At 41.9% G+C, this 1,018,648-nt stretch overlaps 18 protein-coding genes and 8 long non-coding RNA genes across 60 annotated transcripts in view; 15 read left to right on the top strand and 11 right to left on the bottom strand.

The window, feature by feature from the left end:
• LOC309353894 overlaps positions 1 to 38,337 on the bottom strand; it is a 53,607-nt gene extending 15,270 nt beyond the window's left edge. Inside the window, exons 1-2 of the long non-coding RNA XR_014162124.1 lie at positions 38,239 to 38,337; positions 30,163 to 30,309 (exon numbers count right to left, since the gene is read on the bottom strand). This is a non-coding gene — a long non-coding RNA (uncharacterized lncRNA). The remainder of the gene's footprint in view (positions 1 to 30,162; positions 30,310 to 38,238) is intronic.
• A 22,258-nt stretch (positions 38,338 to 60,595) lies between these two features.
• On the top strand, positions 60,596 to 81,004 carry SP4 (Sp4 transcription factor). The gene is made up of 6 exons (XM_081883242.1): positions 60,596 to 61,129; positions 61,734 to 61,825; positions 62,125 to 63,658; positions 74,834 to 75,065; positions 75,550 to 75,749; positions 77,193 to 81,004. Exons 1-6 carry the CDS (start codon positions 61,123 to 61,125, stop codon positions 77,438 to 77,440), a joined length of 2,313 nt encoding a protein of 770 aa, XP_081739368.1. The 5' UTR covers positions 60,596 to 61,122; the 3' UTR covers positions 77,441 to 81,004.
• Positions 81,005 to 84,533: 3,529 nt separating this feature from the next.
• Positions 84,534 to 233,134, top strand: DNAH11 (dynein axonemal heavy chain 11). Its single transcript, XM_081883500.1, has 82 exons — positions 84,534 to 84,853; positions 88,467 to 88,607; positions 91,052 to 91,248; positions 92,007 to 92,196; positions 94,375 to 94,474; positions 96,676 to 96,887; positions 99,604 to 99,837; positions 101,300 to 101,467; positions 104,593 to 104,709; positions 108,739 to 108,876; positions 108,973 to 109,097; positions 110,036 to 110,231; positions 111,137 to 111,241; positions 111,581 to 111,976; positions 112,556 to 112,888; positions 113,023 to 113,277; positions 113,389 to 113,558; positions 114,054 to 114,276; positions 115,671 to 115,787; positions 115,900 to 115,986; positions 116,830 to 116,988; positions 119,175 to 119,258; positions 120,453 to 120,611; positions 121,622 to 121,744; positions 123,348 to 123,470; positions 123,908 to 124,132; positions 125,845 to 125,936; positions 127,426 to 127,552; positions 127,691 to 127,840; positions 129,241 to 129,474; positions 130,574 to 130,705; positions 134,038 to 134,198; positions 136,483 to 136,639; positions 138,129 to 138,274; positions 139,877 to 139,993; positions 141,463 to 141,601; positions 143,535 to 143,627; positions 144,287 to 144,481; positions 146,167 to 146,244; positions 147,214 to 147,346; positions 148,082 to 148,209; positions 149,466 to 149,614; positions 150,440 to 150,590; positions 151,350 to 151,481; positions 152,700 to 152,873; positions 154,037 to 154,241; positions 156,650 to 156,815; positions 157,134 to 157,236; positions 158,373 to 158,612; positions 159,695 to 159,856; positions 161,101 to 161,294; positions 162,179 to 162,341; positions 163,321 to 163,444; positions 164,508 to 164,650; positions 166,226 to 166,387; positions 173,271 to 173,504; positions 174,763 to 174,909; positions 177,976 to 178,089; positions 179,217 to 179,360; positions 179,755 to 179,937; positions 181,347 to 181,448; positions 185,961 to 186,095; positions 189,815 to 189,988; positions 190,225 to 190,460; positions 191,330 to 191,452; positions 205,622 to 205,826; positions 207,001 to 207,165; positions 208,269 to 208,409; positions 209,537 to 209,707; positions 212,278 to 212,400; positions 213,576 to 213,769; positions 215,031 to 215,179; positions 216,490 to 216,617; positions 217,998 to 218,225; positions 219,261 to 219,452; positions 225,149 to 225,268; positions 228,125 to 228,367; positions 230,134 to 230,316; positions 230,393 to 230,508; positions 230,934 to 231,046; positions 231,785 to 231,925; positions 232,630 to 233,134. The coding sequence occupies exons 1-82, from the start codon at positions 84,620 to 84,622 to the stop codon at positions 232,875 to 232,877; spliced, it is 13,413 nt and encodes a 4,470-aa protein (XP_081739626.1). The 5' UTR covers positions 84,534 to 84,619; the 3' UTR covers positions 232,878 to 233,134.
• A 284-nt stretch (positions 233,135 to 233,418) lies between these two features.
• On the bottom strand, positions 233,419 to 295,531 carry CDCA7L (cell division cycle associated 7 like). Of its 7 annotated transcripts, XM_081883302.1 has the most exons (11): positions 278,790 to 278,891; positions 253,641 to 254,100; positions 247,294 to 247,431; positions 244,264 to 244,383; positions 242,835 to 243,218; positions 241,623 to 241,697; positions 239,934 to 240,119; positions 239,085 to 239,216; positions 236,430 to 236,579; positions 236,095 to 236,231; positions 233,423 to 234,070 (listed from the first exon to the last, which is right to left on the bottom strand). In XM_081883302.1, exons 3-11 carry the CDS (start codon positions 247,429 to 247,431, stop codon positions 234,040 to 234,042), a joined length of 1,353 nt encoding a protein of 450 aa, XP_081739428.1. In that variant the 5' UTR covers positions 253,641 to 254,100; positions 278,790 to 278,891; the 3' UTR covers positions 233,423 to 234,039. The 7 variants fall into 7 exon arrangements, with proteins under 7 accessions (XP_081739425.1, XP_081739426.1, XP_081739427.1 ...); XM_081883299.1 differs by lacking the exons at positions 253,641 to 254,100; positions 278,790 to 278,891 and adding an exon at positions 295,319 to 295,531 and having other exon boundaries at positions 233,419 to 234,070; XM_081883300.1 differs by lacking the exons at positions 253,641 to 254,100; positions 278,790 to 278,891 and adding an exon at positions 264,991 to 265,155 and having other exon boundaries at positions 233,420 to 234,070.
• Positions 295,532 to 305,565: 10,034 nt separating this feature from the next.
• RAPGEF5 (Rap guanine nucleotide exchange factor 5) lies at positions 305,566 to 440,525 on the bottom strand. Of its 5 annotated transcripts, none has more exons than XM_081883194.1 (26): positions 440,397 to 440,525; positions 422,524 to 422,574; positions 422,103 to 422,209; positions 419,237 to 419,358; positions 417,650 to 417,818; positions 415,712 to 415,778; positions 410,724 to 410,772; positions 399,765 to 399,841; positions 394,847 to 394,966; positions 370,347 to 370,465; positions 369,894 to 369,982; positions 335,271 to 335,362; positions 334,986 to 335,117; positions 333,312 to 333,409; positions 331,697 to 331,727; positions 330,845 to 330,923; positions 328,107 to 328,256; positions 326,386 to 326,483; positions 323,985 to 324,107; positions 323,218 to 323,396; positions 320,309 to 320,399; positions 318,697 to 318,747; positions 318,145 to 318,232; positions 313,696 to 313,760; positions 311,139 to 311,193; positions 305,566 to 310,463 (listed from the first exon to the last, which is right to left on the bottom strand). In XM_081883194.1, exons 1-26 carry the CDS (start codon positions 440,505 to 440,507, stop codon positions 310,345 to 310,347), a joined length of 2,532 nt encoding a protein of 843 aa, XP_081739320.1. In that variant the 5' UTR covers positions 440,508 to 440,525; the 3' UTR covers positions 305,566 to 310,344. The 5 variants fall into 5 exon arrangements, with proteins under 5 accessions (XP_081739320.1, XP_081739319.1, XP_081739321.1 ...); XM_081883193.1 differs by lacking the exon at positions 440,397 to 440,525 and adding an exon at positions 439,559 to 439,852; XM_081883195.1 differs by lacking the exon at positions 440,397 to 440,525 and adding an exon at positions 436,539 to 436,848.
• LOC309353830 lies at positions 310,216 to 316,072 on the top strand. Its single transcript, XR_014162037.1, has 3 exons — positions 310,216 to 310,324; positions 311,769 to 311,911; positions 315,339 to 316,072. It is a non-coding gene; the product is annotated as an uncharacterized lncRNA (long non-coding RNA).
• LOC309353868 lies at positions 386,300 to 395,018 on the top strand. 2 transcript variants are annotated; one of them, XR_014162095.1, is made up of 3 exons: positions 386,300 to 386,358; positions 387,403 to 387,540; positions 394,886 to 395,018. It is a non-coding gene; the product is annotated as an uncharacterized lncRNA (long non-coding RNA). The 2 variants fall into 2 exon arrangements; XR_014162096.1 differs by having other exon boundaries at positions 386,304 to 386,387.
• On the top strand, positions 439,892 to 514,252 carry IL6 (interleukin 6). Of its 2 annotated transcripts, XM_081883478.1 has the most exons (6): positions 439,892 to 440,187; positions 442,262 to 442,335; positions 508,668 to 508,861; positions 511,469 to 511,579; positions 512,088 to 512,225; positions 513,262 to 514,252. In XM_081883478.1, exons 3-6 carry the CDS (start codon positions 508,718 to 508,720, stop codon positions 513,427 to 513,429), a joined length of 561 nt encoding a protein of 186 aa, XP_081739604.1. In that variant the 5' UTR covers positions 439,892 to 440,187; positions 442,262 to 442,335; positions 508,668 to 508,717; the 3' UTR covers positions 513,430 to 514,252. The 2 variants fall into 2 exon arrangements, with proteins under 2 accessions (XP_081739604.1, XP_081739605.1); XM_081883479.1 differs by lacking the exon at positions 439,892 to 440,187 and having other exon boundaries at positions 442,052 to 442,335.
• A 1,715-nt stretch (positions 514,253 to 515,967) lies between these two features.
• On the bottom strand, positions 515,968 to 516,916 carry LOC309353854. Its single transcript, XR_014162079.1, has 2 exons — positions 516,103 to 516,916; positions 515,968 to 516,031 (listed from the first exon to the last, which is right to left on the bottom strand). It is a non-coding gene; the product is annotated as an uncharacterized lncRNA (long non-coding RNA).
• Positions 516,917 to 517,602: 686 nt separating this feature from the next.
• On the bottom strand, positions 517,603 to 523,400 carry TOMM7 (translocase of outer mitochondrial membrane 7). The gene is given in 4 exon segments (XM_081883488.1): positions 517,603 to 517,827; positions 521,117 to 521,165; positions 522,804 to 522,989; positions 522,992 to 523,400. Coding segments are annotated over 4 exon segments (429 nt in total). The 5' UTR covers positions 523,170 to 523,400; the 3' UTR covers positions 517,603 to 517,811.
• Positions 523,174 to 545,147, top strand: LOC309353812 (uncharacterized protein). Of its 4 annotated transcripts, XM_081883493.1 has the most exons (5): positions 523,180 to 523,299; positions 526,735 to 526,791; positions 527,918 to 528,031; positions 538,907 to 538,995; positions 540,237 to 545,147. In XM_081883493.1, the coding sequence occupies exons 1-5, from the start codon at positions 523,214 to 523,216 to the stop codon at positions 540,239 to 540,241; spliced, it is 351 nt and encodes a 116-aa protein (XP_081739619.1). In that variant the 5' UTR covers positions 523,180 to 523,213; the 3' UTR covers positions 540,242 to 545,147. The 4 variants fall into 4 exon arrangements, 1 of the variants encoding a protein (XP_081739619.1); XR_014162016.1 differs by lacking the exons at positions 538,907 to 538,995; positions 540,237 to 545,147 and adding an exon at positions 528,465 to 528,963 and having other exon boundaries at positions 523,174 to 523,299; positions 527,924 to 528,031; XR_014162017.1 differs by lacking the exons at positions 538,907 to 538,995; positions 540,237 to 545,147 and adding an exon at positions 528,581 to 528,963 and having other exon boundaries at positions 523,174 to 523,299.
• Positions 533,930 to 534,430, bottom strand: LOC309353897. Its single transcript, XR_014162127.1, has 2 exons — positions 534,028 to 534,430; positions 533,930 to 533,989 (listed from the first exon to the last, which is right to left on the bottom strand). It is a non-coding gene; the product is annotated as an uncharacterized lncRNA (long non-coding RNA).
• HYCC1 (hyccin PI4KA lipid kinase complex subunit 1) lies at positions 541,394 to 574,842 on the bottom strand. Of its 7 annotated transcripts, none has more exons than XM_081883342.1 (12): positions 573,942 to 574,080; positions 561,499 to 561,578; positions 560,060 to 560,161; positions 559,291 to 559,470; positions 557,492 to 557,572; positions 556,045 to 556,160; positions 555,732 to 555,827; positions 554,835 to 554,951; positions 554,060 to 554,147; positions 552,612 to 552,771; positions 546,713 to 546,927; positions 545,614 to 545,763 (listed from the first exon to the last, which is right to left on the bottom strand). In XM_081883342.1, exons 2-12 carry the CDS (start codon positions 561,547 to 561,549, stop codon positions 545,752 to 545,754), a joined length of 1,218 nt encoding a protein of 405 aa, XP_081739468.1. In that variant the 5' UTR covers positions 561,550 to 561,578; positions 573,942 to 574,080; the 3' UTR covers positions 545,614 to 545,751. The 7 variants fall into 7 exon arrangements, with proteins under 7 accessions (XP_081739464.1, XP_081739465.1, XP_081739462.1 ...); XM_081883341.1 differs by having other exon boundaries at positions 545,625 to 545,763; positions 546,631 to 546,927; XM_081883338.1 differs by lacking the exon at positions 546,713 to 546,927 and having other exon boundaries at positions 541,394 to 545,763; positions 573,981 to 574,842.
• Positions 574,843 to 580,655: 5,813 nt separating this feature from the next.
• On the top strand, positions 580,656 to 585,396 carry LOC309353880. Its single transcript, XR_014162109.1, has 3 exons — positions 580,656 to 581,473; positions 582,609 to 582,676; positions 584,561 to 585,396. It is a non-coding gene; the product is annotated as an uncharacterized lncRNA (long non-coding RNA).
• A 7,802-nt stretch (positions 585,397 to 593,198) lies between these two features.
• KLHL7 (kelch like family member 7) lies at positions 593,199 to 611,849 on the top strand. Its single transcript, XM_081883271.1, has 11 exons — positions 593,199 to 593,918; positions 596,371 to 596,473; positions 598,318 to 598,411; positions 598,657 to 598,781; positions 599,470 to 599,645; positions 600,832 to 601,006; positions 603,837 to 603,979; positions 606,466 to 606,706; positions 608,215 to 608,416; positions 608,890 to 608,987; positions 609,833 to 611,849. Exons 1-11 carry the CDS (start codon positions 593,799 to 593,801, stop codon positions 610,114 to 610,116), a joined length of 1,761 nt encoding a protein of 586 aa, XP_081739397.1. The 5' UTR covers positions 593,199 to 593,798; the 3' UTR covers positions 610,117 to 611,849.
• Positions 596,480 to 613,889, bottom strand: LOC309353821. Of its 3 annotated transcripts, XR_014162021.1 has the most exons (6): positions 613,750 to 613,889; positions 608,044 to 608,112; positions 603,825 to 605,775; positions 603,343 to 603,390; positions 602,768 to 602,937; positions 596,480 to 596,897 (listed from the first exon to the last, which is right to left on the bottom strand). It is a non-coding gene; the product is annotated as an uncharacterized lncRNA (long non-coding RNA). The 3 variants fall into 3 exon arrangements; XR_014162022.1 differs by lacking the exon at positions 602,768 to 602,937; XR_014162023.1 differs by lacking the exon at positions 596,480 to 596,897 and having other exon boundaries at positions 600,906 to 602,937.
• Positions 613,890 to 614,115: 226 nt separating this feature from the next.
• On the top strand, positions 614,116 to 630,129 carry NUP42 (nucleoporin 42). Its single transcript, XM_081883393.1, has 7 exons — positions 614,116 to 614,251; positions 616,182 to 616,371; positions 617,475 to 617,569; positions 618,650 to 618,726; positions 619,905 to 619,991; positions 628,415 to 628,499; positions 628,629 to 630,129. The coding sequence occupies exons 1-7, from the start codon at positions 614,140 to 614,142 to the stop codon at positions 629,258 to 629,260; spliced, it is 1,278 nt and encodes a 425-aa protein (XP_081739519.1). The 5' UTR covers positions 614,116 to 614,139; the 3' UTR covers positions 629,261 to 630,129.
• A 10,348-nt stretch (positions 630,130 to 640,477) lies between these two features.
• Positions 640,478 to 661,221, top strand: GPNMB (glycoprotein nmb). The gene is made up of 11 exons (XM_081883278.1): positions 640,478 to 640,676; positions 646,335 to 646,487; positions 648,168 to 648,311; positions 649,033 to 649,215; positions 650,466 to 650,624; positions 650,880 to 651,188; positions 652,448 to 652,579; positions 654,501 to 654,603; positions 655,312 to 655,514; positions 656,639 to 656,732; positions 658,021 to 661,221. The coding sequence occupies exons 1-11, from the start codon at positions 640,598 to 640,600 to the stop codon at positions 658,172 to 658,174; spliced, it is 1,713 nt and encodes a 570-aa protein (XP_081739404.1). The 5' UTR covers positions 640,478 to 640,597; the 3' UTR covers positions 658,175 to 661,221.
• A 2,084-nt stretch (positions 661,222 to 663,305) lies between these two features.
• Positions 663,306 to 669,074, top strand: MALSU1 (mitochondrial assembly of ribosomal large subunit 1). Its single transcript, XM_081883462.1, has 4 exons — positions 663,306 to 663,681; positions 666,243 to 666,421; positions 667,603 to 667,684; positions 668,828 to 669,074. The coding sequence occupies exons 1-4, from the start codon at positions 663,408 to 663,410 to the stop codon at positions 668,983 to 668,985; spliced, it is 693 nt and encodes a 230-aa protein (XP_081739588.1). The 5' UTR covers positions 663,306 to 663,407; the 3' UTR covers positions 668,986 to 669,074.
• Positions 669,075 to 671,831: 2,757 nt separating this feature from the next.
• Positions 671,832 to 738,669, bottom strand: IGF2BP3 (insulin like growth factor 2 mRNA binding protein 3). 3 transcript variants are annotated; one of them, XM_081883268.1, is made up of 15 exons: positions 737,258 to 738,666; positions 735,344 to 735,404; positions 710,930 to 710,978; positions 695,243 to 695,294; positions 695,077 to 695,140; positions 689,635 to 689,919; positions 687,259 to 687,393; positions 686,021 to 686,143; positions 682,495 to 682,630; positions 681,749 to 681,832; positions 677,735 to 677,854; positions 676,817 to 676,891; positions 675,285 to 675,416; positions 675,051 to 675,164; positions 671,832 to 674,480 (listed from the first exon to the last, which is right to left on the bottom strand). In XM_081883268.1, the coding sequence occupies exons 1-15, from the start codon at positions 737,430 to 737,432 to the stop codon at positions 674,379 to 674,381; spliced, it is 1,707 nt and encodes a 568-aa protein (XP_081739394.1). In that variant the 5' UTR covers positions 737,433 to 738,666; the 3' UTR covers positions 671,832 to 674,378. The 3 variants fall into 3 exon arrangements, with proteins under 3 accessions (XP_081739394.1, XP_081739393.1, XP_081739392.1); XM_081883267.1 differs by having other exon boundaries at positions 681,701 to 681,832; positions 737,258 to 738,660; XM_081883266.1 differs by having other exon boundaries at positions 681,701 to 681,832; positions 695,077 to 695,294; positions 737,258 to 738,669.
• A 25,812-nt stretch (positions 738,670 to 764,481) lies between these two features.
• On the bottom strand, positions 764,482 to 783,457 carry TRA2A (transformer 2 alpha homolog). 2 transcript variants are annotated; one of them, XM_081883440.1, is made up of 8 exons: positions 783,230 to 783,457; positions 774,618 to 774,751; positions 773,044 to 773,212; positions 770,879 to 771,067; positions 768,294 to 768,409; positions 767,690 to 767,809; positions 765,727 to 765,794; positions 764,482 to 765,313 (listed from the first exon to the last, which is right to left on the bottom strand). In XM_081883440.1, exons 1-8 carry the CDS (start codon positions 783,263 to 783,265, stop codon positions 765,303 to 765,305), a joined length of 843 nt encoding a protein of 280 aa, XP_081739566.1. In that variant the 5' UTR covers positions 783,266 to 783,457; the 3' UTR covers positions 764,482 to 765,302. The 2 variants fall into 2 exon arrangements, with proteins under 2 accessions (XP_081739566.1, XP_081739567.1); XM_081883441.1 differs by having other exon boundaries at positions 773,053 to 773,212.
• A 2,973-nt stretch (positions 783,458 to 786,430) lies between these two features.
• CCDC126 (coiled-coil domain containing 126) lies at positions 786,431 to 792,411 on the top strand. Of its 2 annotated transcripts, XM_081883489.1 has the most exons (4): positions 786,431 to 786,705; positions 787,959 to 788,032; positions 788,975 to 789,364; positions 790,821 to 792,411. In XM_081883489.1, the coding sequence occupies exons 3-4, from the start codon at positions 789,127 to 789,129 to the stop codon at positions 790,997 to 790,999; spliced, it is 417 nt and encodes a 138-aa protein (XP_081739615.1). In that variant the 5' UTR covers positions 786,431 to 786,705; positions 787,959 to 788,032; positions 788,975 to 789,126; the 3' UTR covers positions 791,000 to 792,411. The 2 variants fall into 2 exon arrangements, with proteins under 2 accessions (XP_081739615.1, XP_081739616.1); XM_081883490.1 differs by lacking the exon at positions 787,959 to 788,032.
• A 2,089-nt stretch (positions 792,412 to 794,500) lies between these two features.
• Positions 794,501 to 919,002, bottom strand: LOC309353902. Its single transcript, XR_014162131.1, has 2 exons — positions 918,817 to 919,002; positions 794,501 to 795,367 (listed from the first exon to the last, which is right to left on the bottom strand). It is a non-coding gene; the product is annotated as an uncharacterized lncRNA (long non-coding RNA).
• Positions 795,755 to 804,725, top strand: FAM221A (family with sequence similarity 221 member A). Of its 2 annotated transcripts, none has more exons than XM_081883449.1 (7): positions 795,755 to 795,957; positions 796,860 to 797,033; positions 798,358 to 798,548; positions 799,134 to 799,340; positions 801,106 to 801,219; positions 803,127 to 803,215; positions 804,390 to 804,725. In XM_081883449.1, exons 1-7 carry the CDS (start codon positions 795,893 to 795,895, stop codon positions 804,450 to 804,452), a joined length of 903 nt encoding a protein of 300 aa, XP_081739575.1. In that variant the 5' UTR covers positions 795,755 to 795,892; the 3' UTR covers positions 804,453 to 804,725. The 2 variants fall into 2 exon arrangements, with proteins under 2 accessions (XP_081739575.1, XP_081739574.1); XM_081883448.1 differs by lacking the exon at positions 795,755 to 795,957 and adding an exon at positions 796,050 to 796,397.
• On the top strand, positions 806,849 to 839,504 carry STK31 (serine/threonine kinase 31). Of its 7 annotated transcripts, none has more exons than XM_081883180.1 (24): positions 806,849 to 806,962; positions 809,799 to 809,837; positions 809,912 to 809,955; positions 810,159 to 810,257; positions 810,794 to 810,868; positions 811,467 to 811,625; positions 813,897 to 814,252; positions 815,593 to 815,788; positions 816,945 to 817,057; positions 819,198 to 819,357; positions 821,519 to 821,641; positions 823,319 to 823,498; positions 825,276 to 825,392; positions 827,343 to 827,462; positions 827,801 to 827,932; positions 829,548 to 829,649; positions 830,983 to 831,063; positions 832,719 to 832,844; positions 833,731 to 833,856; positions 834,064 to 834,150; positions 835,269 to 835,418; positions 836,342 to 836,467; positions 837,500 to 837,568; positions 838,546 to 839,504. In XM_081883180.1, exons 2-24 carry the CDS (start codon positions 809,810 to 809,812, stop codon positions 838,792 to 838,794), a joined length of 3,018 nt encoding a protein of 1,005 aa, XP_081739306.1. In that variant the 5' UTR covers positions 806,849 to 806,962; positions 809,799 to 809,809; the 3' UTR covers positions 838,795 to 839,504. The 7 variants fall into 7 exon arrangements, with proteins under 7 accessions (XP_081739306.1, XP_081739305.1, XP_081739303.1 ...); XM_081883179.1 differs by lacking the exon at positions 806,849 to 806,962 and adding an exon at positions 807,460 to 807,587; XM_081883177.1 differs by lacking the exon at positions 806,849 to 806,962 and adding an exon at positions 807,598 to 807,684.
• A 30,566-nt stretch (positions 919,003 to 949,568) lies between the features above and the next one.
• NPY (neuropeptide Y) lies at positions 949,569 to 964,646 on the top strand. The gene is made up of 4 exons (XM_081883499.1): positions 949,569 to 949,688; positions 951,354 to 951,541; positions 962,013 to 962,093; positions 964,347 to 964,646. The coding sequence occupies exons 2-4, from the start codon at positions 951,354 to 951,356 to the stop codon at positions 964,369 to 964,371; spliced, it is 294 nt and encodes a 97-aa protein (XP_081739625.1). The 5' UTR covers positions 949,569 to 949,688; the 3' UTR covers positions 964,372 to 964,646.
• Positions 964,647 to 1,018,648: the final 54,002 nt, after the last annotated feature.

The following is a 1,018,648-nucleotide window of genomic DNA, read 5'->3' as shown; positions in this document are numbered from 1 at the left end:
TTTTATTTGAATAGGCAAAGCTGCCTGTAACACTGACTTTGCATATGCTGTCAGAGGAAGTCAGGAGAATATCCAGCATTTGTTTAACATTTCTTACCGTTTTAATACCTGTCATTTGACTTTTTACATAAATCACTGCGATTAGGGTTCTGTTCTTCAAATATTAAATAATTCCTTGTTCCAAACTTCCATTGCCAAAAATGCTCGTTTCACAGCATAATTATTCACAAAAGGACATTTCAGGATAAATGTAGGAAATTAGCTTTAGGGGGATTTGATGGAACTATGAGATGGCTGTGGCTGAGATCCAAAGGAAAGCTTCAGCGTGTGCAGTGCTTTTTATTTCTTTTTTTCTTTTTCCAAATAGCAAATCCATACACACTGCTTTTAAAAGTCTTCTTAATTTCAAATGTTTGTCGGGTAGCATGAAAGGATAAAATGTTTAGGAAATCTAAGACCAAAGCCCCTATACTAGTTTATACAATTCTTTGATCTCACCTCATAGTAAGGGTGCAACCTTCGTATTTGTTTTTTAATGTACATTTTAGCATCCAAAAAGCTATATTTTACAGCACACAGTGTACAGCTGCTGTAGAGGCATTCACACTGTAAAAGTTTATCATGAAGAATCCCTTTACAACACTGCATATTGAGAAACTGCAAAGCCTTTCATAATATCCATACAATAGTACCTGGCTACATTAAATGGAAATGAAGGGCTGCACTCAACAAACTTTTACTCAGAAGAGGCGCATTGAAATGAAACGCCATGACTAACTAAAGTCCATTAATTTCCGTGGGTCTACTCTGATGAAAGGTTAGCTGAATGCAACTTAAGATGTACTGCCTATTCTAAGCATACCAGTCACTAACTTTTTTAATTAGTTCCAAATACAATGAGTCTTAAATACAATAATGTGTTATTTCCTGTACTTATATGTCTGTTTGTTGTGTTGTTGAAAAAAAAAGGGTAATAATGCAAAAGTGCAGAAGTGAGATATTAGATTGTGCCTAAAATAATTTGTTTGTTCAGCTATATGCACTTATGGAAGACAGAAGCATTTTAACGTTTGGATTTTATTAAAAGAGATACAGGCATTTTCATTAAAATAAACAATTACCAACACTGTTAGAGTGTTCAATGCACTATCATTTATTATTCAAAATGCTAGGAGAGTCCAGACAATTCTCTGCATGCACTCAAAAGACATCATGAGGGGAAACCAGACAGGCTAGCATTGCCTCCTGCCACTGATACACCATGTGACACACCATGTGATACACTCTTCATGAGAAGAGGCTCTATGTGTGCAGTTCTCCTTTACACAAGGGGGTTGGGGCAATGATTGGGTGATTCACTCTTGCATGGAGGCACTGTACATATGAGTTTGTGGCAAATATGAATGGCAAGAGGCATGACTCCTGAGTGCAAGCAGGGGAGAGGAGGGTTAGGAAGCCCCTCTCACACATTCTTGGAATCTGTTAGGGTCATTTGAATCATTCCCTCACCCAACTGTGTTTAACTCAGCTTGCCATATCTGGTTCTCCCTCAAGCCTTGAATGCGCTGTTGTGAGTCACAGGATATTCAAGAATATTCTAATTTCTGGTGATGAGGCATCTGTCCGTCACAGAATACTGTGGTACCTCGGGTTAAGTACTTAATTCATTCTGGAGGTCTGTTCTTAACCTGAAACTTTTCTTAACCTGCAGCACCACTTTAGCTAATGGGGTCTCCTGCTGCTGCCAGGCCACCGGAACACGATTTCTGTTCTCATCCTGAAGCAAAGTTCTTAACCTGAAGAACTTTTTACTATTTTTGGCTTAGCGGAGTCTGTAACCTGAAGCGTATGTAACCCAAGGTACCACTGTACTGAAAACCAAGTCACCTTCTCTGAGGGGAACAAAAGGGTTTTTGACTGGGACAAATGCTTACATGAGGGTCTACATACAAGAGGGTTGCTTAATGCTGGAGAGCTGCAAAAATGGAGAAGTTAAAAAGGCTGGAATAGCCAGAGGAAGAGATAAACTGCACACATATTTATATGGGATGTCAAGATTATAATAATAATAATTTATTATTTATACCCCGCCCATCTGGCTGAGTTTCCCCAATCTGGCGGCTCCCAATCAGTGTTAAAAACAGTACAGCATTACATATTAAAAACTTCCCTGAACAGGGCTGCCTTAAGATGTCTTCTGAATGTCAGGTAATTCTTTATCTCTTTGACATCTGATGGGAGGGCGTTCCACAGGGCGGGTGCCACTATTGAGAAGGCCCTCTGTCTGGTTCCCTGTAGCCTCACTTCTCGCAATGAGGGAACCACCAGAAGGCCCTCGGCGCTGGATCTCAGTGTCCGGGCTGAACGATGGGGGTGGAGACGCTCCTTCAGGTATACAGGACCGAGGCCGTTTAGGGCTTTAAAGGTCAGCACCAACACTTTGAATCGTGCTCGGAAACGTACTGGGAGCCAATGCAGATCTCTCAGAACCGGTGTTATGTGGTCCCGGCGACCACTCCCAGTCACCAGTCTAGCTGCCGCATTCTGGATTAATTGCAGTTTCCGGGTCACCTTCAAAGGTAGCCCCACGTAGAGCGCGTTGCAGTAGTCCAAGCGTGAGATAACTAGAGCATGCACCACTCTGGCGAGACAGTCCGTGGGGAGGTAGGGTCTTAGCCTGCGTACCAGGTGGAGCTGGTAGACAGCTGCCCTGGACACAGAGTTAACCTGCGCCTCCATGGACAGCTGTGAGTCCAAAATGACTCCCAGGCTGCGCACCTGGTCCTTCAGGGGCACAGTTACCCCATTCAGGACCAGGGAATCCTCCACACCAGCCTGCCTCCTGTCCCCCAAAAACAGTACTTCTGTCTTGTCAGGATTCAACCTCAATCTGTTAGCCACCATCCAACCTCCGAAGATTGAGAGGCAACTGCTATGTTTGGATGTCATAAAAAACCATGGTTTACTTTGATGGAAACGAACTACAACAGTTCTCAAATCCACGCACTCCCTCTCGTCCTTCAGAGCAACTATGAGATCAGAAGCTTTCACATGGTTTAGATTAACTACATCTGAACCCTAAACTGCATTTAATCTTAACGATGGTTTGATCAAACAAGCCAGCTTTCCCACTTGTTTCAAACAAACCATAGTTAATATTAACCACAGTTTGTGTGTTCAAAAGAAATGACAAGCTCTGTTTGATATTAAAAAAATAAAAATGCAGAGGCTCCTTTGACATCTAAATGCAGCCACTTTATTTCATTTCACTTTCTAAATATCATGTCATATAAATTCTGAAGAGTGCAATTGTTCCATCATTTATGCCCATGCAACGATGCTTTCAGCATGATTAAGCAAAAGAAATGCATATCAGGACACTTTTGTCAGCATAATGCCACATCTATATTATACACCTTGGGCTGCATTTCAATTCTCCCACAGCAAGGATACAAACTTGGCTGGAACATGAAAGAGTGCTCACAAAGGGGCAGCAATTCTGTTATATTTTGCTCTTTTACAGTAATCCAATTTATTCACAGATGTCCCTATTATTCTCTGGCATCCTAAAGGCAGGGATGGTAATGTTATAACCTTATTAAGGGACTCTAAACATAGCACTGGGGGACGTGGGTGGAGCTGTGGTCTAAACCACTGAGCCTAGGGCTTGCTAATCGGAAGGTCGCGGTTCAAATCCCTGCAACGGGGTGAGCTCCCATTGCTCTGTCCCAGCTCCTGCCAACCTAGCTGTTTGAAAGCACGTCAAAGTGCAAGTAGATAAATAGGTACCACTCCGGCGGGAAGATAAACAGCGTTTCCGTGAGCTGCTCTGGTTCGCCAGAAGCGGCTTAGTCATGCTGGCCACATGACCTGGAAGCTGTACGCCGGCTCCCTCGGCCAGTAAAGTGAGATGAGCACGGCAACCCCAGAGCCTTCCAAGACTGGACTTAACTGTCAGGGGTCCTTTACTTTTATCTTTTTAAACACAGCACCAGATTTAGGTAGTGCAAGCAGTTCACCTGCAAAGGGCACTGAGCTGAGGGGGTGCAAAATTGAGAAGATCCATAACTGAGAAGATCTAATTGGCAGCACCAAATTTTGGGCTCGTTCAGGGCACCATATTACCAAACATTATCAAAATCCACCCCTGTTAGACACCTCAGATGATGAGGCATTGCAGGGACAACCATGCTAGCTCTGATCTCCCACATCACCTTAATGAGTTGGGAAACATAACTTTGGAAGCAAAGAGCCTGGTGTACTTTTGTAGGCTCTCTGTGCAGCGTACAGCTCTTATTTGAATTCTCCACCATGATCTGCAGCTCAGTTCTTAGCAAACCTTTGAGATATGTGTTGAACCAGAAGGGAGAAAACTGCAATCTCAAGTCATCAGAAACCAAAATATTTTTGAGGCCCATAGACTGCAGCGGGGGAGATGAGTACTGCATTGCATCTGATCTCATTGATCTACAAGGGACTTACTCCTAAATAAATTTGTGTTGGGTGACTTTAGGTCCCATGGAAATCATTGGGAAGTGCTAAACTGTCATCATAGATGGGAGTTATTAATGACACACATTTAAGGACAAACCGTTAATAAACAATGACGAAGAAAAAAACCTTGTATTTGAATCTAAGGCAAGTTCAACAATCCAAATTATACAACTGACATATGAGAATATCTACTCTGGATATTCATCCCTTTGGTGCTTAGGCACTAATCTAAGCAATCACTCATTTTTACTATTGTGTAGTTTGTATTTAATAAGCTATTTAATTAACTCAGGTCCTGCATTCTGCTAGAAGGATCTAGAGAGCTGTTCTAAGTGACCTTTTTGTTTGACATGCTAGAATTCTACCAGCTAATCTATTTCACTATTATCAGTGTCAGGCCTTTTGTCTTACCTTGATGGCAAATGACCACTTTTTAGAACTTAGTGTTAAGATGTGTTTGAATACTTTTCAATCTGCTGAAGTGTTTTAAGACTACTAATATTACTCTGAGAATTGACTTGCTTGAGAAGGAGGGTTAGTGCTCTGCATAAAACCTGCTTTTTAAACTCCTTCAGAAAGGGTCAAAGACCAGGAAATGCTCTCTCTATAATTCTCATTTTCAAGTGAATTGGCCATGGCAACTGCATGAAGAATGTAAGTGTGAATTTCATTATGTTCCAGAAACCTTTAACTTAGCATCATAATGACTCACAGTACAACAGAATTCAACTGCAACCATTTTCAATGCAGCATACTTTAATTTATAATTTAATAAAGCAGCATTTTAACTGTAGTTACTTTCAAACACAGAGAAAGAAATGGTTGATTTGATAGCTACTAAATGCATCCTTTTGCATGTTACCTGAAAAAAATATCCTGTGCTTGCTGACAGGTTAAATGTATACTCTACCCAGATAACCAGCCTTTGTCTTTGTAAGACCGCAGCAGCCTTCACAGCTTTCTTATTATTTTAAACCTCTCCATTGTCTTCTAAACACCATAATTAGAAGCTGAAACTCTTATGGCAAACCAAACTCAATAAATTCCCATAATAAACAAAATATTTTAGTGTTGCTCAACAAGTGACCTATGTAGTCCAACATGCTACAGCTTTCCTTTCTGTGTTTTAGGTCTACTGTTTTCCCTTTACCGACCCTTCCATGAATCAGTGCAATCAGCTGCTACAATGTTATCTGCCAAAATATACAATCATATTCTCGCTATCCCGCATAATTACTGAATCTCTTTCCTCCTCTTTCCCACATGCAGATCCAGCACCACCAGCACATAACATCCTTAGACAGCTGCCGGAGTTCTATCAGGGACCGCTGCTATAGGACAAAGGACCCCAATGATGTCACTTAGGGGCACTTTGCACAGAACCCCCTCAAATCTGCAGCCAGTCCTGCCCAGTCCCTACAAGCTGGTTTTTCTGCTTAGCTGTTGGGTTTGCACAACCTTCTTTTTCTAGCAGGGCTCTTGAAAGCTTCATGGCAGATGTAAGAGGCAGATTTCACAATCACTGCATCCCAAAGCTACTGTATGTATGGCAGTACCGTATGTATAACTATTGGGCTTTCAGTGGTACAGGAGCCCTGATAGAACAAAAACGTAGCACACACACCTCTCAGAACAGCTCAGTTCACTCTGGTAAGTCACTCCTGCTGCTTTTAAGTCTTGCCTGTGGTCTGCTGACAGAGATCCTCAACTTCACTATAATAATCTCTTCTTCACAGTGTTAAATGCTTGTTGCAACTGTGGTAATCACAGTCAGCCAGACAGATAACAGGACCTTATGCAGATGGGTGCAATGGGAAAAGTCACCATTAAAAATAATCCCTTAGTGTGGCTCCATAGCCCAGATACAAGCTGTGGTAGCAACAGGGAAGATTTTTTATATGCCAGGAAGTGATCTCAATAGTTTACTCTTCTAGCAATTAAGGGGTATAAGTTAAGGAAAACTTGCAGAGTTAGGATCTGCAAGTCTCAGCAGGATTAGCCATGTGTATGCCTGTCTTTATGTATATAATATATACTCCTGTCTGCTATTAGTGATAGAAGTTGGTCCACCCTCTTCTATAAACACAGTTATAGAATTTAATGGGGAAATATCTGATTTCAGGAAGCCATTGCTGCTGTGCATTCTATTTTACCCCAACATATACCTCATCTCCAGATCTTTAAATGGTGAGGAAAGTTAGCCAAAGGGGAAATGAGAGTTGCATGAACAACGTTTAAGAGCTTGATGATGTTGTAACTGTATCAAGCTCGTAACTGCCTTGGTCCTCAATCATCGTATGTGCAGTACTAGTTATCTCATTTGCAATCTACCTGTTCGCATAACATCCACGCTCTTCCTATGCATTTGAAGGTAAAGATAATTACACAGTATTGTTTTCTTCACCCCTAGCCCAAAGGGAAACATCCTGTTTGTTTGTTTGTTTGTTTGTTTGTTTGATTGATTGACTGATTGATTGGTGGTGGGTTTTGTTTTTGATCATTTATTTTATGCCAATGGGTACAGGGACATAAGCCAATAAGTTACTGAAACAACTGAGCACTGCATTTAGAATTACCATATTTTTTGCTCTATAAGACGCACCAGACCACAAGATGCACCTAGTTTTTGGAGGAGGAAAACAAGAAAAAAAATATTCTGAATCTCAGAAGCAAGAACAGCAAGAGGGATCGCTGCGCAGGGAAAGCAGTGCTCCCTCTTGCTGTTCGGGCTTCTGGGATAGCTGCGCAGCCTGCATTCGCTCCATAAGACGCACATATATTTCCCCTTACTTTTTAGGAGGGAAAAAGTAAGTCTTATAGAGCAAAAAATACGGAAAGTATGGTGGAGCTTCCTAGTCTCTCAGCTTGGGACTTTAATGTCTGTACCCAAGAAACTAGGGGTGCGGGTGACGGGGTGAGCTCCTGTTGCTCGGTCCCTGCTCCTGCCAACCTAGCAGTTCGGAAGCACGTCAAAGTGCAAGTAGATAGATAGGTACCGCTCCGGCTGGAAGGTAAACGGCATTTCCGTGTGCTGCTCTTGTTTCGCCAGAAGCGGCTTAGTCATGCTGGCCACATGACCTGGAAGCTGTACGCCAGCTCCCTTGGCCAATAAAGCGAGATGAGCACCACAACCCCAGAGTCAGCCACGACTGGACCTAATGGTCAGGGTCCCTTTACCTTTACCCAAGAAACGGTTGGCGGCTTTATGGCTTCACCTTTCTAATGGAATGTTGTTAGCAGGTCTAGGGTAGTTGTAGATACACCCAAATAATATGGCAGCCTTTCCTATATAAACTTTCCTATATAAACTTTCCTATATAAACTTTCATCTTGGGGAAAACAGGAGAATGTTCCATATTCAGCATTTATTAGCATGCCTATGCTTCGATCCTGTGAACACTTACTAAGTAGATTTACTATGCACAGTTGAACATAGTAAGAAATGACTACAAGGAAGCATACAATGGATCAGGCATACAATGGATCATCATTGTGGATCTGGCACCGGAGACTCTGGGTTTCACATTTTTTTGATCAAGTTATGAACTTTCCAGGTAGACCTAGACAGGGAAGTGTCCTGGCACTGATTCTCCCTTTATAAAATGTTCACAAAATGACATCACATTGTTATGGACTGTGTTGTACCAAATGTAGCTCATAAACTCAACTGAACTAACAGTGAACTCCCCTTCGCAGTAACTGAGAGACAATAACTACAACATTTTGCATACATTAAGAGCAGAAATTAATGTTATATGCTTATTTTTATTACAGAAGAGCTACTTTGGGAGGGGCAATTTTGGAGGAGATAAATTATGGGAGCAGCGCTTAAGCTTTTTCTGTTGCAGCTTCTCCCAATCTGCTCTCTCTTGCACACACACAGATGCACGTCAGGTTAAGCAAGCATGTGCACTGGAAAACCTGTGGAGAAAGGAAGTGGTAGAAAAGTGGCAAAAGAAAGGATTCCACATCCTCCCCTCTCCCCCCCCCTTGTATTTCTTTGCTCCAAATTGCCAATCCAAAAGTCAAAAGTGGTTTTCTCTAGGAAACATGGCCATCCCTATTTTTGTAGACATGTTTGCATGTAATATTCCATAAAGCACTCAGAATACAATATAAAAAGCTAGATGTGGCAACTTCCTGTTATCTGAGAGAAAGGGCCGAGCCTTCGGGTCTTACAAAAATAGCACTGAGAATAAATGTGCAAAGATTTAGTGATGACAGAGCTGCAATATCAGGCCCTTAAACTTTACAAGTGATATTCAGTATAAACGTACAAAGGCAGAGGAAAAGCATACATTGACTTTCAGGACTCCCGGAGGTGGGAGAGAAGTACAAAACACGCTTTTCTTTAACCACAACAGCAATCTTCTAACAGCATACCCACTCACTCAAAAGCTCAGAACTCAAGGGCTGATAATCATCTTTCGGCTCAGGTTATTGCATGCAATTTTTTCACATTCATTCAGCTTTTCTTCATACAGCTCTTAGTAAAGTAACTCTCTTAACAATAAAAGCTTTTATTGTGGCCCATTACAGTGGAGAACTAACCACTCCTAGTTTTTTATTTTTTTTTTATTGGCTTTTTGGAATATTTATAGCAGTCTTTGTTCTCTTTGCAAGCTTATGCAGTTGGGTGTGTATGGCCATTTGGGGGTGAGGGTGCCAGAGAGAGCTGCAATTCAGTATATTTTACATTTGTGAGGTTTAAAGTTTTATCCCTGTTTTTCTACCATATATTCTTTATGATTGCCACTCACACGAGCATTTCTCCCCCGTCTTCGCTGTTTAATGTTCAAATATATGCAGGTGGCCAATTTTCATTCCACGTTGCTTGGCATAAAACTTTATATGCCACAGTGCTTCTTCCTGACAAACTGGTTGTATTGTACACAGAGGTGGAGTTGCAGTCGGCTATTAGGAACAACACAAAATCCCTTCGCTTCAAAAAAGCGGATTAAATTTCACGTGTATGGACTTCACTTTTTTAAAACAAAACCCCAAAAGGGGGCATGGGGGTGGGAATCCACATAGTACGGTGAATGGGCACTTTGGCATTGATTGGCTGACTAATCACAATAGCTCTCAGGAAAGTGAGTTATTCAAACACATATGTTCACCTTACTTGTCATACTTGTAATTGTCTAAATACAAAAGAGGTGGTCTTATTGCAGAGAGCTGGACCTCCTGTCATGGTTTTATATTTCCCTTTTAGTTTTCATTCTTTTGTTTCCTTATTCATATCATGCCATATTATTTTATTCTGGTGCAGCAGCCATGTTGGACGGTTGTAGAAAAACAACAAAGAGTTCTGTGTCAATTTAAACTCCAATTTATTTTTGATGATAATTTATAAATAATAATTTTTTATTTATACGCCGCCCATCTGGCTGGGTTTCCCCACAGCTTCCAACAAGAGATTAAAAATACATTAAAACATCAGTCATTAAAAACTTCCCTAAACAGGGCTGCCTTCAGATGTCTTCTAAACGTCACATAGTTGTTTATTTCTTTGACATCAGGTGGGAGGGCATTCCACAAGGTGGGCACCACTACCGAGAAGGCCTTCTGCCTGGTTCCCTGTAACCTCACATCTTGCATGGAGGGAACCACCAAAAGGCCCTTGGAGCTGGACCTCAGCACTGGGCCTAATAATTCCATTTATAGCCTGCTTTCCCTTCCAAATGAGGAATATGCCTCCATGTAAATATAGCAGTATTTAAGATGCCTAAGGAAACCTTGATAATATTGTTCTTAGTAACCTAGATACAAAAAAACTGGATTCAGACCCTGCAGTTTAACCTCTATATTTCAGAACTAGGCTCACATAATATTTTCTAAGTACTCTAGAGTACCTTCTATCTTCTCCATACCCCAGTAGCACTGTTCAGGCATGCTGAGAATTATGGCGCAGTAACCCTTCCCTAACTGTGAAGTCAACGCACTGATGCCAGCCTGTGATAATAGATAACTATAATCACCAGAACAAACTGGGGAAGAGAGTAGGAGAAATGATTGCCTTCATGAAGTGCCACTATACATCAATGAAGCATCTTCACTGATAAGCCACTCACTTGTCACTCACAGCAGCCTTCAAAAAATTAAGCTTAAATAGCTCTCAAACCAACTGGCCTCCCCATGCATCATTATAATCCATTTGTGCCAGCACATACATTGGGAATTGGGGGTATACCTGCATTGGCTAATGCCATTATATCACTACTTGCAGTACATCTCACGCAGGGTTTCTGCAGACACGTATTCACTGGAGGGGCCCTGCAATGGACCTTGCTCATACACCCAGATTATGTCCCAGCAGGCTTGTTTGTTGCTAATCAATCACTGACACCCTAAATTCCGGGCTTATTCAAGTACTGCCAGAGCAGTAGGGGAACAACCTCTGGGTGGCGGCATCCCACATCCCCATGTAATGTATAGAGGGGAAAACATGGAACAAACAATATAACTTCAGTCCGATCCCTGCACTATCTCTCCTTAGCTTAGCACTTACCTCCTTAGCTTAGCGTTCCCCATAGTTATACAAGGCCAAGTAGAATTTAGCATGGGCTTTCTTCCAAACAAGTGATTAATCTATACCACCTAAGGTGACATGTAAATAAATAAATAATGATAATGATAATTCTGGTGGTTCCCTCCCCGCGAGAAGTGAAGCTCCAGGGAACCAGGCACAGGGCCTTCTCAGTGATGGCACCCGCCCTGTGGAATGCCCTCCCATCAAGGGTCAAGGATGTTTAAAAGATGTTTTTAATATTCTGTTGGGAGCCGCCCAGAGCAGCTGGGGAAACCCAGCCAGATGGGCAGGGTATAAATAATAAATTTAATATTTATTTATTTATTTATTCATTCATTCATTCATTCATTCTTCACAGCTACAATATTCTGGTATAAGGCAATCTCAGTTCATAAACTAAGATAGGGCCAGGTCTTATGGCTGGTTCAAAGTGACTGCATAGAATAAACTGGGAAATTGATTGGGAAATCGAGACACTGACAGAGAAGAGAGAAGGTTGCATCTAGAGAGCATTGTGATAAAATCATTGTCTTCTCCATTACATTTCAGATATAGCACCCTGCAGTTCTTTTTCCAGTTAAGCATCTTTACATCCTGTGGATTTAAACTGGAGAATGAAGCACAAGGCTGTATTTTCCTCTTAAAATGAATTGGGCTTAAAATGCTTAACTATGGCAAGATTGTGCTTCGGTTATTTTCTTAGTTTAGGGAACAAGAAAAGAGGTATCGTCAATTGAGATTATGGGTCATGAAAGTCTGAAGTGCTTTAATGTTTCATGATAACTATTATTTTTATATATTTGCAGGCTTTGCTTTATTCACCTGTAACAATAGTAATAAAATACGTGTTTTCAACTTTTCTTGCGTGGAAGTTTTAGGGGCTAAGCAAGAGCATGTCACTGTGATATATTAAAGGTCTACTTTGAATTTCTTTCACTGAGAAATAAATTTATTAAAAGTAAAGTTAGGAAGCTCTCCTATTCTTTGATTATTTATGGAGACAGAAATCCTATGTATGGGGGGGGGGGAGGAACAACCAGTAAGAAAAATAAACAAGATGGATGATTTAACTCGGGCGAATGCCAGTTACTTACAATTTGCAATCTTTATTCCAGTAGAAAGTTAAAACCACGCCCACTTACCTGGGAGTAAGACCCACTGGACTCAGTAGGATTTACTTCTGGGAAGACATGTATAGAATATTGTGCCATTATAAGCTTTTTGAAACCCGCAAGAAGCTATTATGTCAATTATCTGCTCGAAGGACTGTCACTCAATTGCAGTGCCATAGGTCTTAGAGATATTAAAATCTCTGATGGTGGTGATTTTGCATAGTGTTGCATGGAAAGGCAGAGTGGCTGTGATCAGGAGTTTGTTTTGATGACATAAAATACTCTGGGTACCAAATGATGCCAGTAGCAGAAATATAAAAGCAAACAAAAAATAAAACATAGCTAACTAATAATTTGAGATCAGCTGGCTCCCTCGGCCAATAAAGCGAGATGAGTGCTGCAACCCCAAGTTGGTCACGACTGGACCTAATGGTCAGGGGTCCCTTTACCTTTACTAGCTTCTTAGTCTCAAACTTTAGGGCTTACCTTTCTAACTGCCTTCAGGCTCAAGCACTCATAGAATTTAGTTTAACGCCATCTTTGTCAGGTTTGCCATGCTTCTGCCAAACACGGATTTCCTAGTTTTTGGGAAGCACTGTGGGTTAAACCACAGAGCTTAGGACTTGCCAATCAGAAGGTCAGCGGTTCGAATCCCCACGACGGGGTGAGCTCCCATTGCTCGGTCCCTGCTCCTGCCAACCTAGCAGTTCGAAAGCACGTCAAAGTGCAAGTAGATAAAGAGGTACCGCTATGGCGGGAAGGTAAACGGCGTTTCCGTGCGCTGCTCTGGTTCACCAGAAGTGGCTTAGTCATGCTGGCCACATGACCTGGAAGCTGTACGCCGGCTCCCTCAGCCAATAAAGCAAGATGAGCAGATGAGCACCGCAACCCCAGAGTCGGCCATGACTGGACCTAATGGTCAGAGGTCCCTTTACCTTTACCTTTACGGTTGTGGTTCCAGCAACAGAACTTCTCCCATCAACACCATCTACATAGCCATTCGTTCCCTGCAAAACTGATGAAAACACCTCATGTCGCCACCTCGTATGCCCTTATATCCTGGAACATCTTATTCACAGCCATGCCTGGTGGTGTCATTTATTCTCACATGGATGAACAACATATGATAGGTCTGGGCAAGTTGGGCTTCACAACCTGGATCTGCAGACTGGGGAGACAGCAAACTTAACACAGCACACTTGGGAATAACCAGTCACCACCATGGTTCTCCACCTGCTCCTCTGGCAGTGGTTGAGCCACTTCTTTCCCTGAAAGGCCAAGAGTCTTCCTTTGTACTTAGTTGAACTTTCTGTAGCTGTTCTCCGTCAGGATCCTCAAAGCCACCCTCACTGGAAAGATATTAAAGCATAGTTCTGTTTCTGACCAACCACTCACTTCCATGCAGTTTCTTCCCCCTTGTGGTTCTCAATAACTTCTCTTCACTTTCCTTTCAAGAAGTCCTCATCTGATGAGGCCATGTGTGGAAACTTGCTTCTTACTTGGCCTCATCAGAGAAAATGAGGATACAGTTTCACTTGGAAGTCATGGAGGTGGTTCCTGTATAGAATGTGCATGACACTGCAGGCTTTCTTGTCTCATATATCACATAGGCAGAAGCATGGAAGTTCTACTAGGGATCCATGGAACTACCTGTCTGTATGGCCTTGGCCATTTATTTAAATGGAGGACGCAAATCATCAAGTGCATTCCTTCATGCATAAAGATGTTCCATTGAATGGAATGGAAACAGTACTCCTGCATATCCTTCCTGTGTGTACTGGAGTGCAGATGAGGCTCTGAAAGAGGTGTGTGGCTAACAATTTTAATTTATTTTATTAAATGTAATTTTTAGGGTCAAGGGGAGTGAAAAGGATAAAATTTTCACTTTAATTGGGCAGGGATTCTAAATCATTTCCCCTGGTTTTCTGTTTTGTATATCTGAACAAAGATTTTACTCAACATTTTACTATATTAAACACGTCCATGATGTTAGCAAGTATTGTGGTAATCAATTGAGGAAGGGGGGGTGCTGTATAAGAGTAATTATGCTTTTACTCTCCCGTGAAAGCTCACAAAGCATCGTTCTGTACAAGATCATTAGCAGAAAGGATGGGAAATAAAATAGTCTTCCTGTTACATGATGCAGTTTATGAAAATATCCCTAGACAATTCATTAGTTTTAAGCTGACATGAAAATCAATTAATTTTAATAGGGAATAACAGATTATGTGTTTAATAATTCATCTAATTTCATGAGGCAAAGCAAATTAGACAATGCAGTGTAAATCTAATAACAGTTCTCACCACATAATTCGACTGTTTGTCAAGAGTAAAGCTTAGTAACTCATCAAGAATTAAGCACGTAGCCATGCAAAAAATTAATTGTGTGTAAACTGAGTGACAATCTTTTATAAACTCCAAAGGCTGCAGGTACAGAGTAGCCATATATTTTAAACTCTTTGAAATTTGTTGTTTTAAACACAAAAAGATGTATTTTAATTTAAAAAAAAACAAATTAATAAACAGGGTGGGGAAACATTTCTTACATTTTCAGCTTACGAGTTAAGACTTCCTGCTAAGCAAACAGCTGTGTGAAAATTAGGCTGAAATACTACCCCTACTTATGTGGAAGTAAGCACTACTAAATTCAACAGGATTCACTTCTGAGTAAATTTAGGATCATACTAATAGTCTATGTTCTATATACAGGTGTGCGGGGAACCTTAAGTCCTCCAGATGATGCTGAAGTACAACTCCCATCAGCCCCAGCAAGCATGGTCAATGGCCAGGGATGATGCAAGCCACATCTGGAGGGCCAAAACTTCTCCACACTTGTTCTATAGTCATGAAACAATAGTACCTGGGTGTCAGGGACTGGCTGGACACTAAGGAGTGAGTGGTGGCCGGATACTGATGAGAGGGCACCGTGAGAAGGGGGGTTGGAGACCGACTTGGAATAAGGGATCAGTGAATTGGGGGAACCTGTAACAGTCAGGAGATGAGAGTCAGAGGGAAGAGAAGCTGCAGGATTGGGGAGTGAAGCACAGGTGCAGGAGGAGGGAGAGATAGCTCAGACTGGTGTGAAGTCAAGGGCTTTCACACCTCCTTCTCCTGCTCCATTGTCCCAGACAGTACAGTCTTTAGCATATGCGCCGCTGGGGTGCAAATATCTGCCCAGCACCCCAAATTAACTTTTATTATGCTTATGTCAGACACCACGCTTACGTCGTATCTCTTGATTACGAAGGGAGGGAGGGAAAAGAAACAAACTTATTTATTTGCTCATTTATTTACAATACACTTATACTTAAGTATACAACACCACCACACTTAAATTAATTAGTATTGTTTAGGCACCTACTTAGGAGAAATATCAGTTGTGTCAAAGGTGCCATCTTTGGTAAATGAGCACACAAAGTTGAAAGTCCTTTAGTGAAACAGTAGGTATACATTTCGGTAATACCTGGGAATATATGTATTTTGTTTTTATAGCTTGATCAAAATTATTTATTATTTCATAACAGGTAGATAGTTAAGAGCTTAGGTGGCTTCAGTGGTGGGCACCTTGCGCTCCCCCCCCAAATTCGGCGCCCGATTGCTCTGCACCCCTTGCACCCCCAGATACAGACGGCCCTGGTCCCAGGACCAGGCAAGGACTGAAGCAGAAGAAGCAGAAATAGGTTACACGCAAATGTAGTCTTTGCCTGTTTGTGCGTAGCTCAGGTGGGGGAGATGCATAAGAAGAATTGGGGGGGGGAGCTCTCTGTTGTGGCAACTGCCTCATCAGGTGCACACCTAGAAGTAGCTGAGAACTTAGGACCGATGGACCTTTTTATAACTTGTAAGTGTGCTTTTGATAATAAAGAGTTAATTCCTCACTCTGGACATTCCAGCGCAGTGATGGTGAATTTGGGTGGGTGGGTGAAACACCATGCAATCTGGAGCAGAGCAAAGTGCTGTTTACCATATTAAAATATTTTATTTAGAGGGAAAGTTCAACTCATGATTCATCACTGAATCACCATTTATTCTTGTTTTAGAGAATGCCTGAATGGACAGAAGACAAAATCATAGTGGGCCAGTCACTATCTACACACATCAGAAAAGAATAGATGAAGTGTTTGGTTACGTGTATGTTATGCACCAATTCTGAAACCCGAACAAACCTGACTATATCTGGGGAAATGCAAGTGTCACTAAATAAAGATGAGAATGTTGCTGCCATGTCTGAAATATTAGATGGCTGGGCACTGCTCATTGCCCCAGCCCATACAGATATTATGTCCAGCCATGCACTGGAGTGTGGGCATTTTCTAGATTCTCATTTTTACGCATCAAGAAATGTACACATTTCCGAGTTTCTTACCCCCAAATATCCATGTATACATGTTTTTATTTGTTTGTTTAAATTTTATACTCCTAAATATAATAAAAATGTCTCTAAGCAGTCAACACAAAGACAATAAAAATTCAACACCCAATAAAATGTCCTAAAAATTAGATTAAAACCAAAATGCAACTATATGTCACAAATAAAACTGAGGACTGTACAAACAAAATAAAAATAAAAGTTGGGAGTCCAAGAAAACAGAGATGTTTTAAGAGTCTCCACCTCACAAATTACCCAAGGGAAGGCATTTCGGAAGATGGGGCTAGCACTGAGGAGGCTCACTTCTGTGTTATCAAGTGACAATCCCCTCACTGGTTGTGGAACTCCTCAGAAAATCTTAAAGATTGGCCTAGTTATGTACCTGGGGAATGTAGTCTGCTAGGTAAGAAATAATAATAATAATTGCTTATGGAAGGGGGGTTATTGCTTTATTTTTGTTTTATTATGTATTTTGTATTCTCACTTTGTATTTTTCTGTTGTGAACTGCCTTCGGATCTTTGGATGAAGGGCAGTATACAGACAGATAGTATTGGCGGGAGGGGGGCATTTGATAGAGAAGCTGAGGTTTCAGCCCAGTCCTGGCAGAAAATGATAATTACCATTGGGGGGGGTGGAATTGAATATTTTAGGGGAAGTGGCTGTTGGGAAGAGTAGGAAGGCATTATAATTTCCCTTTTTGGGCCCCAGCTTTTCCACAGACATGGCGGCAACCACATCTCTCCCTCTCTCTGGTCACATCTAACGGGGTAATAAGGATTAAAGCAGAAGGAGGGAAAGGGGGGAAACAGGAGAAATCAGGCTGTTTGGCACTTACATTTAATGTGTCCTGTTAATCAGGAAGCAATAAGGGATGCTTGTGTGGTTGCCTGGCAACTGTATACAAGGTCTCTCCGCCTCCCACAATTCCTCTACCCTTCCCTTTCCAGTTTAACTTTTGTGAGTCCAGCCAGCATTACCTCACTTTAATTAAAAATGTCAATTGGGGAGAGAAAGGAGCAATACCCCTCCCCCAATCCTTCCATGCACAGTATCAGGGTCACCCCAAGTTATTTTGTTGCCTGAGGCAGAATATAGTGATCCTCCCCAAGTTAAGCGACACAGTATCAAAAGTAAGTCAGGAAATCCCACAAGTATCTCTTCTTGGGAGTAAAAACAAAATAAAAATATAATAAGCAAGTATCAATTTGCTGCCATTTCATTACACTCTAAATCAGCTGCCTGAAGCAGTCACCTTATTTTGACTTATGACAGAGCCCAGCCTGCTCAGTGTTGCCCTGAGAGCTAACTCTGCAGCCTTTCCTGGGCCATATTCTGCCTGTGAGCTGATAGTTGCTATAATATAGCCTATAAATTAAAGTATAGCAACTGGAAATGCAAAACAGAAAAATTAATTCTAATATATTCAGTTGCTTACACTCATTTGTGAAAAAACACTGGCAAAGAGAAAGACACTTGATGGAAGTAGATATTAGGTTCATTATTCTTTTTGATCAAACTTTTGTTTGGTACAGAATATTGTTGGTTGGTTGGTTGGTTGGTTGGTTGGTTGGTTGGTTGTTAAAGGATAAAAGGAGCATTCCATGGATGCCTAGATCCAGGTTTGGGGCAAGTACATTTTGGTGAGAGATATTTAAAATCTCAAAGCATGCAGCAAAGTAAAGCGTGGAAATATAGATTGCTAGACCTTTAAAATATCCTCTTCTTAATCGTTTTGAAAGCTACTCATTTCCCTTAGCATGTTTGATAAGTTAAAAATGGTTTGCTTACAAACTCTTCAAAGGTCAGATTCATGTGCTTTTCCATACAGCAGCAAGAAAAAACAGGCACTACAACTTAGTTTCAAAAATGGCAAAGGTTTCTAAACTATTTGTATAGAAACACAAAGATTGCTTGCTTAAGCCATGTGGTCAGGACTTGGAGCAACCAGCCCAGACATCCTTATTGGTCAGTTCACATGGTGGAAAAGAGAGAGAATGAAGAATTTGGTAACCCTTCCTCCCCATGTGAGAGGGTATGACCTAGCTAAGCCTGACAGGACAGCTTACTCTATGATCTTAACCTCTTCATGCACAAATTAGAGTTAAGCATGTTGGGTATAAGAAGCTGATTTACACCACAAATGTCACCTTTGAGTGTGAAATATGAAAGAGGGGGCTGGAACCGAGGAGAGGGGCTTCTTAACATTTCTTCTCAGCAAAGAATTTTGGAAATTGAGGTTTGTTAAGGGTGATGGGACATGTAGTTCTGTGAGGGGTGAACTACAGTTCCTAAGATTCTTTGGTGGAAGCCAGGGTGGCGCTGTGGATAAAAGCCTCAGCGCCTAGGGCTTGCCGATCGAAAGGTCGGCAGTTCGAATCCCCGCGGCGGGGTGCGCTCCCGTTGCTCGGTCCCAGCGCCTGCCAACCTAGCAGTTCGAAAGCACCCTCGGGTGCAAGTAGATAAATAGGGACCGCTTTCTAGCGGGAAGGTAAACGGCGTTTCCGTGTGCAACTCTGGCTCGCCAGAGCAGCGATGTCACGCTGGCCACGTGACCCGGAAGTGTCTTCGGACAGCGCTGGCCCCTGGCCTCTTGAGTGAGATGGGCGCACAACCCAAGAGTCTGGCAAGACTGGCCCGTACGGGCAGGGGTACCTTTACCTTTACCTTTTTATGTGCTTTAAACGTACCATGTATACGCATCCTAAACATCACAAACACACACAGAGAGTGCTTTTTACATCCATTGGGGGGAATATATGAATCCCCATACCATCTCCTGAGCTGAGGTAAAAGCAGTTGGTGTGTATTTTTGGCAGGAAAATAGCCCAAGGGGGAAAGGTTAATAAGCCCTTATCCCCATCCCCCATAGTTTCTCCCTTCAAATTGCAGCCTCAGTGGCTGCATTCCATTAAAAACAAACCTGTCCCTAAAAACAATAATGGCACTACATGCAGTGTGTCATTCTGCCATCAGTAAAATATCAAGTAATTCTTAGGTAACATAGCATGCGTTGCTTTTAATTCCACCATTTAAACAAATCTATTATTACAGGCTTGAGAGAAATGAGAAGATGTACGCGGAGCTTTCTGTTCAATTAAATTTTAAAAGAATTATAGGTCAGTTTGAACAGAATTCTATTGATCCTCCTAGTTAATAAAGAGTTAAAAAAATAAGCTGAGGGTGTTTTTTTTTAAGTAAGTGCTCTAAAGGTGCTGGAAAGTGAAAGCAGAGTCTTAAGTGGTCATGTGGCTACTGCCATTCATCTTGGTAGTGACTATCTGTCAGAAGTGGCAAGAGCCCCTTGTTAACAGCCCTGACCTGTACAGTAATGAAGGGAGAGTGCACCGCAAAGTGTCCATTATCATGCAGTTGGGAGCAGTAAATTGGTGCCGTTTGCCTCAATCTTGCAGCAAGTTGAGATGTAAGATAGTGGGGATCAGCAAGAGGCAATTTTTTCCTATGATCATTTATGTCAGATCACATCATAGCAGGAACTTAGTCACATTTGTGATTTCAATTAAACAGGTCTCCATGCTAAATAACCACTTCTGGAGAAGTGTGTTCTGGTTATCTATGAATGAGCAAGCAAACTCACCTGTTAATATTTAGACAAGAAGCAATGATGGGCGAAATAGGAAGCGCTAAGATGACAATCACATAGACAAGTGCCACATTCCTTGGCCATATTCTTAGTTATCTCAGACCCTCTAAGTGTCCCTATTTTCCAGGTGCAGTCTTGGATTTAGAGAAGCCATCCCAGGTTCTGATTTGATCCTGGATTGTCCCACTTTCCCTTAAAGGTACAGGGACCCCTGACCGTTAGGTCCAGTTGTGGCCAACTCTGGGGTTTTGGCGCTCATCTCACTTTACTGGCCGGGGGAGCCGACATACAGCTTACGGGTCATGTGGCCAGCATGACTAAGCTGCTTCTGGCAAAACCAGAGCAGCACATGGAAACGCCGTTTACCTTCCCGCCAGAGCAGTACCTATTTATCTACTTGCACTTTGACGTGCTTTCGAACTGCTAGGTTGGCAGGAGCAGGGACCAAGCAACGGGAGCTCATCCCGTCGCGGGGATTCAAACCGCCGACCTTCTGATCAGCAAGCCCTAGGCTCTGGACGCCCCTATTTTCATCAGAGAAATGTTGGAGGGTATGGAGTTATGTAACCCCCAAGCCAAGGAGATAAGTAACAATACAACCTTGAGAAGACATCTGAAGGCAGCCCTGTATGGGGAAGTGGTTTTTTTGTTAATGTTTAATGTTGTATTATGTTTTTATATATGTTGGAAGCTGCCCAGAGTGGCTGGGGCTACCCAGTCAGTTGGGTGGGGTATTATTATTATTAAGGAAATATTTTCATCAGATAAATGTTGGAGGTTATGTTATCTCTGTGCTTTACCCAACCTCTCCATGTTTTCCTACAAAGCATGGCACGATGTCCATTGTATTACATGGGAACATAGGAAGTGGTCTTATACCGTCAGACTGCTATTCCATCTAACTCAATGTTATTGACCTTAACTGGCAGCGGCATGCCAGTGAATCATAGAATCATAGAATCATAGAACTGTAGAGTTGGAAGGGACCCTGAGGATCATCTAGTCCAACCCCCTGCAATGCAGGAATATGCAGCTGGTCCATACAGGGATCGAACCTGCAACCTTGGTGTTATCAGCACCATGGTCTAAACAACTGAGCTACCCAGGCTCAGTGTTTCAGATACAATTTTTTCCCCTAAACCAACCAGGAGATCCTGGGAGATGCAAAGCAGATGTTCTACCACTGAGCTGCGGCCCTAGGTTTGCCAGTGACTGCAGCCTTAAAATATATTTCTCTTTAAATGGGACAACTCAGGAATATCTATGGAGTGCTAAGTTTTGAGCAAAGGGGTATAATGATTTGAACTTAATAAAAAAAAGGGCATCAAACCTGCAACCTTGGCATTATCAGCACATTGCTTTAACCATCTGAACTATGTCCAAGTCAGACAGTCAGGCTAGGATATAATGGCTCCCAGTATCAAAGGACATTTAGGGGAATTTTATTCAAGAGACTTCCTAAATTGCTTGGATTTGCACACTTTCTGGGAAACGGTTTCAAGCCTTGATAAACAGGGAAAACCCGTAACATTGGCTGGGACAAGAAGAGCAATCCCAGGCCTTAAAATAGACCTTTCCTACCTATTGTGTTTATTCTGGGTCCCCTTAGTCTCAACAGTCTGTTGATGGTGTAAATTGAGTGTTTTAAACCAATGCAAAGTGGCCAGGAATTTAGGAGAGGTTAAAAATAATTGCTGGTGTTATACACATGGTGATTTTCTCTTGCATATTAGCCTGGCTGTTTTAAAAGCCCATCATTATTTGGGGGTGGGGGGGCAGGTTAGAACTTTGCAGCAGTACTCCCAAATAGAGTTTGTCACTACATAGGTAAATCTATCCATCCATCGCATGTCTGAATTTACATACACAAACTGACGTGCACACCCCACCGGCATTGCTCATTTCTTACTCCTCAAACCATCCATATTTCACAGAATGAATATTAATTAAAGAAGGAGAGAAGCAAATCTATTTTGGCACTGCACCACCAGTGCATCATTATGTATACAAAAATTTGTTTTCAACGCATAACAGCGGAGGTGTCTTCTGAACAGTTCCACCCCACCTTTCCCCTTGTCTGCTAGTTTCTCTTTTACTTCTTAAATTTTGCACATTGACAGAGTCAAAAACCATTATGTTAATAGAATACAAGCAAAATTGGGATTCCAGTATACTTGCTAGCAAAGGTCTCAAGGTCTGTTTTAGTAAGGAGCATATTTCTTCATAAAATAGGTTTCATTTGATAACCTATTATTTGGCTTTATAAAGCCTTTCCATCATATTAGCAATTATTGATGAGGTTAAGTACACATTTCTTGAGAATTAAAGCTAAAATATCACACGCTATTAAATGCCCTCGATTTATGCAGCCAACAAAATTCTTATTAGACAAGGGTGGATACCATCTGTCAATCTCAGCCTAACTGTATAGCTCCACAGGTGAGATATTAAAGACATTGCTGAAGATGAGCCTCTCTCTTTTTTTTGCACAAAGTCTCTTCAGATATAAACAAAACGGAATTGTTATTTGTGCTCACTTGGCTGATAAGTACAACTTTAATTGTGGGGGGTTCTTCAGTTTGCTTCGCCACATTCAGATCCATTCCAGACTGAATTAAACAGGTGGCATACCACCTGTACATAATGATTAACTTTGCTTATGCAATAATTTATGCAAAACTGCTTATCGAACCCTGATAGCTCCACATCTGCTACTAAAGTAGGATCTACTCTGGTGCGATACTTTCTTTTTTAAAAAACAAAACAAAACAGGATAGAATTGGGAGATGTTTATAGTGTTGCCAAGAGAAACGTTTAAAAACTGAAGAATCTGAAGTATCTGAAGAAGTGAGCATGCACACGAAAGCTCACACTTATTTGGTCTCTAAGGTGCTGCTGGAAGGATTTTTTTTAATTTTGTTTAAAAACAAAGTTCCTCTTCATGACAAGTCAATAGGACTTCCTATAAGGCACGCATTTCACACCAAACTTCTCAGTGGCGTCACCCTGACTGTGGAAAGATCTTGCCAGGGAGGTTTGCCTGTGGGTGAGAACTCTGAGGTCTTTTCATTACGTAGAATTTTTTTAAAAAGGCATTTAAAATGTTTAATATTATTTTCTGTTACTCTTATATACTGTTCTTTCGCTTTCACAATTGTTTGTATTTCATTACAGTTGTACCTTGGAAGTTGAAAGGAATCTGTTCCGGAAATCGGTTCGACTTATAAAACCAAACCGCGGCTTCTGATTGGCTGCAGGAAGCTTCCAAAAATAGACATTCGGCTTCCAAAAATAGTTTGAAAACGAGAATAGTCACTTCCAGGTTTGTGACGTTCGGGAGCTAAAACGTTCAGGAACTAAGCTGTTTGACTTCCAAGGTACGACTGTATTATAATTTGCAAACTGCCCTATCAATATTGAAGGGCAACCCAATTATTTAAAATACAATAATGGCAAACGATTAAGAGCAGAATTCATTAGTAAGTTCTACTGGCTGGGGCAATGCAGCCAGATGGGTAAGCTATAAATAACAAACTTATTATTTATTATTATTACTACTACTACTACTACTATTGCTACTACTACTATTCATCCTCCTCTCTTGTTCTTGTATATCATGGGTAGGCAAACTAAGGACCGCGGGCCAGATTAGGCCCAATTATCTTTTAGATCCAGCCCACGGACAGTCCAGGAATCGCCGCATGGATTGCCAGCGGGCACGTTCTTTCCCTCCCCCTCTCTCTCCCTCCCTCGGCGGCACCAGCGCCTCCTCCCTCCCTCCTTCCGCCATTTTAAGCAGCTCCTCTCTGGAGCCCTTTTGTACGCTGCTCATCGTCCCTCCGCCACCACCGCCAGCCCCTGCCGCTCGCAAGGCACAGGTAAGCAGCCACCATGGCTCATGGTGCACTTGCATCATTCCTCCCCCGCCTCCCCCCAAAAATATAGTCCAGCTCCCTACAAGGTCTGAGGAAAGTGGACCAGCCCCCTGTTGAAAAAGTTTGCTGACCCCTGTTGTATATAGTACTCATTCATTTCAATAAGTCTTCCTCTGGCTTATTGAATATTTACAAATTATTTAAGAATTATTGTAATAACCTGCAGTTTTATAAGAGTATATATTTAAAGTAGATGTATAAATGAGTAAATTAAGTTAATTTGGAATATGCAGAAAATATAAAAATAAATTTGAGGAACCGCAGAAAGAGGGGGAAGGAAGTTGAGTTCTGAAATACTAAAATGGTGGTAAAATTATTGAAATGTATAAAATTGAAAATAATAATAATAATAATAATAATAATAATAATAATAATAATAATAACAACAACAACAGACACAACAGGTCTTGCTGTGGATAATTTCCCAATGTGCCCTATAACGTTAACTTCCCTAAGCGGGGTTGAAATGCTAAGTCCCATTGGTTTAAAGACAATTCAACTACCTGGATGTGTTGAGTAGTAACCTATGCCTCCACTTCTTTTTGGGAAAAATCAAACTTGCCCCTCCCAGCTCTCTTCACCAATCCCCCTCATTATTCTTTTGTGGAAGGCTTTAGCATCTTTTAGGCTCAGGGCTTTTTTTCCAACTGGAACTTACAAAAACTGCTCTCGCACCCCTCAGGTGGGTGCCATTGCCATTATAAGAGAACAAGTTCATGGTGAGTTCCATCATCTTTTTTTCTGGGGGGGGGGGGAAGCCCCGCTTACACTCCTAGATTCTTCAGAGCATGCTCAGAAGTTTTAATTGCCACTGGAGAGAATGAAAAATGCTCAGGCCTTTTAGCAGAACGGAACTGGGATCCACATTTTCCCAGGCTCCCTGATGTAAATAGACAAGGAGACTTTCTAGAAAGTTCCAGGCCTTGAAAGTCACTTCTACCACATCTAAAACGTTCAACTCCAGTCTTCTTGGCCATTGGTTCCCCAGGTTACTACAGGAAAGGGTATCACTGCAAGCTAGGCCCAATTTTCTGCAAGGTCTGAGCTTGGCTCAGTTCATAATGACTCATGGCTCTCTGCACTTAAAAAGGTAAAGGTACCCCTGCCCGTACGGGCCAGCCTTGACAGACTCTGGGGTTGTGCGCCCATCTCACTTAAGAGACCGGGGGCCAGCGCTGTCCGGAGACACTTCCGGGTCACGTGGCCAGCGTGACGAAGCTGCTCTGTCGAGCCAGCACCAGCGCAGCACACGGAAACGCCGTTTACCTTCCCGCTATAAAGCAGTACCTATTTATCTACTTGTACTTAGGGGTGCTTTCTAACTGCTAGGTGGACCAGGAGCTGGGACCGAAAGACGGGAGCTCACCCCGCCGCGGGGATTCGAACCGCCGACCATGCGATCGGCAAGCCCTAGGCACTGAGGTTTTACCCACAGCACCACCCGCGTCCCATTCTCTGCACTAAATAAAATATTGCATTTTGGCACCATTATTTTTTGTATATTAGCTTTACTGAATTGTAAAGGAGTTTTACAATGTGGAAGAGAATGAAAAATGAAACCCAAAAGCCTTTGAATAAAATAGCAAAAATAAAACAATGCTCTAGGGGGGGAAACTTGCTTGAAATTCTTGTTGGAGTTGGATATTTCCAGTCTTCAAGTGCAAATGGTCATAGATGCACTAAAGTATGTTAGGTACAATGCAGTGAATCTGAAGCAAATATGTATGTAGCCTGATATCTTACTTGATATTTTTTAATTAAATGTAAAGTGAAGGATGGAAAGAAAAATTAATTCACATTTGACTAAACCCCTAACACAAATGTAAAAATGCAAAATACCAGATATTTTGCATGCAGACCTATTACTGAATGCTAACATTTCAGATGAAACACAAAGCTTTTTCTTTGGATATGGCGAGAGTTAAAATGCTTTCTACTAGATGGCTAAAAACATGCCACCTACAATTCACGATGGGTTTTTTTAATGTCTTTGGGTAAAACTGATAGCTGGAGGTCAAATTACAGACAGCACTGGGAATCTACCTCATACAGAGGTACAGAGTGTTTTTGTGCTGCAGTCCATAAGGAATCCTCCTGGTTAACCGTGGAGCCATAAGTAATTGTCTTAATTTGTGAACTACACATTAAGCATATCGTCAGCTGTTGTAAATGCGTAACCAACAACAAACCATTATGTATCTTTCATCTAATTATACATGCTTATTATCCACCTGCACAAGTGTATACCCAGCTAGTATCTGTAACAGTTGTGGTTTGTAACATCAAAACAGCTTTAGGATTGTAAAGTTGCTTTAGAGTTCATAGTCTGCCCAACTTGTGGAATAATTTTGGTTCCGTGCAGCACACAAAATAGTCGCAGCTATTCATTTTCGTATTATATTAGCTTGCATGCATATTTTGCTGCAACGTCCCTTTTCTCTAATTGTGAATTGGCCACAGATGTAACTACTGAAATGCGAAGTACAGTTTAAGGAGGGTTAAGAGCAGGGGTCAGCAACCTTTTTCAGCCGTGGGCCGGTCCACCATATCTCAGACCATGTGGTGGGCTGGACTATATTTTGGAGAGAGAGAAAAGAACGAATTCCTGTGTCCTACAAATAACCCAGAGATGCATTTTAAATAAAAGCACACATTCTACTCATGTAAAAACACCAGGCAGGCCCCACAAATAACCCACAGATGCATTTTAAATAAAAGGACACATTCTACTCATGTAAAAACACTCTGATTCCCGGACCGTCCGTGGGCCGGATTTAGAAGGCAATTGAGCTGGATCCAACCCCTGGGGCTTAGGTTGCCTACCCCTGGTTAAAAGCAACATTAAATTTGGAGTGAATGGGCTTCAGCCCAAAAGAAATGCAATTCACACAGAGTGCACCAGCAAGAAAGACATATTCATCACATAATGCTACTTGCCACTGCAAATATCCTTCGGGATAGTGAGTGACAACAGGCCATAACTGTAGATGGTTCCACATTGAATGGCTTTTTGCTATGCCCTTCATCTCTTCCCACACTTACACATTATCCCCCCATTTCTGAGCTATGTACAAACCATTCAATCACACACACTGCTATGTTCCAAAGCAACACACAAGTCACTCCAGCTGTACCATAAAGTGCAAGTTCTGCTTGTGGCACCAGAGCCACATGGAAAATCGCTCTCTATCTTGATTGAATGATTCTTAGATAAACACACACATAAATGACACTGTTTTTCTATTAAGGTGTTGCTCAGGTCGGTGGAGCAAGGGAAGATCTAGGAGATCTTTCATTACTTACCTAGTGGATTTCCTGCATAGCCCAAAATCCAGTTAATATTGAAATTCTCCCAGTTTAGCCAATATCATCCAATGAAACCTATAGTTGTAATAACTAATCTTAAGGTCTGCTACACTAAGAAAACATGTTGAGATATACCAGCTGCTGCATCAGTTCAGTTTCAGAAAATGATGCTAATATCAGAATCACAGTGTTTTCCTCTGAGAGGTACTGTCCACAATATTATGATTTACATGGCATTGTACCTAGCAGAACAGCTTCAATGTAATGCAATTAATACATTGTACTTAGTTGGAGTAAAATATTAACTGAATGAGTGGCTTTTTCTTAAATCATATACTGCATGTATTCAAATGCAGTTTACAACATTTTTAATTACCATTATATACTGTTTAAATGCCATATACCAACTTGCACGAAACATACATTAAAACTTTATGACCACAGGACTGTATTTTACTCGAAACCTGTTAAGCTTTTCACATTCTCTCTTTTCCTGGGGGAAAAGGTGAGGTTACGCTATGGAAGACAACACATGTTATGATGAACATAATCCTATTATCATAATGGAAATAATACTATTACAAAGGAATAAACAACAAATGGTGCATGAAGCCCTTGGAAAATTCAAATTCATTTGGGACTCCCTAAGGGAATAACACCAGTCTCAGAGCTGAATTTGATAGTTTCTTAGGAAGTCAAAAACATATTGAAATAAGCAGCACGTTCTACAGAAATATCTGCAAATTAAGTCACTACAGAATAACCTTGGTGTTGCAGCTGACAGAAAAAATGTGCAAATGATTATTTGGATGGGGAATATGGAATTATGGGGTGCTGTTCCTACACAAAAATTAAATGAGATGCTCTCTGTGGTCGTAAAGATATTATAAAATGTTTTAAATCTTTTTAGACATAAAAAAATCATCAGATCAAATAAAACATACAAATAGATATGACTAGTCTATTATAGTAAGTAATCTAAAGTAGCTTAATGCTCTTGGTTCAGTGATTACTAAACTTATACTGTGTTTTGTTTAGTTTTTAGTCAACATAGGCTTCATATGTCTTGTAAATGCATATCTTGGGAAATTTCCAAACAGGAACAGGAAAGCAAGAAAGAATACATGATAAGAATGGTTAAAGAAAACCATTTACCTTTCTAGTATTCTAGCATGCTCTGTAAATTATTCTTTCTTCCTTAGTCATTTTTTCCTTTCATCTAATATCACCTTCAGCCCCACTGTTAACAACCATGCCCAGTGGGATTTTTGAATGTTTTTCTTTGAGCAGCACATCCCTATGCCTTATCACAATCTATTTCTGAAATCCCCTTCTCCACTTTTCAAAAGCAGCTCGGCACAGGGCACTGCTGGTTAAGAAAATAATGCTCAAAGCTCCATTAGGCACATAATATATGCTTTATGGTCCCATCCTAAGTATATATGTAGCATTTTCCTTACATTTTCATCTATGTATCTCAGCAATCTTTATGATATCTGCATAAGGTAGCCCTGTATTGCCACTGGGGTGAGAAACTACAAAAGAGGAGCTTTCCAAAGAACAACCTATAGTTCATGACTGGCTTGAAATTTTAACTTGGGGTTTTCAGTTCAGAGTTTTGTGTACAACCACTATTCTGTACTAGCTTCACAATCACAGGTGTCTCATTCGGATGTAACTGAGGCTGAGCCTCGAAGGAAACTCAGGCTCATTCCTTCCTTCCCACGCACACTTAAGATAATTAGTTACTTTCTAATTTTCAGTAAACCCTGGTTTGCAATCCTGGTTTGTAGAGGAAGCACAAGCCATGGTTTGCTGGTTTAGAAGTAATGGTAACCTGTGGTTTGCCGAAAAACAGGAAGTTACTATTATTCTGGGGATATGAGGAACACTCTCCCATCAGATGTCAAGGAAATAAACAACTATCTGACTTTTAGAAGACATCTGAAGGCAGCCATGTTTAGGGAAGTTTTTAATGTTTGATGTTTTATTGTGTTTTTAATATTCTGTTGGGAGCCGCCCAGAGTGGCTGGGGAAACCCAGCCAGATGGCAAGAGATAGATATAGATATAGATATAGAATTATTATTATTATTATTATTATTATTATTATTATTATTATTATTATTATTATTGGAGCTGGGGAAGAAAGAGATGGAGTACAGAAGTCCAAAGCTCCTTCCATGATTATTCTTGTAGAGAAAAGTCACAATTTGGCATTATATGTGAAATGTCACACTATGTATTTTTACCTATGGCTGCTGTAATCACTGATGTGTGTAAGCATATTTCAAAAAAGCCACTGAATAAGAGGCTGCAAAATTAAGCCAATCTGGAGTTCAGTTCTAAATGAAAGCATAAGAATCCATGCTTACAAAGGTGTATATCAGAATTAGTCCCCAAACCTAAACATATTACATGAAAAGAGGTTCCAGTGATTTAAATTTGCCCGATAGTATATTAAAACTGGGTGCCAGTCAAAGGAAATGTTACCATTCCAGCAAACTATTTTGTGGGTTGAGATGTTATGCCTTTCTATAAACAGCTGAACACCTTCTCCGACTGCAAGTTAGGATTTTTAAATGGTTCAGTTGCTGCAGCTGGGTCAACTCTGATGCACTTAGAAAATATTCCGTTCCCCTTCACAGGAAAAATGAAAGAAGAAACCATATAGAAAGAACGTGTTGCCTGTTTTCTGCCCCCAGGCTAAGTCTATGCCTTCAGTTCGACTCTTGTGTTATTTAATTGGACTTTATAACTATTCTGTTACTTTCCAAGCTATAGAAGTGAAGATCAAGTAAAGTGTTACTTACCATTCTCCATCGGTTCTACTTGCTTCCATAGTACAAGGGCTCCATGATGCTATTTCTCTGCATATGTAGAATACCTTTGGTGAAATACCTTTTTATTACGGGTCACGGTCTTTTAAGATTAAATTCTCTCAAAGCAGAATGTGTCACCTGCAGGGGGAAAAACAACTAAGTGGGGATTGTTGTTTGCTTATTTGTTGGTGTGCATTTTATGCAGAGAGCAGGTAATATTACCTTTTCACTTGCTAGCAAGTCTAGACTACCTTTTCAAAAAACAAAAAACCTTTCATTACAATCTTCAATAGATGACTCATTTTGTTTGTTTTTAAACAAAACAAGCACAGCCACAGCTACTTTTACTTAGCATCCTCATTTCCAAACGATATTGATCCTTTTTTCTGTTTTGTGGTTATGTTCTTGTGGCTGGAATAGATGCCAATATGCATCATAGCTGATGCTGCTTTTATGCAAAACTGAGTGTTTGTACTTCCAATTTCCTGTAAGATCTCCAAGGTCAGAGAATAGCAGGGTTGTCTTTAAAATATCTGTTGCAACAAGTGGCGTTAGATTGCAACACAGTGCCCCAGGCTATGCACATCTGAAACGGGGAAAACAGACTTTACACTTGGCCTTCCCGATGTCTTGAACTGTGAGCACAAATTCACATGATTGTTGGTAAAGGATGACAGGCAAGCTGGAAATTTTAATACCTTACCCCAGCCCATATTGTAAAACAGGTTTGGGATTTCTAGTGCTCTATGAATATTCTAAAACACATCAAGGATTTTACGCTCTTTACGTATTTCTCATATCTCCTTTTTACGGATCTGTTGAAAGGTAAAGGTGTAAAGGACCCCTGGATGGATAAGCCCAGTTAAATTCGACTATGGGGTGTGGTGCTCATCTCACTTTTCAGGCCGAGGGAGCCGGTGTTTGTCCACAGACAGCTTCCAGGTCATGTGGCTAGCATGACTAAAATGCTTCTGGTGCAATAGGACACTGTGATGAGTGCCAGAGTGAATGGAAATGCCATTTACCTTCCCGCTGCAGCAGTACCTATTTATCTACTTGCACTGGTGTGCTTTCGACACACCACTTAAGGAACATGGGTGGCATTGTGGTCTAAACTACTGAGGCTCTTGGGCTTGCTGATCGTAAGGTCAGCGGTTCGAATCCATGTGACGGTGATGAGCTCCCATTGCTCTGTACCCAGCTCTTGCCAACCTGTTGATATTCTGACCATGGCTAGAAGAGAAGTTTGAATTAGTGAATCCATCACTAATTAAGATAATTTGGCAAGTTACTTGCTGTCAGCTTAACCTACTTTACTAGTCTGTGTGACGTTTAAATCCTGCTGGAATCTGGTTGGAGGAAAGGACAGCAAGCACATGCTTCCTATCTGGGGTGGGAACACTTGTAACACTTCAGGTGTCACTGGACCACATTGCCAATCAGCTCTGATCGTTGGCCATGCTGGTTGGGGCTGATGAAGTCCAACAATATTTGGCAGGCCTCAGGTTCCTGACACCTAATTTAAATTGTGTTTGACTTTACACCACCCATCATCTTGACATCTTTCCGCAGGGCCTGTAAGACGGAGCTGTTCTGCCAGGCCCAGTCTGACCCCTCTCCTCCTACAAGACCCTATATATAAGAGGCCTCTCTAACTCCTCTCACTGGCTCATATAAATAGCTGAGCCTGGTGAGTACCTAAGGTTCCCAACCCCTGTAGTCATAATTTGCCGGTTGCCTTCTGAACTTATTTGATTTTAATCCGATGTTAAGCTGTATTTCAGTCGATTGCTGGATTTTATGTTTTAATGTATTTATATTTTGATGTTAGCCACCCTGAGCCTGGTTATGGCTGGGGAGGGCGGGATATAAATAAAATTATCATCATCATCATCATATGAGCCAACTCCTAGGAGGCCAAGGTCCCTTCAGCCCTGCCAATAAAATATTTAAGGGGGCTGCCCCCACAAAGTCAATAGGCACTGCCATTCAGATGGTGTGCCTGTGCTGAATCTTCTGATTGATTATGTAGGTTCGGGCTTACCTGGGCCCTCCCAATATTTTATTCAAGTTGGCACCCCTGCCATCCATATAAGGAAGGCTATTATTAACCACGTTTTAGCAATGGACAGTTGCACAATACAGGCAGATAAGCTATTTTGGATTGGGATTCAAGGCAGATAAATGTATACTTTTCACTGTTGGTGCTCTATTATTTGTTTTACATTTTATTTTAGTTTTTTAAAAAAACTTGGCTCTACATGTCTCTACATGGAGTGCTACAGCTTTAAGCAGCAGCTCTTTGATATGTCCTGTGATAATGCCTGCAATTAGCAAACCATTAAGCAGGTTTTAAAATATTCTTTAGAGTTTTGCCCCAGTCTGATCTCTTTCTCTCCAAGGCTACATCAAGCACTAAGGCTTTGGGCCACCATATTGTGTCTCACTTGTAATAAGCAGCATTTCTGGTTATCAGACACCTTGGATTCACGGCTCTGTGGCCTTTAGTCACCCACAAAAGGTATTTATTGCCTCATATACGCCTCCACTATGAACACTAGCTTCTAATTAATACCACTTAAATCTACAAGTATTGCCACAAAGAGACACTTAGGAGCATGCTTGATGCTCAGTATTACTCACAACTGGAAACATGCTTGAAAACCTTCCAGCTGTCTGACACAGAAATTTGAGAGGACACTCAGTAAAGGACCAATTTTACTAAATCATCGGCTAATGTGCTGTATTATATACAGGCAGCACTGGACAGACGGTAGCCTATCTACTAGCAGAATAGTGCTGGGGGTTGCAGTGGAAAATGATTCCCACCCCACCCCAAAGTCATTTGTGTTCCAGAAGGGCTTAATCCCTGAACACAAAGACATAGTTTGTAGGTGTGTGTAGAGACACATGTTCCAAGCAAGTGGGATAACAAGTGCATACACTGATTAGTATGATAAGAGGATAGTATATTTTTCAACCTTTTTTTTTTTACAATGTCAGAATTAGGCCTTTTCTGGAAAATTAGTACATGGTGTAACAAGCATGTATTTATTGCTTAGGTTCCAGACAACTTCCCTTGATTAAAGGCTGTTTGGGGGCAGGGAGGGAGCAGGGTCTACAGTTAAAACTGCAAAAACTGCGCAAAGCATTGTTGAACACCCTGCACGTTGGCTGATATTGATGTCAAGTGACTGGCAAGTGGATGGGAGAACCAGTCAAAGTTGGCCTGCCGGGGCAGCAGAGATAAAAGTTATGGCTTTAGAGCAAAAAGGTTTCCCACCCCAGAGATAGAAGCTAACAAGGAAGGCCTTCTGCTTGAGACTCTGGAAAGCAACGGCCAATCAGATTAGAGAATACTGGTGAACAAATAGTCTGATCTGGTATAGGGCAGCTTCTGAGTAAATAAGTAAAAATTCAATTAGCTTCATAAATTAGCTGAATTTAAAATCCACAGTTACTTTAAATGAGGAAATATATCCAACCCCCTACAATTTAGCTTGTTCTTCCCACCTGCACCCCACATTTTGCTTTCCAAAAAATCATACTTCTAACAAAATACCATTCCTATGTAATAATAAAGTTTAAAATATGCTATCGTGTCTCAGGATACTAAGAGTTAATCTGGTGTAATTTTCTTAATAAAACTCAGAGCTATATATTATTTTTGTAACCTATGTCACACGGTTTGACACCATGTAATTTTTGAGGTATTTTATAATTTGCAAGGCAAACAACAACAATGCCTACTGTCTTCTTAAAACTCTTTTGCTGCCAAAGAAACAGCCATTTGCTTTGTCACGATTACCACAGTAAATCTTAGAGTGAATGTATTTAATGATGGCTACAAAGCTTCCCTTTATTTTGCCATGGAAAAGAAAGCTTCAGAACCACACTGACCAATTCTGCTCTCTATCTCAAGGAAATGAAAGATCACTCACTGGAGCCTACTTACCCAAATTTACCTGCTTAGAGAAATAAGGGCTAATAAAAGACCAGGAGTTTGAAGCAAACTTCTCTTGTGCACTAGCAGATTAAATTGACTTTGGACCATTCTTTGAAATAATTATGGACTGAAGTATGTTGGCATATACATACAGGACTCATTTTAGCCTTTAAATTGAGCATTCCAAGGAGAGTGGATGCATTGAGACCTTGTGTACAACCCACTAAGAACTGTTCCACCGCATGTGCACCCCTTAAAAACATATGGAATTTGAACAAGAGCACATGTGCACATCTTGCTATAATTCAATGGGCCTGCACAGTTACTGTAAGGCCTCTGGTTTGTGACCCTCAACCCTCTTCCCCCATGGACAAACGAAGAATTGTTTCTTTCCCAAACCTGCTCAAATGCCCAATTCTGATGCGGTGACTTGCTTATTACACCAACACCCATGACAAATACCTCAAAAGTTAAGTCACCTGGTTGCAGGTTACGCTTTCAAACCCCATTATGCTCCAAATCACATATCAGATCTAACAATTCATTTCATTCATCATGCTTGAGTTTTCACCGTGCAGATATAGGAAATCAATTAAACCTATCCGTCCCTTTGAATATTCATCTCTTTTACATTTACAGCAACCAGTCTATCTTTGTGGGAACTCTTCAGAGAAGGTTTTTGTTTGCTGATCCAGCCCTGGTGCAGAGGGATTTAGGGTTGTGGGTCTGGCTGACCACATTGTCCTTGTCCACGCTGATGCAATCACTCCCTTACACACATTCTGCAGAGAACAAAACCAATATATGTCTAGCACACAGAGAGAAGTCAATTTCTAGTTTATTTCATAACCTCACAAACATCACCAAAATCAGTCAGCAACCCGTGGTCTGAGGGACACATGCCCCTCAGCCTAATTTCATGTGTATTTTGGCCTAATTTCATGCACATGGGGGTTGCCTGGAGGGAGAGGTGTAGTGATGCTGAAACCTAAGCTTCATATAAAGAATTAAAATCTCTAAAATGGGCAGCCCTTCTCTCCTGTTTTTCTTCAAGACCTGTGCATCTTGAGGTCTACTCACAACCAATCGGCTGCCTGAATTCTAGAACCGAAGCTGTGATTTCCCCTCGCCTTTAGCTGAAAACTGAAACCATGACTCCAGAGAGGACATAAAATGCATAGTACCATGCAACTCGTTTATTGTGCTCACCTGTTGATGAAAGCACTTTTAAAGGTTAAAGCAAATTGTTTTATATTGTTACACACACACACTCCTTATGGTAATTCTGCACCATATCATATATTCTAACATTGATTTGGCATTACCATAAAAGAATAATGTCCAATATATTAATTAGGTATCTCAGTCTCATCATTATTACCACTATAAAATGTTAAAAGAGTGTATTTCATGAGCAGAGCACAATTTTTTCCTTTGTAGGGGAAATTAGGTAGTATATCAATTAATACTAAATTGCAGTATCACTCGGAATACTTACGACATTCAGATGAATACCAAATGAATTCATTATGATAAGTGCTAACACAATGAATACCAAATGAATTAATAGTAGTCAAACCATTACCAAGCATTGCGGTGATATTTGCCTGATTCAATATTAGGGATAGATTTGAACACATCATTAAATAGTATGGGTCAGATTCTGCTTCTGCTGAAGGAAGCAGGATCACTTCAAGGGAACCAGGATTGTACTGTGCTGTGATTTAGAATAACATTGATGTAGGGACAAGGAAAATATACAATGGATGCCTTCATACCATAAAAAGTCCTTTACTCACTGAAGTGTGCTATGTGTCTTCTCTTTGTTAATATATGTGCTGCTTTGTGAGAGAATAACTTTACTTTTTGATAAGGAATGGTCTTCCTCAGTGATTGACCTGGAGCATCACACTATCATGAGGGCAAATATTGAGGCCCCAGTTTGAAAGAAATGATGTGAATATAACAATTTCCATTCATTGTTTGTGCTTCAGACCATAGTAAAGATAAACTAGGCTGCACCCGTAATATTTATGTGTTCCGATGCAATGCATTTCAACAATTTATATCTATTAGAGATTTAGTAAGACATGAAGGCATAAGTGGATTTAATCAGACATGTAATTATTTTTACGCCTGCAATACAAAAATATGCATAAATGAATTTATGGTTATTTGGCAATCAGGAGGAATAGTGTTTATAAATGTTGAAACAGCTGCTGGCAAATCTATGTGCAAAAGCAAGGAAAACAGCTTTTAGCATCTACTAGGCAGGTGAGCAATAAAGGGCTTAGTGAGGCTTGTTTAGTATCTTATGGATGTTTGGGTAAATTTGGGGCCATTTCACGCAAGTCTGCTAAATGTTAGTGGTTGTGTGCATATCTGTTTTGACAGTGCAAGCCTGTCCTCAGTTAGCTGACTGGACAATGATAGGATTGTCATTGTAAGGGGAGAAAATGAAGATGGGTGTGCTGGGGAAGTAAGGAAATAGCCAGGTTAGTTGGTTACCAAGCCTTCAGCAGGGCTAGATCGCATTTCATAGAATCATAGAATTGCAGTTGGAAGGAACCGCAAGGGTAATCTAGTCCGACCCCCTGCAGTGCAGCTAAAGCAGGGGTCAGCAATCTTTTTCAGCCGTGGGCCGGTCCACCGTCCCTCAGACCATGTGGTGGGCCGGACTATATTTTTGGGGAAAAATGAACGAATTCCTATGCCCCACAAATAACCCAGAGATGCATTTTAAATAAAAGGACACATTCTACTCATGTAAAAACATGCTGATTCCTGGACTGTCCGTGGGCCGATTGAGGAGGCGATTGAACCTCATCTGGCCCACGGGCCTTAGGTTGCCTACCCCTGAGCTAAAGCATCCATCGCAGATGGTCATCCAACCTCTGCTTCCTTTGTCAGAAGAACACCAGCAAAATAGATGTTATAATTAATACACACCCATTGGAGTCAATAAAGAGTCCAAGATGAATGCTCCACCCACTCCAACCTTGTATGCATCCCAGTTAACGGTGTCTAATCCATGACTCAGCTCCAAGATGACATAAGCCTCAGCAAGGAAAGATAATTAGATTATCAAAGAGAGCAGCATGGGGCTACATCACTCTGTCTTCTGACCAAAGTTGGGGAACTTGCAGCGCATGGGCCAAATGAGGTTGGCCCCCCAGGCCTCTGCCTGGCCCATGGAACTCTCCCTAGGCAATGTCCATCACTGATCCTGGGGGGGAGGGCAATGACAAGCGCATTCAAGCAGAAATGAGGCATGACTCTGACCCTCTGCTTTCCCAGCCTACTGTCTTGCTTTCAGCTTCTTCCTTCCTGCTCACATGACTCAACTTTCAACCCTGGTCTTTGTCTTTCTAACTACCAGCAAGCAGTTTTTTTGTCTGGCACAGAACCACTTCCATTGTTTGATTAATGGCTCATAGGCTACCACCACACCAGGAAGTTAGCCTGAATGTTCCAGGAATTTTAATCCTTGTTTTAGATTTTAACACTTGCTCAATCCAGCATACTGCCTACTCCCCGCCGCCCCCAAACTCATAACATTATAGTACTGTAAATGAACAAAATTAAATCAAGCAAGTTTACATCCTTGCTTAACAACCTGGGTCACAGAGAGGGAATTCCTTCAAAATCCAATGGAATAAGATGTAACAAATGGTGAAGTAAAGAATTTTAATTAGCGGAAGCTACTGACATTCCAAATTTTTATTTAAATCCAATTAAAAGTGGCACTTCCTAATGCCCTGGTAATGTCAAAAGTGGCCAGATTTACAATGAACAAATTAACATTATTTGCTGTCACAGATTCATGAACAAATGCAATCAGTGACCCACCCCATGGTTGAATGGGCAGCTCTGACTCCAGCCTGCTCTTCAGCAAAAACCAAAAAGATAACCAGGATCTGCTCAGCTCTCAGGTTTGAGAAGTAAATAGTTGGAGCATAAATTAGGCACAATGTTGGTTAAGTTTATAGGTCTATAATTTGAAAGAAATGTCTTATCCCACTTCTTCAGAGATTGGAACTGCATTGCTCATATTCCAGCCAGTGGGGATAGCTGTCATTGAAATGATTACATCGAAAGACTTGCTAATAACTTTGACCTACCACTCTTAAGTTGTATGTGTATGTTTTCAAACTTGCTAGGAATGCCATTTCTTCTGAGGGCTTTGAAAAATACACTGTGAGTTCCTCTACTTCCTTGCTGTAGAAGGCCAACAGAATAAGGAAGATAAACTGTCAACAATGCCCTGTGTTTCAGGGTCTTGAAATACTTTATTAAACACAGAAAAGATACTATTCCTATGCATTATCATCAAACTAAACTTGTTAAGTTTATGGTGTTTCCCTAAAAAAAATAGAAGGGGGTGGGATCCATATCAGAACTGTGGAAGTGGTTAACCCTTTGACTCCTGCCATGTTCCCAATGAAAATTAAGTCAGCCTCCTAAAGCTGCTATTAAAAAGCCCCAACTAAGCATTATGTAATCTTTCCTCATAGGGAATCTTGCCTGCTGCTTGCAGGAGCTGTGTCTGTAACATCCAATATGAGCTTGCTAAATGTATGTTAGGATACTTTCCATTCCATTTGAATTATAGTGCAATCTGAACTTCCAAATATGTCAACTAGGAGAGGTTAAGCTATGTAGAATATCTCTCCACTGCGCTTTCCCCTATCTGTTTACACCAGGTGATAGAGAGCCCTGGTCGTGTTAGCTACACCCACAGTGGCACAAGGGTGGGGAATTGTTGTGTTGCGGGTGAGGCATAAACAAAATTGCACTGCACCCTAATTTCCATTATTCACTGGGTCCACCCACAGAACTTGATGGAACTTACATCACCAAAAATACAGCTATAAGTCAACCCGCCCCTTAGGAGTCAATGGAAGGGTAGAACACTGACCCCCAACTCCAGCCACAGACCCTCTGGACACAAGCAGTTAAGGTGATACACCAGCATATCTGCCTTGTTAGGATTGCTCTGCCCTCTGTTATTTTATATAACTTTAACAAGAATCATTAATGGAAAAACAATGGCATTCTGTTAATGTCAAACCCTACACTGACTTCATTTTTTCATCGAACCAGTTGCCATTATCGTGTTTGCTAAACGCTACTGTGCAAGAAATAATCCCACGTGATTACTTTGTTAAAAGCAGTTGCACCCACATCGCTACCACTGTCCTCGTATCATTCTAATTGGTGGCAAAATTTCCTCTGAGATAACAGGTTAGGAGTATTTATACTTCAGCATTTGCTGAACAAGTATCCTAACATTTAGTTTTGCTCCTTTTTTTAAAAAAAGCTATTTTCCCACTTTGATCTGCCACAACTAATATGATTGAAAAGATGATATTAGTAATGAAGGGAAGAGACAATGGCTTTCTCTGTTGCAATTATTATGGTATTTTTGTCACTAATGTAGTAGCTCCAGAATAGTCAACATATTATCAAGCAATGTATGCAAGTAAGTTACTTAGTATCATTTGTGTCACATTAAAAAGTCCGAAGATAAACATTCAGATATATGTTAATACAACACAGAATAAATAAGGGCATTTTTTGAACACGGTTTCATTAAGTGTCCATCAGCTGAATGCTGATAATTTCAAAGCAAGCAAATATCTGGCTGAAAAATAATGATGTGTATTTTACAGACATAACTGTCTCTGGTATCTGGTGGTTTTGTTTTTTTTCTTCAAATGATGGGGTTCTCTTTCATTCATGTATTAGATGTTATTGCAAAGATCAGTAATGTTTCCAATAAATTATAGATTGACCAGTCTGCATGCTTCTGTTTGTTGTTGAATCTTGCTCTTCTACAACCTCAGCCTGTCAGAGCTGCATTCGGCCCTCTAAGACAGCTGCTGAATCTTTTAAAACCGCAGACTGCCCTCTGTTGCTCAAAAAGAGGCTGCATCCTATGCAGTCTCATTGCGTTCTCAACAAGAAATGTGAGTTTCATAATTCAGCGGCCGCAAAACGCCAACATTGCAAAAACCGAACGCATTAGTTTAAAATATTAAATGAATGTCGCGCTGATGCTGTGAAAACACAGCGAAATAAGCATGCAAACATGAAGTTACAAGAATGCACATAAATACTGATTGAATTAGCTAGCTGATTTCTTTCTCCCCTTCTGTTTCAATAGCAAAATATGTTGGCCAGGATATAAAACCGCGCACGCCCCCCCTCATCAAACACAAATGGTTCTGTAAGCCCAAGTGGCTTTTAGGCTTGTTTTTCTCAAATGGCGTCCCGCCAAACTGCTTTGAAAGTGAGGGGAGGATCAGAAGCAGGTTGTAATATTGTAAAGGTATCAGCTGTTTAAAGAAGTAAAAAAATATATACTGTATCTACAGAACTGGCTCCCTGTGTGGGCCTCATCAGCTCCTTCAGTCCCCGCCATTAATCTGAGGAGGGCAGGTTTATATTGGAGGGAGGACACCAATAGTTAACAGAATTTGGAGAAAAATGCAAAGTGTGGTATACTTGGCAGGAAAGGAAACTCAACAGCTAGGTAACTCAGCAGAAAAACAAAACCGTCTAGTAGATTATTATTGCCCAGCCCTGATTAGGCTTCAAAGAGCAAAACAGCTGATGTCTATGGAGGGGGGGAATGGTGCTGTGGAGATTCTGGTGGCACTTTCAAGCTTATCTTCTTCAGTGCCTTAATAAAACAGTACAGTGCACATGTTTGTACAACGATACACTTAAGGCACTTATTTGCTTCTAGTTGATTAATAATTTGCTTCTAGTTGATTAATAATTAGGAGAGGAAAACATTTGCAAAGCTTGAATGTGCTGCATCATGTGGCAACAGCAACGTGACTTGTTTTCGTTTGTTTGTATGACAGGCTTTTTATTGACTTTAGCCAAAATAAAAAAAAGTGCATAAGAGATATATGTAGAGGTCCAGCATCATGACATATGTACATCCATAAGCTCCTAACAAAATATCCTCCCCTTGGACTTTAAAAAAATGCTTTTATAAGAATTGTCTTTATGATAGGTAACATACCCATTCACACTACACAGTAAAAGGGGGGAAAAACATATTGGGAACAAGCAGGCATTAATGGATTTCATTTTTTAAAAAAAACTTTTTTGTAGCTGAAACAAAATAATAGACACTATGCACGCTCCCAGTTCATATGTTTTGACTTAAATAGCATGGCAAACATTTACTGAAGAAGCTGGGAATGTTTATTCATTCAGAAATACAATCCGAAAAATAAAAGCACCCGTGCTACAAATATTTCAAGTTGCCATTTTGATGCTGGCAAGGGCGAACAATGGAATTGCATAGTTGTAGCTATAATTTTTCAAATGCAAATGTTGACATGAAAACAGTAAGAAGGAATTTAAAGATGAAGAGAGAGAAAAGGAAAACTCAGTTATTGAAGGTTCATACACTCTCGCCTGCTTAGCATTTTTCTGCAAATCAGATTTTCTTCCTAATGTTATGATTAAAACATGTATTCATGAAACTGATGTTTTAGTATATTGAGAATATGGTAATGCCAAATCTTCTAATGTGCATTCATCATACCATTTTGCATATGATCACATTTTTTGTCAAGGCCGTAGATTAAAGCTTTCTTATCTCTGAATTTTAAAAATATCATGCATGATTCCTTATTTAAAAACAAAAAGCAAACACACAATAGAGAACAAGAAAGCCCAACATATGTTTAAGGTTAACAAATGACACTAATATTTATTTTCACTACATCTATTTGCAACATGTTATTTAAAATTCTATTTTTGCTATAAATGTTTAGAATAAAGTATCATATTGTTGATATTTTACATACATAAACTATATTTATCTGGACCTCTTTCACCTACACTCTCTTGTAAAATCCATGGCATGCTTTATATTCAACAGTGCCATATATTAACCCACCTATATTTCACATGATGGGAAAATCCAATGTGTACCACACAAAGGTCTTCGGAAAAGAGACAGGTTACAAATGTGATCTGATGGTGATAACAATTTTATTTTACAAGTAACTCACTACTGATGGCTTTTTAAGTTTCAGAAGGGTAGCCATTTTGGACTATTGCAACTAAAGGAACAAATGGCACAGTCCTATTTATGTCTACTCTAAAGTAAGTGTCACTGAATTCAGTGGGGCTTACTCTCAGGTAAGTGTCTCTAGATTGCAGCCAGAGTCTTGTGGCACTTTCTAGAATGACAGTTTATATTTATGCCATAACTAAGGGGACACAGAATTGTTTTTTAGAAGGCTTGCACAGTGGTGGTGGTTCTGAGCTCTATTTTCTAAAATCCTTTTAAAGTATGTTGGCCACAAACACTGCATTAGCTATGAAGTTGTATTTTGGTTCTAGTCTCTATGGTCATTCTTGAATGTGACCTTCCCCCCCCCCCCGATCTTTTACGAGCCACATTACCTGTGATCATATCTGAATCTTCTCCAGCCTCGAAGGCCACCACACTCTCCCACCTGTCTGGTCCAGAAAGCATGCAGCACAGACAATACAAGGAGCCAATGAACTTTGATCCACAAATCTAAATCCACCTCACTGCACAGTTCTCAATTCTTTTTTTAAAAATATGTAATTTAAAGGTGCATACTGCCCCTCACTTATGCATACAATACAAGAAAGGCCAAGGATTATTTTTCTAGGCTTCTATCCTATAGCCACTTACCTTGGCATAAGCCCTGTTGAACTCAATGACACTGATTTCAGTTGTGGGTACAAATGCAGAGGATTGTGTATGTAGTGTTACTGTAGAAATATGGCCAAAAAGAAACTAGCCAGTTCTGATGGTTAGAGTACTGGATCAGAAATGGGTTAGACCCACATTCAAATCCCCATTCAGACACAAAGTTCCCTAGCTAACCATGGGGCGCTCACTTTATCTCAGACGTTGCCTACCTCACAGGGTTGCTGTTGGAATATTCTCACAAGCTTCCTGTGAAGATAAAAGGTTCGGATTGGTTCCAAAGTGCTTGTGCCAAAGAGCAGGACAAAAAGAGGATAAATAGCTAAGGGGTAAGTCCTTGATAAACTCATTTAACCATATATTCAGGACTGATTGAATTTACTGCTGGTTAATTTCTTAACTTAAATACAATTTAGATATATTTTCTTGAACTCTTGTTTGGTGAGTAACTCCTGCTCTGCTCTCCCTGCAGATTTCTTTAACTGCAGCATATTCCCATGACAACACCGGATACCTTATCCGTGTAATTTTGACATCCCTTTATTTTAATTCTAGCAGACACTGACCACAAGAGGGCACAAAAGGGTTTTTGTTGTGATTTGTGTGAATTCGTAGCTAAGTTTTCTGGGCCTGGATCTATGTAGTTTTAAACATTGATTTTAAAACATACTTTTGATTTTAAAAGGATTGAGGTATCATTACAGAATAAGTAGTACCACACTAAATAAATCACCAAGCATCATGGCTAGGTGGTCCCATTGATTTCAATGGCATCCAAGTTCTGATAACTTCTTCTCAATCCAGCCCATCACCTGTACATTTTTTTAAAAAACGTGCTCTCTCTTCTAGGCTGACAGAGATTGCTAATGTGATGCACATGTGCGCTTAGAGGCCTTCCCTGCCACACACACTTGGAAAAAGCATTCTGTTGTAGCCAATAGAAGTGTGGGGGTAGGTGGGGGTGCAGGAACCACCAAGTGGGTTGTAAATAGGGTTGCCATACATCCGGGATTTCCGGAATACTGCAGTTGGCAGCAGTGCCCAGGTGGAAATCATGAAAAAATGTATGGGAAAATCCAGACATGTGGCAGTGCCATTTTTCCATAGCTTTAAAATGGCATTTTGCAATGCAGAACTTAAAAACCCTAGTTGTGAAGGAACAATGCTTGCAATGGATTTAGGAGGCATATTTGGAAGCCAAACTACAAGCCTGAAATGTGTCTTTGTGTGGAAAAACAGTTTCTGTAACCAGGAAGTCTGTTTTTCTTTAAACTGCAATAATTAATGCTAGGGAAAGGTTTTTAAGGGAGTTTGCCAGGGAGTTTACTTATACTATAAAGAATATTCATTTTATTTATTTTAAGATTCCCCATGGTCACCATGCTAACATTGGATGAGACATCTGAACTTCATCATGAACTTTCATTTCAACTCATATTTCGTATTTTTCATGTGAAACTGGATGCTTTTAATATCGGTATCTCTTGGTGGTTTTTATTGGAGCAGGCTTGAAATTATTATTGTTATTTATTAAATTTGTATTCTGCTCTTCATCAGGAGATCACAGGGCAGTTCACAACATAAAAAAACAAAATGAGAGCATAAATTATGTAATAAAACAAACAAACCAATACACCACTCTCACGAATACATTATAAGGCCATAGAATTTTAATCAGCCAAAGGCCGGGTTATAGAGAAACATTTTTGCCTGCCACCTAAAGATAAGCAGTGAAGGTGCTAGGCGAGCATTCCACAAATGGGAAGCCACCGCAGAAAAGGCCGCCCATTTTGGCTTTGCTGCCCTCTAGACCTCTCCTGGAGGGGGCCCATGAAGAAGGGCCTCAAATGATGATCACAGGGTCCAGGTTGGTTCATACAGGGAGAGGCAGTCTTTGTGGTCCCAAGGCATTTAAGGCTTTATAGGTCAAAACCAGCACTTTGAATTGGGCTTGGAAACTGATTGGCAGACAGTGCAGTCGGGGTACGATCGGTGTAATATGCTCCAACTGTCTTGCTCCGGAGTGAGTGACCTGGCCATGGAATTTTGCAACGACTGAAGTTTCTAAACCATCTTCAGAGGCAGCCCTACGTGTAACACATTGCAGTAATCTAACCTAGAGGTTACGAGAGCACAGTCAACAGAAGTGAGGGGTGCAGCTGGGCCGCCAGCCGAAGCTGATGGAAGGCATTCTGTGCTGCTGAGGCCACAGCAAAGGATCCAGAGGTTCCCACAAGCTACGTACCTGCTGCCTGCCCTTGCTTCCCCCCCCCCAAGCAGCTCCCCACAAAGGGGCACTCCTCTGGTCAGCCCAGATCTTGATATATCCCTCATTCCCAGATGGATTCTCAATCAGTCATTCAGTGGGGCAGGCTTTCCTCTGCCAGCCAAAGGTGCAAAAAGGCTGGCTTCCTCAAGAGGAGGAGGAATTCCAGCAACTGTGGAGGGTGAACAGCTCACTTCCCCCTCCAATGATCTCTGGCTGCTGCTACCTCAGAGAGCAAAATGTCAGTTCTCAGCAGAAGCTGCCAAGCCTCAAATTCCATATAATGCCACATGTTAACTATCAAAAAACCATTGCATGTCAATTATCAAATACTGTTAAATATCAGATATCAAACACTGAATTAAAATATAATCGGATGTCAAACACAAAGCATTTGACGTTTTCCCCACAACTTACATCCATGTCAGAAAAAGTGTCATCAGCTTAATTGTTGTCTTTCTGGTTTGTCAGTCATATTGATTTATACGCCACTAGCCAAGTTGCAAAGCCTAAACAAATTAAAAATTAATATAGTATGGGTGCCACGTGCTAAAAACTAAATAGTGGATTTCTCTGAAAAAGAAAAAAAAAGCAACATTTTCATTTTGTTCCAGCTTTCTAAAGTAAGTGTATATACTGTTTTTAATATTGTTCTAGTCAGCATAACTGGCAGGGCCTGGAGGAGTGTGTGGCAGAGGCCACAGGGCCAGAGTCTGATACAGGGGAAAGGGGCAGAAATTTATGGGGTTTTGTGCCTCCTGCGAGGCAGGAGCCAGGGCTAGAAGAACAGGATGAGCCAGGGGTGGAGGAACAGAGGGTGCCTGAAGCAGCGTGGTAAAATCCCCTCTATCCCTTTCCCAGATGTTCCCCAGGGCCAGGAGGAGCTTGAAGAGACAGGCATAGTGGCAACTTCCATGTAAGAGAAGTCACAGGTTGCTTGTGGAAGCTTCATCGGGTGAGGGTACTTAAGTTCAGGTGGGGGCATGGTTGCACTGTTGCTCCAACAAAATGGCTCCGCTTTTCGGGGGGGCTGCGTTGCAGGCAGCGACTTGGGACCTACCAGTGACCCGGCTGTGGGCGGAGGGATGCTGCCCACGTCATTAGGACTCCCAAGCCATCGTGTCACGCCCCCTGGCTGACCAATCGAGTTAGCCAGGGTGTGTGGCCATATGGCATTTAAATTGCAGCATGGCTGGGGAAGGCAGCCTCCATTTGTCTCCTCCATCGGATCTCCCAGCCCACCCACCCTCTTTTCTTGTGTTACTTGACCATGACCTTGCTATGACTATGGTCACCTGGTTGTTGGGGCCGGGTAGGAATTTTTCCACTTGGCAAATTGGCACCAGCCATTTGGCTTTCACCTGCCTAGTAGCAATTGTTGCCTCTGGCCTGCCCCTCCACGTTTTGGGTATCCCATTAAAGGGATCTAGGGGTATGGTTCCTGTCCAAAGCTTGGGCGTGGGCTATGGCCATGCCACGACCCCATCAGTGACCCTGGGGGTACTCAACTGATGTATATCATGGGGCTCCTGCAGACAGGCAGGAGTCAGGATATAGTATTGCTTCACGCAATTGCCTAAGTGAAACCGCTCACATCTGTAACCAATACAGTGGTTCCTTGGGTTATATACACTTCAGGTTACATATGCTTCAGGTTACAGACTCCGCTAACCCAGAAATAGTGCTTCAGGTTAAGAACTTTGCTTCAGGATGAGAACAGAAATTGTGCTCCGGTGGGGCGGCAGCAGCAGGAAGCCCCATTAGCTAAAGTAGTGCTTCAGGTTAAGAACAGTTTCAGGTTAAGTACGGACCTCCGGAATGAATTAAGTACTTAACCCGAGGTACCACTGTACAGTTGTGGCCAAATTTATCCCATTAACCCAACATGTTCATGTCTGTGAGTTTGTTTCTGAAGGAATTGCGGGGCCTGGGGCCTCGTCACGCAATCAAGCTCAGAGCACAGGCCTGAGGAGGGGATGCCAGCTGCTTCATCCCCAGAAGCTTGTGTGCGTGTGTGATTTGTCAAAAAATAATTAAACTATTTCCTCCTTGAACTGGGTGTCCTCAGTTTAACCACATGGCCTGATCAATTCAGGGAAACACCATTGTGAAAACTAGATTCTACAAATGCACTGACACAACCAGATGTAAAACAGCAACATCAACAACCAAGATCTTCTACTGTGTGGCAGAATGGGAAACTCCAACTCCCAACAGCCTTAGTCAGCATGGCCAAAAGTCAGGTATGATGGGAATTGTAGTCTAACAACTCAGGGTGGGGAGTACATTGGCTACTCCGGGCTTACAGTTCAAAATGTTCCTAACAGAAGCTACAGGACATGGGGTGGAGGTGTACCCCAAAATTATATCACAAAATCCATCCAGAGATTTAAACTCATAAAAGAAATATCTGAGGATGTGGACATTATTTTTGTTCATTCTGAGCAAAAACACTTGTATCATTGCTGGCAGCAAAGAAATGGTATACTACTACCTAAGCGAATCAAGTCTTTTCTGCTCAAAGACTGTCTCGGAGGACAAGATGTAACTAAAAGACTAGATGGAATCAGACTGAGACCAGAAGTTAATCCTTAACAGGATTTCCTGTTAATAGAAAATTCTATTTAATATTATTGATGTGGGCGTTACGGCGCTCCAGAGCATGTCACCTTCTTGGAGAGCCCTGTAATTCCTTTAGTAAGACAACTGTAAAGAACTCTGCCTCTCCTTTGATAACTGACCCAGAGGGTATTTTACGGAGTTCAAAGAGATGGAAAAGATATGAATTTCCCCCCTTAAAGGAAGACTCCCTGTGGAACAAGATACAGAAAATATATATACTGTTTTCTTTTTCTTTTTTTTTAAGGCTCAGCGATCAATTCCATGCTGCTTCCAAAAACCTATTTGAAAAGAATTTCAAGTTTATGATATAAAGCATTAAAAAAGGGGGAAGCGAATTCATTGCATTGTCAGTCCTACTTACTTACTTGCTCACACTTATTTCCCCCAGAAGATGCCTGATTATTATTTTTCAAAGCTTAGACTTGCACATATTGAACATCTTTCAGAGCAATCCTAAACTCAAATAATGCTGGCTGGGAGTGCTATGGCATTTGGTGGAAGCCACACTACGCTGGCATGGCATGACAGATGGGCTGACAGAATTGTCCAGATGTGCCCATGGAACATTCTGCCAGTCATAGGAGCCATCTCCTAGGGGCCAAGGTCCCTTCGGGCCCCCCAGTAAAATATTTGGGGCGGGCTGTCCCAAAGTTGATGGGCATTGCACCATCAACACATCATGTGATTGATTATGCAGGGGAGGATTTAACCCTCCCTCTATTTTATTCAACTTGGCACCCCTGCCAATGGGTGAAATAGGACAAAACCATGTGTTCCATTTCCTGTATTCACCCATATCCTATATTCACCGGGACAAACAGTGCCAGGAGCATGGCAAAGCTGCTCCTGCCCCATACATAGTCCCCCGTCCTCTCCCCCAAGGCCAGGAAGAGAGTGAGGAAGGAAGGGGAAAGGCCAGCAATGCAGCACAGCTCCCCCCCCCCCGGCCCCAGTATGCAGACAGGAGCAGCGAGGAATGGAGCAGCTTGTATTCAAGTATTTTTTTTTTGCCCCCCCCCCAATTATAAAGTTGCGGCTTATATTCAGGCCAATACAGTAACTATCTTAGACCTTATCCTCACCAACAGGGAAGAACTAGTCAATGAGATGGAAGTAGTGGGAACCCTGGGAGGAAGTGACCACATCTTCTTGGGATTCACTATACAGAAGCAAGGGGAAAAGTGAGTTCCATCTGGACTTTAAAAAAGTTGATTTCAAACAGCTTAAGGAACTACAGAGTGAGATCCCATGGAGTTCGTGGTGGATGGTTCTTAAATTGTAAACAATTCCAACTAGAAAGAAAAGTAAGAGGCATCTGCTTTTGAGTGACTGCTCAACACCTACTTTAAATCTGTCTTCATCCAAAAGGAAAGCAGTGCCCAACCTGGTGATAATTGGATAAATGATGCAGAGAAGGAGTTGTAGCCCAAGAGGTATTTCTAGGCTCCCTTGCACCCTGGCTGCCCTACAGGGTGCTCTGCCACTCAGAGCCAAAGTGAAGAGGCATGATTTTGGTGGGTATCAACCTGGCTAACCCCTAGGTATGTCCCTGTGCCCAAGATAGATGGTAAAGGAATGCCTGGCTACTTTGAATGAATTCAGATCTCCAGGGCCTAATGAACTGCATCCAAGGGTACTAAAGGAGCTTGCAGATGTAATCTCAGAGCCTCTTTCTATAACCTTTGACAATTCTTGGAGAGCAGGTGAAGGCTATCGCCAGCACTTACACCTTGAAAACATTATTTCCCCCTTACTCTTGAAATTATTAGCAAACCTTTCCCAAGAGGCCAGGTAGAAATGCTTTGACCACCTAAATAACCATGCAAATCAGGCTTAAATATGCTGGCCTTTTATGTAGCATATTATGAGCATAATAGTAAATAGATTTACTGGATCTATCCTTTTGAGTGGAGAGACTGCACACTTGTTCCACTTTAAATGACAGGAAATAGTTTGGTCTAACGTTGCCTCCCAATGACAAAAGGAAACCTCATTTCTTTACTTTTGTTTTCACCCACTTCATGCTATTTCCTACAGTGAGCATTGGAAACTGTGATGTAAGAGGTGCCAAGGGGTTGTCATTAATAGGAAGATCATGAACAGAGATTCAATATTTGCCCTTTCTAAAAGGTTTCAGAGCCACTGTACTAATGGCATCCCCACAGAGTGGAAATGTGAACATATATGTCCATGCCAGCTTTAAATGCAGGCTATGCCAGTGGCACAATAAATCAGCTGCTTTGGTAGCTCTTTTGTGCTGCTCTGGAACACAGATGATCACCATTTTTATTTTGTAGCTGCAGATAAAACATCTCACCACCGAGTCTGTGCTCGCAGCTTTTACTCCTATGTGAAGCTAATACAATTATGTAGTCCATGCTCACCCCATACAAACAATATAAACAAGTTAAAGGGACTCCTGACAGTTAAGTCCAGTCGCGAACGACTCTGGGGTTGCAGCGCTCATCTTGCTTTACAGGCCGAGGGAGCCGGCGTTTGTCCGCTCCACAGACAGTTTTTCCGGGTCATGTGGCCAGCATGACTAAGCCGCTTCTGGCACAACGGAACACCGACACCAGAGCAGTGCACGGAAATGCCGTTTACCTTCTCGCCAGAACTGTACCTATTAATCTACTTGTACCTTTTGGGGTGCTTTCCAACTGCTAGGTTGGCAGGAGCAGGGACCGAGCAATGGAAGCTCACCCCATTGCAGGGATTCGAACCACCGACCTTTTGATCGGCAAGCCCAAAGCTCAGTTGTTTAGACCACAGTGCCACCCTCATCCCATACATGCAATATAAATACATACAAAAAGCAGGCATTATACCCAGCATGGGCTTTCTTCTGTTAAAATTGTTAAAATACAGTGGTACCTTGGGTTAAGTACTTAATTTGTTCCAGAGGTCCGTCCTTAACCTGAAAGTGTTCTTAACCTGAAGCACCACTTTACCTAATGGGGCCTCCTGCTGCTGCTGCGCCGCTAGTGCACGATTTCTGTTCTCATCCTGAAGCAAAGTTCTTAACCTGAAGCACTATTTCTGGCTTAGTGGAGTGTGTAACCTGAAGCGTATGTAACCTGAAGCGTATGTAACCCGAGGTACCACTGTATGAGGGAGTTGGCAAAAAGTTAGTTAGAACATTAAGAGGGTCATAGAATCATAGAACTGTAGCATTGGAAGGGATTGCAAGGGTCCTCTAGTTCAACCTTTGCAATGTAGAAATCACAGTTAAAGAATCACTGACAGATGGCCATCCAAACTATGTTTGAAAGCCTCAATGAAGGAGAGTCCACCACTTTCTGAGGTGGCCCATCCCACCGTCGAACAGCTATTACTGCCGGAAAGTTCTTCCTAATGTTTAGTCGAAAACTCCTTCCTTTTAATTTGAGGAGGGGGCGGCTATTGGCAAACAGTGTGTGCACATGCCAGAGACACAGCCTTGGTGACCGGCAAGTGGACTGAGGGGTCGTGCCAAAAGCAACTGTTTAGGTCCATAGACTAAAAAACGCCTTGTCTGTGCTGGGCCACAAGGGTTCACCTGACAACTTCATTCAAATTTATGCACTATTTGATCGTACAAAATTTATGCACTATTTGATCGTAAAAACAAACAAAACAGTGAAATCAAGAAAAAGTCACAACCTTATGTTAAAACATACAAAAGTAAAAATACTCAAAATTAGTTTACTATTACCTCAACTTCCTAAGCATCTGGGTAGGCTTGTCTAAATGAGAATGTTTTCAGCAGGTACCAAAAAGAGTACAGGTTTTGACCTATAAAGACTTAAACAGCTCAGGACCACAATACCTCAAGAACTGCCTCTTTCTGTGTAAACCTTCCCAGACCCTGTGATCACCTTCTGAGGCCCTTCTTCGTGTGCCTCCTCCTCGAGAGGTCTGGAGGGTGGCAACACGAGAATGGGCCTTCTCTGCAGTGGCTCCCCGTCTGTGGAATGCTCTCCTCAGGGAATTTCGCCTGGCACCTTCATTATACACCTTTAGGTGCCAGGCAAAAACGTTCCTTTTTAACCAGGCCTTTGGTTGATCCGATTTACATCCGATGCCCTTTGTGTGCGTGTTTTTTGGGGGGCAGCCCTTGGCTTTTGGGTTGTTGTTTTTATGATATATTTTGTGGTTTTATATCTTGATTTTATTCTGTGAACTGCCCTGAGACCCCTGGGTATAGGGCAGTATATACATTCTAATGATGATGATGATGATGATGATGAAAAGCTGCCTACTTGATCTCAATAGGCAGGCATTTCCAAAGTGTAGGCACTGCCACGCTAAAAAATCGAGTTCTTACAAATATGGAACCGATATCATGTGGTACCTGTAGTAGTGTCAGTTCCACAGGTCGAAGTGATTGAGTGGGCTGGTGTGAGGTAAGGTGATCACTTTGTGTTATGCTAGCCTATGGGAACTTTTTTTTTCCCTATGGGAACATTATTGTACATAATAGTGCATCCACCACTCTGTGGAAACCTTCTAGGGGTATAAGTCACAGGGATTCCACATGGAATGCATCTTCAGAATCCTAAAAGCCTGCTTATCACCATCATGGTGGCCCAGTATAGTCTATTGTACTGTGTCATGGGCCTTGAACATCTGTGGGTAATGAAGTTAAAATGGTTTCAGTGGGTATCCATAGTCATGTGTTTTTTCCCCTAACAGAAGGAGGGGAATCCTTGCTCTGTGAGGCGGTATGTGTCTCAAAAGTGGATGTTGCAACAGGTGGGCATCTCAGGTGGGAAAGGTCTGGATGCTTGAAGGAGCATTCTAAACCTCTCTCCACAGGGCCAGTCCTCTATAAGGGGGTGTTATGTACTGAGCTTGGGTCCTAGAACAATAGGCAGGTAGGATCCTAGAATGCATCAACCTGATTGGCCTGCAGGAGCAGCCCAATCAGGCTCTAGGAAGGGAGCAGAATCAGCCAATCATGTGGGACACATTGTGTATATAATATATATATTCATTTACTGTTTTCTACAAGCTGCAATAAAGAGCATGAAATCACTACTCGACTCTTGAGTATATTTCAGGGTGAATTTTACCATGTAATATGGAGTACAGTTCTTCCTGCCCAACAAGGAAGGAGAGATAGGAACATTCTAGCACTCATGCTTCAGCTAAGGGTGTATAGGCTCTCTTGGACTCAAGTCTACTTTGTTGGATATATGAAGTAAAATCTTAGCTGGCAGCAATGTAAAAAGAGGAGTTGAAATGGCAATGACATGCAAAAATTACAGGCAATGATAATTAGAGGTGAAATTTATGTTAAATAGGGATAACTTCACAGTAGCAGATGGGTGATCATTTGTGTAACATTTTTGAAATTGCAGCAATACACATAGTGGAGCAGAGAATCACACACAAGAAACAGCCATAAATAGAGGGATAAATAGAGCAGGCATCTGTCCATTGGTCAGCTAGTAAACATGTGTATTGTGATAAATTTGTCTCAAAAGTGAATGTCTCATTTAACTGGGTTTTTTCTTACTTCTTCTTTGGCGATCATTCATAGCCAAGTAAGATTGTCTTCCTTAAACACGGTTTTAACAATGAGTCCGTAAGTGACTGTGGAGGCCAATTCTGGATCCACACGTCCTTCCACAGTGGCGACATTGGTTTCTGGGCAGGAGTTGATAATGGTGTGGATTTGTCAAGTGTGCCTCTTAGCACGTTTCTCCCTTGTGCCCTGAGTTTGAGTGTCTTCAAAGCCCATGACACCCTTGGTAAAGGCTGTTCTCCAACTGGAGCACTCGCAGGCCAGTGTTTCCCAGTTGTCAGTGTTTATACATTTTTTTAGATTTGCCCTGAGACAGTCTTTAAACCTCTTTTGTTGACCACCAGCATTACAGTACACTTTCCATTCTTAAGTTTGGAATATAGTTGCTTTGGAAGACGATCATCAGGCATCCGTACATGACCAGTCCAACAAAGCTGATGTTGAAGAATCATTGTTTTTACACTGGTGATCTTTGCTTCTTCTATCACTTGGGAAGACAAGTGATAGAACTAATATCAGTGTTTCTTTTCTTTATTTATAGCTCATCTAAATATGCTTTAATGTGACCATTGGTGTTTTTGAGTGGTTTGATCTGTTCTTTCCAATCGTACTATTACTGATGCTTAAAAAAATGTTGTGATTTTCTTTTTCTTTTTGCATTATTATCACAGTTGCTACCTGTCTTGGGTGCTATATATAGAAAGGTGGATTATAAATTGACTTTATAACAATATAGATTAAATAGCAGATTAAGCTTCCCATGTAGTCCCTTGGTTTGGGCAAATGTACAGCAATGTTTGTTTTTTCTCATCGCTCTTCACCCCCATCTTCCAAGAGTTCAGACCACACCCTGTTAAACTGATCAAACCTCCATTTATTTTAATGAAGATAGAGTGCGCTGTTAATGTTCATATTTCAGCATACACAGATTCACAGTTCACTTTTATGCCCACTTTTCTGAACATTTAAATAATGCAACAAGTTTTTTGTATACCAAGTTAGACTGGGTGTTAAGACCCATCTTTTTAGCTTAATGGTGTCTTCGCTGCAACTAGCTTAATGGCTTTGGCACGGCGTTCCTTCATTTGTCATGACAAACATGCATTTCAGCAGGAAACCACATCAGTTGAATTAGGATTTCCTGTTGAGCTTTCAGAGCAGTCAAAAGCTGTTGAAGCGTCTGGGTAGTTTACAGTTGTTATCTACCATTATAGGAGATACAACTTTGACATAAAAACACTTTAGTAGTTCTTCACTGGTAGACTAAAGTGTCTGGGTTACATGGTGTCAAATTAGTTCTGTCCACCTTTGTGGATTGCTTGCAGAAACATGCAGCTACTGGTGCTAGCAAAGTACAATAAATTGCAGCCTAAGAAAGCTGCCTTTGATGTCAGACAACTCTGCTTGTGCTCCAAGATAAAAAATACGTACACACAACCATAAATCAAGGTGCACTTCTTAGGCAGATGGAGATCTGTTCATGGCCATGCTCTTTACCCACCTCCAAGGAAAAGAGGTTGAACTCTTTTATTTCTTAGCAACGACGTTTTCAAGCATCACATAATTCCAAGGAGTATCAGAAAGCAATTTTCTTTTCTCTCGCACATAATAACTAAACCTTGAAGAAAAAGCAAGAATTTTGATATGATTTATAATTTGATTTTTTTTTAAAAAAAGAAACTCTGCTTTTCTGTCACACAAAAAGCACTTCTCATGTGTCTGTCATAATTCAATCAAAGAAAAAACAAGCATGACCACTATGAAAGAACAGGGACATTTTCTTAAGATACTGCTCTCAATTTCCCCTTACAACAGAAGAAAAACGTTAAGTCACCACTGTACCCTGGACTGGAAGTCAATGGCACTTGCAATTTAAATGTGTTCAAAACTGAGGTGTTGGTTGAAATGGGTTAGTGGGAATTAACTCCATGTCCACAGTCACTGCTAATCATTATTACCTCTGGACTTTGAAACATTTGGCTATGACATTCATGGAAGCACACCATGGTTAACACTACTTACAGCCCTAGAGATCCATGTTCCAAAACATTGTAATCAATGTAAAAAAAACCCCGCACCACTGTCCACTGGGCAGTATCTAACTAAACAGATCCTCAGGAAATGCTTTTGGCTATGCAAGGGAAAAGCTCTTCCTTTTCTCTCCCCACGCATTCCTGTATCTCCTTAAATCTGTTTTGAGTTTTCCCCCATTCCTCCAGAGCAGATCTGGGATCTGTGTGGAGGGCACAGGGAGAGGAGAGCGAGGGGAAGTTATGTTGCACAAGGGCATGTCGTTATGGTAGTTAGTGGATCGATTTAGTTAGATAATGCCCATATCTAGCACCGTGCGAATACTGCAAGGTATAGGTCAGCCTTGTAAATAAGCCCATTAAAGTTACTAGCCTGCAAAAATTGGGTGGCTTGCAGAAGTAGAACAGAGTTCCTGCAGCAGCACTTCTATGATTGTGTGTATTTCTACAATTGGGTGCAGTTACCCAATTACAATTCCTTGGGGCCTATGCCCACTAGACTAGTGCTTTCATGTGGCAATTAAAGCTTTACTAAGCTTTAATTATATGAACAGAATCTTGGTTTTAAAAGGTTGTACTGCACCCCAATCCTAGGTACTTTTTCAGGCAGGCTAGTCCTATGCAGTTAAGCACTCCTATGCCCACTGAAACAAATGCATTAAACATGCCTGCACTCTGCATAGGATTGTAGCTTCAATGTGTATTTCTTTATTATTCGGACAGCTCATTTCAGTACCACACTGCAGCTCTTTAAGCATGTGGGGAAACCTGTGTGGTGTTGGCATACGACGATAATTATGGAACTGTCCCCACAAAGGAAAATTAGCAAGTAGAGCCTGATTTTATGCAGGGTTACTCAGAAGTATCAGGGATGCAGGTGGCGCTGTGGGTTAAACCACAGAGCCTAGGACTTGCCGATCAGAAGGTCGGCGGTTCGAATCCCAGCAACAGGGTGAGCTCCCGTTGCTCGGTCCCTCTCCTGCCAACCTAGCAGTTCAAAAGCATGCCAAAGTGCAAGTAGATATATAGGTACTGCTCCAGCGGGAAGGTAAATGGCATTTCCGTGCGCTGCTCTGGTTCGCCAGAAGTGGCTTAGTCATGCTAGCCACATGACCCGGAAGCTGTACGCTGGCTCCCTCAGCCAATAAAGTGAGATGAGTGCCTCAACCCCAGAGTCGGTCAAGACTGGACCTAATGGTCAGGGGTCCCTTTACCTTTTTACTCAGAAGTATCACCATGTCTTCAACTGAACTTATTCCCAAATAAATGTGTACAGTCATACCTCCGGTTAAGTATACTTCGAGTTGAGCGTTTTCGAGTTGCGCTCCTTGGCAACCCGGAAGTAACGGAGCGTGTTACTTCTGGGTTTCGCAGCTTGCGCATGTGCAGACGCTCAAAATGACGTCACACGCATGTGCAGAAGCGGCGAAAAGCGACGCACGCGTGCGCAGATGCGCCGTCGCTACTTTCGTTTACCTCTAGTTGCGAACGGGGCTCCCGTTCGTATTTAGAGGTACCACTGTATAGGATTTCAGCATAAGTTCCAATTACGCATGAAACTGAATCACAAAAATCTCTTTTGCTACAAAATACTTTATCTGAGAGTTTGCAGTACCCCACTATAAAGTGCCCACATTCCCCCAGTTAAGGACAAAGAAAGAGCTCTATCTCAGCCCTACCACATCCAACATTGTTCTCACAATGGACATGCAGATGAACATAATAGTGCTGTTCTGCCTATAAGACAGCATACTGGCTCAGAAGAAATATAGCCATTATGACTAGTAGCCATGGATCTTATCCTCCATGGGTTTGTCTCGGCAAAATGCTTGTGCCTTTAACAGCTGCTTGGCAGGAGAAAATCCTGCAAACTGCACCTCCATGCTGAGAAAAGTATCACCTGTTGAAGTCTGCCTATTTCCTAATTGTTGATGGGAAAGAACACCTGCCAGGAAAAAGTGGCAACTGCAGCAATCATTCTTCAGAAAAGGTTTTACGTTAAGGAATGTTGGAACATTCAGCAGTAGCTGCCTATGCTCCTGGCCTACTTTGCTGTATAGAGTAACAGGAAGCAACTTCCTCTCCTAGTGTGATTTAAATCAAAGGAATTTTGGTCAGATGTCAAAGCGATAAACAACTACCTGACATTCGGAAGACATCTGAAGGCAGCCCTGTTCAGGAAAGTTTTTAATATGTGACATTTTAGTGTATTTTTCATTTTTGTTGGAAGCCGCCCAGAGTGGCTGGGGAAACCCAGCCAGATGGGCGGGGTACAAATAATAAATTTATTATTATTATTATTAAGGTCATGATTTAAGTTGTCATGAAGGCAATTGCTGAGTGGAGTGTGTTGTCACCAGTATGCTGATAGGTAAAGGTAAAAGACCCCTGGACAGTTAAGTCCAGTCAAAGGCAACTAAGGGGTGCGGCGCTCATCTCGCTTTCAGGCTGAGGGAGCTGGTGTTTGCCCACAGACAACTTTCCGGGTCATGTTGCCAGCAAGATTAAACCGCTTCTGACACAATGGAACACCGTGACGAGTGCCAGAGCGCATGGAAACGCCGTTTACCTTCCCACCGTAGCGGTACCTATTTATCTACTTGCACTGGTGTGCTTTCGAACTGCTAGGTTGGCAGGAGCTGGGACAGAGCAAAGGGTGCTCACGGATTTGACCTGCCAACTTCTCAAACAGCAAGCCCAAGAGGCTCAGTGGTTTAGACCACAGTGCCACCCGCGCTGATAACACACAGCTGTTATTTCTTCTTTTCTGTAGGTGAAGCAGTCGGTGCCTGGTTGCAATAATGGACTGGGTAAAGGGTGAAAAATTTAAGCTTAATTTGAACAAAACTGAGATACTGTTAGTGGGTGGTTCCTCTGACCAGCTGAGTGGTGTGAGGCCTGTCTCAGAAGGAACAGGCTCATAGTTTATGGGTTTGCCTGGATCCATTGATCTTACTTGAAGCCCAGTGCCTTCCAACAGCTTATGCTGGTGGCCGAAATATGACCATATCTGGATAGGAATAATTTGGTTGCAGCAAACTATGCTCTGGCAACCTCAAGATAGCCCTATTGCAATGAGCTTTATATGGGAAAATGGTCCAGAAGCTTCAATTAGTGCATAATGAAGCTGCCCAGTTATTAAGAGGTTTGAGGCGAACACCAATATCATAACACCAATTCTGTTACAGCTAGAATCATATGGTTGTATGATTCTGGGCCCAACTCAAAATTATGATTTTGACCTTTACAGCTCTTTATGGCTCAGGATCTTCTGAAACACCTCTTTCAATATAAATCTAACCATATCCTGAGACCCTCATCTGATGGCATTCTCCCAATCTCATCTCTGAGGAAACCTCGGAAGAATATAAGAAGGGAGAGAGTATTTTTAGTTGTTGCTCCCTATCTTTCCCCAGTGAGGTGTGCCTGGTGCCTTCGCTAACTTATTTTCAGCACCAGGTTTAGGATGGTTTGTGCTGTTAGTATGCTGCCAAAGCTTCATGGGGTTGTTATGGGGGGAGGGTGGCGTTGTTTTGTATATCTTTATGTTTTGTATGCCTTTTTTAATGTGTTAATTTTATAATGTACTTACGGTTATGTTTTTAAATATGTTTTTAAGTTGCTTGGAGACATCTGTGAAACAAGTGACTAATATCTAATAGTAACAGATGCCTTGGCTGTGATTCCTGCATTGCAGGGGGGTTGGACTTCTCGTGTCCCTTTCAACTCTACAGTTCTATGATTCTATGACTAATTGAGCACACTGCAGAGCTCAGAAAGATGGTGGGCATAAAACAGTGCTAACCAGATCATCTAGATGAGATCAGTGGATAGTGCTGGGTTGGCATTTTCCAACAGCTCTCAAAGCGGTAAATGTGGCAATGAAAGCAGGACAGTAACCGAGCTTGCAGCCACAAGTTCTCCAGATCTCACCTCAGAGGCTTGAATCTCCTGGAAGCCCAAAGATAGTGAAGGTTGTAACATAGGCTACTGCCTAAAAAGACCCCCAAGATGCAAGGAAATTACAGACTATCATTCTCATAAACCTGCAGATAGGGGACCTGAAATTTGTTGTTCGATTCCTTCTCCCTGCTACTATGCTGTGTTTGTGTATGTGGCAAAACCCCTCCTACAAACAGCTGCATGCTTGAAAAAGCACCAGGAGATCCAGTCATGGAACTACCATATAATGGGTACTTTCCTTCTGAACCATGGCATCTCCTGAACTAAAACAGTTCCAGAGTCTGTATATGAACCTGAAGAAATGTAAACCAGAGTGCCTGCTACACCCTTGTTGGAATTGTTATTTGAATTTCTTTATATTTCTGTCTTCTGGGTCTGGACCTTGCCACACCTGCTATAAACAAACTGAAAGAATATTCTAGATTTTGGTTGTTCAGAAATTCAACCTGTAGAGCAGGGATGAGGAACTTGCAGCTCTCCAGATGGTGTTAAGACTCCAACTTTTTATTAGCCTCAGCAGAAAGGATGACGGGAGCTGTATTACAACTTCTGGAGGGCCACAGGTATCCCACTTCTGCTGCAGATGCTTCCGACTGCTTCGAAGAAAAAAAACTGCCAAAATAACCATCATTCCGCACTCTTCTTTCCTTCTAAAGTTCAGAAAACAACAGCAAGGTTAACTCCCACGCTCGCAACCTGTAGCAGAGAAATGACAGCTCACAGCAAGAGATTAAGGAGCCTCAATCCAATCTAGGTTCAATTTGCAGCAAAGCATCTGTCTAGCATTGCGCACGCGCGGGCTCTCTCGAGCACTACACTTCCCCATATGCAGCGCGCTTGCACTACAACCAATCACAAGCCAGGGTTCAAGCCCCGCCTATCCCCCGCCAAAAATACTCCTCTGAATTCGTATCCTGCGAGGGGGGGGGAGCTGTCTCCCCGCGCCCCAGCAAAGGCAATAAATAAATAAACGGTCGAGGTTAGCTAAAAGAAGGTCTAATAAGGCTGCCAGTTTAAGGAGCGAGGCCTTCCTTCTGAAGGATGGGCGCCGGCAGCGGGCGGGCGGGCGCGTCTGCGGCAGCGCATCCTTCCCGCGCTGTCAGTTACAGGCGCGCGAGTTGGCTCTCGCCTCCCCTTTTCATTCGTCGCCTGGCTCTCCTGGACTTGTCAATCAACGGCTTCGGCGGCCGGGAGCGCCGGCAGCGGCTAGCAGAGGGGCGGATGGAGAACAGAAGCCTTTCGGCTTCGCCCCGCCCTTGATCCCGCCTCCCTTTCCCCTTTCGCGCGCGCAAATCTCCCCCCCCCACACCAAGAAATCCCCCCGCCACCTCACAACGGCGGTTAATAGCCCCGCTTCTTCCCCTCACCCAATACGCCCTCTAGCCACGCCCACCCGCCCCCTCCTCGCGCCGCCGCGAGCTCTTCTGTATAGGCCGGCCGGCCTGTTTCAAGGCGAGGGCCTGGCTCGTGCGGCTCTCGCGCCGCCCTGGCTCCTCCCCTTTCCCCGCCTCCCTTTCCGCCAGGCCGGCCGCCCTGCTCTCTCAGAGGCTTAAGCCTGCTTTGGGTTCCTTCCTCAGTGGGTGTCAGCCTAGGCCTCGCCGGGCCCCGCCCCTCCTCCTCCTCCTCCTCCTCCGGCGCCCTCGCTCTCCTCTCGCCCCCTCCCTCTTCCAGCTCCCAGTTGTCAATCAGGCGCTGGCGCTGAGGCCAGGCGGCGACGGCGGGAGGAGAGACGGGCACCTACGCCACAGCCCAGCGGCGGCCATTCGTGGAAAAATAGGCCGGCCTGCTCCTCCCAGCTCCGGCAGCGACCGGCCTTCTCGCCGCCGCTACACCCCCAGCACCCCGCCCTCCGTCCCTCCCCTCCTCCTCCTCGAGCCGCGCCTCAGCGGGCGTTAATGCGGGATGAGCGGTACGTAGCCCCCCTCCGCCCCTTCCCTCCCCCTGCCGCCGCCTCCGCGCGCCTTCCCGCTTCCCCGTCCCCTCTGGGTCCCTCTGTCTCCCCCGGTCTATCCCTCCCTCTGCCCCTCCTTCTTCCATCCCCCCTTTCCTTCCCGGCCCTCCCTCCCCGTGCACATCCATCCCTCCTTCGTTTCTGTTTCCTCCCATTTTCCCCTCCCTTGCGCCTCCCTCCTCCTGCCCCTAAAGCATCCTGGGCCACTCAGTAGCCGTAGATGCTTTAGGGGCAGGAGGAGGAGGAGGGCTGTGGGTGGTTTTCCGCCACCACCCCCACCTCCCCACCCGGCCCGCCTTACAGTCTCCGAGAGCAAGAAACCAATCAAGCCTCCCCTTTTTTTCTGGGTGTTCGCACGCCAGCCCCCCGTGGGCCGGGTTTCCCAAACCACGTTTTATTTTATTTTTATTTTTTAGGACTCCCTTTTCTGCAATAATAATAATATGGACTGAGTTAAGAATGGAGGGCTGGCGAGAATGTCCTGACAGATTTGCTCCTGGTTGCAGATTCAAAGTGAACAGCTATGTCTAATAGGTTGTGTGTTTGTTTTGTCTTTTGGTAGACCAAAAGAAGGAGGAAGCTATGCCCTCGGAGGGAGAGAAATCTCCTGAGGCTGAAAACAACAATAAGAAAAGCAAAACTGGAGCCTCTCAGGTAAAACATAGAGGGAAGCAAAGCAAGGCTTAATTACCTTCAGTTCATTTCAAGGGATACTGCCTTGTGGCTTATAGGATGGGTACAAGTCTTTATGGCCTAGACATGTTTGGGGAAGGGGCAAGTTTTCTTGGATTTACTCCAGATGTTTGTGGGGTGGGGTATGAAACCTTTGGCTGGATAAGCTATTCGTCACCATTTGTTCAGTTGTCATGTTTTCTAGCATTCTTTAATACTCAGGATAATGCTTTTTAGTTTGCAAGTACTATTTATCTCCTAATACACTATGTCTCTGTTAGGATTCTCAGCCTTCTCCTCTGGCTCTGCTGGCAGCAACTTGCAGCAAAATAGGGACTCCTGGTGAGAATCAAGCAACTGGACAGCAGCTTATTATAGATCCAAGCCAAGGTTTGGTGCAACTTCAAAATCAGCCACAACAGTTAGAATTAGTAACGACTCAGCTTGCTGGAAATGCTTGGCAGCTTGTTGCGGCTGCTGCTGCTCCTCCTACTTCAAAAGAGAACAACATCCAACAGGCACCTTCTGTTGCTTCTAGTGCAGCAAGTCCCTCCAGTAGTAACAACGGAAATGCATCCCCTTCAAAGACGAAGACGAGCAATTCTTCTGCGGCAACTCCAGGACAGTTTCAAGTCATACAAGTACAGAATCCAGGAGGTACTGTTCAGTACCAAGTGATTCCACAGATTCAAACGACAGAAGGTCAACAAATTCAGATCAATCCTGCTACTACTACAACTCTGCAAGATTTACAGGGTCAAATCCAGCTCATCCCTGCAGGAAATAATCAAGCTATTCTTACAGCTACAAATAGGACAGCTTCTGGGAATATTATTGCTCAGAACTTGGCAAATCAAACAGTGCCAGTCCAGATTAGGCCTGGTGTTTCTATTCCATTGCAGCTGCCTATTGCCGGCACTCAGGCACAAGTTGTAACTTCATTGCCTATAAACATTGGGGGAGTGACTCTAGCATTACCTGTAATAAATGTTGCTGCGAGTGGTAGTACTGGACAGGTTACACAGTCCAGTGATAGTGGAGTTTCCAATGGAAATCAGCTACTGTCCACACCTGTCACAACCACTGCTGTTAGTACTATGCCAGATTCTCCTTCTTCCACTTGCACAACTACTGCCTCCACTTCACTTACAAGCAGTGAAACTTTAGTAAGTACAGCAGAAACAGGCCGGTATGCAAACACAGCAACAAGTTCTGAGTCTAGTGCTGAAGAACCTCAAACAGCCACATCAGAAACAGAGACTCAGAACTCTAGTCAGTCTAATGGATTGCAAAATGTGCAGGATCAAACAAACTCACTGCAGCAGGTGCAAATAGTAGGTCAGCCTATTCTGCAGCAGATACAGATCCAGCAGCCACAGCAGCAGATCATTCAGGCTATTTCTCCACAGTCTTTTCAGCTTCAGTCGGGACAAACTATTCAGACAATTCAGCAGCAGCCTTTGCAAAATGTTCAGTTACAAGCAGTGAGTCCAACTCAAGTTCTCATAAGAGCACCAACTTTAACCCCATCAGGACAGATCAGCTGGCACACAGTACAGGTCCAAAATCTTCAAAGCCTTTCAAATCTTCAAGTACAAAATGCTGGATTGCCCCAGCAACTAACCATTACCCCTGTATCTTCAAGTGGTGGTACTATAGCTCAAATTGCACCAGTAGCTGTTGCTGGTACACCAATAACGCTAAATGCTGCCCAGATTGCTTCAGTGCCTAATCTTCAAACAGTAAGTGTAGCCAACTTGGGTGCTGCAGGTGTTCAAGTGCAAGGAGTTCCAGTCACCATTACAAGTGTTGCTGGTAAGTGCTGTTAAGAATATCCTTTAGTGATGGTATTGGTGTAATGATAATATTTAACTATGATATGGGCATTTCTGCTTTTAAGTCTCAATAGCAAAATAGTAGATTATATATGCTCAACATTAACAATGCCTACAAAATACCGATTCCTTTTTGCTTGCACTAAATTGACTGCTGGAACAGAGGGTCCCTGGACCATCAAGAATGTGTTTTTGGGTGATGCAAGAGCCTGGGTTGGAAATGGGGAAGCCCCAGTGTCCCAGCGTAAAAAGTCCTAGTATGTGTGTGGATAACACAAGTGGCAACTTGAGTTTCAGCTATAGAGTGTAAGAAACAGCTTACAGATTGCAGTACTAAAAGTTACATTGGCTTCTGCTCAACTTTTGTCTTTCACCAACAGTTGTGGTTGGCAGCTCTAATTATTCTCATTATTTTAGCTGTCTCTTGTGAATGGGTGAATAAATGTGTACATGGTTTAAGTCATAAATCACTACTTAAAAGTCTTGATTACAATGCCCACGTTGGAATGTGGCTATATCCTGCAACTAAAGAATAATTGAATGTATTATTAACTGAATTAATACGTACAATGTGTATGTTCATCTAATGTTGTTCTGATTCTGTTCAGGAGCCTGGAATTCACTATGCAAACTGACTGCTTATTTGATTCTCCGAGGAAAAGTTGCAGATCTTTTTTTAAACCACCAAAACAGAAATATAAATTATGTTGTAAGATGTAGAAACACGTGTGCAAGTTAATGCCCTGTCAAAATCAGTTGGAATTGCATACGATACAACTTGTATGTAGGATTGTAGTGTCTGAAACTTCGTAAAATTAGTTAATTGTTCCTAGTGCAAGAAAATTGCTATGGCAAATAATAACTCTGCTAGTGAATGAAATGAATTACAGTGGTACCTCGGGTTACATACGCTTCAGGTTACATATGCTTCAGGTTACACATGCCGCTAACCCAGAAATAGTGCTTCAGGTTAAGAACTTTGCTTCAGGATAAGAACAGAAATCGGGCTCCGGTGGCGCAGCGGCAGCAGGAGGCCCCATTAGCTAAAGTGGTGCTTCAGGTTAAGAACAGTTTCAGATTAAGAACGGATCTCCGGAACGAATTAAGTACTTAACCCGAGGCACCACTGTAAAGTAAGGTATTGTTCGTAGAAATGGAACACTTAACGTATTGAATAATGGTTTGGCCCCATTTCCAACTTTAAAAACAAGTAGGTATAACATGTATGGAGGGTTGGCATTTACATGCCATGTAAATCACAAAAGGTATTTCTCAAAACCAGTTATCCCCACCCCCCTTGAATAAAGGAATGCTTAAAGAATTGCTTAAAAGTAGCATTTCTCTTCAAGTGTGTGATACCTGAAATAAACCTCAAAACTTGTTTCACTTTAAGGATATTCAGAGATAAAGCTTGTTCCATCCTTGCCTTTCCCTTCCCTTGCATGCAGCAAAAACAAAAACAAAAAAACATTTGTGGTTTATTGGCAAATATAGCTGGTCATGTTGGCATAATTAGTCAGGTTACAATTTGGAAGTTTCTAAGTGCCATGAGGGAGAGGCAAGGGAAGGAGGTAGTGCGTAAGCCCAAAGCTCATGCCATGGCTTATCATTGTGTTTCAGTCATCCCAGTCTGTATATAACTTGAGTTTTCATCTGGAGGTTGGGCTCAATTCTGATATATGTCCTGGAGACTTAAGTATATGTTGCGTTCTGACAGGATGTAGTTGTCATGTCCTGAATTTTATAAAGGGAAGACGAATAAGTGGTAGTGGACACTGAATTGTTTACTTTTATTTCTCACTGAACCTCCTCCCGAGATGTTTGTCTTCTGATGGGCAGGAATGTAATTGGGAGGAAAAGTTTTGGGGATACATTTCTTTTAAAGGATCCCCTTTCCCTTTCCTATGCTTTTCAACAGCATCATTGAATAACCTCATCCCTGTTTTATAGGAATGTGGCAACAACCCATATCCTGCTTCTGTCATGTCTAGTTTGCCCCACAAGCTGGAGAATCTTTGAAAACTGATCTCTTTCTCTCACCTTAATTTATTGGTTGTATGGATTTGACGCCTTGCTGAATACGTATGGTGTGCATTATATAATACTTAATATTTTATTTACAATCACAAACCTGGCTCTGCTGTTTCCAGGGCTTTTTTGCTGTGCACCATAACAGTAAGTGAAAAGTAACTGTCTTGATGTATGAAGTGAGAATTGTAGACAAGTTGTACAGAGACTGTATAAACAGCTGTTTCCTCCCCACAGAACTTCAATAAAACATTACAAACTTGGTTCCATATAAGTTCATTTGTAGACATAAGCTGTAAATTGCATCCTGGTGTGCCATGTTGGGACTCCTGGTGTGTAGCTTCAGCGTACCAGGCTTCTTTCAGTGCACATATTGGTGATGGCTGCCAGTTCCTTTAGTGTCAGCAATAACTTTCCACTACTTCTCCCCCCCCCCCTTTACTCCCTTGCTAAAACCATGTAGATTTAGTCAGAAGTAACAACCTTGGTCTCTCACATACTTCATTTTTAAACCATGGTGGGACCAGTGTTATTGGTTTAGTAGGAGATGCCCATCTGTAGAATAAACATAAGAAGAGCCTGCAGGATGAGTTCAGCGGCCCATTTAGTCCAGCATCCTGTTTTTAGAGTCGGTTTGAAAGTGTCTCTTGAACATAGAAGACCTCTGGTAAGCGGCCTCTTTTTTGGACATAATGACCATTATTGTGTTACAGCATTTCCATCTTGCCTAGATAACATAGGAAGTAGCAAGGTGGTAGTAGATACTAATCTCTTAAGGACTCCATTTATCACTCTTCAGTAGTGTACATTATATTAATTAATGGTGAGGAGTGAGCAACTTTATGAATTCCTTATATATTATGGCCACCAGCCAACACACATGGCTGGTGGCCATAATACATAGTCCCATCTTTCAAATTCATTCCTACAGGACAAGCACTAGATAGTTTCAAGTCCTGGCTACACATTGACAGAATGAGGTGTTAGGAAGGATTGTGCAAGTGGATAACTTTTGTTAAAATTACCACACTAGCTTTACCAAAAAAAACCCCAAAAAACAAAAAACCCCAACCTCTATACAAATAGAAAACTAGCACAACAGCAAGCAGGCTGGATAAAAACCTGGTATCATCCAACAGAATCCGAAGCGACAGTCAACCTTTACTCCTTGTAATTCTGCTACCTCATTATTCGTATGTGTAGATGACACTCAAGACAAGGGCTTTCCCACTTTCTACTCACTTAAACTTTTCTTTATTTTGTGTTTAAGTCCTCTGTTCAAATTGCAATGTGATATTACATATTCTAATAGGAGGACTAATTATGGTTAATTCAATGGTGAGTCAAACCACCTAAATTAGTTGGTGAAAGTGATCCAGAATCATCTCCTTATGAAGTGCAAATCTTCAACTGGAAATTATTTGAAACTAAGAGAATTAGCTGAAAGATGTAGTTAATTCCCATGTTTAGCACAGGCATTCTGTTTCAGAAAATGACCTTTGTTTAGCTATTATCTGTTTACCCAATTTTAATTCCCCTTTCCCCATATACATTTCCTGTGCTTTAAGTGTGGAACTTCAGAAAATTTAAGCAATCACTGATGCAGGCAAATATCAAAGTTTTAATCACCACCTTTTATTACAAATATCACTAGGTCTATATGTGTATGTTTAACAAGGTTTTCTACTTTGTGCTTAATATCTCAGCCCTGAAAAGTTCATTTTCACTGATTGATATAACAGGGCATCAGCTTACTTATGATTATTCATAAACAGAGTACATAGTAGCTCTACTACTATTGTTGATCAAATTTAAACTTTAAGACAGGACTGTTTCACTGTTATGTGTTAATGTTTGTATAGATACTTTCTTTTTGTATGGTTGCTTTCCTTCTATAACCTATACTGTTGTCTGAGTTGGATTATCTTGCTGCCTAGGTACTGAGAAGAAGAGTTACCATATAGCTATTCTTCTGTAAGAAACATGGAAAACAAGGGGCCTTGGAATAGTGAAAAGCACTAAAAATATAACTTTTAAAAAATAAGCCATTAAAAATCTTATCTGTCTCAATTTAGAGCCCCAGACTACAGAACCTAATTATTTCATGTGAGCTGGTTCGCATTATATTGTAAGCCAAACTATGGTTTACCAAGACTGTATGGGGTCCTGGAGAGGAGCATGTTGCCACTTAGCTCCTCCCTGGTCTTTTTTTACTGCTGCAGTAAACCAAGGTTTAGCTTAGCATGTCATCCATACTGGAATGAGTGGTTTTGCTCTCTCCTCACCACGAGTTGTCACCACACCTTGGTTACAGCTCATGGTTAGCTTAACCATGAGTTCCAGTTCAGATGACATGCTGTCAAACCTTGGCTTAGCCCAGTGTGGTGTTACAGTGAAAAACAAAGTTGGAAATTATTCTATGTGTGCAAGACTGCTTTTTTATGTGGTGTCAGTAAGCCATAGTTTATTTGCCATGCCATTATCCTCACTAAAATTTCATTAGCTTTGTACGGCACAAATGCTTGACTTCAAATTTCTCCCCTTCTTTTTTTCCCTTCCAAAAATAGTAGCTGTGGCAGACCATAGCAGAAGTTTGCCCTCCTGAGTCAAAGATACAGCTAGCACTAAAGTTCAGCTACTAAAGGTTAAACTTAAAATCTTTGGGAAACATTGAGCTCATAAATAAAGCTCATATCACTGAGGCACTTCTAAAACAGACTGTCTACTGTGTTTAATAACACAGGGTTTAAAGGCAATCCCTTGCTACTATTTATTATCCAAGCAGTTACCTAGCTCATTGGAAAAACCCTGTTGCTTTCACTGAAGATATGTGCACAGTTGGGTTGTATGCTAGAACTGGACTTGCTACTGCTGGTTTTCAATATTGTATTTATACTTCGGGTCACAGCTCAAATTCTTTAAATCAGACATTTTAGCTTGCAGCTGGAAAAACGTTATGGCTCCAAGTACTCCTTGGCCAATTAGATTTTATTCTTTTCCCAATGTTTCATCAAAAAGGCTTTTCATTTCAGAGCTTTGAGCCTCTGTAAAAGAATTCCAAATAGTTTGTATCCACCCAGGCTGAGTCAAGGGATGGGTAGACTTGGTATTGTCAGGTTATAAATCTTCAACTGTAGCATGGGAGCAGCTTTTACAGATGAGACATGGTCTCTTGAGTCTCAGCAGTAGGATAATAAATTGTCTCAACAGTACTGGTGCTGTGTTAGAACACTGAAATGCCAGATGAGCTGAACAGTTCAATTACCAGTTTAATTACACTTTACTTAGAGAAAGGTGCTTACCTTGGTGCTATATCTGGTATACATTTTGACTTTAGGGGATACACTTTTCACCAAGTCTTGTAATGTATCACAGTCCCTTAATATTGACAGAGTAAAGGGCTATACTAACACACAATGCTAACCAAAAAATGTATGAGTGACATGCATTAGAAGGTTGGAACTGTGGCCTGGCCCCACTTTCACACATTTCCTCATGTGTTCCAGGTTGTCTGTACAGAAGGCAACTTACATAGGGTTCTGATCACATCTTTACCTGGAGATAATTACAGTTAATTTATACCACTTTTTGACCCAAAGGCTGCAAAGTGGTGAACAACATATTAATACAAAATAAACACTAAAAGTATAATAAATCTATCATCAAAACAATATAAAAAAGCAAAATCAAAATACACCATACATCACACTGTATATGCGTTAGGAATGCCAGTTAACCCTGTGGCAAAGAAACAGAAAAATCAGCAATCAAGGCACCTCTTATCTCATACCAAGTGTGTATAACCCTCCTGTCTCACTCAGGGTGTGGGGCTGCAGACAAGTTACACCAACAGGCTTTCACCCTGGGCCAGAAACCACTTCTCTCTCCCACTGTAGTTAACTAGTCAGTAGACAAAATACTTATCCGCTCAGTGTTATAATAACCAGAGCCTGGAGGGGGGAAAAACTTGCCATATAATACTTGTTCCCCTCCTGTCTCCTATGGGGGGCGGGCAAGATCCCCCAACAGCAGGTGCTCACTGTGAAGCATCACAACTTCCTTCTCTCTCTGCTACTGTCCCCAGAAACAGGTAATAAACACTCCACTGTTACATAAGACCCTAGCTTTGAAAAAGCACCAGACCAACAAACTCAAAAAGGAGGTGCTGCCATCACCTTTAGTATCATCTTTTCAGGGTTGTCTGGAAAGGGGTGGCCTGCCACACTGAATACTGAGGAGCCCAGTCTTTGGAAAGAGCCACAGCTGCCCAAATCTTCCTTGTCTCCGTCCTAGCAAGCTGGGCTTTGTTGCAGCGTGTTTTCAGCTAGGCAAGGAAGGTTGCCAGGAGTGGGCAGGGGGTAGAGTAATTTTATAAATAGAGGCCACACCCATAAGGGTGAATGTGCCTAGGCACCTGTGCAGATGAGATTTCAAAAGTAGGCTGGTAGTGGGGCCAGTCAGTGCCACTTTCTTCTGTACAGAATGAATGTCTTCACAGAATCGGTTGCTCTTACAGTTTATGCCTATCTTAGGGGAATCTCAAGATCTGCCTTGTGGAACAGATGGCACTAGCTCTAGGTGGTTTCTGGTTTCAGTATGAATTATCAGTGCAGGCACTGAATTCACTTGGAAATGAAAACAGAAACATCCTCAAGAGTATCGAATGCAAGAGCAAAAATTGACCTGGCTTCTCTTTACTCTCCAAGTATTGTATTTCATGTGCAAAATGTCAGCATCAATATGAACATTACCTGTCATTTCCCATGAAAATGGAACACTGGAAAGTTTTTAGTCAATCCTGTTCTGAACAGATGGAACCAATCAGAGATTTGGTGGCAGAGTGTGCATCTGTGGGCAGCACCCATCCCCCATATTCTTTCATGTTAGCTTAATGTAATGTAAGCTTGGTGCTAATGTACCTTAATAATGATAATAACAATAATAACAATATTTACTATGACTTTTATTTTATTTGTACCCTGCCCATCTGACAGGGCTGAAGGATCATCTTACATTATATGTAAGTGGGTGTGTAAAAATTGGGTTTTCTGCTTTTCTGTTCACCTTTTTGTAAATAATGCTATTTGTATGGTAAATGTATATGTATATATGTCATTCTGCTGGCGTGTTGTAATGTGCTATTTGATTGCTGATCATCTTGAAAGTGGTGTGGGTTTCAATTTCAAAAGGAAGGGCCAGATATACTATGGTGTTGTGTTTGGTTTTTTTTTAAAAAAAGGAGACCAAAATAGATAGACAACTGAGTTAGGGAAGTATCTTATATATTGGGTAATAAATTTTCAAAGTAAAGTGAATAGAAGATTTAGTACTACTGTATTTAAACTTGTGTTTTTATAAGAACTCAGGGTAGGCAACATCAGTTTACAAATAAATCAGTTGTTTGAATTAAAAATATATGCTTCAAAACACGTGCTTAGTGACATAGCTCTAGCCATCTAAATCCAGTGCAATAGAAAAGCCTTCTACCATGTCCAACATCCGTTGACCATGATTTTTGAATAGACAATGCTGTGTATTCAATCTGATACTGAGTGTGTTTAGCTTTCAAAGCTTCTTAGTTAGGTCTGTCAGCCCTGTGTGACTCATTCACAGTAGAAGTTAGCATTCATCTATATGGTTTGTTTTGAGGAAAGGATTGACCCAGGTACAAGAGTAATCTTGTTCTCTTAAACATTTTTCCTTCAACATAAATTCCACTAAAATAGTAATTAATTTCAAGTGATCAGGGATCAGGCAGATTGAGAAAACAGGTTTTTCACAACTTTTTAAAATGAGGGTGAAAGGATTCTCTCTTGTCGGTTCAGCCCAAATTGAAGCCTTCTGATTCCAGCCTGGCTTGCAGTTGCAAAATTTGCTCCAGCTTTCTAAATTGATCTTCACCATCAAACCATATATCTTTCATGTAATCCCATACAGTAGTAAGCTTTGTGCCCAGGACATATTTCTTTGAGCATGCCATGGTCTTAAAGGATCATAAATACTCACCTGAGAGTGAAGTAATCTCTAGATGATCCATTTTAAACCAAGGACTGTTTCATAAATTATTTGAGGTCTCCCCTGCCTTGTCTTCCAAGAAAAATACTTCTCAGTCAGTCTTGCTCACTAGAAATATAAAAAAAGAAACTAGAATGATGAGTCCTCCTTTCTTCAAACAGAGCACTGGTGATGACAAAAAATGAGCCTTTTTTCAGAATAAGAATAATTGTACCTTTCCTTTCACAGCAAGAGGTAATACAGGCTTTTGGAACAGTGCCCTCACTTTAGGTCTATTCTGTTTTGCTGTCTTTTCAACATAATTCTCTACCAAACCTACGTGTGATTGACTAAACTGAACCAGCCCACCAGTAGTGCCGATAAAAGTCCCCCCTCCCCATATGTTGCCAGTCTTGAGTCTGAAAAATTAGGGGGAGCTGACAAGCACCTGTTAATTCACAATACGTGGCTCATGGGCCATATTCAGTGAAGCATGTTGTGCAGGCATATTCTGTATTGACTACAACCAACCTTAGTGACCCTTTTCTTCAACGTATCCATTAATGTTGATTTTCCCGTGTCAGTCACCAAGTTTGGAGAGATTCTTCTGGAGTTCTGTTGCAGCCTGCTCTGGATTTAATCATCTTGAATGCTTTAGTTTTACCTGAGACCTTCGGGTATAGGGTGGTACAGTGGTACCTTGAGTTACAAACACCTCAGGTTACAAATGGTTCAGGTTACAAACTCGGCTAACCTTGAAGAGTTACCTCGAGTTGAGAACTTTGCCCCAGGATGAGAATGGAAATTGTGTGCTGGCGGCATAGCGGCAGCAAGACGCCCCATTAGCGAAAGCACGCCTCTAGTTAAGAACAGTTTCAGGTTAAGAACAGACCTCCGGAACGAATTAAGTTCGTAACTAGAGGTACCACTGTATATGAATTCAATAAATAACAATAATGATGATACCTGCATAGTTGGCTGTACTATTTCCCACCTGTTTATCCAGATCATTTATGAATACATTTTAATACAGTGGTGCCTCAGGTTACATACGCTTCAGGTTACATACGCTTCAGGTTACAGACTCCGCTAACCCAGAAATAGTGCTTCAGGTTAAGAACTTTGCTTCAGGATGAGAACAGAAATTGTGCTCCGGCAGCGCGGCAGCAGCAGGAGGCCCCATTAGCTAAAGTGGTGCTTCAGGTTAAGAACAGTTTCCGGTTACATACGGACCTCCAGAATGAATTAAGTACTTATCCCGAGGTACCACTGTAATGGGTTTTACTTGTGTCTTGCTTGTGAAATTAAAACACAGTTCCATTAGGAAGATCAAAGGAAAATGAGTTATTTTGGAGAGCAGTGACTTTAGCAGTAGTCGTACCTTGGTTTTTGAACAGAATGCGTTACAGGAGTGCATTCAAAAACCAATATGTGGCTTCCAATTGGCTGCAGGAGCATCTTGCAGTAAATTGTAAACTGCACTGGATGTTTGGCTTCCGAAAATCGTTAGAAAACCGGAACACTATTTTCTGGGTTTTGATCGTTCGGGAGCCGATTTGTTTAGGAGCCCTGAGCTCCTTTGGGAGAAAGAGTGGGATATAAATTCAACCAATCAGTGTTGGAGAGGATAGTCCTTCATATGATCCTATCCTCAAGCCATGCGAGGCTTTGGTAGTCATAACCAGCACTTTTAATTGTGCCCAGAAATGAACTTTTAGATGTTCACAAGCCAATCAAATGACTTCCTTTATTGGAAGTGTTCACTAAACTCTAAAACTGCTGCAGCCTTGTATTCAACATTGAAATTTGAAGCTGATCCCACTCGTTTCCATACTGCAGATTGTATTTCTGTTCATAAATGTCCTGGAGGGATGAGCAGTGAGCTAGCCAAGTTTGCTAATGACACCAAATTGTTCAGGATGGTAAGAACAAAAGGGATTGTGAAACACTCCCAAATGAACTATGTAAAGGAGGGGAACAGGCATAAAAATGGCAAATGCAATTCAATGTAAGCAATTGTAAAGTGGCACACATTGTTTGCTTATGTGGTCTGAACTAGTGGTGCCTTGATGAAAATGTCAGCCCAAAAAAGCTTTTCTAGAAGGGAGAAAATTTGGTGCACTCCAAGAGATCTTGAATCTTCCAGAAAGTTCTGATGGCTGGCCTTGGAAATGAGGAATCCCATATTATTATTAAATTACTATGTTATTAAAACTGTGTATCTTGTATTATCTACAACTTTTAAGGTGACTTAACATTATTAAATTTACAGAGAGCAGTTGAAGAGCAGCAGGTATAGACAAATGCAACAGGTTTTATGCCCACAATTTCATTTATTTTTACACTGTACTACAGTGTTCGAAACTACCATTGTTCTAGGCACATTTTGCGACAGGGAATTTAATTAGCGTGAGCAGTTTCTGAGCTCTGGGCGCAGTACTGCGCTTAAAGATTTCAGATTAAAACTGCAGAGTGGAAGGAAAGGAGGACTTTTTTCTGCCTCCCCACTTCCAGCTACTGTCTGAAGACTGGAGAAGAGACCCTCTTAATAATATTGGAGGTGGGGGTGGGCAGGGGAAGGACTAGAAGACCACGTGAAAAATGAACATAATATTTTAGCTGCAGTTCATTCATTTTCAGCTTTGTATTCTTGTTATAAAAAAGCATGCCTAGACATTCCGTTGTTGTGCCCATAACCTAGGTTTAAGGTGCCATTTCGCTCCTAGCTTTCATATCTCAGTTTCTAACACTGCTGTACTGTACTCGTACCAACTTTTACAGTAGTGACTTCCAACAATGGATTCACTGCCCAAATTGGTAACTAGCTGCAGCCATTCTGGCAAAGTGCCACCCTGGACAAGGAATTCAGCAATTTTGTAATCATGAGTTCTCCCTTAGCGTTTGCAATTAGTATGACATAATTTGCAAGCCCAACTGTTTCCTTTTATATTAAAAAGGTGCTGGGTTTATTACCTTTTGGGAGAGACAGTTCTTCCAGCCCTAAAGTATTATGCATATAAATAAATTTAAGTGACTTTTTCTCCATCTTACATTGGAATGAATATGATATTGAAACCATGTTGTGATTTTACTGTGATTAATTAAAGAAGTCACGTGTATTCTTATTTTGCAGGTCAACAACAAGGACAGGATGGAGGCGTAAAAGTACAGCAAGCTACACCAACTCCTGTCACTGTAGCAGTAGGAGGCATCACAAATGCAGCCATTGGTGCTGTTAGTCCCGATCAGATAATTCAGGTGCAGTTGCATGAAGCCCAGCAAGCTTCTGATCAAGATGTGCAACCTGGCAAAAGGTTAAGAAGAGTTGCTTGTTCATGCCCTAACTGCAGAGAAGGAGAAGGAAGGTAAATCCCATAATAGCTGTAAAGTGCCAAGCATCTCAGGGCCAACGGTGATCCTTTTGCTCTTGCATTTCTGTTCCTGCTTTGAACACTGAGTAGGCTGTTGTTTTAAACATTTTTTTTCCATCTCATTAAAAAATCATTTCCCAATGATCTTTAACCTTTTTACATGCCCACAACATATGAAAAAAAGTTCCCTCCATTTCCAACACAAATGTGATTCTGCTTTATACATCTTAGCCAGTCTACTCGACTGTTCCTGTTGAAACGGGCCAGGATAATTTGTTTCATTCAATAATGTTTGCAACTGACCTGCCATGACCGTCTCAAGTCACCTTCCCCTGAAAGCAGGTGTTTGTGACTGGGCTGTTGCAATCTGATAGGGTTCAGGGTGGGGGTTTTCAGGAGTAGTTAGATCAAATTGTTTTTCTTAATGTGTTTTACAAAATTGTACTTTGGTTAACCATTAGTGTTTTGTGCTTGGTAGAAGCAGTAACGAACCAGGAAAAAAGAAGCAACATATCTGCCATATTGAAGGTTGCGGAAAGGTTTATGGGAAAACATCTCATCTCCGGGCACACCTTCGCTGGCATACTGGAGAAAGGCCATTTGTATGCAATTGGATCTTCTGTGGGAAAAGATTTACAAGGAGTGATGAACTGCAGAGACATAGGCGAACCCATACAGGTCAGTGAATAGTTTGTACAAATGCTTTAAAGTGTATTTTATACTTTATAATATAATTGTGCTACAGGTATATGCATTCTCATTTTAAAATGACTATAGAACTTAAAAGTGTTTCTCCTAATCAGAACCTTGCATAGGTAAGAATGCTTTCTTTTATCTTTCCTGAATCTTCTAACATTCAGAGGTAGAAAAATTTTTCTCTATCCACTTTTTGTGCCACATGGAATTTTATAAACTTCTACCTAGTCAATTCTTACACACCTGTCTTCTAAACTAAAAAGTCTCAAAGGCTGCCAAAGTCCCAAACTCTGAAACACTTCATCCCCTTGATCATTTTGGCTGCCATTTTTTGAACCTCAATGCCACTTACTAGGACGAACAGGAAGGGCAAGGCATCAGCAAGATTGAGGCAGCATGGTCATACTGCTGAGAGAGGCAGATTGATTCTGCAGATGAATTAATATGGCTCCAGCCTCACTGCCGTCTCATCCTCCCTGGTAAGCGACAGTGACACTGTTGCCTGGAGGCTGTTAACAGTTCTCTCCCACCAGCTTATGTCCAGTGAGATTACACCTACAGGAGACTTTCTTCTACAGAGCACAGTGATCAGTTGGTTAGATAATGGGTGAGATAATATCTGCCGTTTACTACTCCCTGAGACAGCTGGGACCACTGTCTCCTGCAAGGATGTGTCGACCATATCCTGGACCCAGGAAGCTCAATTGACAGTACAGTGGTACCTCCTGTTATGAAAGGGATCTGGAGGCCCAGCTGTATCCCGAAAATTCTGTAACTGGAGGAATTTTTCTGCGCACGCACGCGGCGCTGCAGAGCACTTCTGCGCAAGCAGCAAACCCACTTCTGGGTTTCCTGCGTTCGTTAATGCAAGTTACTTTACCCAAAGGTAAGGTAACCTGAGGGTCCTCTGTAGTTGATATGGACAACATTTACCATGTTAGGCACTCTGGTGGTCTCTTGAAGTTTTCATAAGTGCTTATTTTCACATTCATGTCTTTGTAGACCAATGGAAACATCATGTAAAAAAGGGTTACTTGAATCTGTTCACAATGCTTGCATATATCAGTACACATTTTTAGTGTGAGAAAAGTCACGTGTAAAGGTTTTTAATTGATTTCCACATGATGAAAGAAAAACATCCTAAATCTTCCAGGAAACTCATAAAAGTAGCAATTGCTGCAGATAGTACTAGCACGTTAAACTAAATTCATGTATGGGTACACATGCATGTACACCAGTTGTTTCGCTGTGTGGCCCCATAAATTCATGCTTCTGGTCTTCAAAATAATACTTTTAGGAAGACAAAATTAAGACAACATAACAAGTTGAAATTACTGTAGCTATCCTGCTGATTGTAGCCAGATAATTGTCCCATAATAGAAAAATTAATTACTGAACAACTCGTTTTGTTTTTATCCCCAATAGGTGAGAAGAGATTTGAGTGCCCAGAGTGTTCTAAAAGATTTATGCGAAGTGACCATCTCTCCAAGCATGTCAAAACACACCAGAACAAGAAAGGTGGGGGAACAGCCCTCGCTATTGTTACCTCAGGTGAATTGGACCCTTCAGTTACTGAGGTACTCGGATCTCCAAGGATTGTCACAGTTGCAGCCATTTCTCAAGATTCAAACCCAGCAACCCCTACTGTTTCAACAAACATGGAAGAATTCTGAAGGAACATTATTCAAATGCCTAGAGTTGCACTTAAGTTTACATACCTTTCAAGATACGAAAGTGGGCTGGTAAAAGTGTATTACAGAACAGGAAATCATGTAGTCAGTCTTGATTTCTGTAAGTATTCCAAGTTGGAGGACTAGCACAGGAAGTGTACTTTCTATAACAAGATTAAAAAAAAATCAAAAATAAATACAGGGCCAATTGTCATAGATAAATTATGGATACAGCAGATGAAGAAAAGGTTGCTTCCACACTGGACTAATTTATGTAGCTATATCACGAAAATGATTTTAATTGGATTTTCCTTCTCTTTTCACATTATATGTAAATGTTTGTTGTAACAACAAACAGTACAAATATACAACAGGGTGTCTGTTGGTTAGGGTTGTTTTCACATGAATGTCTCTGGAATTTTCACAGGAACTTTCTTTGTTCAAACGGCACAACAAAAACGCATAATAATCTAGTAAAGATGAAAACTTTTTGTTTCTTTTTGGTTTGTGAAACATATAGTAAACCTGGCCATCTTTGGTCGTTTTTAAAAAATAATTCAGATGGCAGCATGTTACATGGTTCTGAGGTGCACCTCAGATAATTTTGGCCACTACATTATAGTAGTGTGTATAATGACAATCAGTAAACACAAATTATTCTCTAGGAGAGATAAAGAGATCTATAGAGCCAGTGTATACTGTAGCAAATATTAAATCTTAGAAATATATTGACATAAGTTTTAATTAATTTCTATGTAAAAGTTAAATATAGGAACCTATGTGATAAGTCCTATATTTTTAACACATCCCATTTCAAGACATGGGTGATCCATTGCTAAGCCTTGGTTAACTTCATTTATAAAAAGTGTAATTTAAATATTTAAATTTTATTAGAATACTTGGAAATGGTGGGATATAGGATATTGTAGTAGACCTCATGCACCAATATCAACCTTTCGTCAGTAGCAAATACTGTGGTTATTATACTGAGTTTTTTAGACTTTGACATAACAGCCAAAGAAATGGATGAATACTTTCAACCAAAAATATGAATCTAAATTAACCTGTTCTGTTTCTTTCATTTCAAAAACTACTGTCCAGGATCCAAAAAGCTACTTTTGGCTTGTCCAAAGGCACACTCAGTAAGGTTATTTGAACTGCAGGCCCTTGTGCCTTATCAGAAATTCCTTTTGAAAATCCCCTTGGTATCAAAAGCAGCTTGCTATATAGCATTGGGGGTTGCTATTTGAGAGGCTCAAGCCATAAGTCCCTTTGGAAGTATAGAGGTGGTTGCAAGTGTTGTTTTGCTTTGGTTTTGTTGTTGTTTCTTTTTCTTTCTTTTTTTTTAATCCCATCAAAATCTTACATTCTCCCCCCAGTAGATAGGCTAGCAAACAAAATTATTTAAATATTTTTGTTGGATCAATAAGTTTAATTATTCAGAAAGAAAACATATTTTAAAAATATGACTTCTGTATATTGGTAGAGGTAAGCTATTACTTCCTCAGTATGCATTTTAAGCCATTACAGTTCAAAAAGCACCAGTTTGTTTTTTGTCACGGATTCAGCTGTAGTCACTGACTACTAGTTAACAACTTGTCACCCTGGACAAAGATGCATATTCCAGATGAGGCTCACAATGCAGGGATAGGGATGCACTTCCAGATAAACAGCTGCATCCATATCGGCTACACATGCAAAAAAAATTTTTGTGTGTAGCTCTGCTTTTCTAGATTGGGGCATCTGTGCAAATTTGAGTATACAACAGAAATATGGCCAAACATATTTTGGAATTTAAAACATTTCCCATAGACATATATATTATATTTTGCAAATCCAACGTTTGGTAAAGATCACATGACTTTCTGGTTTTTATGTTTTTACACCAAAATATTTTGATGATGGAACTTGCAAGTACAGTGCAAGAAATTAATGTGTATCCTTTAAAAATTATGATTTATGTTTTTAACCTTATATAAACTATCAGTTTTGTGGCATTGCATGCATTTTTAAAGACAAAGATCTACCGTTTTGTACTATGTACACAGGGATGCCCAGTGTAGTGAAATAGAAGCTGAAAGTCTTTTATACTTTCCACTTACATACATAGTAAAGAAAACAATTTTACACATTTCTACACTGTGGTTATAAGTGAAAGTTTCTTAAACCTTTTGTAGGCATTTAACAAGTATTTCCATTTTAGTTGGGTTTTTATATATTATTTTGTATATTTTATTTAAAATATTTTCAGCTGATTTTATCTGGCTTTAAAACCTCAGACTCAATTTGATGATACATTTAATACAGATGACCATTAAGTAATGCTAATTATTATTATTTTAGCAGATCAGCTGCAGCATCAAACACATATTTTATCGTTAGGCTTCACAATCAGTGCTATAAAAGTAAAGCAAATAAAATGTTCTTAAAGAATCATGTTTAACTTAGTATTTTATTTTGTAAACAGAAGGTATGAGTGCTCTGCACAGCTGGTAAATATTCTTTTTTGCATATTTTATGTATGCAGATAGGAAATGGAAATTATTTTTTAATCTGCAGCAAATCCCTATTACAAGTGTATCAAAATTTGGTTGGCATCACAGAATCTTAATATAGATTAATCTGTGTTAGCAGGTGCACTTACTATTCCTGGAATTGGAAAGGTTTTAATAATCTGTTCTGCATACCATTCTGAGTCCACTTTTCAGTCTTAGAAGGATCGTAAATTTCAATGTCCTTTATTTGACTCAGTGGGATGTAACTTGTATGTAATAGGGCACAGATGTGCAGTAGTAGCTTATTTAATGCCACTTCACTGTTCATTCCCTTTGCCACCATTACAAGGTTTTGTTTTATCGTACTTATCAGTGCAAAGTGTAACTATCATGGTAGAACTCCAGTGTTGGAATAGGTTTTTTCTTTTCTTTTCAAAATGCTTTCTTGGGATAGGGTTGTGTATGTGTTTCCTGATTACATTAGAAATTGGTGTTAAGTCATTATTTATCACACTGTTTCATGAGAGAAGTAATAAAAGTGTGTTATTTAGAAGAAAAGGTTTATTTGTTAAACTTAGGTAAGCATGATGTTTGGGTCCTATTTTTCAATTTTATAACTGTTTTATTGCAACAATATTTGTATTTAAGTCTCCCATTTCTAATGCCTTGTGATTTTTTTATGCATGTCACTAAAATGTCATCCCGCAAAAATTGATGTGCAGCATAGGGTGTTAAATCTACATAAAGATTTTGAAACAGAAAAAAAATAGTTGGTGGTAAAATTGTAAATGTTTTGCAGAAAACCTTATAAAAAATTTTGTAGTAATATTTCACTTGTAAATTTTTTTGTAAGAAAAAGAGGGGGAAAGGGGGTGGGGAAGACAAGAAACACCCATTCTAGAATCTGCAAATTAATTCTGCCAGCAAAGCCTCTAAGGCATTAATTTTTACTATGCTAATTTGTATACATTTTGTGTGTTTTTGTGGATTTGAAACTAAAATTGTGTAGACGTTGTTGCCTGCAATAATACTTTGCAAGTAACCTATTAAAATTCTCTTGAGTTTGAATGTATGTTTATTTAAAAAAACTTGTATTTATTTATAATATTTGTATTGTGTGTACTAATTTAAAATATTTGAGTCCTATTTCCACTCAGAGACTCAGTATTCAAGGTGGTGTATACATAAACAACCTTTAAAACATCAAGATTGTAATAAGATAGTGTGTAACCAGCATTGAACAAAGGGGGACACATATCCTAATAAACGTGCATAGGATTGTGCTATAAAAGTAATATGTAGTTCAGCAGCAGGGAGACACATTCCTAATCAAGCACCATCAAAGTGTGAGAGCAGGTGTGCCCCCCATATATTTTTGAACTACAACTCCCATTAGCCCCAGCCTACTTGGCCAATAACCAGGGGTGATGAGAGTTGTAGTTTAGCAACATCAGGAGAGCAAAGTTTGCTCACACTTCGGTTAGAACTTCAGCAATGTGGCAAATGTTTTATGTCTAGGCTGGGTCTTAGACAAAAAGGGTATTTGCATCTGTAAGGAATGAGCCTCCCAAATGGATCTCCCATCTGCAGCTGTGGCAGAGGATGTGCTAGATTGATGTCTTGCCTCAGTAAGAGCCAGAATGAGAGCCAAAACAAGCTTAATCCAGACAAGACTGAGGTACTGTTAGGGAGTGGATGTGATGTGACGTGCTCTGGATGGAATTAAACTCCCCTCTAAAGGAGCAGGTATGTCATAGTTTTAGGGTACTTCTAGATCCATTACTGTTGACTTGAGGTGCCTTCCAGCAGCTTTGACTGTGGTTCCAACTGTGTCCCTTTCTGGACAGAGGCAACTAACTTGTCTTTGCCCTGATAACCTCTAGGTTGGACTACTGAAGTGTGGCCCTTTAAGACAATTCAGAAACTGCAGCTGGTGCAGAATGTGGCACAACTGCACCGGTTACCAATTAGTTTCCAGGCTTAATTCAAAGTGCCGGTTTGGACCTATAAAGCCATATGCGGCTGAGGCTCTTCTTCATGTGACCCATCCACAGGCAACAAAGAGGGTGGCCGTATGAGAATAGGTGCTTCTGTGGAATTCTCTCCCTAGGAAGACATTCCCACTGCCACCTTTATTTTTAGGTGCCTGGCAAATACTGTCCTGTTTATGCAGGCTTTTGGCTTTTAATTTAAAGGGTTTCAGGAACCTGTGGCCTCTTTTGGTATTGTAAAATCTGTTAACACCCGTCTCTTATTTTATAGAACTATTTTCAGGCTTTTATTAGTTGCATTTGTTCTAATGTGTTTTAATGTAAGTCACTTTGGGTCACTTTTGAACCAGTGAATCAAAACAGCAACATATGTAGGATCCAGGCTGTTAAGACAGCCCCCATTTTCTTTTTCAAAGAAAACCAGCAACAATAAATACTGGGATTCAAAAATCTATGAAGGCTGCTTCCAATAACTCAATTAAATGACTGTCTTTAAACAGCAGACAATCCACTTCACTCCTATTCCACATCACAAGCTGCTTTTGAAGCTTCACTCAGTTTCAGAAGCCGTTTATCACTGAGAATCTGCTTAGTGGACAAATATGGGCAAGCCTTCCTAGAGGGAGATGAAGTTACGAATAACTTGCTAGTGTGTCAGGCGCGAGCCAGCAGTAAATCACACTGTGTGAGTTAGAGTTAACAATTAGCAAACACACAATCTGCAAAGGAGTGTCAGGCCTAATGAGCGCAGCAACCTATCTCCAATAGGTCTTGCCCCCCATGAAGCAGTTGCTGAGACTGAAGATCCCTGCCTCCCCACAACTTGCCTAAGTTCATTCCTCTCCAGGTTTTCCCCCCAAGCAATCGAAGACTGTGTTTGCATGCTGCCACCTCTCCTCTGCCTTTTTCATGCCTCTTCCCATTCTGGGAGACAAGTGGAGTGAAGATTTTGTTACAATAGGAGGAGACACTCATGACTCTTCACTAGCCTCTTGGCCACCCTCTTCTGCTTCCATCTCTGCTTCTGGACTTCTCTCTGCCACAGACTCTCCTTCCTCACTTAGCCCTGTTACCTCCTCAGCATCTGACACAAGCATAGGCAAACTCAGCCCTCCAGATGTTTTGGGACTACAACTCCCATCACCCCTAGCTAACAGGACCAGTGGTCAGGGATGATGGGAAATGTAGTCTCAAAACATCTGGAGGGACGAGTTTGCCTATGCCTGATCTGACACCTCCTTCCAATCTTCCTGTGGCCACTGATCATGGTCCCAACATCACTCCCTAGGCTCTGAGCCTTCTTCCCTTGGTGTTTCCCCAGCTATTCCTCTGTGCCCAACCAGTCCATGACACAATGTCACACAAGAATCACAGCACATCTAGCTCCTGAAGATTTTTTGTAATAATATTACTGATAAAGGTAAAAAGGCAAAGGACCCCTGGATGGTTAAGTCCAGTCAAAGGAGGGGCTGTGGTGCTCATCTCGCTTTCAGGACAAGGGGGCCAGCATTTGTCCACAGGCAGCTTTCTGGGTCAGCATGACCAGCATGACTAAACCGCTTCTGACGCAACGGGACACCATGATGGGAGCCAGAGCGCACAGACATGCAGTTTACCTTCCCGCCACAGCGGTACCTATTTATCTACTTGCACTGGTGTGCTTTGAACTGCTAGGTTGGCAGGAGCTGGGATAGAGCAAGGGGAGCTCACTCAGTCAAGCCGATTTGAACCACCGACCTTCTGATCGGCAAGCCCAAGAGGTTTGCACATTTTTCTTCAGCTCTTGAAAACAAAAGTTCTGGTTTAATATTCTTCCTAGTCACTAGTGGTCTGAAAAAACGGTAACAGGGAAGGAAACAAACCAACTACTGGCCAGTTTTTGGCGCACTTCCCTAATATTCTCCGTGAATCTGCAGCTTGCCTACTTCGCCATTTCAAAACTATGAGAAACTGAAGCCATTGGCTGCAAGTTGGGCTTCTCCGAACACCTGCCCAGAAGCACGTTGATAGCGGCACCCGCCCTTGCCCAAATGAAGACACCGTTTGGAAACCCTATAAAATGCATGCATTTTATCGAGTGGCTAGTTCTGCTGCCTTGGAGCGAGCCAGTCCATTTGCTCGTGGGGAGGACCTGCCAGGCTTCCGCGAGGGGGGGGCAGAGACCCCCAGGAGGTGTGTCGCTAAACATCCGTGTGACGCATTTAAAAACCTTCGCCAGCCCTTAGCTTCTCCGTTGCCCCCCCTCCACCCTTCCCACCCCCGGCGTCGCAGCGGCTGATGGTTCCTTCCTGGCAAGCCGTGGCCCTAATTGGCCAGGGCCGTGATTTGTTTCCCTTGAGGAGCGGCTTGTGGGTGGCCGGGCCGTGACTTTTTTCGCTCGTCCCCAGGGCAACGGGACGCCGCCGCTGATTGGAGCAGACGGAGCAGCGAGTTGAACCGGACGCTGGCGGGGGCGTGGGGAGCAACTCCGGGGCCGGCAATGAGCGCGAGGAGCAGCGGCAGCAGCAGCAGCAGCAGGTGAGCTGCCCGCGCGCTAATTAGCGGGCGCTCCAGAACTGCGCGGGGAAGGCGAGGAAAGGGCGTCCAGCTTCGCGTCGAGAAGTTGGGAAGGGCGCGCCTTGCCAACGAAGTGCCCCAGCTGCTGCAGCTGCAGCGCCGCCGCCGCCGCCGCCTCCTCTGTGGACGCCGGACTGGAGATGGAAGAGGACGAGGACGAGACGGCGCAGGAGAAAAGTTTCGCGGAGGACGCGAGGGCCCAGTTCGTGGGGCGCCGCGTGGCGCACTTGCTGAAGCTGAAAGGCGACAAATGGAGCCAGTTCCTGGCGGAGGAAGACAACCAGAAGCTCCTGGAGGACTTTCTGGAGAACAGCCGCCTCACTTTGCTGGCTTTCCGCCTCCCTCTAGCCGGAGGGCTGGCAGCTGGGACGAAGGTAAATAATGGCCGGGGAGGTGTTTGGGTGGGGTTTCCAGAACAGGGGCGCCCTTCGCCTCCTGTGGGCTCCGTCAACACCCAGCCATGTGGATGTGTTTGGTATGGGTGACTTCCAAATCTCGAAGCCACCCTGGGGTGCCAACTTGAATGAAATATTGGGGGGTCGACAGGTAAGCCCCACCCCACATAATAGATCACATGTCGTGGGGCACACACACATCTGAAGGTCAATGCCCATCAACTTTAAGGAGTGTGGACCCCTCCAATATTTTATTGGGGGAGCTGAAGGGGCCTTGGCTCCCATGGAGCCATTCTAGGAGATGTTAACTCCAAAACTCATCAGGTGTTGGGAATAGGTGGTCAGTCAGGTATGTTTGTACACAGACCTGATGTTCTACTGTGTACACATCTCATATGATTTTTTTTATATATTGATATGCTTGCACTGTAGGACTATAACTTCAGATTGCTTATACACAAGTTCTCTATGTGATTGTACGCATGTATACAGTCACTTTCTTGTGAATTGGGTTGAACTGACCATAGTCCACAGTGGACTGTTGTCATTTTCATAACGGGGTGTGTGTGCTCAGCTCAGTCAGTAGAGCATGAGACTCTTAATCTCAGGGCTGTGGGTTTGAGCCCTATGTTGGGCAAAAAAGATTCCTGCATTGCAGAAGGTTGGACTAGTATGAATCTGTATGAATCTGTGATTTTATGATTCTATCCCACCCAACCTCCAATGGCAAAAAATATTGCTGGCTATTGTGGGCCCACCTGTGGGCTGTACCCACCTGCAACCTGTTTGCATTCTTTACAGCATGCATACATAATGAAGAAAATTGCTTGGTTTAGTTGTGGCGACTGTTCCTGAGAAGTTTCTAATTCGTAGTTCTTACTTCCGAATGAGTTTGCATTATTTAACACTAATCCCTAGACTAGAGCCATGTACCACTGGTCTGTCAATATATTTCCATTTGGTTACAAAAGCTGCACAGTTAATTCATTGATAGAACCTCATCTCAAATATCCTGTTTGAAACAAGTTCAGTGCTATAATCTTGTCTGGTTGCCCCAAAATATAGAACACCTTTCCTTTGAGACCTGCTAAAGCCCAAGTCTAAGCTCTTTTTGGAAAATGTTGTAAGACCTTTGTGCCTGAGCTGGTTTTTTATTTATTAATATGCAAGTCTTATTTATCTGTTGCGAACTATAGTTTGATTGTGTTGTTTCTGTATTGTAACTCACCAAAAGCCTGAGCAATGTTACAAGTTACAAACTAAACAAATGCCAGTAAGTGTGGCCGTTGTTTCTGAATCTGTAATGTAAACAATGTAGGTGCATTTTCTGCCTGTTTGCTGAAGAGCATGTTTACTTATTTGAGAGACATTCTCTGCTGTAGTAAAAATGCTATTGTGTATTGTATGTAACACTTGTTAATTTGCTTAGAAACTGAATTTCAGAAAGATTTGTATTGGTAATTGCTTCCATGTGATTCACAGCTTTCAAAAGCTTCTTTTCACAACTTGTTTATCACAAGCTGTTAACTTGGGGTGGTTATGCTAAATTATCTCACCTTGATTTTACATGAGGTAAGATTGCAACTTGGATTGTGATGTAACTGCTGAGTTATGATACCAGTTCATAAGGGAGGGGAAGTGAAGTCTAATACAGTGGTACCTCAGGTTACATATGCTTCAGGTTCCTAGGCTTCAGGTTACAGACTCCGCTAACCCAGAAATAGTACCTCGGGTTAAGTACTTTGCTTCAGGAGGACAACAGAAATCGTGCTCCGGCGGTGCAGCATCAGCGGGAGGCCCCATTAGCTAAAGTTGTGCTTCAGGTTAAGAACAGTTTCAGGTTAAGAACGGACCTCCGGAACGAATTAAGTACTTAACGCGAAGTACCACTGTACTTCTTTCCTACTGCAGTGTCTGTGATGGGAAGGTTCATGGTCTGATTATCTGGAATTCTCTTTTGTTCTTGGTTTACTTTTTACTTCAGATTTGATCTTCATAACAACACACTTACTTTATACATTTAGGTGGGGAAGGCCAAACAAAACGAGATACAACTTGTATCAATATGCTGCAACTAGAATTAAAAGTTCTAAATTTCATTATAAGACAATTATTTTAAAGCCATTTCATTGCACAAAGTAATAGAACAAAAATGAAAGCAACCCACTACAGTAGCTAATAATTTTGAAGTATGCTTTATACTCAGCAATATGTAATAAATCTGGATCAACCCTAATTAAATAAGGTATGCAGATTAAAAATGAGTTTACTAATTAGGGTTGACATATGTCCTCTTTTTCATAGAGATCCATAGTTAAAAGTAAAAGTCAGCAAATGTTTTCTTTTTTGCTCTTCAAAATATGGCAATCCTAAAAGTTTACTTTATTTTTCAAATTTATTAATCTAACATCAAGGTTATTAGTGTTGGTATACTTCGGTATAAATTGCCTCCATAATGCTGCATTGTAGGGAAATAAATGACAAGGAATAAGTTTCCATACATAGATTCTCCTTCAGTAGAGCAGCAAAGCTGTGACTAGGGAGACAGGGAATCCAGCACCCTATATACACACACACAAATAAAACACACATACACACACAGAGTGGAAGCTCCAATTTAGAAGCATATAAGCACCACAGCAGGATATACAACCATTAATTCACTTGTTGAATCTTCTGTACATCGTGCAAGTGTGCACATCATTCCAGTCATCAAAGGGCTTTTTTTTTGTTTGGGATACATCGCAGCTGTCCTGGAAAACTTGTGCCCCATAGTTTCCAAAATTGTTTATGGAATGTTGCAACATGCGAGCATGAATCTTGGCAGTCCTGGTACTGTGTTATGGTAATCCTATGTAGTTGCAATATTATGGACCAAACCTATTGTGTTGAAGAGCTCTTCCACTCTGGTCTGGTTTGCATGGAGCATGGTTGTTTATCTTAATCATGGTTCCTAATCTTAATTCACAGATTGGCACAGTTATAGTGTTGCATGCCACCCTACAATCTCCAAGCAGTGCAAGATTCTAGCAGTTCCAGGAGCTTGCCCAGAGTTCAGTTTCCTCAGAAAGAAGGACAGTGGTCAGTGAAGACTGTGGTGTCTTCATATGACGTATGGTTTATTTGCACATATATGCAACGCGAGCCTATGATGGAGGGGTTCATGGCATTAACATCCCAATAAGGTCTTGCTTCTCCCATAGCCACAGCCTTGGATTCCAGCAAAAATCATGCATGGTTCTGTCTCTCAGCTGCCCAGCCTGCTTCCTACTTCTGGTTCTAGCTCACACACCTCAGTTCAGGCTTTTGTCTTTCTAACTACCAGTGAGTTGAGGGAGGGGGCCCCCCACTCATTTGTAGTCTGGCACAGAAGCACTTTCTTTGTTACTTTAATGACCCATTACCAAGAAACCTGTCTGGCTATTCCAGCAATTGGATTCTTGTTGCATCCAGGAATGAGAAGGAACTCTGGCATACAGCCTACCCTCCCCCCCAAAAAAAACCCCTCACAACATTATATAAATTATCAAATGAATGAGTACATATGGTCACAATTCATTCACTTCAGAATTGTAACATTTTTCTGCTTTAGATACCCAGTGGCGTGAAACTCAAAACCGTTTGTATTATGAAGAACACAGACTGCGTTGGAGCAGAAAACTGCAATGAAGCCCTCAAATTTGCAGAATTGTCTGGAGCACCTATGGAGCATGTAATGATTTTCTTAGAAGAGGTACTTCTAGCTCATGTATTTCTTCGTAATTTAAACTTATCAGTCTTTAACCACACTACACCAAATAGATGGATTTCAAGCCTCCCCCAAACTTGCAAAAGGGTGGAAAATCCTTTGTAACTTCTGATTTAGATCAAATCGATTTGACCAGGATGTTGGTTAATCGGGTTTATAAAGAAGGGGTAGCATGGGCCCGTAGCTATACAGAGCTGGGGGGCTGGTCCCTCAGGTAAAAAAACAAAACAAGGTATCTTTTACCTGAATATTCAACCCTCCTTTTTTTCCTTGTAAAGTAAAATATAAGGAAGAGAATGCAGACAGTAAGACCCGGTAGCTCACAAAAGCAAACAGAATTTCACACATCACACTGACCATTGTTTAAAACGAACTATGGTTTAATGTGAAAGACCATGTTGGTAGCATGGTGTATAAAATATCTTGCAGTTCTTCCCCCACCCTGCTGTGCTTCTGTACAATGTTATCATCTGAACTTGGTTTCATTGTTTGTTTTCCCCAAACAATCCTAGAGCAGTAACCAAGGTTTGTTCTTGGCTTACTGCTAGTAGTTTGCTTAAAGAAAATCATGAATGAGCCCATGCCGGGAAGATACAACAAGCCAGCCTCTGGTTTGTTTTGTCCGCAGCAGAAGGGGGAAGGAGTGATGTGATGACTTTTCAGCACTCTGCCCCAATGTGCTGCGCATTCACATTAAACCATAGTTTAAAACCATGCCTTGTTGACGACACAGGAACCAGGTCATTGATTAGGATTTCTGCTTCAGGGTTTATTCTGGGGGAAATCAAAATGTCATTAACGAAGACTTGGTTTTCTCATAATATGTTGTAGAGAGCATTGTCCCTGCATGCTTTCCACTTAAAATGGCAGGCCGGGGTAGATGTTAATGAGAACGGCTATTTGAGAGCAAATTTACTTGTTAAATAAGTGATCAGTCTGCTTTTGCACTATTGATTACTCTTAAAAGTTCCCTCTATCATATACAAAATTGGTGATAGCAAATGAAAAGGGATCCTTTAACCCCAGTTATGGAAACTTACACCTGGTGTCTCCTCTGTAGTTTTATATGTGGCAGGCAAGAACTTTTCTAATCCCCTAGGCTTTTCAACTAATTCTTAAATACTTTTTAGAAGCTGTGAGTTTTACTGTGCAGCTCAGCCTGTAGGCTTTAAGCGCTCTAGGTGTTTTGTTTTGTTTTATTATATTTTGTTTTATTATATTTTATTGTTTATAATTTTAATGTTCTGAACTGCCCTGGGATATACATTATGAAGAGTGGTATATAAAAGCTCTAAATAAATAAATAGTCTCCATGTTATTCCTTTATTGCAAGCAGATTGGACTACAGACTGGAATTAAAAGGGTGAAATGGGATTTAGCAAGCATTAAGTTTAACCAGCAAGTTTGCATTTAGCAAACATTATCACTATGGGAGATGTATAGCAACAAGCAAGTGTATGTGAATGTAGTGATTACAAATCATATGTATTGTGCCACTGTGGCTGTTTACTTAACTAATTTATTGCACAGAGATCAGCTGAGAATTTCACAACAGCAAAAATGCCTAGTCAAATATTTAATGTAAAGATCTTGCATTGCTCAACATGCTTTTGATTATTTCTTACTAGATACCTGACCAAAGTATTCATGCCATGCTGGGGTTTTTTATTTAAAAAAAATTCTTTATTTTAAAAAGACTCAAAAGTGTGAAGATAAGAGACAGAAATGCTAGCCATTTCACAATCAATCAAGGATCTTGGTTTTCCTCATTATCCTCATGCAAAAACCTGACACTTCCTAGAACATACTACAAAAAGTAAAACTTGGAGCAATTTGTATCTCTATCCCTAATTCCTTTTTAAAATATAATAAATTACTTGAGTCCATCTATTAGTTTCCAGCTATTCAACACTTGTGCATATTCCCCCTTACCATCATAGATAATGTTTCTACTAATTAGGTTTGATTTACTTGACATTCAAGTGTTCTTCCATGACCTAAAGTACAATTTTTTTGCCATTGTTTATATAAAGCCATGCCCAGTATAATCCAAAATGCAGCAGGATGGGCCTGAAAAAGAAAACATGTTGAGGCATGTCACTAAGAAACTGAAAGTGTTGCTAGTTTTGAAGCCTCTCTCCTCCTCCCCCCCCCCCGCCCCTATCTGCAATGCATTTATATTAGGCTTGGCATATTTCAAAAAGTAAAAACCAGGACAACTCCAAAGTTGTCAAGCTTTTTAAAGATAAAAACGCCAAAAGAAACATGATTGACTTGCCTAATACCCAGGACAAAGCGCCACATTTCAGAAATTCGCCCCGGACGTCAATTCCGCCTTTGAAACCCAGGGAACATACAGATGTATGGCAGCCATAGTTTATATGTTGTGTTTTTCCTCTATCCCACCACTGTTTTCTCACTTCTTTCAGGTTGTACTGCCCATTCTTTCCAATAAGAAAAATAATGAAACGTGGCCACATGTTGTTTCCCTGGACATGGAACGGCATGTAGAAATCATGAAAAATAAGGCATATGTTATGACTGGAGCTATGTCAGGAAGAACTCTCCTTCCCATTCCAACAGTTGCAAGAGAGACTGAGTTGCATGAGATATGTACTGAAAATAAGTAAGGAGACTCTCTCTCTCTCTCTCTCTCTCTCTCTCTGTGTGTGTGTGTGTGTGTGTGTTTACATCAAAAAAGAAATACATTTTGCTTCATGTTTGTTCAAGCAGAAGGTAAAACATTTTGGTTGAATCCTTAAAAATGCCAATAATATGTGAGGGGTGGGAGTCACCTGTCAATGTGAAATGTACAATACCAAACGGATGTATTGATTACTGCATTATATTTATTTAATTTTTTTAGAAAAGCACAAATTACTAAAGCCTATTTTACGCCAAAATTAATATGGTATAGCGATAATCAACATTAGATTTTATTTCACAGGAAAATAAGTTGTTGTTTTTTTAAAGGCAGATTTTATTAAACCATTAACAGCGATACCTTTTTAAAATGGCAAAATAAGAGTTTGAAACTGGATGGTCACAAAAACAATTTGGCTTACAATTTGGTTTGCCAAATCTGAACAAATTTGCCTGGTTGGACACTATTCATTTAGCATAGGGGTGAAATATGCTGGAAATGGGGTAGAACAGTTTTTAGTGTAAAACGGCACTTCCCAATGTAAAAGAGAGACTGTTCCAAGATGAAAAACAGGCAGAAAATGACACAAACCAAAAAATGTGATGGAAGGGTTTACAAAGCTAAGCAATATAAACTGATCTAAGCACAAAGTCAGGCAGGAATATAGAGTGGTTAACATGCACTGTAAAATGTCACTGAATTTAAGAATGTGGGAATCCTGCCATTTTCCTAACTTGCAGGCAAGACTCTTTCACAAGATCAGTACTGCATGCAATAGAATCAATGGTTATCAAGTGGTCGCATCAAATACAAGACACTGTGGGAAGGAATTCAGCTGAAACTCTTCTTCATGGCTTTCACTCAGATCCTCAGGTTGAGCTAAAGTTTTGGGAAGAAAGAAAGGATAATCTCTTGTGCATATATGACCAGGTAAGCAATTAGCAATTCATGATCATTGTTGTACTTTTATCTTTGTATATAACGTGAGTTAGAGCTAGTAGTTACAGTTACAGATAGGTAGCCGTGTTGGTCTGCCATAGTCAAAACAAAAAAATTCCTTCCAGTAGCACCTTAAAGACCAACTAAGTTAGTTCTTGGTATGAGCTTTCATGTGCATGCACACTTCTTCAGATACCAAATACAAGACACTGTGGTATCTGAAGAAGTGTGCATGCACACGAAAGCTCATACCAAGAACTAACTTAGTGGGTCTTTAAGGTGCTACTGGAAGGATTTTTTTTTTGTTTTAGCTAGTAGTTAGTAGTTTTTAACTTGTAGATACTGCCAAGCAAGCTGAAGTTTGTTGTCTGTGCTCTGGTAATCTCTAGGTTAGATTACTGCAACATGTTATATGTAGGGCTGCCTCTGAAGATGGAAATGTCAGCTGGTGCAGAATTCAGTGGCCAGGTTGCTCACAGGGGCAAGACGGTTTGAGCATATAATGACAATCTTGGCCTCACTGCACTTAGTTTCTGGACCCAATTCAAAGTGCTGGTTTTGACTTATAAAGTCTTATACAGTTCAGGCTGCAATACCTCAAGGACTGCCTCTCCCCATATGAACCGACCCAGACCCTGCAGTCATCATCTGAGAGCCTTCTTCAATGTGACCCCTCCACAAGAGGTCTGGAGGGTGACAGCATGAGAATGGGCCTTTTCTGTGGTGGCTCCCTGTTGTGGAATGCTCTCCTCAGGGTGGCTTGCCTGACAGTCATCTTCAGGCGCCAGGCCAAAGGCCTCTATAAGGAGGCCTTTGGCCTTTAAATATCTGTAGCCTTTAGAAGTGGGTGGGATTTTTTTAAAAAATGCATTTCTCTTTCTTCTTGGTTTTAATGTACCCATGTGGGGTTCATTGTCTGTTGGTTTGGTTGTAAGTCGCTTTGGGTTGCCCTGGGCAAGATAAAAGTGACTTACAAAGTGAATAACGGATAAATAAATTGTGACTACAACTTCCATTATCTTTGAGCGTTGTTCAGGCTGGGGCTGATGGGAGTTGGATTCTAGCAACATCTGCAGGGCTTCATATTCCATAAAAAAGGTAAAGGGACCCCTGACCATTAGGTCCAGTTGTTGCCGACTCTGGGGTTGCAGTGCTCATCTTGCTTTATTGGCCGAGGGAGCTGGTATACAGCTTCCAGGTCATGTGGCCAGCATGACTAAGCCGCTCCTGGCAAACCAGAGCAGCGCACGGAAATGCCATTTACCTTCCCGCCGGAGCGGTACCGATTTATCTACTTGCACTTTGACATGCTTTTGAACTGCTAGGTTGGCAGGAGCAGGGACCGAACAACAAGAGCTCACCCCGTTGCGGGGATTCGAACTGCCAACCTTCTGATCGGCAAGTCCTAGGCTCTGTGGTTTAATCCACAGCGCCACCCATGTCCCTTCATATTCCATACCCCTGCACTAAACTACAAGAGAATATTATATTAACCAAATACCTACAACTAGTCAGGTTTCCCAGGGATAATATTCCACACTTGGGGGGGGGGTGCACCACTGAGAAAGGGGAGGCCCCTAGAGGAAGACTGCTGATGGGCTTTAAAGAATGGCCGGGTTCATAAAGATGCAGATGGTCTGTCAGATACCTTGGTGTTAACTAAGCCATAGCAAAGTTTAAAAAAATGAATAAATACTAGTGACCCATGTTCTAAGGGACCAGTTCCACTTGAAACATATTTTGAACCAACTGAAGATGTTTCCAAGACTGCTCCACATGCAGTATATAGCAGAAATTAGTTTTGATTCTTACCTGGGAGTGGATACCTGTGGTAAAGATAACTCTGTCCAGGAGGGGATATAGCAAGTAGACCCATGTACTTGATCCTTATGTTAAAAAGGGGCTGTGGTAGTTGAGATTTGGTGCAATAAACTTTCAGCCCCAAGACTCAACATTTTAAATAATTTTCTGGCCATCACCTTCAAGGGTATGATTTGTTAGGATTGGAAATTAATTTTCAAATATATATCCAACGATTTGTGAAACCCTGCTGCTTGGTCTGTCCAAAGCTTGTTTATTTGAACACTGCCCACTGCATTTTGTGATAAAACGGATTCTTAAAACATACTGGATAGTTGCTGGAGATTCATTGTTCTGTTCTAATTCCAGCTTAAGAGTCCCATCGTTCAGAAAATGATTAGGATCTTAAAAGTGAAGATGAGCAGCTATTATCCCACTTTTCAAGACATTTACAAGGAAGTAGAAAATGGTAAATTTCTCTGAATGAAATGTGTATATATTCTGTATACATTTATGTGTGCATGTTATGGAATAATCCATAATACTTCCTGATGTATTGCTGCAAGCATTAATTAACTGCCTGCACTTTGGGACAGCCTTAGATGTCCTCATAATTTATATGTATAAAGTTTGGATATTTTTACTTCCATATAAAGCAAGATAAAATGTTTAAGCAATTAGATTAACACAGAGTGTTTTGTAAACATTATTTAGAGACTGTTCCATGCGGTAAAACTGTTACTAGGTAGTTTTACTTCTAACATAAAACAGTTAAAGTTTGTGTATTACCCAGTTGGTCATGTTTTACTATTTTGTTTGCATATTGATCAAATGAAATGTCAATGAAATCTCATAATGCTTGTTATTTTTATAGGGCACTTTATCTCAAATGTACAAAGAGTTTAGCAAGTGATTAAGCTTGCATGGTCCTTGCTAGGCGGGCGAATATTCTTTCTTTTACACTTTGGAGGAAAGTATCAAATTTTGTATTTGAAAGTTAATCTTGTTGTGTAAACAGCCACCAGGAGAAAGCATTCTCTTGCATGTTGGCCAAAATTCATTAAAGCAGCTAGAATTTCTTCACAGATTTTGGAAAGTGTTGGCCGTTAAAGGTGACACAGGAAAGCCGTGCTTCACTTTCATTTTTTGATGGGGCGTTTTTTTTTTAATCCCCTAGATCGGAATAGATTATCCCTTCCTTCCTAAACTGAGAGTAGCTGAAAGGAAACTTGGTAGTCTGTGATAACTAGTTTGGCATTCTAGTATTCTGTGATTGGTTGGTTCATGTGTTCAATAATTAGGTACACAGCCTGTTCTGGGAGAGGTTGCTCTCCCCCTAGCTCCCCCCTAGAGCCAGTGTGGTGTAGTGGTTAAGAGCAGGGGACTCGAAATCTGGTGAACTGGGTTTGATTCCCCGCTCCTCCGCATGCAGCTGCTGGGTGACCTTGGGCTAGTCACACTTCTTTGAAGTCTCTCAGCCCCACTCACCTCACAGAGTGTTTGTTGTGGGGGAGTGGAATATACTCAGAGTTGCAAAGTGATTTCATGCTCTTTATTCAGCTCATAGTGGTGAGGAGGAATGAATGAATGTCCCCTCAAAGTATCTGCTTTATATACATTATTTACACAATGGGCTGCACATGATGGGCTAATTCTGGAATTCTACTGTAAGCCAGTCAGGTTGTGGATTCACTTCTATCTGGAGCATGATTGGGTGGTTCCTGCCAACCAATCATACTGCTGCATTGTTCTAAGACCAATCAGACTGCTGCCTTTTGGATCCTATTGTTCTAGGACCAATCAAACTGCTGCAGTTTGGATCCTATTCAACTCAGTACATAACAGGGAAGGAAGGGAAAGGAGAATGTTAGCCACTTTGAGACTCCTTTGGGTAATGATAAAGGGGGATAATCAAATCCAAACTACTACTACTACTACTACTACTATTCTTCTTCTTCTTCTTCTTCTTCTTCTTCTTCTTCTTCTTCTTCTTCTTCTTCTTCTAAATAAACTTGTCACTGGAGTCTCTAGTGATTAGGAGTGCTTATGCCTAGCTTAGGCACTTTGTGGTTGAGCGGTGAGTGTATCCCCTTTTTTCCCACCATAAAAATGACTTCATATATGAAATAGGTGTTCCATTCTGATGCCCTATTAGGAATCTCAGCTAAAGCCACCATGACAAATGGCCGCTCAACCTCTCCTTAAAAACCTCCAGTGAAGAAGAGCCCACCACATTCCAAGGGAGTCTGTAATACTGTTGAACAGCTCTTACTGCCAGAAAGGTTCTTCCTGAGGTTGAGTTGGAATCTCTTTTCTTGAAATTTGAACCCATTGGTTCAGGCCCTGGCCTCTGGAGCAGGAGAAATTGTTCAAGAGTTCATGTGGAATGCTGCTGCCTCGTATGTGAGGTCAAGCTGAATGGTGGATGGGATGGTGAGGCTTGCTTTTCTACTTTGCAAAGAGGAATGTCACAGAAACAAAATGCGTGAATTGGAGTAAAGCATTCAAATTTATCCTAAACACCATGCTGCCACACTGTTGGGAGATTCAGCAGGCTTTATTGTAGGCACAGGGAGTGTTTTTTATGTCCTTTTTGTAGAAACTCTCAAAGTGTTTTTATCTCCGACTCACCGCCATTTACTATACTTGATTCTTTTTTCTTCTTCTCAGCACTCATTGAAGCCCAGGATATTGAGCTTTACCTGAGACCTCTGCAAAGACATATTCAGCATCTTCAAGATACAGAATTTCCAAAGATACATATTTTAATTCCCCCTTTGTTCCACACCATCTGTCTGATCTGGAGTCACTCCAAGTTTTACAATACTCCAGCAAGAATCATATCTCTGCTGCAGGAATTCTGCAATCTTCTCATTAGCCAGGTAGTTCAAGGTGTGAATAGAAAACTACATAAGCATGAAAAGCATAATCCTATAAATGCCTACTCAGGAGTAGTTTTATAGATTTCAGTGTGTCTTTCTCCCAGAGAAATGTGCATAGCATTTCAGCCTTAGTCAATAAGAGTCAATCAATACAGGAGAATTGTTTAGACAAGAGAGTATAAATTTATCTGGTGTTAGTTATTTTTTAGCTCCCATCTCCCAAAGTATTTATCGTGAATTTTCCAAAGTCCCAAGATAGTTTTTACAACTAAAGCTATATAACACACAAATAATTATAGTCATAAATTCTGCTATTTTATGTGATCTCTATTAAAAATACAATACACTGTTTGCCTGACAAAGAGGCGGCATTCTTTAAAGATCACATAGCTTTTTACAAACTGTTTTTCATGTTGTCAGCTGTTTACAACGTCCATTTTTAATATATTGTTAATGGAAATTGCTTATCAGATAGCAAAACTGTAATGGCAATATCTGCTAAGTTCAAGACCACAGGGGATTTATTACTGAACCGGTTTACTGCTAGGTTACTTCATAGTCTGACATCGATAAACTGCCCTAATTGTAAAAGAGGCAATTCCAATAACTTAACAGAACTCTTAACTCTGATCTGTAAACAAAATCTCTTGGTGCATCGACTGTTTCAGTGGATGCAGTTTTTCTGCATTTTCCGTGCCAGTACCCTAGCTTCTACCTCTCTTGGGTAAAGCAGCAAGCATAGGGACTATATAGATAGGGTGGTTGCAGAACTTAAACTCCAGATTGTGGGCAGCCTGGCCTCTGCTGGCAGAGACGCCATCAGAACAGAAAAGAGAATGTCTGTCTGTCAAGAAAGCCCATTGAGATGCATTGCACATGTGCAATATACAGTGAGGGGGGGGAAGTATTTGATCCCCTGCTAAATTTGCCTGTTTGCCCTCTGACAAAGAAATGACCAGTCCATAATTTTAATGGAAGGTTTATTGTAGCTGTGAGAGACAGAATAACAACAGGAAAAACCCCTCGCTGTGTTTGGAGGAGGAGGAATGCTGCCTATGACCCCAAGAACACCATCCCCACTGTCAAACATGGAGGGGAACATATTATGCTTTGGGGGTGTTTTTCTGCTAAGGGGACAGGACACCTTCACCGCATCAAAGGGACAATGGACAGGACCATTTATGGTCAAAACTTGGGTGAGCACCTCCTTCCCTCAGCCCAGGGCATTAAAAATGGGTCAAGGATGGGTATTCCAGCATGACAGTGTCCCAAAACACACAGCCAAGGCAACAAAAGAATGGTTCAAGAAGAAGCACAATAAGGTCCTGGAGTGGCCTAGCCAGTCTCCAGACCTTAAACCCATCAAAAATATGTGGAGGGAACTGAAGGTTCAAGTAGCTACACATCAGCCTCGAAATCTTACTGACTTGGGGAGGACCTGCAAAGAGGAGTGGGACAAAATACCTCCTGAGATGTGTGCAAACCTGGTGGCCACCTACAAGAAGCGTCTGACCTCTGTAATTGCCAACAAGGGTTTTGCCACCAAGTACTAAGTCATCTTTTGCAAAGGGATAAAATACCATATTTTTCGCCCTATAGGACGCACTTTTTCCCCTCCAAAAATGAAGGGGAAATGTGTGTGCGTCCTATGGGGCGAATGCAGGCTTTCGCTGAAGCCTGGAGAGCGAGGCTTGCTCTCCAGGCTTCAGGAAGCTCTGCGCAGCCCTCGGGAGCCCAGCGCGAAGTTGCGCTGGGCTCCCTACGGCTGCGCGGAGGTGCCTGCAGCCCTGGGCTTCGCGCAGCTCCGCGAAGTCGCGCCGGGCTCCCGACGGCTGCGCGGAGCTGCCTGCATTCCGAAGCCTGGGACCCGCTGAAGAGCGCACCCGGGCTTCGCACACCTCTCCGCAAGCCTGGGGAGACCGGAGCGACTTCGCCTCGGGCTTCCCCCGTGCCAGCCCCGCGGCTGTGGGGGAAAAATATTTTTTCCCCTTTATTTCCCCCCCCAAAAAACCTAGGTGCGTCCTATGGGGCGAAAAATACGGTACTTATTTCACTCATTATAATGCACATCGATCTCTGACTTTTGTCTTCTGGGTTTCTGGGGTTTTTCCTGTTGTTGTTCTGTCTCTCACAGCTGCAATAAACCTACCATTAAAATTATGGACTGGTCATTTCTTCATCAGAGGGCAAACGGGCAAATTTAGCAGGGGATCAAATACTTTTCCGCCCTCTCTGTACTTGACTGTCTTCATAGACCCCACTCTATCTGTCACAATCGTGGGTAGTTCACTAGTTAGAGCAGTCCCCCCTCCCAAAAAAAGCTGGTTGTTGGTTATGCTGTAAGCTAGTCATGGCACACACTGTGAAAAACTGTAGCAAGCCAATTATAATATGGTTGCGTGATTAACCTCCAATGAAATTCTGCTTGCCATGCAATACACTCGCAGTGAAAAGATGTTCACAGTTGAACTTATGTATGTAAGAAGCATATATCTACTACTTGGAGTAGACATGAAGGTTTTGAAAAAATGCAGAATTTGTTTGACTTTTTTTGCTAAGTGATGTCAACAGACTTCACCTTCATTTATATAGCTGTGTGTTGCTGCAAACATACTGTCTTTTAAAATACTGCAATGGCACTGCCTTCCTGCCAGTGGCTCTTAGTTTTCATTTATTGGTGGTACATTTAAAAAATGTTATTACTTCCTCTCTGTAGGCTATATCATACCTTTCACCAGAAGATATTATGAAAAGAGAAACGGAAGAAACTTTGGAACAAGTGCAAGAGGCTCTTCATACTTTAAGAAGTTTTAAGGATAACTTTTTTAGCCAAAGGGAAAAAATCGCAACCTATTTCGCTAATAACGAAGAGGTTAAACCATGGGATTTTCAGCCAAATATGGTCTTCCTTAGGTTCAATATGTTTCTAAACCGCTTGGAAAAAATAGAGGTATTTCTTACCAACTACTATCATATCTACCAATATTACAGTTAAGAGTAAACTACATAGGAAAACCTACTGCTTCTTCTTTTAAGTGTAGATGTTCCTTTACACACATTGGTAGTGCCATATTCGGAGAAATTAATGATTAGCTTTTAGTTTAGGATAGAATCAGTCTTCCCTGAAAGCTTTTTCAATTGGAACTTCACATTAAACTAATGGCAGAAAAGCAGTGTGCTCTTTGCAGTAATACTGTTCTGTTGTTTGCCCTGTTTATGTATACTTAGAAATGTATCTCACTGAATTAAATAGGGCTTGCTCTGGTTAGGTGTATATAAGACCTAGGCTTATTGAACTGAGGTTGCAGCCCTGCACACAAGGGGTGAAGGACCTCAGGCCTGGGGACCTAGGTCTGTCTGGCACTCAGGATTCTTCCCATGACACACTTCTTACCAGTCCTACTCTTGGACCCTTCTGAACTGCTTTCAGCTGGCTGGAATGTATCCTTGAACTTTTATGCTGTCATTTGCTTGCCCAGGTGGAGGATTTAAAGGTGTGTACCTGTAGAAAACTGACCTTTGCGTGCCTGGAATGTAAGATGTTGTACAATCACATCTGCTGCTCCACCCAATTTTGCCCCAGCCACTTTGGTTCCCCCTTGCCTGCCTCCCCCCACCAGCATACAACCCCTGGAATCTTGAGAATATGACCGTCTGGGCGAAGAAGGCTCTTGCCCCATGTTTACCAGAGAGTAAGTCCAACTAAAGTCAATGAGACTTACTTCTGATTAGACAGGGATAGAATTGCAGTGTGAACATAGATATGATGAATGTTCATAATTTATGTGGCCTAGGGAGATGCACTCAGCCAATGGCAAAGAAAGACACAAAATGGGTACCAAAGGTGATGTAGAAGGTCACTTTTGTTCTTAAAACCCCCCAACCCTGATGCATTTAGAGTTACAAAGCTCTTCCTCAATGTTTTTCTTCCCTCCCTTCAGTGCATGTTTTCTTTCTCTCTCTGCAAACCTATTGATGCTTCATATTTAAACTTGTTCACAGAGCAATCCTATGCACCATTTACATGGGGAAGGGAGTAGGGATGCCACTGCTGTATTGGTAGAAAGACCCCCATATTCTAGCGCAGAAGGGGAGGAGGAAAACACACAACCAGGAAGTCCAACCCCTCCCCCCCCAATAAATCACCTCTGCCGAACATTCTCCAAGAGTTTCTTTGTGGATAAACATCTTTGTGAAAGAAACCTCTGGTTTCTAGCTGTGGGGTTCTTTTCTTTCCCCACTTCACTTGGTAATAGCAAACGTACGTGTGTGTGTGTGTGTGTGTGTATGCAACATGCTTTTCATTCTAAGTTAAATGTGGAATGCAAGGTTGTAGAGCAACACACAAACACACAAAATCAATTTTTCATTGTGGCAGGAATTGTGGTTAATTATAACGTTTATTGTTCTAGGATATTTTTGTTACTACGCTTGAGTTCGAGAAGCTGGAGAAACTGGAGTTTGGTGGAATGAAGGGGAAAATTTTGAATGACCAAATCTGCAAGTTGAATGAAGAATTCATGAAGTCTTGCAACATTTTTAAAGAGCAGACATATGATCCCTTAGATTACAACAATGTGGTAATATAGCATTTTTCATATTTGCACTTGGGTGTTGTTGTTTTTAATCCTAAAGAAATTGCAAGACTATACAGTGGCAACGCATGTGCATCATGGTAAGCCCATAAGCCATTTCTTATCTTGCACAAGTGAATCGTACCTGGTTTGCTCCTCCCTACTAGCATTTAGAGGTGACATCCCATGATCCCTGACTTAGAGTTACATCCAGTTGTTGTAATCATTGTTTCTTTCACCGAAACAAGCCATGATAGGTCCAGGTTTGTTTCTGTCTCACCAATCATTGAGGTTTGGAGCAAAACTGACCACAATCCCACCAAAATGCTAAGCCAAGGATCGCGTTTTGTTTGCTCCTAGCTCTGTTGAGCAAACTTGGTGCAATTTGCACATGTATTATAATCCATGCTATATAGCTTGCCACAAGGATGGGGAACCTCAGTGCTGTGAGCCAAATGTAGCCCCTCATGGCTCTCTGGCCCTTGAGACTCTCCTCAGGCCCTGAGCCATGGTGCTCCCCTTAACAGCCTTTTATTTGCACTATCTGTCTTGGCCTGGCTGGAATGTGTCCTTGAATTCTGATGCTTCTTGCTTGCCTGGATGGAGAGGTAAATTTTGCATTTGTTTCTCCGACCACTTTTGCCTCTGGAACTATCTGTCATGGGTATATGACCTGCAGAAAGAAATACGACTCTTGGGAGAAAGGTCACCCACCTCTTTCTTACTGTGACGTGCAAACTTAGTGTCTGGAAAGGGAAGCACAACGCAGAGAAGAAATTAACAAATTTAAAGCCTGATCTAACAATGTTCTCAGTGAGAATAAATTGTTCAGACTTGAGGCATGTATTCAATTAAGCTTGAGGCTCTTAATCTCGGGGTTTTATGTTCGAGCCCCAGATTGGGCAAAAGATTCCTTTATTGCAAGTTTTGGACTAAATGACCCTCGTGGTCCTTTCTAACTCTACAACTCTATGACTCCATAAAAGTTTTCAGTAACTTTATGCTGCTGCTTCTTCCTCAAATGTGTGTCCTTGGTCATTTGAATGTCAGTTTTGATGGTAGGGTACCAAGTTTAAGCTCCTCATCCATATTTCATACTTTGAAATTTTTACTCTGTCTTCTATTAATGAATGTTTGAAATAGGTTTTGTATTGTACTTGAGCAATACCTGTTGATCTTATTTCACTGAATTCTGTTTAAAATTAATATATGGTTCCTTGGAAAACATCAAACACATTCACATGTTTTATGCCGCTCAGGACTGGTGTGCAATACAGAAAGTTTTCAAACAATTCTGGTTTGGAGCTGATTTACTTTTTAGCTGAATAGTTGCTCAAGCATATTATACAAGTGTGAAGGTGGCTGCAGATAAAAGAAACCTTCTTTATCTGTGCAGCTTCGATATTGACGAAATGAAAAAGTAAAGCTAAGAACTAACCAGTTATTCTTTTCTTGTCATCACTATACATTTGTTTTCATTCACATTATCAAGAACTGTTTGTCTTTGGGTTTTGGAATGAATAAACTAGGAAAAAGTGAAATAAGAATATTTATTTCCTTGTCAAGGGAACTGTTGTTGTTTCAAGTTGGGTTTGGGGCAGGAGAAAAGCATTCAGATTTATCACACCTGCATTTTGAAGCAATGCTGTTTGAGGAGGGAGCCGTATGAATTTTTTTTGAAGATGATTGCTTAGGTCATCTGATATTGTGGTGGTTCTCTCAGCAATTAAATCCATGGCAAATTAGCTACAGGTTTCAGGCAGAGAATCAAACCTAAATAGCTTGATCCTATATACATAGTGTTACGAGTTTGGCACGGTGGGGATGGGAAGTGGAGTAGGCTGCATGCCAGTAACCTTCTAATCTAAGTAAGGATTCAAATTCCTGGAATAGCCAGGCTAGCTTCCTGACAACACAACAAACCAGACCATGGCTTATTCCCAGCAGTGTCATGGGAGTTGCCCCCAATTTCAGCAGCATGCACTATGGTTTGATGGGATCTATGAACCAGGATATGTTTAAGGAAATAGCAATTCCAACCTACATTTTTGATTTGGTCTATTTTCCTAGATAACTCAGTTTTCAACAAAGAGTTGTGATCTGTGCTCCATGCCCTTCTTGCATGTGTGGAGTGTTTCAGGTGCAGCTATTTGAGTGCACTTGTGCATAGAGTTAGGCAACTAGCTCTAACTGAAGTAAAGGAGACTTGAACAGCCTTTGAGCCGGATTGCAGGCTCAGTCACTTGGAGACCAAACTAAACAATAGTTAACAATATTGCAGTGAAATATTTCATTGCGTTACATTCTATAATCACACAGAAATTACTGTTGTGATCAAAAGCACTTGGTTGCTGCTGCTGCTTTACAAAAAGCATATAGAATACTGAGGTTTTTCTAAAGTTACTGTTTATGTAGCAAAGTCTATATACAATAAATAAAACTGTGCTAAATGGCATCTAAGAGTTTGAGTCATTGCTTACTCTGTTGACGTAAACGGTAGTGTATTTGAACAGCAGGTATTGTTGGTTGGTACAGCACGATAAAGTAACAAAAAAAGAGAACTGCAAGGCTTGTTAAAACTTGCTAGAATACTAACTTGAGATAAGACAGGTGGGGACCGTTGTTAGTTGGCACCAATCCAGATTAATCTGCTTGGACACCGTCTAGCAAATGTTAAATCCCATAAAGTCCCATTGGGCATGGTCCTGGCCTTATTAATTATGAAGTATTTAAGATTTTGAGCTTTTCATTTGTGCTCTCTGGAGTGTTGATTGTGCTATCACTTCTGCAAATGGACCTAGTAAACAACTTTATCTGGCCTTTATCTGGAATTCACTACAGCTGTCATCCTATCCATGTTTGTTGGGGGATAATAAGACTAGCTGGTGGGGCTAGGATTTGGCTGGATGATAGGATAATTTACTTCAAGGAACTTCAGACAATGATTTTAAATCAGTTCCGTGGTAAAACAAATATACTTCACTGTACATTTCATAGTTATTCACTTCATCTTTGGCTTGAGTGGTCTCCATAAGTAGGCCCGGTTTTGTTGCTTATGTCCTACATCTCACAATACATTTTTAAAAAGATTGTCTTAAAAATCGAACTGGTTGTAAATTTGTATTCCACAGGAATTTGAAGAAGACTATGTGGATTTTAAACACAAGACTCTGGAGTTTGAAAGACGCCTTGGATCAATTTTTTGTGTGGGATTCCTTGATTGTTCAGGTTTGGAATCAGCACTTAAGGTCAGTTATGAAGGGCTTAACAATGAAAATGTTGCTTCAGTCTGTTGCCACTATTTAGAGCCATTACAGTAATTGCAATATCAGTTTGTGGGTGGAATGTGCAAGTTACTATGAAGGGTATAAAAATTCAGTGGGAAACTACCAGTATTTTAATACAGGGTGGGCAGTGCAATCTTTTATAGGTCTACTAAGAAGTAAGCCCTGCTGAATTCACTGGGACTAACTCACAGGTAAATGGGATTAGGATTAGAACCTCAATGTGTGATAACTTTGCATGCATTTTGGCCCATGAATTGTCATAAAGCCTATTTGTGAATATGTCAGTAGATATGCTTAATACTGACTAGGACCGAAAGAGTTGCTTTAGGAGAATCTTGTGTAATGTACATTGGGACTTTTTTACCTTTCGCTTTTGAACCTTATGAAACAGCTTTTTAATTTCAATTGACTATGCTGAGGTTTACCATTGCAGGGGTGTAGGAGGCAGCTGTTTGAGGAACCCAAATTTAAGTATTCACACCTGCTCTTGAGATTCAGGCAATACATCAACAATAATAAATTCAACTCACACGAGTTGAACTGAGAACTGAGATAATTTAGTAGCTCCCGTTTGATGCTTGGCATCTTGCATAATTTGGTCATCAGGCACTGCCAGACACTTTGTACTCTTCAAAAGAAAAGTAACCTTTTCTGGTATTGATTTTATATGTCAGAATTTTTTAAAGGCAAGCATGCACTATGTTTAGCTTATTTAGTCTATGGCTATAAGAAGAATAGTATTTGCAAACAGCATATTTAATGTTAACGTTAAGGCAGAAATTTGGTGTGGAGTGGTCAAAATATAGAGCTACTGCCTGTATTTAAATGCAACATAAGAAGGCAATTCTTGGAATATATATATATATATATATATATATATATATATATATATATATATATATATTTGCTTTCGTAGATTTTCACGGGTACAGGAATGCAGGTTTTGGTGTCCTCGGGTGTCTTCCCGTGTAAAAGTTGGGGTGTCTAGGCGACGTTTCGACGAGGTCTCACTCGTCATCTTCAGGCTGGTGCTTTCGGCTTCTTGTTACTGGAACAGAGCAGGATCTCAGTGTTTGAGTTCCTATAAATACTGTTGAGGGGGTGTGGTGTATAGCCTCCAATGTTCTGGGCAGAGAGGAAGTTCCCAGGCTAGTGTGCCTTTTCTTCTTTTGTTCCTTAATTACTTGAGGGATATCTTGAGTGATTTCTTGAGTGATATCCTGAGTACCACTTAGGTGGGTCATTAGGTGTGGATTAGTTGCTAAAGTCTTTGTGTCTTGACCTCTTGAACTTTTTGAAGAGTTTTTCTGAGAAGATGGCTGTACTGCACTTAGTTGTGCTCTGGCTTGGCTTCGTGTATAGGGGCGAGCTGTGGTTTTGTGGCCTGTGTCAGCCAGATCTGTGTAGGGATTGCAGGGGGGTGCAGCATCCGGAGGTGCCACCATGGTTTGGCTACTGGATGGTGTCTGTAATTTATCTGTGGAGAGGGTCTGGGTTTGGGTCTGGTGTGGTTGATTGGTGATGGCGTTCTGTGTGCCTCTGGATCTGGTGTCAGTTTTTGTGGGGAGGGCTAATTTCCAGATGTCTGGCAAGCGGGATGTGTCGTCACGCTTGTTCATGTTGTGAGGGTGTTTCTCTATCTCGATGGCTTCCATGATTATTCTCTTGTGGTGATGTTCCATGTTAAAGAGCAATTTGGAATCTGCAAAATTAAAAATACCCTGCAAAGTCTGCCCAGCCACGTACATTGGACAAACAAACAGACGAATAAATGCACGTATCGCAGAACACAAGAATGCCGTCAAAAAAGAAGAAAAAACTTCCTCTCTTCCAACACATGAAAGAAACAGGACACGAAATTAATTTTGCAGATTCCAAATTGCTCTTTAACATGGAACATCACCACAAGAGAATAATCATGGAAGCCATCGAGATAGAGAAACACCCTCACAACATGAACAAGCGTGACGACACATCCCGCTTGCCAGACATCTGGAAATTAGCCCTCCCCACAAAAACTGACACCAGATCCAGAGGCACACAGAACGCCATCACCAATCAACCACACCAGACCCAAACCCAGACCCTCTCCACAGATAAATTACAGACACCATCCAGTAGCCAAACCATGGTGGCACCTCCGGATGCTGCACCCCCCTGCAATCCCTACACAGATCTGGCTGACACAGGCCACAAAACCACAGCTCGCCCCTATACACGAAGCCAAGCCAGAGCACAACTAAGTGCAGTACAGCCATCTTCTCAGAAAAACTCTTCAAAAAGTTCAAGAGGTCAAGACACAAAGACTTTAGCAACTAATCCACACCTAATGACCCACCTAAGTGGTACTCAGGATATCACTCAAGAAATCACTCAAGATATCCCTCAAGTAATTAAGGAACAAAAGAAGAAAAGGCACACTAGCCTGGGAACTTCCTCTCTGCCCAGAACATTGGAGGCTATACACCACACCCCCTCAACAGTATTTATAGGAACTCAAACACTGAGATCCTGCTCTGTTCCAGTAACAAGAAGCCGAAAGCACCAGCCTGAAGATGACGAGTGAGACCTCGTCGAAACGTCGCCTAGACACCCCAACTTTTACACGGGAAGACACCCGAGGACACCAAAACCTGCATATATATATATATATATATATATATATCTGCTTCCCTTTCTCACTAAAACATGCTTTCACTTGAAATAACTATTATGTATAATTGTAATTACCAAACTTTTCTGTGTATATGACAAGTTTATTTTCTTTTAAAATTTTGCTTAAAAGTGGGGGTCGTCTTATACATGGGTAGTGCATAGGGTGAACGTTTGATTGGCAGCTGCCACGGCTATCAGTGGCTATTGGGCATGTTATTTGTTGCTGCGTCAATGGCTGGTGTTGATTGGTTGTTGCTGCAGCAATTGGGCAGGCGATTGGCAGCTTCTCCCTGTGAGGGGACAGACAGGAGGCGGATTTTGCGATGCGTGTGGGTGGGCGATTTTCAGCAATTCCCCCTAAAAAAGGTAAACAACCCTGGTTAACCCCCCCCCCCAAAAGCTTGACAACTCTGTACCATCTCCCCCCATTATCTTAAATCCGAGTCCCAAAAAATAGGGGGCATCTTATACATGGAGGCATCTAATACACGGGAAACTAAGGTATTTTGTACAGTACTTTTTAGTAGCAGCTGCAGTCAGTTAATATTCACATTGGGCCAGCTGGAGTAGAACTTTCTAGATAATAAACTATAGTTTGTTATGCCAGGAACATGCGTCGGACCAAAATAGCTCTCCCTCTCCTCTCCCTCTTGCATGCTACCTTGGTGCTTTCATCAACCACAGTATCACATTACATCCTAAATGAAGAACTGTTGTTTGAATGTTACTTTGTTAATGAGTTCCTGATTAGTAAACCACAGTTCCCTATTTTGGACATACTGAGAAACTGTCTTAAGGGGACCAGAATAAAAGTGAAAAAGCTGATGTGCACGGGGGGGGGGGGGGACAAGGTGGGAGCTTGAAGGTCCGGTGCTTGCTTAAGCAAGGAATGTGACCTCTCAAGCTGCCCGTTGTGTGTAGTTTCAATTCTGCCACTTCTAAATTTCTGTGCTTGGTTATCTGGAAATAGAATTAAATTCTGTATAAAGTCTCCATTTATTTATTTTTAAGTACCAAACTAACCCATATTTCCAGAAACATCAACACAATTCTGAATCTGTACAAATTAACCAAATTGCATATATTCCCTTTTCTTCCATTGCTGATAATAGGTATGTATGCTTATTGTTTTTTTCTGACCAACTTATTATCTCTGGTTAAATAGGAAAAGGCAATTAAAGCAATAACCAGATCTTTAGCACTTTTGTGACATGCAGATTTTGCTCCAAATTTTCTTTAATTCTTGTAGTTTGGTTTATTATAATGCCTCTTTCTGCATTGAGAAAATTGGATTTGTGTAACTGGGAAATCTGACACTGTCTTTTATTTATATAGCTTCTAGTGATTTTGGGATATTTTCTGGATAAGCCTGTTATTGCAGACATTTTTAGCAAAAATTACAAAATTTTACTACAGATGTTTGATGAAGAGTTGGATAATTGCAAACACTTCTATGATGAGCACATTAAGCAGGTACATGACACCCTAAGTGCAAAATGTTCCATGTTCAATTTCCTCAATCGCTTTATTCAGAATAACTTATCTGGGGCTTTTTTTTTACCACCACAGGTGGAAGCGGGGAATGAAATAATAAATAAAAACATGCCATTTACATCAGGTAACCTTAAATGGTCCCAAGAAATTAAAGCTCGCATACAGTCATTCTGGTCAAAATTATCATTTGTTTCATATCCGTAAGTATATCTCTTTGGGATTGGAAATTGTTCATGAAAAATAGTCAGACTATCGCTTGATTGCTTTCAAGTTTTCTGCTTCCATATCAAATAGTTTCCTAGAATGAATACATGATCGCATAAATTTACAGCACAATCCTGTATGTGTCTCACTCCATATATGCTGGCAACCTTAGTCCATATTTGTACACTTTATAACAAAAAAGGAAAAGCAGGGGGAAGAGACTATTTTCTATATGGGGCAGCCATTCCCAGCTTGTTTCTGGCCTTGGCCGTCTGTCTCACTAGTTGCCTTTTCCCAACACATCATAGACAGAACTGTTGAGAGAAGCCCTTGACCTAGCAAAGAGGCCGAGGGAGGCTGTCCCCACCAGCTATCACTTGTGTACGTGTGTTGCTTTGTTCACAAGATGCACGTTGTTGGTGCATATTGATGCATTGTTTGGACAGCAAGCAGGCACTAGGAAAAGAAATGAGGGAGAAGTGATGAGATGTTTGAAGGTACACACCTTTGTGTGTGCCACAAAGCGTAATCCACTAAGCTCACAAGCTGGAGGGTGCTGTCCTATTGCCAGTTTTCAACTGCAGGTTTGCTTTGTTTCAGTCAGCAAAATGTCCTAGCATACCTCAGGGTGCTTCCAGATGACCTGCTTTATTGAGCAGTTATCCTAACTTGTTTTAGGGAGATTAGGTGATGTTGGCTAGTCATTCTGAGTTGTTTGCGGGGGAGGTTTGATGATGTGTCAAAGCAAGTGTTATCCCACATTGTACATCGTCTCATCATTTCCCTCATATTAGAGGTCTGATATTTTGAGGGAATATGATTGTTGCACAAGACCCTCACACGGCCTCATTCCATGGATGTGGCCACACATCCATTCATATTTCCACCGCTTGTGGGCATCTTTCTAGTATAAAACAATGTCTTCTTTTTTTAGAATCTTAGAAAGCACAGAGGGTGCTTTAATCTATCAGAAATACATAGAGATGCTGACCTTGCTTGACCAGAATGAAGATCAGATCTATTGTAACTGGAAATCCAAGGTGGATGAAGTTTGCCAGTTCAATTTAGATCAACCCCTCATTAAGCGCAGTGATAAAGATGGTCTCCTTAGTGTGAATTTTGATCCTAAGGTACAGTGCAAGCACTTTTGTTGTCTCTGTAAATGAATCTACTAAGTATCTTAACACAATAAACAATGGGAAAATCTCAGTAAGAATGCATGTGAATAACCGGGCACATTGACTCAAGAAGTAAGTTCTATTGAACTCCCAGGTAAGTGTGCCTGTGATTGCAGCCTGAGTCCTTAATAATTGAATTTGTTGTTATTAAGAAAAAAGTACATGGATCCTACATATAATGTTGAGTTGATTGTTTTTGATTTAATTGATGAGCCTTGGGGTCCCTCTGCAATTCTGATTCATCCCTGCATGGGCTTGAACCGCTAACCTCCTAGATAACAGGCAGATGCACTGACCCATTGCTCCATGGGGCTTCCACACATGACTTAACAGCAGGATTTACTTCAAGTATGGGAAACTCTGGTCCTCCAGATGTTACTGAACTACCACTCTCTTCATCCATGGTGACTGGCAATGCCTACAAGTTCCAATGGAATTGTACTTCAGCAGCATTTGGTGGGCTTGAAGTTCCCCATTCATCATCTACAGTGGTACCTTGGTTCTCAAACTCAATCCGTTCTGGAAGTCCGTTCAATTTCCAAAACGTTCGAAAACCAAGACGCGGCTTCTGATTGGCTGATTGGCCCTGGAAACAATGCCAACAGCCAAAACGGACGTTTGTCTTCCGAAAAACGTTCAAAAACCAGAACCCTTACTTCCAGGTTTGCGGTGTTTGGGAGCCGATTTGTTCGTCAACTAACCCGTTTGGGAACCAAGGTACCACTGTACTTGGTTACATTGTAATCAAGGATTCCCCCCCCCCCTCAGAAGTGCTTCCTTCTGTGAAACTAGAATCTTAGAAAGTGTCGATCCTTAACTACCTTGTGAAAGATTATATTGTGTATTGTTCTTTGCAGCTGGTGGCTATTTTAAGAGATGTGAAATATTTCTTGTTTTTGGATCGATTCGATATTCCACATTCAGCACTGGAGTTATACAAGAAAAGGGGGACATTTGCTAAGGTATGTGTTTTTAAGAACCTTCAGTTTGGCCTGAGTGTGTATTCTGCAGATTCTCCTTAGTACAGATGACATTTTCTTCCTCACAATCAAATGTAAACTGAAAAGCCTGGACAATTCAACTTTAAACACTCCAGAGGGCCTTCTCAGCAAAGGCATTCTGGTTATGGAAGTCTAGCTGGAGCCTCCATTCTATGAATCTAGTTAGTCAGGTGGTTGACCCACATGTCTAAGTGACCCATGATTTGGGGACATTTGGATTTGAGCTAATTGTTAGGTTGGGGTCATAGTGTTTTCATGGTAGAGATCTGAACATTCTGTTGTTGTTTTCTACACAAACAGTATATAGGGAACCTTGAACTCGTGGTCCAGTGGTATAACAAGGTTAAACAGACTGTTTTGGAAGTAGAATACCCTCTCATCGAAAGTGAACTGAGGACCATTGATGATCAGCTAATGGAAGCAGAAGAAATATTCACATGGCAGGAAGAGAACTGCTGGGAGTACATTGAGTTTGTGAAAGCTATGGTTCATGATTTAGAGCAGAGACTTCAAAGGTCAAAGGACAATATTAAGGCCATTCAGGAAATTATGAAGCATTGGATGGAGCATCCCCTCTTTTCTAGAAAGGACAATAGAAAAGATGCTTTGTTGAACTTGGAAGACAAAGAAGATAGACTTACTAAGAGATTCATGCTATTCCAAGAAGATGGCTGCAAGATTCACAGGCTTACAGAGGTAATATCTGGAACAAGTCACCATGATAATGAGACGAGTATGAAATTTGATACAGTGGTACCTCGGGTTACTTACACTTCAGGTTACATACGCTTCAGGTTACAGACACTGCTAACCCAGAAATAGTACCTCGGGTTAAGTACTTTGCTTCAGGATGAGAACAGAAATCGTGCTCCGGTGGTGCAGCAGCGGCAGGAGGCTCCATTAGCTAAAGTGGTGCTTCAGGTTAAGAACAGTTTCAGGTTAAGAACAGACCTCCGGAACAAATTAAGTACTTAACCTGAGGTACCACTGTATATGCAACATGCACACACATCTCTGCAAAATATATATTCAAGTACAGATGTTAACTGATAGTAATAAAATGGTGTTTTAATATTTCAGATCCTTTAACATGCACACTATTATCAAATTCATTTATAAACACATTTTGGTGCTGATTTTCTACACATATAAGTAGCTTTAATTCCCCACGTGGATCTGATAGTTACCTAGTTATTTTTTTAAAAAAATTAATAAATTGAAATTTGTCTCAACAGTAGAATTGAAAGTGCCTGTTTTGGGATGTGTGTTTTTTAGGAAAACTCCATGCTCTTTAAAGCAGACCTGGATTCAGATTACTGGAAAATTTACCTGGAGTTCATTGACGACATCATAATTGATGGCCTTTTTAATGCCATAATGCACAATTTAAATTTCTTCTTGGAAAACACAGAGAAAACATTGAAGCCAGCTCCGTTATTCCAGCTTCAAATGATCCTAAGTGTCCCAGAAATTGAATTCAAACCTTCACTGGACAAGGAAGCTGCTGATGGCTTTTATGATTTAATAGATGAACTTTTAAGCAACGTTTTCAAAATATCTGCCCAAGTGAAGAGAGTGGCAAAACATTTGGGAATACAACATTACCAGGTAATTCTTTTTTCCCCAAAGTAGAAGAAAGATACAATGCACTGATTAAAACAATATATGTGTTGTTCACATATAGAGGAACAGTAGTACAGTCATTGAAATAACTCCCCTCCCCTTTGTTTTTTTGGCTTTAGAATGACATGGACAGCATCCCAGAGCTGTCTGAGACCAGGCAAAGAGTTATGGAGAGAGTGGCAGATGTTATAACCAAAACTGTGGACTTCAAAAACTCTCTTGAAACTTACGCGTATCTATGGGTGGATGACCGATCAGAATTTATGAAACAATTTCTGTTCTACAGTCGCGTGCTGAATCCCGAAGAAACAGAAACCCGTGCTGACACTGGCATCCCTGATCAATGTCCAATAACTGAGCAATTCAAAGAGCAGGCAAGCAAGTGGAATACCTGCATGTATTTATATATTCAGAGTCCCTTTCAGCTTTTTTTTTTTTTAAAAAATCAATCTTTTATCCTTTTAATACGTACTTATCTGTTGTAGATTGACATCTATGAGAATCTTTACATTCAAATGATAAAATTTGAAGACTTCAGGATATTTGAAGGCTGGCTTAAATTGGACATGAAACCTTTCAAAATTAGTTTGCTAAATATTATTAAGAAGTGGAGCTGGATGTTCAAGGAATACCTTTTAAGATTTGTCATTGACAGGTACGAATTGTATTTTTTTGGGTAAAATAATAGTTCTGATTTATTGATCTGTTCTTCTCTTTTATTCAAAAGTGACAAGTTGAGACCTTTGAAAATTCCCAGGGGAGCAGTAGAAATGAGGTCAGAGGAACAGCACTCACCCCAAACCCACTTTTCCCGTGACAGGAACAGAGGAAGCTGCCTTATGTTGAGTTAGAACAGTAGTCCATTTAACTCAGTACCGTGTACACTGGCTGGCAGTAATTCTGCAGGAATTTTTCCTAGCCCAGCCTAGGAGCAGATACTGAGAAGGATAAAAGAAGCAAAAGAGACCTATTCCTCTGTCACTCTCCATTGCTTTCCAGTAAGGACAGCGTAAACCTAGCTGTTTCCAAGTAAATTTGAAATCATAGTCTAAACAGCAGCAGTCCAATGGTTATCGTTCTCAGTGCTCATTCACTGTGTACATATATCAGAAAAAGCTTCTAGTATTGAAAATCCTCTTTTCCCCCACAGCCTTGCTGACCTAGAAGAATTCATTAAAATGACTGATGTTGGGCTCCAAAAAGAGCTAAAGGAAGGAGATTATGATGGACTCATAGATGTTATGGTTCACCTCCTGGCTGTGAGAAACAGACAGGCAGCTACTGATGAACTTTTTGAGCCTTTAAAAGATACAATTATGCTTTTGGAAAGCTATGGACAGAAGATGCCAGATCACATTTATGTTCAAGTAGAGGTACTGTACATTCAGGAATGTAATATTCCATAATTCTATCTGTCTGCGAAGATCATCACTGAACAACCATCTCTTTTCCAGAAAAGAAATAATTATAATGAAACTTTCTCTTCACTCCACATTGCTCCCTCCAGTATTAAGAGGTCAAGGGTGTGTTATACATGTGTGTACACACACATACACATGATTTTTTTCCTGTACACTAAAGGTTACTAAAATGAATGGAAACTGCACAACAGCTCTTTTGTTTCTCGTTCATTTCGGTAGGGCTTGGTATGGAGAACATCACGGCAGACACTGTCTATTCTTCCTCCCAAGTTTTTGCATTTTTTTGCATTGTGTAAATAAGTGTGGTGACAAGAATGAAAAACAAAACTGAAGGCGTTGAACTTAAATTAGGCTACTGTGTACTAATTTATGCAGGGTGAGTCTTTTAAAAGAGGCACCGTGGAACATGTGTACTCTGTATCCACAGGGCCTCTTTTAAAGGACTCACCCTGTATCTGATTCCAACTACAAGGGTAGGAGCTTTTGGGTTTTTTTGTAGCTAAATTCTGGTTCAGACAACTTGGCGACCTAAGAGAGCTGGTTCAGATGCAGAAACAGGTGACATGTATCTGGAAGAAAGTTGGAATTGATCACTGAAATATATGAAAAGAATAAAATATACTGGTCAAGAGTTAAAGAGCTATATAACTAGTTATTTTGGGAACACAAATCCACAAATCCAGTGACTCTGGATTTCTGTTTTCTCAGTCAACAGCTCCAGGATTTTACATCAGTGACTTACGAGACTTCTAAAGAATATAGTGTTTGGGTCTTTCCCTTTTCCTACGGCTACAGAGATAAGTTGACATTTTTGGCAAAAACCACCCATCTTTGCCAGTTATGCATTGAGAAGTGTCATGAACTGGTTTTCACTTGTGTTGAAAAGTTGAGAGTGGCATTAATTGCAGTTGAATTTGAGCCAGGCAGTTTTATATATATATACCCACCATCCTAAATAGAGAGCCAGTGTGGTGTAGTAGTTAAGAGCGGTGGACTCATAATCTGGTGAACCGGGTTTGCTTCCTCCACATGCATCTGCTGGGTGACCTTGGGCTAGTCACACTTCTTTGAAGTCTCTCAGCCTCACTCACCTCACAGAGTGTTTGTTGTGGGGGAGGAAGGGAAAGGAGAATGTTAGCCGCTTTGAGACTCCTTAGGGTAGTGATAAAGTGGGATATCAAATCCAAACTACTACTACTAAATAGTTGTGGGGAAGTATCCTAGCTCTTCCAAAGTGACTCATGAAAGAACAGCTCTTACAGTTTGCAGAATGTGCCTGACAAAACTGTCCTGCAGTATGAAGTATCCAGAAACTCTCACAACATCAATTTGTCTTTGTTCTTCAGGAACTGCCTGAAAGATGGAATGCCACCAAAAAACTCGCAGTATCTATAAAGCATGAAGTGGCCCCTCTCCTGACTTCTGAGGTTACCCTTTTCAGAAAGAAATGTGCTGCTTTTGATGTAAGCTAAAAGGATGTGTGTGTGTTTTAGAATTTGTGTGTGTGTGTACACATGGTGTTTTTATGAGGACAAGATTGTTCACAAAATTTATTGCCTGCGTTTCTTTCATCAGGGGAAGCAGATAGGATTCAGAGAGAGATTTAGAGTGTATGCTCCCTTTCGCTTTGATGCCCAAAGCCCATATGCTCTTCTTGATAAGGTAATGGAGAAATCTCAGAGGCACATGCTATGCTGGTAATCGTTCATTATAAAACGGAGGTCTCTATTTACATATTGTACAATTTGTATTTGACATGTTTTTGTGTGAGCGAAGCTTGACATTTAAGTGCTGTATTTAACGTGCGCACTTGTTTTCTTTTAGAGCAGCCTTAACATTTTAGAAAACAGCACATGCACATTTTAAAAATGCTCACAGATTTTGAAAAATAGCTCAGTAACATTTGTGTCGAATGAAATGTTGTTTTCCTCCACTTGATATTTGTATGCAGTTCACAGACGATAGCTGCAGTCTTGAACTATTAAAAAGAACAAAAGTTTTCTATGTCTAGGTGGATGAAGAGAGCATGCTATCAATTGATGCCTGAGAAGGGCTTGGGCAAAGCTGTGTTGGGTGGGTTTGTGCTTCCTGTCTGTGGAACAAAGAGTTTGTAACCAATTTATATTTAAGTGATCAACATAATAAAATAAAAATAGGCATTTTAAAAAAACTAGTACTGCTACAAGCCTACCTGCTATTGAATATAGTGCATGTATGCTCAAATCTTTGGTGTTTGTACGTGCCATTGTATGGATGCAAATGTACAAATCATGAGAAGGAGAGGTTCATGTGATAGAAATCAGTGCTACTGAAGTGAGTGTGATTTATGCTAGCTGAAGAATTGGTCCATAAATGAACCTTGTCTGTCTTTTGGAATATCGAAAATGAAAATGAAACATGCGCTATTCCTACAAGAAGTCCTGTAAAACCCACATGTGTAGGTCCTTTTGTCTGTTATCCTGATTGGATTTTAACCAAACTTAACTTGTGTGTTATGTCTCTAAGGCAAATCAGGAACTGGAAGCACTGGAAGAAGAAATGTTACACATCCAGGAATCTGCCAGTCTTTTTGAAGTGGTCATTCCCGATTACAAACAAGTGAAACAATGTCGGAAGGAAATAAAGTTGCTGAAGGGAGTGTGGGATATTAACATTTATGTCACAGTAAGCGTTTTTTGTTTGTTTCAAAAGAGCATTGCGCCACTGGCGGTTGCGTGGAACTGAAAACATTTGAAAGAGTGGCAGTGTTGTCATGGCTCTTGAAGATTAAAAAAGTGTTCTTCCCTCAAAGTAATTCTAAGACCTTAAAAAAAGAATCAGCACTATTTATTTTTATTTGACTTTTAGAAGGCAGCCCTGTTTAGGGAAGTTTCTAATGTTTGATTCTATTTTTAATATTCTGTTGGGAGCCGCCCAGAGTGGCTGGGGAAACCCAGCCAGATGGGAGTGGTATAAATAATGTATTACTACTACTACTACTAGAACAACTACTACTACTATTTATTTTATTATATTATATTGCAAGGCTACAAGAGTTCAGCTGTGGACTCAAACCTATGGAATCAAAATGAAAGAGATGAGGGAATGAGAGAGAAAATCCCCCGCAACAAATCAGAAAGAGAATGAGGGCGCACCGGCCTGACATTTTGGTGGCTAGTACATGAATTGCTATGCCTTGCCACATACTTAGCAGAATTTATATACCACCTCATTGCACTAAAACTACTAAGAAATATTAACGTTATAAACAAAAGTAGTTAAAAACAAATGCTTAAAGAAAATTAAAATTAACAGTTATTGACATCTGTGTCTGGATAGGCTTCTGTAAACAAAAATGTTTTAAGCTGGGACTAAAAAGAGCACAATGAAGGTACCTGCTTGGTGTCAATAGTTAGGGAGGTTCCACACATCTTAACAATTTGTGACATATTTCCCTAATGCCGCATACGTTTAATTTTGCTCAGTTTTGGATTTTAATATATTTTAGTGCATACTTGCAATTCTATATTACGTAATTGGTCACTGTTTTCTGCAGCAGAACAATGCACGTATTTTTGTAAACTAAAAAATCTTTAATATTTTTTAAAAAAATAATATTGGAGGGAGAAATAACATTTAATTCAATTTTTAAAAAAATCCAAAGAAGAAGATTTTTAGACTAACCCTTTCCTTGATGGGTTTTTGTGTTTATTTCTTAGTTAGAAGTCATTCAAACATGCAATGCCTTAAAATAGTCCAGCAAATGTAAACTCGGCGCAAAACTTGTACCAGTGTGAATGAATCTCAAAGGATAATAGGGAAGTTGGTGCACTTTTTATACCTCAGATTGCACATGAGTGAACACCTTTCTGAAAAAAATCCCATTCTATTGATTTTGGGGGTTGTTTTAAACAAACCTTTAGTCGCTTTGTACATTACTATGATATGTATATGAGGAAGACAATAAATAAATAATAGCTGCCACATTGAAGGTTTATTATTTATAAAAAAATACTTATATACCACTTGCCATGAAAAAAAATCAGTGGTTTACAACTGCTGTACATACAATCATACAATATAAGCCATATGGAAATGTTGAAATCAGCAAACTATTGTGGAAAGATGCAGAGAGAAGTTTTCAGCAAGCATTTAAAAGTAGAAACAGAAGGTGCCTGCTGAAGCTCACATTGACTGTGTTTTCCACAAGACTGGGCCAGTAACACTAAAGGCTCAATTTCTTGTAGCAGTCCTATGAGCCTTTCCAACTCAGGGAATGGGCAGCGAAGCACCTACTTTGCCTCTGCCTATTCACAAAACAGATTCAAGTAGCATTAAGCAAGGATAGGCAGTACGGTCTGGGAAAACAGGCCAGAATTTGCAGCTGCATCTTTTATCTGCCCCACAACCGACATCATATAGGGCAAGTGTGGCTTGGGGTATGGGAGCAGCGTTGTGGGCCAAATTAGGCTGGCAGGCTAGCGGTTCTCTAGTGCTGTTGTAGGGCTAAGTTAGGTAATTTGTGTACCTGAATTCCTCCTGGATTGGTGGTTGCATCAACTCCTGATCATCTACAGTGATGGTGCTGCAATGCTGGAGGGATCAAACCAGCAGTTCCTTCTACCTGCAAGCTCTCTTGGTGACAACAGGGGTAAAGCACTTGAGCAGTGCCACTAGTTACCCTAATTCAAGACCCTGCTCCCATTCCTCTGGCTTGTTTTGCTAGTTTCTGTGTTTATGGCGGTATACACCTTAAAAGTAACACACTTAACAAAAACAGCAACCTGTAATCTGCCCTACCTCAACTATCATTTTGTTTCCTTGCAGAAAACTTGTCTCTACCAAATGTCATTGACATTTCTCTGTTTCAGAGCAGCATTAATGATTGGACAAAAAGCCATTGGAAAGAAATCAGCATGGAGCAGATGGACACAGAACTCAGAAGATTTGCCAAAGCAAGTCCCATAGCTTCTCATATTTCCCCCATTTCTTTGGCTTCTTTAGCTTTCTTTCCCCCTTGCCCATGCAGTGTTTGTTGTTTTCCCAAAGTATCAATTCTTTCAACCTTCACACTCTTTTTCAACTCAAGCTTAGGTCTCTGATGCATGGAAAGTATAAAACGATGCTGTCGCTTTTATTTTTCCTGATACAGCATATCAGGTTAGATCAAGATGGGTGACACCTGGCTTGAGAGCAGTACATGTGAAAAGGATCTAGGAGTCTTGGTTGACCACAAATTTGACATGTGCCAACAGTGTGACGCAGCAGCTAAAAAAGCCAATGCAATTCTGGGCTGCATCAATAGGAGTATAGCATCTAGATCAAGGGAAGTAATAGTGCCACTGTATTCTGCTCTGGTCAGACCTCACCTGGAGTACTGTGTCCAGTTCTGGGCACCACAGTTCAAGAAGGACACTGACAAACTGGAACGTGTCCAGAGGAGGGCAACCAAAATGGTCAAAGGCCTGGAAACGACGTCTTATGAGGAACGGCTAAGGGAGCTGGGCATGTTTAGCCTGGAGAAGAGGAGGTTAAGGGGTGATATGATAGCCATGTTCAAATATATAAAAGGATGTCACATAGTGGAAGGAGAAAGGTGGTTTTCTGCTGCTCCAGAGAAGCGGACACGGAGCAGTGGCTCCAAACTACAAGAAAGAAGATTCCACCTAAACATTAGGAAGAACTTCCTGACAGTAAGAGCTGTTCGACAGTGGAATTTGCTGCCAAGGAGTGTGGTGGAGTCTCCTTTGGAGGTCTTTAAGAAGAGTCTTGACAATCATATGTCAGGAGTGCTCTGATGGTGTTTCCTGCTTGGCAGGGGGTTGGACTCGATGGCCCTTGTGGTCTCTTCCAACTCTATGATTCTACATAGAGAACTAGCATAAAGCAAGATGCTAGAAGCAGATAGAATTTGCATCATTTCTCTCTAGGTGGTGTTTAAAAGTAAAAACCCAATTCTGGCAACATGATTACAACAATAGCAATAAAAGCATATGTCATAAATAAATCTGCTAAGTCTTTATGGTGCCACAACACTTTTTTGCTGCTTTTAATGTTTTACCAGTGATACTAAATAATGATTCCAAGTGCTGTGTACCCAGAGTTGTGATGCAACATTGTCATAACAATGTTGCGATGCTTTTCCTTAGGAGATGTGGTCGTTGGATAAAGAAGTCCGCTCCTGGAATGTGTATATGAATCTGGAGTTAACCATAAAGAACCTGTTGACATCACTGAGGATTGTAAGTGAGTTGCAGAATCCAGCAATGAGAGACAGACACTGGTATCAGCTGATGGATGCAATAGGTGTAAGTATCGTTTTTTAAAATTCCTTTGTAAAGATCTCTTGGCTCTTGTGTCATAACTATTGCTTCATTCATCCTCCCACCACTCAGTTGTGGCATGGGAGGTGGCATGCTTTTCATTGCCTTACAGACTGGTGGCACAACTGCCCACTGGGATGGGGCCAGGGCAGCACAGGGTTGGGGTAGCAGTGGGTTGCCAGTAGTGACAGGCACAGTTCCGCATGCACTTAGACACTGACAACCTGGTGCTTCACCTGCCCTTGACCCGCATTGCACTCTCTTGCCCCAACCTGGTGCACGCAGCATCACTTCAGCCAGGTAGGCAGCCCAGTGGTGATTCCCATGATTTCTATTTCTGCGCTTATGATTCTCAGAAACAGTTCATAAAACTCCAGTGCAACCAGCTCACGGACTTTGTATAGCAGCTTCAAGACTTTAGTCAGGAGACTCCCTTTTCTTTTTGAATGTTAGTAATTCATACTCCAAAATAGAACACAATCCACCAGGTCTTTCTCCTTCACAAGCTCTGTGAGCGATAAGAACAGAACAGGAGACGGCTGAAGGTCAAAAAATAAGCGCTTTCCATGTTTTACCTCCATGGGTACATATTGCATGAATGTATTCTTTCCAAATTCTGTCTCAATATTGATCTCACAAACTAAGGGTGATTCCCAACCCTTAATAAGAGTTGATTTCAGTAGGTCTACTCTTGAGTATGACTGATAGTTATGTAGGTCATCCACCACTGTAGTCATAGCCTGACTTCTCCTTTCTCAAATCAAAAAGCTTGTTCTTTATCTGTCTCCCCCATAACATAATAATTGTATTTTATTTATTACATAAAATTTATATACCATTTGACTGGAAAAAAATGATACATCTGGACTCTCACACCTTGCCCATGTAGAGATGTGAGCTTCCTAAGTTGTTTGGGTAATTCACTTATTAAAAGATAAACAGGCAAAACTGAAGCATGTGTTGAAAGCCTGTTGCTACTTTGCTGTATTTTGCAGCTTCATTTTTCAATAACCGAAGATACAACATTAGCAGACCTGCTGTCATTGAAGCTGCATAAGGTGGAGGATGATGTCCGGAACATTGTTGACAAAGCAGTGAAAGAACTTGGGACTGAAAAGGTTAGTCTGCTTTTCTCCTCCAAATTTCTCCTTGGATTTTGGAATTTTGAATTACCTATTCTTGTTTTCAAAGTAGAACTGATCCACCATTGTTGGCTTTCCTTCTTTGCCTACTTGTTGTACAAAGTAAGGTACAGCCAGAGTTTATTTACTTTTTCAGTAAATAAACTGAATAAACAGTAAACAGTAAATTTACTTTAAATTTATTTTTGTCTTTTCCCTCCAAATAATGTACATGTAGGCAATGATAAAACACTGTAAAACACAACAGATGACTCTGTGGTTTAAACCACTGAGCCTCTTAAGCTTGCTGATTGTAAGGTTGGCAGTTCGAATCCATGTGACAGGGTGAGCTCCCATTACTCTGTCCCAGCTTCTGCAAACCTAGCAGTTTGAAAGCATACCAGTGTGAGTAGATAAATAGGTACCGCTGTGGTGGGAAGGTAAATAGCGTTTCTATGTGCTCTAGCTTCTGTCCCAGTGTCCAATTGCATCAGAAGCATCATGATGGCCATATGACCCAGAAATCTTGCTGTGCTTGTATATTTATGATTGCATCATTATTTTTGCATGCTCATTTTTACTGATAAAACATTGCAGAAAAGCAATCTTAATCAGATAACATCAAGTCTTGAACAATATGTAGGAGCACAACTAAATAAAATAGCATTCACAAAGAGTCTAGATGTGATTGGATGGAGATTGCACATTACAGTTTTTTATCAGTGTGCACAAGTACACACTGAATCCCAATAAAACTGAATCCCCGGAAGAGTCACAGTGCAGTAATGCTGACAATCATATTGAGACTGCTCGTTTCAATGTTTGTCGGCATTTCTATCAGTGCACATTTGCCTTGATAATGTACAAAGCAAGAATTTTGAAATTAATGAAAGCTTAGCCACACTGTACATTTTCCAAATCCAGAATTAATTTTAGATGGTGTCCTAGTTCAAGTGAATTCAGGAGGAGGGGAATGCAGGCAGGGTGAACCAAATGTGCAGAATGTTGAAAAATTTGCCATTCCCTACTTTTCTCTTTTGACCAAAAATGTGTGGATTTCTGTAAGGATTTAAAGTACTGTGGTACCTCGGGTTACATACGCTTCATGTTACATACACTTCAGGTTACAGACTCTGTTAACCCAGAGATAGTACCTAGGGTTAAGAACTTTGCTTCAGGATGAGAACAGAAATTGTGCTCCGGTGGCAGCGGGAGGCCCCATTAGCTAAAGTGGTGTTTCAGGTTAAGAACGGACCTCCAGAATGAATTAAGTACTTAACCCGAGGTACCACTGTAATATGTCCATGACCTGAGGCAAGGTGGGAAATCTGTGACCTTCCTGATGTTGTTAGACTACAAGCTCCATGAGTGACAGCCAACATGACCATTGCTTGAGGATGATGAGAGTTGTCGTCCATCTGGAGGCCACAGGTTTCCCCACCCCAACCTAAGGAGTACATGAAATCTCACCACAGCCAATAAAAAAATGGTACCACCTTAGATGGATTTGGGCAGCACAGGAGAACTATGTAGACTATTGCTTGGGTAATAACACTTGATTTAAATATATTTCAAACCCATGTTCTAATGTGTTAACCAGATTCTCATAGAAATCAGTCAAATATGGGCTGCCATGGAGTTTTCGTATGAAGAGCATTACAGGACCAGTATTCCGTTGTTGAAAACTGATGAACAGCTTTTTGAGACTTTAGACAATAACCAAGTAAGATGTTATTTGCTAATGTAAATAGTAAATGTGCTTGTTGCTGAATTACTACTGTGTTTTTATAATTGGACTAAACCTAAGGCACTGTTTCCAGAATCTGTATTTACAGTGAATCTTAGCTGTCCCAGATGTTAAGTCTGTGAAATTATACGTGTCCTTGACTGTATACGGTTTTAACAAAAATTCCTGTCTGTGTAGGAGTTAGCAAAATTACAGGTCCTTGGTCTCTCTCTTTTTTCCCTAGATAGTATGGAATCATTTAATAATATGCTGTCCATTTGCAAGGTTTGAAAATGTCGTTTGCTGTGATTTACTGTAATAATAGCTTGCACAAGATTTTTTTTGTAAAACTTTTGTAGCTATGACTCCTATGCCTGTTAAGTAATTTTATTTATCCTTTAATTTTATTCCCACTCTTCTTCTTTTTTTCCAAGGTTCAGCTGCAAATAATTCTACAAAGTAAATATGTTGAGTATTTCATTGAACAAGTCTTAGGCTGGCAAAAAAAGCTGAATGTGGCAGACTCTGTCATTTTCATATGGATGGAAGTTCAACGTACATGGTCTCATCTTGAAAGCATTTTCATTGGCTCAGATGATATCAGAGACCAGCTTCCTGAAGATTCGAAGCGATTTGATGGCATTGATGCAGATTTCAAGGTTAATGAGGAATATCATGATTAAAATCAACCATTCCAATGTCTCCTTTTCTTTTTAGCAAAAACATTCTTATAATCTTATATGTCAATGAAATCTCAATATCCAGCTCCCAGGATTGGATGTGTAATATATATTAAATCTTTCTATACCGCTCTCCAAATATGCGGTACTCCTGTAATGTTTATGCATTCTTGGATCAGAATTACCCAGTTACTGGTGTTCGTGTGTGGAAGGAGGTGGAATGTTTGGAGGCAGCGATCTCTCACACTGTCACTTGACTGTTCCAAATAATATATTACAAGCTAAGATAGAATTATAAATGAATGCTGGCTGGATCCCCCCACTCTCAGCTGGTGCCTCTGCCCAGTTTCCTGCAATCACCCTGCTCCTTCTCAGTCAACCATGCCACAGACCAACCCTTCCAGTAGGTCTTCACCATCCACCACAGTTTAGGGGGGAGCCTTTTGGGTGACCTAAACTATAAGAGTTTGAATCCCTGTGGGGGGTGACCTCCCGTTGCTCAGTCCCTGCTCCTGCCAACCTAGCATTTTGAAAGCACCTCAAAGTGCAAGTAGATAAATAGGTACCGCTCCGGCGGGAAGGTCAACGGCGTTTTGTGCACTGCTCTGGTTCGCCAGAAGCGGCTTAGTCATGCTGGCCGCATGACCCGGAAGCTGTACGCCAGCTTCCTTGGCCAATAAAGCGAGATGAGCGCCGCAACCCCAGAGTCGGTCACAACTGGACCTAATGGTCAGGGGTCCCTTTACCTTTAAACTATAAGAAGAAACAGCTTTCTTGAGCATGACTTTCATCTGCAGATTTAGGGTTGCCATACGTCCTCTTTTTCCAAGACACGACCTCTTTTTCAGAGGTATAATTTCTGTCTGGGAATTTTTTTAAAAAATTTGCCAAAATGTTCAGGTTTTCTTTTTTGTTTTTCCCTTCCTGCCAGGCTGCCCCCTTCCCCTAGCGGTGCCTCCTCCACTTGAGCCTCCTTTGCCAGTATGGCTCAGCCCTGCCTGGGGACCATTACATGCCGCCTGCCACTTCCTCTCACCTGCTGCCTCTTTCTCTCCCGGTCCCTGTTTGTATAATAATCATATATATCTCAGCTTCTATTGCCTACATATTGTAAAGTAAGGGTAAAGGGACCCCTGACCATTAGGTCCAGTCGTGACCGACTCTGGGGTTGCGGCGCTCATCTCGCTCTATTGGCTGAGGGAGCTGGTGTAGAGCTTCTGGGTAATGTGGCCAGCATGACTAAGCCGCTTCTGGCGAACCAGAGCAGCACACGGAAATGCTGTTTACCTTCCTGCCAGAGCGGTACCTATTTATCTACTTGCACTTTGACGTGCTTTCGAACTGCTAGGTTGGCAGGAGCAGGGACCAAGCAACAGGAGCTCACCCTGTCGCGGGAATTCGAACCGCCAACCTTCTGACCAGCAAATCCTAGGCTCTGTGGTTTAACCCACAGTGCCACCCACGTCCCTTCCTACATATAGTAGGGGTATTTAAAATGAGAGTCATAGCGATCCATTGTTAAAAGTAGAAGTCGGCAAATGTGTCCTCTTTTTTTGCCCTTCAAAATATGGCAGACCTAGGATAACTGCTAGTGAAAATGTGAATGAATCATTTTTTGTCTTAACAAAAATTGTAAGGAAAGGCTTGTGAGCATTAAATATTGAAATGATTATTTCTGCACCTATACCCAGGAATTAATGAATGACTCAGCAAATACAAAAAATGTATTGGAAGCAACAACCAAGCCCAATTTATATGAAAAGCTTGAGGATTTGCAACGCAGGTAAAACTGAGCTAATTGTTTTCTTTAATATATTCCAGTATACAATAATCAGCAACAAAGGATTGCTGAAGAGATGGTCTGTATAGTTTGCTTTGGGATTCATCCTGTTTTAGATTATTTTTAAAAAATTAAACATGCATTTATAATGCTTAACAATATTAAGAAGTGTGCTATAAACAGTGATGGAATGATAATTTGAAAGAAAAATAATACTGGCTAACTGCTGACCTTTAATTGGGAATGGAAAACTACAATGGTACTCATTCCCCAGCAGATACTTTTTTGGTTTTAAGGTTTTGAAAATTGAGGTGTGCATTAGATTCGATGGTGCATTAGATTTGTGTAAATACAGTATTTATATGCTGGTGTTTGATAAGACCAGTTTTTCAAACATGTTTAAATGTCTGTGCATTTTAATGACCCTAATTATGTTATTTGGGCATTTGAATTCGGCGTTCCTAATTAGGAACACCACAAAGGCTGAACAAACACCATTCCATTAATTAACAGTAAGAGCAATTCTAGACTCTAGTTGGATGTGGCAGGTTTGTTCATGTTAACAGATGTATACAGAACTGCCCAATCTACTGAAGTAAATGGAGAAGCCAGCAGGAGCTATGTTTACTCATCAAAGCAAGTGATAGGGGAGAAAATTCCATTTAGCTTGCATTTAAAGGTGAACCTATCTAATTAGCACTTTCTGAAATAATATATGAAGCTAAACAACTGTCTTTCAAAACTTCACACTTTTCTGATTTTTGCAATGCAGTTTTCCAGCCAAGAAATTAGTACAAAAAGCATATACCAGTGTAAAGTGTGTGTGTGTGTGTGTGTGTGTGTAAGTGCTGCCTGGTCCAAAACGCTCCTTTTTCGGTAAGGTGGTAGCCAAGAAGTTACAGGTATTCCTGAAAGATACAAATTACCTGGATCTATTTCAGTGTGTGTTCAGGTGCAGTTTGGGGACTGCATTGGTCTCTTCTTGTCAAGTGGTGTATAAATTGTTTAATAAAAAGTATGGGCTGTTTTCAGTTGCAGTTGTATTGTTTATGTATTTTTTCTTGTGGCACAGTTGAACACTGACAAACATTCATATTGCTATGCTGAAGGCAAGCGATTTAAGGTTGCAATAAGTAGTAGTGCTGGGAGATGAAGGGCATGGGGCGCATGCACTAGCAGAGACTGTTGGGTGCTCCTGCCAGCATATTTAAATCTTGTTGCCACCCAGCCCCTCCCAGTATGCAGAACTGACTCCGCCACAGGGAGGCAAGGCTACACTACCCCACCTGCCACTGGCTGCAGTGCTGTACATACTTAACTGAAAAATAAGCCCCATTGAACTCAGTGGAACTTCTGAGTAGATAAGCATAAAAATGAATGCTACTGTCCTTGAAAACCAGCTTCCATACATACATATGTACATGTTTTGGTGCAAAAACTGCCATAGATAATTAAATGTGAATATCCAAAGTGTTCCCCTTTTCATTTTCAGGCTTTCTCTTTGTGAAAAAGCTCTCGCTGAATACTTGGAAACCAAACGCTTAGCTTTTCCTCGGTTCTATTTCATTTCATCTGCTGATCTGCTTGACATTCTCTCAAAAGGAGCACAGCCAAAACAGGTAAAGTTTCTTGTAATCGTGTTTAAAGCATTATCTGCAAAGAAATGCGATAGCAGAAAGTGAAAGAGAAGGTGATTAAAATCTGAGCAAACCTGGGGTGACTGAGTTCCTTAATTGTATGCTGCTATTTGAATGCAGGTGACTTGTCATCTTATTAAACTTTTTGACAACACTGCTGATCTTAAATTTCAAGATGACAAAGAGCAGTCCAGCAATATTGCCCTAGGAATGTACAGCAAAGAAAAGGAATATGTCCCATTCACTGCTGAATTCAAGTGTGGTGGCCAGGTATGTTGGGTTTTTTTGATGGCAAAACTATACCTATCTGCTAAAATTGGAGGAAATGTGAAAGTAAATTGGGGTGGAAACATTCATACTGCTTTGCCAGAGAAGGGTGATTGGAAGCTGCAATATTGTACAGATGTACCCACTGAATTCAATAGGACTTACTTTTGAGTAGACTTGCATAAGGTGGTGCTATAAGAGTACCTGAAACATATTTCTGATGAGGCATGAATATATATACATAATGAAATTTTGCCTCCATAAATTCTTTTACTTTTTTTAAAACAACAACAACTCTCTTATCTACCACCTGGTTTTAAAAAACATGAAGTTACAAGGGAAAACAATAAGTCTGTTGGGTATTGAAATGTTTAACAATGTAATTATGCATCTTTGCAACAAACTTTTCAAAACAACTCTCCCCCTCCCAAATCATACACACATGTGGGTAGATCACTTCTTCGTTTTTAAGACAGGTAGGAAGCTTTTAAATAATAATAATAAGCCAACTAATCCAAAGGAGGAATTCGCTATTGTGATTGTTCTATTTGTGCAAGTATGTCTGCTTAATAAACCCAGGACTACCCTGGAGAGGGCCACTGGACTGGTATTTGAGAATGTAGTGCTGGTAACAACACCAGTCTTTTTCACTGTCGGCACTGCAACATAACAAGCATGATTATGAACTGTAACATGTGCAGCTGGCTTCACAATAGGTCTTGGCTTGTCCATCCATTGTCTGCCTTGCTTCAACATCTGCATCTCTCTGGAATACCGAGGAGTTTAACAGGCACCACAGTGCTGGAAAGAGCACCCATAAGCAATTTCTTCACTGGCCTCTTGCATCTCTTCATAGTGAGACTTAATGTCTCAGCAGAATTATAAGCAATGTCCAACAGAAATATTGCTAAGCTCAGGTGGCTGTGAGGATGGAAAAACTGTGCGGAAGTCGTTTATTTTGTAATGTTCATCTAGGATACCATATACCATGGTTTGCTTTAAATGCAGGGGCAAACCATGGTTTGCTGCTTTGCGAGTGAGACCTGTACTCACATTCTCTCCCATTACCCTCCACATGGGTATTCCAGTTCCTTTCCTTTCCTTCTGATTTAGTGACAAACTTCAACTGGTTGTTACTTGCTTGGTTTACATACATTTGGAAGTGGCAGAGAGAATTTGAGCGCATGAGGGAAGGAGGGGTGGGCAGAGGGAATATATGGACACTGGACATTCCCACAATTCAAACTCTGTTACTTCTGAATTGGCACTGTAGGTTGACTACAAGCTAATTTGGGTCTCATTGTAATCAGTGGGGCAAGTTTGGCACGACTTCCAAGGGACGAGTCCACCTAAATTATTCTGCACCCAAACCTAACGTCTGCAATGGTTTGTTTTTCCAAAAGGTGGAAACCTGGCTAAAACGCCTTGAAGAAGTCATGTGTGAAACAGTGCGTCATCACATCACAGAAGCTGTAGCTGTCTATGAGGAAAAGCCCAGAGACCAGTGGATCTTTGACTATCCTGCACAAGTAGCACTCACTGGCTCTCAAATCTGGTGGACCACTGATGTGGGAATAGCATTTGACAGGCTGGAAGAAGGGTTTGAAACAGCCTTGAAGGATTATCATAAGAAACAAGTATTGATAGATTCCTTATTTATGTAACAGTCAAGCCATATGTAAAACAGAGCTAGTTTACAAAGCTTCCAACTAGGGGCGAAGGAAGGCTCTCCGGCACCCGGTGTGGTGTGTCGAGGGGCAGGGCAAACCGCCTGGCGGCGCATGCGCGGCACCACTCCGTACTGTGCACGTGCAGCGCCACTACATACCGGCGGCAGGGCAAGCTGCAGGGAGGGCGATTCTCCATGCGCTGTGGCATCAGGGGTGGGGCAGGTTTGTCGTCCCCCCCCCCAGGGATAGCACCCGGGGTAGACCTCTGCCCCCTTCCTCTGCCACTGCTTGCAACATCAAGTTGGTAAACCTGAACTTTACTGCTTTAGGTTGCAGGTGTAGGATGTTGCTTGCTTGAATGCTTCCACAAAGCACAGAGTCTTCCTTCATATAGGAAAGTGACATGTCAAGGAAAGGCCAGTTTTTGCTGTTTTCCTTGGCTTGGTAGTGCACAAAGCTTTCTTCATGGAGTAATATTGCAAAATTCAGTTCCCCTTTCCATGCAAGCTGGAAGTGGCACAGTCCTGCAAAAACCTTATGACTCAGTTCTTGCCTATTGTGTTAACGGGTGTTAAGACAAATGAAATATGTCTGTAGGAGTGATTTAGCTAGAGCGTTAAACAATGCCCTGTCATCCTGTATTTATTGGCTACTCACTTTTATCTGTGATAAAAGAAGCATTTCCTTTGCCTGTTCATAGATAAGATGGTTTCTGTGTCTTTGCAAACACACCACAAAAAGTTTTGGGCACCTTACAGACTAACAAATTTTATTATGCTTAATAGCCAATGTGTAGTTTTCACAGGCTTGTATTACAGCAAGAACGAATATAAACGAAGGGAATAAAAGCATTTGTTTGATTGCAGTACCAGTTACTAGCATTGTCTAAGCTAGTGCATGTACTGCATATACATGTTTTGCATATGAGGGGCTCATACCTCTTTGCTATACAGCAAAATTGCTCCAGCAGTTGAATTAACTAATTGCACACAATAAACCAACAAGTGGTGCTTAAGGCTAGTGGAGTTCCATTCAATAACATTTCTTTCCTTGTGCCTTTTTCAAGATCACTCAGCTAAATGCTCTTATCTCTCTATTGTTGGGAGAGCTGACATCAAGTGACAGACAGAAGATCATGACTATTTGCACAATAGATGTTCATGCAAGAGATGTGGTAGCAAAGCTTGTTGCTCAGAAGGTAAAGTTAAATCTCCATCTTGTCTTCCATACCAGGGTCCAAGGACTGGTTCATACTACTTTATTTTACATGTTTGTTTGTTTGTTTGTTTGTTTGTTTGTTTGTTTCATTTTTCATTTTCTCTGCTGCAGTCCTAAATGTGTCCCAAATATACTTTTTTTGAAGTAAAACTCATCCTAGTGGTGCAGCGATAAAACTGCTAGCACATTTGCAAAGCTAAACTGGGTCCAGTTTTGGATGAGGGACTGCATGTTAAGATTACTGCATTATGGGGGATTGGACTAGATGACTCTTGGGGTCCCTTCCAGCTCTGCGATTTTATGAAATAAATGAGTAAATGCTTCCCAGAGGATCAGGTTATTAACTGTCATGCATGCAGGGTAATCCGAAATATGTTTACTGACGTTAACCTCACTTAGTCTTCTGTGACTAAGGCTGCAACACAAACTATAGCTTAATGCTATGTGCATTAGCCTATAATTACTATGAGCAATGCCAAGTCATGAGCTTTGAGCTCATCTGCTCATCTCCTCTAGCTGCAATATAGCTGGAAGGAGGAGGTTGGCAGCATCCACTTATTTTGAACCAGAGTTCCTTTTTACATTTGAATGACAAGAATACTATGGTTTGTTATCAAGGCAAGTTCATGAATCATGGTTTGATCGTAGCCTTTTTTTGAATAAGCCAATATTTAACTATTTATTCATTGGATAAATTTATGTACCACTCATATTGCATAGTTATCTGGATGGTTTACAAACCAAATTAAAACTAGAATAGCAAACTGTAATGGGAATTGGGGTTGCTTGTGCGTAAATTCCAAACTGCTCCGAGCAGGCTACGTAGCTGGATCTTTTTCCCGGTTTGACAGCCCTAAAACGTGACTGTCTCAATCACTGGCAGAATCCGTCAGTGGGCGTTTCCTAAACTTCCTCCAACATAAGAATTCCTTAACAGCCAATCTCCTCCTCCCTTCCCTGCGCGGAAGCCTTCTGCGCAGAGTGGGTGTGCCAAGGGGTGGTCCTGCACTCTCCTCACTGACCTCACTGGAAGAGTCTCAGAGCCTCCCCTCCGACGTACTCTCAGTCTCTCCTTTCTTCCTGGTGTCACCTCGGTTTCCTTCCCCAGCAGAAGCTCTCCCTCTCTCCTTGCTGGTTCCCTCTCCGGCATCATTAGGGAGCCTTACCACTCCACTCGGCTCCGATGTCAGTTCCCTGACACAAACAAAAAAGTAGAAGCAATAAAACAATTATAAATAATACAAACAGAAAAAATGGTATATATTATAAAAAAAAAAAATTGGGAGAGCAGCTAAATATTGAGTAAGAAGAATGTGAGTGTGTGGAACATTTTGGGCACTTTTGGGGGGGCACTTTTAAAAATTGAATGCTCACTGCACTGCACCAGGTTAGCCAAACTTTGGCAATCATTCTCATATGGGCCATGTTCCCTGCATATCCCATAACTCAACAACAAATAATGGGTTGTGCAGGTTAATTTGCAGAGATTCTCATGTGCATTTGTTGCTGAAGGTGAGGGTATGTAGACAAGGGCATTAACTCAACACTGAATTTAGAAGAGGAATACAGGGCATAGCTGTCCCCCTGTTAAAACACATCCAGGAAATTGCTACTAGGACAAAACAACAAACACCTCTTCCTGAGTTCTTTTTTCTTATAAAATCAGATTGGGATGATGGGAACGGTGGTTATGTAGTTACTCCCACAAATAAGATGTGTATCAGTGAGGTTCTCTGATATAGGACATTCAGTCTACTCAGGCCTTGTCTGGTGTGAGGAGAAAGCCTCAGGATCATTTATTTCCCTGAAATGTCACTTCTTCAGGTGTCATACATCTCCCCCGGGGAGGAGGGCTCAGAACCACTTGTTTATCATCTCTGAAGCAACGGGGGCCTTGGAGCAGGCAGCTGAGAACAATGTAGGAACAGGAACCAGTAAAACTGGAGTTTTGAGCTCCTGCTTTGTCACAGCTCCTTGGCACCAGTTTGTTGGTGCAGAACAGCTGGGTGTCTTTGAAGCTATTTGATCAAGAAAGGAACTGCTTTCAGAAGTTTTGCTCATGGGTTGTGATCCATACATGAGTAGGGAATGAGACTGTGGCAGCTAGGTAAAGGTAAAGGTACCCCTGCCCATACGGGCCAGTCTTGACAGACTCTAGGGTCGTGCGCCCATCTCACTCAAGAGGCTGGGGGCCAGCGCTGTCCGGAGACACTTCCGGGTCACGTGGCCAGCGTGACAAAGCTGCATCTGGCGAGCCAGCGCAGCACACGGAAACGCCGTTTACCTTCCTGCCAGTAAGCGGTCCCTATTTATCTACTTGCACCCGGGGGTGCTTTCAAACTTGCTAGGTTGGCAGGCGCTGGGACCAAGCAACGGGAGCGCACCCCGCTGCGCCAACCTTTCGATCGGCAAGCCTAGGCGCTGAGGCTTTTACCCACAGCGCCACCCGCGCAGCTAGCACCACCCTAGTAACCCTATGTTGAACATGGATGTCTCAAGTGGGGAAGCCTAAGTGCATAGGTTGGCACAATGTATATATGCGTGCATAGAGCTCTTATGTGCTTGACACATGGATGTCAGGGGATGGGCCATGAGCAAAACTTTTAAAAGGTCTGTTCAGACAAACCACTGATGCTTCTGTTTTGTGGTAAGTCTATGGGTAAGCACTTGCATAGCTTGTGGGCTCCACCTGGTTAGATGGTTTCAGCTTCCCTCCACTAGAGAATGAGAGAAAGGGGATAGTGGAACCATAAGTAGACTTTACTATCTGCAATTGAGAGAGAAAATATTTGTGTGCCAAAGGCAGGCACCAGCCCCACATCACCTGCCTGTGACACAAAGGGCTCTGTTTCCACTGATATTTTAGAGACAGTACTGTACAGTAGGAGATTAAAAGGGCAGAGAGAAACAAATGAGACATCAAATATATAATTGTTTCATGGAGCCCAGGGGATATTATTAAGGAAATATGAAATACAAAATTGAGTCATATCAAATCCCCAGAGTTGGTTTCTTGTAAAAGGTGAAAGAGATCTTGGCAGAAGAAGTTGTAATGTCTGCTGCAACAAAAGCCTCCATTAAACAGATCTTACATTACGCTTGCCTCTGTATGGTGTGGAAATGCCCAAGAGTGCATATAATCCCTTATAATTGCCAGTGTGAGGGATGTTGCTTGGGAAAGGCTGGGGATGAGGTGTGAAATGAGTGATGACAGTTTTGACATTTTGGCATGTCTGGTTTCTTTCATCTCTTAACACCCTCGGCATAGTATTTGTGCAATGGAGATGTGGTTATTTGTTTTTGTTTTTTTAGGTCACCAGTTCCCAAGCTTTTGCTTGGCTGTCACAACTGCGCCATAGATGGGATTGGGCCCAAAAACACTGCTTTGCCAACATATGTGATGCTCAGTTCCAGTACTACTATGAGTATTTGGGAAATACCCCTCGGCTGGTTATTACACCTTTAACTGACAGGTAAAATCTGCTTTGGCTAATAGTGGGCTACCTCGACTTGATCCGTCTTGTAGAATGCGAAGGCTAAACATGAAATGAGCTGTCATTCTCCCCTGTGAGGAATCCTTAACATTGCAAATGTGACATTTTGACAAAAACAGTCACATTGTAAAGTAAAATAATTGCGTTGGGAATAAAAGGTATCCCCCATATAATCTGAACAGTTATGTGTTGTGTTGCATGACAAGGACCTAAGAATGGTTCTTACACCTAAGAATGGTTGGACAAGACCTCCTAGAGTTTTCTTTTTACCCCAGTGGGATTTTCCCCTATTGGCAGGAAATCACAGCTTTCTTGTATTATAGCTCCATAGTCACAAGGTTGCCACCCTTTCTGAGTGCATGGGCATGTTTGGAATTTTGAGAGAGTGCCATGGGCACTGGCCTCTCTGGTTGCTTCTCACGCGTACCCTCCCCACACCAGACAGAAAGAGGCAGAGAACACGCAGGCAAAGACGTGTGTTCTTGCGCACCCACATTCTTTAGAGTCTAGGTAAAAGTTGTATCCCTTGGAGTGAAAAAGGATTTTATTGAATTTGCATGACTTTAAGGCTTACATTGGGAGTAGACTGCGCAAATAAAAATCAAATACCTGGTGTTTGCCAGCAACATAGTGCTCTGATTCTGAGCTGGAGTGGGAAGTAGCCGAGGATGAGGAACTACCTGTTGTAGCTGGCCTTGTCATCTCAGCATCTGTAGAGGTGTGGCTGTTCCTTGCAATTGGGACTTCTGCATGATTGGGGGTCCAGATCACATGGCACACCTAAATGTGAGCAGTTGTTCACATGCAATTGCTCTTTTGCAGATGTGGGGGTCTGCTTCCTATCTGCTCTTTGAACCCCTTCATACAAATGATGTGTAAAGGAAGATTACCCAATATATAGATGTGAAATGGAGGGTTTTGGGGGCACAGGGGGGCGCTGTGGGTTAAACCACAGAGCCTAGGACTTGCCGATCTGAAGTTCGGCGGTTCGAATCCCCACGACAGGGTGAGCTTCCGGTTGCTCAGTCCCTGCTCCTGCCAACCTAGCAGTTCGAAACAACGTCAAAGTGCAAGTAGATAAATAGGTACCGCTCCGGCGGGAAGGTAAATGGCGTTTCTGTGTGCTGCTCTGGTTCGCCAGAAGTGGCTTAGTCATGCTGGCCACATGACCCGGAAGCTGTACACCGGCTCCCTCAGCCAGTAAAGTGAGATGAGCGCCGCAACCCCAGACTCGGTCATGACTGGACCTAATGGTCAGGGGTCCCTTTACCTTTACCTTTTAATGGAGGGTTTTGAAATATATTGGCATTGTCTTTGGCCCTCTTTCAACACTAATTAAACACATTTTTATTTTCCCAGGCTTTTAGTAGGGACTGATGAGATATATTTTGTCAGATTCTGTGTACCTACTATGGTGCTATTGCCGAATAAGTATTTGCTGTATCTTGATGCAATTTTTTTGCAGGCTACTTTCTGTTGTGTTTTACTGTAGATTGCTTTAATTGCATTTTAGCTTTTAACATTGTTACCTGCTCTAGGATCATGAAAATGATGGGCAAAATGTAACGAATAAAATGAAATGTTTTATCATCTGGCATCTGCTTATTTGTAAGCCACTTTTCCACAAGAAGTAGCTCACAACATAGCAAATGAACAGTAAGCATAACCATTCAAAACATATTAGACGCCGTCATACATAATCATAATATCAGGAAGCTCAAAAAATCAATCCATACAACATTGTGTAAAACAATAAAAGCAAGCTAACCTAATATAAAAGCTTAAATTAAGCAACATTGTATAAAGCAGTATGAAGAAGGAAACATAATTAAATAATTGAAGCTAAACAGATGAGGGGAGGGGAAATTCTTGGTTTGTTTTTGTTCTTATTTTTATTATATATTTTGTGTTTTTTATATTGTATTTTTATTTTGTAAACTGCCCTGAAATCTACAAATGAAGGGTGGTATATAAATTTGATGATGATGATGATGATAAAAAATAAATAAATAAAATAAATAAAATTGTGTTATTGTTAAATAACAAACCTCTTAAACAAGAGGCAGCCCCTCTAGGTACTTGATGATAGAATAGGAGGATATAAATATTCAACAACAACAACAACAACAGTTTATAATAATGATACCCTTACTGCAAGTTTATCAACTATAATGTCCCTGCATTTTTGTGGATTTGGAATGTCAGCCACTAAAGTAATAGGCTGTTGGCATGTTAATAGTAGCTGTGCTTTTGCTTGTTAAAGGTGTTACATCACTCTCACGCAGTCCCTTAATCTAACAATGAGTGGAGCTCCTGCAGGTCCAGCTGGGACAGGCAAAACGGAGACAACTAAGGATTTGGGCCATGCGCTTGGGATGATGGTCTATGTCTTCAACTGTTCTGAACAGATGGATTACAAGGTACTGAGCCCATATTGAGGGGATACTGTATGAGGGAAGACTGTCATGATAAGTGTGTTGTTATGCGCACAGAGACTTTTGCATCCCTTTTTGTAGCCACTGTTGATGGAATGACCGCTCACCACATCAAATGGGGGGCACCTTTTACATGGTCGCACGCAGCTCCCCGGATCCCAATGTGGCTTCCGGTAGTATGGGCTGGCTTCGCTCTCCCCAGGCTGGATACCTGGAGGTCTTTGCCTACCTCAGCCAATTGCCCAATCCCGCTTGGGGAGGCATTGCCAGGGGATCAGTCAGGTTAGGGGAGGGACTGGCCTGCCCACACAACTGAAGGTGAATCTTACCTACGAAGACTCCACTTGTCCACGCAAAGCTGGGACACCAAATATCAAAATGTGCAGAGCAGATTTTGTTCCCATGTCCTGAGAGCACGCAGTCCTATGAGAATTGTTTGGAAGTTTATTTCTCTGTTGGCAAAGCCCTTAGTTACCGTACATCAGCTCCTAAGGGGCAAGGGTTATACAGGCCGCCCCTGCTAACTAGCTGGCTAGGCAATCTACCCCTACGGTCCTAGGCTCCGACCCGGATAGTTGGAGTAACAGCATTACCACACCCTTTTCAGCTTATTTAAACTCACTTATCTGACGCAGTATGGACAAGTGCCCTATGATTCCTTCTGAGTTTTAAGCCCTTCCTTGTGCATGGAGACACGAATATGGGAGATTCCAAAGGCATGGCTCTCTCTCAGACTGACACAGTCTCTTCCACCTCTGAGATGCCCTACAATTCTCTTTCCACCTCCTTTCCCCCATCTTTTGCTGCCTGGTCTCTTCCCCTTGATTCTACCACCATCTCCGGCACCTGCCTCATTGGTGGCACAGAACCCCACAAACCTCTGACCCTTGATCCTCTGAATCAACCTCCTGCCCTCTGCCTGCACATCACCCCTCTCCTCAAACTTCTTCTTGCCCCTGACATCCCATTGCAGCATTGTCCCCAACTGCAGCTTATCTCCATAGGAATGAAACCCACAAATTGGGGGCAGTGAGAGAATAGGTGCATCAAGGTTGCCTTTTATTCTCCTCTCTTTTACATGGATATTGCTGTGATTCCTTTTAACAACTCAGTAAAAAGGGGGTGAATTCATTTGTGTTCAGGAAAATCAAGGCGCACCATTGGAACGTGTGTCCCCTGAATTACGTCCCAAATTGCAAACTATTTGCTTCTTCCTGTTGAACAAAGCCAGTTCCTATATGCACAGTTCAATGCCATCTTCTGCATAATGCTGTGATTTCTTGAACGCACTAGACAGAATAACCAGGCAACCAGTATAGATAAATTAGATGGAAGTGCAATAATACAGGATTTTGTGATTAATTAGTTGTATATCACTCATTTACATGGGCAGCTTGTAAATGCTTTACATATAAGAAAAAAAACTTTACATTTTCATAAATAAATCTGAATTTTATACATTTATTTATTATAGTCCATTGGAAACATCTATAAAGGTTTGGCCCAGACAGGTGCTTGGGGCTGCTTTGACGAATTCAACCGAATTTCAGTAGAAGTTCTTTCCGTTGTGGCTGTGCAAGTAAAGACTATCCATGATGCCATAAGAAATAAGAAAAAGCAGTGAGTATATTAATAGATACATCCTTCAAAATTGTTTAATGTATTCAATGTAATTTGAAGATGGTGCAGCATATGAAGAAACCACCCACTGGTGCGAACTTTCACATCCTCTTTGAAAAGGCATTTGCATTTGTGTCTGTCAGTCTATCTTTCTATCTGTCTAGCATGAGGATAATTTGCTGCTGTTTTATTGGTGTGTGTTTTTAATCCTGTGTATCAATTGTGACAGCCTGCTAAGCCTAATTCTTCTGATTTATTTATTATATTTGGTAATAAAAAATGGATTCGGAGAAATTGAACTTGCACCTGGGAAGTTTAGTCTGAAGTCTCGCATGTGCCATATATAGAATAGGTGGCCTGGGAGAAGACACTATTTCTTGGCCTTGGCTTCCACTATGTAAAATAGAAATATTTTATACCTCCGTAACAACAATTGTAAAGCATTTTTTCACAGTTGAAATGCAATTAAAGTCATGGAGCAATAAGTGCAATGATTGCACATCATGTGATATTAGTTGGAAATCGGATCCAAAAATCTGGCTGGCATATGATGCGGTGTATTACCCCCGTGTTAGTTATGAATTTCATTTTTATGAATTTTGGGTTGTTTATTAATTGAATCTGTTTTGCTTAGCTATTCACTGGGAAATATATAGACCTATTTAGCATTTTTAACCGTTAGCACTTCATGTTGGGATAGATCCAAAGTGAGCTAGTCGCACAAGCTAGGCTGCAGATCTACTCATGATCTGTGCTGATGGAAGGGGTTATGATTCAGCAGACATCCTTGTCCGTTAACCTATGCCAGCCTCCATCGCAGAGACCTCTTCTGCAGAAAAGACCATTGGCAAATACTGTAACTCAAATCAGGAAGCCTGGGTGTGTGTGAGAGAAGTGGAGCAGGGTCAATTATGGATCTGCCAGATCCTATACAGGTCTAGCTCCTGGAGAGGAGTCTGATCTGAACCTTTCTGCTACGCCAGCATGGAGCTGGCACCAGAAAGGAATGGGGGTATGAATTTACTTCCCTACCTTCTGCCCTGGCAGGTCTATGCGACATCTCTGTCGCTCTGTTTCACCTACCTGCTCCCCAGCTAGGCATAGGTTTGCTCTGCTTGTTACAACTAACTTAAATTTCATGGATTTCACTTGGGTGAACATGTGACCTAAAGGTCTGGACTCAACCCATTGTTTAGTTATTGTTTGATACTGTTGTATGGAATGCTGAAAAGAAGTGAAACCAAACTACTTTAGGCATTCTGAAAGGTTTAGGCATACCCTGTCCAGTATGAAACAGCGTTCCTCCCATAGCATAGCATTAGCACATTTTATTTTCATTTGGAATGTTTTGAAAGTCACCTCAGTTTCAAAATAAGTTCTGCTATGCAATACCAGAGTGGGGTAAGTGAGCAGTGAAGCACAAGGCCCAAATCATCTTGGGTATTCAGAGCCAGCTATGTGAATTTGGGTCCCTGCCACACTGTGTTTGTGTGTGTGTGTGTGTGTGTGTGTGTGTTTGAGAGGGAAATGGAGTCAAAGAGAATTGCTTAAATCCCAACCAATTTCAGCCACTTCTTTCCTTATATTGTGCAATTGATGCAGATTTTTATTCCTTGGAGAAAACATTTCACTGAAAGCATCGGTTGGAATATTTATTACTATGAACCCAGGTTATGCAGGCCGAACAGAATTACCTGAAAATCTCAAAGCTCTTTTCAGGCAAGTATGCTGCAGATTCACATTCTGAGCACTTATGCCACCTAATGTCAGTTGTTTGATTTGCACTTGACTTGTTGCACGATGATTGTGTGAAAGAGTTTCCCAAAGTTGCAGTATTGCTAGCTTAACCAAGGGAGAGAAATTCTTTCTGTATCTTTGCTAAGTGTGCAGTAGAAGAAGTTGTTCTGTGAAAAATCTAGTTGCAATACAAAAATAAATGAGTTATGATGAAAACCTAATACTAACTGAATTCTCTTAAAGCACTGAACAGTATCTCCCTATTACTAAAAAAAAAAAAAAGGCCCACAACTCATTTATTATGATGCAGGACAAAGAGCTAGTCACAAGTTCCTTGCCTTCCTGGGCAGCAGGAGGACTTAGCACATTCCTTCCTGAATGTCTCTTTTACCCCAAACAAGAAAAAAAACTTTTAAGTTCCCAGCTTTCCATTCCGTGGACAGACTTTTGGTTTCTTGTTTCAGATCTTTAAAAAATGGCCTATGAGATCCACAGTTCAGACAGTCCTGTACATTGTAACTGCCTTAATATGTCTCTTCCATGCCTGATACTGACTTATTTTCAATGACCTTTCACTGGATCAAGGTGGGGAACCACTTTTAGCTTGAGGGACACATTTCCTTGTAGGCAGGAAGCCCTCCAGGGGCTTGCATGCCATTGGTGGGCTGGGCTAGAAGCAAAAATGGTCAAAGCAACAGATGTGGCCAACTTTACAAAGGAAGTCACATTCCAGCCATGCAAAATTCGGAGGTTTCTATAAGCACGCTACAAGCAAGAGGTATTGCCCCAGTTCAAAGACACATCTCAGCCAAGCAAAAATACTCAAGAGCATGGCTTGGGAAGAGCCCCAAGGTCCAGGTAGGCTTGGCGGGTCACATTTGGCCCCCAGATCCGAGGTGTCCCCCCCACCACTGGATAACCTACTGTTCCAAAACCATCTGTGTTATGTGCTTAATGCAGTATTTTAATTAGCTATTTGGTCTCACATCACGAAACTAATAAACTATTATTTTACACACACTCTAATTAGAACTATTGGGAACGGTATCATTTTGCCAGAATTCCATTCTGGAAAAAATCAAGTTGAAACTGGCGGTTTGTCTAGTCTTGCTTTTTACCAACATAAAGGGCCATCTTGCAGATTCCCTGTAACAGCATCTTAGATTTTTGTGATTTGTCTATAGAGGACTTGCAAAGCCTACCCCGTCAGCTGATTCCTTTGAAATAGCACTGGTAGGGAATGCTAATAATTGCCAACGAGTAATTAGCCGTATTTTTTTTTGCTTTGAAAGTGCTTGTTAGCAATGAGTGACACACATAATTGTGACTCTCTTGAGCTCTGCTAAAATGTTTGTAGACATCACTGTCTTGAATTTAGGTGAGATGGCCATTTGTTATTCTCACAATGTTTAAATACTAATCCCTGTGTTTGGTTCTTACACTTTTTTTAGACCCTGTGCAATGGTTGTCCCTGACATTGAACTAATTTGTGAAATTATGCTGGTTGCTGAGGGGTTTGTTGATGCACGCTTGTTAGCCAGGAAGTTTATTACCTTGTATACTCTCTGTAGAGAACTTCTCTCTAAACAGGTAAGGGAGCTCTTTTGGACCTTGAGATTTCTCCCATGCTAATCAAATGGTATTGTGCTACAATATAAACTTGCAAAATAAAATGTAGGATGCTTTTGAAAGCAAAAATATTCCTTAAGCTATTCACAGTATCTGAGAAAGCACACATTATCTGCAATATATAATATCTACATGCATTGGGGGCCCCATAAAATTATTTATGTTCTCCCAGTAAAGCCCTGTAGCCTACAACAGATGAAGCAGAACAGATGGAATTAAATGAAAAGGGAATTGCTTACCTTTTCATATGTACAACTTTGTCATGTCTGTTGAATATTGATTTAGTTTGGCTTTATTCATTTATTTCAGCATTATTGGAAACAATTGAAATGGTTTCTGTGTTGGTGTTTTGTTTTGGACAATGTAATGTTTGCTTGGTTCTGATTACTGTAATCAATCTTCTAGTCTGTAAGCATTCTTCTAGTCTGTAAGCATTCTAATGTTACAAAGGAAAGACTTGCCTATGTAATCCTATTAAATATTTTTTTACATTCTAATCTCTTAAATTGTTTATTTCGAAGTAATCTTCATTGATTTTCAGTGAAACTTGATTCCAAGTATATTACAAGTAATCTTTTTTTCATTTGCTGGATTGCTACAAAAACATGAGTCTCTTTGAGATTGGCACATGTTGCGAGCCAGGTTACGTATGGCCTCTGCACATTGCTTACCACAGTGAATCCTCAAAGCATTGAGGACAATGGTCTATGAGAGGCCCATGAGCCCAAGGGGTCTGCTCCAAGAACACATTGTTGCTGGTGTGATTTGAGATTAGTAGCCATGAGTTCTCTGGGAACCTGAAAGCACAACATCAGGGGTAAAAGGTGAGGTTGGTAACACTAGAATATTCTGGGAAGAATATTCACTGTGAAGAGTGAAAAGCAGGATATAGACACAGGTGAAAGAAAAAACAAGATGGGTTCTGAAAGCAAGGAGCAACTCAAAAGAGAAGGAGCTAATAAAAAGGTTCAGGCAAAGAAACAGCAATTATTTGAGGAGCCCTAATCCTAACCTGTAACAATCTTACTAATGAATTAATATTATGGTCACAGATCAATAAAATTGATACAAACAGGATGAAATACATAATACAGTTGTACCTTGGATCCTGACATCTTGCGAGTCAGACACTTTGGCTCCCAAACGCCACAAACTCGGAAGTGACTGTTCCGGTTTGCAAACTATTTTTGGAAGCCAAACTTCTGACGGGGCTTCCATGGCTTCTGATTGGCTGCAGGAGCTTCCTGCAGCCAATCAGAAGCCACGCCTTGGTTTCTGAACATTTTGGAAGTCGAACAGACTTCCGGAATGGATTCCGTTTGACTTCCAAGGTACGGCTGTAATAATGCGTACAGATTTACCCTACCAAGACAACAATTCCCTAGTCAAGCACAACTGTGCCCAACAAAGCAGTCCTATAGTGGGAGTGGCAGTGGTGAGGAACAGAATCCATGGCAGAGCAAGAATAGGATCCACTTTAGATGGATTGTGGTGGCATTCTGTGACACCCCCCAGCCATCTTCCCAGGGAGCGTTGGATTGCTTCCAAAGAGTAATGCTCCAGGGGAGGGTCTCCTCATGAACCAGAGGCACAGTGCGACTTTGTTGAGGCTCTTCAGGTCTCTTCCCCCCACTTCTGGGTTTCTGATGCTGCACGCATGCACAGTTGCACGTGACATGAACGCATGTAAATGGGTGGGATGCCTGTATATGGATTTGGAGACTTTGATTAAATATTCTCATTTTTAGAATTTTTTCTCACCCCACCATAGGCAACACTCATAATATCATCAAAAAGCAGAGCAACTTTGGTTCCCAGATTTTGAGAATTTATTTATTTAACCACGTTTCACAGGTGAGCATTTAACCTTTCCCCCCTTGTATCTTCACCACAGGATCATTATGACTGGGGCCTTCGTGCTGTTAAGTCTGTTTTGGTAGTTGCCGGCTCACTGAAGCGAGGAGACAAAGCTAGACCTGAAGATCAGGTATGCATAGTAGCACAGATTGGTGCTTCATAAACATAATGTTGGAATAGCTTTTCCCACAGTTTGATTCTAATTACAAAATTACCTCTTTAGAGCAGGAGTAAGAAACATTATTTTCTGCTAAAGGCCACATTTCCTTAGGGGTAATTTGTCATGCTAGCTGTGGGCAGAAATGGAGCCCAAAGTGGGTTGCAATGTTGCATAGCACGCTTCCTCTGTCTGTCTTTCTGTCTCTGCTATCCCATCTCCCTCAATCTCTGTGATTCCTCCGTCTATTTTGTCTCTTTCCTTTCACCACCCACATTAACGTAGTTTCCTTTCTCCTTCTTCCATTGCTCCTCTTGTTCCCATTCCCACCCTCCTCCCACCTTCATTTCCACCCCTTCTGGATTGCCTCTATCCTGGAGCACACACAAAACTGAAAATGAAAAGTGATGCGCAGAGGGGTGGTGTGCAGAGCAAGACTGTCCCAGTAATGGTCCAGAGGGCATTAGGCTGTGGGCTGAGGGTTCCTCACTGCTGCTTTTAATGGATGTCCATATTTGTTCTTTACTCAGAGGAACGAATGCTTCTTCAACTCTGTTACTACAAAAACGTATTTTCTGTTGATTGAAAGCTCTTGCAGGTGTGATAGCGTGTGGTTGACTGTCCTTTTCCAGGTACTTATGCGAGCCTTAAGGGACTTCAACTTGCCCAAGATAGTGACAGATGATATCCCCATTTTCATGGGCTTAATCAGTGACCTGTTTCCGGCTCTGGATGTTCCAAGGAAAAGGGACTTGCAATTTGAACAGATGGTTAAACAGTCTACCCTGGAGCTTCGCTTGCAGCCTGAGGAGAGCTTTATTCTCAAAGTAAAATAATCCATTGCCTCTAATTACACCCCTTAAGAATTTCAATCAAAAAATAATTGCAGACAGGTTGTGTTGAATGTGAAGGTTATGCTTGTGTACAATGATAGCATTCCTATTGTGTCCTGAAAGTGGTGGTATTTCAGTAATACTCCTGTACACTTGCAGGCCAATGTTATAAGTAAAGATTTGGGTTTCTGAAATAATATGTAGGAACTACTGCTCCTGTCTAGTCATGAAAATGCTTCCTTCCCTCACTGCCAAATGTCCTTAACTTGCTCAAATTTTTGTCAGTGACCAGTGGTTATTAATAGTAGGTTTTCATTCTTCACATAGTACTGAATTTGAGGCGCTGGCGTTGTCATTTGTTTTGCTATGTTCCTTTATTCAATCAAAATAGAAGAGAAAGCTAGATTAATCTTTGTAGTGCAGGAGAGTTCTGTGTGGAACTTTTTTTTTCATATCTGCATTCAAATTGTGCCTCCCAAGATTTTAAACACAGCAGCTGCACTTGCTTGCCTTTAGAGAAGATGGGTGACTGTTAGTGTGAGGCTCACTGTGAATCACAGAAGCAGAAAAAGCCATCGCAGCCCATCTCATGTGGCTCCAACTCTCGTGTTCACAGATGGGCCATTAGAAACAGCAGTCATGATATGATTTAGAAGTCAAACTTGGAGATCTAAGGCCACTGTTGTTTCTCATTTGTGAATGAGGGAATTCAGACTAAGATTGAAGCTGTCCACACTGGGATGTTTGGTGAGAAGAAGCAGAGACCTGTGCTGCCAGCCTTATGCTCCAATGAAAGAGTCTGCTTGGATCAGCCCAACTCACAGTTTTACATGTGCGGGTGGTGCTGTGGGTTAAACCACAGAGCCTAGGGCTTGCCGATCAGAAGGTCGGCAGTTCGAATCCCCGTGACAGGCTGAGCTCCCGTTGCTCGGTCCCTGCTCCTGCCAACCTAGCAGTTCGAAAGCACATCAAAGTGCAAGTAGATAAATAGGTACTGCTCCGGCAGGAAGGTAAACGGCGTTTCAGTGCGCTGCTCTGGTTCACAAGAAGCGGATTAGTCATGCTGGCCACATGACCCGGAAGCTGTACGCCAGCTCCCTTGGCCAATAAAGTGAGATGAGCGCCGCAACCCCAGAGTCGGTCACGACTGGACCTAATGGTCAGGGGTCCCTTTACCTTTACCTTTACCTCTCTTATATTTTTTTGGCCAGCTAATTTGAATTCATTTTGTGAGTCTTGCTGCCCCTTTAGTTGTTTTTTTTCTTCTCTTCAGTCCCTGAAAAGGGACTTGTGCACTTTAAAAAGATGCCTAGAAAGGGGAGTTTCGCCTCCATTTGCCACCCGTCCTGTAGTTACTTGACATCAAGCAGTCAGTGACATTTGACATTAGTGTTTTCTTCATTTTACCAGGATATGGTTGTGTGGCTTAGCAAACAAAAAAGGATGGGGAGATTTGTTTTCATTTCTTGAGGCTCATTCATTAATTCAAGTCTGGGTGTAGGGCCTTGAGAGACTAATGTGCCATCTTCAGGTTATCCTGTTTGAAGTTATTTGGAGGAAAAAAATTTCCTGACTACAGGAGAGGGTGGGAAGCTGCTTTTTGGGAGGTAATTGGTGTCGGTGGTAATGGGAGGACAAGGAAACAAAACCACTGGCTGTGTATTAATTCTGTTTGACAGATTGTTCAGCTTGAGGAGCTTCTGGCAGTGCGTCACTCTGTCTTTGTAGTCGGAAATGCAGGCACTGGAAAAAGCAAGGTACAGCATGGTGCTTTAACAGTCATTTTTTATGGCAGATTTTACAAATGGGGGGAAAAAGCAGCTCTACGCCAGCTGGCATAACACTGCATGCTTCTCTTCAGCCATCCCCCTCAACTCTGATTTTAAAGTGAAAAGTTGAGCATTGTTATGGTCAGGCTAATCATGACAGAGATGTAACTTCGCCCCCGCCCTCCCTGAGTCTCAAACTACCCAGGGATTAGTTCACATACATCAACCACTTAATTAGGAAAGGATTCCTCCCTTCCTCTTTCAGCTGGTCACCCAGATGGGAAAGACAAAATCCAGTGGAAAAATAAAAGTTCAAGCATGGGTGTGTTTAGGGGGCGGTAATGATTTGGAGTGGCTTCCTTTTATGGTGGAAGCAGAGGCTCAGCAGGAGCAGTCTGGAATACTATGATTCTGGGACCTCCCCCCACAAATATTCTCTCTCAGAAACAATACTTCCTCTGTTTGTTAGTTTCCTATTATTCCTGCTCAGTCTCAAAGCCTTAAGAAAGTGCAGTAGTATTTAGGTAAGTTTAATGTAGGTTTCTAGAGCCATTGCTCCCACATCTTTTTCATCCCATTGTCATTTCTCATCAAAAGGTCTTACAGTTTTTAAAATTTAATTTACTGCTGAATTTTTATACCCTACCTTTCCTGCAAGGAGCTCAAGGTGGTTGTCCCCAGACTCAGAAAACAGGGCTCCATAAATCCAAACGTTGTAAACTGAGGGTTGAGTTCAGACTAAGGCAGTGGAATTTAGGATGCATTAAAATTAGGGGGGGGGGTTTAATCATGACTCAGCTTGTCTCTTTGATTTAAGTGGGAACTAGTTTAATCTGGATCTGCCCCCCAAGACGTTATGGAAAACTGGAAAAGCAGTGTCAATATTTATATAAGAACACTTTCCCCCAAAATTGAGACCTGGATCCTAACAAGAGTCTTCTCCTTGATGTTCATCAGGTTCTGAAAACGCTGAACAGGACTTATATGAACATGAAGCGGAAGCCTGTTTGGAATGACTTGAACCCCAAAGCTATGACTACTGATGAACTCTTTGGTTTCATACATCATGCTACTCGAGAATGGAAAGATGGCAAGTAGAGGATATATTTTAATTACTGTAACATTCACTGCACATTCTTCATGTTTTCCTGCAAAATATCCCTCAACTGATGTTTATTTTGCTAGGATATTCATACAGAGAATTCACATGGTGTAGGCTTCCTGGGGCCACACTGTTTTATACTGCAGGCGATGGGTAGGAAAGATCATGCTTGAATAATCCCAACTTTTTTGTTCTTAAACCCTTTCTTTGCATACAAAATGTAGCATGTTAAAAAGATTCTGCTTACCCTCCTCACTACTTTTCTACATGCAGGCAGTTAAAGAGAAGTATTTAAACTAGAGTTCTTCCCCACTTACAGTCTGAGGTGGTACTGCCCTAAGGCAGACTTCACATGCAGATCATTACTTAGTTATCAAGCTATTTGCCTGCACAATCTTACCTTTGTCATCATCATATACTCCATGTCCTCTCTCAGCTGCCAAAGTATTCCAGGACTTTGTCACACAGTTCTGCTGTCAGGATGTATAATCTTTTTCCCTGCCGTATAGATTACGTTGCCTGGACCCAGAGGGTTCCTGCTTTTGAATCCTGTCCTCCAATATAGGCTTTCTGTAGCCAGAACAAAAAATTGGGGAAACTCCAGGACGTACTTGGAAGACTTTGTGCCCAGGGTTCTTTGGACCCCAGTTGGATTTTTATTTTTTTATTTTTCATCATTTCAAAGTTCCTTTGTCCAAAACATATTTGCCTCCTGTTTTTCAGGACTCTTCTCATCTCTTTTGAGAGAGCAAGCTAATATGACCCATAATTGGCCCAAGTGGATTGTCTTAGATGGGGACATCGATCCTATGTGGATTGAGTCGCTCAATACTGTCATGGATGATAATAAGGTGAGCAAAAAGCAAACACGTTTTCTTTTCCCATTGGACAACTCTGCATTTTGCATCTTTCTTCTTTGTTTCCTCATTTGTTTTCCTTTGCCATACCTCCTCCATGTTTCTGATAGGTAGAATGTTCACCCCATGTTTTACGTGGCATCTTGCCCCATAGTCAGGGTTCATCCACAACCCTGTTTGGCCTGCCACTTTCCCCTGGGAAAACCTGTGGTTTCCCGCTGAATCAGACCAACTGGCAATCAAGTTTCCCAGGACAAAACCATTCAGACCTATGCCTGGAAAGCACAGGGCAAGCCTTTCTAAGCACAGGGCAAGTGGAAGTGTGGGTGAACCCTGTGTCTTCAAAACCAGGCTGCATTACTTTCTTGCATTCTAGTACCATTCATTAAAATTAAGGCCCATTCATACATTTCCCACCATGTTTAACACAGCATGGCAAACACCAGTCTCAAAAGAGTCTGTTCTCATGCGTGCTAGGGCAGAGGCTGAAAATATGTGTTTCTTGTTGAAAACAAAACAGTTCCTAAGTAAATCCAACCCTTGGTGATTGCAGTTGCTTATACTCTAGTTAATCCAACATGCCAAGTTCAAACCTGGGTTTCTGATCCTCTTTTGTTGACTTAGGAATTGGTGATTTGTTTGAACTCACAAAACTGAGTTCAGATGTAATAGGAAATTGCCTATTGTATGTTTAAAAGTTGAAGTGAGTGCTTCTAAACTTCTCCTGGCATATGGCGAAGGACAGGAAAGAGAGAGTATGTAAATCAACAGGTTGCTATAATTTGTTCCATGAAGTGGGAAACCATGGCCTTCTATAACTTCTTATCGAGTCCTTTGTGTAGCTCAACTTGTATGGAGAGATGAGTTGTTACTTTACATCTAAGAATATTTTTCACAGCAGTAAACCACAGCTCTCTTTCTACACACAAGTGCATCTCTCCTAAGTAAACCAATTGTAAGTTATGTGCAAGTAGTTTTTGAAATACATTTGCCTTGAAATTAATTTGAACTGTTATCTTGTGTTTTCCTCACCCCCTGAGAATTGGTGGCCTTCCTTATATATAAATTGTGGCCATGCGTATTTCAGAATACAGAATTACCCTTATGAAGGCCAAAGTATATTTTAATTTTAACATAGCCTTCAAATATTAACAGATCTTTTTACGATAGCAATTCTCTGATTTATTATCAGAATGCAAGCCGTGGATACAGCTGTCAGAATAACTTGATTCTGTGCTGCTAATGTCTAGGTGCTGACTCTTGCTAGCAATGAACGGGTTTCTTTGACACCATCCATGAGACTGCTGTTTGAGATACACCATTTGAAAACAGCCACTCCTGCCACAGTATCTAGGGCAGGTATTTTGTACATAAACCCGCAGGACCTTGGCTGGAATCCGTAAGTACCTCCTATGGTTCAGTTGGTAAAGCATGAGACTCTTACTCTCAGGGTTGTGGGTTCAAGCCCTATGTTTGGCAGAAGATTCCTGCATTGCAGAGGGATGGACTAGATGACCCTCTTGCTCCCTTCCAACTCTACAATTCAATGAGTATGATTCTATGACATTCTGCTGTCAACTTTAACTGAATTTTATGGAAAAACAGCTGGCATATGATGGCTCAGTCTTGATTTATATTTCCCTTTTTATATTTCTCAGTTGTTGAAAGCGACTTCAAGGTTTCCATGAGGCTAACAAAGTCTCCCAAAACTCTAAAATAGAAATTGTTGTAAACACGAATGTTGGAGTACAGCTAAGAAATAAGTTTGGGGTTTTTTGGCTCTGCAACTTTTTGGTCCGATGGCACAAATTTCTGATTTAGTTCAGTTTTTAGTAGTTTGTAGGTTATAAATATTGTAATAAATAAGAAAATAAAGCCTGGGATTTTCCTCTAGTCACTTTCCAGTATTACTGCACACTAGCAATTTGTTGTTTTTATTAGTTTTCACAGTAATAATACTCTAATGTAGGAATAGCCAACTGGTGTCCCAGAGGGCAACTCGCTTTCACTTGGCTCCCAGCACTTCAGAGCCCAGATCCTAGTGCCTTTTGTGCTGCTGTCATCCCAGACAGTATTGCTTGGCAAAAAGTTGTGCCAATTGTGGCTCTCTTAAGCCAGTTAGGCAACTATTCCTGAATTTTCTCAGCACTAACGGGAAAGTAATTGTAAGTCCCTGCACTGATCCAGCAAATCTATGCAGAAACCATTGTGTTTTCTTTTTCAGATACGTTGCAAGCTGGATAGAGACAAGGAGTCACCAATCTGAAAAAGCCAATTTGACAATCCTCTTTGATAAATATGTTCCTCTATGCTTAGATCAGCTCAAAACTAACTTTAAGACGATCACACCCATCCCTGAGAATAGCATGGTTCAGGTATGCTTTTACTTGTGCAGATACTATTATTATCATCGTTGTCTTCATTTATGTAACCAACCCATCTTTCTGCAACAAGGTGTACTATAAAAACATATAAAAAGGCAACGAATAACACAAATATGCTACAAGCCAGCTTCAAGCTCCATGTGTGGCAAAGGATTCCTGCATAGGAGTAGTATTAGATGATCCTTGTGGCCCCTTCAGCTTTACAATTCTGCAATTGATTGGAGTTGATACAGACAGAAATACAATAAATGAGCACTCTGTATGTACAGTTGTATGGAAGCAGATTGCCACAGACAGCTTCACCCACATGATGCTGTGTTTTCCAGATGTCTAAAAAAAGTCTTCAGTATGATCTTCATTAGAGTTACATTCAGGTTTATTTATATAATTGGGGAGTGGGTAGCTCAGTGCTACAAAACAGCAGCAGTTAGCTCAGTTGGTTAGAGTGTGGTGCTGATAATGCCGAGGTCATGGGTTTGACCCCCATAAGGGGCCACCTGCATATTCCTGCATTACAGGAGGTTGGTTGGGGTCTCTATTGACACTGCAATTCTACGATTTTATGTTTTGTATGGAAACTGTCTTGGGAATGTCCAGGAAACACCCATGCTTGAAACATTGGAGAGACACTACCAATCCCTGTACAACTAGATAGCCCAATATTCTGACTTGATATAAGTCAAATTCCTAAGTACTTGTAACCTGCAAAATATTTTTAATGTTTTGTTTTTGCTCTCTTTCGTTATATAGACACTTTGTTCTCTCCTTGACTGCTTACTGACTCCAGAAAATGTGCCCCTTGATGGTCCGAGAGAACTGTATGAGACATATTTTGCCTTTGCCTGTGTGTGGGCATTTGGTGGTGCCGTCTTCCAAGATCAGGTAGGCAGGAAGCAGTTTGCTTTGAGCTGTACTTGGATAAGCAAACTCTTCTCTTCCTCTATGACAGGCATGTCCAACTACCTAGAAGCTGCGATCTACTCCCACTATTAAAAAACTGCCAGTGATCTACCCCGTGAATTGACCAAAGTTGTTGAGCTTTTTTGGGGGGGGGGAGAATTCACCAAAGTTGAGCACTTGGGGGGGCATACAATTGATCAGGGACTCCCCACGATCGACCGGTAGATCGCAATCAACCTGTTGGACATGACTGTTCTGTGACATGTGCAATGAAACCATAGTGAAAATCAGATAGAGAGAATCGGATGGCAGTCTCAAGTGTTGGAGATGGTATCTGTGTTGGGGCTCAAAGCCCAAGAACTAAGGTCATGAATCACTAACCTCCCATAATTGCTGAAAGGAAGAATTGGGGTTCTAAATCCTAAAATGCAAGGAGAAAACGGCAATGGTAAATTTTTGGAGGCGAACTGATTAAGAGTGCCACTGAAGAAGGAATTTCTTGCGTCCAACACACTTTGAGCAGTATCAACATATTGTTGCACACCAACCCAAACTCAAAGTGGTGCAAGATTCCAGGGGTTCTAGGCACTTACCCAGGGTTCCAAAAGGAAACATGACACAGCACAGACTGTGGTGTCTTTATGAAATGTGGTTTAGTGGGACGCGGGTGGTGATGTGGTCTAAACCACTGAGCCTCTTGGGCTTGCCGATCAGAAGGTCGGCTGTTCGAATTCCTGCAACGGAGTGAGCTCCCGTTGCTCTGTCCCAGCTTCTGCCAACCTAGTAATTCAAAAGCACGCCAGTGCAAGTAAATAAATAGGTACCACTGTGGCGGGAAGGTAGCAGCATTTCTGTGCACTCTAGTTTCTGTCACGGTGTTCAGTTTGGGATGTTTAGCACATCTTCTTTAATCTGTAAGGGAAATGTTCATGGCCACTAAAACGATGTGCAGAAGCAATTAATTTATTTGACATAGAATTTTCAGTATCTGGTTTGGTCTTTCACAAGAAGATGCCAGCTAAGTTTTTCATTCTCCCCAGTGGAAATGGTTACCATCATTGGGGCAATAAAGAAGCTCATAGTTGCATGTAATTTGAATAATTTTATAAGCCTGTATTTAACCATCAAACTTGCTATGTACATTGAACAATTTACACACACACACACCCCAAAACTAAGAACCTATTTAAAATTTTCCAGCTTTCTAATTATCAAGCTGAGTTTAGCCGCTGGTGGCTGAAAGAGATGAAAGCTGTGAAGTTTCCATCACATGGAACCATCTTTGATTATTACATTGACCCCAAAACCAAGAAATTCCTGCCTTGGAGTGATAAAATTATCAGTTTTGACATGGATCCGGATACACCATTGCAGGTAAGCACATGTTTAATATAAAATGAGTGCATGCAGCTTTTCATTTTCTCCTCTGGTGTTTTCATTGTTTCCCACTCATTGGAAAATGAAGCTGTTGGGGAGTCTGTTTTTGCATGTACAGTGTTACCTCGGGTTAAATACTTAATTCGTTCCAGAGGTCTGTTCTTAACCTGAAACTGTTATTAACCTGAAGCACCACTTTAGCTAATTGGGCCTCCTGCTGCCGCCGCCCCGCTGAAGCCCGAGTTCTGTTTGCATCCTGAAGCAAAGTTCTTAACTTGAGGTACTATTTCTGGGTTAGCGGAGTCTGTAACCTGAAGCATATGTAACCCAAGGTACCACTGTAATGTTAGTTTTAGTGTGTGTGTCTGTATCTGATAATGAGAAGAAACGTAATGGTCTGTGGTGGGGGCTCTTTTACAAAGATTAACTTTATTTCTTTACTTACTATACAATGAAATAAGTTAACATTTTATAAAGAGGGAATTTAAGGCATAATGGTTACCCAGTTAGGGGTGGGCAGTGATTGTGGCCCATTGCATCCTGTGGGGCACGGTGAGAGTTGCCTCCAGCCACCAATTTGAAATCAGGCCATGCATGTGAAAATGCTCTATGTTCACATCTAAGCATACATAAGGGACGCAGGTGGTGCTGTGGGTTAAGCCACAGAGCCTAGGACTTGCTGATCAGTAGGTCAGCGGCTCAAATCCCCACGACGGGGTGAGCTCCCGTTGTTCGGTCCCTGCTCCTGCCAACCTAGCAGTTCGAAAGCACATCTAAGTACAAGTAGATAAATAGGTACCACTCCGGCGGGAGGGTAAACAGCGTTTCCGTGCACTGCTCTGGTTCGCCAGAAGCGGCTTAGTCATTCTGGCCACATGATCCGGAAGCTGTACGTCGGCTTCCTCGGCCAATAAAGCGACATGAGCGCCGCAATCCCAGAGTCGGTCACGACTGGACCTAATGGTCAGGGGTCCTTTTACCTTTACCTTTAAGCATACATGTTCCTGGCAGTCACTTAGATTTTCACCCTTCCGTTGCAGAGAAATGAAAATTGAAGCACCTAAAACGAATGAAACTATTTATTTTTATTTTTAAGAAAATACTGTTTCAGTGGCATGTTAATACAAAGCATATTAACGTAAGTCCTTTTGATGCCTCAGGCAGTCCTTGTTCACACATCTGAGACCACGTGTCTCAGATACTTTACAGATTTGCTCTTGGAGAAAGGCAAGCCTGTTATGCTTGTTGGAAATGCCGGAGTGGGGAAAACAGTATTTATTGAGCAATGCCTTGCTGGCCTCTCTGAAGATTTCCTGGTGTCCAAAGTCCCCTTCAACTATTACACCACATCAGCAGCCCTACAAAGTAAGTTCCCAAGCAGACAATGTTGCATGTGCAAGTCTGGTTACAATGAGGGAGTTGACTGTTTATAAATAATCAAAATTAAAAGAAAGGGTGTATTATAACATGAATTAATAAAAACGGGTTACTCAGAACAATCAAATTATGCTCATTTTGGTCCCTGATTTAGCCCCCAAACAGTGGGGAGACACAGCAGTGGGCATATGCTGGCTTCCTGTGTCTCCTGCATTTGCCACCAGCAAGTGTCTGTTCTGGTTGTTGTCATTATTATTGTTACTATTTATTAATTTTGTATACTGCCCTTCACGCTAATATCACAGAGAGGTTCACAACTTGAAAATACAATGTGAGCACAAAATACACAATGAAACGAAAACAGAAACAAACCAGTAATTCCCCTCCCCACAAACACATTTGAAAGGCCATAGATACTTAAAGAGGCCATAGATACAGAGGCCTGGTACCTAAAGGCACCGTATTTTTCGCTCTATAAGATGCACCAGACCGCAAGACGCACCTAGTTTTTGGAGGAGGAAAACAAGAAAAAAATTATTCTGAATCTCAGAAGCCATAACAGCAAGAGGGATCGCTGCACAGTGAAAGCAGCAATCCCTCTTGCTGTTCTGGCCTCTGGGATAGCTGCGCAACCTGCATTCGCTCCATAAGACGCACACACATTTCCCCTTACTTTTTAGGAGGGAAAAAGTGAGTCTTATAGAGCAAAAAATGCGGTATTTAATTGTTAAATGTATGGTTGCCAGGGACACTGGGAGTAGGGAATGGCACTACTACCCCCGATTCCTTTCCAACACTGGACGCTGTACAGCTAAATTATACCCACCCTTTCTTTGGACAGGTTAGATTCTTTTGGATATATTCAACTTGTTCACGACTGTTAATGAAGGGTTCCTGAAACTGAAAACATATATGCAATTGCATGCCTTCCCCCTCCCCCCGGAACAGATCTTCTTAGTGATGAATGCAAAGTTTTTATTTCAGAGACAGAAAGTGAAGATTGCATATTATTGACATGGGTATGGTGTATTTTACACTCCCACACATTTCATGGATAAATTTAGAGTGCTTCTCAAATATCTTATACCTCATATCACAGGTAAAAAGCAGCAAGCATCACCAACTAGTTAATGCCATTTTTGAGAACTATAATTCAAGCCTTAAGGCATTAAAACACGCCAGAAAGTTCAGTATTACTCTGTTGGTTTGCCTGCTGTTTTAATAAGATTATTGCAGCGCAATATGTATTAAAACATTGTGTACCCAGTCTTAGTATTGGAACAATGATAACTGTTAACAGAGCTTATGAAATGCTCCACACAAAGGTTGCATTTCCCCCCCTAACTTGCTTTTGTGTTTGCATTCAAATATCATTTTCTGCTATATTTTTGGCATTTGTGTAAGAGAGAGAAAAAGGGGGAAGGAGAAAGGCATTAAAGTTTAACAGTCTTTAAGAGAAATAGTTAATAAAGTACTTGCTGCGGTTTTCTCAGGAAATAGTTAACAAATATATTTCACAGTTCTTTCATTAGCGTCTGCTTGTATTTCAAAGCTAACAGGATTAAATGTTAATATGCAGAAGATTATTTTTTTCTTAAAATCATTCCAAGATAGAAACCACCCAATACCTGCTACTCTGGAAGGGGCTGCCTAGGACCCTTAAAAATATGAGTGCAGATTGGACTACACCAAAGCTTCCCATGTTAGTGCTGGGAAGTTAGTGAATCATGCTTTAAAGTGATTAATAACCAGTTACTGTATAAGTAACTTTAATAATGAATGCTGCTTCACAGCAAGAAAACAACAAAGGCTAGTAATTACATTTGTTACTGTAGAATGCCTTGTTTAGGAGGGCATTTAACCCAGGTTGCCAGTGGGCACATACGACCCTATAACAAAGGCAGGCAGGGGATGGGAGGGCAATAGTCATAAAAGTGCATATGCACGATCGTGCAGCCTGCTTCCATTCATTAAACTCTTATCAGTATTGAGCCTGAACTTAGCCAGTGTGGTTTGAAGAATCACTTGTGCCTAACACCATAGGTTAATACCGTTCCCAACAAATGGTCCAGATTTGGTGAGCTCTGTCTTTTCCAGAAACGCCAGCATAACGAGTAGCATAATTTATGGCCACTTCATATTTGTAACTGCATTTGGAGTCCCCTTATGGGCTTACTATGCCCATGATACTATGCCCATGATACTCACATCACCAACAGAGTGGGAAAAGTTAAATGCACTGTTGTAACAAACGTGGCTTCTGCTTTGATTTGGAGCTGAATTTGAGTCCCTGCACTGTATACCTTTTATACATTTCTGTCTCTTATTTGTATGTTGTCTAGTTACTAGCCTCTGCAGTATTTCACCCATTAGTCATGTAGCATAATCCATTTCAGAGATTCTTGAAAAACCATTGGAGAAAAAAGCAGGTCGTAAATTTGGTCCGGTAGGAAACAAGAAACTGGTTTACTTTATTGATGATATGAACATGCCGGAAGTGGATGCTTATGGAACAGTTCAGCCTCACACACTGATTCGACAACATATAGATTATGGACATTGGTAAGTGACTCCATTTTGATGTTAAGTCAAACTTGTGTAATTTTTGAACGAAGAATTAATTCTGCTGATAAAAACTGTTAGTGCAAGTTTGAATCAACTGATAAGATAAATTTTAGATTTTCCATATCTGGATAATTGTTAATTATCCTACTGCTTGCTCAGATTTGTCCTTTATATCTTTGTTTACATTTTAACGCAAGCTGAATGGTCAACCTATCTGATACCTGTGTAAATGAGTTCTGTGGCATCATCATTGTGGCGTCATCTATAATAATTGATAAATTAATTCTAGATGTTTAAATATTTTTTCTGCCTCAGGTATGATAGACAGGCATTAACTGTAAAAGAAATTCATAATTGTCAGTATGTTGCCTGCATGAATCCAACGGTTGGCAGCTTCACCATCAACCCGCGACTTCAGGTAAGGTTGCAAATTGCTTCATAGAAAACGCAATAAAGTGTATGCTTAGAGATTCTCGTTACTGAAGCCTTGACAGATTATTTAGACAAGATCTTTGTACTGCATTCACAAAATACAGATTGTGGTTTGGAGTAGAGTTGACTTATCATGCAACACAATGTTTTTCTGAGATCTGTGACAGAGGACATGCTATTCATGTGAACCTGCCACATTTCCTTGGGCTGGAGTATATTTGAAGCACATATCAGGAACAAATCTGCTTCATCACCACTTAATTGTGACATAAACAATGCCTAGAAACTGTAGCCAAGTTCTTTGGGATGCTATTAAAAGTTGTGTTGCAGACATCAAATTGATTTTCTTTCAGTGCATCCCAAACTCTCTGTTAATAACTACTGTCTGCTCCCAATCTGCATATCAGGCATATTGAATCCTAGAAAGAGCATGGGTCCTGGTTGTATCACATAGCTATTCTATAGCATTTTTGTGATGGCTTTCTCCTATTTACAGAGAGCTTTCTAGGGTAGCTGTAAAAATTAGTTGCATTGTGCCTTTTTTGTTTCAATCTGGTTGGATTCCTATAGTACCAGACTCGTAAACTAGGGAGCTCTAATGGAGGAGTGGTTCCAGGTTGTGTACCTGTGTGCACAAAATTCCCATTCCAGGAAGAAGTGGAGGACTTGAAACACTGTTTGGGGAAGTCATGGAGAGTCCAGTGTGAGCTGTTCCTGTTGAAAGATAAGCTATTTCTAGTTCCTTGCATTACTTACAGAGATTTAGGGACTAGAGCAATATTTTTTAGGGAGTGATTGGACAAACAAGCTTTGCAACCAGAGACAAAAAGTCTTTTGTGGTCTTTCAAGGATTCTCATTTAGTGAAGGCTAGGCTGTAAATTCTTTCCTCCCACATACCTGGATGCTTGTGTGGAGAAAAACAGCACTTAAAACTTACTCCTTGACAAAAGCTTTTGATCTGAAAAATAAATAGCATGGGGATACTTGTGCCAAATTAATGGTTATACCCTTTGCTAACCGAAATTCTGCCCTACGTTTATTCACATCATCAGTTATTCACAAATACGTACATAACTTATCATTGATAAGTACCTAAAGCAAGCATTTTCTTCATGTTTTAGAGACACTTTGCAGTGTTTGCAATGAACTTCCCATCTACTGATGCTCTAAGCACCATCTATAGCAAGATCCTTGATTTCCACTTCCAGCATTATGGCTTTAATCCATCAGTGTTGAAACATGCAGCTGCCACCATCCAAGCAGCGATATGGCTCCACCAGACAATGGTTCAGAACTTTCTCCCCACAGCTGTTAAATTTCATTATATTTTCAACCTTCGAGACCTCTCCAACATCTTCCAGGTTTGTTGTGTCTAATTCTGTGTGTGTTTTAGATACAGATGCTGATATTGATACAGACATAAATGTGATGTGTGCTTCTCTCTCAAGTTTGGACTTTCTGGGCCTAACATATGCATATGCCCATGCATGTGTATGTTGTTAAATTGTCATTTGCATGCAATAAAGTTACAATTCCAGTTTTTGGAGTTTTGGTGTTTCAGCGTTGTTGGTTGTTTTTTTTTAAAAAAAGATTCTATCTGCACAGGCAGTCTATTTGCATGAAAACTCTTTTTTACTTCTCAGAATTACAGGTTAGAATTTATCCATTTTGGAATGTGTATCAAATGCTGAAGTGCACAAGGGAGTCTGTAATTAAGTTTGCCTTGCTGTTGAGGCTCAAACTATACATGACAGTGCCAGGTCTGTGTTTTGTTTGTTAAAATACCTAGAGATAGCCTGATTGTGTATGCAGGGATGTGCACAGGGGAGGAACTCATTTTGAAGAGCAAAAAGGGTGCTCAGGTGAAAGGAACTGAACCCTCCTTGCTTTTATGACTCACCCCACGAAAGCCGTCTCTTAAGCTGTGTTCCTTCCCTCATCTCTGCTAGAGTCTGATAGCAGAAGTAAGCTTGGTTATTTGAAAAGTGCATAGGTGGGCGGAGGGCAGTGAGATGAGAAAAGATATCTTTACCTCCATACCGCCTGCCTCTTTTTATGTGATTGGGCATTTTAAGCGAATATAGGGTTGCCATATTTTTCCCCCCAATTTTTTTTTGGGGGGGGGCAAGTGGATGAGCTTTTTATGTTTTTTGCCCAAAGTGGATGAGCTTTTTGGGCAAAATCACAAAAAATGGATGGCAAAAATGGCACTACCAACACGCATTGCTGTGCATCCAGATTTTCCCTGACATTTTGCTGATTTCCAAAAGCAGTGTTTTGGGTATGTCTGTGAAATTCCGGACGTATGGCAACCCTGAACAAAAAGAGTTTCCATCATCTCAGACAAAAGTAATGTAGGAATATGCAGCTATCAGGATTGGTGTCTTGCAGTAATTGTCTTTTACCAGTATTATAAACATATTCTTTCTGGGGGGGTTTGTAGGGAATTTTATTTGCTAAACAGGAGTGTCTAAAGCATCCAAATGATCTTGTACGTTTGTGGCTTCATGAATCTTCACGTGTTTATGGAGATAAACTGGTGGAAGCAAAAGACTGCAGTTCATTCCATAAAAAGCTGCTAGACACTGCACACAGATTCTTTGAGGTAAAGCTCTGGACTGGTAATGGTTGCCTAATACTGTAGCACTGATGACAAGTTTGCCAATATGAAAACTATTTAGGGTCAAAGTCAATCTCCCAAGAAAACTAGTATGGCCCAAATAATAAGCTGTTTTGCTTTTCTTTCTAATAACAAAGCATAGGAAGAAAAAATATATATGTCAGATTGATGAAGAGAATTTAGTAATGGGGGAAGTAGATGTTTGTTTGATAGGGCAAACTGTGCGGCTGCAGCTAAACTTCACTGGCACTCTCTTTAATTAGAAAAAAATAGAAATGCAATAAATTATTATTATTTTTATAAATAATAGCTTTAGTAACTAAAAAGTAACTTATTTAAAACATGTCTAATTTTGCTTTTTTGCCACTAATGTTTCTAGCTTTATAGCAACCCATATTTTCAACTTTTTTTATATCTTGCCCTTAAAACAATAACACAAAACAGCATATTCTTAGTAGCAGTTCTGAATGGGGGAAAATAACTTAATTGCATATAGCCTGCATTTAACTCTCTGGATGAGAGAGAGTACATGGTGATAGAAACAAATGATGAACACTAGCAAGCTGAGGAAGATTTAGTAAAAGAAACTTGATGAGCACTGAGCAAAGAAGACTTAGAATGGAAAATAAAGTGGTACTATTACTTCCCTTGATCTGGACACAATACTTTTGTTGATGCAGCTTAGAACTGTGTTACCTGTTTGCTGCTGCATCCCACTCTTGATTCATGTTAAGCTTGTGGTCTACTAAGGTCCCCAGATCCTTTTCACATGTACTTTTGTCACGCCAGACACACACACACACACCCCATCCTATATATGTGCATCTGATTCTTCCTGCCTAAGTGCAGAACCTTACATTTGTTTCTGTGGAAATTCATTTTGTTCGTTTTGGCCCAGTTCTCCAATCTTGTTTAGGTTATCTTGAATCCTGATTCTATGTTAATGGGCATTGAATCTATTTATCAGAAATGATTGAATTTATCTCATGACTTTTGTTCAACCCCTTGGCCATTGGCTTTTCAGGCCCTACAGGGTTCCATTTTGTTTCCAATACTTCTTCACAGCTTCTTAACATTTATTTATAATGCTGAGTAACAACCTCTGATCTTGGCAGTATGTAGGGCATTCTCTGCACATTTAAGGTAGGATGCATAGCAAAGCATTTCCAAGTTGTGTGTATCCCTGTGTTTCAGTCTCTCCTTTTGATGTTATGTTGCCAACTTAATAGGATCTGGACGATCACATTCTTCTCCAGCAACCACTTATTTACTGTCATTTTGCAAATGGTGTAGCAGAGCCTAACTATATGCCTGTCAAGGATTGGGAAGGGCTAAGAAATATCCTTGTGGAGGCTCTAGAGAACTACAATGAACTGAATGCATCTATGAACTTAGTCTTATTTGAGGATGCTATACAACATGTGTAAGTAAATGTCTTGTCTATGGCCTGAATTCAGCATAGTTCGTTTATTTTTATTACTGCTACATATTATAAAAAAAAAATGTACATGGTTTACATAAAAACATTAACACTACAAACTATAATTTTAAATAAATTTGCTAGAAAGTAGGTTAAAACAGAACAAAATTATCACATACAACTTGTAAATTCTAGCTTGGAATTATCCATTTTTGTATGTAGAATATCAAGGAGAAAGCCACAAAATGCTGCTACTGCACCACTTTCATGTAGGACGGTTGGTGTAGTATGCAGTTAATAGAATTATTTTCTGCAGTGGTGCCATAACTTCAAAATTCCTTCTCCATAAAGGTACAGCTGGTTCCACAATTACAATCTCCTTGGCAGCAGGTTCTCTCTCTCTCTGTACAATAGTACCTCTGGTTAAGAATTTATTCGTTCCGGAGGTCCGTTCTTAACCTGAGGTACCACTTTAGCTAATGGGGCCTCCCACTGCCGCCGCACGATTTCTGTTCTCATCCTGAGGTAAAGTTCTTAACCCGAGGTACTACTACTGGGTTAGCGGAGTCTGTAACCTGAAGCGTATGTAACCTGAAGTGTTTGTAACCTGAGGTACCACTCTGTGTGTGTGTGTGTGTGTGTGGCATTCTAAGGGTTATATTGCCTCAACCTGCTTTTAGTTTTATAGTCTTTTGTTGCTTCTGAGTCTATAAATTGTTTGAATGTATGTTTTGAGGTGTGTCAATGTATTTTAAATTAATTTCTACATTTATTATACACTCCCCCCAAATGCATCAGAAGAAGCGTGCTTTAGAAATATTTTAAAAATTAAAGATAAAATAACTCTTCTGTGGCCATTAGTCATGTTGCTCCTTTTCCATAATCAGATGTCGCATTAGCCGAATCTTGCAGTCCTCTCGTGGGTATGCACTTTTGATTGGAGTGGGTGGCAGTGGAAAACAAAGCTTATCAAGACTGGCTGCCTATATTGGATCTCTTGAAGTGTTTCAGATTACACTGAAGAAAGACTACACAATTCAAGACCTCAGGGTAAAAACAACAATTATTACATAATTGCCCTCAGAATTGCTAGGCTTGAAAGCAGGCTATTTAGAATCTGAGGGGTTGAAGTAAAGCATTCTTAATGTGTGGTTTGTGGTGCTAGTGAGAAGGTATCATCCAGGGGCTAGGAAAAGTTACTACTTAGTTTGTCCGCACCACAAATTTTGTAGGCGGTGGGAAGGCAGGGATCTTTATTTGGGCAAGACCTCCTGGGAAGAGTTGCTATGATATCTTGGCCTGAGCTGTTTTGTTTCTTTAAATAAAGAGTTAACTTCATTGGCACTTTGTGAGTTATTGCTGGCCGACTCCCGCCTTGACAGGGATACAAATTCCATGAGAGAGACCCATGTGATGAACCCCACCTATGTGGCTGGGTAACTTGCTGAACTGCATGGGATCTGATTATGTTAATAAGGTCTGCCTGATAACCTGGAGAATATTTAATAGGCACCGTTGCAAAGATGTCTTGTGACCCTAAGCAGTTGCTCAAATAACCTGAATAGTGTACCTAGCTCTGCATTTTCCCCTCTGAATTTGTGAATTCATTTTGATATTTCTCCTGAAAATAAAATGAGTATGCAGTGAATTACTTCCAACCCATGAAACAGGCATTATTAATACGATTGAAGTGTTCTTGATGCTGATTTGTTTGGCAGAACATTAATAACAATTTTCTGAATACCAGGGGAAAGATTTTCTTTCATTGATTACTACTTGTTTCCTTTTTTCCTTGCAAACTTATCAAGCCACAGTTCTCTTCACCTGGTATCTTAAAACACATCTGGGTTTGTTTGTGTGTCTTTTTAAAAAATCCTCTGGAAAAGGATATGCCACGAAAATGAAGCAAAGATGCTAAACAACAGCGAATAGCTCTCAAGTGGCATGTATTTTCACACTGGTTACCGTGCCACCCAGTTTTGTTTCAACATTTTATTGTAACATGAATGATTGCCTACTTTCCTTACAGGTAGATCTTGCCAATCTGTATATAAAGACGGGAGCCAAGAACATTCCCACTGTGTTTTTGCTGACAGATGCTCAAGTTCCAGATGAACGCTTTCTTGTGCTGATTAATGACTTGTTGGCATCAGGTGATTAGACCTACACATTTCTTGAAAGATCCTCCCAATGACAAATTATCTGCCGTTTCAATGAACTTTAAAAAGGAGATTATTTGTCTTTGAGATGCTTTCTGGTATGGCTAGGATGTCCTTTGGGAAAAAGTGTATTAACCCAGCTAAGTTGGGTATTGTGCCTACTTTGCTTAAAAACAATGTTGCTCTTCAGAAGCTAATATCAAGGTCATGGAATGTAGGTGTTTCTTTTATACTGATTCACTTACACTGATTGAATGGATTGACTCGCATCATGCCAGAAAGTGGGACAGGGTAGTTTTTACATGTGCTTTGATCAATAGTGGTAAAATCGTAGTGATTTAAATGAGAGCATTTTAGTTAGGTTAAGCATTTTCTGTGAACCACCCTGAGACCTTCAGGTATAAGGTGGTATATTATTAATAATAATAAATAATACCATCAACATATTCTTCTGGTTTAGAGAGGCATTTTTTATAGTAATATTAGAGACATTACAGAAACCATATTTGGGAGGCATGATGATATCCTAACCCAGGCATCCCAAACCTTCGGCCCTCTAGATGTTTTGGACTACAATTCCCATCATCCCTGACCACTGGTCCTGTTAGCTAGGGATCATGGGAGTTGTAGGCCAAAACATCTGGAGGGCCACAGGTTGGGGATGCCTGTCCTAACCTGTAGTTTTGCAAGGCACATTTTCCAAAACAAAATGGTCTAGAATAGAGCTGTTTATGTTTGTAGCAAGGGAATTGTTATTAAATATACAAGATTTGTGATTGCATTTTTTAATTTTTGAACTGTCTTATCTTAAAGATTACAAGGTGGACAAATTAGTAGAAAACTCAATACAGATATAACAGTAGTTTAAAGCAAAACTGGGTTAACCCGTATCTAATGCCATTTCTCAGACACTTACTTGTTACCAGAGTCAGCCGAACTATAAAAGTGTTTCTAGGTTCCGAGCCAAAAGAGCAAAACATATTGAAACTTGTAATTTGGTTGTGTTCATTTTGTAATTATGGGTACTTCCTCACCCCCCGTTTTTATTTCATTGTAGGAGAAGTTCCAGATCTATTCAGTGATGAAGATATGGATGATATAATTGCAGGAATTAGGAGTGAGATACGGGGACTTGGTGTTATTGACAGTAGAGAAAACTGCTGGAGATTCTTTTTAGATAGAGTACGACTGCAGCTAAAAGTAAGAAACAATTGATCTGGGGTTATAAATAAGAATACTGAACTTATTTTTAACTAGTGATGAACAGCTAAATACTAGGTATATGAACGCCATAGATATTACAACACCATACAAAATCATCTTCCTTTCATCTATGTTGAGTGTCTAGCAAATTCAGAACCCGTGTTTTCAAGATTTAAGTTTTCTGTGTCACATTTTGCCTGTGCCCATCTATTCCCAATGTCTTTGATATCTTCCATAAGCTATGATTTCTAGATATACGTTGCCATATTGTTCTCTAGTTTGTCCACCACTTTCTTGAACTCTGGTGGCCAGAAATTATTGATGTGTGCACAGTACTCTATGATAGTAAAGACAGCATTCTCCAGCTGCTATATATTATAGAACTGTTTTCTGGCTGCATTTTTAAGAGCCCTTGGGGTGAGGATAATGTCGGCAGTATGGAGCAAAATAAAGACACTAACATGACAGTAAAACTTTTTTTCCAATTGAAAGTGGTCTGTGCCTTATTTTGGACAACTGTTCCATATCACACATTGCTTCAAGAAGACTGTTTGGTTTTTATGTTTTATATGGAGGAAATTTTGGCTCTCAAAATGTTTGGCTCTAGCTACTGCTTTTTGGAGGAGGGGTGTAGATAGTAGCATATATCTCTTCTAAACTCCTTCCTTCCATTGTCTTCGATCCTCTAATTTCACTCATGACTTCATTATTTTTAACAGCTTTTTAGAAACTGCTTTCAGAATGTGCATTGCCTTGCTACTGCTTTGCAGGTGTCCCACTGTGCAAAATTAGTACTTCCAGAGTCAGCTATAGGAAGTATCTATTCAGACTTTAAAGTAGAGACTGTGTGTTGCAGAAGATATTAGTTAAAACATCTGGAAGACAACATGTACTGATGGAAGGGGAGAACGTCTGTTGTGACTTAGGACTTCAGTTACTGGGTGCTAAATTCTATTTAAATCTGTTGGACTTTCTTCAAAGTGTCTAGGATATGAGGCACAGCAAAGCATAATTTTACCGGATTATTTGGAAATATATGGGCATTTATCTAGTTCTTATTATAAAAATTTATTAGAAAAAAGCGGTTCCTATTAGGAAAATCTCGAGGATGGCAGTGATATATTGCATCAAAACCAAAAACTCACCCAAATAGGAATATATTTGTTTATTTAAATATCTCAGATCGCACTGACCCTGCACAGGATCAGAAACCCAAGAAGTGGTGTTATGTCAAATTGATTGCTCTGTTGACTGAATATGATGGTTAGGATTTTGCTTTGTTGATTAATACATATGAAGTTCATTAACTGATACTGGACCTAGGTGGGGAGGTAACCCACAAGTGGGAAGATTTTTGGTGAAGCATGAAGCACAGTGCAAGTGAATAAAACATTGTTTGTTGGGTGTAAAATCCTAATTTTCCTAAATTTATTAGCTGCTAGGTAGATTGCATTTTCATTTGTGAGCCTGATTGCAGTGGCTGGCAGCCACCACAGTTGACTGAGTTCCTCTCTCTTTGATCGCCATGTAATATACTTCATTCTTTCTTTCTTTCCCTCCTCATCTGCACAGATCATTCTGTGTTTCTCTCCTGTCGGTTCCACACTGAGAGTTAGAGCTCGGAAGTTCCCAGCCATAGTTAACTGCACAGCTATTGACTGGTTTCATGAGTGGCCGCAGGAGGCCCTGCAGTCGGTCAGCAGGAGGTTCATTGAGGAGGCGCCTGGGATTAAGGTACAGAGTTTCAAACTTGCCAGTCATATGCAAAAGCAGCAGCACAGCTCTCTGGAAGATCAATCATGGACAAGCTGGGGGGGTGGAGGGAATCCTTTTTGTTTCTTCACGTATTTGTCTTCATTTAAGGTTGCAGAGTTCATGGCGGTTACCTAATACTGTGCAGCCAATTTCTTCAGTGCAATTTTGACAGTTTGAAATAGGAAGAATTTATTATTATTTTTTAAGGCAAAGTGTACAATGATCCCAACATCTGTATATGAACTATTAGAGCTCTCCCTGAAATGGAACTCTACCAATTCAGGGGCTTTGCTTAAGGTTTTTTTTGGGGGGGGTGTTTGGGGTTTTTTTTTTGTGCAATTAAACAAATGCACTTGAATACCTGAAAATAGAAGGAATTGAACATTGCAACCCTGCAGTGATTTAATTCTGACCTTCCCCCCCCCCCCCACTTTCTAAGGTTCTCCAAAGGTAGAACGCTGTGCATAAAAATATGAGAACTCAGGTCTCTCTTTAAAAGGGCATCTAAGTTGACAACATTTTGTCTTCTCTTTTCTTGCAGATTTTTGCAAGATGTAAGTACGGAATAAATAACACTGGGATTATTCTTAAATAACTACAATCTAAAAAAAAAATCAAAGTCAGAACTGAATACTGTATGTTATAATGAAAGCTTATCAATTATTCAGCTTCATTTTCCTCTTTAGTCACCCCCCCCAAGCTTTCTCTTGAGGGTGATAAAGAGCCAGATGGAGAAATGCTCATAAAACATTGTCCTCCAGCTCTACAAGGTGTTTTGTTATGTTCATCATTTGACTTCCCCCTGGATCAACTTTGACCAGGAATGGGGAGTTCAGGAAAGGTTAAGATTTGCATCAAGGTGATTAACCATTGAGGAAAGCCAAATATTAATGACCTGACATCAATACTGGTGCTGATGACAGAGATTGATGTAAAAGAAGATTCGGTTCCTGCTATAGAAGGCATTTCTACTGTATAGTTCAAAAACTTGAAAAAGCAGCACTCTAGAAATGAATCAGAATTTTCTTCCATAAACATTTTTAAGGAAAGAAAACTAGACCTTTGTTTTGGCTATTATTCCAGTGTTTTAGTCTGAGATAGCAGTGAGTGTTCAGTAGTATTGGTATCTGTTTGCTGTGATGCTAACAAGTTATGTAAGGAATTTGTAACGATGGGAAGTAGAGAATTTCAAGAGGGCTGCATGCATCAGTTTTCAGTAGTGCATTGCTTTACTGTCCTAGAAAAGAGAATTTTGTGGCAGGAAAACACTGTTGCAATGTTACAAAGGCAGCCATTAAAGGTCTGGGCTTAACAGCAATTATAAATCCATGCTATGCTTCTGGAAATGCGTAAACTGACCGGTGCTTGGTAAATGTATTTACTTAACATCAGCAAGAAACCCATTTCAGTGGTCAGGGTAATGCCCCTTCTTGTGAGAAATGATACTTTTTGAAAAAACAACAACTTCCATGTAATAATACCAAATGATTGGAAAACAGTCAAAAAGAGGGCTGGGATATGAAATTTAGTTTTAATTCCTTTACCTCTTCTGCTGCCAGTATTGAGCTATGAAACAGCTTTTCTGATATTACGAAGAGTGACCAATGACATCTACTGGCCATGGAGAGACTTGTCTTGATTTTCTGTTCAGGACAATGTAGAGTATTAGTGCAGTTTTTCAGAAATTTAGTGCTGTCATTTCTTGTGATGCATTCAGTTTCTGAGTACATTTAGTTTCTGGGCTTCCCAAAGCTTTACTTTTACTCTATGTGGGGTTATTTCCCCCAGTATGTGAAACTCTGGATGCTTATCAGCATATATATGTTTACATATTCATTTAAAAAAGAAAATATGCCAGACTTACCTCTCCCTCTTAGCAATGCTTCAAAATAAAACGAATTTTAGGAAAGAAACTGAATATGTTAAGAGCTTCCTACAATGAATACTGGTCAATGTCGTCGCTGAAAATTGCCTTGATAAACCTAGCAGAAGTTATTTACTGCAATTATTAATGCTAGAAATCAAAGGTAAATACTGTACACAGTAAGCGCTGCACATGCAATGGTGTACACTAGCAAACTTATAATATTGGATGAGGGCTAGTGCAACCGTAGCAGTTAAGAGGAAAGTAATGGCACTTCCTACAGATGTTACTCTGCACGTGCCATTTTACATCCACTGAAGTTAATGATCCAGCAACATACTTACTGGTGGTGCAGCCTAGTTGGGTTCCTAACTCAAGAGAGATGTTCAGGTACCCTTACTGAACAAAACACTATTGTGTTGATGTATTGGATAAATTTGTTGTGTAAGAATGAGAATAAAATTATGAACCACTCCTCACTGATTTACATACTTTAAAAACAGTGGATATTATACCAATACTTTAGCCAATGTGGAGTGTCACTTCAGTTTAGATTTTAATTAGGAATTGCTCTTAAATTATTAAGCTTTATGATGCAATTGGCTATGGACATCTAGATGGAAATTAAAATTAATCTATGTTCCATCATTTTTATTAACCTTCCCATCAGAGTTTAAATCCCACACCAAGTCCCCCCCCCACAAAATTCACACCCTCCCTATATTTTGCAGACGCATCTCCATACCTTATTGCAAATCCTGCCCGCTCCACAAGTACATATTGGCAGCCAGCATCATTTTTATATCTTATTGTCACTACATAATTCTGTTTGTTTCAGTGCTGACAGAACAAATTACCTGTTTTGTAGTTCAGGGCAAGGGATGTGCTAGGGCTTGAGTGGCTAGGTGGAACTAGACTGATGTTTCAAGTACAATCACTTTTGTGAGAAACTGCCTGCATGGCATGAACTGAATGAGAGAGGTCCTGGAAGAATATGGCAGCAGCAACAACAAAAATGTTAATTGGGCGCCTACAAAGATAATTCCTGTACAAGGAATTGAGATGTACAGCAAAACCCCAAGATACGGTTTTGCTGAAGGGAAGCCACGTTTTTCCAATTCTTAAATTGTTCTTGCCTTAAGTATTTTAGGGTAGACCAAGAGAGAGAGAGAAGCTGTCTCCTCAGAGCTTGCACAAAACTGATTTTGCAGTTCTAAGGGTTTTGTGAAATGTAGCAGCTCTTCAATTAACCTGCAGGCAATGTTGCATCCTGTTTTAATAATGTACCTATTATATATATAAAATATAGTAAATAAAATAATAATAATGAGGCCACTCTATGGCACACTTCTTTGGGCATTTCACAAATAAAATGGTAACATACAGCTTAATATTTAGTAGCATAAAATTCAGCAAAGGAAACTAGAAATATATGGCACATAAACTGATTCAGAACACTAAAAACACAGATTTTTAAAAGGCCTGGAAGAAGAAGAAAAGTCTTCACCTGCTCCCGAAAATATAATAAAGAAGGTGCCTTTGGGAAGGGGGTATTCCACAGCCGAGGGTAGAAGAGTAAGCAATGGATTCATGCTTGGCTCAGCACAGCACCGCTAACCCAAGTGCACACGGAGTCTGGGTTTTGCCCATTTGTTTTTAGCCTCCAATCAACAGCAGCGCTCAAAGGCTAAAAGAAGGAACAGGAGCATTATGCTCAACGTAGTGACAGGCGTAACAGGTAGTGGGAGAAATAATTGGGAGGTGTAAAGCTGTACTCGGTGCCTTGATTTGAGGAAGTAAATTTCCTTTAAAAAGAGGGATGAGATGAAAGAGTGGTATAATCAGAATCAAAAGATACTATGCACGAGGGTTATTAGATAGCACATTAAAAAATGATACATAACCTCCTTGGGGGAAAAATAAAATTCCTGCTCCCTTTCTCTAGTGTATTCAGTCAGCTGAAGATTGATGGATGTAGAGTGGCTTTCTCTCTTATTTTACAATTTACTCCACACTGATTTTAGATATCTAGGGGAAACCTTTTATTTCCATTTGTTTAAAGGACAGTTGACCACATATAATGGTCATTAGTGTGCATGAGCTACATTATCCAGTAAACTTGCGACAACAAATTCAAGATCTATAATTAAATTCATTAGTAGAACCTAGAGTCAACTTCTAATTGACCCAACCCCATGATTTACAAAGCTATAGTAATTGCATTGAATGAGACACTGTTAAGAAAAAATAAAAAATCAAGGCAGGCTGGAAGTTTGGGAGGATGAAATAATCAAAATGAGACGTCGCAGCCAAGTTTGCATTCCACATGGACTTCTTGGACAGTGTTGCTGCCTACATGAAAAATGTACACATGGAGCTCCCATGTGAGTCGGCATGCAAATTTACATCAGAACTGGGATGAACTCCACATGTAGAGTGGTGATACTTGCCTGCGTGGAACTCCTCCCTGTGATAAAAGTCCAAAGGAAAACCATTTGGCCTCAGTTCATAACAATGAGCTGCATTCATACTACTACTGCCCCTGGTGATCTTCTCTGCCAGGTGATTGCTGCTGTTTTTGACTATGTAACTTCTATTTCAAACACAATTCAACATATAATATATCACAAAGTGTAATTACATAGACCAACACATCATGCAAAGAGAGCATATCAAGAGAAATTAAAGTCCAATGAATGGTCAGGAGATAAAGTCCATTCAGTTCCTAAATTGGCATATTGGCAATAACCACAATATGGTATGCTTATCTTATGATGTTCCACGTATCACTGCTTTGAGGATTCTAATGTTCCTTGTATGTAGATATCAGATTACAGTAGATGGAAAACTTGAAGGTATGGCACATGTAGATATTGGATCAGATTAGATACTTAAAGGTATGGCATGGCAAGGATTCCAGGATAATACCTTGTTTCGCCCAACTGGGCTTCGTCAGCCGTGCATACTCTAAATTAAACAAACATGATGTGACATTATCCATATACAAACTGAGTAACATAACATACAAATTAAACAAGTTTACATACCATATTCTTGTATGACGGAAACATGGAACAAAATAAATTCAGTTAATCCAATCACTGGCCAGGGAAGAAGAAGGGCACCTGGAATCAGTACCTCAAAACAAACCTAAACAGCTAATTATCAGACGGCAGCAACCACCTGTGTAGCAATGCATCCTGGTTCTAAAGCATACTGCAGGCATGGCAACAGGTCTGGCTACAGGGCTTTCCTGCTCCATACTTCATCCTTTTATGTGTATGGTAAAATGTTTTAAAGGGATATCAATGCATGGAAATTTATTTCTAATTGCTTGCTAGATCAGGGCTTGCCTGTGTGTATGTGAGCATGTACATGTCTATATGTTTGAAAAACAGACCTTAAAGGATTTCCTAGTTGTCCCTGGGAACATTTTAAAACATTTTATTTAGAGGAAATTTGTGTTGGTTATTGGTTTACTGCTGTTTAATCCTTCAGAGTTAAATAAAAAGGGGCAATTTGCATAATTCTTTTTTTTAAGGGTCAAATTAGCATTAATCATATTGTTTGCCTTGCTGCCTGATGGAGCTGATACAGCGGGGGGGGGGGCAGGAATAAGGTGTAGTATTGAACAAAACACCACCAAAACCTTGGAGATAAATGAACGGCAGAATAAATAATTTATGCTAATGAAATTACTGCAATTAGTAGTTCCACAATGACCCTTTTAGAAGCCACAGCTGTTAATGTCAGGAAGTGCTGTCACTGCTGACCTTATCATAAGAGAAAGTGACAAATTGAAAATGCAGGGAAGACCAATCATCAAAGAGGTCTGCTCAGAACAATTAGGGTTTTCTGAAAAACAGTGTGAATTACAACCAGCTGCTCTCTGGCCCAGCATGCCTCCCATGCTGTGCCATTTTGTTAAGCTTGACAACAATAGTTATTTTGCCCCACTGGGACAAGTTGTCTCAAGCCACTTCCAGCTCTACCGGAACCACCAGCTACTACCCAGGCTGGTTTTAAAATGAAACTGTTGTTACCAAAGGCTTTTCAGAACTGCTGCCTAAAGGTCTCTCATAAGGATCATGGCTGGGAAGTAGCCAGTCGTTCTGTAAGAAAGTCCCTGTGGCAGAGAGAGAGTGAGAGGGCGCTTGCAGAAGGGCGAAAACGATGGGCTGAGTAATTTAGCCTCTTAAGCTCTGAGGCGGATTCTGGTCTCATCAAAAAGTTATTTGAACATAGACAAAACATTTCTTTGGGGAAATGGGAGTTTGGTCACTTTGCACCCAACTTGTATACTGATTCTGTGTATTTAAATTGCACTCTCATTACTGTAGTTTAAAAGCAGCTCTTTTTAAACGAAGCTGCGTTTAAAAATAAGTTTTGTTTCGGAGATAAATTACAAGTTGTCTAAATGAACCTGTTTGTAATATTAATTATGCTGGCTCGAAACGTTTAGCTGTATCAACAACCGCTCATGAGTAATTTTCCTAAAGCTCTCCTAAGTATTATTGACAATTCTTTGGTAAATTATGTGTGACTTTTCTAAGAGTTGCAGTAGCTCATTTAATTCATATTAATTGATTTTTAAGTTTCCCCTGATTAATTGAACTGGGTACATCTTGTATTGAATGCAATAAATAATCATTAAAATGAGGGAGATGTGATTCCACAAATTAGAAAGTTAAGTATGGTAGAAGTCACTGAGGACGAAATGGAAATTGTTTACATTGATAGTGCAGCATTTTAAGTGGGGTGTGTGGGTGTGGGTGTCTCACACATGTAGAGACAATACTGTACAGAAATACACAATATACATATAATGAAAAATAATGTTTTATAAATGTCTATGTACTTTTAAATGTTAAAATTCATATGTTTGTGCATACTTGTCTTAGAATCAGTAGTTTCTGCTACAGTTGGTTATATATTTCGTTAGCTGAATTTTTAACACTTGAAATTTAAATGCCCTTTCATGCCCTTTTATGTTTTCAGCCACAGTTTCATGACTCTATTTGTCATTTCATGGCCTATGCCCACACCAGTGTAAATGAGATGAGTGCAAAGTTTCGACTGAATGAGAGGAGATACAACTATACAACTCCCAAAAGCTTTCTGGAACAAATCATGCTTTATAAGAACCTCTTGGAGAAGAAAATCCAGAAAATGTCCCAGCACAAGGAACACCTTGTGAATGGCATTCAGAAGCTGAAAACAACAGCTTCTCAGGTAGTAATAGTAGTAATAAACAGTAGCAGTAATTAATCACAATTCATAGCAGCTGCTAGCTTATATAATTGCAAATTGCTTTATATAGTAAATTGCTCCAGGGTGCCTCATGGACAGTAAATGAAATTAAGAGGAACAACAACAACATTATGTAAGTCCAAGAGCCTGGTGTAGATCTATATAATTATTCATATACAGTGGTGCCTTGGTTCTCAAACTTGATCCATTCCAGAGGTCCGTTTGACTCCTGAAATCGTTAGAAAACCAAGGCGCAGCTTCCGATTGGCTGCAGGAGCTTTCTGCACTCAATCACAAGCTGCAGAAGCCGTGTCAGACATTTGGCTTCCAAAAAAGTTTGCAAACTGGAACACTTAGTTCCAGGTTTGTGGCATTCAGGAGTCAGTTTATTCAGGAGCCAAGTTGTTTGAGTACCAAAGTACCACTGTACAGCTAAAGTAGCCCCAGGCAGCATGACTGACCACCCTTCACTTCAGAGATCCAGGTTTGTCCCAGAGGCAGCTAATACATCCATGGTTTATCATGAAAGTAGGTCTCATTCCAAGTATCACTCCAGTTGGATATCTGAGCAAGGGCCCATTTAATATTCTACTCCATCATCTTCTCCGCTTCCTGAAGGCTGATGCTTCTGGGAAACCCATAAACCAGGTCTTGAGGGCAAGAGCTTTCTCCTATAGTTTGTTCCCTAAGAAACTGATATCCAGTGATACATCGCCTCTGAACATGGGGTTTTTATTTAGTTATCATAAACTCACGTTCTTTATTAGACCTGTTCTCCATGGAAAATGGTAAATTACTCAGCTTTGTACAGGTAACTTTCCCTTTTTATTAGAGTGTAATACTAGCAATCAATACTTCAATTAATACACAGTCTCAGTCGGGTGATTATGAGTGTATGAAACATACCAATAATATAATAGTAAACCTGGTTTAGATGTTCATTCTGTCTTTTAAAACTGGGAGCTCTGTGTGCTTTCTTTTAACTGCTTGAAGATAGGCAAGTATGCATTTCTTTAACGGATAAAGGGAAGGGAAGAAAAAAAGTGTGCCCCACAGTGTTCACTTATTAAGCAATTAAGGCAGATCAAATCATTACTTGGGGTCTTGTTGCAGTTAATAGTCACAAAAAAGCTCTCATTGATATCCAGCTGTTGAGAACCCACCTTTTCAGAAAGCTGTCTCTACTAAACACAGTTTCCAGAAACACCTGTTCCAAACTAATACCTTTGCTGTTCCTTAGGTAGAGGACTTAAAACACCGACTTGCCTCTCAAGAGGCAGAGCTGCAACTGAGAAATCAAGATGCTGAAGCTTTGATTACCAAGATAGGGCTTCAGACTGAGAAAGTGAGCAAGGAAAAGGCCATCGCTGATGCAGAGGAGCAAAAGGTCAGTGCAATTCCACAATTTAGTGTTGTTGAGCTATATTTAGTACATAATAAACCTTTGTAGGTGAACAATTTTGAACACCTACCTCTCCAGGGAGCATAAAATCTAAAGAATTATTATACTTACACATGTTTCAACATTTCACACCATGATTACCACTTGACCTTTCTTTACATTATGCATTTTTCCAACCTTTTAGCTCTTTTAATGATATGAAAGAACAATAAGCACTGAACTCATTCAAGCATATAATGGATGGGGATCTTGGGAATCAGGCCTGTATGTAATACAGTAAAGGTCAGAGAGTCATCTCTGAGCACTTCAGGTTTTTAAAGGCTTTTTTTTTTTAGTTCAATTGAACAGCTCAATTGTTCTTGAAGTCCATTTCACTGACCTGTACTTTCACTTCCAAATTTTCATTCTGTGATGTACTTTCTAGGGTTCAGCATTAGCTGTCCAGATTCCGTGTCCTTCTGCATACTGAACTCATGTTTCATATTAACATTACTTACATTTGGCTTCATTAACCAATATACAGTGGTACCTTGGGTTAAGTACTTAATTTGTTCCGGAGGTCCGTTCTTAACCTGAAACTGCTCTTAACCTGAAGCACCACTTTAGCTAATGGGTGCTGCTGCTGCGCCGCCGGAGCACAATTTCTGTTCTTATCCTGAAGCAAAGTACTTAACCTGAAGCACTATTTCTGGGTTAGCAGGGTCTGTAACCTGAACCGTATGTAACCCGAGGTACCACTGTACTTTTTTAGTTCTGTTACATAAGACTAGATACATACAGAAAGTATGATTAAAAAAAGAAAGTTTCACATCTTGCTATTTCCCAACCTAATGACTTGTAAACCAGAACGACTTAGGAAATATGAGCCAAAAGGCATTTCCACTCATTCCCCGTATTTCCTTTGAACTCTCCTGCTACAGGCCCTGTACCACATCCCACACCCTGCTGATGTATCCCCCAGCCATCAGGAATAGCTTGGCAGCGGCTGGGATGGGAGCTGCCGTGAAGCCTACTGCATGAGTAGGATCTCATGATACTAGCACATGGGGTTATCCAATGAAGCTGAGTGTTGAAAGATTCAAGTTAGTGTTTAACCCAGTGATGGCCAAACTTGGCCCTCCAGCTGTTTTGGGACTACAATTCCCATCATCCCTGACTGCTGGTCCTGTTCGCTAGGGATGATGGGAGTTGTAGTCCCCAAGCAGCTGGAGGGCCAAGTTTGGCCATCACTGGGTTTAGACTAAAGGAAATGCTTCTTCACATGGTACATAGTTAAATTCCCACAAGATGTAGAGATGAACACCATCAGTGACCACAGTATGCCTCTGGACACCCTTTTAGGTCTTTGGACTGACCCTGTTCTTATGATGTTCAGAGCCCAACTCACACATACTCTCCCAAGCACACCTGCAGCTCCTGCACCCACAAATCCAGCATTTAAAGCCCTCCACACCCCAGCTCTAGCATCTGCAAAATGTAAAAGGCAGAGTTTCCACCCATTCCAGGGATGGGATGTGGGGAAAATGCTGCCTATTCCTCTCAAAAGAGCAGGCAGGGGGCTTTATCTTTTATCACAGTGCTGTGGAATTTAGCACTAAGATCAAATATCCTCTCTGGCTACTCTTTAGAGAGCATATCTGCTATCTAGGGATCACTGTACAGACCAAGCAGGTGGTCCACAATTTGAGACTTGGCAGGTCAGAATTGACCCACCAGTTGTAGATTAGCTACTCCTGCTTTAAAGGTCAACACTGGCGCCTTGAATTGACCTCGGAATACAAACTTGCAGTCAGTGCAGGTTGTGTAAAACTGACAGGATAGAACCAAAGTGCCTGGCACTCACCAACAACCTGAGCGCAGTATTTTGTACAGTGGTACCTCGGGTTAAGTACTTCATTCTGGAGGTCCGTAATTAACCTGAAACTGTTCTTAACCTGAAGCACCACTTTAGATAATGGGGCCTCCTGCTGCCGCACCGCCGGAGCACGATTTCTGTTCTCATCCTGAAGCAAAGTTTTTAACCTGAGGTACTATTTCTGGGTTAGCGGAGTCTGTAACCTGAAGTGTATGTAACCTGAAGCGTATGTAACCCGAGGTACCACTGTACTAGGGATCCTTCACTTACTGAGCCTCTGATTGCTGTTATTTGGTAATGTTCTGATGGTGTTAGGATTGCGGGATGCTGTTGACGTGTTTCAACTTTTTGTAGCAATAAGCTTCAGCACATAGTGTGATTATCAGGAGATAACTTCCTGTCAACAATTTAAAGAATAAGACTTACTTTTTGTGACCCTCAAAATAATCTCATCATATATTTCCTTAACTGCTTGCCAAAAACTCTTTCAAAATCAATGATCAACATATCACTGATTATAATAAATTTAAAACCTTGTCGGTAGTGGCACCCACCCTGTAGAACACCCTCCCATCAGATGTCAAGGAAATAAACAACTATCTGACTTTTAGAAGACATCAGAAGGCAGTCCTGTTTGGGGAAGTTTTTAATGTCTTATGTTTTTACAAATTTTTATATGCTGTAAGCCACCCAGAGTGGCTTGGGAAACCAGCCAGATGGACAGGGTATAAATGATAACATTATTATTATTATTATTATTATTATTATTATTATTATTATTATTATTATTATTATTATTTAAAACTGCCTCAAAAGGCTTAAATTGGTCTACAAAGATTAAACAATATAATTTATTCAAATTAAGAGGGCATTGGGCAATAGATATATCTTTCAACTACAGAGATCCAGAAACATTTTAATGCTACATATTGCAATAATTAACACTGGTCATCCCTTTTTTAAAAACCTGTTGAAATAATAGTGGTTCATCATGTACAGAACATGATAAATACATAAGTTTTGATAATGGCTTTAGCAATAGTGCAATGTCAGGTACTCATTGCCTTCCCTACATTCTATTCCTAACTGTGTTTGCTCAGAATTAAGTCTCAATTGATTTAATTGAAGCCTACTTTGAAGTAATTAATTCCATGATTGCTGCCTTAATCAAAACTTAAGAGTGTGTGTTTAAATAGGTTGTTGCCATCCAAGCAGAAGTATCTCGGAAACAGAAAGAGTGTGAGGATGACCTGGTAAAAGCAGAACCTGCCCTGGTGGCTGCTACTGCAGCTTTAAATACGCTTAATAAGGTAAATAGCAAACTATGGTGTGGTTGTCTGCCATGTGACATGTTGAGTGCAAATTCCCACCTCCCGCCACCCCAAATACAGCCTGCTCACTTTTCAAAGAATGTAGTTTAAGATGATTACTAGCGTAGTTTTCATGCTCTCATGGAGCAGACTTAAGTCTTTTTCTCTTTATCGGTCTTTCCAGATTATTCCATTTTTCATGTAATGAATGCCAAGCTATATTAAATTATTTCATGGCATCCAAACAGCGTTCCTTCAGTTTGAATATGTTGCATTTTACCAGAGCTCCAAGCACATTAATTTGCCCTGGGTAATCTTTTCAACACTTCTGCGTTTTGGAATGTGCCTTTTGTGACAATGACGTGTATCAATTTGATAGTTTTAATGAAAGTTGAAAGACTTCATGAACCCATTCTAGCGATCAGTTTTTGCATCAGATTCCATTTGGAATTGCATCTACTTGCGTGAAACAAACAACCTTCTAGCTCCACTATGTGATAAAATGTGATACGCTTATCGTAGTTAAAACACAGAACAGTATAATTAATAACACAAAAATATCCAAACCAATTAATATTTTCCCCATTAGAACTTAGACAGTATCTCTTATGCAACCATGGAAACAGTGACATCCCAGTTGTGACTATATATTGGGTGCAGAGTGTTGTACTGTATGATCTTTTGCTCTGATACAATAACACCTGTTATATTCTTACAGTTGTCATTTGTTCTCTACTTATAGACATCTTCAGCTCTAGTAGAGGTAGGGGATCACAGATAGCCAAGTTACGGAACAATCATAAGTGGGATTGGGACAGGAGTTAACTGGTGGGCAATCTGCCATCTCCAAAACTCTGCCAGCTAGGGTGCAAGGTGAAGGTGGAGCTTGTGTCTTTTATCCCCTCTGTAGCTTTCCTCAGTAGTTACATTGACTGTCAACCGATCCAAGGACACCCCTGGCTGATCCCTGGAATGCCTCAGGTTGAGCCTTGCCACCCACACACCTATGTCCATGCAGCTTTCCACAAGCATACTTAGGCAGAGCAATCCTAACCCTTGCCAATCTCTTCAAGTTGTCACAATGCTTTTGGCTTTCTTTCAACACCATCTTTGTTGCTGTTCTTCAGGTGAACCTTTCTGAACTGAAAGCCTTCCCTAACCCACCAATTGCAGTGACCAACGTTACAGCTGCTGTAATGGTCCTACTGGCGAATAAAGGGAAAGTACCAAAAGACCGAACCTGGAATGCAGCTAGACTCTTCATGGGAAAGGTTCTTGCAACGTTATCACCATCTGTAAATTGCATTGCAACCTGATGATATGACTCTGAATTTAAATAATAATGTTCATGTATATATTGAGACACAGGAGTAAACGTCCTCAGGGTTGTGGATTTGAGCCCCACGTTGGGGGAAATATTCCTGTGTAATGAGTTGATCCTTGTGGTCCCTTCAGACTACAATTCTATGCTTCTAGGATTCTACTTATCATTTGCAAGTGCATATGCATGAAATGACTTACTTTTTAAATCAATACTTATTTGCTATTTTAAAAATAGGGGTCACTATGCTTGTTTGGGTTTTAACCTTTTGTATTTTGAAATCAACTTGCAGGCTTGAAGTGTTATTCAACAATAATAAGCTAAGTGCATTAACTGCCTTCCAGGTTGATGAATTCTTGCAAGCTTTAATTAACTATGACAAGGAGCACATCCCAGGGAATTGTCTAAAAGTGGTCAAAGAACATTACTTGAAAGACACGGAATTCAACCCAAACCTGGTTCGCACTAAGTCATTTGCAGCAGCTGGCCTCTGTGCTTGGGTTATCAACATAGTGAAATTCTATGAGGTACTGAATGTGTTTGTTGCAATTGGAGAAATAAATTGGGGGGAATAGCTTAGGTATCTGGTGGCCGCTCATTGGAGCAGCAATATTTTCAGCAGAGAATAGCAAGATGAAGGTTGCACAGGGTACAAACTTTATGCAACTTATTTTTATTAGAACATATCAAATGGATGTCCCTCTTAAGTTACGATCTAGCTGCTAAGATATGTGAGCAAGTTCAGTTCAAGCTTTCTCTTCACCATGAACTTACCAGGCGGTCTTACGCAAGTCCCCATCTCTCAGCCTCAAAAGCGCTGGAAAATGCCTTATCGGGGTGTTACCATCATTAGTGAAATAATGCATGTGAAACACTTTGAACACTCTAAATGCACAATGGAAATGCTTAATAGTATTTTGCACTCTATTAGAATGTTAAGAACAGCATGGCAAAGCCAAGTTTTCAGACTATGGCACAACATAGAGAATCAAACCTTGTGATATGTGTGTGGGTACAGTGAAAGCAATGGGACTTAAATGAGGCATGATTAGCATGTCCTTAACTTGGTTTTAGTGAGGCTAAAGAATGGCTGATACAGCCTGGATACAACCCAGTATTTAAAAAACACAAAACATCATGTCACCATCCTTTCATGTACACCATCAAGTACTGCTTATTAAATCTCACAAGGATAGGGTGTTGGGTTCATAAAGCACCTTGCAATGTAACGAGAGAAAACCAATGGTGAGTGGATGGGATGGGTAGGGTAGAAGGAGATCAACAGTAGGTGGAGCTAGAGCTAATGATGTGAAGAACTGCAGCCAATGACAGGCAAAACCAACTCATTTTGCCCCCTCCTCCCTAATTAGTTTCACAAAGGCAAAACAGAGATTGAGGAGGAGGAAATGAACAGGCAGTGCCATTTTCCTGGGCAGGGTGTAAATAAGAAGTCAGGCAAGTGGCGGAGGGGCAGGTTGAAGTTGGTGGGCCAATGCTCTGTTTGTCCTAATAAACCATTCTCCCATGGAGACATCAGACTTCTCAGCAAAGGGAGGAAAAGACTTCCATTCATATTGGAGGCTAAGATTGTGATGCACCAAATAACAAATGCAGAGCAATCTGATAGCAAATGGTTACTGAAATACAAGTGTTAGATTATCTATCATATTCCAGGACGTTACTTTTAATTAAATGTATATCTAATGCATCCAATTTATCTGTTCTGTGATGTTTCTTCCTATGACTTGCAAGTGCGTCTTGAAAACTTGAAAAGAAGGGAGGGTGCGATCAATTCCGGCTGAAATATTGCCTAATAAACTGTGGAAACAACTGAAGGTGGATCACATTGCGATAAAAACATGACCGTTTCATCACTTCTTGTTAAAACTTTATGTGTTATCATAGTTTTAAGAATTTCTAATATTGGAATTCCCAGGTATACTGTGATGTGGAGCCAAAACGCCAAGCATTGGCCCAAGCAAATGCTGAACTTGCAGCAGCTACTGAAAAGCTGGAAGCCATCAGGAAAAAACTTGGGGTAGGCCTTACTCCAATCCTAATCTTGCACTACTTCGTAGCAAATCTAACAAGCTAGCATTCTTTGTGGCAATGCACAGAGGCTGTCTGTAAAGATAAGGTGTTTTATTGCTTTCTAGCCCTGCCAGGTTATGAAGCTATTGTTTTGGTGTCTAATATATGATTTAGTTATATTGGGCGTCATTGCATTTCCCCCCATAAACCTATTGAATATATCTTCTTTTTTTTGTTTGGGGTGGGCGCTGAATCTTTTAACATGAAATTAGAGAATTTCCCCCAAACCCATTCAGCCACATTATTAACATAATAGACATTTATTTAAATAAATATAATTGTCATTGATCACTTTTTGCAAATGTGCAAGATACAAAACTAGTCCTCTTCTAGATTAATTCAAAGCAAATTCTAGCCATGGGGGATATGACCTCCTATTACTTGCAAGATAAATTGTGTGCTACTTTGATTACCCACCCTTTCAAAATATAATTAAAGATCTCAGCTACTTTCAAATTCAACTATGTAGCCTATTTCTCACTCCTTAATTTGAGTTCTCTGCCAGTGCTTATAATGAGATTAGATGCTGTGCCTTGTACATTTGTATGGGGGTAACTTTTCTATCAAGTAGCATCCTTTATCAATACTTGATCCATTTGCTCATTGGCCTTCAGTTCTCAATGCATCCCTCAGCATTATGTCTGTTTGCCATTTATTGGCCAACTATTCTTTCTATCGTTCAGCAAACCTAACGCCTTTGAAAAATAGAGTCACAGGTAGTCGTCCCCATCTTATGGATTTCCAATGGAATCCTGTCCCATAAACCAGTGCTTTTCTATTGGGAAAGCATGGTTCTAATTTTTCATACAGAAGTATTCTTTTTACCTAGTAATTTTCTGTAATGATTAATAAATGTTGCAGCTATTACTTGGTAATCAATAACACATCATCAATTTGGATGGCACTGTGCTAACAACCCTTCATTTTTAATGCCTGCTAAAATATATTTCAAAATGACAAATTAAATCCTTGTCAGCTGTATGCAACAGCAAAATTAATGTTGTTGAAACGGATATTATTATTTTTAAATCTTTCCATGAAAATATTTTACATGATTCAAAAGGTTTATTTCAATCTACACAACTCTTTCTACGTCTCTGATATGTAAACTTTGCTTCTGTCTATGTGGTGCAGAAATGTTTAAGCTGTGGCCTGTGTAACCTCGCAATGACTGAGGAGAGCCCCTGCATTTAATACCACATTGCACACTGGTATCCAAAGACTGTCTATTCACATTTAGAGCCAATAAATGTTCTTAAAACATATTTTAGAGTGCAATTCACCTATGGATGTAAGAGGTCTCTGAGCAGACTGTAGGGTGGGCAACACAACCCCCTCGGAATGCTCTTACATCCACCTTTTATGCAGAAGTAAGCCTCACTGTGTTCGTTGGGGCTTAATCCCCTTTTAATGGTGTTCAGGGTTGTAGCCTCAATTTTCCCAAACATATTTCTCAAACTCAAAAGCCAATGAAATGACACCAAACAAAATTAAGTTTTAACCAAAGCTTTCAGTTGCTTTGAAATTCACTCTTCAGTCTGGTCTGTAATAATCTAGAAAGGTTTGTGTGGATTTCCCAAACTGGCTTCATTTTGAAGCTGACTGTAAAACTGCTATATACCTTCTCACAAATCTTAAGTTTTGGTTTTTAGTTTTGGTTTTACCATATATATAACATTAATCACTGGATTAGCAACCAGTGATTCAGAAGTGTGTGCCTAAGTGTGCCAGCATTCTAACCCAGACTCCCATGCTGGAATGCTCCTAAAGAAAAGTCCTCCACAATTTTAGAGCTACTGTGCCTTTAATTAGTTTCTGTATTTAAAATGAAAAGTCCCGCCCCCCTCCGAGGGTGTAAATCTTTTATTAAAGCTTCCCAGGAACAAAAATGACAATTAAATGAGAGTTTTCAAAGGGCAGTTAAGGCATAATTAATTCCTAATCTCCAGCCATACTTAGAAGAGAGAATGAAGGTTAAATCTGGTAGGAAGGTTTTCACTAACACTGGAAAGTACCTTTTGTTGAATGGTACCTGTAAGTAAATCTTAGAGGACACTTGACTATGGATAACAACATACTACTAGATATTAGTACCGTACACTACTATGTGGAACCTTGGTGAACTGATGGGACCGGACCAGTTTCACAGAAAAGTGTTTTCTGATAAATTATGTGAGAATCTTCTGCTTCACAGACACCCCAGACTGCTGGAGAATCTCAAGCCCTACCATATAATATACATTTTTTGTGGTGAAGAATTTTGGACTCAGTTGTGGATTCGGTTTTAATATTGTTGAAGAAAGCAATAGGTTCTGGCTCTGCTACTTCCAGTCCTCCTTTCCTTCTTGGTGGTGTTGGTTCAATTAATACTGAGCAAAATATTTCTCAGGAGATACTTTTTTTTCTTCCTGTTAGAGCATTCCATCACCTTGTGGAGAACTGTTGGTGAAATGGCTCCACCAGTTTCACCTCCCAGGCACATAAAATTTTGGCAGTCCATTTGGACTCAGCCCTTTCCCACTGTCAATTGACTGTAGGAAAGGAAAAGCTCAGAAGCGTTAAATGGCCCCAGCATGTAATCATTTACATTTTCATCTTCCTGAATTGCATTCTGGCATACCCAGGTACAGGCTACATGCTTTAAAAAAAACAAAACCCTATCCCTTCATCATCCAACCTGGCACTTGAATCATAAAGAACAGTTCCAAGACTCACAACTTGCAACCCACAGAGCCATGCATTGCCCATCACCTATTAGGACCTGCTTAATACAAGACAATCCCACCTTACTTTGAAGACAGAGGCAGGCACAAAAGAACAAGAAGTTTATTAAGCTCTTGGTGAATTGCCCTACACAGCTGATGAGCTGAATTTGGCATGATGATTCACATGTTTTGCGGGCCCGGAAGGCAGGGAAAAAACAATCAAAGGCAACTAGAAAAATATGGGGAGGAGTTAGCCTGTGACCCCCATCTAATGAACAGCAAACAAACTTTGCTGATTATTCCCTTCCATGAGAAATATAAGATCCATCTTAATAGAAACAGACTCACTCCCCACCCTCTTGAAAAAGAGCCTGTTGGTCTTTTATTCAGTTCTTGGCACTAGAAGTATGCTGGGGGGGGGCAGATGTCCGCATTAGCCTTCTTGCTACTTGCTACATTCAAGACTTGTTCATAGTCCATTAAACATCATAGGATCACAGTTAATGTTCCACATTGCTCAAGTCTCCATTTAAAAGCTCTCGGAAGAGCTGGTGGCATTTTGCCATGCAGAATGGGTCAACCTTCAAATCATTACCATAAATGCCTCCATAAACAAAATTGGATCAGCTACCTCATTACCCACATGAATTCTAGTCACACTTGTGTATTTGGTTAACCAGGCATTGCGGCTATTTCACTTCTCTACAATTTTATCATTCCCAATTTTATAACTCTTGGGTTTCCCCCACCCCTGTGGTTCCTGAATTAGTTTGGGTGGTCTCCCTGTCCATGGCTATAAAATACAATGGCTCTGAGATTATAACTAGATTTTATACGATTGCAAAATGCAACATATTCTTGAGGTTATAGTGGCACGCAGAATACCAAGATAAAATACTGGCATTGAAGACTTTACATCAGCCTTCGGCTGTCTGGTGCCCTCCAGCTGTTCTGGACTGAACTTTCTGTTAGGCCTTAATAGACATGTTGGCAAAAGCCACTTAACATCATTGACAGTTTCAGATGGATTTTATCTGATAAGCAGCTCAGGAGTTCTGTCCATTTCAGCTGATCTGCACGAGCAAGATGTCTTTTGAAAGTCCTCATATATTTCCATAAATTGCTCAAAGAGTTTGGAATGTGGATCCAGCTGTTTCTCTATTGCCAAAGCGACTATGTCGACTGAAGCTTTCTTAACATCAAAGGTTGTGGCATCAGCAGCTGAGACGATGGCAGCTAGGGGACATGATATGGGCAACTGAGATTCTTGCATGAATTATAAATGCAACATGAGATGTCCAAGGGAAATGAGTGAGAGAAGATGAAGGAAATAGTAGTGAGGCAAATAGCATAAAACATTTGACCCTTGTGGCCTGCCATTTTGGTGAGGCTTCAGATGGTTACTGTATGAAAGTATTACCATTACAGTGGTACCTCGGGTTACATACACTTCAGGTTACATACACTTCAGGTTACAGACTCCGCTAACCCAGAAATATTACCTCAGGTTAAGAAATTTGCTTCAGGATGAGAACAGAAATCGTGCAGCGGTCGTGCAGCAGCAGGAGGAGGCCCCATTAGCTAAAATGGTGCTTCAGGTTAAGAACAGTTTCACGTTAAGAACAGACCTCCAGAATGAATTAAGTTCTTAACCCGAGGTACCACTGTATTTTTATTATTCACCAACAGGAGTATGTGAAGAATGAATGATGAATGAATGAATGAAAACTAACTCTCTCTCTCTCTCTCTTTAGGAACTGGATCTCAATCTGTGCAAACTCACAGCATCCTTTGAAAAAGCAACAGCAGAAAAAGTCAGATGTCAAGAAGACGTCAGCCGAACCAATAAGACCATAGAGCTGGCTAACAGGCTTGTTAAAGGACTTGAGGCAAGTAGGATATTCATTAATATCATTCTCAGGAGTTCTGATCAAAGCAGGCAAACCTGTATTCAAGAGAAGGGTCTTGGGGAAATGAAATATTTCTGGAGTGTCAGGTTTTAGATGCCTCTGAGTTGCTGAAATGAGAGCCGCTTTAAACTATCAGGAAGAGGAAAAACACTAACCAATATGGCGACATGGATATTGTGCAAGCTGCCCCAGCAGGGAGCACCTTGCTTGCTCTCCTTCTCTACCTATTGGAGTGGTGTAGGTTAATGTGTGCACACGAAAGGATTAATTTGAGGCAGAGTTTATTGGAGCTTAGCTCCAGAACCAGTTTTCATTACCAGGACTGAACTCTGTGAAATAATAACACATTTCCATTGAGCATAAGAAGAATCTATCTTACTACTTAAGTAATCGTCCTCATTGTTCCTTATTATCCATGACTAAAGTGTGCACCAAAGATTTCACCTTCCAGTTACATGCAGCAGTGAGACTCCTTGATCTGCACTCTAGGAGAAAGTTTCCTACTTATTGGGAAATTATTGGGGAAAGCAGCTTATATAGGATTCCTTCTCTCTCGTTGAATAGAAGATGTAGAGAATTATTTTAATTTTTATTGAACAAAAGATGGAACTTCATAGATGATGGCTCCTGGGCGGTTCCTGAAAAGTCTAGGTCTGTTCAGGCTCCAATAGCTAGGTTGGTTAGATTAGAGATTGCCTGGGCTAGAAATTAACATCATTTTTTAAAACTAGGAATTCATCGTAATCACCATGTGCTCCACCACCAGACATACTTAAGAAGTTCATTTCCATATGTCCCAGTGAGATGCTAAGACAATTGTTTATTTATTCCTTTAAGGAGCTCTATGAGTATGCACACTTCAGAACTCTGGAATAATTATACTGTAGAAATTTATTTTTTGGTGGGTGGGAAGATATTGTTGCAGGTGCCTTCCCCTGCAGTGTATTTAGCCTAATTGGCTATCCAGCCCTAGACATTATGCTGCTGTTTTTGCATCATATGCGATATGTTTGCTCTGTGGGTTGTATATCCCCAGAGAAAGATCTCTGTAACTAAGTCGCTAGATCTGTGCAGAAAAGTGAACACTTTCTGACAGCATGGTCAGCCTTTGGTTAATGAGCACTGAGACTGAATAATCTTCAGGTCAAGACGGAGTCATTTTGTATCCACCCACAATGCACTTAACCTTTGGATAAGTGGGCTACAGTCAGTGCATTGTTTCTTATGTTCATAAAAGGCATTAATCTTATTCTAATCAGTACAGAATATACACTTAATTAACAAAAAAAGCACACCCCCTATAAGGAATTTAGTTTTCTAATTATTTCCATCTGCAGAAAAGCATCTTCATATCAAAACAGATAATGATTTAATGGTTAGTTTGCACATAGTTGTTTTAATTATTTAATTATTTATTTAATAATTTTAACGTGATGGCACTAAGCCAGTGAAATCAGTGGGATCCAGGGAACCCATTTGTGTGCATGGGAAAACAGACAGGCATACACAAAGAACGCGCACAAGGAATTTCAAAGTGGTTTGTGGGTCGTTCCTGCAACCAATCGGAAGCCGTGCCTTGGTTTTTGAACGGTTCTGGGAGTTGATTGGACTCCCAGAACGCATTGTGTTCGGCAACCAAGGTAAGACTTTATACCAAGAGTGGGAAGTGTTTGGACGTCCAGATCTTGATGAACTACAACTTGCCTTACTCCTAACAAGCATGGCCAGAGGCCAGGGATGACGGGGGTTGTGGTTCATCAATACCAGGTAGGCCAAAGGTCCCCATATCTAATGTATAGGGTTGAGCTGTTGGAAACCAGTAGAATGCACAGGAGTAAGTCTCACTGGAATCTGTGGTCTTACTTATGATTAAACCTGCATAGGGTTGCACTGCTAAAAATAATAGTATTTATCGCTGAAGTGCCCTGCAGCTTGCATTCCATTTACTCTAGAGTAGTTTTGAAGGGGAAATTGCATTGCATCAACATTATAAGTAGGTAAAATATTTTTTTAAAAAGAATTGCATATCCTTGGGTCCTGCAATGCCTTGCTTATATCTTTAGTTGCTACTGTGTTAGAATTCTCCAAGTTTCTGTTACTACCAAACAGTGACAATCCTCTCCACTTTAAAAGTACTTGTGTAAGCTAAGAAAGAAAAAGAAAATATAACAATTAATTGAGAGCATCAACACTTTTCCTCAGAGAATAAATTCTTTTTGACTTAAACAGGAGACAGTTAACTTCTGAAAAGCATCAAGACTGATGATTTTGTCTATATGCCATTGACCTGGAAGCTCAACCATTCAGACTAATAAATCAGGCAATTTATATTTAATCATTAACTAACTCCCGAGCTGAACAGCTGTTCAAAATTAGAAATGGGTCACCCCGGCCAGGATGATATTACAGGCAATCTATAATGCATTAGAATAAAATTATAGTGATTTTTAACTGTCTGGAAATTTATTACACTACATGTTCCAACTCTTAAACCCTTGTTAGCCAATGTCACTTGTGATTTATGATGCTGGGGTGGTACAGTAAAATTACTGAAGATTTAAATAGACAATCATTCTATGTTTAGTAAATCTTCAGATTTCAAAGCTAGTTTGTAGAATGAGGTAGGTGCACTTTATTGTTTATGACTTACCAGCCAGTGACAATGAGGGAAAGAGAATGAATAAATCAAAATTCCCTCCTGCAAGTTAATGGGTTTGTTTGGTTCACTTCAGCTAGTGATTTAAGAAAGGAACTAATAGGTTCTATAAAAAAATACCAGATAGCAAGAATGTTTTATACTGAAATAATATAGAATTGTGGATTGTAATAGCTGCTAGTTTAAACAGCAGAAACTGTTGTAATCTCCTTTGCTGGGCATACTTTCTGCATATTGAAGTTCAGTTTAATAGCTGTGTTTTGAAATTTCTGCTTCATTCTCTGAGAGCCTGTGAATGTGTAGCTGTTTGTTTATTGATTATAGGATTTGTATCTGTCCCTCATCACAAGTGGTGTCAGGGCAGAACACAAAAAGGGAATAATATAGAATTTTTAAACCATGATCACCACTGCATATATTAAATGTTACATAATGGCCATGTTACCATGTGCATGACATCTACATTGCAAGCACTCGCACAACCAATTGGTGGAAGAGGAGACCTTCAGTTGGTGCCACAAGATACCCAAAGTAGGCACCAGCCAAAGCTTGGAGGTAGGCACCAGCCGAAGGCCCTCTGCCAAATCACAGATGTTGTTATAACTCGAGGGTTTCTTCCCAGCAAGAGGTTTGATGGGCACCTAAGTTTTGCCATGGGTACGGAATGATTAGGCAGATCTAGTTTTTGCACATATCTCTGCTTAATATATGCTAAAAGCTGTTAATGGGTTGGCCGCCCATGATGGCCCCATTTGGTCTGGCTTGGAACCTCCTTGAGAACCATGGGGCTGACTCAGTATATCATTGATTCATCACATGTTGCTGGGCATACCTTTGTCCTGGTCTTTGCCATAGAGCATATTACAAATGCCCTGTTGATTGGTGGACTGTTTATGTGTTTGTCTCAAATGCACTCAACCTGCCTAAATCTACTGTATTGATCTTCATATTTTGGCAGAAACTCTAATCTGAGACCAAAAAAACAAACAAAAAACCCCACTTGTGTGATTTCCCCATGCTATTTTATAATTTTGTCTTTCAGTCTGAAAACGTTCGCTGGACCCAATCTATTAAAACCTTTGAAGCGCAAGAAATAACAGTGTGTGGGGATGTTTTGTTAACGGCAGCTTTTGTTTCTTACATTGGATCCTTTACCAAACCCTATCGCCACGAGCTGATGGAAGGCATGTGGCTTCCATTTCTGAAATCTCAAGAAGTGAGTGTTTGCAATGCAAAACTTGGTATGGAACTCTTGTGTCTCTGGGTTCTGTTTCAGCATGGTGTGTGTGTTTTTTTAAATGAAAATGCAATTCTGCTTTTCTCCAACTGAATGCAATTTATTTACCCAATGTGCCATTGCCAAATAGATTATATCTGCCCTTATTCACAATACCATCTTGTTGGCTCTTTTGTTAACTTTATTATAAAGTTATATTTCTCTTTGCTTCAAAGATTCGCATTCCAGTCAGTGAAGACTTAGACGTGATTGCCATGTTGACAGATGATGCAACAATTGCAGCATGGAATAATGAAGGTCTGCCCAGCGACAGAATGTCAACTGAAAACGCCTCTATTCTTACAAACTGCGAGCGCTGGCCACTTCTCATAGACCCTCAACTTCAAGGAATAAAATGGATAAAGAATAAATATGGAGCTGACCTTAAAATCATACATCTAGGACAGAAGGGGTATGTGCGCATTGAAAAAGTACTCCTATGCATAAATGACAACATGATACATTTCTTTTCCAGGGAAGGTGGGTTTTAACCTATATAGTCTAAAGTTAGCATTGCTGTTTCAGAATTGATCTCCTCTCACTTCTGTTTAACTCTGTGCTTATCAAATCTGCCACTGCGGGGAGCCCTCCTAGTTCACTGAATGTATCTCAGATGCTTCACTGTAATGTATCAAGCTGTTAAACTTGAACGCAGGCATCGGGCAATGCTCTCTGGTAGCTGTTTTCCAGTGCTACGGAACAGGAGGTCTCTGATTTGGCCATTGGGATCCTCCCTCCATCAAGCATACAATTGTTCAAGCTTCCTCAGGTGTATCTAGGGCAAAACAAAAACAGGTAGCCTGGACACTTTCACTTTTGTATGAATCCAAAGATTGAGCAGGGAGTGAAAGCAAGGAGCCGGATCATCGCTAGCCTACTGTAAGGTTGTTGTAGGATGGGAAGCTTTGGGGAAAGTTTGCTGACCTCTCTTGTGCTGTAGAGTAGAACACTCTTATATTGTGTGTGGGGGGGGGAGTCTCTCAGTGCTCGCTCCCCCCCCCCCTTGATCCATTCAAGATGCCTGCTGGGAAGGGGAATAGAGAGGTATGTGCCACCACTGACAACTTAACAGTTCCATACAGAGAGAGAAATTCAGAAAGCAGTAGTGTCATATAATCCAAATTTACTTACATGGGTACTTCTGCTGCACTACCATTGACCCTGCCCTACCACATCAGATTTCTTCACTTCCCAGCTTCCCAAATTTCTTCACTTTCTACAGACATTAGTAATCCACCCGTAGTATCATCTTCTAATCCTATTTTATGTTGTTACATAAAGGTTCCTGAAAACTATTGAAAGAGCTTTGGCTTGTGGGGATGTTGTCTTGATTGAAAATTTGGATGAAGCAGTAGACCCTGTACTTGATCCCCTGCTTGGAAGGAACACGGTTAAAAAAGGGAAGTAAGTACCTTCTGGAAGAGGTAGATGATGCTCCTGTGCCTTTTTATGTATTGTTCCTTTAGGCAGTGCATTGTGAAACAGGTGTATTGATACTGGAAATTTGGATGTGGCTCTTGGAGAATCTAAATCTTTATGCAAACATCAGAATCCTAATAGAAACAACATAATTTATTGATGCACTTATTGTCCCTAGTTAGGAACAACAGAGTCTGACCACTGGTCCACCTAACTCAATGTTATCTAACTCTGTCTAGCAGTGTCTCTCCAGAGTTTTAGACGTGGGTCATTCCTACCTGTATAGAGAAGTTTTAAAGATTTGTTGCTTCTTTGTGTTTTTAGATTTTGTTGGAAGCTGTCCAGAGTGGCAACCCCAGTCAGATGGGCGGGGTACAAATAATAAAGTTGTTGTTGCTGCTGCTGTTGTTACCAGCTATACCTGGCATTGATTATTACCTGTACCTGGCATTGACTAGGAGAAACACCTGTCTGAAACCCTGGAGAGGTACTGCCAGTCATTATAGACAATACTGAACTTGGTGGACCAGTGGTCTGACTCTGTCATTCCTAATTGTGCCCATTCAAGTAGTCTCCCATTTAGTTGAGAAAAGTTGTCTTAAAGAAAGGGAAATATGCCACCAGGAAATTAAAAGTTTTAGGTTCTCACAATATATTCTTGACAATAGGCTTACATATACAACACGTGTGGGTGTATATCTTGGGGGACGTGTCGCTGCTTGCCCAGCTTGCAACCTCCTCTCACTCTTCCCTCCACCTCCATCCTGTCTCCCCTTCCCCCTGCCATGGCAACCCTTTAGACTTTTTCTTTTCCACTTCAGCAGTTGCTATGGATCCCTGCCTGAGGGAGGGAGTGGTAAACCCTCCAAACCAGGTGCCACTTACCTGTGGGGAAAGACGTTAAAGGTACTAAGGAGGGACAGCTAAATCTCTCCCCACACTTCTTAAACCTCACCAAGCTGCCTCCTTCCCTTAGACTTTCTCCTGTGAGGAAGAGGGAGGTACTCCAGGTGAGCCATGAAGGAACACTCCACTTTCTTTAGACCTTCTCCCGCAAGGAGAGGAAGGAAGGGTCAGGTGGCCCAGGCAAACCACAGACAAACACACCACTCTCTTGAGAGCTTCTTGTGTAAGAAGGCAAAAGGTTGTAGCAGCTGAGGGAAGCCATGAAGGAAGCCCCTGTTAGGATATAGTTCCTTTCCACCTTTAGAACAGGCATGTGGAGTTATTGTATGTCACCTGTCTGTTTACTTCCAGCACAGTCTGCTGGGAACGTCTGTTGTATATAGCTATTGCTATACTGCTGTTTTGCTTGGACACGAAGGGAAGCAGACATGTTTTTCCTTTGTTCCTGATGCTGAATAAACGCCTGTAAATATGCTGACATATACCTCTGTCCGCCACTTCCGTTGTGAAGATTTATTCACTCTGCTGATTAGAGCGTGCTCAGTCTCTGGAGGCTTCTGAGGCTTGAGTCGCTGATAGATGCTGTTCCGAGAAACGTATTTCGCCCAGCTGCTGGCCGGTGGCTGGAGCCAGCTGGAGGCCTGCCAAATGCCCCCGTCTCCCCGGACGCATCCCAACACCCCCCCCACCCCCTTTAGACCAGTGTTTCCCAAACTTGGGTCTCCAGCTGCTTTTGGTCTACAATTCCTATCATCCCTGACTGGTCTTGCTAGCTAGGGATGATGGGAATTGTAGTTGAACAACAGTTGGGGAGCCATGTTTGGGAAACACTGCTTTAGACCTTCTCTCATGAGGAGGAGGGAGGTGACAGGCTGCGGAAGACAGCTCTACAGCAGCCATCCTGCTGGGAGGAGAAGGCGGAAATGGCATAATTTGTGCAGGGGCAGCAGAGCCCCGATCTATTGTGACAGTTCCTTTGCAGCTCACCTGGACCATTTGTTGGGCCACCTGCTGCTGCTTCTCTGTAATGGCCTGGCAGCTCTCAGAAGATGGTCATATTGCTGTAGTTCACAGAGCCACCTGTCTGTGACTTAAGGAAACTGCAGCATGACAACACTTAAAATTGCATGTATGGAGATGGGGACATTCTTTGAGTTTATGTAAACTACATCATTTGAACTTTTGTGAACTTAATTGTCATCAGACACTTAGGTGTATTGTTAATTGTAAATGATAAATTAATACAAGGGTATAGAGATTTTTTTTTTACATTTTGGTTTTTTTGTTGAAGGAGTTGGACAGACCTGTGCGCAACCACAGCTACAGAGTATAATTTCCCCCCATTTGATTTCAAATACCATATTTTCCCATTTATAAGATGATATTTTTTTCCTTAGAAATAATTGGCCAAAATTGCGGGTTGTCTTATACACGGATAGCAGAGGGTGGATGGGCAATTGGTGGCAGAAGCCAGCAGGAGATTGGCAGCAGGGATTGGGCATGTGATTGGTTGCTGCGGCAACTGGGCAGTCGATTTACGGCAGTTGGCGGTGAGTGTGCAGACGACTGTTGGCTGTGGCGATGCATGCAATTTGCAGTGGTGGGCAAGCAGGCTGTGCTCCCCCCCAAAAAAGAAGCTCAATGACTCTGGGCAATCTCCCCCCCCAAAAAAAATTTGGGGCAATTCCCCCCTTTTTTTGTTGTTGTCCCAAAAAATAGGGGTTGTCTTATACATGGGGGGCGTGTTATACACAAAAAATACAGTACTTTTTTTACTTAGACAAATCTTGGGCTTACCCCTAGGTCTCCTGATGCCTCACTGTTGGTGGTTGCGTGAATTGTGGGGCTTTGGCTACCTCTGTAGATGAATTAAATTGGTGTGCGTGTGTGTGTATGAATGAGAGACGAGAGGATCTTCCAAATGAGGATACACTTCACTAACAAAAGTGAATGCTGCAATAAATATATTCATTTCTGGAGGTGCCACAAGACTCTCTGTTGGTGTAATGCATGGTTCTCCCCATAGAACTGAATAAGCAGTGATTGATTTAATTGGTCTGTGCATACGACTGAGTCCTTCCTTTCATTTTAAAAACATCTTCCATTAAAATAGTTGATCACATGTTGTACAGGTCTCAAGCACCAGTTTTTGCAGCAAAGTTTAGCAAAGTTTTCAACATTTTATGCTTTCTTAATTTTAGGAATTGTGTCAGTGTTTGTCCCTCCCCCTCCCCCCCTAATAAAGAAAGACTGGAAAGAGGCAGATGATAGATATGGTGCAGACCAACAGTTGAAGTTCATTAATAATTGGAATGTTGTAGAGTATGAAGTAATGAATACTAATTACTCCTTTCATGTCTGACAGCACCCTGTGGACCAATACATCAGTTCAGACTTTAATTTGGTTCTAGTAATGGTTTTATCAATAGTACATTAATTCTGTGTTTGAAAAGATATACAGTTGAACCTGACCCACACACTTGCTACTGCTGTCATAAAATGACCACATACTGACAACAACTGGGTAATTACAAATAATTAGATCCACTGAGCTTCAGACAATCCTAATTTTAAGTAAAATATACCTTACAATAGCAATCGACAGAAAGCATCGCTGGGAAGATTTATCAACTTGTGCTCCTTCCAAAGCAAATTTACTAGCTTTGCATATTAGCAAACCTTCTGCTCTATGAAGCCACTTCATAAAATTTTATCCTGGCTCCGTTTTATTGAGATTCTTCTTGAGCAGAAAACTTGCTACATTATTGAAGATGCAGCCCTGCAATGTGGTGTCTTAGAGATGGCACAGCTCTTGTTCTGTGTACTATTAGTACCTTTAAGCACTGGTCTAGAGAGAGATATACGCATAAGATGTGGCTCACAAATATTGTGCATGGATAATAGCCATCCATAGTGTAAGGAGATATCAATACAGTTGTTGTAATCCCTCCAGCGAAGCCCACCACTCACCTGAGCAAAAAATCCTTTTTTCACCACCACTAGGTAAGCCTACCAGGGCTAAGAAGAGGGCAGTTAATATTTGTTGGATTCTATGTTTTGTTATATATAGGTATCCAATATTTGTCTGTCTATCTGTCTGTCTATCTATCTATATCATCTATCTATCTATCTATCTATCTATCTATCTATCTATCTATCTATCTATCTATCTCCTGCTAAGGGATTCTCCCATGAAGCAGCCAGGTGTTCCCACCTTTTAGGTGGGAAAATCCAGTTTATGGGCAGAGTGTAGTTGGTAAAGTATTTAGAGAAGATTATCTCTCTAAGTTAGCCCCTTGAATAGAGCATCTACCTGTAAATGATTTTTTTTGTGTGCATCTCGTTCCCCAGATTGTTTAGGATACCTGAAAGGAGCTTCTACTGCTTTTCTCATATTTTTGATTGACAGCAAAGTTATATATATGTTTTGTGTACTAGTATCTGTAGATCAGAAAGGCAGTCTCTCTGCATTCAACGGTCTTTTAACAACCAAATAGTTTTATTATTACCATAATTATAATCGAGTTTTCACAGTGATTCCTGTCACCAGAGGTAATTCCCTCTAATGCAACTCTCTAGTTATGCCAACACAGTTATGAGCCAAAGAGAAGGCCTGAAAAACAGATCTGTGTTCTGTGCTAAATCAGGCCTTCTGAAACATCAACTGTACTTCAAGACCTTACGCTACTGATAGCATCAATGACTTGGTTCAAACATTATGCTAAATCATTTTTTAAAAAATGAGCCTCAACTGCACATGCCAAGGAAAAGGGGGGAGGCTATGAACCTCAGGGACAATGCAGCTTAGCCTCATAGCATTATATACATCCCCTCATGGTATGCATTTGATAATATTTAACAGATAATATTAAACAGTTTCCTTCTATCTTAAATTAGACAGTTCTGTGTGTCTTCGTGCAGCAGCAAGATTATTAACTCACTTTTTTGATACATAGGAAAGGCTCCTTTTTTTTTGCCTCGAACTTCAGGCTAGCTGTGCAACTTTCGAAATTTTTTCTCTTCTCCAGTAGTTTGACCAACTTGAACAGTTGGCCTGCTGTGATTGCTAAGTAACAACTCCACACCTGGTATGTTCAGATTCACTCTCTGCATTAGCTGCTAGAGTTTGCTGGTTGGATGTGGAAGCTTTTAACTTCAAACAGCAGGTTTTGAAGCAGGGCTTTTTAGATGTTTTTTGAAAAAACACTTTCCCCCCTTAAAGCATGAAGATGCTGCTCACATTTTCTTTCTTTCCCAGGAATCTGCCTGCCACTTTTTTTCACCTTAAAAGTTCACCTAAGCTGTTCTCAAATGCAGTAGTTTGTTTCCTTGTGGGTTTTTGTTCTCCTTCCCCCTCCCCATCAGTATTTTAGGCCCACTAAGCATGTTCATTTGAGCTATTTTTTGTTGGAATTCTAGCCCGTCTTGAGGTATATGCCTATCTGTTCAGGCACCGGCTGAATTCCTTAGACCTCCCTCCGGCGACTCCCGGCAGGAATAAACATACTCGAGGTCCGTTCCGGCGATTTTCCTCAGGCTGTGAGGAAAACACACCAACTGCTTCTCCTCCTTCTCCGCCTCCCTGCATATCCCCAGGGAGGGGAATCAGACACAGACAGAAAACGTATCTACATGTCTTTATTTGTGTCTTTTAGCAGTCATACAGTAAAGATGTCTGCTCTCTTCAACAGACAGAGAGAAACTCCAAAACACTCCACCCATGTACATCCTGTACAGGTCATGTGACAAACCCACTGAGCTAACATCCGGTGCTCAGTACAGATTGGACTGCCCCTTTGTTCCCATGGCAACAGTCACAAACTTCCTGTTTGGCTTTCCAGCCACAAGCAGCAGACTTGGCTGCTATAGCCTTTGCTTGCTGCCGCATTGCTGCCTTAGAATAACATACCCCCCCTAAAGTATCAATGCGTGCTGCGAGCAAAGCGTCATCCAGAGAAGAAAACAAACAGTTGTTATACTTATAACATTCCCCTGTTGTTTCAGTTCCACCCTTGGAACTACCCGCCACTGGTTTTACCAATGTACCTCTCTGGTTGTGTGACTTCCAAGGAATGAGTGCTTCTGCATTACCTTGGTTAGCAACTCTCTGTTGTGCCTTTGTCTCTGACTCAGACACAGCTTCAATTTGACCTTGGTCGTTTACAACAGCAACACATAAGTTAGCAAACTCTTGTGAATACCTCTTGGGTGGTACACCCTTCGTTGCTCTCTCAGACCTACGTAAGAGGTGCTGCTCTTCTTTGATTTCTGGTTCAGCCTCTGAACTCTCTGGAGAACCAGTACTAAGCTTAATCAGTGGTTCATCCTCCTCTTCTGAGGGTCTAGTCATTATCTGAGATTTCCTCTCAATGACCGTGACAACTGAGCTGTCTGAGCTATCGCTGTCATCATCAGTACTACTGAACTCAATAAGATCAAACTCATCATCATCATCATCAGAATCATCATCACCTGTGGGAAATGTTGGAACAATCACTCTCTCCTGTTCAGGAGCACTCTCTAGAAATTTTGTGAGAATCACCTGACCAGATTCAGACAAAATTACTCTGTAGAGACCCTTTTCATAACCCACAAAAATGCCTCTGGCATTCTTTACCCCACCTGGAGCTTCTGTTCTCACATGAGACCCAAAAACCTTGAAATGGGCAACAGAAGGTTTTCTGTGGAACAGTTTCTCAAAAGGAGAACTTCCCAACTCTTTTGAAAACTTTCTCAACCACGTGTAACAGAATGACATTAGCGACTCAGCCCAGTACTCATGTGGCAGATGTGAACTAAGCAATTGCGCATGCATTCCCTTTTGCAATTCTTTGTTCACCCTACTACAGACACATTTGTTCCAAGCTTCTTCGGAACTAGCAGCTTTGTGTCTTATCCCTTTCTTCTTCAGGAACCTCTGGAACTCCTGTAAAAAGAAAATTGGCTTCTCATCTGTGCAAAGACAATCTATGTCAGCATCATGCATATTTTTAACCTTGTCACAAAACTCTTTAAACCTTTCTAAGGCTTCTTTCGGTCTCTCCAAAAGATAAAGCCAGACAAAACCTGTAAAAGAATCAACACATATTAGGTAATACTTTGCATTGCCTCTAGAGGGTGCTAGAGGACCAATCACATCAGCATACACCCGCTAAAATGCCTTGTCGACCCTCGAGGTGACCTGCTTGGTGTTCTTCTTGGCTACACCTGTAAAAGAGACCATGTTAGAATCACAAGAATTACATTTCATGTAATCACTTTGATCAAAAGTCAACAAATACAGTCCATCTTTCTCTTTGGCAGAAAGATACAACTCTCCATCTTTGTAGATCTTGCAGTTCTGATCATCATAGGACAGTTTTAGTCCCTTCTTGGCAATCTGCGAAACACTGAGCAGATTGAACTTCAACTCTGGAACCAAATAAACATTGCTTATAGTCAAGTTCAGACTTTCAAGATACACAGTTCCAATTCCGGTGGCTTCCAGCTTTTGACCGTTGGCTAGTTGCACTGCGAAGCTTTGCTTCTCAAACGTAGAAAATAGTCCTCTGTGTCCTGTCATGTGAACCGTCGCGCCCGTGTCTAGGACAAAGAAGTTTACCACCTCTGGTGTGGCTTTTAGCGACATCAAAGCCTTTGCAGTCTTTGCCTTTGGGATGGTATGACCTTTGTCTGACGCCTCAGACTTTGTGGAGCTCGCCTTAGCTCCTCTGTTCCGACGTGGCTTCTTACAGTACCGCTGAAGATGCCCAATCTGGTCACAATTGTAGCATCGGACAAGGTTCAAAGCTACGGCGTCTCCTCCAGTAGCAACAGCAGTAGGGGCGTTAGAACTCCGTTCTTTGCTCCCCCTGTCCTTGACTTCCAGGGCGGCAAGCCTGTCATGTTCACAAAGAACCACGGCAAAGACCCTCTCCGACGTGAGATCAGCTGCTGGGAGAGACCCCAGCTGACTGGCAACCGTTTTGTAAGTCCGATTCAGGCTGTTGATCACCATGAAGCAAAACACTTCCTCCTGCAAACGGAAATTGCGTTCCACCATCTGTTGACGCAGAAATTTCATTTCCGTCAGGTGCGCTTGAACATCTCCATCAGGCGCAAGCCTCAGGTTGGTCAGCTTCTCAAAATACAGCAACGCTGAAGAACCTGCATCTCTCTGATGTGTCCTTCTCAGCGTGTTCCAAACATCTTTCGCGTGGTCTAAATCTTGTATGTGGATCAACTGCGAATCTGACACGCACAGAATTATAGCAGTTCTGGCCTTCACATCCTGTGACTCCCAAGCACGCGTTGGTGCTGCTGGAATGGGGTTTTCAATCACCCCAAACAGTCTCTGATTCTGCAGCAGGGCCTTCATCTTAATAGACCAAGATGCATAATTGTCACTGGTCAGAAGGGGCGGAGAAGGCAAAGCCCCCTTCTTTGCATCCATCTTGAGTCCTTGCATTGACTCTCAAACACAAGCCTCTAAAATCCAATAGCTGGCTTGTTTACACTCTGTGCACCAGGCAGCTCTCAACGCTGGCTGCGTTGGAATATTCCAAGAGCTCTTCAGACTGTGTAGTCAAAACATTCCATTTTAACTTTCACTTCTCCTCTCTGAGGCATGGCCTTCACTGAAGGGCGTCGCTTAGCAACAGTGCATTCCATCCCTTGGACAGGATTAACCACAGGAATGTTTGGAATGCGGTTTCTCTTTTGACTGGAGCTGTTTTTCCCATCTACTGCTCCCCGTGAAGCAGAGAATAACTCAATCTGCATTCACACTTCTAAGCCCGAAAATCTCATACCTGGGCTCCGTTGCTTTGCATTCAGATTCTTCAGGTCAGCGTCTGGCTGCAGAGAATCAGCCTTCTCACCTCAGGCTTCCATGGAGGCCACTTCTTGATGCAGAGGTCGATGAAAACAGCAACCGGCGTCTGCTACCACTGTTGGAATTCTAGCCCGTCTTGAGGTATATGCCTATCTGTTCAGGCACCGGCTGAATTCCTTAGACCTCCCTCCGGCGACTCCCGGCAGGAATAAACATACTCGAGGTCCGTTCCGGCGATTTTCCTCAGGCTGTGAGGAAAACACACCAACTGCTTCTCCTCCTTCTCCTCCTCCCTGCATATCCCCAGGGAGGGGAATCAGACACAGACAGAAAACGTATCTACATGTCTTTATTTGTGTCTTTTAGCAGTCATACAGTAAAGATGTCTGCTCTCTTCAACAGACAGAGAGAAACTCCAAAACACTCCACCCATGTACATCCTGTACAGGTCATGTGACAAACCCACTGAGCTAACATCCGGTGCTCAGTACAGATTGGACTGCCCCTTTGTTCCCATGGCAACAGTCACAAACTTCCTGTTTGGCTTTCCAGCCACAAGCAGCAGACTTGGCTGCTATAGCCTTTGCTTGCTGCCGCATTGCTGCTTTAGAATAACCAAACTCCTGGCCTAATTTCTCTCTAAAGTGTTCTGTACTACAGCTGATTTTGGGGTTCCCTTGAGGCTACTGATACCTCCACGTTTTGCAAAAATGGGGCCAGTTTGGCTATTTTAAAAACCCAGATTCATAGAACAAGTTTGCTATTGGTACATATGACTAGACATTATTATGTTTGCACATTGTTCTAAATGTTGTGGTAGTCAACCTGAAATTGACCAATGTGTGGACTGGGGATTTAGTTGAGGAATTTGACAAAGATGGAATTTCATAGCATTACATATGGAGAAGCAACATGCTTTCATTGAAAATGTGATAGAAGAGTAAACAGTAAGGTTTGTACATTTATTTTAGTTTTGCATTTCCCTTTCCCGCAGGAGAACATTTGTGTACATAAATGACTTGACCCAAGGTCACAATATAAATCTGGGTCTATATCTCTCTGAGTAAGAGTGAACTCAGCTGCTTTTTCATTTTCCTCTAGAGGTCTCTACATAAACTTTAGATTCTCCTCTGCAACATGGAGGTGAAGTCCTACCATATTTGTCTAAGAATTTTACTCACATCACCTATTCAGGGTTTTAAAACTTGAGCCCATGCTTGCTACACCATCATCTCCTATACCATGGGTAGGCAAACTAAAGCCCAGGGGCTGGATCCGGCCCAATCACCCTCTAAATCCGGTCCGCAGATGGTCCGGGATTCAGCGTGTTTTTACATTAGTAGAATGTGTGCTTTTATTTAAAATGCATCTCTGGGTTATTTGTGGGGCATAGGAACTCATTCATTCCCCCCCCCAAAAAACTATAGTCTGGGCCCCCACAAGGTCTGAGGGACAGTGGACCGACACCCTGCTGAAAAAGTTTGCTGACCCCTGTCCTATACTATCCTAGACATCAATGTCTTGCTGAATCTGACATACCGATTCTGTGATCTCTTCTCCTACTTTTTGCTAATGTCATAGCTGACCCATAAGAGCAATAGCACAAACATTTATTTTCCCCACACCTGCAATTAACAAAAAACCCAACGTAGCTACAGTGATAAAACTCACTGAGTCATTGTGCAGTGCTTGCCTTTCATAGCTAATAACCACAGAAATTGGGGATGATTTATTACTTCTGTGCAATGAGCACCTATAAAGTAGAATCTCAGTGCAAGACTCCAGAACTCATTTTACAACAAGCCATTTTAGCGTTGCGGTAGCAGAGTATTGTTCCCCAGGTAAGATTCTTGATAAACAAACAAGAACAGTGAGTTACAAAATTGCCCTCTTTGTTCTGTTGCTAATTTCTGAGCTCAGTCTTCCGTTGTCCCCCTGCATTATGAACCTGTAGTCAGCTTAGTCAAATGTTCAGCATATATGGTGCACCCAACCTTTTCCTACACATTGAAATGGCAGTGGAACCTTGTTCTTTTATTTAGCTTGATAAAATAGTATCATACCAAAAAGAGATCTGTCTGGGCATGTGGATAGTTGTTTTGGGCTGTCTATAGTTGGGGCATACATCCTTCAGAATGGAAGTTGGCAGTAGCAATCAACAGGGTGCCGCAGGTAGAGCATCGTTGCTCACCAGGCATCCCAAAGGTGAGTGTCGCTGCCAGTTACGAAGAGGCGAGGCTGTCGTTCCCTCTGCTGCCTGCATTTCTTACTTCCTCTTGATCGAGGGGATGGGGGTGGCATCTCAGAATTGCCCTGCCTTCTGCCTGGTGCTCTACACCTCTCCCCTTCCCCCCTCTGAGTGCAGAGATTGTCTCACTCTCATGCACCTCTTCTTCCCCGGAAGGAGCTGGGAAGATGAGGTGAAGGAATGGCTGAGAATCAATGGATACTTGCCTCTCCCCCTCCCTGTCACTAGTCTCTGGTTCTCTGCCCCTTAGCAGTGGGCCCCATACCCCACTGGGCCCCTCGTCAGGTTCATCCTCTCCCCATTCTGTGCTACCCCTGGGCTCAGCCTCCTCCTGGTTCTGTCAGCCCTTGGCAATGTTGTCAGTGTCCCCAATGGCCATACTCCTGTTTTTAGCTCATTTGATATTTTTAGTTCTCCTACTCCCCATGTAGGTTAGAGAACAGGACATGATCCATCAGGAAAAGGGGGACAATAAAGGGGGATAAGAGAAGTGAAATTACACTGGAAACCATTTTTTACTTTTTGAATGTTGTATAGATTTCTGCAACTGATTTAGAGTATTTTTGCACTGCTGAATCAGGAAATGGCATCCGTTTCTCTCCATCAGGTCAGGTTTACTGTAAGCTGAATGGTGGGCATTGATAAAGGTAAGCACACGTAAATTGCATGTTGCTTCACCATTTTTCAAACTTCAGGGCTTGAACTTCCATTTCTGGGAACTCCTGGAATGCTCAGCGGCAGGGAGGTCTCTCTTCAGTGTCCAACAGTAGTCAGCCATCATGACTGCGTCCCAGCGACCCTGATACCTGGTCTCCATCTCTTTCATGTCCTGATGGAATCTCTCTCCCTGCTCGTCACTCATTGAACCCAGGTTCTCAGGAAACCGGTCCATATTTGAAAATAGGTAGTGCATCTTGATGCTCATGTTGCAGCCCAGGTTTCTGAAAGCAGTCAGCATGTTGTTGACAAGTTCTGCGTAGTTTCTGGCCTTATTGTTGCCAAGAAATTTCTTCACTACCAGAACAAATGCCTTCCACGCTTCAAGTTCCACTTTGTTCATTGAGTTTCCGAACTCTGGATCTCTGGTGAGCTGATGGATCTGAGGACCGTCAAAGATGCCAGCTTTCAACTTCTCCATGGTCAATCCTGGAAAAGCCTGGCACAAGTAAGTGAAGCAGTCACCATCCTTGTCCAGAGCCTTGGTGAACTGCTTGATTAAGCCGAGCTTGATGTGCAGCGGTGGGAAGAGTATTCTGTCTCTGTCCACCAGAGGGTCGTTGATGACGTTCCTTTTTTTGCAAGGCACCAATTCCTCCCGCACAGGCCAGTCCTTCTTTGGGTAATGCTGAGCATGGTCTCTACTATCCCACATGCACAGAAAACATGGGTACTTGGTGAAGCCAGACTGTTGTCCCAACAAAAAGTTCACCATCTTCAGGTCAACACAAATAAACCACTTATGCTGATCATAACCAATTTTCTCCAGCACATACTTCACCGCTTCATAGTTCTCCTTCAGTGTACTCGAGTGAGCCAGGGGTATAGAGGCAAACTGGTTGCCGTTGTGTAGCAGAACACATTTCAGTGATCACTTGCTGCTGTCAATGAACAGTCTCCAATCTTTGGGTTCGTACTGTGGCACTCCAAGCTTGAGCAGAAGCTGCGCAATATCTGCACAGTGCACCAAGTCCTTCTCTTCCGAGAAAAAATGGAGGTACTCTTGATGCCTGTTGCGGAAGAAGCTGATGCGAGCACTGTCAGAGAGGAGGTTTTTTTCCTTCAATCTGGATGCCAACAGTTCGGCAGAGTCCTTTGACAAGCTGAGGTCGCGAACTAGATCATTCAACTCCTTTTGGGAAAATGGATGTGAAGCATCATCTTCAAGAACCACTTCTTCTTCTTCATGTCCTTCAACACTGGAGGCATCTTCGTCACTAATGTCAGGAAGTTCTCTGAAGATAGGCACTGGAATTTCATCACAATGAGCTACAGGACGACGTGCTGATTGATCAGGATACTTGAGGCTGCTCCGGTTCTTTCTGTTGATCCCAGCCGCACCAATTTATGGAAGATTTTGAGGTTTTATGACTTCAAACTGATCCCTTTTCGACATAATCACCCAGAACTATCGGACCTGAATACTTCTTGTCATTAAAATAATCATTTCCAATCAAAACAATTATTTGACATGGCATTTTACCCCCACCAACTTCTAAAATGCTCCACACAAGTGTACATGTGAACAAAAACGTAAAAAAACGACATGTGGCCATAGCTCAAAAACTTGACCTGATTGAGCAAAACCAATGTGATTTTTGGATTCAGCACATCAGATTCGTCCTAAATCAACTGAAAAAATGCAGACAACAAATTTGTTGTTGACCAGTGTTATTCACGTGTGTTAGAAAACTGAACAACTTCACTTTAAGGGGTCAAGTTTGAAATAGGGATTGCTATATAAGGGGGGGGGGCAGTAAGAAGTACATTACTGGCAAACATGGATGGCAGCACATTCCTTGCTACAAGCATGTTCCTCAGGAGGGGAAGAATACACAGAATACATCCTGCATTTCATATGATTACTTTTGAAATACAGATGTCCAAAACTGCTCATAAGTATCCTCTTGCAGAATTGCTCAGTCTGTATTTATTGCATCCTTACAAATCGTTTGTAACCCAAACAAAAAATTAGACAGATGTTTATTACAACTTAGAAAATTGTAAAGATGAATGGAGAAACTGGAAGCAACTGCTTCATAATTTCTGTGTTCATATAAATAAGCAAATATAATACTTTTCAGCCTTTCTCAGACTAATTCAGAAAACCAGGAAGTGGGACATGAGCAAGTGAAACCATTGATACCAATAGGAGTAACTGATGGACCTGGCCTTCAGTCTATAAATTTTGGGTTAATCTGGCATCCTTATTTAATATCCTCAACACGCTGCTCATATCAGGTGCATTCTTACTAACATCAGAAGCGAAAAGTATTAGTGTTGGTGTCAATAATGGGAAATGGATAATCCCTTTCTCAAGTAGGTATAGTAGTCAGAGGCATATAAGTGGAATGTGCCATCATACAACTCTGTCTCATGTGAAATAGTTTCTGTGTTTATCGTAAGATGCTGATAAGCTGCATTAATCAATGCTGTGCCTTGTAACAGTTTTCATTTTAATTGATATCAGGTATATTAAGATTGAAGATCGAGAATGTGAATTCAACAAGGATTTCCGTCTCATCCTTCACACTAAGCTGGCTAATCCTCACTACAAGCCAGAGCTGCAGGCTCAGACCACTCTAATTAATTTCACAGTTACAAAGGATGGCTTGGAGGACCAGCTGTTGGCTGAGGCTGTTAGTATTGAAAGACCTGATTTGGAGACTGTGAAGGTAAACCCACGTGTGAATTAGTCAGCTCTCTAGCACTTTCAGCGCCCTCTACAAAATCTGTATATTTCTTGTCATTTGTACTGCTTACTAGTGAATATGATGGTATTATGGCATCCCACAGTAAATCAGAGTTAGCTTTGTGACGGCATCACTAAGTGGAAAACAACGCTTTCCAGTTGTCTTTAGATTAGACTAAATGTGTACATTCAGGGCAGAGAATGTATTTCCATCACTTGGCCAACTAATCTTATACCCTATCTTGTAGGGATTTGGTAGAAATTCAGTTCATTTCTCATTTAAAGTTAAGCCTGTCTAACACTTCTTGAAACAATGTGTGATCCAAAACAGAGCCATCCTGCCAGATTCACATTTTACCAAATTTTGCAATGCTATTCTCAAGCAGGTAATGTGTACAAAAATGCCTATACTGGGGTAAACTGTGCATATATTGGTGAAAATCACATACAGGAATTCATTATATTAAGGAAAATTGCTTTGCAAAAATGGATGCATTGGAAGAAATTTCATTCAAAACTGTACAGTACTTTGGAAGTCAAACGGAATCTGTTCCGGAAGTCCGTTCGACTTCCAAAATGTTTGGGAACCAAGGCACGACTTCCGATTGGCTGCAGAAATCACGTCAGACGTTCAGGTTCCAAAGAACGTTTGAAAACCAGAACAATCACTTCAGATTTTCAATCATTCGGGAGCCAAAACGTTCTGACTCCTAAGGCGTTTGAAAACCAAGGTACGACTGTATATTGATTCATCTTCATGAAGACTTTCAAAAAAATATCTTAAACTGATGCTGCCACATGCCGTTAGGAGTGTAGGTCAGTGCTATAGATGAATGTTAGCAAGATAAGCCATCATACCAAAATTTTAAGTGGCTCTTGCATGCAAAAAATAATAGCCCATGCTTAAATTCCATTAAACTTTAATAAGCAAGGGATAACAACATACCTTGCCTGTTCCACATAAGTCTGCCTGGGTATGCATTCAGGTGAACAAATATATAAAAAAGGTATTACACTTACACTGTGATAGCCTGTTTGACACCCAAAGAAGCACTCATAGGCACATACAATGCACTGTAAGAATAGGTTCTTAAAAGTTCTTCTTGCTATCAGTTATCCACATTTACAACTAAAACTTTCTCCATTGTGTTTGCCAGTCTCTTTTGACAAAACAACAGAATGATTTCAAGATTCAGCTGAAGCGCTTGGAGGACGATCTGCTGTTCCGCCTTTCCGCTGCTGAGGGCAGTTTCTTGGGAGACACTGAACTCGTGGAGAAACTTGAGACCACAAAGTCGACTGCTGCAGAGATAGAGATTAAGGCACTTGCAGCTTTACTGTTTGATACTTCTCTATTTCAAAGCATCATGTTATGTCCATACAATGCCTCATGGAGAGAGCATTGTGCAAATCACAAGTGAAGACAGAAGGGGCGAGACTTACTCCTCTCCAGGCATTTTAGCATCTGTTGAGGCAGCTCAGAATAGTTTGGAGTTGGTGGGGTGGGGATAGATAGATAGAGAGATGATAGAACTCCTTTCTCCATGTTTCAAGGTTCACTCATTTTGATGATGGAGCATTGAGTAAATGCAAAATAACTGAAGGCAATTTGTCCCACTTGAAATGGAGAGGGGCTTACCATGGTGGTTGGATGAGAGTTACTTACCTTTTCCCACTTTTCTTTCCTTTTAAAAAAAGGGTGGCTAAACTCTAGCCCTTCCCTTGTTGTTGGACTACAATTCACGTCATTCCTAACCATTGACCATGCTGTCTGGGGGTGATGGGAATAGCAATGACATCTGGAGAACTTCCTGACGTGTTACTTAAGCCACTGATAGGGCCTACAGCATATGAACACTAAATGAAAGGATAAAAACGTAAGAAAGGGTAAAAACTGCCACCATGGAAACCATATCAGGGATTGAATTTCAGTGGTACCTCTGTTTACGAATGCTTCTGATTATGAACACTTCAGATTACAAGCTCCACTAACCTGGAAGTAGCTGCTCCTGGTTGCAAACTTTGCCCCAGGATGCAAACGGAAATTATGCGCTGGAGGCTCGCGCGCAGCGGGAGCCCCATTAATGAAAGTGTGCCTCAGGATAAGAATGGTTTCAGCTTAAGAATGGACCTCTGGAACGAATTAAGTTCATAACCAGAGGTACCACCGTACAACTCATGAAGCTCCAATTCACCATAAGTGGCTCACCACACATGTTAATTATTTTGGATATGATTTCTTCAGATGTTTGAAGATTCTTCTAGGATTGAGGCCCATATCTTTCCATCTTATATTCGGTGTAGCTAATCCTCAATTTAAACTTAGATTAAAATCTGTTGAAGTAGATGCTAGATTAACAGCACAGCCCTATTCATATAACAATGATGGTTTTCTTGATTTACTTTCAAACATGTTGTTCTACAGGTAGCCGAAGCCAAAGAAAATGAAGTTAACATTAACGAAGCCAGAGAACATTACAGGCCAGCAGCTGCAAGAGCATCCCTTCTTTATTTCGCCATTCATGATCTCAGCAAAATCAATCCCATCTATCAGTTTTCATTGAAGGTTCGTTCTCATCCTTACTCTGATACGAAAAAATAAACATAGTGTAGTAAACCTCATGAGATTTGCACTATTTTTCAGAAATGTGGAAGTGGAGCCACTAATACTCATGTTTAGGTACATTCATTTATATTTGTACCCCAATTTATGTGACCAAGCAGACTTTCTGAGTTTTGCAGTACATTAAAAGCTTGCAGTAACTGTTTGATCATAAGAGTCATGGGAAGGAAAAAAGAAAGAGGCATGTACGCTGTGCAAAAATGGCTCTGCCATACCACCTTCTTAAAAACTGTTGTTGATGTCCAGCTTCAAAGGGTGATATATCAGCAGGATGCAGTTTAGAAGAGGTTATCACAATATCAGTCAGAGCTGCTGACAGCACGTGTGTGTGTGTGTGTGTGTGTGTGTGTGTGTGTGTGTGTGTGTGTAGGTCTCCTGAGGCTTCCTGAGGGCATTTAACAACTCCAGAGTGACATGTCCCTCTGGATCAGATAGGCAGGGTTCAGGTTTCTTGATTAAGCTGATCAACAGTGGCTGCAAATCCCCACTTGGGCAAGTAGGAAAGGAAAGAACGTTGAAGTGGGCCAGATCCTATTCCTCATCCCGGTCTACAGCAACAGAAAATATAATGAATAATCTCTGTACACCTGAGGTTTACATTCTTATGGTGGCTTCCAATGGCCCCTTCTGTCTTGCACTGTGTAAATCTGCTTGTAGAATGTGGCCCCTGGTTTCTCTGCTCCCCAAACTCGTGTGTCCCAAAAATTTGCTCCAGAGGGTCCTCCACTCCTCCAGAGCAGATTTGAGGCATTCAAGGTGATGTGGAAGGAAGGAGAAGCCCTCTTGCACAAGCAGATGTATACATGTGCTACAGTGGATCTACCCTTACTAGTTTTAAGAGTAAATACCACTTCATTTCAACAACAGCAGACCAATCCAGAGATTAGGTCAGCTAATTTGAAGCAATTAGCATCTTCTTTCCTTAAGAGATGATATTATGTTGTTGACCTTGTTTTTAAAGCATTCTGAATTACTGTGCTTTTGAATTGTAGAAGCCAAATCCAGGTTTCAAAAATGTTCCTCAAGAAAAAGAAATTCTGATGTGAGAAATTAATTCTGTGTTCCTTTAGGCTTTCAACACTGTCTTTCGTAAAGCAATTGAGCGAGCAGAAGCATCGGATGATATCCAAGGACGCATCTCCAACCTAACAGAAGCTATTACGTATTTCACCTTTCTTTACGTAGGCCAGGGACTTTTTGAAAGGGACAAGCTAATTTTTCTGGGCCAGACAACATTTCAGGTGAGAAAAAGCCAACTTTAATTTCTTGCATCAATTCAGACTAGAGATACACATGTTGGTACAACATAACAGGGGAGAATTAGCATGAAAGACTCAGGGGATATGGCACAATTGGACATGCTCAGTTTTGTAGAAACTAACTTCCAAAGTCTTGATCACCAATCCCTCAAAGTCCCTGCTTTAAATGTAGTTGAAAAGAATTTTGTTACTTCAGTCAGTTTAATTATAAGTCAAAGCTAGACGAGGCAAATATTTAAGGCTTTAGAAATGATTTGTATGGGAGAGAATGTCTACCAGGAATTTCTCCTTTGGGAAGAGAAATTTTGTTCAGCAACAGATATTTAAGGTCATTATTTGTTACTCCAACTCATTATGCCCCTAGAGGGGAATAGCAAACCTTTTCAGTATTTAAAGGAACAAATGTTTGTTGGCGATTTACCAAATAAAGTATTGAGCATGTCTGAGGAGTGTTTACATAGTTTCCTGTAGTCTGCTCTGCCAAAGGACTTTCAAAATATTAAAAACCTCCTTCTTTTCTTCTTCAGAAAGTAGGTTATCTTATTCAGGTGTGCACATTTTTTGTATACTATTCCAAAGCAGATTGCATACTTTCACTTTACAAGCTGTAAAATGATTAGCTGCTATGGTTGAGGGGGGATGAGGAACACCAGCAGATCTCTGCCATGGCCATGTTAGGCCCCATCTATACTCCTTGGCAGGAGTGCCAACTTGGCCCTGCTACCATGAGTGCCCGTTGCCGTGGGTGCTATACAGCGTGCATGGCCCTGGCACTGAAATGTGTGGGTGCCTGGCCCCTTCATGGAATTTTTTAGGTGCTCAGGCACCAAGGGCCCCAGGGAATTGGCACCTATGACTCCTGGCATGAAAAGCAGCAAGCTGAGCTATGAGTGAATGGCTGTCTAGACTCCGTAGTGTGCCCTTCCCAGTCCCACTATTCACCTCACTAGACTCTTTCACACAAACCCTGCTCTGCACTTGCCTGAAGTGCTTATGCCTCACTGGAATGTGTCCTTGTTGTTATGGTAATATAATATAATAATAATAATTTATTATTTATACCCCGCCCATCTGGCTGGGTTTCCCCAGCCACTCTGGGCGGCTTCCAACAGAACACTAAAATACAATAACTTATTAAACATTAAAAGCTTCCCTAAACAGGGCTGCCTTCAGATGTCTTCTAAAAGTTCGGTTATTTTTCTCTTTGACATCTGGTGGGAGGGCATTCCACAGGGCGGGTGCCACTACCAAGAAGGCCCTCTGCCTAGTTCCCTGTAACTTGGCTTCTCGCAGTGAGGGAACCACCAGAAGGCCCTCGGCGCTGGACCTCAGTGTCCGGGCAGAACGATGGAGGTGGAGACGCTCCTTCAGGTATACAGGACCGAGGCCGTTTAGGGCTTTAAAGGTCAGCACCAACACTTTGAATTGTGCTCGGAAACATACTGGGAGCCAGTGTAGGACTTTCAAGACCAGTCTTATATGGTCTTGGCGGCCGCTCCCAGTCACCAGTCTAGCTGCCGGATTCTGGATTAGTTGATAATGCCTCTTTCCTTACTGAATTGTGTATTGAGAGATGTAACTGGTTGTGTGTGTCGAAACTTCATTTTACAGATAGGTAGCCGTATTGGTCTGCCATAGTCAAAACAAAAAAATTCCTTCCAGTATCTGAAGAAGTGTGCATGCACACGAAAGTTCATACCAGAAACTTCATTTTGCATGTGTAGTAGAAAGTAGCCTAAAGTCATGTCTATAGCCCTGCCCACTTTGGACTGTGGCCCCCATTCGGCCTCTGGCATGCACCCCCAAGAAGGATGCCCATAATGTAACGTAGCCTTTGGGCAGGGAAAAAATATATATTCGCTGCTGCTCTAGAAGCAGGGAAACCATTTTTTAGCCCAAAGGTTTTGTTCAATCCCAGGGACAACATCCACTCCAGTGGTTGGCAGGGCCCATGTTCAAGGACACATTCCAGCCAGGCCAAAATGCTCAAGGAAGGTGTGAACCAGGGCCAGTCAGGAGTGTGGCCTAAGGAGATGGGGACATGGGTAGGAAGAATCATGAGGGCCAGATAAGGAGCCCTGAGGTGCTGCATTTTTGCCCCCAGGCCTAAAGTTCCACACATCCATATTTGAAAGGATGATTGCCTAAGAACTGTTCATTTGAGAAATGTCTGTGTCCAATTTCTTCTTCGTTTTTAGTAGTGCTGATTTCACATTTTGGAGTGTCGCTTCTCCTTTTCCTGTAATTTTGTTGGGAGCAGCCCAGAGTAGCTGAGTACAGATGAGTGGGCTGGAAAATTACTATTATTATTATTATTATTATTATTATTATTATTATTATTATTATTATCAACATCATTATCAACATCATAATCATCATCAGACCAAGTGCAAAAAATGTATGTCTAACCAGAGCGGTCATGAAGGCAGAAATACTCAATACTTTGTGTTACTTCTGTATAAAATAGAATTATGGTAGTGCAGAACATTATAGAGTAACACCTTTCTTTGTAATGACTCTCACGGTATTTCCCAATTTTGTTCACTTCCTAGATTTTGTTGAGAAGTAAAGAAATAGAACTCACCGAACTGAATTTCCTGCTACGATTTACAATTGAACACACCTACAAAAGTCCTGTGGACTTTTTAACTACTCAGTCATGGAGTGCCATTAGGGTAAGTTTCATGACCAACCAGCTGCCTATAAGGAACCAAGCAGATGCCTGCATATACCCAAACAGCTTTATGCTTGGTTGTGAGCACCTTTTATACTTTTTAATGCGCTTACTTCTCTACATTGCACAAAATACTCTGTTTTATATAGGAATGGCTTCTGTTTCTCTCCTGCTCCCCCATGAAGAAGCAGGCTTGAGGGCCTTGCCATCTGCAACCCACTCCAGCATGCAGGATGTGAGCAAGGAATTACACTCCCCCCTCTACACACACACACACACACACACACACACCACACCACACTTTTCTGCTTCCATCTCAGTACCGAGAAAGACCTGGAAGCAGAGGACTGCATGGCTACCTGCCTGACTGCATTGCCACTTTTCTTTAGCGGCTTCTCTACCTTTCTCAGTATAATTAATTAATATTTGTATGCCACCCTTCATCAGTAGATCTCAGGGTTATTCATAATATGAAGCACCCCCACCTGCTTGCTCACTCCCAGATCTCTTCTTCACAGGCTGTCATGTGTAAGAGCATGAGAACAGCCTGTTGGGTCAAGCCAGTGGCCAATCAGATGCTTGATTCTGTTCTCACAGTGGCCAATCAGATCATTGAGAGAAGCCTGCAAGCAGGACATGAGCACAACAACACTCTGTCCATCTGTGATTCCCAGCGACTGGTATGCAGAGACAGATGTCTCTGGCTGTGGATATAGAACATGCCCCTCATGGCTAGTAGCCATTCATAGTTTTGTCCTCCATGAATTTTCAGAAGTAAGGGTGTCTACTCAGATGGGAAGGGAGGGCATGGTCAAACAAGGGAGACCATATATGAGAGAGTGGTTGAGCTGCTCTGAGTGGGGAAGGAAAAAACCTTTATGGTGCAGGTTTTGGACTAAAGTAGCTCAGGACTGCTTGTGGCCACCAAAGAAAACTTTGCTGGCTGTTTGTGTGCCTATAGATGTGCCACACTGGCAATGCCCACACTAAGGTTTAGTGGTCCATGGTGAAATTGCTAAGGTTTGGCGAAATCCTACACACTTTGGTATATTGCAAGAGAGTGTAATATGTGTGGTGGGAGAGGGTAAACAGCATCTCAATAATTGCCACTTATTTCTCTCTTAGTGCGAATAGTTGATGTGTCAATAAATCAGGCTTGCCATTGTTCTGTTTCAGGCCATTGCCTTAATGGATGAATTTCGAGGATTAGATAGAGACATAGAAGGTTCTGCCAAGAGATGGAAAAAATGGGTAGATTCAGAATGCCCAGAAAAGGAAAAGTTCCCTCAGGAATGGAAAAGCAAAACTTCTTTTCAGAAGATTATCATGCTACGAGCATTACGCCCGGATCGGATGACATATGCTCTGAGGTACTGCATGTTTGACTTTGTGAACTCCTTTTATATTTATCACATTTATTTATGCACTCCATTTATTTATGTGTACAGGTTGCATGATCTGTCAAATAGCACTTACAGAAATAACTAAAAAATAGCATCAAACACATCAGCAGATGGCTGTACAGTAGCCATTCTAAATCTGTGCACGTCATGAGGTAATCCATTCATATCATTCTCCTCCCTCCCAAACACTTTTCCTTTTGTGTCATACATTGTAAGCCTGTGGGTGGGGACTGTCTTATTTTGTTGTTGTTATTTATTGTTTGATTTGTAAGCTCTTCTGGGAGCCTTTTTGGCTGAAGAGCAGGATTTTAAAATTAATTAAATAAGTATCTAGCCACTTGTCTCACAGAAGTGTCAATTCTACCACACCATTGCAGTCTCTCTTTCTTGTTGTTTACGGTGATGTAGTGAAATACACACACTGAGTTGAACAAGGCAAGTGATACATATGAAGTGACTGTTACATGGAGAGCCTTCAGTGCACTCTGGATTTAAAATACCAATAGGAAACATCACTCATATATGTGAAGTAGACCTTAGGATTGTGGCTCCTGGTTAATTTAGAAGCAACAGTTCGTCAGCTGGGATGTTTTCCTTTCAAGCCATACAACAGAACTTAGCTCAGCTTCTTGGGTTTTCTACACGTTGGTGGAATAGAATATATTTGAAAGGATATTTAGGAAAATAGATCCAGTTACAGATAGGTAGCCGTGTTTGTCTGCCATAGTCAAAACAAAAAAAATTTCCTTCCAGTAGCACCTTAAAGACCAACTAAGTTAGTTCTTGGTATGAGCTTTCGTGTGCATGCACACTTCTTCAGATTCTGTGTATCTGAAGACTTCTTCATGCACACGAAAGCTCATACCAAGAACTAACTTAGTTGGTCTTTAAGGTGCTACTGGAAGGAATTTTTTTTTTTTTAGGAAAATAGAGAATGTGAGACTTGGGGCCTAGAAAAACAGCTGAGACGCTAAGGATGCATGCCTCAGCCACCTCTTTCCCATCAACATGTGCAGACTGTATGCTAGACTCTTAATGCTCTGAATCAGGCTTCCCCAACCTGGTGAACTCCAGATATTTGGGACTACAAATCTGTTCAGCCCCATCCAGGGTGGCCAGTGACCAGAATGATGGGAAATGTCCGAAACATCTGTATGGCACCAGGATAAGGAAGCTTTTTCTATATGTTAACATATGTTCATTATATATACATTCTATATTTTTGTAGAAACTTTGTAGAGGAAAAGCTTGGCTCAAAGTATGTGGATGGTACAAGAATAGACTTGGCAAAATCTTATGAAGAAAGCAGTCCAGCCACTCCAATATTTTTCATTCTTTCTCCTGGAGTCGATCCTCTTAAAGATGTGGAGGCACTTGGTAAGTATGTTTTGTTGAATAGGTATTGTTGGGCTGGTTTTTAAAACATGGGCAGGTGAATTGGCAACATTCCAAATCTTGCAAAAGACAAAATGCAAACAGAATTTGTCGTGTTCATGTGGAATGCTATGGACCGTGGTTTAATGCTACATGGACAAACCTCACTGAGCCCTAGCAAAGTGTGTTATTAGGGAGTGTTGGAAAAGAGAATGCAGGTTTGATGATGGCAAGGGCCCTCATTTTGACATGCGACATTCAGAGGCATTCTGGTAGGAATTCTGACATGGCTGTGGGTAACAGGAACTCTCTCCAGTAGTTGTTAATGTTGCTGATTTGCAAAGTCCGCAGAGCTTTTCTTAATGCATAGTTTATGATTGGTAACAACAGGGGTTTGTGCTTTGAGTTAGACAGAGCGGGAGTCGGTCTTTAATTAATGCATGTTAAGCTAACACAAAAAAAAGCCCACAAATAGTCATTATCAAGGAATAAAGCAGATTTAAATTTGGAATTGTTTTCCTCAACAAGAGTTAAGTTTTAAAGATTTCCCCCTCTCTTGCCCTAGCCCTCCATTCACTCTGGAAGGGTGGATGAAAAGTGTGAGGCTATTAACGCTGCAGCGTGAAGAAATTTTTAGATTGAACATTCCTCTGCTTGGCATAATGCAGGCTCTTTTGTGCTGTTTCTTACCTTTTGAGTAGATGAGGGCCAGAGGGCAATTTTCTCCATGCTCATGTAATCTTGTGCCCCCTGTGACTAAATAATGGTCATTATACAAACTATATTCAATTGTGTAAGAAACTGTCGCTTTGTACTTAGGATTACTATTCCCCACTGACTCTGCTGAGAATACCAGGTTAATACAGCTGTGACCTGACTGTGCTCAATTTAAACTCAGGCCTCACAAGGTGAGAGGCTTGCACATTTACCCACTGAACCAATCAGTTAAAAAACTGATGTGATAGCTACCACATGTTGCTCCCTTTTTTTATAAAGGAAATGGCTTGCACCCCCTGTACGAGTTTATAAAGCTCTGTAACAATACCTAGCATCTATCAAAATGTCAAAAGGTTCGTTATCTTAAAACCAAGGGAGCAGATTTCTGCAGGGTTTTTCCCCTAATACCAGCCATAAGGCTGCTGTTGAGAGCTCGCAATTTTGCTTGTTGAAATTGTGTTGAGTGACGAACTAATGTGTATTGTCCCAGTGATTGGTGAAATTAATGGGGCATTATCTCCCCCCCCCCTTTCACTCCATCCCCTTCCTCCTTTCCGCTTTTGCTCGCCTCCCCACCTCCGTTGCTCCACTTGCAGGCAAAAAACTTGACTTCACAATTGATTCTGGGAAATTTCATAATATCTCTTTGGGGCAAGGGCAAGAGGTTGTTGCGGAGGAGGCGTTAAAGAAAGCTGCCAGGCATGGGCACTGGGTTATTCTGCAAGTAAGTGTGAAATGGTATGATTTGACGTTCTGTCGTGGGGCTTACTCTGCACATACTTAACCTGTGAAATGTCTTCCTGTTAAAAAATCATCAACAAGAAACAACCTTCTGAGGAATTCTGAGAGAAGACAACTTCACCTAGCATTATTTCTTTTCACCGATCATGATAGCGGATCAAAGAGTTTGTAGAGTGGTTTGTGGGATTTGTTACTTAACTTTCTGAAGTTAAGCACACAAATGGCGCCACCTGCTTTATTACTGCTTGGTTCTTTTGGCTCTTCCAAAATTGCTGCCACAGGAATGGGAGATCATCTTTCATCAAAAATATCTGTGAGGATAGTTCTGCAAGATGGAGAATTTTCCTCTGTCCCTCAGTATCCGTTATGCAGTGACAAATAAACTTGCAAGAGGAAAGTTAACAAAAAAATAAGGATTGGCCAACATGTCAATTTCATTATTCCCCTTTTATCCAATCTTAATTTCAGTCCTACACATTTCTACATCTGACTTTGCAAAACAGCATTTTTGTGCAAATTCCCCCTTCTACACGCATTTTTTATGTGCCACTCTGTCTCATATACACATTTATGTGAAGCGATTTTCCCTATGTAATCCATTTTTAATATTACTTTCATTAATGTATGCATTTATATGCACACTTTACCATTGTATATGCATTTTTGTACACATTGTTTGGCTCAAGAATTGCATTGCAAAGTTCAGATAACTGCAAAGTTGAAATGATGGCTGCGTTTTGGTTCACATACTGTTGTGAAAAATGTGAATTTTGTAAGTTCACCTTTACATATAAACAGAATTGTATTTGTCCCCTACCCCTACTAAAGGTAGGTGGCATGCATTTTCTTCCATGCATAAGATCCACACATGTCCACACAATTTTGGGGAAGAACTCCAAAGAAAAATATCCAGCTATGGAGAAGCTCTGTGCCTCTATGTCCAGATCATTGCTAGACTTTCGGGCCGTGATACTTAGCAGTCAGACATTAGTACTTTTTCCAGCTTCTGATTTGTCGCTTTTGTTAATCATCCCAGCGTTCCTAAATCCTACTGAACATTATCTGAGCTCTGGAGAGAGTTAGCAGGCTTAAGTGCATGGGTGGTTATAGATGACATGATTTATATATGCTAGTGCTTAGCAAATCAAGGCCTAATAGCACCTAGAGATAATGAAGTCCTTCCTAATGTAACATATTAAAATAAAGTCTCTATCTTTTACTCCTCTCTGCTCTTGAAACATAGAATTAAATCATATTTGGAGTATTGGCTGTTTTGTTCTTGTTATGCAACTGAGATAATTAAAGCTACATTTGAAATAATAAACTTGCTCTTATAATTGAAGTGTTGCTTGCTCTCAAACAGAACATACACCTCGTAGTCAAATGGCTGGGGACATTAGAGAAGCTACTGGAGGAACACAGCAGAGAAAGTCACCCCGACTACCGTGTCTTTATAAGTGCAGAACCAGCTCCAAGTCCTGAAGAACATGTCATACCTCAAGGAATATTAGAGAACAGTATTAAAATTATTAACGAGCCCCCTACTGGTATGCTGGCAAATCTTCATGCTGCTCTCTATAATTTTGACCAGGTGAGGAGAAAATCGGTAGTTTTGCTTTATTTCTTCTTCAGAATGAGGCATTCTGGGTGAGGCGGGAGCACTTGCACTGCCTACCATATTGGGTTGTAGGGTTTAGAAATTTATTTATTTGACATAATTTATATACTGCTTGTCGGGGACGCGGGTGGCGCTGTGGGTAAAACCTCAGCGCCTAGGACTTGCCGATCTCATGGTCGGCGGTTCGAATCCCCGCGGCGGGGTGAGCTCCCGTCGTTCGGTCCCAGCTCCTGCCCACCTAGCAGTTCAAAAGCACCCTTAAGTGCAAGTAGATAAATAGGTACCGCTTTATAGCGGGAAGGTAAACGGCGTTACCATGTGCTGCTCTGGTGCCGGTTCACCAGAGCAGCTTCGTCACGCTGGCCACGTGACTCGGAAGTGTCTCCGGACAGCGCTGGCTCCCGGCCTCTAGAGTGAGATGAGCGCACAACCCTAGAGTCTGTCAAGACTGGTCCGTACGGGCAGGGGTACCTTTACCTTTTATATACTGCTTGGTTGTAAAAGTGTAAGAAACACTGTTTGAATGTTAAACAAGGTTTCTGTCTGTGGCGTTGCGGGCGCCCTTGTCAGCCATCTTGTCACAAATGCCTTGCTCTGGGAAAGGACCCCGTTTGCCCTTTCTCGTGACAAGGTAGGGAGGAAGTGGCAACAGAGAAGTGACCAGTGCTGTTGCTACAAACCAGAAATCAGGAAGAAAAAAAACAACCAATGAGGGTTGAGAGGAGGAGAAGGAGGAGGAATGGGGACAACAGCTGGGAGGAGGAACAGGCAGCAGTAAAAGGGATGGAGCAAGAATGGTGTGCCCATCGTAGGAGGTGTAATCCTTTTTTTGCTGGTCCTGCAAACTTACTTTCAGTTTTACCTTTTGCTAAGATGAAAATATAGATTCTTATTGCTGCTGTTTAGCTGTCATTAATTCTAGTAAGAAAACTACAGTTGTCGTCTCTAAAGCTTGTTGGTGATCTGATAGAAATACTGTTGTTTTTCCATAATCCTTTGTTTTAACAGGATACACTTGAATTGTGTACCCGAGAACAAGAGTTCAAAAGTATCTTCTTTTCCCTTTGCTACTTTCACACCTGTGTTGCTGGGAGACTCAAGTTTGGACCTCAAGGATGGAATCGAAGATACCCTTTTAACGTAGGAGACCTTACCATTTGTGTCAATGTCCTCTACAACTACCTGGAAGCAAACTCTAAGGTAACAACTTGGAGACCAAGTGTCTTCTGGCCAAGATGGTGGTGATATTTTTTGGTTTTTGTTCCCTAGTTTTAGAAGTGAACAAGGGAAGGTGAAATATATTTCTTTAGTGAAATAGTTGAAATGTGTATCTGCTGTTGGGTATACAAATTGGGCAGATCAGAGGTTGTCCACAGAGGATGCTTAAATTTCATAACATAGGTTGAACCAGTTGCACACTTGATGGGTTTACTAAAGTAAGTAAGTGAGTGAATGAGTGAGTGAGTAAATAAATAAATAAATAAATAAATAAATAAGCCCTTCATTATGTTAACGAAAACAGTGCTTTACATGTGCATATATGCCAAATTCATTAGGCAGGTAATGAAGCATTTTGCACAACTGTAATTACATACAGCAGTCCTGACAGTTCATAACATTGCATTAATAATCACTACAATTAATTCTGATGATGGAAGCAATTTACAGCACGTCACATATATAAATAATGGTGTATTTCCTTCATGTGTCGTTATTATGTATTAAGGAGGCCACCTTGTTGTGACTTTCTCAGGAATGTTCCCCTTGAGTTCAAGTTTAAAGCTAGATGAATGATTTACTCTGTTTTGAGATTGGTTGCCAATCGGAAGATGCAAAACCATTCAGGTGTTACCATTCATTAAACCAATTATTCACATGTGTAGCAAAGGTAGGTTAGTACGTTCTAAGTCTAGCAAAGACTTAGTAGGTTGGTACTTGCACTTAGGCACATGCAATTTGGTTAGTAATTAAGCTATCCAGTATTCTCACTCTAGCCTGAGAATTAGTTTTGTGTAACTTGCTTATTTGCAATTGCAGTATGATTCGGAATACTGCAATTTCTAGCTTTTCCAGATTAGATAAATAAAAAAACTGGATATCTACTGTGAATCGGTTATTTCGTGAAAATGATATTTGGTGTCACCATTTCAATAAGCGTTTTATTCTATAGTGATGCACATGGGACTTGATGCAAAACATTGCAATTTTTCCGACCTTCCCTATGAACCAGGAGGCAAGTGGGAGAATATCCTTAATTGGTTCCTAAGCTGTTGTGGTCATGAAGGTTCTCTCTCACTCTGACCAAGGCAGCCAGGCCTGGTCAGGGGTCTCACTCATCCAAACTGTTCTACCTTTAGTCTCAAATCCCATGAGCCAGCAGCCATATTTGGGCCTGGCCTGCCCTCTGAAGGAAAGCTAAACAAAATTATCCACCCAAAGCCCTTCCACAAGTCCAACATGGGGAGAAAACAAAGCATAATGGATAATTTTTTCAGTCCTTATTTACCTTTACCCTTCCCCTTACATATTCTTACTTAATTAGACATATAGTTAGTAACTGAAAATGTGATGAGGCATTGTTGTTCCTGTTTAGGGAAGCTTTTAATGTTTGATGCATTACTGTATTTTAATATTTTGTTGGAAGCTGCCCAGAGTAGCTGGGGAAGCCCAGCCAGATGGGTGGGGTATAAATAAATTTATTATTATTATTATTATTATTATTATTATTATTACTACTACTACTACTACTACTACTACTACTACTTGACCTCTGATTAGTCATGTAGCTGCTGCTTACTAGAAGGCAGAGGACAAGGAAGTTGATGCAGTGCACGTTCACCAAGAGGCATGTCGGATTGTCTCCATCAGCGCCTTTGCACTGCGCTGACCTCCCTGCTGCTTCACCCCCCTTCTCTGTCTGCTAGTAAGTAGCAGCAAGGCAACTGATTGGAGGTCAAGTGAGCAGCAGCATCTCCCCATGCCGTCTACTGCTTCGTATCTCTGGGTTCCCTCTAGGGTAGCCACATGTAAACAGGGATCCTGCTCCTTTAATAACTCTATAGAAGAGGGAGTTTCAGCAGGTGTACCTTGTTATGACAAGCATCATGCACTTCCCTCTTCTCCATAACTATTAAAGGTGCAGAAGGCCCGCCCCCCCTTTTTTTTTGCATCTGGCTCCCTTAGATCCCTTCTATATTTGGAAAACTTCAGTTTGTTTGTCTGTGGTTGTATTTTGCTTCCAAATCATTGGAATGAGCCCACCAACATTACAGTTAATGACTGCAAAACTGGTTTTACCATCACAGTCCTATCTATGCAGAAATTCACTGGGACTTATTCCCAGGTAAATTGCTAGAGGATTACTGCCTTAGCTTGCAATGTTGTTTAAGCAATATATACTAGACTAGGTTTCATTTCTCATTACGATCTTTGTTCCAAACCACTGCCCCTTAGTACTTTTCTCTTTACTGCATTGTACTTCTCATGTGCCACTTTACTGCCTGTTACTTTTTTCTAATGTATGCATTTTAGGCAGTTACTGTATTGCAGAGTAGGGTTACCAAACATGCTACTGGAGCCTACTAAATATAGTGCAGCCTACTTCTAATGCATAACTTTGTGCAGCCCTAATGTGGCTGGTACAAATCTTCTCTAGTAAACTTGTTTCTCTAATTACATGATCAGTTTCACTTTACACATTTCCTTCTGTGTAGTTTTGCCCCCTTGGGGCATTTGCTGATTACTTTTACAAAGGCCTTGAGACCTTTGGGATGGCTGACTGCACTTTCTTCAGTCTTTTATTATTGATTTCTGAAAAGCTGGAGAACTTTGCTCTGTACTAAAGCAATCTACCTAATCCAGTAGTCTTCTCCTGGTCCAGAACAAACTCCAGCACCAGAACCTTTCCAACTAAAGCAAGCAACTGCATGAGTAGGGACTATTTGGGGTGGGGTAGATTGTCTGGATTAGGTGGTAATGGTATAGTAGGATTTAGTGTGCAAGATCTAGTATAAAATGGCATAAAGTGTTATGGAAAAGCTTGGACAAAAGAAGAAATAGGATGAGTGGCCAACTGTTCATGACCTTCAAGTCTCCAGCCATTTAAAATGATAGAGAGCATCAGCAATACATTTTAATGTTTAAAATAAAATTGAAGTGGCTACTATTAGCCCCTTTGAATTACTTTGCTAACCTGAGTTCATTTCCATATGCGACATAGCAGCAATGAATAATTGTTTGTTCTTGAATAATGTGTCCTTGATAGATAGAGGCAAGCTTATTTTGATAATGTAGGCTAAATGTATCAGCCCTCCAATACCACATGAATATATTGTTTTAAACAAAACACACAAATTCCTGATGCATTTCACCTTTAAAAACGTATAGCTTGAGATAAAGGTTTTGAAGTAATTTGTTAGAGACTTCTATAGAAACTGATTTTTGTTTGTTCACTGAGGAACTTTTAAAATCCAGAATCCATACAGTTTTGAAATTATCTCAACACAGAATATGAATTTAATTATTTTAGAAATGTAACTTTTTAGGCACTGAGCAGTGATGCTTTGACATTTTTGTCACTGTTTGGGGCCTTTTTCATCTTCCCCTGCAAGATTTCTAATAACGTGTTGAATAATAACGCATTGTCTTTTTGGTCTCTGGATTGCAGAGATCTGTATGATTTGCAAAACCCTTTCCCTCCAAAACAGAAAACTCATGTGTCTCTGAGAATAGTCATACCACCCACAATTTGTCAGGGCCTGCATAGCTTATAAATAATACCACTGAGAACATAGGCAAAACAAAAATGAATCAGTTTTACTGAATCACAATTATTAAATAGCTGGAAAGCATCCATGTTAACTTCTGAAATTTATTTTACAAAGCATAGTAAGAAAAACAAATTCTCATGTTAGTCTTGAAATTTAATAATAAAAAGATATCTGAAGAAGTGTGCATGCACACTAAAGCTCATACCAATAACAAACTTAGTTGGTCTCTAAGGTGCTACTGGAAGGATTTTTTTTATTTGTTTCGACTGAGGCAGACCAGCATGGCTACCTACCTGTAACTTGAAATTTAATATGCATTTTGTATTTTATGTCCAAAGAGAATTCTATATTTTGAACTCATTTCTTTTGATAGTCTAATACTGTCTGTTAATGCATTTTGATACTCATTTATTGAGACAAATTTGCATCAAGCACTCTGCAGTAGCTGAAGCTATTTTCCTTACTCTGCTTTGCCACATAATGTAAGACCTAAAATTAAGTTTTTCCTTGAACTCTTGGAAGGCATAATACTGCCCCAGAGTATGTAAAAGTTCCTGTCCAGAAAGGCTTCATCATAAACTGTAAATATTTTGTAAACCAAGGCTAGGGAGGAAACTTGCTCTTTTTTAAAACGTAGCATTGACTTTTTGAGTAACACACATCCTTGTCATTAATCGCAAACTAGTGGACTTGCATTATGATCCCTACAAAGAACTCTCAAGTGAGTATCTGGTGACAGAAGGAATATTCTATTCTTGCTGAAATCTGACACTGCATCTTGAATCAAAGTAAGGCGTTTGTCACTCTATTTCCCCCTGAGAGGATGTTCATTACATGAAGGGTCACATAAAAAAATATTTTTGTTTTGCTGAGTTGTGCTGTCACATCTCACATAGTGGCCATGCCCACACATCATGCCAAACCAACCTTCCCCAATCGTGTGCCTTCCGGTAGTTTTGGATTTCTGCTTCCATCAATCCAGGCAAAATGGCTAATGGTTATCCGTTGTGTTTAGCAAGTTGAGGTGTGCATGGACATGGTTTAGCAAGAAGGACTTGTAGCAAACATCTAGCTTCTCCACTGCCATGCCTCCTCCCTTAAGGAGAACTTCAGAATCTCCAGCCACCCAACCTAGGCTCCCTTAAATTAGACTTGTTATGTTGTCCATACGAGGAATCTTGGTTGATCACTAACTGGTCAATTTCAAAACAAGCCGGTGGAAGGTGGCTTGTTGAACTAAACCAGTTGGGAATAAACTGCAATCCATGGTGCTGACAATGCAACAAACCAGCTCACTTGAAGGGAAACAATTAAAAATCTCCCAAAATCTGCCTCCTGGCTGTGAGGGAGGAAGGAGAGCACAAGCCCAAGACTCACAGCTGTTTGTGCACATATTGCTATACCATGGTTTAGCATACTACTCAAGCATGGTCACTGTTCTCAAAGGAACCCGCTGCTGCCACACAGCTTTCTTCTGAAACAGAAAAACAATGAAGTCTTGTAGCACCTTAAAGACTTGACAGAATTTATTGTTGTATAAGCTTCTGAGGATTAGAGTCCACTTTCTCAGCTGAATTGTGTTACATATGGGAAGAGTGAAGAGCTAAATTCTAAGCAATGGCTGCAAAATGGGGGGGGGGGGAGTACAGCCAGTGACAATTCTGTGCACTTTTATGATGAGCAAGTTATAATTCCCTGCAGCAGTAGTTGATGCGACACAATCATTGTAGCTTTGCTGTCTTAATTAGCACTGGAAAAGGAAGCAATTTTCTTAACTGAAAGCAAAGAGGATAGAATCAGGTGCCTTGAAAAGTTTTAATTTTTATTGAGTTTCGCAGCCACTGGACTCCATTCTTTACCATTTTTGTTTTTGTTCTACCTGTGTTTATTTCATTTATGCACATACACCAACCAATGGCAGCAGAATGTGTCAGTGGTCCCATTATGATTATGTGCTTGTAACCACACACACACACACACACACACCCCACTCTTGGGATAATACGATGCACTTTGTGCTGATGAAATCCATGTTTTATTATGCCAGAGCTATGCCAAGTGACTTTGCTGTGTCCTCCTTAGAAAGCTAACTGGTTCTTTAAATACACATTCCATTGTATTCCGTAGGTTCCCTGGGAAGATTTGCGTTATCTCTTTGGTGAAATTATGTACGGTGGACACATCACTGATGACTGGGACCGCAGACTCTGCCGCACGTATTTGGAAGAATTTATGAACCCTTCTCTGGTAATGTATAGATTGGAGGAGACGAGGAAAAGTTTGTAGACTAAATGTTAGGAAGAACTTCCTTACAGCATGACCAGTTCAACAATGGAACAGACTGCCTCAGGAGGTGGTGGGCACTTTTGTTAAGAGAGTTTTTAAGCAGAGACACCTTCCAGGGATTCTGTAGCAGTAGATTTCCCGCATTGGCAGCTTGTCGGACCATTTGAGGTCCCTTCCAACGAAGATTCTCTTCCACTTGCATTAGCGACATTGGCAAGCAATACATCCTGGTCTTAAAAGGCACATCACAATCTTAAGTGTGTTTAGAAGTAAATACAGATGGTTTTGATGGAATTTATTTCTAGGTAAGTGTACTCAGGGTTGCAGCACAAAAGTGTAATGTAGGCCAGAATCATTTCTACATAACGCAATCAGTTTCACTGGGGTTTAAGAATGCCCAGATGGAATAGCAACCTAGCTGTTCTGTCTTTTCCAAAAGTTAACCATTTATCTAGAGGCAGTAGGGGATGACAAGTAGAGCATCAAAAGATCATTTCTGCTATGCAACACAGATAGCCCTAAGGACATTCCATTTCCCCCCATTGATTCCGCAGTTGGAAGTGTGTGCAGTGGTTTGAAGTGAAGTGAGTTTGCTTGCATCTATTCACTCTGTAATGACTAGGTTTTCATGTGTCACAAAGCCACATTCAGTTTAGCACAATTGGAAGTCAATTGGAAGACCCAGGAGTGAGTTACCATGGAGATGGGAAGGATAAACACTACTGTACTTCTGACCTCCATGGAAGCTGATTTCTCTAAATGACAGTTAAGGTCAAGGGAGCATGTGAGAAGCTTATTCCGCTGGTACCTCCTCTGCATCTAGCCCATGGATAAGAATTACTATTTCTAGGCCAGGCAGTCCATTAACCTTCAAAAGCCTGAACTTTCATTCAAATATGTGTCAAATACAGGTACAGAACCTGAAAGAAATGGTGGGAATTAGGTGCTCTTAGTTAACTAACCCTAGGTGCAGGTCTACTTACATATTCAGAAACAAGATAATTCATTTCGGTTCAATTGGACAATGGTCTCCTGCAAAGCACACCAAAAGAAACAAAAATTCCTTCGTTGACAGGCAAGGTAAACGTAAGCAATGGCCAATGGATATACCACATTTGTCTTAGTTTTATGCCTAACTGGGATCTGGCATGTGTCTGTATTTATTTGCATTTGTTAACAGGTTAAAGTTGCATTTAATCATTAAGGTAGTCAATAGATCATGCACTTTGTGAAGCACTTAAATGGGACTAGGCATATATTTAACCAAATAAAACACTGCTGATTGATGGCTAGATAGAAAGTCAGGATTGCAGCCTTAAATATTTAAACCCAAAGCCGCTGGGTGGTGGAAGTGATTGAACTGCCTTATCCTAAGCTGTCTATGTCCAAAGTGAGGGTGGTTGCCTTCTCAGAATCCATAGTATTGTACCCTTCAGTAATAAAATAGCCCTAATTATAGCAGATATAAAATGTTTACACAAAGTGTGAATAGGCGATAAAGAAAACATTCTTCTTTCAAAATATTCAAAAAATGCAGGTTCAAAACTGAAGGAATTCCCACTGTAAGTTTTTTAAAAAAACAACACCCCCCCCAAAAAAAAACAACAACCCAGAAATGTTGGGTTGACTTTTTTGTTTTTCCCTTTATATGCCCGCACCCTACAGTTCTGCTGCAGATTGGTAATTACTACACTCCTGTTAAGGATAAGACTGTGGAAGCGCTACATGCACAAGGCCATGCAGATAGGTGCATTTTGATTACAGTGGGGAAATATTGGGGTTTCTCATCAGCAAGCACGTAACGTGAGGATGTCTTTGAGAAACCTGACACAGCCAGGTTTCCTGAAAGCATCTACCATACACAGCTGTGTAAAAAATGCACGTATAAGACATCAAATATACACATTTTTTCACAGCCATAAGAGGTGGAGTTGCCATGCATCTATGGCAGAATAGGGGTTGTAAACTTCTAGGTTTTGCTTAGAACGTTTGTTTTCAACAGCTTGAGCCCAATCTCTCCCTCAGCAAACTTGGGATCCTCTGTGCCAACAGAATTAGAGCCTGGTCAGGGGCACCATCTGGGAGGGGCTGAGGGGCCCCCAAAAGAAGGTGCAGAGGGGTACAGGCTGCAGCTTGCCCACCGGACATTCCCGTGGCTGGGCCTACCTGTGGCTGTGACAGGCCCCGCTGGGCATACCTGCCTTCATGCAGGCACTTCTTTCAAGCCAATCTATTCATCTCCCCCCACATAAACATTCCATGGATATTGAGTCATCTTTGGGCTATTTGAGTTGGTCTCTCCCCCCCTTTAGGTTTTTTCCCTGGGCCAATTTAAAATTGACCCCAAGTTTTCTTATTCTTTCCTCTTTTGCATAGGTGGTAGTTTTGCATAAGCACTGAAAAACTTAGACCTGAAATTCCTGTGGCGTGGAGAAGGGGGTGGCGAAATTAGGGGTGGAATTCAGAATCATGCTAGTAATGTCATTCCATCAGAACAAGCATATCTCTTCCCCTCTTCTCCACCGCCACCCCTGCTGTTCGGGGGATTTTCGCAATCCCTCAGAGCCAATTGTGGGGGACACAGGGGGAGGACAAGGGAAAGCTCCATTGTGCGAGCAGCATTCATTGCAGTAACTCCCACTAGCACAACTATTGAGTTGAATCCAGCCCTGTGTTTAATGTTTCTTAGTCTGCTGCTGTCATCAAAGGTGTGTCCCATGAATTGACACTGCTTAAAGACATCGAGTTTTTAAAGACCAGATTGTCTGAAATGAATACTCAACATCATTTATTTCCCCTCCCTCCCATCAACTACAGCTTGAAGGCGACTTTGCATTGGCTCCAGGTTTCCTTGCTCCTCCCAATTTGGATTACTCAGGATATCACAAGTATATAGATGAAATGCTTCCACTCGAAAACCCTGTACTGTATGGTCTTCACCCGAATGCTGAGATAGATTTCTTGGCAGTTCTGTCAGAAAACCTTTTCAAAACACTCTTGGAAATGCAACCCAGAAATCTACTTGCTGGAGAGGTATCAGGACAGTCAGTAGAAGAAAAGGTGAGATTATGGTGTGCTCTGCAAAATCTTAGTTCCATAAGCTTGTTTCGACCTCAATACATGGCTTGCTATGTAGGAGGAAGCTTGAATGAAACTTACTGTAATGATTCTAGGGGTTGCTCGTGCGTAAGTTGCCGCTACTCCTGGCTAAGTTACCTGGTTGAACCCTTTCTGTCTGGACAGCCTTTCACTTCGTGGCTGTCTCAGTCGCTGGCAGAATCCATCAGTGGGCGTTTCTTGAACTTCTTCCAGCAAAGAAGTTCTTTGACGCCAAGTCTCCTCCTACTCTCCCTGTGCAGAAGTCTTCTGCGCAGGGTGTGGGCAGCGGAGGACCCGTGCTCTCCCCGCTGGTCTCCGGTGAAGAGTCCTGGAGCCTTCTCTCTGATTCCCCCACCTGCCCCCCTTCTCCACTGGTGTTAGATGGGCTGCCTCTCTCCCTACTGGGACCCTCTCCGGCATCCCTCTGGAGCCTTCCCTCTGCTTCTGGCTCCGATGGCAGTTCCCTGACACTTACCTTTGGGCAAAAACCTTTTGCCATTATGGTCATAAAGAACATACAACAATCTTCTATTCCCCTTCCCCAGGTTCTATCCAGACTTAATTAAAAACCAAAACAGGTTTCAACACAGGAAAATTCAGCACTGTCAGTACATTGGCCATTAGTTTTTAGATCATTTTTCCCCCAGTTGGGAGTGCTTCTCCTGTGAGAAGTGCTAGTCCTTTGTTGGTGGTGTGGCCTTGTCCCCTCCAGTGAAGGAAATGCAAGCGAACAACCCATGTGTTCTTAGTCCCAGTTCACAAAGAACCTAGGATTATTACCATCCTTATACAGTAAAATGTTTCTGTTATGCTGTCAGTTACCTGTGTGAAAAGGGTGCTGCCCATCAATACCCAGTTGTGTGGAATGGGAGGGGAGGATAATGTGTACAGGCCTTCTGAGGCCCTGGTTATGATTCTACAGTAGTGCAGAATAATGCATAGCTAAACAGAAAGCTACTAGGAAACACAGCTCTTAGTAAGGAAAAATAGCATAATTGCAATGATGGAGGAGCTTATACATTTGCAGACTCCATTTTGGCTAGTAGAGAGGCCTGCTTCTTTAGTGTGGCATCTATCAATACCACTGCAGAATTAGAGGGCATGAGTGATGAGTGAATTGTAAATTAAATTGAAGACAATTTAATTTGAAATTGGGACACTCTAATCCAAGTTTCTCTTTTTTAGCTTGTTCTCCCCCTTCTAAATGCTGAACTGGCACTTTTAGCATGCCACATAATGTTCATTCTGTACTTGCCACAAATCAATCTCTCAGTGCAACCGCCTCTACTCTTTTGAAAGTCCCTCGTAATATCAGGCCGCCTTTGCTGTGCTGTTTTTGGTGCCTGCTAAAAGCTTACTAGTTTAGGCAACCCTACCCAGGCACGGTAATGCATATATTTGTTTTAAAGCAGATAAGATTTATTTATGTTGGTTTATGTAAACCATTTTAAATTTTTTTTGTTATATATAAATTTTGCAAATAAATAGCCTTTAACTTCGGCCTCTAGCCATCTAGCATCAACAACCTGTTTTACAGAGTTGCTTATATCTGGTGTTGTGCAAGAATTCTGCCAATGTAGCAAAGATTCAGAGGTAGCTGGGTCAGGGCATTTAGCAGCAGCAAAATATTAAACATACACACCAAGTGGCTTGCAGGGCACATCCTGGAGGGACTTTCATGTGGCCAGGCAACTGATGATGATTTTGCTTTGCATTTATGTTTCAAGGTGAAGAATGTCCTGGATGAAATTCTGGAGAAGTTGCCAGAGGAGTTTAACATGGCTGAAATAATGCAAAAGTCTACTATACGGAGCCCTTACATTCTTGTTTGTTTTCAAGAATGTGAGAGGATGAACATTCTCATTCAAGAGATACGGAAGTCGCTTAAACAACTAGACCTCGGTCTCAAAGTAAGAGAAATATATTTATTATGAAAACGTATTTAAAAGAACTTGGGATTTAATTTTTCTGTCTCCAAATGTCTAGGGCGAGCTGACGTTTTCTGTTACCATGGAAGCTGTGCAGTCATCACTGTTTTATGACCTGGTGCCAGATGCATGGACCAAACTGGCTTATCCCTCCACTTACAGCCTTGCCCAATGGTATGTTCAATGATAGTCATTCACTTTACCTGTCTTACACATAACAAGGATTCCAGTTCTATTAAACACTGAGCATGTTTGACCAATAACTGCATAGCAGTGTCATTTTGATGTTAATCATGAATGTTTCAGGATTTAAGAGGGGGGAGACCTCTTTTTCCAGGATACATCTAAAGGCAGGGGACGTGGGTACCTCCAATTAATATTGAAAGACTGCATTCTTACATCTCGGGTAAAGATACAAAAGGAGGGCACAGTTGCCCCATTCATTAGTTTCATGTCTGCCAAGAAAGCACGGTCCCTTAAGAGAAGTAATAATAAACCACCAATAAAAGGCTATAGATTATAGGCTAGCAAATCACAATTTTATTTTTTAAATTATCACTTCTCGTGACACGTTGATCGCTTTGCTGCTTTTCCTTCAGGTTTAACGACCTTCTCATGCGATGCCGAGAACTTGATATCTGGACACAAGACCTAGTACTTCCTGCAGTGGTCTGGCTTTCTGGCTTTTTTAACCCTCAGTCTTTTTTGACTGGTATGTACTATTGACTTATAAAGGTCAAGTAAATTAGATCGCACAGTAGGGCTACAATTTTTATATAATGGCTTACTGAGGGTTACCTTTGTGGAATTTCCAATGTAACTAGCTCTTAAGAAATATGAATATGAAGTGCTAGTGTATTACAGATGGAACAAATGAGAGCACTTCATTGTAAAACTTCCTCATCAGGGCTAAAATGCTGTAAGTCAAGGCACTGAGAATTGAGTGACATACTGAATCTGCAATGCTTTAAGTAATACTTGAGATAGCACAATCTAGAAGTATCAAAAGCTGTAACGCAGCTGAATATAATAAGCAGGCATGGGGCCTTATCAGTACTTGGGTGAGAGCCAGGATGGAAGCATAATTTGAGATATTATCTTAGAAATGCACTAAAATTATATTAAATTAGGTTCTATTAATTACGATACTATTTCCACGATCGAGAAAAGTTTAGCAGTTCACTTCTGTAGAAAGCATGTAACTAGACTGCAAAATGACTGTGCGTCTAGGATCATTTTATTTCAGTGGGAATACATTGCTTCTGCAAAAATCTGTGACACACAAAAAAAATAGGCCCAAATTTTTAAGAAAATGTAGATTTATTCTTGCAGCAGAGTTAGGTTAATTATATGTTCTTTGCTATGTTTAAGATTACCCCACACCACCCACAGTCATAGTTTTTAGCCATGAAATGATACATCCAGCTAACCCATTTTTTCCCCTTGAAAGCCATTATGCAAAGCATGGCACGGAAGAACAACTGGTCTCTGGATAAGATGTGTCTGACTACGGATGTTACCAAAAAAAGTAGAGAGGACTATGGTCATCCACCAAGGGAAGGGGCATATATATTTGGTCTTTTTATGGAAGGTAAGTTTACTAGAGTCGGTAAACATTATTGACTCAAAAATGAAATGTAGATTTAGGCACCCACTCATGAAATGTGTCAGACACAGAAAATGAAAGTATACAACAAGTACCAGTGTTGCAATCCAGAAGCTGTTGGAGGTCTAAACACTTGTCCTTCAAGAGTGCTGTACAGCAAGTTTATATTCTTTTCTGCTGTTCCAATTTTGAAAGCTTACATGAAATGAGGTGCTAGCAATCTTCTCTGAAAAAGTCACACTCAGTAGCTTGACCCACTGTCTCAACAGAATACCAGATGTCTTATACCAGAGGTAGCCACTATTGTGCCCTCTGGCAATTAATGACCCAGAATGGTCATGAATGATAGAAACTGTAGTCCACTAACATCTGGAGGCACCACACTGGCTACCCCTACAGAACAAAATTACATACTACTGTTTTATTGTTAAATTCACTACTATTATGCAGCATTTTTTATTAGCTGAGATACCTTCCATGCAACTCTATAGGTCCTTATTGAAGATATAAACACTCCCAATATTCTCTACAGTATTCCAAAAATCTGTGAGTCAGCACATGCCTAGCATTATGCTATGTCTGTGTTTACTATACTAGTGATATAACCCCCAGAGATACATTCAATGGTATTCTCTTAAACTACTCTTTTTAAAATTTAAGTAAAAAAACCTGTGTTTCTCTGGTTACAGGAGCTAGATGGGACATTCAAGCTGGAGTCATAGCTGAAGCCCGACTAAAGGAATTGACTCCAGCGATGCCAGTCATCTTTGTAAGAGCCATCCCAGCAGACAGGCAAGAAACAAAAAACATTTATAAATGCCCAGTGTATAAAACGAAAATTAGAGGGCCTACATATGTCTGGACTTTTAACCTCAAAAGCAAAGAAAAGCCAGCTAAGTGGGTGCTTGCTGGAGTAGCCTTGCTTCTGGCAGTTTAGCAGGTACAAAATTCTAGCCCAGCCTTTGCTACGGTATAAGAGCCTGAGCAGGAGAGCTTTGTTCACGCTGAAATATCATGTATAGTGCTCTGTTATTGCTTGGCGTTATCACACGCAGACCTAGGGATAGTGACACACTGCTTGATATCAAAGCTCTCTAATATGCAGAACATAAAAATGCACCTACAACTAGATAGCTCAAAAGCAGATGAGTAATTTAACGGTGTGTGCAACTTACACCTGAAACATCGTTTGTAGGCAGAGGTACCAAAAAAAAAAAAAATTTAAAGGATGTGTATCTCAAGAAATGTGCTGTCCTGATCATTTTAACATCAATATAAAAATATATTAAAATAAACCTTAGGTTAAATACTCCAGTGTATAAAGTAGTCATCTTATTGCCACAATTAGTTTGCTGCAACAGCCAATGTACTGTCTGTCTGCACCACGTTCGATCTCCTTTTGCAGTTCTCACAACCTGCACGCACGTGACTGTGTAGGATATACATATCCTGGCCAGGGCATATGGGTGCAGACTAAATGGTGGCCCCCAGGAGTTCAAAAGCTTTTTAAGTTACACCTACTTATATGGGAATTAATGTTTAATATTTTGGGGTAGGTTTAGTTTAACTAATATGCCAAAGAGATTTGCTGCAGTTGAAATAATAAACAGTAGGATGCTAGGAATTTTAATATTCTCCCTCTGGCAAATAATATGTTGTTCTAGCACTGTTTCTAAAATACTTGTGGCCCTACTGTGTTGCTGGACTCCTGACTCAATTGTCAGCGATAATGGCAGTTGTAGTCCAACAACTGAAGGAATACAGGTGCTTCATCCCTTTTTTAAAAGTAATGGACTGCAGCTATGTAGAATATTAAACCATTGGCAGCTGGAGTCTATTTCTAAGCAGCAAAAAAAATCTCCATAGAAATGAATGGAAGCTGTTTTAGTCTCCAAAGTTTTTTGCAGCATACTGTGACAAATAATGCACAACACAGATTCCTTTAGCAGGTATTTTCCTGAGAAATCTTTGTCATATGTACAATATCTATTTTTAAAAGTAATGACTTCTGTCCTATATTTTATAAACATCATTGTAGTAAAACTCTGATTAAGTACAAAAAGAAAAGAAAAGTTGAGAAGGTTTGCAATCTGGTATTTTCAATCATCTTCAGCAAGTTGCTTTTGCAGGCTGAAAAAGAAAAAACAGAATGAGACTGTTTTATGAGAGGCAGAGCGTGATGGTGATATATCGTAGATTAAGCAGCCACCGCTCCCAAGTCCCTCTGCCACCATACCACTGAAGGGCATGCAGCTCAGTGGAACAGTTTAACAAAGCCCCCACTCGGACTTGATGAGCTGAGAAGCAGCCTTCCTTCAACAGTCCGCTTCTCAGCTGATCAAGTTCCCCCACTTTCAGCTAGTGGGGGCTTTGTGAAACGGCTCTGCTGACGTGCATGCCCCTCAGTGGAGCAGTTTAATGAAGCCACTCACCTGTGCCTCAACTACCTTGGGGCAGCTGGGCAGGCTCCCCCTTTCTCCCAGGAGGAAGAGGCCGCCTGCCCACCCGTGCCAAAGCGGCAGCTGCATGAGCAGCATTCATGGGGCTCTCTCAGCACAGGCAGGCACGGGAGGAGGTGACGGCTTTCTCCTGTGCCTCGCAGGGCTGGGTTCCTTTCTCCACCCCAAAAATGTAAAGGCTGCCCTTGCAGGAAAAGCACTTCAGCCATCCTTCTAAAATTTGGAAGGATTGATTCCCTCAGAAGGGCAACTTGTCTGCAGATTTCATCCAATTCTGCCCCAAAATAACAAGTTATATAGTCAGTGCCTTTAAAAAGCACAAACACCATTTTTAAGGTGCTCAGCGCAAAAGCCCCTAGACTTATTTGTCTCTAATTGGGCAGGAGCTTTCTCCATCTTGGAAAGGCTACTTTGACAGAAATGAATGAAAATTTCAGACAAAGTTATAGCCATTTCTTGATTTCCTAATACAGTGGTGCCTCGCAAGACGAAATTAATTCGTTCCGCAAGTCTTTTCGTCTTGCGAGTTTTTCGTCTTGCGAAGCACGGTTTCCCATAGGAATGCATTGAAAATCAATCAATGCGTTCCTATGGAAACCGCCTTCAGACCAGGTCCGGGGACAGTCTGTCCCCCGACCTCTTCTGAAGGCCGGCGGGGGGGGGGAGTCTTTGCTTCCCCCCGCCTGCCTTCCCGGGACAGCAGAGACTTCTCCGCTGTCCCGGGGCGATTTAAAAGCCCCCGGGAAGTCAGGCAGGGGGGACAAAGACTTTTGCCCCCCGCCTGTCTTCAGAAGAGGTCCTGGACCTCTCGCGGGGCAGACATTCGCAGCTTGGGGAGCCCTGCAGGACTTCCCCTGCAGGGCTCCCCAAGCGGCGAATGTCTGCCCCGCGCGAGGGGCGCTCTGCTTAAGAGCGCCCCTCGCGCGGGGCAGCAGGCTGCTATCTGCAGCCTAGACGGGAACTCTTCTGAAGGCTGGCGGGGGAGAAGGGCTTTTCTTCCCACCGCCAGCCTTCAGAACAGCCTTCTGAATGTTGGTGGTGGGAAGGAAAACCTTCCTCCCACCACAAGTCTTCAAGACAGGTCCGGGAACAAAGGAGAAGGCGCGCTGCGCTTCCCCGCTGTCCCCGGAGATTTCCCTATGGGCTTTCGTCTTGCGAAGCAAGCCCATAGGGAAATTCGTCTTGCGAGGCCGCTAAAAAATCGGAAAACCCCTTTCGTCTTGCGGGGCACCACTGTACTGAATCAGGAAAGTGGAGGACTTGAGCAAACCACAAGCCAAGTTGGACAGCTATAAAGTACCTCTACTCAACATGAGTTATCTAATATCAGGTACAAACACAAATAAACATTCAGATAAGTAGGCTAATTTCAGAATTTATGGAAAATCCACAAGCAACTCATGCTTATGTGTACTTCCAAAGCAGAACTCATGCTTTGAGATGAGTGTCTCTACACATCAAGTGATCACATCTCAGCATGTGGGGTGGCTAAGTTTTGTTTGGGATGTAATGAACAGACTGAGTTCAGTTACTGACTGGTATTTTGGGAATATAGCAGGTAACAAAAAACTTCCCAAAATTCAGTGGTTCCTCGTCTACTTCTGTGTTTCAGTTTCTTACAGCTTTTATCACCTGTGTAAATCCAAACAAAATCTGGATGCATACCACTGATATAAAATTCCAATAGCTTCCTACCTTTCAAGATATTCTTTTACATTATCATAACCGTAAAACTTTGCCAAGTGAATGAGCATTCCTGTGGCACAACGACCATCACGTTTGCGACAGTAGCTGCAGTTACAGATCCCACGGCACGGAGGGCAGAACCAGTCCTTAGAGAGAAAGGGGCATTAATTATTTTAGTCAGCAAATATAGGTGCTCTGGCTTAGCACAGGAAGGGAGGTAGAGACACGAGGATATCATGTTTTTTAAGACTCATATGCTAGCAATGCATCTACGAGAGCTCCCATAATTTAAGTAGCTTGACAATACATTGATATCCCTCAACCTGAACAGTTTAGATACCTACTGGGTCTAGAAGTGCTGCTTTCACATCTTCTCCATAGCGATTACGTAGGCATGGTCCGCAGAACTGTCCCCTCACACCCCCACAGCCTTCGTTATGACAAACTGTCTTAGTATCGATAGTCTTCTGTCGACACTGATGGCACGTGCTTCCCTAGCATGAGCACAGTAAAAAAGAGAATTATATAAAGGAACAGTGTTTGGAAATCAACACAGTAGACTTCTTGATGCTTCCACAGAATTTCACAATATTACTGCTAGTGCAACCAGGCTCCCCACCCCCCTGCCCACACATCAAGAGAATGCACAGGAGCACTCCATCCCAAACAAAAAAATGCTAAGCCCCCAAGAAACATCACTGTTCGCTTTAGCTCCTTCATAAGTTAAAGTTTGACTTATATCAAAAGCTCAGAACACCGCAAAAAAAATCACAATAGAAAATTCAATGGTAGACCTCTCTGCCCAGGAATGCTGCAATGCAGATGTGAACTTAAAATTTACACCACAGCTCTCTTGTACTGGTGGAGTTACCCATTCAAACTCCTAAAAACTTACGAAGGAGTAACTAAAACTGTCTCCACACAACCGGAAGCTACAAAATTATTAAATCAACTGGGACTGCAATCAAACAACTGAGAGAAGGGGATGAGACAGAATTCAGAAAAGGACAGTCAACAAATGGGGAAAAGGGAATAAACCACCAGCACAAAGATGACTTCTCTGTCTGCGGTCCCACTGAAATTACTGACTAAGTCTTACCAAGAGCTGTGAGCTCTATAACCAAAACAGATACGAACTGGGCTATTATTCTCTTATTTTGTTACCGACATAAGGTAAAACATTTTCTGCTTCTGTGGGGAGGGGGTTAATGTTTACATCCTCCAATTGTACCCTAGCTCATGAGCCTTTGGCTCTTGAAAGAAAAGACAGACTATTATACTCTCAGCCACCATATGCAGGAATTATTCGGTTGGGAAGGAGTTTGAATGTTGAAGTTATTCCCTTTTGGGAATTCAAAGCATACAGTGTAACCTCAGGTAACGTAAACTTCGGGTTGCAAAAGCGGCAAACCCAGAAGTGTTTTGCGGCATGCGCAGAAGTGGTCTCTCCAGTTGTGAAAACTTTGGGATATAGCCAGACCTCCAGAACGGATCCAGTTCACAACCGGCGGTACCACTGTATTTATTTTGTGCTGATGGAATATGATAACACTAAAATTACTATGATGCATGATAGATTGATTGTCTGGTACAGGCTGCATAATTTTAAATTAACCTTACAGTGCCCGGAGGTGTAGGAAGGGGGGTGCGGGCCGCCCCAGGTGTCATCGCTGAGGGGGGTGACATTCGGTGCGCCACGCACCCACGACTCCCAAGCCTAGCCCGAGCACCCCAATGTGAGGGGTGTGACAAAAAAAAAATCTGCACTGACCTTGCTACACCTCTGACAGTGCCATAATTAATTGCAGTAATGTAAGTTAAAAGGGTATGGTCTGCTTTAGAGCAAGCTAACCCGACCTTATTTTTTTACAAGACACACAATAACAAAAACACTGATACAAAATTCTTTCTCCAAAGCGGAGTTGGAATGGCACACCTCACAAGGTGATTCCAAAATGCAGGGAGATCAACAAGCTGGGTTTCTCTCAAACTTGATTTTCAGTTAAAAGACCCTGATCTAAGATTTGTCTTCCTCAAAGGTCTGTTTGATTATTCCTGTTCAACATAATGCTCTATTTATGTTCGCAATACCTGACAAGAACAATTTCTGGATGAAACTTTTACATTACTGCATTCATTTAAACAAGGTAAAGCGGGAATAGGTGGTAGCTTACATCTTGTACTTAATGATTATTTTTGGTAAAGCAGAATGTCTCAAAACCCACACAAACTGCCTTCTTTGAAAACATCCCTCTACAACATACTACATAAACACAATTCCTTTGATGTTTGGTGCATAACCAATCTTCTTGGAACGCCTAAAACGACACAATCAGCTACTATTTTTCTTTCTTTTCTGTAAAACAACTAATTTGTTTCCCTGTATGGGCATGTTTTGTTACTTGAAATTAAAAATAAAATTTTTAAAAGGCTAATACAAAGACAATTGTTTTTCTATTAATAACCTGACCGGGTTGGCAAGTCCATTGGTGGATATCATAAGCATGTTCTGCCACACTTTGTCATAGTGTCCACACACAAAAACATGATGAGAGCGCAGCTAACATTTAGGGGACTAATGGGAGGGAAGATACCTTGCAGCTCCAGCCATTTATGCAATAAGCTCTCTCATAATCATTCCTAGAACATCCTTCCACACGACAACCTCCACCCCAAGCCTGGAGGCTAAGAAATTATTTTTCCAACAGCAAAAAATGAATGAGGGTAGAGGCTCAGGAGATGCCTGGTGCCATTGGTCTGATGCTACATGACCCTCCTAAAAGTGGGTTTACAGTCTCCCACTGTTTACTGGGTGTCTTCTATATGCAGTCAGCAGGAAAGGACACATCTAAATCAATACAAACAGTGCTGTGGCAATTTAATTACTACATAAATTTAAAATGTAAAGAAACTAAAGAAGTCAAAATAGCTTAATCTCAAGCATTACATGTGTTCAAAAAAATTGTTTCATCAAACCCAAGAAGAAGAGATGCACCTACCAGGACTTTATCGTAGATTTTATCTTTAACTGTTATTGCAATGTTTTCTAGCTCTTCGTCTGTAATATCTTCAACTGTTCGGTTTGAACAGTATTTTGATGATCTTCGTCTTTTAGGTGTCCCCAAGTTGTTCTATGAAAGAAACTCACATCAGTGTCTCTAAACCAATGACTTTATGCTCCATTGTTTTAAGAACAATTAAAACCATATATATATTTTAACAGAGAGCAACCCCCCTCATTATTCATGCAAGTGTTTCCCCTGCAACTCAATGTGCTTCTTTTTCCTTTCCTCCTCAAATTGTCTGCTTAGAACTCAACTTAATTTAAAAAAACCAACCTCCTTATACTCTTTGTGTTCAGCTCAGCCTCATTTCCTAACCTTATCACTCTAGAAAGAAGGAGTCTCGTTTATTTCCTATCTTGTGCACATTACATATAGATATAGATATTCCATTCCAAACTGTGCTACGAAAATGTAGAATATCCCCCCTCCCCTCATGAGCAGTATTTTAGGATTCATATTGGATTTTCATTTACAGCATCCATTATTTTCTATAGCTTATAATAAAAACGAATGAACTAATCCCCTCCCCTGAAAAGAACTAATCCAATTACCAACCTTTTAAGACCCATTTACAAACCAGAGATACTTTCATAGGCACCAAACACTAGTTGCTACCAAGCACACACCACAGCCTATTCTATTTGGCTGCAATAAAATACTAGCTTGTTTTCCGATCACTTTGCCCTTAGTTTTCCAGTCCTTGTTACCAAAAATACTCTGGGGTTAGGTGAGGTGGCTTCTAAAAGCAACACAAACTAAAAATTGAACTAGTCCGGTATGTACCCCTTTTAGTCTTTTCTTTAAGAGATTTTGTTGTCTGATACTGTTAAGCTGCTCTGCAAATCTGACTGCAGAAGCAGTGAAGTTTTCCAAAGCAAATTTCTCTGGGGGACGAGCATTTCTGGTTGGGTTTGTTCGACGCTCTATCTGGCCTTCTGAAAACATTCTCCTTGGCGTTTTCTTCTGTTTCTAGAAAAAACCAGAGCGTTTTAATGAGTCACCATAGGTCTGTTTTAATTTTGTAGAATGTAGCTGCAGTAGTGCCTTTACCTGTTTGTGTTAATGAACAGATGCAACTTCTTTAACCTTTCCAAATTCACCCTTTTGAGGGTCTTGTTTTATACCACAGTGCCAATCTCCACATATAAAATGAACTTATTTGGGCCAAACTACAATTGATAGTGCTAGTGCATTTTACACTTCTACAAATAGCAGCTGCACTCCTCCATCCTGATCTGGGATCCTGGGGGAAGGGATTAACCCCTTTCTCCACGGAACGTTTTAGCCATGCTCTCCTTTTTCAAAGCTGCTATTTGCCCCAACTGGAAACACATGCAATTCCTAACAGCATCTGCATGTTTCCCCCCCCCCCCTCCAATTGATAAATGGATATATTCAACAGGATAATGTCCTAGGAGGGGGAGGGCTAATCCCACTGCTCCATGGTTGCTTTTTATAAAAGTCTGAGATGGAGATCCATTCACAGTGTTCATCATTATGTCTAACTTGGCCCTTTTCTTATGGCTGTTAATGCTACAGTAGCAATTCTTGTAGTGTAAAAAGGAGGTGCACAAAACTGTTTGAAGTTGCTCTTCGTACCCTTCAGTTAATTTGCAGGGGGTTTTTAAACACATTTATTCTTTCTGAATCTCCTAAACAGAATAAATGCATATAACGTAAAGCTGGTTATGAAAGAATGCAATTGTATAGTAACTGGAAGGGAGAAGTCACAAAATACACTAGTGAGAGCCTAATAAATTCCTAGTCATATGCATATGAAGGGCAGGGGAAAGCTGGTATTTCTTTATGCACACACTGTTACCATAAAGCACCAAAGCTGCAGCTCAGTCAGCTGCTTGTGGCTGGAAAGCCAAACAGGATGTTTGTGACTGTTGCCATGGGAACAAAGGGACAGTCCATTCTGTACTGAGCACCGGATGTTAGCTCAGTGTGTGTGTCATATGACCCGTACTGGAAGTACATGGGTGGAGTTTATTCTTACTGCTGTGGAGTGCTGACATGTTTCTCTGTACTGATGTAAGAGACAGAAATAAAAGATGTAAATAGATTTCTGTCTGCTTCTTTCCCCTCCCTTGGGGACACCAAAGGGGAGAGAGGAAGAACGGTGTGTTCCTCTCACACATCTGAGAAGAATTGCCGAGACCTCGCCTGCTTATCAGCAGAGTGGCGCAGCGGGGAGGTCGACAAGGAATATCTGCCGGTGCCTACGCTGTGGCACATTCCTCTGACCCAGGCAGAATTCCAACACACACTTCATAACAGACATGATATTTGTTTTTAATGTTGGCCTGAAAATCTAAGTCAAGAATGTCTCCTAAGAAGCAGTTCTTAAACAGCACTGTATCACTGGGGAGGGGGGGCTAGCACCTATTGGAAAATACAGAAAGAAATCCACACAGCCAATCTTAGCAGTGCATTGCAGGTTTCCCAAAAGTATTTACTGATACTTACCGAAGGAGTTGAGGTAGGGGTTTTCACTGGAAATAAGTCAGGTATAGAATTCAGTTCCGCTAATAACTGAGCAAGCTGAAATGAGAAAAATGACCCTGAATTTCTTCTGTATAGATAAATATTTAATATATGCACTGTCCTTTGCAATTTTCATTCCCCCCCCCCCGTTTCTCCATTTCTCTGTGTAAATTATTATGGTTTCCTTTGATGTGAAATTGTAAGTCCTGTAATGCTACATCTTAAGAAAGTAAATCTGTTTATAGCTGTTCAGTTTCAAAGTGTGTTTTCAAAATACCAAAATTAAAGTGCACATTTTCAAAATTGCAATGACTCCACATATTAATCCAGTGTGGATGGGTTTTGTCATTAACTTGAAAGGAGAAGATACTGTAATGTGGTGCTTCCTTTGAATAAAGCTGTATGCCACAGAATATGCACCCCACCTGCACTGTAAGAAAGCATTCAAAAGTACTTCTTCTGTTTTAGATTAACTTAGCTTGTTGACATCCAAACACGGACTAACTGTGCTTAGCAGAAACAAGCAACTTCAAATCATAGTTTATGAAGCCAGCTTGTTTTCACTCACCTCTGGCTTAGAGTAGCCAGAGTTTAGAATGTGGCTGACATTGCAAACTGTGCTTAATCTAAAACAAATAGAAAATGCTGATCTTCTGATGTTAGTACCTGCAAAGAGTTGGAGAGCCCAGAAACTTAAGGCCCATTCTCATAATGCTCAGCCATGCTCTAGCAGAGGGATGGAAAATCTGTGACCCTTTATTCATCAAATTTTGAAGGTGTGCCAGTTCCCTATCCCTGGTTCAGTGGCATGACCAAATGTTGCTATTAACAGTTGCTTTCAGATTCAATTCAAGGTACTTTGTGCCTTCTTTTAGAGAGGCCTGACCTGAGCATGCATAGGGCTAGGTATTCATAGTGTTGGTGCTTATATTGTGAGCAGGCTGCCCACATTTTTGTTCCAGAAAGCTTTTTCAGTTTGACTATAACAGGCGATGTGTTTTGTGTTGCGCACTGATATAGTAAGGTAAGGCAAATTAATTTTTTAAACATACATATACTTTGGGTCTAGAATTGTCATGTCCGTAGCAGCCTGCAATTTCCTTCCGTCTTCTTCGTTATTAGTGCAAACTAAGACTGTTGAAATATATTTTTACAGTTTGTGTACGACAATGTCACCTGCACCCCAGTTCTTACCATGGCTTTATTTTCTTTTATATTCATGGCTCTTTTAAGCAGTGCACTAGAGCTTTCATTTGATGCCTCTTTAGAATCTTCCTCTTTAGAATCTTCCTCCGACCCTGAAGATGCTTCCTGATCTGCCACTTTCCAAGTTTTATTATTTTTTATTTGTGTAAGAGAGCAAGGGTGTTTACTGTCCATCAAGCAGAACTTAGAAGAACGTCTTTTAGGTGCCCTCTTCTCAGCAGATTTCTTGGTAGGAAACTGCAATGCCACACGAAGGCCAAAGCTACTTCTCCTGGAGGAAGGGTTTGCTCTGCCTTCCTCCACTTCCACTTCTTCTTCTGGTTCTGCCGCCATCAAGGATAATGGATCATTTTCTGGATCTGATTCCACTGCCTAAAAACAATGCATGAAACAACCTGTAAGAAAATTGCATCTATCATGCAATGATTTCCAGTTCCACTAAGGAATGAAAAACACCATTTTCATTATTTCTACACAGGCCTTACTGAAAATGCATGATTTTAAAAGTAATCTGACTTTTAATTTAAATGGACTAATTTCATGTAAATCAAGACAGCCTTGAGCATAGGGACGCATCACTCCTTGTATGTGCTGCAACAAAACAAGGCCAAGAATGTTATAAATCACGACAATGCTCAATTATAGACCAAAAATGAGGCTCTAGAATAGCCAATGAATTAATTGCAGAAACACTACTGACTTCACAGGCACCATACTTTATCTAAAGCCCTCCAACAAATAATGCATAACACTTAATGTACAAAAATTAGTTGGGTGTGCAGAACTAAGCTTGCAATTAATTTAGGCTGCAATCCTATACACATTTGCCTGGAAGTAAGTCTCACTGAACGCAAAGGACATTACTTCTGAGTAGATATGTGCAACACTGTTTTGCAATAAATAATTCCAGGTTGAGGATCACAGCTCAGTGGCAGAATATATGGTATATATAGGATCAGGTAGCAAGTAGAAGTTGTATGCCTAAGATCTTGGAGAGTTCAAGCTGGGATTTAAATCTTACTGTCCCTTCACTGCACAATAACAACTCAGTTTCACATGATAAAAGGAATATCAGAAGACCCAGACCGTGCTACTTGGGAGAAATCTCCTCTGGACAGTAGACCAACAGTGACATTGGAAGGAGCTGCAGCATTAGTTACCATTTCTGATGTTACCTTTATGGTATAGAAAGATAAATTGCAGCAGTACCCACACTGCAAAGCTCAATGTGAGAAGGGGTATGAGAAAATCTTGTTTAGTAGGCTGTAAGTTTCAATCAATTTTTTGCAGCCTTCTCAGTCCTGAACCTCAGTGCAAGTCACAGTCCTAAACCACCATATTTATTAAAACAAGAGGCAAATCCACAGGAGAGACCAAGGTATATGAAGATAAATATTATGAAAAATGTGGCCTGTACCTCCATATCATCCTCTCCATTTACTTCAAATCCTTCAAACGCTTCATTTTCTGACTCGGTGTCTTCTCTGAAAATCTCTCTCAGTTTCTCAGTCAGGTATTTGGGCTGACAATGAATGTCCTGCAACACCAAGCACAAAACACATTGTTCACTGAACAATGAAGCAAAAAGGAAAACAGCCAAAAGATCCTCTCTATCAAAAACAGAGTAGACTGCTTAACAGTTTACTGCATAGATGATGTGAACCAGGAAAGAACAAAACCTAGATGAAGGAGATGGGAGGGTAAATGCAACCAAGATAATTCAGGTGAGCAACTCCTTCCTGCTCCCCTCCCTTTGGAAAATGCAACTTTCTCCTTCCACTGATGTGTCTTTAAAATGTCTACTCATTGGCTTGAGTACTAAGATAACTTTAGAAAGCTGAAGGAAGAAAAACTTCCCATCCCTTCCCCAGCTCTGTAGCCATTATAAAGATGCCTTCCTGAACAACGCCCCCCCCATGTGTGTGTGTGGGGGGGGGGCAATAGGCTTACCTTCCATTAATTTCTTAATAATTTTTTTTAAATCATCTGAGATATGAAAACGGTTAATGCAGCATAAGGTTATCAAACTGGCATGTGGGGAAGGTGTGGGAGAAGGGAGAAAGGGGTAAGAAAGGGACCCAAGACTTACTTGGGGCAATTGCGCCTACCCCTTCAGCGCCTCATGTATCATCCCACATTGTGCCCATCCAGAGCTTTCTCAGAACGGCAGGAAAGGATGAGGAAGTTTCCTTCCATGACTTTCTTAAGGTACCTTAGGAGTCAAGCCAGTATGTTAACACAGTCTGAATGTCTGTCTCTCTCTGGCCAGATCCACACAACATTTAAAACATAGACAGCACATCTTAAAGCTCGTGACTCCCCCTGAAGAATCCTGAGAACTGTAGTTTGTTAAGGGTGCTAAGAACCAGCTTTGTAAGGGTGGAAACTACAGATCCCAGGTTTCTTTGGGGGAAGTCATGTGCTTTATATGTTTGTTGGAAGTGTTTTAAATGTATGGTGTGGATCTGTCCCTCCCTCCCTGTCCCCACCATCCCATACTCACGCAGTGTAAGTAAATAACTTCCCATGATTGCTCAGGTATCAGAAAGTTATAGAGGTGCTTTTCTTCTTGCAAGTTGTTTTAACTTTAATTTTGTTTTATTATGCACATAGAAGAGTCACAATGAACTTTATGAAATCAGGTGGAGAGGTTTGTAAAAGAAAATATTTCAAAGCATCTGTCAATCTTTCTACCTTTTTAAGGCTTTCATTCTAAGGCTAGTGTAGGGCGGGGGATGGGGGATTCACATGCCTATGCAGAAAACATCAATCTTTGGAGAGTCACAACTGTGCATTATGAGAGCAGTTCCCTTGTTTTTCTTTGCCGCTTCCTCCTGCCATGCAAGACTAAATGACCTTTCATACAACTGCACTTCACTAAGCATCTTTATTCCCTTTTACAATGCTGCCCTCACTTCCCTGTATTTAATTATACACTTCTTTATATTGAGATAATGTAAGTGAAAAACAGTTACAATAGATTAAGAGAAAAACTTTGAGGGGAACACAAGAGAAAGAATCATTTATATACTGTTCCTTTAAACTCGAAAATCATCTCCTATGATAATTGGAGGGGTTCTCTTTGTAAAATTACTTCTTCTGCTGATAGCTGCAGTGCAGCTGCTTCAGAGTGGGGGGGGGAGCGTACACACAAAAGGAAAGTTACTTTAAATGAGAAAGTGTATTTATAGTTGAGACAGATTGAAACAGGAATGTTGACATGGTTCTTGGAGCAGGATGTACATATCTCCTGGAAGGGACCTCACAGATAATTCAGTTCAACCCCGTGTCAATGCAGAAAATCTGCAGCTGCAGAAATATTTCTAGTGAAGCAGAGTCCTCCAGTATGGTGTCATCTGCAAGTGTCATTAGCTTTGTCTTTATTCCTTGATCCAAGTCATTTATATCAAAAATGTTGAAGAACCCTGCAGTATCCTACTTTTCACTTCTCTTAGAAATAAGAGGACCCATTGATGAGCACTCTTTTGACATAGGCTACAATTCCACCTATCGGCAACACTGTCAAGTACACATTTTACCAGCTTTTCAATGAGAATATTGTGGGGGACCTTGACAACAGTCTTGCTGAAATCAAGATATATTACATCTACAGCAGCTCACTGATCTACCAAATTGTTGTTGTTGTTTAGTCGTGTCCAACTCTTCATGACCCCATGGACCAGAGCACGTCAGGCACTCCTGTCTTCCACTGCCTCCCGCAGTTTGGTCAAACTCATGTTGGTAGCTTCAAGAACACTGTCCAACCATCTTGTCCTCTGTCATCCCCTTCTCCTTGTGCCCTCAATCTTTCCCAACATCATTTTCCATGGAGTCTTCTCTTCTCATGAGGTGGCCAAAGACTACCTCTTAATAAATCTACACATTAAACCTAATGTTAGTCAAGGCATTCTTTGCTTTTATCATTCCTACTGCAGTTTGTGACCTCAGAGATCAAAGCAGCAACTATTACTAAATCACATTCAAGCAAATATCTGGGTGGATTATCTTCTCCACCAAGTTGAAAATTAATCATAAACTGCTAAAGGTCAGTGGTATGCATACATTTAGGCTATAGTCATGTCCTAAGCTTTGCTGTAATCAGAATCAAGCAGGTTTAACATGGGAGACATAATCAAGTCCTTACTATCTGAAACACGGTGAAGTCAATGTATTAAAGAGATTTAGATTTAGGACAATTGAATTTAAGTCCTACCTCTGCAACAAACAGCAGTGCTTTTCTGCCTCATTTATTTCAACAGGAGAGTGCTAAATAATGCACTTAAGGGTGTTTAATCTTCAATAGATAGTCTATGCAAAAAGTAAAAAGCACTACATTCCAAAAGCATTTTTAGAAAACAATTTCAGAAGAAGGATAAATCTATTTTAGTTTTCACCATGGTTAAATATAATGTTTCAGATTTATAGGAGATTTACAAGATTTCCCTACCTTTTTTCTTGACTCTAGTGAATCAAAACTCTCACAGCTGTCTTCCAGTGACAGTGTTTCCATGGGAACATCTGCTCCAAACCCAAGAAAATCTTCATCATCACTCGGGGTATTAAATATATCAGCCAATTTGAGCATCTGTTTTCAGTTCGTAAAGAGAAATGGAAGATAAAGTTAGCTATAGTAGTTATTAGTAGCATCTTTCACAAGAATGGCATGTTATTAACTCACCACTCAGTTCAATTAAACATACATAGTACACATGAAACTACACAGGTCAAAACACAGAGGATGCTAGGAAGGCTGATTTAGGTTGCAAATCACTCCACACTTGCTCAGGAGTAAGGACCAGGTGCTCACTGACCCTTGTCACAGCACGATGGAACCCTGGCTCTGTCAAGAGATAGGAACCCAAACCTGGCCCTACAGGCAAAGAGAGGCAATCCAACTCCCCACTGCAGCTCAAAGCCAGAGCTATGCAGCTTCCCTCTGTGTCCGAGAGACCTTCTGAGCTCAGAGCAAACGGATGTCCCTCCACTTCTCCTTTTCAACCCTGAGCTTTCTTCTGCACCCGAGGAACACCACAACTCTGAGCATCTGCCAGGTAGTGAACCAAAGCAAGTCTCTGCCCCCTTCCAGCACTGTGCTGGATGGACGGTTGGGGTCCCAGCTCCAATTTTAAGAGCTGGAAAGAGAAGCGCTTTCTTCCTGGCCTCCTACAGTGGAGGGATAGTAAGGGATTGCAGATTCCCATGTCGTTTAATTGTTTTTAAATTATATATTAGTTTTCACCGTTGATATACAGTACCAGTCTTATAAACTATTACAAATTATCTCAGATTCATCATCAATCTTTTAGTCAGAAAAAAGTACGTTTGTCAATACACAGTTTAACATCCAGGAAGATTTTTAGAGCTTAGCCAACACTAAAATGGGCTAAACAGATATCTCAGATTTTGCCTAACAGGACAGTTCAAGACACAGGAGTTTGTAATACCTCAAGGACACTGGGTTGTGTCCAATGCTAATCTTACTCCAAGCAAAGCCAGTGAAACCAATGGTCAGGATTCACTTATGCTTATTATTTTCAGTGTCTCTATTCTGAGTAGAACTTAGGTGGCTACAACAACCAGCCTTTTAACTTTGTGATGTTTCAAGTGCAGCTCTAAAACAGCAAGCCAGTTCACCACCCAGAAAGGAGGATATTTAAAGGAGGTGTTTAAAAGAGCACCCTAAGGGTTGGAGGGTGGGGGGACCTATGAACTGAACTAAAGAAATCAACGTTACAATGCTAAAACTTTAGAAATGTATTTGGTATACACTGCCACAATACAGTGGTACCTCGGGTTAAGAACTTAATTCGTTCTGGAGGTCCATTCTTAACCTGAAACTATGGCCACTCCATGGCCACACTTTAAGTCGGATTTCAGACAATGAGTCTTTCCCATCCCTACCTGGAGGTGCCAGGGAATGAACCTGGGACCAGCAACAGCTTTCCCCAAAACAAAACAAGTCAACGAAGTTCTCAGTGCAACTGGGAAAGAGGAGTTAAAAATGAAGCACTATAATACTGAACATTTTAGTGCCGTATTGCAAAATGCATATGAGGAGCTGTGGAGTCTAGTTGCTATGAATAACTGGCTTCCAGGAACAAGTGCATTAGTTCCTGAACTATTGTACAGCTGAGCTAGCCGCTGCTGCGATTATCGTATGCCTAACTAATTTCTTCTTCTGCATCTGTACCAGAGGAGTCATTACGGGGGTGTAATTACAGATTATTAACGAAGAGGGGGGGAACCCTTTTCGAGTAAAGTCCCTTTTTTGATCTCTGTGTGTTGGTATGGAGGGACTCTGAATAAAGTAACACTGCAGAGGCTTCAAAAGAGCCTTTTGCATTCCAAGCCCTCTTCCCTCCATATTGATTTTCAATAGTCTTATTAAAATCATTCAGGAGCACCAATGCCTTGATTTAAATGAGAGCTGTATAACATACAAGATTGATACAAGATAGACCTTGTCAATCAATGAGTTTTGCACAGAATAACTGTGGCAGTACATCAAAGAAGCTGGTTTCTTGCCACCAAGAACTCACAACTTTTTACTTTAAAATGTTTATAAGTAATTTTGCATGTAACCACTATGCAGCCTTGACGCAATAACTAACTGATTCATTTTAAAAGCTTCTACTCTGTTAAAAAAGAAACATCAACCTTGAAGGAAAGTGAATGGATCTACTGACATGGTGAGAATTTTGTGAAATTAGCAGTTTGTCTACACCACAGGCCTGCAACTGGTAGGCTGAGACCCACAAGCTACCTGCATTCCTAGCTAGGGTGGACTGAACCTGTGGTTCCTTCTGCCAGCTGGGGAACACCCAAAGGTGCTCAAAGCATCTCCAATGCACAGCACCAAAACACATCCCAACCCCCCCCTCCCCAGCTAGTCAAGAGAAAACTAGGGATTGTCAAAGCAGATTAGGCTGATTGAACCTTGCCTCAAACACCCAATCAACTGCTTCCAACAGACTGCAAATCTTTCAGTGGAAGTCAAGCTTCTCATTAAATATCACTGGGGATAAAACAGTGTCCTACTGAATAACTCCCAGGATAGTGAAAAGCACTCTTCTCATGCTACTTTCTGGACTTGGTAGTTGGGACCAGAACCATTGTAACACAGTTGCCCCAATTCTCAATGCATGGAGTTGGTCCAGAAGAATACCATGGTCAATATAAGAAAGCAGTATTCAAAACTCCCAGGAATTTCAGGAGCAGCTTTGAGCTCTGGAAGCGGTACTGCGCCCAAGATTTCAGATTAAAACTGCAGAATGGATGGAAAGCAGAGGACCTTTTTCTGCCTCCCCACTTCCAGCTACTCTCTTAAGACTGGAGAAGAGACCCTCTTAAGAATATTAGGGGGGTGGGCAGGGGAAGGACTAGACCATGGGGAAAATGAACATAATATTTAAGCTGCAATTCATTCATTTTCAGCTTTGTATTCTTGCTATAAAAAGTGTGCCTAGACATTCCGTTGTTGCGTCCATAACCTAGGTTTATGGTGCCATTTAGCTCCTAGCTTTCATATCTCTGTTTCTAACACTGCAAAAAAAGGTAAAGATGCAGGAGCAAAGTTGAAATTCCCTTGTCCTGCTCCCAGTAGAGGGTATCAGGGTAACCAAGACCAGCTCAGTCTCATAGTGAAGTCTGAACCCAAATTAGAGTGGAACTAGATAATCCGTATCATCCAAGAACGTAATGAACCATTAACAACTCTAGACCTAATTAATCACTCCCTAGACCTACTGATTAAATCTGTGAGATTTAGTAAATCAAGAGGGCATGTGGTTGGGTGTGTTACCACAAGCACCTTGTCTACATCACAAGGTTTCATATATTGAAACACATCCCACAACACATCAGACTGTGGCACTGAATACTTCCGTTGGAACTGCAACAACTGTTAAGTGAAGGTGACTCCAGAGTAAAGTGACTTTATCCTCAAAATGTGCAGCTAGTTGGACAAAGCAAGTCACTAAATGACCCAAGGGGCCTTTCCCCACAATATCAACCTTGAGACTGCTCAGAATAGCTCCACCAGTCAGTTACTAGCAAGCTCTTAACTTACATGCCAAAATTATACAGAACTTCATGGCCAGAAGAGATCTCAAAAGCCCTGTACAGTATAATAAAACAAAGATAAAAACCAATTCAAATAAAAAAACCAAAGTCAACAAGGACAAAGCAATCAACAAAATGCAGCAGCAACCAAACCAAGCTTGTTGAATATGCAACAGGAGCTCATGGAAGGCCTTTCCACAGCTCTGGGACTTTCATGAGAAGGCTGTGTTTTTCATGAAGGACATTCTGGCCTTCACCTGAAGCTTCTCAGCTGACTTTGAACTGCAAGGAGGTTCACATGGGAGTAGCCACAATGGCCAATAGTCAGGGATGATGTGAGCTGCAGTCCAACAAATCTCTTGAGTTTCACCACCCCTAACTTAGGGCTTCACAGTCAAATGGAGAAGCGGGAATGCTATGAACCAAAAAAGATGAGATGACCCTGATGTATCATTAAACCAGCTCAGAGCATAGGATGCAGCATTATGCTGACTCAGACCACTGATCCACCAACACAGGTACCTGTTACACTAACTGGTGGCAGCTCTTGCAGATCTCACGGGTTTCAGACTACCATTTACTGAGGGCAATGCTTTCAAAGTAGGTCAAACATAAAACATTGTTATAACCAATAATATTGAAAATAATGTTTCCATTGGTATAAATTAGCACACTAGGCACAAACAAACCCTACTAGTATATAGCAAACCAAGAGGGGGCAGCGGCAAATAAAATCTAAAGCAATGGCTGTAGAAAGACTGACCAATGCTTAACAGTAGGATCTTCTGCATTTAAAATTCCAGAGTAATTTATACCAAATACTTCTTGAAAACCAAGTCACTGAAGGTAGACTTGGATTGCAGGGTAGTTCATGAACGCATTACAGTATGGCAATCAGTGCAGATAAATTTTATCTATCCACTACATTAAAAGTGAATGCTCTCCACTAGGGGTGGGGATGCTCTGGTACTCCAAATGCTGTTTATTGTTTATTTAGAGTATTTGTGCCCTGCTGTTCAGTCAGTGAAAGGCTCCCAAGGCAGCTTACATACAATGAAAACAAGAGAGTTCCTACTCATAGGCTTACAATCTAGAACACACACACAAGGAAAAAGGGACAGGAAGGGAAAGGAAAAACCATAGGTTGTAGGACTCCCAACTTCTATCAGTCCCAGGAAACATGGCTAACTGTCAGGGCTGATGGGAGCTGCGGTCTGTTTTTAACCTTCCAACATCATTGAAAGCCAAGATGTTGTAGTCTGGCAAGTCTCTAGAAGGCCACAGGTTCCCCACTTGTCAAAACACTTCTCTAAGAGCTTGCGATCCAAAACCATGCATGTCTACTTGGATATAGGGCCATCAACAAATTAAATAAATTTTGGTTTCCAAAAATAGCACATACTCAGTGCTATTTTTCAGGGGGAAAGGTTCCAGAACTCACCATGAACACCTCCCTTCACACATGTGGTGTGCATGTGTCACCGCAGGTACTATTAGAGGAGTTTCCTCCTGAGTAGGTGGACTGGCTCCTCTGAGAAAGTGCTTGCCACCTGTGTGGTTTCTTTTCTTTTTTTTTAGAAAGAAACACTCTTATTTTAAAAAGCTTCGACGTTTTAAATAAATCTAGGGAGCTTTTGTATTTACTTAAAAACAGAAATAGTATCTTTGTAAATAAGAGAAATACTTTTCAGGAGTAACGCTGAAACATTTAAGGAAAACTTTGTAAGGTTTCTTTATCAACTGGAAAGTTTTATGAGTCAGCTTACATCTGAGTTCGCCACAATGGAAGAGAGTTTATTTGCCAAACGCCCCCTTCTTTCGCTCCTTTTTCAGATTCCTTCACTTCCATGACTATCTTTACTGTAAAAAAGAAGTGACCAGGCAACCCTGTACGGGGCGGGGGGCAACTTTCGCGGCAAGGCCAGTCTCATCAGCGACTTCCTCATTTCCCGGACTCCTCGAATCCGGGCAACTACAGAGAAGCACACAAACTAGGGAAGGATGCAAACAAAGGCAGCGAGGTATTTCACTCGACTGTCCCCAACCCTGCCGGGTTAAACAGCAAGAGATAACGCAAAAGGAGGAGAAAAGCAGCAGCTAAGCAATGAATCCAAAGGCCGTAGAGCGAGTTGGGCAGGTTATCTTTCTCCTCGCCCCCCGCCCAATTTCCACATTTGCAGAAAAGTCCGTCCTGCTGGTCGCACGTGGCTGCTCTGTGGAGAAAGGCCAGGCACTTCCATTGGGAGACGTCCATGACTGAAAGGCCTGGGCACTGCAAGCTAGGCGTCGGGGCCATGCTTGGCGAGAGGGGGCTCAAAAGGAGACCACCACACCCCCTGGGCAACCCCATATATTCTGCTCGCCAGCGAGGAGCGCGCGCGAGAGTCTGAGAAACTGGCGCCAAACTCCCTGCGCCCAGCGCGCGCCGCGAAAACCCGAAGCTCTGCGAACGCCCGCGGGGCGCTTCCGCCTCACCTTGCTCCTCGGGGTCTCCGGGGCCATCCGCCGCGCGCCCGCGCCACAAGCCCGCGCTCACTCACGCGCCCCTTTCTTGCGAGAAGCTGCTAGAGCTCGAACAAGCCGCCTGCAGACGTCGGGAGCGGGACTGTACGACCCTTGGTCGTTCAAGGGGGAGACGAGCAGGGCTTTTTGCCGTCTTCCCCTCTCCCTTTCTTTTCCGTCTTACGCTTTGGAAGAAATTATGCCCTCGGCGCTGTTTTAACAGCTCCTTACCAGGTCTGCTGGGCAGAGGAGCTTGTGGTTGGGGTCTCCGTGCGCACTGGGCACCAAGGACTCTCCCCGAGATCGGAATGGAACAGTCCGGTGGCGGGAGATGCGGTGGGGCTGAGCGGCGCGGGTTCTTTCGAAACTTTCCCCGCAGAAAAGAGTCGCGCGGGTCTAGATACAGGGGCAGTTGTTCCAGTGCCCTACAAATCTTCACGGGGGGTGAACCGAGGCCAATATTGGCGCCTACCGGAATACAGTACATCTTTCCCCGCCTTTTGGGGGCGTGGAAGCCGTTCAAACTGAGAGTCGCCGCCTTTTCCCCTAGGCCAAACATTACTAGCTGCAGTCGTAGGCGGTCATTCGCCAGGTGAAACTTTTCTCCTGCTTAAAGATGCAGGACTCAACGGGAAGTATGTGCATCTTGGATTAACCGGGCTATTACGCAGCTGTGAGCGATGCAGACGACCTGTTGGGAACCACAGTTAGATCTTACCGGTATATACACGAAGTTGTAAAAGGAATCAAAAACTTTCACTGCCCTCAATTGCGTAGGGAAAAGCCCAGAATTGAATCTCAAGGAGGGATTGCAACGAGCAAGGACAATTCACCCACCCTCAACGTGAGCGGAAAACAGAGATGTACCAATCTTTAATTCTTTACATAATGACTCAAAGCTGCAAATGCAGCCTGGATCTGTAAATTCTAGAATAACCTTAGGCTATCCCAAAACATTTGTTAAAGTCATTGGGAAACTACTTCCTATGAATTAGTGAGTGATTACAAAAACACATTTGTCTGTAAATGTACTCTCAAGCAGGGTGTTCATATTGAATACAAAAATAAGAGTAAAGCAAAGTATTTAAAAGACATTGCTCTCTTGAGAATGGGCATGGATGTGACACTGAGATACTGCTTACAATATTTACAATTTTGTCCTACGTATGGATACCTAAGTTCTATTCAAATCTCTTAAGCTATATAACTTAAATTTATTTTACATCCGCTGGTCCCCTTTGAAAAGAGATCAGAAAGTCAAGCAGATTTCTTCAAACTTGTAACTGTACATTTCTAGTTTTGCTGAGATCTCAGCCTTCAAGTCAATTACATATGCTGTGTATTTAGATTTCTTTTAGACCCCTTCAAAACAAGTACAGTGATCAAAGTGAGCTTTTAATTTGAAATGGGTATTTTTTAAAAAGCACACCAACTTCTCACTATTTCATTATTCAAAGGCTATATTACAGTCTTTCTGGTCCTTTTGAAAATAAATGTAGGGTTGAGTTTGTGTTTCATGCTTAAAATGCAGGATGCTGTTCTGCGCAGAACTTTTATTCTAGTATCCAACTATTCCCTGGTCTCATTTAGTTATCACATTACAATCAACCTTACACAGAAAATGCCAAAGGGTCAAACTGAACCAAATACATTTCTGCTTTCACCTACTGAATGAATATTGAGATTTAATAACCTCTTCAGCTGAAAAACACTCTTCACACTGCTCAGCAAGATAGAATGCCCACCTAAACTTTACAAAATTGTGTCCTTCCATGAGAACATACACACCAACATCTAATTATGACAGCTCATTCTCTGGCACTTTCCCTATAAAGAGCAGTGTGAAACAATATACCAATACAGTGGTACCTCGGGTTACATGTGCTTCAGGTTACATGTGCTTCAGGTTACAGACTCCGCTAACCCATAAATATTACCTCGGGTTAAGAACTTTGCTTCAGGATAAGAACAGAAATCGTGCAGCAGCGGCAGCAGGAGGCCCCATTAGCTAAAGTGGTGCTTCAAGTTAAGAACAGTTTCAGGTTAAGAACAGACCTCCAGAACAAATTAAGTTCTTAACCTGAGGTACCACTGTATACCAATTCTCTTTTGTATATACTTTCCTCTGTTGCTTTCCTATGCCTTCAGCTCAACTTTCATTTCAGCTATACTTTCATTCAAGCAGAGATGGGGGTCTGTTCAACCTGGCATGTCTCTGTGCCAAGACAAGTGCAGCTTCTTCCACATTTTCCTGTCTCTGTCCTTGCCAGAACCTATAAAAACAATTCTGCAACTTTAAAGCTAAAGTTTGCTTTCTCTTCACTCACCATCCCATTTTCCTTTTGCATCATGTCTATATGTGGGCCTTGGGGTGGGGGAAGAAGACACGTTCCATGATGGATCTGATTCCTGCCCACTGCTGTAGCTGAGTGTTTAGGAAACTATGGTACTCTGTTTCTAGTGTAGATTTGAGTCCTGGGAGCCCCCTCTCCTTTGCCTCTGACATGACTGTTTCTGGCTAGATGCTCAGAAGTAAATAGGGCCACATTCACTCCTTCCATCTCTTGCTTCCCAACCATACACAGTGATCTGCTGGGGAGTTCACGATCCATGTTTATTACTTCTTTATTTATAAACCACTTCTCAGCCCAAAGCTATCAAAGCTGCTTACAACAGAATTAAAATAGGATAAAATAAGCATTCTAAAAACAAAACCATTCCTACAGATGTAAAAGTAATATTTCATAAGTGACTGGGTCACATCTCAGTCAAATACGTCTTCAGCAAGCAACTAAACATGATGACTCTGGGCGTCTGTCTAATTTTAGCTGGTAATTGATTCCCTGTGCATCTGTGGCTGCCCTTGTTTGCATGTCATGGCTGCTACCTTAGACTACTTTTCTCCCTGTGTCCCAGGGGACCGAGTGTACTCTCTGAAGGCCTCTTCTGCAGATAGCAATGTGCGAGTTGTCTTGTGTGGCCCCTTCTTCCTCCCTGTGGTTGTTGTGCACCAAAACAGATGTGAGGAGCGTAAGGTGAACTGAATCCCTGACTGTACAGATATTAGGCACCAGCACTGGTGATGCAAGGGATGAGCTTGGGACATGTGCCCCTGCCTTTGACACTATTGGCTCCCTTTGTATGTGGACACTTTTGCCAGTGTAGTCCCCACATGTTAGGTTCTGGCAGTGTTTCTTGGGATGCTGGTGATGTGTCTATGGTTTTGATACCATATAGGGATTTTCTGAATTTTGAGTTTTCTCTTCCTCACAGGCTGAAAATAAGGGAAGTAGCAGAACAGCTGCATATTTCCTGTCCCAGTGTCATTAGTATATACAGTGGTACTTCTATTTACCAACTTAATTTGTTCCAGAGATCTGTTCTTAACCTGAAACCATTCTTAACCTGAGGTAACACTTTAGCTAATGGGGCCTCCCGTTGCCACTGCACCACTGCCACACAATTTCTGTTCTCATCCTGGGGCAAAGTTCTTAACCCGAGGTACTACTTCCAGGAGTCTGTAACCTGAAGTGTTTGTAACCCAAGGAGTTTGTAACCCAAGATACCACTGTATAGGAATGGTCGGCACAGGTTATCCAGCCCACCGTTCTCATTTTTCAGTTAGAATCAGTGCTTTTTTCTTTAAAAAATGTTTAGGAGTACTCTCATTTTCCACATTTCAAACCATGCTCAAGTTACCTTATAACATGAAAAAAATACTTAATACAACACAACAAAAGTAGCCATAAACAAGAAATAAAACATTTAAAAATATGCAACCAAACTTAACAATTTCCACATAAATGACAACAAAATCTAAAAAATATATACAAAAAACCTAACAGCAACCGCCCTTCCAACAAAAAAGCGTCAAACACCCAAACTCAAGAGATTGACACAAACTAACCAGTCAAACATACAGACCCTCAAACATATACACCCTATAGCTTTAATCACCTTGGGCTATCATTGCTGCTACCAAACCAGCTTCTATGCTAACCTTCTTAGCCTAAATTCCAAATGTGCAGATACTAGTAGTGGTTAATCAGGGACAAGGAAAATGGTGTCTGCACAAGTTCAAATGTACTCTCTTCTTTTGGATATTACAGGGTTGAGTGCTAGCTTTAGAACAAAGACCAGCTCCAGACCTCCTTTTTATTGCAAATCCATGATGACTTGTGCTCACAATGCTATCAGGGCAGTCATATATTATCTCACTTTCAGTACTGTTCGTACTGTACTTGAAAAAGTTTTGGGATGCTCACATCGCTTGATTTCCGATCGGTGCATATACCATAACTCCCTTCTCTGGAACATTTCAGACCACAAATGTTTGGGTTTATTCCCCACTCCACTATTTTCTTGTGCTATAGCCCTTCCAGACAACCATAATGTGGTCAATAACATCTTGCAGAATACACTTGTAATAAAACACCAGTCTGGAGGGACCCAAAGTTTCAGCTTCAGAAAAGATAAACTCTGGCTTACAAGAATACTTTATGTTACTGCTTCATCACAGTACTGTACATCAAATCACAGCCTATTTAAATGTTAGTTTGCATTGCATCTCCACAACAGAGAAAAATACAGTTGCCACTTATGGGTGTGAATGAGGAGCTTTATTGAAACGGGGGAAATAAAGTGGGGGAAATGAACACAACCAAAGTTTCTTGTGAAAGTGGAGACTTCTGTGTTCTCAAGATGCTTTTTATGGTTTCTGTTTTTGTCCTGGCATTCAACATTATGAAGCATTTCCATTTAGGAAAACTGTCCAGGAGTTCATGCAAACCATGAAGGACTGATCTGAAATGACTGCAGTAGAATGTCCTGTACATTTCATTGAATTAAAATTGCACTGCATTATAATACAAATGTGCAGCTACCTTCAGAACTGTCAAATATTCTTTGGAACTGTATAATATCCAGGGCTATTTTATCCAGCTTGCTGCTTTCTTCCCTTTTTTTTTTAAACTTTACACTTTTATACAGTTATCCTTTTTATATGCAGTCATTCTTTTCACCAGTATTTCATTTTAAAATGTTTGGCGATTAAGCTGTTCTTTCTGCTTTTAACTTAACAATAGAATCCACTTCTTCATTTTACTGGAATTAATTTGGCTGTAACCTCCCCAACTGTATCTCAAATACCTCTCACTTTACCACTGTGGATTTCCCATGCATTACTGAATTTCTGCCACTTTTCAAAAACCTCTTTTCACCTTTACTTCAAAGTCTTCTCCTCTAAGCTCTGATCGTCTTTGTGTTATTACCTTTTCTATAGACTCTCATCAGTGTCTTCAGACTTGATGTTATAGCTAGATCCTAGGTGCTCTTCAGCTGCAACCCGATATATCACATTTGGTGTATTTTATAACTATTGGGTCTGGACTAGCCTTTGACTTTTCTCATCATCTTATGAGAGTATTTCTGATGATTGCCCAGCCCTTTGAATAGAAACCATGCAGTGAAATTCATAACCATAATTCTGCTTGAGACTTATGATACACCCTATAATTGGGCTGAAGCACTTTTGAACTGCTGCTTTCTGAGCAGAATAAATGTGTACATGAAGACATTATTAGCTGCTATGAAAACGTACCACATCTGTCCACTTATACAAGTCCCCTTCATTGTAGTCTTATAGTGGCATAAAATATAATTATACAATAAGGGCATCATCTGTTAAATGACCTTGCAAAAGGGGGCAAGTATGTTTTAATTGAATAAATACTGTATCTTGATGTTTTGTTTGTTGATTCTCAAAATATAAGCAGTAAACTAAAATCAATTTCATAAGCTCCATTTTTCATTCGTGCTTCTAACAGTTTCTAATTTGGGGGTCGTGGGGTCCATTGTAATAAGCACTCTGAAGATTTCTGATCCCAAGTTCCTGCCACCACATTTCTCCTAGACCTGTCAAGCATTTTAAGTAGCCTGCACTTTCCCACACTTCTCAATGAATACTGACATACCTAACTTAAAAGGATTACTTGCTGCTGAGAGGAATTGTAATCCTCTTTTTCCTGCTCTGTAAATCCTCCCGTAAGTAAAAAAGAACGGCTGAGACCTGTTTGGCAATGCAGGGTAATCACCATCTCATAAGATATAGCTCCATACCAAAAAAAAACACAAAAAAAAACCCTTAAAATTTACTTATGGTCACACTTGTCCAGGCACAGAGTCTAGGTGTTTTAATCGATGACTCTCTTATTTCCTCAGCCTTTCAATACTTGTACTACTTTTTTTAAAAAAACCCCACATTTTTTATATCCACAGTTTTAATGTCAGCTATTTGCATAAGAGCCTGAATCTTATAGACAACACAAGAAAATGTTACTCCACATGATACAGGCAAGAAAGCTTGTGAGCTTCTTGTGCTTTTTAGATTTCCTTTTTAGCTAACAACATTCACAGATCTTATTTGTGGTCATGAGCAGCTTATGGATTTCACTACAGAAGAATTGCAGAAGTTCCATTCAAACAATAAAGGAGGAGGATTCATTCTTATTCTTTCCTTGCTTATATGCAATATATTAACTTGCTGTTGGTGGTTCAATGTAGGGTTAAATCTAGACTTTGATCTAGGCTTGTCCTTCTGTAAATGAAGGGACTCCTTCGATCTAGAGGCTTCCTCTGGTGGATGTGAGGAGGTGATTTTCACCAATTCCCACCCACCCAGTCCCCATACCAACTTACATACTACTTTGAAGGATCCATTAACTCTCGAGTAGTTCTGCAGAGCACAGGAGGCTGCAGGAGGAAAGGGAATCAGTGAAAACTGCCCTTCCTTTGCAGTAGCAGGAGCATCCCATTCCCATAAATGTGATGGATCCAAGTCAAAGGCTGCATACCTTATACAGCCAAACGATCTGTATTTGGGCTGCCAAACTGATCAATGGTGCTAATGTTCCATCACCAGGTAGCCACAAAGCATAACACAATCCTTTGTGACCTGGTAGATGTGGCAACACTTCCTAAGTACATATGCGCTGGGATTGGTTTCTGATGACTGCATCTTGGAGCAACTTACTATTTCCTAAACTAGCCAGCAACAATACCTAAAATGTGCTGAGTTTTTAAGTGGGTCTACAGTGGTACCCTCAAGTTAAGTACTTAATTCATTCCGGAGGTCCATACTTAACCTGAAACTGTTCTTAACCTGAAGCACCACTTTAGCTAATGGGGCCTCCTGCTGCTGCCACACCGCCGGAGCACGATTTCTGTTCTCATCCTGAAGCAAAGTTCTTAACCTGAGGTAATATTTCTGGGTTAGCGGAGTCTGTAACCTGAAGCGTATGTAACCTGAAGCGTATGTAACCCGAGGTACCACTGTATTTCCAATTAACAGAGATTAAGGAATCATCTTTCAGCAACACTTGAACCGCCATGATCTTGCTCTTGGTTTGCAGAGGTTCGGTCACTAGCTTAGCCTAGAACCAAGAGTTCTTCTCAATGCCCTTTTTTCAGCCGGAGCACAGTTCCGGCACCTCTCAGGTGGGTGCCAATGTGGGCCAGGGCTCCCTCCATCGGCTTCTTGCCTTTACATGCTTCTGAGAAGCCCAAAATGAACATTTCAAGTCAAAATGGAAGCTGGCCAGTGTGTGAGAATCTACACTTCACCCATCTGGGCAAGCACCTTCTACTCGCAACAGCAGCAGCATCCCCAGAGTCTCACCAGAGTCTTCTTTCTCATTTCTGCTGCCCAATATAACTTTTCCTGGAGATGCCATGGACTACCCTTAGAACCTTCTGCATACAAATTATGTACTCTTATCACTGAGGTGTGGACTCTTGGCAGATTAGGGCTGTTCTTCTCTGCTAGGCCTTGCATGGAAATCTTTACAGGGTTCTTTAAAGCACAGATTCCCCATCAGCCACCTTACGCACTAAAAAAAAGAGGAAAACGTCATACATAAAGCATGCTTTCCTTCTGGCTTATACTCTATCAGTGGTGGTTTCTTCATAAGAGTTGGTATTTCTTATCTACTATCAATGCTATTCACTTATGAATCTTGCTTAGTTTGGTAAATAGCAGGCATTAATAAAAAAAGGAGTACTTTAAGGGTATTTGCTATGTAAGCCTGCAGGTGAAGAAGATCAGGTTCTGTCCAAAGAAGAGGGCATTTTATAGGGTTTCGGCAGTCTCTTTTAAGTATGAAAAGTGGGCACACTGTAGCCTTATATAATTTGAATACAGTCCCTGTCATTGCCTGTCATTTAAGTGCTTATTAAACATGCACCCAAAGCTTGTATTTTTTCAACTTTCAGTTTCCAACTCTACATTTTGTGTCCAACTGCATCCTAAAAAAACCTTGAATGTTATAGCTTTGTTTTTATTCTGTCTGTGCTTGTTTTTTAAAATAATAATAATAATTTCAGGCCTTAATGTCTAATATTATTGACCACCGCTTTGTGGGTTTGTTTGTTTTTTCAATCAAGCAGAACATCAATATTATGAAACAAATTGATTTCAGTGGGACTTAATCATGACCAACTTTTCACATTGGTTTCTATGGGAGTTAAGTGCAATTAATTTAGTCTGGATCCAATCCATTGTATAGTAGGGTGCCATTTTATGTTACAGAATGCAGGGAAGAAATTTGAAAAGGCTATTTTTGTTCTTTTGTTCAACACATACATAGATGCATGTTTGAATCCTACTATAAAGTCAACTCGGTTACTGTTATTTCTTAACTGGGCAGTTTATAACCATGTATGTATATGTACAGTGGTACCTCGGGTAAAGTACTTAATTCGTTCTGGAGGTCCGCTCTTAACCTGAAACTGCTTAACCTGAAGCACCACTTTAGCTAATGGGGCCTCCTCCTGCTGCTGTGCCGCCGAACCCTGATTTCTGTTCTTAACCTGAAGCACTATTTCTGGGTTAGTGGAGTGTGTAACCTGAAGCGTTTGTAACCCGAGGTACCACTGTATATAGAAATATATGTGCCAGCTGAACAGAACGCTTTAGGCACCTGATAAAGAAAGCCTTGATCCATGAAAGTTTATGTCAACAATAAATCTATTTGTCCTTAATGGTGATGGGGAACAGGGAGGATCTGCCAGATATTGTCACAGCAGAACTCCCATCATTCCTGGCAATTAGCCATGCTGGCTGTAGCTGATGGGAGCAGCAAACCAACATCTGGAGGGTCAAAGGTTTCCCACTTCAGATCTAGGGTTTCCTGAGTCCTAGATACCCAGATTTTCCAGGAGGTATCCACGTTAGTCTATGGCAGCAAAAGCAAAAAAAGAACCCTGTGGTATCTTAAAAGATCAAGATATTTATTATAGCATAAGCTTTCATGGGCTTTCAGCTGAAAGAGAACTCAAAGCCATGAAACTTGATGCCATAATAAATTTGTTAGTCTTTAAGGTGCTGCAAGGTTCTTTGTTGTTCTACATGCCTAGTGTAAGCCGCATAACCCGCTTACCGGTTCTTTGAATACGCCATAGTGCTAAAGTACTATCATTGGGTCTTTTTATTACAATTTAATGCACAGATAAGGAAATGAATCAATCAGAAGACCCTGAAAAGTCATTGCATTTTCTTCTTTCAGTTGGAGCACCTCAAAAGAAATAGATTCCGGGGGGAGGGTTATATCTTCTAAATTTAGGATATGATTAACTCCTCTTCTAATGCCTTGGAGTGCTTATCCTCTTCTGCAAATTGTCAATATTATCCCCCTTAATTATGTAAACTGAGAATGAACATCTAAAAATGCAGGCAGTTTAAGCAGTAGATATTTATATTTTCACAGCATCTTTCTCACTCTATTTTGATTATTTAAATTTGCAGCTGTCCTCTCGTTGCTGAGATTCTTTCTCCACCCACTAGATTCAAACATTTCTCATCTCTTGTAGATTCTTCCCCCCCCCCCCGTTTTTACACTCGTTTGGGTGTCATTTAATTTTATAAGGAACAAAGCTTGCCTTTATTCTCGTTTTTTTTCCTCTCCTAGCAAAACTAAACAGCAGCCAAAACAACAGCTTTTCTCAGATTTCTATAGAATTTGGAACAAATGAAATCTTGTAGAATTTGGAACAAACAGAAACAAATGAGGAACAAAACAGCGCCAAAAACAGATATACTGACTGTAGAAACATGTTTTTTAAAAAAATTCATAAAGCAATGATTATACCTTAGGCCCACTTCATACAATATGCCATTTCTGAGTAGGAAATTGCTTGAATCCTACCAGTTGCGGTAAGATCCACCAATTGTGTCTCCCTGTTCTCTATGCACACTGAAATTGTGAAATATGTGAGTATGAACTAAGGAAAAATGAAGGAAAAGATCGTACTGGGGAGGAAAGGTCTCTTATTACTAAACAATATATTACTCAGTAGTCTGTCTACAGATTAATACTCAAAATAAAAGGCCCAAATAAAGGTGGAAGAGGAACTTGCACCATTGCTGAAATCAAACGTACATTTGGGTGCCATTGCTAACAATAAGAAACCTCATAGAAAATTTAGTTCCTAGTTTATGAGGTAGCAATTTTACAGCAAAGCTCCCTGGAGAGGGAATATATCTGTGGAGAGCACACAGAATAGACTGCAAATGCTACTAGGGCTATTTATGAGAATAAATCAACCAAAAATCAATTGGGGCAGATATATTTTCCCAAAGCCAAATAAATATTTGTCAGCCTTTGTTACTAGGTTTGTAATTAATATTCTTTCTTGAAAACAACTACATTTATAAAGTTTTTGCAGAAAATTCTGGTTTGGTTATTGTTTACTGGGCAGGAATAGGCTTATCTCACTTTCCCAGAAAGAAGCACTGGTATAGAACAGCTATGGAAACTTGCCACGCTGCCCCAGGAATAACATAATGGTTAAAAAACCAATGCCAGGAAATTATCTGAATCCTCAACCCTAAAATTCAGTTCACGAGACATTTCGAAAAGCTGTTGTCTTTGAGTGCTCTGCTCTTGTTTTAGGTTTTGATAAGCTCCTTTTCCAAAATCAAACTACAACTACATTCTTCTCCCCCCACCCTACAACCACAATCTTCTTGAAATGTTAGCTGTAAAGCAGCTAGCCATCTCATACTGAAACTATCCTTGTTTTTATTATGTTGATTTGTAATGAAAACTGGTGTTCAGAGATGGGCAAAGCATAGATGTGACCTAATTTGCATCTTTGTTTAACGCCCTGCAGAAAAACATTGCCTGCTTCTTGTACAGAGCCTTTTATCGTTAACAGTGTATGTTATCACCTAATAATGCGAATCATATTTAAGGATGCAGAAGAAATTCAATTCAGTACACATTTAGATAATAGAATCAGGGTTGGAAGGGACCCTGAGGATCATCTAGTTCAACGCCTTGCAATGCAGGAATGTGCAGCTGTCCCATATGGGGATCAAACCTGCAACCTTAGTGTTATCAGCAGCACACTCTAACGGTCTAACCAACTGAGCTAACCAGGCTGATAAAAGGAAGGTCATTAATAGACACTGAAAAGATCACAGAATCCTGAATCCATCGAGGTTGCACTTTCTAAAACAATATATGAACCAAAACACAACTATCCTTCAAAACTACCTTTTAGCTACACTTTAAAGGTCACTTACCCCAAATAATCTGTTCACTGAATGTTCACCCCAGTTTGATTGCAAGGAAATTAGACGATGATGGCTATTTATTGAGGATTCATTCTGATCAGTTTGAGGAAAATTAGACGAGCCTTGCATCAAGTAAATGTTATGCCACACTTCCTAGTGCATTTTCCTGACCTTTACCTTATTACAGGAAGTCTAATATTGGGGGAAGCACGTTTGCTGTGCAAGGGTGCAAAGTCAACTTGAATTGTGCAACTTGAATTTGCTGGTATGCAACTGATCCTACCAGAAAATAGAGACAGACTGGAAGCATTCTAAAAGGCCACAAAGTGGTGCCCAAGTCTATAGTGCTGCTGGCTGATGGGGGAGAACCTAAGAAACAACGGGGGCGGGGGGATTGGAAGGCAAAACAATTGATGCATTAATCAGACAGCCTCAGCTGGCTACCTAATGAGGCACAGGGTTAAGAATGTTGGTTTCTGACCTGGGTTCAAATCAGTGATGAGCAATGAGCTTACTGAACAGCACTCAGCTTGTTAAGTTTCTTAAGCATGAATTCCCTTGCCGGTGGCACAGAAATATAAATGACCTGATTCACATGCTGCACTGAACAAGATAAGGTTCATAAACCTTACATGCCAAGTGTGTTATTGAAATGCATGTTTGTAACTTTTGCTTAACTATCTAAAATTAAATATTTTAAGTGATAGGAACACAGCAGTATGACATTTCTGCACCTTAGCAGGCGTGCACCCTGCCACTGGCAGTGCTCAAAGTAGGGGGGGTGTCATCCCAATGTATTTGGGTCTGGCCTAATCTGAAATGAAATCACCACACTTACTTTTCTCCCCAACTTTCAGTACAGGTCACTATAGAACACCAGTGATGGTGGTTCAGTGAAGGCATTTTTAGGAGAAGGATCATGGAGTCTAAGCTCTGGGTCTTTTGTGCCAGCCCTCCCTTTTCTTTCATTTTTTTTAAAAAAATGTACTTACAAGACAAATTGGTGCACTGCAAAGTGCAATGCTGGTGAGACATCAGTCACCCACCATTTTAATTTGCCCAGAGGCATATGTACTTATAAATTAGTATGTGCAAGTTTCATGTACATTCGTATGGCATGTGCTAGAGCCCAGAAAATCCTTAATGTTCCTAGCAATGCCCTGGGTTCAACTAGTCTGATATTTTTTAAGAGACAGTGAGAAAAACTCCTCTCTCGAAACACACTATCAGACCATTTTAGGACATGTTATAGTAGACATCCTGAAACTGTATCATTTCAGAATGCTGGTGGGAGATCAAAAGTCTGAAAGACTAAAAGATATTAGGTTAAATATTCTCATCACCAATCTAAGACGTTAAGCTTCGGTTTTTATTTCCAACTAAAGTTACTGCTTTTCCTTTTTGTGTGCTTTAGTTTCCAGACTCTGTTTAAAATAAAAAAGGAATAAAATATGTTTCTAATATTATTACAACTAATTATTTCATATGAGAGACTTTTTTAAAACTTTGAAAGGACATTTAAACATATTCTCTAGCATCCATGCATGCATGTACAAATCACATCAGTCTTTCTCAATCAAAAGAAAGCACACATATAATATTTGGCACATTCCCTTTTGGCTGTTTTTGTTCGTATTTGGTAGGTGAGGTGGCCAGTCACCAGTTTTACTGGGTCCTGTACAGCAGCCTGAGGTAACGTTTTCTGGCATGGAGATAAAACAGGAGACTTCCCTTTCATTTCTTCATGTGCCAGACAGAGAGGAGCAAGGTCAGAAGATAAAATGGAAGGGGGGCTTTTATTTTAGGGAAGGACAAGGGCTCATTTCTAGAACATGTGTCTTCCATGCAAAAGTTCCCTGGTTCAGTGCCCTAGCATGTCCAAGGTAGGATTGGGAAGGCTCCAGGCTGATACTTTGGTGAGTCATTGCCTATCTCCAAACACTGAGCTAGATGGATCAATGCTCTGACTAAATATACAGCAGCTCCTTTGCTCTTAGCAACCTTATATGAACAGCAAGTAAAATTAATAAGAATAAAATTCTAAGGAAAAGGGTCAGGCCTCTCATCAAATATAGTTGAGATATTGTTCTTTGAAGGAAAGTGATCCTGGATAGCCATGTGTCTTGCAAGAGCAGGTAAAACTTATTCTTATTGGCTATTTTCATGAATATTTACTTCTTTATGCATCGTTTGAGAAATGCTAGACCAATAGGATACAATGCAATTCAAGAGATCAAGGAGCGAGTTGTTTTTTAAGCTAACAAACATGCTCTCTCTCTCTCTTTTTTACAGTGCACCCACTTGTAAAGTTTTGGTACAGTTTCTCAGTCATAAATCTGTGATGGTTTTTGTGTAGCAACATTGCCATCTGCTGGGCAACAAAATCTACCTTCAATGTTACCCTGTGAATTCACAGGCAGAAAGACAAGGAAATTCTATTTTAAAAGCTCTTTTTCTTTTAAGGAACAAAGTAAGTTTGACTTCTCTTATTTGCTTTGTTCCCTTCCAAGTATTATTTACATATTTCATTTCTTGATATACAGCCATTTGAAATACAGAGCAGAAATTAGTACTGTAGTGTGCGGTGTGGGACAAGATGAAAATCCTACACACAGTGAAGTCAACTTAAATATAGTTTCATTTCAATTGCCTTCCTCCCAGCTAACAGGGACTAGACAATTACAAAATGTGGGTTATCTTTTGCCTGGCAATTACTGATAGATGGCAGAACCACATATAGAAAGCAACCTTTCACATATATCAATCTCAGACTTTCCCCTACATACCAGAATTTGCTAGAAGTCATCTCAAAAAACTTAAGTCATCTCAAAAAACTTAAATTTACACTCTGCATCTTTTATGTAAACCATATTGATTCCCATGCCAATTTTGTAGGTTTTGGTAAGTAGGGAAAAATCAGCAAATTTATTCAATATATATAGCACCAAGTGTTTCAAGTCATTTGTCCCTATGTACGAGAGTCGAGGCATAGCAAACCACTCTCTCCTGGAGGCCATGTGCAAGCTCCAGTCCTTTCCTTATGACTGCAAATACTTTGTCTACTTTTCTCTCTTTCATTCACCCACTCACATATGCATGTATGCACGCGCATACACACACACACACACACAGAGAGAGAGAGAGAGAGAAACAGGTCTACATCAACCCAGACCAGCGAACGCTGTGGGTCAAATGGTATTAGAATATAAGCCATATCCAATCTGCAAGCCAGAGGTTAAAATACAAATGCAATACAAATATTAAAACATCTTAATCCAATGAAAAACAAAGACCATCATTATGAAAAATCTGCAACAAAACAACCTAGGATTGGAAGACAGAACAGCCATAAGAACCAAGTGGAATTCACTAAAGCCATTTAAAATCAGTAGGCATTCAACACCCCTTGACTTAGTTAACTAATTTTGGGGCACACAGAAGAGTCTGTTAATTACCATAATGCTCTGATAAGATTCATACTCCAGGATGCAATCCTTCAGGTACCCTGATTCCAAAATATATAGAAATAGTAGCAGTAATTTTGGAAGTGGCACAGCTTTATTACACCCACCAAAATGTCACAAAATGGTGCACAAGATTTTGAGGCCCCCACAACTCTCCACCAGGCTAAATAGTAACTCCTACCAGGAACTTCCATAGTAATGCTTACATGATATTTGGGTTTGCCAATTATCAGAAGTGATCCTCAAAGATGAAAACAAACGGAAGCTGTTCTCCCTTCTCATCTGTTGTAGATTAACATAGAAATGCTTAAACCTTTGGAAATGCATAAAAAGGATTAACAGCGAGAAATGGTTCTGTGGGGTGCAGCAAGAGAAAAAAAAGTTTTTGCTTTTTTAACATTTGGGTAGGGAAATGACTGTACTGAACTTACGCAATTCCGATTCTACTTCAAGTGGTGTTAGTAAGTAACAACTCCATTGAAACAAAAAGAAAGGTAATGGAATGAAACAACAGTCGTTGAAAAATGTGTATTTATATGCTATTGAATGCTGCTGGCATTTGCTTGCTAGAAATGACTGTTATAAATGCACATGAATTTATCCATAGTACATCGTATCATGGGAAGCTTTGTTTTATTGCTGTTGATCATTCTCTCTTATTATTTCTTCAAAGAAATGCAGGGTTATTATCCCAAGCATTAGCCAGCTGGCCTGCTGAAGTTTCCCTTCTGGATTTTCTTTCTAAAAAAAATTCCCCATAGGCTAATCCAAAATAGTTTTTGGCTGCAGAATGTGTTTTGTCATTACTACCTGTCGATTAGAAATTTTATTTAGCGTAGGTGGTACTAATTGTTTACTATTAGAATCAAAACTGATTGGAATAAATGTGAGTCATTGCTATGAATAAAGCTGGATTCTTTTCATCAGATGATTTAGAATTTGTCCTTTTAATGTTTAACTATTTAATGTCAGTTTTGCTTATAATTGCCTAATCAGCAATTGTATGATGTTCAAGTGATATATGAAATTGCTCTTAAATCAGTGTGACCCTTAAAGGACATTATGTTAAACCAGGGATGTCAAACCCCAGGAGCCTTCTAGCTATTGCATTACTAGTTCCATTATTTCTGGCCATTGACCATGCTGGCTGGGCTGATGGGGGATGGAGTCCACTAACATTTGAGGGTCACTTATTTCCCCATACCTACGCCAAGTAATTGGAATTAACCAGATGTGAAAAATAGGGGGATTTAAGATGACCAAGTACAGTGTATTGGTCACTTCTAACATGTTGGCATAATATGATGCATCGACTTAGGGAACAGATTGTAGCAATAAAAATAGCACAGCCAGTGTTACCTTGCCCTGGCTTTCTTTCAGTTTGTTGTGTTTGCAGAGTACAATAAGACTGGCTTCATTGCAATGCTGTTCACTACAAGATGACTGGCTTCCCACATGAACAGAACCACTCTGTCTAGCGGACAAGCTTACTTGTTGCACCAGCTTAGGTCATCATACAGGGCGGCCAAAACTGGGCCAAAACCCTGATTGAAATGGATCCAGAAAATCAGTTTCTTCCAAAAGTGTCTGGATTTGGTCGTTTCAGAACCTTGCTCATGAAAGGGAGATTAGCAACTGGCCAGTAGATAGTTAGTTTTCCAAATCCAGGGAAGGTTTCTTAAGGAGTGGTTTTACCATTGCCTCCTTCAAACAGTCCCATTGCAGCATGGTATCTTGCTGTGAAAATGATTTCCTTTGGTTCTCTACAACAGGCACCCTCAACCTCGCCCCTCCAGATGTTTTTGGCCTACAATTCCCATGATCCCTAGCTAGCAGGACCAGTGGGTCAGGGATGATGGGAATTGTAGTCTCAAAACATCTGGAGGGCCAAGGTTGAGGAAGCCTGCTCTACAACATACACTGTTGTTTTTAACATACATACCGTACATTATTGTATACATACATAGATTGCTTTGCCATATAAATTGCTTTGCAATATATGTTATTTATATATTCATTTATGGATGCCACTTCCCATCTATATTTTCTGATGTTTTTTGCTGTCAAAGGCATCTTATGTGCACTAAGACTGCAAGCCTAACCACATCTATATCCATAGAAGTAAACCCCACTGAATTCAGTGGTGCTTACTCAAAGAGGTGTTGATTAGAATTTAACCTTAATCTGCATCTTATTGTGAATTTTAAAAACTAATGGACTACATCTCTCACTTTTCAAAAAGTTATTTAAAGTCCTCTTAAAGTGCTCTTCTTTGTCAATGTGGGGAGAACCACCTGGATTTGACGCCGCATTTTGACCACATAAGGGTGTTTTTTTTAATCTTGAGTTATAATCAGACCATCCTTCCCCAATTCCTGACTGGGGTAAATGGGATAGGATGACAATTCTATAATGAATTGTGAAATCAAGTAGTGAAAGCAGCTGCAGTCCTAGCCCCTTGACTGGTAGCATGACAAACTGAATTCAGTGGAACTTACTTCTGAGTAGATATAGTATGGTTTGCAGCCATGGATGGCTTTGTGATGAGTCATTCACTTTCATTAACTTTGAAAGAAACACGCAAGGGAGGTAATTGATTTGCGGATATCTGTTGATAGCTAATATATGTGTGTCTATTATGTGTTATACATAAAAAAAGAAGTATATTTGCACATCAGTGAATTAAGAAACAGAACAAAGATTTGGGCAAAATAAACCAACTGCAGCAGAATCTAAATTACTAGATGAAATTGCAAATGAATATCCAAATGGATTGAGGTATATTTGTACAGCACTAACTATGACTCAGCATACATTTTGAAAAGACTTTCTTGGATATCGTGAGTTCAGTTTGGAGCATTTGCAAAAGCCAGTCAGTATGCCAAAATCACTGAAAAAGCTAACTACTGGTCAGATCAAAATGCACTCAAAATGGTTGGATTAATTTTGTTTATTTGAAAGTCTTGTGGAGCCTTGAGCATAGCTATTATTAAACTCATCTGCCTGTACTTGATGCTCATGGGCTACTCCAATCTGAGAAGGTAAGCAACTTTGGATAAATGAAAGGGGTTAGTTGGTAGTGCTGAATCCATTCACAAGATCCAGTTTATTTTCTGCAGTGGAACCAAGGCAATGGAACATTCTGCCAAAGGATGTTTGCCAGACCCCACTACCACTTGCCCTTTGACAAGTAGCTAAGGCACACCTTTTCCATTAGGCTTCCCTTTTAAAAAATGCCCTCGCATTTTTTATCAACATTGTATTTGTAATGCAGATTTAGTTTAATTTACAAATGTATTAAGTTTGCTATATTATTTTAATTTTTGATTATGCTGTTTGTACTGAGAGCAGGATGGAAATATTGAAAGTAAGCAAATGGACAAAAGAAGTCTTAAAGCAGTAACAGAACTGGTTTAAAAGCAAAATGAATATGACCACTTTCTGCCTAGACCTGATTATCCAAAGGTGTAATTCAGGACAATTTGCAGCAGAGTGACTACTTAATTGAGGAAGCCCCTCTTAAAAACACTGATCAAATGAACTGGATAAAGCTACTTCTGAATTATGATTTCTGACACTGTGGTTATAAATTATGGTTTGGGGACAGAAATAAGTAGAAGGTAGTGATGTAGAAAACACAATCTGGCTAATTTTAGAATATTTAATCACATATCTGCTGTTCATACATTAAAGCATCTGAACAGAAGATTTCCATTTTGTGAAACAGTAATTTTTTTGCTATTAAACCCTCTTTTCTCCCCTCTGTACTTCTGGCTTAAATGAATGTTGTGGGGACACATGTCTGGCTTGGTGAATTTGAGCACTTAGCAATACTAAGACCAGATGCCTACTAAATAGAATGCCAAATAAAAGTGCTGGCATCATCCATGTTTTGGACAAAAGATTGGACGTTGATGATTCCATGGCAACCTGCTCTGCAGGTACTTGGAAAGTACCGCTACAGTCCACAGAATGCGCCACCCTTTCATGAATCCTAAGGAAGGGACATCATCCTAAACCAGCATCAGTTTCCTATAAGCAACAGAACCCTCAAAGGGGTTCTTGCCAGCTGCTTCTTGCCAGCTGACTTGCTAGTTTCTCTGACCAGAGACAAACACATTGACAAACTAACTGTAAAGCTGTTCTTTCTCTCACACATCTCCATTCCAGGTTTAAGAAACATCAGCGGATTACCCGTGCTCACTGAGCAAACTCCATTAGATATCAAACTATACAAAAGCCTAGAAGTGATCATCTCAATGCTTTACAACAGAACTGCGTGGCTGAACAATAAAGGGGAATAGTGCCATCCCAAGTCTAATAAGATGCCCCCCCCCACAACCTCCTCCACTCCTGTCCTTGAACTTTTGTCACGGCAAAAGGTCAGTAACACAGGCAAGCCTACAAGCTCTTACTTGCCTTGCTCTGAGGAAGAATCCTGCATCTGTAGGGTCCTTCCACAGACTGAGACATCTAGGACCTCAAACATTTTAAGGCTTATGGTCTAGTAGTACCTTGAAAATATCCTGAAACTGTTCCAACTCCAGCTATAGAAAAATAGCCAAGAGAACAAGAGTTTTATGCCATTTTTTGTGTGTATCCCAAAATTCCTGGTGCAAAAATTGTTTGTTGAGACAGGACTCCCCTTTGTAGAAACTATGTTAATTCTTCTCCAGCAAGACTGGTTCTTCTATATGCTTGATATTTTTATCTTGAACTATGTTTTTCACCACAACAGACAGTGAGCTTACCCACCCACCTCAATTGCTTAAAAAATAGTACATTGGCCACTTTCCATTCCTCTGGTATGGAACCTGATTTTAAAGAAAAGTTGCATATTTTTGTTAGGATAGCAACAATTCCCCCAATGAATTCTTTAAGAACTCTCTGGGGGATTCTACTCAGTCCCAGTGATTTGTTAATTTTTAATTTGTGAATAAAGCCTTGAACTTCATCTCATGGGACCAATATTTGCCTACATTCTGGAAACCTCCTTCCCAAAAAGGTCAGTTCAGGGCCAGGTATCTGCCATGCATCTTCCACAGGAAACAAAAGATGCAGATATATAAGGTTTCTATCACACACTTGTGCAGCAGTGTAGGGGACACTCAAGCACAGTCAGATTCCTTGTTCCATGGACCACAATGGGACGCATGCATGCAAGTAATATCATCCCAACAGGATGTTGATTTCTGAAGACATGTACTGTAAACACCCTTCAACCTCAGGAAGGGTTTTTTTTTTACCTCAGGAAGCTTCTCCCACATTTGTATATGACGTATATGTGTGAGGTGAGATCTAACATGGGAAAGGTATAAGATCTCCCAATTAGCTCTTTATACAGTGGTATATTTTGCCCTGCCTATGAAATGTAATTTAACAAGAAATAGTTGCTGTAATTTGGAAGAATCAGGAAAGGAGAGAGAAAAAGAAAGAAGAAGAAAAAGGGGAAGAGAAGAATGAAAAGGGAAAAGGGGGCAGAGAGAGGAAAAAGAAAGTGAAGATGAAAGGAAGGGAAAATGAAGAAGAAAGGAAGAAAAGGAAGGAGGACTGGGGAAAGGAAGGGAAGAAGGAAGGAAGGAAAAGGGGGAGAAAGGGAGGGGAAAGAGAAAGAAGTGAGAGGGGAAGGAAGAGAAAAAGATTGGAAACGGGGGGGCGGGAGGATAAGGACATTTTGGAAAAGGAGAAAAGAAGAAAGAGAATCAGAATTGGTGACAGGGTTAGGAGAAAGAGGAAATATAGGCTGGAAAAAGTGGGGGGGGAGTGGGCACAGTTATCATGATGGGAAGGTATTTAGCCAAAGAAAGTTAATTGTAAATGGTGCCCCCCCACACACCTTTTAATGGTGTACAAAATGATGGATGGATGAATGAAATGATAAATGGGAGGAATTGTGTTTAAAAGGGGCAGGCTGAAAGAAGGGATGGCCTAAGAGTGGTGGGGATTTTATTTTATTTTTGCGGGCCAGGGGTAGTATTTCTTATTGGTTCTCCAAGAAGGAGAAGACTCTAAAATATGCAGGGAAAACCTCTGCCTGACTTCTCCCTTGCCCCCATATGCCTTCCTCTCCATTGCCCTCTTTCTCTTGCCTGGTCACACATTTCTAGGCTCTGTTTACTTAGGGGGCAATGCATGTGCTGAATGGTGGGTGAATGGAGCTGTGTAGCAAAGGACGGGGCTAACATGTGTCATTGTGGTGCAAAAAGCAGAATGGGGAAGAATTGTGGATGGGGGTTGAATATGAAGGGGAGAGAAGACGGAGGGAAGGGGAGAGAGCAAAGGCAGTTCCAGCATCTCAGCAGGATAGGCTCCTATTTTGAAAGCGCTCTCTACCTTCTCCTGTCTGCCAGGTGCTGCAGGCTCCAAAAACCACCTTTACTCACACACGCCCTCCACCACCAGGGTTTTCTCCCCCACACCGGGTCTTCTCCTCCTCACAACATACCCATGGGCAGGAGCAGAAGATGGGAGCCAAACTACTCTTAAAAGGACCTTGGGTAAAATTGCAGCTATGGCAAAGGAAGAAGCTGTGATTGCTTAATTGTTTCTGTGGTGGTGCCAGCAAATTCACGGCAGCTGAAGGGTATGTCATGGGGTTATGTTAATCACATATATATTACTGCATGGAGGGTTCTCACCATGATGAAGCAGTACCCAATATTGCTGTGTGTGTGTGTGTGTGTGTGTGTGTGTGTGTGTGTGTAAAGGACACCTAAGAAAGTGAGGGTTGTGTGTCTTATCAAGGCCTAACAGGGTGAAACAAGGACTCACTGGCACTCTTAGTGCTGACTTTCGTTTAGTTGTACAGGGATTAAATTACATTCTTCACTTCAATTTAATGCATTTTAATGTTTATTTCTATATATGCAGGACTCCTTAATTTAGCATAATTATTGAGATGAACTTCAGCTAACATTACAAGAAAATTGTAACTTGTCATAAAACAAGAGGCCCATATTGTAGCTGAGCTGTTAACGCACTGAGATACCCTGTTAGAATATCTTAATAATGCAAATAAGTCCTCCTCACTCCCCACTATGATAATGCTTTGGTGGCTTGATTAATTATTATGAAGCCAAATGGCTAACAAAAGAGGGTATAAATAAAAATATCTTCTCATGTCCAATAAAAGAGTGTAAATTTTAACTACGGCGCATGACAGCAAGTGTAAGCAAGAATTATACACAATACAACTCACTGAATGAGTTAATATGCTCAGGGCCTTTGTTGCTAGAAATAGTTTGCTCTGTATTATAATCATCCATTGTAGCTGCACTCAGCTGCAATTTTGGTTTCTCCTTTAAGTGTATTCAATGACATTTCTGGTACAGCGCAGGCTTCCAGTGCTAGTAATGTCTGACATAAAGGGATGGTGTCTGTACAGGTGCACCTAGACACTTCAATCCTCACATTTTTAAGACCCTCTCAGTAGCAGGGGAACCGAGAACGTAAGTAGACTTCCCTTTTGGAAAAGTGCCACAGCGTTCAAGTTTCCACAGTTTTCCATAGATTTAACTTCGGATTCTTCTGTTGAGCCTGAAGTTAACAGAGTGGGTATGGTAAAATCAAGGGACAGCCTATGAAACAAGACATTTGGTAGGAAATTTGGGACAGGCAGAAGGAAGTACTTATTCATCCAAAGTGTGATTCATGTATGGAATTCATTGCCAAAGGATGGGGTGGTGGCCATGAGCTTTAATGGCTTAATATCTAGTACTAGGCAAACCATTGTTTGTTTAGAATACTTATATCCCACTTTATAGCTCTGAGTGGCTCTCAAAGCAGTGGTGTGGCATCGTTTGCCAGAGCCCAGGGCGTGTGCTCCGGGCAGGGGTGGGTGGGCTGTGGAGGGCAAACAGAACCCACAGCACCAGCCAGCCCTTGTTGCTGCCGCTGAGGGAACACACACGCTGGGCAGGGGCCGGGCGCATAAGTTTCACAGAGACCACTGTGTCAGCCCAGCCCTCACTACTACAGCAAAGTAGGGCCACGCTGCACCGTCTGCCCACCTGCGCAGGGAGAAGCCTAGCCAGACGACGCTGGCCTTGGTGGGCAAAATCCTCTGACATTGGCTGGGCAGCCTTTCAACAAGGGGACTGGGGATGCAGCAGCGCGGCCAGGCCCAGAGACTGCCAGTGGCAGACAGGACAGGATGCGGATCCCTGTGGGGGGCACCTGGTTCATGCCCGCCTCAATATCATGCGCCCAGGGCTACACCCCCCCAGCGCCCTCCCGCTATGCCCGTGTCTCAAGCAGCTGACCAAATAGTCTCAAAATAAAACCATGCTCAAATCTAGTACAGACCAGTCTAGCTTTGATGGCTTTAAAAATACATGGAGAATATTGGGTAAGTATTTCCAGTGCTTTTTTTTTTAACAAAAAAAACCGAGGTGCCAATACTCACATGTTGATAAAAGTGCCATGAGTAGCACAAAAACAGAGAGGTGAAAGTGCTCCTTACTGGTGAGCACTGTCCCCCAATAGCACTGGGTCTTTCATGACAAATTTTTTTCTGTTTAGGATGTTGGGAGCTATAAAAGGAGGCTGTTGATAAGGAGATTAAATCAACACACTTTTGCCTAATGAAGAACAGTTAAAAATATATAATAACCACTTAGTCAACCATTTCCTTTGAGGTTCACTCTCCCACCAGGATGACTCACTAGAATATAAACCCACAGTAGGGGGATCTAACTTGGAGACAAATACAATGAATCGTGTGATTTTGACAAACAATTTACTCTGTGGGGATACCCCTAACTCACCACTAGCATTCTTTCATTGAGACCATTTTATTTTTCTTTGCCACAGCAGGGACAATAAATTTCCCTCATTTTTACACCAAAACAACCTTGCCAGTCCTAGTGAGAGAAGAATATGGCCCTAGGAGAGGGAAAGGATGTCATCACTCTTGAGATCCTAAATAGATGTGCTGCTGGTTAAAACCATGTGTATGTATATTTTCTTTTATGTTATTTTGATTTTGAATTCAAATGGATCACAAACGGTTTGCGGGGGGGGGGCAGGGGGAGGTCAAGGGGGAGAAAGTAAAGAATTCAAAGATTAAGAACAAAGGATCGGCTTTCATTCATTCAGCTCAGTAGGTTGTTGCCCCCAGCAGGTGGGTTCAATTTGTTTCACTGTCACATCAAAATTTTACAAGTCAATACATTCTGAAGTTTCATTGAAAACCAGAAATTAACATGATGCATAAGCAGATTCCTTTATATTTGCCACATTTTAGTCATTTAACACTTGCATCTCTACACTGTGATAAAACGTACTTCTGTTTTATCTGGGAGGTGGAGCAAGGCCTGGATTTTATCCCCTCTGGTTCCTTTACTGCCCCAAAGTTGACCAGTACGACTGCCGCTTATCTGACAGGCCTATGTGTGCACCCAGCTGGATTGGCGGCACATACACAACAGAGAGGTTTCCTTCCCAGTGCCCTTGTTGTCAAAGAGATCCATGTACTCTTGTAACCAGTGGTGTTTGCAGTGGACTGGAGGGGCAAGGGAGCACAAGCCCCCTCTAATTCTAAATGCATTTATTTATTTTCATGTGCATCGATACACACATATCCAGCTAGTCAACAAGAGGTTTAGAATAACCTCTGAAACCACTCCTATTGACAGTGGCTGCCAGGCTTGGATTCACTGCACTTTTCTGCAAGAGAGCCATCGCAGGCCAGTAGACAGCTTAGATGAATGCTACTTGTTCTGATCTAATGCTGCCGCTTCTGCAAATGTTACAAGATTTGGAAGGCCTAAAAACACAATTATAAACAAAGGAGTTCTGGTGCCTTTTTATGATCTGGTGAGGAGCTTGGGAGTGCTGCTGGACACAGCCCTCCTTTTTTTTTTAAAAAAAAAATCTTTTTATTGAGTTCTTTTTAAAACAAAACCATAAAAAGTAAATAAACCAAAAACATACAAACGGTCAAAAAGAAAAAAAGAAAAAAAAGAAAAAAATTAAAAACAGCACATACAGCAAGAAAAGACAAACACAAAACAAACCAACATCAGTTCATGACATAACAATGATTGACTTCCCTCCATCTCGGTTTTGGGCTATATAACCTTGTGGTTACACAGCCCTGCTTTTTGAAGGACAGATGGGGGTGGTAGTAGCCAGGAATAGAAACCAAAGGTGTCCATCAAGGCTCTTAGGAAATGGGTTGCAAAAATCCTTTACTTGGGGAAGAGACACTAAGTGCTATGGTGCCTTTGATTGTCATTATTGCATTTTATTTTCCCAGCCAGTAGTATGAGAGGTGCAGGACATATTCATTACAAAGTTTGTACTAGGTACAAAGACTTCAATTAAGTTTCAAGAAGTACTCACATATTGGATGGCATAGTGGTTCTCATGAAGAGGCTTCTAACTTCCTTTCTGTCACGAGCAGGGAAAAGGTGTCAGTTGAACAGTGACTGAAAAAGCCACATGCAAATGCTATAGAGGAAAATGAACAGAAGCTGTACTATGTGAAAATATAGTGGATTAAAAATATATATATACAAAAATATCTGTGTGTTTGCAGAAAATCACGTAAGCATTGTCTCCCAATGCAAGCAATCAGCAGGATCAAGCAACATGGACCACAACTTTTATTGTTTGTCTTGTTATAATAAACAAATATTATTCACTGCTAGAGCCAGACACCCAAGTTCTGCAGTCTGGGATGTTAGATATAATGAAAATGAAATCACCTATACAAGAGTTACTGGGGATAATGAAACAACACAGGAAAACTAGTGAGGAAGCTTTTAGCAAAATAATAAAGAAGTGCAATTGCAGATGAAGTTGATGTGGAACTTATAGCACCTAGACAAACCATACAAGAGAAAAACCATGCCACTCATCACAACCAATCTGCACAAGAGCTCTACCAGTGATCCATCTACATTTCCTACCTGCATTTGTTTATTACATCAGTGAGGACTTGTTTCAGTGATGAAACCCAACCTGCTTACATTTTTCTCAGATTTACTACACTGAAGAAAAAGTCATTTAAGCCCATGTCAGTTCCATTCAGGAACTTTACAATTTTGAAAACTTTGTGGCTGTATCTGTGATTCAGTATGTGTTGTGGGCAAAAAGACATAACAAAGAAACAGCCTTACTCATCTATTGGAACTCACCAAATTGTTCCAAGCTATTGAAATAGCCATCCTTGCAGCACTTTCCCTCCCAAACAAGGGGCTTGCCCCACAATTTGTTACACCCCAATTGCTAGACTCCCATCATTAACGTATACTGTTTTCTTTCAGAGATCTTAACATGCGGGACACAACTCTCACATCTAAATCTACTTTGCTGCTCCTGTTTCCACACACACACACACACACACACACACACACACACACACACGTGCCATCCCTGCCCCAAATACACATACTGGAAGGGATGCAGTTTGATGATGCTCATGTGTCTTCTTTGGAATGTGTGTTTGGTTCTCATATAATTCTTTCATTCTAAATATAGTTAACATTTAAAATTGTTATAGAAGGCAAGCAACAGTAATCATCTTCTTTGCCCTAATGCCTCTCTAATAGGCAAATTGGAGTGCATATATGCATTAAAAAAAGGCTAAATAAAAACCCAGAACCAAGTAGCACGAATGTTGAAACTATGAGAGTAAAACCAAACGCACAAATCTAGGCATACCATACAAAAATAGATTGAGGGAACAGGATCTCTCCCCCCCCCCCTCCGCTCCAACCTAATAAAATATCCTTCATAAACTGCTGATAGTCTATGGTTAATGAAGTAGATGCTGAAAGCTGACCAGTGTATTGGAAATGAATACAGGGGAAAAAATTATTATACACAAAATTGGCAGAACAGAACAGTGTGTCTATTAAGCAAAAGGAAATAGGGTGTAGCTGAATATTTTCTCTGACCAGCTGGTGAGAACAGACAGGGAGCAAAAGAAAACTGTAAAATGTAAAGCAAAACAAAAAAAAGACAGACATGATGGATGTCCTGTGGAGAATTAAATAAACAAAACTGCTGATATTATACAAGTTCAGGATGTTGTAATTATCATTATTTTGCAAAGCAATGATTGATCAAGATCATTTATCAGATATTGTTGGTGGAATGCAAAAGTCCTTTACCAGTTACTTCATGAATGGTATAGTGAAATATTCATATATTATTTTTCTAAAATGCAAAGTTTATTGGTTTTTAAGTTTTTCCATAACAGTACAAAGAAGGAAAAAGAAAACATATCATCAAAGGATGTCAATTCACAATACCATTTTGCAAAATCAGGCACATGTGGTCAAAACTAAGTATTAAAAAGAAGGAAAAGGTGAAGGGTGGGTTGGATAGGCAAGGGGGATGTAGGGCTTTGGCAGAGCCCATATGGCATGTATACCACGCAAATAGTTCAAAATAGGGGCCTCAGATCTCAAAAAAGTTATGCTCTTTGCACTTGCAGGCAAACATAGATTTTTTTCATATGCTGCAAGAGATGAAAGGTCCTCCAACCAACAAGCTATCAGAGGAGCCTTGTCCAGTCCTTCCAGTGCAGTAAAACTAGCCACTTAATCAGCAATAATGTGTAGGTGGTTTTCCTGTCCAAATGAATTCTTGAGTTTTGCTCCCATCTTTCTCTCTGCTGCTAAAAAGTGTAGCACTGAGACTAAGATGGAGAATCTGACAGATGTTGATGGCAGATTGAAGTTGCTGGGGCAGTTTCCCTTTCACCCAAAAGACCAGCTTCCATTCCTGTTATGGGATAATTATATACAGAAACAAGATTTGGGGATAAATGTTATTTTTTACTTCCAATATCCTTCCATGGGGTCACGAAGAGTCAGACACAACTAAACGACTAAACAACAACAGTCCTTCCTATCTAGGAAAACGGGAAAGAACTCCAAAACCTAAACTCTGTTCCATATTCTTGAATAATTATTAATGATTGTCAGTTTTTTTTACAAATTCCAAGATACTTTATAGATTTTGCCAACAAATGTATTTTTGTTATTTGGAACCAATTGTTTCTTCATGTTTTCTTGTAGCTTTACTCCCAGCCTTCAGATTTACTACAGTTTATTTTTATATCCCATATTTGTGCAGTGTTTTAATGAATTTTCATATGATTTTTTTATATTTACTGTAAGTCACTGTTACGGGGCAGCATACAAATGTTATTGATAAAGAAACAATAAATGTTCAAGTGAAACTTCATTTAAAATATGTTTTAAAAGAAAATTGATCACGGTGGTGGAAACAAATGAAAAAGTTTATTTCTCAACCATGGCTGCACATCACCACTAGAGGGTGCTCCCAGGGGAAATGAAACATTGCTGATCCAGCATTTTTTTTTCTCCAGCCCAAACGGAAAGCAGAGAAGAGCACAGCATTTAGAAAAAAAAGTCCACAGGTTACTGGCCACTAGAGGGAGACTTCACTGACTCTGGGAAATTGGGGACATTGATCAGAGACAATTCTGGGGTTGAGCCGTTTATTCAGTCATTAATGTATATGAGGCAGGAATTGTACTCTGTATTTGGAGGACTGGAGACATCTAGCAAATCTATCTGGAGCTTTTTCAAAGATTTGTAGAGGTATATGAAGTCCCAAAAAATATATATAAAGAAGTAGGAAGGCACTTTTAAAAAGCCACCAAGCTCTTAGATAGCCAATGGGAGAAAATGAATTCATAAAGAGCAGAGAAAAAAATAAGTGTGCTTTGGAAACCTGAAACTAATGCGCAATATTAAGTACTAGGGTTGCCGAATTTCAAAAAGTAAAAAATCAGGACACCCCAAAAGTTGTTTTTACAAATGCAATTTTTTGATTGACTTGCCTAAGATCCAGGACAAAACACACCACCTTTTGGAAATCCCCCCGGACGTCAGTCCCCCTTTGAAATCCCAGTACAGTGGTGTCTCGCAAGACGAAATTAATTCGTTCCATGAATTTTTTCGTCTAGCGAATTTTTCGTCTTGCGAAGCACGAAATCCCATAGGAATGCATTGAAAATCAATTAATGTGTTCCTATGGTCAAAAAAAGTCCAAACAAAGCCAAATTTGGTACAACAAGAGTTTATTAAGTGCTCTTTAAAGTCACACATACTGTAAAGAGCATTTCAAAATTCAAACCCAGAATTTTTTAAAAAAAACAGCGGAGTGGCCCAATGGTCACAGAAAATCATAAAAATGCAGGAAAAAAACACAAGCTTCCAGATTCTTGCAAACCCCTCCCCAACTGTTCCCCCAGCCACCCAGAACACAGAAATTCAAATCCAGAATTTTTTTAAAAAAACAGCAGAGTGGCCCAATGGTCACAGAAAATCATAAAAATGCAGGGGGAAAAACACAAGCTTCCAGATTCTTGTAAACCCCTCCCCAACACCAAGTCATTGAATTCCAAACACCCCAACCCAAAATCCAACCCCCCCAAAAAAAAGTTTTAAAAGCTTAACTTACCAAATGGCTGCAAAAGAAGTTTTGGAAAAGCTTCCAAAATCACCAAAGTCTTTAAAAACCTCAAAAAAGGCTACTATGTACACTGCGTTCTATGAGTTGCTCCTCAAAGTCAAGTCGCAACTGTATTAATGGTGTTAAGAAAAAGGAAACAAACTTGCAAGACTTTTTCGTCTTGCGAAGCAAGCCCATAGGGAAATTCGTCTTGCGAAGCAGCTCAAAAAACGGAAAACCCTTTCGTCTAGCGAGTTTTCCGTCTTGCGAGGCATTCGTCTTGCAGGGCACCACTGTAATGTCCAGGAAATTCCAGACCTATGGCAGCCCTACTAAGAACAGAAGAGGAAAGTAGGTTGCAGGATTCACAACTGTACAGAAAGGAGGACCAGGTTAAAATGGCTCAGTGGGAACAGTTAATGGAATATTTCAGAGCATATAACACAATTTCAAAAATGTGCCCATGGGGAATGTTTTCTTTGCAGGGTTGCCAAGTTGAATGAAATATTGCAAGGGCCCAGGTAAGCCCCGCCTCGCATAATCATTCACATGACACAGTGCACACACACCATTTGAATGGCATTGCTCATGAACTTTGTGGGGGCCCGGCCCCTGCAAATGTTTTATTGTGGGGGCCAAAGCCCCCACAACCCCTAGGAGTTGGCTCCTATGTTTCTTTGTATGTGTACAACCTATTCTGTAACTAAGTCTGTTATATTGCTCTCCCTCGGCACAGGCATCACTTGCCATCTGTCTCACAAGTCACAAAACCGTTTTATACCAATTCAAGCATTCTCCATTCGCCAACTTTCTGCCACCAATATCACAATTCTTTAGGCGGAGTTAAGCAAAGGAAACTTCATTGACCCACACTGGCCTTCCCCGGGTTTTGCTTCTGAACATGAAAGATCAATTTCTTGAATCCTCCTTTTAAGACCCTATAAAAGCATTGCTATAGTCCTATCTTAAGAATCTATGTGGAAGTAATTTTATTTGGAAAACCATTTTCAGAAGTTGAAAATCAGTTACAAAAGCATGAACATCTTTCCTCTCCCAGATAATCTATTTTGTGGTTCCTTTTGAGCACTTTTATGCACTTTAGAGAATGTGCACAAGCTAAATGAAACAACTCGGTTAAATCTCTATAATAGATGCCTACAACAGCAGTTGTTTTTGAAACTGACCTAAAACTTCACATCTTTATGACACTTCAGTCATGGATGCAATTCCTATGTCCTTCAAATGCAACATGCCCATTATTACACGGGAAAATTTGTTGGGAACTGAACTCATACCCCCAAATCATCTTGACTATGTGTGTTTGTTAAGACTATACATACAGAATCTATTCCTTAGATTCCCAGAACCAAGATGTTTTGATTGGGAAGTGAAGTTACTTGTCTTGTCAACAACATTTATAATTTGACTTTACAAAGTGCAGCTCTGTAACGTGTGCTATTTGACCAAAGGAATCTGCAGGCTCTAATCTAGCTTGTTAGTAGTTTGAAAAGTGTGGTTTGCATGAAGCTGCATGAATCAAAATGAATTATGAATCTGAAAATTGGCAATTATGTTGCATCACACAGCTCAGAGCACAATGATAAACCACAATCCAGATTTTTCAGTTTAAATGGTTTTACATTCATGCAAGCAAATTAACCATAAAATGGTTGTGGGGGGGGGGGGGAGAGAAAAACAAAATATCCCAAGAAAGAATAAACTGCAGATAATAAGCACCAATCTGGTGTTGAATGCTGCCCAAGATACCAATTGTTTTAAGTCACGACAAAGACAGCTGAATGCTCATCTTGTGGATATAGAGCATGGATGATTGCTTGCCATGAGTATCTTCTCTCACAAATAACAGTTTTTTCGCTCTTAATTTTCTGCTAAATTGGAAGCTAACTGCTTCCCACATTGTCATTGGAACACCTGCAGCTGTGCTGGATTTCTGCGCACCATTTCTTTTAGGTAAAACAGCACTCCACTTTCCTTCAGTTCCTCATTATGCTTATGTCTTCCTTTCATTGCGCTACAGCACTAATGATTCAGGCAGGCTGGTCAGTCATTAAGTGACAAGCAAATGATACCGTATGCAACGTGTGACTAATCGGTCTGAACAAATGAAATCACAGACTTGCTTTTCCCATCATTCATTTCCCAAACAGTAGCAATGTGGTGCACAGCAGGTAGTTCAGTTAAAACCAGCCTTGTAAAACAAATTTCCTGCAGCCGTTTTAAGTGCACGCGCTGTGATGGGTTTGAGATGCTGCAGTTAGGAGTCTGTGCCCGAGGGAATGAAGAAAGGTTTGGGGTGGAAGCAAAATAGGGATGCAGGGGAGAAGGAGGAGGAATCCTCAGTACATACATTACTGTAATTAAGGGTTTAGTATCTTATTGATGTGGTTTCTGTTTGGATAGCTCTCAGAAATGACTGTTGCATTAGCAAACCCCAAACATAAAGCACTTATCATGGAATGAGCAAGGAGAAAAGGGAACACTTGTTTCAACCAAATTTTCAAAGATGCATGTTTAATATAATCTAAAACCAAAAATATTTACTATATGCAAAGCGTGACACCATTTTTAAAAAGCAGGAGAAATAAGTGCATGGAAAAATCTAAAAGCTGGCCATAATTCTACAGTATTTCATATGGTTTGGAAGCATTTAATATTTTCTTATGAATATTTTTAAAGTGGCAATATATCTGTTAGTTATGTTTGTCAACATCAGACTGATTTGCACAAAATTTACCAATCATAACTGAAATTAGAATATTGTTACAGGGATCAACTGGCACAGAATATCCTATATTTGGGACATTTGGCTGAAATGTCCAAATGTTCACCTTCACACTTTCAGTTATCCCATTTTTTTATCTGGTTTTACCTACACTACCCTATTCCAGGTGGTGAATTTTTACCCAGTGCCTTCCTGAGAATGATCAGGCAAAATGAGACCACATCACCTTTATTCCCTAGGCGGTGCACTGGTTGTGAGCTACCAGGCCAAATTCAATGTGTTACAGTATAGAAAACCATTAAATGACTTCAGGGTCAAGTACTTCTAAGAGCAACAAATTTGAAACAATAAATGAAGAAAAGTTATGACATGAACACTGCTTTACATGACATTATTGTATGGAGAGAGCTGCCTGTGTTCATTGGTTCATAATGTATATGCACTTGATAATGTATTGGTTCATAATGTATATGCACTTCATAATGTATATGCACTTTCTATAAATATAATAACCATTTCCATCTAAATGCCCAGCCATCAATCTCTCCCCACACTGCCCTCCCTCATAACATTCATCAGTGCTCTCCTAATTGTCACATCTAACTGCCATCACCTGTTTCTCCTCAACATTCCCAAAGGAAATTCCCGCCAATTCCTTGCCTATCAAACAAAAGATTCTAAATTACCTCAAACCATTTGCCAGTTTGTAATCACTCAAATAACAGTTATACAAAAATACACAGCCCTGCAGCATATAGATAAAGAACTATATAATAATTATATCCCTCATATACATATTTTTAAAGCCACCCAGAGTTCAGTTTGTCACAAAGAGTTCAACTCTGAAGCATACAACAAGCAGAAGATTCATCTCAACAGGTGTAGAGAATCCATTTCCCTCATAACTGAGGTTTGTGTCCAACTCAGAGGAGACCCACTGGAATGAATGGACTTAAGTCAGTCATGTCCATTCATTCCAAGCCTCTTTATCCAGTCATTAGGATTCTCCTCAGATCACAAAGGTGCTGAGGTCCCTTTGGGGTCACAAATAAAATATTTGCGGGCGTCGGGAGCCCCCAAAGTTGATGGGCATTGCCATTCAAATGGTGTGGGTACACCCTGTCATATGATCGATTATGTAGGGCAGGGCTCCCCAATATTTTATTCAAGTTGGAACCCCTGATCCTCTTAGAGTGCTTTTGCTGGGCTGGAATATGTCCTTGGACTTTCATAATGCTTCTTGCTTGCCTGTATGGAGGCAGAACCATAGCTAGGTGATCTTGCGCCCCTGGCAGAACCATCCAGATTGCTCCCCCTAGCCACAGACAAATTAGCTCTTCTTTCTGCCTCTCCTCCAACCCCCTTCCTTCCACCCATTCAATTCACTCTCTATTTAAAACCATTTCTTATGAGACCACAATCAATATTTTTATTTATGGACATATTTTTAGCCGATTTTGCGGGGGGGGGGGAATAGCCTGCAACTCTGGTGGGGGCCCACCTTGCCACCCCATAGCTATGGCCCTGTATGGAGGTGTGCATGGGTGCAAACCTCTGACTTTTGCATGGCAGGAATTTAACCTGCTGCACAATTAAGAGCTGCAGTTGTTCTGCACAGTTTTGTCTCTGGCTTCCTTCACACAAAAAGGCAACTGACCTAGAAGTAAAAAGTTGTGTCCATTTATTATGGCTGCTTATCAACCCTATGTACCACTCAGGTGGTACCTAACCTTTGAGGGGCTGCTACCTTTTCATGTGTACTACTAACCTGAAGAATAACATAGAATAATGCCATCTTCTCAATTATTTTCATTCATGATCCATCTGTGATGAAATAGAGACACACTTTTAGCAGATGAGATGAGCAAACTCATTTGCACATGCAGAGACTTAAGTGCCGGATTTTTCACTCTATAAGACGCACCAGACCACAAGACGCACCTAGTTTTTGGAGGAGGAAAACAAGAAAAAAAATATTCTGAATCTCAGAAGCCAGAACAGCAAAAGGGATCGCTGCGCAGTGAAAGCAGCAATCCCTCTTGCTGCTCTGGCTTCTGGGATAGCTGCGCAGCCTGCATTCGCTCCATAAGATGCACACACATTTCCCCTTACTTTTTAGGAGGGAAAAAGTGAGTCTTATAGAGCAAAAAATACGATAAGTCATAGCACCTTGTTACCTCAGACTAAAAGAATGAATGTATGATTCAAATATCACACCATTCAGCTTAAATATAAGGAGTTAGTCTATACTGATTTCATTCCCAAATACTTTTATCAATCAACTGTCAAAAGACAGGAACAGAGGCGAATGTATGCATTATATTACACAGGGGAGGAAATCAGGTGTGGGACAAAACAGTAACTGACTTCAGAGTGTGACAATTTTCACATTAATGCTGTCCCAGCAGTTTAATTAAATTCAGTATGTTATTGTAAGCCCTCAGTTTCTGTCTATGACAATATATATTAAACATTTTATATGCAGGCAATATAATGTTGACTTATGAATGATTGTATTATTATTTTACCTTTTCCACCGAGAAGTAAATTAACCCCAGCAATTTTAGTACAAGAAATAATAAATGTGTAGAGTTTAACTTGTTTTCAAGGGGGAACCTTCACTCACAACAGTTTATGTACAAGTCTGATTTATGCGGCGTGAACATTCAGGCACTTTTATTTGCTTTCATACCTTTTATAGCAAATTGCACAGTGCTTTGAAATACAAAGTGGAAACTAAAGCTTTTGTGTACCAAATGCTATGCAAGAGATTTAATAGACAACTTTTGCATAAATATGCAGCACTTCCTACAAAATCCTGGAAAGCATTCTTTATTCAGATAAAACAACTACTGTCAACAACAGTGGGAAGTGTACTGTGTAAGTTTAATTATATTTATTGATTTTAAACAATAAAGAAGGCTAGCTGAATGTCTGCCATAACTGCAAAGCTGCCTGGTATCCAGTTATGGAACAATTCACAAAAATGAAAGAAAGAAGGGGGGGGAGAGATTGTCTGAAGACACCTCTTCTATATGCTCTTCTCTATGGAAAATGTGCCCCCTCACCCCTTCCCCAAGCCACTTCTGGCTCTCCTTGAATTTGACACCCTTTAATTAACACTTTTTTTGGTTGGCAGTGTATACTGTAGGTTGCTTGCGTGACTGGATTCCTACCCCTGCAGCGCTATTAGGCACCCCGTGGAGCACAAACAAAAAGCCCCAGAGAGCCCGACCCAACTATTTTCCTATGAATAGAACACCCTTTCTTTATCAGGATGAAAAGGAGATGCGAGTTCGCCTGGGCTGTGTATCTGGGGGAGGGGAAATGGAGGGCTGCTATACATAGATAAATAATTAGTGTGCACCTGTTTGAGGCAATATTTGCTAATATACTAAAGTGTGTGTGCATGTGTGTGTGGCTAAAGGGACTGACAGCAACAACGTTTTGAGTTGGCATACAGAATGCATACAAATGATAAATTCATAGCTACTGTTATGAATAACTCTGATCACAATGACCCTTCTCTTACATCTAAAAACGCTTGCACTTTTCAAGAATAAATGGCAAATACCAAGGAAGTGGGGCAGTCAGTAACTACTTAGAATAAAATAAGAATGTGCAAGGGTATTTTCTGCTATAGACCAAGCTTAGTCCCTGCTGCCAACACCCTTTCTTAAAACTGCTGCCTCTATTTTACAGAGAAATAGAACCCCCCCCTTTAGATGCTACATGAATGCATGGGGAGAATGGTGTTGCACATAAACTTCTCCACACATTTTAATAAGGTCTGAAAAGAGAACCTATGTGTATAATTGCACACAGGGCACATAGAGCTCGCTCCGTGTGACTAAAATGCCCAAACAAGCAAGGGTTCCAAACATGCAGAAAACCTTACAGTTGTATGTGCAAGGGGCTCTTTTTAGAAAGCTTGTCTACATGTAGGGGAAATGGAATCCTGAGGTAGCAGAGTGGATGGTGCTGCTTCAGACTACTGATGGGAGATCACATTTTTTTAAACATTCCTCCATGTAAGCTAAAAAAGAATTAGTAGTACATCAGGAAGAAGATTCTAGTCCAGACTTGCTCCATGCTGTGCTTTAAGGAACTGTGTTCTGGTGTTTTTTTTTGCTTTTGTTTTTACATAAAGAAATTTTCACAGATATTATCTTTACCCTGTAGACTAAAGTAGCAGCAGCTTGCTCTCTTTTTTACTATATTTGTAGCTCTGCTAGAGTCAGACAGAGCCAGTGTCACATTTCAGGAGGAACTGAAGAGATTACTGGGAGCAGCTGGGTGGGTGGTGGCACTTGTGAGAAAATCACTTACAATTTCTGGAGTTCAGAGGCCTTATTCATGCATGAACTATTTGTAGAATGAGTGGAGATGAGAGAGAGAGAGTGGAAAAATCAGACATTTTGTTTGTCTCAAGTTGAGAAAGAGCAATAAAACAAAATGGCTCAGCATTTATGGATGAAGTTAACTTAGGCAGAGAAGCTACAAACAGAAGGTGGCTAGATCACTAGACAAAGAGTGCCCTCATGTGGTTTAAAGTAACAAGTGTATCAAATGCAAACTCAAGAGAAGGAAAAGTATTTGCTTTTCTCTAACAATATATGGATTCATGTCATCTTTAGGCATGGGACTAAAATTGCATGTGCTTTGCTCCTTCCCCTCTCCCTCCTCCTGAGCTGCTGGGAACTGAGTCTTGGTTTGCTTTAGTGTTACTTCTGGGTTCATGGTTTGTTTCCCCCCCAAAAAAAAACTTCAAAAAAGAAAAATCTCTATGTCTTGGTGTTCATGTGCCAACCAAAATATGCACAAATACAACATGCACTCATTCAAAAATATAGCAGCACAATCCTATACAGGTTTTCTCAGAAGTAACTCCCACTGAGTTCAATGAGATCTTTGCATGCATGGAATTGCAGGCTAAACTTCCAAAGGCTCTGTGAAGGGAGCCAATACACCCTGATGAATGACAACGTTAGGAACTCTCACTAACAAAAATTTAACACAGCTTCTACAAAATAGGGACAAAATCGGGGACAGGGATTTACAAGTGACCATAAAAGAGGGACAGCATATGCCATAATTGTGGTAGAACTTCTAGCTTTCCAGGGTTGCAATGTCAAAAGCGGCTACTCTTACATTCTGGAGGGTTCAATATAGTTGAGCTGAAGCTTTCCTTTCCGCTCAATAGATTCTTTCTGCAGCAACTGGAGGTACGTTTTACAGTCAAGTTAGTTCCTATTTATATTTCCTGCAGGAAGGCTATTTACTTTTTAAATAACAGCAAAGTGGCAGGCATCCATTATGAAAGGAATGGAATTTGTAGGGCATAAAAAGTGGCAAAATGAAAGGCTGCATTCTGGCTCCGCATCTGCTACTTGTACGATTACAAAAAGATTTTATGGTTCTGAGTTTTTTCCCTCCCTCAATGAATACTCAAACCCTAGAGGAGTGGCAACCTAGAAAAATGAAAACAGCTCCCTAGAAGCCACAGCCACTGGAATCTAGATGCCTTGAGGGTGGTTTTTGCTGGTCCACCCAGTTGATAACATAATAGCGCTGCCACACACTTCAGAATCAAGCCAGCAATCTCTTGTCAGCTGAGCTGTACAAATAACTTTGCTTCCTTTTACTGCTGTTTTAAGTAGCTAGAATAAGAAAGAATAATTAAAAACTACTACTTTAGCACTCATTGAAAAGTGAAAGATTAAAAGCTGCCTTGGCAGTCGACAAGTGCTGCTGAAAGACACAGCTGGGCCAGGTGGGTGTTTGGCAAGAGCATCTGGCCAAGCGAGCAGATCAGCAGGAGTTTCTGAGGGTGGGCTGTGACTTGCAGAAGAAAGAACTGCTGTGAAGAGGATCAGTAAGCATTTCTTCCTACTCCACACTACAATATTGGATGTGATGGTCAGACAAACCAGCAAAGCGCACTGTACTGATAAGTTCAGGGATCAGGAAAGAGAAGATCTCTGAAATGGTGAGGCCCAAATATGTCAAGTCATTGTTGCAAATCGATCTTGAGGATGCTTTCAGATGCCAAGATTACTGGCTGTAATACTCTCGTTTGTTTTCCAAAGCAACACTTTTGAATGTAGTTAATGTGGATTGTAACTCAATATCGGGAAACATCTTTAAACTAACTTATATACAGTGGTACCTCGGGTTATATATGCTTCAGGTTACAGACTCCGCCAACCCAGAAATAGTACCTTGGGTTAAGAACTTTGTTTCAGGATGAGAACAGAAATCGTGCTCCGGCTAAAGTGGTGCTTCAGGTTAAGAACAGTTTCAGGTTAAGAAGGGACCTCCGGAACAAATTAAGTACTTAACCAGAGGTACCACTGTACTGTATTCTAGAAATGCTACTGTTACACTCAAATCACACTTTTTTGTTTTCCTTTGAGCAAATCCATATTACTGCCCATATAGTGGGTGACCATTTTAGGCACATCCAATTGACGCACGATCGCCGGCATGCAGGTCCTTTTGGGCCCAGAAGAAGGCAGTATGGGGGTGGAATGGGGTGGGGCGTGCTTCTATGTGCTCCAGCAATGTGCACAGGGGCTGGGAACAGAACCCCTGTGCAAAATGGTCACCACCTGTACCTTTTAGTGCCCGTTTTTAAATGATTCATTCACATAAAGATAGGCTTGCCATACGTCAGGAAAAATCCAGACATGTCCTGGTTTTTGGGTGTAAAAATGGCACCAGGAGAGAATTTTGCCAAATTTGCAAAATGTCAGAGAAAACCCACAAAAAGCAGTGGAAACAGTTCCAAAAGCTTAAAATCACTATTTTGTGGGGGAATTTCTCCCCCAAAAGCTCAACAATTTAGGTGTTTTTCTTTGCAAGTGTCAGCCATTTTACTTTTTGAAATATGGCAACCCTACATAAATATTTAAAGATTAATTAAAATGTATTAGTTAACCTGGTTTTAAGACGCACCCCCAGTTGTTTGCGAATGATTAGTTCCCCTACACATGCACACACACCAACATATCTCAAAGCTGGATACAAGTTCAGTTGAGTTCGGCTGAGAGAGCTGAGCAACTTGTCAGTGAGGGGAAGAATGCAAGAAATGAGCCATGAGCCCTGTTGAAAATACCAGAGTGTTCTCACTGGAGTGGACAGGGAGCAGGCTGCTGGAAATAGCCAAACTGAGCAACTTGTCAGTGAGGGAAAAACAACTGCAAGGAAGAGGACTCTCAGAGGCAGGCAGGGGCCAAATGAAGGGAGCAAATGAAGGACAGTCGAGTGGTCAAATGCTCCGGAAATGCATATTACAGTGGTACCTTGGGTTACATACGCTTCAGGTTACAGACCCCGCTAACCCAGAAATAGTGCTTCAGGATGAGAACAGAAATCGTGCTCCGGCGGCATGGCAGCAGCAGGAGGCCCCATTAGCTAAAGTGGTGCTTCAGGTTAAGAACAGTTTCAGGTTAAGTACGGACCTCCGGAACGAATTAAGTACTTAACCCAAGGTACCACTATATCAGTGGCGTAGCGTGGGTTGTCAGCACCCGGGGCAAGGCAAGTAATTTGCGCCCCCTAACCCATGGATTTGCACCCCCTAACCCGTGGATTTGCGCCCCCTAACCCTAACCCCCAGATGTTTCGCCGGCCCCCCCTGCACCCCCCACGCTACGCCACTGCACTATATAGAGTTTATCAGGGTAGAAGGTGGAAGCTACAGACACTGTAGATCCTCTCCCCCCCAACTTCACAGAGGCCTTCAAACAAGATGCAGTTGTAGCCATCGCCACCCCAAATTTCCCTAGTACGATTGCTACATGTGACTTGCATGCAGGTCTGTTTGTCTGTTTTATTATTTTTGCTGCCACCAGAGATACTGCTGCTTCAGCCAAATTTGGTAGGTGGCTGAGGAGCCAGCCCTGCAGAGGTTCATAATTCTCTGTGTGTGTCCCAGGCTTTGGCTGGGGAGAGCGGGATACAAATAAAATTTATTTATTTATTTATTTATAATTGGGAAGTGGTTGTTGAGGCAGGAGGCACCTCAGTCAGCGCCACTCAAGTACGTGATTGCTGACTGGTCAGCTGCCCATGTTGATGTGAGCAGCTCATATAGTTAAGGGTGCTGGGAATTGTAGCTCTGTGGAGGTCAACTGCAGTTCCCAAGATACTTTGGGGGAAACTGGGTGCTTTACAAGTATGGTGTAATTCCTACCTATAAAACTGCTAATTACTTGTAATAAATATTCACTCTCTTTTTTATTTTAAGAACTGTATGAGCCACCTTTCTGGACCATGCCCACCTAAGCAGTTGTCTCTTCTTTAAATGGTTTGGGGCACTGGCTTGTGCCATACATTTGCCTCTAGGCAATAGCTTGGGTTTCACCAGCACCAGTGCTTTGCAGTGGCCTGTGCCACCTTGTAAGCAAAGTTAATAAAATACAGTGGTACCTCTGGTTACGTACTTAATTTGTTCTGGAGGTCCGTTCTTAACCTGAAACCGTTCTTAACCTGAGGTACCACTTTAGCTAATGGGGCCTCCTGCTACCAGCGTACCACTAGTGCGCTATTGTGGTTCTCACCTGAGGTAAAGTTCTTAACCCAATGTACTACTTCTGGGTTAGTGGAGTCTGTAACCTGAAGTGTTTGTAACCTGAGGTACCACTGTAACAAAGCAGGAAAGGGCTGGTGCCCTGTGCAAAAGACCCAGAGTTCAGCCCCCTTGGCCACCCCCTAATAACATCCCTGGTCCCACTGCCCTGTGGCCTATTGCAATCAAGGCCAGCTTCACAAGACTACAATTCCATCCATGTGCCAATTGCAGAGTGCACAGAATAAAACTAAAATCTTTATAATAACAGAGTTCTGAATTTCTCCGAATTTTTTTTTGCCCAGAGAATTAGATAAAGGTAATGTAAATGACCCCTGGACGGCTAAGTCCAGTCAAAGGTGACTAAGGGGTTGCAGCACTCATCTCGATTCAGGCCAAGGGAGCTACATTTGTCCACAGACAGCTTTCTGGGTCATGTGGCCAGCATGACTAAACCACTTCTGGCGCAACAGAGCACCGTGGTGGAAGCCCAAAGTGCACAGAAACGCTGTTTACCTTCCCACCACAGCAGTACCTATTTATCTACTCGCACTGGTATGCTCTGAAACTGCTAGGTTGGCAGAAGCTGGGTCAGAGCCATGGGAGCTCACCCTGTTGTGCGGATTCCAACTTTCAACCTTCTGATTGGCAAGCCCCAGAGTCTCAGTGGTTTAGACCACAGTGCCACCTGCATCCCTTGCTCATGGAATTATTCATACATCGAAGTATGTCACCTGTACACCTTTATGACGGATGCAAAAATATCAGCCACTGGATAATTGCAGGACCATGAGGAAGGCCTCATCATAACTTTAAATATTTACTGTTTTAAAAAAATAAGATTTTAGTTCCATGGCATTTTTGTGTGGCTCTTTTCAGCTTTGCCTCTCCATTATCTTGCAGCTGTAGCTATTGACCGCAATCTAACGAAGCCACACTTCCCCTACCATAGTGACACCTGCTAAGATTGTCGGGTACATGAGTTGCATTATAACAACAGCTTTCGCTCCCTCTCTCCACAAGGCTGCAAAATGTTTGGCGCTTGCCATCAATATATTACACCAGCACAGCTGGCGTGCTCACAACAAGTAAAAATCCTACACATTGTCATTATAAACTCACCCTTCGGCACCAGATTAAGTCATCCAGAAGACAAAGAAGTGCTGAGTGGAATGTCAAGGAAGCCAATGAGGACAGAGATATAACTAAGTTGCTAAACAGTTGGTATTTCCGGCAATAGTCTATGCATGCACAGGCATTTTTTTCGGAGGAAGAATAAAGAGTTTCAGAAGTAGCATTTTCCAGAGGGCTGCTTTTCATGTTTCTTTTTATACACACACATCTTAAATTGTGTATGCAAGAATGTTCAGGTGCTTTTATACTCCTCCGACACATATTTGAACGGTTGGTTGCTAGAGCTTTTCTGAATGCTTGTATCCTGTGATGGCATTACAGTAGTACCTCAGGTTAAGTACTTAATTCGTTCCGGAGGTCTGTTCTTAACCTAAAACTGTTCTTAACCTGAAGCACCACTTTAGCTAATGGGGCCTCCTGCTGCTGCCGCGCTGCCGAAACCCGATTTCTGTTCTTATCCTGAAGCCAAGTTCTTAACCTGAAGCACTATTTCTGGGTTAGCGGAGTGTGTAACCTGAAGCGTATGTAACCTGAAGCATATGCAACCTGAGGTACCACTGTACAGAGGAACCTGATTAAGTCAACATCAAGCTACTACAACATTCTGCCCGGCTTTCTCTGTTGAAAACAAACACTGAATATAGATGAATAATTCCAAGTCCTCAGTTTGGTGTATTAAAATTAAACCCTACCATAAAAAGGTTATTTGTCTGCAATAATTACCAGTAACTTTCCTCCCGGTTTCTCATCTGATTTCAGATTAAGAATACCTGACTGGTAAATTCTTTAATGGGCCAGCTCATGACTGCCATTGCCTATGTGGATCAGAGCAGACTGAAGACAATTTCACCTTGGAACAGATTTCTTCGTCCAGTCCAGAATTCCTTATAAGGTCTATCAAATGATTTCCAAATTAGAAGGCTGCCAAGCGATCGAGACAAGTTTGTAACCCACAGCATAGTCTTATACTGTATGTGTTAGCAATGAAAAAGTTATAGACTACTTTTTGGATCCAAAACAGTGATGCCTGCCAAGCAGATTTTTTTAATCAAAATGATTTGGGGAACTTTATAATCTTATGTCTTGATAATCTGCTTGGGAAACTGATACGATTTAATTTCTGTTTTGATTGGATTGTCTGTCTGATTTTTTTGTGATGAATGTTATAATTACCAGCGGCTCAAACAATAGAAATCTGATTGAGTAACTGAATGTATTTATTATTAATATAATAATTAAATCTGCACCAGTAATACAAAGCATAACTGGAATTCTTCAGCCATCAGGTTAAGCATTTGTTTGGATGTGGTTAAATTTAGCTGCTTTAATTTATAGCCCATCTTAATAATGAATATGCATTTGAATTAAACACAGGTTCTCACTATCATATGGCTGATGCATTTAGCTAGAAACAGCTATGCCAGGGTGGCTCTCATGTTGGGGCTCACTAAAATAAGCCTCTTTTCCTCCCTTTGTAGTTGTGTTTTTCATCTCTTCTCCGCCTCCACTGTCCTATCTTCCACTAATTAATTTATCAGCATATTTTTAAATTTTTAAAATCCCTTTTTCATGCAAGTACTTATTAAAATGCAGAATTTCATCCTGAACAAGAGAAGGATGGAGCCTCTTCAGTGCAGATCATTTAAAAAACAAAGAACTAGGCTTTTATTTCCTTCAGAACTTTTTGCATATGCAATATCCCTTCAATTTAATTGATCGAAATTAAAACTCACATAATTGACTAAGATTTCTGCAATCTGGTGACAGCCTAAAATACATTAACCACTCAAGTAATTAAAATCTATTTCCATCCACTGAATCTAATCATTGCTATTATAGAACAGCGATAAATATAAAAGCCACTAGATGGTGCTCAAGGATTCCTATTGCAGATATGTAAATATTAATGTACCAGCTGGAATATCCTGTTTCTTTGTGCTTTGCAAACACAAAATGGAAACAAATCAAACACATGGTTAATGCATCTACTTTTCCTCGTAAGAGGATCAATCACAGTCCCTTTTCCATAGCAGTGTGGCCTGGACCGTACAGCACTATAGCCCATTTCTTTTTTTTTTTGCTGTGATGCTTAGATGGGTTTTTCAGTTTAATATAGCCTATATTAGGTATAAAAGGTAAAGGTAAAGGGACCCTTGACCATTAGGTCCAGTCGTGGCCGACTTTGGGGTTGCGGCGCTCATCTCACTTTATTGGCCGAGGGAGCCGGCATACAGCATGTGGCCAGCATGACTAAGCCGCTTCTGGCGAACCAGAGCAGTGCACGGAAACGCCGTTTACCTTCCCGCTGGAGCAGTACCTATTAATCTACTTGCACTTTGATGTGCTTTCGAACTGCTAGGTTGGCAGGAGCAGGGACCAAGCAATGGGAGCTCACCCCGTCGTGGGGATTCGAACTACTGACCTTCTGATCTGCAAGTCCTAGGCTCTGTGGTTTAACCCACAGCGCCACCGGCGTCCCATATTAGGTATAGCTTTGTAATTTGAGTGGGGGGGGACTACAATTCCTTACATCTGACAGTCATAAGCAGATGTAAGGATTGCTATCGTTTTTCATATTGTAGGTTAGCAAATATACTGACAAAATGCCTTGTGTGTCATTTAACACACCAGCAGAAAGCTCTCTGTCTGCACAACTGTTGTTTACTGGTGCTGTAAACAGGAGCTTGCTGGTACAAATTCATGTGGTACCCTATGAAAAGAAAGCTAGATATGAAGGGGTGATTCCACCCTAGGAATGTAGGGTCTCCCCAGCATCCTGATTAAATCCTAAGAATGTGCAAGGAGAGCCCTGCTGGGTTAGGCAAGGGCCCATCAAGTCCAGCATCCTCTTCTCACTGTGACCAGTGACATGCCTATGAGAATCCCACATGCAGGGCCTTCATGCAACAGCACTGTCCCTACTTGTGCTTCCCAGCAACTGGAACTTGCCTGGCACCTTCATTACATCTCTTTAGGCACCAGGCAAAAACGTTTCACTATAACTAGGCCTTTGGTTGATTAACATTCTATGGCCTTATAAACTTGTTGGGTGGTGGTGGTGGTGGTTATCGCTGTACTGTACTTTTGTTTTATTATGTATTCTCCTTTTGTATTTTTATGTTGTGAACCACCCTGTGATGTTTGGATGAAGGGCAGTATACAAATTTAATAAATAATGATGATGATGATGATATATCCAGACAATGAGATTATTCTCTCTTGTTGTTTTAGCAAATATGTGTTTCTTCCTCTCTCCTCTTGCAGCTGCCTGGTTCTGTTTGCCTCCTTCTGGCTTCCTCTCAATAGTAAGCCAGGATTACGTGCCTGCTGAGCATGTTTAGCTCCAGGGGTGCCAACTTAAAATATTGGGAGGACCTAGGTCAACCCTGCCCCACATAATCTATCACATGACATGGCACACATACACTCTTTGACCTATCAACTTTGGGGTGGGGCCTCAAATATTTTAATGGGGGGCCGAGGGACCTCGACCCCTAGAAGTTGGCTCCTATACTTAGTCTTGGGGTGTTTAGGGGCATCTCACCAAAACTTTTTATTAAGGCTGTAAAAAGAGGTAGTTAAATATAGCCTAGTCCCTCTTGCTGAGAGAACAGATCTTTGCATGACTAGAGAAATATCCAAGAAGGATGTTTCCAAAAGCAAAGCCTTCTATTTTGAAGGGCTGTCAGAGAACAGCCCTGATGTCCTCAATCTGAGAGCTTCTTTTGGTTTCTAAAGAAAGATGCATCTCACTGGAGTGGTGAATTGTGTCCCTGCTTAGTCCTCTGATCACAATCTGCTGAGCAACATCAAGGCTTCTATTCCTACTCTTTCTTATCTTTAAACCAGTAATTATTTCTAGAATTTCATCTACACATATAGATCATTATATGCAAATATCATTCAAACTGTTGTCCTCTTTTGCCGTGTGTGTGTGTCTGATATAGTCCCCATGTTTGCCAATGTATAACTGACCGCCCTATGGCCAAGTATACATGATGTTTGGCCACAGAAATACCTAGAGATATTTCTGGAAGAGGACATATTTTTCTTCCCCTTCTGTCTTAGCTGGAGGTGATGTCATCAAACCACATGTGAAACAAAATATGGGCAGTCTTGAAACCTGATCTGAAAGGGACACATTAGGCCTGACTTGCTCTCTGTAAGAAACTAAAGCTATAGCATTGGTAGCCCCCTAGAAACCTAATGGGTAAGCAGGATCTGTTGGATTGATGATGCTGTGAACTAGTTTTATGCTCAGCTTGTATATACATGTAATTTAAAGATTATATTGCAGAAATGCCCTTAGTCTCTAGTCACCTTCATTTCAAAGAAACCAAAGCCAAGGTACATATTTGACCCCTGAAATCTAATATATTTCAAAACGATATCCATATAAACTTACAGATATGGAAATATGCACTGATGTTTAATAAATCCTTCAATCTTGTAGATAACAATTTTCTAATTAGACCCAGTGTGTTGCTGTATTAATAAATGCACAAAGAAACAAATAAAATTCAGGTCTTCAAGTGAGCCATATTTTATAAGCACAATAATGAGAGGAAAGTATAAAACAGGAAATAGCTAAATCCTGTCAGAGTACGGTATGTATTGAAAGTACAATTCCTACCACCCAGAGCTATGACACAGGGTAGGGAAAGCAATAATAGCCATTAAAAGGAGGCAATTGTAATCCTGAGGAGATTAAAGGAAGCCAAGCCAAGGCAGCTCTTTTGAAAGAGTACAAGCAATGCCAGGCAAGCCGATCTTTGTACTGCATGGAAAACAGAGCCATTGTCTCAAAATGCAGAGGCAAAGCTGTGCCATGCAAAAAGAAGAAACATCAATTGATGCCCAAATACACCACATCTATAGCATTATCTTCAGTTTGCTGCCCTCCTCCCCCAATATATCTTGTCAGTGGCGTAGCGTGGGTTGTCAGCACCCGGGGCAAGGCAAGTAATTTGCGCCCCCTAACCCGTGGATTTGCGCCCCCTAATCCTAACCCCCAGATGTTGCGCCCGGTGCGGCCACCCCCCCCTGCATCCCCCACGCTACGCCACTGTATCTTGTTTTACACTGCTACTTGAAGTCAACACAGAATTGTACCATATGGTTCATCTCGCCTTGTGGGTGTGGAAGGAGAAAACTTAAGGGATAGTAGCTCTTCACACCCAAATTGGCCATGCAGCTGAGGAATCTGGCTTACAGAGGTCAAAATCCAATAATTGTCATGAAACTCAGTATGGACCACCTCATCTTCCTTGCTGCCCCCAAATGCCTGGTAATATTCATCATAACGCACCCCACCCCCACATATATAGTGTCACCTCTTGCATTCATTTTTATTGCTGATGTTTTCTGTGAAGACTATTCTTCTACACTCCAAACTCTGTACCAATTGATTATTGAGCTTTCATAGGACAGCTAAAAAAACAGTAGCATCAAATGGTAATTAACTGGCCAGTTGGTATAATTCAGGTTCTCACATCACTTTAACACACACCAAAACCTTATTTTGATTATTAGCTGAGTATTAGGTTGCCCAGTAGGCATGTTAGACCTTTGGCTAATGGTATGGGTAGAACTCCTACCATTACAGTCTGAACTACTCTGACTTGCTGCTGTGAGCGACATATCAGAATGCCATAGTACTCTCCCTTTTAGCATCTAGACAGCATCAATGTGCACTCTCGTCATAAAACAGAAAGCAAAAGCAACTAGGAAAAGGTTCAACAGAAAAGCTCAGTAAACGTTCTCCTCCAGGAGCATAGAGCCAACAGATCTAATGCACAAATTAAAGCAAGTGTGGCACAGAATCGGCCCATCCTAAGAAATCACAAAATCACAGATTAAACAGTCAGCAGGGATCCTGCCTTCAAGACACTAGATGTCAGTGATGTCTGCAGTTTTGCAGGCATCACTGGGATGTCTACATCCTGGGAAGAACATACTAGTTATGAGGAAATCCCTTTTGTGGCAAACTTTTGTTTTAGCTTCCACGTGTTTGGGCAGCAGGAAGATCTTCTTGACTACTAGTTTAGGCTGGTCACCACTGATTAAGCCTACCAGCTCATCTTAGGCATCTTAATTCAGAATTTTCCAAGTCCTATTGATAGGGTTATAACAAAAGGGAAGAGGAAGCCCACAACTTACATGGGAGTTATGGTATGTTCCAGGGATTGCACCCAAAGCCAAAATCATTTATAGTCAAAACACATCAGTTCAATGGAGGGTGGGATTGCCAAAATCATCCCCCCCATACCCCATCCCCTCCCCACCTGCTTTTATTTGTATTTTTGTCATGTGTGTAAAGCTGTATACGCACAAGTTAAATGTGCATAACTTGCAGACTTATTGTACTATGTGTATATGTGTAAACCCTGAACCCCAGTGTACTCTGAGGTAAAACCCGAAAGTGCACACAATCCCAAGGGCAACAGAGGGTCAAAAAGTTCAATGATCAAATACAGGTTCAGGTCCAATGCAATGAGAAAGGTTCAAAGTGAAACTGTAAGGCCAGGTTACCGTCTCTGAAGAAGACCCAGGGTTGGAATCCTAGGGTGAGCTCTGAAAGCACTGTCCAGTGGCATTTCCGAAACAGCCAAGCCATAGCCCATCAACAATGAAGGTTGGGGAGGCACAAAGTCTCTGCCTTCCTTCTCTTTTGTTCCTCCCAATCTTACTTGATGCACCTGAGCTTGCTCCAGCTGAGTAGCTGTGTCTCTCATCTTAACAAAGCATGTGATCCTCACCTGCCCTGAGCTTCATCAAGCTGAGTGTTCACAAAACTCCTCCCACAACTAACAGGTCCTACGATCTTCACCTGAGCAACTAGTAAGTGCCTGCCTTAGTCTCTTAAAGTACATCTCCCACTGTTCCTGGAGATGAGGACCCTTCTGGTTCTTGTGATGTGTCCACTTCCCCTGTCTCCTGTGAGCTGCCCCTTTGATGTCTTCTGATGTCCCTTGAGTACTTCCTAAGTCCCCAATCTCCCCTTCCCCATCTTCAGCTTGCCCTGGTGTGCACCAGTTGTGCTTACATCACTCGCTGGGATCCCCTTCCCCTTCTTCGGTGTCCTGCCAGTTCATGACAGTGTATATCGGAACTTAGACTTCTCTGAGTAATATTAGAGAGGAAGCATGGGCTCTCCTGCACAAACATGACCTTCTCTAGTACCAACACGAACCCATCTCTGTCAAAATATGCACCTCCCTGAATTTTGTGGTGTGGTTCCCCAAAACTTAAAAAAAAATCTGAATAAAAAGTATTTATTAGTGAAAATAGCATACAAGATTGCATTAGGGAACGTTGCTTGCAGATATATGCATATTCAGTAAAACTGCATACAAAAATGTGTATAAGAAGAATCTGCACTAGTATGGAGACATATTTTTTTTAGAATTGCTACAGAAATGTGGTGAACTGAACTTCAAGACCAGAAAAATGAGAAACTAAAATTTAAAGATTTAACTGTACCCATTCCAGAAGGAATATGATCAATGATTTCACACAGACTCCCTGGTTTGTGCTGTTATGAGGTTGGGGGAGGGGCATCAGTCTGGATAATACCCTAGACCTCCTATATTTGTGAGTGTAGAACAAATAGGGGGAAGCATACCAAGCCAGTTCTTTTGTTAAGGTAATGGCTTTGGCTGGCTAGCTAAGTACCGCAATTTATCATAACCAAAGAAGTTGCTCTGTGCCACAGAACAAATGGGTGGGCCTCTCCCCACCCCCACCTGGCTGGTACATAGGAGAACAATAGCTAGAGTTGTGTGTGTAAGGGAAAAAGCTGGAATGCTGGAAGCTGCAGACAGAGAGACAGGTTGTTATGTGCTGGACATTGGAGGTCCCCTGGAAATTTAAAGGCGAAGCCAAGATCTATGGGGGTGTTAATGCTGTGACCCCTCCATCCTATGCTCAGGTTATATGTGCAGAAATAAAACCATATATCTAATAGATACCAGAGTTTCCACTGAAACTGAACCCTGGGAAAGGAGGTACCTCTGGAGACTCTTGCTGCTCAGAGATTGGGTTGGCATATAACAAAATATGGGGACAGTGACTCCTTGTGATGCTTCACCCGAAGTGTATAGAACCTCAGAGATGTACTAAGAATGGGGTCGGAACAGTAAAAGGTGATTCAGGACAAAGGTGGATCTAGAGGAGTGTGACCGGTGTGGTCACATGGGGTGAAGAGCTTCAGGGAAGCCACAACTATGACATCCAATGGAAGATGAGAGGTGGGTGGGGTGGGGTGCGAGATTTTAGCATCCACAGGGTGCCAATGAAATTTGAGATGCCAAGGTCTGCCACTGTTCCAGGAGCACTAGAACCAGATGCACACACCATCCCTTACGTAGGTCCCTCCCTAGTTCCTTTCTACTCATCCTCACAAGAGATCACTACGTTCTGTCATAGTTAGACGACAATATAGAGGAAGACAGGGAACTTGGAGGCACAATTCATCTGCACCATCAGAAGCATTTATAACTAGGCCAAATCACGAGGAACATCCAGAAAGGGCATAATGAGGCTTGGGAGAACAATACTGTTCTTTCTATATAACTGAACCTATTTCCAGCAGCTCACAGTAAGGTATAGCCGTGCATAGAACAGTCATTTCCCAGTTTGAGCTTGGCTGCTCCCGACATTAGAACCGTTCAGGTTTTGGAAGATCATTTTTGTCTTTCAGTTCAAACTTAAGATGCTGTATGTTCTGGCTATGCTGCTGCTGTGACTGGATATAAATAACCCTAACTTATGGACTGCATATATTGCTGATGAGGCTGCAGGTGGATAATATTATGGACCAGTGACCATCCCATTGCTTTCCATAACTGCTCCCAGCATTCTCTCAGAAATCATTATAGCAATCATCAGCTAGGCTATTATTATCAACCCCATATTTCTCTCTCTCTCTCTCTCTCTCTCTCTCTCTCTCTCTCTCTCTCTCGTGTGTGTGTGTGTGTGTAAAGCCAAGAAATGATGTTCTGGCTAAGGTCACCCAGGGAGTTAATGACTATACTGAAATTTGAAAGCAGGACTCTCATGCTCGTGTTCTACAGCAGCAGCCCATGCTGTCTGCGATTTAGAAACGAAGGTCAATATAGACTCACACAGACAATTTAATTAATATGGTTTTATATTTTGAAAAGCAATATTAAAAAAGTTTAAACATTAACATTTGCTTTTACAAGTTTTACCTTCGTATTGCTTGGCCATTTCGACATATAAATTATTGCTTATTAGCAATTGCTTCTTAGCTCTCATAAATACACAACACAATGATATATACAGAGGCCAACAAGCATGAAATATGTAAAGGAATACATTGGCAACCGTGATCCTGGTAAATCAGAGCATTTCATACATACCAGTTCTAATAATGTTGGATAAGTACAAGGTGTGGTCCCTGAGAAGTTAGGCAAATAACCTTGGCTTGGGCAATCTAGTCTATTACTGTTAATGCAAGTTGACACCATGAGGGCACTCTAGAGATGGTAGAATGGACAATGCAAGTAGTCTCTCCTCTCTTTGTTGACAGTGCCCCAGTATCTAACAGTGTTTAGAAGAATGCAATAAATAGGCTATGCAAATAAATAGTAATTTAACTCTGCTAAAAAGGTTAATATTTACAGCTCACTCTGTAGCTTTTTTACAACACTTTTTTTCATTGAATTGTTGCAGCTTTCCCCTTTGCTTACTAGAAACTAATACATTAAACTCATGAAGAGACTGTACATCAAAGTACTGCTGCAGAACACTGTTTATTTTTAACCCCTGTTTTAACTGCTGACTCTCTTACAACTACTGAGGTCTGTATATATAGATTAACAGAGGGGAACGAGCCAGAATTTACAGCACAATTTATGCAGGTTTAATTCCAGAATAGGTCACACTGTGTTCAATGAAACTTTCTCCCAGGTGAATGTGTCTAGGACTAGAGACTCTTGAGTCCCTGGATTTTAATGGGAGAATAAAGCATATATTAATATTTTTCTATTAAAGCCAGTGAGATTTAGAGTATGTACAGAAATAACAGCAGTTTTTTCTCCCAGGGGGCTCTCTCAGTTTCCTTCCCATTTGTAAATGAAAGATGTACATACTACCTACCTGAATGCTGGTCCAATCATCAATCTTAACTCTCCCCTCATGCTTCAGAAGGGCAGCCCATGTTTTATTCTGAAGTGCCATATGTACATTTATTTATGTTCATCTGACATAAATAAAGCAACAATCTTTTCTTTTTTTTAAAAAAAAGTTGCAGAACTGCTCCAGGGATGGGGGAGAGGTAGGTTTGTGATGGCCCAGGTACTAACCAATCAGCACTGCCCACAGCTTGTCTGTGCTGCAAACTTACACACCTGATTTTCCTGAGCTGAACCCTGGAGACAAAATTGTACATTTTAACAGAACGCAATCTGAGTGCACTTCTCAAGAAGCCCTACCATTTGGTTGTTTAGCAGTAAGACAACAACTGAGAATAACTGTCTTCTTTGTAACAGCGTATCAGTGCGTGTCAGCATTATTTTAAAAAGTATTTTAAAAAGCACAATCGTTTTGCAGACTTGGTAGACAGAATCTAGCTAAGTCCCCGAAATTTTAAATCAGTGAAACCAGAAGATACTTCACCTCCCAGATGCCATATAAAACCCAGTTTAAATTCCAAAACAGCGAAGGTCTTTCACTCTGGTCCACTGCCAGGCCCTTCAGCCATTCAGGAAGGCTGCTTTAGGGAGACACCGTACGAGGAAAGGAAAGGAAAGGCCCATGTGGCTCTGGGCAACTAGAAACAGAACATGTCTTTTTTCAATGCCAGTATAGATATACGAGCTAGGTTCATCTTGCCTATACAGTGGTACCTCGGGTTACAGACTCTGCTAACCCGGAAGTAGTACCTCGGGTTAAGAATTTTACCTCAGGATGAGAACAGAAACTGCGCGGCAGCAGTGGGAGGCCCTATTAGCTAAAGTGGTACCTCAGATTAAAACAGTTTCAGGTTAAGAATGGACCTCCAGAACGAATTACGTTCTTAACCAGAGGTACCACTGTACTACATAAATTCCCAAGTTGCACAGAACAACTTTATACTTCCCTGCTTCTTCAGGATGAAAACCCAAATGCTACACACTCAGTTGCTAGCTAGATTCTTCGCTGCCATGATGGATATTTGTCCAAGGATGGTTTGTGCCACAAACTAGGCCCAAAATGCATGACCTGTGCTCCTTCACACTCCCTCCCTTAGAGTTGTTTTTAACTGTTTGTCCCTGTTTCTATCTTTTTAAGTATGTATGATCTTTTAATTGCTAGTTTTTATTCCTTACCTGTTTTAAGTCATATGTGTTCAGTTTATCCATTATGTTTTATCTCATGCTGGTCTGTGACCGAAGTAAAGTTTGATACTACTGATACTGAAGGTTGGGAGTTCTATACCATTCCCCTATTTTTTCATGGGCCTTATATTATACATATGCCAATCAACCATCTCTCATGTATGCTAGGCCAAATCAAAGTCCATAACACTGGTTCATTTCTGGAAAACAAGGGATAGTGCTCGTAATTTAGTTTTGGCTTGTCCTTTTGCCTGAATCCTGGCCACTGAGTATCTTTAAGATGTTATCCGTTACTTCAGTAGCTGACAACAGGGAAACTGCCTATGGAGTACAGAACTGCTTAGCCAAATCTAGTAGAGATTTAAATATTTTTAAAAAATCATTATATATTTGCATTGTACCACACTCATGAATAAGCAAAACAAGTCCTCTCATGGAATTGGGAAGTGACTTTCCAATCAGCAACTGAACAAGGAAGCCAGAGCTGGAAATACATTATTGCCTTGCAAAAAAGAAAAGAAAAAAGGATTAACTGTGGTAGGATCTGTACCAGCAAACACATGCTAGTCAATGTATATGTGTGGGCAAGGTGGCATTAACAAGTGAAGATTTAGTAAGTGGGGTGTGATGTTAACTAGTCTTGTATCAATCAAATAATCCCCCCAGTCCATTTTTACTCACACAGTCAGGCTTCTTACGGTCTCAAAATCCACATATGGATGTCAGGGGCATTTTGCTGACAAGAATAACAGGTGTGGGAAGGGTTTGTTTTGATTTCATAAATTTACATCCTGCCTTTAGGAAACTTTTCTGACAAAGTGAATATGATAACCTAGGAACTTTGCAACCATGTCCTGATTCTCTCTTACATTAGTGTTCTCTCTGCATTAGTGTTTTTAGGCAAACATGGGCATGAGAACCTCATTTCATTATGTTTAGATCTACTACCTGAAGGTCTGGTGGCTGAACACCAAAGATGAGGAACTGATAACTTCTAAGCCTAATTGGGCCCGACAGCTCCCCACCCCCAAGTTAGCCTTATACACATAAAAGGGGTTATTTACAACAACTGCAATTAAAATAAAGCTACTTACATGTATGCGGTTGGAAATAATGCATGCAGCCCAACAGCTCTCTTTTTTCTTTGTTATAGCAAATTCCACTGCCTAAGAGACAAGCTGCTTTTCAGTTATTTTAAAAAAAATCCTTGCCTCTTCAGCTGAGTTGCTTTAGGGAAAACCTCATATAAAACTCCATTCATATGCCTAAATAGGTTATCTGGATTGTTTCTAACATGTGCAACCACCTACATAAATACATACTGTATATCTACTCAAAGGGCAGTCAGTTTTTCCCTTTTACTGGGTTAAAAAAAGCAGCTGCCAGGAGAACATGTATAGCATATTCATAATATAGTTACAATTCTGAAACATCTTGTCTTTACATTACACTGTACAGTATTTCCACAATTTTCATACTGGGGAGGCCAAAATGCATTGGAAAGAATCTCCACCCTGCTGGAAAAACCCTACCACTTAAAGCTGATTTTATTTCTCTTCCAATAGGACACAATCCCTTGGGGAGGAGCTTGTGCAGAAAAAAGTTCCTGAATGATTATACCCTAGCAGCTGTAATAAAAAAGGAGAATTCATTTAATTTAGTAGACTCACATTTCAAAGAACACTAGATTTTACCCACAGTAACTCCTGTCTGGCATAGTATCACAAGAAGTATGTTCCCATTTCCACTATAAAATAGTATATTGTATAAAGATGCATATAAATAGATTTTTCACAGTGAAATGCATTGTTTTGCATCGTATTTATCACACCCACTAGGCAAATCCTTGCAACCCTTTACTGTCATTCTTTGTTCACCTTTGACTCATGTTTTGACATTAAAAGCTGTGACCCTTTGATACAAGCTTTTGAGAAAGGAGTTGAAACAAGTTTCCAGATAGCTTATAGCCCAAGAAATCTGCAATCATCAGATTCAGGTATCTTCAAGAAACCAGTTTTGCACCAGAGAGTATCACATTTCCCTCGCTAGAGAGCTATACTTCTGCCAGAAGTGTGGCTATGGAAGTGTCAAAAAAGTTGTTGGATAGGACCCATCATAGTTGATCCTCTGCTATGCTGCACTGCACTGTGATTCCAAAAAGAGTGCTTGACTTTCAAGGAGATTCTCACTCACATGAACCAAAACTGACTACTCTCAAGACAATATGAAAAGGTGCTTCTTGTCAGATTCAAGCCCCACAGCTTGAAAGTTTGAACTAATAGTGTGGATAAGCCCTTAGGTCTATTTGGTCTTTCTTAGTGAAAAAGAATGAAGTGTGCGCACTCACAACAGGTTAGGTTTCACATAGCTGTAAAGTATTTATCATTTTCAGTCTTAATAAATAATGATTGATGGGCATGCCACTTAGTAGCTCTTCCAGCTTTCCCTCAGCTAGTTTTGTATGCTAATTTTATTGGAGACCCATAAGACTCTTACAGAAATCTAGTTCCTTGAGTGGTTAGATAGGGGAGCTACTTTAATTAGCAAAAGTTTTCATTGGCAGTGTAAGTAATGCCCTTGGCAAACATTCCAGAACACCCCTCCAATATTGAGGGACAGATGTTTTTGCTTTTGTGACATTTAACCTAAGGGTGATTGAGGTCTTTCCCCCTGTTGGAAGCTGCTGGTTGTTGCAATCTCATAGATTCTTGCTTATTTACTTAACCATTCCTTAAAGTCACATTACACCCATCTAAAGGCAACTGCAGTAATCTTATGGTACAGATATCAAGGAGTAAAGCATACTGCATTCCTTTTGTAATAAACTATAAGCATGTCGGCTCATGAGCTTGATTATCTAAATTAGACTAATTGGAAAGGGAGTTCTAATTAAAAAAAAAAAGCTGAGAGAAACATTCAAGAAAGCACTGTGCACTCTGCTACTCAATCCCGTGTAGAAACACTGCACTTGTTGCTGCAAACAGTTTAACAGTGTGAAATTTTGCTTTATGCTGTGGAACACATTCAGAAGGGAAGGCTGCTAAAATGAAGTATCACCTGCTGGTGGTCCAATTCTACAATTTGTTTGAATGAGTCTGTATGCTGTGCTCTAACAAGTTGTCATTCTTTATGTTCATGCAGCAGTGGTTGCTACACATCCCAGGAAAGTTTGCTTAGTATATACTTCTTTTTCTCTGTTTTCATCTATTTTCTTTTTGGCAACAAACAATCCTTTTGGCAGCTCATGATGATTAGTGAGGCGCATCCATGTGTGGCAAATTATGAGTGCCTTTCTCACATAGTACTGCTTGCTAAAAAGTTTCTTCATAGTGTCACAATGTCTTCTTTCCCCCCAATTTAACACTGATAAGAGTCTGAATTGAAAGCTACTCTGGACCAAGATTTATTTTTTTTTGAAGAAGTCAAGTCTTTGTATATGAAGAGTGCTGTTTCTCTCTTTCCCCGTCTGCAGTTGAATGGAAATGGCATTTCTCTCATCCCGGAAGGCTGATGCGAACAGCTCTTCTTTCTGCTTTGCAAGAGATGGCTGTGCTTGTTATGGCATCAGCTACTGATAAAACTCAGCATTCACCTCTCTCCAAGGGAAGCAACATGCTTGGCATAAACATTCACTTAATTGAAAGTGCTGCAGGTATGTGAATCTGCGTGAACTCACACGCGAGGCTCTATCCTATGAGAAAGCTCAAACAGCATCTGCTGGTTATCGATGATGTGCAAGTGATGGACGTAGGGCTTCAGCTCCTGATGTTCTTTTTGGGGAACTTCATTTCCTAGACAAAAGAAAAATGAATGAATGAGATCAGTTACTTTACAGCTTCTTCCCCCTGAACTCATCTCCAAAATGCAATTAACTACAGGCGTCAACATTTCAAATAAAAAAAGAAGAAGTTTATTTCCAGACTAAATGTGATAATCAATTAAACAGATATGGCTGAGGATGGTGACTCTCCAATGACTTCTAATTTCACCTGGGCCTAAGGCGATTAGCTCTGCATATCTCCTCTCCTCAGATGACCTCTAAGTTAGCAAGTAACTTGTCTATGCATACATTCTCTATATGTGTGGAAAAGGTCTATCATCTCAGACAAATAGCCTCAATCATAAATAATATGAACAAAATTGAAAATATGAACAAAAAAAGATTGCATCAAACAAGAAAGTTGATCCCTTTTCAGCGTAAATCCTTTTAGTTCATTCATAGGATTATTTCTAAGCAGTCAAAAAACAATAAACAATGGTGTATGTAAATGCCAGATGTACTGGTTCAGTTGTATTTCTCAAGCTTATGCTACAGTGAATAGTCTTTAAGATGCCCACTATAAGTCTCTGTTGCTTTGGGCAAAAAATGGTTTATTGCTGTCATATTGGCTGGTCAGAGAGACCTGCTATGAGGAAGGTTTTTATATTTGCTCAAAGCTTAACTGAAGAGAGAAATCTTTACTCACCATACTGGTTGTGTCTGCAGTGTCTCAAAGACCGGACTGTGTCTGCAATCATGTGCTGTGAAGATAATATACAAAAGGAACCACTGAATATTAATCCAATAGAATATATATATTTTTTTACAAAAAAAGCTACTCTGGTAGTTGTACAAGAAGAGCAGGCATAACCTTTCCTTTAGCATGGGAGGCAAGCCATATTCTCTTCCCATTTCCAGATTTTTTGGGTGTGTGTGTGTGAAAATGTAAGATATTCTGAGACATCTTAAGAGAAGCTATCATGGATAACTTCAAGCAGTGATTCAGGGCTGCTTTGATACATTACAGGAGCAGTGGGAAATTATCTGAATTCTGCATGTATCTGCAGTATAAGAATTCAGTATGTGTGTGTTAACATCAGCATTGTTTACAAAAATGACTAGCAATCCAGGCAGGCCCCACATTTTTTCCATTAGTGAAATGACATTCAAAAGAATGAAGCTTCTATCTAAATGGGGATTAGATGGCATGACATAAGAAGGAAGAGAATTCTTAACTTCAGAGAAAACATTCTACCCAGTATGCCTCTGGAATTGGAATAGTTGAGTATGAATAGTTATTTAAAAAGAGTTCATTCCTATGCTGTTCTTTTCTTAGGCAATATAGGTCACAGATGGCTGCACCGATTAGAGAGAGGAAAACATTTCCAATTTCATTGCACATGTATGATTGGATCTTGGGCTGATTTGCACTGGCATAGATTCATGAAGCTACATTGATTTGCTCCAGCTGAGGGCTTGGTCCATAACGTTTTCCTGCAATTATTATTTGATCACAATTGCAATATAAGCAGAGGAGACATTCAATCAGACCCAAACAATTCTTAGTAGCTAAACTTGTCTGAAATTAGCTTTCACCTGTCTGAAATTAGCTTTCACTAGTGATATTATATATATATAAAAAGCACAAACTGCCTAGCTCCCAAAGAAGAAGAAAAACTGATTGCCTACTAAAAAATTAGCCCCTGTTTTGTCTGGCATAATACAGATCATGCCACAGTTGTGAGTTATAAAAATGTGTTGAATGGAATAGCTCTGTGGAAATGCCAGATTATCAATGTGCAAATATTTCTGATAATGTGGCTCTGAGGTTGCCCTGTTTGCAAGACAAGCCACTAAGAACTCATAATGAGGCTCTTCCCTGAGAGTCAAGAGAGCAGCTCTTCCTAGTTTTCTGCCTGGTGCAAAAACATGCCATTGTGGCAGTATTAATATAAACTTCAAAGCAGCTACGAGTCTTCAGTTTTTGTCCTTTTATACTCTGGGAGCAGGACGCGGGTGGCACTGTGGTCTAAACCACTGAGCCTCTTGGGCTTTCCGATCAGAAGGTTGGCAGTTTGAATCCCCACGACAGGGTGAGCTCCCGTTGCTTGGTCCCTGCTCCTGCCAACCTAGCAGTTCAAAAGCACCCCAAGAAGTGCAAGTAGATAAATAGGTACCACTCTGGCGGGAAGGTACACGGCATTTCCGTGCACTGCTCTGGTTTGCCAGAAGCGGCTTAGTCATGCTGGCCACATGACCTGGAATCTGTACGCCGGCTCCCTCAGTCAGTAAAGCGAGATGAGCGCCGCAACTCCAGAGTCGTCCGCAACTGGACCTAACAGTCATGGGTCCCTTTACTCTGGGAGCAGGATGAAAGAATGTGTCTTTCACTCAGTTTCTCCATTGTTGTGCCCTGCTCTCAATAACTAATCCTGTCTTCTAGCTATACGGCACGCCTGGGAGCATGTTTTCTTGCAGGTTGTGCTCCCCACACCAGCCATCTTGCTTCCCCCTCTTGCAAAGAACGTTAAGACAACCTTTGCTTAATGGCAGAACTGTTGGCTTGCCACCTTCTTATCCATGACACCCTACCGCCCTGCAGAAGATTTGCCTCTTAAGATAGCAGCAGCAGTAAAATTTGAAAAGTATGTTGAAGACCTAAATGCTGGAGATAAAGTCACAATAATGTGTGCATCAAGGGTTACTTTACTTTTCGCGCTAATGTGAAACATTTCAAAGAGAGATCAATAATGTTGTAGTCGGAGGTAAATGTATTTGGGCAAGAAAGTACTTAATTAAATGCAGATACTATTTTATAAGCAGACAAAAATTGTAATATAAATGTAATAAATTAAAAATACGCCTGCCCAAAATATCACAACACAATATGCAGTTCCGCTTGTAGACAAGAAAGATTATCACCTGACACTAGTGAAAACAACTGGAATTTATATTATGATTTATTCTTATGCAGATTCATTTTTTTATTGGACTAATCTTGTGCCCAATCTTTGAAAATATAATAAAATGGCGTCTAGCTGAACCTTTGGTTAAAAGCTCATTATCCTACTGTTATTGTACAAACTCTCAATGGAAAGCAGAATCAAATGAGGAATTAACAGTACCCCTGCTTCTAAAGAAACGCTATTCGGAAGAACTGGAATTAACAAAACAAAACCAAAATGGAAAATGGATAAGTGACAATGTAGCAAGCCTCCGGTCCTGCCACAATATTGGACTTCAAAACAAAAAATGTTACATACCAGCTTTTCAAAGTTAACCAGGTTATCCAGAAAAGTTTTGTTCCCTTCATGTATAAATGTTACATCTAAAAAAAAAACAAGACAAACATCAAAATTTGTAAACTGCACTGTGATTCTTGGTTGAAGGGTGGTATAGAAATTTAATAAATACAATAAATAAATATCCCCCATTTTTACGCTACATGGCATGAAATGGTGACAGTGATGTAACACAGTGTTCCGTTCTTCTTAGATTTTCTCTGAACTGATCGGTGAAAAACTCTGAGAAAGGGGAAAGCCTCAAATTTTAAAGAACTGGGGGCGGGGGGAACAGTATTGGAAAAGCAGAAGTTCATGTATTGTCAATTTCTTGATGAAATCATGCACATTAGGTACTTTTCTCTTTTCTTACATTACAAGAGATTCTGACTGACCATTAGGAAGAACTTTCTTATTATAAGAGCGATTTGACAGTGGCATGGACAACTTCAGAAGGTCGTAGACTCTGTTTCATTGGATGTTTTTAAACAAAGACTGGATGGCCATTTGTCAGGGATTCTTTTGCTGGGATTCCTGCACTGTAGGAAGTTGGACTAGACGACTCTTGGGGTTCCAGCTCTACAACCCCCTGTACATTATTGCATTATTTGCTGAAGAGTTCAGCTAGGAAACCAGAATTTTTGAATTTCCACTTTTTCAGTCTTTCCAATTCTTTAAAATACGTGTTCTTCCCCCCCTCTCCGCAGCTGAAGCACACATCTCCCTTACTTTAAAACCATGGTTCCCAATGTGGGGCACACGCCCCACAGGGGGGCAATTTGATTTTTAAAGAGGCAATTCGAGAATGTGTTAGACCAAGTTAAATCTTTCAGGCTTCCTCCATGTGAATAGGAGCTTCCTTTTTGAATAATAAGAATTATATGTCACCGGGAGGGGGGGAGAATCAGGATTGTAGAGATGGGTAGGTGGGGCATGGCCAAAAAAAAGTTTGGAAACCACTGCTTTAAAATAAACAGGAAATTTGTCCAACTTTTAAGATCAGTAGCTGGAGGCTTCTGGGCAAAAGCTGGCTATCCTGAAAGAAGCCACCTAGAACCCTAAAGAGCACATCTGTACATGGCAACAGTAGAAGAAGAAGAAGAAGAAGAAGAAGAAGAAGAAGAAGAAGAAGAAGAAGAAGAAGAGTAGTGGTAGTTTGAACTTGATATCCCACCTTTCACTCCTCTTCAGGAGTCTCAAAGCGGCCAACATTCTCCTTTCCCTTCCTCCCCCACAACAAACACTCTGTGAGGTGAGTGAGGCTGAGAGATTTCATAGAAGTGTGACTGGCCCAAGGTCACCCAGCAGCTGCATGTGGAGGAGCGGGGAAGCGAACCCAGTTCACCAGATTACGAGTCCACTGCACCACCACACCACACTGGCTCTCTTCTTCTGGTTAAGGGTTGGAGTGAACAAATGGACATGCCTTTTTATAGAGAAGGGTGGTCCCTTTTTTGGTAAGGAACACACCCACATATACAAATTTGGCAGAACAACATAAACAGCATCAATCGGCTACCTACTTCCTATTGGATTTTTCTTCAGACGTTAGCATAAGCAAAGGGCTGCAACGCTGCAAATACCAAGACCACTAATGCATTCCTTTGCTTTCTTAAACTTTTCAGAACTGGTCCCTTTGAAACAGGATGACTTGGCTGATGCTTACTTCTCCACTCTTTCTACACTGCTGTGCTTTCTGTCAACCTCACCTCCTAGACTCAGATGCCAACATTGCATATTATACACTCCCCGCTGCAATGCCTTGCCTGCCCTGTCACTAAGGCAAAATGGAGAAGGTGAGATTGTTACTGTCAATGCTAATAAAGAAGGCATTCCGCTGAAAAGACTGAAGTGTGCTTTTTTTTATTAAAAAAACTTTAAAGACTGAAGTAAAAGAAAGCCTTAAGAGGAACAGGGAGGGAGGAGAAAGAATGAAAAAAAAAAAAGGATAGAAATTTGCTTTGCTGCCAACAACTATGAGCCTGGATAAATTCAGTGGAGCAGAAAATTGCATCTGAGCTGTATTGTAAAGAGCAAAACAGTGTTTTATTAAATATTTGAAAAATCAGCGAGATTTTCAAAAGCACTGTCTGTGAAACAACAGAGTTTGCTGTAGAAATTCAATTACTTAAAAAGGGGTATTGTTGTTGAGGTACTTTTTACCTATTTAAGAAAGGGTTTTTTTCAAATTTCCTTTCCGACACCTGCTTTACTTACTCTTACTTAAAAGGTGTTAATTCCCTCCCACACTTCTCCTTGGAGGGCCCATTCAAGGCTACTGGGGAGGGGGGAGGGGGAAAGCACTTGATATAAAAAAGAAAAAAGGCACATCTGCTTTTAAAATGAGTGCTGCGGAAAAGCCGATTCTGGAGGACAAATCATCCTCCAGAAGTGAGGATGAAAATATTCAAAAACTGTCCAGAGAACTAGGCATTGGAAGTACATTGAAAGAAGCCAAAGCACTCTGGGATGAAACATATGCCCCAAAGACATCTGCAGAGACAGACAAGACGATAAATGCATTCATATGCTAATGCTAGAAGCCTCCAAGTGAAGATGGGCAAGTTGGAGGGACTGGTCTAAAATAGAGCATAGAAATAGCTGGCAAAATGGAAACCTGGTGGGATGAAGAAAAGCAGTGGGACATGGTTATTTCTGGATACAAACTCTACAGGAATAATAGGGAGGAGCATCATGGAGATACGTCAAGGAGGACACAGAATCCGACAACTTAGAAATGTCAAGAGGGACAGACTTCTTCGCAGGAGTGCTATGGGTGGTGATACCAGGCCCCAAGAATAATTTAGTACTGGGCATATACTAACACAGACACAGACAGAAAGAAACACACACACACACAGAGTGCCCAAGGAGAATGAAAAAAAATGAGGCATCCAAAGGAGGAAATATTGTCACCTCAGATATACCAGGTATGTGCACATTCCAGTCATGGCAAAGAGGTAAAATTTCTAGATACCCTAAAACAACTGTAATTGGGCATGGCTCACAAAACCCACACATTATAGGTGGCTGTGCTGACCTTGACCCTGACCTTTAGACTTTTTTTTCCTTTAAAGATTGTGCCCTAAAAAACAGCCTCTTCAAATATGACTTAATAACTAAAGACTTTGTTGCAATATGTTAACACTCTCAAATAATGAATCCCATTGTGCTAAGGAGATGTTTCTTTATATGAAGATATGCCTTTAAGCCTACAGAAAAGGGAAAAAGGCAGCCGAGGCCGTTCGTGGTGACTCAAAGGAGTCTCTACAAATAGCTTTCCAGAAAAGAGGGTGGTTAGAGAAGATAGAAACAAAGGCCGATTATAAATCGTAGGATAGAGCTATTGGAAGAAGCCGAGTGCTCAGCAGAATTGCAGGCGCTGCAATGTGTTCCGTTAAAAGATGCACCCAAGTGTGACCCATATCCATTATACATAGCCTGTAGGGACTACAAGATCACAGGCACAAAACAGAGCAAGACATGCGGCTGAGAATTTTGGCTTGGCATTACTAGTTAAGGCCTGAGGCGGCAGGAACTGAGCAAGCTGCTTTATGAAGAGGCAGTCCATAGGTCCATCTTGCCTGGTACTGTCTGCAACACGGACAAGTAGCTCTCAAGCAGCCTGTCCCAGACCTACCAGGTATGGAAGCCTGCAGCTTCTGCATCCAAAGCATGCTGTTACTGAGGTGCGGTTATGCCTTAAAAAGGAGCTGCCTTACACTGAGTTAGATCGTTGGTTCATTTAATCATCTTTTGACCAGCAGTGGGGCTCCAATATCTCTCTTTATTTTTTAAATGAAGATACTGAAGACTGAGGATGAATGCAAAGCATATTCTGTACAGCTGAGTTATGGGCCCTCCTAATTGTAGCCTCCATCATCCAAGGATGAAGGCAGCAGAAGGTGCAACAGAAGATCAGCGGTCATGAAGAAAGCACAGCAAAATCCCAGGGTCATCAGAAAAAGGGGGAGCAGGGAACCTATCAGAATTAAAGATGGCCAGCCTACAGTAGGGTGGAATTTTACTTTCGAACATGCGCTCTCTTTAATCAGGTCATCTCACTTATTGGACAACAGAAACAGGAAAAGAACAGCTTTTTATTAAGCTAACTTTTGAATTCTCAGCTGAAGAACAAAAGGGTTTCTAGAAGCTATCCTAGGCCTCATCTTATGTTACAGTTCCATTATTCACCCTCTCTGCTGTCACTCTTGTCAGCACATAATCTCTTTTCTTGATCCTTGGTTTCTCCGTCCATAATGTGCAACATATATCTATTATCAATATGCACAGCTGCACTGCATTCAGTTAACCTTGCACTAACTGGTAAACCTGCACAGAACAGCAGCAATATGCTTAAAAAATTATCTCACCCATTTGGTACTAATACATAACATTAGGAAGATGTTTAATGTGGACAAACTGTATTACCTTTAAGGAGCAAAGGCATGAAGGGGATTTTCGGTGACTTCATTTTCTTGAATGCATCTCTGTAGGCTTTGTGATTCAGGGAAGGGTCCTACCGAAACAATTTGATTGCGATGAAAGGAAAGAAGAAAATCAATACCCTTTCTAAAGGATGGCAATTTGTAATCTGTTACACACCCACAAGCTCAATATGCTTTAAATATAAAAGGTTTCCTTGGAAAACGAGGCAGATAAATGTTTCTCAAAGAAAGAGGACTGACTGAGTGAAATAAGAGGTCATTCACTCCAGGGGCAAATAGAGAGTCTGCAGTAAGCTAAAAAGCTAAGGATCCCAGCTTTAGATGATGAGGTTTACATCAACTAAGGGCTGATGAAACTCTAGATGCGGTTGAACTACCACACCTATTATCTCTGACCATTGGGCATCCCAGCTGTCGCTAATGGGAATTGGAGTCCAACAATATATGGAGGGCCACAGGTTCCTCACCACTGCATTAAGCACTGGAAGAGAGCCACTGGAGAAATCAAAGTCTTTTCTGTAGAAAGTATACGTACTGTCAAACTTTCAAGTTCAGCGAACAGCTTCTTAAACTTTCCAGGGATTCTCTGCAACATACAAAAAAAAAAAGGAAATGGGATTCGATTGGGGCAGGGAATCAAGCATGCTGAAAAGTATTTAATATTTCTTTCAGTGAATAGCCATCATAAAAAACTCATAAAAATCAAGTTGCTCATCATGAATAATGTTTAAGAGTGATGCAAATCCTTTTGCATTTTGAGACTGCCCCTCTCATAATTCTTTTATAATTGCTTCCTAAAATCTGTGTTCATTTTATTCACTAATATCTCTGTCTGCCTCATTTGCCTTAAGGCCTTTCTGATTATTTCATTTAAAAAAGTAAAAAGTATCAACAGTATATTAGTGCTAGCTTGAACTGATACTAAAATATCCTTGTAGTGAGCTACATTTCAGGGGGAAGGCTAGTTTTTCTGATTTTATTATTTTAAATAGGGAAGAATTGTGTCCTCTGCATCTATCTCCCAGTGTCATCCCAAGATTTAAAGGAACCACTTGGAAGTGGGCCCTCAGTACCTGATGGTTCTTCCATCACCCTCAAACTCAGGGAATGACTCTGTTGCAGCTTCTCCTACTTCACAACAACGCAGGAGCATGTGACAGAAGAATCTGTTACAATCCCTTTGAGGATTAGAGACAGCTCTCCAAGGGAGGGCGAAGCCACTTCGAAGGGTTCTGCCATACCCTCTTAAGCCTTCAAACAACTCTGGTCTTTGTGGGAAATTGCCATCAAACATAACTAGCAAGCTTAGGCTTAGTTAATGCACGAAGGGGTTAAGACCACAGAAATGTATTCCTAGACTCAGGTAGGTCACAGCCCTCACCTGAAAGGAAGTTAAGTTTCCTCCTTTGTTCATTCTCTTTCATGATGTGAACTCTCTTTCATCATGTGAACAAGCCTGAGTTTGCTCGCTACATGCTTAGACCATATACTTAGAGCTATTTCTGTATTTTGTAAACCCAATATTTCTACCTGTGTTCTGCATGGGACAACATATGAATCCAACCTTTGGCATTTGTAAGTAAAGTATTTAAACTTACTAACTGTGCAGTCTATTTATTGTGAGGGGGGGAGGGCTATAAGTGGCTAGAACAGGATATTTTAAACCATGTTTAACTGTGCTGCATCATTTTGTGGTTTTCAGTACTCTGCTGGGGGTTCTCTCCTGCTGGAAAGTGTGTTTAGCTCCATACTTTAGACCTGGGGATCCAGCCAATTCTTTTATCAATTACCCCACATGGGGGATCTATATATCTATTCCCGCCCCCCAGTATTTTGCTAAGTCAACATCTTTAGCGCTTTAATCCCCACTCATCTGCTAATGATCAGAAATTAAATCTTGCTTCCTTGACTGCAGAATCTTGTTCCCTGCTGGGAACAAGGCACACAATCAATGCATGATAAAAATCCTGTCCTCCTGCTCATCAGCTGATGTCACAAGCGATGTCAGCTGGAGAGTGGGTGGGTATGATTTGGGGGAAATAACCTCATAAACCAAATTGGCCTCCTAGGTGTGCCAAGGTTGGCCTGTGGGCTGAAAGCTAAAACAAGAATTTTAATGAATTTTAAAAACAAAATACTTGTATTACCTCCCAGGTCTGAGAAAGCCGACTGACGGATGCAGTGTTGAGACCCATAACAATGGCAAAGAATGAATTCAAATTTCTTTGGGCTTTGCAGCTATGAAAATAAAAAATACAAAAAACAAACACATGGTGTAACTTTCTATATATTCAAAGCCTTAATACTACTAGCGTGGAGAGGCATGGTAGATTAACTGTTCCAAGTATATTAACACTAAGTTCTGTAGTGACCCAATTAGGTGCAGGCCCAGTAAGATGCCCCCCCAAATTATTGTTTTCCTCTGTTCTTCAACTTTAATGTCATGAGAGTAACTTACGTCCTCCTGCCAAAACTCATGACTTTAATTTAACCACTAGCCCCTTCAAAGGTGCTTCCAGAGTTCTTGTACCTCTATGCAGTCTGTTTCCCTCATCTGTGGCTGCCTTGGTGCCATTTTTGTTTTACTTAAAGGGACAATGCAGGCAATCTTCTTTTTTAGCCCTATTGTGTGTGCAGTGACGTTTGACTTTAAAAAAACTGAGGATTTAAGACTAATAGAACAATCCTATGCAAGTCCCACTTGCTCAATGGACCTGACCCCATTTTTAGGATTGCAGCCTGAGATTTGTGGCTGTGCATTCATGTGAATTTGCACATTTCACTTGTGCCAAGGAAGAGTCAAGCGGCTGTTTCTTGTGCTCCATTCTTAATAAGAGTTGCACTGTCCCTGAGGTTCACTGCCCTGTGCAATCAAACTGGCTGTGCTCCCCTAAATCCATCTCTGAAATTCATTCACATCTTATAATACAGAGATATGATAGTCCAAGTGCAGCAATAAGCACAGAAGTTTCACTATATTTATTAGAAACTGTGGCATACTTCTTCCAAATGTTTCATTTTTCTATTATTAAGATTCAAATGTCTTCTCAAAACTACCAATCATTAACAAGCAATCATGTTTCTGGAATTAGTATTGCTTAGTAGCACAGCTTTGAGCTTATCTAAATTAAATCTCTCCCAATGTTGTTTACACATATGCCTACAATCCTGAATCATTTTTCTTTTTCTTTTGTAACCTCCAGTTTATTTTGTTGTTTATTGCCACAAATTTAATTAATGTGCAACCTATATATTCCCCTGATCAGTTATTAGCTACCTTTGGTCACATTCGGATTATCAAACAGGTGCTTCCTGCTTGTCTATGTAACTCTGTTCCACACAGCAATTGCATTAACAATGGTAGTGCTGTCTGGTGGGAGAATTTCACTTTCTCAGCAACACAAAATTGCAATTTACATGCTTGGAAAATGCAACTCAAGAAACACTACTGCAAAAAATGGATGGATGTCATGCATTTAATGAGTGACATTTGCAGAGTATACTGCATTATAAATGGATTATCTAGAAATACTTTTTACTTGCTTATCTGCAAGTTAATAAAATAGTTGTATTTTTTCACACTAAGCTACACAGATGGGAATTCCTATTCCATGTATGTCATGTATTTCAGGGTTTTATGTCATGCTCTTCAATAAGTTTCCAAGGTGGGGTATAAATGCACAGTATACTTTAACTAGTCTGAAGGAACAGTTTTTAAAATGTATTTTAACTGAATGCCAGTGTACTAAGTTGACTGAGAATTGCTGAGCAAATGAGGTAATACATAGACAACATATCCATGTTTTAGTTCAGATGACAAAACATTTGGTAACTTTTGAGTACCTAATTGAAGTGGATCATGAAGAGTTCCCTGTAAGCAACAACAGGGAATGCAAAAAAGAGAGCATTTTACTGATGACTGATTAATAGTTTAATGTTGTTTAAGACTACAACCCTGAACACAGAAGATATGAAGAGTAAAACAAGAAAGAGGTTCTACACACAGAACTCTATCTCTGTGCGCACACACACTAAGTTCTATGGTCTATCTGTGATCTATATATAGGTGCATGCTGAATCTTTTAAAAATATATAATCATTTTTATTAAATATTTATTAGTTTACAAAAATATATGCATTGTTTTTTCTACAGATCAGTTTCATTTGTTGTGAGACATTAGTGTTGCATGCAGTATAAGGATGGAAGTAAAGAGGGGTGGAGGGTGGGGCTGCTTCTATTCTTCTACTTAGTGTATGTGTGGGGTTTTGTGTCAGTCACTTGTGTAGGTGCTCTTTCTATTCACTTGTTATCTTTCCTTAGTGGTGAGAGAGGTTGAGGGGTGGCCTAGGGTGTGGTTGGTTGGCTGGCTGTAATGATACTTGTTTATGTGTGTGAGACTGTGAAGGAGTGGATTTTTGGATCAGGTTAGCTATATCGATTCATATGCTGTCAGCGGATTCTTGTTGTTGTCTTGTTGGGCTATGTTGGGTGACGAAGGGGAACCATACTGGAGTGAAAGTGTCTTCCTCCATTTGTCCCCATGTCAGTTTCAGTTTATTGGTTAGCTTTTCTAGTAAGGCTGTTTCCCATACAATTTGATACTATTGGTCCATGTTTACTCCTAACAGTTCTCTCCAGTGTCTGGTTAGGAAGCTTCTGGATGCTGAGAGTAGGTGGGTTATGAGCTCTTTATAATGTAAGTGGGCATTATTAATGGAAGATGTTCAGTAGGGCCAGTTCTGGGGTGACTTCTAATACCCGCCAGTTCTTTTTTTTTTTTAATCTTCCACTACAGTCTGAACAATCTATACTATTGCTGTCCCAGCTGCATCTTGGCTGTGAAAAGCTCACATTATTAAATTAGTGTGTGTGTGTGTGGGGGGGGGGTTAAGACAAAACAGTCTGTCCTTGCCTCGTGTAGCATTTTATATGCACATCACAAAGTACTAGTCAAATTCATGGCACAGCAATACACCTTTCTATCATTTCATTATAGTTAAGTACAGTTTTAAAAGACTGAATGTGAATTCAACATTCACATTGGTTGAAACTTACTGAGAAGCAATTTTAATGAACTTTTTCACTAGCTGTACACGTTTACAGAGCTGGTTGCAAAGGAGTATTTCTGTAGCAACCCAGAGTTGAACTTCATTGCATCTTTGAAGCAGAAGACTAAGATTCACAGTGTTTTCCCCATTGCCCTTTCTGCTGAAGGTGAAGTATATCAGCTCTTGCTGGAAGACAGTTAAAAGAGTAATTAGGCTTTTAAAAAATGCAAATGAGAATTTAACCATTCTGAAAAGTGTAACTGTTGATACTTGGCCAGACAACTCCTTTTAATAATTTATGAATGAACCTCAAGCAGTTCAGAAAGAGTCCAGAATTTCAAATAATCTTGTGAGATTTTCAGCAATTATCCTCCTGGACATAGTTATGAAAAATGCAAGAACGGTTTGTTTCCAACTTGGCATCCACTAATTGCTGCTATAGGTTTCAGTCTGAGAACTAATGACAGCCTGATGAACTCTGTCCTTTTTAGTTCCTCCAAGTCTCAAGTAATTTAGATTTTTTAAATTAATTTGGGTGGCAGTAAAAATTAGCTCCATTAAGCAATGAGAGACACTTTGCATTTTACTTATGCACATGAATTTTGGTTCAAAGTTTAACCCATTTGTATCCTGCCCTTGTATTGGTCACAGAAAGTTGCATACTATGAGATGACCAGAAGAAGGCATTACATGAGCAAACATTTGGTTGAAAACAGCCCAAACTGGAGAACTGAGCACTGAATACAGCAAGCATTTCCATCCACTGCACCTTACCTCATGAACCAAGTTGAAGAGACTCCAGTCAAAATTTGTTAATTCCAAAGCAAGGTCCCACGTGTTAATTCCCAGAATTCTCACTGACCTTTGCTGGGCTTCCTCATTCTCAGCAAAAGGGTTCTAAATCAATAACAGATTGAAATAGTTCCTGAACAAGCATACATAATTGAAATCTTGACCATAAAGTAATGTTTCTTCAGTACCTTGTCTAAACTGTTTGCCTTGAAAGAATTATGGGTTCTAAGACTGAATTAGCTTTCAATACTAAGGAGATCAATGCATTCTTATTGCATTAGGCAACTCTACCACTCTTAAGAATCAATTACACACACACACACACACAACCAAAAAACATCACAGAAAACCATAAGCCCAGTTCAGGCATAAAGCTTGTGCAGAAAATACAAGCACAGGTAAGTGACATCAGGCCACACATATTGTGCCCTCTCTGTTTCCCCATGTTGAAAAAGCAACATCTGAAGGGGACTTCTACTCATGCTCACCTGAATGCTCATGGAAACCTCAGTGTGATCAGACACAGTGTTTCCAATCATGCAGGGGTTATATATGCACTGAAGTGAAAGCAGGTAAATAGTCATCTTCAAATGTTTCTACTCTAGCCAGAAAGGTTGGAAGCTGAAAGCGTAGAAAGAGTGCTTATGCAGGCAATGGGGACAGATCCAGTACACAGGACCCTATGCCCCATGCTCCCACTAATATTTATGACTCAGACATAATGCCTGAGGAAGGGGGGAGATGGAGTATGCATTTAAAGACAAATTGATCAATTTCGCACTTTTGAAATATGATAATTGAAACAACTATCCTCTGAAATTGCACTTATAATTTGACTGATTGATTGATAATAATTTGCAATTTTGAACTCTGTCAGCCACACAATGTTTACAAAGATGCAAATATACTGGGAAAGTGTGCATAAAAACAAATATTTTAGTGAAAATAACATGCAAAAATGCATTGTATTAGGAGAAATTGCTTGCAGAAATGTGTGTATTAGTCAAAACTGTACTTTGAAAGTGTTTATTAGGAGAAATTCACACTAATATGTTGTTTTACTATGTTTTTATATATGCTGTAAGCTTCCCATAGTGGCTGGGGAAACCCAGCCAGATGCACAAGATATAAATAATGAAATTGTTGTTGTTGTTATTGTTATTGTTGTTGCTGTTATTATTGTGACTGTTGTTATTATTATTATGCTAATAATAAATAAGAATTTTCATGAGGAATAAGAAAAATAAATCCCAAATTTCTGCTAAATGTGGAGAGCTGAATTTAAGAATGGAAAAATTAGAAACCGAGAGAAGAAAAATGGACAGATCCTGTCATTCCTAATAATGCCTGAACACAGCTATACTGAAACCAGCATCTCAAATGTGTTTGGCCTATGAACTGAATTTCTACACCAGCAAGGTTTGTGTTCCAAGTAAAATGTTTTATTATGTTCAACAGAAAACAAATGCATTATATTTTATAGTACGAGTGACAAACATGGTTCCATTCAGAATCCATGAGAAAAGACTTCATTTAAAAAAAAAATCTACGATGAAAAATGATTGATTCTAGACACACTGGACATGAAGACATTTTTTTAAAAGAAAATGAAACAGCTGTCCCTTAAAGGTGAGATTGGCTGCTACTTGTGCACATTTAGATTGCTTCTGTTTTTCCAAAGCGAGTAAAACCAAAGCTGTTATCTATTAGTTCTTAAGTTGATATGACACCAAACTCCTAGCAGGTATACACAGCATATGAGTGATATTTTCTTCTAAGACAAAGGCTTGTATTCAACACCAAAGCAGTTAGTATGAATGCCCTCTCCCTCAATGAGAAATGCCAGTTTCCATTTGGCTGAATTACCCGTCTTAAGATGCATGTAGTGCAGGTGTCACTTAAAACAAAAATCACAGTATAGATAAAACATATCTCTATAAAGCTTTGGTAAAAATAATTAATCTCATTTTCTAATAATGTTTTCCTGGCTGTAAAAAGATTACTGTGACGCGAAGTCCACAGGATTTAACTGTGCAATTTAAACGCTTTTTACAGCCATGCAAAGAAAACACATTAGATGAAGCCAACACATTAGACAGAGCCTCATTTGGCTGTTTACTACCTGTTTACTACCTTCTCAAGACTCTCAAGATATAGACTCAAGGCTTCAACACCAGCTGTTTTTTCTCTCTCCCTTCCAAGGCTTTATTCTAGTCCAATGAAGAGTTCTAGGGAACTCAAAAGCTTGCATATTATTTGGGAACACTTTGGTTGGCCCAATAAAGGTACCTAGCATGGTTTTTAGTACAACCTTACAACTCACAGCTACTTTGGGTATGGAGGGAAACCAGAAGATTTTGGAACCCTGCACACACAACCTTACCAGAGTATCTGTCAGATTCTTCCGAAATACAAACATACGAGCCGACGATTCAAGGGATTTGGAGATTGCCAGGTCATTTGGTTGTAATTCATGCTTTTCTTTAGTATAGAAGAAAAACAGAAATATTGACATATATTCCAGAACAAAATGCATTCTTACAGTCAAAATTCACTGTATCTATCATGAGTAAGTACATACCGTATTTTTCGCCCCATAGGGTGCACCTAGTTTTTTTGGGGGGAAATAAAGGGGAAAAAATATTTTCCCCCCAGGCGCGGGACTGGGGCGGGGGAAGTTGAGCTTCCCCCGACCCCAGCTCCCAGAACAGGCTGCTCTCCGCAAGCCGTGGGAGGGCTCCCGCGGCTTGCGCAGAGCTACCCGAAGCCCGGGCGCGAATGCTCAGTGCGCCCTGGCTTCGGGATAAGAGGCAGCTCTGCAGAGCTGAGCAGTCGCGTCCGAGCTTCGGGATGCAGGCAGCTCTCCGCAAGCTATGGGAGCCCGGCGGGAACTCCGCACCGACGCCTCTCGCTCTCCAGGCTTCAGCGAAAGCCTGCATTCGCCCCATAGGACGCACACACATTTTCCCTTCATTTTTGGAGGGGAAATGTGCGTCCTATAGGGCGAAAAATACGGTATATGCTTCTTATAGTTTCTGAAACCACTAAGAGTAGTTTCTCCAGGAATTTATCTATCAGCCCAATCTCATTCACTTACTACTACTCCCCTACTGGCAGATGATAACTAAATCTCCCATTGCTCCTGTTGCTTTCAGGTCCGTCTCCTGTCTTAACATCCCTGAACTGAATGGGTGGAATAGGTCTTGACTACTGCTGTGAGGCTTACGAAGCAAAAGTGCCTCATTAATATGGGCAGAAAAAAGTAAATAGCGAACATGTTAAAACAGAGCAGTCTATATGTGTCGGGCACACACATGTACACCTTTGAATCTACACTGTGTTATAAATCTACTCAGTTGCCTTTTGATAAACCCCATCACATTTTCGGTTTAACCATTTTCTATGCATTTTCCTCATATAATATTATGATGTAACAAAATTGAGCATATTTCCAGGGACTCTAAAATCCTACTGTATAATACCAAAGCCAGGCTTGTCAAAAATATCAGCAGCAGTAGTCTAATTCCCCCCCCCCCCCAGGGGAGGTAATTGGGCTGTGGTTTTTGTTTTTTTTTTAAGAATTTAAGAATTAAATATGAAAACTTATTTCTCACAATGATGTGTGGACTCTAGACACTCACATTGTCTTACGAAACATACATTTTTCCAGAAGTCATATTTTTCAGTTTCCTCCCCCTTCTTTCCTCCATGTACAAATACACTTCAGCTAGTCCAAAGGGAAATATCTCTTTCACAGCCACTTCCCTTTTTACAGCTACCTCTCAGGTTAGCTTAAATTATGAACTGGGAGATTTATCTCTTAATGGCAAACCTTATAACATGTTTCTGAACATGAGAACACTCCTTTGCAATCCAGACCCGATGTGGAAATACATTATCCAACAGTACCAAAGAATTAGCAGTTGCCATGGAAACTCCTCTCTGCTAAGTAGCTCCTTATTGTAACTATGGTCATCCAGCTGTGGACCCATAGGGGAACAGCCCTATCCTTGCACTAGAAAGTGCCAGCCCTCTCTTTATAGATAAGATACAGAAAATGAAGGAGAATAAAACTGGGTCTACTGATAGCTGAAAATAATTTACCCCCAGAGAATGAAAGAGCCACCAGAGCCAAGTCTTCCTGTGAATGCTGGAGCTTTTCTGCTACAATTTTCAAGATCTCTTGAGCTGAAGTGGATACTTTAGTTTTTACGCTGACATAAGAATGTTCTGTTATATACACACGACAAAAAACTGTGAAAAGAGAGAAAATAATTCAATCAACAGACAGAAGCAGATTTCACTGAAGGGTGCAACATCTCCAAATTGCTGGGATGCTTTGGCTAACATCTGGTTTGACAGCCATTCCTCGACAGCTGAAGCCACAGCTGCTGCCAAATGGACCTACAGGCACATTTCCTCTTCCTAGAAAAATGCAAGGACAAAAAAACCTAATACTGCTTCCAGACCAAAACCAAGTCACAATTTGAATGTGTAAAATGCTAAACTGGTAATAAAGGTGACCCCTGGATGGTTAAGTCCAGTCAAAGATGACTATGGGGTGCGGCGCTTATCTCACTTTTCAGGCTGAGGGAGTTGGCATTTGTCCACAACATTCCAGATCATGTGGCCAGCACAACTAAACTACTTCTGGTGCAACGGGACACCGTGACGAGTGTCAGAGCACATGGAAATGCCATTTACCTTCCCACTGCAGCGGTACCCATTTATCCACTTGCACTGGCGTGCTTTCAAACTGCTAGGTTGGCAGGAGCTGTGACAGATGAACAGGTCTCACCCTCCTGTTGCGCAGATTAAGACCACAGCACCACCATTCTGGTTTCCATCACTGGTTTCCATCAAGGTGTCCCGTTGCACCAGAAGCGGTTTAGTCATGCTGGCCACATGACCCAGAAAGCTGTCTGCGGACAAATGCCGGCTGCCTTGGCCTGAAGCGAGATGAGCGCCACAACCCTATAGTGGCCTTTGACTGGACTTAACTGTCCAGAGGTCCTTTGCTTTTTTTTTTTTTTTACTGGCAATAAAGCTGACCAGCACAGTATTTAGTTCTTCATGCAAAGGACATCCTTCTTCAGAGAGGATAGCTATGCTGGGGAAACATTACCCATTAGCATTCTCCCCTTAACTGGATCATTTTATTTTCATAAATCAGCTTGGGCGGGGGGAGAGATTTTGGGGGGGGGAGGGAACTAGAAAAGTACTCTAGCCAGTGAATGAATTCATAGCAATGACTGGCATTTAGGAAAGCAGATCTGGCCCATTAGACAGAGAGGAAACTAGAGTGAATACCCATTATTTATCTTGGTTTGTTTTTAAGCAACTTAAGTTGGTATTAAGTTGCCGGAGATGTGATTGGTGCACTATAGAAAACCATTCAGATATCCAGAATCTTAGTGTAGCTGTGACTGGGGAGCAGTGCATCAAATCAAAAACAAAAGATAGTAGCAAAGACTAAAGTTCCTGATCTTTCTAACTCAGGTCCAAAACAGTTTTTAAAAATGCTGTTGATGCCAATGCAGATACCACCCATCATTATCAAACTGCAGTAGGCAGGAGCACAGATGAGAGAGTGTGGGTTACCACAGTCCTGAAAAGTGTTGTTATACTCATTTTGCTGACAGGAGTGGGATGGATATATATATGAAAATGCTGAAGTGTAGTCTAGTATTGTTAAGCTACCCAGCAAGGTATGAAGTGCAAGGGGGAGGGGTTATGATGCTTATTGTAGCAGCAGTGCAATTGATTAAGGGTTGTGGGGAGATGAAATTAGCCACACAAAATACTGAGGTTTTCAGCAGTAAGCCAAAAGCAGTCATCTGGGCGCCAGATCCACCACTAGATGGAGAGCAGGTCTACCAATTGACAACCAATGAAGGAATACAACTTTTTCAGAGGTCAGGTTTAGCTACCCAGGCTGTGTAACCACTCAGTCAATTCCTGCTGATGCCCATGCTGATTAGAGTTGTCCTATCAGCCCCAGGCAACATTGTTAATGGTCAGGAATGATGGGACATTTGGAGGGCCACAGGTTACCCAATCAATCACGTTAAAGGCCAAACATATAATTTGGCAACTCAGGTTTCATCTTTAGCAGAGTTAATATTAAACTCTTAAGGCAGGGGTCTGCAACCTTTAAGACAAAAAGAGCCACTTGGACCTGTTTCCGAAGAAAAAAACAACTGGGAGCCGCAAAACCATTGCGACATTTAAAACAAATATATCGCCGGAGCCGCAATCTGACAGCGGGCAGGAAGGTGACGTCGGGACAGTGCGTGACTAACGCACGCACCGCCCCCATGCGACGTCACAGCCAGTACAGCGCCCACCACAGTGGGGAGTGTCGGGGCGCACAATGCGCCTCCTCCCCTCGCTAGTATCCACCCCGGAGCCGCGGCAAAGGTGTAAAAGAGCCACATGCAGCTCCGGAGCCGCGGGTTGCAGACCCCTGTCTTAAGGCATTTCACCTGAAAGGTTGAAATCTAGATACATGAAATGATTCCGATATTCAATTTATTTTTCAAACTATTATATATTTCTACCACCATCATGTGATTTTTTTTTTTTAATCCTTATTACGGACGCTGGGAGAAAATTTAATGTAGCAGTTGACACTTTACATTTTCATAGGAACAGAGCCATATTTGACAAAAGACTAAACACTATTTTCAGTGCATTGGATGCTTCTCAACTCATAGCTCTATGGTCTTTTGAGTGGTTTTACCTTTGTCACTGAAAAAGGTTCTTTATTTCCAACATATATGCAAAAATATAGTATAATGACATCCTCCTTGTTTCCTTTGCTCCACATCCGTTATGCTTACCTTCCTCTGTTTCATTCACAGTCCCTCTGTTCTGGAGCCAGTTCTCCTTGAGACTGAACTGATGTAAAATGGCTTTATGCTATGAGGGAGGGAGATGGAGGAAAAGAATAATGAACAAAATGCAATTACTGAAACACTGAAAATAAATCTGACTGCAAATGGTTGGGCGGTTTAAAAAAAGAAAGAAAAAGGAACAAGAAATCCACCCACCCTGTTTGGGCTAAATAAACTGGGAGCTATCATTTTGGACAAGTGGAGGTAGTACAAATTTGAAAGAATTCTGAGAATAACTGCAAGAAGGTTTTGTAATAAATTTCAGCACAATCTTATTTTCTGCTTTCTGTGCTTCCACTGTCATATTTTGAAGAGTATTGTACCCCTAAGCTGTAATATAGTGAACTCCTTGACCACAACACATTTCCACAGCAACACAGTCTGGCCTAATTTTTTGGAGAACATTTCCCCCCCCCCTCTCTTTGTCTCCCACACACACTACACAGCACCCTCTATTCCAACAGAGCCCCCTGACATTTGCAATCAGTATCTCAGATTTGCTTGCTGAAATCTGCTCCGTTTCAGAGCTGTCTAACTTGAAGCAGACAAGGACATGCTGACTGGCTTTTGCTGAATTCTGGCATCTCAGAACAGACTAGTTAAACACTAATAATGCCAGAGCGACTTTAGCTTAGCTTGCATGACTAGAAGCAGAGGTGAACTGTCAAGAACAAATGCTTTTAGCAATGCTACCTGTACAGGACAGCGTATTTAATGGCCATTTGCCATTATTGATTGAAAGAACTAGACAGTTTAAAAAAAGAAAGGTACACACCAGTAACCAATTATATGCATTACCTTTCTGTGAGGTGAATATTCATCTACAGTGCTGAAACAAAAAGACAATACATTAGTCTCGCTATTCAAAAACTAACTGTTGATATATTCCAGATCTTTACCGTTAACAAGAGCAAAGAGAAGAGGGCATTAAAAGCTATGCCCAAGGAACAAGTGTAGCATTACCTGGAAATAAGTCCTACTGAATTCAATATGGCCTGTGCAGATATAAGCTAGCAGTTTACTAAGAAGTCATGATGCTCCAACTGACCTCAACTGTATGTAATGCAGAAATGCTTGCCATTAACTAGCACCTTGTTTCATATGACAAGAAATAATTTTACAAGATTTAAGTGCTTATTTTCCTATGGAATTTTTTTACAAAACTGCAGATCTTAACATTGCACACCTAAAAGCCAAATGGATCAGCAAAATGTGCTAACCAGCAATGTAGGAATTTAAATTTTATTTAAAATCTATACATAGCGCATCTTCAGCCAGTAAATTCTTTGGCAATACTTAACATCCAGTCTTTCGACAATTATATAAATTTAATGACTGTGCATCATATAACATAGTGTATGTCTTAATGTGGGAGTCAAATGTATTTAGCTCACACTCCTGTAAGAAAAAAACACACAGTTATTTGTGCTTAAATCTCCAACTTAGGTCCACAGTTTTGTCAGCTGCTTTAGGATATGGTATAACCACAGTCAAAAAATTGAAAGGAATGTAGGATGTCTGAAAAAGGAAGAAGGCTGCAATGTGCAAAAGTTTCAGAACCACTAGCACAGCTAACAGGAAAATACAGAAGTAACTAGGAATACACAGTCAACCATTGTTGAGCAATTACTTGCTTTAAACTGTGAAATAATTTCATTCACTCGTCATGTATTTTGAAAAATACAGGAAATCAGGTGTGACTACAACAGACTTAAAAAATGGTAAGGATTGGCACCACCATATAGAGAAATCAATAATGGCTGCTTACCCAGCCACAGGGTGGCTGGCAGTTGCGGCCCATCAGCCAGGCCTCTCAGTTCTGGAGAGGCAGGGAGCACTCCCTCATGGTCTGGTCATTGAGGAATTCCTCTAGCCAGCTGCTTAGGATGGTGGGATAGCCCACCATCCATTAAATTCAGATGGCCCAACCCTGGGCAAGCTGGGGGGGGGCCCACAGTGTTTGGGTGGCAGACCGGAACGGAAAAGTCTTCACTCTGGTCCGCTGCCAGCTGTGCCTGAGTTTGGGACAACAGTCGGCCAAAGAGCACAGTGCGTGGGTTTGCGACGGGTTCTGTTGTCTAAATTCTTAAATACAATTCACTCCCTACTGCAAATATTGAAGACATATTAATGTAACAACTAGCTACAAATCTTCTGTTTACAATGTAAGTCATAGTAGAAGGATGAATTAGTGTGACGGAATCAGAATTACTCTATTTCTGCTAACGCTGTATGTGTCAAACCTGTCGTATCAAATTATTCCTTTGTAGTTGCCTGAACAAATATTAAACACATGGAATGACACTTACGCTGCTTCTGGCCTCACTTCACTCAAGTAACAAAAGCATAAATTGTCAACTGGAAACTAATTATAACTCTGCAAAAGGCCTTAAAAAGCAAAGCAACAACTTACTGACGACGATGCATTCCCAGCAATTTTTGAAATTCTTTCAGGTCTTTCTCAAGCACAGGGTATTCGTAGACATCATCTAACACATTCCTGTATATTGTCTTGAAAGTAAGGAGTGGTTGAGAGAGAGAGAAACACACACAGAGAATCAATCAATCAAACTGATCTGATGGCTAAAGTACATCATACCACCCCTTTCAGGAAATCAGTTGTTAGCTTGTTAAAGCAAAAGTGCACCAATGCTTTCAAGCTAAAATCTCTCAGCGCATAATTTGTTTAAAACACATCCACCAGTCAACGATAGCTGATGCCTTAAGAGGCAGTCTCCGTACCCTTCCTAAGTAACAGTGTTAAAAGTGTCAACTCTCATTAGTCAGTGCAAACATTCTAAAGTGACACTTCAGGATGTTACTTAAAGCCTGCCATAAGCTCCCAAGCATCTCTCTCCTCGGCGTAATACTAGATTCATCACAGCTCTCCCGCCCAACAATCGAAAGTACAACAGCAATACTAACAAATAGTCAACTGTACTTATACTGTCTTGAATGCAGTAATGAATTTCAAATCTCAGGATCAGATCTCTTTATATTTATAAGCCTTTAATAAAACAAAACAACAATAGAAACATAGGAAGCTGCCTTATGCTGGGTCAGACAATTGAACCATCCGAGTTGGTATTGTGTACATAGATTTGCGGTGGTTCTCCAGGATTCTCACCAGCTCTGCCTGGAGATCCTGGGTACTGAACCTGGGATCTTCTGTGTGCAAAGAAGATGACCTGCCACTAAGCTACAGTCCTTCACCATGTTAGGTTTAGCTCCTGAGCTTGTTTTAGCATAAAGTTCTGGGCAGCTCCAGCTCAGCAGGAGTCTTGGTCACTCTCTCTCACTCTCCCTTACTACAATATGCATACAGATGGTTCTTTTTCAAAAGAAAGATTCTTCCCCCACGTAGCCTTGTCTTAACTCCTTTAATAATGTATTTCCAAACAGATCCCCCAACAATAGGATGATCAGTTTTATCTGAATGGTGGTGCACTTGTCATAAATGCCACTGATGCTTCAATAATGCTGGCACACTTACAAAACTTATAAAAGATCACAAAAATAGACCACCTCATGCATTCTGATCAAATAAGCTGCAGATCTTAGTCATGATAGATTCTCTTTAATATCAACTCTCCAACAGAGAGAATTGTGCTAGAGTCAAATGGTAGTCATGAGGCAGAGTGATGATTATGATCTTAGAAAAGTAGTGGTGAACCTTAGTGGCAAATATGCCACAAATCAAGTCCAGAGTTTGAGATGGTAGCAATCAAGTGAAGTGCACACTTCAGTATTGTACAGCTTCACCCCAGTGCCTTGGTAGGTTTATCTTTCTAGGCTTCTCCATTACGCAGCAAGGCGACATGGGGTAGGCAGACAGAAGTTGGGGACTGACTAGGTAAATTCACCTGCTGTGGTAAAGATGCATCTTAAATCCCACAATGCATGCCATGCCACACATGCAAAAGGTCCACCATCCATGTTCAGAGAGAGAGAGTAATGCCCTTAAATTATTAGTATTTGTAAAGTTGTATTTGCATTTAATAAGTTCATTTCCCATCTGTTTCTCAATTTACAAGTGTTTATCAATGACATTATCATATAGTGTTGAAACGCAGCTGTGTGGACATACCTTGAGAAATTGCTTAAGATGCTCATCTTCATGTAACCAGTCTTTGTAAAGTGAAGTCCACTGAGACACCAAGTGCAATACTTTTCGTTTTCTGCAAGAAACATCTATAATTTCTTCCTTCCCTTGATGGTTCTTAGCACAATAAGTATTCCAAGTTAAGGAACCCACAACCAAGGAAACATTAAATCTCAGATTTAAGAAATGAAGAAGGTTCATTTGGTCCTCCTCCACGACTCATATTTAAAAGCTAATGTAATGTGCTTAGGGAAAATTAAATTAATGCACCAGTGAAGGATATTGCCTTAGGAGAGCTTGACACAAATCATCTGTTGTCATGAAGACTGTATATGTGAGAAGGAAGTCATCTAGAAGAGTCTCTGCAAAGCAAGTTGAAATATATATATATATATATTTAAATCACAGTACAACTAAAATGTTGGGTAGGCATGATGTCATAGCTAATACTCAAAACATGACAGGAATAAAGTGGCAATAAGTATGGAAGATTACTCAGTATCAAAAACACTGTGTTCCCAGGCTCATCCCAAATCACTGATTAGTTTGCTAAAGACTCATAAACCAGAAGGGTTCTGGGTTAGAATTGTGGTCCATCAGTGAGGGAACATGTCTCATTTCAGTTTCTTACACCTCCATCCCTGTACCAGGGGATATGTATGCCCAGGGGTTAGAAATAATCACAATTATACAATGTTATAACCCAAATAAAACACCCCAAAGTTGAATTGTTTGACATATTCAGTCTGTGGCTCTTAGTTGTGTAGCTTGGAATACCCAAAATGTAGACAGTAAAAGGACAAATAATTTGCAACTTGTGTCTTTAAAAGGAAATGAAATTTATTATAGGAACATTTGTAGTATCCAACATATATAAAGTAACTATGTACACAGACTGCATGAATAAAAATATATTTCTCGTTGGAAGATCACCAACCAGGGCTCAGAGCCAGGGCTCAGTCACCAAATCCCTACCAAATGCACTTCAGACATTGGTGGGAAAAGGACAGAAAGGCCTTTCTTACAACATATTAAAACCTGAGTGAAATCCTATAAGAGATGGTAACCTGCTACCCAGCTGTTAGGGCTTTATCAATATACTGTGAAGGACACAGAAATATTAAAGTTTGCTTTCTAATGACAATTAGTGGCTTTTATTTGATCCCAAACTGGAAAAATAACTGAACTTGTCCTTTAGTATCCTCAACATTTCTTTGATTTCCCAGTGCAGGTATTTGAATTTAACTACTTAAAAGCCAGGCAATTCATCAGTTGAAATTTCTAATGTCTGACAGCCCTAAGACAAAGGATTTAATAGGCTTGTGACTGATATGTGATTTACTGCTGTGAAGCAGGTACTTGGGTATGGCCAATGAATAATCAAAATGAAATTGAATGCAATTTTCAAATGCTGGTGTGATTAATACCTGAAGTATGGAAACATCTTCTACATATAATGCTAAACATTAAAAATCATCTAGCATTGTCTTTTTACCAGTTGAAATGTTTAAAAAAAGAGATAATAGGCAAAATATCCAAAGCTTCTATTATTCTGGCAGCCTCTTGAATCCCACTGATTTCAAAGCAGAGTTTTCTAGTTTAAAGAATCAAAAGCCAATCATGCTTTAGATAGAAAGAGCTCCATGTTAGAAGCAGGAAACTCCATGGGTCCAATTTCTGCATCATTTGCACATTCCCATTTTCACTGAACTCTACATGCATGCGTGAAATTGACTGGATAATAAGACCTCGGGAGGTTTAACGTTCAGGATTTCCTAATCACCATTCTAAAAGACAATGAATGGGAGCGACTCTCAAGAGGTAACAAGAATGCTGATTGTAAATGCTCTCACGGAAAGGCAGGGAGAGGCATCTCCAGTGGTCCGTACTGCAGAGATAGCATGGTCATCTCAACCTATCCCATTTGTGGAGGCCCAGTTTATCTCCCAATGTTCCCCAGTGCCCACCAAATCCAACCCTCACCAACTGGCGTCGTTGTCTCATCCACCCAGTGAGACTACACAGCTGTGCCATTCTAGTTGGCACTGCATGTAGAACCAGCAGCATCCCTGAGAAAGCCATCTTTCAATCTACAACCCAGAGGCCTATATTTTGCTTCCAGAATATCACAACTACATTTCCCAGTGTCATTGGTGCCAACCTGCACCATAACCGGTGTCTTTTCCCCAACACATATCAACCAGGCTATCTAGCTGAGAGGCGACACCCACAACTTTCTCACCAAGCAGGCAAATCCTGCGGTCTGCAGACCCATCACATACCCAGCTTCCTGTGTCTCTAAAGACATAATCGCTCACTACCAGCTTTTCTTAACCTTCTGGAGGAGTAGCCTTGGCATGAGAGAATAACTACCCATCACACAAGGAATGAGTCCCTTCTTAAAAATCACTTCCTGCTTCTCTCAGAGTGATGACCTCCTTCCCCAAGACACTCGTTCTCCATGACAGCAGGGAAGCTATCATCCTGGAACTGGGACACACCAAAATACAGTATCCCCAAAGGCAGCATGCACTACCCTCTCTGCTTCTCCAGGTCAACCACCTTGGCCTCAAGGGAAAATCCTGTTCCCTGAGGGCCAGGAGCTCATTTACTAATCTCTCAATTGATGCAAAACAATTAAAAGCAAACTATATTTGGATTTAGTAAATTATTTTATACTATTCAATGAAAAGATTCCAGTATACTATGAAGTTATCTCACTACTGTATAGTCTGCACGCTTTTGTCCCTATATAAATGGTTAGTTTTGCCATTGTGGCCAAATCCCACATTTTATCTAAGTAATATTTAAAGGATAATTAATTCAGAAACTTGCAATTATTTGCATAGATAGATAGGATATCCTAATATCTTTTATCCTATAAGCTTAATTTTTGTCCCCCAGTTTTGAGCCAGTTTTAAGTTGTGTAGTTTTTTGTTTATGGAGCCTATTGTCTTCACAAATTTAACAAATCCACTCTTTCAATGTAAAACACTGAACACAACTTGTAAGCTAAAGGGCATTATCCATTCTCTTCTCTACTTTTTGAAGGGCAACATGAATAGAGATTTTCACAATTTGTTTCTTTGTATACTTGTTTAAGGAATCAACTACCTCATTCCCTGCAATACCACTCCCATAGTTCATTCTTAAAATACAATGGTTGAGAGAGCCATTGAATTCGGAAACAGATTTACAGATCAGGCTCAGTTTATAAATGTGTAGATAATGCAAGCATTCCTACAAGATTTAGATCACACAGGTGTTTATTCGCAAAATACAATTGTAAAGAGCAACTTCACACTTGTGCATTCCCATTAAAGCCACAAAAACGACAGCTACGGATGAAAATAAAATTTTGGAACACCTAGAAGTGCTTTCAGACAATGAAAGAGCCCTATATTTTATTCTCAGATATAACGCAGGCTGTCTGCATTCAAACCACACTTCCTCCATTCAGCCGCCTGCCTGGCTGCAGCAAATTTCCATCTTAGTGACAGTTAAGCAGCTTTTTGGAGCCAATGGTCTGGCTCGCACATTGTGCTAAGTCAAAGCATGGCTTAGCATGAATGTGCAATCACGTGGGAGATTGCAGCTGCTTTGCTCCACCCTGGTTGTTCTGCTGCTGTTTGAACCTGGGCTTGTGATTTAGCTTTCTCCAAACTACAAGCTGCGACCTATGGCCTCCAGCTTGTAGTTTGTCCAGTGAGAGCTAAACTGGTCCCTGATAACCTCAGTTACCAGGACACCAGAGTTATCAGGAATCAGAATTGTCTGCAACAGCGCTTCCTGGGGCATTTATGCTAGTCTGGACTTAGTCCCTCTCTCAAAAGGCTTTGTATTGTTTTGAAGCATTACGCATATTTAGAAAGCTATGTTTTGTAGGAGAGTAGACATGTTGCCAGAAAATCCCCTCGAAAGGAATATATCAGGTAGCAGCTTGCATATCATAATTCGTCACCCATATCACAGTGTCCCTTAGAATATTTCCTCAGTATGTTTTCTGTGTAGAATTAAAAGCTCAAAACATCTGACCGCTCAATATACTGTACAAAGAACACACTTTATGAACACTAGGCAGTAAATAAAATGAAATAACTTGAAGTAAATAATGTCTAATTACTGAATTGTAATAATGTGGAGTAGCAGCCTAGACTAAAGCTCACTAAACCATTTCTCAATTAGTTTCAATTCCCTGAGAAATATTTCAACACTTGACATGCTAGGGTACTATTACAGGACATTGCTCAGTAAACTGGTCTATCTTGATGAGCAATTTGCCTTTCTGGAAGTATCATAAGCTATTATAATTGTATTTTAATATCTACTCATAAATAATTTTTATAATCATGAAAATAGATACATCCGCTATACCACAATAAACAAACAAAAAGCAATGTATCATTACATAACTCAAAATCATAAGCTACCAAAGAAATAAATAATTTCTTACCACAATATCACTGTAGAACAGTTTAACTGGAAGGGAATGACAGAGAGGAGATAATTCATTGCTCTATAGACTATGGCTTCCCTCCCTTCTTACAGATCACTTTTCCTGAACTGTTCATAGTGGCACCTGAGGTACCAAATCTGGAGTTTAGCTGTCGTGCCTGTGAAGAAGATATGTGACTTCCTGCTTCAGATGAAGTATAGAATACCAACTGTTTTGGGCCCATGGGCATATTGCTCTGGTAACCTCTAGGTTAGATTATTGCAATGTGTTAGATGTGGGGTTGCCTCTGAAGACGGTTTGGAAACTCCAGCTGGTGCAGAATTCGAAGGCCAGGTTGCTCACCAGGAGAATGACAATTTGAGGACATTACACTGATCCTGGCTTGACTGCACAGGCTGCCAATTTGTTTCCGGGTCCAATTCAATGTAACGTTTTGGACTGATAAAGCCTTAAATGGCTCAGGACTTAAATAATTCACTCTCCCCATATGAACTGACCCGGACACTGATATCAGGAGAGGGCTGGAGGGTGGCAACATGGGAGCGGGCGTTTTCTGCAGTGGTTCCCTATTTGTGGAATGCTCTCCCCAAGGAAACTCGCCTGGGGCCTTCATCGTCATCATAGTACAGTCGTACCTTGGATCCCAAATGCCCTGTGAGGTGAATGTTTTGGTTCCCGAATGCTGCAAACCTAGAAGTGTGTGTTCTGTGGCTTCCGCAGCCAATCGGAAGCCACGCCTTGGTTTCCGAAAGTTTTGAAAGTCGAATAGACTTCCGGAATGGATTCTGTTCAACTTCCGAGGTAACACTGTATTTTGAAAAGATATTCATTACCTATCTTTAGAAGCCAGGCCAAATCATCTCTCTTAAACAGGCGTTTGGCTGATTAACATTCTATGGTCTGTGGGAGGTTCCATTTACTATTGGTTCATTTTATTTTGCTGCTCTTTTATTATGTATTTTATGTTTTTAATTTGTATTTTTATCTTGTGAACCACCCTGTGATCTTCAGGGTGGTATACAAATTTAACTTAATAATAACAATAACAATTTTACAAACCAGAAAAACAATTGGGGGCCCTACAAGCATACCTCCCCAGCTGTCTCTCTCTCCCTCTGCAGTGATTAGTTGAGGGGGGGGCACAACACATTTTATTGGATAAGGCAGGCTTCTTTCACACCAAATTTAAGCTGAGTGTGTGTGGCAAGAGCAGGTCCATGAAAGCACATTATGTGCTTACAGGTGTCACAGTAACATGTGAACAAACTGAATTTTAAAGACACTACAGATAATTATACTGAAAATGACGGAAAATTCAGAACAAAACGCATTAACACAAACTTTATATAGCCACCCACAAACTGGCATACTAATCTATCATCAGAACCCTCTTTTACAATCAGCCTAATAATTTCAAACTGAAAAAAGAATGCCTGAATCTTAAGATCTTGGGGTTTGCCCCTTTCTCTGGAACATGACTGTGTGAACGATTAAGGATGTTGGCCGGAGTCCATAAGAAGTTTTCTTTTAAAAAAGAGATTCTGCCAATGCAATTTGTTTCACAGCCAAAGTTGAATACCATAACTGGAGTTGAGGCAGCAATGATTTCGCTGTGGGTGTGTAGGTTATCTAACTCATTTTTATTATCTGGAACACTGTGTTCTACAATATAACCTGAAGGGGGCCTGATCTTGCCACAACATGCAGAATGAATTTGAAGGAATCTGAGACCTTTCCAGCCCCATCATTCTAAGATACCAAGCCTAGGTTCTGTATTAATAATTGCATACAATGGGCATTTAAGGAAACAGCCAACAGTTACCAAGCTTTATTTTAGAGCAGCAACATGGAATAACCAGTGTAACATGATGTTACAGTGGAAATAGAATGCCATGTAAAATATTTTAAGTGCTTTTGAACCACATCTGTAAATTTTCTGCTGACGGATGTTTCCACAAAGGAAACTAAATTCACCACAAATTACACATTGCAAATGATTCATTCAGCTGTGAGCAAAGCTCTGCAGAAACAGCTCTAAGAGTGCAACTTGGTTTGATTAAATATAAACAGGATTCCATCTATAGTCTTCATCTGAATTTTAAATATATTCTGCCATGCAGCAGATCTTCTTGTTCTACTTTTTTTTAAAAAGGGACTAACACTTCATCTCACGACTTTTAAACTGTCCCTCTTTGTTCTATCTCACACATACATTCGCATCCTATAACAATACAGTGGTGCCTCAGTTTTTGAACTTAATCCATTCCAGAAAACCGTTCGAGTTCTGAAATGTTTGAAAACCGAAAACTCAATAGCCGACAGCTAGGCCTCAGGATCTTACACTCAGCGGAAGCCGCGTGGCATGTATGACTTCCAAGGCATGTTCAAAAACCAAAGCATTTCCTTCTGGGTTTAAGGCGTTCAAAAACTGAAATGTTCGTCAACAGAGACGTTAAAAAACCGAGGTACTATTGTATTTTATAGCACAATCCAGGCAGACAGGGGCTGGGCTGAGAACTGACTGAGGTTGATGGCGCAACGCTTCCACTGGCAGAAGCTCTGGATGAGTTGCATTAACATAAAACTACTTGTATATTTATACAAAAAGGTAGGTTCAAGGTGGTTTTAGCCATCTTCCAAAAACAGAAGAAACAATGGAAGTAAAGTGCATAGTAAAACATCACAATTTCCCAAATCCAACCTAGAGCAGCTGCCTGGGGAATTATTCTAACTCAATATAGTACTGTATTGTATAATATAATAATTCTTCATTTATCCTCACAAATGAGAGCACTCCCCCATGACAAGGGATCATAATTATATTTTACAGTTTCCAGCTGGAAGAAAACAGAGGCCATAACATGATTTGTCCAATATTACACATTTTTTTCCTTAAATGAGCTGCAATCTGTATATCACCCAGGTCCAGATCCATTTTCACTATTCTGTTGGTATCTTTCTTTTCCAAGGTATTGTGACAACACCCAGAGTCTAAAGCCTTTGGGTCAGAAGCCTCTTAAAGAAATGATAATTAAAGCACATTCTATCAAACTCCTAGCATCATTTAAAAATTTAATTTTAGACACAAACAAACATTAAAAAAGCTACTATCTACACTTCACAAAATAATTAATGAGTTAACAATTGGATAACGTAATTCTATAAAATAACAATGGGAATATAACCTAGGTATATAAACTGAGGAGGTGCACTGGAATAATTTGTGGGCTAAAAAACCTTTTAAATCAGTGTCAACTCGCATATGAGAAAACACATTTAAATTACTACATCGATGGCATCTGACACCATTAGGATATAGCTACATCAGCAAAACACTCCCACCCCAGTGCTGGAGAGGCTGCAACAGGATAGGTACAACATTCCACATGTGGTGGGCATGTGACCATGTACAGCCCTTCTAGCAGAGTGTATTTATGGACATAAGCCATATCACGGGGTCAACATGTAGAATGTACCCCAAGTTTGGGGCTATTAACCATTTTCAGAGAAGAGTAACTGGACATCTGTTACAAATAATTAACCACTTTTCTTCTGGTGGTGGCATGCATACTAGTAGCACAGAAAGGAATGGAACCTCTGCTTATATCGCATTGGATTGAACAATACAAGAGACAGATGACTTTATTAAAATTTGACATCCTCTTATAAAACATTCCATTGATAATTCCACTGACCTTATTAAAATTTGGCATGCTCTTATAAAATATTCAATTGATAATCCTGAAAAATGGCATCCACTGGAATCACAAACTGGATTTGGCAAAACTTAATAGACTGATCTGTCCTGGGGGAAAGGGGGGGTAAGTTGGGATTGAAGGGAAACTCTATGTAATTGTGTTTATACATTGAAAATTAACAAAACTTCTTATAAAGAAAGAAATGACCAGGGCTAATCGCCACTGATAGTCCTATCATGCTGTCCTGGCTACTTTGGGTGGGAAGGAAAGATATAATTTTAATACATGAATGATAAAAAATCGTATTCCATTAATTTGTTAAACTCTTCAGTAAAGCCATCTAAGCTAGTACTCATCTTGCAGCAATTAATTTCATGTTAATTGTATGATGTATGACAAATTTGTTTTTGTCTGCCTTGAACCTGTCACAAATACTTTTTAGGATGGCCTATAAATAAGTAAGTAGTAACCAATTTTTATTTTATAAATGTTGTCTGTGTGCGTGCGCACATGTGTGGTTTGAGATGAAAAACAAGATGTTATTTTGTGTCCTGGGAGTGCCCTGGGAAACTGCGTTGAGATTTATTTTATTATTGGCGGGTTTCAAGCAGGTTTCTCTGCAAGAGGAGCGAATATACATCTCACTTGCAGCTTTTATCCCGTATGATGGATTGTGACAGAATTAAAGTTTAATGTAGGAGGGGAATAGCATGGCAAAACAGTGACCAGATGACAGACTACACATAAAAGCGGGGCTTAGTATGCAGAAGTTTGAAGACTGTCATTTTATGCTCACATTTCCTGTGACCCTATTTGGCACTGTAGACTGCATATAATTTATCACAAGTGTCTCTCTCGCTCTCTCTCCCTGAAACCGAGGCCTTTACTAAACTTCCTTCAGTGCATACTGAAGGAGCACAACACAGCCATGGCACCTCTGAATTTCCACTACCATTGGGGTGTGTACCACAGAGGTGTTCAGGTGCAAGCCTTGCTGCTCTCTTTGCTTCTGGCATGAGCTCATCCTCTACTAATTGAAAGGTGAAACAAATGGGAAACATTGACATCGGAGCAACACATAACCACATTTTCTATTCAATGCTAAGAGTAGCTGGCAGGGCCAACTCCTGGGAAAAGTGCCCTCTGACAATGGGTTTACCTGGCCATGATGAGTACTGGCTGTACTCAAACTTGTGCTAGGTAGCTAAATTTAGCCACCATTCCCCACCATTCTCCCAATATGGGCCTTATGGGAAATTAAAATGGCAGCTAGACCCAGTTGGAGCACCAAGGTCTGAAATTTTAAAGGAGGAATCTACAGCAAGCATCTGAGGTGGACCCTGAAGGGTTCTTGTCATCCGCCTACAGATGCTGGGTGTTGATGGCAGCATTGACAGGCTGTGCAGACTAGTCTAATCTGCTTTCTATGTCAAACCCATCAATCTACTTGCCTTTGCCCGCCTACCACCTTTTGAAGATAAGAGAAAAGAAACCCACTAATCCCACATGTCTATAGTGGCTATGATGTCATGAGCTCGTTTCCCTGCTCCTTGGCCCTTTTCCTGTCAGAATACAGCATGTTCTGGTCGTTTCATCTCTGAGAAGAAAGATTGTAGGGCTGAAAAAAGGTGCAGAAAAGGTCAACCACAATGATCTAACATCTTCCCTATGCTAATGCATTTAAAGGAATTTAACTATAATAAAATATATCTGAGGGGAAACATTACAGAGGTTTTTAACACTATTCAATGTACACTGGGTGGAAGATTCCTTCCTCTTCTCTCTTCAATAAAATAACTCCCAGTCACCAATTGAAGCTGACTTTCAGGAGATTTATGGCAGAAAAGGACATATTTCTTTAACTTGTGAAGTTGCTGTTACTAGACGTGGCAATGGCTAATATCCACTGTCTTATGACATTGTAAAGCTATTTAATCTGGTGCCTCCGGTAGCTAAATAGAACCTGCTAGTCACTGTGGGAACAGGACTCTGGACTAGAAGGGCACTTGGTCTGTTGCCCCAGGGCTCCTAAGAGAATCTGGGCCAGGAATCAATTCAAGCAGCGGGAAGAGGGGAGAGATGATGAGATTTTGGATTGCAAAAAAACCACACACATTGGAGAAAATGAATACCTGGCCATGATGCATTGTTATCAACCGAGGCACAGATATGGGAATATTAGGAATTGAAAAAAATAAGGACAAGGTAATCTGGTATCTAAACACAGAGCCAGTGTGGTGTAGTGGTTAAGAACAGTAGTCTTGTAATCTGGGGAACCGGGTTCGAGTCTCCGCTCCTCCACATGCAGCTGCTGGGTGACCTTGGGCCAGTCACACTTCTTTGAAGTCTCTCAGCCCCACTTACCTCACAGAGTGTTTGTTGTGGGGGAGGAAGGGAAAGGAGAATGTTAGCCGCTTTGGGACTCCTGAAGGGGAGTGAAAGGCGGGATATCAAATCCAAATCCCATTATGCCAACTATACTTTCACGGTCAACAGACTAGTATTAAGAACTAAGATGACAGGTCTTGGAACAGTTGTTGGCCTTCCACAAATAAAGCATCAATACTCCAAGATTTATTACTGATACTGTACTTTTAGCTAGGGTTTCCCAAACTTGGGTCTTCAGCTGGTTTTGTACTACAATTCCCACCATCCCTGACCACTGGTCCTATTAGCTAGGGATGATGGGAATTGTAGTCCAACAACAGCTGGAGACCCAAGTTTGGGAATGCCTGCTTGAAGCAATATCATTACTGTTCCTAGATATTCCTCAGCTCTGTTCAGGTCTTTTTGTTCTTTTACTTGCTTCTGTTTTTGTTAAAACAATTTTCATTACAAATTGCAACTTCCACCGTTACACAGCCATTTCTGTGCAGCCATATCGTAAGACCACCTGGGTCGGTGACAGACGAGAGTTTTATAATATCATCATTATATTCTGCATAACAATAGCTCATGCTAATCAGCTTCCTTTGAAAACTCTGAACCCAAATCAATTCCACACTGGGTTTTAACATTTCAATATGTAGGGAACACAGACGTATAATTTTAAATAAATCTACACAAAGCCATAACCTGGGGTGGGGTGTGGGGTATTAACTTGTAATACTAACATGCTGAATCACAAGTATTCAAAAAATGTGAGTTATAAGTGTGATATAAAACTGAATGTTGGCCTGAAATAATAGCAGTCCTTAAATTACTGTTTAGGATGGAGGAGTTAGAACAGATGCTGAACTATAACTCCCATCAGCTGCAACAAGCATGACAGTTGTAGTTCAGCAATAACTGGAGGGCCAAAGGTTCCCCATACCTAAGCTACAACCAAGAGGCCTAACACAACTTACAAATCTCTGTTTTAAAGTCTGTAAGTTTCAGGTGCTCATGGATAAGAGTTTTTGATAAAGATTTGTCTTTATTTTTAAAAAGCCATTTTCCTTTGAAGTAATAGAAAAGATGCCTTGTGAAACACATACAGAAAACAGTGGTACCTCAGGTTAAGTACTTAATTCGTTCCGGAGGTCGGTACTTAACCTGAAACTGTTCTTAACCTGAAGCACCACTTTAGCTAATGGGGCCTCCTGCTGCCGCCGCACTGCTGGAGCACGATTTCTGTTCTCATCCTGAAGCAAAGTTCTTAACCTGAAGCACTATTTCTGGGTTAGCGGAGTCTGTAACTTGAAGCGTATGTAACCTGAGGTACCACTGTACATCTGAAAAGACTGAAAAGACAGTCCTGCTTCAGTTAAGAAGATGTATTTTTGCTATTTTAACATGGGGGGAAAGGAATCAACCAGGGCTTCAGCAAACATTTTAAAAAACGTGTTGGATATCCATTGCTCTCTGGCTCAAGGTTGTTTATCACTTCCTTAAACTAAAATTCATAAAATGAGATAAATTAACAGTCATGCCTGAGGGCAGAAAATTGCCAGGCAGGGGGTTCTCTAGACATGACTTCTGAAAAATCTGTGCAATGTTCCAAATCTTTCAGTAGTGCAAATGCATTGCCCATCAGGTTTTAATAAGGAGGCGGTGTTGTTATTTTTAAAAAAGGATCAGCAACAAAGACACCGAAGCATTGGAATATATGTACTTTAGTAGCCTGTTATTACAGTAGTGAACTGAAACAGCAGCTGGACCTCTTTTGCCGGAAACATGCTTTTAATACCAGTTACAATTGCATGACCAAACATTCAATGCCCCCATGCTCTTGACCACAGTTAAGAGATTGTAAATGGGCTAAAGGATGTCTACTTCCTCCTGATTCATGTTTCTCTCAGAAGCGAACTTCCCCTTTCCCATCTGTGATTAGCAATTACATTAGCATGAACATTAAGCCAAACCAGAGAATCATTTAACCAAGAATTGAAACAAATTTTAGCACTTCACCCTGGTTTCAAATCCTACCTAAGTGGGAATTCTGCTTTGCATTCATGCTTAACACCGCAGTTAAAAAGGGATAGTGAAATTCCCTTCCAAGAGGGTGGGTCTTTTGTATTTCTGCACTGAGCCTCTGTGGAATCATATAAAGGTAAAGGTAAAGGTACCCCTGCCCGTACGGGCCAGTCGCGACCGATTCTGGGGTTGCGTGCTCATCTTGCTTAAGAGGCCAGGAGCCAGCGCTGTCCGGAGACACTTCCGGGTCACGTGGCCAGCGTGACGAAGCTGCTCTGGCGAGTCAGCACCAGCGCAGTGCATGGAAACGCCGTTACCTTCCTGCTATAAAGCGGTACCTATTTATCTACTTGCACTTAGGGGCGCTTTTGAACTGCTAGGTGGGCAGGAGCTGGGACCGAACGACGGGAGCTCACCCCGCCGCGGGGATTCGAACCGCCGACCATACGATCGGCAAGTCCTAGGCACTGAGGTTTTACCCACAGCGCCACCCGCATCCCATGTGGAATCATATAGTTATACTCAATTTTTGTTTTGAATAACAATAATTCATATGCCCAACTGTGGACATGCGCATCTTTGCAGTTTATGTGGGTATAGCTTTTCTATTTGAAGAAAGCTGTAAAGCGAAAACTAGGCTTTAACATGAAAAATGTCACACCAACATAAGGACACAATATGAGAGAGAAAATGAAAATTACATTGGTTTTCTGTGTTCATGGACCTTTTCCTCCCAACGTGTAACGTGCTGATAATGCAATAAAGTAATTGCCGCACAGCTGTATCCTCCAACAATGGATGCATAGAAGTCTCTCTGCACCAAAAGAGCAAGTCATCTATTTATTTTAGACATTAGGGTACCCAAATTAGTTAATTTATCCTACACTCGGTGTCAGGGTTTCTGGGAGAGAGGAGGAGATGACAGAGGAGACGGAGAGCGAGTGGGAGGAGGGGCAGAAGGATGAGGAAGAAGATGACGGAATTCTGAGGGAATCCACGAGTCTGAGCAGCGAGTCAGAGGATTCTCAAAAGGGGGTTACCTTAATCAAGCAAAAGGGAGGAGAAGGGAGAAGCGGAGAGGAGCCCAGTGGAAGACAGACGCAGCAAGAGGCGTCTCAGCCGGAACGGAGTAAAGGGGGTGGAGTCGTCAGCCTCTCGGAGGGAGCAGGATTAGGAGAGAACAGAGAAAGGGGGTTGGAGCAAGGTGTTCAGCCGGAAAGGGTGGAGAGCAGAACAAGGGGTGGTGTAGCGGTCGAAAGAAAGGTCAGCAGCAACGTACGCGCGCCAAGTTCAAACGTAGAGGCGCGCGGAAGTGGAGAGAGCTCAGGGGAGAAGCCCGGCCCTAAAGCCAGAAGGAGGGGGGAAGAGGCGGCAGAGGATTCAGCCTCAGGCGAGTCACGGAGAGAGGGAACCCAGGGGGGCAGGAAGACCCTGCGGAAAAGAAAGGAGAGGAAGAGGTGGTCTAGAGCCAGGCTATTAAGTTGGTGTGGAAGAGGGGAGGAGTCAGAGGGGACTTCAGCGGTCTAACGTGACAGACGTACGGCCACGATGCTGAACTGTACGAGAAGCAGAAATCTTCAATAAACTTTTCCTGTAAATAAACTGCAACGGAGTGAGGTCTCTTGTGAGCTGGGACCCGTCCTGGGTGGCCGTGACAGTAAGTCCCCTCTCAGAAAGCAAAAAATTTTTTTTTGCGAAGCTCACGAACGGGAGCAGCCATGAGCGCTGAGGAGCAGCTGGTTGCACTGCGGGATCAGGTTACCGCTCTCACATCGGCAGTCATTGCTTCGCAGAAGAAGAATGACGACTTGGAGAAGACGTGCCAGGATTTGCAGGCAAGGTGGGAACACGCGGACAGGGCGGGGGCCCCAGGTTCCAGAGCGGAGGGCATTGCGCTTGGACGGAGGGGGGGTGCCCTGGTTCCGCATTTTAATGGCAACTTGCAAGACTATCCCAATTTCAGAGCGGACGTCGTATATGCACTGCATTTACTCCGTCACGATTTTAAAGATGAGGAGGAGAAAGTGGGGTTCATTGTTTCGCACCTGCATAGGGAGGCCAGGGCTTGGCTACGCAATCTGTGGCGCGAAGATGGACCGGCCCGTCGCAATTCAACTGCGTTCATCAAAGCGATGGATTCTTGTTTTCAATCCTCTGTGGATGTGGACATTGCGCGCCGTCAAATGCACGGGCTGAGGCAGGGGAAAGCGACTGTGCGCCAATACCACTCTAAATTTTTTGCATTGCTCACCGCCTTAGATTGGCCAAAGGACAGTAAGCCGGTCAGAGATCTTTTTTGGGAGGGATTGAGCCCCCCCATCAAGGATGAGATCGCTAGGGGGGACAGACCCCAGACCCTAGAAGACGTGGTGCAACGGGCTTTAGCTATTGGAATTCGACATGAGGGACGTCCGTGGCACGAGGAGGACGGGCCCCAAGCGCGTGCGCAAGCGAGGACTCTCCCTTTTGTGCACAGGGATTTCAGCCGTGCGCACCCCTCGCCAATGGGGAAGGACAGCGAGGAGCCAATGGAGATTGGTGGTGCTAGGGCTCAGAAGCCATCCCAGAGCCCTGTCCCTGGTGCAGCCAAAGCGAAGCCTCCTAGAGGAACCAGGAAGTGTTACATCTGTGACAGTGCGCACCATATGGCGAAAGAGTGCCCCCAGAGGCTCCAGAAGCACACTGCAGCACTGGCAACTGTAACAGCAGAGGTGCAACCAGGGGAGCAGCTTCAGGGAAACGACAGTGCCTGGCTGGAAGCAGAGCTACTGGGGCTCAGCCAGGCGGATCTGTAGACAAGCCCCCAGCATCACTGCAGAGCGTGGACCCTTTGCCTCCCAGACCGGCAGTTCTGCTCACAGCAACACTCCAGTTGCCTGATGGGAGACTCCTCGAGGTTCCAATAACGATCGATTCGGGGAGCAACGCCGACTTCGTGGGACTGCAGTTCGTTAAGCAGCACAACATAGCGCTCCTGCCTGCAACGACGCCTCTAAACGTGGTCACGGTAGACGGCAGGAAGTTGCTGGGGGGGCAAGTGGTGCAGCAAACCCCTCCCATGATGATGCAGATTGGCAACCATCGAGAACTTATTAGTTTCAATGTCACCCACTTATCGGACACACCCATCGTGTTAGGCATGAGTTGGCTGGAGAGGCACAGTCCCGCGGTTGCGTGGTACCAGCGGCAGATCACCTTTTGTTCATCGTATTGTGCTCAGCATTGCTTTCAGACCGATCAGGGAGGAGAAGCCGAGCAGCAGTTGCATCTGGGTATGGTGCAAACAGTGCCTCACAAGTACCAGGACTTCTTGGAGGTTTTCTGTGAGAAGGAAGCTGACAAGTTGCCGCCTCACAGACCTTACGACTGCGCGATTGATTTAGTGCCAGGGGCGCAACTGCCTGCTGCCAAGCTGTACTCCATGTCGGAAGACGAGATGCAAGAGCTTCGGGAGTTCATAGACCATAACCTCAAGCGAGGTTTCATCCAGGAATCTAAAGCAGCGGGTGGCAGCCCTGTGTTCTTTGTGAAGAAGAAAAACACGCCCCAAAAAAGGCTTATAGTGGATTACAGGTTCATAAACAGCTTGACTAAGCCCAAAGCTTTCCCCATGCCCAAGATTGACGACCTTTTAGCGACCGTCAGGAGGGGCAAGATTTTCACCAAGCTGGACCTACGTGGAGCTTACAATCTCATCCGCATCCGGAAAGGAGATGAGTGGAAGACCGCCATGTTCACCCCTCTGGGCACATACGAATACAGAGTCATGCCTTTCGGTCTCCAAAATGGCAGCCACGTTTTTCAAGCATTTATGCACCACGTGCTAGCAGGTCTCCTCTACAAGAAGTGTGTCTGCTTTCTCGACGATATCCTGATTTTCTCGGAATCGCCGGAGGATCACGATAAGGACGTGCGGGAGGTCCTGCAGAGGCTGAAGGACCACAGGTTGTACGCCAAGTTGGAAAAATGCCAGTTTGATGTCAGAGAGGTTGATTTCCTTGGCTACAAGTTGTCCGACGAGGGACTGGCCATGGACAGGGCTAAGGTTCAAGCGCTGTTGGACTGGAAAAGCCCTCGAAATCGGAAAGAGGTCCAGAGGTTCATCGGCTTTGCCAATTTTTACCGCAAGTTTATTAAAGGTTTTGCGAACGCGACGGCGGCTATCACTGACACCCTCAGTTCCAAGACGAAGAAGTTCGTCTGGACCGAACAAGCGGAGCGGTCCTTCCGGACGCTTAAAGGTCTTTTCGCCTCCGAAGAGCAGCTGCTCCACGTGAATCCCGGCAGACCCATGCGGGTAGAGACCGATGCGTCAGACAGAGCGGTTGGGGCCGTTCTTTTGCAAGAGGATTCACAAGGCAACTGGAGACCGGGTGCGTTCTACTCCCGGAAGCTCAGCAAGACGGAGCGCAATTATACCATATGGGACAGGGAGTTGTTGGCCATTCATGCAGCTTTCAAAGCGTGGCGACACTTCTTAATAGGAGCCAAGCACACGGTGCAAGTCCGCACGGATCACAAGAACTTAGAGTATTGGCGGACGGCTAAGTTACAGACCCAGCGACACATGCGCTGGGCGGAGTTCTTTGCGGATTTCGACTTCAAAATAGAATACATCCCAGGAGACTCCAATGTTATTGCAGACGCGCTGTCCCGAAAGCCGCAATACTTGGAGGAAGCAGCTCCAATCGCAGCAAAGCACATTTTCGCACCGCAGGCGTGGACGTGCGCTACCATCGCAGTCGACCTGGACGCGGTGCGACGCGCGTTGCAAAGGGATCAGTTTGCACAGTCCAAGATGGAGGAGCTACGCGGAGGGTCGCGAGACAACGATGAGTTCCAATTGCAAGATGGACTTTTGACTCGTAAGGGTGCCCTTTACGTGCCCACCGACGATCTTCGAGCCAAGGTTCTGCAACAATTGCATGACGCCCCTAGTGCAGGCCATTTCGGCAAAGAGAAGACGATGGAGTTGGTGGCTAGAGACTTTTGGTGGCCCCAGATGAGAGGAGAGGTGGCGGACTACGTCGCCAGGTGTGATATCTGCCAGAGGTCCAAACCAGTGCACCAGAAGCAGGCGGGATTGCTAGAACCGCTGGAGACACCGCAGCAACCGTGGGAGAGGGTAGCGTTGGACTTTGTTACGGACCTGCCCAGCTCCAGAGGTAAGACGGCGGTGTTAGTGGTGGTGGACTTGTTCACCAAGATGGCGCATTTCATCCCTTGTGCCAAGGTGGCGACGGCAGAACAGACCGCAAAGCTCTTCATCGATCACGTCTTCAGAGTGCATGGACTTCCGCAGTCCGTCTTGTCCGACAGGGGGCGCCAGTTTGTTTCCACTTTCTGGCGAAAGCTTCTGGGCATCTTGCACGTCAAAATCAACCTGACATCGGCGAGACATCCACAAACCAACGGTCAAGCGGAGAGGGTCAACGCGATCATGCAGCAGTACCTGCGGTGCTACGCCAACCAGCGACCTGCGGCGTGGGTGGACTATCTGCCGATGGCTGAATTCGCCTACAACAACACGAAACACGCATCCACCGGGGTGACGCCTTTCTTCGCGAACAATGGCCGTCATCCCAGAACCTTCCCGAGATTTGCGGCACCAGGAGGGGGGGGGCCTCAAGATGCCGACCAGTTTGCAGCGGAGTTGCAAGAGGTGCACGAGGAGCTGCGGAGACATTTGGAGCTGGCAAAACAGGCGTATAAGGTGCAGGCCGATAAGCACAGGAGGGCGGGAGAGGACATCCAGATTGGGGACTGGGTGTGGTTAGCAGCCCACGCGATGCCGGCCAGGTCATTGGCCAAGAAGAAGTTAGGACACAGGCAGCTAGGGCCATATCAAGTTGAGGCTAAGATCAATCCGGTGGCTTTTCGTCTAGCCCTTCCGGAGGGTTCCAGGGTGCACCCGGTCTTTCATAGGTCGGTGCTCACTCCCTACAAAACCCCACACAGGTTTCAAGAGTCAGGAGCACTCCCAGAGCCACGTAGGAGGGCGCCTGAGGGGGGGGAATCGCCAAGACCAGAACCTCTTAACGAGGTCACAGAGATACTGGACTCGAGATGGGGGGAGGAGGGAGTTGAATATTTTCTAGCCAGGGAAGGCACTCCGGCCTCTGCCAATAGCTGGGTGCCGGGTTACGCGTTGGACGAACCCCTGTTGAAGGAGGAGTTCCATGCACTTTTTCCGCACAAGCCCATGCCCGAGGAGTATTTTGATGATTGGCTTTTCACGCCCACTTTGTCAGACAGCACGTTCGAGGGTTTCTCCTCACCCGAGGGCCATACGCCCGAAACAAGCCCGACCAGGGATCCGAGACTGGGGGGGGAGGAGACAGGCCCTTGTTGGTGGGTGGATCAGCCAAGGGAGGCATGGAGTCAGAGATGGATGGTAGGTCCTTGGCAGGCAGCGCCAGGAGAAGCAGTGATGGAGGAAGAGACTGTGAGGTCTGTGGGTGGGGAACCCGAGTTCGAACACACATATACGGAGATGACAGAGGAGAACGTTGAAGTGGACAACTTGTATCCTGAACCGACCCCGGAAGAACCACGTTTTCCTCAACCTGCACCCGGCGAGCGGGAGGGGGGAAGGGGGGGCTTCGAGGGGGGGATGGATGTCAGGGTTTCTGGGAGAGAGGAGGAGATGACAGAGGAGACGGAGAGCGAGTGGGAGGAGGGGCAGAAGGATGAGGAAGAAGATGACGGAATTCTGAGGGAATCCACGAGTCTGAGCAGCGAGTCAGAGGATTCTCAAAAGGGGGTTACCTTAATCAAGCAAAAGGGAGGAGAAGGGAGAAGCGGAGAGGAGCCCAGTGGAAGACAGACGCAGCAAGAGGCGTCTCAGCCGGAACGGAGTAAAGGGGGTGGAGTCGTCAGCCTCTCGGAGGGAGCAGGATTAGGAGAGAACAGAGAAAGGGGGTTGGAGCAAGGTGTTCAGCCGGAAAGGGTGGAGAGCAGAACAAGGGGTGGTGTAGCGGTCGAAAGAAAGGTCAGCAGCAACGTACGCGCGCCAAGTTCAAACGTAGAGGCGCGCGGAAGTGGAGAGAGCTCAGGGGAGAAGCCCGGCCCTAAAGCCAGAAGGAGGGGGGAAGAGGCGGCAGAGGATTCAGCCTCAGGCGAGTCACGGAGAGAGGGAACCCAGGGGGGCAGGAAGACCCTGCGGAAAAGAAAGGAGAGGAAGAGGTGGTCTAGAGCCAGGCTATTAAGTTGGTGTGGAAGAGGGGAGGAGTCAGAGGGGACTTCAGCGGTCTAACGTGACAGACGTACGGCCACGATGCTGAACTGTACGAGAAGCAGAAATCTTCAATAAACTTTTCCTGTAAATAAACTGCAACGGAGTGAGGTCTCTTGTGAGCTGGGACCCGTCCTGGGTGGCCGTGACACTCGGTAAATTAATATTCCCATTTTGGGAAATATTTAAGTAGTCAGCATTCAGCATGCTTGACCTTACTTTGAAGCCTGAAAAGAGAGTTAATATCTTTTGCCAGAGTTATGTACCAATCACTGCAACTATTAAACATGGTTGCTAACTTGAAGTTACCCGAACATGAAAAAAGAGTTTGATTAAACATCCCTTTATTTTAAGTGGCATGCATCCATACTAGATGGAAAAAATATACTACTGTTCCAATATATTTGCACAATCATTTATGTCTTTTTATTTATGGACTAGGAATAATCACTAGAAGCTATCCAGGCCCCAACTGCCTAGGGGTGAAGAATAAAAGTCTGCATTTTATATTTCCTTGCTAATAATTCAAGAGATGGTAACTATTTCATTTGATAGGCAAGTAGTGACTCACTGTGCTCCAGCTCATCCTTTTGTTCCTATTTATGCTCAGAAATCAAAGCTTGGATGATTTCCAATCATATGTCGAAAAATAACTTCTTCCAGGGAAGTTTGGTCTGCACCCATTTCCATAGCTATCTCATAGCTGGGATAACCTGTATTATTACCATTATCTAGACGCAAACTATGGCAAGTTCTTATAGAAATGGGAGTGCCTGATCACCTCATCTGTCTCTTGAGAAATCTCTATGTGGGAGAAGAAGCTACAGTTAGAACTGTATATGGAACAATTGATTGGTTCAAAATTGGGAAAGGAGTACGGCAAGGCTGTATATTGTCTCCCAGTTTATTTAACTTATATGCAGAATTCATCATGCGAAAGGCCAGGCTGGATGAATCCCAAGCCAAAATTAAGATCGCCGGAAGAAATATGAACAACCCCAGATATGCAGATGACACAACCTTGATGGCAGAAAGTGAGGAGGAATTAAAGAACCTTTTAATGAGGGTGAAAGAGGAGAGCGCAAAATATGGTCTGAAGCTCAACATAAAAAAAAACTAAGATCATGACCGCTGGGCTCATCACCTCCTTGCAAATAGAAGGGGAAGAAATGGAGGCAGTGAGAGATTTTACTTTCTTGGGCTCCATGGAGCTCACTTCTGAATAGACAGCTATAAGACTGCACTGCCGATTAATTACTTTTTTCCCCACTCACGTTTTCAAAGGATAACTTAAGAATGAAATGTGGGGTTCTCAGTCATATAAAGAGCCTTGCAGACCACTGACCATCTCTACTTTCTTTTTTTTATAATAATATTTTTATTTGCTTTTTTCCAAGGTCAGATACCTCGTCAGTTATTCAACAAAGGCAGTTTTACAGAAAGAAAAGGAAAAAGGTTATAAGCAAAAAAGAGATCTTACTTTACAAAACAATTTTTCATGATCTACTGGGCTTCCCCACATCTTCCATCCCCTGCATCTTTTTCAATAAAATAAAGTTACAGCAAATTAATACCTTGTTTCCTGTGTTTTGTACTTTCCTCAATTGTATATTAGGTTTAGGGGAAATATTGTTAGTTCACAATTCCAACAGTCCTCAATATAGAAACTTTACCCTAGACTTTAGTCATTTCATCATCAGAACTTAAATTCAGCAATATCAAAAATTTGAAATCTGAAGCTTGTTGTCTAAAAACTTAACAAATTCTCAACATTCACATAACTTATAATGTTTTTGTAAATAGTCCTTAAATTTTTTCCAGTCCTCTTCCACTGCCTCTTCTCCCAGGTCTCGGATTCTGCCAGTCATTTCGGCCAGTTCCATATAGTCCATCAGCTGCGTATGCCACTCTTCCAGCGTGGGTAGCTCCTGTACCTTCCAATATTTAGCCAATAGAATTCTTGCTGCTGTAGTTGCATATAAAAAGAAAGTTCTATCCTTCTTTGTCACTCTCTGGCCCACAATGCCCAGGAGAAAGGCCTCTGGTTTCTTAGTAAAGGTATACTTAAATACCTTTTTCAACTCATTATAAACCATTTCCCAGAATGCCTTCACCTTCGGGCATGTCCACCAGAGGTGAAAGAACGTTCCTTCAGCTTCCTTACACTTCCAACACCTTTTATCAGACAAATGGTAAATCTTTGCAAGTTTGACTGGGGTCATGTACCACCTATATATCATTTTCATAATGTTTTCTTTCAAGGCACTACATGCCGTGAATTTCATATCGGTGTTCCATAACCTTTCCCAGTCTTCAAACATGATGTTGTAACCAATGTCTTGAGCCCATTTACTGACCATCTCTACTTTCAAGACTGAAACACAACAAATCATCACTATCCTGGCATCCCCCTCTTCCCACCACCCATCAAAAGAAGCAACATTTTCTTTTTGTCCTAGTTGTATTGAGCACATTCCATTGACAGTAAATGACAGAGATTGCTTCATTATGTTTTTCTCTGATTACTATTGAATACTTCTCCAAGTTCATTGACTTAAGATTGGCCAGGAAGCCTTGCAATCTAAGCTTCCAAATTAAATTTGGCTGGCGGCTGGCGTCCACATCCCTTTTTTGGTACAAAAATAAAGATGCTAGTAATGTGCTGGAAAGAAATCTTGCATTTCTGTGCCAGTATTGGCTTGCTTTACTTCCAACAGAAGCCATAAACAATTCATACAGGCCAAAAATAGTGTGATAAGTAAGGAGCCTTTGGAAGCTTGGAGCTTATAAAATAGAAAGAGAATTAGGCTGCAAACCTGGGAGCAAACTCAGCGGGGTTTACTTCTGAGCACACATGCATGGAATTGTGGTACTGTGCAGTTTCCTTTTGTTCATCAAGGAGGAGAGAAAGCAGCAAAGAATTAACACCTCTCACATAAGGCACGGTGAGCAAAACTATAAATGGGGTACTGCAGGGCCACCATGTTGTAATATCTATTTCATGGGTGTGGAACCTCAAGCCAGACCTCTCTGTCCAACCCTTGAGACTCTCGACAGGCTGCATACCCTGCCTTGCCCTCTACCTTCTTGAGTGCTGAGGGAAAATGGAGAGTGGGGCATTTATCAGAAACCTCTGTTTTTTTTGTGGTGGGAATGTCATCGACAGTACAAAAGAATCACATCCATTGTTCCATCCACTTTTGTCTTTAGTCCCACCCACTACCTGGATGTGGCCACTGGAAGGTTCCACACAAGAAGTCAGGCATCAAACAGAAAATGGTTCCCAAACACTGGCTTATATGAAGTGACTGGGCGAGGTCAGATGTATTAGCGCTGGGTGCCATCAATATGCCATATGAGTCAGTCTACGAAGGCGCTGAATTGCTGTCTGGACACTGTAACAGATTAGATGAGGGACAATAAACTGAGACTGAATCCAACAAGATGGAAGTTCTGTGGTTGGCAGTTCTCATGTCTGGGACTTGGGCAAATTACCTGGCGGAGATGGAATGGCACTCTCTTTAAAGCAGGAGGTGTGTATTCTGGGATTACTCCAAATCCATCTGGAGGCCCAAGTGACCCCAAAGTTCTGTTGGCCAACTTTGAGTGACACACAAGCTACAGCTGTTCCTGAAAAGAGGTACCTTGGCCACAGTAGTCTGTGCTCTATTAACCTATTGGTCACCGCAATGCGTTCCATGTGGGGCTGTCTTTGAAGATGACATAGAAGTTACAGCTAACGCAGAATACAGCAGTGAAGCTGCTTAATGGAACTGTGTTGGCCTTGGTTGCCCTAATGGATGACCTCTGTAGAAAATAGGATGGGGCTGCCTGTATTTATTTATTTATTTTAAAAATGCCATCACTCTTAAATGGCAGCTGAAGCTTCCTTTCCTTGCTCTTTAATGGCCAGTTGCTCATTATGTTTGCCCCATATGTGTTTTACAAAAAACAGTGGTCCTGATCTGGTCTAACCAAACACTAATCTATATTCTGCATTTAACTCACATTTCTATTCTCTTTATGTCCTAATTATTCTTACATAAACTGCTTTTAAGACTTATTAACATCAATGAAAGTACTACATGCGTAATTATTATCAAGGACATGAAACAATATAGCATACAGATGCAAATATACCTTATCAGTGCATGCTAATACATAATTAAAAATACACCTTCCACTATTATTAATGACAAAGCCAAGGAAATGCAAGGAGAGATTTCCTTTCACACAAGAAAACCATGACAACTTCAAACTGCAAGCTGATGTTACAGCCTCATAGTGACACTGCAATAAAAGCAATAATAAAAGTATTTGCTTGTTCTGTTTAAAGATGATACACAGATACAATGTAAGCAGGATAAACATTATTTGTATTTTAGTAGCCTAGGGCTACTCACAGCAACTGCTAAAGCTACAATTTCAGACAGCAAAAACACAGTATTACTGTGCAAAGACCCATTGTGCAGCCTTCATTGTTCCTTCCAGCCATCTGCTCCATGCAATAGATTAATGCTACACCTTCATGAAAGAGCTCTTTTATTTGATGCTGATCAAGTTACATTTTCATCCTTAAAGAGGTGTGACCTCAGTTGCGTGACCAAACTGTTCCATGTTTACTTCGATTTGTTGCTTGTGTGATTAGTTTAAATGAATCATTACTAAATATTGGTGGTGGTGTTTTACTTAAAAGATAGCCATTTCACTCCAATATCACCTCACGTTTTAATGTTCCCTGATCTTTTATTTATGCACAATACACATGCTCATTTCACAGGCTTTTGAACACAAGCATCAATAATATTCTATGGCTTTCCCTCAGAATTTCTGCTGTGTACAATTTCTATTATAAAATATACTAACTGAAGTCTCTCCTGAAGAGCAGCTTCTGCATCTACAAGACTTTTAGATTACTACAAAACATTGTAAGTGGGGCTTTGAAAGCTACTCAGAAACTTCAGTTAGTTCAGAATATGGTGGCTAGATATTCAATTGGAACTAGCTGACTGGATCATATTGCTCCATGATTCAAAAACCTGCACTGCTTCCAATTTGTCCCCAGAAATTCAATCTGCCAGTTTTAATCTATAAATCCCAAATTGTTTGGGACCAGGCTATGTAATTCCACCCAAAACTATCTGTGCTTTGAGACCCTCATGGACTGTCAAGTGTTCACGTCACATATGCAAATACTGACCAACATCACACACTGCCAACTAGGTTGCTAAAAAAAAAACTTTGAACGAACTGTCTGTAGCCATGATTTGTTTCCCAGACCCACAGAACAATGTGAGGAAAAAATGTTTTCTGTTGGTCATTGCTAATTTAAAAACAGACAAGTCCAGAAAAGGTTCCTCACAACTTGCTCTAACATCTATATGACGGTACTGGGGGAGGTCATGAGGAGTTGCGTACCCTGACACAGTTCCCACTCCCCCAGGAGCCAGGACTCAGAACATATTTGGGATTAAAATGGCCACAACTTTATTGAATTCAGATGTAGACCTTGGCATAGGCACTGGGCATGTATCCCTTTCAGCCCCTTGCTGGGGGTCTGAGGCATGACAGGGTCATTTGGGGGAAGATGGGACCAACACAAAACATGTGTTTGTGCAGTTGATCCCTCTCCAAATTGCTGTGAGGGGCTGTATGGCCCACCTATTGTGTGCTTGTGAACAGAGACTCCCCTCATGAACCCTCTAATGAAGTACCCTGTTACTGCAAACATGGCGTGGCTTCGCATTGATGGGGGAGGCATCGCGATGGGCTGCCCATGGTTGTATGGGGCAAGCTGCCAATTTGGAGCATCGCGTCACCAGTATGCTGATAACACGTAGTTCTAGTTCTTATTATCATCAGAAATAGATGCTTGGAAACAGTTATATTGCTCATTTCCCTGGTGTCTAGAGATCCTTCTGAAGCTCTCTGAAATCCAAGTTTGGTTTTACCACCATAATAATTTGGTGTCATCCACAAACTTGTCCACTTCACTGCTCACTCTAACTCCAGATGATTCATGGATAAGTTTAAAAGCACCACCCCCCAATACAGATCCTTGGGGTGCCCCACCTCTTACATCTTTATTAGTGTGAGTTGATGGAAAAGGGAGAGGGAGAATGCTAGAGAGTTAAGGACGGAAGCTTTGGCTCAACTTGTTAATAAACATATTGCAAAGGAGTGCTGTTTTTTAACTTTGCCATCCTTCAAATGCTGTGGGACGGCAATGAATATACGCTTTTATACTTCACAGAAAACATTACAAACAAGAAAATCTTTGTACTAGAAACCTTTGAGCCTATGCTACACTGGAAACACTGGAATGAATGTGCACAATGAACACAGAAACAGGGTTGTGCTCTCTCACTAAAAGTAAGGGTTTTGTTCTGCAATTTGGTGCATTCGGTGCTCTTGTATTCTGTAGCATTTTTATATATGATAAATCAAATAAACATACATTCTCCAAGTACAGAAACATTCCCAGCTGCTAAGGGAAAAGGCCCCAGCATTCAAGGATTGTTGAAACATGGGAAGGGGTGAATTCTTACACACCTGCGACCTGCAAGATATGGCTTGCTCCTATTTTGAGTGCTGTTTAAAATTAGGAAGCAGATTCCATGCAAGTTTTGAATACAGCTTATTAAACTGCTTCATTTTCACTGGTCAGGTTGACATGTGTTTTGCAACAGTTGTCATTTATACTGAGCTAACGAAATACGACTAGAGGAATGCTAAACTATATTACTACATATGAAACAAAGGCATTTGTCCAGGGTATAAAAAGATTATTGTTCGCCAGTAGACATAGTTAGGACTTCTCACTGGGAAGGCCAACTCTAAATACTCGACTACTGGCTAGCAAGGTGCAACATCCCAGAATAGAAACAGCTTGGATAACTCAGTAAGAGATAATAAGAGACAATAAGAGATCTGAATTTAAGCTGACCACTGATTTGTTACTGGGGCAGAGGGTCACGTGGCCATCCAGGCAGGGCTGAGAGAAACTGCTGTATGAAGTCCTAAACAGCTGCTGCTGATCAGCATGGTCAACACTGAACAAAATGGGCAAAAGTGAGCCATTCCACTTATCTTCTCTCTTTCTCCTTATAGAGTTCAGTGGTAGCAGCACACACTGTTAAGAGCTATGCTGTCTCAGACCCATCTAGCATTGCATCCCGCTTTCCACAGTGGCCACGCAATTGCCTCTGGGCAGCTCACAAGCAGGATATGAGAGCAATAGTCCTCTTTAAGTGCTTGGTTTCCCAGCAACTGGTTTCCAGAGGCAAAATGTCCCTGATTCCAGCCACAATACTCTCCCGAATACTACAGCTATATACAGTACAGTGCTCACACTATATACATCTGTATAAAGGTACAAGGCTCACTGTTTTTACATTGCAATCGTTACATAGGGAATTTCAGATGAAGTGGACTGTGCAGAGTGGCTGCAAGAGGATGGGAAAAAAATGAATGCAGGAAGAGGAGGAGCAATGCATTCTATCCTATATATTGCTGCTTTTTATGGGGTTAGGTGGGCCTTAGATCTTTCCACAATGATGCAGAAAAAGAACCACAAATTTGGAATTCTCAGGGTCCAAAAGCAATTCTGCAGACTTGCTTGAGTGCTAGAAATACTTTAAAACAAAACAAAACCACACAACTCTTAGAGTTGTCTCCAACTACTCTGAATAGACCCAATGAAATTAATGGACCTAAGTCAGTCATACCTTTTAATCTCAGTGGGTTGAGTCTTCATAAAACTTTTTAAAAACAACTTGTAGTATTAACGCTGTTACTTCTACTACTAAGAATAAGCCTGATGTGGTTTATATAGGTCATGCTCCTTACTAGCTCCTTGTTTCATAAGAATTTCCCCCCTCTATGAACACTCTTTATTGTAGACAAATACTTTCCCCCAGCACCCTCTGCTTATCCAGTATAGGAGGCAAATATTGAACGAATACATACATATTTCAATCTATGAAAAGTGGGCAGAGGTGGAAACATAAGCCTCACTTGGATATAAAAATATATGATGATCTTAAATCCTTAAAATATGATACCACTACACACACCTAGTAGATTTTTCTTGCATGAACACCACACAGGTGTAAGTTTCTGAATCATTTCATCTCTGTGGACTAGGGCTGGGCGATAACTGGATATCAATATTGTAATATATCACCAGCTAAACCTAGCGATATACAGTGGTACCTCGGGTTAGGTACTTAATTCGTTCTGGAGGTCTGTTCTTAACCTGAAGCACCACTTTAGCTAATGGGGCCTCCTGCTGCTGCTGCCGCGCCGCTGGAGCATGATTTCTGTTCTCATCCTGAAGCAAAGTTCTTAACCCAAGGTACTATTTCTGGGTTAGCGGAGTCTGTAACCTGAAGCGTATGTAACCTGAAGCGTATGTAACCAGAGGTACCACTGTATCAATGTATCATGATATCTGAAATGAGGAAAGAACTACGTAGAGGCGAACAAGACAACGTCCTGGCAACTACTACTACTTAACGGTCTAAAACTGAGAAATGATGATATTATCAATCACCTTATGATCACTTTCAGCAGCAGGCAAGCCAAAATGCATCCAAATGAGACTTTTGGTTTTGGACTTGGCTACCAAACGGTGGCATTCAGGACAATTCAAAGTATGGTGATGAGTCATAGTGAGGACAAATAATCTGGGACTGCCAAACTGCAAGCAAGTCTGCTAGGCAGCAGAAGCAACAGCAGCCTGGCGGTGGCAGAATCAACAATAGGGGGGGGGGGAGGCAGCAGCGGCATAATAATCAGCAATCTGAAAAGCCACACCACAGTAATAGGCGGTGGCAGCAGCAGCCTGCGAGGCCTTGTCACGACAATGGCAGTAGCAGTGGCCTGCAGGGCCTTACGGTGGTGGCAGGAGATGGTGGCAGAAGCAGAGATGGCCTGCAAGGCCTCACTGAGGCAGCCTGTCACAACATCTGCCACCGCCTCTCACTACCGCCTGGAGGACTTGAAGGCTGCCACCACTTATTGCCTCCATGGCGAGGCCTCACAAGCCCCACTGCTTCTGTCACCATGAGGCCTTGCAGGCTGTCGCTACTATTGCTGCCATCTCCCGTTGCCACCACAAGGCCTCGCAGGATGCCGCTACTATGGTCACCTCCTGTCACTGCCATGAGTCCCTGCAGGCCTCTGCCACGAGGACTCGCAGTCCACTGCCACTGCCGCCACCTGTCACTGCTATGAGCCCCTGCAGGCCACCACAGTTACTGCTGCCACCTCCCGTCACCACTACGAGAATTCGCAGGCCACCACTGATTGCGCTGCCACCGCGAGACCTTGAAGGTTTTCGCCACTACTGCCTACATGTACCGTGGACATGGCAAACTGTTTCTGCCACTGCTGCTTCTGCCTCCTAGCAGGTCTGCTGGCAGTCTCAGATTATTTGCATTCACTATGACTCATTGCCGTACTTTGAATTGTCCTGAATACCACCATTTGGTAGCCAAGTTCAAAAACAAAAGTCCTGTTGGGATGCATTTTGGCTTGTCTGCTGATGAAACTGAGTGTGTAATGACTGATAATATTGTCATTTATCCGTTTGAGATCCCTAAGTAGTAACAGTTGCCAGGGCATTGTCCTGTTCACCTCTGTATAGTTCCATCCTTATTTCAGAGATTGTGGTAGATTGCAATGTTTAGCTAGTAATAACATTGCCCTTTAGCTGGTGATATCGTGAGGTTTAGCTGCTTATAACATTGCCATGTTTAGCTGGTGAGTTATCGCAATGTTGAAAACCAGATATCGCCTAGCCCTTACACACATTGTGATTCGCGCTATATTGCCACCTCAAATATTATGAAACAATTATCACAATGTGAACTTCAAAACGGTTTTGGACGATATATTGATATATTGCCCAGCCCTACTGTGGACATACTGCTTTGCTGTTAGGAAACAGGCATCCAAAGACAATGTGGACAGAATCTAAGAAAATAAAAGAACTTGTGCAAATGATCCAAAAGGAAAAGCAACGGAATATATAATAATTATGTGCAATCACAACATCAGGAGGACGTAGCTATCAACAGCTGAATATTCAGCAGTGGCTGATAGCCTGCAATCTCTGTGCCTCAAAACCCACACAAGGATTTTGGAGAGAAACAGAGGTTTTTAGATTAGATTAAAGGGCTATGAATATGGAACAGGTGATGTCTTGAAAATTGGTTATTGTAATTAATCCTTTTTTGTTATGGACATTCATGACTTCACTGCAGTTGGGTATACTGTGCCGTCCTTGATCCCAGTATACAATGCAGCCATCCACCCACATTCATGCATTGCAGCTTTTGATCTCTGGCATCTCCACTAGCAAGGCTGGAACAGACCTTTGCCAGAGACAGTTGCTGGCAGAGAAGTCAATACTAAGTTAAAATGGCCTGCTGACTTGCCTCTAAATAAAGTGATTCCTTGCTGCTTTGTATTTCAGGTACTTTGAGGGTCTATAAACCAAGGAGCACATAGGTTGATTTTGACTGAACATAAAGAAGACAAATGTGAAAAAGAAAGAAAAGATTTTGCTACCCCCCCCTTTTTTTCAAGAACAGAAAACTTCACACTCAGCATAATGAGGAATGGGGTGGGGGACGGGACCAGAACAATGAATGGAAACTGCAAGGAAGCAAAGTTGATAAATTTAGGACAACAGGCACAAACCTTGATTTTAGAAGCTGCAAAGAATATTATATAAAAATGGGTGTACTTATATATATTTGTGACAGTCAAATCATGTGACTGAGAGGTGTTCTCAGCTTACAAAAGCCTATGTCCCACATCTTTGCTGAACCACAAAAACATCTATGCACCAAAGCAGAAGAAAGAAATGGACTTTAAGTGCTTTGTCAGACACTGCACATTGGGATGGAGGAGAGACTGAGAGGGATCTTCCTATGAAGGTATCATAGATATTGCTGGAAGGAACCTTGGAGGTCATCTGGTCCAAACTTTGCTCAATGCAGCATCCCTGACAGATGGCTGTCTAGCCTCTGCTTACAATATCTGCAGCAAACAAGAGCCCAACACCTCCCAAGGCAGTCTGTTCTACTGTGAAATATCTGCTTACTATTAAGATGTTTCTCCTAACGTTCCGTTGAAATCTGTTTCCTTGCAATTTCCACCCGTTGGTACAAATTGTGCTCTCTGGCGCAATGGAGAACAAGTCTGCTCAATTTTCAGTAAAGCAGACCTTCAGATATTTGAAGAGCCCTATCCTGTCCCATCCCCCCCATAAAATTTGCCTATCCAGGGCAAAACAAGCAAATATTAGTCATGGGAATTGGGTTTCCAGATCTCCTCACCATCCTGGTCACCCTTCTCTGCACATACAAAAAAGATTCCTGCATTGCAATGGGTTTGGACTTGATGACCCTCGGGGTACATTCCAACTCTGCAATTCTATGGTTCTACTCCAGTTTGTCAATGTCCTCCTTAAAATGTGTTTTGCAGAAATGGACACAATATTCAAGATGCAATGCTGAACAGAAGAGAAGTATTACTTCGTGATCTGGACCCTATGCTTCTGTTAATGCTAGATTGCATTAGCCTTTTAAATCAGCAACATCACAATGCTGGCTCATGTACAGCTAAGACCAATTTACTGCTCCAAAGCCAGGTCTCCCACATCCTGGACCTGGACTGTGTGTGTGTGTGTGTGTGCGCGCGCGCGTGCGTGTGCGCACACACAAACACACACACTTAAAACACAAGACTTTACTTTACCCCTGAGAAATTTCATCTTGCTCATTTTTGCCTAGCATTGCAGCCTGTCAATATCATTTTGAATCTTGATTCTGTCTCCTACAATGCTAGCTATATTTCCCAGTTTCTTGTCCACTGAAGATTTGATAAACATCCCCTCTACGTCCTCATCCAAGTCATTTATAAAAATGTTAAACAGCACAGGACATAGGGCAGAGCCCTGGGGCACTCTGCTCGCTTTTATTTTTTGGCTTTTGCCATTTGTTTCTTAACGTCTACAGCAGCTTCTGCATATGTTTTGTTTACTCCTATATATCCACATCCTGGAGAGAGGGTCATGGTTCAACGGCAGAGCACAAGCTTCGGCTGCAGAAAGCACCAGACTCAACTCCTGAGATTTAACTACAAATGTCACGTGCCAGGCTGGGAATAATAGCTTTTGCCCAAAACGCTGGAGAGCCACTGCCAGTCTAAGTAGCTGATATTGGTCCATACAGGCCAATTGTTAGATTCAATATATGACAGTTTCATATGTATCTCATTTAAGAATGTGCCACAAAGTGTCTGGACATGACCATAAGGATGCACAGATTCAGAGATGAAATGAAACTTTGTAGATGTGCATAAAAGCAAATGTTGATTCAAACCTTGTGCACAAACGGCCAAAAGTTCTCACTAAGGCCAACAAGTAGCGCAGCTCTGGCTTCAGCTTACTGAAAACAGCATGTGCTAGTTTTGAAATAGCATGTGCTGGTTTTGAGCACGCTCACTTGAAACCAATCATGGCGAACTTCAAGGTGGAGGAGGATAATGAGAGAATGAATTGGAATGTTGCCAGAATATTGCCTGGCCACCAGCCAGATTCAGACGACAGCTAGAAAAGCTCATGGATTGCAGTGGGCTCAGAGGGACTGTTAGGAGAGAAACTGTTCTACAGGATCAGTGATCTGGTGCCCTACCCAATCCAACCTTGCAGCACAAGCAAAACGTGAGCACAGGAACAGGCACAAGGCTGGCAGTTCAGAAGAAGCTGGGGTCAACGCTGAACAGGTTGAGGGCAAGCACAGAAGGGTCCAAAACGCCCAGCCAGAGGTTGCCTCCAGTCCATCAGGTAACTATTTAGATCTATCAGCCGGACTAAACCAGGGGAATCCTGATTAAGTCAAGTCCTGCACAGGACTTTGGAAGGGACCTATATTTACTGAGAAGGTTTATGGAATCGATCCTCAACATCAAGCAGCAAAAGGGACTGCAGTGAACAGCTGATGAGAGATGCTGCTTTGCTACCAGAATGTGCGCCCTGCAGTTGTTCATATGCCTAGTTGTTTTGCCTACATCCACAATGTAATATCGGAAAATATATCTCAAATCAATTTATTGAGCCACTTCTTTCAGCTTAACAGATTTTTTTTTAAAAAAATCATTTATAGTTCATTTATTGTACTTAGAAACGCACCCTGCTACATGGACATGACTGACAGCATCAGCTTTCAAGGGGTGTGATAAGGGTGGAAGGATGTGGAGGGGAATCAGCCAACCACAAAATATATTATCATCTCAGCCAGCCGTCCTCAAATGGCCATTTTTCACCTATAGAACAATAAAATGTTAATGAGCAGCTGGGTTTAAGTTTGAGAAACGAGGAGGCGGAAATGGAACGTAACAATGAGCTGTTGAACAGTTAAATGTTATCAGGGGGCACTCTTTTTAGAAACTAAAAGCATCTAACAATAATGCACTACATTCCCAGGGAGTCTATCCTCGTTCAGGAGGAGTCCAAAGATGTATGAATAAAGCTGACAGCAATCTACGGGAAGAGGTTAACCAATTGCTCCGAACCAAAATGCACAAGGAACCAGAAGGGATTCCCCTTGCCCCATGGGATCTATGCAACCTAGCCAAGAGCATTCTGGCATGAACCACCTCTATTATATAGCCTATGATTTGGCACCAGTAAAATTACAAACAACATTATTATGATTATACCTGAGGAAGCACAGCAATCAGACAGCGGTGCTTTCTCTGCACAAAATATTAATCTCTGGCCACAGAGAAGCAGCTCAATGGACAGCACAATAAATCACACACTTGGTTTTTCTTTTGGTTTATTCTGTAGTAAAACCACATTGTGCAGTTAAGCACAAATGCTTCATGCCTGACAATATTCCACTGATTTGTGGACAGAGAACCTGGCTCAAGAGCGCTGTAGGAATTCACAGATGTTATTTATGCTTTAATCCTTTTAATCCTTGTAAATGTGTTTATTTTTAGTAATCTCATTTGGAAAAGAGCACTAAGAATGTGCACTGAAGCTCCATTGAGAACAATAAGAAAAAGCAAACCCTGGGACCAACTCCATTTCCAGCCTACTACGTTTCACAGTCCTTCTGCAATCATATTGAAAACTCTGAAGGATAACCACCAGGCTGCTTTAATTAAAACTGTAAATAAATTGCAGGTGATCCTGATAAACTACCAAAGGAGCTTCAGTGACACCAAAGTGTGCATTAAAGTCGGGAGATCAAGCTGAAAAATAACCTGCACGTCAAGCAGTCTGATCAATATAATAATTGCTTCAGGCTGGAACAAAATTACAATTCCTGGTTAAAGACAGATAAGTACTACAGCAGGTGACATTGCTGCATATCGTGTCATGAAGCGAAGTCTACAAGACACCTCAGAATGCTCTGTCAAAGCACTACAAGGATGGTAAACATCTGAATTTATAAGAAAACGTACTGAAACACAAAATGCACAATAAAGACACCTGATCAATATAGCAATAGCTTCAGTTTGCATAGATTCATGGTACAGGAGAAGAGTAATTAGTATTGCATTTTGTACACGACAGCATTGCTATGGGTGCAATAGGTAAGCTATTAATTCAAAGAAGTTGGTATTAAACAAGTAGCTGCTGAGTACATTACAAAAATAACTGTGGACGTATCTGCCTAGCAGCTATAAACCTCAGTTTACTACCTCATGTGTGTCACCTCCTGCATAACACACACCCTTCTTTCAGTTCCTTGCATTTTATATATCAAGATGCAAATGAGCTACTGAAAAGGATAAAGGGGAGGGGGCAATCATTTCTTAAAAGTAACTTTTCTTTCCCAGGTTTGATCTCCTTTTGCCCAAAACTGATGACACACTAGCTTAAAATGATCAAATATAAATTTAAACACAATGCACATGAAACAGTAACACCTTACGTACTGTAAATTATAATCACTTGAAGTGAAAACGCTGGCAGGGAAACATCATACTGAATACTTGCACATGGCTGATGAACTATGTGTGCCAGCAGCATCAGAGGGTGCAGACAGCTGCTTTTCAGCAGACAGTTCACGGTTGCAGTTTACCTGTTTCTTTGTCCTGCACTTCCTCCAGGTGCAAGTCGTTCAGGAGGTGCTCCAAAATCTTTTCTGGTGTCCCGGATACCACCACGTATCTGTCAGAAAGCAGAGAGTCCACAGAGTCATCCTCCGTTGAGGACTGCGAGCGGCTGCTCCATTCATCCTCCTCATCCTCCTCATCAATGTATTTAAAATAAGGCACATCAAACGTGGGCAGAGGCAGCTCCCTGCCTAGAGACAGAGCAGAATCCTTCCTCTCTATGTGCGGGTCAAAGATCCTCAGCCTGGAACTTCCCATACTGCAGGGCAAAAACAACAAAGGTATTCCCCCTACATACTGCTCTGCCTTTCCCCTTCAGTTCTGCTGCCAGCAACCGAGTTCATCTGGCTGCTGAGGGGAGCTCTGCAGTCAGCTTGTGAGCGCGGCTGTGTCTGAGCACCCAAGGAAAAAACTCTTACCTCCAATCACTCTCGGCACTCCCTGATGTGGGGGCTGGGCTATGTGACGACACTTTCCTAAGCACCAGCACATCTTGGTCCAGTTCCTTCACTTGAATAGTAGTCACTTCATCATCCAGCTTTAATTTGGAGAGGGGCACAAATGACAAAGAGAGAGAGAAATGAGTGAAATCTCCAGGGACTGACAAAAGGAAGGTGGGGGAAGCCTTGATTAGAGCTACATTTTCTCTCTCCCTCTCTCTCAGTGCCGCGGTTTGCAGCAGTCACTGCCCTTGATTTACATTCTGAAAATTCACAATGCACCAGAATTTTAGCAGAGCTCCCCTTTCCCAGAGGCACAGAGAGTGTATGTCTACGCTTTAACTGCAAAATACAATATTCAAGCGCATAAATGAAGCGGGTGGTTAATAACAAGAAAGGAATTTTAGTATCTTTACCAGTTTCCAGTTTGTTTCAATGGGCTGCTGTTCACTGTTACTGAGCATTTCCGCTTAATGCATGTTATGTTTTACTGATGTGGCCAACGACTAAACAAATAAAATTAAACTGCCAAGGCAGTTTACAGTCATAAAAAACATACTTTACAGCATTTCAACAAAGGTGCAGCTGCTACAGAAACAAAATATACAGTCTGATGAAGCTACTTTCATTCTTTGGGACAGACAATGAAGCCAGTCAGACACCCCCCCCCCCCACATGATATTGTTTCCTGCACTTAAAACTCACAACTTCAATAATTAACTTTTGGAAACAAAAACTTCTAAAGGTTTTGGACAAGATGTGCAAACAGATGACCACAATCCTATGCAAAGCTATATCTGGGTTTCACAGATGACCCTGATGACTTTTTCCACCATAAGTCCTCTAAATGTGAAGGTTTGAGCATGACTATTGCTGCATATATATATATAGCATATATACACAAAATGGGTGATGATACAGCTCCTAATAAGGCTTTGGTATTGACTGAATAGTCTATAAAGAAACATATTGATGGATGAAAGGCTCCCATTAGTTCCTTCTGATAGCTTCCGAGAAACCCCCCAGTGTAGCAAGAGGCTCAGCAAAAGCCATAGTCTAATTATATTTTAATTAAGTACAATGTTAACAGTAATGTGGCTTACAGTGATACTGTTTAATATGCAGGAATATTATTTGTACGTCCTGAAAGAATACAAACATTGGATAGTTATCAAACTGGCATTCTAAAATTAAAATGGCCCTTTGCAAGAGAAGATTTATGTTAGATGGGGAACATTACAATGCAATGTCATTTGATGGTTAACCTTTTTCTTCTCCATTATATCTTAATGGCATGAAGGAATTCAGAAACTAATGAATAGTAGAATCATGCTCTGTTAGACACTGGAGGAACCTGCACACACAAAAATGGTCTTACCCCAAAGAGCTGTAAATTCAGGAACATCTTTTCTACTAATTTCTCTCTCCCTTACACACACACACACACACACACACACACACTGCAATTATTAGATTTTTGCCATGTCAGACATACAGGTACTGAGGTAATTAACATAGGGTATTTGTTGAAAAATTCCCTGGGGACATTAGCAAGACATCATGTTGCAGGAATACTGAAGCATAATTGCACTTTCATTTCATGGTATATGCTTTTGTTGCCTACAATTTATAACATAGCCATAAAATAATGAGATAAGAGTAGACCATAACCTAAAAATTATTGCGTTAAAAAGAAGTCCCAGCACACAGATTTCAATTCATTTTTTAAAGTATTCAGATGCTCATAGAGGCACTGAACTATACCTGCAAAAATAGGCTTTCAACAGCACTCCTCTCACATATAAGCTACTGCATCTCCAGTTAAAAACAAAAACTATGTAAATAATGAAGATCATTTAAATTGATGGAAAACTTCCTTTTTCACTACTGGAACTTTATTCTATGCCATTTATTTCTCCGATCTATAAAAACAAAGTAAATGAGTAAGGAATCCTGAGGTCTCTATTGTTTTATTTATCTCTATGCACCACTTTGTGAGGACTTGCTCCTGAAAAGCAACTAATAAATAATTAGAACAAACAATACTGGTTGGGATACAAACCACCACATGCATAGATAAAGGTTCTTCAGCACCCACCTTTTGTCTTTTCAAAAGTCCACTAATAGTTGGGGTCCTCAGGTGGTATGACACAATTTTGTCAGAAGGAAAATATTAGTAACTCTCCCCTCTCAAGTTTTCCTGTGTGCACACATAAGTGATTGGCACTTGCTTCCTTTTATCAGAAAAAAAATCAACTTTTCTTCATGAGAGCCACCATAAACAATGGTCCCTTACCCAGTCTCTGGGTGGGCGGCAGTTGCGGCACGTCACAGCAGGCCTCAGCTCCACAAAGCAAAGCCTTCCCCATCATGTGGCTGGGAGTTGGGGAATTCCCCCAGCCGGCGGCAAAGGAGGACGCAATAGCCCGCCATGCACTGGGTTTTAAATTGGCCAATCAGGTGGCTAGAGGGCCAGGCTATGAAGGCTGGCTGCACCTGGCTTTTGGCAGTGGCCTCAGAGGGCCACCTAGGTAGACCCACATCTTGAGGAGGTCCTATAATCCCAGGCATGACACTGTTTAAGTGTTAGCCCCCCAACTGGAGGCTGAGAATGAACATATACCCAATGCCTGAACCAAAGCCTACCTACAACTGTAATCAATAAAAGTTGTGGACAATTTTTAACCCTGGGATGTTGTCTTATGCAGACCTTACATTGTCTAGTCCTTTGCTCCCTGGGGCGGGGGTCACTGCGAGTGGGTCCACAATTCAGCCAGAGTTCATGTTCAGGTCATTGGGAATGTTATGTGCATGAGTCAGCCAAAGTTAAGCACTAAGTGGGACTTAGGCTGGATCACGTCCAGTATAAATGTTGATGCCCCTAAATGAAATGAACTAACCAGGACCCTTTACAGAGCAAGTTTTAACTTGTGCAGGTCTCTTTTGATTAACTGGATATATGACTCAGTTATCTTGAGCATAAAGCGTATTCAATAATAAACTACAGCAGATACATGCTACTTATTCTGCTTACACTTGCCAGTTAGAATACTTTCCTTCCCTGTTATATAAAAGTATGCAGGACAGTTCCAGAGAAAATCTGACCCTGCCAATTTAAGTACCAGCAAGAACAAAAGAGAGATAAAAGACCAATTCAAGTGACTGTGTTAACTAAATAAGGTATTCAAACTACACAAGTCTATACACTGACTTTCTGAATCATGAACAGTGACTTTAAAATACAAAAGGGAGCTCTTTGTAATAGGAGGCAGCGGAGCAAAATTTTTTGGGGTTTTTTTTTAAAAGGCTGTAAGTTAAATCCATTAACAAAAGCAATACCTTTATTATAAGGCCATGCAGAGCAGGAAACTTGTTTTCACAGCTGCATCTGCTGAAACTGACACAGCAAAAGTAGATAGTGCTGATGCATCTAACGCTTGTCTACTCTTCCACCTTCTCACAATCTGATGCTGGTACCAGGGCATGACCTTGAGTGATAAGGCAAAGGTACATTGGGGGGACTAAACCAGCAGCTTTTGAAGGTACCAGTAGCACTGAGGGCTCTTTTCAAAAGGCAACATATTCAGAAGTCAGATGCTAGTGATCTTACATTTCTCTTCATACATGTGGAATTAAACCTATCTCTCTCTGGTTTGTCATTCAGGCATAGTATTGGAAATGGCTTGAAAACTCTTTCATCCAACTCTGTACGCTGTGGTAACAATTGGGAAAAAAATTGGGGTGTGTGTGGTTTCTTTAAGGCAGTGTTTCCCAACCTTGGGCCTCCAGATGTTTTTGGCCTACAACTCCCATCATCCCTAGCTAGCAAGACCAGTGGTCAGGGATGATGGGAATTGTAGTTCAAAAACAGCTGGAGGCCCAAGGTTGGGAAACACTAAGGACATCTGCATATAGTTCTATGTCAAATCTTCAAAATACAATGGTTTCCAATGGACAGTTTGCACATTTGGATGCAAGTAAGGTATTACGTAGGTGATATATATGCATGAATTAGTCATCTGTAAGAAGTCTTTGTAGCCTGTTCTGCAAACATATTAGAGTTTATGAAAGCTAAGAAGAATGAGTAGGAATAGTAGGCTAGAATGCAGCTTACTGTGCCAGGGAAAAAGTCACATCAACAATTCCAACCATTTTTGCCTTTGGCCCTGCTCACCACCAGCATGCAGTCCCTGGAAGGTTTTCTACAAAGGAACGCAGCCCTCAAGCTGAAAAATATTCTCCACCCTTGAAGTACAGGCAACATAATGTGGGACATACCCAAGCAATATATGTATCTGTATTGTAATAGAGAACATGAAGCCTCCTTTGTCTGGAGTTCTCTGAACCCCTTAAGTGTCCAGGTAGGCATTCTGGACATCCAAACCCACAGTGTCACCATTAAGGCCATACTAGGAAGTCATGCAATAGATATATCGTATTTACTAATCTAGGTCAAACACATTTAAATCAATGGAACAATTCACAACTTACTTTGAACACTGCCCTTCATCCGAAGATCACAGGGTGGTTCACAACATAAAAACACAAAATTGGGTTGTACTCAGTGAAGTTGTCCTGTTGGTGCAATGACTTCCACTTGTGCAACAGAAATTCCACTACACCTGCTCTCTACCTCACCCCCCACAAAATCTGTGCTGGAGGGTCAGGGAAACTACCAGAACAGATTTGGGAGACACCCAGGGAGAGGAGCGGGAATAGAAGTCCCGCTGCACACACATAAGTCCTTGTACTGATGCAACACTTTTGTTGGCTACAACTCATTAACTTAAGATGCTTCATTTTGCTTAATTCTAAAAGGGAAGTATCTGAGAAAGCTGTTGACAAAAAAATTCACTCAGTTGGTATTTTTTTTTCCTGTATTTCTTTTCTGCTTATTTTGACCCTACAAAATTTTAAATGTGAATGCAAATAATTCAACAATTGTGGAAGGGCAGGTGCATACAGAATGCAGACAATTTATATAGAGCATCTCTTCAAACAGCGCTCCCATCATTAGCATAGTATAAATTAACATCAGATGAAGCAGGCTCTAGCCTTAAAAAGTCACAATAAATTAAATTCTTTAAGATGCCACAAAGCCCACCCATTTTTATGCTATTTTGCTGTTATAAATGCAGCTATTAAGGTGGCACAAAACTCCCTCCCAATTTTGCTAAAATAAATGCAGCTATTTAGAATTTGCCATTTTGAAACGCGCTGAAGTAGAAGTTCATCTGTTTCATAAGGAAACGTACCTGTGTGTGTGTGTGCGTGTGGGCAAGCGCGCGCCTGGCTTGATCACAGAGAGCACCTTTGAGCACTTTAGCAAACCAGAAAGTCTACTCTAGTGTAGAAAGGGATGAAAAAGACTGCTGTGGCTTGTTGCTTATTCTTGCTACATATTCTTGCTATGGTTTGTCGCTTTTTTCTTGGTATATTTAGTAACAAGAATTCCAACTTATTTATATGGTTTGTTGCTGGGCTAGGAAAGTTATATCTGAACCAGGCTACTAAGTCTCCAGTGCTCTTCCTCCCAAGGAAACTAAACCATGTAGTGCAGCTTCTGAAATGTTATGTCACAAGTAGGAACATTCACAAAGCACTCCTGATTAAATGCTTTCATGAGCAAGGCTTCGGGGAGTAGAGCCATACCCCTACTTGCTGTGAACAGGACCTCGACCTCCTCCTCCTCCTCCTTCAGCTTCTTCTTCGTTGTCTTCTTCGTCTCCTCCTCCTCCCCTTCCCCAGGACCCCTCAAACCTATCCATGCACAAGGAGAAGGTGGCAATGGGCATTTCCCAGGGTCCTAGAAGAACGTCTTCTCTTGCCATGGACAGGAACTACCCATAATTCCACTGGGGGGCTTACACTCTGAATATCATTTCCACTACAGAAAAAACCCTCCATAGAGGCACGATAAGCACCCCCATCTCTGTTGCTGCCTTCCCCCATCCTGCCCGAAGTCATTAAATGCTAAGTTTAATGCTAAGGTTAAGTGAAATTGCTGTTCCGTGACAGAGACATACACCTGTACAGTGAAAAGCCCTCATCCTACCTTTAGAAAATGCAGCCATCATGAAATATCAACATTTATCAAAATATGCCGAGACAAGAAAATCCTTTCTATCTGAAACAAATCAGAACTGCTCTGCTGTCAATATTTTCTTAAACACAAGATCAAGTGAAATAATGCATGCACAAAGCACTTCTTTTAAATAATAATAACAATAATGCTGATGCTGTCATTTTGGCAGCAACTTTATTATAAAGACATAATTAGTAAAAATCCTTTCAAATGGAACAAGGGGTGGGGAGGCGGATACCCTCCATACTAATTGGCAAGTATACTAAAACTATACTATTTAAGAAGAAAATACATCCAGTGTTTCTCCCACTACCTACTGCTGCAATGTACCTATGCAATCTGGGGTTGTAACTGAGGTAAAGTGGGCAAGGAAAATCCAAGAGGCAGGGAGGATGAATTCAGATTATTTTTTAAATTATTTTCCCAAACCAGTGGACAACAATTACCTGAAAGTAAAACAATGTTTAAGACACCTCAAGTTCACCTCTTTTCACATAGACTATACAAAGAGGCTTTACTTAAGAAAGCGAAGGTAAGAGGAATCGAAACGATCCTTTTAGAAGCAATTTATCTAGGCCAGAAATTCCCACACTTGCTCCACCTATATCCGTTTATTGGTTTTATATGTAAACGCAAATGCATGTCATAAAACTAAAGCAGGGTGGCTAAGGGCCTGAGGTCCAACTCATGGCCCTTCCTATGACTAAGTGACCACTTTCTCTCACGCTTGTTTTCCCTCCCATCTGCAAAACAGAGACAAAAACCGATTTACATTTTTTGCTTACTTCAACCTTACAGGGCCGTTGTAAAAAATACAGTTAGATAATGCATACAAAGGGCTCTGAACACTCTAAAGTGTAAATAAAGCAATCCCGACACTGAATTACAAGCTTTTTTGTTGTTGGATGAAGAGCTACCTATTTGCACAGGCAATTTTAAAATCGCCAATTATTTTGGGATTCTGCATTTTTTCTTTCAGGATTTTTATGTTGTTGCATTTTAAACAGCATTTGTACGTTCTGTGAATTGCATTTTCTTCTCTCTTTTATACACCATCATTCGATGAAGGGCATCTAAGGAATGTTTCTAAAATAAACAAACAATTGTGCCTTGAGCACTTTCCCTCAAGGTGATAGGCAGTAAGCAGTTTTTGTGTCTATTTTTCTGTGACTATTGGGAGAGTCGTTTCCACGTCTTCTTGTGGCCTAATTATCAATGTTTGATAAAGGCTGATCAAAGGAAAGTCAGGTCCAAACTACACCAGGCATAGGGAGATCCCTGGCTAAGGCTGGATCTCATAGCCCCCCCCCCCCAGCCCCTGCAATTTAGGAACAGCTAAGTGCAAGTAGATAAATAGGAACCGCTCCGGCGGGAAGGTAAATGGCGTTTCCGTGCGCTGCTCTGGTTCGCCAGAAGTGGCTTAGTCATGCTGGCCACATGACCCGGAAGCTGTACGCCGGCTCCCTCGGCCAATAAAGCGAGATGAGCACTGCAACCCCAGAGTCGGCCACAACTGGACCTAATGGTCAGGGCTCCCTTTACCTTTACTATGTATTTGGGGATGGGAGAGAAACCGGATCAGGACTGTGCTTCTGGTAAAGCGGTTGCTCCGTCACCAATCCATCACAATTCCTGTTTTGTATGACTTCCCCTGCCTCAGCTCCACACTCTTCTCAGTCTGGAGATCAGATCAGCCTCTGGTCTGTCTCCTCATACCTCTACTGCTCTTCCCGAGGCACAAAAACCACCAGGGATCCAGACCCACAGTTACACAATGTAATGTCACATGGCTAGGAACTGCATTATGTAAGCAGCAAGACCCAAAAAGTTTTAAATAGAAGTCTCATCAACTTCAAACTAACTTGCACTTATGGTGACACCTGAGGCACATAGGGTACGTGTTAATCCTTTGAGAATTACCCACCACCTGGACTTTGCTTTTCATCGGTCTGCAGGGCAATGACTCATTTTTCATAATAAAGTGCTTAGCAAACAAGTGCATCAGCAGCTGGCCCAGGCTTAAGATAAATTCTAAAAATGAAAATAATGCTGTTGCATAAGTATCCTTGCTTGCTCACAGCAATTCCAAGATCAACCCCAGGACATTGTCTTCCGAATGAAAAGATACTACAACAATATCTCCTAGAGATTATAAAAATACTTCCAAAAATTCGAAGTCAGTTCACGTAATATAAACAGGCAATTACTTTAATAACTTCTAGGCAAGTTACAGTGTGGATAGCAAGGACCTTTCCCAATTACTTGTCTGTATCTCAATAAAAGTGCAGTCCGTTGAGTATAGTTCTTCTGTTGTGAGGATATACCATCTTCCTAGCATTCAAACTAATATTTTGTTGCTGGGAAAATAAGTTTCCCTCCCCAAAATTCATGGGGCAGAATGTTAATGGCATCAGGAAATGTAGTGTGAAATGTGCTACTGCAAACACCATCAGAACTCAAGGTGGGTCATGTGACATAATAAGCAAGAGATTTTCTTAAGTCTGCATTATTTTATGAACTATTTGAATATTCTAAATTCTTTGATGAATCACTCCTCTGCTATACCACTCCTACAATCCTTTAAAAGGGGGGGGGAGCACCATCAGCATTGTTATGCCTCATACCATTGGCATATTTGTATGGTCTTGCACAAGGTTATTTCCTGGTTTTGCTTTTTTTGGTGGTTTTCAACTCATTTTCTATTGCTGTTTTAATGCTGGCTTTCAGTTGGTTTCTGTTCTGAGGTCCTGTATTCTTTATACAGTCGTACCTTGCTTGTCAAACGGAATCAGTTCCAAAAGGCCATTCGACTTCCGAAAACATTCGACAACCAAGGCACAGGAAGCTCCTGCAGCCAATCAGAAGCTGCAGCAGCCGTGTCGGACGTTCGGGTTCCAAAGAACGTTCACAAACCGGAACACTCACGTCCGGGTTTGCGGCGTTCGGGAGCCAAAACGTTCGAGTCACAAGGCGTTCAGGATCCAAGGTATGACTGTAGCTGGTTTAAAACTTTGGATTGCATACTCCCAATTGTTCCTTTGCTGAAGCAAGGGGCATTCTTACCGCTTATCAAGTCGATGAGCCGTGCCTTGCTCTGGGAGGTGGCAACCACTGCTAAGATGCATTCTCTCTCCCCCCCCCATCATTTTAACAGTGGTTTCAGTGGGAACCACTTCCCCTTCCAGGGGTGGGGGGAGCCTTCAAACAGCCCTTCTACCTATGTCACAAGGGCCAATCCCTTAAACTGCTGCAACTCAGGCTCTATTTGTAATGCTGCACTGTACATCCCTGAGCAGGAAGCAAGGAATATGTACAGACCTGCCCTGCTCTTTGAACCTCCGGTTTTATTCATTGAATAAATAAAGGAGAAAAATCAGGCCTGCACTGCTCTCTGAACCTCCTGCTTATTTCTTGAGTAAATAAAGAACGAAAACATCAGCAATACCCAGCTGAAAGAAGAATCCTTACTATCCAGCAATACCTTAGGGGATTTGGAAACCTTTTCAAAAATACTATGACATCTTTACATGGCATTTAAAAACTATTATGGTTTTCAAAGGATAGAGATGCATACTTTGATTTTTACTCTGGCTTCTTGATTTATTTTCTTTCCAGTCAAGAGTGTACCAGGTATGAGCGGATAAGCCCAAGTACTAGAGACTTTCAAACCTTGTACTGTGACTGGAGCAGAAATAATATCTAGGCTCCTAGACACAGGAAAATGGTGTTCTGTTTCTCTAATACTCTTAAGTGCCAAACTACTGTAGCGTATCACTGAAAAGTTCTGTGAATTTTCTTTATTTTATTGTTTTAACGTGTTAACTTGGCACAGGGAGGGGAAGGATGGATTAGGAACATGGCACATAGGCAAGAGGGTATAACTCTTTCCTTCCCTGCGACAGTATTGATGAAAATCACTCACTCTGTCTCCTGCTCTCTCACAGCTAGTATTAGCCACAGGCAGGAAGGTCACATTACGGCAGCAGGATCCATGGTGCTGCTTTTCTATCTACAGCGAAGGCAATATCCCAACCCAGTCCAAACAAGCCAGTGTAAGGTACCTTTTTGAGAGATGTTGGTGAAGAAAGGCAGGTTTAGGGTCATGGCTCAATGACAGAGGATCTGTTCTGCATACAGAAGATTCTCATGTTCAACCCTCAAAACTGGGGGTGTCCCCTGCCTGAAACCTCAGGGAGTCGCTGCTAAGTAGCACAGACAAAATTGAGCTAGATGGACCCACTCGTTATAAAGGCATTCCTATGACCTATTGAGGGATGTGGGTGGCACTGTGGTTAAACCACAGAGCCTAGGACTTGCCGATCAGAAGGTCGGCGGTTCGAATCCCTGCAACGGGGTGAGCGCCCATTGCTCGGTCCCTGCTCCTGCCAACCTAGCAGTTCGAAAGCACTTCAAAGTGCAAGTAGATAAACAGGTACCGCTCCGGCGGGAAGGTAAACAGTGTTTCTGTGCGCTGCTCTGGTTCGCCAGAAGCGGCTTAGTCACATGACCCGGAAGCTGTACGCCGGCTCCCTCAGCCAATAAAGCGAGATGAGTGTCACAACCCCAGAGTCGGTCACGACTGGACCTAATGGTCAGGGATCCTTTTACCTTTACCTTATGACTTATTAGGAGGTATAGGAACAGAAGGACCACCTGAAAACCACTGTGCCTGTTAAAGACCACTTCCCCTTATGGACCTTGATCTGCTACAATTACACATGTCGGTTTTCGGCAAGGGACTGGGATTTGAGAAGTCAGCGGCGTACAGCTGGACCCTTCTACCTACATCCCAAGGCCTACTCCTTTAAGCTGCTGCAGCTGAAGCTCTGTTTGTACTATCACAGGGTATATCGTAAGCAGGAAGCCAGAAGGGAATTAACACCCTGCCCCACTCTCCTTGTAGGAGCATTTCATCATTTCTTAATCTTTTTTTTTTTTTTTTAAATGCTCAATCGTGTCCCTGTGTGATTTGGCATATCAATGAGGGCTCAATCTCTTTTGTATTTGAAGGCACCAAGGGAGATAAAAAGGTGCTTTTTCTCCTTTTGAGGCTGAGTGAAGAATATTTCATTGCTTGAAAATTAACAATATTATACATCACACAGAAACATTCACACAGTGGGGGGAAAGGAACATCTTATCCGGGATTTATCAAGTGCTCCTGCCATTTTGAGGCACACTGCTTATTTTAGACCACCGCAGTAGCTCTGTGAAACAGACAGGATTGCTCCTTATCTCAAAGCACTGCAAACACAGAGCAAAAATAAAAATGCATTGCGTTATTCCTTAAAACACACATACACACCACCCGTTACTATCTGGCATTTCTGCCATTCCTCTGTGAGAGAAATTATGTAGCGCAGTATTTTTTACGTCAGTTCCGGGATAGTACAATTCCAAATATTTTATCAGTTTCTCTCTAGTTACAAGGATTTGGCATTTCCTGTGTAACTAAAGCTAAAAAAAAGATAGAATAAAAAACTTCATTGTGCAGTAATACTAAGATATATTTCATCAGTATAATGATGCTAAATAAATCTTTACACAGAATACTCACACTTTGCCTGCTCTTTTCGTTCCAGAAGCTTTGCTATCCTTCCTATCGAACTAGATACAAATGCCAATTAAAAATCCACCTACGTCAGTGGGGCTTGTGGATAACACATTCTTGATATGCCATTTATTGAGGACCACTAATAATATAGTAATGGTACATTGCTATCTTACCTTTACTACTGTTGCCTCTAATAATAATTTGTTCGTTGTTTTATTTCATTAAAAAGAGGAGGGGAGCTTAAAACTAGAATAATTGTTTGAACTAAAATAACTGAAATTGCTTTATATATCATCCATAGTTCTATCAGTTTAAAACAGAGCACATTTCTCTCTCTCTCTCTCTCTCTCTCTCTCTCTCTCTCTCTCTCTCCAGGCATTGCTTTCATTATCATTATTCTGCGCAGTGGTATACAACTTCAAGAAGGGAATAAGTTATCCCAACAAGGGCAATCTGAGCATTTATGGAAGTTAGGGAATGAAAAATGCATAGCTACCATGGTAACAACTAAGTCACATGGTAGCTGCCATGAAATGCAAAGCATCTTAAGTAAACACTGGCATGTTTTGTTTTGTCCTGCAATCTCCAAGAATTCTCTTGTGTTGAACACTGCAAAGCACATACTAGTAACCATCCATTTCCACACCCACCCACCCAAGGTTCTTTTAATTCTTCAAAATATATCAGTGAAAGAGAACTTTTCCCCATTATTTTGTGCATCTCAGGAAAAAAACTTTTTAGAACAGCTTGCAGATAGCCATCATGGCAGACCAGTAAATACGTAAAATTAAAATACTGAAGTACAGTGGTACCTCGGGTTAAGAGCTTAATTCGTTCTGGAGGTCCGTTCTTAACCTGAAACTGTTCTTAACCTGAGGTACCACTTTAGCTAATAGGCCTCCCGCTGCCACCGCACCTCCGCCGTGCAATTTGTGTTCTCTTCCTGAAGCAAAGTTCTTAACCAGAGGTACTATTTCTGGGTTAGCGGAGTCTGTAACCTGAAGCGTCTGTAACCTGAAGCGTCTGTAACCCAAGGTACCACTGTAATCTTATTTCCAACGTAGTCAGAAGGGAGTTCCCATTTCTGGGTTGACCAAACATCCGTGGTCCAAGAGTGAAAAGAGTCAGCTATACATGGGGTTTTAAAATACAGTGTGTCAAAGCATAAAAAACAGCTGTCATCCCTCACTCCCCAACCTTTAGGCATGTTTACATCTACATAAGCCTATGTCAAAATGCTAAAAATGGTTGGAATGAGCAAAAGTGATGACAACAGCAGCAACAACCGGAAGCATCAGATAGTGGCACAGCTCCTCAATCTCCAAATACTTAAACACAAATACAAGTATTGCCCACTCCCATGCACAAAGCCTTCAAGTTGGTTTGAAATTATGATAAAAGTAGGGGGGAAAGTACACACTGCTTACACTTCTCTTTTATGACATATGAAGCGGATCTCACCAAAAACCTTCCATGGTGTGTTAAGAGATCACATCCATTGCAAAATCCACACACATCCTGCTTCATATCTTCCAGAAATAGCAGGAGGGGCATAGGTAATAAGCAACAAGTGAATCAGAATAATTTTCCAGGGAAACAGTATTTTAGATTACAGTGGTACCTTGGTTCTCGAACAGCTTAGTTGATGAACAAATCGGCTCCCGGACGCCGAAAACCTGGAAGTAAGTGTTCCAGTTTTTGAATGCTTTTTGGAAGCCAAATTTCCAACAGGCTTCCGCTTGAGTGCAGGAAGCTCCTGCAGCCAATTGGAAGCTGCGCCTTGGTTTTCTAACGGACCTCCGGAACAGATTAAGTTTGAGAACCAAGGTACCACCGTATTTGCCTTTGCTTGTTTAGAACTTAGCTCAAGCTCCAAATCCTTAGTTCAAACACGATAATCTTTTAAAAAATAAACTGCACACCCTAAGTGTTATGTACTGAAGTTCTCACCCTGGGCTAGCAGGGGGATACTGTAGATAGTTATCACTCAGGTCCACATATGCAAATAAGGGATTGAAAGTGACGTTCAGTGATTGGATAGTTACAGAAAGTGTTACAGTTGCGTTGTAGTGGAGCACTATATAAGCAGGCTGGCTGAACCCTTCAGTTCTGTTCTGTTCTGGCCTGTGAATAAATCAGAGCTGTTTGAAGAATCGCTGTGTTGTCTGATATGTTCACCCACAACTTAACACTAAGGAGTTTAAATGCTTGTGTTTAGAAAAAATATATATATACACACATTTGGTTTTAAAACTCACCCCATCCCAATGTAATATATTTACTAAAATGCAGCAGCGTGCAACTGCAGGAAACTTATCGAAGCAGGGGCGAACAAATTAAATCCTAAAATTTTAAATATACCTAGGGGGGGAACAGAATGCAGTGTTCTGTAAAATATGCATGCAGGCAGCTATGAGACTGTGTGACATTGGCACCATTTTCCCACGATGAAGCAGTTTTGCCCCTGCTTTCATTTCTATAAAAGCCCTTGCTCATTTAGCATTCGGTTCCTCTCCGCAACAATGCAGTGCAGCTGATGTACATTAGGCATATTGTCTGTGGAAAGGAGAGGGGAGCTTGCAGTGGCAAGCACTTAACATGCACATGGTAAATTGGAAGTGAGAGGCTGTAAAAGGATTGGAACCATTAAACTGTCATAAAAGCAGAAGTGACACATGCACTCTTTCCTGGCTCTGACTTGATCCAATTCTCAAAATGCTGGACTGGCACCAGCCCCATTTATTTCAACTGGGCTCACGTTTTCAGAGTAGATTCCCGTATTGACATGCCTGTGTTCTCTCCTGTGTCACACAGGAAATGAGTTAAGCCGCCAAAGGAGATAAATTCCCATAATGAACCATGTTTTATATCTTAATTAAGGTTTATTCCCAGGTGTGGAAAACACTCCACCTGTCTATACAAATCTGTTCCACGTGCTGGTGTATAAAATTCAAGAAGAGTTTCATCCAATAAATTATGCAGCAATGTGGTGGGCTTAAAAATAAAAAAAGTGAATGAAGGTTACAGCAGGATTTATTTTATTATTTTTACATTATTAGCAGCACAGTGCTGTTTATGTGTAATTATGTTGAATTTACACCAGAAATGCATTGGTTGCTTTACAGAGCAGTAGAACAAAAGAAGGCAGTATTTTAATAGGCTCCTTGTTTAACATTTCTGCACAAGACTCATACTTATTTCTATATAACACTTTGATGATTAATTCAAGAGCTAGCGTCAAACAAGTGGATGATTCCAAAGAGGCTCCATAGCAGTAGATGAAGTTCACACCCAAGTCACCATTCTAATGTGCCATTGGTATATATGGGGCCACAGAACAGAGTTTTGTTTTTCAAAAGAAGAATAGAGTCATCAAGCTTGATAATCTAGGTTAAGGGTAGAAAACCTTTTTTGGCTCCAAGGGCCAGATCTTTATCAGGATTGGCCTCACTGGTCAAATGTTAATATCATAATGACCCCATATGATTGACAGGTGGGTGTGTACAGGATAGCAGCCTTAAAGTACCAAAAAGCCAAGGCGTTTTCCTCAGAACCACGGGTGGGCCACCAAGTGGCAACTGCTCTATAGGAGTCTTAGTACATCAGCAGCATCAGCATCACAACAACAACAATTTATTTTCTGTACCGTGCCCGTCTGGCTGGGCTGTCCCAGCCACTCTGGATGACATGCTAGACTCCCCACGCTATAGTGTTAACTACACTGATTATTCTCCAAAAGGAACAAAATAAGGCTTTACTCTTAAACAATATAATACCATGCAAGTAGCAGAAGGGGTTTTTGAGAGCTGCCGTATTTTTTGCTCTATAAGACTCACCTTTTCCCTCCTAAAAAGTAAGGGGAAATGTGTGTGCGTCTTATGGAGTGAACGCCGGCTGCGTAGCTATCCCTCTTGCTGTTCTGGCTTCTGAGATTCAGAATATTATTTTTCTTGTTTTCCTCCTCCAAAAACTAGGTGCGTCTTGTGGTCTGGTGTGTTTTATAGAGTGAAAAATACAGTATTTGACCTTAAGGGCCCATGGGAAAATTTGCAAACCAGAGAGGCTATAATGGCCACCACTACCACCCGCCCACTCACCCACAGCTCAACCTATATGCACTGTATGGACAGAGCTTTTTTAAAAAGCCCACCCCTATTTCGCAAACATGATGAGAGGATGGCTGACAAGTAAGGACTGAAAACAGAAGAAAACAAAAGCCCACTTTAAGGGGTCTGTGTCAGAATCACTCACATGCATCAAACTGCATGTATCCCACATCTCTAACAGTAATGTGTGAAGAGGTCTTGGGCAGTGAGTGGAAGAGCTGGAGGCAAGTCTCCTTCTGTGAGGAGGTACATATTAATAGCAAGGTGCCGACTGGGTATGTCCTTAGCACTGCACCTAAATAGTTTTAAATCACCAAGAAAAAGATATAAATGAATCCAGGAATTATGACTTCTATAGCACAATATTATACATGTTGACTCATTAGTCCAGGAAAGTGGATATAGGACTGCAGACATGATTTCCAATCCTACACACACACACACACGCACAGAAAACCCTACTTGAGCTATCTTCAACCAGAAGAAAAATGATGTGCCCACTCAGATTCATTAAAAAATAGCTTACAATTCTTATGTACCATTTCCATACTAAGCTGCTCCTCCATATGAAATAAGTTATGAACTGGAGCAATTAACAAAAGCGCTCAAGCCCAGACATGTTGCCTGGTTGGCTTCACATGGTAGAAGGAGAGAAAAACAGAAAGAAACGTCACTTCCTTCGTCAGCTGATTTCTATATAGTGGTGAAGCACAGACGAGGAGCAAATCTCAAACCATCTGATGATAGCATGCATACAGAGTCTAATAGTTTCTTTCCCCTTTCCCTTCTGCACAGTGGCAAGAAGCTTCTCAGTGAAGTTTTCTCCAATCAATTTGTAAGTCAATGAAAGAGTACAATTGTCTTTGGGCTTGAAATCAGAGGGTGGGGCGGGAGGGACAGGAAGAAGATCAAGCTGGAAGACCATTGCAAGCACTGCTTGCAAATGACCAAACGAGAGAGCAAGCAAGGAGCATTACTACCGCTCAGGTACCTGCATCACACATAAATACATTTTGCTGATTTTGAAGATTGCATTGTCACTTATTCTGCAATTGCTCAAGGGTATTTCAGGGACTCTGCAAGCTTTTCATCAGCCAAATCAAATATAAATTAAATTGCAGTGGTGCTGCATATGTTCCTTGCTGGCAGGAATTACACATGAGGGAATACCGAATGTGAGGAAAATAGAATGCAGTGCAGTGAGTGTGCATGTACGTGCCCGGGCAGTGTATATGTGTGTGTGTGTTTGTGTGTGTTTGTGCGTGACTGTCTGTCTGTCTGTCATCTTAGGATTTGTAGCATCAAGAACATCTGTAAGATTCTCTTGATGGATCAGCCATTGATTACGCTCTAAGTAGACCTTCCTGTGGCATTTGGACTTCAAGGATCCAGCCCAAACTTAACTCCCATGGCACTGTGCCTAGCACTGTAAGTGAAATATTAAATTTTAATGTCATAAGCAACAAAAATACTTAAGAACATTTTTATTTGTATAAAGTTCAATGAACATTGACTATGTAAACTTGAAAGCTGTATTTATTAAAAGATCTTAGGATATTTACCAACCTATTTTAGGAGGATAATGAGAATGGCTGTGAGTTTTTTAAGATTCAAAGCATGTGACTTAAATTTGTGCTGTGACTTTTATATTGTAAGCCTACAGGCAACGACTGTCTTATTGTTGATCATTGTAAGCTGCTCTTTTTCTGCATAAGAGTTTCATTTCAAAATGCTTTATATCAATTATCTCTCAACAATCAGCATGGCAGATATTTCAGTTATACACTAAACTTCCAGATTCTCTGATACATCTTCCCCTTGCATGGGAAATTCTGCTTCCATTGACCTTTTTCCTCTACATTGTCTGCAAATGCCTTTGGGCTGGAGACTCCTAGACCTTCTCCAGCTGCTCTGAAAAGCTGTTCCTGGATGGCTGCTGGTGTCATGAGAGTTGCTCTAAGCCAGTGTTTCCCAACCTGGGGCCTCCAGCTGTTTTTGAACTACAATTCCCATCATCCCTGACCACTGGTCTTGCTAGCTAGGGATGATGGGAGTTGTAGTCCAAAAACAGCTGGAGGCCCAAGGTTGGGAAACACTGCTCTAAGCCAACCTTTCTCAACCTTGGGACTACAACCTTGTTGTTGGACTACAACTCCCATTAGCCCTGACCACTGATCATGCTAGCTAGGGATGATGGGAGTTGTGGTCCAACATCTGGAGAGCCAAGGTTGAGAAAGCCTGCTCTAAGCATACACCTTTAATGAAATAATACCTGCTTTCACATTCTGCACTCTGCATACAAATTGTGTCTTCTTTAACTAGCAGGCTATGAAGCTCCCTGTTAGTAGCTTTTCACACAATAGTCTTTTATAAGGTAGCTCCCTCTCTGCAAAGCCAGCTTTATATTTGGTCAAGCAGGTTCTGCTTCACTTAAATCACCACATGGACATATACTGCAGGGGAAGCTCTTATCAATTTGCTTTCTCAAATTAAATTAATATGCAGAGATTTCCTGACTTGTCTCCCCCTAGCTTTCCATTCCTTCCTGCATTTTGAAAGACCTAAGTCTATCTCATGGCTTTTAAGTGATTATAGAATTGCTTTCACGAGTCACAGTTTGCACTGGTAAGTTGTGGATAAAATGACTTATTATCACACTGTAGAAAAACTGTGGGGTGCTGCACTGTGTTCTGATCAGTCCACTCTTTCCATAGCTGTCAAGTGTCCCTTATTTGAAGGGACAGTCCCTTATTCCAGCGCCAAGTCCCGCTGCTGTCCCTTATTGATGGATGTCTCTTAAATGATGTCCTTTAAATTTCAAAGGAAGCAGCTCCTCTCCTTCCCTCCCTGCCGGCCATGGAGGAGGGAGGCTCCAACTGTGTTGCTTGGCTGTGTTGCTCACCCAATAAGAAGTCTAAGAACGACTGGGGGGTGGAGCTTGCATGCCTTGTGCTGATCAAATCGGCTGCGTTCCCTGGGGACTCGCCTTTGCTCAGAGCTTGCGGAGAGGTGACCATGGTTTTCCTTGAGGCTTCGTTTGGCTGCTGGCTGGGCTTTCTGCCTTTGGCTCAGAGGGGCTCAGAAGTTGAACGTACCTGTGCTGAGTGCTCAGATAGGAATCGGATGGATACGTCATCGACGGCCCACTCACCCTTGCCGGCGAAAAGGTCAGTCTGGAGCAGGGGCACATGGTGGGGGAAAAGGAAAGGAGATCTCATGGGGGGGGGAGGCTGTGTGTGTGTGGCTAGTTAATGCAAGCTGAGAGAGTTTTTGAATGCTGGGTGCCATTTTGTTGCACGTGCTGCTGCAAACTTTGCAGTGGAAAGCCAGGCCAGGAAGCCTTACTTTGAGGCTGCCTAGGCTTTGTGGTGCATGTGATTCAGATTCTATTCAGTTGAACCTCTGGTTACAAAGTTGGTTGGACAGTGTTCTCGAAGGTACCAGCATGAGTTTGACCAGAATGCAGGAGGAGAGGAAGACAGGAGTGCCTGGAACAGGTGAGGCTGCAGGTCCCTTATTTTCAAGGCTGCTGGTCCCTTATTTTCAAATCTGTAAGTTGACAGCTATGCACTCTTTCACTAAGACAAGAAGCTCAAATTCATCCAGGTACTCATTCATTTCAGGTCCAGCTGAATAACCATCAAGTTTCTTTGCCGTCAGTAACAATTTTTTTCCATTTTCAAGTTGTGATTACCAGTTGTAAAACTTGCTTAGAATAACAGACACAGAGGTCTTAAAATTAAACTGACAGAACTGTAAGATGAAAAATAGAAACTCAGCTAAGCCCTAAGAACCACAGAACAGCACCACCTAGTGGTTGGAGGTGCTGCTTATAGAATCATGACCATTTCTCTTCTCCACATCTACACATACAGAGATTAGGTACAGTTTTTAGGCTCATTCATTTCCTCCCTAACTTGCCTCAATGCACAAAGACACCTGGGACAGAGAAATCACAGAGTTATCTGAAGATTCCATTCATAGTTATACCTCTTATAAGGTACTCTCATTGATAGCCATCATTAAAACCTAGTTAATAGAGCTAACATACTTCCTATTTTTCCACCAGTGGATCTATTTGTGTCAGTGTAAGGTCCCACAGGTATTGTGCATAGCTGAACATGTTCTAATATTCACTTCAACCCATTTGCAACAACTGTTATTAATACAGTTAAAACAACCAGGAGAAATCTCAGTAGTGAAAAACCCAAATTGACTGCTCCCACGTGAATTTTGTGTCTGTTTATGGATTAAGCCTAATCATCATTCAATTATCTCAATGAGATAATTATATAATACTATCATTCATCAACACATCCAGTATTCTGAACCAATATGAGGCTTTATACTGAGTGATATCATTGATCTATCTAGCTAGCTCAGTACAGTGGTACCTCAGGTTAAGTACTTAATTCGTTCCGGAGGTCCGTTCTTAACCTGAAACTGTTCTTAACCTGAAGCACCACTTTTGCTAATGGGGCCTCCTGCTGCCACTGCGCTGCCGGAGCACGATTTCTGTTCTTATCCTGAAGCAAAGTTCTTAACCTGAAGCACTATTTCTGAGTTAGCGGAGTCTGTAACCTGAAGCGTATGTAACCCGAGGTACCACTGTACTGCTTGCAGCGACTGGGAGCAGTTCTCCAAGGTTTCAGACAGGCTACAATCCCAGTCCCAACTCAGATATTTTTTGGTAAAATGGGAGGAGACGCAATAAAAAGCATATTGCACCTCTGGGGGAAAATGAGGAAATGCAGTAGAATGAAATAAAGTAAAATAAATCCAGACCTTTCTTCCCCCGTACTCAAGTTTATATGTACAAAACTGCTGGCATACATTTCACCTCTTTTGACCTACCCACCCATCTCTAATCCAGTCATCCAGCAGTCTGAGCCTGGCTTCTACTCAATTTAATGCACAACAGAACTTAAGGGAAAGTACAGGGAGGAAAAGGCACACTTCCTCTTCAGGAAGAGCCATTCAAAAACCAGCTGAGGCCAACAATTCTTAATAATCAGAAGTTCCGATGAAAGCAGAGACACAGTTCAGGCTTTGCTTCACTTTACTGGAAAATTTAGACGGGTATATATATTTCATACCTTTTTTTAAAAAAAAAGATGATTTCTTTAAAATTTGCTTCTATAACACCACTGTAATATTATTTTCGCTGCCACTTTGTTGGCCTTACTTGTTGCCAGATACCTCTCACATTAAAACAGACTCCAAGAAGCAAATCCCTGTCTCGCAAGGGTTGTGTTCTGACCTTGTGCTTAATCATGTGAGCAGATAAATAAATATATGAGTCTCACATGTCATACTATTTGTCTAGTGTGTTGCAGAGTACACCTGGTGCACTGCCGAAATCTGAAGTACGTCAAGCGGAAGCAGCGGACGCCACATCGGACGTTCGGCTTCCGAAAAACGTTCACAAACCGGAACACTTCTAGGTTTTCAGCATTCAGGATCCAAAACGTTCGAGTCGCAAGGTGTTCAAGAACCAAGGTATGACTGCATCTCACAAATTTGACATAAACTCTGAGCTAAGGGTTGTCATCCTGGAGGAAAGGAACATCAAAGTGAGACTGCAACATAAAACACTGAATTAGGATACATCAAGAGATTCAACGCTGCCACTTCTGGATTGAACCAATTTTTTTTTAGCACGTTGTATGTGTTCAATAGGCAAACCAATGTTGGGATATATGTTCTACCAACGACTGTTTAGTGCATTACCACTGTCAAACCAGGTATTTCACACTGTCCATACTTTTCTATGTTTCATTCTCCCATCCCAAGCACTCTCTCTGTGTGTGTGTTCCTACCTCATGTATCTGTAACACAGTACAGCGCTTATGCATTCAGCAAAGTAGTCTGTAGTATACAGAAGTTTATGCTTTTTGTTAGGGTTGTAGTCAACAAAGTCCCACTCAGAGCAGATCCACTGAAATTAATGAATTAAAATCAGTTATGCCCATTAACTTTGCTGGGTCTCCTCTGAGTAGGACTAGCATTGAATAGCACCATTTAGTCTTTAAGGTGCTGTAAAACTCCGTTTTAATTAATAAAAAAGGGCTGCAGTCAATACCCTGCATTTTGCCAAACATTCTTTTATTGTGTGCCAAGGAAGATCAAATTCTAGTCAGTCTTAATCATGCAAATTGCTGGATTGCATCCATCCATATGCTTATATATTTTTTTTCCTGCTTCCAAAACTTTTTGATGTGTTTCCACTGGTCTTGCCTGCTTAATATGTTGTTTTAAGGTTCCCCTTATGCATTAGTAGCTAATATTTACCATGCCATAACAAGCTATAGCCTGCAGTAGTTCTTTCCAGCATGCTAACCATTACCACCTGGGGGTGCATTTAGATAACATATTCACCACATGAACAGGAACGATAAAATCATTATATGGAGACATCAGTGCATCAAGTTTTTTTGTAAGTCTGTAGGTTGTGTACAAAGCAACAGAGATCAAAGGTCTTAATGACTGGAATATAGCTGTCGTTATCAAGATGTAATCTATTATTGCCATAGGAAAGACAAGACTATAGGAAAGGGGGGATGTTGCAAGAGCCAATCTCCTAATAACGAGAAACAATGGCCTTGCCCTTGTTTTCTGAACCTTCACCACATCACAGGGTGGTTTACAATAGACAGACACCATGCTTACAGGAAGGTCCAGCTGAGGACATTGTGGGGTTTTCAGAATGTGCAGGGTAGCCCAACGTTTTATACCAAGTAGGCAGCAAGACATGGAACCTGTGAGCCACACTCTGCATTATCGCAAGGGGGTGGGGAGGCCTAAACTTGACGCCCCCTGGCTAGCCCTCATGCTCCCTTCCTAAAGGCAGCTAGGCAAGGTGCCTGGTTTTGGAAAGCAGGTGCAAGGGCTCTGGCAGGGATCCAGAGCCCTCCCACATCCTTCTCAAAGCTGGGAAAGCATTAACTAGACTTTGGGAATGAGAAGGGAGGATTCTAAGAACCCTTTTAGAGCCCTCATGCCTTCCTTCCCAAAGCCCGGGGGTGGACATCAAATGTTACCAAGGGCCACCAAAAAAGCTTTGGCCCTCAGGCTGTGCATTGGATCACCCTAATTTAGATGAAGGAAAGAAGACACTCAAATGCCCCTCACACACCCTGAAAGTGTGCTAAAACCATGCAACCCCAACCATCAGAATTTATCTGAAATTTTCTGTCTTCTCTGATAATTTTCAAGTGCAATTTACAGTACTGTTGAACAAATTTCAGTGGTGCTCTCAAATAAGGTTTGATTTCCTTTGTTTGTTTGGGGAAAACAAAAACAAAAAGCCCACCCCATTTTGGCATGTTATTTTGCTAGCTTGCCACAAGGATTCTGCAAGATCAGTTTGTGTTTAATGAAAATATTGGTGATCTTCACACACACACACACACACACAGTGCTACAACCTTTTTGTTTTTGTTTCTGGGCGGTTCTAAACTAGCATGCAGCTAGGAAAAATATTTTCTACTCTACAAACAAAATATCATAGCGAGAACAAAACAAGTTATCCAATAAAGCATGTGGGGCTTTTATTTAATGTCTACCATCTGTATAACTACTTTAGGATAGAATTTGTTTCTACTCATTTCTCCACTTAGGTCTCGGGGAAAGGGAGGGATGGCTTTGAGGACTGCTCTAATTAGTGAATTCTGTATTTTAATTTGTATTTAATGTAACAGGCAAAAATTAAAACAAGAGCACATTAGGTTGTCTTTTAAAGTTGCAGACTGCCTTGAGACTGGCATGGATCGAAATATATACTTGCTTAAAAATAGATGAATAACCAACCAAACAAAAAATTTCCCCAAGTAGCCTCTAAACCATGTTCATTTTTAAAAAGAAGAAGAAAGTAAGTACAAAACTGCCCTTCAGGACAATGCAGAAGCTGCAGCTGGTTCAGAATACCATGGCTTGTTCCCATAATAAATCTTGGGAGGCAATATTTGCATCAACCTGGTTTTGCCGCAATTGCACAGGCCGCCTTGTCAGCTTCTGCGCCCAATTCAAGGTGTTGGTGCATATTTGAAAGGCCCTTCATGGCTGGCCATCAACATACCTTCCAGATTGCCTCTCCCTGTACAAAGCCAACTGTGATACCGCAACCAGGCCATCCTACATATACCTGTGCTATAGGAAATAAAATTTACTAGGCACAAGGCCTTTTCCACAGTTGCCCCTGAAGCCCTAGACTTACCTCCTCCCAGGGAGATCAAGCCCATTCTCCCCACACAGTATTGTGGAAGGGCTGTATGACTCTTGGCAGCTGATTCAAAGGCTAATTTAATTTGACTGCTTGATTTATTTATTTTTGGCCGGATTCTATCTATTCTATTCTATCGCTTACAGTCTTGGTTTATGTTTAGTCACCGTGTTAAATTTCTACGTAAAAAAGCAATATAATCATTTAAAATATTTATAAAGTAAAAACAGATCAATTTGAATGCATTTAATGCGTTTCTTAATATCTCAGATTCTACTGAAAGAATGTTATTTGAACAACAAAATTTCATCAGAACTGTTGGTTTCCACATATAGCTCCTCAGGAGAGTGCAAACTTTTCCTAAAGGGAACTTATTTCTGACTTGACATGCATAGACTTGCACTCAAATTAAGTTCCATTGATTCCATTGGGAACTAGTCATGACTCACTTTGCAGAACTGTAAACAGTGAGCTTACTCTTCTGGAAAACCAAAAACTGAAAAAATGTCCTACCTGATCTGTTTTCTCTTGTTCTTTTTTATCTGTCTGTAGAAGGTTTTCTCTTGCCAGTTTCTGGACGAGTTCAAGGCGTCCAATATCCTCTCGTTCATGAAGCTTGCACATAACTCCTGCCTTGAGAGTTGGAGGGAAAGCAAAGAGATACTTAAATCCACAATCCCAGGACATGACACTCCAGACTTCTAACTTTAAAAGAAGAACATATTCCACATCAAGCTTCCCCTCAACTCTTCAGTTTTGAGCAGAGCAGAATTATAATGTTCTCCCTTGGGTGAAAAGGCTCCCAAAGTTCTTTTTCCTTCTTTTTGTGCTATATAGTGTCTGCTTAGCAAAATGAAGACAGCATGAACTAAATCAGCTGCTATTATGTGTGCAGCTGATATGCTAACAGTGCGTTTGTTCCCGTCAACCTATTTCCTGTTACATAAGAGAACCGAAGCAAGAGGTTAGAAATCCATGGGAAAGTTAGCCAAGAACAGCCCTGGAAAAGGATGGAGAGCAGGAGAGTCATCCCTAAAAATAACAGCACAATCTTCTATTTCTCACACTCCACCCTTCTCTTTATGGCTAAAATACAGCCACTGAAATAAGTCGAGAGCAAATGATAGCAGAGAAAATAAATAAATTCTTGTGTGCTTCAGACACACAGAACTGGAAAAAGGTATAAAAGTGAGTGCTTTGCTTCGTGATCATAATACTACCATGGGAACCAACATAGCATTTTGATATATATATATTGTATTTAGTGGTGTATGCACATCTATTCTATGCCTACCCATATTACTGCAAATGGAAACAGAAGTCTGGAATATGCAAACTAATTCTCATGTTCACCCCAACAAGTTAGAGACAAGCCCTCAACTATCAGCATATTATCCTGATAATATTTATCTGTATGATCCGGGTTCAACAAGCCAAAAACCAGTCAAGAAAAGAGAGTGCCAGCAAACCTCAGTAAATCACAGGTTATACACCCTCTTTTCATATTTACAATGATGGGGAAGTGAAATCATCCTTGTTGGCCCTATCCTCTGTGTACTGGCTCAAAGGTAAGACTAGACCCTATGCACACACGACAATATAAGCACAGGATCTATACCTATGATTGGGAAAACCTGATTATCCATGTAATTGGAAGTTCTCTGCAACTGCATGCACATAAAGCCTTTTCTCACATTCCATACCAACGCATGGAGTCTGGCATTATAGCATTCTATTCCCATGCATTTTGCCTTACGCATACATGTGAGGTATGTGTAGCAAGATGATCATCAAATTAATGGGATGGAAAAATATTCCCACTCTAAGCTTTAATGTATGTTATTCCCATCAATGTGTGGGTGATCATATGTGGTTCCTACGTGGGTTGAATGGATCAGGCTCCTAAAGCACACAATGTGTACAGAAACACTCCAAAACAGCACAAGAAGTTTCTGTATTTTTACACAAAAGAAAAATCACAAGCTATTTTTTTGGCTTTGGCAACAGTCATTGACCAGAGTGTTGACACAGCCCTTTTGGTTGCAAAGCAAGTCCTGGAAAAGACGTCCCTAGAGGAAAGCCATAACATTGATAAATGAATAAGCTAGAAGTGGCAAGAAGGTGAAATATTGGATCTCCAGAGAAATAGAGGGCAAATCGCTTTCACCACGTTCAACTCAAAGAAGTTCCAAGCAAGATTTACCCTCAGAGATAATCTAGCTTTACATAAGGACCACAGAAACTCCTGCTGGCTGCAAATAAAACTGTAAAAGCCGTTCTCTTTCCTTCCACTAAACCTGTAAAGTTTTGTGTGCCCTCAATTAAACCATATAAAGCTGGTGTAGGAAACCTGTTCCTTCCAGATGTTGCAGGACTAAAACATCCATCAACGCCAGCCAATATGGCCAATGGTCAGGGATGATGGGAGCTGAAGTCCAGCAATATCTGGAAAGCTATAAGTACTATATTTTCCCATCTATAAGACGCCCCCTATTTCTGGGGACACAGATTTAAGAAAATGGAGGGATGTATAAGACGCCCCCTAATTTTTGACATTGTTTTTTAGGGGGGGAACCTAGTCTTATACACGGAAAAATACCGTACTTCATCCCTGATACTGATAATTTAGGTAGTGTGAATATAATCAGTTGGTGTGCCAGTCATTGTCCTGCCAAGTGTTTTGACACTTTGCCACCTGATCAGAAATCTAGGGAAGCAGGAGACTGGCAAGATTCTGTTCCATACTTGAGCAAGACGATGCTGCTGACCGGATTCTCACTGAATGATAATAGGTACATAATCAACCGCCAGCTATTACAATTTATGTACAAGGTACAAATAAAAACACAACTGAACAGATAAAATTGAATTTAAATATATATATATACACAAATTAAAATCACTATAAATTGTGCAGACTCTGATTGTCTCAATCTGCAAGGAGAAAAGTTGCATAAACATCAGCTAAGCATCCTAGATCAGAAACTAATATTGGAGTAGTTAGTTCTTTGTGCAGATATCTGTAAAAAAAAGTATCAAACAGAGAGTGTCTCAAGAGATCTCTTGCTTTGCTGAGACCTACAGTTAGTACGTTTTGTGGTGAAATGTCACAAAAACATAACCTTAAGTGAATGGCTGTCATCCAACTGCTCTCATGTGAATTAAGGACAACTAAGGGAAGCAAGCCAGAGAGGTCTAAATACAACTAAAACCAGCAGTTGAATGTCCTTAGCCATGACTGTATGAAAATAACAAAACAAGCTTCTGATTGCAAAGAGTAATTTGAGTCACATTCAGGTACAGATAAGACTGGTCTAAGGATTTGGGCAATGGTTGCCAATAGACATCAATCCAAATTTGACTCCAGTAAAATAATTAAGCTCAGGGTTTAGTCTTAAAAACTTCAAGCTTGCAAGTATACAATTATGGCCTTTTCCCACAGACAAAAATGCACTACAGTTTTGATGCTCTGCACAGTAGAGACATATTCCAGATGATTCAAAACTTATGACCTAAACTGTGTACACACTAAACGCCTTTAAAACACATCTGAAGCACATTCTTTCCCTGAAAGCATTCTGGGTGTTGTAGTTACATCACAGAGTTACAGTTCTCTGCAGCCCTTAACAAGGTTCAGCGTGCAGAATTATTTGAGGGGAAATACGTGCTTAATGTGTTTTAAAGGTATAGATTATACACAGCTCCCAGATTTGAAGACTTTAACTGGTTCAGTTAGCTCTCTGCCCAAAAACTCTTTTGGGTGTTTAGATAACACCAGTATCTAGTCCAACTCCTTGCAATGCAGGAATCTCAGCTAAAGCATCCATGGCAGATGGCCATCCAACCTCTGCTTAAAGACCTCCAAGGAAGGAGAGTTCACCACCACACATGGGAGTCTGTTCCACTGCCCAACAGCTCTTACGATCAGAAAGTTTTCCAAATGTTTAGTCAGAATCTCCTTTCTTGTAACTTGAAGCCATTGTCTCAAGCCCTACCCCCCAGAGCAGGAGAAAACAAGTACGCTCCCTCTACCATGTGGCAGCCCTTAAGATATTTGAAGATGGCTATCATATCTGCTCTCAGTCTCTGCTTATGTAATGGGATTCCTGTTCTTGTGCAGCCCCCCTGCACCCTCAAAATATGCTTGGGGGTTGGGGAACCCTCTGGAGCAGATTTGAGGGGCACATGAGAGCTGCCAGGGGAGGAGAGGAAGGCAAAGTCCCACTGCACAAGTCAAAGTCCACCCGCGCAACAATGAATTCCCCCCATAGGATATAGTCCTGCCAATACCCTTTTTTGTCCCGTTTCAATACTCCAAACAATTTCCACGAAGTCAAAATAAGACAGTAACTAATATACCCTTTGAAAATTTCACAAATTTTGTCAAGTAGCTTCCACACAAATTGAATGACTGAATTCACTGAAATTAAATTACTGTTGTTTTCTATAATCCACCCATATAATCTTATTAGCATGCTGCTTATTAGAGCAGATGAACACTTAATGAATTCTTTTGTTTTTAAATATTGAGCAACAAAACCTTGAAATGAGCATTCAGATAAACTAATTATTATACCATGCAGAACCAGACTGATGAGGAAATTTATAGACATGAGAAGCAGCTAAATGAAGGATCATTTCAGCTGCACTGGGATAAATTATTTAATTATGATGGATTCTGTTTACTTCTGAATGAAATAAGCCATCCACCTCTATCAATACCTGCAGAGTTTTCTAGTGTATTGGAGCAACTAGAACCAGTACAGGAAATACTTATGTATGTCACCATCTGTGGGGGAAATAGCAGGTTGTGGGAAGCTTTGCATTGGCATAAATGGCACGGTGGAAGGTTGAATGCCCCTTCATCAGTGCCACAAACCTGATTTAGGATAGGCACTGCAACTACTTTTAAAGTTTTAAAGAACATTAATTACAGATACCCGGTGTCATGTCTAGTGTGACCTTATAAAAGTGACTGAAACAGATTCCACACATGAAATTCTGTAAATGACAAATCTGATTTTAGGATTTTCAGTAGGGACAATCAGCTCCATAAGGAAGGAGTTAAGTAGCTCAAACTGTGTGCGCCAGCATTCTTAGGCACCTGCCAATTTGCAAATCTCTGGCAGTGTTGTGTCCAAACGCAGCCATGTCTACAAGAGACTATTTTTTAAAAAATCAGGATGATGAAGTCTAATGGCATAACACATATGTAAGAAATATCAAAAAGGGGCTATCCAGTCACATAGATTGCCAAGATAATAGAACTTTAATTGCAGGAAACTGCAAGATCAACACACTTTCAATATCACGCTGAACTGCATAGGAGTCATTTTTCTCTTCAGGACAGGGTTCAAGTGTTACCCTAGCAAGTGATATTACTTCAACAGAAGTCCAGGCTCCTGAATTCTTATTAGAAATATTTTTCTACCTGTGCATCATAGACATCCTTCAGATCGTCTTGAGCTGCTTCTTCTTCAGTGCTGTTTTCACCACTTTGACTCATTGCTAAAATGAGAGGAAACGAAAGACATTTATAATACAGGCTTATTGACTTCATTCCTCACCCTTCACCAGAAGGTCCCTGAGCAGAAGGTACAGCAATACAAAACACAACATTAAAAAGAATTACAATCACAACTAGAGTGAGTCCTAAAATGTGTGTCTCAAGGCCATGTTAAAGAGATGTGTCTTCAGCATTTGATGAAAAATGCACAGTGAAGGTGCACCTCTGTGGAGACTACAGCTCTTTGGGGAGGGAATGCCACAACTTAGGGGCTGCCACAGGGCTCTCTCAAGTCGTCATCACTCACCTGTTAGGGAGGAGGAACTACCAAGAGGGCCCCCTCTGCTGATCTTGGCACCTTAGAGTGGCTGTGAGTAAGGAGGCGGTCTTTCAGATATTTGGGGCTGTAGACATTTAGGGCTTTAAACACTAGCACGAGGACCTTGAATTGGCCCAGAAATGCAGTGGCAACCAGTGGATATAAAAGTTCTAATGGAAGCCACAGCCAGTAATGTGGCCGCTGCATTTTGGACCAGCTTGACATTTGCAAGTCATCTTCAAGGGCAGCCCCACATAAAGCCCATTGTAATCATCCTATGTGGAAGTTACCAAGGTATGGAGTCATCTCTGTCCAAAAGGAGGCATAATTGTCTGATCCCAGGAAGGTCCCAGCAGGTTAAGGGGTGGAGATCCACTCCCTGAAGGAAGCCAGGACAATGATCCACCCCAGGCCTTGCAGCTGGTGGTGTGTGTGTGTGTGTGTGTGTGTGTGTATACACTTATCACACCTCTGATGGACTTAGGCTATATAATAACGACAGTCAGAAGGGCCTTCGCTATTCAACCCCCAACCCTGGAATGCCCTTAGACTGGAAAATGTATAGAAAATAAAAAAGCGGCAACTCAGATGAGTCAGTTTCAATTGGTAAAAATATAGCTCAAGGGGAAAAAGAGTTAAGCTCTTGTTCTCCAAGCCAGTTCAGGCCTCCATATGGTGGTCATTTTAAAGCTTTTAAGGCATCAGGGCATCTCCCACATCACATATACTTTGTTCTAGACAAGGTCTATAAAAGTTGGCATAGATGTCATATACAAGCACATGTTGAACCACAATGTGCTTTAAAATTTCTATTAACCATATATAAATATGCTTTTAAAAATAATTCTCTTGTAGCATTTTTATCCTGTGGGGAAGTAAAGGAACTGAAAATGCTTCTTCTGCCTCTTTTGTGCATCAAGCAAATCTCAAGACAAACGAGCTGTCTATAACTCAAATTTTCAAGCTGTAAGAAACTCCAGGCAACAGAGTTGGAATAATTATTTTGCCATAATGCCACTAATGTATATGGCACTTAACAGAGTAGCAGAAACAAAGATACAGATCCCTGCTCCGAGGAGCTTACAATTTGCCCCCCTTACCATTGTGAAAATGCAAAGGCAAAGGCCAGCCTGATAGAGAAAGGGAACATCATTTAGTGTCAAGCCAAAACTTCATGAAAAGCCAAAACTTAATGAAAGACATGGCTTCTAAGAGGAAGTTCCAGGCAGAACAGGAAGCAAGAGTGGCGATACATCGGAGCTAAAGATGAGTAAAGGAGCAGGTCGCATTGTCTGTCTTGGTATCAAAACAATATCAACTTTTTAAACTGCAGCATGTTATGCTCAAATTTATGAATCACCTGAGAAGGAAAATGATATGCTGCATTTTTGCTACAGTTAAGAATTCATGAATAACCCCAAGAACTCATGAATACTAAAACAAACATATGGCTGTGAAAATTAAGTGGTGCAAAATGTACTGTGCAAATACGATGCTGAATTTCTCTCATAAAGTATCAAAATTGGGCAATAATTTTACACTTTCTGGTACTCACTTTATTCTTTTTTTCTTTAAAAGTGAACATTCCCTACTTTATCACCACCGTAATGCAAAAAGGTGGGATGAGAAAAATGCTAGAATATGTTGAGTCTTTGAGAGTTCCTTCAAAATCTGACATGACTTACAATCTCTGAGTTGTAGCCAGGCCATGCAATAAAATTTCCTGCTCTGCCAACATAAACTGTGCTCCTCCATTCGTCCTCCAGCCAAGAGCAAAGGAAGTTACTTTTATTGTTTTAAATACAAAAGCAGTGTTTATTAGAGCCACACATCTGTTTGGTGTGGCACGCACAGTGTGACTAGAGTGCAAAGACTGCAATCAGGTTTTATTACAGCCACTCCCCATTTCTACCTATCCTATAAATCCTGTTCTAGCCATGGAAAAGGTCACCATGAATAAAAGAATGAGAGGATGTTAAATGAGCATCAGCTTGCTGAAGTGCAATTTCAAATGCGTCCATCTGCAAATGAGCCGAAGGAGTTCAGGTTGTTGATTTTTTAATGGTCACTTAAAGATCAGGAGGCTATGCCTTGATTTAATTTCCTTGCTCCCTTGTGGGCTACAGGAAGGATTTTCGCTTCAAGATATTCTGTAAAACCAATAATAATGTAAAGGTTTGCTCCAGGAAAGAGACTCGGTATAGTTATACACAAAGGGGATTATTGTTCCTGCTAAGTAAGGCTTATTTAATTTCTTCAGAGCTCTTTTAGAGAGAGAAATAACCTACTTTGACCTTAATGGAAGATTCACTTAAGATGGGTAATAATCATATGTCATTTGTTGCAGCCTAAATTAAGACTGGTTCAGCACTTCTATTATAACTCCCTGCTTTCCAGTAGGTTACCACTCAACTGGAGATAATTCTGTTCTAAAATTACAATCTGGCAAACGGAGCCCCCACACAAGAGATGGTTTGCAGGGGACCTTGAGAGATGAACATAAGGGCAAGGGTCTATAATCAGACCTGTGGGTAAAGTTACACAACCCCTAAAGCGAAATCAATTCCAATTATGCGTCTTTAATATGTATCAACTTTTTGAAATCTTCTGTTTCTAGAATTTGGAATTTTAACAAAAGGAGCTTGGGTTTAATAGCTGGAATAGAGATACTGGGGATATCTAGCCAATGAACTGGGGATGCGGGAGAAAAACAAATCATCACCAGAGATAGCAAGATATGCCTAAATATGTACGTAGTACATATAACACGATGCCTGGTTGTGATACAGAAAAGGGGGTTGTTTCCAAAGGAACATAAGCTTAAATTTAAATGTAGTTAATATGTGATCCACTGTGTATTGCTTCCTGAGATCTTGGGTGTCCACTTCCATCCAAAATAGTATTTAAATACAAACAGCAGACATTACAAGAGACATCAGGCAAATGCACTGAAATTCCTTAAAAAAAAAATAGTAGCGTAAGGATCATCTGAAGTTATAAGGTCCTAACAACATATTTATATTTTAAAGCTATCCACTAAGGCATTATTCAGAGCTTCTGAATATGTATGGGCTGCTGATATATTTTATAAAATACATGTATACCTCACCTTTCTTGTTAGCTTATTGCATATGCTCATTTTGTGTCACACATAGTCCAGAACTGCCTTGATTGAAAAAACAACATTGTTTTTAATCTGAAGTGTTTATTCCTAATTACAATAAAAGTCATAAAACTCTTGGCATTTGGCTTGTCCATTGCACTGTGTAGGTTTTTTTAAAAATTGTACTACTTCTGGTTGGCGAGATAAATTTCTCTACACAAACAAATGAATTATGGTGAAGAATTTTTTGCAGCCAAACAGACTAGAAACAATAAAGTCTAGGAAGGTGTGAATTTCCTCCCTTTAACTTTATAGGGTGTTAACATTTAACACTTACCATTGACCATTTTGTGCTGAATGATTCAGCAGACACACAGGCTAGTACCCTTGTTGGCGATGTGACGACCCCACCCATGTACCATTGACCCACTCAGATATTAGTAATGTTCTTCAATCTGCAGGAAGGGATCTCAAAGGATTTAAAACTAACTGACCATAATAATTCGGAGTGTGTTAATGGGCCATGGGAGGTTCCTTCCTTGCCACAGGACTTAAGGGCAACTCTTTCTACAGACCAAATTCCAGGGACCATACACACAAAAATTAATACCTATGCACTATCCATTCTTAAGGAAATCAGCCCTGAGTGCTCACTGGAAGGACAGATCCTGAAGCTGAGGCTCCAATACTTTGGCCACCTCATGAGAAGAGAAGACTCCCTGGAAAAGACCCTGATGTTGGGAAAGATGGAGGGCACAAGGAGAAGAGGACGACAGAGGACAAGATGGTTGGACAGTGTTCTCGAAGCTACCAGCATGAGTTTGACCAAACTGCGGGAGGCAGTGGAAGACAGGAGTGCCTGCCGTGCTCTGGTCCATGGGGTCATGAAGAGTCAGACACGACTAAATGACTAAACAACAATGCACTAGAACAGGCATAGGCAAACTCGGCCCTTCAGATGTTTTGGGACTACAACTCCCATCATCCCTAGCTACCAGGACAAGTGGTCAGGAATGATAGGAATTGTACTCTCAAAACATCTGGAGGGCCGGGTTTGCCTATGCCTGCACTAGAACTACACAGCCAGTCATTTATGTAGATGTAAATCTAGACCAAGCTAGCAAGGGGAGCCTGTCAATGAGCTGCAACTGACAAGCATCGAGGCAAGTTAAGCAGATGAAGGTTCCACACCATGACAACTTAAATAATAATAAAGCTTTCCACTGGTTAGCCACTGTGACAAAAGAATGCTAGACTAGACAGGCCGCTGACCTGATTCAGCAGGTTCTTCTTATGTTCATATAGCACCAAACAATGTATAATACTTGCAATGTATTGTCAATCCTATATGGAGGACTGTAAAACCACATAAAGCAAAGGAACTAAAAAAACTCAGGAAAAGATTTGAAATGGCTTAGAATGCAAGAATACAATACTGCGCATGTTTTGGGTTGTCATTAAGTTGTGTGGTTCTTCCTTTGTCCCGCCTATGCATATATTTTAAAACGAAAGCATACAAAATGCTCTCTATCAGCTAGTTGGCAGAGAACTAAGGTGTCGCATAAAGTGTCACAAAGAGAACTATTCAAACCAGCTGAATACAAATCTTTCCCAAAATGAAAAAATGGCTAAAAACAGATGGGAGACATCATTGGTTTTGCATGTGCCAAAATGCATAGATAACAAGAATGGTTAAGGACGAAGGCTGAGACTTAAAAACATTGCTGAACAGATTTCACGACGGAGTACACGACTAAACCCTAAATACCAATGTATAAATATATATACACCATTGATTCAATAAGGTATACTGGTCTGAATCCAAATTAGTAATACATATATAGCAATATTAGTGGTTTAACCCACAGCGGGTGTCTCCCATTGCTCGGTCCCTGCTCCTGCCAACCTAGCAGTTCAGAAGGATGTCAAAGTGCAAGTAGATAAATAGGTACTGCTCCGGCGGGAAGGTAAACGGCATTTCCGTGTGCTGCTCTGGTTCGCCAGAAGTGGCTTAGTCATGCTGGCCACATGACCCAGAAGCTGTACGCCGGCTCCCTCGGCCAATAAAGCGAGATGAGCACCGCAACCCCAGCGTCGTCCGCGACTGGACCTAATGGTCAGGGGTCCCTTTACTTTTACCTATATAGGAAACACCCATATAAAATGGACTTTTATGTTGCTTTTGCAGCAACAGTTCCTGCCACGAGAGATAAGAGGTTTTTAGTTTGAAAGGCAAATTGTTTCTGATAGTGGAATCCGCTGCAGCAAATGCAAATATGCACACAAAACAAAAGCTCTTGCTACATATGCAGCTCTTTCTCCTCCTCCCACCAAGCAAGCATATCAATTTTTTACATCCTGGTTGTCATTTCTGTATCTCTCCTATCCATTGGGATCATTGTGGCAAGAACTGCCTGTATCAAATTTAAGTGTCATTGATGCTAGACTTCCCCCCTCTTGCTGAAGTGTTCTTGGGTGTCCTCATGATTATAGCGTGTAATTTAAATCAATCTAACTATACATTACTCCAGTGTAATGCTGTATTTTTTTAAACTGGAAGCCTTATGAAATGCAAGGAAAATTCCTATCTCTGGTGTGCAAATGGTCATTAACTTTTTTTTAACCTGAGGTGTAAAGCTAATATTGAATTTGCAGAGAAGGCTACTCATTATGCTAGTTTAGTTTCCAGATAGAGAATCAGTCCCGAAGGATCTGTTTCTAAGATACCAAATAGGAAACAGGATTCTACCAGCTCATCTCTGCAAATATAAAGGAGTATTTGGTAGTGTTTAGAAATAAGCAGCAGATGATAGCTTATAGCAGGATGTTAAGCAAGGAAGAAAGTCTTATCATTAAAAAAGCCATCTGCAATTAAAATTAAAAATTTAGAATGTGGCCTGTTTGACATTGCATTACACACAGAGTTAATTAGTGTTCATTTTCTCTACTCTAGCTAAATTGACCGCAAGAGAGATAAGCCACAAATTTAAGCACCAAAAACTAGGCATGCTTGCATTAAATAACAAGTATTAAAATGCTATGTACACTGACTTATAATCTACAATGAGTGCCAATTATTATTTTAAATCCATTTCCTGAAATAGGGTTTTTTCTCCATGTCATCAGTTAACCTAATTGTTCCACATGTAAATATAAGTGATTGTCAGTGATAAAATGTTGCATGATAACATGACATGTGAAACCATCATCAATGATATTTGCCCGTCATTTGCTTAATTGTTTGTACCCAGTGGCCATTACTATATAAAATCACACAAAAAAACAAGACAAGTTAAAGCATATCCATTTTCAGAGCTGCAAACTATGAACACTTAAAATTATAAAGTTCCCAAAATAATTTAGATTTTAAAAATCTCCTTGGCAGTAAATATTTTTCTGGCTTTGTAACTTTCTTGCTGCTAGCACATGTAAAGCTACCATCTAATTTTGAAATCATCTGATTGACCTTCTAAAGAATATTGGAATGAATAGGGGGATCTATTCCTAGGTGAATTGTATAAAGGGCAATAACGAATGTAGTGGACAATGTATTCAACCTGGCCTGCTCCACAAATACAATGACCGTCACCTGTTATGTTAGTATATTAAAGAATTTACCAGTCACATATTTTGTGGGCATAGTTTGAAATCTGAACAAACAGGAATAAAGTTAGGTAAGCAGCCCCTCTGTGGTTGAATTTAAATTTATTCTACCAAATTTGGGATTTGGAATTCTTCATATACTGTATTCCAATATCATTTTGGCATCTTCAGCAAAAATGACATTACAGATCTTTCTGTCAGAAATATCCTAAGATACCATTACAAGGGAAGCTAAATATGTAGACATTGTTACAACATTGCACCTAGGCTTCTCTATACTGAGTTTTTTAATGTTGGCGGGTGGCACTGTGGTCTAAACCACTGAGCCTCTTGGACCTGCCGATCAGAACGTTGGGGGTTTGAATCCCCACAACAGGGTGAGCTCCCGTTGCTCTGTCCCAGCTCCTGTCAACCTAGCAGTTTGAAATCATGCTTGTGCAAGTAGATAAATAGGTACTGCTGCGGCAGGAAGGTAAACAGCGTTTCTGTCATGGTGTTCCGTTGCACCAGAAGAGATTTAGTTATGCTGGCCACAGCATATGTGGACAAACACCTGCTCCCTTGACCTGAAGCAAGATGGGCACCGCATCCCATAGTCGTTTTTGACTGCACTTAACTGTCCAGGGGTCCTTTACCAATTTATGACTGCATATTTTTAGAGAAGGGAGAGAAGTACTTCAGGTTTAGGCAGTGCACCAGGTGTACTGTGCAACACACTAGACAAATAGTATGGCATGTGAGACTCGTATATTTATTTATCTGCTCACATGATTAAGAACAAGGTCAGAACACAACCCTGCTCCCTTGCTAGACAGGGGTCCTGGAAAGAACAAACTTCTGGATAGCCACCAAGTCTAGGAAATATTTGCCATCACTGTTTCTAGCTCCTTTGCCCCCCCCCCTTAATAGATGTGTATTCATCTAATACTGTAGTGTCAGCTTAATAGTGTATGAAAGGTATGCACTTTTTCAACCTGCAAAACAATGTACTTCTGTTGTCTTTATAAGAGCCTAATCAAGAACTTTAAAATTAACTCTTTTAGTTTTCTACGTTTGACTCACAGAACAATCCCCCTCATTCAAAGAAAGGGTTACAGCAGGAGCAACAAAGAATCCCGTGGATTTTCTTTTTTAAAGAAACTTGCTTTCCTTCAATGTACCACAAACCGCTGCTGAAAACTCCCCAGGCTTTGTAACATGGGCATCAAGCAAGCACGATTATTCCAAAGGTCTCCTGGGCACATAAAACTACTTGTGAAGTTCTTTGGAACTTTGTCATGGTATCTTTATAATCCCAATACTGTTTCTTTTGCATCCTATCCTAAAAGGAGTTTTCCCATTACTGTCCTGTTTAGAAGATCGATCTTATCTTCTCTGCTGTCTTAGAAGAATTAATTGCATTTTGGATAACCTATACTTCTCCTCAAGTCTGTTCCTGTTGTGACAACAACTTGACACTATTTTTCTTACCAGCGCATGACTTGGCTTCAGAGACACTTCATTCTTCTGCTTAACAATCCTACACAAAAGTCTTTTTAAATCGGATGAAATAGCTTTTGCAATAAAAAGTCCTTAAATTATCATTATGACGGTTTCTTTTCATATGCTGCTGTAGGGTTTTTGCTTTGGATTTTTTGACTCATGTCCAAATCTCATTTAAGTTCCTAAATTATTTGGCACAATCGTCCTGGTTCAACCCCAGAAAACACTATTACTGGTTATGCTTTTCTATAATCCAGTTCTTTCCACCTTATTTACTTTTTGAAGAAGCAAACCATGAATTCTCCACTATAACAAGGACACATTTGATTCTCATACACAGCCATCTGCATTGTGGAATGGATCTTTTGGGATTTCTAATTACATTTTCCTTCATAGTCAGTTCACAGTAGGCACTTACTTGCAAGTGTGTACATCCCACACCAGCAAAATTTGCTTAAAGCTTTAAAATAACAGCAGTACTGTTGCCAGATAATCTGGCTGCAAATCTTTACTCAAAAGCTAATGCTTTTCCATACATGAACATCACATCCATCAACAGAGCTCTCAAATTTTGCAACACTGAAAAAAGTAATCAAAGCACCCTGTTATACCAGCTCCTATTATCAGAGTGTGTATTGATAAAACTGTAATATAATTATGCCTGTCTGATTTATTATTTAAAAAATTATTAACTTTTAAATCAACTTTTACAGTCGCAATTGGTCCAGAAATCACCTTACATGCATTACTTCAAAAGAAAAGATGTTGTAATATGAAATGTTCAGTTCAATAGTTTAAAAAGCGTGTATGCACACTCAAACTTCCAAGTTACTGTACTTGCCACTTCAACTACTCAAAGCAGCACTGCAGTGTGACTAATACCTAAAATACTGTACTACACTAATTAAGATCTAATTCCGCTAGCAATAATACTGTTCCAGATCTGGGGTAACAGAGTTTGGGGGTGCAAGGGCACTCATAACTGCTAGAGTTAGTGAATGTCAATCTGGAGTACTGACGGAAAGATGCGAGGGCCGTGGGAAATATAGGCTAAGTCTTTTTTCCAGGCCAGGGCCTCACCTGGGATAGAAGTCGTTAAGAATGACAAAAGGTGTTGGGAGCAAATGATTAAGCTATCAATGGAAACCATCAACCAGGCAGGAGGTTCTGCAGGTGATGGGGGCGTGATGCCATATATAGGAAAAAATGTATCCTTTTGAAATTTAGGGGTTGTGGGAAAAGGAGGAGAACTGGATGAGTTGATGTGAAGGCCAGAGCCATATTGGCAGGCTGTGAGAGAGGCACAGATGTGCCTGGGAATCCAATGCTGGGCTATGGTGAAGGACAGGGCCCCTCCTGAGGTGAGAATGCTGTGAAATCTCTCTTTACTTAAAGCTTCCGTTGTAAATGTGTGTAAATAAGTCATATTTCAAAGCCACTGTAGACTCCACCATGCCTCATTGTCCCCAAAGGAACACGGACCCTGGTTGAGTGCCAAGACCCCTAAGAATCTCATGCACCGTTCCACAGATATCGGGGCTGCCAATGACACTATGCTAGTTCTGTTGCCCTACATAGTTCCTCTACCAACCCAAAACCCAAGCAGTTTATTGGTGCTGTTCACTAACTGTCCACAACACCCACATTTTGGAAACTCTCCTTTTGTACCTGACACAACATTAAATGACTGATGTTGACAAATGCCTGAAACATGGAACAAACTGAGAATAGCCACAAATCAGGCAGTTATGCTTTTCCATGTATCCCATTTGCCTTTGTTGAGTATCAGCAAGCAATACATACAAGTAATATTAACGGAAGTTAAAGGAGTGAGGGGGGGGGGCAGGAAATTAAGGTATATCCCTTTTGTATATTTCTCAAAGTCCACACATCTTGTTCATGCCTAAACCGAACTATGGCGGGCTCAGCCTTAAAAAGAACAGGTTCATGCAACCTTGGCAAGCCTTGTGATTTAACTCATGTATTATATTTAGCAAGAAAGATTTTTTAAAAAATGAAAAAAGTCATACGGTACTATTGCAAAACATAACTCTTATGCACGGGTGGTGACAAAAAAAAAATCTTCAAAATCTGAATGTATACGTTTCAACTGAAGGCAATGGATATATAAGCATTAATTTACAAAATATAAAAAGATAAGCAAAAAGAACACTTGACTTGTAGGAGAAGCTGTTATAAACAGCTTAGACTAGTAGATCAATTATTAAAATAGCTCATCAAGTTCACTGAAGAGTAGGAAAGAAGGAAAACAGAAGAAAATGTCAAGCAGTTCTCGTCACATTAAATAAGCTTTATACTATATTTCTTTCTTTTAATATGGTCTGAAAATGCAAAATCCAAATCTGGGTACACTCACCTGATTTTCTTGCCTTAATAGCAAGAACAGCCGCCAATTCTCTCTGCACCTAACACACCAAAAGGACAAAGTGTTACAGTCGTGCCCATAAGCAGGAAGTTGTTACATACACAGAACAAACCATCTACTCTAGCAATCTGGATCTCTTAGAGTTAGGCTACAATCCTCAGCACAGTTGTCCAAAAGAAAGAGCCGCTGAAAATTGTTCATGCTTCTGAATGAACTCAGATAGGATAGTGCTATTTCCTAAGTGGCAGTATGCTCATAAAAAAATATATTTGATTCAGTTCAGCAATTAGCAACCACATTAACACAACTGGCATAAGCAAAGCACAAGAGGAAAACAATTTGCAATTGTTTGTTTCATCAGTGCCATTATCTCCTCTCCCATGCAGCTTAATGGATCAGCACTGGGTGTTTATAGAACACAATGGGTGGTTTCCAACGAAGTGCTTCTGTTAGCACTTCTGGCTAAACAACAAAACTTATCCTCTTCCTACAGGCTCCCTAAATCTGTTCTGCCGGTTCTCCCAAACCACTGAGGTAGATTTGGGAGGGGGGAGGGAAGGCACACAGGGCACACATGGAGAGATGGAGAAGAAGTTCTGTTGCACAATCAAAAATCCTTGTGCTAGAGGAAGCACTTCATTGGTTACCACCCAATATTTATGTCATGAGATGTTCCTTTTCTACAATAAAGGTAAAAGATTGCTTCTACAACACCGCAAACATCACTGAATGTCCTGAAATTATTATTATCAGCAGCAGCATACAGCCAATGAATCTATTCACATGCATAGTGCTTTGTTATAATGCAAAGATTAATATCCAAGCAGTCTTCTTTCCTGGCAAAAAGCTATTGCTGTGACCATTATGGCCAATGTAGGAAATACTGGGAAAGCATGAGATTGGATCCCATATTTCAAAAAAGAAATACTAATTTCGGGAGCCACATAAGCACGTAGAAATAATTGCCTATCAAGTGAGAAAGGTTTTGTGCACATACTTAATTTCACCAAAAAAAGTTTTTGTTTTTTTTAATTTACCAAGTATGCATCACTGCCTTTGGAACATGACTGTCAGCTTATCCCTTATTATGGGGGTGGGATAAGGGTACATAATGCCATATCTGGTGGTCCTATCCACAGACTCAATCCTTTTGGGTTGCTCTTTTTGATGAAGTTCAAAACATCACTGCAACTGACACTCCTTAATCTCTTTTTGAATAACAACAGGGATACCACTAGCAAGATTTCTATTGGCCACCTTTTAATGACTGTGAGGTTAACAATAGCTGAACTTTGGAAAGACCTCAAGGGAACAACCATTGACTGCTGCAGGGAAGATTATTTTCTTGGTGCAACAATCAGATTAGGTTTCTCTTCTTCTACAGCCACTTCATTGGCTGCCAGTTAACTCAAATATTTTATGAACCTCTTGTCTTTACTTTTAAAGCTCTTCATGGTTAGCCTCTTTCCTATCTCTCAGCCTTAGTGTCCCAATGTACATCTAGTCACTCTCTTTGTTCTTCTAATTCTGTGCTTCTTATTTATCCAAGCGTTTATTGTGTCTCCATCCTTTTTCTCTTGCTACTCCATATGCTTGGAATCATCTTCCAGAACATTTGTGGGCTGCCTCCTCACTTCATATGCTCAAATCTCTATTTAAAACATTGTTTTCCCCTGAGTTGTTTTGGTCCAGCTACCTAGTTTTATTCACTGGGTATAACAGGCTGTGTATTGTGCATCTTAGACTACTGATTTTTATTGTACTGTTCATATTTGTTGTTTCAGATTGTATACCCTTTGGTGAAGAATTTATTCTTTTAATTGTGCACAGAGTCACATACATTAATGGTGCCATATAAATAAATGTTAATTATTAATACTGGTACCATAAAGCAAAGGTGAGGACCTCTTGATCCTCCAGATGTTGCTGAACAACAACTCCCATCATGCCCAGCATGTGTGGCCAAAGAATAAGGATGATGGGAGTTTTAGTTCAGCACCATCTGGAGGACCAAAGTTCCCCAAAACTGCCAAAAAGTCCGATATTTGGCATATGTGGAAAAATTAACAAGTAAAACGAGAACAGCACAAGGCCTCATAAAAAGAATTCTGAGGCATCCCCAATAATTCCTTTAACTTTCAATATTGGAAATGGAATTTGCACATTGGCATTAGCTTGAGATTGCTCCAAGCACCCAGCACTTCCATATATCAGCAAGAGTTCATATTCATATTAATCATTTTTGATATCCCCTTAATAATCCTTTTAATAATTTAAAGTCTACACAGTTGAAACCCAGATGGATCATCATGAGGGAAAAGGTCAGATATCATGGTTACAAGATTAGAGATGACATGACCATGGAAAAGATGAATACTGTAGTTCAGTCATCGTAGAGATACCATCTGAGACTACTGTCAGATTCACAAGGAATCATTCAATCAATTTATGCAATTAGTATGTTCAGGACCTTTCCTGCATATGCAGCCCAAAACTTACTGAACATTAAATGTCAAGAGATTGACACTGTGTCGACCAGTAAAACCGAAGCAGCTTTCATAAAGGTTGTAATCACCCAAATTTAATTATTACTTTATGGAACCCACGGATCTCTCTTTGAAAAGGAACAGTAAAAAAAAAAATCATTTTCAGGCCAGGAAAGATTTACATTAAAAAAGCACAAATTAAGGCTTTCTGCAGATTTAAAACCTGAAGTGGAGAATGCCCTTGTATATTCAATATCCTGCGAACTTTGGGGGAAATTTAGTTTTTGTTCTAACAGAGTGCAAGACTAATTCTTTCTCATTATGCTTTCCACATATTTTGCCAGCTTTAAAAATTAGTTCATTCTGAGGCTCCTAAATAATATTAGAGGGGTGTGTGTGTGTGTGTGTGTGTGTGTGTATGGATATCTTAGGCTAGTAAGGATGATGGGTTAATATTTGCATCCTGATGTTAAGACACTCGCTCAAATCTTTTGCTGCTTCGCCTCTCAAGGGTCGTGCATGTGTGTACCAAATCTTCTAAGAAAGCCAAATAACATACAATAGAGTTAAATGTTTGTGTTCCTTCCTGTTCTTGGGTTTTTCTATTTTTCCATGCTTCTATTTTATTTATTAAATCTGTCAGTCGCTTTATCTTGCCCAGGGAAACCCAAAACAACTTGCAACCATACAAATAGACAACAAGCCCCCACACAGATACATTTCAAAGGGAATTTCAAAGGTGGAATTGACGTCTGAGGGGGGGGGGGATTTCTGAAAGACAGTGCTTTGTCCTGGATTTTAGGCAAATCAATTGAAAAATTGCATCAACTCAGGCAGGGAAACTGCTGGGCAACAAGGCAAGTGGTAAACCAGTAGAATCCCTAATTTATATTCCCACCTCCTTGACCCTCAAGTTTTTGTACCATTTTCAAATGCAGCCCACATATCTAATATTCATTCTTTTATGTTTCACACCAACAGTGGTACCTCAGGTTACATATGCTTCAGGTTACATACGCTTCAGGTTACAGACTCCGCTAACCCAGAAATAGTGCTTCAGGTTAAGAACTTTGCTTCAGGATGAGAACAGAAATCGGGTTCCGGCGGCGCGGCAGCAGCAGGAGGCCCCATAAGCTAAAGTGGTGCTTCAGGTTAAGAACAGTTTCAGGTTAAGAACGGACCTCCGGAACGAATTAAGTACGTAACCAGAGGTACCACTGTATTACACTTTATTACATACTATGCCACATTAGGAGGGATTTCTCATCAGGTGGAAAGACAAAGCAGTAAATGTAATTTATAATAATTAATATATTATGTTTCTGACACAAAAGCAAATGCTTTGCTGTTGTTTCCTGCAACTTGACCAACTTGGCACCATTCCACACAGCTATTATCGCTCAAGAAGTCCCTCGCCCTTCCATTGTTTCAAACAAGTATGTGTTTCCTTTTACCAACAGGTTCTAGCCGGACTCGAGAAAAAGAAGCTTGTGCTATTAATTCTGAGAAAATATACCTTCTAAAAGCTCAGTTACAGATACTGAACCCTTGTGGGAATTGAGCAGGGGGAGATACAAGAAAACATACCTCACTGGTTCTAAAAAGCACCCTGCCAAGTGACAGGAAAAGCAGAATTACACACTCAGGCATAATTAGTTCTTCACTAGCCTTGGCTTCAGTTCATGTGGCTAAAATTCACATTAGTATTTTATGTGTCGATTATTGTTACACTCTGAATTGGCAAACAATCCTTCTGCACGCATTTCAACACTGATAAAGGCAGGCCTTTGTTCACTTTGTGGAATTTTTGCATGGGGTTTAGACTCCCAACAATTCCAATGAAACTATTTACTCAGATAGTTCAACTATTTTGCCTTGCATTAAATATAGGCAACCCCCTATATACGTGGGGGTTATATTCTGAGTCATCGCGCGCATTGGCAGAGCGTGCATAAGCCTGCTTGTCCCCGTTCCATCCTCTTCTGGTGCTGAACCAGGCACGCGCATGCGTGGTCATACATGGATGAGAAATGGGAGTTGCCTACAATGGCAGTGCTACACCCACTGTCAGAATCAGCTAGGAGGCCCTCAACTGGGAGCCTTGTGGTCAATTTCTTAGTTCCTCTTGTGTGGAAGAATCAACAAAAAATGGCCCCAAATCCCAGTATGTCTACATTCCCCTCCTTCCCACACCTAACACCTATAAGGTGTTATATTTTAAAACTGCCTTTGTTTTAATGCTCTACTGACCTGTATTTTAATACCGATGGTGTTTTTTTAAAAAAAAAGTAACTGTTTTAATTTTCAGCCACCCTGAGAATCTTTCAGTTGAAGGCCAAAATACAATTATATTACAGTTTTAATCTATTGCCATTAAAATTATGCACAAGAGATTAGAACCATGATGTGAGCATTACAGTTCCTTGAGACCACAGTCGGTCACAAACATATCACTTTTCTATACAGTAAAAAAAAGCTTGTCGAAAGACTCACCGCAGAAGTGAGACGGGCAAGAATTTCAGCATTGGTCTCAGTTGTGTCTTCTATTTTTCTATTGCTCCTGTTAAAACAAAAATATTTTTTTAAAATAAAAAAAGGAAAGGTTTGTAAAGGACTGCTCTGATTTGCCTGGTGCCCTCCAGATAATGTGAACTACAACATCCATCATCCCTGGCCATTAGGAATGTTGGTTGAGGTTGATAGGAGCCTTTAACATATTGGGAACACCACCTTGGAAAAGCTGAATTAGACCTTAAGTTAAAGGATGTGCTTAAAAACAAACAGGGAAGTGAGGTGTGTGGACTAAAATAAGACATGTCATGCTATAACTGAAGTGTCCCATCAATTTGTCTTCCTCTAAATGCTTTTATTTATTCAAACTTGCCCAAGTTAAGAAGAAATGCCACAGAAATGCCAAAGGGTACAATAATCTAGTACAATAATTCACAGTGACATATACAGAGGCTGAACTGCAGCCCTGCTTCAGGAATGGCACCCAAAGGAATTAAACTCTTACATTTTAAGGTCAATCAAAGGGTGGCAAGACACCACCCAGTTATCTGTAATCAAATGAGGGGCAGCAGGAGGTCTGAGCTGAAGCAGGACTTGTCTTCATCATGGCAGCTTCTCATGAACTACAGAGAAAACCTAACTAGAGTAACTGCGACCCAGCCTAACCCCAGCTTGCCCTTGGCACCCTCTCTTTCTGTTGCGAATTTGGCTAGTTGATTCAAATCAGTTCATGAAATTCACATCCTTTCTTTGATGCCTCTTGACTTCCAGGTCTACACTGGAGGAGGCCTCTGGCTTATGTATCTCATAAGTGTAAGGTAAAGGTAAAGGGACCCCCGACCATTAGGTCCAGTCCGACTCTGGGGTTGCGGCGCTCATCTCGCTTTATTGGCCGAGGGAGCTGGTGTACAGCTTCTGGGTCATGTGGCCGGCATGACTAAGCCACTTCTGGCAAACCAGAGCAGCGTATGGAAATGCCGTTTACCTTCCCGCCGGAGCAGTATCTATTTATCTACTTGCACTTTGACGTGCTTTCGAACTGCTGCTAGGTTAGCAGGAGCAGGGACTGAGCAACGGGAGCTCACCCCGTCGCGGGGATTCAAACCGCCGACCTTCTGAGCAGCAAGTCCTAGGCTCTGTGGCCACCCGTGTCCCTTATCTCATAAGTGCACAGGAACACTTACAGCAAGGAGACCCATCAGCCCTATGCCTCCCTTATGCAGAGACAGCACCCTTGCCTGTCCACTTCCTTTCTACCTGACCTTAGACCCTCTATGACACTGGTTCCCAAACTCACCCCCCCCCCCCCGGATTGCTTGAAAATTGCTGAAGATCTTGGTGGACCACTAAATGATTTTGCTGCCTGCTGTAGCAATTGCAATGCTATATTATCTTTAATTGTATTTTTATTGCTTCTTTAATTTCTTAATAGATAGAATTCAAATTGTAATACAATAAATATACAATATGAGAAATAAAAAGCAATAAAAATACAATTAAAAACAGATATGAATATTTAATGTGGACTTCTTCTTCGTGGACCACCTGAATGAAGCTTGTGAACCACTGAGCTCCATGTACCACAGTTTGGGAACCACTGAGATACAAGTTACTATAGTAACTCAAACTTACTTAAAATCATTCAATAAAATATGGCTAGCCTGCTGCAAGACTTCTTTCCCATAAGAGTTCTTCCTATAAATAATACAGGACCAGCTATAGGGTGATTTAGGTAACACAAACCAAGCAGCCACACAGTTTATACAATGTAAGTAGGAAGATTATGGTAGAAGTTTTCACAGGCAACAGCCTCTGTGATAATATGCATAAAGTAGAAGGGAAGACTGTCAGATTATTTAACAGATATAACCCAGTCATCTGCAGAACTTTCAGTAAGAATTGCACGGAGAATATACTTACAGATTACAGGTATTAATCCTTGGAGGAATAACAGGCACTAGCTGCAATAAGAGTTTCACACCATTTTTCCATCCATCATCTCTTTCATATTCACAGAAAAGATATGTACACTCATCAGCTGAGAACTGGTAGAAAACGTACTTGTCTTGAAAATAAATCTGTTTATCCACTGTGTAAAAAGAGGGGGGATAATTCTATTACTCTTAGAAAGTGTTTTCTATCAGCTTGCCACAAAAACAAAAACTTGAAGTAACTGCTAAGCAAGCATTGGAAAATAATCCAGTAATTTAGCTTCAGTTGACAATGAAGGGCTAGTTCACATGTACAGACCAACCATATAAGATACTTTTTGAATACAGATCATGTGGAGAACACACTGTGAACTGGGCTATACACTGGGCTATATACAGATACCATTTCAACACTTTAAGCAACATAAAAAACCCAACATGAAGTCATGTGAAGCAGCTTCTCCTGCAGTATCAAGCATGCTAACAAAAGCAATTACCCAAAACAGGGATTGCTTTAGCATGGCTGGAAGTGTGTGAGGAGGTGCTTTACACAGACAGCTTGAAGTTGGAATAACCTCCACGAATTGCTTTTTTAAGCAGCTACCATGCTGCAATGGCCATGTACAAATCAAGTTATAGTCAGTGGCAATGACACAGAATCCCTTCAAAGTAAGAGAAGGGTAAATAAAAACTGATGCAGAAGCGACATGAAGCTTGAACAGAATGGAGCAGACACAATCCCAGCCATGGAAGAGAAAAATTACATTACACAGGGAATTTTGAAATTCCCAAAGACATGAGACATGGCTTAATGGAGCCCCAACATGTAAAGAACCACAAGAGTCTAGATGAGAGGTGACTAGGTGGTTCAGCAATAAATGGAGAAGGGGAGCCATCTCTTGTTAAGGAGGCAGAAGACTTGGCAGTGGCCTGAATGTGGATAAATGATTGTGAGCCTGGATACAGCGACAGAAGAAAAGCTGCAAAGGTAAAGAGTACTCCTTATTCAAAGCCATCCTTCAAGAATTCATTAATTTTTAAAATATAGGGTCATCAGTGTGCACACACTTTATGGAGTATGTACAAGATGTAAACTCCTTGTTATGCAGAGCTTGCTATCTAAAACGTAATACAGGGGAAACAGGGACAGAATTTGCAATTCTTCAGTCAAAGGTTCCTTTCAATATACTAAAAAGGCTCCACCATAATCATATGGTGAACTACTGTATTGTTTACTCAGCTGCACAGTATTTAGCAACAGGATAAGGAAAGTATCAAGGTAAAAGGAGGGAGGGAGTAGGGGAGAGAAAAGAATGTACATTCTGAAAGTTGACAAGTATGTCCCTGGGCAAAAATATCTAGTAAATATCTCATCATAATTATTCAGGATATGAAAGATCGCATGTGAAATATATACCAAAGCAGCACAGAGGGAGCCCAACAGAACAACAGATATCTGTCTTTTTCTCTCCCCCTTTGTAAACATAATAAATCTAATGCCCAGGGAAAGATGAGGACAGGAAGGGAAATTGAATACCTTCGTAAAACAGGTTAGACTTGCTTTCATAAAACTGACCTGATAACACAATTCTCATATTCAGTAGGAGCTGCCAGATACCAGCTGCTGTAGATCTGCTCTTTATGAAAGGACAGCGCTTTAAAAGCCAGTCTACGAGTTCAGATCCAATGCAACTTCTCCTAAACAAGCAAAAAGAATTATGGATTTATGTAGTGATATTTGTAAGATTGAGCGATTTGATTTCCTCGCTTTTCTTTATGCTTGGCTAGTTGATTACTTTGATGATAATTCCCCAATTGCTTTATTTGTTCGTGTGTTATTGAACGTATATTTTGGGAAAATTTCATGTTGTCCACTTGTTTTTACTCTTATGTTTGCTGTAAACAAATGTATAGGTTCCTGCAGCCAATTGGAAGTCGCGGAAGCTGCAGACTTTCGGGTTCCAAAGAACACTCACAAACCAGAACACTCACTTCCGGGTTTGTGGCGTTCAGGAGCCAAAACATTCAACTCGGGATTCAAGGTATGACTGTATGTCACCAAAAAGCAGCAACTGTCTGCAAGTGCCCAATCTGTCAAGGAATGGGGGACCTCATGCCTTTCAGATAATTTTACACTACAACTTCCATCATTCCTGACAACTGAGCATCATGTTTGGGGCTGATGGGAATTGGAGCCCAACAGCATCTGGAGGGCTACAAGTTCTCCAATCCTGAAGTACAAAATTGAACCACATCGTTCAACAACTTGCATTTTGTCCTGCAAACAATTTCTCCTCCTCCAGAAGATTCTTCCTTATTATCTCAAGATGCAACTAGTTGCAACTAGACATCCCCCTCAGGCTAAACTTATATTAGCTTCCCTACAAGCTAATCTACACATGTAATGTAACTTCCCTAGAAGTCACTTATTTCATCTTCTCCCAACCTTAAAGTCTGGCTATACCATTAACATGGGATATTATGTTGGCAACAGAGAGGCAACACATTTCAACATCAGGCATATGTATGAGATCTTTGCACAGTCAACAAACCAACTCCTACATTTAAAATGTGAGCAAACTTCATCCTTTCAGGAAAGAATTGGCAGACAGCGTCACCATTTTTCAGTATGGCAGAATAATAAATCTGCATGCATTTTTTAAAGATGGCAATTTACAAAAAGAATTGCATTTTTTAAAGATCCTTTCAATTATTTGTTATAAAAACAAGAAAACCAGTTTTGCTATATGTTTGGTTAGCTAATCAATTTGTTCTCAAGTAGTAGTCTGGAAGTTTCTCTACAAAGAACATATACCAGATGCTATAAATAAAAGATTTTTTTTTATTGATTGCATTTCAATCAAAAGGTAAGAAACATCGCTCAAGTCAGAAGCACCGCTACACTGCCTCCCTGAGGGCAGAGTCTTATGACAGGGTCATGAAAATAATCTCCATTCTTTGTAGATTCCCTCCCCAGTTACCAGAGAAGAGAAACTCAAACATGATGCACTTATTATTTGGCAACACATACATACATTATATTAGATCCAACAAAGTTTGTTAAACCAGAGCACAGGTTACTAACAAAATATTTTCAAGAATAGCACACAAAAGCAACACAACACAAAATGGGAATAAAATTAATAATCAAAACCGTCAGCTTTGATCACATCCAAGTGCATTGTCATTAGTAATAGGATCCTGGTATACGAAAAACATTCTAGGATAAGGAGGGACAGTTTGCTTCTCCTTGCCCCAGAAAGATATACAGTGGTGCCTCGCAAGACGAAATTAATTCGTTCCGCAAGTCTTTTCGTCTTGCGAGTTTTTCGTCTTGCGAAGCACGGTTTCCCATAGGAATGCATTAAAAATCAATTAATGCGTTCCTATGGAAACCGCCTTCAGACCAGGTCTGGGGACAGTCTGTCCCCCGACCTCTTCTGAAGGCTGGCGGGGGGCAAAAGTCTTTGCTCCCCCCTGCCTGCCTTCCCGGGAGAGCGGAAAACGCAGCGCTGCCTTCCCGCTCTCCCGGCAAGGCAGGCAGGGGGGACAAAGTCCTGGACCTCTTCCGAAGGCGGGCGGGGGGCAAAAGTCTTTGTCCCCCCTGCCTGCCTTCCCGGGGGCTTTTAAATCGCCCTGGGACTGTCCGGGGCGATTTAAAAGCCCCCGGACGGCTTTTGAAGGCAGGCGGGGGGGAGCAAAGACTCTTCCGAAGGCGGGCGGGGGGCAAAAGTCTTTGTCCCCCCTGCCTCTCCCGGGAAGGCAGGCAGGGGGGAGCAAAGACTTTCGCCCCCCGCCAGTCCCTCTTCTGAAGGCTGGCGGGGGGCAAAAGTCTTTGCTTCCCCCCGCCTGCCTTCAAAAGCCTCGGGGAGAGCGGAGAATAGCAGCGCGTTTTTCCGCTCTCCCGGGAAGGCAGGCAGGGGGGAGCAAAGACTTTCCCCCCCCCCGCCGGCCTTCAGAAGAGGTCCAGGAAGGCCGGCGGGGGCCGAAAGTCTTTGCTCCCCCCCCCCGCCTGCCTTCAAAAGCCGTCCGGGATAGCGGGAAGCGCTTCCCTGCTATCCCGGACCGCTTTTAAAATGCTGGCGGTGGGGAGCAAAGCCTTTCGCCCCCGCCGGCCTTCCTGGACCTCTTCTGAAGGCCGGAGGGGGGGGGAAAGGCTTTGCTCCCCACCGCCAGCATTTAAAAGAGGTCCCCGGAGATTTCCCTATGGGCTTTCGTCTTGCGATGCAAGCCCATAGGGAAAATCGTCTAGCGAAGTGACGCAAAAACCGAAAAACCCTTTCGTCTTGCGGGTTTTTCGTCTTGCGAGGCATTCGTCTTGCGGGGCACCACTGTATGCCAGTGCAGGTAACGTATGGTAGCCAGTCCAGTGCTGCAAATGCAAGGGAGTGAGAAATAGTAAGGAGAAAACTGTTTTGTTAAACTAAGGCAAACATGGCTACCTGCAAAGTCCCATCAGAGACATTCTGTCTTTCATCAGATCAGAAGCTTGTAGAATGAAAACATTTCTGAGAGCTCTCCCAGCGCATGAGGCACCCTCTCCATAAATCTAAAAGAAAAGACAAATTGGACAAACAATAAATTATGCAAGCATACAAGGTTATAGCATTAGCACTACATAAAAGTTACAGAACGCATCTGACAAGTACAAGCATGATTTCACCAAGCTTTTCGTATTTGGATAAGGGATTCCTTATCAGCGATATTAAAATCTATTTACATTAGAAAGCTGTAACCCACATTAGCTGTTACAAACTCGAAGATGAACAAATGTACCTAGCTTCAAGGCAGCATTAATGAAATACGTATCTCAAAAGAATGAAGGCATGAAAGAGTTGCTAAATGAGGTTTTTAAAAAATTACCTTGCCTGGAGGATTTTCCAGATAGGGATTTGAAATTCTCCTGGTTATAATCTGCAAGAAAAAATATAATACAATCACCATCATTATCTAACAAACATTCAAAGCATGACAAAGAATCTGTTAGGCTGCTGGTGCATCAGGGTGTACGTTTTGAAAGCATTAGAGCAATTCATAGGAACGTTCAAAATATTGGTGCTGGTACTTTGTCTATGAAGTACTTAATTTCTTTTCCTGTTTTTAACACAACAACCTACCCTGTTCCCCTCCACCCAGATAGTTCTCCTGTCAGCCCTCAGCTCAGCTCACAGAACGCGATCTCCTTCTTTATTACAACATTTAATAATACACAAATTTCAGACTGAAAGCTCTCCAAGGATTACAAATATTTAAACTACACATAACAATAAAATACTTTAAAACACACACATACAATATCGGGGTTTTCCCATTCCCATTAGAACATACCAACCCATCACTTGGCTCAGGAAATTGATTCCCTATATATTCCGAGGCTTCTCTTTTAAATTCCACACTTTCTATTTGTTTCTTCAACTGTTAACTGTGTATTACACTGTTTGAACATTCTGGGGGCAGCGAAAGGATATAGAAGGTATGGCTGGACTACAGATCCCATTATGTTTGACCACTGGCCATGATGACTGTGGCTGGTAGGAGCAGGAACCCAACAAAACCAGTTTTGTTTTACAGAAGAGACCAAGAGGTTCAACTCTCTGCAATATTACTGTTACATTTTAATATAACTATATTAATAAAAAGGGCCAGATCTAGAACAGCAGATGAATTGTTCAGATCAGTCTTACTGTACATTGCCAACAAAGGTCCGTATAGTTAAAGCTATGGTTTTCCCAGTAGTGATGTATAGAAGTGAGAGCTGGACCATAAAGAAGGCAGATCGCCGGAGAATTGATGTTTTCGAATTATGGTGCTGGAGGAGACTCTTGAGAGTCCCATGGACTGCAAGAAGATCAACCGATCCATTCTTAAGGAAATCAGCCCTGAGTGCTCACTGGAAGGACAGATCCTGAAGCTGAGGCTCCAGTACTTTGGCTACCTCATGAGAAGAGAAGACTCCTTGGAAAAGACCCTGATGCTGGGAAAGATGGAGGGCACAAGGAGAAGGGGACGACAGAGGACGAGATGGTTGGACAGTGTTTACGAAGCTACCAGCATGAGTTTGACCAAAATGTGGGAGGCAGTAGAAGACAGGAGTGCCTGGCGTGCTCTGGTCCATGGGGTCATGAAGAGTCGGACACGACTAAACGACTAAACAACAACAACAGAAGAGTAAGTGGGTCATACAGCATAAGCTATAATTACAATTAAATTTGTACCTCTCTCTACAGGGGGAAACTTGCAGGTAATGGTAAGTGTGTGAGCTGCATATTGAAATAATTGACTGGCTGGGTCCCACATTTGTGAAATATTACAACTCCCTCTGCCTAGATGTATGCAAAGTAAAACAATATATTATTGTTTCAAAGGTTGCTACCAAAGTCTCAGGACTCTGCCTTCTATGAAATTCAAACAGCACAACAACAGAAAAGAGCATCACAGAACAATGCTAGACCTCCTTCGCTCTCCCTGTGATTAAATATGCATATAATAAAAAGTGCCAGAATGCTTTACAGCCCATTTACTCTTGCTAGCATGCATATCTTCAGCACCCCATTCCTCCATCAGTCTACGTGCTAATGTCTCTGTTTGTTTCCAAACTTTACTGTGTATTTGATCAACAGAAGAGGCACAAATTTCCTTTTTTCAGCACACCCTGGCTGATAAACAGAGAGAAGAGTTAAACCTAAACAATACACACCCCACTGCTCCCAAAGACTGAACTTGTTTGGGCCCATTAGGCCAGAGGCTACAGCTCCCACAGGGAAGGGTCACAGAACATCTGCCTTGCATGCAGATTCAATCACTGGTGTATCCAGGCAGCAGCGGCATAGATAGCCGCTCGAGTACCTGGGGCACCTCCTCACACCACCCCACAGGGGCCTCGGAAGAAGATGCCCCCAGCCTTAGAGGCCCAACGGGGACTGGCTGAAGGTGAATGTGAGACCACCATCTTGCTGCCAGCACAGCATGGCGGAAAGGCTCCCCTTCAGTGCTGGGCACACAGCAAGTGCAAGAAAGGCCAGAACACCCTGCCTGCCCGGCCTCCCACTTGTCTGTCCATTCCCAAAAGGTGGGGCTAGTGGACTGGCTGGCTGGACTCCCTCACCCAATTGCTTACGTCAAGGCCACCTCAGCTCCTGGCAACCAGCACCCCCTGGCCAGCCCCAGAGGAACCATACGCCTGGGGAGCTTGTAGCCAGAGCTGCTGCAACAAAAAGTCACACAAGCCTTTGAGAGGCAGAGACTCAAAGGGCATCAGAGGAGGGAGGAAAAGAAAGGTGAACAGAGGCCAGTGTTGTCCACGGCACCCCTGACTATCATTCAAGGCACCCCAGAGTGCCATAGCGCACTGGTTGAAAACCACTGGCTTAAATTATCAAAATCACACACAGAGCCATTTCACGAAGTTTCCCATGTGGAACGGCACACAAATTTTCAAGTGGAAGCTATCCCGCTGTATCAATGTATGAAGCAAGGCTGTGTTTCTTTCTTTTTGTTGCATTTTGCCCTACCTTGTTTTACAGCCTTAACTCCCTACTTCTGCCAGCCAAGCATCCTTAGAAAGGGCTGCACTTTGGGTAGAATCATGGCGTTCCCTACAAGAACTTCCCGTCCCTTTTGTTTCTTCTTCCTCAGCATTGTGTTATCTCATCCAGCAGCAGCCCACATAAATTGAGCAAATTGAAACTGAGTGAAAGCACTTGTGCAAGATATTGGATTTATAAATCCAACTGGCAAGCATTTGCACTTTGATCCACTTTCTTGGATTACAGCGTATCATTCTTTATATTCCCTGTGGGTAAGAGTATTTTCAGCTCTGCCAGAACGGCAGGAAAAAAAAAAAAACCAAGTCCCAACATGCCATGGAACATACCTTTCGAGTACTCCATGCATGAAAAGCACATCTGATTTGAGAGCCTCGTCGCCTACTGCTCTCCACCTAGCCCACTTTTAAGCAGTTGGTGTTACTGGCTTCCTATCTGTTAAAATCAAGATGCTGCAAATCTATATATCAACATCAGTTTTCAAAACATACATGCTTTTTAAAACACTAAGAAGAAAAAAAAACAAATCAAGAGTGCACTAAAAAACACATACACCTAATTATATAGGTAAAAATAAAGACATGGATATACATACACATCCATGCTGGGGAAATACAGATTTTGTAAACTTTTTATGTTGCCAAAGTAATTAAGCCACCTAAAAAGAGTTACACGTCACTGTGATTATGGTAAACAGCAAGTGGTCTTGAGGTGTCTCATATATTTTCAACTCTGAAGCTAGAGCTGCAGCTTCATAGTAGAACATACAGTGGTACCTCAGATTACAGAGGCTTCAGGTTACAGAGGCTTCAGGTTACAGAGGCTTCAGGTTACAGACTCTGCTAACCTAGAAATAGTACCTCGGGTTAAGAACATTGCTTCAGGATGGGAACAGAAATCGTGTGGCGGCGGCATGGCAGCAGTGGGAGCCCCCAATAGCTAAAGTGGTACCTCAGGCTAAGAACAGTTTCAGGTTAAGAATGGACCTCCAGAACGAATTTAGTTCTTAACCCGAGGCACCACTGTATCCCCTTTTCTCCTTTATGCTTATGGTGCTCCATGTGATATGTTACAGAAGGCCCAAGTCCCTCATTGGTCAACTCCAAGCCAAATTTTTTTGCATTGTTTTTAACCCACTTCTACTCAGGAGCTATATGGCTCTTGTTAACCTCATAATGGTGATATAATGGTGAAAAGCCATTCATGCAAAACTAGGCAGACATCATTGCTATTACAAAAGCTACTAGCAAGTTCCTTGGGTGTGTTTTTTAATTAACTGTAAAGTATCACCAAAAATGGAAATCAGTACTTTACATCCTCTTACTTCCTCTAAGATTACAGTGAAGATGTTTCCTCAAAGAGAGGGAAACTCTGGAAGGAAATGCCTGCAACAGAAAGACCAAGAGGAATTTCCAACGTCATTTTTGCAATAATGGACCTCCAAACATTCAGACAGAAATACCTCTACTTTTAACATCATGTTTCCAACATCCTGCCATAGGTGAGGTCATTCAATTCTTTTGACAGAAAGGGAAATTAGTGGCAGCAAAATGCACAGGGAATTGTGTTCATAAGCCCATTGTAAGATGTAGTGTGAGAGAGAAAGAGATGCATTGCAACATTCCCCATAAAGTACGCCCAAGCGTTTAATAGGAAGAATCAAAATGGAGATAAAAGGTCCAGCAATATTTTCTCATTTTTTCAATTTAATGTTAAAGCTATGCCAGTAAATGCTTCTGAAATTCTGCAAAAAATACTCTGACTTTAAATTAAATTTTAAATGCCAGCATTAACCAATTTAGGATGTAATCCAATGCCCACTAACCCAGAGGTAAGCCCCACTGAGGTCAATGGAATTCAGTTCTGACCAGACACAAGAGGGGGTTGCAGTAATTCTATCTATACAATAGAGAGTGGGAAAGTTTGAGAGTAGCATAAGGGCAGAAATTTATTCTGGCTCTATAATAAAAATAATAAACCTCTCTGAAACAAAATATGCTCTGAAATCACTATTAGATTCCTTGCATACTGCAACCTTGTCTAAAAATGTACTCTAGCTCCAACATGCATCTGAGTACTTCAGCCCTCATTTGTCTCCTGAGTCCCAAGAATCTGTATTGTGAGGCATAGACCTACTGATGAGATGGAAGCCCCTCACCTGCAGAACATAGTGATCAGGTTAATGATACGCAAAAGGTGAGACTATTTTTCAGGTATCTTGGTCCAAAGGGAATAGGGCTTTATACACCAAAACCAGCTTCTGGAACTTATCATGGAAGCTAATTGGCAGCCAGTGCCACTTATATGTGGAAATATACAAGAATATGCACTATTCTCTGAGATTTGGACTAAGTCATCCGAAGTCTTTTGTTGAGTCTCCTCCAGGGACCCCAAATAAGCAATCTGAATACAGATCGAAGAATAGTAAAATCTTATTTTAAAAGTTACAAAGGCCACTTGCATCTCTCAAAACCAACACCAAGTCTCCTTGAACAGATGCCATCAAAATTCAGTGTCAACACTGGATCTATTACCGTATTTTTGCTCTATAAGACTCACTTTTTCCCTCCTAAAAAGTAAGGGGAAATGTGTGTGCATCTTATGAAGCGAATGCAGGCTGCGCAGCTATCACAGAAGCCAGAACAGAAAGAGGGATTGCTGCTTTCACTGCACAGTGATCCCTCTTGCTGTTCTGGCTTCTGAGATTCAGAATATTTTTTTTCTTGTTTTCCTCCTCCAAAAACTAGGTGCGTCTTGTGGTCTGATGCGTCTTATAGAGCGAAAAATACAGTAGCTCCACATTGCTCAGAATGAAACTTTCCTCCCGCTCTGCTTTATTGTGATACTATAACTGCCTATGTTGCTTTCTCTGAACTAAAGACCATTCCTGGAAAAGTCCCATAAGGCAGGTTTTGGGGGTTTCTAAGCAAAGGTTGCATGGCCACCTGTCATCTAGCTGAGATTCCTGCATTGAAGGGGGTTGGACTAGATAGATGACCCTTGGGGTCCCTTCCAATGCTACAAATCTATGATTCTATGATAAAAAGAATGCTGTCAGTGATAGCGAGGAAACTCCCACTGGCACTCTATCAACTGTTTTGGTTGTGATTCCCTACACACTGTAGTGCCTATGAAAGTCAGGTCACATACCTCTACCTAGGATTAAAGGGCTAAAAAAATCCACACAATTAAGACAGCATGCAGGTAGGCCTGGTCTAGAGGTAGTTCCAAAAGGAGCAGGAGAAAGTAAGGAGCACATGGAGATAGAATTGAAAGAGAGGTAGGGTAGAGGGATGCCACAATGCTGGAAACAAGCACTAAAAGGCTTAGGACAGAGGCTGAAGTCAGATAGACTGGGAGACCAAAGAGTCCCGCTGCAAGGCAAGGGTAGATGAACCAGGCAGAGAGATGGGAGTCATATGGTACAGCTCACCATAAAGATTTGATCTGGTCGCGAATGGGTAATTCCGTTCAGTACCATCAAGAAAGGAATAATGAGGAAGCCAAGTAAAATATTCGCTACTTTTATTCCCATGTCAGGTTCACCTTAGAAGTGTCTGAATAATATACTATTCTGTAGCTTTTGTACTTTAGAAGGGAGAAGAACAGATCAAAGAATAAGTTTTGGCAGTATACTAGAAAACATTCAGTAAACAGGTTTTATTTTAAACTTGAAAAACAATCTGTATGTTGTGTTTCCTAAACTGCGTTTCAGACAGCTGCTCTGGTTTTCAGATGGCAGACTGAAATTTGTCTTCCAGTGAATTAACACTTAAGCCTAAAAGCAGAGGGTTACACACTGGACTGTAATGGAAAATGCACTACCTTAAGCATATTTACTAAGAAGTCACTATCTCTACATGCACTGGGTGCATAGGATTGTGCAGTCTTTAGTAGTTAAAACACTGTATTTATCTTTAAGCAACTCATTAATAATGTGTCTCAGGGTAATGCACTATATGCCCCTTCTGAATTTAAGCTATCATAAAGCACAAGAGCCCTCATCCACAAAAGTTAGTTGCGACAAACTCCTATTAAACTCAGTAAAACCACATGATGAATAGCTTAAATCCCATTGCTTTCAGTCCAGTCCTATTCAGGTTTACTCATATGCTACTTTATCCATTGTTTATGTTTAGGTCCCACCTTTTCTCCAAGGAGCTGAAAGTTATTTATCCTCATAACAACTCTGTGAAGTAGGTTAGGCAGGTAGGCTGGGCTGAGAAACCACAACTGGTCCAAGGTAACCCTGTGAGCTTCATGGCTGAGTGAGGATTTGAACTGTGGTCTCCCAGGTCCTACTCCAATACTTTAACCATTGCACTTCACTGGCTGTCTATACCAGTGTTTCCCAACCGGTGTTCCGCGGCACACTAATGTGCCGTGAGCTGTTGCCTGGTGTGCCGCGAGCGAGTCCAAAAAAGGTTGGGAAACACTGGTTTCTCTTTCAAAAAGGAAACGTGGGTTAAAGCGGCGATGCCGCCTCCCACTCACTTTCCTGCTCTGGCTTCCCTAACAGTTTTCCGAGTTGCGTCACTGGATCCAGCCCCCTTTTCCACATGTGACACGGGAAAGGCAAAGGCCTTTGAGGCACCAGCGCGAGAGGCTGCAGCCTGGGAATTCCCTCGCCCTGCCCAAGGGAAAGGCAATGGCCGGCCCCACCAGGGAAGCACAGGAACTCTGGGCTCGCTTTCGTTCGGCCCACCTGGCAGGGCCCTTCTTTGCTCCTCCCTACCACAGAGACGAAACCGCTTCTCGCTCGGTATTCGGGCCAGCCATAGAGGTGCCGAGGGGCAGAGCGCCCGGGCCAATGGCGCTGTCTTATTGACCGGAACTTCCGAGGTGAGCGTGCGGTTGGCCGCTCTAGGCTTTCCCCGCCCCTTCTCTCTCGGCGGCGCCTGGACTTGCGAGGAGAAGCCGGAAGCCGCGGGACTTGGGGCCACTCGGGTCTCCGTCTCCCTCGCCTGCCTCCTCTCCACGGCACCGGGCAGCGGGGGACCCGCCAGTCCCCGGAGCCGCCTCCGCAGCGGGACGGCAGCAGCGGCAACGGCGGAGCGGAGGCGGCGCCGAGGAGAGCGGTGACGCCGCCTCTGCCGCTCCCGCCGCTGCGCCTCCTCAGGCCCGGCCTGGGTGCCCTCCGCCATGGGCTCCCTCTTCCGCAGCGAGGCGATGTGCCTGGCACAGCTCTTCCTCCAGGCGGGCTCGGCCTACGAGTGTCTCAGCGCCCTGGGCGAGCGCGGCCTCGCCCACTTCCGAGACGTGAGTTGAGACGCGCCTGCATTTGGTGCTTCATGGAATTGATACGCTGCTTGATTGTCGGGTGGGGGGGGGCGTGCCGAGAAGGAACCCTTCAAAGCGGTTTACAAAAAAACAGAACAATGAAATTATCACTTTTTAAAAAACAACTATAACTTTCTCTTCTTCCCCAACCCTTGTCGTTGGAGGAGTCCCTCAGTCCCTCGCTTTGCTGCCTCCTCCCCCCCCCACCCCTAAAGCTTGGAGGTTCCCCGGCAAGGGGGAGGGAAAAAAATTGAAAGTTACACTTTCGTGCGTCCCTCCCGGCGTGACGCTGCGTGCTGACGTCACGGGGCTGTAATGGTGGTGTGCCTCGAGATTTTTTTCATCAAACAAGTGTGCCTTTGCCCAAAAAAGGTTGGGAAACACTGGTCTATACCACACTGGCTCTCTATGAATCGCAATCCGTTGGGTTCGCTTCCAAGTATGCATGCACAGAATGGCAGTCTTACCTACAACTAACATCAGTTTGATTGGGGTTGAATAGTTCGATGCCTTTGTGTGGTCTCTCTAGATCAGGGGTCAGCAACCTAAGGCCCACGGGAAGTGGCCAGTGGAGGTCGTTTGACTGGCCCATGAGCTACCCCCGAACTGAGCCACCCGCTCATGCGCTGCACTAAACCAGTGCAGCGTGGGGACTCACTTCCGCAGCACTGGAAATCGCGTCTGCGCAGATGTCGGAATTCACAGGCACACACGCACAGATGCTGAAAAACGCGGGTGTGCATGCTCACGCAAGATCCAACCCAGAGGGATCTCCACAGGACCGATCCAGCCCAGGAAAGATAAACTTTGCCTAGGTAAAGGTGAAGGGACCCCTGACAGTTAAGTCCAGTCGCAGATGACTCTGGGGTTGCAGCGCTCATCTTGCTTTACTGGCCGAGGGAACCAGCGTTTGTCTGCAGACAGCTTCCGGGTCATGTGGCCAGCATGGCTAAGCTGCTTCTGGTGAAACCAGAGGAGCGCACTAAAATGCCATTTACTGTCCCGCTGGAGCGGTACCTATTTATCTACTTGTACTTTGAAGTGCTTTCGAACTGCTAGGTTGGCAGGAGCTGGGACCAAGCAACGGGAGCTCACCCTGTTGCAGGGATTTGAACCACCAACCTTCTGATTGGCAAGCCCTAGGGCCTGTGGTTTAGACCACAGCGCCACCTTGCCTACCCCTGCTCTAGATCTCAGCTCATAAGCAATTTCAGAGACTCTGCTGTGTGCAGATGTGTTGGGAGGTGGGGAGTTCATATCACACTTAGATGAAGAGTTCAAAGGCTTAAAGAGGCCATCAGCTCCAGCATCCACCCAGCTTCAAGAGAAAACGTTGCAACACATGTTAACCAGACCTAACTATATACAGAGGCAGAGACATTCCACCATAATAGATCCAAGTGATACAGACAAGAAGAAGAGGACCAGACAGAAGAAACTAGACACAGAACCAGTAAAATTATTCCCTGATTGATGCACCTGAAGTACCAAGCACACCAACAGACCTGGGTTTTACTTTTTAAAACTGGGCCAATTCAACTATTTCAGATTTAGTGTGGCTTGTTTTGTTTCAGCATTAATGAAAAACAAACTAACAGCAGCTATGTCAGCTGTTCTTCAAAAAATATGCACATTAAACACCTTGGCTATTTCAGGATGTTTACCTAATGCGATAAGTTAGCTTTGGTATCATGGAAGAAGTCAACAAAAACTGGCTCAAGATGAACACCTGTTTAGATTTCAAGAAGCTCCGTGTATTTTGTAGCAGCTGACTCAAAATTATAAAGTTAATTTTTCTGTAAATATGCACCAAACTCAGCAATAATTCAAAATCTTGTTCTTCAACTTAAAAAGGAATTGAGCTCTGCTTCACATCTTCAAATGTCAAGATGCACAGCCTTGAATAAATTGCAGGTCTTCCTCTCTTTCCTTGATTAAAGAGAATAAGTGGTATTCAAGACTTATAGTGGCTTCACTATTTGGCTGCTGTTTGGACAATTACTATTTAGGGTAGTCAAGGGCTTTCAGATGTTAACACAAACCAACAACTGGGGTTGTTGAATAAGTTTCTACATATAATCATGCTCTCCCAAACTTTATCCGTCTACTGCTCCTTAGAATTAAAAATTAAGAGGAAAAAGTTTGTGGTTTTGAAACCCATGAATGAGTACAGTACGGTTATGCTTCAACTGAGTCCATGTCAGTCCAAATGGAAAGCACTAAAGACAGGTAGAAATTTGCTTGAAGCTACTAAGGCATGGGTAGGCAAACTAAGGCCCGGGGGCCGGATGTGGCCCAATCGCCTTCTCAATCCAGCCGTGGATGGTCTGGGAATCAGCGTGTTTTTACATGAGTAGAATGTGTTCTTTTATTTAAACTGCAGCTGTAGGTTATTTGTGGGGCCTGCCTGGTGTTTTTACACGAGTAAAATGTGTGCTTTTATTTAAAATGCATCTCTGGGTTATTTGTGGGGCATAGGAATTCATTCATTTCCCCCACCCTAAAATATAGTCCGGCTCCCCCACAAGGTCTGAGGGACAGTGGACTGACCCCCTGCTGAAAAAGTTTGCTGACCCATGTACTAAGGGGTGAACACAGAACAAGTTGAAGCTAGGCACTGCATGTGGAGACACTAAACTTGGCATCCTGGCTAAAAGAGAGAAAATCATGTCCTATCCTGCTGCTCCTCCACCTCTTCTTTTTTTTAAGAGGAACATTGATCTACAGTCACTGAAACTTATTTTATGGGCTTGTTGCTGGACTTAAATGGGATCACTGGAGCCCAGTCTGGTGTCTGTTTCCAATGTAAAGGTTTAAATGTGGTATATGAACAGATTAAATTATCCACTCAGAACATGTTCAGACTGCATTTTCTTTACTTCTGAGTAAATAAGAGGGGATGTAGTACACCAGGGATTAGGGTGTTGATAAACTTCGGTCCCAGCATCTCTTCCCTCACAAAATTAAATACTACTAAAGAATTTAGTATTATTTTTAGATTTAGCAAGGCTGTACAGAATTTGTTCTAAGGCTGCAATTCCTTAAAGAGTTACTAAGGAGTAGACCCAGCAGGCAGTCATTTCTCATGTGCGTGGTTTTTTTGTTTTTTGTTTGCTAAAGATACAATAAATTCTATAATGAGAAATAAAATATTTTTAAAGCATAGTAACAAAAGAAAAATATGAGAATGAGAAAAGAATCAGCAGAATGCAAAGGTGAAACATGAATATACAAAAATTAAAACATGAAAGAACAGCAGAAACTTTAAAAAAATTGATACATAAATAATTTAAATTTAATGGAAAATGGAAAATGTGACTAGTTAGACCACAAGAAAAGCCTGCTGGATCTGGCCAATAACCTATGAAGACCAGCATCCTCTTCTCAAAGTGGCCAACAAGATGCCTATAGGAACCCCACAAGAAGGGCCTGGGCATAAGAACACTTCCCCAAACTGGTATTCATAAGTTTACTTCCTTCAACAGTGGAACTCCAAAAGTAGCAGTTAAAAAATGGAAATACATTATCATATTATAATTATATTGTCTATTTTTGTGGATTTTAGTTGTTCCAATGCTATTTACAAAATGGAAATACATTATCAAATTATAATTATATTGTCTATTTTTGTGGATTTTAATTGTTCCAATGCTATTTACACTGGGCTTTCTTTTGTTTTTGTTTTCATTTTGTAACCTATCTTAGAACCTTTCAAAATAAAATTTCAGATGTGGGTGGATGACAGGTAGTAGTAGAATGCAAGACAGAAATAGAGCCTGAATGTGAGAATCCTATCCATGTCTACTCAAAAGTAAGTCCAACTGCCCTTGATGGGACTTACTTACATGTTAATTATGTATACTTATAGGATTGCAGTCTTAACCTGGAAGTAAGACTATTTTATTTTATTCAATTATTAGATTTAGATACCACTCTTCATCATAAGACCCCAGGGGTGAGAATAAGTAAAATGAAACAGCAAAACAATAACCCCCCTTCCCACAGACACAATTAAAAGGCTGTAGAATATTAATCAGCCAAAGGCCTGGTGGAAGGGGTATGTTTTCATCTGGTGCCTAAAAATATATAATGAAGGCACCAGGCGAGTTTCCCTGGGGAGAGCATTCAACAAACAGGGAGCCACTACAGAAAAGGCCCGTTCTCGCTTTGCCACCTTCGAGACCTCACATGTAGGAGGCTACCCAACAATCCCTGCCCAAACTGATCGGGGCTATCGATCTTCAAGCCCTACTGGAATTGACTAAACTGATAAAAGCGAACTCTGGGATGTAGTCAATGCCCACCAAAAGAGAGGCTTGAAGACAGTGCAGATCAGCTGATCATCGGTGACATCAAGCTCAGATGGGATTGGCCAGAATATTCTTTTGCAGGAAAACGATCTCAAGCTACACAGCAAAGGAAAATTGCTTCAACTGACACCATGGCGATTCCAGTTGATTGACAGGTAGGCAGCTATGCCACATGTCAAAGTGACCTACAAGGAGTGAGGGAGCCAAGGATCTGGTCCAGAAGGCTGAAAAGGTTCCCCACCCCTGAAATTTACATTAATCCAAACAATGCAAAAGAGAGATAATTAGTGTGTGGGAGAGAAAAAGTGTGGGGAGTGTTGGTTCTATTTTAGATCAACATAAAAGGAAGAAATACTAGCAACATTTAACAACTGAAAGAACCTTAGCTGCTGATTATATCTGAAATGAAATAGAAGTATTTTATCCTTTGTTCACGTACTTCAACGGTTGCTGCAAGGACCAGTTAAAAGGGTAAAGAAAAAGCCAAGAGATTCTAATCTTGATTTATTTCACTTAGGGAATACATAAACAGAGGATTACAATAAGAAAAGCTCAGTATTATACATATGGGGTCTATTTTTAGTCGCATAATGACACCTGCTACAAATTATCCAAATGGAATCTCCATGGCAATAAACGCTCAGGCTGTACAAAAATAAAAAAAATAAAGGCCACCAATATAAATTACAGTTTCAAAGTAAATGCTACTTCTGTACAAACTAAGTCACCCATTTCAAATATTCATGGAATCATTGGGACTGGCTTAATCTACTGACCTAAGGTTTTCCATGCACTAATGCAAACCATACAATGAATATCTTAGATATAAAACCCATTATTCGACTATATTATAAAAACAAAGCAAAATGCCTCTCACAAGACCAAGCAACAGGATGTATGTATCCCCTTTATTTAATATTTCTATACAAAATATGGTATACAGGTGTAGCAGTAGATATAGGGCCTCACATATACAAAATAAGCTTCAACAGAAAATACCAGCATTACAACACTTGATCGACACATAAGTTTTTTCTGCACTATCTACAGCCCAGATTGTGGTCCCTTGCCTTCCTACAACATAGGAATATAGGAAATGGTTGGTTGGTTGGTTGGTTAGTTGGCTGGTTTATTGCATTTCTATCCTACATTTCCTCTAGGGAGCTCATGGCTCCCCCTCCCATTTTATACTCCCAACACCCCTGTGAGGTAGGTCAGCTGAAAGATACCAGCCCAAGGTTACCAGGTTAGCTTCATGGCTGAGGAGAGACTAGAACCCCAGTCTCCCAGGCCCTAGTCCAGCTCTCTAACCACTATGCCACATTGACTCCCTGGTTCTCTTGGTCTTCAACACATATTTGCTATCACGTAGCTTCACAATTAATACTGTGGGTACAGCAATAACAATAACCACACATTAGCATGCACAGAGTGCTAGCAGCATCCAATTACAGCAGCAGGACTGCTTGCATGTATGCATGAGCCCTTGCTGCTCATTAACCCTCACCTTATTATACTCCCACATAAATCAATTGCATTATATGGTCAAGCTCACATGTGGGTGGGTCCACAGCCATGTCACAACATGCCAGGCTGGCTGAGGGCTGAGTCTCCCAACATCTCATCCATCATACCTTTCACACAAACAGTGCTTTCTAAATGCTTTGCCACCTGTGTACAGCATCCCCCACAATTAGCTGCTAATAGAGGGCATTATATCCAATCGCAACACAATAATTTCCACCTTGGACTTCTCTACAGTTCTTTGATTTTGCTGTTCGAGTCGTCGTCATACCAGTGGCCTTGAGAAACCGCAGATAACCTTCCTTCCTAGCATTTCCATTGCAAAAAGTTTCACAATTAAAACTACCATGTGGAATCTTCCTGTCTTTTTCAAAAATTACCCAGTTCAATAAAGCTAGCATACACTGTTTGGTCTCCCAACTTGTTAATCAAGCCTGAAACTTTCTTCTGCTGCTGTGCTGCCAGCATTAAGGATAGGCAAGCAGAGGCAACAATCTGGAAGTCAGGGAACTACGCAGTCTTTATGCTTTTTTCAAGTCAAAGCGTCACATGTTCCCATTGTAAAGATCTACATTTCCATTTCCACTGTGATCAGAGCACATGCATACATATTGATGAGGTCATCAATGGCTACTGGTCATAATGAGTACAGATTGTGAATACCAGTTGCTGGAAACCACAAGAGGAGAGAGTTGCTGGAAACCACAAGAGGACTCTTGTGCTCAGGTCATTTTTCAGAGATTCCCACAGGCATCTATCTGGTTGGCCACTGTGAGAACAGGATGCTGGACTAAATGGGCCATTGGCCTGATCCAGCAGGCATTTCTTATGTTCTTACCTATATCTGATCAAGTTTTCAGAATGTTTTAATTGCCTAATGAGTAAACAACGTCTGCCTGATGTTGGAAACACAAAATAAGCCACATCATCCACATATATCAGGCTGCCAACTTTGCAATTTATTTTTCATCTGTTCTTGTTTGTGTACACATAACTTATGACTAATAGCTAGTTTCTGAAATGTATGACTGGGAGGCAAGGAGTTTTAGCTACGTTTCCGGTTCTGTCACTCGGATGCCTTGCAATTGTCATGTACCTGTACTAAATATCCGGATGCCCTTACTTGCAAAATGGGAGATGACAACAACAATTACGCTTTGATAACTCATAGACTAATGAAGGTCTGCCTTAACTAGGATGCTATTTATGAGCAACCTCGTTTCAAAGCTTCTAGATGCCATACAAGTATAATCTTCATATGTAATTACTGTTTGAACAGAGCTTTGGGCACGCATATAATATTAAAGATAATTATTCTGACATATGAACAACTTGCATACAACAGCATTTAAATGCCATGGGTAACCTATCCCCATGAGGAATCTTGCCTCCAACCTGCACTATTCACATGCTCCCAAATGTCAGATCCAAGTGAACAGTTATAGCTATGAACAATCCCTAAAAAGACTTTCAGAGCAATGAATGTGGCATCAGATGTAACATATGGGTATTATAATCACATAATTCAGCTATAATTAATCATAACTACCTCTAGTATTAAAGTTACATGTGAAAAAAGCTTTGTTTTATGAGCCTTGATAGCTCAGTCAGTAGAGCATTAGACGATCTTGGTTTGAGCCGCACGTTATGGGTTTGAGCCCCACTTTGGGCGAAATGCAGGGGGATGGACTAGATGACCCTCATGGTCCCTTCCAACTCTACAATTCCATGATTCTATGGCTACAAATTGAATGAGATCATAAAGACAACCTAGGACTTCTTTACAGAGATGCATAATTGCAATAGGTATGTTTCCCCCCAGCAAGTACATTTTTAATACAAGTACTTCTAAAAACTGCAAATAGCAAACACCATCTTAAGAGGGATTACCCATTCTCACAAACTCACAGAAAGAATGCCTCTTTTAAGATTATGCTTGCTACAGCACATGTATACATCATCCAAAAACAACGTATGCTTCTTGCTTCAGAATTGTATATGCAAAATTACTGTATGCAAATGTAAACAGTAGATATGGCTAAAAATTATTTGATCAGATTGCAGCCCTAACCATTAACTGATGATTCATCAATGGAATACAGAATCTATACTGTACATATATCAAAGATGGATGGAGCAAACAAGTAGGGCCAGTAGACACAAGGCAACATAACTATCCGCTCTGACAGGGACAACCCTTATAAACTGCCAGTAGACATTTCCTTGACCAAGGACCAGGACAATTGCTGCTGATTGTATCTTGTTGTTGTTTAGTCGTGTCCGACTCTCCGTGGCCCCATGGACCAGAGCACGCCAGGCACTCCTGTTTTCCACTGCCTCCCACAGTTTGGTCAGACTCATGTTGGTAGCTTTGAGAAGAGAACACTGTCCAACCATCTCGTCCTCTGTCGTCACAGATTGTATCCATGATCAACCTATTCACATGCTACCTTGTCCCAGGTGATGATGACCAGAAGAACCTATTATCCTTGCCTGGGAATAAGTTCTACTGAGCACCACAGCACATTAAACTGCAAACCAGCAAAAGGAGTTGAGACACATTCAGAAATGGCACAACATTTTACTGCTTAACTGGTTTATTGTGGCATGAGCGTAGGGAACAGACTCAACAAACCAAACGGTCTCCAAGCAAAAACCAATCTTACCAATGATTACCTACCTGGGAGACAACCCCAATGAACACACCAGGGCTTACTTTTGAGTAAGCATGTCAAAGATGGGTCTACAAGCCTAATTTCTCTCGAGTAAATAATTCCTCAGATAAGCCAGTGGCTTCCTCTACTCTTCCTTTTCTGTCCACAGCCAGAATACCATATAGAGCAAGGCCTCCTTCCAACCCGCGACCACAACTACAGGACGTTAACTCTCTTTAACTTCAGCATGTTTGGGAATTCAAGGCCCCAGAATCGCCACAAATACTGTGCATATTCCACAGACTTTAGGGAGATTTGCGCAAGGGTGCCAATATATATAGGGCTGCAGCTTCACTGTTGCCCAATCCCATTCTTTTATGTGTGTAAGTGTCTCGCGCGCCGCGTTGCCGTTGCATTTCCCCCTGCAAAGTGCAAAGCCTGCGCACGGAGAAAACTCCCCGAGGCTTTGCCCTGTGGAGGCCGGTGGGGGTGGGGGCTTAACTCCCAAATGCAGGGCAGATCCCCTACCTTGGGAGGCATACGGCCGGTCACATACACACGCACACACGCGAGCACACACTCTTACCCGGCCCCCGGCGGCTGAGCTCTTCCTCCGCAGCGTGAGTCCGCTCCGGAGCAGCGCCGGCAGTTCCCTCAGCTTTTGCCGCAGCTGCACTTGCTGCTCCTGGTCTCTGGCGCCGGCGGAGCTCTTGCCGCTGAGCAGAGAGTCGGCCCTGTCACACAGGGGCTGCATCTTGACGGAGCCCCCAGCCATGCATGCTACATTCCCGAGGAGAAACCCACCCCCTCCTCTCTCCTTCCCTCCCTCGCTTGCTCGCTCCGGCCGCGTCCCTCTTCCTGCCTCTCAGCAGCCTCACTCAAGCCCGCTGGCGCGCGCGCGCGCACGCACACACACACCTTTCGCTTGTTATGCAAAGCGCGCCTTGCAGGCGAAGGCGTTCGTAGCTGTCAGAGCAGCAGCGGCGTCCCCCGCCTCCCTTCTGGGCTTGGGAAGGGGGCAGGGAGGGAACACGCCTGCCTGCCTGCTCCTCAAATTGCGCTGCCCCCGGCCGAGGTAGGCCCGGGCGGGAAGTCTTGGTGGCACAGGTGCAGGAAAATGCGGCAGGAGCCTGGCGCGCTTTAGCCCGCCACTTTTCCCTCCCTCCCCTTCTCTCTCTTTCCTCCTGGCTATGACGGGGACAAACAAAAGTCCAGGTAACCTGAAAAGGGGCGGACACAATAGTCACGACGTGCTGTTTTACCTTGTTGCCTGAAACCTCTCCTTCTTTTTCTGTTCCTGCCCAAACGCTCCTTCAGGCACCTTAGGGGCCACTGCTTCCCTTCCTTCCACTCACCCACCCCCGTTTCGCTTCCTCTCCAAAGCTAAGGAAATCACACAAGAGACCTCAAATTAGATGTCTTACCTGAAGTGTGTTCTGAAATAAATAATAACAATGTTCACTTTGCTGGATTATTTCCATTAAAAAGTAATAATGAGCAAGTTTTACTAATGGAATCCAGAATGTGCCGCTCATCCTTTCCTTTCAGAGTCAGAGAGAGAGAGAGAGAGAGAGAGAAGTGTAACGTGTCACCTGTGATTATTGCACACCTGGGTTTGGGGGTTCAGGCCTTTGCGCTTGGCTCTCTCTAGCTGATGCTTGGTAAACAAGGCACCTGAGCAGCGAATGCCATGTCTTAAATATCCACACCTCCCATCAATCCGGCAAGCCCATTTTCACATTTTTTATGTTGTCAACAAATTTGTTGAACAATAAATGTTTATTGTAAGGCAAAACGGCTCTCCCTTAATGTTCTGAGATTAACAAAATTTAGTACACTCATGGGTGAACTAGGTCCCAGTTGAGGCACGTGTTATTGTGCCAGCCCAATAGCTGACTTGTAAGTTGGTAACTAGGTACAAATTCAGTCTATAACAACAACCGTAGAAATGGTTTAACAATATGGTACAGTTCCCATTTTCTAACAACGTTCTGTTATGTACATATGTATTGCATATACACATATGCTACAACAAACTGTTGGCACTTGCAATTTTAGGATGAAATAATGGAGGGAGACCTTTGACCTTTTCTCTGTCTCCTGGCTAACTTTACTCAGCATGCAAGGTGTGGCTGGTGCTGGCACTGACCCAACCAAAAGGCCAAAGGGGCAGGGCAGACAAACTCTTAATCCCAGGGTTGTGGGTTTGAGCCCCACATTGGGCAAAATATTCCTGCATTGAAGGGGGTTGGACTAGATGACCCTTGCGGTCCCTTCCGACTCGACAGTTCTGTGATTCTAAGTGAGAGGCACCTGGCAACAAAGTTAGCCTGAAAATAGCCCAAGGTCTACAGCTGGTTCCCGACCCACTGCTTGAGAGACAACTCCAGTATAGAGGTACATGTAAGAGGCAGACCTTTAAAATTCAGATTGTATTTCATTATACCAGTCTATCAAGTTCAATAGGTGAAAAGGAAAATGGAGGGATGAGTTCTAATCTTTTCTCCAAATTGGCACTCTTCTTTTTTCCTCCAAAACTTCCTGTCAATCACTGAATTCATTGCCCTGATAGGGCTAGTACCTTTTTGAAAATCTGATCTTGTCCCTATGGACCTAGAGGGGAAGAAGAAGGCTTTACATCCTAATTCCTATATTTTAATTTTGCTGCCAAGGATGAGTCTATAAACTCCGTTCAACCCACACATGTGGGCACCTAGAGGGATAGATTGCAATTCATATATGCCTCTCCTAGCTATTAAAACCCACCCCACAGGACAGACTCCCATCTGAAATCCTGGCAAGCTGTTGCCAGTGTAAACAATACTGCACTTGATGGACCAATGCCCTCACTCAGTATAAGGCAACTTCCTACATTACTATGTCCGGTGTGTGTGTGTGTTTTGTATTCTGGGTCATGTGTGTTTTGTATTCTGGAGGGTTGTGCTCCAAAACAGTGGTTGTGAAGAACATAATGGGATTTGAACATTTGCCTGGAAGAATACCTGGAGACTAGTAGGCACAGGGTTATTGCTAGTTGTGCCACTGGGGCTGAGGGGAGGAGCTGTGGCATCATGTATGTTGTTATACAGGGGACGGATTGAGGGCATGTCCCCATTATAATGAGTTCATTGGCTTCTGGCATTTATGGGTGATGTGGGTATAATTGCTAGCACAGTTCCTGATTGGTGGACACTGGTATAGTTTCCAAGCATTCTGGGAAGATTCCCATTATGCTTCTGATTTTTATTTTTATTTTGTATTTTCTGGTTGTGTGTCTTTCCCCTCCCAGGCAAACCACCCACTGGATATAGTGGCCGTTCCACCAACACAGAGCAACTGTACCTCCTTCTTTCCAGGAGTACTGTAAGTGGAGAATGCTTCTGTTAAGTTCTGCCTTTGCGTTTATTAATCTTCCGTGCGTTTTTTTGTTTGTTTGTACATTTGGTTTTAAACGAAGAGTAAAGTGAACTAAGAGTAAAATCCAATCTGGGTTTTTTTGTGTGTGTGTTTTTTTTTCAAATTTTGAAATATGTGACTAGATCTCTCGCCACAGTCCTGCATTGTCGCTGTTGTTTTAATATATCTGAAAAGAACATTGGCCTAAACAAGAAAACTGCTTTGATCGCAGGATCTGCTGTACTTCAGCTACAAATATTGGCTCACGTCACCAATAATATTGTCATTTTAACAAATTAGAGGAAAGGGTTGGGGTTGTTATGTCTCCTTGGGGAAATTAAAGCTGTTAACACTTTTATTGGGCATCTCTGCTTCTGTGTCATAAAAATGCCGTTGCTAATATACTGCCTTGCCCCCCTTGCAGATCAAGGTTAAACTGAAGAAATGTTCTGTGTTGAGACAAGCTAACCATTTGTTTTCTAAGGATGTGAAAACGTGTACTACACACACAAAACTCCTAGAAATAAATCAGGGATTCAATAGGTGCATGATCCAAGTTGAAATGTAAAATGCATAGGCTGTGTGAATACAATGTTAAGACTGGTTTTTCAATGGTGCTGTTTGGTCCTCTACATGCATATATATTTCCTCATGGGTCATGAAATTGAGGGCCCAACCGCATGTTATTTTGAACACTTATACTTTAAAAAGCACATGCTTTTTCTTTCATACCATTTTCCTTCCACAAAAATCAACTGGTGGGTGTCGCTGGTTTAGATCAGAAATACTGCTATGGCCTAAGAAGAATCTTTAACCCATTATTTCCTTGTATTATTTTACCATTGAAAAGTCACCAGCAGCCCCACCCCAAAAATGCTAGTGTTGGGTCCCAAAGATGATGCCTAGTCAACATCCGGCATCAATCTATCCCCGGGATATAAGGCAGGGGGAATCTGCAGGGGAATGGCCAGCTTTTAAATTGCAGGGCTGATTAACATAAGAGACTCCATAAGAAACACAGGCCAGCACACATTTTCATTTGGCTTGGCCTAACAGGCAGTTTGCCATGGCGCCTGCCAGCAGTGCAGCGCAGCCAGTTGCAGCCAGGATCCAAAGAGCTGCTTAAGCTTACACAAGGAACATGAATTAGCCCAGTAGAAATCTAGAGTTTCATTTTGCTTTCAACAGCTGTTCTTCTACCATGCCATATCACAGACACTTTTGAAGCACCCGTCAGTTCCACAGCAAAACAGTTTTCAATTGCAAAATTAGATTCATGGCTTTTCTGTGAGTTTCTTATTTGTTCTTCTGTGGGTTTGGAACCTTATTTGATATATGTGATATATTTGACACATGCATTTCAGTTGTGTGTGGACAGGGGCAAACCACCTGCACAGCCAGATGTGCATTTGATGCTTTTGCTGCAGTATCAGAGGCAGATTTGGGGGAGCGTAACTGGTTCGAATGCACTGGCCACAGAAACTCAAGGGCTTCAGTTGCAACATAGAATGGAAGACGAGAGTCAGGGGAGCTCCAAATTTTGGCGTAACACGGGATGCTGCTGAAATTTGAGACCCCTGTCCGGCACTGGCAGTGATATAAGTCACTGTTCACCTTCTGCAGATTCACAACTTTAAATAATAGCTTGTCACTCAAGCAGAGGGGAATGCTGCAGAAAATCTCTGACAATGTTTATGTGCACTCCTGCTCCTAATATTTCTTTAAATTAATTAAAATTAGATTAGGCACACCATATATTGCAGAGCATAATCCAAATGCATTGATTAAGTGCCACCATTTTGCGATGAAGGAGGTAAAAAGTACAACATCTGCATAATTTCAAAAGAAAGTCAGGGATGAGGATGGATACACAGCTGCAATGTATTAACACTATAGAAGATTCAGTTTTAGAGCATTGGTTAGCTGCAAGGAATGCAGGTTGCCCCAGGCATGGCCTCACTCTTATGGGGACAGAACAATACATTTCTCCTGGGCAAAACAGTAGGAGGCCAAGAAGCACCTGGTCCATCTTTCAACACATTTGATAACATAGGACAGCACTAAGCAATTGTTTGCAATACATGCAATTGTTTGTAGTACATGGTGATTCCATTTGTTTCTTGTGTACCAAAACAGGTTGTTTCTCTAGGGTGTGCCAGCTGTTGGACTTTTAAAAATAATAATTGCAAAAGTCAATACAATTCCTTTTTAATTTTCTGCCTGCCTGTTAGGAAATCAAAGAGAGCTGTGTTTCATCTGCAAAACTGTATTTGTGGGCACTATTATTGAGTGTCCCCCAACATATTTGATCTCATACAGAATACAAACATCCCATGTCTCTTGCCCAGAGGATTTATAATCCAAACCTTAACAAATAATATTCATGGTTACTTAGCAAACATCAGTGACCTCCATCTAAACAATTTTCATTTCTGCTTTGCTCACATCCACCATGGGCAGGGAGTAATAAAAATAAATCCTCCCCTCGCCCCCACGTTCTTATGGATAAAGGGTGGGCACTTTGAACTATATTTGTGATTGCGACTACCAATCAAGAGTAGTTACTACTCCATATCATACAATCTTGAGCAAAAGCATGCAGTCTTCTAAATGTGGCAGCACAGTGATGACTTAATGACTTAAAATATTTGGGAGTAATGCAGTCCAGTTTAATCGGTTTCCGATCCCACTGGTTTCAATAAAAAGAATAATAAAGTACGGGTCAAATTTGAAAACTTTTAAAGTCATTTTGGCTAACCTTCTGTATGTGGAGCACCTCCTCACATGCAGAAGTTCCCAAACATCTTTAGGTAGTGCTGAGAGGGACTCTTCCCTTAACTGCCAGTGAATATAGTCAATGTTAAGCTAGATGGAGCAAGAGTCTGGCTTGGTATGATCAGCTATGCTTCTATGGAAGAAGAAGTGTGATGGGGTAGAGAATTGTCCATCTCATGGCCATCTATTATTTCAGGATGGACAGAAAACATCATAGAGAATATTTGAGCAGTTGAGTGTAGATCTTTATGCATCCTTCTGAAACTTAGGGGGTGGGAGAGGTGTACAGTTCAGTCCCTCATTGCGGTTATTCTCACTTGGATCCCAGTCTAGCAGTCAAAAATATGAAACAGGCTTAAAACCACGAGATCTGAAAGCTACAAAAAGAGAGCTATGGAAACCTCTTCCTTTTTTTTGAACCTTGAGGAGAAACTCGTAAGTTTTTTAAAGCTTTTCTTCCCAACCTTGAATTGAAGGGCAGAATAGAAATGCCTTAAATTAAACAATGATATCTAGAGACTTCTCTGTTTCAGGTGAAAGAAAGCTCAGATACCTTGGCTTTTAACAACTCAAGTGATCATTGAAAAAACAGCTATAGGAAATGAACTCCAAGTGCTTTTGTTGCTGGCATAGATACTTTAAAATGTTATATTTTTATCATTGTTTCTATTGAGTCAGGATTGTTTCCTTATACATAGACAAAAATAGTCATATTGGCAATGCAGCTTAGAAACAAAAAATATTCGCAGTTTTGATACCGACCTTGAAATGGTCCCTTGAGCGAGAAACAAAATAAAGCTCTTCAAGGTGTACATTTGCCTCCCTCAGCCACACTTTAACACCACCTGTTCTATAAGAAGAATAGCAATTTGACAGTCTGCCTTCAGGAAAGGCATTGAAGTAGACTCAGCTGGATTCCTTGGGAATTTCAGAAAGCTCAAGCATGTGAAAGAGAAGGCTTTCTAAATGGTAGATGTGTTTAATAATACAAAAGCTGCAGAAGCTCCATCCAAATATTTGTTTTATCTCCTCGTATCCTAATATGTTCGGTGCTCTCCTGCATTCTCCTTGAATTTTATTTGGCTTCCTCTTTGTAGCTTTGTTTCCCCCCACCCTTTGTTTTTGCAGGTAGTTAAAATGCTCCCATCATACTCATCATAATATAAGGAGCTACTCTGGAGGGGGGGGGTTAGGTGTGGTCTCTCTGCTGATATTAACAAGGCTAAGCAGAAGATGGAGGTTTCACAGCATTAACAGTCCAACAAATCCTGTTCCCCCATTAGTTTTCTAGCAGGCCAAAAAAACCTCTGCGTCATTCCATCTGTAGTCTCAGGACTGATTTGCTACTGTTCTCCCTCATGCACTCAGATACATTGCTAATGCCATCTCCAGTCAAGAAGCAGAGGTGACAGGCTCCCTTATTAATTATTGTTGTTATTGTTATTATTTGTCTACCACCCTTCATCCAAAGATCCAGCGCGGTTCACAACATATAAATACAAAATGAGAACACAAAATACATAATAAAATCCAGCCCTGAGGAACCCCATGTTGAAGGCCCAAAAAGCCCTCCGCAAGCATTAAAAGTAAAGGTAAAGGGACCCCTGACCATTAGGTCCAGTCGTGGCCGACTCTGGGGTTGCGGCGCTCATCTCGCTTTATTGGCCGGTGTACAGCTTCCAGGTCATATGGCCAGCATGACTAATCTGCTTCTGGCGAACCAGAACAGTGCACGGAAAAGTCTTTTACCTTCCCGCCAAAGTGGTACCTATTTATCTACTTGCACTTTGATGTGCTTTTTTCGAACTGCTAGGTTGGCAGGAACAGGGACCGAGAAACGGGAGCTCACCCCGTCACGGGGATTCAAACCGACGACCTTCTGATCGGCAAGTCCTAGGCTCTGTGGCTTAACCCAGAGCGCCACCCGCGTCCCTCCCCAAGCATTACCCTGTGGAAATGTTCATCCAAGTAAGACCGGAACCACCACAAAGTGGTGCCGCCCACCCCTACCTCGGACAGCTCCTCCAACTGCCTATATCAGCAATTGTCAAGGCTGAATTAGGTCAACTGTGACTATCTACTAGTAGAAATGTGAAGGCTTCAGGCACTACAGGAGCTAAAACCATAAAGAGCTCCTCGCTCCTCCGCAATGTGTGTTTATCATGCTATCATGAGTTTGAAGAAAGCGCAATACACATTACCTTGTGCATAGTACATACGCATTCCTCAGGAATTTTGCATTATATACATACATTGCATAACCACAAGCAAATGTTGTAAGATTTCTTTCAGTTGGCTATAAAGTATATGCAAAAGTCCTTTTTAATAGTAAATAATGAAGCTTCCAATAACTAGATTTTTTTTAACCTTTGAGATACATGCTTTTTCTATTTTAAATCCTTGAGGTTTTAAATTTTGGAGGTTTAATTTATGTTTTAAATTTTTTATATTATATATTTTATTGTTCTATGCTGCTTTGAGACCTACATGGTAAAAAGCACAATTAAACAAACAATGATAATTAACAATAGCATTATTCAAATATGACTTTTAGGAATTAATGCAAATGCAATTGAACCAGACTATAAACTCTTATTTTGCTAAATTTCATATTGCAGTCATAAGTCTAACTCCCAACCCCAAAATAAGTTCACTTCATTTTTCTGTTTGGTTTTCACAAAGTCAAAATAGTCAGAACATTAGTTAGGAAAAAAACAAACCAGCACTGTAGTTTCTTCCCACACATTTCACAAGTGTCATCGAAGCCTAAAGCAAATTATAGATGCAGCCATATAAACTCCCCAAAATAGGTTTTTATGGTGAGAATTGTTGACAATGTGTGAAGTCAGTGAGGCAGAGTTGCTGCAGGTGTTCCTATAATGAATCAGACAGCATAGCTTAATATTTGTCCCACTGTGTTGCTTGGTTGAAATGCTGTCTTCACTGTCATAAAAGCAAGTATGGAATGCTCTTTTAAATGTGTAATAGAATATAACACTTTCAATAAATAGGTCGTTCATTTGCTAACTCACAAGAAACATATATGAAAGATCCCACTGCTATGTTTTTCACCTATAGAATTGTACAGTTCCATAATTAATGGAGGTTTTTGTTTTTTAAATACCACAGTCTTTTCCATTATTTCACATGCTGTGATGGGACGATGAGCTGCTTGTGCGTAAAATGCAAGTCCCTCAGAGTTTGATCAGGTTTTCAAACCTCTGCCTGTGACGGAGCCCCTCCAGCATGGCTGCGTCAATCACTAGTAGAATCCGAAAGTGGCTGCTTTCGGAATCTTTTCCAACATAAAAGCTCTTTAACGGAAACACGTCGTCTGGCCTCTCGGCGTGACAGTTTCCGGCGAGGTGTGGGTGTCCCTATAGGAGGTCCTGAGACCTCCCCACTGTTTTCGCTGGAAGTGTCTCTGAGCCATCCCTCCGACTCACTTTCCCTTGGAGTTCTTGCTCGCCCTCTACTGGTTCCCTCTTCCGCTGCTACTCCTCTCTCAACCTCAGTGAGCCTTTGCGCCCCCGGTGCTTTAGATGGCAGTTCCCTGACATCCACCTCCCCTCCAGGGCCCCCTTCACCCCCTCCCGTCTCCTCCCCTACTGGCGGTGAGGAGGTAAAACCCCTGAAAGAACCTCCCTCATCTTCCGACGTCGCGAACACTTCCCTCCACTTGTTGCTGTTCCTACTCTCTCGGTAATCTTCGTCATCGGAGTCCACTCCCTCTTCCAACTCCGACTCCGCGAACCCTTCCATTTCCTCTTCCTCATCGGTGGTGCCGAAATACTCCCTCCTAAACCTTGCTATCGGCTGAGGTTTCCTCGGGAACCTTTGGTGGAACGTTTCTGTTAAAACCTCGTCATTGACTTCCTCTGCACTTACCCAGGTGTTTTCTGACTCCGGTTCCCCTTCCCACGCCACCAAATACTCCACCTGATTTCCCTTCCACCTGGAATCGAGGATTTCCGCTACATGGTTGCGGCGTTCCCTCTCTTCCAAGGCTGGTCCCCTGACGTACTCCCCTTCACGTCCCCCCCTGTATGGTGACAGTAACGACCTGTGGAACACTGGGTGCAATTTCATGTGGTTGGGTAATCGGAGTTTGAAAGCTACCGGGTTGACCTGCTGAATGACCTCAAAGGGTCCCAATCTTCTGGGCCTCAATTTCTTACAACCCCCTTTGAACGGCAACCCTTGGGTTGACAACCACACTTGATCCCCCACCCTTATGGTTTCACCTTCCCTTCTGTTCTTGTCTGCCTGCTTCTTATATTGTGCCTTAGCCCTTTCTAAGTTGAGCTGGAGCTGATGATGGATCGCTTCCATCTCTTCTACAAAATGTTCAGCCGCTGGGACGCTCCATCTCTCCCCTCCTTCCCCTGGAAATGCCCTGGGGTGACACCCGTAATTAGCCAAAAAGGGACTCATCCCTGTGGACACATTCTCCGCATTATTGTAGGCAAATTCTGCCAACGCCAACTTTTCGACCCAATCGTTCTCTCTGTCATTGACATAACACCTCAGATATTGTTGAAGAATGCCATTTGCTCTTTCCGCCTGCCCGTTGGTTTCAGGGTGCCGGGCAGTTGAAAAATTGACTTCCACGTGCAGCAAGCTCATGAGCTTCCTCCAGAACCTGGAAGTAAATTGTTTGCCGCGATCTGAGATCACCCTCAAGGGAGCCCCGTGCAACCTAAAGATGTGTTCTACAAACAACTTCGCTGTTTCTTCTGCTGTGACTGCATGTGAGCATGCTACAAAGTGGCACATCTTAGTTAACAGGTCTACTACTACCATGATGGCTGTTTTCCCCTTGGACTTTGGCAGATCCGTCATAAAATCTATTGATATCGCTTCCCAAGGCCGTTCTGGTGTGGGTAATGGTTCTAATAACCCTGCCGGCGCCCTTCTTTCCCCTTTGGCTCGCTGACATTGGTCACACCCTCTTACATACTCCCTTACATCTTCCCTCACCTTAGGCCACCAAAATTCCCTGGTAACCAACCACATGGTCTTGTGTTGTCCAAAATGTCCCGCCGTGGGGCTATCATGCAACTGCTTGAGTACTCTCCCCCTCAATTCACCTTCGGGTATATACAGTGCCCCTTTGTAATACAATGCCCCATTTCTTTCCTCAAAACCTCCGGGACTCTCGCCCTCCCCCCTGAGACCTCTGAGCTTATCCTGGGCATATTCATCATTTTCCGTTTCCTCTACCAGTTCTCGTTGCCCCACCAGCGCCGCCCCACACACCCAGCGGTCCTCAGGGATGACATGTCTCTCTTCGATCACCCCCTCCCCTTCCCAATACTCTGGTTTGCGTGAGAGCGCGTCCGCCCTGACGTTTTCTGGGCCTGGCACATAACAAATTTCAAAGTTGAATTTGGAGAATTCCTGTGCCCATCTCACTTGTCGTTGGTTGAGCACTCGAGCTGTTCTCCAATACTCTAAATTCTTGTGGTCGGTGCACACTTGCACCTTGTGTTGTGCCCCAATTAATAAATGTCTCCACCTCCGGAATGCTTCGTGAATGGCAAGTAGTTCCCTGTCGTACACCGTGTAATTCCTCTCGGATTTATTCAGCTTCCGCGAGAAGAAGGCACACGGTCTCCACTCCGACGCACTCCTCCCCGGTTGAAGAAGGACCGCCCCTACCGCCCGGTCGGATGCATCGGTTTCCACTCTCATGGGTTTTCGTAAATCCACATGCAGAAGTTGTTCTTCCGAGGCGAAAGCCCTTTTCAGTTCTTCAAAGGCTCGATCCGCCTCTACCGTCCAAACAAATTTCTTCTTGCTGCTGAGGCAGTCGGTGATGGGCGCCGTCAAGTGGGCAAAGTTCTTGATGAACTTCCGATAAAAGTTCCCAAACCCCAAGAATCTTTGCACGTCCTTCTTGGTCTTCGGTGTCTTCCATTCCAGTACCGCTTGGACCTTGCCTGGATCCATGGCCAATCCCTTGTCTGACAAGCGGTACCCCAGGAATTCCACCTCCTTGGTATGAAACTGGCACTTCTCCAGTTTCACCCACAGCTGGTTGGCTTGCAGCCTGCCCAACACTTCTCGAACGTCCCTCACATGCTGTTCCTCATCTTCCGAATACACCAACACGTCGTCTAAAAAGGCCACACAATTCTTGTAGAGCAAAGGTCCCAGAACGTGGTTTATAAAAGCTTGAAAACACGCGGAGCCCCCTTGTAGACCGAAGGGCATAACGAGGTATTCAAAGGCTCCCAAAGGGGTAAACATGGTGGTCTTCCATTCATCTCCCTTCCTTATGCGTATCAGATTGTACGCCCCCCGCAGGTCCAGCTTTGTAAAAATCTTTCCCTTCCTTACTCTGGTCAAAATGTCATCAATTCGGGGCATAGGGAAAGCCAGGGGCTCCGACACTGCATTGAGGGCCCTAAAGTCACACACCAGTCTCGGTTTGTCTGTGTTCTTTTTGTCCACAAAAAACACTGGGCTGCCCCCCACCGCTCGGGACTCTCTGATGAAACCTCGCTTCAGGTTTTTGTCAATGAACTCCCTCAGCTCCTGCATCTCCCTGTCTGACATGGCGTACAGCTTGCCTACTGGGAGTTGGGCCCCAGGGAGTAGGTTGATTTGACAGTCAAAGGGTCTATGCGGTGGCAGTTTGTCTGCTTCCCTTTCGCTGAATACGTTGCTCAGATCTGCGTATTGCGGGGGCACCTTCCCTTTGTCCATTACTTCCATCCCGGCTAGGGTGACTCTGTCTCCTCCCGAAACCTTCCCCTCCTTGCAGTGTTCTAGGCAATGCGCTGACCCAAAGGAGACCACCCTCTGATGCCAGCCCACTAGCGGATCGTGTAGCGCCAGCCAGCTCATCCCCAAAATGATGGGCGCTCCTCCCAGGATGGCCACATTAAACGCTATCTGTTCGGTGTGCCTTGCCACCCTCATTATCATCGGGACAGTCTGTTGGCTAACTTCTCCCCCCAACAGCTCTCTGCCGTCAATCGTAGTCACCTGCAAGGGGTTACTTAAAGGGATGGTCTGTATCTGATGCTCAGCTGCAAACTCCTTACTCATGAAATTACAGGAGCTGCCTGAATCCAAAAGCGCCTTGATCTTTAGTGGGTGTCCGTTTGGCAGTTCTAGTAACACCTCTATCACTAAAGCGGGTCTGGGAGGTTCCGGCGTGGGCACTTTCACTGCTCTTTGGCCTGGCTGCTGTGCCCCGACGGTGGCAGCCAGGCGTTGGCTTTTACTTGCTCCTTGCCTTCCTCTTCCTTTCCCCCAACAGCTCCTGCCATCCCTTGCCATTCCTTTCTTTGTGGGCAGACTCTGGCAAAGTGCCCTGGCTGTTGGCAGAGATAACATCTCTTGGCGCTCTTTCCCTCCTTCTTCCGCCCTTCACTGGGATTTGAAACTGCGCGCGCCCGCGCTGTTCCAACTTCCATCGGCTCTGCCGGCGGGAAAGGTGGCTCTGGAATGTCTGGAATGCGGAACTCCCTCCAACGGTCTCCTTTCCCTTCCCGCTTTTCCAAAGCCCTCGCCTCCTGGCGCGCTCCTATGGACAGCGCAGATTTGGTTAACTGATCCATAGACTCCGCCCTGGGCCCCCGGGAAAGCTCATCTTTGACGGTTGAAGAAAGCCCCTCTTCGAAAAGCATTTGGATGGGCTCCGCCGATAGGTCCCACCCCAATTTATGAATCAGCATAGTAAATTCAGTCCAGTACTCACGGACAGATCTGCTTCCTTGCTGGCAAGCCATTAACTGCCTTCGCACCACCCCCTGCTCAATATCGCTGGAAAACATCAGGTCCATGGCACGAAAAAACTTCCTCGTGTCCTTTAGGATCTCATTATTCGCTGCCATCAGGGGTCTAACCCAATCTTTCGCCCCGGATTCGAGATGGCCAATCACAAAAGCCACTCGCGATTCCTCGTCGGGGAAGTCATCAAACTGCAAGTTTAGAGCGTATTGCATCTCTGTTCTAAAGGCATGATAGTTCCTGGGATCCCCCCCGAATTTCTGCACCAATCCTGGTACCTTTCTGGCGAGCGGGGTGGTTTTCTCCTTTCCCTTTTCTGCATCCTGAGCCCTCCTCTCCTCAAGCCTCGCCGTTTGCAGCGCCAACTGGATCTCCAACGCCCTGTACCTTTCTTCCAGGCTTGGACCCCCTTCAGCTGCTCCTGCTCCTCCGGTTCCGGCTGGGTTGCTCATGATGCTTCTCCCTGCACAAGCTGGCTTTCGGTGACTTTCGGATTGCTGTGATGGGACGATGAGCTGCTTGTGCGTAAAATGCAAGTCCCTCAGAGTTTGATCAGGTTTTCAAACCTCTGCCTGTGACGGAGCCCCTCCAGCATGGCTGCGTCAATCACTAGTAGAATCCGAAAGTGGCTGCTTTCGGAATCTTTTCCAACATAAAAGCTCTTTAACGGAAACACGTCGTCTGGCCTCTCGGCGTGACAGTTTCCGGCGAGGTGTGGGTGTCCCTATAGGAGGTCCTGAGACCTCCCCACTGTTTTCGCTGGAAGCGTCTCTGAGCCATCCCTCCGACTCACTTTCCCTTGGAGTTCTTGCTCGCCCTCTACTGGTTCCCTCTTCCGCTGCTACTCCTCTCTCAACCTCAGTGAGCCTTTGCGCCCCCGGCGCTTTAGATGGCAGTTCCCTGACACATGCCTTTTGACTTATTTTAAAGGTAGACCCTCCTTGCTAACCTGTAAACAGCCTTTAACATGCTCCCAAGGTTCATAATGTCTGGCTTGCCAGTCAACACAAGGAGGGGAACAGGAGGGAGCAGGAACCTCCTTTTGAAAGAAAAATAAGTTTAAAGTTCCACTGAGTGCACAGAGTTAGTTAACTGTGCACATCTCTGGACTGTTTCAGTCTGTGCAAGTAGTCCAATTCACGGGGAAGCTCAGTATAGATTTAAAGAGTTTTATTCTAAATGAGTTGACCTCTTCAAGAGATCTTCCTGTGCCCAACCTATCCTATGATTCCATTCTACTCCAGATCATACCACAACATATCTGGAAATATTTCTGGATGAGTTATCTCAACCAGTGCCGGATTTACGTATAAGCTAAACAAGCTATAGCTTAGGGCCCCACTCTCTTGGGGCCCCCCCAAAAAAATTAAAGAAAAACAACAACTGGATGTAGATTTCCAAAATATAAGATAAAAAACAAATAAAATAAAACCTACATACAGCAACAGGGTTTTGTGTTGTATAGGCTCCTATGATGTAAGTAATGGACCCCGCCTGCTAGCCTGCTCCCTAAAATATCACACATAAGGGGCCCCATTACCTTCAGTAGCTCAGGGCCTCATCAAACCTAAATCCGGCCCTGATCTCAACATATGCAAATCCACTGAAAAGGTCTTGTGTTGACTTCTGTTTAGGGTAGGAAGAAACCCGTTGTGCACACGGATCTTTGGGAAAAACAAACAAAAAACAACAACGGTGTCATTTAACATACACTACCACAGCCAGCGGTGGCTATCCCAGGTGGACTCTAGACACATATAAAAACCATTCTGATTAAAAAAAATTAAAGCGTTTTTAAAAATACGTTGAATTTTCCATAAGGCTCATCATCGACATCTAGTGTCACATTGTATATTGCACTTAAAAAAACACTTAAAACGTTTTCTTTGCAACTGTATAGATGAGCCCCCCCCCAGTTGATTTGCTGGTATGAATTTGTCTCTTTGACTGAAGGGCAATTCTAAAGCATGTTAACTAGGCGGGGGGGGGGAACATGATTTAACTTGTGATCAAGTGCTTGAGAAAAGTTTAAGCAGCATGGCCAAAGCCTTATTGCCTTACCCCAGGCATGGCCAAACTTGGCCCTCTATAAGGACTACAACTCCCATCATCCCTAGATAACAGGACCAGTGGTCAGGGGTGATGGGAATTGTAGTCCCAAAACATCTGGAGGGCCAAGTTTGGCCATGCCTGGCCTTACCCCCAGACTTAGGTCCTAAACCTCACTACTTCATTTCTAATGTAGGTAGTACTTTTATCCAGCCTTTTATCCACATGTTGTACTGCACATTTATTTTTAAAGTTGTACCCCCCCTTCTCTTATATCTATACATATAGATATAAAACACACCCACAAAACAATACATATTTTATAAATAATGTCCAAAATGGTGAACCGTGACATCCACATGTAAATGCCAACACCCCTTGACAGATTTGTCTGAAGACAGATATAGGTGCGTCTTGTGGTCTGGTGCGTCTTATAGAGCGAAAAATACGGTACATTTCCCCACTTTTCAGACATACTGAATGCAGTGTTACATTAAATGTTGGGCCCCACATTAAAAATTGTCTGGGATTATCAAGAGTCACATGCGAGAGTCACCCTTCCCAAGTTGTGAACATGCACTGTTACATCAGCTGCACACAGGAAATGAGGTAGGACAAGCCTATAATATGATTATGTTCCCCCTGCCTCTTGTAATGTTAACAAAACAAAAAAATCCTCATGTCTACATTCTGTGATTTCAAATCTTCTTTCATTCAGTAGTGAAAAAGAAGAGATAAAACAAAATCTGCATTCTAAAGAAGTTTGAAGTCAAAAAGCTTGCAAATCTAAGCTCCATTATTAAACAAGCTGTTTCAAGTAAGGCACTGCAAAATTTAAGCCTTCCGACAGAATGATCCAGTCCTATCTTGTTCTCACTAGGTATTAGCAGAACAATGTAGCTGATAAAAGCAGCAACTGTATTGCCTGTAGTTTTTGAGCAGATTAAAATGTTGCTGGGAACAATTCACAAAAGAGGGCTGTCAAGTTGCCTTTCCTGTTCTACGTGGGATGTTCGACTATGACCCAGTTAAGGCAGCCATCTAGAACAGGATGCAAATAGCCCTCAAGGTCAATCACACTTATTGGGAGACAACCCGCCATAGGCTTCCGACATTTCCCGTCATCAGACAGCTGTATCGTTCTCACTAGAGCCAGCAATTGTTAAAACATCAGTAATCAGCAAGGTACTTGTGTTTCCACTGTGGGCAGACAGTGCGCATTCAGCCCAACAGAGCCCCGGGCACTCCTGGGTGATTACTTTCAGTGTAAAAACCAAAACTGTAATGCAAGGAACAATAGGCCTTTCTGGCTTCCGTGACAACTGAAAAGATGATGTGGAGTGCCCCCCCCCCCTTCTGCTCCCACACATAACAAAGGCTAGTTTGCTGAATCCAGATATATGTTGCACAGCACAGCTCTTGTTGTAAGACCTGATAGGTGTTCAGTAGCAAAAATGCACCTCCTGGTCCAGTAAGGTATAAACAAGAACTCTCCTGCATCTCCCCCAGCAAGCTAATGTTTTTCTTCAGTTCTATGGAAATTGATCAGGCTTTAAATCCTATTTCAGGCTTAATTTCAAAAAAAGGAAATTAAGCTGTGTTTTCCTATAGATACAACAAAAAGCTACTGGTGAGCCCCATCAACATGCAAAACTTCCGAAGGTGACTTATACGAGAAAATAACAATAATCAATGGAATCCCCATTAAATATGTTGCATAAACAGTGTACTTTGTTGTTCTAGTGTGCCAGTTCCCTAACTTTATGCACTAAAAGCACTAATTAGTTGATACCAATTAAGCGTTCAGAATATATTTACTCTTGTATATCAAAATGCCTAAGTTTTGCCGTTTTTGTTTGGTCATATTGACCTTTGCTACACTCCAGCCACTTAGCTGTTTGCTTCAGCCGTTGATTTAGACCCTCCTGACACAACCACTTTGGCAGATAGTAACTATAGGAAAAGCCTGCACATATATCAGCTGTCAGCACTGGCCCGTAGGCAGCTGAACATTTGAAAGACTGATGAAGTGCAAGATCCAGTACAACTGGGACTGAGGCTGGATGAAGTAGTGGAGCACAATGGCAGGATAGTCAATTTAAAAACCAAGAGGCAGGTGCAAAGACAGAATCTGAGCCGGAAAGTCCATTCTGACTGGAAATTCTGAGGCAGGAGGGGTTACCTGAGAGGGGATACAGCTAGAGAATGAAGAAGAAGAAACAGACAGAGACAGAAAATCAAACTAGTAAGCAAGGATTCAAATTCCTGGATTCCAGGATTCAAATTCCTGGAAAAGCTAGACTAGCTCCCTGGTGAGGTGATAGCCTAGGCCAGGGGCCCTCAAACTTTTTAAACAGGGGGCCAGTTCACTGTCCCTCAGACACTGTCGGGGGCCAGACAGGAAGTTTTGGAGAGTGGGCTGGCGTGCTCGTGGGAGCTGGGTGCCTTGGGAGCTGGGAGCCTTCAGGAGCTGGCCAAGAGCTGCACACTGGCACACTGCCCAGTGCACCTCTTCAAGGAGCATGGAGCATGGAGACGGAGACAAGGACAAGCTGGTTCCTTCCCTGAAGCTGCCGCCCCTTGCGGGCGTTTTTGCCCCTTTGTCCTCCTTCTCCCTGGAGGTGAAGGCCGCCGCCTGGGCCACTTTGCCACCGGCCTCATCATCCTCCATCATCACGTTGGCCACCAATGGGAGCACAGCAGCGGCAGCCCTGCTGAGCCCTAGCCTGGGCCAGCTGTCCTCCTCCAGGGACGCAGAGCGGCAGCAGCCACAGGAGCACCAAGGTGGTGGTGGCAGGAAGAAGAGGCCAAGCAACAGCAGCTCTGCCAATAAAACACCGCACCTGGTTTACCTCAGCACAGCGCGGCGTTTGCTTGGGAGAGATGTCCACACGCTGAGGTAAACCAGGCGCAGCATTTTATTGGTAGAGACGTCCCCGCGCTGAGGTAAACCAGGTGTGGTGTTTCATTGGCAGAGCCGTCGCTACTCGGCCTCTTCCTCCCATCACCGTCACGGAGAGTCTTGGCTTTGTGGCAGGTTCTTAAATGGCCGGGTGAGCCAGATTTAGAACCCTGGCAGGCCTGATCCGGCCTGGGGACCGTAGTTTGCCGACCCCTGGCCTAGGTAATGGGCTATTAAGGGATCAAAGGAAGTGGTTCTGTGCCAGAGGACAAATGGGTAGGGCCCAGCTCCCTCAAACTACCTGGTAGTTAGGAACACAAAGGCAAGAGTGGAGAGTGTAGTCATGTGAGGTGGAATCAAAGCAGCAGGCTGGGAAGCCAGAGGGTCAGAACCATGACTGATTTCTGTTTGAATCCAAAGCAGTGGCTATTGGAAAAGCAAGACCCTTTTGGGGTGTTAATGCTGTGAGCTTTTCCATTGTAGGCTCAGGTTGCATATACTATGCGTAAATAAACCATGTACCATAAAGGAAAGCAAGCCCTGGGTATGCTCCTGGAATCTCACGCCACTCAGGGTGGTGTGTGACAATTCAAAAGTTAAAATGATGGTGATTATCAGCATCACCATTAGATTTCTTACTTGCCTTTCACCATAAGGTCCCAAGGCAAGATTTAACAATACAATGTAGAGTTACTAAGATAAGTAAAACGTAGTTACAGTCATAAAAACAAGTATTGTTTTGGGAGTGGATCCAGACTTAGTCGTGCTTAGAGGAAACCCACTGAAAACAATGGGATGTTAAGTAACGCTTTATTTCCACAAAATGGTATACAACAGTTTTAAGAAAATGAATTCACACAACAATTTAAAATCAGCAATATGCATAACAAAAATACTCCAAGGCAAAACAAAAGCCCCCAAATATTGAAACAGAACAGAACACAATTCTAAACATCTACAATTTAAAGCACCTGGCTAACTAAAGTCTACTGAAAACCTGACTGAATCTGGGTCAGCCTAATGTCATATTATATATATTTTATTATTTTCATTTACTTGCTTTCATTTGATGTCCTACAGAGGCAATTCTCCTTAAATAGGGAGGATTACATATTTAAGCCCCACATGATCAACTATCATGGGACTGTCAAACCTTACTAAGATTTTCCTCTCAGACATTTACATTTATTTGGTTTAATGATGCATTGCTTAACGTTATGCAGTAGCAGAAAAGTAAGGAGGAAAATGATGTGTTGATTGTTAAGTTCCTTGACATTTTACTTATTATTTTATGAGATCAGAGGCACTTCTAGTTATCTATACCCAGCATGGAAGTCTCTTTCACTGCTGTGAAATAAAATATGGAATTCATTGCGGCCATAAAATGTCACTCACTATAGATGAAGTTGAAATTTCTTAGCTGTCACATAACTTCACCGCTGAGAAAAGAGTACCATGCAAATTATATTTCAAACTTAAGAGTAGTATTAAACTATGAGCTCGTTTGTACTTAGCACTAGGCCAAACTATGGCTTAGCATAAACGTGAGCTTCTGAAGAAGAGATCTCCTCCCCTAGTCTTCATGCTGCTGTGCTGCTGTGGCTCAGCTTATCATCTCATCCAAATCCAAACTCATGGTTTGTCTTGCTTCACAAGAGGTAACCAAGGTTTGCTCTATGGGGTATACTCCACGGTTTGTCTGGAGGAGACAAACCACTACCCTGGCTATGGAAGACACACCACACAAAACCAAACCATGGCTTCACTCTCTGCAGTGCAGCAGTAGAAAGACAGGGGAGGAGTACAGTGGCCGCAGTCTCATCTCTGAGAACCCTCATGCTTGTATGTTCATGCTAAGGCATAATTTAATAAGCAAACCAGCGGTATGAATATTTCAATCGCTGGCTTCCCTTCTGTGCTGATCCACAGTTTGAGTTGTTCCTGATGATGCTTCCAGATATAATGTCCAAGAGAAGAATCTGAAGGGCTTCGGTTTATTTATCAGAAAGGGGCATTGGTAGTGATCACACTGACCCACAGGTGGGGGAGAAATAACTTAATAAGGCTAACAGCCAAATATTATAATTGTGCAAAGGTGCCTGAGCTTCTCGGGCTTGCTGATTGGAAGATCAGCGGTTCAAATCCGCTGTCCCAGCTCCTGCAAAGCTAACATTTCGAAAGCACAGCAGGGCAAGTAGATAAATAGGTACCACTGTGGCGGGAAGGTAAACGGAATTTCCGTGTGCTCTGGCACTCATCACAGTGTCCCGTTGAACCAGAAGCGGTTTAGTCGTGCTGGCCACATGATCTGGAAAGCTGTTTGTTGACAAATTCTGGCTTCCTTGGCCTGAAAAGTGAGATAAGTGCTGCACCCCATTGTTGCCTTTGTCTGGACTTAACCGTCCAGGGGTCCTTTACCTTTACCTCTTTTTTTTTACCTATTATAATTATGCAAACATGTAAAGGGCACCTTTACAGAATGTGGAACATAGGAAGCTGCCTTATATTGCAGGTCAGACTTCTTGTCCCTCCAGCCCAGTGCTTACTCTTGACTGGCAGAAACTTTGCAGGGTCTCAGAAGTCTTTTTCATCACCTGATCCTTTTAATTGGTGGTGCCCGGAATTGAACGTAAAACCTTCTTAATGCAAAGTATGTGAGTAATATAGTGCCTTCCCTAAAGTGTGCATGGAATATGTTAAACCAAAGGCTAGAATACATACAATGTTCTGTTAAATGTTCATTGCTTATATTCTCTTCTACATGGCTGATGCTTTGCAACATTATTGTGAGAGGGAATAAGCAACTCAGTCAAAGGGACATGTGCCTGGATGTAGTAAGTTTTTAAACAGATGTTCTGGCTGGTGTCATAAGTTAGATCACTGTGGCAGGCAGAGTTCTACTACACAAATGTCTAGGATGTAGTGACAATGATACCGGGTTGATTAAACTTCCTGGATGACTTCATCCGAAAGGCTCTGCAAGCTGCTGATAAGGATCAGAGAGCTTTGGCTAGAGCCTCAAAAGGGAAAGGGAAGGGAGGATAAAGAACTTTCTGCCAACATGTGCTTCTGTCCTTGTTCTTGCTTCTCAACACCTGCAGTAGACCGAAATATTAAGAGCTCTTTACTTTTTGCTCTGACTGAATTTAAACAAAGGGAGCCAAATAGGTCAAATATGCAGGTGGATGGACAAACATGTGACCTTGTAGTGGCACATTTCAAAATATTACGCTTCCTCCTTTTGCACACATCTCTGTTCTATGGAACTGCCATTTTTGAAGAAAGATGATGGTTTTGTCTCCTTGCCTGATTCTGGATTAATAATTTTGCTAAACCCAAATTGCTAACGGCAGACACCACAGCTTGCACAAGAACCTTGTTTTAATTATGCTACAGGACACTCAAATGCCAGAAAGCATTTTCCTAAGTCTTTTATCCTCATATTTGCACAATTATGCACCAGAAGTATGTTTAGTATTATGTTAAAAATTATATATAGGATGGCAGATAATTAAACATTTTACCAAAAGGGTATGGGGAAAGATAAAAGACCAACATCTTCTGGCCTCTGGGATCAGAAAAATTGCTGCCCGACAAAAGCCATACTGACTTGGATCAGTTACATTCACATTGGCCCAGAGAACTCACACACTCTTTTAAAGTTTAGCTACTTGTTCATCTCCTAGATTTGCAGAGCTACCTAGTTGTAAATAGGCTTTGGTGATCATACTATAAATTTCAATCCAACCTGTATATTGACTTCATGTGCTTGTTTGGTCTGTGCGCCTAATAGTGCAACCCAAACCCTGTCTTACTCAAAAGTAAGTCCTATTTAATTCCACGTGGCTTACTCCCAGGCAACTGGGGTTAGGATGTGACTTTGTGCCACAGAGACAACAACCCCGTGAGGTTAGCAATTAGAGGGATCAGGCTATTAAGAGAATATCTAACTCAGGCTTGCATAACTTGTGACCTATCAGCCATGTATGGTGGCCCATCAGGGACTTGGTAAACGTCCACACTTTTTTGCTTGCCTGCGGGAATGCTAAAACAATTGAGTTGTTAAGCACACTGCAAGCCACAAGTTAAGGCTAGTGAGTTATGTAATACTGTATTCAGATTCTCCAGTTACAAGTTGTGTAAATCTACGCCAAGTTTTTATGGAGCAGTTGTGCTTCCTGTGTGTTTTTTTTAATCTATAATGTGCAAAGTCAAGAAGCCTTTTTAAAAGCTGAACTTTTACCACCAGTCCCAAGATCAGACAAAATTGTCTTAGCTCACAGATTGCCAGTTGCCAGGTCCTTGGTGTAATCTGCATATTGATTGGGTAATTTAGGGTTAGTGCCATTGGCGCTAATGGACAATCCCAGCTATTGAAGAAGTCAGTGATAGTTACACTTAGCAAAATCACATGCTTTAGATGTCACAGGAGGAGCTGCTGCTTACTGTTATTGCCTCTTTTAAAAGATTGCTAGATTTCCAGGCAGCTAAAAAAAGGCACATGCATCTTTGGACAAAAACAATGTCTAGCTAGCCAATGCAGGCTAATTATTAGTTTTAAACAATCTAACTCAAATACCTAGGACAGAGAAAGCACAATTAAGGATGCAATGAACAGGCTGGGATTTCAGTCTAATTTTCACTTAACAAACAATTGTGACTTAGGAATTATGAGACCTGGCCAGGTGGTATAAAGCAAATACGGCCAAGGATGAAGCTATGGGTAGCTCTCCCATCTACTTAGCCTGCAGTCATGGAGTGGCTCCCACAAGGCTCTAACGCAGGTGTGGGGAACTTCTGGCCCTCCAGATGTAGCTGAACTACAACTTCCATCACCTCTGGGCGTCGGCTATGCATGCCAAGGTTGATGGGAGTTGTAGTTCAGCAGCAATTGGAGGGCCAGAGATTCTTCACACCTACTCTAAGCCCACAAGCAGCATCACACACCAGGTACTTATGAGATGTGACTAAGGGGTGGGAGTGGAGCTACAGGCAAGAGTATCCTACTCACTTTTTTTTGTCTGCTGTTATTTAGAGGAAAGAGACATTGCTGAGCAACAAAAGCCATATGAGGGTGTAGGCCTTATACTACAGAGAAGGGAATGAGAACCTGTGTCTTCTAGATGTTGTTGAACTCCAACTCATATCAGCCCTAGCCAGCACAGACAGTGATCAAGGATGATGGGAACTGTAGTCCTACAAAATCTGGAGGGACACAGGTTTACCATCTCTGCTATAAGGTTGGAGCATGTGTATTTCACATGCAAAAATATAGCCTTTTGCTGCATTATGTACGGTATTAGTGTGCTCACAGAACCAATGAAGTAGCTTAGCTGGTGAATTTTGACCATTGTTGCTGGGATGTAGTACATATCTATCTGTCTGTCTATCTATCATCTATCTATCATCTATCTATCATCTATCATCTATCTATATCTATCTATCATCTATATCTATCTATCATCTATCTATCTATCTATCTATCTATCATCTATCTATCCATCTATCATCTCTCTCTCTCTCCTATCTATCTATCTATCTATCTATATCTATCTATCTATCTATCTATCTATATCTATCTATCTATCTATCTATCTATCTATCTATCTATCTATCTATATCTATCTATCTATCTATCTATATCATCTATCTATCTACACACACACACACACACACACACACACACAACTAGTAGCATCAGTCACACAGCACAATCCTATGCCATTGGACTAATTTCCAAGCAATCATAAATAGCAGAACAAGCTCCAGTGGTATTATTATCCAGTAGACAAAATACCACTCATCTGAAGCACTGGTTCACTGAGATACCTTGGACAAGTCATGATCATGTTATCTCAAACCTGTGCATGCTCACTCAGAACAGAAGTACATTTTACTGTGTTCAGTGGGACTTACTTCCTAGTGTTCACGGTTGCTGCCTTAATCTGGAATATATTATCAGTGAATATTGTTAATGCAGAATCGAAAGAAGAGAGCAATTTATGAACAGAATGTGAATTCTAGCCTTTACGAACACAAGAAACATATTTAAGCACCCCTTGCAAAAAAAAGTATGCACAATAGGTCTGATGATCATGATTCTGCTGATTTCAGGTCGCCAGGTCAGCCTAGTGAGAATTATTTAGAAATTGTGTTATATATTCCTAGCACAGCTTTGCCTTTCTGGCAAGCTTCCCAGGGTTTCTGCTGACTGACTTTATGTGATCTGACAGCCTAAGTGGAACCCTCCAAGCTGAGCAGAGATACACCACTTCTCATGTTTATGTACTACTTATATAAACAGACAATGATAGCTTTCTCACAAGCAAAAATATTAAATAAGTTTTTACTGAAATCTCTCACCTGTACCATTCTAGTCCATGTTTTATTAATGCTCTATTTAAAAAACAGCCTGGTACAGCTAAAGTTAGGTCTGAACTATGTCTCCTTACGCATACATTTTTTAAAAGCATATTTACGTTTGCCACTTTTATTTTGAAGGAAAAGCAGCCACTTGGGACAGTGGCGGACTTTGGGCTCTCAAATTTCAGCAGCATCTTGTGCCATGTGCTCTGTTCTACAGCTTTGTTGTGGCGCCCCCTGCAGCATGGCACCCAGTGTGGCCACAGCGGTTGTGCTGCCCTAAAACAGCTTCTGCTTGGGACTCTGATCAGGAACATGATCCAGATCAGGACCCCACACAAACAGGATCGCCTTTCCCTGGCTGTTGGGGGAAGCGGCAACTGGGAGTGGCAAATGCTGGTGAGAAACTGGTGCTGTTTCCTTATCAGTTTCCCAAGTGGCTTCTTTCCATCCATCCATCCATCCATCCATCCATCCATCCATCCATCCATCATTTGTCCAAATTCATCTACTACTCTTTATTTAGTTACCCAAGCTTTGTTATGTACTGAAGTTCTCACCCTGGGCCAGCAGGGCGATACTGTAGATAGTTTTTACTCAGGTCCACATATGCAAATAAGGGATCGAAAGTGACGTTCAGTGATTGGATAGTTACAGAAAGTTGTTACAGTTACGTTGTACTGGAGCTCTATATAAGCAGGCTGGCTGAGACCTTCAGTTCAGTTCTGTTCTGGCGTGTGAATAAACAAGAGCTGTTTGAAGAATCGCTGTGTCGCCTGATATGTTCACCCACAACTTAACAAGCTTCTTCTGACTGATATTTTTAATTGCTGCTGCTTCTTTTTTACTGCTATTTTTGGTGCTTATTTCGGTTTTTTGCACACTGCTTTGATATTTTATGTGAGTGGTTTATAAACCTTGAAAAAATAAAACAACTCCCTGTTGGTTTAAAATGGGGTTACTTCTGTGTTAACATGCACAGGTCAGAGCTGTAAATTACCCTAATTTCAACAGGAATTACACCCACATAAATATTGTAGGTCTGCAGCCTTATTCTGGAGTCCCACACTCAGATGGGAGTAAGCTCCACTGAACTCCACAGTGCTTCAGAATGGGCCTGTTTTGCGACTGCACTGTTAGCCACTATGGTTTCTGGATCAGGGCCCCTGTTACTGAAGGCCCTTCCCTGTCTCTGAAAACCTTCCAGGATGGACAGATTTCATATATGGTTTCACAGCTCTGAAAGGTGGAAGATTCTCATGTTGTTACCTTCTATGCCCACATTTCTCATGCGCTCTTTGATTCCCAGAAGTTCAAAATGATTTCTATATAGTTACCAGCTCGAGATATTAAAAAAGAAGGAAAATAACTGAAACAATGGCTTTCATCCTGAAGCAAGCATGTATGGAATTCTTTTTTGAAAGGAGTCATCAATATTTATTGGGGGCATAGTTTTCATTAAATAGCATTGCCTACCTCAGTATCTCAGAATATTTGGTGGTCTCTCAGTGCTTGTGAATAAAACATCAATCATCCTTGATTTAATTCAGACTGAGCTTGTTGATATCAGTTGACTCCAGACAATTACTCATTGCCCCATCAGCAAAGTGTTGCAGCTTGGAAGTTATCAGCAATTCTTTCTTTCTTTCTTTCTTTCTTTCTTTCTTTCTTTCTCTCTCTCTCTCTCTCTCTCTCTCTCTCTCTCTCTCCCCCCCTCCCTCTCTCTCTCTCCCTCTCTTTTTCTTTCTCTCTCTTTCTTCCTTATTTTATTTTATTATTCTAATAATTTATCTCCTGTTTTCTCTTATCAAAGAACCTTACAAATACAGCATTAAGGTTAATAGTCAATATACACTTATAAAGGAATATGCTCAGATGAAAATAATTACTTCTGAGTAGACTTGTATAGGGTTGCACTGTAAATCAAGTGACATTCATATATACTGTAAGCAATACAAAAGCAGTGATATAACAGAGAAAAAACAAAACATAAAATAATAAAAGTACCTACCTACCCAACAGGAAATAAGCAATATCAGCTGCATGACAACAACAACAACAATTTATTATTTATACCTGGCCTATGTGACTGGGTTTCCCCAGCCGCTCTGGGTAGCTTCCAACAAAATATTAAAAATGCAATAAAACATTAAAAACTTCCCTAAACAGGCGGAAGTGGCCAGGGCAACTCAGCCAGATGGGCATGGTATATATGATAAAATTGTTTATTATTATTATTATTATTATTATTATTATTAGCCAGCAGAATTCATTGTAACTATAGCAGGATGAGCCTAGCTCTGAAAAAGCCAGCTTCTCTATTCATGCCTTAAGGACCACAATACTGGAGCCTGGTGCATCTCGTTGTCAAGGCTGGCCCACTCATTAGCCGCACTGAGCCTTTTGTGGCTCAGGATCAGTGGTGGATCTGTGCACCCTAGCCACACATCCACAGCCATTTAACCCTCTAGAAGCTTTGCTTGCAGTGTGTCAGTGCTCCTGCAGGGCTGTCCAGCAACACCAGGCCACCCACGTTTTGTTCTGTGGTTTAATCGTTTACTATAGTTCAGCAGTGTACTACTGTGAAATTTGTCCCTGCTACAGCAAACCAATATTAGCACAGACACTCTTCAAATCCACTTTGCCCCCAGTGCCTTCCTTTCTTTAGACCAGCGTTTCTCAACCTTTTTCTTCACTTCTCACTTCCCTCTGTGGCCCCCTAGTCTTGAGCCATGGCCCCCCATTTATGCAATTTTCACCTGTGCCTCCTTGGAATATCCTGTGGGGGGCCCAGGGAACCATATGGCCCCTGTTTGGGAAACACTGCTTTAGACCCAAAATCTCCTAGGGTCCATTGTCAGAACGAGTCATTGTTTGGTGCATGGTCCTGTACATGTTTGGTAATGCCATGCAGCCACTGTTGATACAGCAGCAGCAACGGGGGGGGGTAGCGCACATCAGCTGCATGCAGGAACAGAGGTTGCCTGCCTCAGTTGGCCTCTTACATCAGCCTTGCTCTCTGTGGAAAGCATTCCACAGAATTGGTGCCAACACCAAGAAGGCCCTGTTGCCAGCCTCAGTTTCTGAAGTGTTATAAGCAAGTAAAGCAGCCATGTTCGTTCCCAGAAGCCAAGCAACAACAAACATTTCAAGGAGTGCCTGCTGTCTTGTGAGGAAATAATCAATTTGAGGTTTCCACCTCCTCCTGCTTGAGTGAGTAAAGCTTCAGGTGGTGATCCATAGAGGGGACATGTGTGCAGCTAGAATTGTGCTTGCTTACTGTTTCTGTAGGGATGTGGGTGGCGCTGTGGATTAAACCACAGAGCCTAGGACTTGCTGATCAGAAGGTCGGTGGTTCGAATCCCTCTGACGGGGTGAGCTCCCGTTGCTCGGTCCCTGCTCCTGCCAACCTAGCAGTTTGAAAGCACATCAAAGTGCAAGTAGATAAATAGGTACCGCTCTGGCGGGAAGGCAAATGGTGTTTCCGTGTGCTGCTCTGGTTCACCAAAAGCGGCTTAGTCATGCTGGCCACATGACCCGGAAGCTGTACACCAGCTCCCTCAGCCAATAAAGTGAGATGAGCGCCACAACTCCAGAGTCGGTCCCGACTGGACCTAATGGTCAGGGGTCCCTTTACCTTTACCTTACTGTTTCTGTTTCTGTTATAAAGAGCTTCCCCTGCTGAAGAGACAGGATATTTCAACAAACTGAATGGTAGCTTGTTCGTTGCCTTGGGGAAGTGCTACAACAGCTCGACAAAACAGCTTTGGCTCCATGTGTGGCTCTGCACTGCCTCATCTTAACACACCTTTGGATCATAGCCATAGCTGATTAATTACACTGATTAGTGGATTAAAGCTTACAGCTTGCTTTCATATGGCAGAGCCTGCATGAGTCAATCTCAGTGGTATGGCGGATATTCTTGTAAGTGCTCTGACATGTGCCAACGCTGCAGCTCTCCGCATCTTGAAAAACTATTGAAATGGGGGTTGAACAATGCAGAATAGCCCACTGAATTGGACTCAAGTTAGACTTAATACTTCCACTTCTTATTGGGGGGAGCAATCCCTTGAAGGAGAATCACACTTCAAGAGGTTACATATAATATAGAGGAGAGAATCAAAGCATATTATTACCAGTGAGCAAAAATAATATTCAAGAGGTTTATCGCATGGGTAGTGGCTTCAGATCAGTATGAACATTGAAAACCTTGACAGTCAGGGGAATTCCTAGAACAGCTTTGTATAAATCCCTGCAGATATTCGTTTTAAAGAGAAGTGCAGAATCCATGACCTGAAGCAAACAAGCATGATTGAACTGGTTGAGAATCCCAGCTCTCACAGGGAAGAGACATTTCTGAGATTGCTGGAACCTTATACCTTGATTTATTCCAGCAACTTTGGAATCTCCGCATTAAGGGTGGGAACAATAATAAGACAATAGAGAAAGAGGGGGGGGGGCGTCAGGAAGTCTTGTTGATGCTTGAACCGTGTATGTCATTGGCCTGCGTTGCTTACCTTAGGCCTAATTTGTAAGATGTTTCCTGACCCAGGCAGTGAGGCACACAAAAGTAATTACTAAAGTAAAAAAAAAGGGGGGGGGGTTGTGTGTGTTCTTTTTTAAAGAAAAGGCCTGGATTCGGTGGTTAACAAACAAGTCAACCACAGCTTTCAGCGCAATGCTTTCCTGAGAATGGAGCAGGATCAAAGCCTGGCTTTCAGACTGCAAAAAAGGCATAATAAACATTTAGGGCAGGTTCACTATCCATCCCAAATTTACCACCTTTTTAGCTAGTTGCTTAATATCTGATTGCAAATGGCACCTGTGATACCACTGTCAGTGGCACCGTAAACCCTTATGTTCTACTTTATAGAGCATAGTCCTCTATCTTGCATGGCTGTCAGAGTACAGTCCTTTATTTGAAGATGCCCTCGATTTTTCATGGCTGTCTTAACTGAAGTCTGGTTTAAATATAAGAAACTTTAAAAAGGGGAAATAGGAACCTTAAAGTTGCCCAGCAAAGATCACCAGACTAATTGAACACACAAGTTCCATGTTCCTGCATCTTCTGTAAATAAATAAAGTGGTTTGTGTATATTATCATGCTCTTTTAGCCATTCTATAACTTGACTTCAATATTTCAAACAAGAAACCGCAACTCAAGGCCAGATAGGCTTATACAACCCGCATTCTTGCTATGCAGGCTTGGTTGTGTGAATTGGCTTTTAAAGAATAGTGGTTTTTTTAAGCCTTTCAGAACATAGCATTTAATAAGAGTAACTGCCATTTATGTCCCAAATAATGCTGGAACGACTCTATGTCCCATGCATCTTAATGTCATAAAGAATATGGCACATGGACAGCAAATGTTAAGCTTGCTTCTTCTTTTTTTACCAGCAGCCTCACAGTAACTGGCTTCTACAGCTTTCTTTTTTTAAAAGCTTCTTTGCCAGCCAGATAAGTACCAGTGAGTACACTGGCACCATCTAGTGTGCAAAACTAGAACAAAATCCTATTCTGAATCTGTAGTATGTGTGTTAACAGTTATTTGAAGTTGATCCTCAGTTATATTAAGGTAAAGGGACCCCTGACCATTAGGTCCAGTCTTGGCCGACTCTGGGGTTGCGGCGCTCATCTCGCTTTATTGGCCGAGGGAGCTGCGTACAGCTTCCGGGTCATGTGGCCAGCATGACTAAGCCGCTTCTGGCAAACCAGAGCAGCGCACGGAAACACTGTTTACCTATTTATCTACTTGCACTTTGACGTCCTGTTGAACTGCTAGGTTGGCAGGAGCAGGGACTGAGCAACGGGAGCTCGCCCTGTCGCAGGGATTTGAACCGCCGACCTTCTGATCGGCAAGTCCTAGGCTCTGTGGTTTAACCCACAGCGCCACCTGTGTCAGTTATATTAATGTTAGCTAAACACTATTTTATTTTGAGTAAGCAAATGCCCTTTGATTTGAACTTCATTCTCTAGTAGCATTGGATGGCCAGAGTTCTAATGCAAATATTAGCACCAGATGTGGAGAACTAGTAACCCTCTGGTCCCATCAGCAAAAGGCAGTATGGTCAGTGGCGGAGGATGTTGAGAACTGGCTGTAGTCCAGCAATATTCAGAGGGCCAGAGGTTCCCAAGCCATAATGAATACATACAGCACCCACAAGAAATACTTTCTTTTCCATCTCTTTAGGTCCTCATTTTCCTTTATAGCTCTCTGTGCATAGCATTATTCTTTTATCTGTGGGCTTCACACACACACACACACACACACACACAGAGAGAGAGAGAGAGAGAGAGAGAGAGAGAGAGAGAGAGAGAGAATGAATATTATTTAATATAATTAACTTTAATCAGAAAATATATTTCCTCTGAACTAGCTCAGTGATCTGGAGAGAATAGCACAATGATATCTTCCAGCATTCTACCACCTTAACAGTTTTATGGAGAAATGAATGTGAATAAGAGTTAACCTAGAAATGCAATCCTTTAGTCTGTGGTGGAATACAGAATGAAATTACTGTGACCTAAAGCTTTATAGACCCATAGCTTATTTGTTCAGTGAACATAATGCCAGTGTTTTCTGAACAGTGCGTCATATTACACAGTTCTCAAGCAATTGCAGTATTAATTTCTACAGTCAATGCAATTTCTAGTAAATAATGAAGAATCGCAGGGCAACCTAGTATTCCCTTTCCCGTTATAAGTGGGACTAAGGTGGTGACTGCGATTAGGGGTGAAGTATTTGGTAGCAAGCCTCCTCCTCTGACACATTTCATATATGCCCATTCTAAAGATAAAAAAGGTAAAGGACCCCTGGATGGTTAAGTCCAGTCAAAGACAACTATGGGGTTGCAGCACTCATCTCGCTTTCAGGCCAAAGGAGCCAGCGTTTGTCCACAAACAGCTTTCTGGGTCATGTCGCCAGCATGACTAAACAGCTTCTGGCGCAACGAAACACTATGATGGAAATCAGAGCGCACAGAAATACTTTTTACCTTCCCACTGCAGTGGTACCTATTTATCTACTTGCACTGGCATGCTTTCAAACTGCCAGGTTGGCACGAGCTGGGACAGAGCAATGGGAGCTCACTCCGTCACGGGGATTCAAACCGCCAACCTTCTGATTAGCAACCCAAGAGGCTCAGTGGTTTGGACCACAGCGTCACCCGCATCCCCACCCATTCTAGCTGACCCTACATAACATTATTTTTGACTCCACCTTTAGAACAAGCTGAACACACCTACAATTTTAGACCCTATACTCTTTGGGGGGAACCCCATCAATATTTTCCATTTCTGCACACTCTCTTTGGAATAACCAATATACCTTAGTTCATTATTTAATGAGGGGGGGCTTAAATCTATTTTGCAGATTGCTGTTAAGACACCTGAGCACTGATTACAGAGGAAGGGTCAGGACGGAAAGGTTCTTAAAGTAAATAGCTTACAGAATAATTTATATAGGATAAATTAGGTTGATAAATGGGTTAACCAGCCTTTCATAGTTTCTTTTAAAATGTCCACATCATATAAAAAGCAAGAAGAAGAAAGCCTTTCCTTTGGGAGCAATCAGTTTTCGTTTCTTGCAAGTTTCGGATTTTTATTTTTTAAGATCAAAAGGAAACTCTGTAAATTGCACTGCTTCACTGAATAGCCATTTGCATCAAAAGGAAAGTGTAAGTTGCCCAACATCTGGAAGTTACCTTCTTACCAATATATTTCTTCATTATCTGTTCTCATATGCAGGGGAGGAAACAGGCCAGGTTCTGAACTGCCTGCCAAAACCAATGGTGAGATTCTCCCTCCCAACATATATTCTCAAAGTGGTTTATCTTGTATGCACCCTTACTTAACAGTAAGGCCTTTTTTAGTAGCCCTCAGCAACCTTTGACCCCCCTCTTCGCCTCAGCCATCTCCTCGCCTTCCCAAAGCCAGGTAAGCGAGGAACTGGGCTCTGAGAAGGAGGTGTGAGTCTCTGACAGGGTCCTAGAGTCCTCCCTCTTGCTTCCCGAAGCCTAGTTAGCACTTGCCCAGCTTGGGAAAGGAGGTAGGAGGGCCTACCAAAGCCTCACGCCTCCATCCCAAAGCCCAGTGCTTCATTTAGCTAGCTTTGTGAAGGCAGCATGAGAGCTGGGATGGGGTAGTGTCAAATTTTGGCCTCAGCCTCCTCCTTGTGCACATTACAGCTCTTTAGCTTCTGCATGCATGCTCAACAGTAGGGCTGGGTGATTTCTGGTTTTCAACCTTGCAATAAATTACCAGCTAAACATCATGCTGTACTGATATATTACAATCTCTGAAATAAGGGTAGAGCTATATAAAGGCATTGGCTGGCTTGACGGGATTTTCTCCACATTGTGATTTTTGCACACACACACACCATGAATCTCAATATATTGCCAGGTAAAAAATTATGAAGCCTATATCATGTTATGGACTTGAAACCAGTTTTGGATGATATATCAATATATTGCCCAGCCCTACTCAACAGGTGTAGGGGTGGGCTGGTGGATTGCACTGGGGGGCCTTAGCCTGTGCATTGTGCACCCACCACCGCATCCCCACTGTCTTCAGAATGCCATGCTTGTTACAAGGAGCAAACACAGGTACAGCTCTATGAACATAGCTTCCACTTTATAGACATTCTACCAACCATTATAGGAAGGTCCATAGCTCAGTGGTAGAGCAAATTGCTTTCCATGCGGAAAGTTCCAGGTTCAATCCCTGGCATTCCAGGTTGGGCTGCCAGTCAGCAAAGGCAATACTGAGTTAGATCCACTAACAGCCTAACATGGTGTAGGGCAGCTTCTTAAGTTCCTAGGTCCCAGAGAGGTAGTGTGTGCTCTCTGCAGACACTCTGCCCTGGGAGTTATGTGGGTGCTGCATTAGGTGAGCAAGATGGTATGAACATGCATAAGGAAACTTCCTATGTTCCCATGTGGATGTTGGCAGCAGGCCCAAGAGTTGTGGCCCCTGTTCTCCTTTGTATGTGTTTGGGGAATATGTGGAAGAAGGTCTAAATAGGACTGAAGTCCACAATCTAATCACAGGCTGAGAGCCAATGTGATGAAGTGGCTACCTTTTGTCGGATTTCATAGCAGGACAACCCAGGTTCAACCATGAAACTTACTGATTGCTTTTGAGCTAGTCACTATGTGTCTGACTAATCTTTCTCATAGTTTGTGTGGGAATAAAGTTTGGGGAGAGCCAGGTATGCTGCCTTGAGGGCCTGGGGGTGGGGACGGTGGGATTTTAAAAAGAAAACCTGTCACATTCAACTGCAACTGGTTTTGTGTCAAACTGGCAGGAAGCCAAAATGCAGTTTTCAGCAAGGAAAATATATACAGTGGTATCTCAGTTTTTGAATGTAATCTGTTCCCAAAGATTGTTTGAGTTCCAAAACGTTCAAAAACCAAAAACTCAATACAGAAAACTCAATACGGAAGCCATGTGACATGTTTGACTTCCGAAAATTCTTCAAAAACAGAAGCATTTACTTCTGGGTTTACGGTGTTCGAAAACTGAAACGTTCGTCAATGGAGACATTCGAAAACCGAGGTACCACTGTATGTGAAATGACTTCAGGATGTCATCTTAACCAAGGAATTGCTTGCAAGAGTATATAACTATTTACAAATTTAGTACTAACCTTGACACTAGCATTTAGCTAGGTGGAGAAGAACCATGAAATCTGCTAAAAACTGCTAGCAGCAGCTCCAGTGGGCATTTCCCACAACCTACGCAGGTTGACCTGCAGGCAAAATCACTTCTGTTTTGTTTTGTTTTGTTTTAAACTACCCAGAAGACTAGCTATGCAAATAAGGCTTGTGGTCTTGCACTGGTTAACCACAACTCCAGCTACAGCTGACATGAGAGCTGTGTAGGAAAGGAGAATAACCAAAGGTCACTTTTCCAGAAGTACAACTGGAGTGGAGGGCACAATCCAGAAAAAGCAAAATCCAGGTGGATGGTAGGGATTCATTAATGGTGACTTTTGGTGATAAAATATCTTCTCAAGTGGCTTAGCCTCAGTATGTCCACCTCCATCTTCCCTCTTCACTGGAAAAGCTCTGCTCCAACCAGCGACCCCCAAATGTTGTTGGACTTCAGCTTCCATCAGCCTCAGTCAGCATAGCCAAAGGCAAGGGATGATGAGAGCTGTAGTTCAGCAACATCTGGAGAAAAACAGGATCCCCCATCCCTGCTCCACTCGCTTTGAGTATCATTATGGTACCCCCATGTTTAATTCCATTGAAGTAATAGGAGACTTTGGGGAGGAGTGAATTAAACCAGGAAACAGTGCAGAAGGAAAGGGTTTAACCTTCCCACTTTGCTGTTGTGGCCCCTGTCTATCTATCTATCTATCTATCTATCTATCTATCTATCTATCTATCTATCATCTATCTACAGAGAGAGAGATCCATGAACAGGGTCTCATACTCACATTGTCAGAGAAGTGTTGTGGGGATACAGTTTCTCTGGCATAGTCTACCATTGCCTTTGGACTACAAACCTAAAACCAAACAAATCCATTGACCACTGAAAAGCTGAGCCAATATAAGCCGCAGTTAATCTGACTGAGAATTACTTATATTAGAGCTTTCCTCAGGGCAATCCCCTAGTCAAACATCTGCATAATTATGATGCACTCATTAAAAGACCAGTGAGGGACAGCCAAAAACCTCATTCTAGGGACTTACCACAGTGCATCAGCTACAGATTTCCTTACTGTGTCAGCTGTCTTTCTTCTGCTTTGTCTGTGAGGGGAAAGACCTATTTAGTCCCAACCAAGCAATAGACATTTTCCATTTTAGTCTGTATTTTTAATATATAATTCACAACCACATGTCACGTTGATACAGGTGATGGCAGCTTTCATTGGTGCTGGTCTATCGCATACTATCTTCCTTCCAGAGAATCGCTTGTCCCTTTTTTCTCTCAAGAACACACTGGGATACACCAGGTCTGTCACACAATGGGGCACGATGCTTCAAAAGCCCCAACCAACTTGCTGCCCTGACCTACTCAGCACCCCACTGCAATTATTTGCCTAGGGGCAAATGAACAGGAATGTGTTAGGCCCAAGTAGCATCAAAGTAAATATTCCAATACTGGACCTGCTTAATCAAGTGCCTTATTTTCTTACTGTCATTTCTGATAGGGAAGAAAATGTATATTTCACAGTAACGCTCCCATCCCAAACAGATTTGTTCTGATACAAGTCAATACAGAATATTATTACTGTTTTTATTACAGAAACATTTCTTTCAAGCCTTACACTGCCATACATTGCATTCCAAAAATGAACAAAGCAATACCACCTTTCAACAAAGTTACCATTCTGCATCTTCCTTCTCTCCTTTGAATCTAGTCTATTGATTTATCCATCTCAGCCAATTCCAAATACTTTGTTAACCATTCCTAGTCAGAAGGCGCTTGGGACATTTCCATTTTCTTCCCCGCACTCTCGTAGCTGCTACCAACAATACTCAGACCAATGGTTTCTAATTCATGGCCACCTCATCACACTGACCAGGATCAGCATTGGGGTGAGACTTAATGTGACCCCAATCATGTCTGAAATAGATCATGCTATCTATATCCAGTAACTAGTTACAATTGTACATTTTCACTACACATATAATACATGTGCATTCCATGCTGCACATTTCCAACATTTGAAGTCAGTCACTGAGTGAATTTAATTAATCTTGCACCACTGCAATACTACCACAATAATAATTTCTATTGTGCTGCAGGAATGGATAAAGTTAATGACAATCTTTCACCCTGACTTCAGCTGCTCTGTTGTTGTTCTGAGACTGACCAACCCGGTTCCCTTTTCCATCTTATTCTACTAACTGTTTTTCCCCTCCTCAAATCCACCAAAATCTTACTGGGGTTTTTTCTGTTTTTGTTTTTAAACAAGACCCCCATTGTTTTGTTTACTTGCATTTCACTCCCAAATTGATTCATGTCTTAAGCATACGATGGGCCCAGTATTTCCAGCAACAACAAAAATAGAAATATTTATGTCATAGTGGCAACCATCCTGCATTCTGAAAGTTTTCTTGTCTTGTCTATTCAATCTCCAGATATTGAAACCCCTTTCTTTTCCCAGTTAATGAAATCTGACACCCAGCTTCTTCTAAGCATTCTATTATGTCTTATTATAGAAGCTAGAGAGGTAATATCTGGACTTAATTTATTCTTATACTCATCCCACACTTCAGTAATTGTGACAATATCATGTTTCGTTTCATGGCTTCTCCTCTCTCATTTCTTGCTGCCCACATCAAAGTTTCTAATAGGGTTTCAGTAAACGATTGTTCCAGGTAGTATAAATCTTCATCATTATGAGATAACCAGGTCCTCAGTCACCTTAACTTTGCTGCCTACTAATGTATGCTTAAATCAGGGATCACTAAACCTACCTTCTGTTTGGGGGCTTGCACAGTGTTGACATAAAATCTGGGCCATTTATAGTGCCAGATAAAGCTGCCCAGGGTCTTCTATCAACTTTTTAGTTCTATCAACTGATGCACGTACTACAATAAACAGAAACAGAAATCTTGACAGAATAACCATCCTCATTATCCTATTGATTTTGATGGAATTAACTTTCAATACTTATAGCAGCCTTATTTTAAATTTCCATTTTATGATTCAGTTCTAATTTGTATGTGGAAGGTGCTTTTTCTTCAAGTAACCACAGGGATCCAGCAATGGGGATGGATGGGGATGGTAGATGGAGAGTGAGCTAACTCAGTGTTTCCCAACCTTGGGCCTCCAGATGTTTTTGGCCTACAACTCCCATCATCCCTAGCTAGCAAGACCAGTGGTCAGGGATGATGGGAATTGTAGTTCAAAAACAGCTGGAGGCCCAAGGTTGGGAAACACTGAGCTAACTCATAATGTGCTGCGAAATTATCTTCTTCACTTGTCTGTGTCATTCTGCCTTTGCCAACCAGGTGTCCACCAGATATTTTTAGACTATAATTTTTTATCAGCCCCACCCAGTCCAAAACATCTGGAAGGCACCACCACAGTGAGCACAACCAACAAAGATGGCCTGGCAAAAACTGGCTTATTTCTCCTGGCAATCTACAAGTGGATCCTGCAACAAAATGTCGAAGTACCGTATAGCATGCTTCTCTATAATATGCCAGCCAGCCAGCCTTGCCTTTTTGCAGGCAACACCATTCCATTCCCTCCTCTCACCAGCACCAGTTTCCCAGTTCCCCAGTTCTGCTCCTTTCCCTAGCAGCCAGTCAGGATTCCATGAACATTGATCAGGTTTGGCCCTCATTAGACTATTTGAGGGGATTTTCCCCTTTAGGGATTTCTTCCTAAGGATTTTTTGTACTTCTGCAAACTATGGGGTTTCCCTGAGACTGTGGCTACCTCCTCTCTTGGGCATGGATGGTGGCAATTTGGCAACAAAACCACAAATGTCACAGTTTGACTACATTTGTTTCATGAAGCTACCTCAGTATCCTTGTGCTTCACCAACTCGTAAGCATTCAAGGCTCCTTTAACACCTGAAGGTGACCATTCATGGGGCCTGTTTTTTTCCTTGGCATTTTAGGGGTGACCATAGGACCCTCGAAAGCCCAGCACAGCAATGACTTCTCTGAAAGTTGAACCAGGTTCTTAAAATAAATTGCTGCTATGCGTTCTCCCAGAAGGTGGCTGTAGTTCACTAGGAGCAATGTAGCTCTTGTGTAATACACATTTCATCGTGGACTCTTGTTACTTTGAATAATCTACGGAGGTTCTGAACAAAGAACAAATGAAGAGAGACTTAGCAACAGAGATTCATACTGTGCACTGTGAAGCAGGCGTGAAAATTATGGATGATGTTTTGTAAAGAGTGATTGAGCCTGTGGGAGGAGTAGTTTGTTGCATAGATGTGAGCAATTATTGTTTCTAAGTAATACTCTTAACAAATTGACTACTGCTAGGAGCTTCTTTTGTGCTGCAACATTTTCTCTTTGCTTGGAATTGGTACATTCAGTAATAGCCCTGGGGCTTAGAAGCACAAATGCTATTTGTTTCAGAATTAATAGGTTTGCCTTTAAGGTCTTTTCTTTCTTTCAGGGGGAAAAGGCAGGGGAAGGATGATTCACCCAACTGCCCATTTGCAGTTCCTGATTGTTCAGAATCAGACTTCATTTTTTTTGCAAGCCACTAACTCCCTGCTCCTGCCAACCTAGAAGTTCGAAAGCCCATCAAAGTGCAAGTAGATAAATAGGTACCGTTCCAGCGGGAAGGTAAGCAGCATATTTCTGTGTGCTGCTCTGGTTCACCAGAAGTGGCTTAGTCATGCTGGCCACATGACCCAGAAGCTGTACGCCAGCTCCCTCGGCCAGTAAAGCGAGATGAGGACTGCAACCCCAGAGTCATCTGTGGCTGGACCTAAGGGTCAGGGGCCCCTTTACCTTTAACTCCCAAATTGCAAATATGATACCTTTGGACATACCTCTCATAAGAACTGCCAAGGGTCTCTTCCTGCATTTCCACCCCGTTTTCTCAGGTGCAATATAGAGGCAGTAATAAACTTCAAAAAGGCCCAGAGATGTGGGGCTGAGAGGAAAGCCCTCTGCATAAGGATCAGGGAAATGGCAATGCCTTTTAAAGATAAGCTACTTAAATGCATCTTATTCTTATTTTCAGTGCTTTTTCCAGGGGGGGAGGATGCAGGGGTACACATACCCCTAAATATTTTGTGAATGTAAGTACTTTTGTCTGTTTACTGTATTTATTCTTCCCGATTTGAACTATAAAATGGTGGTTTTTCTTGAGTCAAAATGAGAGTGCCCTTAAAAAAATTTTTTTGGGGGGGAAGCACTGCTTATTTTTATACAGATCCTAGAGAAGCTCCCTATCCCTGTAGAAGGGTCTACACTATGCAGTGCAGGGGAGAATGTGTGCCTTTACAAGCAAAATGCAAACAGGGCATGCACAGATTATTTATATGTAACATCAACATCTGCCCCTACAGGAAACTCTGTGAGGTAGTCACAGTGGCCAATGCATTTAGGGGTGAGGTGAACCAAAGCCACCAACCATGATTAAATTCACAAGACTCTTGGGTATGACTGGAAATCGTCTCCATTTAGGGGAGGGGGTCTTTTCAACCACAGCCCTTTGAATTTCCTTTCCAAAGGGTCTTCCAAGCTTCAAAAACATTGGGGGTGGGGTTACAAGGGTCTGCAATGAGAAGGATAGGCCAACAAAGATCCTTTGCACATGTAGCCCCTTGAATCCCAACTAATGTACCGGCACCCCTGACCGATGCCACCCCTGCCTGATTGCCAAAACAGTGGTTGGGTGGGTTGACAGAATGCATTTTGGAACTGGGGAATTTAGCAGTGAGAGTGACTGGAGCTGCACTGGAAGCCTCAACCTGTGGATTGTCCATATGTGAACTATACTGTACAGCATGGGAGGCAGCACATCCATTGCATTAAAAAATTGTATTGACTTCTGGCTGTATTTTTTGTTGCTTTTCTTTTTTCTTATATTTTATATATTACAATTTGAAGTCTGTGGATTTCGGGTTGTAATACAATAAATCACAATGTTTACAAAATAAAAGAAGCAATAAAAATATAATTACAAATCATACATCTTCTAGCAAAGTATATTACCACAAAAGGCAGAAAAGTCATTATGTGGTCCACAAAGACCCTCAGCATTTTTCAAGTGGCCTGTAAAGCAAAATAAAAAATAAAATAAAATAATGGTTTGGGAACCACTGAGCTAAGATATGCATTTGAGAGAGAGCTTTTCCCTCCCTCCTCTCTATTATTTGTCCTTTGGAGATGAGCCCATTCCAGAGAGGATCGAGTCTCCTTCTAAACCTGGAAAAATAGCACATTTTAACCCACATGAATGCTTTGCAGAAAGTGGTGCGATACACTATATTATTGTTAGGAATAATAATAATACGTGATTTTCAGGGATAAAAATAGTCAGGGCATTTATACTCAATTTCTCTCTGTCGTCAGCAAAAACTGTAATCATTTTGCTGATGATTCCCATAATGCTGAAAATAGCACCTTATGTAAATCAAGAGGTTTAAGTAGGTGGGAGACAGCAACACTCCAATTCCACTCCTCTTGCATTTTAAACTATGACAATTCTTTTGCCATCTGATCCAGAAAGACAAAACAAGATGATATGACAAATGCTTTTTTTTATAATAAAATTAGCAAGTACGGTAATGAGATGACTGTGGTAGCTGTTCAATCTATGTGATTAATCTATCACATTTAATTTGTGAATGAAAGCAAAAGTATAAAAGAAAGGAATACTTCCTACATTCAGCACTTTTGATAGCAAAAAGCACAAAAGCACGGCGACATTTCTGGTTTCCACTCCTCCGTATGACCTTCACTACACTCAGCAATGTAGAGGTGCACTGAGGAGGCAGCTTTTGAAGTAGTGTGGGGGAGGCAAATTTCTAGCCTCTGTGATTTTAGCTGATGGAACTAGGAATAGAACTGCAAAGCTTAAAACAACATCCTCTCTACATATATTCTATGTGTTTCATTTCAATACAGTTCATTAACAATTTACAAAAGGCTCTAGTTGCCATTTGATCCTGCCTTTCCTGCATTTGGTTTGTGACGGGTGTAATTCAGTGTTCATTAGCCTCTTCCATGAATCACCTTGATATATATATACCATGTTTTCCCGGTCTCATTTCCCATCATATCCAATATATTACCCCAATCAACAATAGCCAACATTTACTACTTTGTAGCACAATATTGATTCATTCATTTTACAGTGGTATCTTGGTTTGCAACCGTTTTGGATTATAACCAATTTGGATTACAACCACGTCAAACCCGGAAGTGCGTGTCCCTTTTTTTGGATTACACTCATACCTCGGGTTACAGCCACTTCAGGTTGCATTTTTTCGGGTTACGGATCGCTGAAACCTGGAAGTACCGGAATGGGTTACTTCCGCGTTTTGGCAGTCGCGCATGCACAGAAGCGCTAAATCGTGCTTTGTGCATGTGCAGAAATGCTGAATCGCAACCCGTGCATGCACAGACATGGGTTGTGAACGCTGCGGGTTGCAACGTGCATCCCGCACGGATCATGTTCGCAACCCAAACACCCACTGTACAAGCCTTTTTTGGGGGGAGGCCCCATTGGCGAAAGTGCGCCTTGAGTTACAACCTGCTTTGGTTTACAACCAGACCTCCAGAATGGATTATGGTTGTAAACCAAGGTACCACAGTATATCCCACCCTTTTCTCCCAAAGGAGCCCAGGCCAACAAACAAGTAATAAAACAATAAAAAGCATATTTTTTAAAAAAAATTCACTGCAAATTAAAGATATCAGATAATAATAATAATAATAATAATAATAATAATAATAATAATAATAATTTATTATTTATACCCCTCTCATCTGGCTGGGCCCCCCCCAGCCACTCTGGGCGGCTTCCAAAAAAATATTAATACTGTAATACATCAAACATTAAAAGCTTCCCTAAACAGGGCTGCCTTCAGATGTCTTCTAAAAGTCTGGTAGTTGTTGTTTTCTTTGACATCTGGTTTCAAAGGCTTGTTGAAAGATGAAAGTCTTCAATGTGTGCCAAAAAGACAGCAGAGATGGTGTCTAATATTCAAGGGAAGGGCATTCCAAAGGCCCAATAACACTAAAGGCCCATTTCCTACAGTGTAAGGAACAGAACTTCTGAGAAGATGGTATCTGCAGGAGGACCTCACCCGGCAGAGCACAGTGACTGATTGGTTATATAAGGGGTGAGATTACCTCTGAGTTATCCTGGTCCCAAGCTCTATACAGTATGATAATGTCTTATGCAGGAGTTCGGTTCCAAGGGTTTCGTGTATATGCAAAAATATGTATTCTCAAAGCCTTGGAACCAACTCCCCATGTGAGCATCCTGAGGCTTCTGACACCAGCCCCCAAATTAAGATACCATGGGGCAGGCATCCCCAAACTCGGCCCTCCAGCTGTTTTGGGGACTACAGCTCCCATCATCCCTAGCTAACAGGACCAGTGGTCAGGGATGATGGGAATTGTAGTCCCAAAACATCTGGAGGGCCAATTTTGGGGATGCCTGCCATGGGGCCTCCCAAGTTCCCATTAGATCTCATGGGAGCATCCCAGACCTTCCAAGAGGAGAGCCTTGCTTGGAAAGCAAGACTCTCTTCTCGTTCCAGCATTTAACTTGTGGGATTTCAAGCAGCTGGACGTCAACTGCATGTAGTTGAAATCGTACAAGTTAAATGTATGTTAGATGTAATCATACAGTACACCAAAACCAGCCCCTTGAACTTAGCGCAGCAGCTAATTGGTGATATTCTGCCGGAGTGAGCAGCTGAGCCACTGGATTTTGTACCAACTGCACCTTCCAGATCAAACTCAAGGGCAGCCTTGCAGTAACCCAGCCTCGAGGTTACCAGTACATGAACAACAGTGGTCACCACACAGAGCATGATTTGCAGTTCCTTCTACATAGTACCAGGAGCTGACCACTGCAGGAAATATTACAGCTTTGTATTGTGGTGCAATAGGATGGGGATCCATGTCAGATGTACTCTGAATTCAGACATTAAAAAGAAGAAGTAGTTCACAACCAGCAGCTAACACACGTAGGCAATGTTGGAGCAACAGTATATTTAATAGAAACTATGTCAAATTATGCAACCAAGCGGGAGGAAAGCCCTCAAGCCTTACTACAATATCGTCACAAGATGTTTCTGGGTATTTTGTGGTGGGGAGTGCCTTTGCATAATACACTTAGAAAGTAAAACCAAGGCGCTATGTGAAAAAACATAACTGTTTACTAAGATCTTTAAGAAACCTAAGAAGTCCTTCGTTTGCATATATGCTGCAACCCAAGTCATTCGACGACAAATGATGCTGACTCATTGCAGACTCTCTTGCATGACATCTGACTTTTCCGTTTTCAAGTTAATTGGTTTTCTCACTATTCATATAGGGGATTTTTTTTACTCAGGAGGAGCAAACTAGATTTTATGTTGGGGCATGTCTAGGGCACATCAAGAGAAGAATCAGTCAACTGCTGTGATATATTCTAGATTCAAAAGTATTCTTGAGGCAACTAATTAATTCTATCCATTGCTGCTGCCGCTCAGAAAAATGCATCATCTGACTTTTGCCAAATACCTCTTAAACTGCAAGTACAGCTCTGCCACACATGAATGCTCTAGGAAGTACAATCATGTGAAAGTCCCCTACACCCTTCATTGCATTGCCACTGAGTGAAATTCTGCAGAACAAGTAATAACCACCCTTACTATTAAAAAAAGGAAAATCCTTTTACGTAAGCCGATAATGCCTGTGACAATGGGTTATATCTGGCACCATATTAAGTATTGTTGCATGCCATTCTAATCTCTGAGCAGTACAAGATTCCAGGAGTTCCAGGGTTCATGTTTCCTTTTGGGAACGAGGCACAGTGGAGACTGCAATGTCTTTATGATATATGGTTTATTTACACATATATACAACCTTAGCCTACAATGGATGGGTTTCACAGCATTAACACACCAAAAGGGTATTGTTTTTCTCATGGCTGAAGTCTTGGAATCAAACAGGAATCAACCATCGTGCTCTGTCTCTCAAGCTTTCTGCCTTTAACAGCCTGAAACCTTTCTCCCTCTAGGTCATATCATGGCCAACCTTAAAAACTCTCCTTCAAACGCTGCCTTTGTCTTCTAACTACCTCTGAGTTGATTTGTCATTTGGAACAGAGCCCTCTCTCTTTGGCTTTGCTACTGGCTCATCACCTTCCCTTTGTTCTCCTAATGGCCCATCACTCCAGGCGGTTTCCTCATCAGGGGTTCAGTGTCTGGGACCCAGAAACTCATAACCCAGGGGAGTCTGAAGCTCATAACACAGGGTTGTATGGTACCCATAACAATACCTTAACATAGGATATGAGTTGGATCTAAAGAAGCATGTGAATAGAATACTGCTGTCTGCCAAGACCATCAGTGGAAGAGGGAGCCCACCAGTTTGTGCTCCCTAGGACTCACCAAAACTTGAAGTGTGGGGTTTACTGCATGCCATGCAATCATATCCCTCTGAACAGCAAGGAATCAAGGAGGAGGTATCAGCATACTTGAAGTTTATACTGCAGAAGTACACATTATTAAAAAAATTAAATACTAAGGGGGCAACCCCCCCAAAACAACACAATGAAGACTTTGCATGCTGAGTTGGCATGGAATGCTGGGTATCAATCAATCACTCAATCTTTACTGCGGCCAATTGGTTATCAGTTGGAAAGGCAAAATGAAAAGCAGGAAGTGTGTGGAATGGAATCCTCTGCTGCGGCCAGTAACAGTTTATAGTTATTGAAGGAGCATGTATTTGGCTGCAACGCCAAGCAGGAAAGCTTCTGCTATGAGGAGAGGCTAATTTTTTGCAGGTCCTACTTGTTCTTAGTGCAACTAGTAATGGGTGTACTGATCTTATTACAGTTCAACTCCCAGCTCCCAATTTAAGTGGGGGTTACGTCCCAAGGCACCACATGTTTAAGTGAAATCATGTATATTTGAAACACCATTAAAAAGGCCTACAAAGAATCCATTCTGCCCCCGCCCTGTTCCACCTCTTTTTGTAATGTTTTTGGATTACTTCCGGGTTTGGCATGCTGCACACATGCACAGTCACATACATATCAGAAGTGCCTAAGACTTCCTCTTTGGTATCTGAATGTTGAATCTAATGTTATAATCTCATATGAAAATTCTCCAGGATTATGAGATTTCAAATGATTTTTGAGATTTTGTACACAATGCTCAGAGTATGCTATGGCTTTTCAACCCCAAGCATCACAATGTCATATTACAATATATACTTCTCTGATTAACTGTTATCACATGTTAATTCTTTACAATAATGTTCTGTTTCCACAACCTTTTCTGAAACTATCCTCTGAAACTTTCCCCAACTAGACAACCTCCCCTATTAGAATCATTCATTGATTCTGACAACCCTAATAGAAAATCCTCTTCAGATAAAACCCATCATCTAAAACATTGTAGGCAAAAATGCTGATGGAATGCTGCACATCGGTTTGGTGAAACCGTATCTTGTTGCTTTAACAACAGTGAAAGATTTTCCTGCAATATTCATTGCCAAGTATTGCCTCAATCTGAGAAGAGTTCAGTCGGTGTACCAACTAGATAATCACATCTAACCTATATTTAAACTATAGTCTCCCATCTGAAAATTACATTTAAACTGTGCTTGAATTTTTGACAATGAGAAAATTGTCTCAGGGTGGATCTGACAGCAGTGTAATTGCTCCCAACAGCTTTATGTTCATTTAACCACTTTCTGTTTCTATGGGTGTAGAACTCGCCATCAGAGAATCCTCCTTCCTTGTCATTCCTCCAATCAAAACACACGCAAACCCTTCTTCAATACTTCTTCACACAGCACATAGTTAAACTACTATACATAGTAGTGATGGCCACCAACTTGGATGCCTTTGAAAGAGGATGAGACAAATTCAAGGAGGGGAGGACGATTGATGCCTACTAGCCATGATGTCTATGCTCTGTCTCCACAGTTGGAGGCAGGAATGCTACTGAAAACCAGTTGCCGGAAACAATAGGAGGGGAGAGGGCTCTTGTGCTCAGATCCTGCTTGCAGGTTTACCACAGGCATCTGGTTGGCCACTGTGAGAACAGGATGCTTGACTAAATGGGCTTTTGGCCTAACCCAGCTGGCTCTTCTTATGTTTTTATAGCATGCCTATGAATAACAGACAACTGCCTGGCCGCTAAGAGGGCAGAATGCTGAACTAGAGAGGCGTTTAACCTAACCTAGCAGAGTTCTTATTATATTCTTATAAAAGTATATGCTGACCATGACAATTTCCCATTTGTAAACTGCTCATCTGTATTCGTTCATTTGTATTCACAGTATACCTAAGGCATTCCTTTGGTCTGAATTCTCCTGAGAAAATGTGTCTGCCAACATATCACAACTTAAATACACAAGTTATCCCTTAGTGTCTGAATGGCTCCTCTCTTCTCATCTGAATCCTTGATGTCTAAAGTTCACGTGTTCCAACAAAGTTTTCATGTCTCTCTATCTTTGTAGTTCTCATTTGTTGTACAAATACAACAATCTTCATAAATCTTTAGCAAGAGTTGTTTCGTGGTTTGGCTGTAGAAGTACATTATGGCTTTAAATCCTCTCTCTATCTCTGTGACACGGCAGGTGTATGGGGGAGGTATCCTACATGCATTTGTAGCTAAAAGGCTTCTAGATTTATGCCTAGTTACTACAATTAGGTACACATGCACTGTGGAAAACAGCATGCATTACATACATACATATATATATATAGAGAGAGAGAGAGAGTTGAAAATTAATTGCCCCTTCAGGGTCTTTACAGTGAACAGTAGAAGGTCAAAATGCATCGGATGTGCCTCTTCAGAAACAAAATCAAACAAACGACAAACCTCCCTATACCTAGGTCTCCCAGTTCTGGGTGGGGAGTCTAACCCTATTCTGAACATTATGCAGAACCTGATGCTGATAAACCAGTGGAATTGCCAGCATATCAAATGTGTGTTCAGTCCAAGAGGAAAATGGGAAAAACACAAAATCCCAGATCCTATGGCCCCAAGGCTCAGTGTAACTCTAGAATTGCACCCTTAATTGGGGAAGATTCTCTCACTGTAGATTTGACATTGTGAATGCCAAGACAAACTGTTATGATCTGAGAGTCTTCCAAACTAGATTCCAGCACAGATTTGTGATTACATTTTTTCAACGTAATTGTTAAGCCAGCTATAAAGTATGAAGATATCAGTAAAGAGTTACTGCTTTAGCTTTTGGTCAGTTGAATTTGCCTGATAAGATTTTCCCTTCCAATATAAATATTTTTGTATTAAGGTGCAAACCTAGCAATGTGCACTCAGAAGTTCCACTGAATTTAATGGTTCTTACTTTCAGCTATGTAGGATTACGAATGCTGCTTTAATGAGTGACAAATTGTACAAGGAAGGGTAAAATATGGTTCTCAGCTGACTTTATATGGTAGTAACAATACAGATTGGGGAGGGATATACCATAATTTTCTCATCTTAAATGAAATTCAGCTGTTTTAAGTATCATCCAAGTTTTAAAGGAATATGAAATATTAACAATTTCCACATCGGTTATTGAATCCTTCTAGAGCAAGTTGACATGTGGGACTATTTTGGCTTAACTTCAAGAATTTAGAGAATGGTTTATCTGCTGATAAACACTATTCCTCAGAACAATTATTTTCTTTAAAGCAAATTCTTTGGAAAGAGAACTCTGGTATATTTTTAGCATGGTCAGGAAAAGGGTAAAAAACAACAACCTTACAACAGTACAACATACTGTATTACTAGGTCAATAGCATTAAATGCATTATTGGCATACATTTGTGTTTTTAATGAAAGCTACAGGTTAATATGGGCCTTCGGTCTCCTAGGTTATCCTCACAAGAGTTGGTATCACTTGCATGGTGATAAGAGGCACTTTCAAGGGATATAAAAGTTTTTAAAGCATTGTAGAGGAAAGCTAGTATAGATATATACAATACTCAAAGTAAAATAAGCAAGCTAATTGTGAAAATGTTGACAGGCAGTTTGAGTAACCTTGGGAGTCAACTGATTTGAGTTGACACACACACAGCAGGGCTAACCCTGGTTGGGCAGCAATGAGGAATGATGGAGCAGCATAGCTACTGCCGCACCCACGGCCCTGCCATTCACGCTGCTCAAGGTGGAAGGTGGGTGCCAGGCCAGCTCAGCTCCTCCCTGTTTTAAGTCTTTGCGCCTTAAAATCCCACCAGAAATACTGCTACCCGGTTGCACTTTGGGTGGGTGGAATGGGGAGCTCCGTGCTGGATTGTCACAGTCCGGGTTACAGGCAGTCGGAGTCCTGGCTTGGTACGTCGGGACCGGGGTAGAGGACGGGAAGCAGGAATCAGCAGTCCAGGGATCCGAAAGCCAAGAGTCCACGAATCAGGAAACCAGGAGTCAGGAAGCCAAGAGTCAGAAGACCAGGAGTCAGGAAGCTGAAGCACAGCTAGGTGGGTAGCATGTTGCTGTGGCAAAGAGCTAGAGGGAAATGCTGGTCATATATACCCCTCCCAGCCCTTGCCACCAGGTGCTACGAGTCTTCTGTCAAGTCTCACCTGTGTGGCCGTGCCTTGCCCTTCCAGGCCAAACTCAGGAAGGCCCCAGTCCTGCGAGGCCCTACCTGTCACAGGGCCCGGCTCCTGCAAGCACTCCTGGCATGGATGAAGTGACTCCACAGGCTAGCAGGGTGGGTAGATCAGGTGTGGTAGCATTGCCCACCTGGTTTCCCAATGCTGGCTACCAAGAGAATGAGGGTCAAGGCAGTGGGGAGGTGGGTGTGCCGTGTGGGCCAACCCCACACTCCTGCCACTGTTGCCTTGCCTTTTCCCCTCTCTGTAACTGCCAGCAACACACAACATTGGGAAGCCAGGTGGGGAGCTCTACCAGCTGCTGCCACTGCAGGCAAAGGCCAGCAGAACTGTTTTGGTCTGGGCAGAGGCACTCCCCTACTCATCCAACCCACTCACCCCTGCCCCATAGCAGAGCAGGGATTTGGGCTGCAGCATTGTTTAAGTGCATTGTTGTTGTTTTTCTTAGAACCACAAGGAGGGCATAAGGACAGCAAGGCAATCCTATTTTTTGGTTACCAGTACTTAAAGGTATACTGGTTCTGAACACTGAAATTCCTGTAGAACATCATCTTTATCCTAGTTGTCTTGCTGATGTGTTTCTTTCTGCGCTCCTCCGTAGTTTCAGTATTACTTTTAGGCATGCTTGTTCTGTTCAGCCTGCCGGTACACCCACTCTTTCTCCTCTGTTTTCATACTGATTTTTCAAAATAGGAGACTTCAAATTGAACTAGTCACCAACAGCTCTGAAAAAAATAAGAGGACACGCAAAATATGAAGAATGCTTAATTTCAGAGAGGTTGTTTTTGTTTTTTTACTTCCAGCTGATCCAAATAACTGATTCAAAATCTGAAATCACTGCTGTTACATTAGACAGAATACAGTGACATTACTAAAATACGTATTTTTGTTATTTCTCATGGGAGCAGAAACTGATTTTGAATGGGAAAATGATGAGTCAAGCTAAATACAAGAGAACATGCTGAACCTTTAAAATGTAGAGCTTGTTCTGCCAAATAAATGGCTCACATATGATGAATGACAGCCCCTGCTTCACAAACTACAGATACTGTACTGGGACGTGAATCACATGGAATCAGCAACAGAATATTGAAGTCTTGTGCCACTGTTGCAGCAATACTTAGGAGCAGAACACAATATCAGGCATGCAGAGAAAAGTGCAATCCATTCCTATTTCCAGTCTACAACCACCTATCATTATATAAAGGCAATTTTCTCTACGAAGTTGCCATGCTTTCATAATGCAAAATGGTGGCAGAAACTTGACCAGAATGCAACCAGATGAGCATGGCAGCCATTCTGGATCAATATATTCCATGGTCAGCTTAAATACAGAGAGAGGGAGAGAGGGAGAGAGAGAGAGAGAGAGAGAGAGAGAGAGAGAGAGAGAGAGAGAGAGCGCTTAAGAGCTTAATAATAAGTTCCCTGTCCTGGGAGATCCATCTAATTTCCTTGCCTCTGAGTTTCTGCTGGCAATTGCAAGTGTTTGTGGCCAGCACCTAGTGCTGGAGCTAAGCCAGGAAGTTTCAGGAACTGTGCCAGGGTGAACTCAGTAGGGAGCTGTTAACCCAGTTAGGGTCCAGAGAAAACAGAGAGATTTGTAGTCCCACTGCTAGCTCCAGCTCTTTCTGGTCATCTGCTTGGTCCCTGTTTACAGCTGGATCTTCTCCTTGCTCCTAAATAAATCTTTCCTCCCAAGACATCTGGCTATAGAGCCTCCTGCTAGCACAAACAGATGTTTCAGCCTTCCCCGAGCTGCAAAAACAAAGGGGGAAGGGGGGAATGCCCCCCTTCCCCCGACAGCTTGGGGTAGGCTTGGGAGTCTAGGGCAGGCGGTGCACCAAATGGCACCCCCCTCAGCGAAGACACCTGGGGTGGTCCGCCCCCACCTCACCCCGCTTCCTCCAACCCTGCTTGACGTCACCTGCAAGGGTGCACTCCTCCATTGCCTCCTGAGACAGAGGAATGCAAACAACTGCCTCACACAAATCTACCTACTTTCCTTCTGGCTTTGAATTCTGGTGCCATTAATTTCACACAGGGGAAAAAACAATGCAAAGAGTTAAGATTTTGAAGAGAAAGTGGAAAAAGAGGAACAAAAACTTAAGTCACCTCGAGGGTTTACAGTTAGGATGACTGAAATTTAAACTATGTCTTGAGGGGGGGGAAATAGATTACATTTCGGTTACATCAAAAGCCTTCGGTCATTTGACATCCTGTCTCCTTGTCCTCCAGTGACGTCTGTGTTGCTTTGATTCCACTGCTTCTCGTATTCAGAAATCTGAAGGGAGTGAGGGAATTAAAGTATTGAAACCATTCTTAACTCTATTCATGTTCAGGATATTTCAGAATTTCAAAACCCCAGTTGCCATGTTTCATTCATATTTTTTTCCATGGGCATATGCAATACAGTTTCCATGGCACAATTTCAAAATAAATATCCTGTTTTCAGAATTATATCCTGCCTACTATGACTACTGGTTTTTTTATATTCTTCTTTCGTTCCTGGAAGTTGAAAGCAGAAGGCAACAAATGAGGCAAGCAGAGTTTAGGAGTTTATCACACTTCATAGTATTTGGGGGGGAAATAGGCAGCCCCTTGTTTTATATAAAAAAATAAAATAGTATAATATTAACATTATTGATTTATTAAAAATATATATTCTGCCCTTTCCACTCATAGAGCACTCAAGACAGATAACTTATGTAATGACTGTAATAACAACAAAATATGAATAAATATATAAGGTGGGCAAAAACTATAAATTCAGAGAACCCAGAAAGCAAAATAAAGACAGTTACACAGGCTAGAAATCTACCTAAATGAAAACATTTGCAATTGCCAGCAGAAACTCAGAGGCAAGGAAATTAGATGGATCTCCCAGGGCAGGAAGTTCCACAGTTTGGAAGTTAGAAAACACTGTCTCATGCGTCTCTACCAACCACAACTCAGAAGGTGGCATAGCAGTGACATTAGAAGAGGACCCTCAGTGGCCAGGACATTTCATACAGAGGTACACAGTTAATTTGACCCTGAGCTGCTTAGAATGTGTGGCCATGTGCTTGGTACCACTGAGCACATGGGCTTTCCCCAGGCTATAGCCCCTCTCAGCTACCACTGAGCAAGTTTTGGATGGAATAGTATTTCCACTGACAGACTACCAACAACCACAGATTCCTGTAGTTTGGATTACTCTGCCCGATCATTTTTGAGCAGTGAAAGGACCGTGTGGCTAAGGAAGACCGGCATTTAAACAATGCTACAGGTCATTTCACTTGTAAAATAAGTTATACATGGGTGTTCCCGAGACTGTCTTAATAAATACTTAGAGAAACCTCTGAATTCTGCCACAGTTGTGAACTGTGTGGAGGTAGTTCTCTGTGTTCAAAATGTACACCTTACAGAGATGATTTTTACATACTTAATCCCTTGCAAAGCCATCTCTTTGTCCTGAGCCTGCAACAAAATGTTTACCTTTTAAAAAGCATCTTTCAGGCAAGAGTCAAGAGAATAAATTAAAACTGTAACTAGACACAAAGGAATGGGTTTTTAAGCACTGGATTCCCATGCATATTGTTTACTGCAGTTTCACGCAAGGCAAAGGTTGAAGAGACAGAAATTAGTAATGGGCATTGGAAACAGGCCTCAAATAAAATCCAGGTATGTGACAGTTAATAAGATAGTGCAACTGGCTGCGTAATAGGATCAGACAGATTTAATTAGATGTTATCACTTACAGATCACAATAAAGCTTTGCCATTTGTGCCACATTTTTGCTTCTAACAGTTGTCTCAAATATTGGAAGAGATACCCAGTGAAATGAAAGTTGTGATATTAATTATCTACCAACACATCAGCGCATGAGACATTTCTGCTTTGCTCTGATGATATGGACTGTCGCATAGATGCTAATGTCTATTATCATCACCCTGCTTTTCATAATTAAAGATCACCGGAGCCAAAAATGGCATGAGGATGGTGAAAGGTGTTTGTCAGCTGCCAAGATACATTTCATACTGCTGGGCATATAAATCAGAGGTCAGAGCATCCATCATTGAGCATTCGTTGTTAGTTCAGATATCTTTCTCTACACTGAGAACACTAAAAACAAAGAAAACCTAGTTGAGAAACCAGCCCTTTCTATTAATATTGGGTTGGAGCCAGACTTACAATGCAATCCCAGCCACGACTACAGAGAATTAAGTCGCACTGAATTCAGTGGGACTTACTCCCAGGTAAATGCTGCAGAGTCATTATCATACACAGCTGCGGCAGCAGGAAGACAGGCAGTTGGGACCTTATCCCTGTGCCAGTTCCAGGCTGGTGCAGCAATCAGGCCAGGATCATGTCCAGTGTTAGCCAGTGAAGGCTGTGAGAGTGACTCAGTATCCAGCAGATTCCAGGCCAGCTCAGTGCCTGCCCTGGGAATACCCCATTTGGTGGGCATAAGGGGGAGATCTGTGCCGAAAGAAGTTCAGCCAAGCCAGCAGAAGGAAACAGAGGGACAACTTTGCCCAATCCAACACCCTCTACCTCATCCCAGCACAAGGGAAGTTTGGATTGCAGCCTTGGTCACCTAATGATTTCTCTAAAGTGTAACTAACTCCAGGAAGAATGCCAATTACCCAAGAGCATTTGGCAGACTAGGGTTAGAATTTTACATAAATCTGGAAAGTTAGATTTAGTTATTTATTTATTCCTAATTACAGAATCTATTTATTTTGCAATTTTTTAAAGCAACTGAAGAGTCTTGGATTCAGAGTCCAGAACAGGAATTGCAGAAGAAGAAGAGAATGGCACCATAGCATATCAGACACTGAGGCAGACAAGACTTTAGAGCTTTGGAGCCATCAACAAGAGAAATGCAAAGACAGAAACACACGTGCTTTTTATTACACTAAGCTCTAAATAGTTTAGAACCAGGATATCTAAGGACCCATTCTTCCAGTCCCATATAAACCTGCCTTTACCCTTATGTTCAACAACTGAGGCCTTGTTCCATGTTCAGAGATGGAATTTAAGTGGAAACAAGAGTGAACCTTTTCATTTCTGGCCACCTCAATTGTGGAACGGACCCCAGAGATGTTTAGTTCTCAACTGATTTTTTGAATATGTAAAGTTCTGAAACATAATTCGAAGATGCTTTTGTTTAGCTAGGGTTTGGCTCTTTGCTGAATCCTCCCACCTAGCTGTGATATTTATGGTTTCATCACAGACTCCTGTGTTTAATATTTTAATATTTCTGTTCCGTGCTCTCACATTTTATTGTAAATGTAAATTTAATTGCAAGCTGCCATGGGCTCTTGTTAGGACCAAACCATGAGGGTACAAAGTAGCTTTTGGGGAATGAGTCACAAAACAAAATACCGTACTCTTATTGGATCGCTTTGTAAGACTAAGTGCAATTGCTTTTTTTTTTAAAATGTAGTCTGGATACATTGCCTGTTGTGATACTGGAAGAGATCTGTCCAGAAGTCCTAAAGTGAGGAAGGGGTTCTTATTTCAAATTCTGCATTGATTTGCCCAGTTAAGAAAAGGTGGCTTATTGGAAAGGGAGAAAAAATGACCCAACTGTGTAGTTAAAATCTCTTTTTTGCAAGACTGGCTTTAGCTAAGTTTAACAGAAAGATGCTTTATGCATGACCTTTTCTTTGCTCAAAGGTTCTCTGCCTGAAGGGCAAAAGACAAAGGACAGGGAGTTGAGAAGGAAATGAGGTGGAATTGTTCAGAAACACCTGCAAAAGAATAAGCCTCGGGCATATTCATTATCTTCCCACCTGGTACAGCATTTCTTGAACACTTCTCAGAAGAAACAACAACTCTTGGCTCCCCCACCCTACACACACACTGCCCCCCCCCAATGAATGTGGTTGCTGCATGAAATTGATTTTATGCAGCATATCATTATGGCAGTCATGAAAAAGCTGCTTAATACTTTCACAGGAAAACTCATCTGCCTGTACTAACAGGCAATAATGTGAATTTTAATCCTCCTTAGATTCGTTTTTTGTTTTGTTTTCTAATGTAAATGTCGGAACCACCTCTCCTTTTTTTGAGGATTCCCAATATTGTCACTGCCATTATATCCAAAAAGGCACTGTCTCTGAATTCCAAGAACACAAGATGGATTGGTGAGAGCCTCCTCTCTGACTATAACATGCAGGTCCATTGTTTTGTAAAGGCTTCTCCATGTTCCACGCAGGAGCAATCCTAATCAGATCAATGTGTGAAAGGATGCTAAATAGGCCTAATGACCAGTGGAGGGCAGGTGGAGCACCTCCTCACCAAGCTCAGTCAGTCCTTGACCAGTTCCCACCTACCTTACTTACCAACCTAGGGCAGAGTTCCCCAACCTGTGGTTTGTGAAACCTGTGCAAGCAGGTTGTGGACTTTATAAGCAAACCCCAAATAATGACTGATTGTAATCTTCAGCTAGCATGATGACTACCTCCTACAACCCTTTCCCCCTGTTGGCATGTTATCATGCTGTGTTGAAACCAATCACCAAACGTCAGAAATACTCACATTTTAACACTATGGAACTGTTCCTTAACAACTCTATAAAAACTGGAATCTTTCTAAGTTTTCACGTCAAGCTGCCCAATGGATGGTTGACTAGATTCCCCCCTCTATTATTTTTTTTAAAGATGGGGTCAACATTTGGCCACCTCTGGTTTTGTGTTCCTTTACCTGTTTTCCAAGAAAATTAACAACATGAGATTACATCTAATAGTACTTTTAGAATATCAGGATGCAATTCATTTAGCCCTGAAGACTTGGTTTCATTTAGAGTGGCTAGATAATCCCATTCTATCTTTTTATTTATCTTGGGCTACAACTCCTTCTCCATAATTTGATTTGTTCTTGAACACAGTTTCCCCTGTGTGATAAACTAATACAAAGTAGCAACTGAGCAATTCCACTTTCTGCCACTTGCTAACATTTCTCTATGGACCTACCGTTTCCTTGTTCTTCCTTTTGCTTCATACATACCAAATCCCTCCTCCTTTTGTTATTATTAACACTCCCTCCCTCTCTCTCTCTCTTAAGCCTGAGTTTATTTTCAGCTGTAGCTCAGTGTCATATCTAAAATTCCACCTATGAAAGCTAAACCAGTCCTGACTCTGAAGATGGATGATCAGGATCCTCCCTGGCTTCATTTTGCAAATGAAAATCTCATAGGACTGCTTTATAGTGTTCTAATACAGTGTGTTTAATTCTTTCCTCCTGGGGAAAGATTTTAAATTTTCTCTCAATCAGGACCAGCCCAATAAATTTTGCTACTCAGTCAAGGTGCATAACCATAGTGCCCAAGGCCGGTGATGTAACTTTGACACCTGAAGCAGAAAATCCCACAAGTGCCTCTTCCCGTCCCTGACAAGAGGAATAAATTAGAAAACAATTTGCTTCCCTTTCATAACACCCAACATCAGCTGCCTGAGGTTGTTGTCATACTGTACTCTCTCGAATGATAGGCAAACCCTGTGACTTGCCCAAATGCACCAATTCCCCAAGCTGGAAAGCAGCCCTGTGGAGTTGCTAATTAGCAAACCAGAAACCTCTGAAGTTCCTTAACATGTGCACCCTGAGAGTTCATGTCTTATATAGCAAAGGCAGCTAGTACTGTACTCTGTGACCTTCCGGATGTTGAAGGACTCAAACTCCCATTAACCCCAGCCAACATGATGGGAGTTGGTGTCCAACAACATCTGGAGGTCCACAGAGTAGCCAGGCCTGCTCTACAGGGTTTCTTCAAGATACTGTAATATATTTGCACCATGGACCCTGTTATGTACTGAGTTGAATAGGATCCAAAAGGCAGCAGTCTGATTGGTCCTAGAACAATAGGATTCAGAATGCAGCAGTCTGATTGTTCCACAGGAGCCACCCAATCCAGCTCCAGGTGGAAGGGAATCCGCAACCTGATTGGCCTACAGGAGAATCCTGGAATTAGCTGATCATGTGGGGCCCGTGGTGTAAATAATGTATATAAGGCAGACATTCTGGGGAAACTCGATTCCTCCTCACCACTATGAGCTGAATAAAGAGCATGAAATCCACTCTCGACTCCGAGTATATTTCAGACCCCAAATATTTTTTGTTGCAGAGTACAGCTAAAGGATGAAGACTGATAAATATGACTTGGACAAACTAATTGGCTGTTGTTGTTTTTAGTGCCAGTTACAACTCCTTTCTCCTGCCTTTTTTTATTTTAACATGACATAACAAATAATGGTCATGATATAATTTAAATGTGATGCAGGAGGACAAGGGGAGTTTACCTATGCAGCATTGTACATGTCCAGCATTTTAAAAATGACTGCTATGTGTGTAGTGACAGCGCACTATTACAGCACCTGTCTGGGCCATGTGTCCCAGCTGTGCTAAAATGTACACATACCAGCTGAGGGCCTAGTTTATATGAGACTCTGATACATGAAAGGCAGCATGGGTAATTTCTTCTTGCCCAACCTTGTCATGTTTAAATCGGGCCTACAGTGAAAATCAGCCAGGGAAGGTTGTAATTGAATCTGTAGCTCTCTTGGCCTGTACAAACACACCCGTTTCTCCCACAACTTCTCTTTCTCTGACACGTGGAATAAATCCTCACTTCATGGATAACAGCCTGTGACAAATTATAATGAGAACAGGCAGACCGTGATGCCATCCGTTCTCGAATTCATTCTTCCCAGTCCCGTGGAACTGGGGGACAATGTCACATGTGACAGAGCTAACAGCACCATTCCATTAATACAGTTTGATGTTGTATGTCACCTCTGAAGATCGGAACATATGAAAGTGCAGTCAGTGTTGTGTGAAATATTGTGGATTGAAAAGCGCATGAAGCATAAGGCTGTCAAACTCTGTTTTGCAAGTAGCATTGCCTGACACAGCAGGTTGCTAAGCAACCTCCACCATGGCTCACCTAAATATATGTACTTCCTGAGAAAGCCAAACAATGGCATGCTTAGGATGCATTCTTAGATTCTTCCCTTTTATTTCAGAATCAGTCATCTCGAATCATTTAGGATTGTACTCCCATAGCCGCTATCTCAGGATGCATCTATTCTTAACATACCTTTCCCAGAAGTAGTTCTGTCTCTGGCTTACAGCCACAGTTATTCCTTTACTCCAGATCGTCTTCTCTTCAACACCCCTTGGTGTTGTACGCTACTCAGACAAGATACGAAAAGCAGCCTCATATTGAGAATCCGCAGCAGAAACCTGCACCGTAGCTGCAGAAAGATGGAAGATGAGTGTCTGCTGTTTAGATCATTTGGTGATCTGCAGTAGTTCGTGGGTTTCTGACTCTTGGTTGTCTAATAAAAGTAACAGGAAGCAACTCAACCCACTTAGATTGCTGAAGCAAAGAGACCACTAGGGGTTCAACCACACTTCCGCTTGTCCAGAGCCTATAATGCATAGGTCCGAGCAGTTTCCCCCTTGCTCCACTCCTTTCCCATGTGTGAGCCCATCACCGTTCCTTAACCATTATTGGTTTGACCACTCCACGCCTGATGTTCACCTTGTTCTGCAAAACAAATCATGAATTGGAGAAACAAGAAGCCATGATTTGTTTAATCGTTAACCTGTGATTTGTAAAACCATGGCTTAGTGCTACATGCAACCATAGAAGGGAAGAACACACAAGGGTGAAATAAAGGGTTTTGTTTTTTTACATAGTCTTCAGATTAAGACCTCCTAAGAGAAAGCATTTGACAACATTCACCAATGTATTAGTCAGCATTCAAGTTGTCAGAAGTTTCCTTTATTAAGAAAACAACAACTGAAAGTTTATGTACTTGGCAAGCCTTGTTAAAAAGCGCATGCAGAGATGGGAAATCAGTTCCAAGGAACAGAAACTGTGAACCGCCCTGAAACCTCCAGGAATAGGGTGGTATCTAAATCCAATAAATAATAAATAATAATAATAGGAAGGCCAGTTATCCCCTACACAGAATTATAAAGAAAAAAGGGGATGGTGGTTCTGGATACAGTGGAATGCTAAACAAGGAAACTGACTGTCTCCTTGCTAACTCAAGACTCTGGTTGCAATTACTCCAACTAATATTCTGGTGGGTACATATAGAAGATACATGAAACAAGCATAGCCATGCCATTAATGTATGTGCAAGAGCAACTTTAGGAATGAGATACTTGGGACACACTTTCTTTTCCTGTGGTTCCACGTACCCCTGCCTGCAACACACATTGTCCTGATTTTGTCTTCAGTCTGAAAACATCATTTCAGAATAATCTTAAATTGTTTGTTTATTTATTTGGGGTTGGAGTGTATATATTCCCATGACTGCATCCTTTTTTCTTTTTGAAAAATCCCACATTGTGCAATGGCATTCATTGGGACCTGGTTTCCCCTGGAGCAATCTACCCATGACTTAAACTCTTCTGGGGAGGCCCTGCTAATAGTTCCAGTTTCAAAGGAAGCTCAGTGGTCTCTGACCTGCCGAATGGTCTCCTCAGGAATAGCACCAGCTGTAGAACACACACCTCTGGCATATACTGTACAGTATGTTGTTTAGAAACTTAAAATAGATCTTAAAGTTCTCTCCCCTCCCCCCCCCAAGATGGGCAATTGGTGGAGCCTGTTATAAAAAGGCCAGTAGGCATAGCAGTCACCCAAATGTGCCATGGGGTTGAGATCTGGGGCGAGGGCAGCACCACTTTATTAGAAATGCTTTAAAATGGGTTCATTTGCTTTATTCCCTGGGTAATCCAACTCTGCTGGCAGCATAGACATATTTGCCTTCTATTGAGTCAAGCATTAATAAAAGCAATGAGTCAGTATTGGTTCAGAATGAACTGTCTGATTGAAGACTTCCAAAGAAGTGTTGGTATGGACAACTAAAACTGGGACAATAGAAGAGAATGAATACATATTCAATTTCTGCTGGCCAAGTGTCCATGTTTGGCTTTCAAGCTAGGTCTAATGAGCACATTGAAAAAGTTCACATACCACCCCTTCATAGAGAAGTGATCTGTGGAAATGATTGTATACAGGATTTAGTTCATTGCCCTTTGTATGCCTCTCCTATAAATAAATCCCTATCTTATTAAGTATTGCAATGCAGCAAGTGTTCAGTTCAGGACATAGTGATTCATCTGTTACCTTATTAATAAGAGTACATAACCTGTCAAGTTGTGTGGTGTACAGTGGAAGCCCCTCTGTTAGGAAAACTGGGGCATAGCCCTCCCAAGATTCTGAGCCCCCCCCAAACCTCCAGAGTCATAGTCCAGTCTTTCTCCTGTTGTCTACAGTCATTATTAATACATTTCCACCAACCAAGAGGCTTCCTAAACGCTTCTGCCCATCTCCTCTGCTTAGCCAATCAAAACAATCACCATCTGCAGGTCTAGCCTCTGTCTCCAGCACCTCAATCCCTCAGAAATGGCTTTGGTAGGGGAGTGGATTGGTTTGCTCATTTCCCTTCCTTTTTACTCTGTAAGAAGCTTGGGAGAGAGGGAGAAACCCGCAAAACTGTATAGGGGGGAGCACAACACTGATAAGTCCTCCTTGTCAATCAGTCCACCCTAAGCCAATCGGAACTTCTAAAACTAAGCAATTCAGTTATTCAGACTCCAATCACATCTAGAAGCCATGGAATTTAGCGGGGCTTACTTCTGAGTAATGTATGGTCATTGTGATGTTAACACACACTAGAAATTGCGGCAGCAGGGATCCCTCAACCTTTGCTGTTCACTTTCCAATCGACAACAAAGATTGCTTCATTTCAGCAAACATTCTCCAAGTTGTTTTTATGTTGCTGATTTTAAACCTTTTGGACTGCAATCCTATATTCACTTACCTGGGAGTAAATCCAATTGACTTTAATCTGGATTACTTCTGAGTAGACATTTACAGTACAGGGTTGCACTGCACCTTAGTTTTCAGATGCTCCAGAAACCGGACAATGTAAAAAAGAAAAGGAAAAAAAAGCTGTATAATCCTATATGTCTTCCATTTAGATGTTGGTTTTTTTATTGATTGTGGGATTTTTCTTTGCTGCATATTGATTTGTTTTCATTTATATTACAGTACACCCTTCAGTAACATGGTGCCCTCCAGATGTTTTTGTCTACAATTCCCATCAGCCCCAGCTGACAACAGCTGTAAATAAATGATACTGAAATTAAATAAACCAAGCAAACGTGTTATCAGAACCGACTCAGATTTGATCTCCACAGTCTTGGGTGAATTAAAGGGATGCTCTCTGTCTCCTACAAGATGTGATCTTTGAAAGTGGGATTAGCTACTAAGACCTGTGAAGCAACACATTCAACATGCAGGGCTCCAACTAGAGTAACTTCAGTGGAACTTCAGAAAGCAGAACAATATCCATGTCTGTTGAACTCCCAAGTAAATAGGTATAGAATTCAGCCCTAGCAATATGAAAAGCTAGCAATCAGATGCATATGAGCTTATGCAATTTATTTTGTATCTTGCCTACCAGCTACCCTATATGCATTATTATCTGCAACCCTTTCACTGCTCTTCAGCTTCACAACTCTAAGAGGTAGCAACTTGCCAAAGATAAGCAGTGAATGTTGCAACCAAATGATGAACATCTCATTTCACGTCCACATTCTAACCACAATACCACAAAGCACTCTTTCGCTCATACAGCATGTGTGTGTGTTTGTGTAGTCAGTATTTATTCATAAGCAAAGGGCAGCAGCTAAAATCTAGACTGAAGACAGAGGCAATATGAAAAGAGAGCTGGCTATGTGAGCCTTGGAATGGGGTGAGCCTAGCATTCAAAATGACAGACATTACCAGCAGCTAATCAAAGGCTGTCGATAGCCATCAGTCTTAAGGTGTTTCTGTATAAGCCGAAATCAGGCTGGCTTTTTCTTACAGGTATATTCTGCAACATGTCATAGACACAATAACAGAGTATTTGTGGTGGATTTATACTGGACTGTCTACACTTCATTCTGATTTGTAAATTGTTCTGCTATGCTTCCCTAAAGTTACCCCTTGATTGCCATCTTGCCCTGGTTGGCATCTGTCTGTCTCCAGAGACAATGGAGTGTATCTCCAGGGATGAAGTCAAACTGCTGTGTTAGCAGCACTGAAGTGAGCTCTCCATGGCACGAGCCTGGACGGTGTGTGTGAAAGGAGGTTCTGGACGACAAGACCGCCCTCTTGGCCTCATCGATGTGGTCCAAAGCAACAAAAGCGGGACAAAAAGGCTGTGAAAGTTGTGTGTTATGAAAAGTTACAGGATTTCATCAAGTAGCTACAGGACTAGTCGTATGCCCACCCCAAAGGTTTTGTATGTTTTCAAGTATATTGAAAATGGGATTACATATAATTGCCTTGATACCATTATCATCACAAATCATCACACCATAAAAAGGATGCCAGGCTTCCTGGATGAGTCTGGATGAGCTTTTACTCCTCCTCTCATGCTTCACATGGGACATATAAAGGTTAAGGTAAAGGACCCCTGGACGGTTAAGTTCAGACAAAGGCGACTATGGGGTCCAGCGCTCATCTCGCTTTCAGGCCGAGGGAGCCAGTGTTTGTCCACACACAGTTTTCCGGGTCATGTGGCCAGCATGACTAAACCGCTTCTAGCACAACGGAACACTGATGGAAACCAGAGTGCTCAGAAATGCTGTTTACCTTCCCTCTGCAGCTGTACCTATTTATCTGTTTGCACTGGCATGCTTTCGAACTGCTAGGTTGTCACAGAATTCAAGTCTCGAAAGAAACTGGTCTGTTTAAACATTTCACAGTAGAAGGGCGTTCAGAGTATCCCTACTTCTCTAAAACCCTGATGTGTATTTTCACCTTCACTCTCTGTTTTGAAAGAGGCCAGGACCTGAAACTCTGACTTACGTAATAAATTTGGTAGTGGATTTGCAAAAGGAGTTTTGTTTTTTTGTGGGTTTTTTGTTTTAAAAAAATCATAACTTTAAGCATTGTGAGGAAGTTTAACATTGCGCCAGACGTGGGTGGGTGTTTAGTCGGTGTGAGATTCTGAGTTTCAGCAGGCTATTCTGTAGCAGAGAAAAGTCAAAAGTCCATTAGGCAATTTGGTGGCCCAGGACAGCTCCTCAAAGATGAGAGAAGATCACATATTTATAATGGATTTTTATTCTTGGGGGTGGTTTCTGTCTCTTTAATAGCTCTGAAGCATAAACAAGAAGCCTGCACCCATAGCACATCGGCTGTATTCAGATCTCTTAAATAAAATATACAAATCTCCAGGAAAGCTAACTGTAAAACACGTGCCTTCAGTGGCTGCCTCACTTGCCCTAACAAAATATTATTCAACCCTTTACACAGTTAATTGGAAGCAGGCCTCATTGTGTTCAGTGTTCAGGGGACTTACTTCCGCATCAGTATAAACAGGATTTGATTAATCACCATAGTAGATTATAGTCCTGTCATATTTGATGAGTTTCGGTTGTTATTTCTTATTTCTTAAATTTCTATACCGCCTTTCATCCGAGGATCACAGGGCAGTTTAAAATAGTAAAACACAAAAATACATGCCATAATAACATACAAAAACAATAGCCCCACCACACACAGTGGGCATAAGGTTGAAAGTTAGTAAGGCTCAAGGATGTGGACAAGGGGCTTGGACCAGTCAGGACAACCACTTGCATTCTAGATCCTCGTGCTCTTGGAGGAAACTAATTTTCTAGATCCATTTCAGTCAGGGTTTAGGCCTGGTTTTTGCACAGAAAATTGTTTTGATCGTCCAACAGAGGACTTCTGTTGGAAGAGAGACAGGGAGAATGTGTTCTTGTTAATTCTCCTAGACATCTCAGCAGCTTTTGATGCCATCAACTATGGTATCCTTCTGGAGCGGCTGTCCTAGTTAAGGGTGGGTGGCACCTCTTTGCAGTGATTCCAGTCCTACTTGGATGGTCATTTCCATAGGGTGATGTGTGTGGAGCGCTCCCCATGCAGCCTTCAATGTGGGGTTTCCTCAGGGTTCAATTTTACTCCCCATGCTGTTTAACATCTATATGAAACGGCTGAGTGGGGTCATCTGGAGTTTTGGAGTATATTGTCAGCAATATGCTGATGACACTCAGCTCTGCTTCTCCTTTACATCTTCAGGTGAGGCAGTGATGTGCTGGACTATTGTCTTGCCTCAGTAATAGACTGGATGAGAGCCAACAAACTGTAGCTCAATCCAGAAAAGACCAAGGCACTGCTAATGGGTGGTTCCCTAGACCACCCATGGATGGATGGGAGGTTGCTTGATCTTGGTGGGCTTATACTTCCTCTGAAGGAGAGGGTATATGGCTTGGGGTCCATTGCTGTGGCTCGAGGCTCAGGTGACACAGATTGCCTTCCATCAGCTTTGGCTGGTGCTCCAGCTGTGCCCCTGCCTGGACAGGGATAGCCTAACTCCTGTTGTCTGTGCTATAGAAACCTCTAGGTTAGATTACTGCAATGTGTTATACCTAGGGCTGCCTCTGAAGACAGCATAGGCACCATCCATTTCCTATGGCCCTTGTAATTGGAAAGGGGGGAGGGAGGGAGGGAGGGAGGGAGGAGAGAGAGAGAGAGAGAGAGAGAGAGAGAGAGAGAGAGAGAGAGAATGCTAACTGCTTGCTGTGCAGGTTCACAGAGCTCTGTGGGACTAAAGGGGAAGTGGCTCCTGGTTTCTCTGCAGATTCCCATTTGTTTTCCAGGGGAAAGTGGTGGGACAAAGGCAAAACCACTTGGACTTGTGCTTTCCAGGACAAGCAGAAGTGTGGACCAGCATTAAGTCTGAGAAGGACTCCTTCCTCCTCTTAATCTGGATCATTGATAAAAAAAACTGAGTCCAGAGAAACTCAGGCTGTTTTATTTCACCATTCACAGTTTTGTATCTCTTTCATTATTATTTTTTTGAATGGGCCAATGACCCCTCCTTCCTTTGGGGGAAATCATTTTCGGAACTATTATCAGGAGAGAGAGAAAAATCTGAACTTCCCCAAAACAAGCGTCAAGGCAATTCTTAGGCTATTTTTAGGCTGGGCACTTGAAGCAACAACCAAGAAACTGAACACTTTTAATTAATTTTCTACCGAAGACTAGAAAATGTAAGAAGACAGTAAGGTCACTTCCAGGCACTGTGTTTATTGAGCATTCATCTTGATTTGTTTGAGTGGAGATTAGATGACAGTGCGCCAACCAAATGTCACCCCGTGGTTTCAGCCGCATCTCCCCTTCACTTTCCTTATTGCAATAAACCCAATATTTTTGGGGAGCAGACTTTTTGCACAAGACCCTCTAATCAACTATAATTGTGACAGACAGCTGAATTTGCCAGTGTATGATCGAATCCTTCCTTTAAATAGCAGCAGTGCCTTTTGAGCTGCAGAGGGCACACCATTAGAATTCAACATTAGAACCCTGGTTCAATGTTTTCCTCAATACTGACGCCCCCCCCCAGCACATGATTTGTGTGCAATGGGGTCCCATGGGGAGTGCTGTGGTGGGTGGGAGACAACCTTAAGTTAAGTTGGAAGGCTACATTTATAATGCTCTGCAGGGGTGGGTGGGTGAGGGTCTGTCCCCCTGCCCTCACGTAAACTCAAATCTGCATTTTATTTTTATTGGTACAGGTGCAGGAAGGAGAGATGTTTTTTCATAGGTATTGAGGAGGTGATGAGACCCAGCAGGGAGGAGCCATCAGAGTTGTAGATGCAGAGGGAGCTATGGAGGGGAGAGACAGTTCTATTATCATCAAAGAACCAGGATTAAGTCCTGGATAGCTGTGGTTTTACCATTCAGTGGCCTGCTGTTGACAATCATAGAACTGATCCACAACAGGGTGCTGGTTGGCCCCATACCATCCCCCTGTTTTAAATAGCTTTGGATTGGGTTGGGCTAGATCAGGGGTTGTCAACCTGGCCCCTACAGCCCACTAGTGGGCGCTTTACGATTCTAGGTGGGCAGTAGGGGGGTTCTACAGCACAAGCTGAATCCTCCTTCCATCAAGCACTGGTGGGCGGTAAGGAAATTTTACCATCAAGGAAGATGCATTAGTGGGTGGTTGGTATAAAAAGGTTGACTACTCCTCGGCTAGAAGATCCTCAAGGTCCCTTCCAACTCTATAATTCTATGATTGTCAACAGCAGGCCAGTGACAGGCCAGAATCCTGGCTGAGGAAGCTGACCTGGTTTGTATTACAGAGGTCTGGTTGGATGAAACTGGTGTGTGTGTGTGTTAATCTCTCTCAGCTCTACCCATTGGGATTCTCTACACACAGGGTTGGACTAGATTGCTTTTGAGGTCTGTTCCAGTGCTACAACTGCGTGCCGAAAGCACTCTTTAAATGATTTGACTGATTTTGCAACTGGCAAATCAAAGCAACTATCAGTAATATAACCACCATGAAAACAATTAATTAGAAACAAAAGCAAAAAGTCATATGAAATGTCATCCTTTTAAATAAGAACTGCCTTCATAGCAGTAATTGGAGCAAGTGTATATCTACTGCTGTGATTGCATTTGATCACACAAATAGCGCCTCTTCACATTTGTTGCTCCTGGCTGTGCTGTCTCATGGCAACTGTATGGTCTACGTCATGTGTGTACCCAACATTTGTAAAAAGAGATTACAGTGCCACTAGCATTGCTATCCCATTTTCCTGTGTAGGATTTGATAAGATTGTTCAAGGCAATTTATCATATAAAGATATATTTTTTTTAAAGGGCCACTATCAATTTTTAATCCTTGGCACTGATTTTGTGGCAATTCCAATAAGTAATGCAGAAGACGTTTTATAACTCTGTTGGCTTTATTTGTTTACTGTTCCGCTTTTTCATAAGAACAGAAGGCTTGATTTGAATACTTTCCACGTAAAAAAATTATGTCCTACAAAGCCAAATGGCAACATGACATATCATTTTTTCTCCAGGAAGTAAGCATAAAAATCTGAAAAGCTGCACTGACTAAGGGTTTTGCAATGCACCCAGAGAGTTCCCCAGTACGTCACAGGCAATTTGTGTGGTACAGTACTTTGAGCAAATGTCTAGTTATATACTATCTAGGAGGCCTGTAGTTGTCATTTTTAAAAATAGTTTCAGCTGAAAGCAAAAAAAGGGAGTAGAAGGGAGAAGAACAGATTATTCCATTAAAATTTCCCAACTAGTTTGTATTGTGTGGCAACAAAGCAGAGGAACCAAAGATCTTGCCATGCAACAGCCACAAAATTCCTGTTGCATTATACAGAAATAACCTGGATAGAGGGAGTCATGATGGTTGGTGGTAACTATCTACTAGCCTAACGTAAACGTGTGATCCCAATGACTTTCTGTATGTGTACATGGAACAGGTCATGGGCATTAAACCAGAGTGCTTCTTTCTGCAATAAGGTGGTGCAAGAAATCACTTTTCTCTATCTGTATTTAACAATATATAAAGTTAGTGATATATAAAGTTACCATTAAGTATTTTACCAAGACTTTAATCATCTGCAAGCGAGCTGACATGGCACTTGCTGTAAAAATGCTTTAGATAATAAGCATATTAGAGAAAATCCTTTGGTTTTTTTATCTTTCTGTTTGATGTCCATTGCTTTTTGTTTTAACCACTTTTTTAGCATTTTGCGGTGAAGATGTCCTTAAAATGTCTTAACAGAGAGATGTCTTAAGCCACTGAGATCCAGAGACCTCTATCTACAGAAAGAAAACTGAGTGCATTTCAGTCATTTATCCTTGCTGACTATGTACAGCACCTTGATTCACAGAAGGGCAACATATGATCTTTCTACTCCCTTCAACCTGATTCACACTTTAAGCATGTGAAGAAATCAGAGGCTGAAGTGAGGACAGGTAATATGATCCCAAAATAACAGAGAAGAGCAGCCTGCAGAGGCTCCCTCAACCTTGGCGACTGATCATAAAAGCAAGGCTTATGTACAGCGAGAGACCAGAGTGCTGTTGACATATTCCAGGAACTCTATTTACTAAGATTTTTTTCAGGGTGGATCTATGAGTTTGTTTGGACCCTGGACAAGGGCCTGGAGGCTGAGAAGTGTTGGGTGGAGAGGTGTGTCAGAAGGAGAAGGGACGGCTATCTCTGCATATTGATTAGTAATTTGAATTATCAGTGGAGGAGAGCAGAATGACCCGCAGGCCCTTGACAGCTCTATCCCATCCATCCAAAGAAATCTCCCCAGGAGCCACTGGTGGCCTGTGAGCAGGCTCTCTAGCAGGTGCAGGAGGCTGGAAGCCTCCAAGGTCTTGAAGCGCACTGTCAAGCATCATGGCACTCACATAAGATGCCCTGGGCCTCATAGGTGGCCAAGGCATTGATCAAATACTGATGGAGCTATCATTGCACCTGAGGCGAGTCCCCAATGGGCTGCACATGTGCTGCGTACCATTACTCTGTTCTCCATACTGCAGGGCAGCCCTTTCTGTGCTTGCAACAAAGGCTCCCACCTACGTTTTGCATTGTGCCATGTGCTTTCCCACGCATCCTTATCATACATGACATGTGCGCACAGTCATAGGAGCTGCTTGGGGTGGATCACTGCCTGCTGCTATGGAACAGTTTGGATGCAGTTTGGACTAGGATTTCCCCATAGCCAGCATTGTTCCATAAGAGAGCTTTTCCAAAGAAAGAGCTGAATTGCTTTTTGTTTATTATCTCAAATGACTACTCTCACGCCTTCATGAGAATTTATTTATTTTTGCTCCAATACACACACAGAGGAAATGAAAGAGGGGCCATCCGTCTCCCTTGCACATGCCTCCCTTTAAAGTCTGTAAGCGGTCCTCAAGAACATTAATCGAAGTAGGCTAAAAGGCATCTTCATTTCCCTGTGACCTCACGCCTTACTCCAGTATTTCCCAGCAGATGCCCCCATGGTTCATTATACAACTTTTTTTAAAAAAGAAACCACCGCAAAAAAAAAACGCGGTAGTTCTTAATCAACGTTGGATTTCCCCAAGTGCAGTCAGACCCATCCAATAAATAGGTTCAGAAATGCCCTACAACTCACTCGGCTCCACAGCCCCCAAAGCTACAAAGCTTCTCGAGGCAGCAAAGAGGGTCAAGCCTAAGAAGAGAAGGCCATGCAGGCTCCGCTGGCATGTGAGTTGGCAGCCGCCTTGGCGGGCTCCTCCCGTTCTGCAAGGGAGCGTCTCCAACTTGGCCGGGCAGCCTGGCGCGCAGCTGCAGCCGGCGGGAACCTCCTTGGTTCAGCTTGCCTAACTTCCTCCTTTTTCTCCCATCAGGTGTTTTTGGGGCTGCCGTCGCTCTCCTGCTGCTCCTGAGGGCAGAGGCTATGCCTGTCGGGGATTCCTCCGGGGAGTCCGAATTCAGCGACGACTCCTCGGCCAGGACGGTGCCACCCGAGCGCCTCCAGCTGCAGAAATGCGTGGACCTGGCGCGCTGGCTGCAGGGAAGAGCGGCCGGGTTGACTCGAGAGGTGAGAGCGAGCGCGCAGAGCGCCAGGAGAAACGAGCGCGCGTCCTTTCTTGGGGCGGGGACTCGGGCATCTCCTTTCCTTCTCTTAGCTGCGGTGTTGCAACTTTTCAAGCTTAGTGCGGGAGCTCCTTCTGCTCCTAAGCCTGGAGAAAGGAGTGCATCTTTCCAATGGTTCAAGGGCGGGCAGAGCCTCCCAACAACGCCTTGGGGCGTTTGCGCTCCCAGGACACCAGCAGCTAGAGACAGATCTCTTTGCAGAAGGACGGTTGAGATAAGAAAAGCATTTATTGCAAACGAACAGCAGCAGTGAAGTGGATTCTAGCAGGCCAAAAAGCATGCAGGCACGTCCAACAGGTAGATCATGATCTACCAGTAGATCACTGGATGTCTGTGGCAGATCACCGGTAGATCAGTGGCTCCCCCCACAGAAGTTAAAAAACTTTGGCTCCCCTAAAAATAGCTCAACACCTTTGCCCTGCACCCCTAAAAACGGGGCTTTTCTCCTCCCTAAAGAAGGTCAACAACTTTTATCTGGCCCCCCCCAAAAGGGGGTAGATCACTGCCAGTTTTTATCTCTGTGAGTAGATCACAGTCTCTTGGAAGTTGGCCAGCCCTGTACAGGAACCCAGGAAAGGCAGGATACAGGACTGAGCAGTGCTTTTTATTATTATTATTTGGTAACTCCCAACAATGTAAGTGCCCAATAAGAATTTTGTTTGAAGTGCCCCCAAGAATTTCTAAAGGATTTAAAAATTATATTTATATCCCACCTTTCCTCCAAGGGGCTTAAGGCTACAGGGTTCTCAAACCATTTGAATGGCAATGTCCATCAACTATGGGATGCGACCACCTCAAATATTTGGTAGGGCAGCGGCAAAGGAACCTCGGCCTTTAGGAGCTGGTTCCTATGCCCCATAATAACTCTGTGAAGTAAGTTAGGCCTAGAAGTGACTAGAGATCTCCTGCTGGGCTTCAGAGCTGAGTGGGGATTTGTACCCTCATCCAACACTGTGAGGATACTGAAATGTAGAGCAGAAACCTTCAGAGCAAAACCAGGAAAGGGCAGTATACACATAGGAAGCATTTAATAAAACTATATTTATTTAAAACACAGCTTGTGTACATAAAGTATGTCACAATTCAAAGGATGATAAAGCCACAGGTAAACCATGTGGGTAGGCGGTTCCTATGTCAGGAAGTTGGTCGTTCATTACCTGCTCTGGACCAGGGTTGTGCTTCCTTGAAGGAACGAATTTGTAGAGCTACTTTTGTCACTTGTGGCTAAGAGTGCCTTCTACCAGTTTCAGCTGATTGGCCAGTTATGGCTATTCCTGGGGAGAGAAAATCTCAGGAGCTGACTATTGCAATGCACCCTATATGGGGCTGCCCTTGAGTCTGGTCCAGATGGTGCAGTTAGTACTGCTATCTCATCAGCCTATTATACTTTTCCTCGAACAACCTACTCTTTCAGTGTGATTATGACCCTTTCATTTACTCAAGCCTTTTCTGAACGAATTTTTAAAAATGTCTTCTGGCATTCTACTGTTATTTCAACTGTTATTATTTTGTGCATTCTTTATATTTTTTGTTTTCTGAACGCCACACTGAGACATTTTACTGTGTCATAAATCTGTGCAATTTTTTTAAAAAGTACACATGCACGCCAATACTTTCAGAGCCTCCATACAGTAACCCTCTAAACCCTACATTCCTTGTATATATGCAAACTTAAGTTGTAGCCTTATGTGCTGCCATAGGTGCTGCCAGCTCCCTGGGTGCCCGAGCACCCACAAAATTCCCCATGAAGGGGCTAGGCACCCACAAATTTTGGTGCCAAGGCCATGCACGCTGCATGGCACCCACGGCCCCGGGCACCCACAGTCGTGGGGCCAAGCTAGCACTTTTGTGTGCCACTTACCTGGGAGTTACTTCTGAGGCGACATGGTTAGGTATGGGCTGATGGCCAGAGTTTGAGTGATGGCGAAGCGCTGGGTATTTCTAGGAGAATCATTCAGCATGATGTATTGTCTTCTATTGGTCACCCTTATTTAGGAATACACATTTGCTTTAGTAGCAGTATGTGCTTTTCTATACATAAAAATATAGTGCTCAATACATTCCTGTCCTCTTTCCTTATTCACTTATTACATCATACTAATATTCACCAAAAAAGTTAAGATTTATAGAAAAATGAATGATTTGAGATTGGAAGTCTTGTTTTTTGTTCTGCTTTCCGGGGTTGGGAAATTTGGTACCCTGGGCTAAACATAGTGAAGAAACCAATATTTTGCAGGGAAGTTCAAAATGCAGGGGCACACCTAAGTTTTTATAGGAAATGTTTAAAAAGTGGAGTTACAGTTGCAAATTGACATTCAGAATCCCTTTTTCTCAGTTTACATTACAATTCCAATTTGAAATTGACCTAGCATTGTGAATACTGCTGCATCTTCAGATTAGGGATAGCTCCAGGGGTCAGAAGACCACAGGAAAAGCAATTTTAGACCACATAATGAATGTCAGTGATTGAGAGAGGTTTGCATCTTCCATGGGGTATATGGATGGTGGTCATGGGGGAAAAGTCTGATTAAACCTTGTTGTGTTTTACTAGCTATGTAAGAAGGAGGCCGCCTGTCAAGGCAAGATGGAACTGGCCACGAATAATCTCAATCTTCCAAAGATCACTCAAGAAGATAAATGCTATGACACTGGATTTGAAAAGGCAAGTTTATTAATACATAACCAGTGGGACCAACAACAAAATGCTGCTTGAATTCTGCTGTTCAGAATTCCTACCACTCCATCCCATTCCCAACAGTCAAGGAGCATTCATTCTATGGTTACTGAACATGCTCAGACCTCATTGTGCTCTTTTTGGAGTTTCCCTTTTTAGAACTAAGCATTTTTAATATGTTTGCAAATGCTGAAGTTTCCCTAAGCTTGCTGATACATAAGCAACAGCACTTATAGTCTGGATTGATAAAAGCTGTGCATTTGTGTAGCATGAAAGCAAGAATTAAGTAGGAATGATTAGTGTTTGGTGTATATAGTCAACCATATTATTTCCAAAGCTGTTCGTAATATTTTGTTCATCTCAGAGTATTTTGACTGCTTACCCCAGTCATACAGTTTTATTGTACCATAAAATATTTGTTAAGGAATGTAATGAGTGTAATATTTCTGACTCATAAATTTCCGTTAACAACTTTTTATTTATTCTCCTGTTTTAGGAAACATGTCTGGGAAGACTTTCAAGTGGTCTTTATGCTTTCGGGACATTCTTTGAATATTTAGAAGAGGCTTCTGTTGAGACTGCAGAAACATTTCGGCCAAGCACACAGCACCTGGCAAATACCTTGAGATCAATGGTAAGTTCTATTACATTTAATCCTACATAAATGTTCTGGGAGATAAAGAGATGGAGTGAGAAGATTATGAAGTTCTGGAAGACAACACACAATGCACTCTGGTTAAGGACACATAACACTATAGGCACTAAATGAAAACATTTTTTCCCATTTGGTGTTTTACTTCTTTTTATTTAATTTATTAAATTTCTTTACCACCCTTCATTCGAGGATCACAGGGTGGTTTACAATGGAAAAACAAACAAATATATAACCTAAAAAACCATTGTTAGTTATGCTTATGACAGCTGTAACAATAAGCCTTATTAATAAGGAGGGGGGACTATGTATTAGGTTGATAGACAAAGGGGGGAAAAAGACTTTTCAATTTCCCCCTCCAGGTAGAATTAGGACCTGTCTATGTGTAAAGTTCTATGGATGTATTTTAAAATACAATTTAAGTAGGTCCTTAACTTTTGAAACAGTGAGTTATTACCATTACCCAATTAATTCCTATATAGGAAAAAGGGTTAGGGGTTATAATGCAGAACTTGTCCCTTACAAAAGTTAGCTGTGTGAACAGTTTGGTTTAAGATAGAGAATACGGAGAGAGAAATTGTATTCAACAATATTTTGGGTTCTGGATGGGAAGAGTGTATGCATAACTGTTCCTTTGAGTGATCTGCATTATGCGCTTAAAAGCATTATAATTTATTTATTTAATAAAATTCATCTACCGCTTGATTATAGAAAACCTCCACAGTCATGGCTTACCCCCAAGAAACCTGGGAACTGTAGCTTGTTAAAGGTGCTAAAAGTTGTTAGGAGACCCCTATTCTCCTTGGACAACTACAGTTCCCAGAGTGGATTCACAATCAATCCCTCTTCTTAGAGAACTCTTAGATAACCTAAACATATAGCATTGCATGTTACAAAGGGTTCTGCAATCTGTAAATACGTCCAACTAGCATCTTGCCTGAAGATGAGTAAAATCCATTTATCTGATAAAAAAACAGCATCATAACCAACAACTTTTATTATTTCCTCCCCTTAACAGATGAACAATCCTGAAACTGTGACCTTGCCGGATCCAGCCGCTCAGAAAATTATTGCCGCAAAGCTTCGAGAACACAGAGGCTGGACTGTTACACTTATCAAACACTTCATACTTCAAGATTTTACTTTATTTATGCAGAAAACTACAAGGGCTCTTCGTGTCTTATGAGAGGCCAGGAGTTCTAATGCCTTTAAAAAATTGGGCACATCAGTTCTCAAAACATCTGCAGTTGAAGCAGAGGCTCATGTTGTTCTCCTTTTTGAGAACTCACTATGTTGTTTCTTTAATTGGGAATATGCTATTTGCAGTTATTTATGATATTTAATATATTTATTAAATTTGTGTATGCATTTTTACTCCCAAGACTCACAGCCAATTTTAACAGGGAGTCAGCACCACACCATTTCAGTATTCACTGAATATTTTACTTGAAAATTATGGATCGAGAATATACAGCTAAATTATACCATGATATTTTTTTGGAAAAGTATATTTAATATATTTTTTAGAAAACAAAAATTTGTATGGGTTTACAGTAAAAGACAATCTGTTTTATTGCTGCTTTAACTGATTTTAATATTTAATATTTTATACTGTACTGTTGTAACCCACCCTGGGGCCTTATGGAGAATAAACCAAATAAATTATTAAAAAACTACTTCATTGCACTGCATCTGTATTATGGGTTAATACCATGTTTATATCAGGTTTACTGCAAATGTGCTTTACTTTTAGTAGATCAAAATGTTTTCAACATATGTTCATTCCAAAAGTGAGCTAGAAAATGTTAAACATGAGATGTAATGTTACCAATGGGAGCTGTAACAAAAGGTTGCAGTACAGAGTGCTTCTGTTCTTTCAATATATTCTACTCCATTTTTCACAACAGACATTTTACATTCTGGGGCCAGTGAACATACAAAATCTTCAGTGGGCTGTTTTTCAAGGGGATGGGCTCCATATATATATTAGTTCTCTCTCTCTCTATATATATATACAGTATATATATATATATAGAGAGAGAGAGAGAGAGAGAGAGAGAGAGAGAGAGAGAGAGAGAGAGAGAGAACTACAGTAATGGTTAAAATTAATGCTAGAGACCAGATGCATTTCAGACTGCAAGGGCTCTTCATATTTTTATGTTTGCTTTTATTTGGGGAAGATTAAATTTGAATTTTTGTGTGTGTGTCAAACTACATATATCACATTGCTCACACTCAATTTTGTGCCTTTGATTTATATTCCACTTTTTGGCATTTTCACATCCTAAGGCAGCTTAGGTAAAGGGTAAAGGGACCCCTGACCATTAGGTCCAGTTGTGGCCAGCTCTGGGGTTGCGGCGCTCATCTCGCTCTATTGGCCGAGGGAGCCGGCGTGCAGCTTCCGGGTCATGTGGCCAGCATGACTAAGCCGCTTCTGGAGAACCAGAGCAGCGCACGGAAACGCTGTTTACCGTCCCGCCTGAGCAGTACCTATTTATCTACTTGCACTTTGACGTGCTTTTGAACTGCTAGGTTAGCAGGAGCAGGGACCTAGCAATGGGAGCTCACCCCGTCGCAGGGATTTGAACCACCGACCTTCTGATCGGCAAGTCCTAGGGTCTGTGGTTTAACCGACAACGCCATCCGCGTCCCACAAGTAGGCAGCTTACCTGTCATTAAATAACAACGGTGGGAAACTATATCAACAAAAAAAAAGTAACAAAAAGTAGCAATTTGTTTAAATTACCTTATGTTGCTTTTCCTTTGCATGTTTCACTTTTCAGGACACCTATCCACCCCTTCATGCTGCTGCTACTGAGATTTGAAACAGCACTCCCATTCAGGTACTGGTTAGACAGAGCTCATTACGCTCCGTTGTACAAATTGCTTCAATTCAGGGGTGGCTGCTTCCCTACATCCCTCTGGTAGTCTGCACAATGGCAGATGGAGGGTGGTAACAGGCTCTCCGAAGCTGAATGTAGGAACAATGGAAGGGAGCCTGGCTGATGTTTCCTTTTCTGATAGCCACAATAAAGGCATGATGGACGACTGATTTTCTTTTCCCAAAGGGGGAAGATGATATTCTTAAAGACAGCAGTGGGTTTTGTTTGGGAGGCTGCTGCATGTTGGAATGTGCCTGTATGCACTGTATGCCTGTATGCACTTTGATAATTGATATTTCTATTATATAAGTAACAAGCCTGCCTAGTAGACATTTGCAGTTAGAGCGAATTAATAATACTTAAGACTGCAGTTTTCTGTACACTTTTGGGAGTAAGTACTACTGAACCAAATAAGTCTTTCATCTTTGTCCTGCTTCCTCATTAGATCTCTTGATGTAGTACTTTTTCTAAATACTTAAATCCAAATGCATTATCATAGTAATCCTCGGAAAAGCCCTGATAGGCAATGCTGTACTACAATACCCAGCCTATAGGTGGGCAGCTGAAGCCAAGAAACAGCTACTTGTCCAAAGCCACTCAGCAAATCCACAGCTGAAGTGAAGCTTGGACCAGATATTTCATAATTCATTCTCTTAACTGAACTACAAAGTTGACGCAGCTTCCTCTCACCATCCTTCTACTTTACTGGGCACTCTTCAGGCATAGCAAGAAGGAAATAGTCTGACTCGCTCAGAACTGCCATCTGGCTACGTACACCAACTCTTAACTTCTGCATCCTGGACTTTTCTGGGAACCGAAAGAACATGTATCATGGAGTTAAATGTACTGACATATCAATCTTTATTGGATATCAAGTATGAGTCCGGACATAGTAAGGTCCCCAACCTTTTTAGGCCGAGGGTCACTTTTGGAAATTTAGGAAGCTGTCATGTGGGGCCTAAAGAAATATCCCAAACAGTTTATGCTTAGATCCTCTCACAAACAACTGGCAAATCACCTACATCCCTCCAAAAATAAAACAGAGAACAAAAAAACAGGAAACAACCAACCTCAAAAAGACACTCCCACCCACCCCATCCCAAACTGAAACCAGGAGCAGAGGGCCTTGCTGAGTGCTAAGGAGTGTGTCTGAAGACACTATACTGGGAACAGTAGACCTAAGGGAATCTTGCTTGTTGGCAAGTCAGCAGCCAGAGGTCATCACCAAAGTGGTGGATAGGTATAGGCATGTACATATTCAGACCTTATCAAAATCTTAGCAGATTCTGACAACTGGTTCCTCAGCTAGTTACCCCCTTTATTCTTTGGGGGAAGGCAGGGTGTTTTTTTGAGCCCCATCTCTGTTCAACAAATTGTCAGTACACTGACTGGAGAGCAGTGCTCTGCATCCCCCATTAGGGCACTGGGCTTCACTCACGTCAACACTGTATACTTCTTTTTCTGCCACTGCCAAGACTAACAGGGGTCTGATCAAATCTTCCTGACGTTCCAAGCTTTTGCTTAGCCACTGATGTAAACTGACGGGCTGACCCAGTGAGCTTTTGAAATGTTGGACACTGGTAAAGCAATTATTGATCTTCTTTCTCTGTGCGTGCAAAGGACGAGCACATAGCAGTGCCCCCTATACTACGTCAAACACATTCTAATGGAAAACTAAACAGTGGCTTATTGGTTGGTACATTCCTTACCACTTAGGAATGGCTTCCTCACAAGTAGCCAAGACTCTTTTTGAAGTATGGTGTTTTCTCCAAGCCACAACTAACAAACAGATATATCTGTTTGTAAAAAAAATAACAGTACCTTCTCGGTTTCTGTAGCTTCATAGCTGCAGTCTCTGGCTCCCAGACATGCCCAAAGTTTGTCAAGGTTCAACTGTCTGTACTATTATTGTAGGTATGTGGAAAGGAGGGCATTGTTGAAGATAATGCTTATTGATTATGCATATGCAGCATTTTTCCTCTGCAGTGTCACCAAAGAGATTACTTTGTCCAACCCATGAACGAACAACCCAGTGTCTGAAGACTACAAAGATGAGGCTGAAATAATAAGGCTATGTTTAGCCTGAACACAGTAAAACTGGAGGGCTGTCACACATAAGATGGAGCATTGTTTCTGCTGCTCCGGAGGATAGGACTCAAACCAATGCATTCAAATTACAAGAAATGAGATTCTGACTAAACATTAGGAAGAACTTTCTGACTGCAGGAGATGTTAAGACAGTGGAACAAAGTACCTCGGAAGATAATACTCTCCCTCGTGGGATTTTTTAAAACAGAAGTTGGATGGCCATCTGTCTGGAATTTTTTGGCTGTGATTCTTGCACTGCAGGGGGGCTGAACTAGATGGCCCTTAGGGTCCCTTCCAACAATTCTATGAAATCCAGCAGTTGGATGTAAAGGGAAATGAGTCTTAACATGTGTCATGACCTGCAAAAATTAGATTTCCTCATTAAAGAATTTCAGACAAAATATTTATTCTAAAGGGAAAAAATGAAAGTGTAACACAAATAAATTAGACAGATGGAAATTCCATTATGTTGTAAGCATATTCCATGTTGTCAGGGAAGTCTGCTTGCCAGTGGTTTTTCCTAGCCTTTGGAATGCATGCATCTCCATCTTTTTTTCCTGCTCAGCAGTCGGCTTCCATAATGCTGTGGTTAACTCCTTCATCCCCATAGTAGACTAAGAGAGGTGGAGGAAGAAAAAAGGGGAAAAAAAATAAGTTGATCACAACTCTTATAATGCTGTTACCAGCAGAACAGCTCTTTCAAGAAATCCTAAAAAGTACAACTTTGTCACTTACAGCACAGTTCTATACATGTCTAATGAGAAGCAAGTCCTGTTGATTTCAATGTTGTAATTATTATGTAATTGAGTACAGAGCTGCAGCTTTACACATTCAATAATGTATTCAACCGTGGAAGGTCAGCCAGTACAGATGCAAGTAAGTCATATTAATTAACAGAACAGAGCAAATGTAGAATCATTAGGGATACTTTATTCAGTTCCACTCTGATAATCACCTGCAGCTGAGGGATAGTCAGCCTAGGCTACCCAACAGTGACAGAGGTGGGGTTTAGGCTTTGGATTCAGGTTTGAATTCAATCATCAATACATAACAGATACTGAGGTGGCCATTAGGAACACCATCATATTTAAAGTGCTAAATGCACCCAACCATATAAGATGGAATTAACACTCATGTGACTGTAGAATACATTTGGGGGTATTTTATCTGCCTTCTAGTTTCACTTGCTCTCTTTCTTCTTTCTTTCTTTCTTTCTTTCTTTCTTTCTTTCTTTCTTTCTTTCTTTCTTAGTATACTGTCATATTCTTTCAGTGCAATTCTGAGGTGGCTTAAAGAAATTGTAATATTATGACTGATCTTGAAAGTAACCTATATTGACACAGACAAGTAATATTAAGACTTATCCATATGACACTGCTCTCCAAAAATGCTCACAATCCCAACCATTATTTTCAAGAGAACCTGGCAATCCATCAGGGACTCTAGAAATAAAATTCTAGATATTATTCTATCTATTATCACTCATACCAGGGTGAAATCAAAGATAAAACACGTAACATAATAAGCGACTGAAGTTATGATAGTCAGCTCAGTTGACTGGTTGGAAAGGCCAAATAATAGCTAGAAAGACAGTTTCTGCTTTTAAAAGTCAGCAAGATTATTTAGGTACCAAATAATATGGTTCAAGCCACAAACAAGAAATTGGTGGCATCTTCTCAATGCTTCATCTCATTTACACTCATTTTAATCCCGAGCAAATTTATGATATTGTGTATTTAGGCTGCCATTTTACCTAGGAGTAAGTCCCATTAAGTCCCAGTTTTTGAGTAAACATAAGAGTTCACTGTCAGTGTCCACCCCAATTATGCTACTAAACTATCCCCCAAAATAGTAAACACTATAATCACATCCATTTTTTCTCTCTGCCCATCCATTGGTCTTCAAGATTCCAAGGACTGACAAAAATATAAAATAGTTAAAGGGGAGCACATTCTTCCCTTCCCTTCCCAACCCATTTCATTACTACTACAAATACTTCTTAAATGTGTTGACCATTTCAAATATGTGTGACACATCTAAATGAATGAATGATTTAATACCACATGTTGGTTCAGGCCACAGTAATGGAAACCCCATGTTTTAGTGCAGAAATTAATAGCACTTTGGTCCCAGTCACCAAAAACGGTGATCCCAAAGTGTCGGAAGAAGCTCTAAGGCACTTGAGTGGGGAATGCTGGAAACACACCAGTTGTGTGTACCTGTGCCTGGTGAATGTATGTGCTGTATGAGTGGGGGGGATATGCTGTATATGCAGTGAGTGTGGGGAGGGGTGTTCGCATGTGCACATTATGTAAGTGCAAGTGTGGTTAGTGTGCTGGATGCTTGGCGAGTACATGTGTATTGGGGGTGTCTGTATGTATGCTGCATACAATCCAACAAAGCCAATTTGGGCATCATGCACTTCACTTAACAGAACAAGTCTCATTTAATTGTATATCCTAAACATACTGGATAATACAAGAAAGTCTTGTATTAAGAAGAGGATGCATTTTATCTTTTAAATCTCATAAATGCAAAAACACAGGCAGATGACAAGACATAAAATTGAATAAATTGATCACCTGCAGATTTTTTAAACAGACAATGGGATTTTACATGACAGTTTAATTACAGGAGTCTAAACAGCAGTCAGAGAGCAGAGTGTAGAATATTAAATGATAAAATGTTACATTAATGCCAATTCTCAGTAGCATCCATACAATAAAGTGTCACCATGCAGAAGCGCCATAAATGCAAGGAGAAATTAATGAAAAGCTTCAATGGTTTTTTCTATTACTTCCAGAATTTTATAAGAAAGGAAAGTCCTTCTGCCAATCTGGTTCGTTTTGAATTTAAAAAACAAAACAAAAAACCAGCAAATTTTAAACCACCTCTGAGATCACACAGGTAGAGAACCTGTCACCTTTCAGATGTTGTTGGACTTTAACTCATATCAGCCCCAGGAATGGTGGGAGTCCACCAATACCTGGAAGGTAGATTCTGACTGGTCATATACAACTAAATCATACTCAAAACAGACCAACTGAAATCAATTGACTTAAGTCCACTGATTTAAATTGACTTACTCTCAGTAGGAGTAACATTAGTAGTCATTCATAAACTTTATATTTATTCATGCCTCAGCAACAGCAAAAAAAAAAAGTTTCTCCCACTAATCCACTCTGAAGCCTAACAGTCTGTTTGGAAAACAAACTGTTAGGCTTCAGAGTGGATTAGTTTTACTAGGCTTTATTAGGCTTTTTATTAGGCTTTATTAGTCTAGTTTTATTAGGCTCCTACTCTCTACCTCATTCCAAGTCTTAACATGTAACCACTCATATTTTCCACGAGGCCTTATTAGTGCCATCAGGCAACAACAAGATGAAACAGAAGGCCTATGCCTTGTACATTGATCAAACAACAAACAACATACACTGCCTTTTTAAAAATTCAGTTTCAAGCAGGGTAAGCTGTCGGTGTTTAAATCATTCGATGGTTACCAGTTCTTGGTTTGTAATGTTACTGAAGCAAGCTCATTCCAAGAGAAAGAGGACTTGACACAATCAGGTCATATCTCTTGATGATATACTTAAATCAGCAACCAAAAGATAGAACATTTCCTTCTTATGGTGTGTCCCTTAAATTAAAAAATGGTAGCACCAAATCCTGACCTACACCTTCCATGAGAATATAGCAACAGTTAAAATATAATTTGTGTGATATTTCTGTAAGTGCACGTGTAAGAGGTGTATAAATGGAATGGGACTTACTCTTAGGTAAGTGAGTGTAGGATTGTAGCATAAGTTTCAAACTCTCCCCTCCAAGTTAATCACAAAGCACATGTTCTATTTTCTCCTTTAGCAGGCATTATTTCTGCTGAGGTATTAACTAGTGAAAACATACCTCAGAACGGTTGGCTCAGGCATTCCAGGATCTGCACCTCTCTTAAATCCTAGTTAAAAACAATGTATCTGTCAGTTTATATCATGAATATATTATTGCTTTTACATATAATAAATATTTCTAGAATTAATGCACACATGACTAGCCACAGTAATGTAATAGATAGCATTGCACTTTGATACAGTCTCCTGCACTCCCCACCCCAACATGCCATAAAGTAGAAGTGCAAAGAAAGGGGTCCATTCTATTGCGTGCTCAGCAACACACATTGAAAACCCCACTCCTCTGCACCAGCAGGTGACTTGGGCTGCAAGCCTAACCCCATACTTACCTGAGTGTAAGCCCCATTAAATGTATTAGTATTTACTTCCAAGTTAGAATTGCACCGATAATCTGCCTGGGAAGAAAGAATACTCTTTCTAAAGTATCTCTGACATCTAAAACAGTCCTTATTTTGTGGCATGATGTACGTTGCCCACCAAATCCACCAAACAGAGAAAGACAGTCTCTCATCTTACGAATAAATAGGACTTTACTGCATTGTTAATGGAATTCAGTAAGAAATGTCCTGCACAACAGGCCCATGGATAATGGAATAATTTATTTCCCAGCAAATGAAAAAGAAGTCAATGACACTTCATAGGACAGAATCATTGCTGAACTAAATGAGCTTGGCCTGGGAAATTCTAAGAACATTCTAAAAATTGGCCTCTAGTTTTCAGAAATCTGACTTCTAAGCAAACTCCTGATACCACAAATGAAAGAACACACCTGTGAGCAATTTTAACCATGTTTACCATTGTGTCATGCCTAAATACATAATCGTGAAATACAGAATTCTGAAAGCTTAAACTATTATTTATAAGCAACTTGCAAACTGGGGTGGGGAGATTGCCAGTGATTATTCCTCCATTCAGCTCACTCAAGCAGAAAGCTAGCACACCAGAGAGACAAATGTAGCCCAGCTTACTGCTGGATATAATTATTTCTTCTTGCAAGGTGTTATAGCTTTCAGCGCACAAGAGCATCCAACAGTTGTGTCGCCCACAGACAGTCTGAAGCGGTGTTTCCCAAACTCGGGTCGCCAGCTGTTTTGGGGACTACAACTCCCATCATCCCTAGCGGGCAAGACCAGTGAGGTCAGGGGTGAAGGGAATTCTAGTCCGAAAACAGCTAGAGACCCGAGTTTGGGAAACACTCAAGGTCACAGGAGATCCTTCTATCACCATATTCACACAAGCTCGCCTTCTAACGAGTACTAGGAAAGGAAAGGAAAAACAGAAGGGCTTTCACGATGCAGCCTGCTTGCCTTTTCTCTAGGTTAAATCCGAAACTACCAGCGCTAAAGTGAGCTGTAAAGCGGAGAATCTGGGTTCAGGGAACGGAAGCGGACAAGGGCAATGAGCTGCTTCTGCCCCACAGGGAACTCTCCCCGCTAATCACGAGGACCTGAGGGGAATCGGCCACGTGACTCGCCGGTTGCGTCACTGTCGCCGCCGCGTTCCAAGAAGCCGCGCCGCGCGCGCTCTAAACAGCCGTTGACAGGAAGACCGTTAACGGACCGTTAACGGTTCGAGAAGCTGCCCCGCCCCGCCCCCGCCGCCTCCCTCAAGCCAGAGTATACCGAGTCTCCCGTGACCAAGCCGCCCGCGGCAACCTACTTGCTCTTCCCCAGCTCAGGACTGACCTAGATAGAGTACTACCGGGATGAAGCCCCACCGGATGGCAAACTGCCCGCCCTTGAACAAGTGCTGCAGGCGCTGCTTGGACTCTTTGCTCAGCTTCGGCATGGCGGCGGCCGCGTCGTCGTGTCGGAGGCAGCGAAGGGCGAGAGGCGAGGGTGGTAAAGAAAGGCCTGCCTTTTGCTTCCTGCGCTACGGCGCATGCGCGCGGAGGGGAGGCCTACTCGGCGAGGATATGTTGTCGGGCAGCGGCGCCGCCTCAGGCTGGCTGGGAAAGGCGGGAACGGCAGCCGCTGCTGAGGAGACCTAGAGCCGAGCTTGCCGCGTAGGGCGAAGCGAAAAAGAATGTGTTGAAATCGGCTCAGCTTCATGACTGGCGGATGAGGACGCGCCAATATTGGATGGAAATCCCTACATGCAGGAGTCGGGTTTTTTCCGCCGCAGTGGGTCCATTTCGTCGCTCTTCCCGGCTAATAGTAGTGCCTGCCTATCTTCGCCGGAGTAAGTCGTGGCAAATATCCCCCCTCCACCCCGTTTCTGAGCATTACACACACGCACCTCGCTACACGCTTGTTCTTCACACATGATCTAAAACGGAGTCCCCCCCCCCCTAACATCACAGAAGTGTTTTTTAAGGGCCAGCTCGTTACGTTTTTTCGTGATAAAGTTGTTAGCACGTGGACCGACCCTCGTGGTAGGCCACCTACACTTGAGGTTAAGAGGGAGAAGGCAGGGGATGTGAGTTCCGCAGGCTTCCTGGCAAACGCCAAGAGTGGAAGTTCAGCTTTGCTTCCAAAGCCCGCATGGAAGTCAACAGCGTTTCCTTTTGCATGTAAATTCTGTGTTCTACCACTGGCCTAACCTAAGGTTACCAGATGTCGCCGTTTCCCGGGGACAGTCCCCGGATTTACAAATCAGTCTCCTGACAAAATCCATCTATTTAGTAGGAAGTTGAAAAGTGTCCCTGGATTCATTGAAAAAAATCTGGTAACCTTAGCCTAATCCTGTTTGTCTGGATTTAGCACTTTGACAGGTGCTGCCTTCGAAAGTGGATTTTCTGTCATGTATTTTTCTGCTGCTGCTTAAAGCATTTCCTGGCTATTGGCCTTCACCAAATGGTGTAGTAGCCAATTACGTTTGGATGGAGAAATATTTTCATTTACATATCTTGAACCTTCAACCAAGAAATTATTTTTTTTAAAAAAAAACCCTTGAAAAAATAATAGCCACTTTCTCTACACTATGCACAGTTTTTTAAACCTTTGTCATGTCCTGCTTTTGTCATCTCTCCCCCCACCCCAGCCCCAGCTGATGTTCAAGTAAACCAACCCTTGTAGATCTGCCCTATGAGTTTTGAAAATGATTGAATAAGAAAAAAGCATGCTTCCTTTGTTGGGTGGATCATGAAATCAGTATTGTAGAGTTGGAAGGGATCCTGAGGGTCATCTACTCTAACCCCTCAATTCAGGAATCACAACTAGATCATATATGAGATAGACATCCAAACTCTGCTTGAAAACCTCCAAGAAAGGAGAGTCCATCACCTCTCATGGGAGTCTGTTCCACTGTTCCTGTCAGAAAGTTCTTCCTAGATGTTTAGTCAGAATCTCTTCTTGTTAACTTGAACCCATTGGTTTGGGTCCTAGGCTCTGGAGAAGGAGAAAACAAGCTCGTTCCATGCAACAGTGTTTAAGATATTTGAAGATGGCTGTCCTATCTCCTCTTGGTCTCTTCTTTTCAAGCTAAACATACCCAATTCATTCAACCATAAGGCATCTATCTACTCCAGCATCTTGTTCCCAGATGCCAAAGGGTATCCCTACAAGCAGAATCTGAGTGCTTCAGCAGTCTCCCCACTTGGCGTGTTTATCAACTTGTATTCAGAGATCTATTGCCTCTAACCATGGAGGTAGTATAAAACCACTATGGCTAGTCGCCATGAATTTATCTACATGAATTTGTCCATCCTCCATGAATTTATCTGCAGTGAATTCAGATGCCATTAGTGTATAGATTTGGCCAGTATGTGTCATTTTGCTCTTACTTGCATTGAACCTGATTTGCCGTTTTATCATCGGTTCACCCAGTTTGTAGAGACTTTTCTGAAGTGTTTCAGATGCACTAGGGAGATTGCCTGTCTTGGGTTTCTTCTTAGCCTACCCTTCACTGAAATTGTATGAGCTGTTGCCTATCTTTAGGCGCCATACTTAACAAGCTGGAGAAACTCTTTTGGGCATCACACAAACACTGCAACCAAGCACTAAAACCAGTTCTGATAACTCCAGTAGAATTTGGGTTTTCAGCAAGGGAGGCACCAGGGAAAGCATGTGTGCCCACAGGTGCCACATCAGCATTTCCTGATACACATCTCGATTAGAACAGTTACATTTTATCAGTTTTGCATTGGCATGAATGTAAACCAAAATGAAGTGCAGTTGAATCTCAGTTATGAAATATATAAATGAGCTAACCTGCGAGTTTCAGAAATTTTATTACTATTTAAAATTCTGCTCCTCTACATACACTGATAGAGAATGTTGGAGGCAGTCCTTGCACTGCCTTCCCAAAGCTGGGTAAATGAGGTGCTAGGCTAGGCTATGGGCAGGAGGCATAAGGGCTCTTGCCAGGGTCCTAGAGTCCCTCCTGCTTCATAAGGCATATTGAGCACTTTTCCTGCTTTGTGAAGGAGGTGGGAGAGCTCTAAGACCCTGCCAGAGCCTTGCACCTCCTTTCAAAAGCCTGGCACCTTGATTAGCTTAACTGGCTGGTGGGGGGGGTGACCCATGGGTTCCATGTCAAAATACTATTGCAGCCCACTTGGTATGAAGCTAGAGGCTTGTGTGCCTCACTATTTAGAACCCAGCTTGGGAGAGTGACTTGTTGACCCACAATCTACCCTATTTTGTCAATTGGACATTTTAGGTTTGGGAGGCTGAATAAACCCAGAACAGTTGTGTCCAGACTAACAAATATTTGCAGCATAAAGAGCATCAACAAACCAAGCAGAGCCCATCCACTAGCTAGCTGGTTTTTTGTCATACCTTCTGCATGGTTGAATTCCAAAGCTGGGGTAATTTGGAAACTTCTCAAACAGTCTCCAATGTGACAGTTGAAGCATTAGAAAAATGTGTGATCCTCTAAGAAGCAGCAAATTGCAAAATGCTTAAAAATTGCCGTGATAGGAGGATAACATTTAGCTGAGAGAGAAAGCTATTATTTACAGCACTGTAGTCTTGGTGTGCACAGCTTCTTATACTTCTTCAAATTCTAGCACAAGGAGTTTGCAGTATAAATTGCTGAGTTACTAAATTGGAGTGGGAGGAAAGGAGGAAAAGAAAGGGGGGAATGTGATGTCTTAACTTCGCTGCTTCCTTGACAAGGTATATGTAGAAATGTCAAATTACCAGGGCTCTTTTTTAGGAGGAACTCAGTTCTGGCACCTTTTGGGTGGGTTCTGGCACGTCTCAGGAGGGTGCCATTACCATTTAAGAGAACAAGGGAAGTGTTCATGGTGAGTTCTGGCAACTCTATTTCCAGAAAAATAGCATTGCAAGTTACTAACTACATACAGTAGTAGCAGCTCATGTTGGTGGCAGTTGCTTAGTTCTTAGTGTAACATTTGATGTTGGCCCAAATTTTTGACTGCTTACAACTTTTATTCGAGTCAGTGCTGTACAAGTTGTGCTACAGAGGCTGTATAAAATAAGGTCTAAGAAAATTTAAAAATAGCAAGGATTTTCAGGAAGCCGATAATAATTTATTAAAATGGTAATTGAAGCTAAGACATAAATACGAATTCAACTCTAAAAAAAAGATGAATTTAATCACTGGAGTTTCAAAGAATGAGGATTGTATGTGAAGATTATCTTGCATGAAGGTGGACCAACAAAATACCTTTTCAAATGTTAATCCTAGATTTCCTTTTTCTTTTTGTAGATTCTGTAATAAAAGATGCAGACTTACAACATTGCCATGTCTTTACTTCCATCTAAGGTATATTGCAATGTTCTTGCCTAGTATGATGTATTTCATTTTCAGCTTATGTCATTGTGAATAGAATATCTGGCCAAAGATGAAAACCCTGAACTGATTGTGGATACTTCTATAAAGTGTTAAACACAGATCTGATGGCTCAAAGGATTTTCTGAGGCCAGATAGACAGATAAAGTATGTTTAAATGTACCTTTACAGTTATTTTAATTCTGTTTACTAGATTTATAGACACTTGTCTTTCTAGAAAACCTAGGTAAGTACATCTAGGTTAACTATTAGTAACCTAGGGGCAATATCATAGTTTCATAAAGTGCAAAGCAGAGGTAACTAATGAGGTACCTAATGTGGTGACCTGCTGATGTTGTTGGACTATAGCTCTTAACAACCAGGAACCATACCGGCTTCCCCTGCTGTGAAAGGTTTATCATGTGTCACTTCCTCTTTCTTTCAAAAAGCAAAACCTACAGAATATATTTAAGCTAAAAGGAAACAAATATCTCCTAATACTAAGTTTTGCTATTGCTTTTATATTCCTGGGTTCCTTTGGAAGGAAGGGTGAGATACAAATTTAATAAAATAAATAAATTTCTGTCACAACTCCTTTGGGCTAACTTTATTCCATAGTGACCTGGCTGGTTCTATGTGCCAATGTGCATCTTTGCAGAAACTTCTCAAGATAATACAATTTTATGTTCCCTGTGCCCAAAGACACAAAGACTTCTAAGATATTAAGCCTGCAAATCATTTCAAACATGATTTGAAAAGACACACCTTCCTTAGCAGTTTGGCTAGCTACTTTATTCTACTTTATTACTTTATTCTGTTTCTGGAAATAATTTCCCTCTCCCTGTCTTCAATGGAGTTTGCTTGAGCTACCTCTGGACCGTCTTCTGTACTACCAGCAAATCTCTGCCCTTTCTGAGCTAAGGAAAGGGGGCAATAGTTAACATAAAAAAGGTAATAAAAGCAGAGCATAAATTTGGAGTGTGAGACTAGAGGATGGTCAGTATTTCATAGCAAAAGGAGTACAGTTGCAACATGAAAAATGATCAAGCAGGAAATTTTGTTTTGTTAAGTTAAGTTGCTAATAATTTGAGTAAACTTACAAAAATATTTTATTCTGGAGTTTTAGAAAGACGGAGGAAATAGTCAGCAGGATATCAAAGAGAAGTTCTTCAGAGTTCGGTTACCAACAGTGCAATTCTACGCAGTCTAATCGTTTAATGGGACTTCCTACCAGGTAAGAGGGTATAGGATTGCAGCCTAAAGAGGGTTAGACATTTATGGAAATGTGGAAAAGGATTGTGGAATGTAGGATAAACTAGAAGTAGTTTTTCAAAGGTGTGTCAGCAGTTGGAATTTACATAATTTGAAGCATTTTTAAGACCAAAAGAGTTTGCTGGGAGAGAGTTTCAGGAATAAGATTTAAGACAGCACAATATAGCAAGAGGAGCTAGGGGAAGGTGGTATTTTAAAGAAATGTTTGAAGTGTGATTTTTTAAAAGTTCTGATTTTTAAATAAAATATTGAATAATAAATTTATATTAAATACATACATATTTAAATGAATTCAGAAGACAAAAATGCATAAACATTTACTAAACTCTATGTTAACCAGAGGAAATGGGAGACTATTGCCGTTTTAAAAGGGTAGTTTTATCTTTCACCACTAGATGGCAGTGTTTAACAGAAAAGACTTTAACTTCTGCCACAGTCTGCTGATTTCTTGAAAAAGATCACTTGAGTGAAGCCAAGGATGATGACGGGTATTTAAAATTCTGCAATTCAGTTTCTCCTCTAAAGGACATCAGAAAACTTCATCAAAATTTGTTTGTCTAAGTTTGTCACTTTCAGTGTACAGAATGCGGACAGCCTCTCTTGAGACATTATGGCCCTTAATTCATTTTTAATTCTTTTGAGTCTTGAAAAACTACTCTTTCCCGAGCTGTTAGTGACCATAAAGCTAAGAAATAGCCACAAAATTGCTCCCACATTAGGAATATCTTCTGGCTATGCTTCCATCAACAGTTCAACACCTTGCTGAATTTCTTGCTTGGATGCTATCAGGATAGCAAGAATAGAAAATAATTGTGCAATATCACTGTACACAGTACTTCTTTTTATATTGGCTTCAAGTGCATCTAATATAGGAATAAATGATTTTATCCTAAACTTATCTCTTAAAGTGCATCTAAGGCATCAGGTGCACTTTGTCATTTCTTTGCCGTTCCCTCACTCTTTGTCTCCTTGTTTTGTGGTTAACATTTGGCAAGGTTGCTTTTGCTTTGTTTCTCAAGCTCATCAAAATCTTCTCCAATTTTCCTTTAAAAAAATCCAGAAGTGAACTGTACAAACTTGCACAAGAACTCAATAACAGGCCTGATTTCTGAATGGCTTTGCTGACCTTGTGAAAATGACCTAGCACACGGATTTATATCTCTAAGATTTTGCAGACTTTGGCTGTGAACTAGGGCCCCACAAAAAAAATTTCAAGTTGGGCCCTCAAGTTTAAAATTGGGCCCCACTGGCTGGCCCTGAGTCTCATAGTTGCTGGGCCCGAGTTGCCCTGCCCTTGCATGAAGTCTTGGGTTTGCAATTTGGGGAGAGGGGAGACTGTCCGCTGGGGGGGTGGGCGGGCTGGGGAGGCCCCCTAGATTTAGAAGCCCAAGGCTTCAGCCTACTTAGCCTATACATAAATCTGGCACTTTCTGCCCACTCAGGGTAAAATCAGTCACCTTACTATGCAGTCATTACTGTATGGAAAATCCAACTTGTCCTCCCTTAGAATTTAGACACAAAAATACAGCTTTTCCCCAGCTGGCATAAATAATAGTTTTCCATTTCTGATTGTCTTTTCATTGTGAATTTTACAGCATTTTCTGTAATTTTATTATAGACATAATCTGCCCTGAGCCCATAGGGTGAAGGATGGACTATGAAAAAATAAACATCAAAGCTTTTGAGTGTGCATACTTAGCAAACAAAATTAGCAAAACAATTGCAATCATATTACTCAAAGTCTTAAGCATACATAAATTTGGCAAAATGACTGTTGTATCTTCTGTGCTTCCACATATATAAATGCTTTTTCAGCAGGCTTCAAGCCAGTGAAGCAACTTCCCATTTATTACAGTGACCTCTTGATTGTAGCTTTTTACTAGTAATTTCATGTATTAGCTTGTGTTGGTCCAGGAGCCAAAAAGTTCTGTGTGAGTTGAAAGCACTTATTTTCTTGGACAGGACAGTGAGCAGAGGGGGAAGAATGACTATTAACCAGTATTTCCAATAGCAGCCATTTGTGTAATATTCCAGGAGCAGCTTCACAGGGGTGCAAGTGCCTGTAGTGTGAGAGGAGATTGGAAAAATGCCCACTGTAAGCTTGGAACTCCACATCCTGGCCATGAAGTGATATTTATTCCATGATTTCAAAAATGAATGGCACTACAACATTTGGTATCAGGTACAAATTTCATCAGGCATATTAGCGTTGAGCAGAAAGTTGACAAAGGTTGGAATTAGACAGCAACCTCATGTTAATTTTTTCTGTCTTTTACCCATAAGGCAGGGCTAGGCCAATGGGAGTTGTAATGTTAACAACATCTGGAGGGTCACAGGCTCCCTACCTCTGCCATAAAGTTTACCCATGTTGTTTCTCCACCTTGTACATGATCTACATGGTTCACCATTGGTGGCTCATTGTTGGTAGTTGTGACGGGGACAAACAACATATGTAAGTAACTACATATGTAGTCAATATGCCCATGGATGGAATATGCTTCTGCACAGTGAACATCAAGTACTTCCCTCCACCCACCTTATCAGGGTGACCTCCACTATGTAACTAGTCCTCCAGTTACTTTATATAGCCCTTGTTAATCAATAGTTCAAATTGAACATTTAGCATTCCTAAGATATAAGAACATAAGAAAAGCCCTGCTGCAGTGGACCAAAAGGCCCATCTAATCCAGCATCCTCTTCTCACTGACCAACTAAATGCCTATGGGAAGTCTGCAAGCAGGACCTGGGTTCAACACTGCACCCCTCACCTGTGATTCACCAAAGCATACTGTCTCTGGCATCTGGCAGTAGAGACAGAACATCATCCATAAAAGCTTGTGCCATAATAAAAGTGCTAGTCTTTTAAAATGCCAGAAGACTATTGTAATAGAAATAAAATACATCATACCATAGTGGGGAGGACAGTGACCAGATATGCTGTACAAGTACAAACGGTTGAAGGACAATCTTGCCCTCCCTACGTGTGGTACTTTAGCTTTAAGTTGAATTTGATCTAGTTGAGATTCCTGTGTTGCAGGGAGTTAGACTAGATGACCCTCAGGGTCCCTTCCTGTTCTGAACCACAGGGCCAAAGGAGAACCTGTGTGAGTGGATGCAGGGATATAAAAGGAGTGATAAATTCTAGTTTTGTATTAAAAGAAAGGTGCAAACTTACAGCAAATCAGCCAACCAGGTCTCCCAGGCTTTACAGGCACGGGACAGGCACTGCAGCAAATAGATGGCTTGTCCCCAGCTAAGCAAACATTCATACATTCTTTATACACAAAAGTCACTTTGCCCAGGACTTCATATCACTTCATGAGGGCATAGGTGGCAAATAAAGATAGTTCCCCTTTCTGGGCTCAGAGCCCAGCACTCCAGTCCCACAGATAAGGATAACATCAAAACAGTCCAATTAGCTTAAAGCAAGTGAATATAAACATATATGAGGTCATTGTTACAACACCTGCCAATTAATTGTGGGGTTATCTTGACTACCACGATGGTGTTGCAGAGCTTCCGGAACAGTTCATCTTTGGTTCAACACAATTCCAACTCTACAACTCTATGATTCTATGAAATGGAGGATTCCTTCACAATGTATAATTCATATATTACTGAAAGAAGAACACATATTAAGTGGCTCCAGAAAGAAAACAGTAACTTAGGACATTTTGGGGATGGATCTTGGAAAGGGACAAGTGAAGGAAAACGATGTAAGAAGAAAGTGCCTTTGTGCAGCAACGAACTGCTTTTCTTTTACCATTCACTAAACAGAAGTGTCCTCAATTCTGGGATAAGCATTAAGAGTTTCCAGGGCAGAGGATGAAGGGCGCCTCTGCCAATTCTGGAATAGTATTGTGAACAAACTGAAGCTTTACTTAAGCCTTGCTGCTGGAGGACCAGCTGAATGCATCACAGAATTCTAAAGCAATAGCTTGTCTGCAGTCCAACTAAACAGTTTGGTGAGTTACCTTTCAGAACAATGTTCTTCATAACATTTACTCTACTTGCCCTATGGGCTAAGGGAAGGGCATGTCAGGAACATTTCAATGTTTGTTGCACACACACCCCAACCATCCTATATAGAACAGCACCAACAGCACAAGCTATTAACATTTTTTCCTTGAAAAGACATTGTGTTGGACCATACTTCAGTTCCAATCACTGGGGATGGTTAGTCATGACAAGTCCTATTGTTTTTAATTTAAACTCTGTGTAACTAACAATCTGGAGCAACCTGTTGCTTTATCTGACATTTAGGAAAGCCACTTCAAAACATCCCCATCTGTCCACCTTTGAAATCAGGAAAGGTGTGGTTGCCTGGGACCCGTGCTCAGACTCAGAGCTGGAGGAGTCTCAGTCTGCCTCAGGCGGCATCTGAACCGAGTCTGGGGCCTGATTCTGAAGAGCCCCAGTCTGCACAGATTCCCCTGCAACAAGCACCAGCAGGGCCGAGTCAGGAGTCTGAGCCTGCCCTGGCTCCAGATGTGGGGATTACCTCATTGACCTCTGCTGTGCAATCACATACAGCTGCTCCATTACCAGTTGGGTCAGGAGAGGCTGAGGCAGCCTCTGGGTCTAGTAACCCACCAACATCTCCCGAGCTGCAGAGACTCAGGTCTGAGAGAAGGAGAGACCTGAGTGCTCGCCTTTGGGCAAGATGGAGATGAGTCACCGGGGGATCAGGACCGGCTGTTACCCCGTTAGAGATAAAAGGCTGCCGGACCCCGGGCCAGGTTGTGGGAGCAACATTGCTCTTGCTGGAACCTGCCTGAGACCTTGTGCCTGACCGGTTTCCTGCCTTGGCCCTGTTGGACTGATTCCTCATGGAATCCTTGGATTCAGTACCGAACCTGGACCGTGTGGCTTGGGTTAACCCCCGGGCCTAGCACAGTTTGCTCCCGCCACAACCCGCACTCCCCTTCCTGGGGGTGCGTTTTGGTAATTCAGAAGCCATGGCCAACCCGGTGGCTGCGCTGGCGACCTTGGCTCAGGACAACCAGACCATGGCCCATACCATCCAGCAGTTGAGTGACGCCGTCACGGCGTTACAAGAGCATTTGGCATGCCATATTGATGAATATCATCGAAGAGGTTGGCAAGTTGGACAACAGGAGATTGCTTGATACTGCTGGCTTCCAGAATCACTTTGTATCACTAATGTATTGGAAAATAGTCACAATACAAAGTTTGGTGGGGATATAGGCCTTCTAAAGAATAATAATACATAATCTGCCTTGCTGTCAAAATCCTGGTGAACAAGATCTAAATCTAATGTCCACTTGGAAGGCTTGTATGAGAATCTGTTACATTCTTACTACAGTAGTACCACAGGTTACATTTGCTTCAGGTTACATACGCTTCAGGTTACAGACTCCGCTAACCCAGAAATAGTGCTTCAGGTTAAGAACTTTGCTTCAGGATGAGAACAGAAATCGTGCTCTGGCGGTGCGGCAGCAGCGGGAGGCACCATTAGCTAAAGTGGCACTTCAGGTTAAGTACGGACCTCCGGAACAAATTAAGTACTTAACCCAAGGTACCACTGTATAAGGATAGCCAATGTTGGGCCGTCCAGATGCTGTTGGACTCTTAACTTTCATCAGCCCCACACAGCATTTCCAAAGATCAGAGATGGTGAGAAATGGAGTCCAACATCTGGAGGGTGCCAAGTTGGCTACCCATTGTTTAGTAGCATAAACTCAGTGGCAAAAATGCAGCGAAAACACTGAGTATGTTCTACTAGCAATGGTGCTGGTGGGGAAAATGTGAAGTTAATGCGGTAGTAGGAAAAATCAAAGGCGTTTGAAGACAGAATACATTCTATTTCTACAACAAATTTTCCTCTGAAGTCAGTTGCTGCTTTACAGTACAAGATTCATTTAACAGGGTTGAGCAGGACAACATACAAAAGGTTACTCTAGATAATTCAGCACTGAACAAACTAGTTCCATAGACCACCATATAGATCATTAAATAATGAGCAACAATGATACTGTACTCCTAATGAGAACCCCTAATTTATAGAGAAGCACTCTTCTGTAGTGTTTTATTTGAAGTATAAGTGAGTCATCTACCCCGATTCCTGGGGGTAGGATGCAAGCCTAATATGTTTTTAAAAAGACACAAAGCTGGCATTATTATATTGGAAATCTAAAAAGCAGGCATGTGTTCAAGAATGTAATTCAGAAGCAAAATGCAAAAATCTTCTTGACTAATTAGAAACGCACCGTCTGGCAGAAAGACAGATTACTCCTACTATAAGTCTGACACTAGGAATGATAGTCCTGATTACAGGCAAGCATGTCAGGACTGCTTTCTCACCACCCCTCTACCCACACTGAGATGATAACTTCCCAGCCCATGTTCCCTATGGATTCATTGTAGTCTCAAACTCGGCACTTTAAAGAGCACCTTTTGTTCTGAATCCTCATTCATTTTATGTATGGACAGTAGGCTATTCTAGTCCAATCCCCTGTTAAGGAAATTCAGAGCTAGGGCATCCTCAACAGATACTGTCCAAGATCTGCTTGAAGATCTACTGTGAGAGAGCCACTATATATAATTTGTAAATGAAAGGAGAACAGGGGAGTTATAGCAGACCTAATCAGTCTTCTCTAACATGGTGAGATGTATTATGTATTTCTATTTAAACAATAGTAATTTCTAAATTTCCATGTATGCAAATTTGTCCCCTCTCTTTTTGGGGAAGATGCATTTCCTCTTGGCAGTGTGCAAGCGGACATCCTCTGCAGAAGTTTCAAGTGTCAAATAAGACATATCTATAACATTTGTACTTTCTCAAGCCTTCAGACTATTTCAGAATGCATAGCAGGACACAGCCAATCCTTCTGCACACAGCATTTTCATGGTTGAAATATCCCTGTCACTTTTAGCTCTGTGGAGGAAGACGTATGTGTACCTGTATATTTTGCCTTGAAGGGCAAATAGCAGTTGGTGGGCTGGTTTAAACCAGAAGTGTGAGACAGAAAGGGAGTGGGGAAATTGCAAACTCCCCCAGCTACAGCACTCCTCTGCACTGTAAGTGAGAGCACACCTGGGCTTTAGATAAAGTGGGTAAAAGAACTTTGGTTCCCCCTCCAAGAAAACATTTTAAATCTGTAACGTGTAGGATTTCAGCCGTAAGTATTATCTCCTTGTAGCGGGAAGTGACACAGACTCTGGTTTCCTGGGCTCACCAGTTCTCTAAGCCAAGCTAATGCACTGACTGGCTCTGGCTCTGATTGGTTAGAAAGAGCCAGAGGGCACACCTGCCATTGTCAGCAGAGAGAGCATTTAAAAGCCAAGGTTCCCTTGCAGCTTTGTTCCATCTCATTACAAGGGATCTAGGCCATGTCTTCCAAACTACCAGGAAGTTGATTATCCTCATGGCCTATTCAGACTAGATATAGTATACAAAAGTGGACAGGTCAGAATTCAGGGGCAGCCCATCTCGTTTTGCTGCCTGAGGAGAAATGGGAAGGTACTGCCTCCCCTGCCGCTCCCCCACCAAAGTCTTGCTTACCAGAGTTGTGCAGCATCAGGGGTACCACCCAGCAGGGTTCCTCCACCAAAAACAGCTGCTTCTACCCATTTCATGGGTGGGCTGGCCCTACCAAGAGTAGTTTAGTTGTGGAGTCACAGTGCTCAATTTATTTTGTATTCTGTTTGACCTGTTGCCTGCTTTCCCCCACCTGTTATTTCAAAAAGTTCCACAGTTGAGCTAGTGTTGTCAGTGTGTGATTGCCCCTCAGGCTTTGGGAACCCTCACGTGTAGATCTCTTTGGTTCCAACACTATTGGAAGTCAAAGGCCAGAGTGGTAAAACCAGAAATTTGACTTATTCTCAGGAAGAAACAGGGCTGGAGAGCTGGCTTTATGCTCTGTGCAAATTGCAAAGGATTGGTTGGGGTCGTGGTGTGTGCTGGTCCGTGATTCTTGGCTTTAACTATTACTACTACTAATAATAATAATTACTTATACCCCGTCCATCTGGCTGGGCCTCCCCAGTCATTCTGGATGGCTTCCAACAGGATATTAAAAAATAAAATAAAACATCAAACATTAAAAACTTCTCTAAACAGGGCTGCCTTCAGATGTCTTCTAAAAGTCATTGTTTCTCTCTTGTTTCTAGGGCTGTAGGTGACTTTCTTAAAAAAGAGGTGGTGGCAGCAACTACTGTACTAGATAGTAAGATCTGACTGCCAGCAGGGCTGTTGAGCAGCAGTTGGGGAAGAAAGGGGATGTGGGAGGCTCATTTGAGTATCCTCCCCACAGGGAAAATTTAGATAAGGAAGTTCTAGATAGCTGAGGTTATATTATAAGAAATGCAGCTACCATCAGCATATGAATATGCAGAAAATTCCCTTTATACCCTTATCTAAGACCAAAATTACAGAGTGCTCAAAAAGTAATTGCAAACCATAATTAGCCATTGTAACAAGTTTTCGCACCACACAAAAAAGCAGTGGTTTCTGTTTATACAAATGGATTAGATTTCAGCCCAGTGCTGTCTGTTCCACATATTTTGTAATTTAAGAAATTAAAGATTCTCTAGCTGTTAATATATCATTATTATGATAACCAGATTCCAGTAATTATAGTGCAGCAAATATCCTTGCTTGTTAAAAGGGATATTAGTGTTAAAAAGTACACAAGTTTCATTTATTTACCAGCTCATGTGCCGTAGAAATTAGTCATAACCAGTGTTCTTAAGACACATTATAGACCAAGCATACAAGATGGGGGTGGGGGATTTATTGCACACAGCATTGTTTGACTCAAGTCCATCATGTGCTGCAAAAGAAAAATGGTTTTGGACAAAATGAATAGTGTCTGAAACATGCATATATAAATGGCATACTGAGTTTTGTGACAATATTGGCAATGAGTTTCACGCAGTCAAAAAGAAAGTATTTTCTGTCTCATGTGACCCCCTATAGTACAATGAGTTGGTACTGTGAGGTAATTTGATGCTACATAGATTAATCCACTGGGAAACTTCTCAAGCCAACATGAAAAGTTTCCATCTATTCAGCTTAAGAGCTGGCAGCTGCTGTGCATTTTGATGTTTCCATATGGCATCAAAACATTGTGCCGCAGCGTTCAGTATGGTTTTAAACAATGGCAAGGCTATCCTTGTATGATGGTTACAACAAAATCTATTTTAATCAGGGAAAGCACCTGTTTGGAATCTTTCAATCCAGTGATTTCAAATATGATGATTTCAAATGTTAATTTTAGTTTTTCAAAATATATGATGGGTTTCTGTATTCTTTTTGAAGACATATTTTAAAAGCTAATCTAATGGACACTTTCTTTAGAAGTGGACATAAGTGCTGGGGGTCTTGGAAGTCCTACCCCTCATTGGAATGCATCACTCAGAAAGTATTGGAGGAAAAAGCAATTTTTCCACTTTGGACTAAGGAAGTCTCTTGCTATTATGATGTGGATCCAGGAAAAGGGATAGGAGAATGCAGGTGGATGGAAAGCTTATAAACAGCGCAGAAAAAACTCACATGCTCTGTGTAGCTCCTTGTTTTTGTCATACTAACCCAACACTTTCTGCTGCAGCTGTAAGGAACTCTGTAGGCTGGGGTGACTAATCAAGTCCCTCCAGATGAAGTCATCTGGGACCATTGGCCTTGCTGCCTGGGGCTTATGGGAGCCGGAGGCCAACAATATTTGGGTAAGCCATAGGGTAGTCAGGCCTGCTATAGGCCCTATTGTCAGCAGTGAAACTGGGCAGTGCATTTTGGCGCATGTATTTGTGCCTATACATACAGGAATAAATTGGCATCATATAGGCTCTAATTAAGCACAAAAATTAAGCAATTAAGCACAAAAAGAACAAACAGCAACATGGAAGGGGCAGCAATAGCAGCAACCACTATTTTAACTTCTGGAAGAGGCTTGAACTGGGGGAACAGGAAAATTCCCATCTCGGGTTTTGGAGTGGCTATAAGCAGTAGGAATGTTGTGAAATTTGACTAGAACGTGGGAGGATTACATCAGGGGTGAGGACCCTTATGAGCTTGAGGACTACATTCCCTTATGGCAGCTTTCTGATAGCTACATGCCAGCTATAGGCAGAGTGAGGCCGAAGTGAGCAGTGCAATGAATATTCATTTCCCCTTTGTAAAGTAGTCTAGTTTGTACACACTCAGGTTTCATGAATACTGAACTACTTATGCACTAATGGAAAGGAGTCCATTCTGCACAACATCTAAGAATTAGTTTAATTAGACACTAATGACAACTTTATCTAAATTGTTAGAGCAATTTTATATAATCCTCTCTAGTGCAATTTGGTGTAGAGATTTACAGTGTTCTACAATCCTTAGCAATCACTAGTATCCTGGGCAGCTCCCCAATAGCTAAGAATCTAAAACCAAGTTAAAATCCCCAGATGGCTTATGTTTTGCACATTAGAAGATCTTGTTCTAATTTTAATTTCCCTTTGCTTTGCTTTCTTCCTCACCTGTTTGTTCATTCTAATCCTGGCTTTGACGCAAAAGCAGGATTACCACAAAGCAAAACGCATGTGCTCAAGAAGTGCATAGTTCAGGCTGGGAATTTGAGCTGTGGAGTACCAATACTCTATCAGTTATAGTAGTGCCTTGTGATGTTACAGGAACACATTTTGGAATAAATATAGGATGAGTTCTAATCACATCTGATTACTCAGCATTCCACTGTTGTTTTGGGTCATGCTTTCTGAAAGAGGAAAATTGGGGGGGGGGGAGTGCTTTCTACAAAATGAAACAGAACATCAGACACATTACTCATCTATAAAGAAAGAGAATTTAGATTGTTCATCACCCATCTCATTCTTTAAGAAATCAGTGCTGTTACGTGAGATGCAGCAAAATGGACTCCAATTTGGTGTTTAAATCCACTGGAGAGACGGCTCATACACTATTTTCAGGTAAGTATAGCAGTTTGCCTGGCCCATGCCCCTCATATCCATCTAGTGCAACTTCTCATGCAAGGTAAATATTCTAGAAATAGGTATCCATGTGAATGGGCTTCCATGTGCACCTGCCCTTTCTTAAGAGATGGCATTACACAAGTTTTGTTCCCATTTATGAAACCCATTTGGTGAAAGGGTACATGAACATGAAGCTGGATGGCTTTCCGCTCACTGTACGCATGCTCTTGGTTTCTTTCTCCCACATGATTTCCCTGGAGAGACCAACTGGGACATGTTCAGCCAATACATTTTTCAATAGCTTCTAGACTAGTTTAGTTGCTCTGATTTGGGTTCGGACTTAAAAGTAACTGAACTTGTGTCCCATAGATTTTAGTGGAACCTGAGTGATGGTTAACTTGTCCCTTTGATTTCATTGGGAACTTAAGTGCAACAAGTCTGAATCCAACCCTCTGTACTGAATGAAACCCAGACTACATCAGCAAATCCTGTCAGACTGGACATTTGCACAAATATTCGCTTCCTGCATACACACAACTATCCACATAGAACATTTACAGTTGCAAAAAAACTGCAATCCTGACACAATAGTCACCCACCTTCACATAGATTAGCATTTTCAATTACGTCCTTAAGAAACTAGGAATACTCCTGAGTTGTTGTTTTTCCCTATTTACCCAAAACTGTCTATTGAAATGAAAGAACACAAAGAACACAAAGAAAATTTGTCAGAACAACTGGGCTTTCCCCCATAAAAAAGCTCAACAACTCTGGTCAGTCCTCCCCCCACAAAGCTCAACAACTGTGGACCCTCCATTCTAAAAAAGAAAAAAGACTGGGTAGATCACTGCCAGTTTTATACTGGGAGTAGATCGCAGTCTCTATAGTTGGATGTGCCTGCTTTAGGGCAACTCTCACACTTAAAATTAAGGGGCCTTACATACTTTGTGATCCGTTGGAATATATAAATTTAATACCACCATTACAGGCCACCTTTTAATAAGCAACTCTTCCTAATCTAGTTTACATAAAACATTGGTCATCCGTTTGACAAGTAGCTATCCATTTGACATCATTTCTAGAATATGCATCCTTTGGTGCCTTGATGTGGTTTTGCCTTTGGCCTACTGAGCCAAGGAACAGGCCTCAGAACAATGCAGAAGGGTGCAGCCTTATGTCATGGTCAGGCCTACAGTTCATCTTGTCCCTGTCAGTGAACTGTGCCATCTGTTTCACAGGCTGAACATCTATGACCTAAATCATCCAATACCCAAAGGGTCAAGAGCTTCTGACTTTACTAGGAGCAACTCAACTCAAGAATCTGCAGATAGTTGGGAGGTGATTTTAGTTGGGATCCTGACTGGGGGGGGGGATTAAACACTCTCCACAGCCCCAGCAGTAGCTGTTTACATAACAAAAAGTTCATGTAATCATCACATTTTATTTGTCCATTAGCATGTGCACTAATCATACAATCTTTTTAGCCTAGTAATACTGCAAAGAAAGTACTGGGGTAAGAAGGAATAATTTTTACCACATTAGGAAGTGTTTTTGAGAAGAAATCCTACATTCATCTTAGTCTCTTTTGTGCTTCAAACCACGAAGATTGGAATTTATTTTACCCATTGGTTTTACTTTATGCAATTGCATGAACTTTAGAAAAATGGATGCAGCTGCACAGGAGGGAAATGCTAAATTACAGTTCTTACCAGGAATATAAAAACTTTGGGGAAAGGGAACAGAAAGATCAAGGCTCAAAGGTTTACTCACAGTTAAGCCATTTTAGAACCACCCAATTGGGTTGACCACAAAGGATAAAATTCTAATACAAGAGCAGTGGTAACAACTGATGAGGTAAAATTCTGTTGAAAGTTGTAACCCCCAATTCCTAGTGGATCTGGCAACTGCATTGAGTAGAACACATCAACCAGCAAATGGGCTCAATGATCAGATCCCTGCGCTGTGCCACACCAAACTTACTATTCTGTATTCTGTAAATAAAGTAGTCTTAATAGAAACTCTAGTCTCGTGTCTCTTATTTTCAGACTGATTTCCTCCTGCACCACTGCTAGTGGGTTCACAAATTATTATAAAATTCTGATCCAGTAGTAACATACTGGAGGTTGTATTTGCTTTATATATGTGAGGCTTTGACAACAGAAATACAAAGGATGTTATATATATTTAATAGTATTAATAGGCATAGTTTAAATAAGGTATGGTGTTTGTGGTGATACTTCAATTGCATTTAAAAAGTGGTAAATACTGAATATCAGAATCTCTCTTGGCTACAATTTCAAAAACCACACCACCACCATGAAGCATAATTTCAATACACATGTAAGTATTCACAGTGTACCTAATCTTAGAAACCAAGACCCCTGTTGGTTTATTAAAAAAACAAATACACCAGACTCCTTATTTTAGGAATGTGAATTCTAGATAGGCAATTTATTTATTAAACTATACAAAACAAGCATTTTGTTACCAAAACAGAAAATATTCACAAACTACAGTACAAAAGAGAAAGTGGCACACTTAATTTAATCTTTCTCATATTGTTAAGGAACAATGTATCAACTGGTGTTAAGTCTTCCCTGTAATAAGCAAGTTATTAAAAATATACATAGAGCCAATTGTTTTTAAAAGTGGAACTATGCAAAAGGATGCAGTAAAGATTCAGAGAAAGTCATCTAGCCCATTTAAAAACCAAAACATGAAAACTATGTGCCCATCACTGAAAGATACATTCATAAATGTTATGTATCTGATCAAAGGCTGGCTTCCTCAATAAGATTGCTAAAAAATTTCAGTACTTGTTCTTCCCAAGTTGTGGTCTTCAATTTTTTCATTAATGTTAATTTCTTTTAAAGAAAACAACTATTTGCCACCACAGCAAAGTCTAACAAAGGCAACCCAACTATGTTATAATTGTCTCACTATGGGACAAGTGTTAGTTCAACTGACTTTGATCAGAATTCAAACTCAGCAATGAGTCAATAAATGAACCAAGTACAGTTTGTGTGTGTGTAATGAAATGTTTCTATTTTGTAATTTAAATAGTAGATAACATTCATCCAGTCACAGAAGCAACCTCCCTAAAACATTATTTAGCAAACCTTTTTGAAGCCTAGTTTTCAGTTGCCCCAACCACAAGAATGTTTCAGTACTGATAAAATGTAATTATCTAACAAAGCAAAAGTAGTTTTTATATTCCAGAGCTGGTTTGAAACATGAAAGTGAGCAACACAGTGTTACTTCAGAATGGAAACTGCTACTCACTAAATAAAATTCTGTTATACAAGTCTAAAGGTCCCAGGCATTATAAACCTCATGGTTATGTGATAATTTTTTTCAGGTCCAAGATCATAGTAGGCATTTTGAGCAAGCTGGGACAAAGTTCAAGAGAATATCCCCATCATACTTTACAGATTGTGCAATTTAAATACTTGTATCATAAGGCCAGAGTGGGGGGGGGGGTCAGTTTTATGAGAATTATTTAAAATATTCCAAATCAGTATTCCATATAGGTAGGATTATACAAATCACCCTTTCATGGCTTATAAAAGTGCAAGTTGCCTTTGAAAGCTAACAATATTTATGAGTAATTGTTTTTGATCAAAATGCCTGTCTGTCTTTGATTTTGTCCATACTTATGTATGCCTGAAAGTTCTGTAGCTGTCCACTCCAGATGTACTTTGGATCATATATAAATATAACTGCACATCTACAGAAAATCTCTTCTTGTATCAGGATGTATGCATGGAGGAAATATGAAAACTGTCATATATCCTATTTCAAAGTTACTTTGAGCAACAAGCCTGATTGCTAACTGAAGTATGTAGATATATATTATTTTAACCTTTCTGGCAGTTTATGGTGTAATTCTAGAACAAGTTTACTTAAATGTGCAAAAAAAACCAAAACATTTTCATTAAAACAAAAGTATCAACTACTGTTCCAAAACTACATCACTGTAAACATTTTTTAAAAACATAATATTGTATCATGGCATTTTAAATAGTCATAGGAAGAAGTTTAGCTCACTTTAATTTACAATGGCTATATATTCCTGTATAAAAGTTATTGTCTTCTGCCTATACTAGATAAAATATTAAAAGCCAGTAAAATATGGTGAAAACTGTAGATGCTGCGCTTGTAAAAGGTCAAGTATAATACTGTTATAATAAGTAAATCAGTGATTAAACAAAATATAGGCCCACGAGTTTTTAAATTTCATTCTGTTGAGGGGGAAAAAGATTTTTTTGAAACTGTCTAGTTCAGTTAGATAAAAGCTGCTGATTTTGGTTAGAGAATTTAGATTTCTAGAAATTAAGAGAAGACAATCCCTTTGAATTGATGGTACAATTTCTGACGACACCCATTGAAATCAATGGAACTTACTTAAGTTTGATCTAACTAATATTCTTACTTTATATCCAGCCCTTATGTTCACAAGGTTTTCAGCTGCTTATGAGTTAAAGCATAAAGCTAATGAAGCACAAGAGAACCAAATTATATACTATTATGCAGTTCTGAGTTGAAATGTACTTCAGCTGAAATTTAATACTAACTAGAGAGGATGGGAGGACACATAGATACAGCTATTGTTACACTTGGAGATTACACCTTGGGGCCAGATTCCATAAACAAACACAAGGCACTCCAGCTTACACTGTGGTGTGCCACTGATTCCTCCCTTCTCCCCACTCTCACATCCAACCAACAATCTCCAAAAAGTCCATTTGAATCTAGTTTTTGGGGGAGTGCAGAAGTGGGAGGCTTCACAATATACCCCCATGAACAGAAACACCTTTCACAGAAGCCCATGGAAATGGCCTTGAAGTCTGTAACAAGATCATTTTAAAAAAATCATTGTACCAATATCAGGTTTGTCGTTTTATACTTTCAGGTAAACAAAAACAAATATTAATTTGCCCTTCCAAAATATTTAATGGGTTCATCTGTTCCAACACAACCCACTACCCATATAAATAAGGCTCACCATTTTAATGAGATGCAACTCATAAGAAGGGCTTAATGCAATAAATGAGTGATGATATAAACAGCTAATCTACTTACATACTTTAGTTTAATTGAAATATTAAAGCTTCTGAAACCTTCAAGATGCATGATTTTGTTCAAACCTAACAACTCAGTAGAAACTGGAAACCAATGTACAGGCTGTGAATAGGGAAGATAAGTTTGTCGCTTTATGAATTCACCTGTCATGTAAAAAAGCTGCCCTGGAAAAAAGCTGCCCTGTGTTGATGTTTGAAATGCACATGAAATGGGAAGAATTAGGGTCAAACCTTCCTGCTTCATGCTTGCTTGTGCACTGCATTTCAAGCTTACGTAGAGATGTACATGCACAATATACTGATCTGTGTACCACCACAATCAAGGTGTACAGATAGGACAATACAATAATTGAGCTCCATGTATTTAAGTCCGCATACACATGTGGCATTCAACAGGTGAATAGCAGCTGAATCAAACACACCAGGGGGCAGCTCAGCACAAATCTTGGATCTTTGCATGTGTTTTAAATACAAGAATAGGGCTAGTGTGCCTAAAAAGATACAAAGCTTCATTTCTGCTTCTACGGATCAGATATACACACTATATTTTGAAAAATGTTCATTGCAGGTGACTTCAGAAACCAGAAAAGATAGAATTCAATGTTTCAAACTTAACACAATGACCTCTATCCAGAATTCTGATTTATTTCCAAATATGTTTTTTTCATTACAAGCTACTGCATTGAGTGGACTCCTAAAATTGCTTTGATGAATATAAAAAAGCATCATCCTCTTGTAGTAAAATGGCACATATATTCTGGATTACAACCCATTGTTCACCAAAAACATGTAACTGAAGCTTGCACAAGCAGCACAACCCATACTTTAAAAATTTCCCTGGTACAGGTTCATCATGTATTAGATTTTCAGTACAAACCTTATTGTAGTACCATTACAAATGTCAATCCTCAAATTAAGAATCTCAAAGACTGTGACATCATTATTATAAAATACTTAGAATTGTCTACCCTATTCTTTTTAAACACTGCAATCCTTAAAACTTGCAATTTAGACATTATTTTCAACTAAGAAAATCTTTAAAGATATCTCAAAAGATTTTTTTTTTAAGGGTATCAGGGCTATTGTACTAGCAACTGAATCTCTTTTATACTGACAAATTAGTCAGGTGCTCCTTAGTCTGCTGACAAAGTTATGCTGATGGTAGGTGGCCGTTGCTGATTTGGCTGTTTGCTTGAAATAGGAAGTTCTATTCTGTCGGCTCCAAAAATCAGATTCTCCTCTTGCAGACTACAGACTGAAAATCTGTTTGCTTCTGTGCCACTGTGGTGATTATTTGGGACTACGCCACCACTGACCTGCTCAAAGGATTTGCTAAAAAGAGTAGTGCTAGTTCTAGCCAAACTATGACTGCCTGGCTTAGGCAGAGATTGGCTGCTAGTCAGGGTCAGTCTCTTTAAAGACAGAAGCTCTAAATTCTCACTCATTGCTCGCTGGTTTTGTTTACGAGACAGATGATCTTTGTAGGCTTCACCAACAGTTTCTTTTTCTTTTCCTCCAACCTTGCTTCCTCCAGACCTCCGCTGACTCTTGCCTAGCTGAGTCTTGTTACTGGTGTTGCTGCTGAAAGCAGAATGATTTGTGGTAGAAGGAGCCCTAGAGTAAAAACCCTCATCAACTTCAGACACCTCTATCAGTTCTTCTTCTGGAATGCCTAGTTCATTACCTGCGTAGAAAAAGATGACAATTAACATATGAATTTACTCAACCATGTTTTGCAAGTGATTGCATCCAGTACTGTTAAGATTTTGGCATTTCTTAGCACAAAGCAAAAGATTAAGGAGAAGATAGAAAACTTACCAATTATCTCAAATTGACAAAAAGTGTACAGTAGAATTTATATCAGAATAGAAAGTAAATTTATTAGAAGCATGCTTATAATCTCATTTTGTAGCAATTTTAAAAAGCACTTATTATTCATGCAAAAGATTAGAAAGATGTTAGATATATTACAGAAAGGTAGAAATGTATTTATTCCAAATATGTGCAAAGGCATCTACATACTATCTGCATAGCGAATTAATCATGGCGCTAGATAATCAGGGCACCATAAAAGCCAATACGGCATCACCTGCAGGTTCTCAAATTTTAGCAAACCCAACAGTGCTTATATTTCAAGGACTGAAAGGTCACATTCTGCAGTACAAAGTTGTTTAATGAGAAGTCTAGAAACCTTACACACTGGAGTATTAGCTCTCATGGCTGCAAAGATTTAAAATGATAAAAATAAAAAATAGGATGAACTGACATGGTTTATGTACATTTCGAAGAAATTTTTCCTTAAGTGACTTTGAATAGCTAAAAGATTAGTACTGATCTAAAAATAACTCAATTGCCCGCCAATTTGAAGTCTCTCAGTGTGGTTTCCCAAGCTAAAACTTAAGAACTACCAGCATGCTAACAATATATTCAGCACAAAGATCCGTTCTATGTGCAAAGCATGCAATTGTGTTTTATTCAAGGTAACATGCAAATATATTTATAGTATACTGTAATCTTCCAAACATGCAGCAGTGACCCTTTCAATCGATACCTTCTGAGTGTAGCTACAAAGTGCTCTGCTAAAACTGCACTCTGCCAGGTGAGCTTATTCCATCCTCCATAATTTTTCTTACAGATTTTTGCCTCCTGATCTCTGGCATGCCTTTGCTGTCAACTCTAGGATCTGTAGGTGCTTCCTGCACACCCTGTATATGCTGAGCATCATTCTCTGTTGGTGCTCTGCTTTTTTCCCCATTCCCGGTTCTCTCTCCAGTCACATTTGTAACACTAATCTCGGGTATGACAAAGTTGCCCGATTCAGTAGTGTCATTAGCATTATCTGGTTGTTCTAGAATTAAAAAATGGATAAGACAAAACAAAAAAAATGGCTGAAACAAAAACATGGAGACAAAAGAAAAAAAAAGACGAAAAAGACAAATCTGACAAAACTAGAAGGCTGAATGTTATGAAGTCAGATGTTTTGCTTACTGTCCTATTATTTAGCAATATTAGTAGGAAGGGCATACATTATTTCTGAGAGTAAAGTGATTCTGCTGCCACTAGACCATTTAAAAATGAAACTCTAGACATTTCAATTATAGCCCGTGTCTTACCTGTCAGCTGCTGCTACAGTAGTAAATACGTGAATAAATACATTCACTTTAAAGTTATCATGTAAAAGTAAACTATAATAAATCCAGAAACAGCATAATAAAGTAATTTCCTTGTAGGTTTCACCGTAATATATTGGAAATTATCTGACTGACAAAGTTGTATTGTAATCAACATTATTTCTGTATTAATTTTACATTACATAAAATTGACATTTATCCTACATATGGAGATTCACTATGCTAAATGTTTTTACAGAAAATATTTTGAACCTTTCTGAAGCCAGGCAAATGTGACATCTCCCCTTTGTCTCCCTCTGGGCTTCAACATATGGCCCATCCCGTTGTGGACTGATCCCTATTTGAGCCCTGTTTCTTTGGGTAGGTACATGAGCATTCAGACTGTATAAAAGATCATAAAAAGGCTGTGAATCTTCCCCAATGTTAGTAAAATAATTTCTAACATTTGTATCACACCTTTATTATGAAACACTCATGGCAGCTTAATGAAACGATAAATAATGTTACAAAGAAAACTATAAAACATCAGTAAAAAATGAATGCTAGAAATTGCCAATAAGTGATATTTCAGCCAAATATTACAAGTCCTTTGTGTTGTGGATCTTCACGCTGCCAACCTTGATTTGTTATAGGAAGAATATGGTATTAAATTGAGGAAGAAACAGTTAGATGCACTGCTGTCATGATTGCCTTAATCTATGAAGGCTTCCTTATGCACATTTAACACTTGATCTGCACAACTTTTATCACACATTTTGGAAGTTTTCTGTTGCCATTTACATCACTTCTAAGGGGAAAGCAGTAACAAATACCAGCACCATAATACACTTGTAGTGCAACTGAAATGTTGAACTTTACTATATTAGCATGCAAAACTTACTGGCCCTTTGTGTTGCTGAGCAACTTAAAATAACTAAGAGGTTCTGCTGGTTGTTGGACAGACAAAAGCTAAAGAGTTTTTAAAAAGTGTTGAATGACTATTAGGGGCCATCGTGACTAATAGAATCAGCTTCATTAAAAGAAAAAAAATGAGGGCAATAGATCCAACCAAATTTGGAACAAACAGGGCCTGAATATCTAAAGGTCATAAGGAGGTCATGAGCTTTGTAACAAAATGGAATGCTCAGTCTAAATGGAAAATGAACAGACTACAAAAATACATAGACACTGTCCAATCAGATTTTGAAAGTTCAATCAGTGGAAAGGAGATGGGCAGCACTGGAAAGAGCTGCATCATCAACTGCATTTTTACAAGTTAAGCACCCTGAAAACTATATAGAAAAACAGAGGCTTAACAAATCTTTGCAACATTAGTCGCAGTATTCAGTAACTCATAGGGGTTTTTTACTTTAATAACACATTTAAAAAGCTGAACTGGCACACTAAAGAAAAGAAACACAGAATTACATTTTGTCCTTCTACAGCATTTTGACTCTGCTTAACTGGAATCTTAACCTCAGAGATTCAGATAGCTGGCTATCACCCTATGGTACTAAGTCATACTCAGAGTAGACCCAGTGAAGTCCATTATTTCAATGAGTCTACTCTCCAAATCACCCATAATGTATTTACAGTCTCACAATATATTTTTCCTTTTCTAAAATCAAGCAGTTAGAACAATAAATATAAAAGAAAGACACTGTATTTTTATGTTAGAGTTGTACAGATGATTTCTGGCTTAGAGAATACTATTACAAGTCAGCAAGTGTTTTTAGGAAGACAGAGGATTGAAAATATTGGAAGAGCTGGGAGCCCAGTAGTTTTGAGGTCAATTGATTAAAAATAAAAATTATAATCATTCCATTTTATAGCAAATGCAGGGAATCAAGTGCCTATCAGTTTCAAAGCAAAACAGGGCAATCAAAAATAATTGTATGGTTTCTATATACTAGGAGAATCCTATATTAAAATAAATGAAAAATTGTAAAACTCCAAGAGTAACCCAAATGCACACCACTGGAGATTCAGAACTCCCCAAAATGTTGAGGACAATTGAGCTTACATGGGGAGAAAGGGGGGTATAAAAGGAACCAGATGTCTGGCAGATTGTGTAGAACATGGAAGGTAAGGAACTAGAGGACACCATCCTGTTCAAACCCCTAACAGCTCACAATGAAGTGGGATTACTTTAGGGAAGCATGAACTCAAAAGATTTTTAAAAACCCTGCCTCCATGGTACTACATAGGGATGTTTTAGGAAAAACAATACATTTTGCTGCTCATCAGAAATCCTTGCCATATATCTCTAGAATGCTCAGGTTGCAGGCTGGAAGCCCCTTCTCAACAGAGCAGTGAAAGGTGTGGGAAGGAGGAAAAAGAAGCAAAGAACCACAAAAAGGAGTCCTTTTCCTTTGCCCCACTCCTGCAAGGACTGAACAAGACTACTAGGCTCCTGTTCCAAGCCGCTTGCTGTTCTTTTAGGGCTGGGGAATATACCCCCAATATTTTGTTCCAAGTCTCAGTTCTTCATTCTTATACAGAACTTGAGAGCTCCAAAGCATGCCAATTCAGCAATAAAATTGGCTTGGCTAAAAATTAACCACCTTTTTGGCATCCACATATACACTTTGTGTCATTATACCATCGTTTACGAGAATGACATCCTTTTCTAAGCATTCATGTTCTATGTTGCTCTCACCAATATCCGATTTGATTTATCTCAAGCTACTAAGTATGGACGCGGGTGGCGCTGTGGTCTAAACCACAGAGCCTAGGGCTTGCCGATCAGAAGGTCGGCAGTTTGAATCCCCGCGATGGGAAAGCACGTCAAGTGCAAGTAAATAAATAGGTACCGCTCCGGCGGAAAGGTAAATGGCGTTTCCATGTGCTGCTCTGGTTTGCCAGAAGTGGCTTAGTCATGCTGGCCACATGACCTGGAAGCTGTCTGCGGACAAACGCCGGCTCCCTCAGCCTATAGAGCGAGATGAGCGTGCAAACCCAAAGTCGTCTGCGACTGGACCTAATGGTGAAGGGTATCTTTACCTTTATTAAGTAATGGAGCATAGCTTCCCAAGCTCAGTGCTCAAGAAATTAAGAACTCATTAGAGCTGTACTTTTCTTATGCAAATTAACTTAGTAGGAAATGAGAATAATAATGCTATTGTTGTAAAATATACACACAGAAAGAGAAGAATCCAAGACCAAATCTTTCAGATTCTAAAATGCAACCTGATGAATGACCAACTAAGTTTACCATCTTTTGAGTTAAAAACTATCTGAAGTGTTTCTACAGAAACACATGGAACTAAATTCCATGCCTCTACTAATACTGAAAATCTTTCCCACTTAGTGGCATGCTTTCCATATAGAGAGTTTATGGCATTGATCTGGACCTCTGATAATCTGGGAGTTCCTGTTTTAATGGCCACAGTACATGTTTTGCTAAATCATTTTGCCCCACACCTGTGTGAAGTGGTCAGGTTGCAGCAGTAGGGTTTATGTTCTTCTAGGCAGTTGCAATAGGTTGGTGTAGCAGGCTTAGTGAGACCAAGTAGATGCCACCTACATGCACACTGGTTAATGACACAAAGTAGCAAAGGAGGTAGTTAACGAGATGACTGCAATGGAACAGGGAAATGCCTCTTTTCTACTCTGAATCAAAGCTTTGAAGCAAAACACTGTTTTCCTTTGTGGTAAGAAGGTCAATGCCTGGAAACCCCCAATCTTTTCTTCTAGATTATTTTTAAACACAGTTAAGTTATAAAAGTTATCTTCCAGGAGACAAAAAACTTTTCCCCCATTTTACACAATATCATGACATCACCTTCCTGAATTGAAAGCTCGCAATTTACTAACTCATAGGAGTCTGCAGCAACACTTGCATACCTGGCAAATAATTGTTTTTCTTAACAAAGTAACTGTTCATCTTTATTGGAGTCAGTTGCTTTACTAATACTATCAAGCCTCTTTCCTTACTGTTATCTGCTGCAGCAAACACTTGTCCTAACCATTGACTCGTGAACTTCAGCACCTGTATCATCAAGTATGACTCCTGCAGGAAGGCAATATTAAAGAATGGTTTGGTTTCTAAAAAGTGCAAGGTATTTAACTTTTCTGGACTATCAATATATTTAGTTTCATAAAAAGATACAAAATTGTATTAGTTAGAAGGAAGCAGTGCTATGTGTCCTTGGACCATTATTCTACAAGTTACTGAATTTAGGAATGCTAAGGTTTAAAGAGCATAGAAATGCCTTAAACAAATAAATAAGTGAAATTTGGGCAACACTCCAAATCTTTCTTAACAGTTTCTTAACAAGGAGGAGACAAAACAGAAGCAGCAGCTAGCCAAATCAGTAATCAAATGTACTTCTTAGTAGTAGGGTTTTTGTTTTGCTTTTTTAAAAAAACATTCTGCTGCAGTTCATTTAGAAGACAGCAACATCTCTGTATGATCCGATTCATCACAACAGATACCACTAACCTGTACAAATTGAGCTTTAAACCATAGGACTGAAGTGAAATACTCTACCAATCTCCAAGATAGTCAGAAAACATTACTGGGACTATTAATAGGTTCTCCAGTGACTTTATATCCGTAGATAAAATTGGAAAAAGGTTCCCAGTCCAAAGGTTGTTGAAGTGGTAGGATAAGCTTATCAATCTACTATTTGATCTATAATGTATATAAATCCATTATGTGAGTGATAAATCCCAGTAAAACTTGATACTGCGCCTCAATATGTTGTAGATTATAGATGTTGTCTTGTTTTATACAAAGTATGCCTAATTTCTCTCTCTCAATAGAATGTGTTGTTTTCTGCAGGATGAAATAAGCCTCAGATCACCCAACTGGGGAGAAGGGTACATTCAAGATCCATTCTAACGATCAAAAGTTGTGATTAAATAATTTCATAGTGACTATCCCATAAACAAATGAAAGTAGAAGGCCTTGTACACGGGGATGCTACTGCTTTGCAACATATTCTTAACACAAAACCTACATGGACACTTAAGAGCTAAATAACTATAATAAAAATCACTGATTTGATAAACTTCACTGTTTAAAATAATGAAGTTTTAGTTATCTTAATTTACACAGTTTAATTTACTCTTGGGAATTCAATCTATTATTTTGCCGCTTAAGGAAATTATATACATAAGCTTTCAACTTGAGATGAAAATTCCAGTTACGATCAAATTCTGGATAGAGGCAGCTGAGGTGCACACCCAAACTAATTTTGCAGTGCACATATTAACATTTTGGAATAATGAATGATAAACTGAATAAGCATGGAGTTATTTATGCATCAGAGTACTGATAGAGGAAGTCATGGTATCTCTTCGTATAAAAGAAATTAAATAACATAATTAATTCTTCAGCCAATTTAATGACATTCTGGAAGCCTTGATTTCTAGAATTTAGTTAATAAATTGTAGTTTCATTAACTGGATTTCTTACCATGCCTTTTCCATCTATGGCCCCGAATAGACATGCTGGTCACTGCATTTCTTGATATTCTAGATGCAGTAGGTGTAATTTCAACCTGAATACATTTTGTACCTTCTTTATTAGATTTTATGGCACCCTGAGGCAATGAAGCTTTTATTGCATTAGCAACCTAAGAAATCAACAAAAAAGTGTGATAAATTTTCAACATTAACACCAGATTTTGAATTAAAGCAACATTTCATATGTACCAAGGAAAGCATCAATATAGATATGATGAAAGTCTAAACAAAAAACAGTTTGACTTCCATCTGTTCAGTTATGGCTTTAGAAGATTAGTAAACAATTCAGACTGAGAACACTTGCCTTAAAGGCTGTTGCAGAAGTCCATTTATAATCATGTTTCCCCCTCCTGGCTATCTTTTAACTATCCACTGTCATTCCAAATGTACAGAAGTCCTTGTTTCTGACTATTTACTGTGTGCTCTTAAAAATTGAGAGACTATTATGCCTTAGGCTTTGGGTTCCCAATATTGTATCCATGGACACTACAGCACCTCATTGGCATCCACCAAGGCCCCTTATCCCTCTCAATTTGCTAATGTTCTTAATATAGTTTTTGGCCCTTTTTTGGTTGATGTAGGAGATGGAGATTGCTTTTTGGTCTCTGTATTGTATTTTTGGAGGGGTGTCCAGGTGCTTTTATTGGGAAGGGCTCTGAGTATCACCAGACTGTCTTGTGAAATGAGAATTTTGTGGTGCCAATGACAGTTTTAGATTTCCAAATGTACTCCCAGGCCCAAAGAAATGGAGTTGGACCGTCCTGTTTTAGAGGCAGCTTTGCCCTTGGAAGGCCAGGAGTGTGTTTGTATAGCTTAGGTCAACTGTACATATTCGTGGAGAATGCATGTCTGCCCTTGATTATGCATGTCCTAGTTTACATCTAGAGCCTCTAATCAATTTCCAGTCCTAATTTAAAAAGCTACTCATAAGTTTTTGAACCCTATATATCCAAGAACCAGGCTATTTAAAGAACAACCTCCTCCTACATAAAGCTACCCATCCACTTGGATCACTGGAGAAGATACTTTGGTATCTCCTGTTGCTATTAGAGGTATGGAGGGTGATAATGAGGGAGATTGCCTTTACCACAGTAGTTCCCAGGTTATGGAGCTCCCTCTCTGAGGATATCCATCTGGTTCCTACTCTGCCTGTGTTTTTAGCAAATACATGGCCAGATTAGTGTCCAATTTGTTTTCTTCTCCAATATTTTCTCTTTTTCTGGAAGGTTTTTTATTAGCTCATTGCCTATGATTTGCTTTTTAATTGTTACGGAAGATTGTTTTTAATATTTTAGCTTACATTACTTTGGTAAGTTCGTATGAGCTGGGAAATGAGGATATAAATGTTTTAAATAAAGTGTACAAATGCTATAGAAGAATTTAACACAAGATGCTTACCAACAGTGGTTCTGGATATAACTCCAGTTGTGCTCTGTATAAAATATCATCCATTGCTTTACGAGCTGGATCCCATTCTCCATTATAACTAGAAAGTTAGCAGAGACACAAAATCAGAACTGATTATAATGATTATTCATTTCAACATCATCCATCTGGATGAATCATTTATCATAATAGAAATAAAATGCACAACAATATGTATTCAATAAATAATAGAAGCTATTTGGAAACACTGATATTTACAATGATATTTTCTAGTCATTAACTCTGTCTGGTGATCCCCAGCCAGCATGGCCAATGGTCAGAGATAATGGGAGGACCTGGAATTGGATAAACCTGGTGTAAAGGAGCACATCTAACGTGCTGCTTGGTCTGCCACTGCTTCTGGATGCCCAGATGGTAACTTTACTCAAACATGGCTGGTGCTTCATGAGAACATCAGAATAGCCCTGCTGGATCAGATCAGTGGCCAATCAGATGCCCATGGGAAGCTCCGCAAGCAGAACCTGAGCAGAACAGTTCCAAGCTGCACCCCTTCCTGGGAAAGACAGTTCTAGGCACAATGACATATGTCTTAAGGTTCCTATAGAGTCAATCATTATGTTTTACAGAAAGGTAAGATACAACTTTCAGAAACCAAAATCTTTTGTGACAGCACCCGTAGGATCACTGGACTCTGTCATGTAAATGAGCATTATGCACTATGTACACTGTCCAACCAGTGATGTACTATTAGTTTTTAAATATAGGACATAACATTTCCTGAACTTACAAAGCATAATAAATCCCAGTTAACATCTGCACCATGAATTCAGAGGAAATTGGAATCCTGCTGTTTATGCCTTTGTATTTCCTTACTTGTTGACGAGGATATCCGCAAACACAGATCCTAAAAGAATATAATTAGTATTAGTATTGTTATTTTAGATTGCTTGATTATGTGTTAAAAAGAGGAAATAAAGTGTGCAGTTTATGTTGAAAAGTATAAAAGAATCCTGAAATGCATGTTCTTTTTTTAGGTCAAATAAGAGTGCATCTAACTAGCCAATTCCATCTTTTCAGAGTTGTCTCCTACAAACCAAAACATTGCTCTTATCTGGTCATATTTCTATTAATTAGCAATCCAGCTCATAAAAGATTCCAGCAGGATTCCTGAAGAGCTTTGCCTTGGATACAATAGTCTGACAAACCAATTAATTAAACTTAGGAATTTGAGTGTACATCTGACTGATTCAGGGTGGGGAATTGTTTGGACTCCATGGGGCAGATCCTTATTAGGATTAGCCTTATGGACTAAATGTGATGAGCAGGGTCGCCTACCTCTCAAGAATATGACTTCCCCTACAGGGAGCTCTCTTGCATACCCATTCTTCTTTTACACTGGCCAAATGTGGAGAGACAGCGATCCTGTTTAGGGGTGGGATCCAAAAGTACTGTTTGAAGCACCTGCCCTCCTCTTTTAGATTACTGTTTTCCATGTACCAAGGAACCTTTGTGTTTCACCTAAGAATGGTGACAAACCTGCATAACAGCTGGCTTATGCATTTCCAGAAATGAGAAATCACCCACTGGAGTTTTAACTTGTATCAAGCTCTACAGATTGGAACAGACACCATAGGATTACAATTTAAAAATATTATTCTCAGTTCAACCAAGAAAGAAAACTTACCTTGAGCAGATTTGACATAAAGATTGAAGAGAAACTGCAGGCATATAGCTTAAGGCAGCATTGTAACGCAACAAAAGGAATGTCAATACTTCAAACCTATGAACAAATAAAGAATTCTGATTCATTGAAAAAATACACACGGCTTGATACACACACATTATGAACTGTTATCAAGAACATACCACTAACATATAAACTATACTATTAAAAGCTGTTACGTATGGGATATAAAGATAACATGGAAGGATAGTTGATAAGTGGCCAAGTGTGGTTTTTTTTGTCTAAGACTGAAAGCAACAGCATGCATTTTTACCTGTTTTGTGCTGTTAACATCTCTCTCTGCAAATGAGGTCCGCTATACACAACCCTGGATAAGCCATGCTGAGATAGAGCACCCTCAGTAAGAGCCATTGACCCAATACTGGAAGGCTAAGAAAAACAGATACTTGAATACATCACTAAGAACAGCAGTACTGAATATATATTTTTTTAAAAAAGCACAAAGAAACTAAAATAGACAGCTGATTGTTGACAAACATAAAAGTATAAAATTTAACTGAAGGTTACATGGTAAGCAGTACATTCATAAGTAAAACGGGGGAAGGCCACTAAAATATAGTACAGAAGATTCATTGTGCCACTTCAATAGTAACTTAAGAGTGGTAACAAGATCAGTTTACTGGCACAGGTGGGTTAGAAAGGGGAGCTGAACTCTTCCCTGTGCAATTCCAAGTGAAACTATTTTTAAAAAGAGCTAATGACCTCTTAACAGGAGTTTCCTCTGATATTGGAGCCTCATCAGGAGAAAACCAGCTAAAACATGGGGGCGGGGTAGGCTCAGCTCCTGCCTTCAGCCCAACTTGTGCTATGTTTCCAATTTCCCTTGCAGCTAGGGATTTGGCAACAGACCTAACTTTGCAAGAGGGTCTGTTGCTATCATGTGTCCTTATACTTCAGTGCTAAACGTTTCGCTGAAACACATCAAATTTTTTGGTTATCACAGTTTTCATCCACTTAAACTCTAACCAACAACAGACATTTTATTCTCATTTTATCTTCAGCTTTATTATTCCACTGACCAATCTAATGTAAAATATTTCATAATTTTAAATAAGTTAGGTTCAACATCAGGCATAGGCAAACTCAGCCCTCCAGCTGTTTTTGGGACTACAACTCCCATCATCCATAGCTAACAGGACCAATGGTCAGGGATGATGGGAAGTGTAGTCTCAAAACATATGGAGGGCCGAGTTTGCCTATGCCTGTTCTACATAGTTACACCTGAAACTCATTAGAACTTTAGCCATGACAATACTTCTCAGATAATTTAAATGCAACATTATATATTCTAGAACACTGAAGCCCATCATATTTTACTTCAAATATTTCACATTAAGGATACTTTTAGAACAGTCTTTCCCAAACTGATCCCCACCCCCAATGCTTTGTAGTAGAGCTCTCATCATCCCTGACCACTGGCCATTTCCCCCTGGGGCTGATGGGAGACAATTTAAACATCTGGAGGGCATAGGACAATAAATTAATCAGCATGCAAAACCCAGGTACTCTCTCGTGTTCATCCTTGCCCTAATCACTTGTGCCTTTGTAAGAAACAGCAACTAGTTGCACTACCAGCAGACTTTAAAAACAAAAATATTTATCCTTAAGATGACAAAATCAAAGCTAGATGACATTCATGCAAGGGACGCTGCAACAAAACTACACACACATATGGAAACAGAAGTGTCTATTAAACTTACTTCATGATATATGGAAGGTTTGGATAAGGATGGAATTGTAAAACTTAATACCCTACTGTGCCCTTCTTTGTCAACTATTTCCTGTAAGGTATAAAAGAAAGTTATGTCATATAATGAAAAATATATGTAAGTTTGTTTAGATTAGAAATCACTTGAACAACTGCAACAGAGTAGGGCATGAACTTCCCATCCCTCATTAGCTCTTTAATTATGCCCAAAGCTACTAAATGGATGCACATGTGAACACTTGAATTTACAAGATGATGAATGTGGAAATCCAGCATCATCTTATTCTTAACATCTAGGATGTCCTAATCAAAAAGCATCTGACAGCTGACATATTAGAAGTTTTACTCAAGTGGAAATATTTACTAAGTCTAATCTTGCTCAATATGTTTGCGTCTTTAGAGTCCTGAATAAATCTTATGGGTCATATCTAATAGCATACACCAGTTAATGGAAAGTTCTCTTGATCCAGCAGAGATTTCTATCACAAGGAACAGAGAAGGAAAACTATTTATCATTAATGGCTGATAGTCACACTCATTTTTATAGGTTCTGAAAGTCACATAGCACCGTGACTCAGCCATCTCTTAAATTGCTTGACTTTGGGGGCTCCCTTGACAGACCCTTGATTACTCTGATCTCTCTGTCCTCAATGTATATAAACTTATCCCCAAGATGAACACAATGCATTTTGCAAAGTAGACTCTGTTTATTATTATATGAAACTACTGCTTTAAGTACAGATAGAAAACTGAGAAATGAGTTTCCTTTAAGCTTCCATCAAAATCAAGACATTCCACATTAAAACGCCAATTCTGAGCTTAATACAGAAAAAGTAATTACCATGGTTATAAATTCAGGTAGATAGCCATTAACTGTATCAGCTAATCACATTCTTTTCATTAGTATGCTTATGCATATTAACCAGAGTACAGAAATGGAAATGCCTTCCCAGAATACAGACCATGTTTGCCTCTCCCACCCCCTCCAAAGACACAGAGTAGAGCCAAGGAAAGTTTGGGAAAGGCACATTGTTAATCTATTGCTCCATTATATTGTAACAGAAAGCAAGATAATGCCTTGTAGTCTCTCTCACCCACCCACTTTGCCCTTCCTCCCAATGTCTTTCACTTTCAAGCAGAAGAAAAGGGTGTTGGGAATTCTACAGCAAAGAGCAGATCCCCCACATACTTTCTTCCCCCACTCCAATATCAGATGTACTTTGGATTGCTTCCTGCTGCAGCAACCCCCCACTCACTTCCCCACCAATATCTCACATACCACATCAGGAGATACTGAGGGGTGGGTGGAGAGAGACTATAGAAGGAAGCAGGGAACCTACTTCCAACCCTGTTTTCCTTTTAGAATAATACACAGCCCATTTTATCATGCAACCCTCCCAAATATTTAGTCGGAGAGACGCTCCAGGGAGGAGTTATCCTACTACTATCACAATGAGCTTAGAAGGTAAACATGTGATATGAAGAATGCCTACTGATGAATGCTGCATAGCTCAACTGTTTTAAAACAGCTTCCTTCATCCCACTGTGCTAAAGCTACAGAATACAATTGCTAAATCCAACTATTGTCGATACAGAGAATACCAAACCCGAGCAAGTTAATATTCCAGATTTTTTGCTTGTTTTCTGACAAAACCACATGAACATTTCTGCTAATAGCAGTATGTCACAGAGATTTAGATCTAACTGGTTAAGAGGCCCCCGGGACATTACACTGTAATTTGCACTTTATCCCAAGAGAGAATAATTAATTTCTCAAGTGTGAATACAAACCAAGTTATAAACTCCTAAGAGAAGTGCTTCTATGCAGCCACTGCTTTGTAGGTCCTTACTGGCAGAAACAGCAAGATAGCACCATATCAGTTCTGGAAGAAACTGCAGTGTGAACTGAAGCAGAAGTTCCTCACCACTACGATAAAACTCAAACAGCTGATGACAGACTGGTTCTAGCAGCTGAAACAAAATCAAACATTAAATATTTTGTTAGTGGATTAACACATCAGTATGCATTTCTACACTTTTTAAAGAAGTAAAATTTATCAATTCTTAAAAGAAACAATTTTGTATTGTAAATGTTAAATTAGTATGCCCCATTCTCCCCTTATGCCATACTCAATCAGAGCTGCTCAATCAGAAATAGGGACATTGTGAATTTCTGTCTTTGATCAGAAATGCAGCAGGGAAAGAAAACAGTTAAAACTCTCCCCCAAAATTCCAATGATTATCTAATTATTGATACATTTAATTTCCCATCTAGTTTGGCTCTCAGCTGAAAAGGGTACTCTTTAAAATCAGATTTCCAGTCTTAGCAGCGCCATAGAAAAGTTGAAATATACAAAGGTAGTATCTACAGAAAGTCAAAACAAGAGGTCTAAAGCAGGATCTCATAAAGAAGAGGACAATGTTTAGTGCTCTGTGTTGTTCTTACTTCTGCTCACCCTGCCCACTTCTTAAGAACTTAGTGCTGCAGTGAAACAGCATGCACCATTTATTCTCAACTGTTCTCCCAACCCCAATTATAATTCTGTACACATTTACCTACCTCACTTTGTGGATCCTGAATAACTTTATAAAGAGATGAAACCAGAGAACTCTTGTCTTTCAGATTTTTAGCATAGCTTGGTATAGATGCTTCTGGCACTGTCTAACACAAAACATTTTAAGACACAGTAAGCCAATATATAAGTTTATTTGCAATTAATATATTTATACCCCCTTCTTCATATGAAGTATACATCCTATTTTTTCAGGCTGTATTTTTCTTGGGGGCAAATGTACCTCATAAAAAATTATTTATTAAATCTGTATACCACCCTTCAGCTGAAGATCATAGGGCAGTTCACAACATGAAAATACAAAATGAGGACACAAAATATATACCGGTAATAAAACAAACAGACCAATAACCTCCCTCCCACAAACTCATTTAAAAGGACACAGAATTTTAATCAGTCCAAGCCAAAGACCTGGTTAAAGAGAAACGTTTTTGCCTGGCACCTAAACTTATGTAAAGGTATATTCTAGCCATTCATATACATAGAAAAAAGGGAAAAGTAGAAAATGGGGAATAGAGGGAGAGTTTGAAGGACAATGTTCTTGCAAGAAAGGGTGCATGTATGCCATTTGGTGGTGATATGGGACAAAAAGAAAGTATGAATGGTAATGCTGCAAAAAAGCGTAAATTAGATAAGAGATTTTATTTATCTATTTCAGAAACTTTATATGCCACTTGATTGAGGTACAAAAGAGAATAAAACAACAAAAGTATTGGTAGAAAGAAGTTAAAACTATTATATAAACATTTGAAAAAAATGGGGGGAGGCGGGAAATCAGCAATAAACTAAAAACAATCAAACCACACATAAACATGCCACATTATCTGGGTAGGCTTGTCTAAACAAAAAATATTTTTAGCAGGAGCTAAAAAGAGTACAGTGAGGGTGGCTGCCTGGTATCAGTAGGCTGGGAGATCCAAAGTGTAAATGCTGCCACATTAAAAGATTGATTTCTTATGAATGCAGAACGGGTATTATGTGGCACCTATAACAGTGCCAGTTCTGCAGGTTGAAGCAGTCGAGTATGGTGTGGTGTAGTGGGAGAGCCAGTGTGGTGTAGTGGTTAAGAGCGATAGTCTCGTAATCTGGGGAACCGGGTTCGAGTCTCCGCTCCTCCACATGCAACTGCTGGGTGACCTTGGGTCAGTCATACTTCTCTGAAGTCTCTCAGCCCCACTCACCTCACAGAGTGTTTGTTGTGGGGGAGGAAGGGAAAGGAGAATGTTAGCCGCTTTGAGACTCCTTAAAGGGAGTGAAAGGCGGGATATCAAATCCAAACTCCTCCTCCTCCTCCTCTTCTTCTTCTTCTTCTTCTTCTTCTTCTTCTTCTTCTTCTCTACACTATACTGGCTCTACTACTATGGATAATTGCTAGCATTTAATTCTTGAAAATGAATATTTATTTTTGGGAACCATATATTATTACCTTGTATTCCGATAACCATTCTTCTACGATCCCTTTGTCCACCGCCAACATCTTCCAACATCTGTTCTGAAATCTTCAGCCTTAAAGATTTGGAGCAAAAAGTTTAACTATTATGCAATACACTTGTTTTCTGCAAAAGTGAAACCACTAAGGAGTATATATATATGATGCAACCACTTACTCCCGTTTCCATAGCTATGCAACTCCTTTTTTATCTTAAATGCTGGAGTGTTAAGAAGAGGGGGAAACCTATATTTTACTGAAGACCAGCAGATGTTCAGACTATACACATATTCTCTGAAACCTTTAGATGTATATGAAAGCATGTCTCAACTTCTATATGCTAAGATATGAAAATGAATATATTCCTCTCAAACGTACAGTCTGCTGAAGTAGAATTAGTGGTGTAATATTTTTTGTTAAGTTGTGGGCGAACATATCAGACGACACAGCGATTCTTCCAAAGCAGCTCTTTATTTCTAAGCTGGATCAGAACTGAACTGAGGAGCTCAGTCAGCCTGCTTATATAGAGCTCCACTAGAATGCAACAGTAACCATACTCTGTAACTAGCCAATCACTGAACGTCACTTTTGATCCTTCATTTGCATACAAACTATCCAATCACTGAATGTTACTTTCGATCCTTCATTTGCATAACTATCTACAGTATCCCCCAGCTAGCCCAGGGTGAGAACTTCAGTACATAACATTTTCATTTCAATATTTTTCCAGAATCGTTTTTGGGAGGAGAGTCATGAGACACCATCAAGTCTGTCCCTCAAACTGGCAAGAGTAGCCAAGTATCAGCACACCAGATTTCACACAATACATTTTCAATTATGTTGACAGATAGGGAAGACTGCCACCATTTTTTTATTTCTATCCACAAAAGGACATGCTAAGGTTCTCAGTATCACGGTTACACGGGAAAAACACAGATTTATAGCCATATAATGTCCACATGTATGAAATTACTCAACAGAAATTACTGGTAGTGGGGGGAAGCCCATAAGATTCGAAGATATCTAGTGTAAAGTACAATTACCAAACAATTACCTCTGTTAAAGCTTTTGGAACCCAGTTCAACCAATCATTTTAGTCCTGAGTTTAAGGTGCAACACACTCCATACATTTAAAGCACTGTCCCCCACAAGAACCTTGGGAACTATAGCTTGTTATGGTTGCTGGGAATTGTAGCTCCCTGTGAGGTAAACTACAGTTCTTATGACTTTTTGGTAAGGGAATATACCGGTACTTAAAACGTATGGAGTATAAGCAGCCCCAGGGCACTCAACATGCAAAATCATTCATCTAAGTATTACTTCTTGGCTAACTTTATTTTCATGAAGACGTGTAATGAAATCTGGAAGGTGGAATATAAATTGTTTCCCTTGGAACTGAAGACAGCCACAGCAATAGAATCTGTCTGAAGAAACAACCTAACACTTTCCTCTTTGCTGTCTTTGGTTGCATAGGAACCTTGACATCAGGTTGTTAGGTTCAGTGGAGACGCACATAAAGAGTAATGAAGGCCACTTGATCAAGGCCTTTTTACTTTGTACAAACACTGATAATATCTTAGACAGTAAATGAAAATGTGAGCTTTAGGAATACTGAAGAAATAAATAAAACCAGACTCAGGATCAACTTTGTAGTAGATCTGGACATGGACATCAGCTGACCCCCAAAGTCATGCCTGATGACTTTACAGGCTGCTTTCTTAACTTTTCCCATAAGTCCCAACCCCAGTTCATGAAAAATATAAAATTCATAGCACCAAATAGCAACAAACAACAAAAGTACCTAACTAATCAGGGTCCATTTGTTCAAATTATTCTAGTTGCAGAGTCTGGGGAGGGAGGGGGGAAAGGAGAAATGACAGCATGTACGGTATTTCCAGAAGCCTAAGATGCATTAGCTCTGAGTTGTTCAGGAAAGCACAAGAAACCAAGAACTCTTGTCTGAAGTATATTTATAACTGCAGAGAAATGTGACTCATTCAGGAACACTAAATACTCTTTAGAATGCTTTTTCTATTATGGAAAACTGTGTTTAATAAATATGAGAACTGAAACTATTTCAACCTTATCTAGTAGCTTCTTGGAATGTTCTATACATTCCCTACTCTTCTTCTGGTATTTAGTTACAAAGGCTCAAAGCAACTTAAAAAGCCATAATGCACATCCCTTTGTCAAAAGATGAAGGAAAGAGAAAATGTGTCTCTCCAAGTAGCTCATTATTATGTGGTTTATAAAGAGTATGAGTCATCCAACCAAGACCTTTTCAAGAAAATAACAGAGTATTATTTAAAGCAGAATGCTTTTGTTGTGCAATTGTGATGTCAACATACTACTTTTGGTCAATTTTACATGTTCAGATCTATAGCAATTAGGAGAGAAAAATAGCACTAATCAATTTTCATGTACATGTTGTTAGGTAGTCACGCAAACTGAACCTCCATAGGAAGTCCTGAATGTGAACAGGAAATTGCTTATCCCTGCTGATATGCTCGGCAGTACTCAAGTTTTAGTGTATTTATGGTACTATTTTTTCTGAATTACTCCATAGCTTTTCCTATTATTTATGGTACTATTTTTTCTGGATTACTCCATAGCTTTTCCTATTATTTATTTAAACTAGACCAATGCGGCACCATGTTAAATAATGATATATATAATCTCATGCATATAATCATGCTGAAAAAAATCAGTTGCATGTTCATTTATATTATATGATTTGTCATCTATCAATTTACAATTATAACAGCTGTGTGTCAGCCAAAATACTTTTCTTTCCCACATTTATCCTTCCTTATAAAGTCGAGCCCAATCAAATCCACTCCATTGCACTGTTTTGGAAATATATAAAGTAGGCATACACAAAAAATAGTTTCACAGCACTCTATAGGCTCTGCTGTGAAACTGAAGACAAGCCAATCAAATTTGAAGGCAGGCGTTCTTGGTTCCTCAGAAATGCTAACAATAGCAAACAGATTATTCTATATCAAAGAAGTTTGGTTTGCTTAATAGTAGAAACTGCAACAAATGTTAACAGATTAACAAATATTGATGAAAGATCAAGCTGAGACTCTCCAATATAACTCCACTAAAATTTATCTGAGATAAATATTTTTTTAAAAAATACTTACTTACTTTGAAATAATGTTACATTAATTTGGTACCGATGCAAGACATATAACAAGATAAAGTGAAAGGCCTTGTCTTTCATTATAATGTTAAATTGCACTATTAATTTTATCAGATGAATTATTTATGAACAATCCACAATTAAAATGAAGTTCATACAGTGCAGAAGCAAACATCCATTCGGTGCCAACAGCAGGAAGCTACAAAACAGCATGGTTTTAGTTGCTTCAAGTCAGACTACTACATGCAGATTGAAACCAAGTGATATTTTTAATGAAAAGGTCAACTTTTAAAATTTAAAAACCATAGTGATATGTGATACCTTATTTTATCTCCCTAAGCCTATATCAAACAACTTTATGCTGTATTTGTTGGTAGACAGTTAATCTGTTTACTTGTTACAGTTTCAGTTAATGTTTGGCTGTTTTCTCACACTAAGCTGACTATACCATATTAATATTTGGAACACAGAATAAATCTATAGTAATAACTATCACCCATTTATTATTCAAAAACATCAAGACGACAGGAGCCTTAGCCTACTGAGACTACTGCTTTTATGCTCCTAGAGTTTATTCCAGACATCTTTATACACTTAGGAAATACTTTCTAAATAGTCCATCTACTCTAGCATCCTGTTTTCACACTTGCCAACCAGATGCCTAAAGGCAACTTTCAAGCAGAGTCTGAGCACAAGAGTATTCTTCCCTCCTGCAGTCTCCAGTACCTGGTATTTGGAAATGCTACTGCCTCAAGCTGTGGGGGCATAGCATTGCCATCATGGCTAGAAGCCATTGATGGTCTTCTCCATGGACTTGTCCAACACTCTTTTAAAGCCATCTAAGTTGGTGACCATTACTGCCTCCTGTTGCAGCAAGTTCTATAGTTTAAGCGCTGCGTGAATGTTACAGTCATTTGAATATTTATAGTAAAGTTTATTTCGAAAGAGTAATTTAAGACCACTTACAGTCTTCCATGATTCTTGGGAGGAGTAAATCACCAACAGTCTTACAGAAGACTACATAGGTGATAATGAGGTGCAACAGTGGCAAAAGAAGGGTTTAAGAAAAAGAAAGAGACATATAACCTCTGCTTAGTTCCCAAAACAGTTCTATTGTTTCAAACTGGCCAGCAAATAGGCAATAATTCTCCTAACTAGGTTAGAAGTTTGCTAAATGTAATAAGGATAGTGAATACTGCAGGGGAGAAAAGCTTTTCACCTTCATCTTGAAGCACTGTTTTACATATTAAATATTACTGTACTATGAAATTATGTAAAGATTCTCACCAGCTGTTGAATATTGTAAGAAAAACAATATGACTAGTATAAAAAGGAAAAACTGATCATTTTCAAAGGGTGCAACACAAAACTGAAGAGACATTTTTCGGAGATTTGAATCTTACCACATACATTCTTGAACTATGAGCAAACATGTAACAGTTTCAGAAAACCTATTCCAACTCCACCCTGATTTAATACTCTACAGTGCTCTCACAAACTGCACATCACAGAGCACAAGAATTATCATTTTATTGTCATTAAAATAGTGACTGACAGTCAAAGAAAAATATGAAAGCCAACTGCTTCATATGCTTGCAAAATAGCCTTATAATCTAAATGTTACCACATTTCAGAGGCATACAAAGGGCTTGTTTATAAAACAGCTCCTAAGAATGCTGATTCAAGAACAAAAAGCAGAAGTTGGGTGTGGTCAGCACCCTGTCATTTTGTACAATTTACAGCATACATTTTCAAGAATTATCAAGCCTATTTCCCCTCATACTTTCTAGTTTGAAAGGTTTTTCTATTGATTCAATTTTCACTTATGACTATAACTATCTGTATTCCTAATGGACTCTGAGGCACCAATTAGGCAAAGATCAGAACTATATTTTGTGAGGAACATGGCTTAGGAAAGGCAAATTATCCATGAGAGAAATTAGAAGTAAATTGAACCATCCAGATTCACAACTTATTCACCCAGAAAAAGTCTTAGTAAACCGTATTTTTTGCTCTATAAGACTCACTTTTTCCCTCCTAAAAAGTAAGGGGAAATGTGTGTGCGTCTTATGGAGTGAATGCAGCTATCCCAGAAGCCAGAACAGCAAGAGGGATTGCTGCTTTCGCAACCCTGTTCTGGCTTCTGAGATTCAGAATATTTTTTTCTGGTTTTCCTCCTCCAAAAACTAGGTGCGTCTTGTGGTCTGGTGCGTCTTATAGAGCGAAAAATACGGTACTTGGCCAAATGTAGCTGTGCTCCAAATGCAAACCTATACATGTCAACTTAAAAGACCTACTGAGTTAAATGGGGTTTACATCCAAATACACGTGTACCGAATTGTAACTCTCATCATTTGTGAATCTGAAAGTAAAGTGGAAATATTCTCTACTTGGTCATTTGCAAGACAATAACATTCATCATACGTTTGTCAGTCACTTACAAACTTGTCGTGAAGAAATAACAGAACAGAACTGAGCTCAGGATTTATAAGGCCAAATACCTCATTTCCCCATGCACTCAGATTGGTCCCAGTGCCGGATTTACGTATAAGCTAAACAAGCTATAGCTTAGAGCCCCACTCTCTTGGGGCCCCCAAAAAAATTAAAGGAAAAAACAACCTGGATGTACATTTCCAATTGTGTTTCAGTCCAACAATTACTTTGAAATGGCCTTGGTTACCTACTAGGTCCATAAATTACCATTTAGCATATATTCAACACAAAAAACAGTGACAATTTGTTGTTGACAAAGGGCAGCTGGACATATAGGCCCCATTACCTTCAGTAGCTTAGGGCCTCATCAAACCTAAATCCGGCCCTGATTGGTCCTAGTGCTATCAGTGCTTCTATTTCAACACAGGAGGGAAATCCTTATACAGAACACAGGAATGCCGTGCAAAGAAGTGGAAAGAAATGACAGGGCAGTCAGCTTGCGCCATACTCAAGGTTTCTGCAACACAGCCCTATGCCAGCTAGAAAATGCAAGAAGCTTGCTTCTGGCTTTTAAAGGTAATCGGGCAGAGTAGTTTCACTCAGGTCACCCACACAGGATGCACTCCAACTTAAGCTTCAACAGCTACAGGAGGGGAAAATAGGATTGGTCTAGTCTTCCACAAATAGAAATGCATCAACATAGGCACTTTTAAAGAAACTTTTAATTTTAAATAGGGCATTAAACACTAGCCTCCTACAGAAAAACAATGAAAATATGCATCACATGCTTTTGAAAGCTATAATGCATTACAAGAACTTAAGGAAATCGTTATTACATCTGCTCTTCGTCCACAATTTTAAAATGAGTTATGGATAGTACACCAACACCAGTGAACATTACATTAATATATACACATGGCTCACAGTGTAGTTTGGCATCATTGAGGAAACCTTCACGCATACGTGTATGTTTGTACAAGACCTTACTAGTACATACTTAAGAGAAGTAGTACAGAAACAACTATGCAAATGTATTTGGCAAAGCAAACCCTAGCATTTTACTGAGCCACCAGGAACACAATATTATGTGAAAGCAAAAGCTCACAAATATATGTTACCAGAATCATGTACCGTATGTCAAATCTGTTTTTGTCCACATTAAATATTTAAAATATCAATAAAATGTGCTGCAATGCACTACAGAGATTAAATGTTCTTACACAGCTTTATAATGTTTATATAGTTTTATTTACATTTCTGCTTTGAACAGAATGTAGATTACTTCTAGCAGAGCAAATGTTTGACAACTGACTTTAGTGTTAATTTAATTATAATATTTAAAGTTTGTTCCTTTAATTCTGATCTTCCCAGTAGTAATTATGAGATCTATGCATAATAAAATTCTTGAATACAAACTCCAAAAATGACATCATTTTGAGTCTTACATAGAAAAAAGTGTCACTGATAACTAAAGGATTATTTGTGGCATGCACGTAAAATACTAAATACAATAGCCGATTAAAGCTTTAAGATAATAAATATAGAGCAAAAAACTTGCATGTAATATTCTGGTTGTGTATTTAAGACTATACTGAATTAGCAAAACCTGTATGTTCTTTTCATGAAGAATAAAAATTCAGTGCAGGATCAAAGCATGACTGAAGACTGCAATATACAGTAGAACCTCTGGATGCGAACGGGATCTGTTCCGGAGCCCCGTTCGCATCCTGAAACGAACGCAACCCATGTCTGCGGGTCACGATTCGCCGTTTCCGCACATGAACGTGACGTCATTTTGAGCGTCTGCGCATGCACAAGCAGTGAAACCCAGAAGTAACGCGCTCCGTTACTTCCGGGTCGCTGTGGAGCACAACCCGAAAATGCTCAACCTGAAGCTACTTCAACCTGAGGTATGAATGTAGAGCCAAGCAAACTAATTACAGCAACATTATGGTCTGTTTTCCAAAAGCAACCCTATGAAGTTCTCCTGTGCGGTATTTAAACCTCCCTGGTGAGTCTTCCTGAAAGCAATTTTATTTTGTTTTAACCCACAAAAACACAAAGAAGGAAAATAAACCACATATATTATATACGCCCTTGTCAAATGTTTCTTTTAAAGAGTCAACTTTCAGTACCAATAAAAGAAATCAAACTGTGTTCAAAACAAACAAAATAATCTGTATAAATACAGCCAAAGTCACTGCTTTAACGTATACTGTTAGTTTTACAAGCAGTAAAATGATAGCAGGCCCCATCCTCCTTGAGCTGGTGTCAGTAGGAAGGTAACTCTGGAGGACAGAGAACAGAAACAGTAGGACAGTAGCTATTTCAAGATCAGCTATAGTAAGAGTTGCAAGAGTTGTACAAATATTGTTTAACTTGGGTCTCTTGTGTGGCATCATAAAGTTTGCAGCAATAAACATTACAAACTATTTAAACACACTCCAGTGAAATACATAGGACACTAATGGGTTTTGGGGATGCATTAAGAACTGTCTTCACATACTACAGTGAATAAAGAGATTACAGGACTGCATTATGCCTATTGGACAAAGATAGGATCACTCTCAAATCCTAAACCAACTAGAAGAATCAAAATAACCACTACAGTAGCAACATCCTTGCTCTGAAAGAGGCTGTTGGGGACAGACAAGAGATAGAGGGAAAAGAGAAGGCAGAACAGGGACACACTGGTAGGGGAACATAAATTTTAAAAGGGATGCTAAGCTCCCTAGGGATTCTTCTCTAGCACCAGCCCTTGATAGTGTTTTACAGGTGTGGGCAATTTTTTTTCTGTTAAAAGCAACATTCCCTTAGGAAAATCTGTTGGCGGGGATAGTGGTGGGTGGAGCCGGAGACAGAATTTCTAGTCCTATGCAGGTCTACTCAGGACTAAACCCTACTGGGTTTCATGGGATTACTTTCAAATAAGTACTGTATACAGAAAATTATTTCTTTTAGTACAACAAACCCATAGGGCTACAGTTCTGGAAAGCAAGTGAAAGTGTCCCATACACAATACAAAAGCCTATGAATTTCTTCTCATACTTTTCCCTGCCAAGCCATACAGTCAGGAAAAAAGTTTTAAAAAACAATTTAACCAATAAAATACTATTCCTTCCAAATGAATACACTTCAAATGATTTTTCATATGCAATGGTCTCAACATTGTTTGTGATCAGTGGTCCCACAAAAGAATTCTGAAAGGGAACTATAGCTTTCATATCTCCACCTACCCACATATATCTAGCTATATATCTAGCTATCTCTTGCAGTTAGGCGCTCCTTCCTTCTCCCTGGCTGTGGCTTTTTCCATGGCAAAGGTGCTGTTTATAGCTGCTGGCTCCATTTGACAATTTCAACCCGTTTGAGCGAATGACTCAGAAAGCTTGGTGACTACAAATGTCAGTTGTTGTTATTATTATTTATTAAATTTCTAGGACTTGGTAACGACAAAGGTCAGTTGCTGCCCACCTGCCCATTAAACCATGGTGGCTTCTGACAAGGGAGGCAATCTGGACACTTCCAGACAGTATGCTTGTGCCCTGTGCATGGGACCAAGTGGACTTGGCAAGGCACGATTATAATAACATTTGTACAACAAGTACTGTACCCTATGCTGATGGGTGCTACTAATGTTGGGCATTATGTCTGTGCAATTATGTGATGATGGGTGGTGGTGCTGGAGTTTCCAGTGATACTATGGGCACATTTGTAGATGCATCTATACAATATTTTGATTCTAGAGTAGTTTTGGTGCTTTTGACTTTGCAGCTGGTGGCAATCGGAGACTCTATAGGTCCTTTTGCCACTAAAAAAAGGTTTTAATTTTAGTATTCAAATATGGTAATTACATCAGGATTGGGGGATATTTATTCCCTGGGGTGTCTCATATGACCTACCTTACATTGTGCCATGATCTTTAAAAACATACATGGTTACTATGAGGACTGTAAAGGCATTCCATTCCCAAAGACTCTGAGGGCATTCTCTCAAGTGTTGTTTATTATTATTTTTAAATTGCATGGTACAATAATGTGGGTGCCATGGTAAGGACAGGGAGACCCAGCTTTAAACGATGGCTCATCTACAAAGCTTCAAGAAATAATTCTCTCCCACTGAACATGGTGGACAAAATGGGAGAGGGAGAACTATGTATACTGTGGGGCACCGATGGATAGGCATATTGGTGCCTGTGGGCACCATGCTGGCAATCCCTGATGCACATCACTCCCAAGCTCTTTGGGAAAAAGGTGGAATGAAAATGTAATTAGTAATTCCTCCACTGCACAGTGGGAATATATGTACCAGAGGCAACAGATAAGCAGGAGCTACCCATGTGACTGTAAAATATAGTCAAGCTTATTCTATATAAGCTTATCCTCTGTAAGGAATACTGCACTGGCTTTGAAAAAAATAATAATTTCAAAGGGTCCATTTATAGTAACCCCTTGTATATAAGAGGGCTACCATGATCAGTTACTATTAGGCAAATAGCCAACATCATAGTGAAATCTACTTCAATGAAATGTACTCCATAAATGCTGTTTCATTTTCTGTGTGTGTCTGGACTGCATGTCAAGTGAATATGCAGTTTGGGTGCCAAAACAAGCAGCCATTAAAATAACTATATTCTGTCTGTCCACTCTACCCTTTTAATGAGTGTCAAAATATATTTCATCTGCATAGTCAATATAAATTTTAATGCAGAAATCCCCATGCCTGCATTAACAATTTGCATTTTTGATGTGTAAATTCCCTACAATGCATTCACAGGGCAAGCATTCATATTTTCAAGATTGCACAAGGAGACACAAAAACACACTAATTTCTGCATCAGAGGTTTAAAGGTTTGTGTTAGAGGTTTAAAAATTGCAACACTAAATATGTGCCTGAACCTGTTAAGCAGATTGAAAAAAAATCTACTGAGACAAATTATCTCAACTCTGCAGCTACCTTCAATCACAACAGACTTAAGCAGATTTAAATGTAATAAAGGGATTACAGGAAGGTAGCCTATCTAATCAGAAGACAGCAACATCAGATTTTAAGTTATGATCTTCAAAAAGCATGTAAAGTTTTAAGTACTTAAATAAAAATAAGAGTTCTTGAGCACAATTTCCAATAGTATTTGAGAAGTCAAGTTCTGACAGGAAAGAAACACTTTCCTTTTTATAGCAAGATTTTGAGATGCATGGCAGTGACCCCTAAAAGCAAAATAAGATGAAAGCAAATATATTAGTGAAAACTATAGGGACAGTCAGAGCAAGAATGTCTGTTAATGGTGATGAAATAGATGGTATAGCAGCAGTGCAACTTGTGTCTTACTGTTACTGAATGCTGTCCCAGCACAAGGTAGATAGAACCTATTTCTACAGCATGCATATACAGTTATCCACTTTATTAATAATTGGGCTTTGAAAAATACCCTCGCGGTTATTTCCACAGTTTTTGTTAGGCCTCCTTGGCAAAACAGCAAGTTGCAGACAATTTAACTTTCGAATGAAGATGTCCTCAGTGCCAGCTAGCTTTCACTGCCTATATACTAAAACTCTTTCATTTTTTTTCCTTAATAACCAAAGATACCATCAACCAAATCTACACCCACCTCATTTCTTTGGGGCTGCATGCATTCTGTGAGGGCAAAGCACTGTAAAACTACCTCGATGATCACACCCTTCTTCTTCTGCAACCCCATTTAGATATGCCAGCTAAGGATAACCCTTCAAGCAGTAGAGGAAGTGGGCTCTCTTCCGCAAAAGCTTATTCTACAATAAATGTGCCCGTCTTCAAAGTGCCACAAGACTGTCGGGTTTGGGGTTATTGTCTTTTGCTGCAACAGACTAACTCAGCCACCCGCTCTGGAAGTTCTGAGGACACTGGTTTTTCCCCCCTAGTTGCCTCTGCGTGGAAACAGCCCAAAAAAAGACAGCAGCAGCAACAACAGCAACAAAAGAGTACTGTATTGTGGCTGGCACCTTAAAGGGTGTGTTTCGGTGCAAAGTGCTCGTGGTCTAAAGCCCCACTTTATCCGGCAGCCTTCCAAGGCGCCACGAGAATCCTTTTTGTTCTCGCCCGAGCACAGCTAACACCCTCTGGAATGTGCAGAGCAAAAGGAGGCGGCGGCGGCGCTGCACGTTGACCCTGGCATGCCCCGCCATCCTCGGCTTGTTTACGCGGAGATCAGCCCCGTTGGTATTAATAGGGCTCCCTCTCGAGTCATTAAAGGAGCGGATTGCAGGCAGAGCTCCGAGGACAGCCCCGGAGGCGCGAAGAGCCAACTATCCCCAGCCGAACCCCCCCCCCCTTGACCGCAGCCAGCGGGCGTCGCGCCCCGCCACGGGACGGATACCCGCCGCCTCCCACAGTCCCGAGCAAGATCGAGGGGCGCCAGATGCCAAGCGGCCTCCCCCTCGTTTCTCTCAGCGACCCGCCGCCGCCCACTCCGTTGCCGGCGCTTCCCCCGTTGTCCCCTCAGGTCGAGACCAGAGGGCGGCGGCCAGCTCCCTCGCGCTCCTGCCTGCCTTTCCCCAAAACAGAAAGGGGAAAGGAGGGGAGACGAAGAGGGCGGGCGGGGGTCTGCCTCGAGAAGGAGGGGGGAGTGGTTCAAACCTGCGACCTCGCGAGGAGAAAGGAAGCCCCCCGCACTCCATGCCGACGAGCCGTTAACTGAACTGCCCGCTCCTTCCAACCGTTCCAACGCTCCTTTTCCAACGGAAAAAGAACCAGTCGACGTTCAAATTCTTTTCTTTCCTCTTTTCGTGGCGGGGGCGGGGGACGAGGGAAGAAAGGAAAGAAAGAAAGAGGGGAAACCAAAAGTTCCCTCAGCGCGAGCGAGCGCCCGCCCGCTGCCCAGGCTCACCCGTCGTCCACCCTCCAGCGCCTCTCCGACGCCGCTCACCCCTCGCGGGAGCGATGCCCCGCTTCGCCGCTCAAAACGCTACTCGCTTTGGAGGACCATCAAAAGTGCAGGAAGGAGAAAGAAAGACTGACTGACTAGCTGGCTGCCTTGACGCGGAGGGGGGCACAGAGCACGGCAGATGCCCGCACCGCCCAGCGAATCCGATTTCTGAGTGGCTCGACAACCAATCGCGACGCCGCAGCCATCTACGACGCCAATAGACGCTCTTCGGGAGGGCGGGGAATGCAACAAGTCCCGCCTTTTTAGTCCTTTCCCAAAGGGGTGGCGCAACCCCGCGCCGAAGAGAGCTGAGGTGTGAGATGACAGGCGCGCGGTCCGAGATAAAGCTCGAGGGGCGGGATTTCGTTGGTGCCGTCATCGACTGATTGACAATAAAGACTACAATCGAGTTCCTCGGAGGTCAGAGGAGGTGAAGGTCTCCGTCCTTTCGATCGCCTGCTGCTTTGTGCCCGCCGGTCGGGACGCCTATGCAAGTGACGAATCTCATCCGTGCCCTGTCCGCAGCCCCACGTTTCACAGAATAATGAGGCTCAGTTCGGATTACTGGAATACATCGGCTAATTCCAGGGACCCAGCAACAGAAACAATGTCCCCACTTTATACGAATTCGGCACCGCCTAACTCCACGACATGTAGTTTGCCTCTCAGAGAGAGCAATTGGCCAGCCCAGCCACCATTCGATGGGCAAAGAAATGAGCTTTCAACCCCAGTGATCACTACAGCACACTTTCCCAAACAGGTAGCAAAAGGGGTAAATACAATTTCAGATTTCAACATACAGCTATTTGGTAAAGAAGCAGTGTCACCCCACAGATACAGGCAAGCCTGTAGACTCTTAATCTCAGGGTTGTGGGTTCGAGCTCCACATTTGGTCAAAAGATTCTTGCAATGCAGGGGAGCAGAGTAGATGACCCTCATCCCTTCCATCTCTACAATTCTAAGATTCTGTGAAGACATGTTGTCTGAAATGTGTGGGAAAGGCAATCCCCTAGCCTTTCCCAATGTAAATTATATTTCTCAAAGGCTTGTTCTTTCATTTCTGAAATGCAAGAGCTCAGCACTATCATATCAAGTTATGGACTGCACACACCATCCTCATACAATTGTTTTATAACTGCATGCAGATTTAGGGTTGTTGGCACTTTGATAACGAAAGCTATATTGTCCACTCATTCCATTTCAGCTTGATGGCATGAGGGTATCTAGCACATATGACTTGCTCAACATCTGAAACTGTTAAGGTTCAAGACGACTCAGAATACACTGCGTGTCATTTTAACCATGCCAGCAACTCTCTAGGAAAAATCTGAAGACAAATCGTTGAAGGAAAGAGACTGATCAGAGATTTCTTAAATTGACCCTTACTGGCCAATTACAAGCAATCCATTTGTGTTTCTAACATACCCTTCTTCCCAAATATTTTGGGATGGGACACAATGAAACACACACACGTGTGTGTATGCATATTTTGCCACAATACAAATGCACACAGGGCAGAAATTATAGAAACTAGGATAGCAAATAACAAATCCACAGAAAACCAAATACAGAGTGCCTGGGTTAAGAGTTATGTTTCAGGCTGCTGGGGGAAGCCTAACAGTGTAGATGTAAAACCAGTTGGAATAGGATGGTATTCTACAATTGGGGTACCATGGCAGAGAAGACCCTTTCACTGGTTACTGCACAACAGATGCCATTCCCATATGGAGCCACTAACAAGCCTTCCTCATTATCTTAACTCAAGAGGCTGGTTGGTATGGAAGAAGGTCTCTAAGTATCTATAAAAAGGTAAAGGTACCCCTGCCCGTACGGGCCAGTCTTGACAGACTCTAGGGTTGTGCGCTCATCTCACTCTAAAGGCTGGGAGCCAGCGCTGTCCGCAGACACTTCCGGGTCACGTGGCCAGCGTGACAAGCTGCATCTGGCAAGCCAGCGCAGCACACGGAACGCCGTTTACCTTCCCGCTGGTAAGCGGTCCCTATTTATCTACTTGCACCCGGGGGGTGCTTTCGAACTGCTAGGCTGGCAGGCGCTGGGACCGAAAGACGGGAGCGCACCCCACCGTGGGGATTCGAACCGCCGACCATGCGATCGGCAAGTCCTAGGCGCTGAGGTTTTACCCACAGCGCCACCCATGTCCCTCTAAGTATCTATAGATGCAAGCTATTTCTAGCTTTATAAGCCATCGCAAACACCTAGTGGAACACTGGCAGCCAATGCAGCACTTTCAGGACTGTCTTGATAATTGAATCCACTCAGTAACTGAGTAGCTGCATTCTGCACAAGTTGTGGCTCCTGGACCCTCTTTGCCATAATATTCATAGTAATCAAACTGTCTCATTAATCAATTCAGATTACCAGCACGTCAATCACTGCCCAGGAACAGCTGTAGCTGATCAACCGGTAGCTGGCAGAAGATGTTTCTAGCCACCAAAGCCACCTGGACCTCCAGTGGCAATGACGGATCAAGGCAAACCTCCAAGAAGCCACACAAGTCATGCAGTAGTTACAATGTCGCACCAGGGCTGCAGAAACCCAGGTTCAAATTCACACTCAGCCATCAAGCTTGCTGGTGACCTTGTGCCTGTCACCATCCCTCAGCCTTACCCTAACCCAAGAACCTAAGAAGAACCCTGTTGGGTTAGCCTATCTAGTCCTCCTGTTATCATGGAGGCAAACCCTCTGACATTCCACTGTTCTTTGGCAATACTTGTTCTTCTATATGCTTGGCAATTTATATATTTAATTATGGTTCCAACCAGTTTCCCCAGAACACTTGTTAATGTTAAGTAGCCTGTGATTTCCTCACCCCTCTCCCAGATCTCTTTTGAAGATTTGTGTTACACTGACCACTTTCTAATATTCAAGTATAGATGTCAATCTCATATTGGTTAGAAGATTGAAAATTTTACATCTGAGTTATTTAAGAACTTTTGGGTAGATACCATCTAGAACTGGTGAATTGTTAGTTTTAAGTTATCTATAAGGCATCTCTCATCACCACTATTCGCCTAAGTCTTTCAGATTTCCTTCCAGATACATCAGTTCAGGCACAGGCTTCTGCCCTGTTTTCCACAATGAAAACAAATGCAAATAATTTCATTTCTCTGCAATCTCATTTTCTTCCTTTAGCACACTTTTAATTATACTGCCATCCAACTGCCTCTCCTGCTGGGCTCCTACTAATACAGTGGTACCTCGGGTTACGTACTTAATTCGTTCCGGAGGTCCGTTCTTAACCTGAAACTGTTCTTAACCTGAAGCACCACTTCAATGGGGCCTCCTGCTGCTGCCGCAACGCCGGAGCACGATTTCTGTTCTCATCCTGAAGCAAAGTTCTTAACCCGAGGTACTATTTCTGGGTTAGCGGAGTCTGTAACCTGAAGCGTATGTAACCCGAGGTACCACTGTAATATATTTAAAGGATTGTTATTGTTGGTCATAATGTTTTCATCCATATGTTCTCTGAGCCCTTTTTTGAATTCCTTATTATCTGCTTGCCTTCCCTTGCCAAAGTTGTGTTCCTTTTCGTTCTCATTTGGGATCACTTTAAAAGGTGTTCTGCCAACATTTTGATTTTAAGAGCCAACAGTTTCCACTCTATGCTTCCTTGAGTTCCTTGGAAGAAAGGTAAGATATAAATGCAATAAAATAAACAGCAACTAACATGCACATGTCAGGAAGCCGGTAATTGGACAGGCATTTGGCTCCCATAATATATGCAAAGTGCCTTAAGAGAAAGCGAGAGGAGGAAGTTCAGTTGGCAGTACTAATTCTTATTCCAGGTTTGGGACCAGACCAATGGTAAATGGACAGAAGAGAACCACTTGACCTCACAAGGTATTAAGAAAACAAGTTGCAGAGGAACTGGAAAGGGATTTCAAGCTCATTTAAGATTTCAGCTAGAAGCACAAACATAATATGCAAATCATGATGTGCTAATTAATAGCTTGCTTCCAGTACCCTTTGTCCTTCTTAACAACTTCCATCCCAAGTGAGGCCCTGGTATCTTCCCTTCAATACTGCAGATATTATCTAAATTATACCATTCATTAATTCTAGCACTTATGAGTGCCTTTGTGCCCCCAAACTCTGTAACCCCAGAGCTGTAACAATATGTCGAACATGGCTGTAAGAGTACTTAAAAGTTGAATTGAAAGCATATAATTGTTCAGTAGCAATGGTGTTTATTGCTGAACACTCTTAGGATCATCTTGTTCCTAGCAATGGAAACCGTGCCAGACTTTTGAATGTTTACTAAAAAAAAAAAATTAACAGGAAAGTCATGTGATTAATCATCCTTCCTTTGATCTTTTTGTATGCTTGGTTTTGGCCACTCAGGGGCCCTTCCCCTACCAGCTGACAGTTGTATGTATGAAATCTCTTCTTAGGATCTTTCAAAATGGGGAAAAAATAGATGATTATAGGCTTACTAAATCAATCATCAAGAAGAACCATCTGGCATCTCCCATCATGGATTTCTTTAACACATAATGATAGTGATTTTGGTTTTTCATACAAAAAACCCCCCTGAAAGGTGGGTGGCCTTTTAAAAAAATAAAGTCAATTTTTAATTTTAATCTTTTGGTACAATATGAACTTTTTAAAACTTGTCATATATTATAACCAAGGGTATATTAACCCAAAAGAGTTTTTATATAACTGATCTTACACAAAAATGCCTTAAAGATTTAAAAGATTATTCATTAATTTTCTACATGCACCTATCTTGCAGTAGGGAGGATTAGCAAGGATTGGATGAGTCATTACTGGTTCAATTTAATATATGACACAGGAGCAGAAAAGTTGCAACTTGCCTGTAACTTTTCTCCTGACCTGGGTGTCTCCTTGTTGGAACTCATTTCTCTCTCTCTCTCTCTCTCTCTCTCTCTCTCTCTCTCTCTCTCTCACACACACACACACACACACACACAGAGAGAGAGAGAGAGAGAGAGAGAGAGAGAGAGAGAGAGAGAGAGAGAGAGAGAGAGAGAGAGAGAAATTAAGGGGAATTATTCATTTTCCATAGAATACATGTAATGTGCATTTTTTGCAAAAAAAGAACACCATACACATTTCTACTGCCAGTTTTCTGTAGTTTATTTTTTAAACATTCATTACTCACCTCTCCTTATCTATACAGCAGTTTATCATCTTACAACAACCTCCATAGAATTTCAGTACAGTATCTAAAGGTGCAAACTTTCATAAACTTCTGCTTAACTAACATTTTTATTTGGCAATAAAGGTTTCAATGCAACAGTTTAGTGTCAGTGTATGCACTACTGGATAATTATGTAATATAGTCTTGCTCTTGCTTATTTAATTTTCCAGCCATAACAGCTGGGGCTTTTCAACACAGGATACAAAAAACTTCAGTGCTTTTCCATGGCAAAAAGAACCAGACCTTCATAGTGAATAATTTCAGAAGCCAGCCAGGGTCAAGAAGTACAGAATTATATTTAATGAAAGTACACTGGGAAAGAGATAATTTTGGAACACATCTAGCAGATTTCTCTGCTCCCTCTTTTCTTTGTCGTGCAAAGAGAATGCCATGAATTTTCAAGTACTGCTGATGAACTACCTTCTAAGCAACAGAAAAATCCGGCTCAGACTATACTATACTGCTATACGCAAAACAAACCAAAGAATAAAAATCACATTTATCCTTTCCCCTTGCACTATTTCCCTAATTTAATATCCCTCCTCCAAGATGCTGTTAACGCCCTCAGGCAGTTGGCAGTGCTTCAACCAGGTCCATGATGGACCCTTTCAAGCACTCTTTACTCAGTGTCAAGCCACCATTTAAATTTCTAATAATGTTCTCTGGTTCCCCCCAAAACCCCTCTGAGAGTCTGGGGTGATTAAGAAATGAAGTACTAGGCACCAGTACACCAACTGGTACCTCCTATCGTGCGCAGCAGATATCTCCTCAAAAACCTGCAATGGACAGGAGACGGCTTTTCCTCTTCAATTCCTGGCTTTTCCTGTGTTGAACAATGATCTCTTAAACACAGTCACATTTTATTCAACACCCACCCTACCTTCCAAACAGAGGATAGGAGAATATAATAGGCATGCCCATGCCATTTTGTGGTGGTGTCTCTTTCTGTTCTTTTAAACATGGCAGCCATTTTCTGTTATGCCATGCTCCCAGGGCAGCCATTTTGTGGCTGGCACCCCTGGCAGACCCTCCAAGTGTCCCTATTTTCCAGGGATGTCCCTGATTTACAGAAGCCGTACCGATTTCTGATTTGACCCTGGAATGTCCCGCTTTTCCTTAGGACGTCCCTGTTTTTATTGCAGAAATGTTGAAAGATATGTTTTAAGGCATTCTGCAGCCTGCTCTGCTAGGAGCAGGTTTGGGGAATCAAGATGGAGCTGTTTGTTTAGTTTTTGCAACATTTATTACAAAGTGTTTTGATTAATTCAGGGACAACATTTTTCAATGCATATATTTTCCTGGTAGTTGATTTTCTGTTAATTAAAACTTCCGTAGTATAGTAATTACCTTTTAAAAAATTATATAGCAGTAAGGCCCAATGTGATAAACAATTTGCTAATTATTTGTTTAAGTAAAACAGTTGGTAGCTACACCCCTGCTATCATATATATATATATATATAGAAACTCTTTTAAATTTCACTTTCATCTTCAAACTATTCCTCTTCCTGTGTTAATGAGCTGCAAATTTGGATCCAGCAAACTAGACTCATTGGGAAGACCTTCCAGTCCCTTCTCACAACTCAAGAAACCTACCAGCATTATTTGCCATCCACAAGTTGAGAGCTTACACAGGAAATTAAAGCGAAGTTATCCTCTGGAGATTACTGACAAATTAAAAATTAACAGATCACTAGTTCCAGGTGATAGCCACCTGAGAGTTATCAAGCAACTTCAATGACCTTTGAACAAAAATATGTAAAAAAAAAGAACAGAATTAAAATAAACAATCTGAAAATCAACAAAAAGAAAACACAAGGATCCAGGAACCAGCAGGGCAAAGCCAAAAATTCAACATGTCAAAGCGTAATGGTGATCCCTCAGTGATTAAGTGAGCTCAAAAAGAGAGAGCTAGGGAAAGTCTGCAAGCAGGGCATGAACCCAAACAGCAAGTGCTTCGGAGTCAGTCAGAGACATAGGCTGCATACACACCATACAGTTAAAACACACAGGGAGGTTTTCAACTATTTTTTTTACTCAGAGTAGACCCACTGAAATCAATTAACACCACTAAATTAGATCCACTAATTTCAAAGGATTTACTCCAAGTAAAGGTAACTGAATGCCATTCGTGACTTCCCCTAAAGAATCCTGGGAACTATAGTTTGTTAAGGATGCTGGGAATTGTAGCTCTGTGAGTGAAAAACTACAGTTCCTGGAATCTTTGAGGGGAAATAATGTGCTTTAAATGTGTGGTGTACATATCTGGTACACAGCCTTGGCCGGCCACAGTTAAAAGCAAATCAGAGGTGCTTACTGTAGTATATGATGCGTCCATCTATGCTTATGAGGGTTAATTCAGATTTCCAGAAGAGTATTCCACTAGCCAACAATGTTGATTAAAATATCAATGGATTTAGTATTCCAGAAAAGGAAAGCAGTTCAACCAGTTCCTTCCAAAGCATTTACAAGTATTTTAAGGTTAGCTGGACAATAGATGGAAAGGGTTGGAAGATCTAGTTTCTTCTTGTAGTTTCAGTCCACTGTTAAGCTGTTTTTCTGGCTGTGAAAATGGATTTTTGCCCTTTTAAAAACAGCTGGCAACAAGAGCTGGTGTAGCATAGGGACTAAGGCTGCAATCCTAAACATGTGTACCTAGGAGTAAGTCTCATAAACAGAGAGGAACGTACTTCTGAGTAAACATGCATAGTACTGTGTTGTAAGTTCTATGCATGCTTCCATAATATGCATGCTTTTTGGGGGGGAGCATTTTTTTTAGATTTGCCCAAAGTTGTTGAGCTTTTGTGCAAAATAACCCCCTCATAGGTTGCCATATCTCCCCCATATTCCGACATAGGGAGCCATATATTCATACAGCAGTTTCTTGTGGACTCATCTTGCTGCTCACACATGCAATATTGTGTAATAGTGTCCACATGACACACTCCTCATTCCGTGGTTTTATACAACGCTTCCTAGTTTGTCAAGCCATCATTTTACCTGATGTCCAGATCAGCAAACCATGGTTTGAATGATACATCCAAAGCAGGATTGTACCACACATTTTATTTTACTGCAAATATTTATAGACTACCCATCACTTTCTAAATTCCAAGGCAATTCACAACTGAATCACATACCCACCAACCCAGCAAAACACAGTACAATAAAAGCAGCAAAACACTACAATATAAAAAGAAAGATCAAAACAAGCAGCACATATCATGGCTAGTTTACAGAAAACATGTCATCAAAGCTTATGGGAAAATTATCATAACAAATACTGAGATCTTTAACATCATGCCAGTGATGTAGTATACTGTATATGGTTTGTGTGTTGGACTAGGACCTGGGCTATCAGGGTTTAAATCCCCAGTCATTTACAAAACTGACCAAAGACCTTGGGCCAATCACTATATTTCAGCCTAACCTACTTCTTTACAGGGTTGTTCTGAGGCTAAAATGGGGAAGGGGAGACTCACTTGTGCCACCTTGAGCTCCTTGGAGGACGGGTAGTTTATTATTACATTTATATCCTAACAGTTAGCTTGCATATATTTCTAATTGGTTTATGTAATGGGAAAGGGGGGCTGCTTGTGCGTAAGCGTTTAAAGCCTCCAAGCTTTACCATCAGTTCCTAAACTTTCCCAGTCTGAGGAGCCATGGACGCGTGGCTACCTCAATCGCTGGAAGAATCCGTCAGTGGGCGTTTCCGGAATCTACTCCAACATAAGAGTTCTTTGACAGAGACTCTTCTTCTAGATTCTCTCCGTGACAGCTTCCTCCGCGGAGTGGGCGTCCCCAGCGGAGGTCCTGAGCCCTCCCCGCTATTCTCACTGGAAACGTCTTGGAGCCCTTCCTCGGATAGTGTTTCTGCAGGAACTCTCCCTCTCTCCCTACTGGTTCCTTCCTCCGCATCCGAGGCTCTCCTAGCCTCCTTGAGTCCTTCCACCACCTGACTCTCCGATGGCAGTTCCCTGACAGTTTACATTGGCAGGTCTCATGAGATGTCACAATGCCACTTACGTTGCCAGCTATTTAAAACATGCTTATATGTTTATAGTATATTAGTTCACTGAACCTAACAAGACAGACAAACAAAAATCCTGAAATAACTATCAGCCTGGATGTTTGCCAAATTCTGCTTTGCAAAACTTCAAATTTATAAGTCAAATCTGGCAGGGTAATTTAAACAACACTTTTTAAAAAACCACCCCAAAAACCAAACCTGTGCCAGAATCTTATATAATTAAAGGATAATGTTTGCAACACTAGAGAACAGAAACAATAGCTGTCCTCAGATTAATGGAACATTGTAGGAAATCTGCTGCAAGGCATCTGATACTAGCAAAGTCTATTTATTCCAGTGCTATAAATGTTACTGTTCTAATATTATATGGCAAGTGAAAAAATACACCATGAAACTGAATATAACAGTGTCAAAGCGTTGCAAATACTTTTACAAAGCTGGGTCAACAACAGGAAGAAATAGTTGTATAAAGGAAGACACAGGTACAGGACATCTAGCTTCAAAAGCAAAGATTATACCAGGCATTTTTTAATGGAATATGGCAGACCTTTATTGCATGCACAAACACTACAGGCAGGCAGCAAGTGCTTGCACGACCATCTTTTTGGAATTCACAATACATAGTAAATTGTAAATGTCCCTTAACTTGAACCTGAGAACTGCCTATTATGTTTCTTGCAATAGATGAGCAGGGTGTGGCATAGAAACTGGTACTTTGCCAAGATGTATACAGACAACTCCTAATTTATCCGTGGGTTACGTTCCAAGACACTGCACGTTTAAGTGAAATTGCGTATATTTGAAACACCATTGAAAAAGCCTGCAAACACCCATCTTTAGTTGCTGTTTACAGTTGTGTTTCTTTTTTGTTGACTGTAACCAGTGGTTTTCTTCTAGAAAAAAAGGTGCCGATACTGCGTACCCTTGAGTACGGGGGGGGGGGGAAGCACTACCATTTTTTTATTCAACAAAAAACCTATGGTGATATCTGCAGATTGGTTGGGGTCCCTGTGAGCTAGAGGAGAAATAGAGACTGACTCATATGTGCTCCTTTTGGGTAACCCAGTACTGCAGTGCAGGGTTGGCCAAAAGCATAGCAGGAATGCCATGTTTCAGTTGGGTGGCATCCTTGCTTCCTGTTCAGGAGGTTTTGCAAGAAGCAGCACTTTGCATATCCTACTTGGTGCAAAGAATGGGCAGAGAATGTCAGAGAAAATGGAAGCGGGAAACAATCAGTCTATAGGCAATCACTTGGCCACTTCCAACTTAGGTAGAAGATTTCACTTATGGTGTTGCATATACATGATAGCACCGGAGGCATGTTAGTATTGTTGCATGAGATGTTTGGCAATTCTGTTCCTTTCAGATGAGGGAGGGAGAGTTTGTGGAGGGAAGAGCTGGACTTTATAATGCAATGGACAAAGTCAGGTTTGTTCACACTTGTCTTAGTGTCCCAGATTTTTTATGCAGGGCTTATCCAGATAAGCTTGTTATTTATTGAGCATTCATCCTGATTTGCTTGCACAAAACTTACACAGAGGTCAGATTATATCTGGTCTTTATTGAGCATTTGTTGAGACTTATTTATGGCCAGGTTATGCAACAATGAGTATTCATCCTGATTCACTAGCAGAGTGTTTATATGGCTTCCTGTTCAGCATTTGTTCATTCTACACTTTTCAGTGTGTTTCCAGGCCACTTTAAAGTGGATTTGCTGTACCAGGGCAGCAGTGATTTAATCCACTTTTAACTGTGCAAACGTACAGTTCCCAGTATGTGCCCAGATCCCTCTCATAAAATAGTGACAGTCTGAAGCCCTCAGTTTGCTGTGTGTTTGTTTAGACTCCTGGTTTTTTTACTTCTTTCTATCTCCCTCCTAATTTACCTGAACAGGGCATTTTATATTTCTCCATTCGCCACCAGAAGTATCCAGTAAGCCACCCTAAATATTACAGAGGAGAAAATTATATGCACGCTTGTGACAGCAGCGCATTTAATGCAACACATAGTTCTAACCTAAGATGTGCAACTAACACTTTAAAGGCACAGGATTATTCCATTCTGTCGTTTTCATGCTTAAGAATAAATTAATACATCTCTTACCTGCATGAGAATTACCGGTACACAAAATTCATTCCTGTTCCAGTCTGACCCTTGAATTGTTGATTTTCCAGATCTTCCTGTGTTTTTGAAACATAATGAGAAAAAATTCATTTGTTGAATAAAAAGACAGACAATGTTTACCAAAACCAGGCATGGGGAACTCCCATAGGCCTAATCTGGCTGATTCCTAGGCCTCTGGCCTGTCCCTCAGTCCTTGCCAAAGCCACAGACACCCAGCCACACCCTTCCCAGTCCTCTGATGATGTGCACAGAACAGCTGAGGAGGCGGGAGGGCCTGACCTTCACCCCTTGCAGTGTGTTGGGTGAGAAAGTTTAACCCTCTACACCCAGTGTACCACAAGAGAGAAGAAAGCCACAAAACCCCTTCATCCTCAGTTGATCCCCGCAGAACACTAGGAAGCAGGAGCAGAATTCAAAAGTTGCTTACATTCTGCCTTTCTGTTTTGCCTTACGCTGAAAATGGTTAACAAAGATATAAATAATTGTCAGCTCTGCTTCTGGTCCCACTTCTGGTTCCAGGAATGCTCAGAACCCCCGGTGGTCTCTTGTACTCAGAGCACCCTCTGGTGGGCAACTGACTCAAAGAGCTCCATTGTCACAGTACTCCCATGCTTCGGTTTTTATGCCCTGTATTCTGTCCTGCCTTCTCTTACTCAGTTCTTATCCTGGCTCTTTTGGTACTGTGTCCTCTCCTGCCTGCTTTTCCACCTCTCTCTCTGGCTCACCACTAGGGATGACAACCCTAGACTCTTTCTCCTCTTCTTGCCCCTGCTGAGGCAGTCCAGATTTCCTTTTGCAGCTCACCTCTTTTCCCTTACTTTCTCCTCCATGTATAAATCTCTCCCCTGGTCTCTGAAACACTCTGGCTTCCTTTGTCTGTATTTCTCCTTGGTAGCTCTATTATCCCTCCTCCTCCTTCCTGCTGGGACCCAGCAAGAATGCTCTCAGATGCTAACCTTTCATCTCCCGAAGCTTCCTTATCTGACAACATGTTGCATCAAGTGGGGAGTGCCAGCATCTATCAGAATCCCTTCACAGCAACTTGTACATAACACCAAGTAATAAAACAGGTGTAATGATTAAAACAAGCAGCAGAATGTCAGCAATAAAATCAACTAAAAGCGCAAAGAGAAAACAGGGCAGCATTGGGAGCCCCTGCAAAAATGCCTTCCAGAACACAAGCATTTCTTCAGACTGTTGGAAGGCAAGGAACAAGAGAGCAGACATGCTTCTGAAACCTAGAGGTGACATAAAAACCCAGACATATAAAAACCCTGTCTGGGCAAACTCATCTTAAACTCAAATGTTCAGGAAACAGAAATTCAGCTGAAGACCAGAGGAAGAGCAGAGTTCCTATGAAAGGAGGAAGTCCTTAAACTATCCTGGATCATTTAGTGCTTTAAAGGTCCTAACCAACACTTTGAGGACTGCCTCAATGAAATGAATGAAAAATTTCAACAAGCAGTGCTCTCTCCCCAGATTTACTATATAATCTGTTGTGTGTATATAGATCAGCTCTATGCTAATCATAAATGCATGTCCTGTATCAATTGTCCTACACCTGGGCGTAAGCTTTACTGAACGCAACTTATTTCGCGACGTGGAAGACTGGTGATGAATCCAGGGGCATACAAGCAAAAGATGCCTCAAACATCTGTTCTTCAGTGCTTTGCATCATTAGCATGAAGATCTGAAGGGTTTTAAAAAGCACGTCGAATGTGCATTAAAACCCTCTTCAGTCCTTCACCCTACTGTATTTGTACCCAGGGACACTGGGAGTGAGGGTTGCATGCATGCGGCTGCCTCAAATCTGGGTTTCCCACATCTTACATTCAGGGAAATCCCTGAACACAGCCACCATACGATAGTGACTAACTAATGATTCAATTTAGCCACTATATGCTAATGATTAACTAATGTAGTGATAAAGGTCTCATTCGCACTATACATATGAAATAGTTTTATATCACTTGGAGGTCCTGAGAAGTATAGTTTGTTTACTAAAGGTACTAGTGGTTGTAGCTCTGTGAGGTCAGTATCCTTATCAAACTGTGGTTCCCATGTTTCTTTGGGGGAAGCCATTCATGACAGTTGAAGTGGTGTATGAGTGCTTTAAATGTATGGTATAACCACAGAGCTATCTCCATTATTTCCTTTTTACAGAATCTGGCCACTTTTGTCTGAATACTATTTTCCCCACCACCATCGGCCCTGTGCTGCTTATTGAAGGGCAATCCTACCTCAACCTTTTCTCCCTCACTATTTTTAGCTTGAAGAATATTTGTCTCTAAGACCTTGCACATGTGTGAAGGCCTGTGTGACCAGCTTGAGACTGAACAGAGCCAAGAGGAGAGAGCTGCCAACTAATTTCCATTCAAAGGCATTACCCTGATCACTGGTATATGCATGTTTGTGATTTGTTATTGACAGTGCTTTTTTCTTAAAAAATGTTTAGGGGTACTCCCATTTTGACTCAATAAAATCACCATTTTATAGTTCAAATTGGGGAAAATAAATACAGTAAATGGACAAAGTACAAAGATTTACAAACTGTTTAGGGGCATGCAAACCCCTGCGTCCCCCCATAAAAAAGCACTGGTTATTGATAAACAATTGAATGGGGGTCTGTTTCCAGAGTAAAATGCCTTTAACTTTAAATGCTCTGCTTTTTTGACCTAAACATTCGACTATAAGCTATGATTACACGCACCTAAGAGCAAGTCCTACTGAACACAGTGGGATTTACTTCTGAGTAAATATAGACAAGACTACACTGTTAAAAGTGTAATCCTAATATTGAAAAACATTAGATGCAGCTTTTGAAAATGAGGAAGGTGAGCAGAAATCATACCTGAATCTATGTTAGACATCAGTTGCAGAGAAGATCAGGTTATCATCCATTCTGTCTTAGAACAGCTAAATATCCGTGGCTTATTTTGAAATACTTCTGTGCTACAAAATAAATCCCTGTGGGCATCCAAATGTCAATGCTTGTGTTGCCTATGTCAGTGTTTCCCAACCTTGGGCCTCCAGATGTTTTTGGCCTACAACTCCCATCATCCCTAGCTAGCAAAACCAGTGGTCAGGGATGATGGGAATTGTAGTTCAAAAACAGCTGGAGGCCCAAGGTTGGGAAACACTGGCCTATGTATACCAGGTAACCTGCTGCTTTACTGATGTTCTCTACAGATTTTCTCTTCACTTAATGCATTAAAGTGATTACTGAACAGCTTTACAGTGCCAAAGCTGCAGGTAACAATAATCATAGTAAAAATGCTCCCTCAATTCTGATTAATGTGACTCATCAATTCAGATGAAAAGAGGGTGTGGGAGCTTGTTTATGAAGAGACAATGGTAGGAGGATTTCCTCAGCGTTTTCAAATGGAGTCTTACACGACAGAACATAGAAGGGCACCTTGGGAAAACAATACACATGCTAACACAAATGAGATTTACAACAGTGTGGGTGGGTGGGTGTAGTTACATACTATGAAATTTACTCAGAAATACATCCTCACTGTCATTAATGGGATTTATTCCCGCCTGAAACTACTTAAGATTGCAATCAAATAATCTGATTGCACACATCAGTTGTTCTGTGCCACTGTTGTACGGTGGATCTCCTGCCAACCTAGCAGTTCGAAAGCACACCAGTGCAAGTAGATAAATAGGTACCGCTGTGGTGGGAAGGTAAATGGCGTTTCCGTGTGCTCTGGTTTCCTTCTTTATGTTCTGTTGCGCCAGACGCATTTTAGTCATGCTGGCCACACGACCTGGGAAGCTGCCTGTGGAAAAACGCCAGCTCCCTCAGCCTGAAAGCGAGAGGAGTGCCACAGCCCCATAGTCACCTTTGACTGGACTTAACCATCCAGGGGTCCTTTATTATTGTGGATTCTCAAGGTGGGCGGAGTAATGGATAGATCAGATGTAAGGGCTTATGGAGTGGAGACAAACAAGCTTATTACATAATTGTCATAGTGCTGTTGCATTGTAGTTGCTGCCTTACTGCAGGTGTGGTGAAACCTTGGCTCTCCAGGTGTTACTTACTGAACTACAATTTCTCACAGGACCCAGCAAGCATGCCCAATGGCCAGGGGTGATGGGAGTTGTAGTTCAGCAACATCTAGATGCTCAAAGGTTCCTCACACCTGCCTTACTGGCTTCTTCAAAGGCCTTGTGTTGCTCTTTGTGTGTTGGTGGAATTCCAGGAGATAAGTCAATTTACCAGCACCTCCTCCAGTCCCTTACCTGTCACACACTAGTGCAGGGAATGGAGTCTTGCACAGAATTATAGAACTGTAGAGTTGGAAGGGACCCCGGGGGTCATCCAGGCCAGTTCCCTGCAATGCAGGAGTCCAGCCGTCCCTCGGTGGGCTCGAACCACCAACCTTCTGGTTAACAGCCAGGCACACTGACCCGTTGTGCCACTGAACAGTTTGCATGTACAACACTCATACAAGTATAAAGAATCAGGGCTGCAACATTTGGTCGATTAATTTGTTAGCCTATCTGAGTACAAATGTTTTGCTCAATTAAAAAAAAAGGAGTGATCTCAATTAATCCAGCAACAGGTTTGTAACAAAAACATTTTTGGTTTTTTCATTTATTTGGCTAAGTTCATTATTTCACCAGGCTATCTTATAAGAGTTATATCTCTATTACCACTGCTATAATGACATCTACTGGTGAAAGCAGGTTTTGACTTCAGATGAGGGAAACACCACCCTGCCTTTTACTGCTAGCAGTGTGTACACACAGTAGTTTATGCAACCCCACTTGGCTCTCTTTGCCTGGACCCTTTCTCTTGTGGTCTTTATGCAGTCCTAGAATACTTTTTTAAAACTATAAATTCACCCAGCATTCTACTGATCCTCTTGCATGCTCCTGATCCTCTACTGTCTGAATCTTGTTCAATTGTTTTGTTTTTAACATTTTTAAAAAATCACCGTGTGATGGTCACCCTAAAAGAGAGGTAGAAATATATTAAATAAATACCTTGCAGCCATCTGAGGAGTAACTGTGCATTCAACCTTGTAAAAGATGCCACTGGAGAAGATCTCAAAGAGATAAATTTTGTTTAATGATACCATCAGTTCTAAGCTTAGCTTTTATGATGCAAGCAGAGATTTGTATCACACAACAGGTAAAACAACATCCCAAAAACCCTTCAAGCTGCTTACTACTACAGCTCTGTGCAGGTGTGCTAGGGAGATGTGGTCAGCTCTCCAAGGTGTACTCCAATCAAGTACTTTACACAACCGTTTTGCATGGGGCAGGTGCATGGGCATAGCCAGGATTTTTGTTAGGGGCGGCAGGCCTTTTGATGGGGGCAGAAGAACCTTAGTTTGCTATGTATTTTTATTGATTTAGGGGGGCAGGTGCCCCTCCCTGGCTATGCCCATGGGCAGGTGGTATTTTCCGGCACAGCAGCTTCAATAGCAATGGCTGCTTCCCTCGTAGAGAGAGTGGGTGAGTTCCTAGCACTGATGCCAAGCCATCTGTTGAATGTCTTGGAGTAGCAATCAGATCTGGCTCCGTGACAGAAGATTCAAAATCGTAGCAGAACCTGTGGCCCAACCCAGTCAGCTGATTCAGAATCTATGATACTGAAAGCCTCTGAGAGATCCAGGAGGACTTCTGAGATCACACACCCAGCCCAGCTCGGGCAGACATCACCAGCCAGGATGGACAAGCATCCAGGAAGAACTGCATGCCTCCTAGTAGATAGTCCATATTTTCAGGTTGTAGAAGCTAAAATGTATCCGTATCAACCAGAACAAACGGGCCACTAGTCCCACCTATCTCTGACTCTATAAGGTAAAGGTAAAGGTACCCCTGCCCGTACGGGCCAGTCTTGACAGACTCTGGGGTTGTGCGCCCATCTCACTCAAGAGGCCAGGGGCCAGCGCTGTCCGGAGACACTTCCGGGTCACGTGGCCAGTGTGACAAAGCTGCATCTGGCGAGCCAGAGCCGCACACGGAAACGCCATTTACCTTCCCGCTGGTAAGCGGTCCCTATTTATCTACTTGCACCTGGAGGTGCTTTCAAACTGCTAGGTTGGCAGGCGCTGGGACCGAGCAGCGGGAGCGCACTCCGCCGCAGGGATTCGAACCGCCGACCTTTCGATCGGCAAGTCCTAGGCGCTGAGGCTTTAACCCACAGCGCCACCTGCGTCCCTCTCTGACTCTATACCAACTATGTAATCCAAGTTGGCATGACTGGCGTGGTGTTTTATTTTTTTTTATGGCAGAGCGAGAGATCAGAGGGCCCAAGGAATTGAGTTAAGTTAGCCAGATTGATTCGTATGTTGTCGGGCGGGGGGGGGGAGGATTGGTCTTGTTGGCCTGTGTATGTGATTAAGGGACCACATCTCTATTGTGCCCCATTGTCCCAAAAGGGAACACAGATGCTGGTAAGCGCACCTGCAATCCATGGAATCTTGCACCACTGGCTGGAGATTGGGGTGGCTGTAACCAGGGCTTTTCTGCGGCCAAAACTCACTTGAACCTACCTCTCAGGTGGGCACCATTGCCATTATAAGAGAACAAGGGAGGTGTTCGTGGTAAGTTCTGGCACCTCTTTTTCTAGAAAAATAGCACTGGCTGTAACAATATTTTTCTGAGGGGCCCAAGACCCCACTGGTTTTGGCAGCAGAAAGAAGGAAGAATAAAAATACAGTCATACCTCAAGTTGAATGTGCTTCGGGTTGAGTGCATTCGAGTTGTGCTCTGCGGCAACCTGGAAGTAACAGAGCGTGTTACTTCCGGTTTTCACCACTCGCGCATGCGCTCAAAATGACGTCACGTGCATGTGCGGAAGCAGCGAAATGCTGCACGCACAGACGCACCGTCGCGTCTTGCGTTCCATTCGGGATGCAAACGGGGCTCCGGAACGGATCCCGTTTGGTATGCGAACGGGGCTCCTGAATGCATCCCGTTCGCATCCTGAGGTACCACTGTAGATAAAAGACCCCTGGACAGTTAAGTCCAGTCAAAGGCAACTATGGGGTGCAGCACTCATCTTGCTTCAGGTCAAGGGAGCTTTCCACAGACAGCTTTCCGGATCATGTGGCCAGCATGACTAAACCGCTTCTGGCGCAATGGAACACCGTGACGGAAACCAGAGCACACGGAAATGCCGTTTACCTTCCCGCCACAGTGGTTCCTATTTGTCTACTTGCACTGGCATGCTTTAAAACTGCTAGGTTGGCAGGAGCTGGGACAGAGCAACAGGAGGTCACCACCGTCAAGTGGATTCAAACCGCCGACCATCTGATCGGTAAGCCCAAGAGGCTCAGTGGTTTAGACCACAGTGCCACCTGCTCCCTCCAATAATAAAAGTAGGGTGCTGGGGTGGTTGGAGTTTTAAACCTCTGCTCCCAGCTCAGCCCCTACTGGGGATAGATGTTGCCCTTCCTCCTCCTCCTCCTCCACTTCTGGATCACTGTATGCGTTCAGATGATCTGCACATACTTCTCATGCCGAAGAAGATGGTCCTGGTTCCAACCCCTGCCATTCCCATCTAAGGTAAAGGTAAAGGGATCCCTGATGATTAGGTCCAGTCGTGGCTGACTCTGGGGTTGCGGCGCGCATCTCGCTTTATTGGCCGAGGGAGCTTCCAAGTCATGACTAATCCGCTTCTGGCAAACCAGAGCAGCGCACGGAAACGCCGTTGACCTTCCCGCCGTAGTGGTACCTATTTATCTACTTGCACTTTGACGTGCTTTCGAACTGCTAGGTTGGCAGAAGCTGGGACCGAGCAACGGGAGCTCACCCCGTCGTGGGGATTCGAACTGCCGACCTTCTGATCTGCAAGTCCTAGGCTCTGTGGTTTAACCCACAGCACCATCTACGGGGACAGTGGAGCGGAGCCTCCGGCAGGCAGCGCACACCACAGACGGGCCAGTGCTTTTCCTGTGTTCTGCCGAGCCACCTCCTTTACGAAAGAGGCGTATCTCTACAATCCTGAGTGTTTCTATACTGGGCGACTGAGCGACCCACCCTCCTCGGGAAGACTCGAGCTGCTTTGACACGCTTCAGGGACCAACCTGCCCACATCCACACATGCGCACCTGGCGCCTACCCACAACCCTCCACCTCCTCACGTCCCCCGCTCTCATTGTCTCGGGCAGGTCGTGCGCTTCGGCGTGACGTCACGGCGCGCCGGCTCCTTCTTTGTTTACCTCTCCCACCCGCTGAATCTTCGCCGGCTCCCGAGAAGGGGCGGACTTGTGTTGGCGGACAGCGAGTGCGCGAGCTGCCTCCTGATTGGCCAGGGGAGCCTATATTTGGGGGTGTAGGAAGAGGGCCTGCAACTGCTGGGCGGAGGGAGACCCTTTTTTTCCCGCAGAGCGAGGCCGGGGCTGCCGCTTTGCGTTGGCCGTTGGAGCCTGGCTGACTGCCGTTTATGACCGGGCGTCGGTTGGGGAAGCCTTCGGTTCGTCGCCGGCGAGAGGGAGGCGAGGGAAGGGGAAGGGAGCATGGCGGCCTCGGCGTCGGAGAAGAGCAACAAGAAGAAGACGGAGAAGAAACTCGCCGCCCGGGAAGAAGCCAAATTGCTGGCCAGCTTCATGGGGGTCATGAACACCATGAGGAAGCAAGTAAGGCGGGGTGTGGGGTGACCGGCCTCCTAGGGCTCCTTGACCTGTGGGGTCCAATAGGAACATGTTTCTATCTCCCCCCTCCCGTGGGGTTGACCACGAGCCTGGCACCTGGGCATTTGTGAACCTGGAGGAGTTGGAGAAGAAACCTATGGCGGGGGGGGGGCACAGCTAACACAAAGTGCTTGGCATTGTTTTGTTGCTGTTTACAGCAGCCCTGTAAAGTAGGCCAGTAAGGACTCCCATATTGCAGAGGTGCTTGAAGGCTGACGAGGCTCACGGATGACGCCTTGCCTAAGAATCATAGAATTGTAAGGGACCCCAAGGATCATCTAATCCCACCCGCTGCAATGCAGGAATCTCAGCTAAGCGTCTGTGACAGATGGGCATCCAACCTCTCCAAGGAGAGCCCACAACCTCCCGAGGGAGACTTTCACTGACAGATCTTACTGTCAGGAAAGTTCTTCCGTGTGTTGAGAAGGAATCTCCTTTCTTGTAACTTGACTACCTATTGAGTTCCTGTCAGAGGCGAGATTTGAACGAGCAAGCATCAGGATTTGTAGTGCAGTCCCATATGTTTGGGCACTACCATGCTGCAATGGATCTCTGGTACACAGAGCAGTTGATGTGAAGCCAAGACCATCCCGTTGCATTCTTTGCTCATTTATCTGGTGCAACTCTTTGTTGTTCCACCCACAAGGATGCACTGGGGAAAAATGAGAATATTCCCAACTTCTGTTACCCTGGCAAATGTGAAAACTTAATTCAGATTCATCTTCCTTTTATCTCTAGGATATGTCACCCAAGTGGATAGTATTCTAGAGATACAGAAAGGTGATCACAACAGCATAGGACAGGCCTAGGCAAACTCGGCCCTCCAGAAGTTTTGGGAATACAACTCCCATCATCCCTAACAGGACCAGTGGTCAGGGATGATGGGAGTTGTAGTCCCAAAACATCTGGAGGGCCGAGTTTGCCTATGCTTGGCATAGGAGTTAATAGCTATCTTTTTGTACAGGAAAGCTATTACCAGAACAACTGTTAACAGGCTGTAGGGGTTGGAGTGTTACAAATGCTGGCAAGCTGTAGTGGAAATAGTGGTTGGAGGTAACACCACCATCAGCCCCCTCCCAGAAGGTACAAGTTAGTCATGTGTTCAGTGAAGATGACTAGTGTATGACTATGAAACTGGGGTGAAAACTGCTAGTTCAATCATGTACTTAACAGATGTGTTTGGGTAGTACCAGTCTACTGATCTATGAGGCTTAATATTTGCCTTGCTAACCTGTGGCTTGTATTCACCTTTTGTTCAGAGTAGACCTATTACAATTAATCCTAAGTAATGGGCATTCATTTCAATGGGTCTACACTGAGTTGAATGCAGCCAATTTTCTTCATAATCTGCCTTAGTGGTGATTTGTATTGTTATTACTTGCTAGAGCTGCTACTGTACCAATTTTAAGACCATTAACATATTTTAGCTCAGTAACAGCTTTGCTCTTGTTCAGTTGCCTTGAGGTGCTTATCTATATTTCAAGTTAAAAATGCTACACACATTGGCTAATATTCTAGCAACGATAAACACTTAAATGGTAGTCTTTCTCCCAAATAGTTGGAGGTCTAAATGGAGACAACTGGAAAATATTAAGTTTCCTTCATTGTCATTTCCACAACAGAGAAAAATAATTGTCAATGTCTTTCTTTTTCTACCTTTAGAAATTAGTTCAGCAGCTTTTAAATAAGGACAGAATAATGAGAGCATCCATTAAAGTATAAGGAGAGAGTACTTTTAAAGAACCTGGTCTCATTTAAAAGCTACTTAACTAACACATTAGTCACTCTGCTATTTTGGTCTATTGTGGAAATGGCAATAAAGAAAGAAGCAAATGTTCTACATGTTTCTATTTAGACCTTCCATAAGCATTTGGGACAATGACTGCTATTTTAAGTATGTGTTGCTGGCTACAGTATTAAGCCTGCAATCCTCTACATGCTTACCTGGAAGTAAGCCCTATTAAACTAAGTAAGAATTATTTCTGAGTAGATAGGCATAATTTTACAATGTAGGTTTGCCAAACTGTATACAAAAATCTCACATACTTGGAGCTGAAGAGCAGCAAAATTGTAATAGTTCATGTTGTAAATGTAATTCAGTTACAAGACCAGAGTTTGAATTCCCGCCACTATGAAGCTCAGTGGATGAACTTGGGCCAGTCATTGCCTCTCAGCCTAACCTACTTCACACGGGGGTTGTGAGGTTTAAATGAGGAGAGGAAGAATCACATACACTGCCTTGAGCTCCTTTGAAAAATGGTGATTTTGTCTTCAATAGTGTTTGTTGTACATTTCTGTAGGTCACTAGTTTAGCAAAAAAATAAGAATTTCTACACATTTCTCTGAAACTATGAAATATTACATGTTTTGTCATCTTTTTGACTTTTTTGTGTGCTAGAAAACACTCTGTGATGTCATTCTCATGGTCCAGGAAAGGAAGATCCCAGCTCATCGTGTTGTACTTGCTTCAGCAAGTCACTTCTTTAACTTGATGTTTACCAGTAAGTCTTCAGCTACTCAACTTCTACTGGTTTAAATCATCATCATCTACTGACCAGCAGTGTTCAAAATTAGCCAGGCACATTTTGCTACTGGCACAGGTTCAGTTGCGACTATGTGGAGATTTCTAGGCTCCAAGTTGGCGACCGCAATTAAAAAACCTCTACCTTAGTCCATAATTAATACAATATCCACTCTGTGTGTTTCTCCTTCTTGCATACTGGGACAAGTGTATTGTTGTAAGAGCAAGCTACAGCCAAGCAGTTAATTGAAATCATAGAACTGTAGTGTTGGAAGGGACCCCGAGGGTCATTTAGTCCAACCCCCTGGCAGATAAGACATTCCATTGTGGTAACGGCAACCTGCAGTAGATTCAAGGTACCATTTGGCAACAAGCTTATGTACTGAGTTGATAACATTGCGGGCCTGCAAAGAAAGGGAGATTTGGTGTAATAACATATAAGTAGAAACTCTTGAATCTTGTCCAGTTATCTTTATAGTGATATTTCTTCCTTGTCTTTCATCTCTGTTGCTGGACCAACTGTCAGCCCAAGTGCAGCTTAGTAGCACCATGCAGGAGAACAGCTTTAAGCCAAACCATGGCTTAGCATGAATATACTGTCTCCCAAGAAGACGATTGCAGCCACTTTGCTTTTTCCTAGGCTTTTTAGGTTGGTACAGCAGCTAAACCAAGATTTGGCTTAGTGTGCCATCCAACCCCTGGATCATAGTTCAGGTCTCTCCTCAATCATGATTTGTAGCCAAAGGACAAGCTTTGGCCACAGATGGTTGAGGACAGATGTTAACAACAGCCCCAGAATCAGACAACACACTTAGCAAAAACATGGCTTAACTGCCACCGCACTGACCTAAAATGTCTAGGGAGGAGTAAAGCACCCATGGTGTCGGTGGGAGCCAGTATGTATGTGTGGTCACAGTAAGCCACACACTGACTTACCATGTCTTACGTGTGAACCAGTGAAGCCACTGATTTTCCACTTGTCTTCCTAAAACTCTTTCTCACATGCAGTCAGTATATAAGACTTGCCAAAAATACACCTGCTTCAGAGAGACTGGCATATTTGTGACCTCCAAGCTTAATATTTAAATGTCTTTAAAAAAGACTTTAAAAAAAAAAGGTGTCCTCTTTTTATCTAACTTTAGGTGCAGATGTTTCTAAGGTCAGAACTCGTTCATACCACACTAATTCATCTTTTCTAATTAAATGTTTTGGAGAATTTTCCTGTAGAGGTAGAGTTCTGCAGCTTTGTCTCCTTTGCAGTTTGAGAATACCATGGTAGCAACTTAAGTGCAATGCACTGAAGTGTGACTAGGATCAGTCTGTTTTTATTTTTTAATTTTTACATCAAAGATAGGGAAACCTGTAGCCCTCCAGATGTTCTTGGACTTTCTCCCATCAGCCTCAGCTGGCACAGCCAATAGTGAGGGATGATGGGAGTTGTCCAACAGGAAGGCCACAGGTTCCCATTCCTATCTTGAGCTGGGTTGAAATGTATGTAAGACTGGGATGTAGTTTTGTGAGACCAGAAGTCCTTGATACACCTATTCTTAGAGTACTTGTTTTTCTGTAAATAAGATTTCTATAAGTAATACGGAATTAGGAAAACAGTTGTTAATACATTTAAATCTAGATACCAGCTTGGTCAATTCTAGGTTCTGCTGCTCATTTTGTAACTGATCTCTGCAATTGTCTTGAAGTTCGCTTAACAACTTCCATTACAACTGTCCCCCCCCCTTAAATTAGAGCAGCAGGTCCTCTGAGATGTGGGTGCAGGGGTGGAATTGTTGTTCAGGTTAGATGATGGTGTTATGTATCTAATTGCAGCAAATATGATTGAATCAAAGTCTTACGAAGTGGAGTTAAAAGATGCAGAGCCAGATATTATTGAGCAGCTTGTGGAGTTTGCTTATACTGCAAGGTAGGTTTATTTATAACTCTTAATATCTGCCCATCAGATAGCTTCATGTGAAGCCCAGAAAAGCTGTTAAGTGAATTAATGCTATTTTAATTATTTGTTCAACAGGTACTACTGTATCTGCCTGTAACATACTGTGTTGCTGTTCTAGTGGTTGGAAATCCTAATTTAATCTAGTATGTGTATTATCATGTTCCCAGTTCTTGTTGAAAATGTTTTGGTCATAGTAATGTTGCTACTTTTTTCAGAATTTCCGTAAACAGCAACAATGTCCAGTCATTGTTAGATGCTGCAAATCAATATCAAATTGAACCTGTGAAAAAAATGTGTGTGGACTTCTTAAAAGAGCAAGTTGATGCTTCAAATTGTCTTGGTAAGATGGCTCACTCTATATTGTTTCTAAGAACTCTTGATATTTTTCAAAATTGGCACTTTGGGTCCTTAATTATTTCATTTTTAGGACAGTCTTGCTAATTTCATGTATTCTATTGGAAAACAAGTTTTATGGTTTGAAACTGTATTTGTCATGCGTATAGTACTGCTACAGTGCCTGCCACCTCTGATTAGCTTTCAGATAAGCCAGACTGAACTGTTGCCTTCTATAGAATGTGACTACTGTTAAAGACTTTCTTCCAAGTTGCTAACATGACATCATTGTCTCTCTAGTACTTAGTGCATAACAAATTCATAGATTTCATCAATTATGTTACTTCTCAAGATAACTATTCGGGTCATTACCTTTGCCACTGAAGAGGAAAAAAACATATTAAATTATTAATAACATATTTCACATAAAAAAAGAAATGAGCAGCATTCTGCTCTGTCAACAGAAACTCTGCGCAAGGGGGCTTTCCCCCTCACCCGCCCTGAAACAGGCTGGAGGGAATTGGGATAACCCCCAGAACAGCAAAAGGGCGGGGGCAAGAGTGAGCGTTCCATCTATCAAGCTGCAATGCTTGTGCAGATGTAACATTCGTAAGAGCACAAAGTTTAATTCCAACCAATATGCTTTTTCATGAATTTTAAACATCTTTTCATAATTTTTTACTATCTTGCACTAGGTATAAGTGTGTTAGCAGAGTGTCTTGACTGCCCAGAGCTCAAGGCTACTGCAGATGACTTTATCCACCAGCATTTCACAGAGGTTTACAAGACAGACGAGTTTCTGCAGCTAGATGTTAAACGTGTAACACATCTCCTGAATCAAGACACACTAACTGTAAGAGCAGAAGATCAGGTGAGGGTCCAGTTTCATAGCTATCTTAGTCTTGAATCTGAAATAAGGGTTTGCGCTTTTAGCTATCTTGCTGTAAATATGCAATCTGTGTGGAAACATTTCCTGTCAAAAGTGGAATGCAAATAATTGCTGGCAAAATTTTAGTGCCTGTATGAGTTTCCAACCAGATTCTCCAGCTTTTCAGGTCTCATCTCTCCACAAAGTCAAATGACGTAATGGAGTAGCCTTCAAAGTGGCATGGGGAGTTGTAATGTGAAAAACAGAAGGGCCTCAAATATAGGAGTGTTTAAGTGCATCAAAACTAAAGGATCAGTATTTAATTAATTATTGGCAGGAAAAAAGGCTGGAACATCAGGTGCTTGAAGTAGGTGTCACTATAGTATCCTATATTTTTTATGAGAAAAGCTGTTTAAAAAGTTTCCTCAAGGAAATATTTGTTCCAAAACAGATTGAGACTTTCTGGTATCTGGTATTTTTTCCTCCTTTTTGCTGTTTGTGGCGTTTTCTCAGTTTTGTAGTTGGTTTTCTATCTCATTCTTGGATATCATGGTGTAATATTTGACAGTTGAAGCGACTCTTTCTAAAAACCTTGAGAGTAGTTACTATGAAGGACCAAAAGGTAATAGCATAGCTACTACTATATCTGGGATTTTTCCACGTTATCTAAGTGCTTCAAGAAAGTGTGAAATTTTCACTGAAACAAAGTTAGATCCTTTCAGTGTGGTGGTTCCCATTTAGTGTGGGGGGACATAAAAATTGTTTCAGTGGCTGAAATATGTTAAAGTAAATTTTTATTTTCCAGGTAAGTGGTAGCCCTGTGAGTTATTTCACTCCAATTTACACATGCATGTTCACTTTGTAATAATTATCATAAAATAACTTGGTCTATCTTAGTTCAGCTGTTGCTTGTAGTTTCACAACTCTGAATAGTCATGGCTCTGAATTTTTTTATCTCAGGAGATCAGAAGCAGCTTTTAAATTTGGGATTTCTTCCTAGCCATTCCTGAATGAGGGACTTAAACCCATCTAACTGGCAATATAAGGTATAGCAAGTAATTATTTTTAAAAGCCCTTTGAAGATCCTAAATTAGACTTCCTTTTTGTAACAGCTGAGCTATCAATTTCCTGGTTCTATAGATGGCTGCTACTGTAAGTACACAGATGTATTTTTCTTTCTTATTTCTAGGTTTATGATGCTGCCGTCAGGTGGCTGAAGTATGACGAGCCAAACCGTCAGCCTTACATGGTTGACATTCTTGCTAAAGTCAGGTTTCCTTTAATTTCAAAGAATTTCCTCAGTAAAACAGTACAAGCTGAGCCACTTATCCAGGACAACCCTGAGTGCCTCAAAATGGTTATCAGTAAGTTTATCTTCCATGTTGTCTCAACTCTCTGTAAAGTTTTTTCATTAAGAACTGCTTATTCTATTTAAATGCATTTTAGCATGTAAATACAAAAGAAAGGTAGGATTAACCCTGTTCTCTCTGTGCCAGGAAGCTGAATCAAAGCTGACTAGTAGCCCTTAATATTGGCATTCTGTTTCCTGCAGTTAGAACTATGTCTAATAAATTGCAAACTATGTGAGCTTCATGGTCCAGAGTCTCCCACCTTCAAAAATCTCATTTGTGTGTCACAGCCTTGAACAGTGGATACTAAAATAAGGAAATGCCTTCTCCTTATGGGACAGCTTTGAGCAATTATGGGTCACTTCAGAGTTTCATAAAATTATAAGAGCCCGCTGGATCAGACCAGTTGCCCATCTAGTCAAGCATCCTGTTCTCACAGTGGCCAACCAGTTGCCTATGGGAAGCCTAACGGCAGGAGCTGAGCACAAGAACAGTGTCCCCTCCTGTAGTTTCCAGCAACTAGTAGCATACTGCCTCCAATTGTGGAGGCAGAACATAGCCTTTGTGGTTAGTGATACCCTTATCCTCCATAAATAACTATCTTTTAAAGCCATCCAAGTTGGTCACCATCACTGCCTCCTGTGGGAGTGAAGTCCATAGCATAACTGTGTACTGTGTAAAAACTACTATTGTCTGTCCTGAATCCTCAGTATTTAGCTTCATTGGTTGTCCATGAGTTTGTATTATGAGATGGAGGGGGGGACTTATTTGTATCCACTTTTCCCATACAATGGTTCATCTTATACACTTCTATGTCACCTCTTACTTGCTTTCTCTCTAAACTAAAGAGGCCCCAATGCTGCAACCTCTCCTCCCAGGGGAGTTGATCTATCCCCTTGATCACAGTTGCCCTTTTCTGAGTGCAATTGCACCATTGATTTGTATAACAGTAGTTCTGCTGGTGCAGTAGTTTTCCTGGTGCTTGTCGAGTGATACTCTGGGCTCCAAACACCCATTGAAGCAGGCAGCCCTGCTTGCATGTTGAGCACACTGCTTTATGGAAGTGAGTCGTGGGCAACCTACAATCACCAGAAGCCTTCCACATTTCCTATATCAAGAAGATTTTGGGCATCACGTGACAGGACAGAATCTCAAAGTTGTGCTCTCCCATGCCTACATTCCCAGCACTCCTGTCTCAAAGTCTTCAGTGGCTTGGTCATGTTCACAGAATGGAAGATGGCAGGATCCCCAAAGACGTGCTCTACAGGGAGCTGGCTTCAGACACCAGGCCCATTGACAGACCAACTCTTGTGTTACAAAGGGGTATGCAAACATGACATGAATGATGGCAATATCAATCCCCCAGCATGGAAATCCCTTGGAGATGACCGAGTACCTAGAGACAGTCAGTCAGCACAACCAGTCAGCATCAAAACATGTCTCTCCTGCATCAGTCTCTACAGCCACAGCAGACATTATATCTCTCCAACAGTTTGACTTTACCCCTAAAGACACACTCCTCCATTGTCTCCTGAGATAGATGCCAACAACAACGGTGAACACAGTCCTCCAGTGTTTAAAGGGCTTCACCTATCTTTCAGTTTGCTTTTGAGCGTAATTGAATTTTTTTGTTTGCCCTTTAAACCCTAAATGGTCTGGGACCAGGGAATCTGGAAGTCTGCATTTCCCCCATTATAGCAATTTAGATTTCCCACGGTCTGACTCCAGTTTTCCCCACCACTTAATAATAGTAGAAGGCCTTCTCTGTGTTGGCACCTTGGTTGTAGAATTCCCTCGGCTACAAGTTCAAGTTTGTTTGTCTTTGGGCCCTTGAGCACTTTTTGTTGCAGCTGGAGTGAAGATGAAGAAAGTGCTCTAGGATTTTTCTGTGATCCGCATGTCCTATTTGGATGAGTGGGGGAATGGCAGCAATGATCCTGGGAATCCTGTACAAAGACAAGCATAATCAACATCTTCCTTCCCCCTTTCCTTCTGTTGATTACTGCAGCCATGGGTTGGTGGCTAGCCAGCATCCATCCACCTTTCACTTAACCCCAGGAAAACACCCCCACCAAATCATCCCACCCTCCTCTTCGCTAAAGTAACCTATTTCAATAAACTGGGCCCCACTTTAAGATGCAAAATAGAAGATACTAGAGTATTCATTACCAAAAGCCACCTTAATACCTGGAAAAAAGTTATTGGAAGGATCAGTATGCCTTTAAAACCAGCTCGTATGTTTCAGATTTCTTAGGCTTCAGATATAATTGGTAAGAACATTAATATCTATACAAAAATAGCCTGAGTAATGACATTTCTCTCAGCTGTTGAAGAACAGTAAACCTACGCACCACCATCTGTGTCTTCAATGCAGATCCGGGCTGCTTCTCAAGTATATGCTAAGTCAAAAGAAAGAAAAAGGAGGAAAGACTGGATAAAACCTTTAAGCTGTGTTCTTGTTTAGGTGTAGTAAGAAATATTTTATAGATACTAAGCTTTGATTATTTAAAACATATTGGATGTTGATGTTTCTTCCCAGTGTATTTGATGACATACTTAGTGGGATAATATTCTGAGAGGTTAATTCCATGGTAATCAGTTTGTCTCACTGTACAGGTACTTTATACATATCAGTGAATATAGAAACATGTTTTAAAGACACTGCATCATTTTTTTTTTTTGTGGCAGCCTTTCTGTATTTCAGAGGTTGCATGTGATTTTTGAAAAATGGTTAAAAACAGACTTTTATTTTTTTCCCCTCCTCTTTAATTTTTGTCTATCCTTGCTTTGGAAACAGATTTCTCTTAGAATTACATGGAATCATTGTGTATGCCTTCTGGTTTAGGTGGCATGAGATACCATCTGCTTTCTCCAGAGGACAGAGAAGAGTTGGTGGATGGCACTCGACCGCGAAGAAAAAAGCATGATTACCGCATTGCCTTGTTTGGTGGCTCACAGCCACAGTCATGTCGGTATTTTAATCCAAAGGTAGCTCTGATCTTTCAGAATTTCAACAGATAGTGTGTAGCCGAAAAATTCATCATCTCTTTCATTATATAACCAGTTTCATCACTACAGATATAGATATGAGAATAGATATAAAATTAGTTTGTTCTTGCACTTGTGAGATTTCACAAAACAAGCGTTTTTGTTGTTAAATTGTGGGAGGACAGGTTGTAAGGAACAATGTAATAAGGGATAGCAAGATGATACAGGGAACTTTCTGTAGTGCAGAGCTATTTTGAGGTTTCTATGGCAACTTTAAAGTTTCTTACACTTACGTATGGGCTTTCATTGTTGCTAGAAATAGATTTCTATTTTGTATGGTCGTTTATAAATTAAAATCCCCAAATAGTTGATCATTATTAAAGTAACACATTTGAATCCTGTGAAAACTCACATGGGGAAATGGGGAAAACTGGTCTGAGAGGAAGTATGTCCTCCAAGCCCAATAAATCCCCCTCTTGTGATCCTTTCAGCAAATGGAGTAGTCTGTCAGAAGGATGCTTTGTGGGAGTGAAGGCCCCTCTTATTTGAACAACCTAAAAGTGAGCATTAGTTACTTGTTTCATGGCTTTCAGAATCCTTGCTGTGGTGCCTCAGCAATGTCTATTGGGGTGGGAGTTACTGAATTGTCATCTTATGCTTGCTATCTTTTGAAGATGTTCTGTCAGCCTCTGCTAGTGCAAGATGTTGCTGGACTAGAAAGCTATAATGATTATTGACTATATTTTTAAATGTCAGTTTTTTCCTACTCACTGCAATTCAACATATTGGCAGATAAATGCTCTATCAGTTGTTTTAAAATATATTTTCACGTGACTAATTGCACCCAGATTGAGAAAAGCACATGAATGAACATCCCATTGAGATAGTGCAGGTAAATAGAATCTTGTTTAGATGATCATCTTATTTATACCTGAGGTTTTTGATACAACAGTGGATACACAGGTATGCCGGCTCAGGCAATATTATTATGATTATTAATTAAATTTATATACCGCCCTATACCCACAGGTCTCACGGTTCACAAGATTACAATATAAAACACAATATAAAGCACAAAATACATAAACAAAATATAAACATAAACAGCTGAATAACCCCATAAAACAGTTAAAAACAATTTTTAAAAATAAAAAATACAGTTTTAAAGAATGTAGTGTTGTGTTGTACTTTGACTGTGATATAGCTAGGATCTTACTGCTTTCTGGTGCTTTTTGTAACTATCTGGTTCTTGGAATGTGCATTAATTTCCATTAATTTATCCCAGTTGCTCAAATTTGGCTGTGTTTGTATACATTTTCAACCCTACTGATGACTCTGCTGGTGTTTTTTGCAGCACCATTTGTAGTTTATTACAGTTAAACCAATTGAAGGTACATTATATATCATTTGTAGCATGGAGAATGAGTTCTTGGTTGCCATGACAACAAATTTTCCCCAGTTCTATTTTATCTGATTCTGTTCCTTAAGATCTGCTATTTTCTTCTAAACACTTTTTTGTATTGTTCTGTTCTCTTTCTTGACTCCATTTATCTATTGAATTTTAAAATCAAGCCAACTAATAACAGCCAGGAGTTTTTCAAAACAGATTCTCAGTTGGTTACTTTTGCCCTCCTCTCCACCCCTCTCCTCCAGTTAATTATTGTTGATGCCCCAAATGTAAGGAAGATGTGAAGATAACACATTAACATAATTAATCTCTGCAAACAGGTGTGAAGGAAGTTTTCAATAATTATGATGTTGTCTGAGCAGTGTGTCCGCTGCAGACAGGATTCCACCTGTAATAAAACAGTGGTAAAGACTGTAACAGTGGCCTATTAGATCTAAGCCCCATTTTTTTCCAACACCCACTGTAATACATGCAAACGAGTTTTCCACCGTTCCGTAAACTCACATTTATTTATTTATTTAAGATACCGTACACCACTTTTCAGGCAGACATCATAAAGCGGTTTGCATAAAACATTAAAATCAATGAAAGCTATGCAGTGAAATAGCAAAGGCATGCTACAAGGGGAGAAAAAAAAATTGTGAAAACTAAAACTCCTGTCAGAGCAAAATAGTGACAGTTGGTTGGGAAAGGCCACTCGGAGAATACCAGGAGCTAGATAGCAGACAGCTTTCCAGGCTCTTCTCCACATCGCTTCCCAACGTACAAATGTGGTGTACTATTATCAAGGTACTGTCTATTTTTATAAAAGCATAGTGGTTAGAGTGTTGGACTAAGACGAGGAGCATGCAAGTTGAAGTTCTTACTTCTTTATAAAGCTTCTATGACTTTGAGAGTCACTATCTGTCAGCCTAAATTACCCCACAACGTAATTTTGAGGGTAAAATGGACAGGGGGAAGAACCATGTATGCCACACCAGCTTCATTGGACAAATAAATAAATAACAATGGTCTCAGAATTCTGAAGAATTTACACAGTGCAGTATTCTCTCCCAAACACCAATCTTTTCTCATACAGGATTACAGCTGGACAGACATCCGATGTCCCTTTGAAAAGCGGAGGGATGCAGCTTGTGTTTTCTGGGACAACGTGGTTTATATTTTGGGCGGCTCCCAACTTTTTCCTATAAAGCGAATGGACTGTTACAATGTTGTGAAAGACAGCTGGTATTCCAAGCTGGGACCTCCAACTCCTCGGGATAGCCTTGCAGCTTGTGCAGCAGAGGGTAAAATATATACATCTGGTGGTTCTGAAGTAGGTAAGACACTCGAAGGGTCTGCTGGTGGGTCTGTAAAGTAGAAGTCGTGTGTGGCACCCTAATGTTGCCATTGCATTTTACTTTAAAAAAGAAATGGCACTCACTGCCAAAACTCAGAAGCCAGCTTATCCAATGTGGGCCTTAAAACATAGAGCAAAAAACAAAAAAACCAGTGAACTGTATCCAGTAAGTTCTACTCTGAATACACTCTTTGAAATTAATGGAGCTAAGTTAGTCATGCCCCTGAATTTCAATAGGACTAGTCTTAGTATGACTGGTATTGGATACAACAGTGTATTTTTAGAAGGGATATTTGTCATGTCAGCTTCATTTAGCCACCTAAATCTGGAAATGAAAGTACTGTATATATCTGACATTTATCTGTAACTTACAGTACAACTGGTACAGAAAGCAAGAGTTCATGGTTTACCTCACCCCCAGGCTGCAACCCTATGCCCACTTGTATTTTTGTGGGACAGCTCAGAAAATACTACAGTTGGGATATCATAGATAGTGAGCATTTGCGGGGGATAATGAACATGTGTGGGATAGATTAAATGCCCACTAGTTCTCCCCTGCAAATTCATTTCCCACATTAGCTTTGTGAGGCAAACTTGCTTCATAACGTGTATCTCTAGTACAGATCTATTGGACTGTTGCAGCAAGTGAAGCTCAGTCCACCTTTCCTAATAGTTTTGCCAGTTTGCACACATTATGGGGAGAGTGTCTTCCTTCTGTGGTTCTAGCTTTGCTGCCATGTTGAGAGGATTGTGAGAGAAGGTCTCCAACCTTTTCGGTATTTATTCACGTTCAAAAAGGAAAACACCAGTGCTCTGTTATGTGGCATCTTTCTATCTAAGAAAGCCAGAGCAGGTAACAAAAATTCAAACAACAAAAATAGAATAGCCAAAACCTAAAATACCAAACAGAACACATTCATAGATTTAACATCAGCTAAACAGTAATGCAGGAGCTGCTTCATTCTCTTCCATTCCTTAAGGGCTTGCCTGAAAAAAAACTGGCTTGGAGCCGAAAGGATAAAACGGAGAATGCCAAGTCAACATCTCTGGAAAGGGTGGTTCAAAGTCTGAGCATCAGCACTGAGAGAGGAGTATACCAGATATCCACTTGCTTAATCTCTGATACCAGGGCATTCAGAGCAGGACTGCGAGTAGTGATATCAGAAAATAGGCAGTTCCATGTGGATTATGCTATTGCTGCAAAGGAAGACTTTGTTTCCTGAATTGTATATATTTTGGATGCAGATGGCATAGAAAAGATTTTTTTAAAGGATTATAAGTATCATAGGAAGGTTGCTTGTATATAGGATCACGTACCTTGCTTTGCAAAACATAACCTTAAAACCGTACAGCTTGAAGTGTCATGTGAAGCATTCAACTGCTGCACTAGAAGACAAATTACAACAGTGACCTTATTGCAATGTTGCATGTAATTCATAGAATCTCCAAATATTCTCTAAATCAGTTTGCTTGTCTCTTTATTTAAAGGAAACTCTGCATTATATTTGTTTGAATGCTATGATACCAGAACAGAAAGTTGGCACACAAAGCCCAGTATGCTGACTCAGCGATGCAGTCATGGGATGGTAGAGGCAAATGGTCTCATATATGTATGTGGAGGAAGTTTAGGAAACAATGTTTCTGGAAGAGTCTTGAATTCCTGTGAAGTTTATGATCCAGCAACAGAAACGTATGTATTGATTTCAATCAATTTTATTGTGTGTTTAACCATCTACAGGCCAATTACACAAATGCAACTTCTTCTGGAGTGCCTGTCCCTGGCAGATTTGTGAGGCTCTTTCACTGCTTGCATTAGGAGGGCAGTTAAAACTTTTAAATCAGGTTTTAAAGCCTTTTAGATATTTCAGATGCTGTGAATTTTGTTTGTTGTTAATATTGTTCTACCGTTTATTATGTCACGTATTTTTATAAGGAGCAAGAGCTTTTAAGCAACCAAAATTAGCTTAGATCTGTGCTCCATTTTAACTGACAGTTCCTCTGGCATGCTTTCGCAATAGTGGAACTAAATCATGTTAACTATAAATTCCCTTCTCTGCAATTTTGGTATTTACTTGATGGTATTTACTTGATGGAAAAAGAACTGCTCATGGTATGAAATTGAGTGAACGTGTTTTTAAAATTACATGCTTTAAATATTTTCAGATGGACAGAGCTGTGTCCGATGCTTGAAGCCCGAAAAAATCATGGACTTGTGTTTGTGAAAGACAAAATATTTGCCGTTGGGGGGCAGAATGGCTTAGGTAATTAATATTTTTTATTAAAATCTGCTGTGCCAAAGGTAAGATGTACCAATAATTGTGCCAGCTACAGCTTCTCAAAATTGGCCAGCTCTGGATGGATGTGACAGTTTCAAGTCGACTGACTGGTGAAGATTGTTGGACCATCAGCTTAATGGCAGAATGAGCTGTGTCCCTGCATGTTTTTTAGGGTGTTTAGTGGAAGGAGTCTTGCAGTCATGCCTCACTGGAAGAGTGAATATGAGATATTTGCTGTTTGACCAGACTTGTCCAGACCTGCAGTTTTGCTGTTAATAGTATCACATGTAGAGTATTTTTTTAAAATAAACACTTCTCTACCAGTACACTGTAATTTTACATACTCTCCCATATATGAAAGTCATCTACAAAGCATATATTCATCATGACTGGGATTGTCCTATACATAGGGTTAAATACCATCTATATAGAAAATTAAAATATTTTCTCCTTAAAGTAGTGGAAATTGAGACTTTTAAGAGAACAATTCTATACCTACGTACCTCAGAGTAAGTGCCATTGTATTCAATGGCAGTTACTTCTGAGTAGTCATTTAGGATTACAATGTAAATTTGGAATTATCACCCTGCGATAACTTTGATCTTGTTTTCAAACCTTGGATTTTGTTTCCTTTCCTCAGTTATTAAGTCCCAGATAATTTTAGATGCTAAATTTTTCAAACCATCCTTGCAGCTATTGTTATTGCTTTTACTTCACCATACTAGAGGAAGTTCCACTTGGGAAGGATTCTGTATCTCAAATGATCACTATGCTGAAGTTTGAGAAACCATGGTTGATACTTATCTGTGTGTTTTCCCTTCTCTTTAAAGGTGGCTTAGACAATGTGGAATATTATGACATTAAAGTGAATGAGTGGAAGATGGTCTCTCCCATGCCATGGAAAGGTGTGACTGTAAAATGTGCTGCTGTGGGTTCCATAGTTTATGTCTTAGCAGGCTTTCAGGGTGTAGGTCGTTTGGGGCACATCCTTGAATATAATACTGAAACTGATAAATGGATAGCCAACTCTAAAGTCCGTGCTTTCCCAGTGACCAGCTGTTTAATCTGTGTAGTTGATACTTGCGGAGCAAATGAGGAGACACTAGAAACATGAAGATTTCAGGATTGCTACTTAATGATGTTTCTGCATTTCAATTTCATCTTGTCAAGATGTCGGTACTACAGAATTTTTTTGGACGAAATCCTTCACTTTATCTCCACTATGTGTATAAGGTGGATTTGCTTGTCAAAGTTCTATTTTTTGGAAGTAATTCAAGAATCTACAACCCTAGATTGAAGACACATGGAAGTTTCCTTAAGATGTATTTGTGCAGTTTTGCCACAAACTCTGCTGTCTAAGTATATTGTGAAATATTCCAACAAGAGATTATTGTTTTTAGTAACCTTCATTTTTCAGAGTTTGAAATAATTAAAATCTTCAGGTAGCAAAAATGAATGAAACAAACCCTATTAGTTGGAGTAACTTTGCACAAACATCTGTTCTGCTGAAACATCTGTTCTACAAAGAGAGATACTGCATTACTTCAATGCAGGTCCCCCACAGGATGGTATCGTTACTGAGTGAAACATATTGTGCTTTCTAACTATTTATGGTACTGAGCAGGCTCAGATAACTAGGGGCATATCTTATATGAGCATCTTTCACGCAACTGGAATGGTGACTGGCAACAGGCAATTACTCCCTCCTCCATGTTCTTAATGCCATCTGTGCAAAGCCACAAACCTGTGGTATGTTTCCACTATGTCCTGTCCACCATGTGCATGGGATATGATGTTTTTTCATTAGTGCATCTACTTCCTAAAATATTTACTGTGCAGATGAGGGTACATACTGCACCTCTCTACAGGAGTCCTACCTAGGCATACTAGAAGGCAGCTGTTCATTTACAGGAGAAAGTAAATGTGGTGTTAGGAATAGTTGGAGTGGCAATTCCATCCAGGTAATTTCCATTCATTGGTTTTGTCCCTAATTGCAGTCTAATAAGTTGTAGCCAAAGTAAAACCCAGGAAATAAGTTTGTTTAGAATGTGTTCCTTCCAATTCCTTGTTCTCATTGGGGTAGATCAAAATTCATACCATTTTTTACATGCCTGATTGAATATGCATCTGAAGTTCCAAAAACTGCATAGTGTGTACTGTAAAAAGATTGACATAAGCTTACATGTGAGAAAGTGAACGACTTAGGAGTTGTGCAAAAACTTGTTTGGGGTATAATATGTGCTTTAGGTTGAGAACATCCTATATTATTTAAAGTACATTTTTGTATACCTTGTAATACTGCCTTTAATACTATGTTAAAGTGATACACATACCTGCAGCGTGATGCAAGTCTAATATTTAAAATGACTATTTTTTCATGTTGGGTCTTTAAACAAATTCTGAAGCACATTTTTTATATTATGTTTTAAAGTATTTCCCTCCCCTCAAACCTTTTGCCAAAAATGGAATAATTTGATCAATAAGAAACTTAAATCTAGCAGATGCTAGTTTTAACTTTGTTTTTAAAGGGGCTTCCCATATAGTGCACATTTAACTTCCATCAGTCCAAATATGGACCATCCAGTATGAAAACTCATTTTCCTTAATTCTAGATATATCCCTGTTACGTAACTAGACATTGTGTGACAAAACTGATTCATTGTCAGTTCTTAGTAAATGGACTCGGTGCAACAAGTTTTATTGGACTGTTTTTGTGTATTAACAAATAATGTATTGATAAACCTTGCCTACTGATTACTTTTGCTAAGTAGAAGCAATTTTTTTGGAAACATACCTCAGTGAGGCTTGTTGTCAGTAAACTTTGTTAAATAAATATGTTTTTCTTAAGGTGGTCTTGAAGTGTTAATTTAATAGTCCATGTTAACATATGTGAAGAGACTTTATTTCCATAACTTGGACTATCTTTTAGGGAAAATCAGTAACATTATCTTTGGTAATAAAAGATCTGTCAAATTTAATTTGGCTGGGAAGAGCCAGAAAGTTCCAGCCCTTTCCCAATTGTATTCTTCATTCAAGGAAAAGCTCATTCTAATGTGGGAGTCCATATTAAAAGATAGAAAAGAAATCTATGCAAATTTTATGAATACACAAGTAGAGGAAGAAACTCTTTAAGGCAGCAATTTGTAGGGCTGACAATGAAGTAGTACATAGAATAGAATACTTGACAAGAGTGTCTGCTTTCAAATAGACCTGCCTGTACATTAAGATTGATGTGGAATGCTGCCTTGATTGTGCCACATTTGCCTGAAATTCAATATGTGCCAAGATGGAAAAAAGGATTCTTGTTACAGGTGCCTTGAATTCACTTGCTTCTCAAATACAAGTGGCACCAACTCTTGGTACCAGTTGAAGAGTAGTTCACCCAGGTGTTTGGGTAAATCTGCTGCCTATGATGATTTTATTGGTTTTTGCATATTTTATTCTGCTGTTCTTTTATGTATTTTTAATTTAACCTGCTTCTGAATTTTAGTAATAGTAAAAAAAAAATACATCAAATAAAAAAACCTAGTACTTAGGAGCAAACACATATCTGTGGGTGCTCTTATTGTACACTTTTCTCATTTAACAACATTTTTGAATGCTGCCAATAGAGTTGTGAGGAATAGAAATCAAGGTGCATGAAAGTTACTTTCAAGTCTGTGTTAGCATTGGAAGTAGTAGATATGGAAGCCAACTTCCAGTGCACATTGCTTTTCATTGAGGTTAATCTCTGCTATTTCATACGGCTGTTCTTTGACAGCCGAAGGCATGGTTTGAAAAAGGCACCAATCTAAACTCTAGTGCAAGTTAAGAAGTAGAGGGGTAGAGATCTATAAACTAAACCTAGAACAAACACTGCTCTTTGGACATTTGTTAAGTGATTGCTGCTGGGAAACGGTTCCTATCATTTGAAGTCTCCAAAGAAGAAAAAGCAAGTAAAGACAAGGTACAACTTTAAGAAAAGAAAAAGAGAACCACATTGACACACTCGCATCTCTATTTGGATTTAGAGTCAAAACGACAAAATGTTGATGTATAATCTTATTTCTATATTACTGTTCAGGGCTCTTAATGTGAACTTAGTCACACGTGATCTTTGGATGAAGCGTGGCATATAAAGTTAATAAAGAAATAAGTAAGACCCACCCTACTGCCTTGGCATAAAAGGCTCATCTAGTAGGCAATAGCCACTGTGGGAATCCTAAGTAGTCGCATGAGCGTAGCCAGGATTTATGTTGGGGTGGCAGGCTTTAAGTTAGTGAGGCAGAACCTCAGTTAGTATTTTTTATTGATTTACTTGATTTGGGGGCGGCACCAAACCCCCTTGGCTACAGCCATGAGTAGTTGCTTACCAAAAGCCCATAGCTGCCGCACAAGGCAAATAGCCTTTGCGTGCTTTTGCTCCCCAGGAACTTAAGCGTCCCCTGAACCTGGAAAGTCACCATCAGGAGGAGAGTTACGGGTGAGGGTGGAGGAATAAAACAAAAAGAGACCTGTTCATGTGTTTTTCCTAGCTAACCCTGCAGCATTTGGGGGCTGACAGTGCACTATGACGTACAGTGCTTGCCAAATTTCTGTCATACACAGACTCTTGGCTCATCTGACGATGTCGGCTCCACGAAAGCTGACGGGTTTTGCCATCATTTAGCGCGGCGCTCCCGTGCTGCCTGCGGTCTTAACCCGCCGCCGCTTCCTCGTAGGAGAAGAAACCCCCACCGAATTCAACAGCCCCCGTTGCTGAGCAGACCTGGGCAGGAGGACGGCGCTGCTACACGTCGTCGTCTCTGGAAAGTCACGCCATAGTTTGGAAGAGCGAGGAAACGGCGCTTCGAAGCCTCGCCGCGGCTCCTCAACGGCCGCTCCCAACGGCTCTTGCGCGCGCCGAAGCGGTTTGTTGTTTTTTCGTTTCCACCAACGGCCAGCGGGCTGCTGACGTCTTAGGAAAGAGCCGTTCGGAGAGCGCTCGCGCTCGCCCAGCGAGGCTGCCTGCCGACGCCCGCGCGTCATCAACACGAGCCCTGAAGGCAGAGCCTCCCGTCGTGCGTAAGGCAGCAGCGGCGGCGGCGGCGGCGGCGGCGGCGGTTTTTCATATTGCTTTCGAGGAGTTCGCGGGAGCTGCGGCCGGGGAAGCTCCGCCATGGCTCGCAACTCCGGCCAGGTCTGCCACTACTTCTTGCAGGGCCACTGCCGCTTCGGCGACAACTGCTGGAACGAGCACCCGCGCCAACACGCCGGCAGAGCCAACGCGGGTAAGAAAGGGAGGCTGTCCCGCTCCGCCTCTCCGCCGGCGGCTTCTCTCCGTCCCCTCGCGCCGGCCGACCTGCTGCCCTCCAGATGGGCGCCGGCTAGGGCTGCCCCCTCTATACAGTACTGGCAACATGCGGGGGGGCGGTTGGAGGGGGGCCGATTTTTTTCCCATCTGGTGCTGAAATGACTTTAGAGTAATCCGTTTCACTCTATGGTATCCAAGGCCGGATTTAGTTTTGATGAGGCCCTAAGGTCCTGAAGGTAATGGGGCCCCTTATATGCCCAGCTGTCCTTTGCCAACAACAAACTGTCGCTGTTTTTTGTGTTGAATATATGCTGTATGGTAATTTATGGGCCTAAGAGGTATCTAAAGCCATTTGCACATAACAAAATATGTATTTTATCAAAGTAATGGTTGAATTGAAATACAATTAAGAAGTATATTAATAGTGAAATAATTATTAAGCTCTAACTTAAAATGATTTTTTATTCATAACAAACCTGATAATGCAAACACATGGGCATTTGGCAATAACAAAAGTTCCTTTAGAAACACAATTTATGAAGACTCACTAGCAACTTGCTATAACATGAAATAATAACAGCAAACCAGTGATATTTTAGGAAGCAGGTGGGGCACATTACTTACGTCATAGGAGCCTACACAACATACAATACTGCTGCTGTATGTAGGTTTTATTTTGTTTGTTTTTTATTTTATATTTTGGAAATGTACATCCAGGTTTTTTTCCCTTCAAATTTTTTGGGGGCCCCCAGAGAGTGGGGCCGTAAGTTATAGCTTGTTTAGCTTAGACGTAAATCTGGCACTGATGGTATCCTAACAGGATGGGCCCTCTGGAATTTGCCATGTGTGCGCACACACAAATTTGTAAATGTGCATGGCTACCCAGAGCTTAGCTATAGGACCTTTCCAACACATGCATGTGGAGAAGATCCCTAACTTGCCAGAGGGGTTGAGAGAAAGAAAGGAGACCTAAAATACAGGACAAAACTGTATCAATACAAGATGTAGTATTTTACATTGAAATATGGGACAATCCTGGGCAGGTGGCAACCCTAGCGTTGGCTAGGGCTGATGGGAGCTGTAGTTCAGAACATCAGGAGGGCACTGGGTTGGCGAAGGGTGGCTTGGAAGCGAGGGAAGAGAAGCAGCCAATGCCACTCTCTCTCCCTGGTGTGGCTGACCCAGTGGGCTGAGCTGAGAGTGGTGTTGCCGTGATCATATTGTCTGCGGCTCTCTTGCATTCCCCGGCCACTGCCACCATCCTCCGGAAAAAACAAAACAGGGCACGTCTAGACCAGCCTTTTCACAACCCTGGGCCCCTGGATGTTCTTGGACTACAACTCCCATCATTCCTAGCCAGCATGGCTAGTGATCAGGGATGATGGGAGTTGTAGTTCAAAAACCAACCAGAAGTTGAGAAAGGCTGGGTTAGACTAACAAGACAATCCTAACCTTAGCTAGGTAGCAGTGGGCGTAATGTAGCCTTGCTCTGTGCCAGGTCACCCTGGAGCAGGTTGTAGCAATTGGTCCAATGCCTTGCCTCCCCACCCCTCAGGATACTAGATTTTGAGAGGCACCTTAAAGACCAACTAAGTTAGTTCTTGGTATGAGCTTTCATGTGCATGCACACTTCTTCAGATACACTCAGATACACTCTGTGTATCTGAAGAAGTGTGCATGCACACGAAAGCTCATACCAAGAACTAACTTAATTGGTCTTTAAGGTGCTACTGGAAGGAAATTTTTTTGTTTTGACTATGGCAGACCAACACGGCTACCTATCTGTAACTAGATTTTGAGACTTTCTGCAGGTTGTCACAGGTGAAAATTCAACAGGCAGCAGGAGTAGTGAAGCTGGTGTCTCTCATAACTCTTACTTAACACATCTCTTTCTTTCCCAACTGAAGGCTCCGGTCGAAGAGGAGCATGGAGTGGACATAATCAGAGATACAGTAACCCTGTACAGACATCCAGTTTTTCCAAGTCAACCAGCTGGCACAACAGAGATTCTGGCTTTTCACAGAACAGATATGCTGCATTAAGCTCCAATGAAAATGTTGGTAATAGTGGCATTGTAGATGAGGAAGATAAACTTCTGTAAGTAGCAATTTCCTATCTCTCAAGTTTTAATAGACTTTAAATAAATTTTATTGAATGGCTAATTAAAAAACAAACCTGAACCCTATGGCTGCAGTCCTGTACACAATTGTGAATATCCCAGTGAGGTAAATAGGAGTTAAGAAGAATTAACTGTGTACAGAATGCCTGCCTGTGTCATTTTCTTCATAGTGGCCTTTGCTCATAAAAGTTCCTAATATTAAGAGCCAGTTTGGGCATAATTAGCCTGAAGGAGTGTTGGTCATTCTTATTTCTTATGCTATTGGCACTTTGATCCTGTTTAAAGCAAATCCTGCTGTGTCTGAAGTGGTAGACCGTGGCTTAATGATTCTTTAGTTAACATTCATCCAGAGTTTCCTGTTTCAGATGTAATGGGAACTGGTTTCCTTTAAACAAGATCAAACTGCCAAAGCTGGCACTCGGGGAGAGGGCGGAGCATGTGAGTCTGACACTTGGTCCTGTCTTCATAAATTGCATTTGGGAATGAGAAAGGGGAAAGACTAGCCTAAGATTCCTATCCTATTAACAGAGAAGAATTGTTTCTTTTCATATAATTTCAATCTTGTTGATGTTTCATTGGTGTAGCTAATTTTTGTCCTGACAGCTATTAAAAAAATGTGACTTGGTACAAATATGTTTCAGATTGGTTTAATATTGGCTCTGACGCAGCTCTTGCTTCTTAGTTGTGTAAAACTAGAGGCTCTAGATGGGGATGTGCATTGCCATCTGCATCAGACTGGATTGGCATCTGTGCCCCCAAATGATGCAGATTTGGATTTCTCACACTGAATCACTTAACATTTTTTTTTCATTCAGTTGTGATTTCCCCTGCTTATTCAAGTTCTTCCTGTTTATATTTGATCTTGCACCCACTCTTTCCACTTGTTTTCTTTGAATTTTAGAAACTGAAAAAGAGTATTGTAGCAAGCCACTTATAAAACATACTGTTTCTTCTTATCACGGTAAACCTTTGACTTGGCTCTGTATTTTTTAAAAAACACATTGAATCTAGCTTTAAGTAGGTCTTCACTGCCTATCTTCGGTTTCATTTGGCTTATGACTTTTGAATGTCATTTATTCAGTGAAATTATAATGAAAGACATGGAGAGTTGGGAATCTTCAGGACAATGGATGTTTTCCACCTATTCACCTATGAAAGAAAAGCCGAATATATCAGGTAGAATCTTTCCTAATCCTCTTAATTACCCACACATGCTTAGGTTTATTTCTCACTTGAATACTGTTGTTGGATCCCAAAGAATGAGAAGTGTGCTTATATAAGTGAACAAAAGGTGTCTGTCTTTTATCTTTCTTTTTTTAAAATGAGGCTTTGGTATGGACTATGCTTCTAAATAGGCCTGGGATGATATGTATGGACTATGCTTTCTATTCATTCTAGTATTTATTTAACTAGTCCAAAATGGGAGTTTTTGCAAGACCAGAATCTAACTACTTTATCAGGTGGGCAATTTATAATAATGTGATTTGCTAACTTGGCCTCCTTGTATTATTTAACCCAGCTTTGTCTGTTGCTGACTGTCATGGCAGCTATAGGGTCCCTGAGAGAAAGAAGAGTTCTGAAACCATTTTTTCCTTCATGGTTTTAGTAGTGTGTAGTTGGGGTATGTACAGTATATGTGTCATTGGCAATAGAGAAGGATTAAAAATCTACCAGTGGGCTGTCTCTTTTGCTGTCTCTGATTCTTCATTGCTAATATTACTGCTCCTGGACAGTGTTTCCTTTCCCCCTTTCCCAGCACTCAGTCAGGTTCGAAAAGTGAGCCCAGCTTTGGGAAGGTCGGACGTAGAAGGCACCTGAAAAGGAGAATTGAGAGGCTCAGAATGGGCTAAACCAGGCATAGGCAAACTTGGCCCTCCAGATGTTTTGGGACTACAACTCCCATCATCCCTAGCTAACAGGACCAGTGGCCAGGGATGATGGGAGCTGTAGTCCCAAAACATCTGGAGGGCCAAGTTTGCCTATGCCTGGGCTAAACACTTACATGTTCTCCCTACCACGCATTTCTTGTTACCTGAATCAATGTAGAGTTGAAATTGCATTTCTTCACACAATGTCTTGAATGGATAAATGATTAACTTGCAAGCTGGCATAAGCTCTAAATTAAGAAAGTACAAGGTAGCACAGATCACAGAATATGTTACATACCATGTTTTGAAGTAACTTCTGCAGTCTTTGAAGTATTATAAGAGCAGTATTATCTGTCTTTCCAGGTTTTGACTGTTCCTCTTCCTGCAGGGTTTCCAGACTTCTTGCCAGAAGAGTTGCGTCTTGAATATTATAATAGCAGAGCAAACAACAATGTACAAAATTATGTGAGTCTCTACATATTGATAATAAATAACAAAATGAAAGATAAAAAAAAATAAAAGATTATCCAAAAAGAACTCCTTTAACGAGAATCAAGTGTTTTTGTCTTAAGACAGTCTTTAAAATAATCTCCCCCCCCATTTTTTTTTCATAATTCCAGTAGCATCTTAAAGACCAACTAAGTATAAGCTTTCTAGATATGAGCTTTTGTGTGTATACACACTTCATCAGATACTCTGAAGCAGAGGTTGCTCCAACCTTATAACTGTTGATGACTGTTAATGATGGCAGTTGGTTCCACAGGGAAGGGGAAGGGATTTTTAAAGGGATAGAGGACCAAAATTAGCTTAGTATGCATAATGGGACATGAATCCAATATCTCTATTCAGACCAGGTCTCTCCATAGTTTTTAGTTTGGTAATGAGTTGTAACTCAGCAACTTCTTTTTCAAGTGTATTTCTAAAATTCTTTTGCAATAAGACAGCTACTTTAAGATCTTGCATAGAATGTCCTGGGAGATTGAAGTGTTGTCCTACTGGTTTCTCTGTTTTATGATTCCTGATGTCAGATTTATGTCCATTTATCCTTTGGTGTAAGGTTTGTCCTATATAGAAAGCTGAAGGGCACTGTTGGCATTTGATAGCATATTTAATGTTGGAAGACAAACAGTTAAATAGGCCTGGGATGGTATGTATGTTTGATGTTATTGGGGCCAATAATGATGTTCTCCGGGTGTATGTGACAGCAAAGTTGGCATCTAGATTTATTGCAGGCTCTTGGGCCACTGTCCATGTTAAGTCGGGTTGTTCTATTATCGTGTGCAAGGACTTGTTTAAGATTGGGTGGCTTTCTGTAGGCGATGAAAGATTTTCCTCTCGGAGCTTGGGAAAGAGAGCTGTTATTATCTAAGAAAGGTTGTAAATCTCTGATGATGCGTTGAACTGTTTTAACTTGAGAGCTGTACATGATTACTAGTGGTGTAATATTGTTTAGTGTAAATGGCTGTGATTTGGAATCAAGACCCACCGCCCCCAAAATAGATACATTTGAATTGTGGGGTAGTAATGACATTCTTCTGGTTCTGAATGTGCCAACACATTTTAATCACAGCTGCTCAGAAATTCTATTCCTTCTTGGTTTGATTGGCAGGGTCCTAACACAGTCTAATCTCCCTTTTTTCCAGATCAATTCAGTCCAGCAGTTAGCAAGCCAGTGGAGAAGTCGGTTGCTTGAGCTGAAGAATATAAATGCGTCTACTAAAGCGGCATTGGTGAGTGTAATAGAGAAAATGAAAAGGTCTTCATTTAAAGTTTTAAATTTATTTTGCAAGGTTTGTAAATCTTTCTGTCAGGGTTTCAGGGAGAGAAGAGCAGATGGGAGAGGAGACAGAGAGCGAGGGGGAAGAATCCCAGAGAGATGAGGAGGAGGATGACGATGACCAAAGGTCGTCCATGAGTTTGTCCAGTGAGTCAGAAGACTCCCAGAAGGGAGCCCCCCTGGTCAGACCAAAGGGGGACCAAGGGGGAAGCAGGGAGGAACAGGGGAGCGAAGGGAGAAGCCTCAGTAGGAGTAGGACACAGGAGCCAGCTTCTCAGCCGGAACGGAGTGAAGGGGGTGGAGTTACCAGGGTGTCAGAGGGAGCAGAGCGTGAAGGAGACAGGGGGAGAAGATCGGAGCAGGACGCTCAGCCGGAAGGGGTGGAGAGTAGCACCGGGAGCAGTGTAGCGGTCGAGAGAAAGGTCAGAAGCAACGTACGCGCGCCAAGTTCAAATGTAGAGGCACGCGGAAGTGAGGAGAGCCCTGGGGAGGAGCCCGGCCCCAAAGCGAGAAAGAGGGGGGCGGAGGCGTCAGAGGATTCAGCCTCGGGCGAGTCCCGGCGAGGGGGAACCCAGGGGGGCAGAAAGACCCTGCGGAAAAGGAAGGAGAGGAAGAGGTGGTCCAGCACAAGCCTCTTAAATTGGTGCCGAGGCGGGACAGATTCAGAGGGTACTTCAGCGATCTAACGGTACAGACGTAGAGTCACAAAGATGGAGTGTAAACGCAACCATGATCTTCAATAAAGACTTTCTGTAAATAAACCGGATTGGAGTTGGGTCTCTTGTGAGCTGGGACCAGACGGGTGGCTCTGACAGTAAGTACCCTCCACAGAACGCAAAAAATTTTTTTTGCAAAGCTCACCAACGGGAGCAGCCATGAGCGCGGAGGAACAGCTGCTTACGCTGAGGAATCAGGTTACCGAACTCACAGCTGCAGTCATTGCATCGCAGAAGAAGAATGACGAACTGGACAAGACTTGCCAGGACCTGCGAACAAGGTGGGAGCAGGCAAGCAGGGCAGGGGTTCCGGGGTCCAGATCGGAGGGCGTTGCACTTGGACGGCGGGGGGGCGCCCTAGTTACGCACTTTAATGGCAACCTAGAAGACTACCCTAACTTCAGGGCAGACGTCGTGTATGCACTGCATTTGCTCCGTCATGATTTTAAAGATGAGGAGGAGAGAGTGGGGTTCATAATTTCGCATCTGCATGGGGAGGCCAGGACTTGGCTGCGCAATTTGTGGCGCGAAGATGGCCCTGCCCGCCGCGATTCTGATGAGTTTATTAAAGCGATGGATGCTTGTTTCCAGTCCTCTGTGGATGTGGATATTGCTCGCAAGCAGATGCACGGACTGCGGCAAGGCAAAGCCACTGTACGTCAATATCATTCTAAATTCTTTGCATTACTAACTGCGTTGGGCTGGGAGAAGGATAGTAAACCCGCCAGAGATCTTTTCTGGGAAGGTCTTAGCCCCCCCGTCAAGGATGAGATCGCCAGGGGAGATAGACCCCAAACCCTAGAAGACCTAGTGCAACGGGCTTTGGCTATTGGAATACGGCATGAGGGGCGCCCGTGGCACGAGGGGGAGGGACCCCAGGCGCGTGCACCAGCGAGAACCCCCCCTTTTGTCCCCAGGGACTTCGGCCGGACGCACCCTTCGCCCGTGGGGAGGCAAGGAGAAGAGCCGATGGAAATTGGTGGTGCTAGGGCTCAGACACCATCCAGAGCCCCTGTTTCCGGTGCAGTGAAGGCGAAGCCTCCTAGAGGGACCAGGAAATGTTACATCTGTGACAGTGCACAGCATATGGCCAAAGAGTGCCCCCAGAGGCTCCAAAAGCACACTGCAGCTCTAGCAACAGTGGCAGCGGAAGTGGTGCACAGAGAGCAGCCTCAGGGAAACGACAGTGCCTGGCTGGAAGCGGAGCTACTGGGGCTCAGCCAGGCGGATATGTAGAACAGTCCCCAGCATCCTTGCAACGCACAGACCCTTTACCACCCAAGCCAGCAGTGCAACTCACTGCAACCCTTCAGCTGCCAAATGGACAATCCCTGGAGGTTCCCATCACGATCGATTCGGGAAGCAATGCGGATTTTGTGGGAATACAATTTGTCAAGCAGCATAGCATAGCACTCCTGCCTGCAACGACGCCTCTGAACGTGGTCACAGTGGACGGCAGGAAATTGCTGGGAGGGCAAGTTGTGCAGCAGACGCCTCCCATGGTGATGCAAATTGGAAATCATCGAGAAGTCATTAGCTTCAATGTCACCCACCTGTCAGACACGCCCATTGTGTTGGGCATGAGTTGGCTGGAGAGGCATAGTCCCGCTGTAGCGTGGTACCAGCGGCAAATCACCTTCTGCTCATCGTATTGTGCTCAGCATTGCATCCAAACCAATCAGGAGGAGGGGGCCGAGCAGCAGCTGCAACTGGGCATGGTGCAGGCAGTGCCTCACAAGTACAAAGGATTCTTGGAGGTTTTCTGCGAGAAAGAAGCTGACCAGTTGCCGCCTCACAGGCCTTACGACTGTGCGATCGACCTGGTGCCGGGGGCGCAGCTGCCAACTGCAAAGCTGTATTCCATGTCTGAGGACGAGATGCAAGAGCTCAGGGACTTCATAGAGCATAATCTGCAGCGTGGGTTCATCCGGGAATCCAAAGCAGTGGGAGGCAGTCCTGTTTTCTTTGTGAAGAAGAAGGACACGCCCCAAAAAAGACTGGTTGTGGACTACCGGTTCATCAACAGGCTGACTAAGCCCAAGGCCTTCCCCATGCCCAGGATTGATGACCTCCTAGCGACCGTTAGGAAGGGTAAGATCTTCACCAAGTTGGATTTGCGTGGAGCGTACAATCTCATCCGCATCCGGAAGGGCGATGAGTGGAAGACTGCCATGTTCACGCCTCTAGGCACGTATGAATACAGAGTTATGCCGTTCGGTCTCCAAAATGGCAGCCACGTTTTCCAAGCATTTATGCATCACGTGTTGGCGGGACTCCTCTACAAGAAGTGTGTATGTTTTCTCGACGACATCCTGATCTTCTCGGAATCGCCGGAAGCTCACGAGAAGGATGTAAAGGAAGTCCTACAGAGGTTGAAGGAGCACAGGCTGTACGCCAAGTTGGAGAAATGCCAGTTTGATGTGACGGAGGTGGGCTTCCTTGGCTACAAGCTGTCCGACGAAGGGCTGGCTATGGACAGAGTCAAGGTCCAAGCGGTGTTGGACTGGAAAAGCCCACGCAATCGGAAGGAGGTCCAGAGATTCATCGGATTTGCCAATTTTTATCGCAAATTCATCAGAGGTTTTGCAAAGGAGACGGCAGCAATCACGGACACCCTCAGTTCCAAGAAGAAGAAGTTCGCTTGGACGGAACAGGCAGAGCGCTCATTTCGGAAGCTTAAAAGCCTCTTCGCCTCCGAGGAGCAGCTACTACACGTGAATCCCGGCAGGCCCATGAGGGTGGAAACCGACGCGTCAGACAGAGCGGTGGGAGCCGTCCTTCTGCAGGAGGATCCGCAAGGCAATTGGAGGCCGGGCGCCTTCTACTCCCGGAAGCTCAGCAAGACGGAGCGGAACTACACCATATGGGACAGGGAGCTGTTGGCCATTCATGCAGCTTTCAAAGCGTGGCGGCACTTCCTCATAGGAGCCAAGCACACAGTGCAGGTCCGCACGGATCACAAGAACTTAGAGTATTGGCGAACGGCAAAGCTGCAGACCCAAAGACACATGCGCTGGGCAGAATTCTTTGCGGATTTCGACTTCAAAATAGAATACATCCCGGGGGACTCAAATGTTATAGCAGACGCACTATCCAGGAAACCGCAATACCTGGAGGAGACGACACCAATTGCAGCGAAGCACATTTTCGCACCGCAGGCGTGGGCGTGCGCTGCCATCACAGTCGACCTGGACGCAGTGCGACGCGCGTTGCAAGCGGATCAATTTGCACAGTCCAAGATGGAGGAGCTACGCAACGGGTCGCAAAGCGGCGATGAGTTCCAGTTGCGGGACGGACTCTTAACTCGCAAGGGTGCCCTTTACGTGCCTAACGACGAACTGCGCGCAAAGGTTCTGCAGCAATTGCACGACGCTCCCAGTGCGGGCCACTTCGGCAAGGAGAAGACACTAGAATTAGTGGCCAGGGACTTTTGGTGGCCCCAGATGCGGGGAGAGGTGGCGGATTACGTCGCCAGGTGTGACACCTGTCAGAGGTCCAAACCAGTACACCAGAAGCCGGCGGGATTGTTGGAACCGCTGGAAACGCCACAGCAGCCGTGGGAGAGGGTAGCACTGGACTTTGTTACTGACCTACCCAGCTCCAGGGGCAAGACGGCGGTACTGGTGGTTGTGGACTTGTTCACCAAGATGGCGCACTTCATTCCTTGTGCCAAGGTGGCGACGGCAGAACAAACCGCCAAACTCTTCATCGACCACGTGTTCAGAGTGCATGGACTACCGCAGTCCGTCCTGTCCGACAGGGGGCGCCAATTTGTTTCCAACTTCTGGCAGAAGCTTCTGGGTATCCTGCATGTCAAGATCAACCTAGCGTCGGCGAGACATCCACAGACCAACGGCCAAGCAGAGAGGGTCAACGCGATCATGCAGCAGTACCTGAGGTGTTACGCCAATCAGCGACCCGCAGCGTGGGTGGACTACCTGCCGATGGCTGAGTTTGCCTACAACAACACGAAGCACGCATCGACCGGGGTGACGCCGTTCTTCGCGAACAATGGCCGTCATCCCAGGACCTTTCCGAGACTTATGGCACCGGGAGGGGAGGTGCCTCAAGAGGCCGACCAGTTCGCAGCAGAGTTGCAAGAGGTGCACGAGGAGCTGCGGAGACATTTGGAGCTGGCCAAACAGGCCTATAAGGTGCAGGCGGACAAGCACAGAAGGGAGGGAGAGGACATCCAGGTGGGGGATTGGGTATGGTTAGCGGCCCAAGCGATGCCAGCCAGATCGTTAGCCAAGAAGAAGCTAGAACACAGGCAGCTAGGACCCTACCAGGTTGAGGCTAGGATCAATCCTGTAGCATTTCGCCTGGCCCTTCCAGAAGGCTCCAGAGTGCACCCGGTCTTTCATAGGTCGGTGCTCACTCCCTACAAAGCCCCACACAGGTTTCAAGAGTCAGGAACAGTACCAGACCCGCGCAAAGAGTCGCCCAAGAGGGGGGGGTCGCCTAGGGCCGAACCACTCAACGAGGTCACAGAGATACTGGACTCGAGATGGGGGGAAGAGGGAGTTGAATACTTTCTCGCCAGAGAGGGCACCCCAGCCACTGCCAATAGTTGGGTGCCAGGCTACGCGTTAGACGAACCCCTTTTGAAAGATGAGTTCCATGCACTTTTCCCACATAGACCCATGCCAGCTGAGTACTTTGATGACTGGCTTTTCACGCCCACATTGTCAGATACCACGTTCAGGGGCTTTTCTTCCGCCGAGGAGGGAACACCAGAATCAAGCCCGCCCAGGGGACCGTGCTCGGGGGTGGACACGGAAACCCCTTATTGGTGGGAGGAGCAACCAGAGGAGGAATGGCGTAAGAGGTGGATGATGGGTCCTTGGCGGGCAGCACCAGACGAAGTAGCAAAGGGTGAAGAGACTGAGACCGCGTTGGGTGAAGAACCCGGGTTCGAATACACATACACAGAACTGCCAGCAGAGGACATTGAAGTAGACGACCTGTATCCCGAATCTACACCAGAAGAGCCGCAGCTTCCACGACCTGCACCCGACGAGCGGGAGGGGGGAAGGGGGGGCTTCGAGGGGGGGATGGATGTCAGGGTTTCAGGGAGAGAAGAGCAGATGGGGGAGGAGACAGAGAGCGAGGGGGAAGAATCCCAGAGAGATGAGGAGGAGGATGACGATGACCAAAGGTCGTCCATGAGTTTGTCCAGTGAGTCAGAAGACTCCCAGAAGGGAGCCCCCCTGGTCAGACCAAAGGGGGACCAAGGGGGAAGCAGGGAGGAACAGAGGAGCGAAGGGAGAAGCCTCAGTAGGAGTAGGACACAGGAGCCAGCTTCTCAGCCGGAACGGAGTGAAGGGGGTGGAGTTACCAGGGTGTCAGAGGGAGCAGAGCGTGAAGGAGACAGGGGGAGAAGATCGGAGCAGGACGCTCAGCCGGAAGGGGTGGAGAGTAGCACCGGGAGCAGTGTAGCGGTCGAGAGAAAGGTCAGAAGCAACGTACGCGCGCCAAGTTCAAATGTAGAGGCGCGCGGAAGTGAGGAGAGCCCTGGGGAGGAGCCCGGCCCCAAAGCGAGAAGGAGGGGGGCGGAGGCGTCAGAGGATTCAGCCTCGGGCGAGTCCCGGCGAGGGGGAACCCAGGGGGGCAGAAAGACCCTGCGGAAAAGGAAGGAGAGGAAGAGGTGGTCCAGCACAAGCCTCTTAAATTGGTGCCGAGGCGGGACAGATTCAGAGGGTACTTCAGCGATCTAACGGTACAGACGTAGAGTCACAAAGATGGAGTGTAAACGCAACCATGATCTTCAATAAAGACTTTCTGTAAATAAACCGGATTGGAGTTGGGTCTCTTGTGAGCTGGGACCAGACGGGTGGCTCTGACACTTTCAGTCATGTTTCGCAAAGCAGTTCACAATAATAAAATCAGATTTGTTGATAGAAAATACTGTCTCTACAATAAACATCCAGAGTAAAGGGTATTATTCATTGGCATTGTTCAGCTTCTAGCTCTGCTTCCTTGAAAGATGGTGGTGGCCAAGGGGGTTCAAGAAGGCAGAAAAATAGGTTACTAAGAGGGCAGGTGTTCTTTAGAGAGAGAGTGTGTGTGTGTGTGTGTGTGTGTGTGTGTGTTTGTTTGTTTTTTGGCAAACTGATGCTTTGCTCTCAGAAGTAGCAGCAGCCGGAGACCATCCATGGAGGAGGTAACCTCTTACATGGCAGCTGGAATTCCTCCTCCTCTCGAGGAAGCCGGCCCTTTTGCACCTTGTTCCACCCTGACCCCTGCTGGCTGACCAACTGAGAACTCATCTGGGCTCAATTTACCACAGGAGTGGGGGATATATCAAGACCTGGGCTGACCAGGGTGGGGGTGCCCCTTTTGGGGGAGCTGCTTCAGAGGGAATCAAGGGCAAGGAGCAGGCATGTAGTTTGTGGGAACCTCTGGATCCTCTGCTGTTGTTTGAGGCTCGGGTGGCCTCAGCAGCACAGAGTGCCTTCCATCAGCTTCGGCTGACAGCCCAGCTGCGGCCCTATCTGGACACGAGTAGCCTAACCTCTGTTGTCGATGCTCTGGTAACCTCCAGATTAGATTACTGCAGTGTGTTATATATAAATACGGCTGCCTCTGATGACAGTACAGAAACTTCAGCAGTTGCAGAATTCAGAGGCCAGGTTGCTCACTGGCGCAAGATGGTTTAAGCTAGGCATAGGCAACCTTTGGCCCTCCAGATGTTTTGGACTACAATTCCCATCCCTGACCACTGGTCCTGTTATCTAGGGATCATGGGAGTTGTAGGCCAAAACATCTGGAGGGCCAAAGGTTGCCTATGCCTGGTTTAAGCATATTACATAGATCCTGGCCTGACTGTGCTGGCTGCCAATCAGTTTCCAGGCTCAGTTCAAAGTGCTGGATTTGATCGATAAAGCCTTAAATGGCTCAGGACCACAATACCTCAAGGACCATGTCTCCCTGCATGAATGGACCCAGACACTGTGATCATCCTCTGAGGCCTTTGTGTGCCTCCTGCCACAAGAGGTCTGGAGGGTAGCAATACGAAAACAGGCCTTTTCTACGGTGGCTCCCCACTTGTGGAATGCTCTCCCCAAGGAGGTTTGCCTGGTCTCTTCATTACATTTCTTTAGGCACCAGGCAAAAACCTTTCTCTGTAACCAGGCTTTTGGCTGATTAAACAATCTGTGGCCTTTTGAATGTGTTTGTGGGAGGGGGATTATTGGTTTGGGGTTTTTGTGATGCATTTTTGGTTCTCATTTTGTATTTTTCTGTTGTGAACCACCCTGTGATCTTCGGATGAAGGGTGGCATTCAAAATAAGCAAATAAATAGAGCCATCTCCCCAGTTCAACAGGTATTCTGCTGATGATTATCCAAATAGAGATCTATTCATTTACCTGTGGCCTTCCAGGTGTTGCTGGACTTCAGCTCCTCTCAGCATCAGCTAATATGGCCAGGAGTTGGGGATGGTGGGAGGAGTTGTCCAGCAACATCTGGAGGACCTTAGATTCCCCATCGCTGCTATAGATCCACACCACAAATAAAGTGAAATCATAGTGATGGTAATGTAAGTTGGCTTATTCGATATCAAATATTTGTTCACTTCTAACTATGCATTTTATATTGAACTGGAAGCAATAGTACCTTTTTTCTTTGTAACATGTAGAACTACTTCTCATTGTTTTAAGATATCTGAATTTAAGAACACGGCTAGTCAGCCACCACCTGCATTTGGGTTTGGAGGACAGCAGGCATCGGCTTTTGGATCATCAGGTAGGGATTTGTTTTGGCTGGTGGTGGGTTGAGGTTTGCATATTCTTAGTTCCGATAGTCCTGGGATTATTATCGTTTCTTTGACCTTACTATTGCAAACTATTGCTTTTCTTTGTGTGACAATTGCAGCCTTTCCTGTGGATAATAAATCTGCTCAAGCCTTCTCCTTCAAACCAGCTTCTGAACTTGGCAGCGTCTCCTCTGGAAGCACACCTGCGTTTGGGAGCCTCACAAGCAGCCAGGGCACCCCATCTTCCACCACTGCGCCCCATGCCGTCAGCTTTGGAGATCAACCTGCTTCATCGGCATCTTCCTTTTCATTTAAAATGGCTACAACCACTCCAGGTGGGTTTGGAGCTTCTGGTTTTTCAGGGTTTGGCAAACCTTTTCCGGCAAGTTCCCCGGAGACTGCGCCTGCATCGGTGTTTGGGACAGCGGCCATTACCCCTGCTCTGAATCCCGGATTTGGCAAATCTTTTCCTGCCAGCTCCTCAGACTCCACATCTGCTTCGGTGTTTGGAACAGCTGCTGCTTCTGCTTCTTTGAATTCGGGGAACACACTGTTTGGGCAGCCGGCAAGTCTCTTTGGGGGTAATGCAACATTGCCCCCTTCCACAACCCCTCCCAGCACCACCTCTGCAAAGTTATTTACCCCAGAGTCGGAACTGTCTGCTGAAGAACTGGAGCAATTTAAGGCGAAGAAATTCACACTCGGAAAAATTCCTTCCAAGCCACCACCAGCAGCACTTCTAAATCTGTAACGTGGCCTGAGGTTGTTCTTACTATCTTTTCTGGTGTGTGTGAATATCAGAGACACTTTGATTTAATCCTTCGGAAGTTAAATTCATCTATGGCTCACCATATTGTTTCAGAGAAGTTACATTTGTTTCTAGAAATGTGTGATCTATTTGACTTGTTGGCTCCAGAATGAATATTTAACTTGAGAGTATTGCATAGCAAAATGTAGCTTTGCAATGAACTTGAAAATGTAGGAAACCCAAGCTGTTCTTTTCTTTGGTAGAGTTGGCTTCCATACTTTATGGCAATGAAATGTTGTGCTAATAATCTAAATCATATATTTTGGACACACCAGCTATTCCCCAGCTATACCAAAGTTATAGAAGCCACAACCCCTCCCTGCCCTTTTGTTGCTATAATCTGGCCTCAACAGCTTCAGTACCACAGTAGTCCTCAGCCTTAGCTTTTCTAGCTATAATTGGTTGATTTAAATGAGCACACCTATCTGCTGTGATTTGGTGCTGGGACCAGTTGTTACCACAGTGCTCTGCCTTACTGTAATTCTGAGTATACCCTCTTAGCACCTAGTTTACTAAAGCCTTCCTCTGTGTGTGACTGTTTTAGCACAACATAGGAAGCAAACAATAGTATAAACTAGCTATCCTCCCTGATAGCAGTTGGGCTTACCCTCATTTTCTGTGAGGTATAAGGACTTCAGTTTCATGCAAATACTTTAGTTTTATTTTATTTTATGCGTACTGCAAGTGTGTGCCTTTGTTTGGTCATTCTGATGCCCCAGACAACAAAAACCACTTTCTTATCAGGTAAATTTTGGTACAGAAATCAGTACTGAATTGGATTATGACACTGAATTATTTTTGTTTCAATTTTACTTGTGGTTAATGATGGTTTTAATTTTAATGTCTGCCGCCCTGGGACTTTTTTGGTGAAGGATGGATTACAAATATCTGAAACAACTAAATGAATTGCTAGTCATTGACAATAGTAAAGATTAAACCGCACGCCATCTCCTGTCTGTGCACACAACCATTTTTGCACTTAGAACTTCATGCGAGAGACTCGTCAAGCAGATCAGTTTGAACTTCGGATCCCTGCTTCGCTTCGCACATGGTGCCCCACCTCTTACCTTTTCATCCAGCGTCAATAGCTGAGCTGTGTGCAAAAGCTGCCAAAATCGTGGGCATAACCAGCCACCCTCCTTTGCCTGCCCATGTGAATGTAAATAATGCGTAGTTGCAAAGGGTCAGTAACTTTCGCATGAAGGGAAAACATTATGTAAACCGATGATTTTTTAAAAAGAGAGTGAGAGCAGGTCTTTTATTTCCGTGCATTCATTTTATACTGAAAATGAAAATTTAATTGATAGCTATCCAGCTGGTTTAGAGACGTTTTAATAGAAATGCATGACCCCATAGTAAAGGTAAATAGGTAAAGGACCCCTGGACGGTTAAGTCCCGAGGCGACTATGGGGTTGCAGCGCTCATCTCGCTTTCAGGCCGAGAGAGCCAGTGTTTGTCCACAGACAACTTTCCAGGTCATGTGGCCAACATGACTAAACCACTTCTGGCACAACGGGACACCGTGACAGAAGCCAGAGTGCATGGAAATGCCGTTTACCTTCCCGTCACAGTGGTGGCTATTTATCTACTTGCATTGGCATGCTTTTGAACTGCTAGGTTGGCAGGCGCTGGGACAGAGCAACAAGAGCTCATCCTGTCACAGGGATTTGAACCGCCAACCTTCCAATCGGCAAGCCCAAGAGGCTCAGTGGTTTAGACCACAGTGCCACCCGCGTCCCATAATGACCCCATAGTATGCCACCCTGAATACTATGCTTTCAACTACTACGGGTGGGGGGAGTGGGGAGGAATGAGGTGAAAAATAGTTATGTGTCCTCACGTCTCAGACTAGTTTCATGTGATTATGATCACTACTTTCTTTGAATTATAGAATGTGAGAGTCATTGATTTTTCACCAATGTAGGTCAAATTTAGAATGGTTTGATGTTTAGCAGGCACACTGATTCTGTCCTGAACATCTAAGGGAGGCAGGGCTAGGGAAGCCGCAGAGCTCTCCCCATGTTGCTGGGCTCCAGCTCCCATCATTCTCAGCTGGCATGTCCAATGGTCAGAAATGATGGAAGCTGGAATTCAGCAACGTCCAAGGGGCCGAAGGTTCCCCTGCTCTGATATAACGTCTGATAGGTACGTTTTTGTAGAAATTTGCCTGCTGTACAAAATTAACATAAGCATTTCCTGCTCTGTCCACACTGGCCTCTGGTTCCTAGAAGGTTGGCCAGAAAAGAATGCAGCTCATGGTTCCCTAGGCTGCCTTGAGAGCATGCCTATATCTTCTTTTGTTGAAGGAGTCCACCCTTCCTTGCCAACTCCACATAGCCGTAAGCAAACTGGCCTTTTTGTCTGAAGGCATGTTTACAGAAAAGCTTTGGAAATCCCCAAAGACCGATACTGTAATTAATTAATCTCTTTATCCTTTGCAGATCTACTTAGCTGCTGTTCCCTCTTGAAATAAAAGCACAGGGCAATTTATAAACTCGGGCCATTAATTTAGATATCAATACCCCCTCTCAATGTTGATATCCAAAACGCTACAAGGAATGCTTTACTACAGACATGAGGAGTCTAATTGCCCCTTTCCCTTCGGTCATAAAGTAATTGTCAATAAAAGCAATTAGGTTTGCCTTCCACAGTGCATTCTCCCTTGTATTCCCGCTGTGTGCAATAGATACTTCTAGTGCTCTGTTGCTTTTCAAAATAACTGTGGAGCAGAAAGCTTATCTGCTTCTTAGAGTCCAGCAACCAGATCTATGACTTTGCCAAAGCAATGCTTACACTTGGGGGGTGGGGTGCTTGTGGTGGCAGCTGATTCCGTAAGTGCATTAAGCGCTGTTGTAGCATGTTGGCAGTGCCATGCTGGCAAGCTTACAGATGGGGTAAATGCAAGGCCATTGATGCTGCTGAGCTCAGGTCCTGCTTTCAGGCTCCCCGTAGGCAACTGTTTGGCCACTGTGAGAACAGAATACTGGACTAGGTAGGCCATTGGCCTCATCCAGCATATGTCCTTTGACAGGCCAGGCCCGTCTGTATGATAAAAATAGTTCTTTCCAGAAGGTTTGGCAAATAGAATCCAACAATGGCATTGCCAGGACTACTTTAGTTCCATGTGGTCAGGCTGCCCAAGGCATTTATTAATCTGGGCTAATTAGCATTCCCAAGCCTTGACTCACATGTCACAAGGATTCGCTTACCTGCTACCATCATTTCCTTCCATTCTTCAGACTTTATTAAAAGGCAATCCAGAATGAAATTGGTCAGTGAATGTGAACAATGAATGGACCTGTCTCATTCATCACCATCACCCGCCTCCAGGAACATAGCCTGGTCCTTTTTGAGTTAGCCCAGCCGTACTAGCAGAATGTTACAAACCCAGATAGATTAAAATATTAGCAGCTGTGCTGGCCTCACTGAGTAATAAATGTCAAGGAAGAGAGGTGCTCTTTAGTGCTAAATTGGAGTAGAAGTCAATTCAGAGAAAACCCGATTGACTCTTGCTCCAATTCTGCGCTAAACAGCAGCTTTCATCAGGGGAAAGTGGCAGGACCAGTGGAACTGTGGAGGAGCCCTCCATGTAAGACAGCTTCCTATGTTCAGGTGCTCATCACAAAACTACCAGAAAGTGTGTATCTAGTGTGATTTCACATGTACAGGTTATGCTCCCACGTCACGGTGCAGTTGGCTGATTCTGAAGAGTGCTGGTTGATCATGCAGAGGTTCCTCAACTAAGGAATGGGAACCCCCATCAATCAGCGTACTTGCCCAGCCCCATGTTAGAAACTTGTGCAATGAACTACCCCCCTTCAGACTCTGCTGACTGGAAGGAAGATAAGCAAACCAGAGGCAACGTCAGCAAGGAAGAAGAAAATCTGGGCCAGGGACTTAGGGGCAGGGCTGTGGGCTTCAACAGGTAGCCCAGTTAGGCCTCTCACATCAGCCCCAAACTTAGAAATATGCCATATTCAATTTCCAGCTTTCATACAGTGGTACCTCGGGTTAAGAACTTAATTCGTTCCGGAGGTCCGTTCTTAACCTGAAGCACCACTTTAGCTAATGGGGCCTCCCGCTGCCGCCGCGCTGCCAGAGCATGATTTCTGTTCTCATCCTAAAGCAAAGTTCTTAACTCAAGGTACTATTTCTGGGTTAGCAGTGTCTGTAACCTGAAGCATATGTAACCCGAGGTACCACTGTATTTCCAAATTGCTCTTATATTGCATGCAAATTGCCACATCCCAGTTACACAAGCTGATTGGTGGTGAAAGGGTGGGAAGAAAACAAACCAACTTCAGAGGTGTTGATCCTACAACTGCGATTACTTTGGAGCAGGGATGAAGAACCTATGACCTGCCGGATGATGTTGGACTGGGGCTGATGGGAACTGGAATTGGAATTCATCAACATCTGGGTGGCTGCATGTTCCCCATTCTTGCTCTACAGCGAACATTTTAAAAAGGGTTTCTCGAGAAGATTTAGTGTCTGTGTTCTTGTTGCTTTGTGTACTCAGTGCTTTCCTGTCAGCCTTTTAGCCACATCCCTGTAAAACCTCTTGCTTTATTCTTGCAGATCACATGAAATGTGGTTCCAGCATATGCTCTGTCATGTGCTCAAGGTAATTAGATTGCTTCTGATTATGCAGAATGGGTCTGATGCTCCGGACATGTGCCCTTTTTCCATTCTTGCTTTACTTAGTCTTGGGAGTGTAGATGTAGCATCTACACTATAGAAAACGGTCAAATGAGGCGCGTGCCTTATACAGTAAAACCAATGCAATTTGAACCATGCCTGTGCCTTAACAAAGGTGTAAGGGTAAGCATGCCGCAGTAATCTTAGAAAATTCCAGTGTAGAATGTAAGAGCCCTGTTGGTCTATCATGTTTCCCAGGGTGGCCAACAAGATGCAACAGTCTTGGTCCCCAGCAACAGCAGACTCTCCAAGTTTCCCTATTTTCCAGGGACAGTTCTGGATTTACAGAAGCCGTCCCGGTTTCTGATTTGATTATGGAGTGTTGGAGGGTACGGAGTTATGCGACCCCCAAGCCAAGGAGAAAAGTAACTATGCAATCTTTAGAAGACATCTAAAGGCAGCCTTGTATGAGAAAACTTTTTTAAATGTTTAATGTTTTATTATGTTTTTATATATGTTGGAAGCTGCCCAGCATGGCTGGAGCAACCCAGTCAGTTGGGAGGGATATAAATAAAATTATTATTATTATTATTATTATTATTATTATTATTATTATTATTATTATTATTAATTACTGAATAGGACATGCATATTTTCATCAGAGAAATGTTGGAGAGTATGCAACAGGTATCTAGAGGCATGTTGCCTCTGATCTTGGAAACAGTAAATAAATCATTACCATAAGCCCTTCATTTAAGATAGTTGCCAGGTATAACTGAGGGCCAGGCCCACCTCCCAGTTGTCCAAACTCTGCATGGTGCCCCCCCCCAATATGCTCTGACCTGGGCTCCCCCCAATTCCTACCACAGTTCAGATTATTTGTGCTGACTACTCTGGGAGTTCATTTCAGCTCTATTACTTCATGTAGATTGGATACTGACATGAGGAAGCCCAATGCAGCATGATCAATAAAAGGCATAATTCATTTGAGGCCAGGGTGTTATAATATGTAGTTCTCAAAAGCTGCATGGCCTAGACCCCTAGAGCATATAATCTGGATAAAGAAGATCAAATTGTCCTATTTTCAAAGCCACAGTACGTACACTTTATAAACGCCTGCTGTCAAGTGCCCTCCGATGCATGACATGGGCTGAAACGTCTCCAGAAAATTGCACGAGGGACCTTGATCTACTGCCGTGTCTGCTGACAGTACTTCCTCTAATTTTTCAAGATAGCAACTCTTGCAGCTTTCTCCACACAAGAAAGAATGCCCATGGAATCAACAATTTTCTCGTCTACTGGGAAATGTCAAATCCTGCCTCCTTAAAAAAAGAAAAGAAGCAGGGGCTAAATAAAAATGTCCAATGCATATCCCCCCCCCCCATTTCAAGTCCTCTGTCTGTCTATGTTTACAACCTTTTGCTCAATCCACAGTTGTGTGTGTTCAGCGCTCTTGATCTGGTCCCCACGATAAGAGCATTTGCCCCTTTCATGAAAGTGAGTGAGAACGCCGTTGCGCACAGAGGAGTTTCATGTGCTCCTGCACCCCCAGGGAGCATTTGGATTCAGGCACTGATGTGGCGTCGTTTTTTTTGCGCAAGCTGTTTTACAACCTGGAAATATGTTTTTTTCCACTGCACATGACATTTTCTTCCAGATGAGCTTCAGATTTGGAAAAAAATCCCAATGACCTTAATTGTTTAATAAAAACCTTGAAAATTGTTCTGCCTTTTTTTAAAGGCAGGAGAGGGGAATCTGTGGTCCTTCAGATATCTTTGGACTACATCTTGCAACATCCCTGAGGTAAAACGGGAATGTGCCTTCCTCTGCCCCCCCCCCCCCACTACGGAAGTGATGGTGCAGGAGGGGTTGGGAGAGATACTTCACTCGACCTCATGGGTGGGCAGGGTCTGGCTGGGGCTGATGGGACTTGGAGTCCAACAACATCTGGAAGGGCCCTGATTCCCCTTCCCTGTTTTCACCCCTTTGAGCTGTACATCTACAGCACAAGCATATAACATGTCTACTCGTCTCGTTGAATTCACTGGGACTAACTTCCAGGTAAGTGGATATAGAATTTGAATCAGTGAAGAGTTGGAAGGGACCAACCACAAGTACAGGGATCTTTCGCCCAACATGGAGTTCGAACCCGTGACCCTGACTCTCAAATTGATGGCTTAATTACGGTACTTGTATTGAAAGTACGGAGTGTTTTGTTTTGTTTAAAAAGCACCCCCTCTTCCTTTTTGTATTGCAAAAATAATCATTAAAATGATTGTCGTTTTAAAGCCCGAATTCATGCAGGAAAAGCCAACTGAGAATATTAAATCACAGTATGTCAGCATTGCTATAGGCAGCCATTCCATTGGACTGATGTACTGTTTAATTCCAGCTACTCTGTAAAGACTGTCACTTTAGCCTCGTGTCCAAGTCTGCTGTTTTCCTCCTTCCTCCGAATCCCTTTTTCCTTTCATGTCATGTCTTTTAGATTGAAAGCCTGAGGGCAGGCCCTGTCTTACTGCTGATTTTTGAAACCCACTCTGGGAGCCCTCCCCTCCCCTTTCTGATGAATAGGAGGCTAAAAATGTTTTAACAACTTAAAAACAAATTACTGCCAGATATACGCACTTGCTTTATTCATTTATCTCTTTCTCTGTTAGCCACTCAGTGTTTCTAGACTTTCTTACTGTAATTCTGCAACATTTAGCTGATTAATAGTGGGATTAAGGGATTAAAAATGTTTTGATTGATTACTCAGGGAGATTGTTTAAGGCTCATTGGTTTCCTTTCTTTTAAAGATTTCCCTCAAGACAGCAGTTCTAGAGTGACAGACTAAGAAGGCGTAGGTTTATTTGAAGCAATGTGAGAAGAAAACATCCTTTGTTCTTAGGGATGCCCTGTGTGTACTGAAACCTCAACTGTCACCTAGTGGCAGCCATTCTTTCAGACTAGCTGAACTGTTGCATTCCAGCTAGCCTGGAAAAACTGTTACATTTTCAGCTGGTGGATGAACTTGTTCTTTTCCTCTTCCCTCTGCACCTTGTTTTCCTTTTGTGCTGTGCTTTTTAGATTGAAAGCCCGAGGGCAGGGCCTGCCTTATTTACAATATTTGAAAGTGGTGAGGCACTGGTAATAGGCAAATGTCTCTATGAATGTAATGAAGAAACAAGAATTTCAGGATCTTCATGGAAATATGAGATGATATTCAGCATTATGGACAAAAAAAGCACATATTATTAAGATGGGAAAGCCATCTCTAGTATTTTATTTTGTATTCCCTAACATAAGGCATCAGAGCAAAATAATTTAAGCCAATAAACAAATGTGCCCTTAACTCTCAGATAATGCCAACTCATTGAGGTTAGAAATTTCTGATAAATCAGTTAGTTTTTATTAGTAGTACCGTGGTATCTCTGGTTACAAACTTAATTCGTTCTGGAGGTCTGTTCTTAACCTGAAACTGTTCTTAACCTGAGGTACCACTTAAGCTAATGGGGCCTCCTGCTGCGGCGGGCCGATGGCGTGCAATTTATTTTCTCATCCTGAGGTAAAGTTCTTAACCCGAGGTACTACTTCTGGGTTAGTGGAGTCTGTAAACCGAAGTGTTTGTAACCTGAGGTACCTCTGTAATAATACATAAATTATTATACCCCATACACCTGGCTGGGTTTCCACAGCCACTCTGGGTGGCTTACAGCAATACAGTACAGGAATCAACTATGAATATTCAAACCACAGCCCTAATTTAAAGCACAGAAGATTTGAGTCCATCTAAGATGGTCAAATAGATGCCATCATGATGGAGTGGCATGAAACAAGTGAGATGTTATTGTGACACCACAGTGGTGCTTTTACAGTCATTTTGTAAAAGTGAATGAATGATAGTCTTTGTGTCAGTTGCAATAACTAGAAGCAGCGTAACCAAGCTCATTACACATATTGCCGCCATGTAATTAGCAATTTCATATCACATTTGATGTTCAAGATTAGAAAACTGCTAAGTCACTTAGTTTGCTATTCTTTGGTTTACAAATGAATAGAGAGAACAGGAATGATATTGTGAGTGTATTGTTTAATATCACACAGAAAAAAACAGACATTTTCGTTCTTGTCCCATTGGTCATTAGGTACAGTGAGGCAGCTACCTCAGGTGGCAGGTGCTTGGGGGACAGGAACCAACAGCAAGGTGTTAAAGGACAGATCAGTGTGTGGCTTGGGACCTATCCAGCACCCTCTGAGCTTAAATGTGATGGAGGATCCAGAGTCATCACCAGTGTTGAAGATTCAACTGTTAATCTGCTTGGTTTAAGTATGAGGGCATAACTTCCTCAATCAAATTAGAGCTCTCCAAAGCGGTTCTGAAGTAAATAAAAATATATTGGGCGAGCTGATCATGAACCACCTCCCTCACATTTATTTTGGAAGGGCTTACGCTTCCCAGTGTTTTGTTTTGTTTTTAACAATTTTTTTTTCTTTGGAGCAGTCGATCTCCACGTCACAGCCCAAACTGCTTTTGAAATGTCTGTCACTTTTGAAAGCGACTTGCCATGAGGCGTGTGGGACACTGTGCTTTGATTAGATTTCCCGTGATCGCACGGAATTCATTTTATTGTTCTTTGGGTCTTTGCCATTAATTTGTTCTCATCATTAATGCTTCTATTAAATTTTTCATTTTGCTTAACACGAAACACAGGTAGGAATGGCAGAAAGGGTGAGGGACAAGGAGCTAAAGGGAAGTTACATAAACCTACAAACACTTTACAGTTCACAAAGTTGCTTGAGCTATATCATATGACAACATGCAGACTTCTGCGGCAACAATCTAACACAGTCACTACTCTGGAATTTATCACATGACAAGTCTTCAAAGTATATAGATATAAATCTTTGTGTGTAATCAGACAAACAATCAGTTATGCATGGACATTTTTGTTGTCTGAGCTGCTTCTGAGTACTATGTTGATATGAAGTTTGCTTACAGGTCTCTGGGAGAAGTGGAGCTGTAGCCTCTACCTGCCTATAAGAACAGGCTGGTGTGTTTTCCAGTCATAACATTTGGTGGGGCAGGACTGAACCCCTAGCAGTCGTATGGAGGCCATTTTAAATCTTGAATAAAGGTTTCTTAATGTGGAGTCAACTACGTGTAGGAGTTGGTCACAGTGAGCTGCCACTCTTTAATATGCATCCAGATTTACCAGCCATACAGAGTGTATGATACCGCACTACCTTTTCAAAAATAGCTCCAACCCTATTTCCACACCAAAATAATCCTGATTAGCTTATGAAGACTTTCCTGTACCTTTAAAAGCTGCGTAGAAGGTAGACAAGTTTGCCACCCCTGAATTCTGCATCACTGTGATAAAAGTGATGACACTGTGTCACAACTTTTACTGACATGCAACAGGGGCTTGCTTAGACTCATGAGCTAACAGACAAACATGGATACGGCAAAGTGGCTCTGGCCCACAATTTAATGCTTTGATTTAGAACTTGGTCAGTATAAAAGTTTTCCCCCAAATGCTTACAGCATCTTTTTATCATTTATAACAACTCTCACACATTACGTAATTCAACACAAGAGCTGTCCTGGGCTCACAAGCCACAGTACTGAAGCAATAAAGATCATTGAAGTGGGATAGCTCAGTCAGCTGAGCATGAGACTCTTAATTTCAGGGTTGTGGGTTTGAGCCCCACATTGGGCTGCCCAGATGACAAGATCCCTTTCTTGGAGTTCCATTCAGCTTCTGGAACATGGCTAATTCAGTCAGTTTGGAGTCCATTAAACAATAATATTTTGCTCCATAATATCGCCTCAAAGGCTTTACTCAAGAATGAATCTACAATAGAGCATTCCCACCACATGTGATAATATGTGACCCCAGTGGTGGGTTTCTTTTGCCATTTTCATGGTGGCTCTCTGGTATTAAACAAGGCAGTGTAGCACCTAAGTATCCTCTTGTGCGTTCCCTAAGGGCTCCTCTCATATTATGTAAGGAGCTGTACACCTTCTCATATGGAAGGAAAATAAATTTGTTGGAGAAAATGAGAAATACTATATTTTGACATTAGACCTGTTGGTGGAGTTTTTCTATAATGCCTTGGTCATTCCTGAAGTATATTAGCTCCAGTAATTCTTGCTGCTAGGTGGCACTGATTCCATTATATTAAAAAAAACTTTTCCAAATATACTCCTGATCCTTTAACCACTATCTGGAGAGCAGAAATGGTCTCCAAAGAAAGCAGGAGGTGGTCATCCCTGAACATCTGTAGGAATTAACAACTTGGTGTAAGATAAACAGCTACACCCTCTGTGAAAGGTGCAAGATTGCTCCAGAAATGCCGGAGAGGCAAAAGGCCATTGCATCTAAGCAAAGCTGTTAAAAATCCCAGTGGATGTAGAAAGTGAGAGGCATGAGTCATAAGCACATGAGCTGGAGGGAGGGAAAGGAAAGCCAAAGACACAAAATCATGCATCTCTCCTTAATGCCATCACATGATGAGCCCTGGGGCTTTAATTTAATCAGAAGGGAGGAGGGCAGCAGGCAAACTTTATTCCCAGTTCTGTTCTGAAGAGCTTTGGAGAAACAGCAGGCTGATCCATGCAAGTTCTGTGCTTGTGAGTCCAGCTGTGCATTTCCAGTTATGAAGGGGGCCTGCCTCTTCTTCCTCCTTGGATACCTGCTTGCAGCTGAAGGAGTTCAATCTGCTGTGGCCACCAGACGTGAGTGCCTTGCTTCCCCCTTCTCTATGCTCCCTAGCACAGCAAAAATATTATTCGCAATAGCACCGTTCTTACATCTTTAAGAACAGGTTGATCTGTAGGAATAACAAGTGAAGTCCAGAGGTAAGTTGAAGCATCCAGATCAAGATGCTAGCAGCACAAGATCAAGGGTCAGGGCGAATGGGGGCATCACCCATTTGCAGAGATGGAGTTTTAGGAATGATGGTGATGCTTTCACCATCACTAGACCTGAGCTATACCCACCTACTTGGGGGTATCGATGAGCTCAGTGTGGTTACTTCTGAGAGGGTAAGTATAGGACTGAACCATTGCATTCCATATTCAAGATCACTTAGTCCAGATTAGAATGGCTGGGGAAACCCAACCAGATGGGCGAGGTATAAATTAAAAAAATAATTGTTGTTTTTGTTGTTTTTAGTCTCTATTAACTTTTAATCAATTACTCTGGGTAATGAGAATTTCCCCCTTCCTTTCCAATGCTTTCTTACAGGGGGCAGGGGTTCTGATTCATACTTTTGAATTTGGAATACAGGAGGGGAATTAACCCTTCTGAATTAATTAACATGGAGTGTGAAGTCTGCATGTGGCATGAGCACGATTTTATTTCTGAAACTGTGCTCTCCAGACTTCATCAAACGTTGCTGGACTGGCATTTTGTGATGGCATTTTGGTTGGTTGCAGAGCTATACACTGCATACTAACTCCCTCTGCCTCCTGTAGCAACAGAGATTGAGAGAGAAAACGCTTCTCTTGACTCCTCCATAGGATATGGTGGTGTTGCCATCTTTCTTTCCAGCAGGGCTCCAGTGGACCTCTCACTCGGTGAGGTCCCTTAGGGGCTGATTGCATACTACATACACATACCACTTGTTTTATTCTTGATGTAGTTCAGCCATTTACAGAATCACAAAATTGTAGAAGTGGAAGGACCCTGGGGATCATCTATCTCAACCCCCGACAGTGCAGGAATATGCAGCTGTCCCATACGGGGATCGATCCTGCAACCTTGGCATTATCAGCACCATGCTTTAGCCAGCTGAGCTATCCAGGCATGCTGCTTAATGCCATCATTTCTAAGCAGCATATTATAAGGTTGCCAAAAGGGATACCACTTATATAAAGACATGCCCCAGCAGCATTCTTTTGAAAAATGAAAAAAAAGAAAGAAAGGAGGAGGATGTTAAAATGGTAGAGGGGTTGCATGGCTTTTTCCGCTCCAGTTTCTCCCCCTGCCCCAATGTGTGAGGGTGCAAGCACACACTTTGAACTTGGAGTAGGGAGGATCTCCTGGGGAGCAAATTTTGTATCTGTGAAATTGGAAGTGGGGAGAAAGCAGAGCAGCCCCCTCTCCTGCCACTTCTGCTTTAAAACAATTGTTGGGGCATTGTTGCACACCTTAGTCCCTAACATGTCACTTGCCCCTTAGGGATATGGATGAGTGGAAGAAAGATTTGAGCAAGCTCTGCACACAAAATACAGCCATAGTTAATATAGAAGCGCAGGGACGATATGGCTTCAAATTTCCTTCTCTGTCTACTCCACCTCTCATGTTCAGAGTTGATTCACTTGTCTGGCCCTGATAAGAGAGACTGGGGATTTATCAGCACTTTAGTGTTTTAATATGAAACCAGACGTGTGGAATGCAGGGCCTATAGGAACAAGATACAGCTTTGCATGGTGCAAGAGCAAACATCATTTTCCTCTTTCTGCACATGGGGAGCTCAGGGTATGGGGAAGGGCTCAGTGGTAGAGGATCTGCTCTGCATGCAGGTCCCAGGTTTGATCCCAGGGATCTCAAGACAGGGCTGAGAGAATCCCGTGTCTGAAACCCGGTCACTGTAGACAGTACAGAGGTAGATGAGCCTGTGGTCTGACTCAGTATAAAGCTGCTTTTCTGTTCTCAAAACCTAGGGTATTATTAAGTGTGCAATGTGAGCATATTGGGAAATCGACACTAGCTGGGTGCTCTGTGCCCTGCAGGTCTTATTGGTGCCAGTAACACCGATTCAGCTCTCTTCTGGGGCATACAGCAGCCATGGGGAAGGGGGAATCTCAACTTGGGACCATGACCAGGACAGAGTTCAATCCTTCTGTCCACACCATGGTCCCAGTCTGGGTTGATCTCTCCTGTGGTTGCTATTGATAAAAAACACACCCCACTACATTGCCACATATGAAGATTCCAGATACTGGATCAGACCATTGGCTCATCTAGTTTAGTGTTGTTTACATTGACTGCCAGCAGCTCTCTTGGGTTCCAGACTGGGTCCTATCCCAGCCCTACCTAGAGATTCTGCAGTCAAAGAAGATGCTCTCCAACTAAGCTACAGCCCTTTCCCCAAGGTGACCAGGAGGGGATTGTGAATGTGCATATGGGTTGTGCACGCTGAATGCCACGCCTAGTTTGACCATCAGATGTGCAGGGGGAACGTGCTCAAAACTTCTGCAAAATCTATATTCTCCTCCTGTGTCTTTTGAAACCTTGAACGCCAAATGATTCCTATCTCTCTGAACTGAACTGAGCTGTGTTGAGGGAGCACAAAGAGCTCTTAAGTTTGCTGTTTTCTCTCAAAGGGCAGCCCATACGCTTGGAGCAGAGAGGCGAGTCCAGGAGGGCGAGAACAGTTCTCAGCCCAGCCTCAGTTCTAGGATTGCTTAGTTTGATGATCATGAGATCAATCAGACTTTCTTCCAGGAAAGAGCATAAAGGGCTGGGCTTATGAGTTGCAAGCTCAAGATCACTTGACACAGTTGGGTGTCTGCTACCTCCCACTCTCCATCTTAAGACCCTTAGCCACATCTCTCTCTCTCTCTCTCTCTCTCTCTCTCTCTCTCTCTCTCTCTCTCTCTCTCTCTCTCTCTCTCTCTCTGCCATCTAGACTGATGTAGCATTCTAAAGAACTTGAAACCATGCGTAGCACTTTTTAAAATTCTATTTTAAGGTTGGCCTACTAGAGCTTGACCTACTTTCTTTTCATGGCCCAACATGGCCGCTATGACTGTTCTCCAGTTATGGATTTCACTAGGGGCTGCCACACAGGATGCCTGCCTGGGGTTCTTAGTCCTGGGCCTGGGGGTCTTGTAAGGTGTAAGGGAGCACCACACCTCTGTCAATCATGAGCCAGGTGTGAGTTGGCACATTGCTGCCAATGAGATGTCAAAGCCAGGCTAGCTAAGTACAAATATGATTATAAATGAATAAATAAATTCCCGACCATTCCAGTTGGGGAAGTGATTCTAATCCACATTAGTGATTGTGAATACAAAACCAAGTGGAATGGCAATTGCTTCAGGTGAAAATAATTTGGAGTTATGCATTGCATAGAGTCAGAACTTGCAACCCTTTCTGAACTATTCACTGTAATGTTGGATGTTTTGATGAACAAAGTCTCTCTTCATCTGGTAGCAATTTATTCTTGCTCTTTCATAACAAGGGGGAAAAACTGTCATAGACATTCTTTCCTTGTTGTTGAGGCTGACACAAATGTGATCACTGTACGAAGTGTCTTGAAGTTCGCTAGAAATGAGCACAATCTTTAAAGGAATTTTTCTACGGCATTCATCCACTAGGCCAGATGATGTGATTAACAATTTCATTTATAATAAGCGATATTTTTATACCAGTAAAGTAAAAAATCCTATTATTTGACTCTTATGCATTTTTCAAGTGGAGGGGGGAGTGGATAATGAAGTCTCTGTCTCTATGAAGTGGTGGTGAAGTGGAGTTCAGACAGCCTTGAGCTAATGATTTGGTAAGTCATATGTGGAAACTCAGTGAGGAAAATGTAAGCGCAAAATTCTGCACCCCCCACAAAAAGGCTTGCTTTTGGACTGCCCTTAGGGAGGTATTTAATAATACTAGCCCTACTCAGAGTTGACACATTGAAAGTAATAGACATGACTAACACAGGTTCATTAATTTCAATAAGTCTACTCTGAATAGGACATCATAGTATATAATCCTTAAGGACCAACATGAAACAGAAACATTTTGTGAAGTCTCCACAAATAAATCAGTGATGTGTGTCACCATCATTGATTTCAGGGGCTCATGTTTGTTTAAACCTTTATCACAGGGGAAATTTTTTTGGCCTGGTGGGACAGATATTTATCTCCCCCCACACCCCATGGGCCAACCTTGCCAGCTAGGGGTCCCACCAACCTATCACAATCAATCAATTTGGTAGGGAATTTGTTTCACCTTTGCATTCCTCACAGGAAAGGTACTGATGAAGCTGCTCAGTCCACAACTCCCCCCACATCAGCTGATGAGTTTAGACTTCAGTTCTGCTTTCTGCAGGGGGCTTCTCCATCAGCACATTCCCCGAACAGAAGGAACTGGCAACTCTACCCCTTGACCATTAGGTGATGGGTAGGCAAGGGGAAATGTCCTTGCAGGCCAGATTGGTGGGCCAAGATTGGCTCATATGCTAGAGGTGCCCCATTCCTGTTTTAGAAGAACCAAAGAGTCACCAGGTCGTAAGAATTTCCCACATTTTGAGTTTAGCACCACATTGTATCAGAAGCTCTGGAAGTTAAAAACATCTACCAAAAGCTTTTACAATAATGGGAATTTTTTGAAACCTGAATGAAAATGCAAAGCAGCTGAGCGGAAGGCAGGAACATGCAGCAATCCCATCATATGATGCACGATTATGATCTTCTGCAAGGTGTAGCCTTAGAAATGTCCTGGCTCCTGGCTCAGATTCTGCTTTTAACAAGTGTGTTCTTGCTCCACTGCAACACACAATTAAGGCAGGCTGTTGATTAATTAAGCCATCTCGAGTAACATGACAGGTAAGTCATTCCTTAAAGACCTGTGGCAGAGATGTGGAAAAGGATTTCTCAACTCTTTACCAGCCCTGCTCACACGAAGCAAGATTTATTTATTTTGCACAGAAATGTCTGTTCCATCCTTCTTGTGCCTCTGCGCTACTCAGAGGGGCTTATGACAATTTAAAATGAAACCAAACCAGAGGGTATGCACTGGTACCCCCGCAAACTCACCACTTTGTGATTGTAGCGCATGTAAACAATACATTGCAAGGAAAGGTGACAAGGAGAGTTTGTGTCATGGTATGAGAACCTGATGGCTCAGTTTGTTCAATCATGGTGCTGATAGTACCAAGGTCGGAGGTTCAATCCCCGTATGGGACAGCTGCATATTCCTGTATTGCAGGGGGTTGGACTAAATGATCTTCAGCGTCCCTTCCAACTCTACAATTCTATGAATGTGAGCTGCTGCTGTGCTTCCTATGATTTCACTCATCGCAGTTATGTAAACATGGACACATGTCAAACAGGCATTCTTTAAACTTCTAAATATAATTTTGTAATGTTCCTTCAAACATCCAGCTGCAATTGGTTTGCATGCAACTATTACTCATTTACAACCCCCCAAAACATTTGTAGAGTGTTCTTGAGAAAGCAAAGATGAGCATTATAGAATGTTCATTTATTCCCCTTTTAGCCTTTGAACATACCACAGGCAAAGGAAAAACCTCAGAGAGTTATAGCTCAGACATGTGCTTTCTTCGCAATGTTTTGTTATGGGGTTTGCCTTGGCAGTTCAGTGTATGTCAAATAAGGCAAAGGGACTGTGCTAACGCTTTCTCCCTTGTTAACCCTTCTTTCTAGAATTTCGAGATGTGATGAGTCGAGGAAGGGCACCTTCTCACGCCAAGTTCCATAGGGGGCTAAGCAGCTGGTCCTCCGATCACAGCAACTGGAATGACAAGCTTTACCCATATTGGGAAGAAGGAGATCCCAGATGGAAAGACTGCTGGAAAGGTAAAACATGAAAGATCAGTCTGGCTCAATGGGAGGAGATGCAGGGTCAGTATGTAATAATGTTGATGACACATTGCAAATAGGAACAAGGTCAGAACGGTATTTTTGTTCTGCATTTAACATTTAAAATGGCTCTTATTTTTATGCCAACACTTAGGAATATAGGACGTTGCCTCAGAACTTTTCGACTTTAAAACCTGTTTGTATTTGTGAAAATATTATTTATTGTCATTTTTGAATTATCTGGTCTCTTAGCTTAATAGTGGTGTTTCCCCATTCATTATGCAATTGCTTTCTTTAATTTTCTGAATATTTTTTAGAATTCCCAGTGGGTTAACAATCTAGTCCTCTTCACCGGGAACTCTGAGAATTGTAGCTTTGTGAGGAAAATTGTGGTCTCCTAACAGCTCTCAGCACCCCCAGCAAGCTACAACCTTGATTTCTGAAGGGATCCAGATTTGAGTGCTGACAGATCTGTCCAGGGAGTGACTTTAGAACAGGGGAGCACAAATGAAACAGACCTCTGACAATTAGTGAATCAGACTGAATTTTGTGGGAGAGACTGAGCAAACTCTATCACTCTCATTTGAAATAAAAGTATAAGTTGTTATACTGTTGGTATTTGTGTTGGGCCTTCTTCGCCAACCGAGCTTGTGCAGCGACTGGGGTGATGGAATAAAAACTTGCCCGCATTATCTTTACTTACTTTATTTTTCAATAATAATCAAACAACTGCAAAACACCCCTTCTCACCACCATTCCTCAGCAGCATTCCATAACAGTATTCCTATAAAAGTAGACACTATACCACTTGATCAACTTACATACAGTTTTCAAATAATCAATTAACCTATCACATTGCTGCATTCGGTGCAGCAGGTAAACTCCCCCTGCTAATTAGTTAAATTGTTAAGATACCACAGGTGTGCTGAATTGTCAAGAGCTCACAGATGTGCTGCCATGCAGGTTATAATTACAAACACACCTCTGAGTAGCACCATCGGCCACATCAATATTAATAAAACCCAACAATTTGATGCCATGCAAAATATAAAAACAATACATACACATATACATGTTGTTTTTGCGTTTATTATTAGTAGACTGCATCTATATGTGGTGGTCATGTTCTACTATCCAAACATTTTGGATCCATTCAGAGACATTGGAGGTATTAAGAGAATAACGCGATGTAAGTGTTCCTTAGGTCTTTAAATAATGCTATTACAAAAATAGTTATCTGAGCATATTGAAATCATATTGCTCAATAGTTTCAGACTAACACCTTCAAAATTGATTATTGCAAAAGACGCAATAAATGCAAAACACCTACATGCAGATAACAGATAAGTGGAGGATGGCAATTAACATAACAAAACAAACTGCAGTGCAACTGAATTCTAAACCTGTGACATTATGCTGCTTTATTTGAATATAAATTAATGCAATTAAATAACATTCTGAAAAAGGGGGGAGTCTGTTCCATGTTACAGTGTAATTTTGAAGATCACCAATGAATAAGAAATGTTTTGGAAATATCCTACATAATGTACAGGGTTGCCTATGAGGATAAAATGGAGTGGGGGTGCAGGGAGAAAACATTGCATGCTACTTTGAAATCCTATATGAAACGTGAGATATAACCGGGAGTGATAAACAAATGCATCTTGACTTCCTCAGGGGGAAGGGTTGTGGCCAGTCTGACCAGTGACAGTCCAGCTCTGGTGGGATCCAATGTGTCTTTTAATGTGATCCTCAAGTTTCCCAGATGTCAAAGAGAAGATAATGACAGCAATATAATATACGATCAACACTGCATCAACGGCAAGTAATGAAAGTACCTGCATATGCTAGGAGTGTGAATGGTTCTCAGGCTTTGCCCTGTGTCTTGTATCTGTACACTTTCTAAAATTCTATTCTGTACAAAAAAAGCAAAGTGACAGAGCCTCTGTGGCTCGGTGGTGGTCCTGATGGGACTCATAGAGATTTACGGACATTGTGCTTTGACTCCAGTGGGATGGGAGACCCTGGTGATAGGCAGACATATTCCTGATGTACTAGGAAAGTTCTTTACTTCTCCACCTTTTTCAATTTCTTACATGATACATGGGATAGCTGACATGATATGTTTGCTGGGAGTGACTTGTGGGCTCATAACAGATGAGATTTCCTTGGTTATAATTATGATGCTTCCTTGAAGTACTGTATTTACTTTACAAAAGTTTGATGGGAGTTTTGTGGCGTTGCAAGCCACAAATCCAATTTCATATAAATGCCAGGTCGCTGTTTACTCAGAAATAAGACCTGCTGTGTTCAGCTACACAGCAGCGGATAAAACGTTTTGAGTGTGTTTTAAGTGCAATATACAATGTGGCACTAGGTGGCGGTGGTGAGCCTTATGGAAAATTCAATGTATTTTTAAAAACGTTTTTTAAAAAAAGCATTTTCAAAGCAGTTTTTATATGTGTCTAGATTCCACCTGAGTCTTTACTGACTTTCCTGAAAAGGTTTCCTTCTTTTCATTTTTCCTTTCCTTTGCTTCAAGGTTCTTCTGATTATGCAAATCTTCCTGACCTGTATGTTTACAACTGGACTCAGTGGATTGACGACTGTGACGGGCAGAATTGCTCTCATAACAGTAGTCACAATGTGTTTCCAGATGGCAGACCTTTCCCTCGTCACAAAGATTGGAGGAGGAGAAACTTCATTTATGTGTTTCACACTCTCGGTCAGTCCTAAAAATGCACCTTTAGCTTACTGTGTTATTACTAATAACTAGTAGTACTTGTTGCTACTAATTGTATTTGTTACTTCTAATATTAGTACTTGTTGCTACTAATAAAATCATAACAATAATTATTTAGCTTTAAAAAGAAGACACTTAAGATGCTTTGTAAACTTCTTTACATATAAAGAAAGACTTATATGAAATAATGTGGTCCTCATGTAGAGGACAGTCAGTTCAGAGCTGCTCTGAGACAACAGAAGCTCTTTTGTTGACTTTTCTGAATTTCAGAAGTCAGACACTTTTTTTCAAATGCAGTCTTTCCTGAGTGGATTTACAGTTTATAGGAGAACAGCTCATATGACAGGCATTTAAACAACTCTGGGAAAGCAGGATATATACAATTATGATATGTGTTTGTAATTAGGAAGTGTTTTGATAATGTGCATTTTTAATGGCCGTAGGAGTTTCATATTTAAGGTGGGATTTCTGACTTGAAATGCCCTTTCTGTTTTATTTTCTTTTAACTTTTGATGTTTAGTTTTAAAACTTGTCCTTCATATTGTATATGCTACCTTGGGAAGATGTTTATATTTTGTAAGGTGATCTGTCTATTAAATAGTAAGAAAAAGAATAGAGTTGTTTCTCGTCTGTTTCGATCTTGTTGGTGAGAGATAATAAAGTTATTTTCTAGCTCCCCCTGGTATGTCCTCTTATGCCTTCCATGATATGAGCAGTGATTGCGCAACAGAAAACAATGGGGAGGGATCCTAATTCAGTGGTGGAGCATCCATTTTGACCTATTGGTAGTCAATGCCAGTATTGGTTTATTCATGTTTGTACAGTCACAGTGAGACTGTCTTGGGCTTTTAAGTGCAAGTGGATAGAACGTTGATGTTGGATGGAGGGAACCTGTGTCCAAATTCATGCTCCGTCATGAACTTAAATGAGTGACCTTGGTTTAATCTCCATCTCTCTCCTATCTCATCCCAAAGAGCAGTGGAGGTAAAATGGCAAAACCACCACATACATTTCCCTGACCTCTGTGTAATAATGATTGGAACAAATGCAATCCCTTTTTAGAACTGTTTTCAGAAAGTTTTATTGATTTATTTACTAACTTGTGGGAAAGGATAAGTGTGTTTACCTACTCGAGTGAAATGGGTGCCTATGTTCAAAAGGAAAAAGAATTGCAAGCCTGACCAGTTCCACAGCGATAATCCTTTTCCCCCCATATTTCCCCTTTTTTGCAGGCCAGTATTATCAAACGACGGGAGGTTCTTCAGCTATGGTGTCCGTCAACACAACAAATATCACACTTGGCAATCAAATTATGGAATTATCAGTTTATAGGCGAAATTATCGATCGTTTCAACCAGTAGCCACAGCAAATGTTGTTTATGTCGTAACAGGTAAGTGGGTAGGTTAAATAAATAATAACTTAGCAAACCTGAATGGTTTAAATAACATAGTACAATAGTGTTTTAATTGTATTGTGTGCATGTGAACTTTGTATACCACAAAAAATTGGTTTGTGCGAAGACATCTCCTAAATATGAGAGCTTCATCGAATTTTGTTACCTCTATGGTTTTTCAGTTCCCAAGGATTACCTATCTTGAGTCCAACCACAATCTCATCCTTTTGCTTGGCCTCGTTTTCTATGCAGATAAAATCCCTTTCTATGTGAACATGACTCAGAAGAACGATCGCAACGCCTCAGACTACATTTTCATCAAGGATATCCCTATTACATTTGATGTCCAGATTCACGATCCTAGCCACTACCTGAACCACTCTGCTATTTCCTACCGCTGGAATTTTGGAGATGGCAGCGGCTTATTTGTTTCCAACAATTCTGTTCAGATGCACACATATAAACTTCTGGGAAATTTCAGCCTTGACTTGTCTGTCCATGCTCTTATACCTGCCCCTTGTAGACCACCAACACCTCTTCCACCAACACCTCCTCCACCAGGTAAGAGGCTATGGCTCCAGGCTACGTTGAAAGAAAACAAATGGGTTCATTATATAGAACAGTTGACCAGACAATATTTCATGATAATAATGAGCATACTGATTAACAAAGAATTGTGGCATACTTACGGTGTTTAACTTCTATTCCCTTTCTTACAGGAGTGCTGGAAGGGAATAGTTGAAGTAGGCCTTTGGCATTTCAGTGTCCTAGGACAAATGCTTTTAATATATAGTAGTAAGAATACTGAAGTGGCTTCTTTCTTTCACTCTCGCTACATTATGCAGCACCAGAGCTACAAAAATAAAGTAAAATAATATAAAATAAAATAATGATGATGGTATTGCTTTTGCTGCATTAATTTCTACCTTTCCTCCCAGGAGCTCAAGGCAGTGCACATGGTGCTTTTTATCCACACAAGAAACCCTTGAGCTAGATTAGTCTGAGAGTGAGAGTAAATGTCCCAAGATCAGCCAGTGACCTCTGTGGCTTAGTGGGGATTTGAACCTGGGTCTCCCTAGTCCTAGACCAACGGTCTAAACACACTGGCTCTCTGCTTGTAAGTTTACAGACTTCTAAGTTTACAGGGGCTAGATGGAAGTGAAGAAAGAAGAGGAAGAGAGGGTGTATTCAAAACTAGGGACCAGCAAGAAATAAAGCTGGGGAAACATGTGAAGAAATAAGACTTTCAGGATTTTTTAAAGTATGGCAAGCTGGACCAAGAGAGATATTGGGGGAGGAATTATAAATAGAAGGTGTAATAAAATATGTAAAAGAATGGATTCATAAAAGCGAAGGACAAGAGGACAAATATTTAGTTATTTATTAAAAACGTATATTCTGCCCATCACATAAGGTCACAAGGTGGGTTACACAACATCAAGCAATGTACACAATAAATAGAATAATAAATGCATAATTAAATCAGCATCGCCATAGAGATTATGTTATACATACAAACCTTCTAGATAAGGCAAACTCTTTCTGTTCAGTAAACGGTATATACAAAAAAACTCTGTCGGTCATCCAACTCCCAAGGCCAAAAAAAGTAGGTGTAATAGGTGTTTTACTTGCCTTTGCTTAGTTGTGTGAAATACACAAATCCAGTTGATATCTGGCCATAACACGTCTGATTGGAATTTATGGGAGCTAAGCAAGAGTGCAAGACTTGGAGGCGTTCCAGATAAATTCTTTTTGTTATGCTCAAAATGTTTTGCTAAAAGTGCAAATACATTAACTCATTTCCCTTTCCCTTGTTTCAGTAACTACCCCGCTGCCTTCGAATGTAACTCCCAGCTTCAATAGTTTAACAGAGGTGCCAACAGGACAGTCTCCTGTTGAAGGATGCCATATTGCTCGATCTGGACCTTATAAAGCATCTCTCTTCATTGCAGGTATGCATCTACATCTGTAAGAAAATAATGTGGTTTGATAGGTAATAAAGGGAATTCATTTGAACTTGTGCGTGTCATTAAAGTGGCTGTTCTGAAGCTGCTCTTGCTGGCTGGCTGCTGTTTTGCTCAAGAAAGAAATTTCGGAAGAGTACCAATAAAGAATATCAATAGCTGGCAACTAGTGGTAGCTGGCGGGGCAGAAGGCCAGGAGGCCAACTGTAGATGGAGCCAGAGCCAAGGACAGGCAGAATGAACCCATTCTGCTTTTATCCCCATCCTCCTCCCTGTTGAGTTATACAGGAGCAACACTAGGACTAAGGAGGAGGAAGGTGTGAGCCAACATAGCCAGGGAGGTGAGGTCTGGCTGAAGGCAGACTGAGGTTGGTGGGGCAGTGCCCCAGTTGTCCTAATGGACCAGTCTCCACTGTTGACAATATCTTATTTTTGCAGGTCAGGTTCATAGCTGTCAATTTTTCCCTTTGCTTGTGAGGAATCCTATTCGGAATACGGGAATTTCCCTTAAAAAGGGGAAAATGTTGACAGCTATGGTCAAGTTGCATGCAGCAGACATTGTGGGTTGGATCCAAAAATTCCCTTCTGTGAACTGAAGGAGGCATGACTAAGCCGCTTCTGGCGAACCAGAGCAGCGCACGGAAACGCTGTTTACCTTCCCGCCTGAGCGGTACCTGTTTATCTACTTGCACTTTGACGTGCTTTTGAACTGCTAGGTTGGCAGGAGCAGGGACCGAGCAACGGGAGCTGACCCCGTCATGGGGATTCGAACCGCCGACTTTCCAATCGGCAAGTCCTAGGCTCTGTGGTTTGACCCACAATACTCGCCTGTAGATGTTTTCTCTTGGTTAGGAGATGGTCTGTGAAGTCTCCCCGCCTTTCTTGGGTGTCCCCTATACACACCCACTGCTCCAACATCTCTGCAATGCTATTGTCTCATTTTGTGACGTTGATGCAGCTGTTCCTCATCACCTCTTTGGCGGTGTAGTTTTCTCAGGCTAGGAAGTCCTTCTTCCAATGATATTGTTGACAGCCCATTGGTTTCAACAGGACTTGCATCTAATTTAGGAGTGCTTAAGGCTGCAAGCTTAAGCTACCATTCCAAACAGATGGCTATGAAAATCCTGTAGAAGAGATCAGCCGGGAAATATATTAAAGCAGTTGTAAATTCTCGGCACCCACTTTTCAGAATAACTTACTTTGCAATATCTAGCGCAGAAAATTCTAATGTGGTTTGCCTGTGCAGATTTCTGGTTTTCTGCAAATCAAAGGGATTGCAGGTGGGGAAATATAGTTCAGGAGTACTCTGGAAACAGTTACAAGCATAGCTGGGGAAGAAATTAATGTATGGAGGAACTAGTGGGTGTGCGAAGGGGAGCAGCAGAAACTGATGATAGATCTGCCCACTCCAAAACACTGGAACAAATAGTCTGTGACCCCAAGTGGAGCACTTGCAGCCCGAATTCCCACAGTTTATTGGATTATCCTTGTATGGTAAGCCTGAATTCACAAGGGGAAAGCATCTAGACTGGTGTTGTGAAGGTAGTACCATGTCGAATATGCAAATAAAATGGGAACACAAACAGTTGCAAACACACAGTAAACTCTGATGTGGACCATCCCAAAGTGTCTGGAGAACTGAAAATGTTAATTTCAAGAACAGCAGGAATCTAATACAATGGTCAAAACAAAATAACTGCAATGCATTTATTCTACACTCTTTTGAATTGTGTATCCACTACAACAAAATGTAGGTGAGCTCCATTTGCAGACAGCCTTCGGATCCAATTAAGATCATTCTAAAGCAATTCATTCTCTACATTTCCAAATGGGATTATTTTTTTATTTTTGCTGTCAAAGTTCTTGTCTCAGCAATTCTGACATTTTGTCAATTTGTTTCTTCGACCAGAGGGGATCCTTGGGGTCAATATTATCCAAATGACAAGTGTCCAGGTAGCAACTACTCAGGTTGAAAACTCCATGGTTGATTTTGTGGTAACCTGTCAAGGGAGGTAAGTGCTTTCATTAATTCTGATAACTCTGCTTCTTGTAAAACTTAGACCATGGAGTACTACAGACATTTAAGTTGTTCCGTTGCAGCAGCACTCATCGTAGCTCACTGAGCTTCTTGCTGATAAAGTGGCATTGCTGAGGATGGTCCACGGAGCAGAAGTTCCGGGTCTTTTGTGATAGTCACCAGATCTCTGGCCTCTTTCCCTCTGTGCTTATAGGGCAGTGTTGGTGAGACCCACTCACCATCTTAGTCTCCCAGAGGCATATATAGGGATAAATTAGTATGTACAAATTTTATACAGATTTGTATCAGGAGCCCATGCTCCAAGTTCTTAAAACAGCTAACAGTGTCCCTGCTCACATAAAAACCTTGCATCAGGATTTATAAAAAGGCTGGTTCACCAAGGTTTGTGAATTGTTAAATATTACAGAAGACCTTTATTTTCTGTTAGCCTTTGGCGAATAATGCCTCTAGTTTTTACTCCTGAGTTTTGATAGCCTCTGGGTGTTGCTTTCATTTGGTTCCTGATTTTTGTACTTTACTGGTTTTTATTGTGTTGGTTTTAAATATATATTTTAAGATAAATCCATCTGAACATAGCTTTCACAGAAAAGCAGAACAGAAATGTGATAAACTTCTGCGAAATGAAAACTGATGAAAAGTCCATAATTTCATCCATCCATCTTTCTTTCTTTCCGCACCCCAGTCTTCCTACAGATGCCTGCACAATAATTGCTGACCCCACTTGCCAGGTGTTACAGAGCGAGGCATGTGACCCTGTTGACATAGATGAGTGCCTGCTGACCATAAGACGGACCTTTAACGAATCCGGAACCTATTGTGTGAACATTACACTGGGTGATGCAGCGAGCCTGGCTCTCACAAGCACTTTGATATCCATCAATGGAGGTGAGTCCTACTGAACATCTGCATTCATTTGCAGTCAGCACCTTGTGGCTCATGAAGCGTGGTGGAGTTGTCTCCCAACACTCCCATAGCTGCTGGTTGTCAGGACAGGATGGAAGCAGGCAGTGGCAAGGTTAGGACTGTGCAGTTGCATTGACAAGAGTGCAGGATTGGTGTCACATGCAGGGCCGGCCCTAACGTTAGTCAGGTGGCCGCCTCAGGCAACTAATTGTGGATGCCCTGAAAGATCAGGAAATGCTTTGTTATTTAATGTATTATTATTGCAACTATATAACCAAGGAGAGAGAGGTGCTTGTGGGATCTTCAGTCTCAGTGGCCAAAACACTTGGCTGTGTAAAGGTAAAGGAGCCCTGGACAGTTAAGTCCAGTTAAAGGCAACTATGGGGTGTGGTTCTCATCTCACTTCAGGCTGAGGGAACTGGCGTTTGTCTGCAGACAGCTTTCCAAGTCATGTGGCCAGCATGACGAAACTGCTTCTGGTGCCACGGAACACCGTGATGAGTGCCAGAGTGCACGGAAATGCAGTTTATGTTCCCGATGCAGTGGTACCTATTTATCTACTTGTGTTGGTATGCTTTTGAACTGCTAGGTTGGCAGGAGCTGGGGCAGAGCAATGGGAGCTCACCTGTTGCGCAGATTCGAACTGCCGACTTTCTGATCGGCAAGCCCAAGAGGCTCAGTGGTTTAGACCACAGTGCCACCTGCTCCTTACGACTTGGATGAACTAAGGTACTGTGACTTGGAAGGGGGCACAAAATTATTTGGGCAGGTCTGGAGTAAGACAGGCACCATTTTTCCATTTCAACAAAGAATGTGTGTGGTGTCTACAGCAGTTCCCATCAGCTGCAATGATGTCCAGTGTCAGTGGTAGCATCAGGCACATATTGACTGTGGAGATATTTTATGCCATAAGGCAGTCTTTGTCAAGGTGGTGCCTTCCTGATGTTTTGAACTACAAATCCCCTCAGCCCCTGCCAGCACCATCATGCTAGTTGTAGCCCAAAATATCTGCATGACACCAGGTTAGCAAAGGCTGCTATAAGAGTACTGACCTCCAAGTTAAGGAGTGTGAACTAACATTATGGCCTTTAACTTTGTCATTCAAGCTGCAGGGTCATTTTCAAGGACAGCAGAAGGAGTTCTGCTCGCTTGCGGTTTCTTGGTGGTGTTTGTTGCTGTCGCGACTTTTTTCCTTTACAAGTAAGTTTCTCAGCCCAGACCTTAAAAACAGTGTCTTTTTTACGATCTTCAACACTCTCACAATTTTCAATGTTCACAAGGAACAAAACAGATTGCCCAGTTATACGATCTGAGAAGAAACCAGTGTTACCTTGGAAGAAGATTCCTGCAAGAGTACTGATTTAGTTTTGTTTTATCCATGTATAAATTATACCCTGCTCTAAAGCCAATATTGGATACCATATGCAGCTTGCATAAAGGTATAACATATTAGGGATACATTGTGGTGTGGGCAACACTCCCTTCTTGACCTTGGCAGCTGAGGTCCACCTTCTGGTGGCATTGTGGTATTTGTTGGCACCCGTGGTGTGTGTGTATGTGTGCACCGGGTGGGGGCAGGGGCACAGTGCAGAGGGTGAATAGAACCTGCTGTGCCAGCAATGCTGCCAGGTGGGCACGCTGGGTGGGGGCAGAGCGCGGAGGGTTCACAGAGCCTGCCACAGGGCCCAGTCCTTGCTACTGGAGTCGCAAAAATGCCACTTGCCCACCTATGCTAGGGGGAAACTGGTTGGCCAACGTGGCCCTTGGTGGGTGAATCCCTCTGACCATAGCTGTCAACGTTTCCCTTTTTTAAAAGGAAATTCCCTTATTTGAATGGGATTCCTCAGAAGAAAAGGGGAAAGTTGACAGCTATGCCTCTGACACTGGCTGGAAGGCCATTCAGCAAGGGGGCCTGGGATCTGGTGGTGAGGCCAGGCTGGTCTCCAGGGCCCAGAGACTCCTGGCAGCGTGCAGGGTGGGAAGGGGATCCCTGCATGTGGGCGCTTGGTTCGTGCCCCCAACAAAATTGTGTGCCTTTGGTTCATGCATTATTTTGAGAAGTGTGAATTACCAAAATGAATCCCATCTCCACTCCTTGTCCTAATCTGACGCTCTAACCACTGCATCATATTGGATCGCTTAAAAAAAGGGGGTTACAGAACAACAACACCAAATACAATTTTTCTCCTTCATAGTTTAGCCTACGGAAAGTATTTGCAGAGTAGTTTGTTGATGGGTGAGAAACACAAGTCTTTCTAAGCACCAAATAGATTTTTTTTATACACACACATTGACCAGTTTATTCCCTGGCAAGAAGCTCTTGCACATGCCATAGAATTTTTCAAAATACTGACCTGGGCAACAACATTTTGTACAGGAGAATCAAGTGGCTTGTTTTGTTTGTTCTCATCCCAGCCACAGTACTGGCATAGCAATGCACCACCAAGGGAATACTTTTCAGCAAATTAATTTTGAAAATTCCTTCCAGGAGATATAAAGAATACAAGCCTATTGAAAGAAAAACTGGAGACGAGGCCAGTAATGAAGGACTGAGTGTTTATTTCAACAATGTCAAGGCTGTCCTCTTCCCGGCAAACAATGAGAAACATCCTCTGCTGAAAAATAAGCCAGGAATTGTTTAACTCTTCAGTATGATCACTTATGTTTGTATGCATTTGGGGATTTGCATTGAACTGTCATTCAGTGGAAGAATACCTAAGTGTTAAAATCAGGATTTATGTGGTAAGGTTGCAGTACAATAGAATGGCTGGTGTTGTGTTGTCTTAAAAGGTTAAAATGGCATCTCATGAAGAAATTGATCATACATTTTGCTTGCTTATGTTCTTGGATCTGCTACGGTATATTAGCTAATAAATCATTTAAGGTTGATGCGGTTTCCTAGACTAGTTACTCCTCCTGAGTATCGCTAAGTGTCTTCTTGGCAGAATGATTTTCTCCAAATAATTTAAGCTTAGGCTGAAATCCTAGCAAGTCAAGTCCCACCAAACTTGAGGGAGCTTGCTTTGGGGTAAACATGCAGCGGATCATGCTGTTAAATGGGAATTTCCCTAGTTCCCTAATTAGTGATAATGTGGCTGCTTTGAAAATTATAATAGGTACCTAAGAAATGATCAGCATGTCCTATCACTTACCCCAATGGCTTCAGATGAATAGTAGACATACCCAATATACTCTCCACCAGTTGAGCAACTTGCAGTTACATAACTACTCTTGGTTCTGTTTCCTCTGCCTCCTATATTCCTTATACTTGAGATAAATGAGAGCAGGATCTACATTCTGCACCCAAAGGAGCAGAAGGCAATGTGCACTGAAATATCCATGGCTCTGCTTCCTTGGGATGTGTTTGTGTGGGACTGTTTTTGAGTAGTCTACATGCTCCTAGGTCTTTAGGCCACACTAGTCCCCACATCTCTGTTCAGCAGAATATGCCATGTGGTGTTGACATGGAGTGATCCTACACGGCTCTATGGTGGTTGGTTTTTTTACTAGACAGCTTTCCTGAACACCTGTGGTTTCATGGCAAAGCACTCAGCGGAAAGTGTGAGATGTTCTCTTAGAAATGCGCCCTAGCACAAAGATATATTTGCATGATTTCAGTCTGAAACCAGAGGACAAAGCAAGGCTTCCCTGGTGCTGCTTGCTTTTATGCAATAATTATGTTGTGCTATCCATCTAGTTGGAAAACTCACACTGGCACACAGGACAAGTTGATTCTAGTACTACATAATCTGAGTTTAGCAATGCTGGAAATACGCAGACTTTGAAAATAAGCAATATATTTGGCTGAAAACTGCAGCAAGGAGGGTAGCACAATAGGCACAGTAGGATTTATGAAATACTGTTTTGCAATATGCCATTTATAATGCAGGGAGTTCTGAAGCCAACCATATAAATTTATATGGTTGGCTTCAGAACTTTCTGCATCTTACAGCTTATTCCACTAAAGAAAATTATGTGGAACTATCTGCCTGCCTTTCTGGAAAATGCACAAAGGGCTTTTGATTAAATCTGTTCAGTATAAATCTGCTTTATTTTGATTCGCAGTTATTTGGCTGCTTAGGTATCTGCCTGATCCTGCAGATTGTGTAGAATACTTTGCTCCACTCATGTCCACACAGGGCTGCTGAAGACATTTTATATCTGAGGCCAAGCCCTCATCTCAACTACTGGGATGAAGGGAGCTCACAAAGGTTGTTGATGGATTTGGGAACTTCAGGCCAGAAGGAAGAGGGAAAGCTTTTTCTTTATTCCTTTGTCTGCTTCCCCTCTTCTCATTGAGATGGGACAGGGAAGAAGAAAGGAGGACCAAAAATATGAGTCCTTTCCCCCTTCCCTTTCCCATCTCACAATATTTCCAGGTGTTAAAAACATGGCAATAGCACCCAAAGTTGGACGCAATCACTTTGCACTGCCTCTCAGCACCTGTTCCCAACCAGTTTAATCTTTGCAGTGGTGTTTATGATATAGGCAAGGTAGTGTCCTCTTTGATAGCGATGTTTTCCCTGCGGAAATAGGCACAGTGAGCTCTAGATGCCAAGAAGCACAGTTCTCCTGTAACTTTAATAACGGTGTAGTTATCATGGCGCTGTGGATGTTATGTGATCTTAAGAGTATAGTCATGCGGGCAATTTAAGTTTAACAATGGTGAATTAATGTTTTCATCCCACACAACTGCTGTTTTGCAGCACATGACTGGTATGCCACAACACTAGTGTAAACATTTTTTACTAACTAGTAGGTCAGCACAGTGGCAAGAGACTGAGCTGTGAATCTGGAAGACCCTGGTTTGCACCATCTCTTTTGCAATGAACTCATTAAGTAGCTTGAAGCAACATAGTGGCTTACAAGGTTGTGTTCAAAATGCAGCTATATAACACATGCTAAATGCTTTTGAAGACTTGAAAGCATGCTATAGAAGTGTTAAGTATTACTGCTCCTAAATTACTAATGGCACGGAACTGGAATGCTGGACGAATGTTTACCTGCATGTTGTTCAATAAATCTGCAGTATTGCAAAGGACAGTTTAGCTGTGTAAAGTCTACATGACCCAATGCTGGTTCTAAACAGAGGTAGCCCCACTGAAATTAAAATGCCACATATAGTGCACTCCTATATATGTCTGCTCAGATCAGAAGTCCCACTTAATTAAATGGGGCATACTCCCTGATAAGTGTGCAGTCTTAATATAGTATGATGGGTCTACAAGCTTTACAGGATAAGTATATTTTAAAGGTTTGGAAGTATGAATTAGTATTATCAACTTTTATTTTTCTATCTTTTACAAGTGCACATACTTTTATACAAAAGGCTAGGAAGAGGAGGAAGTGTAAATGATTATAGTTTTAATGTCATGGAAGAAATTGTAAGTTGAATGCGTCTTGCCTTACACTGAAACATCACTATTTCAGTCTGAGACAAGAAACAATAAGAATGATTTGCCCCACTTATTGCAACTCTGTTAAGCTGGAGTAGAAAGCTACACTATTATAGTTTGGGTTCTGTCTTTTATAACCTACCAATTCCTGGCATGACTTAGAAATGTAGTATGTTTGATATTTTAGTCTATGGAGATCCTTGCAAAATCTTACAGGTTCCTTGCGAAGAGAAAATGTATGTTTTCTGTCTTTTCCTCTTGCAACTCTCAATAAAGGTACTGATTTTATCTAATATATTGTTCTGATTTTATTAAAGTCCTTTGCTATATTTTCCAAGACCAAAATGCTCTATATCAATCCCTGTCTGAAGACAATCTGCTTTTGTGAATTCTTTTGCCTTTCCCCCCACTTCTCAATGGGTAAGAAGTAATATACATATCAAAGGACTTCTATTCTCTACACAGGGCCTCTTCATGTGCTACAAATGCAGGAATCTTTTGCCCAATATGGGGCTTGAACTCACAACCCTGAGATTAAGAGTCTTATGCTCTACCAACTGAGATATGTTGGTCTCAGGTGCCACAGGCCCTGCTCCAGCCTTTTTGTCACTTGACTCCCCTCCCCCCATTAACATAAGGTACCATGCTGCTTACTGCTGCCTGTTCATAGGTTGCTTCCATTGGAAAGATCTCTGATGGGGATGGCAAGGGAAAGTTTGGGATCTGGCTCCTTCTGTGCATTTAACACAATAAAGAAGTGTTGTTAGAGGCCAAAAGAATCAGGGTGATTTTGGTTCCCATATATCAGCTGTGTGTAAACAGGAGTGATGTTAATATTAGCCCTCATATCACTCACACTTACTTATAGACAGGCTATGTCACAGATAGTTGAAGCCCTGGCAATGCATTCAATGATTCAGTTCTTTAACAATGTCCCTGCTCAATTCCACACACCCCACATGACTGATGTACGCATGCAACACCTTACTTTTGTTGGAGTTGATGCCATTTTATCATAGAAACCAATAAAACATTGGCTTAAGAGGGCTACCCCTCTAAAGATACTGGAAATTAATCAGTTGTATGAGGTTTTATCCTCTGTTGGGAGTTGTGTGTGGGTTGACATAATTCAATACAGTGTTAGCATCGTAGGATTATCATGTATCTAAAGTGCTTTATGGAAAATTTAAGCTTGAAAATAAGGTAAAGGGACCCCTGACCATTAGGTCCAGTCGTGGCCGACTCTTGGGTTGTGGTGCTCATCTCGCTTTATTGGCCAAGGGAGCCGGTGTACAGCTTCCAGGTCATGTGACTAGCATGACTAAGCCGCTTCTGGTGAACCAGAGCAGCGCACAGAAATGCCATTTACCTTCCTGCCGGAGCGGTACCTATTTATCTACTGGCACTTTGACATGCTTTCAAACTGCTAGGTTGGCAGGAGCAGGGACCGAGCAACGGGAGCTCACCCTGTCATAGGGATTCAAACTGCCAACCTTCTGATCGGCAAATCCTAGGCTCTGTGGTTTAACCCACAGCGCCACCTGAGTCCCTCTAAGCTTGAAAATAGTGCTCTGCAAAATGGAAATTTCCTCTTTTGGATTTTCAAAAACTGTGCACCTGGGTTTTATTACTTTATTCTTTATTCCATTATGACCAGTTAACACCTCAGCCTTGAACATCTGACTTAGTTGTATATAGGTGCGTGCTACACAATAAAAACATGGCCCTTGTGCTCATGTCCTATTCACAGGCTTCCCATAGGCATTACGTTGACCGCTGTGAGCTCATGATGCTGGGCTCCTCTCACATTTTAGAGCAAGGCATTGGATGATGACTGGAGATTAGCAGAAGGAACGAATGGAAAAAGTTGGTCCTTAGGGTACCCGGCTTTCACGAAGTCCACTTCCTTCACCTGAAAATCACAGAATTGTAGAGTTGGGGCTCTAACTCACGACCCTGAGATTAAGAGCCTTAAGAAACTCGATTTCCAAGGAGGAGCCGAGACTCTCGTTAAGCCCCATTAAGACCAGCAAGTTGATGAATGCACAAAGTTTTGTGGGCTGGAATCCATTTCATCAGCTGCATCGTTGGTCTTCAGGGCAGCTACCAAACTTTCTTAGCTGGCTTGTGTTTTCAATCAACTGTTCCACAGTCTCCAGGGCAGGGCGAAAACGGAGCAGGTTCTCGGGAAGGAGCGCGCCGCGCCGTGGCGAAACCAAGGCGCTCCGAAAGCTCAGCCTCACCCCCGCTACTCCTGCAGCGGCTTCCCGAAAAGCTTCTGCGCCTGCGCTCACCGACCCCCCCCCCGGCTTTCATGTGAAGAAGCGCGCAGCCAATCGGCAGCGGCGTCGGCACTCGCGTCATCCGGCGCGCCGAGGAGAGGGGGAGTTTCCCGGAGAGATTCCATTTGGAACGTTGAGTGTTCGTAAGTTCCATCCGAAGAACGTCGGGGTTCCTCCTCGGGAACCGACCGCCTGCCATGTGGCGGAGCAGCCGCTGCTTGCGGGCGCTGCTGAGGCTGAGGTCTTGGCAAGCCGCGGGAGGAGGAGGAGGAAGCAGCGGGTTGCGGGAGGCAGCGGCGGCGGCTCCCCGCGTTCCTTGGCGCGCGGGCTCGCTGGGGTTGCGGAGATTCAGCGCGGCGGGCAGCTCGGAGCTACGGGATGCAGAGGTGGAGCACGGCTTGCAAGAAGACGGGGCAGCCGGGCAAGAGCAGCGCATTGGCTCCGGTGCCGGAGAGGCCGCGGATGCGTCTGGTAAGTAGCGCCGAAGCCCCACTCGGGGTCGGGGCAGGCGGGTGGGCCTTGAACAGCTGTAACCTCCTCGCGCGGTGGTCCAGGGTCAGGGAGCGAAAGGTCCCGGGGTTCAGCCCCTGCAATCTCCAGGCAGAGCTCGGGAAAGAAACCTTGGAGCGCCGCTGCCTGTTCGTGTGGGCATCGGTGCGTTGGAAGCACGGGTAGTTTTGGCGGTGCAAGCTGCTCTCCTATGATCAAGGGCCAGAACGACTGACCGTCTGTAGGGGCAACCCTACTAAGCTTTTCGACGTACGATGCGGATGGGTCCTCCTTTCATAGAGTTGGAAGGGGACCCGAGGGACATCTAGTCCAACCCCTTGCAGTACAGGATTTACAGCATGATGCTGTTGCCCTAAGAAGAGTTTGTAGAAACTGCAGTGTGGACTTTCTGCTACATCACGGATGGAGAACATGCATGGCCCTCCAGATGCTGTTGAGCTCCAACCCCATCAGCCCCAGCCAGTGGTCAGACCTGATGGGAGTTGTAGTCCGAGAAGATCTGGAGGGACACTGTTCTAAAGCCTTTGAGATCCACCCTGTTCGTGGAAGTGGTGGCTATGTTCCATTAATATCTCTAAAGACTATGCATATTTAATTTTATTTATAGGAATACACACACACACAAAAGCTCATTAAGAAAATCAAGATAAATACAGTAAATACGTCACAGCATGCAATATTTTCAAATGTTCTCCCCATAGCTAGTGCAGGAGGAGAGGCAGGTGGGCACCTGCTTCCATCCTTGTGTACAAGTAGAGGAGCCATCTCCAACCTGGTGCCCTCCAGACGTTGTGGACCACACCTCCTAAAAGCCCCAGCCAGCAAGGCCAATGGCAAGGGATGAGTTCCTTGGCTGCTTTCCCCTCCCACCAGAGAGCAGATCCAAAAGCATCATAGCACACCAGACTTCACTTTCAAAGTCCTCTGCAGTGAGCTTTCAGATCCTTGCAAGCTCAGTGCACAGGGGGCACAGAGTTTTAGCTGACACCCCAAAGGCGCTGTATATTACCAGGTCCTGTAGCTTGATCCACACTAGGTTTAGCGCCATTTCATGAAAAGCTGCTTTCCATCTATTAAACCTCTGTAAGAATAGAAGCAAGTCAACCCAGATTTATTGGAAGGAAAGAGGGTATGATGTGTACGTAACCTGGCTATGATATATGATACCTTCCAGGGTATGATGTGTACGTAACCTGGGACATTGGTGTAACAATGGAAGGGACTGAGAGCAGGAGTGCAACTTGAGAGGGCAAATTCCATTCCAGAATAAAATTCAAACAATTTGTAATTTAAGCCATCACAAGTTTCAAGGGGTGGTGGGAAAGTTTAAACTGTGAAACAATAGCACCTCTCTTGTTTACAGCCTAGGGTACTTTTGCTTGCAGCCAATGAGGGGTCTTGATTGCTTAGTTTCAGTAGTGAACCGTCAGCTGCTCTTGTTGGTAACACACAAGACATTGAGCTAAATTGTAAATAAAATCTTTTGGGGATTATTCATTATTTGGGTCACCTCACTGATTATCTCAATTAGTCCCCTCAGAATAATAAGCAGTTAACTCTTTCCAGAGATTTCTGCATTTCCCCCCAGGATTTGTTATGCAGTTTGAAAGGATAAGGCAGATGTGCCTGGTTGCTTTTCTCTTCTTCAAATGTGACTCATTTAAAAGTGATATGCAGTAAGAAAAATTGTATTTATGTGGTGTTCCCATGCAGCATTCCGTGTTCAGTATCTTGTTTAAACTGGGTCATAGCCACTGTGCGTGTATTTGTGTGTAGTATGAACTCACCATAATTGCACCCAGGCAGAAAACATGCTGGCATGCTAACAACGTAGGTTTAGATGAATTGGTTCAGCTTAGGAGCAGCGTGTGTGAGATGCCACTTGTGAGTTTCTCTTGCACACTGGTGTCAAATTTAAAAATTGCCACAGAATGGAAATGGGTTGGAGATTATAATTCAGTTTGAGTTTGGCAAACCATATAGTAGAACGGCATATTCCAAAATCCTAGTCCAGAGTTAATAGAGGCACTCTTTGTAAAGCATAGGTAAATTTAAAGGTACCCCTGCCCGTACGGGCCAGTCGTGTCCGACTCTGGGGTTGCGCGCCCATCTCACTTAAGAGGCCGGGGGGCAGAGCTGTCCAAAGACACTTCAGGGTCACGTGGCCAGCATGACAAGCTGCATCTGGCGAGCCAGCGCAGCACACGGAAATGCCGTTTACCTTCCCGCTAGTAAGCGGTCCCTATTTATCTACTTTCGAGATAAATAGGTGCTTTTGAACTGCTAGGTGGGCAGGAGCTGGGACCGAAAGATGGAAGCTCACCCCGCCGCGGGGATTCGAACCGCTGACCATACGATCGGCAAGTCCTAGTCACTGAGGTTTTACCCACAGCGCCACCCGCGTCCCTTTGTAAACCATAGTTTGCAAATAAGGAACTAACCCCAGGAATGCACGCACCCCTTTCCTTCCTGCAATCTTTTTCTTTTCCACAGTCTCATTTTTATTCTGTTGACTCTTTCAGATCATGTCTCTTCAGTATTCAGCATTGACTACATGGTATCGCTTCTGAGACAAGAAAATGCCAAGGACATCTGCGTTATTGAGTTGCCTCCAGAACTGAAATACAGCCATTATTTTATAATTGTCAGCGGGACATCTCCCAGGCACCTCCATGCCATGGCTCAGTACCTGGTCAAAATGGTAAGTTAACTGCTCTGCACTCTTCTTAGTTTGGAGAAGCTTATTAACAGGGATGGCTGGGTATATACAAAGTATACTTGCAAATTTGCCCATTAGGGGAAAAATAGTAGATAATAAAATATAAGGCCCTGAGTATACCAAAGATTTCTGAATTACAAAGGAGATAAATTGGCTTCAACTAAGAGTGGGATTCCAGGAAAAAAGGTGTCCCAACAGGAAATTTGAGGAATATGGGAAAGGAAAAGGCATGATTTATCCCATAGATGGGGGACCTCTGGCTCACCATGTTGCTGGACTGCACTTCCTTGCCATTAGTGGCACTAATGTTGCTCTCAAATAGTTACTTTTCAGGGGTAGCAGGGGAATGGGACTCAGCTGACCAGGCAAGAGCTTTTCCTGCCTGCCTTTCCCCACCCTCCAGCCTTCGTAAGGGAGCAGTTTCCAGAGGAGGAGCTGGGAGAGGAATGGGACTCTATGCTGGCCACCAGTGAAGAGCTTGTTCCACCTGTCTTTACCTATCCTCCAGCGCTCGGAGCTTTCAGAAGGAAGTTGCTACCATGGTCATTCTGTGAATGTGTTTTGATGTAGTCTTCTGCTCAGTTCAGGTCATGGGGGCGGCGAGCGTGTGTGTGAATTCAGCAGTGCTTGTTTTGTTTTTGCTTGCTAACGTTAATATTTTGTGGATTATGAGTGTTGTGTAATGCTTTGCAAATTTTACAACGTGACTTTTTGTGTGGTTGTGCAGTTTAATCTATTATGTTTTGTTAATAGTGTTTTGAAGAAGGTAGTTGTTTTTTTGATTATTTAATGTAATTTATGTTGCAGTTGTGATGTTCTACTATGTTATTATTTATTGTATGTATGCCACTTTGTGACTTGTGAGAGTGAAAAGCAGCACAGAAATATAATAAATGAAATGAAATGGCAGAAACCAAATAACCTAATAAAATAAATGATGATGATACTTATTATTGTTACCCCAGCATATATAAAAACATAGTAAAACATCAAACATTAAAACAATAATTGTGACATAGGTCTCGTTTACTGCCAATGTTGTATGAGGGCGATGTATAGCATACCACACTTGTGAGTGGCAGCAACCATTTAATGGGTTTAATAACTACTGGTCTCTTGCTCATGAATGTGACTTTTTACACTGACTTTGTCTTCTGTTTCAGTACAAGCATTTGAGGACAGACTGGGATCCCCATGTTGTAATTGAAGGGAAAGATAGCGAAGATTGGATTTGCATAGATTTTGGTAAATCATTTTGTTTCTAGTAATGAGGCGTCAGACCGGAGCTTGAGAACGTCCTGGGTTTAGCCACAAACTATCAAAACACATTTGGATAGAAGTGGCTTCTTGCACCCAAACATACAGTGGTGCATAATTTGTTAACACAGATATTAATATCCTGCTTTCTGACCCTAAAGAAAGCATGTGCCAGTTTGGCGAGTTGTTCTGGCTTGGATTCTAAGCACTTAAATTCTGGTGCTGTAGCAGTGAACTACATTGCGGGATTGTTGTATACTACTCTCTCAACCCAGCTGCTTGTGTGGGGCTGGAAACGTATTCTGGGCTTTTGTAAAGTACTCAGAGCCTGAGCTGCAGTAGTCACCTTTCCAAGCGGCATTGCTACAGACATTGCTACATAAGCATGATACCTTCCCCCTGAAGATCAGAAATATATTGGTTTACTTTAATGAGAATTAAAGCATTTAAATCCCTTTTCAGTAGGAGGGAAAAGTCGGTTTCCTGCCCTTACTTAATGGGAAATGAAAGTGGGTGGCTTGATTCAATCTTAAACTATAGTTTGGAACTGTAGAGGAAGAGGAAGTTGTGGCAGGCTTCAGGTTCTTACACTCCCCTCTTCCCATTCCACCAGTCCTTGTCTGTTCATAGACTGAAAGCAGGCTAGTGTTGAGAGCTGGCATGGCCAGGCACCTGCCAAGGGCTCACATGCAGGGGGGCCATTGACAACAACCTGCTGGATTTGTTCATTACAACCACCACCCAGGTCCATGGGGAGCAGCGATGAGCAAGCAAGTAACTGGGGGAGGAACACCAACAGCTGCCACTTTTGACAAGAAGTTTCATCTTAATTGAAAGCAGTTTAGTTCATAAGCTAAGTAAAATGGATCTCGAATGTACATGTAACAGGAAATTGTGATTTGGTTAAGTGGAATCTTTTATATTGCTCTTCTCGTGTGCAAAAGAAGGCAGGGAAAAGGGAGTGCTAACATCAGTTCATCCCCAATTACAGCGAGCCTGTGAGATGCTTAGCTGATGGGTTGATTAGAAGTTTTAGTGGGGGGTATGTCCAACTCAAAACACACTTATCTGTAGGAGAACCGTATAGACCAAATTCACTGCTGCTTACTGTGACTCTTCTCATCCTCACAGGTAATATTGTGATCCATTTCATGTTGCCAGAGACACGCGAAATCTATGAACTGGAAAAGCTGTGGACGCTCCGATCTTACGATGATCAGTTGGCACGGATACTGCCAGAATCCTTGCCTGACGATTTCATAATTGGGCTAACTCCTGAACAGCAGTGACTGGTCTCCCAAGTAGGGGAAAGAACAGGTCTGCATGAAATATACCGCACAGCTGAGACTTGGGTGTCAGTTCGTGGGAAATGCAGCAGGAAGACCTTGGTGGCAAACAGAATCATACAGAATACTCCTCAAGTGAATTCGGGGCATATAAAAAATGAAACTTGGTTTATGTATTGCAAAAAGCATATGTTGTGGGTATAAAGCAGAGATTGACTTCTGAGAGCCTAGTCATAATTCCCCACCCCACCCCCCGAATCTGGGTTTTCTTACAAGTAGCTGCTGGTGGAACAAAAGTTGGTTGCAGGTAAAGTCTGTCTGAAAGGTATTTTGGCTAGTAATTTAGCCCAAAGTGGAAGGAATACATTCATTCTAAAATGGTTTTAGAATTTTATTCATTAACCTGGGCACATGTTGCCTATTGCTATTGGTCAGTTGTAGTCCCAAAACACATGGAGGGCTGAGTTTGCCTATGCCTGCTATAGGTGCTCCTATAACACCAGCTTGGGGGTAATGGTTGGCTGATCCATTTTCCTTTTCCAGAGGTTTATTAAGAGCAAACGAGAGAAGCCACAAGGGCCATTTGGATTTTGGTGCAGACCATCCTAATAGAAAGCTCAGTAGACCTACTACCATGTAGTCGCCTGTCCGCAACAACAGAACTGCTTTAAGTTGTCCTACTCGCCAACCACCACCATCCCATTCAACAGCCACCCAGAGCTGTATGAGTGTCCCACTGTTGTCACACAAACCACAAAAGTGAACCACGTCTAACGGAACTGTCTCAATGTGAATGTTGGAAGTACTATGACATACCCAAGTTTAGGGAACTCAAAGGTCAATCCAACTAATTTAGGCAGAAAGGTTGTTGTGTGCTAGATGGCTAGTGGCCCAAGTGGGATGATCCTAGCCCAGGCATCCCCAACCTTCGGCCCTCCAGATGTTTTGGACTACAATTCCCAACATCCCTGACCACTGGTCCTGTTAGCTAGGGATCATGGGAGTTGTAGGCCAAAACATCTGGAGGGCTGCAGGTTAGGGATGCCTATCCTAGCCAGTATGAGTACAGGCTTTCAGACTAACATAAGGGCTAGTTTCCTCCTCTGCCATCACTTTAAACGGAAACATGGAAAATTCAAGAAAGCATAAATGCTTCTATATTTTGAATATAAGCAGTATATACAATAGATGAAACAAATTAAAGGTAACTTGGAAGAAAACATTCTAGGACAGTGAATTTAAATTCATGATGAATAAAGGCTTGTTTGAAAGAGCAGACAACCGGTTTTGAGCAATAAAACCTTGCTTCATTTCATCTATGGCAGGAAGGAAGAATGAACTGATCTAACGTCACAAAGTTGCTACAAATACAGCTTAGATTCATTGCTTTCTCTGCACAGAAGAACTAACTTCCAGGCACACTGGTGAAGTCCTCCATTCTGTTCTAGAAAAATGTGGCAAACATTAATTTCATTAAAACAGTCAAAAGAAATGGTTTTCGAACACAGCTATTGCGTGTAAGTGAAATGACTGTGACAAGAAAAAGCGCTCATAAAGCAATTGGAACTTTAAAATGGAAGTTGAGTTCTTGACAACTAAGGCTTGCACCCAATGTAACCTCTCCTTCCATCTCAGCACTATGATGGCTAGGACTCCCCCATCCCACCCCAACACCTCTATTTGCACGCGGAAATGTATATTTGGCAATGTGCACCACTGTCATGTAACCCATGGAGGGTTAAGGCAACACCTGGAAGTGGTCCTTAGGTAGCCACCACTACCCAAGAGTGCGGACCCTAAAGTGGCATTTGTTATCAAGAAGTGATTTGGGTGGGTGGGTGTCATTCTCCATTCTAGCTTTTTAAAGGATCACTAACTCAAAAACCAGTATGCAGCAACATGCAGCCATATTGCAATAGTTCTGTCCTCTCATTACTGGTTTGCATGTTTCTGTTCATTAAACATTTGAAATACATCAATTTAATGCTTTGAAATATTTTGCTTTGTCATGAGAGAATGGGCCCTGTTCTCTCTCCCCCCATCCCTCCCCCCTCTGATTTCTACCATTGGACTGGGGATTTTGTTTCTCATTTCTACACCATTGCTGCTGTCGGCTAAGTTGTCCCTACATGGGATACTTCAAACACTACTTCCAAGGAAGTGCCAGGTGTGCTTTAAATTCTCTTTCAGAGAAATGTAACATTAGGAGAGAGTTAAAAGCAAGCAAGCATTTGACAGCCTTACTTTATATCTTGTTAATGAGGTGGCACATGGTATGAAACAAGTTTACATTGGGATAGAACTACCATTGTCTTCTAGATGTTTACATGCTATTGGTCTATATAATTGCATTCTGATGCTTAACATTTATTTGAACAGTGGCACTTAGCATATAAATTTGTCGTTTTACTGCCCCACAGCATACTGATGACTGCAGAAACCCTGTGCATGGATGTAAATTTGCAGCTGTCTCCATGTGCGCCATTATACTGCATCTCATCGGCCATTAAAAATCAGTTCCTTCTTGTCATAGGCCACTGAAAGAGGACTCATTCCCATTATCTTACAACTGTGAAGTTTTAAGATTATATTGAAGGTCTTTGTACATGGAGAGTATTGGGTTGATGGGCAGTTTAAACTGCTCTCTTCAAGTCCAAATCCCCTAAGCAAATTTCAGAAGTTTGCAGCTATTCAGTGTTAACCAAGGTAGGCCAGGATGCCTTATCACAGAACCACCAGTGCCTTCTCTGTAAGGTTGCAACATAAGGCTAAGATCTCATTTCAACAACAAATCATTTAACTGCCATGTTGTGGAAGAAGGGAACACAAAAGCAGTCACATATGTCTGATAATAGGAGTTAAACTCTTTATTCCATTCAGAGGCATCTGGCAAGTGAAGCTGCATTGGGGGCACATTACAGAGGAGAAATGATCAATACTTTTGTGAATACTGAAGTCATTTACAGAATCACTTCCTACCTATCTCCAAGTACTCCAAATTACCAAGTCTCAATTGAAAGTAAAAGACATGATTTTACCATTCTAAAGCCTAGAAGTTTAAGAAAAATTACAATATTTAAACCAGCAGATGTAAATGCAGCACTTATTTTGCAAAATAAAACTGTTATGGAAAAACAAGTCAATCTTTCCCCAATATTAAGAAAAGGATATTGAATTCAGACAACAAAAATTCACACTATGACCTTCTCTCAATTCTTCAGTAATTGTAAATTCATTGTAAGAAAAGTCTCCTAAAGATTAGGTTAAGTACTGTCCAAAATAGAAAAGAAACTTTCATTTTTCCCTTCTGCTAAACTACAACAAAGATTTGTGGTTTTTAAACCAATTAGTAAAGAAAAGATCCAGTAAAAAAAGAGAGAGAGAGATCGATCATTTTTCAAAAGTTATCTAACCTGTACAACAACGATCTTTGGGAAAATGATCTATTCTATGAAGAAATGCCTCTATTTTAATATCAATCTAAGAGGTAGATCAACAAAATGGTGAAACAAACTTTTTTTTTTGTTTTTGCTAATTGTGCCCCTCAACTCAGTGCAGCGTAGCAGTTCCAATCCTCTCATGCACAGAAACATCACAAACAAAAGGGTCCGAGGTAATAGCAAGGCTTGTGTACACGGGCAGGCGCGTACGCACACAGCAGTCTTTATGCACCATGTGTTGCCACATTGTTAAAACTGAGGTAGACTGAAGTTTATTGTAGAAACTCGAATGCATATTACCACAATCATGATTCAAATTACATTCTGAAATCAAAAATAAATTTGGTAAATTTCCTGCGATCCCTGCCTTTTGATAAGTTTTCTTCCTCCTTTTTTGTGGTCAGTTGCAGAATGTGCATAAATCTTGCTGTTATCTTATTTCATTAGCCAAGCCTGAGGTTGTATTCTTTTTATTTTATTTTATTTTTTAAAAAAACCTTCGAAGTGGCTTAGTGTGGCCCTTAGTAGCGGCTGGATATGTAAACTTAGCCTTTCAATACCTTTAAATGAGATCAAACAGAGTTTGATTCCTCCTCCTCCCCACACCCAATACTATGGTAACTGAAAATGGTAGGGAGCTATCTGCTGGAGGTGCAGAGAATCCACACCTCTAAACTGCTCCAGCAGATAAAGAATCCTACCAAACTGAAGATGAAGCTTGCTCTCTGAAACAGAACTGGCAAAGTACAAATGGGCTGCAAATGTTTAGGTGTAGCGTTAGTAGGTAGGTTGTGATGGTCAAAGGCACAAAGGGTTCATGCATTCAATCAAGTACAAAAAGGAAAAAAAAAACACGTCCAGTCTCCAAAAGACCTTCTAAAATTTACCCCCAAGCCCCAGCCTCTTGCCATCACTTCCTTGTTCTGTTCCCAACAAAAGTACCATCAAAAACTTTTTCATCCCATCGTAAAAGAAAAAAAATAATGGCATTGCTGCTATCAGAATGTTGGCATTTGTTTAAGTATCGTTTGAACATTCACTGATTCCCTACCCACCCCCACCCCAAATGATTGTGTTGACACCCTCAGATATAATCAAAGACTCTATTTTTCCATCTCACTCCTGTCAGCCAGCAGTTAGAAGCAATCTACTATATTTCTTTCCCTTCACCCGCTCAATAAACTCTGTAGTGCTCCTGACTATTGGCTGATCAAATTTTTCTTTTTTTAAAAAAATAAAATGCTTAAGAACTATTAGCTTTATAAAGTATACAAAATACCAAAAAGAAAAAAAAAGGAAAAAAGAAGAAGCAAAAAAGGAACAATTTCTTATTTGAGGTATTAAATGCCTGAGGTAGTTTAGTAAAATGCATATTTATCTTTTCATGCCCTGGCCAACACCAATGAACACTTCCCTTAGTTTATACATGGCAGTGTTATGTAAAAATGCAACCAAATGTTTAAAAGAAATGCCACTTGGTTAACATTGGGAGTAACACGTAACCTCGTTGTCAATGCCCTTGTTCTAAACCCCGCCCTCCCTCCCCAAACCCCACCCTCCAATTGTCTTTTCTTCTTTTACAAATGGACCTAGAAGAGCAATGCCTTTTCTTGTTAAATCAGTGAACTCAAAAGAGAAAGCTTCATTAAACCAAGTTCTAAAATTGCTGGGGAATAGCAAGAACAATAAAAGAAGACTAACAAGTTTATGTTAAACTGTGAGGAATAGAACAAAAGGGAAGTGAAGGGGTCCTTAAGTTTAAAGCTGGGTTTCAAAAGTAAGAGAGCCTAAAGAATACATTCTCAGAGACAGCATGCCAACTGTGGCCTGGTCCTCAAACAAGTGACTGGCTTTGTGAAACATCTGCATATCATTCCAACAGGTGCCCAGAACCTGTCCGTTACAGTCTCTCTCTTTGGTCTGGCATCTGTCTCCGAAGGGTCTTTTCCTAAACCTTTATTTCCGTCTCTGCTGTGGCTGTCCACTTTGCGCTGTTTTTTGTTGCTGCTGCTGCCTTCTTACCTGAGCCAGAATTTCCTGAATTTTTCGCTGGGCAAGCTGCAGAGAGTTAACAAAATTCCAACCATCACCTGTCATGTTAGGTTAACTTTTGTACCGCTTGCTTTCTCATCTCTTTCTCCCCCCCCCCCAATTATGTTATTCAAGTGCATTTGCGACTGTAAATACCTTCAAAATAAAGAAGACTGCAATTATAACTGTGCACAGCAGATAGCACATTTGGTTCCTGAAAAATGCTGCTACAATGATTAAACCATTAAAATGTTCTCTCTCAACAGCAAATTAAGTATACCAGTACATATATAAAACCAGCCACATAAAAATCAGTAACTTATACAGAACCAAATGTGTAAAAATGGGTTTTTGCTGCTCACCAAAAGACAGGAAGCGAGGGGACAGGACAGAATCCCACAATTTAAAATAATCCAGTATTTACTGATTGTTGAACTAGTAACAATATTTCCCCCTTGTTTTCTTGTCAGGACTACAAAGGTAATGGTGACATTTCAATGGGTTCAAGGGGAAATTTCATGCCAGCTCATTTTTAACTAAATTTCTATTCTCATCTTTGGGGTACATCACTGAAAAAAATCGAAGGTTTACACCTACCTGGCATGCATAGAAATGGCCAGTAATTTTCACAACCACCTGATCATTTTCATCTGGTGTCTGGTCACGTGGAACTACAACTTCGGCACTTGTCAAATTCTGAAGCTCATTTACCTGTGTAAAACAAATTGTACAATCACTGCACTGCTGTACCATGTTTTATAATATAAATTGGGGTTGCTTTTTTTTTTTAAAGTAATTGGTTTATTAGTCAACTTTTCGTCAGCTACTTGCCGTTTTGCCTCCTTTACCAATAACTCTACCAGCAGCATAGGATGGCACTTTGATATGAGCTTCAAGTTTCACTTCTTCTTTAGGTCCAAAGAAATTTTCTTCCTTAAGTTTCCCATAGATTCTTCCTTGGGCCTTTAAAATAAAATATATGCCAATCAAATCAGTCTGCCACTAAATTCAGCCCTACATACCAACCCCATGAAGCTACAGAAAAGATTACATTTCCTTTCTAATTCCATATTATCAGCAATAGGCATAATGGTAGAAACAAATCTGAAGATTATGTTAAAAAAAAATTAAATTACAGTTTTGATAAATTCATACAATCACTTTACATTTTGGCACCTGACACAAATGACATCAGGATGAGAATGTACAAGCTTCTGGTGGTGACTAGAAGAGGGCGGAAGTAACTATTAGGAGAAAGAAAAGGAAAACCCCTAAACCACACCAGGAGCATTGCATTTGCAGCTATGGAAGCTCAGTGCAGAGAGACATGGAAACACTGCTTCTGCGAAGGAGCAATTTGAACTGAGGACTGCAAATAACACTACCATGATTTTGTTGACTGGCTGCATTTAAAACAGTCGCCACATAGTTTCTTCTACCTACATTAAAAAATGTTAACAGGTATACGCTTTTATTCTTAACATGATGGCAGAAAGTAAGGAGGAATTAAAGAACCTTTTAATGAGGGTGAAAGAGGAGAGCGCAAAATATGGCCTGAAGCTCAACATCAAAAAAACTAAGATCATGGCCACTGGTCCCATCACCTCCTAGCAAATAGAAGGGGAAGAAATGGAGACAGTGAGAGATTTTACTTTCTTGGGCTCCATGATCAATGCAGATGGTGACAGCAGTCACGAAATTAAAAGACGCCTTCTTCTTGGAAGAAAAGCAATGGACAAACCTAGACAGCATCTTAAAAAGCAGAGCCATCATCTTGCCAACAAAGGTCTGTATAGTTAAAGCTATGGTTTTCCTACTAGTGATGTATGGAAGTGAGAGCTGGAACATAAAGAAGGCTGATCGCCGAAGAATTTATGCTTTTGAATTATGGTGCTGGAGGAGACTCCTGAGAGTCCCATGGACTGCAAGAAGATCAAACCTATCCATTCTTATGGAAATCAGCCCTGAGTGCTCACTGGAAGGACAGATTGTGAAGCTGAGGCTCCAATACTTTGGCCACCTCATGAGAAGAAAAGACTCCCTGGAAAAGACCCTGATGTTGGGAAAGATTGAGGGCACAAGGAGAAGGGGACGACAGGATGAGATGGTTGGACAGTGTTCTCGAAGCTACCAGCATGAGTTTGACCAAACTGCGGGAGGCAGTGGAAGACAGGAGTGCCTGGCATGCTCTGGTCCATGGGGTCACGAAGAGTCGGACACGACTAAACAACAAATGGAACATCACACATAAGCAACTTACTCAATTAACAAGGCAGAAGGGTTTTCACCTTCTCTTGACTATGCATGTTTTGTCTTAAAACTATTAATGAAAGTCAAGATAGCACAAGAGCCAAACACTATACCTTGAACTGTGCCTCTGGTGGTCCAGTGATTATCACCATTCTTAGCTTTGCATCTGGTCCTTCGGCAGGTGCAATCTAGAAAAGAAGTGACAGATTAGGAACTTCTTGGATGCCCTCTCCTCACTACTCAATGAGATGAATAATAGGGTGGTGTTGTTTTTAAATGAAAACCACTACCATCTTGCTGTTCCAGTACAAATGCACTGGCAACATTAAGCATGGATATTAGTGTTAATGTTTTCCTACAAATTGTGAACCCTTATATGAGGGTACAAATCCACTGGTGATTGCTTTTAAAAAGGGAAATAATGTGCTCCTGATGTCAGTCAATCTTACTACTCCATCCAAGTATTTGTGATTATAGGCTAAGCAATACCACTTTCCTAAAAAATGGAGCTGGATAAAGCTGAGAGGTGAGATCATGGAAAATTTCAGCAGTGCCGGCAGAACTGGGGGGTGGAGCAGGAAGAGAGAGACAGGGAGAATGATGTATGAAGAGGTAAGATCACTAGTCAGATACACTGTATGACACAATCACTGAAAAAATCCTTTGAACAGTAACAGAGAAAAATTCTAACCAATAACCTCTTATCCCCACTTCAAAACAAGAAAGTTGAATTTATGGCAAAATAAGCTTCAATTAAAAAACATGGCCCAAAGGTCTAAACCATCTTAAAGAACAAAAAGTCAAGCCCACCTAGGTGGCAGGTTTGTTTTTGTACAGCTTATATTTCACCCCTCAAAGAACTTCTAGAAACATGTTTGCAATTATCTTGTCTCTGAAGGAGAGAGTACCATTTACTGCTTTACAGTCAAAGCAGGGTGTCTAAGGTAGACACAGAAACAGAGCAAACTTGCAGAAACTTGCTGACAGTTATAAAGATTGGGGATATTCGAAGTTGATCAGTTTAATATTACCTTAATAGATGCACCTGCAAAACGAGAAAGTTGTTTGATGTGTTGCCCCTGCTTGCCAATAATGGCGCCCACTGCCAAGGCTGGGATGAACAGATGAACAGTCTCAGACTCTGGCTGTTGCTGGAATAGGTAAGTGGGGGGAAAGATCAGGCAAAGAACCATCTGAACGGTAGCAATCAAGTTGTAGTTGCCAACCGAAAGCAAACAGATACGCTTTATTTCCAACCACCATGTGTGGCTGAGTAGCTGTTTTCTAACAACGAAGAAATTCATTCTACTTGAAAGATTAAATCTACCAGGTTTCTAAATATGCAACTCTAGATTTTTGTGTTTTAAGAACTACACACAAGAGGTTTGGAACAAACATAACGTAGCAAAAAAATTGCATTACATGATCAGCGGCAAACTTTAAGGTTACAACCAGATGTCAAGGAAATAAACTACTATCTGACTTTTAGAAGACTTCTGAAAGCAGCCCTATATAGGAAAGTTTTTAATGTCTGATATTTTACTCTGTTTGATGTTTAAATTTATTGGAAGCTGCCCAGAGTAGCTGGGGCAACCTGTCAGTAGGGTGGCATATAAATAAAAATGTTTTATTATTACTAATGAAGTCTCTTGCGTGCAGCACCTGGATTCTCTTGGCAGCAATCCCATAACATCAAAAAAGGACTTCATTGTTGTATAACTGTCTATCTTTTGTTTTGTTTAGTCATTTAGTCGTGTCCGACTCTTCGTGACCCCATGGACTGATTTATAAAGAATAACTGGTTGATTAAGGTGTTCTGCTATTTAATACACAATGATTTACTATGTCTGACATATTGGGTTGACATCTTTCTGTTAATACACAATTCCATTATTACCTCTATTGAAAAGCCATATGTAGCACAAAACAAATTGTTTTCCCAGTCATTTATTGTAAGAGATATCCCTCTGCACTCAGTTACTATGTCCAATACATCCTGAAGTAATCTTATAAAATGAGTTCATTATCTTTACTGAAGTCAGATTGTGCAGACGTATTATGCTTCAGATATATTTAAAAACAGAAAACCAAAGCACACAAAGAAAATCCAGGGAACAAAACCAAACACAAACTTCTTGGTGGTGACAGAACTTAGAGAGCACTAGTGTAGGCTCTGATTCACGTATTGAAAGAAGTACAAACAATATTGCAAGTAAACACATATAAAATAATCAGTTATGTTAAGCATAGCTAAAAGAATTTCACAATTTGTTAGCTCCAAAGGTTCCTGTGGAGGAATAAAAGCTTTGGATCAAACACCACACGTTTCCCTGTCATATATGTCACCATATGCATACTTATGCACTAGTAGAAACTCTTTGGTCTAAGCTCCTCCAATAGCCAATTCTAATAGTGAGTGCCAATAGGACTGGAGCAAAAACGAGACAACTGCTGGGGGCGGGGGATATTATGTGATGTTGACTGTCATTGTAAAAGAAAAGCTTCCGGAGAGATTACAGTGAGGACTAAGATGCCTTCCAGGACATGCAAATTTCTAGATGCCTAAGCCACAGTTAATACTTGTCTGCACAGCATTTTGAGTGGCAACATGAACACTGTCCTGAAAATCACCCCTCTTTTGAGTGACCATTTGTGCCCCCAGGGTGATTTCTGGGTTAACATTTCTCAGAGGTTTTCAGGATGGTGGTGGCTTTCCTTAAAAATACCTTCTAGGGCTGAGATGGGGATGGTTTATATTTAAACAAGATGGGACATTTGTATTTCCTCTTTTTAAAGAAAAATATCACACACCATCTCCTTCCAAGCCTCTGCGATGTATTCCACTTCCAGGATTCCAGACCCAGAATTTCCATGGAATCATGAGCCAGAAGTGGAATGTGGTTTGGTGGGGGCTGGCATGCAACACTTTTTTAAGCTGGGGGTGGGGAAAAGCTTCCTCCCTTGTTTTAGTAATTACTAGGGCAAGCTACACCTAACACTTCAAAACTTTGGAAAAATTTCCCCTTTCCCCCTGTATTTTGGCACATTTCTATTTTGTCCCTCATTCCCATGAATGGACAAAATCAGGTACGCTGAAGTTATCTGCATAGTTCTAGACAACATCTTTAGATGGTTCCCTCTTCTGCCTCGCTCCAGTTTTCTTCTTTTCTTAAATGTGCCTGTCATCTTTTGGCAAGCTCACTAGAACACAGTCTAGCTGGAACCAGCCTCTTATGTCAAAGGCAGTTGTTTTGGGAGTGAGCACTGAGACTTTGCCTCCTATGGTATGAAATTGGAGACTCCCTTTCCAGCCCAGAGGACAGGCCCTCTTCCCATGCCGGTTGCTGTCCTCCCATCAAAGCGACTTTAGAAAGGATGTCTTTGGGGAGTAAACTTAATGCCCCAATTAGCTTCTCTTCTGTACTGCCAATGATACTAGTAGCTCCATCCCTTTCTGTTACCTCACACCACCATGTAGTGTGCTCTAACGTAACTTTTGAGGTGTTTTAATTATTTCACTGTACACCAACAACAGATGTAGGGAAGAACACAGGGCTTCTCACTGCATTGTTTATCTTCCCTCCTCTATTATAGAATCCATGTTGCTGTTGCATTAACGTTTCAATTAAGTGGCCTAAAAAATAAACAAACATGTTGCTCTTAAAATATCTGAATTTTCTTGTTTCTAGTGTATTTTGGATTATGTAAGCTGACGGTTGGAATGGCTAAGCCCTAAAAGGCAGCCCTATAATATGTATGAGCTATTTATAAAAATATTAGTATATCGCTATATCATAAAGCTATATAAAAGTGGTTTACAACAGTAAAAACATAAAACTGTACAGCAAAAGTTAAAAACAACTCAAAAACAAATATCAGTAAACCACGGTGGTAGGATGTACTCTTAATTGCCTGCAAAGGCATGACAGAATAGAAAAGTTTCCAGCAGGCGTCTGAAAGTTGGCACAGAAGGCATCTGCTGAATCTCTATTGGCAGAGTATATCGCAGGATTGGGCTGATGACATTACAGGCTCAGTTTCTCATTATCAAATGAACCTCACCAAGTCGGGGAAAGACCATTGACACTCCTGCAGATGATCTCAGTGATCCAGCTGGGATATCAGGGTTCTGGCAGTCCCTGAGCTACCCTGGTCCTAAGTTTATCAGAGCTTTGTAAATTAATACAGGAAGTTTTAACAATTGTGTCACATTTTCTTGACCAGAAGCTCCCATCAGCAATCTGGTTGTTGCATTCTGCACCAGCTGGAACTTACAAACCAGCCCCACATAGAGTGCGTTAAAGTAATCCAGCCTTCAGATTACCAACACCTGGACTAAAGTGGTCAGGCTGGTGGTATGAAGCTGGGTAAAAGGCACTCCTAGCCAAAGAGGACGCTGAGGCCTCTAGTGAGAAAGATGTACCCAGGAGTACCTGAAAGTGATCCACTTGTTCCTTCACAGGGAATGAAACCCCATTCACAAGAGGCAGATTGCCAATTTCCCAAACATGCAAATGTGTCAATGCTGTCCAAAGACTTGGCTAATTCTGTTAAAGGTGTTTCAGTTATTCACTTCCCCTTACTACTCCCTCTTATGTTGAATTTACACATTACTCAATACACTGCACACTAGAGGGATGTGCAGTCCTGTATCACTTGCCTTGTTTAACAAGATGTATAGGGAAAGGAATCTCACAGACCAATCCCTCAGGATTCAATACTAATGTCTGATCCACGGGGGACAGGGCTGGGAATGCCCTTATCATGCAAAAATACAAAAGGTGAGTCACCTACATATGATATCTGTTACAATAATTTTCATTCCTTCTTGTTTGTATGCTGCTCAATGGAATCTTGGATCAGAACACATGGTGAGGTACAACCTACCTCCCTGTTACAATCTAATGATAAGCCCAATTCTCACCTATAGGTACCAGTGATTCAAAACATGAAGAGCTATAACCAAGTGCCTGCAATAAAGGAAGATATATAATTACCCCAAATGGAGGATATGAAGAGGCAGCAGCAGCTGAAGCGACACCTACTGTGGGAGGCGGTATCCCTGAAGAAGAAGGTGGGAAGAGACCCAAGGCATTCAGATTTAATCCTGGAATTAAATGTGCTTGAAGCTGCAATGATACAGGAGATGATTAGCCACTCCCTCTTAATAACGTGCTCTTGTTCAAATTTCAAAATGTTTTAGCTTAGAGACATTCAACTTGGCAAACAACAAGTGTCAAAATCCTGTATCATTTTTTAAATGTTCAACATGAAGTAGGGCAGATGTCACTATTCTGCTAGAAGCAATTGTACTTTGACTCTATGAACCACTGTGTTAGCCAAAAAAAGAGGTTTAAATAAAATGCACCTTATGGTGCTATGGCAGTATTGCAAGTCAGATTAAGCAATCACTGTGAAATGCATGCAGCACGGCCAATAACAAACTCATATTCGTTCAACAAATGTAATGAAACATTTTCCAGAAGCACCCTACAAGACGGATGGGGAAATGGTGGCCCCATACTGTTGGACTCTGACACTCAGCAACCCAAGCAAATGCAGCGAATGGCCAGGGGTGATGGGTTTGATGTGTGTGTACTGAACTAGACTGGTTTTCTATCTGAAGGGACAAACATATGCATCAGTCTCTCTCTATGAAGCTGATGGTTGGGTATCAACCTGAATGCTTTCCTCCACTGAAGTAAAAAAGATACAATATATTTATTGGGAGGAAATCAAATAAATGACTAACTTACCCGCCTCCCAACCCCCAAATTAGAAATCAACTTACATTCATAGCAGCTATATCATTTTCATATGACTCCCTGATTTTCTTCATTATTTCTTCCTCAGCCTTGGCACATGTTTCAATACTGCCTTTAACTGTAATGGTCCTTTCTGGATTATAGAGCGTCAAGTCCTGTAATCTACAAAGCAGAAAGCAGTCAACTGCTATGCATGTAATGGTTTGTATTTAAAGCTGAAACAGAAAGTAATTATACCTTGAAAACTTCAGAAATGCACTCTATGGAATGTGCACAACTGAATTATCCTAGCTGCTGAAGCCCCAAGGGAGAGGTAGTCTCTGAAACTGTTGCTTGTGGGATCCCATGGCCAAGACTACCTGCAAGCCAGCCCTCCTTCAGACATTATAGCTGGGTGTTACCAAACTACTAGTTGTTGGAGCAGGCACAGCCTCCTTCGAGAACCACATTTGGCCAGAGCAACACGCCAAGTAAGCAGAACTAGATGGCTCAAGGAAGGAGCCTTCTCCTGTGCAGCAATCTAATGGGAATAATCTGCCTGTCTACTTTTCTATATTTGCCCTGCTGAGGTGTCTCTAATAAGGCAGCAAAACATACATACATACATACATACATACATACATACATACAAAAAGCCACCCATGGATTGCAAACAGATATACTGTTCAGATTTAAAGGGGCACTTTCCCCATCTCCACTCAAAAAACAATTGAAAAAGGCACTCCTGTCTATTCCCTTCCTTGAATTTCAGCCAAAGAAAATGGAGAAGAGCTTAAATAACAGTTAAATGGTTGAAAGGAGGATGAAAGCGTGTATTTTTGTTTCGAGGGAAACGAAATGGCAGATGCAACAAAATGGTGGTGGAAATGGGCACTAAAATGGTGGGTGGACACCAGGAATAAAAGTATAACACTATTAGACACACATCACACTCAAAGTTGAGGCAGACAGAGGAAGAAAACACAAGTTGAAACGATGGAGGCACAAGATAGAAATTACGTTGAGAATAACTAGTCTGAGGAGAGCATACATGAGGCAACAGCAACCATGACTGAATTCAATGGAGGCAGGAAGCAAATCACAGCATCATTGCAGCATCAACCTACTTCCAAAGTGTTTGTTCCTCCTCCATAAGGTGGAGTCCAGCTAGCCAAAGAGAAATAGCAGAGCCAAGAATCCTTCTAGCCCCAGGAGGCGAAGGAGGAGTCTGAGCTTTTAGTCTTTGCTATTTTAAAGATACCCATATGTATGCTAAATGACAATCACTTCTCAAATCAGTTTACTGTTTAGCGAAGAACACATTGTTGCATACTAGTACATCAAACACACAACATAATTTGTTGTGATTTGTGTCTTAGTGTTGCACAATGATTTGCATTTTTGTTTAAGATATATGTGTTGAATTCAATTTGCTACAGATGAAAAGAACTTCACAGTTCATTTCATCTGTATTGCTACCAGTCATAAACTTGGCAAACAACAACAAAAATCCAACAAAACATATATAGTTCAGACAGAAATGAAATGTATCTAATTTATAAACATTTGTTAACAATCTTCCACCGCAAGACACCAAGATAAAATTACCTTTCCTGTCCTATAAAGCAAAAGGCTCCAAATCACCTGGCACCCCATTTTCCCAAGCATATTGTCAATTATTAAAACAGAACTGATCCAAGGGATATTTCAACTACAGCAGAACATTACAATAAATTTACAGGATGTGATCTGGTAAACTTTTTTGGGGTATTTCCCATAAAGTAGTGATAGCCAAACTTGGCCCTCCAGCTGTTTTGGGACTATAATTCCCATTATCCCTGACCACTGGTCCTGTTAGCTAGGGATGATGGGAGTTGTAGTCCCAAAATAGCTGGAGGGCGAAGTTTGGCCATCACTGCCGTAAAGCAAAAGCTTTAAGTTTCCAACAGAGTAGGAAACTACCAAGGATTGGTAGTTGCTCTTATTTGCTGATGCAATGGTCAAAATGCATTATTGCCTGACCTCCACAGAAGCAGGGCTTTAAAGCAATTACAGCAACCTTTCAAGACCCTAGAATGGAGGACTGGACTCACTGAACAGTGCTACTTTTCTCCAGAGACAAGAAGTCCTATGAAAATGTTTCTTGTATCAACTAGCATCTCCAAAAAGGAGAAAAATGTGGAAAGAACAGTGGGGACAAAATAAGTGTTCTTCCCCAAAGACTCTTGAGGAAGGCTGGCTTGAGCTCCAGGTGGTACCGCAGTCAAGGAAACAGAGCGGCAAACCAAAAGCCCCTAGCAGTCACTGGGAAAAGTTTCACAAGAACAAGTGTAAGCTATGATGAGTCATCAGGCTGTCCTTCTGTCTTCTGAAGGTATTCTGTTCTCTTTCCAAGGAGGATCCAAGTAAAGGCACCAGATCCAGATCACTCTACAAGCATGCAAAACATGTGAACTGTTCTCCTAAGGACTGGGATAAAAGCAGGAGACACAAACCTATTGAGAAACACAGAATACCCTACATGAATGGCAGGCAGATCTGTCTATGTAGAAAACACAAAGATCTTGGCTGGGATTCTTTGAGCCAAAGTCACTGCAGCCTGGAACAAAACTTTTGAGGATTGTCAGCTTCCAAGGACAATGGGCATATGGGTGAGTGTGTCAGGTGCAACCTCCATGAAAGAAGTCTGTGGACAGTAAGCAAGGCAGAAAAAGGGACCCCCATTTTGCAAAACTGAAGATACTCCTTATTCATATTTTAGTAGCTGCCTAGTGTCAAAAGAACCAGTCCGTGGAGAAGGATGTTTAGAAGGCCCATGGATAACTTCCAATGGTCAGTAAGATTTCACTGTATAACCTTCTCCCCAGGGGATACTACTATTGCCCCTTTGGGTCTCAATAGATCCGATCCCTGTTGGGGCTCTTGTACCATTCCTGTGTATTCCAAGACTCTTAAACACCTTTATTAAGACAGACCACAAGTTTTGAAGCCCTATTTAAACAGTGGCCCTGGCCCCAAACTAATTTAGGACTAGATCTGGGGTGGTGGTTCCCAAGTCAGGTCAACCTGATGCTCTCTGGATCAGTGCCATGGGGCAAATTGGGGGAGGTGGCGGTTGTGCCTTAATAAATATTTTTTATGATAGTATTTGTAGACAAGGGAACCCAAAGGACTTAACATGCAAAATATGTAAAACACACAAATAAAAATTACTATAAAAACACACACAAAAGGACATAACATACTGAAGACAACTAGTAAGTAATTTCTATGCACAGCCAAATATATTTACTGGAATTAGCAATGCTTTCAACACAGGGACACTAGCTTTCAGGAAACCTCACTGGTCATTAAACTAGTTCTGATAAAAACACCATTTAAAGTTGCCAGCTCATCATATGGCTTCCTAGAAAAGGTTTCATCCTGTTCTCAGTAAAAAGTGGATTTGGGTGTTGATTTATGGATCTGTTAATTTGTATTAGCTGTGGCTGAAACTTGGGGAGGAAGCTCTTAAAAAGTGATAGCACTTTTAAAAAACTAAGATATACCATTTCACAAGAATTGAATACTTACGGGGATATTGTGATCTTAGTGTCTGTGTCCTGCTCGATTTTCTTCAAATTCCTTCCTTCTTTGCCAATGAGGCGGCCAACAAAATTGTTATGTGCTAGTATCTTCAAGGGAATTTCTTCTGTACTGTAAGCAGTCCAGAGAATTGAATGAACTCAAGAGTCACATAATTCACTATCAGTAACAAATCAAAAAGTTGAGTCATTCTCCAATGACTCAGGGCTCAGACAGTTAACCATCTAATCAGGAGACTCTTAAACTGTCATGATAAATTCCTCTAAGTCAAGAAAAAACCTGCTTGATTTCCTCAAGTGTAATTAATTGTTCTGCTTAATCCATAGGAATAACTAATGGAAAAGGCTGTTTTACAGAAGGAACTTTTCTGCTATTTCCATGACCCTTGAGTGGGATTCCTTCACACCTATTAGATGCAGATTCCTTCCATCTCTGGGTAGAAAACAGAGCAGGCTGCATCTGTTACACTTCATGTATTCTCAATTACCAAAGAAAGCTCAGTCTTCTTTTCTACCCAACAGCCACTGGCATTCTTGGACACCAGTTTGAGGGTGGGGTGAGAGGAAGAGGAGAATGAATTTGTCAACAGCCGTAATGGCATTTGCTGCTTTAGTTTCAACTTGATACAACAGAGCTTAAAGCAAGAACTCAGGTGTATTCCCCTCTTCCAGCTTACAAGTGAAGAAAAACAGGCACGAAGTGTGGGAAGAGAGAAGGCTGCCCTTCTCCCATACGTTTCTTTCACAAAGAATATTTGTCTTTCATTTGCTGCATGTTAGGTTTGAATACCATAACAATTACTTCTGCTACTAGTTATCCGGCTTTTCAGACATTATTTACCTAACTTTTGCTAGGTGGCCTGGGAATGGCTCACTATGGAAGTCTGTATGCCTGGTTCAGGAGTATCATTCCTTACCATCAAATGTCAGGAATTTATCTGAAAAGTAAGCAACCACCCATCCTCTTACATTTTCTTTTAACTGCACAAAAAGGTGCTGAAAGGTGTAACGAACAAAAACCTATTACTTTTCTGATTCAGAATTGCTCACCAGTTGTCTTCTGCTATTTTATCATTATATTACATACATAAACATAGCACAAGGATCAAGACCTGACATTCCTATGGGTTCACTTTTCAGTTCCATTCTTACAAACTGTCAATTATCTACTTCAGATGGACTATTAAAAAACCCAATGACCTCTTAATAAAAGCATTCTTTACTCACAATTTAGTATCTTGCGCTTCCTTCTGCATTATCTCCATGATAATTTTACAAGCGGTTGAGCACCCTTCTGGAGTAGAATGGATCGTAATTGGTTTTTCAGCAGCCCCTGCATTTTCTTTACGATGAATATCAATTCTGCAAAGAAAGAAAAAGTAGTAAAAATTGTGCATTCAGTCTTGAGAGAGCAGTCTTGAGTTCTGCTTTGGTAGATAAAATTGCCTATGAACTTGGGGGCCTTGATACAGTTCAGCAACAGCTGATGGTTCCAGATGTGGATATGCATCCTGATTCATACCAAAAAAACACACCTATCCTGTTCAGTGGGGCCCAGATGAATATTGTAATACAAAAAAGAGTGGTCATCCATCATCAGCTGTGCATGCATGTAAAAAACAATTTCTGTACACATTTCTTACAGCATCAGAACAATGGCAACTCTAAAGAAAGTCATTCTATTTAAAGTTTGAGTATCCAGCAAAATTCTATAAAATGATATTCACTCACTACAATAAAACTGGATAAAACAACACATTGCTCAAACTGTTAACTTCATGGGCAGTTTCACTAATATATCATATCAAGGGACTGTCCGCATCTTGTTACGCCCTTCTATAAACCACTACCTTCAAGCTCTTTCTCTGTTGCAAATGACAAGACAAGTCAAACTTTGGTCAGTTGCTTGTCATTCATTTCACTACTTGTACCACTGCTCTACTACAAATCCTCCAATTCAGTTGAATGTCTTACTTAGAAGTTCCGAAATAACCCTAGAGCACTAACATGGCTGTATAAATAAAAATCTGCACCGAGTTGAAATACAAAGTCTTGATTTCTTTGGATAGAATCCCTTGACTCAGTTTTAATGAGAATCCATTACAGATCCACACCGGCCCAGATCAGACACTGGACCTACCCTACAGGCTTGGCATGCTCCTCCCCTCTTCTCCTGCCTTGTCCTTGAAAATCCCTCCCTCCCTCCCTTCGTCAATTCACATTTTAAGTATGGCTCAACATACAACAATTACCACTAACAGTAAAGGTAAAGGTAAAGGTACCCCTGCCCGTACGGGCCAGTCGTGTCCGACTCTGGGGTTGTGCGCCCATCTCACTTAAGAAGCCAGGGGCCAGCGCTGTCCGGAGACACTTCCGGGTCACGTGGCCAGCGTGACATCGCTGCTCTGGTGAGCCAGAGCTGCACACGGAAACGCAGTTTGCCTTCCCGCTGGTAAGCGGTCCCTATTTATCTACTTGCACCCGGAGGTGCTTTCGAACTGCTAGGTTGGCAGGCGCTGGGACCGAGCAGCGGGAGCGCACCCCGCCGCAGGGATTCGAACCACCGACCTTTCGATCGGCAAGTCCTAGGCGCTGAGGCTTTAACCCACAGCGCCACCTGCGTCCCATACCACTAACAGTAGGTAGTCACTAAACCGAAAACTGAAACCAGGATGAGAAAGTGATACTAGCAACTGTGGGTGGAGCAAAATAAAATATTTTGCAAAAAACCAAGCAGTTATATTAAATGATTTTTAAAACAACCTGGTTTAAAAAGATATCTGAATGTAATGCAACGTTTGGCTTGGTCATGTTTGTAACGTAACGGCCAGGTGAAGACATAAAAATACTGAGTGGATAATAATGAAGTGATATCTCTCCATGGAAAATGGCCAAAGCAAGTAGTACTTGGCTTTCACACACTGGCCCTGACCACCAAAATTAGCAATGCTAACAACTTGGATGTAAAGGGTAAGTGTACAAGGCAGGCTTCATGTTGCCCATCCCTGCTGCTATATACAGTAACATCAATCTTATTTCACATACTGTACTTCTTTTGACAGTTCTGTTTCACTTTCATTACCCGAGGCCTCAGCACTCATAGCATCAGTATGAAATATTCCCAATACTGATCTATTTTCTCAAATTTGGTAATATACCGTAAAGCAAAAGTTCACAACAATAGTACTGAGGCATGCCTGGTCAGGACCAGAATCCTTGCTCATATGCTGAACAAGATCCAACAGAAAAGAGTTCTTCTCTTCCTATATATTACCACACCCCAATTGTTAAACTACAGTCATACCTCGGGTTAAATATGCTTCAGGTTGAGCGTTTTCAGGTTATGCTCTGAAGCGACCTGGAAGTAACGGAATACGTTACTTCCGGGTTTCGCCGCTCACACAGACGCTCAAAATGACATAACGCGCATGCGCAGAAGCGGTGAAACAGGTGCGTGTTACGTTCTACTCAAGATGTGAATCGGGCTCCGGAATGGATCCCGTTCGCATCCAGAGGTACCACTGTATTGAACTATTTTATTATCAAAACCTCAGCCACCATGAAATAAAAAACACCCTAGAAAGATGTAATGGGACAACTTACTTAGACTGTGTCTGCTTTGTGATGTTCCTTATGGTGGCTCCTTCTTTTCCAATAATGGCTCCTACAAACTGGGTAGGAACCAGCATCCGTAGTGGAACATCAGACTGTGGTTTTTGCCTTGTACCTGCGCCAGGCGAACCTTGCCTGGGAGGACCCCTCTGCCCAAATCCACGCCTCCCCTGTGGATGCTGTTGAGGAGGTGGCTGTGCTGCCATTTCATCAGGAATATATGCAACTTTCAGTGAGTAGTTTTCAAGCTGGAATCCGTTCAGTTTTTCTATTGCTCTGTACAGGTTTGCAAGGAAGGGAAGATTTTGTAAGTGGGAGCTGGCAGAACAAGAAATCATTATGCTAGGCATTTTCGCTCACAAGTAACAGACCCAAACCACAGAGATCATCATAGCCTTCCATTCCTACAGTTTTAAACTGTAAGCTTGTAGGGAGAGCTCTAGTATTTTATTCACCATCATGTAAAACATAACAATGCCCTTGAAACAAGCACTTGAACCATGAAATAGTATTTGTTCTTTTCATTATTTATTTAACAATCCTATGATTTCCCATACTGTGAAACAAGGACCTCAAAATATCAGGATACCTGGGGTCAAGTGGCATGGCCTAATTACCAAATTTCATAATTTGCACTATGGTTTATATTGGTTCTGCTAATTTTCACAAGCTCATAAAGCACACAAGCCTTTAAGGACTGGAGAACAATTCCTTCGGGAATCAATTCAGGCATGCTAATGGAAGCCCCCCTCCCTCCTGCTTAAATACAGTTCTTTCTCTGCGGTTCCTACAGTTTTCGACCTCTGCTAAAATCTGTCACATTTACGTGCGTGACAAGTGTGAGTTGCTTTCCCTACAACTGTAAAAAAAGGTGTTAGAAGTAAACATACCTGAAAACAACTCTTTTACCATCATATTGTAAATATCTATGGTAAAATTCTGAAGTAGTACTTAACCACCTCAGCAAATGAGTAAAATCCTCTTTGAAACACATGAGTGTGATCTGGTCTTCAGAAGAAGTGAGGTATAGAGATGAAAAAGAGGTTTCAGTTAGAAACTGAACTCTGACTTATATCACACCACACAATCTTCTGTACGTGAGTGAACAACTGACAGCTCAATTTTATACAGCGTTCGGCACACTCATAGGGATGGGAAACAATAAGGCTGGGGCTCTAAAATGAGCATTACCATGGTGTAGAAAAAGATCCAATCTCAATGTAGGAAAAGGCATGGCCAAATCCTTTCTGGTTAGCTGTACTGAGTTTAAAGTACAACTGTATGGAGTACTTGAAAGCAAATAGCAACAAACATCTCTAAAACCACAAACGACCAAAAGTATTAATTTCAGGAAATTAAGGGAAGTTAAAAGTTTCCATAGCAACTGAGCTGCTCCCGAGTAGCATGCATTATAATAGAATTTTAACATGAACAAATATGATGAAAGATTTAACTGTTTAACTGTTCTCAAAATTCTTATGTTTTCAGGGGAAGGGGAATTGTTTGGTTGTCTTATTTTCCCTATCCCTAAAGGTCAGCAAACAAGGTGACATTTTAGACAGTGCAATCCTATTCATTCAGAAGTAAGCACCATTATATTTAGACTTTCAAAAAGATGTCTTACAATTGCCACCTGGTCACGTTGTCTTCTGTCACTATTCACCATACACAGGGTACAAAAAGAAGAGGGCTGGGGCAGACTTCAAGCACCTTAGCAAACAATTTAAAAGCCTTCTTCAATAGTGGGGTTTTTGTCATGGCCTGAAGTGGGCAATGTTGGACTAAGCTTCAGTGCTTCAAAATCAATTCTGTAAGCATGAAGAACCTTGCAAGAAGGGATTGTTGACTGCCTACCACTCTTCCATGTATTCCCATGGTCATACAGGAGAAACTCTAGAATGCTTTCCCAACATATAGGAAGGATGATTGTTCAGCGGCAGAGCACATGCTTTGTAGAACATCCCAAATGGAGCTATGCTGCTGAACAATCAGACCTGGGATAAGGCAGCATCCTATGTTCCAACGAATATATCACTACTTATGTTTTATTATTAACATACTTTGGAATGTAGAATGGTTTGTTTTTATCTCCTCATGGCCAGAACTCATATTTTCTGCCTTTTGAGACCAGTGCCCCCATAAATGACTTGCTAGTGCTAAGCGGATTGAAATATATGTTTACAGAATTCCAGCAAACTGATGGAAGAGAAAGTGCTGCTTATCTATATCAGGGGTCAGCAAGGTTTACCTCGCCTGGGCTGGTTCACTCCAGCGGAGATCCCTCTGTGGGCCAGATCGTGCCCCCGCAATTTACGGCATCTGCGCAGACACGATTTCCGGTGTCTGTGCTGATGAGATTTCCGTTGCCACGAAAGCGAGTCCCTGCATCACGCTGGTTTAGCACAGAGCGCGGGGACACGCTAAGCGGGCAGCTCGGTTCGAAGATGGCTTGTGGGATGGTTAAACCACCCCCGTGGGCCGCTTGTGGCCCATGGGCTTTAGGTTGCCGACCCCTGTTCTATATAGATCTGAGTTTCAAATTGAAGTCCCTCAGAAAGTTGGTTTCTTTCAATCTGAACAACTAAGTGCATGATCCAGCCACAGTTAAGTTCTTTTAAAGACCCATTTCTTAAAACTGGAAAACTGAATGCATGTTTGACTTCCACTGAAATCAGTGGGATTCAAATACTGGATTTTGTGCTGGAGTGTATGTCCAAGCTGGTGGGCTCTCCTTTACTGGAGGTTTTCAAGCAGAGGTTGACCACCTGTCATGTATGGTCTAGTTGAGATTCCTGCACTGCAGGAGGTTGGACTAGGTGACCATCAGGATCCCTTCCAACTCTACAATTTGGTGATTCTATTATCACTTTTTCCTGAGGGAATGCAAAAATGTTGCTTGCACACACACACACACACACACACACACACACACACACGGATATCAGCCAAAACACATGCCTCAATAATTTGCCCTTTTAATGTATCAGGATGTACTCACTTTTAAATAAGTCAATGGGGAATGAAGTGATGTCTTGTATATAATAAAAAGGAGTCAGTTACAGATTAGAGTTTTTAGACACAGCAGCGAATAGCACCCTTACTCGCTTTCTCCAGGCAGGGCAAGGAGCCAACCAGACTTGGCAAACTCACTCTCTGCCTCTTTTGCTGCTCACACACACACACCTGCTGTGGGGCTGCACCTGGTTGCCTAGAGGCAAGTGCTACTTCCCCACAAGCAATCATGTAAATAGCTAATTGCAATATTGCATAAAGGCGCATTAAGCTGTCAGTTGGTTAGAACTGACCAATTTGTAGCATTCAACAATTCCCTTCATGGTATATGATCCAGAACAGATCTCATGGGAGATGGGGTGCTTTTCTCCACACACACAACTGGTCTCAGTATCGCCTTTGTAACATTCTTACATGAAACTAACAGAACAGTTCTTGAATTCCTTCTCGGTTTTCCAAGAGGTTCTCATTTTAATTCTTTTGTAGTGGTTTAGCAGGACAGTGAGAGAGTAGTTTAGGTATTTTATAACTCCTGCTTCAGTTTAAAGCTTGCATTCCACAGCAATGCAGCTATACATTTTCCTAGAGGATGTTACACAACAGGTGGGAGGATGGAACAACTGTCAAGAGCAGCTTATTTCAAAGGAACAGCACAGTAAACGAGACACTCAAGACAGTGCAAGTTTTGAAAGAGACAGACTATTACTGTATCTTTTAACTTATTTGTTTTTATGAAGTTCATGTGAAAGTGAGGGGTGGAGAAAGAGAATAATTATGCTCACAGGATGCAGAATTCTATCCAAAGTGTCTCTATGAGAAGGTACACTTATACATGCATTTTCTGCATCCAATTTAACATAGCAGATTGGTGGAACATAGAGCAGGAATTTTAAAATGCTGCTGAGGGGGGTTGTTATATGGTCCTGTCAGCCAGTCCCAGTCACCAGTCTAGCTGCCACATTCAGGATTAGTTGTAGTTTCGGAGTCACCTTCAAAGGAAGCCCCATTGTAGAGTGCATTGCAGTAATCCAAGCAGGAAATAACCAGAGCATGCACCATTCTGGTGAGACAGTGCGCAGGCAGGTAGGAACCAGATGGAACTGGTAGACAGCTGCCTTGGATACAAATACAGGGCAAAAGACCCAACTTGCCTTGTCACAAATAAAAAGGTGAGTCCACTCTAGTGCTATCATCACTGAGAAGCAGCAGCTCCTAGGGTCTTTGTCAGAGGCATTTCCCTGACTGCTACCAGGTCACTGAATCAATCTAAGCCAGTGATTATTGAGTTTCAAATTTACAGAACTCTGATCTGACCATTTTTAGCTCAGTCCATTGGATCTAGGCAAGGCTACAACTAAGCTCATCAAATAAAATCTTCATAGCTAGTGAGAATGGGAGTAAAAATACTCTGAACACCGATGCTGTCCAGTCATCTCTGGCTATGCAGCTTTGAAGGTGTGAGATGTTCTAGCATTCAATGTTGGGCTAGAAAATTATCTTCAACTGTGACCGGGGTATCTTTTTATCAACTCTCCCTTTTGTTGTGACCTGCTCATGAGTCCCGACAACTTTGCTGTTGCTGCAGAGGCTAGACAATGCACTACAAACCAAAACACTAGAGCTCAAGCATCTGGGCATAAATAAAACTGATGTTTTATCCTTATAAAACCTTTGATCCTGCATATCTCAGAGACTTCTTTCTCACTTACGTGCCACTGTGACCTTTAAAAGCACTCTCTTGACTTTACTTACAGAGAGGCTATTTTAAAAGCAAGGGCATGTAAATATTGTTCCCAGTGGCTGCCTACTACTATGGAATTCGCTTCTGCAGGAGACCTAGCAAATTTTGAACCCTGATCATTTTGCAGAATACTTTAAAATTTTGCTTGAGCTAGCGTTTAAGAGCCAAGGTTAAAGGCAGACCATTTTGGGTGACGGCAGAAGTTTTATATCATAATGTATATTTCATCAGACATGCTGTAAAGCCACTGATAAATGTTAATACCCTCTCCCTGACCCCTCAGAATGAAACAGAATACTATGAATGCTCAGACGATGTAACAAGCTTACATTACATCCAATTCTGAAATCCTCGGATATATTAACTAGAAATTAGGAACAGGATTAATCCTCCCAAAGGTATGAAAAATACTGGACTAGAAGACTTGTGTCAAACCAGAGATACAAATTGTATTTTTACATATACGTTCCACAAACTTTTATGGCATTTTCCACAAAAGCCAATTAAGATTTCTATCAGCTTCAATGGAACTGCCATTCAATCAGACAAGAAGTTACGGAAATTACATTAGCCCACAATTTTGAATTTTAGTCCATAGAATTGAATCTTATAGCATAATCCTAGACACGTTTAGTCTGATGTAAGTCTCAGATATAAAATCCAAGTAAATAAACACTTACTGTCTGGCCTGATCCTTATTGCCATATGTTACATTAACTACTGCAGTCTCTGTCTCCGTATTCACTAGAAAAAGAAAGGAAAGGAAAAGGGTTATTATGGGGGCGGGGCGTAATTTCATGCTTACGTCCCTAAATTTTTTCTTTAATTGCCTGACTTTAGTGTTACCTTGCTCACAGTTCTCCACTGTTCCATACTGTGCTAACAATCCGTCTAGCACCTGTGAAAAAGGAGCACATTAAAATTAGTTTCTATGGTAGCTGTATGTGAAAACAGCCTGTAAGAAACCCCAAATTATGTTTGCTTTTTACAAAGCTATTGGGTATGGCTTTCCCCCGAACTGCCCGAAAGGTTCTCCACCTTGTGTTCTCTATAAGTATAGCTCAAGGACTAGCAACAAAATGAATGCATACAACAAACTACTGTGAAAACTAGCATTTACAGCAAGTCAGTCAGTTCTCCATAGCTATGAATGGGGGGAAAAATCTAGACAAGAAGAGAAAACAGAATAAAATACAAACAAAACAGGAACTAGTCTGGTTGGTGTAATCGTAAATTTACAGTTCTCTGCTTTAACTCCTTTGCTCCTATATCAGTCTTTCAATTACTCTTTATTATATAATTTTGGTCCTTATAGTGAAATTGTTAAATTATATTAACAACAACAACAACTATCATTGTGCGATTAAAACTGAAAATGCTCATTAAACTTAAAAGTTGAATCGAAATAAGCAACCCTTGAAATATTTCAAATGCACCTTGTGTGTTCAGTTTTTGTGTCTACTACTTACTAAAAGTCATGTGGTGCAAAAAGTACTTTACAATCTTTATTTTATAAACATGTTCACTCAGTGAGATGTACTGTAATCCCACTAATTTGAATGGATCTTGCATGGTAGTTAATATGTTTAGGACTGTATCATAAAGATATTAACAAGTGAATGATATTATTTAAACATTTTCACTGCCATCTGAATAAGAATTTACTTGTGTATGCCTGGAATGTAACCTTTCAAGTCCAACCAACCTACAACATCTTTGTTAATCATACTCAGACTAAATTCAGCAAGAATTGTAAGAATATTTCGTTAGGTACAATGCCAAAGTACTTGGAAGGACTTTAAAACACCTCAGATTTTAGCATAACAAAGGTTACTTATACTTTAGCCTTCTTATTTTAAGATTCAAACGACCCCTTTAAAAAGGAAACTTTTTTTGGAAATACAGCTTTTTGCCCCATAAGCATTAGGCTACTTTAGGGCTTGCTAGCCTGTTTAACTGTTAATTTTACTTATTTTAATTGTTTTTAACTGTTCTTATTGATAATTTTAATATTTCTTGTAAATTGCTTAGAGGTTTCACTACAATCATGTGGTATATAGATTTTGCTGAATAAAAATAAATTATTTGGGGGCTAATGGGAAGCATTGTAAAGAACCCAGGATAAAGTAACATGATGCTTTTTGCTTCCTTTTTGATATAGAACAAAGGGTGGAGGTGGCAGAAATGATTTAAGGTATTTGATGTGGCTTGGGCATGTCTGTGTGTGACCAACAATTTAGTATGGGGCAATGTATGACAAATTCTTGGTGGCTACATTTGTAAGCAGGTTAAATGTTTTATTTACAATTGGTATAAAAATGCAGTTAAATAAATAGATATATTTACAATAATAGACATGTTTAGCTGTGGAAAGAATCTTAAAACTTCCATGATTGCATGATGCTATTAATATATGAAATACGGTAATAACACTTTTGAGCTAAAACCTCTATTTGGACATTGGAAGAAAAATACCATAGCTATTTGCTAGCAGACTTGATATAACATTGTTCCCTCTCCCTTAAGTTAAAACAGTATTCTTGTATGAGAGTGTAATACAGTGAAGTGTAATTTTCCTCTCTTACTATTAATACTATGTTTGAGACAGCTGAATACTGTTATATTATTATTGTGGGGTGTCAAATGATGTATTGCTTCTTCAAGACATGTCTTGATTATTCAAAAAATTCAGAATTATAAAGGAAATTATAGAGGCTGTTGTAATTTTTTATTTTTATTTTTTGGTGCGGGGAGTAATGCCAAAATAAACTACTGTGCTGTTTAGAATGAAAGTTCTGTTCTTTTTGTTGTTGTTCTTTTTAGAAAAGTTATACACATGTGCATAACACATATAAACATTTCTAAGTAGATACAATGTTATGGAAATGTTTGGGTAAATCATTAGGGGAGATTCTGTTTATTAATTTTCATCAGCTTTTTGTGTTGATCTGGTTTAGGTGTCTGACATGGTTGAAGGTGTTATTTGTATTACAGCATGACCAAATAGTTAAGGAGTCTAAAGATCAGCATACTGCAATAGTGGAGACTTTATCATTGTTTGTTGTGTTGACATACATAAAAAATTGTGTCCATTTCCAAGGATGTGTTAGAAGTATGTATACATACATACATACACATACACACACACACACACACACACACACACACGTTCCCCTGGTTACCCTCACAGACTGATGGAAATATGAGAAACCAAGCTTGCATATAAATATGAGAATTTGCCACCAAATATTTAGCTCACTGTTCACCAGCACACAATAACACCCTTGCTCATGTCGGACAAGTTGGAAAACTGCAAGGCCAAATTACAACACCATCACATGAAAACAAAACAAATAATAGAAGTATACACAGACTTAAATTTTCACATTAACCACATTGTTTGATCTGTGTATACTTCTCTTATATTTCTTAAAGATACTTTTGTATGTATTTTTCTTTTCTATTGTAACACCATTCTTCTCGGTGTAACATTTTCAGTTGTGTTTGTCTATATATGTTTTACTTTTATGTCTTACTTCTATGAAACAAAGCAATAAAAAATAATCATGAAAAAAAAAAGAAAACAAAACAAATAATAAGCATGCCACCAAGAGAGGACCATGCCACGAAAAACCACCACGCCTCAAGCAACATGTATATGAATGCATTAGAAACCCCTTCAGCATTAATTAAAATTAGCTCTTGCATTCTAGATTCTTGAGTTTCCTTACACTTTTCATACTATCTAGCTCCTGCTTCCTGCTTGATTTGGACATAACCCCCCCCCCCCTAATCACTCTGCATTTTATTTCAAACAGCCAAATCTTCTCGCTCTACTTTGAGACAAGCCAGTTTTGTCTGAACTCCTCATCCGCCTCCCTATCACCACGTGCAGCCGTGTTGGGCAACGAAAACCAATTTTCTAGCCAAGTTGGTAGTGCGATAGCAATCCTGATGAGCAGCTGAAAAGAAAAGTTTGTTTGTATAAATATTTACTCCAGCTAGAAAATAATTCATTCCTTTTTTATGAAGGAACTCTGGCTTTGTCTACATTGGGTCTCCTCCTCTTGTTATAACACAGATGCCTCTTTCTTGCACACAAAAAGCTGCAGTCTTACACTGTGGACTTTGATTCATCAGACTCTAAAAGCCAACCCTTGACTGTTATAAACAGTACTATCCTACACCAAAACTCTAGGGGAGTTAATATTTGAAGTGTTTCAATTCAAACCCAGTTTTCTCATTCATTCTCATACATATCTATATCTATATCGAGTTATCACACACATGGAGTGAACTTATTCACACAGTTGTTGCCAAGGTGTTATGAGCATGGTTGTCAGCTGAGCAACTTAAAACTATAGCACAGGGTCAACTGAACACATGAAAATCAATGAAGGCTTTAAAAACTACAATATAGACTAATATTAAAAAGGAATACCATAAGCAAAACTATGCTTTCAAGCTATACTGATGAAACAATACTTGGAACATTTTTAACAGCTTGTTTAAAAGGCAAGCCTACACATTTTTACACTGGCATTCTTAAAATTTAATGCTAGACCACAGAACTAAAGTCTAGAAATGGGGGTAATGGAATAAGAACATCCAAACGTACTTAGTGCATATTTGTAATTTAATGGAAAACTAGTGATGATAGAAAGTGGTAGTTATGTCAGGAAAAAGAAGGAAAAAGACTCTCACATGTAGCAACTTGGTAGGCAAAAATGGAAGTTTGGAAAAATACATTTTACTGAACTAGCAGAATCACAGAATTGAGGAGTTGGAAGGGGCACAGAGGGTCATCTAGTCCAACCCCCTGCAATGTAGGAACTGCAAGACGTGGCTCCTCATCCAATGTGAAACCATACCGGACCCTACTTAACTTTGCAAATGTGCTAGCAGTTTTCTTGCTGCACAGGGAGTATGCTCAACATGAAATGCGTAGCTAGTTTGATATCTGCATCAAACCAAATTTTTCATGAATAGGATAGATAAAACTTCTGATGTATATAGAACTGGTCTTTATACAAAAGGAGATACTGGCTGGAGAAAAGCTGTCTACACAGGATGCCATTATAGTTGCGGCAGCACAAACTTCCAGATTTTTGTTGAAGCTGCACCTTTCTTCTTAAGGGAAGGATAGTATACAGCAGTAGCAGGACTGGAGGTAACACCACTATCCCCCTACCCCTTTTAGACCTTGTAAAGAAAACCAATTTGTTTGAACTGCTTTTAATGGATATTGTGTCATTCGTATTGTAATGTATGTTGCAATGTGTTTGATGGGGGAAGTCTGGTAAGGTGAACTTTGGTTTATCTGTCACTGAGGGGCCTTAAGAGACAGTTGAGTAGGGGTTGGAAACAGAAGTCTCAGTATGCAAAAGAAGGATAGAAAGTATGCATAGTATCCTGGTGGTTGCGGCTCATAATTCTTATTGTGACTGGCTGGAGCTAGACTGGGGGTTTGGAGGCAGAAAAAATGAATATATGGCTGGGTGCTAGTCAGTCAGGGTCGGTTTGTTTTGGTTGATGGTTGGCTTCTGTGGTGAATGCAGAAGAAGATGACAACGACCAAGAGAAGAATTGAAGAAGAAGGAAGAAGACCTGAAAGGAAGGCAGAGTGACTAGGTAGCCTAAGACTTACTAGGGTAGCTGAATCACTTGGTATGGATGATGAGAAGATAACCTGTCTATGAAGAGCAGAAGTGAGAGGCAGTATGGAATACTAGGCTCTGGTGCTTGGCAGGAGAGGCAGAGAAAAGAGTCCACAACAGGACAGCAAAAACAGACCTTTGATTCAATAGGTCAAGTAGGGTTTGAAATAGAGCTCTCAAATGTGTTGGTGGGGCTTAAATGGGGTGCAGTAAATACAAGAGCAGTCTAGCAGAGGAGCTTTCATAATGACTGGTTCCTCTAAGCTCTCTTAGTTTAGTAACAGTAGTGCAAAATAAGCTGTTGGCATTTAAAGCAACAGTAAGAAGTTATCAATGTGTTTACCTGGGCTCCTTTGGGAGGAAAGGCAGGATAGAAATTTAATAAGTAAGATAGATAAATAGATAGATAGATGATAGATAGATAGATAGATAGATAGATAGATAGATAGATAGATATACCCATTTAAAGAGACAGTACTATATTAAACCTGTGCAATATATAATCCTGTGCAATATATAATCCTGTATTAAATAATACTTTTAATATCTTTGTTTAATATAGTACCTAGACCTGATTGGCTTTGTTCCATGGAGTATTGGTAAGTTAAGACAGCAAAGAGTGTAAGTGATATTAAATGGTGGCAGCATACTGGTTCAGGAAAACCATTGGAGCAGAAGTTTGCTTTAGTTAGTAAAGTAAGGAAATCGCCCCTCCCCTCCCCAGACCTGCTCAATTTGGACTTTATCTAGAATGCATCTGGCTTTCCTTCGGAGAAACTGAAAATAGCATTTGGGATATGTATGTGAAAATAATATGATAGAAGAATTATGAAATAGTGAACAGTGCAGGAATAGCCAAATTGTGGCTCAGGCTAGGATCTGACAGATCTGGGTTCAAATTCCTGTTCAGTCGGTGAACCACTTCATAACCTAACCTACATCACATGGGTGCTGAGAGGATGAAGTTAGTGGAGAATCACATACACAGCCCCAAGCTCCTTGGAGGAAGAACAAGAGGTAAGTGAAATTAGCCTTTCTTAAATTTGTTAGTTCTTTTACGAACTTTGCTAGCTTTCTACTCTGCTGCACAAATTAAAGAGGTGCAATGTTTTTTATCCACAGAAGAACGCTAAGACTAGTTTGCTTACTCGTCAGCTCTGGCAGTGAAAAGGGAGTGTCTAAGAGTGATCAGCTTATTCAAAAGCAATGGTTCAATCTTACACTCAGCACACACAAGCTCAGTCTTCAGTAGGATTCAAATGCACATAGCTAGGAATGGGACAGCTGTTATCCACTATACCAGTCCCTTCCTGAAATTTTTGTGCTAGGATAATGAGCATCCTGGAGGCCAAGCAACAATCAAGGATTTTAACCAAGGTTTCATTCTTACCATTTACTTAACAAGTTCCAACTTATGTGAGAGGGTGGCAGGATTTCCACCTGGAAATCATTAAAAAATGCTAAAAAATCGAGGCCTACAGGACATGTGGGGTGAAAAAACCCCAGGAGACACCAGTCACACATTCCAGTCCGGGCGCCATGGCACAACGTTCAGACTAGATAGCATTCTGCTCACATAAAGCCTGATCTCCTTGGTTGAAACAACAAACATAGGTAACATCAAGGTAACAGACCATGCCCTGTGGAAACTACCCTTAAATTAGGAGAGGGAACACAAACCACTCCATCATGGTCCTTTAGCCCTATCCTAACCACAAACCAAGTAACTAGAGAAAGTCTCATGAAAACTCTTCAAAACTATTTCAAGGAAAATGATGCAGACAACTTAACAAGCCCCCTTCTCTGGGACGCAATGAAAGCGGTCGCTAAAGGAGCTTGCATAAAAGAGAAAGCATCACTCAAAAAACAAACCTCAAAAATTAGCAAGCTTGAATAAGACACCACAGCTCTTTCAACACGATACAAACAAGCAGGAGCTTTAAAAACTTCATAAATTCATAGAACAAAAAGGAAGGGAGATTGACTCAGTAGAAATTAATAAAACAATGATCAACACTATACTCAAAACAACAATTTTACAAGTATGGAGGGGAAAACTCCAGACTATTAGCAAACAGGTGCAGGGGGAAAAATCACTTAAAACAAGACTACACTGCATTACTTAAAAAGATGAAACACAACATTATCCTCTAAAAAAATAACTTCAGAATTTGTGGAATTTAACTCTAATCTATACGCTTCCCAGAACCCGTATGAGTAAGAAATCAAAACCTTTTTAGTAGGACTATCCATGCCAATTTTAACTGCAGAGCAATGTGAATTCATGGACAGTCCTATCGCCTCAAAGGAATTAGAGATGCTCTTCAAAAATCTGAAATCCCAGGCCCAGATGGCTTCACAGCAGAATTCTATTTGAAAAAAATCAAGATAAGTCTGGCACCCTACATGACTCGCCTATTTATTGACATCCTATAAGGACCTCCCATCCCAAAAATCTGGACCTCCTCCAAAATAGTCTCTATCCCAAAAGCATTCAAAGATAGCCTCAAAGTAGAATTATATTGCCCGATCTCACTGATAAATCAGGAGTACAAAATATTCACAGCAATCCTGGCTAAGTCTTCCTGCACAAGCTAATAGCCCCAGACCGAGCTGGCTTTGTCCCTTGTTGCAACATAACAAATCCCATCAGTAAGTTACTGAACTGATCAACCATAGCAAAACAACTAAAAACCCACCGACAATTATGTCCCTAGATATACCAAAAGCCTTTGATTGCTTTGAGTGGAAATACCTACTAGCAGTATTAACCAGCATGAACTTCGGTCCTTCTGTACTACAAACCCTCAGACAAATTTACTCTCAAGCTTCAGCTAAATGCATAATCAACAATATGGATTCCACCACCATTGCAATCCAAAGAGGCATGAAGCAAGGATGCCCGCTGTCTCCCTTTCTATTCATCGTGACCCTGGAACCCATAGCAATTCATCTCCGGGTAGCCCCTAGTATCATGGGTATGGAATTAACAAGCAAAACATATAAACTAGGACTCTTTGCGGACGACTTGATGTTCATGACACTAGGCCCAATTAAAACAGCAACCACTCTGACTGAAGAACTCAACACTTTTGCAATGGTGTCAGGCCTTCAGGTGAACTTTGCTAAATCTGAGGCGATGTGCTTCAACACTCCCTCTCATATCCAAAAAGAATTCACCAACATCACGAAGATAAAGCTCCACCGTACCAAGTTTAGATACTTAGGGGTACAAATAACCAGAAACCTTAACAAATTACACCTACAAAATTACAAGCCTCTCTGGCAATAAATTGATAAAGACCTGAAAAGATGGAATAAATCTAACTTTACTCTCTCAGATAAAATAGCCAGATAAAAATGATCATTCTCCCAAAATTAACCTTCTTATTCCAAACCCTTCCAATGCAGCTCAAACCTTCCACAGAGAAACATGGCAAACCAAAGGCCTATACCCATATCAACATAGGAAATAAAGGATAAATTAGGAGACATTCAAGTACCCTGGTTAAAACACCATCAACTACCATATTTTCCTGTGTATAAGACTAGGTTTTTTCCCCTTAAAAATAATGTCAAAAATTAGGGGGCATCTTATACACAGATACATCCCCCCCTTTTCTTAAATTTGAGTCCCCCAAAATGGGGGGGTGGCATCTTATACATGGGGGCGTCTTATAGACGGAAAAATACGGTACATGCTTTTCTAAATAACCTAGCAGTAAAAGCAGTGGCCACTAGGCCCTTGACCACCTTTGAAAGCCTTCTTTTGTCGGCAGATGGACATAGTAAGGGGATGGTATCCACGATATATTGCTCCATAACCCCACAATATCACCTGACACTATTAAAAAACAATGGGAACATGACAAAGGATACCAAATAAACTCTACCCAATGTGGTCCAAATCTCCCTTCAAATCTCAGCCAAAAGAAGGAAACTCGTTTTGAAACTTAACAATAGCATCTGACACTGAGGAAATTGGCATTACAGTGGAACCTCGTGTTATGTACCATCCTCCTTGTGAATGCGGCGGGTTACGAGCTCCGCTAACCCAAAGTAGATCCCCTTGTTGCAAACTTTGCCCCAGGATGCGAGCAGAAGTTGCATGGCAGCAGTGCGAGGCGAAACCGGAGGTACCACTGTAATACACCCAGGAAGCTTACCAAAATGCTGGAGAGGCTGTATTTATACAGGCACATGCCTCCACATGTGGTGGCAACGTCCCCGAATCCAATCCTTTTGGACAGCAGTCCTACAAAAAGTATGTAACACAACTAAACACTTATTAGAACCTACCCCAGAATTGGCCCTATTAAATATTTTCCAAGACAATAATGCTCACTTGCACCATAAAGACCTTATAACCCACCTACTCTTGGCAGCCAGAAACGTCATAGTTAAGACACTGAAGTGACTTGTCTGGAGTAAGCATGGACCACTGGTACCAATTGTATGGGAAATGGCCTTGTTAGAAAAGTTAACAAACAGACTAAAACTGACCTGAGGACAAAAGAAAGATGACACATTCATGGCTCAAACTGACAACAGTAATAGCAGGGATCTTCCACTAGCATACTGATCAATATGGTTAACTTGACACAATATTCCATATCCCCCTTCCGCAAACACATACAAATCTCACAACTGTTAATCAAAGGCAATTAAAGGCAAACAAACATGCCCTGCTCCCCCTCCAAATCTTCTCTCATCGCCAATATAAACCAACAAATATACAGAATTGACAGCGACGTGAAAACCCCTCTTCCCCTACCTTTAGAAACATATTGTTTTACATTTTACATTGAACGCACCAAAATACTTTATAATCTGATCAAAAAAAGAGAAAGAAATTGAAAGTTATTTGTAGTTCATAAAAATCTTTAATAAAAATTATTTTTTAAAAAAACTTTGGCATTTCTTAAGCATTTTGTTTATGGCATAAGTATAATGAACAATTTATTTTTTTTAAAAAAAACAGATCCGATTTGTATGTACAGCAATCTTCCATGTCCATTTCCCATTCACTCTCAAAAGTCATATATCTCCTCTCACACCATTAATTTCAATATCAGGTATTTCACTGCACTTCTATTATCATTACGCCATTGCATCTGGATTTGCCCCTTATCCAGGAGTCTTGACATATACCATCAAACTATTTTCCTTCTACTGCTGTGCGCATTAGGCAGAATGAGAAGTTCAGTAAGCTTGGCAACATGTCAGAACTACATAATACTGGGGACTGAGAGGGGGGGCTGGCATGGTGCACAGGAAGGAATATGAAAGGGACTGAATAGTTGGAAGGAAAGCTTGAATTATAACCAAGAAGTGGGGAATTGATGGCGAGACCGAAGCACTGAGCACTGTAGTGTGATGTGGTAAGTATGGGGCTGATGGAAATTAAGAGCAGAAATCTGCTGTTGACTTAATGAAATCTGTCATTCCATTATTATTGTACTTTGTCTGCAGAAATTAAGGGTTTGAGTCAAAGGTTCCCTTCCGTTGGGAGGAAAGCTTTAAAATGTTTGAGTTCTTTATAGATATTGCACCAGCTTTGTATGCAATGTATAGCTTTATGCCACAAATATACCTATTTTTTATATTACTTTCTAACCTTGTTAAATCATGGTATGAGGCTGGGAGCGTATGGGAGAAACGGGGCATTTGTGGCATGAATAGCATAAGTCTGGCAGGCCCTTGACGTGGCCCTCTGGCTAGCTTAGCCCTCCAAGGCCCAGAGCAAGCAGTGTTAGAAACTCATATATCTATAAGCTAGGCGCAAAATGGCATCTTAAACCTAGATTACAGTCACCACACCAGAATGTCTATTTGCCAGGGAGTTGGACCAGATGACCCTTAGGGTCCCTTCCAACACTGCTATTCTATGGTCTCAACTACATTGCTTGACTGTAGCCTGTTCTTTCAACAATTCACTTGTCCCAGCATGCAAGAAGGAGAAACATGCACAGTGGAAAGGGAAATGGTATTAACTATGGATTAAGGCAGAGGTTTTTAAACTGTGGTTCGTTAGTTCCATTTAGGTGGCCTGTGGAAAGGTTGCAGCAGTGTCAAATAGATCTGTACTCAGCTCTGCTCTTACTTTCCTTGATGTGGTGATGGAGGACTGCGCGGGAGTCAGCTGGCTCGATGAAGAAGTCAGTTGCTAACTGGGTGCCCAGAAATCTCCACTTGGTTGCAACTGGACCCACGCCAGTAGCAAAACGCACCTGGGGAATTTCAAGCACTGGCTGAGCAAGTATAAGTGTGACTGTACTCCTAACCCTACGCCTACTCCCATGTGCTAGTCTGATAATGTAGTGTGTCAAGTTTTTCCTAAGGCATCATTTTTGATAAAGACACTATCCCTGGAGAACAAACCTACCTAGTGTTGGTATAACAACTTATTTAAAAATAAATTCAGGAGCAGACATAAGAATATGTACATAGGATTTCAGAACCCTTCAGACATGCACAAGGAAGAGATCACCTACAATCTCTTAAGTTGTTATATATGTTGGAAGCTGCCCAGAATGTCTGGGGCAATCCAGTCAGATGGGTGGGGGTACTACTACTACTACTACTACTACTACTACTATTGGGATACCACACAAAGAAGCTATCAGCAGGGGATTTTTGTGTTCAACATGCATGTGATACAAGGTCATAACCTAGAAACAAAAAAACAATCTACTAAGTTATTGGAGTAACTGCTAGAATGAACTGCTGAAAACAATGGGAGTAAACTGAAGAAGAAGAGTTTGGATTTGATATCCCGCCTTTCACTCCCTTTAAGGAGTCTCAAAGCGGCTAACAATCTCCTTTCCCTTCCTCCCCCACAACAAACACTCTGTGAGGTAAGTGGGGCTGAGAGACTTCAAAGAAGTGTGACTGGCCCAAGGTCACCCAGCAGCTGCATGTGGAGGAGCGGAGACGCGAACCCGGTTCCCCAGATTAGGTGACTACTGCTCTTAACCACTACACCACACTGGCTATCTCTGAATGTTTTGACGACACTAATCTACACTCCTAAAAGCCGATCTTATGGACATTGTTTTAAGCCCTTATGACAAACCATGCTGTGTACAAACACTCTGTGGAATCCTCAATCCCTTACTCCACACAAGGTGAAAATGAAGCTGGAAAGGATAAAAGGACATGACTCATCACAGGCTATAAACCTTTGGTGACCTTGATGAAAACAAATTATTTGAACCAAGTACAATTATGATGCCAACATCTTCTAAGAAGAATGATTCAACCCAGTAGCACAGTATGTTCCTGGAAAAGAGCTCCTCACAGCAGATACTTTGCCACACAATGTAAGTAAACACAAGTTAGAGAAGGAGGTTAAGGCTTACATTTGTGCTGTACATGCTTCTCTATTACCATCTGTAAGTCAGTTTCACTTGGACAAAACAACTATTCACGGTGCTCCAGAACTTCACAACTTTTTATACTATATCAGATCAAATACCTTAGCAATGTGTCAGAGATGACTAGAAACTACTTTCCTGACCATGGACAAGTGAGTGAATTGGAAGGCCTAATAACAAAATGGAAATATATTTTATTTTTGGTTTTTCTGAACCGCAATCTACAAGGCAAGAAATTCTAGACCTTATCCACCAAGGGCATCAAGGTTTAACCAAATGTCACAATCAAGTCAAGCTGACCCTATATGGCAACCTTGTGTTAGAAATATCAGATACACGTGTTTAGTAACTGCACATGTTAACCACAGCAAGCAACTGCCCCATCCCTGCCAATTACCACAAAGAACCATAGCAAAGGTGGTTTATTTTCTCTATTTACTTATGAAGTAATCCACATGCTGCCTTTGGGGGCATAACCCACTGAAAACCGCTTACAACGCTATAAATACAGTGATCTAAAATAATCCAAATTAACAAAGGCAACATCACTGAGTCATTAAAATGCCAATTCAAACAGTACAGCAACTAACAAAAGATAGCTCTGCAAACATTTTTTTTTAATAAAAGACATTTTAAAAAATATATATTACTTTTTATACACCGTTTTAAAAACCCACAGTGCAGAGATCACACAGATCTGAGGGAAGAGAGTTCCACAACATGGAAACCACCACAGAAAAGGCCCCATCTCTCATGCCTGCCAGGCAGGATCATAAGCAGGGCCTCTGGGGCTGATCTCAATGCGCAGGCAGGTTACAATAAGGACTGCAGGCAGTCCTTCAAATAAGTCCTTCTTAGTACAGTACAAGCTGGCTGCCTCAAAATATCTTTTTTAAGGAGACAATGTTTTGAATAAACTTGTAGAAAACCCTACAAAATGTGGGTCACTACTAAGTAAGATTGAACATCCATGTTTTATACTATGAATTTAATATGAGATTTAGCTGCTGGTAACCCCAAAAGGGAACAGATATGCTCTTCTTCTCTCTGTGCATTCAAAATGGTGACTACAGTTAGTGGGCAGTTGGTTTGGGTAGTAGTGTTCACTGTGTTCAGACAGGGTTGTAACCACCACCACCACCATAACCCCCGCCCCAGCCAAAGGATCATTTCTGCAGTCTGGGGAATGCTCATAGATCCAGCCTAGAAAGCCAAGAGGTGTCAGTGACAAAGCCTTTTCCGACATAACCCTGCCTGTTCCAGGAGATCTTGCTCTCTAAGGTGAGGCAGGTTGTGATAACAGAGAGACGTTGGGTCAGCCCAGAAACCAATCAGGAGAGAATAGTGAGCTAAAGTTTGAACCATTCAACATTCAAATAGGGCTTGTTTGTCAGTTAGTTAGGACTCGGTAAGTGCCTATTTAGGGATCTGTTTTGAGCCTTGTTAGGGCTGAATTAGGGATTAGCTAGACAGGGCAACCCAGATTGTATCCCTGAGGGTAAGGCAAAGATCCTACAAGAAGTTCTAAGAGTCATTAGTCAATTCAGAGACAGGTTTAAAGTGATAATTTTAAGGATATTTTTAGCTATCTCTGTAAAGAACATGCATCTGAAACAAAGTGTTGTGCCTATTAAAGGTACCCCTGACCATTAGGTCCAGTCGCAGACGACTCTGGGGCTGTGGTGCTCATCTCGCTCTATAGGCCGAGTGAGCTGGCATTTGTCCGCAGACAGCTTCTGGGTCCTGTGGCCAGCATGACTAAGCCGCTTCTGGCAAACCAGAGCAGCGCATGGAAACCTTCCCACCAGAGCGGTACCTATTTATCTACTTGCACTTTGAAATGCTTTTGAACTGCTAGGTTGGCAGAAGCTGGGACCGAACAACAGGAGCTCGAGGCTCTGTGGTTTAGCCCACAGCGCCACTCGCGTCCCTATGTTGTGCCTATTAGAGTAATTATTAAGATATCACCCTCATCATCTGTATGTAAATAAAATTCTAGTTTTATTCTGAAAGTGCCTCATCCTTACTTTGATTCTCTGGGTGAGGACAAATTCTCCTTTCGCATAACTGTCATACCTTGCGGCTTGTTATTAAGAGATAATAACAGACCTTTCAGAGAGACAGAGAGAGTGTACATTTTAAAAACACTAAAAGAAATCCAGTCACATTACATCTCTCCCAACATTACTGAGGGAAGTTGCAACACAGGTAGTGGCTAAGGAAAGGGCTTTTATAGTTGTGGCACCCCACATGTAAATTCTTCCCTGAAGGGTGAGGTGGGGGTTTGTGTTATACCTCTTTCAATATCCTTCTTGCATCAAGCAAAGACCTTCTTATTTCCCCAGGCCTTTAAATTTTTTACAAGTTGTTTTAATCCTGTTATTTTATCTGCTGTTTTGTGTTAAAAGTCATCTTGGAAATATTATACTAAAGAGTGGCACAAAAGTTTGTAAGTTAATATACATAAATTGATTAATTTTGGCTTTAAAAATACTGCCAGTTCTTGAGCATCTTCTCTACACAAACCTCTGCTTGATCAGTTGTTTATACAATTCATGTGTGTGTCATCAAATTGCAGCAGTAAGGGGCTTGTTTATATCTAACTATATTGAGGTTTAAAAAGGTAAAGGAACCCCTGACTGTTAAGTCTAGTTATTGACGACTCTGGGGTTGTGGCGCTTATCTCGCTTTACTGACTGAGGTAGCCGGCGTTTTGTCCGCAGACAGCTTTCCGGGTCATGTGGCCAGCATGACTAAGCCACTTCTGGCGAACCAGAGCAGCGCACAGAAATGCCGTTTACCTTCCCGCCAGAGGAGTACCTATTTATCTACTTGCACTTTGACATGCTTTCAAACTGCTAGGTTAGCTGGAGCTGGGACTGAGTAACGGGAGCTCACGCCATCGCGGGGATTTGAACCGCGAACCTTCTGATCGGCAAGCCTTGGCTCTGAGGTTTAGACCACAGCGCCACATGCGTCCCTGGCATATTAAGCTTAAGAGGCACAAATAAAAAGACACATTTTTACAATAATCTATATTCTGTTACCTAGTTATCATAGAGCTTCTGAAATTATGATGTGCTGCTATGGGAATAACTAGTGGCAGAAGAATTACAAGAAAAAGCTAGAGAGTTTCTATTTCTAAAAGTTGCTAAAATGTTAATGTTTATACAGAGAAGAGAGGCTCAGATCAGCTTTTGAGACATAAAATGAATCAGGAAATTGCCAGTCACCTGAAAATGTACTGTAGAACCCTGAAATATATCTCCAACTGCCTAACATTAACGGCAGCTGTTAAGAAATATTTGGAAGGTTCTGTTATTCAGTTTTGCAAATTATCCTTCAAAGAACAAAATTGCTCTTGCCAACAATTTGCATGTGTTAGAAGAGCAAGAAAAAGGAGTGAGAAAATAAGGGAGAAGGCGAAAGAGGCAAAAGGTGAAAAACAAAGCACCAATTTATCCTCTTAAAACAGGTTGAAAACAAAGATGAATGCCTACCTCCCACTGCAAGTGTGGCGGGATATTTCTGATTTGAAGTTTTCGACTCCTGGGGATGGAGAGAGAGAGCCTGTTATTTAAACACACACAAAAATGTACACTCCATAACACATCTCTGAAAATTACTAGGTCAAAACAAGTTTTATAGTAAGAAGCAATTATCACAAAATAATTTCATTATATGCCTACAAATAATTATATACCTTATGCTCACCAGTAAGAGTCAATTTAAGAAATACTACTAAAAAAACCGCTCCTCTTCACAGTATTTTCTTGGCACATTGAAGCATTTCTTAACACGTGAAACATCTTTGCTTCAAGAATATTGTGTCTCCTATCATACTGTTTAAATATGGTGGCATTATTTTTAGACTTGTAAAAACTATCCCCAAATTTGAAACTTCACAAAATGGTGCATGAGAGAAAGAAAGAATATGTAGATTTAAAAACCATGGTCAGTTTAATTAGCACTTGAATTCCTAACATTCTTCTGAAATCTTGACTAGCTGTTGTATTGTCACCTTTGTTTCAAAGATATATTGGCCCTCACTCATCTATCTTGCAATGAAAGCATTTGCTTTGTAATAGTATAAACAAGGCCCAGTGGCATCCGGAATGGAATAATAGCCAAACCTTTTGTCTTTTCACCTCTCATTCCTTTTCACCTGAAGAAGAATAAATGCACACCCAGAATGCTACATAACCTTGGGATCTTCAGCAATGTACAGATAAAAAAGGTTCTGTACATCACATGAGAACTGTATGTACTTCCTCAAAGCTAGAAAGGCTATTCATACAAGAACTCAGAAAATTCACAATTAAGGAGATTTCTTGAGATAGACAAAAAAATAGAATGCAATAAATATAATCAAGCCAACAACCCTATACACGTACTCAGTAATAAGTCCCACTGAGATCAACAAGACTTAATTCTTTTCAGACAGACATAGGATTGTACTGCAAATGTTATGTTGGTGTGGTTCACAAAAAGTTAAACCAACTAAGTCATACTAAGAGTAGAACCACTGAATTCAATGAACTTAAGTTTGTCATATCCACTGACTTAAATGAGTATGACTTAGTCGTATACAACTCATACAAAATAAACTATGGTCAATGTGCATGAGCAATTCACTCTTCCCTCACTTTCGACTATGCCGAACGAGAGAAAGGAAACAAGTCAAAGCCTTGTTGCCATGAAATGCTTATCACTCATAACATGTTGACTTCTCATTGTTTCCTTGGAGAGAAACAAATGAGGAGCCCACAGGACCTACAAGACTCTTGATTTGTTTAGGGTTCACTTGCTTCCCTCCCTGTGTGGCACAGTCAGAAATGTGGTGGAAGCAAAGCTCTTGTGCACATTAAGCCATACTTTGTATTTTAAACTGTGGTTTAAAGTTACGTAAGAACTGCTCACTCGTCAACTGGATTTAGGTGAAAACAACTAAAATCTTGTGGCTCCTTGAAGACTAAGACATTAATTATGGCCTAAGTTTTCATGGATTACACTAATGGAAAGGAATGTAAACCAATGAAAGGTTATATGGTACAACGAACACTAGTGTTTAAGGTGCATCAGGAAATTGCATTAGGTGAATTGCTATACATCCAGCCTTTTCAAACTACAACTCCCATCAGCATGGCCAGTAATCAGGGATGGCAGTTGTGTCCAACAGCATCTGGGGGCACTCAGTTGGGAGGGCTGCTATAAATGAAGAACCTGGAAAAGTTTTATTTTTAAAAATATTTGATTCTAGTTTGTTATATTGCAGGGATGCAGTAGTAGCTTTTTCCACTACATACAACCCAACAGAAATTTCTCTTGGGCAAGAATTGCTGAAAGGAGAATTTCCTAACAGATGTGTTAAGTTCTAGATATGCTTTGCTTTCAATGTCATTTTTTCCTATTCCAAGGTCTATACCCCTTAAAAGATATAGCAATAATACATAAATTCTAGCAGCCTTACATAAATGAGCATAGGGAAATGCATGCACTACCTCTTGATATGCTATGGAATAAATTCTCCTTTCCTACAAAAGAGGTTTTAACTTTCATAATGAAGTTTCATCATTAACTATTTGCTGTCCTTTTTGGACCTTCCTTCTAATTTTGCTTTAAAACATTTCATGTCTAACTTGACCACAAGCAATTTAGTTTTATGGACTGTGTGACAACAGACAAGATGCAGTCCAAACCCACTGCTTTTAAATGAATCCAGTATCTTTACTTGTGCTATTACGGTTTTAAATAATAATAATAAAAATAAATCCTCTATCAAAACTATTGTGCCAATGCTTAACAGTGCATAAGGCATGCCCACAAAGAGGCAATCAAAAGCTAAAGATTTGGGCAATATAATTTGCTACTGAGGAAACATGCCAGTTGAGAGGGTAACAGTTGTGTTCGAGAGGTTAAGTTTTCATAACTACTGGCAGTCCACTATCCCCAGTATCAGCACAGAACACCTAACATATAATAACCTTTTTACAATAACTTGCTTTTTTAATTAGACTTTGTATTTAAGTACAGTGCAATCATAAGTTAGGCAAGGATTATGCTACCAGGGGTTGAGTGTAAAAGCAAAATAAGTACTCCTCACACCACCCAAGAACTCAGAGCCTCCCAAAGCCTGGTAAGTAAGGTGAATAACTTAAATAAAGCTCTTTTGCGCAATTTTTCCCTGTACAAAAAGTTTGCAGGGTTCTGAGATGGTTGTGCAAATGCTCTGGGAGGTTCCCACGAGATCTCACAGGGCCCTTTGAGAGCCTTCAGAGCCCCAAAAATAATAGCCTCCCGCCCCCTATTTAATTATTGAGGATCCGTATAAAGTTATGATCACATAAGTAAAATCAGCATAAGTTGCGGTAGTTCATATGCCAGGTATCAATAAACTGAAAATGACCATATGTAACTTAAATCCACTGGTTTCAAAAAGTCTACACTGTGTATGACTTACACTAGATATTACCCAGTAAGATTAGCTACTTGCTTATGTACCCAAGGTGCATAAATCTTAAAAGTAATTTATGGAAGCAACTGTGCACTGAACTTTTAGTGGCTTGAATTATGTCATTACTAAACACTTGAACATAATCATAATACTAATGCATGGTTGTAATTTTCACACTACTTTAAAGCAGCAGAATTCAATTGAGTTTGTAACCAAGGACAGTATATACTTTTCAACAGAAAGACTGTAGGATTAGCTGAAATGTGCACATGTGAATTAGAGTGCATGGTGCATTTGACCAAAATACTTAGGCTTGAGAACATCTGTCTGATAACAGAATAAGTATTTAGACTTTATGCTGAATATAGCTGAAGGACAGTGTCACTCTTCCTGTTAAGTAGCACTTGGGGCTGCAATCCTATGCGCGCTTACCTGGAAGTGTAAATGTTAAGATTTCCTGAAACTTGGAAGACATGAGAAAATAAGGGTTTTTTCTGCCACATCAGCCCTCTGAGGGGAAAAAACTAATTTGAGGGGGAAATTGAAATACATTCTGTATTTACTGTCATACGAAAGCTAAATCTGTTTTTCTACATCATTTATATCTAGGCATGTGTAATAGTACTAGTTGGGTTATGAGATGTATAAAGCTATCTATGCAAGTTTTCTCAGAAGTAAGATGCACTCTGTTTAATTCAGCTTATTACCAGGCAAGTGTGCACAGGACCTCAAAAGTATACATGCCTTGGGTTCTTTATCAGCATAATTGTGAATATATATACTTAATAACGGAGAGTAGCTGCACCCTATGTACTGAGGCACATGCATCTTAGTTTTTTGCTGTCTGAGAAGTAGCAAAAAATAGACATTTAAAAAGTAGAAGACCCTAGATCAAATTGCCACCAAAGGAAGGCAAGCAGCAATTCACAGGCAAGAACACCCTTTTGCTCCTTTCATGAAAGCAGTACCCTCTAGGTGCACAAATGCATATTAGATATGTATTATATATGTGGTGTGTGTGTGTAGGGACGCGGGTGGCGCTGTGGTCTAAACCACAGAGCCTAGGGCTTGCCAATCAGAAGGTCGGTGGTTGGAATATAATATCCACAATACACCCCCCTGACGGTGATGCACCTGTCAATCACCTGATGTCACCATGATGTCAGGTGGTCCAATTTCAAAAGCAAAGAATCAGGGCACATTCTAAACATGCTCTTGATTCTTTTCTTTCTTCCCTTGCACGCACAGCTTCATACAGCACATGCAAAACAGCAGTTCTCCTTGCTAAAAAGAAGATTCCTGCCAAAATTGGGGCTTGCACTTGGGAGCTCCTGATAGGGAACTCTTGAGTGCTGCCAATCCCAGCAATAAGCACCAACCAACTCACTATTGCTGAATGCAAGCCTGCTTTCTGAAGGAATTGCTTCCACTTAAACCCATTCAAGTGGGAGCTTGCATCGTGCATTATTCTTAAAAGGCAATAAATATAATTCCTGCTTGCCAGAGAACAGGCAGGTTCTCGTTTTTTTAAACAACAACAACAGCAATCCCCATAAATTTCCAATTTTTTCAATTGAAAAAGTTGGAGAAGTCTCAGAAAAGACATGGGGTACTTCTCCCCACTGCTGTTTTTTTCCTCCTGAGCCTTCACACCTCTTTTTGGTAGCAAGCCCTACAGCACACAGTAGAATTTAGTTCTCAATAAACATACATGTGATAGTGTTGTAAATGTCCTTTCAAAAATAAACACAATATAGCAGTTTTCTTCCACACAAGTATTTTTAGATGCCAAGATCAAAAGCAGCTAGGACAAATTTCACACGGTTATTTTAAGAATTTCCACCTTCTTTACTAGCCTTCTAGTTTCAATATTAGGTAGCTAATATTGCACATAAGGTTGAAGGAGGAAGCTAGAAGAGTGATGCTCTCTCCCACTTCCTCTTCCATAACTGCTTTATCAAGGCGCTGACTGGCATCCGAGCAGCTAAATCTGAATGCAGAATGACTGAGAGGGCAGGAAGAAAATAAGACTGATCTGGTAAGACTGGGAAGGGAGCAATAGGTGGAGAGACAGGAATGGAGTACCACAGGACGAGAAGGACAGTGTGTCAGAAAGGATGCAAATGCACAATCACATCAGCTCTCATAAAATGGATGCTCTTGAAACTGCATAAGCTATCCTTCACCCAATCAAATAATAGATTACATCTGTCTCCACTGGCTGAACCATTAAACCCCTGATCAGCTCAGTACTGCCATGGTGCAAAAACAGATCTGAGGCATTGCTGTTGTTTAGTCGTTTCCGACTCTTCGTGACCCCATGGACCAGAGCACGCCAGGCACTCCTGTCTTCCACCGCCTCCCGCAGTTTGGTCAGGCTCATGTTTGTAGCTAGGTCCTCCTAATATCCCAAATGTGTCTGTGAGGCCAGAAAGGTTAGCAGTCTACACTTTTACAGTAAATCTCACTGAACTCAATAGGCTAATGGAGTACACATGTATACCTGGAGTTCTCTATGCTGGTAATGCTGTCTAGGGATGATGGAAGACCAAGTCCAACATCATCTGAAGGGCCACAGATTAGCCACCACTGGAGTATGACTGTACTGAAAGACAACTTTCCAGAAACATGCAAAACAAAAACTGACATACTGCTGGGCACACGCAAACCATTTTGTTTGATGAATTATGACTAGCACAACATGGCTAAGATCAAAAGAGCTATTTTAGACATGTCCAAGGGTTTGGAACACGCCCAGTGCGATTTCCCCCCTTTCAATAAGTAGACCCTTGCCCATAACAACCACTTTTGGTTGAATTTCAAAAGTGTCTTCCTAGGTGGCCTGGTGTTCAAAAAACAAAAACCACAACCTCCCTTGGGTACATGGAACTATGTTTTTCTTCTGAACCATATTGGCTAAGAGCTAAAATATACCAGCCACACTATTCTATAGTAAAACCAAGCAACGGGGGGGGGGGGGGGGATTCCATACAAGATGGAATGCAAGTAGAAAAGTTGTATCTTCCTTCATGAAAATTAGATGTGAAAATGAGGCCAACACATGGAAGGAAAATTGAACAGCAGCATTTCTAAACCTGGTACCCTCCAGATATTTTGAATACTGTTTTTACTCTGGAGGGAACCAGGTTGAAGAAGGCTGCTTGCACATGACCTGCCAACTTCCCCATGCTTGTAAGGAGTCAAGCTTTTAATAGTGCCGTCCTATGTCTTAAAAAAATTAACTTCTGTACAACATGTGTACTTGAAAGTATCGCACAAGGACTTCCAACTGTTCTTCACACTTCTTAGGCTATAAAAACTTACATTCATAATTTGTTAATTCCCAAGTGTGACTTAGCAAAAGGATTTAGTAAAGCAGCTACAACTCTTGTGCCAAGTACTTAAATATATCTTTGCATTTTCCTACCAATTTCCACAATGGAATACAACTGAAACAAGTCTTTAAAAAGTGATAGAAAACTTTACATTGTTTATGGTAAACATTGCAATCTATCAACACTGCATCATCTTCCTTCCATTCTTAATTCTGATTTTCAGCAAAATGGTTCACATCCTATTTTTCCCACCATATATTTGAGAATCTACACGTTAAGAAACACGGATTGCTTTTTCACCAAAGTGTGCAAAGCACTACAACAAACAGACAGACAACTCTACTTCAGTTCAGGGATTATGTTAAACTATCAATTCAACCGTTTTCCTGGGCCTCTTTTACAAATTTCAATACCAAGTGCCTTTATAACCTATCTCAACCATAGGAGATTTCCCATCTCTTCCCACTGTCACTTACTCCTCTCTTGATATGATGGATCCAGAGCCTCAACTGTCAAGCCCCAACCCTCCTAGTTCAGGGGAAAGGAAGTGTTGGGTGGGAACTTTCCTTTGTGGCCTAAAACCCTGTAACAAAGGGTCCCTCCATGTTTCCTCCAACCCTAATCTCTCATTGGGCCAGTGAGGAAAGGGCCACAGTGCTTAGGGTGGGGTGGTGAGAAGGAAAAATAGTGGAATAATTATCACAGAACTCTGATACAACCTTGCTTCCAAGCCATAACAAAGCACCAATAAGGAAGGAAGGAACTTCCTGAAGAGGAGGTGGTGCTTTTCCACTTGTAAAGACTGCCCTTTCGACTCCTGAGAAAGAAATGTTATTTCCTGTTTATTTTCACGGTTTATTCTAAAATGCATAATTCAGTTTTCCATCTAGTTAGTTTAGAGTGTGGTAATTTTATGTTTTAAAAAGTCAAGGCAAATCACTAAAATCCCCACTAGTAAACACATAAAACATAAAAAATATCATCAGCAATCTTGTATCCAATGTGATGGTTCAGATGCAACACAAAACCATGGCTTGACATTATGCGAGGAAGCAGAAATGAACCTTGGAATTGAATGCTCCCTCTAACTAGTCTGATTCTACTTTGCAGAGAAAGTGTTAAACCAACCAAAAGCTTACATCTACCTTAAAGGAAGAGAGGACCACTTCTGTGCCCTAGGAGGTCACAGCTGGAAAGGGTAGGAAAGGCAAGGGATTGTTCCCATAAAATTAAACCTTGCAGACATTCAGAAAACAGTGCCACCTCTCCCTTTGCCAGAGTTGAGGGAAGTGTGAGCATTCTTCCTCTCATTATACATGCCATGTTAAAAGATGGACCTGCAAGCAGCAAGTGCATTAATGAACCCTTACCACTCATCCTTCTTCTGGTTTTAAGAGATGATAGAAGTATCTAGCTCAGAAGGGAAACGCATTGACAGGGGTGCCATTCCATTATTATTCCATTACTCGGTACATTTACTGGGAATAAATTGAGACTTTGGGGATGATGACCATGCTCTTCTAGATGCCTAAAAACTGGGCCACAACAGGAATGATGCAAATCTCTAGAAAGGCTGCTAGCTGGATCCCTCCTGTGCTTAAAACCATAAAAGTAGCTCTTGCCTCTTGCAGTGGTGGTCATGATTGTGGGAATGTCTGTATTCTTCTGAAGGGGCTAACCTGCTCCTCTTCCAAGACCTATTTCCTCTTTTGCTCCTCTGCTGGTTAAAATCCTTGGATTTCATTTCCTCAGCAATCAATTATTTAACCCATCTCAATACATAAAATCCAGCAAACCTCTTAGCAACTTAGAATTCCAGGGAACATTCATTCGTTTGATCAACCAGGAAACACTGCTATTTATGCTTCACCTTTCCTTTATCTATTCGTTTCCCCTGGACTCTAGAAGCTAGTACAGCAGCTTCCTAACTGCATACAGCACACAAGCATAGTCAATTAAGTAAATATATCTATGAACTGGTAACTTTCTGACACTTCCCAATTTGTAGATCATTTACTGAATTTTCATCATTTAATGAAAATTACAAATGCAGCACTCAAGAACTACACATATAGAAGTTTACCATTAAGTTATCAATCACTATACATTCATAATAGACTACATGATTGACGGTAGCTTCAATTCCTGTAGAGCTGGTATACAAAAGATGCCTTGCAGATCTATGTTAGCTAACAAAAGCAGTATTTTAAACAATGCTTTAATTATTTTATTTTTTCTTTAAGCTTCCAGTATTACCCAAGAATACACACCAAAACCAAAATCTTCAAAATTAACAATTTCATTTTGAGAGTCATTAAGGTTGTCCTAATATAACTGCCAGATGGCAATATTTCAAATCACTACTTAAAAAGGACTACTTTTTAAAACCAGGTCAGAGGCTACACTTAAAGGATCATATTCAAAACATCATCCATTATCTTTACCACTACTTATTATTCAGTTTATCTAAATCTACTTGGTACATAAATTATTTCTATTAATACACTTTTTGCATAATAATTATTTCTTGACAATATCTTATTGATAAGTTTTTACATGTGAGTTCAATTTATCTCTATTTAATTCTTAGGTTGCAAACAAATGCCAGATACAGAGAGGACATTTGTGTAAGCATGCACATAAGCAAAGTACTTATATGAGCATGGTACGTATGGAGGATTTCCCCCCCCCTTTTAGCACCAACTCCTCATGCAATGGAGCGTACGGGAAGCTAGAAAGTGTCCATGTGCATGCAGATAAGTGGCAACAGAATCAAACACTAAAAGTAAAATTTGTTCCATCAATAAAGACAGAACAATGTTTGCATCTGTGAGTAAGCATTAATGATTAAGAATTTAAAAATTCCCAGAGTAGGTTAGTTGGGAGATTCAATGAATCAACAGAAAACCATCAGCAACTGCACTATGAGCCAAGATCTGACATTTCAATGTATATTGTTTATAAGTAATTTAAAATTAATGTAAAGTATATCAGAAAAAGTGTGTAAATTTTAAAGCATTAATTTTTATATGGTATCTCTTGTGAATAATTCCTTAAAGTATATCATACACACCTCCCATTTCAGTTAATGTATTTAAGGCGTAGTGTTGACTATGCAATGAAATGCCCCAAAATAACAACTGAAATATAGCTTGATAATAAATCAATCCGAGGCCCCAACTTCCCAAACGACCAGCAACTTCCAGCATTATCCTTGGGCAGCAGCAGCAGCAGCAGCAGCAGCAGCAGCAGCAGCAGCAAACTGTCATCTTGAACTGACTGCATAGGGGAAATAAACCGAGAAAGCTCAGCAGCTGTTAAGAGCCCCCACATATAGGCTATTATTACAATTTTACAGATGAGGAACCAGAGCTGAGAGATACTGGCTGGCAACATTAAACCTCCAAGAGAAACCCAAATTCTTTATCTCCCCATGACAACCGATTACCTTGGATACTGAGCCAATATCTGCTGATGGGACAAATCGCCAGTTTCATCTGAATAAATATTACTTCTCTGAAACACTTGTGAGTGCTTTCAAGTATCATTTATCAGATTCATATACAGTGGTACCTCGGGTTATGAAATTAATTTGATCTGGAGGTCCGTTCTTAACCCGAATCTGTTCTTAATCTGAGGCTCGGTTTCGCTAATGGGGCCTCCTGCTGCAAGTGCGCGATTTCTGTTCTCATCCTGGGGCAAAGTTCTCAACCCAAGGTACTACTTCCGGGTTAGTGGAGTTTGTAACCTGAAGTGTTAGTAACCCGAGGTACCACTGTATTGAGGGTGATCTGGGCTCTGTGACTCAATACCAACTACAACTCTACAGTGGTACCTCGGGTTACATACGCTTCAGGTTACAGACTCCGCTAACCCAGAAATAGAACCTCAGGTTAAGAACTTTGCTTCAGGATGAGAACAGAAATCGTGCTCTGGCGGCACGGCAGCAGCAGGAGGCCCCATTAGCTAAAGTGGTGCTTCAGGTTAAGAACAGTTTCAGGTTAAGAAGGACCTCCAGAACGAATTAAGTACATAACCAGAGGTACCACTGTATTGGACAGACAGCCTAGCTACACTTATCCTCTTGGTCTACTGCAATGTACCGTACATGTGGATGTGGTCTGGAAGCATCATCCCGTTTAAGAGGAGGAGGCAAGATTGCCCACAAGGACCGTCTGATACAGTCATATATTGACAATGCTTTGTGTAAAAACTTATTTCCAGTTGTTTCTGCGCCCACTTCAGAGTGTTGGTATTAAACATTTTATTTAGTACCGGCATGCAGTGGATTCAAAGAGTCCAGCAAAGCTGGATGTGTCCAAGGTTCTCCATCCCAAATTAAGGACTTCATTTCATGGCACTTCAGATCACACCCCTAAAAAAAACACAGCACACAAGTATCTGATAAACCTGAAAATAGTGTAAAGTTTACCATACACTGAAAATGCCAGAGTAGAGGAAGGAAGGGAAGAGAAAGGACAACCTTGTAATCGGAGGTAATGATTTTATCAGAACTCTCCAATCCCAATTCTTTTTAAGCAGAAGGATGCTGAAGTACAACCTAGGGCATGTATGAGGCTAGTGAATTGGAACCTACAAAGTTACCACAGCAAATTCCTCCCCCGTCCCCCACAAACACCCCATAATTTTAAATATCTCTTGCACAAAAAACCCTGGACCTATTTCTATATAATTTGAGAGGCTTCTAACTTGTGAGCCACTTCAGATCAACTGGCCACAAAACACTGGGAGAAATCAAATGATTTCTTCTGAAAACTGTAAATGCTTTTCTGGACATTTTATTGCTTTGATTTTTACTTGCAAACCACCCAAAGTGTTTGGTTGCTCTATAAATATGGAAAAGAAAATGAATGCAAATAGCACAAGACACTGTACTTTACCAAGTAACAAACCAAAAGGACAGGAATCAAATACAAAATCAAAAGGGCTTGCAGACACAAAACCTTAAAAAGGATGAATAAATAAGAGCTTTAATTTAAAATCTGGTTGTATTTTGCCAAGGTGCTTTTTCTTTGATATCTATTCATGACTGACCTGCGTTACAGCTAATAATTTTACTAGGATCATAAGCTATAAAACAAACAGTACCTAGCTTAATTCCACAAGTTACTGACAACCCCATTTTAAGGCCCATGTAATTGGAAGGAACTGTGCTGACAGATTTGCAGGGGGTGGGGTGGGAAGACATAGTATTGTTTTACACCAGGAATGTTGTCACAATGGGGGTATAACCAGTCACTAATCTTTCAGTCAGATAACAGGCTAAATGGGGGTGGGAAATGATAAACAATTTGAAGACACATTAGGAACAATTTTATCCATAAGCAAAATCTAAAAAAACAATATACAGTGGTGCCCCGCAAGACGAATGCCTCGCTAGACGAAAAACTCGCTAGACGAAAGAGTTTTCTGTTTTTGAGGTGCTTCGCAAGATGAATTTCCCTATGGGCTTGCTTCGCAAGACGAAAACGTCTTGCGAGTTCTTGAGAGTTTTTTCCCTTCCCCCCTCTTTTTCTAAGCCGCTAAGCCGCTAATAGCGCTAATCCGCTAATGGCCGTGCTTTGCAAGACGATAAAACCGCTAGACGAAGAGACTCACGGAACGAATTATTTTCGTCTTGCGAGGCACCACTGTATTTTTGTCTTACATCTTTATAGTGAAGCTCCCCAAAAATCATTTCAATACCTTTTTATGCCCAGCCCAATTGAACCCTCTTGGGGCCCAATCCTAAAACTGAATGTTATCCATTTTGGGCTTCTTGTTTCTTTAACCTATTTTTAGGGGACTGGATGGAAGAAAGGCACTCAATTTATGGCCAACATAGTTGCAATCTACATTTTGAGAACTTTACACAGCATAAAAACAAGCAACACTGCAAGCTCTTCACCAAGTGGCAATATCCCCTTTCCAAAATGTTTCATATAAAGAGTTATCGTGGAAAAGCACAAATCTGAACTAAGGACATTAAATGCTGCGAAATGTGTATTCTAACAGAGGTATAGTTTTCTTGTTAACCCAGGTAAAGATATTAGTGCTGGCTCTATACCTTAAAAATAAGATTAAACTACATTTTAATACACATGCAACTGCATTGTCACTATCACCAAAACCTTAGCTTAGCTTGCACTTTGCAAAAACTGGAAGGCTGACTGAAATCAAACAGAAGCACATTCCAGAAGCTGTTTTGCCATTTAAAACCATGAAATGCTCAATTTTAAAAAGGTATTATTTGTATGGAGATGCAGTGCAAAAAAAATTAAATGGTGCTTTACTTAAACACATAATTATAACAACTACAAAGATCTGGGGCATATGAATGACTGGAGCCGTCTGTCGCTTTTAAACTATCTGAAGGGTAGAATTTAAATATTTATTTCGTTTCCATTATATACAGGAACAACAGTGAAACCTTCAGATAACTTTTTGGAGCTACCTGACAGAAAGAATAAATGGCAAAGCCAATGAGTTTTGATGGAATAAGAAATGGATAACAATCATTTTATTGAAAACTGGATGTTAACTCAATACCACAGGGAACACCATAATTACTAAAATTACAATTTTGGTGTTGGGGGAGAATAGCAAGAGTTTGGTAAAGCTTTTTCAGAATTGAACACTGCCTCAATTGTCATCAAACATACTGAAAGGGCCCTGCCAATATTTGATCATTCCTTTACAGGGAAAAGGACACACAAAATGCAAATGGGATAATGACATATTTTCATTAAAATACTGTTTGCCTACTTCTCTCTGTGCAAACGCTAGCCTAAATGTGAAGGCTAGGGGTGCTAAATACAGTAGGCATCAGTTTCAAGTATTTCAGCGTTTCCTCTATGTAGTACTGTTAAGTTCTCCTAGCCCAAAATGGTCAAAGCTAGTCTGTTTTGCATACAAATGACAGTGTTATTATAGAGAACCAAGACTGAAGAGCACACCAAGAAACTATGCACCCTGTTTCTCTAGCCAATGGGGGGGGGTGATAACACAATAGCATTAATGTTCTGATGTTACATTAGTCTTTCCACTGCATGCATGTATTTACTGCACTAAAGTTTCCAGCATTAGCCCAATTCCACAGGTGATCCCCAGTTGCCTACTGCTGAAAGACACACACGTATCAATCTTTCATCAATCTCTTAGCCAATTTATGTATTGTAATACAATACATACCATATTCACCTCCTTAACATTAGCACAAATTAAAAAGGTTTCTCAACCACTGATTCTTATTCTGGAAAAAGTGGTTTATTTACTATATATACAACTTGGGAAGCAATACATAAAGAGAAGCCAAACAAAGAAATGGAAGAAGAAAAGCTACAGACAACTGGTTGAAGTGAGGCTTTGCCTCTTGCTGTTGCAGGCATCCATCTGTCTCAAGAGACAATGGAGTGTGCCTCCAGGGGTGGTCAAACTATTGACTTAGCAGCACTGAAGTTACCTTCCTGGAACACAAGTCTGGGCAGTGTGTATGGAGGTCCTGGGCTGCCCAGACAACAACACCGCCTCCCTCAGCCTCGCTGATGTGGTCCAAAGGAAAGCCGAGTTTGGCTGCAGGAGTTGCTGGAAAGAGGTGTGAAAGGGACTCAACTGCAGATTTGAGTAGGATTTACTTCTTAGTCATTTCTTTCCCTGAAGCGATCCCACAAGGCAGCAGAGGTTTTAGATGGGCTACCTTCCCAGCCGTGTTAGAAACTCAGATATATATGCTAGGTGTCAAATAGCTCCTTAAACCAGGGTTTGTGTCACCAAAACAGACTGTCTGGTTGACAGTGTGGGGCCAGATGGCTTGAAAATCTTATTTTTCAACACAACTTTTTGGTTCCTGAAATTCGTTCTGATGGGGCAGATAAAATACCACAAAAAGAATTCAACAGGATGTGTTGTTAGTGTGTGAAAACAGGAAAGATCCAAGGATCCCCAGGCATGCAACTCTAGATGGTGGAGACCTCAGACGCCATCCTAGCACAAGTGCATCTTCACTTGGTCACATGTGGTTGACAGCCAGGTGCAAAATGCATCTGGTGCCATGTGCAGAAACCACCTTCTTGACTGTTGGACCCACTACTGGTCTTTTCTGCTCAATCCACCAGAGCCTAACTCACTGAGGGATTGAGACCCATCAGCTACCTTCACCTGGTTTAGCAAGCCAGATAAAGCAGTTTTCCAGGGTGTGGCTGCTGTCGCATTCTGACAGCATCTAAATGCAGCAGATTCTGGTAGAGTCCTAAGACAACAGATAGGGTGGGCAGGTTTAAGGCTTGCAAGAGGCACTTCATTTTCCCACTAACTAGAGCTGTGAAGTGTGGCTCAGGAAGGCAGACACAGAATTATGACACAAGGTGCTCTGAGAACATGCTCAGGCTGAGAATTCAAGCTTCCTAGATTTCAGTAGCCCACTAGGCTGCACACACAGAATACCTTTAAAGCACAAACAATTCTGTGCACCGTAGCTTACCCCTTACAAAGTTAAAATTCCCAGCAGCCCTTACAAACTCCAGTATCCAGAATTCTTTGTGGACGGAAATATGCCTCAAATGTGCCTTAAAGGTATAGTGTTTATACTACCAAAGCAGTAAAAAAAAAAGGATTTGTTATTGTTGCTATGGTTAAACCACTGGGAACTGGAAGCCCATTCTGAGATGCAACCAGTAGATCCCAAACTATATTCTGTGCTGCAATGGACTACACCAATTCAAACTTTTTTGGGGGGGATTACTGCTCTCTCATGTTCAAAACTTCCCGCAAGTGAAAACACCACTGGAAAAAAAGATCTATCCTGCTCATTCCCTGTAGTGCTAGTTTTCTGACTGCAAAGTGATTTCGATATATAGACAAAAGTTTTAAAAATATGACTTCCCCTTCATTATCCAGTGTGACTTTTCCATTTTATTGGACTACATATGCACCACAAACTTGGAACTGCTTAATATCAACTTAGCAGTACATAATTTAAAAAGCACAAACACAGAAAAGACACCAAATCAGCTATTATACTAAAAAGCTCCTTAGACAGTTTCCAAAAGCTTTGATCAAGAAAAAGGGCATACAGGCAACAAAATGCCATTTTGCAGATTTGTTCTTAGCAGTACAACAACCTTGTAATTTTAAAAAGCTTGCTAAAAATTCTTATCCATGAGACCATACACTTCAACTTCCAGTGTAGACAAGCTCTACACTGCTTCCAGGATAGAAAAGTTCTAGGCACATCCTCAAGCAATTAAACCAGCATGCACTGATGAGGTTTTTAATCGCACACATCTCGAAAAAAAGTGAGGAGCAATTCACTTTACCAAATCCCAGTTCAAAGGCATTTGTGTGTTCACAGGATAGAATTAGGAAGATGCCCTCACTACATTGCATTACACACCTGCCAAATTTTTTTTAGTTGCAGCAAACCTATCCAAGCACATGATTTAGTTACTATATTAATTTTTTTAATTTAACTGATTTTATCTTTTTTATAATTATGTATATATATTTGAAAACAGTTTGTGGATTTTAACTGTGTTTTATCTACAATTTTATTATGTACATCATTTAGAAAGCTATTTGATTAAGCAGTTAATACATTTTCCCAAGCAAATAAAAAAATAACCACACACAGATACTCAAAGATACACACTTGTGCCTGGCAGGCATACACACAGTGTAAAAACAAGAATATTAAATCCCACGTTTAGATATATTTTGTAGTTTCCCTGAAATTCTTACATATAGATAAGTGCTTTCATGTGTGAAGCAAGACAAGAATATGCTACATCCAAGCCAAAATTAATGACATCTTCTATATTAAACTAAAGATTTCAAAATATTCCTTATGTAAAGTAAATGCCATTTCAGACACATCTGATAGGCAAGAACTGAGCCCCATTAACAGACTCATCTTTTAGATTTCTAGAATTAAAGGGCTCTAACGTAAGTATTTTAAACTTTTACATATTTAAAAGATGCAGGAAAATAATAGCATTTGTATGGCTTATAAAAGGAACATCAGAAAGCTTCTCTAAAATCATATTATACATTTTCTCTACACAATTTAAACTAGCTTTTTTGTAACTTTCTTCTACTCCTGCCTATTTATAGAATGATTATTTATAGAATCATCTACATTTGATGATTGTGTACTACCGAAGGATGATAAAACTCAAAGTGCACCGACAGTGTAAGAGCACAAACTACAAGCAGCAAATCATTCTTTCTCTGAGCGTCCCCTGTGTCTGCACACAGCCAGAGAAAGAGGAGCACCTTATTCAGGATTAAATGAAGCACGTTTCATTTGACCGGGGAGGGAAACAAATTATATGGACAAGGAGTAATAATCAAAAGCATTCACTAACACAGGCTCTCCAGACTCTCTTTAAAGAGGAATTCTTGATGAAGTGTTCAAGCAAAATGTAAATGCACAGGTATAATACTTAGGAAATGTTCACATGGAGCGTCCAGGGTTCTTTTGTGCTGATTAGACCTCAAAGTACTGAAGAACATCTGTCCGGTTCCAATAAGGTTTAGCACTCGCATTTCCAAAAACTTCACATTAGGAATCTCAAATGAACCATCCCACTGAGACAATGTTAGTTTACTCAGCCAGCACAGAAATATTAATCACCAAAATAGCCCTTGTGCCTGTGGTTTCTTTTCTTTCTTTTTCTAATAGATATAGGAAAATGTGTCCATTGCCATTCACAGACAAACAGGGACTAATCACTTTGGAAAACTACTCTTAATATGCAAACTGTAAATGATGAGCTAATTAATGCAGACATTTGACTAGAGCATCTTTGGTACTTGTTACTTCCCCATTAAAGAGAGACGTGCATAGGTCCAAGAGTCAGTACACATTCAAAGTAGTCAATGTATCGATTAAATAAACGAAGAACAGTTGTACCTTGGTTTTTGAACAGCTTAGGAGGAGCTTCCTGCAGCCAATCAGAAGCCGTGATTTGATTTTCAAACTTTTGGAAGTCGAACAGACTTCCGGAACGGATTTCGTTCAACTTCCAAGGTACAACTGTATCTTCTAAAGAAAACAGCCAGTTCAGTCAACTAATGATACCTGTTCTGCAAGACTTTACTTTTTACTTGTAGCAACCTGAACCTTTGGGTTCCATTTAAATCATTGTAATCCAAGTTAGAAGTAAATATCAGAAATCCTGAAGTAGGGCCACAATATCTAGAGAAGCCACACTCAAGTATCAACTTTTGCTTTTGAGCATTCTGATTTACTTTTTAAAAAAACAGGAGGACAAATACCGTAGACTCTGTTCACCACATTACAACAATCAACATGGAGGATGAGTATATAACTAAATGTAACGCTAATCAAAAGTAAGATTTTTCTGGATATTATTCAACTCAGCACTCAAGAGGTACAGGTAGCATTAATTAAGCATCCTTTGCCTGGGAAGCATTTGTAATTTCATTTATTATACATTTCCCAGGTCTTCCTTTTTTGGTTGGGGAGAAACTGAATCACACACGGAATTCTAGGTTCAACCATCACATCCTATACTACAGAAATGGCATGTTACATACATACATACATACATACATACATACATACATGACACTAACAGGCACAGGAGGAGGGCAGCAGATTGCTCCTGATCCTGCACATTAGCGTACCCAAAGAGCCGTGGTAATCAAAGGCTATGGAATCAAGGCTGAAGGGAAGCTGAGGCTGACAGGCCTTCGTGTCTGAGGCAAAAGAGAGATGCAGCCTTGGAGAATATGCACCTCATCAAACCTATCACCTCACCACATACAGACTCCTTTAAATGACCAGAGTGAACCTATTCTTCAACTTCAGGAATCTCACAAGGTAAAATGACATTGGCCCCATGAAATAGGCACCTCCTAAGGTGCCAAAGAATATCTTTAAAGTCGCGAGGGACCATTCCATCTCAAAACGTAAAGATGTTGGGGAGGTGTGCTGGCTTCAGGAAGTGACACATCACAAAATTTGCTTCCCCTGGAGTTGGGTTTAATAAGGAGGTTGCCAGAAGGGAAAGGGAATGAGAACAGATCTTCCCCTTCATTAACTATGCCACTGCTTTGAGTGTTTTGAGATCGGCAGCATGCTTTGCTATGTTCATTTCCAAGACAGACCCCTAAGATGACTTTGAGGCTTAGTCAGGAGTGAGAGCGCTCACATATACAACATTCAGCCAACAAAGGCATTGTAGGGACTGAAAGGCCACTACTCTGACTCCTTTGCTCAACCAGAGGAGAACCTGAGCTATCTATTGAGCAGGGCAGTGTGGGAAAATGGGATGGTAAAAGGACGAAAGCAATTTCATCCTCTTTGTCTTGACCTTCTTCTCCCCTTCAATAACGTTTTGTCACAGGTACTTAAAAGCTTCAACTCCTTACCCAGCAATTCCTAACAAGTTAATTTGCAATTTTTCACTGCCACACCACACTGTACCGCTTATTTTACTCAGCCTTCTATCTACAATGCCCCTGAGATCTGATTTCCAAGTAATCACAACCTAATTAGACCCTTTCTCCCCAATCAAAAAAGAAAAAGCACACTTCTTCCATAAGGCTTTTGTAACAATTTTATCCCCTGCGCCTGTTTTTATACTGTTATTTATATAATTTTGTTGTTTGGCGCCTGTGTATTTTGTTACATAAACCAATTTGGAAAATTTTTTTTGGGAAAAGCTATTTTAACAAATAAATTTAAGTAATAATTATCTACAAGTATTAACTATAGGGCCTGAGGGCCCCCTCAGAATATGTTGTAGAATGTTCATCTGTGTTAATCCAGCTGGTGAAATACAGCATTACACAGTGGCTGCCATGTCTGTGCTGTCTCCCTCAGACCTGGCAGGAACAGAGTGTGCCCAGTTCGTGGGCAGCCACAGCATGCCGGCATTTATTCCTAGCAAGGAAGCCTAGTACAGCAACATATACAACCAAAGACTGCGTCAGTCCCTCCCCTGCCATCTGACTTTATAGCCACAAAGTAGAAAAGAAGCTGCAATAGTTAGCAGCTGCACATCCTTGCACCCTCCATTTCTGATGGCTTTAAGGGGAGAAAAGCACTGATCACCTCCTGAATTATAACTTGCAAAGCACAGTCAAATAGTTCAGCAATGCCACATTTCAGTTCTTTAAGGAATTATTGAAATAATATCATTCATTCTGAACAAAATATAATTGCATTTTCTACTACTCAGAAAAAGCATCCTATTCTAACCCAGACATGTAATTAAGTCTGGATTTGGGTTTTACAAACACTATTTTTAGAATAATAGCAACGGCAAGTAAGAGGACAGATTTATTTATTTGAATTTATAAAATTTATACCCTGCCCTTCCATTCAAAGGAGCCAGGGGCAGATTCACATTATATGAATACAAACTTAGGGTTGCTTTGTTCATCAGGAAAAAGTGCAAATTAATAAGAGCAACAAGGGTCAGAATTGTTATTTCCTAAACTAATATACAAAAGGCTTACTTTGGAAGGAAACAAATTTAAATGCTAACTGTGTATTACTAACCAAATCTATGTATTGGGATGGTTTAGAAATGGACAATCCTGCTTCAGTATAAGGTGTTAGATGTGGTTCCCCATGGTTATTCTTTTAGTCATACTGTCTTACTGAAGCATCCTCAAGCTTATCTACTAACATGAAAACATATTGATGAAAAGACATTTTCCAGCAGCACCATACCTTACATTCCATTTTGGAAGGGTCAGTCTTTGTATCACACTGTAGAGATTAACAAGAACTGTCAGAAGAGTTTCAGTTTCCTACATTTAAAAAGGTCCAAATAGCCATATACTTTCTATGGATGTTTAGCATAATTTATATTAAACGTTACTTAGAACTCTGCCCAAAATACAGTAAGATTATCATGCTGCCACAGACATTAAAGGTTTTTTTTCTTTGATATGAAGGACTTCAAACTGTAAATTACACTTTATAAAAGAGAGTACTTTCTCCAGACCAGGGGCAAGAGTCCTGTGGCTATCTAGATGATGATGATGTACTACAGCTCCCATCATTCCTGATCACTAACCATGTGGGCTGGGTTGTTGGAAGTCCAACAACATTTGGAGGGTCATAAATTCCCCATGCCATTTTAGGACATGCCATTTTAACAGATCTTTGAGGTATCCACATAATTTTTTAAATAACTAATGTAGAAACAAACTGTTTTATTCTGACAGGCTTTTGGTATATGTGGCAGATAATATTTTTATGTTTGTTTTTAAACTGTTCTGTTTTATATTGTTCTTTTTATATTTTTAAAAATGTTGTTAGCCCACCAAAAGGGAAGGATATACATGTTTTGATAAACAAATATTTGGAAACTATAAAGTTGAATTTTGTAACCTGCCTGCTTGAAGTGACTCTAAACAAAACTTGATATGTTTTGCAAAGACCAGTTTTGTATAGGATACGAAGGCAGATGTAGAATGAAGCACAAGAAGCAAATAATGTGTTGCTGCATGGAAGACATGAAGAGGAACATGGAGCACAACGTCTGCTCAATTTAACAACTGTAATAGCTACCTGAGCTCCCACCTCACCCCAAATCATCACTGGATCCTCAGCCTTCTTCCTTGTCTAAATACTTTCAGGACCATATTATCCAAAGGCTAAGCTGTTTTTGCTTTTAAAATTTGCTGATTCCATAGATTCTATATTGCACTTGGCAGCGTATTCACAATGAATAAGAGAAATCCTGATTACAACACAGCCCAACCTTATGTTGTGGTTCAGTTTCTGAAAACCAAATCATCACTCCCATGTGGTTAGGGAAACATGAAATTTTGTTTTGAAACCCACAGGGGAAAACAAAAGTGATACAAAAATGGGCTGGCATCCAACCTTGAAGCAGAAACAGTACTATAATACGGATTCTAGTTTTAGTGAATAAATGTCAGAAATACGAAATCTATAAGGATTTAACAAGACTCAAGCTCATCAAGTACTGACTCAATATGCAGCCCCCAGCTGGCCAGTATCAGATCCCCACCCACCTCCCTGCCAAGCTAAACCATCCATCACACAACAAATGACATCAGTGCTATTAGAATAATCAGTTTGCAGTATGTATATTGCCCCACCAAGATAACAGCTGCTCTTGTGGCAAGCTAGGGAGTATCTAAAGGGCTTGTACAAAAGTTTTCCAATATACATGTACTATCTTGTTTTGCATAAATTTTTCCCAAACATTTGTGGTAGCTGATGATCACAGCTAAGAATACTCCACATTCTTTTTGTAACATGTGACTAGCAGCCCGCATTGTTACAATGCCATTTCCAAGTTTTGAATGAAGTGATCCAAGCTTCCCTAAAGTATCTGGAGGTTTTCTATGATCCATGAGGTTATGAATGCAAACATTTTACATTCCTTTCATATTCCCTTGAGGTTTCCATAGTAAGACAGAAATCAGCTTCTGGCTAGAGCCATATTATAAACAGCTCTCTCTCTGCTCCCAGCTAAAAACTAGACCATTCCCTCTATCCCAACTCAATCACAATATAGCCTATTTGCCTGTCTCAACGACCATTCTAGAACACCACAGTCCTAAACAGCCTTTCACAGCAGGTATAAAGGTTGCTTTTGCGAGTGTGGGTGTGTCCTCTTTCAATCTAAAAGTCCAAACTGCTGGAATGCAACTGCTGAGCCTTAAAACTCCCTTTAAATAACAAACCAGGCTAGCTTTACAGAGACTGGCCTTTCAAATTTAATTTAGTTTTGTAAGAGCTCCTGACACTATTATGAGAGGATATGGATTAACAATATCCCCGTGTCCACCCCTAGTGCACAATCTCACCAAAATGAATGAAGGGAGAATATCTACAACTACACAGCATGAACTATATATTCTATAGAAGTAGATCTATAACCAGATAGATGAGAACATTCATATCAGCAGTGCTCAATGATAAAGATTGATATACTGCTGTGCACTGCTTTGAACTTTTTGAAAAATATCAATACATTTTAATAAATATATTTTACGGGACTTCACCATATTCTGTATCAAACTACTTCTTAATTCTAACTGAAGCATTTATCCAACCAAAAGTCCCTGACCCACTGGTAATAACTGCATGCACCCTCTGTTTAAAATGAAAAAGGGAGGGAAGAAGAGAGTTTAAGAAATGAAAGGGTGAAAAAGTAATTTAACCTAGGGTTCCAAAACAGCAAATTCCTATATACATCTTATGATGTACAGATCAATTGATCTGGAAGTCTTACATGAACTCAGAGAAACATCTGTAAATAACATTATTTCTTCATCTTTTTTTGGTAGGACATTACGACAGTTATTATCTGTATACTACACAAGATAGCTCCATGGCACAGAAAGTCCATTCCTTAGATACAAAGCAGAAGAATGGCACACTTTTGAAATGTTGGCTATAAAACACAAACACAGAGACTATACTTTACAGTCCAATGCATGATTCAGTATGAAGCAAGTCTCACTGAGTTCAATGGAAATTATTCCAAAACATAACTAGAACTGCACCCTATGTTTTAAATTAGGTTCCATATCAGATGCTTAAGTCCACAAAGCACATGTGTCTGTATATTTCATTAAAGATTTGTATCTCCATTATATAAAATTCTATTAAGGATGAAAATATAGCAAAAATCTTAAAAAAGAAAATTTTGTGCACCACAAAATTACTTTAAACAAATTTTCACATGTTTTTTCAAAGCTACTTGTAGCATTAATGCACATCATTTTTAACTGCACACCAAAAAGGAGGAAAGGAAGAAAAAAGTAAGAATCAGGAAGTGAATATTTTTAAATCACATTTTCATTACTACACCACAGCAACAAGACAACATAATTAAAATTCACTATTACAAGTATTTCTGGAGTACAGTAAGGTTTCCATTTACACATACAACCATCACTTTACTACCTTACATTATACTATACTGAAAATACTTATAAAATGGCTAGGGTACACAAAGGAATTGATCCTTTAAGTAAACAGATACATATTACTAGTAAAGAAGTTGAATTACCCCATTTTCAATGCAGACAGAGTGTGTAAACCAAACAAGTATTAAGCATACCAGAATGCATGCCAATAGATACAATATGCCTTAATACATTAACAGAGGTTGCTTCCTAATTGTATTTGTCCACAAATCTCTTCTGGTTCCAACGTAAATTTTCATACAACGTTCAGTAAGCCTTGCATATTTTAATTCCCCAAAGTAAATGATAACAATCAGCAGCTAACACTTCCAAACAACTATTTTAGAGGCCTAAAAATGCCTGTCTCTTTAAGAAAAGCTTTTTCATCTGGACTGTATTCTTGCCTAGGTACAGAATAAGTTTTTAAAGAAGCATCAGTTAAATGTGAGATACCAGCACAATAAAGATTGCTTCATAATCTATGCATTTATGAAAGCAGATTTAACTACTCCAGGCAAGTTTTTGATTTAGATTCAAGAAACCTTTGTATCTACCTGGCCCTCAGAAGCTGTATTACTTGGTGTAAAGTATTCTTTTCACAAAAAACAGAAAAAGTTAACTATGTATCAACTGTACCTTGCATTAAAAATAAAAAAGGAGGGCTCCCATATTGCCATACAGAAGTATCTGGTGATAAAGAAATACCTCAGCTTGCAGTGGTATTTCATGTCTACTCAATGGGTCTTACTCCAAGGTAAGTGGGGTTACATACTCAAATAAAACTTTCTCAACATAAATATTATACGAACTTCAACAAAAACACGAGATGGGCAAGATGTTTGTAGTTTGTCTATTTCATGGTTCAACACACTGATTCTTAATGCTCCACTACTTCCTAACTACAATATGAAATTGTTCAAATGAAATGTTTTACTCTTGACCATCTATGACTGTTCAACTTTCTTTTAAAGCCACAGCTACCTGACAGCATTCATCATTAATATAAGAACAACATTACTGAATATCACAAATTAATGAGTGATTTAATATCACAAAGTAATAAGGAGATCAACAATTAATGAGTGATTTAATATCACAAAGTAATAAGGAGATCAACTTGCTTCCAGTTTCTTCTGAAAGATGAAGATTTCCATTCGCAAAGGGGGGGGGAGATAAAAGAAAATAAATTCATTACGTACCTTTGTCTTTTGGGAACTGAATGTTCAACCTCTATGAGTTTACCATGCAGTTCAACTTTACCTACAAACAGTAATACAAGTGGTTTTAGAATTAATTGGGTGCTCTCACACCCCTACTCCCGATATGAATTTCTGATGTAAAACAGCAAAGGAAACACAAATGCAACATGTTATAGAGTTTGCTCACCAAAAGTTACAGGGCAGCAACTGAAGCATGGTGGGAATGATAAATAGCCACACGCCAAGAACCTGGCGTACAGTAGAGCCAGTTCCGATAGAAAAGGTTGAAAATGTATTCAGGGCAACTCTCAAGCAGGACGTTATTCTCTTTTAACCTCTAGTATCCTCCAGTGTGATACGTTAAAACTCAGTTGTACATACACACACATGCATTATATGTACGCCTCCCCTGATGAGATTAACAGGCCTCTAAGAACTCGTCACGAGGAAACAGGAACTGGTGGTTTGGGTGAAAAAGGAGTGTGTTCCCCACGCGTTTTTCCCTGGAAATGCACCCGTTTAAGCTCTTTTCATACGCCCCCTCCTACCACGACCCGCTGGGCCAAAGTCGCCCCCCATGAAGCCGAGTAGAGCAAAAACCAAGACCCAAACAAGCCCGCCCAACCAAACAACCCTCCCTCGTTCAGCCCGCCAAGCTGCCTTTCGCGCGCGCGCGCACACACACAAAAACAGGATGTAGAAGAGAAGCTAAGAAAAACTGACATGCTTTACTCGGGGCGCGAGAGCCCAAAGCGAAAGCGAAATAAATGACCCCCAAGGTGCAGGCGCGCGCGCTCCCGAGGCGGGCCTCCAGGCCTCGACCTCTGTCCCAAGCGCGCCGTGGGGAGCGGGAAAACAGGGGGCCTTTCCGTTTACACACACGTCCAAAGTTTGTCGTCTCGTGTTAACACGCCAAGCCTTGGAGCAAGCCGGGAGAGTGCGCGCCCTCGCTCAGAGAGAGAGAGAGCCGAGCGAGGGCACCGAATTGAGAGGGAGGCTGGCGCGACTTTGCGCCGCGGACCGAGGGCGTTTGCCCTTGGCGGGGTGTCTGTGGGGGGGGACACCCCCCCTCACTTTTCTCCCCCGCCACCTGCCCTCCGGCATCTCCCGCCAGAGCGCGGGGAGGCCGAGGGTTTTCGCGCGCGCGCGCGTGTGAGGTGCTCTTGTGGCGAACGGAGAAACCCCTCGCAAGCGGGGGGGGGGAGACTGGCGGTTGTTGGCTGGGCCCTGGCATGCGTCTGAGGCGAACGAACGGGAGCGTGCCCGCCCGCGCGCGCGGAAGGGGCGATGTTTTTTGCGCGCCTCGCTCCCCACCCCCCTCCTCCTCCCGCAAACGCAGCTCTCTTTTCACCTCGGGCGCGCACACCTCTCCGCCAGTATTTTTTTAAGATTATATACTCATGCTAGGAATGTGGGGAAGAAGCTCTTCCAAGCGCAGCGGCCTTGCGCGCTCCCCATTCCCGCTCCCCATTAGGGGAGGGGGGCGAGGTTTTCTTAAAGCCAACAGTTTGCGCGTCTAAGAGTTGCAAATGGGGGTGGGTGGGGGAGAAGAGGAGAGCAGAAGGCCGGCCCAGCAGCACCAGCAGCCTTAGCCTTCCCCCCACCCCCCTCGTTCAAGGCCCCAGATTATAACGCCGCCGAAGCCCTCCGAAATAAATTCAGTTCAACCCAGCGCGGCAACGCCTGGCCGAGCAACTGCCCTCGGCTACAAACCGGGGCATCCTTGCACGGCCGGTCAATTCGATTTAAAGCGTTGCGGGCAGCCGAGCGGCCCCCCGAGGTGGGTGGGTGGGAGTAATAGCTCGGGGTCTGGGCAGGAGAAGGGGCAGGATGGCGCCCAGGAAGAAAGGAGGATGGATAGTGGGGACCAAAAGCGGAGACGCCGGTGGGAGGAAGAGGAGGAGAAGGACCCACCTGAAAGTGCCTCGATGGCCTTCATAGCCCAGTTCTCATCGGGGCAGTCCACGAACGCGTATCCCGTCTTCACGAGAAACTGGCCGGTGAAAGGGATCTTGGACTCTTTAAAGAGACTTTCTAGCTCCAGAGGGCTTACGTTTTCGCCCAGGTTCCCGATGTACAGCTTGTTCATCTTCTCGTTTTAATTAAAAAAATAGAGCTCTGCCTAATAGTAATGTTTTTGTAAAAATAAAAAAACCACCACGACGGCGACGACGCCACCACCACGCGCTGTCTTGTAACAATAATGCAAAAATATATATATAAACGCCCCCTCAAACGATCCAGGGAGTAAAATAAAAATGCCAAGGGGCTTTAAAAACACACACAAACACACACAACTGCAGCTTGTATCCGTCCGTCCGTCCCCCACCCACCCCTCTCTCTCTCCCTCTTTCACTCCCTCTCTCTCTCTCACACACCAGTTAAAAAAAAAAGGAAAAGGAAAGAAGCCCGTGACCAAATCCGAATACTGAAGGTTCACAACGTTATCCGAACCGATAGTGGAAATCACGACGCTTTTGGAACTAGGGTGGCGGTTTAAAAAAAGAAAAGATAGGAAAGGGAGGAGAGATGAGGGGCAGAGAAACTACTTTTTTTGTCTTGCCCCCAAGCCCCTTTGGCAGCAGCAGGCGGAGTATGAAAATGTTACAATACGTGAATGTAGGCACCGCCCCTCCCAAAAAGGGAGGAAGGGAAGGGAGAAAAAAAAAACAGAGTGGGAGGAGGGGAGGGGAGGAGAGAGAGAAAGAGAGAGAGAGAAATCACTTGAATATTCCGGCTTTTTGAATGAGCCACGTGTTCAAACTACAAATCAACTTCTCACGTGAGGAATCCTAACGCCTCAATTAGATAGCTGCAGGTTTTAAGCTCGCATAACACACAAAGGAGGAGGAGAAGCGAAGTTGGCTTTGGCTGTCCAGGACAAGTTTTTAACACTGGGAGGTTGGATGGGCGCGGAGCCCGGACCGCGTGGTCTCGCTCCCCTCCCCCTGTTTACTACTTTCTGCGGCGGCGTTTGGTTGCTCCACACGCGCACAAACACACATATCAAAAGCTTCGCTTCCGACGTTTAAAAAATAAAAAAATCCTTCGCCAGGAGGAGGGGGCAAAGGAGCAACCTTATACAGCAAGGGCTGCGGGAACTATCTCTACGTTTCGCAACGCAATCGGAAAGGGTTGGTTGGTTAAAGGGAGGGGGCGAGATAGAACAAGGAAGGAGGCCAAATGCAGCCTTAAAGGGCCACTCGGTGCCTTTCCTGGCGCAAAGTGCCACCGCTTAGCGCGGGGTGCCAACTGCAGCTCGTGGTCGAGGGGAACCGGCGAGCTCGATTGGGGAAGGGGGGACCCCCCCCCTTACATTGCTTTCCTCGTCGGGGCGACCCATGTGCTCCACTGCCACTTTTTTGTCTGCGATTTCGTGTTTGGTGGCGCTGCCTGCGCCCTCGCTCGCCATTGGCTGCGCGCCAGAGAAAAAGCGAGGGGTCTCGCCGAGGGCGGGAGGGAGGGAGGGAGAAGCGAGGGGTCTCCTTGAAACAGCTCCTACCCCCACACCCACCCACCCGCTTTTCCTTCCTGCATAGTAATGCTCCTGGCGGTTTTGATGAGCGTTGGCTGCAGCGGTTCTAGCGCTCAAACGTTATGAATCGGAGAGGACAAAGGGGGTGGAGGCCAGTTGGAGGGTGATTAAAAAGTGGGAGTGCGCAGGGGCAGAGATGAGCGTGCTACTCCGGACACATCCTCCACCCCCCTTTCCTTCCCTCCCCACCTCCACCCCAAGCTGTTTCCTTCCCCTTTTTCTTTTAAACCGAGTTAATGGTGGTTTTTCTAGCTCAGAAAAAAAATGGGGATGATTGGACAACATAGCCCTCGGATTACCATAGCACACAGAGAAATCCACCCACCTACCCCCATTCTCCCCTCCCCCCTCCCCTCTTGGTTCAAGGAACCATTCATAATTTTCAACATTTGTAAAGCACAATGGTGGGTTTGTGGGGGGAGGGGTCAGAGTGTGAGGAGCCTTGTTCCAGAGCAAACAAAATGTTGCCTGAAGATGAAGAAAAGGATACGGAAATGAAAGCCAACACTGTTTTAATATATAGGAATCCAGTAGGTTTTGTTTAAGAATTCACTTTAGTAAAAGGGTTCATTTATGCTGCATAGACTGGGGAGGGAGGAATTGGGTCATAATGGGTATAGTAAACAGTTAAGTACTTTTATTAGTTACATAGTGACAATCACATTCACTATATTTTTGTGAGAAAATAGGGGTGGGTTGTTGTTGTTGTTTTTGCTATAACTTACTAACTCCAGTCCTAAAACTATAAAGTAAGCAAAAAGTATTTTTAATCTGCAAAAGTATCATTAATGAATGCCTTTGTTAGAGCTGTGCTTTTGTCAGACAAAAGTAGTGATCAAATGTTTTGGTATGTATGCTTTGCAAATGGAAAACAGGATAGTACTTGCAATAGAATGACAAGATGCAGAAATGTAGAGTATTTAAAACCATGTAAAAGTTGTAACTAGCCCCTCTAACTAATTGTTACAGCGAAGCAACTTTTTTCATGAACAGATATTATTTCATAAATTTATTTAGACAAGATGGATTAGACTTTGTTATAGAACAAAATTCTAATTTAGAACAAAAGTTCTAATTTATGGAAAAATCTTATAATTTAGATCATTGTTCAGAAATCTAACCTTTCTTCATTCAGTGTTGAAATGTATAATTTCGTACAATTGTTTCTGAGCCTCTGATAGAATACTTGTGAATAAAAAAGGGGGAAGTCTTTGAATATGGGTTTTTCTAGAATTCATTTTATCAATAATTAAGTTGGGAGTTTTGGTTTGCAATTATTCTGCAAAAACTGCATGTATGCTTCTTTGAATATGAGGTACGAACACAGCTTACTATAAATGTATAATTGTTTGCTTGACTTAAACATTATTCTATTTTACATTCACAAGTTTAAAAATAACTAAATTAAACTGAAATGTAAGAAAGCTTATTCAAAGATGTAAGTTGCATTGTGTTCCACTGAATTGGTTCCACAGAGCTCATAAGAATTTACTACACTGGAACAAACATGTTTTGAATCTGCCACTTTTCTAAAAAAATAAATCAGATTGTTCCGTAAATGTTTTCTTTAAAATAATTGAATTCGTTTTTGTAAAAGAAGCAGGCCAAGGACTGGCTAGTTTTATAAAATTAAAATCCTGATAGTATATAAAAAGCATTTCTGATGTTAAGAGAAAATTAAGAGCCCAATCTGCAAGCAAATTATTTCAGCTTGACTTGCAAAAATTAAACTAAGTAAACACTAAACTAATGTTTTAACTACAAGTTAATTTGTTTCAATTTATTTGATAAATATACATTTAATGCTGAAAATGCAGTGGTCTAGTTTTATAGTATTTCAAAATACTTCCAAGACTATAATGTATTAGTTTGGTTGATTTGGGGAGCTTCCTGGTAATAAGCTGTGTTTACTTTACTTGGGAATAAAATAAAAACATCCAAAGATTTCTATTGCATTAACTGGTAAATGTTTTCTATCAGAACAGACTGAAGAGGTTAATATTGTAAGTAGCATGAATAGTTAATAGGTCTTGCTGTAGGTCTTTGGTTTTTATTCTTTTAAAAAAGGATCAGAAACCAAAAATATCTTAAACATTCTTGGATGACCAAACCAATTTGATTAAATATAAATTGATTTTTGTTGTTGCAGTAGCCTAAATGAGGAATTTATCTTCTAATTAAGGCTGCAATGCTATACTGTATTCAGTTGGTACTAAGCCCCCTGAATTCCATGGGACTTACTCCTGAGTAGACTTGCATGGGGTCACATGGCAAGCGGCCAATGGGTTTCAAAAAGTTGTTTATCGCTGAGCAGAAGTGTAATATTGGAAATAGAAACACTGGAAAGGGTTTTGAAAGGCTATCTATGAAAGCCAAGACTAAGCTGTCAGTAGTTCAATTAAAAAATGATAAAAACACTAAATAATGGTACACTTGCTGTAGAAAAAGCAAGCCTGTATGTTTGTCTACTCTGTTTTGAAGTCCTGGGCCTGATCTAATGAACTGTGACCTATTTTTTACTGCTGGGTTTCCCGGGATTCTCTGCAAGCAATATGGAGAACATTCACCCTGCCTTTAGGAATACAGCTGAGCTGCCTATAACTGTTGTTTTTTGGGGGGTTGGGAGAGAGCGCGCGTGTCGAGAAAGCTCCTGTTTTTCAACGCGCTTGGGGGGGGGGAGGGTCTGGATGTCTGAAATGGCTGCACCTCGGGGAGAAGCAGCTAACCCCCAAACCTGTCAGCAGCATTATTCCATTTTTAAGAAAAAGTGCCCTTGATCAGCGTTGCAGTACGTCGGTTTGGGGTGTTGTTGTTTTTTTGCCACCCCCATCCTGCCCCTCGCTTTGCCTTTGGCATAACGCATTGCTTTCCCTCGCATGCCGTGGACACAGATTTAATTGGCTCGAACATACCCACAGCTGACTCATGCGCGCAACACCCTTTTTAAGACACGTTTCTTGCCCCTGCGCTGTGTGTCATAATCGCATAAACCGCGCAGATCCTCTCCTCCCCACCCACCACCCGCAGCTGGGGGAGGGGGGTTAAACCCTAAAATATATGTAACCTTTAAAAAGAAAGGTATGTGTCGAAGGGGAAATCATTCTTCTAGCTGGCCTTAGGTTTTCCAATCCAAGCTCCGTAGAAACTGCGAAGGAGGCGCCCTCCCCCATTGCCCCCCCCCCGCCTCGATCACGCAGGACGAGCTTGCAATTCAGCAACAAGCGCGCGCGCGCTGCATGGGAGTAGCCGTAGTAATCGTAGTAAGCCGCGCGTGAGCTCCGGGATGAGACTCCCCGGCTGTGTGTGTGTGTGTGTAGAGAGAGAGAGCGCAAGGCCGGCTCCCGATTGGACGAGGGCTGCGCCTACCAGCGCGCTCGGCCTCGTTTGCGCCGGCGCCCTCGGCTCCCTGATTCGCTCGCCTTTCTCTCCATTCACGGGCTCCTTGGGCCGTCGCTGCCGCTCTTGTCTTTGTGGCGCGAAAAGGAGGCTCTCCGCCTCGCGCCATTGCAGCTCGGGGAACCTCTTTTGTTCGCCAAGGGCGGCTCGACTTCCCTTCCCCTTCCTCCTCCTCCTCCTCCTCCTCCTTCCCCCTCTGGGGGCTCCTTGAAATAAAGAGGAGGAAGCGCGGCTCGCCTTCGCAGCCCAGGGGCTTCCTGCGGCTCCCTCCTGCCTCCTTTCCCCTCAGCCTTGCAATAATGGCTGCTCCAGGAATCCTCCTTGGGGCTTTGCCATTTCACTTCAACTTGTAGCTTCTGGCTTGGCGAGGCTTTTTTTTCCTCCCCCACGCGCGTTTCCACAGAGCTCCGCTTCTCCCTACACTTTGCAAGTTGGCAGCCTCGCCTTGCAATTTTGGATGGTTCGTTGGGTATTTTAAGTATTCCGAATTGTACATCGCTTTTAGTATTCGAATTGGGTGGGGAGGGAATTGGGTTATAAGCTGGCCTTGTGGCTTTCCTTAACTCGTTTGGGAGCCTGGGATATTGCCTAATATGCAACGAGGAAACGCCCACAATGGTTGTCTTTTTCCCCACTGACAGTTGCCACTTTTTCGAATGGAAGCTGCACTGTTTGTTGCTGAAATGTTTAAAGGTGCAGAGTCTTCCAGTGAAATGTGCCTGGTGGTAACACTTTAAGGAATAACAACAGACCACTTAAAGGCTCAGGAGAGGTGAACGGCTCGTTCTTCCTGTGCACTGCAGTTTTCTGGAGGATCCAAGGAAAGGAGGCAAAACTACTCGGCAGCCTTTTAAAAAATTAGTATTTAAAGAAGAGTCTCATTGTTAGCTGTGGAAGCTTAAAAGTTCCCTCCAGTAGTGTGCTGCTGCTAAATTTCTGCAGCAGCTTGATAATGCAGAGTACATGCTAGCACCTTTCTTGTCAGCCAGGGGTTCTGTAGATTTAAATAGCTGCATGAGAAGGAAACAGTTGAGCAGGTGAAAGAAAGGCTGTCCTTGGATGCATGTCTACACCAGGGAAGTCTTCACAATGATGAAAAGGACCATGCAGAGAACCTGCCAGAAAGAGAGGTGACAAGCTTGGTTCTTAAGTGCTACCAGTTGGGGTCAAAATAAACATAACACATGGTAAATTCAATGGAATAGTTATCACTTGTTATCTAATATATTGGATGTTTGTTTGCATTCTTCTGTTCCATGTATTTTTTTTAATCTGGAGTTATATAAAGGGAGTAACTAATTTCCTTAGCATAACAAATTCAGAAGTAACCAGATTTTTTTTCACTATAGAAATTAATTACTAACTTGTCTGCTTACATGGTTTATTGTAGCTCAACTGCTCATCTGTGTTTTTAACATAACATTGCAAGCAATTTATAGGAATTAGTATAATCTATACTGTACAGTACTTTCAAGTGTGTAAACAATATTGTATTCGGTTAGCAGGAAAGCCACAACATGCAACAATATCCACAATTTGTCCACTGATTTACTGCTGAGTTTTGCAATTAAGTGGCTAAAAATGTTTGAAATAAGTATTGTTTGCATGTCTGCATTGGATTCACACATGCTACAAACGAAAAACAAATAGTCCTGAAAGATTAAGCAATGTGACATAAATATATATGAAATTTGAAGCAAAATGTATGTTAACAGTTTGCAGGATGAAACAAAAATATGTCTTGTACTACTATATAAGAATTAAGAAGATTAGCAAATATGATATAAGAATAGTAATTGTTTTGTATAGCTTTTAATATGTGTAGGATTTAGATGGGTGTTTGTGAATTAGGAATGCTACCCCACTAATATTTTCATAGGTGCTGCAGGCACTCCAGATGCCTGGGTTAATCTCACTTGGTTTAAGATTTTGATTATCATTTGAATAAAATAAAAGTTTTGCAAAGGGGGTGGATTATATAAACGGTAGTCCTATTCTTGTTTAACTGGGAGTAAGTCTCATTGATTTCAATGGATTTAATTCAAAGTATGAAATCCCCCTGTAGTTAATCATGATTATTAAATTATTTTGATATTCCATGCATCATTCAGCATCATAAGTAGCTAGCTGATGGACAGCCTCACTACCAGTCTTTAAAAAATGGGAGTGAATACCATTGATTGGTTTTATGTGGGTAATTTTAGGGCTGCAGCTGTGAAATATAATTAATTATGTGCACTGTGTTTAGTGAGGCTTATTCCCAAGTATGTGTGTGTTGGGGTTTGAGCCTAAATATTTGTTTAATAACTTGCTAGGATTTGTTCTAGATTCATAAACTACTTTTAGTGTTTGATTCTCAGTTGCTTCACTTTTCTTAGAATCAACATACCTGCGGCAAATATTTTTACATTTCAGGAATAAGAAGGATAAAATGGATTCCTTATGCTTCCAAAGCAATACTCAGGTAATACTAGTAATTTTGTTAAAATTTCAAAATAGTTTAACACTATTAAATTCCTTTCTAAAACATTTCATAAGAACGACAAAATGGGAGAAATACCTTGAATGATGAGGTTTAGTAATAATTTATAGTTGCACAATTTGCTAATATTTGTTATGCTGGCATTTTCTCTTGCAGCCCAAAGCTTATTTACTTGGAAACAAGAACCCCTGATTTCTGTGAGATATGCTTGCAAATAAGTATATCTAGGACTGCAGACTTTAAGAGACTAAGATCCACTTAGGCAAGAACCCCAAACCCACATACCTGGGAGTAAACAGTCCTGAATTCAGAAGGACTGACTTCTGAGCATACATGGTTAAGATTGTGCCATTAATCTGGATCCAGAGTAGGGATGCAATCCTATAAACTCTTCAGTAAGTCCCACTGAACTTAGTAGTACTTACTTCTGAGTAGAAATGCATATGATTGTGCTGTAGAATTAATGTGAACAGTTGGTCATGACTAAGTCCCATTTATTTCAGTGGAGCCAAGGCGGTCAGTTAAAAAAAAGAGGACAAGGCTCTAATATATTTTATAGTTGTATAGAAGCTACACCTGATGATGTTCCCTCTTCTTGATAACTATTAAAGGTATAGGAGTCCTGTTTTGTTTTGTTCACCTGACTACCCTAATGGGAATTAGCTACAGCTAATTTACAGCACAGTCCTTTGCATACCTACTCAGAAGTATGTTCCATGTGGTCAGTGGAACTTTCTTCTAGGTTGGTGTGTATCAGATTGAATCCTTAGTCTGGATCCAAACCACTATATGATATTCAGGAATATATTGATATATATGAAGCAAAGCAGTTCTTTTGTGTTCTGTCTGTTTTTGTAGCCAGACATTTCTACACATTCTCTCATGAAAAACTATACTAAATACATTGTCAGATGAATTCAGTCTTTATTATAAGCTGCTGTGTTTATACTTTGCAAAATTACAAAGCAATTTGTGAATTTAAATATTATCTAGTTCTCTACTCAATTTGTTCATTTGAACCTGGAAATTAGAACCTGGAAACGTGCTTGAAAATAGTTTAGTATAAGGTATATTATTTTTACCTAGTAAATCTGTGATTTGGTCGTCCCCCCTAGTTCATTTGCTAGTTCTGAAGCAATTCATATACAAAATATAAAGTAAGTAGTATAAAAATAGTGGGTAGGAAGATTATTTCAGCTGCAATCCCAACCATGTCTACTTGGAAGTCAGTGCTATTGTATTCAGTGAGGTTTACTTCCAAGTAAGTAAGGGGTTTGGGGTGGAAACCGTAATGATTATACATTTCTGTTAACCTTGAACCTGGCAATTCAAGAGTTAAGCAGATAGGTATCAGTTTACTTAGGTTATCACATGTTGTAAAATATTACTTGGCTGTAACTCAGGCCCAAGTAATTTGAACTCCCTGAAAAATAATAGTTGGGGAGGTATCTTTCAGTCAGTAAGTTTTTACTCCCTAGAGCTTCAGACTACTCCATTCTTGACAAGCATCTTATAGCACTTCAGTGTGATACATTTCACAGATGAATGCTCCCTCCAATAGTTCTGTTTCCAAATCAACCAATTTTTGGTTCTAAATTTGTTGTAGATTATTATCTATAGGGCAATGTAATAGGTTCCTTGGCACTGGTATCTATTTCATGAAAACCTTTTTAATTGAAATAAATCCTACTGCTGCACGCCACAGCTTTTAATTTTTTTTAAAAAAAAGAATTATTAGTGCAATATCAGTAAACCTACAGCTGGGAAACAGCAGTAGCAACACACAACATTGCAGGAAAATAAGTTTCAGTACTGTAGTTGATTTAGCTAAATTAAATTTCAACTATCCTAGACAAAGCAGTGGTCGCATTCATTTGTTATGAGCTGGATGTTGTAGAAGAATACTCTCCTTCAAACACATGGGTAGTAACTTCTGAGAATGCAGGTTAACAAAGTTCCACAGTAGAGGTCACTGAGGGCAGAGGGAAACTGAAGTTTTGTTGCATCAGACCTGTGGAAAAGCAGCAACCTATGAGCAAACAAGAGTATCCTACTAGCAGTTAAGGGAAAGTAAAAATCCACTTTACCTGCTACATCTAACTTTTTCTAAAACTCTGGTATATGCATTGGAATAAAATAATAATAATAAATACACTTTTTGAGAAATCCCTGGGAGGAAGATCTGCTTTCTTTATTTGTACAATTTAAGTTTGTTTCCCCAAACATCCTGTTTGCATAGGTGTTCTAGTACGGGTGGTATCTAACATTGAGTGCAGGCATTTTTGCTGCATTCTTCAGTCTTAAAACATGTCACACACATACACACACTGGCAGTGCAGAATCATTCCTCTCCTCTGAAATGATGATTTTGAAACTGGTGAAAAAAGAACCCTCCCCCTCCAGACTAATCAAAACCAGTGGTTAAAATATCCAAGAGGAAAAGTTACAAAGGCTACAATAAAATTAGTTTATTGCAAGTGCATCAAGACTTCAATTTACAGCCTTAAGAAGAGAAGGGCAGATGAGATAATACAAAGAAACAAAGCTATTAATTTCAGATGGCTGAAATGTTAAAACATTTCTGTTTTGAATTGCTCCATCTTTGAGTGGAATTTCTATTGCAGTCTTCAGGTATGAGTTCATGTAAGACACGAGGTATGGGGGACAAGGGTATACTAGAATACCTTTACTATTTTATTTTAAATCAAAACAAGCATCAGTTATTAGCTAGGAGGAATCAGTGAGAATATTCTTGAAAAGTGCACATTTAATGTGCTAGGCAAAGTTTTGCTGGCAATTTCTTCTAAATCAAATATAGGTCTCTCTAATTTTTCTGGGCAATGCTCAGAATGAGAATTTAAATCAGAAGCAGGCAAAGTTTTAAGTGTTTACCAGTATGAAGAACTGGGAAAGTTGCACATGTTGGGTATCTACCTCCCATGTAACTTTAAAGCTCATAAAAAGTTTACAGCTTTAATTATCCATCTACTTTTTCTCCCTCACTTTCCTTTGCCAGAGAGAACTAGTTATCTCAAGTTTTCAAAGCTCATGTGTTTATAGCGATGGAGTGGTGACAGGGGATAGCAGATTATTGGTACTGGAACAAATAGAATTATCTCTGTAAATAGACTTCTCACATCCAACTTTTATAGTTCTTGGGAGATGTTCCACTTTTCTGAAATTTAACCATGAAGCTTTCACCAAGTAGAACACAAATGCGGTGTAAATATTAAGCACTGACTTCGTCATGTAAAATCCAGACTAGCAAGAGCATAGAAATGTGATTTGTCTTAAACAGCCAAGAGTTGTGGCACCTTGGGGGCTAACAGATGGTCATGCTATAAGCCAGAGTCCTGTTTGTACATCAGATGCATGAGGTTTTATCCTGCATTAGAGATATATAAACACATGGGGGGTTGGGGTTTTGTTTGTTTTTGCAACCTGTGTGAAGCTGTTGTTGTCGTTTAGTTGTGTACACGTTCGTTACAAAATGACAAACATTTGAAAAGTTCAGATAGCAGTACTAACCTCTGAGGATCTTGCAGTTCAAGGTACTTGCATACCAGGAGAGTAAACTGATGTCTTATTTAGCACCAGTTTTTGTTTGTTTGTTTGTTTGTTTGAGTTACCAAAACATCTTCCACAAACTAAATGTTGCATTTTCCTATCAGAAAAAAGGGAGAAAAATGTGTTTCTGAGAGGAAGCAGTGTCAAGCTATGCCTGAAGTAATGTCATGGTGGTAATGGAGAAAGCCCTGTAAAGATTTTTGTTAGCCCCAATAAAGGGGGTGTTTTATGGAAGGCGTAAGTAGAACTCAGACAGTGTCCACAAATGCCGACTGGTCACTCGGATTCTTGCAAAGAGTTGGATTCGGTGGACCTTGATCCGGAAAAGGCAGTCCTCATATTCTTTAAAGCAAGTGCTCAGGGCTATTTAACACAGACTAGTTATGTCATAACTACTGAGAGATGCTGAGTATGCTCTCTAGGTTTGAATATTTAAAACGTTGGTTGCGCATTGTTACATATTTATTTCCATTCTAAACTACTCTGAACTCTAGTAAGATGAAGGGCAGTACATAAATACTTCAACTTTTTAAAAATGCTTTAAATATATACATCTGTTTAAAGTAGACCATTCAAAATAGATGGTAACCACCCCTGTTTTATGGTCCCTGGTTAGTTTCCCCCCTGAATAGACCAGTACATGTGTGTAATGCCTTTCCTCAAAAGTTATTACAACATTATCTTCTTTTTCTGTGTCCATTGTTATGCTTCTAGCTGGACAAGAAATGTTCTCTTTCTGTTGCAATGTTTAAAACAGAACACCAGTGAACTATATCTGAATTATATTTATTAAAGACTGATACTGTGGCATGCTGAAAATTGTCAAAAGTCCACGACCCTCGCTCATTTCCTCAAGATAACAAAGAGCGATGGCCAACCATTATACCATACTTGATAATATGCTCAATGAAATAAATGGGGCTTAATTATTTTAAATTTATATCCTCTTCCAAAACGTAGAGCAGCAAACAAGTGATAAAACAATAAGAACATCTTAAAAACAATTCAGTACAAATCCAGACTGGAAAAGATCTCTGCAAAGAAGCCGTGTTGAAGGAGGTACATCTTCAGGAGGTGTTGAAAAGACAGGAGAGGCTGCCTATCTAATATTCATGGGGAGGGAGTTCCCCAGTATTTATTTTAATGGGTGGTCTGAGTATGACAAACGTTGGCTATTGCCCAAAAATGTTTCCATAGTGATCCTGGAGAATTCATAGTCGTAATAATCGGTGGCGACACTACCTGCAAGTTAATCCTGCAGTAATAACAAGTAAGCAGAGGAGAGAGGCTGATTTTGAGAAGTAGCTCAGTTTACATTTGAAGTGCCTGCCATTGTCAGCTTCTGTAATGGCATAATGGCAAACCTGAATGGAAATACATATTTACTATAGCAAGGAGTAAATTTAGCCGTTTCCACCAAACAAGCAATCACATTTCTTCCATAAGGAGAAAAACACCCACAATGGAATAGAAGCTATTACATTTTAAATATCTGATGAACTTGATCACTGCTAGGGCAAGTGCGTGAAATAATGCCACCCTAAATATGCATTGTGGGAATTTTGGTCTGCGTAGGCTGAATTTCAGACCCCCAGTCCAGGGACATATGGACTGTTCTTGTAACTGTAGATGCAGGTTTACAGGTTTCATAATTTGACATCATACAAATAAAGTGCTTTTCCTATCTCTGTTGCAGAAGAACCCTTTGATGTAGGTATAGGTCACTGTTGTTCCCACTTTAGAAATGGGGAGTGGGAGGTTGTATACAGTACCTGGTCTGTGGCCACACACAATGGACCCATGCAGAATGTTTTTTAATTTGGGTCTAGAGTCAAAGTTGGTTATCTATCCAGCGGACTTAATTGACTCTTACTATATTTCATGGAACTCAATATCACACTTAATAAGTAACATAATTGGAACTAGGGTCCTGCTCACCTACTTGTGAGAAAGATGCAAGTTGCTAATGTTGTTACGATTAGACAAACGCTATACAGTATTTGCAGGTGGTAATGTCTTATGTGTAAAATCCACAACCCCTTCTGTTCCAGATTTACTTTGGTCAACCCCTGAACAGAGGCTAAATTGAGATCTGCAGTAGATGCTAAGATCCAAGATGCTTAATGACATTTACAAGCCTATAAAACTGGTTAAACTGTTTTAGGGCCAATCCAGGAGATAATCCAATGATGGTAGCAAAAGTTGGCTTTAGAAGGACAGGAGTCCTTTGGGTATTCCCAAACAAAAAAAAATTGGTAGTGTGTTCATATTCACAATTTTGAAATAAGCAGAAAAAGAGGTGGAAAGTAACTGAATTCGGACCTTTTCACTTCCTTATATATATTCCATATCTATCTATATCTATATCTATATATAACCCACAGTAGATAAAAATAAAAATGGGTGTACTGTAATCTTTTTGATGACTTATCTGTTTTATTTGAAATCTTTCAGAAAGAGCTTGTGGAGCATAACAGTGCAAGTCCAACAGTGCTGAGGGTTTACATGTCAATCCTGAATACTTACCTTGGTGTAAGACTGTAACCCTATATTGTGCTGTTAACCGTGTGAGTTGTGAACCAGAAATGTTCAGGCTGCATACCCACCATACATTTAAAGTACACATCCGCACCGTCCAAGAATCCTGGCAACTGTAGAGTGTTAAGGGTGCTGGGGATTGTAGCTCCTGGGGGAGGGGAACTAGAGTTCCCAGGATCCTTTTTTTTTTCACTTGGGGAAGATGCTTTAGATGTGTGGTGCATATGCAGCCTCGATTTCAAATCTCATTGCAGCCACGAAAGTCGGTTGGTGACATCAGGAAATCTCTATTGTCTCAGATTCAGTGCCTTGAAGATAATAATTTTGACCTACTTTTCAGGTTACTGTCAGAACCATTGAGTAAATGTATATGAAGCACTTTAAACACTTGGGAATAGCACCAGGTAAATATATATGGATCAATATGAAAATCATCACCCTGCCAGCAACTGAAAGGATGGAAACAGCAAAGCCAAAATATACACAATTGTTGGAATTGAACGATGCACAGGTTGCCTTTAAAGTGTTAGAAGCACTTGGTGGAGCCTTGGGTTAGACTGAATTTCCAAAAGCAGGGGTAAGATTTTCAGCTGTGTTTTAACGCTTTGTTTCTGAAGGGTTGTTCTTCTGGCTGAATTGTCGGTTTGAAGGCATTGCTTATGAAGAAAATGACGTTCCTTCTGTGAGCTGTGCTGTACATAACTGTTGTTGGAAATTGGAAATTAACTGTCCATGAGTGACCCTCCCAAAAAACCTGTGTTTGTAGTTAACTCATTTCAAAACCAGCATATATATATATATACACGCCATAAAACTAATCCCATGGAACTTCAGCTTGAAGAAACTATTCTTGAGATGAGATGAGAATGTTAACCCTGGTAACCTAAGAGCAGCCTTATAATAATACACCGTGGGGAGGGGAGACCTTCAGAGATATGCAAGCCTGGCTCTCTGGGGATGCAGATATACCATCTGCCCTTCCCCCACCCCTCTCCCAGCTGTCTTAGCCCTCCCATCCCCCACACAGCTGCCAAATGTCCTTCTCCATCAGACCAGGCTCTTCCTGCATCCCTCCCCCAATCAAGCTTCAGCAGCCAGGACTGGGCTTAAGGGAAGGGAGATGGGAGAGAGAAAATAAATGGTGATCAAGAGGTCTCACTGCTTCGGAGGTAAAGCTCTCTGCCCACATTTGAAAAAATGGTTAGGTCAGGAGCTTGTGTAAAGGATGTGGGACACATTTTTGCAGCAGCCATTTTATAACAACAACAACCCAGGCAAGTGAAATCATGAGCTCAAGCAGTAGTTGATTTTGTGAGATATTCATCTTTCTGGGATCTCATCCACACCATATATGTAAAGCGCACGCACCCTGCAAGAATCATGGGAACTGTAGTTTACCCTTCAGAGCTTCCCAGGATTCTTTGTGGGAAGCCACATGCATTAACATTTGCTCTGAATATATGGTGCGGATGTGATCATCTCTCAAGAAAAGGCAGTGATGGCTCCCCCTCCAGGGTTTCCTCATGCAACCAGACATACAGAGTAGCTTACCCCAAGCCTGTCTCCTTTGTGTGCTGTGTATTCACCCTTTAAAGCCTGGGATGGTCAGTCCTGTTTTTGCACCTGTGCAAGAAGCATCCTGGCAATGCGCTATGCACAAACATGACCCGTCACAGCTGGTCTGGGTATAACAGGTGCCGCTTTGAGGCCAAGCCCCACTTGGATCAATGTGTGGAGCATGGACACTAGGCCCATTATTTGGAAAGCCTGCTGCCTATAAAATTTGGCTTAGGATTGTGCAGCAGGGCTACCTGTTGTATTGTTCTTTCTGGGAGAGGTACAGAAAGATGGGACTGATGCCGAGTCTGGTACCCAGAGAATGGCAGAAATCGTTCCTAGGGCTGGCCCTACCGTTAGGCATATGGAGATAACCTCAAGTGGCAGGTGGGAGTGGGTGGGTGCAGCCGTTAGCGGCTGTTCGCTGGCTGTTCCTCCTGAGTCCCCAGAGGTTCCCCTTGGAGAACAGAGAACAGATCCAATAGGCACATCCAAGCGGCTACTGTGAAAACAGGATGCTGAACTTAATGGGCTATTGACTTAATTCCGCAGGACTCTTATGTTCTTAGAATTGTGCATGCCACCTGTGCTGTCCTGCTTCCTTTAAACTAGCCAGCTACCCTTGAGAGAGCTAACCTGCAGCAAGTATTGAAGTCCTATTCAAATGCCAATCCAGCTTTCTGTATGTGGAATTGGGGAGGGTCAACGTTTTGTCCTTCGCCGTGGCCTGCAAAATGTCTTGCACTGGCCCTGCTAGTTCCACATATCTAAGAGCATTTCGGACTTGCATTTCTTGAACCTTTGGGCACTAGTGGCAAGACTTTAAAATCGAACTACAGGAGTCTTTGAATGGAGACAATGTGCTGTAAATGTATGGCATGCTCACAGCCTGTGTGAACAGATGGGCTTAAATCTGAATTTTGACATTGTTTCTGCTGCATAGGAGCTGATTGACAACCCCAGGCCTGCCAAATGTAATGGGAGAAGAGTTATGTTAACATCGTGGCAGGAACGTGGATTAGAGGCATAGGGCTCTAGCACCCATTTGTCGACTTCCCTATACAAACCTCCAGATCACACACCCTGCGGTGTTTTAAAGCCTGCACATGGAAGATGCGTGATTTATATTCAGCATTGTTGATTGTTTTGTCACATTCTTAATTTTGTACTTAGTTAGCATCTGAATTTACTGGCTCATTCAGATCTGAAGGGGAGGCTCTTCTGGGGCTCAATGGTTGTAGAGGGACTATTATAAATCATTGGGCCTTTTAATGGGATGTTATATACAGTTAATAAAACCTAAATCATGGATTTGGGATTTGCAATTGCACCAGACTGGCTCTCCCTACCATGGGCTTAATTTGACTCCATCTCTCCTGTCCGTCACCTACTGAAAACATTTTTTATTCCAAAGGTTTTACTCACCAGGCTGAAATATGTATATATCCAAGGTATTTTACTCTGGTCTTCAGCTGAAAAGAGACTCCAAAACAGCTTAGAAATAACAATAATAGATCCTGCCCTCAGGCCTGCAATCTAAAAGACATCACAAAACAAGGATTGGGAGAGAGGGAAAAACTCCTAGTTCTTATTTACAAAATAATTATAGCAGCCAGCTGGATGCTTTATTTCCCCATTTATATCCCACCTATCCTGAAATCCAAGGCAACCAAAATATGGTTGTTGGGTAGGCTCCCATCCAGGCAATGACCAAACCCAGAGGTGCATAACTGGGTAAGGCAGAGAGGCCTCATATGCCTTCCTGACCAGGAATGGAAACCATTGAAGAGAGGAGCCAATGAACATCCTCCAGCTGTTTTCTTCCTCTGTAGAAGCGCAGTGGAACATCTTCTTGATGACTGTTAAGGGATGATCCTGATGGAGCTGGTGTCTCAGCAGAGTGGATGGAGATCCTATCATCTCATATGTCTCTCCTCCAGACAAACAGTATTTTGAGAGGGGTTTTTGTGGACTGATCTGTGCAATATTGCCTGTCTTAACGCTGTTCTATTTGAATCAATTTCTGTAAGTTGCCCTCAGTACTGCAATGGAAGGACTGGGCACAAATGGTCTTAACAAGTAAATAAACAAGCAGACTTGGATGTGGAAACTTCCACAAACGCACACACTGCATAATTCCGACCCACCTTTAGGGCGCGAAGAAAGGCCAAATGTTCAAGCCCAATTTGGTACCCATCCTTTGTGCAAACATTTGATATTCTGTGTACGCAACCCCAGTCATTTGCAACTGGGCTTAATTGTCAGGGGTCCTTTACCTTTACATTTTTTAACTATCCCTGAAAATGCCAGAATTATTTAACTATGTATGATAGATGCCTTCCTACTGGCTAAGTTACAAAACAGACTGAATCCAAGCTGGTTACTCTAATCAGCTGCTTAACTGTTCTGCTTTATTTCATGTTGTGTGTGTTCGTGAACTAGGTTCTCTGGGACTGCTTTTCATTGGCTCTACGTGGACCACTCACAACAGCTTTTTACTCTTATGTAAACACAACAATCATTCGCAGAACCATAAGCTTTCCTTAAGCCTTATTTCCAATTCTCTCACTTTTTAATTAAGTACACCTATTATCTTTGCAACTGTATTTTGGCCACACTACAATTTGATTTCCTTTTTCTATAGGAAACTGGTTAGTCAGTCTATACCAGAGGTTTTAAACCTTTTTGAGTCCATGGCTCCATTGACACAACGAGGTTCTTTCTGAGGCACCCCTGTGGGACTCAAGAGCCCAGTCACGTCACCCCTTGCCTGCAGAGCTGGCAGCTTCTCACCTTTTTTTGAACACTCTGCTTTGTGGAGTGTTTCCTCCACTCCTTTCCCCTCCCCTTAGGAGTCCTCTGGGCAGTTGCAGCTGTGGCCCCTGGTCTCTGAGCTACCCCCTTGCCCCCAAAAGAAGTGCCTCCTCACACTGCCCCACAGGGGCCTGGGAAGCATCCCCTGGCAACACTCACCTGGGGCAACACTCACCTGGGGAGCTTGCAGCCAGACCTGCTGCAAGCCTTTCGGAGGCAGAGACAAGAGTGCATCAGAGAGGGAAAGGAGGAGGGGCAGAGGCCATTGTTGCCTGAAGCACCTCTGACCATCATTTGAGGCACCCCAGAGTGTCACAGCACACTGGTTTAAAACTACTGGTCTAGATTCTTACTATCTCATTTGACTACCAGCAGCTCCTCGTAACCAGTTGCTATCTCTTCCTTTAAACTAGCGATAGCGGGCATTGAATCTAGGACCTTGTGAATCCAAAGCCTATATTTTGCCACCCTGCTGTGCTCCCTCCTAATGGTCTCTCGCTATATAGGCAGCCAAATAATTGGCAGCTTCATTTTTTATTTGTTGACTATGCCTACTTCCCCACTGCCCTTGCTACAGTGATATCAATTGTTGAATTGCAGGACTAAAAAGGCTTATTGTTCTGTGCAGCTTGCGAGGGGCTGGAAGGCTTCTTGCGTAGGATTTAGAATGAAACTTCCAGATGCATCATCACCTGTGCCAATCATCCACATGCCTCAGTGACAGTATGCATGCTCACAGTAAACGCATGCTTGGAAAGCCAGGGCCAACCACAGTCCAACGTGACTACAAACTCAAAAAAGGCACATACGTTATCGTTGCATCCGATAATCAGCATGTGTCATGGTAGATGCTTTCCCTCCCTGCAAAGTGCTTTCCAAGCAGGAAATGTGTACCATATGACACAGCCTTTCTAGAGATAACAATGGTTGATAAGGGGCTTGCCTGTACTGAGTTTTATTTACAGGTCGAGTACTGCATGCTCTTTTATAGTTTGCAATTTAAAACTCTGGGGATGTGTATGCAGAGGTGGTATTCAGATACTACACTGGTTTGAAAAGAATCGTACAACTGGAAGGGATCACAAGGGTCATCTAGCCCAACCCCTTGTGATGCAGGAATATTTTTGCCCAACATGGGGCTCAAATCCACAACCTTGAGATTAAGAGTCTCTTGCTCTACTGCCTGAGCTGTCTGAGGTTTAAAGTGGGTCTGCAAGGCAAAAAACCCCAAAGACCTGTTTCCAGCTATCCATTCAAAACTGCTTGTATGTAAATCATTCCAGTGAGATGCTTTAGCTCTCACTTGGGTTGTGGCCAAGAACTATCTTCTTCCTTATTACCACCATGTATTGCTCTGTTCTTTCTCGTGTTGCTGAACTGCCCTTGGCTCTGTTGCTCCAGGGCTGCTGGTCCCCTGGAGTGGATCAAAATATGGTTTGTTACTGTAAATGGCTGATATACACTATCAAGGAGCCCAACACATGTGCTACTAGGTGACTCTTGAGAGTCTCCGGTATACAAGGCTACAAAATGCAAGCAATGGTTTGCTGAAAAGCAGCTTTGTTCATGCATATCATATAAAGCTAGAAGCTTTATATAAGCTTTATATACCTGTTTAGGGAAGTTTTTAATGTTTGAACTTCTATTGTTTTTAATGTTCTGTTGAAAGCCACCCAGTGTGGCTGGGGAAACCCAGCCAGATGGGCGGGGTAGAAATGATAAATTATTATTATTACCACCACCACAAGATTCACACAGCTCACAAAAGAGAAAAAAAATAGAACTGCGGAAAGTGTTTAAATAATCAAGCCATTCCTCTTTGGAGCCAGCCCCGCTGCCCAAGAAATACTCTGTGTGTTTGGGCACAAGGATTCTGAATAAGATCACAATGTGAACTAAGCATTTCATCTAACAGTACACAGGTGGTGCAGAGATGGGGTACGGTAAATGAAGTTAAATGGCACAGGAAGAATGGGTGCTGCTATGTGAAAAATTTAAGCTAGGTAGCACCTTTGCTAATCTAGTAACCCAAAAAGCTTATTTAAAAAACCCCAATAATTTAAGCTCAATTGTGTGTCCTGAAGTTAATTACATGGACATCCAGTTGGCATTTTCCTTTTTGAGGTGCAGTGACCAGAACGGCACACATACAGGTGTTTTCTATAAAAGATCAACATTTTTCATGTACTGGATTTTCCAGTAACAATTGTAAGAGAAGACAGCAAGACAGGCAAAATAATTGATATAATCAAGGCAGCTGGAGAACTATGTGATAAAATAACGCAATATGTTGGCTAGAAATTGTTCCTATCAACAAGATATGACACATTATTAACTCAAGCATAAGACTGAAGGATCAACCTTTCAGGGTCACTGGGGGGACAGGTTAAAAGAAACACAACAGAAGAACCACAAAGCAACTTCCATATTTTACAAACACAGAAGTTCATGGATATCTGAAGAATTGCAAGTTGGTGTCCCTGTTCTTGAAAAATTGAGAAATTCTGTGTCACATTAAATGGCTGTTGTGCTGGAATCAGAGTTAGCTTATTGGAAGAACTGAAAACCCTTCTGGGGAGTTCTTAGAGGACTTGATTCTTCTTCTGCCAAAGGACAATCAACTGTTATTTCTACCCCTCTCCTTTTTTCCCATCTAACAAAAATACCTCTTTTGCCTGGATTTTCTGCAGCAATGTTCTTGGATTAAGATCAAACAGCACAAATAACATAGCACTGACATTTGAATTTCACTTATTCTAAAGAAGGGTTAAACATATTAAACAAAAGTAACCCAAGCAACTCACAACAATAAATAACACATACATTAAAAACAGCATTAAAAAATCCGCAAATCTAAAACTTGGCATGCAAAAGGATCCCAGAAAACCCATTAAATGCTGGAGAGCCACTGTTGGTTAATGCATACAATATTAAGCTAGAATGACCAGTGTACTGACTTGGTATGGCTTTCCATGTTCTTAAGACATACCAGACATTTCAGTGTAGATTAGCCAGTGCTGCTCCCTTTGCATTCAGGAAGCTAGTACCAGTTTCAAAGTTGTATTTCAGCTCCATTGATGTACACTTGTTAAGGCAATTACAGGCACCACATTTATAATGTAACTGGGATGTACCCCAGGGTGCTTCCGAGAGCCCTTATCCCTCTCCTTTAACCTGCTCCCTAGGGGAGTGGCAAATGATGTTTGCCAACACAGCACTAAGAAGTACTTTCCCCCCCTTCCTTGCTGCAGCAGCTAAAGTGCTGACTGTTAAGAAATACTGCCACCTAAGGCTGTGTCTGAGAATAGCAGTCTACACTATAAGCTGGTTATACAGTTAAACATTTACAGCTCAAAAGGCTTAAACCAGGGTCAGCAAACTTTCAGCAGGGGGCCGGTCCACTGTCTCTCAGACCTTATTGGGGCCCGGATATATATATATATATATTGGGGGGAATGGATGAATTCCTATGCCCCACAGATAACCCAGAGATGCATTTTTAATAAAAGGACACATTCTACTCATGTAAAAACACGCTAATTCCCAGACTGTCCACAGGCCAGATTTAGAAGGCGATTGAGCTTGATCCAGCCTCTGGGCCTTAGTTTGCTTACCCATGGCTTGAACAGTTTTAAAGGCTGCATGAAAAGGCTTCCATAGAATGTGAAAGCCTGTACATGCAGGCACATTTAGCATAGTGATTTGGTTCAAACATCTTTATCAGTTTTTCATCAATACCAGTACTTACCTTATTTGGATTCATAAAATAAAATAGCTGCATCAACTCCCTGCTCCCACATTCTGCCTCTCTTACAATGCAGGCTTACAGGCTGCTGCCTCTGCCGAAGCAGTAATAGTTTTGTGAAAGGGACGGTTGTGTGTAAAAGGAATCAAAGTGTAAAAGTGACCCAAGTGTAATCCAAATTGCTCATTACATTTAATGGGACCTGCTAGAGCAAGTAGGAGGCAGCTATCAATAGCTACCCAGAAACCACCTTGCAGGGTTGTTGTGAGGATCAAATGGATTGGGGAGCTCTCTGAAGTCACACGACTGGGTCTGTTGATTTGAAACAGGATCGCATTTGGTGGGTGGGGGAGAAGAGTTAAAGGCCCCTTCCACCCATGCTGTGCTCTCACTCTGGATCAGAGACCCGTCTGTAGTTTGATTTTTTTAAAAATCCTACATGACCACATGACTAGTGCCAGATCTAGTTTGGGCCTTATTGTAGGTTACCAATGCATGCTAAACCAATGTGTTCAGACTTTGATTGGTGGTAGTGTAAAATATGTTGACTGTTTTAAAATGCTTCGTTTCTTTACTGTTTTGAGGCAAAGTATTTTAAATGTTAAACTGTTTGTGGAACGGGATATGAAAGTGGTAACAGCAGACATGTTCAACAAATCATGTAACCTAATCCTTTTATTATTTCCTAATCCAAGTGGATAGTTCAGTTGGTTAGAGCGTGGTGCTGATAATGCTAAGGCTGCAAGTTCGATCCCTACACGGGACATAGATGATTCTCAGATGAACGCTATGCTTCTATAATAGATACAAAGAAATGCACATCAGCACAGGCTGTTTCTGAGCTTATTTAGTGACCCTTCCTCACGTAGCAACCTCTACTTGCCCATAACATTACTTTTCTTCCCAGCGGGTTCTTCCAAGCATTACACAAACATGCACAAACAAACAAATTGTGTGTGTGACAAACAATAGGCACATTATTCTCAATCACCCACCCTTCATCCTAAGTTCCCAATGTGGGTTATAACAATTTAAACACAGAGTAAAAAAGTTTTAAACAGCTTACATCACGTTACATCTAAAAACATACGTCTCAAGTGTCAAAAGCCAGGGTAAAAAGGTGTGTCTTTTTGAGCAGAGGTGAACACTCATCAAGTAAATTGAGCTATACCTTTTTCCATTTTCTTTTTTATTTTATTTTAAATGTAGTTTGACGGACCCTTCAAATTAAGCTTCTTACATATTAAAAGGCTTAAGAGACAAGACCCCCTCTGTCCTAACCAACAACAGAGATGTTGCCTCACCTTTCAACCCATGCTAAATTGCAGTTACACATTTTCTGAAACAGAGCTGCCGGTGTAAAAATAGTTACCTAATGTAACAGGCTCCACTTCCGAGGCTTACACTACAATGATATATGGACTGCAAATATGCAACAGAAAACCATCACTCAACAGCTCACTCTAATGGTCGTCTCTAATCCACTAATACATTTTGTGAAGGATAAAACGGCACCAGGGTAACAAAAGGGAGTACTGTGGAGACCGGTGAATGCTGATCATCAGCCAGGTGGTGTAGGGTACAGGCACTACAAAGCCTTCATCCTTTTCTGAATGCATGCTATTTTAAACTAAGTAGTCAGGAAGTAATACATTTTCAGCACTCTGCAGCAGGTACTAAAACCTGCAGTACAGCCAGAAAGTGGTACATTAGCTTCTCTAAACTTCTTGTAGTCAAACAGAGGGAAGGAGTGGCCACTGTTAATTTCTCTCCACTCCAGACTGCCACCTATCACCAAAAATGGGAAGTTGTTTCTTCAGCAGGTTATAATTTTTTTATTTTGCAAAACCAATACCTCCAAGGTTTGTCAGAAAGGCCACTGAAGCTAATTTTTCTATTTTGGAAGTTTTTCTGTGCAATGGTGGCGGTGGCGGGGGGGGGGGGAGTTAGTTGGTTGGTTTGTAAGGCAACAGGGGTAATAATCTGCTTCAGTGTTACATTTAGTTTCCTATGGATTGGCCTCAAAATAAGTATGAGTTTCCTGCATACCACTGTGACCTGGTATCAAACAACCTTCAGAGAATCAAATTGAGAAAGGAGTATTTTTTTTTAAGCACTAGGATCTATAACGTTCTAGCCAAAGGGAACTGTTCCTGCTGTTCAACATACTGAGACAAGAATTTAAGAAAATTGATCTCTCCCAATGATCTTTATGACAGATTGTTATTTTAAATCTGAAGACTAAGGAACTAAAAAACAAAACAAAAACAATTTGACTATACCAAGTATAAAGTCAGTTAGTGATAAACACTTTGATCGAAACATTTTATCCCAAAGCTGTCCAAGCAGAGAGCAAGATGGCAAAAAATTATGAGTTAAAGATGACAAAATAATGAAAACTAGAAAGGTTTTTAGATACAACTCTGCTCACCTTGGGGAGAACACTAGCCAGTTCAAACCTGTCTTTTCAGAAATAAACTACCACCTTACAGGGAAGTGATTAGAAGCAAATTGCTGAGCAACCATGACTATTGTCTCCATAGTCACAGGAAACACCACACAACAGAAGCCCTGTTTAGATATTTAAACTTGCTTGTTCTTCACTAGGTGAGTAGGGACATGCTAAATAATTCTATTCCTCCATCCCATTCCTGAAAGTCCCATAGTACTCCACATGTTGAGGCTGAATTTATGCAATCATGCAGATTCCCCACTTGATTTAGTATCTAGGTTCTAAATCACAGGAGGAGCCTGAGGACCACCAGCTCCCACTACAAACTTTCACCCTACAACAGGCTTCCTCAACCTCAGCCCTCCAGATGTTTTGGGCCTACAACCCCCATGATCTCTAGCTAGCAGGACCAGTGGTCAGGGATAATGGGAATTGTAGCCTCAAAACATCTGGAGAGCCGAGGTTGAGGAAGCCTGCCCTACAATGTAGATGGGCCTGTCATGGTGATGTGATGTGATGCAGTGGGCTTAGTATGTGTATACCTGCTGTACCCCACTTGCATAATTGAGAACACAAGTTTATAAACACCTGAACAGGGATATAGCTTAGAGAAAAATCTCATCAACTATCTTCCCCACCATACATGGCTTAGGACATTCGTCACAATAATACGTTTTGAATGCGTTAAAAACATCCAACACCAGAGAGCAAAATGGAATTTATATGGATTGTTATATAGGCTCCCTCTTTTGTGGTAACAATTTAATTTCTGGCTTGTTTATAGCGTTTTTAACCTGTGTCTATATCCACCCTTAATTTCCCCCCAGTAAGAGTTAACTTCTGTTAACATAGATGTAAAACCGATTCACAATGAGCTCCACCACAGATTACTATAAAATGCACAGTATTTTGTAGTAATGAATCTCTTCCTGTGACACATGGATGCATCCACATGGATACCAAGTAGTTCTGGTGTCAGGACACCTACACAGATACATTCAACTCCCATGCAAATTACACCTGAAATAATATTTAGATGACATCATATGAATGTGAAACCATTAGTAATGCATTTTAGGTTCAAAAGCGGCAGGATTTAAAAATCCTTCCTATCTATCTAAAATAAAAGTGGAGAAATATCAGAGGACAAGGGCATGTAAATTGATTAGTGATGTGAACAAATAAACTCAATGCATGCTTTTTAAGTACCACACAAAAGGAGAGCACTTGGATGAAAAAGAAACTTTAGGAAATAGGAATCCTAACATTATCGCTTTTGGGAAACAAAGTTGCTTAGCATCTTAAGTTTATAGTGGCATGAGATTACCTGTTGCAACAGGCTTAACAGCACTACTCTTCCAGAGTTCATAAGTTTGCAGCATGACTCCTCTTCAGGAATTCACATTTAACATGCAAAAGAACAAGCGGTAGTGAACTGGGTGAGCCCCAGCTAATGTGTAATTGATGTTAAGCAGTTTCCGTGTGTATAGGAATGGGAACTCTCATCAATCGGGTCTCCCATCCTCAATATGCGAGTAAAGCAGCCCCTTTCAGATTAATGACTCATACATTAGCCAGGCACACTCTGCAGCCAATGCAGTGTAACTGGGGGCGGGGGTAGGGCTTGACAGACTGCTTGCCCCTTGTGAGTTCAAACAAAATGCCTAAAAATGGTGAAGATTCTCCATCATTCCAAGTGCCTGTAAATTTCAGATGAGACAGGATATGGAACATTTGTCTTACATATTGAATGCTTTGAAATTATATACCAAACCATTCTGCACATCAAAAATTATCCGCGCAGACCAGTACGCATTTGAGCTGGTAAAGGGCAAAAGGGAGGCAATTTGTGTGTACAAATGAAAGGGAATCTCCGCATCACAGTATGAGACTCAAAAGGATGAAGTCAAAACTTCTGTCAAGAAAGAAGTATTTTTTTCTTCCTTGGCCATAGATAGGTGTATTACTTTAGGTTATGCAAGTATGTATTGTATAAGCACTTATGCTTAAGCCTAACAATGCTTAATGATAGAAAGTTTGGGTTGCACATACTTGCTCCTCTTTGTTTTCCAAGTAAATATCATGCATTCTAATGCTTTTTTTTTAATTTAAAGTTTTGTGGTGGGTGCCTTCCAGTTCATTCCTTACACCAAGATTTGAAAAGCATACTCAACTCAGAAGCTACACACAGTATTGTAGTATGGTTGACCATTAGTTAGTTGTACCACAAAGTGGTGTTTGCTCCCAGAAAGGACAACTAGGGGAAAGAAAATGCTTGCCTGTTTTTAAATACTGAGCTTTCCTGGAATTTTGGTACTCTGGCAAGACAAACCAAAAAGTGAGGCGGGAGAAGGTGATGTGGGCATCATGACTTTTTTAGCGTCTTGCAGTGTATGGGGCAATGGCAATTGCTCCCACCAAGGATGTAACACACACCAAGATGCCAGTTCTCCCTTTGCCCCAGTGATTCCTGCTTCTCTTCAGTGTGGGACCTGTCTTTGGCCAGCTGAGGGCTCAACCCCTCCATGCTGTTTTCTGATACCCATATTTGCATGCAGCATGAGAGCTATGCACATACACAGCTCCTGTCGATTCTGGGGAGAAGCTTTCTTCTAACGAACTAATAATAATTATTATTTTTGCATGCCCATAGGCTCTCTCCCATTTATTGGATTCCCATCTTGCCCTATGTCTCCATCTATTTTGCTGCTTGATATATCTGCACACTCACTTTACTAATATAGGGAGTGATACACCAGAGCTTAATTCCTCAATTCTTTTTCCATGTGCTGAATTTCAGTGTCCAGTTTTAGGAAAGATGCTGTTGGATCTCTCTCCAGAAGCAGACTCATATGTTTTATTGTGCACACCGCTACCCCAACTCTAAATCTAAGGGTTGGTTCCAGTCTAATTTAGCTGAAATTGATGGGACTTAAAGAGCAGCTAACCTAGGTTGGATCCAATACCAAGATTTCAGGAAATACTACTTGTTAATTCCTTGCAAGAAACTTAACATATCTAACCAATTGTATTAAATGCTGAAACACTGCACTGGTAGAATTTAAATTTATTTTGAGAAGCAAAATAATAGTTTAGAAATCCATAGTACCAAACAGAACCTGCTTAACCATAATTTTATTTCCATATAGAACTGCTGAGAACAGATCAAATATTTTCTACGCCCAGTAAATTAGGCCTGTCCTGATTATGGGGCAAACATAAGAACGTTTTCCAGTCAATTTAATATTAACCAAATTTCAAATGTCATCCATATTAGCACTGTGATTATATTAAACACATGCCAAGGTGAAATTTGTAGTATACGAGAATTTTGTTTTTTCAAAGACTTCCCTCCAATGTTCTTTATTATTATTAAATCACTGCATTGAGAAAATGAGTGAAAATGCTCTGGTTTAAGAGCATGCACTGACTTGGGCTATAACTGAAGATACAGAACAACACTTTCTTCCTCAAAAGTAATAGGCAGAAAGATGAACAGTTCATTAAAATAGTAGATTTCTACTGAAACACAACATGCAGGGCTTTAACACACTTCTGTTTTCCTTCCCCATTACGTTCAACAAAAATCCACTTGCTTTAAAAAAAATTTCACAAAACGTATTACCACTTTGGGTTTCCTATTTAGTTTTCGCTTAAAGATATTTAAGTACATAAAGCTACAACAATTACACCTGGAGTATTACAATAAGAAGAGATGGAAAACTGGTATTTCAACTGAAAATACATATATTCTAAATGAACCAAGGACCTTTTAATAGGGTTTCAGATAACTGCAGGGGATCTATAGGGAAAGCGAAGTTCGGAACTTGCTGTTTAAAAATTGTATTTGCAACTGTGACTAGCTTCTCTTCTTCAATAGCGCCCTGAAAGAAAGAAGAGAGAACACTGTAACCATCAGTTCATAATTCCATATTCACTTGTTTCTCCTTCCACCCAGTATCAGTGCATTCCCCTTCTGTCACACTTCAATTTGCTAAAACCAACTTCTACTAGATACAAATGGTTTACTTAGGGTTGCAATCCTATGGTCCCTGTGAAGGTGTTGCACGCGCTATAGGATTTTGCGGGTCCCTGTCTGCAAGCAGAGAGGGAGATCCACAGACAGAACAGGAGCTCTGAACATGGTATTCTTGCTACTGTCTAATCACTAGAGGATATCCATAAGGCAAATTGGAAAGACTTTTTAAAGGGGGTGGGGTGGGCGGTAAGCCTGGCAGTGCTTTGATTTGATGTTTCCTCTGCTGTAACCATCTGGTGAGACTGCTGTTATACTTACTTGGGCTGTAGGAACGGGATCTTGACCGTGATCTGTAACGACTATAGTAAGGTGAAGGTGATCGCCTCCTTTGAAGAAAGTATACAAATACATTTGTTAGCAGTGGCTCTAGTGCATGTGGCGTATGTACTATTCAAGAGTTTAAAAAATATTGTCAAATGATTTGTACAGCATACACATTTTTACCAAATGGAAGAACCAAGCTTCATTTGCCTGGTTTCTTTCTCCCCCACAGAATACTGGACAAATTTAAAGACACCTATTTTTAAATAGTATTCCACAGTGATTTAAGGTGCTGATTAATATGGAAACATTGTTTTTACAAACCATAAGACATTAACAGATTAAGAAAACACACACACACACACACACCCCTCTCTTTTTCACATAAGTCTGTATCTTTAAGCTCTCATAAGTATCTACTGTTATACCTGACCAAATGTAAGGCAGACTAATTTCTGGGTACCATACTCATATGGGCATGTTATTTTCACCCTCAAACGTGCTCCTGCAGCTGCAACAAATAGTGGTTCTTGTGCCAAAGAAACCTGGAGTTGAAAGGGACTACAAAGATAATCTAGTCCTCCTCAACCCAACCTAAGTTGTAATGCTACATAAACACAACTTGCTATCCAAGCTCCCTGGTTAGAAGAAATGTTGGATAAGTTTGATTTTCAGAGAGATGTAACTAGACTGATGTGAAAAAAACACATATATGATTACAACATGCTACTGTAAACTGTTGACCATAGGTTAGTTTTTATATAGAATAGTTTTAATTCCCTGTTTTATCAGGTACTGGGTTTTTTTGTTTTCTCGGTTCTAGCTATTTTACTTGGCTGATTTGGCTTTAATTATTTCATTTCAAAATATTTATTGTTATATGCTTTAAGACTACTGCAGAGTTTGTAAAACAGGCTAAACGTGCTTTAATAAATTGGAAAGCAGTTATATGGATGCAATAATCTTATTTGCAACAAACCATAAATCACTATACAAACTATAGATCACTATATGAACTAAAAGAATTTTTGAAGACTATAAACTTATCTCAAAATTTCTATCCCTAGGGGCTACTTGAGGGCTAAAATTAGTGGGGCCCACCAGTCACAAAATGGTAGTGGAAGGATGGAGCCAGCAATTAAATGATGGATGAACCCAGAGATTAGCACAATTGCCTGGCAATTACAGACATTTTCTATTGACATTTAACCCTTCTTTAGAAACAGCTCAATCCTATGCCAGAGCAATCTTCTTGCAGCAGGGAGCTCTAGTACTGACATGACTTTGGATCAGCAAATTCTGCTTAAAGCAGGGAGGGTAAGTGAAGGGAGCTTTTAATATTCTTATCCCAACCATCCATGTTTCATCCGTTTTCTGTGTTCCTTTCACATTATTTCCTCTTCCTAAAACAGCTAACCACTCTTATCCCTTTCCCTAGTTTATTACTACTTTTGAAATATAAACCTTTCATCTAGTTTGCCAGCAAACCAAACAGGAATAAAGGGGAGACTGGTATGTGTGTCCAGAAGACAAAGAAGCATAGGGACCAGAAGGCTCTACAGCAATCCGAAGCTTCTCCTTTTCTTCTTGCTCAGTCTGCTTGTCCCTTTAGACCAGGAAAAGGCAAACTCTGGCCTTCCAGATGTTTTGAGACTACAATTCCCATAAACCCTGACAACTGGTCCTGTTAGCTAGGGATGATGGGAGTTGTAGGCCAAAAACACCTGGAGGGCCGGAGTTTGCCTATGCCTGCTTTAGAACCCATCTTTCCCATTCACTCTCCCCTCACACTCAGTGGGCCACACAATCCTTTTCTTCTTTTACCTTCTTCTCCAACTTTGCATACTACAGCCTCACTCTGTAACCAGCTCCTGCCCATCTGTCTGCCTATGCCTATGCAATGTTCATGCTTGTGAAAAAGATTTCCTCTGAGCCTTTTCATTTAAATCAGAATGCATACCTGTAACGGTAATCATATTCTTCGTATCTGTCATAGCCTCGGTCATATCCTCTGTCGTAATAGGAATCACGGCGACGGCCAGCTCCTCCACCTCCTCCTCCTCCGCCACCACCTCCACTACTTTTTTGGGAGGGAAGACAAGATGCATTATGCAAAATATTAGGATTTCTCTTATTTCAAGAAAACCCCCCACATTTTTAACATTTAAACTTGCAGCTCACAGGGTTTCCCATTCAAGGTATTACTCGGGTCCACGGACTGGCTTAAGCTACAGGATTAGATAGCTCTTTAGACCATTCAACGGGCAGAGTTCACATTTAAAAAGTTATCCAGAACTGTCTGCCTTTAATTGTATTTGTAATTATTGTTCACAGTGCATTGTAATGCATGCTACTCAGCAACAATGAGTTATGAGGTGGCATGAAAATAATGACAATAAGTTTAAAGAACATGAAACAAATGGATTTTCAAAAGGAATTTCTTGAGTAAGACAGTGATTAGCCTATGAAGAGACAGAACTATTGCATTTATTGACAACATAGTTTCTTATGAATCACAGACTCTAAAATGCAGTTCTTCTGATTATGCCAGGAAAACTCCTTACTGGGTTGGCCTGCCCATGTAGATTCCAGGGGTGGGCGTGTGTGCTCTCTTTGTGATAGAATAATCCACCCGGATTCTCCTGCCATCCAGCTCCATTCCATTTGCATGTTCCATTGCCTGCAAAGAAGCCAGGCACTTTAGTTCCAGCAACGAGAAATTAGTGCTTATTCTCATTAAGCAAAATCAGCTTGTCTTTAGTTATTAGTATCCTGCTAATCAGTGGACCGTCTTTTCTCTAGCAGAGAGAATTAAAATGTCTCCACTGACTTGGGGCATTAAAGTTAGTGAAATAGGATCCCTTTTAAAGCCAGCACCCTGCTAAGAAGCTGATGCTTTTAAAGCTCAAAAAAAGGTAAACAGGGAGCCATTTCCCTTGAAGCAAAGGGACCGCACACTAGTGTGGCTTCCTGCAGGGTGCACATGGCTGGGTTACTACTGCTGTTCAGCTGCCATTTCATGCTTTCTCTGTCTCCTACCATCTCACTTACAAGGACCTATTCCAGCAGAGCTTAGTAAAATGGCAGGTTCAGCCTATACGGCTTCCTAATTACTCACTCACCACATGGCAGTTCACTCAAACAATACATTAAGGAACTGACTCCACATCAGGCTCTATCTCCAACGCACTCTCATGGATGTTATATGCTTTGCCTCAATTAACAGTGAGTTTTTAGCTCTATTCTTAATCATGCAAATTAGACAGCATCAATAATTTACAATCAGATGATATAATGATGATTTATTAGATTTCTATACCACCTGTCACCTGAAGATCACAGGGCAGTTCACAATATAAAAACACTAAAATACATTCAAAGAAAAATAATACCCCTATTTTATTAATAATCCATGAGCAAATTTACATAAATCCTGTTAAAAGGCTTGACCCTTGATCCCTTTTGTGTGTGTGGTGGTGGAGATTCTTGGTTGCCACATACTCCATGTCTGTTGATGCAAATATTTTCCTTTTTTCTTTTTGCTTAATATGGACTGGAGAAAATATATGGCACTGCTTTTCCACAAATGCTTATGGAAGTACTAGCAAAATGTTTGTTTATCTACAGCAGATAGGCTCTACAGCAACCGTCATGCTTGCAGTTGTTCAAGAATGCCACAGTATGCCTTTTTGTGAGCAGGCGACCCCTTCTGTGGACAAAATAGTAGCTTTCGACCCAACCTAAACATTACAGTTGTACCTCGGAAGTTGAACAGAATCTGAAAACCAAAGTGTGGCTTCTGATTGGCTGCAGGAAACTCCTTCAGCCAATCAGAAGCCTTGTCAGATGTTTGGGTTCCAAAAGAATGTTCGAAAACCGGAACACTCACTTTAGGTTTTTGATTGTTTGGGAGCAGGAACATCTGACTCCCAAGGCGTTCGGGAGGTACGACTGTATTACATTTTTGGCACTGGACTTTTGTTTAACTCCAGCCCTAGAAAAAAGGCTTATTCATAATTTAGGGCCTAAACTAGGGGAAAATCAAGATCCACATGGTTACTGTTTACATTGTAAGAAATTAAAAATAAAAACAAGAACATTCTACACTTTGATTCAGTACAGTACTTCAAATGTGATTAAATGTGGGCTATATCGCCACCTAGTGATTTCTTTCTATCACTGAAACACAGCAAACACTATTTTAAAGAATCTTCTCTCACCAAAAGGTTCATGCTACAAGAACAAATGAAATTCCTGAATCAAAGCATCATAGATTATAGCACTATTCATACTAATATATATAGTTCCTCCAAGACAACTCGGAAAAAGCTATTATGCAAAGGAACACCAACAAAGACTACCATTCAAATTTCATACCTTTATCAAACAGCTTCACATAAGTACTGACACATCATCAACACAGTCTCCGGAATCAAACAAATCCAAATGACATAGCATAGTTTTTTTTGTTTTTTTTTAAAAGAGCCTGAAGTACATCATCCCCCTCATGAATGAGGCACAACCAAGTAGATTTAAGAATTACAGTAACCAGATCAATTTTCATATTATATATGACTGTGTACTTTAAACCCGAGAAAACATTCTCAGTCAAAATTATGTGTTACAGCAGCCACACAATTTGATTAAAACTATATTACTACTATGCTGATTTGAAGCTAAAAAATTGAAATTTAATTTTTAATGCCAGTTTATTTTTCAGAAGCTTATGCTTCTCCTCTCTCAAATGCAGTTTTTTTCAAATGCCTAGTTTGAAATCCTGGTTAGTGTTTACATTTATCAGGTATAATCCTACAGTGTAGTTAAGAGGGAATTTACATACAAGTGAGCACACAGAGTACACTCTCACAGTCTTCAGTTACCAATCAGGAGGTAGGTCTGCACTGGACAACTGGCTGATTCACAGATTTATACAGTACTATTACAACTTTTTTTAAAAAGAGAGTGTGTGTGTGCTCAATTTGCCTTTCATTATATGCTTATGTTCTGCCTTGGCCCCAAGGCTTGTGTGACTCCTCCAGGCCTCTCAAATGACCTGGAAGTCTCCAGGGAATCTCAACTCTGTGGGGAAACCTCTACAGCCTCATAATCACTGGTAAACTTTGCAACCTTCCTAACTTAATAAATTTACCTCTTTAGAATCATCTATTCTTTCAAAGTAAACAAAAGCAAATCCTCTTGATCGTCCAGTTCGTTGATCATAAACCACATTGACACCGCTCAAAGGTCCATAACGAGAGAAGACTTCACGAAGATCCCTCTCAGTAGTATACAAACTGAGGCCAAACACGCCAAGGCATGTATTAGGATCTGGATTAGCCTAAAAAAATGAACCAAAGTCAAGTATCAAAGCATGTCTAGAACAGTGGCAGTTGCACATTCACTCATTATTTCACTGACATAGGCAGCAAGGTATTTTGGATAACTGAACATTTTGAGTAATACAAAAAGGGAAAGGAAGATCTATTATGCCTACTCCACCACTGGATCCAATTCTCATAATGAAAGAGGATTCAGAAGGTCTCGCTTCATTATGCTGACTAGGGAGAGGGGCAGATTGGCTGCACAGAGAGTACAGGAAACTGGCTGGACTTACTACAGAGCAGCTAATCCTACAGAGGTTTGACAATATACTGGTTAGAGGGTTTCTAATGCAGTTATGGCAAGATGCAGGGGTAGCCAACATGGTGCATTCCAGATGTTTTGGGCTACAAGATTATATTGCAGGGGTATCCAACATGGGGTTCTCCAGAGGTTTTGAACTTACTTCTATCAGCCCCAGTTGGATTGGCCAAAGCTTAGGGATGATAGAAATTGCAGCCCACAACATGCAAAGGGGATGTTTGCTGCAAACAAGAGAATTGATTCTTTGAAATCTGACCAAAATGCTGCATTCTGTTGATGTCATGATGGTTCCATCTTTTACAGCTTAAAACATGTATTTACCATTTAGTAATAGGCAGATGGAATGATATAGCATTCTGGTTTCAACACTGACTGGAGACTGTGTTTCAGACATTTGCCTGCAATTCTCCTTTCAGTTCAAGAACAACTTCCTCGAAGCAGCCAAACAGGTCTTGTTAATTTCCTCAGTGTTTTATCGCAAAAGAGGGAACATTTAATCAGCCATACAATGGAAACATACCTGCTTTGTACTACCTGCACATGTGCTCCAAAACTCTCCAAGGAGAGTAGAAAGGATCTCAAGTTCCTTTCCCACTCCTAAAATCAGATCAGTTTAACAAATGGAGCCTTAAGATGTTGTAATTCCATAATTTTAAAATGTATAATCATTTCTATATACAGTTTAGGAAATATAGAAACACCTGACTTTTGGCTTGCAGGATCCTTTTTTTCTCTTTTCTTTTGCCAGAGCCAGCAGGCAAAATGGTGGCTTGGAATGGGAGTGAGTCACAAAAAGTCCTGCATCCCATAATGCCTCAGTATTTACATAAATAATTTTTATGTAAATTTGAGTAACTCAGAGTATCCTACCAGAGTACCCTACAAGGGATGCGGCATAGCAAAACCAGAATTGAGGCAAAGACAGAGTCCTGTGCCCATAATTATCAGAGGGGTGTTGCTAATTTCAGCTGCTTCCACCAAACCTCAATTTCAAAAGGGAAGGTGGGGCCAAAAATAACCACTAAGTTTGCCTGGCCACTTAAAGTCAATCAACAGTTTATCATGAAATGCCTCTGACATATAACTTTCCCTAAACTGGCACAGGATAGATGCAATGTTTCTGAAGAAATTGGATTTGTGATTCCTGCTGACAGGGGCTGATAGTTGTAGTCCAAAACATCTGTAAGACACCATGCTGGGGACAGCTGATCTAGTCTACCCAAATATCTTCATACCAGCAAGGATTTAAATCTCATTTCCCACGCCCAACTTTAAATCTTTTGAAAGCTATTAGATATCAAAGTTGTCTGTTCTTGCAAAGAACTACACACCTCTTGGGTTTGGTTTTTTTGGGGGGCCGCCTCCCATAAAGCCACCAGTTCTTTCCACCACCAGCACCCCCCGCCCCTTAAGAGAAAATCAGGGTGCTCCTCTCCCCTACACTTCCTTGTTTGGGAAAGTACTGTGGGGTATTCATACTGCTGGTTGCTAGGGTAAACGCTAATAGACCTGACAAGCAGAAAATGCCAAGGCTCCTCTTATTCTTGACCGCAGAAACCTGCAAGCTGTGGATGTTATGCCTAATCAACAAAAATAAATTAGTTAAATGGATTAGCTTTTCTTATACATATATTCATAGTGAGATTTAAAATAATTTCCCTACAAGCTTACACTACATACTCTGCTGCCAGTGTGCCTTCTTCGGTTAGACATTGGAGAGTGACTGCGGCTCCTTCGACGCCGGTACTCTGGAGTGTATGATCTGCTTCGTGATCGCCTTCTATGAGAATGGGATCTAGAGCGAGTGTAACGCCTGTGAGAATGCCTTCTTGACCTGGACCTTCAAATGATACATTTTATTTGTTATATGAAAAAACATCTGTGAAGCACCATAGAAATATTGAAGTTTTCATAAATTCATGCATTATTTTATATATATATGCTCCTGAAAGCATATCAAAGTAAATTTCTGGCACAGTTTTAAAATATCAAGTATTTTAAAATAAACATTTTGTAAAATGTAAATAACATTTTCAACATTTATCTGTTCCAGGGGCTCCCAAACCTCCCCCCACAAGGACCACATGAAAATTGCTTAGGGTCTTGGTGGACCACTCAATTATTTTTCTGCATTTTGTAGCAATTGTATTGTGCTGTGCTAGATGGTATATGATTTAACTGTACTGGCTGCTTCTTTATTTCTTTCATTGCATTTTATTGTATTACAATTTGAATTTCTTAACTACTTGTGCAGGTAATTTCTTGAGTAATCGCTAGCCATGTAATGGTGTTTCAATACAACAATTTCGTAAGGTGGCCGTTCACCACAGAATATATAAAACACGACAAAGAACTGGTTCACATGTCATGGTAAGTCACATGTTTCTCAATCACTCCTGTTTTGCTTGGTCTGTCGTGGAACCAAGTTAAATCATGAGTAGAAGCTAAAGGAGAACAAAACCAGCCTTGTGATTTGTTTCTCTTGGTTCCAGGCAGAATGAAGCAAAGCAGGAGTGGTTGTGCAGTGAGCGCACATGTTTCTCATTCACAGGATGCCATGGTTTATTTCTTAGGTGATTGTTGTGTGAAAATCAAGCCATTGTATGGAATGCCGGTTTATGGAAGCTTCACTGTCACTGGGGACAGAAAGGAGATAGCTTTTCTTACATTTTAGGATCTGATTTGTCTTATGTGATGGTAATCTACAAACTGTTCTCCAGTTAGAGGCACAAAGCCTTGCGACATCAGAAAGGAGAATTTTCGTATCTCCTATAGCTATCAGGGTAATTTTCAGAGCACTTCCATGGTGGAAAATTTTCAGAGCACTTCCATAGTGTAGTTGGTGCTGCAACTAGGCTATGAGGAGGTACAACAACCTCACTGTGGAGAAGGGTTGTAGCTGTATGGCACAGGAAAAGCTTCACATGCCAAAGGTTCAGTTTCAAACCCCAGCATCTCTATAGGGCTGTCTGAAGCTCTGGGTAGTGAGAAGCAGTGAGTGTACACAGTATTGAGTGAGATGGACAAGTGGTCTACTGTATAAGGGAGCTTCCTATAATTCTATGCTACTCTGAGGAGCAGTTCAACCTTGCTAAAGAACAAGGTCTGACGTTTTAAAATAATCCATATAAAATATTCTTAAAAAGTACAACTCAAAATCTCTTCCATGAAACCCCTCAATACCTTGAAGGCCCAAAATAAGTAAGTTTTATGCAAAGACAGAATGTATAACAACAGACACATACCTGGATTTTGATCTTGATCGAGAGCGTGACTCAGAATGTTTAGAAGCTCTTGATGGGCTACGCGATCCTGACCTGCTCTCAGATTTTACACGAGCAGGACTCCCAGCTGGAGATTTTGACTGGGAGCGCGACTCCTAACAAAAAAAGCAGTATTACAAATAGTAGTGGTTGCACAAATGCCTACCTTCTTATATTAAAGTAACTATATTTTATTGATTGTGCCTGAAAAACAAATGGTTAGGCAATACCCTCCAGGACAAACTTCTGTTTAACCCACTGTTAACTTTGCGTGATTTCCTCAAATAGTTCCCTACTCGAACCGGATGACCAATGCTCTATTAACTAAGTAATCATGCAAATTCATCTACAACTTGATCATACAGACACTGGAACATAAACCATACATTTACTTAACCTAGGACCCATTCATTCTTCCAGATTCTTTTAATTCTACTTCACTCTTGCTTTCTACTTTTCTTCATTCTTCATTGAGTTTTTCATTTTTCATACTTCGTGTATTCTTCCCCAATTCAAACAATTCATTATAGCCTTAAAAATATTCAAGTGCTTCTATCTGACCAATCTTCTGTTCAATTTTTTCCCCCATTCAATTTTAATTTTCTGATCTTTAACACTTTTCATTAGCCTTCTTTTATCTTGATTTATCTTCCACATTCTTGGAAAAAACTCTTCCATTTCTTCACGAACATTAACCTTAATGGAAAAAGAACATTTAGTATATTTAAGCATGTGGGGATTATAAAACTCTGCTGGAGTTTCAGACTTTTAACTACCAAAATTGAATAGCCAGCAGGTAAAGTGCAAATAACTAATTTATAAAAGCATTTTTTCAAAAAAAAAATCTTTTAACTGGTGTAATCATATAGGCTCTAAAAATGAGTCCACTGATTTCCTTGCAACATTTCCCAAATGTTCTAAATCTATCCTGCTCCTTTTCTAACTTTAATCTCGTTCAATTCCATATGATACACACAGACTTCAGTGTTACCTGGATTGCCTGAAGTTAAAAATGTCAAGCAAAACTGATAGGCCAGATTTCAAAGAGCTACACTAGATGCAAACAGGGAGTTAGACATGCCTAATATAATGCCCAGCTCCCCATCACCCCAGGCCGCATCACAAACTTTTAAATTGCCAGCTTCAAGAAGTTTAACATGCAGCTTGGGGAGTAGTTGTTCATGACAGAAAAGTACCAAGTACAACTAGCTGCAGTTCTTGGGATTCAGGCCACAGATGTGTCAATGATCTAAATATTCCAAAATACTTCCCCCCCCCTAAACCTAACCATTCTATCCAAAACCTACAAAATATGTGAACAGTAGGGAAGAAACGAAGCCAATTTAAGGCTCTTCTTCAGTAACAACTTAAATCAACTTTGGTAGTGGCTACCATGTGAAGTTACCTGTAGAACTGAGACTGTTATTCTGTATTCCTTGTCAGAACAACAGATGAATCAAACAAGCAATACAGGAAAATAAGATATTTGAATAAGCACACTCAAGTGAGGTGATTGGGCAAACAGGGAAACTAAAAGAACAGATCAAGAATTTTATGGAAATATATTGCATATTTGAACATTATCATGAACATTACATTAAGATAAATCAAAACTGCCCTCCTTTTCTCATTTGCACAGCAATCTGTACTGCTCTGTCTAGCTTATTCCCTTTTTAGCCAATGAAAACTGCTTATTGCATTTATTTTGCCAAATGTCATTTTGTCTTATAGTTCTTACTGTTTTGTTTCTCATTAAAGATACCATTTTATCATTTCATTTCAGACCTGTTTTCCCATACTTATGTCATATTGAAGAGTGAAGTAGTGAATTTTTCAGAAGGGAATCTGCATACTCGCAATAGTCTAAACGTGCACATTTTAATAGCACCATTACTTTCCCCGAGTTGACGAAAATACCATATTGTGGAGCTGTGTATAATTGTCAAAACAAGACAATGTTCTTTAAAAAAAAAAACATTAGGAGGAATGGGTAAGAAAGACAGGGAAATTGATGGTGGAAAAATGCTTAACCAAAGAAAATATTAAATATGAAAGTGGGGCAGGGTGCCTCATTTTTCATGCTTGCCCATATAAAAAATAAAAAAGCCCACTTCACTGACTAAGTTTCTAACCCAAACTTCCCATCAGCAAACAGAATCAATTAGTAAAGAAGGAGTATACTGTGCAGTGCCAGGTTAACACTCTCACAAGGTGGCAGCAAAAATATAACTCATAATAATTTTTTTCATATATGAAATTGTTTCACACTGGCAAGGCAATCTTAGGCATGCCTACTCAAAAGTAAGCCCCATGGAGTAGTAATTCGATAGGAATTATCCACAGGTAAGTGAGTAAAGGATAACAGCCTAAATTAAGGTGCTAAGAGAAGACTTAATAGTCAGATCCCAACTACTGTTGATTAAGCTTTCTTTCTGCTGCCTTCAGATAACTATGTTCATAGCGTAAAAGTGTCAAGAATGCAGGGCAAACTTTCTGAGCAGAATCAAAGGTATCAACCCTTTAGACTAGCATTTATTCACATGTTTAACTTACACCCAACCATAGGGGAGCCGTGACTGAATCTTGAGGTGGTCATTTCGTCATCTGCAACCATGGATCTCTTCCTGGCAGCTACTTGCCCAATCCAATCACAACTTGAGACTCTTTCCCAGAGCTCTCTGTGCAGAGGACTCAGACAAGAGGTCAGGAAAACCACAAATAATCACTAGGTCCACCAAAATTTGTGACTCTTAATATTCAAAATGTAAATAGGTATATATGAAGGTGGGAGAAAGCTAAATTCTTTATCTAGTGTGTGATGACTGGGATGGTTTGGGACCCAATATAAACAAATCTACAGGACAATGCTATACATACTGACACAGAAGCAAGTACCACCAAATTCAATAAGACTTACTCCTGAGTGTGCAGCCTTAAGAGTCTTGTGAGAAACAACCATTCAACTCTGAAGACTGCCATAAACAAAGCGAAATGGAAGGTACCACTGATATTGTAGATAAACAACTAAGTTTTGTATTATATGATGCGTGGGATATATGAACCACCTAGAGATATTTGGATGAAGGGCAGAATACAAATTTAATAAATAAACAATAAAATAAACTATTTTTAAAAAGGATTTGTCAAATGAGCCCTTTCAAATACAATGATACTGTTATATAACATTGATAAATGTATACAAATAAGAATCTAAAAATAGTTAATTTTATTTTGCTGATACCTTCAACAAGACAGGACAATAAAGTTTCTCAAGCACTTTAAAATGGGCCTAAAGAGTTGCAAGAGTAAATCAATTAAAAGGTGTGATCAATTGAAAAAAATCATCTTCAATTACATTTCCCCTCATGACAACAGGGGTATCTTTTTACCAGCCTAAACCCTAGTGCAGGGAGGGGGTGTTGCTATGCCCTGGCAAGTCCAAGACCTAGGTCCAAATTCCTAATGAGCCACATAATTTCTGTGCTCACCATCATTCAACCTAACAAGGTTGTTGAGAGGTTGAATAAGAGAAGATGAATAGAACTGGCATTGTAAAGCAGTTTTACACCAGAGTGCTATAGAAATAGAAGTTTTACAGCTAGCAATAAAAGCTCAATAAAGCTAATTAAGATACCATCAACTCCAAATAAAACCAGTATGCTCAGGGGGCAATTGGTGAAGAAGGGCAATGATCTGGTTCACAGGCAATTCTGTCTGCACAGAAAGTACTTCCAGTATCCTCAAAGAGCACCAATTCAGGAACCCCATGTTCCCTAGAGTTGAGAGCACTCCAAAGTTTGTACTAACTACAGATCACTCAGACCCAATGCCTTAAGTCAACGATGTCCAACCAGTGGTAGATCACGGGATCCTCATCGTGTACAAAAAGTTATTGGGGGAAAGCTAAAAAAACTCTGTGCAATCTTCCCCAAAAAAACCTCAACAACTCTGGGCACTTCTCTCCTAAAAAAAATTTCTGGGCAATCCACCCACCCCACGCACGCTCCTCCCTTCAATGACAATGGGTAGATCACTGCCAGTTTTTTTTATACTGGGAATAGATCGCAGTCTCTTGGGAGTTGGCCAAACCTGCCTTAAACTATAGAAAAGGAGATCAGGCGAATTCATGAAAGTGTGAGATTCTGCAGCGTAGTAACTATAAAAACAGCATGGTATCTGCTCTGGTCTTTGGGGAACCAATATACCATGCTGTTTTTATAGTGCAGAAGACAACTCTGTATCTTTTGTGGAGACATTTTTCCGCCTCTCTGAGACCTGGCTGGGGTTCCTACTGTAAGCAGCTGTGCTGAACCTGGCTTGGAGGACAGCTGATTGCCCATCAGCTTGCCCTATGGGCTGCTCCCCATGGCCCTGCACTGGTCCCTGCTGCCCTCACAGCTCGAAATCGAAAACTTCCAAGGACCACATGCTGGGATTGTTTCCACACACTCTCTCAGACAACCCTATCTTCCATCCAGACTAGCAAAAGGATTATCAAAGCTCAAGGACAAATTGTAGCCAGGCAAAAACACTCAAGGATAGTGAAAAGCAGAAATGATGAGGAGTGAGGCCTGGAAGTGAATCTTAGAGGCCAAACAGAGAGGTTTGGAGGGCCAGATTTGGCCCCAAGGGCCCAAGATTCCCCACTGCTGCTTTACATCAACCTTCCAACATGGAACACACATTCTGAGTCCATTTCTGAATGTATGTTTAGAACCGAATAGCTCAAAGGCATAACTGGAAGTAGCACCAATGTAACATAGCTAAACTTGAATTGTTTGCCTTTGTTATGTTAAAAGCATGGACAGGATAAACACACCAGTGCAGGTTAGAAATATAGTTCCCTTAAATTTCATCCAAAGCTGAGAACTCAGCCTTAGAATTTCTTCTAAGCATTCATGTTTAGCCTTGAAATGTTTAGAAACAATAAAGGAGGGCACTGCCTTCATTACTAAATAATCAGAGCAAAGGCCTAAACTTCTAGGATTAGGGTAACAGCCCTCCAAGGCCCAAGAGTGTGGTTGCTAGACAGGCTCCCATGTTAGAATCTAAAAGGGGTTCAGACATTACATGGCAGTGTTTTTGAACACTACAATAAACATAAGCAATTATAATACAGATCCAACATACAGCCTGGCAAAAATTCTTAAAAAAATTATTAGAAGTCTGCATCTATGTTTTCTAGGTATGGTCCAACCATAGGACTACCAATATTTTGTTAAATCCCCAAGCATCAAACATCCAATCACCTGCAATTTCCCAATACTTTATGCAACTATTTAGGATTAAAAAAATATAGAATTAACTTTGAACCTCTCAAGTTGTCAAGTATTTATTGGAAACAGTAGTAGTGTTTAGTCCTGCTTCAAAATGCACTTCTACAACTGAAGCCTTCAAGTAATTGTCAGGTTGGCATGTTTTTTGTTTTGGCTGTCTCTGAGAAACACTAGCCTAATGAGTTAACTTTCTCAAATGTATTCAGTCATCTGCCTTTTCCTACATAAACTACTAATATAAGAGCAAGCATGCTCTGGTACAGAACTAGGGCATTTAACATACAAAAGTGCCCTGAGCCAAGCCCCAACTCTAATACAGATATAGAATGATAAAACTGCCTCCAGGAAGGCAGGCAAGGAATGAGTTAAGCTAAGGAGGAGGAGGAGAAGAAGAAGAAGAAGGAGAAGAAGAAGAACCACCAACACAGGTATAGCAAAGTATTTGTGGGCTCATTTACAAGCTATTTAAAATTTTCTTTTGAGCACCAAGTGTTTTATCATCAAACCCATTATCAGTACTGAGCACCAAAGCACTGAAAACCAAACAGATACACTCTATGTATCCCAAATACATCCCAAATACAAAGCATTCTGTAATAGAACACCACTTTTGATGCAGCAGTTTGCTTTGAATTGTGCAGATCTGTTCTAGGTGTAGTGAACTAGCTGAACACAGATACTCTGCCCTGCTAACTTTCTACAGAACTATGTGGCTCTATATATTTAACACATACTCATCATCACAGGTTAAACATGTTATTTTATTTTGTGCACATTCAAAACTAAATTTGAATGCACAAAGAATGCAAGGTATTTTCTTGGAATGTTCAATCAGCATTAAATACTACCGCTCAGGTTTTAGAGCTCCAGGCCAGTTAATGTGAAATCTCCGGTGCTAGCTGGCAACTTTTCACTTCATATAATGAGGGAATACGCAGAATGCTTTGATCAAATCACCACAGCTGGAATTAGGGTACATATAGACAAGGCTGGCCCACCCGAGGCAAGGTGAAATGACTGCCTCATGTGGCAAGCTTCACTGGGGTAGCAGATCCCCATGTCAATCTCCCTTCACCTTGTTTCTGATGTAGATTTTCCCTCACCCCTTCTTCCCTGGTGGGGATCTGCCTCTGGTGCCAAAATATATTAGGCTAGCCCTGCATATAGATATAAATGGTTCTAGATAGGGTGGTCTAGACCATGAAAGATTTATAAGGCAAGCACAGGAACTCTGAATTGGGCACAGAAGTTTACAGGCTAAAAGTGGACATCCCTGCTTTTAAAAACAGAGCAGTGGAAAAGTGGAGCTGGTAAAAAGTGTTCCTGGACCATCACTACCTGCTTATCCATAAACAAAGCTTTCCAAAAAAACAGAAATAGCATTCTCTCTATGGTAAAAAATGGATATGGAAACAAATAGTGTGCTTTTCCTGTTAAGACATGTTGTATGCACGCATGCGTGCATGTGTTAAATATAGCATTGTAGACAGTACAGTACTGCAGAGTTAGTCGTGCAGTGAATCTGCGTCCAGCTACTTTACTACCCCTCCCCGCCAAAGACTTAGGTGGTGGTAGTGGGTGATCCCATGTCTTCTTTGGCCTAATTTCATTTTGTTTTGTCTTAGCCACCATACATTGGTTCAACACTGACAGTCACTCTTGGATGCTTACATAAGAGAATAGAGATGGATGTGAGCAGCATATTGATATGGCAAGCCCTATTCCCACAGCACCAAGCGAGTCTTCCAAATATCCTTATGCTGAATGTAGCCAATTTAAAAAACAACATGGAATCATTCTGACCAACAGCCCAGACATTCTGTCTAGAAGTTTAAACTGGAATTGAAGAATGGAATGACCTAAAAGGTGCTGAGAGGTCCAAAAAAAGTTTCTCCCTGTTCACCTCCAAGTATAGATCATCCACCAAGTGTAACTAATGCTGTTCCAGTCCCACATCCAGCCCAGTCTGACCATAATTGCTAAGGGTCAAATAAATGTATTCCACCCAAGAATGGCTGGAATTGTTCAGCTTACAACACTCACCCAAACCTCCCTATTGCTACTTTTCAGATTTATAGGGGAAATTTTGAGTTGCAAGCTGTGCCAAAGACACATATTTCAGAATCAAGAAATTCCCTCATACTTTATACTGGAGGGCAGGGGAAAGGAAGGGAGTCTCTCAAGCTGCTGTATAGTGGTAGATAAACACTAGTATAAAACACCCTGATAAATCAAGCTAAGATAATGCACTTTCCCCAGGCATGAATCCCAATGCCATTACTAAATAATGCCTCCAATTCATTTGAGAGAGGATTCACACCTCTCCTTCAGAAAGCTTCCGAGGGGTCAATCGAAGGATTTCCTACAACGTATATAACAATAATAACAAAACAGCGCGGGTGAAGCACAGACGCCGTCTTTGGATCAAACCGTTGAGTTACCAACAACAAACCTAAACAGAGCAAAATGTCTGCTGACACCCCAGACACAACAAAAAAATGATTCTGGCTTTCCTTGTTAAAACTATAAGTCGTACTGGAGATACAAGAAGGCTGCCTAGGAGGACGCTGACCTTCAACCGCAGAGTAGGAACCCTGACCTAAAGCTGGGTCGCTACAGAACCACCGTCATAGCAATATACCAGTAAAAATAATAATTAACAAGTAGGTTCCCAATTGTATGTGTGGCCTAAAGGTGGGTCTTCGGTCTGAAAAGATTGAGCCGGAGGGAAAACAGTCTTTTCTGCCTAAGAAAGAAGATAGCCTCGGTCCTCACGCGCCGGATTTCCTGATCTACACGAGGCGTTGCGATCCCTCCCTACCAAACAAATGCTAACTTCGCTCAGGATTTGGCGGTTGGGGCCTTGGAAAGGAAGAAAAAGGGGCTCGTTGTGCAGTTTTAAAAATAATTCATCGGGTTCTAGCGATAACGGCAGAGCTCAGAAGTAGAAACTGGGAAGGGGGTGGGCTAGGAATTAAGAGAGAGCGTAACAACCGAATCCCAGGATCATGTTTTGGGGGTTTTTGTTTTTTTTGTTTTTTTAAGACTAAAGATCCCGGTTCAAAAATGGGAGGGCGGGAAAGCCAGGCCCGGAACAGAAACCGCGAAAACGGCCCCCGCGGGCGTCAGCGCGGCCCCCACCTCAGGCGAAGGAAACCATTTTGGAGGAACAACGGCGCTCTCCTCCGGGTGGCTCCGCCCCGCTCCGCGCCCGGCTGGGAGGCTCCGTTTCCCCCGCGTCTCGAGCGACTTCGTGCCCTCGGGGCCAGGCCAGGCCTCCGAAACCTCGGCCTGGACAGAGAAGCGCTCACGACTCACCCTCCCCTCGAAGTTGTTCTCCTCCACGTCACTCATGGCGGCGCTTTCCTCCCAACCCGGCAGGCGGACGAAACGAGCGGGAACCCGGGCGAGGAGCGCTTGAGCGCCGCGACCTTCTCCTGAGGCTGCCTCCTCAGTCAACCAGCTACCCTCTTGTGGCGGCGGCGGCAGCGGCAGTAGCAGCAGCAGCGCAAAATGGCGCCTCGCTCCGTAAGGTCTGCGCCCGACACTGCGCGAGGGGGAGGAGCTACCGAACGCCCCGCCCCATAGGCCACAATGGAGGCGACGCCGCCGTCAAGACCGAAGCGGGAGGCAGGAGGAGTGGCGCAAGCGCAGTGGAGTCTACGCAGCCACTCCTGTTTAGGCCGTTGCTAGGCTTACGTTGTAGTGATTACAGTTCCTTTATGTCTATAGTTAACAACTGTTTTGTTTCTGGGTTCAAAGCCTTGGGTTCCTTCTCCTCTGGGTCTGTGGAGGAATATGAACATGGAATGTGGCTTCTGCCTGCTGCCTTTTCCTGTAGGGCTTGTAATAAAGGATGTATTATATATTATAGGATTTCCACAGCATCTACATTGGGAGCGAAGGCAGCTGACTCTAGGCTGGACTAACTCCTGTGTAAGTTTGGGCAGGATCCCCACACAACATTATCTCCAGATGTCCATTCCTTCTATATAAACTGTAGCTGCTAAACCAATAGATACTGCCAGCGATCCCTTTAGCTTCGAAGCTCCACAACACACATTCTCTTTAAAGGCTATGACAGATGCCACATAATACCTAATCCACTTTTGTAATAACTCAGTTGCATAGTGTGGCAGCAGCTGCACTTTGGAACTCCCTGCCTCTTGAGATCAAGCAGGTACCTGCCCAAAACATTCCTGTTTAGACAAACCTGCCCAGATGCTTAGAAAGTTCATGTAATTTTAACTGGTTTTTGTATTTTAACTTTAGTATGTTTTAAAGTAGGGTTGTAAATTCTTCCTGAGTTTACTGTTTTTATTTTTTGTAATCCACTTTTAGGGATTTTTTTATTTTGTTTTTGTTTTTTACAATTAAGCTGTTTATAAATTTTGTAAGTCATAATAAATCAGTAACGATGTTCCAACCATATTTGCCCTCAACTGCTCACTTTCATGTGAAGATGTATAGCAGGGATATCCAACCGGTCGATCCAGCCGATTGCAGGACCCTTATGCCCCCCCCCCAAAGAAGCTCAACAACTTCAGTTGATCGTCCCCCCAAAAAGCTCAACAACTCTGATGAAGCTTCCTCCCAAAAAAGCTAAACAACTCTGGTCAATCCAATGGGGAGATCATTGCCATTTTTTTAAATAGTGGGAGTAGATCACAGTCTCTTGGAAGTTGGACGTGCCTGAGGTAGGGTTGCCATATTTTGAAAGGCAGAAAAGAGAACGCTATGATGGCCGTGCAAAGCAAATACAGTGGTACCTCGGGTTACAGACACTTCAGCTTACAGACTCCGCTAACCCAGAAATAGTACCTCGGGTTAAGAACTTTGCTTCAGGATGAGAACAGAAATTGTGTGGCGGTGGCAGCAGGAGGCCCCATTAGCTAAAGTGGTATCTCAGGTTAAGAACAGTTTCAGGTTAAGAACAGACCTCCAGAATGAATTAAGTTCTTGACCCAAGGTACCACTGTAAATGCAATTTGTCTCAAATTTTACCCCTGAAAGAGAGGGTTTGTCCTGGAAAAAGAGGACACATAGCAACCTTAGAAGGGCTCTGCCACCTGCATATATTGCTGTTAACACCAGGGAGAGACTTCCCTTTTAAAGCCCTTTATATTTGTTTTAGTTGTGAGCTGGAGAAAGTGACTGAAGTGTGTAATGAGCAAGTCAGAGGCTATGCAGTGCCCTAGGACTAGGTATGTAATCTCCCTTGCCTACTCGCCCACCACCTGCAATCCCTGTAACAGGCCTCAAAACAAAATTTAAAAATTCCTTCCAGTAAGTAGCACCTTAGAGACCAGCTAAGTTTGTTATTGGTATGAGTGTTCGTGTGCATACACACTTCTTCAGATACCACAGGCCTATTCTGTTGTCTGGCATGCCTGCACATGTTGACTTGTGAGCAGCATGCATTGCCCAAGCAGTCACAGCATGCTGGATTATATATACTTTTTAAAAAAATTAGGAATCATCTCTTTCCCATCCTCCCGCACTCTTAAGACTGATACCAATGCAGACTTTATAAGTTTTAACACCAAACCATCACCTTTCTCCTCATTCCTCTTTGCTTAACGTCCAGCCTTGTGATGAGTTCTGGACAAAAAAAGCTAGTCTACTATTTTGATTGGCCTAATTACTTCACAAATTATGCATGCATGAGGGAAGTTTGGGTTTGGGTTTCTAAAATAGCAGCTCCCCAATACCACCCAGGAAACTCCTTTTGTAAGTGAGAAGAGTTTCAAAAGCAGTTTGTGTTATATTATAGTGAGTGCTCTTCAAAGAGTGGGTAAAATTCCATTGGGATATGCCTAAAATAAGGCTGAAATCATATACATATTTAATTGGGTGTTAATTGAGTGGGACGGAATTGGATTGCAGTGTAAAACTGGATTCTGAACAGTTAGAATCCTAAGGTCTTATGTTAGCAAAAGAGGTGGTTGGGTTTATAAGTCAAAAGACTCACAATGAACTTGATGGAATTGGAGTACCAAATACATCGCCCCTGTCTCATATACCTGCTGCAGAGGATAAGATTAACTCTGCCCTTAGTCATAGCACAACCCAGAAGCACATTTATCGGCAACCTATACAACCTATACAAGATTATCAAGCAGACATTGAGGCATAATAATTGGACAAATAGGCCAAATGACAAGACACAACGTGGGAGTCCTCTAGTTGAAAAAAACTGCCAATATAATTACTATTCATGTAATATACTATTTATTTAAGTAAATTAGTATTTATCGGTAAGGGGGGGAAAGCCTATTAGGCATTTAAAACGAAACTAGGCATGGGTTGAAAGCAAAAATGCAAACTTTCGGATTGCAACGAGTAAAAACTTCTGATGAAACGTCAGATCAGACATACACGGTCCATCATGACTGATATTACTGATGTTTAGTTTTAGATCCCAGACTTTCCCTCCGTATTCGGTGTTCCCTTCCCCACCTTCCCCGAAGTAGCCGGAAGTGAAGTCCGCATGCGCCTCGACCGCGCTGGTCTTCCTATGTACAACGCAGTAAGCGGAGGCTGGCGTCCGGCGGGCGGAGCTTAACCGGGGCGTTTGCCGTGCGCGCGGAGAGCTCCGGCGGAGCGTGCGGGGTTGCATGGTAACCCCCATTGAGGATCGGAGAGCGTGATCTGGGTGAGAAGGAGATCGCGGGCCGGAAGGGCGGACGCGCTTGCCTATATGGCTTAGGTGGGCTGGAGAGCATAAAATGCTGGTGGACATTTGCCCATGGCCCTTGGGCAGCCCTGCGTTTTCAGCCAGCTGTGCTTGCAAGGTAAGATCTGATGTTTGTTTCCTTTGAGGCGACGCGTTCCAGGCAAAACCTCATGCTTCTTCCGCAATGGCAACTTCCCCTCTTTAAAGAGAGGTTGTTGTGTTCCGGCTCGCCTGTCCCGAATCCCTAAATCCTCCTGTGCCTTCAGAAATCCCCCCCCCCCCGCCATTTCTCTCTATTTTCTGCTTACTGTTTGTAGGCTGCAAAACCGAGCAAGGTTCTTTTTTAGACCGACTTCCTGCCGATGGTAGACTTACACTTAACTGAATCGTTATGTTTCGTTTGGCTATCCCTTTCGTGATTATTTTAATCTGTTACACTCAAAGACTTGGCCAAGTCAATGCCCGAGACTAATAGCGCAATCCTTTATAGATGTTTACTTGGAAGTAAGCCCAATTGAGCTCCGATGTGCCTTCTACTAAGTAGACATACTGTATATGGGATCGCACTATTTCAAGTACAAGATAGGTGTACACTGCCTAGTGTAAAAATACACAAGCTTCTGTGTTACATGGAACTCTTTATTCAGATTTATTGCAACTCCGGAGTTTGGAGTACCGTAGTGCTGCATGTTGCTACGTGAATGAAACACTGTTTTTGAGAGAGTCTTCCAGTATGACCTAGGAAGTGGTTGATGTAGTCCATCTGCCTTACTTTTTATCTAGATGTATTCATTTGGTATAGATCAGGCAGCTTGGCTTTGTTGTCTATGGATGGATAGCGAGTATCTAAGTAATCATTCTCTCCCCAGTTCATAAATCATAATGGTTTGGAATTGCTTTCCTCCTTTTCAATGGAATGTTTACTTTGTAGCAAAAATGGTAAATTTGCCTGATGAAGAGCTTTGTGTAACTTTGAACCTTGCGTCTCCTACAGAGCCAGGCCCATTAAAAAAATAATAAAGCCTGCTAAACAAAGCACACAAAAAATATAAGAGGTATTACAAAATAATTGTTTATTATTAGAAATTGAGGTTTAAGCAGAATGTGGATTAAACTAGGATTCATTTTTCACATGCATAGATGTGACCTAGAGCTAACAGCCCAAATACTAATTGGGGTGAGTGGGTTAGTCATTTATTATACTGTATTGTAAATGATTAATAATTTCAAATTTGAACTTTAAGTATTTTGTGGTTTTAGGGATTAACTATGAAATTTTATTATTTTATCTTACATAATATTTTCTCAATTATATCTAAATTCCTAGTGGTAACAACCTAAATAAACTCTCGCCTTTTCTTCTCTTGAAAGATTCCCCATCATCTAAATGGCTGCCAGTTGAGCTATTTGCTCTGATAACTAAAGAAAGCATCAGACTAGCTAATGTAAGTTAACTTATACTGCCTTTAGCATTTTTGACTTGCAGTCTGTTGATCAGTTCTGGTCTACTCCAGTTCAAATGATAGTTTTAGTAAAGCAAATAAACTGTAAATTATATTTATCTCCAAAATGCACCTGTTTTGTGATTTTGATAATATGCCATTTTTATTTGTTAGTTTTAATTAAATAATGGATTGATCTGATAAGGCACATTATTAATTATAACATGTTTAGTTTATAAGAACCATGATAAGACTTAAAGCACAATCCTATACATTTAGACGATGTCTCACTTTGTCCAACGTTCTTGCTTTGCAGATTCTAATGTGTTTAGGACTGCAGCTTAAAAGTTACCTAGGAATGACAGTGCAATTCTGTGCATGCCTACATAGAAAAGTAAGTCCCATTGTTTTCTATGGGATGTGCTCTCATGGAGGTACACATAGTAGTGGTGGGGAACTTGTGGCCCTTCAGATGGAACTGGACTAACATTGGCCCCAGCACACATGACCAATAGTCAAGAATGATGGAAGTTTTAGTCCAGCAACATCTGGAAGCCTACAGCTTTCCCATGGCGTGTATAGTGGCACTTACTTCTGAGTAGACATGTACAGGATTGCTCTCTCTCACTGTTTTCTGATGTGCTCCTAGTGCTTCATATACTCTGTCTTGGTCTTACAAGAACTGTGTAAAGTAGGCCATTGTTATTCCCATATTATAGATGTAGAGCTAAAGAAGTGAAGATACCAGACAAGTTCATGGTTGAACTCCAGGTTGTATCATGGACTTGCAACTCATGCTTTAAGGACTGCCCAGTGGCAAATCATAGGCTTTGTTTAATTTACGTGTCTCTGATGAATGGTGAAGTTAAATTTGGAAGTTGGTCATAATAAAGCTCATCTTACAAAGACTTAAGACTGATAATATTTTTTAACATAATGTTTCAGGAATCAACCATGTCCGTTGGGAAAAGTTTACAGAATGATCTCTCCGGAAGGGTAACTCTGTTGTGATTTTTTATTTTTATTTTTTTTACTACCATGAAAATACTGTGACTTGAGCCTTGATTCCTTATGTTGACATTTTGGCCTGCTCAGAAATGTTTTTTGCATTTTCGAGAAAAAACGTGTCCCAGAAATTGAGCTTACTTCTGCTGGTGTTTGGTTTTATCTGGGGCATAATGTTACTGCGCTACACCTTTCAGCATCCAAGGCAGCAGAGCAGTGCTGAATTGCGTGAACAAATACTTGACTTAAGTAAAAGATATGTTAGAGCACTGGCAGAAGAAAACAAGAATATCATGAATGGTGGTAATGGAGTCTCGATGGCAGGATATGGTAAGACATAATAAACTTTCTTTGAGGTCATGACTCTATTTAACTCTTAATTTTAGAATTATGAAATGCAATACCAAGCATACTTTCAAAAGTTCTTATTTATTTTGTAGAACTGTTGTCTAATAATTAACAGGGAAACTGTTATGGAAACGATCATGGCTATGAAATCCCACATTCAGCTGAGGTTAAGAAATGCACAGTGTTTTATATCCTCGAGAAAAGTCATTGGTTTATTGAGGGTATTAGGATACACATAATATTCATTCGTATATGAATTATATATCCATATTTTGGAGTCCTAGAAAATGCCACACCTGGAAAGGTTTAACAGAAGTAGTAAAGGTATCAAATTGGAAAAAAAACCTAGAATTGGCTAGATATATAATTTTGAAAACTGTACACTGTAGAATACGGTGGTACCTTGGTTCTCGAACTTAATCTGTTCTTCCTGCACTCAAGTGGAAGCTGTGGAAGCCACGTCGGAAGTTCAGCTTCCAAAAAATGTTTGCAAACTGGAACACTTACTTCTGGGTTCATGGCGTTCGGGAGCCAATTTGTTTGGGAGCCAAGCTGTTCGGGACAAAGGTACCACTGTATCAGGATTAGAGAGCAGCTGGTAGAAATCAATGCATATGTTAAAACAAAGTCATTCTTTTTATATGCTATGCACAATATTTCCTAGAACTCACTACCAGTGGTGTGGATAAACAACAAGAAGAAAAAAACAAAGAGAGATGGCTAGTTCTGTGCCAGCTGGACTGAATGAAATGAGAAAGAATAAGAAATCCATTCTCTGTGTGACTGTTTCTGAAGAAAAAACCTAGATGAAATAAATAAATAAATAAATAAATAAATAAATAAATAATCAATATGACCAGATATCTTATTCAATGCCTAAATGCACTAATTGGAAAGGGGTGGGTCTAGGACCAATAAAACAAAAATTTGGTTGTGGGGGGACTTGCATCTCCCTTTGTAATTCCTGTTCTTCAGCTATTTTGGCACAGTAAATCACTGGGCCTCTTGGGCTTTGCCGATCAGAAGGTCGGCGGTTCAAATCCCCGTGATGGAGTGAGCTCCCGTTGCTCCGTCCCAGCTCCTGCCAACCTAGCAGTTCGAAAGCAGCCTGTGCAAGTAGATAAATAGGTACCGCTGCGGTGGGAAGGTAAACAGTGTTTCTGTGCGCTGTGGTTTCTGTCATGGTGTCCTGTTTCACCAGAAGCGGTTTAGTCATGCTGGCCACACGACCCAGAAAGCTGTCTGTGGACAAACGCCGGCTCCCTCGGCCTGAAAGTGAGATGAGCACTGCAACCCCATAGTTGCCCTTCACTGGATTTGACTGTCCAGGGGTCTTTTACCTTTAGTATGAGCACCTATGCTTCTTTTACTATCAATAGTTCTACTGTGGAGTGCAAAATAGACAGGATTCCTTTCTGTGTTTCTGTTTTTTCTCTAGCTGATCTAAAACGAACGATCGCAGTTCTTCTAGATGACATCTTGCAACGCTTGGTCAAACTGGAAAACAAGGTTGATTACATGGTTGTAAATGGCTCAGCAACAAATACTACAAATGGGAACTTGATGCCAGCAACTACAAGCAAACGGGTAAACAAAGTGATTCTGACTCGTGTCTAGTTCTGTTACAATAGGAAAAAAACACACAAACCAATGGTTGGCATGGAGGTCTGCATCCTGTTGCAACAGGAAACACTGAATACAGTTCTAACTTCTTTTATATCAAGTTCTAAAACCTTTTAAAGATAGTTCTTTCATAAAACAACACTGTACAACATCTTATTTAAAAGAGATGCTGGAAACATGGCTAGTGTAGTAAGACAAGTAGATAATGTGTACATCCATATGTGAGGTTCTATGATAATCATGGAGATTATTATCATGAAAAAGAGGTAGATTTAATATCTAAATATCTATTTAAATATAAATCTAAAATATCTTTGGAAATTTTAGCTTAATCTTGTGATCTGGTTTACTAATGCATAGCAATGAAGGATAATATGAGCCTTTAATATGAGTGCTGGAAATTTATGTATGTGTAAAGTATATTTTAACATCACCTTTGGCTGATTGATTTCTACAATTGATATCATGTTGTGGATAACATCCTAAAATGGTGATCCAAAGAATGTCTTTTATTTGCACTATCTGTGAAATAGCTAGAGAGAATGTATTAAAAATACTATTGTTTGTAAAAGCTTAAAAGGGCGACCTGCCCAAGTGCACACACACTTACTACAGAATTAGGACGCTTAGATGATCAAAGATAATATGTGATGGTACATAGCTGTTAACAATAAATAAATGTATGTATTTAGCAACTGAAGATAAAAACCTTAAGTGATAGAAGCCACACTTATCAGGTATTGAACACTGCTAGCTTTTCGTCCATTGTTTTTTTGGTGAATATTTGAGTATCCTACAGCCTATGATGAATGTAACACTAGCTCTTAAGTTACTCTTTTTAAAGAAAACCAAGAGTGACAAGCTGAATTTAGATGAAGGGAAGCAAAACACCTTGATACTTACTGAAAAGATGAGCTAGAGGGGTACAGTCTCTCAGGCACTGCTGCTTTGCAATGGCCTTTTGAATGAGTGTTGGTTGTGAAACAGTAGTAAATCCTGGTGGATTTGAACCCGAGCTCTTCCATGGTGGACTTTAAATTGAGTGGGAGCAAAGGTGAACATTGCCTTATATCCATGTTAGCCTTATAGCAGAGAATTTGCAGCAAGAGTACACTATGTTACACAGTGTGCTTTTTGTATCCTAAATTACAAAAATGAAGTGCCAGTCTTGAGTTTTTGCATCTATACGGAATGATCTCTAAAGGGTTTGTTTTGGTATTTTATGCTTAAAATATTTTATGCTTAAAACCTGTGTAGGGTTTTTTTGGTTTTTTTTAAAGAACTTCTATTTAAAGGGAGAACAAGATTTGCGGTGCTAGATTATATACCGTCCTGAATTATTATCCCTGCAGATGATTATAGCATCTGGATAGAATAAAATAAATAAAGTGAAATATATGGTCAAAGGTTTTGAGTGTCCAGTAAGTTCTTATCCTCAGTAGGAGTGTATTCATGATTTTGTACAAAATGAAAATCTGTGGTTGCTTTCTACATGTTTTAAACGGCTTTCCTTTTAACTGTCACATATCACAGGCTAGACTTGATAAATAAAAACACTAATGGTATATTCTATTCTACTCAGAAGTAAACCTAGGAATAATCCTTGATAAACTCAGCGAGGCTAGCTTTGGAGTACAGTGGTACCTCGGGTTACATATGCTTTAGGTTACATATGCTTCAGGTTACAGACTCTGCTAACCCAGAAATAGTGCTTCAGGTTAAGAACTTTGCTTCAGGATGAGAACAGAAATCATGCTCCGGCGGCGCGGTGGCAACAGGAGGCCCCATTAGCTAAAGTGGTGCTTCAGGTTAAGAACAGTTTCAGGTTAAGTACGGACCTCTGGAACGAATTAAGTACTTAACCCGAGGTACCACTGTATACATAAGGCTACATTCCTGAGCACATACATTTCTAAGCCTCCTGAAACTTTTTTTGGTCAGTAAATTTAATTGGGACTTGATTCAAAGTACATTTTCACAAGCTACGGGACAGTCTATCCCTTAACATGAGGATAAGGGAACATACAGGAATCCTTGGGTTACATTATGTAATGAGTCTACCCATTTATCTACCGCCTTTGAAAGTTTGATGCAGAATTTCTCTTTGCTGTGTGACATTCTCCACTAATCATATACAGGAGCAGACCTGACGGATCAAGGCCAAACGCCCATCTAGTCTAGAATTCTTTTCTCATATTGCTCAGCCAGATCCCTATGGAAAGTCCGTAAGGAGGTTTTAAGTGCCATTGTACTCTTTCCCACTAGTGATTCCAAAAGTATGCTATACAACATTGGATGTAGATCATAGCCATCATAGCTAGTAGCCATTTGAAGCTTTATTCTTCATGAATTTGTCTAATTCTCCAAGTTAGTGGCTGTTACCACATATTGCGGGGTGAATTCTGCAGTTTATGCATGGGATGAAGAAGCACTTTATTTCATCTGTCCTAAATCTTGCAGCATTCAGCTACATTAAATAATAATAACAATAATAATAATAAATACTGGGCTGCTCCCAACAGAATATTAATAATAAAAAAGCGACAACATCAAACATAAAAACTTCCCTAAACAGGGCTGCCTTCAGATGTCTTCTAAAAGTCAGATAGTTGTTTATTTCCTTGACATCTGACGGGAGGGTGGGCGCCACCACCGAGAAGGCCCTCTGCCTGGTTCCCTGTAACCTCACATCTTGCAGGGAGGGAACCGCCAGAAGGCCCTCGGAGCTGGACCTCAGTGTCCAGGCTGAAAGATGGGGGTGGAGATGCCCCTTCAGGTATAGTGGGCCGAGGCCTATTATGAGAGAGGGGTTGAACTGGAAATTAAGAGAACTGTGTGCAAAATAAATACAACACTTTTGTTAAAGTTTTTCACACAGCAACTCTCACACTTGAGGAGGCAAGCTCCTTTTTACTTTAAAAGCAGCTTGTCTTTTCTCCTGGATATGTTACAGAGAAACCTAAAGTAATGTTTTGGTTCCGTGTTCTTTCTCTAGCTTTATTTTTTTTTGGGGGGGAGGCAATATTATTTGTGTATTAATGAATTGTATGGAGAGCTTAATATAAAAGGTGAAATATCAAAATAATCAAGAGCCATGTCTTCTGCTGTTAGTCTCAACAAATGTAAATAATGAGACATTACTAAATGTTTATAGCGGGACATTGTCACCAGCTCTGCTCCTAGACCTGATCTGGAGTGAAGAATGCTTTCAGGGAGGGCAAGGACAGCCTGAACCAACACTGCCAGTGGCCAGGCAGGAGGGGAACTCCACCCCGGTCCCCTGTGATAATTTTCCTTGCAATCAAGCCAGAGGACACTTTAGTCAAAAATCCCTCACAAAATGGCTACAAGGTTTTTTAGGCTGCAGGGCTTTCTTTCTTTCTTTCTTTCTTTCTTTCTTTCTTTCTTTCTTTCTTTCTTTCTTTCTTTCTTTCTTTCTTTCTCTCTCTCTCTCTCTCTCTCTCTCTCTCTCTCTCTCTCTCTCTCTCTCTCTTCTCTTTCCAGTGCATAAGGGTGGTAGCAGCTACCTGGAGACACAAGAGGTTGCAAGGCTGAGGGTGTTGCCACCAGATCCCTGGGGTCCAAAAACCATGAGTGAGGGCAGCGAGCTGAGTTCAGATTCCGTTCCTCAGGTCCAAGTGTTTTGCTGTTACCTTGAGAATTTAAAATTCCAAGTCTGCAGCACAACTGAAGTGGTGTGTGTTATGTACTAAAGTTCTCACCCTGGGCCAGCAGGGGGATACTGTAGATAGTTCAGGTCCACATATGCAAATAAGGGATCGAAAGTGACATTCAGTGATTGGATAGTTACAGAAAATGGTTACTGTTGCGTTCTAGTGGAGCTCTATATAAGCAGGCTGGCTGAACCCTTCAGTTCAGTTCTGGCCTGTGAATAAACAAGAGCTGTTTGAAGAATCACTGTGTTGTCTGATATGTTCACCCACAACTTAACAGTGTGAGACATCTTTTAAAATGGATTAAAACACTCTCTGTGAGTATTGGTGTAAAAATTGGGGTTTGGCTTTTGCTGCCCCAACTCCCCATGGGATTCCATGGGTCCCCTAAGTCCATGATTGCTCAGAGAAGAATGGATGGAGGCAGGATCCAGCGGAAAGCAAGGCAGATAACTTGGTTTTCTGTTGCAACAGAGTTCCCTTCCCCTCATTCCATGGAGGGAGAGACCCTGAACAAAAGTGTGCAGGAACCTTTTGACATTGCCCAACCCACTTAGCCAAAGAGCACCCCAAAATCATCACACATACATCAGAGGTGGTGGGTCTACAGCAGAAATCCGGTCCGCCAGGATACCTAAGAATGGTCCCTGATTGCATTGCCTGGGCAATCCTTTTGTGATCACTATTACTTTACTTGACCTGAATCCAGGTCACAGGCTCGCCCTATTCATACACAAAGACGCTCTTAAAACAGGATTTGTCAGGATTTGTAAGGGGGGGGGGGAAGAAAACGGGAAGGCTTTCCCCATTTGCCTCCTTTAACCGCAGAGGAATACAGTATTTGAGGTCAAAATGGCTTCAGGATTGCTCTCAAGACACATGGTTTATATATTCAGATACGTGTGCATTTATGAATATTTATATTTGGGGCCTTAGGATTGCATGTAATAATATTAAACTGGGTTAAGTTCGAACTATCGAGGGCGAGTTAGCGAGGCGTGAGTTCTCACCCCGTCAGCAAAAAGCAAAAGCCGCCTCCGAAAGGCGCGCTTAGAACCGTCGCTTAGAGACCCAACAGCCGCCTCTCCCGGTGGCGGGGAAGGGAAAGGGAAGGGCCGCCTCTTTGTCTCCCGCGAGGCCCTTCAGTCCTCGCCGCCGCGTGTCTCCCTCTTTCGGTAGGGAAATCCGGCCGCGGGGACGGCTCACCCCGGCCATGGAGCGGCTGACTTTGCAACCGGGGGCCGCCGCGGCCATAGACGAATACCTGGAATACAAGAGGTGAGCGGGACCGAGGGGGGCGAAAGGCCGCCGGGGGGGGGGAGGAGGGGATCGCTTGCGGCGATCGCCACTGCGTAGGTAGCGGGCCGAGGGGACGGGACGCTCCGCTCAGGTCTTCTCCACTTTTTTCTGGGGCTCGAAGTCTTTTCGCTCGGAAAACCCAAAACTCACGAGGGGCCCTCTGAGCATGTGCAAAGGGCACGTCCTTCACCCCGAGCAACCTAAAGGACCGTCTTTCCGCACAGATCCTGGCAACCTGCCTTCTTCACTACTAAGCGTGATACTCCTGAGCGGTGCGCCGGCTAGGCATGGTTTTATTGTTTGAGCTCTTTGTAAGACGCTTTGAGGTTTTTTCTCCCCCCCCCCCCCGCCCCACAATCAATCAGCGAGCAAAATACATAAGAGAGCTGTCCGTGGGGCACCAGTCTTGCTTTAACAAGGTGGGTGTCTTTAACAGGGCTACCCTCTGATTGTTAAGAATTTGAAAGAATATTTAATCCATCCGAATCTAATTGTGGTGTGTTGAAATCGATTATAGGTCTTAGTTTAAGGTGTGAGTGACTAGGTCCTAGGATATGAAGTCGTATGGTATACATGTTTAAACTTTATGATTTATAGTCTTTTTAAAGAATGAAGCCCTCAACCGCTTCCTCCAGTTAGAGGCAGTTAAATGGGAATGTTCCATGAAATATGCTGATTTTCGTAGCACTGTTTCGATGTTGGGACATAGATATCAGCAGAAATAGAACACCCTGCAAACATTTTCAAGTCTAGGCTCTCCAAAATTGTCTTTTCACTTTCTCCTGTCTCCCAAGCCACAGCCATTTCAACAGTCTTCATTTTTGTATGTGTGTTATCAGAACATTGATGTTTGTAATTAAACATGCAATGCTTCTTCATAGAATTGTAGGCGAAGATGACGGAGGGAAACTTTTTACTCCGGAAGAATATGAAAAGTACAAGAAAAAAATGTTACCTATACGGTTACAAAACAGACTGTTTGTGAGCTGGAGATCACCAACTGGCATGGACTGCAAACTTGTGGGCCCTGAAACCCCATGTTTTTGTACTCACAGGTGAGGCATTCTGTGCCATACATAGACATTTCCTGTCCAACGGAAGTATTTTTTTGTTGTGCAGTTAGCTTGAGAACTTATGGCTTGCAAAGCTTTAGGAAGCATTTATTTTTATTTCTTAAATTACTGTACCGCCTTCATCCAAGGATCACAGGGCGGTTTAGAATATTTCTTAGATCAGGAAAATTGTTTCATAATATTCCGTATAAATTATAAAGACATCAAAAATGGAAAAGAAAGAGCACCTTCAGGTTGAGTTTCAAGTACCTTGGGATGACATTCAAAGGTATATTCCAAATAACTTGAATGGTAGGTTCCCTGGTCAGGTCTACAGATTTAAGCATCTAAATATTTTACTGGGATTCCCCCTCTGCCATGGTCCACATAATGCTAAGCTACGGTTTATAGACAATTGCTTACTAAATGATGGTTTAACACGAACGTCCAGCCCAGCACCTTAACCATGGTTTATTAACCACAAACAAACCATGCTTGTAAGCCACAGTTTGTTATTGGTTTATAAACCTTGGTTAGCATTACCGATGCCTTTAACATTACAATGCGCCTTCATTTCCCCCCTGGCACATGTAATGTTCAGACTTATTTCAGTCATGGCTTTGAAGAAGCAGCAATAATTTTTCTCGGCAAGACTAGCGCACAGTAAAAGACTGACTCACTACCACAGAAATTTTCTATGTGCCAGAAGATTCGAGAGAGAGGCTGGGTTGGTGGTTTATTGAACCTGGTCCCATTCATAAAAGATTGGGACATGATTGCTTAGAATAACATTTTTTAAATAGTTCAACTGTTGTCTGGGGACAGCCATTCCAGCAGTGGGACAGCGGAGAAGCAGGGCTCACTCAATCAGTTCTGCTGCGACAGGCCACCTCCATCAGGTCTCCCCATCCCTTCAACCATCATCTGGGAATAGCCATTCCATCAGGCTGCCTCAGTGGGAGAGACAGGAAGCCGGGCTCATCGCATCTGCTTTGTTAGAGGCCCCACTCCACCTCCTGCCTCTGAACTGTGCCAGCTGCTCAATATAGGAACAGCCATCTAGAAATTAATGCCTGAGTTTTATTTCCCTTTTTCCTCCTTGTCCTTTCCCACTTGTGCAATGTATTTAAAATAATAATAATAATAATAATAATAATAATAATAATAGTATAAGAATTTAAGTAGGGCGTGCCTTGTTTTGATTTCATGTATGCCGCTCTGGGTCTGCCTTTTTGCCTGAAGAGTAGGGTACAAATTCTCTAAATAAATTATAAATAAATAAAGCAAATGATCACTGAATAGTATGTTTACATTTCCCTTCCCCCAGGTACAAACAACACAAAACAGACTTTGAAGAGATCCCAAAGGAACGTCCTATTTCTTTACCCTGTCGGGTGGGCCACTGCCCATGCAAATCTTATAACTTCATTCCTCTCAATGGGACTCAGCCCATCCGCTGTCGATGTAAGCACTTTGCTGATCAGCACAGTGCGGCACCTGGGTTTCCATGCAACACATGTAAGTGAGTTTTGGATAAATAAGCATGTCATATGTAAGTGTAGCAGCTTTTCATTACACAGATATGTCCCTTGAGGCATTGTGTGTGATACTATAACCATGTATATTTGTAGGTGTGGAGAGTACTAATGAAAATGTTCTGGCTTCTGTAACTAGAAAACTCATATTCAGCATGCAAGCTCAACATTGTATTTCACATTCCAAATCTGGTTAATTTGCATACTATTAAACCATTTCCTGATTGATACTACTTCCGTATCTGGGAGTCTGAACATGGGCTTTTTGAAGGATACTTTTTCTACCACTGGCAGCTTTCTGTATAAGTAGAGTCTATCTGCACATTATTGTTTAAATATGTTTCATTGTACTGGTTGAATAAATAGTATTTATGATCTCAAAATATTGTAGGCCTTAGATTTACACCATGTCTGCCCTGGACATACAATAATACACTTACGCATCCTATTAAGCTGTTTCCATCTGTAGCAATTGTTTGTGTAGTTGGTGCTACAAAACTGCCACTGAGTGAAAGGGAGTCAAATATTTTGGTCTATCTGATGCTGTCTTAAAAATGTTTTGAATTAGGTTCCAAATGTTCAGGGTTTCACAGTTGCTTTACTTGTGGATGTGGGCAGCCAACATATGCTCATGAAACAGTAGTGGAAACAAAAGAGGAACGCTTAGCCCAAGGAAAACCAGTGGGGCAAGATGTCCCATATGCCGCCATGGGAGGACTAACTGGCTTTAGTTCACTAGCAGAAGGATACATGAGACTTGATGACAGTGGGATAGGTAAGAATTGGGGGACTTGAAATGAAAAATTGAATTTACATCTATCTGTTTTTTGTTTTATTGATAGTTCCAAAGTGTATCAGATAATTTAACCAGATTGCGACGTCTGTGTAGTTTTAGATTATAAATATAGGTGCAGAGGTACCAATATGGTAGTCTGGTGCCCCACAGAATGAATGGTATGTTTTTCCTAGCAATGTGCAGTTGGAAAGACTAGGTCAGCACCATGGGATTTGACCTGTGGTACCCCTCAAGCCTTGGCTTTATTGCCATGCAGTTTAACATTCATATGTAGCCATTGGAAGAGATAATTTGGAGCTTTGAAGTTGAGTGTGGCCAAACTGATGATTCCCAAATCTGGGTGGTATTCAACTAAATTTTACTCACTGTAGACTTCTTGACATTGATAGACTTAATTTAGTTGTCTTAATTCATTTCAAAAATTTGAATAAAACTTGATTGACTACCACTCTATATTTCTTGGCATTTTAACCCTATATTAGTTTGGAAGCTGGGGACAAGTGATAAATTCCAAAGAAAACAAGTTCTCATGGGGGACTTGCTGTGTCTTTTTTGGGTAAAGTACTGTTCATCCTCTCGAAACAGGTACAGATCTATGGATTTCTCCTAGAGCCTACTTCGTCCTGGAAAAGCAGATAATGGCACTGATGAAGAGTGCATTTTTATCATGGGTAGACAAACTAAGGCCCGGGGGCCAGATCTGGCCCATTCACCTTCTAAATCCAGCCCGCTGACCGTTTGGGAATCAGCATGTTTTTACATGAGTAGAATGTGTCATTTTATTTAAAATGCGTCTCTGGGTTATTTGTGGGGCATAGGAATTTGTTCATTTTTTCCCTTCGAAATATAGTCCGGCACCCCACAAGGTCTGAGGGACAGTGGACCAGCCCCCTGCTGAAAAAGTTTGCTGACCCCTGATTTTATCATTTGTATCTGTTGCAAGGGCTCTGACGCAGAGGGGGTCTTGTCATTCTTATCCACATTTTTGTAGCCTTGAGGGTTGACTGTAGTACAGGGAGCTGTACCTGAAGATGACTTGGAAACTATAGCAGCAGGATGTTGCCCCCTTCTTCCTAAAGAAATACAAGGCTTGGAATCCCGGCCCATTTTGTAGCAACTATCATGACTGCCCTTGCTCTTCCAGGCTTAATGTGATTGGTGCTTTCTTTTAAAAAGCCTGTGACCAAAATAGTAGAGCTCCTCCCTGCACAATTTATAACCCACCCCCCCCCCATTTCAAATGACCCCAGGGAGGAATTGCACATGAAACAATATAATAATTAAATGCTGAATACCACCACCAACAAAATAGGAAACATCAGCTGCAAATTAACAGAACATAGGCAGACAACAAGTGATAAAATCTGAGCCACGGGCATATTACACTTAGCTCCTTCCACAGCCAAAGTAACAAATCTAGCACACATCCATTTTCGTTATGCTTTTATCTATATTTTCAAATATTTGTTTTAATTTAATAACATGAGGTATAATTCTAAAATGCTCAGTGTTTTTTTAATGAGACCAATAACTGGTCTTCCATTCAGGGTGCCATTTTATATATCCGTGGTAGATCACCACATTTTTTTTCCAAGACAGAGTTGGCTAACTTTGTTGGACTTGCTTCTTGATCATCTTACTGAATCAGCAACATTTTTAATTTGTTTTTCATCAGTGGCTGCAATTCTTCATGTTTCTGGTTAATTTGGATTTCTTCTCCCTAAACTGCTGGTTTCATTTTAAGGAGCACCTTCCATCGAGTTCCTAGAATCTCCTGTAACCAACATGGATCATCCCTTCCTAAAAGCATTGCAGGGACCTTCTAGTTCCACGCAAGGACGTCCCCAGTTAACAGATGGTAATGGAATTACTTTTCTCTCTTTAAGTAGTCAATGTGTTGCCTGATTAAAATACCCCACCACTGCTTGTTCTTCTCCAGCCTCCATTACAGTGGTACCTTGGGTTAAGCCAGTGTGGTGTAGTGGTTAAGAGTGGTAGACTCGTAATCTGGGGAACCGGGTTTGGGTCTTCACTCCTCCACATGCAGCTACTGGGTGATCTTGGGCCAGTCTCACTTCTCTGAAGTCTCTCAGCCCCACTCACCTCACAGAGTGTTTGTTGTGGGGGAGGAAGGGAAAGGAGAATATTAGCCGCTTTGAAACTCCTTAGGGTAGGGATAAAGCGGGATATCAAATCCAAACTCTTCTTCTTCTTCTTAAGAACTTAATTCGTTCTGGAGGTCTGTTCTTAACCTGAAGCTGTTCTTAACCTGAAACACCACTTTAGCTAATGGGGCCTCCTGCTGCTGCTGCACCACGGGAGCACGATTTCTGTTCTCATCCTGAAGCAAAGTTCTTAACCCGAGATACTATTTCTGGGTTAGCGTAGTCTGTAACCTGAAGCGTCTGTAACCTGAGGTACCACTGTATTCTCCCATGCCACTTTCAGCATGCCAAGGTTTCCCAGGGCTGCCTCCGGTTGCCTCAGGCGGAAGAGATGGTGGGGAGGGCGGTGGCGGTGGAAGGGGCGGCGCCATTTTCTGTTTTGCCTCAAGTGGTAGAACATTCTGGGCCAACCCAAACTGTGCATTAGTCATTTTGTGCAAATTCAACAGAAAAAGAAAACTCAAGTCACTCTAGGCAGAGCGTAATGAAGACTTGGTAGGGTACTCTGGCAGAGAGCAAGGGGGTGTATGTGATCTCCTGAGGGCTGAGAGTACATAATACAGTTCCTGTGTCCTGACAATGAGAATAAGCTTCCTTCCAGGATTCCCTGTACCGTTGGAGTCCAGGGAGTTGATGGAAGAGGAGAGCGAGATGACAGAGGATCTGAGAGAAACTACTATGCCTGGTAGGGACACGGGTGGCGTTGTGGTCTAAACCAGTGAGCCTCTTGGGCTTGCTGATCAGAAGGTCAGCGGTTCAAATCTGCCCAATGGGGTGAGCTGCCGTTACTCTGTCCCAGCTCCTGCCAACCTACCAGTTCAAAAGCACACCGGTGCAAGTAGATAAATAGGTATCGCTGTGGCAGGAAGGTAAAGAGCGTTTCCGTGTGCTCTGGCTTCCATCACAGTGTCCCGTTGTGCCAGAAGTGGTTTAGTCATGCTGGCCACATGACCCAGAAAGCTGTCGGTGGACAAACGCCTGCTCCCTCGGCCTGAAAGAGAGATGAGCGCCGCAACCCCATAGCCACCTTTGACTGAATTTAACTGTCTAGGGAGTCCTTTACCTTTACCTTGTTTACCTTACTATGTCTGGTGTTAAACTTGGGATACATTTTCTCATTGATGCTGTTCCTCTAAATAGGTATTTGATGTGCTATAAATAGGTGCTTGAGGTGGCCTTGATGCATTTGCTAGTATGTTTTGGTTTGATTGAACAATGAGGGCAAGTCAAAAGTAGGAATGAACCTTATTTACACATATTCTCTTGTCAAACAAGCTGATTCAAGATGGTAGTTATCTTTTCAATTTCACGTGCTGGCAAGTGTGATTACAGGAGAGATTAGAGGTGCTAAGCATGTTTATTTGGTTGTAAGTTCAATTGACTTCAGTGAGCCTTGCTTTCCAGTAAGTATGCTTACGAAATTCTAATGAAATGAAATTTTAATACATTCTGATCTGAGAAGCTCTGGAAAAAGAGATGATATCCACTTGAGCCATACTCAACAGAGAAGACCCCTTGATCTACTTGAGTATGAGTTACATTTGAAATTGCCCAGATACAATTCTAGAATTTATCTAATTAAAAGTATGTTGCTTTTAAGGAGGTGCAAGTACAGCAATGCAAATTGCCTCTTTAAGAAGACCTGATGAAGATGACATGGCTTATTTTGAAAGACAGTATCAGGAACGGGTAAGCCAATGCATACGTAGTTTAAAGCAAAAGCGTTTCTTTAAAGTTGAAGATAACCCGCTTTTGCTGAATGTGAGACATTTTTAATTTCTTTATAACTTTGTTAAAATATGTTATGGCATTATATTGGTATCTCAGAATCAAATGTGGTTGTGGAGAAGGAAATATCAGGTTTCTCATAATTTATTAAATGATAGAAATTTAAGCAGATAAACACCGCAAACTGGTCAAATGGATTTACCGAGAGCAATGGTTTCCTGTGGTAAGTTTGCTTAGGATTGGCTTGTGGTGACGCTGAGGTGGGCTTTTTCCCTGGTGGCACTGGTATTGTGGCATAAATTCCCTGCTGAAATATGAGAGGCCTCCTCTGTCTTGGCATTCCACCAGCTTTTGAAAACATACCTGCTTACCCAAGCATTCACTTGATCTCTTGGCCAGAGCCTGTTGTTTTAATTGCTGTGCTGTTTTAAGGGGATTGTTTTATTGTATATTTTAATTATGGTGTATTTTTTTTTAAATAGTCTGTATTTCTAACAATGTTGTGCAGTTACGTTTTCATGTTTTGTAAACCATCTGGGCATTAAGCAGCAAATGAATAAATTAATTATAGCAATAATGATTATTTTTTCCTTGTGCTCCCTCAATCTCCTATTGCAGTCTCAACATTACAGTGGACCCCCGGGTTACATTACCTTCGGGTAATGTAGCTTTTGGGTTTTGCCACACACACATGCGCAGAAGCGCTCTATTGCGCTGCGTGCGTGTGCAGAAACAGCGCCTCTAGATGCGGACTTTTTGGGGTATGTACGGACCCCCAGAACAAATTAAGTTCGTATCTGGTGGGTCCACTGTACTCCAATCTTAGTTTTGCTCTCTAGTGGCCAACTACTTCAACTGTGAAAAGAAGTGGTGAAAAGAAGGAAGAAACCAGAAAGTATATAGCACACCAGAGTGGCTCACAATGAGAAATGGCATTAATGCTAATAGTGTAGAAAAGTGGCTGGATTTAGGTTGGCTGCAGCTAAGTACAGGCAATGTGAAATTTGGCAGGAAAATGACCGTAGCTCACTCCTTGAAGCTGCTTTGTTTTATAATTGGCTAGATCTTTAAGTCAAAAGAAGTTATTTTATAAGTGAATGTATTTTAATTTTTTCTTTTTTCTTTTTCATCACAGCTGAAGCAAGAAAAGGCTGCTGCAAAACAGAAAGGAAAGCGTCCAGTGACAAAAAATTCATGATAACCAATAAAACAAAATAATACATTTTTTATTCATTGTGATTTATTAGTGTTTAGATAAGTTTTCATTTAATGAATTCAGTATGTGAAGATTTTTCTATAAGATAATATGTGGTAGTACATCTATTTCTTTCTAGGCATGGAAGCAAAAATAATGTCATCCAGCTAGGTAGAATATGCCAAGGACAATGGTTTTCTCACTCACATGTTAAGCATCAGCAAAACATGTTTGAATACAGAGATCAAATAATAAAATTATATCCCTGTTCTTTTAGCTGTTTGGAGCTTCTTTTCTTCTACATAAATTTACACCAGTCAAAGGGTGATTTGTTTTATTTCCTTTAAAGTTTTAAAATGTTATCATTATCTATTTCTAATAAAAATATCAAGCTACCAGTGATAAAAACTCTGGATTTGAAAGGACAGCATGGGGTGAAAATTCTCATAAAATTAGACTGTTAAGGTTATGATTTTCATCCTATGAAAGGAATCAACATTAACAATACAGTGAACAATAAGCAATCTGTCTGTATACTTTATTGAGCAAAACAGGATGAGATAATACTAAGAAGTGAGCTTGTTTGATAGCCACCTGCTGATACCTACAGGTTTATGACCAGTAATTAGAGGCTGAAGAAAACTATACAGCAGAAATGTTGACATACCAGATATGTGGAGCCGAATTGTACATGTTTAATTCATTTGAAACAAGTCCTACTTGGTTCAATTAAACTTATACCTAACAGTACAATCCTTAACTACGTCTACTCAGAAGCATTCTTATTGGTGTTAGTATTATTTCAATTTGAATTCCCATTGGATTCAAGGTAAATGGAATTAGGCTTGCAGCCCAACTTCTTTTAGAACGACAGCCTGACAGTGTGATCCTAAACTGTTTATTTCAGAAGTAAATCTCATTGAGTGTGCTCACACTTGCCTCCTAGTAAGTGTGCTTAGGGGTGCACTGTTAGAAGCACTTCTATGAATTTGTTAATACAGTGGTACCTTGGTTCTCGAACTCAATGTGTTCTGGAAGTCTGTTTGACTTCCAAAACATTTGGAAACCAAGGCACGGCTTCTGATTGGCGGATTGGCCCCGGAAACAATGCTGGCACCCAAAATGAACATTCGGCTTCACAAACCGGAACACTTCCGGGTTTGCGGTGTTTGGGAGCCAATTTGTTCGTCAACGAAGCCGTTTGGGAACCAAGGTACCACTGTATAGTACAGTCATTATCAATCAGTGCACTTCATAAAGTACATTTTATCTTTTCTTTTACTCTGTAGCGCAGAACTCTTTTTAAGACAGGGCCATGTTCCAGTGGTGAGTGGGGACCAGAGGCAAAAGTGGGTAGAACAACAAATGTACATTTTACCTTTGTCCAGACTAGTTTTTACACTCACCCACACTCCTACCCTCCATCCACACCAGCAAGAGGCATTTTTCAGAGTTGAAGGACACATTCCAGCCAGGCAAAAAACAGTGGGTACAAAATCGTGAGGGATGTGGCCAGAGGCAGACTTCGGTATTTCAAATTTCAGCAGTGGTCTGTGCAAGACCAAAAATCAGCACCTCCTGTATCTCACTTTCCGTTCTTCCCAATTCAACACATCATAGTTGCAACACCCCCTAGGCTCAGTGTAGAAGAAGAGGACCACATTTGGCCCCCAGGTCTGAGGTTCTCAACCCTCACACTATACATCAGATATGGACATCCTATGCCTTCCAGATGCTGAGACTACAACTCCCACAACCCTAGACCATTGGCCATACTGGCTGGGGGTGATGGTGGTTGGAGTCTTAACAACAAACAAAGGGCTCAAAGTTCTCCAGTTCTGCTACAGATCCTTTTGACATGTGTGTGGTGGGGAAAGTCCTGTGGAACAGCGAATACATGGCCCAACCAAGTGTTGGGCTTTGATTCAGAAGCTTTTGTTCAGAGAGAAACTACATAGTCCATGCATATGGATGGGAAGAAAGGAGGTTTTGCTACTTGCCCTTTCAAGGAGCGCAAGTCACGTTATGAGGAAAACCGTTTGAAAAGAACAAGTGAATAGCTACAAGGCGACATCCCAGCAAACAGGCATAAGAAAGATCGGGTTGCAAACCCCTTTAGATTCTGTAAGCACATAATTCAATTGCATGTCTCCCTAAAGACGCTGTGTACTGATCGTCCTGTGTTTCAGCTTTAATGGTGCGTCCTGTAATCTTTCCACTCAGCGTGGCGATCCTTCGCATTCAGGTGTCAGATATCTGTCAATGCCTGCGGTTTGAGGGGCTGGTCGGGCTTGGCAGCTCCTCCCCGGGACCTCCATTGGACCGCCTTTTATCCACACAACCCCTTCCATAGCGCCCAGCTACAGATACAAATAGGAGGAGTGTGTTAGGTTTCAGGTAGACCCACCCTGGGATTTGTTTGAACGACGGCGTAGCATCGCTGTTTGAAATCAAATATTGATTCAAGTGGTTTGTCCGCGCTTAACTCGGTATAGGGATCCGGCTCTCAAGGGGTAACTAAGAAAGTCTTTAAAAAATGCATTTCTGAATTCGCATGTGTAGGAATTCAACATTTATTGCACTAGCCATGTTCCCGCCCCCCAGCAACTTAAGTGTTATTTATTAAATTTATATATACCGCCTTTCCTTCTTGGATCTCAGGGCGGTTCACAACATAAAAAGTCGCTTAAGTGCCTAGGATCGCAGCTAGATCATACGCGTGTTTGTTTCTCCAAAGTCGCTGCGTTCAGTACTGCTCCTCCTTTCCCTGCGCAAACTGAAACCTTGGGGAGTAAGTCCCACTGAAATCAGCGGGGGTTCAATGCCGTCCAGCAGCACCGTCGAGCGCCCTGGCACTTTTAAATTATTATGACTATTTCTTTTGCGTCCCAACGCGCCTGTGCGTCAACAGGAGGCGCAGCGGGGCCTATGAAAGCGCGCAAGTCTTACGAAGTCCGCGCGGATCCATCCTTCCAACTAACGTCGGCCGCCGCGTGGCTTGCGCGGAGGGTGTGTGTGTCTTTCTGTGACTTTCCCGCCGACTCCGCTTCTCGCTTAAGGTTCTGTGCCATTCATAAGACTTGGTGCGCTCCTGGACGGACAGAGGGAGCAAGAGGAGGAGGCGGCTGAGGGCGACGCGTAAGTGGCGTCGAGCCTTAGCAAAATGGCGGGGCGTCTTCTTCCAAGGGCCAGATTATGGAAAGGCTTCCTCTGAGGGAAAAACTGGCCTGTTACCGTGTGCTTCTGCTTTCCTTTGAATCTTAAATGTGTGAGGGGTGGGTGGGTGTGTTTTGAGGCAGGTGGACGTTAGGTTTTTTTTGCATTTATAGAGCGCTTTGCAGCCCCCCCCCCTTGAACTAATGTTTATCTTCAAGCCTGACGGCTCTCTTGAAAGAGAGGCCGGCCAATATTAACATCCTCGGGTTTCAGGGGCAGCGGCGGCGGGGGAGAGGCTAAAAGCCTTTTGTGGTGTATTCACACATGTGGTAAAACTTCGGTGTGGAGGAGACCTGACAGCTCACATTTTTACACAGACCGTCCTTGCTGTATGTTGTAGGTTTAGGAATAGACTTAGGACATAGAAATTAATAAAATTATAGGATTATTATTTGGGGTGGGAAGGGAGAAATACAAGATGGAAAGGAATTATTGGGTCTTCTTCTTTGGTGATAACTCGTAGCCGAGTATGCGTTATCCACAAACACGGTTTTAACAATGAGTCCATAAGTGACCGTGGAGACCAATTCTGGGCCCACCCGTCCTTCCACAGTGTGGACATTGGTTTGTGGGCAGGAGTTGATCACGGTGTGGGTTTGCCAAGCGTGCCTTCCTCTTAGCACGTTTCTCCCTTGCATCCTGAGTTCCAGTGTCTTCAAAGCCCATGACACCTTTGGTAAAGGCTGTTCTCCAATTGGAGTGCTTGCAGGCCTGTGTTTCCCAGTTGTCAGTGTTTATACTATATTTTTTAAGATTTGCCTTGAGAGAGTCTTTGAACCTCTTTTGTTGACCACCAGCATTATGTTTTCCATTTTTAAGTTCGGAATAGAGTGGCCAAGTTAAGGCCATTAAGGGAAGAATAGGGAGCCATTAAGGGTCCTTAACAAGACAAGGGTATGACCAGAGACTGGGGATTTGGAAGGTTGCCCTGGTAACTGCTCTGGGGAAGAGCAAGGGGTTTCTGGGAAGAAGAAGGAGGAGGGGAAGGCTGGGATACATCTTTGAGGGAAGCTGCCTCTGGAAATGTGCGTGCTGAAGGTGCAAATAGGCGAATAAACCCTATCTAGGGTTGCCATATTTCAGAAAGTGAAAATCCAGACCACGAAAGTTGTTGAGCTGCTTTATTGGGGTGGGGGTGCAAAGTTAAAGAGATATTTGGTTCATGGTAGATAATCCATTGAAAGTGTCAATGCAGTCTGCTGGCAGCTGCAAAGAATACAAATTCCATGCTAGGGATTATTGGGAAATTCCATGCTAGGGATTATTTGCTGAAAATAGAACTGGCTGTATTGAAATACCCTATATATGTCCTTGACTGGAATATTGTGTACAGTTGCCATATACCGAAAGGATATTGTAAGGCTGGAAAATGGCAACCAAATTTATGGTGGGATTGGAACACCTTGCCTATGAGGAAAGGCTAAAGCAGCTGGCACCTTTTAGTTTAGAAGGTAGGTGTGTAAGGTGAGACATGATGTGAGGCTTGTAACGTTATGTACGGTGTGGAGAAAGTTGGTAGAACATAAGAACCTTTCTGGATCAGTCCCACGTAGATTTGTGTTCTGATGTAAGATGTGCATTTTTAAGGCTCTGGAAATGTGCTGAAGTTGGGTAATGGGGATGGCTGAAAGTAGTGGGAGGAAGAGAAGGATGTAAAAACTCCATACTATAGTCTTTATAAGTTACTTCTAGCTTAAGGTTACCAGATTTTTTTCAATGAATCTGGGGACACTTTTCAACATCAATGGATTTTGTATGGGGACTGGTTTGTAAATCCGGGGACTGTCCCCGGGAAACGGGGATGTCTGGTAACCTTATTCTAGCTGCTTTCTATAGGTTCTGCCGTGGCCATGGGGAAACCCGCCCCCCCCCAAGTCAGGCCAGGTAGCACCAGAATCTCTTCATCCCCAGGTAGGCAGTTGGACTGTCTGTGACACCTAGATCTTCCTGGAGGCAATCGTATGGTATCTGATGAACATCCTGAGGAAGGAGGAGACGAAACAGTGACGTAAAATTTACACTTCAGAGTCTATAGGGGTACTAAGCTGTGTATCTCATGTTTAATCAACATGGCACTCCGCTTTTGACTATCGTTACATAAACATTTTTCTCATGGATCATGTCTTGTTTTAGGTTCTGCTGATATGGAAGAGGATTCAGGATATAATAAAGGTACACATACTAAGATTGTTTTACTTCTTTAACGCTGAATTCATGAGCTGACTTGTAATTCTTTCTACCCACAGTTGTTAGCTGCCATGTTGAAGATGCTATAACATTTTGGGCACAGGTAAGGTTAAGATTGTGGGAAGCGATGAATGACTAACTGAATAAAGTGGGATCAGGGCAACTAACTAATTATTAAATTTGGCAAAAGCAAATCTTTGCCCATGTTTTTATGAGCATGCCTTAAAACTGTACCCCTTCTTATATTAGTAGTGTAAAAGGCCTTTCATATAAATGTTGACTTCAACTTTAATTTGTGCCGTTCAGGATATTAATAGACATAGCGACATATTGAAGACTAGCCGTTCTCTAGCTGAAATCTGTCCTCTAGCCAGCCCAGTCTTTGGCAATCCTGATCTTACCAGGGTAAGTTGTACATGTTGTTTCTTGGTTCCTATAAGTATAAGAACATCTAGTAGGCATCATTTGAATTTACAGTCTTGTGATTGCAAATCTGAAAAGTTCAGTTGTGCTTTTTGACTCGGGAAGTGGGGTTACAGTGGTAAAGATGAATTGTATCAGCTATTCAGTTGCCCATTTGGTAAACTTGGCATTTTTGGTTGAATTTGAAGGTTTTCATCTTGATTGTTATCTTTATTACAGTGGTAACACTTTTGGAATGCAGAGCTAAATTTTTTACTGTGTGTAAGCTTGGTTGACAGTATATTTAAGTGACTTCTTAAGAACTAGTGTTATACTGCATACTTCTGCATAAGTGTATGTGTTCAAACATTTAAGCATCTTCAAAAGGCAGCTCTATATCTGTATTCATGAGAAGGTTGCCTGCCACCTAAACACTACAGAATAAACCACTGAATTAAAAACATCTGAAGAAAATGGCTTACAAATACATGCAGGCTTATGAAGTGACCTGTGGTTTTTTTTTTTTTTTAAATTTGCAGATCTATGGAGGATGCTTTTCTGAAGATAAATGTTGGTACAGATGCAAAGTACTGAAGGTTATCAATATTGAAAAGGCAAGGAATTCCTACTCAGATTGATTTCCGAAATACAGTCTGCAATCTTTTAAGTTCAAATCTTAGTTGATAATAGCCTGGATACTGTCTTCCTGAAATCATTGAGTCCAAATCTTACTTGATAGTGCTATTTCATGTTGATGGTTTCAAGTCTAATGATGAGCCCTGCTTGATCAGGCCTAGTTAATCCAACATCTTTCTGCCTAGTTTCTGTACTAAACTTTAAGGAACTGCTAACTTGGATTTTAAGTAACAGGGCAGAAACTTCTCAAATAACATAAGATTGCTATCATTTCTTTGGGCTTTTTAATTCTATTTTTAGTAGCTAGATGTGTGCAGAAATACTTCCTGTAACTAAATAATTTTCTGTAAGTGCTCAACCTTCTTTAGTAATGGTTGCAGATTCCTAACTATTTCTTTAGTTAAAGTTGTGTGCATGTAGGAATGCAAAGGCAACTGGGGAGTGAGTCCCCTTGAACTCAGTGCAGCTTACTTCTGGGTAGACATAATGTACTGTGAACGCTGTAAGCTATAACTCCAATAGGCAATTGGCTCTTATTTACCGGTATTTGTTTTACTGGTTTTTGTTTTATTACAGTGCCAGGTATTATATATTGACTATGGAAACTCTGAGGTTCTCAATCGATCAGAAATAGTTGAGATTCCAGAAAACTTGCAGTTTCCTAGTGTGGCAAAAAAGTACAGGCTGTGGGGATTACAGATTTCAGCTAATCAAGATTTAAATCATTTTGACCAGGTGAGACAGACTTTTCACATGTGTATGAACAGTTCAGCAATCAGGAATGTAAAAAGGCAGTTGATTTCTGTTTTAACCTGTCGTGTTACAATCAGTGCTCTTTCCATTCTGCTGTGGTTCAGTTTCCACCAAATGCTATGTTGTCCATCTTGCTGTCTCCTACTTAATTTATGTAACTATTTACATAGGTTTAACATAATTATTTCACACAGTCCATTTCAGTGTAGAGGAAATGTCAAAACAGTGTTTAGAAAAGAAGTAATTATGTATCGGTTGCGATCTTAAAAAACAACAACAAAACCCCAAAGAAGATTACAAACAAATACCAATCATAGTCCCTGGATTGGATTGATTTCTGTTCTGAATTTCAGGCAGAATTGCAAACAGCAGGTATTTCTGTTCCCAATGGAATTCTCAAAACATACCTTGGTGGTCAAGCAATTTCCATTGGAGTAGAGGGAATCAAATACAGCTCATACAGTGGACGCTCGGGTTGCGAACGTGATCCGTGCAGGATGCACATTCACAACCCGCAGTGTGTCTGTGCACGCGCGGGTTGCGATTTGGCATGTCTGCGCATGCGCAAAGTGTGATTTAGTGCTTCTGTGCATGCGCAATTGTCGAAACCTGGAAGTAACCCATTCCGGTACTTCTGGGTTTCGGCAGTCCGCAACTCGAAAAAATGCAACCTGAAGCGTCTCTAACCCGAAGTATGACTGAAACCAGGAAGAAAAACACCTGCTTGATTTCTTCATAGTTGCCAAAGACTGCAGTTTGCCTGGGTTTTGTGTTCCTCTAGAAATCTTGCAATAAGCTGACACTTGCCTTTTCACTGTAGAATTTAGGTTTATAGATGTAATATTATATTATGTACCCTTTTTTGATTATGAAGTTTGTCATTTCAAACTAAGTGGCCCCATTCACATGTCCTGTTAAGCCATGCTTTATGGTGGTGTGTCCAAGCTGCAGTGCACCTTGGGGGTGTGCGCTCCATTTTAGACATCCTATATGACCAAGAGGAGGATTTTGGAGCATTGCTTCTGCTTTTACATAACTAGTTTTCTGTATCGTCCGAACTGAGAGCTGTCATTAATACTTATCATGATGAATTCCAACAAGCCAACTTCGTACCCCTTGGGTTGAAGTTGGTGTGGCGTTCGTACGAAGCCCCCGGTCGTCTCACGGACTATTGACCCATACACCACTAATCCACTGTCACCAACCAGGTCTTCCCCGGTAAATCACTTAGTCTCAGTCAGGTTCTTAAATTAACAAAGAAGAGTGTAGTTTATTTTAGACACAAATAAACTTTTAACTGTATTCAAAATGTTACTCTTTACCCTCTTAGTCTTATTTTATTCTGTCTCTAACTCTTCTACCTCCCCTCACACAAGAACTAACTGTCTCTCTAATTCCAACTGTCTGCCAACGGCTTTCCCAACTTCCTTTTCCCAACCAACCAACTAACCTTGGGCTAAGCCCTTTTATAAACAGGTAGGCTCCGCCTCTGGCTTTTCTATTGGTCTACCTATTAACTCTTTCTCTCCCCCGTATAGACATTTTCTATCGAAAGGGCAAACACCACAGTTGGCTTGTTGGAATTGAACTTTATTTAGTGTTACCAAAGTTTGTTGTGCCAAACCATACAACAAATTGCAGTTAAGGGAAAGTTATAGCAGAAGTCTTTGAGTTCCTCCTCACAGCCATGCAGGATGGGGGAGTGTGTGAGGCCAAGGTTCACTGAAGCTCATTTATGTCACATACACCATTTTCTTGCTATCTGGATTATTATTGCATTTGGGTTATTCCTGCATTTTTCATTAAGTGTGGTCAGCCAATTTTGGTAAGTGGACAACACAAGTGTCAAATTAATGCTTGAGCTGATTATTCTTTGTGTATTCTTTATTCAAGTTATAAAAATGCTTGCCACACCTTTGCATACCTGACTTGGTTTCTGCTAACGCTGAGTTAGGGACCGAAAGCAATGCAGATTGGTAAAGCCACAGTCCTGGATCTTGAAAGGATTTATCAGCCCCTTTATAGCTTCTGAGATTTTAACTGAGCACAGCCCATACATTTCCCAGGTTTCCCAACGCAGCTGCTGCCATAAACTTGATTTCCAAAAATCAAAAATTAGATCTATCTGCGCCAGTCAGATAAATTTGCACAATTGCAAATGCTGCATGTACACCACAGCCTTCATTGTAAAACTTACACAACAAACTATTTCATAAACTTTTCTGAACTTTCCCCCCCTTTTCTTTTTTGCAGGCCAGGAGATTTCTGCATAGCTTGATTTTTGAAAAAGAAATAAAGACGAGAATCAAAGCCACGTATCAGGATGGTACCATTGTGGCTGAAGCAGAGTGTGGGCTACTGGATGTTGGGGAAGAAATGGCCAGAAAAGGATTTGCTGAAAGATGCAAGTCTTCTGTAAATAGTAATTCCTGTGATACAAAAATGGATTCCTCTCTCTGCCAATCCAGGAATGCAAATTCTCCAGCTCCAGTGTGGTCCAGTAGAGCCAGCTCTCCATTAAGCAACAGAGTAGGCATGGGCTTAGGTGACAATCCACCGCTGAATGGAAGGAATGAGAAAAATGGTGCAAACCATGTGCCTTTTATTAAGTAAGTCACAGTGGGAAAACGGTTTTTGATGTAAGAAGTGGTTTGAGACGTGGTTAGAGATGAAGTCCAATACAACATGCTTTTGAAGGATGCTGGGGGCTCCTGGCCTTGAAACCATGACCTTTTAACTGGAAGCTCTTGCTTTAAATTCCCTGATTGTGCTGGGCTGGTGCCTGTTATGTAGTGGTGAGAGGCATTCCACACATGTCCAGAGACACTTTTTAATTCAAGTGATCCAGTGCTTAAACCTCTGAGGCTGCAGATTGGTTCTGAATTTTTGTTACATTCTGGTTCCCTGGTCTGTGTGCAGGAGGAATCCAGATAACCATTGGTCAGCTGCTCCCAATGTCTCGGACTGGCAGGGACATGTGACCAAATTTTGTGCTAACTAGCCAGCTCATGAGTCACTCCTCCCAACTCATTTTGATCCTCCCAACTCATTTCAGCTCTCTGCTTCACCACTCTTAGCTGTGTTGTTCTTTGCTCTCTTTTATGCCAGTCTTTATTTTTCTCACCGCCTGTATATTTGTCATTTCCTTTGCTCTTGCTTTTCCTCTTTCCCTCCAAACATTTTCTTGTTGGTTTTTTTGTTGTTCATTCTCCCCACCCCCTTTTCTCTGGCCATAGCATTGTTGGGAAATAAATGTCTGGCCCTGCAGGAATATAGGTGAATTAAACGTGATGCAGTCTAAAGCAGACACGGCTAAATAAAGACATGGGCGGTGGGAGACACTGCTGGGATCCTCCATGCTGCTGCTGCCATCAGGCTGGTTGGAGTTAAGAAATAAATAGATGTAATTCTGGCTGCAGAGGCAGTTTGTGATTCCAATCGGGTTTGGGGCTGACATTTCCTGCTTCTGATTTAGTACGCCAGTCTAGTGTGGCACCATCTTGGAATGAGTAATTCATGGCAGTGCCCTCATCTGGCCAACAGAGGACCTCCATGCCTAGGCTAGAGACATCATGAAATGACAACTAATTTGCATCTTTTCTGCCACTGCCACCTCTCCAGCAGTGCCTGTTTTGCCCTTGGGAAATTTGGTAGTTATCTGTGGCTGCAGAAGGCTTCCATTTCCCTGGTATAGCGAGAGTGCCCTTTAAGGATAGCATTAGGGGGGACAATAAAAGTGGTCTTTACTAATTAAGCATCTAAGCCAGCTTTCGCCACTCTCGTGCTCTCCAGATATTTTGAACCTACAGCTCCCAAAATCACCAGTCAGCATGGCTATGTTGGCTGGAGGTGATGAGTCGAAATCATTTGGAGGGCACTAGTTTGGACTTGGAATCTCTTGAATGCTCTCTTGAAGTCATGTATCAACTTTGTATTTATTTTTCAATAGGGAGAAAATGGTGACTTGCGACTTTAGAAGGGTCTCAAACATTAGCTTGGAAAAAATAAAGCAAGACCAGAAAATGATAGAGGAGAATGAAAAGTTGAAAGCAGAGAAAGAGGCTCTCAGAGTGAAAAATGAGGATCTTCTCTATCAGTGTGAAGAACTGGAGTCAACGGTTAAGAAGCTTACTTGCGATCTGGAGGTACAGCCAACAGATTGATTCTGCATCCCAGAGATAATTAACTGTAGAGTCGGCTTGCACGTGAGGCGGGGTGAAGCATTTTCCTTAGGCGACGGAAGCACAAGAGGCAGAGCTATGCCCACCATACCACTTCTGTCACCACCAGAATGCCCTGTTCTCACCAGTGAAATGGAGACATTCTGGCCTGTTGCTGCTCCTCTTCCCTGCCCCCAGGGCAGAGAAACCAAGCAGCAATGCCGTGCGGAACAGCTTGGCTCATGCCGAGTTCAGCAAGAGCTGGGGTGTTTCTGTGTGCATCATTGCCACTAAGGTGGTAAAACGGGCTGGGCTGCCCCTGCTTAACTGGTAGTCTTACAATAGTGATCTGGGTTCTCCTGTTGATGATATAACTGATACACAGAAGATTTAATTCTTCTGTGCTACTTGAAGAGGAAGTACTTAGTTAAAGAATGGTTCTCCTCCCAACTGCCCACCCTTTTATGGTTCCCATTTCCCATGCCTCCTATCACGGTCACCACCTTGTTTTCCTTCAGCAGACAGGAATGCTGGCCAAACCTGATGGATAGTAAATGTGGGTGTCTGATTGCAATCCCTTACATGCCTAGTTGCAAGTAAGCCCCGCTGAATTCAGTGAACTTCCTCCTTGAAAAGTTTGTATAATATTATAGCCTAAGGCAGCAGAATTCAAGTGACTTTCTAGGTTAATTGGAAATTCCTCTGCAGGACCAAAACTGCTCTCTGGGTCTTTGGTTGGTTCAGGGTATGATGGCAGTTGTGCCACTCATCTACTTTCCAATTTGCTTCCTGTTATGCCAGACAAGTGACTGAAACCAAAAGCTGTGTGTGTGCCACAAACATAAAAACACACTGCACAGTGCAAACGTTCTTCAATTAAAGCCTGGTCATCTGGCAACACATTGCATGTAATACTGAGCACCTTGGAGGAAGGCTGTTTATACAAATGTAGCGTAAGTTAGCATAATTCTGTGTTTAATAGTCACTGAAAGCAAAATCTACTGCCCTTATATTCTCTTAGCTCCATGTTTGCATGTGGGTATCTTGATTTTTTTTATTTATTTGAAAATATGCTTTGGTGCTTGGCAGAAATGGTGTAATACTAATGCTCTAATCCTTTTCTTCTTATCCAACGCTGTAGGAGAAGAAAAGATACAAGGAAACTTTTGAGGTGTTGGAAAACGCTCTATCAACATATATAGGAACTACAGTGGGAAACTTGGCCGACAAGTTCGAGAAATTGAAAGAGGCTAGGTATAGTGTACATTTCCCCTCCTCAACTAAAACATTTCCCCCAGCGATGGGTTTCTGCTGTGAATCACAATTTTTAAAAGGTTCTTCTCAAACGACAAAGCTTGATCTAGCATTGTTTGGAGAAGAGCCTCAATCATTTTGTCGTTTAAAAAATGTTTTTTTTTTTAATTTGTCATTTTAATTCAGTAGAACAGTGTTTGGTTGCCAGTAATGGTCAGAGAGTTCAGATTTTAGCTGAGTTTCAGTGACTTTTTCCCTGCCTTTTGAAGTTTAGTCACTGCCTGGAGGCTTTCTTGCCTGAAAAGTGCATACAGCTCAAGGAGGAAGTGAGGAAGAGCATCACTTCCAATGTCCTCCTTGGACAGCTGATGGTTGTCCAAGACTCTTTGTACTTCTGAAATGTTTATCTTCACTGGCATGAAGTTTAGGTGTTAAGTGCACATTGCATCCACAGGTAGCAGTAAAAGCTGAGCAGAGGGGAAGGAATGATGCAGGAGAAAAGCCAGGCCACAGCTTTACAGGGTGCAGCATGTAAGCAGTAAGGCAGGGGTGGGTGAGTTACAGGCAAGGATCCTATTTCTTGCACCCCATGTGCTGTCAGAAATGTATGGCTCAGCCTTCCTGGTAGGTAGATGTTAGGAGCTAGGAAGCTACTTCCTAAAAGCTTGAGCTGTTGCAGTGACTGCTGCCCAAACAGTCAAGGGCATAGCAATGACACCAAGCCATGAAGTGGACAGGCTGGTGTGCACTGACCTCTCTCTAAGTGAGGGAGCAGAGCGCCCACCCCTCTCACCTCTTCGCCCAGGGATCTTGCCTGATGTCCCAGCACCAGATGTAGAAAACAGTTTCAGTTGCATCATAGAAATAAAGCTCCTTGAAGTTCCTTGTTTTGGATAAGTGAAGATAGACAGAGGAAGATGATAGACAGGAGAAGAAGGGCCTTGCATGAGAGGCAGGGCAGAGAGGATCTCCCAGGGGGGTGGGAGGCTGGGAGAAGAGGGGGAAGCTCCCAGTTGAGAGCTGGGATGGTTTATGTTTGTGTGTGTGGAATAAGCGCTATGATACAATTGTGATAGAGGGGTTTGTATTTCCCCCTTTGCTGCTCTTTTCCTTCTCATTCTTGGTTGTTGTTTTTTTAAATTTTCTCTCTTTAGATTAGCTCGGCTTTTATTGTATTTTATGTGGAAAACTTTCAGTAAAAATTGATTTTTTGAAAAAGAAAAGAAATAAAACCCCCAGAAGGAAAAGGAAAGAGAAAGTAGTCAGATAATTATGATAGGAAAGGCAAAAAAAAACACAGGTCCGCTGAAGTCCATTGTGATCTCAGGCAAAATTGCTTCCTAGCCTCATCAACCAGTGGCTAATGCTAAATCGATAGCAATGTGCAGCATGGGATAATGCAGTAAAGAAACACAGTGAGTGAGTGGTCAGGTTGGGAATGCAGTGATCTGGTCCCTGGAGATAGGCCCTACTTTTAATAGGCAGTGGGCCTGTGAGAGGGAGATGTTGCCTCTGGTCACCTTGGATCAGGCATTGCTGCTCCCTCAAAACACCATCTGATTGACTGAAGTAATTCAAAGCTGGCTCCCTCTGCGCTGCCTTCATCTTGATGTGGGACAGAAAGTTTATCCCGATGTAAATGGGGATCCAGGATGTAATGAAGCTACGGAGTACCATGGGCTAAAGACAGAAAAGAAGGGGACCCTTTCCTATTGGTAAAAGTTATACCTGCACTTATCCCCTATGTCAGTGATTTGCCCATAAAATAATAGTTCCAAGCAGATAGTTGTTTGGTCGCATATCAGACGGCAGCATTCTTATAGGTAACAGGCTGCCATATATCAAAATTTTGTGTTTTCTTCTTTACAAGGGTATAAAATCAGACAGTCCAGTCTAACCAGACAGAAGGCATAAGTTATTACCATTTTAATCAAGCTGCATTTTCCATTGTTTTCTGTGCTTTTCCTGATAGTTACACACACAGAGAGGGTGTGTGTGTGTGTGTGTGTGTGTGTGTGTGTATGCATGTATGTATGTATATGTATATATATAAAGTATTCTATTACATATAAAAATGAGAGTACAACTGTTGATAGGGCAGCTTAAATGCTCTATTCATTTTCAAATCTCTTTCACCCAGACAAGTCAGTCTGAATGCTCGTTTTGGAGAAGACCTTTCAGAAGCTATTAAAGTGGTTACCGAAGGATGCCTTGCTGCTCCTCTGTCCTTGGAAAAACTGGAGAAAATTTGGATCGACTATAATGCTTTCCAAGAGGAAATATGTGCATGCAAATGTGTGGTATGTAGAATAGCTTCTGTCCTATTAGCTTTTTTGCTGAGGCATAAACTATAATGATCTCCCATTCCAGGCTTTTTTGTTTATAGTTTTTTTTAAAAAAGACATTTCTGGAATTAACTTGACATGCGACATGTACAGTGATAGGGGATATAATTATGTTAGATCTGAGTTTGCTGAGAGAAGGGGATGCATGGTCTATTATTATAAGAATAACACAAGAATTTTCCCATCCCACACAACCCATTGGGCACAGGGTAGCCAAGCAGGGCTTCTGAGTGCTGGAAATGCAGGAGAAAACTACTGAAAGTCAACTAACAGCTCAGGGCTCCCCCCCTTTTTTTCTCTGTGGGTCATTTCTTGCTTGCAGTACACCTCACATTTTTTCTCCCAAATCCCAAGCCTATAATGTGTTTTTTGTCTGAGAGGGTCATAGAACGTGGCTTGGAAAGGGCCAGATAGCTGAGTGAGAAGTGTTTTGATGAAAGTTTTAAGTAACATAACAACTCTCAAATTAGCCAGGCAGCATGCAGCCAAGGAAAAAATGCCACTTAAAGCTTGGAGACTCTAAGAACTTAGATAAAGCAATCGGACATCCCAAAAGAATGGTAGCTGTTTGTCAACTAGCATACCTTGCACTCCCATCTCTTCCTGCTGCAATGTGACCTGTGCTAGCCTGTATTGTGGGCAGGTAAAAAACCGCAGCACTTGTAGTTCCAGTGATATTGGATTGATGCCACTACCCTCTTAGTGTGTCTGTGAATGCATTTGCAGATCAGGACTTGCTGGAGAGTTTTTCCTCTTGCAGCTGAAGCCCTTCTTTACATTTGGCAGACACACATGCACCAGTAAATGTTGGTGGTGATTCAGTAGTCTTTTCCTTATACACCCTTTGCAAACAAACCTTTGGACCAGCCAGAGGCCAGTCTCACAAGCAGTAGTTTGTGTGGATTGTTCTCTCACTTAACTGGATGAGTTGCAGGTACACTTTCCCATGAATATAATATATTCACTTCACCACCTGAAGCAAAGGACAAGAACGTTAGATTGTAAAAATAATTTCTTTTCTCCCAGCTGTCACAGAGTTTGTTTCTTATGAGTGTGTATCTGTAGCAATCCAGGTGGTAGTAGTTCTGTAGCCCAGATGCTCTTGCCATACAAGTAGGGTCAGTAGGCTGCAAAATGTTTGAGAGCATCAACCAGGACAGTAATCTGAAGCTGCTGTCTTTGCTCTTCATCTGTAGTTAGCAAAGGAAGAGCTCTACTTAAGTCCTTGAGAAACTGTCGGCTTGCTTAAGTATACACTGAAGCCTGACTGCATCTGAGCCTAGTGATTTTTCTAGCTGCCTTCAGTAGCTCTGTAATTGCAGACAGCAACCAGAAAGATGCCTCAGCGCTCCCTTTGCATTTTGGGCTTGGTTTAGTTAGGTGGAGGTAAACTAGAGCATTCTCAGATGGATCCTTCTCTAGAAAACTGAGCTAACAGAAAACACAGTTTCTAAAGTAAAGACTACCTCTTAACCATTGAAAAGAACAATTGGCCTTACCTGTGAAGGGGATACCATGCGCATGTAAGATGCCACAATGATGGCAGATTACTGGCACATGGGATTGGATCGTTTACTACTCCGTAACCTAGCTCCCATAGTTCTTCCTTTTTTTAAAAAAAAAATCCTCTCCCAGGATGCAAATGGCAGCCTCCTGAGGCTAGATGGCATGCAGTTAATTGTGCTTTCTTCTCTAGGTGGCTACTACTGGGATAGTTTGTTCCCTCATGGCTTTGGCATACATACACCAGAATCAGTTTTGAAAACATTGTAATAACTGCTTTCATGGGACGAGGAAGGATAGGGATGTAATTTGTTTCTAGCAAATTCACAATGGGGACAGCCAGTTTTGGTTGTTGATTGCCCAGATGTAGTTTCCCCTGAGTCTGGGAAAGATTGTGCACCTGAACAAAATGCAGCAAGTGTGCTTCCAGAAAGAGACCACTGCTCTTAGATGTTTAGTGTGTACTTTATGGTTCAAATGCAAGATTGTGTAAAAGTTAACTTAATTTTTGCATGATTTGGCTCACCACATACTCAGTAGTCTATTGCCTTGTGAATGAATTAAGAGAGTTTCGGAGGGTTGATTTCTGACCTTGCTTTTCCCTTCAACACAGGACGAAGTGCAGAGCTTGATTCAACGTAGAAACGAAGTGCAGGAGAGCTTGTATTCTACAGTGCAAGAATATATTATGGAAGTGGATGATTTACCTCTTTCAGAGCGCTTGGAAACATTGCAGGTTGGGAACAGAGCTGCATGCATGTCCTATCTGTGCACCATTTTGTTTTTTTAAAGTCTGCCACCTTGTGTCAAAAACAGTGTTATGCTGGTAATGTCCCATACATGGTAACATGATAGGACATCCTATCAAGAACATTTCCTTGCTTCTGAAGGTATATTGATACCACAGTCTGCTGTGTCTGGTGTCCTACTGGAGAGTGGCGGAAGCAGAGGGTGTTATTTATTCCTGTTCCCCAACGCTTAGTCCACAAAAGCTAGAAATATATACATAGAGTAGAACTTCATGTGAAATGTTACATGCTGTTAACCAGTCTAGGTGCTCTTTGAAATAGATGTTTAAGATGAGACAATTGTATGCTTTGTGCCTATCTATAAAATACCTATTTTATAGGGACCACTGACCATTAGGTCCAGTCGCCGTTGACGCTGGGGTTGCAGCGCTCACGTTTCCGTTTACTTTTCCGCCGGAGCGGTATCTATTTATCTACTTGCACTTTGACGTGCTTTCAAACTGCTAGGTTGGCAGGAGCAGGGAGCGAGCAACGGGAGCTCACCCCGTCGCGGGGATTCGAATCCCCGACCTTCTGATCAGCAAGTCCTAGGCTCTGTGGTTTAACCCACAGTGGCACCTGCGTCCCATCTATAAAATATGTAGTGTCTTTTACTCAGCATATTGTAGTCTCTTAAAACATTTCTGCATCCATTTGAGTTGCAGAAAGGTGACTGCCTCTGGCATAGCCGATGAGGGAATTTTTCTCTAGTGCGGTACAGTACAGCAAATGTTATGTTAATCTCTGCCCACGAGGTGGCAGCCTGGAAACACTTTGCTGAGAGCTGCAGCAAACACACATTTTACTGTGTGTCTGACAAGCCTTTATAAAATTCAGCGATAGAATTTTATTCTGTGATAAATCAATGATTTATCAGGTCTGGTGTTCATGACAGTTTGAACCCCAAGACATAGCGGGCAGTTTGCAGCACTCTCAGCAACAACGCCCCCCTGCCAAAAAACCCCGTTGCATCAACTCTTGGAAATGGGCATTTGAAATCACTTTTGTGTTGCAGGATGTATAAAAATATACTTCGGGACAGCAATTTTCACTATTTTTTTCCTTCCTAGGATGTGCCCAAATTTCTCTCCCTTCTGCTTTGTAAAATATGTATTTACCACAGTTCCAAAATTACTCAGTTATTTGTTTTCTTAATTTTTTTAGCAGGGGTCCTTCACTGTTGTCAGGGTTGTGTGTTCAAAGGCAGCATGGTGTCTTTGGGCATCAGATTGGGGATCAGAAATTTGAGCTGTTAGAAATGTTCCATCTCTATCCTTCCTCTCTTGTGGCCATTTTGCTTAGATACTTTGACATGTTTTCACATCTTGGGGACTTGTTCCGGCCTCTTGATTTCAGGACTGTGTTGCATTACATGTGAACCCAGTTTTTCTTCAGGTCTCTTGGTACACTTGGAAGTCCCGGGACAGTTGGGGGGAGAGCACAGACTAAGCTGGTTCCCTCCTCCCCAAGAACCATTAGAGAAATGCTCATATAACAAGGTCCCCAAGGCCCAAGGTGTTTTTGTTTCATTTTATAGCATATAGCTTTCTTTATTCAATATAGTCTTCCCCTCCTTTCAGTCTCCGCTCCCCAATCCTATTGTTCTTTACCTTTATATTCCACAGAAATTGCAGGATTCCTTGGAAGTCGTATATGGTCAGGTTTATGAAGTAGAGAGTTCTGAAGGAGCTTTTGAGAAGTTCGCTGAGTGGAAAAACATTAAGTTGGAGGAATTCAGTAGTGTCAGAAATGCCACAGATGCTTCTCTGCAAAATTTGGTGACCTGTTTCAGCAGGATAATCCAGGTAAAGACAAAGTTACTTTGACTTAAGACAGGCCTTGATTTCACATGGGTGGGAAAAAAGAGAAACACTTTTTGGCTCCTTCCTTATCAATCCTATGCAGTCCCTGACAGATTACCTTGAGGGAACATGACCCTTGGGCAGAAAAACAGCTGCCCACCCTTGTAGTGGGTATAATGTCAGACTAAGATCTGGGAGACCAGGATTCTCATTCCCACTCAACCATGAAACTCACCAGGTGAACTTGGGCCAGCCACCATCTGTCAGCCTAAACTACCTCACAGGGCTATTGAAGGGAAGGTGGGGTAGAAATAATAAAAAAGCAAAGTTCAGATCATGATTTTGGTCCCAACTGCATGTTGTGTTGCTGGAAGGTCTCCATGTATTACTTTATTTTGTAAAAGCTGTGGCTGAGTGACTGCATTTAGCTGCAGAGGGGGGACAATTCGTGGCCCTGCAAGTTTTTCCTTCTATGGTTAATGATATCTCTTGGACAGGGATCTGGATGAAGCCTATATGGTAGGGTGGGGAGGAATATTGGGCTTTTCCTACACTGTGACTTTAACCCAGACCAGATAAGGACCTTTTGTCATTGCTTTTTTGGTGTGGGGGGGTCACATTGGGTGGTTCAAATGTGGAGCTCCAACATAATGTGTAACTTGTCCCTTTGTCATTAGCTACCTAAATTGAGATTTGCTGGCCAATGATTCTGGGGTTTTTTTTGGTAATGGAACATGGGAAGGGTTACTCTCACGAATGGGTACTTGGCCATTTCCCTGTCAGCTATTGTTTTGGCTCTTACTTTGGGCAGATTTTTGTGTTAAAATATGAAACGAAACTGTGTTTATCATTAAGTGGATACACTGTTGGGTTATACTTGGGAAGCTTTCTAGGAACTTGAAAGGTGAAGTGGGAACATAGCATTCGTGTGATGTAGCATACGCATTGGAGCAGCTGATAGAACATTCTTTCATCACTCTGGATTTGATGACTAGGGAAGCTCCTATTACAGTCTTTGCTCCGTAACCTTTGACTGGATGATCCACCTTTATATAATCATCCTTCCAAAAAAAAAATTCTGGGGCAGCTTGTTGCATTCAGTGTGATAATGATTAATGATCACTTCTAAGCCCATATAAGTTCTTTATAGAGCTTTTAAAAAATCCAATACTGTTCCTGCCTGCATGCTCACAATTTAGACTGAGACAAAAGGAAATATAAATGTGGAGGGTAGAGGAAAACAAGCATTGAAGCAGAATATTCTCTTTGGCAGGAAGGGGAGAGAGGCAAGCCTCCTGCAACTGCTGCTTCTCTGGGCGATGGATGGGGTCAGACTGACCTCCCTTTTCCCATTACTTTCTTCCTCTGAGGCAGATATCGCAGTCATCTTTTGTTCCTTGGCTGGTGACAGAGACCGGAGTGTGCTTTCCTTCTGTTCTGCAGCATCAGGACAATTTACAACAAAATCACCAAATATAATCGTTCATGCAGCTTCTACAATCTCATGTTCTTTAGCACTAAGCAACAGTAGAAAGTATGTGTTTCTGTGCAACTGGACGACACACACATTATTAAAATTCACAAATAAAAGTGCTGTTGACTCGAAGTTTTTAGTAAAGAAGCAGGAAACGTATGACTGCCTAAAGCTTTAAAGGGACAGCATCTGACACACCTCTATAGGGAGGGCATTCCACATTTTGGGGGCCATTATTTACTTTGCCAGCACTGTTAATATTTGTATAGATAACTCCTTTTCTCTCTTAACTATTTACCTTCCAAGTTCTTTGACATGACGTCAGGCATACTTTTGAAATCTGAGGATGTAGGTGACAACATGGATGAAGTTCTCAAGAATGCTGAGTTGAACATTTCTCAAGAACTGAACATTTTTCTAACTGTAAGTTAGCTTTCTTCTGTTACAGTACTTTTGTAATGGCTTCGTGTCTTTTGGGTAAAAGCCATGTCTGAAATTTCCAGTGGAATGTTAGAAGCAGGATTTCCTGCAACAAAATTCCTCAGTCCTAGTCAAACACTGAAAGACCATAGTCACAAATCTACCAGCTAATTTAACATGGTGGCCCGTAAGCTAAAATCTCACTTTGAGAGGGGGTGGGAGTTGCGAGTTGCCATCTTTCCTGTGTTTAGTTAACTAGTTTGTCCCTGAATTGAAGCCAGCAGCTTTCTTCTCCCCTTCTGCTTGGGGCCTAAATGGATGGGGGTGGAATTGAATTTGATAGTCACTAACTTCTCCAGACCCATTTTTTCCCTTGTTTCTTGTCTTCCTTGTGGCTGAAGAAGTAGCAAGGTCTTTTTCTCCGTCTGCCCCCGAGGCCATCATGAGGGTTTGAGTAACTTGCTTCAGGGTATGAATGCACTTTGCCATGCTCATCTTCTGAGCCCGGCAGGTGAGGCTGTGACTAATTGTGGGGATGTAATGAGGCAGTGATTTCCACCCTGCCTGGGGTAATCACAGTCATTGCCATTGGGGGCGTGAAGGGGTGACCCCCCCCACGGTGGTGATCCCAGGGTTCCCCGTTAAAGGGGTTATTTGAGGGGAGGCATTGGCCATACGCCAATAGGTTGTCATTGCTCTCCCCTGCGACAGCGGCAAAATGCAGGGTGGGCTCTCTGCTTGAACAGACGTTCTCCAGAGCCAGCCCAATTCCCAATTATTCTGGATAACCCTGATGTTCCCCCGGGGACTGGGAGGGATAAATGCCCAATGCCTAAGCCAAAGTCTCCCTACATCTGAAGTCTTAATAAAGTTGCGGCCAATTTTAATACCATAACATAGTGTCTTGAGTCATTATTCCACCCGGGGGTCGCCTGGGGTTGGGGGGACTCCGCCTGTCCACGCAGTCATTGCCATTTCTGTTCAGCTGCAGTCCAGCTTCCACCGAAATGTATGTTGTTTGTCTTGCAGTCCACTATGGCCAAAACTAAACTGTTTAATTACATAACAAATTTTGACGCATTTCAGTGGAGAGGTGAAGCGTAAGAACCAATGCAGAAAGTAACAATAATTTACATGTTTGCAGACTAAGAAAATAATTATAGTGAGTGCCATGACATTCTCAGACGTCCCTACCCCAGAGTAAGCTGCATAGTGCCCCATTATCTCCAGGAGCCAAGTGCCTTGATCCAGCTAGGGAAGACCACTTAATGCAAGTAGGCTTCCATGCTGTTGTTGCTTGCTGGATCAGCAATTGCAGAAATTAATTGGATTCACATAGTGTTGTTTTATATGGAACATGCATTTGAAAAGCTGCTTAGCTTTGCTCAGCTTTATTTCTTCCTTCTCTGAAAATATTTTTCATGGCTCCATACATAATTTCAAATCAAAAGGTGGTTGGACTTAAAAGCGACTGTTGAGGGGCAGCAGAACATAACATACCCAAAGACAGTAGTAATATACACAAACTCTGAATGTTTTTGACGTGTACTCTACACTTGGTTTTTAATACATTGTTAACTGTTCCAGGTAGAAGAAGCCAAGATAAAAAGCAGCAAACCTCTGATTTACAGTTCAGCCAATGGTTCAATTTGCAGTTCAACTTGTGGTCTTTTTACTGCAGTCCGTTGCAAAACAGGAGTCCAGAATTATTCCTGATTGAATCATTTGACAAACTCACAACACCAGAGCTGCTGAACATTGGTGTGGAGGTTATGTCCCATGGAAATGTCAAACTACATTAATTTAAACTGCTTGGTAGCCTCTACTTATTTTACAAATAAAAACTGATAAGCCTCCCCATTAAGAATAGCCTTCATGCCTATAGGTGTTGAAATCCTCAACCTTCATCTAGCTGCAGGTATGTTATCTGTATGTTTGTCTGATTCCATTTAGGAGCTAGATGAAGCAGATAAAAAAATAATCTTGAACGTGTACAGTGAAGTTATGCAGAAGATCAACCAAGAAAGCAATCTCTTAAGCGTTATATATCACAAGTATCTGGACAGCATCGAGGTCAGTTTGTCATACTTGGTTATTTTTTTGTATTCTCAGAATTAAAGCAGACCACATCTTGAAACTTTAGGAAAGCTTTTTGGTGATACTGTTTTGTCAATGAATTGCCCTACAGCCACTTCAAAAGAAAAATTGGCTTGTAATTATAAAATGACCCATTAATAGATTCCTCTAAACTAGATATTGTTTTATCGCTGCCTAAAACTCAGTTGCTATTTAAGACGTAAAGATGAGTCTAATGTGTGCAAATAGCAATCTTCCTTGAAACTAATTTGAGCAATGAAAACACCGTTCTTTCACTTCCATGGTTTCTTTGTGTTTTTTGTTTTACACTTTAGTTCAAAAAGCAGATAGTGGAGTGGCTGGAGACAAGTCCCAACGTTGACGTTTTGCTACAGATTAAGAAGAGAGTGAAAAAGCTGAAGGCTCAGCTGAGGTGGAAGCTGGTTGAAAAAAACAACTTGGAAGAAGTATGGAAATAAGTGCTGTTTTTAAAAGGCTTTTCTGAAAGATAGAACTAGCGGATGAGGGAGAACATTCTGCCCCTACTGTCCATTAGGAAAAAAAATGGATGGAGTATGTGGGAAAAGCTGGTACTATCTGGCATTTGAGAAATCTCATTTTTTAGCGAAGATGTAATTTATTCACCTAAAACTTAAGGCAAATAAAATCCGAAGGAAAAGTAGATTAAAACTATGTAGATCAGACAGTGTTTCTCTCATTGCAGAGTGGGTGGGATGTCAGCAGTGAGCTTGTGCGATAATGGGCCTATAAAACAACGGGATATCAGATTTTCCTTCTGTGGGTATGTGCGCTTGCGCACTATACTGATTTCACACTATCCTAGCATGTGCTCTCCTCAGGATATCAATGGCTGCTAGTGATGATGGAGCACATACTGCTTCCATGACCAGAGGCACTATGCCTTTCGATGTTTGGAAGGCTGCCTGCATCCCTTCCGAGCTTTTTGGGTGTTATGATCTGCAGAAGGCACCCTCTTGGGAGTTTTCAGGAATGGCTTCCTGTGTGAGGGGTTTCTCTATGGCAGTACCTGCGTTACGGAGCTCTTCACCCACAGAACTGTCTCCAGATACTTTATTGTACAGCTTTTGCTGTAGGCTGAAGATGCAAGTCTTTACCCTGGCCTTTGACAGTTAAGGTGTTTTGCTTGTGGGAGCAAAACCTCTTTCACAGAGTTTATAAATTTGTCTAGTCCTTTTAAAATCTAGTGGTAAATCTAGAGAGTCCAGTGGAAGGGAAGCAGTTCCTCACATTTAAGAAACGCAAGCTTGGAACAACAAAAGCACATTTAACAATTTTCAGTTCTCTAATGAGTTCACATTGAAAAGTAGTCTTGGTCTCATCTCAGTTGCAGCAGTATAGGCATCTAAGGCCTCTTTCTGGTGCCATTCTTATATATACTATATTGAGTGTACTATAACAAGAAGGTGACACTTCCGTCCTGTCCATGTGTGTGTGTGTGTGTGTGGTGTTGTGTTGCATGTTGTATGTGTGTTGGGCACTGGCACAGAAGTTGCAGCTTACTTTGTTAGGGACAAGTAGCCTTTCAATTAAACAACAGCAGTAATCCAAACCCAGGACAACTTTTTGGGATGTTTTATATCAGGGTGGCCAACTCATTCTGAGAAGTCAGATTCTCCCTCCCCAGCTTTCAGTAGCTTGGCTCTCAAGCTGAACTCAGTGAGCTGTTTCTTTCCTGGCCAACTGAAGAAATGGCTGATAGTTTTGTGAATTAGCCCAGGCATATGAAAACATTTATTAATCCTCATGAATAAGTTGTTATTTCTGAGAAGACATTGGTGACAGTTCGGCCAAAGAATTGAGTCCCGGTGCCCTTCCCAACTGTGGCATTTTAATTTTGTCTTCACACCACTTTCAAGGAGTAAGAAAGGGTATTAACCTAACAGATGGAAGGCAAGAAAGTACATCCAATAAATCTGGTGGCTCAGGCCTAGAATGTGTTACTGAAAACCAGTAGTTATTCTCAATGTATACTAAGATGGTTACCTGATTCAATAATACCTTAATTGTCTGAGGTGATGATTTTACATTTCTACCTTTTAGTCTGATGATGACAGCGAGCCCAAAATGGCAAAAATAAAAGAAGAAATAAATGGACTAAGAAATAATGTATTTGAGGAAATATACAAGGAACAAGAAGAATACGTAAGTGTTCAATTGCATAAGCACCATTGAAACAAGTAATTACATTGAATAAACTTTTGATTTTTCAGAATGAATTGCATATATTCTTACTGAGTAGGATGAAGAGGATGATCATTTCTGAATCTAGTGAAGGCATGTTTATGCACGCAACTTGTAAATTTAAAAAGCTATCACGAGTGGAGAAATGGTTATAAACTTCTCTTATCAAAAACTAAGGGCATGTCCCTTTTATGGCTTACTCTGGCTTCAGTGCGTTCTCATCCCTGTTCTTTGAATCCATGTACACATGATGTTACCTACAACCCACAGGTTATCTTGTAGTTTCTACTGAAATGCTGTGTTTTGATGTGGTTTTCCCTGGGTCAGCTTCACTCCCTCGTGACTATGCCGTGCATGGCAAATCCCATACAGTTGGACCTTGGAAGTCGAACGGAATCCGTTGGACTTCCAAAACGTTTGGAAACCAAAGTGCGGCTTCTGGTTGGCTTCAGGAAGCTCCTGCAGCCAATTGGAAGCTGCGCCAGACGTTTGGCTTCTAAAGAATGTTCGCAAACCGGAACACTCACTTCCAGGTTTGTGGAGTTTGGGAGCCAAAACATTCAAGTACCAAGGCGTTCGGAATCCAAGGAACGACACTACTGTGGAAAGGTGGGGCGGGGGGAGGGAGATGTGTTGTGCAGAAGAAACAAAAACTGAACTGTCTCCAGGCAGCAGCTGAGGAGGATAACAGGTGTAGAGTGCTGCAAAGAGGCAAAGAACCAAGGAGTGCAGAGATTGTCCCAACAATTCAGAGCCCAGAATGCACAAGCACCCCCCCCCATGCCTCTCATACTACTCCCCACCCCCGGTGTATCAGTTGCACGATTTGCCTCTCACCCGGGGGGAGGATTGCTGGCTTATAAAGAAGGTGGCTGGAGGCAGGATAGAGGGGTGTGTAAAATGCAGAGCTAGAAATGCCAACAAGTCAACTCTGGTGTGTTCCCTTGGACTTTTAGTCTCTTACTCAGGAGTAAATCAAATGGCTGAAAATGGCAAGCACAGGAAGATGATTCGGGGGGGGGCACAGTGAGTGGAGGGCCTTTACTTTGTGTTCAATGGAGTAGCTGTGTCTTCTGTATCATAAAGTGTATGACTTCTGCATTGGGGAACGAGTATAAATCCAGCAGTACCATGTGAAGAGGAATCTAATTACGTACTGATGCTTATCTGTGAATCACTTCTTCATTTGCAAATTCGCTACTTGCGTGCCACAGGTTAATCTAGTTCCCAACATATCGCTGTGTTCTGTTTTCATGCTGAGATGGGTATTGTAGAAATTTATCTTTTAATTTAGGAGAAGCTCAATCACTTGGTACAGAAATGGTTCCCTGAGCTCCCACTTCTTCATCCTGAAGCAGGAATTCTACAATATATGGTAAGAAATATATGGTAAGGGTTGTTTTGTTCTGGCATTTCTGGAGAGAAAGATCTGAGGAAACTCCTAGTGGATATCGGTAAGGAATTACCAGCTCAGTGCCTGGGGGTGCCTGGTTGTTGGCATTTGTGTATTGTTCTGGATTGGTGGGAGTGGAGAAGCTTTTCTGAATGTAGGGCAGGTACTCAAGTATTCTTTGTGTGGGAGAGAGGAGGAATGTATGGATGTGTGGTCTCTGAAAAAAGGGAGAGATGTAGATGAGGGATAGAAATGGAGAGGTGGATGTGTTGCTGTTTATATGTGAAGCATATGAGACATCTGAACACAAAAGAGAGTGCAGTGTGGCCCACCTCTATTATTTTATTTATTTTTTGCTACTGGGAAATTCCTCCTGCTGTTGACTGTAACAGCATCGTTTGGGTGTGTGCGGGGAATAACTATTATGTGATCTCTGCAATCATGACCAGTAGGACATAGCTTACTTGCCATGCTAAATATTGAGGGTGGAGGCCAAGAGAGGAAACAGCAATGGTTTTACACCCCCTCAATTTGCATTAGGTCATGTCCCTCATGGCAGTCATTTTGTTATAAATTTGAGGCACAGAATGTGCCTGCTGGTTCACAAAAGGTTGTTGACACCTGTTCTAGGTTATGATTGTTAAGTTCTGAATTATTTTTTATATATTAGCCATCTGCCAGGCCTGCCATTCCTTGTGACCAGGCCGTTCTCAGGGTGCTTCTTATCCTTTATCCATTAGTTCTTCTCAAAAAAATTGCCTGATGGTTCTGTTGCTGTTCATCGTCACCTTGTTTTGCTGGCAGTAAAGCCAATAATGTGATTTCCTGTTAGACCAAAAGGGTAAAATGGCAGGTCTTGTTTACCCTGTTTTAAGATCACAGCAGCTTCCGGGTGGAAGAGAAAGGGTACCATTGTGCTAAGATCTTCACATCTTGTTTTTTAAAAATAACACAATTGGGATGGCGGGGGGAGGGATACTTAGACGTGCTGTCAACTTGGCAGAGAAACGCAGCAGCCCAAAATAGGAAGTGGTTTCTGCACATTCATGAGAGCCTTAGTTTGTACTGTAAATGAAAAGACAAACAGCCCCCAACCCCCCCTCTCTGCCCCTGCCACTACTGCATGACAAGAACCTAGGCTCAGTGGTTTTCAAGACCAGTGGAATTATGGTGTTAGCTGACAGGAAAGAAAAGGAGGGCATTGGCCTGTTTTGACCAAGAACAGCTTATAGTATACAGTGGATACCCATTTAGTGTACCCAACAGGATTGAGGGGAATGCCACCCTTTACGAAGTCAAAAGCTCACTTCTATGTGGAGAAACCCCTTTTCTCCTCTCTGGAAACCTTCCCTCTTGCTTCAAACCTGAGCCCTTTATAGCACAACAAGGAAAGTTTCGCGAGGGTTGGGAAATAAAGAGATATGGCTACCTTTCCCCCTAAACAATGCTGCAAGATTCCTGCTCCAAGATGGTTGTGGAGCCTTGTGCAGGAGTGCTCCAGTTAGAGTCCGAGGATACAGGTCCCTCACCTTGTTTATTACCTATAGATAATGTGGCTCTATTCTGTGATCTACACATATTTATATTTTGTGCAGTGTTGGGATTTATAAGATGATTGGCAAATCCTGTTTGTTTAGAACTCAGGGGGACTTCTGACAGTCAGTTTGGAGCGTGATCTTCTAGATGCCGAACCAATGAGAGAACTGAGCACCAAACGTCCTCTGGTTTGCTCAGAAGTTCAAGGGCAGAAGGTTCTCTTAAAGGTATACTTTCAAGTTCACTTTATAAAAAGCTAGTAATAAGAGGCAAGTCATTGACTAAACTGGAAAGCTTTCAGGTTTTGAGATATCATTATTAAACATCTGGGTGCTTGTTGGTCCTCTGCTAAGCCGAAAAAACACATTTCAGGTCTCTAGAATGTCATTTTGTGCCTGAGCAGCTAAGCACTTGGGGATTTTTGGAGCCTTGATCTTTGAGTTTGAAGAAATCAGCCTTTTAAGTCTAGTTTATGGAGAGTTAGGCTTAGTTGCAACCAACCTATTAGAAACCTCATTTTCATACAACTTAGGAACTTTTTGGGATTGGGGAGGAAAGTCTCAGTTCTTAGTTTCATATACAGAAGATATATATATATATCTGAATTACAGCAAGTCCTTCTGGACAGATAAAAATCCTTTCCAGTCCTATTATTTTAACTGGTTCCTAGGTTTGCCTGGCGCCATCACTGTGAAATGGGATGAACATAACACTAATCTCAGTTGGTATTTGTCTTGGATTTGAATGGATTTGATGTAGGTGCCATTATTGTTTTAAACTGTTTGTGTATTTATACTTGTTTTTATATATGCATGTTATATTGTAATTTGCTTCGTGATGTCTCTTGGGAAGTGATTCACAAATAAAAGAACTAAGTAAAATAAATCACAAAGCAGAATACAATAGATGCTACAAGGAAATTGCAGCCGTCTTGATATTTTATAGCCCCACAGCTTTTAACGTTCACAAAATAAGAAGTAGGTATATGCATTGCATCTCAAATGCAGTGTACAAGTTGTTCGTACACTTTTTAGGGACTTTTTAAAATGAGAAAAATATTATTTCAAAGTATACCTATCCAATTCATAGCCAACTTTTTTTTAACCACCTTAGGGATATGCTGTGGATATGAATACTGAAGCCGAAGTGATAGAAAGAGCAGCAAAGTATCACAGACTCTGGAGAGAACTGAAGGAAGAATCTGGTTTGATGCAGCTGATGTTTCTATTTTTATGCAAGGCAAGTTATAAACTGTCCATGCAGTCATTTTTTAAAAAAGAAATCTTCTAACCTAATACTTTTAATCAGTAAGCCTTTCTATGATGAATAAAGGTACATATATACTTTGAGATTGATTGATTGCAGTATGTGTTAAGTAATTGTAGAAATGTTGCAGTAATTTGATATATGATATACACATACATATTACTTTTTGTGTCCATTAAGTCTGATCCTCTGGCATACCTGATGGTCCCATATTATGCTGAAGCAAGCCTGGGCATATTGCAGACTACCGCACCTTTAACTCCAGAAGTAAGTAATGTGATCGGGTGGGAGTAGGGTGGAGAGAGAGAAAGAAAACCCCCCTATTCATTAAGATGCTGATTAACTCAATTCTTACTATAAACTGTTCCATTATGGTATGCGGTGAATCCAGCTTTTCAAAACCAGGGCATTTAGTGCTTCATTTTTTGCTTCAATGCTCTGTTTGTCCTCCCACCCCCGTTTCTTTCAAAAAACAACATACTTATTTGCCATATTTTAATATACTGTATATTAAGTGATGGACCCGGGTGGCGCTGTGGTCTAAACCACTGAGCCTAGGGCTTGCTGATCAGAAGGTCAGCGGTTCGAATCCCCGCGACAGAGTGAGCTCCCGTTGCTTGGTCCCAGCTCCTGCCCACCTAGCAGTTCGAAAGCACGTCAAAGTGCAAGTAGATAAATAGGTACCGCTCCAGCCGGAAGGTAAACGGCGTTTCGGTGTGCTGCTCTGGTTTGCCAGAAGCATCTTAGTCATGCTGGCCACATGACCCGGAAGCTGTATGCTGGCTCCCTTGGCCAGTAAAGCTAGATGAACGCTGCAACTCCAGAGTCGTCCATGACTGGACCTAACGATCAGGGGTCCCCTTTACCTTTTATATTAAGTGACAGTCTGATTCCGGTTGCAGTACAGTTTACTACAGGAGACTCTGGTTAAAATGTCACCTCTTCTCTATAATTTGTTAATGAGTTCTACAAACAAATTGGTATCGGAAAAAATGAAATGAATTGCTATAGTCCTGGTACAGCAAAGATTTATAACATAAATGTAACACCAAGGATCCAAATGCATAAAACCCTTTGCATTTTGGCCAAAAGGTCCCATTCAGTGGTCTGCCCCCATGTACCTATGCTTCATTTTTGTTGTCGTGGGCTTTGCTGCATGCTCCCTAATGTTTTTCAGACCATTCTGAATTTAGCAGTTGCTTAAAACAATTGTAGGCAAGACATTTTTCCTCAATCTGGAGTAACTCATTTATTGAAGATTAATCCTGACTTACAGCCACATTGCAAGGAGTTTCATAAGTGGCTTTGTACCCTACTTCCAGTGGAGTTTGTGTCTGAAAGACTAATGGGACTCTTGAGGTTCATCTCTTATGATTTTTAACTAGGAAACTTTGAAGGTGATGAAAGGAGTAGCTCGTGGTCTGCATACGCTGCACAAAGCTGGTATAATCCACGGATCCCTGCATAAAAACAACGTCTTTGCTATAAACCGAGAGCAAGGAATTGTTGGAGACTTCGACTTCACCAAATCAGTGGTAAAGAAGCTATCCTTTAAATATAAACAAATGAACTTCTTCCTTGTTGTTAATTAATTCAGTTCCTCTGCTTTTGAGCACATGCAAAATCCAATGGTTTTCCTATTGGATTTTCTTGGGGGGGGGCCAAATCTTAAAACATGTAAACAAAAAATGAAGTGTAAATGTGTGTGTGTGTGTGGTGCTGGAGGCAATTGACTCTGACCTGTCCTCTAGAATGCTGCTACCAGAATCTCCCTCTCTTCTTGCATTCCTAGAAGAGTTAAATGTGCAGCTTCTATAACACACTTGTTTGGTAACGTGAGCTGGCCTGAGGAAGATGCACAGGCATTTCTCATAAAACACAGCAAACACAACAGTTTGCAGACTAAAACTGCTGTGCAAATAGCAGTTTGCAGACTAAAAACAAAAACATCAGTGATAGCTGGTCGGGATTGAAACTCAAGTTCGAAAGGCCTGTCTGAGTAATGCAGTTTTTAGAAGGTGTCTAAAAACAAGCAGCGATGACTCCTGCTGAACCCACATTGGCAAGGAGTTCCACAGGGTTAGGGCCAGCCACACACTCATTAAAGTGCCAGTAGCCCTCCACTTAGCAGAGCTTTGGCTCTCTCTGGTAGAGAATGGAGGAAAGAGGTGCTAAACGCATACCATGTTAAACACAGAACACGACTAGAGGGTATGCATTATACAGACACATACCCTTTCTCCTGGTGTCAGAGAGAGTTAGTGGCATATGTGTGTTCAGTGCCCAAAGTGCCACTGCACTGAGAATGGAAAGGTGGCTATTGCAATAGATGCATTGCTTCCTCTCTCAATTCAGGAGGTAGGATGATTTTCAGGCCTGTTGCCTAGGCTAGCATAGATCATCTGTTTTATAGGCAGCGTTCAATTGTAATTCCAAGCTGTGGCGTTTTAATTTTTAGAGTCAGCGTGCTTCAATGAACTCTGTGCTCCTGAATGGCTTGAACTTAATTTCTCCTGAAGTAAGGCAGGGACAACCACCTTCTCCCGCTTCAGATATGTATGCTTTTGGTTGCCTCCTTTACTGGGTATGTAGCTCTTCATTTATAAATGCAAAGGCTTTGTAATGTAATGCAGGCTGAATTATTGTGTTCCCTAAAGTTGCAAGCGAAGCTGTGAGCAGAATTGCCATAACTGCTCAAGTGTGAAAGTAGATCTACATTTATTAGTCTTTGTTTTGTCCCTTCGATCATCTACAGATTTTAGCCAGGGGCTCTCGTTTTTCCCCATTTTGCTTTCTTAAAGAGGTTGTCAGATTGTTCTCTGAATTTGGGAATGGATATGAATATGAAGTGTGATCAGCTTTATGCGAGCAACAGAATGAAATAGTAAAATAGGCTGTGCCTTTTCATACTGTAGGGGATGAATATTTCATCTTTGAATGCTGCCCCTTATCAAGGCCCCATCTACACTAAACATTTAAAGCAGTATTATATACCATTTTAATCAGTCATGCCTTCCACCTTTGAGTTCACCATTAGTATATAGGGATTCACTAAGAAATCTAGACTTTATGTGAAATATAATTGATGTTGCAGATTACATATTTTACTTATTTGAGACAATAGTCAAATGTACAGTGGACCCTCCGGATATGAGCTTAATTCATTCCAGGGGTCCTTACATACCCCAAAAAGTCCGCATCTAGAGGTGCTGTTTCTGCGCATGTGCGTAGTGTGATAGAACACTTTTGCGCATGTGTGCAGCACACTTGTGTGCATGCATGCATGGTGAAACCCGGGAGTGTACACTTCCGGTTTTGCCGCGTTTGCAACCCAAAAGTTACATTACCTGAAGGTAACGTAACCCGAGGGTCCACTGTATATCTGGTTTTGTGCAGCGATTATTTTTGTCAAGGACGCATAAATTTTAGGTCAGCAGAATAAATATAGCACAAAGAACTGTAATGGGCTGTTTAAATATACAGTGAACTGTTCTTTGCTTACCTTTTTTTGTCCCTCTTTAAGCTGGAAGTGACTGTCGGAATAGAATGGGCTAACATAATTTGGTTTTCTAGAATTGATGTTTGAGCTAATTTTGTCATCTTTTAAAATTTATAGCTGGTTCTTGGAAAACAGGAGTTTAAAATAAAGAGAGATGGAACTCCTGAAGTGGATGGCCACTATATGGTATGTTTGTTTTCTTACCTACACAAACTATTTCAAATAATAGTGCAGAATTGCCTAAATCATTTCGTTTAGTTAATACTAAATGATGCATCTGGGTGCAAGATCAAAGTGCAACAAAGAAGAAGGAATGTGGTCCCTGATCGTCAAGAAAATGGAAGCGTATCATCTGGAAAGTATTATGAATGGTAGGCAAGTGTAATTAATGGTAAAGTAAGGCTAAGTAATCTGAATATCAGACATGCTCAGGGAAAATGAAATTGATGCCTGTGCAAACAGGAATGTTTTTAATTTTCCTCTGAAAGTGAATACTGAGGACTCAACTCACTAAGGGAGGGCATTCCACAAATAGGGGACCACCACTGAGAAGGCCCCGTCATGGGTCACTGTCAACTGGGCAACCCTCAGTGTAATTATAGTAGTAATCTCTGCTGCTGTATCTTGAAGGTGGTAAGGATTACTAAGCACTTCGCTTTCTAACAGTACATATGGGTGATAGTTCCATAAGTATGTCTGCTAGCAGTGATCATGCCCATCCTCCTGGCATAAACCCAGCTTGCAGGTAAGAAGCTGCCCATCTTTTCCTTGGTGGAGAAAGAAAGGGGACAGGGAACTTCTCTCTTCCAATCCAGGCTCATGGAAGAAAGGGGTGGTTGCTTCTGCGTCTTGGGTGCCTTACAAAGTGTTGCATGGATTGCTGATTTTGCTACTTTTTCCTGAATTCTGGGATTCTTGTGTTAATGCTTATTTTATTTTATTAAAATGTTATTTTAATACATAAAACCAGAGTTTTATGTACTGTTTCTAGGTATATGCAATTTGATATTTTTATTACTGTAAGCCACCTGGAGTTGTTTTTTTTTTAAGGCAGAATATAAGTATTTCTAAAATAAATATGAATTATCTGCACACGTCACAGGACTTGGGCGGGTTGGTGAAGACCTCAAATTATAATACATTTTTCTTTCTTTCTCTTTAAGGACTCTAAAGTTAAATCTCTGCTCACGAAACTCCTCTGCTTTAACAATCGAATGACCTCAGAGGAGGTGCTGAATGACGACTGTTTCCTGTTGCATGAAGTGATCCCTGTTTCAGTGGAAAGTGAGCCAACTGAACCTGGAAAGGGAGAGGCAACAACAGAAAATGAAGTTGTCCTGCCTGCCATCAAAAACTATGTGACAGAACCTTTTTCAGATAATACGGAGACAAACAGTGATGCCTGTGTTTAAAATGCAAAGCCAAACTAGATTAGTATAATTTGGGCCCAAGAGGCAGAGTTTTCTAGACTTGTAACTTTAAATGACAGAACAAGATCTTGAAAATTTATATATATTTGTTTCCTTCTTTAGTGCATATATTTATTTTAACAAATTTGATATGCATCGAGGATAGTTGCTAACCAGGCCCGAGTTTCAGTTTTGCAAATGCCTAATTTTCCCATCACATACCTTTCCCACTTGCCTTCCAGGGTTACAGGTATTCCTTTCCTCAATACAAGAAACTTCCCAAGTTGTTTTAGGGAACTGTTTGCTTAGGTTTCTGAGCAGAAGGGGCTGCTTTTCAGGGAGAAGGTAGAGCTTGGCTCCAGTGATCTGGCACATTATCCCCGTTAAAGAACTTGCTGGCATTAGCAGTCTTGAAAGAGTGGAGTCTACCACTTGGTTAGTCAACCTAAAATTAGGTTCTTTAAAACAAGCATTGAAAAGAGCCCTCACAGAATATAAATACATCAAAACCTAGAAATAATACATTGTGCCATATTCATTGACGAGCAGTGATTGCTGGATTTGTTGTTTGTTCACATTTTTACAAGGATGTTGGTGAAATGCTTGTGTATAGAACATTCAGTTTATTTCCTTATATTTCTCCTCCCCCTGATCTGTTTTGGGAAAGAGCATTTTTGAGAAATGAGACTTCTTTGAATAAACTTTTGAAGCGAGCCTACGGTTTACACTTTTGGTGTTCTTGGTAAATCTCTTACAAACTTTAAAGAGGCTGGATAGAAAAGTACTTGACTTCTCTTCCTCCCCGCCCCCCTTTCTTTTTCAGTGTTGTATCACAGTTTCACATCCGACCAGTAGGTGGTACTCTTTACTTGGTCCTTTTGAGCAGGATAGCTGCTAGAAACAAGTGTGTGGTGCATACAGTAGGGAACAGCTTGTGACTGGGTCAGGCTGGTCATATAAAAATGTGCATGCATATATATAAATGTATATATAGCACGATGCAGCTTTAAAGAATGTACAATGCAGCTTTTTAATATTGGGAAGAGAAGCCATTTCCAAACATTTGTAAAGCTATTAAAAATGGGACTGGCAAAATGCTTATGGTACCATTTTCCCCCAAAGTAATTTGTCTTTTGATCAGTGTATATAAATAACAAGCAGCTTCATTAAAAGGCAAATCACATAAAAACCCTACTAAAATGTAAAGCTACTTCATTCCTGTTGATAAAAAATTATGGAATATGGATGAAGTCCATTAATCATACTTGGAGTAGACTTCCGTGGGTTCACTCAGACTAAGTTGGATGTTTAGAAGTTAAGAAGGTGTCAGATATACTATGGAACACTAAGAAAACCAACCTAATTGATGTCCTGCAAGGCCAGTTATTAACTTGCATTGAGTTGGGTGTCTTCTTGTTTTGGTTGGCTGAGGCAGAACATCACTTCCTGCTTATACCAATGAGAGGCTCCTTCATTTGCTTTTGCTCTGTAGAGCAGGGGTCAGCAAGGTTTATCTTGCCTGGGCTGGATCGGTCCCGCAGAGATCCCTCCGTGGGCCGGATCGCGTGTGATTTTTGACATCGGTGCAGACGTGATTTTCGGCGTCTGTGCAGACCCAGTTTTTGGTGCCGCAGAAGCGAGTCTCCATGCCGTGCTGCATCGGTGGCTCAGTTCAGGGGTGGCTCTTGGGCTGGTCAAATGACCTCCACGAGCCACTTCTGGCCCATGGGCCTTAGGTTGCTGACCCCTGCTGTAGAGGATAGAAATGTCGGAGAATTTAGTTTGATGTGCCTTTTTAAGCAAATCAACACAATTTGTACTTCCTAGACTGTTATGTGGATTTCGACTGCACCCTTCTGAATTTTGAGACACATTTTTTTTGGGGGGGGGGGATGCAGAAAACATGACAGAATAGATTGAGGAGTGACACTGACTAAAATATATATTGAACTATTCATCCCCAGTAGAGGCTGCCTATCAACAAACCAGTCTAAAAAGTCTATTTTTTTTTAAAAAAGTAAACAGTAAGGCAACAAAAATTAAAACCAAAAAGTTCCTTAAAACAAAATTTACCTCCTTGATTGAAAACACCCAAGTGAATGAAAAGGTCTTCATGTGTCATCAAAAGCAATGTAAAGAAATGTATCAGTAGGGTTCTCAACCTATCTGAATCAGTATTTCTTTATCTCTCATATTGATTGTGCCACATCCTTGTTGCCGTTCAGTTCAGTAATATGTTTAAAATGTCTCCATTGATAATGAAAGCCATCAGAGTATTCTGAAGGAGTGAGGTGTATATACTATGGGTGGTACTACTTTCTGATTTAATATTTGCAGGGCTTTAGTAAAGGTGAGCCAGTGATCCTAGGGAATACTGTCACCAAGTATTCCCAAGTCAGCATGGTGATATCTGTTGCCTGTGATGAGGAAGGAAACCTGGGAGACCCATCGCTTATATCTTGTGCAAGGTTCTGTAGTATGCATGGGGGGGTGTCACTTGGAAATGTAATTAAGTGTGCAAGTATATCAGTTAAAACACTTCATCTGAGCTGTATTTGATGATACTTTCCAAAAGGTCGAGCAAACACGTTTTATTGCAGCTACATTAACTACATGTAGTTAAAGGGACAGATCCAGTCTGTTTCTGATCTCTCCATTGCACTTGTGTTCATAAGTCTCTTTTGCTCTATTTTCTTGTCTGATTGCAACTGGCCACTAATTAGTTTCTGGGCCCAATTCAAAGTGCTGGTTTTGACCTATAAAGCCTTAAACGGCTTAGGACCGCAATACCTGAAGGATCGCCGCTTTCCATATGAAGCTACCCGGACCCTGAGATCACCTTCTGAGGCCCTTCTTCGTGTGCCTCCTCCTCGAGAGGTCTGGAGGGTGGCAACATGAGAAAGGGCCTTTTCTGCAGTGACTCCCCATCTGTGGAATGCTCTCCCCAGGGAAGTTCGCCTGGAGCCTTCATTATACACCTTTTGGCGCCAGGCAAAAATGTTCATTTTTAACCAGGCCTTCAGTTGATTTGATTGACATCCCATGCCCTTTTAAAATGGTTTTTTTGGGGGGGGGCAGTTATTGGGTTGTTTTTATTTTGATTATATATTTTGTGGTTTTGTATTTTGATTTTGTTCTGTGAACTGCCCTGAGACCTCTGGGTATAGGGCCGAATATAAATTCAGTTAAGAGTAGTAATAAAAATTTCCACATTAATCTCCAATTTAAAAAAATCCACATGAAAATAAATATATATATATTTGATCACAATGTACACATTTCTAAACATATTTGATCCTAAAATATGCACTGACACGTTTTGGTAAGTTTCTTTTTGAGCTGAGAGCTGCATCACAAATTTGGATATGTGTGAAATGTTTCTTTCAATCCACATAACGTTGGCTGGGAAGTACAGATTAGGTCACTTCACAGAAATCAAATCCATCAAGCATCCCTGCTACAGACAACAACAGTTGGCTAAAAATATTTAACTGAAGGGCACTTCAACTGTTTTATGTTACTTTAATACCTTGACACTTTTGAAAATCATCTTGAGCTTTGACTTCTTTGGGTATGTGTGCTTTAGTATAGTTCACAATAGAGTTCTCTCTCTTAAAAGCTCTGATTGTGCCTGTTGTCCACTAGTGGCAACTGAAAATTATGATCACAGCAGTGGAATACATAAAATATGTAAATAGTATCATTTAGAAGAAAAATCTTGGTAGACTGAGTCACCAGTTCCATCATTCTCTGCAGTGTCATTTTTTATGATTCATAAGTTCTGTTCCTTACTATTTCTGCATGTCAGCCAAAAAGATTGCAAGCAGCTTCCAAAGCTTTTTAACAATACATCTTAAGCAGGGCGGCCCAACTTTTTCATACCAAGTACTTCAATGTGGAACCTGCAGGCCACACACTGTCTTGTTGTACAGGGCGGGGGAGGAAAGCTGGGAAAGTGCTAACTAGGCTTTGGGAAAGAAACGGGAGGACTCTAAGACCCTGTCAAGAGTCCTCACACCTCATCCCTAAAGCCCAGTACCTCACTTACTCAGCTATGGGAAGGCAGTGCAAAGACTGGTGGGAGGGGCCATCAGATGTTGCCAAGGGCTGCCAGAAAGGGCTTGGAGGGCCGCCAGAGGACCTCGGGGCACGCATTGGACCACCTTGGTCTAAAACGTAAAGGGACCCCTGACCATTAGGTCCAGTCGTGGACGACTTTGGGGTTGCGGCGCTCAACTTGCTTTATTGGCCGAGGGAGCTGGTGTATAGCTTCCAGGTCATGTGGCCAGCATGACTAAGCCACTTCTGGCGAACCAGAGCAGCGCACGGAAACGCTGTTTACCTTCCCCCTGGAGTAGTACCTATTTATCTACGGTACTTGCACTTTGACGTGCTTTCAAACTGCTAGGTTGGCAGGAGCAGGGACTGAGCAATGGGAGCTCACCCCGTCGCAGGAATTTGAACTGCTGACCTTCTGACTGGCAAGTCTTCGTCTCTGTGGTTTAACCCACAGCGCCACCCACGTCACCTTGGTCTAAAGGGCTTCTAATAGAATCCCGAGTAGCCCGTTGTTTTTAATTGCAGCGAGTGGCTTAATAATATAACATCAAAAAAGCAAGCATTTCAGTTTTCCTGATTTTCAAATCTATTTCTTGTATAAAGGAACAGTTTGTAGCTAGTATTACAGTAAGTTGAGGGGAGGGGGTTACAAAGATTTCTGAAATATACTTGGAGTCCTATAGTGATTTTATGCTCTTTATTGCAGCTTGTAAAACTGATTTAATTGCCCCCCAAACTTCAGGCTTTTATATACATCATTTACACAATGAGTCCCGTCTGATTGGCTGATTCTGCTTCCCTCCTGGAGCCTGATTGGTCTTTTCCTGCAGGCCGATCAGTTGTTGCATTCTAGGATCCTACCAGCCTAATAGGCTGATGAACTTCCTCCTAGAGCCTGATTGGTCTTCTCCTGCAAGCCAATCAGTTGTTGCATTCTAGGATCCTACTTGCCTATTGTTCTAGGATCCAAGCATAGTACATAACATTTTCCCTTGCATGAAATCTATTCCCATGGCCACATTCCCCCCCATCAGCTTCCCCAGCCTTGGGTCCCCATAAATTGTTGGATTAAACCCCCACCTCAATCACCCCTAGCTTATGTGGCCCATTGGTCAGGCCTGACGGGGGCCCTTCAAAAGATCTCTGGGTGGCTCACAAGATAAAAGCAAAGAGACGACAAAACAATAATCCACCCTCCAACACACATTTAAAAGGCTGTAGAACATTAAATCAGCCTGGTGCTTAAAAATATATGAGGGTTCCAGACAAACCTCCCTGAGGAGAGAATTCCACAGACGGGTAGCGACTCCAGAAAAGGCCATTCTTGTGTCGCCACCCTCCAGACACTGAGGCACTGCAATCCTTAGCCGTTTAAGGCCCTATAGGTCAAAACCAGCACTTCAAATGGGTCCCGGAAGCTAATGGGCAGCCAGCACAGTCGGGCCAGGATTAGTGCAATATGTTCAGACTACCTTGCCTGGTTGGGATGCATGTGGCGCTGTGAGTTAAACCACAGAGCCTAGGACTTGCCGATCAGAAGGTCGGCAGTTCGAATCCCCGCGACGGGGTGAGCTCCCGTTGCTCGGTCCCTGCTCCTGCCAACCTAGCAGTTTGAAAGCACGTCAAAGTGCAAGTAGATAAATAGGTACCGCTCTGGCGGGAAGGTAAACGGCGTTTCCGTGCGCAGCTGTGGTTCGCCTGAAGCGGCTTAGTCATGCTGGCCACATGACCTGGAAGCTGTACACCAGCTCCCTTGGCCAATAAAGCGAGATGAACGCCACTCCCAGAGTCGGTCACGACTGGACCTAATGGTCAGGGGTCCCTTTACCTTTTTACCTTGCCCGGTTAGCAACCTGGCCGCCAAAGCCTGCACCAGCTGAAGTCTCCGAACTGTCCTCTGAGGCAGCCCCACATATAACGCTCTCTACCTAGAACACAGTCGAATCTAGGAACCGAGTTGGATGCGTGAACTGCATAAGGAACATTACTTAGTGCTTATGTTTCTGATACAAAGTCAGTATATTTTCTCTCTCTCAGTTAAGCTTCCGAATTTATGCTAATATAAATCTTGTTACATAAGCTTAATTCCCTGGAGGATTAGCTGTAGGCACAGGCAGACATCTTGATAACCAATAGTAGCAGTGTAATCACAGGGTGCCAGGGGAAAAAATAGAGTTACAGTGAAATCTACAACAGGCTTCTGCATCACCAGGGCTTCCCACTGTGTAGCTGGGCGCTTGTTACTTCTGCTCTAATTATGCGGCATGTAACGTGGTTATATATACCTGTACATTTTAATGTGTGTTAAATTCATGCTGTGAGCTGTCTATCTGATTAAACTGTGTCGTTGGAATAGCCTGAGTTGGGAAAATGTAGAAAATCAAGAGGCACCGGAATCCCAAATTTTAAGTGCCTTGGATTTTTTTTATCCTGTGAGTAACTTTGTGCTAGAACTGAAACACTGAATGATTCCTTCAGCCGTCAGGAAAATAAGTGTTTATCAAAAAGGAAAGAAAAAGAAAAGAGAGAGAGAGAGAGAGAGAGAGAGAGAGAGAGAGAGAGAGAGAGAGCGCTTTACATTAGGATAAATGTGCAGGAATGTACTGATGAATCTTCATGACTATTGAAAAAGAAGAAAGGAAATTATTCTGATCTGAAAATGTGGAGAATTGAAGATTGGAAAAATGAGAAACTGGGAGAAACCAAAATTGACCTTTCAGCAGAAAGTTGTTTTCGTGCTTGCTTTGTCCCCTGTCCTCACCTTCCAAGGAGGATAGGAATTTATAGCTTAATACCATAATTTCCTTTTTCTATGTTTTCTGTCGGGAAGAGCCATAGGAACATAGGAAACTGCCGTATCTCGTGTCAGAATATTGGTGTACAGTGGTACCTCGGGTTACATACGCTTCAGGTTACATACGCTTCAGGTTACAGACTCCGCTAACCCAGAAATAGTGCTTCAGGTTAAGAACTTTGCTTCAGGATAAGAACAGAAATCGGGCTCCGGCGGCGCGGCGGCAGCAGGAGGCCCCATTAGCTAAAGTGGTGCTTCAGGTTAAGAACAGTTTCAGGTTAAGAACGGACCTCCGGAACGAATTAAGTACTTAACCCGAGGTACCACTGTATCTAGCTTGGTGTTAATCTAACTGACTGGCAGCTGCTCTCCAGGTTTTCTGATGGGGTCCGATGGGGATTGAATCTAGGGTCTGATGGATGCAAAGGATATCCTTTATTTCCAGGCTCTGGACCTTTCCCCTGTAAACTCAGTCCTCTATTACTCCTAGCAGAAAAATGTTGTTTATTCTGCTTTGTATCAGCCCAGTGCTATCTGCAAGTCATTTTGGATTTCTGAATACTGGGCTTGGCGTTGTGGATATACTCTCATTTTAGTACATTTGTGAATTGCATTTAGACTCATTCTCTCTGGATAAAGTGAGTGGTTGCAAGCAACGTACATATCTCTTCTAGCCAAAATGCCATGCACATTTGATTAGAGGCTTGTTTTGATGTTGCCCTTCCTACTCCTCTCTGTTGCCCCATAGAAATCTGCTGCCTTGTCTTGTTTGCTGTGCCAAATCGCATCAGGAGGAGGATGGAAAGGGGGGTGAAAAGTATTGCACCATTCTGTGGCATGCAGTCATAAGCAAAAGCTGGTGGGGAGGGAGAGCTGAGCTGTCTCTGAGTCACTATCCCAGCAGTAATTATTAGGAGAGAAGGGGAGAAGCTTTTTAAAACAGTCTTATTCCTGCCTGAAATATACTCGGAGTCGAGAGTGGATTTCATGCTCTTTATCCAGCTCATAGTGGTGAGGAGGAATGGAAGTTCCCCCAGAATGTCTGCTTTATATACATTATTTACATAATGGGCCCCACGTAGGCCAATCAGGTTGCGGATTCATTTCCACCTGGAGCTGGATTGGGTGGCTCCTGTGGACCAATCAGACTGCTGCATTCTGGGTCCTATTGTTCTAGGACCATTCAGACTGCTGCATTCTGAATCCTATTGTTCTAGGACCAATCAGACTGCTGCATTTTGGATCCTATTCAACTTAGTACATAACACTGCCCATTTCCCCAATCCTGAAATTTAGAGAACCGGCACTTAGGATGGGGAGAAATTAAATTCATTTTGCATTTAAAGGTGAATCTGCCTTCTTTGTACTTTCTGAAACATTATAAAGGGGGAAGCACAGTCATCTTTAGAAATTTGCACTTCCCCAAATTTCGCACAGCAGTTCCCTATCCAAATAATATAAACAAATACATGTACTAGGGTAAAGTGTGCATTAAAGGGCATATATTCATGAAAATAACATACAAAAACGCAACATATTAGGGGGATATTGCTTGCAGAAATGTGTAGATCAGGAGAAAATTGCACTAAAGCACTGATAAATTTTCACAAGGACTTAAAGCTTTGCAAATTGAGGTGAAAATGTTGAGAACTGAACTTAGGTTTAGAAATTCGCCCATCCCTAATCCTGGTTATATATTTTTGCCTCCTTCTTCCAAATTAGTTCTAAATCCTATTTTCATGCAGCCTGGATCTTTATTCCCTCTAGTTCAATCTGTTGTTTCCTCACCCAATAAAAGGTCCATGTTTGTTTTGGTAACCTTTGGAATGGGAAGCTGCTGTTATTTAGTCACTGCTCCCTTCAGATGGAGAGTAAACAGGAGCATGATGCTGGGCACCCACAGTCCGGTGCCCAAGTTGGCATCGCTGCTCTATGCCAACTGAAAACTGTTCCTGTTAAGTTGTGGGCTGCATCTGGCTGTGCTCTGATGTCCATCAATCCCATCCTCGTCACAAGTGTTAAGTTGTGGGTGAACATATCAGACGACACAGCAATTCTTTAAACAGTTCTTGTTTATTCACAGGCCTGAACTGAACTGAACTGAAGGGTTCAGCCAGCCTGCTTATATAGAGCTCCACTACAATGCAACAGTAACCACGTTCTGTAACTATCCAATCACTGAACGTCACTTTCAGTCCCTTATTTGCATATGTGGACCTGAGTGAAAACTATCTACAGTATCCCCCTGCTGGCCCAGGGTGAGAACTTCAGTACATAACACCTCCTCTCAAAACTTAGCAGACCTTTGAAAGCAGACAGTACCATGTAAAAATCAGCAGTATATAAAAATCCTCTGTCACAGCAGAGGCACAGGCCTGGCCCAAGTCAGCATCACAACACCTGAACACCACAGGTAAGGCGGTGGCTGGGCAGAGCACCCACAGTAAAAAAATTATGGGTGCCCAGGCACCCAGGGCCTCCTGGAGTTGGCACCCCTGGCATAGAGGGTTGCGTTTTGTGGAAGCAAAGAGTCAAGTTCCACTGCACACATGAGGTGGTAGCCTCTGGGCAGAAGGCAGTGCATCACAAGCTATTAAATACTTGGGACATGTGCTGCTAATCTCTAGAAACCAGCATGTCATCTTGGCCTGCAAACTTGGAACAGTGGCAGATTGTTTGTGTTTTTGTGCAAGTTGTAGCCTAAGAGGAGCCCGGCTGTGCTTTTAAGGCTCCTGCTCGTCTCAGTGAATAATACAGTGGTACCTCGGGTTACATACACTTCAGGTTACATACACTTCAAGTATCAGACTCCACTAACCCAGAAATAGTACCTCAGGTTAAGAACTTTGCTTCAGGATGAGAACAGAATTCATGCTACGGCGGCGCAGCAGGAAGCCCCATAAGCTAAAGTGGTGCTTCAGGTTAAGAATGGACCTCCTGAATGAATTAAGTACTTAACCTGAGGTACTACTGTACTCAGTTAAAATATCAGTTCATGGAGCAAATGTGCAGCCTCATAAAAGCTGGATCTCTGTGCTGAAGTTGTTGGTATATATTTGGTTTTGTTCCTTGCCTGGGGACATGACTCAAGTTTTACTTCCCAGACGGCACTGCTTCTGAGATCTGCTCCTGCAGTGTCGGACCATTATCTCAGTACGGCTCTGTTTTCCTGTCAAGACAGAATTCCCCACAGGTTGGTGTGTTACTGGCACCAGCCAGGGCTGACCATGGTTCTTTCTGCCAGCTTTCCCGGAGTTTGGCTGAGTCGAGCATGGCTTCTCCACCTTGTCAGGACTGTTGCCGAACTTGTTTACTCACCCCCCCCGAGCTGTTCTGACTCATATGCCTCAGCCCCTTTGTATTCACAGAGGCTGGCACTTTTTTTAATCAATATATTTAACAACTCAAAGATGAGAGATAGCCAAACCACAAAGCACATCACATCTTGTGAATCATTAAGACCTATGTTTTTAATCTGTGGGGTTTTTTTTTTATAACTGTTATTAACTACATCAACCTGCAACCGTGCTTTCTCAGTTGAAAGTTAATTACTCCAATAGGTCATTCTTGACCTTGCAGTTCCAAAACAAGCAATCGTAGATAAATTAGCAAATTTGTACGAAGTACAATACAACGGAAAACCATTAACTACATTTGATGCTATAAATGAGAACATCAGAATGATTGGGGAACATGCTGCTTTTTTCTCCTGACAGTCTATATTCTTTTTAAAAGGAGGAGTAGTGAGAAGAACCAAATATTGATAAAGGAGTCTAGACCAGTGAATTTTTACCTCATAGGTTAATTAGCGTGCTCTGGTCCATGGGGGTCACGAAGAGTCGGACATGACTAAATGACTAAACAACAACAACAGGTTAATTAGTGCATAATTACTAGGACTGTTTCCAACAATGTTTTAGTCAGATTGGACCCACTGCAATCAATGGACCTAAGTCATGGCCATTACTTCCTGTGGGTCTACTTTGTGTGTAGAGGTGACCGTTGCATGGATCACTGTGGCCAGATCAGGGCGAGATCTGCTTGATACGGTGGAAATAGAAAAATGCCACCTTTGCAGTGGCTGCAACCTGCGCCTCCATGGAAAGGGAGGTGTCGAAGGTTATACCCAAGCTCTTGACAGAAGGCGCTGGCACTAATTGAGCCCCCACAAGAGATGGGAGTTGGCCCCCCAGCCCCATGTCATCCCGACCCAACGAGAAGACCTCTTGTCTTCGAAGGATTTAACTTCAACCGGCTCCCACGCAGCCATCCAGCCACAACTTCCAAGCATCTGGTCAGTGTGTCCGGGGCTGAGTTAGGGCAGCCTTCCATCAACAGATAAAGCTGGGTGTCATCAGCATATTGATGACAACCCAGCCCCAAATTCCAGACAATCTGGGCAAGGGGACGCATAAAGATATTGAAAAGCATCGGGGAAAGGATTGCGTCCTGCGGGACTCCACGCACCAAGGAGTGCCACGGCAACAACTCCTTCCCTAGCGCCATCCTCTGTCTCCGACCTGAAATAAAGGAGTGCAGCCATTGTCGGACTGTGCCCTGAATCCCCACGCTGGCAAGGTGGTGGTCCAAAAGTTCGCGATCGACCATATCAACACATATTCTAGTGTCAGGTGCTTCCCCAGTGTGGTGGTTAAGAGCGGTAGACTCATAATCTGGTGAACCTGGTTCGCTTCCCCACTCCTCCACATGCAGCTGCTGGGTGACCTTGGGCTAGTCACACTTCTCTGAAGTCTCCTGACCTCACTCACCTCACAGAGTGTTTGTTGTGGGGGAGGAAGGGAAAGGAGAATGTTAGCTGCTTTGAGACTCCTTCGGGTAGTGATAAAGCGGGATATCAAATCCAAACTCTTCTTCTTCCCAAGAGGCAAGTCAAATGCTTCTGCCACAGTGGTCTGGGTATACAGTTTCGCTGAGGTGGGCCTTTCTAACTCATAACTCACTCTATGTCTCCCAAATACCCTAGGATCCAGCTCTGCACTCTCATCACTCCCCGCCCCCCCTGGCCAGCCCTGCCAAGACGTCCCCACGGAGCTCACGACAGACGTTTTGCTCCTTATACTGGTACACGCTATAAGGCACCATCCAACTCTCTTAGGGACTCCACTCTGAATTTATTCCTTAGCCTTTTCTTCTCCCAGAGATACCCCACAAGGCAACAGAGGTTTAGGGCCAGAGTTTTCCATTCTTAGATGGGCTACTTTCCCAGGTTGGCGAGCCCCACCTGCCCCTCAGGCTTACAGTCTTAAAAAAGACACGACACAAAGGGAAAAATGATTGTGCAGCAGGAGGAAATAAGCCATCTTGGGTAAAAGCTCCTGGATACAAATTCTTCTATTGCTCAGCTGGGTTGGGAAAATTCCAAGGAGGGGAGATGCTGAAAGCTTGCTGGCCTCTCAGTTGTGTTGATGTTAATAATGGCTGCTGCCAGGTGATGGTTTTCTTATATGTATTAGATGCCTCATAAATTCCCCAGGCAACATACAGCTTTAAGTACGGTATATATAAAACAATTAGAAACATGATGCTGCAATCAAACATCAAACTATTGAAAACCCAGCACAAGAAGAAAACTCAGACACATATTTTTACACATCAGAAGAGCTAATCACTTCAAATACTAAAACCCATCAGCCGGCAAAGACTGATAGTCTATCTCCACAATTATCAAATCTGTAAGAACGTAAAGATTCCATTGATGTTAAAGTAAGTATGAAATTGATGTTAAAATTCCTAGGAGAATAAAATATTTTTTTTTGCCTGGTCATAAGGCAGGCCTCCTGTGAGAGTGTGTTCCACTGTAAGATTGAGGGTGGAATCTGGTGTGTGTGTCCAAAATTGATCACTAGTCTTCCAGCCCTGGAAAGTGGCTCCTAGATTCATTCTAACTAGCTGTTTTGCCCTGCATTGCGCTCCCATTTTTTTACATTTCTAACCTTGCTTTCATGAGAGTCAGTTCAATCCAGCTGAATCCCCTTTCTCTGTGCACCCACACCTGCTATAAACACAGCTGGAACAGAATGACATGGGGAATTGCATGAGAAATACTCCTCCCCCATTTCAATTCATTGGTTTCCCGCCTTTCCTACAAGGAGGTTAAGGTGGCATACATGGTTTTCCAGCTCCTCACAACAGCCCTGTGAGGTAGGTTATGGTGACAGAAAGTGATTGGCCAAAGGTCACACAGTGAGCTTCATGGCCTTCTGTGAGTATGAGGAAGTTTTTAATTTCAGGTAGGTAGCCATGTTGGTCTGACGCAGTTGAAATAAAAACAACAACAACAAAAATTGTCTAGTAGCATCTTATAGATGGATTGGCAGTTGAAGCTTGAATCAATGATGGCAACAGGATGGGGCCCTGCAGCATACCTGAGCACAGCAGGTGTATTTAGGGGGTGCAAGGCAGACGGCGTGGCACACACAATTCTGTCCTCCAATCCTGGGACTCCGAAGGAAGGTCAGAGGGCTGCCACCCCTGTTTCCAGCATCCGCCACCAGAGGCAAACATCTCACTCTAATGATAGGGCCGGCCCTGTATGGAAGTAACCCTACATTTACAGGGAATTATAGTTTTTATGGTCCTGCAGGAAGTCTAAGCAGCCAGCCTCTACCTCTCTCCCCCTTCCCCCTTCCTATCACTCCACGTATCTCCAATTTTCACATGCCTTGCACCGCAGGAGTGGCTTCTCATGTCACAGGATCAGGGAAGCAAGTTAGGAATTTGAAAAATCCTACGAATACAGTAGTACCTCGGGTTACATACGCTTCAGGTTACATACACTTCAGGTTACAGACTCTGCTAACCCAGAAATATTACCTCGGGTTAAGAACTTTGTTTCAGGGTGAGAACAGAAATCGTGCTCCGGCGGCGCGGCGGCAGCAGGAGGCCCCATTAGCTAAAGTGGTGCTTCAGGTTAAGAACAGTTTCAGGTTAAGAACGGACCTCTGGAACGAATTAAATACTTAACACAAGGTACCACTGAATAAAGAACACATTTTGTTTTCAGAAGACTGTTGAAAATGCATGTATTTTTATTTAAAAAAATATATCCTGATGCCTAATCATTTCATGTTTCGTAACACACTGCAGGACCTTTGGAAGAAATTAGCTATATAACTAGTACACTTAAAGGTGTGGGCAATCCCATGCTATAGGGTGCTAGGATTTTGTTACTTTAGAAACCTACAGGGGTTTATAGCCTCTGAATAATAGTATCAGTGACCCAAATTATATTTTTGCAGTGGAGGTGTCGATGGCATTGCTTCTGACTTTTCCTCCTGAGCAATAATCTCTCACAGTTGCAAGTGTGGAGTCAGAAGGGCATATTAATGCACTCCTGCTGGCAAAAGTACCCCCTGGTGCCCAGTTCCCGCATCAAGAAACAAACTCTTAATTTCTGTGGGAAGTCAAATGAGACACACTTGCAGAGTTTCATTTTCTTTGAATTCAGGTGCACTGCCGTGTTTTGAGCAAATAAAACCAGGTAATACAGAAAAGCATGTTGATGTTCAAAGAATTCTAACCTTTTACCATTTGCTACTTCAGCTAAGTAGCGTCAAACAATTTGGCATATACAGGCAGATTATGTGGCAGTATTCAGGTGACTGGAAGAGTACAGAGTGCAGTTTTTATTTGAAAATATAATTTGGTCACCAATGTTTTTTTTTTAAATGGGGAAAATCCACCACACTCTATAAGCACAAGATATACAAATCCACAGAAAAAGAAATATTGGGCTGCATCCATTTGTGTGCCCCTCTAGTAATAATATTAATATTATTATTATTTTATACCCTGCCCATCTAGCTGGCTTTCCCCAGCACACATAAAAACATAATAAAATGTCAAACATTAAAACTTCGAAACAAAAAAAATTCCTTCCAGTAGCACCTTAAAGACCAACTAAAACTTCGAAATAGAAATAAATAAATAAAAAATTATCTAGTCGCACCTTTTAGACCAACTAAGTTTGTTCTGGTATAAGCTTTCGCGTGCATGCACACTTCTTCAGATACACTGAAACAGAAATCAGCAGACCCTTATATATAGTGGGAGGGTGGGGTGGGGTATTTCTCAGAAGGGGGGTGGGCGATGGATGATTGGCTGAATGGGTATGGTAAACCTGTTGACGACTGTTAATGACTGCAATTAGTCGTACAGGAACTGGTTTGGGTTCTTCTTTGATCTGGCGTTTTACAACAGTTGAACCACAAAGATGGAATTGCAGAAGAAGAAGAAGAAGAAGAAGAAGAAGAAGAAGAAGAAGAAGAAGAAGAAGAAGAGGAGTTTGGATTTGATATCCCACCTTTCACTCCCTTTAAGGAGTCTCAAAGTGGCTAACATTCTCCTTTCCCTTCCTCCCCCACAACAAACACTCTGTGAGGTGAGTGGGGCTGAGAGACTTCAGAGAAGTGTGACTGGCCCAAGGTCACCCAGCAGCTGCATGTGGAGGAGCGGAGACGCAAACCCGGTTCCCCAGATTGCGAGACTACCGCTCTTAACCACTACCCAGGGTGGACAATGGCAAGAGGCTTTATGTGGCATCGCCTAGCTTCTGCTATAACACCTGAGACCCACTGCTTTTTTTAAGTGTATTTCCACTGCCAGGACTCACTGTATTGTCCTTAAGTTTCCCTGTCTTGTTCTGCTGTTGATGTTTAATCCACAAAGCAAAGAGCGCCAAACATTTAGTGCTGAATTTTAAGGGCTTATCCACACTTCCTCTTCTCCCACTTCTTTCCCCTTAGCACTCAATCAGGAGCAAATGGCAGTTCGGATTTTCTCCAGATAGGCATTTGCTTTGATTTAGCACTTCAGAGCAGCTGTTTCCTGGGAAAGGAGTAGGGCAAAGGGGAAAACTGTTCAGAGCCCTTTCTAGAATGTGTGGCAGAAGTGTAGATGAGCCCTAGGTGTGAATATCAGAATGGACTTTAGCAACATGTAAAATATTTGCTCCTTTTGAACATTAGTGATGAATGCCTTTCTGTTTTAGACAAGGCCTGTGCGCCCACCATACATTTAAATCACTTTACTTCCCTCAAATAATCTTGGGATCTGTAGTTTGTTAAGGGTGCTGGGAATTATAGCTCTGTGAGGGGGTAAGCTATATTTCCCATGATTCCTTGGGGGACGTTATGTGCTTTAAATGTATGGTTTCTATGCAGCCAAGGTAGAACTGACAACTTCTTGCCTCTGCACTGACAATGTGGTGGATGCTATAAGGCTAATGCAATTTTCCAACTCAGTCAGTAGCTGGTAGGCATGGAAGGAGCTGTCCATTTCAGATCTCTCTGTTTCTCATTTTTCCAATCTTCAATTCAGCTCTACACATTCCTGCGGCAGTTTATTATTGTTGTTTTAAATCCTCATGAAAATTCTTCAGCATTTTAGTGCTAATTTCTCCTAATAAACATTTTTATATGCAGTTTTGAATAATGTGTACATTTTTGGAAGCAAGCTCTCCTTGCATTTCAATGTTATTTTCATTAATATTATTTTTTAATGTACGTACAGTGGTACCTCGGGTTAAGAACTTAATTCGTTCTGGAGGTCCGTTCTTAACCTGAAACTGTTCTTAACCTGAGGTACCACTTTAGCTAATGGGGCCTCCCACTGCCGTCACTGCGCGATTTCTGTTCTCATCCTGAGGTAAAGTTCTTAACCCGAGGTACTATTTCTGGGTTAGCGTAGTGTGTAACCTGAAGCATCTGTAACCTGAAGCGTATGTAACCTGAAGCATCTGTAACCTGATGTACCACTGTATGCTTTTACCTAAGATATACTTATCTGTTTGGTTGCAAATTCAAATAGCCACATTTGGTTCTCATATTGTTTTGAAAATGTGAATTTGATAGATTTGGCTTTAAATACAAACTGCATTGTTTCTCTCTCTCCCCCCCGCCACCCCGTCCCTAGTAGCTGGGTACTGGTAACTAGCTAACTCTCTGAAAACATCCATTTTCATCATGTCAACTTTTCTGTTTTCAAATCTCTCTCTATATTAGGATATGCACTACGGGAGGAAAATGGAAACTAATTTGTGCAATTATATTAATCTTTTTGGCATCAATGGGAAAGTTGTGTACCTCCTAATGGGCCAAGGCAATTTATAAACTTGTTGTGTTCTGGCCTCTTTTTACGAGCCTCCCAAATTGTGGGTGACAATATTTATTTTCTATCTTGTTGCTTCAGGGTTCTGCTCCTGCTTGCTCGGCCTCTGATGCATTGTTGTTTTGGCTCAGTACCTTTCCTTATGCCGCTTGTTGTTCAGGGACTATTTTAGCTGGTGTTTCCCTGAAAATACATAGATGTGACAAAGGCCGGCACGCACATCCATATCTGCAGGCGACCAACTTGCCGTGTGATTCAACCTCATTAATTGCCCCTAGCCACGACAACATCAGGTCTGTACGGCTAATCTCTGCAGAAAGGCACCAGCATTGCTGACACCCAGAATGAGTTGCTTTGTCAGTTTTATTGCTACTGAGGCCAATAACTTAACTGCCCGGTGTTTCTTGGCTCCAGATGCTGCCACTGGTGGAGTATGAAATATCTTGAGAGCAGCCTCAGAATAAGGGCTGTTTTTTTCCACGTAATGCCAAAGGGTCCTTCGGAATAAATCGGTGTATTTCTGTGATGGAATTTGGAGAAGAGAAGTGTCTTTTGTTTTGTTTTTTCCTTTCAGAGCACTCATAGCCACCTCAGAAAAAAAACAACAACAAAAAACCTTACCCATTTCAGGAATGTTATTAGTACCCAAAACTACTCACAGGTATATCTTCATGATTATCAGATGTAAACCTACAGTTAAAAACAGAAAGTGAATGCTAGACTGCCCATTTCTCAAGCATGTTGGCACTATGTACAGCACAGGGGGGGAAAATGGCGTTATTTTAGTTCCAAGGTCAATTTTACACACAGGAAGAGCTAATCGCCTTAAAAACTAAAACCCATCGACTGTCAAGGCTGATATTCTATCTTTGCAACTATCAAATCTGTAAGAACTGACAAATTCTGCTGATGTTAAGTAAGTATTAGCCTGATGTTTGAAGGCTGAGGAGACGGGATTGCCTGTCAACAAAAAACCCCACACCTACGTGAGTTCCAGGCAATTTTGGAATTGGATCAGCGCAGGTTTTGATGATTACTCACATGACTGCTTCGCTGTGCGTATTTAGTGTGGCTCCCTCCAGATCTTTGGGACGATGACAACCACCATCTTTGGCAATTGGACATGCTAATAGGAACTGATAAGAGTTGTAATCCACAGATTGAGGTCACTAGGTTGGCTATTCCTGCACGAAGCTCGCTTTCTGTGCTCCCACAGAGCTGCCGAAAGCTAAGTTTCCCAGTTTCATCCGGGACAAGTTAAACATGGTGAGGCGGAATGGCCCAGCCCTGAGGTTTGCCTCAAGAGGAGCTGATCTGAGAATGTGCTTTCTGTGTACACAGGTATGCAGTGAGGGCTTGAGAAGCGCATTCTCAGACACAAACAGACTACGCTATAACTATTCCAGAAGAATGCGTTTTGGATTGACAAATGGTGTGAGGCAGGGGTGGCGTAGTGTATGTGTGTACAGCACATACACACACCCCCAAAAGGTGCCCACGTCAGTACAGAGCTCCTGGTAAACTATACAACATATGCATGATACCTGTTTTGCAGGGGATTGGACTCAATGACCCTTTGGATCCCTTCCAACTTGACAATTCTACGATTCCATGATTAAAACACAGTGTGTACACACCTCTAGGCTGCTGAAATGGAAAAAAGACTCATTTATTACTGTAGGATTTCCTTTCCAAAACCACCACCACCACCACCAAGCAGTGTTTACAGGGCAAATGATGGTGAAAAGAACCAAGGAATATGACAATGAAGGGTCCTGCGTGAGAGACAGGCTGGAGAGAGGATGTGAGACTGAGGGAAGAAGGGGAAGCACCCAGGTGAGAGCTGGGAGGCTTTGCTCTTCTGTGTGTGGAATGAGGATGAATATATAATTGTGATAGAGAGCTTGGTTATATATATGCAAATAGTTTCTTCTTCTTGCTTGTTCCATTCTTTATTTTTCTCTTGGTTTGTTTCTTATCTATCTACTTTAGTTCGACTCAGGGCTGTCTTTAGCAGATGCGGCAGCGGGGTGCAAATATCTGCCCAGCGTCCCCAAATTACCAGGGATAGTGTTGGGGTGGCCATAGCTGCACACTGGCAGCCATCCGGGGGAGGGGCGCAACTCTCCCCCATGCCACTGTGGGAGAGCGATCCCCGCAGAGGCTTGGGAGGGAAGCTTCACGCCTGCCAACTTTATGGTTGGCGGGGCACAGCTGGTGGGCGTGCAGGGAAAGAGGAGGCCGCCGGCAAAGCCGCGCAGCTCCCCCACTTGCTGGGGCGCCCCTGAGAGGCCAGCGCCCTGGTGCGATGCACCACTAAGCCCTATGGGAAAGATAGCTCTGGTTCGACTTCTACTATGTTGAAAGCTCTCAGTAACAAGAGAATTTTCAAAAGGGGAAAGAACCAAGGAAGCTTTTGCAATCATTTCTGTATAAGTCGCTGGTGTCTACCTGCGGCTCTGGCAAGAACAGTTACTGATGCTCCGCAGACGCCGTGACAAGCTGCAAATATCAACACCTGCAGCCATTATGTATGCAAAATGAGTCATGGCAGCTATTATGCTGGTGGCGGAGCTACTAGTGGACGACAGCAGCTGCCTTGGATCATGGAGTTCGCCGAGCTTTTTCCACACATGCCCTTTGACGCACCAGCAGGATGATCTTCTCATGAGTGTTCTTACACCCCTTTCACTGCCTCAGGAGCCTCTCAAGATTATTTTGCTCACTTGCAGTCAGCACTCATGATGTCCTCCCTGGGGGATAGAAGCCACAGCAGCTGCCCTATGATAAGGAAGGAATGACCTTTCAGAATCTGGTCCACCCCTCCGCTTCCAAAATGCTGTGAAAATGCAGCACCGGAGTAGATGGATATTTACCATCTTCCTCAAGCGCCTCTAAATGTCTCAAACTGTTTATGACACGTGTGGTATTGTTCTGCCCTACCAAGTGCTATTTTTCTAGGGAAAAAGGGTGCCGGAACTCACCATGAAACCTCCATCTTTCTCTTAGAATGGCAATAGCGCCCACTTGAGAGGTGCTGGAACCAAATTCCGGAAAGTTCCAGTTGAAAAAAAGCCCTGGCCCTACCCTTTATCTGCAGTTTACTCTGCTTCCATTCCACAGAGGCTGTCAGGCTTTGGGGAATTGGCTCCCCCCTCCCCCGGCAGTAGATAAGAAGATCAAACAAAAGGAATGTCTTACCAGTTAGAATCTTTAATAATCACAGTGAGAGAACAAAGAATACATCTCCTAGAAATGACGGTGCTCCCAATTAAGGGACACTCCCTCCCTCCCTCCGTCCCTATTAATCTATACCACCACTCCTACGTCTTGTAATCTGAGTTTGTAACCTCTGCACTTTCTGTTCTGACACTTTCTGAGCTCTCTGTGATTTGGGAGATGGGGCATGAATGCTGTCCAGAGACTGTGAATCTGTTAACTCTCTCTTCTAGTGTTTCTTCTGCTAGCTGTTCCCCATCCAGTATTTCCCAGCTTCTGCCTTCTGAACTATGCCCCTCTGCAAACCACTCTTCCAAATCTATGCTATTCTCCTGCTCCTGGGAAGATGCAGGATCAGAATTGGGGGAGGTTCCCACCATTCATCCTCAGTGCAGCCCTCCTTAGCACGGTCTCTGACACATAGGTGGAGAGAGCTCGAACCTCCCGCTAAGTCTGAAATGAAAACTAGCTTGCTAGCCAAGAAATGGGGAGGGACATAGATGGCCCCCTCTCTGAGACTTTGAATGCTTGTTTTTACTTTATTATTATTAATGCTTTTAACTTTTTATGATTCTGCTGTATGGTTTTAAGTCTTTCTATTGTTGTAAATGGCTGTGATATATATTTTCTATGACACAGCGGTAGATAAATATTTTTGCAAATAAATAGATAGAAATAGTGGCCTGCCTTCTGCTGCCATCATGTGGAAGCCATTTTATTCATAGCAAATGGCTTTGATTAGAATTCTGAACTAGGGGAAGATTGACACTTTTTCTCTCCTCCCCCCAAATTACACTGATGTCTAATTAAGAAATACCATGTGTCAAACCAATTTTTAAAAATCTGTATCTGTGGATGAAAAAACAGACAAACTCCTGTCAGCCTAATCAACTGACAAACCGGGAGGCTAATGACGTTAATTGTTACTCTTCTAGGAGAGAGGGGGGATTTTTTTTGTAAGCAAGCAGGTATACACGTAATTATGGCATGCTTTTGTTGTAAGAAAAAAATTAATGAAATGACTAATCTTGTCAGATTCTGAAAGTGACAGCTGAAATGAACCTGGTACCCTCATCAACTGTAATCTTTTTATCTTGCTTTGTACCACACTAAATAAGTGATTTTCTTTGAAATTACCCACATCAGCCTGTTTTCACATGGAAGCAAAAATCAGCATGGAACTAAAATTCTGTGCATACTTATCTGGTAGTAAGCACCACAGGGAAAAACAACAACAACAACATACTTTTCAGTTGACATTTCTGTAATTGTGTTATTGTGTTGTTGAGATGTCTTTTTTGCATCTCTATTTTTGCATCCTAGTTCCCCTCCAGTGGAGGGAAAAAGAGGAAGACCCAGAAAATGGGTGGGTGGAGAGAACCATCAGCACATTTCATTCTTAACAGGACTTTTTTTTTGTAGAGATGGTGGTATTTCATTCAAAGGAAAAAGTGATACCACTTTCACTTAGGCAGAAGATCATATTGTTAGGCCTTCTCTTCTTCTCTGTACAGCAAGAGTTTCTGGGGTACAGCACCTTGTTTAAGCTGGCTTCTTTTGGAAGAAGGTCACTAGAGGTTCTGTTATGTACTAAGCTTGGATCCTAGAACAATAGGCAAGTAAGATCGTAGAATGCAACAACTGATTGGCTTGCAGGAAAAGACCAGTCAGGCTCCAGGAGGGAAGCAGAACCAGCCAATCAGACTGGACTCATTGTGTAAATAATGTATGGTATATAAAGCCTGAGGTCTGGGGGGCAATTCAATCACTGTTTTACAAGCTGCAATAAAGAGCATGACATCACTACAGGACTCCGAGTATATTTCAGGTTCATTGGCATTTTTCAACATTAGTGCGCGTTCATAGATGGTACAAGGTGAGCATAGATGGAGGAAAAGCATAAGAGGCTCCCAGGAGGTAACCAAAGTCCTCTGGTCTCACATAAGATCTCCAGAAAGACACAGCCAGCCGCCTCGCAATACTGTTAGACTATAGATAGATATAGATAGATAGATAGATGATAGATAGATGATAGATAGATGATAGATAGATAGATGATAGATAGATAGATGATAGATAGATAGATGATAGATAGATGATAGATAGATAGATAGATAGATAGATAGATAGATAGATAGATAGATGATAGATAGATAGTGTGGCCTCCCCCTCATGTAGAGAATCTCCTAACGTTCTGTGGGAGTACTAAGGAGTGAATTTGGATGATGGCCAGTTGCTTTGGTGCCCTCTGCATGGGTTTTAGAAAGATATCTACTCCCAACCAATCCCACAATCCTCTCTCCGCTGTGCTCGACCCTCACAGGTCACCATGGCTGCTACTCAGGTAGGTTGTCGAGCTACTGCCTATCGGGTGTTGCAGAGGATACTTGCCTTGCCCCAGACACTAGCAACCCACTCTATGCCACAGCAGGGGGTCACCAACCCTTTGGACCTCATCTGCAAACCAGAGAGACCATGGGGAGGTGCACACAATGTGCCTACACTGCCACAGCCACCTCAGCCACGCACACCCTCACAATTAGGCTTGGGGAAAGCCTTCTATTGGCTGCAATAGAAGACGTCTTTCGAACCAAGCCTAATTTCAATGGAAATTGGGAGAGGAAGGCCTCTTTCAGCACCAGAGGTGTACCTAGAGTCCTTTCTGGCCTTGGCAAGGAATTGTATCAGTGCCCCCCCAAAAAAACCCCAGTTCTCTAGCATTTGATCCAGCCATGACAGTTGCGATGTATTACCACACACATTTACGACATGAGCTCCATAATCTCCAGCAGTTTACCTTCATGCTTCCTTGTCATTTCAGCTCCGAGTTCTTGTCTAAACTTGTGACCTTCATGGAGAGATTTCTGGGCTGGTTTCGCTGACCCCTAGGTATGCCTCTGCTGAGCACATGTGTACCTGGGAAAAGCATGTTGGGAATCCATGACCTAAAAAGGGGTAGAGGGACCCCTGACCATTAGGTCCAGTCGTGACCGACTCTGGGGTTGCGGCGCTCATCTTGCTTTATTGGCCAAGGGAGCCAGCGTACAGCTTCCGGGTCATGTGGCCAGCAGGACTAAGCCACTTCTGGCGAACCAGAGCAGTGCATGGAAACGCCGTTTACCTTTCCGCTAGAGCGGTACCTATTTATCTACTTGCACTCTGAGGTCCTTTCGAAATGCTAGGTTGGCAGGAGCAGGGACCGAGCAACGGGAGCTCACCCCATCATGGGGATTCGAACTGCCGACCTTCTGATCAGCAAGTCCTAGGCTCTGTGGTTTAACCCACAGCGCCACCCGCATCCCTAATCCATGACCTACAGCACCCCAAATTCAGCACCCTCTCCTTTTAGTTCTGCTTGAAAGCTGCAGTCTATTCCCTTTGATTCCTTCAGAGACACAGGTCCATTACACCATCCTTTGCGGCTGGTGGCAATGGGTTGCTTTTGCCCCATTCTGAAGACTTAAGGAGGATGATCTAATAATTAGTTCCCATGGAAACACATAGCTGTGATTCGCAATTTTGCCAGGGCCATTAAAAGGAGTTTGGAGCAGTACTTTTGGCTCTATTAACCCTCTCCTGCACAAAAGCTTTCCCATCTCACAATATGGAAACTGTCAAGCTCTGTTTAGTTCTAGGGCAGTCTGTAATTATGTTTTTGCATAGCTTCCCTTCAAAACCCACGCATCATATAGTTATGCGTCGCTGAAATTAAATGAACATTTCAGGAAGTTAACCAAACAGCGTGGAAGTTGTAAAGCTGACATCTTGTAATTTCAATTATCTCCATTCCCTTTAAACAACAACAACAACAACAACAACAACATTATTTTTCTTACAGTTTTGCTATTTCTGCTGACATCAGTCCAAAAACGTTTTGGAAAAAATGTGATAATATTGATTTGATCTTGCGTGAATGTGAGTGAATATCTTTTGTTCTTAGAACAGAGAAAGGAGATTGAAGCGCGGGGAAAGAGCTGGGCTGCATGTGAACAGCTGTGTCACGAATGTGCCCATCTTTTGATCTGTGAAATTTGGCAGGGCAGCATGTTTTTCTTTACCTGCCCCTACTTTAATTCTGCAATAAACCCAGTCAGTTGATCTCTATATGGGGTAGATAGGAACAGCAGGTTCCTGCCTTCTTGAAGTGATACTTGAAAGCTTTGCCTGTGCTTCCTGCCATGGGTTGTAATAGAGAAGCCAAAAGAATATAGGAGGTGGGAATGTAGAAATGTCCAAATAACAGGGAACCAGGAACTCAGCACTGCTGATCCCAGCCATTTTTTTCAGACTTAGCTGATGCAATCACTAAACTATTGCTTTCACCCAGTTTACACTCTGATATGTTTCCCCTGCAGATCCTCTAAGGGGGTTTAGACATAGGAATGAAGCTGATGTATAATTCTGAGATAAAGGAACGAAGGAAGAAAGGAAGAAAGGAAAGAAGGAGCAGCAGTAGCATTAGATACTGCCCATAGCCACTACGATGCTAACTACAATATATTTCTTAACTACAGTATAAGTGGTAAATTTTGCTTGCTTAGCACTCTGGTAATAACACTAGCTGATTGATTTTGAAAGAGCACCAAAAATAGTTGTATAGGGCGATGTACACACAATATATTTAAAGCACAGGACTTCCTCAAAGAATCCTGTTGCTTACCCCTCCCAGAGCTACAATTCCCAGCTCCTTTAAACTACGGTTCCCAGGATTATTATTATTTTGGGTGGGAAGTTATGTGCTTTGAATATGTGGCGTGTGCACAGCCCAGATCACATTTATTCACACAGTGTGTAACTGTTGCCTCAAGTTGTAGTGATGGGCATTTTTTTTGAGGACTTTAAAATGGGACAAATGGACAAATTCAATGAGAACAAATCTATTTGTCATAGCAGTTAACTGGAGCCTCTGAGTTCAAATTCTCGTGTATATTAATCAGCATTGAAGTGTGCATTTCCCCTAAAATACACACCTTTGTATGCAATTTGGTATAATTCTCAGTGCCTTCTATATGTGCTGTGTCAGAGGTACGTACAGGGCATCGCGTGGCAGGACAGAGTGTAAAACAAAGATGTGCTCTCCCCCAGAATGGAAGATGGCAGGATCCTGAAGGACATGCTCTACGGGGAGCTGGCTTCAAGCATCAGCCCCATTGTCAGACCAACTCAGGCCCGCCATGTGGGAATCCACTGCAGACAACCGCAATGCCCAGACACAGACAGTCAGGCTATGTATACACAGCAGTGACCAGGGAGGAACAACTGCTGGGAGGAGCACAGAGAGAAGAAATGCTCTGGTGCATCTGCAGCAGCATAACTGGACACCCTCCTCTGCCCCGCATGCAACAAAGCCTGTCTCTCCCATATTGGTCTCTACAGCCACAGAAAATGCTGTAACTCTCCAACGGTTTCACTTTATCCTTGAAGGCGCACTCTTCCATGGTCTCCTGAGGCAGACAGATGCCAACAACAGATTCCCCCCCCCAAAGTGATTTTCCCTGATAGAATCCATTTTGGCACATTGTTTTCACCAATATATGCATTTTTATGCACACTTTACCCCAGTATTTGTGTATACATTGCTTGGCCTGAAAATCACACTGCAAAATTCCAGTAAGTGTGACTGCCAAAGGATGGCTGCACTACGGTTAGCATATTGCTTCAGAATGTGTGAATTAGGCAGGTTCACCTTTAAAAGTGAACCGAATAAAATGTACCCCCTATGCTTTATTTGTCACGCAAGCAGGCTGAACTCCTGTTGGTCACAGTACGACATGTTCACACCTGGAAGTGTATGTTGTTCAGAGGCCTTGCATTATTTTTAATGTGGCGGTTGACAGCAGCAGCTGCTGTTATTCATAATGCATTTCTGTCGCTTTTTGCTCTGATGTGCCCCCCGCCCCCCCATCCCATTTCCAACAAAAGAGTATGACTGTTTCTACAGCTCCCTTCTAGGGCTTGCTCCCTCCCCCTTTTTTTGGCGTTGGTGACTTTGTCACACCTTTTAAAACCTACTCATGTGTCAACATATCATCCAAGAAAATATTCCCCCACTGTTCCTTGACTGAAGCAGAATAATTAAATCCAAAGACCCCTTATTTAAAAGAAACCTTTGCTTTCTGAGATTGCGAAACAATTAGAGTGCATCAAGTTAGCGTGAAAAGTTATGTGTGGGCCCAACTGAGGCAAGAACAGCAACAACAGCTCCCCCCCTCCACATTTGCTGAGAAGCTAGCGCCTTGTAATCGGAATGAGTAATTTATTTCCAGATAATGGAGTCTTGTAAAGTGCTCGCCAAGGTCCTAACTCTCTAAATACCTCTCAGAACATTATTGTAGCATTGACCCAGTAGTAGTGTAGCAAAGGTTATGCTTAATTGACTAATTTATGGTTAATGCTTTCTAGCTTGGAGGCTGCCATTTTGTCTAATGATAATGGCCCACTTGTTTTTCCTCCTTAGAAAAAACAGCCTTGATGAGTAAAAACCGAACATATTATGTATCTGTCATTTCACAGAAAATGCACAGAAACCTGTGTGAACTTTCGTACTCAAAGGGACTCTTCAGCAGAGAGGTTTTGCACCCTTTTAACGATAGCAATTTAGAAGCCAATGCCGCCGTGGGCAGTCGTTTCGTGGACTCGATAATATCAGTTCAAAGTGTTAACAGACACTTTTGAGTTAACCTCACAGGGAAAGAATAGGCGCCTCAGTCAGTGCTAGATCATTGGTGTTGTAAACATCCAGAGCTGTGGAACAAGTCTTTGATTCTGCTGATGGATATTAATTTGGATGGCTTTGAAAGATAAATTCATAGAGGACAAGGCTACCCATGGCTACTAGACATGATGGCTATGTTCTGCTTCCATGGTCAGAGGCAGCAATGTGTGCTCTTGTGCTTGGGTCCTTCTGTCTACAGGTATACCCCAGCCATCTGGTTGGCCACTGTGAGCACAGGATAGGCTGTTGGGCTGACACAGTAGGCTCTATCTTCTTCTGATGTCATGAGTCCCACAGTGCTGTTGGGTTCAGGTTTGGATTGTCAAGCTCTGCCGCAGTAGGAGTAGAAGAAGGAAGAAACAGATGGGGTTCTGAATGGTGGGAACCTGGGTTGTAAGAAGGGGGATCTCCCCTTTCTGTACAGACTTCAACTGGTTTGGAAGGGAGAGCAGGGGTGCGGGCTCTTTCCCTCAAAATTCCTGGGCTGGTGGTCTGCGATGGGGGAGGCACAGCAGAAGGGAGCAGCGACTGAACAGTAACCTGAGCGGGCAGGTTCAGACTTGTCTGCTGGAATCAGGCACCACCTTGCAGACGTGAGCAATGGAGAACATGCATTTGCAATCCCAACATTCTCACGTGGCAAGCGAGTCTGTGGAAGCTTGTTGAGACATCTTTGTTGTTTCTTTCCAGCTCTGAACTTATTGCCTTATTCCCGAACTCCTGAATCATGACTCCTGAGCATTCTGTCTGCTGCTAAGCCTGTACTGTTACTTGCCTGAAGAAAGATCTCTTTCTTACAAGTAAGAACTTTTGTCAGTGTGTGTTGGGCAGGAACTGTCATGGGCCAGGAGTCAGCTTCACCTGGTGAGCAGCAGCCTGAAGTGGGAGAAGCCAGAGTGACTCCACCTGCAGCCTTCAAGGACAAAGAAGAGAAGGCACTGATGGAACCAGTTGGCTCCGGCCTTCTTAGAAAGAGCTCTTAGCAGCAGTCAGATGCTGGAAACACTTGCTGCCCTTGGCTCTGTGATCATCTGGATTTCTGGAGCTCTGGACTTTGTGACTTCAAATATGGATTCTTCATAAGTTAAGTGTTCCTCAGAGAACACATGTTTTCTCGGCATCAGGACTAGGACAGGAACAGGACTATTACAACTACTCTAGGTTTCTCCCAAGCCTGCAGATATACTAATTGTCCTTATTGCTTCAGTGTTACATGTCCCTCTCCAATTATCTCAGCACAGACACCTCTGATCGTGTCCTCAGCACTGCAAGGATGGAAATAAGGACATCCTTGTAATATACCTATTCTCATACTAAGGATTGCTTTGGACACTGTCTGACCTCCACTCTTACACAGCAATGAAGGCTTGTCACTCCTTGGTGGATACTATATTCATCCGCTATGTGATAGCCTCTCCTTCACTGTCTTAAAAGCCGAGCGCTTGATGACTTGCTTGGTTTAAGGAAACGCACATCTATATCTGTTTCTTCATTGTCCTATGACATCACGCTGCCAACAACTGAAAATAGAGAGAACAGAGTGTGAAAAGGCCGCCGGCTATGAGCCCTAATATTTATGTGCATAGTGAATTTATTTAAATTTGTACAAGCGCTAAGAAGCAGACCACCAGCCCACTCAGAGATGTAACTTCCAGAGAATTTGGGACCTTCTAGATATGTATTTATTGTGGAATGTCCATGCCTCCTCCTTCTTCTAGGGTGTTTGTGTGTCTAAATTTCACCACCATCTTGTGTAATCAATTAGTTTCCCCTCATGATTGTCCCAGGTTTTTTCTCACAGTAGAAAATCTGACAATAGCAGAAACTCCTACTTTTCAAGACTCCTCCAGCTGGTTTTTGCCTAATTAATTATTTCCTCCATCCCCTGAGTTCCTGAGGCCTGCAGAGTGTTTCTGTTGCGCATATATATATATATATATATATATATATATATATATATATGCTTTCGTAGATTTTCACGGGTACAGGAATGCAGGTTTTGGTGTCCTCGGGTGTCTTCCCGTGTAAAAGTTGGGGTGTCTAGGCGACGTTTACACGAAGCCAAGCCAGAGCACAACTAAGTGCAGTACAGCCATCTTCTCAGAAAAACTCTTCACAAAGTTCAAGAGGTCAAGACACAAAGACTTTAGCAACTAATCCACACCTAATGACCCACCTAAGTGGTACTCAGGATATCACTCAAGAAATCACTCAAGATATCCCTCAAGTAATTAAGGAACAAAAGAAGAAAAGGCACACTAGCCTGGGAACTTCCTCTCTGCCCAGAACATTGGAGGCTATACACCACACCCCCTCAACAGTATTTATAGGAACTCAAACACTGAGATCCTGCTCTGTTCCAGTAACAAGAAGCCGAAAGCACCAGCCTGAAGATGACGAGTGAGACCTCGTCGAAACGTCGCCTAGACACCCCAACTTTTACACGGGAAGACACCCGAGGACACCAAAACCTGCATATATATATATATATATATATATATATATATATATGGATAGTCTCTGTGTTTAATTACTCTGGCAGCAAAGAGGGAATGAATTTCAGTTTCTTAGGATGGGCGGAACTTGCACTTTTTATTAGCACAGCCAGAGGGAAAGCCACTCTGCATAAGCTCCTTTACTGACTCATGTTGCGAGGACAGAAACCATTTCTGGAAATGATTAAGTAAACCGAGGGGTTGGGAGAAAGGAGAGGAGATTCAATTCTCACTATGCGGACAGAACATAGCAGAATTGTCCAGAAGATTTATAGGAAAATGACGAACATCACTTGCACTGGGGGGTGGGGGTGGGAGACAGACTTGCTGGACCATAGCTTTGGATTTTGGGATGCAGAAGGAAATACTAGCAGGGTTCTGCCCCATCCTGCCCTAAAGGCAGCACATACTTCAACTATGGAACTCTCTCCCCACAAGGAGGCCAACCACTTGGCTGACTTTAAAAGGATTAGAGAAATTCATGGAGGATTAAGGCTATCGATGGCTACTAGCTATGATGGCTATGGGAGAAGACTCTAGTGCTGGGGTTCTGTTTGTGGGTTCCCCACAGGCATCTGGTCGGCCACAGTGAGAATAGGATTCTGGACTAGATGCATACGTCTACATATGCACCAGAGTGCCTTGTTTTTCACTTATGCTTCATGTGGAATATTTACCTTTGCCAGCTCTTAAGAGTGCTGAGTTCCACTGCCCACCCACTCGCTCTCTCTGGTGTAACATCATCTTTGTTCAACTAATCTTCATCCATCTCATTTTTTAATGCCCACATGAGTCATATTTGTTTATAACAGTAGTACATTAACTAAATTAGTTTGAACTCTTTACTCTGTGAAAACTGCTTGTAGATTGGCTTCAGGCTTTGGCTAAAAGGCTTTCAGATGGTTGCAGATTATATGAAATGTTGTTATAGAGAAGCAAATTAATTTAATTTTACCTTATGAAACCTGGAAGGATTTCCCCATTAGGAGTTGGTCCTTGTTTATCCACTGGTGGGTTTTTTTGTTTTTGTTTTTGTTTTGCTTCTTGTAATTTAAAGCAATCAGTCACAGGGAACATAAAATACATCAGTCAACATGAACAGATTAGTTCAACATGCAGAGCTTTGGAGTCTAATGAAACAGAAGTAAATAGAAGACATGGCAGTAAAGGGAAGCTGTCAATCACCTTCTAAACGACAAGGCATGTTTATGGTTGTTCTTTCCCCTGGAAAAAACACGTTGGTGCACGATTGGTGCACGATTTTCTATTCCATACCAAACCAAACCAAACCAAACCAAACCAAACCAAACCAAACCCCAAGACTACAGGCCTAAATACTTTAATGTCCTTTATACAGTCTATTGAGCAGAAAATTTAGTTGTATAGGAACACTGTACATGTATATACCCTGCAAGTGTCCCGGAAAAACTGGGACATCCTGTGTTTTATCACAAGAGAACGGTGGTCATTTTGGTTACCGTGATCTTTAGTGATTTTGCAGCTTGATTCCCCCCGAAAAAGCACTTTTTAAAAGAGCCATGATCTTGTGTTCGGGCACTGTGCCTGAAGAAGCACTTTTCACTGCGGTGTGAAATCGTGCGAGATCAGAACAACCAAAATGGCCGCTGTGCTTTCGTGATAAAAAAAGACAAGAAGATGGTGTCCCACATTTTGATTTCAAGGGGTTAGGGGATATGCATGTATGTCCAGCTGACAAATAGGAAGCTAAGGCAAGATAACTTTCCATGTGCTTCTGTGGAAACCAGAAACAGTTCCTCTTCTGTGCGCCATGCAGACACATGTGAACAAGCCACAAAAAGTTATGTGCAGCGCTGTGCTTGTAAATTCTGAAAGTGCAGCTGCTCTTCCCAACAGGGCCCATAGTCATGCTCCCATATCCAGACTCCTAAGACTGCCACAAAAAATGAATTTTTGACCAATGCAGACATAACAGGGCAGATCTGTTAGAGTTATGTGAACAGAATTCCCTGATTGGGACCTTGTGTGGAGTATGAATCGATAAGCTTACCACACCGGGAATGAGTTCCGTTGTTTTACTGCAAATTGACTTTAAACTTGTTACAACAAAAAAAATGTTGTAAATATAAATCAAGAAATTGCTCTTAAGCAACTAGCAGTGCAGTCCAGTTTTCCTCAGGTTCTTGTTAATATAGTCTCTTGGACTTTGAGAGGAAAATGACGGCACAACAGACAAAAGAGAACCTTTCTCTGCTGGCATGAGTGAATGGCCAGATATCTCTGCTGGCCAGATCTCTCTCTGCTACTGCATCCCCAGTTATCATTATTTTAAGCACTTAAAAAACAACAGCGCTGCAATGAATATGCTTGATTTGCATAATTAGCAAGCAATTTGCATAATATGCCAATTAGGATACTTGGATTTGAGGAACTGAGAAGTATGGACAGTCTAACTTAACTGTAACCATGTCCCCAAATATTTTAAATGGACAGATGGTGTCAGATGTGTACAAGTGGATATTTCTTCTTGTCTAAAGTTGTCAGCAGTGTTGTTGTTTTCTGTAACTTACCTGTCAGATTTGTATCTCCTGTACTGTATGGGAAATGTTCTGATGCAACTTCAGTGTGTTGTACTTGCCTTGTACAAACTAGCTGGATGGAGGTATGCCACTGAACAGAATGTAATTACAGTTTATTGATTGTAGTTTTTAACAAACCTAACTTGTACTTGCAATTTCTGTGTGTGTGTGTGTGTGTGTGTGTGTGTAGGTGGTGAATACAGGCAATTTCACTCGAGCCCATAGGACCAGTTTCTGTTGTTTTTAAGTGACTAAAGTTTCTCTCTTAATACTGCTCGGTGATCCAAAGTAAATCCATAACTGAAAGCATGAGTCGAGTTCAGTTTTGCAAGACTCAGAACAGTCTCTCTCGCCCCCACTTCCCCTCACAACCCCTCACAACCAATGAAATGGAGAAATGTACTTGATCAGACCACTTAACTCAGTCATATTAATGGAAAATCATGCAGCAGAAGACATGTTGCAGCAATAGTCAACCGAAAGGAGAAAAGAACATTTTAAACCAAGTTTGGTTTCTTGAGAGTTTTGTCTTATGAAATTAACTTAAAATAACTTCCCCTTAAAGAAATACTTTCACCAGGACAACAATACATCTTCTAAACCTGATAATCTGTAGCTCATTTTAATATGTTTGAAATCCATGTAACTTTTCACAACTCCTTTGACTGATTCATGTATTTGCGCTCTCTCTCTCTCTCTCTCTCTCTCTCTCTCTCTCTCTCTCACACACACACACACACGGTGACTTCGTAACTCTGAATAAATTGAAGAAGAAATGTTAACTCCTGGACTTAAAATGCCAGACTTGTACTAATGATGCTTTTCACCACTGGATGTATTAACTATTTATGCCTTAGTTCAGCTTGCAGAATAAGGTTAAATGGAATCAAGCTGGGAATCTAATGTCGGACTGAATCAATCCCCAAACATACTTTTCAAGACAAAGGCCACTCTACATGCAAAGCAATGAGGAACTTGTGGCTCTCTGGATAATGTTAGACTCCAACTCCCATCAGGCAGCATTGACAGATAAAATGGGAGCAGCAATCCAACAACACCTGGAAGGCTGCAGGTTATCCATCCCTAACTAGACTGTCCAGCCAGCTTGGTGTTGTCTGCTTTGACCAGCAATGGCTCTCCAAGGTCTCAGATGGAGGTATTTCCCATCACCTGCGACCTGATTTGTTTAATGAGCAATGCGAGAGATCACACCTGAGACCTTCTGTGTGCATTGCACTCACCCTGCCAATGAGCTATGGTCCCTCTCTCCTGGTGGCACCATGGCTCTGATCATATGCACCAACTCCTAGGGGCCAAGGCAATTTTGGCCCCCATGGTTTTTTTGAGGGGGTCGGGCCCCCTCAATGTTCCAAGGGTGTTTGACTCTGTCCCTTGGCTCCTTGTGACATTGTGCACATGATGTCAGGACGTCGTGTCGGGCCCCCTCATTCATCTTGAGAAGATGGCACCTCTGAACATATCAGAGCTGATGTGGGGCTGGTGTTGGTGGAGTTCCAGCATCCTGCCTCTGCCCCAAAGGAGGCACGAACCCCTGGAGTCTCACACCGCTCAGAGATTGAGGTGACAAACAATACCAGTAATATCAAATCTTTCTCTCAATAACAGTGAATGGGAAAACCTCGATGAGTCTCGGCTCATTCTGGCTTGCCAGTCCGCCTGCTTGTTCTCCCCTGCAAATGCCTTCTCCGCTTCCCACCAGTATGTTTGCCAAAAAATGCAAATCTCTCAATATCAGCTATTATGATTGCCTGTGGTGCTCATTTTTCCCTTCCTATCCACCTTCAGAATGCCCAAGTCTGCTGGCAACGTATATTGAGCACCTTCCAAACAAGAACACAAACAGCTTCATCATGGGAATTCCTGTCCCTACTCATTCAGCCATTGTCACCACATATAAAGAGTTCCTTTTATCAAGGGAGAAACTGTGTCTTGAAGTCCACTTGCCTCAGTGAAACCCCTTAGCATCTTCCTTTTGAAAAAGTGAACTGAGACTTTCGCTTTGGAAAAGGAGACAAACACCCACTAATCAGCTGGAAACATTTTAGAATTCACACAAACCTGTTGATTTTTTGTAATGGTTAAAGACACTCTTCAAGATCCTTCAGTTGTTTTCCTCTCGGCTTTGCTTGCCTGTAATTTGAATGCATTTTCCTTTCAATTAGTCTCACCAATGAATGGTATCTTTTCTGTAGCTGTGTACTTCACTCATAAATACAGCCCCAGCCCATTCTTGTAACAGGCTGTGTAGTGAGATTTTGTCTATTTAATTTGCGATCCCCCCCCCATTTTTTAAAAAATGACTAGTTATATGGAACTTATATGGCAGTGATGGTCACCAACTTGGATGACTTTAAAAGATGATGAGACAAATTCATGGAAGAAAAGGCAATTGATGGCTACTAACCTTGATGTCTATGCTTCCACGTTTGGAAGTAGTCATACTTTTAAATTCCAGTTGGTGGAAACCACAGGAGGGGAGAGGGCTCTTGAGCTCAGATCCTGCTTCCACGGTTTCCACAGGCATCTGGTTGGCCACTGTGAGAAGAGGGTGCTGGACCAGATGGGCCATTGGTACTCCTAATGTTCCTTTGTTTCATAGTGGTCTCACGGCTGAGTTTATATACATCTGTGTCTCATCTAAATGCATTTACTTCAAACCCATTCCACATACAGGTTTGCTTTGATACGTCTTCAGGTATGGTTGTAATGAAGTGATAGGTATCAAAAGAGCAATGGCCTTCTTTTCCTTTCAGACTAAGGCACTGACTTCTTCCTGACTCACTTTTATAGCCCCAGTGATGGGTTTCTGCAATTCCTAAACTTTTGACAATGTAGTCATCAACTTACCGTAGTGCTAACAAGAATGTTTCAACTTGCGACAGACAGATCTGGTTATACTTAGTGTAGAATTGCTAAAGCTCAAAAATATTCACTAGCATTTAGTAATCAGATACAGGCACTTACAGGGGAGATGAAAGTGAAACACAGGAACATTTTGTGTTCATGTTCATTCATGTCAAAGTTAGGGATGGATGAATCTGCCAATGATGGTTATCTAAGTGTCTTTCCAATCTTAAATTCAGTTCCCCACATTTCAACAGTAATTTTTAAGTCTGAAAAATGCTCATCAAAAATTTATTGTGAATTTCTTGCAATGAACACATTTTTTAAAACAGTTTTGACTAATGAGCACATTTTTGCACACAAATTTCTCCAATATAAAGCACTTTTGTATCCTGTTTTCATTAATATATGAGGTTCTAGTCACAATTACGTCACTGGAGTGTATGCCATTATTACTTTTGAAACATTTCAAATGTTAATTTCATATATACTTCAGAACATTACAACAATCCAAAGCATTGGGGGCAGGGGAAGAAGAGATCACCTTATCATACCCAAACACCAAAATCCTCAGTAAAATTGACATATTTCACCCCAAAATCATCTTGCACAGCCGACCTTGTGTCCAGAAGTTATACATAATGTTCTTTCTGTTTGACTGGTATTCACCTTTTTATACCAGTTTGTGGTGTCCCCCCCCCCCCGAGTGCCCCCAAATCCAGGCCAGATCTAGTATTTTGTGGGCCTTTGGAGGACAGAGTACCAGTCCTCTCAGAGGAGGCTTTTCCATTCTGCTTGCCACTGCTGTCTTGTGTGGTGATTCGGCTGTAAAGGAGAATAGTGAATAAATGGGCATTTTCAACTGTTTTTGGGTGTGAAAAGGCTGGAGACTGAGACTCATAAAAGAGTGGGGAAAGTTGTTGTTGTTGTTAATTACATTTATTTTCCTTTATTTTCCAAGGATCTCAAGATGGTGTACATGGTTCTCCCCCCGCCCCATTTCATCCTCAAAACAACTCTGTGAGGTAGGTGGGGCTAAGAGATTGTGACTGGCTCACGGTCACCCAATGAGCTTCATGGCTGAGCTGGGGATTCAAAGCCTGCTCTCTGAGGTCCTAATCCGACACAGTAACCGGAGCCCCTCAAAGCTGCTTACGTGTGCTTGGTTGTCTTTTGTACATATGGGGAACAGAAATTTGTTACCTCAAATGCCCATGACTCCATGCTCCTCTGAGATATCTGATACCGTTCCGTGTCTGCATGTCTTAGGCTGTGCTTGTGGTGGGTGATAGCTATGGGCTGCTTAAAGCAGGATAGACAAGAGCATCAGTAGGAGGAAGGCTGGTCACATCTGAGACTGGCTGGTTTATTAGAGTGACAGCGATGTGAGAGAACTACCCTAGTTTCAGGACAAAGATTAGTACGAGAGGGGGGGGGACGCTGTCTAATTCAAGGCTGCTCTCCTTCCACTTTCTTGAAGTGGCAGATAACAGCTGAGAGGCAAGAGGACTATATCTATGTAGACAGGCTCATTATGGAAAGGAAATGAAAGATTTAAGCCAATCTTGACTCTCATTGCTACAGCTGATACAAAATCCTGGGGCTCCACACAGTCTTCAGTCAAGCCCTCCTCTGTTTGCCCTTATATACCCATTCGCAGTAAACAAGGCAGGGGTTTTCATTTAGGCTCTTCCAGAGACTGAAGTGTGTTGACAAGGCAAATGTGTCAAAGATGCTTATGCATATTATTGTCTAATAATATAGCTGCTCGTGTCTTCCCAGAGGCTTTTTCCACCAGGTGCAAAAATGGAAACTGAGTTTGTTCTCTGATTATTAAAAATCTTTCCCTCTGATAGTTCAAGTTATGTGATTATCCTCTCTCTTCTAAGCACAATTTACACCACGCATGTCATAAGTACTTGGTGGGACTTAATCAAATACATTGTTTTAATTAAAAATGTCCTTCTTAAAAAAAAAAGAAATAAAGTAGGTGAAATTGGATAAAATCATTCCTAATTACAAGATGTTTTGTGTTTGTGGAGGTTTTGAAACACTGCAACATATCTATAACTAGTTTCTCTCTGTGTAAAATATATTCAAAATTGAACCTTATATATTTTTAAAAGGAAAAAAATGTGACTAGGGGTCAGCTTCTTCAGCTGTATATATTGAATGAGGCCCTGAGGTTTGAATTAAGTTTTCATCAGAGTAGGCCCACTGAAACTAATGGGAGGATCTACTGTGTGTGAAACTTAGTTGCGTGTTTTGGGGCGCTATGCAGATCATGGTCCCGAAAAAAACCAATTTTTTTTTGGGGGGGGTGGTGGCAAGATTTCAGTGTGAGATCCAAAATGGCTGCCATGCTCTCACACGAAAAAATGGGATGTCCTGGTTTTACTAGGACAGTTGAGGGGTATGGAGATATACTACAGCTCCTTTGCGGAAAGCCACAACTGTTGAAGTCGTATAAATGTGCTTTAAATGTACAGTTTGAGTGTGACCTTAATCTAAACGCATGTCAACTTTCAAGGGTGTGCGTAGCTGTGATCCACACAGTTGCACCCTCTTCAAATCAAGGGTCTTTTGAACTGCGAGTCCTTAGGGCTCTGTACCGTGACACAGAATTGGCCGGAGTCTGCCTTTCTTCATTCCAGCATTTGACACCCTGTAGAACTGGGTGACCTCCATCATCTTGGGGGAGGCATTCTATTATATCGTTTCTCTCTTTCTCTCCTGAATAGATAATTAATGCTGTCATAAAACCCCAAACTCCTCATGATGAGAAGTGACTCACTGCTTAGTTGATTCATCTTCTTAAGCAGTTTTTTTGGGGTTTGAGGCGTCAGTTGTGCATAGCCAATGGGGTATGATTGACGGACGTTTCCAGTTTGGCAGAAGTCAGAATATTATATATGTCAGGATTATCTTAGCTGCAACACACTGATACCACTCCCCCCCCACCCCCACCCTCCACCACCTCCATTGATTCTAAAACCTCGCTGAAAGGAAAATTTCCTGTCCCCAAAAATCTCCTAGCTGCCTCATTGGAACTGGCTCTGTCGGGATCTCATTAGCTGAAACCCAGAGAAAGGAACTTCATGCATCAGCTGTGTATACGCATATCGTGTGTTCAGACTTTTGTGCTTGAAACAAAAGTCATCAGTTAAATTACTTGCTGGGAAGTATTACACAAAATACTGCAAATTGCATTCCTTTCACCTCAAATTGCTCTCAGTGCCTGATGTGAATGCGCAGGGGGGCGGGGAGGGAAAGGTTGCTCATTTCTGTAAGACTAACAAAAGAATGGGGAGCACGTTGAGCAGGTGCCAAGTGTAGCTGTCAGGTGCATCAATGCAGTGAAGAGAAAAGAATGCATTTTAATTTTCATGCGGCAAAGGAAACTCTTTTTCCTCATTGCTTTTCTCAGATATCACCAGCCCTTACAGTTGCTTGGGTTTGTAAAATCCTTTGAAGCATCAATGAGGGTTTATTACCTTTGTGTGAGCTGAAGCTATGTTCTTTTCCCTTTTTCCTTTTTTAACTCCTTGAAAAATGGCATCGAGTGTTTTCATCGAACACCTTGCTTTTGCTAGTTGCCTCATTCAAATGTTACTTAGGAAAGAAGAGTTAAAAGGAAGAAAGTGTGGGGAGAAGAATAGCCCCGAGATTATAATTAATTGCCAGGTGGTGGGCATTATCAAATGGCATTGTATCTTAAGGAGTGGCAATTTTGCTTAGCATAGAGGGCGGTTTTGCTGGGCCATGAAAATACATGGTCATTTAGAGGACTAATGGTGCAATCTTAAACATGTTTATTGATAAATTAAGTTCAATGGGACTTACAGGCCAATCTGATATATGTGGAAGCAAGTACTACTGAGTTCAGTGGATCACAGCCTATATACTAATTGCTATTATAACTTGCATTTAATTTTAATTCAAGGTCGATGGGAGGTGATAACCACAGTCATCATTCCTCATGCTTTATACTTTCCATGACAGGTAAGCTTTCAAAACATTTCCAGCTTCTTTTCTACCTAGACTTCTTCTTAATTTCTTCATTGTTTCTAGTCCTGTCTAATTATGTAGTGTTGTATTTTCAAGCTTTCTATTTCCCCTGATATTTTTTTTTGACAATTTTTGAGATAAAATACAGTGATACCTTGGGTTACAGATGCTTCATGTTACAGATGCTTCAGGTTACAGACTCTGCTAACCCAGAAATAGTACCTCAGGTTAAGAAATTTGCTTCAGGATGAGATCAGAAATTGAGTGGCGGTGGCACGGCGGCAGCGGGAGGCCACATTAGCTAAAGTGGTACCTCAGGTTAAGAATAGTTTCAGGTTAAGAACGGACCTCCAGAATGAATTAAGTTCTTAACCTGAGGTACCACCGTACAATAAGAATCAAACTAGTCTATGGAATGAGAATATTAGAATATTTAAAAACCTAAAAGGAAAAAAAGGAAGAAGAAAGACTCACAAGTCCCTTTACCGTATTTATATCATATATATACAGTCATTTATCCACAGACAGTCAGATTCTCCCATATCCCACCAGGGAGCTTCTTACTGGAACCAGTAGTGAGGCATCTGATCAAGGCCTATATTTTAAAATGAGCTTAAAGATATATTTGCAAATGCTTTTATGCCAGGCAGAAGACCAGCTGGCTAAGGACTTTGGCAGATGTTTATCCTCCTGGACAAGGGCCCCCCTGAATTACAGCAGGAGCCAAAATTCTCAAAGTTGTAAAAGGGAATTATAGGCTGGGAGCAAAAAGGTTACACCGACCCCACATATTACAGAATACAACCAAGCTGCAAAAGCACTAATTAAGAGTTGGTAAATAGTAGGATTTATTGTTTAACAAAATATAATACCATGTGCCTCCCATTAGAGGCTTTAGCCACATTTTCCTAAGGTTAAAGGGCAAGAGCTAATGGGAAAAGCAGCTGGCCAGGAAAGGGGGGGGTGTAAATTGAAGAGTTTTATTTTAAAAAGCTATCTATGTTAATGTATGAGATTTGTTGGCTTAAATGTAATGATGCAAAGGATTTCGAAAGTAAGAAATGTTAGATTCTTATGTTAGATTCTTATTTCATTGATGGTGTGTGAGAATGTGAAGCCAAGGTCTCTGTTTAAGACAAAATGTAAGACAGAATGAGCATCTGTTTTAGCCATCTATTTTGGAATGGAGGGGTAACAAGGGCAAAAGGTGATCTGGTAATTAAGGTGCCTTGTTGAGGCAAATGTAAGATATATGGCTACTTGTTTGCCATTTATAGATAGAAGGAAATATAGCTCTTTGTCTCCCATAAAAGGTAATAGGAAATGGGTGTATCTTTTATGATTTGTTCTAGCAAACAGCCAATAGGAATTTCAACCAGGCTGATTGGACAGAGGCAGCCAAAGGAGGAGCTAGGGGGCTGGGTTGAGGAAATATAAGTGCTGGCCATCAGGGCTGGAGCATAGGCAGAGCTTTGGTAACCATATACCACTGTGCCTATCATTTATTTGTCTGACAAATAAATTATTATTTTAATTTCTCTATTGCTGCGTTGAATATTTCATTCCAGCTAAGCGTTAACCACAAGCAGGGTGCTACAGTACTAAGAGAAAGATGATAAGTTTTGATACATTTACACCATAAATTTAAAGCAGTATGACACTGCTTTAAATAGTCATGGTTTCTCCACAAAGATTTCTGGGAAGTACAATTTGTTAAGGGGCTGAAAATTGTGGTAGAGATCCCTGTTCTTCTCAGAGTGCTAGAATTCCCAGAGTTCCCTGCAAAGAGAAATCAATCATTAAACCACCCCGGTAACTGTAGTTCTGTGAGGGGGATAAGGGCCTCCTAACAACTTTCAGCATCCTTAGCCAACTACAGCTCCCACAATTCTTTGGGAGGGAAGCCATGACTGTTCTGAGTGGTATCATAAATGTGTGAATGTGGCCTAAAATATCAGTGATGATTTATGACACATGCAATATGCTTCTCTTACTTGGAGCTCTGTGGGTTAGGGCTGCGGTTGCTTACAGACAACCCTCTTAATCAAAAGTGACCACTCAGCATTCAAAACAGGCCTTGTAATAAACTCAACTCTTAACTCCAAATTCCCTCAAGCAACACTATGGCAGCAGCTACTGCGCAATAAGGGTATCATCTCCTAGCGTGATATATGGTAGCAGATGAACTGCCAATAATTCTCTCACTATGGGACAGACTGACAAGTGCCAGGTCTATGCAAAAGAATAAATTGACATAAACCTGACATCAAAAATAGTAGAAACCTGCCAGGCTGTTTCAGTCTCCCAGGACACTTTGCTGCTATGTCATGTTTAGCACCCAAATACTGGTCTTTTGGATGGTCCTTGTGTTTGTTTTATGTACTTTTCAGCTTTACAGACAATACTTCATACAGCTCATGACCATTTGACCACGTCGTTTATGCTTTCCTATCTCTGATTTTATGCTGCCCACCTCGGCACTATTTTATAAGAAGTGTGATAATGTGAGATGCAGTTGTGACCTCTTGTTTTAGGTGTCTAATAAAGGAATGGTTATGACAGGTGAAAAAGTATTTCAGTACTGCTGTACATTTTACTCTGTGTCCCCTGGGGCTCTGTGAATGATTCTGAGGGGCAGAGAAGGAATTATCTTTTACTAAAAATTTGAACTTCTGGTGTACTTTTTTAAAAAAAAGTAATCTTGTTATGCTGATTGAATTTAGAAAATGGAGATATTAAAAGTCACCAGGTTTCTGTGCTTCAAACTGACTGATTTTTGAAGACTTGAGAAGAGGAAAGAATGCCAAATTTAAAGGATCAGAAAAATGGGCCAGAGCATCAGCCACCAGTTCCCATCTTCTTCTCATGCATATTTGTATCCTTAGCAAATAGGAAAAGGGCAAAAGCTATTCCACAGGCTTGGAAGCAACAACCAAGAATGCATGCGGGACACTCGGAAGTGAGCAACAAATAACCTGTCCTGTACAAATACCCTCAAACTGGTGAGCATTTTGCATAGTACAATATCCTTATGTGATTTATGGTTTGCGAAAGAATTGTGTTTGTGTTTTATGATTACCCAGCTCCTTCAACTGTTCCTCAGAAGGCTTGGTTTCCAGACCCTTGATCATCGGTACACATTTCAGCTTGTTAAATTGTTGTCCTCAGAACTGAACACAATCCCAATGGATCAGACCAAAGTTCTGTCTGGGCCAACATCCTGTCTCCAGCACTGACCAATCAGATGACTACAATAAACTCACAAGTGGGGTGCAAAAGCAGCCACCCAGCTTCTAATCTCTGTTCGTCCGCTCACAATACTTGATTAAAACAAATATTTTGTAATAAACAAATATGTCAGATATGAGCAGTGCTGTTTCTAGAAGAAGAAGTGCCTGAACTCATCATTAATGCCTCCCTTGTTCTCTTATAATGGCAAGGGCACCCATCTGAGAGGTGCCAGAACTGAGTTCCAATGTGTTCCAGCTGAAAAAAAAAGCCCTGGATATGGGGAAGCTTTGGCCCACCAGATGTTGCTGAACTGCTCCTGCCACCTGCGCTCAACAGCATGGCCAATGGCCAGGGATGATGGCAGGTGGAGTTCAGCAACATCTGGAGGGCCACACCTGCCTTATGTCTTCCTAGGGGAAAATATTATTTCTATTGCTGGGATCTGCAGAGTTGTGCTGTCAATTCCAAGGGGGCTTATTGCATTTTTCTGAAGGCAAGTATTTCATACCGTGTCCCAACTAGTGCATATTATAAACGAAGAATGCCACCAAATTCCTCTGCACCCCACTGGTAACAAAATGTGGCAGGGATTCTGTCTGGAACATTAGTTGATCTTGATGGGAGATACATGGTCCAGAGGCTAGTTTCTGCATGTTTCTGAAGGGCAGAGATAAGAAAATTAATTTACTGGAATTCAGCCAGGGAGTCAAGATGGAATTTATCTTAACCTATGAACCAAAGCGTTAATGTCAGCTTTACTTTGTCAGACTATTTCATCAACAAATAGCAAAGGAACATGAAAATCCAGCAGTGCCAGATCTGTGGCGGGCATTGCCTGGGCTGCAAACTCAACTTTCTAAATAAAGAGTGGATTTTTAAATTATTATTTTTAATCTTTTAGGTGAGGCATCTGTTGGCCCTAATTCCTACCTCAGAAGAGCAAACAAAAGCATATGGATTATTCTCTTTCTTTGACGAATGGAAAAGGGTTTGTGTTCTTGGGATGGTGCATCCCACCTTCTGCAGGAGGAGGAGAAGGAGGGAGAGAATAGATTCATTTTGCATCTAAAGACAAACCTATCTCTTTTGCATTTTCCAAAATAACATGTGAACCAAAACTCAACCACCCTTTGAAATTTGCTAGTCACTGAATTTTGCAATGCAGTTCTTTTGTGGGTTAATGTGTACAAAAATAATATGCACATATTATTGAAAATAACATACAGAAATACATTACAATAGGAAAAACTCAGTGCCTGTGGTTGGCAACTTGTGTGTACTCTTCCTTCGTGATTTGTCTTTTCTTCCATTTCTTATATATGCCCTTCTTACATCTTAACTCACCTGTAAGATGAGAGTAACACCGGTTTCTTTAGGTGCCTCCCACTTTTCTTGTTGGAATTGTCTGCCTTTGTGCCTTCAATATTTCACCTTTAAGAAACTCCCATCAATTTTGGACTCCCTTCTCTTTGCGTAGCTCTGACCACAGGACTTCATCCAGTAGTTCCTTGAGATTTTTGAAATCGGCCTTCTTAATGTCCAGAGTGCATGTCCGGCTACAGTCAGCATTCCTTTTGTGCTGGTCCTGAGGGTTATCCATGCGGCGAGGTCCGAGTCTGGTCCAAGGTCGAGGGAGACTGTCCACCAAAGCTGTAGCTGGGTCCAAGGCAGGGAATCAAGTGGGGTCAGGAACTCTGGCAGAAGAGCAGGACAGGATTCAGGCAGGAACAGGCTACCAGCAACGTTGCTCCCACAACCTGGGATTGGGGCTGGCTGGCTTTTATCTGCCCCGAGGCATAGGGCGGCCCCGGTCCACAGGTGACTCGCCTCTCCTGGCCTGGAGGCAAGCACTCCTCCTGCAGGAACTTAGTTCCCTCCGCCTCTCTGCCCTGAGCTTCTGCAGCTCAGGAGAGGCTGGAGGGTTACTGGACCCAGAGGCAACCTCAGCCTCCCGTGACGGGGCTGAGAGTGGAGCACCTGCAGGCAATGGGTCCTCCATCACCTCAGGGGCCAGAGCAGACTCAGCTGGTGCCTGCACCTGAGGATCCAGCACAGGTGAGGACCCTTCAGGCTCAGTCCCCAGCCCCGGTTCAGCTGGTTCTGGAGGCAGGGACTCCTGTGCAGACTGGGATTCCTCAGGTTCAGCCTCTGAGTCTAATCCCAGGCTATCACACCCTTGCTTGTGTATAATGAAACCCAAGAGGACACAATCACTTCCTCCCAAGGTTCCCTGTACTTTCACATTGTCAATCAGTTCGTCCCTGTTGCTTCTTCCACCTTCAGGGAAATGATATTGTCAATGAGGTAACTGAGGAATTTGCTGTTCTACCAACCGTGCTGAGGGTTGGCTTTTATGCATCACTGGCCAACTGGGCATGGGAGCAGCCAATACCCACTTAGTCAGCAAGGTACCGCCCACAGGGAGAGGTCTGTGATTGGCCCATTTAAACTTTGCTTTGTTTTGGGCAGTTCACCCCTCTGTCTGGCTGGCTCAGGAAATTCCCAAATGACCAGCCAAACACGTGTGCTCTGACTGCTGGGGATAGAGACTGAACGCTAGGGGCTGCACCGCCACCCACCCGGGAAAGGGGTAAGGGGCCATTCTTGGCAGTATTGACATTCCCACAGATATTGGGGCAGTGCTGATGAATTTTCATTAAAAAAAATTGAAAGCTGATGAAAAAATGTAGAGAAGTGAAGTTTAGGACTGGACGAATGAGAAACCAAGAGAAGCCAAAATTGAGGATTTTTTCTATCTCTACTCTACAACCCCCGGGAAAGGAATTCTGAAGCCTGGGCCCACAGCCATAGAGAAGGCTGGTATGTCCATTCTAACCAATGACAATTCAGATACTGATGGCACATGAAGGAAAACCTCAAAGGATCTAAAGAGCAGGTAGGCTCCTATGGCATGAGACGATCCTCTTAGGTATCCTGGTTCCAAGCTGCTGAAGGCTGTGCAGGTCCAAGAGAGCATTCTGAATTGGGCCAGGAATTAGACAAAGCCAGCATGATAAAGGAGGAACATGCTCTTATTGGATCTAGTTCAACGGTCTGGCTGCCACATTCGGGGCCAGCTGGAGTTTCCAGACAATTTTCAAAGGCAGCCCCATGCGGAGCAAATCACAATGTAAATAAGGCATGTGTCACCGTGCCCAGAGCTGCCAGATCTGACTTTGGTTTTATCTCCTTGTGCAGTTCCATGCTCCTTTCCTGCCCTGCTGTTTTATTGTGGATAATTTGATTGTTGGTTTGGCCATTGCACTCGTTTCTATTTTGTAAGCTGCCCTGGGGAGCAGTAACATTGAAAATTTTAAAAAATATATATAATAAATGCTGTGGGATTATACTTCATCTTTTATTTTTTTCCATGGCAGGATCAGGTATCAAAAATCACATATGCTGGTATGACAAATGTTAACTACCCTTGTGGCAGCTAAGTCCATTTTTTATTGAGACTGTAGCAGACAGGGGAGAAGGTTTTGCTTTATATTAAGAAATCTGTAACTGCTGGAATTGGATGTGCCCATATGTCAGGGCCAGCCCTATCATTGGGTAGAATGAGATGACTGCCGTATGCAGTGGGTGCTGGTGTATACAGTATGCACTACATCTGGGCAGTTGGGACAGCACCTGGGAGATTCTTCCCAAGCCCTTTGCTGTTCTCCTGGTGGATAATTGAGAAGTGTGCTGTACAGCCTGCTCTATGCCCCCAAAGCTGCCCTTTGGATACAATGGAGAAAGTGTGATGGTCGGGCCCCATATGCACTACAGTGGTACCTCGGCTTAAGTACTTAATTTGTTCCGGAGGTCCATTCTTAACCTGAAACTGTTCTTAACCTGAAGCACCACTTTAGCTAATGGGGCCTCCTGCTGCTGCCATGCTGCCGGAATACGATTTCTGTTCTCATCCTGAAGCAAAGTTCTTAACCCGAGGTACTATTTCTGCATTAGTGGAGTCTGTAACCTGAAGTGTATGTAACCCGAGATACCACTGTATATATTTAAAGTGGTATTATATCACTTTAAACAATGATAGTTTCCCCTAAAGAAATGTAGTTCCTTAAGGGCAGGCATAGGCAAACTCTGGCCCTCCAGATGTTTGGGACTACAATTCCCATCATTCGCAGCTAACACGACCAGTGGTCAGGGATGATGGGAATTGTAGTCCCAAACATCTGGAGGGCCAGAGTTTGCCTATGCCTGCTTAAGGGCGTTGGTGCACAGCTACAGTTCTCAGATTGATTTAACCCTCAACCTGCTTTTGCAGGGAACTCTGGGAGCTGTGGCTCAGCACCTTAACCAACCACAATTCCCAAGAGTTTTGGGCGGAAACCATGACTGTTTAAAGTTGTATAATATTGCTTTCAAGGTATAGTGCGGAAGAGGCCTCTGTGTTGAAATAAGAGTCTCCATTTGTAAGTCTAATTAGCTGCTGTGTGCAGAACAGGCACAATGACATCCACCTTGTCCTTTGCCAAGGGCTGCAAAATGTCTTGGGTCATCCCTGTCATGCTCCTTTAGATGCAGGAACAGGCACGGCGATGAGAAATGGCCATGACCCGCTGCGTTGAGTGGACATTACTGATGCTTTTGACAGCAGATTAGGAGCTATGGCGCATAGATTCTTTTGGAAAGTGGCTTTGTAATTAGAAACTGTATTTCAGAAGTATCGTGTATCTGCTTATCTCTGCACGGGCTGAAAAAGATGAAAGCGGAGTGCCTTCTCTTTCTACTCACCAGGGAGCAAAGAGGTGGAGAGGGCAATGGTTCTTTTAGAGCTGCCCCTCTGCTTTCTTTCCCCATTTGATTGAGGGTCAGACCAGGCAGGAATTTAAGCACCCGATTCAGAGAATGGCCTTGTCTCTTCATTTACAAAAATGTAAACCTATACCTTTACCTTTTTACTACAGCATAGAGGGACCATATCCAATGCCATTAGGAAAAAAAAATTATTTTTTTGAGGCAAATAGTAATTTCCAAGGTGTGGAGTTTTTGTTTGTTTGTGTGTTTACAGGGAAATGGCATGCAGGAGAGGGTTAGCCCCCATGCTTCACAATCCTGGACCAGATTGGGGCACCTTGTGGTCATGTTCAGTACACAAACAGGCAAGGTCCGTCCAGGCATGTTTTTGAATTATGTGCTTGAAGACACACCTTGTTTGAATGAAAAAGCCATGTTAGCAGTATGCTTTGTGTGATATAGGAACGACTGGACACAGTGTGGCTATCACTGAAAACTGAAAAAAGGGAAGATAGAGCGTCAATTGAAGGGGAGGGGTGGCGTGGAGAGAAGCTATCCATGTCTACTGAGAAGTAAATTCTATTGAATTTAATTGGGCTTACTCCCAGCTAAATGTGGTTAGTATTTCAACCTTAATGTAACTGGGATTTTGCACAAATGTTTCCATCCATCCCACTCGCAAAATATAAATTGGAACAAAACCCCTAGATGAAGACCTCCCCAAAAACAGACCAATGAGAACTGAGTATGCTCAGTGGGTACAAAATACCAGCTGACTTTTGAGGAGGGCAATAAAACCAGGAGGATGTGGGTTGGAATGGAATTGCTGGAACCCCATGTTGCAACATTTTGTTGCAGAGACATACTTTTACTGTATATAATTTGCAATGTTGTGGGTTTTATGGTCTGATATGAGAGGTATTGTGATTTTATATTTTTTAAAAAAATGAAAAGAATTAAGTTTGTTAGCAATTAAACAAGATGGTATATTTTATAATTTCTGGAAGCTTCAAATGGTGATATTATTTTACTGTAACAAACACTGATGAATACTGTTATGTGCTGAAGTTCTCACCCTGGGCCAGCAGGGGGATACTGTAGATAGTTTTCACTCAGGTCCACATATGCGAATAAGGGATTGAAAGTGACGTTCAGTGATTGGATAGTTACAGAAAGTTGTTACAGTTGCGATGTACTGGAGCTCTATATAAGCAGGCTGGCTGAATCATTCAGTTCAGTTCTGTTCTGGCCTGTGAATAAACAAGAGCTGTTTGAAGAATCGCTGTGTCGTCTGATATGTTCACCCACAACTTAACAAATACTATGCCTTTTTTAAAAAAACAAACAAACACCTAGTAACCTATTATGCTTAACTATACCCTGTTTTCTGCCTGGTCCAGTACTCAGGTAAATCGCCAGAGTTAGAGAGAAAGTGTTTGATTATATGTGCTAATCATCATGACTTGGTTAGCTACAACACAACCATGGGAGTCACAAACATCCTAGTTTAAGCTCCAGTTTCTGCAGCTAATATTGTTGACATGGACTACAGTAAAAAGAGAGCCATTTCTGATTCTTTCATTTCCCCACATCCAGTGGCGGAGCTGCATTTTCTGGCACTGGGGGGCAGAGAGCAGGCGGGGGCGGGACTGGCGTGCATCCCGGGGGTGTGACACGCATCCTGGGGGCGTGGCATGCAGGGGCGTGGTGCCCAGTGCTGGCGGGGGGGGGGCAGCCACAATGGCACCCTATCAGGATCGCGCTGCCGGGGGCGATGCACTTGAGGAGATTTCACCCCTCTCATATCCAAGAATCTGCTGATGTTCTCTGCTGATTCTCCAGAGAGGAGGGGGCGGTTTCGGCTCTCTACTTATTCTGCTCCAGCCTCACATCAAAGTGTCGGAGAGAGAGAGACTGAGTGTTAGAGAGATATTGTGTGTATAGGTAAGGTTGCTGCTAAGAGCAGCTGCAGACACTCAGTGCAGTTCAGCATTTTTGTTTAGACCTCATTTAGCCCTGTATATAGTTGTGTATTATAGTTATAGATAGAATAAAGAAGATATTCTACAGAGCTGCTCTCCAAGTCGTTTATACTCTGCTATACTCTGCTATACTCGACTGTCTTCTTGTGGAAGTGAATCCGCTGCTCACAACTCTAAGCTGTGAGTCCACAGCACTTTGACCTGTTCCTGTGCTACCCAGCTCGCTTAGCCCAGTTGGGGCTGAGTGGATGAGTCCAGTTGGTGACACTGGCTCAAGGGCGATGCTGACAGCGCTCCCCCTGCACTCCTCTTCCTCCGCCAGTGCCCACATCATCATAACTAAATTACTCCATGTGAAGACGGTGAACATTATAGTTTTATAATAATATGCTGATTTGATAAGTTAAATGTAATGAAACCATCTCATTTCTAAGAAATATTATGGGTAATGCTTTTTCATTCAGTGACATATAATATAGCCTCTTGCTTTTAATATGGTTTCATGCTCTTGGGAGATGTGAGATCATATTCAAAATTAATACAATATTTGCAGGCTCCCCTCTTGTCTAGGAAGTGAGTCAATGCCATCTGATATCCTTTGTGGTATTTTATCTCTTTTGTAAGATATAATGGGCTTCCCTTAAATATGCAAAAAAAAATGGGGTGGTGGGCGATTATCACAAAATTGGGGTTAAAGATGAAAGTGCAGGCCATACTTTAGCCATTCTAAAGTGCTAGTGTGAAATCCAGGCAGTGCCCTAATATTTGGAGACTCTGGTGTACATCTGTAGAGGTTGGTGCCATATGCATTTATGAATGAATATCAATTGAGCCCATGAAGGAAAGCAGGACCACAATTAGCTCAGTGTGGAGCTGGATAGCGTCTTACTAAATACATGGCTCCCTAAGAAGAGCCAGTTAGGTTGCTGCTCCATCAATAACTTCAAGCCAGCTGAGGTTGCTTTCAACTCCATCCTCTCTGAGGAAACTATTGGTACTTAAAATGGCCATATGTTATTCCTCAGGTGTTGGCAGCTGAAGATCTGGGGAGACTTCCCTTTTAAGAGTGTGGGTGGCGCTGTGGGTTAAACCACAGAGCCTAGGACTTACCAATCAGAAGGTCGGCGGTTCAAATCCCTGCGATGGGGTGAGTTCCCGTTGCTTGGTCCTTGCTTCTGTCAACCTAGCAGTTCAAAAGCACGTCAAAGTGCAAGTAGATAAATAGGTACCGCTCCAGCAGGAAGGTAAACGACGTTTCCGTGCGCTGCTGTGGTTCCCCATTAGTGGCTTAGTCATGCTGGCCACATGACCCGGAAGTTGTACGCCAGCTCCCTCGGCCAATAAAGCGAGATGAGCGCCGCAACCCCAGAGTTGGCCACGTCTGACCTAATGGTCAGGGGTCCCTTTACCTTTACCTTTAGCAGCTCAATGCCCTCCTGCAGTACTGGGACTTCTAAGAAGTCCTAGAATCCTAGAATCATAGAGTTGGAAGAGACCACAAGGGCCATCGAGTCCAACCCCCTGCCAAGCAGGAAACACCATCAGAGCACTCCTGACATATGGTTGTCAAGTCTCTGCTTAAAGACATCCAAAGAAGGAGACTCCACCACACTCCTTGGCAGCAAATTCCACTGTCGAACAGCTCTTACTGTCAGGAAGTTCTTCCTAATGTTTAGGTGGAATCTTCTTTCTTGTAGTTTGGAACCATTGCTCCGTGTCCGCTTCTCTGGAGCAGCAGAAAACAACCTTTCTCCCTCCTCTATGTGACATCCTTTTATATATTTGAACATGACTATCATATCACCCCTTAACCTCCTCTTCTCCAGGCTAAACATGCCCAGCTCCCTTAGCTGTTCCTCATAAGGCATCGTTTCCAGGCCTTTGACCATTTTGGTTGCCCTCCTCTGGACACGTTCCAGTTTGTCAGTGTCCTTCTTGAACTGTGGTGCCCAGAACTGGACACAAGTACTCCAGGTGAGGTCTGACCAGAGCAGAATACAGTGGCACTATTACTTCCCTTGATCTAGATGCTATACTCCTATTGATGCAGCCCAGAATTGCGTTGGCTTTTTTAGCTGCCGCGTCACACTGTTGGCTCATGTCAAGTTTGTGGTCAACCAAGACTCCTAGATCCTTTTCACATGTACTGCTCTCAAGCCAGGTGTCACCCATCTTGTATTTGTGCCTCTCATTTTTTTTTGCCCAAGTGCAATACTTTACATTTCTCCCTGTTAAAATTCATCTTGTTTGTTTTGGCCCAATTCTCTAATCTGTCAAGGTCGTTTTGAAGTGTGATCCTGTCCTCTGGGGTGTTAGCCACTCCTCCCAGTTTGGTGTCATCTGCAAATTTGATCAGGATGCCCTTGAGTCCATCATCCAAGTCATTGATAAAGATGTTGAATAAGACCGGGCCCAAGACAGAACCCTGTGGCATCCCACTAGTCACTCTTCTCCAGGATGAAGAGGAACCATTGATGAGCACCCTTTGGGTTCAGTCAGTCAGCCAGTTACAAATCCACTGAGTGGTAGCATAGTCAAGACCACATTTTACCAGCTTCTTTACAAGAATATCATGGGGCACCTTGTCAAATGCCTTGCTGAAATCAAGGTAGGCTACATCCACTGCATTCCCTTTATCTACCAGGGTTGTAATTCTGTCAAAAAACAAGATCAGGTTAGTCTGACATGACTTATTTTTCAGAAATCCATGCTGAGTATTGGTGATCACAGCATTCCTTTCTAGGTGCTCACAGACTGTTTGCTTAATGATCTACTCCAGAATCTTCCCTGGTATTGATGTCAGACTGACTGGGCAGTAATTATTTGGGTCCTCTCTTTTCCCCTTTTTGAAAATAGGGACAACATTTGCCCTCCTCCAGTCTGCTGGGACTTTGCCTGTTCTCCAGGAATTCTCAAAGATGACTGCCAGTGGTTCTGAGATCACATCTGCCAGTTCTTTTAATACTCTTGGATGCAGTTCATCCGGCCCTGGAGACTTGAATACATCTAAACTAGCCAAGTATTCTTGTACTATCTCCTTAGTTATTCTGGGCTGTGTTTCCTCTGTTGAATCATTTGCTCCAAATTCTTCAGGTCGGGCATTGTTTTCTTTATCAGAGAAGACGGAGGCAAAGAAGGCATTGAGGAATTCAGCCCTTTCTGTGTCCCATGTTTGAATTTCACCATCTTCTCCTCTGAGTGACCCCACTGATTCTTTGTTCTTCCTTTTGCTACGAACATACCCATAAAAGTCTTTTTTGTTGCTTTTAACCTCTCTAGCAAGCCTGAGTTCATTCTGTGCTTTAGCTTTTCTGACTTTGTGTCTACACGTGCTGGCTATTTGTTTGAATTCCTCTTTGGTGGTTCCCCCCTTTTCCATTTTTTGTACACATCCTTTTTAAATCTTAACTCAGTTAAAAGTTCTTTAGATAGCTGCCCTGGCTTCTTTAGGCACCTTCCATGTTTCCGTCTCATTGGTATTGCCTGAAGTTGTGCTTTTACTATCTCCCTCTTAACAAACTCCCAGCCATCATGAACTCCCTTTCCTTTTAGTATTACTGTCCATGGGATCTCACCCAGCACTTCCCTAAGTTTTATGAAGTCGGCTTTCTTAAAGTTAAGAAATTGAGTCCTAGTATGCTTGGCTGCGCCTTTCCGCTGTATAGTAAACTTCAGAAGAGCATGATCACTCGCGCCTAATGATCCTTCCACTTCTACCCCACTAACCAGGTCATCAACATTGGTTAGGACCAGATCTAAAATGGTTGTTCCTCTTGTTGCTTCTCCCACTTTCTGGACAATGAAGTTGTCTGCAAGGCCAGTGAGGAATCTGTTTGACCTTATGCTCTTGGCTGAGTTTGACATCCAACAAATATCCGGGTAATTGAAGTCCCCCATTACTACTATCTCCCTTCCTTTTGCATGCTTGGCCATCTGTTCCAGAAAGGCACCATCTATGTCCTCCATTTGGCTTCGGGATCTATAGTAAACTCCCACAATGAGGTCACTGTTATTCTTCTCTCCCTTAATTTTGACTCAAATGCTCTCACTTTGGCTTTGAGGTTCTAAATCTTGGATCTCTTCACAGGTATACACATCCCTGACATATAACGCCACTCCTCCTCCTTTCTTGTCTGGTCTGTTTCTCTGAAATAGATTGTATCCCTCCATTATTACATTCTAATCGTGGGACTTATCCCACCAGGTTTCAGTGATGCCTATTATGTCACATTTAGTTTGCTGTACCAAGAGCTCAAGTTCATCTTGTTTATTTCCCATGCTTTGCGCATTAGTGTACAGACGTTGAAGTCCATTAATCATTCCCCGTGTCTCTTATTTAAGGATTTTTCCTCCCACCACTAGGTCTGCATGCTGTTTGCTCCATTTGGTCTATGACATTTGGATGATCATCTTCATAAATTCATAGACTCCTACCTTCAGGAGCACTGTCTCCCTCCCCCACATTAGTCAGTTTAAAGCCCATCCTCCTCTTCAGAGTATCTCAGGTATCTAGGGTTCCCCTTCTGTGGGAGTTTCTTGCAGCACTATATGGGGCACCCTCTGAGATTGGTTCCTCCACCCAGTCTTTCCCATTCTTATGGTCCCCACACCTTTCCTCTGGTAGTAGCAGATATAGCTCCTGAGATTTGACAGGAATTCTGGGCTTCAGAAGGTCCTCCATCGCCTGAGATGGAAACATACTTTAGTGATCTTTCAAAGACTTTGTCTGCTTAGGTCTTGGTGTCTGGTGGACAAATGCCAACTCCATCGGCCTGAAGCAAGATGGGTGCCGCACCCCATAGTTGCCTTTGTCTGGACTTAACAATCCAGGGGCCCTTTACCTTTTACCTTTATACAAGTGATGTGAGTTCTGTCGGGATTTTCTCAGCACCTCCTCTTATCTATTCCAATTTTCCCTCGACACTTCTCACAGCAGTGGTTGTTAATGCTGCTGCCTCAGAGCTTTACGTCTCTTGTCTGTCTCTTCCTGTTCTGCTTTTGATTTCTGCTGGACTCCCTGGGATCGTGTGAAACCAAGAAATAACTTGTAAAATCTGTGAGTCATTGATGCCATCTTAACTTGGGGTTTGGATCAAAATAAACTCCAGTAAATGTTGATTTACGATGACTGCAAAATGCTCTTGCATCTTCTGTATTTAGAATCAGTGCACAAGATCGCCATGAGAATAGTGTGATGTGGGAACTTGCCTTTTACCAGACTTGGTCCTCCTAGTTTAGTATTGTTTATTCCAGGGGTGGGGAACATGTGGCCCGTCAGATGTTCTTGGACCCTAAATAATAATAATAAAAATAAATAAATAAATAAATAAATAAATAAATAAATAAATAATTTATTTATTTATACCCCGTCCATCTGGCTGGGTTTCCTCAGCCATTCTGGGTGGCTCCAAACAGAATAATAAAGACACAATAAAACATCAAACATTAAAAGCTTCCCTAAACAGATGTCTTCTAAAAGTCAGATAGATGTTTATTTCCTTGACATCTGATGGGAGGGTGTTCCACAGGGCGGGTGCCACTACCGAGAAGGCCCTCTCCCATCAGCCCCAGTCAGCATAGCCAATGGTCAGGGATGGTGGGAATTGTAGTTCAATAAATATCTGAAGGGTTATGGGCTCCTCATCAGTGCCTGATGTAGGTGCTTCCCAGCCCCTTGTTAGAGTAGATGATTGGTGGAGTGGTGAGAATGTCAGCATCATTTTCTGGTCCTGTCTCTTTTTCTGGTGGCAGCCATTTTGTCTTCTGCCAAACAGCACAGCAGCCATCTTGTGACTGATGTCAATGGCACTTTCTCAAAATGTGATTACTGGCCCCAAAAGGTTGGCATCTCCCATACGTACAAAATATAGATCCTGAGAAGTGATGCTTTATTGGTACTACTACTAATATAATCATTTTTATTTTTTGTGACCAGTTATCAAATTTTGATAGAGGCATAGGTGGCCAGAGGCATAGGTGGGGCTCCCACTTGGAGACCCTAACAGACAGCAATTTCTGATCATTTCCGTTATTAATTCTTTCTACAAAACTGAGTTGGCTTTCTCTGGATTTATGCTGGGGTTATATTTGTTTGCTGACAGTTCTAATAGTGTTTGAGGACCTAGGAGGGCAAATGTTGCAACAAAGGCAGCTCAATAAAAATACTGAATCATAAACGCGGCAATTATATGGATAAGTCACAAATGTCCTCCCAGGCGCCCACCCATCCCTTCTTTTCAAAGATGCCTTAACCATTTGGTGGTGACATAGTAATGGAAATAGCTCAAATGCATTAATTTTATTAAGGCATCTGAAAATGGGAGTCATAATGGCTGGGAAATCAGCCCAGCACGCAGCTTCTTTTACCTCTCTTTGAAACAATAATTGCCCCTGTTGATAGCAGTGGACTGTAATAAAGTGTAATTTGTTTTGTCTGAGTTCTCCGAAACCTCTTGCATATTAGGTCTTTGGAAAGAGCAGTTTACAAACCTCGTAATTGATGCAAAAGTTACGGAATCCATTTCCCCCTCTTGGGAGCAATCTGAGCGGTACTTCGGCCTCCCCTCCCCCCTTTTTGAGGGTTGAAAGAGGTCAGGTTGCAACTGTTTGTGTTTTTCCAATAATGAGACTAGAAGTGTTAAGCTAGTGGGTGCTCGCCATGGCCCCGTGACAATCAAGGAATAACACGTGCCTGTAAATGGATTTCCAGTCCATTAATAATAGCCCAGTGCTGGGAATTTATGTATAAATAGCAAATGTTCTTTGATATGCTTGCCAAATAAAGTGAAATTTGCTTCAGTGTTATTATCAAGAAACAGTGATCAGTGGAGGGGCTAAAATAAAGTAGCTTATTAAAAAACCCTAAGAACACAATCTGAGATACTGCTTGACCAATGAAACTAACCTAGGCCACATACACCTCATAAAAAACACATTTAAAGCCGATAGCTTCCTCCCAAAGACTCATGGTTTGTTAAGGACTCTGGGAATTGTAGCTCTGGAAGGGGTAAACTATGGTTCTTTGAGGGAAGCCATGACTGGTGTAAATGTGCATTAAATGAAAGGAAGAAAAGGGAAGAAAGGGGAATTGGCCTGAAGGAGGTTTTATGACAAAGAGAGATAAACATGAGCACAAAAGCTTTCTGATTGTTGGGGCTCATCCCTCCCAGGACATTGAATCTGAGCTCTCCTCAGATGAAAAAACCCCCACCCATGATTATTATGACCTCTTAGTGGTGCAGCAATAAAATTGCTAGTGCCTTTGCAAAGCTAAGCAGGGTCTGGTATGGTTTCAAGTTGGATGGGTGACTGCATGTTGACATAGCTGCATTGTAAGGGGTTGAACTAGATAACTCTTGGGGGTCCCTTCCAGCTCTAAAATTCTCTGATTCTATGTTTAAATACACAAAACAATATAAGGGGTGTAATACTTTGTTCCTCTTACAACAGCCATGTGAGGTAGGTTAGGCTGAGAGCTAGTGACTGGCCCAAGAGAGGAAGTGAGCAAAAACAAAGACGAGTTTGTTTTTGAAAATCCGTCTAAAATGTGAAACTGCACATGTTCAGAGTAAGTTCGTTTTTGTCTAGTAAGCCTGGTAAAATATTTTTGTATGTGTCTTGCTGTCAGTTGTGTAGCTCTACAGACTCTGACTATTTTTGTAGCTCAGAAAAGCTTATAGCATAACAAATATGTTAGTCTTTAAGACACCACATTGCTTATTTTGTGGTGCCTTATTTCACGTGTTTTGAGAATTGCACCAGAGCCCCAAACCACCTTAATCCAGCCTTCTAAAGGGCCCTGGTGAGGAAGTAACTGTGGAATAGTGAATAGGTAAATTATGTACATCTAGCGGCAGATGTACAGAGAGCCATTTATTTTCTATTTCCTCATAACAAACTTTTGGGCCTCATCACAGCCCTGTGTGAGCGTGGGCGGGCAACAATAGTTCACGAAAATGATGCATCTGCAAGCAGAATAAATTATTTCATTCCCACCTCAGGATATTGGAATGAGGACACACGCACACATGCTTTTCAACCCTTTCAACGCTTTCTACCAACAGAATATTTCAGTGTCTGTAAGATGTTTAAATAGCTGAAGGCAAGTCACTCAATGCTATCCGAAGCCTCGGGCAATAACATGAGGTGAAAGCATAGCATAAAAACGCAGGACAGTGCTCCCTTTTTGTGCCTATCAAGCACTGCCGCAGCATTCAAGTCTGATTTAAATTCTTAACAAAAGAAAGTTCAGTGTAGACATTCATCTCAGATAGCAGGGGGGAAAGGAAAAGAAAAGAAAATAGGTATAAAGAATCCCAGGAGAGTAACTGTCAGAGTCAATAACGCCAAGAAGACAAAAACGTGTTGTGGCAAATTTATGCACTCCTGGTTTCCTGGTTTCCTGTGGAAGGTGTTTTTATTATTTTTTATTTTAAGGAGATTAGATTTAGATTTACTGTGTTGTAAAAGCCAAAGGCCATAGCAACAGGAGTATACAGGGGCAACGACAGAGAAACAAGGCTAAACTAGCAAAACAAATCTGTGAGTATTAAATACATTGCGTGTTGAGACCCAGAGACCTCTCCCCTAAATAAAAACACATTTGACTCAAATTTTAGTTTGGTTTTCGGCAGAATTTAGGCCACAACTTTATTGATTACAGAAAGTGAGTGGTTGCATAGACTCTGGTTTGACTAGCTCCCTGCACCCTTGCAGGTAGTGCTGGCCCAGAGCTCTATCATAGGCCAGCCAAGGGTGAACACCTGAGGTAGGTAGAAAGCCCAGGTTCAGGCTATGTCCACTCCCCAGATGCTCCCCTGGACTCAGGCATGGGCACAACCCCCTCTCGGGGGTTGACCAAACCAAGTTGAGTCCCTGGATTCCTTTAACGGAATACCCTTCACATAGGGATGGTGACACCGTTCCCCCATCCCTATCACCTGAACCAGTGCCTATCCGCCACACGAGCACCCGCGCTCACCGCCAACCACTCACACCTGTATCTAATCCCTTAACCCTGTTGACACTGAGGTCAGCCACAAATCATTCCCAATCACAGACAGATGAACCCCATCAAGCCTGTAAAGGGATGCATCATGGAAGGTAATGCCTGGGTGTTGGATTACCGTCCCGCCCAAAGCCATAACCTTCTTGGCCACTATGCTCTGGACGCGCTTCCTGGCCCTCTCGGTGGCAGCTGGGCATCGGCTACCTCACCACACACATCACTGCAACAGCTGCAACCAAAAAAAATTGAGACCAGGAAGAGCTGGCTTCAACTCCTCTAAGTCCTCCTGCATCATGCCACCTGGACTCCTAGGGCGACCCCTAGGACTAGCTAGAATGGGGATCCTGGAAGGCTGAAACTGAGAGAGCAAAGCACCCAAAGGGTCATAAACCTTGCTCCCCTCGCTCACATCCGAAGGACCGTGAGCCTCAAAAACAGTGGATGACATGGAGGGGCCAGACTGCCCCGCAAACTGCTGAGCCAGGGTCTCAAGGTCAGTGTTAAACCTAGCAATTGCAGCAGGGCCTGAACTGATATTAGCCACAATTGCACCCAAACGATCCAGAGTGTGCTGGGGAGGCCGTCGCTGAACGCAGGGATTGTGACGGACCCCTAATCACCCTCTTAGAAGGGAGAGCAGGCCTGGCATTCCTTTTAACAGGCATCTCTTTCTGATCCCTTCCTCACTGGGTGGGGGGATATTGAATCAAGGCTCTTGCTATAAGTTGGGCACCCCCAACACTTAAAATGGCGCTCCCCGCCAAAACAAGATGGCGCTCCACCAAAATAAGTGGGGCTGAACATCTCACAAAGCAAAAGGGAACCCAAAACGGCGACCGGGCAGAGAGGCGGGGGGGGGGGGAGATTCCAGCCCTTAATAACAAACTCCAAATAGCCTTTTTTTACATAAACTGAAAACAACAAATGTCTTTTGGGGGAGGGAACTCTCGTAACTGGAAACTGTTAAAGGCAGCAGCCCAAGGAGGCAAGTATTGCAAAATCCCTTAAGCTGCGCTATGGCTATAAAGCCCCAAAGCCGCAGCTGCCAGTCAAATTCCAAGAATGAAGCCGGTGCAATTGTGCCCTGTGGGTGGAAATTAAAAGGAGGAGCAGCAAGCTCCCTACCCAGGAGCGCTCAAGGGGCTGAAAGCCCCCCAAAAGAAGAGAAGGGAAGGGGAAGGGATCAAGTTAAAATAAAGGGGGGAATGGAAATAATTAAATTAAATGAGAAATAAAATAAATGGAATAACGGAAAGATATCACCAAATACGATCGTCGAAAGCAAGTCTCCCAGCTGCATAGAGGACATGCTGTTGGCTGTTCCGATGCACAAGCCAAAAGAGGAAGCTCTGGGTCATGTGCATAGGTATTTATAGGTCCCACGATCCATTGAGACAGCACCCCATTGGCCAGATTAAACCCAGCAACGAGGGACCTACCAGTCGGGTGTTGTGGCTATCCATTAAACCCACCCACAACAAGAAGGTCAGTCTCCAGGTCCAACCGCAACACGTGACCTCTTTTTAGGGAGGACACAGCCTTCCCCAACCTGGTGCCAGAAATTTTAGACTATAAACCACTATCCTTGACAATTGGACAAGTTGTGGGAAGGCTGGCGGGAGATGAACTCTGTCAGGGTGGGGAACACTTCAGTACAGCTTAAAAATAATATGTTAGAAAGATATGTGCTTTTTCCATCTTTCAACTGCACCAACCTTAGTTGCATATCTTTCCCACCTTTTTCTCCATGGAGGTCAAGGTGGCATACATGGTCCCCCCCCTCCTCATTTAGTCCTCACAACACACCTGTGAGGGAGGTTAGGTTGAGAGGCATTGCCTGGCCCAAGGTCACCCAGCGAGCTTCATGGCTAAATGGGGATTTGAACCTTAGTTTCTCACATCCTAGTCTGACACTCTAACTACTAAGCCACACTTCATCAGGTACATGTAATCCATCTGATGCATACCCTCCAACCGTCCTTATTCTTCTGGGACATCCCTGGAATTTCAGAAGCCACCTTGGCTTCTGATTTGACCCTGGAACATCCCAGGAACGAGCTGGCGCTCACAGTGGTGCTGATGGTGTCAAATATGGGTATAATCCTTTCAAGGTAAAATCGAATCCTTCATCAAGTGCAACAGGGAGATCATATGTAGCTAAATCTTGTTCTATCCAGTAAAGATTTCTGGTTGCTTCCAGTCCACCTGCTTATTGAGCAGCCACTCCGATTTGTTCGAATAAAGGTGTCCTGCAAGAGCCAGTTCTGAAGTCTGTTCCTCCTATGAAACCAGATGTTGGTGCTAATATATGAGGCCTAATGGAAGCTGGGTCCAATTAGGATGCTAGGGAACTGCAAGTATTTATTATTAGTTATTGAATTTGTATACCAGCCTTTATCAAAGGATCTCAGGGTGTGGTGTGCATTTGGGGGAGAGGGCCCAGCAGTAATTGACAAGAAGCCCCAAAGGTGGAGAGATGAAGTCTCAAAATTATGCCTGGATGATGATGATGAATATGCCAAATGTATTCCAGTGACTTACCATCTTAAAGGCAACACAAGTTCAGTGTTTAGGTATATTGGAAAGAGTGGGACTTGCCGCTGATGACAATATGCTGAAATGTGATTAGTATACTAGGTTGTAAGTACGTAAATGGCTGCTAAGGGAGTTGCCAGTGACATAGAAGATGAAGTCTGGGGGACACTCATTCTGGAAGATGATGATGATGATGATATGCTGATCATCTGACTGGGTTGCCCCAACCACTCTGGGTGGCTTCCAACAAATTAAAACACAGTAAGACATCAAACATTAAAAAACTTCCCAGTACAGGGCTGCTATAATACTATAATGGATCTTTTGTTAAAGCCAGAAAAGCATTAACAGTGCACCTTTTTCATTTTAAAGGCAACATTTCCAGAATGTTAAACAGTCATTTGGCAAGAGTTTATTTTCCCCGTCTATCATTTTTTTTCTGCCTTCCAAAATCTCTTTGTGCTTTCTTTCTGCTCAGCGCTCTGTTCCAGAATTATTTCTATTGGGCTGCTGTATTCCTTCCAGGCCCCTTTCCCAATTTGGCCATCAAATGAAAAGGATATATCAGGTAATGGAGGCCTTGGCCTGGTGTGCTTTTATTAAACTTCTTTTTTTATATGGCAGAGTAAATATTGAAGTGAACTGTGTGTTTCAGCCTTTGAAACGAAGCGTTTTTAAAACCCTAAGCTTTGTAAGGCTGACCTACATCGGGTCGGAGAGAGTGTACTGAGAACAACTGCTTGGAGAACCATTCCTGAGTCAAACTAAAACAATGCTATTTGAAAATATTGTTACCTGTTGGTTATGTGCTGGCTTGCTGCTTTGGCATGCTTTCTTCAACCCGATGCTCTTCAGATGTTGCTGGACTAAAATGCCCATAAGCCCAGGCCAGCATAACCAACAGTCAGGGATGATGGGCGTTTCAGTCCAACAATTGGAATGCACCAGGTTGGTAAAGGCCACGGTTCAAATCCCCAGTAAACCATGAAGTCCACTGAGTGACCTTGGGCCAGTTATTATGGCCTTGGTTCCATTAATCTGGTGTACTAGTGGAAGACAGCACTTTTGCTTGTTTGCTGAAGACCTCTCCGCCCCATCCTATTTAAATCACTCCATCTACTTGGTGGACTCCTGCTAGTCCCCTCCTGTTTTCTTTCTCTCCCTCTGGACCAGGCATCCCCAAATTCAGCCCTCCAGATGTTTTGGGACTACAATTCCCATCATCCTTGACCACAGGTCCTGTTAGCTAGGGATGATGAGAGTGTCAGAATCTCCACTCGGCCAAACTGATAAAGCCTCATTTTTGGAATAGCCTCCCGATGATTAATTGACGACCTGATCCTTTGATAAGGCCTCAGGCGCGTCGTCCCAGCAGAGCATCAAAACAGCATGCGGAAGGATGCGGAAGTATGAGCTTCATTGCTATGCTTTATTTTCTAGCTACGCAGAGAGCAAAGAAATATACATCCTCTCTCTGTGAGAGCAGAGAGCAACAGAAACAAAGGAGCAAAGGAAACAGGAAACCACTAACGTCACATCCCGCCTCCCTTTCCCGTGAGACTGCAAGGTCTCTGGAATGTAAACAGAGTCCTGTGACTCCACTAACAAAATATCTGGAGGGCTGAGTTTGGGGATGCCTGCTCTGGACTAACTCCCACCTCCATGTAGTTAGGATGAGGGCCACATAAAATTGGGCTGTGCCTTGCAGGCAGCCCCAGAGCGATTGGCTCACCACCCCTGCAGTACACAACGAGAGTTTCACCACCAGCAACATTTATTCATAGGCATTCCCAGGTCCTTTGTTGGGTCGATCTAAACATATATGTAAGGATGAACAGATACAAGGAAAAGATACAAGGAAAGAGTAAGGATGCTATAAACAGAGAAATCATGTATGGATGCTCAAGATCTTTCTATGGGTTAGAGTTGTCGGAACTGGCCCGAGCTGGAGTGTCTCCCCTCAGCCTTGCTGCTGTGGAGATCCATCAACCTCTGCTCCAACGTGCACCTGTGACTCAAGCTTGCAGGCCTGAGAACACATTACTCAGCAGTGTAAACTGTGCAACAGAAGAGGCTTGAGGCTGTAGATACAATACTAAGGCTACACATTTATTATACATAAATCATGTGCTAGTCCCGTGGGTTAACCGTGAGGCGAGGTCCGAGTCCAGTCCGAGGTTGAAGGTGCAGTATGGAGGCAGTCCATCAAATCTGAAGCTGGGTGCAAGGCAGGGAGTCAGCTGAGGTCAGGAGCTCCGGCAAGAAAGCAGGACAGGGTTCAGGCAGGAACTGGCTACCAACAATGTTGCTCCTGCAACTTGGGACTGGGGCTGGCTGGCTTTTATCTGCCCCCTGGCTTAGGGCGGCCCCGATCCACAGGTGACTCGCTTCTCCTGGCCTGGAGGCAAGCACTCCTCCTGCGGGAACTTAGTTCCCTCCACCTCTCTGCCCTGAGCCTCTGCAGCTTAGGAGAGGCTGGAGGGTTGCCCAGAGGCAACCTCAGCTTTCCCTGATGGGGCTGTGAGTGGAGCACCTGCAGGCAATGGGTTCTCCATCACCTCAGGCGCCAGAGCAGACTCAGCTGGTGCCTGCACCTGAGGATCCAGCACAGGTGAGGACCCTTCAGGCTCAGGCCCCAGCCCCGGTTCAGCTGGTTCTGCAGGCAGGGACTCCTGTGCAGACTGGGATTCCTCAGGTTCAGCCTCTGAGTCTGAATCCCAGGCCATCACAAATCAGGACAAAGAAAACATGGCATCTCTCCTTGCCCTCTTCTCCGAGAGAGACTGAAAACAAAAGCAACACAGAGCGGAAGTTTCGCTCACGCCAGCAATCTGTGCTGGAATGTAAACAGACATGTGACATGTAACAATCCCATATCTGCAGCAAAGGGTGGAATGGAATTCCCAACAATAATATGGGGAACTTTAACATCGATCCCATGCCTGACCTTTCCTATTCCTTTCCTTTCAGAGCGATGATGAATAAGAACTGATGAGACAGTGTGTTTAACTTCCTGTTTTAAGCAAATGTGTTATAGCTGATAGCTTCACAATGAAGAGTATAACATACCATACTGTGAGTGAATTTCCCTTTTGTCTGCTCTATAATTTGGCTAAGACAGTACTTATCTAAGAAATTATACAGTATCAGATATAAGCAGCCAGTGCTTTTACAAAACTGGATATTATTGAGACCTGTTGTGTCAATGCGTTAAATTATTTCCAGCTGAAATACTTGGAAAGCTATCATTTAACACATTGTTGAGATTTAGGCTTCTTGATGCTTAAAACATTGCCCACTGAAACATTTCACGAAGGTATAATTTAAAATACCACTTGTTTCAACTCATTGTAGGAGAAAGGCTGTAGGAGGCTTCACTTTAACGGGGTCTTTAATAAAATACAAATGTCACCACACTAAGAAATTACAGTTGAAGCAATATTGCTTTTCTACAGTGGATTGTGGATGGTTTCTGTGTGTTTAACCCAATAACACCACTGTATATTCTGCTTCCCCTCCCCTCCTACCATATACCCATGTTGCAAATTGCAAATAATGTAGCTGGTGAGGGAAGACCAGGAATTCACAAAACAATCCATTAAATTACCTGTAGGCTTTTGCTTAGAAGCCTGTGATTCAGCAGAAGAATGATCTGTGCTGGTTATTTTAAATTGTTTAAAAATAAAGGATAAAAAATGATTTTATCAATCAATCAATCTTTATTACGGTCCAGAGACCCAACAAATCGTTACAAAGCAATGCACAATTCAGACAGCCTACTTCCAGGTTAAACAAACATTTTGTTCAGACTTAAAGATAGGGATCATTTGTTCTTGCAACCACCGATAAAAACTTTGCCACTGCTAATGTTCTAGCGTTTGTCTGGTCTTCCAGTAGGAACCTGACATAGTGAGCCTCTGATTTTCCCGGGAAAGGTACCAGCAAGGGTAATATCAGTTCAGCCCTAGCTTGCTCATATTTCGCACAGTGCAGCAAAATATGTTTTATAGAATCAATGTCTTGAGCACACGAGCAAAGTCTGTCCTGGTTTTAATATTTGCAACGTTTTAGGGCAATTATGCTCTATTGGTCCCACAATAATTTGGCCCTTTTATCGCATCAGCAAGTTGAAGGAAGCCAGAGTGACTTTTACAAGACACTTCCAGACTTTTCACTGTTTTCAGGTGGGATTCAATCATATCCTGACAAATGCAGGTTGTGCAATGATAGTTGATTGGAAGGTCTTGTGCGACAAGCCTGCTTCCTCCAAAGAGTGGGCTTTATAAGAGAAGCATAAGGAGAATGTGCTGGAAAGTGTGGTGTGGCACTTGTTTTGATGCAACGTCATCTAACTACTCTGCAAGCAAATCAGAATGAATGCTCATTAATGCTCATTTGCAGACAGCAAAGAAAAATACATCCTCTCTCTATGAAAGCAGAGAGCAACTGAACAACAAAGGAACAGGAAAACCAGTAATGTCACATCCATCTCTTGTCTCCCGTGAGACTTCCAACAGTATGGAATGTGTCTGGAATGTAAACAGAGTCCTGTGACTCTAAGCAGCTGCTCAGTGGCAAACAGAAAACAAATCACGATGAATGCTCAATAAAGAGGTCATCTGAAAGCGCGCCGGATCTCAGGTAAAAACAATCAATGTGCCAAAACATGGACTGTTGGGTGGGAAATTTAGCATCTAAATGAAGTAAACAAAGGAGAGGCTTGGGGCCTTTTCAAGCAGTACCAAACTGTGCTGTTGTTTGGATCTTGCGAAGTAATGAGCAATGCACTCCTGAAGATTTCTGCTCCAGATGAGGGTGTAGCAATCTTGACAGCAGTGGAAGGGAAGTCAGTCCTCACCAGCCCCTGACGCTTTGGTTCTACATCCCAGGTCTCATCCTGGTAGCAAAGCTGAGACTGATAAGACTTTCCCTTACCTCGGCAGCAAGTTCAGATAAGGCTTTTCTATCTTGTATGAAATTGCCATCGATTTTCTTCTAAGAACTTTATAGTAGAGGAGAGCATAGGGATGGTCAGTGAGGAAAGCAAGAGGGAGGCAGACAAACAGCCTTTAACCACCTAAAAAGACACCACACCTCCAAATCAAGTGAGAGAATAGTGTTATATGTGTTGATAACCTGAATGGTATTCTACAGTTATGACAGGAGCTCTAAGCATTACATCAAATGGACACTTTAGCAAAACAGAAACAAAATTTGGGTGTGGGTGTGTGGCGCTGTGGGTTAAACCACAGAGCCTAGGACTTGCCGATCAGAAGGTTGGCAGTTCGAATCCCCGTGATGGAGTGAGCTCCCCTTGCTCGGTCCCTGTTCCTGCCAACCGAGCAGTTCGAAAGCACATCAAAGTCCAAGTAGATGAATAGGTACTGCTCTGGTGGGAAGGTAAACAGCGTTTCCGTGCGCTGCTCTGGTTCGCCAGAAGCGACTTAGTCATGCTGGCCACATGACCCGGAAGCTGTACGCCAGCTCCCTTGGCCAATAAAGCAAGATGAGCACCGCAACCCCAGAGTCGGCCACGACTGGACCTAATGGTCAGGGGTCCCTTTACCTTTACCTATGGAAATGAAAGTTATGAATGAGTGAATCTGTCAGTTTCTCTCAGTTTCTAATTTTTCCAATCTTAAATTCAGTTCTCCACCTTTCCACATCAGTTTGTGATTTCTTTTTTCAAAAAATCCCCATGAAAATTCTTCAGCCAGTGCCGCTAATTCAGCAGTTTGTTTTCACCCCCACTGCCGCAGGTGCGCTCCATTTTCTCTGGAGACAAATGAGTGTCAACAACAATCCAAGTGCAAATTTATCCCATTATTCACATTTTCATATGTGACTTTGCCCAAGATACACATTTTTGCAAAGCCACATCCCCCGATATAATGCATTTTCCCCATGTTGTTTTCTCTGATATATGCATTTATATGTGCAAATTTGTACACGTTACTTGGCTGGAGACCTGCATTGCAAAATTCAGAGACATGCAGATTTTGAAGGACACTGTGCTTTGGTTCTCCTGTTGTTTTAGAAAGCTGTTTTGTTTAGATAAATGGAACAAAAATTTCTCCCCCGTCTCAGCAACAGTTTAGGAGAAACATCTTCTGGAATCTCAGGAATAAATGAGCGAATGCATGTCGCTCTTAGCAGAGGAAATGGCCTGTGTGGAAACACTCTCGGTAAGTGAAAATCTATTGCTCTGTAGCAAGTTAAATTTTTAATGATCACTTCAGTCGGAGAAGCTCCTACTGCATATCTTCTAGAGTGAGTTGTTCTGGTTTGTGGGTGGGAAATGGCAACCGAATAGCAGATGCTGTTGAGTTCTTTGTTTCAGCAGTTGATGTTGTACATGGAAAAGTCATCCTTTATGCATGAGGGAGCCAGAGAGGCAGAGAGCATTTAAGAACAGCAGTGTAGGAAACAAGACAGATGTTTAGCAATAGGAGAAACAGCGAGACAATCTGTTGGGTGGCGTGGCGATGGGCACATTGCACATCAAGTGGAAGCAGAGAGGGTATTAGTAAAATTTACAAAGGGGGTCCAAGGATTTTAGAACATGATAATGGTACACTCCTTGAAATGATGCCTGAGTCATGGGAAATCTTCTGGAGTAGAACTTTTGAAATGTTACTTATTTTCTTACGGTGTAGTCGTATGTCATAAAGACTCTTTGAGGTAATTGAGCTGGGGTTTGCCACGTCATGAGAATCATATAAACTAATTCTTGAAGCAAGAGAAGCAGAATGCACGGGGGAGGGGGAAAACAACACTCCCATTAGCATACAGTGGTACCTTTGGTTACAAACTTAATTCGTTCTGGAGGTCCGTTCTTAACCTGAAACTGTTCTTAACCTGAAGCACCACTTTAGCTAATGGGGCCTCCCGCTGCCACACGATTTCTGTTCTCATCCTGAGGTAAAGTTCTTAACCTGAGGTACTACTTCCGAGTTAGCAGAGTCTGTAACCCAAAGTGTTTGTAACCTGAGGTGTTTGTAACCCAAGGTACCACTCTACTTTCCTGTCTGTCCTGGATGCGTATTGATCCTCTGGCTGTAGCTAGGCACCAGGTTCAATGCATCTTTCCGTTTAATGTGCACAAATAACATCTGCCAGAGGGGTCTGGTAATTATCGCAGCAGGTATAGATACAGAGTCTATCATTTTTGTCCCATACTGAGGTCGAGCTAAAAATCTTTCCTTTTGAAGCTTTTAGTTGAATTGGAGGAAATAGTTAAATCGCTTCTAAACACCTGATAATGTTCTCTCTCTCTCTCTCTCTCTCTCTCTCACACACACACACACACACTTTAATGAGCAAATTTAATGCAATCACACATTTATCAACATGTGTAGCAATACTCAAAGTGTGTAAAAATGTCAATTTGGGGCAAGCTTTCTATGAATACAAAATATCCATGCAACCAACTATGTGTTGAACTCTTGGTTCTGCTTTTAGAACCAGATCGCAACATTTCCTTCTCTTTGTGTCTCAGTGTTGTTTGAACAAGTAATGAGATGCTTTTATCCAGTAACCAGCAAAATGCTCTTGATTTTTTTTTTGCAAAATTTAATTCCTCACCACCCCATGCCATTAATTAAACAATTTCTTTTGATCACTGTTTTCCCCTGAAATGTTAAGTTCTTGGAAAGTTCCCTTAAATTTGAACCCGTTTGTGAATCTAGCCATCATAACAGAAATGATGCCCATGCTAACTTTGATCAGTTTTATTTGTGCACATGCCATCTGTGCATTAGAAGATAATGATATTCCTTTCTCATGACTAATGAAATGTAAGCTTCTAACAAGCTGTGGTCAAGGTTTATCTTATCCCCATAAACCGATCATTTACATTTGTCCATTGATGTGAAGTTAACAGAGTCAGAAACAAATTGTGTTTTGCAAACTGACTGCAGTCCACATGAAAGTGCTTTGTCAATTGAATTTAAAAAATAAATATTTTTTTGGGGGGTGCTTATATGCCTCCTTAGAGATAGTGAAGCTTTATGGTTTATGTGATAAACCACATATTTTCCCCCATACTGAAAAGAATAAGTAATATTAATTTCTTTAAAAACCTGTGAATTTTCTTGGTGCTTGATTCTCCTGCCCAGTCTTGGTGAAGAATTCTAGATCTGATGTAGAAGAAGAAGAAGAAGAAGAAGAGTTTGGATTTGATATCCCGCCTTTCACTCCCTTTAAGGAGTCTCAAAGCGGCTAACATTCTCCTTTCCCTTCCTCCCCCACAACAAACACTCTGTGAGGTGAGTGGGGCTGAGAGACTTCAGAGAAGTGTGACTGGCCCAAGGTCACCCAGCAGCTGCATGTGGAGGAGCAAACCTGGTTCCCCAGATTACGAGACTACTGCTCTTAACCACTACACCACACTGACTCTCCTTTGTAGAACGTTTGTAGAACGTGCAATGAAGCTGTAAGAGAGTGGCATATCTTTCCTGTTCGTCATGTTGAAATCTCTGTAGATTTTCATCTAATGAAGCTTGATTTTGGAAGATTTGGGACATAAAAAAAAGAAAGTACCTCTTCACGCAGTGCATAGTTAAACTACAGAACTTGCTCCCCGAGAAGGCAGTGATGGCCACCAACTTAGATGGCTTTAAAAGAGGATTTGACATCGGCCTGATCCATTAGGCTCTTTTGGTGTTCTTAGGGTGGTTTTTGAGAAAGCCTACATTCCAAAGGAAGAAAAAGACCATCAACATGATGAAAATACTATTATAGATCAGATCATGCTCTTCAGACATTTGCAAAAGGGTACGCCTAATGAGTACTTTGTCAGACTCGTGCTTCTCTTCTCACAACCAGGTGGATGATTTAAATGGCATGTTGGAGAACAAGTTTCTTTGAGAAGGAGACTGTCTGCAAATACAAGTGGCTGCATTTCAGACTTGGGTAGCGGTCTTGATTTTTAAAAACAAGAACAGAATTTGTGGCAGCATAGAGGAAATATATATATCTATATAAAAGATAAAGGGACCATTAGGTCCAGTTGTGGCCGACTCTGGGGTTGCGGTGCTCATCTTGCTTTATTGGCCAAGGGAACCGGCGTACAGCTTCTGGGTCATGTGGCCAGCATGACTAAGCTGCTTCTGGCAAACCATAGCAGCTCACAGAAACACCATTTACCTTCCCACCAGAGCGGTACCTATTTATCTACTTGCACTTTGACATGCTTTCGAACTGCTAGGTGGGCAGGAGCAGGGACCAAGCAATGGGAGCTCACCCCATCGTGGGGATTTGAACCGCCAACCTTCTGATTGGCAAGACCTAAGCTCAGTGGTTTAGACCACAGCGCCGCGCGCATCCCTTTTATATCTCTATCTCTATCTCTATCTCTATCTCTATCTCTATCTCTATCTCTATCTCTATCTCTATCTCTATCTCTATCTCTATCTCTATCTCTATCTAATCATCTATATCTATATCATCTATAGAGATATAGAGATATAACTTATACTTTATAGACAAATGTTACCTGTAGGTCAAAGCAACCATAAATGGTTGCCAAAATAGTTTTATTTTTGTCCTTTAAATTCTTTAAGTTTTTGAATTGTGCCTGGTTTTTTTTGAAAGATTTGACCATATTTTACTATATAGTTGGAAAAATACAGAGGAGTATTGGCTAGTTTGTGGTGGTTTTTTTTTTGACTGTCTGGAAATAAGTGTAAGACATGTATTGTATGGTGGTATATTTATCCTCTCTAACATAACAGGCTAGCAGCCTGGGGTGGGGGGTTGTTCTCCAGGAGCCAACCTTGCTCATTGCAGACTAGATGGATATAATGCACTCTGCAGGGAGCTGATGCTGAAGATGGTTTAGAAACTTCCATCGGTCCAAACCATGACTGCCAGAATTCTCAGAGGAGCAATCACACTGTGATTACTCTGATACTTTATTATCCACATTGATTGCTGTCAGGGTTTCTGGGAGAGAGGAGGAGATGACAGAGGAGACGGAGAGCGAGTGGGAGGAGGGGCAGAAGGATGAGGAAGAAGATGACGGAATTCTGAGGGAATCCACGAGTCTGAGCAGCGAGTCAGAGGATTCTCAAAAGGGGGTTACCTTAATCAAGCAAAGGGGAGGAGAAGGGAGAAGCGGAGAGGAGCCCAGTGGAAGACAGAGGAAGCAAGAGACGTCTCAGCCGGAACGGAGTAAAGGGGGTGGAGTCGTCAGCCTCTCGGAGGGAGCAGGATTAGGAGAGAACAGAGAGAGGGGGTTGGAGCAGGGTGTTCAGCCGGAAAGGGTGGAGAGCAGAGCAGGGGGTGGTGTAGCGGTCGAAAGAAAGGTCAGCAGCAACGTACGCGCGCCAAGTTCAAACGTAGAGGCGCGCGGAAGTGGAGAGAGCTCAGGGGAGGAGCCCGGCCCTAAAGCCAGAAAGAGGGGGGAAGAGGCGGCAGAGGATTCAGCCTCAGGCGAGTCACGGAGAGAGGGAACCCAGGGGGGCAGGAAGACCCTGCGGAAAAGAAAGGAGAGGAAGAGGTGGTCTAGAGCCAGGCTATTAAGTTGGTGCGGAAGAGGGGAGGAGTCAGAGGGGACTTCAGCGGTCTAACGTGGCAGACGTACGGCCACAATGCTGAACTGTATGAGAAGCAGAAATCTTCAATAAACTTTTCCTGTAAATAAGCTGCAACGGAGTGAGGTCTCTTGTGAGCTGGGACCAGACCTGGGTGGCCGTGACAGTAAGTCCCCTCTCTCAAAGCAAAAATTTTTTTTTGCGAAGCTCACGAACGGGAGCAGCCATGAGCGCTGAGGAGCAGCTGGTTGCATTGCGGAATCAGGTTACCGCTCTCACATCGGCAGTCATTGCTTCGCAGAAGAAGAATGACGACTTGGAGAAGACGTGCCAGGATTTGCAGGCAAGGTGGGAGCGCGCGGACAAGGCGGGGGCCCCAGGATCCAGAGCGGAGGGCATTGCGCTTGGACGGAGGGGGGGTGCCCTAGTTCCGCATTTTAATGGCAACTTGCAAGACTATCCCAATTTCAGAGCGGACGTTGTATATGCACTGCACTTACTCCGTCACGATTTTAAAGATGAGGAGGAGAGAGTGGGGTTCATTGTTTCGCACCTGCATGGGGAGGCCAGGGCTTGGCTACGCAATTTGTGGCGCGAAGATGGACCGGCCCGTCGCGATTCAACTGCGTTCATCAAAGCGATGGATTCTTGTTTTCAATCCTCTGTGGATGTGGACATTGCGCGCCGTCAAATGCACGGGCTGAGGCAGGGGAAAGCGACTGTGCGCCAATACCACTCTAAATTTTTTGCATTGCTCACCGCCTTAGATTGGCCAAAGGACAGTAAACCGGTCAGAGATCTTTTTTGGGAGGGATTGAGCCCCCCCATCAAGGATGAAATCGCTAGGGGGGACAGACCCCAGACCCTAGAAGACGTGGTGCAACGGGCTTTAGCTCTTGGAATTCGACGTGAGGGGCGTCCGTGGCATGAGGAGGACGGGCCCCAAGCGCGTGCGCAAGCAAGGACTCTCCCTTTTGTGCACAGGGACTTCAGCCGTGCGCACCCCTCGCCAATGGGGAAGGACAGAGAGGAGCCAATGGAGATTGGTGGTGCTAGGGCTCAGAAGCCATCCCAGAGCCCTGTCCCTGGTGCAGCCAAAGCGAAGCCTCCTAGAGGAACCAGGAAGTGTTACATCTGTGACAGTGCGCACCATATGGCGAAAGAGTGCCCCCAGAGGCTCCAGAAGCACACTGCAGCGCTGGCAACTGTAACAGCAGAGGTGCAACCAGGGGAGCAGCTTCAGGGAAACGACAGTGCCTGGCTGGAAGCAGAGCTACTGGGGCTCAGCCAGGCGGATCTGTAGACAAGCCCCCAGCATCACTGCAGAGCGTGGACCCTTTGCCTCCCAAACCGGCAGTTCTGCTCACAGCAACACTCCAGTTGCCTGATGGGAGACTCCTCGAGGTTCCAATAACGATCGATTCGGGAAGCAACGCCGACTTCATGGGACTGCAGTTCGTTAAGCAGCACAACATGGCGCTCCTGCCTGCAACGACGCCTCTGAACGTGGTCACGGTGGACGGCAGGAAGTTGCTGGGGGGGCAAGTGGTGCAGCAAACCCCTCCCATGATGATGCAGATTGGCAACCATCGAGAGCTTATTAGTTTCAATGTCACCCACTTATCGGACACACCCATCGTGTTAGGCATGAGTTGGCTGGAGAGGCACAGTCCCGCGGTTGCGTGGTACCAGAGGCAGATCAACTTTTGTTCATCGTATTGTGCTCAGCATTGCTTTCAGACCGATCAGGGAGGAGAAGCTGAGCAGCCATTGCATCTGGGTATGGTGCAAACAGTGCCTCACAAGTACCAGGAATTCTTGGAGGTTTTCTGTGAGAAGGAAGCTGACAAGTTGCCGCCTCATAGACCTTACGACTGCGCGATTGATTTAGTGCCAGGGGCGCAATTGCCTGCTGCCAAGCTGTACTCCATGTCGGAGGACGAAATGCAAGAGCTTCGGGAGTTCATAGACCATAACCTCAAGCGCGGTTTCATCCAGGAATCTAAAGCAGCGGGAAGCAGCCCTGTTTTCTTTGTGAAGAAGAAGGACACGCCCCAAAAAAGGCTTATAGTGGATTACAGGTTCATCAACAGCTTGACTAAGCCCAAAGCTTTCCCCATGCCCAAGATTGACGACCTTTTAGCGACCGTCAGGAGGGGCAAGATTTTCACCAAGCTGGACCTACGTGGAGCTTACAATCTCATCCGCATCCGGAAAGGAGATGAGTGGAAGACCGCCATGTTCACCCCTCTGGGCACATACGAATACAGAGTCATGCCTTTCGGCCTCCAAAATGGCAGCCACGTTTTTCAAGCATTTATGCACCACGTGCTAGCAGGTCTCCTCTACAAAAAGTGTGTCTGCTTTCTCGACGATATCCTGATTTTCTCGGAATCGCCGGAGGATCACGATAAGGACGTGAGGGAGGTCCTGCAGAGGCTGAAGGAACACAGGTTGTACGCCAAGTTGGAAAAGTGCCAGTTTGATGTCAGAGAGGTTGATTTCCTTGGCTACAAGTTGTCCGACGAGGGACTGGCCATGGACAGGGCTAAGGTTCAAGCGCTGTTGGACTGGAAAAGCCCTCGAAATCGGAAAGAGGTCCAGAGGTTCATCGGCTTTGCCAATTTTTACCGCAAGTTTATTAAAGGTTTTGCGAACGCGACGGCGGCGATCACTGACACCCTCAGTTCCAAGAAGAAGAAGTTCGTCTGGACCGAACAAGCGGAGCGGTCCTTCCGGACGCTTAAGGGTCTTTTCGCCTCCGAAGAGCAGCTGCTCCACGTGAATCCCGGCAGACCCATGCGGGTAGAGACCGATGCGTCAGATAGAGCGGTTGGGGCCGTTCTTTTGCAAGAGGATTCACAAGGCAACTGGCGACCGGGTGCGTTCTACTCCCGGAAGCTCAGCAAGACGGAGCGCAATTATACCATATGGGACAGGGAGTTGTTGGCCATTCATGCAGCTTTCAAAGCGTGGCGACACTTCTTAATAGGAGCCAAGCACACGGTGCAGGTCCGCACGGATCACAAGAACTTAGAGTATTGGCGGACGGCTAAGTTGCAGACCCAGCGACACATGCGCTGGGCGGAGTTCTTTGCGGATTTCGACTTCAAAATAGAATACATCCCAGGAGACTCCAATGTTATTGCAGACGCGCTGTCCCGAAAGCCGCAATACTTGGAGGAAGCAGCTCCAATCGCAGCAAAGCACATTTTCGCACCGCAGGCGTGGACGTGCGCTACCATCGCAGTCGACCTGGACGCGGTGCGACGCGCGTTGCAAAGGGATCAGTTTGCACAGTCTAAGATGGAGGAGCTACGCGGAGGGTCGCGACGCAACGATGAGTTTCAATTACAAGATGGACTTTTGACTCGTAAGGGTGCCCTTTACGTGCCCACCGACGATCTTCGAGCCAAGGTTCTGCAACAGTTGCATGACGCCCCTAGTGCAGGCCATTTCGGCAAAGAAAAGACGATGGAGTTGGTGGCTAGAGACTTTTGGTGGCCCCAGATGAGAGGAGAGGTGGCGGACTACGTCGCCAGGTGTGATATCTGCCAGAGGTCCAAACCAGTGCACCAGAAGCAGGCGGGATTGCTAGAACCGCTGGAGACACCGCAGCAACCATGGGAGAGGGTAGCGTTGGACTTTGTTACGGACCTGCCCAGCTCCAGAGGTAAGACGGCGGTGTTAGTGGTGGTGGACTTGTTCACCAAGATGGCGCACTTCATCCCTTGTGCCAAGGTGGCGACGGCAGAACAGACCGCAAAGCTCTTCATCGATCACGTCTTCAGAGTGCATGGACTTCCGCAGTCCGTCTTGTCCGACAGGGGGCGCCAGTTTGTTTCCACTTTCTGGCGAAAGCTTCTGGGCATCTTGCACGTCAAAATCAACCTGACATCGGCGAGGCATCCACAAACCAACGGTCAAGCGGAGAGGGTCAACGCGATCATGCAGCAGTACCTGCGGTGCTACGCCAACCAGCGACCTGCGGCGTGGGTGGACTATCTGCCGATGGCTGAATTCGCCTACAACAACACGAAACACGCTTCCACCGGGGTGACGCCTTTCTTCGCGAACAATGGCCGTCATCCCAGAACCTTCCCGAGATTTGCGGCACCAGGAGGGGGGGGGCCTCAAGATGCCGACCAGTTTGCAGCGGAGTTGCAAGAGGTGCACGAGGAGCTGCGGAGACATTTGGAGCTGGCAAAACAGGCGTATAAGGTGCAGGCCGATAAGCACAGGAGGGCGGGAGAGGACATCCAGGTTGGGGACTGGGTGTGGTTAGCAGCCCACGCGATGCCGGCCAGGTCATTGGCCAAGAAGAAGTTAGGACACAGGCAGCTAGGGCCATATCAAGTTGAGGCTAAGATCAATCCGGTGGCTTTTCGTCTAGCCCTTCCGGAAGGTTCCAGGGTGCACCCGGTCTTTCATAGGTCGGTGCTCACTCCCTACAAAACCCCACACAGGTTTCAAGAGTCAGGAGCACCCCCAGAGCCACGTAGGAGGGCGCCTGAGAGGGGGGAATCGCCAAGACCAGAACCTCTTAACGAGGTCACAGAGATACTGGACTCGAGATGGGGGGAGGAGGGAGTTGAATATTTTCTCGCCAGGGAGGGCACACCAGCCGCTGCTAATAGTTGGGTGCCAGGCTACGAGTTAGACGAACCCCTTTTGAAAGAAGAGTTCCATGCACTTTTCCCACATAGACCCATGCCAGCTGAGTACTTTGATGACTGGCTTTTCACACCCACATTGTCAGATAGCACGTTCAGGGGTTTCTCTTCCCCCGAGGAAAGAACACCAGAATCAAGCCCGCCCAGGGGATCGTGCTCGGGGGTGGACACGGAAACCCCTTATTGGTGGGAGGAGCAGCCAGAGGAGGAATGGCGTAAGAGGTGGCTGATAGGTCCTTGGCGGGCAGCACCGGAGGAAGTAGCGATGGAAGCAGAGACTGAGAAGCATTTGGGGGAAGAACCCGACTTCGAATACACTTACACAGAACTGCCAGCAGAGAACATTGACGTAGACGACCTGTATCCTGAGCCTACCCCCGAAGAGCCGCAGTTTCCACAACCGGTCCCCGGCGAGCGGGAGGGGGGAAGGGGGGGCTTCGAGGGGGGGATGGATGTCAGGGTTTCTGGGAGAGAGGAGGAGATGACAGAGGAGACGGAGAGCGAGTGGGAGGAGGGGCAGAAGGATGAGGAAGAAGATGACGGAATTCTGAGGGAATCCACGAGTCTGAGCAGCGAGTCAGAGGATTCTCAAAAGGGGGTTACCTTAATCAAGCAAAGGGGAGGAGAAGGGAGAAGCGGAGAGGAGCCCAGTGGAAGACAGAGGAAGCAAGAGACGTCTCAGCCGGAACGGAGTAAAGGGGGTGGAGTCGTCAGCCTCTCGGAGGGAGCAGGATTAGGAGAGAACAGAGAGAGGGGGTTGGAGCAGGGTGTTCAGCCGGAAAGGGTGGAGAGCAGAGCAGGGGGTGGTGTAGCGGTCGAAAGAAAGGTCAGCAGCAACGTACGCGCGCCAAGTTCAAACGTAGAGGCGCGCGGAAGTGGAGAGAGCTCAGGGGAGGAGCCCGGCCCTAAAGCCAGAAAGAGGGGGGAAGAGGCGGCAGAGGATTCAGCCTCAGGCGAGTCACGGAGAGAGGGAACCCAGGGGGGCAGGAAGACCCTGCGGAAAAGAAAGGAGAGGAAGAGGTGGTCTAGAGCCAGGCTATTAAGTTGGTGCGGAAGAGGGGAGGAGTCAGAGGGGACTTCAGCGGTCTAACGTGGCAGACGTACGGCCACAATGCTGAACTGTATGAGAAGCAGAAATCTTCAATAAACTTTTCCTGTAAATAAGCTGCAACGGAGTGAGGTCTCTTGTGAGCTGGGACCAGACCTGGGTGGCCGTGACAATTGCCAATTTGTCTCTGAATTCAATCCGAGGTACTGGCTTTGACCTGCACAGTGCAATGCTTTACATGTCTATACCAGTGTAGGGCCTGATTAGTTCAATGGAACCAGCAAACAATGTAGAGAATTGCAGCCTCAAAGATCTAAGCAGCCTGAGTGTATCAATAATTGCATTCCCACAAAGACACCTAGTGTTAGCTGTGTGACATCGGCAGGTAGTCGCAGCAGAGAGGGCCTTTTCAGTTGAGGCATTCTGAATTTGTGACAGCCTTTCAAGGGAAGCCTGTCCTGGTTCGACTACTATTTATTTTCCAATGGGCAGCAAAAGATGGTTTTATTTCCGCAGCTGTTTTTCTTCTTCAGCTGAGATTTGATTGCTGCTGCTCTTGTGATCTTTGCAGTAAATAGTTTCATTATTTGATTGACATTATTTGCTTTGTTTTTGCTGTTAGCTGCCATTAGCATTTCATAGAACGAAAGGCACAATAAGCACAAATATAAGAGAATTCTGTTTGTTAAAAGCATCTAGGACTCAAAAAATACGTAGGCTGTACATAATGAGCTTGGAGATGGGCGTCTGAAATTGCCTGAGATTTATGGACAACACCAGCCTAGTAGGCACTGTTAAGACAGACAGGGACGGTCAAGTTATACAGGGTGAGCAGATGGCCTTGTAAACTGAATTAACAGAATTGGAATCAAACCTGGTAGCACAGTGTGTAATACAACTGATACATTTAGCCATTTTTAAAAATTTGTGCTAATCCAGGTATTACAACAGTGTTCTTTGCTTTCTTTTTCTTCTTGTAATGGATTGAGCAGCTGTCTTCTGGGGGTTGCCTATACCTAGGTAAAGGTAAAGGGACCCCTGACCATTAGGTCCAGTCGTGGTCAGCTCTGGGCTTTATTGGCCGAGGGAGCCGGCGTACAGCTTCCGGATCATGTGGCCAGCATGACTAAGCCGCTTCTGGCGAACCAGAGCAGCGCACGGAAACACTGTTTACCTTCCCGCTGGAGTGGTACCTATTTATCTACTTGCACTTTGAGGTGCTTTCGAACTGTTAGGTTGGCAGGAGCAGGGACCGAGCAACGGGAGCTCACCCCGTCGCGGGGATTCGAACTGCTGACCTTCTGATCGGCAAGTGCTAGGCTCTGTGGTTTAACCCGCAGTGCCACCCACGTCCCTTGCCTATACTTAGCCATATTTAAATATGAAATGCTTTAGTGATATTAGTAAGGACACTTTTTCTGGAGGGGTCTTTGCCTCCTGTGAAAAGCTGCTTCCAGATTTGGTTGCTGATGATGGAGTTAAGATTACCGTAATTCAAGCTGTTACGAAGCCGAGAACTAGAAGGATTGCACTGCAAGGCTGGCTAACTTTTCTTGGCACCCGAGGTCTGAATTCATTCTTGGGCAACTCTCTGGGAGCCACATGCCAGCAGTGGGTGTAGCCACACTCTCACATGCAAATGTAAATGTTCACAGGCTTGCACACACACATGCAGGCACACAAACCTCCTGCTCAGCTGATTTGTGCAGATCAGCAAAGGAGGGGACTTATCTCCCACCCCGCTCGTTAAATGATTGATCTGATGACTGGAGAGCAGGGATGTTGGAGAATGCGGAAGAAATGGAAAAGGGATGGGAATTGCAGCAGTTCACATGTTTGCCTGTGGTCAGAAATGGAAATCAGTCGAGCGACCATGACTTGCAATTCATTCACATCATTGTTGGGGGTTTCTAAGTCTGTAAAGGACACATAACGGCTTTTTAAAACATTGTTTTGCTGTTCCCTTCCCAATGAAATGGTTGTAACTTAGCATTAAATAGCTGACAGTGAGATGAATAGCATGGTGTGTGTGTTGTTGTTTTTGTTTGTTAGTATGTTATGCATTTTTTATGTTTTTATATATTGTAAAACCACCCCGTGATCCTTCAGTATAGAAATTTAATAAAGAAAAATGAAAAAATGAAATAAAATAGTATTTGGCAGAAAATGAACTGCAGTGGAACAGAAACAGCACTGATGAATTCAGGCCAGAATGGAAATTGCTACTTTCTTACACCCTTTTGAGAGAGGGGGCAATTCATTTCTCCATTAGTATTCTGCTCACCTCAGGACTGGCTTTTACTTAATTACTTACCTACCTACCTACTTACTTACTTACTTACTTTTGGAGAGGTCACCAAAATTGGATGGGTCTTAGGAAGATGGGGAGGGGGAAAAATGCTTGGGAGAGCAAATCAGGTCCCTGAACTTGAGGTTTTTCATCGTTGGATGGATAAATTAGCAGCAGAGACATCACATTTATGTTTCAAATAGGAAACTAGGGGATAGGCCAGCACCTTAAATGTTTTTTATGGGAGTGGAAGCCTTGGGAGATGATAGCTAAAGGAAGCCGTGGATAAAAGAATGAATAACAACACATTTAATTTGGAGAACATTTGTGCTCTCTGCTTTTAAAACACCCTTTCTAGAAATTCCTACTGTTGGAAGAGGTTTAATGAAAGCTATGTGCTTGAGTCAGGAAGTTCAGAGTGACTAGAAGGATGGTTTGCCACACTGCCATTTGGTTACAGGATAATGGCACTGTGTGTCCCATGGTAAATATTGCTGTTTGTTGGTTGATGAAGGTCTGATTCACACATGCCTTTGTGTCAACAGATCACTCAAACTGCCTCTGTGATGGAAGAGTATGTTGGGGATTATGTCAGTCTGAAAGCTCTGGCCTGCTTCATACCTGAAAGTCATCATCTCATTCTGCAGCTCTGTGTGAATTCATCCTTTGCGTGAATTCAAGAGAGCAGCCTCAGCTGGTGACTGAGAGGATGATGCCACCAGGGGAGAGCCATATAATTGCACTAGTTAGAGTTTTGTACAATTGACTCACATCACATTTCAAAGCTGGAAATCTGTGTGCCTGTGGAACTTGTTCTGTTCTTAACCTTTTGGTTCTGCTGCTACAGTTCCCAAATATTTGCAGGCCTCGATGTCAGTTCCTGTAATGGCAACTTCCCTCCTGAAGTTCTTTTGAAAAGTGGGAGTTACCATCTTTGGGACTTCAGATTTGTGTAGCCTTTTCCTCTCCCAAAGATACCCTGCAAGGCAGCGGAGGAAATGCCACATAGAACATAGAATTGTAGAATTGGAAGGGACCAGGAGGATCATCTAGGCTCGAACCCTTGACCCTGAGATTAAGATTAAATTGGTGTTGGCTGGAGATCACCAGAAGGTAAATGATCAACTATTTTAACAGGACTTACCATTGTTGTTGTTTAGTCATTTAGTCGTGTCCGACTCTTCGTGACCCCATGGACCAGAGCACGCCAGGCACTCCTGTCTTCCACTGCCTCCCTCAGTTTGGTCAAACTCATGTTTGTAGCTTCGAGAACACTGTCCAACCATCTCGTCCTCTGTCGTCCCCTTCTCCTTGTGCCCTCCATCTTTCCCAGCAGGGTCTTTTCCAGGGAGTCTTCTCTTCTCCTGAGGTGGCCAAAGTATTGGAGCCTCAGCTTACCATATATTGCCCCTATTACTACAGCATTCTCATTAGCTCTGCTCAGTAGGTTTGGCAATAGTTGCCACAATGGCCACATATTGGGCAACGTTCAGACTGGGACACGGCTTCCATCTTTTCCAGGGCAGGTCTGAAAGGTGGAGAGTATTTAATTGAATATTTTTTCCTTCCTTGTCATTTTTTCCAGTTTCAGGATGTGTTACACATAAAGCTGTTTGCTTCGGATGGGTACATTTGCATTATCAGCAGAGGGAAGATAGAGAACGGCACAATTTTAGTTGATTGCTAACGAAAGAGCCCTTCAACACAGTGCTGTAATTTCAATCCCTTCTTCACTTGCTGGCTTCTTCAACAAAGTCTACGAACCAATTTACGCAACAGCATTCAGCTGTGCTGCACTGTGGAGCAGCCAGAGGCTGCAGCAACTTCCTGCTTCCTTTGTCTGAAGCATCTGTTATGATAAAATAGTAAACAAGTTATGGGTTTTTTTAACGATTCTCAGAAATTTTAATTCTGCGCAATTCACTCCGAGGATAGCATGTAGATCCTTCTTTTGTTTCTCGTGCTCAAGAATTCATTCCTTTATTGTGTGTGCAGCCAAATCAGCTCTATTAACCAAAATGAGTAAGTGCCACGATTGTGTTGCAGAGTGGCTGACCTTTTCATGCATTCAATGAACAATAAAATGGCAGACCAATCAAGGACACCCAGGGAGCAGATGAGGGACATAATAATTCCCCTCATCCACTTTTTCCTGTAACATAAGGACAGACTGCTTGTGGTGTGTGGCCAGTCTCTTTAAGAGCCATACCTTGAATATAGTAGAAACTCCTCTCTGGGTGTGGTTTCTGTTATGTATTCAGTGGTCTGTGTTGCCTGAGCTTGAGTCTGGACTAAGGATTCTGAGCCCCTGCGTTCTGATTCGATACATGATATCCAATCACACAACATTTCAGGAACGGGGCCTCTGCCATTGGCCGTTAGACTCTGACTTATTATTCTCAGCTTGGAAGTTTAGACAGCAAATCATGTTGGGAGTGGGAGTGGCCCAGGCCTCCAGAAATGTATATAAGCAGTTGCTTTGCCCCTGTTGTCCAGTTCTGTAATTCAATAAAGGTTCTTGCTGTTATCACTATGACCTGCCTTGTAGGAACCCACTTACACTTCAGTTTCCACAATAGCAGACCTTCCAAGTGTCCCTGTTTTCCAGGGACAGTACCAGATTTAAAGAGGCAACTTCGGATTCTGATTTGATCCTGGAATGTCCTGCTTTTCCTATTTTCATTGGAGAAATGCTAGATGGTATGGTGATAAGTAACTATACAACCTTTAGAAGACATCTGGAGGCGGCCCTGTATAGAGAAGTGTGTTAATGTTTAATGTTTTGTTACGTTTACAAATAATAAAATTATTATTATTATTACAGTGGTACCTGTGGTTGCGAATGGGATCCGTTCTGGAGGCCTGTTTGCAACATGAATAGAATGCAACCCGCAGTGGCGCGTCTGTGCACACATGGGTTGCGATTTGCTGCTTCTGCGCATGTGTGTGACATCATTTTGTGCATCTGAAACCTGGAAGTAAACCTTTCTGGTACTTCCGGGTCGCCGTGGGACGCAACCTGCAAAAACCTATCATGAAGCAAACGTAACATGATTATGACTGTATTATTACTATGGAATGGGGCACCCCTATTTCCATTGGAGAAATTTTGGAGGGTATGTAATTGTTGGCACGCAGCTCTTCTTTACGAGGAGAGAAGCCATTTACACCAAGCCCCACTGCTGAAGATGAACCAATTGCTGTTCTGGGGAGACAGAAGATGACTAATGATTTAAGCCAGTGGTCCTATTTTCTGTTGCTGTTTAAGCACAGCTGCCTTGCTGCTGATGAACTCTCCATCCTGCTCCTTTGAGCAATTTCTCTTCACTGCAAGGTTGCTGAAGAACTACAGTGCCTCTTAAGGTTGCCAGGCAGAGACTACTGGCTCACAAAGGGCACCATTGTCCCAGCAAGAGTGACAAGGGGCACAGAGTCAGGGAGCCCTAAAGCAAAGGAATGAGCACGATCAAGATGTAACACCAACAATAAACTGAAGTAAATCTATCACCCTTAGTCTAGGGAGTTATGGCAGTAGTGACAATCAGCATTTTTTTTAAGAAAAGAAAACTTCATTTTGCACCTCGGGAGAGTTCACATCTCTAGTAAATAAACCATGTCTGAAAGCCCTTTTGATAGCATGACAAAAGCCAGTCTTTTGAAGATCAAAACTTTGGGAGTGTGACCCAATTTCTCCTCCCAATCCAATTTGCTCTGATAAAAGATTAAACTGAATGCTGTCATTACACTGGACAAAATACCAGTCCTGTCTCATTTCTGCAGATATTTGGTTCGAATCACCCTTTATTAAGACTCCATTGGGATTGAACTGTGCTGCCCTTGGAGGCTCACTTTTCTCCAGCTGCCTCTTCATTGCTTGGTAAACCTTAAGTGAATTCTTTTAATGTTCAGTTTGACTCAGAAATGTCAACCTGTCAAGAGCGAGGCTCACCCCCTCACATATTTCCCATGTGTCACAGGGATAACTGGTAGAGGCAACTCTTCTCTGCAGTCAGATGTGATTAGTCACTGGTTATGTATGTACCATTGTCAGGGGACTTTATAGAAAATGAAATGTTAACACCTGAAATAGTTCATATCAGCTCAGTGCCAACAGTTAAAAGCAGAGAAAGTCGATGATTTCCTTTGTCTCATGGGATTGCTATTCTGAGTAGGCCCTTCACTGAACTAAGGATGGAACTGCCTGTAATTTCACAGGATTCCATCATCTCTCCTCATTGGGGTGTCTAGACTCTGTAATCGCTGTAATTTCTTCCCGAATAAATGAAAGAAGTAACCGATTTAGTTCTGCGAAAAACTATTGAAATTCCTTTCGTGAAACATAGATTTGTCCAAGAGATGTTGGACATTTCCTCATGGAGGTCCTTGTGGATTGTGGTCATTGCTCATTTAGAACAAATGAACCAGCAATAAATCACACGGAGTAAGTCAAGTTATCTCTTTATTGAAAAAAATTAAGATCTTCTCAGGAGTGCCAGGCCTAGTGAGCACAGAAACTCTTCTTCAATATGAATGCGGTTCTATAGCGGTTTGTTTTTTTAAAAAACAATTAAAGAGTTTGAAAGTTTGAATGCTTGAATATTAATAAATTAATTGTGAGAATTGTGAGAAAGTAAAATGAAACAAAATGAGTGAAAATGGCAGAGCATTGTGTGAGCAGTTCTTCCAGGCCTGAGGAATCTGGTGATGGTGGAGAGAGTGGCAGAAAGTGGGATAGTCAGTCAATTTCCCCACTTTTAAACACTTCCCACTTTTGGTTCTGCTCACTTTTGGTTCACTTTGGACAGAACCCCCACCCGCTACTTCCTCCAGCCTCATCTCCAGTCAGGATGTGCCTACTGATAGGCTACACCTGAGGAACTATGGCCGTCCTTGACGCAATACAGACCCTCCAAATGTCCCCATTGTTCAGGTTACAGGTAGGTAACCGTGTTGGTCTGCCGTAGTTGAAACAACATAAAAAAATTCCTTCCAGTAGCACCTTAGAGTGCACACTTCTTCAGATACCTGAAGAATCACCCAGGCTAAAGAAGTACTGTATCTGAAGAAGTGTGCATGCACATGAAAGCTCATACCAATAAAAAATTTAGTTGGTCTCTAAGGTCCTATTTTTCAGGGACAGTCCTGGATTTACAGAAGCTGTCCCAGTTTCTAATTTGATCCCGGAATGTCCCGCTTTTCCTTAGAAAGTCCCTATTTTCATCAGAGAAATGTTGGAAGGTATGGAATTATGCATCCCCTGAGCCAAGGAAATAAGTAACTGCAACTTTTAGGAGACATCTGAAGGAATCCCTGTAAAGGGACGTTTCATACCCTCCAACATTTCTCCGATGAAAATAGGGGTGTCCTATTCTATAATACTGTAATAAATTTACTATTTATACCCCACCCATCTGGCTCGGTTGCCCCAGCCATTCTGGGCAGCTTCCAACATAAATAAAAAACATAATAAAACGTTAACTGTTAAAAAAAACTTCCCTATGCAGGGCTGCCTTCAGATGGCTCGGGGGTCGGATAACTCCATACCCTCAACATTTCTCTGATGAAAATAGGGACAGCATAATTGCCAGTATTTCTCTGATGAAAAGAGGGATGTCCTAAGGAAAAGCTGGACATTCTGGGATCAAATCAGAAACCAAGACAGCTTCTGTAAATCTGAGACTGTCCTTGGAAAATAGGGACACTTGGAGGGCCTGAAGTTTTAAAAAATGTTTAATATTTTATTATTATTTAATATACGTTTGAAGTTGCCCAGAATGGCTGTGGCAACCCAGTCAGATGGGCAGGGTATAACAACAATAACAATAACAATAACAATAATAATGGAATAGGACAAACCCCCTTTTTCATCAGAGAAAGGCTGGAGGGTATGGTATAAATGTTCTCCATCCCTGCTTGAAGGACATATCCAAACACAAACTTCCCAAGCTTCTGCTTTTAGCTCTAACAATGAAAAAACAACAACAAGAACCATGTCCTCAAAAGAGATTCTCATGGTAATATGGCTCCTCCAGACCATCCATGCTAGGCCTGGATGATTGCAGCCAGGCAGGAAGGCAGCATAAACTAAAGGCGGAAGCTGGATGTGCATGAGAAACTGTTCACCAGAGGCATGTGAAACGACTTTGGGGTGTGTGAGCAGTAGATGCACAGGCTCTTGTTATGCTCCCTGCATTCGGGCATATGGGTTCCAAAGGGATGTTAATCAGTAATAACAAGTTTTCTGTTACAGTTCTGAAAACTTCTTTGCGGGATTCTTGTCAATAAAATAAGTTCTGAAACTGCTCCAAAAGAAAAAAATAAATGTCTATGTTTTCCCCAGTATTCTTTCTTTCTACGTTCTCTATATTTTGTTCTGAAGCTTTGTTTTTCTGATATTTAGAGTTCCCCATTTACTAGCCGTGAATGTTATCTGAAGCAAAGTCTGCACTGTAATTTCCACCCATTATAAACTGAAAGCTTAACTGCTTCAAAACAACATAAGGAAAGGCATAGGTATTTACTATAATGCCTGCATATGCGAACACACACATCCAGACAACTTCTGTAGCTCTTTTTTCTTTATCGCATCTGGTTGGATGATAAAAATGTCAATTCCAGCTTACTGAGTATTTAATTATTTGGGTTTCTGTAGCCTTTCTAATATATTATTTCTTAGAAGCAAATCTGGGAACAACTTCTAACATCTTTATGGGTCTTTATCTGGGATAGAAAATATCCTACAATTGTTAAAAATAATAATGGATGGGCCTTTTGTGGTCGAATGAAAGCGCTAGATTGACATTTTAAAGCTTACAATATAATTAAACAGGATTTGATCCATTGTTATGTTTCCTCCAAATGCTATTGAAAAGCACAAATGCCTCAAATATCTTGTTCACCCCTTTGTATTGTTGTTAAAAATCAGTATTATTTAGATCAATACATAGACATGAGGTGCTTGTGTGGATCCAGTGGCCAGGAACAGATAAGACAAGGAAAAGTTCTTACCAACTCCTTTTTATTCAATATTTACAGAAAGAGTCTTGGAAATGTAGCCTCTTGGAATAATAGTGTTGCCCTGAGTGAGTCTCCACCCCGTCACTCTCTTCCTTCATGCTACGGGTGCTGCTACGTGCCCTCTGCCTCTGAGCTCTCTGCTCTCCTACTTTCAATGCTCGCCGGGTTCTGGGAGAGGGGGTTCTGGAATGCTTTCTAAAGACACCGTGTCTGTCAGCTGTCCCCCTTTGGTGCTTCATCTTCTTCCTCCTTTCCCATTATTTCCCAGCTTTCCCCCTCATCTGTCTCTGAGCTGTGAACTCCCTCAAATGTTGTAATTTCTGAACTGTCTTCTTCTTCTCTGGAAGGGTCAGGCTGGGGAGACAGTCTCCACCATTCCTCCTCTGCCCAGTCCCTGACAGCTCATCCTCAACCTCTTTTTTTTGTTACTTGACTTCTGGGTAAGACTGTGAAGGGGAGCACTATAGCTCTATGCTAGGACACTTGCTTAGCATGAAGAAGAATCAGATAGCAGATGACGGGTCCTGAAATCCAGTAGATCAGGGATGTCCAACTTTCAAGAGACTGTGATCTACTCCCACTACAAAAACACTGGCAGTGATCTACCCATTGGGTTAACCAAAATTGCTGAGCTTTTTTGGAGGAGTCAGACCCAAAGCTGTTGAGCTTTTTGGGGGGTGATCACTCAGGATTATGCGATTGACCAGGATCGACCAGGGGCGCACCACTCTACTAAGTGGATCTGGTATAAAGTAGCTTCCTTCTGGCAGTTCCCTCACTGCGAGAAGCCAAGTTACAGGGAACCAGGCAGAGGGCCTTCTCGGTAGTGGCGCCCTCTCTGTGGAACGCCCTCCCACCAGATGTCAAAGAGAACAACAACTACCAGACTTTTAGAAGACATCTGAAGGTAGCCCTGTTTAGGGAAGCTTTTAATGTTTGATGTATCACAGTATTTTAATATTCTTTTGGAAGCCGCCCAGAGTGGCTGGGGAAGCCCAGCCAGATGGGCAGGGTATAAATAATAAATTATTATTAGGCCAAGTGTAACACGTTAAGTCTGACCAAACTGCGGGAGACAGTGGAAGACAGAAGTGCCTGGCGTGCTCTGGTCCATGGGGCATGAAGAGTCGGACACGACTAAACGACTAAACAACAACAACAACACGTTAAGAGACTGGAGGTACTTCTAGACCCTTTCTAGGTTAGGATGATTTGGGTATTTTATTGCACCAGCATGTTTTTGGAAGAAAGTTGGAGTAACTGTTAGGCTGAGCACACACTCACCCATTTGCAGCACAAAAATGTAGTTATCCTTAATCTGGAATTTTTCATGCTCAACATGCTGATTTCAGTCCAGGGCTGGAGCTAGACACTGTCATGAAATTCTATTCAATATGATCCAGTGCAGATTCCAATATATAGCTAGCAGAGTAAAAACGTTACAGGATTCCCCAAAAATAGACCAGAGGCATTTGTATTTCATCCAGCAGAGCTTTACTGCTACTGAAGGAAAATGAACATAATGGTCACAAATCCAATGCAATCAGAATTGGCACTGCCCATAAGAAATCCAGTTGCAGCAGACTTCACTTAAACTTAAAATAACTTATAATCAGTCTAAACATCAACACTAAACACACTATGTACAGAACACCACACCAGAAGGAAGAGAGAAAGAAAGAAAGAAACAGAAAGTGAAACCTAGGCTCCTTCTGGCCCTACTTTTATAGTCAGCATGACCTTGACAGAGATAACAGAACCAGTTTAAGCCAGCTGTACTCAGCTTCTCTGAAGGTATAACCCAAACATCATGAACCTATTGCTTCTTTCTTTCACACAGAGAAGCTTCCAGAACCCTGTTGAATTGATTAGAATAGGAAAGATCTCTACACATCAGATCAATACTTTCTGTACCAAGAAATGCAAACTGACAGACACATTAAAAAAAAAACACCGTTTCAGGAAAAGGTGTTGTAAAGCTCATAATGGGAAATCAAGTTACCAAAGGATTGAATTCTACAGTGCTATGTGGCGTCACAGTGTTATAATGCATTTTAAAGACTTTTTTTTTTACCTAATGTAAAATTGAATCTAGATCCTGCTTTGCTATACATTCAAAAAGTCTCCTCTTGATTATCTGTGCCTTTTCTTCCTTGCATTTGTCACAGGTAACTCAAATAGAAAGTGGGGGTTGCAGTCTTTGTACACGCCCCCTCCACAATGTATTTGGGTCGATGTGGATCATCCTTCATTGCTGGGACCTATTTCATCTGTTTCCAAATGGGCATGCTGTGTGGTCATGCAAGTTCAATCTATTTTCGGAATGAAAGCAGTTTCTCGAGAGGTGCTTTTTAGAGGCAAAAAAATATGCAACGGATCTCAATTGTGCATGGACCACATAGAAAAAACATGTACTCCATTGATTCTGGAATAAAATGTTGTGTGTACACACCCTGATGGGGCACTTCTAGGAGACCAGTAGGTAGGGGAGCTCCATCACATACCAGCAAATTTGGGTTGTGCAATTGTAGTTCATTGGGAACTCATGCACATGAAACCCACTTCCTCAAAGGATTGGACTTTTTGCGATAAGGAAAGTGATGTGAAATTGCATTGGGACACCATGTGCTTTGGTGCAACATCATCTAGCTTCCCCGCAAACATATCAGAATGAATGTGCACTACATATTCAACATCCTATGCAAATATATGAGGATGAATCCTCAATAAACAGGTTTTCTGGAAGCATCCTAGGTGGGGCGTAAAGGATTTGAACAGACCTAAATGGCCCTCTTGTGTGATAAGATTGGCAGCTGTCCCATCTATTGTTAGGCCAGCAATCGGAGAGCTAAATTTGTGACGGAGAAGCAGAAAAGTGACTGTTCTGAATAGATAATAACTAGTAATATTTTAATTGTATCTGCATTTGAGGGTTTTGAGTCATGATTCAAACCATCGAGAATCTATATTCAGCCCTGCAGCAAAGAAAATGACACATTTTATGTTGCTTGTCGCTAGTCAGTTTTATACTGTACTTAGTTTCTAACCTTAATTCTAAATACTGACAGCATCAGCTGGAATTTCAAACAAATGGTAAGAATTCATCACCATACGAATTGAAGTGTTGTGTGTGGAACGAATTCCTGATTTAAATGCCTTCCTCATTTACATTGCTGCAGCTTCCATTTTGTTGAGAGTGATGCAGACGATTAAATGGGAAGCATAATTATTACCGAAAGAGAATTTGTTGTCCTATTTCACAGTTTCCTGACCAGGTGCAGGCTTTATAGATTCGCACTCTGTATGCCTGTCAGCCTTAGGAACAAGCGAGCAAAACAAGTGATTGATTTCTTGTTATAATCCAAGTGGAACTTTTCAACAGATTGTTCCTTTTTTCCACCTGCCATTCAGTTGTCCTAATGTAGTCCATGACTGCTAAGTTTCAGGCCAGGGAGAAGAGAGAGCAGGAGAAAAGTTTATTCAAACTACTAACACAGAAATCAAGGTAATATGTGAGTAGGGAAAGGGAGACCTACCAAGGTTTTCCTTTACAGTTTACTGATTCCTCTGCAGTATTGGTGTGAAAAATCCAAGCGTCCATGGTGTAAAATCCTCTTTGAAACTTGCCCCAACCTGCTTCCTGCTTTCTAATTCCGTTTTCTCCAGCAGAACAAGAGACTGGTGTTTCAGTTCTGCAGATGACTGTGGATTTGTCAAGTCTGCTGCTTTTCAAATGCCATAAGGTGATTGTCATGGGCTGGCTAGATGCAGAGGAGAGGTGGGAGACACCAGCCGGGGAGCCGCCAGGGGAAGGAGGCTCAGAGCCAGGAAATTGGTGGTGGGATGATGATGAGTGGTCAGAGGGAGAAGGAGCAGACTGGGAGGAGGAGGTATCAGAGGCGGAAGACGTGACAGGATTTAGTGAACAAGAAGATTTAGTGAACAGAGTCCAGGTCAGACTCCGAGGCAGAATCAGAAGCTAGGGAGGTCCCTCATCCTGCCACAACCAGCTCCCCTCTCCCTTGGTCTCCTAGAACAGGTTTTCACCCTTTCTGGGTCCACGGCTCCTTTGACCAGCTACCCCTGTGGGCCTCAGAAGCCTAGTTTTGCCACCCCTTGCCTTCAGAGCCAGCAAGCCCTCACCCCTTTTCAAACACCCTCCCTTGTGGCGTGTTCCCTCAGCCTCCTCTCTTCTCCCCTCTAATTGGGAGCCCTCTGGGCAGCTGCAGCTGCCACCCCTGGTCTCTATGCTGCCTCCCTGCCCAAAGAGAGGTGCCACCTCACACTGCCCCACAGGGGCCTGCGAAACAACCCCTGGCCAGCCCCAGAGGCACCATTCGCTTGGGGAGCTTGTAGCCAGAGCTGCTGCAACAAACAGCTGTACAAGCCTTTGGGAGAGGCCATCAAAGGAAAGGAGGGAAGGAAAGAGGGACAGAGGCCAGTGTTGCCTGTGGCACCCCTGACCATCATTCGAGGCACTTCAGTGTGCCATGGCACACTGGTTGAAAACCACTGTCCTAGAACACACAGAGAAATGAAACGGGCAGAGCTGAGGGTAGTGCACAGACACAGCCTGAGACTATGTAGGAAAGACCCTGGAGAGGAAAAGTCCTAGTGGGACTCTCCTAGAAAAAGTTGCTGAAACCACTAGGCCTGAGCTGTGGTTGTTTCCTTGAATAGTCTACTTCACCGGCTTCAGGTGATTTATTGTGCTGTTGCTGACGTGCACCTGACTCCAACCCTGACAGTGATGCAGGTTGGATGGAGGTTGAAGTGTAGATGTGTTCCCACGAAGCAAGACACAGTTATGGCAGCAGGAACCTTTACTGAATTAACAGAACTGGACAACAGGTGCAAAGCAACTGCCTATATAGATTTCTGAAGGCCTGGGCCACTCCCACTCCCAACATGATTGGCTGTCTAAACTTCCAAGCTGCGAATCATGACTCAGAGTTCAAGGGCCAATGGCAGAGGCCCAAATCCTGAAATGTTCTGTGGTTGGATATCCTGTATTGCATCAGAACGGAGGGGCTCAGAATCCTTAGTCCAGACTCAAGCTCAGGAAAACACAGACCACTGAATAGATAACAGAAGTGGCACTGAGCTCTTCACACCCAGGTTGCTTAAACCTTGAGCAAATCAGGAAAAATTCAGCATGTATTGGTAGTGGGCATCACACCAACGGTCCATGCCCTCTATTCAAGGCTCGTTCCAGGTTTATATGGGCCCTTGGGATGGTCCCCTTGTCGTGCCCATGGTTGGCCTTAACTCCCCACTCCTCCTCTGTCTTATAAACATGTGCTATTGGCCAATGGGTCAGCTAGACTTCTGCATGCTGAGCAGGCAAGGAGAGCAGCAGCAACTCTGCCAATGTAAGAAGTAGAAGCAGCATCATGGAGGGGGAAGTGGAGGGGACCAGCAGTGCCAGGCTGTCAGTACTTATTCACTGGAGAGCAGAAGGTCTGGCCAGCAGACATTATTCTGAGCCTCCCTGCCACCTTTTACATGCATTGACTATCACCTGATTTGTGGGAACATAAACCTAGGCTGCTTCCCAGATGGGTGTTTACTGTGGGATCGGTGCTCTTTATGCCAGCCCATATTTTTCCTCCATTTAATCCAGATCAACCCTTTCCAGGGAAAATCCAGTAAATTAAAAGAAGAAAAGAATCCTGCATTCCTGGGGGTTGGACCTTGCGGTCCCTTCCAGCTCTGCAATTCTATGATTCTGTGGAGAACAACCTTCTGCCAATGACCTGTTTGCCATATTATGGCCCCATGAAATGATGAAAACAAATGGTTTTATTGGGTTTATATTTGTTTGCATGCGTGATCTTGGAATTTTTTTTTTTTTTTTTGGGGGGGAGGAATTCTCAGCCAAAACACTAATTTCAAGAAATGATTGTGGGATTTGGCTTATGGTCTGCAACATCCACTCCTCTATTTTTAGACGCATGGCGTATATTGCTTGCTAATTTATTGCAATTTGTCAAAGAATGCACAGTGGGAGAGTTCTGACGTTGTCTCGAGTTGGGCCAAGACTGTTTCATTTCCTTTTGTTGGCAATACTCTCGCATGCATTTTGCCATTAAAATAATTGAGTATTCTGACTCTTTTGCTGTGGGGAGTCGCCTTTCCTGGTTTATCATGTGCCTTCTTGGCCTCAGAGGAGTGTTATTTGGCAGCTGAGTGTAGGTGTAAGGGGATTGTAGTAAGTCACTACTCCTAATGATAAACCAAGCTGATTTAATTATCACTGCAGCCAAGTTGAAAGAAAGAGGTTGCTTATTCAGGACTAAAATAACTTTCAGCTGCGCAGCAAGTTTCTTACAAGCTGAATGTTCTGAATCCAATTGCCACCTTTATGCTGTCCAATCTCTCCCAGTCGGCCTCTTCTCAATACAATTAATTATTCCTTTGCCATCATTCTCACCAGTGGTCCTTGTAGGGGGCAGCAACTGGCTTATGGTTTGCAACATCCACTCTGTTGCCACCTGAAGCAGCTGTCTCACTCAGCCTAATGTTAGGAATGGCCCTGGAGGAAATCCATAGAACATTAAACCAGTAGAGAATTGCTCTAATTGCAATACAAACATAACCGCATCTTCACATTCTCCTTCGTTACCCCAGAATTCCTTTCTTTTTCATTAAAAACCCAAATGTTGTAGTGCCACTGTTGGGATCCGTTCCCCATGACCCCCTTGTGGGTTCTCTGACCTGCTGGCTGAAGACTAATGAAGTGGGGGATTTTGTCTGTGCACAATCTAGTGAACCATTGATCACGTTTACCTGGAGAACGTGATCCAAGACCAAGAAGCCTTTATTTTTTCATACTCCCTGCTTCCCCGAACAAGAGCAGAAAGGAATCCCAGGACTCCTTTCCTCACGAAAAAGATAACATTGAAGTCTTGTGGTTTATATGGCAGCATCTGATCATCTGCAAACTCACAGGCTGTGCACAGATCATAGTATGGGGAAGCCAGCAAGCCCATAGATAGGCCTATTGCACTTCCAAACAGCATAACATCCATGCCACTTCTCCAGACTTGCTTTCGCAGCAGCTGGCTCCAAACAATTTAAACTGCTTATCTCTGTGTTCAGATTTTAAACAGCTCGTTCTTTTCCTCCTCTGCTGGCACACGAGCTTCCAGACAGAACATTGGTCTCTGGCAGGTATTCCAAGTGCTACAGACATTTGGAAAGTGATGGTGAGATTGAGAAGCCACTTGTGGTGATTGCAAATGATCAGGCCAAGCTAAGCCGGCCGAGAAAACTGCATAGCACAGGACAGCTTGTCTACCATCACTTAATCATACCATGGAACATTTGTACAGCATTTTCAGGTTTTCAAAGAGCTTCACATGCATTTGTCTAAACTGTTGTTGGCATCTGTCTGTCTCGGAAGACAATGGAAGAGTGCGCCTTCAGGAGTGACGTCCAAGTGTTGGAAGGTTGCCGCAACAGAGAGGTCCCACCCCCAACCTCAGCTTATATATCTCCCTCAACTGAGCTACACACAAAGAAGCAAAGACTATGCCTGCGAGAAACTTATTTCTGCTCCTCCTGTTTCACTCCTCTCCTGGTCCTGGGAGACAATGAGATGTGGAGGCAGGAGGAGGAGGAGAAGGTGTGGAAGCCCTTGACTCTTAACTCAGCCTCACCTATCTCTTCCTCTCCAATCCTGCAGCTTCTCCTGCCTCTGACTCTTGTCTCCCAGCTGCTACAGGTTTCCCCAAATCACTGATTCCCTTCTTCCAAGCCAGTCTCCAACCTCACTTCTCCCAGTGCCTACGCCTCAGAATCCAGCCACCACTTCTCAGTGTCCAACCAGCCCCTGACATCAAGGACAACTCTCCTCATCCCTGACCACTGGAAACCCTGACTGAGGCTCTAATGCACCAAGCATTATGTGCAGATAAAAGTATCCATGGAAGTGAATGGGACATCTGTTGTTGTCTCAGATCTTCTGTGTGCATTGGAGCCCAGTGTTCTGGACTGTCGACACAAAACCCCAAGATAAATTCCCAGGCAATTGGTCATTAGATTAACAGTTTGAATAGACATGTTTCAACTGACATTGCTAATTTATTTATTAACTAGAATAAATTAATAAATTGAGTTTAGAAATATATGCATTAAATGGTCTAAGTTTGGCAAACGTACATGAGGGTTGTTGTTGTTTTTTTAAAGCTATAAAACGGGAAACAAAATGGGAAGGGGTTTCCTTTCCCATGAAAATAGAGGCAGTTGTTGTTGTCTGTTGGCAGAAAGGGAAAGGATGTTTTCTAAAGATACCAGCTACTCAAGCAGAACAACAAACAGGAACTGATTTGAAAATAATTTGCCTGACCACACAGTTGTTGTTTTTTTTTTTTGGGGGGGGAATTGTTCTTTGTCAATGCACAGCTACGCAAGATCCAATGGTACATAATGTCTCAAAAAACAATGTGTTATTTGGGCTAGTATCTTAGCAGTGGATGATGAGATTGTGGTTTGCTTTAAAAGAATGAAGGTATTTCCTTTCATCTGAATGTGCTTTCCTAATGAAAAGACAGCCAAAATAAGCCAGGCCATATTCACACCATACATTTAAAGCACTATGATAGCACTTTAAAGAGCCTTGGATTCCCTCAAAGAATTCTGAGAACTCTAGTTTGTTAAAGGTGCTGAGAGCTGTTAGGAGACCTAGATATCTCACTGAGTGTATCCTTTATTGTACTTAAAGTAACTCTAGATAAGGGTGTGGAACCTCAAAGTTGTGGGCCTAATTCAGCCTGGTCCTGGGCCCCAATTTTGCCGGCAAAATCCCCAGAAACTTACACACCTGATATCGTATGTGACATCAAGTATAGAGCAGGTAAGGCTGTAGTTCTGATAGTTCCTTTCCAATGAACCAGCTTACTGACAGCGCTGATCAGCTGCTTGGTACTGATAGTGGGCCCCAGTGTGATTGGCTGCCCTAGACAGTTCTCCCTCAGAAAGCTGAGAGGGCTGGTCAGCTCATTGGGGCTGAAAGTGAGTTTCACTGAAGGTGCAGATTGGACTGAATGCTCACTTTGAAGTCCTGTCAAAGGAGGTCACAGTGAGCCCTGCTTTGCTCATTCGCAACAGGCACAGCTTAGATTCAAACCATGTGTGGAAATCAACATTTCCCCTCTGCAGATACCTTGCTGGTCCTCAGAGAAAAAATGCCAGGTGCTGTCTGAATCCAAACCATGCCTGCAAATGGAGTTCAGAGGGGATTCCTGATCAGCTGGTTGACAGTTGCAGCAGGCCTCTCTGAAGGTGTGATCGGATGTCCTAATGATGCCAGGTGATTGACAGGTGGTGACCCTGCCCATCTGTGCAAGTTGGCCCATAGAGGGTGGAGGAGATCCAATCATCCACCCTCGCTCAAGATCCTAGTCTCAATTTCCAAAGCTAGTGGGATCTTACCGATCAAATTAATCTCATCCAGTTGGGCACCTATTACTGTTATCAAAATGTTGGTGCTTTGGTGGTAGGCATATGGAAGCTTTTTAATTGGGCAGTGTTGTGCATATATATCTCAGAAATAGTCTGGGCAAAATCCACTACTAGTATCATGCCTGTGAAGCCTCTTTTCCAAACCCTGACAAACTGAACTCAAATGGAACTTGGCCAAGTCATTAATGACCAGACCTATTAGGTGGGCTGTGTCATCCACACTGATTATTGCACTTGCCGTTTTTTAAGAGCGCATCGTTGGTTCTGTTCGAAGCACTCCCTGCCATGAGCCCCTGGAGACTTCTTAGCAATAAAGAGATTGATTTGGCTGACATTAAGAGAATAAGGCTTGAATTAAAATGTGCATGCCAATAAAGAAATGTTTTAAACCATGAAAACAGTGGGTGGGAAGTAATTTGTTCTCTCCATTTATTAGATAATTGAGAAAAATCCCCTATTGTTTTATAGACATGAATTTGTACATGAATTAGTTCTTGGATTACACATCCTTTCTTACAGCCTTGGGTTTCAGTTTTCATATTTTCATTTAATATAACACCGATGATCCGGATGTATTCATTTCATCAACCATATTAACCCCCCTTTTATGGAAATGAGATACTTCCCGTCTTGCAAACGTGTGCTCTGTTCTCTATTGCTAGTCAGCAGCTTGACCTATGAGATTTTTCCCATGGAGCCAGAAAAATGCAGCAAGATCTTTAAGCCAATAATCTGGTTTTATTAAAACTTCTTTAGCACAAACAAATATGTAGAGTGAGTCTTGCCAGGCTTTTTCATGGGTGCATGACCAGGTTCAAATTGTGAAGTAAGAGAACATAATCGTATCCAGGTTTACGCAGAAGTGATATTTAATTCAATTGATTTGATTTATTAGACATATGTATTTTAAGAGTATCAACATGCTCTACAATATTTATAATGCAATGAAAACATATTAAACAATGGGGATTATTCCAGGTAAGTATATATAGCAGGGATGGGAAGCTTGTGGCCCTCCAGATGTTGTAGGATTCCAACTGCCATCAGGCCCACCCAACATGGCCAGTGGTCAGGGATAATGGGAGCTGGAGACCAACAACATCTGTAGAACCACAGATTCCCCATTATCAGTGCACAAGATTGCAGCTTGAGTCGTAGGTAAAACCTGGGTTGGACTTCTGCAGGTATGTGCTAGGCAGAAATTCTAAGCATGCTCATGGGACTTAGCTTATTATGAGTACGTGTGCATTGACTTGTTGCTGCTAGAAAACATGGAATGCACTTCTCAACATGGTACCAGGTCCAACAGGTCTTCTGAATCAGAAAGTACAAGTTATGATCAGCTGATGCATGAAGACTCCTTCTGAGACTGCAGTACCAACCAATGCTTCAAGGCCATCACTCTGCTAGAGCCTGCAAAGTTATTCCATACTCAGCTCAGTGCCCTCTTCTGGAAGACGGCTGAATATGCAAGCAGCCAAGAGAGAGTCAATGAAAATGAATCCTAACTTGGGGCTCAGGTAACACAGCTCTGACAGTGGGTGTTGATTTGAAAAACTGATCATTATGAGTGTGTATTGGAAGGTTTGTGTCTCTCTGTATCCACCCCCTGTTGGCATGTGGAGTTTGACAGGTTGCCCCCATGGCAATGTGGTCCTCAACAGACAAAATGGTTGTCCAATCCTGACCTGACTCTATTGGGCTTTGGAGATGTTAGAATCTGAATTCTATCTCTGTTAACCAGGATACCCTTCTCTAAACAAGAAGGCTATTGGAAAAATATTGCATTGATACGCATCAATTCTTGGTTCTTTTGAAGGAAAAAGGATGAGGAATGTTGTGATGATGCTTTGTTAAATGCTGCTCTACCTGCTGTCTAGCCAATGCTTACAATCAAAGGCTCATTTAAAAGATAACTACTTTGTACAGATGTGCTGCAAAATCCAACATTGGCAAGACTGATCTGAGAACTGACTGGACTCCAGAAACCACCAACATAATAATAATGGGCAGCATTTGTCTTAGCAGTGAAACTTGTGCCTATAAAGGGATTAGATTATTGCCTCAGAGGAAGGTGTGAAATGATTAGAACCACAGTCCAAAAGCCAAAAAGTCAAGATGTTCTAAACAATGGCATTTACTCCAAGTCAGTCAGTGGCAAACAGGTGACTTAGGGTGATAGTGTCTGTCTTGTTTCAAATCTACTGGGATAAATTAAGCATTAGGGTAAAAAGCCCAGGAGACTTCATATGCCAATACTGTCAAATACACACAACTCACCTCACACACTATTTGAACAGCATCCTAGAAACCGAATCAAGAAACTGCTGCAAATTCTGTCCACTGTGCTTTAGAATTGTCTGCTTAAACTGTGGTCCACATAAAATGATGTTGATAACACAGAGTTCTTCAGCAAAATCTAAAAAAATGAATCACTACGTTCTTAGATGACATTTCTTGCTATGAAATATATACTTTTGGTGACAGCTGGGGAAGAATGAATTTCAATTCCTCATTTCCCCAGTATTAAATTCAGATCACCAACATTTCCGTCTTGTTTTTCTTAAGCCCTCACAAAAATTCATCAGCATTTTAGTCCACATTTCTCCTCATATATAAATTTTTTTATATGGCATTTACCCAACAGAACCATTTTGCAAGCAATGTACCCTAATGTAAAGTATTTTGGTACATTATTTTCACTAACATATGCAATTTTATGGACATGACCCTAATTCACAAGTTTTTGTATGTTTGAGTTTGGTTGGAGAATCACATCATAAAATTTGGGGAAGTGAGAATTTGGAAGGGTAGCTGCATGTCAGCCTGGATGTTACTGGGAAGTGCAAATTAAGTAGGTTCACATTAAAATGCAAACTGAACCAAATTCCTCCCCTGATCCTAGCAACACCCTTTCTTTCTGAGCTTATAAAACTACAGGCAAGGTGTCTAAAATAACCATCCTTTCCAATTATGTAAACTTATTCTGTCAAGGAATGAAATAGTGCAGAATTAGAATCCTGTGCATGAATGCAATGAAGGCGTGAGATCATTTCACGCATTTCTCACAGATACTTGTTTGTTTGTTTGTTTGTTTATTACATTTCTACCCCACCTTTGCTCAAAGGAGCTCAAGGTGTCATGCATGGCTCACCTCCTTCCTATTTTATCCTCACAGCAATCCTGCAAGGAAGGCTAGGCTGAGAAAGGCAGTGACTGGGCCAAACTCACCTAGTGAAGTTCATGGCTGAGTGAAGATTCGAACTCTGGTCTCCCAGGTCCTAATCTGACACTCTAACCCAGGGGTCAGCAAACTTTTCAGCAGTGTGCTGGTCCACTGTCCCTCAGACCTTGTGGGGGGCCGGACTATATTTTTTTTTTTGGGGGGGGGAAATGAATGAATTTCTATGCCCCACAAATAACCCAGAGATGCATTTTAAAAATGGGCCGGATTTAGAAGGTGATTGGGCCAGGCCCCTGGGCCTTAGTTTGCCTACCCATGCTCTAACCACTGCACCATACTGGCTCTTTGAAAGAAAGGACATTCTGGGTATTTTTAAACAAAATCGTAGGATTTTCATATTGTATCTTGACTCACTGGCCAGGAGCCAAACAGCCACAAACTTCTTTCCATAAGCCTCTAGGGGAATTTTGACCAGGTCTTGACCGACATGACTGGTTTTGAAACCAGGGATGTTCTTAAAAGCGGTCTGTGACATGGAATGAGAATCAGTTTTGTAGTGGTGTAAAATAAAACCATGGGCTTGTACATGTACTCTCTGAGCAATATGTGTAGGCTTTGAAGAGATCATTCTCATCCGAAGTTCTGTAAAGTTGAAATAATAGGAGATTTACCGCAGAATGTTGTTTTCAGGGCAATCAAAACAAAAGACTATAAAGCATGTTTTGCAACTTAAAAGTGTGCTATAAATGTTAAGATTTTTCATCACTGCAGTGCCTGTGGTATTTACTGTTCCACAGAGTTCATGGATGTGTTTCATGGACATCAAGTGCACTTACTTTCAATTAATGTGTTTTAAATATAGGAAATCTTAAAAGGGAACAAAATAATGGGCTGACCACCAGCACGCCAGCTAATTCACTATCTACTCGTGTAATGCTGCTGGAACAAATCAAAGTGGGTTAAAGATTGACTTGGTCCAATGGCTTTAACAATAATTGACTCTTTCTACGAGAGTTTCTGTGTACCCTGATATCCTATGGGAAATGTTGGGAAATATGGACATGTGAATGTTCTTTGGATAGTTTAGGAGATATTAGTCACAACATTAAATGTCAGCGAGTGTTTCATGTTGATTTAGAAACCAGTGAAGAATGCATTAAATAAATCTTGCAACCAGATACATATTATTGTGTGCCACCCCAGTCTCTAAGCAGTGGGAAATTCCAGGGTTTCATATGCTTCCCTGGGGCCTGTGTTTCCTTTGTGAGGCACAGCAGAGACTGTAATACCTTGGTTCTCAAACCAAGTTCTAAACAAATTGGAACCCAAACACTGCAAACCTGGAAGTAAGTGTTCCAGTTTGTGAACTTTTTTCAGAAGTCGAACGTGCTCCGTTGTGAGTGTTACGCTTCCGATTTGAGTGCCACACTTCCGTTTGGAGTGTTACGCCGAGGTCTGTCTGTTTTTGCTATTTATTTTGCGTTTTTGTGGCTCTTTTTATGTGTGTGTGTGACTGTGTGGAACCCAGTTCAGCTACTGATTGTGTGACTGCAGTACATTGTTTATTGCTTTCATTTTATGGACCAACGGTCTTGTTAGATAGTAAAATTCATATTAAATTGTTGCTTGATAGATAGATAGATATCTTTATTGTCATTGTCCCATGCAGAACAATGAAATTGAAAAACTACATAAAACATTCAAAACCACCTAAAAACTCTGAAACCCCATTGAGGGATTGTTATTAAAAGTCTGGAACGGATTGATCCATTTTGCATTACTTTCTATGGGAAAGCGTGTCTTGGTTTTGGAACGCTTTGGTTTTGGAACGGACTTCCGGAACAGATTAAGTTTGAGAACTAAGGTAGCACTGTATTTGGTTTGTTTACACATATATACAACCTGAGCCTATGATGGAGGGGTTCACAGCATCCCCAAAGGGTCTTGCTTCTCCCTTAGCAGCAGCCTTGGATTCATGCAGAGACCCAGCCTGACCTTCTTTCTCTTTTGTTTTCCAGCCTGTCTCCTTGGCATCCAGCGTGTTGCTCACATAACACAACAGTTATGTGAGGTGTATAGTTACAAAGGTATATTTTGAACTGCAGAGGACATATAAGGCAATTGTGTTTTCCCTCCAGTGTATCTTTAACGAGAAGAGCAGGAAGAACCCCCAACTATCCTAGTTTTTTTTAAATCAGTAGGCGATTTAGGTGATCATGTAGGAAATAAACACAGCATACAAAAAGGGACTGGGTCAGGGAGCAGGAGGTTCCCTTCTAAGGGAAAGAGGAGTGGAAATTGCTGGTCTTTGCTTATTCGTCCCCTGTCCAGAATGCATTCAAATGGGTTTGAAATATTTTGTTTTTCATTTGGTCTTCAAATTAGACTTATCCTGCACATGGATGCCTGTATATCAACGACTCAATTACTTGGACATCTATGAACCTTATGCCCTTATTTCAAAAGTTTCTAACTTGTGATTCTTGCCAACCACTCTGAAAGGAATGGAGTTCTAATGGCTCATGCTTTTATATATGCGGGTGAGGTTTGATTGGCTCTCTGCTGCTTTTAATGTTGGGTATTTTCAGCAGCTAATGCCAGGGCCATCTGCTCTCAGCTCACAAATGGTGTTAAGGGCACACTAAGATCATTTGATGGTCTTGATGTAAGCACTGTGATGAGCAAGTAAACAGAAGAACGAACTAAGACTGGCCTTTATTCATGCATCTTTTATAGCCATGTATCAATGCTAATTTGATGACGTTGCAGTACCACTGCATAGTCTATGCTGTAACAGTACTGCACAGTATAATGTGGCTATTAGCAATTGCAGTACAAGATACAGAGGCTGAGGTCCTGCACATTTTGCAAATGCTGTACTGAAATCTTGGAGAGTCGCTGCCATTGTGGACAATGCTAAGATAGATGGGCCACTAGTTTGACTTAGTATAAGGCAACTTCCTGTTCCTACGATGGTATTAGACCACCCGAACAAAATGTAACAAATTGTTTTAAATAACTGGGTGAGCTGCAATCATTTCCCCCTCCATGCACTCACAGAGCAAAAAGCAGCTTGGCTATATCAACACCATATCTTCCTCATCCTGTAGCCAGGATACATACCGTCTCTGAAATAAGTCCCATTGGTTTTATTATCTGGGTTATTCCCAGGTAAGCATGCAGAGTGTGAGGAACCTTTGGTCCACCAGATATTGCTCAACTATAACTCTCATTGGCTCCAGCAAGAATGACCCATGGGAGTTATAGTTCAGACACATCTCAAGGTCCAAAGTTCCTCACACCTGGTGTAGAGAATTGCAGCCTAAAGGTTTTAAGTTTAGGAACCACTCAGTAGTATATTTTGGTAGAAAAGTTGTGTGGGAGACGTCAGATCTCGGCTACCCATAGTGTGGTATGGGCTTCTCCCCTGAGCTCTGTGATAACTATGGAGAAAAGTGAGTGACTATCCACAGTGACTATCTGTAACTATCCTGAGTGACTATGAGCACGAACCTTACCATGTCTACTCAAAAGTTCATCCTATTGAATTCAGTGGGGCTTGTCCTCAGGTCAGTGGGCTTCGGACTGAGCCTGACTCCTGCAAGACTCAAAGGCTAGGTGGTGCCATTGTGTTAGTTTTGCAATATGGACCATATAAAACCCATAGTGAGTGCCAGATGAGGACATGATGCCAATGTCGCTCCAGGCTGAAGAGGTTGCATTGCCTTCTTCAGACTCTGAGGACCAGCTTAGAAGCCATAGTTGAACCACAGAGTAGATGGCTCGTAAAACAGGCTGGGCCCCTTTAAGAGCTGAGGCTCCACCCCCAGGGTCAGAGCAAGCTGGAAGCTACACTCTTTCAATAGGCTCAGTTTGGGCTTGCTGGTGGTTGGAACAGTATTCAAGTTTTCCCTGTCTGAGCTCCAGCTTGCTCCACTTGGAGCTCTCCAAGGTGCTACCCACTTGGCTTGTTTGCCTTTTTTCAATTCTGATGCCTGCTTCCCCTGACTTTGCTTATCTGGATCCACTGTCTTCTGTGGACTGTGCTCACTAAAACTTGACCCTGCTCATCAAAAATCTGACTTCAGGTTATTTGAAGTTGTCCTGATGGGACATGACCTTTGCTTGATTTGATGTTGCTTCCTAGATCCTGGATTTGTTGTTGTTATTTAGTCATTTAGTCGTGTCTGACTCTTCGTGACCCCATGGACCAGAGCACGCCAGGCACTCCTGTCTTCCACTGCCTCCCGCAGTTTGGTCAAACTCATGCTGGTAGCTTTGAGAACACTGTCCAACCATCTCATACTCTCTCATCCCCTTCTCCCTTTGCCCTCCATCTTTCCCAACACCAGGGTCTTTTCCAGGGAGTCTTCTCTTCTCATGAGGTAGCCAAAGTATTGGAGCCTCAGCTTCAGGATCTGTTCTTCCAGTGAGCACTCAGGGCTGCTTTCCTTAAGAATGGATACGTTTGATCTTCTTGCAGTCCATGGGACTCTCAAGAGTCTCCTCCAGCACCATAATTCAAAAGCATCAATTCTTCGGCAATCAGCCTTCTTTATGGTCCAGCTCTCACTTCCATACATCACTACTGGGAAAACCATAGCATAGGACTAGTAAATCTAATCCATGCCTCCACTTTGGCTAGAACACCTTTCTGCCCCCAAGTTGGTACCACTGCCTGGAACAGAACAGTGGATTGAATCTGTCCCTGGTTCCCCTAATCCGATTTAGGGGATATGATGGATATATACACAGTCTTCTCAGCTGCTCACTCCAGAATATATAGCTGCTCACCCGAGAATCTGGGGACAGACAAACCATTTATTTATGTTCTTCAGTGTTTATTAAAGGTGCCTCGCTTTGTCCATAGGAGCACCAATGTTTTTGCTGCCCTGTACTATTCAAATAGTAGCTCTGTGCATTTGGTGGTTGCTGCACTGCTTAACATTTAAAGACCAAAGACCATTTTGTGTTTGATCCTCTTGCTTCATCATAGCAGCAGAATTTGTGAATGATTTGATATGTAAGAAATGAAAAGCAAATTATGATTGTGCAAAGGAAATACAACTCCATGCTTTCTTGTAGGGAGATTATAAAATATTTGTGGCATACCTGCATGTTAAGTGATTTGACCTTCCCGGATTTGTAAAAATCCCTCTGTACTTACCTGCTTTGCTAAATAGAATTTAAGGCATATATACTTTTCTGAATCAAGTCCTATAATTGGCCTTTGGTTTTAAGATGTAAAATTTACCTTAATGCTCATAAAATGGGTTGATTTGCATATTTTAATACTGGCGGTCATTATTAATCCTCACAAATGCAAACAGTGACATTAAAATGGACTGCATGTCTTCAATTCTGAAATCGAATCCTGGGCAAGCCCCTTCAACTTTTTTGGGGGTGTGCTGCTTATCTTAAGTCTTGATATTTAACCAGCCATTGATTGAACTCTTCTGGGAAAATGAAGAATTGTGTGCTTATGAATGGTTGTACAGTACAATATTTGAGCTGGCTCTTTCAGGTCATTGGATATTGAAGATTTTATTTGATTGGTTTTACTTGTTGATTTTTCTCTCCCATATGTGTACACACACACACACACACACACACACACACACACACACACCCTGTCTTGAATTTAAAAATAAAGGGCGTCCCAGATGGAAGAGTTTAAAAATAGTGTCCTGAGTATGGGGTCCCTATGAACCTGAGAAGATGGTATTGGATCCAATAGTGCCCTTCTGTAATCAGAAAACCTCTTCCACTCATGATAGGGCTGTTTCCAATTTAGTAGCTGAATCTCACATGAGAAAAACTATCTGCCCTGCTGCAACTGTTGGCACAAGATTGCTCCATATCTTTAATGGCATAAGAAGACAAGAATCTGACTAAAGGCCTGTCAAGTTCAGCATCCTGTTTCTCACAGGACTGATGTCAGTGTACACATGCAACCTTTGTCTGCCCAGGCCCAAGAATTCCTCTTAGATGGGCCATCAACACCTTTTGTCATGTCCATGCTTCTATCCCAGGTGAGGCCCTGGCTTAGAAAGGAAAATTAGCCTGCATTTTTCCACTGGCCTGCAATCTTCCCTTTGATACTCCAAATAAAGCCTCAGCGCCTAGGGCTTGCCAATCGAAAGGTCGGCGGTTCGAATCCCCGCGGCGGGGTGCGCTCCCGTTGCTCGGTCCCAGCGCCTGCCAATCTAGCAGTTCGAAAGCACCCTCGGGTGCAAGTAGATAAATAGGGACCGCTTTCTAGCGGGAAGGTAAACGGCGTTTCCGTGTGCAGCTCTGACTCGCCAGAGCAGCGATGTCACGCTGGCCACGTGACCCGGAAGTGTCTTCGGACAGCGCTGGCCCCTGGCCTCTTGAGTGAGATGGGCGCACAACCCCAGAGTCTGGCAAGACTGGCCCGTACGGGCAAGGGTACCTTTACCTTTACCTTTACCATTTATTAATTTCTAGGGATCAGCCCCACCCCAAATCTATAACAATGTAATGTGTAACATTGCCCATCTGCACGTCTCTTCCACGATTCAATGCATCTTATTTTAGGGTTATGGTGCTAGACAGGAACACAGGCAGACCAGTGCTATTCACACACCAAAGAGAAATGTACACAAACACAAGGAAGGCACTACTGGATCAAACCAAAGCATAGCTGTCAACGTTTCCCTTTTTTTAAGGGAAATTCCCTTATTCCGAATAGGATTCCTTGCAAGAAAAGGGAAAAGTTGCCAGCTATGAACCAAAGGTCCCTTTAGTCTAGCATCCCACACTGGCCAACCAGATGCCTCCAGGTAGCTCACAATCAGGGTGTGAAGGCAATTGATTTCCCCCATTGTTTCCCCCCATCTTAGCAACTGATATTGAGGAATATATTCTGGATATAGACCAGATAGTCATCATGGCTAATAGTCATTTGTGCAATTCCCCTTTAAGGCAGTGCCCCTTGTCACCTCTTGCAGCAGCAAGTTGCATGAATTCATTACAGAATGTGTAAAGAAGCAATTGAATCTCCCATCAATTTCATGGAGTCCCAGTATTGCAAGAGAATGAGAAACTCTTCTCTCCATCCCCTCTCCCCACTCATTCGGGATCCAAAGGCTAGCAGTGGCAAATGGGCATTTATGTCTGGGCTACAGACTGAATCAATTAAACCATTTTTGTGCATCTCGGTGCATTATACCATTGGAACAATTACCAGGGCACACAGCATTCTTTTTAAAAGCTTTTATTTATAAGTCAATGTAAATAAAAGTCCTCTCTGAACCAAATGGTGCTCTGTGAGTAAAAAACAAGCTGCCAGTCCAATAGGATCAGATGCCAGTGACTGGCTTCTCTCTCAGTCCACTGCCCAGTGAAACCCAAAGCGTTGTCTTCCATTTATTTGATCCACATATTTTGGGATTCAATTCAATAAAATCCACATACATTGACTTGATTGTCAATTGAGCTGCTAGAGATCTGACGTTGGAGCCCTGTATGTGGTAAGCCTGCTTTAATCCTTCCAAAAGCAACAGAGGTTTTAATGCTGCAATTGTACAAATGACTCCATCCTGATTCTAGGAACTCTGATGTAAGTACCAATATTCAATGGGACTTACTTCCAAGTACCTATGGGAACTTTCCTTCCCAGAATAATAGCAGTCAGTAGGGCTGGGTGATACCTGGCTTTCAACATCGTGATATATCACCAGCTAAACATCGTGATACCGATATATCTCAATGTCTGAAATAAGGACGTAACTACCATATTCACACGAATCTAATGTGCCACCGTATCTAATGCACACATCAATTTTCAAAACCTTGAAATCAAAAAAGTATTTGCTGGCGAATATAAATGTGTCCTCAAATCTAACACTCACCCTACTTTTTGTGATGTAATTTGGCCAAAAACGGTGTGCATTACATTCGAGTAAATATGGTACATAGAAGCACACAGTGTAATGTCCTGGCAAGTGCTGCTACTTAGGGGTCTCAAACAGATACATTTTTAATTCCCTTTAACATATTGTTACAGCTATTAATTTCTAGTACAGAGCAACATGAGAGAAGTGATGATCAGCTTCACAGTTTTCCCCATATCGTGATTTTTTTTTTACATAGCGCACACGCACATTGCAATATATTGCAATATATCACCATGTCAAGTATTATGAAACTGTTATCACAATGTGGACTTCATACAGATTTTGGACTATGTCTCGATACATCACCCAGCCCTAGCAGTGCACATGCGTGGTGGGGGATGGAGAGAGGCACTTTTCATTTGTGACTGCATGAGGGAATAACAACAACAACAACAACAACAACAAATGCCCATCTGGCTGGGTTTCCCCAGCCATTCTGGGCGGCTTGCAACAGAATATTAAAAGCAGGATAAAACATCAAACATTCTAAAGGTTGTATAGTTGTTTATTTCCTTGACATCTGATGGGAGGGCATTCCACAGGGCAGGTGCCACTACCAAGAAGGCCCTCTGCCTGGTTCTCTGTAACCTCACTTCTCTCAGGGAAGGAACTGCCAGAAGGCCCTTGGAGCTGGACCTCAGTGTCCGGGCAGAAAGATGGGGGTGGAGATGCTTCTTCAGGTATACTGGAATTAAACAGTTAACCCCCTCCTCTCACCTTCTGGTCCAGACAAAAATCCCGGCACCTGACTACTACAGTGGTACCTCTAGTTACGAACTTAATTTGTTCTGGAGGTCTGTTCTTAACCTGAAACTGTTCTTAACTAGAGACGTGCTTTCGTTAATGGGGCCTCTTGCTGCTGCTGCGCCGCTGGCACATGATTTCCGTTCTCATCCTGGGGCAAAGTTCTCAACTTGAGGTAACTCTCCCAGGTTAGCGGAGTTTGTAACCTGAGGCGTTTGTAACTCGAGGCACCACTGTATTTATGAATGCTCACCCCCAGATGCAGTTCCTAACATTATGATAATGTGTGGTCTTCAGTATGCTAGGAGTGTGGCTAGCTTTTGATTTTTTCCATAAATGATTCAAAAAAAAAATGCATTTGAGTCTCTTTCTCAAGCTGTCTATGTGGATGCTGCTAGCACAATAAAAGAAAATCTGTTGTGCATTCCTGGGTAGTACATTCTTATGATCTAGAGGCCTAAAATCAATGTTTTGGCTTGCAAATGCAACCTTCCTCCAACCTGCCATCAAGGTACCCTATGAGCAAAGCAAGGGAGAATCTCCCCTTCCCAACTCCATCTCACGTGCCACTTTCTTATCTATCACTTTCTCCCCGCCTGATATATGTGCTGTTTCTGGTGAGGTTTCCCACTGCTGTAAGCACATTACAAGAGTGCAAAGCAATTTATGCTCACTGTAAATAAAATGCCCTTTGCTCTGTGCTGGCTGCAACCACCTTGGAAAGAGATCTCGAGGCATAGTAAAAAGCTCACAGACAGTGGCAGCTCATATGCTAAAGCCATGGAAAGAAGACATTAAGGCTGCAGTATAATACAAACCAACCTCAGAGCAGACTCGCACTGTACTCAGTAGGATTTCTACTGCTGTGATGAAATCTGTCTTCCAATGGCTTCAAAGTTTTCTTCATCTGTGAAAAAAAAAAGGCTTCCATTTTTCTGTCTCATCCTTGGGGAACTTCCTTTAGCCTCTCCATTGTCCTATGTTTTGAGGATACCTTATAATGGCAAGGTGGGCAAGGAAGATGCAGGTTGGGGTTTTTTTGTTTTTTGTTTACAGGAAACATCTCTGCAGCCCTCTGCAGCCTCCCCGGCTGCCTGCACTTCCTGGTCTGAAAGAGTCCTGTGAGACCTTTCATTAGGCTATGATTGATGCTCAGGCACCTAGGAAGGCTGCAGAATCCAGACCATTTGGAAGAGGATTTGTAGAATTAAAAAAAAGAACCTGTGCAAACCCCTTGGCCATCTCAAAAGTAATGGGGGGGAAACAAACAAAGCACAAAGCTTAGTTGGTTAGAGTGTGGTGCTGATAACACCAAGGTTGCAGGTTCTAGCCCCGTAAGGGACAGCTGCATTTTCCTGCATTGCAGGGGGTTGAATTAGATGATCCTCAGAGTCCCTTCCAATCCTATGGTTCTATAAAACTCCATTCATGAGAGTTTCATTGAATTTTCAAGTGTGATTTCTTATCTCAGTTGAAGAATGGCTAAAAAAATATATGGAGAAGAATGAAGAAATAAACTGAAAAGACCTGGTGAGTTATCACAATGATATGAATCATTGGTGTGGCTATATTTGGAATCCAGTGTGTGGTTCTAATGTCTACACAAGGTACAGAAAACAGGATCCCAAGAACTAGAGCATCTTTCTCACACGGATAACATGCGTCAGTGTCACACCTGTTCACATCTCCACATTCTATGGCGTTGATTGGAATTGGGACAAACACCAATTTGCTATTTAGCCATTCAAAGCAATATCAGCCCGAAGAATTAGTTGCATATTTCAGTGGGTGTAGTAACTGTATCCCATATACAGTACGTAACAAAAGCTTACCCTTTAAATGTGAGAGCTTTGTGTATGGAACAGCGCATGGGTGTATTCATTAGCAAAAGACAATTGCACTTTTAGAACTGTGCATCACAACACAGGTTAGTGAATGCATTTTTCCAAGGAAGCAGCCTATGTGGTCAGTCCTTTCTCCATAGCTCAACGAACATCTGCTTCGCAGAAGGTCTTGGACTGATTCACTGGCAGCTCCAGGAAATGTCTGTCTGAAACGGGAGAATCACTGCCAGTCCGTGAAGGCAATACTGAGCTCAATGGACTAATGACTTCCCACAATTGATATATAGCTATGCACATACATTTATGTACTCAGGACACACATCTGCTCTCCCCCCAAAATGGAAATTAATCTATTGTGTCCGAAAAGTAATGTGTGAAGTCTAGGGATATGTTGGTGAGATCTGCGTGGAATGCTAAGGAGTATTTCTTTGCCTCTCTTCAGTTGGTGGGAGCTTTGTAGACGAAATTTGGCAGGACTCAATCTTCGGATTTGTGCGTTTGCCACTCTGCAGCCGCCGTGTGGGATTACAAGAAGGGCTGAGCTCTCTAAGGGATCATTGTCTTCTCTGCTTCGAGATCAAAGTTGGAGTGGAAGAGGGAAAGAGGGCGGGAAGCTTTTCAGATGCAGTCTGTCAGGTCCTAGCATTTGAATCTCCTCGGTGCAAGCAGGAAAGCATTTAGTCTCCCTTTGAAGTCTACAGACTCGTGTGTGTGTGTGTGTGTGTGTGTGTGTGTGTAGCCATTTGCCCGCCTTTCAAATCCTGCTTTGCCAACTAGACATCTGAGTGTCCCTAGTTCTCATTGATGAAATGGCTCCACTCCATTTCTTTCTGTTTAGGGGGCATGGATGGGGTTGTTGTTGTTTTTGTTTAGTCGTGTCTGACTCTTCGTGACCCCATGGACCAGATCACTCCAGGCACTCCTGTCTTCTACTGCCTCCCGCTGTTTGGTCAAACTCATGCTGGTAGCTTCGAGAACACTATCCAACCATCTCGTCCTCTGTCGTCCCCTTCTCCTTGTGCCCCCCATCTTTCCCAACATCAGGGACTTTTCCAGGGAGTCTTCTCTTCTCATGAGGTGGCCAAAGTATTGGCTCCTCAGCTTTAGGATCTGTCCTTCCAGTGAGCACTCAGGGCTGATTTCCTTAAGAAGAAGTGTGCATGCACACGAAAGCTCATACCAAGAACTGACTTAGTTGGTCTTTAAGGTGCTACTGGAAGGATTTTTTTTTGTTTTGACTATGGCAGACCAACACGGCTAACTATCTGTAACTGTTCCTTAAGAATGGATAGGTTTGATCTTCTTGCAGTCCATGGGACTCTCAAGAGTCTCCTCCAGCACCATAATTCAAAAGCATCAATTCTTCAGCGATCAGCCTTCTTTATGGTCCAGCTCTCACTTCCATCTCCACTAAATTGCTGCGAGTGTGTTGATGGGGGAAATGGCCAAACCAAACCAAAAACTTTCTCTTGGGTGATCGAGGGGCCTCTAGCGATGGCTGAGGCAAGTCGGGCTCCTCTCCCACGGACCCCCTTTCCTCCCCTCCCCCCTCCCCTCCCTCCCCTGATCCCCCCCCATGTCCATGTCAAGCGATCGCCAATCCCAGGGCAGCAGGAGGGCGCAGGCGGAGAGGCGGTGATGGAGACGGGGGGGGGGGGGCGCTCGGAGTCAGCGCTGCGTGTTCGCTCGAAGCCCCTCCCGCCTGCTGGAAAAGCCATAAAAAACCTCGCCGAGGCGTGCAGCCCCACACTGGAGAGCGGAGCCACTTCGCGAAGGAAGCGACGCCCAAGCCACACTCCGGAGGAGCAGCGCTGCCAGAGAACCTCAGCCACACACACGGTGAGTCCTCGTCTCCCCTCCCCACGCGTCATCTCACATCCCCATCTCTCTTGGTCTCCGTTTGTCCTGCTCCTCCTAAGTTTCCCAGGACGCTTCTCCTCTCCATCTGCTAAAAGCCCCCTCTTTAGGCTTTCAACTCGACTGTCTTTCGCTTTCCAATCTTATCGGTGCTTAAATCTGCGGAGATTTTTTCTTCCCATTTCGGGGTTTCCCCTCTTTTCTCCACGCGTCAAAGATTTGACGTGTTTCCAAGGCTTCTTGCAACTTTTTCTCCGCGCGCTCCTCCTTCGCGTTAGAGTTTGCTCCGGGAGAAGGCTGCCAGCCTGCACCCACTTCCTCGGGAGTAAGCCCCACTGGGATCAACGGGACTCACTTTTGAGTAGATCGGTGGATAGGGTTGTCCCACAGAATTCAAGTCCTTAATGGCGCCAGTCGGTTTGAAAGTTCTCCGTCGCCATTCCTGGATTTTAAACAAATTCCCTTTGTGAAAATAACTTTTTCCTTCCCACGTTTGGCTGCTTTTCAGGGATTGGAGTTCCCTTCCTATGGACACTGGCTGTTTGAGCCGTTTCACTGGGAAAGGTGATGATGAACCACTAGGAGGAACACGAATGGTTGATCTGGGGCATAATAACATTTGGAACCCATCAATTGTTGTCTATTGTCTTCTAGTTCAGTGGCAGAGCAAAACACCTGCTTTTGTCCACAATGCTGAGCCGGAGGAACCAATAGTTCTTTCCCACACTGCTTATTACAAACATAAACTCGCTTTTCCAAAGGAAAAAAACTTGACAGTTCAGTGGGATTTGTTCCTTTTTCTAAAGGAACCTCGGGGAAAGATTGTTGGGATTTCCACGATTGTTGGGATTTCCACGATTGATTGATTGATTGATTGATTTTTAAGAGAGAATTTAAGAGAGACTATAAAATAAACTAAAACCAGAATGTTGACTGAAGCAATGTACTTGGAGAAAAGAAGGGGAAAGCTGTTAAGCTTCCTAGATTTATTCTTTACTCAGCAGAAATGAAAGAACGACTTACGAACTCTGTAAAATCCTTTGAAGGATTTTAACAAACAAACGTACAACCAAACGTACAACAAACGTACAACCAAAAGGAATGCCGTCTAATATTGATTCTAAATATGGGAAATACAGGGCTGAATTTAGTTTGCCTTGCTCCGACCTTATCTCAGAATCCATTTTCAACACCACCACGATGCAGTCTTGGAGCATGTCCTGAGTCATTAATTTTATTTAGCTATTTAAAAGATGTCTATGCCCCCTTCATTTTTTTCCCCCAGTGAGGGGCACAGTGCGGTCGGTTCAAACCATAAAACCTACAAACCACACTTATCCTTCCCCATTAAGAAACTACAACCAATTGGCACACTAGGTGGTCATTTAGCTTGTTCTCCAAGCAGACCCAACTCCCAGCAAGTCTTGCTTTAGAAGAAATTTAGCCAAGGACAGACAATATTCCATAAATCAGAGTAGTTTTGCTAGTTGATGGGTTCTTCCAAATACAACAAGGGACTGGGGATCACTCATTTCACTGTCCCCAAAACAATGGTTAGCGAGAAACATTTAATGTGATGCTTTCTGCCTTGCCTTGCCTTGCCTTGCCTCACCCTTCCACCCGGCATCCTTCCCTGGTCTCCTACAGATGCAAGGGATGATGCGGTTGTGGCTGTCTGCGATGACGCTTGCCCTGTGCCTGCTGATCTGCCTGGGGACTCTGGCAGAAGCGTATCCATCCAAACCGGACAGCCCTGGCGAGGATGCTCCCGCAGAAGACATGGCCAGATACTACTCGGCACTGAGGCATTACATCAACCTCATCACACGACAGAGGTAGGTGCCAAAGGGGGGCATCGCCACCGTCACTCTGGGTGGCAAGAGCGACATCATGGTTAAGGACACCTACCACGTATCACAGATCCATTATACAACTGCCGGATGCGATACAATGTTAGTTCTTCATGGTGAGTTTCATCAGGGGTGGCTAACCTGTGCCCAACACCAAATGATGTTGCATCCTAGCTCCCATCAGCATTGTCAGTGGTCAGGGATGATGGGATTCGTCATCCAACATGATACGGAGGCAGTGGCGTAGCATGGGGGGTGCAGGGGGGCCCGGCCGCACCGGGCGCAACATCTGGGGGTTAGGGTTAGGGGGCGCAAATCCATGGGTTAGGGGGCGCAAATTACTTGCCTTGCCCCGGGTGCTTACAACCCACGCTACGCCACTGTACGGAGGACCATAGGTTAGCCACCCCTGATTTATAGCCTGCCCAAGTCTAGAATGTGCAATGCACGTAGGAAGATCTACGTATTTGAAGGGCTCCCAGCCTCATTCTAGTGCAGACACCCCCAAACTCAGCCCTCCAGATGTTTTGGGACTACAACTCCCATCATCCCTAGCTAACAGGACCAGTGGTCAGGAATGATGGGGATTGTAGTCCCAAAACAGCTGGAGGGCCAAGTTTGGGGGTGCCTGTTCTAGTGGCACACCCACTCATCCCGCATGGAAATATAAAAATGAAAAAATGCAGCCTATTGCTTATTTTTTACCTTGAATTGCTATTAGGTCCTACTTTGTTGTGTAGAAAGGCAATATTATTATTATTATTATTATTATTATTATTATTATTATTATTACCATTGCACATTTGTCACTACTGCCGCACTATGGCAGGGCAAGCTGCACCTGCTGAACATCTTCCCTTCTACTCAACAATTAAATAAATGCATAGGATCCTAAAACCTATAGCAAACTCAGGGGTGTTTGCATACTTGCTATTTGCTCATCCCTTTACTTCTGGGAATCCAGATGTTGTGTTCATGCATTTTTTCTATTATCACCCTAATCCTTCCTCGTTCCTAATAGTGATCATCTGTTGCAATTTAAGCAGACAGCTGTTCCTCTTGGTTGCAATGCAATAGTTCAGGTGCGAAGCAATGCTATTATTTCTCCCTCAGTGGCTGTGCAGTTGGTGCTGCTTATGATGACTGGGTAATCTCACCCCTCAAGGGGCAACTGATGTTTCATTTTCACTTCATTTCACTTTTAATTTGTATACTGCCTTTCTGTATTGCTATACTCAAGGCAGTTTACAAAAAATAAAAGACCACACACTTTATGATAATTGGTTCCAATACAAACAAAACAAAACACAATAAGCAACTTATATCAAATAAAGTAATATTCAATAATCCATCAGAATATAAAAGCAGCCAATAAAAATAACTCTCAAATACCAGCAAATAATAATGAAACAGAAATCCACTCTTAACAATTACATTACATAATTACTAAACAATAATCAATAAAACTGCAAGTCACAATGCACAAAAAAACCACAACACATACAAAACCATGTAAATTTGTAAATGGATCAAATTGAGAAACAAATTATTTTTAACCTGGATCTTCCCAGATGTTGTTGGACTACAACTCCCATCATCCCTGACCATTGGCCAAGCTGGAGAGGGCAGATGGGTGTTGAATTCGCACATCTGCAGAGTACAATATTGGTGACCCGTGGTGTTCACCATGGGAAGCAAAGCCTCTTCCAAAACACTGTCATCTTCTAAAACTCCCTCCCCCTTCATTCCAGCCTAATGGAGGTATCTATAAATGTAAGGACTAGAAGCCTGAGATTTGTTGCAGAAGGTGCAGGGCAGGATATTTGTTCCATACGTTCATAATTTGATTAAACTATCATAGGCTTGGACTGTTTAATGTTTCATGTGCAAAAAATGCCATTTAGCAACCTCTCTGGGAAGCTGGTCACAAAAGCATGCATTATAGAAATGCTTCATTCATTCTCCAATGACACTTATTCCCCGCCTGTGTTCCTATAGTAGAGGAGCTTTGTGCTGCCTTAGATTCAGCAGGTTCAGAAACTTGATCCATTCTGTCAAACAGTTCAAACCTTTTTGTTTAAGCAAACGGTAGATTTTTTTTAATAAAAAAGGTTTTGTTTTTTTAAAAAAACAAACAAACATCAATTTTGGATTATATATCCCTTTTTCTGATGCACATATTGGACTATTTTGGATAAATGTTGTCTTATATTTTATAGTAATTAAAGGTTTCATTGTTCTCCACTTTTAAAGCATTTTTGTTAAGAAGTGGATTTTTTTAAAAATGGAAGGAGAAGAAATTAAATATCTTCAGTTACAGGGTTTTGCATTCTGGTCAATGGGAGAGAGATATTCTTCTATCGCATCAATTTCAGAGTACAAATAAAAACTAAAATTCCCAGGAATAATCTGTCCATTTGGATGCCCACAATAACTTAATTCAAATGGTCATTAGATGTTGTCCCATTTAGTCCCAGGAAGTGATTACAACACAGTCCAGGTTTGGTTCATGTCCTAATTGAGTTACTATTCAAACCAGAGGAGATAGTTTTAATTAGGTTGCCACTGGTTCTGTGCTCTCACAGTTGGGGGGGATTGAATTAGAAGGCAGAATGATCATTTCATCTTGTTAAAGACGCCTTAGCAAACTGGTGACTTAGTGTCTGTGCAATAAAATATGCCCCCCCCCAACCCCCCCGATGAAGAGCCCACTGGAGAGGCCTCTCATCAAAAGGAGTTTAATGGCATGTGCTCACAAGAATAAGTCTACCGTGTGAGCCAATGGATTTTAGATATAACAAGCACAACTTCCAGTAATCGTTGCAATTTTTTCAGGTATATTTACTATTGCCTGTATTCACTCGTCCTTTTATTTTTTATCACATCTCTCCATGTGTTCATACAAAGAGTTCTTCTGGACAATCCAGCCTTGTGTGAAAATCCAGCCCTTTGTAGGGTTTGGTACTTGAAGAGCTCAAAAAAAAAAAAAAAAAAAAGAGGAACAGATTGTGGTACTGTAAGAAAATTGCATATATGCCACACACTGGAATTGGGTTCATATTTTAATGCAAATCTACCTGATTCACACTTCCGAAAGCAACACGTGAATTGAAATGTAGCTATCCTTTGAAATGTGATTTTTTTTTAAAAAAGGATTTTGCAATGCCAAAACACGTACCTGAAAATGGGTGTATTAGGTGAGAGTACACATAAACTCGCATACGTTAATGAAAAAAGCTTACAAAATTGCATTATATTAGGGAAAACTTCATACAGAAATGTGTATATTAGGAGAAAGGCACACCGAACGTGTTGACAAAAATATTTGCCAGACTGATGCAGAAATGTGGTGGACAGAACATAACAGTGGAAAAATTAGGAACAGAGAAAAACTGAAATTGGCCCATTTTGTCCATCTCTGGGCAGAAGAGTCAGCTCCCCGTCACTGTGTGTGTTGTGGAAAAAAAAAGAGAAATAAAGGAAGAGAAAAGGAGCTAACTGTATTTCTTTATTAACTTGAAAAAGGAATACCTTACAGCATTTTAATACTAGATAAGCAACCATTCCTTAATAAGGAACAAATAGCAAAGCATTTAGAAGTGATGGAATAAGAGCTGCTCAACAGTGGAGCTGATTCCCTTGGAAGGTGATGGACTCTCCTTCCTTGGAGATTTCTAAGCAGAGGTTGGATGGTCACTTGTTATGGATGCTTTAGTTAGATTCCTGCATTGCAGGAGTTGAACCAGATGACCCTTAGGGTCCCTTCCGATGTTACAATTTTATGATTCAGATTAATTGATCCACATCAAAGTGCCAGGCATAAGAAGAGGACGAAGTGGGAAAATGTGTTTCCACCAGTATATTTTGTCTGTTAGACCATTACTACAGAAAACTTTTTTGGGGGGAAATGCCCTTAGCTTTCCGTTTACAATTTCTGCCGCATGTAAATATTAATCCTGGATAGAAAACAGGCAGTTTTTTTGAAGTGAAATGCACATCACAACCAGCGTAAGTTGTACATTTCCATTAAGGAACAATTGAAACAAAACCTTGCATGTGAAAAGGTTTTAAGAGAGGGTGGAATGTACCACTTTTCCACAAAGAACACCAATAAGGCAAACGAGAACAAATGGGAATGCCAAACCTCTGTCTGTTTCAAGCCCTCATCTCCTTTTGTAGAAGAAGACACAAGCTGGAGGAGAAAGATCCATGCCTTGCTCTGTCTCTAGCATAACAGGATCTCAGCCCTGTGTCCCTCTGCTCCTTTGATAGGATCCAAGTGTACAGGCTACAAGGTTTGGGGCTTTGTGGAAAAAAGGAGAGCAAAGGTGGATGTGACTGATGTTTGCCAAATTGTGCATATCGTAGGGAAAGCAGAATGGGAGACAATTTTCTTCCTCTCACACAATGTACAGCCCAGACCACCCAACGAAGCTGAATGGTAGAAGACTGAGGGCATAGATGAGCTATGGAATTCATTGCCACAAGATGCAGTGATGGCTGCCAACATTGATGGCTTTAAAAAAAGGCAATCGGAAAACTTCAGGAGGTGGGGGGCAGGATCAGGCTCTCAGTGGTGACTAACCATGATGGCTATAAACCGCCTTCAGTGTTGAAGGTGGTATCGTGATGACAGGATCCTGAGTGGGAGGGTGCCACTCTGCTCATGCCCTCCTTGTGGGCTTCCCATGGGTGTTTGGTTGGTAGCTGCAACTCGATGGGCCTCTGGTCTGATTCATCTCTCATCTGAGTGTTTCCCACAGTGGGAGATGAGGCAACAGAGAGAGGGGAGAAGCTGGCTTTCCAACCATCCTCTGTGCCTTGTTTGGTTTCTAAGAATCTCCTATACAGGCTTAGGGCTGTAGTGTCTGAGGAACAGCCAGACCAGCAACAGACAGAACTTGTCAGGAGTTCAGCCTACACTCGAGTAGGACCCTGGCAGAGACACATGCCTGACTGGCATGTTCTCTCCCTCCTGGTCGTTCGTTCCGGAGCTTCAAAAGCTTTCTTCATCCTGAATATCACAGCGACCGATGCCAACAGACACCGGCACACTTAGGGATCCACAGAGTTTGAGCATCATGAAAGTTGCGTGACAGACCTCAGCAACTCAGCATTTTGGCTAACCTATTTTATTTACATATAAACACACACGGAGCACTGCAGCATGGCTCCCTCTCTCTCTAGCATCAGACAGCAAAGAGAAAAAGAACAAAGGACAATAGTCCCACTTCACGGAACACAGGAACACAAACATCCTGTCTCCGTCACTTCCCACTCTGTGGAGTCAAAACATATACCATCATGTGATAGACAACAATCCCATGACTGCAACCATGGAGCAGGAATTCTAACAGAAATAACCCATTTAATCCCCATAATGCAGGGCCTTCTGGTGTGTACATTGTGAACGTACCCTCTGAGGGATTTCTATGTGCCAAATATCTTACACCATGAGAAATATCTCAAAAGTGTTTCTTACAACAGAACATTCAAATACCCCTTACCAGCAACAAGAAGAGTGTGCCCCCCAAAAAAACACACTGGTAGATTTTTGCAGCTCAAAAGCTTTGCTTTCAGCCCACCCCACAGCCTCTTCCTTCTCCCCATGTGACGTGGCTCAGCAGCACTCTAGCAGTTCATGAAACTCCAGCAGTGCCTGTCAGTGATGTTGGATTTGTGACGTCGGCTGTGTTCACACCACACATTCAAGGCCCATTTAAAACACATGTTTTCTGCAACATAATGTGCCGTATTTTTCGCTCTGTAAGACGCACCAGACCACAAGACGCACCTAGTTTTTGGAGGAGGAAAACAACAACAACAAAAATTTTGAATCTCAGAAGCCAGAACAGCAAGAGGGATCACTGCGCAGTGAAAGCAGCAATCCCTCTTGCTGTTCTGGCTTCTGGGATAGCTGTGCAACCTGCATTCGCTTCATAGGACGCACACACATTTCCCCTTACTTTTTAGGAGGGAAAAAGTGAGCCTTATAGAGCAAAACATACGGTATAATTGTGTGTTGCAACATGCATTTTTGTGCTCCCTCCTTCCTGATCTGTGCACAATCTTGTGCCTGTCTTTGGGTTAGAGAACTGCACCGTAACATTCAGAGGAGAGAACATAAGAAGACCCTGCTGGAGTAGGCCAATGGTCCATCTAGCCCCACATCCTTTTCACACAGTGGCCGGCCAATTGCCTGTGAGAAGCCCCCAGGCAAGACCCACTTCTTGGGTCCTGGAATTTAGAAGCTTTGCTGTCTCAGACAGTGGAGGCAGAGTGTGAGCTGGAAAGCACAGCTGCATCACATTCAGTTGGCCTGTTGGTTCAGGAACTGTGAATTGCATAGTGAAGCGAACCAAATTTCGCCCCGATCCCTGGCAATCGTTCCACAAATAACATGATCATCTGAATCCACCTCTAGTAAAAGCATCTTGCCAACATTAGTTCTTCTTGGAAATCAAAGACTAGAACTAGAAATCAAAACAGTCTTTGGCTGCCATCCTAAGCAGCGAGATACCTAGGAGGAGTAAACCCCATGGAATTCAATAGGATTTCTTTCCGAGTCAACAGACAAAGGGTTGGTTAGGGTTATTCACTCATGAGATGATGTAAAAAAACATCAACCCACAGGTAAAGGTAGGTTTCCAGTTTGTTCTTTTAAAAATAGTTCCATAAGACTCCTTGTTGAACCAGGCAGAGAGCCTTCTTGGTAGTGGCACCTGCCCTGTGGAAGGCCCTCCCTTCAGATGTCCAGGAAACAAACAACTATCTGACTTCTAGAAGAAATCTGAAGGCAGCCCTGTTTAGGGAAGCTTTTAATGTTTGATGTTGTTGCTTTTTTATTATTGTCACTGGTGTTCTGTTGGGAGCTGCCCACAGTGGCTGGGAAAACCCAGCCAGATGGGCAGGATATAAATAATACATCATCATCATCATCATTATTATTATTAGGGTTTTTTTAAAAAAATATCTCATGGTGAGGGGGAAATTCTAGAGAACACATATGTTTTGGGACTGCAAGATGCAACCTAACAAATGAACCGAGTCTCATGGTATTAGAGCTGTTTTTCTCCTTTTAAATTGGGGTCCTGGTTTATAGCATTCAAGCAAGAGTGGGTGGCAATTTTGCTTGAATTCCATTATATTTACTGCAGCTGAATCTCCTCTTTATTGTGAAAGACATAATCCAGAAGTACTATTAATTGACATCAACAAGGGTTTTGGCTCATAATGGGCAGCAGGATCAGAGTTTTAATTTGGTAAACTAATATAAAAAGCCCAGGCATTTTCCTTAAGGATATTAACTCATTCTACCGCTGAAGCTCTGGCCATGTCTCAGTTCACTGGAGAAAGGAAGCAGAAGCAAAGCCTCAGATCATTTGGGGCTAGAGGAACATTTGAGTTTAGCATTATGCTTCATTCAATTATTGTATGGGTGGCTGATTAAAGCAGCTGGTTCTCTTCAGATTCTTCACTTCAGAAATGCTTTGTCTGCAAGGCATAAAGAAATCTCATTGGCTAAATGCAAAAGGGAATGCCTTTGTTATAGTGAAGCTAGTATGTACAATTGCAATGGGGAATTTTTTTGTTTTTAATACTGAAAATAGGTTCTTGGAAACGCAGAAAGAAGACTTATTTTATTGAGTCAGACCACTGGTCCCTGTAGTTCAGTATTATCTGCTACCCAGACTGACAGTGGCTCTCCAAGGTTTCAGATATAAGCTTCCCATTGGCTGCAGGAGCTATCTGAGCTGAAGCAGAAACCGTGTTGGACGTTCGGCTTCCGAAAAACGTTCACAAACAGGAACACTTACTTGCAGGTTTCTGGTGTTCGGGAGCTGATTTGTTCAGCAACTATGCCATTCAGGAATGAAGGTACCACTGTAGGTCTTTTTGAGCCTACCTAGCAAAGTTGGGGATTGAATCTAGGATGTTTTTCAAGCAGTGCATGTGCTGTATCACTGAGCTATGGGCCTTCCTGTGCCATTAACATGATCGTGTCCATCAATGGTCAAATGATACAAGCAGAGGATGTTTATCACCATCTTGTCCTGTTTTTGAGCTCCCCAGGATCTTCTGACTGGGTTTTTTTTTTTGTCCTCTGGAGACAGTTTGTTGGGCTTAGTTAGACTTTGTTCTACAGTACCACGGGAATTCTAATACAGTGGTACCTCCGGTTGTGGATGGGATCCGTTCCAGAGGTCTGGTTGGATCCTGAGGTTTCCGCAACCTGAGGACCGCACAGCAAAACCTGGTAAAATACTTTTGGGTTTGCCGCTTTCACATCCCGAAGTTTACATAACCGGAGGTACCACTGTACATGTTTAATAATTTGTACTTCTGCCCTCTCAGGTATGCCACACTTTAACCCCCCCCCCAAAGTCTAGAGGGTTTTAAAATTCCGTCTTTCAGCCTCTGCTCCCTCTGGAAAATAGGAACTTTGGTTTCTGTAAGGCTGAATATGGCATACATATTACTTCTAGTAACACACTCAAAACCTAACTTCCCTCCCTCCCTGACTCCCTCCCTCCTTCCCAAGCTTGTTGTGAGGAAGATGGAATTATGTGATCGGCCTGAGCTCCTTGAGGGAAGGATGGGTTTGGGTTTTTTTTTAACACAACAAATAAAACAGGGCAAATATGTTCTAATAGAAGTGAGCAATAGCTCAGTTGGTTAGAGCATGGTGCTGATAATGCCAAGGTTGCAGGTTTGATATGATACGATAATCTTTATTGTCATTGTCCCATATAGAACAACGAAATTGAAAAAATCTACATCAGACATTCAAAAACCAACAAGCCTGCCATCCCAGCCTGGTTAACTCCCTAAAAACTCTGATACCCCATAATTAAATACAATATACTCCCACAGAGACTACCTTACACTGCGTTTAAAACCAAAATCGCATTTGGATAAAAACTGTTTCTCAGGCAGCTAGTCCTAGTCTTTATAATCCTGTACCTTCTTCCAGAAGGCAGAAGCTGAAAGAGATCATTTCCAGGGTACGTACTATCCTACTCTCATATGGGACAGCTGCATATTCCTTCATTGCAGGGGATTGGACTAGACCCCCCTCAGGGTCCCTTCCAACGCTACAATTCTATGATTTTGGAGCAGGTGCTTCACGCAGCCGCTGCTGGAAAGTGGAGAACAGCTGCAAGATGGTGGAGGAGCTGGGAGAGTCATGTGTCGGGTCAGCCCAAGACATTTTGGCAGCGGGGAGAACCACAGAATGCCACTCCCTCCCCCTGCCAGTTTAGTAAGAGGGAGGCGATGGCATTGAAGAAAGTTTGCTTTATCTGAGAAAAGTACAAAGCCAGCCTTCTGAACGCAACTCCCAACACTGTGTAGCCCTCCCAACACTCTTGTGTATTCCTCACACAATGAAGCACACAAAAGTCAAGCTGTAGTGTTTTGTGCCCTCTGGAAATTTTAAGCAGTTACATTTTTTTTTAGCATTCTGCTTGTTATGTACCGAGGATCATTGTGAATTTTATCTGTGTGAGTTAGACGCTTTCAGTTTTTTTCCTCTGTCTGTGTCACGTCTTTGAACAAAGTGTCCCTTGTTGAATAAGGTATTGTCTTTTTTTAAAAAAACCTCTCTTTTACCCATCACTCCCGCACTAAAAAATAAATAAATTCAGCTCTATAGGGGATTAGACCAAGAAAATTGATAAGTGGTTTTAGTCAGTGCTTTTTTTCTAGAAATATAAGTTCTGGTACTTCCCATGAAGTTGTTACAGTAAGTGCTACACTTTTAACCAGTGCTTTTCATCTTGGAAAAAAAAGGTGCCGGTACTGCGTACCCTTGAATACACCCTGAAAAAAAGCACTGGTTTTTAGTAATGCATGACTTCTCTTCTGCGCAGTACCCAATGCATTGTTAGCAAGCTATAATAGCTACCCCACCAGCCAGTGTAATTCAAAGAAGCAAAACTCAGATTAGCTGACTTGCACTAACTCTTTAGCCATGCTCACCACACCAGGATAACGACAAAACTGAAAGTGCAGATTATTGGAACCAACTTGATAACAGCTTGTGACTTGTGGGGAAGGGTGGAGAAGAAAGCACAAGAATTCAATGCTACGGCTAGGAGGCTATTGCTGTGGCTTCACCCCACCAGATGATCGTCTTCTGGTCTAGCAACATCTGGGTGGGCATCTGCTCTGGGGTCTCAGGCAGGGGTCTTTCACATTGGTTGCTATCTGATCGTTTTAGTGGAGATGCCAGGGAGATGGCCTACAAGCAACAGATGTGCTTCTACCACAGAGCTATGGCCTCTATGTGTGTTCACATTGCATTATATGGGAAATTTGAGGAAAGTGCTGTGTGGCTGAAACACCACATAACACATTTGACTGGTTTAATTCTTGTCATGTTTTTACATTGAAATGTTTCAACTTAATCTGTTTTTAAGATACTTCTTTTTTAAAAACAAAACTGATTCAACAGGTATGGAAAGCGATCCAGCCCAGAGACACTGCTCTCCGACCTCTTGTTGAGAGAAAGCACAGAAAATATTCCTAGATCTAGGTATGTATAAAAGCCTTTTTGTGATCATTATTATCACTGAGTTGCTTAAGCCCTTGCACTAAACTACCAACCCTTCTTTTTGTAATATATATATATATATATATTGAACAAATAAGAGGTTATTTTTTACTTTGTACATTCTAGAACCGTGTCCAGTTCTGGACCCCTGCTTTAAAGCTGAAGGGCGGTGGCTGGGGGGGGGGAGGGAGTTACTATAGAATTTGTTGAAGCTTACATTCAAAAAATTTTACATGCCAAAAAGTTTACATAAATCTTCATCAATGTGAGACCAAATAGTAGGATCATGATGAATTACCCCACCCACAACATTGCTTGCTTCTCCCCCAACAACCATGAATGCCTGTAGGGAATTGGGAATTTGCATGCATAGTTGTTTGCACAAGGGTTCTCCAAGATCTAGAACCACAGGGTTCCAGATCTCTGGGAAGCCTTCATGCATACAACATATACATGTGATGGTCTCCACCCTATGTACGACCATGCTGTACACACAGTTGTTGAGGAAGGAACATACATTGTCCGAAGGGGGTCTAGTCAACATGACCTCACTCCTTGTTCCTATGTCAGGCATAGGCAAACTCGGCCCTCCAGATGTTTTGGAACTACAACTCCCATCATCCCTAGCTAACAGGACCAGTGGTCATGGGTGATGGGAACTGTAGTCTCAAAACATCTGGAGGGCCGAGTTTGCCTATGCCTGTCCTATGTTGACAAACACTGAACCAAATAATGCCAGAATAGAGCTATAGATACGAGAGATTCTGCACTTGTGGTACAAACAGATTCTGCAATTGTGGTACAGAGTGTTACATGAAGAACTGGGCTTTAATGAATTGCAAATATCTTCTGTCTCCCCCCCCCTCTCTGAATATAATTTCATCCAAGCCATCATGCATCTACCTTATTCAAACAGGACGATGTTCTGCCAAAGCTAAGCCAGTGGGTTAAATGGCCAAGAGCTAAGCAAGTGCTCAAGAATTCTGTGAAAAACACATGTTTAAAATTGGTTGAATTTGATTAACTTAAGTCCATTGGTTTCAATGGGTCTACACTAAGGAAGACTTAGTCAGATACCAGCCAGTAGTGAGATTCACTTCAGTGCAAGGAACCATCCATTATAATATAATTCAACAGTTTTTACTCCATCTACTGCAGCTTGCAAATAATCAAACTTTAAAGGCAATAATCAAACTTTAAAGGCAAAACTAGAATACTACACACACACACACACACACACACACACACACACGGAATCCAATTTTCAACACATTGTTAACAAAATAATGTGATTACCTGCAACACAGACAGAGAGAAATAAGTCTAGTCACCAATTAATATGGTGAGCAATGCTATGTTCTATTGGTCTTTTGATTTCAAATACATTTGTTGTTTTTTGTTATTCGTGTTGCTGACTTCTATTTTTATTACTTTTTTCTTTTGCTGTTGGAAAGCCACTTTGGATGGGAATTGCCCTGAGAAGTGACCTATGAATATTTTAAAGCAAATTAAAGATAAAAAAGTAACAATTCAGTTCCCAGGTGCATTTCAACCTTGTGGTCTTCTTCAATGGTATATAAACCAATGATTTTACTGGATTGGCTGCATTACAGTAGGATTAAATTCAGACGCCTAAATCAGAGTGGAGGACTCTCCTTTCCAGGAAGATAGCACATGATATATATGGGCAGGCAATGTGTCTTCCATACCTTCCTAGGAAATTAACACCAGAGCCTTCAGACACTCGGCTCATCCTGTGTTGAACAGCATCCTCCTCTTTGAAAGTTCTTCATGGGCTCCTCATCCATCTGTCCCTGCATCCAACAAAGTCATTGTGTGAGCAAAACATCTCCCCCTCACACCACAGAACTTCTTCTCCCTCTGTGTGGTACTGGGCCCCATGTGCTCTGGGTACTTCCCAAATCTACCAGAACAGATTCAGGGCAGTGCATGTGGTAGGGTGGAGAAGGAAGAGAAATTCTGTGGTGCAAGCAGAAATTGTTCTGTTCATGGAAGGTTTCACTGGATTCAACCTAGAACATTCTTAAAATAAAACTATTATTTTCATTATTCGGTGTACAAATCTCACTTGTAACCCTCCTTGTTTATGAATTGGGTTGCACGTGGTAACTCATCATATATGTCTTTGCGTGAACTTATAGTAGTCCTGAAAAACAGTTTAAATATTTCTATTCTCTCACTGACCACTAGGATATGTTTTTCTCTGTGCTACAGGTACGAAGATCCTTCCATGTGGTGATGGGAATGAACCGTCTTCAGTATTTTTCCTAGTTTCCACTTCATGTCCCATTGCTAAGAAGACCAGCTGGGAGTATCACACCCGCCAAATGCATGCAGCCATCGTATTGAATTCTGTAGAGTTCTCCCTTCCTTCTCCTTGTACATACATTTGTTTAAATAAATTACTTGTGCACTCCAAATGGTAACATTTTAAATGTGTGTGTCAAAAAAAGGCCCATTATAATGGGCAAGGGTTTCTTTTTTTAAAAGCTATTAAAAATGAATTACAACCTCTTTACTGTCTCAAGTAGCATGAACAACAATCATAGCACCAACTTCAGTACAGTAGTTGTAAAAAGTGACATTTGTTTGACAATTTTTCTGGCCTTGGGACTCACTTTTAATATTTATTTTATAGAACGTTATTTGTTCCATTACAATTATTGCCCATGATGCAACTGAGATAAAAAAAATAAAAATAAAAAAATGTGGAAAGTGCATATTTTATTAATCAGTGTACAGAATATTATTTATTGCTTTGACAAATCTCTTAATATTGATAGCATTTTTAGAGGACAGAAACTTTCCCTGAGCCAGTAAATTAGACTATCAAAACCAATTTGAAAAAGTGCTCTAAACCTATTGCTGCTTTGTTTTGAAAAAAAGAACCCTTATTTTTTATTTAAGATAACAGAAGGATGAGTTTAGGAAATATTTGTGTTGCTCAAAGCATTGAACATTAAGTGCAGATCTCCACAACTAAATGGAACTAAATATAGGCCACCAGCCCTGAAGTATGGCCTGCCAGGATCCTGGTAACCCCTCCTTTTTCCTTCCTTCCTTCCTTCCTTCCTTCCTTCCTTCCTTCCTTCCTGCCTGCCTGCCTGCCTGCCTGCCTGCCTGCCTGCCTGCAACCCTGGTGGCACTACCATTCATGGCTGATGGGCTTCCATATGACCTGATGGCTCTCATTCCCATCAGGCAAGCAAGTGCTGTCTGGAGCTGATGGGAGTTGTAGTTCAAATTATTTGGAGGGCACCAAATCGAGGGAGGCTTCTATATTTATACATACAACCACCAGGATTGGAGGCCATGTGCTTTTGAATATCAAACAGATATTGCCTTCATGTCCTGCTGGAGGGATATTCATAGATATGTGGTTGGCCATGTGGGAACAGGATGCTAGACTAGATAGGCATTTGGTCTGATCCAGTAAAGCTCTTCTTATCTTCCTGTGGCACTCTGGTCTAAACCACTGAGCCTCTTGGGCTTGCCGATCAGAACGTTGGGGTTTTGAATTCCGGCGACAGGGTGAGCTCCCATTGCTCTGTCCCAGCTCCTAACAACCTAGCAGTTCGAAAGCACACCAGTGCAAGTAGATAAATAGGTACCACTGTGGCAGAAAGGTAAATGGCGTTTCTGTGCGCTCTGGTTTCTGTCACTGTGTCCCGTTGCACCAGAAGCGGTTTAGGCATGCTGGACACATGACACGGAAACCTGTCTGTGGACAAACGCTGGCTCCCTTTTACCTTTTACCTTATTATGAAACAGTCCGCATTCTCCAACAATTCTCCAAGCATGGAACCTTACTTAGCCAAACGTCACCATCTGTGCAAAGGTGGGATGGAGCACCAGGTCCGGAAGAACTGTAAGTCTGTAGAAGTTTTTTTAAAACCTTTAGAAAGCAACCTTATGCAGGGGGACAACCAGAACCATCCCATGAGAACAAAGCATATTTAGCAACCATGGAATTCTGGCTGATTATTGTGGGAAGCAGTCGTGGTCCCTGCTCTCCCATCACTGGCGTTGTTATTGCTTCCCTGGAGGTAAGGGAAGGTGGCTGTGAGATTGTTGTTGTGCAAATGCACTGGTGGAAGCATGGATTGGCTCCACCGGTGCATTTGCAGTGTTCTGATCTCATTGCCTACTCCCCTCTCCCCTTCCTGGGAAGCCGCAATGACGCTGGTGATGGGAGGTGAGGTGATTGCTGCTGCCCCACCGTCTGCTACTGGAAGGGGAGACAGAGGGGACAGAGGGGAGATTGAATGGGCTGTTGTGGAAGCAGGCAGACTGTGGGTAGTTGTCTGTCTAGATCAGGGGTCAGCAAACTTTTTCAGCAGGGGGCCGGTCCACTGTCCCTGAGACCTTGTGGGGAGCCAGAATATATTTTGAAAAAATAAATGAACGAATTCCTATGCCCCACAAATAACCCAGAAATGCATTTTAAATAAAAGCAAACATTCTACTCGTGTAAAAACACCAGGCAGGCCCCACAAATAACCCAGAGATGCATTTTAAATAAAAGGACACATTCTATTCATGTAAAAACACGCTGATTTCCGGATTGTCCGCAGGCTGGATTGAGAAGGCTGTTGGGCCGGATCCAGCCCCGGGGCTTAGTTTCCCTACCCATGGGCTAGATCCTATACATGAAAAGTCTTCCCTGCAATGTTTTGTTGCAGGCCTTGCTCAATCAAACACTCCTACTATTTGAGGTTCACAATGCATAATCAAAAAGATTTTACAAAATGGTGCCGTTTCCAGATACAACCGGGAATGACACAAACTGAGAAGGTTTATGCGATATTTCCAAATGTGAAAAATTAGAGCGTGGTTCACTAACCACGTGGGGGCAGTCCCTCAAGCAGAGAGATCAGCACAGGGCTCAACAGGACCGTCCCCTCCTCCTGACACTCTCAGATCTTCCTCTCACCTACGCATGTGCAGTGGGAGGTGCGTGTGGGTCTCCCATTCCTCGTGGCAGACCAGCATTTCAGTACACGCATACCTGAGTAAGTGTGGTGGTGATGAAATACACGCTTCATGGCTGCTCTGTCAACATACGATGGATTACACCTTGAGTTATGCTTATGTAACAGGTACTCAGCCATATTGCTCTGAGTTATTTAAGAAAGCAACATATTCTTGCCTTCATTCCATCTCAGTGAGGACTCTTATGGAAGGCAAGGGGTTCTTCCCAAGGAGCAGCTCTCCATAGGGAATTGCATTAAGCTCATGCATGATGGCAGCACATCTCTATTTCTCAATGACTGGCCATGGTGTCGCAGTGAAATTGTACATACAGTGAAATTGATAGGTGGGCAATTATCACAGATGATCTACTTTTCGGTTTTTACTGATTCATTTATATAAAGATACAAAAACCAAAAAAACTCTGCACATAACACGTTACACACTACTGTACAATCTAATGTTCCCTCAAAAATCAACTCCCTCCCTTCTGGATGATTCTACATCAACATTAAAATTATTTATTCAATACAACACATATATAATACTCTCTATAAATTAACATTATATTACATAAATTTTTATTGTATGAATAAATGATTGAAGTAACAATGGATCAATTATGACAGCAGGGAATAGCTTTAAATAATTTTATTTGATGTTATCATTCCACATACTTAATAAAGGGCAGCGTCGATTTCCACACTGCTCATTTCTTTATCTACCTTCCCTTAAGTGAACCATTTCCTTTCATTTTGCCATTATTGGCAGATTATACCAGTTTTACTAAACAATTCTGATTCAGTTGGGATGATCAGAGCACACCATTTATCTGCTATTAATGTTTGAGCCTCAGTTAACAAAACTCCCGACTAAATTGAGATTTTTTTTTCTACCAACCCAAAAGAACTGTACGTGGCTTCATTTGTATATGGTGCCCAATTATTTATTGTAAAAGCTCAATAAGTTAGTCCCAAAGCATCTATCTCTCAGGGACTGGGCAGAGGAGGAATAGTGGAGACCGCCTCCCCATCCTGACCCTTCCAGGGAGGAGGAATGGAAGACAGTGTAGATTTACAACAGGGGTTTGAGGGAAGTAGCAGCTCAGAAGCAGATGAGGGGGGAAATTGGGAAATCATGGGAGAGCCAGAGCAACACCTGGCTGACACGTTGTCATTAGAAAGCATTTCAGACCCTCCATCTCCCAGAACCTGGCGAGCCTTAAAAGTAGGAGAGCAAAGAGCTCAAAGACAGAGGGCACGTAGCAGCACCCGTAGAAGTGACAAATGAGGAAGTGGGAGGGATGGGTTGGAGATTAACTCGGGACAACACCGTTATCCAAGAGGCTGGGTTCTACAGCCTCTCTCTGTAAAGAATGAAATAAAAAAGGACATTAAGAAACTTTTCCTTATCTCTATACTTTCCTGGGCAACCAGTCGAGAGCCTCTGACAGCATCCTGACACCACCAGACATGAGTATACAGTGGTACCTCGGGTTACAAACACCTTGGGTTACAAACACTTCAGGTTACAGACTCCGCTAACCCGGAAGTAGTACCTTGGGTTAAGAACTTTACCTCAGAATGAGAACAGAAATTGTGTGCCGGGGCACGTCGGCAGTGGGAGGCCCCATTAGCTAAAGTGGTACCTCAGGTTAAGAACAGTTTCAGGTTAAAAACAGAACTCCGGAACAAATTAAGTTCATAACCAGAGGTACCACTGTAATCCACATCTTTGTCCCAATATTTCCTATGTGCTCTGCTAACCTTGTGGTGGTGGCGGAAGACAACTCAGCTTAGCATCCATCACCACACTACAGCTTAGGGACGGGATGTCAGAGCACACTGATTGCGGGTCCTCACTGGGTAGTTGACCCAGGGCAGGGCAGCAATCACTTTAACAGCCACTTTCTGGAGCTCTTTGGGCAAAATTTTGTTTTTCCTAAGGGAATTCAGCCAAAGCCTCTGATCCGCTTATTCAAAAGCCATCTTCCTCCATTCTTCAGCCAACATAATAACCCCTTACTTGTCCAATACATGGTATGTAGAAGATCTGTCGAAATGCCACCTGCAGCACCTTATCAATTGCTGCCATCTCTGAATATCTCTTTGCTAAATGTTTGGGGGGGGGGGGTTCAATACAAGCTGCAAAACCAAATGTTTCTTTTATATCTACCTCTACCCAAATATACACAGTTGATTTATATTTGTTGTATTTATAACTTCATTTCTTTATTCTGTTTATATTCTCCCAGTGCACACCCAAGGTGGCTCACAGCATAATTGAAAACAGAACTAAACACACACGGTAAATATTTTTAAATAGATAAATGAACAATCCTATTAAAAACAGCATGGATAATTCTTAAAACCATTTAAAAGCATAGGACAAAAAGACGAGAGTTCGCACTGATTTCTACAACATCGTCTGGTACGGCAACTCTTTTATTTATGCATCACAGGAAGCTGCCTGAATGCACAAAGATCCTTTGATTTGTACATCTTTTTCAATGGGAGGGCCGCATTCACTTCTGGGCAACTTTTCAAGGGCCACATGCCAGGGCTGTGTAGGGCCCCTATGTATGGTGGGCTAGTTTTCACACAAACGCACATATCCAGAGGCAGCAAGTTCCGCCCAAGATTTTTTTTTTGGGGGGGGGCAGGCACTTCACCATGTGTGCATGATGTCACACATGTGACACATATGTGTGGTGTTGGACTGTGAGGCCTGGTGACACCTCCCACCACCACAGGGAGGCTCATCAAGGCCCAGGCCTTCAAGGGGGGGCTCAGTCCTGTCCCCACGTACTAGAGTTTGCACCTATGCACAAATCCATCCCTCCCCACCCAGGCGAACAAGAGGGATTCCTCAACTCTGAACATACCAGATTTCTTTTCAGATGGTGTTCTGCATGTACCTCAAAACCCCAGATTAAGGCATTTTTGGTCATAGTTCTGGATTAGTGATGCAACAGGGGATGGCGTTCTCCTTCTAGAAGGAGTTTTCTTGACAAAAGAATAGCCAATGTAATCATTAATAGATAACTGAAAGATGAGTTATTCATTAAAATAATTCAGGTGTTTTCAGATTATTCATTTTAATACAAAACACTGAGTCATTATTCAGCTGCTTTGGAGCACTTGAACATTTTCTCTCAAAAGGAATGCTGTGGTGTCTCAATGTTGCATTTCTGTTTGAGGTGACAGGAGATTTTGTTCCACCTAGCACTCAGACCGGAGTATTGCTGCTGGGAAAATGCCATTTTTCTACCAACGAGCACTGCTGTGAATATTTCATGGACTGTAATTGCAAGATAGCCACAAGCACCTACTGGATAGTGCCCATGATGTCACGCATGATCATGGATAAAACTCTACCTACCCTCTCCGCCCTTGTTAAATGCCTTGCAAATTTGGTAACTTCAATCAAAAGTGAAGCAGAATTGAGTTCTACAATTATATTTCTTTATCATTTTTTTGGCAGCTGATTTGATCAAAAGCATTCTTAAAGTGGTTTAATTAAAAAAACAACAACTAAGCTTTACAAACTAAAATTTAACATGTTTCAGTTTATATAGATTCTTCCTTAAGGAACTATCTGTTATGTTTAAAGAGCCATTATCTCTTGCTATGACGGAAGAGATATCAAGTGCATGCATGAATAAGCCCACACTCTTCACTATGAGGCAGTGACGCTGGCCAAATTACATTACAGCACATCCCCTAATTTAACTGAAGTCTCGACACCGCTATAATGTATTTATCCTAATGGCTAATTCATGCTTAACTAAGGCTACAATCAGTAGTGCAGTTAGGTAATTTTAGACTCTGGGCTGAATGGTTGTATGGGTGATGGTGGCCTTTATAGATAGTAATGTGCATTGCTTAACTTACTTCAAAACGTAGATCCATTTTACTGAGAGTAAGGCCCGCCCTCAAACTCAGTGGGCCTTATTTATTCATTGTATTTAGAGATCTCTATACTGCCTTTACTAAGCACCCACAGTGTGTGTGTGTGTGTGTGTGTGTGTGTGTGTGTGTGTGTGTGTGACAGAGAGAGAGAGAGAATTTAAAATGCCATAGAATGCATAATATAAAACAATGAAATAATTTAAAACAACAAACGAAAATAACAGCAACTATATTGGCAAACTGGAAGCATTTCCAATGGTTCCAGAATTGTGAGTAGACTTACAAAGAACTGTGCTGTAAGGCACAGAGTTGACAAATAGCCCCAGAACTGGCCCAAGATATTTTGCTGCCTGAGGCAAACATCCCATGTATAGATGTCCCACAATGCTGGTGATGGGACAGCGTGCTCTACGGCACCTGAGGACAGCCATTTAACTTAGGATATGCTGGACAGGTTCTATAGTGCACACAGCTCTGTCCCCTCTGTGTCCCTCAGAAACTGCCCCTTGAGACAGGCGTCTCAATCTGCCTAATGGTAGGGCTGGCCCTGATGGGCCCGCCCATGTTGTAACTCACAGCAGCCTAAGAAGTAACTTCTCGTAGCTCTTTGTCCTCTCCACTGGCTGTTGGATTGACCTTAGTATTCTTTAATTCAGTTGTGAAGCACCCCGATTCATTGATGATGCAAGTACAGAACAGAAGCACTGAAGAATCATGTCTATGGCTACTGTCATCATGATACAAAAGTGGCTGGGCACTTCAACAGCAATTATGCAGGCAGCTCAATCAGTTGCTGAGTTGTGATGGAAAATTATTGCTCTTTCCACTTAGCAATTACAGGAAAAGATGGCCTGCCGTTGAATGGCTGAAGTGACAGGCATCAAATAATGGGGCCATGGTGTGAATAATTTCATTTGCATCGCTCCATTTCTTTCTTTTAAAAAGAATGGAAAGTGATCTTTGAAATGGCAGCGCAGCCACTGGCAAGTCCCATAGAGAAGGATGCTTCATCTTAATCCCAGCCTTGATAATATTTAACAGCAAGCCAATATCCAATGAGTCTTCCTCTGGACTAAGTGGGACTTACTTCTGAGCAGACATGTATAGGATTGCTTTATTATGGTCTGAAACCTAATTACAAAAGAAAGCTCCACTTCTTTTCCCTAATGTGTGTGGTTTTTACCTGTTCTCATTGTATTGCAGTGGTTCTGAAGGTAGAAAACAAATCAATGAATAGATCAAACTTTCTCCCAGCTCTTTAAAATTCATGATGACAACCAACAACCAAGAGTCAAAGACTAATGAATGACATACAATAAACCACAATGGATCCAAATCTCGTGTGGTTTATCCTCTAATGTTACCTAGGATTTTTAGCTCATGAGATAATTGCACTGCGGAATCATTACAAACATAATATGGATTTCCTTCCAAAAGTGCAGGCTAGAATAAAAGTGAGACTGATATGCAGTGAGACTGAAATTTCAGCCTCTAATACTGCATTGTACGCTTGTCTTTTAACTTTATAGAAATTGGGAGATGTGAAGTGCATGTGAAAACATGTGAGACTAGCAGTAGCAGCCCTACTACTTTGTACTGAGCTGAAACAGGGATGATGGATTGCCCTCACATAATGACATCCTCCTTTCAGCCATTTTTGTGCCTCCTTCTGAAAGAATGCAAAAGTCAGAGGAAGTGGCAATGCACCGGTGTTGTCAACACAACGGGGTCCATGTGCCTTCATCCTGATGCTCGGTTGCATAAAAGGTAAAGGTAAAGGGACCCCTGATCATTAGGTCCTGCAGTGACCGACTCTGGGATTGCGGCGCTCATCTCAGTTTACTGGCTGAGGTAGCCAGCATACAGCTTCCGGGTCATGTGGCCAGCATGACTAAGCTGCTTCTGGCGAACCAGAGCAGCGCACGGAAACGCCGTTTACCTTCCCGCAGGAGCAGTACCTATTTATCTACTTGCACTTTGATGTGCTTTCGAACTGCTAGGTTGGCAGGAGCAGGGACCGAGCAACGGGAGCTCACCCCATCATGGGGATTTGAACCGCCGACCTTCTGATCGGCAAGTTTAACCCACAGCGTCACCCACGTCCCTCTTAGCTCAGTTGCATATAGTTGACTAATTGTAAAGGGAAATTGATTGGGAGTGTACACCTGGAGGAACATATGAATGCAAATCCTACTGCAAGTAATGGATGGATAACACTCATATTTGATAAAGCATAGATGCTGATCCGAGTGTGGTTGCCATCTGTTTGTAATGCAGTCCTTTCAATGTGTTGTGTAACTGAATATGAGTTCAAATGCATCTCCCCAAACACATTCTGTAGCACTGGTAGAGAATGAAGCACCTTCATTCCTTTTTCTTGGTTCTGAGTGAGGAGAAAGGGAGACTTTGTTTGCCTTGTGTTACCACATAGTCCAAACCTAGTTACCTGTGTCATCATGTTCACTCTGTGATCCTGGAGTGACTGGAATCAGACAGTGAACAAGCTGCCTGGAGTGCAGGTGGGTTGCCACAAGGCAAGACACAGTGAGAAAAGCAAGAACCTATATTAAACTTCATAACTGGGAAACAGGGGCAAAGCAACAGCTTACATACATTTCTGAAAGCCTGGGTCACTCCCGCTCCCAATGTGATTGGCTGTCTAAACTTCCAAGCTGCGAATCATGACTCAGAGTTCAAGGGCCAATGGCAGTGGCCCAAATCCTGAAATGTTCTGTAATTGGACATCATGTATCGAATCAGAACACAGGAGCTCAGAATCCTTAGTCCAGACTCAAGCTCAGGCAAACACAGACCACTGAATACATAACAATGCCTTTCAAAACAAAAAAATTCCTTCCAGTAGCACTTTCAAGTTCCTTCCAGTAGCACTTTCAAGTTCAATGCCTTTCAAGTTCTTTTTTAAAGGTACTAAAGCAGCAGATGGAGAAAAGTAATTGCAAACAGGCATGAAGGAAGGAAAGAAGGAAGGAAGGAAGGAAGGAAGGAAGGAAGGAAGGAAGGAAGGAAGGAAGGAAGGGAGGGAAGGGCTTATTTGTAACCATCTCTCCCACCTCTAAGATGGCAAATTTCACAACGAGAATGGAACCTCAGGAAATTTTAGCTCAGCACCACTATCAGTTATGTCTAGTCATAACAACAATGGCATTGTAAACACTTTTTTGTGTGTGTGATATAAGCTCTAGTCCATGAAAGTTTAGAATAGTTCTGTAACACGTCACAAGAGTCAATATTGACTTTGCTGCAACAGACTAAGGCGGCTACTGCTCTGGAACTATCCATAATAATACTGTGGGGTTTGGTGTTGTTGGGGTTTTTTTTTTGCCATGGTTGGAGACTCATAAGATGGGAACAATACATTGAGAAAAGGGATCGTGGAATTTTGGTTGCAGAATTGACAGGAAAGTCTTAATATTTAAAAAATGCCTACTCTGGTTCAAGTGTTTGAGCTGAGATGGAGTTGCTCAAGAGGTGTACTTACTACACAACATCATACAAACTTGTTCCTCTTCTGGGTCAACAACAGAAAAAACCCAACAGTTCCACCAATTCGTTTCAGAATTTGGCTGTGCACAGCAATGATTGGCTTCGCACTTAGATTTCTTAATCTTCCCTCTCTCCCATTTTCAGAGTAATTTTGCAACTGTTTAACATTGATTTCCCTTTCCTTTGTGAAAGTCAATAAACAAGGGGGCAAAAGAACATTTGGGTGATTGAATGGCCATGCACTTTTTTTTAAGGCAGAGACGCTGCTTGATGGATGGGAGATGGGGCAAGACTGATGACTCAATCAGTGTTGAAACAGCTCATAAGTACTTCTGCCGGACTGCATGGGAATCCAAGCAACATAAAAAGGAGTAAAAAATATAAATAAGTTGGGAGCTGCTGTTTCAGCATAGGCTTGCGTGCAGCCTTGGCCTTAATCACACCTGTACAAAAATGATAAAGGCAACCTGGATAAATGCAAAGAGGAGCTACCGGAATGATCCCAAGAATGGGCAAAAGCTTAAAAGAGCATCCAAGGCCAATTTGGCTCAGGGGGGAAAGGAGGCTAAGAAGGGATAGGATTTCCTTCAAAAGTTAGTTAACCTGTTATGGAAGCCTGAGGACGGCAATGAACGAGTTCATTATTTCCCTCCTTTTATGTGGACTCATGTTCAGAAAAAGATTCTGAGCTATAACAGGTGTATGTCAGACAACGCTGCAAGATTTTGGATTCTAATATTAATTGCCCAGTGCAAATTTACAGATTCCATTAATATTAGTGCTGTCATGTCTTAGAGCAAACTGTTTGCTTATGAGGGAAGAGAGCATGGAAGCAAGCGGAAATGTTGAAGTACTGAAGTGGCTGCTGTTCTCATATTTATTTGCTCTTCAAACACACTTTGATCCAGATGTATATATTTTCTATCACAGATGCTTGAAGACACATTGGAGGGGAAATCTGGTAAGACGGAGGTGATTGGTTTGTATGATACAGGCACCATCATCTCTTCATTCTGTTGTTGATAAAAGGTGGGACTTAAGTGCCTTCCGGGAGCCAGGACAAATGCAAATTAATTTCCTCCTTGTGCATGCAGATCTCACAGGCTTGAAACTAATATCAGAAACATCATATTCTATTCGAAAGGACATTTGGGGTTGTTTTTTTAATAGAAAACTCAGATTATTTAATGAGCGTGGGTTATCACTGAAACCGTATGCTAAAACTTTGTTGGAAATTGATGGCGCAAAGTCTCTTCGAGCTTGTCGCCGTGAGAAAGTTAGTCACCACCTAAACTATTTCCCAACAACTGCTATTAATTTGGCTGCGAGTTAACACATCAGGGCTGCTCCTTATCGCACTGCTTCTCGCAAGCCCCTGAAGCTACAGACAGGCTCCCCAATCAACTGATGTTAAGGGCAGAAAATGAAAATTATTCACAGAACGTTAGCAGCCACGGCCAGACTGGGATGCCTCTTTTCAGGCAAAGCACATCAGTCAAACTGAGTGGGTGAGCGAAGTCTCTCAGAAATGATGAGCAGTGCTTTTTACGTTTATAGCTGGCAGAGTGCGGGGGGTGGTGTGGTAATTTGCTGTTGTGTCCTGCCGCCAAACCAACACTGAGGAATGAAGAAAATAGTATGATGACGTCTGATGTGTAAACTATGTGTTTGATGCACTGTTTTTCTTAAGATAAATCTACATTGAAGTGATGAATCGTATTTAGAACTGCATAAAACTCCAGCTGCAACCGGACTACCTTATCTGGCTGAACCAGAAATGCTGTTCATGTGCCAAGGTAGGCTCATTTTGCTGCAGCTCCTCCTGTGTCAGAAACGCTTCTGTTTTTCCCTGTTCTTCATGGTTATCGCAATATCGTTGCAATGGATGGGGAGAAAAACCTTTAATTCCTTTCTTTCCACTACCTCCAGCCTGGGTAGGCCAGCACTGTCAGAGGCTATCAAGAAGGCAGCCATGACATTTCCCTCAGTAATCTGTACCCTGAGATGGGAATGATTTCTGGGGGTCCAAAGCAGGTATTTAGGAAGAGAGACAGAAGAAATACCAGCCCTACCCAAGTCTTCTCTTCCCTGAGTCTAACATAGTTTGCTTTCCCCTGTGAGACCCCGACTCAGACACACATTTCAAGCACAACACCAAAAGGGTCTAGGCATGTGAGAGGAAAAATCCTTTGCAGTCTGTCAAAAATGTAGATAAGAGCCCGGCAGCCAATATTATGACGTAAACAGAAATAAGATGGAGAGTTGGCAGAGGCAGGAGGTTGCTTCGAGAAAATAATGGAAATAGCCTAGTCTAAGCTCACCCATCCTACCCCATATGCTTTACAACCAGGTTTTGGGTCTCCTCAAGTGGCTGTTTTGATGGTCAGCTGAGAGGAAGGACAAGAGCGGGGCCAGCCAGTGGCGTAGCGTGGGGGTGCAGGGGGGCCAGCCGCACCGGGCGCAACATCTGGGGGGCGCGCTCGCACTCGCAGCTCTCTGCCCCTACCTGGCTCACACTCTCTCTCTCTCACTGCAGTGCTGGCTGTGCGAATTCGATCCGAACCGCCGGGTCGCCGCCCACTGTGGAGGGGGTGGGTGCCAGGCGTGCGGTGCGGTGTGGAGAGAGAGCGAGGGACTATCTGGGGGAGGGACAGTGCAGCGGCTGCCCAGCGCAGCGCTGAGCGCGGGAGAGAACCACACCAGACCAGACCAGGCAGCAGCAAGAAGAAGCTGGCAGCGGCGGCAGGTTAGGGGTTAGGGGGCGCAAATTACTTGCCTTGCCCCGGGTTAGGGGGCGCAAATTACTTGCCTTGCCCCGGGTTAGGGGGCACAAATTACTTGCCTTGCCCCGGGTGCTGACAACCCACTCTATGCCGCTGGGGCTGGCCCAGGATGTTTTGCTACCTTAGCCAAAATTGCAAATGAAGTGGCCCAGGCAGTAAAAGGAGGCAGGCAGTGGCAGCGTTTGTGCATGTGGTGGCATGGGGCGCTGTGTTTATGCAGCTGTGCCACTGCCAGGCAGATCCACCACCTGAGGCAGTTGCCTCACCCTTCTGCATAGGTGAGCCGGGCCTGGACAAGAGGCTGTATGGCTACAGTCCACTTTTAAGAGTATCTGACCCAGATGGGTCTCTTGAATGACAGCTGGCATTGTCCACCTAATCACAATGTATTCAGGTAGCTGGGAGAATGCCCACTCAGAGTAGCAATAGGCTGGAGATGGGCCATCAAGTTGAAAACAACCCTAGGGCTGCCATATGTCTGGAATTTCCTGGACATATCTGGTATTTGTCCATCAAAAATAGTGTCTGGGTGGAATTTCCGAAGGTCGATAAAAATGTCCGGGAAAACCCGGGCCTAGGGCAACCCATATCGGAAGTGTAGATTTTTTTGATGAATGTCCTAAAAAAATAGCTCAAAAACTTCTTGGGGGAGGGAGGAGCTTTTGCAAAAAGAAGATCAATAATTTTGCCCCCCCCCCCATAGCTCAACACTGAAATATGTCAACCCTAAACAATAGCCTTTCCTCTGCATGGCCAATGGTCAAACATGATGGGAGCTGTAGTTCAACAACATAGGACTATAAATATCTGAATTAAGCAAATGTTCCTGTGTTGATTTATTCTCCTTCTTCTTTATCTTAAAATTTCTTTCAAAACTTCTTTTTATTATTATTAGTACCCACCCCATCTCTTTTATACTTAAATGAACCTGCCTGTGGTGGTAAATTATAATGTGCTTCCATTCTCCTTCTCTCCCTTCCACTCTCTTCTTCTTTATTATAAGAGTGTAAAATTCATTTTCTGCAGCAGATAATTTAATTTGTAATCCAGCCGCAAGCTTCAGAGTACTTGATGAATTGAACGGGGAAAACATACCAAGCAACAATGAGTTTCATTTTTAGAACCATGGTGCAAAAATAAAGGTCCTCATCTATTGCTCATAAAGGAATGCCTGCAAACTACTTTTGTTTAATTGAGGGAGATCGGATGTATTAGAAGTGATGTATACCCACTTTTCATTAATGTAGCTATGGGTTATAAGGGGCCGTCCATAAATTATGTCACACTTTAAAAACCTCACGTGGCTTCCATCTTTCTTGTTGTCCTACTTTGACCTACTTTCACTCCATCTACATCTTGGTCTTGGTCAAAATATTATTTGCCCTCTTGCCTGTGGGGTATGAAATACTCTGTGAACGGCCCCTAAGCATAAAAGACGAAGGTTCCAATGCATAGTGGATTGTCCTTTTATTCCTTCTTCTCACCCTCAGAAGCCATATAAACCAGGAGTAGCCAACATGATGTCCTCTAGGAGCTGCTGAACTACAATTCCTACCATCTCTGACCATTGGCCATGCTGGCTGGGAGCTGTAGTCTAAAGTAAAGGACCCCTGGACAGTTAAGTCCAGTCAAAGGTGACTATGGGGTTGTGGCGCTCATCTCGCTTTCAGGCTGAGGGAGCCGGCGTTTGTCCACAGACAGCTTTCCGTGTTGTGTGGCCAGCATGACTAAACCACTTCTGGCGCACTGGAACATTGTGATGGAAACCAGAGCGCATGGAGACTCTGCTTACCTTCTCGCCGCAGCAGTACCTATTTATCTACTTGCACTGGTGTGCTTTAGAACCCTGTTATGGGGACTCGAACTGCCGATCTTCTGATCAGCAAGCCCAAGAGGCTCAGTGGTTTAGACCACAGCGCCACCCTCACCTAAGAACATCTAGAAGGCACTGTGTTATTTCCACTAATTTAGGGTTTATACCCCACCTCCAGTGCTGAGAGCCTAGAGCTAATATCAGACTCTGACCAACTTCTCCTGTCAGCTGCGACAACACAGTTATTACCCCGGCTGAGCAAATAGGAGTCATTAACAGTATGCCTATGGTGCATAATGCACTGCTGCCTTTGCCTCTTAACTGTTCTGAATGGTGGCATACAACAGAAGAAAAACACCACGTAAGAACTGCCCCTGCAATCTCCAAAATAAATGATTGCATACATAATAGGAGTGAGCAGGAGAAGATAAAAAAATTAATTTACGTAGCCATAAGCGAAATTAATTTGTTCCTCCTGTGTGCTCATAGCTATTGTGTAAGGCATTGTAAATGGGTGAAAAAAACACCTTGTAATGTTTGCTAAAATGAAAAATCACCCCATTTCACACATGGTGTTCCACAGTAGCAATGCTCATCTGGAACCAGTTTGAACAATATGCTCATTTCATGTCTAAAAACCTGATGCATTGCATTGCCTACCGCACTGTTATGCTGGCATAGTTTTTCACCCCGTACAAGACAAGTACATCTTTTTCGCTGCGCAATTTGATGTTTAATGGCGTTCTGTACAATCTTACGGCAATAAAATCTATCAGGGTTGGCGTATTATTTACCTAGGTGGCTCTTTCTACTCTGGGGGGGGGGGGGACACACACGTTAATTAGACCGTGTTTCAGGCTGCAATCCTAAGCATACATAGTACATACATAATTTGCTCTGAACTAATTTTAAGATGTATTTTAATTAATTGATTGCCTGCTTTTATATTTTTATGTTCTTTGTATACTGTGTTAGTTTTATGATGTTAGCCCATTAAACATTGTGAGACTTACTTCTGAGTAAGCAGGCAAAGGACTGGGTAGTCCACAAGAATAATGAAGGCACAAAGGAACAGGGGGTTCCATGGATTTCCATTGGCCTACTCCTCTAGATGTAGCCCAATTTGCATTCCCTAAACCAGAGGTTTTCAACCTTTTTGAGTCCACGGCTCCCTTGACCAACTTCTTTTTGCGGCTCCCCTGTGGGGAACTGCACTCAGAGTTTCAGTTATGTCACCCCTTGCATGCCAAGCCGTCAGCCCCTCACCCTGTTTTTGGACACCCTCCCTTATGGAAGATACCCTCAGCCTCCTCTCCCCTTTCCTTGGGAATCCTCACCTACCTGCTTGCTTCCTCTGAGGCCGCCTCTGTTCCCGGCAACCAGCACCCCCTGGCCGGCCCCAGAGGCACCATTCACCTGGGTAGCATGTACCCAGGGCCGCTGCAGCAATCAACCACACAAGCCTTTGAAGTCAGAGACATGAGAAGGCATCATAGGAGGGAGGGAAGGAAGGAAGGAGGGACAGAAGCCTGTGGTGCCTTTGGCGCACCTGACCCCCATTCAAGGCACCCCAGGGTGCCACGGCACACTGGTTGAAAACCACTGCCATATACTAAAATTCACAAGAAGTATAGGCACCACAGAGCCCTAGGCCGATCTCACTTCAGATTAGACCTGGTGGGTCCTATGCATTTAGCTTACAGGAGCCCTTCTGATCAGTGGACCTTCCTGTGGGTTTCCCCTAGTTTTCTACTCTTAGGTTCCAAGCTCTTCTGCCATGTCTACAACTGTTTGCAATGTCGAAGACACTATATTCTTGTCCTCTCTGCAATATTCCCTTAGGTCTTCATAAAGAAGGGTGTCTCCTTCTTACTTATTGGGCGCATGCAAAATGGTCTTTAAAAATAATGATATATGTATATTCTTATTGTTTCTGCCCTCTCTCGCAGATAATAATGACCATGACCTATTTCACACAGCTGTGGTAGATATCAGAGAGCTATATGCTGTATAAATGATAATAAATAAATGAAATACACCCATAGAGACACTTGTCCCTTGTGAACTAGGAGGATAACATTGTCCATGAATACAATAAGTCTTTTTGGTGCCATGACCTCTTGCCCATTCTGGCTTGCTCATTCACGTGCTCTGCCCCTTATAAAAGGTATATTATTTATTGTTTATTTTGTTCAATAAAAACTAACTTAATAGAAGAATTTGTGTCTAGGTGTGAGGTTGCCCTGTTAAGTCTCAGCCTCCTTTATAAGACCAGTGGTAACAGTGGGCCCTGGAGAATATTACTCTCAATTTTACCCATGGACTGCCATCTGTCCATATTTTAATTTGCTCTGAACTAATTTTAAGATGTATTTTAATTAATTGATTGCCTGCTTTTATGTTTTTATGTTCTTTGTATACTGTGTTAGTTTTATGATGTTAGCCGCCCTGAGCCTGGCTCCGGCTGGAGAGGGTGGGGTACAAATAAAAATTTATTATTATTATAAGAACAATTTGACTGTATTTCAGGTGACAACTCTGCAGTCAGTGGTTGCAAAATGCTGCATGTGTTTCCCTAAACGACTTTCATCACTGTTTCATTTAGGGCAGGTACGCATAAATCATATTCCGAAACTGATTCCTCTTGCAACTTGCTTGTTGTTAGCCTCTTGCTGTGAGTAAGCTTTTAAAATTACTTTGCCTCTCATGAAACTAATAGTTTTGGGGGCTTCAACCAGAGATGTTCAATGATTGTTACAGCAGGAGGCCTAATTGCACTCAGCCCTCTAAGGTACTGTGTTACAAAGCAGTTAAAGAACATTTACACATTGTGGAAAGCAAGGCTGCATGCTTCAGTTACATGGGTTAGTTTAAACTGACCCAACGTGGAACAGTTGAACGAACTGGGGATGAATAGCCTGGTGATGACTATATCACAATATAGTCTTTGAACATTGATGGAACATTTTTTTTCTTTTGCTGCAGAGGGTAGGACCCAAACAAGTTTCCGTTACAAAAAGAGGGACTGGGATGGGCAAATATGCCAAATTTGGGTTCTCTTTTTTTCTCGTTTCCCCAGACTTTCTGTATCATTTTGTGTGTGTGTGTGTGGAGGGGGTGGGTTCTCATGAAAATTCAGAAGCGAATTTTTCCTCCTATACCTTTCTACGCAATATTTCCTACCATACATATTCCTACAAAGTGATTTCTCTAACATCATGCTGTTTTTTCTATGTTATTTTCACTGTATTTTCATGCTCATGTATTCCAGCCCTGTACATGGAGTTTTGTACACATCACCTGGCTGGAGAACTACACTGAAAAATTCAGAGAAATCTGAATTTTGAATGATGGCTGTGTCTCCGTTCCTGTATTATTTCAGACCGTCACACCAAGGAACAGAAGTGTAAATCGGGGGTGAGCAACCTGCTGCTCTGCAACCTACTAGTTCAGACTTCTAGCAAGCAGAATTGTTTCCCCTTCTCCCCTCCTCAGTCTTCTGGGCATGGAGAAAGAGGGAGGGAGAGATAGAGAGGGGGGAGGGAGAGAAATAGAATGGGGTGGCAGAAGGAAAGAGAGAAAGATGGCCCTGCCCACCATTGGTTCTGACCCCACCCACCACTGGTTCTGGCTCCACCCATAGCTAGATTTGGCTCCACCCACCACTACCCCCTAACAAATTAGCCCTGAGGGAATGTGGTCTTTGGCAGACAAACATTTACCCACCCCAGGTGCAACTAATATGGATAAAATAAAATGATTCTGCACATGAATGATGTAGGCAATTGAGAGAAGCAAAGGTCAGGATCGACAGTCATGGGGTCTTCCTCAGGTTTTCAGTGGTGAGCAGCCTGACTAGCACAGGGCTGATAGCCTTGATCAGCAGAAATTACATGCCTCCAGCACACATGTTGTTTCATTTCAAAAAGCAAGATGTAAAATACTGGGGGATAAGCACACGCAGGGAACAATTCTGCTCTGAATGGCAATGATTTGATGAAACTGACTCACTGGTTGATTGCGATGAGCTTCCGAGGGGCCAGTCTCTGGAGCGGCACAGCAATATCTTTTCAGACTTACGGGAAGACAAAGGAAAAATTAAGAGGTACGGCAACAGTGAATGCAAATTACACCACCCACCTTGCACTTCGACGCCATCATCTGCCAAGCTCTGCCTCAGCTGGAGGCGGAGATGACAAACAGATAATTAATGGCTCTCCAAACTTGTCAGCTAAGAACCACTCGGAGAAAAGAGGTCACTTGGTTATGCCAATTACGCAATTTATTCTTTATAATTTCACACCAAGCCGAGAAATTGCTTTCTGCGCTATTATCGTGATTATGCTATCCGTGATCAGAGCTAATCGTTGTTCTGAAGGAACACTGAGGTGTGTTATTTACCAGAGAAATATTTGGACTGACAGTTAAAACAGATGGTCAGGATGTGGCCACTTGAGGAGTTCCTTGGTGTAAACTCCTCCGAGGAGTCCACAGCTGGTGTAAAAACAACACATCGTCCATCTCCTGATTGCAGTGGTTTGCATTGAGAGTCTGCTGTGTGCAGATGCACATTTGAACATTGCTAAAATGCCTGAGTGTTGATGACCATGCTGAGATATAGCTTGGCCGCTGTGGTCCTCACACTGGTAGTCTCAAGTCTGGATTACTGCATTGTGCCGTAATAACCCCTGAGCTTAACTCAGACACTACAGCCATTGCAGAATGCAGCCACTGGGTTTTCAACTGGGGTGTTTCATCAACATTACAGAACGCCTCTGCTGAGGGAGCAGCTCTGGTTGATAATATATTACCAGGCGCAATTCAGGGATTTACTTTTAATTTCTAAAGCCCTAAACAAATCAGAACTGGGTTAACTAAGGCAATATTACAAGCAACTGTGCTTCTCAGATAGGGCACTGCAAAGAGTATGACATGTCCCAGAAGTGAACTTGGTACTAGATGTTGGGCTTTTAGTATTGCATCTCCAGCCCTCTGGAATAAATTACAAGCTGAAATTAGAGATGTGCTTCATGTCTTGTTATTTAGGTGGCTGCTAAAGACGCTATTGTTTAAGAAGGCATTCCCTAAAGCGTAGTACTTGTTTTATTGTTTTCAGAGTCTGCATTTTTGTATTTTATCTTGTCTTATCTAATTGTACACCACTTGGGTAGCTTCTGCCTATAGGATAAATAAATAAACAAAACAAAATATCTTCATGCACCCCCCCACACATATAAAATGTTGTGAATAGTTGGTGGTTTTTTTGGGGGGGGTGGTGGAGTATCAATATGCACACACATTCAGTGGCGTAGCGTGGGTTGTCAGCACCCGGGGCAAGGCAAGTAATTTGTGCCCCCTAACCCGTGGATTTGCGCCCCCTAACCCGTGGATTTGCGCCCCCTAACCCTAACCCCCAGATGTTGCACCCGGTGCGGCCGGCCCCCCTGCACCCCCCATGCTACACCATTGCACAAATTTCTTCTGTGTAGAGGTGATAAAATAACCAAAATAATGGGAAAGTGGTGGCATAATGGCACAGACACAGCATTCAGTATATCTGGAAGAATTATTTGTTAGGATTCGTAGCACATTGATCCTACTTCAGAAATAGAGGCCAGGTAATTCAGACCTCCAGGGAGAAATTTAGAAGCAAATTTCAGGAGCATGACTGCCCCCGCCCCAATATATTCCTTTCTATATGAATAAGTGGGAGCAAACTCTGGTCAGCTTCATACTAATAATATCTACCTGAATTGTTCTTTCGGCGCTTAATGATTATGCTTATCGAAAGGAAAGGTGGGAAGGAATACAGGTAATTAAATGAAGGCAGTTATCCAAATGCAATCGCGCCACTTGTCACCTCATATACCTAGCTTGCTTGCTCATTTTCTTTCTCTCTCTCTCTCTTCTTGTCAGCATTTACAAAGTCATTGCTGACACTGCATGCTACAGGGGAAAGTTTTAAAGAATTCTTTCTGCTGATCGCAGAACAATAGCTTGCTATTGAGGTTGCTCACCTGCCTCATCTGCATGTAATGCCAAACTAGCCTTCCCCAACACGGTCTGGTCAATTTTATTGTATATAGCCAAAGGCCTTTACAATGGATGATACAGAATAAAAGGAAAACTTCCCTCTAAGATCATACAACGTGGCCTCTAGCAGTTTACAACATAAAAAGAAATTTACAACATCAACTTTTAAAACTGGAGTGCATTCACATAGCTGGAATGGAGATTCTGGGCTGCCGGCGCAAATTTGGCTACCTGGTGTGTTTATCTGTTAGGAGTTCAATTGTCACTTCCTGTGCTGATCGACCCGGAAGCCAATTAAGAATTGGTGATATAAATTCTCCTTTGGGCGTTGTATACAGGGGGCAAATCAGCAGATACTGTGTGATGTCCCCTACCCGACTGCATCCATGTATACATTTGTGATCCACGTGGGAAATTCCCTGATATCTTCCTCTAAATATGCTGAGGGTGTTGGAATCTTAGTTCTACAAAGGCCCTGTGAAGTTATGGGAAGGTCAGAGTCTCAAGGTAATGGGGCCTTGAGTGATTGCTCTTAATTTGGGGGTACCAAGTAGAGTAATAGGCGACAATGATGGATGCTCTATCTTGGTTGGCATCCTGATCAATAATCCAATTTCTAAGGTCACGTGGTGCTCTCTGGATGTTTTGGGCTACAACAACCTGATGGGAGTTGCAGGCTGAAACATCTGAAAGGCCCCAGGTTGTGGGAAACAGTGGGTGGATCTAGACACAGGGGGGGAACACATGCTATCAATAAGTCAGAAATTAATCGTTATTACAAAATAAAAAAGTCTCTATGGAAAATCACATTTTAAAATTTCCTGCTCTCTGGCACCCTCTGGTGTTGCATACTTATAGCACATTCAAATTGCTGTTTCTTTATTAATGTAGCTGAGTCCACCGTGCTAAGCAATGATTTAGCATTCTGAAGACGGGGCCCAGTGAGCCTCAAGCTCACGCGCTCTCCCATTAAGGCAAAAATATTATATGACGAAGAAAAATGTGCTGGCTTGTCGGTTTCAAATCTGTACTATGTTCTATGTTGCAAGCTGTATAGATTGACTGGTGGACTAGATACTGGCTCCAGAATCTTTACTATCCCAATTCAAATGGATCGGATAAAGACTTGCTTGCATAAAGCACAAGGATAAGTTTGGCAATAAATAAATAAAAATAAAATATTCATTTCAAAATTGGTTACAGATATACTTAGGGTTGCCATACGTACAGAATTTCCCAGACGTACCTGGAATACTGCAGGCGGAAGCAGTATCCAGGCAAAAATCAGCAAAATGTCTGATTTTTGAATTCTGGAGAAGAAACAGATGTTTTATATACAAAACATTTATAAAAACAAGCAATACAATTTACTACTTGGAAAAAAGCAAGTATGAACCAGGAGACCCCCATTGTAGTTTATTTCCAGAGAAGAACAATAATACAGGGATTTGTGGACATTAACTATATGCTAAAATATTTAAAGGAACTTGAAAAATTGGTCAGCAATACTGATTGTGTGGAGTGCTGCAGTTGTCCTAAGCCAGGATATTGGTCTTCGTTAGGCTGTTCTTAAATACATATTCAATGTATAAAATATGTTTGGACCCTACCCTTCACACAAAAATATTTTACAGGGTGGTTCACAATAGCAAATTACTTTAAATGAGATTGACGTTATTCAAATACTACACAAAAACACAGTTAGAACAAGAGCACTTTGCACATTCACAGCTTCAGAGCAAATGCAGGTGGCAGAACGGATGAGTCAATCACAATGTTTAAAACGCAACTTTATTTCCCTTTTTTAAAAAGCCATTCAAAATGTCTGCAGGAATATACCGGTAAATAGCTTAACCTGCTACCCAAAAGGCAGCCACTAGATGGACTACCCTGGGGGAAAAGATTTTCATCATCAGCGTACTGCTGATGAAAAAGTCCTCTGTGGAATTCAAGTTTGGAAATTCTTCTAATTAAATCAAAATTCAGGGGGTGTATATGGCAGAGCACAGTGGAACCGCAGAACAATAAAGAGATGGGAAGAATCTGCTTCGTTGTTTATTTGCTGCTCCTTTGGCAGAACCAGTGGAGTTGCCCTGCTTCTAATCTGTTCTTCAGCTGTAGCTCACGAAGTGGGGTAACCAAATGGAGTAGTGATGTATGGAAGTGAGAGGTGGGTCATAAAGAAGGCTGATCGCCAAAGAATTGATGCTTTTGAATTATGGTGCTGGAGGAGACTCTTGAGAGTTCTATGGACTGCAAGAAGATCAAACCTCTCCATTCTGAAGGAAATCAGCCCTGAGTGCTCACTGGAAGGACAAATCCTGAAGCTGAGGCTCCAATACTTTGGCCACCTCATGAGAAGAGAAGACTCCCTGGAAAAGACCCTGATGTTGGGAAAGATGGAGGGTACAAGAAGGGGACGACAGACAAGATGGTTGGACAGTGTTCTCGAAGCTACCAGCATGAGTTTGACCAAACTGCGGGAGGCAGTGGAAGACAGGAGTGCCTGGCGTGCTCTGGTCCATGGGGTCATGAGGAGTCAGACACGACTAAACAACTAAACAACAACAACAGATGGAGTTGGTCTTTCCAGCAGATGCTCTGCTTTCCTTCTCTTCAGCCCAGCGGAACAGCTGCTCTCAGGTGACGGTGGAGGAAGTAAAGGCCCAGTGAACCTGTTGTTTCATCCGAGAAGATTGTGTTTCTTATATCAATGTCCTCTATTGGATGACAAGTCCTAGGAACTCACCTGTCTGGTCCAAATGTGTTGAAATGGATGTCATAGTTATAGAAAAGCTTTCCATCAAACGGCCTGATCATATTGGGGAACAACAATTTCATTTTTGCATCATAAATTTAATGTCTTCCCTCAGGAAGAATGGAAGATTTTACAGTCACGTAGAAGTGACACCGGTAGCTGTAGCTGTAAAAAGACAATACTTTCTTAGCCACAGGAGACATCACACAGCAATATCTTTTTTTAAGAGCTACCTTTCCCCCCTCTAGTTTTTCAAGAATAATGTGAAGCCAATTGATCTTTGCTTCTAGACAATTAGAACTTCAGAGGCCAGGAATATTGGTATTTTCTTACTCTCTGCCACCATATTAAAAACTAACATGGCACTGAGAATATGTCATGTATTTCTGAATGCATACAGCCTTGAATATAAGTGGTGTGGAGGTTAATTTTGAATGGAAGACCCTCTCATGACAGCCTCTATAGCTTTCTCCCCAAGAGAGTTTAAAAAATGCAGGCAGCTATATCGACCCATTCTCTCACATACACCAAAGAGCATGGCATAAAACTAAATTTATTAGGATCAACATGACTGCAATCCTATGGATTGTTTCCTGGGAGTAAGCTCCACTGAACTCAGTATTGCTTAACTCTGACATTGGTTCAATCTGTAAAACACATCAAACATTGACTAAAGATTCCTAAAATGCAGCCTTTAGCTTTTCATCAGAACTGCAAACAATCTCACAAAGAAGATTAGTGTGGAGAAGGAACTCTATCAAGAAAATGGAAAGACTGAAGCAAAGTCTGGATATGTCTTTCCTTTTCCTTGATTGGGTTCCTTCTTCACTTCGCTTTATGTGACTTCATCTGTGCTAACATGTCACAAACTTGAAAGTAGTATAGTGTCAGGGACTGCATTATCTCCAGTTATATGTCTATTGATGTATTAGCACAATTTTGATAGTTCCTTTTGCAAAAACCAAAGGAGAACATTAATAAAGCCAAAAACTTGTAAGCCTCAATGTCACCCCTTTCACTTGCTGGAGCAAGGAGAAGGCATTGGTTCCACTGCTGCTCCAGCAGATGATACCATTGCTTCTGTTCTGCAGGAAATCCTGGAGTGTCAGGCACTGTGGTGAGGAGGGCTGCACTGAGGAGGAATGGTGGAAACCACCTCTCCCCCTCCCCATGCTCCTGCTCCTGAATCTTCCCAGGAGCAGGAGGACAGTTCAGATTTGAAAGAGCGGTTTGCAGAGGGGCATAGTTCAGAAGGCAGAAGCTGGGAAATACTGGATGGGGAACAGCTAGGAGAACCACCACTGGGAGAGAGAGGGTTAACAGATTCACAGTCATTGGGCAGCATTCCTCCCCAAAGTCAAGAAGAGCGCAGAAAGTATCAGAACAGAAAATGCAGAGGGTACAAGCTCAGAATTACAAGACATAGGAGTCACTTAGATTAAGAGGAATGGAGGGGGGTGATCCTTAATTGAGAGCACCACCTGTCATGAGCACATCTGCCCCAAGTAGAGAAACACAGCATGAGTTTGAAAGCAGTCAGATAGCTGGGAGCAGTTTGCCACCCCCTCCTCCCTGACATGGAATGGAATGTAGATAAGGCGTTAGCAGAGAGTGGGATGGAGAGAAGACAGCTCACGCAAGAAGCACCGGCAGCCTCTGAAAGCAGGAAGAGGAGGCAATTAATCCCCTGAGCCCAAAGAGTAGACGTATGGGAAAGGTATGAGACAGGAAACAAACCCAGAAACGTAAGGATCATAGGTTCAGGATATTCTGCAGAACCAGGAAGCACTCCTCAGAAGGGTCAACTGACTCATAAGGCACGGACGCTTGGTTAGACGTCCGAGGCCAGTTGTTTGTATTGCAATAAATCTTCAAGCTAATTACGACTTGCGTGCTGTGTTATCTAGACAACAGCCTGGGCTCCTGACACCGCCGTTCTAGGAGATGTGTTCTTCGTTCTCTCACGGTGATTATTAAAAAATCTAACTGATAAGATGTTCTTTTCATTTGATCCTCTTCCCACTACACTTCACTCTTTGGGCAGAGCATACCTTGAAACTGCTGGGATAGCTCAGCTGATTTAGCTTGAGAGTTTTGAACTCAGGGCCATGGGTTGAAGACCCATGTTGGGCAAAATATTCCTGCATTGCAAAGGGTTGGGCTGGATGCCCCCCCCCCGAACTCTACAGTTCTGTGATTTTATTATGCTTGTGCCAAATTTCGATATGCCTGTCTTTGTTTAGTTTTGCAAGCTATTTCTAATCAAAACATTACGAGATACATTGATGATAAATGAAGTGAGGGTTGTAGTGCGCTGCGTGTTTTTAAAGTTATACTTTTTAAAAAGTTTAATTGTAGGAGGTTTGTTGTTATTAAGCACATTTGTGTCCCATTCTGCTTCCAGCCATCTTAGGGCAGTGTACATGGGGCTATTCAATTTTATCCACACAGCAATCCTATGAAGTAGTTTAGACTTGTTTGGTGGTGTTGGGTAAAAACTAGAGCTTTTATTGAGCCGGAACTTGCCAGAACTCAGTTCCAGCACCTCTCAAGTGGGCACCATTGCCATTATAAGAGAATAAGGGTTCACGGTGAGTCCTGCCCCCTCTTTTTCTAGAAAAATAGCATTGGTAAAAACTAATAGCTAAGCAGATACTACTGCATTTATATTAAATGCTGCTGAGTTACCACTTCAAACTGAATCACATTTCTCTTCCATCCCTAGTGGCAGTGGCCCATAGACATGGCTAGAGCAGGAACTCGCTGAGCTTTCTTTCAGCACTGTGGCACGTAGGCCCTCCTTGCTGAACCCCACAAACAGAAGAAAAAACAACTTAATCTAGTGGTGCACACAGCATTTTCATGAGGTGGGGAAGAGGGCTTATTGACTATTATTAGGGTTGCCATATTTCTGACACCCACGAAGTTGTTGGGTTTCTTGAGCATTTTGTGGGAACAAAATCCCCCCCAAATAGGGATTCTAAGCTTTCGGAGCTGTTTCTGCTGCTTTCCCCATCAGTTTTCCCTGACATTTTGCTGATTCTGCAAAATTCCCCCCGATGCCACTTTTGCACCCAAAAACCGAACTATGGCAAGCCAAACTATTATAGATGGTTGCTTCTTTTCTAAACCTACAAGCTACAAAATATGTTAAGTTGGATTTAAAAGTATCTTGTTACTTCTGCACAACACCAAAGCTTTAAGCCTGAGGTTTTATTTTCAGTCAGCCAAGCTAGCAACTCTTGTTCTGCTTCAGAAATCTAAAGAAGTTCACAGCTGCAGATGTTTCTGAGCAAATACTTTTTCTCTTTCTCCCTAACAAGGTCTTGTAGTTTTATCTGTTTAGAGTTACAGGCATATGGGGAGTGGGGGATAGAATTGGCAACAACAATGGAAGGAAGTTTGAGAAATGTGATTTGAATTAGTCCTCTGGTGACAATCTAAACAAATAAGTCTACATTTTTTCCTGCACGATTTACTGTAGCGGTACATCTTTCTGACATCAATACGAGCTGCACAGCACTCCTTGCATTTATCCTCTCTTTAAGGTAGTTTTGAAGATATTGAACTGGAGAAGCTGCAGAGTGAATTGCTTAATTGCCACCATTCGGTACAGAACATCTGTAAATAACTGCACACCCGTGAGTTCATATTCTCTGGCCTTGAATACGATAAAACTGTTTGACACTTAAGCCTTTTGCCTCAGTAACATAGACAGAACATGAAGTGTTGCACGCCATTAGAACAAAAACTGCCTTGTGTTTCAGGAAAACAGAAAAGGTCTATTCCACTTTGCTACACAACACAATCACCATGAGTCATTGAGACATAGCTGTCAACGTTTCCCTTTTTTTAAGGATTCCTCGCAAGAAAAGGGAAAAGTTGACAGCTATGCATTGAGAGCTCTGGTGAATGTTACTGCAAGTGGTGATCATGGAAGCTCCATGCCGTAGCAAATATATATATATATTTCATTGGTAAAACCAGTGGTGAGGAACCTCAGGAATGTATACCTCCTTAGTCATTATTTGGCATTCACTCCAGGCTGTGCTGCCACCTGAGACCACGCCCCCCTCTCCACAGACCACATCCTTCACCTTTCCTGCTCTGTGCCCTCCTTAAGTGCTTTGCTTAGCTGGCATGTTTCCTTGAGCTGTGATAACATGTATCCATAGGAGCCAACTCCTAGGGGCCACGGTCCCTTTGGCCCACCCCAATGAAATATTTGAGGCGCCCCCCAAAGTTGATGGGCATAGTCGTCATTTCACGTTGGCCCCCCTGCATGTTTTTCTTGTGTGGTTGTGGGTGTATCTGACTTTTGTGTGACTGGGGTGTTGTAGACCACAAAAGATGCAAGAGGCACTCGTGATGCTCCACTCACTGTTAACATGCAGTTCCTGAGGGGGAATGTGCCTGGAATAAGGAAATGAGGGCACCATGAAATTGCACTTGCAGAAAAATTGTATCTCTTTTAGGGGGGGGGTTCCCTCAGAAAGTAAAGCACAGACAGTAGAAGATTATGAGACGCTTTGTGATCTGCACCAGCTTCTCTCACCATGAGCTGTATCTGATTGTGTAAGAAAGGTCTGGATGTACCTTAAGAAAACGACCCCTTGTCTACCTCACACAGGAGATAAGAAGGCATCATGTTCTCCCCATGCTCTGACTGTTCTTTATCAACACTTTCAGCCCACCTATCCTCCTAAGAATCCATTTGGGCTGGAGTAATGTCAAATGCTTCCTATAATTTACATGGTAATGATGCCACGGTTGTTAGATTACACTGACCTGCAACTGCTGCTTAATTTCAGAGCCCCCATTTACACAGCTTCCATTGGAGGGATTAATTTCACAGCTTTTAGCTTAGCGGTGGTGGTGGTAGGAAGATACCATGTATTTTATGTACCAAAATTAGCAGTTTATTAGAAACATCAACCGTGCTGAAAATCCCAAGGGATCATTTTGCAGCTCTGTAAAAAGGTCACGATGCATGCAATTGTTCCCCGAGTATGCAGTGTGCCTGTATGTCATTAGACCCCAGCCGAGAGCTAATGTCCTTTCATATTCCCACAAACTGCTTTTCTGTCTGTGTTGGAGAGAAGAATCAAATCAGATCATTAAGGCTAATAAATTGCCTTTTAAGATTGGTTCGGGAAAGGCACATAGACATATGTGGCACCTGGAAAAGTGGATGCTGTGGAGGGGCATCGGTGTTCACCTGACCTGCTGACAGCTGAGTCACTCCTGCTTTGGGGGAAGGAGGCGGGGAGGCAGCAGGGAGGTTGACGTGGCGCAAATGCACCAGCAGGAACACCAAATCATCTCTGCCAGTGCACTTGCACTGCGTTGACCTCCTCCCACTTTGCCCCTCCTCTTCGTGGCAAGTGCTCTTTCTGCCATAGCAGCAATGAAAATCCCGGCAAGAGTTATTAAGGAGATGGCAGTCGACTGCTTTGGGGATGCCATTATTCAACCATAATATATTTTAGTAATTTATGTTTTTTAACTGTATTAAATTTTACCCTTCCGGTATGTAAGTTCCGTATACGTTACATGTGATTTTTGTAGTATTGTAAAGATGTACGTTTTATGCAGTGCTTTTTTTCTCTAAAAAATGTTTAGGGGTACTCTCATTTTGACTCAGGAAAATCACCATTTCATAGTTCAAATCGGGAAAAATAAATACAGTAAATGGACAAATGAGACTTGGGAAACACCGGGAAAGGAAACGAAGGCGCCATCGCAGGTGGTAACAAACGAAACTGACCAATCACTGTGCTAGATTCTGACTCCTACTTCATACATTAAACACCCGTTTCCATCTGTGACTCAGGAAACACTGTGACAGGAAATGAGGCCGCCACCGGGGGTGGCAACGGAACTGACGATTCACCATGCTAGAGAAGAAACTAAAAATTTAATTTTGTTAGATTCACAAAATGTTTAGGGGTATGCGTACCCCTGTGTCCCCCCAGAACAAAAGCACTGGTTTTATGTATAATTCTAGGCAGCAACGTGATTTTATGCAGTATTTTATACTCTTGCCTTTTGTACTGTGCTTATTGATCTTATATGTGAATGGCTATGGCCCAAGCATTAATTAACTACATTCTACCCCTTCCTACTTTGCCCCTCCTCTTTGTGGTAAGTAGCAGCCACTCAGCAGCTGGGAGGTCAGATGAGTGCCTCTGCCCCATGATGTCTTTTGCCACATGGCATTTAATAAATAGACATTCCTAGCTTTGATCTGTGGCCTAGGTTTCCCCCCCTCTTCCACTAGCTAACTGGCAAACACTGGTGGTATTTCCGGGGATCCCGCCAGCATGTCTGTCAATTTTACACCATTTGTATTTTCAGCCCAGGTGTAAGTTGTTTGTAGAAGTCATCCCAGGTTGCATTACCCCTATAAATGCTCATCTTCCATAAATATCCCTCTTGCCCAAATGTCACTAAGCCACTTCCACGATGCTGCCCTCTTCACCCTCTCTGGATCACCTTTTAGAGAATGTTAGCTCCAGTAGAGCAATAATGTTTTTTTTACCTTTTCTTACCAAAGAGGGCCATGCAGGCACACGAGAGATCATTTTTATGGGAAGCGAAAGCAGTTTCTGAAATATATATTGCTGAAGCACCCTCTAGTGGGATAACACAAGACAAATTGGATTTTTCAAAGGCAAGTGCTACATATTAAACTCAATTGCTCCAGGCAGAGTATTTATGCTGGTGGCAGTAAATAAGCAGGTTAACAAGTTGTACCGATGGTCTTAATAGCTTTACTATTCCTATAATGTTGAAAGGAACACTTTGCTGTTGCATTTGTGGCAAATATTCTCCCACATTTTGTACTGGTTCCAAGACTTTCCCCTTGACTTTCATAGAACCAGGATGTTCAAAGAACATTTCAATGCAGTACTGAAATAGACATGGGCATTGATTGAACTAAATTTCACCAAAACAAGATCCTCTATATGCATCGCCAAAAACAGGCTAACCCACAGAATTTTGCTAACGGGAGAAAGGGACTTGGCTGGACTCCTGGCATGGAGACACAGTGAGGTTGGCGTGATGCAGGGATAACAGTGGGTGCAATGGATTGGCTGCACTGGTGTCGGGATGCTGTCAGTGGCTCCCGGCTGGTTGCCCAGGAACGTATAAAGACAAGGAAAAGTTTCTTCCCATCCTTTTTTATTTCAATCTTTACAGAGAGAGGCTATAGAACCCAGCCTCTTGGATAATGGCATTGCCCCGAGTGGATCTTGTCTCTCCCACTTCCTCATTTGATACTTTTACGGGTGCTGCTACATGCCCTCTGTCTTTGAGCTCTTTGTTCTCCTACTTTTAAGGCTCACCAGTTTCTGGGAAATGGAGGGTCTGGAAAGCTCTTTCTAATGACAACATGTCAGCCAGGTGTTTCTCTGACTCTCCCATGTTTTCCCAACTTTCTCCCTCATCTGCTTCTGAGCTGCTACCTCCCTCAAACCCCTGTTGTAAATCTACACTGTCTTCCATTCCTCCTCCCTGGAAGGGTCAGGATGGGGAGGCAGTCTCCACCATTCCTCCTCTGCCCAGTCCCTGACAACTGGTGAACCTACATCACCTCAATCTTGCTGCTGGTATGCCCTACCCTAGGAACTAACAGTGACACTGTTGCTGGGAGCCTGGTGGGAGGAAACAGTCACCCTCCCTTCCCTCACTTCTATCTTACTTCCCTCCTACCTAACACTCCATTTCAGGATTCTAATTCCCTGCCACCCATTTTGCTCCTCTCAGTTAATTTTTTTTGTTCTCCTTGCCACTCCATTGATTGTCCTGTGATTTCTCCTACTACCCCCCACTGCATGCCCTCCAACACATTGTGGTTCAAACACTGGCAAATGGAGGGGTGGGGGGCGCACCACACTGGGTACCATTTGTGAAAGGGTGCCATCGTGGCTGCCCCCCTGGATGCACGACGGGGCCTCCTGGAATGTGCGCCACACACCACACAACCTCGGGATGTGTGCCACACCGCCACGCCCCACGGGTGACATGCCATGCCCCTGGGATGCGCGCCAGCCACACCCCCACATGTTCTCCACTCCGGGGGCTGCAGCAGTTTGCTCCGCCACTGGGTTCAAATCCAGGGAGCCATCCTCCGGGTCTGAAACCCCTTGTGAGTCATGTGACCCATGCAAGATCTCAGACCCCCAAAGGTGCTTTTTGGGGGAAAGGTTTGGCCCCAAATCACATGAGAGCAAGGTGCCCAAAATGGCCGGCGTACTCTCATGGGAAAAAAATGGGCTGTTGCTGGTTTTTCTGGGGTATGCTATTGCCACTTCCATGTTGCTTATCTGCCCCATCCTCTCATTCCTGCTTCCAGCGGTGACTGGGGCCCCCAGGGTCTGGTGGGGCAGAAAACACAGAGGCCATGGAAAGGAGGGTCAGAGCCAATGACAGGAGGACCCAACTCATTCTACTTTTGTTCCCATCCTCTGCCCTGCTGAGTTTTACAAGAGCAAAACTGAGATTAAGGAGGCGAAAGCAGACAACCAGGGCCATCCTCTGGACTGGTTGTAAGTAAAGGTACATTCAGACATGGAAAATATTGCATTACAGTGGTATCTCTGGATGCGAACAGGATCCGTTCCAGAGCCCCGTTCTCATCCTGAGTAGAACGTAACATGTGACTGCACGTCTGTGCATGCACGAGTCACGTTTTGCCGCTTCCGCACATGCACGTGACGCCATTTTGAGCATCTGTGCATGCGTGAGCGACGAAACTCAGAAGTAACATGTTCTGTTACTTCCAGGTCGCTGCGGAGCGTAACCTGAAAACGCTCAAGCTGAATCGCATTTAACCCGAGGTATGACTGTAGTTTCCTGATTATAGGGGTAGCACCTCTGTCCTGTTTACTTTTCTTTCTCCTTTTTATCACTTGAAAGCAGCGTTACAGAATCAAAGGCTACAAGAACAAAGAACTGCAACTGTTGTAATAATAACAATTCCCACATAATACTGGCAGGCGTTTCTATGAAAAGTTGGGGGGAGTTTTTAAAGAAATCCACATATTAGCTTAAAACCTAGGGACTAGTTTTCTGTTTTCTAGTGTATTTATGAAGGGAATAAAGTTCCACCACTCTCCAGCATAGTGTCATTGTGTTTTGCTCCTCTTACTGACCACGACTTGTATGTTAGCTTCTCAGTGAAAGCTATGTGCAACACACTTCTATACCAAGATTTTAAAGTTGCTCCTTTAAGGTCTTTCCAGAAGTTGCCAGTGGCCATGCGTGCTCCCAACAGAAGAAATCCAATCAAAGGTTTGTCAGTCGAGTCCTGATTTTTATTTGTAAGTTCGATAATACCAGCTCTGGGGTCTTCATCACTTGCTGGTGCGCACCAATTTCCTCAATTATCTGATCCCAGAATGTTGGCACTTTTGTGCTCGATGTGTCTTCTAATGTTCCTTTCACACTGCGGTGCCTGTTGCATTCTGGAACTGTGACTTTTTGACTGGTATATGGGCATATGTTGCAAAAAAATTTCATTCACAGCAGCAGGCATGCTGTGACACAACAACAAGCACCATCGGACACCACCCCTCTTTCCCACATGTATGTACCTCTATGGTCCCCCCACATTCATCACTTTCCTTCCACAATTTCCTGGGCATTTAACATGGTTGAAAATGAGTGGGGGGTTTTCCCCTAGAAGCAATTAACACAGAAATGAGCACCAAACTTCCACTAGATTCCACTAGAAGTGGCTTTTGCATCATGTGAAAGCTCAAATATGATGAGAAAATTAAGAGTTAGGGATTTGTCAGGGAAATGGAAACTGCTGTGTGAATGCAGCCTAAGTGCAAACCTCACCAGTGTCTTGACCCTCTCCCTCTCCATCCCTATTTGTACCAGTGATTCAGCCAGGGGAAGTTCAGGTGAGTGACGCAGCCCTACCACCACAACATCTGCTGCTGATACAGTACCTTCATTCCCTTCTTTACAAAGTGTGAAGCGAGCTCTACCATCCTTTTTGATAGCTTGTGGGAATACATTCTCAGCCTGTTCCATACGGACGCGGGTGGCGCTGTGGTCCAAACCACTGAGCCTCTTGGACTTGCAGATCGGAAGGTTGGTGGTTCGAATCCCCGCGACAGAGTGAGCTCCCGTTGCTCTGTCCCAACTCCTGCCAACCTAGCAGTTCGAAAGCACGCCAGTGCAAGTAGATAAATAGGTACCACTGTGGTGGGAAGGTAAACAGCATTTCCGTGCACTCTGGCTTCCGTCATGGTGTCCTGTTGCACCAGAAGCGGTTTAGTCATGCTGGCCACATGACCCAGAAAGCTGTCTGTGGGCAAACGCCAGCTCCCTCGACCTGAAAGCGAGATGAGTGCCGCAATCCCATAGTTGCCTTTGACTGGACTGAACCATCCAGGGGTACTTTACCTTTTACCTTTAAACCCTCCAATATTTTTCTGATGAAAATAGGGACATTCTCTTCAATACTACTATTACTACTACTACTACTGCTACTACCCTGCCTATTTGAATGAGTTGCCCTAGTCACTTTGGGCAGCTTCCAACATACAGTGGTACCTCGGGTTAAGAACTTAATTTGTTCTGGAGGTCCGTTCTTAACCTGAAACTGTTCTTAACCTGAAGCACCACTTTAGCTAATGGGGCCCCCCGCTGCCACCGCACCCCCAGAGCACATTTCTGTTCTCATCCTGAAGTAAAGTTCTTAACCCAAGGTACTATTTCTGGGTTTGTGGAGTCTGTAACCTGAAGCGTATGTAACTTGAGGTACCACTGTATAAAAAAAATAAAAAAAATTAAACATTTTTTTTAAAAAACCTTCCCTATACAAAGGCTACTTTCAGATATCTTCTAAAGGTTGTATAGTTACTTATCTCCTTGGCTCGGGGGTCACATAGCGCCATACCCTCTAATATTTCTCCAGTGGAAATAGGGACATCCTAAGGAAAAGCAGGACATTCCAGAATCAAATCAGAAACTGGGACAGCTTCTGTAAATCCATGACTGTCTCTGAAAAATAGGGACACTTGGAGGGTCTGCTGTTCTGCATATTAAAATCAGAAGTTGGTTTGGAATTGCAGAATATCCTGCTTGGACCATCAATGTTTCCACTCAGATTGAAGACTGCATAAAATGTTCTCTTGCATGAGGAAATCATTAGGTCACGGATTTTAGAGAAGCTTATGAAAACGTCCTACCATCAATTCTTTCCGAAGGTTTTACTACGAAGGTTTTACTTCCTGGATGCTTTACTGCTCATTTTTTGAAGAGGAATTTGAAATTCAGCCCTGTACTTAACTCTCCATAAGCAATTAGAGTTAGAATTACCAATGACGGTTACAGGAAAAACAGCAATAATAACTCTCTTTGCTTTAATCAGGACATTGCTTCACAAATCAAAATACACTTGGCTTTCCTCTACAGATGAAATTTCCAAACTAAACAGGGCTGTGACTGTGGGACAGTTATCGTTTAAGCATCTGATTAATCTCAAATATTGGCCTCATCTGTTAACCTCCAAATATGAAAATGATGAAATTGCACCTTACTTAGCATTTATAGCAGTACTCAATCATACTTAGATGATGCTCATATACCTTTTCTGACACTAGAGGGAGTATATAATTTATTTTGTAAAAGCAAAAGACACATGCACTTAATCACACTGTATTAGATTAAGCGTTTCATTTCCTCTTTTCAGGAGTAAAAAAAATATGGAACGGTGATCACTCTGTACTTTTTATATACTTTAGCTAATTGTTTAGGGACATTGCAGTAATAGAGAATTTGGTAGTCTTGCAAAGCAAAGAGAAAGTGCACCTTGCAAATGCAGGCAGAAATATTTATTGTTTTTAAAGTGACTTCTAAACCACCCTTCATTAGGTAAGAACCAGGGCAGTTTACAACCAGAAAAATCAACACATTAAAATAACTGATGGTTTCAAAGCCATCATTAAAACAAGACAGACAGTCATTCATTTACTGCTGGGCTTGTTGGATCAACTTCCTCCTAAGGTCTAGGAAGAGAGATACATTTTCATCTGGTGCCAAAAAAAAGACAGTGATAGCACTATCCATGGCTCTGAGGGAAAAGATTTCAACAGATGGGGTACACCACAAAGAAGGCCCTGTCTCAGTGAAACATCAAAAAGTCCAACCTTGAAGAGCTTAAAATAGGGATTGGCTGATAGAGGGAGAGGTTTTGCTACAAGTATTTTGAAATATACTCAGAGTCGCAAAGTGATTTCATGCTCTTTATTCAGCTCATAGTGGTGAGGAGGAATGAATGAAAGTCCCCTCAAAGTATCTGCTTTATATACATTATTTACACAATGGGCTGCACATGATTGGCTAATTCTGGAATTCTACTGTAAGCCAATCAGGTTGTGGATTCACTTCTATCTGGAGCATGATTGGGTGGTTCCTGCCAACCAATCATATTGCTGCATTGTTCTAGGACCAATCAGACTGCTGCATTCTGAATCCTATTGTTCTAGGACCAATCAGACTGCTGCCTTTTGGATCCTATTGTTCTAGGACCAATCAGACTGTTGCAGTTTGGATCCTATTCAATTCAGTACATAACATATTTGCACCCATTGGAACTGGTAGGGCAGAAGAAAGAACACCCAACGGCAGGGGGCAACAGAGAGAATGGTAGGCGGAGTCAGCTAATTTTTGTTTTCTCCCCATCCTTCTCCCTGCAGCAGGAGGAAGAAGATGACAGGCAGTGCCACCTGTGGAACTCTTGCAAGTAAGAAGGGAGACAGGTGGGGGCTGACTGAGGGAGGAGGGAGGTTGTTAGGGCAGTGCACTATTCACCTTAATGGACAAGCCCCCCCCCTCCTGCAATAATTACTAATAAATCTGTTTTCAAATTCTTGAATTGTGGTGAATAAAAGGCTAGCAGCGAGACCATCGGATGTATGTTTACTTGGAAGTAAGTCCCACTGTATTTGGTAGGCTTACTCCCTGAAAAGTGGACACGGGAGTACAGCCTAAGAGACGCTCCTTGTTTTGCGCACTTTGGACTGCATTTTATTCATGAGTGGAAATCGGGCTCATGTTAGACACTTTTTGCGAGCGAGCAGATATTATTGGAAGTCAATAAAAATCAACCTTTACATTAAAAGCAAACCAAACAATGCAATAAAAGCATTTGGCAGATCGCCAGATGACCTATCTGTTGTAAGTGACTCTTTTGATTAATAACTCAGCTACACAGAATGCAAAAGGTGCTTTTATCCTCCCCCCTCCCCATGTTATATGGGAAACTGCCATTGTAATTACCGGCTCTCCTGATAGTATGTGACTGTGTTATCCATCACAGAGGGTGTAAATGTGGGGTTTTAACTTTCTAAACTCATCAGTTGCTTTTTGAAGTGGGACAGGGGCTGCTTTATATTCAACAGCCTTCGGGAAGGGAAGTTATTACACTGGAATCTTTCTCAGTACTCCAGCTATAATTTCTGTGATGCTCTAAGATGACACCTGTCTAGGTATTTTTAATTGTTAACAGCTAAATGGGGGAATGGGTTAACACAGTGGTAAAAAGGGTTGGCTCAACTATTGCCTCAATGGGACATTTGTCCTGGATAAGCAGCTTTGAAAGGGGTCCAGCAACTACACAGTATGTTATTCTGCATATTGGCAGCCATTCCAGCTCGCTCAGCAGAGCTGTCAGTGGGATGCCCCAGTCAAAAACTTTGCTGCTACATTCTGCTCCAGCTGCAGGTTCTGGGTTAAGCCTCATATACATCACACTCCAGCAACCCAGTCTTGATGTTGCCAGTGCCAAGAACACAATGGCCAAGCTGGCTCAGTCCAGCAACAGCCATAACTGTCTTACCAACTGAGGCACTCCTAGTCAATGAGGCTAAATGTGCCTCAGGCTCTAAATATAGCTCCAGGAGCATCCACAGACTACATAATTGTTCCTCCAGGTAGAGGGTGATCCCATCCAGAACTGACCTATCTCCAAGACATGGGAACCACTCACAGGGCCTCTGTCTTGCCAAACTCAGTTTCTTGGTGCTCCAAGTCTGCTCCAGAGACTAGAAAGACACTCTGATTCAGAAGTTACAGAGAAACAGAGCAGTGTGTGATCAGCATACTTTAGACACTTTGCTCCAAATCCCCTAATGACCAGTCCCAACGTCTTCATTAAAGACGTTAAACACCATTGGGGACAATATAGTTCCCCAAACACAAAGGGCAGGATGTTGAAGAGCATTCTCCCAGAAGTACTCTCTAGAACGAAACCTACAGTTGGTCTGGAGCTACTGTGTGTCTCCGACACCAATCCCACCGAACAGGTCCATTAGGATACCATGGTTGGTGGTATCAAAAACCATGGAGAAATTTAGGTTGAACTCTCTTTGTCCCTCTCCGTCAGTGCAAATAAGGCAGATCCAGTCCCCCTAAACATTGTCTGCACCCATGAATTTCATTCACTTCAGTGGAGGGGGCAGCACTGTATATATATCACACTGCATGTATAGAATTGCTCAGTCTATGATGCTGAACATGGAAGTTTAATGTGTGCACTGGAGTGGGCACATGCAAAGTTTTGCTTGATCAGGGGCACAATTTCTCATTTGTGCCTCTAGATCGGGGATGGGGAACATGTGGCCCTTCAGAGGTTGTTGAACTCCAACTCCCATTAGTCCCAGCTAACATGGTCTATGGCAGGCACCCCCAACCTGCAGCCCTCCAGTTGTTTTGGCCTACAACTCCCATGATCCCTAGCTAACAGGACCTGTGGTCAGGGGTGTTGGGAATTGTAGTCCAAAACATCTGGAGGGCTGAAGGTTGGGGATGCCTGGTCTATGGTCAAGGATGATGGGAATTGTCCAACATCTGGAAGCTAGCACATTGGCACCCCTGACTGTTGCCTGTCAGCCTGAGTGCCCTCCTCCAGCCATGAGATTGCCCAGAAACATCTGGAGAACCAGAAGCATCTATCCCTGATAAAATTTCAAATTGGCTTAGGATAAGCCAAGGGTAGCCATCATGGTGCCCTCTAGATGTTTTGGTCTACATTTCCCATAGTCCCTCACCATTGGTGCCAAGTGCCCCCAACACTTTGCTTAGAAGAACCAACCCTTATATAGGCCATCAGCTTGAGAAAACAAGCCTTAAAGAGAGCTCACACAAAGTTGGCATCCTTTCCCATTTGTCTACAATCATGTGATTTTACTCAGTCACTTGAAGAACATCGATTTGTAGTTTCTGAATTCCCCAGTTGTGCATTGACTGGAGAAAAGCTTCCTGGCAGCCAAGAACAGGTTGTGGAGCCTGAAATAGGAAAGAAAACACAATGTAGTAATTGAGTGCATTGTAAGCCGGTCTTGATCTCTTATGCCAATAGCTGCATGTAAAGAAACCGGAATCTCTGTTTGGTTTCTTTTAGAGATTTCAGAGAATCCAACTCAGTGTATTTGCATTTCAAATGCAAACTGCTATCAGCATGTGGGCAAAGATAGCTTCAAAGACTTGTTTCAGTAATAAAAGTTCTTTTCACTAGACAAAGAGTTGTCAGAACTCTTTGGAACGGCCCACGGTTGGAATGCTGAGCCAGCCCATTACAGGGAAACACATTTTCTTATGTGTCTTGGAATGCCCTGCTCCTAGTCAGGCTGGAAGCAACGTGGGCCAACGTTTATCTTTCTGTTATAGATCTGCATTCTCCAAAAGTGGATAAGCCCTAAGCAGGGGGCGGGAGGGATGGTCTGGATTCCATTCTCAGGAATCTGCACTGGTTAGTTCCTTGCAAAGGTGGAATCTCAAGCGCACTTTCTTGCTCTGATACTGTATGGTCCAACAGGCAGTTCTTAAAATAAATAAATATGAAAGAGAGGTTTCAGACACGATGCTATGCTGCAATGGAACAGTTTTAGGAGGGCTGCACCAAATGTCCTTCCCACTCCCATAACATTTCAAATAAAGCTAGTGGTCCAAGGAAAGCATTGATCCCGAAAAGTGTTTTAATTTGTTTCTATTTAATTAGCTTAATGCTGATGTTGTTGTGCTTGCGGAGGCACCTGACCAAGCTGTGTAATCCTCAGCTCTGGTGACATTATACTAACTCCTATGATGAGCTTCTGGAGAGGGTATTAACCTTCTTTATCTGGCTCTGAGCCCTTTCTGTTTCCTTCCCCTCAAGTGTTCGTTGATTTCTCCCACACACTCGAAGAAGATTATACGCCACCTTTCAGTGGAAAGATCCTCTAGGGCAGATGGCGTTGGGTTGCAGTTCCCACCATCCCTGTCATGCTGGCTGGGGCTGATGAGGTTGGAGACCAACAACTGGAGGGCCACAATTTCCCCACCCCTGCTTTGAGAGGTGTGCCAGTCGCAACAGCACAAAATGGAACAGAGCCTGGTGGGCACACAAACTGCCCAGCAGAGTGGTAGCTTAGTCCCCATCGTAGGCAGAGAGGTCAGCAGAAGGTAGAGTGAGAGTCAATGAAAAGTGGAGCCAACTAACTCTAGTTTTGTCCCACTCCTTCTCCACGTGGAGTTCAACAAAGGTACAGAGATGAAGATGTTGGACTACAACTCCCATGGGTTCTGATCAGTGGCTATGCTGGCTGGGGTTCATGGAAGTTGTAGTCCAACAACCTCTGCAGGGCATCACATTCGCCATCCCTGAGTTAGCCCTTTTTTCTACTTAGGGAGAGGAGGAGGGGTGTGGTTTAAAAGTTTAAGATTCAGAAAGATTTAAACAAGGGTATTCCGGTGGCTCTACTGAATTTTCAGCGGGGGATTAATTATACAGCTAAGTTTTGCTTGGTCCTACCAGCCACAACCAGGAGGATTAATTCTGTGCAGTCTCACAAGGCTGTAATCTCAAGCAGGCAAGTAATAGGATCCCATTTTGCAAAGGGGAAAGGGGAGGCTTTGAAAATGCAAAAATCCAGGAAAGCGTTGTTGGAAGGAGTAATGACACACACACCCCATAATCAATGACTTAAAAATAATAATTAAGCTGAACTGAAAATGGAATTGAAATGGAACTAAACATAATAATTAATTTTGCTTACGGAGCAATAAACATCTGTTCATTTGCACGTTTCATTCCTCAAAAGAACTTTAATGCTATACAGTTTTACATGAATGAAGTTGCTCAAGGGCGATGGCCTTCCATGTCAAAGGGCAGGGCTTTTGTTGGCTGGTTCAGAACGGGGCAGGAGGCAAAATCCAGCCCCCAACCTCATTTGGTGCAGTCACCAGAGTTCCTCCCTGCTTGCTTGCTTCCCCTTCACTTCACCTGCCTTTTAAAAGTAATTCCTCCTCTTTCTATGTTGTTTCAGAATGAATTGGAAAGAACTGCATATTCTTTCATTTTTTAAAAAAATGTGGTCCCTCTGCCCCCCCTTTTCTGGTTGTGTGCCTTCACAAAAAGACCCCAGCTGTTTCAAAACAAATAGGTGAGCCATACTCAGGGAGGGAGGGAGGTGTGTGTGTGTGTGTGTGTGTGTGTGTGTGTGTACCACAGTGAGCTGAGAAAGGAATTACTGAATTCTTGCTTTAGTTGTATTGGCCTATTGCACTAAACACCCCATGTACAGTAATCCCATGAAAGCTGGTATGGTTTCCTTCTGGGTATATCTGTATAAAATTGGGAATTCTAATCTGAGGCAGATTTAGTGAAAATTGAAGCATGGTAGCCTTTATTCCAGATGAGTGAATCCAGAATACTCTTTTTTTAATGAATTTTTATTATTGGTTTTACATAAAGATTAAACACAACCAACATAACAATTCCAAAGAGAGGGAGAGAGAAAAGAGGTTCTCTCGAACCTTCAGACCTCCTTCCCTCCCTCCATAGGTTCCATTTCTAGATTTTATTCCTGCATCTTTTACTGTAGTCTATCTATTATATAATCATAGTATCCAAAGTTCATATTACTTTACAAGTGTCACTGGATTCCTGCCAATGATTTCAGCTGTTTACAGTGGTCTCTCAAATATTGTTAAAAAGTTATTCCAGTCTTTCAAAAATACTTGGTCTTCCTGGTTTCTGGTCTTTCCCGTTGGCCTTGCCATTTCATCGCATTCCATCAGCTTGGTCTGCCATTCTTCTCTGGCCAGTACTTCTTCTTCTTTCTGAATCCAGAACACTCTTGTCCCTGCCCCATTATGGGCTCTGGCTCCACCCATCACTGTCATGAAACCACCACCACCAGATTACCTCAGAGGAGCTATTTGACGGCAGCCGTGTATAGGGGAGTTTTAAATGTTTGGCGTTTTATTGTGTCTTTATATTTTGCTGGAAGCCGCCCAGAGTGGCTGGGGCAACCCAGTCAGTTGGGCGGCATATAAATAATAAAATTCTTCTTCTTCTTCTTCTTCTTCTTCTTCTTCTTCTTCTTCTTCTTCTGAAAAAAAAAAGATTGCCCACCCCTGGGCTAATGGAGGGAGCTGGTGTCTCCCTCACAACATTCAGCTTGAAATTAGTTCACGATTGAGAAAGGTGTTTATAACTACAAGAAAACACTGACTGTTAATAATAATACCCCATCCATCTGGCTGGGTTTCCCCAGCCACTCTGGGCAGTTCCCAACAGAATATTAGAAATAGAACCAAACATTAAAAACTTACCTACACAGGGCTGCCTTCAGATGTCTTCTAAAAGTCAGATAGTTGTTTATTTCCTTGACATATGACAGGAGGGCATTCCACAGAGCGGGCGCCACTACTGAGAAGGCCCTCTGCCTGGTTCCCTGTAACCTCACTTCTCGCAGTGAGGGAGAAGGCCCTCGGAGCTGGACCTCAGTGTCCGGGCTGAACGATGGGGGTAGAGACGCTCCTTCAGGTATGCTGAATGCTTGTGACATCAACCACAGATGAATTTGGGGTTGGAATAACTTCACCAGCTTCACTCATTATACCACTGGTCCTCAGTGGATGGGTTATCTCTCATGACTGGGATGCTGTGAGACTTAAGGTGGGATCCAACAGCTCCACCAACATATAAAAACAAATAAATGCAAGTTTAGACTCAAAGGTGGCTTCTCCCAGTTCTGAAAAGGTAAAACAATATTTTTCTATGCCTTTAATTACAGGAGAGTCCAATAATGGGGGTGGGGAGGAGCACAAAACATTTTAAGACACCGTGAACTCCCCAAACTCCAGATGTGGAGATGCAATTATAAGGGGCATTCATACAGCCAACAAGAGACATCGTCAACAAGAGTTACAGAGCCCAAAAGATGTTGCTGCCTTCAGATCCAGGATCAAACATAGACTTCCACAGCTACCCTTGTCGTTTTAGTTTCAATTGGAGGTCTTCGTTAAATGTGTGTTCCAGAATCTTTCTCTTTAACTGCCTGCTCAATTCAGCAATTAGCAGTTCTTGGCATTTCCCTTTTCTTTGTTTCCACTCTTTTGAAAAGCGGTTAAACACTGGCAGGCGGTGTAGGTGTTTGGTTACAGTGCTAGAAAGCACCAGCACTCTCGGGGCGGGGGGGGGGGAGCTTGGTTACATTTCCAGCAAGCAGTGACCTTAGGAGGGGGGCAAACTTAAAACGAATGCGTCCCTTTAATGAAACCGACAAGGCAACCAAAAGAAATTGTTCTCATGTACAAGGCTTGCCGGCGGGAGGTCGCAGCACAAAGTAGTGTGCTGTAAGTGACATGCGTCTTAATTAATTGCCTTAATTACATACGTTACGTAAAGGAGAATCGCCCAAGTACTACCAAGTCACGGTTTAGCATCAAAGACTATAAATGAGCGCAAGGAAGAGGAATCAAAAGAAAAGGCTAAAGAAGAAAATCACTTGTATTCAGGCCTGAAAGTATTGCTCATACCATTCCAGAGGCAATTTGTCATTTGCCACACAGTGACAACTGAAAAGACTGTTCCAATTTTCATTTGGCTTCCAGGCTACATCTTGTCGCACGCCACGCCAATCACCGAGCGCAGCAAGATTCCAGGGGTTTGAGGCACTTGTCCAGGATTTGTGTTTCCTTTTGGAAATGAGGCACAGTGGAGACGGCGGTGTCTTTATGATATATGGTTTATTTACACATATATACAACCTGAGCCTGCGATGGAGGGCTTCACAGCATCACACCCCAAAAGAGTCTTGTTTCTCCCATGGACTCAGCCTTGGATTCAAGCAGAAATCAAACACTGCTCTCAAACGCTGCTCTGGCTCTCTTCCTCCAACTTGCTGCTTTCCTTCTAGGTCACAGCAGCACAAACTTTCAACTCTAAGCTCAAGCTTTGTCCTTCGAACTTTCTTCATGTTGAATGAGGCCCACACCCACCCATTTTACATCTAGCACCGAGCCTTCTTTCCTTTGTTTTCTTAATGGCCCATCCCCCAGGTTGATCACCTCAACACAGGAAGCTAGCTTGGCTTATATTATTATTATTTATTGAATTTATATACCGCCCTATACCTGGGGGTCTCAAGGTGGTTCACAGAACAAAATCTAGATATAAAACTGTGGCATCTGAATATAGACTGCATTTTTAATCAAGACTTATATTGGCTTATATCTTGATCAGGTTCCTAAATTAAATGGGCTTAGATTTTCAAATGTTTCATGCCAGGCAGAGGAACCTTGGCAATGTTTTCCTCCTGAACAAGGCCCCCCCAAAACAATTCTCAAAGTCGTTAAAAAAAAGAGGAAATTACAGACTGAGAGCAAGGACACTGATCCTGCATGTTACAGAACATAAAAAAGGCTGAGAAAACACAATTAGGAATGGGCAAATAGTAAAATGATACCATGGGCCTTTCATTAGAGCAGTGAAAAAGGCAACTGGCTGGAAGAATGAGAGCATTTTTGGGAAATCTTTAAAAGCTGTTTTTTACTGAGTTCCTTCCTTTTTATTTTACAAAGGTTTTATTTTTTTAAAAGGCTACCTATGATAATGTATGAAATATATTAGCTTAAATATATTGGCTTAAATGTAATTATGCAAAGGATTTAAGAAATGCTAGATTCATAGAGTCATATTGCAATAGGAGACCAGAGGGGCAAATGAGCCTAGCCCCCCTTGCCAGACAGGAGACGCCATCGAACACTTCTGATATATAGTTGTCAGGCATTTGTTTAAAAGACCCTCAAATGAAGGAGATCTTTCAATGATGATTAACTCAAGATCCTTGAAGATAAAAATGTAAGATTAACCATTTGTTTTAGAAGGCAATAGGGCAAGGAGGGCAAGAGGTGAGCTGGTAATTAAGATTCCATGTAAGATATATTATTACTTATTTGTCATTTATATATAGCTCTTTGTGTTCCATATAAGGACAGGAGGATATGGGTGTATCTTTTTGTGATTAGTTATAGCAATCAGCCAATAGGAAATCCAACCAGGCTGATTGAACAGAGGCAGCCCAAGGAGGAGCAAAGGGGGCTGGATTAAGGGAATATAAGTGCTGGCCATAATGGCAGGAGGCAGGCCAGAGCTTGGTAACCATATACCACTGTGCCTCTCATTTATTTGTCTGACAAATAAATTATTATTTTAATTTCTCTGTTGCTGCGTTGAATATTTCATTCCAGCTAAGCGTTAACCACAAGCAGGGTGCTACATTTTATGGTGCCTGCGACTCGGATAAGTGGTCTGCTGGAACGCAGCCCCTTCGCCCTATTGGACAGGGTACAAGAGAGAGGATCTCTAAACTGCTTCCCAGCGCGCACTGGTAAATTTTTCCAGGGGGAACGCAGAAGTCTCGTCTGTCTGATACCCTGCTCACTGGCGGCGACGGACCGGGGGAAACAGGCAACCAGCTAAGGGTAAGTGCACTAAGGGGTTTTGGCCCTCCAATTAATTGGGAGGAAGAGAAGTCCTGATCAAACTTCTGCGTCTCAGTAAAGGGGAACTGAGTACGCTAGGTGGCTGGGTACATCAGATGGTGATCTGGTGTAGGGAAAAGGGAAGATTGGGAGGTAGAGTGTGGTTGAAGTATCTAGCGCATTGCATGTGTGAGAAAGTACAATGTGTAGCTGACCTAAGTGTGGAGTGAGTACTACTTCGTTTCCCAGTAAGGCATGTGTGTGAGTGACTGAGTGGATACTTCACAGGGCCATACAATGGGAGTTGGGGGTTCAAAGGGGGAAATACACCTCTTGAATGTATGTTAAATAATTTTAAGAAAGCCTTCTCAGGGGCATATGGAGTCAAAATGACGCCAGAGCGCTTGAGAACGTTATGTGAATTAGGGTAGCCAAAAGAAAATACTGGATGGCCATCTCAGGGAACTTTTGATATAAATTTAGTAAGCAAACTTTGGTCTAACATCACCAAAGAAACTGGAGGGTGCCCAGAACAATTTTCATATATAGATTCCTGGCTGAGCACATTAAATAAAAAAATCCTCCATGGATAAGGGAATGCAAAGTCCAACGATGCAAATTATTGGCTGTAAAAGCCGAAGCTAGGAAAGGAATCTTGCCAAATAAACTCAAACCCATTTTTGAGGGACCAGAGGTAGAGGTGCTTCCACCTCCACCCTATGCTCCACATCGAAGGGAGCCTAATTCAAACCCTCCACCAGTTGTAACCCCAAGGCAAGAAAGTGGAACGAATAATGGGGGTGGAGTCACAGAGCTTGATTCCTTGATAGATTATGATAAATATCTTCAGGAGGCATTGGAGTCCTATAATGAAGCCCAAGCAGAAGTGGTTATTCCACCTGTGAGTCCCAGTAGAACTCCATCTACAGTCTCTTTTAGTGGAACAACTGATTGCCTACCCCAAACCCCTGTACATCCAAGTCCTAGAGAATTATTACAGAAGTTACAGGGAGACCTTAATCGGTCAGCAAGCAATACAACCAGGTGTATAAAGCTGCTAAAAGAACGCCTTGGGACAAATACCATCCCCTATGATTTGAGGCCCCTAGAGCAAAGTGAAGAAAAAGGTCACGTAGTAGCCCCTCTTAGAAGAGTATTTGATGCACTTGAGGAGCCTGTGCTGGTTAATGGGCAACCTGGACCACGGCCACCTCGAACTTCGACCCTGCAATGTATTCCATTCACAACTACAGATCTGATGAATTGGAAAACACCCCATCTTTCGCAGAAAAACCTCAGGCTATGATGGACTTGGTGACCTCAATAGTAATAGTCCTATTTGGACAGATTGTCGCCAGCTCCTGAATACTCTTTTCACCACTGAGGAAAGGAGAGACATAATTGAAAAGGCACAGATATATTTGCGTGAGCAGGCCAGAGTGGGAAATATTTATAATATTGACCATCATCTCCAGGACAACTTTCCCTTGGAAGATCCTAATTGGGATCCAAACAATGCAATTCACCTGGCCAGGCTTACTACCTACCGCCAGACGCTTGTGCAAGGCATCTGCAGGGCATGCCAGAAGCCCACTAATATGTCTAAAGCAGGGGTGTCAAACTCAAATTCATCGGGGGCCGCATCAACAGTTTGGTCACCCTCAAAGGGCCGGTTGTATCTGTAGGACTATGTGTCCACTCTTTATTTGTATGGTGCATGTATGGGGACATATTTATACTACTGCTGGCATTATATCACTCCGTTTCTCCTCTCTTCTACAATGGGAATAACCATGGCCTACCTCCTAGGATTGTTGTGAGATCACATTAAGTGTGTGCAGTCGGGTACTGCTGCTGCAAGGCTGAAAACAAGAAACCAGCTCCCTAAAATACAAGCTGGCAATAGCCCATTATGTGGGTCAGAGGCGGCTCTGGTGCAAGTTCAGCTTTTCTGCGGAGCTCAGAGAGGCATTTGCCACCCTAACCCACCACGCTCCGTTGGCCCCAGTGTCTGTTGCGTGTGCCCCCAGGGGGGGGGGATGATTGCCACGAGGCTTCCGGCAGGTGCTTCACCCAGGAGGGAGAGGGCCCAGCCTGCCTCCATCTCTTATGGCCCTGCACCCCAGGGACCAGGCCGGGCTGTGCCAAGCCTGCAAAGGAAAAGCACAGGCTGCTTTAATATCCCCATGTGCTTGCTGACCCATAACACTGTTTCGTGTTCGGTGCGCACCCACAAAAAGACTTAAGTTGTCACCTTTTGAGCTCCTGTATGGGAGGCCGCCCTCCTTTGTTCAGGATATTCCAACTGACCTCAAACAAATAGGAGACCATGTGACACAGGGACAAGTGCAATCTCTCCCGTGTTTTTGTCTCTCTCCCGTGTTTGTTTGTTTTTTATCTTAACAGGTGGGCCCTCAAGCACACGCCGTGCAGCATTGCCAAGCCGATTCATCAGCTCCAGGCTGGCATAGCATATGGGTGAAAGAGTGGAAACGTGATCCACTTGCACCTAAGTGGCGTGGACCTTACACCGTCCTGCTCTCTATTCTAACAGCGGTGAAGGTAGCTGAGGTGACCCCCTGAATTCATCACTCTCGTTTGAAGAAGTCTGAAGGCAGTTGGACATGCAAAGGTGACCCCTCTAATCCTTTAAAACTGACTCTCTCCAAAAACCCCTGTATCTAGCCCTACCGGGAACGGGTTAGGTCATGGGCAACATTAGACGACCGGCCTGCTGCAGCCACAACCTGGAAGCTGGCTGACCTGCGCACGCCTGAAGCTTGAGGAGCGTCTAAACCAGCAATTGTGAACGGGAAGATTCTCTTATACAATTGATTGACTGCCCCCTTGTGGAACAATTATCAGAGATATTACACATTGGGGATCCTTGGGATATATGTTTTGGTCTTGGTGGTTCCCCATTTCTGTCACTGGGGGAATTATATTGGGACTAATAATTATTTGCTATCACAATAAGGTAATCTTTTGTGGAAGGAATGCATATGCTAGACATCAACATGATTTTATTATTAATCCTGATCCCTTGGGAAGGGGAAGGGTCCATGAATCTGACCAAATTTGCTAAATATGGATTCCGCCATGACCACAATATGTGGGTAGGCTTAGCTGAGATGGTAGCCAATGTTGCAAATAGGACTAATTGCCTTGTTTGCTCTCTTGGGCCAGATGATTCAGAGGGAGGTATGCCCTTATTACCAATACCATTAGATGCCATTGGTATGGTAAGCGAAATGCCACACCAAACAGAAGTACAGAATTTCCCCGGATGGAACTCAACTAAACCATTACGAGTTATACCTGTACAAGGGGAATTCTGTGTACATAAATCATCAGATGCAGGTGATTCTACCATGATAGGCTCTTCTCATTGTCACTATACTTGGGATTATATTAAGAATAGTCATACCTGGGCACACGGTACTACCTATCGAACTCGGAATACCTTGCCCTGTGCACCTCCTTTTATTCATGCATGGAAAGTGGTGTGGAACATAACTGTGACAGAAAAAGGCAATCTAACATACTGCACTGTGAACTCTCTACCTCTTTTGATATTTTCGCCTTCTGTACTCCACGTACCAAAAACCTCAGACCCGATGGTTGTGGTGGATATGTGGAGAATGGGCATACAAGAAACTCCCTTCCAAATGGAGTGGGACTTGTTTCCTGGGATGGGTATTACCACCAATGTGGATTATGCCCACTAGTTCAGCTAAGCGAACACGAAGGAATGCTGATATTTCTCGTATAGCAGGAGGAAGTACCCAAAGTTGGAGCGGTACTGATGATTGGCCGCCAGAGCGCATTATAGCCTATTATGATCCTGCCTCCTGGAATCCTGGTGAGCTCATACAAGGGGCACGGGATCCTATTTATAATCTAAACAGAATAATTCGATTGCAAGCAGTAGTGGAACTTGTAACCAATGCAACGGCCCAGAGTTTGAGACTTATTGCACAACAGTTGGATGAAAGTAGAGCCGCCATTTTGCAGCTGAAAATGGGAATGGATTATGTACTTGCCAGGCAGGGAGGCCTATGTGGAGTCTTGAACTTGACAGGGAATGCCTGTTGCTTTAACATTTCTGATAATGGTGAGGCAATCTGTGTGTTGGCTACAAAGATGGAGAATATAGCACATGTCCAAGTACAAACATGGGAAGGATGGGATATGGGATGGCTCACCAATTGGTTACCTAATGTTGCGAGACTCAAAGGGATATTATTGTCTTGCTTGTTTTTCTTGACGGTAGTAATAATGGTTTTATGTATGGTGCCATGTATCATCTCACGTTTTAGAAGTACAATTAGCAAGATGATTTCGAATGAAACTCTACCTCATATCATGGCCCTATACAGAGCTTTACCTCAGGAATATGATGAAGATCAAGCTATCAAGGACGCTTGGTAAGCAAGGTCCTTGAGCTTGAAAGAGGGGAATGTGGCATCTGAATATAGACTGCATTTTTAATCAAGACTTATATTGGCTTATATCTTGATCAGGTTCCTAAATTAAATGGGCTTAGATTTTCAAATGTTTCATGCCAGGCAGAGGAACCTTGGCAATGTTTTCCTCCTGAACAAGGCCCCCCCCCCTGATTTATAGCAGGAAAAACAATTCTCAAAGTCGTTAAAAAAAAGAGGAAATTACAGACTGAGAGCAAGGACACTGATCCTGCATGTTACAGAACATAAAAAAGGCTGAGAAAACACAATTAGGAATGGGCAAATAGTAAAATGATACCATGGGCCTTTCATTAGAGCAGTGAAAAAGGCAACTGGCTGGAAGAATGAGAGCATTTTTGGGAAATCTTTAAAAGCTGTTTTTTACTGAGTTCCTTCCTTTTTATTTTACAAAGGTTTTATTTTTTTAAAAGGCTACCTATGATAATGTATGAAATATATTAGCTTAAATATATTGGCTTAAATGTAATTATGCAAAGGATTTAAGAAATGCTAGATTCATAGAGTCATATTGCAATAGGAGACCAGAGGGGCAAATGAGCCTAGCCCCCCTTGCCAGACAGGAGACGCCATCGAACACTTCTGATATATAGTTGTCAGGCATTTGTTTAAAAGACCCTCAAATGAAGGAGATCTTTCAATGATGATTAACTCAAGATCCTTGAAGATAAAAATGTAAGATTAACCATTTGTTTTAGAAGGCAATAGGGCAAGGAGGGCAAGAGGTGAGCTGGTAATTAAGATTCCATGTAAGATATATTATTACTTATTTGTCATTTATATATAGCTCTTTGTGTTCCATATAAGGACAGGAGGATATGGGTGTATCTTTTTGTGATTAGTTATAGCAATCAGCCAATAGGAAATCCAACCAGGCTGATTGAACAGAGGCAGCCCAAGGAGGAGCAAAGGGGGCTGGATTAAGGGAATATAAGTGCTGGCCATAATGGCAGGAGGCAGGCCAGAGCTTGGTAACCATATACCACTGTGCCTCTCATTTATTTGTCTGACAAATAAATTATTATTTTAATTTCTCTGTTGCTGCGTTGAATATTTCATTCCAGCTAAGCGTTAACCACAAGCAGGGTGCTACAAAACCACAGAATACATAATAAAAATAAAAACAACCCCCCAAAAAACCCTCATTTTAACAGTTGCTGGATTCAGGGGTTAGAAGGGTCTCTTCTCCTACCCCTCCACCCCATACTCATAGCAATATGATGTAATAGTACAATAGAATCACTTATCTAGTGTTTGTATTATTATTTAAAAAGGGGGAAACAGTCATTGTTGTTTCTTGGTCTCAGAAACCGTTGTACAACCTGAAATCTGTTTTGTATTTTGCAGGGTCAATTTAATTCAGAAAGACTACACACTAACCAAGAAGAAAGCCACATTGAACCAAGTGAGGCATGCATGCATACGATTGTACTGCCTGACATTTACTGCATTTTATCTTCGCACTGCTACAAACTGCCCAGTCTTTTCACCTCCCCTGCCTCAGTTTTGCTTAAGCCCTTGGCCTGAAAAATTCAAAAGCTTGCTTACCTTACCCCACTTTTTTTTTTTAGGTTTGCAAAAACCATTTACACTCAGTACAAAGGAAGTACAGTGTGTATTGCAATGATAACCAAAAGGTGTCCACTCGTCTGTTAGTTGAACTGAAGGAACAAGTCCACTTCTGCTACATACAATGACAATTAATTTAGTCATATCTGCATCCTCCAAATGGTTAACTGACTATTTTTGAAACCTTGGAATTTATTAATAGGGGTTTTCCAAAACAAAGCAAGAAGCATCGTGGTTAAGACTAATAAGTTTAAGACCAATAACCTTTTTTGTAAAAAAAAATTTATTTTCAGAAATAATAATCAATAAAATAAGAATACAAAAATCAAACCACCATCTAACATTTATATTTGATAAAAAAGCTACTATTTTACAAACCTTCTTTTGAGGTTCTTTAAACCTCAAGACTCCCTTCCACCCCCTACTACTGGTTCTTTACATCTTACATCATTCTCTGCATTTTGTTATCATTTTTATTCACTTGTTACACCTTTACATTCTCTAATTCCTCACTACTTACAAGTGCTTAGTCTAAACCTGCCGGTGTACCATGTTTAAGATCAATAACCTAACAGGAAGGTGACGTTATCCAGCTTGCTGAATAAGACCACCTTAGGATCCAACATAAAGTTAAACTCATGCTCACCGTTTTATGACATATCAGCGGGTCTTAATAAAGGTATTGAGCTATTGTGACTTTTGATTCCCCCTCAACAATCAACAAGGCCTACATAGTTTCAGTCAAAATGATATTCCAAGAACATTTAATAGCAGCCAATTTTGTACGCTCTTAGAAGAATTAAAGATCTGCATCTTCAACCAAACAAAAATACAAAGACCCCTTTAGCAGGTTAGGGTGAGTCACTAATGTAACATACATAATGTACATTTAAATCACATGGCTCACCCTTGGGTAAAAAGGAAAAGAATATTGGGAACTGTGATTTGTTAAGGGTGCTGGGAATTGTAGTTCTGTGACAGGCAAACCACAGTTCCCAGGATTCTTTGGGGGAAACCACTACTGTTAAAATGATAACAAATGGATGGTGTGTGGACGCAGTGTAAAAAAAAGGATAGGGAACCAGAAGATGCCCCATAACTCCGCAGTATTCTGATAGTGTCCTCTCAGATATGATGCTGCAAGCTGAGATATTTGTACTTTGAAAATTTCAATTTAAAATCTTATTAAGAACCAGCAATACAGGAACAGCACAGTGGAATACAAATTGAAGCAAAACTCCTGTACTGTGACCAGCTTGATAAAAGCAGTCTAAAACACAGAGCATTTGCTATGTTTTTGTAGACAAGGCCTCATCCACCGAATACCTCCTGCAGTTCGCTCAGGCAGAGCTTCAGATCCCCGAATTTTCAGGATTAAATCCCAAATCTTGCAGAAGGGAGCAGAGTGGAATGGATAGCAGGGAAGTCCCCATTGAGAAAAGGTTTGAACATATCTCTATTCTATTGTTTCTCTTCTCCAAATCATCCCCTCCAGAAACCCCTTGTAGAAGCACAGGCATTCGTCTGTGACATATAGTTCAGCCCCAACATAGGCTGTAGCTGTCTGAGAAAGAGTTATTGAGAGCAAACTGGAAGTAGCAGAAAGATCATTGAAAACTTCAGCCAAGCATGCTTCATCAGTGAAAAAATGAGAGGAACAAAATAAAATGGGATTTTAAATAAAGCAACATGTGCCATAATGCCAATATACAGATCTGGGGTGTACTGAGAAGAATGTTGTGTGACTCCAAGTAGGCTTGCTAAGATGTACAGTGGTACCTCAGGTTACATATGCTTCAGGTTACATACGTTTCAGGTTACAGACTCCGCTAACTCAGAAATAGTGCTTCAGGTTAAGAACTTTGCTTTAGGATAAGAACAGAAATTGTGCTCTAGCGGCGCGGTGGCAGCAGGAGGTCCCATTAGCTGAAGTGGTGCTTCAGGTTAAGTACAGTTTCAGGTTAAGAATGGACCTCCGGAACGAATTAAGTACTTAACCCGAGGTACCACAGTATAAGACTGAATCAGAGAAGTGCTGGAGATGCAGAAACGTAAAGGGAACATTCTTTCATATGTGGTGGACTTGTAAAAGGGGAAAAGAGTATTGGGAAATGATCCAGCATGAATTGGAAAAAATGTTTAAAACTACTCCCCCCCCCCAAAAAAAAACCCAGACTGAAATTCCCAAGTGTCAAAAAAGGTTATTTATATATGCTACTACTGAGGCCCATGTTTTGTTAGCCCGAAAATGGAAAAAGAGCGAGGTCCCAACCAAAGTGTGGCAACTTAAGTTGAGAGAATATGTGCAGCTTCCAGACTTAATGTATAGAATAAGAGAACAAGAACAACATATGTTTAGAGAAGACTGGAAAACGTTTATTGAATGTATGGGAAATACAGCTGAAAACGCTGGCAGCATTAAGATAAATTCAACAGTGTAAATAAGTTATGGTGGATGTAATAATGGAATACTGAATGGTATAGTTTCTGTAAAATATGCAGGGATTTATGATATGTAAAATGAACAATGAAAAGAGAAGAATGGAAGTCACTGATATTTTAAGGATGTAAAAATGGGTGTTTTAAATTGTAAAACAGAAAATTTAATTAAAATGATATACAAAAATTAACAATAATAAAGACTGTTGTGTGTGCAATCTCCCCATGTCCAAAAGCATCTCATAATTCGTTCTCCAGGTTAGGACCTGAACCAACAGGTTGACATTACAAGTAATGGGATTTTTTCTAAACGTTAGGAAGGACTTCCCCATGGCACAAGCCCTCCATCAGTGGAACAGACTGTCTTAGAAGATGGGAGGGTCTCCTCATTCTCACAGGTTTTAAAGCAGAGGCTGAAGGACCACCTACCAGGGACGTTGTAGTGCTTATCTTTTTGCAAGGGGTTGGACTAGATAT

This window comes from Podarcis melisellensis (assembly GCF_964234715.1).
Source record: "Podarcis melisellensis genome assembly, chromosome: 12".
NCBI lineage: Eukaryota > Metazoa > Chordata > Lepidosauria > Squamata > Lacertidae > Podarcis > Podarcis melisellensis.
This window is presented reverse-complemented; position numbering and strand designations above follow the sequence as displayed.

What these genes read in the sequence shown, in the direction of transcription:
- SP4 (XM_081883242.1), top strand. An exon ending in GCAAAACTGGAGCCTCTCAG is followed by an intron (nt 61,826 to 62,124) that starts GTAAAACATAGA and finishes TGTCTCTGTTAG; the next exon opens with GATTCTCAGCCTTCTCCTCT. An exon ending in ACATAGGCGAACCCATACAG is followed by an intron (nt 75,750 to 77,192) that starts GTCAGTGAATAG and finishes TATCCCCAATAG; the next exon opens with GTGAGAAGAGATTTGAGTGC.
- DNAH11 (XM_081883500.1), top strand. Translation starts at nt 84,620, where the DNA reads ATGGAAGAGGACGAGGACGAGACGGCGCAGGAGAAAAGTTTCGCGGAG. An exon ending in TCTTGTGCATATATGACCAG is followed by an intron (nt 92,197 to 94,374) that starts GTAAGCAATTAG and finishes TTCTAATTCCAG; the next exon opens with CTTAAGAGTCCCATCGTTCA. An exon ending in CTTTAAATACGCTTAATAAG is followed by an intron (nt 178,090 to 179,216) that starts GTAAATAGCAAA and finishes GCTGTTCTTCAG; the next exon opens with GTGAACCTTTCTGAACTGAA.
- CDCA7L (XM_081883299.1), bottom strand. Translation starts at nt 295,516, where the DNA reads ATGAAAAGCAGCCCTCTGGAAAATGCTACTTCTGAAACTCTTTATTCT. An exon ending in ATGGAGAGGATGATATGGAG is followed by an intron (nt 243,219 to 244,263) that starts GTACAGGCCACA and finishes CATTGTTTTTAG; the next exon opens with GCAGTGGAATCAGATCCAGA. An exon ending in AAGCAGCACTTCTAGACCCA is followed by an intron (nt 236,232 to 236,429) that starts GTAGGTATCTAA and finishes TTTCTCTCTAAG; the next exon opens with GACTGGTTCTGCCCTCCGTG.
- RAPGEF5 (XM_081883193.1), bottom strand. Translation starts at nt 439,747, where the DNA reads ATGGCTGGGGGCTCCGTCAAGATGCAGCCCCTGTGTGACAGGGCCGAC. An exon ending in TGGAAAATCCTCCAGGCAAG is followed by an intron (nt 422,210 to 422,523) that starts GTAATTTTTTAA and finishes CTTTTCTTTTAG; the next exon opens with ATTTATGGAGAGGGTGCCTC. An exon ending in CATGCCTTTGCTCCTTAAAG is followed by an intron (nt 313,761 to 318,144) that starts GTAATACAGTTT and finishes TTTTTTTTTTAG; the next exon opens with ATGTAACATTTATACATGAA.
- IL6 (XM_081883478.1), top strand. Translation starts at nt 508,718, where the DNA reads ATGCCTGTCGGGGATTCCTCCGGGGAGTCCGAATTCAGCGACGACTCC. An exon ending in CGGCCGGGTTGACTCGAGAG is followed by an intron (nt 508,862 to 511,468) that starts GTGAGAGCGAGC and finishes GTGTTTTACTAG; the next exon opens with CTATGTAAGAAGGAGGCCGC. An exon ending in ATGACACTGGATTTGAAAAG is followed by an intron (nt 511,580 to 512,087) that starts GCAAGTTTATTA and finishes CTCCTGTTTTAG; the next exon opens with GAAACATGTCTGGGAAGACT.
- LOC309353812 (XM_081883493.1), top strand. Translation starts at nt 523,214, where the DNA reads ATGCAGGAGTCGGGTTTTTTCCGCCGCAGTGGGTCCATTTCGTCGCTC. An exon ending in GCCTGCCTATCTTCGCCGGA is followed by an intron (nt 523,300 to 526,734) that starts GTAAGTCGTGGC and finishes TTCTTTTTGTAG; the next exon opens with ATTCTGTAATAAAAGATGCA. An exon ending in TGTCTTTACTTCCATCTAAG is followed by an intron (nt 526,792 to 527,917) that starts GTATATTGCAAT and finishes TTTATTCTGGAG; the next exon opens with TTTTAGAAAGACGGAGGAAA.
- HYCC1 (XM_081883338.1), bottom strand. Translation starts at nt 561,549, where the DNA reads ATGTTGGCGGTGGACAAAGGGATCGTAGAAGAATGGTTATCGGAATAC. An exon ending in AATGGTTATCGGAATACAAG is followed by an intron (nt 560,162 to 561,498) that starts GTAATAATATAT and finishes GTTTTGTGTTAG; the next exon opens with ACAGTGCCAGAAGCATCTAT. An exon ending in ACTGGGATTTATTATGCTTT is followed by an intron (nt 554,148 to 554,834) that starts GTAAGTTCAGGA and finishes CTAACTTTCTAG; the next exon opens with TTATAATGGAGAATGGGATC.
- KLHL7 (XM_081883271.1), top strand. Translation starts at nt 593,799, where the DNA reads ATGGCGGCCTCGGCGTCGGAGAAGAGCAACAAGAAGAAGACGGAGAAG. An exon ending in CTTTAACTTGATGTTTACCA is followed by an intron (nt 596,474 to 598,317) that starts GTAAGTCTTCAG and finishes ATCTAATTGCAG; the next exon opens with CAAATATGATTGAATCAAAG. An exon ending in ATCTGGTGGTTCTGAAGTAG is followed by an intron (nt 606,707 to 608,214) that starts GTAAGACACTCG and finishes CTTTATTTAAAG; the next exon opens with GAAACTCTGCATTATATTTG.
- NUP42 (XM_081883393.1), top strand. Translation starts at nt 614,140, where the DNA reads ATGGCTCGCAACTCCGGCCAGGTCTGCCACTACTTCTTGCAGGGCCAC. An exon ending in AGAAAAGCCGAATATATCAG is followed by an intron (nt 617,570 to 618,649) that starts GTAGAATCTTTC and finishes CTCTTCCTGCAG; the next exon opens with GGTTTCCAGACTTCTTGCCA. An exon ending in ATCGGCTTTTGGATCATCAG is followed by an intron (nt 628,500 to 628,628) that starts GTAGGGATTTGT and finishes TGACAATTGCAG; the next exon opens with CCTTTCCTGTGGATAATAAA.
- GPNMB (XM_081883278.1), top strand. Translation starts at nt 640,598, where the DNA reads ATGAAGGGGGCCTGCCTCTTCTTCCTCCTTGGATACCTGCTTGCAGCT. An exon ending in ATCTGCTGTGGCCACCAGAC is followed by an intron (nt 640,677 to 646,334) that starts GTGAGTGCCTTG and finishes CCTTCTTTCTAG; the next exon opens with AATTTCGAGATGTGATGAGT. An exon ending in GTGGTAACCTGTCAAGGGAG is followed by an intron (nt 654,604 to 655,311) that starts GTAAGTGCTTTC and finishes TCCGCACCCCAG; the next exon opens with TCTTCCTACAGATGCCTGCA.
- MALSU1 (XM_081883462.1), top strand. Translation starts at nt 663,408, where the DNA reads ATGTGGCGGAGCAGCCGCTGCTTGCGGGCGCTGCTGAGGCTGAGGTCT. An exon ending in AGAGGCCGCGGATGCGTCTG is followed by an intron (nt 663,682 to 666,242) that starts GTAAGTAGCGCC and finishes TGACTCTTTCAG; the next exon opens with ATCATGTCTCTTCAGTATTC. An exon ending in TTGGATTTGCATAGATTTTG is followed by an intron (nt 667,685 to 668,827) that starts GTAAATCATTTT and finishes TCATCCTCACAG; the next exon opens with GTAATATTGTGATCCATTTC.
- IGF2BP3 (XM_081883266.1), bottom strand. Translation starts at nt 737,432, where the DNA reads ATGAACAAGCTGTACATCGGGAACCTGGGCGAAAACGTAAGCCCTCTG. An exon ending in TCAGTTCCCAAAAGACAAAG is followed by an intron (nt 710,979 to 735,343) that starts GTACGTAATGAA and finishes CTCCATCCCCAG; the next exon opens with GAGTCGAAAACTTCAAATCA. An exon ending in TTGCAGGTGCATCTATTAAG is followed by an intron (nt 676,892 to 677,734) that starts GTAATATTAAAC and finishes CTTCTTTTCTAG; the next exon opens with ATTGCACCTGCCGAAGGACC.
- TRA2A (XM_081883440.1), bottom strand. Translation starts at nt 783,265, where the DNA reads ATGAGTGACGTGGAGGAGAACAACTTCGAGGGGAGG. An exon ending in TACATGGGCAGGCCAACCCA is followed by an intron (nt 767,810 to 768,293) that starts GTAAGGAGTTTT and finishes CTCCCAAAAAAG; the next exon opens with TAGTGGAGGTGGTGGCGGAG. An exon ending in GAATATGATTACCGTTACAG is followed by an intron (nt 765,795 to 767,689) that starts GTATGCATTCTG and finishes CTTTCTTCAAAG; the next exon opens with GAGGCGATCACCTTCACCTT.
- CCDC126 (XM_081883490.1), top strand. Translation starts at nt 789,127, where the DNA reads ATGTTTTTTGCATTTTCGAGAAAAAACGTGTCCCAGAAATTGAGCTTA. An exon ending in AGTCTCGATGGCAGGATATG is followed by an intron (nt 789,365 to 790,820) that starts GTAAGACATAAT and finishes TTTTTTCTCTAG; the next exon opens with CTGATCTAAAACGAACGATC.
- FAM221A (XM_081883449.1), top strand. Translation starts at nt 795,893, where the DNA reads ATGGAGCGGCTGACTTTGCAACCGGGGGCCGCCGCGGCCATAGACGAA. An exon ending in CCATGTTTTTGTACTCACAG is followed by an intron (nt 797,034 to 798,357) that starts GTGAGGCATTCT and finishes CCCTTCCCCCAG; the next exon opens with GTACAAACAACACAAAACAG. An exon ending in ACGTCCCCAGTTAACAGATG is followed by an intron (nt 801,220 to 803,126) that starts GTAATGGAATTA and finishes GTTGCTTTTAAG; the next exon opens with GAGGTGCAAGTACAGCAATG.
- STK31 (XM_081883176.1), top strand. Translation starts at nt 809,035, where the DNA reads ATGGCAACCAAATTTATGGTGGGATTGGAACACCTTGCCTATGAGGAA. An exon ending in GAGAAATTGAAAGAGGCTAG is followed by an intron (nt 817,058 to 819,197) that starts GTATAGTGTACA and finishes TCTTTCACCCAG; the next exon opens with ACAAGTCAGTCTGAATGCTC. An exon ending in TTGGTTGCCTCCTTTACTGG is followed by an intron (nt 836,468 to 837,499) that starts GTATGTAGCTCT and finishes TAAAATTTATAG; the next exon opens with CTGGTTCTTGGAAAACAGGA.
- NPY (XM_081883499.1), top strand. Translation starts at nt 951,354, where the DNA reads ATGCAAGGGATGATGCGGTTGTGGCTGTCTGCGATGACGCTTGCCCTG. An exon ending in AACCTCATCACACGACAGAG is followed by an intron (nt 951,542 to 962,012) that starts GTAGGTGCCAAA and finishes CTGATTCAACAG; the next exon opens with GTATGGAAAGCGATCCAGCC. An exon ending in GAAAATATTCCTAGATCTAG is followed by an intron (nt 962,094 to 964,346) that starts GTATGTATAAAA and finishes TCTGTGCTACAG; the next exon opens with GTACGAAGATCCTTCCATGT.